The 1,153,433-nt window shown below is 40.8% G+C and overlaps 27 protein-coding genes, 1 long non-coding RNA gene and 1 pseudogene across 77 annotated transcripts; 13 read left to right on the top strand and 16 right to left on the bottom strand.

Moving 5' to 3' along the window:
• Nucleotides 1-37,834: 37,834 nt before the first annotated feature.
• LOC130683213 (uncharacterized) lies at nucleotides 37,835-47,526 on the bottom strand. The gene is made up of 6 exons (XM_057499454.1): nucleotides 47,361-47,526; nucleotides 41,790-41,872; nucleotides 41,360-41,509; nucleotides 40,230-40,410; nucleotides 37,946-38,010; nucleotides 37,835-37,849 (listed from the first exon to the last, which is right to left on the bottom strand). Exons 1-6 carry the CDS (start codon nucleotides 47,524-47,526, stop codon nucleotides 37,835-37,837), a joined length of 660 nt encoding a protein of 219 aa, XP_057355437.1.
• Nucleotides 47,527-51,923: 4,397 nt separating this feature from the next.
• FAAH (fatty acid amide hydrolase) lies at nucleotides 51,924-71,585 on the bottom strand. The gene is made up of 15 exons (XM_036892899.2): nucleotides 71,151-71,585; nucleotides 63,268-63,381; nucleotides 60,670-60,804; nucleotides 60,307-60,440; nucleotides 60,021-60,227; nucleotides 59,731-59,771; nucleotides 59,377-59,501; nucleotides 58,378-58,503; nucleotides 57,777-57,874; nucleotides 56,926-57,025; nucleotides 56,586-56,626; nucleotides 55,800-55,839; nucleotides 55,230-55,338; nucleotides 54,590-54,735; nucleotides 51,924-54,353 (listed from the first exon to the last, which is right to left on the bottom strand). Exons 1-15 carry the CDS (start codon nucleotides 71,343-71,345, stop codon nucleotides 54,225-54,227), a joined length of 1,740 nt encoding a protein of 579 aa, XP_036748794.1. The 5' UTR covers nucleotides 71,346-71,585; the 3' UTR covers nucleotides 51,924-54,224.
• Nucleotides 71,586-81,518: 9,933 nt separating this feature from the next.
• On the bottom strand, nucleotides 81,519-132,573 carry NSUN4 (NOP2/Sun RNA methyltransferase 4). Its single transcript, XM_036893086.2, has 6 exons — nucleotides 132,327-132,573; nucleotides 128,239-128,582; nucleotides 115,559-115,713; nucleotides 112,737-112,897; nucleotides 87,674-87,798; nucleotides 81,519-87,090 (listed from the first exon to the last, which is right to left on the bottom strand). Exons 1-6 carry the CDS (start codon nucleotides 132,417-132,419, stop codon nucleotides 86,814-86,816), a joined length of 1,155 nt encoding a protein of 384 aa, XP_036748981.2. The 5' UTR covers nucleotides 132,420-132,573; the 3' UTR covers nucleotides 81,519-86,813.
• Nucleotides 93,365-109,987, top strand: LOC130683345 (uncharacterized). Its single transcript, XR_008997000.1, has 3 exons — nucleotides 93,365-95,511; nucleotides 100,637-102,644; nucleotides 108,978-109,987. It is a non-coding gene; the product is annotated as an uncharacterized LOC130683345 (long non-coding RNA).
• Nucleotides 132,574-141,083: 8,510 nt separating the features above from the next.
• Nucleotides 141,084-148,287, bottom strand: LOC118916240 (cytochrome b-c1 complex subunit 6, mitochondrial). 2 transcript variants are annotated; one of them, XM_036893027.2, is made up of 5 exons: nucleotides 148,119-148,243; nucleotides 145,470-145,496; nucleotides 144,235-144,382; nucleotides 143,967-144,128; nucleotides 141,084-141,317 (listed from the first exon to the last, which is right to left on the bottom strand). In XM_036893027.2, exons 3-5 carry the CDS (start codon nucleotides 144,295-144,297, stop codon nucleotides 141,285-141,287), a joined length of 258 nt encoding a protein of 85 aa, XP_036748922.1. In that variant the 5' UTR covers nucleotides 144,298-144,382; nucleotides 145,470-145,496; nucleotides 148,119-148,243; the 3' UTR covers nucleotides 141,084-141,284. The 2 variants fall into 2 exon arrangements, with proteins under 2 accessions (XP_036748922.1, XP_036748921.1); XM_036893026.1 differs by lacking the exon at nucleotides 144,235-144,382 and having other exon boundaries at nucleotides 148,119-148,287.
• A 296-nt stretch (nucleotides 148,288-148,583) lies between these two features.
• Nucleotides 148,584-169,126, top strand: LRRC41 (leucine rich repeat containing 41). 2 transcript variants are annotated; one of them, XM_036893016.2, is made up of 10 exons: nucleotides 148,584-148,811; nucleotides 152,412-152,498; nucleotides 153,155-153,225; nucleotides 162,152-163,295; nucleotides 166,174-166,434; nucleotides 167,024-167,188; nucleotides 167,283-167,381; nucleotides 167,927-168,049; nucleotides 168,274-168,349; nucleotides 168,448-169,126. In XM_036893016.2, the coding sequence occupies exons 1-10, from the start codon at nucleotides 148,613-148,615 to the stop codon at nucleotides 168,665-168,667; spliced, it is 2,445 nt and encodes an 814-aa protein (XP_036748911.2). In that variant the 5' UTR covers nucleotides 148,584-148,612; the 3' UTR covers nucleotides 168,668-169,126. The 2 variants fall into 2 exon arrangements, with proteins under 2 accessions (XP_036748911.2, XP_036748912.2); XM_036893017.2 differs by lacking the exon at nucleotides 148,584-148,811 and adding an exon at nucleotides 148,981-149,003.
• Nucleotides 169,127-169,183: 57 nt separating this feature from the next.
• RAD54L (RAD54 like) lies at nucleotides 169,184-209,867 on the bottom strand. The gene is made up of 18 exons (XM_036893018.2): nucleotides 209,258-209,867; nucleotides 209,073-209,159; nucleotides 198,143-198,262; nucleotides 192,588-192,648; nucleotides 191,740-191,875; nucleotides 191,246-191,315; nucleotides 190,838-191,126; nucleotides 190,492-190,616; nucleotides 177,664-177,814; nucleotides 175,463-175,589; nucleotides 174,364-174,438; nucleotides 174,097-174,227; nucleotides 173,479-173,589; nucleotides 173,195-173,318; nucleotides 172,765-172,843; nucleotides 172,323-172,502; nucleotides 169,546-169,709; nucleotides 169,184-169,451 (listed from the first exon to the last, which is right to left on the bottom strand). The coding sequence occupies exons 1-18, from the start codon at nucleotides 209,258-209,260 to the stop codon at nucleotides 169,241-169,243; spliced, it is 2,244 nt and encodes a 747-aa protein (XP_036748913.1). The 5' UTR covers nucleotides 209,261-209,867; the 3' UTR covers nucleotides 169,184-169,240.
• On the bottom strand, nucleotides 201,051-205,034 carry LOC118916344 (60S ribosomal protein L37a-like; annotated as a pseudogene).
• Nucleotides 209,868-247,425: 37,558 nt separating the features above from the next.
• LURAP1 (leucine rich adaptor protein 1) lies at nucleotides 247,426-263,075 on the bottom strand. The gene is made up of 2 exons (XM_036893025.2): nucleotides 262,755-263,075; nucleotides 247,426-254,353 (listed from the first exon to the last, which is right to left on the bottom strand). Exons 1-2 carry the CDS (start codon nucleotides 262,950-262,952, stop codon nucleotides 253,832-253,834), a joined length of 720 nt encoding a protein of 239 aa, XP_036748920.1. The 5' UTR covers nucleotides 262,953-263,075; the 3' UTR covers nucleotides 247,426-253,831.
• Nucleotides 263,076-264,417: 1,342 nt separating this feature from the next.
• LOC130683212 (voltage-dependent P/Q-type calcium channel subunit alpha-1A-like) lies at nucleotides 264,418-266,694 on the top strand. Its single transcript, XM_057499453.1, has 2 exons — nucleotides 264,418-264,774; nucleotides 266,267-266,694. The coding sequence occupies exons 1-2, from the start codon at nucleotides 264,756-264,758 to the stop codon at nucleotides 266,692-266,694; spliced, it is 447 nt and encodes a 148-aa protein (XP_057355436.1). The 5' UTR covers nucleotides 264,418-264,755.
• POMGNT1 (protein O-linked mannose N-acetylglucosaminyltransferase 1 (beta 1,2-)) lies at nucleotides 266,373-275,487 on the top strand. 2 transcript variants are annotated; one of them, XM_036893021.2, is made up of 22 exons: nucleotides 266,374-266,509; nucleotides 266,944-267,114; nucleotides 267,741-267,855; nucleotides 267,998-268,116; nucleotides 268,751-268,816; nucleotides 268,908-269,021; nucleotides 269,859-269,976; nucleotides 270,170-270,268; nucleotides 270,420-270,547; nucleotides 270,897-270,967; nucleotides 271,179-271,254; nucleotides 271,446-271,529; nucleotides 271,617-271,658; nucleotides 271,854-271,912; nucleotides 272,241-272,313; nucleotides 272,396-272,524; nucleotides 272,607-272,732; nucleotides 273,716-273,780; nucleotides 273,974-274,018; nucleotides 274,228-274,363; nucleotides 274,633-274,742; nucleotides 274,843-275,487. In XM_036893021.2, the coding sequence occupies exons 2-22, from the start codon at nucleotides 266,995-266,997 to the stop codon at nucleotides 274,928-274,930; spliced, it is 1,983 nt and encodes a 660-aa protein (XP_036748916.1). In that variant the 5' UTR covers nucleotides 266,374-266,509; nucleotides 266,944-266,994; the 3' UTR covers nucleotides 274,931-275,487. The 2 variants fall into 2 exon arrangements, with proteins under 2 accessions (XP_036748917.1, XP_036748916.1); XM_036893022.2 differs by lacking the exon at nucleotides 270,170-270,268 and having other exon boundaries at nucleotides 266,373-266,509.
• A 2,290-nt stretch (nucleotides 275,488-277,777) lies between these two features.
• TSPAN1 (tetraspanin 1) lies at nucleotides 277,778-282,671 on the bottom strand. 3 transcript variants are annotated; one of them, XR_005026334.2, is made up of 9 exons: nucleotides 282,534-282,671; nucleotides 282,029-282,093; nucleotides 279,335-279,541; nucleotides 279,047-279,121; nucleotides 278,833-278,931; nucleotides 278,596-278,754; nucleotides 278,421-278,504; nucleotides 278,002-278,241; nucleotides 277,778-277,915 (listed from the first exon to the last, which is right to left on the bottom strand). XR_005026334.2 is itself a non-coding variant. In XM_036893174.2 (8 exons), exons 2-8 carry the CDS (start codon nucleotides 282,083-282,085, stop codon nucleotides 278,194-278,196), a joined length of 729 nt encoding a protein of 242 aa, XP_036749069.1. In that variant the 5' UTR covers nucleotides 282,086-282,093; nucleotides 282,534-282,671; the 3' UTR covers nucleotides 277,778-278,193. The 3 variants fall into 3 exon arrangements, 2 of the variants coding, with proteins under 2 accessions (XP_036749069.1, XP_036749070.1); XM_036893174.2 differs by having other exon boundaries at nucleotides 277,778-278,241; XM_036893175.2 differs by having other exon boundaries at nucleotides 277,778-278,241; nucleotides 279,434-279,541.
• A 34,863-nt stretch (nucleotides 282,672-317,534) lies between these two features.
• On the top strand, nucleotides 317,535-440,230 carry PIK3R3 (phosphoinositide-3-kinase regulatory subunit 3). The gene is made up of 10 exons (XM_036892996.2): nucleotides 317,535-318,341; nucleotides 385,917-386,025; nucleotides 387,913-388,011; nucleotides 396,780-396,960; nucleotides 397,404-397,529; nucleotides 416,306-416,448; nucleotides 419,013-419,189; nucleotides 429,125-429,199; nucleotides 429,612-429,782; nucleotides 436,474-440,230. Exons 1-10 carry the CDS (start codon nucleotides 318,236-318,238, stop codon nucleotides 436,670-436,672), a joined length of 1,386 nt encoding a protein of 461 aa, XP_036748891.1. The 5' UTR covers nucleotides 317,535-318,235; the 3' UTR covers nucleotides 436,673-440,230.
• Nucleotides 440,231-442,794: 2,564 nt separating this feature from the next.
• Nucleotides 442,795-794,804, bottom strand: MAST2 (microtubule associated serine/threonine kinase 2). Of its 20 annotated transcripts, XM_036893070.2 has the most exons (33): nucleotides 729,696-729,809; nucleotides 698,039-698,105; nucleotides 690,233-690,380; nucleotides 682,185-682,322; nucleotides 681,000-681,142; nucleotides 588,750-588,781; nucleotides 564,271-564,405; nucleotides 504,137-504,228; nucleotides 474,773-474,848; nucleotides 472,289-472,309; nucleotides 470,418-470,496; nucleotides 468,061-468,215; nucleotides 466,263-466,338; nucleotides 463,214-463,423; nucleotides 457,322-457,423; nucleotides 455,001-455,133; nucleotides 454,142-454,203; nucleotides 453,818-453,903; nucleotides 453,165-453,373; nucleotides 452,024-452,162; nucleotides 450,135-450,267; nucleotides 449,235-449,400; nucleotides 448,594-448,695; nucleotides 448,249-448,371; nucleotides 447,964-448,073; nucleotides 447,488-447,642; nucleotides 446,981-447,264; nucleotides 446,681-446,878; nucleotides 445,850-446,076; nucleotides 445,523-445,645; nucleotides 444,946-445,082; nucleotides 444,638-444,831; nucleotides 442,795-444,350 (listed from the first exon to the last, which is right to left on the bottom strand). In XM_036893070.2, the coding sequence occupies exons 4-33, from the start codon at nucleotides 682,291-682,293 to the stop codon at nucleotides 442,852-442,854; spliced, it is 5,310 nt and encodes a 1,769-aa protein (XP_036748965.2). In that variant the 5' UTR covers nucleotides 682,294-682,322; nucleotides 690,233-690,380; nucleotides 698,039-698,105; nucleotides 729,696-729,809; the 3' UTR covers nucleotides 442,795-442,851. The 20 variants fall into 20 exon arrangements, with proteins under 20 accessions (XP_036748965.2, XP_036748960.2, XP_036748956.2 ...); XM_036893065.2 differs by lacking the exons at nucleotides 698,039-698,105; nucleotides 729,696-729,809 and adding an exon at nucleotides 794,652-794,804; XM_036893061.2 differs by lacking the exon at nucleotides 698,039-698,105 and having other exon boundaries at nucleotides 444,638-444,828; nucleotides 729,696-730,202.
• On the bottom strand, nucleotides 645,509-648,055 carry LOC130683344 (double homeobox protein A-like). The gene is given in 1 exon segment (XM_057500174.1): nucleotides 645,509-648,055. A coding segment is annotated over 1 exon segment (669 nt). The 5' UTR covers nucleotides 647,612-648,055; the 3' UTR covers nucleotides 645,509-646,942.
• On the top strand, nucleotides 711,956-719,693 carry LOC130683343 (uncharacterized). 2 transcript variants are annotated; one of them, XM_057500172.1, is made up of 2 exons: nucleotides 711,956-712,162; nucleotides 717,235-719,693. In XM_057500172.1, the coding sequence occupies exon 2, from the start codon at nucleotides 717,296-717,298 to the stop codon at nucleotides 718,313-718,315; it is 1,020 nt and encodes a 339-aa protein (XP_057356155.1). In that variant the 5' UTR covers nucleotides 711,956-712,162; nucleotides 717,235-717,295; the 3' UTR covers nucleotides 718,316-719,693. Both variants share the same exon structure in this region, with proteins under 2 accessions (XP_057356155.1, XP_057356156.1).
• Nucleotides 794,079-845,767, top strand: IPP (intracisternal A particle-promoted polypeptide). Of its 5 annotated transcripts, none has more exons than XM_036893079.2 (9): nucleotides 794,079-794,398; nucleotides 797,210-797,543; nucleotides 801,456-801,887; nucleotides 806,586-806,741; nucleotides 808,363-808,530; nucleotides 811,591-811,728; nucleotides 812,269-812,391; nucleotides 820,056-820,276; nucleotides 829,154-831,164. In XM_036893079.2, exons 2-9 carry the CDS (start codon nucleotides 797,252-797,254, stop codon nucleotides 829,376-829,378), a joined length of 1,755 nt encoding a protein of 584 aa, XP_036748974.1. In that variant the 5' UTR covers nucleotides 794,079-794,398; nucleotides 797,210-797,251; the 3' UTR covers nucleotides 829,379-831,164. The 5 variants fall into 5 exon arrangements, with proteins under 5 accessions (XP_036748974.1, XP_057356153.1, XP_036748975.1 ...); XM_057500170.1 differs by lacking the exons at nucleotides 794,079-794,398; nucleotides 829,154-831,164 and adding exons at nucleotides 794,744-794,890; nucleotides 845,119-845,767; XM_036893080.2 differs by lacking the exon at nucleotides 794,079-794,398 and adding an exon at nucleotides 794,744-794,890.
• On the bottom strand, nucleotides 841,032-844,978 carry TMEM69 (transmembrane protein 69). 2 transcript variants are annotated; one of them, XM_036893083.2, is made up of 3 exons: nucleotides 844,855-844,978; nucleotides 843,227-843,366; nucleotides 841,032-842,058 (listed from the first exon to the last, which is right to left on the bottom strand). In XM_036893083.2, exons 2-3 carry the CDS (start codon nucleotides 843,266-843,268, stop codon nucleotides 841,342-841,344), a joined length of 759 nt encoding a protein of 252 aa, XP_036748978.1. In that variant the 5' UTR covers nucleotides 843,269-843,366; nucleotides 844,855-844,978; the 3' UTR covers nucleotides 841,032-841,341. The 2 variants fall into 2 exon arrangements, with proteins under 2 accessions (XP_036748978.1, XP_036748979.1); XM_036893084.2 differs by having other exon boundaries at nucleotides 843,227-843,363; nucleotides 844,855-844,952.
• An 817-nt stretch (nucleotides 845,768-846,584) lies between the features above and the next one.
• Nucleotides 846,585-903,141, top strand: GPBP1L1 (GC-rich promoter binding protein 1 like 1). Its single transcript, XM_036892949.2, has 12 exons — nucleotides 846,585-846,742; nucleotides 873,431-874,453; nucleotides 874,899-875,013; nucleotides 877,141-877,270; nucleotides 877,578-877,864; nucleotides 888,452-888,524; nucleotides 889,765-889,958; nucleotides 898,691-898,831; nucleotides 899,296-899,454; nucleotides 900,539-900,663; nucleotides 901,315-901,417; nucleotides 902,274-903,141. The coding sequence occupies exons 3-12, from the start codon at nucleotides 874,954-874,956 to the stop codon at nucleotides 902,424-902,426; spliced, it is 1,425 nt and encodes a 474-aa protein (XP_036748844.1). The 5' UTR covers nucleotides 846,585-846,742; nucleotides 873,431-874,453; nucleotides 874,899-874,953; the 3' UTR covers nucleotides 902,427-903,141.
• A 1,258-nt stretch (nucleotides 903,142-904,399) lies between these two features.
• Nucleotides 904,400-910,323, top strand: CCDC17 (coiled-coil domain containing 17). Its single transcript, XM_057500165.1, has 12 exons — nucleotides 904,400-905,514; nucleotides 905,610-905,832; nucleotides 905,936-906,098; nucleotides 906,304-906,387; nucleotides 906,473-906,591; nucleotides 906,840-906,956; nucleotides 907,186-907,328; nucleotides 907,428-907,525; nucleotides 907,609-907,812; nucleotides 907,959-908,169; nucleotides 908,242-908,352; nucleotides 908,623-910,323. The coding sequence occupies exons 1-12, from the start codon at nucleotides 905,188-905,190 to the stop codon at nucleotides 908,725-908,727; spliced, it is 1,905 nt and encodes a 634-aa protein (XP_057356148.1). The 5' UTR covers nucleotides 904,400-905,187; the 3' UTR covers nucleotides 908,728-910,323.
• Nucleotides 910,324-910,682: 359 nt separating this feature from the next.
• NASP (nuclear autoantigenic sperm protein) lies at nucleotides 910,683-935,677 on the bottom strand. 4 transcript variants are annotated; one of them, XM_036893233.2, is made up of 15 exons: nucleotides 935,479-935,677; nucleotides 928,134-928,184; nucleotides 923,778-923,888; nucleotides 921,695-921,775; nucleotides 920,043-920,152; nucleotides 918,376-919,362; nucleotides 914,532-914,611; nucleotides 914,068-914,153; nucleotides 913,894-913,967; nucleotides 913,338-913,526; nucleotides 913,053-913,219; nucleotides 912,334-912,390; nucleotides 912,158-912,235; nucleotides 911,354-911,482; nucleotides 910,683-910,863 (listed from the first exon to the last, which is right to left on the bottom strand). In XM_036893233.2, exons 1-15 carry the CDS (start codon nucleotides 935,532-935,534, stop codon nucleotides 910,795-910,797), a joined length of 2,325 nt encoding a protein of 774 aa, XP_036749128.2. In that variant the 5' UTR covers nucleotides 935,535-935,677; the 3' UTR covers nucleotides 910,683-910,794. The 4 variants fall into 4 exon arrangements, with proteins under 4 accessions (XP_036749128.2, XP_036749130.2, XP_036749132.1 ...); XM_036893235.2 differs by lacking the exon at nucleotides 912,334-912,390; XM_036893237.2 differs by lacking the exon at nucleotides 918,376-919,362.
• Nucleotides 935,678-945,823: 10,146 nt separating this feature from the next.
• On the bottom strand, nucleotides 945,824-955,781 carry AKR1A1 (aldo-keto reductase family 1 member A1). Of its 2 annotated transcripts, XM_057500164.1 has the most exons (10): nucleotides 955,763-955,781; nucleotides 955,456-955,594; nucleotides 950,504-950,593; nucleotides 948,803-948,922; nucleotides 948,486-948,637; nucleotides 947,665-947,860; nucleotides 947,195-947,394; nucleotides 946,860-946,932; nucleotides 946,630-946,716; nucleotides 945,824-945,982 (listed from the first exon to the last, which is right to left on the bottom strand). In XM_057500164.1, exons 3-10 carry the CDS (start codon nucleotides 950,585-950,587, stop codon nucleotides 945,917-945,919), a joined length of 978 nt encoding a protein of 325 aa, XP_057356147.1. In that variant the 5' UTR covers nucleotides 950,588-950,593; nucleotides 955,456-955,594; nucleotides 955,763-955,781; the 3' UTR covers nucleotides 945,824-945,916. The 2 variants fall into 2 exon arrangements, with proteins under 2 accessions (XP_057356147.1, XP_036749133.1); XM_036893238.2 differs by lacking the exon at nucleotides 955,763-955,781 and having other exon boundaries at nucleotides 955,456-955,658.
• A 31,628-nt stretch (nucleotides 955,782-987,409) lies between these two features.
• Nucleotides 987,410-995,675, top strand: PRDX1 (peroxiredoxin 1). Its single transcript, XM_036892963.2, has 6 exons — nucleotides 987,410-987,453; nucleotides 989,083-989,192; nucleotides 989,883-990,036; nucleotides 990,392-990,514; nucleotides 990,823-990,953; nucleotides 995,318-995,675. Exons 2-6 carry the CDS (start codon nucleotides 989,087-989,089, stop codon nucleotides 995,401-995,403), a joined length of 600 nt encoding a protein of 199 aa, XP_036748858.1. The 5' UTR covers nucleotides 987,410-987,453; nucleotides 989,083-989,086; the 3' UTR covers nucleotides 995,404-995,675.
• A 777-nt stretch (nucleotides 995,676-996,452) lies between these two features.
• Nucleotides 996,453-1,000,695, bottom strand: MMACHC (metabolism of cobalamin associated C). Of its 5 annotated transcripts, none has more exons than XM_036892958.2 (5): nucleotides 1,000,538-1,000,659; nucleotides 998,896-998,993; nucleotides 998,583-998,777; nucleotides 997,704-997,856; nucleotides 996,453-997,225 (listed from the first exon to the last, which is right to left on the bottom strand). In XM_036892958.2, the coding sequence occupies exons 2-5, from the start codon at nucleotides 998,926-998,928 to the stop codon at nucleotides 996,809-996,811; spliced, it is 798 nt and encodes a 265-aa protein (XP_036748853.2). In that variant the 5' UTR covers nucleotides 998,929-998,993; nucleotides 1,000,538-1,000,659; the 3' UTR covers nucleotides 996,453-996,808. The 5 variants fall into 5 exon arrangements, with proteins under 5 accessions (XP_036748853.2, XP_036748854.2, XP_036748852.1 ...); XM_036892959.2 differs by lacking the exon at nucleotides 1,000,538-1,000,659 and adding an exon at nucleotides 1,000,014-1,000,028; XM_036892957.2 differs by lacking the exon at nucleotides 998,896-998,993 and having other exon boundaries at nucleotides 1,000,538-1,000,695.
• A 59-nt stretch (nucleotides 1,000,696-1,000,754) lies between these two features.
• LOC118916214 (CCDC163 homolog) lies at nucleotides 1,000,755-1,003,237 on the top strand. The gene is made up of 5 exons (XM_057499452.1): nucleotides 1,000,755-1,000,770; nucleotides 1,000,834-1,001,141; nucleotides 1,001,464-1,001,531; nucleotides 1,001,822-1,001,864; nucleotides 1,002,951-1,003,237. Exons 1-4 carry the CDS (start codon nucleotides 1,000,755-1,000,757, stop codon nucleotides 1,001,856-1,001,858), a joined length of 429 nt encoding a protein of 142 aa, XP_057355435.1. The 3' UTR covers nucleotides 1,001,859-1,001,864; nucleotides 1,002,951-1,003,237.
• A 2,985-nt stretch (nucleotides 1,003,238-1,006,222) lies between these two features.
• On the top strand, nucleotides 1,006,223-1,136,673 carry TESK2 (testis associated actin remodelling kinase 2). 2 transcript variants are annotated; one of them, XM_036892790.2, is made up of 11 exons: nucleotides 1,006,223-1,006,521; nucleotides 1,029,074-1,029,380; nucleotides 1,052,023-1,052,144; nucleotides 1,088,833-1,088,881; nucleotides 1,118,823-1,118,969; nucleotides 1,132,895-1,132,977; nucleotides 1,133,194-1,133,278; nucleotides 1,133,530-1,133,613; nucleotides 1,133,821-1,133,907; nucleotides 1,134,597-1,134,714; nucleotides 1,135,031-1,136,673. In XM_036892790.2, exons 2-11 carry the CDS (start codon nucleotides 1,029,159-1,029,161, stop codon nucleotides 1,135,750-1,135,752), a joined length of 1,719 nt encoding a protein of 572 aa, XP_036748685.2. In that variant the 5' UTR covers nucleotides 1,006,223-1,006,521; nucleotides 1,029,074-1,029,158; the 3' UTR covers nucleotides 1,135,753-1,136,673. The 2 variants fall into 2 exon arrangements, with proteins under 2 accessions (XP_036748685.2, XP_036748687.2); XM_036892792.2 differs by lacking the exon at nucleotides 1,118,823-1,118,969.
• TOE1 (target of EGR1, exonuclease) lies at nucleotides 1,136,573-1,140,262 on the bottom strand. 3 transcript variants are annotated; one of them, XM_036892799.2, is made up of 8 exons: nucleotides 1,140,029-1,140,262; nucleotides 1,139,137-1,139,279; nucleotides 1,139,005-1,139,045; nucleotides 1,138,757-1,138,811; nucleotides 1,138,472-1,138,630; nucleotides 1,137,949-1,138,208; nucleotides 1,137,592-1,137,751; nucleotides 1,136,573-1,137,510 (listed from the first exon to the last, which is right to left on the bottom strand). In XM_036892799.2, the coding sequence occupies exons 1-8, from the start codon at nucleotides 1,140,078-1,140,080 to the stop codon at nucleotides 1,136,890-1,136,892; spliced, it is 1,491 nt and encodes a 496-aa protein (XP_036748694.2). In that variant the 5' UTR covers nucleotides 1,140,081-1,140,262; the 3' UTR covers nucleotides 1,136,573-1,136,889. The 3 variants fall into 3 exon arrangements, with proteins under 3 accessions (XP_036748694.2, XP_036748695.2, XP_036748693.2); XM_036892800.2 differs by having other exon boundaries at nucleotides 1,137,949-1,138,097; nucleotides 1,138,757-1,138,853; nucleotides 1,140,029-1,140,261; XM_036892798.2 differs by having other exon boundaries at nucleotides 1,138,757-1,138,853; nucleotides 1,140,029-1,140,259.
• MUTYH (mutY DNA glycosylase) lies at nucleotides 1,140,152-1,147,337 on the top strand. Of its 9 annotated transcripts, XM_036892794.2 has the most exons (16): nucleotides 1,140,152-1,140,284; nucleotides 1,143,120-1,143,240; nucleotides 1,143,787-1,143,935; nucleotides 1,144,024-1,144,063; nucleotides 1,144,179-1,144,252; nucleotides 1,144,388-1,144,429; nucleotides 1,144,513-1,144,584; nucleotides 1,144,663-1,144,776; nucleotides 1,144,862-1,144,959; nucleotides 1,145,039-1,145,183; nucleotides 1,145,261-1,145,324; nucleotides 1,145,496-1,145,687; nucleotides 1,145,792-1,145,928; nucleotides 1,146,016-1,146,168; nucleotides 1,146,361-1,146,402; nucleotides 1,147,141-1,147,337. In XM_036892794.2, exons 2-16 carry the CDS (start codon nucleotides 1,143,126-1,143,128, stop codon nucleotides 1,147,270-1,147,272), a joined length of 1,569 nt encoding a protein of 522 aa, XP_036748689.2. In that variant the 5' UTR covers nucleotides 1,140,152-1,140,284; nucleotides 1,143,120-1,143,125; the 3' UTR covers nucleotides 1,147,273-1,147,337. The 9 variants fall into 9 exon arrangements, with proteins under 9 accessions (XP_036748689.2, XP_036748690.2, XP_057356142.1 ...); XM_036892795.2 differs by lacking the exon at nucleotides 1,144,179-1,144,252 and having other exon boundaries at nucleotides 1,144,028-1,144,063; XM_057500159.1 differs by lacking the exons at nucleotides 1,144,179-1,144,252; nucleotides 1,144,388-1,144,429 and adding an exon at nucleotides 1,144,253-1,144,318 and having other exon boundaries at nucleotides 1,144,028-1,144,063.
• A 519-nt stretch (nucleotides 1,147,338-1,147,856) lies between these two features.
• Nucleotides 1,147,857-1,150,009, bottom strand: HPDL (4-hydroxyphenylpyruvate dioxygenase like). The gene has a single exon (XM_036892801.2). It carries the CDS (start codon nucleotides 1,149,252-1,149,254, stop codon nucleotides 1,148,127-1,148,129), a length of 1,128 nt encoding a protein of 375 aa, XP_036748696.2. The 5' UTR covers nucleotides 1,149,255-1,150,009; the 3' UTR covers nucleotides 1,147,857-1,148,126.
• Between the last annotated feature and the right edge of the window lie 3,424 nt (nucleotides 1,150,010-1,153,433).

Genomic DNA, 1,153,433 nt, shown 5'->3' with positions numbered 1-1,153,433 from the left:
ATGGTCACACTGTCATACAAGGAAGACCCACCCCCTCCCTCTCCTCTGTACCACTGAGCAACAAACAGGTCTGCTGGGGACGCCCTGGGCTTGGCTGGGGCTTGCTCGCTCCCCTAGCACTAAGTCCAGTGGAGGGAGGATAAGAAGCAGGGGAGACTCAATCCTTATTGCCCCTAAATGGGACAATTTAGAGGCAGGATGCAGCCTCCCTGAGGGTTGAGGACAGTGGCTCTCCCCAGAAGAACAATAGCACCTCTTTTCTCCTCCCTCTTCTCTGGAGATGTCACGCCCCAAGCTCTTTGATACCTTGCAGGATTTCAAGAGAGAAGTTATTCTGAGCAACAGTAAGAGTTTGTTTAAAAAAACTAACAAGACAAGCCTAACTTCAGACTTGGACCAAGATCACAGCCTCCTGAGGGTCCCCACTCGCACTGCACTCAGCACCCCTTTGGATTATTCTAGCTGTGGGTACTACAGCGTAGGGGTCTGAGGCTAGAGAAGGGATTGGGCGCCCCCTGCTGTCTAGCCTTCAGAACTGTGCCCTCTCCCCAGGGTGCCCCAGCCAGGATCCTTATGTACCCCCCTAAATCACACAAGGCCTTCTTCTCTCACCTCCCACCTCACATGCTCTTGGTTGGGCCAAAGAAGCTATCCTGCCTTGCGGTCCCAATTCCCCACTGTCAGTTGACTGGAAAAGGGGATGACCTGGCTGAAGCAGGAGCAGTTGTCAGGGAAGAGGAGATTCACAGGCTTTTTAGTCCCTAATGGGCTGAGGGAGAGGAGAGACTAACACAGAAACTGGCTAAGAGAGGAGACGTTAAGACTGGCCCAGGGACTGGGGAGGAGGGACCAGGGGAGAGGAATCTGATGAGGGGGGAGAGGGGACAGATCAGAGGGGCACAGGTGAGATGACGTAGTGAACAGGATAGGTGAAGTAGACACAAGTGATGGGAGAAAGAGGTGTGTGCAGGTGAGGACACAGGTGAGCTGGAGAAGAGCAAAGGGGCAGGGGAAGTGAAGAGTGAACTCGGGCCACCGTGAGACTTGTGAGCGGGGGTTGGTGCCTCCTGCCACCTGCCACCTGCCATCCACTGGTCCACATCCAGCCCTGTGTGTCCAGCTAGCCCTGTGACTGATGGCCCAGCTCCCAATGGGGCACCGAGGGCAGGCACTCAGCAAAAGCAAACAGCTTGGATGTGTGTGGCCTCTGGACGATGGGGCATGGTGAGGGCAGTGGGCAGAACGAATTGAGTTCAGTGCTGTGGTCGGAAGCCTGGACCTGGAAAGGGGTTGTGTTGTGATTCGAGCCCTGAGCGCCTCTCCTTCCCACTCCTCAGCATCCACCCGGCCCCAGGGTCCTCGCTCAGGCAGCTCCGGCTCCCCTTTCCTGTCGCAAAGCACAGAAGGAAGCCCTGTCCAGCCCTGTCCATCTGGGCTGGATTCCAGAGCGCTCAGGCTTCTAGCCTGCCAAGCACCCCTCCAGGCAGGCAGGACAGAGCTGTGCATTCCCATCCCTCCAGGACAGACAGACAGGCCCAACGAAGGAAAGTGGCAAGCTCACTTACCTCATCTTTCCACTCTTAGCCTCATGTTCTTCCACTCCCTTAACACTGCATATGTGTGGGTGGAGGGGTTGTTAATTAGACCATACTTACAGATTGTCCCCAAATTCACTATTTCTGCCTCCCAAAGCATTCATCTGCCAGCTCCCTGAGCAAAACTGCTGTTGATTGTTACTTCCCTGTCTCAGCAAGGGCCCTTGGAGGGGAAGCAGGGGAGAAGGCAGGCTAAGTGGGCAATATGTACCTCTCCCATGGTCAGCCAGCAGACAAGCTGGGCTAGCACTAGGTTCCCTGCACTCACCCAGGCTTCTTCCCACTCTCCCCTGTCTATCCAAGGCCCTGTGGTGGGTCTATCCATCTGCTTCCAGACTCTTAGAACCTTTCCACACATACATTACACAAAGGCCAAAAGTTCCAGCCATGAGAGATAAAGACCCCAGGTAAGCAGACTTGAAACTGACCTTCTGTCTTCAAATCCCATGAGGTTGTCCTGGTTGTGGGGTGAGTGACCCTAAGGAGTCTCAGGGCCCTGGCAGCAAGAAAGGCCAATCAAGACTCCAGAGGATGAAGCAATACACAATGAGGTTGTCAGAGAGGTGCTGAGCTTCCCGTGCCTGGGAGAGTTCAACAATAGCCTGGAGAAGGGGGACTGGCTGGAATGTTCCTTGAGGCACCTTCCAATCTGGGGCCCCAGGACCCTCCTAGGTAAGAATGGGAAGTCATCAACCTCAGACTGACCCCTTACTCCTACACCTCTTCCTCCCTAGACACATGGTCAGGAAGAAGGGTCTGAGTTGCCTCATTTCTCCAACTTCCCTCCACCACCCCCAGGTTCCCCAAGGGAGCCTGGTGTCTAAGCTTAAAAATGTCCCAGCCCAATGCCCCCAGTAGGCCTCCTACCCCTACTCCAGGCCTCTTGCTGTGCCTGGCTGAGCCCGGACAGGATGAGGACACCAAGGTCCCAGGGAGGGGGCTCATCAGCAGTTGCGGTGCTGCTAATAGACCATCCTCGGCCACATGCTATTACCGCGAAGGCCTTCCCCAGCCCCCCAGCCTGGCTGGCCTGCGCCTCTCCGGGGCCCCAGGGACTAGGCATAAGATTGGAGTCAAGATTCCGAGAGTGTCATTTGCCGCCGTTGATGGTGCTGATAATAGGGACGGGCTGGCAGGTGGGAGCGGCAGCACAGAGGCGGATTCTCTATTAAGGCTCCCCCACCTCAGCACCACAGCAAGCGGGAGGCCAGCCAAGCCAGCACTGGGCTGGGAAGTAGGGAGAGTTCTGTGATGGGTTGGGTAGCTTGCCTCTGCTGCTATCTGCCCCATTAATGCAGACCACGGACTGGCAGGGAGTTCGAGGTCCAGGTAGTTACGGGGTCAGAGGATGCCAAATCCCAGGAGGTGGGTGGAGGACAAATGGGAAGCCCCAGCCCACCCCTTTGCCACCCAGGGGCCAGAGACTTCTTGTTTCCATTCTTCACTGCCTGGGACCCAAAGCCCCTGCTGCTGAACAGAAAGGGAGATCCTTGCTCTCCTACTTGCTCTCAGAGCAAAACCATACAGAAGGCCAATAACCTTCACCCCTGCCCAGAGAAGCAGGGCAGAGCCTCCCCTCGGCAGAGCCGCAAGCCCTGCTGAGAGCTTGGCCAGTGGATGTCCTTGGAGCAGGACTTACTTCCCCTAGCATCTCCACCAGCACCACTACCACAGCTGCCATCCTCGCCTCTGTCGTCCTCACCACCACCGCTGCCCAGGTGCCATCCATTACCGTCCTCCCCATGTACACAGCACGCACTGTCGCGGTCCCCAACTCCGTCATCATCACCACTCAGCAAGTGGTCAACAGCACAGCTCTGGAGCTCCTCCAGCTTCTAGCTGTGTCACCTTTGATCATGTATTTCCACTCCTCTGTGCCCGAGTTTCATCACCTTAAAATGGGGATAATGTTAGCTACTTCATAGGGTTAAAAGGTTAAAAGTTACTTTATATGAAGTGCTTGGAATAGTGCAGGGTACACAGATAGCGCTCCATAAATTGTCTCACTGTTACTATTAACACCTTTTCTCACCATTTTCAATTTAATTACCACCATCTCCACCCTCATCATCACTATCTCTATTGTCTTTCTTAATTGTAATACCAGTTATTACCTACATACCATGTGCCAGGCACTTCTCTAAATATTTTACATATATTAACTCATTTTGATCCTCTATGAGGTAGGCATTGTTATTATCCCTATTTTACAGATAAGGAAACTGAGGCAGAGAAGAGTTGAATAAATTGCCCATGGTCACACAGCTAGCAAATGTCAGAAGCAGAAGTCAAAGCCAGGCTGTTTGTAGCTCCTGCTCCAAGCTATCTTTTTATCCAAGCTGCCTTTTGCCACTTTTTTTTTTTTTGGTATCATTAATCTACAATTACATGAAGAACATTATGTTTACTAGGCTCCCCCCTTCACCAAGTCCCCCCCACATACCCCTTCACAGTCACTGTCCATCAGCGTAGTAAGATGCTACAGAATCACTACTTGTCTTCACTGTGTTGCACAGCCCTCCCCATGCCCCTCTCCCCCACATTATACATGCTATTTGTAATGCCCCCTTTCTTTTTCCCCGCCCTTATCCCTCCCTTCCCACCCATCCTCCCCAGTCCCTTTCCCTTTGGTAACTGTTAGTCCATTCTTGGGTTCTGTGATTCTGCTGCTGTTTTGTTCCTTCAGTTTTTTCACATATGAGTGAAATCATTTGGTACTTGTCTTTCTCCACCTGGCTTATTTCACTGAGCATAATACCCTCTAGCTCCATCCATGTTGTTGCAAATGGTAGGATTTGTTTTCTTCTTATGGCTGAATAATATTCCATTGTGTATATGTACCACATCTTCTTTATCCATTCATCTACTGATGGACACTTAGGTTGCTTCCATTTCTTGGCTATTGTAAATAGTGCAGCAATAAACATAGGGGTGCATCTGTCTTTTTCAAACTGGGCTGCTGCATTCTTAGGGTAAATTCCTAGAAGTGGAATTCCTGGGTCAAATGGCATTTTTATTTTGAGCTTTTTGAGGAACCTCCATACTGCTTTCCACAATGGTTGAACTAATTTACATTCCCACCAGCAGTGTAGGAGGGTTCCCCTTTCTCCACAACCTCTCCAACATTTGTTGTTGTTTGTCTTTTGGATGGTGGCCATCCTTACTGGTGTGAGGTGATATCTCATTGTGGTTTTAATTTGCATTTCTCTGATGATTAGCAATGTGGAGCATCTTTTCATGTGTCTGTTGGCCATCTGAATTTCTTCTTTAGAGAACTGTCTATTCAGCTCCTCTGCCCATTTTTTAATTGGATTATTTGCTTTTTGTTTGTTGAGGTGCGTGAGCTCTTTATGTATTTTGGATGTCAACCCTTTATCGGATCTGTCATTTATGAATATACTCTTCCATACTGTAGGATACCTTTTTGTTCTGTTGATGGTGTCTTTTGCTGTACAGAAGCTTTTCAGCTTGATATAATCCCACTTGTTCATTTTTGCTTTTGTTTTCCTTGCCCAGGGAAATATGTTCAAGAAGAGGTCACTCATGTTTACGTCTAAGAGATTTTTGCCTATGTTTTTTCTAAGAGTTTTATGGTTTCATGACTTACATTCAGGTCTTTGATCCATTACAAATTTACTTTTGTGTATGGGATTAGACATTGATCCAGTTTCATTCTCTTATATGTAGCTGTCCAGTTTTGCCAGCACCATCTGTTGAAGAGACTGTCATTTCCCCATTGTATGTCCATGGCTCCTTTATCGTATATTAATTGACCGTATATGTTTGGGTTAATGTTTGGAGTCTCTACTCTGTTCCACTGGTCTGTGGCCCTGTTCTTGTGCCAGTACCAAATTGTCTTGATTACTGTGGCTTTGTAGTAGAGCTTGAAGTTGGGGAGCGAGATTCCCCCCGACTTTATTCTTCCTTCTCAGGATTGCTTTGGCTATTCGGGGTCCTTTTGCCACCTTTTGATTATCACCATCACTTCCCCATCACCTCCACCATTATCAGCACCCCAGCTCTCTCCCCACCTGTGTTAGCACTTTAGCACCACCACCACCTCCATGGCTCTCTCCATCTCCATGATCATCATCCCCATGCCAGTCTGAACCACCATCACATCCTCAGAACCATTACTCACAGCCTACCCAGAACAGAGTCTTTCTTCTGCCCTCCCTAGGCCCATGTGCTCTAAGAGGTGTGAATGTTCCTGTGATACAGACCTGTTAATATGGCCAGACTGGACAGGATAGACAGAGAAATTTAAATTGCTACAAAGCTATTCAAGTGCCAGCTACAATTTAAGGTCGGCTGGAGCCTGCAAGACGTGCTTTGCAAAGCTGGCTTTTCAGTTCCCCCAGGAGGCCCAGTATGGTTTAAACACCCTTTTAGCATTCTGATAGCCTCTGATGTGGAAAGACATCCACCTAACAAATAGCTGGGCTGAGAACAGATATGTCAACACAGACACAATACCCTCCATTTGACTACTTAGAAGTCTGTCTTCTCAACCTACTGAGGGTGGCCTTGAGAGTGGGGACACAGCCTCATTCCTCTCCTTGTCCCATTTCTTCTCCAGTTCATCCTCCTCACATGCCCCTCCCCTCCCCCAACACCCACCCAACACCAGTGAGAAAATGGACTGCAGAGCTCTAGCTGAGCCTTGAAGAGGAGGCACAATCTTGCTGTCCATGGTACTGAGGCAGAGCCTTGCTCCCACAGGTTCCCTCTTGTTCTTTATAGGTAAGAACTGGTCTTCAGTTTTTCCAGGGCCCACCACCGCTTACTCTGACCACTGCTTGCAAAACCCATTACCATTTGCGGAACCTGTCCCTGTTTACAAGGCCCATTCTTGTTTGCAGAGCTTTAAATTATCTGCCAAACTCATCAGTGTTTGTAGAGCCCATTACCACTGCAGAGCACATCCCAACACTGATTTCTGAGCCTCACTCTTATAGATCTCATCATCATTTGCAGAATATGTTACTACTTTCAGAGTCTAAGACTTCACAAAGACCATCCTTATTTGCAGGGCCAAACTCCACTTGTACATCTCATTATGGTTTACAGAGCCTATCACCACCTGCAGAGTCAGGATCAAGGCTGAGTACATGGAGAGTGCTCAAGCAGCTCTTACAACCCATCCTCTCCAAGCGTAGAGATAGAGAAAGACAAAAGGAAAAAAAAGAAATGAACAACAGAGAAATCTGTGTACATTTAACAAGACTTCACAGGCCTTGGCCTGTGTTGGATTCTGTAAAGAAATAAATGGGGAAATGCAATAAAAAAGACTTCCAGTTCTTGAGTCAGGCTCTGCGGTAAGTGCTTTACAGTCATAATCTCATTTATCTTCACTACAGTCCAGATAGGGACTGTTCCTATCCCCATTTTACAGATAAAGAGGACATCCCTGGCTAAGAGAAATCAAATAACACCCATTATCAGAAAGCTTTGTCAATAACAGGTCCAGAACTTGAACCTGAGCTTGTTTGACTTCAAAAACCATCTCTACTACTTCTCATGGGGCAAAAATGGAGGAAAAGGGAGGGGGGAGGGTAGAGAGAGATCAGCTACCTCTCTGAACAGACAAAGCCCTGCCCTTGAAACAGTCCAAATGGGGAGGCTAAGCCTTTGAAAGCGTTCGAAGTGTCCACGGCCTGAACCAGCCTGAATCCAGGTACAGACTGGAGGATAAAGCCCTCACAGGGGACACCAAGCATCCAGGATACCCTGTCTCCCACCCTCAGGACGGGTCAGCCTCCCCTCTTCATTCAGCTCTTGAGCTATACTTGCCTTCAGACCTAAGCATAAAGACCTCACAGAGCCACAGAGAGCTTATCAAGGATGAAAGACAAGCCTGGAGACAGAGAGAGAGACACAGACTGAGGAACACCAGGATTCAGAGAAAGAATCCAAGACAAAGAAAGATAAGCAGGAGCCAGCAATATAGTCACAGAGACAGCTAGAGAGAGATACAGAGTAGGAAACAGAGATTCATAAGCCCATGTAGAGAAGAGTCAGACAGGGGAACACTCAAAGACAGAGACACAGAGAGACCAAGAACATCAGAAGCAGGGGATAGGAGCCAGGAGAAGGCTCACTGGCATCTGTCAGGAGGAGTACTTGATCAGGCCCAACTCAAAGGAACCACAGCACCTGGCAAAGGTGGGAGAGGCTGTTACTGAAGAGGCAAAGGAAGCCCTTTCCAGGATGCTGTGGATGCAGGCTATAAAATAATCTGCTGGTCGTGCTCCTAATTCCTGGGTAAGAATGTACACAGAGCCCAAGCCCAGGGTTGAAGCCCCTCTCTGCCCCTCTTTACCCACCTTGGGGGTGACTCAAGAGATTACCACCTTGAGCTCAAGTGAATTCTGGGCCTGGAATTTGATAGATGAATGCTTTCCCTGGGTTTGACCCCCGTGGTGGTGCTACTGTGGCTTGGGGGCTTTAGCCCTCAATCACCAGCCATCCTGAGCCACACCACATAGGCAGGCAATCTTCATAAAATAGCACATTTGCTGTGCAAACCCAGCAGGCAGTGTCTCGAGGCCCCCGTCCCTCCAGTCAGCCACCCCCACACCCCTCTATATGGAAATCCTGATTCCCACTGCCAAGTCTTGCCCCCAGGCTAGATAATTGGATGATTTTCTTTAAAAAGTCCCTGCTGGTTTCCAGCTGTGTTGAGGGTACCAAGTAAACAGGAGGTGCTTGGGGGCCTGGCACACAGTAGGTGCAATCAATTATGGAGGCACTGAGAGCAGGGACCCCTTTCTCTTGGCTGGTCCCCCGCCACCCAGGGCCAGTGTGGAACCTGCCCAAACTGGGGAAGCACAGGTTGGACTTTGCCTCTTCACCTGGTCGGAGAAGGGGAAGAGGGAGGACAAGGATGCCCCAAGGCAGATCCAGAGTCTCCTCCAATCTGTATGGTTCACCCCCCTACCCCCCAGCCTCAGATGGGCCATGGGCTTCTCTCTCCAGGAAGGTAATGGCTTCTGGCCTGAAACAACTGCGCCACTGAGCCACTTCAGATTGGCCTCTCCTCTCCACATCCACTCATCATACACATGGACTTGGGGCCTGATGGGGAGTGGGGGCTGATTCAGGCCCCCCTCCCCTCGGGGCAGGCTGTCCAGACTAGCTCCCATCCCTCTGTGCTGCCCTAGGTAATAAGCCTGAATGGGGGAGGGGGAAACTGTAACGGACCCCAAAGGTCTCTCTTCACCCCACCTCCATACTGTGGGTAGGGGGTGTCAAGTTATCACTGGCTGTTGGAATCTTTCTACATTCTACCTCTTCTAAACTAATAATAGCAGTAATAATAGCAGTTCCCACAGCTAGAGTAGCTACTACCTGCCAGTCACTCTGCTACATGCTTTACATTTCCTTTATATAGATCCTATGAAAAAGGTATTTTTTTATCCACATTCTAAAGATGGGGCCTAAGGGACACAGAGGCTAAGTGTGTCACCCAAGAAGACACACACCCATTAAGTAGTGCAGCAGAATTTGGTCCAGGGCAGGCTGTGGGGAAGGCCCCCAGCCCAGCTAAGGACTGCTGAAGTGTCACTGAGCACCCATCTGGAGCCCCCTGGGTGTGTGTTAGGGGTGCTTTTTCCCACTGTCATTCCCTCTAGTCCCATAGGCCTCCCCCAGTGCGCCCCTGAGGGGACTGCTGTCTAGGTGGACCCTCTCCAAGGCCTGCTGCTGATTAATCGTGACCGAGGCCTCTCTAAAGCCGACTAATAAGATCTGCCCCATTGGTGGCCTGAGGCCCCCTTCCTGAGCATGAAATCAGGCCTGATTGCTCCATGGGGGGCCAGGCACCTCAATGGGGGTGAGGGGCCAGGCCAACTGGCAGGTTTTATCCAGGAATGCCCAGAAGAATTTCTTCCTGAGAGTCTGGCTCCTCTATTTTCTCCTCCAAGGAATTTGGGACCAGAAAGGCTGGAGCGAGAAGGCCAGTGAGGCAACCAGGCCCAAACAGGGTCAGGGCTTGGTTATGGTTTCACAGGGAGGGGAATATTCCCCTACAATCCCCAGCAGCCTGAAATAACAGAGCACATCTTCACCCTGCAGTAGAACTCCCCCCACTGACCAGGGTCCAGGGATCAGCGCAGACCACCTTAAGGTAGATTCCAGATTCTGAGGATAACTCTCTCTCTCTCTCTCTCTCTCTCACATACACCCACAGACACACACACACACATACTCTCTTTCTTCCTATTGACAATGATGGTGGGTGTGATGGGCACACAAGCACACGTGCACACAGGACAGGGGCTGGGGCAGCAGCCAGTGTCCTGCTTGCTCAAGATTCATTAGCTCTCCCCCGTTGACTGAATCAGCCACAGGGTCACTGTATCACTACCTAGCACACAGTCTAGGGTGCCCTCCAGGCCACAGCAGTTGCCCGCTGCCACTCTGGCAGCAGCTGAGGGAATGGAGGAGGTGGCTTTATTTAGTGTACACTGTCCATACAAAGGATTGGCCTCTGTCAGAGGCTTGTGTGTGTGTGTGTGTGTGTGTGTGTGTGTGTGTGTGTGTGTGTGAACAATGTATGTTCATGGTCATTTTGTGTGTCCAGGGTGAGTGCCTATCTGTGGTCAGTGTATATCCACGATCAGTATTGTGGTGTGATGTTTGTGTGATGGGTTTGAGGCTAGAGATACACATACCAGTGACCACAAATACACACTGTCCAAAAGCATACATGTTACTGTGGGTGTGCACAAAGACTGTGGACCTACACTGAGTGTGAGAGCATGTATGTTCCCTGGACACACACTGAATGTTTAGACGATGCTGACTGCACCTCAGAGAAGCAACAGGCCCAGATGACCCGGCAAGGAATGCCTTGGAGCCCCAAGAGAGGACCACCTCCTCCAGCCAGAGTCAGTAAGGGAAATCAGCTTGTTTCCCAGCCCAGTGCCATGCCTCTGTCCCTCCCACCTGTCCTGAGACAGCCCTATCCCAGAAGCCGGAGTATAGGCCCAGACTCCAGAGCTATGGGCCATCCTGGCAGGCTCACACGTAAGAACAAACCCATGCTCACAGACACTAGCACTTGTCTTCAGTGTCCTTCCAGTGGCCCGGAGGTCTGTGAGAGAGTGCTGGTGTGTGTGTTGGGGAGGGGAGGGTGCTGTGCACCTGGCCAGGTCTGCATAGGCCTTTGTGTCATCCCCTGTCCCTGGGGGTTTCTGCGGGAATGTGGAAGCAATCTTGGACCTGGTTTGTGTGAGATGCTGAGCCTGTGTGTGCCTGTTGTGTGTGTCTGCTCACACCTCCCTGTGTGTTTTTGCAGCTTGGGAGGGTGACTGTGAGTCAGTGTGCGTGTGTGTTTGTGGGCCCGCGTACGTAGGGTATTGTGGGCCCTGATGTGAAACTGCGTGCGTGCGCGCGCGCGCCTGGAGGAATGCGGCCTGGGAGGCGCACCCCCCACCTTTGGCTTCGGTCGCGCGCGAGCGCCTGCCCTCTGTTCCCCCAGCTGGGCGCCAGGCGGCCGCGCGCTAGGGAGTCCCCGCCCCCGCCGCCGCCCGAGTAAACTTTTCCCAAATCCCCGAGCCGCTTAGGCCGAAGCCGCCCCCGCGGCCTAATCCGCGCCCCCCGCGGATCTGCATAATCGGGTTAGCGGCCGTGCTCCCTCCCGCCGCCGCCGCCGCCACCGCCGCGCGCGATTCTCTCGCTGTCACTTAGGGAGGCTCAGCGCGATTTGCGGCCTAATCCCCCGGGATCGCTCGGCCGCCGCTCCCCGAGGGGCCGCCAGATTGTTCCCTTCATAATTGATTGACTCTATTTGCCGGATTGGGACTTCAAAGCGCCGGCGGCGCGGGGGCGCCTGGGAAGGAGCGGGGCCCGCGGCGGGTCGGCGGCCTGGCCGAGCGAGGCCCCTGCCCGGCGGGCGCCTTCCACCCCGCGGCGGAGTCCCCAGGCTGGGAGGCCGGGCGTGCAATTCGCCAGTGATGATGATGGTAACGACGACGACGCTGACGATGTTGAGCGTGTCATGATCGCCAGTGTTGGCGAGGCCTAGGGCCTAGCGGGCGCTTAGCGCTTCATGAGCCCGAATCCCCCTCACAACCTGCAGCCTGCTGGCTATTAATAGCCCCATTTACAAGTGAGGAAACAGGTTCGGAGAGATTTCTTCCTTCTCGGAACACCTTCCAGGGGCAGCGCTGTTTCGGGTTCCGAGGATCGGGCTGTGAGCCAGAAGGGCCCTGGCCCTGCCTCCATATGGAACTTTAGTGAAGGAGGCAGATGGGCACACAAGAGGCGAAGCAATATCTGAACAGAAAATAAAGCAAAGTGATGGGCTAGTACTCGGGGCCTGGCGTTAATTAGACTGAGTGGTTAAGGAAGGCTTCTTAAGGTGGGTGTGAGGCGTGTATGTTTTAGCTGAAACCTGAGTACTGTAAAGAGTCAGGGAAGCTCCTGTGCACAGTTGGCTATTAGCAAATAGTAGAGCTGAGAGGGAAACTCGGGACTACCAGACTCCAGAGCCCAGAGGCTGAACCCCACATGTCCTTTTCTACCTGCCCAGCCTAGACTGAGCACCACCCTCAACACAGGCCACCCCACTGCTGGCTCCTGGATAGTCCTAGCGGTGTGGCACCTCTGTGGGTCCACATCCCACTGATCAGAGATTGCCTTGGTGGTCAGCCCTGCACCCAGAGCTTTGCTGGGGCCAGGGCCTGCTGCTTTCCCCATTCCTGAGGCTGCAGGGATGGGGGAAGCTTGAGGGGCCCCAGGCCCCTCCCAGTCATAGCCACACTCCCAGGAATCCCTGGCTCCGACTCTGGTATCCCAAGAAACGCTTAATTAATTCTTGATTACCCACTGTCTCTGCAGCTGCCATTAACCACCTCCCCAGCCTGAGCCGTTAGGCCACGTAATTAAATTAGCACAGGAAGAACACTTCCAGGCAAGAGCAAGCTACTCCTGCTGGGTCTCTAAAGTTCTGGGAGACTGACGAGGAAAAGCTCAGAGACACCAAGGGGAGCATCCACAGTCACAAAGTGCGGCTAGAACTGGGGTTCAAGTGTAACTCCCAAAATTAGTTCCCCTCATCTCACCTCTCTTGAGACCTCTACTCTCAGCACATATTTTAAGCCTTAAACATCTTTAAAACGGCAAGAGATTTGCTGTTGTCCTTAATTAAATTTATGCCAATTCACTGAGCTTTTGGAAGGATGGGTTTGAGACAGGAGAGGGGAGACCTGGATTTCCATGGGGTAAGAAGCAGAAGACAAGGGGTCTGCAGCATGGAAGCATTTCCCAGCTTCAGGGTCAAAGGGGTGGGACAGGGTGAGATGGGTATAGCGGTGTGGTGGCAAAGGAGGGAGAAGAGAGTGCATGAGAGGACTTAGGCACAGGAGTTCCTTAGGGGAAGGTGAAGAGCCGCTTTCCTTTTTACAAAAGAAACCGGAGAAAATGGCCTAAAAGAGCACACTGAAGGTGGAAATGTGTGCCGCATAATGTAAGGCAGTGGGGACTGGAGACTTTGAGTCACTACAGAGTGCAGAAGGCCCCCCTCCCTGCAGCCATCCCTCCCTCAATCCTGGGAGATGCTGACTGACAGCCCTTCCCCCTCCCAAATCCAGCTTCTTGTCACCTCAGAAAATCAGAAATAAGCCTTAGTGATTAGAGGGAGACGCAAGTGAGATGAGGCTTAGAGGCCCAGGCTCAGAGAGGCGTTAAGAGGCAAGTGGGACTCCGAGTATTAGGGGGACAGAACCAATAGCTTCTTGGGTTGCCCCTCCCTCCAGGACTATAGTACTCAGGGGAGGAGGGCAATGCGAGGGTGAGAGATGTGGGGAAGAGAATGGGACAAAGGTGTGGAACGGGAAAAGGAGGTGGGGAAAGAGGAGGAGAGAGAGGGAGAGAGAAAAGAGAAGGGATGGAATTGAGGAAGAGGAGGGAGTGAGATGTGCAAGTAAGAAAGGGGAAGAGGAAAGTAGATGAAGGATAAGGGAAGTACAAATTAAATAACAAATGTCATTGTCCCTGTTTGAAAAAAAAAATTTTTTTAAGAGAATACCCTGTGTTGATTGAGAGTAGGGTAAGTGGAGATTTGGGAGTACAAATTGGCACAACCTTGGAAGTGGGGGGCATTTGAACAATAACAATCAAAATTTTAAATATGCATCCCCTGGGGCCAATCAATTCCACTTCTAGGCATCTGCACACAGCAGAATAAGGACAGAGGTGGTCACTGCAAAGTTCATCATTGCCAAACATTGGAAACAACTCAGTCCATCAAGAAAGGACTGAGGAAATACATTATGGTGCATCCATACCATGGAATACTATGTATCCAGGAAGGAGGCAATGGACTGGCTGATGTGGAACGATGCCCCCCGTGTATTGTTCAGTGAATAAAGTCAAACAATTTGAACAATAAGGTCCCAGTTTGAAATGTGAAAAAGAAAAACACTTTAAAACTACATGGGATGTGTGTGTGTGTGTGTAAATGTACAAAATAAAATTTCTGGAAGGAAGGAGAACCCCTAATTTCTGATAGCAGGATTTATGGAGAGAGGAGCATTTGGCTTTTTGCTTTGTATTTCCTTGCATTAGCTTTACAATGAGTTTTTTTCAAGCCATGTACTAGTTATGGACATAAAAGAATAGTAACATTTTAAGAGGGTTGAGGAAAGAAAGGAGGGCAGGAGAGAAGAGTAAGAAGGAAGGAAGGAAGGTGGTGTGGGACAGAAGGGAGCATGGTGGAGAGCTGACTGGCTGGGACAGGAGTTGTGGTGCATGTGGGAGGAGTGGCCCAAAAGACCCAAACACATTCCTACCCCTGTCTCCATCACAGAAAATCTGGCTGAGGCCTGAGAAATTGAAGGCTAATTGGGTTTCAGGCTTTTTAATGCTCCTGTGAATGTTTGCACTGAGGAGAGCCAGTCAATCCTGATAAGTGACTCCCTGTGGGATGTCAAAGGGGAGGAGGCACTGAGGAGGAAGGGCCTTGTGGATGATGGGTAGGAGCACAGTGTTTTAGTCCACTTCAGAGGTTGGGGTGGGGTACTGTGCACAGGAAAGCCAAAGAGCCCTTGGACTTCTGTGGGGTGATGGAAATGCAAGGGAGAGGCAACGGTCCAGGAAAGTTTGGGGTCAAGCCCTGGGGGAAGCAAGGAGCTCAGGAGCCAGGCCAGGGCTGGTGGCCCCAGCCAGAGCCCTACAGACTGCAGGGTGGGGGTCTGGTCTGCTAAGAGAATGAGGATTTAAGTCTGGCTACCAGGGATACACAATGGGGTTCACCAGAGCCTCTACCCACGGCCAGGAGCAGGTTGTCTGTCTCACTAGTTTTAGAACTAGTTCCTGTTCTGTGCTGAACTGGACCTTGTGGCCCAGACCCTTCATACCTGATGTATACTGCACCTCCATTCTCAGATCACAGCACACCCTCCCAAATTCCCCACCACTGAGTCCTGCTCTAGAGCCACCTAGTGTGGAGGCAGCTTGCCCACTGGACTAGAGAGTCTCAGGCTCTGGCCATTGGGTGTCATTAGCTTCTGATTGTCAAACCATGTGGAGGCTCCATGACACTGGCATAAACATGTTGGCAGGGGAGAGGGGGGAACAGTGGCCTCTCTAGTTCTCCCAGTAGAGACCAGCTGATGCCAGAGGCGGCACCCTGAAGGGGAGTCAGGCCCAGGCAGCAAAGGAAGAGAGAGAGGGAGACTCTTAGAGACACAGGAAGGTTTTGTTTTGCAGAATTGCTGCTTGAGAAGCATTGTGTGCTAGAAATCCTGACTCCCAATGTGAGGGACAAGGCAGAGATGGTTTGAGGGAATACCAGAAATCCTGACTTCCATGGGTAATCCTTACCCTCAATAATCCCCTCCTCTTCTCCAGGGGTCAGAGATACGGGATGTGCTTTTAAAGGATCAGCTGCACATTTGTTTCCTTCTCCACCTCCTCCTCAGGCCTGACTCGGGGACTCGGGCCCCTGTGACAAGGCAGGGAAACGTTTAATGAGTTTGTATTCCCTGAGAGCGCAGTGACTGACAGCCGCCCCAGGGGTCACCACTCTTCTTGTCCTGGAAGAAGATGCAGCAGCTGCTGGGCTCAGTGTGCCTATGAGTGCACGCCTGTGCCTCCGTGCACGCACACCTGGGGCTGGGCTGCAGAGGGGCTGGCCAGGAGCACCCTTCCTAGGAACAGAAGCTAAGTATTTGGGGAATGGGGAAAGACTTGGGAGACAGCCCAGGGTCATTTCTGGGGTACCTCTAGCCACCAAACTCAACCCTCCACCTGGTCTCCTCAGGTCTCCCCATACACTCAACTTGGGCCAGGTTGGTGGGAGGGAGGCCTGAGGCTCCCCACAGTTGGGTTTGAAGGAATCGTGGGGCATGGTCGATGTGGAGGCCTGAGTCTGCATGGGTAATGAGGCCAGGGACTGGCTTGTCAATAGCATTTAAGTACTTTTCTCCCATTTTCAGGCCAGACTGAATTATTTATTCGTTTCTGGTCAATTGCTGGTAATGTCATTAGCATTTGTCCATCAAAGGTAGGGAACAGAAAGGGAGTGGTCCCCCTCAACTGAATACCACATGCCAAACTCTCAAAGATCAATCTGCCCAGTTCCCTGCCCCTGCTCTCAAGTTACTCTAGAAACAGAATTTCTGAGGCCCTGCATCCAGGATGTTCTCTACTCCCACATGCCACAGCTTCAAGCCTGATGGAGCTAAGAAGTGAGGTAGGGGGCACCCTTCCTATTCTCACACACATTCCCCGTGGCTAACTTAGAAACCCAGCCCTCCCACTTGCAGGCATCACCGTGTCTGGCCCCTTGGAGGGTGAGCAAGCCTGGAGGGCCCTGGAGCAGGCAGTCTGGGTAGGGTCCTGCCTCTTGGTGCAGAGCTCCACCTGTTTCCTCAGACTCAGCCATTAATGTAGGGTCCTCCCTTTCCCCTCAGATTAGGCTCCAAATCCAAGTTCTGCTTTTCCTATCAGACCAGGTTCACGGGAAGTAACCTGACTCCCCACTCAGATTAAGCTCTCAGACCAGGGATCTTTCTCTTTCCTCAGTCAGCTCCCCAGGCAGAATTTGCCTCCTCCTTCAGGCCAGGATCTCAGAATGGGTCTCCAGGGCAGGACCTCCCCCTCCCTTCAGGCCCCAGGACTGCCTACACCCTTGAAACCAAAGCCCCCACCCCAGGAAAGGAACTGCTGACCTGAGCTCCTAAATCCAGGCCCCTCACTGACCAAACTAATCTCCTGTCCTTGACCTCGGGACTTGGAAGAGAAAGTGAAGGGTGAGACTTCTTGCAGAGACGGGGAGGAGTGTGCAGGGGGCTTCCTGGGGAGAACTCTGGGGACAATGCCTGTGAAGCAGCAGGGGAGCAGGACTGGATGAGGGAGAGGCTGGGCTGTGAAACAGTTGCAACAGTGGCCTCAACCAATCCCGTAGGAAGCTTGAAGTCAGGGTGCCAAACCTTTGTACTCCTGCATTGACCGGGCATCCTATGGATGGCCCCAGGGAAAGAGTATCACCTTGGGGGAGGCAGCTGAGGGCAACTCTCCAGAGAGGGACTTGACCGTGAGCCATCACCCCAGCAGCTGCAGGAATGAGGGGGATCTGGGAAGCATGGCAGCATCCCCTGAGGCCCTGATGGGCAGCATGCATGGATGGGCATTAGGAGTCTCCGTGAGATGGCTCAGGGCATGGAGATGTGGGTAGTTATAAACATTGGGAGAGGGGTGGCTAGACAGGGCAGTTTGATGGCACAAAAGATGAGAAGTTTGGGGTCACATGTAGGGCTGGGGTAATGTGAGGGACAAGGCAGAGATGGTTTGAGGGAATACCAGTGGGCTAAAAGTTTGGAAGACAGAGCGAGTGGATGGGTCTTCATGCTGCCTGGGCTCAGGCTAGGCCCTGTGGGCTGGGCAGGTCTAGGCAGCCCAAGTGGAAGGGAAAATGCAGACACACACACACACCGCCCCGGCAACACTGCTGATTCCTCAGGCACTAAGCAGGATTAGCCTCCTCTTCCTTGGGGGGAGGTGCTCTGCTCCTGCACCAGCCACCAGCTCTGGCCTAATCCCCCTCGCTTTCTAATCCACCCACGACTTTCTTAGGCATTAACGTTGGGCTCTCAGCTCCCTAAGCACCACCCTGAAGATGGAGCCTGGCTCTGAAGGGAATTAGGCCAGCCTCCGAGGACTGTTCTGCAGACAACTGGAGGGAGGCCCAGAACATCCCCCACCCCCCACCTCCTCTCCTCTACAGCCCACCCCCACCCCCAGACGGGGTCCAGGCTCTCACAGGGGTCTCTTCCAGCGCACTGCTGAAGCCATGAGGTAGAGGCAAGGATCAGGGGTAGAGAGAGCCTGAAAAGGAAGAGGATCCCCTAGGGTGGGTGCTGAGTCTAGAAGTGGTGCCGGCCAAGGATATGAAGGTAACTCACAGCCTGGCAATGGCAGAGAGATGGGAGAGTCCAGGACAGTCTGCATGCTGAGACTGGGAGGATAGACTAAGGTCAAACTGTGTAGGGCCCTGAATGCTAACTGAGGAATTTGGACTTTACCATGGTCGTGGTGAAAAAGTGTTGGGATTCAGAGAAACTGCTCTGGAGCCTGTGAAGGGCCAATGAGGTGAGGGACAGAGACTGAGGGTGAGGTGGCTCTTGGTGTGATGCCAGCGACAGGCAATGAGACCCAAAGAGGACACCTGCCCCAGGTCTCCCAACTCTGGCTCCCAGCCACCAGGCCGCACAGTGCCCCGTGTGGTGGCAGGGTCAGATGCAGCCCCAGCCCGGTCCAGGGGCTCTCTCTCCATGCACCTGGAAGGGAGCGAGCTGGGGGTGTGGGCGCCCCCATCCCCGGAGGCAAGATGGAGCAACAGCCTGCTGGCTGTCGCTGCTGCCCTCCTGAGCTTCTTAATCATACATAATTTCAACTATGGCAAACAGGTAGCAGTAGCCCAGCAGCAGCACAGGACAGGAGCCTTTCACCTGCTCACCAGGACACCCCCATACACACCCCAGGGGCTAAGTTGTCTTCAAGTAATTTCTCAGGTTATTATTAGCATTCATTAAGCCAATACTTAACAAAAGTTCTTAGCCTGCCCCTTAGGCTGGGCAGCTATTGTTTGCCCACTTTTTTTACAGAAGAGGAAAATGAGGCTCAAGGGGAAGTCACTTTTCCTAGATCCACCCAGCTAGTGAAGCACTGAAATCAGGAAAGTGGAGAGGGCCAGACAGCCATTTACAGGCCAGAAAGGCAAAGTAAGGCAGTGGCTACAAATGTGAATATTGGAGCCTGAGGGGTTGGGGTTCAAATTCAAGCTCTGCCTGCCTATTTCTAAGGCAACCTCCTTGAGTCCCAAGTTTCCAATTTGTAAATGAGTTAATAATGCCAACTCATATATAATGTATGTATAGGAAAATATACATACAGTGTCCCAGAGGGAGCCTGAGTGGACAGGCAGAGCGGCAGAGGCTGGTTGCCAGCTCTGTGTACTTCCAAAGCTTTTGACTGCACCTTCCTAGAGGTGGTGGTAGGCAGCTGGGGTCCCTAGACTCCATGAGGGAGCTGGGCAGTAGGGCTGGAGAATGGTATTGAGCAGGTGGTGTGATGTTAAAAGGCTGGGAGGTTCATCAGGGCAGGTTCGTTAGGCCTTCCTGGCAGGCCCCGCTCATTGGGCCCTGCTAATGAGCTTCCACTGGATTATCCGCTCCCACCTCCGCTCCGTTTACTCTGTCAAATCGAGTTTGCATTTTAAATGGGAATTTGACAAGACGGGCAATTTGTCTGCTGACGAGGTTAATGGGTGTTCGCCCTGCGGACTGAGGAGGGAGAACCCGGGCCCCAGCACAGCCTGGCCTCTGCCCAGATCAATGACCCCAGCTGCTGCTCTCTCTCCATTGCAGCCACTATGGGCCTCCCAGTGTCCAGAGGCTGTCCTTGTGTGTCTGGCTCACCACCTCCAGGCAGTCTTCCCAAAAGTACCCTGCCCTGGGCCATCATCTACTGCTCAGGCTGGGTGACATCCCCCTCCAACTGGATTCAGACAGGGCTCCTGAGAACTGGGCCATGGCAGCCCCTCAGAGCCTCCCCGTTCAGACCAGGTTTCCCTCTGAGATGGGCTCCCAAGAGCTGGGTACCTCCTACTTCCCACTCCCATATGGGACTTGAAATGGAGCCAGAGGGACTGGTATTTGGCACATCCTGAGTTTCATTGCTGGGATTATGGACTGGTTGGGAAGAAAAGGTTTCAGTGATATCACCTCCATGTCTGGGGCTCCATCTAGACCAAGTCCCAGTGTTGGGGCTCACAGAGGAGCTGGGGAACCCTTCTGAGACTTTCTAATGGGACTCCCTGACATGGGCCTGTCCTTGAGCCAGTCCCTCCAAGGCTGAGCAACAACTCAGGTTTCTGGAACAACAGCTTGAGCCCAGGAATAGCACTAGGCCAGGATGGGCTCGGGCTGTGGAGGACGATGCCTCAACCTCCCCTCCTCCCGGGGCCCAGAGATCTTCCCCGCCCCAGCTAATGTGCCACAATTACCTCCTAAGTGCCCAAACAAATGTGGCTGCTGGGGAAAGTGACACGGGCTCCAGGTGATGGATTCGTGCCATTGGGGAGCCAGGCGGAGCGGGCCCCGAGCGGGGGGGCAACACTAATATTGTATCAGCGTCGGTGCCGGCGCCACGAGCCGGTGATGAATATGTGTCACTTTACACGGCGCACACTCGGGGGCCTGGCTGCGCAGGCATGGAAAATAGAGTGTCTGGGATTAATGATATTGAAAATGATAGAGAGCAGATTGGAAATGGCTTCGCCCGCCCGACCCGCGGAGATGGAAACGTACCTCACAGCTATCTGCCCAGGCCTGGCCCCCCACCTGCCCCCCCTACCCTCCACCAGCCGCTGAAGCCCACGCATGATGAGGACCCTGCATCTCATTCCCACTAGCAGTTCCTTGGGATCGTATATATGGGAGTACAACTATGAGTAGGAACATGGGTCATCGGGGACATCTCAGACCCCACTGACCTTTGACCTTGGTCCCAGATAAGCCTGACACCAGTCACCCAGTGAACCTTGACCTTGGCCACAGACCAAACCCTGACCCTAGTTCCAGCTGAGCCTTGCCTCTGGCCATAGATTGAGTCTGCTGGAGCCTGAGCTTCTCAAAACCCTGAAGGGTCGGATAGTGGAGCAAGGGGAGGTGCCCAGATGGGTGCAGCTCAGAGCCCAGTCTGTTACTCAAGCTGTGGACTCCTGAGTTAGCAAGCAAGTGAACAGGTGTCTACTCCATTGATGTTGTTTTTAGTGTTTAATTATGTTGATTCTTATGACTGTACACGTGAGCACACATTTGTAGGTGTGTAGTATATGTGTGTATCTATTTATGAATATACCTGTGGGGTTGTGTCTAGCACGTGCAGGAATGCGGGCGACTGGGCTTGTCCCTCTTTGAGCCTTTGCTGCACAGGCATCTCACGGGGCTCCTGTGTATGGGTTTGCATGGAGCTTGCGTAGGCCCCTCTGTGCAGGGGCATAAGCAGGCCTGTGATGTGTGTCTGTGTGTCTATGAGGGTGTATATATGTTTGCCCACAGATGGAGGGACCCCAGTATGTGGGCTTCAGTTGAGGAAAACTCTTTTATGAGGCCTGATGCTGGTCACAGGCTAAATTCCCAACATCAGGGCAGCATGCCTTTCTCTGTTGGAATGGACTCCATCACATGGAGATTTCAAATTTTGTTTTTGAGAGGGCATCTCTCATATTTATTGATCAAATGGTTGTTAACAACAATAAAATTCTGTATAGGGGACTCAATGTACAATCATTAATCAACCCCAAGCCTAATTCTCAACAGTCTCCAATCTTCTGAAGCATAATGAACAAGTTCTTACATGGTGAACAAGTTCTTACATAGTGAATAAGTTCTTACATGGTGAACAGTGCAAGGGCAGTCATATCACAGAAATTTTCAGTTTTGATCACGCATCATGAACTATAAGCAATCAAGTCAGATATGATTATTCATTTGATTTTTATACTTGATTTATATGTGAATCCCACATTTCTCCCTTATTATTATTATTATTATTTTTTTTAAATAAAATGCTGAAGTGGTAGGTAGATACAAGATAAAGGTAGAAAACATAATTTAGTGCTGTAAGAGGGCAAATGTAGATGATTAGGTCTGTGCCTATAGACTAAGTATTAATCCAAGCTAGACAAGGACAACAAAACATCCACGGATGCAGAAGATTTCTCTTAAAACAGGGGGGGTGAGGTTCTAAGCCTCACCTCTGTTGGAGATTTCAAATTTGCTGGATGGACTGCAACCCCGAGACCATAAGCCCAGACTCAACATCCATTCCAGCACCTGTCCCAGTCCAAACCAGTGTGAGGAGGGTATGCCTACATCAACATGATTCATTCAACAAATACTTCTTGGGAGCTCATGATATGGCAGCTACAGTCTTTAATGAGTAGGACAAATGTGTTTCTGACTTCAGGGAAGGTACAACCCGTCAGAGTAGATAGACAGTAAACCAGTCAATAGATAAGAAAACAAATAATGATGGACTGTAAAAAGTGCCACAATAAATCATCAGAAGACCATGATAGAGTTAATGGGTGACCCTTAGTAGATGGGGTAGTCAGAGTTGGCTCCTACATGCAGGTAACATTTGAGCTGAGGGATGAGTCAACCCTGTGGGAAGAGAACAGCAAGTGCAAAGGCCCTGGGCATATGCTAGGCTCTGTCAGGAAAGAGAAGTCAGGGCCAAAACAGACTGGTCCTCCTAAACCAGGAAGAGAGTTCAGGTTTTATTTTCAGTGGGATGTGGAGCCATCGGAGGGCTGAACCAAGTGAGTGACATGATCATATCTCCATTTTTAAAAGAAATCATGGGTATTGAGAGTGCAAGCAGTAAAACCTTCAGGAGGGTCGGGGATCAGCACAGGCCCAGGGCCCATGCCTCCCAACACCGGCAGCACCTCCCACCCATGCCATCACTCACATCTCATTCTCCATCCTGTAGGGTCTTCTGAAGATGCTCTCTACCTGAGACCACCTGAGTCTTCCTAGCCTGCCCTCATCTGAAGAACCAGTCCTGAGAAAGCTGAGAGCTCCCAGGAAGATAGGTCGGGGGAGGGAGCCTCACACCCACACCAGCCTCCCTGCTGGAGCTCCAGTTTTTGAAGGGCAAGGCACAGCTCACAGGGCACCCACCCTTAGCTGTGGGGACTCTGAACACCACCGCTATCCACAGGTGCCCCCTCCATGGCATCCTAGCACACTGTACCTCAGGGGCTCATCCCCTGTCTATCTGCCCCCTAGGCAGAGAGAGCCACTGCAGGGTGGAATACCAAGTGTCTGCTTCACCACTAGCCCAGAGTTGGCCCATGCAGAGGCCTGTGGGAAAGACGTGTGGAGGGGAAGGACTTGCTGCAAGTCCCATGGGTGGTGGGCAGGGCTGGGTGACTTGACCCCACCCCCAGACTAAATAGCTTGCCCTCCTGCCTGGCGCCTGGAGCCCCTGGCAGGCAGGCCCCCGGTAGGCAGCAATTCTGTGTTTGGATGAGTCTGGAAGAGGGCACTGAGCCCTGTGGGGTTGCTTCTCTCTCCCTTTCTGCTTCAGCCTCTCGTCTTCTGTTCGCTCTCTTTCTCTCTCAATCTCTCTGTCTCTCTCGGTCTCTGCTCCTTTCTCTCCCTCCTTCCCTGCCTCTCTCTCCCTGAGTCATTTGCAGAGCGGAGATGGCCTAGCCCATCTGGGAGCGAGAGCGCGGCTGGTGACGGAGGCGCAGGTAATAGCCGAGTGGAAGAGAGAGACGTGGAAATTTATGACATTGAAAATGACTGAGAGAGAGAGTGTGTGTGCGAGTGTGGGAGGAGAGAACAGGAGGGAGGGAGCTCTCCGCTCCCTCTCATACATACACTCCCAGACTACCCCTCCTTCCCTCCAACCTTGTAGAGAGGAGAGGACACCGGGGAGGGGGCTGCCAGCCCAGAGACAGACAGACAGAAGACAGTTGGTAGGACAGAGAGGACAAACAGAAGGAGGGGAAGGAGAAGAGCAGATGAGACCAGAGACAGAGCAAGGCTGGGAACCACTGTGGAGTAATGACAAGAGCATATGGCTTGGTGCCTGCTTGTGCCTGTCCTGGTGCGCCCTCGGGAGCTCTGAGAGGAGGGTGTCCCCATAGCACACAGTAGAATGGTGTGTGGAGTCTGGGCTGGAAAGTACCTAAGGCAGGAGGCTTCTGGTTGCACAGCAGTTCTTCCTCCTAGCATGGCTGGTTCCCTGCAGTTGCTGAGTGCCCGGAGCTGGGAGGAGACCGACTAGATCTTTAAACACACCCAACAGCTCCTCCATTTGGCCCATAGGAGGCAGGGCAATGGCCAGAAGGACCTCCCCACATCCTCTTGAAGGCAGAGGAGAATCTGTTTCCTTGGAGTATTAAGCCCATAATCCCCTCTGCCCCAGCCAACCCTGTATCAACCCGGCTGGTGTTGCCAGAGATAGGAGTTATTAGACATCCATCAGATACCTGACCCATGGCCACCCCAGACCCAGCAGACTGCACTTCACCCCGCTCCTCAGCACCCTGCTCCCTCTTGGCTCTAATGCTGCTGAGTCACCTCCCAGTCACCATACCTTAAACCAGGACTCTGTTCTGTGCTCAGATTCCTTCCCTCTCTGGGCCTAAGTTTCCTAATCTATAAAATGGGGATAATAAGACCCACCTATGCCCATTCCCCTTGGGCCAGAGAAGCAATGCCAGGGCTCACGGTAGACTTTGGTCCACCTAAGTCTCAAGATTCTCCTCCATTGAAGAGCATGGTTTTCTTAACTCTGAAGGAGCTCTCAGCAGTTCTAGCTGACTTTGTGGGTGAAGACAAAGGAAAGAGGACCCCCAGGCCTCCCCACATACATACACAGCCAAGGAAGCTGATATATCAGATACTCAAAGAGCAGAACCCTCCATGCTCAGGTTCTGGCAAAAAGCTGAGGCCTAGAGAAGGGTGATGCCTGACCCCAGTCACACAGCTAAGGTCTGAGCCAGGCCCTGACCCTGTACCAGGTCCCTTGTCCTGCCAGATGTGAGCAGGACAGGTGCCTTAGGGCTCTTAGAGACCTTGCACATCTCCCCCACCCCCCCTGCCCAGCAGCTTGGGGCCTAACTCTGAACAGATGCCCAAATTTCCCCAACTGGAAAGAGAAAGAGGTCACTCTCCACACCATAGCCCCGCTCCCTTCTCCAGGCCAGCCTTCCACCAAGGCCCCATCTCCTCTTCTCTCTTCCCCTTCCTCCCCTGCACTGTAGCCCTCTCTGCTGGAAAACTTTCTTGGATTAACCCCTCCTAGCCCAGGACACCTGAAGAGGTAGCAGAACACAGTGGTTCAAAGCACAAGCATGAGCCAGAAAGGGCCCAAATCACAGCTCTGCCTCTTGGCTGGGTGAGCCTGGGCTCTTCACTTAATGTCTCTGAGCATTATTTTCTCATCTGGCAGGTGGAGCTATAAACATTTGGCTCCATGACTGTAGGAGGATCACTTGAAATCATGGATGTAAAGTGACTGGCACAGAGGAGGTGCTTGGCAAATGCCAGCAAGCATGTGGCCCTCTGGGACACATCTGAGTCCAAACTTTCTGCTGTACTTAAAGGGATGAGGGTGACACCTGAGGGTGAGGAGAGGAGGAAGAGCAACAGGAAAAGCTCCAGAAGCCTCCTGCTTACTTAGAAGAAAGGAAGCTAGAGCAATAGTGGTAAAGACTCAGGTTAGCCCTATGAGGGACTTCCCTATTCTGAGACCCGGGGGAGCCCACATTTCAAAGGACCTGCCTGGTTCAGTCTGTTCTGAGGCATATCCTCATCCCAGAGGCAGCTCCAGGGCAGCAGTGGCCACCCTGTCTGGGGAGCAGTGGGGGAGGTGAAGAGTTCACTGGGCCCACAAGCCTGCCCAGCCCTGGTGCCCTGGCCCAGCCCATTGTGGCTGCATAAAAGGTGACGGATGGTTAATGGGGGAGATAACGGGATTCATAAGGGAAATTTATCGGTCACTCTGGTGGTATAAATATGTTTATAGCGGACTAAGGGGAAATGAAGAAGCCCCTATAAATCACCATGAAGCCACCAGCCACTAATAGGCAAGCGGTGGCGGAACCCTAGCATTGGCGCTTGCAGACACCCCCTCTGGCTGCCCGATAATGGCATGGTGGGGCTGCAGACTTGTCAGACCAGACGCCCAGCCCACACCATGGTGAGAACAAGCCCCCAGAGGCCACCTCTCTGGACCTGAGCTGTCCTGCCCACCCCGCTCAGTAGATCTGCGCTCCTGTCAGACAGGAAGGGCTGAGGGAGCTAGGCAGAGAGCGCACAGGCCTAGTCCAGGAGACCCCTTTGTGCAGAGGTTCAGGAGGCTCTGGAGTCAGACCTGCCTTCAAAACGTGATGGTGCCATTCCCAACCCTTGCCCCTCTTCAGGTTTCCTTGTCTGCAAAATGACTTCACAATCTTGGAAAGCTGTTGTGAGGAAGAGAAAGAGAAAACTAATAATAGTGCTTAGTACCTTGTAAACCTCAATAAATAGTAGCTATTCTGTGTGTGTGCGTGTGCGTGCATGTGTGTGTGTGTGGCATGTATGATAAAAATAAATACTTTTACTGCTGTGGTTAAAAATAAGATACAAAAGACTTGCCACTAATAAGAAAACCTGTTGAATGAATGAATGAATGCATCCATTATGAGGGTGGCTTTGGCTATCTCACTGTATTGAGAGAGAAATAATACTGACTTTGAAGGTGTGACAGGGAATAGTAGCTATTCTTACATTAGGCAAAGTCTTTCCCTCTTGGGGAAAGTACTCTGCAGATGTGAGAACATTCGTGTGAAAGTGGACAGCGCTATCCCCATTTTATAGATAAGGAACCTGAGGCTCAGAAGTTATGAGGCTTGCTGCAGGTCACCCAGCGAACAGAAGTCTGATTAAGACCCAATCCCAGACTCTTCCCTCTGTCCCAGTTTAGACTCTGCTCCTTCCTCAGAGCTCCTGGGGTGCCCTGGCCCCCACCCCAGAAGAGGCCTAGAATCCCAGTGGCCCTGAAGCACTAAGGGGAAAGCCCTGGGAGCTCCTGCAGCAACTTTCAGGTGCTGGTGAGCTAGGCATCAGCTCCCCGACTTCCACTATACCTACTCTCACTTCCCCTGCCCTCCCCTACTCTCCTTTCCCCTACACAGCAGGGCTGGACTGTTACTGTGACCTCAAGCCAGTACCAGGTGGCCTAAAGCCTCCCATGTGATCTGCATGAGTGCTTTACACTCGACCTTTCCCTCCAAACTCTAGGCCTTGGTCAGTCTCAGTCCAGGCCAAGGTCCCCTCTAGCCTAGCTCACCCATTCATTCATTCATTCATTCATTCAGCAAGTGCTCCCATAGCTCCCTCCAGAGGGCTCCTCACGACCTAGGCCAGCAAGACCCTGCCCTTGTGGGACTCTTTGTCTGGCACAGAGGTCTGGCTGGACAATGGAATGGAATGGGGTGTGTACCCAGGCTAAGGCAGACCCAGCAGCCTGGAGCGTTCAAAGAATGAGTAAGAGCGCAGCAGGTAAAGCATTCCCACAGAGAACAGCTTAGGTGAAAGCCTGGGGCCAGACAGGATTCTGTGGGCTCACTGAGGTTGGTTTCCCCACTTCTCTCCAATGCTGAGGGGTTCCCAGGCACCCCCACATTAGGCTCTCCCTGCTTTGTTCCTCACACACTCTTTCCCTGCTTGTGGTCACGTTCACCTGCCACCGGACAAGTGCTACCCTGGCCCAGCCCTTGTGCCCTGGCTCAGCTGCTCCCCCAGTGTCCTGCCAGGACAGGCCCCTCTGTGATCTAAGCTCCCCAACCTATCACTCCCTGAGCCCCAGGTCTATCCCCCAGGGCCCCAGCCAGCAGTCCAGCCTCCCCCAGCCCTAGAGGGTGAGGGTCCCTACACTGCACTGGAGGAGACGGAACAGGGCCTTTGAGGTCCCAGGGGCTCCACCTCTCCCCCATGCTCTGGGGAGAGGAGGGAAGCGAGCTGCCTTGGCCTCCTCTGAGCCGCTGCGTGTTTCTCTGGATCTCTGTCTCTCTCGGTCTCAGCTGCCCGTCCCATTTTCTATCTCACCCTGTCTCCGAGGGTCTGGGGCTCTCTCCTGTTCCCAGTTCTCCCGGTGGCTCTCTCCCTCCTGGTCTCGGGCTCCGTCTCTGCCCGTCTCTCTCCCTCCCGAGGCCGGGTGGGGGAAATCGCTCCGTAAATAGGCGGATGGCCCCGGGCGCTCCGGGCGCAGACACTCGTTTTTAGAGCCGGTAATTGACTCCTTTCAGTTGATAATTCATAGCTTGCATATGCGCTTTAATGCGGGCGCCTTGGGAGGCGACGGGCGGGGCGGCCGGTGCGCGGAGCCAGCGGCTGAGCACCTGGGAGGCAGCCGGCCTCTGCGCGGGGTGCGTCCGGGGCCTGCCGGCTGGCAGTGCCCCAAAAAGGAGGGGGCGCGGCCGCCGAGGTCTCAGTCCTGACCACCCGAGACCAGAAAGGGTGACGAAATCGGAGTGTGGTGGGGAGGGTGGAACGGCCCGGACAGACTCTGGGCCGGTGGGCGCCACCCAAGCTGACCGGCAGAGCCCTGGAAATGAATGGGGAGGAGGAGGGAGAAACGCGGCCACCCCTTTCCTGCAGCCAAAGGGGAAACTGAGGCCCAGAAAGGGGATAGGTTTTGCTGCATCACACAGCGCAGAAACCAAACCAGGACTCCAAGCGTCCCCTTCCCAACGGATCGAAATTAGGAGCTTAGTCCCAGCCCTTGTGGACCCACCCCCTAGCCCCACCCCCCAGTTCTGCTTCCGAGCTAAATTCCACCCCTGGAATAACTCAAGCTATTGCTTTCCGACAGGTCACCCCAAACGGAGCTGGCTCTTCCCTGTGAGATGTGGACACAGACACCCAGACCTGAGCCGGCCTCTCTTCCCACAGTGACTCCCAGGCTGAGGAGGGGAGCCCAAGTCCTCTCCCTGCTGGCGTTCACTTCTGTGGAACTGTCTTACCTTGAGGCAGCGGCAGATATAATCATTATTTTCAACTCTGAAGAAACTGAGGCTCAGAGAAGCTGGGGACTTGCCCAAGGCCACAGGGGAGGCATAGCCAGAGCCTGGATGTGAGCACACCCAATCCAAGCACCCCAGCCCAGGTGGAAGTAATGGGAGTCGGAAGGGGAGAAGGAGGTGATGATGCCCCGTTTCTGGAGGTCCCACCTGTACCCACGCATGGGCCTGAGAGAAGCCAGTATGGCAAGGATCTCGGAGGAAGTCAATAACCTGCCCAGTCACATAGACCAGGAAGCTGAAGATGATGCTGGCCCATAGTGAGGGTTTAGAGGTCAGCACATGAGCTGGAGCTGGGGGTGGGCACCCCAAATATCAGCTCAAGAGAAGTAAGAGAAAGCCCAGCCTGGAGAGAAGTCTGGGCTTGGATGGAGCTTCCCGTTTTCTTGGCCCTACTGGCTGGTACTTGCCCCTCTCTAATTTCAGCCAAAAATAGAATTGCGCACCCTTATCTCTTAAAATCTATTAATGTTTAACCCAAAGTCAAAACATCCAGCTTACTCCTGTGTCTCCCTATCTCTGTCTCCCCTCCTTCTTTATCCCTATGTGCGCAAAGGAGTTAAGACTGGCCAAGTCTGGTGACAGTGCGGCTGAAAGCAGAAAACAGGATAATACTTGGGCTGTGTGAAGCTCAATGCTGCCCCCTGTTGCCCAGACTTGTTCAGGCAGTAGGACACAGAGAACAGGCAGGAGGCAATCGAGGTTCCCCTCTCTGCCCCTCTCCTTCTTCAGCAGAGATCTCCGACTCCGTGGCAGAGTCTCGAGAAAGGTAGAGGCCATAGTGAGGTCAGCAGTAGCCCTGCCCAGCTTTCACCCGGACACCTGCAATGGGTCCTGCTGCTGTAGATGGAGTCAGGATTCTGGCCCTTCCAGTGTGATTCCTGGGGTCTTCATCTTCATTACACTCAGGCCTTTTCTGCCTGAAATTCCATCATTTGTGTTCAGAGTTTCTCAACAAATGTAGGCTGGATAGATGGGTAGGAGAATGGGTAGATGGGTAAGTCCCATTCCTCTGCATTGATATATTATCTCCAGAAGGTCTGTGCTCTCAAGGGAGGAAGTAGTTCATTAATCTGCCTAGTTGGCTGGAATAAGGGCTATAAAGAGGAATAGGAGAGAGGAAGGGGAAGTTTTGATGGAGGAGGACCTCAAGAGTTCAGATGGAGGGAAGGTCATGGGGGTGTTGGAGGGGTCCAGGAAGGCTTCTTGGAGGAAGAGGCATCCGTGCAAGGCTTGAAGGACAGAGAAGATAACGTTGTTCAGGTGGAGGGAAGAGGATGAACAGAGGTAGAGAGGCAAAAGCAAAGTGTGTACTCATGGCAGCAAGAAGGCTCCATCTGCAGGAATGGAGGGAGGACTTGCAGGAGTGGGGTAGCCCTGACAGAGGAGGCTGTGGAGGTTCTTGGCAAGTGCTGACCATCTGACCAAAAAATTAGCACTTTGTGGGATGAACACCGGACTGTGAGGGGTCTGCATCCCAACCCAGGGTCCACTCTGACTGGGTTTCACTCCCTTGGTCTTGCTCTCTGGAACTTTTCTACATAGCAGTGAGGGCTGTGGCAAGTTCTTGATCAGGGATGTGCCCGGAAATCACAGCTCACTGAACAGTCAAGCTGGCAGATACCATGGACCTCCCAAATCAAACCTCTTTACTTGTAGATTTAAAAAACTGAAGTCCAGAAAAGGGAACTAAGTTGCCCAGCATCACACAGCAAAACCAGGGCTTGACCCAGGTCTCCAGTCTCTCAGTCTGAAGCTCTTTCTCTATGCTACAATCTGGGATAGCATGCTGGGGAGACTGAGCTGGAGGAGAGCAGCTGGAGGTAGGCTACCAGGAGTCTACAGCCACCTAAACCAGAGATCACAAGGCTAGCCAGTCAGAAAATATTTATTGAGCACTTCATCCTGCTCCTCACCTTGGGCCGGTTGGGGGAGTCCATGTACTAAGCACCCACACAGAGGGACTACAAAGAAAAGAAATCTGGTGGGCTTCTGGGAGGAGGAGACAAGAGGCAGATATGTTATTCCTGAGAAGAACTAGGCTTCCGTAGCAGACTTGGATGAAGATGTAAGACGAACTCCAGGAGAAGAGTGACCTGTCACTTGGGTCCTCTCTGGTTCTTGGCCAATGTCTCCCCGTCCTTCATGAACCAGAGACAGCTCCTCTCCCCATGGCAGAGTGATGCACTGTACAGCCCCTGGAAGTCCCACAGACCCTCCCACTACCTGCCCTGAGAGAGAGTCTGTGGACTCAGCCTGCTTCCAGGTCACTTGCTCAGCCTTCCTCACCTCCCACAGGCTATGCATTAGTCCAAACATCTCATCCCCATCTATATTAAGGTAGAAACATTCTATATTAAGGCAGAAATCTATATGAAGGTAGATCCAGAGTTCCAGGTTTTCTCAGCTCTCAGTGAAACCTGGAAAACTGTTTTGGCTTCAGTTGTCTACAATTCTCCAGGGTTAAGATGTAAAACTTGCTCCCTGTGTGGAGAGGTGACTATAATGATGAAATATAAAACCAAGTGTCCACCCCCTGTTCCCAACAAAGGAAAGAAGAATGCACAAATCCTTGGTCCAGACGCCAGTTACAAATCTGCCGTGATAGGGTGCCTGGTCTCAAACACAGACCCAGGAACATGAGGGCCGAGCCTGAGTCCCTGCCATGAAATCCAGTTATAAGAATTCATGAATGTTTTCATTGCTTTGTGATGACGATATCATACACGCCTTTATTTGCATTTGTCTCTGGAGCCAGGTCAACTGGCTACAAGTCCTGGCTCCTCCACTGTGTGTCACTGATAAGGTCCCTTAACCCGTCCATGCCCCCCATTTCCTCATTTGTAAAACCCCACAGGATGGCTATGGGATTTAATGATTTAATATATATACAGCACTTTTCAACAGCTCCTGGAACAGAGTAAGAGCTCAAGACACATTAGATAGTATCATTATTGTTATTTTCTCAGAATTCAGGTCAGCACTTCCACTGGGTGACTCTAGCACTAAAATCAATTTCCAGAAAAAGTAAGTTACTTAATGTCTGACTCAGACATATGCATACTTTTCAGAGTCAGTCAGTCCCATCTCTCTCTCTCTCTCTCTTTCTCTCACCCAAGACAGGGTTGTTATTTTAGACCATAGGTTAAATAGGCCCATGGAAGTATTTCCTTTGTGAAGCCACCTCTGAATTAGTAATAGTAGCATTTATTGACAACTGCCTACATGCAAGGCCTTATGCTAACTGCTTCAGTCTTTTTTGATTTAACCTTTAGCACAACCCTGCAAGGTAGATGTTTTAATTCCCATCTTCCTATGGAAGAAACTGAGGCCCAGAGAGGGGCAGTGTCCGGTCCAATTACATAGTAAGCTCCTAACAAGGGGCTTTTGCCCTGCTCCACCCTCCCTGCCTCTGGGATCGACTTTGAGAAGTGTCAGAGGAGCGCTGGTTTGGTAAAGTATTCTCCCCTGACAGGGACAGAGGCTGACTTGGAGGACAAATGATAGGTGAAATCATTTTGGGGATCGGGTGAAACAGCAGCAGAAATGATAAAGGGTAAACACAAGGAATGACTCTGTCCCACCCCACTCCTACCCCCACCCTCTGCAACTGGAATTGAGGCAGGAATCAATCCTAATTTCTGTCCCCGAGAGTGAGGCATGGAGAGGGAAATTGACCTCCTGGAAATCTTTGTCAGAACTCTCTCTGTATCATCTCTTGTAGAAGGCCAGTTCTTCCTGGTCCTGTGGCGTCACAGTGGTGACTGGTACCACACCCACAGGGAAGTTCTGTGTGTTGTATGGCCCATATAGGAGATGCTCTCCTAAGGAAGACCCAGGTAAGCCCAGGGAATCATCAGCGAGGAAGGCTCCAGCGGGGAAGAATGTGGGTGAGCGCCCCCTCAGGGTCCTTCTCAGAACTGCAGCCTCTGGGCTTGGCAACAGTGGGTTCAGTGCTGAGTGGGCCAAACAATGCCTCCCACTCTCTCCACAGTGGAGGGAAGAAGAGGATCAGCATAGTCAAAGCCTCACGTGGTGCCCAGCCCTGTGCTGGCCTGCCTCTCCACATTGCTGATTCCTTGAACTCTCTCCAGCCCTGTGAGATGGGATTGTTATTCCCTATGTGCCAGTGAGAAAACTGAGATGGCAGACAGATTAGGTGGCTTTTCACAGGCTACACAGCTAGCAGGTGGCAAAGTACTCAGCCCATACCCTCCAGGAGGTCGGGTGCCCAGGTGGGTGGGGTGAGCAGTGCAGTCCTAAGTTGAAACCGTAGCTCTTCTTCAGCAGCCACTTGTGTGCAGGGACTGAGCATCAAAGCAGTGGCCCTGATCTTGACAGAGGACATCAGAGCAGAGCCAGGGGTGGGACATGCCATTAGGCGGCCACTGTGGGGCAGACCAGAGGAGAGGAGCTCAGGCTTGAGGTGGGTTTTCATTCCATATTGATATCACCTCTGAGACCTGCACCTGTGCTGGGCATGGGATGCAGCGGTGCCTCACACACTGCCCTGTGCTGAGGCCTGCTGTGAAGTGGGGCATCAAAGAGCACGGAAAGAGTGAATGGATATGTTAAGTGAAAGAAGCCAGACCCCAAAGCCTTACACCTTAGGATTCCATATATATGAAACCCTAGAAAAGGCAAAGCCATAGTGACAGGAAGCAGGTCAGTGGTTTGCAGGAGGAAGGGCTAGGGCGAACTGCAAAGGGACATGAGGAAAACTTGGTGGGTGAAGGAAATAATCTATATTTTGATTATGGGAATAGTTATGCAACTAAATACAAAATTCACCAAATCACACTCTGAAAATTGGAGAATTTAATTGCATGTAAATTATATTTCAACAAAGTTGATTTACAAAGTGAATGGCTATTGGGAGTGTCTGCTAATAGGGACAGAGTTTCTTTTCAGGGTGACAAAAACTTTCTGGAATTAGATAGTAATGATGTTTGCACAGCATTCTGAATACACTAGAAACTACTGAATTCTACACTTTAAAATGGTGAATTTATATTATATCAATTTAAGAAATTGAAAAAAATAGTGAGTGGAGACAAAATTCAAGTCCTGGACTCCCAGTCTCACAAGGCCACCTCACATGGTAACATGGAAGGACAGCCTACAGAGAAGGCAGGGTTCCAAGCTGGTGCCCCAGCACATCTAGGTCCAGGGATGTCCACCTGGCTATGAACTCTTGCTCATATTCCTTCAGGGACAGGAGAGGAGTATAAGGGTAAGACCGGCCAAGGACACTGTAGGACAAGGTCAGGTGTCAGGTCAGACACCAGGAATCAGGATAGAATCCCAAGAATCCCAGGCTATGAGGTTCACACTGCCACATGAGGAGGGTCAGGGACTTCCCGGAGCCAAGGTGAAGGGATGGGCAGGGGAGTCTCAGGTTACAGTGATGTGGGGACACCCTGGCCCCAGGGAGGTGAACTAGATTAACCTCCTGGGTCACCAAGCTTCCCAATCCAGGTCCAGCCAGGGCTCCCTTGCAGACCAGGATGGTTCTCTGTCTCCAGTCTGGCCACTCCTGTCACCACCCAGGTCTCTGCTGCCCCTGTTCCAGCAGTCCCTCAAGGTTCCCCCAGGCATACATCACCTCCCTGCTGTGTACAGTTCCCACACTTTCTTGGGTGTCCTGAGAATGAGGAAAATGCTGAGAAGTCCCAAGTTCAGTGTGGAGGACCCCCTTTAATACAAATGGGGCCATGACACCCAAGAGGCAGGGCCTGGCCTCAATGCAGGCTGCAGACCAGCTGACAGGCTGGGACTAAGGTTGTCCCATTCCCTGGCCATGACACCTGCCCAACGTTCCCAAGAGCACACATCCTCTGGTGAATGCACCCTGAGCCCCTGACAATGAGCCACAGGGACTGTCAGGCTCTTTCCCTAACCTGTGAGACCCCAGGTTAGCCCTCAGGCTACTCCAGCCCCAATTCCAACCTTAACCTCAACCCCAGCCCAAATCTAACCTCCACTCAGGCCCAACCTAACCCAACTCTAGCCTGAACTCAGAGCTTAACTACAAATCAAACCCCAGCCCTAGACCAGCCCCAATCCCAACCCCTCAAAAATCTAAATTTAACCCAGTGTCAGACATGACACCCAAACCCTAATTACATCTCAAAGTCTAAATAGCCCTCATCCCCAGAGGACACCAATTCTAACCACATGCCCCTCACTTAGTTCCCACCACCCCACGAGAAACCCTTGGGAGCTGGACCTGAAGAGACACAACCACTCAACTCCCTCCATGTATCGTTTCCAAATTCTTGCTAGCTCAGGGCTCCTATAGGTGGGGAGATGGGGAGACCCACTTCAGAAAACACAGAGCAAAGACTGGGGTCCCAGAAGAGTCTGCTTGGCACACATGGAGTCCCCGCTCCTCCACAAGCCCGGCCCCCTCACCAAGCCCTGACCCCTCCTCCCAGGCCTCCACCCCCTCCACATCCCTTCCTCCTATCTGAAACCCTCTCCTCTCCTGAGAGCACCCATCTCTTTTGGCCCACATGCCCTCTCTCAGTTCTCTTCCCCATGAACCTGTCTCTGAACCACCACTGTTCTCTGTGCCTCATCCTCCTCTCTGACTCTACACCACCCGCCGTGTGGGCCCCTCTTCCCTTTCTGAGCCCCTTCTCCTCTCTGGGTCCCTCCCAACCCTGGACCCACACTCACTATGTACTTCATGATTCAGGCCAAGAAACACTTGAGTGGGTCTGGTAGGCAGAGCGGGTGACCAGCCCCTTCATGCAGGGGTTCACAGTGTCCTCCTGACTGGGGGACCACAGACACATACGTGGTCAGTTACAACCTTTAGCCATAGTCTGGTTCCCACACTCACCCAGCTGTCCCTCCATAGGTAAGCCATGGAGTGGGGGCAGACCCAAAGAAGCATTCTGTCCCCTCTCTCCCCACCACCACTCCTGGAACAGGTGCATCCTGAAGACAAGGTCTGAGTGGGTGACTTGCTGCTAAGGTCATGCAGTTAGCCAGAGGCATCTCACCATCCTGGGCCCACAGGGTTGCCTCCAGCCCCCTTTTCACCCCATTTCCATCATGCCCCATGTCTGAGTCCCAACAAATGTACAGCTTCTCCAGAAGGGTGGTCCTTCCATTGGCAGATAGACCTACTATGTGCAGGTGTCCAATGGCAGAGTCTATATGGAGACAGAAAAGGGGATGAACTGGGAGAGAGAGGCTAAGTCAGGACCTGGAGCTCCTCCCACCCTGCCCTGTCTTCTCTCTGTGTACCTCAGGATTTAAAGAGAGGACCACATCACCCCTCATCTCCATCCACCTCAGCCCCAGCTATGCCCACTCCCTCACCTACACACAGAGATGTGGCCACAGAATTCCAGAAGCCCTCATTTCCTGCCAGCAGTCCTATAATCCTGCCCCACCCCAAGTGCTTTACATATGTGAGCCCATTTAGTCTTCACAGCCACCCCCCAAATGGTAGAAAACTGAGGTTCAGGGCAGTTAAGAGACTGGCCTAAGATCACATAGTACATGTGTGGCCAAACAGCAACTCTCAAAGTGGAGACAGGGCCAGGACAAGCCAGTGGGGCATGGGAGGTAGGGGAGGAGGACAAATGTGATTTTGAGGACAGATTGCTCCTCATAGTCTTTTGATGGAAATGACAGAAACCCAGGCTATAGGAACTATAGAAGTGAGTCCCTGAGTCCCCACCACTGCAGGAAGATGGCACAAAATCTTGATGCCTTCCTCACAGGTGGGACCCACCTGCCCCCACCACTGCCCCATCAGACCACCCCAGGAAGCTTAGGGGAAATTCAATAGCCTGAACTCAGATATTACTTCCTTTGTCTCCAAGAATGGCCCAGCCCAGCATTCTCATTGGTCCAACCTCCCTCCCCTCCAGGTCTAAGTAAGCCTACCTGGTGTCCGGCATCCTGGAGGAACCTGGAGGTGAGCCTTACAGTCCTGGCCATGCTAGGAGATGGCTGGGTAAAACCATCTGATTCAAAGTAGCTGATTCGAAGAAGCTGTTTGTACTGGAGGATACCTGGGAGCACGAGGGGCTGGGTGGGGCCTTGAGGGGAGACTGAGGGGAGACTGGGCTGGGGACAAGGTGGCCTTACTCTCTCCAGGAGCCAGACTTACAAGTCAGGGCCTTGGGCCACAGCTGTCCTCGCCTAGAGGAACCCACAGGGGCTCCCCAAGAACCCCCTTGGAGCCTTCCCATATACCTTCCAGACTCTAGGCCCTCTGGAAAAATCCCTGGAAGAACAAATGGATGAGGACATGAGTGATTGGGTAGATGGAGTGGACATGTAGACAGATGGTGAATAGATCTGTGAATGAGTGGTTAGGTGTTTGTATGAGATGGTGAATGGGTAGGTGGGCAAAAGATTGATGGCTAAATGGGTGGATGGATGATTGGAGTTGAGTAGGTAGGCAGATAAGTAAATAAATAGACACAAATACCTTTAAACTAAAAAACTTTCAGGAGAGGATGAGGATGGAGAGATCAAGTGGAGGCAAATAATAAATGACAGGCAATGATCACAGGTTGATTTACTAGGTTGTGTAGGGAATTGGATGACTAAACATTGACTAAATATGGACAGGGACTCTCCCTATGGAGAGGGTTCTAGAGCCTGATGGGACTGAGTTGGAAGCCCAGCTCTACCGGTTACTCAGTATATGATCGTTGGCAAGTCACTTTACTTCCCCTCAGTTTCCTCACCTATAAATGGGTAGGCCAGCCAAAACAATGCTCATTCTGTAGAGGGAGTGTTAGGATGAGCTATAAAAAATCTCACATAGTAGGTACTGATAAATATTGTTGAAGAATGAATTAATGAATAAATGAAGACAGCCGGAGTGGAAGGGCCTGGACCAATCTCCAGTCCAACCTCTTTACTGTACCGATGGGAAGACTGAGGCCTAGGGAAGAAATGTGACTTAGCCAGGGTTACCTAGGGGGCTAAAAGCCCAGTTTAGCTAAATACCAGGCTCTCTGACTCATATGTGCTGAGTATTCTGCCTGTGTGTGTTGGGTATGTGATGATGGAGTCCCTCTCTGGGGGCAATATCAGCTATGGCTCCAGGTCCCCTAGAGGCCAGAGCAGCTGGAACCCAGCAGGGGAGGCTGAGCACATGGGCTCTTGCTCACTGCATCTTGGGCTGGGTAAGGGGATGTCAGATGGCAGACAGGCCAATGAGGAATGAGGGCAGGGAAGGGGAAGGAGCCCTGCAGGCCTGCTCCCCCACCTGGCTCACCTCCTCATTGAAGGGCTTAGGAGGCACAGGGGGGTCCAGCTGGTTCATGTCTTCATTCAGCAGGGCTCACAGACACAGTGCCAGACTCTCCACATCCCAGGCCATGGGGCCCGCTGCTGTGGTCACTCCACGGAGGGGAGGGGTAGGAGGCAGACCCTTCTCACTCTTTCTGTTCTGGGCACCCTCATTGCCTGGTCTCAGAGGGTGGGGCCCTGCCAAAGAAAGAGGCCTTGGAGCTACCCTAGGTCACGGGTTAAGTTCAAGTGTAGTCAGTAGGCCAGCCAAAACATCTCTGATGCCTGAAGGGAATGTGGGGAAAATGGAACTTTCTGACCGGGATTCCCACCTAGCCTTAGTAGTGCCCACTGTGAATATAATAAGAGCATGCTTGCACATTTATGGGATGTTTACCAGTGACTGAGCCACTGGTCAGTCAGGGAGCACCTGCCCAGGGGAGAGGTAGAGAGGAAATACCCATTCTCTCCTCTGCCTGTGTTCCCGTGTTAACGGGTCAGGCCTCCACCAGTCACCGGGGACCCGCCCACAGAGTTGCCCCTGGAGTGTGGGAGCAGGGAGTGGGGTAATGGGAGAGCAGCAAGAGAGCTGTGGAGTCCCGGTGCTCCTGGAATTAAGCCTGATCACGGGAGCAGGAAGCTTGGCACACTGCGGGGAGAGCGGGGGAGCAAGGAGCCACTGTGGTCTACCACCTGCAGGATTAAGGTCCTAGTGGGGAGCAGAACCTATAGCCGCCTTAGGTTGTGCATTCGAGTCAGCTACGTGTGCTGAGCTGCCTGTGACCGCTGTGAGAATAAACGCAGGAATCCCCTTTACCCCCAGCTTTTTGCCCTTGCCTTTCTTCAGTCTCAGCAAATCCATAGAGACCTGGCCCAGGGACGGGAACCCCTCCCCCCGGAGTTACAGGGAGAATCTCATCAGGGGCAGAACATCAAGATACCAGGAGAAATGGAAGCTGGGTAGTACTTCTCGGTGGGACCGGAGACACTGGATGGGGGGAGGCCAGGTGGGAGCCATACAGTCCCTTCTCCAAGATACTTTTACCACCAGTGGGGCTGAGAAAGAGGCTGAGTTGAAATGCCCTTGGGAGGCAGGCTGGCAGGTTTGTCTTCGAGTAGGTGTGGCCACTGGCACAGACAGGAGCTTACTCAATTTCTTGCCCTTGACAGCTTGGGCAACCCAGAGCAGCTGCAAAATCCCGCCCAGCCAGAGCCCAGCTCAGCGTCTGAAGGGAGGGAGCCTGGTTCACTGCCCTTCCTGTCCTGAAACTATCAGCTCCTCCCATAGCCTCCCCTTCTAGCCCCTCCACGCACACACCTTGCTCCAGGCAAAGTAAGCTGCCTACGGTTCCAGCCTTCTAGAGTCCACATCATCTCTGCGTGTCCATCCTTCAAGACCAAGCTCAAATGCTATCTCCTCTGGGAAGCTTTCCCTTCCCTTGCCCTGTCTTTGAAAGTTTTAATTCTAGGCTTTTAATAAATTTCTGCTGAAAAAAAGTCAGTTTCATTCTCAGTTCCTACAGCTTTGACCCTCTCTTAGAGCCCCAAACACTTTCCAACTAAGCCATTTGGATGTCTAATAGCACAACAGGGGCAGGGGCTGGGTCTAGGAGTGTTTTTTGTTCCCCACACAAGGGCCACCACAGTGTAGGTACACAGAGTGGGGTTGAAAGACGGGTGACTGGATGCATGAAGGTAAACATGGATTGATCAATGGATGGCTGGAAACATGGATGGGTGGAGCAATGAATGGATGAATGAATGAATAAATGGGCAGAAGGAAGGATGTATGTAAATCTTTTGAGGGCTGGGATATTTGTCCATTTTGCTCACTGCTATATCCCAGGTACCTAGCACAGTGTCGGGCACAGATTAAACACTCAGTAAATGTTTGTTAGATAAATGGATGAATGGTGAAACTGATTAATGGATAGAGACTGGGATGATGATTGCGTGGGTGGATGAATGGATGAAGGGTGGATAGATGGATAAATGGATGTAGGTAGATGGGTAGATGAATAAATTACTGAAGTAATGAAGTAATGAAGAGAGGGGGCTCTGTTCCTCTGCCACCTGTACTAAACATGTATGTTTAGCTGTGGCTGAGGAAGGAGTTATTTGAAGCCTTCCTACCTTTATCCACTCCCTCTAACACTGAGGTGAGTAGATGAGAGTCGATGTGCCAAGAGCCCCGTCTACTCCCCCAGACCCCTAGCTCTGCTAGACTCGTCTGAGCCTACCCACCCCCCAACCCCAATACCACTGAGTACCTGAGGCCGAGTCCTGTAGTCCACAGTCCACAGACACCACAAAAGCTGGCTGGTATGTGGCTGCCACCAGCTGCGTCAGCATCCATGCCTGGGATGGAACCCCTTCTGCCTGCAGAGCTCCCGCACCCAGGAGGAACCCCAGTTCCAAGGGTTCAGAGTCTGTCCATAGTTGGGCTTGTTGCTGAGGGAAGCAGAAGAAAAGGCTGGGAGGTAAAAGTCTAACTGGGAAGACGGCCTCCTCCCATATAAGGCCCAACCACCCCCAGGAGTCAGCCCCAGGGCTGCTCAGCTCAGGAGCCACTCTCTGGGGCCGAGACCTCTGGGGCCCCTTTTGGCTGAGGTGGGCGGCTACAGCTGCAAGACCAAGAGCAGACACCAGCCACAAGTCCTGCTGTCAGTCCCGGTGCCCACAGCTCTGTCGTCAGACTTGGGAACAGATTCCTCACAGAATTAGATAAACTAAAGGCTGAGTGGGGAGGAGAGAGAATAGGGGATGAGAAGAACAGTTAGAGACAGAAACTGGGTCAGAAACAAAGGTGTAACTTTCCCAAACCTCAGAGGGCAGAAAAGACTTGCCTAAGAACTTCTGTCCTCATGACTGGTCCCCATCCCACCCTCCCCACTGATGGGACCCTAAGTTGCTGTCTGAGTTCTGGGCCCAACCCTGGCCCCCAAGCACCCACTTCAGAGACCTGAACATGGCAGATGTTGGTCTTAATGAAGGAAATCGCTCCTTGGGCTTTGAGCACTTTAACAGTGACCCTGTCCTTGGTCACCAGCTTCTCCAGAAACTGGGCGAAGCCCCATGTAGAGTCATGGCCCTGAACAGAATTGACATTAACTCCAGGACATGGGGCTCAGGGTGGGAATTACCCAATGGACAGGCTCTCATCAGCACTGGGTTCCCACTCACATACATTCTCACACCCTCTGAGACACAAGACACCCCCTTAGGTGGATTCACTGGTGCAGAAAAACATGAGGGTTAAGAGTTTGGGTTTGGGAGCCAGGCTGTTGGGTTCAGGTCCCAGCTGGCCACTTTCTAGCTGGACATCCTTGATTAAGTAACTTGCCTGATGTCACACACTCAGATGCTCATGTACACATGTGCATGACACGTCAGGGCTCACCACACAATCATTGGAGTCCTTGAGGCTGATGGGGACCCTGAGGAGAAGGCCTTTCTCACTCTTCTTAAGCTTCTTCAATGCCTGCAGTTGCTCTTCACATGCCCCCAGGAAATCTGTCAGGTGGTTCACCAACTGGTGCACCTTCAGCACCTGAGTGACAAGACCGGATAAGGGGGCTCAGGGTGAGGCCAGGGCAGCACACTCAGTCACTGCAGCCCCTCCCACCACCTTGGTGCAGAACAGAGTAGAAGTGGCAGAGGACTGGCATGTGCCCCCTCCCAAGCTAGCTGCAGCACCAGAGTTACACCTGCCCCCCAGCTCCTTGAAGTAGAACAACAACAGGTGGCATCCCCCACTCCAGCCCAGAGCCCCAGGTTTGGGTCCTGACCCCTGACCCCCACCTCCTCTATTAGCTACAGAGGATGCTGACCAGACTCAGCTCTCGGCCGGCAGCTTCGGGGCCAGCTTCTCCAGGGGCAGCTTCAGAATGGGCTCGGGGTCCAGGTCTGGCTCCTGCAGAGATGGGGTGGGGGGCGGATATCAAAGACTGATCCACTCGAGCCCACTCCCACACACTGCACGTCACACCCACACATTCCCTTGGAAAACAGCTGCGTGAACACCCATGTGCTCAGTACATGCTCCTGTGCTAATCCTTAGCACTACAAACATTTTTGGTCTGTGTCAAGGCAGCATGAAAGCCCTACAGGGCATGGATGTCCCCTCCATCTCTGCCTCCCCAGTGCCCAGCCCAGAGCCTTGCACAGAAGAGGGTCTGCCCTCCATGTTGCTCTCCAGATGGGCCAAGTAGAGGGGGAGGGACTCTATATGCACATCCTGTGACTCAGGGGTAATGAAAGTGACAATCATTTGGTCTGCCTTCAGGGGGCATCCCAGCATCCCACCTTTCCTTCCTCTCCAGTCCTCCCACCCCTGTAAGATCCATGAGGGGCAGGAGAGCCGAGACCCAGCCTTGACCATGTCACTGGTCAGCTGGGTAACTGGGGCAGATCCCTTCCCCTCCCATAGCCTCGGTCTGTCTCCTCAGAGGAAAAGAACTGTAAGTCAGTCATGAGTCAGCTGTGCGGGGGTGACCACAGACAAGCCCCCCAGCTGCTCTGAGGGTATGAGGGAAGGCCTGACCCCAGCCCGTCAAGACTCCGGTCGGGCGCAAGCATGACACCAAGAACCTAGCACAGAGCAGGGTCAGGAAGTGAGGTTGTTCCCTCATCAACTTGACCCCAGTCGGGACCCTGATGCCTGCCAGCTGGAGTGTGGGCTGTGCGGGAAGGCCCTTCTGGGTCCTGGCAGGGAGGCGTGGGAGACAGGGATCTCCCTAGGAGAGCGGGGGCTCCAGGCTTCTGATTCACTAAAGCTCTTGGATTCTTCTTAGTCCTCATGTTACTCTCCTCAGCAGTATCTAACTCTTAGACACTTTCCTTCTGGAAACTTCTCTTCTGGCTCCTTCTTAGTCTCCTCTGCCCCCCTCTCCTCCATAAATATTGGTATTCCTCAGGGCTTGGCCTCCTCTCTCACCCACCTCCCTGTGACCTCAGCAGCTAGGTGTGGCCCTAGGACACTCACATCGCCCTGCTTCTCCAGCCCAGGCCTATCCTCTGCCAGGCCTCAGACCTGTTGACCCATTGTCACCACAGGACTCCTCGTTTCTCTATCAGACCTGTTCTTCATGAAATTCCCAATTGATGGTACTCACTGAGGAGTACACCCAATAAATCACCAAAATAATAAACTTCAGAATCATCCTGCATCTCTCCCTCACGTCCAAGTTCTGATAACAATCAGAACAGCTAACATTTAATCACACATAAGATATGTTGTAACACTGAAGATGTGCCAAGCCACGTCCCAACTATTCTACATATAAGAGCTCATATTACTCCTTACAACAGCCCTAGGAGGTAGGTCATATTATTTTCTCATTTTATAGCAGCAGAAAATACTGAGGCACAGAGCTATTTCCCAAGGACAGACAGCCTGTTAAGTGGCAGAGCCCAAATACAAACCAGACCATCTGGTACCAGTGACCATTCTCTTACCCACACATACTGCCCCTAGGTGGTTCTGTCTTCTTCATACCTCCCACCCCTGACTCACTAGACTCCTTCCTGCCTAGAACCTTCTCTGTCAGTTTTCTCAACAGCCTCCTCACTGGCCTCCCTACGTCTAGTCCCATCCCTCCAGTTCAACCTCTTTATCCTTTTAAGATGTTATAGGACCTAAATCTGACCATAGGGTCAATTGCCCTCAGAGCAAAGTTGGAACACCATTCTCGTCAGTATGGTTTACAGGCTTTCACCATAAATGTAACATATAGCTACATCAATAGTCACATTTACTGAGTACTTACTGTGTGGCTGGGAACTGTGTCAAGCACTTTGCCTGCACCATTTCATTAAAGCCTCACAAAAACCCTTGGAGAGATGCTTTTATTATCAATATTTCCACTTCACTAATGAAGGCAACTGGGATACAGAGAATTAACTCTCCTGCTCAGGGTCATAAAGGTGGGGAGCCTTAAATCCAGGTCATCTCTACCTTCACTGCTGCCTTCTAATAGCTCTTGGGGAGCAGGCTTTTCTGATGAAGCCCCTCCTGGGTTCCAGGTTCTGCGCTAGGCCCTCCCCTGCCCAGGTTCTATGCAGGTCTCCCTCACCAGCCAGCCCTCCTCTTTGTCTCTCACTGCCCTGCTCCCATGCACGGCTGCCCAGTCTCTCTACTTGCTGTGCCATTTGCCATCTTGATGCCTCAGCTCAGAACTCCCCAGCCTGTGTGCCACAAGGACTTTCAGGAGGACCCAGACACAGATCCCCGAGGACCGGGTGGACATTTGGCTAGAATGCAATTCACCAGGTGCGCCATAGTGAAAATATTGAAATTCTTCTGAGTCACTTAGCAAAAGCCACTCCCCCAAGCGCCCCACCATCCCAGCTGCCCTAGCTACTTCCCTGGGACTCCATCTGCTCTTCACAGTCCAGCAAGTAAAGAGTTAATACCCAGCCCAACAGGGACCCTCCAGGCACTGCCTCTGCCTCCCTCTGAGACTGTGCAGGGCCAGCCTGCCCTCAACCTTGGCCAGCTCCCCTCCAGCCCACAGGAGCTCAGTAGAGCCCACCAGGGAGCATGCCAGCATTCACAGGTCCACAGGTACACCACCAAGACGCATACCAGCCCCGATTCCTACATACCCACCTGGAGAGAGGACACCCCTGGTGATATCCTGCGGGCAAATGCCCGGTGTCTATCTTGACCCCTCAGGCTAGCACTCCCCTGCAACTGTCCTTGCATGGCCACATGTGGAAGTGGCAGCCTCTCAGGTTGCTGGGCAGAGGTAGGGAAAGCAGGCCGGGGGACACACAAACTTAGTTGGTTGGCTGGAGGAGAGGAGGGGCTTGGGGTCCACGCTGTCTCCAGCCTCCCCTCAAGGCTACAGGCCTCTTGGCTCTCAGCACCTGGGCTACTCCATAGCCCAGATGCCCACTCACGCATACCAACCAGATAGCCCCTACCCCAGAACCAGGTGTCCTCATGCCTCAGGCTCATGACCACACATGTATGTACTGAACCACACATTCAGACCCAAACCAGCCACACCTACCCAGATGTATACATTCCAACCAGCCAGGCTTACACACCACAGGCATGTAACCAGACACAAGCCACACACAGCTGGACACACACCCAGCCAGCACATGATAAAAGGCCACCAGGAGACACACACAATCAGGCCCGGCATGTGCAGTAATGGAACCTAAACCCAGCAAGGCACGCAGATGGAGCCTCCACGTGCACACAGGAATCCTCTCCATCATGCTGATTCGCCACAGCAACCCCGTTAGCCCAGATTTCCTCCTCATCAACCAGGGAGGGGTGGCTGCTCTCTGGGGGCAGATTGATTTATCCAACTAATTAGCCCCAATTAATATTAATACACATTCTCAGGAACTGCAGCCGCTCGGGCAGAGAAACTGTCCATTGGGGCCATCAATCACTGTCCAGGGGACGGCAGAGGACACTCAGGAACTCCAGAGCCTGGGGGCAGCACCACGGGCACTGTCCCCACCCCACTCCTGGGGCTCCCATAGGGAGTTAGCCACTGTTAACTGAAGGTGGAGACTATAAGATAAGGGAGCCCACCCCTCCTTGGGCAGCTGGGGAGACCAGGGCCCAGAAAGGGCTGTCACATCCACCAGGCTGCACAGCAAAACCCAGGCACAGCATAAGGTGGTCTCCACACCCTTCCTTCCCACCCTACTCTCTGCCATTCTCCTGCCAGGCCAGCTTTGTGCACACACCAATGGCTCAGTCACTTCCCCTGCGAATCCCAGCCCAGCCACATGACTATCTCAGTACCTTGAAATATCCCCATCCAGGCTGTCAAAGCCCTCCCCCCCTTTTTTTTTTGAGAGGGCATCTCTCATATTTATTGATCAAATGGTTGTTAACAACAATAAAATTCTGTATAGGGGACTCAATGCACAATCATTAATCAACCCCAAGCCTAATTCTCAACAGTCTCCAATCTTCTGAAGCATAATGGACAAGTTCTTACATGGTGAACAAGTTCTTACATAGTGAATAAGTTCTTACATGGTGAACAGTGCAAGGGCAGTCATATCACAGAAATTTTCAGTTCTGATCATGCATCATGAACTATAAACAATCAAGTCAGATATGATTATTGTTTGATTTTCATACTTGATTTATATGTGAATCCCACATTTCTCCCTTATTATTATTATTATTATTATTATTTTAATAAAATGCTGAAGTGGTAGGTAGATACAAGATAAAGGTAGAAAACATAATTTAGTGCTGTAAGAGGGCAAATGTAGATGATTAGGTCTGTGCTATAGACTAAGTATTAATCCAAGCTAGATAAGGGCAACAAAACATCCACGGATGCAGAAGATTTCTCTCAAAACAGGGAGGGTGAGGTTCTAAGCCTCCCCTCTGTTGGTCCCCAATTTCTCTCCTGATGGCCCCCCTGTGACTGTGCCTGTCTTAGGTTGTTCCTCCCTTGAGGAATCTTACCCGTCTCTGGCTAACCAGTCATCTTCTGGGGCCATACAGGGAAATGTAAAGTTGGTAAGTGAGAGAGAAGCCTTATTGTTTGAAAAGGTTAGCTTTTTACTTCTTTGCAGATTTATGCCCTGTGGCTTCTATGCCCAGCATTTGTCTTGAGGTATCTTTACCACTTGGAAGAATTATGATACTCGGTAATTTTTGATATGTGGCACGAATTCTACTAAAGGGTTGTAATTAGGAAGGAAGAAGAAAAGCTATAGAAGTAGCAGGCGGAAGAAAACATGGGAAGATTGATTATTTCTTTGACATATCTTCTTGTAGAGTAACTTCAGCATGTATAGGTTTTAAGCTACTACTTAAATTGCGCACACACATTAACATAATAGGAGTATAGTTACATAACCAAAGCATACCTGTAATTACCAGCCATATCCAGTGAAACCAAGAAAACCAGTTAGGTACCCTAGGCAAAGCCCCCTTTTAAGACACAGATTCCTGGGAGGAACCCCTGTGCTTTGCATCTATCAGGTGCTCAGAAGATATTTGCAGAACCCAGTGGGGTGGGGGATGGGAGAGAGAAAGCATAGATGAGGGCTCCTGTCTCAGTGGGGTTTGGGGGTGCTCAGGGATTGAAAGAGGCCTGGTCTCCTGCTACCAGTTGTCGCCATCAATTTATTCAACAAATAGCCCAAGTGAATGCTCACCATGTTACTGAGCCATGTGCTGGGCCCTGGGAGAACAGAGCTGCCCCCAACCTTTAGTGGCTCAAAAGACAGATGGAGGAGGAACTGACAGCGACACAAAGAACCCGTGTGGGGAGAGCTGGGGGTGAGGAATGGCACTGCAGGCTCCCTGTCTTCTGACAGGCATGGGGCAGTGGGAGGGGTCCTGTCCTGGGGAGGGACCCACTTACTGGGATTGAGGGCTGGGGTCCCAGGGACTGAGGTCCGCTCACCTGCTGCTGGACACGCCAGGGCTTCCACCTGCTGCAGCACCTGCGCTTCTGGGCCTGGGATCTTGCCCCACACTGGAGTGTGCTGCCAGGAGAGCAGGATGGCCTCCAGCAGGGCCAGCAGGAATAGCACCACCAGGGAGTAGGACAGCCAAGCCACCCCAGGCATCTTGGGGACTGTGTGGATGCACTGACTGCTTCTCAAGAACTCCGCCTACTTATATGTCAGCTGCACTTTGAGGACACCCTCTCACAACTGGGGCCCCAGGGGTGAGGGCCATGGCCCTGGTGCTAAGCATGAAAGAGTCCAGGCCTGCAGGTGGCAGGGTGACTGGGCTCCAGTGACACCTGCCCCCCATCCCACAGCTCTGCCCCACCCCCAGCACCCTAATTTTACCCATGCCAGCTCCCAGTGAGGTTCCCCAAGATTTCCTATTGCTTTCAGGATAATCATTAGCCCCCTTAACATGGTGCCCAGGCCACATGGAGGTGGACTTCCCAGAGTTAGCACCTGAATCTGGGGGACGTCTGCAGTCCAGGCAAGAAGGAAGGAAGGGACACCTAGGCAGAAGGCAGGGCTCAGAAGGCACCAGCTGAGGCGAGAGGAGGCAAGGAGGTGAGGGCTGAGGCAGGCAGATGGAGCCCCTGCCCCTGCCCCTGCTATCCCAGCTGCGCTTTCCTTCCCGACTCCCTGGTCAAGGCCAGCCTCCCGATCCTGAGACTCAGGCCCCCTGTACTGGTTCCTCCAGACTTCTCCCCCATTTTCTCACTGGACTAGGAACTCCATATGGACAGGGAACGCAGTGACCAGGAGGGGAAGGGAGGAGAGGCGGAGGTGACTTCCTGGTAGGGCGGAAGGACAGGGAGGCGCTTGAAGCAGTAGAGTAGGAGGGACTTCATCTCAGAGCCCTTCCAATCTTCTTGGATGTTTCCTCTGTCTCAGAGGGGGAGAAAGGAGCAGCCTGTCACAACTGAGGCTGCCAGTCATCGTGCCAGGAGAATGGTGGCTCTGCCTTCGAGACTGGGAAGCGAGCAGCAGGGTTGGTGGGGGCGAGATGGGCTTGTGGCTGGTAATGGTGAGTCTGAGCACCTGCGGGCCACCCAGGGCCGGGTGCAGTCGACGGCTGACCTGTTGCTCAGACCTAGAGGGTAACCCCAAGGCCATCCGCCCTCTAACACTCTATGTCATCTCCAAGGGGCCTCTGGAACCATGCCACCTGGTCAGCAGACTCCCCATGTCCATCCTTCTCTCTGATGGTCCCCACTTCACTGAACCCTGGCTCTCCCAGCTCTCCCAAGCCTTTGTGCCTCCCTTCCTAGAAAATAAATTTCATAAAAGCAAGGAACTTGTCCACCTTTTTCAAAATGCCTGTCACATGGCAGGTGCTTAATAGTATTTCTTAAATGGAGGAATGATAGACGGGTTGAGCCCTCCCGTCTAGAGGCACTATATTTACCTCTATGTATCTCTGCTGGCTCCTTCCTAGCAGCTATTAACATGCTTAAGTCTCTCCCACATTAAAAAAAAGTTCCTCTCAGATCCACATCCTTCATAGCTACTACCCTTATATCTTCCCTCCGTCTCCAGCCAAGCTTCTCCAGTGACCTACACTTGCTCTCTTCACTTCCCTCTCACTCCTCCACCCAGTCCAGTCCGTTTTATACCCAGATCATCTCAACGGTCTCTTTGAAGTCACCAACGTTTGAAGTCATTGTTTCCACTTTCCTTGAAAAACACTCGTTTCTTGTCTTCTGTGACAATGCAGTTCTTGGCTTAGAAGTCACTTCCTCCAGGAAGCATTCCCTGACACACACAGAGCAGGCTGGATAGGGTCCCACTTGGCTTACTCATAAAATAGAGCAGCGCTCTGCTTTATTGCGCTTCTAGTGTTTTTGTGCGATTATCCACTTGGTATCTGTTTGCTAGTAGAATGAAAGCTCTATTTAGGTAAGAACTATTTCTGATTGGCTACCCAGAATGAGGTATTCAATATATTTAATATAGCTTAATATATTTATGTATTTAATAAATTTAATATAATTTGTCATTTTTATAATTCATAATTTTATAATATATAATTATATTTATAATTCTACCTTCCCTGTGGAAGGAATTCAATATATTTAACGGAGGGGGTGGAGGAATGGAGGGGTAGGGAGATGGGGAAAGTGGATGGATGAGGACTTGCTCACCAGCAGAAAGCTACAGGTTGAATATAGACTGGGAGTTATTTGCTTACTGGGCTCTTACCAGGATCATGGCGGTAGATAAGATAAATGTGAAAAGGGCTGAAAGCAGGACTGACTGGGAGGTTTCCTACTGGGGACAAGAGAAGGAACTAAGGCGGGGCAGTGGGGGAGTAAAATGGGTTCCCTGGGAAGAAGTCACCTACTCCTCCATTCAACAAGCCTTTGCTGAGTAGCCAGAGTACCAGGCACTGTGCTGGGTGCTGCAGCGCTGACCCCAAGTACCCTTACCTGCCTAAGGAAAGGCACTCAGGGCTGCCACTCCCAACCTGTCGGGGGGGGGGGGACCCAAAAGGGCCCGGCCAAGGCTGCTTGGGAGGCTCTGGGCTCGGTGGTGCGGCTCTCTTTAGGGTGCGGTGGGGCGGGTTGCCTTGGCAGGTGGCCCGCGGTGACACGTCCCAGGGGCTTTCCTTGGCCCTGATCTGATCAATGTTTTCATTGGTGACCTGGATGAAGTTAGAGAGGTCTAGTGCTCAGACCTGTGGATGGACAAGCTGGGAGGCAGAGCACAAGGATGGGCAGCCGAGCCGGGATCCCAAAGGCTCTCAATGGGCTGGAGCCCTGGGATGACCCTAAGGAGTGTCTAACAGGAGCGATGGCAGGTCCACTTGTGAGTCTTAAACTCCAACATCACAACCCCAGGGAGGGAAAGGGAGGGTGGACAGGGACATGACACCTCCTGCAAATAGACACGAGCAAAGGAGCCCAGTGCATGGACAGTGCTTCTGTCTCCAGTGTTTGTGGTCACCTAGCACAGAACCTGGCACCTGGAGAAGTGTTCAGTGCCTGTTCTTGGAGTGATAGTGCAAACCAGGAATGTATACTAGGTTGGGAGTTGGGCAGGTGGGTTCAAGTCTTTGGCTTAGAAAAAATCAGCAACCATCTCTGAACCTGTTTCCCCACCTATACAGTAGAAGCAATAATGCCCCGTTTTTTCCCATGAGAGATAATGGATTGTCAACTCCACAGCCTAATAGCTGTTGGACTCTATTGTGAAGACATAGTCCCTGCTTTTGAGCCTGAACAGAAGCACCAAGGAGCCCTTTCAACACAGCCTGACAACTGTAAACTAGATAGAGGTATGAGGAAGGGCATTCCAGGCAGAACAGGAAACGAGCAAAGGGCCTGGGGGTGGGAGGTGTACACTGTCCCTGCCTGAGGGCCACAGGTCCAGGATGTGGGTGCTCGGGAAGCAGGGATACCAGAGTGGTCGGCAGTACAGTCTGATCAAGCATGGCTGTGAGGCTCTGATCACAGCCAGGAGTCTGTACTGAGCACAAAAGCGATAGAGGCCTTAGGCATGATCAGATTTGCACTTACAAGTCACTCAACTTCTATATGAAGGACAATCGGAGAAGATCAGTCTGGAGGCAGGGGAGGCCAGGCAAGCAGCGGCAGTGAGCCTGGGGGAGGGGGAGAGGCTGAGAATGGGCAGTAGCCATGTGACTTAGAGGGTCTTGAGGCCACGGGGCTGGTAGACTGTGAAGAGGAGGGGCTGGCTTGTGTGGTGACTCCTTTGTGCCTCAGCAACATGAGACACCAGGAAGAGCTCACTGCTGGGACTCTGACATAGACTGACCCAGGTTTTTATTCTAATCCCCCTATTGTAGCTGTGGAAACTTTCTGTAAAATGAGGACAAAAATGCCTACAACGGGGTTAATAAGATTAAATGACATAACTATAAAGTGCCTTGAAGGTTGATGGTTCATAGGGGGTGCTTGGTAAATGTTATTCAGAATGCCCTTCCCCTTTTCCCATCAAGTCAGCTACCACTCCATGCATCACATATTTAGGGGCTTCACTAGCACACCCACCTGTACCCTCTCCTCCTTCACTCAACACAGGCCCTCCAGAATGTAAGCTCCGAGAGGTCAACCTAGCCTGTCTCATTTATCTCTGCAGTCCCAGCACCCACCCAGTGCCCGGCCCCTAGAAGAGGCTCCCTTAATATTCACTGAATTAATTGAACACCTTATAAGCAGGATTCCATATGCCAAGAATATAGTCATGAACAAGAGAAAGTACAGCTTTCAGGAAGCCTTTGAGTAGAGGAGACAAAAAAAACCATGACTCCAGGTAGTGTTAATGCTATAAAGTAAAAGGGTGACATGCTAGACAGTGTCAGGGGATGCTGATCAGGGAAGATGACACTGGAGCTGAGTGTCAGAAGCAGAGGGGACAGCTACCACAAAACTGAAGCAGGGACCAGTTTGAGACAATCAAGAAACCAAAGAGCACTTTTGTGGTTGGAGCACCAGGAATAAGACACCCGCAGGATGAGGCTGGAGAGGTGAACACGAGCCATGTCACATAGAGCCTTGTAAGCCACAAGGAGACTGCTTTTTATTTTTGATGGGATGGGAAACCATTGGAAGGTCTTAGGAGAGAAGTGACTGTTTTAAAGAATCACTCTGGCTACTGTATAGAAAATGGACCAGAGGACAGGTGAGGGTGGAAGCAGGGGGCCCAGGGAGGTTCCTGCAGTGTCCAGGTGCAAGGCAGGTGCTTGGCCTGGAGTGTGGTGGTGATGGAATGCAGCGGACACTCACTTGCCGCAGTGCCTGCTGCCCGCTCCTGCCTCAGCAGCACCTGGGCCCCGTGCCTACACACCTGGGCAGCAGATGTGTTTGTGTCAGGGTTCACCACCCCATCAAGCCCAGGAGCCTCAGGATGGGGGCCAGGCTTGGCTGGGCTCTGGCACTGCTCAGCACAGCGCTGGGTGTGGCCAGGCTGGGGCCCCAAGGGCTAGTCAGTGAGCCAGGGAAGGAATGAAGGAGTGTGCCCTCACTGCAGCCCCAAGTCTCGAAGCACAAGGGTATCTGTAACCAATGGGAGAAATGGAGGGGGAGCTGGTGGCTGGGGCAGATAACAGGTGGTTTATGGAACAGTAAGGGGCAAAATAACACCGCAGTTACCAAGAATTGGGGCAATGTCCAGCAACTACCCGGTAACCCTAGTGTAGGTGTTCCTGTGGGTTGGGCCCTGTAGCCAGCCATGAGGTGTGTGGCCTCGTGTCTGCCCTGAGACTGGCCCCACCAAGGCAGGGACACCATCAGTGGAAAGCACAGGTTCTGTGGGGCACCCAACCTAGAGAAAGCCTCTGAGGAAGACATGCACGTGAGGGTGGAGAAAAGCCTAGGGAAGGCAGCTTGCCCTGGAAAGAACCTGAGTAGGCCCAGTGAAGCCATGGTCCTGCCCTGGCCAAGGGCTCCAGCTCAAGAATATGCTGCACAGCAAGCAAAGGGGTTGGGACTGGGGCCAGGGTGGGAGCTCGGGGCTCAGCTAAGCAGAGCCAAGAAGCCTTAGAGCCTGCCACAGACTAGCCACCCTTCCCTGCGCCAGGCAACACAGCCCAGTAAGAGGTGAGCTGGCAGACTCAAGAGGGTAGAGGTGGGACTCTGAGCTGAGACAGCTCACTTCCATTCCAACTGTCAGCCCCCAAACCTCCCTCTCCCTACCCATGGGCCACTGCCTTAGCTCAGGTCTCAGGCCCCCTTCCCTAGATTAGGATTATGGAGCAGCCCCTTTATCCCTCTCCAGGCTCTATGCCTCTAGTCTACTCTCCTTGCTGTACCTTTGTGATCCTTCAAGAGATCCCCGTTGCCCTTGAGAGGACCCAGGTTCCTGAACTGGCCCCACCTACACGTCTGCTGCTTCTCCTGCGCCCATTCAAGACCTCCATCTACCGTTCACCCTGGTCTTTAGGAGTATGGTTCCTTTTCCCTGGGATGTTCTCATTGCCTATCTCTGCCTCTGGGACCCTTCTAGACTCTGCCAGAACCATCTGGACCTTTGAGCACTCTCTAACAGATTGCCTCTCTACCGGGCATGCCTCCCAGGCCTGTGGGCTCCTCTCCCCAGCAGCTCTAGCTCAGGTCCATCACTCCATACTCCCTGCTGCCCTGTGCCCAGCCCTGTGCTGGCCACTGAAGATAAAGATGTGGCAACACATCCCTGCTGTCGAGGACACCCAGTGTGCTAAGGGACGCAAAGTCACCACAGGGCAGACTGGGAGGCAACAGCCCACCTACTCGGGGGCTCAAAGGAAGGAGGGAAGGCTTTCTGGAGAGAGGGATCTGAGCTGGGCCTCAAAGGATTTAATGGGAGGGTGGCAGAAAGGGCATCCTCGACAGAGGGAAGAGCAAAGAAAGGAAGAGAAAGGGCAACGTCCAGCCAAGTAGGGGCTAGTCTTGGTGAGGGGACTAGGAGGTGAGAGCTGGGGCTGCACTGAGCCCAGCTGGGACTGCATCCTGTGGGTGATGGGAACCAGGGGAGGCTTCAGAGCAAGAGGCTGACATGGCTGAAGTGGGGCTTTAGAAGGTCAAGTCTCCAACTCCCAGCCTGGGCCCAGCAAGGACAGCTAGAAAGTATACAGACTAGGAAACTTTCTTGGCTGTTAGTGGGCCTTTGCCCATGCCACACCCACTGGCTGCCACATGGAGGGTCAGGGCAGAGAGGGGAGAGCGGGGAGTAAGGTCCAGATTCTAGGGGTCTGCAGTTCTTATAGGAGGCCAGGGGAGGGGGACATGGAAGCCTCTTGTCTGGGCTGAACATTTCCTCTCCAGGTGGCAGCTGTGCCCTGACAAGTGGGTCTTAGGTCCTCCGGAGCCAGGCAGCAGTCAGGATGGCTGTTTCTCAGAGGTCATCAGTCGCTCCACCTCCCGCATGAACCGCAGACACAACTCTTCCTGCCAGGGAAGGGCCACGCACTGCACGGCCACAGGCAGCCCCACGCTCTTCCTCATGGCCTGCAGGGGACACAGGCATCAGGATGGGAGGCAGGACCCCACTGAGCCCAGGAAGCACCACGGCTGGAGAGGAGGGGCAAGGGCTAGGCCTCAGCCTTTAGGGCTCTTGTGTTAAGGAAGATGGGCAAGGATCCTGCTCATGCTGTTGCCCTCATGGCAGCGAGAGCTGGGGTGCAGGCTTGAGTCCAGGGGGAGGGAGGTCCAGGTAGGGGGTAAGCCAGGCCCCATGGCCTTACCTTCTGCAGCACCTTGTCCCACATATCCCCGAAGTAGCCCCTGTAATGTTCCATCTGGGCCTCGTCCTCGGCAGTCACTGTGGTGACAGGTACCACCCCAGCTGGGAAGTCCAGGCAGTTGTAGAGCACAGTGTAGCTGACAGCCCCTGAGACAGAGCATAGATGGCTGCAGCAGGCTGGCAGGCCTCCGGGCCAGCTGTCCTTTCCAGCCTCAGTATTCTCCCCTGCGAGATGGCACCATACCTCCACAGGCAGGGAGAAGCTGTCCCAGGGCTGAGATCTGAGGGCCTTTGCCCATGTAGCTTCCCCCACCTGGAATGTTGCTATTTTCTTGGCTTATCTAAATCTCACCTGGACGGCAAACACTGTCCCCCTCCCAAACCACAGGCGCTAACTCAGATCTCCAACTGGGATAGCATTAATGACAGGGAGCTCACTCCCTCCTAGGGCATCCCCCAGGACTCCCACCTCTCCAGCCAGCCAGTGACCCCAAATGGCAGGGTCCTCCTCCAGGGTGCAGCCCCTACCCAGGGCACCTCTTCTTCTCCTTCCCAGCAGCCCCTCTGGACACAGGACTGAACTCAGAGCAGAGATGAGACAGGTGGGAGCGTCAGGAGTGTGCTGGGGCAGCAGGCCTCACCTGTGGCCCTGCCTGGGGTGTTCAAGTCCATAGCAGGGCCCAGCATGGGGGTGAGCAGCACATCCAGGTCCAGTGCTCTCCACTGGGCGATCACGGAGTTGCGGTACAGCTGTGGAGGACACCAGCACCCCAACCCATCACAAGGACTCTCCAGGGCAGGGGCTCTGGCTGGACTGGCTCCCTCCTCAGCATCTGCCCCAGGATCCAAACTGCACCACAATGGGGTGGAGGATCTCCAAGCAAAAGGCCTGACTGCTTTTGGGGGGCACTGGCTGTTCCACCTCTGACATGAACTGTAGACCCTATTCTTCCTGACAGGGTAGGACCATGTAGTTCCTGGCCACAGGCACACCAGAGGGATGAAGAGCTTCCAGAACCAGAGCCCTAGGCTCACCCAGCCACCAAGCACAAGCATCCCGCCAGTGAGGGCTGGAAGCAGGGCTCAAGTGGCCCCGTCCAGGAAGGGGAAAGAGGAATGAATGGGACCAATGGCCAGGAGACACCACTGGAAGGGGCCCTGTCCAACTCCACCCCATCCACCTACTCTCATCCAGGGGCCTGGCCTCTCACCTCAATTTCGTGCTGCAGTTCCCAGAGCTTTCCAGCTGACCTGGGTAAAGGAGTGAGGTCAGCAGCCATGATGGTCACAGTCACAGGACCAGCAACATCCGACCCCACTCTACACCCCCAGATTCCATTCCTCCTTGGACCCTTCTCAACTCTATGGGGGCTCTGAGAGGGAAGTAGTATGGGGCCAAAGTTCAAATCCCTGAGTTCATGTCCCATTGAGAAAATCAGGCCCCAGGAGGGGCTCAGGCTGTGACTCCACAGCAGAGCCATGACCAGAACAGGCCCGATTCCTAGTTACCCTTAGGACACAAGAGAACCAGAGCTTTAAAAGGCCCTGCATGACTGGTGATAAGAAAAGGAGCAAGCCCAGAGGACGCCAGGGCCTGAAACGGTGCTGTTCATGCCTTGTTTTCCCCACTCAGGAAGGACCCAGGGCATCTCCGTTCAGCTCAGATCTCCAAGGGCAGCGTCTCTCGTGGGCTCCCCAGAGTCCCTCTGTCCCCTGACTCTTCCTCCCCGTGCCCAGCCAGGTCCATCTTCTCCTCTCCAGCCTCTCCCATCTCATTATCTCCCTCAGACCCTGTTCTCCGGCCAGACCTAGACCCTGCTCGGACAACGTTAAGGCCCCATCTGAAGGCCACAGAGGCTGCCGCCCTGGCTGGGCCACCTCTAGCCTCAGAAGCTTCTTCCCTAGTCTCTTTCTGTCAGAAAACACTTAAACCCAGGTCAAGGGAAGGATTGGGGTGGGAATGGGAGCAGACATCTGGATGTGGGAAATATTCTTACCGAGGCTTTATGCTGGTGAGAAAGGCTGCCAACCTTGGGAGCTGCAAGACAGAGAGTCAGCGACTCAGCTCTGGGCCCAAGTGCTGGCAACGATCTTCTTCAGGCCAAGCCACCCACGCCTCCTCCCTCTGTCCCTCCCCCCTAGGTCCCAGGTTAGCACCCTATTCAGCATGCAGGCTGGCTGAAGATTGCAGAGCAGAAGGAAAGGAGAGGAGTCTGGGTGGGGATCAGAGAGGAGAGGAGGCCAAGCCTTCTCAAACGGAGAGAGGTTACGGGAAGGGGGAAGAGCCCCCGCGGCTCCCTCCCAGCCCGCCCCAGCCCTTCCCCCTTTGGTCCTCACCAGAGGCTTCAGCAGGAAAGCCAGCAGTCGTTTAAACCACCAGGGCAGCTTCAAAACTGAGACCAGGTCCCCCAAGCAGGGGTCCGTGAAATCACCTTTGCTGGGAGACAAAGGGTCCGGTCCAGCACTCTCCTCCCAGGAATCCCTGCTGACTTACTCCCACTCACTGCAATCCCCCAGTCATCTATTCAGTGGTCCTGTCCCCCTCCCTCTTCACCAGACTCCGCTAACCACTGGTCTCCCACCCCTTCATCTGCCTCCTCTCAAACATGTGGCTTCTTTCTGCTGGTCCTTCAGGATGCCTGGGCTCCACCCCACATCCACGGAGGCTCCCCAAGGCAGAACTCCGTGTCTCCCTCCCTGGAAAACTCAGCTCAGAGAAATAAGGACTCAGTGCAACAAATTAGTCACAGGGATGAAAGTACAGCCTGGGGATATAGTCCATAATACTGCAATAGTTTCGTGTGGCGACCCGTGGTAATTACACTTACCGAGCTGAGCATTTCATAATGTATGTAATTGTCAGATCACTATATTGTACACCTGAAGCCAATATAGTACTGCATATCAACTATGTTTCATTTTCAAAAAAAAGGACTCAGTGAGGGCAGCATGTCCCTGGCAAGGGCTTGACGCTGAGGGCACCCTCACTGATGCTGATGCCAGGCTGGAGGCATAAGTGGGGCAATCCAGAGTGGGCCACCGTGACACTTGTCTCTGAGGCTGCCTCTGGCTCTAGTTCCCAGGGAAAGGTCTCAGGCAGCTGATCCTGGGGCCTCATTCCTAGGGCCACAGTGAGGAGGAGCCCCTGATCCTACCACACCACAGACCCAAAGCCCAACATCACTCACAAGTTCTGTAGGAGGCTGTGGCCGCCATCGCTGAACAGCCCACCTGCTGACAGGATCTCCACAGCATGGGATATGTTGCATGGCAGGAAGGGAACCAGCTGCAGGGATTGAGGGGTATAAGGCTCCACTGCTAGAAACCCTTGGCTTCCACATCCCCTGTGCTACCCAGGTGGCCTGAGGACGGACTAGACCCTCACTGGAGCCACAAAGGCAGCCTTGTTGACCAGAGAAGACTGCCTTAACAATGCACATCATGAGAGAAATATGGAGCCACACGAACTTGTCTCAGATGAGCAGACCAAAACCCGGTGGCCTGCCCTCTCAGGGCCCCGGGAAGCTCTGGGCAGCTGTGCACCATGGTCCATGGGTGACGAGGCCCTCCCAATGTGGCACCCAAACATCCTCAGCCTGGGACCGAGTTCATCATCAATCACTTACCCAGTACTCCTGATCAGCCCCCTATATACTGCTCCCACAGGGACCAGCTACACAACATCAGGGTACCAGCATGCCAGGGAGAGGTGGCCGCTGCAGATACCAGCAAGGCTTCCCTGCCTGACGGAGGGGCCGTGCCAGGACTTCTGGGCTCCCGCAGCCGTACCGTATGGCCAGCGGCCTCTAAGCTCTTCTTGGTCTCCAGCAGGGCCCGCTTCATGGCTGGGGTGGGCATGGTATAGTTGTCGGTCTCATAATACCCCACACGCAGGGGTTGAGAGCTTGTGTAGACCTGGGGGCAAAACACAGGAGTCAGAATCAGGTCAGGAGAGGGTGGCCAGAGGCAGGCCTCCCAGAGATCAGAGAAGCTACTCAGCCTCAGACACAGCTGTGAGGCTGCAGCCTGGATGCACTGCAAACTGAGTGCCACTGATGCCAGCTCCTTCTGCCCTTGGCCCTTCCACAAAAACACCTCCACAGAGACTCAGCAGGTGGGGCAGAGCAAGCAAGCATGGCCATATAATGAAATGGAGACTTCAGGTCTAGATGGGCACACAGGCCCAGAGTAGGGCTGAGACTTGCCCAAGGCCACCCGATGCAGCGTGACAAGGCTAGGTCCGGAACCCCATCTCCTGAGCCAAGGCCCTCCAATGCCTGTTTCAAGAATGCAGGTCCTGCATCCCATGATAAACTGTTCCAGACTTCAGAACTGAGACCTCCTCTCCTCCTCTGCTCCTTCTCAGGGCTTCAAGAACCACTGGGTTGTTAGACCATCCTCTGCTGAGAAGGGGGACCTCACTCCACCCTGCCCAGATCTCCCACCTGCCAAGAAACACTGGGCTCTTCCTCAAGTTTAGGGCTTGAAAGAGACTCCTGTTTCTCAGTGCCAGTGGCACAGTCTGGGACCAGAAGGTGGGGCCTTCCTTTAGCAGAGGCTCCTGGAAGCGTTTGAAGCCTCAGGACTGCCACATGCAGGCAAGGGCTCCACCTGGTGGCCTTCTGCGGAGCAGCAGCTGACGCTGGCCGCAGGTAGGGTGGGTGGGAGGTCGGTTTTCAGGAGGTGGGGCCTCCAAGGCCTGCCCACACTGCCTGGGGGCTGCTCTAGGGCCCGGAGCACCGTGACAAGCCTACCCACCCCATGTCTTCCCCCACCACCCCTGCTCACCTCCTCATTGAAGGGCAGTGGGGGCACAGTGGGGTCTAAGCGGAACATGTCCTCACACAGCAGCGCTCGCAGGCACAGTGCCAGGCTCTCCACGTCCCGGGCCATGGGGCCAACTGAGAGCTGTACTGTAGGGAGAGGAGGGGAGGGAAGAGAGATCACCCAGCCCCCGTGGCGCTGGCGCTGGGTCCAAGCAAAGGCTGGCCGCGGCCCAGGAGTGTGAGCAGACAGGAGACAGGAAATCAGACCTGGAGTAGCCTGGGAGCCAGTTCCCAAGAGGCTGGGGCAGAGGTGGATCAGGTAGAAACTCCCCCACCTGCCACTCCTCCAGAGCCCTGAGGGAACCACAGACCTCACCTGCCACCTGTCCATGGACACAACCCTTCAGGCCACTCTTGCTGGAGAAGAAACAGAGGATGTTGGAAGCAGGAAATGGCCACTCTCTGCCCAACCCCACACCCAGAGAGCAGTTCAGAACCCTCACCACTTTAAAAACCAGGAACCAGGGGCAGCGGTGCTGTGACACTCCCTCCCAGTAAAACCCCAATGAGGCAATCCCCACCTGGAGCCCAGAGAGGTTAGAAGCTAGGCCCAGGTCACACAGCAAGAGGCCCAGAAGCTCCCTCTAACCACCATATACACTGTACCTGAGGCGGTTCCCCGTTGGCTTGAGGCCACAGATGCCACAGAAGGCAGAGGGAAAGCGGATGCTGCCTCCGATGTCGGAGCCTAAGCCCAGGGGGGAGCCTCCAGCCCCAATGAGGGCCCCCTCGCCCCCTGAGGAGCCACCTGGACTCTTGGAGGACTTCCATGGGTTCATGGTCTGGCCGAAGAGTGGGTTACTGCAGTCATAGCTGGAGGGAGCAGGAATGGGTGAGCCCACGTCACACTGATACCAGTGCCCCTGCCCCCATCCCGCACCCCAGACCCAACCTGAACATGGACTGGGGGATGTTGGTGTGCACGAAGGGCACAGCACCCTGCAGCTTCAGCACCTGCACCACCACGCTGTCACATTCTGCTGGTATCCCTTGGTTCTGGCTCAAGCCCAGTGTTGAATCCTGACCCTAGAGGAGGGAAAGGTGCCACAAGGGATGTGCCCAATGAGTCAGAGTCCCTTAGCAGCACAGGGCCACACCACCCCCATCTCACAGGCCAAGGCCAGGCATACCCACCGTATCCTCTCAGGCCTCTGGACCTGACACCTCTCTGAAGGCCCAGGGTGACCCAGACACAGACCGGGCTGGGTAGAGGGGAGGGACAGATGCTGAGGCCCGATGCCAAGGCAGGGCATACCTTGCAGCTGAAGCACTCCTTAAGGCTCACAGGGACACCATAGAGCAGGCCCTGTCTGGGTGCCTGGGACAGCTGAGTTTCACAGTCGGCCAGGTAGGTGGTCACACAGTTGGTTCTTTTGTTCACCTCCCATGCCTGGGCAAGGCAGAAATGGACACAGAGCATGGGGAAGTTGGGCCTTTTCTTTTTTAAACTGTGGTAGAATATACATAACATTGGCCTTTTAAAGTATACCCAGGGATGTATCACAAATAAAGTACACCCAGGGAAGGGTAACCAGCTACATGGTCCAGAGCCAAGAGCACAGAGAATAGCCTCGGACCCAGAACCCATCTCATCGGGGACATCTGACCCAGCCGCACCCTGGCTGCCTCTGGCCTTCAGCCTCAAGATGGAAGAGAGGGTAATCCTAGGGCCAGGACACTTAAAAGAGCAAGATACTGACCTCAGATGACCCCCAGAGGGGATGGGCTTGGAGAATGACCCGTGGCCACTCTACCTCCTCCTCCAAGCTGTGAACTTGGCCAGCAAGGCAGGCAGGAACCAGACAGGGACAGATCCCCATCTCGGGTCACACAGGGAGGGAGTCAGCAGTCGGCACAGAGCAGGATGAGACCAGACTCCAGCCTCCCAGAGCCTAGCCTGCTCTCTCCTGCCCCACACCTGGCCCACGCCTGATGCAGCCAAGCCTCCCCTCTCCCAGGAGCTCCTGAATCTGATCATGAAGTCACGTGGAGGAGTGACTGACTGATACCAGAGTAAGCAGGGTGGGAGCTGGGCTAAAAAGAATAACTTGACTAACAGTGGCTGTCTGCCATGCCCCCAGCATCCTGCAAGATGGAAAGGGGAGGGTGGGCCAGGCATGGCTTCCACAAACACCCTGTTCCTGTGAAGCACCACGGAAAAATGGGTGTGGGCCCTGTTGCCACACTCAGGCACATGAGCTCTGTCTCCAGCTACCCAAGGCAGGAAGCGGAGAGGCCAATCTGTACCCAGAATGTTTTCCTGGGGCTGATTAGGAAGGGCAGGAACTTTTCAGGGACCTAGAAAGAGCAACACAGCATCTGATGAGACTGTCTTGTCTTCTTTAGTGCGCCCAGCCCAGGGGCTGCCAGTCCCTTCTCCACAGTCGGTCTCTCTCCCCCACCAGCTTCAGTTGCTCACACCACTATCAGGCACACACATCAGCCACCCTCACACTCACGTCCACCTGCTCAGTGGTCACACTATCACACACTCTCAAGAAATCACGACAAGAAACATTCAAAATGCACAATTCTTCCTTTCATTTCATTTCAAACATATTTCTTAAGCACTTATTATATGAAAGACACAGTGTTCCAACTGAACAAACAGAAAAACACAGACTCGTAAACACAGGCAACAAACTAGTGGTTGCCAGAAGGCAGGAGGTAGGAGGATGGGTGAAATAGGTGAAGGGCTTATGAGATACAAATTTCCAGTTATAAAATAAATTAGTTACAGGGATGGAAATACAACATGGGGAATGTAGTCAATAACATTGTAATAACTTGGAACAGTGACAGAGGGTAACTACGTCTATTCCGTGAGCACGTCACAATGTATATAATTGACAAATCACTATGTTGTACTCCTGAAACTAATATGACATTATATGTGAATTATACTTCAGCTAAAATGAAAAAATTAATTAATTAAAAAGAAAAGAGAAACAGAATGTTCAGAGCTAGGGTGTAAAGACAAATAATACAAGCACTGTCCACACAAAGACCACATCTGATATGGGAGGGAGAAAGATAAGCAAGCCTTGTTTTGCAGTGAGAAATGTGCTGTTAGAAAGTAAGCCCTGAAGACGAAACTCTACCTTAGGCCTGGCAGGGAAGAGCATCAGAGGGGCTTCCTGGAAAAGGGGAACCCCTCTGAGCTCTGAAGGCTCAGCCAAGGGAGCCAGCTACCCTGAGCAGGCGAAGAAGAGGGAGGGGAGCCTTCCAGGGTAAGGGAACCTGCACAAGCCGTGCAGAGCATGGCAGGCCCTGGGCCCCAGGGAACCGCCAGAGCTGAGGTGCTGATGCTCAAGTTCCAGGCCTTGGCCAAACAGGACCCTGAAATCTGAGGAGACGATCAGAGCCTCAAGAACTGGAGACCTGAGAGGGCAGCTGGCCAGGAGGCTGGCACCTGGTCATGAGGGAGATGGTGGTGGAGGCCCAGGTGGCTGCAGGGGGATGGGGACAAGAGGGTGGACTGGAGAGAGCTTAAAGGAAGGGAACAGACTAGACTTGGTGTCCGATGGCGTGGGGTGGGAGGGAGAAGGAAGTCTGGGCTGAAAGCCAGGTTTCTAGCTAAGACAGCAGGCCCAGTGTCCCCCCTCCACAGACATACAGTCAGTCTCATCCCCTCTCCCTCTTCCTCTCTCTCTCTCTCACACACACACACACACACACACACGCGCGCGCGCGCAGATACACACACGCAGCTCTGGCTCCTTCCCCACCTGGCAGCCCTTGGCACTGTTGTCCCACTGTGGCCTTCAGAGGGACCAACTCCAGGCCAGGTTTTCCCCATAGCCTGTGCAGAAAGAGGGAGGAGGAAGGAGCCAGAGGATCACAGGGCTCTTACCTTTCCCACGTAGGTTGAGAGCACAGCCTCAGGGGACAGCTCCCCCTGGTGTAATTTCTGCACCAGTTGAGACAGGGGCAGGGCCAGCAGCGCCTCCGAGTCCAGGTCAGGGTTCTGGGGGGACACCCCAGATCAGTCCCTCACTTCCCGCAGGCCCCACATGCCTACAGCAGACACGTGCAGCCATCGCCCTGAAGTCCCCACACCTGCTCAAGCAGATGCTCAGTCACAGGCCAATCAATCCATGACAGACAGAAACATGGCCCAGCCTGGTAGGCCCTTTCCACCTGTGGACAGTGCAGACATATCTTCTAGAAGCTTATCAGAGGGGGTACCCCGGGAGAGGCCAATCTCAGGCTGATTATTAAACCATTACAAACCATGTCAGACACCATGCTGGTATACTCTGTATTTTGATTTAATCTTACTACCATTACCTTTGCACAGGTAAAGAAACTGAGGCTCAGAGAGGGGAAGCACCCTGCTTAGGACCGTACAGGTAAACTATAGTTCTCTGCCCACTCAGCACAGGCTGGCCACTGGCTGTCCACCTGCACTTAACCATCTAACCCCTGGCAGGGGAGGGTGAAAACAAGAAGACCCTGTCCTGGGTAGCTGAGGCCACAGCCAGGATGTTTTTATTCATTCCACAGATATGTATTAGGTGCCTCCTCTGTACCAAGCACCACACTAGGCATGGGGAAACAGCAGTGAACAAAAAAGGCATGTCCACGTTTTGGGGAGCTTATACAAGGTACAAGGTTCAGAGGTGGGCAGATAATAAGTAAACAAATAAGAATTTGAGACAATGAGAAATAAAATAAAACTGGTGCAGTGAAAGGGCAACACAAAGGTAGAGAGTGGTCAGAGAAGAGCTCTCTGAATGAGCCGGGATGTTTGATCAGACACCTGACTGCCAAGCCTCGAAGGCCCCCAGTCTCTGGGGTCAGCCCCTGCCTGCAAACACTAGCCTGCTTCCTCCTCAAGGGTATTGGGCCAATCAGTAAACACGGCTAGAGGAGGACCTGAGTCATGGCCACCACCTCTCACCCTGACTCTCCTCTGCTCTTGCCAAGGGCATCAGGGGCCTCCTTGTTGCCAAATTTCACAGACAGTTGGTGCTTTATTTTGTTCCATGTCTCACTGAGGCATTCAAAGGTACTGACACCACACATTGGCTCTTTCCAATTCCCTATTGAGCACGGAGACACTACCCTCTCTGGTTTTCCTCCTGCCCTCTGCTACTTCTGTCACCCACTTACTCAGTTGGTCAACAAACACGTTCTGAGCACCTACTATGTGCTGAGTTAAAACAGACAAGTCCCTGCTTTCAGAGAGCCTTTATTTCAAGGAAATAAACAAGTGAACATATAATGGACATATCACGGGAAGACCTGAGGTGGAAATGACAGAGGACTGACTCAGATGGGATGCTCAGGCCTCCCTAAGGAGGCGACATTTCAGCTGTGATCTAAAAAATGAAAAGGAGCTAGATGTGGGGAAAGACAAGGCTCTTGAGCTTCCTCTGGGCAGCTCTTCTCCCCTCTGACGCTGGGAAAAATTCCTTCTTGGGGCATCCACCCAGGCTCTCCATCCAACCCATGGCCTCCCGACCCTCCGCCCAGCCTGACCCAGCTGAGCTCCCACTGGCCATGTGGCTATTCCCACAGCTGTCTACCTCTCAGTATCCACCCCCTCAGCTCCCTACTCCCCCACTTCCCACGGGCTCCTCCTCCATGTACCCACTCAGGGAGGGTGCAGATATCCATCCAGGTGAAAAAAATCATCCTGGACTCCCTCCTCTCCCTCCCTGACATCATCCGTCACCAAGCTCCCCAGTGGCTCTGGAAAACAGCCACCTCTCTGTCCCATCTACCAAGCTCCTCATGGGTGCTCAACCTTTCCCTCCTTTCTCACCCAGGGGCCACGTAACTGGCTGCCCCACCCAAGCCTTGCCCCTCCTACCCACCCTTCTCATCAGGCCAGACAGTGCACAGCCCAATCAGGCCTTGCCTCTGCTCTTAAGATCCAGACACAACACAGGCCTCAGAGCACTTCCAGGAGATGCTTCCAGGGTGCCGTCCTGTCAGACTCCTCGCCCCGCTCACTGCCACACGGCCCATACCCACCCACCACACCCCAGAGCTGAGCGCCCTCCGCACACATGCACCACACAGCCTGGATACCCCCCTCAGTACCAGGAACACCCCACACTCTTCCCTTAATTTGTGAAAAGGATACTTACCTGGGATTTTTAAAAAATAATACAGGGAGCTACTACAAAGAAGAAAAAAGTGGACCAGGATCTCTCCCTACATACACTAGGTAATCCTTCATGAAGTAATTTTTTTAAAGGTATACAAAGTGAAAAATGAACGTTCCTCCCCACCCTCTGGCACCACCCTGCCCAGTTCCTCTTCTGAAAAGTAAACCACGGTTAATAGTTTCTGATGAAACCTTACAGGAAAACAGTAATGGTTATGAAAAGCCCACAATGTATATAATTGTTTATGTATAGTCTATTTTTGCACAAAGGGATCATCCTAGTTACACAGTACTATACCTTGCCGTTCTTTACCTTACAATGAAAACAGCAAGATTGCTTTATTATTTTTTCTGATTCTATATTTATATATGTGCTCATTGTAAAAAAAAAAAAAAGCCTAACGATATGGAGAGAAAGTAAAAATCACCAGAAAGCCCACCACATTAAGATAAATACCACCAGCAGCCTGGCCGCCACCGCTTCCCACCTCACTACAAGGTGCCCACAAAGCCCTGTGCACCTCAGCTAGAAGCTATCAGCATGCTCCTCTCCATCCTCAGCCCAAATTTTAATTCCTTCCTATGTTCTTTTGTGGTGGCAGTTAATGACACTATTGCTAACAGCTATTTTTAAGTCTTCAACTGGTTATCAGCTGAAACATCTTCTCTTTTCACAAGATACCAAAGTTAAGTCTGCACCTCCAGGAGGCCAGTCTGTGACTGTGGGAGAAATTCCATTTGTGTGGAGAATTTAGGAAAGTGTACAGATAACTTCTTAACCAAGAACGTGGCCACCCTGTATGCACGCTTATTCAAGGGAAAGATACTAGAGCTGTCACTGAATCATCACCCCTCCTCTCTGTTTTTCTCCTTCTGAGTCACCAACTGAGGCAGGGCAAGGGCATGGGACAAGCAAGATGATTTATTTTTCCTGCCTAAGATGAAAAATGCCAGATATAAACAATATAGCAAGAACAAGAAGGACTCCATCTTAAAGCTAAAATTCCATCTTAAAAACCAGGGAGTTAGGAGGTAAGATTCCTAACATATTTTATGGTATCAGCCAATAACCTACCCTCTCTTAAGGCAGGGCGAGCAGTCTTAAATGATATGTCCCCACTGCTTGAGGGTAACCACTATCTTAGAGAAGAACAGGATCAAGAAATTTCTTGTGTTAAATTATCTTACAGAATATCTAAAGGGAAAACTATGTTTGGTGACATAATGTCTTGCACTGGAAAGAGGCATGATAAGACCACATCAAGCCTACTCTCCACCCACCCCTACCCCTGCCTTTTGCCCCATTCTTGAAATCCTTAAAAGACAGAATCCCAAATAGCAGCAGACTCAGAGACTCCAAGAAGGAACTAGTGGTTACCAAAGGGGAGGGGTGTGGGAGGGCGGGTGGGGAGGGAGGGAGAAGGGGACTGAGGGGTATTATGTTTAGTACACATGGTGTGGGGGATCACGGGGAGAACAGTGTAGCACAGAGCAAGCACATAGTGTATCTGTGGCATCTTGCTGCACTGATGGACAGTGACTGCATTGGGGTATGGAGGGGGACTTGATAATATGGGTAAATGTAGTAACCACATTGTTTTTTCATGTGAAACCTTCATAAAAGTGTATATCAATCATACCTTAATAGAAAAAAAAAAAAAGAGAGAATCGCAAGCCCTTAAACATGCCTCCTCTCGGAGGTTGCTCGCACTCCTGTCTGACTGTTTATTGTCTTATATCAAATAAACTTTTTTCTTGCATACACTGATTGCACTTGTGTTTGAACTCTTTTCCGTGACAAAGATAAGAACTCTTCAACCTCCACCTCTGGTGGTAAATGTCTTCGTCATTTTTCTGTTTCGTTCAGCTTTCTAGACGTAAGCACAAGTCTTCATAATCTCTGTCCTATTTCAGACAAGTAGGGAAGGGCTACTGAGATCTCTGATTTGGGCTTGCAAGGTCCCATTGCCTGGGTGACCCAGACAGGACTGCAGCTATAAGTACCATTATGCTCTTTAGAAGCCTGCCCGAAAATCTCCTCTTCGCCTTTGGAAAGTTCTCAGAACATAATCTCATTCCATCAGGTGTTCTGTGGCTCGCCCAAATCCTGGGGTGGCTTAATTCCCACACCATGCGGATTCAAACAGACCCTGGACACCAGGTGACCCTGGCTTCAGGTGGCAAAAGATCTACCCTATGCTGAGCTGGAGTTCATTGAACTTTCCCTTCTTTCTCTGCTCTTCCTTGCTCTCTACGCCCTTCATGGCTGCTGCCATTTACTACTACTCTCAACCTAATGAATTCCTTCCCTCCCTCCACTCATCTGACCTGTTTGTGAATTCTTTCTTGATCAGAATCAAGAACCCTCTCCTGGGCTGAGGTCTCACCAAGCATGCAGGGAGATGTCCCCAGCTTGGATTGCCCAGTAACACAACTGTTCTAATTTCAGGTATCCTAAATTGTCTTTTTTATTTTCCCTCCCAGTTTTTAGCACTTCTGCTCTATTTCAAGATATTCCTCCATTTGATTATGCAGGCCACTGATATTTGTCTCAACAATAACCATGCTGTCCTTCGATTCACCCAGTGAATCATTTAGTTTTAAAGTCATGTTCAAAGTGGGCTTGGAGAAGGCCGAGAGATGGAACTGCAGGTCAGATGCAGTTGAAGGAGGTGGCATGTGGAAGACCAGTAGGACTTTGTCTTAAGGGGTTGTAAGCGATGTGGCAAAAAAGCATTCAGGGTACCTTTGCAAGGGCAAAGGCACAGAGGCAGGAGCCGGTGTTAGTCCTATTCCTCCAGCCACAGCATCCTACTAATAGTGGTCCTCTCTTCAATGTAGAAGGTATATTAAAACGTATTTGGGGGGAGGGTGGAAAAAAAACAAAGGATTGTTATAGGTTAAGCCCACATGGTCAAGAGTTACCAGAAATATACCTGGCTCTAGAGTTGCTCTAGAGTCTAGAGAGAGATGGGCCATTTTGGGGTGATTTAGGAGGTGCTTAGGATTGAGTCTCCCTGCTCAAGCATTGCCTTCAAACACCTGGAGGTACCTGGGCTCCAAACTCACCTTTGTCCAGACTCTTATCAGGTGGAACCTGTACTACAAGCTGCTGTAATTCTCCCAGAGCCTGTCCAGGGCCCTGCTCACCTCATTGCTATTCAGGGCTGGGCTGAAAAAGCCCAAAAGAAAAAAGGCTGCTAACACAGCCTCAAAATTCACCGTCCCTGAAAGACAAATCCCATATGATTTCACTTATTTGTGGAATATAAAAATAAAGCAAAACAGAAGACAGCAGTAGACCCTTAGACACTGAGAAGGGACTAGTTGTTACTAATGGGGAGAGGCTGGGGTGGGGGAGGGGAAGGTGAAGGCGATAAAGGGGCACGATAATTCACAATCACAATATAAGTTGGTCATGGGGACAGTAGTACAGCAGGGAGAACAGTTAATGATTCTGTAATATCTTACTACATTGACAGTAACTGCACTCGAGGAGGTGAGGATTTAATAATATGGGTAATTATTGAACCATTGTGTTGCTTGAAACCAACATAAGATTGTATATCAATGATACTTTAATTTTTAAAAATTAAAAAAAATATATATATATATAAAATGCAAGTCACACATATGAGCCATGTGGGTAATTTGACATTTTACAGAAGTCACATTAAAAAAGTAAAAATCAGTGAAAAAAAAAAAAATCACCTCCCTTGCTGGAGTCACCCAGTGACTCCAGAGCCAAGCACAAAGGGCCTTAGGGCAGGGAGGGAGAAGGAGCTTGTCCCTCCTTCCAAGGCTGGGGATGCACTCAGCTAAAATGCTGACTTCCTAGGTCCTGAGGCCTACAAAGACACTGTTATCCAGAACCCATCCCTTTGATGATTCCTCAAAATAGTGGGAGTTCATTTCTTCTCCAACGTTATTGGAAAATCGAAAGTAGATTTATCTTCATCCTCACTACAAGAGCCAAACATCGGTATTCTGAGCCTAGGCCCTCTTGACCCAGGGAGGGTGTATAAACACATTTATGTATTTCAGGGATAAAACTTCTACCCTGAAAGACTCTGTTCTTAAAAATATCAGAAGGCAGTTGCTCCAGAGGGAAAGTGGGTAGATGCTGATGCTTGCTGCTGAAGTGAAGGGAGCCCCACCCTTCTACCACCTAACACCCTTGCCAGCCAGTGGGTTTCTTGCCACTAGGAGAGTTCCGTAGGCAGAAACTGTGGGCAGGGATCTTTGCGGCTGCCCCCACACAGCTCTTGAAACTGGCAGAACTCAGCTGGCTGCACAGAAGGGCTTGGGGCCTCAGGAGCAGCCAAGAGCCTCCAGGCTGAGCTGGGAATTCAATGTAAGGCCCTCTGAGGAGGACAACTAGGAGCTCAACCAAAGGAAGAGGACAAGACAGAGAAGAACCTGGGTTCAAGTAAGGAAATGGCCAGTTTGGATTGCACCCTAAAAACATCAGCCAACTTAATGAGTTGAGGCTGGAACCAGATACATTTCTATATAAATCAATAAATAAATATGACATATTCTGGCCTGTCATAGTATGGAATAAATTCATACCATTGCATCCTGCCAAAACCTCACCCTAGTCAAGGCCCCATCCTGGGCCTGCATCCAAGGTCCAGTTTCCCTTTCTAATATCTCTACCCTACTCTTCACTGGAATGAGGCTGTATAGTCTTGCTGAGCATCTAGGTTCTAGTTCTGCCCTAACTCAAAAATCACTTGCTGCAGCTAAGCATCTGCTAAATGCAATTTCCTGTGACTCCCTGTCTCCCACCCTGCCCAGTCCTGCAGTCCCCATCACCTGGAATGCCTTCCCACCTGTCAGATCTAAATCCTATCAAACACATACTCCCACAAACACTCACAGCAAGTCTTTCTTCTCTCAGGACTTCAGAACAACTATTTTGTACTTTGTCCACTATTTTGGCTTCCGAGTCCAGTGTCTCATACCTCTGAGGGAAACCTCCCTCTCTAAGCCCCTCAGCAGCCCCCACTTACACAATGAACTTATACAGAGAGAGAAAAGCTTGTTGATGGGTTGTCCAGGGAAGGGCTGAATCTAATCCTGTTCATAGAAGGGGCCTGACAGGTGGAGATGCTGGCAGGAGCTGGGGAGACTTCCATTCCAGCCTGGCTCTGCTGAACAACACTCCCTGTGTGCTTGCACAACTCCCTCTCTGGCCCCCTCTTGGGATCCTCACGCACAAATCAGTGGGTCTGAACTGTAGGCTTCCAATTTCCGTGATCCCACCTGTGATTCCAAAGTCCTGTACCCGAGCATCCTATTGGCGCCCACGCTTGCGGTTTAGGGTCCTAACAATCGAAGGTTCACTGGCACAAAGCAAAGCTGTGTGCGCTAATAGCCTTCCACAGCCTGCCCTGTCCCTTGCGTTTCCCTTCCTCCCTTTGGCACCACCTGGCTCCGAAGGGCACAGAATGCATTAGGAGGAGGAAGGGTTCCCAGAGTTAAACCTTTGCTGCCCACACACCTGCGCAGGCTGCCACCCGCGCAGCCCACCACCTGCCCCTCTGCGCTCCAGGGCCGCTGGAAGTACTGCTGGGGGTACCCCCAGCCCAGCGCCCTCCGTGCCCTGCGGTCACCTGGAGCCGGAAGTGCTGCGCCGCCTTGTCCATGGTCTCTAGGGCCGCGTGCTGCTTCTGGCGTGCCCGGGCCACCGCTCTGCGCGCCGGCCGGCGACCGGACCAGCGCAGAGCCACGGCCGCCACCACCAAGCAGCCGACCAAGGCAGCCCCGGAGGCGCCTGAGAGCGCGGCCCACAGTTCGTCCAGCTCCATGGTGTCCTGCCGCGGTCCACTGCGAAGAGCGCTAGATGCAAGACCTGCACGCGGGCAGTCCGCCGCAAAACCCGGCCTGGATCAACCCAGGATCCCGCACCCGCCCGAGTGGGCGGGGCGGGAGGAGCGCTGCGCCGCTGTAGGCCCGCGAGGAGCACGCGATAGTCTGGCAGCCGGTCCACCGCCAACGGCGTGCAACCGTCAAAGTCAAGCTCTGCAGCAGGGCTGCCTCCGCTCCCCAAGACTTCCTGAGCTGGGCCAGGCGGAGCAGGAGGGACGGGAGACGCACGTGCTTCCGTGGGCGCCCTCGAAACCACGAGCGCAGCAGCGGTTCGCCGCCGCCGCCGCCCGGCCAGCCCTCCACCCATCGCACCGCAGAGCCCCAACTCCCTCCCGGGATTCGCGGCTCAGCCAGAGCCGCCTGCGGGAAAGCCGGCCTAGAGGGAAAGCCGGCCTAGAGGACCTGGAGCAGCAACAGACCGGGCTCGCGGACCTGCAAATAGCAGCTCTCTTGGAGAAACCTTCCTCAGGGCGTGCACCGCAGGGCACCCACCTGTCCCCTGCAGCGGCGCCAGCTGGGCGATGAGCACAGGAAGTCCCTCTCGGGACACTCACCTGCTGCTCCCAACTGTGGGACCCCGTGTCTCTTGCCTTGGTTGGGAAGGAAAAACGGAGTAACAAGACATGCTTTGGTGAAAATGCAGAGATCGTGCTGCATAAACCCAAAGAGCCTTGGATATTGGGCCCTTGGGCTGAACAGCCCATGGGGAAGCCAGATAGCACAGAAGTTCAAAGCTTGGCTTTGGAACTGGAGTGTCTGGAAATCCATCTTTGTTGTCTCCACACCAGTTTTGAGGACAATTGTACCCTCAATTCTCTAGTACCGAGATAGGGACCGTGGGCTTAGATGGAGTACCGAGAGGGCTTCTGGAAAAAACAAAGCAAGATAATCCATTGTGGGAATTGCTTTGGCCTGCTGGGGGGCCCAACTTATTTTTTGACTTTAGGCAAGTGCTGCTTTTCCTCCTCCAGCCCTAATCAGGTGATTTGCAACCTGGGCAATTTAGCAAGCAAGCCCAAAACAACATAGTAAAAACAGGAAGGATTCCATTAAAGATAAAATTGCATTTTAAAACCCAATTAGTTAAAGAGTAAGTTTCTTAACATACTCTTTGACAGACAGTAATAACTCTGCTCACCTTGGGAGCAAAGCAGGCACTCTTGATTGATCTTCTCCTAGACCAGGAAGCTGTTACCCTGGAAGGAAATTAGAGCAGTAAATTTCTTGTAAATAACCCGAAAGACTAATAAGAAAATGTATCTTCAAGATAAACATTTTGGGACCACTTAGCAGGTGTGTATCCCTAGCCCTTTGTCTCTCAACTGCCTATAAATCCCCTAGACAAAGCACCACCCTGGGGCTCTCTTGTCCCCTCCTGGCGTGAGCCAGGAGCTCTGTCCTCTTGCTTTCTCTCTAAAGAAAATCCTCTGCCTTGCTCTCCTTACCTTGAATGTTTGCAAAGTTCATTCTTTGACTCTGCGAACAAGAACCCCGCCATCAGTACTGTTATAAGAATCAGATGAGTTAATACAAGTAACACAGCCAGAACAGGACATAGCAGAGTAAGCAATCCATGAATGTTAATCATCGTTATTGTTATTACTTATTAGAAAAATAGAAATCTACAGAGAGGGTTTTTTCTGGCCTGAAAAACCCAAGTTCAGGAACCAGACTGCCTGAATTCAAATCCTAATTTTGCCACTTACTGAGTAACCTTGAGTAAGTCACTTTAACCCCTTGTACCTGTTTACCTATCTGCAAAATGGGGGATAATAGTGACTATGTCACAGAATTGTGAAAATTAAACGAGTTAAGGAAAGCACTTAGAGCACCACCTGGCCTTTTGTATGGGCTCAGTAAACATTAGCTCATTATTTTAAACAGAAATGTGACATAATCCTACTGGTGTTCTGGGAAGGCAATTGGGCAACGATTGGGAGAAGCAAACTGGAAGCAGAGACCATGGAATGTAAGAGCAGGCTCATGGAGGATCCAGTGGAGATGGGTCCCCAGGGCTCCTCCTGTGTCAGCATCTGTAAGTTACCACACCAGGCTGTGAGCCAGAACAGCGTGCATCTGCACTCAGGCAGTGCACATAAGAGAGGGTACTCTTCCCTATAGTCTCTCAATTGGCCCTGGTGGGTTCCCTGAGCAGAATCAGGGTCCTCCCCCATTAGCTGGTGACCTAGAACAAGTCATCCTTATGTGTCCTCAGCTGTCAAGTGGGAAGACAAGTAATATGCCAGGTTCCCTTGGAGGGCGGTTTAGGGGGGCGGCAAGCTTAAGAAGGAGGAGGAGAGCATGCAGAGGAGAAGCTAGCTTCTCAGATTCCAGAGGGTTTGAAGTCTGTGTTCTGGGGGTGAGAACACAGATTGTGCACTTGTTTTCAATAACTGCTCTGCTTTTCCATTTCCTTTCACTTTGCGAGGCTTTCCTCAGTTTGAAGAGGAGGGCAAGAGAGGGACACAGCCCTGCTCCAAGCAACTCTTGGTCCCACAGGTGAGGTAGGACACCCCACTCAGGAGCACTGTTGGTGGCGTGCGTTATAATTTTCAAAGCACTGTCAAGTCTTTGATCTAAGTAATCTGAGCCACCTCCCACTACAGAGGCCTCCCTATTACCCTCACTGTCCTCTGAGGGGAGAGTTTGTCTTCTGCGGTAAGTTGATTACATAATGATCCCTTTTATATCTGTGCTCTTTCCACAATAACTCTGTAGCCTCTCCTTTAGAAAGCAGAGTCTATTTCCCCATCCTGGTAAATCTGGGCTGAACTTTGTGACTTGCTTTAACTAACTGAAGGCAGTGCAAGAAATGTGCTAGTTCTGAGCCTAGGCTACAAGAGAATTGTTTTTTCTCTCTCCTGGAACACTGCTACTGCCATGATTACAAGTTTAAACTAGCCTGCCAGAGAACAGGGCCATGTGGAGGAGAATCTACTCAGGCCGGTTGTCTCTGCAGGCCCTTCCACTGGAGAGAGCTGAGCCAAAACAAGCACAGCAGATACATGAGGTAAGCTGGCCAAGCTTAGCTGTGCTCAGCAGAGCCACCAGCCAACTGGTGGACTCAGAACAAAAAATGGTTCTTTAAACCACTAATTTGGGGTTAGTTTGTTATAAAGCATTAGCTAACTGATACACCTCCCAATCCTTATTGCCAGCTGAATAACCCAGGCCCACAGACAACCAGAGACCTGTTCAATGCTACATAGCAAGTGGGGGGCCTATGAGTCAAACCTGGACCCTTGCCACTTGATGCTGCCTCTGTAACACGGATACAGACATCCAGACTTCAGAACTGTTGTTAAAACTCCTAGTCATTAGCTTAGAAATACATCGCCCACAGCTCACCTTAAATCTGTTTTCCTCAACCTGTTTTAACCCATGCCTTCTTTGGATATACACAAAATGCTATGCTTTTTCCCTCCTAAATTTATTTGAAACTGTGGGGTAATTTTTGAAAGGAAGGAGCAACACACAGCAGCAATTCACCGGAGAATTCCGCTTTATTAGGGAAAGGTGCTGGGTTATATAGGAAGGGGCATGATTTGATTGAGGTGTCACTTCTACGGGGCTGGTGGCTATTGGCTAGGTGCTGGAATTAGGGGGGCAAGGGGTGATTGGGCTTCAGGTGGCGCCGGCGGGAACCGAGGACCCAGAAGAGAAGCAGGAAGTTCGCCATCTTATGGGTGGGGGCCCTTCATTCCCCCCTTTCTCCTCTATGGGGTTGTGGACGTTGCTTTCTCTCTGACTGCTTCCTGCTGAACGGGGGCGGAGAAGGGAGTGAGGGCTTGAGGACTGGGGGGAAAGGGTTGATAGGACTCCCCACAGTAAGGACGAGTAGATGTGGACTTCTTCAGGTTGGAAATCAGTGAAGGTTCCCTGTAACCATAGGTCGAGGACTTGTTGATTCCAACGGTGCCAGGAGGATACAGGTGTCAGAAGCCAGGCGTCTGCGGCCATTGTTTCCAGGAACAGTTTCCAGTGGAGAGAGGGGTTCATCTCAGCGTGTGGTGAGGAGGTTATGTGAGGGTGAGGGATCTTCTGTGGCTAAAAGCTGGTAGTTCCTGAGTAAAAGCTGGTTGAAAGTTTGCTTAGAGATTTTACCGACTTGGGATTTGATAAACTTTACTATACAAGGTAAGAAGAGACAGGCGAGGAGAATGATTATTATAGGGCTTGCAATGGGCCACAGCCAGGTGAGGAAGGGGTTTGTTAGTATTGAAGAGAATGGGTTGGAAGAGTAATACTGTGGGTACTGGGAGTTACCCATGTAGTGAATGATGCAAGACCAGTAGGGACATCCCCCGTAGGTGTCTGGCCATCGCCTGCAACAGGCTTGCTTTTGGTCATAGAGGAAGCAGAGGTAGGGAGAATAAAGGTAGCTGCTAGTGAACACTTCGGTGGAGGGAGGGAAGTGGAGGTATAAAGGCTCGGAGCAGCCTTTCAGAGGGCAGTCTGATGTGGCAATGAGGGCAGTAATTTTTGTTTGATGCTGTGTGTAAGTCTGTCTGACTTTGAATTGCCATACAAAGGAGGCTGGGGTGGCGGGGAAGACAATAGGAATGAGGAAAAAAAGCGAGAGAGCGCGAGGGAGCAGTAAAGGAGGAAAAAGTCATGATTCGGGTATGGATGGCAAAGGGGGTGAACGGGATTTTGGAGGAAAGAGGACAGTAAGGTCAGGAGTCTGGAGGGAGGGAGAGTCTGTAAACTTTTGTAGGTTAAGAGATCCTTTAGGTGATGTGGGGACAGAATGGTAAGGGGCGCCCTGAGTGTCAGTTTATGAGCTTCCTTCTGCAAGAGCTGTCCAGCGGCTAATGCCCGTAGGCAGGGGGCCCATCCCCGAACTGTGGGGTCTAATTGCTTGGAAAGATAAGCTACTGGGGCAAAGGATGGGCCATAATGTTGGCCTAGGACTCCTAGAGCTTGACTGGACCTCTCATGAATGTATAATGAGAAGGGCTTCGACAAATCAGGAAGATGGAGAGCTGGGGCTTCCACAAGGGCTCGACGGAGCTTAATGAAGGAGTGTCGGGGTGAGGAGGATAATGGTTCTTCAGGGGGGCCCTTGCTGAGGTCGTATAGGGGTCTTGCCAACAGGGAGAAGTTAGGGATCCACGCTCTAAAATACCCAGCCAGGCCTAGAAAGGAAAGGATTTCTGTCTTGGTTTTGGGAACGGGCAGGTCAGAGAGGAGCTGTTTTCTGTCTAAGGTAATGGACTTTCTTTGTTGAGATAGAAGAAATCCGAGGTAAGTGACAGAAGGGGAAGAGATTTGAGCTTTGATGGGGGATACCCGGTAACCTCTGGAAGCTAGAAGGTTAAGTAGGGAGGCAGTGTCAAGTTGAGACTGTTCCCACGAGGGACTGCAGAGTAGAAGATCGTCCACGTATTGTAATAAGATGGACTCGGAGTGATCATGATGAAACTGTTTGAGGTCCTGAGCTAGGACCTGTCTAAAAATATGGGAACTATCTCGGAAGCCTTGTGGCAAAACTGTCCAAGTGAGTTGTTCAGAATGTCTTGTGTATGGGTCCGTCCAGGTAAAGGCGAAAAAATCTTGGGAGGAGGGGTCCAGAGGGATAGAAAAAAATGCGTCCTTGAGATCTAGGACTGAGAAGTGGGAGGCCGAGGCAGGGATCTGCGATAAAAGGGTGTATGGATTTGGGACTAAGGGATGGATAGGGACGATGGCCATGTTGATGAGGCAAAGGTCTTGGACGAGGTGGAAAGATCTATTGGTTTTTTTAACAGCTAATATGAGGGTATTAAACGGGGAGTGAGTGGGTCTGAGGTAATTTTTGTTTAAAAGATCTTGAATGATGGGTTGGAGGCCTATGAGGGCTGAAGTGGTTAGGGGGTATTGGGCCTGACAGATATACTGAGAGGGGTCCCGTAATTTGATAGAGGCAGGAGGACATAGAGCCACGGAGGGGCTTGTAATGTCCCAAACTTTGGGATTTACAGGGTGTATGAGGGCGGAACTGGAGCTTTCATTGGGTAGAGGGGGGTCGTCGGCTATGAGGGCCATCAGAAAGGGAGTACTGGGGGCTGTGGGAGTGGATATAATTATGGAAACATGGAGGAGAGAAAGGATGTCCCGTCCTAGTAAGGGGATGGGACACTGGGGCATAACCAGGAAGGAGTGGGAGAAAGGTATGGGATTGTCTTGGATTGTGCATAAAAGGGGGGGGTTTTAATGGGAAAATCTGTTTACCTCCTACCCCGACTATAGGAGTAATGGCAGGCGTGGTAGGGCCCCGGTAATCCCGCAAGACTGAGAAGGTGGCTCCTGTATCTAGGAGGAAGGAGATGGGGCGACCGTCTACTATTAAAGTAACCCTGGGCTCCTGTTTGGTGATGGAAATGGTTGGGCGAGAAGCCCCCGGGCCCCGTCAATCTTCTCCTGCCAGCCCCACTACGGCGGGCTTAGGATGGGGGTTGTTTGTCCAGCCTCCCCTTCAGGTGGCTGGGCAATCAGACCCCCAGTGGCCCTTTTTGTGGCATCTGGGGCATGGGGTGGTAGGAGATCTGGGGGAGGGGCACACCCTTGACCAATGTCCCTCTTTTCTGCACTTGAAACAAGCTCTTGGGGGGCTTGTTTGTAGAAGAGTGCCCAGGTTGTGGTTTTATCAGCTGGGCCAATATTTGGAAATTGGCCTGATCAGCCTTTTGTTTACTATGTTCTTTCTCCTCCTCCTGGTTATGGAGGAAGACTTTAAAGGCCACTGTTAGGATCTCAGTCTGTGGGGTAGCGGGGCCCTGTTCTAACTTTTTGAGTTTAGCTTTAATGTCGGGGTAGCTTTGAGCCAGGAGGTATGTCATAAGGACATGTCTCCCATCAGGCGTTTCTGGGTCCAGGCTGGTATACTGTAATAGGGCTTGAGTGAGTCTCTCTAAGAACTCGGAGGGAGCTTTTGAAAATTGACTCTTTACAATCTGCCTTTTTCAGACCTGCTATTAAGCAGCAGGCGAAGATATCTCGAGAGCGGAGACTCACGGTGGTGTTATAATATCAGTCTGGGTCTTGTTCGGGGACAGCGGTGGGGCCAGGGGGATAGGTGGGGTCAGTCGTGTGGGTTTCGGTGGCGTGCGTTTGGGCGAAGTCCCAAACTCGTCTGCGCTCTTCAGGAAGGAGGGTATTGGCCAGGAGCATGAAAATGTCATGATGTGTGAGGCTGTATGACTGGAGGGTCCATAGAAACTCCCTGATATATGTCGTGGGATCAGTGGAAAAGGAAACTAGGCGTTTCTCAAGTTGGGCTAAATCTCCTAAGGAGAAAGGGACGTGAACGCGCACGATGCCTTCGGATCCTGCTACCTCCCGGAGGGGGGCGATAATTTTGGGAGGCCCTCGGGACCGAGTCTGAGGAGGACTGAAGGGTTCTGGCTCAGTGTGTGGGGGAGAAACAGGTGATGGGGCAAAGACAGAGGAGGCTCTTGGAACTTAGTTAGAGGGGGGCTGAAAGGCTCAGGCTTGATCTGCAAGGGGGGTGAGGTGGGGGAGGAGATGGTGGTGGAGGAAGGGGGAGGGGCTGTTGTGGGAGAGGAGGGGGAGGGGAGTGGGCGGGAGGCTTCTGTGGGGGAGAGACGGCTTGCAGGCTAGGAGAACTTGGGGGGAGGCGGGAGGAGGCGGAAAGCTTCGGTATAGGGAATCTTCCAGTTTTTCAGGCGCTGGCAGTAGTTAAAGAGATCGCGAGTGATGTTAGGATCAAGAGTTCCCCCTGCGGGCCATTGGTTGTGATTGTCTAGGGGGCATGTCGGCCAATCTTGGGAGCAGTATTTGCAGAGAAGTTTTGGTTTTATATCAGGCGTCAGGGAGAGGGTGGCTAGATGCTTGAGCAGGCATTCAAGAGGTGAACTTCCAGGGAGGGATGAGGAGGCTCCCATGGCTAAAGGACAGAGAAGGAGACAAACAGGGGAAGACGAACGGAGACCCTCGGACTGGGAGCAGAGCGCAAGGAGACAAAGGGCGTCCCCGGTGATCCTTGGGGGTCTGCGGAAACTCGTATACGAGTCGGTTTCTTAGGAAGTGTGGGTCGTCACCCAGACCTCTCTAAGAAGGCAGATGCCGGAGTCCGAGGTACCTGTACTAGGAGTTTTCAGCAGAAGGAATTTTCGGCGGAAGGAACGGAAGGAGGGGGGGGGAAGGGAGCGTTCTCATCCGCTAAGGAGTCACCTCGTTTATGGCTGTTGGAGGAGGGCCTGAGGGTCCGCCGCAGCTGTGAAGGCCTGAGGTGGGGAGAGTTCCCTCCTCGTCCCCGAGCGTCAGGTCCTTGCCAGACAATCACGGTCAATGACGCTGCGATAGCTCGGGGAAGAGCGGCCCGCTCCGGGGGAAAACTTACCCAAAGGCCAGAGAGGAGTGGTGAGTGTGAGGAGCCAGCGCCGGAAAAAGAGGACGAGGGCAAGCTGCTGCTGGTGTCGGGGGAAGACGGGGCCCAGTTGGGGTGTCCCGTCTCCCGGGTTTCAGCACCAATGAAAGGAAGGGAGCGGCACACAGCAGCAATTCACCGGAGAATTCCGCTTTATTAGGGAAAGGTGCTGGGTTATATAGGAAGGGGCATGGGGTGATTGTGGTGTTACTTCTACGGGCCTGGTGGCTATTGGCCAGGTGCTGGGGTTGGGAGGGGGGTGAGGGGTGATTGGGCTTCAGGTGGCGCCAGTGGGAACCGAGGACCTGGAAGAGAAGCAGGAGGTTTGCCATCTTATGGGTGGGGGGCCTTCAATTTTGCCTTCTGCACCTGAGTTTCCTCATCTGAAAAATGGGGATTTTGTATTATCTCATTTATTATTATGAGAATTAAATGAGTTAATGTTAGTATTTACAGCACTGTGTGACCATAGCAAAAGCTATATAAAACAAAATAAGGTGACTAAAAATGAGCCAGCAATAGCAATTTTATTAGGGAAACATTTTTATTTTGATCGTGAGAGCTACATATTTTTCACTCGGATCTGGTAACCTCAGTATGAGTGTTGAGTCAGCTTGTATGCCGTAAGTTCTTCTATCCAAGATAGCGTGGGAGACAACATCCCGTGGGTGGCCAGCCAGTTTCTGAAAACCAGACACGCAGAAGAGCATATGTCTCCCTTCTTGAGCTCTGGTAGGCCATCATTACACACTTAACTCATATTTCACAGAGAAATATATTCTTCATAGGCTGTGTATAAATCAAATCCTAACATAAATCTGTGTTATTTAAAGAATTCATCTGGGGATTCCTTCTGCAAAGTAAAGGTGTCTTTTGTAAAGCAAATCAGTATCCCCTTGAGAGACATTCAAATTGTGATTAGAGATGGATTGAATTTCTTTGTCTAAAACAAATCTGCCAGCCCAGAATTCCCCTCAGGGGAATCTGGTCCTTCTCTGTCTTTCCAGGGCTGGCTGCCATTGAACTTTGATCCAATCGCAAGAGGCCCTTTGCCCTTGGCTCTCTAGGGCTGGGACTTATGTAATTCCTGGCTCTACCAAGGTGAGTCCCTTTGAAACCTGAAGGTGCAGGGCTTATTGTCCACAGTGGCTCTGACATCACTATGCCAGCAGGCTGCATATTCCGCTTCCAAGCTCTGACCTTTCCCCTAGGTGGCAACAACCTGCTTACAACTTCCTCTACAAACAGGGGCACCTAAGAGACACAGCCCATGGTTCTAGCGGATGCCCACAACTGGATGACACACAGGTAATGTTAAAACTCAGTATCTAATGGCTCTAGCAGGCTATCAGAATGAACAAGGGTGTGAAGGAAGGTCCTAATTAACTTCTTAGCCTTTCACAAACACCATAGGCCCCAGTGTTATTCTGTGCCTTTGAACACACTCTTCCCTTGGCCCGGCCCAACTCAGAAGGAAATGCACACAGCCACCCACATTTACTGACTCAGGGTTTGTTCATCCATCCATTCATTCATTCCTTCAGGTGCAGAGGGCTGAGTTCATACTCCTCAGCTCCCAGCGCATTATCATCATTGTTCCATCTGAGCCCCTCTCCTCTCTTTGTCTTTTATATCCTTGCTTCTCGATCTTATTCTTCCACCACCCATAAGCAACTTTTACAACTTGTTTAATGCCTTTTTGTTTGTGTATGATCTTGTAAAATGTGTTGTTTTGTACAGATGTATTTTACAGCTTTATTGAGATATAATAGGTGTATAATAAACTACATATATTTAAAGCATACAGTTTGATGAGTTTTTTTTACATATGTATATACCTGTGAAACCACTACCACCATCAAGATATCCTTCATCCCCAAAGGTTCCTCATGGTCCAGCCCTGCCTAGACAATCACTGATTTACTGTCTGTCATTAATGGTAGACTGGTTTGCATCTAGTATTTTCTACTTTATTCCTTTTCACTAAAAATGAGGTGCTGGTCTACACTTGCTTTATTAGTCAAGATAGACTAAGTTATCCTTCAGTAACAATACAACTCTCAGTGGCTTTAATACAACAGTTATTTTTCTCTCCCTTGCCATGTCTGATGCACGTCCACAGCGGGCTCTGCTCAACACAGTCATGGGCACTCAGGCTGATGTAGGTTCCATCTCAACAAATATTTCCATGATCACTCTGGTGGGAATGACAAATCTGATGTTCCATCTCAAAGCTTCTATCCAGAAATATGGAAGAAAACACCACTTCCACTACTATTTCATAAAGCAAGTCACCTGGCCACGCCTAACTGCAGAGGAGGTAGAGAAGGCAACTCTGCCAAGGGCCCCACAGGAAAGGTAACTGTTTAAACAGTTTTAAGGTTTATTATGTTGATCTGAAATCTGGCTCACTACAACTTTGAATGTCCCTGGGGACATTCAAATCACATCTGCCCCCCCTGCCTCAGAACAGTCCTATTAAGAGATGGCATCTGTGTTCCTCAAGTCTTCCCCTCTCCTCTCCTGGCTTAATAATCCCATTCCCCCAATTCTTCCTAGGATGAGATTTTCACTTTCCTCTCCATTCTGGCCACCCTCCTCATGCTACGCCTAAGTTCCCAATGTACCTCCTAGTATGTCACCTCAAAATGTGGTCTGAGCAGCTTGGAGGCCTTTCAGCTTCCACTCTCACTTTGAGACTCTTCTACTGCCATGTGAAGATGCCTAGGCTAGCCTGCTGGGGACATGTGATAGATACCATATTAGATCTTCTACCGCAAATAAATGGTCACATGACCCAGGCTGCTTGAGTGAGCCCAGTCAAGACCAGCCTAACTTGCTGGTGCCCAGAATCATGAGCAACTAAAATGGCTGCTTTAAGCCACTAAGTTTTGGGGTGGTTTGTTATGGGGTGTTTGTTACACAGCAATTACTGACACATGTTAAAAACCCAATCTGACATTGTTATTCACCTGCTTACAACCCTTTGCCCTCTCTGTGTTGCCTGAAGGATCAAGTCCAAAACTCTGCCCTGGCCCCCTGGTTGTTGATTATGTTTCATCTCTACCATCCCCTACTGCTCCTGGAGGGGGTGAAAATTTGGGCTAGCAAGAAAAACAGAGTGAAAAGGGCATTTAGACAGAGAAGACAATGTGTCAAAGAGACATGGAGCAGGGGGCCAGGGGGAGGTTATGCTTGGATAAACAAACTGTGAGAGAAGGGAGCAGTAGGGATGGCAGAGATGAAACAGAATAAAAAACCAGGGGCCAGGGCAGAGTTTGGACTTGATCCTACAGCAACACAGAGAGGGCAAAGGTGGGTTGTTGTTTTTTCTCCTGAGGTCAAAGCTTTTACCAGTCTGTCAAACAGATATGTGACTCCCAAAAGGTAAAAATCACAGACCAAGCTCTTTCTACTGTAACCCATGGCTGACCCAACACCTGGTCCTCTGCCAAGGATGGGCTCTTATATTTCACAAGGAAAAAGGAACTCATAAGCAATACTGAGACAACATAGCTAAGCTTTCAGGTTTCTAGATATGGCCCCTCCCACAGCTCTTATCAAGCCATATTTGGCACTACTACACTCTTGGGCTAGGTTCTTACCCACACCTATCTTTTTGTACATTAGGTACATAAAACTGGATTAAACATAATCCTTGTTCACAACATACTTTCATCATGCACAACATACTTTTGTGCATAGCTTTTTACTAATTTAGTTGTCTTGATAATGTAATAAGCACCAAATATGAAAGCTAGAACCTTGACAATAACCTGACCTAATTATACGTTCCTCCAGCCCCATCCTATCCCCTTACCTTTGGGAACCACTATTCTGAAACCCACAGTGAGAACCATTCTTTCCTTTTCATGTAGCTTTACTGCTTATATGTTCTTTAAAAATGTTTTTGGATTCTTAGTTGTATGTAACTTTATAACATCAAGTCATCAGAAATGAAATTAAAACCACAATGAGACACCAAGACACACCACTAGAATAAAACTTAATACCAAGTGTTATCAGGATGTGAAGTAAGCATTCTATCTTTGCATCTAATCACCACGAACTTTGTGAGGAATCTTTGCTGTGGGGGGAGCTCAGATTAGAAGTTCCCAACAGGGTTTTTAATGCTTCTCTGGCCATTTAATCAAGCCAGGCACATGTAACCAGTTAAGCCAGTTGTAAACCACCAGTAAAGAAAGTGATACTGGGAGTCACCAGAGGAGCTTTAGACTTTAAATTGCACATTGAAAATACCAATGCCCTTACTTTGGCCAAGACTGAAAAGCCAGACATTCAAATAAAGATAGAGCTTTTGCAATCCAGCTGTAAATCAACTCTATCTTTCACAATATAAAATTCTACAATAGGTAAAACTACAGTGACAGAAAGCAGGTTGATAATTACCTGGGACCAGGGATAGGAGAAAGGTACTGAGTGCAAAGGAGCACAAGGAAACTATTTAGGAGATAGAATTTGTCTTGCCAATGGGTTTCAGCCCCAGGCAAGTTCACTATGGATTCAATGTGACCAAAGAAATGACAGTAGAACATTCTTGGGGTGAAAGGGTTATACCCAACTTTATCTCCACGGTGGCAGATCAATCACTTGAATCCCATCCACTCAGAGCGAGCCTGCATTCAGCAAGTCGGTCTCTGCCTCTGGGTCCCTCTGTCTGCACAGCCGTCTCAGTCTCTGTCCTCGGTGCTGCCATCACTGCAGCCTCTGCTCTGCTCTCCTGTAGCCTTGCAGCCAGCCATACCACCGTGTCGTCCAGAGCACTGAGCAGGGCTCTTTATATAGTCAATAATGACGTACCGTCCACACGTGTGTAGTGAGCTAGTCAACCAGGGCCAGGTGAGAATCCTAGCCACAGGAACCTTCACTTTATCCACAGAATTATTTTCTGTATTTTGATGGTGATGGTGGCTATGCTATTATATACAATTATCAAAATTCCTTAAACAGCATGTTAAAAATTGATAAATTTTAAATTTGGTAAGTAATAACAAAAAAGAAAAAGTTGTTTTTGTTTTTTTCTTTAAAAGAGCATCATGTTACATTTAATCTTTTGGGACTCAACTTTTTCATTTAATATTTTATTGTGAAGATTCACCCATCTTGTTAAGAGTCACTATAGTTCATTTGTTTTGACAGCTATATAATATTCCATTGTGTGACTGTTCCAGTTTATTTATCCACTCTCTTGCTCATGGGCACTTGGGTTTGCTTTTGTGAACAGGATTGCTATGAACATTCTTGTACATGTCTTCTGGTACACATGTATGAGTGTCTCTTGGACTTATTCCCAGTACTGGAATAACTGGGTTGTAGGGTAGGTTAATGTTTAATTATAGAAGATAAACTGTTTTTCAAAGTAGTTCTCTGCTTTTCTTATCTGGTTTCATCTGTCCCTAATTAAGACTGGGAGGGATCACACAGGCAGGAGATCCTCTCCTCTTGAATAATCACTGCTTAGCATTTAATTAAAACCAGCCTGTATACCTAGGAGGCCAAGGGCAGAAGCCCAGGCACCTGAGGCTGCCCAGCCTCAGTAGATACTGAGGGCAGAGTAAACAGCAGGCAGGTACCACAGACCACACACAGAGGCTAAACAGGGCCCTACTCCCTGGAACCTATTTTCCTAGCTTCGCTGGATTTTGAGTCTGGAAAGCCTTCCAAGGCCCTCAGAGTGCCAATTATAAGAAAGGAGAAGGTTTAAACTCATCTAAAATCCTTCTCAGCTGACACCTCTAATACCCAAACTAGGATTAGCAGGGAAAGCATAAAGAACAAAGGGAGTGACAGAAAGAGGTAGAGGAGGGCTAAGTAAAGTGGGAAGAACTCAGAACTCAAGCATCTAAAATTACATACTGTTTTCTGCCCAAGGACCAGTTTTTCAGAAAAAAAGTTTTATATCCCTGTTATTAAAAGATTGCCTTCTTTGTGCAAAAAAGTTATAAAACAACATTACTAGCAAGTATTCAGTAAACAATGTTGCCCCCAACTTCACACACTCTGTGAGGTGAAGTCCTACAATGGTGGGGAAGAGCTCTGAGGGATTTGGGGGTGGGCCAAAGAACTGACACCAGAGCTCAGCTGCAGGCCAAGAACAAGAGAACAAAACCAAAAACAAAATATAACAAAACAAGATATTAGGAATTCCTAGGTGCTCAAAAGCAAAAGGAGGAGAGCTGCCATTCCAAAGGATGAGGAGTCCTCCTTATCTCCCACAATCCCAACTGCTACATCTCCAGCAGCTCCCTGACTACCCGTCAGTCAGGAGCTCAAGGAACACTTGCTAGATGAATAATGAAGAAACACCCTGTGGCAGAAGCAGCTTCCCGCCACATTTGGGCAGCAGTGCTGTTGGTAGCAGGAGGAACAGCTGGCATTATTCAGCTCTGGAGAGCTCTCTCGGTGTAAGTAAGCTGATTATTATGCATTGGCTTAACAGTTTCAGTTGCTGTTCCTTAAATTAGATTGTGGGCTATACGGAGAAAACAGGTAGACTTTTTTGGGTCCACTGGCTGCTCAAGATGGATCATTCAGAACTCACCTCACGTATGAGAGGGGCTCGGTAACCAGAGGCTTATATCCAGGCTGAGGTCCTGGGCTTTGGGCACCTGGCACTCGAGCTCAGTAGCAGCAGCTGGTACAAATGGAACTAACGGTACTTGGACTGACATGAAAACTAAAAGCCCTAGCTCTACAGAGCTTCAACAATTTTATTGGCTAAATGCTTCTTTCCAAGTTTATAGCTTAAAGTGTAGGCCTGCTCACTGGCTCATATTCCTAAGCCCCTAATGGGGTGGGAACCGTTAGCACAGGCTTGGAGATGGGGCTATAATAAGTAAGAAACCTGCTGATGTTCCACAATTGGACAGCAGGACAGAGAAACTCCTACTTCCTATAACTGGAAATTGTCTGTAGGAAGACTTGAGCAGAATGGAGATAGGACTCAGAGAACATCTTTGCCACTGGTCTCAGTTTCTGGTGTCTCCTACACCAGGGCTTCAGTAACAGGCTGTTGCTATGTCAGCCTACACATTTTACAAAAGTACATAGGCCCAAAATTGGCCATGAGGTTTGGGATGACCAGCTCCCCAACCTGGCAGGATGGGAAGAAGGAGAATGTATCCATGAAAAGTTTTCGGAAGTGAGTCAGGTCTTCCACCTGAACCTGGATGCTGTACTGATTGGCCAGGAGCTCGATGGTGCCTTGTACCACATACTCATTCTGTAAGTGTGAGAGTGAGCAGGTGGAATAGACAACGTGGCCACCCGGTTTGGTGGCAAGGAGTCCAGCCCTGAAAACAGAAAGAGAAGCCAGTGACTAGTGAGTTGCCCAGAGGTAGGACAACAGAAGCTGGAAGCATGGGTAGGGGAATCTACTGTGGGATGGGTAGCTGTGTTAGACACCCTCTGAAATCCCTGCCATAATGACACCACCTGAAAAGTCACTCTCAAAGCAGAAAGCAACCCAACCTTACTTTACAGGCTCTCCTCCCGAAGCCTTCTTGAAATGATCCCCTGAGCTCTGACTCTGGTTGTGGACCAAACCATGAAGCTGACTACGGATTGAGTCCTTACCCAGTGCTATAGAGCCATGACCTCAGTAACTATTTCCAAAGGTGGGCTACTCACTGGTGCTGGGACTAGCATGGAGGTAAGATAGCATAAGTAAACCTGTGCAGCCCACCCTGCACATAGGGATTTTATGTTCCAGAGAAGGACCATCCCATGATGTCTCTCTCTTCCAGACAGATCCCCAGCCAGAAGACCCTTCTATTGGCAAGAGGTTCTAGGCCCCTAGTCCCAGAGGCCTGCAGATGACCAGACCCTGGAGCACTTTGACACAAAGTCCTGAGTTTTTATAAATCTATTACTCACGCAAGAAGCTGCACCTGCAGCATGGGCAACATTTGCCGCTCCTTCTTCCTTGACCGCTGAAAGATGTTGTTGTCATCCTCACGAAGGGAGTGGCGGTCTGTGGTACAGGGCACATCCACCAGCACCTGCCCAGAGTATTAAAGGGTAAAGTATTAGAGCAACTGACAGGGTCCTCTTTCTTAGGCCAGGGCTGTTCTAAGCACCTGGCTTGGGAGGTTGTGCAAAGTGCTCCCTCTGCCCATCTGTCTGTTGCAGAGTGCCTAATAAAGCCTCTCACTTTAACCTGCAAGACAATTATGAAATAAGGAGTCAGAAAAGAGTGTATTTATGTATACTCATGGCTATGAGTAACCAACATACAAGAAACTATAATTAATATTTGATATCAATCTAAAAAGAAGTCTTTAGTGCTGCAAAGCTCTGTTCTTAGCTATTTAAATGAAAACTTCTAATTTACAAATAACACAATGCCCAGAGGGTAGCTGACAACTGAATAACAGGATCAGGATTTAAAATTATCTTATGCTGAAACCACCTCATATCCAATATGGAAAAGTTTCAAAGTGAGAAATGTAAAATCATTCATTTACTAAATTCTTACTCTGCTAGGCACTAGAGACAAAAAAATTAAATGAAAAAGCAGTCCTACATTTATGTTTCAAAAACTAAAATCACCTATGGAAAAGATCTGTGAATTTTTAGTTAAGCAGACACTCCAAGTAAATTAATAATGACCCAGTGTTCAATAATCTGATGTATTCCTTGGCTGCATGAATTGACACAGTGCATACAGAGTAAAAGAAAGAATGATTGTATTCTGGTCAGGCCATATCCTAAGAACTGTGATGGGGCTGACTTTCATAGTAAAAAGAGACATTAACTAAATAGAATGCCCAGAGAAGGGCCACTGGTTTAAGAAACCACATCATAGAAGAAATTAATACCTTCTGTTTCCAGCAATGTAGTAAACTAGATATCCTGAAAACCCTTGTTATACAAAACACCTCAAAAGGCTAGATAGAATATACTTTAGAAATACTTTTAAATGCATAGCTCACAGAAGATTAGAGAAATCCTAAGCAGCTAAGGAATAAGTAGGAGCACAAATCCAGGGAGGCAGCCAATACTAAAGCCACAACTTCTATTTTTTTTTTTACCAGTCCCTAGTAACTCAAAGCCTTCAAGGACAGAAAACAGGGCATTGGGCCCACTTGAGGTAGGGAAATGGAATGAAAATCCATACCAAAGTCAAAATCCTCAAAGGGCTTCACACTTGATCAAAGAGTGAACCAGGAAAAAAAAAAAAACCCCAGCCCACGATAGAAAATGACAAGAGAACTTTTCTGTTTTGGTTTTAACTCTGGGCAAAAATAAAAAAAAAAGAAAGGAGAATTATGGGAGAAAAAGATGGTGGAGTAGGAAGGCAAGGCTGAAACTTCCTCCCCAAAACACATAAAACATGAAAATATAGCAAATACAACTAAACCTGAAAATGACCTGAAGATTGCAGAACAGACTACCTACATCTGGGGAAGAAGAAAAGACCTCACAGAAAGGGGTAAAGTGGCAAAGCCAGATCTAGCAGGACCCAAGCCCTCAGGCAGGAGAGAGAGGAACAGAGCGGGGAGGGGGTAGGAGCCCACAATTGCTGAGTACCTAGCCCTGGAGATCTGCTCTGGGAGCACGAGCCCACATTACATGGTGTTCTGGTGATTAGCGAGGCTGGACACCAAGGACAGACAGGTGGAACACTCAGGGAGGCTGAGATCCCAGCCACTTGTGGAGAACAGGCATGCTCCACTGGTCCCCCTGAGACAAAAGCAAAGTGGGCAGTTTGAAAAACTTCCCAGCAGTGGGAGGGGTGCCAGAGGGGTGAGTGTTGGAGGGAGCTCTCTTCTCAGGAGAAAGGGCAGATGGACAATACCTACTCAGTCTGCCCTCTGCCCAACAGTTCGGGAACTCTTGGGAGCTCCAGACACTCCATCCCCGTTGCTGGCAACACAGCCCTGAGGCTCCTCCCTGTATGCACTGCTAGCAGACAACCCACTTGCTGCCTGGTAGGCAGAGGGAGACACTCCTAGCTTTCTTGACTCCATTGCAGCCCAATGAGGGAGGTGCCTGCAGGAGCCAGTCTCTAGAGCTCTTTCCTCCTTGTGGGTGTCCAACTGCATCAGCCTGTTCACCCCATTAACCCTGAAGCCCCACCACTGCTGCAGGCCAGGCAGAGGGTGGCCCCGTCCACAGCAACTCCAACAGAGATTTCTGCACTGATCACAAAGGTGCGGCTGAAGTAAACTGCCCACCTAGATTCAGACCACAACAAGTCAGACAGAAAGACAGCCCTTCCCATTGCATGCCAACAGCTGGGGTTCCTGCACTGGAAAGTAAAGAGTCTTGAGCTTCTGGGCACTAGAGAATGCCTCTATCACAAAGCCATTACTTCATAGGTCAGAAAGCAGCAGAGTCATCTAATACAAAGGAAAGCACACAGAAACCATGACAAAATGAGGAGGCAGAGGAATATATTCCAAACAAAACTGCAACACAAGACACCAGGAAGATGGCTAAATGAAACAGAAATCACCAATCTTCTTAAAAAGATTTCAAGCAAAAGTCACAAACATGCTCATGGATTTACAGAAAAATATCCAAGATCTCAGGGAGGACTTCAATAGAGATAAAAGACCTGTAAAAGACCCACTCAGAGCTGAAGAATACAGTATATGAAATGAAACATACAACAGAGGGATTTAAGAGTAGATTATTACAGGTTGAAGCAGCTGTGAATGAAATGGAAATTAGGGAACAGGAAAACAATGAAGCTGAAAAACAGAAAAAAGGATCTCTAGGAATGAAAGAATAATACAAGCGCTGTGTGACCAATCCAAACAGAACAATATTTGTATAATAGGGGTACCAGAAGGAGATGAGAGAGACAAAAGGATAGAAAGTCTCTTTGAGGAAATAATTGTTGAAAACTTACCCAATCTGGGGAAGGAAACAGACACTCAGGTCATGGAAGCACAGAGAGCCCCTAACAAAAGGAATCCCAGGAAGACAACACCAAGACATATAATAATTAAAATGGCAAAGATCAAGGAAAAGGAGAGAGTGTTGAAAGCAGCCAGAGAGAGAAAAAAGTTGCTTATAAAGGAAATCCCATCAGGCTATTAGCAGACTTCTCAGTAGAATATTTACAGGCCAGAAGAGAGTGGCATGATATATCTAATGTAATAAAAAAGGACGTCCAACCAAGAATCCTCTACCCAGAAAGATTATCATTGAAATTTGAAGCAGGGATTAAACAATTTTCAGATAAACAAAAGCTGAAGGAATTCACTACCACTAATCCAGTCCTACAGGATATGTTAAAGGGACTGGACTGCTGTAGATATAAAGGTTCCAAAAGCTAAATAGCTCTCACCATTGAAAATAAACCCACAGTAAAGGTAGTAGACCAATTAATTACCAGCAAGTATGAAATTAAAACAAAGAAGCAAAATCAACTACTCACAAAATCAGAAAAGGGATACACAAAAAGTGCAGATTATGACATCTAATACATAAAGTGTGGAGGAGGAAAAAGAATAAGAAAGAAAAAAAGTACCTTTAGATTGTGTTTGAAGTAGAGTAATCAGCTATTTAAAATACTGTTATATAGTAAGGAAGCTATTCTTCAACCTTTGCTAACCACAAAATTAAAGCCAACAATAGATCTAAAAGAAAAATCCAATCACTACACTGAAGAAATTCATCAAATAACAAGAATATAAGAGAAGAAAAAAGGAACACAGAGGAGCTATAAAAACAACCAGAAAACAATTAATAAAATGACAATAAGTACATTATCTATCAATAATCACCTTAAGTGTAAATGGACTGAATGCACCAATTGAAAGACACAGAGTGGCAGAACGGATAAAGAAACAAGACCCATCTATATGATGCTTACAGGAGACTCATTTCAGACCCAAAGACATACAGACTAAAAGTGAAGGTATGGAAAAAGACATTTCATGCAAATATGGAAACAAAGCAGGAATAGCAGTACTTTTATCAGACAAAATAGATTTCAAAACAAAGAACAACAAGAGACAAAGAAGGACATTACATAATAATAAAGGGGTCAGTCAAACAAAAAAATATAATCATTATAAATATCTATGCACCCAACGTAGGAGCACCTAAATATGTAAAACAAATACTAACAGAATTGAAGGGAGAAACAGACTACAACACATTCATTTTAGGAGATTTTAACACACTACTTAAATCAATAGACAGATCAACAAGGCAGAAAATAAGTAAGGAAACAGAGGCACTGAACAATACATGAGATCAGATGGACTTAACAGATATCTACAGAACGTTCCACTCAAAAGCAGCAGGATACACATTCTTCTCAAGTGTACATGGAATGTTTTCCAGAATAGATCACCTACTAGGCCACAAAAAGAGCCTCAATAAATTCAAAAACATTGAAATTGTATCAAGAAGCTTCTCACACAACAATAGTATGAAACTAGAAATAAATCACACAAAGAAAACAAAAAAGCCTACAAATATATGGAGGCTAAACAATACGCTAAATAATCAGTGAATCAAGGATCAAATTAAAACAGAATTAAAGCAATAAAAATTAAAGCAACACATGGACACAAATGAAAATAATAACACAACAGCCCAAAACCTGTGGGATGCAGCGAAGGCACTTCTAAGAGGAAAGTAAACAGTGTATTGCTTACCTCAAAGAACAAGAACAATCCCAAATAGTCTAAAATCACAATTAAAGAAACTAAAAAAGAACAAGTGAAGCCCAAAGTTGGTAAAGGAGGGACATAATAAAGAGCAGAGCAGAAATAAATAAAATTGAGAAGAATAAAACGATAGAAAACTCAATGAAACTAGCAGTTGGTTCTTTGAGAAAATAAATAAAATAGATAAACTCCTAGCCAGACTACTCAAGAAAGAAGAAAAAAGCATACACACCAAAATAAAATCAGAAACGAAGGGAAATAATCACAACAGACACCAGAGAAATACAAAGAATTATTAGAAAATACTATGAAAAATTATATGCCAATAAATTGGACAACCTAGAAGAAATGGGCAACTTTCTAGAAAAACACAACCTTCCAAGACTGACCCAGGAAGAAACAGAAAAACAGAAGAGACCAATTACCAGCAATGAAATCGAATTGGTAATCAAAACCTATCTAAAAACAAACCTCTAGGTCTAGATGGCTTCATAGATCAATTCTACCAAACATTTAAAGAAGAGATAATACCGACCCTTCCTAATGTATTCCAAAAATATAAGAGGGGTACTTCCAAAGTCATTCTATGAGGCCAGCAATCACTCTAATACCAAAACCAGACAAAGACACCACAAGAAAGAAAATTATAGACCAATATATCTGATGAACATAGATGCAAAAATCCTCAACAAAATATTAGCAAACTGAATTCAAAAATATATTAAAAAGATCATCCATCGTGACTAAGTGGGATTTATTCCAGGGATCCAAGGATAGTACAGTATTCATAAATCAATCAATATCATACATCTCATTAACAAAAAGGATAAAAAATTGTATAATCATCTCAATAAATGTTGAAAAAGCATCTGACAAAATTCAACATACACTCATGATAAAAACTTGCAACAAAATGGGTATAGAGGGTATGTACCTCAATACAATAAAGTCCATATATGACAAACCCACAGCCAACATCACACTTAGTAGCAAAGCGTTTTCCTCTAAGATCGAGAACAAGACAAGAATGCCCACTCTCCCCACTTTTATTCAACATAGTACTGGAGGTCCTAGCCACAGCAATCAGACAACACACAGAGATAAAAGGCATTCAAATTGCACAGAAATCTGTTGCATTCCTATATACTAACAATGAACTACAGTATGGGAGAATCTATTCATAAATTGGTAAGGAAGAAATTCAACTGTCACTGTTTGCAGATGACATGACATTATACATAGAAAACCCTAAAGATTCCACCAAAAAATTATTAGAACTAGTAAATGAATTTAGCAAAGTTGTAGGATACAAAAGTAATACACAGAAATCTGTTGCATTCTATATACTAACAATGAACTAGCAGAAAGGGAAATTATGAAAACAACTCCATTTATGATTGCATCAAAAAGAATAAAATACCTAGGAATAAACCTAACCAAGGAAGTGAAACACCTGTACTCCAAAAACTGTAAGACACTCATGAGAGAAATTAAAGAAGACACCAATAAATGGAAATATATCCTGTGCTCATGGATAGGAAGAATTAATATAGTCAAAATGGCCATCCTGTCCAAAGAAATTTACAGATTCAATGTAATCCCCATCAAAATACCAACATCATTCTTCAATGAACTAGAACAAATAGTTCTAAAATTCATATGGAACCACAAAAAACCCGAATAGCCAAAGCAATCCTGAAAAAGAAGAACAAAGCTGAGGAGATTATGTTCCCTAACTTCAAGCTCTACTACAAAGCCACAGTAATCAAAACAATTTGGTACTGGCACAAGAACAGACCCATAAATCAATGGACTAGAATAGAGACCCCAGCTATTAACCCACAAATATATGGTCAATTAATATATGATAAAGAAGACATGAACATACAATGGGGAAAAGGCAGCCTCTTCAACAAATGGTGTTGGGAAAACTGGACAGCTACATGTAAGAATAAAACTGGATATTGTCTAACTCCGTACACAAAAGTAAACTCAAAAGGGATCAAAGACCTGAATGTAACTCATGAAACTGTAAAACTTTTAGAAGAAAAGACAGGCAAAAATCTCTTGAATATAAGCATGAGCAATTTTTTCCTGAACACATCTCCTTGGGCAAGGGAAACAAAAGCAAAAATGAACAAATGGGACTACATCAAACTAAAAAGCTTCTGTACAGCAAAGGACACCATCAGTAGAACAAAAAGGCTTCCTACAGTATGGGAGAATCTATTCATAAATGACATATCTGAGAATGGGTTAACATCCAAAATATATTAAGAGCTCACACGCCTTAACACCCAAAAAGCAAATACCTGATTAAAAAATGGATGGAGGATCTGAACAGACACTTCTCCAAAGAAGAAATTCAGATGGCCAACAGGCACATGAAAAGATGCTCCACGTTGCATATTATCAGGAAAATGCCAATTAAAACCACAATGAGATATCACCTCACACCAGTTAGGATGGCCAACATCTAAAAGACAAGGAACAACAAATGTTGGTGAGGATGTGGAGAAAAGGGAACCCTCCTACACTGTTGGTGGAAATGTAAATTAGTTCAACTGATAAGGAAAATATTCAACACAGCCATCAAGGTAAGCAAACTGCTTTTTCCTCTAGTTGGCAAAGCACTCCTAGCTCCCTCCTCCAGGCTCCTCTTTTGCCCTGTGCATGCCGAAATGTCACATATCAAAATAATATAAATTGCTCCCCTTGCTTGTGCTCAGGGCTCAGACCTTGGGAAATTACTCCCTTCTGAGCCCGCCAGTGTGAAATAAAACCACAACACTCCAAGACCTCTGAGTGCCGCTTGGTTCTTCCGTCAGTGATCCAGTCCAGGTTTTCCAGTATTTTCCATAACATTTGGTTCCCTGACCGAACCGCGCTGACCCATTGTTGCCACCGGTTTGGGGCAATGGCGGGGCGGTGATGGAACGGGAGACCTCAATGGAGAAGGCGTGCTCTGCCTGATCTCTCGGCAGTCTCCCACCCAGTGGCCCTGGGCCAGCCCCGCTCCACTGTTCCTGCCAGACTCAAGGAGGCTTGGCAACTGAGGACCTGGTTTTAACGTGGAATCCGGTAAGGCTCGGGGGCCCCTGACCCAGTCAGTACCACCTGTTGGGGTGGAAGGGGAACCTAATCACTTCCCGGAGACTTCTTAAAAGTCTCACAGGTAGACTTTCCCAGGGGGGGAATGTTTAAACACTGGTCTGAGTGTGTGTGAATGAGTGTGCAGGGGGGCTGAAGTCATTTTGTCTGCACTGAATCTATGATTCCATGGCCTGCGCTACGGAATCTGAGTGGGCCCTCATCCGCGAATGGTCAGCCCTACAACATAATGGTGATTCTGCTTCGGCTGACCTGGCCCAGGACTTATACAGGTGCATCTTAGTCAAGGCTGACCAAAGTCTCCGAGAGGAGCGCGAACGGACAGGTATCTGACTGGTCTTCTCTCTAGAGGAGGCACCCCTCCCTCATCTGTTGTTGCGGCACTGTACATGGACATGTCATGGGGTCAGGGCACAGTAAACCCACAATCCTTGACACTATGATCAAGAATTTCAAGAAGGGATTTTCAGAAAACTACAGAGTAAAATTAACTCCTGGCAGGTTAAAAACCCTGTGTGAATCTGTATTGCCCACCTGTACTGTAGGGTGGCCTCCAGAAGGAACCCTAGATGTCCCAACAATCTGCTGAGTCTGGTGGGTCATCCCTAGAGATCCAGGTCATCCTAATCAGTTCCCATACTTCAACTCCTGGTTAGAAGTTGCCCAGACTCTTCCCCCTTGGGTGCAATTCACTTGCAACAGGCAAGGACAGGGTAGGGTCTTAGTCGCCTCAACAAAGAAGCCTGCAAAGAATCAACAGAAGCCTGAGCCTCCAAAAATTCTTGCTGGTGACCCAAAGGAAGAGCGAATATTACCTTATGCGCCCCCAAGGTCAGCAGCAGCCAGCTCCCCCAGTCCCAGACAGACACCCTGCCGCCATCAGCCTCCCCGCCAACTCCAGAACGAATGGACCCACTCTCCCCTGGACCAGCTGCCAGACTGTGCCCTTGGCCAGAAGCAGGCACCCTTCAGATGCCGGTGCAAGAGACATGGGAGCCTGAAAGGTGTAATAAAGATGAGACCATCCAGTGGGTCCGGCCTATGTTTTACTATCAACCCTTCTCCATAACTAACCTCCTCAATTAAAAACACAACACCCTGTCAGAAAAGCCACAAGCCCTGGTTGATCTCATGAAATCCCTCTTCCAAACCCATCAGCCGACCTGGAAAGACTGCCAACAGCTTCTCTACACCCTGTTCACAATGGAAGAGAGGAGGCAGCTGGGGTCCTTGATTGGGGTACATAGGCTGAAATCGCTGTCCCTGAGGAACGTCCCGAGTGGGGCTTCACCACCCCTGAGGGACAGCACCAGATCTGCCAATATCAGGATGCCCTCCTCCAGGGGATCAAAGCCAGGTCCAAAAAGCCTATGAACATGACCAAAGTATCTTCAGTCACTCAACAACCAGGAGGGTCTCCTGAGGATTATTATGAAAGACTGTATGAAGCTAATGGCATCTACACCCGCTTCAATCCTGAGTCACCAGGGAGTCAACAAATGGTCAATACCTCATTCATAGCTCAAGCTGCCCCAGACATCAGACAAAAGCTCCAAAACCTTGAAGGCTTTGCCAGGATAAATATCACGCAACCGATTAAAATTGTCAACAAAGTATATCTAAACAGAGAAGTTCAGGATAACAGAGAAGCTGAAAGAAAAATGAAAAAAAAAAAGGTCAGCTTCCTGGCAGCTACCCTAAAAGAGAGATAACCAAAAGGCAGAGAAAAGCTGGCCACCAAGAGGGAGAAAGCCTAGGACGCCCCTGGCCAGGGACCAGTGTGCTTACTGTGAAGAGAAGAGGCATTGGAAGAACAAATGCCCCAACTGAGGCAAAGCCCCAAAGCCCGGTCGCTGCCGGGAGGAGCAACACAGGGAAAGGCTCATTAGTCTGGCAGGAACAGACTCAGATTGACAAAGACCAGGCTCTCTCATGCTCGGCTGCCATGAGCCCACAGTCAAAATGAAAGTGGGGGAACAAAAAAAGACTTTCATGGTTGACACAGGGGCAGAATACTCTGTGGTCACCCTCCCTGTAACTCTCTTCAGTAAAAAGACTGCAACTATTCTCAGAGCCACTGGGACATAAGCAGTCCAGCAACACTTTTGCCAAGCCCGACGTAAGTTTCTCTACCTACCTGAGTGCCCCATTCCCCTCTTCAGCCAAGATATACTCTCAAAGTTCGGAGCCCAAATAACTTTTGAACCAACTGGACACACCAGCCTCAAACTAAACCCAGGCCAAGAAGAGCCAGGGTCCCTTGTACTGGCAATAACCACACCCAGGGAAGAGGAGTGGAGGCTATTCTGTGCCCAGACCCTCTCAAGTAGCCCACCTGAATTCAGAGCTGACTTCCCCTCAGTATGGCTGAAGCAACCCACCTGCACTTGCTCATAACCGAGCCCCTGTCTGTTGGGAGCCGGTCCGAACCACCAGCCTGATGACACAGTCCGGGCAGTTGGATGGAAGGGACTGCACAGTGGCCTTCCCAGAGGAGCAACCTCAATATCCTCCTGCTCAAAGTGTCTCTCCTAATAAATTTGCTTATTTTGGTTTCAATTCAAGCTGCCCCTTCAGGGAAGAGGCCATATCCAATTCTCCCTGAAAATTTTAGGTACTGGTCTTAAAGGAAATTGGAAAAAACCACTACTGCCCTGTGACTACCCCCGATGATGGGAAAGTGAGACCCCATGAGTACTGGACCCAAGTTTATGGGAAAAAAGATATGGAAAATTTACCTGGGTTGAGGTTCCTTCCCCCACCCCTACGTGGCTTCCAAATGACATAATCAATGATTAATGGCAACAGGTGGGTACAGAGAACAAATGATACTCTTTGGCTAGCCTGCCAAAGAACAACCTGGCAAATTATAAAACAAATGAGAACAGGGCATTACCTAACTCCAGATCAGAAAAATCTCCATTGTAAGTCTTACTGAAAATGGGTCCGAGGCACAGTCCATAAAATTTGTCCCTGCCTGCCAAGAGGTCATCATGTCCTTTTAGAGAGAGCCTCTTTCTTTCCTACCGGAGATGAAGAATGGGAGTATAACTATGAAAGAATGAGGGCCCTACATAAAAATAATAAAATAGTGAACTTTAGATAGTCATCTGTAAAGAAACCAAGAATCTGGCACCTACCTAACCTCTGAAGATTTTCTGGCCACAATAACTAAGTACAAAGCTTACTTAGAAACAAGTTAACTGCTAAGAACTGCCAAATGACTTAATCTCATTCTCCAAACTCATGTAACCATGCTATGTGTCAATTAAATGATTAATATCTGTACTTTATGTAATCAAAGAGTATATAATCAAGCTGCTACTTTTCATTAAAGGCCAGGCTCAGCTTTTTCTAGTGTCTGTGTCCTCACTCATTCATTCAGTTGCAGACGCCATTCATCCTTCGGGGACTCCTGGACTCGCTGGAGCTGGACTCCAGCACCTGTCATTGTAGAATTAACTCCAGGGGCCCAGCCACAAAGAGAGCAGCAGTACCTCCTCTCACAAGAGGCAAAAGCAGGCATCCAGGAACACCTGATCAGACTCAAAGAGGCAGGTATTCTAACCAAGTGTCAGTTGCCCTGGAACACCCCACTTCTACCATTCAAAAAGCCAGGAGGAGGGCACCAGCCTGTTCGAAACCTGCAAGCCATTAACAGAGTGACTGTTTGTTTACACCCTGTGGTCCCAAATCTATATACCCTCCTCAGCCAGATCCCGGAGTCTGTCAAATGGTTCACTTGCCTAGACTTAAAAGATGCCTTTTTCTGCCTCTCGCTGGCCTCCCAAAGCCAGCTTTTGTTTGCCTTCGAATGGAGTGAACCAGATACAGGGCAGCAGATGCAGTCAACATGGATGCGGCTTCCACAAGAGTTCAAAAACTCACCCACTCTATTTGGAGAGGCATTGGCTGCAGACCTTGCCAGCTTTCCGAGGGAAGCCATGTGTTGCGCCCTCCTGCAGTATGTAGATGACCTCCTCCTTGCCAGTGACACCCAGGAAAATTATGCAAAAGGCACAAAAGCCCTCCTGCAACTCCTGTCAGACTCAGGATAAAAAAAGGCACAAATCTGCCAGCAGCAAGTCCAATACTTGGGCTTTCTCCTCACCCAGGAAGAAAGGGCACTAGGGCCAGAGAAGAAAAAGTCATTATCTCCTTACCTCAGCCCCAGACGAAGAACGGCATACGAGAGTTCCTGGGGGCCACCGGTTTCTGCAAAACCTGGATTCCCAGATTCTCGGCAATGGCAAAACCCCTCTACAGCCTCCTAGGAGGGGCAATACTGAGAACCCCCTGTCTAGACAGAAGAAGCAAGAGCCACCTTCCTATAAAGGCTGCTTCAGAACAGGCACCCGCCCTAGGCCTGCCAGATACAAAAAAAGTCCTTCACTCTCTTCCTACATAAAAAAAAAGTAGCTCTCGAAGTTCTCACATAAACTGTTAGACCCTGGCAGCAGCCGGTTGTATATCTGTCAGAAAAAAAAAACGAAATCCCATTTGAGGCAGGATGGCCACCCTGCCTCAGGACACTGGCAGCCACAGTTCTATTCATTAAAAAAGCAGATAAACTTACTCTGGGACAAAAAAATAAACATCAAGGTCCCGCATACTGTTATGTCCCTCTTAAACACACAGGGACACCGATTCCTCTCCACCTCTCACCTGGCACAATATTAAAACTCCTCAAGGCTGTCTGGCTCCCAGAAAAAGTAGCAATTCTGCATTGCAAAAAACACCAAAAAGAAAACAACCCTACAACACAGGGGAACCAGCTGGCAGATAAGGCAGCTAAAACAGCAGCCAATAAAAACAGATAAAGCTCCTTCCCTCACCATGGCCCTAATGCCCCCAGTGGAGGCCCCTCCACGCAAGTACACTGAAAAAGAGAAAGACTGGGCCATGGCTGAAGGAACCACCCTAACTAAAAAAAGAAAAAAAAAATGATGGATGCTGCCTGACAGACACATCTTTGTCCCAACTACAACTGGAAGGCATCTAGTCAGCAAATACCATCAGCTCACCCACGTAAGAAAAACTGCACTAGAGGCCCTCCTCAAAAAGCAATACTAACCTGCCTTTATAGCACATGCAGTACAGATTTTAACTAAATCTCTCAACATTACCTGGAAACTCCACACTGCATACCAGCTACAAAGTTCAGGGAAAGTGGAGCGAATAAATCGCACCCTCAAAGGAACCCTAGCTAAGTTTTGCCAAGAAACTGGCCTCCCGTGGCCAGACCTACTGCCCCTGGCTCTCCTGAATACTCACTGCACACCTGGGACTCAAGGCTTTTCCCCTTTTGAATTAGTGTATAAACACCTTTCCCCGTGTCTAAGGAGCCTCCCAGGGAACCTACACCAGATAAGAAATAAGAGAGTAAGAGAACAGCTCTAAGCCTTAAGAGCCACCCTAAATAAGCTGCAGCAATATACCATAGAAAGAGCCCTGATCTCCTTAGGGACCTCAGTACATTCCTTCCAGGCTAGGGACTCAGTCTGAGTCAAAAATTGAAAAAGAGAACCCCTCAAACATCAGTAGACTGGGCCCCACATTGTTGTTCTAACTACTCCTACTACCCTCAAAGTTACAGGCATGACTCCGTGGGTCCATCATTTCAGAGTGAGAAGAGCCTATACTCCGGACAAAGAAATACATCAGTGGAAGCCCAGCCAGACCTCCAGAATCCTCTCCACCTCTGCATCTGATGATTACCCTCTGACCAATGAACACCTGCACGCCATGGATCCTGGCCCTCGCCAGAATGGAATCTCTCATCCTGGGCATTAAACTGTCTGCTGCTGCCCCCTCTGACTAAACTGTTCCTCAAAAATTTGCCCTTTCTATTGTCTACTGTGTAATCATTAAGTTGTTTTGCTGTGCTTACCTGACTCTCCTAGCTGAACTCAAGTCTCAGCCTGCATTTCCAAAGTACCTCTCTATAATGTTTAACTGTACAAGAGTTATAAAGTGCATAGTCATCACCCAAGGGAGCAGCCCTCAGTGACCCTACACCTTTAACACCTGTCTTCTCACACTCAGATAAACCAGCCTGAGTGTAATGCTCAGCTGCATAAAAATAAATTAAGACTGAGAAAAACTGGGTATTTTTTGTTAAGCACAGACTTATCAAGAGTCTGAAGGACTCATTTCAACTTGTACACACAAGGCCCATACAGACAAATGGATAAGAACATAATCATTTGTGTTCTTCACAAAGTACTCAGGACTTTAATGAAAAAGTCACAAGGAAAAATCCTTACTCAAAGCAATTAAAAGTATAAATACAAGTCATTATAACGCTATCATAAACCAAAAAGATGATGCTCCCTAAAACAAAGTGTTTAAAGGGGAATCAGAGGGGGGAATGATAAGGAAAATATTCAGCACAGCCATCAAGGTCAGCAAACCGCTTTTTCCTCTACTTGGCAAAGCACCCCCAGCTCCCTCCTCCAGGCTCCTCTTTTGCCCTGTACATGCCAAAATGCCACATATCAAAATAATATAAATTGCACCCCTTGCTTGTGCTCAGGGCTCAGACCTTGGGAGATTACTCCCCTATGAGCCCGCCAGTGTGAAATAAAACCTCAACACTCTGAGACCTCCGAGTGCCGCTTGGTTCTTCCATCAGTGATCTAGTTGTCCAGTATTTTTGGTAACACAACCACTGTGGAAAGAAATATGGAAGTTCCTCAAAAAACTAAAAATAGAAATACCGTTTGACCCAGGAATTTCACTCCTGGGAATTTACCCAAAGAAAACAAGATCCCAGATTCAAAAAGACATATGTACCCCTATGTTTACTGCAGCACTATTTACAATAGCCAAGATATGGAAGCAACCTAAGTGTCCATCAGTAGATGAATGGATAAAGAAGATGTGGTACATATACACAATGGAATATTATTCAGCCATAAGAAGAAAAGAGGAGGTGGAGCCAAGATGGCGGTGTGAGTAGAGCAGCGGAAATCTCCTCCCAAAACCACATATATCTATGAAAATATAACAAAGACAACTCTTCCTAGAATAAAGACCAGAGGACACAGGACAACATCCAGACCACATCCACACCTGAGAGAACCCAGCGCCTCACAAAGGGGGTAAGATACAAGCCCCGGCCCCGCGGGAGCCGAGCGCCCCTTCCCCCAGCTCCCGGTGGGAAAAGAGCAAGCAGAGCGGGAGGGAGAGGGAGCCCAGGACTGCTGAACACCCAGCCCCAGCCATCCGGACCAGAGCGCAGACACAGTGCATGCGTGGGGCCCTGGATACTAGGGAAACAGGGCAGCAAGAACGGTGAGAGGGTACTGGAGGCCTGGCGCCGGAGGACATAAGAAAAGCGAGTGGCCATTTTTTTTTTTTTTTTTGCTGTTTTGTTTTGGCGAGCACTTTTTGGAAGTCTTAAAGGGATAGGGACCCCAATACTAGGGAAACAGGGCAGCAAGACCGGTGAGCAGAGGCCTGAGGCTGGCGCCGGAGAATAAAGAAAAACGAGCGGCCATTATTTATTTATTTATTTTCTTTTTAAATAAAAAAAAAATTTTTTTATTTTTTGTGGTCGTTGTTTTGTTTTGGTGGGTGCTTTTTGGAAGTCTTAAAGGGGCAGGGCGGGACACTTAATCCAGAGGTAGGGAATCCGGGGATCTCTGGGCACCCTAATCCCCTGGGCTGCAGGGAGCACGGAGGCCCCTTACGTAGATAAATAGCCTCCTGGCTGCTCCTCCTCCAACACGACTCCACCACTTTGGAGCGGCCGCCCGAGCCAGGCTAAGCCCACAGCAACAGCGGAGATAAACTCCGTAGCAGCAGGGCAGGAAGCAGAAGCCCTGTCTGCGCACAGTTACCCAGCACAAGCCACTAGAGATCGCTGTTCTCCCAGGAGAGGAGGGCCACAAACCAACAAGAAGGGAAGTTCTTCCAGCCGTCACTCGTTCCAGCTCTGCAAACTATTCCTATCACCATGAAAAGGCAAAACTACAGGCAGACAAAGATCACAGAGACAACAAACACCAGAGAAGGAGACAGACTTAACCAGTCTTCCTGACAAAGAATTCAAAATAAAAATCATAAACATGCTGACAGAGATGCAGAGAAATATGCAAGAGATATGGGATGAAGTCCGGAGGGAGATCACAGATGCCAGAAAGGAGATTACAGAAATGAAACAAACTCTGGAAGGGTTTATACGCATAATGGATAGGATGCAAGAGGCCATTGATGGAATTGAAACCAGAGAACAGGAATGCATAGAAGCTGACATAGAGAGAGATAAAAGGATCTCCAGACTGAAACAATATTAAGAGAACTGTGTGACCAATCCAAAAGGAACAATATCTGTATTATAGGGGTACCAGAAGAAGAAGAGAGAGGAAAAGGGATGGAAAGTATCTTGGAAGAAATAATTGCTGAAAACTTCCCCAAACTGGGGGAGGAAATAATTGAACAGACCATGGAAATACACAGAACCCCCAACAGAAAGGATCCAAGGAGGACAACACCAAGACACATAATAATCAAAATGGCAAAGATCAAGGACAAGGAAAGAGTTTTAAAGGCAGCTAGAGAGAAAAAGGTCACCTATAAAGGAAAATCCATCAGGCTAACATCAGACTTTTCCACAGAAACCCTACAGGCCAGAAGAGAATGGCATGATATATTTAATGCAATGAAAAAGAAGGGCCTTGAACCAAGGATACTGTATCCAGCACAACTATCATTTAAATATGATGGTGGGATTGAACAATTCCCAGACAAACAAAAGCTGAGGGAATTTGCTTCCCACAAACCACCTCTACAGGACATCTTACAGGGACTGCTCTAGATGGGAGCACTCCTAGAAAGAGCACAGCACAAAATACCCAACATATGAAGAATGGAGGAGGAGGAATAAGAAGGGAGAGAAGAAAAGAATCTCCAGAAAGTGTATATAACAGCTCAATAAGCGAGCTAAGTTAGGCAGTAAGATACTAAAGAGGCTAACCTTGAACCTTTGGTAACCACAAATTTAAAGCCTGCAATGGCAATAAGTACATACCTTTCAATAGTCACCCTAAATGTAAATGGACGGAATGCACCAATCAAAAGACACAGAGTAATAGAATGGATAAAAAAGCAAGACCGATCTATATGCTGCTTACAAGAAACTCACCTCAAACCCAAAGACATGTACAGACGAAAAGTCAAGGGATGGAAAAACATATTTCAGGCAAACAACAGCAAGAAGAAAGTAGGGGTTGCAGTACTAATATCAGACAAAATAGACTTCAAAACAAAGAAAGTAACAAGAGATAAAGAAGGACACTACATATTGATAAAGGGCTCAGTCCAACAAGAGGATATAACCATTCTAAATATATATGCACCCAACACAGGAGCACCAGCATATGTGAAACAAATACTAACAGAACTAAAGGGGGAAACAGAATGCAATGCATTCATTTTAGGAGACTTCAACACACCACTCACCCCAAAGGATAGATCCACCGGGCAGAAAATAAGTAAGGACACGGAAGCACTGAACAACACAGTAGAGCAGATGGAACTAATAGACATCTGTAGAACTCTACATCCAAAAGCAACAGGATATACATTCTTCTCAAGTGCACATGGAACATTCTCCAGAATAGACCACATACTAGGCCACAAAAAGAGCCTCAGCAAAATCCAAATATTGAAATTCTTCCAACCAACTTTTCAGACCACAAAGGTATAAAACTAGAAATAAATTCTACAAAGAAAACAAAAAGGCTCACAAACACATGGAGGCTTAACAACATGCTCCTAAATAATCAATGGATCAATGAACAAATTAAAATAGAGATCAAGGAATATATAGAAACAAATGACAACAATAACACAAAGCCCCAACTTCTGTGGGATGCAGTGAAAGCAGTCTTAAGAGGAAAGTATATAGCAATCCAGGCACACTTGAAGAAGAAAGAACAATCCCAAATGAATAGTCTAACATCACAATTATCAAAATTGGAAAAAGAAGAACAAATGAGGCCTAAAGTCAGCAGAAGGAGGGACATAATAAAGATCAGAGAAGAAATAAATAAAATTGAGAAGAATAAAACAATAGCAAAAATCAATGAAACCAAGAGGTGGTTCTTTGAGAAAATAAACAAAATAGATAAGCCTCTAGCCAAACTTATTAAGAGAAAAAGAGAATCAATACAAATCAACAGAATCACAAATGAGAAAGGAAAAATCACGACAGACCCCACAGAAATACAAAGAATTATTAGAGAGTACTATGAAAACCTATATGCTAACAAGCTGGGAAACCTAGAAGAAATGGACAACTTCTTAAAAAATACAACCTTCCAAGACTGACCAAGGAAGAAACACAAAAGTTAAACAAACCAATTACAAGCAAAGAAATTGAAACGGTAATCAAAAAACAACCCAAGAACAAAACACCCGGGTCGGACGGATTTACCTCGGAATTTTATCAGACACACAGAGAAGACATAATACTCATTCTCCTTAAAGTTTTCCAAAAAATAGAAGAGGAGGGAATACTCCCAAACTCATTATATGAAGCCAACATCACCCTAATACAAAAACCAGGCAAAGACCCCACCAAAAAAGAAAACTACAGACCAATATCCCTGATGAACGTAGATGCAAAAATACTCAACAAAATATTAGCAAACCGAATACAAAAGTATATCAAAAGGATCATACACCATGACCAAGTGGGATTCATCCCAGGGATGCAAGGATGGTACAACATTCGAAAATCCATCAACATCACCCACCACATCAACAAAAAGAAAGACAAAAACCACATGATCATCTCCATAGATGCTGAAAAAGCATTTGACAAAATTCAGCATCCATTCATGATAAAGACTCTCAGCAAAATGGGAATAGAGGGCAAGTACCTCAACATAATAAAGGCCATATATCATAAACCCACAGCCAACATTATACTGAACAGCGAGAAGCTGAAAGCTTTTCCTCTGAGATTGGGAACTAGACAGGGATGCCACTCTCCCCACTGCCATTTAACATAGTACTGGAGGTCCTAGCCACGGCTATCAGACAAAACAAAGAAATACAAGGAATCCAGATTGGTAAAGAAGAAGTTAAACTGTCACTATTTGCAGATGACATGATATTGTACATAAAAAACCCTAAAGACTCCACCCCAAAACTACTAGAACTAATATCGGAATTCAGCAAAGTTGCAGGATACAAAATTAACACACAGAAATCTGTAGCTTTCCTATACATTAACAATAAACCAATAGAAAGAGAAATCAGGAAAACAATTCCATTCATAATTGCATCAAAAAGAATAAAACACCTAGGAATAAATCTAACCAAAGAAGTGAATGACCTATACTCTGAAAACTACAAGTCACTCTTAAGAGAAATTAAAGGGGACACTAACAAATGGAAACTCATCCCATGCTCTTGGCTAGGAAGAATTAATACCGTCAAAATGGCCATCCTGCCCAAAGCAATATAGATTTGATGCAATCCTTATCAAATTACCAGCAACATTCTTCAATGAACTGGAACAAATAATTCAAAAATTCATATGGAAACACCAAAGACCCCGAATAGCCAAAGCAATCCTGAGAAAGAAGAATAAAGTAGGGGGGATCTCACTCCCCAATTTCAAGCTCTACTATAAAGCCATAGTAATCAAGACAATTTGGTACTGGCACAAGAACAGAGCCACAGACCAGTGGAACAGACTAGAGACTCCAGACATTAACCCAAACATATATGGTCAATTAATATTTGATAAAGGAGCCATGGACATACAATGGCGAAATGACAGTCTCTTCAACAGATGGTGCTGGCAAAACTGGACAGCTACATGTAGGAGAATGAAACTGGACCATTGTCTAACCCCATATACAAAAGTAAATTCAAAATGGATCAAAGACCTGAATGTAAGCCATGAAAGCATTAAACTTGTCGAAAAAAACATAGGCAAAAACCTCTTAGACATAAACATGAGCGACCTCTTGAACATATCTCCCCGGGCAAGGAAAACAACAGCAAAAATGAACAAGTGGGACTATATTAAGCTGAAAAGCTTCTGTACAGCAAAAGACACCATCAATAGAACAAAAAGGAACCCTCCAGTATGGGAGAATATATTTGTAAATGACAGATCCAATAAAGGCTTGACGTCCAAAATATATAAAGAGCTCACATGCCTCAACAAACAAAAATCAAATAATCCAATTAAAAAATGGGCAGAGGAACTGAACAGACAGTTCTCCAAAAAAGAAATACAGTTGCCCAACGGACACATGAAAAGATGCTCCACATCACTAATTATCAGAGAAATGCAAATTAAAACTACAATGAGGTATCACTCACAGCAGTAAGGATGGCTGCCATCCAAAAGACAAACAACAACAAATGTTGGCGAGGCTGTGGAGAAAGGGGAACCCTCCTACACTGCTGGTGGGAATGTAAACTAGTTCAACCATTGTGGAAAGCAGTATGGAGGTTCATCAAAATGCTCAAAACAGACTTACCATTTGACCCAGGAATTCCACTTCTAGGAATTTACCCTAAGAATGCAGCAATCAAGTTTGAGAAAGACCAATGCACCCCTATGTTTATTGCAGCACTATTTACAATAGTCAAGAAGTGGAAACAACCTAAATGTCCATCAGTAGATAAATGGATAAAGAAGATGTGGTACATATACACAATGGAATACTACTCAGCCATAAGAAGAGGGCAAATCCTACCATTTGCAGCAACATGGATGGAGCTGGAGGGTATTAAGCTCAGTGAAATAAGCCAAGCAGAGAAAGAGAAATACCAAATGATTTCACTCATCTGTGGAGTATAAGAACAAAGGAAAAACTGAAGGAACAAAACAGCAGCAGAATCACAGAACCCAAGAATGAACTAACAGGTACCAAAGGGAAAGGAACTGGGGAGGATGGGTGGGTAGGGAGGGATATGGGGGGAAAGGAAGAAGGGAGGTATTAAGATCAGCATGCATGGGGGGGTGGGAGAAAGGGGAAGGCTGTACAACACAGAGAAGGCAAGTAGTGATTCTACAACATTTAGCTATGCTGATGGACAGTGACTGTAAAGGGGTTTATAGCGGGAACCTGGTATAGGGGAGAGCCTAGTAAACATAATATTCTTCATGTAAGTGTAGATTAAATATAACAAAAAAAAAAAAAAAGAAAGAAAAGGGGGATTACTCCATGATAGGATAAAACTAACTGTAAATCAATGATTAATGCATGCTTTAAATATCCTTAACTTTGATCACTTAAAGGGTGTCAGATGATTGGCTATGGAGGTACACTTTTCTGATAATATTCTTTTCTCTTAAAAAAAAAAAAAAAGCAGTTCCTGTGTGGTGAAGTCCAATGAGTTCTACACAATGGTATAAAGGGCAGATCAAAGTGTGGGCAAAGGGTCTGTTTGTATTTATACAGAGGATCAAAGCCTAACTTGGCTACCCAGAAAATGAACTAAGATACGATATGAAGAAGAACTTCCAACATCAGCACTCTCTGGAAGAGTCATACCAGAAGATGATCATCAAAAAACCTCAACAAAGATCCAGGCGATGCTGCAGTTGTAGCTGCATTCATCCCACTGGTTCCTGGACTTGCCATTGGAATGAAGAAGGAGATATCTAAGCTGGCCTGTGCATACAGTAAAACAACAAATTTGACTGGATCTACACTGTTGGAACTCAACCAAGAATTAGAAGAAGTGCAAGTTGTAGTGCTCCAAAATCTTACAACTACAGACTATCTACTGTTAAAAACATATGGGATGTGAACAATTCCCAGGAATGGGTTGTTTTAATTTGTCTGATTTCTCTCAGACTGTTCAAGTACAGTTGGACAATATCCATCATATCATAGACAAATTTTCACAAATGCCTAGGATGCCTAACTGGTTTTCTTGGCCTCACTGGAGATAGCTGGTAATTATAGATCTGCTTTGGTTACGTAACTGTATTCCTATTATGTTAATGTGTGTGTGCAATTTAATTAGTAGTTTAAAACCTATACATGCTTAAATTACTCTACAAGAAGATATGTCAAAGAAATAATCAATCTCCCCATGTTTTCTTCCATCTGCTACCTCTATAGCTTTTCTTCTTCCTTCCTAATTACAACCCTTTAGTAGAATTCGTGCCCCATATCGAATTTACCAAGTATCATAATTCCTCCAAGTGCTAAAGATACCTCAAGACAAATGCTGGGCACAGAAGCCACAGGGCATAAATCTGCATAGAAGTAAAAAGCTAACCTTTTCAAACAATAAGGCTTCTCTCTCACTTACCAACTTTACATTTCCCTGTATGGCCCCGGAAGATGACTGGTTAGCCAGAGACGGGTAAGATTCCTCAAGGGAGGAACAACCTAAGACAGGCACAGTCGCAGGGGGGCCATCAGGTAAGAAATTGGGGATCAAAAGAGGTGAGGCTTAGAACCTCTCCCCCCCTATTCTGAGAGAAATCTTCTGCATCCATGGATGTTTTATTGCCCTTGTCTAGCTTGGATTAACACATAGTCTACAGGCACACACCTGATCATCTACATTTGCTCTCTTACAACACTAAACTAAGTTTTCTACCTTTATCTTACATCTACCTACCACTTCAGCATTTTATTAAAAAAATAATAATAATAATAATAAAGGGAGAAATGTGGGATCCACATATAAATCAAGTATAAAAATCAAACGAATATTCATATTTGACCTGATTGTTTATGGTTTATAATGTGTGATCAAAACCAAAAGTTTCTGTGATGACTGCCCTTGCACTGTTCACCATGTAAGAACTTATTCACTATGTAAGAATTTGTTCACCATGAAAAAAAAAAAAAAAAAAGAAGAAGAAAAGAAATTCTACCATTGGTAATAACATGAATGGAGCTAGAGGGTATTATGCTTAGTGAAATAAGCCAGGTGGAGAAAGACAAGTACCAAATGATTTCACTCATTTGTGGAGTATAACAACAAAGAAAACTGAAGGAACAAAACAGCAGTAGATTCACAGACTCCAAGAAGGGATTAGCAGTTACCAAAAGGAAGGGGGTGAAGAGGGTGGGTTGAGTGGGGAGGGAGGGAGAAGGGGATTAAGGGGTATTATGATTAGCACACATAATGTATGGGGATCACAGGGAAGGCAGTACAGCACAGAGAAGACAAGTAGTGACTCTACAGCATCTTACTATGCTGATGGACAGTGACTGCAATGGGGTATGTGGGGGAACTTGATAAAATGGGTGAATGTAATAACCACAATGTGGCTTATGTGAAACCTTTATAAGATTATATATTAATGATACTTTAATAAAAAATTTAAAAAATAAAAATATTGTTCACAGCAGTGTTGTTTGTAATAACCCAAAGCTGAAAACAATCCAATTGTCTATTACAAATAAAGTGGGCAAATAAATTGTTATATATGTGTATCATGGGATATAATACAGCAACAACAATGAACAAACCACTGCCACAGATGACAACATGGATGACTATCACAAACATAATGGTGACAGAAAAAGTCATACTAGAGTACCTTCTACAGTACATACTATATGATTTCATTTATACAAAGTTCAAAATATCTATGGTTTTAGGAGTCAGAATAGTGATTATGTCTAGAAGGGTAGAAAGGGGCATAAGAGAGTTTCTGAGATGATGGTAATATATTTCTTGTGCAGTATGTAAGAAACAAACCTAAAAGGAAATTACTCAACTAGGCTAAATACAAAGGGATGAACGTGTAACTGCAATGCATACAAAAAGAAAGCTTTGAGTGGTGAAGCATCTAACTTTAACACATAGAACTTGGGTGCTGTTCTTACTCCAGCTGATGGCCAGATAGAGTTGAAAGTGGGATGGAGTTACCAAGAATGTGTGGAGCTCTGAGATAGCAGTCTTCTTTGCAACTGGAGTGCTTACACTTGCCTAAAACAGTATATTGTACATAACTATTTGTTCAGTAAATAAATTGACAAAGATATCATCAAGAAATTAACACTGCTTCCAAATGTCTGAAGCACTTTCAAATGAAATGGGAGGTAATTCATTCTGTATTGTTCTATAAGGCATAGCTAGGATCAATAAATGGAAATAATAAGCATCGTGATAACGACAATATTATTAAATGTTTTCTATATGTCAGGAACTGTGCTAAATGCATCCTTATTTAATCTTCTATGAGACAGGAATTACTATTATCCTCATTTTACAGATGAAGAAACTGAAGCTTAATTGAAAGGTTAACTTGTCCAAACTTCTCTGGCTGGTAAGTGATGGAGCCAGGACTCCAATTCAAACAGCTGACACTAGAATCCATGTATTCAATCATGTACCATACAATCTACAGATTTTAATTCAATAAGAGGGATAACTTTCTAACATCAGAACCTCAGTGAGCTACTGTCAATGGAGGTGTACAAGCCCAAGTTGAATAATGATGATGGCTACTATCTGCTTTATTTTCAGGTACTATGCTAGGCACTTTCCCTGCATACCCTCATTGAATCCCCATAATAATTCTACATAGTAGTATTCTCTATTTTAGTAATGAAGAGGCTGAAGTTCAGTGAAATCAAGCAGTTTTCCCAACATCAGTGACAACCCTGTGATACAGAAACAAGTTAGGCTAACAGCAGAGGTCATGCTCTCTCCACTGTATTCTACTGTGCCCATGTCAAAATCCTGAACAGAGGATTCCTACATAGACAGGAAGCAGGTCTCTCAGGCCTATGCAAGATGCTATAAGCCTTGGTCTTTCAATTTCTTAGACTGGTTAAGGCCAGATGGTGAGAACTGGACAGATTAGATCAATGAATCAGATGACAACACAGACAATAGCTATGTATTTTTTTATATCTTTAGAAGTATATGTTTTAAATAAATACTTTTAGAATATGCCAATTAAAAGAAAATACAAATAATTTAAAACTATGAAATGACTTTCAACATTATTCATAATATAAATATATAAATTAGGTGCTGTCAGTTTGGCAAAAATCAGAAAGTCTGACACCACCAATGGTGGCAGGATGTTTTCTCCAAACCACCCAAGGAGACCTGGCAGGCCCAGAAATGGCCCTATACCCTCAAATATATAGGGCCAGATCCTACCCACTCAGGGCCTAGAGCCAGGATGGGGAGGCCAGATATGGGTAGCTAGAAATCCCAGGTCAGGAACCACTCACCCGGTCATAGGTATCACCCTCCAGTTCTCCCCACTTCCTGCCATCCCATGAGGTAACTCGAACTCGACTTCTATCCCTGATATCTTGAGGCACATAGCTGTGAAGGACCTTCTGCAGTCTGCCTGTTCGGGAGGTGGAGACATCATTGGCAGCAAGATTGCCTGTGGGAATATAAACTTTAGGATTGTTTTTTCTACTTCTGTAAAAAACAAAACAAAACACTGGAATCTTGACAGGGATTGCACTGAATCTACAGATGGCTTTGGGTAGTATGGGCATTTTATGCCTGTGGAAATCAAGAAACTTCAGAGGCCATGGCCCAATGAAACATCCCACTAGTAGTGATGCTGATGGAAAGACCAATTCTTAGGCACAGACAATCTATGCAGACACCAGAGGCAGGGCAGGTTGAGGAGAAATGTTTATTTTTTGCATGGCACAGTACTAGACACTCTGGAGCAGAGGTTGCAAAGGCAAACAGCTACATAGCCAGAAAGATTATGTAAATAAAAAAGAAGACCAGGTAATAATATTTATTTTTAAAGAAATATGCTCTTTCCCACTTTTCTTGAAATATATGTCTCTCTTCATCTTTGGTAGACAATACATATGATTTACTACTCCAGATTTATTCTCCTCTAATTTCTTAGTAATAGAACACCAATTTATTTGTGGGAAGGGGAGTAATATGCCCCCAAAAGACTACATTTCCAGCCTCCTTTTACAATTAAGTATGACTATATGACTAAGTTTTGGTCAACAAGTTATATGCAGAACTATTGTGTGGGACTTCTTGGAAGATGTTAAAAAGCTGACACAATTAGTAGATGTGCCCCTTTTACCCAACTATTTCTTCCTGCCTCAGATTTGAATGTGATGTTGGAGTTCCAGCAGCCATATTGGACCATGACACATTCCTCATGGAAGCCAGCAATAAAATAGCTTGCAAAAAGAAGCCCCAGTCCCTGATGATTGTGGAGCCTCTACTAGCCCTTCATATTAGCTCCATACTAGCCCTCCATACCTTCCTTAAGCCAGTTAGTTGAGTTCTCTATTGTTTGTGACCAAACCTAATCCTAACTGATCCACCATCTATCCTTCATTTTCACTTTTGTGATAGACAGTTCAAGAAATATCTCACTTGGCTGTTGGCTCTACTATAAGAAAATACATTATGGCAAGTTTGATGATAAATGGCTATTGATACCTGACCTCAGTGTCAAGGAGTGAAAGGGGGAGGTGGAAGTTATAGTGAAGAACTAGAGAGTATATACTCTGTCTAATGGGAGTGGTCACTACTATGAAACAGCTTAGTGTTCCCACAAGGAAAAAGGGTCCCAATTTTTTAGGGCATTCAAAAAAGTAAACTTGGATTCTCTGCTCAAGAACAATGTGTAGCAGATTATGAACTAAGAACAGAAAAGCTGCATTTGAGTTCTGACTCTACTTCTAATTCATGTAAAAGATTTAAGTTATTTAATCTCTCCAGGGTTCAATCTCCCTCCATAAAATATGAGGGCTTGACTAGGTAAACTCTAAATTCTCTTCCTGCACTGAAATTCCTGTCTCCCTGGGATCAAGGAATCACTGGGTGAGGAGCTAGGATGAAGCTGAGATGCCAGTGATTCAGCACACCTTACTTAGTAACTCTCAATTACTTCTCCTTGGCCTTTCTCCCTTTGCTTAGTTGAAGTTCCCCCTCTTCCAAGTAACCCTACCTCACTCATTCCTCTTCTGCTGGATTCAGTCAGATCAGCACAGCACAGCACACAGGCTGGGCTCTCTCGCATGGGACTCATTAAACCATACCAACATCTTTTATCCTCTCACTATGGACATCCAGAAAGGTGAGACCAAATGTGGTACCTTTCTGAATCACTCATAGGGACTACCATGAGGTGGGAGGCTAACTCAAACTGTGCACGTTGGCTAATAAGAAAAGGAAAAGGGTCCAGGCCCAACAAAAAGGGTAGGGCATATGGCAGGAGGAGCCTGGCTGAGCTCCACAGTGAAATCACAGCCCCTTGTGGATACTTCTCAGCTCCTCACAGAAAAAGTGCTGCCTATTTTAAGGCAGAATATTAGCCAGTGGCTCGCTGAAATGAACACCAACAGCACACAAAGGCCTGGGCTGGTGGCTACACTACAGACTTGGGCCTGTCTCCAAGGAATCCATAATCTTGAAGAGGGAGCAGATGCACATCCAGTAAAGCTCTGATGCAAGGGTAATGTGTTAATGGTTGCATAGGCATCACTTCCCAACTGGCCGGCAGAGGACATGAGGGAAGACTTCCAAGAGTTGGCACACTTGAGCTGAGGCTTGAAAGCTAAAAGGATGTTGGCAGGCCAGCTAGGATAGGGTGGGGGTATTCTAGAGAGAAAATGTAACATGAACAAAGGTGCAGGCTTATTTGGGCAACAGAGAGTAGCATAATGTGGCTGAAGTGCATGAAGCCTCGGGAAGAAAGAAAAGTAAAGCTATAAAGGTGGCTGCACCCAGATCTTATCACTTCAACTGGCAGGCTAAGGAAATGGAACTTAATCTTAGAGACAAACTCAAGATACAGAGGGTAAATATGTCATGTGGTAGATTGATTAGGGCCCTGCTTTAATCTACCCTCAGAGACCTTGCTCTGCTCAGCAGTCTTCCCTGGCCACTGACGGAGAGAGGAAATAACTGCAAACAGAAAATAGACCAGCTTAACAAGCAAGCACTATCCTTCCTCTGACCTTAACACCACAAAGCCCATCATATTCAGTATGCCCTGGCCTGAGTGAGGTAGAAAGCCTTCCCTGCCCAAGACATCGGCCTTCTGACTTACGGCAACAGCCAGTCTGCAGTAATGCTAGTGTCTTTCCTCCGGGCGCTGCACATAGGTCAAGCACAGTGTCGCCAGGCTGCAGGCCAAGGGCTAGGACAGGCAGCAAGGAGGCAGCATCCATCAGATAGTAGTCCATGACACCCAGACTGCTGAACCTAGAAGAAAGAAGACCAACTTGTAGTCAAATTCTAAGTCAGGAGACCCACTGGAAGTCAAGGCCAACAAGTCCGTTCCCTCAGGGGCTACTGAGCTTTACTCAGCAAAAACTTATTTCTTAGACCTGTACTCACTGATTTACTCATTCATTCATTAATCTACTCAGCAGCCAGAGCGACCCTTTCAAAACATAGGTCAAGTCACTTTAATCCGGCCACAATAGCCATCATGCTCTTCCTTAATTAAGCCATGCTCACTCTTGTCTTGGGCTTTTGTAGTTGCTCTTCTTTCTACCTGAAACACTCTTCCCCCAAATATCCCTCATTTGCTTCCCACTTTTTCCAGTTCTCTCCTCAAAACTTACCTCATCAGGGAGAATATATTTATAAACAACAGATCTGATAAAGGGTTGACATCCAAAATATATAAAGAGCTCACGCACCTCAACAAACAAAAAGCAAATAATCCAATTAAAAAATGGTCAGAGGAGCTGAACAGACAGTTCTCCAAAGAAGAAATTCAGATGGCCAAAAGACACATGAAAAGATGTGCCACATCGCTTGTCATCAGAGAAATGCAAATTAAAACCACAATGAGATATCACCTCACACCAGTAAGGATCGCCACCATCCAAAAGACAAACAACAACAAATGTAGGTGAGGTTGCGGAGAAAGGGGAACCCTCCTACACTGCTGGTGGGAATGTAAATTAGTTTGACCATTGTGGAAAGCAGTATGGAGGTTCCTCAAAAAACTCAAAATAGAAATACCATTTGACCCAGGAATTCCACTCCTAGGAATTTACCCTAAGAATGCAGCAGCCCAGTTTGAAAAAGACATATGTACCCCTATGTTTATCACAGCACTATTTACAATAGCCAAGAAATGGAAGCAACATAAGTGTCCATCAGTAGATGAATGGATAAAGAAGATGTGGTACATATACACAATGGAATATTATTCAGCCATAAGAAGAAAACAAATCCTACCATTTGCAACAACATGGACAGAGCTAGAGGGTATATGCTCAGTGAAATAAGCCAGATGGAGAAAGACAAGTATCAAATGATTTCACTCATCTGTGGAGTATAAGAACAAGGAAAAAAACTGAAGGAACAAAACAGCAGCAGACTCACAGAACCCAAGAATGGACTAACAGTTACCAAAGAGAAAAGGACTGAGGAAGATGGGAGGGAAGGGAGGGATAAGGGGGGGAAAAAGAAAGGGGGCATTACTATTAGCATGTATGAAGGGGGAGGCACGGGGAGGGCTGTACAACACAGAGAAGACAAGTAGTGACTCTACAGCATCTTACTATGCTGATGGACAGTGACTGTAATGGGGTATGTGGGGGGGACTTGGTGATGGGGGGTGTCTAGTAAACATAATGTTCCTCATGTAATTGTAGATTAATGATAGCAAAATTAAAAAAGTTAACTCACCAGAGAGCGATTTAAGATGGTGGCGTGAGAGGTGAGACAGAGAACTCCTCCCAAAACCACATATAATATGAAAATATAGTTAATACAATTAATCCTAAAAGAGCAACAGGAAGGAAGGCTGCACCAGACTACATACAGCTGGAGAACAGAGCAGACATCACAAAACAGGGTAATGTACCAAAGCCTTGATCAGCAGGACCCAAGCCCTTCCCTAACCCCAGCTCACTGGTGGGAGGAAGAGAAATGGAGCAGGGAGGGGGTGGAAGCCTAGAACTGCTGAACACCCAGCCCTGGAGATCTGCTTTGGGAGCACAAACCTACATTGCATCATGCTCTGGAGATCAGTGGGGTTGGAAAGCTACGGCAGGCAGAATCCTTGGAGAGACTGAGATTCCAGCAGTTTGTGGAGGACAGGGATCCACATCCGGCTGCTCTGGGACAAAGGAAAGGTGGGTAGTCTGAGAGGCTTCCTAGCAGCGAGAGGGCTGCTGAAGGGGTGGAGTTTGCATGGAGCTTGCTGCGCGGGAGAAGGGATAGGTGGACAAGGTTGTCTGGATGTACTCTGCCCAGAAGGTTGGGAACTTTCAGGACCTTCAGGCGCTCCATCTCCCTGGCTGGCTACTCAGCTCTGAGGCCCCCAACTGTGATACACAGCCTGCTGCGCCTTCCTCCTGGCCTGCCGGCACCAGCTCGCAAACTGGCAGTCCCTGCCCTGACATTAGGCCAGCCAGAGGGAGGCCCGGCTTATGGCAGCTACAGATGGAAAGCACAGAGGCTTGCACCTGTGTGCTGGCCCACTGGTTCTGACAGTGGAGACCAGCACTGCGGCCAGGAAGCAGGAAACAGCTCTTTCCTCCCCCCAGGTACCAGCGTCGCTCCCTTGCGACCCCCAACATCACTCCAGGAGCTGAGCAGCTTCAGAGACTAGAGCTTCTGGGCACTAGAGGGTGCCACATACAAATATAAAATTTCAAAGGAAACTGGTTCAAACAAAAATCTCACGAACCTCAGAAAAAGGGCCAAATAAAACTGAACTCACCAATCTTCCTGAAAGAGAGCTCAAAATAGAGGGAGCCAAGATGGCGGCATGAGTAGGACAGTGGGAATCTCCTCCCAAAAACATATATATTTTTGAAAATACAACAAATACAACTAATCCTAAAAGAGAGACCAGAAGACACAGAACAACAGCCAGACTACATCCACACCTGCGAGAACCCAGCGCCTCGTGAAGGGGGTAAGATACAAGCCGCAGCCTGGCGGGACCTGAGGCCCCTCCCCCCAGCTCCCGGCGGGAGGAGAGCAGGCAGAGCGGGAGGGAGACGGAGCCCAGGACTGCCGAACACCCAGCCCCAGCCATCCGGACCAGAGCACAGACACAGTGCATGCGTGGGATGCTGGAAACTAGGGAAACAGGACAGTAAGAACTGTGAGCAGTTCCCAAAGCCAGCACCCCTGTGACAAAGAAAAGTGAGTGCCTTTTGAAAGTCTTAAAGGGACAGGAACCCCACAGCTGGACAGAACCATCCCGGGTCACAGTCCAGCAGCTGGAAATTCCAGGGAACTCCAGGTGCACTAACCCCCTGGGCAACAGCTCTGAGACCGCTCATGGAGGTAAACAGCCAAAGAGCCCACCGTCCATTACCCCTCTGGGGCCCCGCCATAGCAGAAAAGCGGCCTGAGGCTGGCCACGCCCACAGCAAGGGAGCTTCCTCCATACCGGCCGGGCAAGATAGAGAGACCCAGTCTACACGCAATTGCCCAACACAAGCCACTAGGGGTCGCAGTTGTCCCACTAAAGAAAGGCCAGGACCAAGTGGAAAGTCTTGGCTCTCCCAGCTGACAGATGAGTCAATAGCTCACCATTGCACCTGTCAACATGAAAAGGCAAAAAAATTTGATCCAGACAAGACTAACCCAGACAGCTTCAACATCTTCTACATCTTTCCCTGAAAAGGAACCTGGGGAGATAGATTTAACCAGTATTCCTGAAAAGAATTCAAAACAAAAGTCAAAACCATGCTGATGGACTTGCAGAGAAATATACAAGAACTAAGGAGGGAGAATACAGAAATAAAACAAGCTCTGGAAGGACTTCAAAACAGAATGGACGAGATGCAAGAGACCATTAATGGACTAGAAAACAGAGAACAGGAACGCAGAGAAGCTGATGCAGAGAGAGATAAAAGGATCTCCAGGAATAAATTGTGTGACTGATCGAAACGGAACAATATCCGCATTATAGGGGTACCAGAAGAAGAAGAAGAGAGAAAAAGGGATAGAAAGTGTCTTTGAAGAAAAAATTGCTGAAAACTTCCCCAAACTAGGGGAGGAAATGGCCTCTCAGACCACAGAGGTACAGAGACCTCCCATGACAAGGGATCCAAGGAGGGCAACACCAAGACACATAATAATTAAAATGGCAAAGATCAAAGACAAGGACAAAGTATTAAAGGCAGCGAGAGAGAAAAAAAAGGTCATCTACAAAGCAAAGCCCATCAGGCTATCATCAGACTTCTCAACAGAAATCCTACAGGCCAGAAGAGAATGGCATGATATACGTAATGCAATGAAACAGAAGGGCCTCAAACCAAGAATACTGTATCCAGCACGATTATCATTTAAATATGAAGGAGGGACTAAACAATTCCAAGACAAGCAAAAGTTGAGGGAATTTGCCTCCCACAAACTACCTCTACAGGGCATCTTACAGGGACTGCTCTAGATGGGAGCACTCCTAGAAAGAGCACAGAACAAAACACCCAACATATGAAGAAGGGAGGAGGAGGAATAAGAAGGGAGAGAAATAAAGAATCATCAGACTGTGTTTATAATAGCTCAATAAGCGAGTTAAGTTAGATGGAAAGATAGTAAAGAAGCTAACCTTGAACCTTTGGTAACCACAAACTTAAAGCCTGCAATGGCAATAAGTACATATCTTTCAATAATCACCCTAAATGTAAATGGACTGAATGCACCAATCAAAAGACACAGAGTAATAGAATGGATAAAAAAGCAAGACCCATCCATATGCTGCTTACAAGAGACTCACCTCAAACCCAAAGACATGCACAGACTTAAAGTCAAGGGATGGAAAAAGATATTTCATGCAAACAACAGAGAGAAAAAAGCAGGTGTTGCAATACTAGCATCAGACAAAATAGACTTCAAAATAAAGAAAGTAACAAAAGATAAAGAAGGACATTACATAATGATAAAGGGCTCAGTCCAACAAGAGGATATAACCATTCTAAATATATATGCACTCAACACAGGAGCACCAGCATATGTGAAACAAATACTAACAGAACTAAAGGGGGAAATAGAATGCAATGCATTCATTTTAGGAGACTTCAACACACCACTCACCCCAAAGGATAGATCCACTGGGCAGAAAATAAGTAAGGACACAGAGGCCCTGAACAACACACTAGAACAGATGGACCTAATAGACATCTATAGAACTATACATCCAAAAGCAACAGGATACACATTCTTCTCAAGTGCACATGGAACATTCTCCAGAATAGACCACATACTAGGCCACAAAAAGAGCCTCAGTAAATTCCAAAAGATTGAAATCCTACCAACCAACTTTTCAGACCACAAAGGCATAAAACTAGAAATAAATTGTACAAAGAAAGCAAAAAGGCTCACAAACACATGGAGGCTTAACAACATGCTCCTAAATAATCAATGGATCAACGACCAAATCAAAATGGAGATCCAGCAATATATGGAAACAAACAACAACAACAACACAAAGTCCCAACTACTGTGGGATACAGCAAAAGCAGTCTTAAGAGGAAAGTATATAGCAATCCAGGCATATTTCAAGAAGGAAGAACAATCCCAAATGAATAGTCTAATGTCACAATTATCGAAATTGGAAAAAGAAGAACAAATGAGGCCTAAGGTCAGCAGAAGGAGGGACATAATAAAGATCAGAGAAGAAATAAATAAAATTGAGAAGAATAAAACAATAGCAAAAATCAATGAAACCAACAGCTGGTTCTTCGAGAAAATAAACAAAATAGATAAGCCTCTAGCCAGACTTATTAAGAGGAAAAGACAGTCAACACACATCAATAGAATCAGAAACGAGAAAGGAAAAATCATGACAGACCCCACAGAAATACAAAGAATTATTAGAGAGTACTATGAAAACCTATATGCTAACAAGCTGGGAAACCTAGGAGAAATGGACAACTTCCTAGAAAAATACAACCTTCCAAGACTGACCCAGAAAGAAACAGAAAATCTAAACAGACCAATTACCAGCAACGAAATTGAAGCAGTAATCAAAATCTACCAAAGACCAAAACCCCCGGGCCAGATGGATTTACCTCAGAATTTTATCAGACATACAGAGAAGACATAACACTCATTCTCCTTAAAGTTTTCCCAAAAATAGAAGAGGAGGGAATACTCCCAAACTCATTCTATGAAGCCAACATCACCCTAATACCAAAACCAGGCAAAGACCCCACCAAAAAAGAAAACTACAGACCAATATCCCTGACGAACGTAGATGCAAAAATACTCAACAAAATATTAGCAAACCGAATTCAAAAATACATCAAAGGATCATACACCATGACCAAGTGGGATTCATCCCAGGGATGCAAGGATGGTACAACATTTGAAAATCCATCAACATCACCCACCACATCAACAAAAAGAAAGACAAAAACCACATGATCATCTCCATAGATGCTGAAAAAGCATTCGATAAAATTCAACATCCATTCATGATGAAAACTCTCAACAAAATGGGTACAGAGGGCAAGTACCTCAACATAATAAAGGCCATATATCATAAACCCACAGCCAACATCATACTGAAAGGCGAGAAGCTGAAAGCTTTTCCTCTGTGATCGGGAACAAGACAGGGATGCCCACTCTCCCCACTGTTATTCAACATAGTACTGGAGGTTCTAGCCACAGCAATTAGACAAAACAAAGAAATACAAGGAATCTATATTGGTAAAGAAGAAGTTAAACTGTCACTATTTGCAGATGACACGATATTGTACATAAAAAACCCTAAAGACTCCACTCCAAAACTACTAGAGCTAATATCGGAATTCAGCAAAGTTGCAGGATACAAAATTAACACACAGAAATCTGTGGCTTTCCTATACACTAACAATAAACTAATAGAAAGAGAAATCAGGAAGACAATTCCATTCACAATAGTATCAAAAAGTATAAAATACCTAGGAATAAACCTAAGGAAGTGAAAGACCTATACCCTGAAAACTATAAGACACTCTTAAGAGAAATTTAAGGGGTCACTAACAAATGGAAACTTATCCCATGCTCCTGGCTAGGAAGAATTAATATTGTCAAAATGGCCATCCTGCCCAAAGCAATATACAGATTTGATGCAATCCCTATCAAACTACCAACAGCATTCTTCAATGAACTGGAACAAATAGTTCAAAAATTCATATGGAAACACCAAAGATCCTGAATAGCTAAAGCAATCCTGAGAAGGAAGAATAAAGTTGAGGGGATCTCACTCCCCAACTTCAAGCTCTACTACAAAGCCACAGTAATCAAGACAATTTGGTACTGGCACAAGAACAGAGCCACAGACCAGTGGAACAGAATAGAGACTGCAAACATTAACCCAAACATACATGGTCAACTAATATTCGATAAAGGGGCCATGGACATACAATGGGGAAATGACAGTCTCTTCAACAGATGGTGCTGGCAAAACTGGACAGCTACATGTAAGAGAATGAAACTGGATCACTGTCTAACCCCATACACAAAAGTAAATTCAAAATGGATCAAAGACTTGAATGTAAGTCATGAAACCATAAAACTCTTAGAAAAAAACATAGGCAAAAATCTCTTAGACATAAACATGAGTGACCTCTTCTTGAACATATCTCCCCGGGCAAGGGAAACAAACGCAAAAATGAACAAATGGGACTATATCAAGCTGAAAAGCTTCTGTACAGCAAAGGACACCATCAATAGAACAAAAAGGTATCCTACAGTATGGGAGAATATATTTGTAAATGACAGATCCGATAAAGGGTTGACATCCAAAATATATAAAGAGCTCACACACCTCAACAAACAAAAAGCAAATAATCCAATTAAAAAATGGGCAGAGGAGCTGAATAGACAGTTCTCTAAAGAAGAAATTCAGATGGCCAACAGACACATGAATAGAAGCTCCACATCGCTAGTTATCAGAGAAATGCAAATTAAAACCACAATGAGATATCACCTCACACCAGTAAGGATGGCTACCATCCAAAAGACAAACAACAACAAATGTTGGCGAGGTTGTGGAGAAAGGGGAACCCTACTACACTGCTGGTGGGAATGTAAATTAGTTCAACCATTGTGGAAAGCAGTATGGAGGTTCCTCAAAATGCTCAAAATAGAAATACCATTTGACCCAGGAATTCCACTTCTAGGAATTTACCCCAAGAATGCAGAACTCCAGTTTGAAAAAGACAGATGCACCCCTATGTTTATCGCTGCACTATTTACAATAGCCAAGATATGGAAGCAACCTAAATGTTCATCAGTAGATGAATGGATAAAGAAGATGTGGTACATATACACAATGGAATATTACTCAGCTATAAGAAAAAACAAATCCTACCATTCGCAACAACATGAATGGAGCTAGAGGGTATTATGCTCAGTGAAATAAGCCAGGCAGAGAAAGACAAGTACCAAATGATTTCACTCATATGTGGAGTATAAAAACAAAAGAAAACTGAAGGAACAAAACAGCAGCAGAATCACAGAACCCAAGAATGGACTAACAGTTACCAAAGGGAAAGGGACTGGGGAGGACGGGTGGGAAGGGAGGGATAAGGGCAGGAAAAAAAGAAAGGGGGCACTACGATCAGCATGTATAGTGTGTGGGGGGGCATGGGGAGGGCTGTGCAACACAGAGAAGACAAGTAGTGATTTTACAGCATCTTACTATGTTGATGGACAGTGACTGTGAACGGGGATGTGGGGGGGACTTGGTGAAGGGGGGAGCCTAGTAAACATAATGTCCTTCATGTAATTATAGATTAATAATACCAAAATAAAATTTTTAAAAAAAGAGAGTTCAGAATAAAAAGCATAAACATGCTCACAGAGGTAAAGAAAAACATTCAAGAACTCAGGGACGAATTTAGGATGGAGATTCAAACATTAAGAAATTCCATATCTGAAATGAAACATACAATGGAGGGATTTAAAAGCAGATTAGATGTAGTAGAAGAGACATTAAATGGAATAGAAATTACAGAAGAGGAATACAAAAAAGCTGAGGCACAGAGAGAAAAAAGGATCTCTAAGAATGAAAGAATATTGAGAGAACTGTGACCAATCCAAACGGAACAATATTTGCATTATAGGGATACCAGAAGAAGAGAGAGAGAAAGGGACAGAAAGTGTCTTTGAGGAGGTAATTGCTGAAAACTTCCCCAATCTGAGGAAGGAGATAGTCTCTCAGGCCATGGAGGTCCACAGATCTCCCAACACAAGGGACCCGAGGAGGACAACACCAAGACATATAATAATTAAAATGGCAAAGATCAAGGATAAGAAGACTTTTAAAAGCAGCTATAGAGAGAAAAAAGATCACATACAAAGGAAAACCCATCAGGCTATCATCAGACTTCTCAGCAGAAACCTTACAGGGCAGAAAGGAGTGGCATGATGTATTTAATGCAATGAAGCAGAAGGGCCTCTAACCAAGAATACTCTACCCAGCAAAATTATCATTTAAATTTGAAGGAGGGATTAAACAATTTTCAGATAAGCAAAAGGTGAGAGAATTTACCTCCCACAAATCACCTCTACAGGGCATTTTGAAGTGACTGCTATAGATGGAAGTATTTCTAAGGCTAAATAGTTGTCACCAGGGGGAAAAAAAAAAGTTACCTTGTCAGAAAGTCACTGGCATTCCCTGACTACTCCATCTAAAAATAGAAGCCCCCTTATTCCCCCTTACCTATACGTACTATCTGACATTATTTTTCTTTATAGCATTATTATTCACTTTATACTCACAGGTATGTGTAACTGTGTGTGTGTGTACCTCCCATTCTAGGGAGGGCAGAGACTTTGCTTTGGTCATTGTATTCTCCCCAACACTGAAAGAGGATAGAGGCCAGGTTGTAAAAGTCTTAAACTATATGGTAAGGACGCTGGACTATATCCTGTAGGCAGTTATCAAAATTTTTAAAGAAAAAGACACGGTCTGCTAGACAGACTTAGGAAGTTAGATGGGCTAGAAAGAACAAATCAGAAATTGAGACCCCAGAGACAAGGGTGTTACAAGAGTCCAAGTGAGAGCCAATGCGGCATGAAGAGAGGCAGCAGCCATGTGCTCAGAGACAGAAGGGTGACAGACAACATCCGAACGGTCACAGAAGACTCCTCACTCCCAGGCCAGCTGACAGAAGGGCAACCGGTAGTACAGCTATCCCCTGTCTGAGACACAGCACAGACAGCCACTGAAACTCAAAGAGACTGAAACCTTGTCCTTGCTGTCCTGATAGGGAGGCTCTGGGAGAAAGATGTGACAAGACATAGGATATAGCACCACTGAGGGTCAACTACAACTACAAGGGTCAATCCCCAGTTGTGAGGCTGGCTTGTCTATGAAACTGTGGTTCTCATGCCTCACAAAGGAGAGTGACGAGAAATCTGGGAAATCTGAGAAACCTTGAGAGAAGCACAGAACTGCTATCACACCAGCACTGGCCCACAAAATCCATTCCAACCAAGTTCCTCCCTTTTGGATGTGTCACTACTTAGCCTTTTTTCGGTTCACAGACAATTTTGAGAATCTGCTGAAAACTAAAGTCCTTCTTTCCAAACACATGAAACAGAAAACGATTTTTCAGACAATTTCAGGAGGTTTCTGGACTCCCTGAATACATACTTAAACTCCTGAGAAGTTAAGATGCCCTTGATTTGTAGGGAGCCCATGATAAAAAGAAAAAAAACCCAAACATATAGAGGCTGCTTCTCCCACTCTTTCAAGGTATCCTCCCTGAGTAGAAGCCAAGCACCATAGGCAACTCAGAAAACCACATTGTTCTTACTCCATGGTTCTGCCTAAAACCAATACCTCTGAGTTGGTCCCCAATCCTGCCCCAGTTATTTCCTCCATCCCAGCCCCACAGTGACTAAATGATCTTCCTGCAGCATGGAATTACTTTGATTGGGTAACATAAATAGTAAGACTGTATTTATCAGTGCTATATTGTAGGCACTGTAACTAGGTGTTTGATGTGCACCATTTCATTTAATTTTTGCCACAAACCCATAAGGCAGGAACCCACATTCCAGAGCCAAACTGCCTGGACTTCAAATCCAGCCCAGTTGCTCATCAGCTGAGTGACCTTCAACTTCTCTGTGCCTAAGTTTCCTCATCTGTAATCAGAATACCTACCAGACAGGATTATTGTGAACCCACTTATAGTGAGCTATAGTGTCAGCCATTACTACTATTATTTTCCAGTTAAGGAAACCAAAGATCAGTTATCTGATATCACTTGTCTAGTAAGTTATGAAGGCAGAATCCAAACTTACGTTTTCTGGTTTTCTTTGCTCCAAAGCCCATGCTTATAACCCCTGGGCATTATTGCCTTTCCCCTGTTTGGAAACCCTTTCCAGTGGTTCTCTAGAATAGATCTTGGCAATTTACATCACTATGTACTACAGGGCACACAGTCTGAAGCCACCCGTCCTAGCAAGTCCAGCCATTGCAAGCATCCCTGGGTCACCAGAAAAATTCCCTCCCTACAACCTACAAATCCCTGGCATTCAAGATTTCCACACATGGCCTCTCCTACATATTTTCCCAGCCCCATCTCTTACTTAAACATAGAGCCTTCCCTCAAGTCAGTAGCTAGGACTATTGCAATAGCCTCCTTAGTTACATCCACACTCCTAGCATTGCCCCTCTCCAATCTGTTTTCCACAGTAGCCAGAATGATATTTAAAAAAACCAAACCTAGATCATGCCATTTCCCAGCTTAAACCCTTTTATGGTTCCCTCTTCCTTTTAGAGAAAAAAGTCCAAATCCCATATGGCCTAAAGACCTTCATAATCTGGCTCCTGCCTGCTTTTGTAGCCTCAGCTAACCCCTCATCCCCATGTCACCCACCTTAATTCCTAGTCAAGTTTTCAGATTTTAGCTTAAATTTCACTTCCTCAGAAAAGACTGGGTTAGATTTCCTGATTATAAGACTTCACAGATTCTTGTACTTCTCCTTTGTAGCACTTATCACAATTGTAAATAATTTTTAAATAGCTATTCTCCTCACTAGACTGTAAGCTCCATGAGGGCTTCTGCACCCCTAACCCAGGCACTTCAGAATGCCTGGCATTTGGTAGACAATAAATCTTTGTTGAATGAATGAGTCAGTTCTTCAAAAATCAATTCCCACATCCTACAACCAACACTGAGCACTCCTTCACTCAATTTCTAAAGCATAATTTAGCATTTGATTACAGTCTTTTTTCATTCAATTTCAGTATATGTATCTGAGCACTGGATTAACAGACCGGAAGTTCTCCAAGCCCCCTCCAGGTTTGGTACTAACTTTGTGTCCTTAGGCAAGCCCCATTTCCTAGACAAGTCCCTCTTCTTCTTGGTACCTTGAGTTTACTTGTCCTACTATGACAGGTGGCTATGAGGGAAAAATGAGAAAGCATTTGTAAATAACACATTTTAACTGGAGAGGGTACAGCAAGAGCTCAAGTAAGAGGTGGTTATTTTCAATAGGTGGCAGTAGCACAGAGCAGGTTTAAAGGGCAGGTTCTGGGGTCAGATCTCCTGGTCTAAATACTAGCTGCACCATTTACTATCTAAGGAACCCAAAACTTCTCTGAAAAAGAGGAATATATATCTCAGAGAGCTGTTGACAAAAAGAGGTAACATGGGCATAGCACTTAGAAAAAGGCCTAGTATGTATAAACACTCAGTAAATATGAGCGATATTATGACCCTTATTATAAAGGACAAGAGATGATCTCTCCCTATCTATCCCATAGATACTCAGAATGGCCCCAGCCACAGCTCTAAATCCTACCTGGAAGGAGGGAAACGACTGACATCCCCTCTGTCGAAAGTAAAACACCGAAGGTTTGGACTGTAGGCCCAGGAGGCTGGGGATGGAGCTGCAGTTTGGCCCCTCTCAGGCTCCAGTTCCCCGTGGGAGATGGCTTCATTCACAAAGTCCCTGGCACTCAGCTGCTGCAGCTCATCACTTACATGATCCCAGGCAGCAAAGTTATTGACCAGTGCGCCATACTTCTGCTCTGAGAGGAGACTGACCCGGATTGATGGCCAAAGATCCCCAAACTGCACACTGTAAGTCATGTCAAAATTCTGCAGAGCCAGTTGAGTGGCAGGAAATTTGGGCTCTGTGGCAGCCTAAAAAGGAAAGAACAGGTTTATTGGTCTTCTGGTTTTCTCTTCCCTGCTGCCTGATCCCACCAATACCTCACAGCCTTGAGATAGATCGATTTGGCCAATGCCCACTCTTGTTTCTGTGTCGGCCTCTGACTGCCAGAGAAGTGTGGGAGAGAAAAGCATTGGGGAGCTGGCCTTTCTCTCTCAGGGTTGTGACAGAAAGGAAGCTGTAACTCTCACGAGAGCAAGTGGGGGTCACCAAGAGAGGGGGTACTCCTTGAGGCCTTGGAACAAGAGGAACTTAAGAGAATGGAAGCTCAGGTCTCCTAGCTTATGTGAGCACCACACAGAGAGATCAGTGGGATACAAAACAGATCAACCTTCCACATTTGATGGAGAGGTTAGGGTAACTTACCTAAGGCCATGCAGTGACTGACACCATAATGCTCAGAATCACAGGGTTGAGGGTTATTTTGGGAGAGTTCCCAGATCCCAGAAGGTGGGGTAAGGAGAGCTCACAGAAACCTTGAGGTGTGATCTAAACTGGGGACTTTTAGATGACTGCTGAGGGTGGAGCAAGGACATGAATCAGGCTTGAAAAGCATAAAAGTAGATTAAAAGGAAAATGAAGACCTCAGCGGAGCAGTCCACAAGTTGGTCCTGATGGCACAGCTGGGACACTTGCTATGGCTGGGGTCCTGTTACTGTCTATATATTTTGCTCCAGCTTGGATTTTTGCTTTGGTCAGTACTCTTGCTCTGGCCCTCATTTCTTGTTATGGCGGGGACTCTTGCTCCGACCATGACTTTTGTCCTTATGGGGAACTCTTGCTCTGGCTCCTGCTGTGGCGAGGGCTCTTGCTCATGCCCCTTTTTTTGCCATGGTGGGGACTCTTGCTTTGGCTTGGACTTTTGTTCTGGAAAGAAAGCACTCTTGCTCGGGCCCTGATTTCCACCAAGTTGAAGATCCTTGCCCTGATCCTTATTTATGCTTTGGTGGGAACTATTGCTCCAGCTCCAACTTCTGTTTTGATGGGGACTCTGGCTCTGGCTCCAACTTCTGCTAGGGCAGTTGGGACTCTCACTCTGGCTCCAGTTTCTGCTTAGGTGCACATTCTTGCCCTGGCTGTCAGAGCTCTGGCATTCACTAATAACAACAGCTGAACTACAGCTGAGGTTAGTGCAACTGCTGGAACTCTTGGATGAAGGCAAAGGACAACTGAAGAGGATCTGGGGAGACTCTTTGTGGGAGCCTCAAGAAGCCACCGAGTAGACATGGAGGCCATGGGGCATAGTAACAGGGGCTATGGGGACACGGGGACAATGGGTAAACTTTGGGGGTCAAAGGGTGTTCTCAAAGGGATAAAAAATAGATGTGAGTAGAACAAGGAGGTAACACAGGTCGGTGATGGGGTTGAGGTGGGCCCCTAGGAGTGTTACAGGTGCCACAGGGGGGCACCATGGGCTGGTTATGACAATAAGCAAGGCCTGTGGATTGACGGAGGGGACCAGACAGTAGGCAGGAATCAGGGGTAGAAGAAGAATATATATGGGTACTGCAGGGGGTGCCCATGGAGTGTCTAAGAGCGCTGCTCTGAACACAGTTATTGGGTGAGACAGGATCATAATGAAGGCAGAGGGGAGGGAGGTGGGAATAACAGTTTTGAGGATTCTAGGGACCACAGTAGGTAAGGTAGTCCCTTGGGGAAATTCTTTAGGGCAGGAATTTGAGCAAGGTGTGATGGATGCTCCCACACAAGGGCTGGAGAGATCAGAAGGATGGGAGGGAGGTAGAGGAGAAGTGCTGGCCTTAGGGGCCTTGGGCTATTCAGGAGAAGTTTGCTGGGTAAGCAAAGAGTGACATCTGTGGAGAGCACATGGTGGTCTTAACTCTGAGGATTTGGGGGACTTCCCTTGGGAGCAAATTGAGGTAGGGAGAGGGGGGTCATTATAGCTTCTTTGGGCGGGTGACTGGGGTGGAGATATAAAGTGGTTGCCTAAGGGTGAAGGGAAGGATCAGGCAGAATAAGGACAGGGAGATGACCTAGGAAGAGGTGGTTCCTGGGGACATGGGGGAGCAGAAACTGTGATGCCTGGGGCTACAAAGATGAAAGAACTCCCACCAGTCTCCCAGGAGAAAATGGACTCAAAGCGAGGCTCCATGGGAGCCTGGGACTGGGGTGAGCAAGAACCAGTACTACCAGGGGGAAGGTGGATGGCACAATAAGGGTTCCCAGGGGCAGGTATGTGGGCCTCTGGGGGAAGAAAGGAGTATTGACAAGAGCCTTCCTGAGGTCAACTGGGACAACCAGATGTGCCTTCCTGAGAAGGAAGTGGGGAGCCACAGCAATTTTTCCCAAGGGGCAGGTCAACCGGTGTTTTAAGTTCATAGGAGTCTGGAGACTTAAGGCAGCCATGGCAAAAGCTGCCAGCGGGTGGGGAAGATGCTGGAGAAAGACAAGGGTCATTATAATTTCTCCCTGAGGGCCAGGGAGAGAGCAGAGGGGAGATTATGGGCCCGGTTTCCAAAACCCTGTGAGAAAGGTGTGGGGATACTACAGGCCTAGTTTCCATGGGCTGAGGAGCATGAGAAGATGAAGAATTTATGAGGACAGTTCCCAGGGGCCTATGAGTAAGGGGAGGTGAAATCATGGGGCCAGTGTCCAAAGGCACATGAGCCAGGGGAAGAGAGGTCACCGGGCTTGTTCCTCGGGGGGCAGTGAGGGAGGGGAACACAGGTCACCGGGCAGCGGTAGGTATGAGTATGCTGGTCAATGTAAGCGCTTCGGGGACAGGGACGTGGCGTTCTCGGTTTTCTCGGGGGACTGATCCAGCTGCATTAAGGACTGCGAGGGTGGGGAGGGGGTGACCCCATAAGGTTGAACCGGTCAAAACAAAGGCTCGGAGGGGACAAACCCGAGAGGAAAGGCTCGTAGCAGTAAAGCCTTCTGAGGGGTGAAGAACTGGGTTCAAAAGAACATCTTCCCAGGGAGCAGGGGAGGCTGTGGGGCGGGGAGGGAATCTGTAGGGGTCCCAAGGTGGGCGTGCCAGTTATACAAGAAATTCCAGGGCCACAGGTGGGGGCAGAGAAAAGATCTCTGGAGAACTGGGGAGCGCCCAGGGGCTGAAGGGAGTCACTGCACCTTTTGTCTGGATTTGGGGACAGACTGGGGGAATAAGGGCAGGGCAGTCACTGTAACCTTTCAGGGGCAGAGACAGCTCGAGAGTGAGGAAGGGGTTGAATCCTTTCCAGGAGGGCGGCAGAAACCCTGGACGGAAGGGATTGTGCCTAAGACATTTTTGGAGGGGTAAGGGCCGGCCGGGCGGGAAGTTCCGGGAGAAAAGGAGCGGAGGTCATAGAGGTAAGTGGGGGAAGAATCGGGTAAGAAACAAGGGGAGGGGTAGTGGGGAGCAAGGGGAAGGTAACTTCGAGCCGGAGAATTAGAGGTGACAGAACTGAAAGAATGAGGGCGGAGGTGATGACACGACTTAGAGGGGCGGAGTCAGAAGGCTGCGGACACAAGAGAGCCAAAGATCTGTGACAAAATAAAAGGGCAGACAGTGGCGACGACGTCACATTTGCGAGAAAGAGGAGCCTAAGGACGTCCTTTGGGCGGTGGGGAAAAGAGGCGGAAGGCGGTCGAGAGGCGCTGGAGCAGCGCACCGACCCCGGGAGGGCGGTTAGCGGAAGAGCTGGAGTTTACCGAGGGGCGGTGGCAAGAGGCCGCTGTCACTGCTCCCTCCTGGGTCACCGGCCGGACCTTACCCATTTCTTCTTATGCCGATATCTCCGCGGGATCGTGGCGAGCTCCGCACACCTCAGCATGCCCCGAACACCTCTCACTACCAACGCTGCCATGTCGTCGTGCACCGCCGGCTAATTCCGACCGGAACCGCAACCGGAGACCCGCGGGTTCCGGAGAGGTGGTGCGCACCGCTCCTGACAAACAGGGGAGGGAACTAAGGCTGTCTCCCTCCGGGTCTCCGCCCCCTGCACATCCCAGGTGTAAACCCCGCCCCGACAGGGATCTTTTGAGGATGCTGGAGAAGAGCAACCAACCATTCGCACAGGACGGTGGCTCCCCGTGGATGCTTGGAGCATTGGGAGAGACTCCGTAGATTCCTAACCCAGTTGGGGAATCAGGGAGGACTTCAGGTTGGATACTGATAGAGCCAGGCAAAAAGGGTCTGGAAGGGCCTTTTGGACAGAAGTTGTACAGAAAAAAGATCCTGAAGTAGAAAGAAACGAAGCTAGACTTGTAGATAGAGGCGGATTTATAGTGAAGCTAACAAAGCTTAAGTTGCAGGACCTGTCATTTGCACAGCCCCTTTTGGGGCCCTGTACCTAATTTTGTATTATTTTCCTTAAAGAGGGCCTCCGAATTGTATAAGCTTTAGGCCCCACAAAACGACTTTACCAGCAGGGAGCCAGTGGAGAGGAAGGACGTGATCAGATAAGTGTTTCCAAAAATTATCATCTGGGATCCTCCAACTTGGTGAACAGGTGGAGGTGCTGGGAGAGTGGTCTGCTGGGAGAATGGTCTGCTTGTAGAGAGCTCGGAAGCTCCGTGCCCTTTCCCTATATCTTGCACTTTGCATGTCTTCTCTCTGGCTGTTCCTGAATTATAATTTATAATAAACCAGTGACTTAATGAGTTAACAGGTTTATAGAGTTCTGGGAGCCATTGTAGCAAATAAATCTAACCTGGAAGGTGTTGTGGGGACCTCTGATTTATAGTCAGTTTACAGATGTGAGCTGTCAACCAGTGAAGCTTGAGTATTCCAAAGTAATCAGCTACCATTTCCAACTCCATCAAAAAGTCATGTATGACTTTGTAAAGGCATGAAATGTGGCTACATTTTTACTGGAGTTACAGAAGGACTGATGAAGCAAGTGTGAATTTTAAGACAACAATCACTTCACCATGGAAAATTAGAAGTAGCAAGGAAACTTTGTAGCACTTTATGCTTTTTCAGTATTCTTGGGATTGTGAAGTGCCAAACCTACATGTAAATTAGGGAATATTGAACCTTTGCTCAAACTATATTCTTCTTGATATGGTTTCTAAATTTGTTTTCACCAGTGAAAAACATACACCCTCATATTCACACTTACAGGACAGAAAGCGTTACTTTAAATATCACAAATAAAATCTTGTGTACATCACTTCAAAAAAAATCTGTCAGCTGATGATCAGAATAGGAGTACAGCAGGGAGATCAGATGAGAGATGATGGTTTGGCTTAGTTTGGTGGCAATAAAGAAAGAAGAGGATGGATTGTACTTACAGCTGAGAATTACAGGACTTTTTACCAACTGACACTCTCTAAAGTAGCACAAACTACACCATCAGTTAATAGCTGTTCTTTTACCCTGCGTTTATTCCTGTAACTTATTATCATCTGACATGTATTTATTTTCACATAGTCTGCTAAATTATATTTTCAAAAGGTCAAAAACACAACTCTTCGACAAATATAAAATGAACACATGCCAAAAACTACTCATCATAATAAAGTACTCATCCATTTTTATCCTAAATAATGAGGGAATCAGTAAGATGGCCAAGACTTGGTCAAATGAGAATTTGAGTTTAAAAGATTTAGATTATCAGCCAAAGGATGCTGAAATGAATTTGCTGATAGTTACAAAAACAATGTCCTATTAGGTAATAACTGTAATGCTTGGGATTATTTCTTCTACCAGATGGAAACCAATACCATCTCCAGTGGACAAAATTCATTTGCATTACTATGGATGGGAATCATTTGCATTGCTCTCAAATAAAAATTATTTGCATTGCCATCAGTCCTCTACAAGTTAACCTCTACCCCTGCAAAGTTGTATGATAGCCTAGTCAAAGGTATACCCCCAGCACTAAATCAAAAAGCACCCAGTAATACTGTTCTGCCCATTTACAAGTTCTGGACAATTTTTTGGACTTGTCTCCATGCATGTAAGACATGAATGTAAGATTTAAAAAGCACAACAATTTTGTTTAATTCATTGCTGAATTATCAGCACCCAGAACTCTATATGGGACACAGATGTTCTCAAAATTTATTGAATGAGTGAGTGAAAGATGAGAAAGTAGAGATGTGGGTGTAAGCAATTTTTTTCAAGAAGTTTTTTACATGGACCCAGTAGTTGTAAGGTAGAGGGGAAGTATGTGTATAGAGACTCTTTTTTTTTTTTAACCTCATAGACATTTAAATCCAGATTAGGATCCAATGATGAGAGATTGAATGCACTAGATAGAAGATATCCTAGCCGCACCTGTTCTCAAAGGCTTATACCAATATAAACTCACAAAAGAGGGTGGAAGATTTCCAAAATCCTACTTTTTGCTTGTAAGCTTGAATTTTATTTGGCAACAAATATTATCAATTGTTTTCCTAGAAGTGACAGTTCTACTTTGTTCATTTTTTCAAGAAAATGCTAGCTAGTAAATAAAATTGATCTTTGTCTATTGATCTTTTATCTTGAGACCTTGATAAATTCAATTATGTTTTGGTACCTTCTGGAAACCTTTTCATATTTTCTATGCTCAAGGTTATGTCATTTATAAAGACACTATTACTTCTTTCTCTCCAATCTGTGCCTTTTTTTTTTCTTTGTCTTATTCCACTTGTTAGGGCTTACAGTATACTGTTAAGTACATGTAGTTGTAGTAGACATTCTTGCCTTGTTCCCATTCTTAGGGAGAAAACATTCTTTTTACAATTTCTTCACAAAGCAATGGTATTGACCATTATATATGATATTATCTGTAGATTTTTTTTAGAGATGCCCTTTACTAGATTGAGGAAGTTCTTGTCTATTCCCAGTTTGCTGAGATTTTTTAAAAATGACAATGGTTGTTCTCTTCAAATACTTTTCCTGAATTTATTGAGATGATCATATGGTTTTTCTTTATTCTGTTTGTATGATAGATTATATTGCTGATTTTCAAATGATGAGCCAATTTTGCATTCCTATAAAAAAACACACTAGTTCATGATGTAGTGTTCTTTTTATATATTGCTGTATCCTTGTATCTGTGTTAATGAGGGATATTGACTTATAATTTTCTCTTCCTGTAATGTCTTTGATTTTGATATCTTTAGAGTAAAATGAGTTTGGGAAGTGTCCCTTCTGTTTTCTGAAATAATTTTTATTGGATTGGTACTATTTATTCTTTAAATTATTGATAGAATTAAATAGTGAAACTATCTGGGATTGGAGTTCGGTTTTTTGTTTTTCCTTTTTGGGTGAGTGCAGGGTGAGGAGGAAGGGAAGGTTTTTAATTATTCAATTTCTTTCATTGGTGTAAGGCAGTGATTTTCAACCAGAGGTGATGCCCCTCCCCCAGGGGACATTTGGTAACATCTGGAGATATTTTGGGTTGTTGCAACTAAATGATACTTCTGGTATCTAGTGGGCAGAGGCCAGGAATATTGCTGAAAACCGTACAATACACAGAACAGTCCACACACACAAAGAATTATCCAACCCTAAATGTCAGTAGTGCTGAAGTTGAGAAGCCCAGATACGGGACTATTTGAATTTTCTAATTCTTCTTATACTGGTTTTAAAATTTTGAGTCTTTTAAAGAATGTGCTTATTTCATTTAAATTGTCTAATTTCTTCACATAAAGTTGCCCAAGATATTCCATTATTATCCTTTCAGTGTCTACAGCAAGAGGCATCAAACTACAGTCACAAGCCAAATTTAACCTTCAGCCTGTTTTTGAATACTGTTTTAATACAACCACACCTTTCATTTACTATGGCTCCCTTACTGCTACAACAGAGTTGAGTGGTTGCTCTAGAGAGCATATGGTCCACAAAACCAAGACTATTTACTACCTGAATCTTTATAGAAAAGGGTTGCTGACTTCTGATTTGTAGGATCTATTGTAATATCCTCTCTCTTATTACTGGTATTGGTAATTTGTGTCTTCTCTCTCTTGTACTTAATCAGCCTAACTAGAGTTTATTTTATTGAACTTTTCAAAGAACCAGCTTTTGGTTTTGTTGGTTTTCTCCTTTGCTTCTTTTTTATTTCATAGATTTCTGCTCTTAGCTTTATAATTTATTTTTTTCTACTTAATGTGTTCTTTTTATTGTTAGGTATCTTAAAAATAAAATTTAAAAGACATAAAATTTACCCATATGTTTACCATTTCTGGGACTATTCATTCTCTTGTGTATATCAGTTTGTACTTAGTATCATTTTTTTTCGCAAAGAAGTTCCTTTAATATTTCTTGTAGTCCAGGTCGGCTGGAGAATTCTCTTAGCTTTCCTTTGCTTAAGGCATCCTTATTTTGCTTTCATTTAAGGATATTTTCACTAGATACAGAATTCTAGGGACAAAATTTTCTTCTTTCAACACTGTAACAATGAGTTATTTCTTATGAGAAGTGTGTAATAATTTTTTGTCTCTATATAATGCATCTTTTCTTTTTAAGATTTTCTTTTTATGACTGATTTACAGCAATTTGAGGTAAGTGAATTAATGTGATTTCTTTTGTATTTGTTCTGGTTGGGGTCTGTTGAGTTTCTGGGAACTATGAGGATGCACTTTTTATCAAATTTGGAAAATTTCAGCCATTACTGCTTCAAATACCATCCTGTCCCCCACAGCCCCCTGGGCTTCCCACCCCCCAACCTGTCCACTTTCTCTCTCTTATGGGCCATTTGATACTACTTACAGCTTATTGGTTCATTTATTTTTAGTGTTTTTTTTCTCTTGTGCTTAGTTTTTGTAGTTTGTTGTTTTGTCTTCAAGAACATTACAGTACACTGATATTTTCTTCTTCAGGATCTAATCTTTTGTTAATCTCATCTGGTGAATTTTTAATTTCAGCCATTGTATTTTTTTTTTTTGAGAGGGCATCTCTCATATTTATTGATCAAATGGTTGTTAACAACAATAAAATTCTGTATAGGGGACTCAATGCACAATCATTAATCAACCCCAAGCCTAATTCTCAACAGTCTCCAATCTTCTGAAGCATAACAAACAAGTTCTTACATGGTGAACAGTGCAAGGGCAGTCATATCACAGAAACTTTCGGTTTTGATCACACATCATGAACTATAAACAATCAAGTCAGATATGATTTTTATTTGATTTTTATACTTGATTTATATGTGAATCCCACATTTCTCCCTTATTTTTATTTTTTTAAATAAAATGCTGAAGTGGTAGGTAGATGCAAGATAAAGGTAGAAAACATAATTTAGTGCTGTAAGAGGGCAAATGTAGATGATCAGGTCTGTGCCTATTGACTAAGTATTAATCCAAGCTAGACAAGGGCAACAAAACATCCACGGATACAGAAGATTTCTCTCAGAACGGGGGGTGAAGTTCTAATCAGCTATTGTATTTTTAAGCTCCAGAAATTCCATTTGACTCATTTTTATATCTTCTACTTCTCTGTTCATTATGTTCTTGATTTCCATTAAATCCTTGGGCATATTTATAATAGCAGTTTCAAAGTCTTTATCTACTTTTTAGTCAACTCTGTCATTCTGGGTCTGTTTTTATTGACTACTTTTCTTCTGGTCACATTTACTTGCTTCTTTGCATGTCTAGCAATTTTTTATTGAACACCTGGTATGGTGAAACTAGACTGTTGAATGCTGGATTTTGTTGTCTTCCTTTCAAATGCCCTGGACTTTGTTCTAGTAGCAGTTAGGTTGTTTGTGAATGAGCTCGATCCTTTCAAGTCTCCTTTTTAAGATTTGTGGTAGCCTGTCATGAGCAGCCCCCATGTAAGGCTGGTTTTAACCCCACTGCTGAGGGATCTTCTGGAGTTCAACAAGTTCAGTGTCCTAAGTGTTCAACAAGTTCAACAGGAACTCCCACATTAGCTGGTCAAAACTCAAAACATCTCCCAGCCCTCTGTTAGCTTTAGAAATTATTCAGTTTACAGCTACCCGGTTCTTTGCCTGCCTACGTGGAATTTCACCCTCTTCATTTGCAACTTAATATTTAGAAGCAGACTCAAGCATCCTCTATGCAGAATTCTGGAGCTCTTTCTCTGGGTAATTTCCTCCTCTTAAAAGAAAACAAATATAGTAACATTGTACTAGCCAGTCACTAAAATCCGAGTAATGAGTTACTGCAAAATTTCAGCTGGCAGTATGTTTGAATATTAAGTGTTTGAAAATAAACAGACTACATGCAACAAATACAATGCTGCCATTTATAAAGGTATTTGTAAGAGTACACATCACCATGAAATGGGTTCTAAGGCACAAATGGCTGGGAAATGCTGGCCATCCTTGTAGCTAGGACAATAGATTGAAATAGCTTGTAGGTTCAAATGGCCCTTTGCCCAGTTTTTACGAACATAATCCAGATTCTCAGAAGCTCCAATGCCTTATGTTCATCTATGAAGCTTTTCTCAGCCTTGCTGGCTATACTGGGTATGTCTGCTGATTGCTTCCGAGGCACAAGGCACTCATTTTTGGCATGGCTCACTTTCTGTTGTATTACTATTTGCATATAGGCCTTTGTCATGTTCAAGCAGAGATTGCAAACTAGTGAGCCAAAGCCAGCCCATAGGTGTTTTATTTGGCCTAGTGCTATCAAAAAGTTAATTGTCCACATATAAAAGTTGGGAGATTTCACATAAAACTTGGATTTCTGGCTCCTTAAAAGTGACCTGTCAATGCTGGATGCACATTCACACATAGCAACAGCTGACTCCAGTGGAGCAGTTTCCTATTGCCTACAGGGCCTGTTCCCTCAGTAACCACTCAGTTGGTTGGGTTTGCAACTCCCAGACCCCCACTAATATGGTAACCACTAGCCACATGTGGCTATTTGGATATAAATAAATTCAAATTTAATTATAATTTAAATTTTAAATTCCATTCTTCAGTCACACTAGCAACATTTCAAGTGCTCCATAGCCACCTGACTAATGGCTAGCATACTGGACAACACAGAATAGAACTTTGCCAGCACTGCAGTGTGTTCTGCTGGACAGTGCTGACCTAGCCTGTCTCCCCATTTGGAACATGGAACATTTTCCCTATCCCTTGAGCAACACACATTACTAGTAGTAATGGGGAGCCTCATCACTCTTTACTCTTTTTGTGGTAAAGTGCACCAAGATCTAACACTAGACACGGGTTTGTGGATGGCTCATAGCACTAGCTACTGCTTTAAGTCTGAAGTCAGCCTCTATTCTACATATTTGGGAATTACTGAGGTTTTTAAATAATTTCAAACTTTAACGTTGATATATCACTGCCATCTAATATTCAGACACCATTTATCAGTTGTCCCAATAATGTCTTTAATAACGAAATGATTTAGAATCACATATTGCATTCAGTAGTCCTTTGTCTCCTTCTGAAACAGTTCAAGGAAAACAATGTGCTTCCTTGACACAAGTGAGGATTACCCTGTACAATGTCCTATTTTATAGAACCTCCCTCAATTCATCTGGTTAGATTCAGCTGAACTGTTTTTTGCAGGAATCAGTGATGCTGTGTTCTCATCATTGCTGCCTATAGGTGGTAGTTATTTGTCCCATTATTGGTGATGTCAGCTCATCTGTCTTCCAGGATTCTCCAGTGTACTTTTTGTCATTAATATGTACCCCCCTCCTCACCCAACTTGCAATTGATTAATTAATTTGTATTAGCATGGGTTCGTGGATTCCTGTTTCATCTAGTAAGTTATAATCCGGTACTATCACCTGTTTTGATGCTCAAATTGTCCCAGTCTTGGTTAGGTGTTCTTGTGTACTTCTCTGCATATTTTTTTCTTTCTGCATCAACAATATGTTCCAGGTTTATCTTGTATTTGCCTGTCCCAGCCCTGGAATCACCCATTTCTTCAAGGAGCCCTGGTTCCTTTTTTGGAAAATGAAGCTCCCTTTGTGGGCTGAGCTAGGGAATGTATGTTATTTCCTGCATATATATATACACATTGGCATCTATATTTACTTACATTTGACATCTGTATTTTGCTCATACCAATACATGAACACTGCAGGGTTCTTTCTAGTTTTCTCTTTTCCATCTGTACAATTCCATTCTCTGCTAGCTCCTAATATCTTCAGTATTTACTTATTATTTATTTACTCAGTATTTCCCATATTTACTTACTGGATCAACTCCCCCTGTATGTTTGTGACCAATCTTCCATTGCCAGCACCACCTACCAAGTGCCCTTTTCTTACCCTTAGACTCCAAAACCTCTCCTCCCAACAAATCTATACCTTTCTCACTCCTTTTTAAAAAATACTTTTAAAGAAAAACAACCTGTTAGACAGAGACCAAAAACTGTCAAAAGACACTTTTGGGGTAAGAGAAACTTGTATGAACTGGGTATTTAATGAAATCAAACAATTACTGTTAGTTTTAATTGCAGTAATGGCATCAAGGTAAATGTAAACAGTTCTTATTTAAAGACATATATTTGCTAGGTGATGGATACATGGGGGTTAATTATTATTCTACCCATTCTTATGTTTGAGAATTTCAAACGGAAAAAAAAAAAAGGGCAGGAGGCAGGTCTGCAGACCACTGGACTTTATTAAGATGGAATCAAGGCTAATTACACTGATGCTACTTGCCTCAGCCAAAATCCATGAGGTTCACATGAACTTACACAAACAAATGAGGTTACACAAATAAGAAACAAATTGCATGTTCAAAACCATAAGGAAATATCCTGATGCCCAGGTGATGAAGACTGGGGTCAATGAGTCTGCACATTTATTTCAAGCTGTTAAAGAGTTTGTGGGCCACCTAGACGGGGGAAAGAAAAGGATGGCATCAATTGGCAGCTTTAATGTCATGGCTTACAAGGTGCTTCATGACCTGAAACAGTACTGCCTCTTATCTCACTGCTCCCTTCTCACACAACCACACTCCACTTGGGCCCTAACAAACTCCCTTCAGTTATCTCAATATTGTCTCTCTTTTACCTGGAACTCTCCCACTTTTTTCATCTTTTATTTTTCCTTTAGAACTTAAGTTTGTATGTCATTGCCTGCAAATCTTCCCTAAACAAGCTCCTATCTCCACACAAGTCTGTCCCTCCTGTCTTCCCCCCAATTTCACAGTGCTTATTAACTCAACAAATATTTATAAAACATCTACTATATGCCAGGTACTGTTCTAGGCACTGAATGAGTTACAACAGTAAACAAGACACTATCTCTGTCTCTTAGGAAACACGGAGCCTAATGAGAGAAATATATATATATGAGGCAACCTCTGATAGTGACAAATGCTCTGAGGAAAATAAAATGGGGGATGAGGAGGCATAGCAGCTTTAAAGAGGACAGTCAGTGAAGGGCATCCTGAGGTTACACCCAAGAGACTTAGCAGTTTACTAACTGTTCCACTTTGTCTTCTATGCTGGCTCATAACTCAGTGAAGGAAGGGACCATGCCTGTCTCACTCCCAGGTAACATAGTGCTGACTCATAAAAGTACTTAAATAACATAAAATCTACCATTTCAACCACTTTTAACTATATATTTCTGTGGTATTAAGTAATTCACGTCGTCCTGCAACCATCAATCTCCAGGACTGTTTCATCATCCGAAAATGGAACTCGGTGCCTACTAAATAGTAATTCCCCATATTCCCCTCCCCTCAGCCCCTGGTAACCACCATACTACTGTTTTTAAGAATCTGACCACTCTAGGTACCTCATTTAAGTGTAATGCTATGTTTGTCCTTTTGTGATTGGTTTATTTAGCTTAGTATGTCTTCAAGGTTCATCCACGTTGAACTTTACTTTTTAAGGCTAAAAATCTTATTGTACATATATATCATGTTTTGTTTATATATTCATCCACCAATGGACATTTGGATTACATATACCTTTAAGCTATTGTTAATGCTGCTATGAGCATGGATTAACTAACACCTGTTTAATTCCATGAACAGGGTCTCAATCTTTTGGTATAAACCCATAAGTGGAACTGCTGGATCATTTGGTAATTCTATGTTTAATTTTTTGAGTAAAGTGCTTGATTTCTTTTTATTGCCAAATAATATTCCATTATATGGATATATCACATTTTATTTATCCATTTATCAGATAATGGGTACTTAGGTTGTTTCCACTTTCTGGCTATCGTGGATAGTGCTTCACATTTGTGTACAAGCTTTTGTGTGGACATATGTTTTCATTTCTCTTGGGTATATACCTAGGACAAGAATTGCTGGATTATATGTTAACTTTGTTTAACCTTCTGAAGAACTGCCACACTGTTTTCCATAGGGCTGATCCAACTGACATTCCCATCAACATGTATACAATTTCCAATTTCTCCACATTACCAACACTTGCTCTTTTTTTATGATATGGAAAATTATATATGCATATTTTATATATAAATTTTCCTTTTCCATTAAAATCATGTTGAAACAACAGATGAATAATTGTTTATAAATCAGAGGACAGATGAAATTAATTAATGTGTATCAATGAAAAGGAATGCAATACCTCTATTCATAGTATTTTATATGCAAGTATGTTTATTATGATTCTATTTTTAAAAATCTGATAGTATATATAAGAAAGCAATATTTTTGTTGTATTTTTCTATCTATAAAAAATCTTCCTGAATTGTCACAAATGTGTTGAATAGAAGTGGAGTGTGTGTTTGCACTGTATACTACAGAATTAAAACAAATAGCTATATTGGGATTATAGAAGCATAAACAATGGAAGTTGGTTGAGTGGTGATCATTAACTCTTGGGGGTGGGGAAAGAGAAGGCTTTTTATTTTACCTATTTTTTCCTTTTGACCCTCTTCACCAATTTCTCCCCATCTTTTTGATTAGAGGCAGTTCTAGTGGGTGTGCATGGGTGTGAAGTGGTATCTCATTGTGGTTTTGATCTGCATTTCCCTGAGAGCTAATGGTGTCAAGCACTTTCTTATGATTAGCTACCCAATCAGTTTTAACATAGGCAACCACATCAAACTTAACCTATCCTCTAATTTATTTAGAACACCTTACTGTTATTTTTAAGAGATTCAAACACAAGTTTACTTAAGAACAAAACAAAACAAAACTTTTGGACCAACTACTATGTACAAGACACGGTGGAAGATATAAATTATATTAAAGAATAGGTTATTACTTGAAAGTACAAAATCCAGCTTCCACATGGTTTAGCAGTCCAAACTAGAACATCATTTCTCTTCTCCAAGCCTCAATTTCTTACCTGTAAAATGAGGATAATGATACCTATCTCCAGTGAAAGTGGTAGAATTAGTTAAGATTATTTATGTTAAGTGTTCAGCACTGTACCTGACATAAATTGGGCCACAGTAAATGCTTATTGATGGATCTGCCACAAGATGGAAAGGTTGTCAATACAAGTCTGCCTTGGCCATTGTAAGCTTTCCCCTTCCTGACTTTAGGCTGACTTACGCAGTGGTCCCTTGCATGCAAGAAGTCAAAGAGCTCCTCTGTGCAATCCTCTTCTGTCTGTGACCTAGAAGATACACGCTCATCACAGAGCTCCAGCCGCTCCCGCGCCTTTACACATTTCTCCACCTGTTCGCAATGCTCTCTCACTGCTGTTAGGGGATCCTGAAGGAGAAACACAGAAAAAAACCAAAATGGGGGTTTCAGGAGGAGACCTACAAACGATATGCTTTAATAATACCACCAAACCAAGGTGCTGCCTCTGAATTACCGTGCAGAAGGCCAGCTGGCAGAGCCACACTGCCGCCAGAAATGGCTGAATGGGGTCTCCCATTCAATTCTGATGCTAAGTAGTAGGGAAAAGTTTCACATTCCTGCCTTCCAAGGTTGCCAGTATGCACTGAAAGCCTCAGTCCTATCTGAAAAACAAGGCGGTAAAGGAAACCTGGCCAAACTTGAAGTACATCTATAGGAGGCCTTACTTATTAACACAGCATTTTAGGATATGTAATGTCTGTTGTCCTCATCTGACAGCCAGGCCTATGCACCCCAACTGCCCAGCTAGAAAGGCAATGTTAAACACAGAGAAGGACCATCTAAGAAAAGTTCCTCCCAGAATTTTAAACCACAAAGAGCAGATGACTTACCTACCACTTCAGCATTTTATTAAAAATCATAATAATAAAGAGAGAAATGTGGTGTCCACATATAAATCAAGTATAAAAACCAAATGAGTATTCATATTTGAACTGACTGTTTAGAGTTCATAATGCATGAGCAAAACCGAAAGTTTCTGTGATGACTGCCCTTGTACTGTTCACTATGTAACTTATTCATTATGTAAGAATTTGTTCTACATGTAAGAACTTGTTTGTTATGCCTCAGAAGATTGGAGACTGACGAAAATTAGGCTTGGGGTGGATTAATGATTGTGCATTGAGCATTGACTCCCCTATACAGAATTTTATTGTCGTTAACAACCATTTGATCAATAAATATGAGAGACGCCCTCACAAAAAAAAAAAAAAGGACAGACTTCCAATGGTAAAATAAATAAGTAATGTAATGTATAGCATAAGGAATATAGTCAAGATATTGTAACAGCTTGGTAGGGTGATAGCTGGAACCTAGAATTATGTATATAAATGTTCTACCACTGTGTTGTACACTTGAAACTAATGTAATGTAATACTGTGCGTCAACTACCCTTCAATAAAAAATAATTATTTAAAAAAAAAAAAAGAGCAGATGACTGAGTACCAGACCCTCAAGATACTGCTGTGCTCTGACACCATGACTGGAGAAGCCCAAACCCAGAGACTCAGCTTCCCAGGCCATTCCCCCAAACATTCCACTGCACAGCAAGGAAGTATTAAAATGAAGGCTTTATCCTCTCCCATTCTCTCCAAGGTGTCAGGTAAAGACTCCTTAAAATGCCCCTTAAGAGTTTCATGAAGCTCAAACTTCCTTTTACTGAGACGGTTCCAAACCTGAGACAGCTCTTACCACTAATTCCTCCTCCTCCTCTTCCTCCTACAAAAGGAAAACAAAATTAATGTCAGCAGCAATTTAATGACACATATGCCCAGTCATATTGATGTTATCTCTGAAGATAAATACTATATTAATGTTTTAAAATTTTCCTTTATTTTACGATGTTTTTACATTTTAGGGGCCTTGCTAATTCTGGGCAGATGGGCCCTCCCAGGGCTGGCTAATTTCTAGAGACAGCAAACAACGTGCCTTGGGGCATACCTTTCCCTTGCAAACCAACTAATCCAAAACCTTTATCACCAACCACCTCCTTTATGTAACCTTCCTACACTAAACCAATTTTTGCTCCTGCCCTGCTGACCCCAGGGACAAGTACCAATCAACTAGGGACCATCCCAAAGTTTATAAAGCCCTTTCACCCTTTCATGTCTATAATGATTTGATTAATCAAAACAGCCCTTTAATGAGCTCTAATAACAAACACTAATTAAACATTTTTTTATATAGATTCAAGCAGTCAAATGTTCATATGGAATCCACATATCTTACTTTAAAGTATATTGGTCTAAATTCTGGTAGGTCATAGTATTATTAGAAATAGCTAAATTTAGTCCTTACACCCCAAACCCAGTTAGGAGGAAAACATTTTTTTCTAGATTTGAAATTTGAATTGGAAATATGAAAATCGCCAAACCTAAACTCTTCTTTAGCCTGAGTTAGGGTCACTGCCTTTTGGTTTGCTGAACACTCAGAAGACTATCAATATAAATATGCCAAAGGTCTTCACAACTCCATTCACAAGCTTGGAAACACTAGGCCCTACCTATTTTCTTCTGATTCAGGTACACAACCTCAAATTTAGTTTCCATTCTCCCAAGGGGAGCAATATAAAAACAACTCTCTGTGAGCATCAGTGTAAATCTGGGGCATAGCACAGTCTGATCAGTATCTCAACCTATCAAGTCAGGTGTTTGCCTGCCTCTGCATGTGCGTGTCCACGTTTAGGGTAGCGGGAAAAAAATGGTATACAGGAAAATATAAAGAACTAGTTCAGCAATCCCTATTATGTTTTCAGACTTCCAACACAGTCTGCTTCATTTTCTACCATGTCCTTCAGTGAAGGGACCAAAGCTCATGAATGCCAGGAGTGACAGGAAGGGTAGATTCAACTGTCACCCAAGCTATTTATTCTTATAATTAACACAGATCTCTTTCTAAACATGTAGATGCTATTAATGATGTAAATTCTAGCTTTTCATTAAATAAAGTTTCTTGACCTTGTTCTTTTAAAAAACTTAAACTGGTTAATTTTTTTCCAAAAAACTGAAATCATATTCTGCCAGAATTAGAAACCAGAAATTAGTATCCTAGAAACAAGACATTTCTATCATTTTCCTATTAGCAGTGCTACTACATTTTGTCTTTGATAACTGTGTCAAAAGTTATCACTGAATGTTTTAGAAAAACAAACCCAAAACCAAATATGAATATGGACTACTTCATGTAAAATTTCCAGTCAATGAGCAAAATCAAGATCATGTGCAATAAAAATTTTCCTCTCCAGGAGGCACAAGTTCTTCAGTTTTCTTAATTTTAAGATTTACTAATTATTTACTTTCTTTTTCCCATCCGCTGCTGTGGTGAGACCTACTGAACTTGCTAGTATATTTCCTGCTGAACTTCCTGAGGGTGGCTCCATTTGTTTCTGAAAATAATAAGACTAGGGAAAAACTATGTGATAAACCAGTTTCCAACTATTCTGAACCTATAAGCCCAGAATAACTGTCCCTAAGTGCCAGAGAACAAAAAATTTATAAGAAATGTCATTAGAAAAAAAAAGGTAGCTGGCTTCTGTGAAGCCCTGTAGCACTCTGGCCAAGTCTTGGCTCCGGAACCATGCTGCTTGGGTTCAATCCCTGGCTCCTTGATTTATTAGCTGTGTGTCCTTAGACAATTATATATTTTGCTTTTCTACACTTGTTTTCCCATCGGTAAAATGGCAACTACACAAAAACCAGTACCTAATACTTACCTCATAGGCCTACTGCGTGGCTTAAGTGAATTAGTACATAGAGAGCACTTGGAATAGTAAGCAGTCTATAAATTATTATATCGGCATTCTTACTCTGAGAAAGACCTCCCTCTTTCATTACCACGTAACTACACGACACATTTCATTCCTACTTTATTCCAAAGATACTTCCTTTCGACCTCCACCAAAGAAAAAGAAACCACTTTTTCACAGAAGCTTGGCTAAGGCCACATCTCCGGAACTTCCGAAGAAGATGCCGCAGGGATTCCCAATCTAAGCTGAGGTAAGGAGTAGGGCTGGTCGGCTTGCTCCCAAACCTGTCAAACTAGGGGCTCACAACACGACTGACTAAAAACACAGACAATATTTTTACAAAAGTTTAGTCACACAGCATTCTCACTCTCGTTAAACCTCCACATTGATGGACTGGGGGAGCCGAAGCCCAGAGAAAGACAAGTTATCTACTTGCCCAAGGTCAATGGACAAATTCTGGGGAAGGGTCGAGGGAACCAGCTATCTCGACCTTGCAAACTCTTGAGGGGAACCTGGGTCAAGAAGGCCCTGGGACTGTTTTGGCGGGGTAGGTCCTGAGGGCACTGAGGAGGGCCAAGTCGATCATCTCGCCGTACCTTGGGGTCTCCGGACCCAGTAAGCATCCTTCGCTCGTCCTCCAGCCCCATGTCCGGCTACAGGTCTAGATTCAACACCAGCGGCAACAGCGGCACCTATTCCACTTCAGGATCAAGAAGGACTTGTAAGGGTCACTCAGCGGATATCCGGCGAACCAGCCGGAAGTGCGGCAGACTCGTCGTAGTCGCTAACACACGCTCTGAGTGGCACGTACTACCGTCCACAGGCAGGAGATAGGGGGAGCTGATATTTGCACCTGGGAAGAATTTACTAAGAAATAGCCCCTTAGTCGCTAAACACCCAAACATATTTGCGTAGGAGTTTATTTAATATATTAGCCACTAAAAGACTTGGGGACTATGCAGATTTTTTCGACATTCCTTTAGCGCAGTTCCTCTTCTTACCCACATCGCAGATGGTACTGTCCTAACTGCTGACCTTTTCAAGATGGCGGTCCAAGGATGTCACTGTCGGGCTCGCGCACCTCCCCAAGATGGCGGCGCCCGAGGCCTGGCGCGCCCGGAGTTGCTGGTTCTGTGAGGTAGCGGCGGCAACGACCATGGAGGCCACGTCCCGGGAGGCGGCGCCAGCGAAGAGCTCGGCCTCGGGCCCCAGCGCTCCCCCCGCCCTGTTCGAGCTGTGCGGGCGGGCGGTGAGCGCACATATGGGGGTTCTGGAGAGCGGGGTGTGGGGTAAGTCTCGGGGTGAGGGGCTACTTCTGGCAACGAGCGGAGGCGGCCCAGCGGCCGGGGGCGCGGGGGGCGAGGCCGGGAGGCCTGGGGCAAGGCCCAGCCCGGGGCACGGGAAGCCAGATCGCTGGGCCGGAGCTTGGATTCCGTGACTGACTAAGCTGGGCAGAGTAAAGACGAGGACCAACCCGACAGGTGGACCCGCACCGCGGCCTGTCTGGGGGGCACGGCGCGGAGTGGCGGGGTGGGGGGGGGCGGTGAGGCCAGGAGGCCCGGTGTGGAGCGAAGCAGGCAGGGCCCGGGCGACAGAAACTAGACTGTCGGGTCGGGCGGTGGCCACCGAACTGACACTCAGGCTGGGCCGGCTGGGGAGTCTAGGATGTCGAACCCACGGGCAGGGATAGCCCTGCTGCTTGGGGGCGGGGGCCCGAGGTTGGGAGGCCCGGTCTAAGGCAAGGAGGCCAGGCCCTGGGCCACCTAACCTGATTGACGGCGCGGGGCCTCCGGTATCTGCCTGACAAACCACGGGTGCCGAGACTCCAGAGGATACGGCGATGGGCAAGGGTGGCCCAGTGGATTGGAGAGCAAGGGAATGGGGCTGGGGGACTGATGGAAAGCCTTGGGGCGCCGAGGCCTGCCCGACGGCCCAGGGCTGAACGGAGCGAACTGACGACCGCGGCCTCGGGTGCCAAACTGCTAGAGCGACAGACTGACGGGCAGGGCAGGGAGTGCCTGAGGCCACTCGGATTGGCCTGAGCGACGAGGCAGGGCCCGAGAGCCGGTGAAGGGAGGCCTGGAGCGGGGTCCTCAATCGAGGGAGGCTCTGATGACGGACAGGCGGGAAGGGCCAAGCAGGCCCCAGGCCGGGCGATGGCCCGGGGATCCCAGACTGGGAGGGGGCGCGCCGCCGCTGGGAGGCCTTGGTCTAAGTGGGAGTGAAAGGAGGCCCAGGCCTGACAGCGGCCGGGCCCAGAGTTTGAGGCACCCAGCGTGAGCAGGAGCAGCGAAAGCAGGAGGGCTGCGGCGCTGGGATGGAGAGCCGGGGAGGGCAAATCGACCAGCTCTGCCGAGGGGCCTGGGAGTATGGAGGGCCGGGGCGGGTCAGGTAATGCGGGAGTGTAGGCCTGCCGCTGGGTGGGCGCTAGGAGGCCGGGCTGTGGGGTGGGTTCCGCCGGTCACAGCCTGGCAGCTGATGAGAAAAACTCCGGCCCGCGTTATGAGGACTGATAGTGAGAGTGCAAGAGAGGAAAGTGAGGGCTCTGGGGGCTAGGCCTGCTGGCTCTGGGGACAAGGGAGGCCTTGGGCCTGACAGACTGGTGGTGTGAGAGGATGGGGTCTAGCGACCAGGACTGAAGTGGGTGAGGAGATCGCAGGCAGGCCTAGGGCCCCAGGAAAGAGGAGGGGGTGGCAGGAGAGAAGGCCTTGGGCCTTGGGTGGGTGCGTGGGAGTTGTCCTAAAGAAGGCCTCAGTATTTTGCCGGGAGAAAGTCCCTGGTAAGGCCCGGAGTGAGGGCTTGAGAACCTGGGAAGGGCGGGGAGTTGGGGTTATACCATGAGGAGGCAAATATGGAGGGAGGGCCCTGGGTTTTGGAGGTTGGGCCTCCAGGAATAAGCCCCAAGGCTGTGTAGAGTTGTTAGGAGGCACAGGGATGTGGGGAGGTCCTTGGTGAGGTGGGGGTAGGGCCCTGATCCTGAAGAGGCCCAAGTGACTTCCACACAGTTATGGAGAAGACTTGAGAGATGTTCTCAGGCCTGGCGGAGGGAGGGGATTGTGGGGTCCCTGTGCCAACTGCTTAGAAGAGAAGGGTCAGGCAGACCCATGGGGAATGGGAGAAAAGTTTCAGTGGAGCTGGGCAGGGGCCTCAGAAAAGTTCTGGACAGGATTGGCTGTATCAGCATGGAGATTCTAGGATGCTAAACCTGGCTAGGAGGGAAGAGGACTGGCTATGGGGGCCCAAGTTGGGAAGTGGGAGGCATTAACGGTATAGACTGGAAAGAAGAAAGGAAAAGCCTTAGGACGAATGGAGAAATGAAGAGAGGAGTTAGTGGATAATAGGGGATGAGAATCCTTGTGGCAGTGAGAGGGGATGGCTAAACCGGAGGGGGGCAGATTGGAGGGAGAGAGGAACTCCTATGGGCCTAGCCCAGGGAAACAGTCACACAAAAAAGCTGAATCAAGTTAGGCTTTTTGAAGGGCCAAGTAAGAGGCCTGCTAAGCAATGCTATTTTTGAGGAAGGTCTCAGTGTAGACTAACAGCCAGGAAAGGCTTCCTGAAGGTAGTGAATTAGTGTGTTGTGTGGGGGACAGGCAGGGAAAGTGAGTAGAGGCAGGAGGAAAGGATACAATGTAGAAATGCAGGTAGGTGTGTTACACCTTGAATGCCAGAATATGGAGCTTGGACTTTATCTCGAGTGCTGTAGAGAGCCTTCATTGGTTGTAATAGGATGGGCAGTTAATGCTTTCATTCATTCACCAGGTACACTGAGTACCTACTACTTAAGAAGAATTGTACTAGACTCTTGGATATCAAGATTCAGTTGTTCCACAAGTAAAGATACAAGGAGATCCTGGAATGATTTTGAAAGATTTTTTCTTAGATATGGTATATCCCAGGATCTTAGACTTGTTCTCATCAGGGCAGAGGTGCTATTGACAGAATAATAATAGCCAACATCCACAGAGCTTATTATGACCAGGTATGGTCTTAAAAGATTATAAGCACAGTCTCCTTTAATTTTCACAATATTACAAGGTTATTACTATCTCCATTTTAAAATCAAAGAAATTGGGGCTTAAAGATGTTAATTTGCTCAAGCGTTCACAATTGACTAAGTGATACAATCAGGATTTCACCTGGTTCCATTTCTAGAGAGTAAACCATTTAGCCATAATACTATAATGCCTCTCAGATCTAGGGAAGTCAGTAAGAACAGGTTTTGTTTTTAAGATATACTGAATTTAGAGTGTAGAGCCTATTTTATTCTTCATAGGAAAGTACTAGTTTAGGGTATAGTGGGGGCCCAAAGGATGGAAGTGGCCAATCTGGAAGAGTGGGAAGGAACTCAGGCTTAATAAGGGGCATGTGATACTTGAAAGATGAGCAGTTGATATGCTGGAAGTGGCAAGGACATTTCTGGTGGAGAGAACAACATGACAAAGGCACAGAGACAGAAAGCACAACACGTTAGTAAGTGAAAAAAAGTAGTTTAGTGTGGCTGAAGTATAGGAGGCAAAGCAGGGAGCTGAAGTTAGTAGGGCCCAGATTATGAAGGACCTTTTTATTGCACATATTCAATAGGACCTTTTAAGTGCAGAATGGTTCATTATGCTTGGGCAGAAGTGAACTGACCAGCTTCTAAATGAGCCTATCAGCTTACTTTGTGGGATTATCTCACCCTTGAAGATGTTCCTACCCCTGAAATTCCAGCTATCAACTAAGTGGCTGAAGATAAGTTTACTAGAGTTTGCATTAGATTTAGGTTAGCTTCGACAGGTTCCATTTGTCAAATGAGAAGCCTGCCCTTCTGTTTTCCTTTCAGATAGAATAAATAATGTTTGGAACCCTGGGAGAAAAAAGTAAATTTTGTGTTTTGGTTTTTGTAGCCCTCCCAGGCCCAATACTTCAAAGCATCTTGCCTCTGCTCAATATATATTACTTGGAGAGGATTGAGGAAACTGCCCTCAAGAAAGGTGAGTGTCTTTCTGTCTCTTTCTCCATCAGTGATTGTAAGCAAGTCACCGTGATGTTTTTCAGGTAAATATTACACCTGATACCCGCATAGCACTTTATGCTTTTCAAAAAATACCCTCACACCTACTTTATCTTATTCCTCACACTGCCCATTGAAATACAAAGCAAGTATATGATCACTATTAGACTAATAAAAATGTGACCACAGGCACACAAGTAATAAGAAAGCCAGACTAGAAGCTGCAACTTTTCAATCTTAATTTTTCTATTTTACCAAGCTGCCTCCCAGACCCCTCACTGGACATATCTGTTAACAGCCTGATGTGCCAAGCACTATCCTAAGCACTTACCTAAAGAAACTCATTTAATCTTTTCAATACCTCTGTGAGATAGATATCATTAACTATGTTTTATAGATAAAGAAACAGATACAGAAAAATGAAGTAATTTGCCCAAGGTCACAGAGTGTAGTTTGCTGATATTTAAAGCCAGCCAGTGTCTTTAGAGCCAGTGCTCTTTACCGCTCTGCTGCATTACTCCTGTGAACCCAGAGAAGGACAGCACCAAAAGGCTGATGTATTTCACTCATTAGGCTGACGTACTTCACTCATAGTGGCCAAGAGCAGCCAAGTAAATGTGATATTTCTCTCTATAGGCCTCTCCACTCAGGCCATCTGGCGTCGTCTATGGGATGAGCTGATGAAGACAAGGCCTTCCAGTTTGGAAGTAAGTTAAGGCACCAGGTAGAACTCTGGCCTGACTTTGGCAGTGGAAGCAGAAATAGCAAACACATATAAGCTGGGTCCTGGTGAAGTGACCGGGCAAGGAAGGCTCTGATGGCTTGTCACAAGGTTTTCTCCCATTTGGCATTTGTCACTGACTTGCTTGCTTACTGTGTTTGCAGGTGACACAAAATAGGGAAAGGTAGTAATCACAGTGGGTGGTAGAACACAGATTCAAAGAGGTCTTGCCAGGACTGGAGCAATGGTCAGACTAAAAAGATGAATTTTTTTTTATTAAGGTATCATTGATATACAATCTTATAAAGGTTTCACATGACCAACATTGTGGTTATTACATTCACCCATATTATCAAGTCAGCCCCCAATGCAGTCACTGTCCATTAGTGTAGTAAGATGCTATAGAGTCACTACTTGTCTTCTCTATGTTGTACTGCCTTCCCTGTGACCCCCCCCTACATTATATGTGCTAATCATAATGCCCCTTAATCCCCTTCTCCCTCCCTCCTCACCCACCCTCCTACCCCCTTCCTTTTGGTGGAGTCTTCCCTTCTTGGAGTCTGTGAGTCTGCTGTTGTTTTGTTTCTTCAGTTTTGCTCTGTTATACTCCATAATGAGTGAAATCATTTGGTACTAGTCTCTCTCCTCCTGGCTTATTTCACTGAGCATAATAACTTCTAGCTCCATCCATGTTGTTGCAAATGGTAGGATTTCTTTGCTTCTTCTGGCTGAGTAATAATTCCATTGTGTATATGAACCGCATCTTCTTTATCCATTTATCTAATAATGGACACTTAGGTTGCTTCCATATCTTGGCTATTGTAAACAGTGCTGCAGTAAACATAGGGGTGCATATGTCTTTTTGAATCTGGGATCTTGTTTTCTTCAGGTAAATTCCTAGGATTGGAATTCCTGGGTCAAATGGTATTTCTATTTTTAGTTTTTTGAGGAACTTCCATATTGTTTTCCATAATGGTTGAACTAATTTACATTCCCACCAACAGTATAGGAGGGTTCCCCTTTCTCTGCATTCTTGCCAGCATTTGTTGTTCCTTCTCTTGGTTGGCCATCCTAACTGGTGTGAGGTGATACCTCATTGTGGTTTTAATTTGCATTTCCCTGATAATTAGCAATGTGGAGCACCTTTTCATGTGCCTGTTGGCCATCTCAATTTCTGCTTTGGAGAAGTGTCTGTTCATATCCTCAGCCCATTTTTTAATAGGGTTATTCGCTTTTTGGGTGTTGAGGCGTGTGAGTTCTTTATATATTTTGGATGTTAACCCCTTTCAGATATGTCATTTACAAATATATTCTCTCATACTGTAGGATGTCTTTTGTTCTACTGATGGTATCTTTTGCTGTGCAGCTTTTTAGTTTGATGTAGTCCCATTTGTTCATTTTTGCTTTTGTTTCCCTTGCCCGAGGAGATGTGTTCAGGAAAAAATTGCTCATGTTTATATTCAATAGATTTTTGCCTATGTATATGGTTTCATGACTTACATTCAGGTCTTTGATCCATTTCAAGTTCACTATTGTGTACAGAGTTAGACAGTAATCCAGTTTCATCCTCTTACATGTAGCTGTCCAGTTTTGCTAACACCAATTGTTAAAGATGCTGTCATTTCTCTATTGTATATCCATGGTTCCTTTATCATATATTAATTGGCTGGATATGTTTGAGTTTATATCAGGGCTGTCTGTTCTCTTCCATTGATCTATGGGTCTGTTCTTGTGCCAGTACCAAATTGTTTTGATTATACTGTGACTTTGTGGTAGAGCTTGAAGTTGGGGAGCATAATCCCCCCAGCTTTATTCTTCCTTTTCAGGATTGCTTTGGCTATTCAGGGTCTTCCGTGGTTCCATGTGAATTTTAGACCTATTTGTTCTAGTTTGTTAAAGAATGCTGTTGGTATTTTGATAGGGATTGTATTGAATCAGTAGATTGCTTTAGGCAGGATGGCCGTTTTGGCAGTATTAATTCTTCCTATACATGAGCACAGGATATATTTCTATTGGTGTCTTAAATTTCTCTCATGAGTGTCTTACAGTTTTCAGGGTATAGGTCTTTCATCTCCTTGCTAAGGTTTTCTCCTTATTTTATTCTTTTCGATGCAATTGTAAGTGGAATTGTTTTCCTGATTTCTCTTACTGCTAGTTCATTGTTAGTATATAGGAATGCCACAAATTTTGTGTGTATTAATTTTGTATCCCACACCTTTGCTGATTTGTTAGTTGTAGTTTTGGGGTGTATTCTTTAGGGTTTCTTTATGTACAATGTCATGTCATCTTCAAACAGGAACAGTTTAACTTCTTCCTTAGCAATCTAGATGACTTAACAAGATGAAATTTAACAGAAAAAAACAACTCTTCCCTTTAGTCTAAACTCCAACAGTGTGACCTCCGGGTAAGAGGTGGAGGGGTCACCATGGCTTAGTAACAGCTTGTGTTAAGAAGATAAGGGGGTTTAGTTGACCGTGGTGAAGCCACTCATTTAATGACTGTACCCTGAGCTGTGTGAATTAGTATAATTTAGGCTGAAGGACCAGGGGGATTATAGACCTGCCTGGCTCTACAGTGATCAGGCTACCCCTGGAATATGGAGAAAGAAGTCAAAGCTACATCATGTGAGTCACAGTTGGAAGACTGGAGATGATTTTTCCAAAAAAGAGAAGTCTTGGGAAACATAAACTGTTTAGAAATATGAATGGTTGTCACATGAAAAAGGGATGAATAGACTTTTCCTGGGTGGAAGCTAAAGGAGGATAAATTTTTGCTAAGCTGAATATAGAACTTTTAAACTCTGAACTTACTGGTGATGAAACAAGTTAATTCCAACAGTAATAAGCTTCCCATCACTGAGTCTTTAAATAGAGTATGTATAACTACTTGACACAAGGGTATTAAACAGGAAATAAAACATTGTAAGAAAGGTTGGTCAAATAGACTTTTAGGGCTTCTTTTAACTCTGAGATTCTGTTATTCATTGGTCCAGATATAACTCGCTGGAGCTCTCACTTAAGCATAATTTCTTTTGCTGTTCCATAATTAGGTGGCAGGACCGATTGAGTTCAATAAACAATTACCGAAACTTAACACATACCACGTTTAATGCTAGATATTGGAAGTACACAGACTAATCTTGAGGAACTACCAGTTTAGTGGAGAAATCTGAAAACAGATACATCATTTTTGGTAGGATAAGTAGTGTGATAGAAGCAAGGAGATTGAGAGAGAAGGGAGCAGGAAAGTTTTCCTAGGAAATAGTATTTGAACTGGGCTTTATATGGTGAATGAGGCCAAATGACAATAAAGCAAGCTCTTATCAGGAATTGGATATTAATTTCTGGAGATGCACTGGGTTCAGTAACATTGAGTTCCATATCCTTCAGTTTTTCCACTTTCAGATCTGGACACAATCCCTGGAGTTCAGTATGGTGACAGTGAGGCCCAACAAAATCCTCAGGTACTATGTATAGGATTTAGGTCTTATGAGAAGTGGACATAAGAACATTAGAAAACAATAATGGCTTCCTTCAACTTTAAAAGAAACATGAGATTCACTTTGTCCCAGTGTTTCCGAAGTAGTATGGTTGACCAACAGATGATGGAGATTGTGGTATCTTTCTCTTGGAGCAAGTTTTTTCCCAACATTATCCCAAGCCTTCCTGGAAAAGAATGTTATCATGTTTTCTTATTTCAGAGCATTTCAGAACATTTAGGAAGCCCCATGCTAGGCAGCCTAACAGTCACCTAGGCAGAAGTCCCAACTTGAAGTATATCCATTCCAGAGGTTATTTTCTGCTTCTCACTTTCACGACAGGAACCTTCACTTCATTTGTAATTCAGAAACACTTACTGAGTGCCTGCACAGTTCCAGGCACTATGCTAGATTCTAGGGATACAAAGGTAAGCAAGATAGACATAGGCCCTGGTTCTTATAAAGCAACAGTATTTCAAACTGTATAGTACTAGTGTGTGTGCATTAATAGATCTGTAGAATAAAATAGGTATTCTGGAGACAAAGCAATGGGGAAGTGAAGGATTATTCAATAAATGGTTTTCTACGAATTGGTCAACCACTTGGGAAAAATAAAGTTAGAGCTTCACTTTACAATATACTTCATTTCTATATGGATTAAAGATTAAATGGTAATAAGTAAAAGCACAAAACAACTAAAAAAATAAGAGTGACTGGTTATCCCAAGGTAGAGAGTGCTATTTATTTATTTATTTATATTTTTTAGGAGAGCCAGGGAGAGGCTTTTATTTAGAAATAAAGTGAAAAGACAGAACTGGCTCATGCCAGGAGGGGACAAGAGAACCCGTAGTGGTGCGTTGTCTAGGGGTTTTATAGACACTTGAGGATTTGGGGGAATGTGAAAAAAAAGGCTTAGGGGTGTGGACTTATTAAGTGGTGTGGTCCCTGAATATTTAGAATTAACACAAGGAACTTCCTGCTCTGATGATTTCTCCCTGAGATACTGGCATCTTGGTCTGGGAGCATATCAAACACTGCCTGCCCAGCCCCCAAGGTGGGCTGAGGTATTGTCTGTTTGCTAAAGAGTAAGTGTGGGGAAGTTGGGGTTCCTATGGCCAGGATCCTCACTGAACTTAAACCACTTGATGATGTAACTGGCCTGTTGCTAGGCTACTGCTTCCACACCTGTAGGCAATAAGGTATTATTGCACTATATTGAGAACTTGGCCCAGTACTCTGGGTGGACTCTAGTGCTCCACCTATCGCCAGGAGAACAAACCGGGTATTAAACCCTTTCTCTCCAAAGAAACGTTCTACTGTCATTTCTTTGGTCACACAGAATCCATAGTGAACTTGCCGGGGGCTGAAACCCATTGATTGGCAAGACAGTAAATTAAGAATCTTACTTCTTAACTACCTGGGTATTAAAATGCAATCTTATCTTTAAGGTGGAATCCTTCTTGCCTTTTACTGCTGTTTACAGCTGGGCCTGCATGCTAAATTAGTTCCCCAGTTTGCAAATCACCTCATCAGGTCTGTAGGAGAGACAGCACATAGGCCTGGGCCTTTTAGCATGCTAAAGTGAATCTTACACATGATTACAAATGATCAGCATAATAAAAACATGTGCTACTCTTCTTTACCTGGGGAATATTAACTGATCTCACTGAAGAATGACTCTAGAGCTTAGAGAGTGCTAATTATTAAATGAACAGAACCAAAAAAGAAAATATGGATATATTTGACCATAAAAAATGCCACCTTGTAAACACAATTTAAAATGTACATAAACTGGGAAAGAATGTTTGCAACAATATTTGCAAAACAAAGGGCTATAGAGAATAAGACAGGCAAACATCCCAGTAGAATAAAATGAGTAAAGATTTGGACAAGTCACAAAATATATAAAAATCTCCCATAAAATGAGAAATGTTCAATTTCATTAATAATAAAAAATGGGGAACTAAAATTGAACCTCTTAAATGAGTAAAGTCTTGTTTTGGTTTTGTTTTAATAGGTAATTCTAGGGGTGAGTGAAACTTGCATTTTAGTATGCTCTTGGTTGGAGCAGAAATGTTTTAACTTCTTGGAGGGCAATCTGGTAGTAATTTGCAAGAATCTTATAATATTCAAACTCTTGCTAGAAATTCTACTTCTTAGAATATGTAGTATATAAAAATTGAAATACCAATGAAGACTTGTTCATTACAGCAAGCTTAATATATATAAAAAAATCTAGAAACAATTTAAGTATTCGATACAGGAATTAATATAATACATCCATATTTTCAAAATATTAAGTCCTATTCTAAAAATATTTAAATAATGTGGTAGTAAAAATGTTTAATGACATGGTGGTATAATGTTTAAAAAGCCCAGCATTTGCAACTGTTCAGAATTGTCTCAGTGTTATAAAAACAAATATCTATAGCAGTTCACACATACCTATATACTCCACAAAGGATTTACACACAATCTTTGATTTATCTTTTCACAAACAATATTTCTGTTAGCAGAAAAACATAGTAGATAATATATAGTTTATAAACATTTGCTGGCTCTAACAGTTTAGTATAAGAAAAATATTTGGCTCTCCCTAGTTTATACACAGACTATTTCCTCTCCACCAGTGCCTGAGCTACCAGCCCATTGCCAATGTACCAAGTGTTGCGCTGGCAGGCAAATGTCATTTCATCTCTTTGGTAGTGCCTCATTTCCCACGCTCTCACCCAAAAAAAGTATTTAAATCACTTTGCATTGTCTGAAAGATAGTGTACATGTCTACAAAATGAGAGGCATGGACTAGATCTCAGCTATTTTTCAGCTTTGAAGTTTTAGCATAGATTCTTCTAAAAGGTAATTACAGAATAAAATGCAGTAAACTGCTGTCTGTTCATTAATTCATGAGAAAGAAACCAGAGATAGTTATAACAAACTTCACATACTCATCTAATCCTCACAATTCTAATGTAGGTATAGTCATCCTATTTTACAGATGATGAAACTCAGGGCAGAAAGAGGTGAAGTGACAATTTTCTAGGGTGATTTTTCAGATAAAGAAAAATAATGAACTTCATGACCAAGCATCTAAGAAAGAGAAAGAGGTGAAGTGACTTGCCCAAGGTTACAGTTTGTGAATGGCTGACTTAGGATTCAAGTTGAGGCAGCCCAGCTCTCGAGTGCATGCTCCTAATCACCATGTCATGCTGCTCGCACTGCAGCTATCCTGTGTCTGTCTGGGGTGTTCCAATTTCAAATAATCTTTCCCATTGTCTTCATCAGCCAGTACAATGTCTGAAAAAGCCCAATACTGTTATCTAAATTATATATTCTGTATTCCCAAGGTCAGACATATAGCCACAATATCTTGGTTTACCTCTTTGTCCATATTTTAGGCCCAGATTTTAAAATAAATATCTGACTGTCTCACTGGTGAAGTTGAAGCCTTGGTAGGATTTCATGCACGTGTTTTTTGGAGCTGTGAGCATGGGTCAGGAATGTATAGGAAAAGTGATAGAGTAAGATAGAATTTGATAGATTCAGGAATACCCTCTCTGCTTCCACTTGATGCTGAGTAGAGAGGTTTGGTTGCCAGATACTTTTTCCTATTCTCCTACTGCCCTTACACTGCTCCTGGTTAGAGAGGTCCTTCTATCTTGTTGCTGCCATTCAGTTAACCTAAGCACAAGAAATCAGTCCTAATTATTACCACTGCAGGCAGTCATAGGGAATACAGCTGACGCAAAGGGAGTGACACTCCTGCCAAGAACCTCAGATATAAATTGAGGGTCCCTCTGGTATGAGAGAATGCACGAGGGCAGGGTAAAGACCAAAGAGAAGTGTCTTGGTCTTGGAGAACCTCAGACCCCCACTACCTTTGCTTCAGGCTGGTTAAGTGCCCTGTTTGGTTCTGCTTTCACCAACTCCACTTCACATTGCCCATTTTTATTATCATTAGTAGCAGCAGAAGTAATATTTTGTATTTTACAGTTTACAAAATGCTTTAACTTGCACTGTCTCATTTGATCTTCACAACAAACGTGAAGTAGGTGATATTATCTACATTTTACAGATGATGAAAGGTTCAGAGAGGTCCAGAGTATAGTAGCAGAGTTGGCACCTGTATCAAAGTCAGCAGACTTTCTACTGCACCTTAGGAGATAATGGGTACAGGTGTGCCTTTTTGGGGTAGGTAGAAGTAATTTTTAACCTCTGATATACATCAGAATAATCTAGGGGAGGTTTAAAAAAATAGATGCATGGTTCTTACCTCAGATGTAACAAGAGGTACTGAGTTAGGGTACCTGGCATAGGAATTGTGGGGAAAAAAGCTCCACAGTAAATTCTGATGTGTACCGGAGGTTGAAAATCACTTGCATTCAGAGTTCTTGTAAATGTATCAGCATAGTCTGAAGTCTCCTATCAAAGCAAGGAACTATTGTCTGGGAGAAAACATCTATGATTTGGCCTCTGCTCTCCAGTAATGTCTAATGTAGTTGGGATCAGACAGGTGCACATGTAAAGAAACACCACCATGAGACATGTCTACCAAAATCTAAGACCTGAGTTGTCAAGATTATCAGAATTGTCTCACAGAAGAGGTGGGAGAATAGGGGTACAGAGAGACAGACACTGAGACTAACAGCCTTGGAGAGAAACAGCCTCAAAGAAGGAAATGTAAGTCTATGTGGTCTGGCAATAGTGAACATTTCTGGCAGATGTAGGAAAGGACATAGAAGGCAGTTTTGGGTCAGCGAGTGACCAGTATGGCCAGAGCCAAGCAGTCACGTGAGCAAGATGTAGAGATAAAGTTCCTCAGGTAGGCAGAGGCCATGTTGTAGAGAGCTTTCCCTGCCAGGCTGAGGAACTTCACATTAACCCTAGGCAATGGGAAGAAATGTTTTTGGGGGCAGGGGTGGTGCGTGGAGGCATTTAAAGCAGGCATGTTTTACAAAGATGAATCCAGTGGACTTGGCAAATGTTTGTGAAGGGAAAAAGAGCAATCAGGAGGCTAATGATGAAGTAGTGTGAGATGTTAAAGTGTGAATAAAGATAGTAGTGGTAAGAAAGGAAAGTTGGGATCAGGTTCTAGAAACAAACAGAAGAGTTTTTACAGGATTGAGTGACTGAATTGAGACTCACTATGTAACAAAATAGTCTCTGGAACCAAATTTCCTGAGTTCAAATCTTGATTCTGTCACTTACCTGTGTAACCACGGGCAATTACAACCTTTGTGCCTTGGCCTTCTTACATAAAATGAGGCTAATAGTACATACCTCAAAGATGTGAGGATTAAATTAATTTGTATAAATTATTTAAAATGTTGCCTGGCTTGGTAAATAATTAGCTATTAGAAGCTAACTGGGGTGACAACAGTTGTGTGAGTATACCACTCTTAGCATCACAGCTGTCTGGCATGTTCTCTGCTTTCAGAGTGTGACCTGTTGGCGAGCCAAGTTTATGGAGGCTTTTTTTTCCCACGTTCTGCGTGGAACCATTGATGTGTCTTCTGACAGGCGTCTTTGTGACCAGCGTTTCTCACCTCTCCTGCACAGCTCCCGCCATGTCCGGCAGCTCACCATCTGCAATATGCTGCAGGGTGCAACTGAGCTGGTGGCTGAGCCCAACCGCAGGGTTCTGGAGACCTTGGCCAGTTCCCTGCACACCCTCAAGTTCCGCCACCTGTTGTTTTCTGATGTGGCTGCTCAGCAGTCACTTCGGCAGCTGTTGCATCAGCTTATTCACCATGGGGCTGTCAGCCAGGTGTCTTTGTACTCCTGGCCTGTGCCCGAGTCAGCCCTCTTCATCCTTATCCTCACCATGAGTGCTGGCTTCTGGCAGCAAGGCCCTGGTGGCCCACCCTGCCGCCTCTGCGGAGAGGCCTCCCGGGGCCGGGCCCCATCCCGAGATGAAGGGTCCCTTCTGCTGGGCTCACGCAGACCTCGCCGGGATGCTGCTGAGCGATGTGCTGCAGCCCTGATGGCCTCCCGGCGGAAGAGCGAAGCCAAGCAGTCGACCAGAGCTGCACCTGCCACGCGGGTAACACGCCGGAGCACACAGGAGAGCCTGGCAGCAAGCGGAACAGACCCTAAGAGGGAGCTGCACCCTCCAGCCACCTCCCATGAGGCTTCTGGCCCCAAGCGGCCACCCTCTGCTCCAGCCACCACCTCCTCTGCCTCTGCCTCCTCTTCCACATCCTCATCCAAACGGGCTTCAGCTAGCTCAGCCCCACAGCCTAAGCCCCTAAAGCGTTTTAAGCGAGCTGCAGGGAAGAAGGGTGCTCGCACCCGTCAAGGGTCTGGTGCAGAGTCTGAAGACCTGTATGACTTTGTTTTCATTGTGGCTGGTGAGAAGGAGGATGGGGAAGAGATGGAAATAGGGGAAGTGGCTTGTGGAGCTTTGGATGGATCAGATCTTAGCTGCCTGGGGCTTCCAGCACTGGAGGCCTCCCAGCGATTCCGCAGCATTTCCACTTTGGAGCTATTCACAGTTCCGCTTTCCACGGAGGCGGCTCTGACACTGTGCCACCTGCTGAGCTCCTGGGTGTCTTTGGAGAGCCTCACACTGTCCTATAACGGTGAGTGCCTGAAGGGAGAGAGTTTGGGTCTCCCAGCAGTGCCAGTTGTGTGTCCAAATCCTGTGGAAGGGAATAGGGAGTATAATCAGGAAGCTGGAGATGTGACTCTACCTGCCTCAAGGGAAGCAAGAAGGCACATATATGAAATAGTGGCAGACTCAGTGCTATGGGAGATGAACAGGAGTCTGTAGGCTTGATTTACATTTAGGAGCAGGGGTTCTTGAGGGGCAGTGAGAATCTCAAAAATGAGTGAATTTTACATAGGGTAGGCAATCCTAGGGCAGGCAGGAGTAGTATAGTGTTCACAAGCCCAGCCAAGACTAAGGTTGGATCCCACCAATTATATGAAAGCTGTACAGACAAGGTGTGGGACACTTTTCTTTATGAGACTAGCATCCTGCAAAGCAGTCCTGTTTTTTTCCATGTGGCTGTACCCAGCTAGCCAAACTTCAACTCTGGTCAAATCTAGCAGTCTGCCTAGGTTGCTGAGGGCTGCTAGAGAAAATCACACAACTGTGCAGAATGGTGCTAGTGCACATGCACAGTCATTAATCTCGTGTGAATCCTGTTTACATCAGCTCCCATTCCTCCGGTACCACTTCCAAACCCTTCATTTCATTTTTCAGCAGATGTGCTCACCTATTTCAGATGAAATAAAAGCCATCACACATCGACTTCAATTTATCAACCAGCCTATAAATTCTCCTACACCTGTACTCTTTACCTTCCTCATAATGGGAGAGATCACCATCCTAAGGCTCACTCTTCCTGTGCTCTGGATCCATACTCACCTTAGGAAAGATTGTTTCAAGTCTACATTAGCCTTAGTAATAAGAGCTAACTTTTATATATTGGTTAGTACGTATCTGGTGTATTTTAAGTATTCTCATATTAGCTAATTTAATCCTTGCAACAATCCTGAGGTCAAGAAACTTGCCCAGGATTAACCTAGTTAGTAAATTGTAGAGCCAGGATTCAAATCAGGCAACCTGATTGCAGAATTCATGTTTTTAAATCACTAGTTAATGCTGCATCCCTTCTCTTCAGTCTCTCCCCCATTTAAACATTGTTAGGTATCTACCAAATATTTATCACCACCTCCATCACATATTAACTACTGTCTTATTCTCTCCTGCCCTTTACAGATCCCCTTAAGAGTCATCTGTGCTGTCTCCTCTCTTACAGCCCACTCCAGCCTCACTTAACACACCCACTACTGCATCAAAGACCTAGGTCACCAAGGTCCTCCATGTTGCTAAGTCCAATATATACTTTTCAGTTCTCACTTTACATTGAATTATTGGCAGCATTTGCAATTAAACAGTCTTTTTCATGAAATACTCTCATTTCTGCTACCTCAAAATATTCTGATTTTTTTCTCCTCCTCCTCTGGACATTATTTCTCTTACCTGTTAATGTTCAGAATTCCTCAGAGCTCTACTTTACATGTGCTTCCTTGTCCATTCCCTTGGTTTCAGAGGCCAGCTATGCTGAAGATTCCCCATTCTGTGACATTAGCCCAGGTCTTTCTCCTAAACTCTTGACCCATTTATTCAGCTGATTACTAGATATCACTTCATAAACCATAAGCTCCCATCCTGAATGATATATACTGATCCTCCTTCCATTCTCAATCAGTGAAAGCACAGATGACTCAGTTGCCTAAAAGAAACCTGGATTCTTTTACTTCATATACAAGTACCAGGTCTTATCTTTACAATCTTCCTCTCAAACCCACTTCTCTTGTCTCCACAGCCTTAATGCAGGCTGTCATTACTTCTCACCTAGATCTATCATTTTAACAGTTCTCCTACTCTGTACTCCCTGTACAACCCATTGTCTACACTGCAGCTCAAGCATTTTTCAAAAATGTCGATCTGTCACTCATTCATTTAAAAAACCCCTTCAATGGCTTCCTGTCACCAAGCTTTTGACTTACAGGTCTTTCATGTTCTTACCCATTTACCTTTATAGTTGTATCTTGAACACTTTCCCCTCTCATTTTTTACACATCAGCCACACTGAATTTTTTTCTAGTTCTTGGAGCTTGCCACTTTTTCTCCTTTAGGCTTTTATATATACTGAGTTCTCTCTGCCACAATCACTTTTCAGCCTCCTTTAAGCCTGTGTCCTTATGTTCTTTAGGACTCAGCTAGAAAGCCTTTACTGATGTAAGCTGGCCTGGGGTGTTAAATACCCACCCTTTGTACTTCACAGCACTCTCTTCCCTGTTCCCATCATGTTTTTGTTAACAGGCTATATAGTCACGAACAAAATCTGCTACTACTGTCTAGTAAAAACCCCTATTTACTAGGTGCCACATAAGGTTTAGTTGAATAAATAAATCAACAAGAGCCTGTTCAGTCCCAGGGGAGATCAGTCCAAGTGATTATTTGCTTTGTGGCATTAAGCAACTGCCCTAGCCTTTCTGGATCCTACTTCCTTCTGTGGAGAACATGGTTCTTTTTCTTTCCCATTTCCACTCAGTTTTATCTTTTAAAGTATTCTGTAGTGGGCCATTGTTACTCCCCTGCTTAGTTTTTAGGTTTCCCAAGACCTATAGGAAAAGTCCAGAGACCTGCAGCTGTCTGGGCCTATCATTCAGCTGGCAGCCATATGCTGTCCTGCCCCATCGTATCTTCTGTTTTGTGATTCTGCCTTGACTGATGCTTGAGGGCACGGCCCAGGACAGTAGACATCAGTTTTTCTGGCTGCCTGAGGAAAAAGCAAGTCAATGGATGAATAGCTGAGATAAGTGATTTTAAACAATCTCATCCAAAGCTGGAGAGATTTGGTACTTAATAGAAATATTTGGAGTTGTCTCCAAATATCCCTGCTGACACTCCACATGACTGATGTAATCTCTTTCCTGCCATAGGCCTGGGCTCTAATATCTTCCGCCTGCTGGACAGCCTGCGGGCCCTGTCAGGCCAGGCTGGATGCCGCCTCCGTGCTCTGCATCTCAGTGACCTGTTCTCACCACTGCCCATCCTGGAGCTGACACGTGCTATTGTGCGAGCTCTGCCCCTCCTGAGGGTCCTCTCTATCCGTGTCGACCACCCCAGCCAGAGGGACAACCCTGCTGTGCCAGGGAATGCAGGGCCCCCTAGCCATATAATTGGGGATGAGGAGATACCAGGTAAAGCACTGTGTCTGTGTGTGTGTGTGTGTGTGTGTGTGTACATGCATGCATCTCTGCACAGATGTACAAGTGCATTTCTGTGGAGAAGGTGGGAAGACCTCTAATCCTGGCCTGACACCACTCATTCCTGGCTTGCCTGAGACCTGCTCCCTCTCTAGACTACCATTCTTAAAAATAACCATGGGCTGGACAGGGTCCAGACCACAAATCCAGTAGGGAGTGAACATGGCAGATCAGTCTCCAGAAAAGGGGTCTGAACCCGGAACAGAACTGTCTGTTTGGCTTGATTAGGTCCCCTTGCTGTATGTTCCCTTAGTTCTTGTAGGTCTCCTATCCCACCATTCTGCATACCATGTATTTGCCTGTGACTGAGTAGTATAGTCTTAGACCTGGACTAAAGGCTCCATAAGGACAAGGTCTACATCTCCTATTTAGTGCTCATTCCCAGAACCTACCACAGTACCTAGCATATATTGGGCACTCAAGGGAAAGTAGATGAATGAATGGTTTTTTAGTGAACCCCTCAAGGATAGGATGGGAGTGAAGTAGAGACGGCCAGCTGGAATCTTCTCTCTGCCATATCTAGAAAACTGCCTGGAACAGTTGGAGATGGGATTTCCACGGGGAGCCCAGCCAGCCCCACTGCTGTGCTCTGTCCTAAAGGCCTCCGGTTCTCTGCAGCAGCTGTCCCTGGATAGTGCTACCTTTGCCTCTCCCCAGGATTTTGGACTTGTGTTGCAGACACTCAAAGGTAGGACCCAGCTAAAACGGTAAAGGGAAGAGAGGAGGGGACCTTGCACTGTTCTCTGGGAAAGCTAAGGCATATGGCCTTTGCCCCCATCCAGAGTACAACTTAGTCCTGAAGAGGCTGAGCTTCCATGACATGAATCTTGCTGACTGTCAGAGTGAGGTGCTCTTTTTGCTACAGAATCTGACTCTTCAAGGTGAGTTCTTCATCCAGTTCTCACTTGGCTCTGCCACTGAATGAACAAGCCACTGTTCTTTTCTTCACCTTAATGTCCTCAGCTATAAAATATAGAACCTACATGACCTTCCTTCTTAAAGGTCCCAAACTCAACTCTTCCTACACTAAACATGGGAAATTACTCACTTTCAGAGTGTCTCAAGCAAGTTTTTCTTACCTTTCAGTAGCTGGCAAAAATGATGGTAGTGGGTAGGGATAAATGTGCTGTGTCAGGCTCTCCTCACAGACTTGTCTCTAATCCCCACCCTTGCACAAAGGGTGGTCAGTGGATAGAGGGAAAGAAGGAAGTGAGTGGAGAATTGTTCATGTAGAGAACCTGCCTACAGTGAACATCGAGGCTCAGTCTCTGGTTTGAACCCTCATTTAAGAGGTCTCACACAAACTCCTTTCTCTTTCTGGGCCTGTATAAAATGTTCACACCACTTGCTAAAGGCCAACTCGGGCAGGAGGGGCAGCACCAGTCCTAATACAGCCATCAGAATTTATTCTAATTTCTCTTGACAGAGATTACCTTCTCCTTCTGTCGTCTGTTTGAGAAGCGCCCAGCCCAATTTCTGCCTGAGATGGTTGCTGCTATGAAGGGCAACTCCACACTGAAGGGCCTCCGGCTGCCAGGGAACCGCCTGGGTGGGGAAAGGGCCCTGGGGAAGGAGAGGGGGAAGGGGCTAGTCCTTTGACCTACAAACTCAGTGGTTGAAGGCATGAACCACTCCCACTGGGAACATGGGGGTTGGAATTTAGATGTGTGCTGGGGCTTGAGGAGGCTGGGCTTCCCAGCCAGACTTGGGTTGGGATGTCCTTGTTCTCTGTTCTTGGGCAGAGGTTACAGGTATTTCTTCCCTTCTCCCCAGGAAATGCAGGCCTGCTGGCCCTGGCAGATGTTTTCTCAGAGGATTCATCCTCCTCTCTGTGTCAGCTGGACATCAGGTACATGTGGGCAGGGTAGAGATAAGGGATGGAGCTGCAGGGAGATAGACCAGGGATTAGTTGTTTTCAGGGTATCTAATTCATCTCACCCCTACCAGTTCCAACTGCATCAAGCCAGATGGGCTTCTGGAGTTCGCCAAGCGGCTGGAGCGCTGGGGCCGTGGAGCCTTTGGTCACCTGCGCCTCTTCCAGAACTGGCTGGACCAAGATGCAGTCACAGCCAGGGAAGCCATCCGGCGGCTCCGGGCCACCTGCCATGTGGTTAGCGACTCGTGGGACTCATCCCAGGCCTTTGCAGATTATGTCAGCACCATGTGATGGGGCCCTTGTGTCACAGGCCCATGCTCAGTACCATCAGCTTGCAGGGGCTGAGGCATGGGCTGCCCAGAACTCCCAACCACCAGTTCTTTCTCTTTCTGCCACCTTTTTTCTTTTTTCCCTTGCACTGAGGTCCTGGAGGCCTTGATGAGGTCCAGCAAAGGCATTCCCTCCACTGGGTTGAGCCTTTGCACCCCTTACTCAGTATACCTTGGGCCAGGTGACAGTGGTCATCAGTCACTGAGGATAGCCCTCCTCCTCCCCTGGCCCCGGGCTTCCTGCTTTCTCCTCCAGCGGGTATCCAGGCTTTAGAGAAGCACAGGAGTGCCCACTACCAGGCCTCTTCTCTGCTGGGCTCACCATGCCGCTCCCAGGTCTCAGTCCCTTTCATACCTTTATTCCTTTCTTTTTTTTAACCAAAAAAGTTTTTCTTATAAAATAAATTTTGGGCAAACATCATGCAGCCCTTCATGATTTTTCTGCCAGGGAACAAAATTCAGCAGGGCCCTGTGGGGCAGGGAGCCCCTTTACCCTGTCTCCTTCCTCTAACAGCTACACCAGACCAACTAGTTATCAGTGGAGGCCCCGCTGCTCCTCATGGGAACGCTGGTGGAAGACAAATGTGATGGCAGAAGAGGAAGCATCCCAGGCAGCCTGGAGTACTTCGTCCCTGAGCCCCCGCTTGTCAGAACTATGGTTCCACTGAGCCAGGTCTGAAGTGCAATCAGAACCATCAGGGGGTGGCCAGACCTGGTGGTTGTTGACACAGCGGCGGCAACGCAACCTGGGAACAAAGGACAGAGCTGTGGTCACTACAAATGCCATCTCCATGCCATGCAGGGAGTTCAGATAGTGGCCAGTGAGGGCACTGCACCCACCTGTCATGTGTGTCACTGAGGCTAGTCTCATCCAGAGTAAACAGCTCTTTCAACTCGCCCAGAGAGAAATGCCGCTCCACATCCTGCTCCTCATCCACCACACAGCTGCTCAGTGCCTTCTTGTGGCTCTGACGCTGAAAGATCTTCTCCTCGATGGTTCCTGCCTGAGGGGCGGGGCCAGGGATGCAGGCCTAAGGCATGCCCATACATAGGGGCACAAAAACCCAGGGGTTAAAACTGTAGGCACCCAAGAGAAAGGGAGGTGAATGAGGAGTCCTGCAGCGATACTTCTGCCAAACCCATTTTTCCTGTCTCTCTTGGGAACATGACTATACATGTCTGCCCACCCTGGATATTTTCTGTACCAGTGGAGGATTTTCAGGGCCTGGCTAGATTCCTTCCGGATGAGCTGAGGTTTGTCTATAGCAGTTTCACCAGACCTCCACACCAAGCCCAAGTCTCAATAAATACAATTTGGGTATTCTCTGCCAGGCCCTGTGTTATAACACTAGGATACAAAGAATCAAGTATGATCCCTATTCTTAATCTCAGAGATGAGTGGGGAAACACACATATAAAGTAATTGGTACAATGACAGAAGTCTGTATAGGATATCCAGGAGCCCACCAGAGACATGGTAGAGTGGAACAGTATTGAAAGCTTGAAAGTAAAGACTATGCTTGAGTTGACTCTTGAAAAATGAATAGATGGTTTATATGGGGAAAAAAAAGGGAAGGCATTCCCAGCACGGGAACAAAGGAATAAGCCTGGCATCACTGGAAGACTGAGGAGTTAAGCCTATCTACATGATGGTGGGAGTATAGTAAGTATAGCTGGGATGGAAAAGTCAGCAGAGGCCATATTGAAGAAATTTGGACGCCAGGCTGAAGAGCTTGGCCTTGTCCTCAAAGTGATGAAAAGAAAAGTCAGAATTTTTGGAACATTCATTCTGGAAGTAGTATGTGAAGAATGAGTTAGGCTAAGACCATAGGTAAAGAATTAGGAAGCTGCTGTAATATCCAAGTGAGCTATCACTGTGACCTTAGCATGGGATGGAGAAAAAGTTAGATGAAATCTTTTTCTAGAAGGTAAATGCAATGGTAAGTTGGAACTGGTTATTAGGAGACACAGAATGGTCTAGTAGGATGATGTCCAGATTTGGGTTGGGTGGATAAGGGAGCCATTAAATGACAAAATTCAGAAGGGAATTGAGTTTAGTCTTGGTCATGTATCTAAAGTGATCATAAGACATTCAAGTGGAGATGTACAGTAAGTGATGGAAATACAGGTCTAGAACTATGGTAAGAGATCTGGACAACATTTACAGAGTTGTCAATTTAATGAGAGTTTGTAATCACAGAGGAAAACCAGAGTGGAGTTTCTAAAGAGAAAAGAATTTTAAGATCACTAGTAGTCAACAATATCAGATACACAAAGAAAAATATCAACAGCCTCATTTTGACAAGCCAATAGTACATTCCAAAGTTCAGTGACATAAGTAGTCTGATGAGTGAGTAGAAGATGAGGAGTTGAAGTTAATCTGTAGGCTTTGGAAAAATCTGAATGAATGGAAAATAACCCAAGGCAGTGGCTACAATAGGGCAGAGTGTAGAGAAATTGTTTTGTTTTAAGGTGAGAGCTACTTGAGCATGTTTATAGACTAGCAGGGGAAAAGAAATTGATAAACTAAGAAAAAGCAGGATGGGATAGGGTGTAGAAGCAGAGCTGGAATGGAGAGCCTTGAACATAGAGGAAGGGAGGTGAGAGAACTCAAGTCTGGTAGCCTCCATTTTCTCTGAAGTAGAAGACAGTCTGTGGAAAGAATGGAAGACAGGTAGGACACTAAAGGAAGTGGAGGCTCGAAGTGGCTCTTAAAGGAAATGAGATACGGCCCAAACCAAATGCAATGTAATGTAATGGTAAATGTAAATGTTACTTGGTACATAAGCTGAGAACAGCTGTAATGTTCCAAGTGGAGTGGGTATTAAGGAAAGAGTGGCTGAAAGGCACAGTGAAGATCAGGCTGAATAGAAAGGGAAGTCAAGGCAGACGGGAGTGAGGGGAGGTACCGGGACATTAGAATGAAGCTGACAGAGGAGGTATGGTGGGATAGGAAGTGAGAGTAGAATGTTAACTTGAAGTTTTCGGTACTGAATAAATCAGTATTGTTAAAGTTACAGAGTGTGGCCTTGGGAGTAAACATGAGGGGGAGGTAAGGAGGTCATTAGAGATGAGGTTAAGGAAACACGAAGGCCAGAGTGCTGGCTAAGTGCATCGTCCTTGAAGTCAGCTCGGATGATAGTCTGGATCTGAAGAAGAATGGAAGAATGAGCTAGTGTCCTAAATTGTCAAAATTAGGAAAATAGCACAGAGTAGACATAGCAAGGAAGAGAAGAAGGCAGTCAAGTCAGACAAAATGAATTTCAAAGAGGAACTATGGTGGTTGATCTGAGTGGTCAGAGAACTTGGAGAATGCCAATACCACTTTTTAGCCTCAGGAGACATGGAGAGAGAAGACAAAGGGCTTCCCTCAGACATGAGGGGAAGCAGGTATGCAGTGAGAATGATGAGATCACAGGGGAGTTGTTTACTGAACAGGTGTCCAGAGGACCTAGTAAGAAGGGTTTGAAAGAATGAATGGATAGACGCATAGCGCAGAGAACAGAGTGCCAGGCTAAGTAGAGGGCCATTGAAAGGCACTGAGAAACAACCCAAGGCGGTCCTGAATATCTTGTTCCATGACCCACCCCTACTCTGATCACTCTCACCACCCTTACAGACAGTAGCCGGTAGATGTAACAAGTCTTCTTTTGACCATCACGCCAGACCCGGGCCATGGCTTGTTCATCATTGGCTGGGTTCCAGTCAGGGTCAAACATGACCAGTCGGTTAGCCCCAATGAGATTGAGGCCACAGCCCCCAGCTTTGCTGCTCAGCATGAAGACAAAGTCAGGGCTCTGAAAGGAGAGGAAGCAGAAGAAAAAGAACATCTTACAGCCAGAAGTGGAATCCTACTCAGCCTAGCCAACTATTCTTTCTCCAGTCAGTTCCCAGATCAGCCATCACCAATTAGCCTAACCCTACCTACCACACCCACCAGAAAAGAAAGAAAAAAAAATTAAAGGCAACCTTAAAACAGATCCGCCTTATAGCTTCTCTATCAACCTTTAATTCTGATGTTACTTCATTAGTGGTATGGGGACTGGGCTGTGCAGTTACCAATGGATTGTTGAAGCGCTCCACAATCTTTGCTCGCTTCTTAATGGACATTGTACCATCCAAGCGGACATACAAGTACCTGAAGGAAAATACAAAGATCAAAACCCAAAAAAGCAGAGCCCCATTCCCAAAGGGAAATAACTAACCATGCTTGAGGCTATTCATGCACAGCCTGAGGCCCTAATCTCCCAAAGGGAGGGGCAGATAGCAAGGGGCCAGGACTCTGTCCTGCTGGAGTACCTGAAGGACTGGGGCCATTCTGGTTGGAGACAGAGCTAGGACCACTGCAGCAACAAGGGAACAGATATCTTTTGGGAAGGCTCTCCTGCACCCACATTTTAGCCCACATCCACCAATCAGAACACCTGATCTTCCGAGGGATGTGGTAGGAGAGGCACCCCTTTGACAGCCTACTTAGGCTCTTCCCTACCTTCGTCCCCGACAGAGCTTCTCGAAGAGGTCCAGTGTCTGGGTGTAATTGGATACCAGCACTACCTTGTCACTGCTGCGGCTTCGGGTCACCGCCAAAATGTAATCAAGGACCAGCATCTTACCTGGGGAGGCCAGCAATAATTAGCCCCCAGTAGCTAGCTCCCAATGGCCCAGGATTCTTTCTCTCGATATCCTGACTCGAGACAATATAGGTCTAGCACAAAGAAACAATCTCCCACCCCTTCTCCCAGAGGAGTCCAAAGACTGGCAGGAAAGGCTCACCTGACAGCTGGGGCTCTAAAGCCTTGGTGCTATAACCAGGGGGGAATACATCCAAGGCACCTTCAAAGCCATCCTCCTCTTCCACACTCTTGTTATAGATGAGAGCAGGATCTGAGAAAAAAAAACACCCCAAATGCTAGCTACACTGCTTTCAGAAGTTTCTGCTTCAATGCTCATTAGAACCCCCTCTTTTAAGCCTATCCAGAAGAACTTCCTCAGCACCCGACTTGCATGGTCCCAAATTCCAGCATGCAGTCCATACCATCTGGGACCAACTTGCTTACTAGTGTGTTCTCCCAACAAGAAGGGAGCAATACCAGAGAGGGCAAGGTTTGATACTTTTCCTCCTGTCCAACATTTTATAGGCACATATGTGCATGCATGCACTCACACACCCAGTCCTATGTACGGTAAGCATGGGCTGGGCAGAGGATAAGCCAAATTTTCCAAAGCGAAGGGTCTGGTCTACAGAGTACACAATGCTGGGCTCATGCCCTGGGGAGGCTGGAATAACGTGGCTTGTGGGGACTCAGAACAAGTTTTAGTGAAGGTGGCTGGACCAACTACAGGAGTCTACCCTTGCTTGCTGACTCTCCCCAGGGCATGGACCCAACTCACGATTACACAGCTTCTTTAGTGAAGTGATGGAAGAAAGGGAAGACATATTCATCTTGCCCTCACACAACTCTTCTGCTGGCTTCACCTGTCTCAGAAACCTCTTGTATAATTCAGTCTGAAGGGGTGTCAGCCTGAAAAAAGCAGTTGTGTCAGTAGGAAAAGCTGGATCACACTTCTGCCCTCTGAGGACATCTCAAGAGCCAGCCATACCTCAGGGGCTAAGGTTTTCTACTCACTCACTCCATACCACTCAGTTGAATTCAGTACCTACAACAAACCACCTGCTCAATCTTCATAGGCAGATATTTAGAAAGGATATCAGATGTCCTCCGTATCAGGCACCTTGGGAAAATAGGATAAAAAGGCAAGGGTCTGGTAAAACTGCCATGTTAACTACTGGAATAAAAGCTACCACCCAAAGAGCTGAGAATGACTCTCTTTTGTACTGTCAAATGTCAGAGACCCATCAGTCCTATGGCAAAGACATCTGTATCAGGGTCTCAGTCATGAGAACAAAGATCCTTTCAAACAGCCTAGCATAGACTGACAACTTTTTCTTTTCCCCTTCAAAATGTTAGCTGATCTTCGAGAGAAGGCCAAGGTCTCCCACTGAGCTGGGTGCCCTGACAGGGAAAGCAAGCTTCCAGCTAAGCCCTTAGCGGAGTTTCTGCTCGTGTTTGCCCAAATACCTGCTGCCATATGGCCCAAGGCTCAATACAATCACGCCCACACCTCCTGGCAGACCAAGAAGGACAGAGATTAGGCACTAAAGAGCAGCAACTAAGAATACATTGACTCTACTTCCTACCACCTAAAATTGGGAGGAAGAGGTGGCAGTTGGGAGGGGTAGGACTCCAGGATGTAAATCATGAAGTGTATATACTACAACAGAGGAGTCCAGGATGTATCTGGTCCCCGGGGCGATGTGGACTCCATGAGAAAAGCCCTCTCAGCCTGGGAGCCACCCCCAGCTTCCAATCTATTACTGTGAGAGAAGTCTATGGGGCCTGGAAAAGGAAACCTGGCACTTTAGGTCTGAGACCAACTGACAGGAAGTTTCTGAAGTACTAACGACACTCCAAGAGATATTTGGCTCACAGAGTCCAGCAGCATCAGAAATGAACTTCCTCAGCAGATTGTTCAGCAGACCACAGGGCCCAGGCCAGGAAGAAAGCAGGGATTTGACCTACAAGACCCCTTCATTTATTCAATGGCTATAGTCAAAGCACAGATCCCACTCCCTTCTCTCATAGGCCAAGGCCTCAAAGGAAAGGCCTTGGATGGCTTAGGGGCAATTCTGATGACCTAATTTGAGGCAACCCAAAGAGAGGTACTGCTGTCCAGCCCAGCCTCACCATGCTGTTACCTGTTCACAATACTGGTGAGCTCCCTCAGTCGCTGTTCTCCCAGCTGCCTATCTGCCTCGCTGGCAGCTGCATCTCGACCCTTCAAAATTGGCAACTCAAAATGCTTCTTGAACTCATGGGCAGTTCCTAAGCAGAGGAGAGAAGGGAAAATTAAAGCATTAAAGAATGTAGGAAACAAATGATTTTCCCACTGCCAGTAACGGTTGGCTACTTTGTTACAGACCAACCTTCCTCCAAGAACAAAGCTGAACAAATTTAAGGCAATTTCTGTTTGAGTGGATCAGGAAGTTACCAAAGCAGCAAAGACTTGAAAGCCCAAAAAGTGACATAGTAGATTAAAACGCAGATACGTAACTAATTAAGGCCCACCTATAAGCTACTAATAAGAGATGATTAGCCTGTATCGGCACTTCACTGTACTGAGACATGATCAATACTTCATTGTACTGATATATGCTACCATGTGGATGAACCTTGAAGACATTATGCTAAGTAAAAGGTGTTAAACACAAAAGATCACATATTGTATGATTCCATTTATATGGAATACCCAGAATAGGCAAATCCATAGAGACAGAAGGCAGCTTGGTGGTTGCAACTTGATGGTAAGTGGGAATAGGACTGACTGCTTACTGGGTATAGGGTTTTCTTTGGTCGGGAATAAAAAAGGACCCTCGAAAAAGAGGATTCCCAAATGGCCAATGAACACATTAAAAGGTGTTCAACTTTATTCAGCATTAGGCAAATGCAATGAGACATCATTAAACATCCACCAGAATGACTAAAATAAAACTTTTTAAAAGATAACTATTGGTGATAATACAGAGCACACTTCAGCAAGCTATAGCTATAGGTCAGATAGCTGTTTCTATAAATTAAGTTTTATTACAACACTGTCATGCCCATTCATTTACATTTACATTTACATTTTATGGCTGCCTTCATGCTACAATAGCAGAGCTGAGTAGTTATGACAGAGTATGGCCTGCAAGCCTAAAACATGTTTTATCTATCCCTTTAAGAAAAAAATTGCTGACCCCCATGTAGATACTGAAATTCTATACTGCTGCTCCAATCACTTTGGAAAACTGGATTATCTTCCAGAGCTAAACACATACATAACATATGACCCAGCGATTCTACTCTTAGGACAGAGAAATGCATACTGTGCTCAGGTAAAGACATGTACAAGAATGTTCCTAGCATCATTGTTCAAAATAAAATACTGAAATAAAATCAATTGTCTATGTACAGTAGAACAGATAAATGAATTCTGGTGTACTCATAAAATAGAACTACACAAAAATTCAAACAAACAAACTACTGCTACAGGCAACAGCCTGGATGAATCTTATAATGTGGGAACAAATGAAACAAGATGCAAAGGAATATATACTATAATGGTTCCATTTACATAAAGTTCAAAAATAGGCAAAAACCTATCTTGAGTGTTTACTTTTGGGGGAAAAGGAAACAGTGACTAGAAGTGGGTGCTGCTGAGATGGTGGTAGTAACTGATTTGGTGGCTGTTACACAGATAGACCTACTTTATGAAAGTCTTGCTGCTCAGCTTTAGCTTCTTGCCTAAAGTGTTTTTTCTGAATACTGGCTAGTTAGGGTGGCACTGACAACCCCTCCTACTGATATCTGTGCACAATTGCCCAGATCGTCATTGTCAAGAGCTGGGGGAAACAGGAAGTGCAGTTATTTAATAGATAGTGTTTCAGTTTTACAAGATAAAGGTTCTAAAAAGGATGGTGGTGATGGCTGCACAACAACATGAATGTACCTAAATGGCATTGAATTTTACACTAAAAGGTTAAAAACAAAAACAAAAACAAAAACTGCCCACAACAGAGTTTGCTCTGAAGCCAAAGCTCTTGTGAGGTGGCTAGTATGTGATAAGCAAAAATGCATGGGGGTAGTATTTCCATCCCCAGCTCATAGTGACATCACACCCTGCATCATCCCTGTCACCTCTGCAGTGGAAAAATGGTTGGATTGGGCCTTGCCAAGTTGCTCAGCAGAGCCAAGTTCTCCCAATGGCTTTGCTACTCTTGACAAGAGAGGTCTTCCTCCAAGAGTGCCTAGTAACCCACATATAACTAGCATTCTCTCCTTTCTCTCCTCAGCTAGAGTTACATTCCCAAGGCCAAGGCAAGGCTCCACTTCAGTATAGCAGACAAGGCTGGATTCTTACCCAGGATACCTGAATTAACAAAATGTACCAAGCTGAAATACTCAAGGAGATCATTCTGGATTGGGGTCCCAGAGATGAGCACCCGCCGGCTGGTATTCAAGCTGTCCAGGGCCTGGTAAGTCTGATTCTCAGAGTTCTTGAGCCTATGTCCCTGCAAGGAAATTAATTCTCACTTAGACCTGGGTACAGTGTGGCATCCCAGTGGTAGCAAAGTCTCATATAGACAGGAAAAGGGGAATCATAAAAATTACAGGTCCTGGAGCCTTGAGAACTGGGCAGGGGGTAGCAACTTGCTTGAGGAGAAATGTCAGGCTCAAGAGAGAGGCCCTCAGTTTCCAGAGCAAAGCAAGGGTTGCCTGTTTCCTCCCCTCCTCTTCCCTGCCCAGCCTACAGAGCCCTAGCAGCCTGCCTATCCTCTTCACAGAGATCATTCAGCTATGTTAGAGACCTGGGTGCTTGCAGAGAATCCTCTCTTACAGCCCAACCAACCTAGAACCTCTTGAGCCACAGGCCTCCTGCATTAGTCTCCGGGCATGTTTGCACTGCCAAAGCTAAAGTGACTAGTTCCAGGCTCCTCCTCCTCTCTTCCCACAGAATCCACACAGCTTTTATACTTAAAGAGCCTCTCTCTGCCTCCCGGTGTGTCTCTTCCCAATCCCTATTCTCCATCACCCAACTTGTACACACACCTCTGTTACATCTCCCTTTTAAGCTTGTTTCAAGAAAATGGTAAAGGACCATGTTATCTTCCCTCTTTCCCCAAAAGCCCCATGAGCAAGATCAAGCCTGTGCCTTTTCTACTCCCAAACCCCATTTAGCCGCACACTGGGCAATGTACACAAAACCACCAGTGAGAGAATGAACAAAGAAGTCAGCCTTGGTCTCCAGCGACTCTCCCATCTGTAGGATCAAGCACAAGTTTGTTAGCATAACACTTCTCAATAAGGCCCCAGCTGACTTCTCCAATACTCCCACAGCTTGTTACAGTCCAGGAATCCGTACCTCCTCACCATTCCGGGTGCTGGATTTTCTAGGTCCCTTTGCCTATGCCACTCCTATGCCCAGAATTCTCTTCCCCTGGCAGATTCCTCAAATGTTACCTTTTATGCAAAGCCTTCCTCAACGACACTTTCACTTTGCTCCTGGGCACACTACATAACAGCTGTTTACTGAATCCTTTTAATGTGCCAGACACTGTACTAAGCACTTCACCTGTCTCTTCTGTAATACAGATAACAATCACATCAGTGGAAATTATACCCATTTCAGAGAAAATGAGGCTCAGAAAGATTAGCATTTATCTACAATCACGCTGGTAGAAAGTAGCAGAACTAGGATTTGGACTCAGATCTGTTTGATTCTGAAGTCTGGGCACTCTGCTACTCTGTTTCCCATCCATAGCTATAGATACTAGAGTACTGATCACACTCTACTATACTTTATCTCCTCATCTAGGCAGGAACTTAAGGCAGCAACCATGTCAGATTTGCCTTTATAACTAGGTGCACAGGACAGAGTCCTGCACAGAGCACTGCTCAGTGAATGTTTGCTGAATGAAAGAGTGAATGAAAAACCAATGTTTCTATTAAAGAAGAATTAGACAAACACAGAATTTTAATTTTTAAAAATAGTTGGATGTTGTACACCTAAAACAATATAATGTATGTCAATTATATCTTTTTAAAAAAATGTTTTTAAGACATCTAAAACAAACTATTTAAATAAATATATAATGACTAGAGGCTCTAACCACTAGCCCTGAAACAGAAGGCTAAGAGCTTTTGAGTTCCAAAGGGAAATGAAACTTGAAACTTGTGAGGAAATTATCCAAACGGCCCAGGAAAAATGGGTATCAAAAATTGGGTCCCCCTAATCATCCATCATGATCAAGTGGGATTCATCCCAGGGATGCAAGCATGTTACAACATTCAAAAATCCATCAACATCATCCACCACATAAACAAAAAGAAGGACAAAAACGACATGATCATCTCCATAGATGCTAAAAAAGCATTTGACAAAATTCAACATTCATTCCTGATAAAAACTCAACAAAATGGGTATAGAGGGCAAGTACCTCAACATAGTAAAGGCCATATATGACAAACCCACAGCCAACATTATACTTAACAGTGAGAAGCTGAAAGCTTTTCCTTTAAGATCGGGAACAAGACAAAGATGCCCACTCTCCCCACTTTTATTCAACATAGTTCTGGAGGTCCTAGCCATGACAATCGGACACAAAGAAATAAAAGGCATCCAGATTGGCAAGGAAGAAGTCAAACTGTCACTGTTTGCAGATGACATGATATTGTAAATAAAAAACCCTAAAGAATCCACTCCAAAACTACTAGATCTAATATCTGAATTCAGCAAAGTTGTGGGATACAAAATTAATACACAGAAATCTATTGCATTCCTATACACTAACGATGAACAAGCAGAAAGAGAAATCAGGAAAACAATTCCATTCACAATTGCATCAAAAAGAATAAAATACCTAGGAATAAACCTAACCAAGGAAGTGAAAGACCTATACCCTGAAAACTATGGGACACTCTTAAGAGAAATTAAAGAGGACACTAATAAATGGAAATTCATCCCATGCTCTTGGCTAGGAAGAATTAATATTGTCAAAATGGCCATCCTGCCTAGAGCAATCTACAGATTGAATGCAATCCCTATCAAAATACCAACAGCATTCTTCAAGGAACTAGAGCAAATAGTTCTAAAATTCATATGGTACAACAAAAGACCCCAAATAGCCAAAGCAATCCTGAGAAGGAAGAATAAAGTGGGGGGGATCTCACTCCCCAACTTCAAGCTCTACTACAAAGCCACAGTAATCAAGACAATTTGGTACTGGCACAAGAACAGAACCACAGACTAGTGGAACAGAATAGAGAGTCCAGATATAAACCCAAGCATATATGGTCAATTAATATACGATAAAGGAGCCATGGATATACAGTGGGGAAATGACAGCCTCTTCAGCTGCTGTTGGCAAAACTGGACAGCTACATGTAAGTGAATGAAACTGGATTATTGTCTAATCCCAAAAGTAAACTCAAAATGGATCAAAGACCTGAATGTAAGTCACAAAACCATAAAACTCTTAGAAAAAAATATAGGCAAATATCGCTTGGACATAAACATGAGCAACTTCTTCATGAATATATCTCCCCGGGCAAGGGAAACAAAAAGCAAAAATGAACAAGTGGGACTATATCAAACTAAAAAGCTTCTGTACAGCAAAGGACACCATCAGAAGAACAAAAAGACACCCTACAGTATGGGAGAATATATTCATAAATGACAGATCTGATAAGGGGCTGACATCCAAATTATATAAAGAGCTCACACACCTCAACAAACAAAAAGCAAATAAGCCAATTAAAAAATGGGCAGAGGATCTGAACAGACACTTCTCCAAATAAGAAATTCAGATGGTCCACATTGCTAATCATTAGAGAAATGCAAATTAAAACCACAATGAGATATCACCTCACACCAGTTAGGATGACCACCATCCAAAAGACAAACAACAACACATGTTGGCGAGGTTGTGGAGAAAGGGGAACCCTCCTACACTGCTGGTGGGAATGTAAATTAGTTCAACCATTGTGGAAAGCAGTATGGTTCCTCAAAAAACTCAAAATAGAAATATCATTTGGCCCAGGAATTCCACTCCTAGGTATTTAACCTAAGAATGCAGCAGCCCGGTTTGAAAAAGACAGATGCACCCCTATGTTTATCGCAGCAGTATTTACAATAGCCAAGAAATGGAAGCAACCTAAGTGTCCATCAGTAGATGAATAATGGATAAAGAAGATGTGGTACACATACACAATGGAATATTATTCAGCCATAAGAAGTAAACAAATCCTACCATTTGCAACCACATGGATGGAGCTAGAGGGTATTATGCCCAGTGAAATAAGCCAGGTGGAGAAAGACAAGTACCAAATGATTTTACTCATCCGTGGAGTATAAGAACAAAGCAAAAACTGAAGGAACAAAACAGCAGCAGACTCACAGAATCCAAGATGGGTGGGAAGGGAGGGATAAGGGGGAAAACAGGGCATTACGATTAGCACACATAATGTGTGTGTGTGGGGACACGGGAAAAGCAGTATATACAGAGAAGATAAGTAATGACTCTATAGTATCTTACTATGCTGATAGACACTGACTGTAATGGGGTATGTGGGGGGGATGTGATAACAGGGGGAGTCTGATAACCATAATGTTGTTCAAGTAATTGTACATTAACAATATAAAAAAAAATTGGGTCCCCCCTAAACTGAAGCTTTCTGAATGCAGCATCATCAGATCCCAGGGCCCTGATACATAGCAGGCACTTAATAACCCAATGAATGAACTGGGCTGACAAGTTATCCCTGTGGGTTTCTATGGAAGGGAAAGCCAATCCCAGCTCCCTGTGGGACCTCCCTGCCTCCAGACCCAGCTCCTGCCATCACCCATGGGTTTAAAACCCAAACTTCGGCATCTCTGCAAATCAAACGTTTGGCCAGATGAAAAGTTGCCAAAGCTCTTACTTTTAAGTTGCTGCTAAATTTCTGTTCAGGCACAGTTCTCAGTTTATCCTTTTTAAACACAATATGATACTAAAATTAAATACCACCACTTCACTTTGGTTTACATGAGCTCTATTGAGTAGCATTCTTGCTTTTCTAAAAAATTTAATTTAATTTAATTTTTTTGGTATCATTAATCTACAATTACATGAGGAACATTATGTTTACTAGGCTCCCCCCTTCACCAAGTCCACCCCCCACAAACCCCATTACAATCACTGTCCATCAGTGTACTAAGATGCTGTAGAGTCACTACTTGTCTTCTCTCTGTTGCACATCCCTCCCCATGCCCCCCCACATTATACATGCTAATCATAATGCCCCCCTTTTCCCCCCACTTATCCCTCCCTTTCCACCCATCCTCCCCAGTCTCTTTCCCTTTGGTAACTGTTAGTCCATTCTTGGGTTCTGTGATTCTGCTGCTGTTTTGTTCCTTCAGTTTTTCTTTGTTCTTATACTCCACAGATGAGTGAAATCATTTGGTACTTGTCTTTCTCTGCCTGGCTTATTTCACTGAGCTTAATACCCTCTAGCTCCATCCATGTTGTTGCAAATGGTAGGATTTGTTTTCTTCTTATGGCTGAATAATATTCCATTGTGTATATGTACCACCTCTTCTTTATCCATTCATCTACTGATGGACACTTAGGTTGCTTCCATTTCTTGGCTATTGTAAACAGTGCTGTGATAAACACAGGGGTGCATCTGTCTTTTTCAAACTGGGCTGCGGTATTCTTAAGGTAAATTCCTAGAAGTGGAATTCCTGGGTCAAATGGTATTTCTATTTTGAGTATTTTGAGGAACCTCCATACTGCTTTCCACAATCGTTGAACTAATTTACATTCCCACCAGCAGAGTAGGAGGGTTCCCCTTTCTCCACAACCTCGCCAACATGTGTTGATGTTTGTCTTTTGGATGGTGGCGATCCTTACTGGTGTGAGGTGATATCTCATTGTGGTTTTAATTTGCATTTCTCTGATGATTAGCAATGTGGAGCATCTTTTCATGTGTCTGTTGGCCATCTGAATTTCTTGTTTGGAGAAGTGTCTGTTTAGCTCCTCTGCCCATTTTTTAATTGGATTATTTGCTTTTTGTTTGTTGAGGTGTGTGAGCTCTTTATATATTTTGGATGTCAACCCTTTATCAGATCTGTCATTTATGAATATATTCTCCCATACTGTAGGGGACCTGTTTGTTCTATTGATGGTGTCCTTTGCTGTACAGAAGCTTTTCAGCTTGATATAGTTCCACTTGTTCATTTTTGCTTTTGTTTCCCTTGCCCAGGGAGATATGTTCATGAAGAGGTCACTCATGTGGGCCAAGAGATTTTTGCCTATGTATTTTTCTAAGAGTTTTATGCTTTCATGACTTACATTCAGGTCTTTGATCCATTTTGAATTTACTCTTGTGTATGGGGTTAGACAATGATCCAGTTTCATTCTCTTACATGTAGCTGTCCAGTTTTGCCAACACCAACTGCTGAAGAGGCTGTCATTTCCCCATTGTATGTGCATGGCTCCTTTATCGTATATTAATTGACCATATATGTTTGGGTTAATGTCTGGAGTCTCTAGTCTGTTCCATTGGTCTATGGTTCTGTTCTTGTGCCAGTAGCAAATTGTCTTCAATACTGTGGCTTTGTAGTAGAGCTTGAAGTTGGGGAGTGAGATCCCCCCCACTTTATTCTTCCTTCTCAGGATTGCTTTGGCTATTCGGGTTATTTGGTGGTTCCATATGAATTTTTGAACTATTTGTTTCAGTTCGTTGAAGAATGCTGTTGGTAATTTGATAGGGATTGCATTGAATCTGATTGAAAAAGATTGCTTTGGGCAGGATGGCCATTTAGACGATATTAACTCTTCCTAGCGAAGAGCATGGGATGAGTTTCCATTTGTTAGTGTCCTCTTTAATTTCTCTTAAGAGTGTCTTGTACTTTTCAGGGTATAGGTCTTTCACTTCCTTGGTTAGGTTTATTCCTAGGTATTTTATTCTTTTTGATGCAATTGTGAATGGAATTGTTTTCCTGATTTCTCCTTCTATTCATTCATTGTTAGTGTATAGGAAAGCCACAGATTTCTGTGTATTAATTTTGTATCCTGCAACTTTGCTGAATTCTGATATTAGTTCTAGTAGTTTTGGAGTGGATTCTTTAGGGTTTTTTATGTACAATATTATGGCATCTGCAAATAGTGAGTTTGACTTCTTTACCAATCTGGATTCCTTGTAATTCTTTGTTTTGTCTAATTGCCATGGCTAGGACTTCCAGTACTCTGTTGAATAACAGTGGGGAGAGTGGGCATCCCTGTCTTGTTCCTGATCTTAAGAGGAAAAGCTTTCAGCTTCTCGCTGTTCAGTATGATGTTGGCTGTGGGTTTATCATATATGGTCTTTATTATGTTGAGGTACTTGCCCTCTATACCCGTTTTGTTGAGTTTTTATCATGAATGGATGTTGAATTTTGTCGAATGCTTTTTCAGCATCTATGGAGATGATTATGTGATTTTTATCCTTTTTGTTTATGTGGTGGATGATGTTGATGGGTTTTCGAATGTTGTACCATCCTTGCATCCCTGAGATGAATCCCACTTGGTCAGGGTGTATGATCCTCTCAATGTATTTTTGAATTCGGTTTGCTAATATTATGTTGAGTATTTTTGCATCTATATTCATCAGGGATATTGATCTGTAATTTTGTTTTTTGGTGGGGTCTTTGCCTGGTTTTGGTATTAGGGTGATGTTGGCTTCATAGAATGAGTTTGGGAGTTTTCCCTTCTCTTCTATTTTTTGGAAAACTTAAAGGAGAATGGGTATTATGTCTTCTCTGTATGTCTTATAAAACTCCATGGTAAATCCATCTAGCCTGGGTGTTTTGTTCTTGGGTAGTTTTTTGATTACTGTTTCAATTTTGTTGCTGGTAATTGATCTGTTTAGATTTTCTGTTTCTTCCTTGGTCAGTCTTGGAAGGTTGTAATTTCCTCTAGGTTTTCCAGCTGTTAGCGTATAGGTTTTCATAGTATTCTCTAATAATTCTCTGTATTTCTGTGGGTCTGTTGTGATTTTTCCTTTCTCATTTCTGATTCTGTTGATGTGTGTTGATTCTCTTTTTCTCTTAATAAGTCTGGCTAGAAGCTTATCTATTTTGTTTATTTTCTCAAAGAACCAGCTCTTGGTTTCATTGATTTTTTCTATTGTTTTATTCTTCTCAATTTTATTTGTTTCTTCTCTGATCTTTATTATGTTCCTCCTTCTGCTGACTTTAGGCCTCATTTGTTTTTCTTTTTCCAATTTCGATAATTGTTACATTAGACTATTCATTTCGGATTGTTCTTCCTTCTTTAAATATGCCTGGATTGCTATATACTTTCCTCTTAAGACTGCTTTCACTGCATCCCACAGAAGTTGGGGCTTTGTGTTGTTGTTGTCACTTGTTTCCATATACCGCTGGATCTCCATTTTAATTTGGTCGTTGATCCATTGATTATTTAGGAGCATGTTGTTAAGCCTCCATGTGTTTGTGAGCCTTTTTGTTTTCTTTGTACAATTTATTTCTAGTTTTATACCTTTGTGGTCTGAGAAGTTGGTTGGTAGAATTTCAATCTTTTTAAATTTACTGATCCTCTGTTTGTGGCCTAGTACGTGGTCTATTCTGGAGAATGTTCCATGTACACTTGAGAAGAATGTGTGTCCTGCTTCTTTTGGGTGTAGAGTTCAATAGATGTCTATTAGGTTCACCTGTTACAGTGTGTTGTTGAGTGCCTCTGTGTCCTTACTTATTTTCTGTCTGGTGGATCTGTCCTTTGGAGTGAGTGGTGTGTTGATGTCTCCTAAAAAGAATGCATTGCATTCTATTTCCTCCTTTAATTCTGTCAGTTTTTGTTTGACATATGTTGGTGCTCCTGTATTGGGTGCATATATATTTATAATGGTTATATCCTCTTGTTGGACTGACCCCTTTATCATTATGTAATGTCCTTCTTTATCTCGTTACTTTCTTTGTTTTGAAGTCTGTTTTGTCTGATACTAGTACTGCAACACCTGCCTTTTTCTCCATGTTGTTTGCATGAAATATCTTTTTCCATCCCTTGACTTTTAGCCTGTGCATGTCTTTGGGTTTGAGGTGAGTCTCTTGCAGCATATAGATGGGTCTTGCTTTCTTATCCATTGTATTACTCTGTGTCTTTTGATTGGTGCATTCAGTCCATTTACATTTAGCGTGATTATTGAAAAATATTTACCTATTGCCATTGCAGGCTTTAGATTCGTGGTTACCAAAGGTTCAAGGGTAGCTTCTTTACCATCTTACTGTCTAATTTAACTCACTTATTGAGCTATTATAAACACAGTCTGATGATTCTTTTTTTCTCTCCCTTCTTATTCCTCCTACTCCATTGTTTATATGTAAGGTATTTTATTTTGTGCTCTTTTGTGTTTCCTTTGACTGGTTTTGTGGGTAGTTGATTTTATTTTTTGCCTTTAGTTAGTATTTGGTTGGTCTTCTTTCTTTTCTGTGATTTTATTTTCTCTGGTGACATCTATTTAGCCTTAGGAGTGCTTCCACCTACAGCAGTCCCTCTAGAATACCCTGTAGAGGTGGTTTGTGAGAGACAAATTCCCTCAACTTTTGCTTGTCTGTGAATTGTTTAATCCCTCCTTCATATTTAAATGATAAATGTGCTGGATACAGTATTCTTGGTTCAAGGCCCTTCTGTTTCATTGCATTAAATATATCATGCCATTCTCTTCGGGCCTGTAAGGTTTCTGTTGAGAAGTCTGATTATAGCCTGATGGGTTTTCCTTTGCAGATAACTTTTTTTCTCTCTCTGGCTGCCTTTAATACTCTGTCCTTGTCCTTGATCTTTGCCATTTTAATTATTATGTGTCTTGGTGTTGTCCTCCTTGGGTCCCTTCTGTTGGGAGTTCTGTGTGCTTCTGTGGTCTGAGTGACTATTTCCTCCCCCAGTTTGGGGAAGTTTTCAGCAATTATTTCTTCAAATACACTTTCTATCCCTTTTTCTCTCTTCTTCTTCTTCTGTTACTCCTATAATGTGGATATTGTTCCGTTTGGATTGGTCACACAGTTCTCTTTATATTCTTTCATTCCTGGAGATCCTTTTATCTCTCCCTGCATCAGCTTCTCTGCGTTTTTGTTCTCTGCTTTCTATTCCATTAACAGCCTCTTGCATCTCGTCCATTCTGCTTTTAAGTCCTTCCAGAGATTGTTTTATTTCTGTATTCTCCCTCCCAACTTTATCCCTTAGTTATTGCATTTTTCTCTGCAGCTCCATCAGCATGGTTATGACTCTTATTTTGAATTCTTTTTCAGGAGGATTGGTTAATTCTATCTCCCCGGGTTCCCTCTCAGGGGATGTCTGGATTATTCTGGTCTGTATCAATTTCTTCTGCCTTTTCATGGCGATAGAGGTATTTGTGGGGAGGTGTTGCGTGTGTTGGCTGGGAGAACAAAGTCCCTTCCCACTTGCTCATCGCCTTCCTCTCCTGCGAGAATGGCGACCCCTAGCGGCTTGTGCTGGGCAGCTGCCCCCTAGCGTGGTCTCTGAGTCTGGCCTGGGCCTCTGCGGAGGCGGCTCCGCAGGTGGCCATTCTCAGGCTTCTGCTCTGCTCTGGTGGGGCCATGCCAGAGGGGAAATGGGCAGGAGGCTGTTTATCACCGTGAGGGGCCTCAGAACTGCACTGCCACCCAGGGGGTTAGGGCACCCGGAGTACCCCAGGATTCCCAGCTGCTGGGTTGAGTGTGCCGTGACGCTTCCATCCAGCTGTGAGGTTCCTGTCCCTTTAAGACTTTCAAAAGACTCTTGCTTTCCTTTTGTCCCAGGGGCACCGGCTGTGGGGACCCTCTCGCAGGTTTTACTGTTCCATTTCCCTAGTATCCACCAAACCACGCATTGTGTGTCTGCGCTCCCGGTGCAGATGACTAAGGCTGCGTATTTAGCAGTCCTGGACTCCCTCTCCCTCCCCACTCCAACTCCTCTCCTCCCACCCGGGAGCTGGGGTGGGGGGCACACTCGGGTCCTGCTGGGCCGCATCTTGTATCATACCCCCTTCGTGGGTGCTGAGTTCTCGCAGATGTAGATGTAGCCTGGCTGTTGTACTGTATCCACTGGTCTCTCTTTTAGGAATAGTTATATTTGTTATATTTTCAAAAATATATATAGTTTTGGGAGGAGATTTCCGCTGCCCTACTCACGCTGCCATCTTGGCTCCTCCTCTGCCCATTTTTGCTTTTTATGCATTTCTCCAGCACCCGTCATCTGACTTGATTTGTGTTCTAGCATTTGTAAAGGAACATTATGTGTCTGGATGACACATGGGGCCATTCCTTACATACCTAATCCACGCTTCTTCCTACACCAAGGTTCGGATTATATCCAAGGCAGTAAGGGATGAGAAAGAGCCCGAGCTTAAAATCTCCAAACTGGATTTAAATCCCAGCTCAGTATATACTCACTGGGTGAACTGGGCAAATCATTGCACCTTCCTGAGCTGCTTCAGCTTCTGAACCTCCAAAACTGAGATGAGGATGGTGCTAATCCCTCCCCTATTCATACATTTTACAAAATGCTTCCATAGGGCCTCTCTCTTGATCTAGATTGTATCCCTTTCAGGTAGATTCTGTGCCATTTCCTCTATAGACAAAGGACTGTGTGTTTCAGAGAAAAGTGGAACTTCCAAAAATCAGCTGGGAGAAAGTGCTGTGGGTGCTGGGAACATGAAAGCCTAGGGTAGCACCTTCCTTTCCAGGGTCTGAACAGGTCCTTCCTCCTACAGTAGGTTGACCGTCTTTCAGGATTTTGGCTTTCTCAGGTCTCTGACAATTGACAAACTGCTGACAAATAAAAGGTAGATGCATAGAAGAGGGGGGAGGGGGGTCAGGACACTGCAGTGTGGCAAGAGGCAGCCTGGTCCCTTGTGCCCTGTAGTCAACTCAGAATATAGGAGAGAGTGAGGAAGAAAAGAAACATTACAGAGCAGAAGAAATCTACATTCCCCCCAATCCTCAATGGCTCACCAGCTACAGCCTGTCTTCTTCTCTCCCTATGCACTGGCCTCTGGGGATTAGGTTTCTGGCACAGTCCCTCTCCATGGTAATGAAGCAAATGCCAGGGCCCAAAGCTACACAGAGTAGTCACACACATACCCCACCTCAACATGCTAAATCCCTTCCTCCTACCAGAAGGATCGGCCCATCAGGGTATCAGAAGTTGGCAGACATGCCACATGATGACAGACACTTCACAAGGACAAATACCCAATTGGAAAATAGCTCACAAGTAGCAAGCATAGCACCCCAAAGTAAGCTTTTCTTCTTTGTCCCCTCCCAAAAGACCCACAGGTACTGGGGGCGATCTATAATCCCTAGAGTGCAGTTAAACCTGCAGTTCACTTGACAGATGGGGCCAAATCTTTCAGCTACCTCTCCACTAAAGTCCCAGCGGTGTGCAACTTGACCTCATCTCTCCCCAAGAGATGCAAACAATGGAGCAGCTTCAGAGTAGCCAAGGCCCCTGGAAAATTCTTGGTACTAGGAAGCTCCCAGGCACCCTCACTCCTTTCTAAGTAGCAGCATCTCTACCATTCATGTATAATGCTAGAAAAGACCAGCAAGTATCTACTGCCATACTTCACTTAGTCCCAGAGAGTCAACACAGACTCCTATAAGGTATATGGACTGTCCACACTGTACTTGCCTATCTCTATGCTTTACTCATGTGAGTCCCCCAGCCTAGAACAAAACCCAGAGCTGACCTTTACCAAGGTCTGTGACATACCAAGCACTGTGATAAGAGCTGTCCCTCAATCAATCCATGAGGCAGATGTTATCACCCCATTTTACTGACACAGAAACAGAGGCCCAGGTGGGTAAGTAACACATTCAAGGTTATTTGAATTAAGGCCTCTCTGACTTTAAAACCTGTTCCCCTAAACATGGTAACATGTCTCTCCACCCATCCAAATCCTTCAAAGTCCTTCTTTGGTCCAGGAATACTGTCCAGAAGCAACAAAATCACAGCACGTCACCCTCCTCAGAGTTCCATGCCCTGCTTAATCCCTCTTTTAGCAGACTGGTGTCTTGGGCACTTCCTCTCGTCTACTTCCTACAAGGCAGCATGCTCTGTCCTCAGTACTCCCCAGTGACTGGCACAGCCCTTGGACAGCAGTGAGGAGACTTTGACAGACTTTCTCCCACTACCCAGAGCTGAGAGACAAGTACCTCATCACAGATGACCAGTCCAACACTCCCTTTCTGAAGGACTCCAACATGAAGGCGGAATGTCTCATAGGAAATGATGAGGATGGGAGAAGGCACTCTGGCTCCACGCTGGCTCATGAATCCTTCTACAACAGAAATGGTGTCAAGGAAACAAGTCTTAGAACAACTTAAAGAAGAAAAACTTGACAGTTCTTTAATTTTGCCTGGAAAAAACTATTGCATCTATAGTTTTTCCATGTAATTCTCTTCTCCACTCCCTCCCTGAATCCTGGCCATCAGTGAGCACACACACAGAAAGGAGCAAGTTGTGTAAAAGAGTACAGCCATTTTTATTAAAGCTCCATACCCAGCTTTTGGTCTATCTCATCTTTAGAGCCTCCATCGATGGCCAGAGGTTGAATCCTCCCTCCGAGCCATTTCCCAACTTCATTGTACCAGTTCTTCACTAGGCTGGAGGGCGATACCACCACTGCCTTGTCGATTTCTGGCTTGCACTCTGGACTCTGGCGCAAAAGTGTCCACATCAACGTTATGCATTGCAGTGTCTTGCCCAAGCCCATCTCATCAGCCATGATGCAGCCATGGCTGCCAGGGATGCGCCGATTGGTGACACACTCCCACAGGAACTTGACTCCCTGGGGAATAAAAAAACTCAGCCTATGCTGACATCCACTCGGCTGCTGCCCCACGGATGGCAGCCTCCCAGGCTCAGCCCCTAGCCCATATATACCTCATTCCTCCCACCCCAACTTACCTCTCTCTGATGAGGCCGCAAGACCTTACTGAGAATAGGATCAACGACCACATGGACAGGGAGTTTTTCCCTGAGAAAACAGCAAAGGGAACACCAGTTCAGACATGGGCAAGGGCACACCCCTTAGGAAGTTCCCTGATCCAGGGGCCACAGGGGCAGCTGCCTAAGAGAGGAACTTCTTGCCCTGGTAATCAAACCATAGTAAACTTCTGCTCTAGTGCTGGAATATTAGGAGAGGAGATGGGTTCCCTATGTCCTCATCTCAAACCCTGCTACTCCCAAGTAAGCTTGGCAAGAAGGAGTATGGAACCCCCACCAATTGGTCGTGTCCACATGCTCTTCCCCACTCACCCACTCTCTGGATGGTGCAGCAGTCATGAGAGCACTCTCAAAACATAGGCCAGTCCCAAGAAGAAACCACCAAAATGCCCTCCGCCTTCCCAGGTCTGCACTTACAGAGGACCAGACTGCTCAAAAAATACCAATGCACGTACTTGTCAAGCTTCAGCTGGTCATGGGCGCTCAGCAGGGGAGGCTCGTATAGGACCAAGGCACCTTCTTCCAAGGGGTCATGGAGGGCCTGGCGGACCCCAGCCCTTTTGAGGCCCAATGCCCGAGAGCCCAGAGGACCTGGAAACCAACAATCTGTCACCTGAGCCTCCATGTTGAGGAGCTCCATCAGGTCCAGCTCAAATGCCTATCCTTCATATAACCTTTCCTGAGCTTCCACATGCCCTTTCTCTCCTAGAACCTCTTCAAACACAGTTTGGGCACCTCTACTCGGCCATTATCCCAGTCTGCCTCAGATCAGAGTTCTTCCCATTTTACTTCACTCATTCAACCACAAACTTCTGGTAGGCTGGTCTTGTTCATCTCAACTCAAGTCAATCCTGGAAAGGTCTGAAACCCTAAAGGGGATTTTGGAGACTGGGAGCTCTTTAAAGTTGGCCTCCGGCCTCTGCCCAGTTTCAGCAGAATAGTATGCCCTATAATTTTGTAGAACCTAGGCTTTGGACAGAGTCAACCTATCAACAAGATGCTACTGAACTCACTGGTACTAAGTGAAGCCTGGGCCCCTCAGCTACCTGGGCCCACCAGGAGCTTCCTGAGCACTGGCACACCCCCACCAAGAGAATGAGGGGCAGTTTGTTTTGGCAGCCCTTGCTGAAGCTGTCAAATCCAGCCCATGTGCAGGCCTCAGGAAGGTCACCCTATACACAGTCACCACTGGACTGACACCTTCAATTTCAGGGTAAACTTGTATTTACAAATGCAGAAGTATCCATCTATTCAGGCGCATTCACACAAGACTTGTTCAAAATAGAAAAGTCTACATTTTTACCTTGATAATTTGGAATGGGGATTTTGAACGGCTTTGACAAAATGCTTCGAATAAATGCCTCCTAAAAAGAAAAGGAATAGGGATTCAGGAGATTAGAGATGTTATGGGATAACACTCTTACAAATGCAGTCTAAAATGCCTATTTAATGCACATGAAATGACGCTCCACATCCCTAATCATCAGAGAAATGCAGTCAAAACCACAATCATTGATATTATCACTTCACACAGGTCAGAACAGCCACCATCCAAAAGGCAAGAAATAACAAGTGCTGGTGAGAATGTGGAGAAATGAGAACCCTTCTACACTGTTGGTGGGAATGTCAATTGGTGCAACCACTGTGGAAAGCAGTATGAAGTTTGCACAAAAAACTAAAAATAGAAATACCATATGACCTAGTAATTCTACTTCTAGGAATTTACCTGAAGAAAAAATCCCTGATTCAAAAAGATATACAAACCCCAAAAAGATATATAAACCCCTGTGTTTATTGCCGCATTATTTACAATAGCCAAGATATGGAAGCAACCTAAATGCCCATCAAAAGATGAATAAAGAAGATGTGGTATATATACATGATTGAATATTATTCAGCCATAAAAAAGAAAGAAATCCTGACATTTGTAAAAACATGGGTGGACCTAGAGGGTACTATGCTAAGTGAAATAGGCCAGATGAAAAGACAAATACCATATGATTTCACTTATTTGTGGAATATAAAAACAAAACAAAATGAACAAAATAAAACAGTAGACTCACAGACAATGAGAAGTGACTGGTGGTTACCATAGGGGAGGGGAAGGGGTGGGTAGGTGGGGAGGGAGCAGGGGATAAAACAGCACAAAAATGCTCAACCATAATATAAGTTGGTCATGGGGAAGGTAGTACAGCATAGAGAATGTAGACAGTGGTTCTGTAATATCTTCCTATGTTGACAGATAGCCATTGCACTAGTGGGGGGTGAGAGCAGGGTGATTATTATAATTATGATATAATAATATGGATAACTGTTGGACCACTGTGTTGTATACATGAAACCAATATAAGATTGTATATCAATGATACTTCAGTAAAATAATAAAAAAATAAATGCCTATTTAATTAAGCATCAGAATACATTCAGAGGCTTATATTCATTGTTTCATTCAAATGCATCTAGAACCTAAGGGGATGTGCTCCATATTAGCTTACTAGGTTTTGTACAACAGATTTCATTTTTGAGGCTTTACATGCGTTCTACAAGTACCCAACAACAGCAGAGAGCCACTGGCAAATGCCCAGCCTCCTTCAACCACAAGGCTCAAACCCATTAGCTTGTGAAAGACCATGCCAGTGGTCTATTCCCTAGGGTACAGAACCTTAAGAAGGAAACACCACAAATGTAGCCCATCACAGTCCAAATGGAGAACTCCATGTCTAGACTCAAGCACTGTCCTAAACAGCTACATCTTCCCAAGCACTCCTCACATATTTCTTTTTTAGTCATATTAATTCTGCCAACTCCATCTAATTCCCAAATCAATTTGTGGAAGGAGTAACAGGAACAGTCGTATTAGTAAAATAATAATAATAACAACAGCAAGAATGACAACAATCATGATGACTAACAATGTATGCCAGATACAGTGCCAGGTCCCTTGCATTCATGTTACCATTTAATCCTCACTAACAGCTCTATGAGGTCCATATATTACTGGCATCCCCATTTTGCAGATGAGCAAATTGGGGCTGAGTGGTCAAGTCACTTTCCCAAGTCACACAACCATGACAGATGCAGCACTTTCCTTATTCCAGGGCCCTTACTTAACCAGTGGGCAAAACCACCTCCTAACCCGACTCGTTTGAGTACAGCCATGTGGATCAACTCAGTCAGCAGCTTCCTGCCACGGGAAAGCATAAGAGAAGGAACAACATGAGAAAGGGGACATGAGAGAAAGCAAGCCAGACACCAAGAAAAAGCAGGAAGCAGACACATGTGGGCCCAAAAAAAAGGTGGCCTTTGTTGCCTCTGTGCTGCAGGAAGCCTCTGAGCCATCACTTCAGCCTGGAATCATCACTGGGCTATGGGCTGGGGCAGAAGGAGCTGCAGGGCTTCCATAGCACCAGCTCCTGAGCTGTCTCTGACAACTCCCGTTGAAGTTCTGGTTAGTACACACCTGAGCACCCTGAGGAATTACAATTGTTGTGAACCTCAACAAAGCAAGGGCTGAAACCCGAGACAGCAAGGAGACAACAAGAGCAGAAACCCTGAAGGTAGTTTTAATGGGAACACATTAGAGGAAAAAGAAGTACTGAAAAATACTCCCTTCTAGCAAAAAGGTAGTTTAATAGGAAAAAAAGCAAGCCTGTCTTGCCCTGAAATATTTAGCTTTTTATTCTGACCCAAGTATACATCATTATAAACTTCGAGAAATTCAATGTACTTTAAATGGGAAACTGTAATGAGTATGTTTGGCAATCTGTTGGAAGAGAACAGGAATGTGCAGAACACCAAATGACATGACCAGGGCCCAAGGCAGGGCTAGAGAAGGACACAAATTCTTTGTGTATTTCCATATTTCTTTGCAACTGAATAAAGTATTTTAATTGACTGTTTTGAATTACCATAATTATTATAATTATGAATAGCTTTGATAACAAGAAACTCATATATGAAAAATGCTAACAAAAAGCTACCTTTAAGTCAAAGGAGAGGAAAAGGAAGGAGATGAACTCTAATTTCCTTTCTAATTTGGCACCAATTCTGCTTTCAATTCTAAAACTGAAATATTATTTTCAAGATTATCAATATAGGAGGCTAGATTTGAGGCTCTAAGTAGCTAAGCATTTATGTTTCAAATTTAAAAGCATGGCTTTCAATAAAGCCCAGGAGACACAGGTTCTGCAGGGAGAACTGCAGGCCTGTGCAGCTAGCAGACAGAATATGAGGGCCCCTGGTCAAAAACATCTCGGGGCACAGGCTGCACGACTTGCAAGGGCCAGGGAATATGGTCTGGTAGAGGCAGGGGACAGAGCATACTCTAATTTTGTTCATTTAGTAACTGCACATTCATAGCAGCCTTTCCTTCTGAAAAGAGAGGGAGAGCATTCCTCCTCCCCACCAAGGTCAAAGCCTCCCTCTGCCACAGAGATTCTATCAGTGCAGCCTCATCTCTCCTGTATCTCAACCTCTCCCTTTAGTAGAGGGAAAGAGCTCTTTCTCACAAGCATTTGAAACATGCTTACCTCTCTTTTATCTTAAAAACAAAAATTATTTTGACTTCTTATATCCTCCCCTTCAAACTTCTAGAGTTATTTGTCTCCCCTTCCTTATCTCCACTCCTCCTATCTTCTGCTCCTTCCACAGATCTGAAATGACTCTGGCCAAGATCACCAATGGCCTACATGACCCTAATTCCAATGGACATGTTTCTGTCCTTATCTTACCAAAGTTGGCCACTCCTTCTCAAATATGCTCTGCCTTTGACTTCCATGACACCTCTCCCCCACTATCCTGCTCTCTGGGACCTCATGCTCAGTTCTCCTAATGGGCTTATCTTCCTCTGCTTAATCCCCTCAAAAGTCAGTGCTCCTCAGGGCTTGGCCCTCAGCTTTTCTGACCGCACACTCACCCTGACCCTCCCAAACACTTTGGAGGTACCAAAAACCAGCTCTATGCTAACGACCCCAAATCTAATTCCAATCCACACCTCCCTCCTATGCTCCATACTCACATTTATAACCACCTCCAAATCTAGACATCCTACAGGACTTCAAACTCATCCTGTCTAGGCTGAAGTCTTCTGCAGGGCTGCACTGGGACTCCTGTGGGCCTGAGGCATTTTTGCTTTTGGAACTCTTTCCTCCACAGCTGTCCCACAGGCTGTCCCTTTGTCCGGAACATTTCCCTCTCTTCACCTGGCTCACTCCTCAAATCCTTCAGGACTCAGACTAATCAGCATGTTCCTCAGATTTGGGTCTTCACCAACCTCGACTGTTAGCCCCTGTTGCGTTCTCCCACCGTACCTGCACTTTACGACATATAGTTACATAGAACAATTTGAATGAATCCTGAATGAAAACAGTCCCAGAGGACTGCACACCACTTTTTAAAGCTCAGTAAACTAACCAATGTATTACTTAATGAATTATATACATATGGTAAAACTATCACAAAAAGCAAAGAATGAACATTATCCAGGATAGCAGTTAACTTTGGGGATCAGAAAATGGATTGTAGTCCTAGACAGTGGGTTCACAGATGTTTGTCTTATATCTTACATATATTTACATGTACATACGTTCATTAAGTATTATGTAAAACTTAAAAAAAATGTTTGGTGAATGCAAATAACTAACCTTCATTATATATTCCCATTTTTTTCCTTCAAAATGTCCCTATAAGTAAAAACACACTCCTGTGTGTCTCCTCTGCTCTCGATACACCACTGTACTACTTCACTTCTGACACCAAATGTGTGGGTTTTCCACACAAAGTAATTCTTCAGTGCCGCCTGGATGTCCGCAATGTAACTCAAGTCTGACACTGCCTGCCTGGAGAAAGCACACATTCTGCAAGTTAAGAGGCCAGTTCCACAAGTCTGCCTCCCTACACCACTTCAAATGCCAATCTCAGGTCCAGTTGTTATTGTGCTTCTGACTGACTGGCTATAGATTGGAACCAGATGAAGAGATTCTGGAAGAGCTTCTGTCCCTGTGGAGCTAGGTGTGTGCCACTTCTCTGGATACGTGGATCCGTTCCTGATCACCCTAGAAGCTCTCCAAATCCCGTTTTTTGGGTTTTTTGTGGAGGCTTCATTACACAGGCAAGATAGATTAAACATTGGCCACTGGTGGGTTGGTTCCCATGGAAATCAACCACCAAAGTTAGGTGATTTATACAAGTCATCTCATTAACATAAATTGTTGTGGTTAAAACAGACTGGGTTCTCTATGAATAACAAAACACACCTTTATTGATCTTACCAGTTAAATCCCAAGGATTTGTGGAGTTAGTGCCAGAGCTCAATATCACTGTCCCTCAGAAAGCTTGGTGGAAAGAGCTTTGGATGGACCTACTCAGATCTGACTACTCTGTAAGTTTGGGCAAATTACTTAATCCTTCTGAGGCTCAGCTTCCTCTTCTTAAAAAGGAGAGTTACATGAGATAATGCACAGAACCTGCCATGGTGATGATTATGTTTTATTTTACTAGAGGAAACATGTAAAAGCTGTATGACTCTGGTATATCTTAAAGCCATATGCAGAATCAGAGACCAATTTGGCATGAGGACCCTGGTTCCAATATCCTGCCATAGCCTTCCCTCTCCTGTGCCCTCATGTCCTCAGGAATCTGAGCCACCTGATATCTAATGCCCAAATAGCTAAAATAAACAAGGAGGAACTCCAGGTCAGGCACATATCTCCAAACAAAAAGGCCAAGCCTCTTCCAGGCCCTAGCCAGCTCTGAGCTGGCACCCTGTAGGGCACTGATGGGAGTCTTCTGGGGCAGAAGCTTTCCTAGGCAAAACAACAAGGCACACACATACACTGGCAGGTTGCAGATCTGACTTACATGTTGACTACTGTCCAGACAGGGTGGTCGATTCATTAGTTGAGTCAAAGGTTTCCGAAAAGGAGACAGGAAACACTCCTGGCTCTGGGTCTCACTGCTAGATTTCCGTTTCTTAGGTGTCTAGGAGAGAGTATTGGGAAGATCAAGTCTGGAAAACCAGAGTTCACCACAATGGCAACTAATATTTAAAATGCTTTTAAGTGCTCAGCACTGTGCTAACCTCTTCACATGTATTATTGATGCCGGGGTTCTTGTTTGCAGAGTCGAAGAATGAACTTAGCAAACACCCAAGGTAGGAGAGCCAGGGAGACTTTTATTGAGAGACACAGTGAGAGGACAGACAGAGCTCCTGGCTCATGCCAGGAAGGGACAAGAGAGCCCGGGGTGGTGCACTGTCTAGGGGATTTATAGGCAGTTACAGATTTTTGGGAATTGAGGGCTTAGGGGGTGGACTTGTACCACCTGCCCTGCCCTCAAGGTGGGCCTTGTTGTCTGTTTGCTAGGGCAGTTTACAGTGACAGGTTATGCTGAGATACCCTTGCGGAACACTCAAACATTCCAAGCCAAGTTGCTCCTGGCCTTTTAACCTTTAACTGATCTCACTGAAGGTGTCTATGTTCCTAGTCTGGTATCTTTACCCTAGAGAATTAGTGTGACCTTGACTTTGCATAATGCTGAACACAGAGTTTCCATAGGGACTTTACATTGTTACATTGCTTTGTAAATATCCTGCCTTGTTTTTTTGCGAGGAGGCCCTCACCCTACTTTGACTACACCCATGGTCCCTGTCTCATTATCATGTAGAATCTTCACAGTAATCCTATGATAAATGTTTGTTATAATTGTTAAAAAGAAAACACAGGCCCAAAGTGGAGTCATTTCTGCTAGGCCAAGTCACCAAACCTGGGCTTAATACTTAACCCAATTGCAGCTTCAACCTCCACCAGAAATGCAGTCAGGAATCTCCTGGCACCAATGAGGCAATGTGCCATGAGCCCTCTCCATCGCCGTAAAAGATGAGGTAATCTGCATAAGATTCCTAGCTCCTCCCTCTAATGGAAGATGGAAGATTGCCTGAAACAATCCCTTTTCTAATAACTTCTTGCCCCACCCTCCATCTATAAAAACCTCCATTTTGTAGGACTTTTTGGAGCATCCCCTCTGCTTGCTAGATGAGATGTTGCTAAATCATTAATTGCTTATTAAGCTAATTAAACCTTCAGATTCACTCGGTTGACTTTTGTTTTTTTAACAGATTTAGTGGCAGCAGTGCAATCCAAAGTGAACTTCTGACGGCAACCCGGAGCAAAAAAAACAGGCATGGCACCCCATGAACCCTTTTGAGGTCACTGCTTTTCTTACCATATTTGAGTGCTGTTGGTGAGTTCCTCTCAGCTGAACTTTGCTCTCTTTGCATTGAATTCCTTATTTAATTGGCTTTCTACTCCAGGATTAATTGGTCAACAGGAGGTTCTAACAGAGTGCCAGTCCTTAGCCCTTGGTTCAGTCCATAATTTCATGTTTGAATCCCTTCCCTAGTTCTATTCCCCATTTACTGGGGTTTGCTGGTTTAGTCCTTTCTCCAGTTTCAGTCCACAGTCTCCATTAATGGAGTCTGCTGGTTTAGTCCACGTTGGAAATTGCTGGTAGGGCACACAGGGCCTTCTAGTGGCTAGTCTGGAGTAATGTCTAAACTCCAGCCCTGGGTTTTGCCCTTATGTTCCATGACAATTTAGTCTGCAATCACTAATACAAATACTAGTTCCCATTTCTTTGGAATGCTTCCCCAGATTCCATGTCAGAAATTGTTGGTGGCAGCTGCAGTCTCCATGCTTTGGGGCCTGCTGGTTCAATCCTGTCCTCAATTCTTAGTTTGCTGGTGCCACAGTTCCATTTCCTCAGTCAGTTGGTTTTTGTTAATGTGCACATCAGTAAAGGTTATGGCTAAGTGGATCTTGGAAGCCAAAAAGAAATCACAGCCCTTTGGTTTTGTCCCTAGATCTCCAGGTTCCATGTCAGAAACTGCTGGTGGCAGCTGCATTTCTCTGTTTGGAATCTATTGGCAGTCCCCATTCTTTTGTTAAATCCCTTCCCCACTTCTCAGATTGTTAGTGTGGCTCCAAGAAACCAAAAGGCCTAGCTAAAGGAAATGGGAACTTTTAAATCCAGAGAGTTCAGCTAAGCTACCCTTCCAGCACACTTGCCTACTTTATGTATAAGAACTATGGTCCCAGAAGTTACAAATATCCAGCAAAATGGAGAATTTTTCTAAAAACTACCTGAATTACAATGGCAATTATGGGGAATGTTCCAATTATAAACAAAATAATTTAAGTGCACTTGAAAGCAAGAGTTCCCAAATTAAACAAACAAAATGAGATACCTATTTTCATTGGCATGCAGAAACCTCTAAAAGTTCTCAAAATTCCTAAAGTTTCATTGAAAGATTCACTGCAAAAAGCTAATGAAAAATTAGATAAAAGACTATATAGAGGACTGCCATAACTCCTACTGGTCCCCTGTATCCTCCTTTGAGTTCTCACTCAAAACTCACTAGTAAACCTCTGTCTGAATTGACTTTCCACTCTGAAGAGACTATTAAAGTTACCTTTTAAAATAAAGCCCATCTGAGGCTACAGGTGATCCCCTTCAGTTATCTTTCACTATTTGGTCAAAGGCCAAACTGAGGGTCATAGTTATTGAACTTCTTAAACCCAGGGGGGATACTCAAAAGTTTTTGTAAATAGATTAGCTCCTGAGGCAAGTCAAGAGAGAGAAATAAAATTTCATATTGTCCCTTCCTTTCCAAATCCTGACCAACTGGTTATTAATCCTTTCTCTCCCAGGAATAACTATTGCCTTCTTATCTCATCTTATGTCCCGAGAACTTGGCTTGGCTTTCCACCTGTCTAGGACATGCAGATTTTTCTTTGGCTATCACTGGGAGTAACGCAGATCTTGCAAAGATATTTTTTTGCACCATCTTTTTTGTTGTTACATAAATTAACCAACCCACTTAGTATTGTCTAGCAATGCTTCAGATGGTGGCACTTCTACTAATCTTTCAATTCCTTCAGTCTTCTGATGGCCAACTTTACTGTGACAGAAGTGGCGCTGTAGGTCCAGGCACCACCAGATAATGTTTTCACACAGGAACCACAGTGCCAGATCCCCATAACTTGTCTCTTCATCTTAGGTGCTGCCACAAAAGGATCAAGTGTACTTGGTGTGCTGGCTTATTTCAGTTTTCTTCACCATTTTCCTGAGAGAAACACCAGTAACGGGCCCCATATTTACCAACAATTCCAACCTTCTTTAGTGTATTTCACCATGTTGCTGCCAACTAGGTGGAAGCTGAGAGAGCTGAGAGAGCCGCACTGTCTTTGAGGGTACCTCTTGTGTCCATGAGGTTAAAACTGCCAGAAATATTTACTGATTGTCGCAGCTAAAACAAGATGTTTCAAAGGACTTACAACTTATGATAAAAAATTTGGCCAAATTAGTTGATATTCAAAGCCTGATAGGATTTTTTTCACGCCTTCTCCCTTAAGCTAAATGTATGCAGAGGGAAAAAAAAACATTCTAACACAACTGGATGGGTGTATCAGTCCTTTGATACCATTTAGGTGGTGACCCAACTTTTTGAGGAATTAAAAACATATGTCCTTGTTCTGCAACTCTAGTCTATAGGACCAGAGGTGTGGCTCCAGAAACAATTCAAAGTCCACCCAATCCTTTTACCGATCCCCAAACCTCCCCTATTTATCTCAAAAGGCTTCAATATTGAAAAACTCTAGCTTCAAGAAAATAAAAGTCCTAGGAGGAGCTTGCATTTTTGTTTTGTACCTTTTGTCTAAATATTCTAAACCATCTCTTTGATATGCAAACTTCAGTGAGGTAATTCTCATATATATATTAAAAAAAAAAAAACCAAAGAGGGAAAGGTCATTTGGAACTTGACTTGTCAAGGACAGATGCAAATCTTAAGTGTCATCTCCACAAGTATTAGGAAAAGCTTTAGTCACCTGGACAAGTAACCTTAACTTACTCCAACTATCAGAAAAACAACTTAGATCCAACTTCTTTTTAACTAGTGAGTGTTGTATTTTATCTAATTCACAGTAGCTATTTAAAGCCACAAGCTATAAGGTCTCTGAATCTGTGTTTGTGTGTCTATCTGTTTATATGTATATGGTGAAAATGTGGATTTTTCTACCTCCGGATGGTATTGTAAAATTAATCTGTAAAAGAGTTCTATTTAATTGGTTTGAAGTCAAGTGCTTATAAGGATTGGGTATTCATAAACTCTCAGAAAGATAGAAACTAGCCCAGATGTTTTTCAAGTTCCTGTGATCCAGGATAATCTTAGATAAATTAAAACACCTCTAAATTTGTTTTAATTAAGACATTTTTTAGGGTTATCAACATTGAATATAATGCAGATAAACAACTTTATACTACCTGGGTTTAACATAGGTTTATCCACTTTTGGCTTCCTATTACAGAGAAACTAAAGGTATTTGAGTCTATTAGAAAACATGTTTTGTGCCATGCTGAGAAATTTACTCTGAGAAAACATGATTCTGGAAATTATAAAAAATGTAAGTCTGTCAAGCCACAGAATGCTAATACAGTTGACAACTGTTCTTAGATTTCACTAGAAATTAAAGTTTCTAAAGGTTAAGAATTCTAATTAATATATGTAATTAAATATATTAGAAACAATGAAGGAAACATCTCCATACTCATGCGAAGTAAAATGTCTGTTTTTGGAAAAAGAAGGTATGAGGAATGGAGATGTATTTTTTGAGGAAAAAGAAAAGTTGTGGAAAGTTTGAGAAAAAGGAAAGGAATTTTATGCATCATCACAACTGACTAAGAGTGTAATGGATAAGTTTTAATATCAAAAGTAAACTGGTGCAAAATTAGAATTTGGTTTCCTGTTAAAAAGGACAAGGTGGTTTTTTTTTTTGGATTTGGTCTACTTTTGATAAGATTGTGAAAGTTTTTTTACTTTTTAAGTGATTTGCCTAAAAAAACAGTAATTCTTGATTTTATCAAAATAATTTCCTATGTTTGCTGTCTTTATCAGGTCTTCAATTACTTAGGAAAACCAAATCTTAATATTAAAAGAGCTAAGTTTTGCTAATAAATAATTAAATGTTAAATTTCATAATGATCTGTGATCCTATTTAGGCAATGGCTTTAAAGCCTTTGTTTATGTTTTTGACTAACTTCCCAAATGAAACTCTAAATGAAGTTTTTTTTGACCTAGAACAAACATTCCAAAGGATTTGTTCAAATAATTAAGTTTATTTGATATGTTAAATTACATTGGAAGTATTGTCAAATAAGAATACTTAACCTTCTTTATTGCTGTATTTGTATAGGTACTTAGGTGTGCTGGAAATGAGGTGAAATTCCTACAAATCTGGTGTGTCCTGGAATGATGTTATCACTTATAACTTCTCTTACCTTCTGAAACTGCTGTCATCAAAACTGAGATCCACAGTAAAAGGACCAAACCCCGAGTGTCAGCGAAATGCTGACTTTCATGCAAAAGCAATAGCAACAGAATCTATAACTGTAGCCCACGTGGACATAGTTCACTCTGCTTCTGCAAAAATGGGCCCTTCATCGATAGACTTTTGCCATCCTGATGTCCTTGTAACATGGCAAACAGCCTGCTCCTGAGTCAGAGAAATTAAACAATGGCTGTAAATTAAACACTCAGGACTAGAGGAAACCCAACACAGCCACTCAGTTTTCCCCAGCTCCATGACAAACCCAATTTTTTTGGTTTTGGTATTCCTTTACCTACCATTGTACATTTAAGATGACTCAAATCATGAACACACATTGGTGGGGAGTCCTACAAAACTGCAAAAACAATCTACCAGTAATGTCTGATCTGCCAGGTCTATATCCTGGAAAAACTATTTTGTCCCCAGAGGACTCAGACTTCCTCCCTCTGGACCCTTCAAACATCTGCAGATGGACTTCATTCAACTGTCACTTAGTATGGGTTACTGATATGTTCTTGTAACTGTATGTGTGTTTTCTGGATGGGTGGAAGCCTCCCTCTGTTGCAAGGCTGATGCACTCACATTGACAAAGAAAGTGTTGGAGAATGTTTCCCATTTGGGGTATACCTTCAAAATTTCCAGTGAACGAGGAGGTACCCTCCTCACTGGGCAAATTATACAAGCCATAACAAAAGCCTTGCAAGCTTCTTAGAATTATCACAGTCTCTATCATCCTCAATCATCAGACAAGGTCAAGAAACAAATGGGATCCACCAATTTAAAATTCCTAAACTTGACGAAACTACTGGACTTCCCTAGCCTGAGGTACTTGCCTTTGGCCTTGCAGACTGTTTGGCCCCCTTTTGAAACATGCTCCACATGAGAGACACAATGGCAGACCAATGTCTATTGGTACACAACTTCCTGATTATACCCTGTTGCTCATGCTAGTATGACCAGCTACTGCAAGTCTCTAATGTCTTATGCTCAAGCCTGTTATTAACAGGTTAAGGAAGTCTTCCTGGATCCCAATTCAAAGGATCCTGTTGGCTACTCTAGCACCTGGTGACTGGGTATTCTGGAAATGTCATCAGAGAAAGACAGCCCTTGAGCCCCATTAGAATGGACTTACCAACTGCTCCTGACCACTGACACTGCTGTAAAACTGGAAGTTGCTGGAGACCTCCAAATCAAATTGAAGAGGAAGAAAGGTAAGCTGACATTGAGGTTGACTGCTTCTGCCCAAGACAAGGGATCAAGACTTCATACTTCAACTAAATATAAAAACCCTTTCTCCTTCTTTTCTTTTCCTTTACCCTGGCATTGGCCTGGGAAGGTAACTCTCACATGTCTATCTCCCAGGCCATCGCTAAGGGGGACAAACTGGAATTTAGAACGTTTAACTGTGTCCCTAACTTTTCCCAAGTGAAATAAGACATCTCATTGGTTGATTCCCCTGGATTTACACTGCTGAGTTAGAGAGGACCTACCAGGACGCTTTGATTCAGGACTCACTCTTTTGGCAGGTCCTCTACTTCTTGGTTAGGGATAAACATAGATCAGCAACTTCTTATTTCTTGAAGTTGTTGCAGAAGCTATTCTTAAGACATTAGCTGGCAGCAAAGATCCTTAGATTTTATGGCCAAAGTTCTTAATAGGACAGCCCTTGATCATCTTTTAGCTGAGCAAGGTGTCTGTGCTGTGGCCAACACCACCTGCTGTACCTGAATGAACACTTCTTGGGAAGTAGAAACTCAATTATGTAAGATCACCAAGCAAGCCACTTGGCTTTAAAGGGGCTTTTAGCAGGGTCTTTGACTTCTTTGACTTTGATTGGTTTGGATCTTGGGGACCATGGCTCCAAAGTTGGGAATTATCCTGCTTATAGTTATAATAATCTCCCTGGTGCACTATATTCTCTCAGAAACTTTAATTGCATGTTTGCAGCTGCTCTAACAACAAAGCAAGTGATCTTAAAACTGGAAGGTCAAAAAAGGAATGAAGAGAATGATCAATTTCTGTGATCTGTTAATATAACAGGAGTTAAGAAAAACAACAAGACCTATGGACCCCATATCAAAGGAACAAACTTGAAGAACTTCAGAGCCATAGCTGAGAGTGGCACTAATGCCTTAGTTTTTTAATTAGTTTCATTGATATACAATCTTATGAAGGTTTCACATGAGCAACATTGTGGATTCAACATTCACCCATATTATCAAGTCCCCCGCCCACCCCATTGCAGTCACTATCAGCATAGCAAGATGCTATAGTCATTACTTGTCTTCTCCATGCTGTACTGCTTTCCCCATGACCCCCCGACATTATGTGTGTTAATCATAATGCCCTCTAATTCCCTTCTCCCTCCCTCTTCATCCACCCTCACGACCCACTTCCATCCATGTTTTTGCAAATGGTAGGATTTGTTGTCTTCTTATGGCTGAATAATATTCCACTGTGTATATGTACCACCTCTTCTTTATCCATTCATCTACTGATGGACACTTAGGTTGCTTCCATATCTTGGCTATTGTAAATAGTGCCGCGATAAACATAGGGGTGCATATGTCTTTTTGAATCTGGGATTTTATTTTTCTTGGGCAAATTCCTAGGAGTGGAATTACTGGTCAATTGCTATTTCTATTTTTAGTATTTTGAGGAACTTCTCTATTGCTTTCCACAATGGTTGAACTAACTTACGTTCCCACCAACAATGTAGGAGGGTTCCCCTTTCTCCACATCCTCACCAGCATTTGTTGTTTCTTGTCTTTCGGATGTTGGCCATCCTAACTGGTGTGAGGTGGTTATCTCATTGTGGTTTTAATTTGCATTTCCCTGATGATTAGCAATGTGGAGCATCTTTTCATGCATCTGTTGGCCATCTGAATTTCTGCTTTGGAGAAGTGTCTGTTCAGATTCTCCACCCATTTTTTAATAGAGTTATTTGTTTTTTGGGTGTTGAGGCATGTAAGCTCTTTATATATTTGGAATGTTAACCCTTATGGGATATGTCATTTACAAATATATTCTCTCATACTGTAGGATGCCTTTTTGTTCTGCTGATGGTGTCCTTTTCTGTACAGAAGCTTTTTAGTTTGATGTAGTCTCATTTGTTCGATTTTGCTTTTGTTTCCCTTGCCCGAGGAGATGTGTTTAGGAAAAAGTGCTCATGTTTATAATCAAGAGATTTTTGCCTGTTTTCTTCCAAGAGTTTTATGGTTTCATGACTTACATTCAGGTCTTTGATCCATTTCAAGTTTACTTTTGTGCATGGAGTTAGACAATAATCCAGTTTCATTCTCTTACATGTAGCTGCCCAGTTTTGCCAACACCAGTTGTTGAAGAGGCTGTCACTTCCCCATTGTGTATTCATGGCTCTTTATTGTATATTAATGGGCCCTATATGTGTGGGTTTACAGCTGAGCTCTCTACTCTGTTCCATTGATCCATGGGTCTGTTTTAGTGCCAGTACCAAATTGTTTTGATTATACTGTGGCTTTGTAGTAGAGCTTGAAGTTAGGGAGCATTATCCCCCCAGCTTTGTTCTTCCTTCAGGATTGTTTTGGCTATTTGGGGTCTCTTGTGTTTCCATATGAATTTTAGAACTATTTGTTGTAGTTCATTGAATAATGCTGTTGGTGCTTTGATAGGATTGCAATACCTTAATTTTTGATATCTCTCAGTAAGCTGAGACTCATGATAAAAAGGGGGGAAATATTAAAAAGAAAACCACAGGCTCAAAATGGAGTCATTTCTGCTAGGCCAAGTCATCAAATCTGGGCTTTACACTTAACCTAACTGCAGCTTCAACATCCCTCCAAAATGCAGTCAGTCAGAAATCTGGGCAGCACCAATGAGGGAGTCTGTCACATAAGCCCTCTACATTCCCACAAAAAAGATGATGTAACCTGCAAAGACCCCCTGCTCTTCCTCCTAAGGGAAGGGGGAAGAATGTTGCCTGAAACAATCTCTTTTTTTTCTAATAATTTCTTACCCCACCATCCTTCTATACAAATCTTCCATTTTGTAGGAGAGTATCTCTCCACTTGCTAAATGAGATGCTGCCTGATCCGTGAATTGCTTACTAAAGCTAATTAGATCTTCAAATTTACTCAGGTAAATTTTGTTTTTTAACACAGCCTTACTTAACAGGTGAGAAAACTGAAGCTTAATGAGGTTAGAGAACTTGCCTAATCTGAGGAGGGGCACTAGAAGAGGTGAATTAAGTGGGTTTGTGAAGGTTAAGTCCACAAGTAGCATGGAGTCATGCTGCCCCCAAATCTTCACTCCAAAAGCCTCAAGGAATAATTGGGCAACAGTTTATTCATCTCCCTGAGTTTCCCAAGAGAGGAACAGAAGTATAGCTGCCCCCAAATCCCAGGCCACCGAGGCCCTCCCTAGTCAGTCCACACACAGCAGTAAGGACACTAGCACCAAAACTATTTGCAGGAGCGCCCAGCAGCAGACAGCACCAGTTATGACCCAACTGCACCAAATGCTGACCCCAGTTCAAGTCTGAGACCCATGTAAGTGGCAAGGGGCAACTAATGTGCCTCTCTCACAGGTAGAAGAGCCCCCTACACACTAATGATGCAACTACAGAGCAAGCCCCACCAAGCCATCAGGCAAGAACCCATTTGTACCAGCTTGCCAATGATCATATAAGTATCAATGACCCTATAAGGCATACCTGAAACAGGAACACCAGGCCCTTCCTGTCTCTCTAGATGCTTTTACTCACACACTGCCCCTGCCCAAAAATTGCCCTCCCAGACCTTCTTTAGTTGATCTCTTCCTCCAAAGTTGCAGTGGTCAAGCCCTTGCTTCTTGAACTGTTCTCTCTCTCTGGAAGTCCATGCTGCATTGTCCTACTGATTTTGGTTTACAAAGGTCCTGCCCACAGCCAGCCCCAGAAAGCAGAGAAGTCCCAGACCAGAGTAGAATGCACTGTACTTGAGTAATTAGCAGAGGCTGGAGGGGTACCACCACTCCACTCTAGTTCCAAGTGGGCTCAGGACCCTAAGGTAGGCCCAGCACTACAGTTCTATGACATTTAGCAGGGACAAAGAGCAAAACAGTAGTAGCTGTTGGCAACTCTCCTTTTTTCTTTTTTTCAAGGGAGCCAAAGGGCCCAACCCAATCTGTTGTTTTGCTTTGGAATATCCCTTCCTAACAGGGAAACTAAGGTTTTGTTAGCTTCTAGTGAGCACCTTGAGGACAAAGATTTTATTTATCTTGTTCAATGCCTGACACTTAGTAAGCACTCATTAAAACTTTGTTGAAAGAGGCTTCTGGAGGTAACCAGGTTCATTCCATGTAACCCAGAAACCAATTCCAAGATTCCTTTGGGCCCAAACAACCCTGCATCCCCACCTTCTCTATCCCTTGGAGGGCAGAGTACTCACCACTGCCCTAGGTTGCCAGTCTTCATCACCAGAGGGTCTGCCTTCCACTTTTCTCTTGGCCAGCTGGCTGGGAGCTAAGCTCCTCCTCTGTAAGGGGAGAACCAGCTGGGTTTCAGCAGTTCTAATTTCCGAGCAAATTAGACCCAGAATCAGGGATACCCAGTCTACCACAGGCCCTCACTTACCATGCTGGACCCGGAAGCATGAAACTCAAGTCCCCATCAGACAAATGTCAAAGGCACCTGGCAGAATGCGGAACCAGAGCCTGGTAAAGAGCAGGATGCTATATGATCGACAGCATGGGCTAAAGAGAGAACATGCATGGAGGGAATACAGCCAGGAATTGGGGTTTGGGCCCCAACTGTGACAGTGTGGGTTGCCAGATAGCCGAGGAGGGAGAGCAAGCCAAAGAGGAAGTATCTAAGCAGAGATGAGCAGAAGTCTGGGATGCGCGGAGGAGACAGACGGATGCCAGGCTGGGCAGGGTGGAGTCGGGATAACGGCCCCACGTGGGCGTAGCTGGGAGCAGGTAGTTGCGCGGGGAAAGGGTGGTCGGTCACAGGCCAGGGCGACGCGCTGAGTTCGGAGCAGTGGGAGTTCCCAGGTGTGGAGTGCGGTAGCGGGGCCCGGGCGGAAGGAGGTCGAGCAGGGGTCCAGTCAGGGCTGGTAAACGACCCGGGCTTGAGAGGAGTATCCTAGGCGGGACTGGAAAGAGCGGCAGAGAGGATTCGGACTCCAGCACTCCCCTTCGCTCTCTCCTACCCAGAGCGCGCCTCAACAGCCGCCAGGGCTCTCCGACCCCGCCAGGCCCTGTCAATCGAACCTCCCGCGGTGCTGCTGCCGCACCAACCCATTGGCTGCGTTCGATGCGTTCGGCACTCGAGACCCAAGGAGGAGACGGAGGCGGAAGGGTGTGGCCAACGGCGGCGGGACCGGTTGGGCGTGTGGGCTGGGCGACCCCGTGGGGAGTGACTCCCGCCCTGGTGCCTCGGCGTATGTTGGAAGCCAGCGAGCTTGCCCAGGAACAACTAAATGACGTTTTACACCAAAATGACCCCAGGCGCATAAAACGTGTAGTACTCATCAGCCGAATATCAAAAGCACCTAGCAGCTGGGAATGCAGAACCAGGGATTGCCACCTGTCTGCAGAAGACTGGGCATTCTGAAACTCGGCGCGAGTCTGCATGTCCCTGGGAGAGGCGTTCGGCATTGGAGTCATACCTAACCCAGCTCTAGGACGAGGGAGGTCATTTCGCGGGGACCGGTCTGGAGTGTCTTGGAGGAAACTGCTTGCCTTTGTAGGCAAAATGGTGTTGATAGAAGTGGGGTTTTTGGAGTGAGGCCTGTTCCCGAAGACGTAAGGACTCGATCTTTCAAAACTTCAGTTTATTTTTATCTAGAATGTATAAATGCCTTATATTAGTACTTTACGCGCAAGATTATTCTGAGAGTAAAGCAAATTAATGTGTTCAAAGTACTCAGTGCCAGGCACAACCTAGGTACTCACTAATAATGTAATAAGGGTATACACGAAACATTTACTACCATGTGCTTCTAAGCTTCTTAGTTAAAATAATGCATTTAGTGCACTCAACTGTGAGGTAGGTTTATTATTATCCCCATTTTAAAGGTGAAGAAACAGGCTCAGAAGGGCTAGTAACTTGTCCAGGGCTACACATCTAGTGAGAACAGTCAAGATTTGAATTTAGGCAATCTGGCTCCAGAGTCATTGCTCCTAGCCACCATGCTATGGTAAGCAGGGGCAGAGCCAAGTTTTGGAGGGCCTGAAGCTGTTGTAAGTACTTGTTCAGACCTTCTAAAATTAGGTACACATTTAAATTTGGTAAGATTAATATTTATTTAGAATAAACAAAAAAAATATCCAATTATGGGATCTTGGGAATATAAACTGCTGAAACTTCTTCAGGCAATTTATCAGATATGTCTCTCGTTGCAAGCTGGCTTCTCCCCATTTAGAACACTGGAATCACAAATCCCCAGTAATTTGCGTCACTCCCAGGGTCTGTGCAGTTGGACCCTGAAGCTTACCCTTAACTTCCTGGTATATCTGCCTCTGATGATAATTTTTACTATTTAGGAGGTGGAGGGCAATAATGTTTTACTTACTGAGTTTTTAATTAAATTTTTTATTTGAGATAATTACAAATTCACATGTAGTTGTAGGAAATAATATAAAGCTATCCTTTGAACCCTTTACCCAGTTTCCCCTAATGGTAACATCTTACAAAGCTATAGTACAACATCACCACCTGGATATTAACAATAACACAATCAAGATACAGAACACCTCCGTCACCATCTGAGGATCCCACATGTTGCCCTTTCAGAGACACAGCCATTTTTCTCCCACCTCTACCCCTTCTTTAATCCCTGGTAACCAGTAACCTATTCTCTATTTCCATAGTTTTATCATTTCAATAATGTCATATAAATGAAATTATATAGTATGTAACTTTTGATTTTGATGTCAAGTCAAAGAACATATTATCTAATCCTGGAGCTTCTATGCTTTTTCTTGAAAGTTGTATAGTTTTATGTCTTACATTCAAATATGTGATCCACTATGAGGGTGTGTTCTTTCCCTACATATATATACAACAACATTATACACAGCAGCAATAGTAGTATAATGCCATTTGGGTTCCCAGACCCAATTCCAATGTGTGTAAGTATGTGGGGGGTGGGGGGGTCTTCCTACACATAACACCATGTAATTCTCGAACACCAGCAGGGTGTCTGAGAACTCAATTCTGTTGCTATCTGCTTGGTGACAGCACCAGATTCCCCAGGTTAAGGGCTGCTTCCTACAAGACTCCCGGTCGCAAGCCACAGGCAATTAACCTGTGCTACTGACCTATTGGCTACAGACTGGAGGTTCCCATGACCTCCCCCTTAGATTCCATTAATTTGCTGGAATGGCTTACACAACTCAGGAAAACACTTTTACCAGTTTAATAAAGGATACAAGTTAACAGCCAGATGAAGAGATACATAGGGCAAGGTCCCAAATAAAGGAGCTTCTATCCTCGTGGAGCTTGGGACCACGCAGAAGTATTCTGGTTCCCCAAGCTTAGTTCTCTTGTGAGCAGAGAGTGATAAGCTCTCAGGGGTTTGTGAGGGCTTCACTGCATAGTCATGATTGACTAAATTACTGGCCATTGGCTGATTCAACTTCCAGCCCCTGCCCTTGGGTGGGAGGGGGTCCAAAAATCTCTCATTAACAACAAAACATGCATTTCACCTTCAAGACTCTGCAGTGTTTTCAGGAACTGTGGATGAAGACCAGATATACCTGAGAAATAATATTTGGTCATATGAATGACCAAATATGTATTTCTAATGACTCATTATATCACATCCAATGTAAGTTAATTTTTGTATAATGTATGACATTTAGGAAGAGATTCATTGTTTTGCCTAAATGTTCAGTTCCTCCAGCACCATGTTAAAAAATGATTAAAGACAATTTAGGTGATAGAAATCTTATTTAACTTTTCATGAAGCAGACAGTTTCCATTGGGAGAACTGCAACATGGGGCAGAAGGAAGGAAGGAAGCCTTCAAAGGATAAAGAATAAAGAACAAGGAGAAAAACAAAATATATCTGATAGGCTGGGGCTACATGCCAACCCTATTTAAGGGAAGAAGGTGCAGGAAATAAGTATGGAGCTCAGAGTTGCCTTGGCATTTGGAGATTGACTGACTGAATATACTGTTGTTTCTGATCAAACAGAGCATTTACATGTACACAAAATTTATCTTAAGTTTCAGTTTGCTGATGTGGTTGGTAACTTGAGCAGGAATGGCTCCATCTTGGACCAAGAAATTTATCTCAACAACCATTTGTTTTAAAGTCTTTCTGTCCTCCATTGAATTACTTTTGAACCTTTGGCAAAAATCAGTTGGGTATATTCATGTAGTTATATTCTGGGATCTGTATTCTGTTCCATTAATCAATGTTTCTACCCCTTCACCAATACTACACAGTCTTGATTACTGTAGATATATAACTCTTAAAATTGGGTGGACAGATTCCTCCCACCTTATTTTCTTTTTCAAAGTTGTTTTGGCTCTTCTGTTCCTTTGCCTTTCCATATTGCTCTTGCCTATGTTTACAAAAAAATCTATGATTTTTATAGTAATTTCATTTAACCCATATGTCAATCTACCAATCCATGAACACAGTCTGTCTTTCCATTTATTTAGATCTTCTTTTATTTTATTCATCAGCATTGTATAGTTTTTCCGTACATGACATGTACATGTTTTTTCAGATTTACATCTAATTATTTCTCTTTTTAGTGATTGTAAATGGTATTGTATTTAATTTTCAGTGGCTACATGTTCAATGCTAAAATACTGAAATGCAGTTGACTTCTGTATATTTATTTTTGAATTCTGTGACCTTGCTGAACTCATTTATTAGTTCTAGGTTTTTTGGGTGTTTTTTTGTAGATTCCATGGGATCTTCTATGTAGACAGTCATGTAATCTGCACGTAGTTTTATTTCCTTTTCCAATGTGCATGCCTTTTATTTCCTTTTCTTGTCTTATTGCACTGGTGAGAACTTCCAGTACTTTGTTGAATAAGAGTAGTGAAAGAAGATGTTCTTGTTTTGTTCCCAGTGTTAGGGGAAAATAGTCAGTCTTCTCTCATTTATATATATATAAATAATGTTAGCTGTAAGATTTTTGTAGGTGCACGTTAATAAGTTGAGGAAAGATGGCAGTGTAAGAGGTGAAACAGAGGCTTCCCCCTAAAATTGCATATAATATGAAAATATTATTAATACAACTATCCTGAGAGAGCAACAGGAAAGAGGACTGCGCCAGACTGCATACACCTGGAGAAAAGAGCAGACCTCACACAACAGAGTAACGTACCAAAACTGTGACCCAGCAGGACCCAAGCACTTCCCCCACGCCAGCTCACCAGCAGGAGGAAGAGAAATGGAGCATGGAGGGAGTGGAGGCCTGGGACTGCAGAATACCTAACTCTGGAGATCTGCTCTGGGAGCACAAACCTACATTTCATGGTGCTTTCATGATACTCTCATTTACGGGGTTGGAAAGCTAAGACAGGCAGAATTCCTGGAGAGACTGAGATTCCAGCTGCTTGTGGAAAGCAGGGATCCATATCCAGCTGCTCTGGGACGAAAGCTTATACCTGTGTGCTCAGCTCACTGGTTCAGGCAGTGGAGACAGGCATAGCAGCTGGGAAGCAAGAAACAGCTCTTTCTTCCCTGCAGGCACCAATCCCACTCCCCTGCAACCCCCGACATTGCTTCAGGGGCTGAGTAGCTCCAGAGAGTAGAGGTTCTGGACACTAGAGGGCACCATACACAAATATGAAATGCCAAAGGAATCTGGTACAGAGTAAAATTAATATAACTCCGGAGAAAGATTTAAATGACATGGACCTTATGACGCTTCCTGAAAGGGAGTTCAAAATAAAAAATCATCAACATGCTAATGGAGGCACAGAAAGATATCTAAGAACTCAGGAATGAATTCTGGTTGGAGATCCAATCGTTGAAGAGCACAATGGGGGGTATTAAAAGCAGGATGGATATGGTGGAGGAGATGATAAATGAAATAGAAACCAGAGAAGAGGAATACAAAGAAGCTGAGGCACAGAGAGAAAAAACGATCTCTAGGAATGGAAGAATACTGAGAGAACTGTGTGACCAATCCAAAGAGAACAATATTCCCATTATAGGAGTGCCAGAAGAAGAAGAGAGAGAGAAAGGGATAGAAAGTGTCTTTGAAGAGGTAATTGCTGAAAACTTCCCCAATCTGGGGAAGGAGATAGTCTCTCAGGCCATGAAGATGCACAGATCTCCCAACACAAGGGACCCAAGGAGGACAACACCAAGACATATGGTAATTAAATTGGCAAAGATCAAGAATAAGGACAGACTATTAAAAGCAGCCAGAGAGAGAAAAAAGGTCACCTACAAAGGAAAACCCATCAGGTTATCATCAAACTTCTCAACAGAAACCTTACAGGCCAGAAGAGAATGGCATAATATATTTCATGCAATGAAACAGAAGGGCCTTGAACCAAGTATACTGTATCCAGCATGATTATCATTTAAATACAAAGGAGGGATTAAACAATTCCCAGACAAACAAAAGTTGAGGGAATTTGCCTCACACAAACCACATCTACAGGGTATTTTAGAGGGACTGCTCTAGATGGAACCACTCCTAAGGCTAAACAGATGTCACCAGAGACAATAAGATCACAGCAAAGAAAGAGGAGCAATCAAATACTAACTAAAGGCAATAAATAAAATCAACTACCCACAAAAGCCTGGAGGAGGAGGAATAAAAAGGGAGAGAAATAAAGAATCATCAGACTGTGTTTATAATAGCTCAATAAGTGAGTTAACTTAGACAGTAAGATAGTAAAGAGGCTAACCTCAAACCTTTGGTAACCACGAATCTAAAGCCTGCAATGGCAATAAGTATGTATCTTTCAATAATCACCCTAAATGTAAATGGACTGACTGCACCAATCAAAAGACATAGAGTAATAGAATGGATAAAAAAGCAAGCCCCATCTATATGCTGCTTACAAGAGACCTCAAACCAAAAGACATGCACAGACTAAAAGTCAAGGGATGGAAAAAGATATTTCATGCAAACAACAAGGAGAAAAAAGCAGGTGTTGCAGTACTAGTATCAGACAAAATAGACTTCAAAACAAACAAAGTAACAAGAGATAAAGAAGGACATTATGTAATGATAAAGGGGTCAATCCAACAAGAGTATATAACCATTATAAATATCTATGCTCCCAACACAGGAACACCCACATATGTGAAACAAATACTAATAGAATTAAAAGGGGAAATAGAATGCAATGCATTCATTCTAGGAGACTTCAACACTCCACTCACTCTAAAGGACAGATCAACCAGACAGAAGATAAGTAAGGAGACAGAGGCACTGAACAACACAATAGAACAGATGGAACTAACAGACACCTACAGAACTCTATACCCAAAAGCAACAGAATACACATTCTTCTCAAGTGCACATGGAACATTTTCAAGAATAGATCATATACTGGGCCACCAAAACAGCCTCAGTAAATTCAAAAATATTGAAATTGTATCAACCAGTTTCTCAGACCACAAAGGTATGAAACTAGAAATAAATTACACAAAGAAAATGAAAAATTCCAAACACATGGAGGCTTCACAACATGCTTATAAGTAACCAATGGATCAATGACCAAATAAAAACAGAGATCAAGCAATATATGGAGACAAATGACAACAATAATTCAACACCATAAAATCTGTGGGACGCAGCCAAAGCTGTGCTAAGAGGAAAGTATATTGCAATACAGGCTTACCTCAAGAAAGAAGAACAATGCCATATAAGCAGTCTAAACTCACAATTAAGGAAACTAGAAAAAGAAGAACTAATGAGGCCCAAAGTCAGTAGAGGTAAGGACATAATAAAGATTAGAGCAGAAATCAATAAAATTGAGAAGAGTAAAACAATAGAAAGAATCAATGAAATCAAGAGCTGGTTCTTCAAGAAAATAAACAAAATAGATAAACCCCTAGCCAGACTTACCAAGAAAAAAAGAGAGTCTATACACATAAACAGAATCAGAAATGAGAAAGGAAAAATCACTACAGACACCACAGAAATACAAAGAATTATTACAGAATACTATGAAAATCTATATGCTAACAAACTGGATAACCCAGAAGAAATGGGCAACTTTCTAGAAAAATACAACCTTCCCAGGCTGACCAAGGAAGAAACAGAAAATCTGAACAGACCAATTACCAGCAATGAAATTGAACTGGTAATCCAAAAACTACCTAAGAACAAAACCGCTGGACCAGATAGCTTCACCACTGAATTTTATCAAACATTTAGTGAAGACCTAATACCCATTCTCCTTAAAGTTTTCCAAAAAGTACAAGAGGAGGAAATACTTCCAAAGTCATTCTATGAGGCCAGCATCACTCTAATACCAAAACCAGACAAAGACACCACAAAAAAAGAAAATTACAGACCAATATCCCTGATAAACATATATGCAAAAATGCTCAACAAAATATTAGCAAACCAAATTAAAAAATACATCAAAAAGATCATCCATCATGATCAAGTAGGATTTAATCCAGGGATGCAAGGATAGTACAACATTCAAAAATCCATCAACATCATCCACCACATCAACAAAAAGATGGACAGAAACCACATGATCATCTCCATAGAAGCTGAAAAAGCATTTGACAAAATTCACCATCTATTCATGATAAAAACTCTCAACAAAATGGGTATAGAGGGCAAGTACCTCAACATAATAAATGCCATATATGACAAACCCACAACCAACATCGTTCTTAACAGCAAGAAGCTGAAAGCTTTTCCTTTAAGCTTGGTAACAAGACAAGGATGCCCACTTTCCCCACTTCTATTCAACATAGTACTGGAGGTCCTAGCCATCAGACAACACAAATAAATAAAAGGCATCCAGATTGGCAAGGAAGAAGATAAATTGTCCCTTTTTGCAAATGACATAATATTGTACATAAAACACCCTAAAGAATCTACTCCCAAACTATTAGAACTAATATCTGAATTCAGCAAAGTTGTAGGATACAAAGTTAATACACAGAAATCTGTGGCAATCCTGTACACTAACAATGAACTAGCAGAGAGAGAAATCAGGAAAACAATTCCATTCACAATTGTATCCAAAAGACTAAAATACCTAGGAAGAAACCTAACCATGGAAGTGAAAGACCTATACTCTGAAAAGTACAAGACACTCATGAGAGAAATCAAAGAAGATAACAATAAATGGAAACACATCCCATGCTCATGGATAGGAAGAAATAATATTGTCAAAATGACCATCCTGCCTAAAGCAATCTATAGATTCACTGCAATTCCTATAAAAAATACCAACAGCATTTTTCAACGAGCTAGAGAAAATCTTCCCAAAATTCATATAGAACCACAAAAGACCTCAAATAGCCAAAGCAATTCTGAGAAGGAAGAATAAAGCTGGGGGCATTATGCTCTCCTACTTCAAGCTCTACTACAAAGCCACAGTAATGAAGACAATTTGGTACTGGCACAAGAACACACCCATAGACCAATGGAACAGACTAGAGAGCCCTGACATAAACCCAATCATATATGGTCAATTAATATATGATAAAGGAGCCATGGACATACAAGGGGAAACGACAGCCTCTCCAACAGATGGTGTTATTAAAACTGGACAGCTACATGCAAGAGAATGAAACTGGATTATTGTTTAACCCCATACACAAAAGGAAACTCGAAATGGATCAAAGACTTGAATGTAAGTCACGAAACAGTAAAACTCTTAGAGGACAACATAGGCAGACATCTCCTGAATATAAGCATGAGCAACTTCTTCCTGAACACATCTCCTTGAGAAAGGGAAACAAAAGCAAAAATGAACTCATGGGACTACATCAAACTAAAAAGTTTTTGTATGGCAAATGACATCATCAACAGAACAAAGGAATCCTACAGTATGGGAGACTATATTTGTAAATAACATATCCAACAAGTGGTTAACATCCAAAATATATAAAGAACTTACATGCCTCAACACCCAAAAAGCAAATAACCCGATTAACAAATGGGCGGAGGATATGAAGAGACAGTTCTCCAAAGAAGAAATTCAGATGGCCAACAGACACATGAAAAGATGCTCCACATCACTAATAATCAGGGAAATGCAAATTAAAACCACAATGAGATATCACCTTACACCAGTAAGGATGGCCAGCATCGAAAAGACTAAGAGCAACAAATGCTGGCGAGAATGCGGAGAAACGGGAACCCTCCTATACTGCTGGTGGGAATGTAAGCTATTCAACCATTGTGGAAAGCAATATGGAGGTTCCTCCAAAAACTAAAAATAGAAATACCATTTGACCCCAAATTCCACTCCTTGGAATTTACCCAACGAATACAACTTCTCAGATTCAAGAAGACATATGCACCCCTATGTTTATCGCAGCACTTTTTACAATAGCCAAGATATGGAAGCAACCTAAGTGTCCATCAGTAGATGAATGGGTAAAAAAGAACTCGTATATATACAGAATGGAATACTATTCAGCCATAAGAAATAAACAAATCCTACCATTTGCAACAACATTGATGGAGCTGGAGAATATTATGCTCAGTGAAATAAGCCACGTGGAGAAAGACAAATGCCAAATGATTTCCCTCATTTGTGGAGTATAATAATGAAGCAAAACTGAAGGAACAAAATGGCAGCAGACTCAGAGACTCCATGAATGAACTAGTGGTTACCAAAGAGAAGGGTGTGGGAGGGAGAAGGGGATTGAGGGGTATTATGTTTAGTACACATGGTGTGGGGGATCACAGGGAGAACAGTGTACCTCAGAGAACCACATAGTGAATCTGTGGCATCTTACTACACTAATGGACAGTGACTGCCTTGGGGTATGGGTGGGGACTTGATGATGTGGGTGAATGTAGTAACCACATTGTTTTTTCATGTGAAACCTTCATAAGAATGTATATCAATCATACCTTAATTTAAAAATTAAATAAATAAATAAATTGAGGAGGTCTCCTCTATTCCTATTTTTTCTTATTTATTTATTTAGTTTTCTATTAAGATATTATTGATATACACTCTTATGAAGGTTTCACAAGAAAAAATAGTGTGGTTACTAATCACCCATGTTATCGTGCCCCCCCATACCCTATTACAGTCACTGCCCATCAGTGTAGTAAGATGCCACAGAGTCACTATTTGACTCCTCTGTGCTACACTGTCTTCCCCATGAACCCCCCCACATGTGTGCCAATCATAATACCCCTGAATCTCCTTCTCCCTCCACCATCCCCCATCCCTCCCATTTGGTAACTGCTAGTCTCTTCTTGGAGTCTGTGAGTCTGTTGCTGTTTTGTTCCTTCAGTTTTGCTTCGTTGTTATACTCCACAAATGAGGGAAATCATTTAGTACTTTTCTCTCTCTGCCTAGCTTATTGCACTGGGCATAATATCCTCCAACTCCATCCATGTTGTTGCAAATGGTAGGATTTGTTTCTTCCTTATGGCTGATTAATATTCCATTGTGTTTATGTACCACTTCTTCTTTATCCATTCATCTACTGATGGACATTTAGGTTGCTTCCACATCTTAGCTATTGTAAATAGTGCTGCAATAAACATAGAGGTGCATGTGTCTTTTTCTATCTGAGAAATTATATTCTTTGGAGAAATCCCTAGGAGTGGAATTCCTGGGTCAAATGGTATTTCTATTTTTAGTGTTTTGAGGAACTTCCATATTGCTTTCCACAATGGTTGAACTAGCTTACATTCCCACCAGCAGTGTAGGAGGTTTCCCCTTTCTCCACATCCTTACCAGCATTTGTTGTTCTTAGTCTTTTCAATACTGGCCATCCTAAGTGGTGTGACGTGATATCTCATTGTGTCTTTTATTTGCATTTCCCTGATAATTAGTGATGTGGAGCATATTTTCATGTACTTGGTGGCCATCTGAATTTCTTCTTTGGAGAATTGTCTGTTCATATCCTCCACCCATTTTTTAATCAGTTTATTTCCCTTTTGGGAGTTGAGTTGTGTGCATTCTTTATATATTTTGGATGTTAACCCCTTGTTGGATATGTCGTTTACAAATATATTCTCCCATACTGTAGGATGCCTTTTTGTTCTGTTGAAGGTGTCCTTTGCTGCACAGAAGTTTTAGGTTTGATGTAGTCCCATGTGTTCATTTTTGCTTTTTTCCCCTTGCTCGAGGAAATGCATTCAGAAAGAAGTCGCTCATGTTTATATTCAGAGGATTTTTGCCTATGTTATCTGCTCAAAGTTTTATGGTTTCATGACTTACATTCAGGTCTTTGATCCATTTCAAATTTACTTTTCTATATGGGAATAGACAATCCAGATTCATTCTCTTGCATGTAGCTGTCCAGTTTTGCCAACACCAGTTGTTGAAGAGGCTGTCATTTCCCCTTGTATGTCCATGGCTCCTTTATCATATATTAATTGACCTTATATGATTGGGTTTATATCAGGGCTCTCTAGTCTGTTCTGTTGGTCTATGGGTGTGTTCTTGTGCCAGGACTAAATTTTCTTGATTACTGTGGCTTTGTAGTAAAGCTTGAAGTGAGGGAGAGTAATCTCCCCAGCTTTATTCTTCCTTCTCAGGATTGCTTTGGCTATTCGGGGTCTTTTGTCATTCCATATGAATTTTAGAACTATTTGCTCTAGCTCATTGGAGAATGCTGATGTTATTTTTATAGGAATTGCATTGAATCTGTAGATTGCTTTAGGCAGGATGGGCATTTTGACAATATTAATTCTTCCTATCCATGAGGATGGGATGTATTTCCATTTATTGTTATCTTCTTTAATTTCTCTCATGAGTGTCTTGTAGTTTTCAGAGTATAGATCCTTCACTTCCTTTGTTAGTTTTATTCCTAGTTATTTCATTCTTTTGGATGCAATTGTGAATGGAATTGTTTTCCTGATTTCTCTTCCTGCTAGTTCATCATTAGTGTATAGGAATAGAACAGATTTCTGTGTATTAATTGTATATCCTGCAACTTTGCTGAATTCAGATATTAGATCTACTAGTTTTGGAGTGGATCCTTTAGGGTTTTTTTAATGTACAATATCATATCATCTGCAAACTGTGACAGTTTAATTTCTTCCTTACCAATCTCAATGCCTTGTATTTCTTTGTGTTGTCTAATTGCCATAGTGAGGACCTCCAGAAATATGTTGAATAAAAGTGGAGTGAGTGCGCATCCTTGTCTTATTCCCGATCTTAAAGGAAAGGCTTTCAGCTTCTCACTGTTAAGTATGATTTTGACTGTGGGTTCGTCATATATGGCCTTTATTATGTTGAGGTAATTGCCCTGTATACCCATTTTGTTGAAAGTTTTTATCATGAATGTGTGTTGAATTTTTTCAAATGCTTTTTCAGCATCTGTGGAGATGATCGTGTGGTTTTTGTCCTTTTTGTTGATGTGGTGGATGATGTTGATGAATTTTCAAATGTTGTAACATCCCTGCATCCCTGAGCTGAATCCCACTCGATCATGGTGTATGATCCTCTTGTATTTTTGAATTTGGTTTGCTAATATTTTGTTGAGTATTTTTGCATCTATGTTCATCAGGGATATTGGTCTGTAGTTTTCTTTGTGGTGTCTTTGCTGGGTTTTGTTGTATTAGAGTGATGCTGGCTTCATAGAATGAGTTCGGAAGTATTCCCTCTTCTTCTATTTTTTGGAAAACTTTAAGGAGAATGGGTATTATGTCTTCTCTAAATATCTGATGAAATTCAGTGCTAGGAGCCATGCTACTCAAGCTGTGTAGCAAAGCTCAGGCTGGAGGAAGACCCCCACAAATCAAGGGCCTTTGCAGCTGGCTCCCTCTATTACCCACCTTGATTTTGTTATTCTCCATTATACTGTTGGCTTTGCTTTTGCTTGCATTTTTGCCAAAGACTAAGCTAACCTTTAATAAGCAGCATGTAAAGGAGGAGAACATAAACTTCCCAGAAGCTTTCCAGGACAGCATTCCTGAAGAATAGAACACACAGGGGCCGGATGGCAATCTTGGCATAGAATACCAAAACCTGCAGGTAGCTAGTCAAACATTGACTACCCCATCTCCACCTAAGTGGGAATGCCCCCCTTGTTTGCAATGCTAGTGAGATTAGTGATGAAGAGTTTTATAGGAAAATTAGAGTTAAAGGGGAATACTGAATGGAATAACCCTGTTTGACACTTAATCAATCTCATGTTTTCTTCCCTCTGCTACTTCTACAGTTTTTCTTCTTCCTTCCTAATTACAGCCCTTTACTAGAAGTTGTGCCTCATACATGAAATTACCAAGTACCATAATTCTTCCAAGTGGTAAAGATACCTCAAGACAAGTGCTGAGCATAGAAGCCACGGAGCATAAATCTGCAAAGAAATGAAAAGCTAACATTTTCAAAGAATATTACTTCTCTCTCACTTACCAGCTTTACACCTCCCTGTATGGCCCTGGAAGATGGCTGGTTAGCCAGAGATGGGTAAGATTCCTCAAGGGAGGAACAACCTAAGACAGGCATAGTCGCAGGGGGGCCATCAGGTGAGAAAATGGGGGCCAACAGAGGTGAAGCTTAGAACCTTACCCCCCTCCCCCAGTTTTGAGAGAAATTGTCTACACTCGTGGATGTTTTGTTGCCCTTGTCTGGCTTGGATTAATACCTAGTCTGTAGGCACAGACCTGATCATCTACACTTACCTTCTTACAGTTCTAAATCATGCTTTCTATCTTTATCTTGCATCTACCTACAATAGAATAAATATTATGAGGGGATAAAATGTACCCACTGCATTAGAAATATAGATGATGATACCTGCCTAGCTAACTGTAGTAGTGAGTGACCTGTATTTCACCCTGAGCTGATAGACTCCATAGTCACTGCTACATGCTGCACGTTTCTGCAGTCACATGCACTATCTAGAAACTGCGTTGCATAGAAACATAAAATACAAGAGTGCATGTTGCTAGGAAAAGTTTCGGCCAAGGAACAGAAAAAGATCACCTGTCTAACACTTGACCAACCATGAATAGATTAGGAAGAAAAAGAAAGAAAAAAGCTTGCCTATACCTATTACTCAACTGCCTATACTAATTAATCAACAGAACAATAAAAAATAATCACATCCTTGTGCAAAATGGTATAAATAAAACTGTCATCGGCACTTTGTTTAGAGACCACCTCCATCTGACTCTGTGTCCTGTCTCTCCATGAACCAACTCCGTCTCATCTTCTTGGGCTTCACACCTCCCCGCTGGATCTGGACTCCAGCAATTCAGCAGTGAATCCATCTGGTCCACGGGTTTTGTTCTTGGTAGTTTTTTTATTACCAGTTCAATTTCTTTGCTGGTAATCATTCTGTTTAGATTTTCTGTTTCTTCTTTAATCAGTCTTGGAAGGCTGTATTTTTCTAGAAAGTTGTCCATTTCTTCTAGGTTATCCAGTTTGTTAGCATATAGATTTTCATAGTATTCTGTAATAATTCTTTGTATTTCTGTCGTGGCTGTTGTGATTTTTCCTTTCTCATTTCTGATTCTGTTGATGTGTGTAGATTCTCTTTTTCTCTTAATAAGTCTGGGTAGGAGACTATCTATTTTATTTATTTTCTCAAAGAAACAGCTCTTGGTTTCATTGATTTTTTTCTATTGTTTTATTCTTCTCAATTTTATTTAGTTCTTCTCTAATCTTTATTATGTCCCTCCTTCTGCTGACTTTGGGCCTCATTTGTTCTTCTTTCTCCAGTTTCAATAATTGTGATTTTAGACTATTCATTTGGGATTGTTCTTCCTTCTTTAAATAGGCCTGGATTGCTATATGCTTTCCTCTTATAACTGCCTTCGCTGAATCCCACAGAAGTTGGGGCATTGTGCTGTTGTTTTCATTTGTCTCCATATATTGCTTGATCTCTGTTTTAATTTGGTCATTTCTCCTTGATTATTTAGGAACTTGTTGTTAAGCCTCCATGTGTTTCTTAGCCTTTTTGTTTTCTTTGTACAATTTATTTCTAGTTTTATACCTTTGTGATCTGAGAAGTTGGTTGGTAGAATTTCAATCTTTTTGAATTTACTGATGCTCTGTTTGTGGCCTAGTATATGGTCTATTCTGGAAAATGTTCTGTGTGCACTTGGGAAGAATGTGTATCCTGCTGCTTTTGGGTGTAAAGTTCTCTAGATGTCTGTTAGGTCCATCTGTTCTCATGTGTTGTTGAGTGCCTCTGTGTCCTTACTTATTTTCTGTCTGGTGGATCTGTCCTTTGGAGTGAGTGGTGTGTTGAAGTCTCCTAGAATGAATACATTGCATTCTATTTCCTCCTTTAATTCTGTTAGTATTTGTTTCACATATGTGGGTGCTCCTGTGATTGGGTGCATATATATTTAGAATGGTTATATCCTCTTGTTGGACTGACCCCCTTATCATTATGTAATATCCTTCTTTATCTCTTGTGACTTTCTTTGTTTTGAAATCTATTTTGTCTGATACTAGTACTGCAACTCCTGCTTTTTTCTCCCTATTGTTTTCATGAAATATATTTTCCTATCACTTCACTTTTTTATATCATTAATCTACAATTACACAAAGAACATTATGTTTTCTAGGCTCCGCCCTTCACCAAGTCCCCCCCACAAACCCCATTACAGTCACTGTCCATCAGCGTAGTTTGATGCTGTAGAGTCACTACTTGTCTTCTCTGTGTTGTACAGCCCTCCCTTTGCCCCCCCCCACATTATACATACTAATCATAATGCCCCCTTTCTTTTTCCCCACCCTTATCTCTCCCTTCCCACCCATCCTCCCCAGTCCCTTTCCCTTTGGTAACTGTTGGTCCATTCTTGGGTTCTGTGAGTCTGCTGCTGTTTTGTTCCTTCAGTTTTTCTTTGTTCTTATACTCCACATATAAGTGAAATCATTTGGTACTTGTCTTTCTCTGCCTGGCTTATTTCACTGAGCGTAATACCCTCTAGCTCCATCCATGTTGTTGCAAATGGTAGGATTTGTTTTCTTCTTATGGCTGAATAATATTCCATTGTGTATATGTACCACCTCTTCTTTATCCATTCATCTACTGATGGACACTTAGGTTGCTTCCATTTCTTGGCTATTGTAAATAGAACTGTGATAAACATAGGGGTGCATCTGTCTTTTTCAAACTGGGCTCCTGCATTCTTAGGGTAAGTTCCTAGAAGTGGAATTCCTGGGTCAAATGGTATTTCTATTTTGAGCTTTTTGAGGAACCTCCGTAGTGCTTCCCACAATGGTTGAACTAATTTACATTCCCACCAGCAGTGTAGGAGGGTTCCTCTTTCTCCACAACCTCGCCAACATTTGTTGTTGTTTGTCTTTTGGTTGGTGGTGATCCTTACTTGTGTGAAGTGATATCTCATTGTGTTTTTTATTTGCATTTCTCTGATGATTAGCGATGTGGAGCATCTTTTCATGTGTCTGTTGGCCATCTGAATTTCTTCTTTGGACATCACTTCACTTTTAGTCTGTGTATGTGTTTGAGTTTGAGGTGAGTCTCTTGTAGCAGCATATTGATGTGTCTTGCTTTTTTATCTACTCTATTACTGTGTGTCTTTTGATTGGTGCATTCAGTCTATTTACATTTAGGGTGTTTATCAATAGACATGTACGTATTGCCATTGCAGGCTTTGGATTCGTGTTTACCAAAGTTTCAAGGGTATCTTCTTTACTATCTAACTGTCTAACTTTACCTCACTTATTATGCTATTATAAACACAGTCTGATGATTCATTATTTCTCTCCCTTCTTTTTATTCCTCCTCCACTCTTTATACTTTAGGTATTTTATTCTGTACTCTTTTGTGTTTCCCTTGAATGATTTTGTGGATAGCTGATTTTATTTTGCATTTAGTTAGTATTTGGTCATTCTGTTTTCTTTGCCGTGATTTTATTTTCTCTGGTGACATTGTTTAGCTTTAGGAGTACTTCCATCTAGAGCATTCTGTTTAAAATACACAGTAGAGGTGGATTGTGGGAGGTAAATTCCCTCAACTTTTGCTTATCTGGGAATTGTTTAATCCCTCCTTCAAATTTAAATGATAATCTTTCTGGATAAAGTATTCTTGGTTTGAGGTCCTTCTGTTTCATTGCATTACATATATCATGCCATTCCCTTCTGTCTTGTAATGTTTCTGTTGAGTACTCTGATGATAGCCTGATGGGTTTTCCTTTGTAAGTGATCTTTTATCTCTCTCTGACTGTTTTTAATACTGTGTCCTTGTCTTTGATCTTGGTATTTTAATTATTATATGTCTTGATGTTATCCTCCTTGAGTCCCTTGTTTTGGGAGATCTGTGGACTTCCATGTTCTGAGAGACTATTTCCTTCCCGAGTTTGGGCAAGTTTTCAGCATTTATTTCTTCAAAGACACTTTCTATGTCTTTTTCTCTCTTCTTCTTCTTCTGGTATCCCTATAATGAGAATATTGTTCCATTTGGATTGGTCACACAGTTCTGTTAATATTGTTTCATTCCCAGAGATCCTTTTCTCTCTCTCTGCCTCAGCTTCTCTATATTCCTGTTCTCTGATTTCTATTCTATTAACAGTCTCTTCCACTTCATCCAGTCTTCTCTTAAATCCTTCCATTATTTGTTTCATTTCTGTTATCTCCCTCCAGAACTCATCCCTTAGCTCTTGAATATTTCTCTGCAGGTCCATCAGCATGGTTATGATCTTTATTTTGAATTCTTTTTCAGGAAGACTGGTTATTTCTGTCTCACCAGGCCCTCTCTCTGGCGTTTGAGTGATTTTGGACTGAACCAGGTTCTAGTGCTTTTTCATGGTAATAAAAGTGATTGCCAGTGAGTGTTGCAGGTGTCAGCTGGGAGAATAAAGTCCCTTCCTGCTTGCTGGTCGCCTTACCCATCTCTGCTGCCTGTGCTGGTTAACTTCACACAGGGAGCAGTCTCTGGGTTAATTCCCTGAACTGCCATGGGCAGGGCGGTCCTTGGGGTGGCCTAGGGCACTGGTGGGAGTGTTGCAGGCAGGTGGCGTGTTTGCCCAAAGATTAAAGCCATTGGTGCCTTCTGGGCTCTGCACCATCTCTCTGCTGTCTGTGCCAGTCAGCTGCTTGCAGGGGGCAGCTTCTGGGTCTGACCCAGTTAGCTGCATGCTCAGAGAAGACTCTTTGTGGTTGCTGTGGCGGGGCTGCTCCCCAGGTGCTCTGCAGCAATGGTGGGCTAGCCAGTTTGCTTGCAGTGCTGGTGGGAGGAAATGAATGGCAGGCTGCTTATCGCTATGGGGGGCTTTAGAGCTGTGTTGCCACCCAGGGGTTTAGGGTACCTGAAGTTCCTTAATGTTCCCATCCTGCTGGGCTGACTGTGCCAGGACGATTTTGTCCACCTGTTAAACCCTTGTCCCTTTAAGATTTTAAAGTGCCTGCTTTTCTTTTGTCTCAGGGAAGCCGGCCGTGGGGACCTGTTCACAGTCTTAGTCTTGGATTTTACTTTTCTGTTTCTCTAATATCCAGTACACCATGCAATATGTGTATGTGCTCCCAGTGCAGATTACTAGGGCTGGTTATTTAGCAGTCCTGTGCTTCCATTCTCTCCCCATTCTGATTCTTTTCCCCCTGCCCATGAGCTGGGGTGGGTGGAGTGCTTGAGTCCCACTGGGTCAAGGCTTTGTATCTTACCCATTTTGTGAGATGCTGAGTTCTCACAGATGTAGATGTAGCATGGCTGTTTTACTGTATCTGCTGGTCTCTCTTTTAGGAATAGTTGTATTTGCTGTATTTTCAAAATATATATGGTTTTGGGAGGAGATTTCTGCCACCCTACTCATGCCGCCATCTTGAGAATCTCCTCGCATTGCATTCTATTTCTCCTTTTAATTCTGTTAGTATTTGTTTCACATATGTAGGTGCTCCTGTGTTGGGTGCATAGATATGTATAATGGTTATATCCTCTTGTTGGATTGACCCCTTTATCATTATGTAATGTCCTTCTTTGTGTCTTGTTACTTTCTTTGTTTTAATGTCTATTTTGTCTGATACAAGTACTGCAACACCTGCTTTTTTCTCCCTGTTAGTTGCATGAAATATCTTTTTCCATCCCTTCACTTTTAGTCTGTGTATGTCTTTGGGTTTGAAGTGAGTCTCTTGTAGGCAGCATATGGATAAATCTTGTTTTTTTAATCCATTCAGTGACTCCATGTCTTTTGATTGGTGCCTTCAGACCATTTACATTTAGGGTGATTATCGATAGTTATGTACTTAATGCCATTGCAGGCTTTAGATTCATGGTTACCAAAGGGTCAAGATTAACTTTCTTACTATCTTAGAGTCTAACTTAACTAACTTAGTATCTTATTACAATCACAATCTAAAGGTTCTTTTTTTCAACCTCCTTTTCTTCCTCCTCCATTCTTTATATATTTGGTACCATATTCTGTACTCCTTGTCTATCCATTTTTATTACCTCTGGTGACAACTATTTAACCTTAGGAACAGTTTCATCTATAGCAGTCCCTCCAAAATACACTGTAGAGTTGGTTTGTGCGAGGTAAATTCCCTCAGCTTTTGCTTATCTGAAAATTGTTTAATCCCTCCTTCAAATTTAAATGATAATCTTGCCAGATAAAGTATTCTTGGTTTAAGGCTCTTCTGTTTCATTGCATTAAATATATCATGCCACTCCCTTCTGGCCTGTAAGATTTCTGCTGAGAAGTCTGATGACAACCTGATGGGTTTTCCTTTGTATGTGATCTTATTTCTCTCTCTGGTTGCTTTTAATAGTCTGTCCTTATCCTTGATCGTCACCATTTTAATTATTATATGTCTTGGTGTTGTCCTCCTTGGGTCCCTTGTGTTGGGAGATCTGTGCACCTCCATGGCTTGAAAGACTATCTCCTTCCTCAGACTGGGGAAGTTTTTCAGCAATTATTTCTTCAAATACTCTTTATATTCCTTTCTCTCTCTTCTTCTTCTGGTACCCCTATAATACGAATATTGTTTCCTTTGGATTGGTCACACAGTTGTCTCAATATTCTTTCATTCCTAGAGATCCTTTTGTCTCTCTGTGCCTCAGTTTCTTTGTATTCCTCTTCCCTAATTTCTTTTTCATTTATTGTCTCCTCCACCATATCTAGACTGCTTTTAGTACCCTCCATTGTGTTCCTCAATGATTGGATCTCCATCCTAAATTCGTTCCTGAGTTCTTGAATATTTTTGTGTACCTTCACGAGCATGTGTGTGATTTTTATTTTGATATCTCTTTCAGGAAGATTTGTTAAGTCAGTCTTGGTTGTTTTTCTGGTGTTGAGATTTTGCTTTGAACCAGGTTCCTTTGACGTTTCATATTTGTATGTGGTTCCCTCTACTGCCCAGAAGCAGTATTCTCTGGAGGTTTTCAGCCCCTGGAGCGATATTGGGGTCGCAGGAGAGTGGTGCTGGTGCCTGGGGGAGGAAAGAGCTGTTTCTTGCTTCCCAGCTGCTATTTCTGTCTCCACTGCCAGAACCAGTGGGCCAAACACACAGGTGTAAGTCTCTATGTGTTTGTAGCTGCCATAGGTATGACTTTCCTCTGTCTGGCCTGATGCCAGGACAAGGGCTGCTGGTTTGGGAGCCAGGTATGGGCTAGCTGGCAGGAAGGTGCAGCAGGCTGCATATCAGGGTGGGGGTCCTTGGAGCTGCATAGCTAGCCATGGGGATGGTGCACCTGAGGATCATTTAACTTCACAACCTGCTGGGCAGAGTGCACCCAGACAATTTTGTCTACCTGTCCTTTCTCCTGAACAGTAAGCTCTGTGCAATCCTTGCCCCTTTAGTAGCCCTCTTTCTTTTAAGAAGTCTCTCAGACTGCCTGCCCAGGTCTTCTGGATATGAATCCCTGTTTTCCACAAGCAGCTGGAATCGCAGTCTCTCCAGGTATTCCACCTGTCTTGGCTTTCCAACCCCACTGATCACTAGAGCACCATGCAATGTAGGTTCGTGCTCCCAGAGCAGATCTCCAGAGCTAGGTGTTCAGCAGTTCCAGGCCTCCACTCCCTCCCCACTCTGTTTCTCTTCCTTCTGCCAGGGAGCAGGAGTGGGGGAAGGGCTTGGGTCCCACCAGATCAAGCCTTTGTTACATTACCCTGTTCCATGAGGTCTGCTCTTTTCTCCAGGTGTATGCAGTCTGGCACAGCCTTCTTTCCTGTTGGTCTTTCAGTATTAATTGTATTAATTATATGTTTATATCATATGTGGTTTTAGGAGGAGGTTTCTGTCTTACCTCTCATGCTGCCATCTTTAATCCTCTTCTATTTCTGTTTTTTTCTAGAGGTTTTATCATGAATGGCTGTTGAATTTTGTCAAACACTTTTTCTGTATCATTGATATAATTGTGTGATTTTTATTCTTTAGTCTGTTAATATGGTGGATTACAATGATTGATTTTTTTAAATATATTGAACTGACCTTATATCCCTGAAATAAACCTTGATTGGTTATAGTATGTAATTCTTTTGATATGTTATTGAATTCTATTTGCTAATAGTTTGTTAAGGACTTGTATATATACTTTCATGAGGAATATTAGTCTGTAGTTTCTTTTTTGTACTTTTTGTTTGGTTTTGGTATCAGGATAATACTAACTTAATAAAATGAATTGAGAAATGTTTTCTTCTCTTCTATTTTCTATAAGAGATTGTATAGAATTGATGTTAATTCTTTTTAAAAAATTTGTTGGAATTCTCCAGTGAAATAATCTATACCTGGAGATTTCTTTTAAAGGAGTTTTAGAATTATGAATTAAATGTTATTAATAGGTATAGGACTACTGAAATTGTCTATTTCATACTGGATAAGTTGTTGTACTTTATATTTTTTGGTGAATTGTTCCGTATTGCTTAAGTTGTTAAATTTACATGTGTAGGGTTGTTGGTAGTATTCCCTTACTATATTTTTGATGTCTTCAGGGTATGTAGTGATAGTCCCTGTTTCATTCCTAATATTAATAATTGATGTCTTCTCTCTTTTTTCTTCATCAGTCTTGCTAGAGATTTGTCAATTTTATTGATCTTTTCAAAGAACAGGCTCTTTGTTTCATTGATTTTCTCTATTGTTCTTCTGGTTTTGTTCTGTGTTTCCTGAAATTCTTCATTTGTCTGTTTGGCACCTATTAATCACAGTGCCAAACTAAAGACCAAAGCTGTTTACATTTCCTCTGCAATTCAGCTTTTGCAGGCATGTGAAAATCATATTGCAAACCCTCAACCCAAATTTATACCCACAACCACTTCCTTTATTTAACGTCTCACACCAAGGCAATATTTGCCCTGCCCTTAATCATCCAGGTCCAGATACCAGATGACCAGGGGCAGCCCTTATGCACCAGTCTGCCATAATTATTCAAATTAGCCCATCCTAAATTGTTTACCTTGCCTTTCCCTGCCTTTCCCATAGAAACCCCTGTATAGATTGTGGCCTATGCCTTCTCACTCCTTTCTGCCTCCTGACACTGGTGCTTCCCCTATGATCCTGCATGGTCTGCTATATCTCATATTTCTAGTAGAATTGAGTATTTATATTAAAGTTTGCTTTCAGTGACAAAGATTCTTTGTGCCATCACTCAGCCACCTTTATAAATTAAGACCTGTTAATCAGTTTCCACTTCATTGATTTCTGCTCCTTATTTTCTCCCTTCGTCTTGCTTAGGGTTTATTTGCTCTTTTTCTAGATTCTTGAGGTAGGAGTTTAAATTACTGATTTTATATTTTTTTTCTTTCTAATGTATGCCATAAGTTTCCCTCCTCACACTTCCGTAGCTGTATCCCACAAATTTTGATGTTTTATTTTTATTTTCATTCAGCTAAATGTATTTTTCCCTTGAAATTTCATCCAATTTATTATTTAGAAGTATGTTGTTTAGTTCTAAGTATTAAGATATTTTCTTGTTATCTTCCTGTTACTGATTTCTAGTGATTATATTGTGGCTAGAGAACACACTCTGTATGATCTCAACTCTTTTTTTCTTCTTGAGATTCATTTTATGGCCCAGGATATGATCTATCTTGGTAGATGTTCAGGGAGCACTCTAAAAGAATGTGTATTCTCTGTTGTTTGGTGGAGTTTTGTATCATATTCACTAAAACTTATTAGTTGATGGGGTTACTGAGCATTTCTACATTTTTTTTCTGATTTTTCTGTCTAGTTCCATTAATTGCTGAGAGAGGGGTGTTGAAGTCTCCAGCTATAATTATAGCTATTTTAGGGCTTAAGTCTGCCATTTTATTATTACTAGTTTTCTGTTTGTTCTGTTTTTCATTTATGTTTCCTTTTGCTTGCTTCCTTGAATATTTCGATTTATCTACAGTGTTTTTGAATGTAGGTCTTTGTATAACTTTTTTAGTAGTTGCTCTATGTATTGCATTCTATATACAATTTGCTGTGGTGTACTGATGTCATCATTTTGCTAGTTCAAGTGAAGTATAGAATGCTTACCTGTCTTTACCTCCTTTTACTTTCCCCCATTTATAATAAATGCTTTAAAATTTTCCTGTAGAAACATTTAGGACAGTAGAAACAACGTCAGACAGTGTTATAATTTTTGTTTCAACTATCATAATTTAGAAAACTTAAGAAGAGAAAGAAATACTTTGTAGTTACCCTTTTTTTTCTGAGTTCTTTCTCCTTTCTTGATGTTCTAAGATTCCTTCTCTTATTGTTTCCATTCTGTTCAGAGAACTACCTTTAGTCATTTGTTTAGGTATGCCTGATGGTGACAAATTTTCTGTTTTCCATCATCTGAGAATGTCTTGATTTCCCCTTCATTCCTGAATGTTTTTGCTGGGTATAGGATTATGGATTGACTGTTCTATCCTTTAAGTCCTTGAAAAATATTATGCTACTTTCTTCTGACCTCCACAGTTTCTGATGAGAAATCCACTGTCATTCTATTTGTCTTTTTACATACAAATAAGGTGTCATTTTTGTGTGGCTGCTTTCAAGATTTTTTCTTTGTCATTGTCAGAAGTTCAACTGTGATGTTTCTTGATGTGGATTTCTTTAGTTTTTTTCCTGCTGGAGTTTGCTTAGTTTCTTGAATTTGTAGGTTGATATCTCTTACCAAATTTGGGAGAGTTGCACTATTATTTCTTCCAGTACTTTTTTACTCCCTCCCTCTTTCTCCTTTCCTTGTAGGAATCTGATGATTTGAATATTAGGTTTCTTGTTGAAGTTCCACCAGTCTTTGAGGTTCTGTGGGGCTTTTCAGTCTATTTTCTCTTTGTTGAAATTGGATTTCTATTGTTCTGTCTTTGAGATAATTGATTCTTTCCTATGTCCCCTATGTCCATTCTGCTGTTGAGCCCATCCATTGAGTTTTTTAATCAAAATTATCATATTTTTCAGTTCCAAACTTACAGTTTGATTCTCTATCTCTTCTATTTCTTCAGAGACTTTCTATTCTTTTTCATGTGTTTCAAGCATGTTTGCAATTGATCACTGAAGAATTTTTATGATATTTTAAAGACTTTTCCAGATAATTCTAATATCTTTGTCATCATGGTGTCGGCATTTATTGATTTTTTAAAATTAATTTTCAGATCTCCAAAAAATAGAAAATATGGCAAGTGTTTGACCTGGATACTTTTTTTTTATGTTATAAGAGTCTAGATCTTAATTAAACCTTCTGTTCTGGCTGGATTTTTTTTTATACCACTCTGGCAGGAGGAGGTAGGGGGAACACTCTCTAGTACTGCCAGGTATAGGTAGAAGTACAGGTTTTTCACACAGCCTCCACTGATACCTGAGGTGGGATTTCTCATTACTGCTGGCAGGAGTGGGAGTCCCGCTTCCTACTTGACCTTCTCTGACACCACTCAGGTGGGGATGTGGAGTGCTCTGCTCCATTACAGCCTTACAGAGCAGGAAATCTAGGCTCCATCCTCAGCCTTTGCTAATGTGGGTCAGAATGGGGCTGGGTTTTTTTTCTGTGTTGTTTGGCTAGACTAGAGCTCTTACTGTCTAAAAGGTTTCTTTCTTGCTGAACTGCCCCCTCTGGACCTTTGGTTAGAGTAAGTGGGCTGTTGCTGAGGCTTTCTTTTTTCTGTACTCACTGGCATTCTTGTTTGCCAGTTTGTTCAGCAGCACGAACACCCAGAGAAGTCACGGCCATACCATTCCTCAAGTTCCAAGGTCCCTAAGCCAGCCAACTCTCCTTCTCTTCAGAGTCTTCTTATGTTTGTTTTATGTATAAAGCCCAGGATTTTTAGTTGTACTTAGTGGGAGAAATAGGGAAAAATACATATACTCTCTCATCCTCAGATGTAGAAGTCTCTGCTATTAATTTAAGTGATGTTTGAGCTAGACTATAAAGGAGGAGGAATAATTAATAGTTTGTGGAAAGCAGAGCTCAGAGAGAAGAAGCAGTGTGTGTTAAAGTTCAGATGAGTGAAACAGCAGGGTGTGTTCCAGAAAACCTGATGTGACTGAAAGTTGAGAAGCATAGTAGTGGTGATGGCAGGAGCCTGGAAGAGTAGGGTGAGGTCACACTGGGGAAAGCCTTTATGTTGAGCTCAGGATCTTACCCTGCTATGTCTCTTCCATATTCCATCCCCCATTGTTGCTCTTCAGCAACAAGAAGGCGGGGAGACAAACAGGACCAGCCTGTTATCCCCGGGGCTGAGCAAGAGGGCAAGTGTCGGCAGCTTGGACACCCTCCCTTGAGATCCGGGAAAAAACAAAACCACACCAAGCCAGGAGATGTGTCAGCCTCAAGGGCGCAGCAAAACTCAGCTTTATTCCATCAGAGGCTTAGTTATATAGGGGAAGATAAGGAAGTAACAGAAACCAATGGGAATTGATTATCTCATCTGTCACTAGGGTCTTTAGGCAGGTTTTGGGTTAGGTGGGGAGGTGGAGTTAGGGCCAAGAGCACGCGCACGGGAAGCTAGTTAGGCCACGAACGTGGAAGTAATGAGGGAGGATGGAAACCTCCAGTCTGCAGCCGTCACAGGCCTAAAAGAGGCAAAAGGTCCCAACAATTACCCCTTTTTATTTTATAAATGCTCTGGGATGTCCCAGCAGGCAAGGCCCCTGTTTTAGGTTGTCCCCCTCTGGGGATCTTACCCGTCACTGGGTACCTTGCAGCTCTTCGGTTGTCCCAAGCTTACTCATCCTCCGTGGCCTGTCTTAGGTTGTCTCCACCTTGGAGATCTTACCCGTCATGGGCGCGTGGGGAGATAGTTAGGGGGAATTAACGGACATGGCCTCATAATAAGGTTCACAGCGATTGTAGGGGTCACTGGCTTCTGTGGCAACTCTCTGGTAATGTACCTGCACGCACATCAACTGAATTGATTCAATTCTTTTTTGGACAAACTGGATAATCTTGTTAATAATGCAGGGCCCAAAAGTGAAAAGTAGGAGCAAAAGAAGGATAGGACCAAGGAAGAGCAAAATATAGGGCAACCACCCATGTAACTCAGTCCAAAGAAAATTGGCTTGTAATTCTTTTCTGCGTCTCTCGAGGTCTTCTTGTAGTTGCTTGACCTTATTTTGGACTATGCCGGAGCAGTTCACATAAAAGCAGTACTCTTCCTGTAAAAAGAGACATAAGCCTCCCTTTTCAGCTGTGAGGAGATCAAGTCCCCTATGGTTCTGTAGGACTACTGTCGCGAGGGAATCCAATTGTGCTTGGAGGTCAAGAATTGTGCTGGCTACAGCTTGTATATCATCCATCATCTGTTGAGAAAGGGCTTTATAATAATGCAGAGAGGTCCCCAATCCTGCTGCCCCAGTGGCAGCTCCAGTGGCCAACTCAAGGCCTCTAAGCAGGGGGATAACTTGGATGGCCCTTTTTTATCTACCTCCAATGTGGTCTAAAGCAGGAATAGGGAGGCTCTGATTATTAGGGACCACTCCAATGTCAGGGAAAATTACAGCTGGAGCACAAAGCCCTGTCCAGTCTGTCAGGAGAAAGCCAAATGCATCTTCCCCACAAATGAAGACTGTTCCATTAGGGGGACAGAGAAAGGTATTGTTCACAGTAATATTTTGTTGGCAAAAAGAATAGTGGATTCGACCTACATCTATCCTACTAGTATTATCAGTACGGGGGTCAGCTTTGAAGCATGGGCCTTTAGGGGGAAGAGGGTCTAGATAGACTCTATAACTTGGGGGTAACAGCTGGCACTGGGGCTCGGTCTGTGACAGGTTAACAAGAAGAACATTGGCTTGTAATGATCCCGGCCTCAAGCATAGCCAGCAATCCTTAGCTAAATCGGGATTGGTTCTATTGAGTAAGGTAAAAGCAGCCTGTATGATTGATTGTGTCTCAGGATCAAGAAGCAATTCTCCCCTGATCTCTGGGAGGCTAAGAGGGTGGTAAATCGGGGGATTTTGGTCTTCAATCAGCCTGTCTACCAGTTTTTTAATTTTGGTACTGTCGAGCCTGATCTTGGACTCCGCCCCCATCAGAGGCACCTATAGGGGCAAATTTATTCCAGCAGATGTTCTTTCCCCTATTCTTTCGACAGTCAGCATATTCATCCTTGCCTTTTATCAGAGTTGCATACCGGTATGTTTTGTTCTGGTGAGTGCAGGGGATAACCTCCTGGTAGCATTGAGCATGAACGGAGGCAAGAAAAGTGGTGCAAGGACACTCAGAGGGGGATTTCCCTTGGCAGGTGAAGATATTTTGGGGCCTGGTCAACAATGGTGAGAGAGAACTCTCCCAGGGCATCCATTTTCTGTCCCTTGCATAAGTGTAACTGCCCGTTGCCCGTTAGGGCAGGTTTTGGTAGAAGTATAACAGTGTGCAGGGGGAGGGGCCTTGGAGTGAGCACAGGCTGTGCAGGGGTCTCTGATGGTTTTTTGTAGTATTGCTCTTGCCTGACCAGTATCTCCAAATCCTGTCCTAGCTAATGGGAGATTTATTGCCATTAACAGGAAGACCAGCATCATTGGGTTCATTGCAGACCCTGAAAGAGAGAAAGAAGAGAGATATCCTCAGGAGGCGGGGGGCCTTCTGGGTCATCATTGACATCAGTGAACTCCCCCTCCTTAGGGGGGTAATACTTGAGATCCCTTGTGGGGACCCAGGTCGGCCTTTTTTCATTGGTCGGAAAGACACAGCCGAATCCCCTTCCAGCTGTAATGAGGGGGTCTGGGCCCCTCCACTCTCCAGTAAGGGGGTCCTTCCATCGGGCTCTAATCATCCGATAAGTAACGGTTGTTGTCCAGTGCTTTTGGAAGAGCGAGAAGTGTTTGCCTTTGGCAAAATTTAAAATATTTAGAGTAAATAATGCCATCTTTAGTTGATCATGGGGGGGGAGTGTTCCCCCTTTTGTTTTATTATTTGACGTTTGAGGGTATGATTGTGTTTTTCCATGATTGCTTGTTCTTTAGTGTTATAAGGAATTCCAGTGGTATGGAAAATTTGCCATTTACTCAAGAATTCAGTGAAAGATTTACTAATAAAGCAGGGACCATTATTGGTTTTGATTTGATCTGGCAGGCCAAGAACGGTGAAGCACTGGAGAAAATGGTTTATGGCATGTTTAGATTTTTCTCCCATATGGGCTGTAGCCCAACAAGCATGGGAGAAGGTGTCAACTGTTAGAAATATGTATTTAAGTTTCCCAAAAGGGGCAAAAATGTGTGACATCAGTCTGCCAAAGGTTATTGGGCCTCAGGCCCTGAGGGTTCACTCCACCCTTTTGAAGCGGAGGAACTTGTAGAAAAGGCTGGCATGACTTACATGTCCTAATGATCTTTTTTAAGTCTCTGATGGGGACCTGAGGGAACCGATGGTGTAGTCCCCTCCAATTAGCATGTGTAAGTTGATGAAAAGAGGTTGCCTCCTGTACTGTGTAGGCTGAAGCTAGTCGGTCGGCAAGAGCATTGCCTCTCGACAAAAAGCTTGGCAAATCTTGATGTCCCCTTAGATGTTGTACGAAAAGGGGAACTAGTCTGTTTTAACAAATTGCGGGCTTGAATCATCAAAGGAGTGATGGGATTATCGTCAAGTCTGATGTGTGCGCCCACAAGGTTGGGCAGTAGATTGACAATGTAAAGGCTACCTGAAAATAGATTAAGAGGGCCTTGGATCTCAGATAGAGCTAAAACAACAGCATAAAGCTCTTTAAACTGGGCAGAGCCCTGTACCTCATGAAAGAGCGTTATGGCCGGAGGGCACTCACTTGTGCCTGGGGGGAACATTACCATAGAGGCTCCCCGTTTACCCCCGTCGGTAAAAACAGAGGGGAAAGAGGGTTCTGCCTCAGTGAGGAACATTTTTGGCGGCTGCCACGCCAACTGGCTAAAAGAACTCATCCACTTATAGGGACCATAGTGACAGTCCACTATCCCCGGAAAGCTTTCCATGGCCATTGCCAATCGAATTATTTCTCTGTAGCCACGAGAAATCATTGACCCAGAAAGGGATGATCAAAGAGTGGGGTTCACACCCAAAAAGACGGACAGAAAGATATCATCCCTTGACAATGCAGTCAGCCATTTGATCCACTATAGAGTACACTCAGGGTGCCCCTCCCACAGATAGATGTATCCAATGTACAGGATCCCCCTTCTGAGCCAAAAGGGCAGTGAGGAGGGTCTCTCCCACCATAATATAGAGGACCAGCGGCAAGTTTGGATCATATCTTTTTAAGGCAGCATTATCAATGGCATGTTGAACTTTTGTTAATGTATCTCTATGTATAGGGTTTAAAGTCACTGTTGAAGCTAGATCAAGGCCTTTTAATAGGTCGAAAAGAGGGATAAGATCAGCTGTGGTTATAGGACTCCAGGGCCTCATCCAACTGATTTCTCCCAGCAATTTCTGGAGCTGTGGTAGCGTATATGCATCCTCAATACATAACTGGGGCTTAACAGGGGAGACAACATCTAATGTTAAAGTATTCCCCAAAATTTTAAAAGGAGCTACCTGTTGAACTTTATCTGGGGCAATCTGAAAGTTTTAGTTTTTGAGCAGGGAAAGGCACCATTTGAAGAGGTCATCTAATTTGTGGGAACAAGCGGCCCCCAAGATAATATCATCCATATATATGTAAAAGAGTATGTCAGATTCCTCTCAGCTTGTTGCTGGCATTCCTCTTTACACAAAGCACACCACTTAATATAAAGGAAGCCAGGGAGAACAACCCAGGCAAGAGCCCTCCAATCTGCAGTGGTGCATGGATGGTGAGCAAGTCCCTGGAGGATGGTCTCAGTCCAAGGAGCATTGAGGCTGTCCTCGAGAACGGCCTTCTTTAATTCCTTAAGGTCACCTGGCTCCCAAGGGTACCAGGGGGCAGGGCGGTTACCTCCGGGATTAACATTGACCAGAAATAGCTGACATGGCCCTGGGTTAGGTTGTGGATGGAACAATGGATTCTCTTGGGGTTGGCAGCCAATGGGAGAGCATGAGTCCTTATATGGGAAAGGAGCTGGACCCTCTGCCTGTTGGCTGCCAATAGGAGAGCATGAGTCCTTATATGGGAGAGGAGCCGAAACCCCTGCTCATTGATATGGAGTAGGGGGGGCTGATGATGATTTGAAAGGGTTAGAAGAGAAACAAGTACCAGGAAGTGGTGGGTACAAAGGAGCCGTAGATTTGGGAGGCCAGGGGGTGGCATCAAAAGGGTCGAGGGCACCATTGCCACGATTCTCATCCAGCTCTTTATGGCTTTCTTGTCCTGCCGGCGTGGACTCAGCCTGAGGAAGGGGATCAGAATCTCCCTGGGAAGGGGGTCCTGACCCGGTGGTTTCCCTGTCTATTAAGTTCTTGGCAGCTGGCTTTGATGGCCGAGGAGGGAAGCAACTCTTAAGGGCTGCTAAAGTGGGGAAGGTCCCCAGAGGGGGGATATCACCCCAATTAACTTGGGCTTTGCGTACGAGTTGCTCCACCCTGTCCCAAGTTTCCCAGTCAAACAAATTACTTGCAGGCAGCCATGGGGCGACCTTAACTAAGGTCTCCCGGGTTTTGATAGCTTGGCTGTCAGAGAGCTCTAGGCCTCTACTTCAGAGGAGGACCCTAAGGGATTCAAGAGAGGGATCAGGCTTGGAAGAAGAATGTCCCATATTTTATGGGATTACACTTACCCGAGGTCCAATTAGCTCATCAGCGAAGTTCCTCGTTCCTCACACGGGGGACCAGTTGTTGCTCTTCAGCAACAACAAGGCGGGGGGACAAGCAGGACCAGCCTGTTATCCCCGGGGCTGAGCGAGAGGGCAAGTGTCAGGCAGCTTGGACACCCTCCCCTGAGATCCAGGGAAAAACAAAACCACACCAAGCCGGGAGATGTGTCAGCTTCAACAGCGCAGCAAAACTCAGTTTTATTCCATCAGAGGCTTAGTTATATAGGGGAAGATAAGGAAGTAACAGAAACCAATGGGAATTGATTATCTCATCTGTCACTAGGGTCTTTAGGCACGTTTCGGTTTAGGTGGGGAGGCGGAGTTAGGGCCAAGAGCACGCAGGAAGCTAGTTAGGCCACAAACGCGGAAGTAACGAGGGAGGATGGAAACCTCCAGTCTGCGGCCATCACAGGCCTAAAAGAGGCAAAAAGTCCCAACACCCCATCTTCTTGTCTCCTGTGGCTGACCTCTAGTGGGGGCCCCAGGAGATAAAATCTGGCAACAAGGCAGCCAAGTGAAATCTGGATTGTTGAAAGACTTCCTGTCCACCCTGGGCACAGAAAGGAAGCCTGAAGGAGGCTCCTGCCTCCAATCACCACCCTGAGCCTGGAGACTGGACCTGAATTGCTGAACTCTGGTCTCTCCTCCCTCTCTCAAAAGCTTGGTACACCCACACATATAAGTAGCAAGCCTGCACTTCATTGCATATGTGGGCCAGTGGAAACTGATGGGTAGTCAGAATATTGCCTCTAACTGGATGTGTGACCTTGGGCATATCATTTCCTCCTCCTCGGCCTCAGCTTCCTCATCTATAAACTGGAAATAATGGTAGTCAGCATCATAGAGCTACTCTGAGAATTAAAGATGAACCGATGCTAAATGTCCATCAATTAATAAATAAAATGTAGTATATCCATACAATGGACTATTATTCAGCAATAAAAAGGAATGAAGTACTGATACATACTAGAACATGGATGAACCTTGAAAATATCCTAAGTGAAAGAAGGGTTTCATAAAAGACCATACATTTTATGATTTCCATTTATATGAAATAACAAGAATAGGCAATCTATATAGACAGAAAGTAGATTAGTGGCTTTCAGGGGCTGGGAGGGAGGCAGAGAAGAGTAGGACTGCCAATGAGTACTGGGTTTCATTTCGAGGAAATGAGAATGTTCTCATACTGATTGTGGTAAAAGTTGCCCAACTCTGTGACTGTACTAAAAATCACTGAAGTGTACAGTTTAGAAAGGTGGAACTATATGGTATGTGAATTATATCTCAACAAAGCCATTATTAAAAGCAAAAAGATTAACTGATAACCACAACTGTATTAAAATCATGATCATCTCAGATAACTTTTATTCAGCATTTACCATATGCCTGGCATTTTTCCAAGCACTTCATGTGTATTATTTCTTTAAAAAACCCTGTGGGTTGGTATTGTTATCCTTATTTTACAACTGAAGAAATGAAAGCTCAGAGAGATTAGTTAACTTGCTATGGTCTTGTAGCTAGTACATGACAGAGACAGGACTTGAACCCAAGGTAGTCATATTCCATAATACTTCACTCTGTACTTATCCTGGTCATATCCCCACCCCAGAATGCTTAAATCTACACGTGCATCATACACTTGACACTGGGCATCATGGGGGGAGCCACAGTGACTACTGTTGTGTCCTGGAGCACATGCCATTGAACCTTTTCACTCAATGACATGTGCCAGCACAAAGCAGGGTGGCCTGGCTGCTGAGATCCCTCTAGGCAGGCCCTACGTGCTGGAAATGATCGGGCCTCTGCTCAGTGCAGCCCCACTGAGGGCTTCAATTCCCTTCAGGCTATAGGTATAGAAGCCCTGGGTATTTTAATTTCACAAATATTTATTGAATACCTACCCACTAAACAGCACCTATGAAAGGCAGGATGGAGTAGTAGTTAAAAGCAAGGCTGCCTGAGTTCAAATCTCAGATCTCAATTTATTATCTATATAACTTTGGCATATTATTGTGTTCTTTAACCTCTCTGAACCTAAATGAAGATGGTAATGAAGTAATAATAACCATCTCACACTCATAACTCTTAATTACATGAGTTGATGTATGCAAAGCACTTAGAACAATGCCTGGTAAACAGAAAATTGCAATATGTGGTCACTGTTGTATTATGTGCCAGGCACTGTGATGTCAGACACTGGGTAAAGAAAGTTGAATAGATATAGTCTCTACCTTCACAGGTACTGTAACCTACTTTATTTATGAATGTGTAAATAAATTCTAGTCCCTCAGGGAGAAAGGAGCTATATTTATTACAATTAGGTTTAGCTATACATCACAGAAAATCAAAAACTACACTGGCTTACAAAAGGTGTTTACTTCTTCCCAGAAAAGACCAGGATAGGCAATTCAAGGCTGGAAGTGTGGGCTTCACAGTGCTGTCAGGGCCCAGCATCTTCTTGTTGCATCCCCACCTTCAGCACATAACTTCCACTTTACAGTCAAAATTAGCTGCTTAAGGTCCAGATATTCTGCCTGCATTTAAACCAGCAGGAAGGAGTAAGGGACCAAGAACTGCACTCTCCACCCCTTAAGGAGACTTTCTGGATCTTTCCCATTAAAGCAGACATGGGTATAATATAGGTATAACTTGCTGCCTGTGGTGGTTAATTTTCTGTCAGCTTGACTAGGTCACAGGTGCCTAGACATTTAGTCAAACATTATTCTAGGTTTATCTGTGAGAATGTTTTGGATGCAGTTAACATTTAAATTAGCCAACTAAGCAAAGCAAATCACTCTCCCTAATGTGGGTGGGACTCATCCAGTCAGTTGAAGACCTGACTAGACTAAAAAGGCTGACCCCCCACCCCCAAAGGAGATTCTTTTTGCCTGACTGCTTTCAAACTGGGACATTGGCTTTTTCCTGCCTTCAGACTCAAAACTGAAACATCATCTTTTCCTGGGTTTTGAGACTGCCAGCCTTCAGACTAGAACTATACCATTGGCTCTCCTGGGTCCCCAGCTATCAACTCACCCTGCAGATAGATCTTGGGACCTGCTAGCCTCCATATTAGTGTGAGCCCATTCCTTATAATCAATTTCAGATAGATATAGATAGATGATAGATAGATAGATTAGATAGAGATAGAGATGATAGATAGATAGATAGATTAGATAGAGATGATAGATGATAGATGATAGATAGATAGATAGATAGATAGATAGATAGATAGATAGATAGATAGATAGATAGATATAGATGCTGTTGGTTCTGTTTCTTTTGGAGAATCCTAACACACTGCTCATCTGTAGGGAATGTGATTATCAAACACCCTCTAGAAAACTGCAACTGGTGAGATCAGTGCATCTGCAGCCTTTTGCTGGCAGCATCACCCAATCTGCAAGCAGCTTTATTGCTTAGAAGTTCTCTTAGGGAGAGTGATCTGCTTTGCTTTGAAGAGAATTTAGTTTGGAACTGGCATGGCAACCAAAGAGTTAGAGAAAAAATCCTGGGAAGGAGAGAATACAGGGTGAATACCAACATTTGTGTAAAATAAATCCTACCAAGTGCTTTTTTGATGCACAGGGTTAACACCAGGCAACCTAGTAAAAACAAAAAGGTAACAGAAGGTGAAAGAACTGGGTGAGGACTTCAGCTTTTGCCCACTGCTGGGGAGAGCATTTGACATTGAAGTTTAGCCAAGTTAGCTTCCTGCTAGAATGAAAAACATTCTTCAAATGAATATAGCAGAACCTAGAATCTTGAAATGTATCATTTATAATGTCCAATGTCCAGCAAAAAATAGTAGACAAGTGAAGAAACAGGAAATGTGACTTATAAGTCAGTCAATAAAAACCTCCCTCAAGATGACACAGATGTTAAAATTAGCAGACAAGAATTTTAATACAACCGTTGTTAATAGTTTCAAAGACATAAAGAAAATGTATGCAAATAAAATACCACTACATACTTCCTAAAATAGCTAAAATTTGGTAAACAAAGTATTTGGTCAGCAATATACTTCTAGTTAACTCATGAGCCAAAGAAGAAAATAGTAAGGGAAATTTAAAACATTTTCAACTGATAATAAACTATAACATATAAATGTAACAGGTATAGGTAAATTAGTGGTAGGAGATAAATTTTTGGCTTATAAAAGAACAGAGGGTTAAAATCAATGATCTAAGTTTCTACCTAAGAAGCTAGAGAAAGATGAGCAAATTAAACCCAAAGTAGAAGGAAATAATAAAGATTCAAGTAAAAGGCAATGAAATAGAAAACAATAGAGAAAATCAACAAAGCCAAAAGTTAGTTCTTTAAAAGTATTAATAAAATGGATAGACTCCTAGGAAGACTAATCAAGAATAAGATGGAGAAGCACAAACTATACATATCAGGAATGAAAGGGAGGACGTCACTGCAGGTCCTAGAGACGTCAAAGGATAAAGGGAGGGGATTCTGGGAAGATGATGGCTATGGTGACAGCATAGTTTTTTAATCTTTCCAGAACACCACAAAAAAACTGACACAGTGACAGAGAGTAAAATTTTTAAAGACATGAATAACCTTTACTAATTGGTAACAAAATTTGGTGACTAGGTATCTCCACAACCCCAAAATACAAGCAAGTGGGGAGAAAACACCAGCAGCCACCAGACCTGCATGGGGTCAGCATCTGTGAAGGAGAAAGAAAGAAACAAAGGGATGGCATCTGGTGGAGTAAGAACAGGAGAACCTCAAATAGCCAACAGGTATTCCCTAGAGTCAAAGCAGACCGGTTGAGAATAGGACATTTAACTAGGAGGGATTTGCCGTCTCAAATAGCAGTGGGGACAAAGGGCCCACAGTGAGGACTAAGGGCCTGGGGCAGGTCTGGCTCCCATGAATGTCGAAATCGACCTACTGGGGCTTCCGTCTAGGACCAGGCCCCACATGAGGAGAAATTGCTGGGAGTGGAATCAAAATGTAGTAGGATGAGGATAACAGAGAGGAAGGAAATGGAAGATAGATACCACCATAGAAGAGGGGGCGGCAGGATATCCCAGAAGGCAAGCCAGACAAAACAACAGGAGGAGGAGCTCTGTTATACTAAAAAGCTTTTCTGAACCCTACCTCACTCTATAAATTCAGGAAAAGTAATTCCACAGAAAATGAGTGGTAGAAGAGTATCATGGTCAAATCCCATATAAGGCTATAGAAGAACCATAAGAATAACATTACTACAGACAATGAAACATACCAGAAATGTGACATGAAACAGATCAAAACAACATACTATTTCAAATAAGCTAAAAGACATTATGAACACGAGGATACATGAAAGAACAACATGAATCAGAATTAGAACAAAAACTCAGAAATGAGGTGAACAGAACTCAGGAAAGAACTAGAAATGAAAAAATCATTATACAAATGAAGACTAAACTAGAAAGTGCACAAGAGCAAATAAACATAATAGATAATGCCTTAGAAGGTGACAAGAAATTTTTAGAAATGAAGAAATAGATAAAAAGGATTAGAGAGACATTGACAAACTGAAAAGAGGCAAAAATAATAATAATATTAGTGTCTGAAGGAGAAAACAAAAGCAAAGGAACAGGACAAATAATAAAAACTATTCAAAAAACTTTTCCTGAATAAAGAAGAACCTGAAATTGGATATTCAAAGAGCATACAGCAAAGCTGATAGTATAGTCCCCAAATGCCTAGCACCAAAGCATATTCTAGTAAAATGACTGAACTTAAAAGAAAAAGAAAAAAAATTATTTGGGCATCTAAAATAAACACATACCACTTAGAAAGGAAAAACTCACCTATTAATAGGTAACACTTTTTGCCAAAAGAAAATAAAGTAACATACTTAAGAGACTCAATAAAAAAGGAAAGTATAAACCTAGCAAGACAAGACTTTATAAGTACGAAGGGCACAAACTGTTATCAACATGCAAGATCTCAGAGAATACTGTTGCCAAGTTCCCTTTCTGGAGAATCTACTAGAAAACCAGCTTTAGACAACCAAAATGAGTAGAATGATTTAAGGACTGGAGATAAGTATTAATTATAAGATTACTTGTAGAACTAAAACTGCATAAGGGCTAAGAAGGAGGAATGTGGTATATGATGACTATATCCCCTGAGAATATAGATTTACTTAAAGGTTTTGTAATGAGGTGGAGAATGGGAAATGAATTTGCAAAGTACTTTTAAGAATATTTTCAGTAACCATGGTGGTAGTATTAATATAGTTATTCTGAGTGCTTTGTGTGGGGGACAAAATAAAGTAATTATGGAATATTTAATACTATCATCTTCTGTGTCCTCGAAAACCAGGATTCTTAGTATGGAAGGAACCAGAGAAGAGATTAATTAAAAGCTCTGTCTTGAAATAAAATTTCTCATTTAAAAAACCCAAGACTTCTTGGAGAGATGGCTGATTCCATTCTGAGGCGAAAAGTGTACCGGGTGACCCAGGATATTTTGTCATACCAAATAACAAGAAAGCTATCAAAGGTTACTAGGATCAAAAGGACTCAGAAGCCAACATGATGAGACTCCATGGGCAGCGGGCACTTCAGTTATGGTAACAATTCCAACTGACTGAAACCTATATCAAATATAAACACACAAATCCATAAATTCATAATGATTTTTTTTAATGGCTACATTTGGAGGATATTAGGAATCCAATTTATTACCTTGAAAATTGGTGTGAAAGAATCAAGCATTTATCCTGGTTTTCCTATGTAAACGGTACACTCAGAAACCAAACAGTACATACATAAAGAGGATGTTTCTCTTTATGTAGGTATTTCAACTAATAAATAAAATGAAATGATAGACTTAATGGCACCATTTTGCAATTCACTGAATTAATGAATACAGGCTATAAGCATCAGCACCTGAAAAAAAACACAAGCATAGAGACAATTAGATTTATACACCTCTTATATTCTTGCCAAAGTGATCAAATCTGATTTCTGATCCAACTACCAATATTCAGGAAATGCGGAGAATACAGGAACATTTAGAATTGCACCACACGTACTTAAATCACTGAAATCCAGACTGTGGTAAACTCCTCAAGTCAAAAAGCCCAGATTCTTCAACAAATAAATAGTAAGGAATTAAGAAAGGAATAAAGACACATCAATATTTTTTAATGGACAAGACTAAACTACATTACCTGTGGATATAATTTGGATGATAAAACTAGAAAAGATGTAAAGAAGTAAATATTATAATCAGGAAATGGCAGAGCAAGGGTATTATAATTGGGATGGGGCACATAGACAGGACTTAACAGGGTAGTAGTTACAAAAGTGTTTGTCCCAGAATAACTCATTAAGGCTTATATTTGTTCTGTGCGTTTTCTATATTTGTGCTTTATTTGACAATGAATGGAGTTTTAAAAAGAATAACAAGGGAGTGCTATGAACAGTTTCATGCTTGTAAGTTTAACAACTTAGATGAAACAAATTCTTCGAGAAATACAATTTATTAAAACGAACTGGAAATGAACTTAGAGCTCAGAATAGCCTTATATGTATCAAAGAAATTAAATTGTTACCAAAACTTCCTCCGAAAGAAAACTCCAGGCCCAGATTATTTCACTGATGAATAATACTAGCAATCATACACAGTGCTTTTAGAAAACAGGGGAGGAGGAAACACTTTATAACTCTCTGTAGAAGGCCAGCATAACCCTGATACTAAAACTCTTTTTTAAGTTTATCAGAAAATTAGGGAAAATTGAACACATGAACTATATTTTATTAAATTGAAGGATTATTAATTTTTAGATGCAATAATGCTAACAAAAGTATCTAAGTTTTAGACATATACTAAAATATTTACAGATGAGTTGGTATCATAGTTAGTATATTGGTAGCATATTTATCATATTGTTTCAAAATAATCTTGGTTGGGGGAAGAATAGTTGAAGGAATAAATAACCAGGATTGGCCATGAGTTGATAATTATTGGAGCTGGGTGACAGGTGCATGGGAATTCATTATATTATTTTCTCTACTTTCATATATGCTTGGTTTTATATAATATAAAACAAAAAGTAACTGTAATGACTTAAAGACATTAAATATCTAAAACTTAGGAGGTCAGAAGAGTAACTTAAAGAGAGTAAAACAAAAAATTATTGGACACTAATTAGCTACCAATTAGAAAAACAAAAAATTATTGGACTCCAATTCAGCACCAAGAAGTATCAATTTACTACTTTTGAAGAGATAAATAAGGGAAGAGATTTCAGCTTTTATTTTGCCATTCTGTTATGAACTTTATTATAGGATAACCAAATGGTCCTAGAGGATGTGAAAAAAGGTTTTTGTACAGAATTAAAGAAAAAATAATAGCATTAGAAAATCATCATTTTGTCATAGCTAGTGAAATAACCAACTTATAAAATGGTCATTTAATGGAGAGTAAAACAATTCTGTGAAAAATTGATGGGGAACTTTATGATACAGAATCAGGCTATCACCCCCTAAAAATGGAAGGATGCTGGGACCTGAAATGGGCAGTGGAAGAGAGCTGTCCAAGCAGGAATACCTGTGTTCCTATGTAGGTGAAAAATAAATCTTTATTGTGTTAAATCACTGAAATATGGAGTAATTCTATATAGAAGTTAGCTAATTGTAAAAGCATACCATTTATATATATTAAAACACATAATTATATATATTTTCAATGATACATTCCAAATACATACTGAACACGTATGTGTACACCAGGTCAGGGAGACAAATGAAACTAAGGATAAGGGATAAAAGAAGAAAATAAAACAAAGGGGCCCAGTATCCACTGATGATGAGAGTTCACCATGCTCTGAGGAGCATGGTTTAACTATTAAGGAATAAATAAAAAATAATTTTAAAAGGAGACAGTGGATCTATCCTCTTCAGAGAGAACTCAGGCTGGTTCATTGGTGGTAGTTATCTTCTGCCTTAAAAAGCACAGAATGATTCTGGAAAGGAGGTAATACTGAAGACAGAGCCTACTGGAACCCTCCACCATGGTCACCAGGAGAATTCCCTAAACTGAGAATTTCTCCCAAGTCTGATCTTCACTCTCAGCGCTTGCTGGTAGTGATGATGCAGGAGGCACTTGCCATTCTCCAGACACAGGACCTAGGTCTGTCCACCTCCCCCGTGACACTGCCCCCCACTCTGGGCTGACAGAGGCTGGGCAAAGCACAGTAGCTCATTCTGGGCCTGGGTACCTCCTCCTGCCCACCCTCCATCTCTGCCTGTGATGGGGTGAATAATGCCCCTTCCTCCAAAGATGTTCATGTCCTAATTCCCAGAACCTGTGAACATTTTACCTTCTATGATAAAAGGAACTTTGAAGATACGGTTAAATTAAGGATCTTGATGTGGGGAGATGATCCTGGAATTTTCCAGTAGGCCCAATGTAATCACAAGGATACATTATCACAATATAATCCTTCTAAGAGGAGACAGGAGAGTTAGTGAAGATGGAAGGATGGGAGCAGAGGTCAGAGAAGAGAGAAGATGCTGTGCTGCTGGCTTTGAAGCTGGAGGAAGGGGCTGTGAACCAAGGAACACAAACAACCTCCAGAAACTGGAAAAGGCAAAGAAATGACTAGAGTCTCTAGAAGGAATGCAGGCCTGTCAAGTCCTTGACTTTAAGTTAGCCCAGTGAAATTGATTTCATATTGGTGACCTCCAGAACTGCACGATAATAAATTTGTGTTGCTTTAAGTCATTAAGTTTTGGGTAATTCATTATAGCCTCAATAGGCAACTAGTACGCTGACCCTGCTGGGCAGCATGACCTATTCACCTAGGAGAATAAGGTCTGTGGGTGAGGAGTGGGAATCAGAGAAGACTTCCTGGAAGCCCCTGCAGTCAGACTGACCTAGGATCATATTAAAGTTCATTCAGTACCTACCTGACCTTGAGCAAACGTCTAAGCAACATTATTAATGTGCTGTTTATACGGTTGCTAAGAATTAAATAGAATAGTGTTTTAAATTACCTATTACTAATTGCCCACTTAAAAAAAAAGTCACATCTCCTGGGGGTTTATACACATTCATTTCTCCATTCATTCAATTATTATCACTAGATACCTAGAGGATGCCTGGCATCAGGCATCTCTTACCTAAGCTGCCACTGGGCTTCCAGTCAGTCCAGGGCCCAGCCTCACTGCCTGCATCCTAGGGTGCTCACAGTTACCCACTCACATGGTCTCTCATCCTGGCCAGCACCACCTTTTGTCCTCCCAGGCAGGTGCTGTTTCTGCAGCTGTCATGAGCAGTCTCATCTCTGTCTTTACCCAGCTGTGCTGCCAACCCTGACCTGCAGAGCCCTGCAACTCCTCAGGACCCATCCAGACAGCCTAATCTCAAAGCTCCCACCCCCACCCAACTTCTAGCCTCCAGGTCTGAAATGCCGAACTCTCTGCCCCCCATGATGTCTGGGCCTACTGGCCTTCCCAGAGAAATTGGTCCAGGATTGGTTTTCCTTATGTCTTGTGGTCAAGGTTCATGCACGCTTTACCCAATTTAGGTCCAACGTTCTCTTTCCTCAGAGCATGTAGCTCTTTCTCTAAACACTGAGCTGCCTCTCTAGGGTCAGGTGAGAACCTAAATATTAAAACAGGTGAAACTGCTTTCAGTCTCTGGTCTTGGGTGGGGTTGACTGGGTGGTGTGGGGGACCAATGTGGCCAAGTGTTGGCACTGTGGGCAGGTGAGCGGGCAAGAGATCTGTGGTCTCAGCCTTGGCATTGCCACGGACTTACAGTGGATGACACTGGGCAAGTCTCTGCCCTCTCTCGGCCTGACTCCCTAGCCTGTCTATGCCCTGAAGAGGCTGGTCTGTAAGTCTATAGCTGAGGTTGGAGGCTCTAACCATCTATGCCTGGCAATGATGCAAGATGGCCACAAGAGGGCGGGCAACCTCTTCAGCTCAGAAGTTTGTAGCCCAAACCAACAAGTAAGCTTCAAAAAGGAATACAAGGCTCCCAAGTGAAAAGGTAGTTTATCCAAGGGCACACTGCAAAATGGCAACAGAGCAGGCACTGGAAACGAGTATTTGAATTCCCTGCCTGAGGGGAAGTCAGGAGCCCCAAAATCAGGAGAAGTGATGAGAGGTGGGTAGCACAGTAGGAGAGGGTAAGGACATGCTTTAGAGATTTCAGTCACTTTGAGGGGATGGGAGAAGAGGGACTCTTTAGGGGAGAGCCATGGACTGAATGTACTGCCCAAAAGGATTGTGGGGTTGCAGAATAAGATTCGGGGAGTTTAGAGGAAGTGGAGATGACCACCTTGGCTTCCTTCCCTTCCCCAGCATAGAATGAAAAGTAGACACATCGCAGGAGTTATTTGAGGATTTAGAGAAGGCTCCTTCAACTCAGGAGGGCACAGCAAATAGGAAAGGTCACCTGATATCCATTTCTCTCCTTGTCGCCTTCCAATAATCTAGTTTCAGGGCCTAGGGAAAATAGGAACCAACATATATGGGCAGTTACCAGGGTTTCAAACGGTTAATCTCTAAGAATTCATTCTTTGACGTCAGCCACAGACCTTGTCGCCCACAGCCTGTCCTCCCTGAGCCCTATGTTGGCAGCATCTCTGAATTCCTTCTTTGGTATAATTCACTAGGGCCCTGGGACCCAGGCCCAGAGCCTGTACCCTGCTCCCTCCTCAGGTCCCAGGAGTCTAGGGCTTGCTCTAATGAAGGAAGAAAAGTGCCTTTCCCTCAGTCTTTCCCTGCTCCCAGGATGTGGGCCCTAGGATCAAAGAGCCTCTGTCTTTCCCTGCCCCGCCCCACCATTGTAACCCAGACAAGGGGATTCCTTGTGTTCCATCCAGCCTGACAGGCATCCTTGTGACCAAATGGTGGAAGGTCTGGGGCAGGGTGGGGGAAGGGGAATCACAGGATCACAGGAGAAGACAGTTCTCCACCTTGGAAGTTCTAGTAAACCACCAGAGCTCTGAGACCTCAAGATTTGCTTCCCTGTAGTTCCCATCAGCAAGAGGAGGAGAAGGTTGGGAGCCTCCTCTGGAAATAAAAGGCCTGAGGCCTGGAGTGCAAAGAGAGAAGGTGTGGAGACACAGAGGCTGAATCTTTTGGCAGGCAGATTTGGAGCCAGAATACAAGAATGAGGGCAACCCAGGGACAGGGTAGACAAGGGATTGTGGCAGGGCAGGCTAGACAGACTTAAGAGCCCTGGACAGACTTGGAGGCCCCTGCCAGTTCCCTCCCTAAAAAGCATGGTTTCAGGAGGGCTGGCATCAGACAGGGATGTGGCCACAGTGGATGTGAGATCCCCCTAGGATAAAATGAGAACACCCTGTTTTAAAAGTAAGAACCTTTCTGAAGATAAACACAAACATGTGACAGTGAGAAAGTTCCTTGCCAGGAGGGGTGAAATGTTCCCACTCACAAGATGTAATGGTATGGAGAATAAATGGTATGGTCTCACTCAGCACAAGGGGCTCAGCCACCCTACAGGGACCAGTCTCCACTAAAGGACAGAGGAAATATTAACCCATTCTGGCAGGAAATGACATCACTCTCCAGACAAGAAGGGATGGTTCTGCCAGCCCCAAAGGCTTTTGGGAGGGCCAATCCATGGAGGGCTGGCCCTGAATGTCCATGTCCTTCTGCAATCCTCCATCTTGGCCTTGAGGGGCCAAGGCTCCTAGACGTTGGGTGAGGTAATTACATCCCCATCTCTCATCACTGATCTAGAGTCCTAAATCCCTCCAATCCTTACCTAGTAGATAGGGGAAGGGGAAGAGATAGCATCACACCAGGACCCACAGGTCAAACCTCTAGAGCCAATGTATCTATGGAAATAGCTCTAGGGACCCAATAATTGAAGGATAAAGGCAGAGCTTCCACAGTGACCCAGAGGGATGGTAAGGCCAGGTTTTCATGGTAACTGACTAGAACGTAGCCTCGTCCTTGTCCCAGATTAAGGGAGAATAAATTTTGAGGGAGACCAGGGTCTAGTGATGAAAGAGCAATAGGAGTACAAAGGGTGGAAGAGTTGTTACAAAAAGGTAACATCATCCTGGATATGCCCCCAGTACCAGTGGGCCTCCAAGCCCAGCTTGGCACTCTCATCTTCTGGTGGCTCAGGAGGTCCACCCTGGAGCCCCGCCCCTGGGGGCTTCCACACAGCCCTCAAGCTCCCTAGTCTGGTGGCTGTTAGGTCCACCTCAGGCCTGGCCCTCTCCCCACTGGGTGTAACCTTTGCCCAGTCCCTCTCAGGACAGGGAGCCCCAGGAGGACCCTGCTCATCCAGCTCACTGGGGGCCACTGAGTCCAGGAAGCTGCCGATAGAGATGCTGTCCAGCCGGTCAGTGATGCTGGTGTCTGGCAGGCTCTCCCAGCTGCCTCGCCTTGAGAGGCCAGGGCTCCCGCCTGTCAGGCTATATTGGCTGCTGGTGAGGCTGCTGCAATGGCTGGTCAACGTCCCCCTCTCCTCCAACAGCCAGCGCACCGCCTCAATGCCCTCATTCAAGGTCACCAGCTGCTGCAGGATCTTCACATCGATGGCTCGCAGGTACGTCTAGGGGAGTGGAGAAGGAATCAGTCCCAGTTCTTGGCTGCGGGTTTCCTCAAAGTTTCCAGAGGCCCTACCCTATGGTCCAACTAATTATGCTTCAATTTCAAGAAGCATGGTTTCCTGAATGGTTTAGAGAGTGGGCTTTAGAAGCAGCCCAGATTGCTGTTTAAAATCTCAGTTCTACTATGACCATGGGCAACTTTCTTACCTTCTTCTAAGCCCGAGCTTCCTTGTTTATATAACAGGGCAAAATCACTCACCTCACAGGGTGGCCGTGAGAATTTTGAGATGCTGTTTATTAAAACTCGGCAGTGTCTGGTACAGAGAAGGTCTCAGTAAATGTTAAGTATTAAAATTCGATCCTACTGAGCTTTGAACTCCATAGATAGGATATTAACGATTGAAGTAGTCCAGATTCACCAGTAAGACTTAGAAACAGCCACAAAATAGCCTGACAAGGAGCCAGGTATTAATTGGTTGACTAGACTTTTGCAGGGTCAGAATCCCACTGGCTGGGGTTCAGAGCTTCCCTCCACCACACACCAGCCTGTCTGTCTGTAGTGGGAGTTAAATTGATTTACCAGGTAATCTCTAGGGTCCCTTCTAGCTCAGAGGCACTCAGTTATCTTCCTCCATACAAGTCTAAACCTGTCCCCCAACTGCTCAAGAGACTTTATGGGCTTTAACTACTCTTAGAAAATAAAATCTAAACACTAAAGCAGTTGGCATTCAAAAGCCTGTCATTATACAGCTATTGCCCATCTCTCCAGCTTCAACTCATACTTCCCTGGGAACCCCAGGTCCTGCCACACATAACTTGTTAAATTTCATTTTATTTAGTTTTACTTTTAATCAAAGTAGTGGGTGCAAATAGATTACAGAAGCAAACAATACTGCAAGATTTATTATGAAAAGTAACAGTTCTCTCATCCTGATCCTAAATACCACTTCCCAGAGATAACTACTATTAATTATTTTAGCTGTTTATTGTGGTACTCACCCTCTAATCTCCAAATAACATGTTATTTATTGACTTTTAAGTTTTTATTTTCAAGAGTTTTATATATGTTTTATACTGACCTCCCACATGATAGAAGATTAACTCTTTCATTCCTCTTTCTACAGCTCTGCCATATAGTATCCCTCCTATTCCCTCTATTCCCAAAATATGCTGTAAAATTAGTTAGTGTTTACCCTATTAGGATTTAGAAATGCTGTTGACAGTTGTCACATGGTTTACTATGGTTACTCTCTATTTCTTATACCTTTACGTTTTCCTTAGACATTACTATCATTCCTATATAAATTATAGTATATATCATACACAACATTACTACTATTACTACTAGTACTACTACTGTTTTTCTTAGTTTACTGTATATATAAATATCAGTAAGTCATCCCCAAACTCCCAATTATGTGAATCTCCCTCTCAAGGCTTTTAAACACATCATACGTTCTGTCTATCCCGTCTTCTCAGACACAGCCCTTTAGGAGCCTTCGGATCTGCTCTAATCTGCCCCTGCAGTGCACTGTCCTCCAGGGATCTCCCTTCACTATCATTTTAGGGATTCCCTTTGCTTCTTTCCTGAATTGGATCCTGTTTCCTGGATCCCATGTCATCTTTCTTAACTTACTCCTTCATTTGTGTGGGGGGAGCTTTTCTTCCAATAACTTCCTGTGAAAGTTTGCATAGGAAGTGTTTTTGTTGAAACTTGATGTGTTTTAAAATGTTGCTGTTCTCTCCTCCCACTGTTGATGGTTTGGCTAGGCATAATATTATAGGTTGAAAATAATTTTTCCTCAGGATTTAAGGCATTGTTACATTGTCTTCTAATTCTTCAGTGTTACACTTAAAAAGCCTGATACATTTCTGATTCTTGGTTCTTTTGCATGTGACCATTTTCTCAGTCCTTCTGGAAGTTTTTAAGATCTTCTCTTTGTTCTCAGTGTTCTAAATTATCACAGTAATATGCCATGGTGCGGGCCTATTTTCATCCATTGAACTGACCACTTTTTGGGTGGAAATCCATGTCCTTCAATTCTGGGAATTTAATAATTAAATTGAATAATAATTGAATAATAATTATTAACTATTTCTTTATTATTTCTCCTCCAATATTTTTCTATTCTTTCTGAAGTCCTATTATTTGATAGAGGGGTTCTGGACTGATCCTCTATTTTTTTTTCCTCTTCCATCTCTTTCTATATTTGTTCTGGTTTCTGAAATATTTCAACATTATCAATCCTTCCATTGAGCTTTTCATTTTCTCCTATTATGGTTTTATTTCCAGGAGTTGTTTCTAATTCTCTGAATGTTTTCCTTTCTATAGCTTCTTGTTTCTGTTCATGGCTGCAATGTTATCTCTTATCTCTCTAAGGATATAATTAATGATTTTTATAAGGTCTTATCTCTCTGTATAATCTCCACTTCGTTCAAGTTGCTTTTTTCTCTTTAAGTCTACCTAGTCAGAGAGTCTCATCAGATGTCTTTAGATCTTCAGCTGCTGCTCACACTTCAGAGCGGTCTCTGAAAGGCTGACAGGAAGCTGAATGCATGAGTGAGACTTGCCGCCTCAACCTCACTGAGGGTTATCTGTCTGGGCTGTCTGGCTGGCTAAGGCCTGAAGTTAGTATCTTCTTGTGTTTTTTTTTCCTGGGTTCATCACAGTCACCACATTATACTATCTAGAGAGTATAATGCAAGCAAAGCTGCCAATATTCTGAGAAGCCAAGGAGGGAAAAGCCTGGGAGAGGTATTTCATAATATTTAGTACATTTTTATTAAATCTTCTTGCCCTCAGCTTTACTTGGTGTCTCCCAGTCTGGAGCCTCTGGTTCTTTTGTTTGTTTGTTTGTTTTTAATATATATACCACTGGATATTATGTTTACTGAATTATTCAGGAAATAATTGCTTAACAGTGAGAGAGTTTAACTTTTTAACATTTACAGTGATAGACCAGAATAAGACCAAGTATTTGTACATTGAGAAAAATACAGGCACAGGAATTAAACAGACCTGGGTTCAAATTGCAGTTTTGCCATATGAAGTTGAAATTTTTTTCCCTTTTAAACTCTCATTTATTCATTGTAAAATGAGGATAATATCCAATTTAATGATTTATTTTAAGAAATGGGAGGAACATACTAACATGCATAGCATATTGCCTGACAAGTATTAGTTAATCAATAAGTGATATAGCTCTTTGGTTTTATATATTACTATGATTAACTTACTTATTATGGCATAGGCACAGAACAAAATTTGGTACCTGAAGTTATTTATGTTTTGGGGAGAATATCACAACTCTAATTCAATTAAACAAATCATTATTGCATACCTGGATCTTTTAATAATTACAAAGATAATGTCTCCATTAACTGTCCTTGCTTAACAGAAGCTTGCAGTTTCTTTTTTTATTGATGTATAATTGATATACAATATTACATTTAATTTCAGTTGTACAACAGTGTTTTGACATTTATATACATTACAAAATGCTCACCACAGTAAGTGTAGTTACCTTCTGTCACCATACAAAATTACTACAATATTACTGACTACATTCCTTATGCTGTACTTTTCATCCCTGTGATCAATTTATTTTATAATCGAAAGTTAGTACCTATGTATCCCCTTCACCTATTTTGCCCATCCCCTCACCACTCCTCTATGGCAACTTCCCATTTGGTCTCTGTATTTATGAGTCTATTTCTGTTTTGTTTTTTTATTTGTTTTATTTTTTTACATTCCACATATAAGTGAAAGTATATGCTATTTGCCTTTCTATGTCTGATTTATTTCACTTAGCATAATACTCTCTAGGTCCATCCATGCTGTGGCAAATGATAAGATTTCATTTTTCATGGCTGAATAATATTCCATAGTAGATATGTACCAGTACCACATCTTCCTTATCCATTCATCTACCAGTGGACATTTACATTGCTTCCATGCCTCGGCTATTGTGAATAATGCTGCAGTGAACACAGGAGTGCATACATCTTTTCAAATGAGCAACTTTGTTTTCTTTGGGTAAATACCTAGAAGTGGAATTACTGATTCATATGGCATTTCTATTTTCAATTTTTTGAGGAATCTCCATCATGGCTGCACCAATTTACATTCTCACCAGTAGTGTACAAGGGTTCCCTCTTCTTCACGTCCTTGCCAACACGTATTATTTCTTGTGTTTTTGATACTGGCCATTCTGACTGGTATGAAGTAATATCTCATTGTAGTTTGGACAGCATCTCCCTGATGATTAGTGACGTGCAGCATCTCTTCATGTGTCTGTTGGCCATCTGAATGTCTAGAAGCTTGCAATTTCATTATGGAGATATTGACATAAAGAACCAAAATACCACAGACTATAAAGGACTATTGATGACATATGATAAAAGAGATTATCTTTGGTTGTTTCATACTGGGGACAAGTATATCAACAGTGAAATGAACAGTCCGAGTCCATGACCCAACTAAATGTATTAAGCAAAACTTCTAATACTAAAAATGCTTTTCCTGCTGCTTTCCCCTCCTTCCTTCACTCCCTTCCCTATGCTCCCTTTGATATGTTCTATTCTTTCCAAAACTTGTATCTCTAGTCTTCTGCTAGGGTAAAGGAGTGGCTGGCACCTGGTTGCCCAATTAGGGAAGGGATCTTAAGAGTATGATTCTTAAACAGATATTCACCAGCCCTTTAGTTTTCAGCTCCACTTGCACCTCCCACTTCTAGAAACATCTGGTGCTTCCAATTTCTGAGACCTTTGAGGGTTTCACAGTGCAAAATGCACTGTTGGCTTGGAATTCAACTTTTTTCAGGTTTACTAAGTTAATTATCACTCTTCCTTCTGCTTTTCAGCTTCCAAAATTTTGTTCCTATCATCTTTTCTCCTATTCTTGTTGTTATAGTTGCTTCATGGCTTTTAAAGTAATCCTACTTTTAGTGGAGTTTCAGGAGGCAGTGGAGGTAAATGCATCTGTTCAATATGCCATCTTGAACTGCAATTCCATCTGACTTTATTCATTCTTCAAGGCCCAGCTCAAATGCCACCTCCTCTAGGAAATCTTCCCTGCCCTTCCTTAAGATAGAATTAACCCACTCAGTCGTGGAACAATACTGAGTATTTCTTATAGGCATGGCATTGTATTAGGTAAAGGAAGAAAAGACACCATTTCTTAACTTCAGAGAGCTCACAGTCTATGGTTAAGATAAGCCAATGAGGCAAGCACTTAAAATTCAGTGTGGCAAATGCTAGCGGAAACGATTGTTGCACAAAGAGCCATGGGTACGTGGAGGGCCACAACCTAACCAGGGGAGGTGAGGAAATGCTTCCTAGAATAAGGGACATGGGCTGAAAGGTGAAGGTTAAGGACTTAGCCAGACAAAGCAGTGGAAAGAGGTATTCCAACCAGAGGAAACAGCATGTGTCCCCTCTAATTCAAAGTGGCCTTTCCAGAGCACAAATCTGACCATGTTATTCTATAATGAAGATTCTTCCAGGAAGCCCTCCAACAGCATTCATCATCCTGTACTTATTAGAGTTATTAGTCTGTCTCCTTCCTTCCCTAACCCAGGCTGTGAGCTCCCTGGGAGAAGGTCCTACCCAGTTCATTTATGGTGCTAAGTCTAGGACTGGGCAGGTCAGATTAAGTTTTGTGATTCTCTTGCCTTTACTATTCTTGGCCCATCTGGTGGCCTCCAGGATTCAGGGGGTTGGGTTTTATTGTGTTGATGGAAAACGAATCTGAGGACCAGATTTTACAGTCTTGTGACAGCAGGATTCCCTGACTGTGACAATATTGCTCCCCAGAATAGAAGATAGCAAGGCTTTCTTGCCAGAAAAAGAAACACTCATTTCACACCATCTCCTTGGAAAAAGAGGGGATAAACAACTCAGGAGAGATGCAGCCTCAGAGGCCACACCAACCTAATTCTCTTCCCAGGGGAATTCAGGTTCCCCACTCCTCCCCTTAACACATACATAGCAGACTCTGTCTGGCCCTGGGGTCACAAGACAGGCTCCTTCATCACTCAGTCCAATTCAGGCCCTGGGGTAAAGCCTCGAGACCCCAGTCCTAGCTCCCTGGTAGTGGATTGAGATTCTCAGACTATTTGTACTAGGAAGGCTCTTAGAGATCATCTGGCCCCCCCAATCTCCTATCCCCTCACCCTCCAAGAGGCAGAGAAACTGAGGCTGAGAGAGAATCAGGACCCTGCTCAAGACCACAAAATGATACAGGAGCAGAGTCAGGATTTGTACCCATGTCTTCTCCCTCCTTGCCTAAGGCTTTTCCCCAAATTTCTCTGTGGGGGTGGGTTGTCCTAGCAACAGTTCTTGGGGCAGAAGGATTAAGTAGGGGAGGTTGCCCTTGTTCCCCTTTCCCACAGATCCCAGAGTCTGGTTCACTCAATCTTTCAGTAGGGGAGGGAAGCAGGAGGGAAGAGGCCTAGAGAAAGCGATGACCTTAGCCTCAAGGGCAGGCCTGCCCCTGCCCTGCAGGAGAGGTGGAAGAGGGACAGCTGAAGGGCATTGCTTGGAGGGCTTGCACTAGTTCTGCCACAAGTAGCTCCAAGGGAAACCCCCTGCCAGGCCACTGTCCTCCCTGGGTACAACCCAGTAGGCAGGCAGAGTGCATAAGGACATCAATGACACTGGCTGAGGAGGGAGAAAGGAATGGGGTAAGGGTCCATGGTGCACATCAGGAGCCTCTAACTCTTCTTGCTCCCAGAAGGCTCTCTCCCTCATGTCTTCATTGGCAGCCTGTGGCCCCAGGCCAGGCTGGGTCAAGTATGCAGAGAAGGTAAATGCACCCCCTTAAAATTTGCAAACGGGTAATCTCCACCAAAGGCAGAAGAGGTAAAGCCAGGGAGACCAGGTGTGGCTCCTCCTCTGGACCCCAAGGAAGCCCTCAATACCTGCAAGTTTGTTTCATCTGTGTGACGGGGAAAATGATGACTGCTTTTCTACTTAATGACATAAACTGTGTTTAAAATGTCTGGCACAAAGCAGGTCTCAATGGTAAAGAGGTAAAGTATAGGAAGATCATCTGGATTCAAAGCCTGGCTCTGCTTTTTACTTTTTGTGTAAACGTGGGCAGCTACTTACCTCTCTGTGCCTCAGTTTCTTCACCTATAAAACATCACTTAACTAATAGGGTTGTGTGAGGATCAAAACAGTATTTTGTAAAGTGCTCAGCGTGATGCCTGGCACATACACTTGGTGAAAGTTTCTAAAGCAGGGCACTCTAGATAGGTTCTTTCTAGGACTTGAACTACAGTTTGTACAGTGAGGCAAAGCCAGGCCCCTCCCTTAGGTGGGCAAAGCCACAGCCCTGCTCTGGAGAATTTGGCGTTCACCTCCAACCTTCAAGGCCAAGTGCACATAAGGCATTCAAATCATCCCAGCATGGAGCCTTCCCTGATGGCCCTGCCCACAGGCTCTCCTTCCAGCCACTCCTGCTGCCTGGAAGTTCCCAGGACCTAATCCCCCACCCCCACCCCGTCTCTCACAGCTCAGCCTGGTACAGGAGATGGACACACAATGGGGCTCCAGGAAGACCTGTTAGCTGACACATTCACTGTGGTCTTCTGGTTCCAAGCCAGAGAAAATTCCTCAGTTTCCCAGAACTGGCTGCAAAGTGGTGACAGGTGCAAATCACCCCCTTCACCAGAACCAGGGCCCTAGGGAGCCTGGGGACACCAACTGCCCTTTTGGCTCTGAATCGTGATGAGCAGCAACATGAAAGGGGAAGCGTGCCTGTTTCCTCTTCTCCCATGTAAGTACATAGAAGAGCCAAATAGTAACCTGGTGGGTGGCTGGGAGGAGGCTGAGTGGGAGGCTGTGGGACTAGTACAGATGGGGTGGCTGCTACTCTGTGTCTGTTAAGGTTCTAGGAACTTTCAAATACTTCAGGTGAGGGTGAGGTAGGCTGTTGTTAGTGGCCCTGTCCAGACAGTTTTCACCCAGATCTCTTCTGTCTGAATCCTAGCATGAATACTGGGACCTCAGAGAAACAAACCCAGGGCCCAGTTTGCAGGACGAAAAACGAGTTGCCTTATCATGGTGGCCCCACGGTGAGGGGTGGGAGGGAGATTTGTGCTGTGCCAGGTTCTCAGTGCTTCCCAGTCCTCACTCCTCCCCTCCCAATCATTTGGCAGGAAAAACTTCCAAGAGTCGGTGCCTCCCACCTCAAGTACTCAGGACCCACTAAGACCCCTCTCACCCTGGGCCAGGGGTGGGGGTGGGGAGGATTAATGGAGCCCAGGGTTTAAGGTTTGGTCTGGGTGGGATCCTGACCATCCCTCCTCACCAGCCCAACTCTGGGGGTGTGAGTCCCTCCCTTCTGGCCGACCGACACTGGGGTCTCGTTCCCCGCCAGCCCACGGAGCCCACACTCACCAGCTCCATCCTCAGCGCCATGATCTTGTCCCCCAGGCCGTGGCCCGTGCTGGGAGCCCCCGAGAGCAGCAGGGAGCCAGAGGTTCCCGGCTCCCACTCGCCTCGTAGCCCGCGGAGCAGCCCTTCAGGGGTCTTCCTGCCCACCTTGCCCTCCACGTCTCGCAGGTCAGGCGTCGGGGACTCCGGAGTCCCCTCCATGCGGGCCTACGCCTGAACAGGGCTGCGCGAGCGGACGCCGGGGTCTGGTTCCCGGGTCCTCCCGTCTCCGCCGGTAGTGCGGAGCTGAACCGGCGGGTCCCCGCTCGCGCCGCGCGGGGGTGGGAGGAGGGCGCCGTAACGCTCAGAGAAGCCGCGCACAGCCGCGGGTGTGTCGGAGTGCGGCGCGCACACCCTCTCGCCCTGAGATGGGTGCCGCTGGGCGACCCTGGGTTTGTACCTGAAGGAGCACTCGGGAGCTAGGCGCCTTCTCTCCACCCTGGCACTGAATGGAGCCCGGTGCACAGCCGGCGCCTAGTAACTGTTTGCTACATGAAGGCTAAACATCTTCAGTTAGGGATGTGGGAGTTTAAGGAACCGTGGTTAACAGCGGCAGAGGGTTTTGGAAGGCCTTCTGGAGTAGAAGTACCTCACACTCTGCACTTTCCTTCTTCAATTGGACCTGTATATTTCTCTATTTTTAGTTCATCTAATGGTTACCTGTGTAATTTTAAGTAATGTATTTTCCCTTAGTTTCTCTTGATCCACAGGAGGGTTTTAAATCATCAACTGACAAAACAAGATTTGCTGGGTCTAAAACAGTGGTTAGAATTTAGCTTGCCACTGACACACACTCACATACACCCCCAGAAGTAGTCACAGAATTTAGACTAAAGAAGTAATAGTAAAGTTTTTCTGGCCAGTGAAGAACAACTAGTATTGAAGCCGCAGAGATCCACGTGGGCCAGATCTTGCTTGATCCTGAAGAACCACGTTGCTTAAGCTTGACTGTGCTTATGAATTATCTGCAAGTCTTGTTAAAATGCAGATTATGATTGTGTAAATCTGGGGTGGACCTGACATTCTACATTTCTAACAGGGTCCAGGTGATGATCATGCTGCTGGTCAGGAGACCACATTTTGAGTAACACGTTTAGAGAAGATGGTTCTATAGTGCTTGAACCAATATTTTACAGACAATAAGGAGCCATGAAAAACTATTTTTGTTTTGGCTTGATTTTGATTTTATATCCAAGTAAGTCCAGCCCATGGTTATAGAAGGATTTATAAATGAAAAGACAGTTATCCCAGTTCTATCCTTTCTCACCTCTAGTCCCACTCCCCAGAGGAAATCACTTTTAGCTGTTTTTTCTGGTGGTTGTAACTGTAACTCCACATAGGCTTCTACCACTATTTCTTAATTTTTTTTGTATCATTAATCTACAATTACATGAGGAACATTATGTTTACTAGACTCCCCCCATCACCAAGTCTCCCCCACATACTCCATTACAGTCACTGTCCATCAGTGTAGTAAGATGCTATAGAGTCACTACTTCTCTGTGTTGTACAACCCTCCCTGTGCCCCCCTACATTATGTCTGCTAATAGTAATGCCCCCCTTTTTTCCCCTTATCCGTCCCTTCCCACCCATCCTTATTTCTTAATTTTAAACATTGTCTACTGACATCCTATTATGATAAACATGGATTTCCCTCATACTCTGTACTTTCCTTCTTCAATTGGACCTGTATATTTCTCTATTTTTAGTTCATCTAATGGTTACCTGTGTAATTTTAAGTAATGTATTTTCCCTTAGTATCTCTTGATCCACAGGAGGGTTTTAAATCATCAACTGACAAAACAAGATTTGCCTTTTTGAAAAATTACTCTGGATGTTGCAAGGAGAAAGGATTGGAGGAGTAAAAATCTGGAGTCAAGGAGACCAGTTGGAAGGCAAGAAATGGGCTGAAATGGCCTGAACCAGGGGCTAGGGGTTGTGAGGCTGGAGAAGCATTAGACCAGAATGGCGGACACTTTAGGAGGTAAGAGTGACAAGACTTGGTGACTGGTTACATTCACTTATTTATAGTGGCATTCAATAAGTATTTTTTCAAAAACAAATGATTTCAATAAATATTATGGAGAGTCTATTATATGCTAGCCATTGTGTGGTACAGAGGATATAATGGTGAGCAAACAGACCTGGACTGGTTGCTGGAGAGACAAGGAATCAAGGGTAACTCCCGGCTGTTTGGCCTGATGCCATTCACCAAAGACAGGAGCCCAAGAGGAGGTCTGGGAGTGGCAAGAGATGACTCCATCAGGAGTTACATTGAGTTGGTTAGGCCTGTGAAGATGTCCAGCTGGTAGCTGGACACAGGTCAGCCTGGAGCTGAGGAGAAAGGTTAGGACTGCAGAAACGACTTTAGGAATCTAGATGGTAACAGAAGTAAGGAGAGTGGATGAGATCTTCCATGTAGAATTTGAGGAGAGAAGAGAGTTAGGGAGGAACCTTGAGGGACATCTTTTTCAAATGCTAATGTAATGTGTTGTGTTTTCTTCTGTTTTCTAATTTATACTTCTTAGGAAAAATTACCTATTGCCTCAACTCCTAAGGCAAATTCTGTTAACATTTGGAGGGTACCGTACCACCATTTAGGAAGCAGATAAAATATGGAGAGCTCAAAGGAGTCTAACCAGTCTTTTGGCTTCCTCTGTTTCCTTTTAGGACATTTGCTTTTACTACATTCTCCACAAAACGGCAAAGGTTATTTCTAATCAGCCTGTGTTGCTCCCCTGCTTAAAACTGTTCCATGGCTACCCTCTCATTTCAAATAAGCATCACCATCACCTGAAACTTGTTAGAAATGCAGTATTCTGCTCTGCCCTAGACTACTGAATCAAAAACTGTAGCAATGGGGCCCTGCAATCTGTATTTTAAGAAACTCTCAAAGTGATTCTGATGCAAACTATAGTTGAAGAACCACTGTTAGCTAAGTGCTTTATATGCATTATCTCATTTAACCTTCACAACTTCATAAGTATTATCATCAGTAGAACGCAGGGAGTAAGAGTGAAATCTGGAGCCAGGTCACCTGGGTTTGAATTCTAGCTCTCCCAGCTTCATGACATTGGAACTCATTAGTAATAGCACCCACCTCATGGGGTTGTTGTGGAATAGTGCTTAGAACAATGACTGGCATAAGAGCAGCATATAGGAATATCCCCATTTCACAGAGAGACAAACCTAGCCTGAGATGTGATGTGACTTGCCCAAGGTTCAGATGAGTGGTAGAACTAGATTAATTCCCCTTAGCCTCCAAAGACCGTGCAAGCCCTGGACTTGGGTGCAGCCTTGCCCAAGCCAAGTATGTGTCCAAGGCCTGCAGTCGCCCTGTCCCTGGTGAGCCTGTGTTCTAGTCCTGGCTGTAGGACTCCAACTTGAATTGGGTCGGCCAACCGGTTGCCCTGGGGCAGGCGGGGGGGTCTGCTTTCTCCCAGCAGGCACCCCGCCCGCCGTCTGTGAAACTGCAGAGGGGCGGAGTACTCGCGGTACTAGCGAGCTGCTGACACCAGCCGCCGCCCTAAGCACCGCCCGCCGCCCTCTCACCCCGCGGCGGCGGCGGCGGCGGCGGAAGCCGGGAGGCGGGCCGGGCCGGGCCGGGCCGGGCCGAGGCGGGGCCGCGAGCGGCATGGAGGAGGCGGAGGCCCGCGGCTCCCCGGGCCGAGCAATGAGGGCCGGAGGAGGGCCGGAGCTGTGCCCGGGCTCCCTGAACCGTGAGTGCCTCTGGGCGGGGGTCCGGGAGGAGTGGCGCGGCGGGCCAGCTCTCCCGAATCCCCGGCAGCCCGAGCCCTGGAAGGCGAAGAGCGGGGCCAGACGGGAGGGGACGAGGACGGAAGGGGGTGGTGGATTCGGGGAAGCGATCGCTGCCCTTTGCCTACCCAGGGCTGGAAGGGGCTGATGATCCTTGAGAGTCGATTCCTTGGCCTCCACCCTTGAGGCCCTGGGCTGCCTTGGCAGTGCCCGTCTCAGGGGAGTTTCCAGGTGATCTGACACCTCTGAAGGTTTCCAGAGAAGTTGAGTCACTTTCCCCAGATCACACAGCATGATGCTTGGAGGGAAGAGTTGCTGGGAGGTCTTCCCTCAAATCCCCAAGAGGCATCAGACTTTGGGAGGAACACTACCCCATGTGAACCTCTGGTCCCCTCAGGTTCCTGAAGGCATGGGTTGGTCAGGACAGTGGTGACCCCCCAAGTCCGGCATGGACGATTGGAAGCCCAACCCCCTCATCAAGCCCTTTGGGGCTCGGAAGAAGCGGAGCTGGTATCTTACCTGGAAGTATAAACTGACTAACCAGCGAGCCCTGCGGAGGTTCTGTCAGGTATAGAGATGTCCCAAACCTCCCAGGGACTTCCTCCCAGCTTTGCCCAGCTGAGATCATGTGCATCTGAACCTAGCTTTGGCTGCCCCCACTCTGGAAAGTTCCTCTAGGAACTCAGCAGGTTCCTAGAGGGGGACCCTCTTTGTGTCATGTCCCTACCAGGTAGTGGTTGGGCCCAGAGTTCTGGAATCAGAACCCAGGGTGCAGCTTCCTAGGTTTCTAACAGAAACCTAAAATCTGATCTGGAAGGCTTTGCCCAGGGGCACACATCTGTCAGACAGTCAGGGCTAGGACCCAGGTCTTCTGATCCCCAGCTTGGTTCTCTGGGACTGGCTTCATCTCTAGCGACTAATTGTGGAGAGGACCAAGGAAATCAAGGCCTCAAATGGAAGAATACAGGAGCTCTGGGTAGGGTGAGCCCTGATGAAGGGGAAGGGGTCAGGGGAGGTTCCCTGGAGGAGGTGGCTGTGAAACTGAATCCTGGTTAGGGGAGTAGAGCTGGGCAGACAACTGGAGAGACAGGGCCCAGGTTTGCCGTGTGTCCTCACCGCAGCCAGGCCCCTCCTTTCTGGAAGACCCTCAGTGGAGGGGTTGCCCTCTTTAGTATTCCCCATCCCTCCCTTCAGACAGGGGCTGTGCTTTTCCTACTGGTGACTGTCATTGTCAACATCAAATTGATCCTGGACACACGGCGAGCAATCAGCGAGGCCAATGAAGACCTGGAGCCGGAGCAAGACTATGGTGGAGCCAGGCTGGGGATGGGATTGGCTAGGGGTGGGGTGGGTGGGGTCCCCTGGAATCTCACAGCTGAACTAGCAAGCAGATTCCAAGGTATGAGACTCTGCTGGAGAGACTATCTCCAAGACCTGTTGCACCCCCACAGATGAGGCCCTGGGCCGATTGGAGCCTCCACGGCGCAGAGGCAGTGGTCCCCGACGGGTCCTGGATGTGGAGGTATACTCAAGCCGCAGCAAAGTATATGTGGCTGTGGATGGTACTACGGTGAGTGGGCCCGTGTCTGGTGAGTTAATCTGTCTGCTCAGGGCATGGTCCACTGGCATTGGGGTCTACTGTCTGAGTGGGAACTGCACCTCTGCCAGTTTCTAGGTGTGTGCCTTTTGGAGGCCTCAGTTTCTTATTTGTAGACTGAGACTGGTGACTTTAACTTGTCAAGATTAAATGGAAAGTATGTGAAATGTCTTAGGTGTAGTGGGATATTATCAAAAGTAATCATTAATGTTAGGCAGATTATTTATTATTTCATAATTACTTCCTGCTCCCTTCTTGGACCTCAGCCTTGTCCCCAGCATTGGGGTCCCTGAGGTAATCAGACCTGGCTCTGCTTTGAGGGGCTCAATCTAAAGGATATCTAATGTCATGAGGGAGAGGCAATCAAGGGCTCAAAAAGCCATGAAAACTGTGAAGGAGAGGGTTGTAGAAAGATGTGATATCTTTTGATAGGGGTGCTATGGAGGTTTTCAAGAAGAGGTGGCATTCAAGCTGGGTTGGACTAGATCTGTGAAACAGAGGCACAGGCAGGGGGAGGTGTTATGCAGCTGTTTTTTTAAGTGCCCATAAGACAGACAGACCTCGAGTGCCGTAGTGAAGAGCTGGACTTCGTCTCTGCCCCCTGTAGGTACTGGAGGACGAGGCCCGGGAGCAGGGCCGGGGCATCCACGTCATCGTCCTCAACCAGGCCACGGTAAGGTTCTAGGGGTGGGGGACCTAGAGGGCTGAAGCTACACCCTCCTTGCTGGTGGCACTTAACTCATAAAACATGTGTCCCCTGCCAGGGCCATGTGATGGCAAAACGCGTGTTTGATACATACTCACCTCATGAGGATGAGGCCATGGTGTTGTTTCTCAATATGGTGGCACCTGGTCGAGTGCTCATCTGTACCGTCAAGGTCAGTGACTCTGCCCTGGTTTCATCTGCTATACCTCCAGCTCCAACCCCTACCGTGGCCCCAGTTCTGTGCCTCTAATATAGCACAGTGGGAAGAGCCTCTGGAAGAAGGTGATATAAGTTCCAATCTAGCCTTGTTATTATTAATTAAGCAAATAGTTATTGACACCTACTTTGTGCCAAGCACTGCTTTGGATGCTGGGGATACAATGGGAAGCAAGACTGAGTTCTTACCTTTATGGAGCTTATGTTCCAGCAGGGCAAGATCAACAAAAAACCACCAAATGTATACTGTCAGGCAATGAAGAAATATGAAGAAAATAAACCAAGGCAGACACAGTGATGGCAGTTGCATTTTAGCAAAGGGAAAGCCTCTGTAAGGAAGTGACACAGGAACAGAAAGCCAGAGGAAGCTAGGAGAGAGCCAGGTGAACATCTGGAGAAGAGCATTCTAGATTGAAAGAATGGCAAGTGCAAAGAGCACTGAAGTAGGAAGGTGCTTGGCATGCTTAATTTAAAGGAACAGCGAGGGTGCCACTGGAGCTAGAGCAGAATGAGGGAGGGGAGGAGACGAATGGTGAGAAGTGGGTGGAGAGGTGCAGATTATGTGGGATCACTGTAAGGATTTATTAGCCTGGTGACCTTGAATGATTCCCACAATCTCTCTAAGCCTTTGGTTTTCTTATCCATGAAATGATAGTAACCACAGCAGATTGTTATACTTCAGTGAGCTAATGTGAGTAAAAGGCTTTACATGGTGCTTGACACATAGGGCTCCATAAGGCCAGGTCTTCTGGAACCATGCCAGTCAGGCTGACCACCTTCTCTTGTCTCCCAGGACGAGGGTTCTTTCCACCTCAAGGACACGGCCAAGGCTCTGCTGAGGAGCCTGGGAAGCCAGGCTGGCCCTGCTCTGGGCTGGAGGGACACCTGGGCCTTCGTGGGACTAAAAGGAGGTGCCAGCACCCTAGGCCGTCCACCCTGGAGTATCAAAGTCTTGGGAGGAGCAGAACCCCAGGATATGGAGTGGGGTGGGGGGCAAATAGGAGCCAGGGCTGGTGGTTGGATAGAAGTGAGTAGAGATGAAAAGAAGAGCTCCAGAACAGGAGGCTGGGCCCCCATTTGTCCCGTCATTCCTACCCCTGCCAGGTCCTGTCCTTGGGGAGAAACATTCTAAGTCACCTGCCCTCTCATCCTGGGGAGACCCAGTCCTGCTGAAGACAGATGTGCCGCTGAGCTCAGCTGAAGGTGGATTAGTGGGGGTTGGGCTCCAGGGCAGTGCCTGGGCTGGGGGTGGGCATTTGAATCCTCTTTGTGACACTATTTTCTTGACTGGGTGCCTGTGGTACTCTCAACCAGAATGTCATGACCCATCCTGTCAACCCCATCCCTCCCTCAGAGGCAGAATGCCACTGGGCAGACACGGAGCTAAACCGTCGCCGCCGGCGCTTCTGCAGCAAAGTTGAGGGCTATGGGAGTGTGTGCAGCTGCAAGGACCCCACACCCATCGAGTTCAGCCCTGACCCAGTGAGTGGGGCCTTAGGCACTGAGGCTTGGACTCCTTCTTATGGGGGGGGGTCTTAGGAAAGATCAAAGTTTGGCTTTCCCTGTCCCGGCCTGAGGGAACCAGCAGCTGAGAATTTATACTGATCTTGGAAAGACAGGGGGTGTCCTAGTTGGGGACAAGGGATGGACCACGTGAGCAAAGGCCTGGAGTCAGAGTTGGGCTGAGTGTGTGGAGGGGCCAGGGCAGGGAAGACCTTCTGCCTTTTCCCTGTTTACTCTGGTCCCCTTCTTCCCCAAGAACTGTTCCCTAGGTGGGGATCACAGTTTGAAGAGGGAGTGAGTCAAGAGCTAAAAGCTGTTTCTCCTTCAGCTCCCAGACAACAAGGTCCTCAGTGTGCCTGTGGCTGTCATTGCAGGGAATCGGCCCAATTACCTGTACAGGTGAGCTTGAGAGTGGGCTGTATCCAGCACTGAACAGGAGGGCAGTTAGTGGGTGGGAGCCCCAGGCTCATCTACCTGCAGGAAGAACCTTTGAGGTGGGCAGAAAGGCAATAGATTTTGGTTTTAGGAGACCATGGGGAGTCTGGGCCCATTCAGGGAGCTCTGAGTTGGGGGACAAAGAGGCCTAACCTTTCCCTAAATAATTCCCCAGGATGCTGCGCTCTCTGCTGTCAGCCCAGGGGGTGTCTCCCCAGATGATAACAGTTTTCATTGATGGCTACTATGAGGTGAGTGGGACTTGGGGGCTCAGGTGGAGCAGAGCACGGGGCTGTGGGTGCCGAGTAACAACGATCACCAAGGACTGGCCGGGGGAAAACCCAGGCAGGGGCTGTGCAATGTGAAGGGCTTGGCACGGTTGAGCCCACAGAGGTGGGCCAGGGAAGATGGCTCACACGGTGACCGTGACCATGTTCCCCAGGAGCCGATGGATGTGGTGGCACTGTTTGGTTTGAGGGGCATCCAGCACACTCCCATCAGCATCAAGAATGCTCGCGTGTCTCAGGTACTGCTTAGGCGAGACAGAGGGGTGGACACCCCGGACTTGCTGTCCACCCCAGAGCTCATAGGCCCTATTCCCACTCCCCACCAGCACTACAAGGCCAGCCTCACTGCCACTTTCAACCTGTTTCCAGTGAGTAGTAAGGACAAAACTTTTGGGCCTTGGGAGGGGAAATATGGGCATAAAGTCTGGTCGTGTTATGCCCCTCTCTGTCTCATCCTCCTGATCTGGAAAATGGGGGCAGTACTGCCTGAGAAGGGGGATGGGGCTGAAGAAGACCCAGGATGGGAAAGGCCCCCTTGGGGTTGTGTTCCCCGCCCCCTGCAGGAAGCCAAGTTTGCTGTGGTTCTGGAAGAGGACCTGGACATTGCTGTGGACTTTTTCAGGTGAGGGGAGTGCCCCTCCATGTAACTGCTGTAAGCCATGTAGGGCCTCTTTGTTTGCCTGGGTTTCTAGGGAAGAAGGCAGTGGAGTGCCTTGTAGAGCTTTCTGGAAGAAGTGAGCTCAAAAGTGGGTAAAAAGCCTGAGCGAAGCTGGGATAGCAAGTGTCGGGGTTAGACCAGAGAGTAGGAAGGATGAATGGAGGCAGTGGGAATTTGGGAGAAGGGCCAAGGAGGCATGACTTCTGAGTCCCATCGCCAGCTTTTCCAGCATCACTGTGTGATTGGGTTTGTCCTTGCCCTTTCCTGAAAACTTGGCCCCTGCCTCTCTCAGTTTCCTGAGCCAGTCCATCCACCTGCTGGAGGAGGATGACAGTGTGTACTGTATCTCTGCCTGGAATGACCAGGTAGGCTGAGTAGACAGGGGCCAGCTGGGGAGTCTGTATAGGTACCGGACTGATACCTCCCACCATGGCCCCCCGTCCCCAGGGGTATGAACACACGGCTGAGGACCCAGCACTGCTATACCGTGTGGAGACCATGCCTGGCCTGGGCTGGGTGCTGAGGAAGTCCTTGTACAAGGAGGAGCTTGAGCCCAAATGGCCCACACCGGAAAAGGTGCCCTGGTAGTAGGGTGAGTGGGCTGGAGTCCCCTTCCAGCTCCGAACCTCTTAACCTTCATAGTCTTCTGTGCCCCCAGCTCTGGGACTGGGACATGTGGATGCGGATGCCCGAACAACGCCGAGGCCGAGAGTGCATCATCCCTGATGTTTCCCGATCCTACCACTTTGGCATTGTCGGCCTCAACATGAATGGTTACTTCCATGTGAGTGGGAGGCAGGGATGTGGGGGAGGGGGGCACAGTATGGTAGACAGGGCAAGACTGGGGACTCTGGGGCAAGCCCAGCTCTCCCACTTACTGGCTATGTAACCTTGGGGTAATTACTTATCCTCTTTTGCCTCAGTTTCTTTATTTGTAAAATGAAGATAAAAATGCTACCTACTTCATAGAGTTTTGATGTTAGAAGGTTTAAATGAGTTAATATATATAAAATGCTTTGAACTGTAAGCATTATATAATGGCTAGCTGCTATTATTTTTATTATTACTATTCTTAGCCCTGGACTGTGGGTGTGGGGAGGGTATTTGTGCCAGTAAGCACCTATCTAGCCCTGCAAGCTCTGCCCTCTTCTCTTCTTGCAAGTGTTGAGGCTCAGACCTCAGCCTGAAGTGAACAGGGAGTTCCCCAGGCCCCCACACTCTACCTGGATGTGTCCGAGGTCTCCCCAGTTACAGCAAGGGACAGCTTGAGACAACAGCCCAGCCTAAAGGAATGGACAGCTTCCAGTGTGGAACCTCCTAGAAGCCAGAAGGGCCCTCAGAGGCTGGCTAATACCAGAGCCCCACTCATCTCCCCAAGAGGGGCAGGCACCCCAGTCCTCTCTCAGTAGTTTAGTCACAGCACTTCCCTGCCAGCCCAGCCTGTCCCTTTGCCCACAGCCTTCTCTAGGGCCTGTCCCTGCCTTCTGTGGCTCTAGAACAGCAGGCCTAGGGAAGAGCACTAGAGACAGGGACTAGCTCAGGGGTCAGTAGCATGAGCTGCCATGTGGCATAAGCTCTCTAGCAACAGTGAAGCCCAAATTAAAGCTAGTAAGAGCCTGCCAAGGATGCTGCACAGAATGAAGACAGGAAGGAATTAGAGGGATTCTTAAAGGTCCAGGACTTAACTGTGGATATGTGGTGGATCAGTGGGTGGGTGTAGACCAGACAATGTTAAGACCCTGATTTTCACCCTCATACTCATTCCAGGAGGCCTACTTCAAGAAGCACAAGTTCAACACGGTTCCAGGTGTCCAGCTCAGGAATGTGGACAGGTGGGGGTTGGGGACAGGGCAAACAAGATGGTATCTCAGAGCCTTGGTGACCAGCCTCTGGCAGTCCCTTTCAAAAAGAGGCCTAGTTTTTATCCCAGGCCTACTGCCTCCCAATTCCCATGTGACCTTTTGCCCTGCCCCTGGGACCTGAGACACCACCCCTTCTCCTGACCCTTTTTTCTTTCCCCTTCAGTCTGAAGAAGGAAGCTTATGAAGTGGAAATTCACAGGCTGCTCAGGTATGTGGCAGGAAATGAAGAGGAGTAAAATACTAGAGGTCTTAGTCCCATAATTTGTGGGTCCTACTGCAAAACAAAAATCAGGGCCCCTTGTTCAAAAAGTTAAAATTTCAAGATGGCAACAGCAAAGCATTAAACTAAGCACAGGGCCTTGTGTGACACTCCCATGAAGTGGGCCCTGTCTTGGGCTTTCTCTCCACCCCCTGCAGTGAAGCTGAGGTTCTGGACCACAGCAAGAACCCCTGTGAAGACTCTTTCCTGCCAGACACAGAGGGTCACACCTATGTGGCCTTCATCCGAATGGAGAAGGATGATGACTTTACCGCCTGGACCCAGCTTGCCAAGGTGCCCAAATACCACATCCACCCCAGGCGTACCCCTTCCCACAGATGCAGGGAGCCTTTGTTCTGGAATATTCTTCTGCAGAAATTTATCTTCACACTCTGAGAAACCCCTCTTCTAACCCCCTTGTCCAAATCCATATTGTAGAAGATGCTACCTCTTGCACATTGAGAAGACTGCTGAGGTGGGGTGGGTGCTGGGCTAAGGGTCCTTGGTGGCTTCTCCCCACAACTCTCTGACCCGTGCCTCTCTCCCTACTGTACCCCAACCAGTGCCTCCATATCTGGGACCTGGATGTGCGTGGCAACCACCGGGGCCTCTGGAGATTGTTTCGGAAGAAGAACCACTTCCTGGTTGTGGGGGTACCAGCCTCCCCCTACTCGTGAGTGACTCATGCCCTGGGAAATGGGAGACTAGTGGGATTATGGGACACAGACATAGCTAATAACCTCTTTCCTATACATTTTCTATTATCTGTCTAGCGTGAAGAAGCCACCATCAATCACCCCAATTTTTCTGGAGCCACCCCCAAAGGAGGAAGGAGCCCCAGGAGTTGCAGAACAGACATGAGACCTCCTCCAGGACCCTGCAGGGCTGGGTACTGTGTACCCCCAGGCAGGCTAGCCCTTCACCCCATCCTGTAGGATTTTGTAGACACTGGCAGGGGCTGCGGCTGGTTTGTTTTTAACATGAGACTTAATTACTAACTCCATGGGGAAGGTTCCCCTGCTCCAATGCCCCTGTTCCTGAGTTGGAGGTCTATTTATTTACTTCCTTGTTGGGGAAGGACAGTATAGTCTCAGAAAAGGACGTGGGAATCACTGGGACCCTGCCCTTTGTGTATTCCTCCCTGGCCTGGCTCAGAATCTAACCTATTTATTGACTGTCCTTAGGGCCTTGGAAACAGGCTGAAGCCTGGAGGGCCTTGGTTCCTTTCTGGACTGGGGTGCTGCCCTGAGGGTGGGGCTGGTTCTTACTCAGGAAACTGCTGTGCCCAGGCCATGTGCAGGCCTGCCTGCTGATGCAGACTCACTCAGAAACCTTCAGTCACTGAACCAGGCCTCTTCACAGCCTTCTCTTTGTCCAGGTGGATAAAGTGGTCATTGATTAAAAAAGGAGAAAACCTCTGGGAATGTGTTTTGTGAGCGCATGCGTGTGTGTGTGTGTAAGAAAGAGAGAAAGATGGACAGGAGAAAGAATGATTGTGATGGATGGTGAGTTTTTCTTACAGTCCTCCACTGGGTATATCTTTCACTTGGGACCGTTTGGCCACCAGGGGATGCCCAAGTCTTGACCAAGGTTTTTCCCTAGGCTCCACCCTAGAACTTCTGACCGAAGCCCCACCTGACTTGGGCTGAGACTGGAGCAGCAATCCTAGGCCCCTTCTCTATTGTTATCCACTGTTTACTGCCAGGCACCTGTCCCCAGAGACAGAGCAAGAGAGGGCAAAAAGGGATATGTGTGGGTGGAGGAGGTGATGGGAAAGCAGGTGAATATAGTGGGGGTGGGAAGGGAGTAAGACAGAACTGGGTGGGCATCATTCAGAGAAGGCTAGGGTGTCTGTGGCTCTTAGGGCACTTTGTTTGCAGATTCCACATCTGGGTATTTTTCTGGAGAAAAGCCATTGTTTTCATCAGATTCTCACCCACCCCATGACCCAGAGAATTTGGGAAGATCTAAATTATTCATAGAAGCATCAGAAAATGAATGGGATTATCGAGAAGGAATGGATAAGATAGGTATGGGGCTTTGCCTGAGTGGGAAGGCTACGGAGCTTGGCTCCTCTGATGGGGGCTTCTGGAGGACTTCCCAGAGCCTAGGAAGTAGTCCTCTCCCATTTCCCTGACAATATTTCTGGTCTCCCCACCCCCACTTGGGCACAAACTTGTTATTTTCATAGCTTTCCAGTCCATTGCCCCCAACCAGGAGGAAGTAGTTTCAGGCCAAAGTCCTCCCACATTGTAGGAAGGCAGACTGGCCTCCACAAGGTAGGGGGCAGGACATGTAAGGGCTCTATGAAGAAACAGGATCAGAAGTCTTCAGAGCTGCCTGCAGAGCCCTCGCGAGCTGAGCCAGGTGTTCTCCTTTTGTAGAGCCTTAGCCAGGGAGGCAGGAGCTGCTGGAACTCCTGTCCCTTCCCAGCTCTCTGCCCCACCTCCCTGACTGGTGCCTGGAGCCCAGCGCGGTGAGGGCGCAGGTGGTGAGTGGCTTGGGCATATCTCGCCACACTGACGCCTTCAGTGTTTGCTGGAGCTGGAGGTAGTGTTTGACGTGCCACAACAGCCGGGTTGAGGAGCAATTAGCCCATGATGTGGAGGCCGCCCTGGGCAAACAAATTCCCTGCAGCCTCCCATGTAGGCTACTGGGGATGATGGGTGTGAGAGGCACAGCTAGGCGGTGGAAGGCGGGAGGGGCTGATTGCTTGCCCTGCCCAGTGCCACCCCCGCACCAGTCAGCTGCTAATCTGGGCCTTGCAGACTAGCTGTCAGGAACTGGGTGTGGCTATGGCCAGGTTGCTGTTCCTTTTTGGCCTCAGCCAGGGGTGATAGTTCTGAGTTGCCTTAGAAAAAACTTGGGAAGAGGAATTTGGGGTCAAAGGGAGGTAAGAAGGACTGGTTTGCCAGGCTGGGCTTTGCTCTGTAGCAGACGCTGTATCCTCCAGCCATAGCCTGCCTGCCTCAGTGCTATCACTCCCAGTTCAAGATCTATGTCTGGGACACTCTGGCCTTCAAGTAAATCTGTCACCACAGTAGCCAGGACCCCACCAGGCTCTGAGTCGGATGGCCTGGGCCCAAATCCAGGCTCAGCTCTTCACAGAAAGTTGTGGGGCTAGAACAAGTCAATTGGCCTTTTTAGGACCAGGTTCTATCATGGGAGTGGTTAAGACTAAAAAAGATCATATCTGTAGAGCATCAGGCAGGCCAAGACCAAGAATAAATGAAGTTCTTTCTGAAATTCCCAAAGTAGGGACAGTGAGTGGGAACGCTGAGGAACCTGGCTCCTCTCCTCTGATGGGGGCTTCTGGAGGACTTCCCAGAGTCTAGGAAGTAGTCCTCTCCCATTTCTCTGACAATATTTCTGGTCTCCCCACCCCCACTTGGGCACAAACTTGTTATTTTCATAGCCTTTCAGTCCAGTGTTCCCAACCAGGAGGGAGTAGTTTCCGGGCGAAGTCCTCCTGCACTGTAGGACGGCCGACTGGCCCAGCCCCCAGCTCGTCCCTCAGCGCCCTCTTGGCCATCCCCTGTTAGATTCCATCCCAAGGCTGGGATCCAAATGAAAGGGAGACATAGCCACCCACCTCCATCCCACTTCCTTCTGCTGCTACCTTCCCAGTGGCCTTCTGGCTACATCTGAGGCCAATTTAAGCAAGACAGGCCCCTTTCCCCATGGATACAGAAAAAGAGTCCAAATGGAAACATTTTAGTTGGTTTATGAGATCTGGAGTTCTACACACCTGCCGCATGACTGCCGGTCTTGCAACTGCCCATGCTTTAGGGTAGCTTTCTCTTGTTCCCCAGTGGAGTGCTGGGATCAGCAAGAGCTCCCCTTGGCCTGAGAGGAATCAAGGTTTAAGGGACAGCCCGGAGGGAGAGGCTGGCCACCTTAGAGGCCCTGGAACAGTTGGGTCCCAAACCCACCAATGGAAGGTAAAGTCAGGCACAGCCTGAAGGGGTGATTCCTATTTGATCCAAGTCCAGAAGAGCAAGGCCAGGTCCACTCCGGCCTAAGTGATACTGTTGGATCATGTGCCACGCTGTCATGGTCACTTGGCTGCACCACAGTCTCTTCTCAGTGCCATTGTGGCAGCAGTGGTGGAGGCAGAAGCAGACTTATTTCAGATTGCAGTACAGATACATGGACACAATCATGGCAGCCAGCTGGTGGGGAGGGAACAGGGAGAGATGAGGACATGTGACCAGGGTACTTAGGCCTTGGTCCCCTGTGCCCAGACACCCTCATGAAGCTGTTCAGAAGTCTGTCTCCAGTGAGGCCTCAGAGATGAGTCAAATAGCCCTGGTCCAACCCTGGTCTTGCACCAACCTCCTCACCCCCTTACCTCCAAGCCCCCAATTCCGGCTGCCACACCACCCACAGTGACTGCATTGGTTTGGATGCCATGTAGAAGCTGAATGAAGCAACCCTTGGGGGAGAGGAGAGAGCATCTTTAGTCAGCAGCTGCCCCACACTCATCCTGCATCCTGAGGCCATTAAACTTCCATGCCAGCCCACACCTGCACAATCTTGTCTTTGGCCTTCTCTTTGGTGCAGGTTTCCATGGATGTGCCATTGACATTATCAAAGCAACAGTATGGGGGAAAGGTGAAGTTTTGCTTGAAGTAGTAGGGAGAGTCCTCAAAATCTGTATAGTTGTTGAAGCCACAGCACTTGAGCTGGAGACAAGGAGGGCAGGATGGTCAGTAGGGCCTTGCTTCTTTCTCCCTACCCAAAATCTCCCCCGCCCACCTTACCCCTTCCATGGTGGTGTTCCACACTTGGCTGAAGTCCTTCTGGGAACCGTAGTCTTTCTTGATGGCAGGCACCACCAGCAACGTCAGCAAGTGCTCAGCCTGCATGGGGCAGGCCAGTGTTTAGGGCCTGCTGGGGAAAGTGGCCACTCACAGGCCACAGCCCACTTCTGGGGCTCTGCCCAGTCTTCCCCCTTGCCCTGTCCCTGCTCCTCACCATCGTGGTGTACACCAGGGCGACCACAGCAGCTGCGACCTCAGCAATGAAAATGACGAGGAGGATGAAGAAGAACTGAGTGAGGAACAGGGGCCTGAGTTTTAGGGAGAGACAGTCCCTTGTGCCTTCCTTGCCCTAAGCCACCCCCCAATAAAAAGGAGTCAGGGATCCCCTTTTGCTGAAGCCTCTGGAGTCCAGAGCAGTGTTTGGGGACCCCCAGGGCCTGGTGTCAAGGGTGGGGGGACCCTGGGCCTTGTTTATGGGCCTGTGGATCTGGGTTTGACACACCATCATGAGGGCACATTTGTTCTCAGTGTGAGCACCGTAGCAACCCAGGAAACCAAGAGCAAAGAGCACAGCGCCAGCTGCAATGAGGAAGTAGCCCACGTTGACAAACTGCATGGCACTGGACGACAGTGGTCCAAAGATCTTCAGGAAGGATGGTCCATCGACTGACACCCAGATGCCCACCGCCAACAGGGCCACACCACACAGCTGGGGACAGAGAGAGAGGCCTTGGAACAGTGCTGGTAGGCAGCTCCCTACCACATGGTTCAGCTGAATCATGAAGATAGGAGATAAGAAACTTCCCCCTTATTGGCTAAGGAGTCTAAAAACCCCTCACGCCGAGAGGGGAAACATCATTTAGAGCCAGAAAGATGGGAGCTGGGACACCCATAGCCAGTACGAGGCTGCACACCACACCTAGGCAGATATAAATGAAATCTGGGCTTCTTGAAATAGCCACAGGGCTAGAGGATGGGTAAGGCTTTCTCTCACTGCTGCCACAGTCCCACCACACAGCTAGGACTGAAGATAAGCAGGTGAGCACCTCCCAACCCCCAACTTCCCGCCCCACCTCATTTCCTTGCCAGGCTGTGGGTGCCTGGACACCTCTGTCCTCTGATAGGCAGAAACAGCATTGAGCAGGCTCAACAGTCACCATAGTAACAGAGGCGGGGCTGAAGTTTACACCTGCTCCCAACCCTGAAGAGGGCAGGTGAGAAGGGACACCCACCTGAGGCCCCTCCAGGATCACTCTAGGCCTGTGCTTGATTCAGTCTAGACCTCTCCTTGCCTCACAAGTGGAAACTGAGGCACCAGAGGGGGAATACATCCAGGGCTTCTCTTAGAGGTGCTCTGGCTCAACCCCAAACATCAGAGGGAATCCTGAGGCCCAGATTGGGAGGAGGCGCACTCCCCAGTTTCCACAGCAACTAGAGCAAAGCCTTGCTGATTCAGAGCTTCAGGAGATGAGTCAGCTTGCCACCACCTTGGTGCCCAGACCCCACTTTCCAGGTATAGAAACTGAGGCTAGAATCAGGAGTGAGATGGCAGATTGTGGCTGGATCCAGGCATGTTTGCCCAAGAACAGAGATCTGGGCTTCCAGCCCGCAGGCTCAAATTTCAAGGAGCCTAAGGTGTGAACCTGCCTTGCCCAGCCTGGCAAGGCCTGGGCAACAGAGGCTAGAAACCAAACCGGATTTGCCTTTAACCCACTCGGGCCAGAGTCCTGATCTCCAAATCTCTGGGATTCCTGTTGCCATCTCCAAGTACGTGGATAAACGTTAGTTTCCCTAAAGCTAATGGAAGCCCAAGCCACAGACCCCTTGGGAGTTAGAGAGTTTACTCACCCCCAGCCCCATTTCTCTAAAATCATCTCCATTTCCTGTCTCCACTTCCTTGCCTTTTACTCACCCTAACCCATGCTAATGTGGCTCTGAGGTCTGCGGCAACATCCTTCACTAAAGCTGGTGGGCACTTGGTGGGCTGCCTCCACTTTGACCTCTCCCATACCGTGCTGTCCTTGTTTTCCTCTTGTTGCTCTTTCTCCATTTACTTCCTGGTGGCCATTTCTCCACATATAAGTTTATATTATTTTTAAATGATATGTTTTACATATATATTTATACATTTATAAAACCCCTGTAAGTTGGGTTTCCTTGAGTTTACTATCCCTGAGTGCTCACACCCACTCCCATGGCTTCAGTGACCATCTACAGGCACATGACTTTCAAATATTCATGTCTATCTCTGCCTGCCTGTAACTCCACTGGGTGCACAGCTATTTGTGGGACATCCCCTGAGTTGCTCATGCCAGAGACATGGGCATCATCTCCAAGACCTCTGTTTCCTTTGCTCCTTCTTCTATCCCTCTGCTACCATCCAAGGCTTTGTCCTTTGTCCACTTTGTCCATTTCTCCCCATCTCTACCACCATCTCCAGGGTCCATGCCTCATTGCTCAGCTTTTTCAAACATGCCTTACACAATCTGTTTCTGGTTTTCTGAACAGTATCTGATTTCATGGCCTCTGGGCCTTTCTGCTTACTTTACAACCGCCTCATAGCTTCAACTGTTTCCTCTAGGAAGTCTTCTCTGACCAGGGTGGGGTTCAAGCCCCTCCTCTGCGCTCCCATAGTCCCCATGCTAAGGCCAGACATACTATGTTGTCACTGTTTGCCTATCTTGCCTGCTAGATCTGAGATTCTTGAGGACAGAGAAAGGGCTTACTCATCTGTCACCCAGGCATTCAGCCAGTCTTAAGCAATAAATGTTTGTTGAATGAATGAAGGACTGCTAGAGGCCGACCCTTTGCTCTGAGGTCTCTGGGCCTTCTTTCTTTTCAACTCTCCATCCTACAGAGGCCACTGAATTTTCTTCCACACCAGGGGACCTAGGCAAACCCCTTGCCCTCACTGGGCCTCCAATACCTATAAAAAGAAGAGAATCACTCCTATTACCGTACCCTGCCCTACTCTAAGTCTGGAAGGAAGGGGATGCCCTCAAGCTTCTCCGCCCCAGCTTGTGCAGCTGCACTAGGACCAGGACTCAGCATCTGGGGAGACATCTGCACCCCATCATCATGGGAAACTGGCAGGACAGAGTTTGAGTACAGCAATCTCCTATGCCCAACTTGGGCTCTGCTCAGGTTGTGCCCCACTCCTTTAGAAAGCCCCAAAGAGCCCAGACTCCATACTTACAAAGATGAGGAAATTGAAGAGGACCATCATGGCCTTAATGAAGCTGAAGCACTGCATGGTGGCTCCTGAGAGGAAGACATGTATGAGTTAGGAACTCACTCCACCTCCTGTCCCACCTGGGCTGGCCCTGGCATTTTGACCCTGACATACCAGACTCCAGCGTCCTGGACCCATATATCACCAAGTGTCCCTGCATGGAGACTCTGACATCTCAGGGCTTTTCCCAATCCCCATGCTGACACCCCTACCACTCTGTTCTGCCCAGGTCCCCTACCACCACCTGACACTCTGAGATCCGAATGCCCCAGGTTCCTCCACTGGCACCCCAAGCCTAGCCCTCCCACCACGGGTCACTTCATGCCCTTCCCTGGCACCAACTTATCCTAGACCCCTCCCAGACCAACCCTAGACTCTGCCAGGACCCTCCCCATGGCCCATCCAGTTCCCCAAACCTGCTTCCAGATTGGTTTCACCTTGCAGGATAACCTCTATCCTATGCCATCACCTGTTCAGGTCTCTTGGTAGCGAGTTCTGAAAGAGGGATGTGCCAAGGCTCCAGAGGGACAGACAGTTCCAGGGAGCTACCACTGCGTGGGCACGTAGGAAGACAGAGCTGACTCTCCACACCACTGCTCACCTGCAGGCGGGGAAGGCACTTTAAAGGCCTCCTTCTGCCTGCCTGCCCACCTGCCCCACCCACAGCCAGTCAGCCTCCTTTTGCCCTTGCTGCCCCCTGCTGCCTGGAGATCTGTCCCCATGGCCACAGCAGCAGCCAGCCTCTGCCTGGCAACGCCAACCACAGGCAACGCCCCTCCTGATCTGAAGAAGGGAGAGAAGTCTGGGAGTGGGAAAGGTGGGCTCCCAGGACGTCTGTGTGCCCTCCACAATAGCACACATATGCTTCTTACTCTTCATCTGCTGATACATTCGTGCTTACCCTATGTGCTCACAGGCATGCACATCTGCCCAAACTCTGTCTGTATATTCACACACAGATACATACATAAACACCTACTAGTGCTCATGTGTGTGCATGCACACATGCACACATGCACATATACACTCTGGACTGTGTGAACTGACTCCCAGCAACTAACAAGCAACAGAGCTACATCTGAGGTACTCAAAGTTTCTGTCTCCCTCTCCCCCGCCTCCCCACACACGCACCCACTTTAAGGGAATGACTGAGGGTTGGCTGCTTCTGCTCCCACTCTGAGTAGCAAGTGGCTCCCAGTCCTTTTCTCTCCACAAAACCTCAAATTCCTCATCGCTTTCCTCCCTTCCTCTTTCCTCCTCTCTCTTGCTCTCCACCCTTCGCTCTGCCTCCCCGCCTCCAGCCTTCTCTTTCACTGTGTACACCCCTTCCCTTGCTGCCAGCAGGGGGCATACGGCCCCACAGGAGCAGTGCACCCGGCTCTAAGGCTCCACCACCCGCTTCGTTAATCCTTCCTGTGCTGTGGGTCCCACTTCCCAATTCCAGTGTCCTCCTGTCGAGGTGCTGGGAGAGTTCTGGCTTTCTAGTCACTCACACCAGGTGCTCAAATCCTTGTTCTGTTGCTTATTAGCTGTGTGACCCTGCAGGCATTTTCTAGACTTGGTTTTAAGCTTCTATTTCCTCATCTGCATAACAGAATAGCTATAGGGTTTTAAAATGAGACTTTTCTTCCCACTCTGGGGCATGAGTGAACCACCACAGAGTAAGAAGGTCAGAATGAGGAGAGCCCCAGTCAGAGGGGGTGTGGGATGGACAAAATGGATTAAAAATTTTTTGTTGTTTTATAATGGGAGGAAGCAGCTGAAGAGACAGGGGGAGGTGATAACACTAATATTTGTACAGGTCATGTTTTAAATGCATTACACATAGAGTAATTATTTTTTATACCTTCACAACTATCCATGAAATGGATTCTCTTTTTATCGCCTTCTCAAACATAGGGAAACAGGCACAGAAAGGTTAAGTACTTGCCATGATCACACAGCTTGTAAGTGGCAGAGCCAGGATCCATCCCCAGTCAGTCTGGTGCCAGAGTCTATGTCTTAACCATGAAGCGGGCTGTCTACATTGAGAGAATCTCTAGAAAGGCAGGAGGGGCTGGCTTCCAGAAAGAGCCAGGGGGAAGGCCTTGGTCTGAGACTTAAGGAAGAAGATGGCCAAGGACGGGTGAGTTTATATGTATACTGGCTAGAAGTTGATGGGGACAAGGTCAATTTCCTAAAAGTGAGGATGGCAAGAGCAGAGGCTAGAGGGGTAGGAGGTGTGAGGCCTTTGAGGGTGAGGCTGAGGGCCCCACAGCCTCCAAGCAGGCTCCTGCAGGAACAAAGAAAAGGCGAAGGCTGGGAAGGGGGCTTATAGGTGGACTGAGAGAGGTAGGGAGAGGATGCTGAGGTGTGGAGGAAGAAGGGGCAGGTCCACAGTTCCACGACACTCCATGCCAAGCCTGCAGAGAGCTACTGATGTTCCCATCTCCTACAAGGAAGGAGATAAAGCCAAGGTTGGCATGTCTTACATCTCCTGGGGACCTGCTAGTCCCCTGCCTGCACTGATTATCCACATAGCTTTCTCTTTCACCTCAGGAAGAATTGGGACCAGGTCACATTCATCTCCAGTGCCCAGCACATATAAAGTTGCTAGTGAACATTTCCTGATTGATTGAATGAATGAGTACAGAATAGCAAGAGTTAAGTATCTGGGCTTTGGACCTTGGCCTTCATGGATTTAAACCCCTGTCTGCCTCTAATTGTGGGACTTCACCTAACTGAGCCTCTGTTTCCTTATACACTCAATCCTTATTATTCACGGATTCCACATCTGTGAATTTACCTACTCACTAAAATGCATTTGTAACTGCAAACCAATAGCTCAGCTCACATGTTCTCAGTTGAGGCTGAACAAGGGGACACTCTGCCTTCTTGTTTCAGCTCTCACAATGTAAACAAGTGTTCTTTTTGTGGTCTATTTAGTGTCACATTTTTTGCACTTTTGTGCTTTTTGTTCCTGATTTTGCTGCTTAAAATGGCCTCTGAACATAAAACTGAAGTGCTCTAGAGTTCCTAAGCACATGAAGGCTGTGATGTGCCTTATGGAGAAAAAATGTGTGTTAGATAAACTTCCTTCAGGTGCAACTTACAGTGCTGTTGGCTATGAGTTCAATGTTAATGACTCAACAACATATTTTAAATTAGGTGTCTATAAACAGAAACACACATAAAACTAGGTTAGTACTGATGGGTCAGTTTATGAAAATGTTGTGACCAGAGACTGGTAGGAATGTAACCCTGTAGGAGCACTGGCTCAATATTTGCTAATTAAGTTTGTGGTGATGACTTTTATTGGAACAGAATTACTGTGAATAACAAGACTTAGTTGTATATGAAATCAGAATAATGATAGAATCTCCTTGTAGGATTGTTGTGGGATTAAATAAATGAGATAATTCTGTAAGGTACTTGGCACTATGTTTGGCACATAGTAAGTGCTCAGTAAACATTGTTAATGTGGATGAGGGAGTGAGTTTCCCCTCTTCAGAGTTCCTTTTCCCAAGAGGCCAAGTTGAAGTTTTCTGGCTCTTGGGCCTGACCCATGGGAGAATTGTGAGGGAGGCTGACCCATGGGGAGGGGCTGAGGACCAGGATCAGTAATAAAGAGCCCCACCCTTGTAATAGAGCTCTCTGCTGCTGCAGCGCTCTCAGGCACACCACAGAAGCTCCCAGTGACCATGGGGCCTTCTCAGCTCACCCGTGCCCCTCGGCCCTGGGGCTTAAGATCCCCCTACCACAGGTCAGGTATAGGCTGACCTTGGCCTCGGTTTCCCAGGATGTTCAAGCGTAGCCACAGAAGGTATCGGCAGAAATGCCAAGGCCCAGCTGCCAGGAATGCAGCCACCAATCTTGCCACGCTAGTCATGGATATCAGCACCCACACTACCACCACCAGTGCGAGGATCCTTCTTTCCCAAGGTTGGCTGAGGGCCCTGAGCTAGGGTGAGAGGTTAGGAAAACAGGTCCACTCAAGTTTTCTCCACTGGAGCCCTGCATAGACACTCTAGGGGACATACTCTCTCTAAAATACCACCCCAGAGGTATGGTGGGAGCTTGATGGTAGGCATCCTAAAGGCTGAGAGCCTTAATGTAGGATGTGTTGGCTGGAAGTGGAGGGCTTGGGGAAGTGGGTGAATCTAGAGCAGTGTGGCTTCCAGACCTGCTGCTTTCCTCACACTCTTCCCTCTGCTTCTTTCCTCAGTTCTCAGACACCTTGGTCAACATGGCAGCTTTCTGATCCTCTAGAAATGCCCAGAAACTGGTCTAGAAGCTTGGCTGGCTCTGGAACTGCATCACCTATGGGCCATGGGTGGTGAGCAGCAGACAAATGCAATAATTTCTGCTCCAACTGCCTTACTCTGCTCCAAGGTGTTTCCTTCTGACTGTGCAGACTATAAGGGCAGGGATGGGGCAGAATGATCCCAGGGATTGTCTTCAGTGACAGCAGGAGAGATCACAGTTAGACAGTGGAAGAATGGAACAAGGTCAGCAACACACACCATTTCTCCATCTCTGGCCTCACTATGAGATAGGAGACCCTCCTGCCTTACCCCCCCACCCCACCCCATCTGCACAGGGAAAAGGATCTCTATAGACATCTTGGAAGGTATAGGGAGCCAGGTCCTTGGGGAGAGAGACAGAGGAACAGATGGGATGAAACAGATTTTACTGCATGAGTGTAACCCCATGAGTGCCTGAGTGTGAAGTGTATGTGGCTCCGTGTGCCTGTGATGGTCAGTGCAGGTGTTGCTGCTGGGGTCTGTGTCTGAAAGTGTGTGAGAGAAGAGGACGGTGGACGTATCAGCAGGTACATGTACTGGAGTGTGCCTTTGCAACGGAATGTGTTTCTGCAGCTAGCTGTGTGTCGAGATGTGTGTGTTAAGGGTATGGGCGTGCCACAGAGAGGCAAGCTCTGCTAAGAAGAATGAAAGTCAGGAGGGGGAGAGGGGGCAGGAGAAGAGGGTTGCTTTTGAGGAGGGCTTACCACTTTTAGCCTTTTAGCCATTCTCTGAGGTCAGTGTTATCCAGGACTGACAGCTGAGCTGGGGTGTTTGGGGCGGGGCAAGACTGATTTGAGTCCAGAAAGGGGGAGGGTGCTAAGCACTCTGGCCTGGGGATTTTCCATTTGGATTTTCTGAATGTGTGCCCATGTGTCATCAGGGGCAACTGGGTTTCTATGGGGTATGTCTCCATGGACTTGTGTTTCAGTGGCAGGAAACATTGTGAGGAATTCTCTTTATGTATCACTTAATGCATAGGTTAGTGTATATCCCAGTGTTCTAAGATCTGGTCCAGTTAGAGGGCTCCCTTCTCTGGAAGTTGGGGGTTGGTGTGATCCCTGACACCTTTGGACTGGTTCCCTGGGGTTCAAGAAGCCTATGAAGAGAAAATGAATTGTGTCTATGTAAATCTACTCCAAGGCTTGCCAGACCTTGGGACCCTGAAAGGATGGGAGGGGCAGAGAATTCACTGACACATGGTGCCTAGATAGAGGGGGGCGGGGGAAGATGCGGCTCCTCAAAGTATGGGGGAGGTGGCTGCTGAACCTCAGTCAGAGCTGGAAGGTGGCTGGGCTAGTGCTCAAAGCCCACAAGGGGGCCACATACGTAAAGACACATGACACAGTCCATGAACACATGCAGGCATGTAAATGCAAGTGGACTCACAGACACACAATGCAATAAACACACATACACACAAGTACATGCCTATGAACAGAGATGCACTGACATGAATGCACATGCTTATGACACATGTAACACACATGTGCCTACAAATGAACACAAACATGCATGTACCTAGACATAAGCACACAAGAATATAGACAGACGTATGCAATCACATTCATGCAAACCTAAGCACACATACACACAGGCAGACACACTCACCAGACTTCCCTGCCCCTGTGGCCCTGAGACCCAGAAGCCTCCCTCCCCTATGTGAGAGAGAGTGTGTGCGTGTGTGCGCACACACACTTGTGTGTGTCTGTATATGTGAGCATGTGTGTGTCTGTGTGAGTGAGGAGTGGGGGGTGCTGAGCTGCGGGAACCAGATGACATCATCTCTTCCAGCTATTTTTAGCTCCCTCTGCAGTGCCTGCTCCTTCACTGTTCCTCCCCATCCAGGCTCCCAGAGGCAGCTACAGCCAGAGGGCACCCACCCCTCCAGTCCAGGCGACCTGTGGAAGACTGGGTACAGTTCACCCTCTCCCACCCCGCCAGAGCTCCCTGGAGGCTGAGAACCCCAGGCTCACCGGGTCAGGGGCAGAGGTTTGGGCCAGGTGGCAGCCTGGCCCAGGGGTGTGGGTCAGGTGAGCTGACCTGGTTGGGCTCCAGCTCTTAGGGGTGCCTCTGCTTCTGCTTTTCAATCTGAAACCGTCTCAGTCAGCAGTGCCTGCTATGTGCCAGGGAGGGTGCCAAGTTCTGGAGGCAGCATAGGGCGCAAGACAGCGGGAGTTCTTCCTGGTAGGAGTTATAGCTCAGGAGGAGACAGACATTAAGTGGATCACGTTGGCACTGCACTAAATTGTGGCAAGGATTTGAACACTGGTAACAAGAGGTCTTAGTCTGGGCTGATGTTCTCTGTCTCTGCTTCCAGAGATACCCTGGGGAAATTAGAGGGGCACACTTCCTTACCTTGCACCTTCTCCCTGCCCCCATTAACCACATCTCAGAACTCCAGACAGTGGTGCTTCCTTCTCAAACCCGAGGCTGTGCTCCCAGTACTGCCCACCATCCCAGTGATGGCTCACTGCTGTTCATGTCCCCCTTTTCTTTGGAACCTCTTCACAGTCGATCCCTGGGTGGCGATCCTTGGTTCCCTTCCTATAGATGAGAAAACTGAAACCCAGGGTGGGGCAGTGCTGGACCCACACCTCCCATTCCCCGGGAGCAGCCTGGGGGGAAATGACAAGCTGCTGGAGGAGGAAGTGACAGTAGTACAGGTGCCTGAGGAGCAGGCTGAGGGGTCAGCAGGGGAGCAGAGGAGGCCATTGGCCTGAGGGGTCTGTGCCTGGAAAAAGGCTTCCAGCTCCAGCCAGCTGCTGGCAGCCACCTGAAAATCGGGTTTGGCAGCTTCTGCCCAGCTCCTTGGCCTGGAGGAGGGGTCCAGACAGCTCCAGGAGGCAGGCATCCTGGGCGGGCCCATCCTCTAACCCAGAGTCTGGCTAAACTGTCCAGTCGAGGGAGCATTTTGTAATACTGGGATCCTCTGGTGTGTGGGGACAGCTCTGAGATGGAGACAGGAGCCCAGAGCTCCAGTCCTTGTTCTGCCTCAAACCTCAGTGTGATACTTGGAAAGTCTGCCCCCTTTCTTGGCCTCAGTGGGCCCTCCAAGGAAGGAGCAGGTTCAGGTTCCCCACCCCAAACTCTTGCCCTCAGGGTTTTCCTGGGAGTCTGACTCAGGCACAGGAACACAAAGTCAAAGGTAGAGGCTGGACCAAACCACCCTCAGGCGCCAAGCTGGAAGGTTCCTGTCTCCAGCGGGTCAATGACCGGAAGCCCAGCTCCAGCCCCACAATACAATACCAGTCACCCCACCCTTACCAGTGCCCTCACCCACACCCCAACTTCCGGCCTCTGTTCCTTCCTCACCTTCAGGGAAAGCTGCACGGCTCCCTAGGGAATCTCCCATATTTCCTCCACTGGCTCCCTGCCCTGTGCATAGCCCTCCCTCCCCCTCTGCCCATTTGACTGGGCCAGTCTCCCAGTAAACTTTCTTTCCCTGGGCCCTGAGGCAGGCCAGGGAGGACAGGAAACTGGGTGGAAGGGTGGCAAAGGAGCCTGTTTTTCCTACCACCCTCAGACACTGGAGCCCAAATGACGGGCTGGAGGGGAGGCGGGTGGACTGAACACTGGGGCCTAGGACCGGGCTGCCCTGGGCCTATCCCATGCCCTGAAGCTCCAGAGAAGGTGGAAGGCTACCCTCCACCTATCCAGCCATCTTCTTCCTCTGCCTTCTGTGCATTCAGAGAAGAAAGTCCAGAGCTGAGGCTTGCATCCTCTGGAAAACAAACACAAAAACCCAGGCTAAGTGAGTCCTGGCTGTTATCATTATGCCAGCAACAAATTCATGATACACAAAAATGATACAATTCTAGATGCACAGAATCCACAGTCATGGAATCTTAGCATCACAGAATTCTAGCCTGATGAAATCTGAGTTACAGAAGCTTAGAAATACAGAATTTTGGCAGCACTGCGTCCCAGATTGCAAGGTTGGACTACCCTTGAATGGGAAGTCTTGAGAAGTCAATTAGTGAAGCCTCTTCCTTTAGGTGGATGTCTAAACCAGAGGAATACCCCCTGGGGATGGGCAAAGGAGTTCACAAATGAATGCTAAGGAGGAGGCAGACAACCAGGGATACATGAGCTTAGAATGAGGTAATGGACTAGTAATAAACCAGACAGACGACAGACACCTTCCATGAGGAAACTCCTGGTTCCTGAGGATGAGGGGACTGTGGTGAGGCAGGGAGAGGAAATTAAATAAACAAAGGAAACATAACCTAAAGAAAAAAAATCAAGTAGCATAATACACCAGCCCCATGGCTCCAGCTTCCCCATAATTGGGGTTAACATCAGCCTAGAACACTTTCAAACGTTAATAAGCTTCCTTTATCACATTGGAATGGCAAGCCATGTCTGACTTTTTGGGAAGAAAGGTACAAAACAGAAAATGGTCCATACACTACACTTTCCTTAGAGCTGCTGGGGGGAGCAGAATCTCTCCAAAGAGGATCCTGAGCCTTGAGCAACATGGTGTATACCAAAGCCTCCTGTGGGGTGGGTTCAGTACCCCTAAGCAAGGTCCCAGTGGAGGGGTCCTTGTGGAGTGTATGCATTAGTGCCTGTGGGTGGCATCTCTAGAGAAGAAGCCATCCTTGAGGCAGCCCTTGTATGGGGACCCTTGTCTGATGATGGGGTTGGTTACTCAGCAAACAACAAGGATATTTACTTAGCATGTCTGGGAAACTCTGCAAACTCAGGAACCCAGAAGGAGCAGCTCCAGAAAGAGGTAAATGCCAAACCCTGCTGGGCCTGGGAAATGGGGCAATGTCAGTTGGAGATCCTCTTGCTTGACTGCCTGTCCTTGGATTCAACTCAGTACTTCAGCCGTGACCTCTACCCATACCCCTATTTGCCTCCCTCTCCCTGCTTGCCTGCTGTTCTACGTACTTACACCTGCTGTGTGACCTTTGGCAAATGCTGTCCCCTCTCTAGGTCTCAAACTTCCTTTTCTCTAGTTTGAAGTCAATAATTGGGTCCTAAGTGCAGCTTTTAGTATTTTATAGTCTTAGTTTTGTACAGATCAGTTCTAACTTCAGATATCTCCATTCTCAGCTTCCAAAGAAAGGGCCAGGCAGTTTCAGGGGAGATTGTGGGCATTAGGGACTAGAAATATTGCTCACATTTGAGTGAGTCGGTGCCTATGCAGATGTTTTTATGATGCTCAGAACCGCCCTGTTATATAAAGCATCACCCCCATTTTATAGATGAAGGAACTGAAGCTCAGGGAGGGTAAATAACACGCCAAAGGTCATTCAGCTAGGGAGTGACAGGACTGGAATCTCAACCAGGTCTGTCTTAATCTGGGGGCTTGGTTTCAGATTAGCATTATTCCATGTGCCTTTAGTAGGTCCAGTGAAAACCCGAGGATGGGATTTTCAGGGAGAAGTGGTCCAGGTGGCTGTCCCTGAGAGGTGATGAATTCCATTTAGGGTAGTGTGCAATAGGGGCTGACAGCTTGTGCTGTGAAAAAAGCTGAGGCTCCTTCTGTTGGCAGCTCTGGGTTTTCTCAGCTCAGATTGGAGATAGCTGGGCTGGGCTAGACTGGGTGTGAGAGGGTTGGAGTGGAGAGTGGAGTGGTTCTGGGCTGGTCTTCAGGGTGTTGAGGGCTACCACCACTGTTCCCAGAGACTCTATGTATTGTTGGGGAGGGGCTCTAAATGGGGTCTTCCTCCCCTTCTGGGATGGGTTAGCCCCTACCACCCACCCTGCAGTTGGAGGCCTCTTGAGCCTGGGCCAGGGGACTTTCCAGCTGGGATACCGTCATGATGTGCTGGCACTAGACTCCCTGCTTTGAGGTTCCAGTACCTTTTGCATCCCTAAGCCTCAGCGACCTTGCACAATTGCTTCAGTTAAGTGACTCAAAGGAAGTGGAAGGATTTCAGGTGGACCCATGACCCCTGCCCTGTCCAAGGCTAGGTCATCATAGGAGACTGGGAGGTCCAGGAAGTTACTAGCTCATAGATCAGGACTGGAGGCAACACTACAGCTCATCTCAACCAGATCTTTCTCTGAAAGGGGGAGAAAGGAGCTTGAAGTCCAGAAACAGAACAGAACTTGCCAAAGATCATATGGTAGCCACTCCTGCCCCCACCAAATGCCAGGCACTCCCCGTGGCCCTTAGGACAGAGAGTTGAATCAGTCTAGGTTCTTGTTCTTGAGAACTTGCAGCCTAATGGAGAAAACAGGCTTGGTAGGTACACCAAGAAAGGTTCAGACTTTGTATATTGGGAGACTAGACAGGCAGGGCACAGACCACAGCAGGCTTCAAGGAAGATGCATAGGTGATTCAAAAAATGGGTTAAGATGGGGCAACATTTTTTTTGGATTATTGGGAAAGCTTTTATTCATTCATTTTTTAAATTCGTTTTATTATCATTAATCTACAATTACATGAAGAACATTTTGGTTACTAGACTCTAAGACGGGGCAATATTTTAGCAGATGCAAAAGGGTAAAATTCTTTCCTGGCTGAGAAAGAGCATGAGCAGTGGCTCAGAGGGGCACTGCTTGGCTGTGTGAGATAAATGAATTGCCCTGCCAAGGCTGGCCTCTGTGGCTGGAGTGGAAGTCATGGGCGGTAGTCTAAGCCAAGGGTAGGACTTGAGATCAGGAGTGTCTGTGCTCTGTGAGCACACAGGAGTCAGAGGTACAGGCCCCGGGGATACAGGGGACCCAGAGGTGGCTGGTGGGGAATGTGACTGAGACTATGGCTGGGAGATTCTTAGCAGCAGGGATGGGGACTGGGGACTTTCATCACTCCTGATTGGGCTGTTTGCTTTAATTCAACACAAATATACATGCATCCAAAGCCTCTGCTTCCACCTCCCTCGCTGAGGGCCCGGCCCAGCCAAGGGGCAGAGTTACTCCCCACTAGCTGGGTTCCCGCCCCAGGTTTTCCCGGCCAGGTCACACACTTCCCTTTAGCAGCTTCGTTCCCACTCAGGGCTCCTAAACCCGCCACTGGGCTAGGATGGGATAGGACGTAGGCTTTGGAACTTCACGGGCTGCGTGCCCTGCCGGTGCAGCTGTGATGCAAATCCGTATTTATTCTCGGAGTCCTTACCATGGAGCGCGGCGCACTTGGCGCCAACGCCTGTCTGGAAGTGGCTCCTCCGGGCGGGACCTTAGGGCCCCAGGGCCCGGAACGGGGCGGGGGGGGGGCTGTGCTTTCCCTGTTAGCGAATCCAGCGGCTCCGGCCGGACTCCCGGGGCCGGGGCTGTAATCCACCGAGTCCGGAGCGCCTGGTGGGAAGCAGAAGCGTGGTCTGGAAGACCCTAGGAGGAGGGTGCGGGGGTTGGGGGCCACCTTGAGCAGACGGAACCCTGACCACAAGGTCCGGGCCGAGGTTCCATAGAAGATTTGAAAGTTTAGGACAGGAGAAAGGGAGGGGGAATCCCCGGGCCTATGAGGGGCCACCGCAAGCCTGAGCGCGGCTCTGCGCCTCATCTGTTCTCTGTGCAGACATGATTTGGCCATTAAGAACGAACTCGACCCTTCCCTGTCCTCATCTGGTAAAGAAACCAAGCAGGAGTTACACCTCAGAGGCCTTGAGAGCCTGATGATGCTAGGGACAGGGGGAGGAGGAGGGGAGAGGTCGCAGCCCGGGTGCTGGGGACATCCCAAGGGCTCCAACTTCAGGAAACAGAACTGCAGGAATGGTGTGAGCAGTTTATATAAAATGCTATTCAAATCAGCATGCATATATAGGCTTACAGAGATGGCATTTATGGAGTGCACACTGCATGCCAGACCAAGGTATTCACCAAATTGACAAAAAGAGGAGTGACTCTTACTTTTTCTTCTTAGTACTTTTATAATCAGAAAAGGACAATGCAACTCTTTCTATTAAAAAAAAAAAACCCTGAATACCTGGGTTTCAGCTGCTGAGCCACTTACTGTTTGTTTGGCCTTGGAAATTCTGCTTTAACTTCTACAAGCCTTAGTTTTGTATCTGAAAATAAGAACTATAGGAGAATGTAGGCACAGGGTTTGTTGTCAGGATTAAATGAGTTAAGACATCAAAGGTACTTGGAACAGTGCTAAGTGTCATCAATGAGAAGAACACTTAGCCTCATTGTGGGGTACTGTGGCGGGGTGTAGGGGAGCAAAAAGTCTTCTGGATGAGTAGAAATCTGAGCTAAGTCTGAAAACATGAGTAGGAGTTAGTGGAAAGGGTGGAAGGAAAGGATATTAATGAAAAAGGGAATAACAAGCAAAGACAGGCAAGTGAGAAACAGGACAGGGAATTCGGGGGAACTATAAGGTGTGAAGCAGGGAGTAGAGAAATGAAGTTAGAAGTAAACGGGGGGCCAGAATGTGGGAGGCTTAAAGTTACTGAGGCTGGTTTTCTTTCTGAGAGCTGTTGAGGGGTTTTCAGCAGTGGTGGGAGGAGATAGTCTTCCCATGGGCACTTGGAGGCAAGGAGACACATGAGGAGAAAGATAGTGGCATGAACTACAGTGACAGCCCTGAGATGGAAAGAAATGGATGGATTTGAGAGGTAGAAATGACAGGACTTGGTGACGGATTGAATGGGAGACATAAGTCAGAGGGAGATATGAGGCCCAGATCCTGACTTCCAACTTGGGTCCCTGGGGTGGTGCTATATTCTCTGAAACAGGGAGCAGGAAGAATAAAACATTTGAGGGGAAGCTGAGTTCAGTTTTGGACATGCTGGTGACCACAGCCCTGTACAGACCCTCAATAATTGGGATCCTGCTGTCCCACCTGGCAATTACTCTGTCCAGAAGACGGGAGGGGTATCATTAGCCACTGCTGGATGTCTGTTCCTTGGCTGCGGCTGGCTTCACGTCTGGATGGGGAATTGGGGGTGGGGGGCTGGCACCACTGGCCTGGGCCTAGTGAGTGTTCTTTGGTGGTTCTGGGCTGCCAGGCAGTTTCTATGGGCCGAATCATGTGACAAAAGCTCCAATTGTTCCCTAAGAAAGTCCTGGGAGGGGGGCTGTGCTGCTGAGATTAGTGTCTACTTTAAAGCTGGGGAAATTGAGGCTCAGGAATTGAGTGGCAGAGCCAGGAGGTAAATGAAGGTCTGTGGGATGTCTTCTCACAGTACCAACTGCCACGTCATCAGTGATTACATTTTCTTTAAAGACATGCAGGGAAAGCACCAGGGCCATAGCTCTGTGGGAGAAAAATTCAGTCTGGAGGGATAGTGGGGATCACAGAAGGAGGCAGGGAAAGCTCCCCGGAGGTGGTGCCATCTGTGTTGTCATAGAAGCATAATCTTGTTTTCTGTCTCCCCAGCCAGCAATCTTTAGCAATAAGCCCTCACCTGCAGTGAAAGAGAACTGTCATCTGAGGAACTTCTGGGCAGAATGTGTCCAGAGAACCCAAAAAGTGGCAGGAATTCTTGCAGACATTTTGGGCCTGAAATGGGGGCACTCCTACCTTGGTCTCTGGCATCTGCCAGCCTGAGCATCCTTTCTGCACTGGAACTCCACTGGCAGCTGGAAGCCCAGTGCCTATTCATTTTCATATCAACGTTCAGCACAAGTCTATGTTTTGTTCCCAGGTTTTGCTTTACTTAAAAAAAAAAAAAGAGGCATCATGTGATAAAGTAATGGATTCTTTCTAAGGGAGGACTAGCAATTACAAGAAAAACTGATCTTTCTGTGGATGATTGGGGGAAAAGTTGTAAGACACAAAAAATGTTGCTAAGCTTCATCTGTCTCCCACCAAGTATTTTTCCCCAAGTATCCAAATGGCTGGGGCAGACTTGACATGGTAAGGGGGTGGCCAAATTCTTAGGAGCAAAGAAGGGGTAACTTAAAAAAAATGTTGAAGTAAAATTTGCTTATTGAGGAATATATAAGCAAGTAAAAAAAAAAAAATATATATATATATAAAGCATCCATTAAGAAATAAACACTGCTAACAATGTATTTCCTTATTTTCATTGCTGGGTATATGTGGCTTTCTTTTACATGGTTAATACACTGCATACACATATACTTTCTTATTCAACAAAATTATAAGAACTATCTCATATCATTTAAAACCCTTTAAAATTTTTTTAAATGATTGCATAATCTTCTACTATATGGAAATACTGTATTTTATTTTACCAAACCCTTATCCTAAGACATACAGATTTTTTCTTTTTCCCTTCCTTTCTTTCATTACAAAAATGCTGTGATGAAAATCTTTGTCCATATTTTGGATTATTTTCTTACAAATTTTTCTGGAAGTGGAATTCCTATGTCAAAAGATCAAAATGTTTTCAAGGAGCTTGATGTATATTGCCAAAATGCTTTCTGGAAAGGCTGTGCCAATTACACTCCATCACCCCAATATAAATGTACCTGTCTTATAGGAGTATTAACATTAAAAAAATTCTCACCAATTTAACAACTGAAAAACGGAATTCTATTTTTTTGGTGCTGAGTAATCTTGGAGGCCAGAGTAGCATGGGTCTGCTAGGTCAATGATTTGGTTCCATCTGACGGGTGAATTCCTCTTCTGATCAAACTGTCTCCTTTGCTAAATTGGTGGGTTTTGGCCATTGTGTGAACATATGTTATTTTTACTTGCCTGGAATTCTCTCCTCCATTTGGTTGTAGTGTCCCAATCTTCCTTTAAGGAACACCCTTCCCCATTTTGGTCCACGAAGTTCAAGTGGACCTGCCGTGTGCCCGAATTCCAGGGATGGGTATTGAGATTCTGTCTGGCCACTCATCACACTGGTTTATGATGGGTATTTCACCCAACTGGGGCAATGAGAGTCTTTTACTGGAACGATTGGGAGGGAAGCCCTCTCTCTTATGAGGGGTTTTGGGGTAGGAAGAGTGAAGCTGAAGAATGTAGTCCTGGAGTCGGCTGGTGGTTGTCTTTGCCACTCAAGGGGAAAGCCCAGCTGAGACGGAAGTCAACACTAGGTAAACGGTGCCAAGAAATGGAGAAGATATATACCTGGAGACTCTGTTTGAATTCCTGGATTCAGCTGCCTGGCTTTTCTTTTACATGAAGCAACAAATTCCCTGCTTTTTAAAAAAATCTAGTTGGAGCTAGGTTTCTGTTATAAGCAATTGGAAAAGTCCTGTGGTTTTGCATGATGTTCATAAAAGCAAATGGGCCTGAATTGTTATAGAATCATAGGTTGTGAAGGTTGAAAGATCTTCACTATCTTCTTTATTCATGTTTTATACACAATCTCCATGTATTTTAGTCAGATATTACTTCGGCGTCTGCCTGCATAAGTCTAAGGATGGGCACTCAATGTTTTAGAGATAACCTGGTCCATCACTGGAGAGTCAATGCTGAAGGAAAGTTTTTTTTTTCCTCAGCAACTGCAAAAACTAAACAACCCCTCATGCCTAAAAATAAGATAAAGGATGGGAAGAATCTAATCTGATAACCCAGTATCAAATCCTTGGCTATCTAAAGAAAAAGGTTAGAGAGCTGAGTTGAGGGGTGGGACAAAGCTAAATGATTTGAATATGATAGTAGGTGTTTTGTTTGTTTTTGATTTTGAGAACTGGGGGGCCAGGAAGAGAAGGCTGGAGAGAAAGAAGAGAAAATCAGATAATTTGACATCATAGCAGAAAGGGTTTTAAGAATAAAAATGTCTAATACTAAACTGGAGATTTTCTGCAGCCACACTAAGTTCCCTTTATCCTATGAATCTTCAGTAAAGTCTAGTAACAAAGCTTTCTGGCAAGCGATTGTTTTTGGTGTGGATGTGGTAGTTACAGAAAGGGTTGAAGACCAGGTGCTCAACAAGGATAACACATGTGAGGTGTGAGACAGTCCATAAGCTAAATTCAGAGAGTGGGAGCAGGGATTCAGAGACAGAGGTGATTATGACAATGTAATTGCCCTGGAATTTTCCATAATCTTTGGGAATTTTGGGGGGTATCTTTGGGAATGGGGTTTTGACCAATCTTATCTGGTTCTTAAGAGGCAGAGAATGCCAGCTAACAACTGGATTGTAACTTATATTGAGATGAAATCAGCTTCCCCCACGATAGAAGGTATTTGCCTTTGGGGCCACGGCAACTGAGTCTATTCCCTTTGCCCCACATGACTGTAACTTTGTCATCTGGCTTTGCAGTCAGAACTGGGTTTGAATCTGGGCTTTGCCCTGATCAGCTGTGTGACCATAGAATTTATAATCTAGTGGGAAGAGATTGAAAATATGAAAATATGAAAATAAAATATGTAGTATGACAGGTAATGATAAGAAATATGGAGATAAAGAAGGTAAGACAGAGATGGCATGCCATGAGGGTTATTTGCTCATTTATATAGGATGGACAGAGAGGCCTTATTGGTGAGGTAATATTTGAACAGGGAACTACAAGAAGGGAGGAAGCAAGCCCTGCCTCCACGTTGGCCAAGAATGTTTCAGGCAGAGGGAAGAACAAGTGTAAAGACTCCGGGGTGGGATGTGCTCAAAGACCAATAAAAAAGCTAGTGGCTGAAAAAATGAATTTGCCCTCTCTGAGCATCAGTTTCTCATCTGAAAAATGTAGATGATCACAGTACCTATATCATAGCGTGGATGTGATGAGTAAATGTGATAATGCTTAGCACAATGCCAAAGTCTTGTAAGCTATTGTTATGACAGTTAAGTCTTAGACCTTATTGACTGTTTTTTTTTTTGATGATGTGTGGTTCTTCCTCCACTTCATTCTCTTCCTCTGATTCATGCTCTTGTTAGACTATAATATGCTGCAGTTTATCTGTCACTAATGGTTACTAGTACCTACTGTATGCTACACACAAGGTTATAGGATTTTCTTAACATAGCTAATGTCCCGTGTGGGAGAGTACATCTTTACATTAATAGCAATGATATAAAGCAAAGTAGGTCTAAGAAAATAACTAGCAGAGTGCTCTGGGATTCAGAGGTGAGCTCATGGAAGGCTTCCTGGAGGTGCTAGCATTTGAGCTGACATTTGAGGAAAGGTTTTCCATGGATGGAGACGAGGTGAAGAGAGCATTCCAGGAGGAAGGAATAGGTGTGAGCATGGGTACAGAGGCTGGCATGCCCAAATCACAGGCGAGGAAGGGGAAATTGGCTGGTTTAGTACAAGCATAATGTATTGGATAGTGAGGAGTGGAGACAAAATTTTGAAGAGACTTGACTGTCAAGTTAGGGAGTTTGGATTTACTTTGTAAATAATAGAGAATCATCAAATATTTTTAGATGGGGAGTGATATGATCACAATTGTGTTTTTGAATGATCTGTCTAGCTGCAGAGGAGGACATCTTAGAGTCAGCATGGACACAGGGGTTGGGGTGAGGGGGACCCAGCAAGGAGAATGTATAGCTGCCCTGGTGACTACTGATGAGGCCTTAGGAGTGGAGATGGAGAGGATTGATACAATGCAGAGAAATAGGACGCTCTAATTGTTCTTTAAGGATCATCAGGGAACATACAGAAATTGCCCAAATGTGGCTACAATGAAATTGTGCTGTTTACTTTCCTGAGATAGGGCTGTGGACTATCGAGGTCAGTCATTTTCGGCCCCACTCCATGAAAATACCTTTAAGAAAGGGGAGAAGGGCAGGAGTAACATGTGCGTGCCCTGGGCACCTTCCTGTTTTGGCATTCTGTAATTGCATGAAGTTCCCACAGTTTTGGGCACTCTAGACATCACTCTGACCTTCAGGGATTTACTTACTTCTAACAGGGATTTCTCATGGCTTCCAGAGCAGCTTGAATTGAGAGACAAATTGAGTTTTGGTCCTGGGACTGTCAGGTTTAAAGCTCTGTAAACTTGGAGCAAATAATGCTATGATTCCCACATAATCTTTTCAAAGGCTATTTTGACTTTCTAAATGGTCTATTTAGCTGAAGAAATAAATCAAAGATCATCCAAAATCTGATAGTTTGGGAAAGCCAGAGGTCTGACATGATGCCAATTCCTTTAAAAAAGGAAAGCCAACCCAGGCTTCAGGATTTATGACACTAGTTGGCTGAATCCATAGCATCAATATCAGTCTGAGTACAGGGTGGGGGGTGGGGCTCTGGTCTTGCAAATGGATGATCTCTCAGTCACCTCCTGTGGAGCTTTCCCATCAACAAGGAGTCCTGTGGGCTGACTTTGGGATGGAGGGAATTGGGGAGAGGGGACCCAGCATAGGATTATCATAATAGCCCAGCTGAGCATTTTTCAGCTTCAAGCATGTTTACCTACATTAGCTAATTAACTGACTGTTTGTCCAAGTGGAGATGAGGGATGGTACGAGACAGGAAGATCATGGCTGATCATACTTCCAGTGTCTGGAGAGGACTGATAATGTGACTGCAGTCCTAGGGCCAAAGTGTTTGGACAGGGGCTAATGGACAGGAGCTAACTGACAGGCTCCTGGGCCCATGTGCATGATGGGCAGCTGGTTTGTCTGAGACAGTGTGATAAATACCCTGTTCAGTCCAGGGCCAGTCATGGTCAGAGACACCCAGCCAGACCCTGTTACTGATCTGATGACAAGTGCATAGGGTATTAGCTGCTTCATCACAGATGTCTTTTCTGGAGAACTGTCCCTGTGTCCAGGAGACTGAATGAGATTCTTCATGGTCAGAGATGTCGCATATGATTTTTTTAAGCAGGAAATTTTCTCATCAGAACCCTGCTAGGGATGAATTCCTCTTGTTCACTGTTTATCTTCTATAAGAAAAACCAGAAAGGATGTGTACATTCACAGAAATGGGTGTGTTAGCACAGCTCATTGCAACTCAGTGTAGACATCTATAATCTCACATTTTAAAATTCACTTAAAAAATTTTACATTAGTAAAATTTACTATTTTTATTATGTTTCTATGGATTTAGGCCAAGGGTCAGCAAACTAAACTGTAAAGAACTAGATAGTAAAAATTTTAGGATTTGTGGATGCACAGTCTCTGTCATAAATGCTCAACTTTGCCTTTGGAGACCAGAACATCTATAGCTAATCCATAAACAAATGAGGATGACTTTATTTATGGACATTGAAATTTGAGTTTATACCATTTTCATAAAATATTCTTTTGATTTTTTTCCCCCAATCATTTTAAAATCCAAAAATCATTTTTAGCTTGTGGGCTGTACAAAGACAGGTGGTAGGCTGAATTTGGCCCTTGGGTTGTAGTTTTCTGCTGTAGTTTAGATCAGTGCTGCTCAGCCTTAGCACTACTGACCTTTGGGGCTGGATCATTCTTTGGTGTGGGGGCTGTCCTATTGTACTGTAGAATGTTCAGCAACATCTTGGGCCTCTACCCAATAGATGTCAATAACATCCCTTCTCCCTCTGAGTTGTGAAAAGTGAAAGTGTCTCTAGACTTTGCCACATTTGCATACATTTAACCACCACCACAATCAAATACAGAACAATTCTGTTATCCATAAAAAGTCCTTTATGCTGCCCCTTTGTAGTCAACACCGCCCTCCATCACAATCCCTGGAAGTCACTATTTTCTGTTCCTATGATTTTGTCTTTTCCAGAATAATATATAAATGGAATTATACAGCATGTAGCCTTTGAGTTTGGCTTCTTTCACTTAGCATAATGCACTTGTGATTCCTTCCTGTTGTTAAGTGTATCAGTAATTCATTCCTTTTTATTGTTGAGTAGTATTTGATTATATGGATATACCAGGTTATCCATTCACCAGTTAAAATATATTTGTGTTGTTTCCAGTTTTTGTGATTATGTATGAAGCTGCTTTAGACATTTGTGTGCAGGTTTTTGTGTGAACATAAATCTTCATTTTTATGTGAACATATAATCTTCAAATATATAGAAGTGGAATTTATGAATCATGTGGTAATTGTATGTTTAATTTTATAATCAACTGCCGAATTGTTTTCCAGAGTGGCTGTACCATTTTAAATTCCCACCAGCCATGTATGAGAATTCCATTTGCTTCACATTCTCATCAGCACTTGGTATTGTCATGGGTTTTTTTAGCCATTCTAATAGACATGTGATGTGTCTCACTGTGGTTTGAATTTGCATTTCTCTAATGATTAATGGTGTTGAGCATCTTTTTCTGTGCTAGCTGTATATCCTCTTTAGTGAAGTATTTATCAACTTTTGCCCATTTTTTATGAGATGGTCTGTTTTCTTATTACTAAATTCTTTATATGTTCTGGAGATAAGTCCTTTGTTGGATAAATGATTTGCAAATAGTTTCTCTCAATCTATTTCTTTGTATTCTGTTAACCATATCTCTGACAGTAGAAGTTTTTAATCTTGAGAAAGTTTTATCAATTGTTTTCTTCTATGGATTGTGCTTTTATGTCATATATAAAATACCTTTGCCTAACCTAAGGTCACAAAGATTTTCTATATTCTACAATGTTTTCTTCTAGAGGTTTTATAGTTTTAGGTTTTATATTTAGGTCTATGATCCATTTTGGGTTAATCTTTGTATAAGGTGTGAGGTATGTGCTGGGTTGTTCTTTTTTTTTTTTGTTGACATCTATTGTTCCAGCACCATTCATTGAAAAGACTATCCTTTTTCCATTGAACTGTCTTTGCACTTTTGTCCAAAATCAATTGAGCATTCTATATGGGATTATTTCTGGGCTCTCTATTCCGTTCCATGATCTATGTGTCTACTTTTTTGCTAATACCATACTGTTTATTCTCACATTTAAAATAAAATTCCTAAATGTGAAATTTTATGGAACAATTATGTGTCTAATAAGTGTTCTGGCAGGCTGACCACATTCAAGATTGTGAAATGTTTAAAACCCAAAATTTATGTCTTGGTGAAAATCTTGGGTCAAAGTTGGAGGGTGGCAGAGTTGATGACCCTGACTGTGTGAGGGGGCTGAAAGAACACTGAAACACTAGTGGCTTTGGCAAATTTCATAGCTTCTCTGAGTCAATTAAAGAGAAAAAAGGAATTAAACTAAGTGCTCTCAGTAAACATTTGTGGAGTAGTGTTAGAATCCCCCAGAGTTTTAGCAGGGCATATGCATTGAGTCTCCTATGCAACCTGGACTATTTGCCTATTTCTGGACTGTTACATGGCAGGAAAATACACTTCTGTCTTGTTTGATACTCTATATGTTAGGTTATAGCAGTTTAGCCTCTATTCTCACCTTTTCTCATCTGCCTGGTGAACTTTTATTTATCATTCAAGAATAAGCCTTAAGTACTGCTTTTCCCATCCTCTCCAGGCAAAGTTGTTTCCTCTATGGCCTCATAGTACTTTGCACGTACAGCTATCATAGTATTACTCTCAGTCAGTGAGCACTGATTAGGAGCCTAATATAAGTCATGCACTATGGTAAATAAGGAGTTTGTGGTTGAGACAGAAAAACAGACATGTGATGAAATAACTGCAAAGTAGTGACAGTACACTTGCTATGAGAAGTGAGTTAGAAGGGAGCACCAAATATTCCTCATTCTTCCATCCTCTTCAACTCCCACATCTCATTTTAACAAGATGTCAAGGAGTGAATATGACTGTAGAACCCAAATCTTGGGAACTAACACAGTGGGAAGGAGTGAAGGAGGAAGGCAGGTAGCCTCGGGACAGCGGGTTTAAGTCACACCAGCCACAAGGGGGCAGATTCCAGCTTCACCAGCAGAAGTGGGAACAGCAAGGACAGAATGCATTGTTCCTCCTGTAGACCAGAATAGGTTGCTGCTTGTGGTCACTCTTGAAGATGCAGTAATCTCCTGGGAGTCGTCTGCCACAGAAGCTGATAAAAGTATGGTGGGAAGATGGCCAGCTTTTGAAGAACTTATTCTCAAGGACTTAAGAGGGCCCGGAGCGACTCTCTGAAATAGCTGAAAGACATTTTGAGGAGGGGTTAATTCCTATAAGTAGGGAAATTGGTGCTTATGCTAGAATAAATTGGGTATAAAAAGATTTTTTAATAATATAATTTCATTTGGTACAGGCAAATGAGGCTAAGGATATGGGGGTTATATTTTGGGGGTTTCAGCTGGGGTTTTTATGAATCTTACTGTAGTTTGTATCTGTACCATGGATTCATCACTACCACTAGAAATAAAGCCAATCAAATGTTTAGGACAAAGACCAAGAAAACATTAGAAAATTTGTGCTTGGAGGTAGATGTAGACTTCTAGAAGCCTCTATGAATTGAGGGATTCAAAAGAACTGTGAAAAACCTGAAATTGAAGAGGCCGTGCAAATTTTTATTAGGTTTCTGAGCACATAAAGTGGGCCCTGCAAGGTCTTCAGGAGGAGAGAAAACACAGCCATACTCAAGTTTGCTCAGGATGTTAACTTGTCTGCAGTCTCAGGGAGGTACTAGGGAACAGAGTGTCAGTGTTGGATATGGTTAGAAGTTCTATATGAAAATAGCCCCAACTGCCACCAGAATCACAGGCCTAGTTACTGGGGACAGGTGAAAGGAAAGGCCATTCAGTTAATCTCGAGATTTATGAGGACCCACAAGTTGAGGGTTTTGTGGGGGATGGACACCCCTGGCATGAGGAAAGTGTGCTGTTGGTTGGGCACTCACTATGCTGCTGTGAGTGGTGGACACCAGGTATGGAGAAGTGATAGCAGAACCTCTGAGTCCTGACAAAGTCTGTCATAGCCTCAGAGTCAGTTAGCTGAGTGTTGTATGCTCTGACATAGCATACAAGTTAGCAGTTGAGAAGAATTCTAACAACAGGGCTGTTCAAATTTTCTTCTCTGCTCTATCAGAGGGTGAGAGAAAAGACACCTACTTTTGAATTGGGGCCAGAGACATTCTTATAGAATGCAGAGGAAACAGGAGCCAAAATCCAATCAGTATGAATCAGGTCCCTCATGTAATTAGGATTAGGGTTAGGGCTGTCCCAGGGTGAGGAAGAGAAACAGCTCAAGTCAGGAGTGAAGGAAACTCAATTAAGTTGATTGTGATACCCAGCAAGGACTCCAGCGACTACTCTACATGAGGACTTTGTGGGACAGATGAAAACCCTAATGATGGCCCTGTAGGTCTGAGGAAAGACATATGAAAGTGGACACTTCTGAGCTCCTAAAAGGTAGAACACTGGAGGAAGTTGGGGGTGAGGAGGCTCCTGGCCTAGAAGAAATCAGCTACAGCCTACCTGAGGTGCAGATAGGCCTGGAGGTTTTTTGTTTTGTTCCTTTTTTAGTGTTAAAAAAAAGCTGATTTATTTATAATAAAAAATATGCAAGTTTATTGGGAATGTTCAAATGTACTAAGGGGCACAATGCAAGCCCTCCTATCTACCACCCAGAAATCACCACTCTTCCAGCTGTAACTGCAGTCTCTCGGCTTTCATCTCCACATGGACCACACACACACACACACACACACACACACACACACACACACACACACACTCACACTTACATACTTGGCTTACAAACAATACATTCACAAGTATACTCAGTGTCACTGACACACAATCTTACACACACAATTGCTGTCATATGCACATTTTCACTACACACACACACACATGCCCACTGTCACCCATTCACAACCACTATCATAACCCCCATGCGCATACCTGTCCTAAAGAAGCACCAAGTCCTAAATGCTGCTTAATGTGAGTTCACAAGTAACAAGCACCCAAGCCAGCTCCCTTTACAAAAATACAATGGATCAGATGTGGTTTTTTAGTACTGTTGAGGAGGCTTGAGTTTCCTACAGGACTTGAAGAAATGAGGGAAGAAGTGAAAAAAAATCTATGTTTATATTTTGGATCCTGCAAGTGTTCAGGAGAGATATGTGTGTAGGTAGGGACCAAATCTAGACTCTTTAAAGTGTTGACCAGAAGCATGCAGAGACAGAACATCTGGATGTTCTATCCTCGTCCAGGTATAGAAGTCACAGGAAAATCAAGGAGGATGAGCCCAAACTTCCCATCCTCTCTGCTTCCACTCTGGATCCTCTATCTTAAAGCTTTGATTTGCAGGATTCTCAAAATTCAAAAGGTAGAAACAGAAGGTGTCATGGAAGGACCAAACCAGGAATAATTTTCTCTGTCCAAGAATGGGGAGGGACTGGGCTTAGGCTAAGCAGCATAAACTTGAAGTTGGAAACCCAGACCTTTCAGAAAATAGTGCAGGACATCTATATTGATGATTTTTCAGATCACCTTTAAAGACTTAAAGATTAATTGAATCATCTCTGGGTTCCATCTCTCACAGATTTTCTTTTGTGCCTGGGAGATGGATTTATGTGGATTTCCTGGCTCTGAATAGACAGTCCAAAATAGTCCAGCACTCTGTGTTCCTTATACAGGATGGCTTAGCCACTTCCTATGGAGCCAGTTATTTCCAGTGTTGGACATCAGAGCAGGTATTATAAAATCCCTACAACTGCAGAAGATGCAAACAGGGTGGATTTTATTTGTCCTGATGAAGGGATAGGTTTCAGGAACTCCTGTTACTGTTCAAAGGTTACTAGAGAAAATTACTGGTCATTGGAATTTACTTGGAAATGTTTATTTATTCATTTATATAATATTTATATACTACTACACATATGTATATGCATGCATATAGATATATTCTTCAAAACATTAGAAAAGTATAGACAATGGCTCTTTATGTGTATGGATATGTTTTTTATCTGCCCAGATTTTCTTTGAGGAACTGTGCCTCCCCAGTTCTCTATGCAGCTTGGGTATAGCTGACCCCATACTTTGCTTCCAACAGTGCCACATGATCTAGGCCTGTCCAATTAGAACATTCCATCTAACCAGACTCAGTAATTGGTTTAGGGGTGAGTATGTGAGCCAAGCAAGGCCAATGAGACTCAACTCCTAGAATTTTTCTGCAACTAGATGGAGACCCATGCACTCTGCTAGATGGGAGTTGCTAAGTGGGTAGAATGTAGGCCTAAAGAAACATCATGGTAACCATCAGAGGGAAGGAGAACTGAGAATGAATCTGGTTCCTGCTAACATTGTTTGAGCACCTCCACTTAGCTGTGTGTCAAGAGAGACTACCCCTTTATTTAGCTTAAACTAGTTTTCGGTTACTTCCAGTTTAAAAAGTCATACTAATACAATAGTGACTAAACTATATGGGAGACTTTACAACTTGAGTAATTTTGCTTTATTTCAGTAAAAGGTGATAATAATTTACCACTGATGGGAGAACCCATGAAAAAAGCTGCCTCCTTGCTTCTGGCCCACTTGGTAGGCATTAGGGTTCATGAGGAAGCCTTCTCCCAGGCACTACTACAGACCCCTTGAGGAACAAACAGAAAACTGGAGAGTAGTTCAGAGGGTAAAGGCAGCAGCCTTAGTTAGGATTCTTGGGTTGCAAGTAACAGAATCCAGGTGGAGTCTGCTTAAATAAATAAGGAATTCATATAAGCAGCCCCTATTATACCTGGAAAAGAAGGGTCCAGAACAGGACCTAAAGGGCCTTGAGCCTACCTCTCTTCATATGGTGTGAAATCAGTGGAGTCAAGGGAAATTATCCGCCCAGGGCCTTTGCTTCTCTTTCTAGATCATGCTCTTGGAATTCTTTGCCCAAATGACCCCAAGCCTGTTTCTAGGACCTGCAATGACTTTTCCCCAGATCTGTTCTCTTAAGCGCAGACAGCATTGTCAATGTCAGTAACTTTAGACCAAAAAAGTGGTCAAGGGACAGCTATTTGTAAGGGAATGGATGGAAGAGGCCTGGACATGTGTAGAAGGACCTCCTTCACAGTGCAGGATAAAGCCAGGGGTGAGAAGAGATGGCAAAAAGAAAAAAAAAAAAGTGGTGGGAGAAGGCCCAAGAGTCAACTATTTGTGTTGAAGTTTCAGAGAGGGAGAAGTTTGTGGGTGCAGTATTGTCTCGTTTTTGTTAGAGGGTTCCTGGGAGAACTCAGGAGAAACACCAATCACAAGGGGGCCTTGTCAGGGTAGGATACTGGTCTACATTTCTCCACTGTCTGAAAACGAAGACAAAGGACAAATTTGAGTTGTGGTTAGGGAACATAGTAGGAAGTCAATACTCTAAGAATAGAATTAGTGAGGAGTATGAGGTTAAGTAAGACTCAGCAGTCGAGGAGAGCAGGAAGAGGCTAAGAAACAGAGTGAAGTTGTTGGAGAGGAAAGATGGAGAGAGTAAATAAAGGGTGCTTGTCACCCTGATCTTTTGGCCAGGGAGTTAGTCAATTTTAAAGCACAGGGATCAGTGAAACTGTTGTTGCTTGTTCACATGAGTCTCCCTTACTAGATGGTGGGCTCATCAAGGATAGAAAGAGTGTCTTACTGAGCACTCAGCACAAGATCTAGCCCATGGAAGGGGCTCGGTTGAATAGGAAGAGCTTGTCTTTTGTACCGTTTCTTCCCTTCTACCTTTAACATATCTACTTAATAAATGTATTTTAAGTGCAGCTATCACTTTACATATTTGATACATGTGATCAATTACATTTTTCCTTTATAATATGAAAATATGTTGCTTTTGAACATATACTCCCAGTACCTTCGGTGCCTTTAATCAGCTCTTAACAGTACATAATTTAGAATTTCACACATTGGGACTGAGAGGGGAGAACAGGATCCTGAATGATGTTTGGGGAATAATAGTGATCTTTATTGAGTACTTCCTTTGCAAGAAGTATAAGATGAACAGAATACAAGGTAGTCTCCACCATTAAATTAAAAGAATGTCACCGTGGGTATGTCATTTGTCAAATGCTCAGAGCCAAAGACATAAATGACCAGGTTTTTTGTACTGTATGATTGTCCTTTTCTTACTCAAATGGTTACCTTTAAGTCCTAGAGGTTACATCATTTTCTCAAATTTGTTTTAATTTAAAAATTTAAAAACTAAAGTACATACATTACTAACATACAATATCATATTAGTTTCGGGTGTATATCATAGTGATTTTATATTTTTATACATTACAAAATGATCCCAGGGTAAGTCTAGTTACCATCTGCCACCATACAAGTATTACAAATATTGTTGACTATATTCCCTATGCTATACATTACATCCCCATGAATTACTTATTTTATAACTGAAAGTTTGTATCTCTTAATGGAACATATCCATTTCTCTAGGTTTTCCAATTTTTTGGTGTACAATTGTTCATGGTAATCTCTTACCTTTGTATTTCTGTGGTGTCAGTTGTAACATCTCCCCTTTCATTTCTGATTTCACTTATTTGGGTCCTCTCTCTTTTGTTCTTTATGACCCTGGTTGGAGGTTCATTTTGTTTATCTTTTCAAAGAACCAGTTTTAGTTTCATTGATCTTTTCCACTGTTTTTCAGTCTCTATTTCTTTTATTTTTGCTCTAATCTTTATTCCTTCCTTCCTTCTATTAACTTTGGGCTTTATTCTTATTTTTCTAGTTCTTTAGGTTTAATGTTAGACTGTTTATTTGCGATTTTTCTTTTTTCTTGAAGTAGCCCTGTATCACTATGAATTTCCCTCTTAAAACTGCTTTTGCTGCATTCTATTGATTTTTGGATGGCTGTGTTTCCATTTCCATTTGTCTTAGGTTTTTAAAATTTCCTCTTTGATTTCTTCATTGACCCATTGGTTATTTAGTAACATATTTAGTCTCCATGTGTTTGTGGGTTTTTTCCCCCATTTTCTTCTTGTAATTGATTTCTAGTTTTATACTGTTGTGGTTGGAAAATACTTGATATGATTTTAACTTCCTTGAATTTATTGAAACTTGTTTTGTGGCCTAACATGTGATCTATCCAGGAGAATGTTCTTTGTGCACTTGAAAACAATGTGTATGCTGTTGATGTTGAATGAAATGTTCTGTATATATCTATTAAGTCCATCTGGTCTAATGTGTTATTTAAGGACAATGTTTGTTTATTTTCTGTCTGGATGATCTAGCCATTGATGCAAGTGGGGTGTTAAAGTCCCCTACTATTATTGTATTACTGTCAATTTCTATGTTTCTGTCTGCTAACATTTGCTTTATATGTTTAGCTGCTCCTATGTTGGGTGCATAAATCTTTATGAACGTTATATCCTCTTCTTGGATTGACCCCTTTTTTATATGGAATTATCTTCTTTGTGTTTTTTTACAGTCTTTTTTTTAAGTCTATTTTGTCTGATTTGAGTATTGTGACACCAGCTTTCCTTTTGTTTCCATTTGTGTGGAATATTTTTTTCCATCCTTTCACTTTCAGTTTGTGTGTATCTTTAGATCAGAAGTGAGTTTCTTGGAGTTAGTATATTGATGGGTTGTGTATTTTTTTATCCATTAAACCACCTTTTGATTGGAACATTTATCCCATTTACATTTAATTATTGATAGGTATGTACTTATTGCCAGTCTGTTAATTGTTTTCTGGTTGTTTTTGTAGTTCTTCTCTGTTCCTTTCTTCTCTTGGTCTTTCTTTATAGTTTGACGGTTTTCTTTAGTGTTATGTCTGAGTTCCTTTCTCTTTATTTTTTGTATATCTATTATAGGTTTTTAGTTCGTGGATTACCATGAGGTGCATATATATTGACATATATACAGCAATCTGTTTGTAGATGATGGTTGCTTAAATTCAAATGCATTCTGAACACACTGCACTTTTACTCCCTCTCCACCACATTCTTTGTTTTTGACATCTTATTTTATATTTAAAAATTTTGTGTATCCCCTAACTACTTATTATAGTTACAGTTGATTTTACTGTTTTTGTCTTTTAATCTTCATACTAACTTTTTAAGTGGCTCATTTGCTGCCTTACTATATATATTTGCCTTTACCAGTGAGACTTTTTCTTTCATGTATTTTTTTATTTCTAGTATGGCCTTTTCTTTCCTGCTTCAAGAAAAACCCATTAAAATTTCTTGTAAGGCAGGTTTAGTGGAGAGGATCTCCTTTAGCTTTTGCTTGTTTGGGAAACTCTCTTTCTTCTTTAATTCTACATGATAAGCTTGCAAGGTAGAATATTTTTGGTTGTAAGTTTTTCCCTTTCAGCATTTTAAATATATCATACCATTCCCTTCTGGCTGTAAAATTTCTGCTGCACATCAACTGATAGTCATATGGAGCTTCCTTTATATGTGACTATTTGTTTTTCTCTTGCTGTCTGTAAGATTTTCTCTTTAATTTTTGCCATCTTAATTATAATATGTAGTGTTGTGTATATCTTTGGGTTCATCTTGTTTGGGGCTCTCTGTGCTTCCTGGACCTAGATGTCTGTTTCCTTCTCCAGGTTAGGGAAGTTTCCAGCCATTATTTCTTCAAATAAGTTTTCTGCCCCTTTCTCACTTATCCTGGGACCTCTGTAATACAAAAGTTGGTACACTTGATTTTGTCCCAGCGGTCTCTTAAACTATTATCATTTTTGTTTTTTAATTATTTTTTCTATTCTGATTAGGTGATTTCCACTATTCTGTCTTCCAGACTGCTGATTCAGTCCAGATTTTAAGGATGATGCTCCTGCAGAGGTGTCTAGGGAGATGGCAGGAGGTCTTTTGACTTAATACATAATTTTATAAAATATTTTTAAAGGATGCTTGTAATTCCATTGCTCATAGCCGCAAACAAAAATGCTATTAGTTGTTTTTAATTTTTTTAGACCAAAATTCTCCAGTATAGGAACTGGACTGATTTTGCCTTCTACTAATGAAACATGTAGGACAGTTTTTATTTTATTTTTTTTGTTTTTTGTTTTTTTGTGTATACAGGACAGTTTTTAGATTTGAGACCTGTAGAACTGCAGGGCAATTACTGTATATTTCAGGAAGGAGGCATGAACTACAAATTGTTTCAAAGCATTGAAATAATGACCACAGGAAGTGAGCATACTTTAAAGCCCTATATGGTGTTACATTTCAGAAAAGAGCTGGGCTGGAAAATGAAACCAGCTTCTCTTCCCACTGCTGAATTTTCCTGAATTTCCTACAAGCTGCTTGGAATTTTACAAACAAGTCACAGTTGATAAAATAAAAGAGCAGCAGAACTGAGTGTCTGTGATGAAGACCCTAGAGGCAGCCAGCAGGAAAGGACCACTATCTGCCCTTTAGAGTTCTGTAACCAAAACCAATATAATTAAAATTTTTTCCTTTGGTCCTTTAAAATAAATAAGAATTAGCTAAGGACCTACAGAAAGGATTATCAGGGTAACCTGAACTTAGACTGCCTTGGGACATTTTTTGGAGAGTTTAGTTTCTTCTTATGACTTTTGTTTATTCACTCAAAGAAAACATTCACTGTTTACCCACCATGCACCAAGCCTAAAGCTGGGCATTGATGATTTGAGGAAATGATCTCCACCCATGAGGAACTCCAAGAGCAGTAGGTGATAGATAGACCTGGAAACAGACACTTTGAATATGGTGTGCCAAGGGCAGTGTAAAGACCAGCACAGGGGGCTACATGAGCACATAGTCTGTGAGATCAGAGGGACACGAGTGGGAGCTTGCCACTTGGTAGTTGTGTTTTATTAAGGAGAAACTTTGTAGAATTCTGCTTCAGTACAGCTAGTCTTAGGAGTGACAGGAAGAACTCTCTGAGAAGAGACTGGAGAGGTAGGCAGGGGCTAGATCATCAAAGCCTTGATTGCCAAGCTAGGGAACTTCAAACTTATCCTGAAAGCAAAAAGAATTATTACAGGGTTTATGCAAGGGAGTGACATGTTCAGATTTTTCATTTAGAGCCATGACTAATTGTGTAGAGTATGGACTGGAGTAGGCAAGGCTGGGAGATTATGAGGAGGCCATTGCAGTCTGATTAAAGATGATGAGCTTCTGTTTGGTGACCTGATCTCTGGGTCAACTTTCAATCAAACTTTTTCAGGCTTGAATCATATGGTTTGGGGAAAATGAGAAGTAAAGAGACAACATATTTAAGGCAGATACATACAAGTTTGGGGCAGTCAAATGTCACCTCCTCTAGGAAACTTTTACTCAGCTGCATGTGGGCAGAGATCTTCACTGTCTTCAGGGCTCACACAATGCTTTGTCAGGTTCTCTATTACAGCATGTTTCACATGCCTGTAATTATTCTTTTGCTGTCCTGTGTTCTATAGGTTCTGGGCTCAACTCTGTTTAATTTTTTTCTGTATTCTCAGTGTTTGGAAGCACCAGTAAACATTCATTAAGTGAATGAAGTGGGGAGGGAAGCTGTGTGGTGTAGTGGAAAGGCACTGAACTGGCTGTCGGAACCTGGGACTCCAATCCTGGCTCTACTAAGGGCCTTGTGACTTCGAACAAGTCCCCTCGCTGCTCTGGGTCTCAATTTCCTCATCTGTAAAATGGGAATAAAAATACAACCCTCCTCCTCAGGGTTATTGAGATTAAATGAGGTAACAGAGCTCACCAGCTGCCTGCCCTGTTTGTGCCCTGCCCTCATGAAACAGCCTAGACTATTGTTCCTGTCATTTGGGTCTTGTTTGCTCTCTCTCTCTCTCCCGGTGAGAGCTGAAAGCTGTTGCCTGATGGAGAGGAAGTTTGCCGCAGTGGCATACATAACATCCAGGTGGCCTCTGTGTTACTGGAAGGGCAGACACCAAAAAGAGGGGAGCCTGTTAGGCTAGAGGGAGAGATCTACCTTTTTGGTAAACCCGAAAGCTGAAGGAGGACCCAAAGTGGGGAGAGTGAGGCAGAGAAGATCTATATCATGTGCCGATGGGTCTGAAGCAGCCCTCAAACAGTGCCCTCTAAGCCCAGGAATTTAGCAGCATCTGGAGGAATGCCACTTCTATGAAGACCACTCATTCATCTAATGTCATAATTTCTCAGTGACTTGGGCTTATATGATTAATCCTACCACAGTTTTTCAAGTTCTAAGAAAGACATAGAAGAGAGGTAAAAAATTGCAAATGTCAAGTAAAAAGAGTACCATTCTGAAAAAATGGAAAATCATGATTTTAGACACTGCTGTCTTAAAAGACAACTATTCTCAGGTGAGATGTCTTTCTAGCATTGTTCTTTTTACATTGCAAAGGCAAACTTTTCCATTAAAATTTGATATATCCCTAACTTACAAGGCATGTGGCTGGGGAGGTTCTGAAATCTGCAACTGATAATTTGTAGAGTTTGCTTGGAATCCCATTTACTAAGTGAGTTTATTTAGCTGCATGGACTTGGCCTTATCACAAGACAAGTGGTTAACGGAGTGATGAGAGAGGAAAAAAAAGAGGGGAATTGAGGCCAGTGACCCTTCCCCAAAGGCTAAGGTAAGTCCTGTGTTAAAGCTAGTGACCTTAAAAATATAATAAATGTATGTTTCCATTTTGCAATGCTTTTAAAAAAATATTGTGTGCTCAGATGGCACCTTTCATCATGAAGAACTTTGGCTTAGTTCCAGGCTGATTCTGCTGGCACAGAGAGCTCTGAGATCATACCCTATATTCAGTGCACAGAAGAAATATTTCATCTATCTCTGAAATAAAGAGGGGGAAATGGAGCATATTTGAACTGTTTTAGGGCAAGACCATACCAGGGTGAAGAGTGAAGGACACCCTATCTATTTGGAGTTACAAAAAGGTACTATTAATTCTAAGTACTTAAGTGGCATTTTTTTTTCATTCTCAGAGTGTTTCACAATAAACTATGAAGGTTGCATAAATCTGAAGGCAATCTCCTATTTCAAAGATATGTAAATGAAGGCAGATAGATCTTATAATTTATCTAAGACTACTTTAAATTAAGAAAAGAAAGGAGGGAGGCAAAGGGGAAACAAGTAACTCCCAAAGTAGCAGGTTGTAACCCAGGAGTTTGAGCTCTCAGAACTGGATTTAATCCACACCCAGGCCAAATATAATTCTCCAGGATGGAAATGGTCCAGGACACCAGAGCAAACATTCTCTACCTTTGCCAAAGAGCCTGAGGCGGTTTGATGACAAGCAGTCACAACCTCATTTCTATTTCTCAACTGAAAGAAAGTTAAGGCCAGCATCATATGACAGGCACTTCCCACCACAGCCGGGCACTGGTTCAAGCCCATATGAAGGAAGTGTGCTTTCCCTTGATTCATCGTTGCCTCTTGCATCACTGTTATTCTTCAGAGGTCTCCTATTCAAAGGTTTATTTGTTGGATAGTTGGGTCATACAATTTTAGGTGGCAAGGTTGAATCACAACTTCACTCCATGTGCCAGTCTTGAGCACTAGATTATATACTGTGCTGCTTCCTCACCTTATCTCCCAAAATCTTAGCTGTGGGAAAGGCCTGGATGATTACTTTGTGTATTAAATACTGAAACCCCATCACCAAATGATGGGAGGCAAAAGCTGCCGTGGAACTCTGAAAACCATTATTTTCTACACTTCCTGTCTTCACCTTTGTCTGGGAATGCACAGGGACACCTTTGAACAAAAATAAACCAACTTGCCCTTGACTGATTGTTCTGTCTTTTGAGTTTTCAAATGTGAGTACTTCTGGCTCTCAGATATGGTGAAGTAAAGAGACTGTTGGGAAGCCAGCCACAAATTAGTTGATCTTCCAGCATCTTCTACTAGAGGAATGGTTCAGGGCATTCAAATTAACAGGGTGCTCTGCCCCAAAGCTGATCTGGTTACTAAATTACATTTGCATTTCAGAAATGTAAGAAAGCAAGCACGTAAGAATTCTGATGTGTTTTCTCAGCTCAACCTTGTCCATTCATTCTTACTGGCTTTTTAATCCATCACTCTAAACCCAGTCCATTCACATTGCGACTCCGTGCTCCCAGGAACTCTCTTAACTCACAGCACCTTTAAGGCAGAACCACTTTAGGAGGTAAAGGGTGAAACGTGGCAACTCTTTCACAGGCAGGAATCAATATAGCAGAGTCACTCAGGGTAGGAGGTTTTGCTAGGACCTAAATCAGGTTGTCAACCCAAACACAATGGGCTTTGTTAACTTCTGTGTAAAGAGGAAATGGAGCAGTTTTTGGCATCCTCAGATTGTATAGTAGGGTATCCAGAATGGCAATTCCAGGCACAACCTTCATTAGACACAATTCTGCTTTTGGCTATTCACTGTTACCCAGAAGGTTAATTAGCTGTTTCAGAAAGACGCGGAACTATCTGGCATTTTCATACTGAAGTCTATCACAGTTTTAAACTTGCGGGGAAGGACTTGGATGTATGTGGAGGGGTCTGTCAGGGAAATAACATGGAGACCTTTTGGCTAGGGATTCTAACACCTGTGATTCATCTCAGAAATCACTGTAATTTCAAGACAGTTTTTCCGGCTTGGGCACGAGCTGAGGGGCCTGCTGTGGCGCCCTACTATTCGTTTCGGTTACCTTGGGTTCAAAAGTCCTTGGGTGGGAAGTGCAAAGGAACTGCGAAATGCCTCCTTAAGAAGCGCCTACTACTCAGGGGGAGAAGCCACGGAATGGGCAGGGAGCCGTGGGCAAATTCTGTCACTGACTGAGCGGTAACGGCCGTGCTAGTGAGTCTGGGGACCTTTCGTTATTTGATAATTTGTCATGGGGAACGGGGAGAGCTGTCCCGGCGCAGTAAAGAGGTCTGTGGAGAGGGACTCTGCCCGAGGACCAGCAGGGCGCGCGTCCCGCCAAGTGACAGCACGCGTCCTCCTCTGTCCACTCCCCTCCCCCGCGGCCGGTCTCCGAGCAGAGGCATCTCGCGGCAGCCGGTCCTCCCCTTCTCACTCGTCCGGGCGGACCGAGCCTCAGCGGGAGCCCCGCCTGTCTCCGGGCAGCTTGAACCCCTGAGCGCTCGCCCAGTCTGTCAGTAACCGCCGTTTGCGCTTTCTTTCTTTCTTTTTTTTTTTTTTTCCTCCTTTTCTTTTCTTTCCCCCTTCTGCCTTTGTCCCGCTTAGTAACTGGGCTCCGACCAATTGCCGACTCACCGGCCAGCGCCGGCTGGCTCCCGATTGGCCCGCTTGGAGCGCGCAGCCGTCTCCCGCTCCTCCGAAGCAAAGGCAGACAAAAGACGCAGGCTCCGAGCTCCGGCAACCGGGATCGGCCAATCACCACTCACTTTTTCCTCTCTTCCCCCTCCTTCCTTCTCCCCTCCCTCCCCGCGTGGCTCGCGAGCTCGCGGCACTGACTCCTGGCGTGCGGCCAGCGCCCGGGCCGTACCATTCTGCTTGACTTTGAGGGGGAGAGGATGGATGGTTAAGGAGCCGAGACCAAGACAGCTGTGGGGAGAGTTAAAAACTGAGATGGAGAACAGTTTTCTGAACATTTTGTTGGGCATCTGAGAGAACCCACAGTATATCGAGGCAGAATAAAGGGGAAGGGACAGTGGGGATGCTAGCTGTCCTCCCTGCGTGGCGCGCCAAGGTGGCGCCTCAGGAGGGGAGCGCGGAGGCGGAGGCGGGTGTCCCCCTCCGCGCCGTTAAAATGAAACTCTAGTGGCTGGAGTCCGGGCAGAGCGTGAGGGGAGCCAACGGTGGCGGGCTTGCGTACGGCCCGGCGGGAGCTCCCAGTCGAGCAGCGCTAACTGGACTCTCTGAGAGGCCCCAGTCCCGAGGCTGCAGCAGCTTCGGTTCCGAGCCCAACCGGAGCGGAGCCCGAGTCCCGGTCCCTGAGGGGATCGTTCTCTGCAGACCAGTGGGACCCCGAAACTTGAGCGCAATACCCATCTTCTTTTTTATGCCTGCTTTTGTCACTTACCCACCTTTATACCAACGCGTTCTTTTTTTCCCTCCCCTCTTCATTCTCTCTCCCTGGAAGGACTCAAGTGGCTTCCGCGGAAAGATTTGGAGGCGGTGGAAGCTTTTCTCTTTGGAGAGAGCTGTGTTGAAGGGATTTTTGGGAAACTGCTTTTTAACACCTCTGCCCTCCGTCCCCCCAAGCCTTTCTGTAACCCCTCGAGGAGAAAAGCCCGTAGTTGGAAAGTTCGGGGGCATTTTCCTGAGGGTTGTAGGAGGAGCGAGGGGGAGGACCCCGTCCTCGTCCTGGTAGTTGGCTAGACTTGTACCGGCACTTGGAAACCCGAAGTACATTTCCGTGTGGGACTTTTACAGATACATATTTTTAGATTTTTAAATATCCGATAAAAAATATATGCTTTCTATATATTTCTTGACGACCTGCCCCTGACAGCGCGATGTACAATACCGTGTGGAGTATGGACCGCGATGACGCAGACTGGAGGGAGGTGATGATGCCCTATTCGACAGAACTGATATTTTATATTGAAATGGATCCTCCAGGTACTTGGGAGAAAAAGGAATCTTGTGGTGGGTCTGATATGTGTTCAACAAGACCTTGATGTTTTCAGGGTAGAAGTATTCGTTGGTGCGCTAGATGGGATGAGGGGCAGATTTGCAGTTAGAGCTGCAGTAAAACTGCTTCTGGTTTACACGTTTAAAGTTTGCAGTTAGGACCCTGATCCTATTGTCCTAGAGGGTGGGGGTGGGGGCTGGAGTAGGGGTGGGAGGAGAGACCCATTTCTTTTACTTCTTTGCCTTTGCGTGTCGTTCAGTTTTTTGTCGTGTCCCCCACCCCCATCACCCCTTTTTTTCTTTTTCAATTAAAGATTCTTCTACCTGCAAAGGATGCTTGATATCCCAGACTTGAAGTCAGTCTTTGCCTTTGGGGAAATTCTTTAAAGCTTGACACTTCATATGTTTGTCTCATTTGGTTCGTTGTGTTTTCCCTTCGTTAACTTCTCAAACTGGGTTGCCTATGTGATTTTTTATTTTATACCGAAATCAAATGCCGGTTAGTGATTTTAACGGATTGGGCGTTTTTATTCAGTTATGGCCTTAGTCTGAGGTTTTTCTTCTCAGAATATAGTCGCTCATAGAGATCTATGTGCAATATTTTATTACTCTTTAATTTATGGTTACTTAATTTATGAGATAGGGTTTAATGTAACTTCAATTCTTAGAGTGAAGGAGGAACCTTTTTGTGTAAATGTATATGATGTGTACATATATGTGATAGGTTTGAATACATATAATGTGAATGATACATATACTGTATTTTTATTTTAGAGCTTTGTCTGAGACCCTTACAGACATTTTGTGTATCTGGTAGAAAAGGAGAAAGAAGGGAAATGGAAAAGTTGGGTAATTTTTTTCTTTAAAGTCTACCCCATTTTATGGTTATTAGCTGTCAGATTTTCAAACCCTGTTTGAATTATAGACAGTGCTGTATGTAATGATTTTGAATAAGTAGAGGGCCTTTGTGACTCCTTATTTTTGTTGAAGATGAATTCATCCTGTCTTTTAAAAATGTGTTACAGCTAAACCTGCAGAACAAATTGTGTGTCATTGGGGAACCTCAATTATTATAAGACTGTATTTTTAGAAATGTTTGAAAGGATTTGAGCCCATGCAAGTGTAATGAAGTATAACTGTTTTATAGAACATATGTAGAAATTATTCCCTGTGTCCTTGTGAACGGTGAATTATCCTCTTTGTTCTTTTTAAATTAGTCATAGTACTAAATGATGCTATATTAAAAACTAATATTGAATCAACCTTTGTCACTCTTAGTGATCTCTTAGAATTTTTTTCTTTTCTCCTTATTTGGAACCTTCTTTATTTGTATTATTATTGTGACTGCAATCCAGATGCAGCTTTTTAGTGTTACACAAAGTTTGTGAGATTTGCCACCCATCTATTGTGTGTATTTCCCCCTTTGTTTCCCCAATGGTAAAGTATCATTTCTATTAGATGCGTTTGTCATTCATGTACATGGAAATTTAGTACATCATTGGTTCCTGTCCTCTATAAAGTAGGGTTAATAATTCTAGATTTGTTATTATAAGAATTATATATTCAAACTGCCTTACAATCATATAGTATTTTGCCTTGCAGACATACAAAGGGAATTTGTATGGGCGGAGAGGTGAGTGGGGAGGAGGGGAGAAAAATAAAGAAGGCACTGATGTTTGAAAAATATGGGCCTAGTAGAAAAATATTGGCCAAGTTGAGTTGAGTTGTCCAAAAATGATTTTTTAAAAAGTTGACGAATTATGTAGTGATGTGGGTCTTACAAGGTTGTATAGCAAATTCTGATCCAAACTGTGTATTTCATGGAAATAAACTTTTGAGTTGAAAATGTTCATCCTTGAATGAGATTTTGCATACTGAGATTCTATTCAGAATATTGAAAATATGCATATGCTGTTGTAACCTTAATGTAGAATACAGTTAGTTATTTCTGGAAGCTTTTTAAAAGGAAGCACACTTGAATGTGCTGAAATAGTGTCTATGAAGTGAATGTTTTTTAATGGAAATAATATGAACACCAACCTTGTTTTGTGTGATAAATTAAGTTTTTGAAACATTTAAAACTAAGTAAATAATAATAAACAGAGAATAATTTATTTAGGTGGCAGCATATCCTTTATCTGTCTTTTTCCTAGACCCTATCCAGTTCAAGCTCTTATTTCCTTCCTGGACAGGACTGTTATGGTAGCACACTAATTGTTCTCCCTCTGTTTCTGTGTGGTCCATAGTAGTATTAAAGTATCATCTAATGATTTGCCTTCCAATGGTAAATCTTCCAACGACTTCCCTTTGCCTACTGAAAAAAGCCCCAGTTTGCTCACCCTGTCATATATAAGTCCCTCTGTTTTTGCTACCAACCTAATTTTCCAGCCTAGTCTCCTCCTGGAGTCTATCACAAGTTCTATGGAAGCAGTTCTGTACTTGCTGCTCCTTGAATGTATGCTTTTTCCTCTTCCTGGGATGCTTTTCACTCCCAGTGGTTACTTGTTGAAATTTTGTATGTTTATATGAGTTTAGAGCCCAGGTTAGATGCCTTCTTTGCCAGGATGTGTGTTCCCCAATTCCTGTGTTAGAAGACATGTTTCCTTCCTTTTCTCTCTCTCTCTCCTAGCATTTCTTAGAACTTCTAGTTTATCTAGAGTTGCTTCTGCATTTAGTTAGTACACTTTCCCCATGGAATTGTCTTCTCTCCAGATTACGAGCTGCTTAGCTTGCTCAGAATCTTGCAAGTAGTAGGCAGTTTAATACATATGTATTGAATTAATAAATACGTAAGGAGCACCATTTCTTTCTAGACTTTTAAGCGCTTTTCTACTTAAAAGTCCTTGGTCACCTTTCTTTGGCTATTGGAATATCCTAGGGTTAAATAACTTCTGAATTACAGAGTTGTTGACTTAGGGCCCTTAACTGTAGTATTGATATTACAGTTTTAAGAATACGGTTTACATCTTGATTTTAGACTGAACCAAAAATGCACAATTATCTATTATTGCTTCCAGTGGCCTCAAAAACTGGTTTTCAAAGATGTTTTTCTCCAGCTTATCTTTTGAAAAACCACCATTACCATGTATCCTGAAGGTTCCTAATAACTGCATGGATTGCTACATCTACTGTTACTTACTGCAATGTAAGGAATGGGAATTTGATGTCTTAATCTTTATGTATTTCCCAGAAGCAATAGAAATACTGAACTGTTTAGATGAAACATTGAAACATATACTTTTTTTTTGGAAAAGTTGAGATTGTGGTACAGAGAATTGCTTGTAAGTATCTTGGTTAATCCTATTGTTATTTGCGAATTGGGGTTATTCTCTAATAGGCCTCTCAAAGAGCCCTGCTTTTGTTATATGAGCTACTGGAGGATTATCAATACATAATTGATCATAAACTCATGCTCAAAGCTTATGTAGATAGTGGTCTAGTAGCTTACAGTTTATTTTGGACATTGTCATTGTTTTTATTTTGGGAAGATGTAATAATTTCTTTTTAAAGTTAATGAATATAATTCTTTTTAAAATTGCAGACTTTTTTTGTTTTAATCAAGACAAATTTCTGAAATTATATGTAGAGCAAGAGCATCTCTTCAGTAGTACAGTTGACCCTTGAACCACATGGGGGTTAAGGTTGCTGACCCCCCATGTGGTTGAAAATATATGTATAACTTTGACCTCTCCCAAATTAACTAATAGCTTACTGCTGACCAGAAGCCTTAGCAATAACATAAATGGTTGATTAACACATATTTAGTATGTTATATGTATTATATACTGTATTCTTTCAATAAAGTAAATTAGAGGAAAGAAAATGTTTTTTCAAATTGTCACAAATCTCCAAAATTTTTTCCAATATATTTGTTGAAAAAAAAACTGTGTATAAGTATAAGATCTGTGCTGTTCAAACCTGTGTTGTTCAAGGGTCAACTGTAATGGGAAATGAAAAGTTTTAATTGTTCAGCCAAACATGAATATAGGAAGGTCCAGAAAAGCGGTTCTCAATTATTTTGGTCTCCATATCCCTGTTATACTCTTTTTTAATTTTAATTTTAATTTTAATTTTGGTATCAATCTACAATTACATGAACATCATTATGTTTACTAGACTCCCCTCATCATCACCCTGTTATACTCTTAAAATTAATTGAAGATCCCAAAGAGCTTCTGGTTTGGTTATATTTATGGATATTTACTGTTTTAGAATAAAACATTTAAAACATAGTTAATTTATTTAAAAATAATAAAGCATTATGTTAACATAACTTTTGAAAAAAACCTACATTTTCCAGAAAACAACAAAAAAATTAGAAAAGCATCATTGTTTTACATTTTCGCAAATAACTTTGATGTCTGTCTTTTTAATCTTTAATGCCTGGCTTAACAGAAGCCATCTAAATTCCAGGTCTGTTCCAGCATTCAGTTTGTTGAGACATCACAGGTCATCATAGTCTCTGGAAAACTCCACTGTATAGTTGTGAGAGAATGAGAGTGCAAAAAGCAAATAATGTCTTAGTAATACCATGAAAATATTTTTGTCCTCTTGAACCCTCTGAAAGGGCCTTGGGGACCCTCAGGGGTCTCTGGACTACACTTTGAGAAGTTACTTGACTACATAGTTTGACGGCCAACCTAGTAAAGTATCTTCTGACTTTTTTGAAGCCAGATAAAAAGATGATTTCAGGAAACATACTTGCTCACTCTGGTATAGCTGGTATTTTCATCCTGGTGAAATTTAGATTAAGTAACATTCTGGTGGACAACTGGCACTCTGGCCATGTGGTTGGGGAAAGTAATTGAAGAAATAATTCACCTGCTACCATGTGGTCCTTACTCTTAAGCAGGTTGGGCATTCTACTTCTGTGGTTGAATTTTTCTTTGTAACTCTGAACATTTGATGGGTTGGTTCTTCTTATATAAATGTTTCTCCTGTGTGTGGTAAGATACTTCTTTTGAGCTAGGTATCACTTTTTAATGATATTGTAGTATGGGCTAAATGTTAATATAGTCAAGTGATGTAATAACCATGCCAGTTTTTTCCGCATCTTCTTGTTGGAAAAGATTAGTCATTGCTTTTATTTAATATATTGCAGTTTATAGTATGTCCAACTGTTTTCATTAGGAGTATGGTGAGATGTCATTTGATAATGTTTTTAAAGTTTATTCTCAGTGTTTTCATGCTGAATACCTTTTTATTTTTCATAGAATGTTTGAAAGATTGGATATGTTTATGGTCACTATATTTAGCAAAGTAGGTAGAAAAATAATTACAAATATGTTTATTGATACGATATAATTTTTATTGCTATTAAAGGGTGATGCAGCCTGAATATAGTAAAAAACACAGGCTTTGGAAACATGATATGGTATCCAAACCTACTAGCTTTGCTTCTAACACTGCCCAAGGTTATATGATTAGTACTTCATGTCTCTGAGCATTGAGAATTGGAATGTCAATGCTGTTTTGTAAACTAATACTTACCTTTCAGAGTTGCTCTGGGGATTAGATGGACTATATCAATACCTAGGCTCAGTGTTTGGCATATGGCACGAACCCAGTTCATTGTAGCTTATATCTTAAAACATACTAATAACATATAATTATCCTAAGTCTACCTCATTGGGTGCTCTTGAGTCCAAACCTTTTGAGCTGTCTTGTCCCATTTTTCATCCCTGACATTTAAACTGGGACCATTTTGTTTTTGGAAGAATTCTCTAGGGTTTTTTCTAGTTGGAACATCTCATGAATCTATGGAAATGTCACTCCAGGTCATTCTCTTTTTTTAGTTTCTATTGCTCTTGTCTAGTTCCTCATCACCTCACATTTGAAATGATTTGTAATGAAGGTAATAGTTGCTAACATTTGTTGAATAATTAATAAAGACTAAGCACTATGTTAAATGCTTTTATGTGTAGTATTTCTTTTAGCCACACAACAACCTTGTAAAATAAGCACTTTTATTACCCTACTTTACAGACAGGATACTGAGACTTAGTTGTTTAATAACTTATTCAATGCCTCTCAGCTAGCAAGTAGCAGAGCAGGTCTGTCTGACTGACTCTTAACACCCATGTTCTTAACCAGTACCTCCTAACTGGTTGCTCTGTTTCTAGTTTTTTCTTTCCTTTCCTCAAAAGTTTATCATGAATTCTAAGGCAGGTTAATCTTACTGAAACATTTTCATTGTCAATCCACACTAGTTAGACATAATCAGAAGCTCCATTTCTTTTAAGCAGAGGCCATGTTCTTAAACTTGGCATACATGATCTTTAGTAATATGGTGCCAATTTATGTTTCCAACTTAATTACTAATCCTCTATTTTAATTTCTAGCCCAATTCCTTGCTGTCCTCAAGGTATACACTTGCTTATTCCCATCTCCAGCCTTTGCTTATGCTACTGCTTATGTTAGATTATGCCTATCCCACCCCCATCTTCAAATTAGGATAATTTGCAAGATCCCCTTCTTTCTTTTCTTCCTCCAAAAATTCTAGCACTGAACCTCATGATTATCTAGGGCTGTGATCTGTTATTTTGACACAAAATCATGTGTTTTAGTATAGCATTTAATTAGTTTGTGGATATAATTTATCTCCCCAAAAAGATATAAGCTTCTTGAGGTCAAGTTATTGTATTTCTTTTTCATTTTTTGATTTTTTCTCTAAACATCCAATACCTAAATATTTTGATGAATTTAGGCCTGTGGACCCAACCAACTTCATTTTGTGACTTGAGTTTTGAAATGTTGATACCATTTATTATCAATATGTGACCTTTAAACTTAGATCATTTATTCTAACAAAACAATAAAAAATGTAATACTAAACATTACTAGCAAAATTTTATGGTTTTGAGTAAGAGTCATTTTTGAAATTTTTAAGAATTAGAAGTGAGTAGTAAGGTTTTTTTTAAACTAAAGTGTTGTCGATAAACAATCTTATGTAGGTTTCAAATATACAACACAGTGGTTCAACAGCTACCTGAATTATTAAGTTCTCCTTCCGCAACCTCCCCACCCTCACTAATGCTATTACTATTTGTCAGTATAGAAAGATGTTATAGAATTGTTGGCTATATTCTCCATGTTGTATATGAGTAGTAAGTTTTTGAATATTTATTAGGCTAATTTTACATAGCACTGGGCCAAATGTAGATTGAAGTTACCCAATGTATTACTATACCAATTAAATATTGAATGGGTAAGACTTGACTTGCAATAACAAGGTAAGGTCAGTCATCAAGCCTTAAAAGATCAGTATCCAAATAGTTTGTCCAGATATGGTTTATTTGTTTTTTCTTATGCATATTTGTAAGTTCATATAAAATTAAGAGGGTTAACATATTCTTTTTATAGAAGAGGCAGTAGGTTAGATCCAGCCTGCCAGATCATACCATTTTGCATGTCCCATGTCAGTAAAAAACTGCCCTGTGCCCTGTAAATATGAGCCAACACAAAGCTGAAGTCAATACCATCACGTCATACCGTCTACCATTATTCAGCCTTGGACTTCCTGTCTGATGTTCTGTTTGAGGGCCAGATTGTCTCCCCTTGTCTACGGGTATAGGTCGAAAAATCCAGAGCATGTGGCTATGTAATCTTAAATACTTATTTTTGTAGTTTTTAAACTTAAGAAAAATAAATTCAATCATAAATCAAATTGAAAATTTGTCTATAAATTGTTTTGGAGAAGGCCTCATAGAAATGAACCATTTGTGCTAGAAAAATATTGCCTTAGAGTCTGTTCTTTCATATGTATTATTATTTTTGACTTTGTAACTTTACAACAAGAGTTATTCAGTATGGTATAATTCATGTTGAATTTCCAATATGCATTTGTAGAATTAACCACAAACCTTTTTTCTGAGGTTAGTCCTGGGATATGATTCATAAAAATGTATTTAGTTAGTATGTTTTCAGCTGCAAGCAGCAAAACCTAATTCAAAATGGCTTAAGAAATAAGAAATTTTATCTTTTCATATAATAGGCTTCAGGGTTGGTTGGTTACAGCAGTTCAGCAATGTCAGTAAAAACCCATATTCTTACCATGGTTGAATTCTGCTGTCCTTGGTGTTGGCTTCATCTTTCATTCAGGCTAGTACAAAAATGGTTGTAGTGATCTCAGCTGTCATATCTGTACATAAGAACTTCTAAAAGAAGAAGAAAGATGTCTCTTCCATGCCTGTTTTCAGAGAGAAGAAACCTTACAAAACCTCTAGCAGACTTCTTTCACCTCATCATTTTATCCAGAATTGGGCCATATGCACATTTGTGAACCAATCACTAGTGAATTCTCTTGAACTAACCAAGTCCTTGCCAGAAATCTGGAGTGGTGATGACTTTCCCTGAGGCATTGTATTGGGGAGGGCTTCTGTTACAAAGGAAAGGGGATGAATGCTAGGTAGGTAATGAACAAGGGCCATTCTGGAAAACGATTTGGAGAATCATAGCACTTTTCAAAGTTCTGTCTTTGTGTTAGTAAATAAAAAGAATTAGCAAGTTATTTTTTTTTTCCCAAAACTAAATCCAGCTGTAGGAAACCTATTTTCATTTTTTAAATTGGAATTTGCAGGGTTACATAATATTGGCAGTTATATATAAGAGATGCCTTTTCCTGTCTTTCTTGTCAATTGCTTACTAGAAGATAAGGAAGTTAACTTCTCTGGTTGATGGTTTCCTTATTTGAGGCTTGCAAAGCGTTGATATAGAGTATATTAATGTATCAAGTAAATGAGTGTGAGAGGGCATTTGGCAAAACTAAATTCCAAAGTTCAAAGTTTAGTAAATTAAGTAATAAGTGGAATAACTTATGATTTGACTGACTAGCCTTAAAAATTAGGACACTAAAGTAACTGGTAGGTCATGTCTTTCAATTAAAATGTACTATGTAACTAAGTCTTGACTCTTTCAGTATGTTGGAAATCTAGAGGCAGTATATAGTGGGCTAGTAAAATGAGGGGCTCTGGAATCACACTGCCTAAATTCAGATTGTGCCTCTGCTACATTGTGACATGTATCCCTGAGAGATTTACTTATCTCTTCTGAGTTTCAGTTTCCTCACCTAAAATATGTGGATGACAGTGGTACCCTTACCTAAAAATGAGGATTATAATGGTCCTTCAATAGGATTGATGTGAGGATTTAGTAAATTAATAACCGTAAAGCACTTAACATGGTGCCTGGGACATGTTAAGCACCCATAAATGTTTTTATTCATGTGTTAATTAATTAATGTCTTTCAACAACTATTTTATTGTCAGGTACTGTTCTAGGTATAGCAGTGATCAGAACAGCAAAACTCCCTGTATTCATGGAGTATATATTTTTAAGGGAGGGTAGAGAGCAGAGAATAAAATTCATAAGTAAAATACATAGTGATGGTGATAATGATAGAAAAAGAACAAAAATAGAGAGTGCTGGGTGGGGGAACTGCTATTTTAAATAGGAGGAAAAGGAGGGCATGACCTAAAGGAGGTGAGGGAGTTGTGAGGGCAGAGAGTGTGCCAGGGAGAGGGAACCCTAAATGACTTACTCTGAGGCAGGAACATCTCTCATCTTTTAGCTTGCGACGCTGACAGTTTCCTAGTCTGTGTAGCAGAGAAAAGAATATTAACCCCATTGTAGGGTTATTGTCAGAATTATATGAATTACTGCTTGTAAAACATTTAGAGGAGGCATTTGTTGTTAATGTTGCTATTTTCATTATTATTAAGCTGGGATGCTTTGTGACATAATCTTTCTTCCATTGAGAGGAAGCACCAGAGGAGGCCAGTGTGGCTGGAGTGGAATGAAAGAAAAGTGGTAAGAAATGAAAAGTGATGGTATGGATGATGGGTAAGACTGTAGGACATTGTAAGAACTTCGGATTTTAAAATTTGAGATGAGAAGCCCTCCAAGTGTATTGAATACTGATGTGTTATGATTCCTGGCCTAAAAGATCATTCTGGCTGCTGATGGAGAGTAGGAAAAGGTGCAAGTGGAGAAACTGGATAGGAGGCTATTGCAGTTAAACAAGCTGAGGGATGGTGGCTTGGACAAAGGTAGAAGCTACAGAGGTGGTGAAAAGTGGTTGGATTCTGAATATTATTATTACTGGTTATATAGCTTGCCATTTCTAAACTGACTGGTCTCTTTATTTTCTAATTTCTTTTAGTTTTATATTTCTCTATATGCCTTAATAATTAAAAGATTTAGTTTTTAAAATGATACCAAAACTATATTTTTTGATGTATTTTTTTCTTTTCTGAAGTATTGTAATTTCTGATCTCTGACATTTGGGTGCAAAGCAGCATATGTGACCTTAGCTCTTTGAATGAATATTCACTCTTTTTTTTAGTTAAGGTATCATTGATAGAAAAATCTTATGCACATTTCAGTTGAGCAACATTGTGGTTTCAACATTCAGCCATATTATCAAGTCTGCCCCGCCACTGCATTGATGCTAGAGTCATTACTTGTCTTCTCCATGCCGTACTGCCTTCCCCGTGACCTACCTACATTGTGAGTGCTAATTATAATGCCCCTTAATCTCCTCCCTCCCTACCCACCTTCCCCAGCCCCTTCCATTGGGTAAACTCTAGTCCCTTCTTGGAGTCGGTGAGTCTGCTGCTGTTTTGTTCCTTCAGTTTTGCTTTGTTGTCACTCACACTCCACAAATGAGTGAAATCATTTGGTACCTATCTTTCTCCACCTAGCTTATTTCACTGAGCATAATATCCTCTAGTTTTATTTATTTTGTTGCAAATGGTAGGATTTGTTTCTTATGGCTGAATAGTATTCCATTGTGTCTATGTACCACTTCTTCTTTATCCATTCATCTACTGATGGACATTTAGATTGCTTCCATATCTTGGCTATTGTAAATAGTGCTGCAATAAACATAGGGGCACATGTCTTTTTGAATCAGGGATCTTGTTTTCTTCAAATAAATTCCTAGGAGTGGAATTCCTGGGTCAAATGGTATTTCTGTTTTTAGTTTTTTGAGGAACCTCCATATTGCTTTCCACAATGGTTGAACTAATTTACATTCCCACCAACAGTGTAGGAGGGTTCCCCCTCTTTCTCTACATCCTCACCAGCATTTGTTGTTCCTTGTTTTTTGGATGTTGGCCATTCTAACTGGTATGAGGCGATATCTCATTGTGGTTTTAATTTGCATTTCCCTGATAATTAGTGATGTGGAGCATCTTTTCATGTGTCTGTTGGTCATCTGAATTTTGCTTTGGGGAAGTGTCTGATCTGATCTTCCACCCATTTTTTACTCTGGTTATTTGCTTTTTGGGTGTTGAGGCATGTGAGCTCTTTATGTATTTTGGATGTTAACCTCTTACCAGATAAGTCATTTATGAATATATTCTCCCATTCTGTAGGATACCTTTTGTTCTGCTGATGGTGTCCATTGCTGTACAGAAGCTTTTTAGTTTGATGTAGTCCCATTTGTTCAATTTTGCTTTTGTTTCCCTTGCCTGAGGAGATGTGCTCAGGAAAAAGTTGCTTATGTTTATATTCAAGAGATTTTTGCCTATGTTTTCTTCTATGAGTTTTATGGTTTCAAGAGCTACATTCAGGTCTTTGATCCATTTTGAATTTACTTTTGTGTGTGGAATTAGACAATAATCCAGTTTCATTCTCTTACATGTAGCTGTCCAGTTTTGCCAACACCAGCTGTTGAAGAGGCTGTCATCATTTCCCCATTGCATGTCCATGGCTCCTTTATCGTATATTAATTGGCCATATATGTTTGGGTTGATGTCTGGAGTCTCTATTCTGTTCCTCTGATATGTGGGTCTGTTCTTGTGCCAGTACCAAATTGTCTTGATTACTGTGGCTTTCTAGTAAAGCTTGAAGTTGGGAAGTGAGGTGCCCCCTGCTTTATTACTCCTTCTCAGGGTTGCTTTGGCTATTCAGGGTCTTTTGTGGTTCCATATGAATTTTAGAACTATTTGTTCTAGTTTGTTAAAGAATGCTGTTGGTATTTTGATAGGGATTGCAATAAATCTGTAGATTGCTTTAGGCCAGATGGCCATTTTGACAATATTATTTCTTCCTATTCATGATCATGGAATGTATTTCCATTTATTGGTGCCTTCTTTAATTTCTCTCATGGGTGTCTTCTAGTTTTCAGAGTATAGGTCTTTCACCTCCCTGGTTAGGTTTATTCCTAGGTATTTTATTATTTTTGATGCTATTGAAAATGGAGTTATTTTCCTGATTTCTCTTTCTGCTAGTTCATCATTAGTATATAGGAATGCAACAGATTTCTGTGTATTAAATTTGTATCCAGCAGCTTTGCTGAATTCAGTTATTAGTTGTAGTAGTTTTTGGGTTGTTTCTTTGGTTTTTTTTAATGTACAATATCATGTCATCTGCAAACAGTGACAGTGATGAACACTTATTCTTGAGTTACCTTTATAAACACTACTGTGTTAATCTAGACTATAATTTACTTTTAAAAGTAACTTTGGAAAGGAAATGGTCTTAAAGTTATGAAAGATAAAATAAATTAGAGAGAAGGAAGCCTTGCTATACATATTTCTTTTTACTTTATGTGCTAAAGTTGTTGGTATTTTAGAATAATTAAAATATATTTATGTGTTTTTATTTACTAGTGTGGTGCTTAAGTACTTGAGTATAGTTATTTTATGAAATAGGGGAGTGTTGCTGTTTATGAGCTTAAGACTCTGTTGTTTGAATTTCCAGTTTTAACCCTGTCATCTAGCTTGTGACTCTGGTCAGTTTCCTAGTCTGTATAGCAGGGAGAAGAATATTAACCTCATGGTAGCATAATTGTGAGAATTATATAAATTAGTACATTTAAGACACCTAGAGCAGGTATTTGTTGTTATTGCTTTCATAATTATTAAGCTGGGATGCTTTGTGACATGCCTTCTTTCTTCCATACAGAGGAAGCACCAGCCTAACACTTACATTAAAAAGTTACTTAAATCTTTATTCCAGCCTCTCAAAAAATGCCAAAGGGGATTACATTCATACCATACTGCAATACTGCTTAAAATCTGATTTTTTCATTTTGATCAGTATCTTTGCATGTTTAATCCCAAACTTGTCTTTTTAAAAATTTGCTAAACTCTCGTAACTGCTTGAACAATCTCATTCTTTTTGTTTCTTTCCTCCCTTTCTGAAATTTAATAGTTTGTCTTCCAGGAGTACCTGCCTTCCTTTAAACACTCTCTTTTGCTTATTTCATTACTTTGATCTGTACAATAAGGGACAGGAACCAAGGGAGTAAAGAAAGGAAGCTATGAATACTCATACAGCAACATTTTTGATTTTGTCATGCTGTGGTGGAGGGTATAACATGTTTTAAAGAGATAATCCCGTGGTTCAGACTTGTTACAAGGCGTCAGTTCAGGACTTGGGGTTTGGTCTTCCAGTAGTCATGAACCACAAGAGCATCTGTCCCATCTGTGACTGTGACTGACCTGGGCCTCTTTTGATTCCTACAGCTCATCCATGGGCATTTGAAGTAGAGTGAACCAAAAAAAATGCATGCAGTATATCCAATGTAATGTTTGGGACATACTTATACTAAAAAATGACAGTTTATCTGAAGTTCAAATTTAATTGAATGTCCTGTACTTTTTATTTGCTAAATCTGGCAACCATAATTTGGATAGAGGCTGGTCAGCTGACAGTATTTCCCAGTACATTCTCTCTCTGGTGTTTAGGGATAGATGTGTAACTTGATGTAGTGACATCAGGATACTTTCAGTTTCAATAACAAAAAATCCAACTCAAATTGGTTTAAACAAAGAGAATTTTTTAAATTAAGGTATTATTGATATACACTCCTATGAAGGTTTCACATGAAAAACAATGTGGTTGCTACACTCACCCATATTATCGAGTCCATCCCATACCCCACTGCAGTCACAGTCCATCAGTGTAGTAAAATGCCACAGAGTCACTACTTGTCTTCTCCGTGCTGCACTGTCTTCCCCATGATCCCCCCACACCATGTGTACTAATCATAATATCCCTCAATCCCCTTCTCCCTCCCTCCCCCTCATCTCCCACCCTTCCCCTTAGGTAACCACTAGTCCCTTGGTTTTCCCTTCTTGGGGTTTGTGAGTCTGCTGCTTAAACAAAGAGAATTTGTAGGGTCATGTAATTGAAAAGTCCACAGGAAATGAGGGCCCCTGCCATGATTTGATCAAGCCTGTCAGGCTTTTGCCTTGTTTTCCTGTATTTCTCTTGGGTCTACACTGTAGTCTCAGCTTTTTTCTCAGGCTGGCTCCCTCATAGTACTAGGTAACTGCCTTTGGCTCCTGTGATTTAACATGGTTCCTCATTTTGGGGGGATGCTTCTCATAAGTATAACACAAAGATCCTGAGACTGACACTAATTAGACTATCCCTGTTTCAAAGGGTCAAATCCGGATTCCTTGAATTATTAATTGTAGCTTTATTTAGACCAGTGGCTCTTAAACTTGAGTGTCCATCAGAATCACCTGGAGGACTTGTTAAAATGTAGATGCTATGTAAAATGCTCCCAGAGTTTCTGATTCAGAAGGTTTGTGGTTGGGTTCTAAGAATTTATATTTGTAACAAGTTTATAGTTATTACTGATTTGGCTCCTCCACAAACCACATTTTGAGAACTGCTCTGTCAAATTAGGGCCTACTCCTGGAGGTGGGAAGAGGTCAGTCCCACATAAACTCCTTACCAGTGTGGGGAAGGAACAAGATACATTTTAGGGAGATAATTACAGTGTCCACTAAAGAGGACTACTGTTTTTTGCCTTGCCAGCTTCGCTTCCCTCATACTTAGGTAACAGCTTCTTGCGTTTTCTCTTGGAATCACTCCTCTCCCATTTGCAGTCAGTGTGGTTTGGGTAGATTTGAGCTAACCCGTTGGCTTTAAGTATGGGCACATGACCCAGGCCTGGCCAATAAGATCACTGCATTTGCCTGGCCACAGTGATTAGTCCAGGAGTTAATAGGGCAGTGATTCTTTGTAATATAGTCAGTGCACATTACTATACATTACTATTTACTATCCTGGCCAGTGATACAGAGATGACATAATTCTTGTCCTTAGGGAGTTTAGGCTGTAATTAAGCAATACTCACATGTAAACAAACACATCCAGTATTTCTGATTACAACTCCCTTCCTCTCTCCCAGGTATCATCTTAATATACATTTCCATTATATGCTGTATTACCCTTTATAATCCTTAATCACACTTATTATTAGCCATTTAGTGTCTTTAGTCCTCATTAGGTTATAAATTCCATCAGAATGAGGACTGAGTCCATAATTAAGCAGTGGAACTCCAGTATCTAGCACTGTCTCTGGCACATAGAATTACTCAGTAAATATCTGTTGAATGAATATTTTAATATAGTAATAGAAAAGATGTATAAACAGAAAAGGGAATGATTGGTTTACTGGTGAGGTAGTAGATAACAGCTTGGGTAAATGCACAGAGTTGTTAAAGCACCGTAGTGTATTTTGAAAACTAAGTAATTCAGTTTTGTTGGAACAAAATGTGTGAGGTGGGAAGTGGTAGTAAGTGAATTTGGAGAGGTAGGTGAGGGCCAAATCATGAAAGGCCCTAAATGCTACAGTTAGAAGTTTGGATTTCATTCTGTGGGCAGTTGGGGAGTCACTGACTGACTGGTTTCAAGTAGGGAAAAGAATGTGTTGGCTGCAAAGTGAAAAGTAGATTGGAGAACAACAAGATTAAAGAAGGGAAACTGGTTAGGAGGTTGTTTCAGTACAGAAGAAAGATGTTACAAAAGTCTAAGATTAAAAAAAAAAAATGGAGTGAAGCCAAGATGGCAGTGTGAGTAGAGCAGCGGAAATTTCCTCCCAAAACCATATATATTTTTGAAAATACAACAAATACGACTATTCCTAAAAGAGAGACCAGAAGACACAGGACAACAGCCAGACTACATCTAGACCTGTGAGAACCCAGCGCCTTGCAAAGGGGGTAAGATACAAGCCGCAGCCTGGCGGGATGCGAGCACCTCTCACCCCGGCTCCCAGCAGGAGGAGAGGAGTCAGAGCGGGGAGGGAGAGAGAGCCCAGGACTGGTAAATACCCAGCCCTAGCCATCTGCACCGGAGCATGGACACACAGTGCATGGGGTGCTGGATACTAGCGAAACAGGACAGTAAGACCTGTGAGCGGGTCCCTGCGCCGGCGCCCCTGGGACAAAAGAAAAGCGAGTGCCCTTTGAAAATCTTAAAGGGACAGGGACCTCACAGCTGGACGGAAGCTCCCCAGCGCAATCAGCCCAGTAACTGGGAATCCCAGGGAACTCTGGGATGCCCCAACCACCTGGGCGGCAGTGCAGCTCGGAGGCCTCTCACGGTGATAAACAGCCTCCTGCCCTTTCCCCTCCGGCGTGACTCCGCCATAGTGGCAGAGGCCACGCCCACAGCAACCAGACAGAGCTTCTTCCACAGCATCCCGGCAAGAATCAGACACCCCGTCAGCGCGCAGCTGCCCATCACAAGCCGCTAGGGGTCGCTGTTCTCCCCAGAGAGGAAGGCCACAAGCTAGCAAGAAGGGATGTTCTCCCAGCCAACACACGCGCCAGCTCCCCACAACTACCTCTATTGCCATGAAAAGGCAGAAGAATTTGATCCAGACCAGACTAACAGAGACAACCCCTGAGGAGGAGATAGACCTAACCAATCTCCCTGAAAAAGAATTCAAAATAAAGGTCATAACCATGCTGATGGATCTTCAGAGAAATTGGCAAGAGCTAAGGGATGAAGTCCAGAAGGAGATTACAGAAATGAAACAATCTCTGGAGAGACTTAAGAGCAGACTGGATGAGGTGCAAGAGGCCGTTAATGGAATAGAAATCAGAGAACAGGAACACAGAGAAGCTGATGCAGACAGAGATAAAAGGATCTCCAGGAATGAAACAATATTAAGAGGACTGTGTGACCAATCCAAAAGGAACAATATCCGCATTATAGGGGTACCAGAAGAAGAAGAAGAGAGAAAAAGGGATAGAAACTGTATTTGAAGAAATAATTGCTGAAAACTTCCCCAAACTGGGGGAGGAAATAATCTATCAGAACACAGAAGTACAGAGAACTCCCAACAGAAGGCACCCAAGGAGGACAACATCAAGAAACATAATAATTAAAATGGCAAAGATCAAGGACAAGGACAGAATTTTAAAGGCAGCTAGAGAGAGGAAAAAGGTCACCTGCAAAGGAAAACCCATCAGGCTATCATCACACTTCTCAACAGAAACCTTACAGGCCAGAAGAGAATGGCATGATATATTTAATGCAATGAAACAGAGGGGCCTTGAACCAAGAATACTGTATCCAGCATGATTATCATTCAGATATGAAGAAGGGATTAAACAATTCCCAGACAAGCAAAAGTTGAGGGAATTTGCCTTCCACAAACCACCTCTACAGGGAATTTTAGAGGGACTGCTCTAGATGAGAGCACTCCTAAGACTAAATAGATGTCACCAGAGAAAATAAAATCACAGCAAAGAAAGCAGACAAACCAAATACTAACTAAAGGCAAAAAATAAAATCAACTACCCACAAAAGCAATGAAAGGAAACACAAAAGAACACAGAATAAAACACCCAACATATAAAGAATGGAGGAGGAGGAGTAAGAAGGGAGAGAAATAAAGAATCACCAGACTGTGTTTATAATAGCTCAATAAGTGAGTTCAGTCAGACAGTAAGATACTAAAGAAGCTAACCTTGAACCTTTGGTAACCACGAATCTAAAGCCTGCAATGGCAATAAGTACATATCTCTCAATAATCACCGTAAATATAAATGGACTGAATGCACCAATCAAAAGACACAGAGTAATAGAATGGATAAAAAAGCAAGACCCATTTATATGCTGCTTACAAGAGACTCACCTCAAACCCAAAGACATGCACAGACTAAAAGTCAAGGGATGGAAAAAGACATTTCATGCAAACAACAGGGAGAAAAAAAGCAGGTGTTGCAGTACTAGTATCAGACAAAATAGACTTCAAAACAAAGAAAGTAACAAGAGATAAAGAAGGACATTACATAATGATAAAGGGGTCAAACCAACAAGAGGATATAACCATTATGAATATATATGCACCCAACAGAGGAGCACCAGCATATGTGAAACAAATACTAACAGAACTAAAGGAGGAAATAGAATGCAATGCATTCATTTTAGGATACTTCAACACGCCACTCACTCCAAAGGATAGATCCACTGGATAGAAAATAAGTAATGACACAGAGGCACTGAACAACACACTAGAACAGATGGACCTAATAGACATCTATAGGACTCTACATCCAAAAGCAACAGGATACACATTCTTCTCAAGTGCACATGGAACATTCTCCAGAATAGACCACATACTAGGCCACAAAAAGAGCCTCAGTAAATTCAAAAAGATTAAAATTCTACTAACCAACTTCTCAGACCATAGAGGTATAAAACTAGAACTAAATTGTACAAAGAAAGCAAAAAAGCCCACAAACACATGGAGGCTTAACAACATGCTCCTAAATAATCAATGGATCAATGACCAAACTAAAATAGAGATCAAGCAATATATGAAAACAAATGACAACAACAACAGAAAGCCCCAACTTCTGTGGGACGCAGCGAAAGCAGTCTTATGAGGAAAGTATATAGCAATCCAGGCATACTTAAAGAAGGAAGAACAATCCCAAATGAATAGTCTAACATCACAATTATCGAAATTGGAAAAAGAAAAACAAATGAGGCTTAAAGTCAGCAGAAGGAGGTACATAATAAAGATCAGAGAAGAAATAAATAAAATTGAGAAGAATAAAACTATAGAAAAAATCTGTGAGACCAGGAGCTGGTTCTTTGAGAAAATAACCAAAATAGACAAGCCTCTAGCCAAACTTATTAAAAGAAAAAGAGTATCAACACACATCAACAGAATCAGAAACGAGAGAGGAAAAATCACGATGGACCCCACAGGAATACAAAGAATTATTAGAGAATACTATGAAAACCTATATGTTAACAAGCTGGAAAACATAGAGGAAATGGACAACTTCCTAGAAAAATACAACCTTCCAAGACTGACCAAGGAAGAAACACAAAATTTAAACAAACCAATTGCGAGCAAAGAAATTGAAGCAGTAATCAAAAAACTACCCAAGAACAAAACCCCCGGGCCAGATGGATTTACCTTGGAATATTATCAGACATACAGAGAAGACATAATACCCATTCTCCTTAAAGTTTACCAAAAAATAGAAGAGGAGGGAATACTCCCAAACTCATTCTATGAAGCCAACATCACCCTAATACCAAAAACAGGCTAAGACCCCACTGAAAAAGAAAATTACAGACCAATATCCCTGATGAACGTAGATGCAAAAATACTCAACAAAATATTAGCAAACCGAATTCAAAAATACGTCAAAAGGACCATGCACCATGACCAAATGGGATTCATCTCAGGAATTCAAGAATGGTACAACATTTGAAAATCCATCAACATCATCCACCACATAAACAAAAAGAAAGACAAAAACCCATTATCACTAAAAAAGCATTCGACAAAATTCAACATCCATTCATGATAGAAAGTCTCAACAAAATGGGTATAGAGGGCAAGTACCTCAACATAATAAAGGCCATATATGATAAACCCACAGCTAACATCATACTGAACAGTGAGAAGCTGAAAGCTTTTCCTCTGAGATCAGGAACAAGGCAGGGATGCCCACTCTCCCCACTTATTCAACATAGTACTGGAGGTCCTAGCCACAGCAATTAGACAAAACAAAGAAATACAAGGAATCCAGATTGGTAAAGAAGAAGTTAAACTGTCACTATTTGCAGATGAATGATATTGTACATAAAAAACCCTAAAGACTCCACTCCAAAACTACTAGAACTATTATCGGAATACAGCAAAGTTGCAGGATACAAAATTAACACACAGAAATCTGTGGCTTTCCTATACACTAACAATGAACTAATAGAAAGAGAAATCAGGAAAACATTTCCATTCACAATTGCATCAAAAAGAATAAAATATTTAGGAATAAATCTAACCAAGTACGTGAAAGACTTATACCCTGAAAACTATAAGACACTCTTAAGAGAAATTAAAGAGGTCACTAACAAATGGAAACTCATCCCATGCTCTTGGCTAGGAAGAATTAATATCGTCAAAATGGCCATCCTGCCCAAAGCAATCTTTTTCAATCAGATTCAATGCAATCCCTATCAAATTACCAACAGCATTCTTCAATGAACTGGAACAAATAGTTCTAAAATTCATATGGAAATACTAAAGACCCCGAATAGCCAAAGCAACCCTGGGAAGGAAGAATAAAGTTGAGGGGGATCTTGCTCCCCAACTTTGAGCTCTACTACAAAGCCACAGTAATCAAGACAATTTGGTACTGCCACAAGAACAGAGCCACAGACCAGTGGAACAGAATAGAGACTCTAAACGTTAACCCAAACATATATGGTCAATTAATTTATGATAAAGGAGCCATGGACATACAATGGGGAAATGACAGCATCTTCAACAGTTGGTGCTGGCAAAACTGGACAGCTACATGTAAGAGAATGAAACTGGACCATTGTCTAACCCCATACACAAAAGTAAATTCGAAATGGATCAAAGACCTGAATGTAAGTCGTGAAACCATAAAACTCTTAGAAAAAACCATAGGCAAAAATCTCTTGGACATAAACATGAGCGACCTCTTCATGAACATATCTCCCCGGGCAAAGGAAACAAAAGCCAAAATGAACAAGTGGGACTACATCAAGCTGAAAAGCTTCTGTACAGGAAAGAACACCATCAATAGAACAAAAAGGTATCCTGCAGTATGGGACAATTTATTCATAAATGACAGATCCGATAAAAGCTTGACATCCAAAGCACCTCAACAAACAAAAAGCAAATAATGTAATTAAAAAATGAGCAGAGGAGCTGAACCGACAGTTCTCTAAGGAAGAAATTCACATGGCCAACAGACACATGAAAGGATGCTCCACATAGCTAGTCATCAGAGAAATGCAAATTAAAACCACAATGAGATATCATCTCACACCAGTAAGGATCGCCACCATCCAAAAGACAAACAACAACAAATGTTGGCGAGGTTGTGGAGAAAGGGGAACCCTCCTACACTACTGGTGGGAATGTAAATTAGTTCAACCATTGTGGAAAGCAGTATGGAGGTTCCTCAAATAGCTCAAAATAGAAATACCATTTGACCCAGGAATTCCACTTCTAGGAATTTACCCCAAGAATGCAGCACTGCAGTTTGAAAAAGACAGATGCACCCCTATGTTTATCGCTGCACTATTTACAATAGCCAAGATATGGAAGCAACCTAAATGTCCATCAGTAGATGAATGGATAAAGAAGATGTGGTACATACACACAATGGAATATTACTCAGCTATAAGAAAAAAACAGATCCTACCATTTGCAACAACATGGATGGAGCTAGAGGGTATTATGCTCAGTGAAATAAGCCAGGCGGAGAAAGACAAGTACCAAATGATTTCACTGATATGTGAAGTATAAGAACTAAAGAAAACTGAAGGAACAAAACAGCAGCAGAAGCACAGAACCCAAGAATGGACTAACAGTTACCAAAGGGAAAGGGACTGGGGAGGACGTGTGGGAAGGGAGGGATAAGGGCAGGGAAAAAAGAAAGGGGGCATTACGATTCACATGTATATTGTGTGTGGGGGCACGGGGAGGGCTGTGCAACACAGAGAAGACAAGTAGTGATTTTACAGCATCATACTATGTTGATGGGCAGTGACTGTGAATGGGTATCTGGGGGGGGCTTGGTGAAGGGGGGAGCCTAGTAAACATAATGTTCTTTATGTAATTGTAGATTAATGATAGCAAAGTAAAACTAATAAAAAAAAAGAATGCAGCACTCCAGTTTGAAAAAGACAGATGCACCCCTATGTTTATCGCTGCACTATTTACAATAGCCAAGATATGGAAGCAATCTAAATGTCCATCAGTACATGAATGGATAAAGAAGATGTGGTACATATACACAATGGAATATTATTCAGCCATCAGAAGAAAACAAATTCTACCATTTGCAACAATGTGGATGGAGCTAGAGGGTATTATGCTCAGTGAACTAAGCCAGGCAGAGAAAGACAAGTACCAAATGATTTCACTTATATGTGGAGTATAAGAACAAAGAAAAACTGAAGGAACAAAACAGCAGCAGAATCACAGAACCCAAGAATGGACTAACAGTTACCAAAGGGAAAGAGACTGGGGAGGATGGGAGGGAAGGGAGGGATAAGGGTGGGGGAAAAAAAGGGGGTATTACGATCAGCATGTGTAATGTGTGTGGGAGCATGGGGAGGGCTGTCCAACACAGAGAAGACAAGTAGTGATTCTACAGCATCTTGGTACGCTGATGGACAGTGACTGTAATGGGGTCTGTGGGGGGGACTTGATGAAGGGGGGAGCCTAGTAAACATAATGTTCTTCATATAATTGTAGATTAATTATATGAAAATAAACAAACAAACAAAACAAAAGGGACACTGACCTAAGTTAAATTTGAACTCCTACTTTTGTATTAAAATACCTAATTTCTAAATTTACACATTAATCTAGTTTCAAAAGATTACTGATGTAAATGTCTGGTTAACATTTTCCTTTAAAAATTAATAAAAGGCTTTTTAGTGATTTCCAGTTATAAGAACAAAGGTAGGAAGGGTTTGGGGGAATTATTAAAATACTTTCAGTAAAAACAAAAAGAAACAAAAAAAACCCTTTTATCTTTGTTTAATCCTGTATTTCTCAAACTTCTTTGAACATGAAACGAATTTCCCTTGGAAAATGCTTTTGTATCTTGGCTCACACTAAAGACACATAAAACAAAACAAAACAAAAAACTGTGACATTGAGCAGTCCCCTTCTATGAAATGACAGTAGTATTACTAAATTCACAAAGATTTTTATGAGAATTATAAAATATATATATATACCCAATGTATACACAGGTACACATATACGTATAATAAAATAATGCTCAGCTTAGTATCTGGCATACAGCAGGTACTTTTCTTGAAGGTCAGTGTTTTTGTAATACAGTGATAGGGAAATGTTAGAGAGGTTAAGGAGAGGGGCTTGTGCTAGTGGTTTTACGAGAGGTAGCTGCACATCTCATTGCTAGGAGCTACCTGACTCTTGTGTGTGTTTGGCACTAAAATCCGGATGGGTCAAATTTTGGGACAAGAGAAGCAATGGGTTAATATGTATAGCAAGTGTGGCTGATCCATTCTTTTTCTGTGGCTTATGTTACCTTTTTTTATGGGAAACTTAAAAAAAGTTTTTTCTGTCTCCTGGCTGATCTTTTTTTTCTTTCTGTGCCTTCAGTAAAATTCCACCGCTGTTCTTTCAGCATAATTATTCTTGTATCTTCCCTTCCTCTCTATACTGAACCTAAATGCTGATCATCTCATGAATTAATTCAACAAATGTTTATTGAGTACCTTCTATTTGTGAGACATGCAACACAAAGATAAATTTAAAAAATGTATATCTCAAGGAGCTCATAGTTTTTATACATAGACAGGTCAACAGTTAAACTATAATGAAAACACTTTATATTGAAAGGTTGAGAAAAGCTCTGTGAAATCAAAGAGGAGGTAATGCTTAAGTAGGCCTAAAGATATGAGGGAAGGTTTTATGGAAAAAAACTATGCATGATCTGAGTTTTTAAAAAAAGCAGGATAAAGAAATATGGAGGTGGGGGAGAGAAAGAGGGAGAGAGGAAGAAATTAATATTCTATGAGGTACAGGAAACCATTTGTACAGAGGCATAAGAAGTGTTGTGTGTTTAGATGAGCTATGGGTGTTTTGGTGTGGCTAGTGAAAAGATAAAAGTTGCCTGTGGGGGAGTAATGAGAAAGTGAGCTTTGAAGAGTGTGCAGGGACCAGACTGTGAAGGGCCTTAACATGCCATGCTGAAGAGTTTGGACTCTGTCTTAAAGGTAGGGGGAACTCTTGAAACATAGTAAGCTGCTAAACCAATATGTTTACATTCAAGACTTTAAAGCAGCAGGGAAGGTAGAAAATGAACACAGAGACTGGTCTCTGTGAAGCCCAGGGAGAGATTTCAAGAAGGAAAAAATGTCTTACCAGTGTAAAATCTTAAGTGATGATTATGTGAAATAAAAGTAGAAAAGTTTCTGTTGGACTTTGTTATTGAGAAGACCTTACAAGGCATATATTTAGTGATTTAGTGAATGGGGTAGAAATCAAATTGGAATAGGTAGAAGAGTGAGTGAGTGGAAGATGATAAAATAGACTACAAATTTAGACCAATTTTAGAAAGCTTACAGTGAAGCAAAAGTGAGAGGTAGCTAGAGAGAGATGTAGATCTGAGAAACAAACAAACAATTTTTTTTCAAGGTAGAAGAGTTGAATATGTGCTATGTTTTGGTGGAGATATTAGAGATAAGGCTGAACATATGGGGGTATGTGATTTGATGGAGCAGTAATCTGGTGGGTTTGGGAGTGAGAAGGTATTATTACCCCAGGGAAGGAGCAGAGACTTTGTTTAAAACTTAGGAGGAAGAAGGGTTTGAGGAAGAATGTAAGTTGGAAAATTGGGTCAGGTCTGATTTATTTCTTCTGGTAGAAGGCAGTTGTGAGAGAAGAGGTATATGGAGTGTTATGCTTGAGATTTGGAGTAATTACTGATTACTGTGTGGGATGGAACAGGTTTCTGATCAGAGACATATAGATGAATTACTATTGGGAGAGTTAGTAATCTCAATTAAGATTAGAGATTTGTAAGTTTGCAATGGCACAAATTTCCAGTTTGTGATTTTCTTCCAACAGAACTCAGCAGTTCTGATATGGGAACACAGAAAGCAGGCAGTTGGATTGATTTCCCATGGTTGAAAGATTTACTGAGCTGCTGTAGTAAAAGAACAACTATAGGTAGAACTATCAACAAGAGAGTGGTTGATGCCCAACATTGAGAGAATAATTGAGAAAATTATGATACAGTCATATAGAAACTTTTGTAGCTATTTTTATTAAGGTATCATTGATATATACTCTTATGAAGGTTTCACAAGAAAGATGATGTGATTGCTACATTCACCCATATTATCAAGTCCCCCCATACCCCGTTGCAGTCACTGTCCATCAGTGTAGTAAGATGCCACAGAGTCACTACTTGTCTTCTCTGAGCTACACTTGTCTTCCCCATGACCACCCCCACACACCATGTGAACTAATTAATACCCCTCAATCCCCTTCTCCTTCCCTCCCCACCTGCCCTCCCCCACCCCTCCCCTTTGGTAACCACTAGTCCCTTCTTGGAGTCAGTGAGTTTGCTACTATTTTGTTCCTTCAGTTTTGCTTTGTTGTTATACTCCATAAATGAGGGAAATCATTTGGTCTTTCTCTGCCTAACTTATTTCACTGAGTATAGTACTCTCTAGCTCCATCCATGTTGTTGCAAATGGTAGGATTTGTTTCTTTCTTATGGCTGAATAGTATTCCATTGTGAATATGTACCACCTCTTCGTTATCCATTCATCTCCTGATGGACACTTAGGTTGCTTTCATATCTTGGCTGTTATAAATAGTGCTGCAGTAAACATAGGGGTTCATATGTCTTTTGAATCTGAGAAGTTATTTTCTTTGGGTAAATTCCTAGGAATGGAATTCCTGGGTCAAATGGTATTTCTGTTTTTAGTTTTTTGAGGAACCTCCATATTGCTTTCCACAATGGTTGAATTAATTTACATTCCCACCAGTAGTGTAGGAGGGTTCCCCTTTCTCCACATCCTCACCAGCATTTGTTGTTCCTAGTCTTTTTGAAGTTGACCATCCTAACTGGTGTGAGGTGATATCTCACTGTGGTTTTAATTTGCATTTCCCTGATAATTAGTGATATGGAGCATCTTTTCATGCCTGTTGGCCATCTCAATTTCTTCTTTGGAGAAGTGTCTGTTCAGATCCTCCGCCCATTTTTTCATTGGGTTATTGGCTTTTTGGGTGTTGAGGCATGTGAGTTCTTTATATATTTTAGATGGCAACCCCTTGTTGGATATGTCATTTACAAATATATTCTCCCATACTGTAGGATGGCTTTTTGTTCTGCTGATGGTGTCTTTTGCTGTACAGAAGCTTTTTAGCTTGATGTAGTCCCATTTGTTCATTTTTTATTTTGTTTCCCTTGCCCAAGAAGATGCATTCAGGAAAAAGTTGCTCATTTTATATTCAAGAGATTTTTGCCTATGTTTTCTTCTAAGAGTTTTATGGTTTCATGACTTACATTCAGGTCTTTGATCTATTTTGAGTTTACTTCTGTGTATGAGGTTAGACTATAATCCAGTTTTATTGTTTTATTATCTTGCATGTTGCTGTCCAGTTTTGCCAACACCAGTTGTTGAAGAGGCTGTCATTTCCCCATTGTATATCCATGGCTCCTTTATTGTATGTTAATTGACCATGTATGCTTGGGTTTATATCTGGGCTCTCTAGTCTGTTCCATTGGTCTATGTGTCTGTGCTTGTGCCAGTACCAAATTGTTTTGATTATACTATGGCTTTGTAGTAGAGCTTGAAGTTGGGGAGCATAATCCCCCCACTTCATTCTTCCTTCTCAGAATTGCTTTGTCTATTTGGGGTCTTTTTGTGGTTCCATAAGAATTTTAGAACTATTTGCTCTAGTTTGTTGAAGAATGCTGTTTGTATTTTGATAGGGATTGTATTGAATCTGTAGATTGCTTTAGGCAGGATGGCCATTTTGACAATATTAAATCTTCCCCTCCATTAGCACGGGTTGTGTTTCCATTTATTGGTATCTTCTTTAATTTCTCCCATGAGTGTACTGTAGTTTTCGGAGTATAGGTCTTTCATTTCCTTGGTTAGATTTATTCCTAGGTATTTTATTCTTTTGGATGCAATTGTGAATGAAATTGTTTTCCTGATTTCTTTTTCTGCTAGTTCATCGTTAGTGTATAGGAATGGAACAGATTTCTGTGTATTAATTTTGTATAGTGCAACTTTACTGAATGCAGTTATTAGTTCTAGTAGTTTTAGAGTGGATTCTTAGGGTTTTTTATGTACAACATCATGTCATCTGCAAACAGTGACATTTTAACCTGTTCCTTACCTATCTGGATGCCTTTGATTTCTTTGTGTTGTCTGCTTGCTGTGGCTAGGACCTGCAGAAGTATGTTGAATAAAAGTGCGGAGAGTAGGCATTCTTGTCTTGTTCCTGATCTTAAAGGAAAACTTTCAGCTTCTCGCTGTTAAGTATGATGTTGGCTGTGGATTTGTCATGTATGGCCTTTATTAAGTTGAAGTACTTGCCCTCTATGCCATTTTGTTGTCAGGCATTCTTTTATATATGCAGTCTTACTTAATTTTCCTGATACATTGCTCTTATTTTAATTTTTCAATTAAGAAAACAGACTCAGGAGAAAAATAATGTGAGCAGTAAATAATTAGTTATCAAAAGAATGATGTGAGTAAGTGGTTTAGAAGTTCAGGAGAAGGGGTTGTTGTGGGTTAGGGTGGAAGACTTTGGAGATGATATTTGTAATCGAACTATGAAGGATAGGTAGGATAGTCTTTTTTAAAAGTTTCTTTGATTTACTTTTCCCACATTAAGAAAAAAGTTTGCTATAAGAGTCTGGTGTATCCTATTCGAGGGAACCTTTTAAAGGTCAGTTAAGAAAAAAATACTATTCTTGCTTATTTTGAATGAAAAAAAGCAAAGACCATCTGTAGGGACCCAGCATAATATCTAGATTTCTAGTGCATTGCATTTGAGACTAGTTAGGAAGGAACCGAGGAAATAGTGGCTTCCAACTAACTTTGCAAGTTGAATCATGAACTTTTTGTTAGCCCTTCTAGAATAGGTTTCAAATATAAGTATAAATCAGTCAATCAGTCAACCTAATTCTTTTTCCCCTTACACAGTCATTAATATTTGAGTATTATTTTTATTATGGTTAACAGAAGAAAACACTTCATTTGAAACAATTAAAAGGCGACTGAAACCAAGGATTTGTTTTGTTTTTCCTTGCTTAGCTGAAGTAGTCAAAAGTAAGGGCTATTTTTAGGATAGAGGTTAACTTTCCACTTACCTTTTTCTGTGATTTTAGTGGAAGAAACAACTGACTATAAAGCATTTTGCATTAAGTAATCTTGAAGAATATATCAGAAAGGATTTGGTAAGAAGGCTCTCACTTTGCTCATAGTTATAATAGTGATTGCCACATGTAGATTAATTAATCTGTTTTTATATTTGGAGATGCCTGTAATTGCCATCTGTGAGTTTCTCTAAGTAGTCACCATTGTAATCTGTCTCCCTTGTAGATCATAGTCCATATGTAAGAAATTGTGGCTTTAAATGAATACTGAGTGCTTTATAATAGAGTTCATCTGGTAGCTACAAAGAAGTAAACATAAAACAATTAGCTATGAAAAGGTAGTTTCAATAGGAAATTTAAAAAACATTTTAAAACAACTAAGGATACTGACTTGAGAAGAAATTGGAAATCTTTATTATCTTTTAATCATAAAAGAAATTGAACTAGCAAGAAAAAAATCTACCTACCAAAACAATTCTAGGCTTATATAGTTTTTTAAAATCACGATTTTAAAGTCCATAAAACTTACCAGTTTAACAGTTTTTGAGTGTGCAGTTTAGTGGTATCTATTAAGCATATTTACATTGTTATGGAACGTATTTCCAGAACTTTTCATTCTGCAAATCTGAAATGCTATTAACAACCACAGTCTTCTTTTCCTCCTCCCCTCAGCCCCTGATAACCACCATTCTACTTTGTTTCTATATATTTGACTACTTTAGATACCTCATATGTGAAATTATAAAACGGTTATTTTTTTGTAACTGGCTTATTTCACATAATATAATGTCCTCAAGGTTCATCTGTGTTGTAGCATTTGCCAGAATTTCCTTCCCTTTGAAGGCTAATATTCCATGGTATAAAAACGCCACATTTGTTTATCCATTAATCCATCAATGGACATTTGGGTTTATTCCACGTGGCTGTTGTGAATAGTGCTGTAATGCACATGGGTATCCAGATGTCTCTTCAAGACCCTGCCTTCAATTCTTTTGCATATATACTCAAATTGGGATTGCTGGATCATGTGGTATTTCTAGTTTAAATTTTTTCAGGCACCTCTGTGTTGTTTACCATAGTGGTTGTGCCATTTTACAATTCTACCAACAGTGCTCCAGGCTTCCAATTTCTCCAGACCCTCACTAACACTTCTTATTTTTTGTTTTTGAAGTTGCCACCTTAGTCAAGCTCATATAGTTTTATAAGTGAGTTCTGTCAAATATTGATGGATAATCATGACTTTTAAACTCTTAAAATCATAACTATTTAAACTCTTCCAGAACCTAGAAAGATAATGATGAATTTGCCTGTTCTAGGCATTTCATATAGGTGGAATCATGAATTTTTGTCCCTTTGTGTTTGGCTTATTTCACTTATCATAATATTTACAAGGTTTGTCCATATTGTAGCATGTATTAGAGCATAATTCCTTTTTGTGGCTGAATAATGTTCCATTATATGTATGTGCCACATTTTGTATATTAATCTGTTGATGGACATTTGGTTTTCACAACAAATGTAATTTTAAAGATACATGATTTTCTTATAGCAGCAGCAACAAGAACAATTGAAAAAGTACCTAGGAACTAAATCAAGAAACCTTTGTGGAGAAAAATAATTGGGATACCATATTAATAGACAGGAAGACTCAGTATTATAAACATATACTTTCCAAATTAATTTATAAGTTCAGTACCATTCCATTTAATACAATGATAGAATATTTCATATAACTTGACAAGCTCTGTCCAAAATTTATATAGGAGAGCAAACTGCCAACAAAAATGAGAATTTACTCTTTCAGATAGTGTGACTTATAAAGCCATACTAATTAACAATGTAGTATTGACACAGATAGACTGACCAACCAATGGGACAGATTAAAGAGGCCAGAAACTGAACCACTTCATATAAGGAAACTTAATACATGACAGTGAGAGCTCTGCAGCTGCGTGAGTAAATGATGGAGTGACTAAACAATAAAAGATAATGGAATTGATCATCTATACGGAAAATGATAAAATGGAATTTCTATTTACACCATATATAAAGTAAGTCCCTTACAAAGGTGTAAATGTGAAACGATAAAAATGTGAAATGTAAATGTGAAAGCACTCTTGGAAAAAATATGGAAGAATATTTTTATGGTAACAGATAAGGAAGGTAGAAATGATTTCTTCAATAAATTGTAATTGTAAAGGGAAAGATTGATAAATATATCTAGATTAAAATAAAAATTGTACAGTTATCAAAAGAAAAAGTGAAATGAAAAATATCTTAACCATCTTGGAGAAAATCTTTGCAGAATATTTAACTAAAAAGGATTGATATCCAATATATAAAGAATAGTAATAATAATAAAAAAGATAGTGGGCTGGAAATTCATAGAAGGGGAAACATGAGAAAGTATTCTATCTCCTTAGTTGTCATGAAAATGCAAATTAAGGCCTGAAATAATATAATATTTTATACTCACCATTTTGATGAGGATATGGAATAATAACTCTTACACTGCTTTGGGGAGTGCAATATCAATTGGAACCCCATTTTATAGGGTAATTTAGCAGTATCTGGTAAAGTATATACCGTATGGTTACCCTAGAAGGTGGGAAAGAGTGTGTACTTGTGACAAGTACAAGAAAGTTCATAGCAACATTATTTATTAAAGCAAAAAACTAGAAACAACTCAAAAGCTCATCAATATTAGAATGAAGAAATTGTAGAATATTCATGTAATTGTAGAGAGCAGAGAAAATAACCATAACACATGTATCAATATAAATGAATCTTAACAATGTATTGCAGAATGAAATGTTGTTGATGATTCCTCCTATATAAAGTCATAAAGAGACAATATTATGTTAGGCAATGGAGCCCCTGGGGAAAATTAATAAGGGGATTTGGGAGGGGTGAAAAGCAGTGGCAAAGGTGAAGTATGGCAAGGACCCTAAAAAGGAGAGCCAGAACATAGAATCAATGTACAGCTAAAAAGGATCAGAACCAGGTAGTTTTTCTGTCGTATATAAAAGTGTGGTACTGGGTTGAAAGTAAAGAAAGCCCTGAATTGAAACACGTATTGTTCTTTCTGTGATTGGTCTGTGTATGCATGTATTTTTATATTTTCTTTGACTTATATTTTGTTATGACTTAAAAAGTTCTGATAAAAGTCTGTTTTAAATTAGGTGGAATATTTTTCCAAAAATTTTTAACTGAAGTATTATTGATGTACAGTATTTTATTAATTTCAAATATACAACATAGTGGTTTAACAGTTACCTGTATTATTAAATCTTCACCCTGACTAGTGCGGTTATTACTATCTGTCAACATAGAAAGATGTTACAGAATCATTGACTATATTCTCCATGCTGAACTACCATCCCTGTGACCAACTTATATTATGATTGAGAATTTTTGTTTCCCTTTATCCCCTCACTCTCCCCACCTACCCACCCCAACTGCTCCCCCATGGTAACCACCAGTCAATTCTCAGTGTTTATTAATCTCTGTGAGTCTACTGCTGTTTTGTTCATTTGTTTTACTTTGTAATTATATTCCACAAATAAAATAAATCTTAAGTTATTTGTCTTTCTGTGCCTGGCTAATTTCACTGAGCATAATACCCTCTAGATCCATCCATGTTGTTGCAAATGACAGGATTCCTTTCTTATGGCTGAATAATATTCCATTGTGTATATGTACCACATCTTTATCCATTTATCTATTGATGGACACTTAGGTTGCTTCCATATCTTGGCTATTGTAAATAATACAGCAGTAAACATAGGAGTGCATGTATCTTTGAATCAGAGATTTTGTTTTCTTGGGGTAAATTCCTAGAAGTAGAATGACTGGGTCAAACGGTATTTCTGTTTTTAGTTTTTTGAGGAACCTCCATACTGCTTTCCACAGTGGCTACACTAATTGACACTCCCAACAATAGTGTAGGGGAGTTCCCATTTCTCCACATCCTCGCCATCACTCGTCATTTCTTGACCTTTGGATGGTAGCCATTCTAACTGGTATAAGGTGATACCTCACTGTGGTTTTGACTTGCAGTTCCCTGTTGGCCATCTGAATTTTGTCTTTGGAGAAATGTCTGTTTAGGTTCTCTGCCCATTTTTTAATCAGTTTATTTGTTTTTTGGGTGTTGAGGTGTATGAGCTCTTTATGTATTTTGGATATTAACCCCTTATTGTATGAACCATTTACAAATATATTCTCCTGTACTGTAGGTTGCCTTTTTGTTCTGCTGATGGTGTGCTTTGCTGTACAAAGCTTATTAGTTTGATGTAGTTTCACTTGTTCACTTTGCTTTTGTTTCTGTTGCCTGAGGAGATGTGTCTGGAAAAAAATTGCTAATACTTATGTTCGAGAAATTTTTGCCTATGTTTTCTTCTAAGAGTTTTATGGTTTCCTGACTTACATTCAGGTCATTGATCCATTTTATGTTTTACTTTTGGGTATGGAGTTAGGTAGTAATCCAGTTTCATTTTCTTGCATGTAGCTGTCCAGTTTTCCCAGCACCAGTTGTTGAAGAGGCTGTCATTTCCTCATTGTGTATTCATGGATCCTTTATTGTGTATTACTTGACCACATAGGTGTCGGTTTATATCTGGGCTGTCTATTCTGTTGCATTGATCTATTTGGTCTGTTTTTGTGCCAGTACCAAATTGTCTTGATTACTGTGGCTTTGTAGTATAGCTTGAAGTCAGGGAGTGTAATCCCCCCAGTTTTGTTGTTGTTTCTCAGGATTGTTTTGGCTATTAGGGGGTCTTTTGTTGGTTCCATATGAATTTTAGAACTGTTTGTTCTAGTTCATTGAAAAATGCTGTTGGTATTTTGATAGGAATTGCATTGAATCTGTAGATTGCTTTAGGCAGGATGGCTGCTTTGATAATATTTCTTCCTATCCAGGAGTGTGGGATAGATTTCCATTTATTTGTGTCTTTATTTTCTCTCATGAGTGTCTTACAGTTTTCAGAGTACAGGTCTTTCACCTAATGACTATGATGAGTTTTTTTTCATGTGCTTATTGGACATTTGTGTGCCTTTGTTACTGAAATGTCCTACACTTTGTTCTCTATGGGGGCTGTTGTTAATAGAATTGTTTTGTTCCACTTTTGGATTGTTCATTGCTAGTGTATAGAAATTCAATTGATTCTTTTAGTATTGGTCTTACATCCTGCAATCTTACAACTTGTTTACTAGATGTAGTCATTTTTTGTGTGTGTATATTATAATTTTCTACTTGCAAATAGTGATGGTTTTACTTATTCCTTTCCAGTTCAGATGCCTTTTTTTAAATTTTTACTTCTCTAATTGCTCTTGGTAGAACCTCCAGTACGGTGTTGAATAGAAGTGTGGACAGAAAACATCCTTGTATTGTTCCTGATCTTAGGAGAAAACTTTCAGTCTTTCACCATTAAGTATGTTAGCTTGGGTTTTCCATAGATGTTCTTTATCAGGTTGAGGAAATTTCCTTCTATTCCTGGATTCTTGAGTGTTTTCATCATGAAAGAGAGTGTTTGATTTCATCAAATGCTTTTCTGCATCTATTGTGATGACCAAACCTTTATTCTATTCTATTAATGTGGTTTATTATATTAATTGATTTTTATTTGTTGAACTAACCTTGCATTTCTGAAATAAGTCTCACTTGGTCCTGGTGTATAATCCTTTTATGTGTTGTTGGAGTTAGTTTGCTAGTATTTTGTTGAGGATTTTTGTGTCACTGCTCCTAAAAGATATTGGTCTGCAGTTTTCTTGTGTTGTCTCTTTCTGACATTGGTATCAGGGTAATTCTGGCTTCACGCAAGAGCTGTAAAGTGTTCTCTCTGCTGTTTTGCTACCCCCACTACATCCCCCTGGACATCTCATCCTAGTTTTCTTCAGTTTTGTTATTCTCTTAAAAGAAAATATTAATGCTATATATATTTTCTTGGTTCTGGTTATTGTTTTTATGAATACTCAAAAAAACTGTGGTCTTACTGCATTTAGCTTACCAGTTGGGAATATGACTCATGGTACCCAGCAAAGTTTTAATGAAATTTCTAGTGTTCCACTGAAATCCGTCTAGGATACTCTCTCTCTTGGGTAGCCAAATGAAAGGGGCCATTAGAGACAGGAGGGACTATTTAGATGTAGTCAAACATTTTGTAGGTAAACAGATGAGCATTTATGAGGACTGTCCAAAGTTACACTGCTAGGTTATGGCTGAGCCAGGAGATTTTATTTTAGACCAATAGCTTTTCTTTACCAATGATTAGTGATCTGTGAAAAGGATAGGTTTAAAATATTGTATCAATTCATCTGTGTATTTGTGAGCAATGCTAAAAAACAGTTTTCTATTTATTTGAATGGAGTATGTGTAAAATTTATTTTGCCTTAATTCATCGTATTCTCCAACTGAAAAGTCCTTGAAAATATAATGAATTCATTGCTATCAAAGGAAATTTTTATTTGCATTTTTGGAATTTTCAAAGCAGTTAATTTAACTGAAGAAACTGCTGTTTACTTAAGTTGTATCATGTGAGTGGGCAGAAAAAGAAAAAGGCAGTGTCAGAATAAATTGAAATCTGAAGGAACTCTGTCTCTAGCTTGGGGAAGGGCACGGAGGGAAAAATTACATTACTGTTTCAACCTAAATGTTTTAATTAATTAAATGTTATTTCTCCTAATTATTGAACTCTTTTGGTTGTGAGACAGTCTTTTGGAAAAACATTTTCAAAGAAAAAAATCAGCTATATTATTTAAAGGAAATTTCATATATGTCTCCAAAGAAAAGGTCATACTTCAATTTTGCTGAGCCAAGAAGGTCAACTGAAACAACCTGCTAGAAATTGCAGTTTTCTATCTCAACATCAATAGTATATGACCCAAATTCTGTGTTGTGATCGGCTGTTGTACTGTTTTCATTCAGAGATTAGTTTTGCTAACATCTGGTTTAGGTTTGGGATTTAGATCATAAAGTAGATTGGTTGTTGGGACATAGGAAAGTGTTAGTGTTACTAATGAGCATGCTACAAATAAATCATTTCAGTGGGGAAAAATTGTCCATTTGTCCATTTATGAACAAAATTGTTCCATAATTCAGTGCTGCATGCCAAATAGTTGGTGACTTCTAGATTTGGATGTGGCAGCTCACTGATGCTGGAGGGAAATTTTGTTTAATCATTGTCTTTTAAAAAGAAGTTGGTTAAATATGTCAGTTGTTTCTCTTTTAAAAAGATAAGATGTGTGCTGGATACTAGGGAAACGGAACAGTAAAACCTGCGAGTGGGTTCCCACAGCCGGCGCCCCGGGACAAAAGAAAAGTGAGTGCCTTTTGAAAGTCTTAAAGGGACAGGAGCCTCACAGCTGGACGGAAGTGTCCTGGCACACTCAGCCCAGCAGCTGGAAATTCTGGGGAAATCTGGGCCCCCTAACACCCTGGGCAGCAGCGCAGCTCTGTGACGCCTCACAGCAATAAACAGCCCCCGACGGTTCCCTCTCTGGCATGGCCCCACCATAGCGGAGCAGCAGCCTGAGACCGGCCACAGCCAATAGGGGTCGTCGTTCTTGCAGTAGAGGAAGGCCACAAGCAAGTGGGAAGGGACTTTGTTCTCCCAGCTAACACATGAGCCAACTGCCCACAACTACCTCTCGCCATGAAAAGGCAGAAGAATTTGATCCAGACCAGAATCACACAGACATGCCCTGAGAGGGAACCTGGGGAGATAGATTTAACCAATCTTCCTGAAAAAGAATTCAAAATAAAGGTCATAACCATGCTGATGGAGCTGCAGAGAAAAATGCAAGAGCTAATGGGTAAAGTTGGGAAGGAGAATACAGAAATGAAACAATCTCTGGAAGGACTTAAAAGGAGAATGGACGAGGTGCAAGAGGCCGTTAGTGGAATAGAAATCAGAGAACAGGAATGCAGAGAGAGATAAAAGGATCTCCAGGAATGAAAGAACATTAAGAGAACTGTGTGACCAATCCAAATGGAACAATATCTGCATTTTAGGGGTACTAGAAGAGAGAAAAACAGGGATAGAAAGTGTCTTTGAAGAAATAATTGCTAAAACTTCCCCAGACTGGGAGAGGAAATAGTCGCTCAGACCACAGAAGCACACAGAACTCCCAACACAAGGGAACCAAGGAGGACAACACCAAGACACATAATAATTAAAATGGCAAAAATTAAGGACAAGGACAGAGTATTAAAGGCAGCCAGAGAGAGAAAAAAGGTCACCTACAAAGGAAAACCCATCAGGCTATCATCAGACTTCTCAACAGAAACCTTACAGGCCAGAAGAGAATGGCATGATATATTTAATGCAATGAAACAGAAGGGCCCTGAACCAAGAATACTGTATCCAGCACAATTATCATTTAAATATGAAGGAGAGATTACAAAATTCCCAGACAAGCAGAAGTTGAGGGAATTTGCCTCCCACAAACCACCTCTACAGGGTATTTTAGAGGGACAGCTCTAGATGGGAGCACTCCTACGGCTAAATAGATGTCACCAGAGAAAATAAAATCACAGCAAAGAAAGCAGACCAACCAAATACTAACTAAAGGTAAAAAATAAAATCAACTACCCACAAAAGCAGTCAAAGGAAACACAAAAGAGCACAACATATAAAGGATGGAGGAGGAGGAATAAGAAGAGAGAGAAATAAAGAATCATCAGACAGTGTTTGTAATAGCTCAATAAGCGAGTTAAGTTAGATGGTAAGCTAGTAAAGAAGCTAACCTTGAACCTTTGGTAACCACGAATCTAAAGCCTGCAATGACAGTAAGTACATATCTTTCAGTAATCACTCTAAATGTAAATGGACTAAATGCACCAATCAAAAGACACAGAGTAATATAACAGATAAAAAAGCGAGACCCATCTATATGCTGCTTACAAGAGACTCACCTCAAACCAAAAGACATGCACAGACTAAAAGTCAAGGGATGGAAAAGATATTTCATGCAAACAACAGGTAGAAAAAAGCAGGTGTTGCAGTACTAGTATCAGACAAAATAGACTTTAAAACAAAGAAAGTAACAAGAGATAAAGAAGGACATGACATAATGATAAAGGGCTCAGTCCAACAAGATTTTATATATATATATATGTGCACCCAATACAGGATTATAAATATATATGCACCATTATAAATATATATGCACCCAATACAGGAGCACCAACATATGTGAAACAAATACTAACAGAATTAAAGGAGGAATAGAATGCAGTGCATTCATTTTAGGAGACTTCAACACACCACTCACTCCAAAGGATAGATCCACCAGACAGAAAATAAGTAAGGACACAGAGGCACTGAACAACACACTAGAACAAATGGACCTAAGAGACATCTATAGAACTCTACAAACAAAAGTAGCAGGATACACATTCTTCTCAAGTGCACATGGAACATTCTCCAGAATAGACCACATACTAGACCACTAAAAGAGCCTCAGTAAATTCAAGAAGATTGAAATTATATCAACCAACTTCTCAGACCACAAAGGTATAAAACTAGAAATAAATTGTATAAAGAAAGCAAAAAGGCTCACAAACACATGGAGGCTTAACAACATGCTCCTAAATGATCAGTGGATCAATGACCAAATTAAAATAGAAATCAAGCAATGTATGGAAACAAATGACAACAACAATACAAAGCTCCAACTTCTGTGGGACGCAGTGAAAGTAGTTTTAAGAGGAAAGTATGTAGCAATCCAGGCATACTTAAAGAAGGAAGAACAATCCCAAATGAATAGTCTAAAGTCACAATTATCAAAATGGGAAAAAGAAGAACAAATGAAGCCTAAAGTCAGCAGAAGGAGGGACATAATAAAGATCAGAGAAGAAATAAATAAAATTGAGAACAATAAAACAATAGAAAAAAAATCAATGAAAAGCAAGAGCTTGTTCTTTGAGAAAATAATCAAAATAGATAAGCCTCTAGCCCAACTTATTGAGAGAAAAAGGATCAACACATATCAACAGAATCAGAAACGAGAAAATAAAAATCACTATGGACCCCAAAGAAATACAAAGAATTATTAGAGAATACTATGAAAACCTATATGCAAATAAGCTGGAAAACCTAGAAGAAATGGATAACTTCCTAGAAAAATACAACCTTCCAAGACTGACCAAGGAAGAAACAGAAAATCTAAACAGACCAGTGACCAACAATGTAATTGAAGTGGTAATCAAAAAACTACCCAAGAGCAAAACTCCCGGGCCATTTTGGAATTTTATCAGACATACAGAGAAGACATAATACCCATTCTTAAAGTTCTCCAAAAAATAGAAGAGGAGGGAATACTCCCAAACTCATTCTATGAAGCCAGCATCACCCTAATACCAAAACCAGGCAAAGACCCAACCAAAAAGGAAAATTATAGACCAATATCCCTGATGAACATAGAAGCAAAAATACTCAACAAAATATTAGCAAACCAAATTCAAAAATACATCAAGAGGATCATACACGATGACCAAGTGGGATTCATCTCAGGAATGCAAGGATGGTACAACATCATCCACCACATAAACAAAAAGAAGGACAAAAACCACATGATCATTTTCTCCATAGAAGCTGAAAAAGCATTCGACAAATTGAACATCAACTCATGATAAAAACTCTCAACAAAATCGGTATACAGGGCAAGTACCTCAACATAATAAAGGCCATATATGATAAACCCACAGCCAACATCATACTTAACAGCAAGAAGCTGAAAGCTTTTCCTCTAAGATTAGGAACAGGACAGGGATGCCCACTCTCCTCACTGTTATTCCACCTAGTACTGGAGGTCCTAGCCATGGCAATTAGACAAAACAAAGAAGTACAAGGAATCCAGATTGGTAAAGAAGAAGTCAAACTGTCACTATTTGCAGATGACATGATATTGTACATAAAAAACCCTAAAGACTCCACTGCAAAACTACTAGAACTAATATTGGAATTCATCAAAGTTGCAGGATACAAAATTAACACACAGAAATCTGTGGCTTTCCTATACACTAACAATGAACTAACAGAAAGAGAAATCAGAAAAACAATTCCATCAAAAAGAATAAAATACCTAGGAATAAACCTAGCCAAGGAAGTGAAAGACCTATACCCTGAAAACTACAAGACATTCTTAAGAGAAATTAAAGAGGACACTAGCAAATGGAAACTCATCCCGTGCTCTTGGCTAAGAAGAATTAATATTGTCAAAATGGCCATCCTGCCCAAAGCAATCTACAGATTCAATGCAATCCCTATCAAATTACCAACAGCATTCTTCAACGAACTGTAACAAATAGTTCTAAAATTCATATGGAACCACCAAAGACCCCAAATAGCCAAAGCAATCCTTAGAAGGAAGAATAAAGTGGGGGTGATCTCGCTCCCCAACTTCAAGCTCTACTACAAAGCCACAGTAATCAAGACAATTTGGTACTGGCACAAGAACAGACCCACAGATCAGTGGAACAGAATAGAGACTCCAGACATCAATCAAAACATATATTGTCAATTAATATATGATAAAGGAGCCATGGACATACAATGGGGAAATTACAGCCTCTTCAACAGTTGGTGTTGGCAAAACTGGACAGCTACATGTAAGAGAATGAAACTGGATCATTGTGTAACCCCATACCCAAAAGTAAATTCAAAATGGATCAAGACCTGAATATAAGTCATGAAACCATAAAACTCTTAGAAAAAAGCATAGGTAAAAATCTCTTGGACACAAACATGAGCGACTTTTTCACGAATATATCTCCCCAGGCAATGGAAACAAAAGCAAAAACGAACAAGTGGGACTATATCAAGCTGAAAATCTTCTGTACAGCAAAGGACACCATCAATAAAACAAAAAGGCATCCTACAGTATGGGAGAATATATTCATAAGTGACAGATCCGATAAAGGGTTGACATCCAAAATATATAAAGAGCTCATGCACCTCAACAAACAAAAAGCAAACAATCCAATCAAAAAATGGTCAGAGCAGCTGAACAGACAGTTCTCCAAAGAAGAAATTCAGATGGCCAACAGACACATGAAAAGATGCTCCACATCACTCGTCATCAGAAAAATGCAAATTAAAACCACAATGAGATATCACCTCATACCAGTAAGGATCACCACCGTCCAAAAGACAAACAACAACAAATGTTGGCGAGGTTGTGGAGAAAGGGGAATTCTCCTACACTGCTGGTGGGAATGCAAATTAGTTCAACCATTGTGGAAAGCAGTATGGAGGTTCCTCAAAAAGCTCAAAATAGACATACCATTTGACCCAGGAATTCCACTTCTAGGAATTTACCCTAAGAATGCAGCACTCCAGTTTGAAAAAGACAGATGCACCCCTATGTTCACGCAGCAGTATTTACAATGGCCAAGAAATGGAAGCAACCTAAGTGTCCATCAGTAGATGAATGGATAAAGAAGAGGTGGTACATATACACAATGGAATATTATTCAGCCATAAGAAGAAAACAAATCCTACCATTTGCAACAATATGGATGGAGCTAGAGGGTATTATGCTCAGTGAAATAAGCCAGGCAGAGAAAGACAAGTACCAAATGATTTCACTCATATGTGGAGTATAAGAACAAAGAAAAACTGAAGGAACTAAACAGCAGCAGAATCACAGAACCCAAGAATGGACTAACCATTACCAAAGGGAATGGGACTGGGGAGGATGGGTGGGAAGTTTGGGGGTTAAGGGTGGGGAAAAAGAAAGGGGGCAGTACATTTAGCATGTATAATGTAGGGGGAGGCACAGGGAGGGCTGTGCAACAGAAGACAAGTAGTGACTCTACAGCATCTTAGTACGCTGATGGACAGTGACTGTAATGGGGTTTGTTGGGGGGACTTGGTGAAGGGGGGAACCTAGTAAACATAATATTCCTCATGTAATTGTAGATTAATGATACCAAAATAAAACAACCAAACAAAAAGATAAGATGTTGTTTTGTTTTTCTCTCCCTGTTTCCATATTTTTTTTTTTAGTCTTTCAAAAAACTGAAGATTTAAGTAATGTTTTTTCTTTCTGTTGAAGTTAATTATTTTTTTCCTTTGGAAAGCCTTGTCAACGAGTCATTTTTTCTAAGCATTTTCTATATCTTAAAATTATATCATAACATCCAGGGTAGGTTTAAGTATTTTTACTTTTATTCCTCTAAAATAAAACAGATCAGAGTTTAAGAAGTATGTTTGAGTATAGTTATTTCGTTTTATTATTTTGTTTTTAAAACCTTTTTTAGTTTCTGGTTAGTCACAGTTAGAGGTCTTGGGAATTTTTTTTCTGGTTTCCTTAGCAATAGTATTAGCAAAAACTGGTTTAATGTTTCCAGAAATTTGGAATACTTTTCTACTAATGTGGGCAGAGTACCATGGCTAAAACTTTCTGTTCAGATAATTGGAATTTATCATCTTATGAAATATTTCAGGTTTGTCATGTCTTTGATGACATCATTTCCTTTGACAATATTTAACAGGAGAATCTCTTTATGTACTTAATATATTTTTTCTTTTCTGAAGTTTAATTGACATGTGATATGTCAGTTTCACATGTACATCATAGTGATTTGATATTTGTATACATTACAAAATGATTGTCAGCATAAGTCTAGTTACCATCTGTCACCATGCAGTTAGTACCTTGTTGACTATGTTCCCTGTGCTGTACATTACATTCTCATGGCTTATTTATTTTATAACCAAAAGTTTGTATTTCTTAATGCCCTTCAACTATTTTGCCTGTCCCTCACCCTTTTCTTCTCTGGCAACCAATGGTTTGTTTCTTGTATCTATAAGTCTATTTTATTTTGTTTTTAGATTTTGTATATAAGTGAGATCACATGGTACTTCCTGTCTTGACTTATTTCACTTAGCATAATACCCTCTAAGTCCATCTTTGGTGTTTCAAATGGCAGGGTTTCACTCTTTTTTATGGCTGCCTAATATTCTATTGTCTGTGTATACCACATCATCTTTACCATTCATCTGTTGATAGACACTTTGGTTTCTTCCATATCGTGGCTATTGTAAATAATGCTGCAGTGAATGAAGGGGTGCATATATCTCTTTGAATTGGTGTTTTTGTTTTTCTTGGGTAAATGCCCAGAAGTAGAATTGCTGAATCATACATTAGTTCTATTTTTAATTTTTTGAGGAACTTCCTTACTGTTTCCACAGTGGCTGTACCAATTTACATTCCCACCAGTAGTGCATGAGGGTTCCCTTTTGTCCACATCCTTGCCAACACTTGCTATTTTTTGCCTTTTTGATAGCCATATTGACAGGTGTGAGATATGCATTTAGTATTTAAACATAATAACTTTAATACCATGTAGCAAAGATTTATATGAATGAGACACTTTTCTTAAACTGAGAATTTTTAAGTCAAGGATACTATTTGGAGCATAAATGCTAAGTTAAAAAAATTCAAATGTAGGAAGTTGAGAAAGGTAGATATTAAGAGAGCATCGCATATTCCTTTCTTTCATTTCAGTTGATTGATTAGAGCAAGTAAACAAATGAGTTAACTGCAGAAAAGATACACAAGTAAGTGGTAGTTCATAAAGGTTTCTTCCTTTTCTTTATTAAATTAAAGGTAAATTTTGATTTACTAGTTCACTATCTCTAGTTATAGTAAACTACCAGTAACAGCTGACTAAGCCGGAAGTGCTAGGGACTTTTTTCCTAACACAGAGATGACTGCTTTTTTTTTTGGTTCTGCATCTGTTACTTGGGTCTAGTTTAGTGATACCTGAAATACCCTGTAAATGGCTGATAAATATTTTGGTGCCTACTACATGTCACCTGTGTTGAATGTAGGAGAGAAGAGAAATCTTTTTCCTCTGTCCCCATAGGTTTAGTTACTGGGAATTGCAAATTACACTGACAAATGCCAGATCAACAGAAAAGGTTTATTACTCATATACCCAGGAGCTTCACAGAAAAGAAGTGAAAACCCAAGGAGGCAGTTAGGTTTGAGAGCTTGTATGCCATTCTTCTTTCTTTCTTCCCTTTTTTTACTGGGCTATAATTGGCATATAACATCTTATTACTTTCAGGTATATAACATAGTGATTTGATATATGTATATATTGTGATGTGATCACCACATTAAGTCTAGTTAACATCCATCACCACATATAGTTATAATTTTTTTTTCTTGAGATGGGAAGTTTAAGATTCTCATAGCAACTTTCAAATATAGAATACAACATTATTAACTATAGTCATCATGCTGTATATTACATTCCTAGGACTTATTTAAAAACTGGAAGTTTATACCTTTACCCATTTCATCCATTCCTCAACCCCTGCCTCTGGCAGGCCATTTCTTCTCTGAATCTCTGAGTTTGTTTGTTTAAGATTCCACATATAAGGAATTTATCCACATCTTCTGGGTTGCCCAGTTTTGGGGCAATTTTTTGTTAATAGCATCTCCTATGATCCTTCATATGTCTGTGGTATCAGTTATAAGTGTCCTTTTTCATTTCTGATTTTATTTGAGTACTCTTGTTTTTTTCTTGGTATGTCTAGCTAAGGGTTTATCTATTTTGTTTTTCTTTTCAAAAAACCAGTGAAAGCTTATATACCATTTTAAGAGAGGGTAAAACTGGAGAAATGACTGGACACAGTAAAAGGGGTTTAGGTTTCTAGGGGCAGTAAATTATTGGAAGGTAAATATATTGGGGAAACTAATAGAAAATAAGGGTTATTTTAGTCAAATTTGTTTATGCAGACTCATATTGGTACCGTCTCCTGTGATGAGTCATCTCTGGAAATATATGTCGACTATATTCCAATTTAAAAAAAGAATTAAAAAAATAAAAGGAATCATCTCCTTTGATTAAGAGTCATTCTCTTCTTCCTCATAGAGGAGAAGGAGACATCTTTAAAAATGGAAATATATGCCCTGCATTTTGAGTAGAAAGGGAATGGGCAGAGATTTCCTCCTTGCTGTTTCTTAACTGATTTCAGCTCAAAATAATCCATATGTCAAAGAGGCATATTTTGGGCTGGCATATTCTGATCCCCTTCACTGAGCATGTTGTGTTCCTTAACAAATACAGCCTTCTGAATAGGTTGTGGGATCAGAACCTGAGCCCCTTCTTCATCCTAGCACTTTATTTTGGTTTCAGGGTAGTTATACATAAACCCTTTTTGTACTGAACAAAGGGTGATAAAGAAAAAAAAATCTCTTTTTTTGAAACAAAGCACTTCTCAAACTTTCTGGATTGGGACCCTTTATACTTGTAAACATTATTGAAGATTGTAAAGAGTTTTGCTTATGTGAGTTATAGCTATTGTTACTATATTAGAAATTAAAACTAAGAAAAATTTTAAACGTGAATTTATTCATTTAAAATTAACAGTGCAATCACTATGTAAGAATTTGTACTCCATGTAAGAACTTGTTCGTTATGCATCAGAAGATTGGAGACTGACGAAAATTAGGCTTGGGGTGGATTAATGATTGTGCATTGAGTATTGACCCCCCTATACAGAAATTTATTGTTGTTAACAACTATTTGATCAATAAATATGAGAGATGCCCTCACAAAAAAAAAAAAAATATATATATATATATATATATATATATATATATATATATATATATATATAAACAGACTTCCAATTGTAAAATAAATAAGTAACCGGGATGTAATGTATAGCATAAGGAATATAGTCAAAATATTGTAACAACTTGGTATGGTGATAGCTGGTACCAAGAATTATCATGTATATAAATGTTGAATCACTGTGTTGTACACCTGAAACTAATGTAATGTAATACTGTGTGTCAACTACCCTTCAATAAAAAAAAATAAAATAAAAAATAAAAAATAAAAATTAACAGTGCAAAAACATTACATGTAACATGAAAGACATATTTTTAATAAAAGATAATTTCCAAAACAAATTTAGTTAGAAGAATGGCATTGGTTTACATTTTTTCAAATCTCTGGTTAATAAAAGGCAGAGGGAGTCTCATAGCTGCTTCTTTTAATCTGTTATGGTATGCTGTTTTGCTTGAAATTTGTGGAGAAAAATCTATCTGCATACAGATGTATAGTTGCAACGGAGAGGAGTATTTTAACATGAATTAATATTAACATTTAAGTTCTTCCTTGATATTACACCAAAACTTTACAAGTGGTAGTTTCTTAAAGGTTAATTGAAATGTGGAATTAGAAACCATATTAAAGAATTTTTCATATTATGTTACATTACAATGGTGGTCTGTCTTCCACCTTAGTGGATTTCTTACTCCTGCATGATTTTGTAACAACATGAATTGGTCTTTTTTTTAGCCCCTTTGGGCTGCTATAACAAATTACTGTACACTGGGTGGCTTAGAAACAGCAGGAATTAATGTTCACAGTTCTGGAGGCTGAGAAGTCCATGATTAAGGTGCCATCAGTTTGGTGTCTGGTGAGGATCACTTCCAGTCTGTGTTCTCATATGATGCAAGGGGTAAGGGAGCTCTTTAGAATTGCTTATAAGGGCACTAATCCCATTCATCAGAGGTCCACCCTTATGACCTGATCACCTCCCAAAGACTGCACCTCCAATACCATCACAGTGAGAATTAAGATTTAATATATGAATTGTGTGGGGATACATTCAGTCTATAGCAGTCTTTTTGAAAATACTGGTTGACTTGAGTTATGTAGATCTTCCAGATGTTTTCACATTTATGTCTGTAGTATGAAGTAATCACATTAATATCACAATTGATCTCAGCAGAAATGTTTTTAAGTTTATTGGGAAGCTTTCAAGTTTTGCAGCATTTTAATCGCAACAAATAATGTCCATAGTTTTCTGTAAAGTGACAGGCTTACTTTATTTTTAAGAAAAATGTCTGCAAAATACCCACCTGAATAATTATAGTTGGTTAGTCATTCTTTTAAGTAAAAAAGCAGAGTTATGTGAAGAAAGCAGCTTGCAAGTCAATCACATAAATTTTTGATCAAGATAATCTTTATATTGCAATGTACAGACCTACTTTATGTTTATTTTTCATTTTGTCACTGAATTTTAAAGGTGTGTGCTCAAGGGTCAAGATTCATAAAATTTTCGGTATTTATATATTTTAATAATAAAATACAGCTAGAGGCTTAATAAAATTGTTTTTTACTGCTTTATATTGGATATTTTTAAGTGTCACTGACTCACTCTTTTTAAACTCCAGGTTTGTGGTAGTGAAGAATAAAGTGACTATACTGATAAAATAGTACAGCTTGATGCCACTGCCTTGGTTTATTTTTTACCCAAGATGCTTTTACACTATCAGTGAACCTTAACACAGTGAAAAAGGAAACATTCATATGCAAATAGTTTTACCCTTGTATATTCCCAGAAAAACTCTCAAGGACTCCCAAGGATTTGTGGGCCACTGCTGTGCTATATCAAGAGAAGAGTACTTTTTCTGTATCATGACTATTTTAGTAACAGTCCTAGTTGTTCACTTGGTACTATATAGGAAGACAAAAAGAAAAGATTCTGGTTGTGTAATTTTAAAAAATTGTTCTAATGTATACGAAATAAAATTTTTTTATCGTTTTAATCATTTTAAAGTGTGCGAGTCAGTGACATTAGGTACATTCACAGCTGTACTTAATAACTTGTGCAACTGTTATGACTCTCCATTTCCAGAACTTTTTATCATACCTAACAGAAACTCAGTAACTATTAAACATTAATAATTCCCCATGCTCCCTACCCTGCAGCTCCTGGTGACCTGTGTTCTATTTTTCATCTCTATGAATTTGCCTATTCTAAGTACCTCATATAAGTTGAACCATACAATATTTGTCCTTTTCTGTCTGCCTTATTTCACTTAGCATACTGTTTTCAGGATTCTTTCGTATTGTAGCCTGTATCAGAATTTCATTCTTTTTAAATTCTGAATATTATTTTGATATATTTATATACTATATTTTGTTTGTGATGGACACGGAATTGTTTCCAGCTTTTGGTTATTGTGAACAATATTGCTATCAACATTGGTGTACATGTAACTCTTTGAGTCCCTGCTTTTAATTTTTTGGAGTATATACCTAGAAGTGGATTGCTGGATCATATGGTAGGTAAATCTGTGTTTAATTTTTTGAGGAACCACCAAACTTTTCACAGCATCTGCACCATTTTTACTGCCTACCAGCAATGCACTAGGGTTCCAATTTCTTCAGATCCTTGCCAACACTTGTTATTTGACATTATTTTGTTGGTAGCCATCCTAATGGATGTGAAGTGATAACTCATTGTGGTTTTGATTTGCATTTCCCTAATAACTAGTGATGCAGAACATCTTTTCATGTGCTTAGTGACCGTTTGTTTTATCTTCCTTGACAAAATGTCTGTTCAAGTCCTTTGCCCATTTTATAATTGAGTTTTTGCAGTTGTTGATTTGTTCTTTATGTGTTCTGGATATTAAACCCTTATCAGATACAAGATTTGCAAATATTTTCTCTCAGTCTATGAGTTGTCTTTTTCACTTTTTTGGTAGTCACCTTTGATGTACAGAAGTTTTTAATTTTGATGAATTCCAATTTGTTTTTTCTTTCCTTGCCTGTTGCATTTGTGTCAGATCTAAGAAATTATTGCCAAATCCAATGTTGTGAAGATTTCCCTCTGTGTTTTATAGTTGTCCCTCTGGATTTACAGTTTTAGCTTTTACATTCAGATCTTAGATCCAGTCTGTTAATTTTTTTTTTTTAGTATTCCAATATCTTTGTTATATTTAGTATTACAATAAATGCCATATTACTATTCATTGTCTACATTCTTTCAATAGTGTTTTATAATTTTCACTAAAGAGGTCTCATACATATTTTGTTAAATTTATTCCTAATTTTTTTAACATTTCTTGATGCAAATACAATATTATATATTGACATTCAGTAATTTTGCTGCATTCACTTTTAAATTCTAATAGATCATCTGAAGATGCTTTTAAATCTTTTTTTTACATTAAATAATGTCATCTGCAAATTATGACAGTTTTTCTTATATTTTAAATTTCTTTTTCTTAATTTATTGTATTGGCTAGCACCTTCAATTCAGTACTGAATAGAAATGGTACAGCACTCTTGACCTGAGGAGAAACTTATTCACCATTAACTATAATATTTGCTATGGGTTTTATATAGATGCCCTTTATCAGATTAAGGGAGTTCTTTATTTTATTTTTTATTTTTTTACATAAAAAAAATTAAGGTATCATTGATATATACTTTTATGAAGGTTTCACAAGAAAAACAATGTGGTTACTACATTCACCCTTATTATTGAGTACCCCCATACCCCATTGCAGTCACTGTCCATCAGTGTAGCAAGATGCCACAGAGTCCCTACTTGTCTTCTATGTGTTACACTGTTTTCCCTATCACCCCCCACACACCATGTGCACTAATCATGATACCCCACAATCCCCTTCTCCCTCCCTCCCCACCCACCCTCCCCTGCCCCTCCCCTTGGTAACTGCTAGTCCCTTCTTGGAGTCGGTGAGTCTGCTGCTATTTTGTTCCTTCAGTTTTGCTTCATTGTTACACTCCACAAATGAGGGAAATCATTTGGTATTTGTCTTTCTCCACCTGACTTATTTCACTGAGCATAATACCCTCTAGCTCCATCCATGTTGCAAATGGTAGGAGGTAGGATTTGTTTCTTATGGTGAATAGTATTCCATTGCGTATATGTACCACTTCTTCTTTATCCATTCATCTATTGCTGGACACTTAGGTTGCTTCCATATCTTGGCTATTGTAAATAGTGCTTCAATAAACATAGGGGTACATATGTCTTTTTGAATCTGAGATCTTGCTTTCTTTGGGTAAATCCCTAGGAGTGGAATTCCTGGGTCGAATGGTATTTCTATTTTTAGTTTTTCTGAGGAACCTCCATACTGCTTTCCACAATGGCTGAACTAGCTTACATTCCCACCAGCAGTGTAGGAGAGTTCCCCTTTTCTGCATCCTCGCCAGCATTTGTTATTCCTAGTCTTTTCGATGTTGGCCATCCTAACTGGTATGAGGTGATATCTCATTGTGGTTTTAATTTGCATTTCCCTGATAATTAGTGATGTGGCACATCTTTTCATGTGTGTGTTGGCCATCTGAATTTCTTCTTTGGAGAAGTGTCTGTTTATATCCTCTGCCCATTTTTTAATAGGGTTATTTGCCTTCAGTCTGTGTTAATTTTTGTATATAGTGTGAGGTTGGGGTCCAGCTTCATTCTTTTGCATGTAGATATCCAGTTTTCCCAGCCTCATATATTGAAAAGACTATTCTTTCCCCAGCAAATGGTCTTTAGACTCTTGTCCAAAATCAATTTATTACATACATATGAGTTTGTTTCTGATTTGTCAGTTCTATTCCATTAGTCTATGTATCTTTTATGCCAGTGCCATCCTGTTTTGATTACTATAGCTTTGTAGTAAGTTTTGAAATAGGAAAGTGGGAATCTTCCAACTTTGTTCTTCTGTTTCAAGATTCTTTTTTGCTATTTGCTCTTTTGCCCCTTTCAATTCTTTGTGAATTTGAAGATTGCTTTTCTATTTTCACAATAAGCCTGTTGGAATTTTGATAGGGATTATATTGAATCTGTAGATCATTTTGGGTAGTACTGCCATGTTAATATTACATCTTCACATCCATGAACATGGGATGTGTTTCCATATATTTATGTCTTCTTTAGTTACTTTCAATGATGTTTTACAATTTTCAGTGTGTGAGTCTTTCATTTCCTTGGTTAAATTTGTTCCTAGTGCTTTTATTCTTTTGGATGGTATTGTAAATGGAATTTTTTTCTTAAGTTTCTTTCAGGTTCTTCATTGCTGGTTTATAGAAACACATCTGGTTTTTATGTCTTGATCCTGGAACCCTACAACTTTGCCAGACTTATTTATTATCTCTAGTAGGTTTTTTTTTTAATTCTTTGAGATTTTCTACATTAAGGATCATTTAATCTGCAAATGGAGATAGTTTTGCTTTTTCCTTTCTGAGTTGGATGCTTTTTTTCTTTTTCTTGCCTAATTACTTTGGCTGGAACTTCCAGTCCCTTCCCACTTTTGCATCATTTTCCTCATGTGTCAAAGCCCTGTGAGAAAAGACCAATTTGCGTTATTCAAATTATGTTGCTCATCCTTTGTCCCCTTAGCCTAGGATAGGAAGAGACCTTGATTTACCAATATGTATACTTGGGGGAGGAGTTATTCCACTAGATGAAATTGCAGTATTGTTATCAAAGGGGAGATGGATGCAAAACCCTATTGAGGTGCAGTCAGTTTTGGTAAATCCAGGACTAGAACTCAGGCCCCTGATTCATAGGCCAATATTTTTGTCTGATGTTTTAGCCATTCTTTGTTACATTTTAACCACAAATTAATTTTCTTAGAATGATCAGTCCAATATGTTTGAATTTTCAGTGTTATCAGTTCCCACAATTTAATCAGGCTGCTTTAAAGTAACATTTTCTATTACATAGAATAAATTATTGTAAAAGTTGAATTCTTTTAAATTAAAGGTCCCTAAATTAATCTAAAATTTTTTGTTGAAAATGTGCATACAGCATTTTATGTTAAGTTTTTGCTCTTCATCCAGTAAGAATTGCTTATGGCATGCTTGCAGTATCAAAGCTTCATTTTGCTACTCATGTTTAAACATTGCCCTAATTATTTGATTTGTTCAGGATATTGACTTATGAAGGGATGACCACTTTCATTCAAAAGCATCTCACAAAGCAAGTTGTAAATTACTGGCTTAGGAAAGGATCGTTCATTTCTGTATGAGAGGTGGTTTTCAAAGTGGTTAAAATGATAGAATCTGAAGCAAAGCAAGACTGTTATCAGTTCATTTCCCAGCTGCAACACTAACTATTTGGGCAAGAACTACTTAATCTCTTTGTGCCTCTGTTTTCAGTTTGTAACATGGGTATAATAGTAATATGTACTTGATAAGATTGTTGTGAGGATTAAATTAATTACTAGATGTAATTAATGTAGAACAATGCCTGACATATAGTAATGAAATACTCAGTAAATGTTAGTATATTTAAATATTTAGTCCCCACTGGAAAGGAATATTGGTCCCAATATTTTCATTAAGCCATGTAGTAGGATTTTAGTGAGTATTTGCTTTGATGAATCTAGAGTGAATTAGTATATCAGGAAATTCCATACTAACTCAATAAAATATTTCTGGACATTCTGTCATTATATTAGGTAGTATATGTATTAGGTACTGAGGTTATAGTGATGACCAGTATATACTGCTTATTGAGGAGCTTGTAGTTTTGTAGGGATCACAAACAAGATATTATTTTAATAGAGACTAACAAGTACTATAATAGGGGTAAGCAGGAAATGCTTATGGTATGAAATAGGGGGGCACTTTAGTCTTGCTGGTGGAAGAGAAACTGAGAACGTTCCCTGAAAGGGCACTGAGAATGAATTACACATAGGAATTATCCAGGTGGGGGATTAGGAGGCTGAAGATAAGCTTTGGAAGTCTATAGCATGAAATTACCCCCAGGAAAGTGTATAGAGCACAGTGTTGCAAACTTACATATCCATAAGTACAGTGAGTAAAAGAGGCCTGAATCTTTTTAAAAAGTGCTACACCAGCAAAATGAAAATGACAACTGATACTATCTTTAGGCATCTGGGAGAATGTAGGGAATAATTATTGTTTTAATTTGATTATTGATGCATTGATTATTTAGGAGCATATTATTAAGCCTCCATGTGTTGTGGGCTTTTTCATTTTGTTTGTGTAAATTATTTCTAGTTTCATATGTTTGTGATCTGAGAAGCTGGTTGGTACAATTTCAATCTTTTTGAATTTACCGAGGCTCTTTTTGTGCCCTAGTATATGATCTATTCTTGAAAATGTTCCATTTGCACTTGAGAAGAATGTGTATCCTGTTGCTTTGGGTGAAGTGTTCTGTAGATGTCCATTAGGTCCATATGTTCTAATACGTTGTTCAGTGCCTCTGTCTCTTTACTTATTTTCTGTCTGGTTGATCTGTCTTTTGGAGTGAGTGGTGTATTGAAGTCTCCTAAAATGAATGCATTGCATTCTATTTCCCCCTTGAATATGTTATATTTGTTTCACATATGTAGGTAATCCTGTGTTGGGTGCATAGATCTTTATAATAGTTATATCCTCTTGTTGGACTGACTCCTTTATCATTATGTAATGTCCTTTATCTCTTGTTACTTTCTTTGTTTTAAAGTCTAATTTGTCTGATACAAGTACTGCAACTCCTGCTTTTTTCTCCCTATTAGTTGCATGAAATATCTTTTTCCATCCCTTCACTTTTAGTCTGTGTATGTCTTTGAGTTTAAAGTGAGTCTCTTGTAGGCAGCATATAGATGCATCTTGTTTATTTATCCATTCGGTGACTCTATGTCTTTTGATTGGTGCATTCAGACCATTCATATTTAGGGTGATTATTGATAGGTATGTCCTTATTGCCATTGTAGGCTTTAAATTCATGGTTACCAAAGGTTCAAAGGTAATTCACTTACTATCTAACAGTCTAATTTAACTCACTTCATATGCTATTACAAACACAACCTAAAGGTTCTTTTTTTTTTCCTTTTTTCTTCCTCCTCCATTCTTTATATGTTAGGTATCATATCCTTTACTCTTTGTCTATCCCTTGATTGACTTTGGGGGTAGTTGATTTGATTTTGCATCTGCTTAGTAATTAATTATTCTACTCTACTGTGGTTTTATTTCCCCTGGTGACATCTATTTAGCCTTAGGAATACTTCCACCTATAGCAGTCCCTTGAAAATGCACTGTAGATGTGGTTTGTGGGAGGTAAATTCTCTTAGCTTTTGCTTATCTGAAAATTGTTTAATCCCTCCTTCAAGTTTAAATGATAACCTTGCTGGGTAGAGTATTCTTGGTTCGAGGCCCCTCTGCTTCATTGCATTAACTATATCATGCCACTCTCTTCTGGCCTGTAAGGTTTCTGTTGAGAAATCTGGTGATAGCCTGATGGGTTTTCCTTTGTATGTGATCTTTTTTCTCTCTCCAGCTGCTTTTAAATGTCTGTCTTTATCCTTGATCTTTGACATTTTAATTATTATATGTCTTAGTGTTGTCTTCCTTGGGTCCATTGTGTTGGGAGATCTGTGCATCTCCGTGGCTTGAGAGACTATCTCCTTCCCCAGATTGGGGAAGTTTTCAGCAATTACCTCCTCAATAGCACTTTCTATCCCTTTTTCTCTCTTCTTCTTCTTCTGGTACCCCTATAATGCAGATGTTGTTCTGTTTGGACTGGTCACACATTTCTCTCAATATTCTTTCATTCTTAGAGATCCTTTTTTCTCTTTGTGCCTCAGCTTCTTTGTATTCCTCTTCTCTAATTTCTATTCCATTTACTATCTCTTCTACTACATCTAATCTGCTTTTAAATCCCTTCATTGTATGTTTCATTTCACATATGGAATTTATTTATTTTATTTATTTATTTTGGTATCATTAATCTACAATTACATGAAGGACATCATGTTTACTAGGCCCCCCGTTCACCAAGTCCTCCCCACATATCCCTTCACAGTCACTGACCATCAACGTAGTAAGATGCTGTAAAATCACTACTTGTCTTCTCTGTGTTGCACAGCCCTCCCTGTGCCCCCCCCACACTATACATGCTAATCGTAATGCCCTCTTTCTTTTTTCCCGCCCTTATCCCTCCCTTCCCACCCATCCTCCCCAGTCTCTTTCCCTTTGGTAACTTTTAGTCCATTCTTGGGTTCTGTGATTCTACTGCTGTTTAGTTCCTTCAGTTTTTCTTTGTTCATATACTCCACATATGAGTGAAATCATTTGGTACCTGTCTTTCTCCGCCTGGCTTATTTCACTGAGCATAATACCCTCTAGCTCCATCCATGTTGTTGCAAATGGTAGGATCTGTTTTTTCTTATAGATGAGTAATATTCCATTGTGTATATGTACCACATCTTCTTTATCTATTCATCTACTGATGGACATTTAGGTTGCTTCCATATCTTGGCTATTGTAAATAGTGCAGCAATAAACATAGGGGTGCCTCTGTCTTTTTCAAACTGGGCTGCTGCATTCTTAGGGTAAATTCCTAGAAGTGGAATTCCTGGGTCAAATGGTATTTCTATTTTGAGCATTTTGAGGAACCTCCATACTGCTTTCCACAATGGTTGAACTAATTTACATTCCCACCAGCAGTGTAGGAGAGTTCCCCTTTCTCCACAACCTCGCCAACATTTGTTGTTGTTTGTCTTTTGGATGGTGGCGATCCTTACTGGTGTGAGGTGATATCTCATTGTGGTTTTAATTTGCATTTCTCTGATGACAAGTGATGTGGAGCATCCTTTCATGTGTCTGTTGGCCATCTGAATTTCTTCTTTAGAGAACTGTCTATTTAGCTCCTCTGCCCATTTTTTATTTGGATTATTTGCTTTTTGTATGTTGAGGTGTGTGAGCTCTTTATATATTTTGGATGTCAACCCTTTATCGGATCTGTCATGTATGAATATATTCTCCCATACTGTAGGATACCTTTTTGTTCTATTCATGGTGTCCTTTGCTCTACAGAAGGTTTTCAGCTTGGTATAATCCTACTTGTTCCTTTTTGCTTTTGTTTCCCTTGCCTGGGGAGATATGTGTAAGAAGAAGTCACTCATGTTTATGTCTAAGAGATTTTTGCCTATGTTTTTTTCTAAGAGTTTTATGGTTTCATGACTTAACGTTCAAGTCTATGATCCATTTCGAATTTACTTTTGTGTATGGGGTTAGACAGTGATCCAGTTTCATTCTCTTACATGTAGCTGACCAGTTTTGCGAGCACCATCTGTTGAAGAGACTGTCATTTCCCCATTGTATGTCCATGGCCCCTTTATCGAATATTAATTGACCATATATGTTTGGAGTCTCTATTCTGTTCCATTGGTCTGTGGCTCTGTTCTTGTGCCAGTACCAAAATTGTCTTGATTACTGTGGCTTTGTAGTAGAGCTTGAAGTTTGGGAGTGAGATCCCCCCCACTTTATTCTTCCTTCTCAGGATTGCTTTAGCTATTCGGGGTCTCTGGTGTTTCCATATGAATTTTTGAACTATTTGTTCCAGTTCATTAAAGAATGCTGTTGGTAATTGGTAGGGATTGCATTGAATCTGTATATTGTTTTGGGAAGGATGGCCATTTTGACAATATTAATTCTTCTTAGCCAGGAGCATGGGATGAGTTTCCATTTGTTAGTGACCTCTTTAATTTCTTTTAAGAGTGTCTTATAATTTTCAGGGTATAGGTCTTTCACTTCCTTGGTTAGGTTTATTTCTAGGTATTTTATTCTTTTTGATGCTATTGTGAATGGAATTGACTTCCTGATTTCTCTTTCTATTAGTTCATTGTTAGTGTATAGGAAAGCCACAGATTTCTGTGTGTTAATTTTGTATCCTGCAACTTTGCTGAGTTCCGATATTAGTTCTCCTAGTTTTGGAGTGGAGTCTTTAGGGTTTTTTATGTACAATATCATGTCATCTGCAAATAGTGACAGTTTAACTTCTTCTTTACCAATCTGGATTCCTTGTATTTCTTTGTTTTGTCTAATTGCTGTGGCTTGGACCTCCAGTACTATGTTGAATAACAGTGGGGAGAGTGGGCATCCCTGTCTTGTTCCGGATTGCAGAGGGAAAGCTTTCAGCTTCTCGCTGTGTGTGTTGGCTGTGAGTTTATCATATATGGCCTTTATTATGTTGAGGTACTTGCCGTCTATACCCATTCTGTTGAGAGTTTTTATCATGAATGGATGTTGAATTTTGTCGAATGCTTTTTCAGCTTCTATGGAGATGATCATGTGGTTTTTGTCTTTCTTTTTGTTGATGTGGTGGGTGATGTTGATGGATTTTCAAATGTTGTACCATCCTTGCATCCCTGGGATGAATCCCACTTGGTCATGGTGTATGATCCTTTTGATGTATTTTTGAATTCGGTTTGCTAATATTTTGTTGAGTATTTTTGCCTCTACGTTCATCAGGGATATTGGTCTGTAGTTTTCTTTTTTGGTGGGGTCTTTGCCTGGTTTTGGTATTAGGGTGATGTTGGCTTCATAGAATGAGTTTGGGAGTATTCCCTCTTCTTCTATTTTTTGAAAAACTTTAAGGAGAATGGGTATCATATCTTCTCTATATGTCTGATAAAATTCCGAGGTAAATCCATCTGGCCCTGGGGGTTTTGTTCTTTGGTAGTTTTTTGATTACCGCTTCAATTTCATTGCTTGTTAATTGGTCTGTTTAGATTGTCTGTTTCCTTCTGGGTCAGTCTTGGAAGGTTGTATTTTTCTAGGAAGTTGTCCATTTCTCCTAGGTTTTCCAGCTTGTTAGCATATAGGTTTTCATAGTATTCTCTAATAATTCTTTGTATTTCTGTGGGATCTGTTGTGATTTTTCCTTTCTCGTTTCTGATTCTGTTGATGTGTGTTGACTCTCTTTTTCTCTTAATAAGTCTGGCTAGAGGCTTATCTATTTTGTTAATTTTCTCGAAGAACCAGCTGTTGGTTTCATTGATTTTTTTCTATTGTTTTATTTCATTGTTCTCAGTTTTATTTATTTCTTCTCTGATCTTTATTATGTCCCTCCTTCTGCTGACCTTAGGCCTCATTTGTTCTTCTTTTTCCAATTTCGATAATTGTGACATTACACCATTCATTTGGGATCGTTCTTCCTTCTTTAAATATGCCTGGATTGCTATATACTTTCCTCTTAAGACTGCTTTCTCTGTGTCCCACAGTAGCTGGGGCTTTGTGTTGTTGTTGTCATTTGTTTCCGTATATTGCTGGATCTCCATTTTAATTTGGTCCTTGATCCATTGATTATTTAGGAGAATGTTGTTAAGCCTCCATGTGATTGTGAGCCTTTTTGCTTTCTTTGTACAATTTATTTCTAGTTTTATACCTTTGTGGTCTGAAAAGTTGATTGGTAGGATTTCAATCTTTTTGAATTTACTGAGGCTCTTTTTGTGGCCTTGTATGTGATCTATTCTAGAGAATGTTCCATGTGCACTTGAGAAGAATGTGTATCCTGTTGCTTTTGGATGTAGAGTTCTACAGATGTCTATTTGGTCTATCTGTTCTAGTGTGTTGTTCAGTGCCTCTGTGTCCTTCCTTATTTTCTGTCTGGTGGATCTGTCCTTTGGAGTGAGTGGTGTGTTGAAGTCTCCCAAAATGAATGCATTGTTATTTCTTCCTTTAATTCTGTTAATATTTGTTTCACATATGCTGGTTCTCCTATATTGGGTGCATACATATTTATAATGGTTATATCCTCTTGTTGGACTGAGCCCTTTATCATTATGTAATGTCCTTCTTTATCTCTTTTTACTTTCTTTGTTTTAAAGTCTATTTTGTCTGATACTAGTATTGCAACACCTGCTTTTTTCTCCCTGTTGTTTGCATGCAATATCTTTTTCCATCCCTTGACTTTTAATCTTATCATGAATGGATGTTGAATTTTGTCGATTGCTCTTTCAGCATCTATGGAGATAATCATGTGGTTTTTGTCCTCCTTCTTGTTTATGTGGTGGATGATGTTGATGGATTTTCGAATGTTGCACCATCCTTGCATCCCTGAGATCAATCCCACTTGATCATAGTGTATGATCCTCTTGATGTATTTTTGAATTCGATTTGCTAATATTTTGTTGAGTATTTTTGCATCTATGTTCATCAGGGATATTGGTCTGTAATTTTCTTTTTTTGTGGTGTTTTTGCCTGGTTTTGGTATTAGAGTGATGCTGGCTTCATAGAATTAGTCTGGAAGTATTCCCTCCTCTTCTATTTTTTGGAAGTCTTTATGGAGAATGGGTATTATATCTTCTCTATATGTCTGATAAAATTCAGTGCTGAATCCATCTGGCCCAGGCGTTTTGTTCCTGGGTAGTTTTTTGATTAGCAATTCAATTTCTTCACTGGTAATTGGTCTGTTTAGATTTTCTCTTTCTTCCTTGGTCAGTCTTGGAAGGTTGTAGTTTCCTAGGAAGTTGCCCATTTCTTCTAGGTTTTCCAGCTTGTTAGCATACAGATTTTCATAGTATTCTCTAATAATTTTTTGTATTTCTGTGGTGTCCGTTGTGATTTTTCCTTTCTCATTTCTGATTCTGTTGATGTGTGTAGATTCCCTTTTTCTCTTAGTAAGTCTGGCTAGGGGCTCATCTATTTTGTTTATTTTCTCAAAGAACCAGCTCTTGGTTTCATTGATTTTTCTCTATTGTTCTGTTCTTCTCAATTTTATTTATTTAATCTCTGATCTTCATTATGTTCCTCCTTCTGCTGACTTTAGGCCTCATTTGTTCTTCTTTTTCCAGTTTCAATAATTGTATCTTTAGACTATTCATTTGGGATTGTTCTTCCTTCTTTAAATAGACCTGGATTGCTATATATTTTCCTCTTAAATCTGCTTTCGCTTCATCCCACAGAAGTTGGGGCTTTGTGTTGTTGTTGTCATTTGTTTCCACATATTGCTTGATCTCTATTTGAATTTGGTCATTGATCCATTGATTGTTTAGGAGCATGTTGTTAAGCCTCCATGTGTTTGTGAGCCTTTTTGCTTTCTTTGTACAATTTATTTCTAGTTTTATACCTTTGTGGTCTGAGAAGTTGGTTGGTAGAATTTCAGTCTTTTTGAATTTAGTGAGGCTCTTTTTGTGGCCTAGTATGTGGTCTATTCTAGAAAATGTTCCATGTGCCCTTGAAAAGAATGTGTATCCTATTGCTTTTGGGTGTAGAGTTCTATAGATGTCTATTAGGTCCATCTGTTTTAGTGTGTTGTTCATTGCCTCTGTGTCCTTACTTATTTTCTGTCTGGGGGATCTGTCCTTTGGAGTGAGTGGTGTGTTGAAGTCTCTTAAAATAAATGCATTGCAGTCTATTTCCTCCTTTAATTCTGTTAATATTTGTGTCACATATGTTTGTGCTCCTGTATTGGGTGTATATATGTTTAGAATGGTTATATCCTCTTGTTGGTTTGACCCCTTTATCATTATGTAATGTCCTTCTTTATCTCTTGTACTTTTCGTTGTTTTGAAGTCTATTTTGTCTGATACTAGTACTGCAACACCTGCTTTTTTCGCCCTGTTTGCATGAAATATCTTTTTCCATCCCTTGACTTTTAGTCTGTGTATGTCTTTGGGTTTGAGGTGAGTCTCTTGTAAGCAGCATATAGATGGGTCTTGCTTTTTTATCCATTCTATTACTCTGTGTCTTTTGATTGGTGCATTCAGGCCATTTACATTTAGGGTGATTATTGAAAGATATGTACTTATTGCCATTGCAGGCTTTTAGTTTGTGGTTACCAAAGGTTCAAGGTTAGCTTCTTTACTATCTTACCATCTAACTTAACTTGCTTATTGAGCTATTATAAACACTGTCTGATGATTCTTTATTTCTCTCCCTTCTTATTCCTCCTCCTCCATTCTTCATATGTTGGGTGTTTTTTTCTGTGCTCTTTTTAGGGGTGCTCCCATCTAGAGCAGTCCCTCTAAGATGCCCTGTAGAGGTGGTTTGTGGGAGGCAAATTCCCTCAACTTTTGCTTGTCTGGGAATTGTTTAATCCTTACTTCATATTTAAATGATAGTCATGGTGGATACAGTATTCTTGGTTTAAGGCCCTTCTGTTTCATTGCATTAAATATATCATGCCATTCTCTTCCGGCCTGTAAGGTTTCTGTTGAGAAGTGTGATGATAGCCTGATGGGTTTTACTTTGTAGGTGACCTTTTTTTTTTTCTCTGGCTGCCTTTAATACTGTGTCCTTGTCTTTGATATTTGCCATTTTAATTATTATGTGTCTTGGTGTTTCCCTCCTTGGGTCCCTTGTCATGGAAGTTCTGTGTGCTTCTGTGGTCTGAAAGGCCATTTCCTCCCCTAGTTTGGGGAAGTTTTCAGCAATTATTTCTTCAAAGAGTTTCTATTCCTTTTTCTGTCTCTTATTCTTGTGGTACTCCTATAATGTGAATAATGTTCCGTTTCAATTTGTCACACAGTTCTCTTAATATTTTTTCATTCCTTGTGACCCTTCTTTCTCTCTCTGCCTCAGCTTCTCTGCATTCCTGTTCTCTGATTTCTAGTCCATTAATGGTCTCTTGTTTCTCTTCCATTCTGCTTTGGAGTCCTTCCAGAGATTGTTTTATTTCTGTGTTCCCCCTCCTTAGTTCTTGCATATTTCTCTTCAAGTCCATCAGCATGGTTATGACTTTTGTTTTGAATTCTTTTTCAGGAAGATTGGTTAAATCTATCTCCCCAGATTCCTTCTCAGGGGAAGATGTAGAAGATGTCTGGGTTGGTCTTGTCTGGATCAAATTTTTTTGTCTTTTCATGTTGATAGATGCAGTGGTATGCTATTGACTCATCTGTCAGCTGGGAGAGCCAAGACTCTTTCCACTTGCTCCTTGCCTTTCTTTACTGGGACAACGGGGACCCCTAGCGGCTTGTGTTGGGCAATTGCGTGTAGACTGGGTCTCTGTATCTTGCCCAGCTGCTGTGGAGGAAGCTCCCTTGCTGTGGGTGTGGCCAGCCTCAGGCTGCTGCTCTGCTATGGCGGGGCCCCAGAGGGAGAATGGACAGAAGGCTGTTTGGCTGTTTACTGCCGTGAGGGGTCTCAGAGCTGTTGCCCAGGGGGTTAGTGCGTCCGGAGTTCTCTGGGATTCCCAGCTGCTGGGCTAAGTGTCCTGGGACGCTTCCGTCCAGCTGTGCGGTCCCTGTCCCTTCAAGACTTTCAAAAAGCACTTGCTTTTCTTTGTCCCAGGGGTACCGGCTGCGGGGACCCGCTCACAGGTCTTACTGTCCTGTTTCCCTAGTTTCTAGCACCCCACGCATGCGCTGTGTCTGCGCTCTGGTGCGGATGGCTAGGGCTGGGTGTTTAGCAGTCTTGGGCTCCCTCTCCCTCCCCGCTCTGACTCCTCTCCTCCTGCCGGGAGCTGTGGTGAGGGGCGCTCGGGTCCCGCCAGGTCAGGGCTTGTATCTTAACCCCTTCGCCAGGTGCTGGGTTCTCGCGGGTGTGGATGTAGTCTGGCTGTTGTCCTGTGTCTTCTGGTCTCTCTTTTAGGGATAGTTGTATTTGTTGTATTTTCAAAAATATACATGTTTTTGGGAAGAGATTCCCACTGTTCTACTCACGCCACCATCTTCTGGAATTTCTTAATGATTGAATCTCCATCTTAAATTTGTCCCTGAGTTCTTGAATATTTTTCTGTACCTCCATGAGCATGTTTATGATTTTTTATTTAAAATCTCTTTCTGGAAGATTGGTGAGTTCAGTTTCATTTGACCCTTTTTCTGGGGTTTGTGAGATTTTGGTCTGAACCACATTCCTTTGATGTTTCATAATTCCAGAAGCTCTAGTCTTTGGAGCTGCACAGCCCAGAGAGTGAGGTTGATGGTTGTAGGGGAGCAGCGCTGGTGCCTGGCGGGAGGAAATAGCTGTTTCCTGTTTCCTGGCTGCAGTGCCTATCTCCAGTATCTGAGCTAGTGGGCTGAGCACTGAGGTGTAAGCCTCTGTACTTTGTGTCTCTAGCTGCTGTAGGCAGGGCCTCCCTCTGGCTGGCTTGACACCAGCGCAGTGACTGCTGGTTTGTGAGCAGGTGCTGGCAGGCCAGGAGGAAGGTGCAGCAGGCTGCATGTCTCACTGGGGGGCTTGGAGATGAGTAGGCAGCCAGGGGAATGGAGCGCCTGAAGCTCCTCATAGTTCCCGACCTGCTGGGCAGAGTGTGCCCAGACAACCTAGTCCACCTATCCCTTCTCCCTCGTAGGAAGCTCTGTGAAAACCCCGCACCTTCAGCTGCCCTCTCGCTGCCAGGAAGTCTCTCAGACCACCTGCCTTTCCTTTGTCCCAGAGCGACTGGATGAGGATCCCTGTCCTCCACTAATGGCCGGAATCTCAGTCTCTCAAGCACTCCACCTGTCCTAGCTCCCCAACCCCACCAACCTCCATAGCACCACGCAATGTAGGTTTGTGCTCCAAAGTAGACTTCCAGGGGTGGGTATTCAGCAGTCTTAGGCTTCCACCCCCTTCCCACTTCATTTCTCTTCCTCCTGCCGGTTAGCTGAGGTGGGGGAAGGGCTTGGGTCCTGCCAGATCAAGGCTTGTATGTTACCCTGTTTCATGAGGTCTGCTCTGTTTGTGAGGTCTGTATACAGTCTGGTGTAGCCTTCTTTCCTGTTGCTGTTTTAGGGCTAGTTGTATTAACTATATTTTCACACCATATGTGGTTTTTGGGAGGAATTCTCTGTCTCATCTCTCATGCTGCCATCTTGGATCTCCCAGGGTATGGGTTCTTAACCTGGGATTTATGGGATCCCTCAGTATTATATGCAAGCTGTGTGTGTATGTACATTTTTCTGGAGACAAGCCTTAGAACTTTCATCATATTTTCAAAAGAGTTTATAACCCAAAAGAAACTCTTTTGTCATGGGACCTGTATTGAGTGATTTGGTGATATTTACAAGCTTGTAGGAGAGGAGCCAGTAAAGCAGGAGAGGCTAGAGAGTAGAATAGGGACTATAAGAGATGAGATCTGGAGCATTTGGTAGAGGGACTAAGATAAGAAAGAAAAAATGGATGTAGATGCACATAAATTTATAGGTTAATGGCAGGAATCTGAAGTAGCTCTCTGCTCACAATCTTTATTTTCTCTGTTATATAGTAGGTGAAATGAGGTCTACCAAAAGTGAGTGAATAGAGGTGGAATATGATGTTTGAGGAAGGTCAGGGAGGTTGAGATAGCCATAGTGAAGAGTGAGAAAGAGGGAAAGATTTTTGGATTGTGTTGAGGGTCTGCTTGTGACTGGAGATCATTACTAGGGAAACCAAACTGAAGATGGTATAGCTTTTTTTTCCCCTCTTGCAGCCTAAGGAGCAAGCAGAGAAAAGCAGGAAAATGGATTGAGCTACAGTTGGGGTCTTACCAGGAAGGAGCAGTTGGGAGGGTAAGAGACAAAAGAGATGGGTATTAGTTGAGATAAAGGAGTGAAGACCAGTTTTGTGTAAAAAGTAATGAGTTTGAGGAATTGGAGGTATCAAAGGTGAAAGAATAGGACAAGTAAGTGGGAAAACTGCAGATAGAAGTCGGATACATTTGTGGGATTAGGAACAGGGTTCTCCTCCTAGTTTTTCTTACCACAATTACCAGTTTTGTTTAAAAAACACAGATGCCCAGGTCTTATTTTGGATCAGCTGCATCAGAATGTCTAGGGATTTGGACTGAGGCATCTTCATATAAAAATTTCTTCTTATGATTTAAAGAAAAATTTTATTATTTTCATGCAGTAAAATTTATATAGTTCTGTGAGTTTTGACAAATGTGTATGTACTTTATTAGGATAGAGTAGATAAGAAGAACAGGTTTGGTGAGGACGATATATTTCTTTTTGTGCACCGTATAATTTCTTGTTCTACCAAAGCTGCAACCATGGGGTAAGATTATTACACTGAGTTAACATTTTCCCTACCATTTTCTTAAGTCTAGATCACAGATAGACACACTTCTTCTGTAAAGAGCCAGGTTGTAAATACTTTAGGCTTCATAGGCCACATATGGTCTCTGTTGTATATTCTTTTTGTGACTGTGTGTTTCCAACTCATTTAAAAACATAAAAACCAGTCTTTGCACTGTACAAAAACAGGCAGAGAACTCTGGTTTGCTGACCTCTGGTAGATAATCAGTACAGCAATAAATCAAGCTCTGATTTGTAGCATTTGCTGATTTCTGAAGTGTAACTATTCCCACTGTGGCTGATTTCATCAAGCTATCCATGTGATATACTAAATGCAGAATTTGAAAGAGATGCAGTAGCATAAAGTATTTCTACTATTATAGATGCAATAGATGTAAATAGCCTTAAAGGCATGGACAGTTAAATAAAATACAGTAAACTATTAATGAAGTGTGAATTTTGAATGTTTATTACCTTTATTTTTAATATAATTTGTTTAATTGTGCATTTATATGATTTAATTTTTAATAATGACTGTATAACAGTGGCTTGTAAAATTCCTGAAAATGTAACAGTCAGCTCTTGTTGGTCTGTGCAAATTGGCTTTAACATATCATTGAACCTAAGGCTGAGAGAGGTAATTTATCAAATCTAGTTTAAGTGACAGAACCAGAATAAACTCTAGGTTTCTTTTAATTTAACTTTTATTTTCATCAAAACAATACAAGTTCATAGTTTCAACAGTCAAAGGATATTTCAAGTTTTATAGTGAGAAAAACAGTAGTTCCCTGCCCTACCTTCTCCATCCCCAGTGTCTAATCTAATCAGAAGCAACAGTTAACTCTTTTAGCCTTTTCTTCTGGTTTTACCTCCCTGTTTTTCATAATACATTTATAGTATTTTGATTTTTTTCACCTTTTAATATTACTTATTCCTTCTTAAGGAAAATAGAGATTTAGTGCTCTCACACTATACATTTTACCCATGTTTCCAGTATATTTATATCATAGTAATAACTGCTTCTTAAATTATCTTTTAGTATTTACAGTTATGACTATGTAAATAGTGTTCATAGCAAGCCATTAGTATATTTTTATTATATTTCCTTATATTTTTTGGAATTAGTAATTGCCTTAGTTTTTAAACAGTTGCCTGTTTTTTTTTTATTATCAGTATCAGTATTATCTCCATAATCTTCAACAGAACCATAAAACTCATCTCAGTATGGTTAAACATCAGATAATTTATTATTTCTATTTTTTTTCTGTCAATGTACCTCCTAAATTCTCTTCATTCTCTTGCTAGAATCCCAACTATTGTTTTCGTCTGTCACCCTTATGCTCCCCATTCACCACTGACCTAGGGCTTGCCTTTGCTCCTCTTCTGTGTTAGCATCCATTTTCCTGAATCCCACACCATCTTCTTTCCTAGTTTATTTTTTCACTTTAATAAAGCACATCTTTCAGGAGCTTCCTAAGAAAGGGTGCCAAGAGATAAATTGTTCAAGGTCTTGTATGTCTGAAAACATCAATTCTACCATCATGTATAATTGATAATTTGGCAGGATATATAATTTTAGTTTGAAAAATCATTTTCTCTCAGAGTTTGAAAGTTTTTCTCCAGTGTTGTTACTTACCAGTGTTGCTGTTGAATCCAGTGACATTGCAGGCCTTACTCCTTTGTGCCCTTTTTTTTCTTTTTTCTTTATGATAGATTTTGAGGACTGTCTCTTTATCCCTGATGTAAAATTCCACAGAGATGTGCCTTGATGTGGGTATTTTTCATTCATTTGTTCATTTTATTCATGTGTGGCATATCTGGGTACTTCCATTCTGTAGAAGTATGTCCATTTCTGAAAATTTTTTCTTACATTAATTATTTTAAACATCTCTTTCTGCTTTCTGGAACTTCTGTTTGCTCAATTTTGGATCTTCTGGGTTTATCCTCTAATTTTCTCATATTTTCTTCTATTTTTCATTACTTTCACTTTTTGTTCCCCTTCTTGGGAGATTTCCTCTACTTTTTCTGTCAGCTTATCAAATGATAAGCTGGTTTGTTTTTTCTTTTTTAGTTGTGGTAAAAATGCATAACAAGATTTATCATTTTAGCTGTTTTTAAGTGTACAGTTCTGTGGCATTAAGTACATTCACACTGTTGTGCAGCCATCTCCAGAACTTGTTCATCTTACCTAACTGAAATTCTGTACCTGTTAAATACTAACTCTCCATTCCTTCTGCCCCTGGCCCCTGGTAGCCACCATTCTACTTTCTGTCTCTTATGAATTTGACTACTCCTGGAACCTTGCATAAGAGAAGGCACACAATTATTTCTTCTGTGACTAGCTTATTTCCTCAAGGTTCTTCATGATGACATGTCTTCAAGGTTCATTCATGTTGTAGGAGTGTCAGAATTTCATTCCTTTTCAAAGGATTTGTTCTTATTTAATAATAAATTTAAAAAGCTGATTTGAAGCTCCATGTAAGTGGGCAGGGTGTGTTAACTGAAGGCCTTCACTTGACAGGTATTGAGGTGATGAATATCTGTTTCATTGGTAACCCCAAAATATTCATATTTTTAGGTCTTCTTTTGGGACTTGTCAGTTTATCCAGAGAAAAATCTTACTAACTCCTGCCTGGGGATACAAGCGTGGTGGCTCAGTGTACAGAGAACTGAGGCAGGGAAGGGAGTTGGTACTTCTACCTGTTTAGTAGACTTTTCCTTAACTGCTGTTCTGGGTAAGGGACTTAGCACTAGTCCCAGCTGTGCTTGGTGTTCCTTGAGTCCAGAGCATCTCTTAATTGTTTCCCTGGACTGATGTGTTGATAGGCAGCCTTTGTCTAGGGTGGGGGAGAGGTAATTAGTTGCCTGGTTGCTTGGAAGTTGTAGGGAAGAACCAGTAATCTATATATTTAAATGCTATTTCTGAAGACTTTAGACCCATTTCTTCTAACTTGTCTAATTTATTGCCATATAAATTTTTCATAGAATTCTCTAATCTTTGTATTGCTCTATCTATCTATCTATCTATCTATCTATCTATCTATCTATCTATCTATCTATCTATCTAATCTATTGAAGTCCATGAGTTCATATCAGTAGCTTTAATTTCAGTCCAAACCAGAAAGTTAATTCTATTTCTTTCTTTTCTATATTTGTAACTTCCTTTTTAGACTATGAGAAGTCTGACCTCCAATGTCTTTAACAGTTTTTCTTATGTGATCCATCTCTTTGTACCCAATCTCTTAAACTGTTCCTGAGTTCCCCCTGCCATCTCCCATCCTTTGCCCAAGTAGAAAATCTTTTCACCCTTGTCTGGCTTTGTCTCACTGCATTGGGATGTCCACCTTTGAGGGCTATGTCCTCATTGACTTGGTCTCCAACACTCTGTGCCACCTAGGCCCTGTGCTACTGCCCTTCTTACTTCACTCAGCTTCACTACCCCAGGCCAGGCTGCCCCTGTGAGGATTGCTCCTCAGCCTGCCGGAACTCTTGAGCTCCTGTGCTGTGCTGCTTTCCCTCCTATATGGACATGATCCTCCCTCACCTGCTTTGGGTGCTGCCACCAACTCTTGGCCGTCATGACTAGCCCTACTTAATGGCTTTTGGACTGAATTGTTTGTTAAGGGGCTTCACATTGTCTATAGAGATATAATGAAATGTTTTTGGACATCTGTTCGGAATTAAAAGTTAGTACTTTGAAGAAAGAAAAAAACCCATATAGCTTGAAATTTTCACTTTTTGGGCATTTATTGGTAGAGTTCTAGAAGGATTCATTCTTTGGCTAATGATTAATATTTAACACAAAGTAATGGTTAATTTGATTTACAATTATTTGAATATTAATGTACCTTGGTTAATGAGCTGTTCTTGACTGAGGAAATTAGAAAACAAATAATAATTTACATCTACAAAATAATATTTATTTCTCTTCTAGCTCTTCCACCAAAGCCACCTAAGCCAATGACTTCAGCCATTAAAAATGGAATGAAGGACAGTTCTGCTTCTCTTCAGGATGCAGAATGGTACTGGGGGGATATTTCAAGGTAACTAGAATGCTACTTATACTTGAATGCAGCTTTTTAGAAATTCACTTTTGAGAATCAGTAGTTAAAATAAAAGTTTAATATTCCACTAGTTATTATTTAAAGATTGCCATTTAAGAAATTGTGTGTGATAAAATATCAGTTTCTAAATGGTTTTATTCCCACAAAAAAGTGACAAAAAATCTTTAAATTATGGCTGTGATCATTTCATTTAATATATTGAAGATAGATTTCTGTATAACTTAAACTTATACATTTAGGGATAGTTACATGTGTTTTAGGATAAAAAAATACTTAAATATACTTTATTTTCCTTACCTTTCTATTTCTAAGGCAGTTGTTCCACTCTCTTTGTATGTCTAAGAATCAGTTGGGGTGGGGCCCAGGAATCTGCATTTAACAACCTCCCCAGGTGATTTTGATGCACTCTTCATATACCTCATTTTGAGAAACATTATTCTAGGAGAGATATGCTTTTTTGGGTAAAATGGTTTTGGAAAATTTTGAACCTAGAGAAGGAAAACATATATATACAGACATACATACCTACATACATACACATATATATTTAAATTTGAATATTATATTTTCTTGTTTTAGAAAAGCCCTATTCATTTCTGTCACATCAGGTTCCAGGTTGCTGCCATATTCCTCAACATCCTTGCCCTTTTTCTCTGGTCTGGTCCCTCCTATTACCAAAATGTCACTCGTTTTCTTTTTTTTCTCCTTACCATTTTAACTATCTTTAGATGTACAGTTCAGTAGCATAAAGTATACTCACACTGTGGTTCAACCATCACCACCATCCATCTCTGGAAGTACTTCATCCTCCCAAAGTGAAACTCTGTACACATTGAACACTAACTCCCCTTTCCTCCTATTCTCCCCATACTCTTGCTTCCACCATCCTACTTTCTGTTCCTATGAATTTGACTACCCTAGGTACCTTATGTAAGTAAAATTATATGATGTTTGTCCTTTTATGCTGGCTTATTTCACTTAGCGTAGTGTCTTCAAGTTTATCCATATTATAATATGTGTCAGAATTTCCTTTTTAAGGCTGAATACTAGTCTATTATATGTATATACCACATTATTTATTTATTTATTTATCTGGACATTTGGCTTTGATGAACATGTGGATTATTTCCAGCTTTTGGCTGATAATGTTTGGTGAATAAATGTTCAAGTCCCTGCTTTAAATTCTTTTGGGTGGAATTTCTGGGTCATATGGTAATTCTCTGTTTAATTTTTTGAAGAAGGCAATACATTCTATATTGATGAAAATTTATAGCATTGTACAATAAAAAGATCTCATATTTAAATGCCATTTAAATTTATATTTTAAGATCACGTGGTTCTATAATTCAGGGATTTTTTTATGCCCTGCCATTTCCTTTGAGTGTTCTAGTATTGTTCCATAAAGTCCTAAACCAACTCTGCAGAAGGAATTTGTTATCAGTATAAATTCAAACTGTAGAGTATTATATTGAAAGGTGTGAACTTAGTGAGTTTTTCCCCCTCTGATCAGACACAGCTGCCACGGTTACTCAAATATAACCTTCTTTCTGAACAGCTGCTGGTTTTTCCTGAAACTCTACAAGTTCAGACCTGCCTAAGGAAGTCATAAAGGCTTAATGGAAACACTATCCCCTACAGACAGTTGAAATCTAGAAGAGTTCGACAAGCAAATAGGCCTTCCTTAGATTGCATAATACCAAAAATCAAAACAGAAAGAACAATTCTAGGGGGATGAACTATGTGACCTCTGAAGACCCCCATGATTCTATAACTTTAGATATATGCACTTCCCAACTAGCCTTAGTAATAATATGTGATGAGAACAACTGACACATTTTTCATTTTACCTATAATTTTGTTTTTCAGGGAGGAGGTAAATGACAAATTACGGGACATGCCAGATGGTACCTTCTTGGTCAGAGATGCTTCAACAAAAATGCAGGGCGATTACACTTTGACTTTACGGTGAGTATTTTTCAGCATTTTGGATGGTGTTCTACTAGCATTATTTATTTCTGGGTATAAAAGATTTCTGTATTTTATTTAAATCTCTATATACACATTTTTTTCCATATTTTTATTTAACTTAGGTACATAATTTTTAATTACTTGTCTAACCTCTTTCTCTATATTAAATATTTAAGAGTCATATAAAAATGAAAACACTTATTTTTTTATAGAAATAAAATGAAAAGGATGAAATCCCTAGATGTAAAGAAATAAGAACTATACTGTTGACCTTATGAGTGAAGTAGAAGTCACTGGCATAGCCTAAGGTTATTAGTGACATGTTGGGAATCTACCCTTCTAATAACCCTATTATTTTCCTCTATGAAGATTTCAGAGAATAAAATTCGACATAATTTAGGCTGATGAGGTTATGTAGAAGATAAAGCAATTCTCAGCCTGTATCATGCTCTCCATGTGGGCATATTAAAATCTGATAAGTGGTGGATGTATACTTCCTATATTTATGAAGACGGAACTTTTTTTTTTGTATCGTTAATGTACAATTACTTGAACAGCATTATGGTTACTAAACTCCCCCTATTATCAAGTCTCCCCCACATACCCCATTACAGTCACTGTCCATCAGCATAGTAAGATGCTATAGAATCATTACTTATCTTCTCTGTATATACTGCCTTTCCCGTGTCCCCCTCACCACTACATTATGTGTGCTAATCATAATGCCGAAGACGGGACATATTTTTAAAAGATTAGGAAAACTGCATTAGATATTTATGTATTTAATTTTAACAATAAAAATAGCCCAAATACAATAAAGTCTTGTGACTTTTTTTTAAAAGGACCATCTAAAGAAAAGACTAATCATAACAGTAATAACAGCTCCCTTGTACTAAGCATTTTACAAGCAATATTGTATTTATTTCTCATAACAACCTTAGGGGTAGGTATTATTAATATTTCCATTTTATAGATGAGACAACTGAAGCTTAACGTGGTTAAGAAACTTGCCTAAAGACACATAGCTAGTAAGTGACAAAGGACAGGTTCAAATCCAGATTTATCTAGTTCTTTGCTGCCTTTCCACCCTAGTATTTTTGGGAAAAATAATCCTATATCTTATGCCAGAAATTTGGAGTTAACTATTTTAGCTTCTGGTAAAGGAGAAATTTATACCCTAGGACTTCAGTTTTGCTGAGAAATAATAAGTGTTCTACAATGATTCATTTAGAACAATTTTTTTCCTACTCTGGTCAGGCATCTGTTTCCACTATTCTAGGGGGACTTCTAAACCAGTGGTCTCTTCTCTTTTCATGCCTTACCTGCCCTCTTAGTAGCATTAGTCATAGACACTCCTTCCTAGAAATAGTTTATTATTTTAGCTGTTGTGACATCACACTCTCCTGATTTTCTTCCTAACTCTAGGCCATTCCTTTGCTCAATATCTACATGTAAAGTGTTTTAGGGTTCAGACCTGGGCCTCTTTCTCTTCTCTGTATTCATTCTTCCAAGGTGAGCTTGTCTTTTCTCATGGCTTTAATATATATAACTACATGCTGATGATTCATAAACCTCATTTCCAGCTCTGAACTCCAGAACTCCATGTGTATATATCCAGTTGCCTACTTGACTTTGCCACTTAGATAACCAGGGGACATACTAGTTTTAACAATTTCAAAGCAGAGTTCTTAATTTCTAAGCTAACTGCCCCTACTCAAACTATTTCTCTTCTAGTCTCTTCTTTTTTAAGAAAAAAAAAAAAAGCTCACCATCTCTATAGTTATTCAAGCCACAAATATTTTTTGACTTTTCCCTCATCCTTGTGTCCAATCCATCGTTAAACATCTCCTGCCAGTTCTGCCTCCAAATGTATACTCATAATCTCTGCACACTTCTCTACAACCCAAATCTAAGCCACCGCCACCTTGCTTGATGTTTTGCAGTCACCTCCTAACAGGTTTCCCAGCACTGTACAACTTCTGATCTTCCTCACCACTGTTAACCATTTTCTGCACAGTAGCCAGAGTGATTATTTTAAGATATGAGTATACTTTGCTTAAAACTCTTTAAGAGTTTTCCTACTGCACTTAAGGTAAAAAATTTGGATTTTATTCTAACTTACAAAACTCTGTTTCACCTGGTCTTGGTATATTTCTTACATGTCATTTCATGCCACTCTCTCTTTATTCTCTACATTCAACCCCTCAGGTTGAGGGGCTATTCCTGCCCTAGGCATTTGCAATAGCTGTTCCTTTTTGTCATTCACATCTCTGCATAAATGCCACCTCTTCAAATCTTTCCTAACCATTCAGTCTGCAGTAGCCATCCAAGGATATATATTGCTTCAATTTAATTCACCTTGTGGGCTGCTCACTGTTTATTTTCTTCTCTCCCACCTTGTCTATCTCACACCACTAGAATTTAAATTCTCTGAGACTGGGGACTTTGTTTAATCATTGCTATATCCCGAGAGGACTCTAATATAACACTTACCACACTGAATTAAGGATACATACCTTCTGTAGGCTCTTTTCCTCATCCCAAACATATAAAAATTATTGCTTTTAGCAAGTTGCAATTAGAAATCTACCCATCATAAAATAGCACCTTAGTGTGAGATTTTCAGAAGGGGCCATAGAGCTTCCATGTGATCTTTCACTCATAAGATGCTAACGTCTTCTTTTGGAAGCAGTCCATTTTATTGCTGCACAGCTTTAAAGTTTAGAAGGTTATCTTTGTACTAGGTATTGGAATATGGACATGAATAAGGCATGATTTTACCCTCAAAGAATTCATAATCCACATGTGTAATGATGGAGTAGGAGAGACACACACATACCCTATACCTTAATGCAGTGTGGTAAGTGTTACATTACGGTGCTCTCCATTCTCCCCATTTCTCAGCCCCTGGTAACCATTGTTCTACTTTCTGTTTTTGTGCATTTGGCTACTCTAGGTACCTTATATAAGTAGAATTATGCAATATTTATCCTTTTGTTGTCTGTCTTATTTTATGTAGAACAATATCTCTAAGGTTCATCCACACAGTAACATATGTCGGAATTTCTTTTCTTCTTAAAGCTGAATAATATTTCATTTTATGTGTATACTACATTTTGTGTATCCTTTGGTCACTGGAAATTGGCAAGAATGTTTCAAAATGTTCATGTATCTAGCACAAGGTCTGACACTGAGTAATAAGTATTCAGTAAATATTTTAATGAGAGAATGCATAAATGAGACAAAGACAAAGAGAAGGTTTCTCAGAGGAAGTTGAGGTGGGCCTTGATAGATTATGCTAGGCAGAAAACTAATGTTCTTAAATCAATTTAGTAAATACTCATAGCTCAATAGTAGTTACTGTGCAGAGAATCAAACAATGAATTAAAATCTTTTTCCCAAGGAAGAAATAGTCTAATGAGGGCAATTAGAGGGAATAAGAAAACTGCTTTGAATTAAAATAATAGGAGAAGTTCAATGTTCTATAGGGGCTCAAAGGAGGGAAAGAGATAACCTTGTTGAAAGGATACAGAAAGCTGTGCTTCTTGGGAGAAATTGCATTTACAGTGTGTCTTGAAGAAGGGGATAGTCTGGATGTATAGAAAGTGGGAGGGGAGGTTGCAGGAATAGGTAATGATGGGAACAACGATATGGAGGTGAGAAACTGGAGTCTTGTTCTGTGAGATGCAGTCCTATCTAGCTAGAGGGTAATGTTTAAAAACAGGAAAAAATGGTAGTGGGTAGAAGGTTGGAAAATGTTGAAGAAGACCTTGATTTCTGAAATTCTTCCCTCATGTTGAAGAATGCCTTGAATTCTAAAATTTGGAGTTTGTATTTAATATTGTAGGTAGGCAGGGGGGACCATTGCATTTTTTCAGCAGGGAAATTACACGATCAGACTATATTTGAATAGAAAGAATAAAAGAGGACAGTAGTAAAGAGTTAGAAGGTTATTATTAATTGAGAGATAGTGGTGATCCAGAATAGGATTTTTTCTTTAATCATTTAATATTTATTGAGTGTCCACAATGTTGTAGGTACTGTTTGAGGAAAAGGAAATGATGAACAAGCCAGACACAGTGTCTTATCTGCAGTGTTTGTATTTGGGGGGAAGGAGTGAGGAAGAGAGAGACAAAACAAACACATAAAAAAGAAATGATATAACTTTACAGAATATGAAGTACTATATAGGGGATACATGGGGTTATATGATAGAGAATGTGAGGAAAGGGAGTTTAAGATAGTTTTGCAAAGGAGGGCCTCTTTGAGGACATGATCTCAGAAAACTGAAGAATTAGAAAGAACCAGCTAGAAAAGTGTTCCGGGGAGAGGGAACAAAAAATGCAAGGACACCGATTTTGGAAAGATTTGGTTGATCCAACGAATGCAAAGACCAGTGTGGCTGGCTTACAGTGCAAACCACAGGATGGTACAAGATGAAATTGAAAGTGGGAAGGAGCCAGGTGCAAAGAGCCTAATGAGCCATGGTAAGGAATCTGGATTTCATTTCCTAAGTGCAAAAAAAAAAAAATTAATAAAGGGTTTTAAACAGGAGAATGACATTATCAAAAGATAGAATACACTGTTTCCTAGGATAATGGCTCTAGGAAAAAAGTTGAGGAGTCAAAATGAGAGCAATATGGAACTAAGAGCAAAAGGAATTTGATTAGGGAACAGGTATAAGGATGAGGGGAAGTTGAAGGTGACTGCGGTTTGAGTCTACTGGCTTAGAATGAATGTGCCATTTATAGATAGAGGAAAGTCAGGAGCAGTTGTATTGGGGAAGAGAGGAAAGATACTGATTTTTAGCTGCTCCAGCACTTCCAGGTGAAAATGTATCTAGAATATAGCTAGAAATGTAGGTTTAATGTGTAGGAGAGACCATAGGACTAGAAAAAGATTCAAGTACTGTCTATGTAGAATAAATGGGATTTTAAAGAAAGAGTATAGAGAAGGAAAAAAGGGTAGAGGTTGAAAGCAATTTTTTCTAGGGAATAGCTGTTTAGCAGCCAGAAGGAGGCAGAGGAAGAGCAGTCTTAAGAGGTTGAAAGAAAAGAGTAGTGTCATGTAAGTCATGGGAGAATGAAATAAGAAGGAGGGTTTGGCGGAAAGAAGGAAGAGAGAGTAGAGATTTCAGTCACTGCAAAGAATCTGAGCCTCTGGTAGAGGAAGGGGGCAGAGTCTGCATTTGCTAAAAGTCATTGGAGACCCCCTAATGAGAGTAATGAGAATAAAATCAGATTGCAGAAAGTAGGTGATGAGGAAATGCTAAGTAATCATTTTTTAAATCAGTAAATTGTATTCATTGTAGAAAATGGATAGTTAATCTCCAGGAATCTGCTACATGCCAGGCATTGGGTCAGGTGCCAGCATACAAGAAATAGCATGCTCCTTCTGTTTAATATTACATAGAGGGAGACAGACATATAATTAAAAATTCACCATCCCTCATCCCTTCATGTCTTTACTTCCCTCCTTCTCTGCTTAAACACCATGGCCCATCATTAAAATTATCCTTGTGACTATATCCTCAACAGTCTTGCTCCTTTATCCCCATGTTTTAGTCCCCTAACTATATTCCAGCACTTGTAAATTCAACTCTCCTATTCCTTGCCTATACCTAGGGCAGCTGAATGTGGAGAAAAATACACCCAGCTGACTGGTCTCATAAAATTTGTGACCACTAATCTTAACTGGGCCTTTATTACTGCCCAGTGAATTTGTGCATCTCCACAGTTTTGTTCTCCCACTTTCCTAGATGACGATTTCACATGTTCTTTTTTTTTCTTTTTAAATCAACAATCTGTCTCCCCTCTTTTAACTAAGAAGCTGTTTTTCTGAGTCATGGAAGCAGCCAGAAGAGATCTCTCTCATGCTATTCTTGCCGCAGCTCTCGACATACCTGTGCCTGACTGTGAATCCTTTGCCTTTCTCCTGTTCTAATGGAAGATTGGTCATGTCCTTTTCCAGGATCTGCCTGTCTACTTGTGGACTGGATCCCCATTCCACACTTTAATTTAATCAAGGACAGCAGCCTGGCAATTATTTTGTGCTTTCTTTTGGATCAACACTATTGTCTCTATACTGAGCCATTCATTAGCATATAAATCTGCTCTTATTATCTCTACTTAAGAATTAATAAATAGAATTTCCTTGATCCTGTATCTTTTTCCAGCTTCTTCCGTATTTCTCTGCTCCTGTTTGCAGCAATATTTTTCAAGACAGTCGTCTGTAGACATTTCTTCATCCTCTTTCATTCTCTTTAATCCATTCTTGTCAGGCTTCCATCCTTACCATTTCACTGAAATCATTTTGTCAAGATCACTTAGTGATGTCTACTTTGCCAAGCCCCAAGATCATGTACCTGGTTGGTCATTTCTTCTTTATTGATATGCTTTTTTAGGATACCACACTCTTAGTTCACCTTTCACTTCATCAATTGCTCTGTCATGGTTTCCTTTGTCGGTTCTTCCTCATCTCCATCATCACCACTAAATATTGGTGTGCCACAGGGCTTAGACCCTGGACTTGTTCTCGTTTTCAGCTGTGCTCATCTTCAAATAGCATCTGTAGGCTGACAGATTTTATACCTTTAACCCAGACCTTTCTCCTGATCAAGTAGGCTGCTAGATCATCTGCTCTTCAATGTTTACCCGGCATCTCAAACTTAACATGTCTAAAACCAAAATATACTTTCCTCTTTAAACATGTTCTTTTTATATAGCCTTCTTCATTTCAATAAATCACAATTCTGTTCTTCTGATTGCTTAAGAGAAAAACCTTGAAATCATCTTTATCTTGTCTCTTTCATACCCCTAGCCGTGCCATCAGCACATCCTTTAAGCTCTCATTAAAATATATTCAGAATCCCACTATTTCTCAGTACCTCCTCTGTTACTTCCACTGTTTAAGACTTCATCTCTTGCCTGTATTAATAGCCTCCCAACTAATCTTTTTACTTCTATCCCTGCCCACTTTGGATGGTCTCTTCTCAACCCAGCAGCTAGAATGAGTTTTTTGAAGCACAAGATAGATGATACCATTCTGCTCAAAACCCTCTTGTGTCTTCTCATCTCACTCAGTAAAAGCTACAATTGTATAGTGGCCTACTAGCTGTTACCTGGCCCAAGCTCCTTTCACATCTGCTCTTCTCCTACTCTCCTTTTGGCTGACCCAGCATCACTGGCTTCCCTGCTGTTCCTCAAACATGCCAAGCATGTTTTTACCTGAGAGGCTTTGCACTTGCTATTCCCTCTGCCTGGAAACTTTTCCCCCAGATATATGCTGTGCTAGCTCCCTAACTTTATTTAGTACTCAGCTTAAATGTAGCCTGAACAGAGTGATTTTCCTTGAACAGTTCAATCCCTCCACCTCCAGAACTCTCTCTTCCCTTTACTCTGCTTTATTTTTTTCCATAGGACTTATTACCATTTGATGTTCTAGCTGTTTATTTTTATGTTCTATCTTGATGAGAAATACTTTATCCTCTCTATAAACTTAAAGATGGAGATACATTTCTCATGCTCCTAAACTGGAAGTTCCATGAGACTATGGACTGTATCTGGCTTATATTGCTATATCCACTGTGTCTCATACTTTCTGGCACATAGTAGATGTTCAGTAAATTTTTTTGAGTGAATGAGTGCTTTTGACTTTATCAGATAGACCAGCTTACATTTTTTGTGTATATTTTATACAAATAAGTCTTCATCCATCTAAATACTGACCTTCTAAGCATTATTTAATTTAAATTAATCCATAGAGTCAAACCTGTTTTTGACCTTTCACAAATCACAATGCCTCTTGATCATGTGTAATAGCATGACATAAAGAGATATAGGGCATGTTTTTTCCCCCCCAGTAGGTCTGCATCCTGCTATAAGAAGAGTTAAATGGAAATGGCACAGTATTTTGCTATGGGATAATGAATCAACCTGCTGTGGTTATAGATTATATCCTCCTTGAAAAACATTGCTATTTTAAGCTTTGGTTATAAATTACCTTTTAAGGGACCATTGGATATGACTCAATAAACAAAAGTGGTTTAAACTATTCAAGCATCAGATTACACCCATCTAATATAAATGGCACTTCAAAAACAATACTTTGTGAAACAGTTGAATGACAGTTCAATCATTTACATATTTGATGGCCTAAATAAATAGTTGTTTCTAAGAATTATAAGCACATATAAAAGACAAAATAATGTAAAGTGCTAGATTAATTGCTTAGTTTTAAATCATTCAAGGAGCTTAATTGTGTTTGTGCATTAACAATAAAACCTTGGCTATGTTGGTGATTGTATGACACGCTTACCATCCCCCTTCATGTAGAGATGGCTTCTGCTTCCCTCCACAGACACACAACCACATATCTTTAGGTCCTAAAGAGATTGTCTCTGTGCTTCCTGAAAAAGTATTGATAGAATTTAAATTAGAAAATTCATTCAGAAAATAAACAAAAGGTACACTTTACTTCTGTTTTATTTTCCTTGTGATTATTTTTACTAAATTTGTTAATACTAAATGCTATGTAGGTATGCTGACCTTTAGTAACCAAGATATTTTAAAAGAAATAGTTGTAAAAATATGACATTATATATACTTTTACACACATAATTATATATGCCTTTTTACCAGTTCCAGTCTCAACATAGTAAAACTTGTTTATTATGTGAGACCAGCCTTTCATATCTCCAATGAAAGTAATACTTTGATAGAGTTTTTGGGAAAAAAAATCTACAGTTGTTGTCTTGTTATTCACAGGAAGGGAGGCAATAATAAATTAATAAAAATCTATCATCGAGATGGTAAATATGGCTTTTCTGATCCTCTGACATTTAATTCTGTGGTGGAGCTCATTAATCACTATCATCATGAATCTCTTGCTCAGTACAATCCAAAACTTGATGTGAAGTTGATGTACCCAGTGTCCAGATACCAACAGGTATGATTACAGAAAATCTTGATAGCTATTCAGCAAGTCATTGTTTAGCAACATAATTTGATTCTAACTTACCAGGCTTATTAGCTAAGAAAAGAAAGAAATTTAGTCATTTAAAATTTCCTGCTTAAGATTTAAGGTATTTTTGGAACTTACTATCTGGTACTGTTCCATAAGAGCTTGTTATGTATTTATTAACTTTATATAAAAATACTTCTGTTTATGTTTCCTGTTTCTACTTCATTTCTTAATTTTTGAAATCCAAACATTTTGATGTGATATCAAGGCTGATCTTAGAGTTAAGCAAAGGATCTAGTGCTTTTACATACTTGCTGTTAATATGGTTGCTTAAACTTACAGTAGAAATGCAATTTAAAAATAAGTAGATGTGGAAAAATTCATGTATCATTATTAACATTCTTTATTTCTTTTGTTTACCTGCATAGGATCAGTTGGTAAAAGAAGATAACATTGATGCAGTAGGTAAAAAACTGCAAGAGTACCACTCTCAGTATCAGGAAAAGAGTAAAGAGTATGACAGGCTGTATGAAGAATATACCAGAACATCCCAGGTCAGTATATTTTTGTTTTTTAGGCCAGTAAGTATGCATTGTTAGTTACATCAGATTTTCTATAATTCACCTGACAGCCTAGCTGTCTTAATATCTTAAACTTAAACAGTCTTTTTGCAACTTTGATGATATAAATTCATCTCCCATTCATAAATCACTTTTTTTGTTGGTTAAGGATATAATTTGTTTCAATTAGTATTAGGATAAAGGTAGGCTGAAAGTGGCAAAAATAACTAACAAAGACTTCAGGTAGAAATTTATTTTTCTTTCATGTATAGGCAGTTGCAGGGGTGTTAGGGCAACTCCAGTCATTTAGGGCCTAGGGTTCTTCTGTCCTGATGCTTTACTACCTGTGGAAGTTGCCTTACCCCAGTACCAGCCATCCCAGCCACAGTCTAGCAAATGGGAAGGAACAATAGGAAGGAGAAAGGAATGCTCCCGATTTTTTTTTTTTTAGCAGGGTAAGAATAACTTTATTGCATAATATTAGTTTAGTTTCACTTATTACAATGATCATGTATTTGTTTTCTAAATACACAGATATTAAAGAAAAAATAAATGCAAACTCCTATTTTAGAGGCATTTGGTCAGTTAACTGCAAATAAACTGAGTTCACAAATGCAGATAAATTGGAGGACTTCTTTGAGGAAAACATGCAGCTATAAAAAATGAGTTCTCTACATAGAACTAATGAAAGCAGAATAGAAAACCAGCAACATGCTACATGAATATGCAACAAAAAATTAAACAAATTTAGATTCTTTTCACTCAAAATTAATGATTAATATATAATGACAATTTACATCTTGTGGTCACTCAGCTCAGTAGGCTTGATTAATATTATTTTCTATTTATTTCTCAGTATTTCTATAAACTTGTTAAATTACAGAGATCGAATTTGCTGTATGCAGTTTCTGTGTTGAAAAATACACTTATTTTCCAGGCATCAGATTTTAGTGGACCATTTAATTAAACCAGGTATGAAACAAGAGTGGCCCTGCAACAGTTTTGACAGACTGAACAAACTGTAAGTGTGACAGGGCCTGCAGTGTTGCTTCTTTGTCTTCCACAGTTAGCTTATTAGGCCCCCTAATATCCCTATGGAAATAAACTCAGGAAATAAACAAAGAAAAACAGCAAACACCACACAAATTTCCTGTGGATTACATATTATAAGGTAAAACAAATCAATAATAAACAAACAACTAAAATCCCAAGTCCACTAAAACAGTCATAACAAAACCCAATGGGAATGCTCCCGATTTTTAAGGCTACTTCCTAGAAGAAGCACACACTGCTTCCACGTTCATCCCACTGGCTAGGTACAGCTGCAGATCACAACTCCTGTAGGGGAGGCTGAGAAAGCTAGTCTATTTGGCCAGGTGTGCCCAACTAACATTTGAGAGTTTACTGAGAAAGAAGGAACTAATGGAAATTGTAGGACCACTAGTTGTCTCAGCCACACAGTTTTTAGATCATAAACCTTAAAAATCAGTATTTCTTTTATCACATTTACAGTATAGAGCAAAATTCTGAAGAATAACCTAGTTCTTTTCCTAGAATTATCCTTGATTCATTTTTAGTTACACTTGGATTGCTTAATTTGCTCTGAGTTGTTAGATAATATATAAAAGGTACTGGGAATTTTTATGAAGGTGCTTTTCTTCAGGAAATTTATCTGTTAGAATATTTGGATCACTAGTAGCCTAAGAAAATACGTTTAACTGGGTTTCTCATGCACATTCTTTGAAACAGGTAATAACTTTGAACATCAGATGATTTATATAAGAATTAGTGTTGATTAGTCCATGTTATAATAGCATTTGTCCATTCTACTAAATTCAAAGTGAATTCTCCCTGCAACAATAACTTGCTTGAGTCTTTCTAGGAGGTAACAATAATGGATTTTTTCTAGTGTTTTTCTGTTTCATAGATTTCTGCTCTTTATTATTTCATATCTTCTGCTTTTTAAAGTTTAATTTGCTCTTCTTTTTCTAGCTTCTTAAGGTGGAAATTTTGTTTTTTTAAAACTTCCTTATTTTCTAATATAAGCATTTGAGGCTATAAATTTCCCTCCAAGAAATGCTCTAGGTGTATCATACCAATTTTATTATACTGTTATTTTCGCTATTCAGTTTTAAATATTTTCTAATTTCCCTTGTGATTTCTTCTTTGGCCCATGTTCTTTAATTTCTAAATATTTGGGGGTTTTCTAGGTATTATTTATTTCTAATTTAATTTTGTAGTCAGTGAACATATTTATTAAGGTTACAGTCTTTTGAAATTTATTGACTTAAAACCTACACATGCCTTATTTTGGTAAACTTACCAGTGCAATGACAACTACCATAGTTGTTTGTATAGTGTTTGTATAGTGATTTTGGAGATGTTAGTATAGTGCTTTGTAAATTAGGTCAAGGTGATTCATAGTGTCATTCAGATATTCTGTATCTTTACTTTTTTTTTTTTTTTTGCTAGTTCTGTCAGTTACTGAGAGGGAGTCTTAAAGTCTCCAATTACAATTGTAACTTAGTCTGTTTCTCTCTTTAGTTCTGTTAGCTTTTGCTTTCTGTATATTAAAATTTTGTTAGTGTTGTTTGCATATTTATAGTAAGTTTAACCCTTTATCAGTATGGAATATTCCTCTTTATGTCTAGTAATCCTGGGTTTGAGGTCTGCTTTTTCTAATATATCTCTACTAGCTTTCATATGCTTATTACTATTTGCATGATATATCTTTTCCTGTCCTTTGAATTTCAGTGGTAAAATATACAAAATAATTGTCATTTTAACTGTAAGTATATAATTCTGTTGCATTAAATATATTCACAGTTTTGTGTAACCACCACCATTTTCTTTACCTGTCTTTATATTCAAAGTGCATCTTTTATAGATAATATATAATTGGGTCTAGCTTTTAGAAATCCAATCTGACAATCTCTGCCTTTTAATTGAAGGGTGTAATCCATTTATATTCTTGCAATTATTGCTGTGGTTGGGTTTGTTTACTTTTTTGCTCTTTGTTTTCTTTATGCTTCATCTGTTTTTTTTGTTCCTCTACAAGGCTTTCACAGTCTTCATTTGGGTTAAACATTTTTTAGTATTCCATTTTGGTTCTTCATCTGGCTTTTTAGCTATAGCTTTTTTTTTCTTATTATTATTATCAAATATATATCACAGTGGTTCAATAGTCCCCCAACCTCTCCCCCTTAGTAACCACTAGTTACATCTCTGTCTGTAAGTCTAATGCTGTTTTGTTCCTTCTGTTTTCTTTGTTTTTATATTCCACAAATAAGTCAAATCATATGGTATTTATCTTTCTTCACCTTGCTTATTTCATTGAGCATAATACCCTCTAGATCCATCCATGTTGTTGCAAATGAGAGGATTTGTTTTCTTTTTATGGCTGAATAATATTCCTTTGTGTATATGTACCACCTCTTCTTTATCCACTCATCTACTGATGGACACTTAGGTTGCTTTCCTATCTTGGCTATTGCAAACAGTCTGGTGATAAACACAGGGGTGTGTATGTCTTTTTGAATCATGGATTTTATTTTCTTTGGGTAAATTCCTAGGAGTGGGATTACTGGGTTAAATGTTATTTCTATTTTTAGTGTTTTGAGGGAACTACATACTGCTTTTCACAGTTGCACCAATTTTCAGTCCTACCAACAGTGTAGGAGGGTTCCTATTGTCTCTGCACCCTCGCCAGCATTTGTTGTTTCTTGTCTTTTGGATAGTGATCATGCTAACTGGTGTGAGGTAATACCTCATTGTGGTTTTGATTTGCATTTCTCTGATGATTAGTGATGTGTGGAGCATCTTTTCATGCCTGTTGGCTATCTGTATTTCTTCTTTGGTGAAGTGTCTGTTCAGGTCCTCTGCCCATTCTTTGATCGGGTTATTTGTTTTTTGGGTGTTGAAGCATATGAGTTCTTTATATATTTTGGATGTTAATCCCTTATCAGACAAGTCATTTAAGAATATATTCTCCCATACTGTAGGATAGCTATGGCTCTAAGGATTACAACATGCAGTCTTAATTAATCACTGTTACTTAAGTTCATAGTGTACATGTATCATGTAAATATAATAACCTTGCAACCATGTACTTTTACTTCCACCTCATATTGTTGTCATATATTTTATATCTACATATATTAAGCTCATAATTCAATGTTATAATATTTGCATTAAGCATTACATTATCTTTAAAATAATTTTAGAGAAGAAAAAAAGTCTTTTGTATTTACTCACAGGTTTCTGGTTTCTGGTATTCTTTATTTTTTCCTATAAATCTGGGCTTTTCTCTGGTGTCATTTCACTTCAGCCTGAAGAACATCATAATACACTTCTTGTAGGGCAGGGCATTTGACAGCAAACACTCTCAGCTTTCGTTTACCTGACGATGTGATGTAGATAATTTACATTCATTTTTTTCTTTCATATATACCTTTTTTGTGAAATTTTTTTTGCATTGTGGTAAAATATACAAAATAATTGTCATTTTAACTGTAAGTATATAATTCTGTTGCATTAAATATATTCACAGTTTTGTGTAACCACCACCATTTTCTTTACCCAAAATGATTTCATCATCCTCAATAAAAGCTCTATACCCATTAAGCAATAACTCCCCAACCCCTGGTAATCTCTATTTTTTGATTTTATGAATTGCCTATTCTAGGTAACTTATATAAATGGAATCAAATAATATTTGTCTATGGCTTATTTTACTATTTATGATGTTTTCAAGACAAATTCATGTTGCAGAATATATCAAAATGCCATTCCTTTTTATGGCTGAATAATATTCTATTATATATGTATACCTTATTTTGTTTTTCTTTTCATCTGTTGGTAGACATTTGGGTCATTTCTGGTTTATGGCTATTGCAAATAATGCTGCTATGAACATTGGTGTACAGTGATCTCTTCAAGTCTGTTTTCATTTGTATTGGATCTATACCTAGGAGTGGAATTGCTGGGTAATAGTTATATGTTTAACCTTTTGAGAAAGTGCTTAACTGTTTTCCACACTGGCCAAACTATTTTACATTCCCACCAGCATGAAGGTTCCAGTTTTTTTCACATCCTCTTTATGACTTGTTATTTTCTTTTTAATTATTTTAAATAGTCATCCTAGTAGTTGTGAAGTAATATCTCATTGTTTTTGTTACTTTTGTGTTTTAGGAGTTTTTTAAAATACAGTCTTGTTAGTAATCCCTTATTAGGAATTATGATTTTCATATATCTTTCCCATTTTGTAGGTTTTCTTTTTGCTTCTTGACAGTATCCTTTGATGTACAAGCATTGGTAATTTTGATAAAGTCCAATTTGTTTATTTTTTCTTTTATTGCCTATGTTTTTGGTATCATATTCATGAAATTGATGCCAAATCCAATGTCTTAAGATTTTCTCCACTGTTCTCTTCCAAGAGTTTATTGTTTTAACTCTTAAATTTAGGTATTTTACATGTGAAAATCCATTTTCCTTCCACTGTGGTCCCAGTAACATTTCCTCATTCAGTGGTCTTGGGACACTTGCTAAAAATCAACTGACCATAAATGTGGGGGGTTATTTTTGGGCTCTCTATTGTATTCTTCCATTCATCTATATATCTTTCCTCTGTCAGTACCATACTGTTTTGATTACTGTAGCTTTGCAATAAACTTTGAAGTGTTAGTCTTCCAACCTGTTCAAGATTGTTTTGGGTATTCTGGGACCCTTTCAATTCCATATGAATTTGAGGATCTGTTTTTCCATTTCTGTAAAAGTGCAGTTGGGATTTTTATAGAGATTAAATCTGTATATCACTTAGGGTAGTACTGTCATCTTAACAATATTAAGTTTCCAACCCATGAACACGGGATATCTTTCCATTTAGTTTTGTTGTCTTCAGTATCTTTCAATATTGCTTTGTAGTTTTCAGTGTATGAGTTTTTCACCTCCTTGGTTATATTTATTCGTAAGTGTTTTATTCTTTTTGATGCTGTTGTAAATGGAATGTTCCCTTCATTTCATTTTTGGATTAGTCATTGCTATATAATACAACTTTTTGTGCATTGAGTTTATATTTTGCAACTTTTTTGCGGAGTTTATTACCTCTAACAGTTTTTGTAAAGTTCTTAGTGCTTTGTACATATAAGATTATGTTATTTTAGATAGTTTTACTTCTTCCTTTCCAATTTGGATGTCTTATTTCTTTTTGTTGCCTAATTGCTCTGGCTAGAACTTGAAGTACTGTGTTGCATGAAAGTGGTAAAAGTGAACATCCTTGTCTTGCCCCTGATCTTTGGCAGAAAGCTCTCCATTTAACCACTGAGTATGATATTAGCCTTAGGTTTAACAAATATGGCTGTATTAATTTCCTAACTCTGCCATAACTAAGTACCACCAACTAGGTAGCCTAAAATAACAGAAATTTATGGTCTCACTGTTATGGAGGCTAGATCTCCAAAATAAAGGTGTTAGATGGGCCATTCTCTCTCTGAAAGCTTTAAGGAGGATCCTTCATTGCTTTTTCTTAGTTTCTGGTGGTTGCTGGCAATCTTTGACATTGTTTGGGTTGTAGATGCATCACTCCAATCTCTGCCTCCCTTATCAATGGCATTCTTCTGTGTCTCTGTTTTCCTTCTTATAATAATACCAATTGCGTGCTAATCCAGTATGCCTTCATTTTATCTTACTAATTATATCTGCAAAGGCCCTATTTCCTAATAAGTTCACATTCTAAAGTCCTGGGAGTTAGGACTTGAACATATCTTTTTTGGGAACACAATGAAATATAACAGTGGCTCTTATGTTGAAAAAGTTTCCCCTTATTCCTTGTTTATTCAATGTTTTTATCATTCAAGGATGTTGAATTTTGTTAAATTCTTTCTCTGTTAAGATCATCATAGTTTTTTTCCTTCATTCTATTAATGTTGTGTGTTATATTGACTGATTTTTATATGTTGAACCACTCATGTATTCCTGGGATAAATTCCATGTGGTAATGGTGTATAGTTGAAGTCCCTTTAATACACTGCTGAATTTAGTTTGGTAGTATTTAGTTGAGGACTTTTGCTTCTATATTCATAATAGATATTGTTCTACCATTTTCTTTTCTTGTGGTCTCTTGGTCTGGCTTCAGTATCAGAGTAATGATGGTCTCATAAGAATGAGTTAGGAAGTGTTTCTTCCTCTTCTGTTTTTTGGAAGAGTTTGAGAAGAATTGGTGTTAATTATTTAATTGTTTAGTGGATTCACTAGTGAAGCCATCAGGTCCTGGGATTTGCTTTGTTGGGAAGTTTTTGATTATTGATTCAATCTCCTTACAGGTTATACGTCTATTGAGATTTTTTGTTTGTTCTTGAGTCAGTTTTGGTATTTTGTGTGCTTCCAGGAATTTTTCCATTTCATCTAGGCTATCCAATTTGTTATTATACAGTTTTTAGTACTTTTTTTTTGAGCAGTAAGAAGGCTTTATTTAAAAAGTACACACTCCTCTACAGCAAAGGACACCATCAGCAAAACAGAAAGGCATCCTACAGTATGGGAGAATACATTTGTCAGTGACATATCTGACAAGGGATTAACATCCAAAGTATATAAAGAACTCACATGCCTCAACACCCAAAAAGCAAATAACACTATTAAAAAATGGGCGAAGGATATGAACAGACACCTCTCCAAAGAAGAAATTCAGATGACCAACAGGCACATGAAAAGATGCTCCACATCACTAATTATCAGGGAAATGCAAATTAAAACCACAATGAGATATCACCTCACACCATTTAGGATGGCCAAGATAGAAAAGACTAGGAACAACAAATGCTGGTGAACATGCGTAGAAAGTGGAACCTTCCTACACTGCTGGTGGAAATGTAAACTAGTTCAACCATTGTGGAAAGTAGTATGGAGGTTCCTCAAAAAACTAAAAATAGAAATACCATTTGACCCAGGAATTTACTGTAAGAATGTAGGATCCCAGTTTCAAAAAGACATATGCACCCCTGTTTATTGCAGCACTATTTACAATAACCAAGAAATAGAAACAACCTAAATGTCCATCAGTAGATGAATGGATAAAGAAGGTGTGGTACATATACACAACGGAATAAGAAGAAAACAAATCCTACCATTTGCAACAACATGAATGGAGCTAGAGGGTATTATGCTCAGTGAAATAAGCCAGGCAGACAAAGACAAGTACCAAATGATTTCACTCATCTGTGGAGCATAAGAACAAAGCAAAAACTGAAGGAACAAAACAGCAGCAGACTCACAGAACCCAAGAATGGACTAACAGTTACCAAAGGGAAAGATGCTATAGAACCACTACTTGTCTTTCTGTGCTTTACTGCCTTCATTGTGCTCCCCCCTACTTTTATGTGTGCTAATTGTAATGCCCCTTATTCCCCTTCTCCCTCCCTTGCAGCATTCTTTTATAATCCTTTTATTGCTGTAAAGTTGGTAGTATGCCCTCTCTTTAATTTCTGATTTAGTAATTTGAGTCTTCTCTTTTTTTCTTAGTCAATCTAAAGATTTGACAAGTTTGTTGATCTTTTCATAGAACTAGTTTTTGGTTTTGTAGATCTTTCTCTCTTTTTCCATTCTATATTTCATTTATCTCTCCTCTGACTGTTATTTCCTTCCTTCTGCTGGCTTTGCTATTCTTTTTCTGGTTTTTTAAGGTATACAGTTAGGTTATTGATTTCATATCTTTTCTTTTAAATGTAGGTGTTTGACAGCTAGAAATTTCCCTCAAATACTAGTTTTCCTGCATTCTGTAAGTTTTGATATGCTATGCTTTCATTCTTTTTTATGAAGGTATTTTATAATCTCTCACATCATTTTCTGTTTGACCCATTGGTTTTTATTTTATTTTATTTTGTTATCATTAATCTACAATTACATGAAGAACATTATTTTTACTAGGCTCTCCCCTTCACCAAGTCCCCCCAACAAACCCCATTACAGTCACTGTCCATCAGCATAGTAAGATGTTGTAGAATCACTACTTGTCTTCTCTGTGTTGCACAGCCCTCCCCTCTCCCCTACCCCGCACATTATACATGCTAATCATAAAATCTCCTTTCTTCCCCCACCCCCTTATCCCTCCCTTCCCACCCATCCTCCCCAGTCCCTTTCCCTTTGGTAACTGTTAGTCCATTCTTGGGTTCTGTGATTCTGCTGCTGTTTTGTTCCTTCAGTTTTTCTTTGTTCTTATACTCCACAGATGAGTGAAATCATTTGGTATTTGTCTTTCTCCATTTGGCTTATTTCACTGAGCATAATACCCTCTAGCTCCATCCATGTTTTTGCAAATGGCAGGATTTTTCTTCTTCTTATGGCTGAATAATATTCCATTGTGTTTATGTACCACATCTTCTTTATCCATTCATCTACTGATGGACACTTAGGTTGCTTCCATTTCTTGCCTATTGTAAATAGTGCTGCGATAAACATAGGGGTGGATCTGTCTTTTTCAAACTGGGCTGTTGCATTCTTAGGGTAAATTCCTAGAAGTGGAATTCCTGGGTCATATGGTATTTCTATTTTGGGCATTTTGAGGAGCCTTCATACTGCTTTCCACAATGGTTGCACTAATTTACATTCCCACCAGCAGTGTAGGAGGGTTCCCCTTTCTCCACAACCTCGCCAACATTTGTTGTTGTTTGTCTTTTGGATGGTAGCCATTCTTACTGGTGTGAGGTGATATCTCATTGTGGTTTTATTTTGCATTTCTCTGATAACTAGCAATGTGGAGCATCTTTTCATGTGTCTGTTGGCCATCTGAATTTCTTCTTTGGAAAACTATTCAACTCCTCTGCCCATTTTTTAATTGGATTATTTGGTTTTTGTTTGTTGAGGTGCATGAGCTCTTTATATATTTTGGATGTCAATCCTTTATCGAATCTGTCCTTTACGAATATATTCTCTCATACTGTAGGGTACCTTTTTGTTCTATTGATGGTGTCCTTTGCTGTACAGAAGCTTTTCAGCTTGATGTAGTCCCACTTGTTCATTTTTGCTTTTGTTTCCCTTGCCTGGGGAGATATGTTCCTGAAGAAGTCACTCATGTTTATGTCCCAGAGATTTTTGCCTGTGTTTTTTTCTGAGAGTTTTATGGTTTCATGACTTACATTCAGGTCTTTGATCCACTTCGAATTTACTTTTGGGTATGGGGTTAGACAATGATCCAGTTTCATTCTCTTACATGTAGCTGTCCAACTTTGCCAGCACCATCTGTTGAAGAGACTGTCATTTCCCCATTGTATGTCCATGGCTCCCTTATCATATATTTATTGACCATATATGTTTGGGTTAATGTCTGGAGTCTCTAATCTGTTCCACTGGTCTGTGTCTCTGTTCTTCTGCCAGTACCAAATTGTCTTGATTACTATGGCTTTGTAGTAGAGCTTGAAGTTGGGGAGTGAGATCCCTTCCACTTTATTCTTCTTTCTCAGGACTGCTTTGGCTATTCAGGGTCTTTGGTGTTTCCATATGAATTTTTGAACTAGTTGTTACAGTTCATTGAAGAATGTTGTTGGTAATTTGATAGAGATTGCATCGAATCTGTATATTGCTTTGGGCAGGATGGCCATTTTGATGATATTAATTCTTCCTAGCCAAGAGCATGGGATAAGTTTCCATTTGCTAGTGGCCTCTTTAATTTCTCTTAAGAGTGTCTTAGTTTTCAGTGTATAGGTCTTTCACTTCCTTGGTTAGGTTTATTCCTAGGTATTTTATTCTTTTTGATGCCATTGTGAATGGAATTGTTTTCTTGATTTCTCTTTCTATTGGTTCATTGTTAGTATATAGAAAAGCCACAGATTTCTGTGTGTTAATTTTGTATCCTGCAACTTTGCTGTATTCCGATATTAGTTCTAGTAGTTTCAGAGTGGAGTCTTTAGGGTTTTTTATGTACAATATCATGTCATCTGCAAATAGTGACAGTTTAACTTCTTCTTTACCAATCTGGATTCCTTGTATTTCTTTGTTTTGTCTAATTGCCATGGCTAAGGCCTCCAGTACTATGTTGAATAACAGTGGGGAGAGTGGGCATCCCTGTCTTGTTCCCGATCTCAGAGGAAAAGCTTTCAGCTTCTCACTGTTCAGTATGATGTTAGCTGTGGGTTTATCATATATGGCCTTTATTATGTTGAGGTACTTGCCCTCTATACCCATTTTGCTGAGAGTTTTTATCATGAATGGATGTTCAATTTTGTCGAATGCTATTTCAGCATCTATGGAGATGATCATGTGGTTTTTGTCTTTCTTTTTGTTTATGTGGTGGATGATGTTGATGGATTTTCGAATGTTGTACCATCCTTGCATCCCTGGGATGATTCCCACTCTGTCGTGGTGTATGATCCTTTTGATATATTTTTAAATTGGGTTTGCTAATATTTTGTTGATTATTTTTGCATCTACGTTCATCAGGGATATTGGTCTGTCATTTTCTTTTTTGGTGGGGTCTTTGCCTGGTTTTGGTATTAGGGTGATGTTGGCTTCATAGAATGAGTTTGGGAGTATTCCCTCCTCTTCTATTTTTTGGAAAACTTTAAGGAGAATGGGTATTATGTCTTCTCTGTATGTCTGATAAAATTCCGAGGTAAATGCATCTGGCCCGGGGGTTTTGTTCTTGGGTAGTTTTTTTTTTTATTTTTTAAAATTTTGTTATCATTAATCTACAATTACATGAAGAACATTATGTTTACTAGGCTCTCCCCTATCCCAAGTCACTCCCACACACCGCATTACAGTCACTGTCCATCAGTGTAGTAGGATGCTGTAAAATCACTACTTGTCTTCTCTGTGTTGCCTTTAGTTAGTATTTGGTCTGCTTTCTTTGCTGTGATTTTATTTTCTCTGGTGACATCTATTTAGTCTTAGGAGTGCCCCCATCTAGAGCAGTCCCTCTAAAATACCCTGTAGAGGTGGTTTGTGGGAGGCAAATTCCCTCAACTTTTGCTTGTCTGGGATTTATTTAATCCCTCCTTCGTATTTAAAGGATAATCGTGCTGGATACAGTATCCTTGGTTCAAGGCCCTTCTGTTTCATTGCATTAAATATATCATGCCATTCTCTTCTGGCCTGTAAGGTTTCTGTTGAGAAGTGTGATGATGGCCTGATGGGTTTTCCTTTGTAGGTGACCTTTTTCCTTTCTCTAGCTGCCTTTAAAACTCTGTTCTTGTCCTTGATCTTTGCCATTTTAATTATTATGTGTCTTGGTGTTGTCCTCCTTGGGTCCCTTCTGTTGGGAGTTCTGTGTACTTCCGTGGTCTGATCGATTATTTCCTCCCCCATTTTTGGGAAGTTTTCAGCAATTATTTCTTCAAAGACACTTTCTATCCCTTTTTCTCTCTCTTCTTCTTCTGGTAACCCTATAATGCAGATATTGTTCCTTTTGGATTGGTCACACAGTTCTCTTAATATTGTTTCATTCCTTGAGATTCTTCTTTCTCTGCATCTGCTTCTCTGCGTTCCTGTTCTCTGGTTTGTATTCCATCAAAGGCCTCTTGCATCTTATCCATTCTGCTTATAAATCCTTCCAGAGATTGTTTCATTTCTGTAATCTCCTTCCGGACATCATCCCTTAGCTCTTGCATATTTCTCTGCAGCTCCATCAGCATGGTTATGAACTTTATTTTGAATTCTTTTTCAGGAAGATTGGTTAGGTCTATCTCCTTCTCAGGGGTTGAATCTGATTTTGGTCTGTATCAAATTCTTCTGCCTTTTCATGGCAATAGAGATAGTTGTGCAGAGCTGGTGCTTGTGTCACCTGGGAGAATGTCCTTTCTTGCTGGTTTTTGGCCTTCATCTCTTGGGAGAACAGTGACCTCTAGCAGCTTGTGCTGGGCAGCCGCAGAAGGGGCCTCTGATTCTTGCCCAGCTGCTGGGGAGTTTAGCTCCGTGGTTGCTGTGGGTGTGGCCTGGCTCAGGCTGCTGCTCCAATATGGTGGATCTGCGTCAGAGGGGAAACGGCCGGGAGGCTGTTTATCTCTGTGAGGGGCCTCCAAGCTGCACTGCTGCCGAGGGGGTTAGGGTGCCCAGAATTCCCTGGGATTCCCAGCTGCTGGGCTAAGTGTCCCGGGATGCTACACTTCCGTCCTGCCGTGGGGTCACTGTCCCTTTAAGACTTTCAAAAAGCACTTTCTTTTCTTTGTCCCAGGGGTGCCAGCTGTGGGGACCCACTCACAGGCCTTACTGTCCTGTTTCCCTGGTATCCAGCACACCAAGCTCTGTGTGTCTGTTTTCTGGTGTGGATGGCCAGGGATGGCTATTTAGCAGTCCTGGGCTCCCTCTCCCTCCCCGCTCCGACTCTTCTCCTCCCACCGGGAGCTGGGGTGAGGGGCGCTTGGGTCCTGCCGGGCTGCGGCTTATATCTTAGCTCCTTTGCGAGGCGCTGGGTTCTCGCAGGTGTGGATGTAGTGTGGCTGTTGTTCTGTGTCTTCTGGTCTCTCTTTTAGGAAGAGTTGTATTTGTTGTATTTTCAAAAATATATATGGTTTTGGGAGGAGATTTCTGCTGCTCTACTCATCCGCCATTTTAGCTCCACCCTAGTTGACTCATTGGTTTTTTTAAGAACATGTTGCTTAGTACCCAAATATTTGTGGGCTTTCCAATTTTCCTTTTGTTATTGATTTCTATTTTCATTCCATTGTGGTTGGAAAAGACGCTTTGTATGATTTCAGTGTTTTAAAATTCATTAAGACTTGTTTTGTGGCCTAACATAATCTATCCTGGGGAATATTCTATGTGAAAAGAACATGTGTTCTGCAGAGGCATAGAGTATTCTGTATATGTCCTTTATGTCAAATTGGTTTATAGATTTGCACAAGTCCTCTATTTCTTTATTCATCTTCTGTCTACTGGTTCTATCCATTATTAAATGTGGGGTATTGAATTCTCCAACTATTACTGTACAACTGTTGAATCGTATAGTCTCCCTTCAATTCTGTGAATGTTTGCTTCATGTATTTTGGTACTGTGTTGTTGAGCACATAATATGTTTCTCTTTTTCTTCTTCTTCTGCTATTCCCATTGCATGTATGTTAACGCCTTTTGTAGTTGTCCCCAGTTACTTGGATATTCTGTTTTTTTTTCAGCCTTTGTTCTCTTTGCTTTCAGTTTTGGAGGTTTCTGTTGAGACATTGTCATGCTCAGGGATTCTTTCCTCAGCTATGTCCAGTTAGTGTTTCCACCTCTCTTCGTGCATTGCCTGTCAATTCTTGCACGTGGTCTGCTTTATTCATTAGAGTCTTTAGCACATTAATCTTAGTTATTTTAAATTCCCAGTCTGATAATTCCAACATCCCTACCATGTCTGTTTCTGATGCTTGATTTGTCTCTTCAAATTGTGTATTTTGGCTTTTGGTATGCTTTGTAATTTTTCTTAATAACTGGAAAATATGTACTGGGTAAAAGGAAATGCTGTAAATAGACCTTTAGTAGTGTGGTGGTGAGGTACAGGGGAGGGGAAGTATTCTATAACACTGACTAGGTCTTTATAGCATCTAGTCAGTCATAGGTCTCAGCCTTTAGTGAGCCTATGCCTCTGGACTATGAACTTCACAAGTGTTTCTCAGACCTTTTTTCTCCACCATTAAGTGGGAGAGGATGGCTAGAGCTGGGTGGAGTTGGGTTATTTCCCTCCCCCGACTCAGTTAGGCTCTGATAATACCACAGGAGGCCACACTCCTATTAACTAGTTTCTCCTGATGTCAGGCCTTGTTAAGAAGAACAGAGTGCTCTGTTTTATTTCAAAGTGGTTTCTTTTCCCTCCTCCCTTCTGGAAGTACAAGGGGATTTTTCTCCAGTGTTTACTATGAAAGCCCTGGTTGAGCTACTAGAGGAAAATCTCACAAAATTTTGGGAACAACCACCTCTGACTGAGTTCCCCTGGAACTTTTAACTGTCTAAGTTGTCTACACTGAGCCTCCAGCAATTTTGTCCATTACAGTTCAAGTTTTCCTACCCTGGTATTGGTTCCTGTAGCGGTTTCTGCTTGTGTGTGTCTCTGCTCTGGTAAGTCATGTATATGCCTGTCTCCCTCTCCAGTTGTGGGAATTGTAGGAGGAACAGTTTGTCCTCAACTTTGTTACAGATCCTAGAAGAGTTGTTGCTTTTTAGTCTTTTCAGCTTTTTACTTGTTTTTTGGATGGAGTGGTGACTTCAAGCTCCTTACAAACAGAACTGGAAACCAGAAGTCCTCCACATATTTGCTCATAATTGTTTTATCTTCTTGATATATTGAACCTTTATCAATATGTAATGCCCTTCTTTGCCTCTTGTAACCTCTTTTGACTTAAAATCTGTATTGTTTGATATTATAACAACCACAGCTCTCTTTAGTTTCCTGTTTGGATGGAATATTACTTTCCATCTTTTTGCTTTTAACCTCTTGTGTCTGCATATGAGACAAGTCTCTTGCAGGCAGTACATGGCTGGATCATGGCTTTAAAAAAAAAATCCATCTGCCAGTCTCTGCCTTTTTAGTTGGAAAGTCTAATCCATTTACATTTGAAATAATTAGTGATTACCTATAAGGAAGGACTGACTTTTCACATTTAGCTATTAGTTTTCTGTGTGTCTTACTGTTTTTGTTCTTCAGTTCTTCCATTATTGGCTTTTTTTGTATTTAATTGATTTTTTTGTAGTGTACCTTTTTGATGCCCCAATTCTTTCTTTTTCTGTGTATTTTTTTAGTTTTACTTAGTGGGTACTCAGAGATTACAGTTAATGTCTCAACCACATAACCTAATTTGAATAATGCCAGCTTATTATTTGGTAACTTTTCAATGGTATATAAACACTGTGCTTCTAAATACCTATGGCACTAGTTACATTTGTATACATTGATTGTCCATTAAGATAGATTTATAATTAGTTTTTTGCATTTGTCCTTTAAATCATATAGAAAACAAGAAAAGTTACAAACCAAAAATAAAATAATACTGGCTTTTATATTTACTTATGCAGTTGCCTTTACCAGAGCCATTTCTTCATGTGACTTTGAGTTACTGTCTAGTGTCCTTTCATTTCACCCAAAGGAGTCTGTTTAACATTTCTTATAGGGCTGTTTTAGTGGTAGTGAACTCCTTCAGCTTTGTTTTTTCTAGGAATATCTTAATTTCTCCTTCATGATTGGAGGATAGTCCTGCTAGATATAGAATTCTTGGTTGATAATTTTTTTCCCTCTCAGGACTTTAAATATGCCTTCCACTGCCTTCTGGCCTCTATGGTTTCTGAGGGAAAATCAGTTAATTTTATTGAGGATCCTTTGTACATGACAAATTTCTTCTCTCTTGCTGATTCTTTGTCTTTTGACAATCTGACTGTAATATGAAATACTTGTTTTTTATGTTTTTGTCTATAGTTTATGATTGTTAGCTGTGGAAGGGTTAGTCAGCAATGACCTATTCCAGTATACTGTAACTCATGATTCCTTGTTTTGATCCTAGTATTTATGTTCTTGATTTTCCCAGCCTCAAAGTCCTTGATGTTATTTCCAAACTAGTGCCTGTGGGCAGTATAAAGGTAGAAATTGCCCCAGGAACCTCAGGAGTGGTGGGGCTTATTTGGGTATATTGGCCAGTGAGATATAGCACTGATTGGGAAAAGGTGTGGGATTAAAGTGGCCAGATATGCTGTAACAGTCCATTTTCTGATGGGAGATATTTGATTCCATTTTATTTTCAGGCTTTCTTTTATTAGTTAACTAGTTATTCAAAATGACTTTAATAACTTTTTTTTCTTTCTGCCTGATCTGTGCTGTGCCTGTGGTGTATCTGTGTGTCTTTACTTCTTTTACAATGAAAACTTCTCTATTCCTTTAGCTCTTCCTGATGGTTTACCTTTGATGAGTCCAGTGTTTAGAGTAGAAAGGGGAAAAAGTTACTGAGACTTCTTCAGATCGAATTGCAATAAGTGGTCACCATAGGGGATGGTGAAATTATCATACATATAATAGAATGCCATACAACTATTAAAATGATTTTTCAGAAATTACTTTTAAACTCATTGCTTTTTAAAAAAGTATCATTGATGTACAATCTTGTATTGGTTTCAAGTATACAATACAGTGGTTCAGTATTTACCTATATTATTAAATCCTCACCCCAACTAGTGCAACTACTATCTGTCAACATAGGAAGATGTTACAGCATCATTGGCTGTATTCTCTGTGCTGTCATCCCTGTGACCAACTTATATTATGACTAAGAATTTTTGTGCCCCTTTATCCCCCTCAACCTCCCCATGCACCAACCTCAACCCCTCCCCCCGATAACCACCAGTCACTTCTCAGTGTCTATGTTAAAATAAAGTCTTTGATTTTTAAAAAGTGTAAAAATTATGTAAATATGAGTGTTAAATTTCAGTATAAATTATTGCTGAAATATGTATGAATTGTAGCATTCAAAGTAAAAGTCCCCAACTGCTATTTTTAACTGCTTCTTAGGAATTCTTGATAACCTAAGAAATGCTTGTGATGTAGGTAAAGGAGAGGGCATTTAGAATTGTGTGTACAGTGTGATTTCAACTAAGGTATGACCCACTCGTCTAAAGGGGAGACTTTTATGAAAATATGGTGGAATGTTTTGGGTGATGGAATTCAAGGGCTTTGGGAAAAATACAGTTAAAATAGGAAGAAGGAAATAACAGTATGTGTATATTATAACAAAAATGATCTTTTTTAAAAACAAAATAAAATGAAATTATTCTAAAACCATCAAAAAAGAATGAGAGAGGTTTGCTGACTTTGAGTGATTCCTAAGATATATTAAAAAAATCACGATGCAGACAAATGTATGTGGTATACTGTCATTTGTGGTTAAAGAAAGAGTGTGGAGGGTAATATATATTTATATGTGCACAGAATGTTTTTGGTAAGAATTTTTTATGAATCTCTCTGTCACCAGATGGTACTTTCCATATAGTGGAGTCTCAGTAATCATTTGTTGAAATTAATCAATGCTGGATAAGTTGAGGAATTGCACCAGAAGCACCAAAACTTTTAAAATTGTGATCATTCAGGATACAATCTTTCTAGACCTTTACACATATTTCTTAGCTTTCTGAAGTAAACTGAACAAAATTTAACCCTCTTTGAGGATTTTAGGAGAATCGTGATTCAGATGCTAAAGTCTACAAAGACCCTCAGTTTATCAAAATGTATCGATCTATGTGTCCTAGTGCTGAATGGCTTAGTCTACTGGGCTTTTGTTTTACAGAGGTTTTAGTTTTTCATCTTATTCTGCGTCTGATTTTAGCATCTGTTCTTCCCCTTTTCATTTCCTGCATCTAATGAGATTAATCTGCTGATGATCTGTTGGGAGACTAGATGCTTTAGGAATGAAAGTAAGAATAAATCAACTCTATAGGGCTTTTCCGGGAATAAGGCTTTGCACATTGGTGCATGGACTCCTCTGATTTGGTCACTCCTTCAGCACGTTTTGGGGTTAGCACTTAAAATAACTGCAAAAGCAGACCTTGTTCTTTTCTTTAAGGTGGTCAGGGTTAATCTCTCTCAGCAACTCAGAGGCTTTTTTATGGTTCTCGGCTGTATTTCAGGTAAAAGTTCTTTTTCTTTTATTTTAGAGCTTGAATGATGTATTTTCCATATAAGTAATAAGGGTAGGAGTTAAATAAAGGGTTTTGTTTTAGCTCTCTTAATTAGGTCTTTTATGGAATTGTAACTAGAATTAAAAGATTTGTTTTAAGACCAAGGTTACAAAAAAAGATAATGAAGTGATGTCTTTTCTTTTTCTCTCCTGTAGGAAATACAGATGAAGAGAACTGCAATTGAAGCTTTTAATGAAACAATTAAAATATTTGAAGAGCAGTGTCACACACAAGAACAACATAGCAAAGAATATATTGAGCGATTTCGCAGAGAGGGGAATGAAAAGGAAATTGAGCGGTAAATATACCTAATACCTCCAACTGCATCAGGAAGACAAGCCTTCTTTTCTTCCTCAATCTCTGTTGTGTCTGCTTTTGCCCCTTCACATTTCACAGTTCTATTGTTATGGGTTGTGTTCATTCTCCTTGGTTCTCATCCTCGCTGCAACAAAGAATTGAAAGGTAAGAGACACAATAGCGAAGCAGAGTGAAAGTTTTATTTGAACACACTCTGAGGGAGGAGCGGGCCAGGGTCAAGGTAGACAAAGGCTTTGATCCCTTAGGCAGGAGACCTATCTATTCCTTTCTGGCTAGGAGGCGCCTCTTTGATTGACAAGGTGGGCTTATTTGATTGACGGGTCCACCTGTGTAGCCATCCTTCTCAGTGCACCTGTCCTTGCCCATAATGAGGCACGTTTTGAGCAGTCCTGGTTTTTGTTTGATTGCGCTCACATTGGGATCAGGTTGGGACCAGTTTGGCCTGGTCTTCATAGGCAAAGAAGTTATTTCCTGTAATGCCTTTGTTGTCTTCACGTGGGACCTGCTACCTGGGCAGTTTTTCCTTGACCTTTATCTTCCCTTTCCCCTGGCTGCTCATGTCTGTCTGTCTTTCTAACACTACCATGTGGAACTACTTGCTGTGCTTAGTGATGGCACCACACTGAAAGGCCTTTGTGTTCCTTCTCCATTCTCTTAAGTTGTTAACTACTACTTATCCTATAGGACTCAGCTTGGACATAGTTTTTTCTAGAAAATATTTTCTGATTCCCTAGGCTGGTTTAGATGCTTTTTGTCCCTTCCCTACATTATCTGGTCCTGATCCCTACTGTAACATTCACTGAATGTCCTCCTCACTAAACTCAGAGCTTGTTTAGAGTAAGGATGGGTGGCTTATTTTCCATAATAGCTTCAGCACCTGTTACGGTGTTATTCACCAAAATAGGAAGTTATGTGAGGAAAGTTCAGGGTGGGAACCAGTGAGTTTGAGATTCCTGTGAGAACCCAAATGGAGTTGTCTGAGAGGCAGGCAGCTGGTTATCTGGATTTGGAGCTCAGGGTTCAAAAGGATTTGAGAGGCATAAGTGTATAGGTAGTTGCTAAGAATGAGATTACACAGGGAGAGTAAGCACTGTGAGAAGTTTGGGTCTGGCAACTAAAAGATGTTGGAAGCCTTTATCAAAGCAAAGTTAGTGTAGTATTGGAAGACTGAGCCAGAAAACGGTGGGGTTAAGGAGAGAAAAAATGGGTCATAAATAAAAATGAATCATATGCAAGGGAAAAGCAAAATTATTTCTTGTTTTAGCCTCAAAAAATGTTAGTGAATGCCTGTGTGTGTCAGAATAGGGCTAAGTGCTGTGAAGCAGTATAATATACTTAATGGCTAAAACGATGGGCTTGCATTCTGTATTAACCATTTGCTAGCTGTGTTATTTAACTCACTGAGCCTGTTTTTTCCTCCATAAACTGGGTAATATCTTTTTGAAATGCTGTGAGAGTTAAGTGATACACAAACATACATTCATAGTAGAGAAAGGTGTGTGTGTGTGTGTGTGGGTGTGGGTGTGTGTGTGCATATACTGGTATATGATAACAGTAAGTACCCATTATTATTAATAATGAAGAAATGGAAAAGAATGTGTAGTTTAATTGTGAAGGGAGGTAAAGTCACATGATGAAGTTTTAATAGTAATAGAAGACCACTTATCATTGGGTGACATGAGGCTTGCAGACAGGCAGTTGTTGCTTTCAGAGCACAGCAAAACGTTGTGTACTAGAAAAGCTTATAACCATCCTCTTCTGAGTGTTTACCAAGATGTACCAGGTACTCTTTAGTTCTTTACATGTATTATAATTTAAGTCACACAGTAACCCTGTGAAGTAGGCACTGTTGTGGGTACCCATTTTAAACAGATAGGAAATGAAGGCACAGAGAAGTTAAATAACTTGGCCATAGTCACACAGTAAGTGGCAGGGCAGAGATTAAAATTTGGGCAGGTTTACTGCAAAGCCATTGCTCTTAACTGCTATATTGTGCTACCTCTTCAATGTCATATGTATAGCTTTACTCGTTCAGTCATGGCTGGATCAGGGCCTAAGCAAAGTCATCAGGATTCTTGCTCATACTCTGTCTTTTGGCTCAGCTTTTCTCTGTGTTGGCTTTCCCTATGAGATGTCAATACCGTTCCTGGGAGTCCTAGAACACATACTCATACCTTGGCAATCCCAGTGGAAAGAACCTCTGTTTACAATAGTTATAGCCCAAGTCCTAGAACTGACTCCCCATTGGGAGTTTTATTCCCATTCTTGAACCAGTCACTGTGGTCTGAGGGTAGGGATGGGATGAAATAGAATACTGAATGGCCAAGAGGGGTTGTGTGGATTTTCACCTGGGAATTTGAGATGGGCGTGATGGGGGAACCCTTGCCTCCAAGGAACATCAGGGTGCTATTACCAGAAGAGTAAGAATGGATATGAGCCAGGCAAAATAACAGATGTCTACCACACCTAAGTAGGACTATGCTTATACTTGGAATGCTTCTGCTTGGTTCCTATTTAGCCTTACTATGTCGAATATTTTCACAGAATTATGATGAATTATGACAAATTGAAATCTCGTCTGGGTGAGATTCATGATAGCAAAATGCGTCTGGAACAAGATTTGAAGAAACAAGCTTTGGACAACAGGGAAATAGATAAAAAAATGAACAGTATCAAACCTGACCTGATCCAGCTGCGCAAGATCCGAGATCAGCACCTTGTGTAAGTCGTCTGGGCCTGTATGGAAGGGAACCACCAGCGCTAGAGCACTAGAGACAATACAGTTAGAAGAAGAGAACTGGCCAGTGAAAGCATAAGAATTTAGGAAAGCAGTCCTCTTAGTAGTAGGGTGGACTCAGAACTCTAATCCATACAGATGCCTTGGAAATCTCAGAGAGTGGTTAATGCATGGGCAAAGTGATAGATACAGCTTAAAGTCTGGAGTAATGTTTGCCTAAAACACAAAAACCAGAATCTTTTATTACAATGTAGAACCATATAAATAGAAATTACTCTTCATGGGCATAGGCAAGGACATCGGTGGTGGAGGCCTACAAATAAGTATATAGAACAATCTGTTAAAGGGTTTTTATATTTAAGAAATGAAATTCTGTATTTAAGTAATATAAATTTGTCCATAGCAGGCATGAAAGATAATTTGACCTGTGGAGTGAAATCTAGCTCTTTAATAAAATGGAAAACTATATGATTTAGCTCAATATAGAGATATTACCCAAATATAGATTAAAATATATATTTTCAGAACAAGATGTGTATTAGATTTTTAGAAGGACAAATGACTGCTTCATAAAAGGAGAAAATACATAAGAAAAATATATTAGTTAGTTCTAGGTAATAAATAGACTGTTACAAATATGTTTATAGGTGACTTCCATGCATGTAACACAACTCAGTTCAAACTCCTGGCAAGAGAAGACAGAGTAAAATGCTCTGACTGGATTTTCTGTAGACTTCAGGTTTTCTTTGTGTGAAAAAGGGATAAAATACAAGCTCAGAGGTTGGAGCAATGGCTGTTGAGTTTCATTAGAGGAAAATTAAAGGTGATTTTTTTTTTGGGGGGGGAAAACAAAAATAAAGAGACACTATGCTGAGGAGTTTTTAGTAACACTCCTCTCTAGAGAACACTTCTGTTTACTATTGTAGCCCAAAAAAGTAAGGAGAGCTTTGGAAACAAGGCAAGGATGTGTCCTTGTCTAAAATCTGGGTGTGTCTGCTGTTGAAAAGCTTATATGGTTCTGGTCACATAATGAACCTGAAGAAAGGCCCAAGACAAAGGACCAAAGAAATGAATGGAAGCACTTCTTTGCCCTAGAAAAACAATGAGATATTAAGAGATATACCATCCCAAAGGGCATGAATCAGTGTGGCAAACTATTCCTTAAAAGTTCCTTTCACGAGTATATAAGCTGAATATAAGAGAGAATTTATACAACATGATGGATGATGAGCCATGCATGACCTTCTAATAAAGACAACCAGGATGTTTAGGGAGACACAGACAAGGCTTGCTTCTGGGGGAATGGTCCAGTGTCCCATAGTCATGCTTTGATGTTTCTAACAAAGACAATACTAGGCTTGGTGGATTCTATCGGTTCCAATGCTGAAATCATATAGTCAGTATGAAGGAGACTGGTTGTGAAATGTGTGCTGCTTATAAGCATTGTTTCATGGGACTGAGTATGAGCTCTTTTTGGTCCTCTTTTTTTTTGAAGTTGAAACAGGTTAGAGTTCTGCAGTGCCCAGCTAGAGATTATCATTCCTTCATCAAGCCCCCTTTGGGTGTGGACAGTTTCCTGACATCCCACTGTATAACCTACAAGGATTTTATGAGATTCTCTGCTGAAATCCCACATACTGCTTCTTGAATATTCCTGAAAAGTCTTTCTTTCTTAAGACTTAATTTCTTAAATATAGAATAAAAAATTTCTTAAATGTACAATCCTTTAAAATTCCTTTTCAAAAAAGAGTTTGGTTGTTCATATGCAATTTTTTTTCATCAGTTTTCATGATTACAATTTAATTTTCTTTGTATTTATAAACTTAACTTCATAAATTCAAAATAAAGAATTCCTGGCCATAACAATATAGGTGGATTAATGATAAGTTTTGCATAGTATGTAGTAGGGAAGTTTGCAGCTAAAGGAGTTCTTTGGAAGGTAGTCTCTCTTGGTTTTTTAAAAAACTTTATTGAGATATAGTCCAAATCCCATACAACTCACCCATTTAAAGTGTGTAATTCAGTGATTTTAGTATAGTCACAGATATATGCAGCTATGCCGCAATCTTAGAACATTTTCATCACCTCAAAAAGAAACCATGTTCTCTTTACCTGCCACCCCCCTATTATCCCTATTCCCTCCGGCTCTAGGCGACCACAATCTGTTTTCTGTCTCTATGAGTTTGCCTGTTTTGGACATGTCATATAAGTGGACTCATGTAGTATGTAGTCTTTTGGGAGTGGCTTCTTTCACTCAGATAATGTTTTTGACGTTTGTCCATATGTAACGTGTATCAGTATTTCATTCTTTTTTATGGTCAGATGATAATGCCGTTGTACGGATATGTACCACATTTTGTTTATTCGGTTGGTGGACATTTGGGTGTTTTCCACCTTTGGCTACTATGAATAATGCTGCTCTGAACATCCATGTATGAGTTTTTATATGGACATAAGTTTTCAGTTTTCCTGAGTATATGCCAAAGTGTGAGTTGCTGGGTCATGTGTACCTCCAGGTTTAACTGAGGAACTGCCAGACCTTTCCAAAAGGTGCTGCACTATTTTACATTTCCCTCAGTGCTGGTCTGGGTTTTTCAATTAGTGAATCACTCCTTAGTTAATTTATTGCTTATAACTTTAATTTTTAGAAGTGATTTTTCTTTTCAATATATCTTATGTATTATCTCACTTCACCCTTATGTAGGGAGTATGGAGATCTGTCCCTAAAACTTGGTACAAGTTGTATTACTCTTTTTCTTAAAATCAGTGGATTCCAAGTTCCCACCTGCATGGTTATATGAGAAGTATTTTTTTTGTTATCATTAATCTACAGTTACATGAAGAACATTATGTTTACTAGGCTAACCCCTTCACCAAGTCCCTCCCACACACCCCATTACAGTCACTGTCCATCAGCATAGTTTGATGCTGTAAAATCACTACTTGTCTTCACTGTGTTGCACAGCCTTCCCCATAACACTCCCCCCCACATTATACATGCTAATCTTAATGCCCTCTTTCTTTTTCCCTGCCCTTATCCCTCCGTTCCCACCCATCCTCCCTAGTCCCTTTTCCTTTGGTAACTGTTAGTCCATTCTTGGGTTCTGTGATTCTGCTGCTGTTTTGTTCCTTCAGTTTTTCTTTGTTCTTATACTCCACAGATGAGTGAAATCATTTGGTATTTGTCTTTCTCCATTTGGCTTATTTCACTGAGCATAATACCCTCTAGCTCCATCCATGTTGTTGCAAATGGTAGGATTTTTCTTCTTCTTATGGCTGAATAATATTCCATTGTGTATATGTACCACCTCTTCTTTATCCGTTCATCTACTGATGGACACTTAGGTTGCTTCCATTTCTTGCCTATTGTAAATAGTGCTGCGATAAACATAGGGGTGCATCTGTCTTTTTCAAACTGGGCTGCTGCATTCTTAGGGTAAATTCCTAGAAGTGGAATTCCTGGGTCAAGTGGTATTTCTATTTTGAGCTTTTTGAGGAACCTCCATACTGCTTTCCACAATGGTTGAACTAATTTACATTCCCACCAGCAGTGTAGGAGGGTTCCCCTTTCTCCACAACCTCGCCAACATGTGTTGATGTTTGTCTTTTGGATGGTGGCGATCCTTACTGGTGTGAGGTGATATCTCACTGTGGTTTTAATTTGCATTTCTCTGATGACTAGCGATGTGGAGCTTCTATTCATGTGTCTGTTGGCCATCTGAATTTCTTCTTTGGAGAACTGTCTGTTCAGCTCTGCCCATTTTTTAATTGGATTTTTTGCTTTTTGTTTGTTGAGGTGGATGAGCTCTTTATATATTTTGGATGTCAACCCTTTATCAGATCTGTCATTTATGAATATATTCTCCCATACTGTAGGGTACCTTTTTGTTCTATTGATGGTGTCCTTTGCTATACAGAAGCTTTTCAGCTTGATATAGTCCCACTTGTTCATTTTTAATTGGCAATATATGTTTGGGTTAATGTCTGGAGTCTCTATTCTGTTCCACTGGTCTGTGGCTCTGTTTTTGTGCCAGTACCAATTGTCTTGACTACTGTGGCTTTGTAGTAGAGCTAGAAGTTGGGGAAGCTACTATTCTTCCTTCTCAGGATTGCTTTGTAGTAGAGCTTGAAGTTGAAGGAAGCTACTATTCTTCTTTCTCAGGATTGCTTTGGCTATTTGGGGTCTTTGGTGTTTCCATATGAATTTTTGAACTAGTTGTTACAGTTCATTGAAGAATGTTGTTGGTAATTTGATAGGGATTGTATCAAATCTGTATATTGCTTTGGGCAGGATGGCCATTTTGATGATATTAATTCTTCCTAGCCAAGATCATGGGATAAGTTTCCATTTGCTAGTGGCCTCTTTAATTTCTCTTAAGAGTGTCTTAGTTTTCAGTGTATAGGTCTTTCACTTCCTTGGTTAGGTTTATTCCTAGGTATTTCATTCTTTTTGATGCCATTGTGAATGAAATTGTTTTCCTGATTTCTCTTTCTATTAGTTCTTTGTAAGTGTATAGGAGAGCCACAGATTTCTGTGTGTTAATTTTGTATCCTGCAACTTTGCTGTATTCCTATATCAGTTCTAGTAGTTTTGCAGTGGAGTCTTTAGGGTATTTTATGTACAATATCGTGTCATCTGCAAATAGTGACAGTCTAACTTCTTTACCAATTTGGTTTCCTTGCATTTCTTTGTTTTGCCTGATTGCCATGGCTAGGACCTCCAGTACTATGTTGAATAACAGTGGGGAGAGTGGGCATCCCTGTCTTGTTCCCGATCTCAGAGAAAAAGCTTTCAGCTTCTCGCTGTTCAGTATGATATTGGCTGTGGGCTTATCATATTATGTTGAGGCACTTGCCCTCTATACCCATTTTGCTGAGAGTTTTTATCATGAATGGATGTTGAATTTTGTCAAATGCTTTTTTAGTATCTATGGAGATGATCATGTGGTTTTTGTTTTTCTTTTTGTTTATGTGGTGGATGATGTTGATGGATTTTCGAATGTTGTACCATCCTTGCATCCCTGGGATGAATCCCACTTGGTCATGGTGTATGATCCTTTTGATGTATTTTTGAATTCGGTTTGCTAATATTTTATTTAGTATTTGTTGCATCTACGTTCATCAGGGATATTGGTCTGTCATTTTGTTTTTTAGTGGGGTCTTTGCCTGGTTTTGGTATTAGGGTGATGTTGGCTTCATAGAATGAGTTTGGGAGTATTCCCTCCTCTTCTATTTTTTGGAGAACTTTCAGGAGAATGGGTATTATGTCTTCTCTGTATGTCTGATAAAATTCCGAGGTAAATGCTTCTGGCCCGGGGGTTTTGTTCTTGGGTAGTTTTTTGATTACTGCTTCAATTTCTTTGCTTGTAATTGGTTTGTTTAGATTTTGTGTTTCTTCCTTGGTCAGTATTGAAAGGTTTTATTTTTCTAGGAAGTTGTACATTTCTCCTAGGTTTTCCAGCTTGTTAGCATATAGGTTTTCATAGTATTCTCTAATAATTCTTTGTATTTCTGTTGGGTCCATAGTGATGTTTCCTTTCTCATTTCTGATTCTGTTGATGTGTGTTGATTCTCTTTTTCTCTTAATAAGTCTTGCTAGAGGCTTATCTATTTTGTTTATTTTCTCAAAGAACCAGTGCTTGGTTTCACTGATTTTTTTCTATTGTTTCATTCTCCTCAATTTTATTTATTTCTTCTCTGATCTTGATTATGTCCCTCCTTCTGCTGACTTTAGGCCTCATTTGTTCTTCTTTTTCCAATTTCGATAATTGTGACATTAGACTATTCATTTGGGTTTGTTCTTCCTTCTTCAAATATGCCTGGATTGCTATATACTTTCCTCTTAAGACTGCTTTTGCTGCGTCCCACAGAAGTTGGGGCTTTGTGTTGTTGTCATTTGTTTCCATATATTGCTTGATCTCTATTTTAATTTGGTCATTGATCCATTGATTATTTAGGAGCATGTTGTTAAGCCTCCATGTGTTTGTGGGTCTTTTTGCTTTTTTTGTACAATTTAGTTCTAGTTTTGTACCTTTATGGTCTGAAAAGTTGGTTGGTAGAATTTCAATCTTTTTGAATTTACTGAGGCTCTTTTTGTGGCCTAGTATGTGGTCTATTCTGGAAAATGTTCCATGTGCACTTGAGAAGGATGTGTATCCTGTTGCTTTTGGATGTACAGTTCTATAGATGTCTATTAGGTCCATCTGTTCTAGTGTGTTGTTCATTGCCTCTGTGTCCTTCCTTATTTTCTGTCTGGTGGATCTATCCTTTGGAGTGAGTGGTGTGTTGAAGTCTCCTAAAATGAGTGCATTGCATTCTATTTCCTCCTTTAGTTCTGTTAGTATTTGTTTCACATATGCTGGTGCTCCTGTGTTGGGTGCATATATATTTATAATGGTTATATCCTCTTGTTGGACTGAGCCCTTTATCATTATGTAATGTCCTTCTTTATCTCTTGTTACTTTATTTGTTTTGAAGTCTATTTTGTCTGATATTAGTACTGCAACACCTGCTTTTTTCTCCCTGTTGTTTGCATGGATTATCTTTTTCCATCCCTTGATTTTTAGTCTGTGCATGTCTTTGGGTTTGAGGTGGGTCTCTTGTAAGCAGCATATAGATGGGTCTTGCTTTTTTATCCATTCTATTATTCTGTGTCTTTTGATTGGTGCATTCAGTCCATTTACATTTAGGGTGATTATTGAAAGATATGTACTTATTGCCATTGCAGGCTTTAGATTCGTGGTTACCAAAGGTTCAAGGTTAGCTTCTTTAGTATCTTACTGCCTAACTTAACTCGCTTATTGAGCTATTATAGACAATGTCTGGTGATTCTTTATTTCTCTCCCTTCATATTCCTCCTCCTCCTCCTTTATATGTTGGGTGTTTTATTCTGTGCTCTTTTATGTTACCTTTAACTGCTTTTCTGGGTAGTTTATTTTATTTTTGTCTTTAGTTCGTATTTGGTTGGTCTGCTTTCTTTGCTGTGGTTTTATTTTCTCTGGTGACATCTGTTTAGCCTTAGGAGTGCCCCCATCTAGAGCAGTCCCTCTAAAATACCCTGTAGAGGTGGTTTGTGGAAGGCAAATTCCCTCAACTTTTGCTTGTCTGGGAATTGTTTAATCCCTCCTTCATATTTAAATGATAATCGTGCTGGATACAGTATTATTGGTCAAGGCCCTTCTGTTTCATTGCATTAAATATATCATGCCATTCTCTTCATGCCTGTAAGGTTTCTTTTGAGAAGTGTGATGATAGACTGATGGGTTTTCCTTTGTAGGTGACCTTTTTTCTCTCTCTAGCTGCCTGTAAAACTCTGTCCTTGTCCTTGATCTTTGCCATTTTAATTATTATGTGTCTTGGTGTTGTCCTCCTTGGGTCCCTTCTGTTGGGAGTTCTGTGTGCTTCCATGGTCTGAGTGACTATTTCATCCCCCAGTTTGGGCAAGTTTTCAGCAATTAATTCTTTAAAGACTCTTTCTATCCCTTTTTCTCTCTCTTCTTCTTCTGGTACCCCTATAATGCAGATGTTGTTCTGTTTTATATGAGAAGTATTTTATCTCAGTTATGATCAGGGCTCGTCGCACCTCTTACACACACACACACACACACACACAAACACACTTGGATGACATAGACTGTCATCATGAAGTAGTGCCAGGAAGTTAGGGGAGCATAAGTCCGCTGTCTCTCATCACTGCTATCGCTGGGTGATTTCTCTGCTCCTAATCATCGAGTCCTGCCGTCTGATTAAATACTGCTCTTCCAGAAAACTCAGAGGTGCTCTGCATAGTGATCTCGTTGGCCACCAACAGACTGTGCACTGAAATACTTTATTGTTCTACATCCAGGGTTCCTTGTGTGTGGGGAACCCTTTTCTGTCAACCCGTTTTGTTCTTTGGCCAGGCTGTAGAGAGAAGCATAAATGCTCCTCTGGGACTACTGCCTCAGCTTCCAGAGTACTTCTTAGGCCTTTCCCCAGGCTGCCCAGTTTAATCCTCTTTTCTTGGACTGAAATATAAGCTCTTTTCCCCTTAGAGGGTGGTCAGGGTGGTTGTTAGGTTGGAAGCCTAACTAGACTTTAGAAAGGACACCATATATACATGTATTTTGTTCCTACTTACTGGGGTGGGGACTAGGTAAGGATATGCTAACAGCAGCTTTTTTTTCTCTCTTGTTTCTTGAGATCAATTCAGTGTAATATATAGGAGTAGTATTTTTACTATTTTTTAGAAGAGAATACTGAGACATAAAGGGAGGCTGGTCAAGACCACACAGTTAGTAACAGAATGAGAACTGGATGTTAGGTCTGTGGATGCTCTGCCTCCAGTTTTCCTCAGTGTACTGCCTTTACCCGTGATCCAGGCACTGCCCGGTAAGTTGAATATGAATTTACATACTTGATGTTACTTGACCTTTTAAAAAATCACTTTTAAAAGTTCCTGGCATTGTTAATAAATGTTTCAGGACTCAGAACTTTATAGTAGTAGTGTTTGGAATGGACTTTTGGGAGGTTAGAAAAGTTGCATGTGTCAGAAGGCAGAGACTGTAAAAGAGGGTGAACCAAAAACTTCCTCTCTCTTCTGGGTTTTCCTGGCTGTCCTAACATTTGTGGCAGAATGGGAGGCTCAAGTTAAAGAGGTTGGTAGTTAAAGGAAATGGGGACTCGAGAGAATATGGCACAGTTTGTTCATTTCAGGCCTTTTACCCAGTGTGCTTGTCTGTTTAATAAAGGAAAGATCGGTTCTTTAAGGCTAGAAAACTTTGGGTGATAAGAATGCCTAGAGGAGGGTATCTGGATATTTTGCAAAGAGAAGTGATGATGTAGGAGGGGCTTTGTTCCTAAATAAATTCTGTGAGGGTCATATGTTTGTTTTCCAGCTTCACTAAGCATAAAAAATGAAATCCAGGTTAACTGAAGTCCATGTCTTAATGAAAAAGGCTATGTAATCTGTCTCAAAGAACTTTAAAATTAGGTATGAGGCCAAGTTATCTAGTGTACTCGGGGTCAGGGAGAGATGCAAGAGACCTTATAGTTGACTCTGAAGATTTGTTAAAAGCAGCCCACCAGCAAATATTTACTATTTACTGAATATCTACTATATGTGCCGGCACTGTTTTCAGCATTAGGAGTAGCAATGAGCATGACAGATCCCTTCCTTTAAAGCAGCTGACCTGTATTGGGGGAGATAAACATAAGAGAAAACATAAAATAATGAATTTCAGGGAAGAACTATGAAGATGATAAGATAAGGTGAAATGTGTACTGGGGACTGCCTTATTTGGGACAGTTAGGATAGTCCTCCTAATGATATTTATTTTGATAAGATGATATTATGCTGAGGCCTGAGAGTTCAGGAGCTGGGTGGGGGATGGTGATGAATGGAAACAGTTTTTATACTCCACTCAAATTTTAGACCATCAGCCATCTCAGTGGAACTAACTGTAATGATTTATATCATTTCACATAAAAAAGTTGGTATATTTTAAAATACTATGATTTGCTTGGTGATGATGAAGTAAATTTTTATTAGTTACTCAAATTGCCACCTTGAATTTCATATGGCTTGAAATTCTGTTTTAGATTTTTAAACTCAGTATACTCAGGAATTGAGTCCTCCGGCTTAGTGGAGATTGCAAATGTGACACCAACTCATCTACTGAGGATTTCAGAAAAAGTGCCCCACTGTGTGTGTGCCTGTGGTGGGCAACTTTCCAGGAGGGAAATGAAAAGGGAGGAATGTGCCTAATTTCAAGTAGCTTTCTCTGTTTCTGTCTTTTTGCCGGAAGTTGAAGATTTTTTAGGAAACTCTCTGGCCATCCTTAGTGGGACTGGGGAAAATAAGAAGTTGCTGGACTCCATTTGGTTGGCTTTCCAGGCAGGGTTTGCACAGATACTGACACTGGCATCTTCCCTCTGGCAGATGGCTCAATCACAAAGGGGTGAGACAGAGGCGCCTAAATGCCTGGCTGGGAATCAAGAATGAGGATGCTGATGAGTAAGTTCTCTGTGCCTTTCTGTCGGAGGGCTTTGTTCCCAACGTGAGACATGGACTTTCTTTCTTCAGACATGCTAAATGTTGGTTCTCGTTGTCACTTGAGGACACTGAATTGAGAACTTTGCACCTTTTTTGAATTCCCTGTCGGCACTTGAGTTCAAAGATTGAACTACATGAAACCTGAATGCATAAGCATTGTTCATTCTGACATACATATGTGTCAAGTTATTGGATGAGACATGTGAATTCTGTGCTTTCTGTCCCATAGCAAGTAATTAAGTTAAAAAAATCCAACTAGTTGTAATTTTACTTTGTCATTTTGTGGTTAAACATTTAGAAGTTTTATTTGTGAATTTGCTTTTAGATATAACTAACATGATTGTTAGAATAATATTTTAACATTTAATTTTAGGACCTATTTTATCAATGAGGAAGATGAAAACCTGCCCCATTATGATGAGAAAACCTGGTTTGTTGAGGATATCAATCGAGTACAAGCAGAGGACTTGCTTTATGGGAAACCTGATGGTGCATTCTTAATTCGTGAGAGTAGCAAGAAAGGATGCTATGCCTGCTCTGTGGTGTAAGTCTTCTCTGGGGGTATGACCTTTTGAAAACTACATTGATAAACAGAAAATCAACCCCTCATAGAATTCAGACCAAATTAGTTGAAGTACAGTAATAAGGACCCATAGCTTAGACCATTAATACTTGTACAAAAAAAACCCAAAACCCAGTTGCTTTAGGAGAAATGATACCTGAAATTATTTTGGAGATTTTAATTTAAATGGTAATCAGATTGGCCCTGCAGTGCTGCTATTGGATTTCAGGTATCTGTGAAAAGCAATGTGGAATCTTAAATTGAAAAGATTGCTTAGGTTTTCAGTAGGCTCCTGCATACCTGCCTTGGTCTTCATTGTCAGATTAAGGAAGGCTTCATTAAATAGAATTGTTTTTACTTCAGAAGAAAAACTGTCTAAATTTTGTGCTTAAACAGTAGTCTGTTGGAATAGTGATTTAAAAAAGGATGGATGTTTCCTGTAAGGTAGACTATGACTTTGGAAAAGTGGATTTTCCTTTGAGTGGAAGGTGAAATTCTGGGGACAGTTCATAATCTCTCAGTCAGATTTTGCCTAAATGTTGTGTATATTCCTTAAAAAGGCAAATTACTTCATTGACAAAGACCATATTTAGAGTGGAGGTGTATATAACGTGATGGTTTTGAGAGCAAGCTTTAGTGCCAGATATACCGGATCCAAATCCTGACTCTACTTACCAGACTACCTAGGGTAAGTCGCTTCACCTTCCTTTGCCCAGTTTCCTTATCTGAAAAGTAATGATAATAATAATAGCTACTTGAGAGTTTTTTAAGTATTAAATGAGGTAATATATGTAATATAATGTGCTTTGATCAGGGTTTGCACATAATAAGTAGATGTTACCTACTAATGTTAGTATGGTAATGATGCTGCTGATGTGTACATGGCAGAAAGCAAGCAAAGATGACAAAATGGTTTTGCCCTCAAGGAGGACAAGGTGTTGAGGATGGACAAAAAACACTCATATTAACAGAGTGCTCAGTGCTTTATTTGATCAGCTTGTCCTTTGTGGTGTACCTGTACCATGGAGTCAGAGTTTGAATCCAAGTTTACTGGTTTCAGAGGATACATTTTTCTATGCACCGTGCTTTCTTGATTTCAGTTAAATATCCAGCATAAATGGAATCACTATGAAATAGGTATCATTAGTAGGCTGTGCACATGAAGACCTATTAATTCTGGTGAAGAGAGGGTTGGGAGGTTTTGGAAGAGGTGGAATTTGAGCTGGACTTTGAAGGGATAACTCTGGCAGGATTTGATATCTTATAAGAACAATAAAAAGAAGGAAGGCAATAAGCCCACTTGCTCCCTCACTGTCACTGAGGTCATTAGCAGCCTGTGGTTAGGACTCGGCTGTGGAAGACACTGCCTGGCAGCTCAGCTATTTCTTGGGAGACCAAGGAGCAGCTTGAGTATCTTTTCCTCCTTCCTTTAGCCAAAGATTTGACCAGACTCAGCTTTCCAGCAGTATGGATTTCCCTTGCCTATCAAAACTAAGTGCAGTCATGTAACACATTGGAGTTCACATTGAGGCTAGTTGGAAGCAAAAGAGTCTGGCACCCCAAAGATGTCTGCTTGTTTGCCAGGCACTCTGGCTAAAGGAATCTGCCTACAGTGATCTCCCACTTAGGACTTTTGCTGAAGTAGGAATATGAATAAGTTCAGTTTTTTTAGGAGACCTTCATAGCAAAATTCAAATGATTATGTAGTAGGAATGGAACTCATTTGTTTTTCCATTTTAATTTCTGTTAATAACATCATAAAGAAGCCTAAGAAAAAATTGCTTAACTCCATAGCCTTCTCAGCCTAAAGACCTTTAGCCAATAATGCATATTTTCCACTAGGTTAGGGAGTCAGGTAGCAAGCCCTTGTGATCCTTATTATTGTGGCACTTTTGATAAGAAAATGCTTAGGGATAAAACAACTAGACAGCTCAAGAAGGAAACAGAAGACTTGAACAACACTATAAAACTACAGACCTAACAGATATTTCTAGAACATTTCACCTAACAGAAGCAGAGTACATATTCAACTCAAGTACACATGAAACCTTATTCAGGATAGACCACAGGTTAGGCCACAAGTTCTCAATTAATTCTAAAGGGTTGAAATCATACAAAATATGTTCTCTAACCTCAATAGAAAGAAATTAGAAATCAAACACAGAAGGAAATTTGGGAAATTGACAAATGTGGACAGTAAACAGTATACCTATAAATAAATAATGGATCAAAAACACAAAACAAGGGGAATTAAAAAATATTTTGAGATGAGTAAAAAAAGAAACACAATATACCAAAAATTTTTGGAATGCAGTTAAAACAGTCCTAAGAAGGAATTTATAAGCGTACACACTTACATTAAAAAAGATCTCAAATCAATAGCCTTTTTTTCACCTTAAGAAACTATAAAAAGAAGAGCAAACTAAACCCAAGCAATCAGAAGGAAGGGAATCATAAAGATTAGAATGGAAGCAAATGAAATAGAGAATAGAAAATAGTTGATAAAATCAGTAAAATCAAAAGCTGGGTTAAAGAAAATTAACAACCTCTAGCTAAACTGACACACAAAAAAAGAGAAGACACAAATTACTAAAGTCAGGGAGAAAGAGGGGACATTACTTGTAATCCTTACAGGAATAAAAAAAGATAATGATATACTATGAACAGTTATATGCTAACAAATTTAATAACCTAGATGAAATGGGCAAATCCCTGGACACACACAACCACCAAAACTGACTTAAGGGGAATAGGAAATCTGAATAGAACTTTAACAAGAAAATGAATTATTAAAAGACTACAAAGAAAATTCTAGAGCCAGTTGGCTTCACTAGTCAGTTCTACCAAATTTTAAAAAGAATTAGCACAAGTCTTTCATGAATAGAAAAGAGTCTTCCAAAAAATAGAGAACACTTCCCAACTCACTTTCACAAGAGCAGTATCACCCTCATACCAAAACCAGACAAAGATATCATAAGAAAAGAAAGCTATGGGCCAATCAATAGCCCTTATAGATATAGACATAAAAATCCTCAACAAAATACTAGCAAAGCAACTCCAGCAACATGTAAGGATTATATACCATGACTAAGTAGGTTCGTGTGGGAATGGAAGGGTGGTTAAACATTAAAAAAATAATCAATGTAAAACACCATATTAATAAAGGACAAAAATCACATTATTTCAGTAGATTCACAAAGTATGTGTGAAAATCCGACACTCTGTCATGTTAAAAACACTGAACAAACTAGGAATATGAGGGCACTTCCTCAAACTGATAAAGGGTTTTTCTATGAAAAACCTATAGCTAATATCATATGTAATGGTGAAAGACTGAATGCTTTCCCCTAAGGTCAGGAAGAAGGCAAGGGTGTCCACTCTCACCACTTCTAATCATCACAGTACAGAAGGTTCTAGCTAGGACAGTTATGCAAGAAAAAAGAACTAAAAGGCATCCATATTGGAAAACAAGAAGTAAACTTTTAATGCTAATAGAGGAGTTCAGCACGGTTGCAGATTAAAAGATTGGGATACAAAGATCAATTCTATTTCTATATGTTAGCAATAAACAATCTGAAAATGAAATGAAGACATGCTATTTAAAATAGCATCAAAAATGATAAAATACCTAGCAATAATACAAAAGCACAAGACTAGTGAAAACTATAAAATACTGTTGAAAGAGCTTAAGACCTAAATAAGTAAAAAGACATCCTGTGTTCATGTGTCAAAACACTTAATATTGGTAAGATGGAAGTACTTCCCAAATTGATCTATGTTTGATGAAATCCTTATAAAACATTCCAGCTCAATTTTTGCAAAAACTGACAAGATCCTAAAATTTCCATGAACATGCAAGGACTCCAGAAAAGCCAAAATAATCTTGAAAGAATAGAAAAAAAGTTGAAGTACACCTCCCAATCTCAGAACTTTCAACAAAGCTTTGGTAATCAAAATTGTAAGTTGTTGACATAAGGATAAACATGTGAATCACTGAGTAGAATCAAGAGTTGAGAATAAACCCTTACATTTATGGTCAGTTTATTTTCAGCAAGGGTCTCAAGACCATTCAATAGGGGAAAATAGTCATTCCAGCACATGATGCTGGGACAACTCATAAGCCACATGCCAAATAATGAAGTTGGAGGGAGGAGGTCCAAGATGGCAGCATGAAAAGAGCCCGACTCACTTCTGCCCATGTACACATCGAATCTACACCTACACACAGAGCAATTTCTCCTGAGGAACCGAGGGCTAAGCGAACAGCTTCTACACCACAAAGGGTAGAAAGACCACTAAAAGATGGCAGAAGAGACAGATGTGGTAACAAAGGGAATCCCATTCCCAGCGCAGCCCTGCAATAGGGAAGATCTTACCAAGGGACCTGTGTAAATCTGCTTGTTCTAGGGCACAGGGGGAAAAATAAAACATGTTTAAAGGGCAACTAGCTGATAAATGAAGGAAACTAATTTATTAAACGAGAATACTTGTCAGATAGTGGGGGAACTGCAGGAACTCTGTCCAGCATCAGAAGTGCCAGAGAGTGCCATTGCTTTCATCCAGTCCCCCCACATTGATAGCATGATTGGAAGAAGTGTCTGGACACCTTAGCCAGCCGCCACCCTAGCCCACACCAGCTCCAGACTTCTCCCGTGGCCTCCCCTGCCTGTGCCCAGATGTGTCTGTCTGAGGTCCAGCAGTCCCACCATGGTGGTACCAGTGTGGTGCACACTGGGGCTCCTCAGACATGCCTCAGCACCCTCTGGCCCTCCTCCAGGGTGCCTCCTGTGCAGAGCACCCTGAGACTCAACAGCCCACAGTTGCCTGGCCTCTAGCCAGCCACGTTGCCAGGCCCACACAGCCTACCCAGGGGATATTACTACACGAGGCCACTCCTTCAATACTGGGAGAGGTAGCCATTTTGCCTAATTCATAGAAACAACCACAGAAAGTCAAACAAAATGAGGAGATAGAGGAATAAACTCCAAATGAAAACAAAACTTCAAAAAGAACTAAATTAAATGGAGTTAAACAAAAATACCCAATAGAGTTCAAACTAATGATTATAAAGATGCTCACTGGACTTCAGAGAAGAGTGGATGAACTCAAGAAGGAGGGTAATAATGGAAAGCATTCAAGTTGAAGAGCAGAAAGAAAGGAGAATTAAAATAATGAGGATAGGTTAAGGTCCTAATGTTTGAACGTTCTAACCAATGTTCACATTATGGGAGTCTCGGGAGGAGAAGACAGAAAGGGGTGGAAAATTTCTTTGAAAAAATAATAATAATAGCTGAAAACTTCCCTAACCTGGGGAAGGAACCAGACATCCAGGTCACGAATCAAAGAGAGCCCCAAATAAGATGAACCCAGGGAGGTCTACACTGAAGCACAGAATAATTAAAATATCAGGGATTAAAAATAGAGAATCTTAAAAGCAGCAAGAGGAAAGCAACTAGTTATATGCAAGGGAAACGCCATACACTATCAAGGAAGTTAAAGACAACCCACAGAATGGAAGAAAATATTTGCAAGTCATGTATCTTTAAGGGACTAGTGTCGAATACATAACTCTTAACAAAGACAAATAAATGCCCCAGTTTAAAAATAGGCAAAGGATTCAAATAGACATTTCTCTAAAGAAGATACTTTAATGGCCAGTAAGCACATGACAAAATGCTCTACATCATTATTCATGAGGGAAATGCAAATCACAATCATAGTGAGATACCACCAGATTATTATAATAAAAAAGATGGACAATAATAAGGGTAGACAAGGATGTAGAGAAATTGGAACCCTCATATACTGCTGGCAGGAGTATAAATGGTGCAACCACTTTGGAAAAAGTCTGGCAGTTCCTCAAAAGGTTAAACAAGAGTCACCACATGACTCAGCAGTTCTAGTCTTGGATATACACCCAAGAGAACTGAAAACCTATGTCCATTCAAAACCTTGCACTTGAAAGTTAGAGCAGCACTATTCTTAATAGCCAAAAGGTGGAGACAACCCAAGTGTCCATCAGTTGATGAAATGGATAAACAAAAGTGGTATATTCCCAAATACTCCACAAATGGATTATTATTCAGCCTTCAGAAGAAATGAAGTATACTGGAACATGCTACAACATGGAAGAACTTTGGAAATAGTGTGCTAAGTGAACGAAGCCAGATACAAAAGATTGTGTGATATTGTATGAATCCATTAATATGAAATGTCCAGAACATGGAAATACATAGAGACAAAAAGGTAGGTTAGTATTTGCCAAGGTCTGCAGGGGCCTTGGTAGAGTGACTGCTAATGGGTACATGGTTTCCTTTTAGGGTGATAAAAATATTCTGGAAGTAGATAGTGGTATAGTCCTGTGAATATACTAAAAACCACTGTGCGCACACCCACACTCATATTTGTTCTGCCCCTCCTCCAGTGCACTCTTGCTTAGTGAAGTTCCAGAGCTGAGTGATGCCTCTGTTCCAGCTCGTCTTGGTGGGACATGCAGGGTATCTCTGTGATGAGTCTCCAAGGAGAGAGGGACACACTCGTGGGTGTGACATTTTACATGCTTGATAGAAAAACACTTCTGCTGCTCTTCCTTTGCTCCCAGACCTCTGGTCACGGAGGGTCCCTTATCTGTTGTCATCTGCCTTAATTCCCGGTGGTGTTTGTGTCATTGCAGCGCTGATGGGGAAGTGAAGCACTGTGTGATCTACAGCACTGCTCGGGGCTATGGCTTTGCAGAGCCCTACAACCTGTACAGCTCGTTGAAGGAGCTGGTGCTCCACTACCAGCAGACATCCCTTGTACAGCACAACGACTCCCTCAACGTCAGGCTTGCCTACCCTGTCCATGCACAGATGCCCTCGCTGTGCAGATAAAGAGGAGAGCATGGGAAGAGAGGTGGCTCTCTAGCTAATCTTTTTCTACAGTTTTTACTAGACTGAGGGCATTCTTTCTACATAGACTGCTTGTTTTGCACAAGAAGTGGTTCTGTGAATGTGAAGTGGAAGGGCCAAGCAGCAGCTGGCCAGGATGGGACGTAAGGGGCTGAGGTTCTCTGGGACTCACTGCACCGCTGCGCTGACAATAGGAAGCTGGAAGCAGATGTGTTTTGGAAAGTTTGATTCATTGGGTTTTTGTTTTGTTTATCCAGGCACCCTCAACAGAACACATTTGGCCTGATGGGTCTGGGGGTAGCATCTGGAAGCCTCTGAAGAATCCATGTCCTCTTTTGGTCTTCAACTGAGAACTCATCAGGGGCGTGGCTTTGTGGGGAGTTCTGTTCTGACCTGGCAGTCTCTCTTAACTTCCTCCAAAAAGAAGGTTCTTTTGGTTCTGTGGTAGAATAGCATTTGGTGAAAAAAACAACCAAAGGAAAACAGGGGGTGAGGGGTTTCATTTAGAGAGTCTTAGTCAAGGGGGTAAAAAAACCTTCAACTGGAGGTACTTTATTCCTTAACTAACAGAATTTAGGTGTCAGCATCTCAGTAGCTAGCCCCTCCCTCTAAAGAAGAATTATGTTTAGAAACCAAACTGATCCCAGCCAAACAATGTTTGTTGCCAGAGTAAGTTCTGAAGGTGGCATCAGTATCTGAATGTACACTTCTGTACCAGAACTTGAAAAGGAAAGCTAGAATTTGTTAGATTTAGCAAACACTAAAATTGGTCAGTGTAACTCCTTTGCCCTAATTTTAGGCCAGAGATGAGGAATAGTGTTCTTTTGTGGGCATGGTAAGCTTTGAATCCTAAAATGAAGTTGGCACTTGTGTGGTGTTTCCTTAGCCTAAAGAATGATCTGTTGTTTGAATCCTTTGTATCTTGTTTGTATGAGTAAAGATAAGGTGCAATCCAGTGCTTTTAGATGGCTTGATATACCAAATGACAGAACAACATTCTTCTTTGTGCTTCCCCCAAGCTTAAAGGCCCTGCAGAAACAGTAAATGGTTTCATCTCCCTTTGTCTCCCTGTCCTTTGCTGGGTAGGGCTTAGGGGAGTCATAGGTGGCAAAGGCTATAGCAGGAAGTGAGCCAGACTGTGGTCAGGGACCTCAGTAAATCAGACCCAGGGGTTCTGGTGTCCAGGGAGAGGACATTATCTATGTGCTTCCATATAGTGGTTTCTGAAACTTTTGCAAGGAGAGGAAAGGATAGCTTGGCATTTAGACTGTTAGTGGAAGCCATCTGTTAGCTTTTCTCTTTGCCTTTTTTGTGATCCCACCACTGAGATGATGTGCAGAGACTGTCCTCATGCTCCAGTGGCCCTGACGGTAAATTCCAGTGGCCCTGGAATCTTCTGCTCCATGTGGTTTAAACCTTCCAGTTGAGTGAAACTGGGCAAATGGACTTGGAGGCAGGCATCTACTGCTACCTCCCTTAGGCCACACGCCCACCAGTCAACATTCATTTGACAGAGAGTCTAGCTGCTTCTGAGCCAATCCTGGAAACACAGAAGATTGAGAGTGATCAGCTGTTTGAGCCCAAAGCTGTACAGGCAGGCCTCCTGGCTGAGCTGAAGAAGCCAATACCCGAGTCTTGGTATGTAAATCTTACAGCTAGGAAAGCTCTAATTTAGGGCAAAAAAGAAACAAGTATTGCTTTCCCTGAGCACTTACCTTGGTGACAGGGTCTACAATGGACTGTGATGTAGAAATAGACGACATAGATTTAAAATTTTGGAAAACCTAGAGTTTTTCAACAATAATGATAGAAAGGAAAGGGCATATCTTTGGCTTTTTCTTGGTTACATAGCAGTTTCAGGATTGGGGGAGGCAGACAAATGAACCCCCTTCAGTGTCACTGTTTGGACTTAAGCCCTTAACTGACCGCCAGCTGCACATCCCTCCCTAGACTGCCACACTGAAATCTTGCTGGAAGTTTTACTGAGTAACCAAGCTAACTGCTGCTAGGCACACCTGGGTGGCCTCACACCTGCTGTGGAGCCTGCTTAAGCAGTTAGATGCTCAAGATTGGGTGCAAGGAATCCCTTCTTTTTGGTACTAAAATTTAGTGTGTTCTGAATGTTTCCTTTTAAAAGCATGAGAACTGGAATAAGGATACATGCCAGTAATGCTGAACTGTGTGCCCCCTTGTCAGGCAAACGTTAAGGGTGTGGTGTGCTTGGAGAGAGCTACCACCATCTCCTGCCTGCACTTGGGCTGGCTTGTGGAGACTGGCTGCTCTTTTTTAGTTCTACGTTCCTTCACTTTTTCTTTCCTGTTTTTCAATTCTTGAATTTGTTGCTGTTTGGGAACTAAGACATAGGGATCATTTGAGAAATTGCAAAAGTATCTTCTCTGGCCAGTTGCCACGTCATTTGCTTGATGCTGAGACAGTGGAAATGGCATAGGGACCAGCCTACAACCACTTGGAGGTGTCGTATGCCAGCTCCTTCTCTCCATGGTCTTGGCAGCAGGTCTTGGCCTCCTTCATCTGAGCCTCGCTCTGTGTCCTGTCCCATGATCTGGGGCCCTAGGATTCTCTCTTGACATCTTAACTGCAGCCTCAGAGACAGAGGGTGAAGAGACAGATCAAAGCTGGAGGGGCTCATTGTTTTGCTGGCCAGAGGAGCCAGCTGCCAACATGGAAGCAGCTTGGTTGGGGCTGGCTGGACACGGGGCCTAGGCCCAGCATCTCAAGGTGGAGCTCTCATCACAGAACAATGTTGTCTCCACCTGGTCACAGATGCTAAACCTTGGCCATGCCTATATAGGCTAGCTGTGTCCTTACCACTGATTTGGCCAAGGTCAAGGACTTCCTAGTATTTCCTCTACCCCATCTCCAAGCCTTGATGGGACTTCCCACTTACTTTGGCCCTCATGTGCTCTGAAGCCGCTTTGATAGCCAATGTGGTATCTTCCATGGGGTTCTTTTTGCTGCAAGGAACCAGCCTCACAGGTGCTCTTGGGCCAAGAATTGCATCTGGGAAATTCCCGTTTTCAAGGTGGTCTCTGTTGCCAGTTATGACTCCAGAGTAGGCCTCTGTGAGGCTTCAGTGGCCTCAAAGCAGAGGGCCCAGATGGGAGCCTGGCTGGGCTCTTTGCTGCCAACTGCTCAGCCTTGCTCTAGATGCAGCCACTTGGGACACACAACCTTGTTTCCTTACAAATTCCAGCATGTGACTTTGGTACCCTGTTGTTATTTGTGAAAAACCTATTCTGCTGTCTTTGATGTAGTAAAAAAAATTCATGTAGTTTATGTAAAAATATCTGATTCACAAGGAAGCCAACTCTGTCTTGTGTTGGGACAGCCCTTATGTAGTTCCTAGACCACTTCTGCAAACTGTTCTTGTCACCAGATGTGTTCAGACATTGCTGTGCAGCTGTCGGGGAGGGTGGGGAGAGGGCGAGGGAAGATACATTTTGGTCTGTTTTTACCTTCCTCAAGAGAGGACAGTCTGGCCAACTTGCTCCAGTAATGCAATAAAGTCATTGCAATAAAGCACCTTTCTGTCCTCATGCTGTGGAGGGGTGGGCTGGGGGCAGGGGCCAAAGACAATGGGTTGAAAGATCCTGAAATTCCCAAACCTCTCCCATGAGCCCCAACAGATCCATCCTGTGGCTGAAATGGGGCCCCCAGGCTTGATGCCAGAATCCTGTCCACCCAGCACAGCAAACGGGAGAGACACAGAAACAGACACTGGGAAAGACGCGACAGGCATTTCATCACCCCATTCCCGACTGTTAGGGCCCAGCTCACTGACTCTCATCACGTCTTTCTGACAGGAAACAAGTGTTTCCACATTCTGTTCTGGGACAAGGGAAACAGGCTCAGGTTGAGTCTGTCCTCGTTGCCCCAGGCCCGTCACCCTTATGCCACAGCACTTCACTGAGGTTTGTGTTGGGAACATGATCAACAAATGTGTGACAACTTCTGCGTGAAGAGGTTGCTGCAGTTTCCGTGTCTCTCAGGCCCCCCCCAGATGTGTGTTAACTACAGATAGGATCTGTTTTCAAAAAAATCTGAACCTGTGTAAAACCACTAAAAACTTTCCATTAGGATAAACTACAAAATTCCTACAGTGGTCTGGGTTCTCCCAAGTGCAGCATCTCCTCCCCCACTTCAGTTACTCTCCATTGGCTCCCTCCCCTCAGCTAACCCAACGTCTTGGGCCTTTTCCCCTCGGCACATGTTCTCTGTGCAATACCATCTACACCTTTGGCTTTAACTACAGTCTCTTCGCTGATGGCTGCCAAATCTGTGCCTAGCTCCCTACACTTCCCTCCTGCTGGGCCACCTCTCACTCTGGCTGTCCTACCTAGTCCAGACCCCCATAACAAGTCACTACATCTTTTCTCGGGCCTGCTTATTCCACACACCGCAACGAGTGATCTTCCTAAACATGAATCTAATTTTACCACTTCCATGCAGTTACTTTTCAGGAACTCCTCACTGCCCGCAGGCTAATCTGGCAGTTTGTCAAGGGTAGCACCACTGGGCCTTGGGGCAGTTGCCCTGTGCATTATGGGATGCTTGGCATCTCTGTGCCTACTCCCACCCTCCCAGCCCCCACTTCCAGCCTCCTAGGGGGCAGTTCCTCCCTCCCATGGACTGCTACAAGACGTGCCTGCCCTACCCCTTCACCTGTGGTCTATTGCTTCTAACCAGATCCTGAGATACACGGGGGGGGCTCTCCCAGGCAACCAGTTACCTGTTCCTGGTGTCCAGTATACGCTGGCCAAGCATCTGCAGTCACTCAAAGACTGAAGCGAGGAAGTGCGTTCAAGAGGGAACCAAAGGCTGAGGAAACGGAAGTCCTACTTGTGGACTCTGCCACCACGGGCAGGGCGTGCCTTCTGGCGGCTACAGCCTTGTCCACATAGGACAACAAAGGGCTGCAGGGTGTCAGGTACCCAGCCAGTGGCCCAGAGGCATTTTGCTGTCTCCAGGCCTCTGGATGCTTCTCCTTCATCCTAGGCATTGGATTATGGGACAGCTGGTGCAGGACAGCAGTTTCCCAAGGCCCGCATCCCCGTGGCGGCACTCCTCTGCCAGCCTTGGCACTGTGCCACAGCCCTGCTCCCTGCTCCTGCAATGCTCGCTCACAATAGTGGTCCCCCAGATGTCCTTCGCCTTCCCCCCACCCACCAAGTGCAGTTGCTGTGGCTGCCCATCTCTGGCCAGAGGCCTACCTGACAACAGCCCCACAAACACTAAGGACTTGCTGCTGAGTAGAGAAGGCAGTTTCCTGTTTTCATCTCCCCTGGCCTCTCAGCATTTACAACTTCTCCGTTTTAAAAACTCATTCCTCTGTTGGGTTTTATGATTCTCTTCTGGCTGTTGCTACATCTCCTTTGCCTTAAATGCTAGTGCTCCTTAGTGTATCACTATAGATACTTGATGGCTCCCAAATTTCTATCTTCAGTCTAGATTTCCTACTGAGTTCAATACCCATGCATCCAGTTTACCTTCTGGATATCCCACAAGTACCTCAAATTAAATACATCTCAAGTTCAACTCTTCACTTCCTTCCACCTCTTGTCCTCATTTTCTGGCTAAGAGGCACTCCAAGTTAGGAGATAAATGTGGGTTCTGGAGTTAAGAGAGACCTGAGTGATCTTGGGCATGTTAATATCTTAAAGTCTGAGTTCCTTTACCTACAAAGCAGGAATATTAGTTGCCACATGGCCTTGTGTGGCTCCCTATTACCTACAGAAAGCCTAAATGGGAAGGTCATTAGGTGTGGCCCTTGCCTAACTTGTAGGTTCATTTTTACTTTGAAGTACTTTCAGTTCCATGAATACACGAGGTGTGTGGTATATGCTGAACTCTGCCTGGACATTCTTTCCTACGCTAGTCCTGACCCTTCAGACTCAGCAAACTACTACCTGTCACCTATCCTTCAGGTTGAGCTCAGATGTCTTTGTCTCTGGGAAGCCAAGCTGGGTGACACACCTTTCCCAACAGTGGAAACTGTCTTATTCACCACTATATTCTCCGCAGTGACATAGGACCATGTTACATTTGTGCTGACCGAAGAAAAGCAGCAAGCAAAAGACATAAAGGTGGTTTCCAAGAGCTTGTATTACACAGGTCTGAGTGCAAGAAATGGCAAACAACTGCTATGTTTGCTTTAAAAGCTCATCCGATGCCAATCCCAAGTCCTGATGCTTACGAGGGCCTCCTGGGTCTCGGGCCCTCTGGAGCAGGCTGGGCCCAGGCTCCTGGGTGAGGGGGCAGCTTCTGCATGGAACGTCCTGCCTCCTATCCCCAGAGGCATCAGGCACTTTGGTGATGCCCAGGGCTGGCTCTTCTTTCTCCATTTTTGTACACTCAGGCTCCCATAGCCAGCTTTGGCTGGGAAACTCACAAGGCGGGAAGGCCAGCCCAGGGCCACTGGGTGGCCATGACTTTCCCTCCTGCCTGGGAGACAGGTTCTCAGGGTTGGCTGGAGTTGTTTTCAAATCCTGGGAGCTGGCCAGCCCACCTTCAACTGTTGCCTTTCTGCCTGGGCCCTCGGTAAGGAACTTCCAGGCCCATGGGCCTGGCTCTCCAGGGGTGGAGGCAGCAGAGCGATGGGTTGGGGAGAGTCCTGAAGAGCTGGTACAAAGTGCTGTAAGTGGCTGCATGCGGAGGTGCCAGGCCTTCCGGCAGCCTTCAGGGGGGATGGGGTCTGTGGGTGCGGCCCAACCCAGGCTGGGGCCTGGTGAGGAGCTGGTGGCCTCCTCGAAGGCGTGTGGGATCCCAAGCCTCCTCTCAGGGACACTGTGGCCTTCCATTCTGGCAGGCCCCAGGATGACTCCTGTCAATAAGCCTGGGGCCACTGGGCCCTGGCTCCTAGGGTCCCTGGGTAAGAAAGCATCCTCTCCCTCACCCTCTCCTACTTCTTTGAGGGGTGGATCCTGGCCCACTTCTGGGTTGGGGACCAAGTGTTGCCCCTGTGCAGCTTGGCTCTTCTCCAGTCCCTCATCAGTGTCATCTTCTGAGGAGTCAACCTCACGGATGGCTTCCTGCTTCTGCAGTGACTCTCGCCGTTCAGCCCGGTCCTGTCGGAGGGTGCCTAGGGCCCGTGAGGGAGATGGCTGCAGCACCCCCTTACCTGGCAGTGCACCTTTCCCAGACAGCACACTCCTGCTCCCAACCACCTCCAGAGGGCCAACTTCCCTGGGTGGCAGCTCCTTCTTTTCAGGGTGGGGCAGGTCAAGGCTGTGCTTGCGAGAAGTAGCTAGCTTCTTCTCAGAAGCAGCAAGTGCAGCTGCCAGTTTCTCAGCGGACTGCACCCTCTTAAGTAGAGGTGAGCGGGGTGGCTCTGCACTCTTGGGCCGCGACAGCTGCCTGCCTAGGGGAGGTGACAGGTGAAGTTTGGCGGGGAAGGCCTGGACTCCGTGGCCAGATAGGGGAGATGGGGAACGCTGGGGTGAAGCTGCTGGTGGTGGAGGCGGGGTGTGGGCCAAGGGTGACAGTGGGACGCTGCCCGCTGACTTGCGCCGTGGAGAGCGGTACTGGCGCTGGAGCTTGGGGGCCAGACCGTGCAGGGAGCTGGGCCGTGTGTGCCCAGAGCCAGCCGGAGAACTGGGCACGCTGGAGCTGGGGGAGCTGCTCTGTGACGAATTCCCTCCCACTTTGCACAGACAGACAGACAGACACACAAAGGCAGAGTAATGTTAGCTGTTAGAAGTGGCTGGGAGGCCCTGGAATGTCCCAGGATCATCAAGGTTATCCCACCAGGGAACAAGAGCCCAGACTGCAGAAATAGTCCCCCTCCACCCTTGACCCTCCTCCCCAAGACTCCTGGACCTTTCAGGGATGGACAGAATGAGAGTTAGAGTGGGACTGGTGAGAAGCAGAGGCCCCAGGCACAGGCCACCCCAAGGCTTGTCGCTGTGATCCGCAGGGGGCCCTTCATACCTGAGTGCACAGCATCAGGGGTCAGCCGGTAGCCCTGGGTGGGAGATCGGGGGGAGAGGCTGTGGCTGTGTGTGGGAGAGCCCGGCCCACTCTCCCCTGATGACAAGGAACGGTTAAGGGAAGAAAGGCTGCGACTGGTATGGAGCAGGGATGCCTGCTTGGTGATCTTCCGGAACAGGGAGCTCCGTTTTCTGCTGTAGAGACAAGGGTCAAAGGTTGTCTGAGGTTGTGCAGTTTGCAGCATACACTGGGCACAGGGTCTGGGCCTCCAGCACACACTGGCACCTAGGTGGCTCAGTGGGGCTCACCTTTCTTGCCCATCCTTGCCCCGGCTCCGCTTGCTCCTTCGGGCCATCTTGGCTTTATAACTGCCCTTCCGAGCTGGCCCCACTTTAATGGATGTGTTCTCCAGGGGAGTCGTTGAAATAGACACCTTGTTTCCACTCTGAGGAACAGAGCATGAGCCTAGCCTAAGGCAGCAGCCATACTCTTGGCCCCACACCTACCCTGGGCATGGTTGAACCACAGCTCTAGCTTTGCCCCTACATCAACATTTCTGAACCCAGACCACTCTTCCCTTTTCACAGATAAGGAAATGGTTCCAACTGAAGCCCTAGTGGTTTGAATTTGGGAAGGTACAGAAGCTCACCTGTCTTCTTTTCCAGTCCCACCTGCCACTCAGGATTCCTGGGCCTTGGTAGTGAGGATGCTGCCTTCCAGTGAAAACCCATTGCTATGGCTACAGCTGAGTTCTGCGTGTGCACACATCTGTCCTCACTGTGTACATATGTATGTACGTGTACGCCCCCTCTCCCACTCCCCTACGTCAGACTCCCAAGGCTGGGGTCACTTAAGTACCCCCGTCAGCACACAGTCAGGACTAACCTTCAGGATCAGCTCTACCACCTCTGTGTGCACCAGCCCGTGCACAGGCTCGCCATTGACATGAGTGATGAGGTCTCCCTGACGAAGCCCTGCCTCGCTGGCTGGACCGCCATCCTCCACGTGCTGCCCCAGGGAGATAACAGTCCTCAGCCTGGAGCCTGAGCATGAAGTGTGGGGCCTAGTTCTGCCCATCAAGCTGTGACACCCCTGCCCTTGGGCCCTGGAGGGTAGTGTGGGCAGGGGCAGGGATGGGGACAGAAGCAGGACAGACAGGCCCAGTAAGGGGAAGGCAGAAGAGTCATGAAGCTGGGAGATGGCCAGACATACCCACACCATGTGGTGCACAGTGTAGATGTCTGAGTCACCCATGTAGACACGGATGGCCCGCAGGGTGAATCCATACTTCTTGCCAGCTCGGTGGATGATAATGGGGGGCCTCAAGTTACTGAGGGCTGGCAAAAAGTCTCTGCTTGGAGAAGAGTCCCTGGATGACGGGTTGGATGACTGGGAATGTGGGGACATGGGGCTGGCCAGTGGAGAGCAGCTGTGGTGTTCTGGAAAAGAAGTCAGGATTCAGTGGGTCAGAGGACCCTGGCCTGGCTGTGCTCCTAGGCTGTCAGTCCTGTGCAGCTCTAGTCACAGAGCCAGAGCCCAGGTGAGTCTTGCCAACAGCCCTCATCTGTGCTCAGACCCTCACAGACCCAAGGAGGTACAGGAAATGGGAGTGAGCATTTACCGAGTGCTCACTTATATGTGTCAGGGACAATATAAGCTCTTCATACATACTAATGAGCTACCACTATTAATACCTGCATATCTGATGAGGAACTTGAGGCTCAAAAGAGGGCTAGAGCATCTTTCCTCAAGGTTAAGAGCCATTCAGTGGTGGAGCAGGACTTGAATATAAACTCTGTCCTGGAGCCGGCAACTCATTAAACAGTGCCATCCTGCCTTCTGGCAGTGCACACACAGCCCCAGACACCAACGCCCACCTTTAGTGACCTCCAGTCTCCCAACAAAGGGACAGTGGTGATGTACAATCTCCTGGTAGCTGGTCCTCATCACACAAGGCAGACACGCCTGCCACACACAGGCCCACAGAACTGACAGCCCAAGGCCCTTCCTGAGAGCCTCATCCTAGTTTCCTGGGGGCCTCACCTGCAGGAATGAGGAGAGAGAGGGCTGTGGCTGAGGCAGACTTGATCACTTTGTTGAAGGGGCGAGTGGTATGCTTTTCTATGGAGTCCCCAGAGAGCAGCCGGTGGTGGGCCCTGCGCACCGCCAGGTCACTGATGGCCTTGGCTGTGGCTCCCTCAGCCAGCTGTGAGGCTCCACGGCCTCCTCGGGTCTCCACAGCTGTAGGTCCAGAGGAGTAATGAGACCTGCAGGCCACTGAGCCTCCGCCCCCTACCCGGAGCATCCTCTGCCCAGGCCCTGTGGCTGCCTGCTGGGCCACACCTGGACTAGAACCACCGCTCTGGCCAATAGGCTCCTGGTCCAGCTTCAGCCGCCCCTCCACTAGCCGTTCAGGGACAGGCCCAGATGTCCCCTCTCCAGTTGGGGGTGTCAGAAACCATGTGCCCTCCTGCTGCTGCTTCCTGGGGGTGCTACGAGCCTCCTCGGGGCCCTCAGAGAAGCGGGGCACATCCAGGAGGCCTGAGCACCGGCGTCGTGCTGTCAGTGGAGGGCTCGAGTCACTCTCTGTGTGGGATGACTCGGACACTGACAGCTGCTTCCGCAATCTGTGAGACACAAGGCCTGGGGTGAGATGGCCCAGTTTTCTTTAGAGGCTCATGAGGGTTAGAAATCACAGACCTCTTCTCCTCAGACATTCATCCAGAGGCAGTCCCTGAGAGTGCTCCCTCACTGCCACCTGCAACTCCTCCCAGCACCTGAATCGCACCCATGATCTGTGAAAACAATGGATGGCTGTGCAGCCCCCACTGGGTGAGCTCTGGTACTCACACCTCAGGGGAGCCAATCACCCAGCTCCGGTCTCGGCCCTTCAGCCCCACCAGGCCACCTGAGGGCTCCTCTTTCTCCTCACTCAGGCTGCGCTTGGTGGGGGGCGGAACCCGGCGCTCCTCGAGCAGCGAGAGCCGCTCCATGCTACTGTACACCTGTGGGCACAGAGGACATGCCAGGGACGGCCTCCAAGAGCCACACCTCCCACCCAGGATTTGAGCTGGTTCTCCCTTCCCTTGCCCATCCATACCAGCTGAATGTTCAAGGACACAGCGGTCCCACTGATCTGACCTGGCCTCACCCCTGCTGTCGGCTAGGTCAGGGCCTGGAGTGGCTCTAGAGTGTCTGCCACAGACAGGCCCAACCCTTTCTGCCTCTCTTCCTGGGAGCAGCCCTGTCACCTGCTCTGCCCCAGGCATGTCCCTCGACAGGTCCTCCTCTCCCAACCCTCCAGCCCTGGCCTGCCTCAGTCGCACCTTGCTGAACCTCGGAGAGCAGGAGGAGAACTGGCGGATTTCAAGGCGGCCGTCCTCACCCACTTCTTCCTCGTCCTCTGAGTCCATGTGGTGGTATCGCTCTGAGCGGGCTAGGTCAGACACAGAGGACAGCCCCCTTCAGAGGCCCTGGGGGGCCTCCTTTGACCCTAGCAGACCTCAGGAGAGCCTGGACAAGCTGCTCCTGATGCCAAGTTCAGGGTGCACAGGTGTTTCTGGGCAAAGAGACAGTATGCCTGCTCCTCCCAGGCCCGTTGGTGCTCTTACTGTCAAAGTAGCTCGTATCATCCTCTGACTCCAGTTGAGGGATAAATTCAGCCTTCTGGCGAAGAAGTCCTGTCCAGTCCAGACCGGTAAAGAATGGATGCTGCTTCACCTCACAGGCACTGCCTGTGGACAGGGAGGGAGGGCATGGGCAAGGAGGGCACGGGTCTCATGGAGTCCAGGCCACAAGACCAGTGAGACCAGATCTTGTGAGGCTGGGCCTCGAGGCCTCAGCTCTGGCCCTTTCTCTTCTGCCCACACCTGAAGCTCTGCATCCCCACATGCATGGACTCAGCTTCCCTCCTCCCTCTTCCAAGTGGTGAGGATGGCTAATGGGGCCTGTCCTACCTGCACCCAGTCTCTCCAGAGGGTTCTGGTGGAGCAGTTTAGAGGTGAGGTCCTGGGCGTCTGGTGGCAGTGCATCATCCCCCTCAGGCCATACAATCTCATCTGAAGAATCATTGTGGGTGAGAGGGAAAGGTCAGAGAAGGCTCTCGAGCATGGGGAGAAGAGGGTCTTAGTATAGGATGAAGGCCCCTGAAAGCCTTGCCTGAGACCCCAATTCCTTAAATTCTGTAGGCTCCTGTCCTCCAGGGGAGTCCGACATACCCTAGAGCATGGCTTGCTTTTGATTCACAGCCAGCAATGCAAAGCAATGCCTTCCCTTGTCCTGAAGCTCCAGCTCACCCTGCCCTCAACTCCAGACACATGTACCCTCACACACCCACGGAACTCACCCTCACAGAATATGCACACGCACAACACAGATACATCCATGCACATACATATGTGGGATATATGAACACAAACAGCGTGCCCCAGGCGACACGCAGAGTATGCATGTGCACACACACATCTAAGAAGCAAGCTTACAAAACACACACACATGAATCCTGAACAAGAACAGGTAAGCCTCACAGGTGCACATACAAACTGTATTTGCAGATCCAGACTCTGTCTCCCCAGTGGGCCAGGGTGATGGTACCTACCACTGATCACTTGCCCAAAGAGCTCCTCCGGAGTGTCTCCGAAGAAAGGGACGCAACCCGCCAGGAACTCAAACAGGATTATGCCCATGGCCCACCAGTCCACTGGCTTCCCGTAGCCCTGACGCAGGATCACCTCGGGCGCAATGTACTCCGGGGTCCCACACACCTGGGCACAGAGAAACCAGGCTGGCTCGGTATTCTGAGGCAGCCCTTTGGCAAGAGGGCTGGAGGGGTGGGGATTTTCCACCACTGGAACAGAAAAGTCTCTGAGTGAAGACTTAACTCACTTTCATTAATGAGTAAGATCAACAGGAGCCCCAGGGAACCAGAGCTGGAACTGTTGGGTGAGTTTATTTATTTCCTAATTAACTAAAACATCTAATTCTAGTCAGGAACTAACACTCCCTGAGCCTCAACACCTCCTTTTGGCTTCTGGTCCCCACAGTCACATGACTACCCCAGGGCCCCACCAATAGTCACCACCTGAAATGTCACATCAGGGAACATCCACAGGCTACCCTCAGGAAGCTGGGCCACAGTCTGGTGGGAATCTGGAACGGTGTTCCAAGAACAACAGGCTCCAGGAGAGCATGCCCTTGACTGGGGCTAGGCGGCCCACGGACGATCAGTCTCTGAGAAGCATGGTCATTTGACCTATTTTATTCTAACACTGAGAAGAAACATGATTTTGGATTTTGTATCCAAATGATTCTCATGATCAATCCCATTTTCCAAATGTGCTACCTATATCACAATGCCTCCCTGGAATCAAAGGTGGAAAAGATGGAAAAGACAGGCGCTCCCAGCATGCACATCTAGCTACGGGGCGAACACATAGCCCCCCGTCCTTACTCCGTTGCCTGGAACTCAGTTCCTGTGGACGCGACCATCCGTCCTTACCTGCTTGTCCAGGAACTCCCGGGCGTCCTTTTCAATGTGGCCCTCATACAAGTTTGTTGTCAGACTCATGAGACCAATTTTAGAAAGGCCGAAGTCAGTGAGCTTGATGTGCCCCAAGGATGTGATCAGGAGGCTGGGAAACCAGAGAAGCAAAAGGACAGGTCATTGCTTGGTTTTCCAAGAGTGTCGACTTTAGCATCTGCCAGACTTTCCCACTCAGGCTCCTGCGGGGTAACTGCGGGCCGTAAGCTGGGTCGCTGCAGCAGGGAAACGGGCAGCTACTTTAAGTTCCTACCTTTTGTCCATTCCCCCAGCTCACTTTCACCTATAGAATATAGTCCCCCTCAACTGTGTTCTCCACTGGGAGCAGCTTCCAGCCAGCTGAGGAACAGATTTTCTTCCGCAGAGGGATCTACCTCCTGAGAAGGCAATAGCCACTCCAGTCTGCTGGTCCTCACCTGGTGGCTCACAACTGCCCTGACTCAGGAGAGGAGAAAGGGCACAAAATCTCGTTCTGTGTCCACGGCTGGTTTTTGAAGGAGGTATGGTTGGGAGGAGCTAGAAATAAGACCTCACAGAGGACTGCCATTTTCTTCTCCCTTCACACACTTGCTAAGCAATTCATTCTGTGCCAAAGGCTTCACCCTGCCACCCTGTCAGATGTCTTACAGGCACCACAAGCCCAACCTGTCCAGAACAAACTCATGCCTCCTAACTGGTCCTTTCCTCAGTGAAAAGCAGTGATTTCTGTTACTACTAGCCTCAGTGATAAGTGCATTATTAATTATTTATAAAAATATTCCACCTGCTGAAAGGTTTTTCTAGAGTAATGGACACCACAAAGGTAGGTATTATCACTATTTAAAAGAGGAGGAACACAAGGCTCAGGGAGGTTTAATTAATAGACCCAAGCTCACGGAGTTAATGAGTGGTCATTTGAACTCAGGTCTGTGTAATGTCAGAGCCACTTTCCACTTCACAGGCTTAAAACTGTGCACTGGTCTCCAGCTGGAAAACTGGACACTACTGGACTCCTGGTCCACCCTAACCCCAACCTATCCTTTCCTTTTGCCTTCCCAGTGCTATCCCCCCTTCTCCATCCTGACTTGGTTCGGGTGCAGGCACTGTTGCTTTTGGCCTCTCACCCTCTCTTTCCATTGGCAGAGTGGCCTTCCTAAACCTAAATCAAACTCTGAGCATGTCACCCTATCACACCTTTGGTCAACAGCCCCTTCAAAGACTCTGTAGGAGTTTAAAAATAAAACCCAAATTCACAAGAGGACCCTTGATAACCTAATCCCTGCCCATCTCTCTAGCCTTATCTCTTCCTACTCTGGCCAACCAACAAGCTCAGCTTCAGCCATACTACTTTTAGTCCCCAAATGGGTCATCTTCCCGCACCCCTGGGTGCCTTTACAAATCCTGCTTCCCAGCTTCAGAAAGCTCTTCCCACCTCTTCCACTTGATTAATGCCTTATGAGGAGCAGCCTATACACACACAGGTATTTCTCTTCCAAATTAGACTTCAGTTCTACAGTTCAGGGACAATTTTACAATGCTCGGCACACAGTAGATGTCAGTAGATGTCAGAACACTTGTTCAGCCATTTAACTACATGTGCTGATTCTTTTGTTCCTGCTTTGTTTCCTGAATGGATCTCCTCAGTGATTTACATGTCACCAAAGTCTTATGATGCCCTGCCAGACCTTGCTGACAATGATCTTTGCATTTGGGGTGGTCAGAGGCTATACTAAGCCTAGATGGACAACCACATGAGCACTGTTTCCTAGCAGCCATTCTGGAATAGATCCAAACATGCTGTGTCTGCCTGCATTTATCTAGAGGCCCAGGTGGGAGGCTGTGGACAAGGGGCCAGAGAGTAGGCGTACTTGTCAGGCTTGAGGTCGCGGTGCACGATGCCGTAGCTGTGTAAGTACTCCAGGGCCAGTACAGTTTCTGCAAAGTACAGACGCGCCATGTCCACAGGCAGGGCCCCAATGTTCTTCAGCAGGGTGGCACAGTCTCCTCCTGCAACAAGCCCAGGGCACCATGAAGGGAGAGCCAGTTCCCTGCTCTAGATGGTCTGAGGCTTACAGCCTCAGGGGCCCCCAGGAGGCTGCTCCTAGCCAGGATGGTCCTAGCCCCGCTGCTGCTGGCACGGCTGGGAGCCAGAGTGTGGAGGGGAGCAGGAGGAAGGCGAGTCTGCCAGTGGCTGTCAAGGCCATTGCTCTGTTCAGAGGGAAAGAACCCAGGCCTCTATGCCTGTAAGTTGACTTGCAGGGACAGAACGAAGCTGTTTTAGGGTGGGAATCCTATACATTGTGAACACATCTGGCTGAGACTTCAGCATTTGTTTATTTCTTCCTTCCTGTTGGCCGTCCTTTAGTTTTTGAGTAAAGTAGCACTGTAAACTCCCAGCATGTACCCACTGAATTAAAAGGGAAGTTTTGTTCAGCTTCAACTTCAAGACTTTGGCAAAAACCTTAGGAAGCTCTACACAGCGAAGAGAAGAGGAGAGGGAGGGCTACGGGCAAAGCTGCTGCCCTCTCCAGTCCCGTGCCCCAGTGCTCCTCTCCTCTACCCTCAGCACATTTCCTGTGGTCTGAAAGGGTGGGCAGCCAGGGTAGTGACTTTCTGTTCTTCGCAGAGCTCAGATCTAGACCTCCCAGCACCCAACCCTGGGCTTTTGTGGCTCTGCCACCTCCTCCTTCCTGCCTGGTGCCAGCAGCAGAGGCTGTGCAGGCTGTGGGCTGTGTTCTGTGGTGGTCAGGCTGACACAGCCTGCTGCAGAACGCCACTCAGTGTGCTGGGCACAGGCAGCCTAATGGCAGCTACTGCTCCAGAAGCCTCTCCCCGGAGAGGCAGGTGCCCACCGTGGCCAAAGGACCTCTGAGATCCTAAGGCAGAAACCAATGCCAAAGAGAGGTTGGGAAGCTGGGGCCCTTAACTTCATCCCTATCCAAAGCTGTCCCAGCCCAGAGCTAAGTCTCTGTTTCTTGGCATCCACACCAGACTACCTTCCCCCGGTACCTTCAACATACTCCATCACCATGCACAAGTGGCGCCTGGTCTCAAAGGAGCAGAACATGCTGACCACAAAAGGGTTCTCAGCAAAAGTCAGTATGTCACGCTCCACGAAGGCCTGCTGGATCTGGTTCCGCAGAATCAGGTTTTGCTTGTTGATCTTCTTCATGGCAAAGCGCTGCCGGGTGGACTTGTGCCGCACCAGGAATACGGCCCTGGGAAATGGAGCCCATCCCATGCCCCTGGGCCTTTGGAGCCAGAACTGTGCTCTCCACCACCCAGGGCTGGGGTGCCCAGCCTGCCTCCTCTCCCACCGTATAAATGCACCAAACGAAGGAGCACAGTGCCTCATCAATGAGAAGGATTTGGGCCCCCTGTCTTCAATTTCCTGATACACAGTCCTGAGGACACAGCTCAACCCTCCCCTAGCATTCAGCAAGAGGAAGAATGCCACCAAGAGAAATGGGGATCTTGTCTGGGGAAGGAACAATGCTCAGATGCCTGAGGAAACCGAACTCTTGCCTCTCCAGGAAGCTTCAGGGAGGGAGAGGTCCAACCTGAGGCGCTACTGCCCAGAGGACTGGGCATCACACGTTTGTAAGGAAGAGCTGAGGCTGACTTAGCTCCAGTCCCAACCACAGTCCGACCCCTGCCCTTACCCATAGGCACCGTTGCTGATGAGCTTAATGGTTTCAAAGTCCTCTTCAGAGGGTGGCTTTTTAGATGTCAGAGATGCCCCACGGCTCTGGAAGACAAGGGAAAAGGCAGGAGGCAGGCATGCTTCTCAGAGCCCACATGCAACAGCTCAGCTCTTAGCCCTGTGCAGCCTCCTGCCCATTCTTTCCCAGGAGCTGGACGACTTCACAGACAGTGTATGCAACCACCCACACCCCCATCCCTCCTTCAAATACTCTCTTAAATTCACAGCCCTTTGATTCATAGGGCCCAGGCTCCAGGACTGGGGTAGGAGCTCAGGTCTTTACTTCAACTGAATCATCTGTCTCCGGGGTGTCAGGGCTGTCATAGCTGCTCAACTGGGCCATTTCTAGAAACAAAGCAAACAAAACACAAGAGAAAAGTATGTGTGACAATGTCCAGCACCTTAGCAGTTCACTCACATCACCTGACAGGTGTGTGGGGTAGGCAATACTGCTTTCTGCATCAGTCTGGGATGCAAATCCAGTCCTACGATGCTATCCTCAGTGTAGTAACAACTTTTAGACTCATTTGCCAAATACTGCCACTCCTATTTCTAGAAGTCCAGTGCCATTCACAGGCTTGGCAAATTCTAAAAGGCTTCCCTCAAACTTGGGACAATTTCTGGAAAACAAGGCCTGAAGCTGGGTTATCAGTCCCTATCCTCTGGCCAACATTCTGCTCTGCTGGATGGTTGGGAAGCAGGGGCAAGACAACTGCAGACCAGGACCAGGGACTTGGACGCCCATGGGTCATGCAGAGAGGAGTTCAGCATGAAGCCCTCAGAAATGGAGATCTCTTCTGAGGCCCTGAGTTGGGACCACTGCAAAGACACACGAGGACCTGTAAGGTGGCAGCAGAGATGACCATTTTTGAAAATGTGATTGTGGTCCTTCGTTGTTGACTTCTTTTGATCTCAGGCTCTAAATCCAACACAGTCAGGCCCTCGGCAGGCCAGGATGGGACATGTCAGGCAGATGTGAACAACTGCGAAGCAGGGGCTGTTTTATGGCAGACAACACAGGCCCTTCCTGTGGCCCTGTGACCCTGATGCTGTGTCGTGTCTGTGTTCAATCTAAGGCTCTTCAAGTGTTAAGAGCTTATGGGCTGTGGGGCCTCTTTGCAGCCACCAGGCAGCATGCTCACCCTCTAGGGGATCCCGTGTGAGGCCCAGTTGGCTAATGATGTAGCGGGGAATGTCACATTTAATCCCTTGTCCCTCTTTGGCATGGCCTTCGGCAGCTTCGAGGAGGTGGTAGAACTCTTCAGGGTCAAACTCCTGTACCAGGGGAGAGAGGCAGTCAGTGGTGAGAGCTATAAGTGAAGGCTGCTGGCCTCTTTGGTTTCATAGCACATGCCTAGAGTACGATAACAAGACGGCATCCTCCTTGTGACTGGACACTCCTTGCCCTGAATACTGAGAAACATCAGATTCAAAGCTGTCTTACAGGTCACCTCCAGATTGGACATGCTAAGCATATGCTGCCTTCCCATCAATAAGAACTAGAGCTTTTGGTTTCCAGAGAGCTCAGCCTATTCACCTGGTCCAAAGCCTTCCATCAGCCATGTGACACTGTCAGTAGCATTTACACACCCAGGCCAGAGCCACAGTCCTGGCACACTTTCAGTTATGGGTCACAGCCCTGGCAGTGCACGCACACTTTCAGATATTTGCTGAACACCTCCTGTGTGCTAGGGGCTGAAGGGCCATGTGGAACACAGCACAGTGGTGCTTGTCTGCACAGGGCACACAATAACCAGGGTCCCATTTACTCAGTGCCCATTAAGTGCCATAACTTGGTGCTAAACCCTGATAACACCACTATGACCTCAATGAGGAACTCAAGGTTTCCAGAGACACACTGATCTGTTCATGGTCACAGGTGCAGGAAGGGACAGAAAACGAGCAGTAAAACCCGGCCTGACTCCATGTGCCCGTTTAGCCATGGACTTTACATTTTTGAGGGGAAGGCCCGCTGTTTCACCACAGCTCCAGCCTCCACTGCTTTCTTCACCTGCTCGCACTGTTTTGGAGAACTATACCACTCCCTATCCAGATATAGTCTAAGCCAGACCTGGAAGTCCTTTTAACTTTCAATTCTTTCTCAGACCCTGTCTAGTCAGAATGTCTACCTCCAAAACCCCCTCTAGCCACGTCTTCTCTGTTCTCCTACCACTGTTCTAGTTCAGGCCACCCTCTTTCTCACGTGAACTGTTTTAAGTGCCTCTGTACTGATTCCCTGGCTCCCTCCTCTACTAACTCCCCATGCTGTGCTCAGTCAGAGTAAACCTGACAGGCTATTACTCAGAAATCAATAGGAAACCTATTACTGATACCTGTAACAACATGCATGAATCTCAAAAAAACTATGCTGAAATAAGTCAGAATATATTATATGATTTCATTTATATGAACCTGAATAAAAAGCAAACTTACCCATCATGCAGGAGAGCAAGTGAGTGGTTGCCTGGGAGTGGGAAGCAAGGCGGCGGGGGAAAGGGACTGACTGCAAAGGTGCACAAAGGAACTTTCTGAGATGAAATGTTTCTACCTCACCTGTCAGTGATTATACAGGTGTATGTATACTTGTTAAAACTCATTGAACTGCACAGTCAAAAGGCCTATATTTTATTATAGTAAATAAAGTTGGTTTAAAAAAGTAAAGTGGACCTTGTCACATTCTTACCTAGAATTTTTGATGGCTCCAAGTGGCCAGAAGTATAAATGCAAACTCCTGAGCCAAAAACTCAATGCTCTCCAGGATCTTGCCATACCTGCCTTCCAGGTCTACCCTCACCAATTTCTCAAACACACCCTGTACCCCATCGAATGCCCCTTCCCAGGCACACCCATCATCATCCTTCAAGTCACAGAATAAGCATCATGTCAATCCCGCCCCCTGCCTCCAGAAGCTTTGGCTGCATGCCCACCCCAGAGAGACCAGAGCTTCCTTCACAGTGTTCCCATTGCACCTGTGCTGACCTCGGCTGCAACCCCTCTTGCAATATTGCAAGTCTTACCTACAGATCTCTTTGCCTTATACCCAAGGTACTAACAGACTAACTCTAAATCCATTCTAGGGAGCTTCTCAGGACCGCAAACTCTGCTTTATTTATGTCCATATGTCCAGGGGGTGGCATGAAGCAGAGACTCAGTAAAGTGTTGCTGAATAATGAACTGAAGGATTGGACTTGTGCAAACACAACAGGCCTGTGCTTATACTGCCAAGGCCAACACCACCGCAGGGCCTGCTCATTGTGGGCTGGGCCAGACTAACATCTCTCCCTGCCACTCCCTAGCCCCAGGACCCGCCATTTTTCCTCATAGGAACTTAATTGGTCCCCCAGGGCTTGCATGTCATATTTAAATAAGAACTCAGCAGCAGAAACGGCAGTGGGCACCACCACAGCTTTGTTGGCAGGATACTTCTTCAACAGCCCCCATCCCTTCCCCAGAGTCCACGCACCAGGCATTCCAGGAGACGAGCTGGGCGGGCAATGATGATCATCAGCTTTTTCACCAGCTGCATTACAAAAGCCACTTCTGAACTCTCTGAGCGCTCTTGAGCCTGTTGAGAACACAAAGGCTGCTTAAGCAATCCACTGGCCCGGCGCGGCTGAGCTAAGCACGACTGGGCCAGGCAGAGCTGACCACGGGGAGAAACAGTTTGGTAGTACCGAGAGCTCTGCAAAGCGAAGGCCTCAGAGGAGGCCAGTGGGCTGTGAGAGGAAGCTTTAGGCCACTACACGACATCAAGGAATGCCACACAGACACACAGCTTTACCTGCTCCTCCATCCAACAAGCTTCACTTACCCTCCAGACCCCAGCTCAAGGGGCAGCTCTCAAAGGAGCCTTCACTGCCTTTTCACTTTCCACCCCCGACAGACTGTAAGGAACAGAAAGACCTCAAAGCAGGAGAGTGATGTGACCAGATGGGTGTTTCAGAAAGATTGCTCTGGCTACAGTGTGGACGAGGTACTAAGAGGGCAGGCCTGGAAGCAGGGAAAGCTGGTAACAGGCTACACCAGTAACAGGTGAAAAAGGCATGAATCAAGGCGGTAAGAATGGGGAGAAATGGACAGATGGGGGTCACTTCAGAGGCAGATGGCTGAGTAGACCTGAAAGGTAGAAGAAGCAGGCATAGAAGGTAATTGCAATTACAATTATAGGGAAATTTCTGCAAACTCATAAACGAAATAGGAAATAGAAGACAAGCAGTTAGGTTAGAGACCATATTACATTTGGTTTTAGAGAAAAGCAGGTGGGAGGAAAAGAGAAGTTCCATTTTCACAGAGTCTGAGGGATCTATACTAGATTTTTTCTTGGGTATTTGCTCATTCCAGGAGACTTCCCCTTTATGGGAACTGCTCTGACTTCAAGGAGGCACATCTGTAATGTGTGGCTGCACCTTCCCTCCCACCCACAATAGCTGACTGGTGTGCATTACTTCCCCAGGACTTTAAAAAGGGATGGAAAGACAACAGTGAATACCAGGATGGCAGAACTGAATCTATTCCTTGGGGAAAAGGGATGGCTATCTACCAAAGAGATAGGGAAAAAGCAGCACAGAGGAAAACAAAGGTGAGAGAAAGAGGACAAACACTTCCTGGGTTTCCACAAGACTGGTTCCTAGTTCTGGCCTCTTCTTAAGGCCTGGTTGCATCCCTGTCATCAATTCCCTAAGACCCACCGTTTTCACCTTTGTGACTAGTTCTCATTTCCTGCTTAAGCTTTTCTGACTTGGCATTCTATTAACTGCAACTGAAGAACAGTAACCAATCTGGGATGTCAAAGTGGAGGAGTCCCATGAGCGGCTGGGCACACTGCTCTGGAGTCGGGAGAACAGGGCGGCGGCCCCAGGTGGGGCTTCTCGGTGGACGGAAGACAACCAAAGACATGGGAACCTGAGGTGGATCAGGGAGTGTGAAGAGAGGGGAAAGGGATAGCAGACACTCTGGATGTGCCCATGACAGGGACACAACTTTTAAGAGATGGGCAGAGAAGGAACTTATGAAGTGGAGCAAAACTGCCTGACTAGATGGTGTCATGAGAACCAGGGGAAAAGATAAAGGAGGGGCACTCACTGGGTAATGTTCTGGGGAGAAAGACCAGGGCTGAAGGAGGCCACAGGATTGAGCAACTGGTCAATCAGTTCCTTGAGGACTTTCGGTGGAATGGTGGAAGGGAAAGTAGAGGGCAGAGGACTGAGTAGTGGATGGGTTGAAAAATATCAAATGAGGACGATTACAAAAAGTTGTTTATGAAATGAGAAAGAGGCCGGCACTTGGTGAAATATTGTTTTTCTTTTAAGACTCAGTCCAGATATTAGCAATGTGAAGCCTCATCTAAGTCCCCTACCTCCAAACCCCTACCCCACCCCAAAGACACCAACACACAAAAGAACAAGGGCTCCCTTTTCTCCCTTTACTCCTGGCTGTGTGCTCAAACCCCACAGTGCAATCATGTCATTTTATAACTACTTGCCTGTCTCTACTGCTACACTGCAGGGCCTTGTGAGTAGAGAGGTGTCTTCCTCTTCTCCCTCACATGCTAAGACTGGCATAGTGCTTCTTTTTTTTTTTTTTTCTACAATTGTAGATTAATATATTATATTTCTGACCATTTTTAGATTGGATTATTTGCTTTTTGTTTGTTGAGGTGCATGAGCTCTTTTGTAATTACATGAGGAACATTATGTTAACTAGACTCCGCCCATCACCAAGTTCCCCCAACATACCCCGTAGCAGTCACTGTCCACCAGTGTAGTAAGATGCTATAGAATCACTACCTGTCCTCTCTGTGCTGTACAGCCTTTCCCGTACCCCCCCTACACTATGCATGCTGATCGTAACGCCCCCTTTCTTCACCCCCATTATCCCTCCCTTCCCACCCATCCTCCCCAGTCCCTTTCCCTTAGGTAACTGTTAGTTCATTCTTGGGTTCTGTGAGTCTGCTGCTGTTCTGCTCCTTCAGTTTTTTCTTTGTTCTTATGCTCCACAGATGAGTGAAATCATTTGATACATGTCTTTCTCCGCCTGGCTTATTTCACTGAGCATAATACCCTCTAGCTATATCGATGTTGTTGCAAATAGTAGGATTTGTTTTCTTCTTACAGCTGAATAATATTCCATTGTGTATATGTACCACATCTTTATCCATTCATCAACTGATGGACACTTAGGTTGCTTCCATTTCTTGCCTACTGTAAATAGTGCTGTGATAAACATAGGGGTGCATATGTCTTTTTCAAACTGGGCTGCTGCATTCCTAGGGTAAATTCCTAGAAGTGGAATTCCTGGGTCAAATGGTATTTCTATTTTGAGTTTTTGAGGAATCTCCATACTGCTTTCCACAATGGTTGAACTAATTTACATTCCCACCAGCAGTAAACGTGGGTTCCCCTTTCTCCACAACCTCGCCAACATTTGTTGTTTGTCTTTTGGATGGTGGTGATCCTTACTGGTGTGAGGTGATATCTCATTGTGGTTTTAATTTGCATTTCTCTGACGACTAGTGATGTGGAGCATCTTCTCATGTGTCTGTTGGCCATCTGAATTTCTTCTTTGGAGAACTGTTTGTTTAGTTCCTCTGACCATTTTTAGATTGGATTATTTGCTTTTTGTTTGTTGAGGTGCATGAGCTCTTTATATATTTTGGATATCAACCCTTTATCGGATCTGTCATTTATGAATATATTCTCCCATACTGTAGGATGCCTTTTTGTTTTATTGGTGGTGTCCTTTGCTGTACAGAAGCTTTTCAGTTTGATGTAGTCCCAGTTGTTCATTTTTGGTTTTGTTTCTTGCCCGGGGAGATATGTTCATGAAGAAGTCGCTCATGTTTATGTCCAAGAGATTTTTGCCTATGTTTTTTTCTATGAGTTTTATGGTTTCATGACTTACATTCAGGTCTTTGATCCATTTTGAATTTACTTTTGTGTATGGGGTTAGACAATGATCCAGTTTCATTCTCTTATATGTAGCTGTCCAGTTTTGCGAGCACCATCTGTTGAAGAGACTGTCATTTCCCCATTGTATGTCCAGGGCTCCTTTATAATATATTAATTGACCATATATGTTTGGGTTAATATCTGGACTCTCTATTCTGTTCCACTGGTCTGTGGGTCTGTTCTTGTACCAGTACCAAATTGTCTTGATTACTGTGGCTTTGTAGTAGAGCTTGAAGTTGGGAAGCAAGATGCCCCCTGCTTTATTCTTTCTTCTCAGGATTGCTTTGGCTAATCAGGGTCTTTTGTGGTTCCATATGAATTCTAAAACTATTTGTGCCAGTTCGTTGAAGAATGTTGTTGGTATTTTGATAGGCATTGCATTGAATCTGTAGATCTTTAGGCAGGATGGCCATTTTGAAAATATTAATTCTTCCTAGCCAAGAGCATGGAATCAGTTTCCATTTGTTAGTGTCCTCTTTAATTTCTCTTAAGAGCGACTTGTAGTTTTCAGGGTGTAGGTCTTTCACTTCCTTGGTTAGGTTTATTCCTAGGTATTTTATTCTTTTTGATGTCATTGTGAATAGAATTGTTTTCCTGATTTCGCTTTCTGTTAGTTCATCGTTAGTGTATAGGAAAGCAACAGATTTCTGTGTATTAATTTTGTATCCTGCAACTTTGCTGAATTCCAATATTAGTTCTAGTAGTTTTGGAGTGGAGTCTTTAGGATTTTTTATGTACAGTATCATGTCATCTGCATATAGTGACAGTTTGACTTCTTCTTTACCAATCTGGATGCCTTGTATTTCTTTGTTTTGCCTGATTGCCTGGCTAGGACCTCCAGTACTATGTTGAATAACAGTGGGGAGAGTAGGCATCCCTGTCTTGTTCCCATCTCAGAGGAAATGCTTTCAGCTTCTCGCTGTTCAGTATGATGTTGGCTGTGGGTTTATCATATATGGCCTTTATTATGTTGATGTACTTTCCCTCTATACCCATTTTGCTGAGAGTGTTTATCATGAATGGATGTTTAATTTTGTCAAATGCTTTTTCAGCATCTTTGGAGATGATCATGTGGTTTTTGTCCTTCTCTTTGTTGATGTGATGGATGATGTTGATGGATTTTCGAATGTTGTACCATCCTTGCATCCTTGGGATGAATCCCACTTGGCCATGGTGTATGATCCTTTTGATGTATTTTTGAATTCAGTTTGATAATATTTTGCTGAGTATTTTTGCATCTACGTTCATCAGGGATATTGGTCTGTAGTTTTCTTTTTTGGTGGGGTCTTTGCCTGGTTTTGGTATTAGGGTGATGTTGTCTTTATAGAATGAGTTTGGGAGTATTCCCTCCTCTTCTTTTTTTTTGGAAAACTTTAAGGAGAATGGGTATTATGTCTTCTCTGTATGTTTGATAAAATTCTGAGGTAAATCCATCTGGCCCGGGGGTTTTGTTCTTGGGTAGTTTTTTGATTACCGCTTCAATTTCGTTGCTGGTAATTGGTCTGTTTAGATTTTCTGTTTCTTTCTGGGTCAGTCTTGGAAGGTTGTATTTTTCTAGGAAGTTGTCCATCTGCTGCCTATTTTATATAAGAAATCTTCCAATATTTGACAGCAATCATCATGATCACCTTTAGTCATTCTTTCTCTAGATTCAACTGTTCCCTAAATTAAAATAAAAAATTCCCTGCCCCTAATTTCTAGACTAACACACAGAAGTCCTGTTTGCTCATCAGGCCTGGATTCTCAGCTCGGTTGGTGCTACACTGGAGTAAGGTCATGGGTCTGGATGTAAGAGGGGTTTGGACTAGGAAATACTCGAGTGACATGAAGAGCCCTGGGGAGTTAGGAGCTCTGGTCTTGACCATGTCTGTATTACTTAACCTTTAACCTCCTGGAGACTTTTCACATGGAAACGATCAGGTCTCTAAACACTGAGTCCCCACTAAAGAACTTGTCACCGTGCAAGAAGAATGTTAGCAAATAGATAGAGTGCAAGCCTTAGGCCTGCTTGCCCTTGGCTGAGCAGAAAGTCTGAATGCTCTGCTTATATGAGGAGAGCCTACCCAGATACTGAGGCCTCTTTTTGGCCTTGGGTTACCAATCTCCTAGTCAAATATTTATGGATCTAATGTTGGAGCCTCAGGCAGAGTAACTGGCATCAGAAAAAGAAAGGATGCAGAGAACTGAGTTCTTGTGAGGCTGAGCAGGGTTCTCCCAGTAACACAGGGGACTGAGGAACCCAAGCGCACCAACATCACACCTGGGGGTGAGGGGGCCTGCACACTAGCAAGGAGGTGGAAGCAGGCTAAGAAGTCTGGGAACGTCATTAATGCCTTAATCTTATCTTCAGACTAATAATCCACCATCTTGTAGATGATTCACCAGAGTCCCAGCATAAGGACACTCACATCTTGCAGAAGTTTCTCTAAATTCTCTTGAAGTTCATAGAAGTAGTGTGAAGTAATGAGGCCACTCCGAGATTTATCCAGGCAGTCTCGGGCCATCTCAATCACCTGATGATGAATAAAGCTCAAGGCTCCATCTCCCAAGGGCAACACATTGTCTGGAGTGTTGGAGGAAATGAACTCTGACAGACGCTCTTCCATTTGTGCAGTGGCCTGGGAATAAAAGTAGGAAAAGTGTCATTTCCCTTCTAGTTCCAGCTCAGCTAGAGCTAAGCCTGAAGAAACTGACTGGGCTCTGTTATCATGGTTTCCTGAGGCTGCATCTGCTGAACCTGAAAACTAGAGACGTGAAAAGATCATCTTCAAGTCAAGTCAAAGCATTCTAATTAAGGTCCTCTCCCCTCTATCTCCTATAAAGGCATGCTCTAAGGACACTTAAGTGTTTGCTATTCTCTTCCTTTATTAGACTGCTTCATGCCTCTGTTTATGCCTGTTGACCCTGCCTGGCACACTCCTACCCCTTCTAATCTCAGTTTAGACATCTTATCTCCTCTGAGAAGTCTTTGATTCCTCCAGGAGAACTAGGGTTTCCCTACTTCTGTGCTTCTGCTGGCCCTCCCAACTGTATAAACCTAAGTGTATGGATCCTACTGATTTCTAAACCTTTCTCTGGACTGGGAACTTCTTCAAGTCAGAGTCTGATTTATCCCTGCATGCTCTTACTTGACCTTAGGACCCAATTGAACTAAGCAGATGCTTACAAAGTGTTTACTGAAGGTGTGACCTGCCTGCCCACACACCTGGGTCCTGGCAGAGCAGAACTGGAGTCTGGCTCAGAAGCCTCTTGGGGATCTAGTGCACAGTCATGCCAAAACACAAACACACATCAGTTAAGTTCCTAGCTGCCTATCTAGGACTTGGCCTTCTTTCCTTTGCCACCAGGTGGCGACTTCTGATTGCCAGTGCGTGTATACGCTGGTGTGTGTGTGTGTGTGTGTGTGTGTGTGTGTGTGTGTGTGTGTGTGTGTGTGTGTGTGTGTGTGTGTGTGTGTGTGTGTGTGTGTGTGTGTGTGTGTGTGTGTGTGTGTGTGTGTGTGTCTGTGTGTGTGTGTGTGTGTGTGTGTGTGTGTGTGTGTGTGTGTGTGTGTGTGTGTGCGCGCGCACGCGTGCATATGCATCCAAATACTTTGACTGTAAGCATTTATCACTGCATGACTCATTGGACGGTTTGGTGTCATTTCTGCACTGACACCATACTCTCATTTTTCTATTACATAAATCTTAGCCCTTATAATGGTCTACACAGTGGTAGAGTTTTAAACCCACATTTCCCCCAAGAACTTTGGAACATTTATCAGTGGACACATGACAATATGCCAAAAAAAACAACAGTATAGAAGGCTGCCACAATGCAATACAAAGCTCAGTTATAAACATGCATGCTAGGATTTGGAAACTGATACCTTGCTTAACAAAGGAAGAAATTTTAGTAGAAAAATAAAAAGAATGAGGAGACAAAAACACACACACACAAAAAAGTATAATACTATGAGCAAAAGTACTTTTTTGAGGACATGTGCTTAGGCACAATCCACAAAATAAAATCAGATACTTGTGCAGTACCGCCATGAATCTTACTGCCATGAATCTACAGTATACATTTGGAATGTATTCAAATATTTCATATTTCACAATAAAGTCTTTTAAATTTTGTTACCTGTTTTTCATGCTTCATTACGTCCTTTCAAATGAATGTCCCTCTTTTATTTTTTGTGATCCTTTCTTTTATAGCAAAATTGCCTTATGGCCAATTAGTTACGCAAAAATCCTTGCAGTGAAACCACCTAGGACTGTGTGTATATAAACTCACTTATGTGTACATACACACACTTATATATGTGGGGGTGTGGAGAGAGGGAGAGAGGAGTGGGGATGGGAGAAGGAATGGAAGGCAAAGAATCTTACCACATTTTCTCTAACTACAGTTCACCTTACATGAATGACTTGGAGTCATGCATAAAATGCAAACATACAAAGCTAGAATGACATCTAATATGTAAGGAGGAAGGAGAAATACGTGAGATACACTTCTAAGCAATACACACTCCCAAACTTCTTCATAAGGACCAACCATAAATACATGATTTCCTCGCATTTTGTTCTGCCCCTCTTCCTCTTTTTTTCTAGTCCCTCTCTCTTATTTACTTCAAAGATAGAAAGCATAGACCATATAGTACAGGGCAGCAAAAAAATAATAGTTACCACTTAACCTGAGTGCTTACAATGTCCTGGGCACAATTAGAAAAGCTTGATGTTCATTAATCTTCACAAATTCCCTATGAGACAGATATTCTTATTTTCCCAAGTTACAGATGAGGCAAACAAAGTTCAGAGGAGTTAAATAATCTGCCCAGGGTCATACAGCTGGCAAAAGGCAGAAGTGGGTTTGAACCCCGGTCCGTCTGGCTCCAAAACGTGTGCTCTTCCTTACTGTAAGGCCTCACTTGTATGTCAAGAGGGAAAGCAAAATGGCTTTACACCATTTTCCTTGGTTGCCATGAATCTCCAGGAGACTACACTGGAGAGTCTGGGAAAAGGACGCTCTCAGAGGAGCAGGGAACCACACATCACAGATCCTACATATGATGAACAGGTAATGAGGTGCTGCTTAAGAAATCTGCATCAAACAAAGGTGCTCTCAGAGGGCAAATCCCATTCTGGGGGTAACATGACTCATGCATCCACGGTTAGAAACAAGGCCTCTAGTTCTTTCCTTCCCTGTAAACATGTGGTAGGATACCGTTTTGACACCTCCCTCTGGATACCTCTCCCTTCAGGCAGGGGACAAACAGAGGCTCTGCAAGTACAAACCCCAAACTCATAGTCCTCTGCTGCCTTCCTCTTCTCCAGCAATCTGGAGGCTCTTGCACCATTTCCCCCTCCTGCTGAATGCCTTTCTGCGCTTCTCTGTGACTTCCTCTGAACACAGCACTCCCTCCCCACCCCTCACTGCCACTGGGGCAGCCCTCCTCAAGGTAATATGGATCCTTACCTTGGGGAATCTTTCTTTGTATACATGATTCATCATTATTATTTCACTGTCAAAGGAAACTGGGGACCGTCCAGGACTAAATAGGAAAGAAACAGTGGTGTCACTTTAGTGTCATAACTGTCACGGAGAAAGATGGCCATCCCCAGAGTCACTGCCCTCCCAGTCTGCAGTACTCACCCACACCCCCCACCACCTTAACGAGTTCCAGAGCCTTCCTTATTCCTGGAGCTGACAACATACCTTGTTCAGCTCAAAATCGTGCCATCTGGAGCTAGGCTACCTTTCTATGAGCCCAGTTTTACAGACTTCTGCCAGGGCCTGAAAAGGCCTAGGAAGGAGCAGACCACTCCCTCCTGTGCCCACTGGTGGCTTTCCTGGGGATGACCGCCCCCTGAACAGGACTCTCAGGTGGGGTTGGTGTACTCCAATCCAGCATGTTCGAGAAATCAAGTCACATCAGACCACCACCAAAACAACCAAAGAAAGACAGTGTCCACCTAGATCTTTTCCCAAACAAGCCACATCTTTTCCCAAACAAGCCACACAATTGAATGGATATTTGGGTCCTGCCCAGTTTGGTGCCCTGACATGTGAGCCCAGCTGAATTCAGTTCAGAAGTTTTTCTCCTTGGAGTGGGCCATGGTCTGCCTGCTGTATCAGTGCACATTACCAAGTATTTTAAGAGTAATACAGCAGGGATTTCCTTGAGGGACTGTAGTCCTCTCAATCTCAAATGGCCTAAAATGTACCTTACTTGGTGTGGACTGCAGAGAGCACCCAGATCCTGGAATTCCTCTGTGTGAGACAAGGGAAGGCACTGGGATCTGCCCACACTCTCTTGTGTTTCTCTCTTATCCTCTGCCTTGCAGCCCAAGCCATTGCCCACATCAATCCCTGAACCTGTCTTTGTGGTCTGGCTCACTCACTCTCCCTGACACTTGACAACATGACCTGTGGGGATTCTTCCTAGGAGGAACTGTTCCTCTGAGCCCCCCTGAATATGTCAGCCAATTAATTATTTCCCAGGAGCCCTGGAAAGCTGTGTTCAGTCCTTTAAAGCCTCCATTTTAATCTTCACCCTCTTCATTAACCTAGAATTTTGGCACAGATTTATCAGCTAATGCCAAAGAGTAAAGCCAATTAATCTAAGGAATTCACAGATAAATCAGCTGCTAAGACTTGTTTGGTTTGATGAACTCAGGTGACTCAGGGAAATGAGACAGATTCAGATGGCATTTAATTCTGCTTCTGAAATGGGCTTCTTCCCTGCATCAGCCACAAATGTCCTCAGCAGCAACTTTTTTAGATGGCATCGTTCATATACTCTGGGCCTCTGGGTTCTGTAGCCAGGTATCAACCATCAGAAGGTATGATACTATAAACCTCCATTTTCTGAATGGAGTCTAAAGTGTATTTCTACTGCTAACTACTTTCAAAGGAAAGAAAAGGAGGACTGCTTGACAGCATCATCACGTACCTGCTGGGGTGGTGAGCTGAAACCAAGGAGAGCTTGGGTTTCACTGGACTTGACTCATTTGAGCTGGGCGAAGGTGCTGTATCACGTATTGGCAAATCTGGCCCACTGCCTATTTTTGTGTATCAAGTTTACAACATGTCTGTGGATGCTTTTCACCCCTGAACAGCAGAGTTAAGTAGCTGCCGCAGAGATTGTACGGCCTTACAAAGCCTAAATTATCTACTGTCTCACCCTTTATATAGTAAATTTGTCGGCTCCCGTGCTGTGCAAACAAGCTGAGTTCTACGGGTAGCAGGCGGTGGGGCAGAGAGCACTACTCACCTGAGGCTGCGAGAGCGGGGTCGCATGGCTGGGGACTGCCGTCCCTCCTCATCTGGCGCACTCTCTGAGCTGAAATGCTTTGTCAGGAAGTGCAGCTCATCGGCTGTAGGCTGGAAGGGCAACTGGTGCAGCTTCTCCTGTGAGGAGCATGATGACTAGAGGGGAAAATAATAAAAAGCAGCACTGAAAACATGTCTCCGGGCAGTCCGGCAACAGAGCAGGACTGCACACAGTCAGGGCCTTCCCAGGCAAAGCAAAGCCCGTGTCTGCCCACAGCAGGCGTTCTTCCCATCGCTCCCACTGGCCTCCCCTGTACATGATTCTGTTCAGCTTTAGCCCTTCAGAGCCCTTGGTCCTGAGGAAGCCAACAGTTTTTTTTATCAGTCGTGCAGGGAGTTGGACCCAGATACTAACAATGTGTGAGAGCTCCGTAACTACCCAGGGAGCCTCCCTAGGGGGCAAAATGCAGGTTCTTGTGCATGGACCCTTTGCCCTCAATGAAGCTTTTGGCTACTTGAAATGGCAAGTAATTAATAAAACCTGCCTCTGGCTTAGGAAGTGTTCTAGGTATACCCAGTCTACAAATGACATCCCCATAAAGGTTTTTCCCTCCTACAACCTTGGGAGAACCCTTGGGATGGCTCAGCAGTGTTTATTTTGGCTGTTATCCAGAGGCCAGTAGGCTTTGCTGAGTCTACGAAGGCTGTGCCCAGATTCTAGGGACACCAATAGGCAAGAAAGTCCATCAGGGAAGAAAATTACTTTTATATCTGGAACCCAAGGATTAGACCTGACCTAAACAATTAAGAATTCTAAACATGGCCAAATGACTGAGATTCTAGACAGAGCCCACTGCCCATCACAACAGATCACTTGGGAGAGTGAGCTATACCACCCCAGGCATCCCACAGATGTAGCTCCTTCTAGCGCAGCCTGGTTCAGCACCACGATCACCGAATTCCCCTTTATCCTTACGAGACCAGCTAAAAGAGCAGGCGAATCTAACATCATTGGCTCAATTTGTTCACCAACTTATAATGGAAACTGGGTTTAAATATCTAAATCCCTTTATGACTCTAAAGCTGCAGCACCACATGTACGCCTCAATACAAGTGAGAAATCAGAATTTCCTTTGGCTAACAGTGCATGCTTCTCTCCTGGAATGCTATAATACAGCAAGTTGTATAATACAGGAAGTAGCGGGAGGTCTCCACAGGGCTCTGTCTTAGCCACATTTTTATAAATGACAGACATTGCAAAGAGAATCTGTACTAAATGCAGCTAATATGAAGCAAAATTGGTGTTTTAAAGTATCCCAATAAAATAAGCTGGAGCAATGGGTTAAGTCTGTTAAAATGTATTGAATAGGAACATGTATCATATGTATATGGCTCTAAATTTGGGTCTAAAAAATCACATGTTTGAGTAAAGGATTATGGGGAAAGGGGTATTACTAAGGAAAGATTTAAAGCTTAACAACTGCCAAGGACCAATGAGATTTTTGGATTAATTTAAGAGAAGTATCTAGGTCAAGTGCAGAAACACTCCTTTTACCTGCTCGGGATTCATGAATGCAGACAGCGTGAGCTAGGGAGGCCTGGAGAACGGTGGATGACATGGAGAATGGGTCAGCCACTCTGGGCTGATTTTCCATGGCTTGCAAAGAGCCTAAAATGCTTACTATTTGGCCCTTTATAGAAAACGTTTACCAATCCTGTCATCCTGGCTTCAATTAAAAGTTGCTCGGTGAGGAAGACTCATGGTTAGGGTGCATAGTAGCAATTGTTAGGTACACAGTAACAATTAGGTGATCTGTTGTATTTTAGGCTAAAACCTCTCTAACAGAAACATAACTACAAGTTTTATAGACAGGTCTGGCTTTTTCACTGATACACAAAAACTTGAATATCAAATACCCACTACCCTTCTTTTTTTAAAGGAAAAGGTAAAAAAGGAGAAGGAGACTCTACCAAGTCTTTGGGACATGGGAGGGGTTATCTGCTCTAGATAAGGTAGGGGCAGTAGACGGAACCTTGTTTAGGAGCCCCTGTGCCTGGCCTCAGCAGCAAAGCAAAATTCCATCCTCAAGTCCTTCACTGACTCCACTAGGAGTAACCATCACCCCGAGAGCACATTGGTTAGTTCTTTCCAAAGGTGCTTCAATGGATCTGGCTATGGCTATTAAGGGCCACCAGCCCTCTGCCCCACTCAGCCTCATACCTAAGGAACCTCTTTGAGCTTAGCTTTGGAGAAAAAGCTGAGAACCACTTTGCAACACTATAGGCATAGGGAGCAATACCAGTAAGGCAGTATTTCCTCGGGGTGCAGGAGGGACTGCCATAGAATTGGCTACTTACTGAGACAGTAGAACTAGGAGTATTGGTTCCATAGCCTGAAGAAGGCAAAGAGGCCAAAGACCAGCGCCGTCCATCAGTCCTGTTTAAGAAAAGGATATTAGGCAGTTTCTAAGTGACCCCACCCTGAGTCCCAGACCTGCCTGTCTTTCCATCAGCATTTTTGGGGGCAGCTGGTTCACTGGTAGCTGTTTCTTGTCTCAAGATAGTACTGCTCAGGTCAGTACATGCTTTCACATCTCTTAAATGGGACCTATTGTTGTGCATTTTCCACTGCAAAGACAAGCATCTCTTATTACACAGGAGCCCATGACTCTGATTAAGAACGTGTTATACAATACTGTGGTTTTGGAATAAAAATCTTTATATTCTCAACTTATTTACTTTTAAAGAACCAATGGCAGAGGACTCCCACCAAAGGCATCATCACTGGAACAGACTTGCCCCTGAAATACAGTTATTTCCTTTTTTGAAGGCTCCATGTGAAGGGCTCTTTGGTCTTCCCCAGGCTGTTAGGTTGACAACCAGGAAGAAGTGGACCATCTGGGTCTGAGTATGAATCAATAGATGGCAAATAGTCAAAGGCTACCAAAGATCCATTAGAACCCATAAAACCAGTCTTTGAGAACACTTGCAAAAGAGTGACAGTAATGTTATAAAAGAGGAGTGAGAAGGCACAGCCCTGGCTATATATTTGGGGCAGGCTTCTTGCTGCTCCTGAAGAGGATGCACCCTAACGCTCTCCTTCTAGAGAACTGCAGTGATTTGCTTTGCTGTAGAGGAGGAAGATCAGGCAGGTATCTGATTTGAAGCTTCTGTGACATGGACAAATGATTCTTTCCTAGACTGTTGGATGTGCTGCAACACAAGTGTTTCTTCTTGTGGAGCTTGGAGGCATAGCCTGCTCTGGATGGAGTTGGAGAAAAACTTCTTTGCTGCTACCCATAGTACCTCTGAACATTAGCAATGGAGGATCTTTAGAAGTTTAATATCCTCAATCTTCAGAGAAAACATTAAGACCCAGAGATTTGAGTGATTTGTTCCAAGCTTCACAGTTAAGGGGGATGGGGAAGAAAGGGAGAAGAAGAAAGAAGAGGTATCAATCTTGCCAGGATTTCTCCTTTTGAAGCACTCCTCCCGAGCCCCACCAATACCTAGCAAACTTTTCCTACTATGTCCTGTAAAGGGACAGCCTGGGGTTCCATGCCACATGCACACGACTCAAACTTCATGCCACCCAGGAAGCCAGTTCTGCTGGAACCTAGTCTCTGAGCCAAACAAATGTCCAGGAGGCTGCTCCAACATGATGTTCTCTGACCTCCTTGTTGGGTCCTGAGAGCTCTGAATAAGAAAGCAAGTCAGTTCCAGGAAAACACAGCTCAGCCATGATGGGACTAGTCTAACTCAGAGAGGGATCTCCCAAACCCTTGCCAAATACACTTCTTCACAGGTGATTTTTCCTCCTGTAGGTGGAAATGGTAACCAACTGCATGGCAGCTGTTTTTCATTAAACCAAATAGCAGGGGCCACAACATAGTCAGAAAGAAATGTCACTATATAGGATGCCTCCATTTCCTTTGTCTGGTTATCTCACTGAGGAAATTTGTGGGAGTGACGGTGAGTGTCCCTAGGCTCAGAAGCTGAGAACTATTCAGCAGTACCTGCCTCCAAGCATATGAGCTCTGAGCCTCCGTTCCAGCAAAAGGGGAAGCTCCCTTAGGGCCTCTCTGCTAGATATGAAAGGCTAAGTGTCTACACCCACAGGGAGAGAGGACTTATCACACCTGGTTCTCACCAAGCATAAACCACAAACCATACAGTCTGGCCATGCACAGCAGTGTCCCAGCCCCTCTCCACATCACATTCACCATTACCTGTCTGTTCTGTGGCCATGGCTGTAGTGAAAAGACATAAATTATACTGAGAATCAAAAGGAACCAGAAAGACTGACCTGTTTGTTGACCTCTGGCACTTGGTCTACTTGGCAGAGGCAAACCTTTGGTTTAGGAATATGCAGAAGTTTGAAATGAAATTGTAGGACTGATTAATCTATCCTAAGTGTTTCATTACATCTATCTTTTGCATGGTATTTCAAGCTAATGTGACCCTATGAGGCTTGAGCCTGACCTCAGTGACGTAGGAAACACAGTAGTGTTTCCTGAGAATCCTGTTTGGCACCCCCACCAATATCTAGCTGCTTTTCCTACTATGTCCCATAAGGGGACAGCCTAGGGTGCCATGCTCCATGCGTGTCACGCAGCACAGACCTGTTTGAATATCAAGGGTAATACCAGGCCCCAAAGTCCCCTAGCTGATTCTAAAGCCCAAGGAATTAAGCCAATACAAGAGCACCAACAAAACATGCTTTTCCCTCTGCCTGGAATAGTATACACAGCTGTGTCCTCAAGCCCAACATGGCAGGCTCCTTCATATCCTTCAGATCTTAGTTTGAGATCCTTCAGAGGCCTCAGCTTGAGCACCCAGTGTAGATTCTCCAGCTCATTCTCTTCCTATACTTTCATGCAGCATCACTTTCTTCCCTTCATGCTGCTTATCACAGTTTAACTATGTATCTGTTTTGTTTGCTTGGTCATTATTCCTCCCTACCACTCATTCATTCAATAAGCACTAAGTACTTATTACATACTAGAAGACATAGTTTTCAACATACTAAGGTATCTCTATTAAAGGTGATTTGACTCTGGTTGAGGTGAGAGAGAAAGCAAGCAAATAAAAGATCAGGTATTCAGAAGTACTAGTTTGAAAATGAAACTAGATAATTTGATGGATAATGATGAGGGAGATCATTTACACTTCATGGTTTGGGAAGGCCTAAGGAGTTGACATTTAGGATGAGAAGTGAAAGACAAGAATACGTTCGCTAGTGAAAATCTGAGAAAATAGCGTTCCCTACCAAGGGAACAGCACATGCAGACTCCACTAGGTCTACTAAATTTTAAGAAAGTAGGGTCTGTGTTTATTTTGTTACCACTGTATAACTAAGTGCCTGGGCATACCGGATGCTCAGTAAATATTTACTGAATGAATGGAAAATAACTCACTGCCACTTAAAGAGATAAGTCACAAGTCCTGCTGTCTGAGCTCATACCCAACTGAGACTACAGCTCACACAAAGGCAGGAAGTCTGGGATAAGTAAGACTTTCCAGTTGGGCTGGAAAAACAAATGCATTGATCCAGCATATTCCTATACTATAAGAGTTCCTACCTGGATCCTTGGTTAACTAATTGGAAGTTACACAGAGTAGGAGAGATGAGTCTTTGGGACAAACTCAGATGGTATTTGTTTTGAAAAAGGCAACCATGTTGAGGGGGGCACCCAAGTCAGACATCATCTTCTCCCAACTTGTCCATGTCCTTTTCAGCTACATAGAATCTTGGATAGGAAGGGGATGGATTTCTTCTGGGTTGTCATTTGAATAGTGAGCTAACACTGTTTCAAAGAATTTGCTCTGTTATCTCTTTAAAAATTTAGTTTAAGTATAGAAACTGCTCTGGTTTCAAGTTTTATCTATTATTCTCTACCCATTAAAGGTTCCAAAACTGGAGTCGTGATTTTTTTGGAGGCCTAATGCCAAAGACTGACTGTAACCCAAAGTATTTTTTATAAATAAAGTCAAAGAACATGAACTCTGCCAAGAAAGATTTTTAGAAAATGTTCTGAAAAGTAAATCATTTGTTTATGGAAACTTGGTATGTATTTTGGATGGGCTCATCTCAGTCAGCTTGGTACTTTCCCAGAGGCCAGGTGAAACCCTGGCAATGGGCTGAGCTGTCTGGATTGCTACCATGGGCGAGAGATAAGTTTAAATCATTTCCAGAGAGGAATGAAATGTGAGAAGGAATGTAAGAATGGCTCTTACAAAACTTTCTAAATTTATGGGAGAGTAAACGAAGACCCTGTAGTCTCTATGCCCAAGTAGAGATGCATACAAGGCCCCTTCTGGCTCCTTGGAACTAGCTGAGTTAGAGAGGTAAGAGAAGTTTGGGCCCTCCTGTGAGAAGAGGCCACTTTCTCATTGATTACACTAGGATAACTCTCGATTGAGAGTATAATCTTTTGGAACACACCCTCAGGAAACCAGGAATTTATATTTAGGATTATAGAGATAAACCCACTTCTATCATCTATTCCCCCATTCAAACATTCCAACCCAAATGCCTGGGGCACCTAGAAAACAAAACTTAAACAAGATGATTATGTTCAGAGGGAAGGAATTTTGATGGCTGGTAGCCCAAGGTAAAATACTTGGAAGGGCAATGACTCAGAGGAGGAAGCTGGCCTTTAACTGACCTTTATGCAAGTACCACACATTTAGTTAGAAGTTTTCTAACTTACCTACGGGCAGGAACAAAGGAAAAGTGAGCAGGTGCATTTGGAGAGAAATTCCGGGGGCTATCCAAAGGACTGTTACCTGTGGATGGGAAAGGAAAAGAAACCCTCTGTGAGATTTGTTTCTGAGAAGGGTTGAAGTGACCTTTACGGAAGAAATCTTCCCCTAGCTTGGCAATTAGCACATACGGTTATTTTTTCAGGCCCACCATTGGTTTAGTGATTCTCTCTTTGTAAAGTTTGGCAGCCCAGAGGTTTCTCTCTTGTTTCCAAGTTGCTTATCACCATCTATGTCTTTCAGACATCCAATCTAAATCCAGCAGCAACTTGCCAATCCTGCCCTCCTAAGAACACCCCAGGCTCCAATCTGCCTAGTGGAGTCATCTCAACTTTCCAAAGCCTTGAAGAACTCAATCAGTGCAGGTGGCACAGTCAAATGCTCAAACATTTCTCAAAGGGCAACAGGATTCCGGGGTCCAAAAGTCTCTTGCACATAGATCTCTGCACACTGCATCCAAGAGGCTAACCCAGAAATACGTGTACTTAAGGGAAACTGAAGTTCTCAGGTGGGGACTTAGGATAGCAGTATTCCTTAAAATAGTCATAAACAAGGCCCTCAAGTCTACAAAGCACTCCCAACCTCACACTATAGGAATTATCTATGTTTCTTTATTAGTTTTCAAATGTTCCCTTGTAACTTGCTAACTTACAGCTCAGAAGCTTTGAACAAAACTGTGCCCTTACCTTTGCACTTGTCTTAACAGTTCTTGAACCTAAGCCTGCTATAACTCTCAGGTCTAACTTACAGCTGGGGACTGGTTTTAGAAGCCCCTAACCTTGCAGAAGCTGTCAATGTGTCTCTACGTAAAAGGCCAGGTCAACACAAGTATTATACTCCATGATGTGCTGACCACTGTGCCAATCCCTGCCAACCTCCCCACTTCTGTGCTCACTTCTGTGAATCAACACTGGCTACGAGGAATTGCAGTTACCCAGGGGGCTGATAGTTGGTATGCCCTGGCTTCTTGGATAGGTTGTGCCATCAAGCTGCCTAGTTGTTTCCCATTATCTCCACCCAACAGGGCCTAGATAGCACTTAGTGTCTTTCTGTACTGATCTAGGAAAAAAACCAGTCTCTCAAACAATGTCCCACTACCCTATGCAGCACTACTCTATCAGTTATATAAAAGCACTCTCTTTGGAAGAACTAGTTAGAAAGAGGCATTTTAGCTTTCACTCATCCCCCTGACTGGAAGCCTCAGTGAGGTGCACAACCTTATGCAGTAGATCTGCTCTCAACCTTGTACCAACTCTGGGTTTTCTGTGCTCTGTGTCTAGGGCTAGCACTTACGATCTATTTCCATCTCCTGGCTACTACAGGCCACCAAGGTATGAGAAAAGTAATCTGGAGCAGTTGTTTCCTCAGCCAGCACTTCATAAGGATCACGATTCCTCAGAATCATCAACCACCCCTTTTTTAAAAGTCTCTGTTCTTTTTACATAGTGTCATCTCAAATATTAAAAAGTACATTCAGTTTGATCTTTGACATGTAAAAGCTAGATGCCCTTTGATGATTTCCAAACACATGCAGCTAAAACCTCAAGGGAATCCCTGGACATGAGTATCCTACAATGACTGGCCTACAAGGACCAAGTATGGTGCTGGTTTTAAAGCTAAGGATTAACAGAACACACACATGTCAGAAATAACAAACACTAAGGGGGAAAAAACCTGCCAAAAACAAATACACCAAAACAGTATCACTGAGCAGTGAGAAAACTTCAAACAGTCTAATAATCCTTAAAAGAGAAGACAGAGGGGATACAGAAAACATATCTGAAGAAATAATGGCTGAAATTTTTCCAAATTTGATAGAAAAAAATATAAACCCACAAATCCAAGAATCTCCAAGAACCCTAAGCATGAGAAAGAGGAAGTAACTATACAAAATTACATTTTAATTAAATTGCTCAAAACTCATGACAAAAAGAAAAATCTTCAAAGCAGTTGGGTGGGGGTAGGTGGGGGGGAAGACACGTTATATACATAGGAAAAAAGATAAGGATTACAGGAGTGAGGTGCTCAAGATGGTGGCGTGTGTAGGGTGGCAGAAATCTCCTCCCAAATCATACATATTTTGAAAATACAGCAAATACAACTATTCCTAAAAGAGAGACCAGAAGATAGAGTACAACAGCCAGGCTACAAGTATATCTGTGAAAACTCAGCATCTCACAAAAAGGGTAAGATACAAAGCTGTGATACAGCAGGACCCGAGCACTCCCACAACCCCAGATCACTGGAGAGAGGAAAAGAATCAGAGTGGGGAGGGAGTGGAAGCACAGGACTGCTAAATAACGAGCCCTAGTAATCTGCACCGGGAGCACAGACACACATTGCATGGTGTACTGGATATTACAGAAGCATAAAAGTAAAATCCAAGATGGAGACTGCGAGCGGGTCCCCACAGCCGGCTCCTCTGGGAAAAAAGAAAAGTGGGCACATTAAAAATCTTAAAGGGACAAGGGTTTAACAGGTGGACAAAATCGTCCTGGCACATTCAGTCCAGCAGGCTGGGAATCTTAAGGAACTTCAGGTGCCCTAACCCCGTGGGTGGCAACCAGCTCCGAAGCCCCTCATGGTGACAAGGAGCCTACTGTTCATTCCCACCACCACCCTGCTAGCACTGTAAGCAAACCAGATGACCCACCACTGCTGAAGAGCAGCTGGGAGCAGCCCCACCCACAGCAACCATACAGAGTCTTCTCCCAGTGCGCAGCTAACTGGGCCAGACCCAGAGGCTGCCGCAAGCACACAGCTGCCCAGGACAGAGGAAGCTGGTGCAAAATACGGAAGGCACGAAGGAGAACACATGCAATGCGCCTGGGACCCCGGGCAATGCCCTAGGCCATCCTGAGGGGCAACGTGTCTAAAGCAGCTCAGGGAATTAACCCAGAGACTGCTCCCTGTGTGCAGGTAACTGGCAGAGGCAGCAGAGAAGGCAACAAGCAAGCAGGAAGGGACTTTGTTCTCCCAGCTGACACACACACCACATCCCAACAATCACTTCTGTCACCACAAAAAGGCAGAAGAACTTGGTCCAGTACAAAATCACTCAAACAACACCAGATACAGGGCATAGCGAGATAGATATAACCAAACTTCCTGAAAAAGAATTCAAAATAAAAGTCATAACCATGATTATGATGGAGCTGAAGAGAAATATGCAAGAGCTAAGGGAAGAAGCCCAGAGGGAGGTAACAGAAATGAAAATGGAAGGACTCAAGAGCAGAATGGATGAGGTGCAGAGACTGTTAATGGAACAGAAATCAGAGAACAGGAATACAGAGAAGCTGAGGCAGAGAGAGACAAAAGTATCTCTAGGAATAAAAGAATATTAAGAGAACTGTGAGACCAATCCAAATAGAAAAATATATGCAAAATATGGGTACCAGAAGAAGAGAGAAAAAGGGACAGAAAGTGTCTTTGAAGAAATAATTGCTGAAAACATCCCCAATATGGGGAATGAAATAGTCTCTCAGAACATGGAAGACCACAGATCTCCCAACACAAGGGACCCCAAGGAGGACAACACCAAGAGATTTAATAATTAAAATGGCAAAGATCAAAGACAAGGACCAGGTATTAAAGGAAGTCAGAGAGAGAAAAAACATCACCTACAAAGGAAAACCCATCAAGCTATCATCAGACTTCTCAGGAGAAACCTTACAGGCCAGAGGGACTGGCATAATATATTTAATGCAATGAAACAGAAGGGCCTTGAACCAAGAATATTGTATTCAGCAAGACTATCATTTAAATTTGAAGGAGGGATTAAATAACTTCCAGATAAGCAAAAATTGAGGGAATTTGCCTCCCATAAACCACCTCTATAGGGTATTTTAAAGGGACTGCTTTAGATGGGAGTACTCCTAAGGTTAAATAGATGTCAACAGAGAAAATAAAATCACAGCAAAGAAATCAGATCAACCAAATACTAACTAAAGGCAAAAAATAAAATCAGATAAGCACAAAAGCAGTCAAGGGAAAAACAAAAGAAGTACAGAATAAAATACCTAACATACAAAGAATGGAGGAGGGAAAAAAAGAAGGGAGAGAAATAAAGAATCATCAGATTGTGTTTATAATAGGATAATAAGTGACTTAGAGTTAGATGCTCAGATAGTAAAGAAGCTACCCCTGAACCTTTGATAACCACAAATCCAAAGCCTGCAATAGCAATTAGTACATATCTTTCGATAATCACCCTAAATGTAAATGGACTGAATGCACCAATCAAGACACAGAGTAATAGAAAGGATAAAAGAGCAAGACCCATCTACATGTTGCTTGCAAGAGACTCACCTCAAACCCAAAGACATGCACAGACTAAAAGTCAAGGGATAGAAAAAGATATTTCATGCAAACAGGGAGAAAAATGCAGGTGTTGCAGTACTTATATCAGACAAAATAGACTTCAAAACAAAACAAGTAACAATAGACAAAGAAGGACATTACATAATGATAAAGGAGTCAGTCCAACAAGAGGATATACCATTATCAATATATATATATATACACCCAACATAGGAGCACTAACATGTGAAACAAATACTAACAGAATTAAAGGAAGAAATACAATGCACTGCATTTATTTTAGGAGACTTCAACAAACAACTCACTACAAAGGATAGATCCACCAGACAGAAAATAAGTAAGGACACAGAGGCACTAAACAACATACTAGAACAGGTGGACCTAACAGACATCTACAGAACTCTACACCCAAAATCAGCAGGATACACATTCTTCTCAAGTGCACATGAAACATTTTCTAGAATAGACCACATACTAGGCCACAAAAAGAGCCTCAGTAAATTAAAAAAGATTGAAATTCTACCAACCAACTTCTCAGATCACAAAGGTATAAAACTAGAAATAAATTGTACAAAGAAAACAAAAAGGCTCACAATCACATGGAGGCTTAACAACATGCTCCTAAATAATCAAAGGGTCAATGACCAAATTAAAACACAGATCAAGCAATATATGGAGACAAATGAAAACAACAGCATAATGCCCCAACTTCTGTGGAACACAGAGAAGGCAGTTCTAAGAGGAAAGTATATAGCAGTCCAAGCCTATTTAAAGTAGGAAGAACAATCCCAAATGAATAGTCTAAAGTTACAATTATTGAAACTGGAAAAAGAAGAACAAATGAGGCCCAAAGGCAGCAGAAAGAGGGACACAATAAAGATCAGAGAAGGAATAAATAAAATTGAGAACAAGAAAACAATAGAAGAAAATCAATGAAACCAAGAGCTGGTTCTCTGAGAAAATAAACAAAATAGATAAGCCCCTAGCCAGACTTATTAAGAGAAAAAGAGAATCTACACACATGAACAGAATCAGAAATGAGAAAGGAAAAATCATTATGAACCCCACAGAAATACAAAGAATTATCAGAGAATACTATGAAAATATGTATGTTAACAAGCTCGATAACCTAGAAGAAATGGATAACTTTCTAGAAAAATACAACCGTCCAAGGCTGTCCAAGGAAGAAACAGAAAATCTAAATAGACCAATTACCAGCAATGAAATTGAATCGGTAATCAAAAAACTACTCAAGAACAAGCCCCTGGGCCAGATGGATTCACCACTGAAGTTTATCATTTAGAGAAGACATAATACCCATTCTCCATAAAGTTTTTCAAAAAATAGAAGAGAAGGGAATATTTCCAAACTCATTCTATGAAGCCAGCATCACTCTAATACCAAAATGAGGCAAAGACGCCACAAAAGAAGAAAATTACAGACCTATATCCCTGATGAAGATATATGCAAAAATACTCAACAAAATATTAGCAAACCGAATTCAAAAATACATCAAGAGTATCATATACCATGATCAAGTAGGATTCATCTCAGTGATGCCAGGATGGTACAACATTCGAAAATCCATCAACATAATCGACCACATCTACAAAAAGGAGGATAAAAACCACATGATCATCTCCATAGATGCTGAAAAAGCATTCAACAAAATTCAACATCCATTCATGATAAAAATTCTCAACAAAATGCGTATAGAGGACAAGTACCTCAACATAATCAAGGCAATACATGACAAACCCACAGCCAACATCTTACTTAACACTGAGAAGCTGAAAGCTTTTCACCTAAGATCGGGAACAAGACAGGGATGCCCACTCTCCCCACATTTATTCAACACAGTACTGGAGGTCCTAGCCACGGCAATCAGACAAAACAAAGAAATGAAAGGCAACCAGATTGGTAAGGAAGTCAAATTGTCACGACTTGCAGATGACATGATATTGTACATAAAAAACCCTAAAGAATCCACTCCAAAAGTACTAGAACTACTATCTGAAGTCAGCAAAGTTGCAGGATACAAAATTAATACACAGAGATCTGTTGCATTCGTATACACTAACGATGAACTAGCAGAAAGAGAAATCAGGAAAACAATTCCATTCACATTTGCATCAAAAAGAATAAAATACATATGAGTAAACCTAACCAAGGAGGGAAAGACCTATACACTGAAAACTGTAAGACACTCTTAAGAGAAATTAAAGAGGGAAGTAATAAATGGGAATTCATCCCATGCTCTTGGGTAGGAAGAATTAATACTGTCAAAATGGCCATCCTGCCTAAAGCAATCTGCAGATTCAATGCAATCCCTCTCAAAATACGGACAGATTCTTCAATGAACTGGAACAAATAGTTCTAAAATTCATATGGAACCACAAAAATCCCCAGTAGCCAAAGCAATCCTGAGAAGGAAGAATAAAGCAGGGAGGGATCCCCCTTCCCAACTTCAAGCTCTACCACAGAGCCACAGTAATTAAGACAATTTGGTACTGGCACAAGAACAGAGCCATAGACCAGTGGAACCGACTAGAGAATCCAAGTATTAACCCATGCATATATGGTCAATTAATACATGATAAAGGAGCCATGGATATACAATGGGGAAATGACAGCCTCTTCAACAGCTGGTGTTGGCAAAACTGGACAGCTACATGTAAGAGAGTGAAACTGGATTATTGTCTAACCCCATACACAAAACTAAATTCAAAATGGATCAAAGACCTGAATGTAAGTCATGAAACCATAGAACTCTTAGAAAAAAACATAGGCAAAAATCTCTTGGACATAAAAATGAGTAACTTCTTAATAAACATTCCTCGCCGTAGAAGGGAAACAAAAGCAAAAATGAACAAGTGGGACTACATCAAGTTGAAAAGCTTCTGTACAGCAAAGGACACCATCAATAGAACAAAAAGGCATCCTAATGTATCAGAGAATATATTCATAAATGGCATATCTGATAAAGGTTGTCATTCAAAATATATAAAGAGCTCATGTACCTCAACAAAAAGCAAAAAAGCATATCTGATAAAAGGTTGTTATTCAAAATATATAAAGAGCTCACATACCTCAACAAACAAAAAGACAGAAGATCTCAACAGACACTTCTCCAAAGCAGAAATTCAGATGGCCAATGGACACATGAAAAGATGCTCCACATTGCTAATCATCAGAGAAATGCAAATTAAAACCACAGTGAGATATCACCTCATGCCAGTAAGGATGGCCAACATCCAAAAGACAAATAACAAATGTTGGTGAGGATGTGGAGAAAGGGGATCCCTCCTACACTGCTGGTGGGAATGTAACTTAGTTCAACCATTGTGGAAAGCAGTCTGGACGTCCCTCAAAAAACTCAAAAGAAAAATACCATTTGACCCAGGAATTCCACTCCTAGGAATTTACTCTAAGAATGCAGGAGCTCAGTTCAAAAAAGACATATGCACCCCTATGTTTATCACAGCACTATTTACAATAGCCAAGAAATGGAAGCAACCTAAGTGTCCATCAGTAGATGAATGGACAAAGAAGATGTGGTACATATATACAATGGAATATTATTCAGCCATAAGAAGAAAACAAATCCTATTATTTGCAACAACATTGATATAGCTAGAGGATATCATGCTCAGTGAAATAAGCCAGGTGGAGAAAGACAAGTATCAAATGATTTCACTCATCTGTGGAGTATAAGAACAAAGAAAAAACTGAATGAACAAAACAACAGTAGACTCAGAGAACCCAAGAATGGACTAACAGTTACCAAAGGGAAAGGGACTGAGGAGGATGGGTGGGAAAGGACGGACAAGGGGGAAAAAGGGGCATTACGATTAGCACACATAACGTGGGGGTGGGACAGGGGGAAATCAGTGCAACACAGAGAAGACAAGTAGTGATTCTATAGCATCTCACTAGGCTGATGGACAGTGACTGTAATGGGGTATGTGGTGGGGACTTGATAATGAGGGGAGTCTAGTAACCATAATGTAGCTCATGTAATTGTACATTAATGATACAAAAAAAAGAGATAAGGACTCGTGTAGATTTCTCATTGACAAAAATGTAAGACAATGGAGCAATGTCTTTAAATTCGAGGAAGAAAAACAAACTATACGAACCCAGAATTCTATACCCAGGTATTGTGTAATAAAGAATTTGGTGGCCTTTGTCTCCACTTCCTTGGAATGAGCTTTTAAGTTGTTGGAATTTCCCCAGTGAAAGCGATGTCTTCGTGTTCAGAGGGGGGCCTGATTATTTATGTGTATGAGATGACTCAGGAAGGGGCCTGGCCATGCCAGAAAGACCAGCCATGTAATTAGAGGGTTGGGACTTTAGGCCATTTGATATTCGTCTGGACTCCGACGAACAGAGGTTAATAATACTTCGCATATTGTTACACATCAGTGTGCTCAGAGAGTGACACATCCAGACTTCTGTGGTAGAAGGCACTGGAATCTTCACATGTAGGACTCTCTCAAACCTTGCCCAATAAGTCTCTTTTTTTGGCTACTTCTGATTTACATCCTTTTGCTATAACAAGGGTACATTTGTAAGTATAGTGTTTTCCTGAGCTCTGTGAGTCATTCTAGTGAATTATTGAGCCTGAAGTGGTAAGTGGGAACCCTTGAATTTATATCCAGTTGGTCAGAGTTATTATATGTGGCCTGGGAACCCCTAAGCTTGCGTTTAGTTTCTAAATAATGATAGTTTTGTGGAGGAGTGTGCCCATAACTTGTAAAGTTTGGCCTAATTCTGAATAATTAGGATCAAAAGTCATTGCTCCAGTGAAAATATTTTTAAAGAACAAAGGTAAAATAAATATCTTTTAAAATAAATAAGCCAAATAAAATCCTCAACAGCAGACTGCACAAAAAGAAGTGTTTTTACAAATGTCCTTTAGGAAGAAGGAAGGTGATACCAAGTGGAAATATGAAGACCAGTAGAAAACTTAACTGCATGGGAAAATATATAGGATTTTTAAATTACTATTTTAATATCTTTAAAAAATAACAAACTGTTAATAATAATAATAAGGCGGTGTGGGTTTATAACATATATGAGAATAAAAAGGTTGAAAAAAATAAAGGCTGGGGAGGGAAAAACATAACAGTAGTATTCTTATACTACATGTGAAGTGGTATATATAGGGGACAAATTTCTTGTAATAAGAGATATATTACTATATATGCAAATACAAACACTAAATAACAAAGTTATACCTGATAAGGCAATAACATATAAAATTGAATCATAAAAAACACTCAACCCTAAATAAAGCAAAAAAAAACAAATAAAAAATAGATGAGACAGAAAACAAACAGGAAGATGATAGATTCAAACCAAGTCATATCAACAACAGTAAATGTAAATAGTCTAAAAGCCCCAATTAAAAGGGCTTTCAGAAAAAAAAAAGAAACTGAATAAGTGTTAATAGTCTTTGAAAAAAGAAAACCTCAGTCTTAAATGTTGTACTGATCAATTCTACCAAATACTCAAGGAAAAGCTGATACCAAATCTGTACAATTTCTTTCAATAAAAGCAGAACACTTCCTAACTTACTTCATGAGGCTAGTAGTACCATAATAACAAAACCAGTTAAAAACATTACCTTTCAGAAAGGAAAGTTATAACTTTATAGTCATATCTATGACTATATCTCTTATGAACACAGATGCAAATCCTCAACAAACATAGAAATACAAAATTCAATAATGTATTAAAAATTATGTATCACAACCAAGTGGAATTTACTCCAGGTGGCAAGGCTAACATTTGAAAGCCAAAACGATCTTACCACATGAACGAAAGAGAAAAAAAAAATTCATCAATTGATACAGAAAAGCATTGACAAAAACCTAACACCCATTCCTGATAAAAACTCTCAGTAAACTAGGAATAGAGGGGAACTTCCTCAAGATGATCAAGAACATCTACAGAAGATATATTGCTAACAGGAGACTTAAGAGTGAGAAACTGGATGCTTTTCCTGTAGGATTGGGAACAAGGCAAGGATGTCCCTTTTTACCACACCTATTAAATATTACACTGGAAGTCCTAGCTAATGCAGTAAGACAGGAAAAGGAAATAAAAGGTAAATAAACTGAGGAGGAAGAAATAAAACTGTTTCCAGATGATATGAGGATTGCCTAAATAGAGATGTAAAAATCAACCAAAAAAAGGAAAAAGGCAAAAGAAAAAAGGAACTAATAAGCAATTACAACAAAGTTGTGGAATATAAGGCGAAGAGACAAGTTAACTGCTTTCCTTTATAACAGCAATGAACTGGCAACTGAAATTAAACACAATACAATTAACATTAACATAAAAAATGTAATGCTTACTATATGCTGTAAATCATAAAACTCTGATGAAAGAACCAAAGACCTAAGATAGGAAGTGACACTGCATGTTCATGATTGGAAGATTTAATGTTGTTAAGATGCCAATTCTTCCCAGCTTGAAATATAGATTCAATGCAATTTCAAAAAAAATACCAGCAATCTAGTTTATGAATACTGACAGATTCTAAAATTCACACAGAAAGGCAAAATAACCAGAATAACCAACTCAATACTGAAGAACAAAGTCGGAAGACTAACATTACTTGACTTCCAAAGTCAGTATAAAGCTACAGTGATCAGATAGTGCGGTATTAGTGAAAGAATAGGCACATAGATCAATAGAACAGAATAGAGTATCCAGAAACAAATACAACTATACTCAATTGATACACAACAAAGGAACATAGACATCAATGAAGAAAGGATAATGTTTTCAACAAGTGATGCTAGAACAACTGGATGTCTATATGCAAAAAAAAAAAAAAATTGAACCTAGACACAACTTTTCGCAAAAATTAACTCAACATAGATCACGTAAATGATTCTAATATACCATTTTCCTAAATGTAAGACACAAAACAATAAAACTTCCAGAAGATAATAGGAGAAAAATCAAGGTGACCTTGGTTTTCTTGATGAAGTTTTAGATAGGAAACCAAATGCACAATCCATGAAAGGAAAAAATTGAAAAGCTGGACTACATAAAATTAAAAACTTCTGCTCCACAAAAGACAGTGCTAACAGAATAAAAAAGCCACAGACTGGAAGAAAATATAAAATACTTGTATAAAAATGTACAAAAAACTCTGAGCCTCAACAATAAGAAAAAAATCCAATTTTAAAAGGGGAAAAGATATGAACAGAAATCTCACCAAAGAAGACATACAGATGGCAAACAAGTATATGAAAAGTTGCTCAACTAGATCTGTCATAAGGAATTGCAAATTAAAACAATAATGGATACTCACACATACCTATGAGAATGGCTAAAAAATGGACAGTATATAATGCCAGTGAGGATGTGGAAAGACAGAAACTCTTATTCATTCTTGATGGGAATGTAAAATGGTATCACCACTTTGGAAGACACTTTGGCAGTTTCTTTTTATTTTATTTCATTTTGGTATCATTAATGCATAATTACTTGAACATTATAGTTACTAGACTCCCCCTATTATCAAGTCCCCACCACATATCCCACTACAATCAATGTTCATTAGCGTAGTAACATGCTATAGAATCATTACTTGTCTTCTCTGTGTTATACTGCCTTTCCCATGTCCCTCCCCCCAAACTACATTATGTGTGCTAATCTTAATGCTCCCTTTACCCCCTTATCCCTCCCTTCCCACCTAACGTTCCCAGTCCCTTTCCCTTTAGGAACTGTTAGTATATTCCTGGGTTCTGTGAGTCTGCTGTTGTTTTGTTCCTTCAGTTTTTTCTTTGTTCTAATACTCCACAGATGAGTGAAATCATTTGATACTTGTCTTTCTCCACCTGGCTTATTTCACTGAGCATAATACCCTCTAGCTCCATCCATGTAGTTGCAAATGGTAGGATTTGTTTTCTTCTTATGGCTGAATAATATTCCATTGTGTATATGTACCACACCTTCTTTGTCTATTCATCTACTGATCAACACTTAGGTTGCTTCCATTTCTTGGCTATTGTAAATAGTGCTACAATAAACACAGGGGTGAATATGTCTTTTTCAAACTGGCCTCCTGCATTCTTAGGGTATATTCCTAGGAGTGGAATTCCTGAGTCAAATAGTATTTCTAGTTTGAGTTTTTTGAGGGACGTCCAGACTGCTTTCCACAATGGTTGAACTAATTTACATTCCCACCAGCAATGTAGGAGGGTTCCCCTTTCTCCACATCCTCACCAACATTTGTTGTTTTTTGTCTTTTGGATGGTGACCATCCTAACTGGTGTGAGGTGATATCTCATTGTGGTTTTAATTTGCATTTCTCTGATGATTAGCAATGTGGAACATCTTTTCATGTGCCTGTTGGCCATCTGAATTTCTTCTTTGGAGAAGAGTCTGTTCACATCCTCTGCCCATTTTTTGATTGGATTATTTGCTTTTTGTTTGTTGAGGTAAGCTCTTTATATAATTTGGATGTCAACCCATTATCAGGTGTCATTTATGAATATATTCTCCTATACTGCAGCATGTCTTTTTGTCCTACTGATGGCGTCCTTTGCAGTACAGAAGCTTTTTAGTTTGATATCGTCCCACTTGTTCATTTTTGCTTTTGTTTCCCTTCCCAGGGAGATATGTTCATGAAGATGTTGCTCATGTTTATGTCCAAGAGATTTTTGTCTATGTTTTTTTCTAAGAGTTCTATGGTTTCACGACTTACATTCAGGTCTTTGATCCATTTTGAGTATAGTTTTGTGTATGGGGTTAGACAATAATCCAGTTTCACTCTCTTACATGTAGCTGTCCAGTTTTGCCAACATCAGCTGTTGAAGAGGCTGTCATTTCCTCATTGCATATCCATGGCTCCTTTATGGTATATCAATTGACCATATATGCTTGGATTTATATCTGGGCTCTCTAGTCTGTTCCATTGTTCTATGTGTCAGTTCTTGCGCCAGTACCAAATTACTGTGGCTTTGTAGTAGAACATGAAGTCAGGGAGTGTAATTCCCAAAGTTTTATTCTTCCTACTCACGATAGCTTTGGCTAATGAATTTTAGAAATATTTGCTCTAGTTCATTGAAGAATGCTGTTCATATTTTGATAGGGATTGCATTGAATCTGTAGATTGCTTTAGGCAGGATGACCATTTTGACAATATTAATTCTTCCTATCCATGAGCATGGGCTGTGTTTCCATTTATTGGTTTCTTCTTTAATTTCTCTAATGAGTGTCTTCTAGTTTTCAGAGTATAAGTCTTTCACTTCCTTGATTAGTTTATTCCTAGGTATTTTATTCTTTTTGATACAATTGTGAATGGAATTGTTCTGATTTCTCTTTCTGCTAGTTCACCATTAGTGTATAGGAATGCAACAGATTTCTGCATATTAATTTTATATCCTGCAACTTTGCTGAATTCAGATATTAGATCTAGTAGTTTTGGAGTGGATTCTTTAGGTTTTTTATGTACAATATTATGTCATCTGCAAACAGGGACAGTTTGACTTATTCCTTGCCAATCTGGATGCCTTTTATTTCTTTGTTTTGTCTGATTGCCGTGGCTAGGACTTCCAGTACTATGTTGAATAACAGTGGGGAGAGTGGGCATCCTTATTTTGTTCCGATCTTAAAGGGAAAGCTTTCAGCTTCTCGCTGTTAAGTATGATGTTGGTTGTGGGTTTGTCATATATGGCCTTTATTATGCTGAGGTACTTGCCCTCCATACCCTTTTTGTTGAGTTTTTATCATGAATGGATGTAGAATTTTGTCGAAAGCTTTTTCAGCATCTAGACATGATCATGTGGTTTTTATCCTTCTTTTCGTTGATGTGGTGGATGATGTTGATGGATTTTCGAATGTTGTACCATCCTTGCATCCCTGGGATGAATCCCATTTGATAGTGATGGATGTTCTTTTTCATGTATTTTTGAATTCAGTTTGCTAATATTTTGTTGAGTATTTTTGCATCTACGTTCATCAGGGATATTGGTCTGTAATTTTCTTTTTTTGTGGTGTCTTTGCCTGGTTTTAGTATTAGAGTGATGTTGGCCTTGTAGAATGAGCCTGGGAATATTCCCTCCTCTTCTACTTTTTGGAAAACTTTAAGGAGAATGGTATTAGTTCTTCACTAAGTATTTGATAAAATTCAGCAGTGAAACCATCTGGTTCAGGGATTTTGTTCTTAGGTAGTTTTTCGATTACCAATTCAATTTCTTTGCTGGGAATTGGTCTGCTTAGATTTTCTGTTTCGGTGTGGGTCAGCCTTGGAAGACTGTATTTTTCTAGAAAGTTGTCCATTTCTTCTAGGTTATCCAGTTTGTTACCACATAATTTTTCATAGTATTCTCACATAATTCTTTGTATTTCTGTGGTGTCTGTATTGTTCTCCTTTCTCATTTCTGAGTCTGTTTATGTGTGTAGACTCATTTTTCCTTCATAAGTCTGGCTATGGGTTTATATATTTTGTTTGTGTTCTCAAAGAACCAGCTCATGCTTTCATTGATTCTTTCCTGTTGTTTTATTCTTCTCCTTTTTACTTATCTCTGCTTTAATCTTTATTATGTCCCTCCTTATACTGGGTTTGGGCCTCATTTGTTCTTCCTCTTCTAGTTTCATTAATTGTGAGTTTAGACTGTTTATTTGGAATTGTTCTTCCTTCCTGAGGTAGGGCTGTATTGCAATATATATCCTTCTTAGCATGGCCTTTGCTGCGTCCCAGAGATTTTGTGTTATTGAATTATTGTTGTCATTTGTCTCCATATATTGCTTGATCTGTTTTTATTTGGTCATTGATCCATTGATTATTTATGGGCATGTTGTTAAGCCTCCATGTGTTTGTGGGCTTTTTTGTTTTCTTTGTGTAATTTATTTCTAGTTTCATACCTTTGTGATCTGAGAAGCTGGTTGGTACAATTTCAATCTTTTTGAATTTACTGCAGTTCTTTTTGTGGACTAGTATATGATCTATTCTGGAAAATGTTTCATGTGCACTTGAGAAGAATGTGATCCTGTTGCTTTTGGATGGAGTGTTCTGCAGATGTCTGTTAGGTCCATCTGTTCTAATGTGTTGTTCAGTGCCTCTGTCTCTTTACTTATTTTCTGTCTGGTTGATCTGTCCTTTGGAGTGAGTGGTGTGTTGAAGTCTCCTAAAATGAATGCATTGCATTCTATTTCCCCCTTTAATGTTAGTATTTGTTTCACATAGGTAGGTGATCCTGTGTTGGGTGCATAGATATTTATAATACTTATATCCTCTTGTTGGACTGACCCCTTTTTCATTATGTAATGTCTTTCTTTGTCTCTTGTTACTTTCTTTGTTTTGAAGTTTATTTTATCTGATACAAGTACTGCAACTCCTGCTTTTTTGTCCCTATTGTTTGCATGAAATCTCTTTTTACATCCCTTTACTTTCAGTCTGTATATGTCTTTGAGTTTGAAGTGGGTTTTTTGTAGGCAGCACATAGATGGGTCTTGTTTTTTTATCCATTCAGTGACTCTTATGTCTTTTGATTGGTGCATTCAGGCCATTTACATTTAGGGTGATTATCGACAGGTATGTACTTATTGCCATTGCAGGGTTTAGATTTGTGGTTACCAAAGGTTGAAGGGTAATTCCCTTACTATCTAACAGTGTAATTTCACTCACTTTGTATGCTATTACAAACACAACCAAAAGGTTCTTTTTATTTTTTTTCCTCCGTTTTCCTCCTCCATTCTTTGTATGTTATGAATCCTATTCTGTATTCTGTCTATCCCTTGGGTGACATCTATTTAGCCTTAGAAATACTTCCATCTTCAGGAGTCCCTCTAAAATGCACTGTAGACGTGGTTTTTGGGAGGTAAATTCTCTCAGTTTCTGCTTATCTGAAAACTGTTTAATCCCTCCTTCAAATTTAAATGATAACCTTGCTGCATAGAGTGTTTTTGTTTTGAGGCCCTTCTGCGTCATTGCACTAAATATATCATGCCACTCCCTTCTGGCCTGTAAGGTTTCTGTTGAGGAATCTGATGATAGCCTGATGGGTTTCCTTTGTAGGTGATCTTTTTTCTCTCCCTAGCTGCTTTTATCGTTGATCTTTGCCATTTTCATTATTATATGTTTTGATGTTGTCTTCCTTGGGTCCCTTGTGTTGGGAGATCTGTGCACCTCCATGGCTTGAGAGGCTATCTCCTTCCCCAGACTGGGGAAGTTTTCAGCAATTACCTCCTCAATGACACTTTCTATCCATTTTTATCTCTTCTTCTTCTTCTTCTTGTATCCCTATAATGTGAATATTGTTCCATTTGGATTGGTCACACAGTTCTCTCAATATTCTTTCATTCTTAGAGATTCTTTTTCATGTCTGTACCTCAGCTACTTTGTAATTCCTCTTCTCTAATTTCTATTCCATTTATCGTCTCTTCTACTACCTGCTTTTAAATCCCTCCATTGTATGTTTCATTTCAGATATGGAATTTCTTAATGATTGAATCTCCGTCTTAAATTCATCCCTAACTTCTTGAAATTTTTCTATATCTCCATAAGCATGTTTATGATTTTTATTTTGAACTCTTTCAGGAACATTGGTGAGTTCAGTTTCATTTGGACCTTTTTCTGGGGTTTCTGAGATTTTGGTCTGAACCAGGTTCTTTTGACATTTCATACTTCTATGTGTTGCCCTCTAGTGTCCAGAAGCTCTAGTCTCTGGAGCTGCTCAGCCCCTAGAGTAAGGTTACGCATTGTAGGGGAGCGGAGATAGTGCCTGGGGGGAGGAAAGATCTGCTTCCTGATTCTCATCTGCAGTGCCTGTCTCCAGTATCAGAGCCAGTGGGATGAGCACAGATGTGTAAGCCTCTGTGCTTTGCGTCTCTAGCTGTTGTAGGTGGGGCCTCCCTCTGGCTGGCCTGATGCCAGCACAGGGACTGCTAGTTTGCAATCCAGTGCCATCAGGCCAGGAGAAATGCTCAGCAGGCAGCATGTTACAGTGGGGGCCCTTGGAGCTGAGTAGGCAGACAGTGGGATGGAGCAACTGAAGCTCCTCAACGTTCCCAACCTGCTGGGCAGAGTGCACCCAGCCAACCTTGTCCACCTCTCCCTTCTCCCATGCAGCAAGCTCCATGCAAACCCTACCCCTTCAACAGCCCTCTTGCTGCTAGGAAGCCTCTCAGACCACCTGCCTTTCCTTTGTCCCAGGGCAGCCAGATATGGATCCCATCCTCCACAAATGGCTGGAGTCTCAGTCTCTCAAGCACTCCACCTGTCACAGCTCCCCAACCTCCAGAGCATGACACAATGACACAATGTAGGTTACAAAGCAGATCTCTAGGGCTAAGTGTTCAGCAGTCCCAGGCTTCCAACCCCTTCCTGCTCCGTTTCTCTTCTTCCCGCCAGTGAGCTTGGGTGGTGGAAGGGCTTGGGTCCTGCCATGTCAAAGCTTTGGTATGTTACCCTGTTTTGTGAGGTCTGCTCTGTTCATGAGGTCTGTATGCAGTCTGGTTCAGCCTTCTTTCCTGTTGTTGTAGGGTTAGTTGTATTAACTATATTTTCGTATTATTTGTGGTTTTGGGAGGAGTTCTCTGTCTCACGTCTCATGCCACCATCTTGAATCTTCCTCCATCCTGGCAGTTTCTTACAATGCTAAACATAGTCTTATTATACAATGCAGCAACTGAACTACTCAATTGAGTTGAAAATTTTCGTCCACACAAAAGCTTGCACACAGATGTTTATAGCAGCTTTACTCATAATTGCCAAACTTAGAAGCAAGTAAGATGTCCTTCAGTTAGCAGATGGATAAACTGTGGTATATATAGAAAATGGAATATTATTCAGCACTAAAAAGATATGAGCTATTGAGCCATGAAAGGACACGGAGGGAACTTAAATGCCTATTAGAGTGAAAGAAGCCAATCTGAAAAAGCTATGTATTTTATGATTCCAATTATATGACATTCTATAAAGGCAAAACTACGGAACAGTAAAAAGCTCAGTGGTTGCTGGGGTGGGGCAGAGGGATGAGGGACAAACAGGTGAAACATTGTGCAATCAAACACTTTTACTGCAATGAAATTATTCTGTATGATACTGTAGTGGTGGATAAAAAACAATATGCATTTGTTAAAACCTGCAGAACTTTACAACACAAAGAGTAATGTATGCAAATTTAAAATAAAATTTATGAGGTCGGAAGATCCCAGGGAAGAATGTAGACGGTGACAAGAGAATCTAACTGTATTATAAATGCATGAAATAACTTCATTGAAGGGGGTGGAATGAAAAGTGCTGACTTAAGAAACTTTGGAAACGCATGAAGTAAGACTAAATGCAAAGAGAACTACATATCAGACAGTGCTCAACTCAATAAAGTTGTTTCCCAAGGGAGTATGGGTTAACAATTCTGACATTGCCAGACATGTACAATGGAACTGAATAATTAAGTGTATGGATGGAGGATGGTGGGAACCAGGTATCTAACTGCTAGAGTAGAAATGTACAGATAGTAAGGAGATGAAACTAAAATGATCCATGTGATAATGGATTAGATTTGGAGACCTCAGTAGGATCTCATGTTTAATAGAGATGGTTACATAGAGAAACATTTATAGATATGTGTAAATGCTACATACACAAGTTTGTATACACACTACTACTATATTTAAGAGGCTCTAAAAGAAAAAACACTTCAGTAGCAATGAACATATTTAGTACCTAGATCTCGGTTTCCAATACTATTCTCCAATAAAAAGAACTCCTTGGAGAAATGGCTATTCCTAGAATAATTCTAGAGGTAACTAGCGGAATATTACTGGGGTCACAAATATACAAGATGAGCCTGGAACATCCTATAGTGCCAGAAAATAAAGAAACCAAGAAACAAACAAAAAACCACACTGATGAGGTTATGTCAAAGGGGAAAAGGAGCCAAAAGCAAGATTTCCTAATGGCCAAAGCTGGAACAATCTGAACAATAAAATAAAGTATTAATAGATTATAATCTATACTATGAAATAAATGTCTGTTGGTCCATACTGATATAAATGATTAAATAAATAAATGAGAAGAGACAAATCAGTAAGGATAAAGAACACCTGAAAATACACCTAGAAGAACACCTAATAGTATCAACTAATTTGACCTAATTGACACATAGAATACAATTATAAATTCAAAAAACAGCAGAATATATGTTCTTTTTACATGAACATGGAACATATACTAAGAAAGATCATATTCTGGACCATAATACAAGGTCCAGTAGATTTCAAAGAATTCAAGACATAGAAAGTATGATTCTCCAACTACAATGAAATTGAATAAGAAATCAACAAAAAAAGCTTTCTGAAAAATCTCCAAATATTTGGAAACTAAACAACACACTTCTGAATAATTTGTCAGTCTAAGATGAAACAAAAGGTAAATTAGAAAAGTATTTTGAACTAAATAAAAATAAAAATATAAGAAACATCAGAAATTGCTAACAAAGCAGTTCTTAGAATAACATTACATCACTCAACACTTATATTAGAAAAGGACTCAATTCAGTGACCTCAGCTCCTAGCTTAAGAAATTAGAAAAAGAAGAGCAAATGAAACCCAGGTAAAGGAAATCACAAAAAACACAGAAGAAATTAATTTAAAAACCACAGAAAAACAGCAGAGAAAATTAACAAAACCATACACTGATTTTTTTAGATTAATGAACTATAGATAGACTGTTCAGGAAAAAGAAAAGAAGGCAGAAATTACCAACGTCAGGAATGAGAGAGGTGACAGCTTACAGGTTCTAAAGATCAGAAGAAAAGGCAATCCTATGAACAACTGCATATTAATTAATTTGACAATTTATGAGACTGAAAATTTTCTTAAAAACACAAACTACCAAAGTTTATTCAGAAAGAAATAGATTACCCAAATAGGCCTGTATCTATTATAGAAATTAAATTTATTATTTAAAATATACCAACCTAAATTTCTGGTGCCCTGCAAAATTATCCTTCAAAAGTGAGGGAGAAACAGACTTTCTCAGACAAACAAAAATGGAGGGAATTTGTTGCCAGTAGATCTGCCTTATTAAAAATGTTAAAAATTCTGAGAAGCAAAATGTGATCAATCAGATCTACATTAATGAAGGTAAAATTAAATCTGATTTTTCATATTCTTATTTGATCTAACAGATAACAGTTTGTTCAAAATAATAGCAACAATGTATTATTATGCACCCATGTGTCATGTATGCTTATGTATAAATGAAATGAATGCCTGCAATGATACAAAGGACAGGAAGGAGGAATCAGGATTCTTTTGTTAGAAGGTATTTGTACTACCTGTGAAGTGGTAGAGTGTTATTTGAAAGTGAATTTGGATTAGTTGTAAATGTATATTGCAAGCTCTAGAACAAACACTTAAAAACTACAATACACTAAAAAAGGAAAGAAAATGGAATCATACAAAATGCTTAGTTAAAGCCACAAGGGAGAAAACGAGAAGACAAAAATAAAAACAAAGAGTACAAGCAAAAAATGGAAAACTAACAAATATGGTAGATATTAATCCAACTATATCAATAATCACCTTAAATGTCAAAGGTGTAAATACTTCAGTTAAAAGATAGCAATTGTCACAGTGAAGGAAAAAACAAGATGCAACCATATTTTGTTTAAAAGTCATTTTAAATATAAAGCTACATATATAGGTTGAAATTAAATGGACAGAGGAAGATACATCATGCTAACATCAATGAAAAGAATGGGAATAGCTATATTAAATTCAGACAAAGCAGTGGACATCAGAGTAGAAAAAATTATTGGGATAAGGAGGGACATCACATGATAAAGGGGTCAATGCTCGTTTTTTTGAAAAAAGGATAGTGGAGTAGGAAAGCAAGGCAGAAACTTCTTCCCACACACACACACCAAGGAAGCAACTTCAGAAAAGACAACTAACCCAGAAAATGACCTGAACTACAGAATAGGCCACCTACACCTGGGGAAGAAGAGATAGCCACACAGAGAAGGGTAAAGTGACAGAGCTACAATTAATTGGGACCCAAATCCTTCCCCATTTCAGCCCATAGGCAAGAGGAAAGGGAAAGGAGCAGGTAGGGGATAGGTGCTCAGGAACTCTGCAAACCTGACCCTGGAGATCTGCTCTGGGAGCAAGAGTCCACATTGCATTGGGTTCTGGTGATTAGCAGGGCTGGACGCCAGGGACAACTGGAACACTCTGGGAGGCTGAGACTCCAGCTGCTTGTGGAAGACAGATACATTCCACTGTTTCCGCTGAGATCCAACACAGAGGTGGTAATTTGAAAGACTTGCCAGGAGTGGGAGGGGTACTACAGGGATGAGGGTTGGATGGAACTATCCTTGCAGGAGAACGGGCAAGTGAACAATACCTCCCTAGCCCTCCCTTGGCCTAAAAGGTCTGGCACTCTCAGGAGCCCCAGACACTCCATCCTCCCTGCTGGTGGCTCAACCCCAAGTGCTTCCCTGCCCACCACCTGCATGCCAGCCCACTCAGTCCAGCAGCATTAGACTCTGCTGCCTAGCAGGCAGAAGGAGGCTTTTCCAGCTTTCTCAGCCCTGCTCAGCCCAACTAGGGAGGTGCCTATAGAGCTCCTTCCTCCCTTCCAGCCAAGTCCCTGCTAGGTGCCCACCCTGCCCCAGAGCTGGGCAACTGCCCCGGCCACCTATTAACCCTACAGTCCCACCATCCCTGCAGGGCAGGCAGAGGGGAGTCTGCCCACAACAATCCCAGAAGCCACTGCTCTGATCACAAATTGCTGACTGAGGCAAACTGTTGGCTGCAGTGGACTGAGAAAAACCACTGCCAGCAGGCAGACAGACAGAAAGACAGCCCTTGCCCATTGCCCACAAACAGCAACTGGGGCTCCAGAGCAACAAGAACCAGGCCCTGGAGAGGAAAGAGTCTTGAGCTTCTGGGCACCATAGGATGCCTTCTTCACAAAATCATTACTTGCTAGACCAGGAAGCATAGCAGGCCCATCTAAAACAAAGAAAAAAAATAGAGAAACCCTGAAAAATGAGGAGGCAGAGGAATATGTTCCCAAAAAAAGTACAGGATAAGACACCAGAAAGAGAGCTAAATGAAATGGTGAATACCAATCTTCTTGGTGAAGATTTCAGGGTAAAAGTCATAAATATGCTCACTGATCTGTGGAAAAGTATTGAAGATCTCAGGGAAGACTTCAACAAAGAGATATATGAGCTGAAAAAGAGCCACACAGAGCTGAAGAATACAGTAACTGAAATGAAACATACAAAGGAGGAAATGAACAATAGATTGCTGCCAGTAGAGGAGACAATCAGTGAGATGGAAATTAAAGAATAGGAAAACAACAAAGTTGAGGAACAGAGAGAAAAAAGGACCTCTAGGCATGAAAGAATGGTAAGAGAGCTGTGTGACCAATCCAAATGAAACAGTATTTTCAGAAGAGGGGTATCAGAAGACAAGAGAGAGACAAAGGGATAGAAAGTCTCTTTGAAGAAATAATTGTTGAAAATTTCCAGAATCTTGGGAAGGAAATAGACACTCAAGGCCATGGAAGTTCAGAGAGCCCCTATCAAAAGGAACCCCAAGAAGACAACACCAAGACATATAATAATCAAAATGGCAAAGATTAAGGATAAGGAGAGATTACTGAAAGCAGCCAGACAGAGAAAAAAGATTACTTATAAGGGAATGCCCATCAGGTTATCAGCAGACTTCTCAGCAGAAACTTTACAGGTCAGAAAGGAGTCACATGAAATATTTACTGCATTGAAACAGAAGGACTTTGAACCAATAATCCTCTATCCAGCAAGATTATCATTCAAATTTGAAGCAGGGATTAAACAATTTCCAGATAAACAAAGGCTCAAAGAATTTATAACTAAACCAGCATTACAGGATATGTTAAAGGGAGGGCCACAGATGGAAATGTTCCTAAGGCTAAATAGTATTAACTAATGAAAACAAACCTGTAGTAAAAGTAGTAGATCAATTACTTAACAAGTAAGAACAAAAATAAAACAAAGGTAGTAAAACAAATTATACACAAAATCAATCAAGGGATACACAAAAAGTACAGATTACGACATCTAATGCATTAAGTGTGGAGGAGGAAGAAGAAGAAAAAAGTACTTTTAGATTGTGTTTGAAATAGAGCATTCATCAACTTAATATAGTTATATAGTCAGGAAGATAGCCTTGAACCATATGGTAACCACAAACCTAAAGCCTAAAATAGATATACAAAAAATCAGTAAGAGAAATCCAACTACAACACCAAAGAAAACCATTAAATAACAAGACAAGAGTATAAAAGACAAAGAAAGGTACAGAGAAGAGCCATAAAAACAGCAGAAAACAATTAATAAAATGGCAATAAGAACATATCTATCAATAATTACCTTAAATGTAAATGGACTGAATGCACTAATCAGAAGACACAGAGTAGTAGAATGGAAAAATAAACAAGACCATTTGTATGTTGCCTTCAAGAGACTCATAAATAGACTAAAAGTGAAGGGATGGAAAAAGATATTTCATGTATATAATAGGGAGAAAAAAGCAGGAGTAGCATTACTTATAGTAGACAAAATAGACTTCAAAAGAAAGAAATAACAAAAGTCAAAGAAGGACATTGCATAATGACAAAGGGATCTGTCCAACAAGAGGATATACCCCTATACACCCAACATAGGAGCACCGAAGTATGTGAAACAAATACTAACAGAATTAAAGGGGAAAATAGATTGTAACACATTCATTTTAGCAGACTTTAACACACCAGTCATACCAATAGACAGATTAACTAGATAGAAAATAAGAAGGGAACAGAGGCACTGGACAATACATTAGAACAGATGGACCTAACAGATATCTACAGAAAATTCCACCCAAAAGTAGAAGGATATACATTCTTCTCAGGTGTACACGGAACATTTTCCAGAAGAGATCACATACTAGCAACAAAAAGAGTCAATAAATTTAAAAAGATTGAAATTCTATCAAGCAGCTTCTCAGACCATAATGGTATGAAACTAGAAGTAAATTACACAAAGAAAACCAAAAGGCCTACAAACACATGGAGGCTTAACAACATGTTCCTAAATAATCAGTGGATCAAAGACCAAATTAAAACAGAGATCAAGCAACATATGGAGACAAATGAAAACAACAAGTCAACAGCCCAAACCCTGTGGGATGCAGCAAAGGCAGTTCTAGGAGGAAAGTACATAGCAACACATGCTTAGCTTAAGAAACAAGAACAATCCAAAATAAACAGTCTAGACTCACAACTAAAGAAACTAGAAAAAGAAGAACAAATGATGCCCAAAGTCAGTAAAAGGTGGGACATAGCAAAGATCACAGGAGAAATAAATAAAAATGAGAATGAAACAGTAGAAAGAATCAATGAAACCAGGAGCTGGCTCTTTTGAGAAAATAAACAAAATAGATAAATGCATAGCTAGACTTACCCAGAAAAGAAAAGAGTGTACAGGCATAAACAGAATCAGAAACAAAAAAGGAATAATCCAACAGATGCCACAGAACTACAAAGAATTATTAGAGAATATTATGAAAAATTACATGCCAACAAATTTGAAAACCTAGAAGAAATGGACAATTTTCTAAAAAATACAACCTTCCAAGACTGACCCAGGAAGAAACAGAAAATCTGAGCAGACCAATTACCAGTAGTGAAATTGAACTGGTAATAAAACAAAATGTCTAAGAACAGAATTCCTGTCCCAGATGACTTTACAGCTGAATTTTACCAAACATTTAAAGAAGAGCTAATACCCATCCTTCTTAAAGTATTCCAAGAAGTAAAAGAGGAAGAAATACTTCCAAACTCATTCTACGAGGCCAATATCACTCTGATACCAAGGCCAAAGACACCACAAAAAGAGAAAATTACAAATATCCCTGATGAACACAGATGCAAAAATACTCAAGAAAATAGTAGAAAACCGAATTCAAAATACATCAAAAAGATCATCCATCATGACCATGTGGGATTTATCCCAGGGATGCAAGGATGGTACAATATCATAAATCAATCAATATCATATATCAACAAAAAGGACAAAAATCACATGATCATCTCAATAGCTGCTGAAAAAGCATTTGACAAAATTCAACATCCATTCATGATAAAAACTCTTTTTAACAAAATGAGTATAGAGGGTACATGCCTCAACATAATGAAGGCCATGTATGATAAACTCACAGCCAACATCATACTTAATAGCAAAACACTGAAAGCTTTCCTGTGAGATCAGGAACAAGGCAAGGATGCCCACTCTCAACACTTTTATTCAACATAGTATTGGAGGTCCTAGCCACAGGAATCAGACAACACAAAGAGATAAAAGGCATTCAAACTGGTAAGGAAGAAGTTAAACTGTCACTGTTTGCAGATGACATGATATTATACATAGAAAACCTTGAAGACTCCACCAAAAAACTATCAGAACTAATAAAGGAATTCAGCAAAGTTGCAGGATACAAAATTAATACACAGAAATCTGTTGCATTCCTATACACTAACTACAAATTAGCAGAAAGAGAAATCAGGAAAACAATTCCATTTACAACTGCATCAAAAAGAATAAAATACCTAGGAACAAATATAACTAAGGAGGTGAAAGACCTTTACTCTGAAAACTGTAAGACACTCATGAGAGAAACTAGATACCAGTAAATGGAAATACATCCTGTGCTCATGGATAGGAAGAATTAATATTGTCAAAATGGCCATCCTGTCTAAAGCTATCTACAGATTCAATACTATCCCTATCAAAATACCAACAGCATTCTTCAATGAACTAGAACAAACAGTTCTAAAATTATATGGAACCACAAAAGACCCTGAACAGCCAAAGCAATCCTGAGAAAGAAGAACAAAGCTGGGGGGATTACACTCCCTGACTTCAAGCTCTACTACAAAGCCACAGTGATCAAAACAATTTGGTACTGGCACAAGAACAGACCCATAGATCAATGGAACAGAATAGAGAGCTGAGATATAAACCCACACATATATGGCTAATTAATATATGATAAAGCAGCCATGAATATAAAATGGGAAAAAGACAGCCTCTTCAACAACTGGTGTTGGCAAAACTGGACAACTACATGTAAGAGAATGAAACTGGATTATTGTCTAACTCTATACACAAAAGTAAACTCAAAATGGGTCAAAGACCTGAATGTAAGTCATGAAACCATAAAACTCTTAGAAGAAAACAGGCAAAAATCTCTTGAATATAAACATGAGCAACTTTTTTCTGAATATATCTCCTTGGGCAAGGAAAACCAAAGCAAAAATGAACAAATGGGACTATATCAAACTAAAAAGCTTCTGTACAGCAAAGGACACCAACAAGCAGAATAAAAAGGCATTCTACAGTATGGGAGAATATATTCATAAACAATTTATCTGATAAGAAGTTAACATCCAAAATATATAAAGAACTCATATGCCTCAACACCAAAAAAACAAATAACCCAATTAAAAAAATGGGTGGAGGACCTGAACAGACACTTCTCCAGAAAAGAAAAAGAGATGGCCAACAGGCACATGAAAAGATGCTCCACATCGCTAATCATCAGGGAAATGCAAATTAAAACCACAATGAGGTATCACCTCACACCAGTTAAGATAGTAAGATATTTAGTATTTGTTATATAAATATAGTGTGTGTGTGTATGTGTAGTAGATATTTAATAAATGAACTGAACTATATGGAACAAATGGACCTACTTTCAAGTCAACAGGCCTTATATTATTCAACAGATTCTCAACTTTAAAGTTAAAGAGTCTTAGAACACCCTATGGACCCATGTATCAGAATTTGAGATATAATTTAATGTGAAGTTTGATCTGTAATGAACAGCCAGTGCTGCCTTTCTCAACATCTGTGTAAATACAGTCTATAGTCATCTGTTGGGCTTTTAAGTCAATTCTTCCTTCCTCGATCTAAGGCCTGCCTGGATTTTCCTCAGTTATTTGGGGAGAGATGGTGATGATAGCTAACATTTATGGGGTACTAAGCATGTTACGCATGTTAACTCAAAGCCAGAGTTCACAGATTTAGGCAGGCTGAAAAGGCCAGATGATATTCTCAATCAAAGCCACTTGAGTATGGAAGATTTAGTCCTAAACTCTAACAGCCAGGAATCTAAATAAAGATAATCAGCTCAGAGAAGAACAGCCAGTGAATTACTGCCCTATACTCACATTACAGTTCTGAGACTATGTACAAGGTCTAGACATGCTAAATTTATTGCTGTATGATGAAAAGACCAGGTCAGGTATATGCTGAGTTTTTACAAAGTTCCAGGGCAAAATGTGCTATCTAAGCTAATGCATAACCCAGTCAATTTTGGGGGTAAAGTAACTGAGGCACAATGAGAGCTCTGCTTTAAAAATCAAGTATGTCTCCAATTCCCCAGGTCCTCCCATGCTTGTGGTGGTGCTTCTAATGAGAGTTAGTATCTGAGTTTTACTGATTCCTGGAAAAGGGATATGAGGACACTCAAGAGCTGGATCTGAGTGAGACCCTTAAATAGAGCCCATTAAAGTGAGACCCTTCTCCCAAGCACAAAGATCAATTTCAGAATCACCTGATTCAGGGGGGGCTCAAGCAATTAGTGCACATGCACTCTCACTTTCTCCCTCCAAAAATACAGTAAACTGTGAGCAAGGAGACAAACTCAAGTGGACAGATCTGTTTTGTTCAGCTTGATGCCAGACTGTTTCACTGATCTGGTACTCTTTTATTGCCCCAGGACAGACAAGCCTCATGGTTCACCAAATCCAGGCCGCAAGCTCTCAACAGTTTCCTACGGTTTCAAGCCTGCTCCATTTCCATTACTCCTAGGTCTGAAACTCCCACTGTGAACAGTGGGGCAATGAATAGTGCAGCCCTTTCAACAGAGCCGAGTCCCCTCATCTGTCTCCCTGAGAGAAAACATGTCTAGACCAAAATACATGGCTAACTCAAATGAGGTCTTCTTCCTCACAATTTTTACATATTCCTCAGTGGGAGACAAGTAAATCAGACCTTATACTCTCTGTAGAGTCCATATTCCAGAAGGAGCAGAGTCTGAATGAGATCATTTGTTTCAACTTCAATATGTGAGATCAATGTCAACATGAAACAAATATTCCTCTCACTTTTGTTGACTCCTATCCCAATGGAGGTAAAGTAACAGCAATCCATGAGGCAGAAAGCTGTCTCTGTGAGCCCTGATCCTTGGGGCCTGGTAGGACAAAATGTTCACAGAGCCCTCATCACATGGCCCCAGATGACTGGAGCCAATAACACACTCTCAACACACTAGAATAAAGGCTGTGGACCCAGAATACATACTTGGCCCTAAGATACATGTTCAGGATCAAAAGAAATGCTGACAGGTCAAGGCAAGAAACAACTAAGAGTCAAAAACAGACTGAACACATTTCCAAGCATGCCCTGTACGCTTCCGTCTGCTAAGTGAACTGACAGTGTAAACTGTCAGTTGAACTGCCCAAAGTGAGAGGTAGAAAAGAAACTGGACATCTCTTAAGAAAAGTGAGAGAAAGACAAGTACCCTATGATTTCACTTACATGTAGAATCTGAAAGAACAAAACAGAAACAGACTCATAAATACAGAGAACTGGTGGTTGCAATAGGAGAAGGGTGTGGGGGAATAGGCCAAACAGGTGAAGGAGATAAAGAGGTCAAATTTCCAATTGTAAAATAATTCAATCATGGGGTGAAAGTACAGCATAGGGATTATAGTCAATAATACTGTAAAATCATTGTATGTTGACAGATGGTAGCTAAACTTACCATGGTATTTAGTAATGTATGTAATTGTCAAATCACTATTTTGTACACCTGAAACCAATATAATAATGTATATCAACTATACTTCAATAATAAAAAAAAAAGATACTTGGCATGTGGCCACTCTTTCATTCCACCTTTCTTAACCTTCAGGCACTCACCTGTGTGACCATGGAGTGGTGAGTGCGGCCGTGGTAGTGTAGGTGATGTGCTAGAAGTCACAATCAAACTCTTGCGGTTAGTTGTCCTACAACTGTAATGAAAACACAAATGTCAATTATAACAGGTTGCACCATGGGCTCAGAGAACTCGATGACTATTGAGGAACAAGAGTGACCTCATTCTATGGGCTTAGCAGTATTAAACTGCATTGGGGTCAGTAACTGCTTTACCAGTTGAGATTTCACAATTCACTGTGTTTCACCTTGGAATGACTTTTGTCACTGTCACTTTCTTTACTTTTTGTCAGTGTCTTTACTTTTATCTTGTACTGCCATTGCAATTTCCCTTTTCCAATTTTTAGGTTTTGCCTCCCAAGCAAACACAAGGAGCTTCTTAAAGATAACAATCCTGTCTTAAACAGTATCTAATGAAGAATGACCATTGCAAATCTGACTTTAAAAAAAAATGCAAGTCATAAATATTCTCATACTTCATAAAAATTAATGTTCTTGACATAAAAAATGAAACGAAACTGTTAGTCTACAAAATTTATTTTTTAAAACTGCTTAATCAATGAATTAACTAATATTTTCATTTCACCCTAAATTTCAGAACAAGCCTGGGTTCTGTCTATGAAGCTGTCTCTATACTACATGTTGATGCCTGAGGCTTTTTCTTGTGGTTGGAGAAAACCAAATCATGATGAAAAGCCATTTCATACTACACCTGCTACTGGAAAATACCTTTGTTTGAAAGTCAACCCATCTTTTAAAGGCATTAGGGAAGCATGCCAATTAGTCATCCAAATATTTACTGAGTATCTACTATGTACCAGGCACTGTTCTAGGTGCTAGAGAAGCAGAAAGCAACAAGAGAAAGTTTGTCCTCAAACTGGAGTGAACAATGATAGGAAGAAAGAGAAAGAGAGAGAAAGAGAAAGGCAGAGAATGTTCAGGAAACCACAAAGAAGTCGAGTGGATGGCAGGAGCGGAGAATGATAGGAAAAGTAGGTTATAGAAGTCATGGCAATAGGCTGCAACCAGACTCTGTAGACTACTGGAAATGTGATGAGAAAACACAGGAAGGGCTGAGATCAATATCAAGAACAAGATTATGATTATAAATGATAAGCACCTAAGAAACCATTGGGACTAAGCAAATCACGTCTCACACCCCTCATTACCTCAGTCACCATAAACATCCAACCTTCCCATTCTCTAATTTGACAAGTCTTCCTCCCTGCCTTGATATTAAAAAAAAAAAGCTTACTCTGCCTCCCTGAACTCAGTCTGTCATCAGCAAATTCCCTATATCCTTAGCTTCTTTTCTAAACATTCACTTTGAATTCTAGCTCTAACTGAAACCTTACTATCCCCCAGAACACCACAGTCCTGGTGGAATCCTAACTTTTCATCTATTTTGCGATTGTACCTGGGTGGCTAAAGGTGACTGAAGAAAAATCCAAAATCATGCTGGCTGATGTCTCTTAATATGTATGATGATAAATGTCAAGCATGTCTTGTCAACAATACTACTTTTACCTAGGTAATGTGCTCACTTGCTCTCTCCCAGACAACTAATTCACATCTTCTTCCCAAACCCCCAGCACTTCCTTCCCCAAATCTGCTGACTTTGCTTTTTATTTAACTGGGGGTAAAAAGAAACAACACAAGAAAAAGCACTACATATTCCTCCTACAAAAACCTATTAGTTTAAATCTGCACATGTATATTCTACTTTCCCATCTGCAATAGCAGAAGGAAAGGCCAAGCTCTTTTCAAAGTCAACACCCCTGACTCCCCTATTCAGGAAGTCTGTGCCTGCACTTCCCTCCCTCTCCTGTGCTATGAATTTCTACTTCCTACTGGATCATTATCATCATAAAAACACGCTGTCATCTTAAAAAAATACAAACTTCCATAGACTTCTCCTGACTCGCCTTTTGCTTTGCTCCCATTAAGGAAATATTCCATGTAGGGATTCTGTATTTGTCACCTTCACACCCCATTTCTTACTCTCTCTTTAGCCCACTCTAGACAGTCACTCGCATCTTGCCATTGAAACCACTGTTATCAAGGTCTCCAATGAAAACTGTCAATTCTTGGTCCTCATCTTATGGAAACTTGCAACATCATCTGACAGTTGTAACTTGCTATTTTTTAAAATTGGGCTATAATTTACATTCAATAAAATATACAGATCTTAAATGTCCTGTGCAATGAACCTTGACAACTTATACATCCATCTAGCAACATCCAAAACAAACAGAATAATTGTATTACTCCAGAAAGTTCCCATGTACCCCTTTCCAGTCCACCCCCTGTCCCCCAACCACTTTCTTCTATCACCATATATTAATTGTGTCTTGCTTGATTTTCCATAAGTAGAATTACACACTATGTATTTTTTTGTGTTTTGCTCCTTTTGTTCAACCAAATATCTATGTAACTCTTCTTGACATTTATTTAGTTTCTAGGACATAATGTTTTCCTGGTTTACCTCCTATCTCACTAGCTACTGGTTTTCATTTCCCCTGCTGGTTCCTTCTCTTCCTCATCTCTAAATCATTTAGTACTCTGGGGCTCATAACTGAAAGTTTTTTTCCTACATTCACTCCCTACATAATTCCACACCTGCCCCCACCAGTTTCATAGCTTTAAATTTATGGTGCTGAGGATACCCAGCTCTTTATTGCTAACTCTGTGCTTTCTCTTCTGAGTGCAAGATTCATATATCCAAATGCCTACTTGACATATCCACCTAATGTCTTAAAGCAGCATCTCAAACTTAACATTTCCAAAAAAGAGCTCCTAAGTTTCCCTCTAAAACCTGCAACTCTTCTCTAAATTGTATCTGTCTTATTACACAACACTACCATTTACCCAGATGCTCAAGCAAAAACCTATGAATCATTTTTAATGTTCTTTTGTTCACACCCATATCCAAAACAACCAGTAAATTCTGTGAATTACACACCTTTAAAATATACCCAGAGTCTAAATAATGTTCAGTACCTCCATAACTACTAGTACCCTAGTTCAAGTCTATAATAAAGATTTCTGAATGCTCCTCTCCACTTTGATTCTTCCTGCCCATCCCTCTACGCTCATCAATCTATTCTTCACCCATCAGCCAGAGCAATATTTTAAGAAAACATATATGAGAGCATGGGAATTCCATCTAAAAAACTCCCAATAGCTTCCCACAGCATTTGGAACATAATTCAAGCTCCTTACCATGGCCATTCAAATTAATCCTTCTGTAAATAATCTATTTTTTCTTAGTTAAGGTTCTTATGTAAGGTTTTGTCTTTAGGGTTTTCTTAAAAAGAAATGTATCTGTGTTTATTCAGTCCTTATCCAAAGGCAAATAAGATATAAGTATTCTTAAGAAAAGAAACTCTAAGTCCTTCATGAGTTTATTTTGAACATGAGGAGTTTTATAGAATGTACATATGAAAGTACCCTGACCCTTGGAAAGCTGACACAGACTGAGGGAATCCTGAATAGAAAGATAACTCAAAGACTTCTGTACTTCTGCTCACACTTCTTCCCTCAACAGGTATGTCCTCCTTTCTTGACTTAACCAATTCTACCCATTCTTTAGGAAGCATGAGCTCAAATGAAGTTTTTGGTGAATTCTCCTTCATTCTTTTAAGCAGGAAAATATCTCTCCTTTCTCTGAACTCCTTTAGCCCTTGTGGCTTATACTACTCACTGTCTTAGTATCAGTGCAGTTATAGTAGAAAGAAACAGAGCTTTGGAGTGAGAAGATCTGAGTTTGAGATTGGCTGTTTGACCTTGAGCTAAGTCTCATAAATTCTCATGCTTTGGTGTTATTCAAATATACAATGAAGACAATACAAATTGTCCTTTTATATATCAATCCATCGTAAGTCTTGTTGGTTTTAACATCAAAGTATGTCCAAAACATGATCATTTCTCACTTCTTTGACCAGTACCACCTTGGACCAAGCCACCATATCTCATATTGAACTGAAAAGCTTCCTCACTGGTGTTGCTGCTTCTACTCTTGTCTCCCTATAATCTATTCTCAACAAACACCCTTTAAAATATAAATCAGAAAAGAATTCCACTTTCAACTATGATGGGAGTAACAAAAAACAGATTTACCTTTCCACCTTATACAAAAAGTAAACCAGACAAAAGAATGAAACAATTTTCAGACATGGGAAAACAAACAATGCAGGACAGTGATCACTAGGAGAAGGGAAACGAGCAAGGTGAGTCCTATGACTGCCTGAGATTACTATTTGAAAGACTTTCCACCAACAGCACAGGGAGGAGGTGACCTGCACATAGCTTGGGGTCTCCCTGAGTTGAGGGAAATACCCAAGAAAAGGAGCAAGTGTAACACTCTTTGGTGCCCATGCAGAGTCAGGAACAGTTGTGTTCCCACCAGCCAGAGGGGAAAAACCTGGTAATTCATGGGACAGCAGTAAGAAAATAATTAGTCCCAAATGTTACTCTGGTCGCACCTAACGAAGCAATCCTCAAAAAGATCAAACTGTTTCCAAGTAACTTAACTGCATCCCAGAACAAAGCTCAAAAATACTGAAAGGAATAAAAAAAGATCCAGCATACAACAAGGCCAAATTCAGTGTTTTGTATGTAATAAAAAAATTATCAGGCATGGAAGAAAACAGAAAAATATGACCTATAATGAGCAGTCAGGGGGTGGGTTGCAATAGACCCAGAGATGACACAGATGATAGAATTAGTGGAAGAGAGCATTAAAATCATTACTATAACTATATTCTATATTTTCAAAAGGCACAATAAAGTATGAGCATGTTAAGGAGAAATTATGGAGGTTATTAAGAAAAAAACCTAGAGATTAAGAGAGTCTCATATGAAAATTAAACTGAATGGCATTAACAGAAGATGAGGCACTACAGAAGAAATGACTGATTAACCCAGATATAGCAATGGCAACTATGGAAAATGAAACAGAGAAAAAGAAAAATTTTAAATGGAAAGAGCAACAGTGAACTGCAGGACAACTTCAAGCAGACAAGTGTGTAACTTGTGTCGCCGAAAGGGAGGAATTACTTGAAGAAATAGTTACTGAAAATGTTTAAAACTTGATAATTATATGTAAACACACCATTCCAAGAAGCTCAATGAACTCCAAGCACAAGAAACATAAAGTACACCAAAGCATATCATAATAAAATTATTTAAAACCAGTGATAAAGAAAAAATCTTGAGAGCAGCCAGAGATAAAAATTACATAACACACAGAACAAAGATAACAACAGACTTCCTTTGGAAAAAGACGCAAGCCAGAAGGTAGTGAAGAAATAAAGTACTGAGCCTAGAATTCAATACCAAGTGAAAATATCTTTCAAAAAGGTAATCAAAATATTTCCCAGATATACAAAAGCTGAAATAATTCATCACCAACAGGCCTGCACTACAATAAATGTTAAATAAAGTCTTTAAGGCAGAGGGAAGGAACATGATACTAGACAGAAATCTGGATCTATACAAAAGAAAGAAAAACATCAGAAATGGTAAAGTGGGTACATATACATCACTTGTCTTTATTTAAAAAATCCCCTTAAAGGATAATTGAGTTTTAAAGGAAATATGATTTACTGTGCGGTTTATAACATATGTAGATCTAAAATGTAGGGCTGCCATAGTACCAAAGCTGGGAGGGAAGAATGGAAGTATACTTTGGTGAGGCTGCCACATCAGATGTGAAGTGCTGTAATATTACTTGAAGGTAAAACTGTGACAAGTTCAAATTTTATATTACAAACCATAATGCAACTGCTAATAAAGAAAAACAAAGAAGCATAGTTAATAAGCCAACAAAGGAAATAAAACAGAGTTATAAAAAACAATCCAAAAGAAGGCAAGAAAACGAAAAAGAAAAAAAGAAGAACAAGTAGTCAGGCAAAAGAGACAACAATTAGCAAGACAATTTGTTTAAACCCATTATACCAATAATCACATAAAATATAAATGTTCTAAATGCATACTGAATTGAGACAGAGACTGTCAAATTGGACAAAAGAGCAGGACCTAACTAGATGCTGCTTATTGTTTATGACAGGCAAAAACTAGAAACCACCTCAAATGTTCACTGACAGACGAATTATAAACAAGTAATAAATTCATTCAACGGACAACTACTCAGCAATAAACAGGAATCATCTACTGACTCATACAATGGATGAATATTAAATTAATTATGCTGAAAGAAGCCAGACATAAAAGAACACATAGTGAACAATTCATTTACATAAAATTTAAGAAAACACTAACTATAGTGATAGACAGCGGGCTAGTGGTTGCCCAGCAAGAGGCAGGGGAGGGAAAACAGAGAGGCATGAGGAAATTTGGGGAAGTTATAGATAATTCATTATCTTGACTCTGCTAATGGTTTCACAGATGTATACATATATCAAAACTAGTCAAACTGTACATTTTAAACATGTATAGTCTATTGTAATTTAATCATACATCAATAAAGCTGTAAAAAAGGTTTTTAATGTAAGTAATACCAAAGTCACTCTTTTGCTTAAAATTCATTCTCCCTATCTCACTGAGAGTAAAAGTTCAGGTTGTTACAACGGCCTATAAGGCTGTACAGGGACTGGATGTTCATTACCTCTTTTCCTCCTACTCGTTCTCCTCCAGCCCCATGGGCCCTCCTCACTTTCCTCAGAACATGCCAAGTATACCACTGTCAGGCCTTTACAAAGGACATTTCCCCTGCTTATGTTTCCCACAGCCAGCTTCATGGCTCTCTCCTTCCCCTTCTTTGGGTCTTGGCTCAACTACAATCTTCTAAGTGTATTTTCCCCGATTATTCTATTTAAAATTGTAGCCCCCTCCCACATTCTCTATTCCCCTTCCCTGATATATTTTTCTCAGTAGCACTTACCACTATCTAACACACTATATATTTTGCATATTCATTTTGTTTGTTGTCTCTCTTCCTGTTAGAATCCAAGTTCTGTGAGGCCAGGGGCTACTGCATGCTTTGTGTACTGCTGTATCCCTCAAAACCTAGAACACTGCCTGAGACATGGTAGACTATCAATAAATATTTGTCAAATGAATGAATGGTCTACATGGTAGACTACTGATAGACTATCTACATTGTAGACTATCAATAAATATCTGTTAAATGAATGAATGGATGAATATGATTTATTGCAAGCATGAAAATAAAAGAGGGGATATTTGTACACCTGGCATGTACGGTGCATGAAACCATTATGCCTAAACTCCTTATGTATGAAAATGAAGATCGTTTGAAACTGCAAGGACAGATAACTGATTTTAATCTCATTTGCCATGATCTTATTTAAAATTGAAAATAAAATCCAAAACACTAAAGATCGTCTTTCCGGGCTGCATGTCTTTTTAATGAAAGTACACATAATCTCACTTGGCAGATCTGCAACAGCTTCCAGGGGAAAAAAGATCAGACACCCTGGTACAGATGCCATGACTCAGCTGAGATCTAAAACACGAAACTGCCTAATTCTTCAATTTCAACAGGCTCTGGCCATTTCCCCAGGATCCTAAAAGATAAAGGGGAAGTCTTAATTCTTTCATCCCAGTGAGTTGAAAGTACTAGATGTTTACAGAATCAGCCACACTAACTCTCAGCTGATAGGAGGTAATTTAGAAGACCATTGAGCTGTTAGGACTGGGTTAAACCAGATTCCTGCCCAATACCATCAAAGTGACTTAGTCGCTCAGAGATAGGCCCAGCAGTTCATCCTCCTACACGCTTCACCATGGACATTGAGGGGCTTATGGCAGCAAAGACTATAGCATGCTGCACGGTCTCTGATGCTGCTTAATTTTGGCCATATTTGGAGAGATTCCAGCCTTCAAAAACTCCTCTCACCAGCAAAATCTCATCCCCTGCAGGAACTGCACAACTGTATTTAGGAAGTCTGTTTCCCAGTCTGAAGCAATACAGGGTATAGAGTAGGATGTATCGGTGCACATCCCTTAGGCCTCTTCAATCTCCCAATCCCTAGAAAACTGAGTGCTCAGTAAACGGCTACCAATTGGCTACTTTCAGAATTTATAATGAGGAAAAGGCCACTTCTGGTGCATTGTGATCAATAAGAGAAAAATCTGGGGCCTTTAAGGTCAAGCACTTCCAGATGTTATTTCCGAGTAACAACAAGGATGATGTCCCTGTAAAGATTAAGGAGATAAAATGAGAGAAAATACATGTTCTCTCAGTCAATAAAGGGCACTGCTTGAAGATAAATCCATTCTTTATCTTTATCTTTTGCGTGGTTTATTTCAACAGCCTCCTAACCATTCTCTCTGGTTTACTCTTGTTTCCTATTCCCAGTCTGTTCTCAACATGGGCAGCCACAGTGATCCTTTTCAAGCATAAATCAGGTGATTTCACTCATCTGCGCAAAACCTTCCAAAGGCTGCTGATTTCGCTCAGAAATACCTAACTACAAGAACCACTGCACTAATTGTTCCCTCTCCCTGGAATGTCCTTCCCCCAGCTATACAATGGCAAAAATCCCTTACCTCTTTTAAGGCTTTACTCAAATGACACATTCCCAACTTCCCTGCATATAATACTCTCCTAATCCAGCTCTCCTTGGATTAATCAAGTAATTTTTAACCACTGCTCCCCTGGTTTGAAATTACACTCTCTGCTTTATTTTCTATAAAAAAAAAAGTAATTATTATTAAACTTTTAACAGATACTCTTATATAAAGAAAAACTAAATTAGCAAGCGTGTCAAACCTCCTTCTAAACAAAATTAAAAGTTTTTTAACTCCCAATTCCCCGGTACCCCATTCCAATTTAGGTTATCTGGTCTAGTATTTTAGGTCTATCCTGCTTTTATATTGCCAAATTAATAATTATTATTGTTTTGTATAATGACTGCTTGCTTAGATTCTCATTCATTTTCCAATTTCACTGCTCAGCATTTCCTCTTGCATCTCACACCTTTCTCCTTTTCTTAGCAAATATTTCACTGAGACTCTGATGTTAATAACCTCAATTTTAGTGCTTGTCTCAAAATGTCTTTATTTTGTTCAATGACTTCCAATGATAATTAAGCAGATATAGAATTCTACAACTTCTTCTTGGGAGTAATTTTTTTCCTCAGTACCTTAACGATATTATCCATTGTTTTATGGTTCCTGCTATTCCTGTCCAGAAGAAGCTCGCTCTTAGGATTGTTGTCCTCGATAGTTATTTTTTCTTTCTCTGTGGTTGCTTTATATTTTAATCACTAATTTTATGCAGATATAATGCATAGACCATAGAATTCAACCTTTTAAAGTATATAATTCAGTGCTTTTTATTTATTTTTATTTTGGTAACATTACTCTACAATTACATGAGGAACATTATGTTTACTAGGCTCCCCCCTTCACCAAGTCCCCCTCACAAACCCCATTACAGTCACTGTCCATCAGCATAGTAAGATTCTATAGAATCACTACTTGTCTTCTCTGTGTTGAACAGCCCTCCCCATGGCACCCCACCCACATTATACATGCTAATCTTAATACCACCTTTCTTTTTCCCTGCCCATATCCCTCCCTTCCCACCCATCCTTCCCCAGTCCCTTTCCCTTTGGTAACTGTTAGTCCATTCTTGGGTTCTGTGATTCTGCTGCTGTTTTGTTCCTTCAGTTTTTCTTTGTTCTTATACTCCACAGATGAGTGAAAAAATCATTTGGTGCTTGTCTTTCTCCACCTGGCTTATTTCACTGAGCATAATACCCTCTAGCTCCATCCATGTTGTTGCAAATGGTAGGATTTTTCTTCTTTTTATGGCTGAATAATATTCCATTGTGTATATGTACCACCTCTTCTTTATCCATTCATCTACTGATGGACACTTAGGTTGCTTCCATTTCTTGGCTATTGTAAATAGTGCTGCGATAAACATAGGGGTGCATCTGTCTTTTTCAAACTGGGCTGCTGCATTCTTAGGGTAAATTCCTAGAAGTGGAATTCCTGGGTCAAGTGGTATTTCTATTTTGAGCTTTTTGAGGAACCTCCATACTGCTTTCCACAATGGTTGAACTAATTTACATTCCCACCAAGAATGATATTTTTAAAAGCCAAGATATGCAGTAAACTCATGAACATTTGCATTACTAATTTTTTTTTGATATGTCTCCCCAGGCAAGGGGAACAAAAGCAGAAATATACAAGCAGAATTGTATCAAACTTAAAAAAGCTTCTGAGCAGCAAAGGAAACCATCAACAAAATGAGAAGGGAGCCTACTAAATGGGAAAATATATTTACAAATGATTTATCTGACAAGAGGCTAACATCCAAAATACATAAAGAACTCATACAACTCAATGCCAAAAAGCAAATAATTCTACCAAAAAAGGGGGCAGAGGACAGAATAGACTTTTTTTGAAGAAGACATACAGATGGCCAACAGACACATGAAAAGATGCTCAACATCACTAATCATCAGGGAAATGCAAATCAAAACCACAATGAGATATCACCTCACACCAGCCAGAATGGTTAATATCAGCAAGACAAGGAATAGCAAGTGTTGGTGAGGATGTAGAGAAAACAGAACCCTCATACACTGCAGGTGAGAATGTAAATTCATGCAGCCACTATGGAAGGCAGTCTGGAGGGTTCTCAAAAAATAGAAATAGAAATAACATATGACTGATTCATAATTCCACTTCTGAGAATTTACCCAAGAAAACAAAATCACTTAATGACAAAGATAAATTCCCTCCTTTGTTTATGGTATTATTATTTACAATTGCCAAAATATGGAAGAAACTTAACTGTACATCAATAGATGGGTGGATAAAGATGTGGCACATACATACATGGAATATTACTCAGCCATAAAAAGAAGGAAATATTATTATTTCTGATAATGTAGATGGACCTAGAGGCTATTATGCTACATGAATTAAGTTAGACAAATACCATATGATTTCACTTTTATGTGGAACCTAAAAAAACAAGACAAACCAAACAGAACTAGATCATAGACAAAGAGAGCAGACTGGTGGCTGCCACAGGGAGGACAGTGGGGGGATAGGTGAAATAGGTGAAGGGGAAAAAATTGGTTAGAATGTTTGCTATTTTTATCTCAGTGGTGGTTATGTGAGTGTATATACATGTCAGAATTCATCAAGCTGTATGCTATTTGTGCATTTTACTTTGTGTACTTCCTTAAAAATATAATAAAATAAAAACCAAGGTATGGATGGTAAATGTGGTTGCTAATATTTGGGCTCACTGTTCTTAGGGAATGATACATGTAACTAGCAGTGTATCTTTTTTTATTTTTCTATCTCCAAATATTGAAAACTATAAGCTCATATTGATACCTCTAATTCCAGTTCATACAAATTTTTTTTTTTCCATTTTCCTGTTTGTAACCTCTTTCTTTGATAGTGAGAAACCTGACTCCCATTATCCTTGATATACTCACTTACATGGTCATTTCTCCCTTTGCAATTACTGATATCCTATATATATGCCCTCTTCACCTTGTTGGGTCTCCAGCATACCTTGCCAAACTGATACCAGTGTTCTTTGAAAGCAAACAACCTCCTTACCCCCATCAATCTCTGACATATCATGCCAGGTGCCTTCCCCCAAATCCCATCCATTCGGCAATCATCATCATCTAATGGCTTCTAGACTGAACTAATCAGGAAGGACAGGGAGGAGAGAAGATTCTTAAGTTAACTAAGTCTATCAGATGCAGCTTCAGGTGTCTGCGTAATTTTTTTAAAGTTTGAGATATAATTTACATATTATAAAATCCTTAAGTTATCCAATCGTTTTTACTAATTTTACAAATTTATGCAACCATCACCATAATCTAAAGTTAGAATTACTACACAACCCGAAAAAGTTTCCTTGTGCCTATTTGCAGTTAGTTAACCTTACTCTTTTTTTCATTCTTAGGCAACCACTGATCTGATTTTAGCTGTATAAGTTTACCATTTCTCAACATTTCATATGAATTGACTCATATATCTTTGTAGTTCTTTGTTTCTGGCTTCTTTCTTTTAGAATAATGTTTTTGAGGTTTTATCATATTGTAGCACATATCAGTCATTCTTTTTTATTGCTGAATAATGTTTCTTTTTATGGATAGACCACATTTTGTTAGTCCAGTCACCAGTTGAAGGACATTTGGATTGTTTCCAGTTTGGGACTGTTATGAGTAAATGTTGCTATAAAGATTTGCATGCACATCATTATGTGGACATATGTTTCATTTCTCTAGGGTAGAGTCCTAGGGATGAAATTGTGTTGTATGTTAAGTTCATGCTTAACTTTAAAAACCTCCAAGCTGTTTTCTGCAGTGACTGTATCATTTTGTACTTCCACCAGCAATATTTGAGGGATCATTTTTCTACATCCTCACCAACACTAGATATTCTATAGAAATGATTATAGCCATCCTAGTAGTATGTAATGGTACCTCATTTTGGTTTTAATTTGCATTTCCCTAATAACCAATGATCTGAGCCTCTTACCATGTTATTATCAGCCATTGTATACCATTTTTGTGGACTGTTAATTCAAATATTTTGTGCATTAAAAAAATTCATTTGTCTTCTTGTCTTTCTACTGAATTTTGAGTTCTTATGTATTTTAGATATCTTTTATCAGATCAAAGATTTGCAAATATTTTCTCGTCTATGCTTTGTGTTTCCATTTTCTTTGATGGAGTCTTTGAAGTACAAAAGTTTTAATTTTTTTCTTTTTTTGGATCATGCTTTTGGTATTGTATCTAATAACTATTTCCCTAACCCAAGGTTATAAAGATTTTCTTCTCCGTTTTCTTCTAGAAGTTTTATGTTTTTTGCTCTTAATTTAGGTGTATGATCCATCTGAGTAAATTTTTGTGTACGGTGTGAGGTAAAGGTCAAATGCTGTTTCTATTTTTTTCTTTTTTAATGTGTTTGTTTCTGTTTAATTTTTTAATTAATAAGGTATCATTGATACACACTCTTATGAAGGTTTCACATGAAAAACATTTTGGTTACTACATTCACCCATATTATCAAGTCTCCCCCATACCCCATTGAAGTCACTGTCCATTAGTGTAGTAAGACACCAGAGTTACATGACCCCCCCACACCATGTGTACTAATCATAATACCCCTCAATCCCATTTCCCTCCCTCACTCTTCCCCTTTGATAACTGCCGTGACTGTCCATTTTTCCAACTCTGTGTTAGCAAGGCTAGCCTTCCGCTGTTGTGTTGGCAAAATCACTTCAAATCAGTTGACCATAAGTGTGTGTTAATGGTTTACTTTTGTACTCTCATTTCTATTCTGTTAATTTATATGTCTGTCTTAGTGCTAATTCCATGCCATGCTGTTTTGAATAATGTGGCTTTTGACTAAGTTTAAAATCAAGTAGTTTTCAGATTCTTTCAACTTTTTTTTTTCCCCCAAAATTGTTTGGTCTGTTTTGGTTGCTTTGAGTTTCCATATAAATTTGAGGAATAGCTTCTCAATTTCTACAAAAGAGCCTCCTGGAATTTTGACAAGGATTGTTTGAATTTATAGATCATTTTAGGGGAGACTTGTCACCTGGACAATATTGAGTCTTCCAGTTCATGAACATAGAATGTCTCAATTTATTGAACTCTTTAATTTCCTTTTAGCAGTATTTTGTAGTTTTCAGTGTACAAGTTTTACACTTCTTAAATTTATTTCCAAGTGTTTTATTTGTTTTAATACTATTGAGAGTGAAATTGTCTTCTTAATTTCATTTTCTGATTGTTGTTAGTATGTAGAAATAGAATTGGTTTTTAAATATTCATGTAACCTAAGATCTTGCCAAACTTGTTAATTAGTTTTAGTAAGTTTTTTTTTAATTCCTTGGGAATTTCCACAAACAGTATCATTTTGTCTGTCAGTAATAACAGTTTTACTTCTTCCTTTCCAATGCAGATGCTTTTATATGTTTTTTTTCCTTATTACACCGGCAAGAACCTCCAGTACAATGTTGAATAGAAGTGGCAAAAGCAGACATGCTTGCCTTGTTCCTTCTCTTACGGAAGAAAGCATTCAATCTTTCACCATTAAATATTTGTTAGTTGTAGGGTTTTATAGATGCCCTTTACCAGGTTGAGGATGTTCCCTTAACTATTCCTAGTTTATTGAGAATTTTTATTATGAATGTGTGTTGGACCTTTGTTAAATATGTTTTCAGTATGTATGGAGATGACCCTGCAGTTTTTGTTCTTTATTCTGTTAATATGGTATAATAATTGATTTTAAACCAAGTTTACATGAGATAGATCCTATAGTGTATAATCCTTTTGCTTTTTCCCTTTCCTTCAATTTCTTAAATTATTTTTGTGTTTTTAAATTATTTTTAATTGTAGTTAAATGTACAGAACATAAACTTTGCCACTTTAACTGTTTTTAAGTGTACACTTTTGTAGCATTAAGTATATTCACATTATTGCAGACCCATCGCCTCTATCCATTTCCAGAATATTTTCATCTTCCCAAACTGAAACTCTGTACCCATTAAACACTAACTCCCCATCCCTTTCTTTCCAGCCTCTGGCAACTACCATTCTAGTTTCTTTCTTTCTGAATTTGACTACTTTAGGTACCTCATATAAATGAGTCATAAAAGATTCGTTCTTTTGTGACTGACTTATTTCACTTAGTGTAATGTTTTCAAGGTTCATCCATGTTATAGCATGTATCACAATTTCCTTCCTTTTTTAGGCGGAATAATATTCCATTATATAACACATTTTGTTTACCCGTTGATGTGTCGATGGAACTTGGGTAGCTTCTGCCTTTTGACTGTTGTGAATAATGCTGCTGTGAACATGCATGTACAGTTATCTGTGAGTGCCTGCTTTTAGTTCTTTTATGGAAATGCTAGATCATACAGTAATTTTCTGTTTAATTTTTTGAAGAACCACCATACTGTTTTTCCCCAGTGGCTGTAGTACCAATGCATAGTTTACAATGCACCATAGTATATTCTCACCAGCAATGCTTAATAAGGGTTCCAATTTCTTCACATCCTAGCTAGCATTTGCTATTTTTTGTTGTTCTTCTTGTTGTTACTGGTAGCCATCCTAACAAGTATAAAGTGGTCTCTTGTAGTTTTTACTTGCATTTCCCTAATGATTAGTGATGATAAACAACTTTCCATGTGCTTGTTGACCATTCATGTATCTTTGGAGAAATGTCTATTCAAGTTGTTTGCTCATTTTAAAATCTGGTGTTCTTTGTTGTTCTTGACCTAGAGGGGTTCTTTATATATCCTGGATATTAATTTGTTACAGTATTTTTGTACAGATTTCATTTTGGATTGCTAATTATTTTTGAAAGAGGTATGTTCTTCCTAATCTAAGTGCTTGCAAGAAGTTCATGTAGAAGAATGACCAGGACAGTGGACTAGACTGTTATGAAGTATCTGTGGTTCATGAGGACGCTCATTATATTGCAATATTTTCTTATTAGCTGTAAGTGTGACATCTGACCCCTGTACTGTGGTGTCAAATAGGGTCCAGGAAATAGGCTTATGTAGCCATTCCATTCATTCACACAGTCTATGTATCTTTGAGTAGGTTCCTTAGTACTGTATTTACACTAATTCTCTTTTTGATTATATTAAGGCGAGAGTTTGCCTAATTGATTGAGTTTCAATATCTATGGTTATTTATTTATTTATTTTTTATTGATATATAGTTGATATACATTATTATTATACTTGAAATATATATATATATAATTATATTGATTTCAAGTATACAACGTAGTGATTCAACAGTTATATACATTATTAAAGCTTCACCCCAACTAGTGTAGTTACTGTCAATAAAGAAAGATGTTACAGAACTATTGACTATATTCTCTATGCTGTACTTTCATCCCTGTGACTAATTTATTATGATTGAGATTTTGTGCGTCTTTAGCCCCTTTACCTATTCTACCCCCACCCCCATCCTCTTCCCCATGGTAACCACCAGTCACTTCTCAGTGTCTGTGAGTCTACTGTTGTTTTGTTCTTTTGTTTTGTTTTGTTCTTAGATTCCACATATAAGTAAATTACATGGTATTTGTCTTTCTCTGCCTGACTTATTTTACTTAGTGTAATACCCTCTAGGTCCATCCTTGTTGTCACAAATGGTAGGGTTTCTTTCTTTTTTATGACCAAATAATATTCTACTGTATATATGCACTGCCTCTTCTTTATCCATTGATCTATTGATAGATACATTGGCTGCTTCCATATCTTGGCTGTTGTAAATAATGCAGCAATAAACATAGCAGTGCATGTATCTTTATGAATCAGAGATTTTGTTTTCTTTTTCTTTTTTTTTTTTTTTTTTGTGAGGGCATCTCTCATATTTATTGATCAAATAGTTGTTAACCACAACAAATCTCTGTATAGGGGGGTCAATACTCAATGCACAATCATTAATCCACCCCAAGCCCAATTTTCGTCAGTCTCCAATCTTCTGATGCATAATGAACAAATTCTTACATGGAGTACAAATTCTTACATAGTGAATAAGTTACATGGTGAACAGTACAAGGGCAGTCATCACAGAAGCTTTCGGTTTTGTTAATGCATTATGAACTATACACAGTCAGTTCAAATACGAATATTCATTTGATTTTTAAACCTGATTTATATGTGGATACCACATTTCTCTATTATTATTATTTTTAATAAAATGCTGAAGTGGTAGGTAGATACGAGATAAAGGTAGAAAACAGAGTTTAGTGTTGTAAGAGAGCAAATGTAGATGATCAGGTGTGTGCCTGTAGACTATGTGTTAATCCGCGCTAGACGAGGGCAATAAACATCCATGTATGCAGAAGATTTCTCTCAGAACATGAGGGGGGAGGTTCTAAGCCTCACCTCTGCTGCTCCCCATTTTCTCACCAGATGGCCCCCTGCGACTGTGCCTGTCTTAGGTTGTTCCTCCCTTGAGGAATCTTACCCGTCTCTGGCTAACCAGTCACCTTCCGGGGCCATACAGGGAAATGTTAAGTTGGTAAGTGAGAGAGAAGCCTTATCGTTTGAAAAGGTTAGCTTTTTACTTCTTTGCATATTTATGCCCTGTGGCTTCTATGCCCAGCATTTGTCTTGAGGTGTCTTTACCACTTGGAAGAATTATGATACTCGGTAAATTCGACATGTGGCACGAGTTCTATTTAAAGGTTGTGATTAGGTAGGAAGAAGAACAGCTACAGAAGTAGCAGGCAGAAGAAAACCTGGGAAGATTGATTATTTCTTTGACATATCTTCTTGTAGAGTTACTTCAGCATGGATAGGTTTTAAACGACTAATTAAATTGTGCACACACATTACCATAATAGGAATATAGTTACCTAACCAAAGCATACCTGTAATTACCAGCCATCTCCAGTGAAACCAAGAAAACCAGTTAGGCACCTTAGGCATTTGTGAAAACTTATCTATGATATGGTGGATATTATCCGACTGAACTTAAACAGTCTGAGAGAATTCAGATAAACTAGAACACCCCATTCCTGGGGACTGTTCATATCCCATATGTTCTTTTAACGATGAATAGTCTGTGGTTGTAAGATTTTGGAGTGCTACAATTTGCACTTCTCCTAATTCTTGGTTGAGTTCCAACAGTATAGATCCAGTCCAATTTTTGTTTTACTGCATGCACAGGCCAGCTTAGATATCTCCTTCATCTTTCCCATGGCAAGTCCAGGAACTGGTGGGATGAGTGCATCTACACCTGTGACAGTGCGTGGGTCTTTGTTGAAGTTTTTTTTTTTTTTTTCTGATCATCTTCTGTCATGAGTCTTCCCGAGAGTGCTGATGTTGGAAGTTCTTTTTCATATCGTATCTTAGTTCATTTTCGGGGTAGCCAAATTAGGCTTTGATCCTCTGTATAAACACAAACAGACCCTTTGCCTACACTTTTATATGTCCTTTATATCATTGTGTAGAACTCATTAGAGGTCACCACATAGGAACTGCATTTTTTTTTAAATCATTAATCTACACTTACATGACGAATACTTTGTTTACTAGGCTCTACCCTATACCATGTCCCCCCTATTTACTCCTTTACAGTCACTGTCCATCAGTGTAGCAACCTGTTGTAGAATCACTACTTGTCTTCTCTGTGTCGTACAGCCCTCCCCTTTCTCCCACCCCGCTATGGATGCTAATCTTAATACCCTCCTACTTCTCCCCCCCTTATCCTTCCCTACCCACCCATCCTCCCCAGTCCCTTTCCCTTTGGTACCTGTTAGTCCATTCTTGAGTTCTGTGATTCTGCTGCTGTTTTGTTCCTTCAGTTTTTCCTTTGTTCTTATATTCCACAGATAAGTGAAATCATTTGGTATTTCTCTTTCTCCGCTTGGCTTGTTTCACTGAGCAAAATACCCTCCAGCTCCATCCATGTTGCTACAAATGGTTGGATTTGCCCTTTTCTTATGGCTGAGTAGTATTCCATTGTGTATATGTACCACATCTTCTTTATCCATTCATCTATCGATGGACATTTAGGTTGCTTCCAATTCTTGGCTATTGTAAATAGTGCTGCGATAAACATAGGGGTACATTGGTCTTTCTCATACTTGATTGCTGCATTCTTAGGGTAAATTCCTAGGAGTGCAATTCCTGGGTCAAATGGTATGTCTGTTTTCAGCATTTTGATGTACCTCCATACTGCTTTCCACAATGGTTGAACAAGTTTACATTCCCACCAGCAGTGTAGGAGGGTTCCCCTTTCTCCACAGGCTCGCCAACATTTGTTGTTGTTTGTCTTTTGGATGGCAGCCATCCTTACTGGTGTGAGGTGATACCTCATTGTAGTTTTAATTTGCATTTCTCTGATAATTAGCGATGTGGAGCATCTTTTCATGTGTCTGTTGGCCATCTGTATTTCTTTTTTGGAGAACCGTCTGTTCAGTTCCTTTGCCCATTTTTTAATTGGGTTATTTGTTTTTTGTTTGTTGAGGCGTGTGAGCTCTTTATATATTCTGGACGTCAAGCCTTTATTGGATGTGTCATTTTCAAAGATATTCTCCCATACTGTAGGGTTCCTTTTTGTTCTATTGATGGTGTCTTTTGCTGTACAGAAGCTTTTCAGCTTAATATAGTCCCACTTGTTCATTTTTGCTGTTGTTTTCCTTGCCCGGGGAGATATGTTCAAGAAGAGGTCACTCATGTTTATGTCTAAGAGGTTTGTGCCTATGTTTTCTTCCAAGAGTTTAATGGTTTCATGACTTACATTCAGGTCTTTGATCCATTTTGAGTTTACTTTTGTATATGGGGTTAGACGATGGTCCAGTTTCAATCTCCTACATGTAGCTGTCCAGTTTTGCCAGCACCATCTGTTGAAGAGACTGTCATTTCGCCATTGTATGTCCATGGCTCCTTTATCAAATATTAATTGACCATATATGTCTGAGTTAATGTCTAGATTGTCTAGTCTGTTCCATTGGTCTGTGGCTCTGTTCTTGTGCCAGTACCAAATTGTCTTGATTACTATGGCTTTATAATAGAGCTTGAAGTTGGGGAGTGAGATCCCCCCTACTTTATTCTTCTTTCTCAGGATTGCTTTGGCTATTCGGGGTCTTTGGTGGTTCCATATGAATTTTTGAATTATTTGTTCCAGTTCATTGAAGAATGTTGCTGGTAGTTTCATAGGGATTGCATCAAATCTGTATATTGCTTTGGGCAGGATGGCGATTTTGACGATATTAATTCTTCCTAGCCATGAGCATGGGATGCGTTTCCATCTGTTAGTGTCCCCTTTAATTTCTTTTAAGAGTGACTTGTAGTTTTCAGAATATAAGTCTTTCACTTCTTTGGTTAGGTTTATTCCTAGGTATTTTATTTTTTTTGATGCAATTGTGAATGGAGTTGTTTTCCTGATTTCTCTTTCTGTTGGTTCATTGTTGGTATATAGGAAAGCCACAGATTTTTGTGTGTTGATTTTGTATCCTGCAACTTTGCTGTATTCCGATATCAGTTCTAGTAGTTCTGGGGTGGAGTCTTTAGGGTTTTTTATGTACAGTATCATGTCATCTGCAAATAGTGACAGTTTGACTTCTTCTTTGCCAATCTGGATTCCTTGTATTTTTTTGTTTTGTCTGATTGCCGTGGCTAGGACCTCCAGTACTATGTTAAATAACAGTGGAGAGAGTGGGCATCCCTGTCTAGTTCCCGATCTCAGCGGAAATGCTTTCAGCTTCTCGCTATTCAATATAATGTTGGCTGTGGGTTTTTCATAGATGGCCTTTATTATGTTGAGGTACTTGCCCTCTATTCCCATTTTGCTGAGAGTTTTTATCATGAATGGATGTTGAACTTTGTCAAATGCTTTTTCAGCATCTATGGAGATGATCATGTGGTTTTTGTCTTTCTTTTTGTTGATGTGGTGGATGATATTGATGGACTTTCGAATGTTGTGCCATCCTTGCATCCCTGGGATGAATCCCACTTGGTCATGGTGTACGATGGTTTTGATGTATTTTTGAATTCGGTTTGCTAAAATTTTGTTGAGTATTTTTGCGTCTACGTTCATCAGGGATATTGGTCTGTAGTTTTCTTTTTTGGTGGTGTCTTTGCATGGTTTTGGTATTAGGGTGATGTTAGCTTCATAGAATGAGTTTGGGAGTATCCCCTCCTCTTCTATTTCTTGGAAAACTTTAAGGAGAATGGGTATTATGTCTTCCCTGTATGTCTGATAAAATTCCGAGGTAAATCCATCTGGCCCGGGGGTTTTGTTCTTTGGTAGTTTTTTGATTACCGCTTCAATTTCGTTGCTGGTAATTGGTCTGTTTAGATTTTCTGTTTCTTTCTGCGTCAGTCTTGGAAGGTTGTATTTTTCTAGGAAGTTGTCCATTTCTCCTAGGTTTCCCAGCTTGTTAGCATATAGGTTTTCATAGTAGTCTCTAATAATTCTTTGTAAATCTGCGGGATCTGTTGTGATTTTTCCTTTCTCATTTCTGATACTGTTGATTTGTGTTGACTCTCTTTTCCTCTTAATAAGTCTGGCTAGAGGCTTATCTATTTTGTTTATTTTCTCGAAGAACCAGCTCTTGGTTTCATTGATTTTTGCTATTGTTTTATTCTTCTCAATTTTATTTATTTCTTCTCTGATCTTTATTATGTCCCTCCTTCTGCTGACCTTAGGCCTCATTTGTTCTTCTTTTTCCAATTTTGATAGTTGTGACATTAGACCGTTCATTTGGGATTGCTCTTCCTTTTTTAAATATGCTTGGAGTGCTATATACTTTCCTCTTAAGACTGCTTTTGCTGCGTCCCACAGAAGTTGGGGCTTAGTGTTGTTGTTGTCATTTGTTTCCATATATTGCTGGATCTCCATTTTGATTTGGTCATTGATCCATTGATTATTTAGGAGCGTGTTGTTTAGCCTCCATGTGTTTGTGAGCCTTTTTGCTTTCTTTGAACAGTTCATTTCTAGTTTAATGCCTTTGTGGTCTGAAAAGTTGGTTGGTAGGATTTCAATCTTTTGGAATTTACTGAGGCTCTTTTTGTGTCCTAGTATGTGGTCTATTCTGGAGAATGTTCCATGTGCACTTGAGAAGAACGTGTATCCTGTTGCTTTTGGATGTAGAGTTCTGTAGATGTCTATTAGGTCCATCTGTTCTAGTGTGTTGTTCAGTGCCTCTGTGTCCTTACTTATTTTCTGTCTGGTGGATCTGTCCTTTGGAGTCAGTGGTGTGTTGAAGTCTCCTAGAATGAATGCATTGCATTCTATTTCCTCCTTTAGTTCTGTTAATATTTGTTTCAGGTATGTTGGTGCTCCTGTATTGGGTGCATATATATTTATAATGGTTATATCCTCTTGATGGACTGAGCCCTTTATCATTATGTAATGTCCTTCTTTGTCTTTTGTTACTTTCTTTATTTTGAAGTCTGTTTTGTCTGATACCAGAATTGCAACACCTGCTTTCTTCTCTCTGTTGTTTGCTTGAAATATCTTTTTCCATCCCTTGACTTTAAGTCTGTGCGCATCTTTGGGTTTGAGGAGTCTCTTGTAAGCAGCATATGGATGGATCTTGCTTTTTTATCCATTCTATTACTCTGTGTCTTTTGATTGGTGCATTCAGTCCATTTACATTTAGGGTGATTATTGAAAGGTATGAATTTATTGCCATTGCAGGCTTTAAGTCTGTGGTTACCAAAGGTTTAGGGTTAGCTTCTTTACTGTCTTACTGTCTAACTTAACTCGCTTGTTGAGCTATTATAAACACAATCTGTTGATTCTTTATTTCTCTCCCTTCTTATTCCTCCTCCTCCCTTCTTCATATGTTGGGTGTTTTGTTGTGTGCTCTTTTTAGGAGTGCTCCCATCTAGAGCAGTCCCTGTAGGATGCCCTGTAGAGGTGGTTTGTGGGAGGCAAATTCCCTCAACTTTTGCTTGTCTGGGAATTGTTTAATCCCTCCTTCATATTTAAATGATATTCGTGCTGGATACAGTAGTCTTGGTTCGAGGCCCTTCTGTTTCATTGCATTAAGTATATCATGCCATTCTCTTCTGGCCTGTAGGGTTTCTGTTGAGAAGTCTGATGATAGCCTGATGGGTTTTCATTTGTAGGTAACCTTTTTTTTCTCTCTGGCTGCTTGTAATACTTTGTCCTTGTCTTTGATCTTTGCCATTTTAATTATTATGTGTCTTGGTGTTGCCCTCCTTGGATCCCTTGTCATGGGAGTTCTGTGTACCTCTGTGGTCTGAGAGGCCATTTCTTCCCCTAGTTTGGGGAAATTTTCAGCAATTATTTCTTCAAAGACATTTTCTATCCCCTTTTCTCTCTCTACTTCTTCTGGAATACCTATGATTCTTATATTATTCCTTTTAGATTGATCGCTCAGCTCTCTTAAAATTCTTTCATTCCTGGAGATCCTTTTATCTCTCTCTGCATCAGCTTCTCTGCATTCCTGTTCTCTGTTTTCTAGTCCATTAATGGTCTCTTGCATCTCGTCCATTCTGTTTTGAAGTCCTTCCAGAGCTTGTTTTATTTCTGAATTCTCCTTCGTTAGTTCTTACATATTTCTCTGCAAGTCCATCAGCATGGTTATGACTTTTGTTTTGAATTCTTTTTCAGGTAGACTGGCTAAATCTATCTCCCCAGATTCCTTCTCAGGGGAAGATGTAGCAGATGCTGAAGCTGTCTGGGTTAGTCTTGTCTGGATCATATTTTTTTGCCTTTTCATGTTGACAGGTGCTATTGACTGTCAGCTGGGAGGGCCAAAATTTTCACTTGCTACTGGCCTTTCTTTACTGGGACAACTGCGACCCCTAGTGGCTTGTGTTGGGTAATTGCGTGTAGAGTGGGTCTTTGTGTCTTGCCCGGCTGGAAGGGAGAAATTTCCCTTTCTGTGGGCGGAATTTGTCTCAGGCTGCTTCTCTGCTTTCGCAGCGCCCGGTGGGGTAATGGATGGGGGCGCTGCTTGACTGTTTGCCTCCGTGAGGGGTCTCAGAGCTGTTGCCCAGGGGGTTAGTGCACCCGGTTTTCCCTGTAATTTCCAGCTGCTGTACTGTGACCTGGGTTGTTTCCGTCAAGCTTTTAAGTCCCTGTCCCTTTAAGACTTTCAAAAAGCCCCCGCTTTTCTTTGTCACAGGGGCATCAGCTTCAGCACCCGCTCAGTGGTCTTACTCCCTGTTCCCCCAGTATCCAGGGCCCCCTGGGCATGTACTGTGTCTGCGCTCTGGCCCGGATGGCTGGGGCTGGGTGTTCGGCAGTCCTGGGCTCCGTCTCCCTCCCGCTCTGCCTATTGTTCTCCCGCCGGGAGCTGGGGGGAGGGGCGCTCGGGTCCCGCAGAGATTTTGTTTTCTATGGGTTAATTCCTAGAAGTGAAGTTACTGGATTATATGGTGTATCTATTTTTAGTTTTTTGAGAACTTCCATATTGCTTTCCATAGTCTACAATTTTAAAATTGAGGTATAGTCAACACACCATTCTATTAGTTTTAGGTGCACAATGAAATGATTTGATATTTTTATATATTGTGAAATGATCACTACAGTAAGTCCAGTTAATGTTTGTCACCATACATAGTTAGAAATACTTTTTTCTGGTGATGAGAGCTTTAAAGATCCACTTTCCCAGCTGCTTTCAAATATGCAATACAGTATTATTAACTGTAGTCATCATTCTATACATTAAATTCCCATGGCTTATTAATTTTATAACTGGAAATTTGTACCTTTTGACCCCCCAACCCCCATTTTGCCCATCTCTTACTCCCTGCAGGAGTCAACTACAATATTTTCTCTATGTCCATGAGCTTCGTGTTTCAGTTTGTTTTCAGTCCACATATAAGTGAGATCATATGGTATTTTTGTTTTACTATCTGAGATTATCATTTAAATTTGAAGGAGGGATTAAACAATTTCCAGATAAGCAAAAGCTGAGAGAGTTTACCTCCCACAAACCATCTCTACAGTCTATTTTGGAGGGACTGCTATAGATGGAAGTGTTCCTAAGGTTGGATAGCTGTCACCAGAGGTAGTAAAATCATGGTAGGGAGGGTGGAGCAGCTGATTGCGAGGCAAATGCAAAATTAAATTGACTATCAGCCATCTTGAGAATCCCTGTAATGCATTCTTAAAGCAGTACATCTCTTGGTAATCAAGGGATGGCATCCAATGAGACCAAAGGTTTTTTCTTTGAATGGAGTACACTTGCACTACAGAGGCCCTCCACAAATACGGGCCTTGGTAAAATGAGATAATATAAGGAATTCCTGATTACACAGTATTTTGGGAAGTTGTAGTATATTTGGTTTGTCTTTGCTCATTCACAGGATTCCAGATTTCTTTGGAAGTTCCAAATTTAAAGCCCATTCCCAGGTTACATTTCTAGACCAGTTTGAGAGCCAGCAGTTAAAGGGAAATATAAAACGTCTTATAATCATTCCATACATTGATCCAACATCCAGATTAAACCCTGCATTACTGACAATCCTTCTTTTCTGCCTACTCCTCAATAAATAGCCCAGCTTTATTAGGCCTGTGCCCAAATTTCTATCATAGAGATTAGAACTTAGTTTCATTTCTATGAGGCAGCATGGGTAAAGAGGCTACTTTAAGGACCAAGCCTCCACTTTTGGTAGTCAAACCCACCATCATAGTCATTTTAGTGATAGTTAATTGCAAGATTGACTATTCCCAAAGCCAATCAAGGGATAGATAAAAAGTATAGAATCTGATACCTAATATATAAAGAATGAAGGAGAAAGAAAAAGGAGGAGAAATAGAAAAGAACCTTTAGATTGTGTTTGTAACAGCATACTAAGTGAGTTAAATTAGACTCTGAGATAGTAAGGAAAGTAACCTGGAACCTTTGATAACCACTAACCTAAAGCCTGCAATGGCAATAAGTACATACCTATCAATAATCACCCTAAATGTAAAAGGACTGAATGCACCAATCAAAAGACATAGAGTCACTGAATGGATAAAAAAACAAGACCCATCTATATGCTGCTTACAAGAGACTCACCTCAAACCCAAAGACATGCACAGACTAAAAGTCAAGGGATGGAAAAAGATATTTCATGCAAACAATAGGGAGAAAAAAGCAGGTGTTGCAGTACTAGTATCAGACAAAATAGACTTCAAAACAAAGAAAGTAACAAGAGACAAAGAAGGACATTACATAATGATAAAGGGCTCAGTCCAACAAGAGGATATAACCATTATAAATATATATGCACCCAGAGGGCGGAGCCAACATGGAGGCGTGAGTAGGACAATGGGAATCTCCTCCCAAAAACATACATATTTTTGAAAATACAACAAATACAACTAATCCTAAAAGAGATACCAGAAGACACAGGACAACAGCCTGACTACATCCACACGTGCGAGAGCTGAGAGCCTGATTAAAGGGGTAAGATGCAACCCCTGGCCTGGCGGGACCCGAGCACACCTCCCCTCAGCTCCCGGCGGGAGGGAGAGGGAGCCCAGGACTGCTAAACACCCAGCCCCAGCCACCCGCATCAGATCACAGACACAGTGCATGCGTGGAGGGCTGGAAACTAGGGAAACAAGGCAGCAATACCTCTGAGCAGGTGCTGAAGCTGATGCCCTTGGGACAAAGAAAAGCCAGTGCTTTTTGAAAGTCTTAAAGGGACAGGGACTTAACAGCTAGACGGAAATAACACAGGTCACAGCCCAGTGGCTGGAAATTACAGGGAAAACCGGGCACAGTAACCCCCTGGGCAATATCTCTGAGACCCCTCACGGAGGTAAACAGCCAAACAGCCCCACCACCCCCCGTCCATTAACCCTCCAGGAGCTGCGAAAACAGAGAAACAGCCTAAGGCAAAACGTGCACAGAAACGAAAATTCCTACACTTCGGCCGGGCAAGACACAAAGACCCACGCTACACGCAATTACCCAACACAAGCCACTAGGGGTCGCAGTTGTCCCAGTAAAGAAAGGCCAGTAGCAAGTGAAAAATTTGGTCCTCCCAGCTGACAGTCAATAGCACCTGTCAACATGAAAAGGCAAAAAAATATGATCCAGACAAGACTAACCCAGATAGCTTCGGCAATTGCTACATCTTCCCCTGAGAAGGAACCTGGGGAGATAGAGTTGGCCAGTCTTCCTGAAAAAGAATTCAAAACAAAAGTCATAACCATGCTGATGGACTTGCAGAGAAATATACAAGAACTAAGAAAGGAGAATTCAGAAATAAAACAAGCTCTGGAAGGACTTCAAAACAGAATGGACGAGATGCAAGAGACCATTAATGGACTAGAAAACAAAGAACAGGAACCCAGAGAAGCTGATGCAGAGAGAGATAAAAGGATCTCAAGGAATGAAAGAATTATAAGAGAACTGAGTGACCCATCGAAAAGGGACAATATACGAATTATAGGGATACCAGAAGAAGAAGAGCAAGAAAAAGGGATAGAAAGTGTCTTTGAAGAAATACTTGCCGAAAACTTCCCCAAACTAGGGGAAGAAATGGCCTCTCAGACCACAGAGGTACACAGAACTCCCATGACAAGGCATCCAAGGAGGGCAACACCAAGACACATAATAATTAAAATGGCAAAGATCAAAGACAAGGACAAAGTATTAAAAGCAGCCAGAGAGAAAAAAAAGGTTACCTACAAATGAAAACCCATCAGGCTATCATCAGACTTCTCAACAGAAACCCTACAGGCCAGAAGAGAATGGCATGATATACTTAATGCAATGAAACAGAAGGGCCTCGAACCAAGACTACTGCATCCAGCACGAATATCACTTAAATATGAAGGAGGGATTAAACAATTCCGAGAGAAGCAAAAGTTGAGGGAATTTGCCTCCCACAAACCACCTCTTCAGGGCATCCTACAGGGACTGCTCTAGATGAGAGCACTCCTAAAAAGAGCACAGAAAAAAACACCCAACATATAAAGAAGGGAGGAGGAGGAATAAGAAGGGAGAGAAATAAAGAATCATCAGACCACATTCATAATAGCTCAACAAGGAAGTTAAGTTACACAGTAAGTAAAGAAGCTAACCCTGAACCTTTGGTAACCACAAACTTAAAGCCTGCAATGGCAATAAGTTCATACCTTTCAATAATCACCCTAAATGTAAAAGGACTGAATGCACCAATCAAAAGACACAGAGTAATAGAATGGATAAAAAAGCAAGATAAATCCATATACTGCTTACAAGAGACTCACCTTAAACCCAAAGACATGCACAGACTTAAAGTCAAGGGATGGAAAAAGATATTTCATGCAAACAACAAAGAGAAGAAAGCAGGTGTTGCAATTCTGGTATCAGAAAAAACAGACTTCAAAATAAAGAAAGTAACAAAAGAGAAAGAAGGACATTACATAATGATAAAGGGGTCAGTCCAACAAGAGGATATAACCATTATAAATATCTATGCACACAATACAGGACCACCAACATACCTGAAACAAATCTTAACAGAACTAAAGGAGGAAATAGAATGCAATGCATTCATTCTAGGAGACTTCAACACACCACTGACTCCAAAGGACAGATCCACCAGACAGAAAATAAGTAAGGACACAGAGGCACTGAACAACACACTAGAACAGATGGACCTAATAGACATCTACAGAACTCTAAATCAAAAAGCAAAAGGATACACATTCTTCTCAAGTGCACATGGAACATTCTCCAAAATAGACCAAATACTAGACCACAAAAAGAGCCTCAGTAAATTCCAAAACATTGAAATCCTACCAACCAACTTTTCAGACCACAAAGGCATAAAACTAGAAATAAACTGTACAAAGAAAGCAAAAAGGCTCACAAACACATGGAGGCTTAACAATATGCTCCTAAATAATCAATGGATCAATGACCAAATCAAAATGGAGATCCAGCAATATATGGAAACAAACGACAACAACACTAAGCCCCAACTTCTGTGGGACACAGCAAAAGCAGTCTACAGAGGAAAGATTATAGCAATCCAAGCATATTTAAAAAAGGAAGAACAATCCCAAATGAATGGTCTAATGTCACAAGTATCAAAATCGGAAAAAGAAGAACAAATGAGGCCTAAGGTCAGAAGAAGGAGGGACATAATAAAGATCAGAGAAGAAATAAATAAAATTGAGAAGAATAAAACAATAGCAAAAATCAATGAAACCAAGAGCTGGTTCTTCGAGAAAATTAACAAAATAGATAAGCCTCTAGTCAGACTTATTAAGAGGAAAAGAGAGTCAACACAAATCAACAGTATCAGAAACGAGAAAGGAAAAATCACAACGGACCCCACAGAAATACAAAGAATTACTAGAGAATACTATGAAAACCTATATGCTAACAAGCTGGGAAACCTAGGAGAAATGGACAACTTCCTAGAAAAATACAACCTTCCAAGACTGACCAAGAAAGAAACAGAAAATCTAAACAAACCAATTACCAGCAACGAAATTGAAGCGATAATCAAAAAATTACCAAAGAACAAATCCCCCGGGCCAGATGGATCTACCTCGGAATTTTATCAGACATACAGGGAAGACATAGTACCCATTCTCCTTAAAGGTTTCCAAAAAATAGAAGATGAGGGTATACTCCCAAACTCATTCTATGAAGCTAACATCACCCTAATACCAAAATGAGGCAAAGACCCCACCAAAAAACAAAACAACAGACCAATATCCCTGATGAACGTAGATGCAAAAATACTCAACAAAATATTAGCAAACTGAATTCAAAAATACATCAAAAGGATCGTACAGCATGACCAAGTGGGATTCATCTCAGGGATGCAAGGATGGTACAATATTCGAAAGTCCATCGACATCATCCACCACATCAACAAAAAGAAAGACAAAAACCACATGATCATCTCCATAGATGCTGAAAAAGCATTTGACAAAGTTCAACATCCATTCATGATAAAAACTCTCAGCAAAATGGGAATAGAGGGCAAGTACCTCAAAATAATAAAAGCCATCTATGAAAAACCCACAGCCAACATTATATTGAACAACGAGAAGCTGAAAGCTTTTCCTCTGAGATTGGGAACTAGACAGGGATGCGCACTCACCCCACTGCTATTTAACATAGTACTGGAGGTCCTAGCCACGGCAATCAGACAAAACAAAAAAATACAAGGAATCCAGATTGGTAAAGAAGAAGTTAAACTGTCACTATTTGCAGATGACATGATACTGTACATAAAAAACCCTAAAGACTCCACCCCAAAACTACTAGAACTGATATTGGAATACAGCAAAGTTGGAGGATACAAAATCAACACACAGAAATCTGTGGCTTTCTTATACACTAGCAATGAACCAACAGAAAGAGAAATCAGGAAAACAACTCCATTCACAATTGCATCAAAAAAATAAAATACCTAGGAATAAACCTAACCAAAGAAGTGAAAGACTTATACTCTGAAAACTACAAGTCACTCTTAAGAGAAATTAAAGGGGACACTAACAGATGGAAATGCATTCCATACTCGTGGCTAGGAAGAATTAATATTGTTAAAATGGCCATCCCGCCCAAAGCAATATACAGATTTGATGCAATCCCTATGAAACTACCAGCAACAAAAACTCCGAATAGCCAAAGCAATCCTGAGAAAGAAGAATAAAGTAGGGGGGATCTCACTCCCCAACTTCAAGCTCTATTATAAAGCCATAGTTATCAAGACAATTGGGTACTGGCACAAGAACAGAGCCATAAACCAATGGAACAGAATAGAGAATCCAGACATTAACCCAGACATATATGGTCAATTAATATTTGATAAAGGGACCATGGACATACAATGGCGAAATGGCAGTCTCTTCAACAGATGGTGCTGGCAAAACTGGACAGCTACATGTAGGAGAATGAAACTGGACCATTGTCTAACCCCATATACAAAAGAAAACTCAAAATGGATCAAAGACCTGAATGTAAGTCATGAAACCATTAAACTCTTGGAAAAAAACATAGGCAAAAACCTCTTAGACATAAACATGAGTGACCTCTTCTTGAACATATCTCCCCGGGCAAGGAAAACAACAGCAAAAATGAACAAGTGGGACTATATTAAGTTGAAAAGCTTCTGTACAGCAAAAGACACCATCAATAGAACAGAAAGGAGCCCTACAGTATGGGAGAATATATTTGAAAATGACACATCCGATAACGGCTTGATGTCCAGAATATATAAAGAGCTCACAGGCCTCAACAAACAAAAAACAAATAACCCAATTAAAAAATGGGCAGAGGAACTGAATAGACGGTTTTCCAAAAAAGAAATACAGATGGCCAACAGACACATGAAAAGATGCTCCACATCGCTAATTATCAGAGAAATGCAAATTAAAACTACAATGAGGTATCACCTCACACCAGTAAGGATGGCTGCCATCCAAAAGACAAACAACAACAAATGTTGGCGAGACTGTGGAGAAAGGGGAACCCTCCTACACTGCTGGTGGGAATGTAAATTAGTTCAACCATTGTGGAAAGCAGTATGGAGGTACATCAAAATGCTCAAAACAGACTTACCATTTGACCCAGGAATTGTACTCCTAGGAATTTACCCTAAGAATGCAGCAATCAAGTATGAGAAAGACCAATGCTCCCCTATGTTTATTGCAGCACTATTTACAATAGCCAAGAATTGGAAGCAACCTAACTGTCCATCGATAGATGAATGGATAAAGAAGATGTGGTATATATACACAATGGAATACTACTCAGCCATAAGAAAAGGGCAAATCCAACCATTTGCAGCAACATGGATGGAGCTGGAGGGTATTATGCTCAGTGAAGCAAGCCAAGTGGAGAAAGAGAAATACCAAATGATTTCACTCATCTGTGGAGTATAAGAACAAAGGAAAAACTGAAGGAACAAAACAGCAGCAGAATCATAGAACTCAAGAATGCACTAACAGGTACCAAAGGGAAAGGGACTGGGGAGGATGGGTGGGTAGGGAGGGATGGGGAGGGGGAGAAAAAGGGGGTTATTAAGATTAGCATGGATGGGGGGGTGGGAGAAAGGGGAGGGCTGTTAAACACAGAGAAGACAAGTAGTGATTCTATAACATTTTGCTATGCTGATGGACAGTGACTGTAAAGGGGTTTATAGGGGATACCTGGTATAGGGGAGAGCCTAGTAAACATAATATTCATCATGTAAGTGTAGATTAATGATAAAAAAAAAAAGCAGTTCCTGTGTGGTGACCTCCAATGAGTTCTACAGAATGATATGAAGGGCATATAAAAGTGTAGGCAAAGGGTCTGTTTGTGTTTATACAGAGGATCAAAGCCTAATTGGGCTACCCCGAAAATGAACTAAGATATGATATGAAAAAGAACTTCCAACATCAGCACTCTCGGGAAGACTCATGCCAGAAGATGATCAACAAAAAACCCCAACAAAGATCCACGCACTGCTACAGGTGTAGATGCACTCATCCCACCAGTTCCTGGACTTGCCATGGGAATAAAGAAGGAGATATCTAAGCTGGCCTGTGCATATAGTAAAACAACAAATTTGACTGGATCTATACTGTTGGAACTCAATCAAGAGTTAGGAGAACTGCAAATTGTAACTCTCCAAAATCTTACAACTACAGACTATTTACTGTTAAAGGAACATATGGGATGTGAACAGTCCCCAGGAATGGACTGTTTTAATTTGTCTGATTTCTCTCAGACTGTTCAAGCTCAGTTGGACAATATCCACTATATCATAGATAAGTTTTCACAAATGCCTAAGGTGCCTAACTGGTTTTCTTGGTTTCACTGGAGATGGCTGGTAATCACAGGTATGCTTTGGTTACGTAACTGTACTCCTATTATGTTAATGTGTGTGCGCAATTTAATTAGTAGTTTAAAACCTATACATGCTGAAGTTACTCTACAAGAAGATATGTCAAAGAAATAATCAATCTTCCCATGTTTTCTTCCGCCTGCTACTTCTATAGCTTTTCTTCTTCCTTCCTAACTACAACCCTTAAATAGAATTCGTGCCTCATATCAAATTTACCGAGTATCATAATTCTTCCAAGTGGTAAAGACACCTCAAGACAAATGCTGGGCATAGAAGCCACCGGGCATTAATATGCAAAGAAGTAAAAAGCTAACCTTTTCAAACAATAAGGCTTCTCTCTCACTTACCAACTTTACATTTCCCTGTATGGCCCCGGAAGATGACTGGTTAGCCAGAGACGGTAAGATTCCTCAAGGGAGGAACAACCTAAGACAGGCACAGTTGCAAGGGGGCCATCAGGTGAGAAAAAGGGGAGATCAACAGAGGTGAGGCTTAGAACCCCCCCCACATTCTGAGAGAAATCTTCTGCATACATGGATGTTTTATGGCCCTTGTCTAGCTTGGATTAACACATAGTCTACAGGCACACACCTGAGCATCTACATTTGCTCTCTTACAACACTAAACTATGTTTTCTACCTTTATCATGTATCTACCTACCACTTCAGCATTTTATTAAAAATAATTATAACAAAGAGAGAAATGTGGTATCCACATATAAATCAAGTATAAAAATCAAATGAGTATTCATATTTGAACTGTTTATACTTCATAATGCATAAGCAAAACCGAAAGCTTCTGTGATGACTGCCCTTGTAATGTTCACCGTGTAACTTATTCACTATGTAAGAATTTGTTCCCATGTAAGAACTTGTTCGTTATGCTTCAGAAGATTGGAGACTGATGAAAATTAGGCTTGGGGTGGATTAATGATTGTGCATTAAGCATTGACTCCCCTATACAGAATTTTATTGTTGTTAACAACCATTTGATCAATAAATATGAGAGATGCCCTCACAAAAAAAAAAATATATATATATATACACACTTCTAATTGTAAAATAAATAAGTAACCAGGATGTAATGTATAGCATAAGGAATATAGTCAAAATATTGTAAGAACTTGGTATGGTGATAGCTTTTACCTAGAATTATCACATATATAAATGTTGAATCACTGCGTTGTACACCTGAAACTAATGTAATACTGTGTGTCAACTACCCTTCAATAAAAAAATAATTATCTAAAAATATATATATATACATATGCACCCACCACAGGAGCATCAGCATATGTGAAACAAATACTAACAGAACTAAAGGAGGAGATAGACTGCAATGCATTCATTTTAGGAGACATCAACACACCATTCACTCCAAAGGACAGATCCACCAGACAGAAAATAAGTAAGGACACAGAGGCACTGAACAACACACTAGAACAGATGGACCTAATAGACATCTATAGTACTCTACACCCAAAAGCAACAGGATACACGTTCTTCTCAAGTGCACATGGAACATTCTCCAGAATAGACCACATACTAGGCCACAAAAAGAGCCTCAGTAAATGCAAAAAGATTGAAATCTTACCAACCAACTTTTTAGAACACAAAGGTATAAAACTAGAAATAAATTGTACAAAGAAAGCAAAAAGGCTCACAAACACATGGAGGCTTAACAACACGCTTCTAAATAGTCAATCGATCAATGGCCAAGTTAAAATGGAGATCCAGCAATATATGGAAATAAATGGCAACAACAACACAAAGCCCCAACTTCTGTGGGACGCAGCGAAAGCAGTCTTAAGAGGAAAGTATATAGCAATCCAGGCATATTTAAAGAAGGAAGAACAAACCCAAATGAATAGTCTAATATCACAGTTATCAAAATTTGAAAAAGAAGAACAAATGAGGCCTAAAGTCAGCAGGAGGAGGGACATAATAAAGATCAGAGAAGAAATAAACAAAATTGAGAAGAATAAAACAATAGAAAAAAATCAATGAAACCAAGAGCTGGTTTTTTTTTTTTTTTTTTTTATTGAAGGGTAGTTGACAACAGCATTGCATTACATTAGTTTAGGTGTACAACACAGCGACTCAACATTTATATACATGATATTTCTAGGTACCAGGTATCACCATACCAAGTTGTTACAACATTTTGACTATATTCCTTATGCTATACATTACATCCCGGTTACTTATTTATTTTACAATTGGAAGTGTGTTTATATATATATATATATATATATATATATATATATATATATATATATATATATATATATATATTGTGAGGGCATCTCTCATATTTATTGATCAAATAGTTGTTAACCACAACAAATCTCTGTATAGGGGGGTCAATACTCAATGCACAATCATTAATCCACCCCAAGCCCAATTTTCGTCAGTCTCCAATCTTCTGATGCATAACGAACAAATTCTTACATGGAGTACAAATTCTTACATAGTGAATAAGTTACATGGTGAACAGTGCAAGGGCAGTCATCACAGAAGCTTTCGGTTTTGTTAATGCATTATGAACTATACACAGTCAGTTCAAATATGAATATTCATTTGATTTTTAAACCTGATTTATATGTGGATACCACATTTCTCTATTATTATTTTTTTTAATAAAATGCTGAAGTGGTAGGTAGATACGAGATAAAGGTAGAAAACAGAGTTTAGTGTTGTAAGAGAGCAAATGTAGATGATCAGGTGTGTGCCTGTAGACTATGTGTTAATCCGCGCTAGACGAGGGCAATAAGCATCCATGTATGCCAAGACCTGGTTTTTTGAGAAAATAAACAAAATACATAAGCCTCTAGCCAGACTTATTAAGAGAAAAAGAGAATCAACACACATCAACAGAATCAGAAATGAGAAAGGAAACATCACGATGGACCCAACAGAAATACAAAGAATTATTAGAGACTACTATGAAAACCTATATGCTAAGAAGCTGGAAAACCTAGAAGAAATGGACAACTTCCTAGAAAAATACAACCTTCCAAGACTAACCAAGGAAGAAACAGAAAATTTAAACAAACCAATTACCAGCAAAGAAACTGAACCGGTAATCAAAACACTACCCAAGAATAAATCCCCTGGGCCAGATAGATTTACCTTGGAATTTTATCAGACATACAGAGAAGAAATGATACCCATTCTCCTTAAATTTTTCCAAAAAATAGAAGAGGAGGGAATACACACAAACTCATTCTATGAAGCCAACATCATCCTAATACCAAAACCAGGCAAAGACCCCACCAAAAAAGAAAACTACAGACTAATATCCCTGATGAACGTAGATGCAAAAATACTCAACAAAATATTAGCAAACTGAATTCAAAAATACATCCAAAGGATCATACACCATGGCCAAGTGGGATTCATCCCAGGGATGCATGGATGGTACAACATTCGAAAATCCATCAACATCATCCATCATAACAAAAAGAAAGACAAAAACCACATGATCATCTCCATAGATGCTGAAAAAGTATTCGTCAAAATTAAACATCCATTCATGATAAAAACTCTCAACAGAATGGGTATAGAAGGCAAGTACCTCAACATAATAAGGCCACATATGATAAACCCACAACCAACATCACACTGAATAGCAAGAAGCTGAAAGCTTTTCCTCTGCGATCAGGAACAAGACAGGGATGCCCACTCTCCCCATTGTTACTGAACATAGTACTGGAGGTCCGAGCCACGGCAAATAGACAAAACAAAGAAATACAAGGAATCCAGATTGGTAAAGAAGAAGTTAAACTGTCACTATTTGCAGATGACATGATATTGTATATAAAAAACCCGAAAGACTCCACTACAAAACTACTAGAACTAATATCAGAATATAGCAAAGTTGCAGGATACAAAATTAACACACAGGAATCGGTGGCATTCCTATACACTAACAAGGAGCCAATAGAAAGAGAAATCAGGAAAACAATTCCATTCACAATTGCATCAAAAAGAATAAAGTACCTAGGAATAAACCTAACCAATGAAGTGAAAGACCTATACCTTGAAAACTATAAGACACTCTTAAGAGAAGTTAAAGAGGACACTAACAAATGTAACCTCATCCCATGCTCTTGGCTAGGAAGAATTAATATCGTCAAAATGGCCATCCTGCCCAAAGCAATATACAGATTCGATGCAATCCCTATCAAATTACCAACAACATTCTTCAATGAACTGGAACAAATAGTTCAAAAATTCATATGGAAACACCAAAGACCCCGAATAGCCAAAGCAATCCTGAGAAAGAAGAATAAAGTGGCAGGGATCTCACTCCCCAACGTCAAGCTCTACTACAAAGCCATAGTAATCAAGACAATTTGGTACTGGCACATGAACAGAGCCACAGAGCAGTGGAACAGGTTAGAGACTACGGACATTAACCCAAACACATATGGTCAATTAATTTTCGATAAAGGAGCCATGGACATACAATGGGGGAAATTACAGTCTCTTCAACAGATGGTACAGGCAAAACTGGACAGCTACATGTACGAGAATGGAACTGGAACACTGTCTAACCCCATACACAGTAGTAAATTCAAAATGGATCAAAGACCTGAATGTAAGTCATGAAACCGTAAAACTCTTAGAAAAAAACATAGGCAAAAATCTCTTGGATGTGAACATTAGCGACTTCTTCATGAATATAACTCCCTGGGCAAGGAAAACAAAAGCAAAAATGAACAAGTGGGACTATATCAAGCTGAAAAGCTTCTGTACAGCAAAGAACACTATCAATCTATCAATGAACAAAAAGGTACCCTACAGTATAGGAGAATATTTTTGTAAATGACAGATCCGATAAAGGCTTCACATCCAAAATATATAAAGAGCTCATGCTCTTCAATGAACAAACAGCAAATAATCCAATTAAAAAAGGGCAGAGGAGCGGAACAGACAGTTCTCCAAAGAAGAAATTCAGATGGCCAACAGACACATGAAAAGATGCCGCACATCACTTGTCTTCAGAGAAATGCAAATTAAAACCACAATGAGATATCATCTCACACCAGTAAGGATGGCTACCATCCAAAAGACAAACAACAAATGGTGGCGAAGTTGTGGAGAAAGCGGAACCCTCCTACACTGCTGGTGGGAATGTAAATTAGTTCAACCATTGTGGAAAGCAGTATGGAGGTTCCTCAAATAGCTCAAAATAGAAATACCATTTGACCCAGGAATTCCACTTCTAGGAATTTACCCTAAGAATGCAGCACTCCAGTTTGAAAAAGACAGATGCACCCCTATGTTTATCGCTGCACTATTTACAATAGCCAAGATATGGAAGCAACCTAAATGTCCATCAGTAGATGAATGGATAAAGAAGGTGTGGTACATATACACAATGGAATATTATTCAGCCATAAGAAGAAAACAAATCCTACCATTTGCAACAACATGGATGGATCTAGAGGGTATTATGCTCAGTGAAATAAGCCAGGCGGAGAAAGACTAGTACCAAACGATTTCACTCATATGTGGAGTATAAGAACAAAAGAAAACTGAAGGAACAAAACAGCAGCAGGAGCACAGAACCCAAGAATGGACTATAGTTACCAAAGGAAAAGGGACTAGGGAGGACGAGTTGGAAGGGAGGGATGAGGGGGGAAGAAAAGAAAGGGGGCGTTACGATTAGCATGTATAGTGCGTGGGGGGCACAGGGAGGGCTGTGCAATACAGAGAAGACAAGTAGTGATTTTACAGCATCTTACTATGTTGAAGGACAGTGACTGTGAACTTGGTGACAAGTAGTGATTTTACAGCATCTTACTATTTTGATGGGCAGTGACTGTGAATGGGGATGTGGGGGGGACTTGGTGAAGGGGGGAGCATTAAAGATACCAAAATTTTAAAAAATGCTGAAAATAGACTTACCATTTGACCCAGGAATTCCACTTCTAGGAATTTACCCTAAGAATGCAGCACTCCAGTTTGAAAAAGACAGATGCACCCCTATGTTTATTGCAGCACTATTTACAATAGCCAAGAAATGGAAGCAACCTAAGTGTCCATCAGTAGACGAATGGATAAAGAAGATGTGGTACATATACACAATGGAATATTATTCAGCCGTTAGAAGAAAACAAATCCTACCATTTGCAACAACATGGATGGAGCTAGAGCGTATTATGCTCAGTGAAATAAGCCAAGCAGAGAGAAACAAATACCAAATGATTTCACTCATCTGTGGAGTATAAGAACAAAAGAAAAACTGAAGGAACAAAACAGCAGCAGAATCACAGAACCCAAGAATGGACTAACAGTTACCAAAGGGAAAGAGACTGGGGAGAATGGGAGGGTAGGGAGGGATAAGGGTGGGGAATAAGAAAGGGGATTTATGATTAGCACATATAATGTGGGGGTTGGGGGAAAGGGGAGGGCTTTGCAACACCGAGAAGACAAGTAGTGATTCTACAACATCTAACTATGCTGATGGACAGTGACTGTAATGGGGTTTGTTGGGGGGATCTTTGGGTAGGGGAGAGTCTAGTAAGCATAAATAAAAATAAATTAGAAAAAAAAAACCCAAAGACATACACAGACTAAAAGTCATGGGATGAAAAAAGGTATTTCATGCAAACAACAGGAAGAAAAGAGCAGGTGTTGCAGTACTTGTATCAGACAAAATAGACTTCAAAACAAAGAAAGTAACAAGAGATAAAGAAGGACATTGCAATAATGATAAAGGGGTCAGTGCAACAAGAGGATATTACCATTATAAATATCTAGGCGCCCACACAAGAGCCCCAACATACGTGAAACAAATACTAACAAAACTAAAGGGGGAAATAAAAGGCAATGCATTCATTTTAGGAGACCTAAACACACCACTCACTACAAAGGACAGATCCACCAGACAGAAAATAAATAAGGGCAAAGAGGCAGTGAACAACACATTACAACAGATGGACCTAACAGATATCTACAGAACTCTACACCCAAAAGCAGCAGGATGCACATTCTTCTCAAGTGCACACAGAGCATTTTCGAGAACAGACCACATACTAGGCCACAAAAAGAGCCTCAGTAAATGTAAAAAGATTGAAATTCTATCAATCAACTTCTCGGATCACAAAGGTATAAAACTAGAAATAAATTGTACAAAGAAATCAAAAGGCTCACAAACACATGGAGGCTTAACAACATGCTCCTAAATAATCAATGGATCAATGACCAAGTTAAAACACAGATCAAGTAATATATGGAGACAAATGACAACAACAGCACAATGCCCCAACTTCTGTGGAACACAGAGAAGGCAGTTCTTAGAGGAAAGTATATAGCAATCCAGGCCTATTCAAAGACGAAGAACAATCCCAAATGAATTCTCTAAAGTCAAAATTATTGAAATTGGAAAAAGAAGAAGAAATGAAGCCCAAAGTCAGCAGAAGGAGGTACATAATCAAGATCAGAGAAGACATAAATAAGATTGAGAAGAATGAAACATCAGAAAAAATTAATGAAATCAAGAGCTGGTTCTTTGAGAAAATAAACAAAATAGATAACTCCCTAACCAGACTTATTAAGAGAAAAAGAGAATCTACACACATCAACAGAATCAGAAATGAGAAGGGAAAAATCACTATGGACCCCACAGAAATACAAAGAATTATTAGAGAATGCTGTGAAAATCTATATGCTAACAAACTGGATAACCTAGAGGAAATGGATAACTTTCTAGAAAAATACAGCCTTCCAAGGCTGACCAAGGAAGAAACAGAAAATCTGAACAGACTAATTACAGCAACAAAATTTAATTGGTAATCAAAAAACTACCCAAGAACAAAACCCCTTGACCAGATGGATTCACTGCTGAATTTTATCAGACATGTAGAGAAGACGTAATACCCATTCTCCTTAAAGTTTTCCAAAAAAGAGAAGAGGAGGGAATACTTCCAAACTCCTTCTATGAAGGAAGCATCACTCTAATACCAAAACCAGGCAAAGACCCCACAAAACAAGAAACTTACACTCATATCCCTGATAAACAGAGATACAAAAATACTCAACAAAATATTAGCAAATCGAATTCAAAAATACATCAAGAAGATCATACACCATGATCAAGTGGGATTTATCTCAGGGATGCAAAGATGGTACAACATTAGAAAATCCATCAACATCATCCACCACATCAACAAAACGAAGAACAAAAACCACATGATCATCTCCGTAGTCGCTGAGAAAGCATTCGACAAAATTCAACATCCATTCATGATAAAAACTCTCAACAAAATGGGTATAGAGGGCAAGTACGTCAACATAATAAAGGCCATATAAGATAAACCCACAGCCACCATCAGACTTAACAGCAAGAAGCCGAAAGCTTTCCCCTAAGATCAGGAACAAGACAGGGATGCCCACTCTCCCTTGTTTTATTCAACATCGTACTGGAAGTCCTAGCCATGGCAATCAGACAACACAAAGAAATAAAAGGCATCCAGATTGGTAAGGAAGAAGTCAACCTTCACTGTTTGTAAATGACATGATATTGTATATATAGAACCATAAGGAATCCAGTCCAAAACTACTGGATCTAATATCTGAATTCAGCTGAGTTGCAGGATACAAAATTAAAACACAGAAATCTGTTGCATTCCTATACACTAACGATGAACTAGCAGAAATAGAAATCAGAAAAACAATTCCGTTCACAATTGCATCAAAAAGAATAAAATACCTAGGAACAAACATAACCAAGGAAGAAGTGACAGACCTGTACCCTCAAAACTACAAGAAACTCACAAGAGAAATTAAAGACGACACTAATAAATGGAAATTCATCCGTATTTTTGGCTAGGAAGTATTAATATTGTCAAAATGGCCCTCCTGTCTAAAGCAACCTACAGATTCAATGCAATCCCTATCAAAATACCAACAGCATTCATCAACAAACTTGAACAAATAGTTCTAAAATTCATATGGAACCACAGAGGACCCCGAATAGCCAAAGCAGTTCTGAGAAGGAAGAATAAAGCAGGGGGTTCTCGCTTCCCAACTTCAAGCTCTACTACAAAGCCACAATAATCAAGACAATTTGGTACTAGCACAGGAAGAGACCCACAGACCAGTGGAACAGGATAGAGAGTCCAGATATTAACCCAGGTATATATGGTCTATTAATACACAAAAAAGGAGTCATGGATATTCAATGGGGAAATAATAAACCTCTTCAACAACTGGTGTTGGCAAAACTGGGGAGCTACATGTAAGAGAATGAAACTGGAATTACTGTATAACTCCATACACAAAAGTAAACTCGAAATGGATCAAAGACCTGAATGTAAATCGTGAAACCATAAAACTGTTAGTAGAAAATATAGGCAAAACTCTCTTCAATATAAACATGAGCAATTTCTTCATGAACATATCTCCATGGACAAGGGAAAGAAAAGCAAAAATGAGCAAGTGGGGACTATATCAAAATAAAAAGCTTATGTACAGCAAAGGACACCATCAGCAGAATAAAAAGGCATTCTACCGTACTGGAGAATATATTCATTAATGACATATCCTATAAGGGGTTGACATCCAAAATATATAAAGAGCTCACGCACCTCAACAAACAAAAAGAAAATAAGCCAATTTAAAAAAAGGCAGCGGAGCTGAACAGACAGTTCTCCAAAGAAGAAATTCAGATGGCCAACAGGCACATGAAAAGATGCTCCACATCACTAATTATCAGAGAAATGCAAATTAAAACCACAATGAGATATCACCTCACACCAGTAAGGATGGCCAACATCCGAAAGACAAACAACAACAAATGTTGGCAAGGATGTGGGAATGTAAATTAGTTCAACCATTGTGGAAAGCAGTATGGAGGTTCCTCAAAAAGCTCAAAATAGACATACCATTTGACCCAGGAATTCCACTTCTAGGAATTTACCCTAAGAATGCAGCAGCCCAGTTTGAAAAAGACAGATGCACCCCTATGTTTATCGCAGCACTATTTACAATAGCCAAGAAATGGAAGCAACCTAAGTGTCCATCAGTAGATGAATGGATAAAGAAGAGGTGGTACATATACACAATGGAATATTATTCAGCCATAAAAAGAAGAAAAATCCTACCATTTGCAACAACATGGATGGAGCTAGAGGGTATTATGCTCAGTGAAATAAGCCAGGTGGAGAAAGACAAGCACCAAATGATTTTTTCACTCATCTGTGGAGTATAAGAACAAAGAAAAACTGAAGGAACAAAACAGCAGCAGAATCACAGAACCCAAGAATGGACTAACAGTTACCAAAGGGAAAGGGACTGGGGAAGGATGGGTGGGAAGGGAGGGATGTGGGCAGGGAAAAAGAAAGGTGGTATTAAGATTAGCATGTATAATGTGGGTGGGGTGCCATGGGGAGGGCTGTTCAACACAGAGAAGACAAGTAGTGATTCTATAGAATCTTACTATGCTGATGGACAGTGACTGTAATGGGGTTTGTGAGGGGGACTTGGTGAAGGGGGGAGCCTAGTAAACATAATGTTCTTCATGTAATTGTAGATTAATGATAACAACAAAAAATATATATATATCATTCTCCACTATAAGGAACTATGTTCCTTGGAGAAATGGCTAATCTGCAGGTACAAAATAAGACAGCTAGGAATTTATAATCAGGCCAGAAAGGTAGGAAGTTCTCAAAGAATAATGGAGACAAATAAAAAAGATGAAGAAGCCAGCATGAAGAGATTCCCTTTCATCAATATGGTACAATTTAAGCATCAAAATATAAAATGATATTAATAGACTACAACCCACCAAATAAGAGCCCACTGAATTCAAGCTGATATAATAAATGAAAAAATGAACAAGGAGAGGAGAAAGCTTTTCCTTATAGTGCAATGCTAACTAATGAATGTACAAAGAATGATGGAATTAGAAAAATACCATTTGGCACAGCAGAGTATAATAATTCAGCCAAGAAACATCAATGGGTGTTAAAAAGTCAGTTAAAATTTGATAAGAAATGGGGTAACTGCATAATTTTAAGTTAAATCCTTCCCTCATAATACTTATTAATTACAAAGGCAAAAAGAGTAAACTTTACAATAAAGACCTAGCAGACACACCTTAATCAAGAGATCAAAGATGACTGCACAGTAACAGGACAAAATGAAAGCCTGTATCACCTGATAGGATGCAGTGAGAAGAGCACACCATCCTTTTTCAGGAATAGTTATAGTCCTGCCAAAGGTGCTGAAGAGGATCAGAATAAGTCAACCAAAATACACTACTTTGGCAAAAGGATTATTTTAAGATGAAGGCAACTGAGAATCAAGATGTAAGAAGAGGTCTTTGCCTTCCCCTTATCTATCTAAAACCAGGCAAATTTCCTTTTGAGGAAGTGTCCCTTTTCTATCAGGGAGAGAACAGTTACAATGTGTTGGCATAAACAGGCCTTACTAAAACAGCCCTTATCTCCATTAGTTTCCCATATAGGTTCTTCCCACAATTTACAGTCCTTTAAACCACAAACACTCCGTCCTTTTTTAAGAGGGTATACAAGCGTCTGAGTCTAGTCACTTACTGAGTTCCATTTTTTTCCTGTGACCTCCCATGCATGTAAATATTAATAAAAATTGTATGTATTTCTGTTAATCTGTCTTTGTTAGTTTAATTCATAGATCCCCACCCACTCAGCACTAAATTAAGAGGGAAGAGTTAAAGTTTCCTCCCTAACAATGCATAACCTGAGCATAATCCTGAGGAAATATCAGACAAACCCAAATCTACCAATTAACTGGCTGGTAATTTTCAAAAATATCAAAGTCATAAAAGTTGAGAGAAGACTAAAGAACTGTTCCAAATTGAAGGAGACAAAAAGAAATAATAAAATTGTAACACATGATCCTGGATTGAAGCCTTTTGTATAAAAAACATTACTGAGACATTTGATAAATAGGAATTAAGTTTGTGGATTAGATGATGGTATTCACCATGCTAACTTCTTGAGTTTAATACTATATCAAATTATGAAAATGTCTCAGTAGGAAGTACACACTAAAATATTCTGGATTGATGTGATATGCTCAGGAAATGATTCTCAAATGGGTTATGGCGGAACACCCAAAAATCAAGTAACTTGATTAAAAAATGGGCAGAGGACATGAAAAGACATTCTCCAAAAAAATTCAGATGGCCAACAGGCACATGAAAAGATGCTCCACATCACTAATTATCATAGAAATGCAAATTAAAACCACAATGAGATATCACCTCACACCAGTTAGAACGGCCAATATTGAAAAGACTAAGAACAACAAATGCTGGCGAGGATGTGGAGAAAGAAAGGGGAACCCTCCTACACTGCTGGTGGGAATATAAACTAGTTCAATCATTGTGGAAAGCAATATGGACGTTCCTCACAAAACTAAAAATAGAAATACCATTTGACCCAGGAATTCCACTCCTAGGAATGTACCCAAAGAAAACAAGTTCTCAGATTCAAAAGACATATGCACCCCTATGTTTATCGCAGCACTATTTACAATAGCCAAGATATGAAAGCAACCTGTATCCATCAGTAGATGAATGGATAAAGGAGATGTGGTACATATACACAATGGAATACTATTCAGCCATAAGAAAGAAACAAATCCTACCATTTGCAGCAACATGGATGGAGCTAGAGGGTATTATGCTCAGTGAAATAAGTCAGGCAGAGAAAGACAAATAGCAAATGATTTCCCTCATTTGTGGAGTAGAACAATGAAGCAAAACTGAAGGAACAAAACAGCAGCAGACTCACAAACTCCAAGAAGGGACTAGTGGTTACCAAAGGGGAGGTTTGGGGGAGGGTGGGTGGAGAGGGAGGGAGAAGGGGTTTGAGGGGTATTATGATTAGTACACATGGTGTAGTGGGGACCATAGGGAAGACAGTGTAGCACAGAGAAGACAAGTAGTGACTCTGCGGCATCATACTACACTGACGGACAGTGACTGCAATGGGGTATGGAGAGGTACTCTATAATATGGGTAAATGTAGTAACCACATTGTTTTTCAATGTGTATACCTTCGTAAGAGTATATATCAATGATACCTCAATTTAAAAAAATGGGTTAGGGCAGGGGTTGACAAATTCTTTCTGTAAAGGGCCAAATAATAAATATTTTAGGCTTTGTGGGCCATATGTGGTCTCTGTCACATAATCCTTGTTTGTTTTCTAAACATCTCTTAAAAATGTGAAATCCATTGTAAGCTCGTGTACTGTACAAACACAGGCTGCAGATTGCCTTTGGCCCATGGACTCTAGTTTGCTGACCACTGGTTGGGAGTTGGGAGGTGTTCTAAGTGGGGATATAAAACCAGTCTTTCTGCTTAGGAATGTTTGAGATTTCCCATAATACAACATTTTGAAGAGAGAGTATGTTTCCAGTAAACAAAACTTTCCTACTTCCAGAAACAGAAATATCCTAGAAACCTTCAGCTTTCTGCTGTTAATCCCAAGAGTAAGTGTGGATAAAATGAGAGTTCCTGTGGCCAGGATTCTCACCTGGCCCTGGTTGGCTAGCTCACTGCACACCTGTGGGCAATACATGGCTGTTGACTCTATAAAAAGAGCTCCACCCAGTGCTCTGGGCGTGACACGGTGGCAGGGCTGCAAGGCTGCAGGAGAGCAGAGGACAGAGGCCCAGAGGATGGCTGTGTGAGACGACTGTGCAGGCAGAGAGGCCCAGAGGATGGCTGTGCAGACAGAGGGGCCCAGAGGCAGAGACCAGTTTGCTGCACGCAGACTCGCTCTGAGTGAATGGGATTCTAGTGACTGACCTGACACCTGGAAATAAACTTGGGTATAACCCTTTCACCCCAAGAACATTTTGCTGTCAATTTCTTTCATCACACTGAATCCATAGAGAACTTGCCCAGGGCTGAAACCCATTGACAAGACAGTAAGCCTTTGGCATCTTACCAAATCAAATTATATTTTTATTCAGTCACCTGAAGCCAGAATCTATGAAAATTTTTCTGCTATACAGTTTCCTGAAGTTAGATCACAGCTAGTACTCATTATTTTACCTCTCCATTAAAAAAAAAAAATTCCTTTCTGTCTCGTCAATGGATTTCAGCCCTGGACAAGTTCACTATGGATTCAATGTGACCAAAGAAATCACAGTAGAACATTCTTGGGGTGAAAGGGTTATACCCAACTGTGGATAAAGTGAAGAGAGCAGAGACTGGAGTGTTGGCAGTGCCAAGGACAGAGACTGAGATGGCTATGCAGGTAGAGAGGCCCAGAGGCAGAGACCGGCTTGCTGCATGCAGACTCGCTCTGAGTGGATGGGATTCTAGTGATCGACCTGCCACTGTGGGAATAAAGTTGAGTATAACCCTTTCACCCCAAGAACACTGTACTGTCATTTCTTTGGTCACACTGAATCCATAGTGAACCTGTCTGGAACTGAAACCCACTGGCAAGACACCAACTTTATTCCACAGTGGCAGGTCAATCACTAGAATCCAGTCCACTCAGAGCAAGTCTGTAGGCAGCAAGCTGGTCTCTGACTCTGGGCTTCTCTGTCCCCGCAGTCATCTCAGTCTCTGTCATCAGTGCTGCCACCACTCCAGCCTCGTCTCTGTTCTCATGCAGCCTTGCAGCCGTGCCACCATGTCACCCAGAGCATTGGTGGAGCTGTTTAGATTCAGTAACAACATATTGCCCACACGTGTGTAGTGAGCTAGCTGACCAGGGCCAGGTGAGAATCCTCGCCCCAGGAACCTTCACTTTATACACACTCCACCCCTCCTGGATTCTTGCCTCTCAATCTATGTGCCCTCAATACTCTGCAATGGTCCCTGTGAAAGGAAGCTGGAACACTGTAGAAGAACCATGGGTGGACCTTACAATACCCACCTTCTCCAGCCTCTCCAGCAAAAAGTCTTACAGACACACAGGCCGATCTTGTTGCTTTATCTCTGCTTTCTGCTTCGTCCTCAGCAAGCCAGAACTGCTACTCTGGTCATCCAATTTCTTTCTGTCTGCTCCTGCCTTTTCAAACCAACCCACATCTGGATCCTCATGACCTTCACGGGGCCCTTTAAATTCTTCCTTCGAGAAGCAGACTGTATTTCCATTTGTACTTGAGCCTGAGGATAGAAGCAGAGCATGGAGTGCTCCACACCTGAGGAGGGGGCTGCACCTCTCCTGGAAGAACCCATGGTTGCTGAATCCTTCGGGCTTTCCATTAGCTTTCAAACTAGGTGGGGTTCCAACCGATGCAGGAGCTGATGCCTCTGGCTCTGGCAGGGCCTCCACCCCAACCTATTCATCAAACATCTGCTCCTCCATTTCTGGGACTGACAGCTCCACTACATCCTTCACTTGCCCCCATGGCACCTGGCAGCCTGCATTCTCGTGCTGCTGCTTCTCATGCCACTTCTTCTCAGGCCACTGCTCCTTCTCATGCTGCTTCCTCTCAAGACATCCTTTACTATTTCCACAACACTTTGTAATGATGTCATTTCAGTCAACAACAAATTTTCTTTCTCTCAGGGTGGAGCCCAGTCCTCCACCCCTTCCCAGTACATGTCCACTAGTGAACACTCAAATGTCTCCCCGTCCATAGGTGCAGCCCGCCAAAACACTCCTCCCATGAGGGCAGCCTTTTCATTGGTCAACAGTGAATCCTGCCGACTGTCACCAACTGTCTTGCCAAAGGGTCTCAGTCTCTGTCATTGGCACTGCTACTTCAGTCTCTCTCGCCTCTGCTCTCCTGCAGCCTTGCAGCCATGCCACCACGTCACCCAGAGCACTGGGCAGGGCTCTTTTTATAGAGTCAGTAACAACATATTGCCCACAAGTGTGTAGTGAGCTAGCCAACCAGGGCCAGGTGAGAATCCTGGCCACAGGAACCTTCACTTTATACACACTTTCTCTTCCCTAACAGGAGAATCACATCTCCTGAAGACTCTCTCAAATTGTTCTTTCCCTTACACCAGAGAAAAAATAAACACCTGAAACTTATTTTGATGGACTTTTTCTCACTGTCAAAAAATGGCCCCCAAAAGAATGTAATTCAGTGTCTCTCATTTTACTCCATGTCCTGGTGTATCCCCACAGGCCAGTTTTCAGAAGCAACAGTGAGTGACACTTCCTGAGAGGGCTGGAGAGCACCCAGCTGCCACTGCCTTATCTTAGCCAGTAACAGAGCTTCCATCAGGTAGGATATAATGGTAAGTGATACCTGAAGCTACAGATGGGAAAATAAGAATATGAGAAAGCTAACAGAAGCAAAATGAAATGTAAGGATCAGCAATGTGAATTTTCCAACAAAGATAGCAGAAAAGTAACTATTACAGCAGCTTGTATAGTACTCTGAACAATTTTACATGTACTGACTCACTAATTCTTACAGCAACCCTTGAAGTGCTATATTACTATGCTCATTTTAATGATGTAGAAAACTGCCGCAGAAAGAAGTGACTTAATTTGCCTACAACAGGGCCAGAATAAGAACAACTCTGGAGATGATCCTCTTTTAGAGTTACTTTGTAAAGCAGTTGCTTTAAAAAAGACAGACAAGAAAAACAGGTGTTCGTAAAATGAAAATAGTGCTTTCTCTTTGGCAGGAAATAATCTTGACTCTACCAAAAAAGGGTTTCAAAGGCTGCCTCATTTTGGAAGAGGCCCAAAGGAACACCTGTCCTTTGCCATAAAAGTCAACAGAAAGCCTCTCACACATGTGATACAGGAGGGACCAGAGAGCTGAATTAATACTGACCACAAACTTCAGTAGTGAACTTCTTGTTGCTGAAGATCTTCAAGCAAAGGCTTAGTAGCTTTTTGCTAGACATTCACTGTATGCAAAAAATTCCTATGCAGTAGTGAGTGGGGCTAGAGCTCAAACCCTTCCAAAATAAAGATCACTCTAATAAGGATTTCTTGCCACAACTTCCCCTCCACCCCACTTTAGGGCAAACGAAGTCTATGGCAATTCAAAACTGAATCAAAACTTAAATCATTCTATGCTCCAGGAAGTTGCCAACACCACACTTTTATCCCCAGAAGGCCTAGGTCTGGGCCAGTGAATAGCCAGGACACAATTGCCTCTTCTCTCTTGAGGGACACCAGTTATACTGCAGACCATATGTAGCATTCCTTCTAATAAGGTTATACCAACATGCAGTACGGTACCAGTCAATAGGCTAGAGTCATATTCCTAGAAGATGTACAAGTTGACTAAAGGTTGGAGGTTAATTAATTCAACCCAAATTACAATCATATTTATTATGCCTCTTAAAGTTGATCATACCCCTCAAAGACACTTAAGAGCTAAAAGTGTACCTTCATATACAGTAAATGCTCAGCATGTTACCTACTCTTATTCGTTTGTTGTTTCATTTCTCTGCTTTTGACTAAACAAGATAAAACAATTAAACAATCTGTCTTGCTTCCACTAAGTTTATCTAACATGTGAATCAGTCAAATCATATCTCATGAGGGAATCTTCATTTCTGATGATAGATGCATAAATTCAAAATATTAGAAAGATTAGATTTCTGCTTCCTGCCATGATGGGGAAACAATAAACAGATTTACCCTTGTGCCTTAAAAACTGAAGAAACATGAAATACATAAAACTATAACAGCTTTTAGACAATTCACAGATGAGAAACATACAAAGTAAGCCCTGAAGTTTTCTAAGATTGCCCAGTTTACTAAATGGAGGACATTTCCAGGAAGCAACACAGGAAGGGGATACCCAAAAAGGTACCCAAAAATTCAGGGTACTAGCAGTCTCCCTGAATTAAGGAGACAATTTGAGAATTGGGGGAGGAGGAGGTGGAGACTTTGGAAGGCAGAGAACCAGAGAGGAGACAGCTATACAGAGAGAGCTCAGCAGGGGGTTCCTCTTGAGTTTTCAGCTAAGTACTGACCAGCGATGTGGGTAAGAAAACTACCCAAGAAGATGAGTAGGCAGTATACTCCCCAGAGCTCACATAGGGCCAGAAGTAGATCATGTTCACTAGCCTGAGTGGAAAAAAATAATAATGCATGGGCATTGAGCAGAGTACCCAGAAAGTACTGCTTCAGCATTAAGGAAAAATCAGCCCCAAATGTTGCTCTGGGCCCACCTAACAAAGCCAAAAAGTAATCCTCAAAAGGATCAAACTATTTTCAAATAATTTAACTGCATTGCAGAACAAAATTCAAGAACATTTAAATAAATACAAACACTTCCAGCAAACAAGGTAAAATCACCTTGCCATATCACTGATCCAGTACTTTGTATCAGACAGACACAAAAGAAAAATGGAATGAAACACTATAACAATCAGAAGAAATATGAAAAAGTCTAGGGGAAAAAATGAGATTTAACAAATTTTCAAGCCCAGAGTTGCAAGACATTGCTTCAGATTGTGTGTCCAGACCACAGCTGTCCAAAGATAGTACTTCAAGTCATGTACCAAGATGAGGCACGACTTTATACTGTGGGTACCACTCAACTTACACTCTTTCTCAGCCTCATGCAGCAGGATCTAGTACCTTTGGAAGGGGTGACTTCAGGAAGGAGTCAGCCTCTAACACTGTCCTGTGTCAGTCTACTACTGTCCTAAGATGTCTTGTGAAATTTGAGCTCCTATATTAAATACTGTCATTTCAGTCTGTGTAAGTTTTGCTTCTTAATTTTGTAGTTTTCCAGGTTACTATTGATCAATCATACCTTCCTTCTTGAAAAATTTTTTCATTTGGCTTCCAGGATACCTCTCTCTTAGTTCTCCTTTCTGAAGAATCACCTCTCTTCAATCTCCCCAACCTCTTAAGTCAGACTGCCACTAGGGCTCAGTCTTTCAGTCTTTTGACATTTCTTCCTATCAATAAACACTCAATGAATAATTTCATAAATTTAATCATCTACTTCACTTATACACTGAATTCCTAATCATGGATCTTTAGCACAGACCTCACACATCTCTAACTAAATGTCTAATTACCTGTCTCTTGTAGTTTCCCAGTGTCAGTTCATAGTAACTTCAATTTTCTGGCTGTTCAGATCCAGATCTTCAGACAACCTTAACTCTTCTTCTCAAACTCTACATCTAATACACCAACAAATCCTCCAGTATACATCCTCAAATCTGACTGCTTCTTACCACCTGGTTCAAACAACCATTATGTCTTATCTAGATTATACTAGTAGCCTTCTAACTATAGTCAAAGTGAATCTTTTGATATAGGTCAGATCACAACATTCTTCTGCTTTAAACATCTCACTCATCATAAAACAAAAATCCTTATGATGGCTTTAAAGCTCTACTTCATCTGGCTCCCCACTACATCTCAGACCTCATTTCCCACCTCTCACTTCCTAACTCATTCCACACCAACTTCAGTGGACTCCGCTGTACAAAGACGCATGGAGCAAGCTCTGAGGTCAGGTCTCTAGCACTTGCCATTGCCTCTGTCTGAAACACTTCTTCCTTCAGATAGCTCTGTTCTGGTTCCAGGTCTTCCTTTGGTTCTCTGCTTATATGTCAACTTACCACTGAGGCCCTGACCATTTTATATAAAATGTCAACCCCTGGACCCCACAGTCCCCACTCCCCTTATTCTGATATATTTTCTCAGTTTCACCATGTCCATCTGTTACATATTCACTCATTAATTTGTTTGACTTCTGCCACTAGAATCTAAGCTCCCCTGAGAGCAGGGACTTTACCTCTTTGTGTTCATTTTTTTATTCTCGAATCCTAAAACAGTGCCCAGCACATAGTATATACTCAAATAATGTTGACTATATGAAAAGGAAGGCAGAGAGAAATGGGGAGAGGGATATTTTCAGCAACATGAACAAATAACTTAACCTGTTTTGGAATCAAATTTTCCTGTTGTGTGAGATGTGGGGTCTGGACTACTTAACCTGTAGAGAGTTCAAGCATCCTGTCATGCTACACTTCTCCAATGGGGTAGGACATCCTGAACTGTTCCACAGTCAGGATGGTCACACAACTACCTAACTACTGATATGATACCCTACTTACTCTTCAATTTTGAATGCAACAGAGATCCGTGAAATCTCTTTCACTTTTCTCTGTTAAAAGGCGACTTTTACTCAGTTTCTCCCCATTATCAAGGAGAAAGGTTTGGGTTTTAGCTATCAGGCCAAAGTAATGGCCAACACCCACATTCACATCACAGCACATTTCCTTACCTCCCCTGCAGTGGGTGGTTCGAACAGGGACTGCCTGGACTGCTATGAGCATGTGGGTTCAGGAAAAAGACAAGAGGAGAAGCAGCCAAAGCACAATCAGCACTAAATGGGACTTTAACAAGAGAGAGGGCTGGAGCCGGTCTGGGGGAAAACGTGTGCTGGTTTACTTCAGGTCCGCGGCAAAGAGCAGAGATTCTGACAAGGTACCAAACAGAAAACACAGTCAGCAAGCACTCTTCAACCAAAGAGAAACATATTCTAAGTGGGTTAGTCTAGGCAAGAGGCTTGAGAAAAGTAAGTGGTCAAAAATCACTCTCAAATATCGTACCTCACTACCAGTGTTGGCACAAAATGACCATCATGACTAAAACAATCCAAAGAATTAAAACCAAAGATTTAAGCTTTGGGCATTCAATGTATTTAGAAGTAGCTTCAGCAAAAATATTGCTAATTTACTACAGTTCATCAATTAGCAAGCAACAGGTAATATTTTGTGTTCAATGACTAAAACTTCCTAGAAAATTGTATTATGTCCATAAAAGTAAAACATTCTTAATAGTTTATAAATTATTAAATCATATCTACAATAATGCCAACTTACTTAGCTAGTTTTTGCCTAATGAATGTATCGAATAATGTCACTTTTCTCTGTATAGTTTTGTTTTACTTAAATTTTTGTTTTCCAGGTTATTTTTTTCCCTAAATACAATCTAACCAGCTTGATGTGTTAAGTTCCAATGAAGACTATTAAGTAAATAAAAACATTAGATTGAAAACAGACAGATGGCAAAGATGGATTTCTACTTTGTTGATAACTGACATGTCACAGATGAAAAATAATTGACAGATACACAGCATTTAATTTGCTATATAGTAGTGGCATGGCTTTCTATATAAATACCATATTTAACTATAATATTTTATTCCAAGATTTCAAAAACTTACTGAAGTACCAGATAAGCACCTAATCTGTTTAAAAATTATGTCAGTTTCCTGTGTAATTATTGCTGTTTGGATATTGTGATATTCCATTTGTGTTTAATTACACATATTTAAAGGAAATCTTCATCTTCCTACTTATCCCTCTGGCTGCCTTCAGCATATTTCTCAGCTGAGTACACAATATGAGGATATAATACAATGGGAAAGTGGAGGGCAAACAACTATTTAAAATTATAGCATGTCCAAATTTCCACAAGCTCAACATATTAAGAAAAATTACAAGTAAAAATATTAATTTGGGGGCTGATTTTTCACTTTCAAAAGGAATTTTCACTTTTCTAAAGGATTATTTCAAAAATCAACTCCACAGTATATATATATATATATATGTATATATATATATATATATATATATATATATATGCTAGAGCTAACCAGAACATTTCCAGAACATTTAGTTTTTGTTAACCTAAAGAATACTGCTTACACAAATTTTAGTCTTAAATCTTATCACAAAAAAATGAGGCTTAGCCATTTTGATGGATTTATAATTAGGATTATAAAAATCTATGAAAATCAAATCCCATTCTCTTTTTGCTCATAATTACCATTCTGTAAAGAACTGGTTATACACTGGGGCTAGAGTCTAAAAAGAATTATTTGAAAAGGAAATATAATTTATAAACAACTTACAAACTCCTCAGGGGAAAAAATTTCCTAATCTAAATCCAAAGTCACTAAAATAGAAAATGATCATCAAGAACAGGACACCAATATTCTAAGAGAATGATTTTTTGACCACTTATGTTTTCTTAAACTACGTTTAATTTAAAATTTTTTCCATTTGCTAACAAGTCATATTTACTTTAAATGTCATTTTAATTGGTGAAGCTTTCTTTTTATGGTCTTTGACTTTTTAGTCTCAGTATGGGAATAAACCATTTTTTTAAAGTATACCAATCCTTCCAATTACAATTTCAAACAAGTCCAATTTTCCAAGGTCTGACAGAACCATTAACAATCAATGAGCATCCACTACCATGGAAGGGCAACAACCTTCAAAGGCAGCCCACTGAAGCCTATTTTAGTACGCCATACCTTCTCCAGATAAACACTAACATTCAGGAAAGAAAATCTGCAGTGCACTCCCTCTGCCCCATGAGTTTTACAAAGACAGCTCACCGAGGTAGAATGGATTCTGGGACATTTCTTTCCCTTGTTCCCTAATTTGCTAATTTATTCACTCAGCACTTTCTCATTAAATAAGCCTGAGCAGCTCTTGGGAAAGCTACCCTTAAGTGGAAACCTCCTTCCATTCCCCATTCCTCTCCTAAATATATTTCTATATTGGCCAACATAGAAATAAAATTCAGGTCACACCCTAAAGGACTCAGGCTTGGATCTGCAAGGGCAGAGCTGATGTCCTGAGCTGACAGGCCAGGGACAGAAATACAATACCCTGTCTAGTCCAAGGAGGAGATACTTTCATTTCCATTTGTTTCTCACCTTCATGGAGCTTGTATATACACTTTTCACACTAAATTTAAATACACATTTGCTTAGGCAAGAAAAAAAGATCTTCATTGTTAACCCAGCTCCCCAAATACCTAAGAACCTCTAAAATGACATTAACTCAATTTTCAGAATTAGAATCCCATATTCCCCTGCCTGGGACCACTGCTTTGACCTTGAATTTATGAAGCCAGCTCAACCCTCTTGCTGGCAGGCACCTCCAAAGCAAAATCTTTATCCAAGTAAATGCAAGTATGTTAGTTGGCTTTAGTTCTTTTCCTGCCATCTGCCAGTTTCACTTAAAGACCCCAGCCTCCTTACTGGATCCGCAGGCATGGTGCTCCCAGTCTCTCTCTCCTCCGCTTCATCATTTTCCTGGCTATTCAAGCTTTGCCCTCTCACCCATGGAGTCTTGGCAGGAAGTTCTCTCAAACAAGGGGTATGCAGTCTATAAGCCAAAGGAAACTAACAAAGGCTCCCCAAACTTAAGAGAAAAATTAAAGTACTTTTCTTCAAAAACATAATATTCAGAATACTCGCTCCCTGCCCCCCATCACCAAAAAAAAGGACCTAAAAGCCCAGGAGGCAGCAGTGAGGCAGAGTGAAATGTCCCAGATCCCAAATGAATCAGCTGTCCTCTGGTCTGCCTGACATCATTCACACTTGGCCTGTAACAAATCAGAGCCCTAGAGAGCACCTTGTTCCTCCTCGGTGACAAGCACCACACTCCCTCCCCCACAAACCAGTTGCAAACTCCAACCCTGAGGCCTGCTAACAGTAAAGACTCTGGCAGAAATTGTACATACCAAGTTGAAAATTCACACTGTGACAGAAATACTATTGACTCAGGAGGCGTGGGCCAGGCTACAACAGCTGTCACAGTAGGCAGGGGCTTGGAAGAAAACATACTAAAGATCCTAAGTCAGTAAATTAATGGGTTAAGAATATGTGGGCATTTCTGCAACATTATTCATTCATAAACCTGGGCTTGGTGGATGACAGAGCCTTAATGTTAGGGCTCAAAGCATAGCCATTATTCAAATTGTGGATTTGACAGTTTAAACTCTGTGCTCCTTCTCTAAAGTTCAGCATCATTTTTAATTCAATTTCTATTTCTCTCTAATCACTTGAATAAGCATGTGGTGAGAAAAGGAAAAGTTAAGAAAATAAGCTCAGAAACTATTTAATTTCATCCTGTAACTACTAATGAAATTATTTATCTGGCAGATGTTACACAAGACATTAAAGCTGCAGAAGAAGCTAATGAAGGGCAAGCTACTTCTGTATGCTCTGATTTCCCCATCTATAGAATAATAGAATTAAGGTACCTGATATAAGGGTTGTGGTAAAGAGCAATACACGTAAAACAGAAAAGTGCCTCCTAGCACAGAGGAAATACTTTAGTTCCCAATCTAGAGAAGATAAGACCAAACACAAAAAAAACCAACTGACAAAAACAGCTAGGCCTGAAGAAAGTCAAGTGATCAAGGAATCTGTGGAGCAAAGCCCTGACAGCTAAGGAAGCCAAAGAGTCGAGTGAAAGTCTTGGTCCCCTGCTTCAGAGACCAACTCTGCCAACTCTGATGGGCTCCTCTCATTCATCTAGATTACAAAGTATGTCAAATTGTTTTTCTAGGATTTTCTAGGATTAATTCATACTCCAAACAATGCTTTTTAACTGCAGGTCACAACCCTTCTACTGAAATCATGAAATCAATTTAGGAAGTCAGGACCAAGAGTTTCTTAAAAATAAACAGAATGAAATAGAATAGAAAAGAAAGTGTCAGAATATATCACACATAGTAAGGATAAGAACTATTTTGTGAAGTTTGTGTGGTTGTGACATCTTTTACTGAAACACACATAAATACATGAGTATAAACACGTGTCATGGAATGTAATATAAAATCTATTTGTTATTAGGGTCATATAAAAAACTTGAAAGCCACTCTTCTAATAACCCAAGAAACTCACCCAACCTGTAGCTACAGACACTCGTTTTTCCTCCCACGTACTAGCCATATCACTTGGCTCTCACAGCTCCTATTTCAGATTCCTCCATTCTCTGTAGTCCTAATGAAAATGGAAACACTATCTGAAATCTAGCACCTCTCCACAAGTACTGAGTCTCACTTTGGGAAAGACTCATGATGTTACTGGGGTCAGTCCCAAAAAGCCCACAATTCCACAACCAGGCGTGGTCTATCCCCAAGCTGAGGCCATGCAGTTAAGGCCAGAAGCTAAATTTCTGCTCAATATCTCCATTCTCTAACACTCGAGCCCAGGTTATGGAATAACAACATAACAACAACCAACATTTTTAAGTACTTACTATCTACTAGATTCCATTTTAAACACTCTACACAGAATTCCCAGGAAGTCCTTATCACAGCCCTATGATATATATTCGATTACTATTCCCATTATTTAAAAAAATAGAATGGCACAGAGAGATTAAAATCACACCAGTGGTAACAGGCAAAGTACCCTTATATTTGTACCTGGTTACCCTATATATGAATTATGCTAGCCAGAAGTATCCCTGTCTTTAGCCAAGCTGGTTAACTGAAGTAATTTCTAGATTCAATGTTATAAACCAGTGTGCTATAAATACCTTTCAGTAGGAGAGTCTGACAACAATAGCAAATGGATTTCTCTCTAGCCTGCTCTGCAATAATAAACTGGGAGAGAAAGGAGAGCATTAAGTGTCTTAAATTATGCTAAAGTCAGAAAATAATTTGTTTGATTTTTAGAGAATGAGAGTCCTATCTTATGTCCTTCATCTGACCCAAAGAAGGTATCACTATTACACCCAGGGTTTAACACATCCCCTCACAGAGCACTTTCTTTAAATGTACTGGCATTATACTCCATTTGTGCCAATATTCCTGGGCTTTGTCAGCTTTAGGAAGGCATAACGTTTCCCTGGGATTGGTGACAGCACTGAACAATTTGCAGTATGGAAAACAAAACATCCACCTTTCCTTATTTACACAACTATTTACTGACTGCATTACCTTCCTTAGAGGCAGGAAAGAAAGACCTCTGCCATGGGCTTCTCACTTTAGAAAAGTGGCAAAATAACACAAACACAAAAAATAAATTCATTAAAGAAAAGGGGTTGTCTCTGTCACTGTAATCTTGTGTTTTACACTGGCAAAGCAGAACTCTAAAAAATCCATTCTTGTGACTTACACTGTTCAGACTGCAGGAAAACACTTGTCCATGTCTCTCTTCCTACGTCTTAAAAAAAAAAATGCAACCACGTCAGGTTGCTGTTTATGGATTGTGAAACTGCAAACTTCAGAAAGAACTCTGCCTGAAATTATAAAGTATTTGAGCAGCACAGGGTCTCAGAAGTAAGAAAAAAGACAAATCACCTGTCAAAATCCTTCCTCAGATAACATGAATGTAACAGATCTCCTGGCTAATAAAAGTATTGTTTCCAAGTAGAGCCTAACATCCACTTGATTTCTTTCTCTTCTGATTCATGGTTCTAGAAATATTCATAATTTAGCTTGTATTCATAATACAACATATAGCAGCAGCAGAACATTTTAGAGAATTACGGAATTGATATTACTATTAAATGTGTTTATGTGCAGGTCTAGACACACTTAAGGCCACAGACCAATTTTTTTATCCTGATAGTTGAATAGTTAATGCTAAAACTATAATTTGTTTTTATAAAAATACACTTAGATGTATCTAGAAACTGCAAAAACAATTAGTTTTAAATAATTTTGAATATTTAAAAGAAAAAAGCATGGAAACTTCCAATTTTTTTACTTACTTTACATTTTTTATAAAAATATATTCAAACGATTATCTGTGAATACAATTTCATCTTATTTTTCAATCCTATAGAGTATAAGTGAATATAAGCTGTGATCATGGCAGAGACAGAAAAGAAAGTAAAGCTTAGGAGAGAAAAAAGAAGTAGAAAATCTACAAATAAGCTGGTCTGCTTAAACTTAAAAAGGAAAAAGACTGCTAATGAAAGTGAGAGAACATCACTCGCACACAGGAAGCATACATAGTACTATTAGCAGTGAGGAAAATACTGGATAAAAAGAAAATAAGTCATCATATTTACAGAAGACAAGTAAATACTGTTATAAAATGCTAGTATGATTGTTTTAAAGTAATTATTATCTACCAAATAGTTAGCCAGATACAAAGCTTTTACCCCCCGTCCGGCATCTTATCAGTAAAATAATCACAGAAAACAATAGAAAATTTATAGGTTTAATGTAAATTATTTTGAAATTTGATGCTAAAATGGCTGCACATGTAAAATAGATTAAAAAATGATGGAACAAATGGTCACTGGCAAGAATAAAGATTTAAATAAAATTATTAATTTAATTGGTGATAAAATTAGAGAAAAATTCATACCTAACATTAAGGAATACTCAGTTTTATAGATTATAAGAGACAAAAGTCATGTTAAACAACTAACTTCATCATATGTATTGAGTTACCTAAATAAAGTGAAGTAGAAATGAATGAGAATTTCATTAGCTTTACACTTGATTTTAAAAATATGTAGGTTTTGATTTTGAGAAAAATCAAAGAAAAAACTCAGTTTTAGAGATAAGATTGTCAAACTCTCACCTGCACCTATGAGTTATAGAAACAAAACTAGCCATCCTGCTACAAACCACCACAAAACTAGACAAAATATTTAAGGCAACAATTTTCAGCAACTGGGAAAGGCAACATAAGAACGCAAACCCATAAAGAAGGGAAACATCCCAATTGTCTCAGCTCCCTGCTTAGAACACTTTTCCTACAATTGAAAAGAGAGCTAGACATCAAGCACAATGCATAGTTACACTAAGCTCAGGAGGCACAGGTCAGAGTTCAAGGTGCCTAATCAAACATACACTGTACATTCATCAAGAAAAATCACATGAAATGCTGGGGAAAGATGGCAGAGTAGGAAGGCAAGGAGGAAACTCCCTCCCACACACACACCAAGGAAGCAACTACAGCAAATACAACTAACCCTGAAAATGACCTGAAGACTGCAGAACAGACCACTCACACCTGGGGAAGAAGAGAAGACCTCACAGAAAAGGGTGAAGAGGCAGAGCTGTGATGGAACAGGACACAAGCCCTTCCCCCATCACAGCCCACAGGTGTGAGGAAGAGAAATGGAGCAGGGAGGGAATAGGCACCCAGGAACTCTACACACCTGGACCTGGAGATCAGCTCTGGGAACACGACTCCACGTTGCATTGGGTTCTGGTGGACACCAGGAATGTTGGAACACTGTGGGTAGCTGAGATCCCAGCTGCCTGTGGAGGGCAGGCACACTCTGCTGGTCCTGCTGAGACCCAACGACAGAGGTGGCAGTTTGAAAGATTTGTCAGCAGTGGGAGGGGTGCCAGAGCATGGGCTGGATGGGGCTTTCTCTGCAGGAGAAAGGACAGGTGGGCATTCTTCCCCATCCCTCCCTCAGCCCAACAGATATGACACTCTCGGGAGCCCCAAACACTTCATCCCTCCCACTGGTGGTTGAGCCCCAAGGCACATCCCTGTGCACCACCAGCATCCCAGCACACTTGGCCCAGAAACTACAGACTTTGTTCCCTGGCAGGCAGAGGGAGTGGAGTCTTTCCCAGCTTTCCCAGCCCTCTCTCAGCCCAGTTAGAGAGGTGCCCACAGGAGCCAGCTCAAGGTGCTCCTTCTTCCCTGTGGGCAGCAAATCCCAGTGCTGTATGCCTTGCCATGGCCAGAGGGCAGCCACGACTCACTGCAGCAGCCACACAGCCAGGCACCCTGCCACCACAGCGCAACTCACTGTGGCACTGCACCCATGTGTCTTCCCACTGCAGGCCCACCAGTAACCCTCCAGCCCCATCATCCCTGCAGGGCAGACGGAGGACGGCCCCCCACACAGTGATTCCAGCAGCAGCCAATGCTCTGATCACAAAGGGCTGGCTGAGGCAAACTGCAGGCAGACAGAAAGAAAGGAGACACTGCCCACCAACAGCAACTGGAGCTCCACCACAAAGCAGAACCAGGCCCTGTAGAGGAAGGAGTCTTGAGCATCTGGGTACCACAGGATGTCTTCTTTGTAAAGCCATTACTCCCTAAACTAGGAAGCACAGAAGATCAATCTGACACAAAGGAAGAAACACAGAAACCCTGATAAAAAATGAGAAGGCAGAGGAATATGTCCCAACAAAACTATAAGTTAAGCCACCAGAAAGATGGCTAAATAAAATGGGGATCACCAATCTTCCTGATAAAGATTTTGAAGTAGAAGTCATAAATATGCTCACTGATTGTTGGAAAGTATTGAAGCTCTCAGGAAGAACTTCAAAGAGCTAAGAGCTAAAAAGTACAGTAACTTAAATGAAACATACAATGGAGGGAATGAATAATAGATTGCTGCAAGTAGAAGAGAAAATCAATGAGATGGAAATTAGAGAACAGGAAAACAACAAGGCTAAGGAACAGAGAGAAAAAAGGATATCTTGGAATGAAAGAATGATAACAGAGCTGTGAGATCAATACAAACAAAACAACATTCATATAAGAGGGGTACACACCTCTCACATCAATAGATAGATTAACGTAGATCAGATGGACTTAACAGATATCTACAGAACATTCCACCTAAAAGCAGCAGGATAAACATTTTTCTCAAGTGTACATGGAACATTCCCCAGAATCAATCACATACTAAGGCCACAAAAGGAGCCTCAATAAATTCAAGAAGACTGAAATTGTATCAAGCAGTTTGTCAGACCACTGATATGAAACCAGAAATAAATTACACACACACACAAAAAAAGTCTACAAATACATGGAGGATAAGCAACATCAAAACAAAAACCAAGCTGTACATGGAGACAAATGAAAACAAAATTCAACAGTTCAAAATTTGTCAAACACTGCAAAACAATTGAGAGGGAAGTAAATAGCCATACAGGCCTACTTCATGGAACAAGAACAATCCCAAATAAACAGTCTAAAGTCACAATTAAAGAAACAAGAAAAAGAAGAACAAACAAAAATCACATTTAGTAGAAGGAACATAATAAAGATCAGAGCAGAAATAAATCATATAGAGAAGAATAAAATAGAAAAAAAATCAAATGAAACCAAGAGCTGGTTCTTTGAGAATATAAACAAAATAGATAAAGCCCTAGATAGAATTACCAAAAAAAAAAAACAGAAAGAGAGAGAGAGAGAGTACACAAATAAAATTAGAAACAAAAAGAAATAGTCATAACGGATACCACAGAAATACAAAGAATTATTAGAGAATTGTATGAAAAATTATATGCCAATAAATTGGATAATCTAGAAAAAATGGACAAATTCCTAAAAAAGTACAATCTACCAAGACTGACCCCAGAAGAAACAGAGTATCTGAGTAGACCAATTACCTGTAACAAAATTGACTGGCAATCAAAAAACTCCCAACAAACAAAAATTCAGGACCAAATGGCTTCACAGCTCAATTCTACCAAACATTTAAAGAAGAGCTAATACCCATCCTTCTTAAAAGTATTCCAAAAAGTAGAAGAGGAAAGACTACTTCTAAAATCATTCTATGAAGCCAGCATCACTCTAATACCAAAATCAGGCAAAGACACTACAAAAAAGAAAATTTGAGACCAATATTCCTGATGAACATAGATGCAAAATCCTCAACAAAACATTAGCAACCCAAATTCAAAAATACATCAAAAGGATCATCCATCATGACCAAGTGGGATTTATTCCAGGGATGCAAGGATAGTATAATATTTGTAAATCAATCAACATCATACACCACATTGACAAAAAGGATAAAAACCACATGATCATCTCAAAAGATGCTGAAAAAGCATTTGATAAAATTCAACACCCATTCAAGATAAAAACTCTTTAAAAAATGGGTATAAGGGTATTCACCTCAACATAATAAAGGCCATATACAACAAACCCACAGCTGACATCATACTATGGTAAAAAGCTAAAAGCTTTTCTTCTAAGATCAGGAACAAGACAAGGATGTCCACTCTCATCACTTTTACTCAACATAGTACTGGAGGTCCTAGCCATAGCAATCAGAAAACACAAAGAGATAAAAGGCATCCACATTGGAAAGGAAGAAGTTAAACTGTCATTATCTGCAGATGATATGGTATTATACATAGAAAACCCTAAAGACTCCACCAAAAAAAATATTAGAACTAGTAACTGGATTCAGCAAAGGTGCAGGACACAAAATTAATACAAAGAAATCTGTTGCATTTTTATATACTATTTTTTAAATTTTTTTATTAAGGTATTCTTGATATACACTCTTATGAAGGTTTCACATGAAAAAACAATGTGGTTACTACATTTACCCATATTATCAAGTTGCCACCCATACCCCAATGCAGTCACTGTCCATCAGTGTAGTAAGATGCCACAGATTCACTGTTTGCCTTCTCTGTGCTATACTGTTTTCCCCGTGATGCCCCACACCATGTGTACTAAACATAATACCCCTCAATCCCCTTATTCCTCCCTCCCAACCCGCCCTCCCACATCCCTCCCCTTTGGTAACCACTAGTCCCTTCTTGGAGTCTGTGAGTCTGCTGCCATTTTGTTCCTTCAGTTTTGCTTTGTTGTTACACTCCAAAAATGAGGGAAATCGTTTGGCACTTGTCTTCCTCCGCCTGGCTTATTTCACTGAGCATAATACCCTCTAGCTCCATCCATGTTGTTCCAAATGGTAGGACTTGTTTCTTTCTTATGGCTGAATAGCATTCCATTGTGTATATGTACCACTTCTTTATCCATTCATCTACTGGTGGACACTTAGATTGCTTCCACATCTTGGCTATTGTAAATAGTGTTGCAATAAACATAGGGGTGCATATATCATTTTGAGTCTGAGAAGTTGTATTCTTTGGGTAAATTCCAAGGAGTGGGATTCCCAGGTCAAATGGTGCATTTTTATATACTAACAACAAACTAGCAGAAAGAGAAATCAGGAAAAAAATTACATTTACAACTGCAACAACAAGAATAAAGTAACTAGGAACAAACCTATCTGAGGAGGTGTATACTATATACAGTATAGCACAGAGAAGGCAAACAGTGAATCTGTGGCATCTTACTACACTGATGCACAGTGACTGCATTGGGGTATGGGTGGCAACTTGATAATGTGGGTAATTAACCTCCTGTATCCAATCCACCTGTACTCTGGAAACTGTGAGACACTCATCAGAGAAATTAAAGAAGACACCAATAAATGGAAATACATCCCATGCTAATGGACAGTAAGAATTAAAATTGTCAAAATGGCCATCTTGCCTAAAGCAATTTACAGATTCAGTGCAGTCCCTATCAAAATGCCAAAAGCATTCTTCAATGAACTAGAACAAATAGTTATAAAATTCATACAGAATCACAGAAGACCCTGAATAGCCAAAGCAATCCTGAGAAAGAAGAACAAAGATGAGGGTATTATGATCCCTGACTTCAAACTCTACTACAAAGTTACAGTAATGAGAACAGTATGGCACTGGCACAAGAACAGACCCATAGATTAATGGAACAGAATAGAGCCTAGATATAAAACCATGCATATACAGCCAATTAATACACGATAAAGGAACCATAAATATACAATGGGGAAAAGACATCCTCTTCAACAATTGGTGTTGGCAAAACTGGACAGCTACATGTAAGAGAATGAAACTGGAATATTGTCTAACTCCATACACAAAAGTAAACTCAAAATTGATCAAAAACCTGAATGTAACTCATGAAACCATAAAATTTTTTAAAGAAAACATAGACAAAAGTTTCTTGAATATAAAGATGAACAACTTTTTCCTGGACACATCTCCTCAGGCAAGGGAAACAAAATAAAAAATGAACAAGTGGGACTAGATCAAACTAAAAATTTTCTATAGGGCAAAGGATATCATCAGGAGAACAAAACGGTACCCTACATTACAGGAGAATAGAATATATTCATAAATGACTCATCTGATAAGTGGTTAACATCCAAAATATATAAAGAACTCAAACACTTCAACACCGAAAAAAATAACCTATTAAGAAATGGGCAGAGGGCCTGAACAGACACTTCTCCAAAAAAGAAATACAAATGGCCAACAGTCACATGAAAAGACGCTCCTTATAGCAAACCATCATGGAAATGGAAATCAAATCCACAATGAGATATCACACCACACCAGTTAGAATGACCCCTATCCAAAAGACAAGAAATAACAAGTGTTGACAAGGATGTGGAGAAATGGGAATCCTCCTATACTGTTGGTGAGAATGTAAATTGGTACAACTGCTGCAGAAAGCAGTATGGACGTTCCTCAAAAAATTAAAAATAGAAATACCATTTGGCCTAGTAATTCTACTTCTAGGAGTTCACCTGAAGTGTAAAATCCCTGATTCAAAAAGATATATGCACCCCTATGTTTATCACTACATTATTTACAATAGCCAAGATAAGGAAGCAACCTAAATGTCCATCAGTAGATGAATGCATAAAGAAGATGTGGTACATATATACAATGGAATATTATTCGGCCATTAAAAAAGAAAAAGGAAATTCTTCCATTTGCAACAACCTGGACAGATCTAGAGGTTATATACTCAGTGGCACAGCCAGGTGAAGAAAGGCAAATACTATGTGATTTCACTTATTTGTGGAATATAAAGCAAAGCAAAACAGAAGGAACAAAACAGCATTAGACACATAGACACTGAGAAGTGACTAATGGTTACCAAGGGGGAGGGGTTGGGGTGGGTGGGTGATTAAGGAGTGTGAGGTGGATTAAGGGGCACAATAATTCACAATCACAATCTAAGGGTCACATGAACAGTATTACAGCACAGCATGGAGAATATAGTCAACGATTCTGTATCATCTTTCTATGTTGATAGAGTAGAAAGTAACTGCACTAGAGCAGGTGAGGATTTAATAATATAGGTAACTGTTGAACCACTGTGTTGTACATTTGAAACCAATATAAGATTGTATATCAAATGATACTTCAATTAAAAAAAAAGATTTAAAGGCAGAAAAAAAATGTTTATCAATGATACTCCAATTAAAAAACAATTAAGTCCACATGATAGGCTGAAAAAGAAGTCTCAAGAAATTTCAAAAGATTGAAATCTTATTAACTATGTTGTGTGACCACAAAGGAATTAAGTTCAAAATCAATTACAATAAAAAACCCTACAAAATTTCCCAGTATTTGGAAATCAAAGCACAAACTTCTAAATAATCTATTGGTCAAAGATGAAATGGCAAAGGAAGTGAGAATTAGACTCAATAGAACAAATACACAGTATATCAAATTTTATAGTATGCAGCTAATGGAGTGCTTAGAGAGAAATTTATAGCTTTAAATGTTAACATTGGGAAAGGAAGATCTAAAATCACTAACTTATGCCTCTACACTAAAAACTAAAAATAGAAAGGCAAATTAAATTCAAAATATAAAGAAATAATTCAAAAAAGCAGAAATCAGTGACAAAAAATAAACCAAATATCAGTCCTCTGAAAATATTAATAAAATTAATAAAAATTCTAATAGAACAATTCAAGAAGCAAAAGAAAACACAAACTGTCATTTTTAGGAATAAAAGATGGGTTATCATGGCAGATCAGGAAAAGAATAATGAAAATAGCATGAATTTATGCCAATAACTTATATAAAATGGACAAAAAGGTAAAAAAAAAAACAACTAAAACTGACTTAAGGTATAGTCAATATTATGCTACGCAACATAGCCAGACATGAAAGGAGAAATATTGTATGATTCCTCTCATGTGAAGTGCTTAAAATAGGGAAATGAATAGAGACAGAAAGTAGAATAGAGTTATCAGGGGCTGAGAGAACGGGAAAATGGGGAGTTATTGCTTAAAGGGCCAGTTTCTATTTAGGATGATGAAAAGTTTTAGGAATAGATAGTGGTGATGGTTGTATGACACTATAAATGAACTTAAAGCCACTGAACTGTATACTTGAAATGTGTATGACTCAGTGCCAAATTTAATGTTTTTTTTTAATAATTATTTTTTATTGAAGGATAGTTGACGCACAGTATTACATTACATTAGTTTCAAGTGTACAACACAGTGGTAGAACATTTATATACATAATTCTAGGTTCCAGCTATCACCCTACCAATCTGTTACAATATCTTGACTATATTCCTTATGCTATACATTACATCCCGGTTACTTATTTATTTTACCATTGGAAGTCTGTCCTTTTTTTTTTTTTTTTTTTGTGAGGGCATCTCTCATATTTATTGATCAAATGGTTGTTAACGACAATAAAATTCTGTATAGGGGAGTCAACGCTCAATGCACAATCATTAATCCACCCCAAGCCTAATTTTCGTCAGTCTCCAATCTTCTGAGGCATAACAAACAAGTTCTTACATGTAGAACAAATTCTTACATAATGAATAAGTTACATAGTGAACAGTACAAGGGCAGTCATCACAGAAACTTTCGGTTTTGCTTATGCATTATGAACTCTAAACAGTCAGTTCAAATATGAATACTCATTTGGTTTTTATACTTGATTTATATGTGGATACCACATTTCTCTATTATTATTATTTTTAATAAAATGCTGAAGTGGTAGGTAGATACAAGATAAAGGTAGAAAACATAGTTTAGTGTTGTAAGAGAGCAAATGTAGATGATCAGGTGTGTGCCTGTAGACTATGTGTTAATCCAAGCTAGACCAGGGCAATAAAACATCCACGTATGCAGAAGATTTCTCTCAGAACAGGGGGGGTGAGGTTCTAAGCCTCACCTCTGTTGGTCCCCAATTTCTCACCTGATGGCCCCCCTGCGACTGTGCCTGTCTTAGGTTGTTCCTCCCTTGAGGAATCTTACCCGTCTCTGGCTAACCAGTCATCTTCCGGGGCCATACAGGGAAATGTGAAGTTGGTAAGTGAGAGGGAAGCCTTATTGTTTGAAAAGGTTAGCTTTTTACTTCTTTGCATATTTATGCCCTGTGGCTTCTATGCCCAGCATTTGTCTTGAGGTATCTTTACCACTTGGAAGAATTATGATACTCGGTAAATTTGATATGAGGCACGAATTCTATTTAAGGGTTGTAATTAGGAAGGAAGAAGAAAAGCTATAGAAGTAGCAGGCGGAAGAAAACATGGGAAGATTGATTATTTCTTTGACATATCTTCTTGTAGAGTAACTTCAGCATATATAGGTTTTAAGCTACTACTTAAATTGCACACACACATTAACATAATAGGAGTATAGTTACATAACCAAAGCATATCTGTAATTATCAGCCATCTCCAGTGAAAGCAAGAAAACCAGTTAGGCACCTTAGGCATTTGTGAAAACTTATCTATGATATGGTGGATATTGTCCAACTGAACTTGAACAGTCTGAGAGAAATCAGACAAATTAAAACAACCCATTCCTGGGGACTGTTCACATGCCATATGTTCTTTTAACAGTAAATAGTCTGTAGTTGTAAGACTTTGGAGCGCTACAATTTGCACATCTACAAATTCTTGGTTGAGTTCCAACAGTATAGATCCAGTCAAATTTGTTGTTTTACTGTATGCACAGGCCAGCTTAGATATCTCCTTCCTCATTCCCATGGCAAGTCCAGGAACTGGTGGGATGAGTGCATCTGCAGCTGTAGCAGTGCGTGGATCTTTGTTGGGGTTTTTTGATGATCATCTTCTGGCATGAGTCTTCCAGAGAGTGCAGATGTTGGAAGTTCTTTTTCATATCGTATCTTAGTTCATTTTCGGGGTAGCCCAATTAGGCTTTGATCCTCTGTATAAACACAAACAGACCCTTTGCCTACACTTTTATATGCCCTTTATACCCTTGTGTAGAACTCGTTGGAGGTTACCACACAGGAACTGCCCTTTTTCTTTTTTTTTTTTTTGCTTTGTTTTTGGTATCACTAATCTACACTCAAATTTCATGTTTTACACACACACACACACAGGCATACCTCATTTTACTGTGTTTCACTTTACTGTATTTCACAGATACTGCGCTTTTTGCAAGTAGAAGGTTTGGGGCAACCCCGCATCAAGAAAGTCTTTTGGCACCATTTTTCCAACAATGATTTGCTAACTTTGTGTCTCTGTGTCACATTTGGTAATTCTCACAATATTGCAAACTTTTTCACTATTACTGTATTTTCTATAGTGATCTGTAATCACTCATAGAAGCTCAGATGGTGGTTAGCATTTTTTAGCAATATTTATATTAAGTGAAATATTTTTATTTTTATCTACTGCATACTTAGTAGACTACAATAAAGTATAAACATAATTTTTATAAGCACTGGGAAACCAACAAATTCATTTGACTTCCTTTATTGCAATATCCACTCTATTGTCATGGTCTGGAACTGAACCTACAATATTTCCAAGATATGCCTGTATGGATGTGTGTGTGTGTGTGCGCATAATCACAATTAAAAAAATTAATTCAAAAGGGATTAAAACCCAAACATAAAAGCTAAAATTATAAAACTTCTAGAAGAAAACATTGGAGAAAATCTTCATGATCTTGGGATTGGAAAAGATTTCTTGGGCAGAACATGAATTTTAATCATAAAACTCACAAACTGAACATAAAAGTTGAGACCTTTCTTTGAAAGATACCAGTCCAGATATTTTTCCAAGAAAAAGGCAAGCCATAGGCTTAAAGAAAATTGTCACAGTATATCTGATAAAAGATCTACATCTAGAATACATAAACAACTCTGCCAACTCAATTTTTTAAAAGAAGCTTTTTTTTAAGTGGACAAAAGGTTTGAGTACACATTTCACAAAAAGGACACATAAACAGCCAAAAAGGACATAAGAAACATGCTCAATATCGTTTTTCTTCTGTGAAATGCAAGTTAAAATCACAATGAGATACCACTACCTACCTACAAGACTGGCTAAAATTTAACATCTGACCATAACAAGTATTAGTATGGATGTTGGCCAACTAGAATTCTCAATATGGCTGGAGGGATAAAATGTTACAACCATTTTTGGAGAATTATGTGGTGGCCTTTTACAAAATTAAACGTACACTTACCATTTACCATTTGTACTCTGGTCTCTGATTTCTCTTCCTCTTCCTATATGTACACTAATCCCATCATGGATGTCCCACCCTCGTGACCTCATCTAAATCTAATTACTTCCCGAAGGCCCCACCACCTAATGGAAGTTGAGGGTAAGACTTCAATATATGAGCTCTGGGAGGGCACAAATGTTCAGCCCAAAACACTACCTAACAAACGATCCCAAAACTTAGTGACTCAAAATATTTATTAACTCTCTTCATTCTGTGGGTTGACTAGGATTGGCTGCGTTCTGAGACATTTTTAAATGCTTATTCACTGATTCATTCAAAGACAGCAATGATAAATGCATGCCATGGTAATATCATATTAGTATTATTATAAACTTAAATCTGACCTTGATGACCCCCAATGAACTGTCCTCAAGTAAAATGCAAATACATTCCAGAATATGGAGGAGAATAATGAAGAACAAAACTTAGAAAGTGAATTTTGTTTGCCATGGTTTGAATTACCATGCCATGAATCTGAAAAACTATGACCTGGTTAAAATCTAAGCAAATTTTGCTCAGTTTTGGTGGGCCAGTAGACTTGGTTTAACATTTACTGCCTTTTTCTACTATTAAAAGTTACTTTTTGTGTGTACAATATGCCCAGAAAGTAAATATTCTTACTAGAATAATTTTCTTTCCTTTATGCTGACTAATTGTGTTAACTATTTAGGAAAACAAACTCATGAAAAAGCTATGGTTATTCAAAATTGTGCTACCTTCTATGTTCACATGTTTTATTGTCACCTTCTTTAAGTAACAGGGTATTGTTTCTCAAGCACCAACACCTCTCAAGTATTTTCACTGACAATTTTTTGAGGTTCTGCCTTCCCAAAGTCAGATCCTAAATACAGAAAACAGTAAAATAAAACTTTAAGTATATTTTTACTACCTAAAACTATCTTTGAGTTATCCCAGAGCATCTCTGGAAAAAAATCACAAAGTGTTCTTTTCACATTTTGAGAGAGGTGCTAGAAATAATTAGGTTTATTTGATATATTACTATTGATGAGTTTCATGGGAAAAGTTATCAGATCAGTAAAAAATGCTCAGCCATTCCTAGTTTAAATTTGTACAGGTAAAATGCTATTAATATAAATATTGTAGAAACTTTAATTTATGAGAAGTTCCTAAAGATTTACCAATATCCTCATTATCCATATGTTCCTGTTTATCAGTCCAGCTGGTGTTTTGTCAGATTTAAGGAAGTAATAGTTCAGTGATTTCAGACTTAATTTCAGCTATTATTTAAAATGCTCACTTGGTAACACTTTACCTTTAAAATTTGAATCTAGCACCTCATAGATCAATGGAGTTTTATAAAAATACAGATGTCTAGAATCAAGGAGCCAAGACAGCAGTGTGAGTAGGGCAGTGGAAATCTCCTCCCAAAACCATACATATTTTTGAAAATACAACAAATACAACCATTCTTAAAAGAGACACCAGAAGATTCAGGACAACAGCCAGGCTACATCTACATCTGTGAGAACCCAGTGCCTCACGAAGCGGGTAAGATACAAGCCAAAGCCCTGCAGGAACTGAGCACCACCCCTACCCTAGCTCCACAGTGGGAAAAGAGGAGTTGGAGCAGGGAGGGAGAGGGAGCCCAGTACTGCTAAATATGCAGCCCTAGCCATCCTCACCAGGAGTGTAGGCACACAGTACATAGTGTGCTGCACACTAGGGAAATGGAACAGTAAAACCTGAGAGCGGGACCACGCAGACAGTGCCTCTGTGACGAAAGAAAAGCGAGTGCTTTTTGAAAGTCTTAAAGGGACAGAAGTCTCACAGCTGGATGGAACTGTCCTGGCACACTCAGCCCAGCAGCTAGGAACCCCAGGGAACTCCAGGTGCCCTAAACCCTTGGGTGGCAGTGCAGCTCTGAGACCCCTCATGGCAATAAACAGCTTCTCGAACGTTCCCCCTCTGGCGTGGCCCCGCCATAGAAGAGTAGCAGCCTAAGATTGGCAACACCCACAACAGCCACGCAGAGATTCTCCACACCGCCCAGGCAAGAATCTGCATGCAGCTGCCCAGCACAAGCCACTAGGGGTTACCACTCTCCCAGGAGAGAAAGGCGAGGAGCAAGCGGGAAGGGACATTGTTCTCCCAGCTGCCACACATGCCAAATGCCCACAACTACCTCTATCACCCTGAAAAGGCAGAAGTATTTGATCCAGACCAGAAACACAGACATCCTCCTCTGAAAGGGAACCTGGGGAGACAGACTTAACCAATCTTCCTGAAAAAGAATTCAAAATAAAGGTCATAACCATGCTGATGGACTTGCACAGAAATATACAAGAGCTAAGGAGGGAGAATATAGAAATAAAACAATCTCTGGAAGGACTTAAAAGCAGAATTGACAAGGTGCAAGAAGCCATTAATGGAACAGAAAGCAGAGAACAGGAATGCACAGAAGCTGACACAGAGAGAGTTAAAGGATCTCCAGGAAAGAAAGAATATTAAGAGAATTGTGTGACCAATCCAAACAAAACAATATTTGCATTATAGGAGTACCAGAAGAAGAAGAGAGAGAAAAAGGGATAGAAGGTGTATTTGAAAAAATAAATGCTGAAAACTTCCGCAAACTGGGGGAGACAATAGTCGCTCAAACCATGGAAGCACACAGGACTCCCAAGAGAAGGGACGAAAGGAGGACAACACCAAGACACATAATAACTAAAATGGCAAAAATCAAGGACAACGACAGAGTATTAAAGGCAGCCAGAGAGAGTAAAAAGGTCACCTATAAAGGAAAACTCATCAGGCTATCATCAGACTTCTCAACAGAAACCTTACAGGCCAGAAGAGAATGCCATGATATATTTAATGCAATGAAACAGAAGGGCATTGAACCAAGAATACTCTATCCAGCATGATAATCATGTAAATATGAAGGAGGGATTAAACAATTCCCAGACAAGCAAAAGTTGAGGGAATCTGCCTCCCACAAACCACCTCTACAGGGTATTTTAGAGGGACTGCTCTAGATGGAAGCACTCCTAAGGCCAAACAGATGTCACCAGAAAAAATAAAATCACAGCAAAGAAAGCAGAACAATCAAATACTAACTAATGGCAAAAAATAAAATCAACTACTCACAAAAGCAGTCAAAGGAAACACAAAAAAGCACAAAATAAAACACTTAACTAATAAAGAATGGAGGAGGAGGAATAAGAAGAGAGAGAGAAATAAAGAATAATCAGACTGTGTTTATAATAGCTCAATAAGCGAGTTAAGTTAGACAGTAAGATACTAAAGAAGCTAACCTTGAACCTTTGGTAACCACAAATCTAAAGCCTGCAATGGCAATAAGAACATATCTTTCAATAGTCACCCTAAATGTAAATGGACTGAATGCACCAATCAAAAGACACAGAGTAATAGAATGGATAAAAAAGCAAGACCCATCTATATGCTGCTTACAAGAGACTCACCTCAAACCCAAAGACATACACAGACTAAAAGTCAAGGGATGGAAAAAGATATTTCATGCCAACAACAGGGCGAAAAAAGCAGGTGTTGCAGTACTAGTATCAGACAAAATAGACTTCAAAACAAAGAAAAGCACAAAAGATAAAGAAGGACATTACATAATGATAAAGGGGTCAAACCAACAAGAGGATATAACCATTCTAAATATATATGCACCCAATACAGGAGCACAAACATATGTGAAACAAATATTAACAGAATTAAAGGAGGAAATAGATTGCAATGCATTTATTTCAGGAGACTTCAACACACCACTCACTCCAAAGGATAGATCCACCAGACAGAAAATAAGTAAGGACACAGAGGCACTGAACAACACTAGAACAGATGGACCTAATAGACATCTATAGAACTCTACACCCAAAAGCAATAGGATACACATTCTTTTCAAGTGCACATGGAACATTCTCTAGAATAGACCACATACTAGGCCACAAAAAGAGCCTCACTAAATTCAAAAAGACTGAAATTCTACCAACCAACTTCTCAGACCACAAAGGTATAAAACTAGAAATAAATTGTACAAAGAAAGCAAAAAGGCTCACAAACACATGGAGGCTTAACAACATGCTCCTAAACAATCAATGGATCAATGACCAAATCCAAATAGAGATCAAGCAATATGTGGAAACAAATGACAACAACAACACAAAGCCCCAACTTCTGTGGGATGAAGCGAAAGCAGATTTAAGAGGAAAATATATAGCAATCCAGGTCTATTTAAAGAAGGAAGAACAATCCCAAATGAATAGTCTAAAGATACAATTATTGAAACTGGGAAAAGAAGAACAAATGAGGCCTAAAGTCAGCAGAAGGAGGAACATAATGAAGATCAGAGATTAAATAAATAAAATTGAGAAGAACAGAACAATAGAGAAAAATCAATGAAACCAAGAGCTGGTTCTTTGAGAAAATAAAATAGATGAGCCCCTAGCCAGACTTACTAAGAGAAAAAGGGAATCTACACACATCAACAGAATCAGAAATGAGAAAGGAAAAATCACAACGGACACCACAGAAATACAAAAAATTATTAGAGAATACTATGAAAATCTGTATGCTAACAAGCTGGAAAACCTAGAAGAAATGGGCAACTTCCTAGGAAACTACAACCTTCCAAGACTGACCAAGGAAGAAAGAGAAAATCTAAACAGACCAATTACCAGTGAAGAAATTGAATTGGTAATCAAAAAACTACCCAGGAACAAAACGCCTGGGCCAGATGGATTCAGCACTGAATTTTATCAGACATATAGAGAAGATATAATACCCATTCTCCATAAAGACTTCCAAAAAAATAGAAGAGGAGGGAATACTTCCAGACTAATTCTATGAAGCCAGCATCACTCTAATACCAAAACCAGGCAAAAACACCACAAAAAAAGAAAATCACAGACCAATATCCCTGATGAACATAGATGCAAAAATACTCAACAAAATATTAGCAAATCGAATTCAAAAATACATCAAGAGGATCATACACTATGATCAAGTGGGATTGATCTCAGGGATGCAAGGATGGTGCAACATTCGAAAATCCATCAACATCATCCACCACATAAACAAGAAGGAGGACAAAAACCACATGATTATCTCCATAGATGCTGAAAGAGCAATTGACAAAATTCAACATTCATTCATGATAAAAACTATCAACAAAATGGGTAGAGAGGGCAAGTACCTCAACATAATAAAGGCCATGTATGAAAAACCCACTGCCAACATCATACTTAACAGCAAGAAGCTGAAAGCTTTTCCTCTAAGATCAGGAACGAGACAGGGATACCCACTCTCCCCACTGTTATTCAACATAGTACTGGAGGTCCTAGCCATGGCAATCAGACAAAACAAAGAACTACAAGGAATCCAGACTGGTAAAGAAGAAGTCAAACTGTCACTATTTGCAGATGACATGATATTGTACATAAAAAACCCTAAAGAATCCACTACAAAACTACTCGAACTAATATCGGAATTGAGCAAAGTTGCAGGATACAAAATTAATACACAAAAACTTTCCTATACACTAACAATGAACTAGCAGAAAGAGAAATCAGGAAAACAATTCCATTCACAACTGTATCAAAAAGAATAAAATACCTAGGAATAAACCTGACCAAGGAAGTGAAAGACCTATACCCTGAAAACTACAAGACACTCTTAAGAGAAATTAAAGAGGACACTAACAAATGGAAACTCATCCCATGCTCTTGGCTAGGAAGAATTAATATTGTCAAAATGGCCATCCTGCCTAAAGCAATTTACAGATTCAATGCAATCCCTATCAAAATACCAACAACATTCTTCAACGAACTGGAACAAATAGTTTTAAAATTCATATGGAACCACAGAAGACCCCAAATAGCCAAAGCAATCCTGAGAAGGAAGAATACAGCAGGGCGATCTCACTTCCCAACTTTAAACTCTACTACAAAGTGACAGAAATCAAGACAATTTGGTACTGGCACAAGAACAGAGCCACAGACCAGTGGAACAGAATAGAGAGTCCAGATATTAACCCAAACATATATGGTCAATTAATATATGATAAAGGAGCCATGGACATACAGTGGGGAAATGACAGCCTCTTCAACAACTGGTGTTGGTGAAAATGGACAGCTACATGTAAGAGAATGAAACTGGGTCATTGTGTAACCCCATACACAAAAGAAAATTCGAAATGGATCAAAGTCCTGAATGTAAGCCATGAAACCATAAAACTCTTAGAAAAAAACATAGGCAAAAATCTCTTGGACATAAACATGAGTGACTTCTTCATGAACGTACCTCCCCATAGAAGGGAAACAAAACCAAAAATGAACAAGTGGGACTATATCAAGCTGAAAAGCTTCTGTACAGCAAAGGACACCACCAATAGAACAAAACAGCATCCTACAGTATGGGAGAATATATTCATAAATGACAGATCTGATAAAGGGCTGACATCCAAAATATATAAAAAGTCACACACCTCAACAAACAAAAACAAATAATCCAATTAAAAAATGGGGAAAGGAGCTGAACAGTTTTCCAAAGAAGAAATTCAGATGGCCAACAGACACATGAAAAGATGCTCCACATCACTAGTCATCAGAGAAATGCAAATCAAAACCACAATGAGATATCACCTCACACCAGTAAGGATCGCCACCATCCAAAAGACAAACAACAACAAATGTTAGTGAGGATGTGGAGAAAGGGGAACCTACGTTCACTGCTGGTGGGAATGTAAACTAGTTCAACCATTGTGGAAAGCAGTATGGAGGTTCCTCAAAAAACTCGAAATAGAAATACCATTTGACCCCAGAATTCCACTACTAAGAATTTACCATAAGAGCGCAGTAGCCCAGTTTCAAAAAGACAAATGCACCCCTATGTTTATCGCAGCACTATTTACAATAGCCAAGTTATGGAATCAACCTAAGTGTCCATCAGTAGATGAATGGATAAAGAAGATGTGATACATATACACAATGGAATACTATTCAGACAAAAGAAGAAAACAAATCCTACCATTTCCAACAACATGGATGATAAGCCAGGTGGAGAAAGACAAGTATCAAATGATTTCACTCATCTGTGGAGCATAAGAACAATGAAAAACTGAAGGAGCAAAACACTGGAAGACTCACAGAACGCAAGAATGGACTAACAGTTACCAAAGGGAAAAGGACTGGGGAGGATGGGTCTGAAGGGAGGGATAAGGGGGGTTGGGGGTTAAGAAAGAGGGCATTATGATTAGCATGTATAATGTGGGGGATAGGGGCACAGGGAGGGCTGTACAACACAGAGAAGACAAGTAGTGATTCTACAACATCTTACTACGCTGATGGACAATGACTACAATGGGGCATGTGGGGGGAACTTGGTGATGGGGGGAGTCTAGTAAACTTAATGTTCCTCAGGTAATTGTAGAGTAATGATATCAACATAAAAAAAATAAATAAAAAAGGAAATAGAGGTAATTCATCATAACCTTGGACTGTGTTTTCTTAGACTTCGTATTTGTCTATTTGTCATCCATTAATCACAGGGCCAAACTAACAGCCAAACTTGTTTCTATGTCCTCTGTGATTCGCCTTTTGCCAGTGTACAAACATCGTATTACAAACCCTCCAGCTAATTCTGGGTCCATACTCTCAACCACCTCCTCTATGAAACTCTTAGACATCAAGCCACTATTTCCCCTGCCCTAACGTCACTCGGGGCCAAGTACCAGAGAGCTAAAGACCACCCCTGTAGCCCAGAACCTACTGACACTAATAAAAGTAGCCAATTCTAACTGTACCCTGTGAGCTTTGCCTTAACAGGAGAAATCCCAGTAAAGTCTCTACGTTAGGCTTTCCCCTTATTCCTTTCTGCCTCCTGACCAAACCTGGTGCTTTCCCCATATGGACCTGCATGGCATAGTATACCCCCTCTTCTTGGGGGAATTGTAAGTAATAACTTCTTTCAATAGCATTACCCTCTCTGTTTAATCACTTACTTACCTTTATAAATTAAGGCATGGAAACAAATCAGACCATGAATTAGGCAGTGGTTTCTTGGATATGGTATCAAAAGCATAACCAAAGAAAAAGCAGATAAACTGGACTACATCAAAATTACAAACTTTTATACATCAAAGGTCACTATGAAGAAGGTGAAACAATAACCCACAGAATTGGAGAAAATATTTGCAAATCACATATCTGACAAGGGACTAGTATATAAAATATATAAAGTACTCTTAAAATTCAAATAAAAATTGGACAAAGGACTTGAATAGAGATTTCTCCAAAGAAGATACACAAATAGTCAACAAATACCTGAAAATATGCTCAACATCATTAGGCATTCAAATGGAGAGGCAAATCAAAACAATGAGAAACACATTCAGCAAAGTTGTGAGATATAAAACCAACTCACAAAAAGCAGTTGTATTTTTACACACTAACAATGAACAAGCCAAAAAAGAATTTAAGAAACAATTTCATTTATAATAGCGTCACAAAGAATATTTAGGAGTAAATTCAACTGAGGAGGTAAAAGACCTCCTATACACTGAAAACTACAAAACATTTCTGAAAAAAATTAAAGAAGATTTAAATAAATGGAAAACATCTCATATTCATGGTTAGGGAGACTTAATATTGCTAAATCTAACAATATTACCCAACCAATCTACAAATGCAATACAATCCCTATCAAAATCCCAACAATGTTCTGTGCAGAAATACAGAAACTCATCCTGACATGCATATGGTATCACAAGGATCCCCGCATAGCCAAAACAATCTTGAAGAACAAAGTCAGTTCTTCGATTTCCTACTTGCTGATTTCAAAACTTACTACAAACCAACAGTAATCAAAACAGTGTCGTACTAGCATAAGGACAGACATATTAACCAAAGGAATAGAAAAGAAAATCCCAAAATAAAAATTCACATATATAGTCAAATATTTTTTTGACAAAGGTGTCAAGACCATTCGATGTCTTTTCAACAAATGGTCTTGGGAAAAGTAGATACTCATATGCAAAATAATAAATTTATTAGACAAGTTACACCATCGACAAAAATTAACTCAAAATGGATCACAAACCCAAATATAAGAGCTAAAACTGTAAAACTCTTAGAAGAAAACATAAGGAGGAAATCATGACAACACTGGATTTAGCGATGATTTCTTAGATATGACACCAAGAGCACAGGCAACAAAAGAAAAAAATAAACTGAACTTCATCAAAATTTTAAACTTTGGTGCATCAGGAACATCAAAAGAGTGAAAACACAACTCAAAGAATGGGAGAAAACATATACAAACCATATTATCTTGAGTTTAATATCCAGATTGTATAAAGAACTGCTACAACTCAACAACAAAAATAAACCACCCAATTCAAAAGTGAACAAAGGACTTGATTTCTCCAAAAAAGGTTTACAAATGACCAACAATCAAATGAAAAGATACTTAACATTATTAGTTATTAAGAAGATGCAAATTAAAACCACAGTGAAATGGTACTTCACACCTATTAAAATGGCTAGGATGTAGAGAAATTGGAACCCTGGTATATTGCAGGTAGGAATATAAAATGGCACAGCTGCTGTGTACAAGCATTATGATGGTTCCTCAGAAAGTTAAATAGAATTACCATATGATCCAGCAATTCCACTTCTAGGTATCTACCCAAAATAATTTAAAAGGCAGGGATTCAAGCAGATACTTATACACCCATATTCACAGCAGCATTATTCTCAACAGCCAAAAGGTGGAAGCAACCCAAATATCCATGAACAGATAATCAATTAAACAAAATGTGGTACAGACATACAATGCAATATTATTTAAAACTGTAAAGGAATGAAATAGTGACAAATGATAAAACATGGATGAATCTTTAAAAAATTATGTTGGGTGAAAGCAGTCAGATATAAGAAGCCGCATACTATATAATTCCATTTACATTTAATGTCCAGAATAGGAAAATGTATATTAAGCCAGAAAGTAGATTAGTGGTTACCAGTGGCTAGAGGAAGTGTGGAATGGAGAATGACTGCTACTAAGCAGTTTTCTTTTTTGGGTGATGAAATACTCTGAATTAAGATAGAGGTGATGCTTTTAAAACCTTGTGAATACACTAAAAAACACTGAATTGTATACTCTTAAATGGTGATTACATGATATGTACATTATCCCAAGACAAACTGCTCTCCCCTACCAAAAAAAAAATCTATGACAGAACACATCATTTCTCTACGTTTCTTTCTCAGTCAGTGTAAAATACAAAGTCTTTTCTGTGGCCTACAGGGCATTACAAAATCCAGCCCCCTGCCTCACAGTCTTCTGTGGTCCACCATCCCTCTACCCCAACAGCCACCCTGGCCTCTTTACTGTCCTCCAACATGCCAATCATGTTGCCACTGCAGGACCTTGCCACAGGCTGTGTCCTCTACCTGGAAAGCTCTTGATATATATCAACATCACTCATTCTAGACTCTTTGCACAAATGTCACTTTAATAAGAAAATTCCCAAACAACACAATTTAAGATTTCAACCCCTGCCCACGAAAACACATATCTTCATATCTCTTATCTAGCTTTGTCTGTCTATCTCTCTGGAACAGAACAGAAACTCTATGAGAGAAGAAATTCTGCTTAAAACTACTCTGTTTCCAGTATCTAGAATAGTGCCTGCACATAATAACTGAATAAACATGGTATCATGGATGCATGGATGGGTGGATAAATCTGAAAAACTGAATGGAGGAAAAAAGAGAACCAGAAATATAGTAACCTGTTTTAGAAAAACACCTAGTGACAGCTGGTGGGAATGCAAACTAGTTCAACCATTGTGGAAAGCAATATGGAGGTTCCTCAAAAAACTCAAAATAGAAATTCCATTTGACCTGGGGACTCCAGTCCTAGGAATTTACCCAAAGAAAACAAGTTCTCAGATTCAGAAGGACATATGAATCCCTATGTTTATTGCAGCATTACTTACAGTAGCCAAGATGTGGAAGCAACTTAAGTGTCCATCAATAAATGAATGGATAAAGAAGATGTGGTACAGATACACAATGGAATACTATTCAGCCATAAGAAAGAAACAAACCCTACCATTTGTAACAACATGGTTTGAGCTAGAGGATATTATGCTCAGTGAAATAAGTCAGGCAGAGAAAGACAAGTACCAAATGATTTCCCTCATTTGTGGAGTATAACAACAAAGCAAAACTGAAGGAACAAAACAGCAGCAGACTCACGAACTCTAAGAAGGGACTAGCAGTTACCAAAGGGGAGGGGTGAGGGAGGGCAGGTGGGTGGAGAAGGAGATTGAGGGGTATCATGATTAGTGCACATGGTGTGTGTGGGGTTGCAGGTAGGACAGTGTGGCACAGAGAGGAGAAGTAGGGACTCTGTGGCATCTTACTACACTGATGGATGATGACTGCCATAGGATATGGGGGAGACTCGATAATGAGGGTGAATGTAGTAACCACATTGTTTTTCCTGTGAAACCTTCATAAGATTGTATATCAATGATATCTTAATTTTTTAAAAAGTGAAAAAAAATTGGGATTAACTTGAAAAAAAAACACCTAGTGACAGTACTAAGACTCAAACCCAGGTCTATCTGACCCTCAAGCCCAAGCTCATCATTTCTAGGCTGTACTTCCACTTACCAATTTGGAGACACTGCAGGAATAACTTGTTGGGTGGAGGAGTATGTATTTTGTGTAATGCCAAGATACTGCATACATCTGGAAATCCATTTTTGAGTTCCTGCCCATTTTAATGCAACTACCATGTTACATGGGAAAGAACAGTTGAAAGCCTCCAAAATTACTGAACTTCATTTATTTCATATTGCTCAGCTGTTTTTGAAATTATGCTAATTAAATAAACCCAACTGTCAAAAGACAGTAACACCAAACTAGCTGGAAACCCCAAATTTGTCTGTATCCATAAAGTGTACTAGGAAGAATATGCCAAAGGAAATGGGCCTGTATATCAGGAATGGGGATACAGTAGCATCTGGTCTTGCAAGAGAAAACTGGGTCAGAATTAAATAGAGATAAAAGTACAACCCATCTCTTTCCAACCAAGACTCATAGGACAATTATAATAACTTTAAAAACTTTCCAGACTAGGTTACAAGGACAAGAAACAATGGGACAAATGGTAAGTGACTCATTGCATTAACATTGGTTTCTCCACACTTATTACAAACTTTTAAATATTAAATTTAACTTATTCAAACATCTTGCATTTAATGGTTCTTACCTTCCTGGCTTCTGTATTGCAAATGCTAAGTTGTACTTTGCCTCCTACTGCATACTCTCTACAAAGACTTGCCCCACTCTATGCAGTAGAGGTTCCATGGAGCTTTGATTACTTGGGGAGAAGACTAGCTATAAAGATCAAGTAAGCCAATCCCCTCATTTTACAAGTGAGGCAATTCAGGCCCAGAAATCAAGAGTTCTTAGTTTAAACCATATATAACTTGTTAGTGGCAAAGCCTAGATTAGCATCCTAGATTAGCAGGTTTCCTGGCCTTCGTCCAGAATAAAACTTCTATACTCCTCCAATATTCAAAATAAAAAAACCTAGTGTTTGCACTGAGGAACTTCTAGTTTATTTAATTCCTCAAAATAGAGGAATGGGTTGATTCTTATATAACCTCAAAGCTTAGATTGGTGCCCAACACTCTGTAGGTACTAGTGTGTATGTATTGAATGATCAATTCTTTAAATGTGAGTTATTTCATTATAAAGTATTTATTTTTTATCATTATTAATCAAATATTGTAAGGCAGTTGGAGTAGACGTATTTATATCCCACTAAAACAAGAATCTTCTAGTCTAAAACTAAAATGATCCAAAATGATCCTCCAGTTTCAAAGAAAAATCATTTCTCTTCTCCTCCTCCTCAGCAAACTCCATTCATTGGAAGCACAGCACACATTCCTGGAAGAAGCTACCTGCCTGGAGCCTTAATTCATTTCTTAAGCAAAAGGCAAATCTCAGAGAACTTTCAAATAGAGGAAACTAAAAGAAAAAAAATGCCAGAAGAAGTAGGAAAATGACCAAGTACAAGTATTTGCTGAACATGATCCTGAAAAGCCACTTTCAGTTATGTATACCCACTCAGTGTATCACCCCACTAAGAGCCCTGGTAGCATCCTTGCCCAGTTTTTAGAAGACTTGGGACACTTGCAAACCTAAAGTTGAGATCCACTGCTAGAACTGAATTTAAAAAGATATACCTGACTCTTAAATAATAAAATGTATCCAAATTTAACACACTATGTTTACAAGAATTCTAAAACTAATACACCTTAGAATAAAACTTTAAGAAATGAAGCACAATCACATTTAAGAAGTGATCCTTCTATCAGCTTTAAGAAAGACGAAAAACAGGTGTCATGATCTTTACTTTATAAATAAGGCAACTGAAGTTTAAGGAGATGAAGTGATTTGTCTATCTTTACAGAGCTAACTAAGTAACATAGCCAAGGCTGAACTCTACCAGTTTTCTGACTTCTAACTTAAGCCTCTTTATATCAAATTACAAAGAGCTTTCAAACAGTAGCCAAAAGGGCTTTACAAAAATCTCAGAGGACAAGTTAATCACTAGAGCATTTTTATAAAACAAAATGCTAAAATGACAGTAATTGAAAGAATTACCATGTTTCATACATTACAAAAAAATACATACGTTGTATAAAGTATACTAAATAAATATGAACACTGTTGTGTCCTCCTCTTTAATTATATTGCATATGTTTCTGTAAGGAAAACTTTCAAAGTCATTGTTTTATCACATCTCTCTTTAGTGTTTCCTAAATTTGGTTTCTTAGCAAAATCTCAGTGGAAATGGGTACAGATGCATAAAAATACAGGTTCTTGGGCCCCAACATGGACATTCTAATTCAAATAAGTCCATAACCTGCATTTTAACAAGCATTCTAGATTATTCTAATTAGCCAAATTTGCAGTACTGCCCCAACAGAATTCTTAGAAAAAAGGCAGACCAAGGAAATACAAGAAATTAAAATCTAGGGACAAAGATAAGATCATTCACCAATTTCCCTAGCCCTTAAACCAGAATAGAACAAACAGGTGAAAGAGCCCTATTCCAGTCCTGAACCCAAACTTAGCTGCGGCTGCTGCCCCAACTGGTCAGAAGAGTTGGCCTCTCTCCCCAGTACCATGTTATGAGACAGCTGTAGATGCCAATTTTAACATTCTCAAAAACTTGAGTCTACTAAAATCAGTAAACCCCAAAACAAGTATAAGAATATGATGGGTATTTAAATGGCAGCTTTCCCCAAATACTAGGCAAAAACTGAGCAGAGAGGAGAGTATCTGGGCTAAGGAAGGTAGGGGAGAAGGGAGGATATGCCCTAGAAAGAGAAGCTGGAATGGCCTGCCAGCTTTCCTGGCCCAGACAGAGGTCTACCAAAAAAAACATTCATGAATGAGATTCTTCCAAGTGATATTGAGAACAGTACCCAAAGGGGATTCCTAAGCAGGAGATCATAATCATAATGGTCATAATCATCTACTTACAAGCTGCCTCTTCTTGGAAGGCTCAACTCCTTCTGAAAAACAAAACACAAACAAGTTAGATGGCAATAGGGACCCATCTGAGTCCCACAGGTCTACACTAAATGTCGTAGATTTATAGCATCATTTTCATGAGGGCAAAGACTAAATTTTTCTAAATGATAATCTTTTCCTTTGTCTCTTAAATTCAGTGAAATAAAGAGCACTCAGGCTGTTTTTATTCTTTATTCTTCCTTCCCAAATGGAATGTCTCGCAGAATACTTGGAGCATTTTCCCCAACAGATGGAACCATTTTGCCAGTGTGGCTTACAGGCACTCACTGGGCCATGCCATTAATTCCTAATGAGTTACAAAGCATTCATATCTTTAAGGTCAGAGATATGAATGGAATGAAATGGAATTTTTTTTAATTAGAAAATATTTTAGACAAATAAAGAAGTACAGAAAATAACAACAATGAGATGACTACACATACCACTGGCATGAGAAATAACCTGTACAATAACAGTTGGGCCCCTATGACTTGCTTTCCAAATTTATCAAGTCCCATTCCCACTAGTCCTCCTTTAACTATTATTAATTTTTTGTTTATCTTTTTCCCTATGTGCCTTTATGTTTCTTTACATATATTCATAAATAATTACTAGTACTGTTGCACATGTTTTTAAATTATGTATCTAACATATTGCATGTATTCATCTACTGAAAGCCATTATAACTGGGAAGTTCACCCATGTGGGTGTATTTCACTTCAGTTGATTATAGTATAGTAGTCCAGTCTATACATTCATAATTTATTTATAATATTTTTTATCCATTCTCCAGTAAATAGAAACTTAATTTTCTTTCCTTGTTTTTCTTCTCCATCAATATAATGCCCCCATAAACATGCTTGTACTTGTTTCCCTGTACACATGTATACACCTAGATGTGAAACTGTTGAGTCATTAAATATCAGAAACTGCTCCCAAAACTGACTGTACCAATTACCCTCCCCTCCAACACTGTAAGAATTCTTCCCAGACCTGTCTCCCAAACACCTGACACTTATAACCAAAAGCCTACTCAACATCTCAAATCTAACATGTCCAAAATTCAGTTCATTCTTTCCACCAAAACTGACCAACCACAGCCTTTCCCCATCTCAGATGATGTTAATTGTATTCTTTCTAGTTGTTTGGCTCAAAAACCTGGACATCCGGACTCCTCTGTTTTTCACATACCCTATGTCCCATCCATCAGAAATTCTTAAAGGTTCTATCTAAAATGCATTCTAATTTAAAATACATCCATAAGACAACCATTTTTCGCTATCTCTGCAGACATATATGCTTACAATCTCTTTAAAAACCTTGGATTTAGTCATGTTTTAGAAATCAGAATTTTGCAGGGGAGTTTATTAAAGTAATAGCATATACATATTATATATTATATAACAACATATTATGTAACACTCCAAAGACGAGGCAGCAACAAAATACACTAAAATTTCTGCAGCAAAAAGTATGATAGCCACAATAAATAAGATAAAAACTCTAAAGAGTCTCATTTCAATTTTGTCACCAGAAGAATTTAAGTTAGGTCAAGTTTTACTGCTGAGTTAGGAAAAAAACAATCTAAATCACCACGGTCTCTCTCTAGCCTCCCTACAGTTCCCTAACTAGACCCATTTCTGCTTCTACCCTTATCCCTTTATAGTCTTCTCAACACAGCAGTGATCCTTTTAAAGGTCACTTAGGCCACAACACTACTGCTCAAAACCCTCAAAGCTCCCCATTTCACTTAAGAGTAAAAGTCAAAACCATAAAAGGACCTAGAAGAGTGACCGTGACCCACTGCCTTTCCCAGATCTCTCTGACCTCCTTTCTCCCCAACACACACTGATCCAGCCACATTGGACTCTACTGATTATTAAACACATCAGGTATTCTTCTGCCTTAAGGCCTTATGCTAATCTGTGCACTTTGCATATAAAGCTCTTCTTTTTTTTTTTCGCTTTTTTTTTGTTATCATTAATATACAATTACATGAACAACATTGTGGTTCGAGATTCCCCCCATTATCAAGTCCCCACCACATACCCCATTACAGTCACTGTCCATCAGCATAGTAAGATGCTACAGAGTCACTACTTGTCTTCTCTGTGCTATACTGCCTTCCCTGTGACCCCCACTACATTGTGAGTGCTAATCGTAATGCCCCTTATTCCCCTTCTCCCTCCCTTCCCACCCACCCTGCACCCTGATCCCTTTCCCTTGGCAATGTTAGTCCATTTTTGGGCTCTGTGAGTCTGCTGCTGTTTTGTTCTTTCAGTTTTTGCTTTGTTCTTATGCTTCACATGTGTGAAATCATTTGGAGCGTAATACCCTCTAGCTCCATCCATGCTGTTGCAAATGGTAAGATTTGTTTTCTTCTTATGGCTGAATAATATTCCATTGTGTATATGTACCACATCTTCTTTATCCATTCATCTACTGATGGACACTTAGATTGCTTCCATTTCTTGGCTACTGTAAATCGTGCTGTAATAAACATAGGGCTGCATATGTCTTTTTGTATAAAGCTCTTCTTAACCAAATATTTCTTGACTAACTCCCTAATAGCCTTGGCTCAATTACCACCTGAGTTCTGAAGGAAGACACTACCCTGATAGTTCTATACAATGTACAAGTTCCTTTCTACCCCATCACCCACATACTCTATTTTTTTATTGCCACGAATACACTTATCACTCCTAACATAGAAGGTAATTTATCATTTATTGTTTTTTGTTTATTTTCTGCCTTTCCCCATTAGAATCAGAGCTCCATGAGGACAGGGATCTTAGTCTGTTTTATTTCTGAATTGATTCACCTCAATAACTTAGAACAATGACTGGCATGTAGTAAATTCTCAAAAAATATTTGTTGAACAAACCATTTCACATACTCTCCAATATTTGGTATTGTTAAACTTTTTAATTTTTGCCAATCTAATGGTTGTGATCATGTCACAGTATGGTTTTGGTTGGTATTTCCCATAATTACTAGCAAAGTTAAGCAGTGTTTCATGTGTTATTGGCCACTAAGGTTTCCTCAACTGTGAATTGCCTATTTATATACCCTTGGCCAATTTTTCAATGAGGTTTTCTTTTTTTCTAATTGAGTTATAGGATATACTCTGGACTGCAACTATTTGCAGGTTATATTCACTGAAAAGGTTCTCTCAGTCTTATCTTTTTATTTTTTTTAAATGGAGTCACCAAAGGATTTAATTTTTATATGATTTTATCAATATTTCCTTTATATTATCTTTTTTTTACATATAAGAAATACATCCATGATACACAGAGACATGAATATACAGTTGACCCCTGAACAACACAGTGGCTAGGGGTGCCAAATCCCACAGTCAAAAATCCACGTTTTAAGTACTAACAGTCTACTCTTGACCGGACACCTTACTGATAACATAAACAATAGATTAATGCATATTTTGTGTGTTATATGTATTTATACTGTATTCTTAAAATAAAGCTACAGAAAAAATGTTTTTCAAATTGTTGCAAATCAATAAAAATTTTTCCAATGTATCTACTGAAAAAAATCCATGTATCAGTGGACTCACACAGTTCAAATGAATAATATATGACAGAACTATTATATATTAAGTTCTGTCATATATTAAGTTTCCATAATTGCAGGGGTGTCTTTGTTGACTATCTTCTATTTCACTATACTGTCAGCCCCTGTGTCTATACTGCAGTGTATGATTGGTACAGCTTGAGAATAAATCTTGATATTTGTAAGGCAAGTTTACTCACATCATTATTATTCTTCAAAATTATGGGAGCTATTCTTGGGGCTTTGCTCTTCCATATAAATTTTAGAATCAATTGTACCAAAATCTTAGACACTGTACTCAATCAAGAGTTGATCTATAAACAAGTGACATTTACAATACAAACACTGTACAAGAACATGGTGCATATCTCCATTTATTTAGGTCTTCTTTATGATGTTTTAACAAAGTTTGATACTTTTAAATTTATAAAGGTTATAGAAATCTTTTGTTAGATTTATTTCTGTAGCTTTTATTTTCTTGTTGCCATTATGTTTTTTTAATCACATTTACTAAAACTTTATTTCATTACATTACCACTACTATTCATTACCATTTTTCTACTGTAGTATGAAAATTTTCCAAAATAGAGAACAGAAAAGTTTAAAGACCTGTACAGCAAACATCCATATTATATACCCACAACCCAGACTGTACAATTGTTAGCACTGTATGATACAGGCACACCTAGTTTTATTGCTCTTCATAGATACTGTTTCTTTACAAATTGAAGATTTGTGGCTACCCTGCATCAATTAGGTCTACTGGCACCATTTTTCCAACAGCATTTGCTGACTTCATGTCTCTGTGTCATATTTTGGTAATTCACATAATATTTCAAATTTTGTCATTATTATTATATTTGTTATGGTGATCTGTGACCAATGATCTTCGATGTTACTATTGTTTTTGGGTGCCACAAACCATGTTCATATAATGTGGCAAACTTAATCGATAAATCTGACTGTTCCTCATCCTCAGGCCTCGCTATTCCCTGAAATACAATATTGAAATTAGGCCAGTTAATAACCCTACAATGGCTTCCAAGTGTTCCAGTGAAAGGAAGACTCACATCTCTAACTTTATATCAAAAGCTAGAAATGATTAAGCTTAGTGAGGAAGGCATGTCAGAAGCAGATACAGGCTGAAAACTACTCCTCTGTGCCTAACAATTAGCTAGGATGTGAACGCAAATGAAAAGTTCTTGAAGGAGATTAAAAGTACTACTCTAGTGTACACACGGATGATAAGAAAGTAAAAAAGCCTCATTGCTGATATGTATTAAGTTTTAGTGTCTGGATAGAAGATCAAATCAGTCATAACATACTCCAAACTCCAAACATAATCCAAAGCCTAACCCAGTACAGGCCCTAACTCTCTTCAATTCTATGAAGGCTGAGAGATGTGGAAACTGCAGAAAAAAAGTTTGAGGCTAGCATTAGTCAGTTAAGAAGTTTAAGGAAAGAAGCCATCTTCATAACATAACATAACATAACAGCCTCCTTCATAACATAAGGAGAAGCAGCAAGTGCTGATATAGAAGCTGCATCAAGTTATCCAGAAGACCTAGCTAAGGTCATTAATGAAGGTGGCTACACTAAACACAGAATTTCAGTGTTGATAAAACAACCTTATACTGGAAGAACATGTCACCTAGGACTTTCATACCTAAAGAGGAGAAGCCAATGCCTGGTTTCAAAGCTTCAAAAGACAGGCTGACTCTCTTCTTAGGGGCTAATACAGCTGGTGAACCTAAGTTGAAACTAATGCTCATTTACCATTATGAAAATTTCTAGGACCCTTAAGAATTATGGTAAATCTAATCTGCCTGTGCTCTGTAAATGGAAAAACAAAGCTTAGATGACAACACATTTGTTCACAACATGGTTTACTGAATATTTTAAGCCCAATGTTGAGACCTACAGCTAAGAAAAAAAAAAGATGCCTTTCAAAATATTACTGCTCATTGACAATGTGCACCTGTCATGCAAGCGCTCTGATGGAAAGACACAAGTTTAACAATGTTTTCAGGCCTGCTAACACAACATATATTCTGCAGCCCATGGATCAAGGAGGGGTCATTTCAACTTCCAAATCTTAGAATTTAAGAAATACATTTCATAAGGCTATAGCTGCTATACATAGTGATTCCTCTGGTGGATCTGGGCAAAGTAAATTGAAAACCTTCTGGAAAGGATTCACCATTCTAGAATCCATTAAAAACATCTGTGGGAGGGATTCAAGATGGCAGCGTGAGAGGTGAGATGGAGAATTCCTCTCAAAACCACAAATAGTATGAAAATATAGTTAATTGCTACAACTACCCCTAAAACAGCAATAAGAAAGAAGGCTGGACCAGACTGCATACAGACCTCACAAACACAAGGTAACGTAGGAAAGCCTTTATCAGAGACCCAAGCCCTTCCCCCACACCAGCTCACCAGCTGGAGGAAGAGAAATGGAGTGGGGGAGGGGGTGGAAGTCTAGAACTGCTGAACACTGAGCCCTGGAGGTCTGCTTTGGTAGCAGAAACCTACACTGTGTGGTGCTCTGGAAGTTGGAAAGCTCAGACAGGTGGAGTGCTTGAGAGACAAATTACGGCCATTTGTGGAGGAGAGGATCCACACCCAGCCACACTGGGACAAAGGAAAGAAAGGTGGTTTGAGAGACTTCCTAGGAGCGAGAGGGTTGCTGAAGGAACGGGGTTTGCACAGAGCTTGCTGTGCAGGGAAGGGGAGGACTGGACAAGGTTGTCTGGGCACGCTCTGCCCAGCTGGTTGGGAACATTGAGGAGCTTCAGGTGCCCCATTCCCCTGGCTGCCTATTCAGCTCCTAGCCCCCCCACTGTGACACGCAGCCTACTGTACCTTCCTCCTGGCCTGCCGGCATCGGTTCGCAAACTAGCAATCACTGCGCTGGCGTCAGGCCAGCCAGAAGGAGGCTCAGCCTACAACAGCTATAGACACAAAGAACACAGGATTACACCTGTGTGCTTGGCCCATGGGCTCTGACACTTGAGACAGGCACCACAGATGGGAATCAGGAAGCAGATCTTTCCTGCCCCCAGGCATGGCTCCACTCCCCTACCATCCCCAGCCTCACTCTAGGGGATGAGCAGCTCCAGAGACTGAAGCTTCTGGGCACTAGTGGGCACCACACAGAAATATGAAACGTCAAAACAACATAGTTCAGACAAAAATCTCACAAACCCCAGAAAAAGGACTTAATGAAACTGAACTCACCAATATGCCTGAAAGAGAGTTCAAAATAAAAATCATAAACATGCTTATGGAGGTACAGAAAAATATTCGAGAACTCAGGAATGAATTTATATCGGAGATTTAATCACTAAGAAATTCCATATCTGAAATGAAACAGACAATTGAGGGATTTAAAAGCAGATTGGATGTAGTAGAAGAGACAGTAAATGGAATAGAAATTAGAGAAGAGGAATACAAAGAAGCTGAGGAACAAAGAGAAAAAAGAATCTCTAAGAATGAAAGAATATTGAGAGAACTGTGTGACCAATCCAAACAGAACAATATTCTTATTATAGGGGTACCAGAAGAAGAAGAGAGAGAAAAAGGGATAAAAAGTGTCATTGAGGAGGTAATTACTGAAAACTTCCCTAATCTGGGGAAGGAGATAGTCTCTCAGGCCATGGAGGTGCACAGATCTCTGAACACAAGGGACCCAAGGAAGACAACACCAAGGCATATGATAATTAAAATGGCAAAGATCAAGGATAAAGACAGACTTTTAAAAGCAGCTACAGAGAGAAAAAAGATCACCCACAAAGGAAAACCCATCAGGCTATCATCAGACTTCTCAACAGAAACCTTACAGGCCAGAATGGAGTGGCATGATATATTTAATGCAATGAAGCAGAAGGGCGCTGAACCAAGAATACTATACCCGGCATGGTTATCATTTAAATTTAAAAGAGGGATTAAACAATTTTCAGATAAGAAAAAGTTGAGAGAATTTACCTCCCACAAACCACCTCTACAGTGCATTTTGGGGGGACTCCTATAGATGGAAGTATTCCTAAGGCTAAACAGATGTCACCCAAGGGATAGACAAAGAGCACAGAATATGATTCATAACATACAAAGAATGGAGGAGGAAGAAAAAGGAGGAAAAAAGAAAAAGAAGAACCTTTAGGTTCTGTTTGTAATAGCACATGAAGTGAGTTAATTTAGACTGTTAGACAGTAAGGGAATTACCCTTAAAGCTTTGGTAACCATGAATCTAAAGCCTGCAATTGCAGTAAGTACATACCTGTCAACAACCACCCTAAATGTGAATGGTCTAAATGCACCAATCAAAAGACACAGAGTCACTGAATGGATTCAAAAACAAGACCCATCTATATGCTGCCTATCAAGAGACTCACTTCAAACCCAAAGACATACACAGACTGAACGTAAAGGGATGGAAAAAGATATTTCATGCAAACAACAGGGAGATAAAAGCAGGAGTTGCAGTAATTGTATCAGACAAAATAGACTTCAAAACAAAGAAAGTCACAAGAGACAAAGAAGGACATTACATGATGATAAAAGGGTCAGTCCAACAAGAGGATATAACTATTATATAGACCTATGCACCGAACTAAGGATCACCTAGATATGTGAAACAAATACTAACAGATTAAAGGGGGAAATAGAATGCAAAGCATTCATTTTAGGAGACTTCAACACACCACTCACTCTGAAGGACAGATTCACCAGACAGAAAACAAGTAAAGAAACAGAGGTACTGAACAAAGTATTAGAACAGATGGACCTAACGGACATCTACAGAACACTCCATCAAAGCAACAGGATACACATTCTTCTCAACTACACACGGAACAGTTTCAAGAATAGATCATACACTACGTTATAAAAACAGCCTCAGTAAATTCAAAAAGATTGAAATTGTACCAGTCAGCTTCTCAGATCAAAAAGGTATGAAACTAGAAATAAATTACACAAAGAAAACCAAAAAGCCCACAAACACATGGAGGCTTAATAACATGCTCCTAAATAATCAATGGATCAATGACAAAATAAAAAAAGAGATCAATTATCTTGCATCTACCTACCACTTCAGCATTTTATTTTTAAAAATAAATAAAAAATAAAAGGGAGAAATGTGGGATTCACATACAAATCAAATATAAAAATCAAATGAATAATCATATCTGACTTGATTGTTTATAGTTCATGATGTGTGATCAAAACCGAAAGTTTCTGTAATATTACTGCCCTTGCACTGTTCACCATGTAAGAACTTATTCACTATGTAAAAACTTGTTCACCATGTAAGAACTTGTTTCTTATGCTTCAGAAGATTGGAGACTGTTGAGAATTAGGCTTGGGGTTGATTAATGATTGTGCATTGAGTCCCCTATATAGAATTTTATTGTTGTTAACAACCATTTGATCAATAAATATGAGAGATGCCCTCTTAAAAAAAAACAGATCAAGAATTATATGGAGACAAATGACAATAATAATTTAACAACACAAAAGCTGTGGGATGCAGCGAAGGCTGTGCTAAGAGGGAAATATATTGCAATACAGGCATACCTCAGGAAAGAAAAACTATCCCAAATGAACAGTCTAAACTCACAATTAATGAAACTAGAAAAGGAAGAAAAAATGAGGCCCAAAGTCAGTACAAGAACATAATAAAGATTAAAGCAGAAATAAATAAAATTGAGAAGAATAAAACAATAGAAAGAATCAATGAAAGCAAGAGCTGGTTCTTCAAGAAAAAAACAAAATAGATAAACCCCTAGCCATACTAATCAAGAAAAAAAGAGAGTCTAGACACATAACCAGTATCAGAAATAAGAAAGGAAAAATCACCATGGACAACACAGAAATACAAAGAATTATGAGAGAATACTATGAAAAATTATATGGTTACAAACTGGATGACCGAGAATAAATGTACAACTTTCTAGAAAAATACAACCTTCCAAAGCTGACACAGAAAATCTAAATAGACCAATAACCAGCAAAGAAATTGAATCGGTAATCAAAAAACCACCTAAGAACAAAACACCTGTACCAGATGGTGTCACTGTGGAATTTTATCAAACATTTAATGAAGACCTAATACCCATTCTCCTTAATGTTTTCCAAAAACTAGAAGAGGAGGAAATACTCCCAAACTCATTCTATAAGGCCAACATCACTCTAATACCAAAACCAGGCAAAGACACCACAAAAAAAGAAAATTACAGACCAATATCCCTGATGAACATAGATGCAAAAATACTCAACAAAATATTAGCAAACCGAATTCAAAAATACATCAAAAAGACCATCCATCATGATCAAGTGGGATTCATCCCAGAGATGAAAGGATGGTACAACATTCAAAAATCCATCAACATCATCCACTACATTAACAAAAAGGACAAAAACCATATGATCACCTCCATAGACACTGAAAAAGTATTTGACAAAATTCAACATCCACTGATGATAAAAGCTCTCAACAAAATGGGTACAGAGGGCAAGTACCTCAACTTAATAAAGGCCATATATGACAAACCCACAGCCAACATTATATGTAACAGCAAGAAGCTGAAAGCTTTTCCCCTAAGATTGGGAACAAGACAAGGATGCCCACTCTCCCCACTTCTATTCAACATAGTTGTGGAGGTCTTAGCCACGGCAATCAGACAACACAAAGAAATAAAAGGCATCCAGATTGGCAAGGAGTAAGTCAAACTGTCCCTGTTTGCAGATGACATGATATTGTACATAAAAAACCCTAAAGAATCCACTACAAAACTACTAGATCTAGTATCTGAATTCAGCAAAGTTGCAGGATACAAAATTAATACACAGAAATCTGTGGCATTCCTATACACTAACAATGAACAAGCAGAAAGAGAAATCAGGAAAACAATTCCATTCACAATTGCATCAAAAAGAATAAAATACCTAGGAATAAACCTGACCAAGGAAGTTAAAGACCTATACCCTGAAAACTATGAGACACTCTTAAGAGAAATTAAAGAGGACACTAACAAATGGAAACTGATTCCATGCTCTTGGCTAGGAAGAATTAATATTGTCAAAATGGCCATCCTGCCTAAAGCAATCTACAGATTCAATGCAATCCCTATCAAAATACCAACAGCATTCTTCAATGAACTAAAGCAAATAGTTCGAAAATTCATATGGAACCACAAAAGACCATGAATAGCCAAAGCAACCCTGAGAAGGAAGAATAAAGCAGGGGGAATTATGCACCCTGACCTCAAGCTCTTCTACAAAGCCACAGTAATTAAGACAATTTAGTACTGGCACAAGAACAGATCCATAGACCAGTGGAACAGACTAGAGAGTCCAGATATAAACCCAAGCATATATGGTGAATTAATACATGATAAAGGAGCCATGGATATACAATGGGGAAAATGACAGTCTCTTCAACAGCTGGTGTTGGCAAAACTGGACAGCTACATGTAAGAGAATGAAACTCGATTATTTTCTAACCCTGTACACAAAAGTGAACTCAAAATGGATCAAAGACCTGAATGTAAGTCATGAAACCATAAAACTCTTAGAAAAAAAAATAGGCAAAAATCTCTTGGACATAAAGATGAGCAACTTCTTCATGAACATATCTCCCTGGGCAAGGGAAACAAAAGCAAAAATGAACAAGTGGGACTATATCAAACTAAAAAGCTTCTGTACAGCAAAGGATACTATCAATAGAACAAAAAGACATCCTACAGTATGGGAGAATATATTCATAAATGAAAGGTCCGATAAAGGGCTGACATCCAAAATATATAAAGAGCTCACACACCTCAACAAACAAAATGCAAATAATCCAATTAAAAAATGGGCACAGGATCTGAACAGGCACTTCTCCAAAGATGAAATCTAGATGGCCAACAGACACATGAAAAGATGCTCCACATCACTAGTCATCAGGGAAATGCAAATTAAAACCACAATGAAGTATCACCTTACACCAGTTAGGATGGCCAATATCCAAAAGACAAACAACAACAAATGTTGGCAAGGTTGGGGAGAAAGGGGAACCCTCCTACACTGCTGGTGGGAATGTAAATTAGCTCAACTATTGTGGAAAGCAGTATGGAGGTTCCTCAAAAAACTGAAAATAGAAATACCATTTTACCCAGGAATTCCACTCCTAGGAATTTACCCTAAGAATGCAGCAGCGCAGTTTGAAAAAGACGGATGCACTCCTATGTTTATCGCAGCACTATTTACAATAGCCAAGAAATGGAAGTAACCTAAGTGTCCATCAGTAGATGAATGGATAAAGAAGAGGTGGTACATATACACAATGGAATATTATTCAGCCATAAGAAGAAAACAAATCCTACCATTTGCAACAACATGGATGGAGCTAGAGGGTTTTATGCTCAGTGAAATAAGCCAGGTGGAAAAAGACAAGTATCAAATGATTTCACTCATCTGTGAAGTATAAGAACAAAGAAAAATACTGAAGGAACAAAACAGCAGCAGACTGACAGAACCCAAGAACGGACTAACAGTTACCAAAGGGAAAGGGACTAGGGAGGATGGGTGGGAAGGGAAGGATATGGGGGCGGGGGAAGGGGGGTATTACCATTAGCACACATAATGTAGGGGGGGGCATGGGGAGGGCTGTACAACACAGAGATGACAAGTAGTGATTCTATAGCATTTCACTACACTGATAGACAGTGACTGTAAGGGGGTATGTGGGGGAGACTTGATAATAGGGGGAAGTCTAGTAACCATAATGTTGTTCAAGAAGTTGTACATTAACGATATCAAAATAAAAAAACATTTGTGATTCATGGGAGGAGATCATAATATCAACATTAACAGGAGTTTCGGAGAAGTTGACTCCAACCCTCATGGATGACTTTCAGGGTTCAAGACTTCAGTGGCGAAAGTAACTGCAGCCGATGTGGTAGAAAGAGCAAAAGAACTAGAATTAGAAGTGGAGCCGAATGTGACTGAATTGCTGCAATCTCATGATAAAACTTGAATGAATGAGAAGTTACTTCCTATGGATGAACAAAGAAGGTGGTTTCTTGAGATGGAATCTACTCCTGGTAAAGAAGCTGTGAAGATTGCTGAAATGACAACAAATAATTTAGAATTCTATATAAACTTGGCTGATAAAGCAGCAGCAGGATTTGAGAGGATTGACTCAATTATGAAAGATGTTCTACTGTGGATAAAATGCTATTAAACAGCATTCATTCTACAGAGAAAATTATTCATGAAAGGAAGAGTCAATCAGTGCAGCATACTTCGTGTTGCCTTAGTGTAAGTGACTGCCCCAGACACTCCAACCTTCAGCACTGATCAGTCAGCACTCAACACCATCGAGGAGAGACCCTCCACCAGCAAAAAGATTACAACTTGCTAAAGCTCAGGTGCATTTTCTAGCAAAAAAGTATTTTTTATTAAGGAATGTACACTGTTTTTAATGCTACTGCATACTTCATAGACAACAGTGTAGTGTAAACATTACTTTTATATGCACTTGGAAAGCAAAAAATTCATCTGACTCTCTTCATTGCAACATTCGCTTTATTGTGATGATCTGGAACCAAACCCACACTATCTCCAAGGTATGCCTGTATTTGCTTTATCATATTTTAGCCATTTACCTATCCATTTTTTAATGCATCTCAAAGTAGACTGCAGACATCGGTATACACTTCAGCATGTACATAATTAACCAGAATTCAGTATTTGTTTACAGTTCTTCCATGTTGGGTTTTTTTGTTTAGGTAAATTACAAACACTAAACTGAACAAATCTTAAGTGTGCCAATCAATAAATTTGATAAAAGCCTACACTCTGTTAACCCAAATTCCTATCAAAATACAGAACCTGTCTATCAATCCAGAAAGTTCTACCATGTCCTTTTCTTAGAAAATACCCAATAAAACCACTATTCCCTTACCCCAGGCAAATACTATTCACATTTTTTCACCACAGATTAGTTTTGCCTGCTTAAGAACTATATATGAATAGAACTATACAAGTATGAACCCTTTTATATAAGGCTTTTTTCACTCAGCATAGTGTTTTAGAAATCCTTCCTTGTTACATATAACAGTGACAATATCCAATCATATGACTATACCACAGTTCATTGATCCTTTCTCCTACAAATGAACGTCTGGATTATTTCCAATTTCAAGCTATTAACATTTCAGTAAAAGTATTTAATAAGCCTATGTCTCATTTGTCTTGAGTAAATATCCAAGAGTGGAATTGCTGGGTTATAGGCCAGATATATGTTTAGTTTTACAAGAAGATATCAGATCTTTTTCTAAAAGATGTGATTATGCCATGTTACACTCCCTTTAACAATGTGAGGGTTTAATTGCTCCACATTCTACTTAATATAGATTACACTCACTAATAATGTAATTGCTCTACATTCATGCCAAGAATTCCAACTGCTCTACATTCACAACAATACTGACAACAGTATTCTAAATTTTAACCATTCTAGTGAGTGTGTAGTGGTATCTCACTGTAGTTTTACTTTGCATTTTCCTGATGACTAACAATATTCAGCATCTTTTCATGTGCTTATTAGCCATCAGTACATACTCTTTTATGAAATATGTTAAAATATTTTGTCCCTTTTATAACTGGGCTATTTATCTTTTTATTACTGAGTTATAACAGTTCATACATTTCAGATATAAATCCTTGGTTAGATACACTTGATGAATATTTTCTCCTAGTCTATGGCTTGCCTACTGAGGTATCTTTTGATGAGCAAAAGTTTTTAATTTTGATGAAAGTCAATTTGTCAATTTTTTTTATGGTTACTGTTTTCAGTATCTTGCCTAAGAAACCTTTGCTCATGACAAGGACATAAAAACATTTTCCTTTACTTTATTTCTAGATGCTTTATGGTTTAGCCTATAAGTTTGGGTCTATGATCCACTTTGAATTAATTGCTTTTAGGGAACTATGTGAGATGGGTTCTGGTTCATTTTTTCCATATGAATATCCACTTATTCCAGCACCATTTTTTGAAAACACTGTTTTCCCTCAACAGATTGCTTTGGCACCTTTGTTGAAATCAAATTATAATATAATGGGTTATTTCTGGGCTCTCTACTATACTTTATTGAACTATTTTTCCACCACATCCCAGAATCACACTTTTTTGATTCTGTAGCTTTATATTAAGTACTGAAGTCAGGCTGTATAGTCCTTTAACTTTGTTCTTCTTTTTTCAAAATTGCTTTGGATGTTTTAGATTCTTTGCATTCTTTGCATTAGAACAAGATTACTAGTTTCAACAAAAACACCTGCTGGGATTACAGACCAATTTGGAAAGAACTGATATCTTAAGACAATGGGAGTCTTCCAATCCATGAACATAGTATTTATTCACTTACTTTAATCATTCTAAGCAATGTTTTATACTTTTCAGCAAAAAGGACCTTATACTTCTTTTGCTAAACTTATCCCTGACTAGATATTTTTGAAGCTATTATAAATTAAAATTTTATTTAGTTCTCCAATTGCTTGCTTCTAGGAATGTACCCTACAATTTTGCTAAATTCATTACTAGTTGTAATGACTGCTTTGTAGATTGCTTAGGATTTTTCTATATAATCATGTTCTCTATTGATAAGAGTTTTACTTCTTTCCACTTTTTAGGGTTATCTGTGGAAGACATCCTTGCCTTGTTTTTTATCTAATCATAGGGGGAAAGAGTTCAGTATTTTACCACTGAATATGTTAAATGTAGACTTTTCATAGACAACATTTATTAAATTGATGAAGTTCCCTTCTATTCCTAAATAATTTAGTTTTTGTCATGACTGAGTAATGATATTGTTAAGTACTTTCTTTGCATACACTGAAATGATCTTCTTCTTTCTCTCCTATTTTGTTAATGTGGTGAATTACATTTACTCATTTTCTAATACAGATCTTCAGTTAATGATGGGATTACATCTCAATAAACCCATTGTAAATTGAAAATATCTTAAGTCGAAAATGCATTTAATACACCTGACCTACCAAATATCACAGCTTAGCCTAGCCTACCTTAAAAGTACTCAGAACACTTCCATTAGCCTACAATTGGATAAAATCATCTAACAGAAAACCTATTTTATAGTGGAGTGATGAACCGCTCACATAATTTATTGAATACTGTACTGAAAGTGAAAAACAGAATGGCTGTGATTGTATCTGTTGTCTACCCTTGGGATTGCATGGCTGACTGGGAGCTGCAGTCTGCTGCCTCTGCCTAGCATCACAAGAGAGTATTGTACTGCATATTGCTAACCCAGGAAAATATCAAAATTCAAAATTCAAAGTATGGTTTCTACTGAATGTGTGCTGCTTTCACACCATCATAAATCAAATAACAATAAGTCAAACCATAATAAGTTGGGAACCATCTGTATTACACTAATCTTGCACTTCTGTATTAGATCTAATTTTGTCAAATACACTGTTATTTTTGTTAATATTTTATTAATAATTTTTGCACCCATGTTCATAAGAGATAATGGTCTCCAGTCTTCTTTTATTATAATGCCTTTCTCAGATGTTTGCTGTCATGATTATGCTGGCTGCCTAAAACTGGCTGGGAAGTGGTCCCTGCCTCTATTCTGAAAGAGTTTGTTTATAAGATCGGTATTATTTCTTCCTTGACTGTTATACAGTTTTCACTAATAAAATCATCTAGGTCTAGAGGCTTTTATCTAGGATTTTTGCTTCTATGTTAATAAGCAAGATTGGCCTACATACTTTCTCAAACTGTTTTTATCTATTTGGGGGCTTTTTTGGTTTTGTTTTTAAAAAGCGTTTATTTTTAGAGCATTTTTAGACTCCCAGCAAAATTGAGCTGTGAGGACAGAGTTTCCCCTGCCTTCACATACACATGGCCTTCTCCACTATCAGCATCCCCCACCTTTGTTACAATTGATGAACCTATACAGACACGTCATAATCATCCAGAGTCCATAGTTGATATTACGTTCTATCTTGGTGTTGTACATTCTATGGGCTTCCTAAATATATAATGACATGTATCTATTATTATACAGAATAGTTTCACTGCCCTTCACATCCTCTGTGCTCAGCCTATTCATCTTTCCTTCCCCTTAGCCCCTGGCATCCACTGTCCTTATCTGTTGTGGCATCACGGTCACACCAAGTTCATAAAATGTGCAAAGAGAATGTGTCTTTTCCTATTTTCTAAACCAATCTATATAAAACTGGGAATATCATTCTTTGGACCTACATGATAGTTTTGGCTTCCTGAATAGTTTAAATGGTAACAAGAGGTAGATTATATTTGGGGGCGATAAATATAAATAAAATGTAAATAAAAATTCTATAAAATGCGTAAGTGCCCTCTTAGAATCCTCTTTAGACAGGGAAAAGCATCCATGGAAATCCATCTCTTCAGTCTTCCTTATCCACTCCTTGCACCTACACAAAAGCCTACATTTGCAAAATGGATGTCCAGTGTTCCAAACTGGTAAATTCTTTGCCAAGCTCTCCAGTACCATAAAGACAGGTACAAGATAAAGTGGAACAAGAAGTGGTCTCCAATCAGATAAAGGTAGTACGAGGAATAATGATTTCCCAATCCTCCCTTTTCCAGGGAATATTAATGGCAAGTCGTGGAGGAAAGCTGCAAAAATCAGGAAGGTTGGCTTAGGTAAGAGCACTCTCATTTAGGCAAATGCCTATAAATTCTCTGACTTATCACTTTCTCTTGAAAACTAGGATAGTAGTATCTGACAATACATTACAACATCAGATGAAATCCATCCCATTCAGCCTTGTCTGATATACTTGTTATCTCAACTCTCCATATTCTTCAACATCTTCTGATTAGTATCCAAACCCATTCAAGTCTATCCTACCTTGAAATAAGAAAAAAACTTCCCTTAACTACTAACACCTCTCTTCAATTACTGCCTTATCCATTCTTTCTCCTTTCACAGCCACACTTCTTAAATTAATTGTCTGCATTCACTGTGTCCAATTTTTCACTGCCTGTTCATTCTTCAACACACTGCAAATATCCCCAGGCCTAGCAACCCCATTTAAACCATTCTTACCAGGTTATGAATAATCTCCATGTAAAGAGCTTCTACTGCACTTTTAGTCCATTTCTTTTCTCAGCTTTTGATGCTCCATCTGACTGTATCATTCACTCTTCTGTCATGACTTTGTCTCACCTCACACATCTAATTATTCATCATGCCTTACCAATTCTACATCCAAAGTATCTATTGTAGTCTGTTAATTTCACTTTATCTCCACTGCCATACCCCTAGTCCAAGCCAGCATCATCCTATAACATCCTCCTTTATTGAGCTCCACTCCCTTTAATCTAGTTTTGTTCCCCTTGATTCTTAATGTTATATAATGCAAGTATCACGTAATTAGTATTTGTCTTCTAAGCGACACTATGTGAGTTTAACAAAAGAAATAGTGCAGTCAAAAAGATCTTTTTAAAATGCAGAACTGATTGGATCATTTCTCTTCTTAAAACTCCTCAATGGAAAAAGTCTAAAATCCTTTCTGTAGCCTACAGGTTACTACCTGGATGCTATAGTCTACCTCTTCAGCATCATCTGCATGATTTTCTAGTGTTGGAGTTTGATCTCTCAGATATGCCATTCTCTTTCACCTTCAGGGTTTCAAACACATTGTTCTCTCTGCCTAGAATATCTTTCCTCATCTTTTGTTTATACATTCTTAGACCTTACTTAAACCTCATTTCCTCTGGGAAGACTTCCCTCTATACAGTTTCCCCTGCCTACCTCTATATAATTCCAACTCTTTAATTAGTTGCTTAACTGTCTGTTTTCTGGGACTGTTAGCTCTGGAGGAGCAGAAGTCAGTCTTGCTTATATTAACATTCTTAGCACCCAGTATAATACATGACCTAGTAGGTACGAAATGAATATTTGATGAATAAATCAATGAATCAGTTAATTAAGTAAATGGTACTTATTATCATTATCATCACTGTAATGCTCACAATAGGGTCCTGCTCATTAATAAAAAATATTAATTGCGATTAGGTCAGCAAAAGAGGCCCTACTAAAGAAAGGATATACTCTGATATACTCTGTTATCACATATTATTTACTGACAGTCTTCTGGCTGGTAGCTATTCCAGTAATACTCCAGTAATAGTTTAAAAAAAAATGCTTTCAGGAGAGAAAAACATTACCTTCCAAGGAAATCTACCTTAATACCATTTACTAACTGGCCTTAAAAGGAACATTATTCACAAATACAAGCATCCCCTCAGCTCTGGCAGCAAATAAATCTGCTGGAATGTATAAAAACCTCCTTTTCCAGTGTAGCAAATATATCATTATGACTGCTCTGGGCATTACAGTATTTTAACTCCATTTATTCACACTTGAGTGTGAGTCTACCTTGAGGTTCAGGAGCCAAGGAGGAAATCAATGTATATACAGTCATGGTGCTCCTATGAAACTCTAGGAGAACCTAATATATTTTATTTCTCTTGTTCTTTTCCTTATTCATTAAAAATTGACATGTCATCATCCTGAGAACAGATTCCAATGACACAGTATTTACATCATACAATAATATTAAGAAACATGGGAAAGAACACAAAACTTGAAGTTCAGAAAACTAGGTTTGTGTTATGGCTCAAGAACATAAAACTTTCTGTGGCTAGGATTTCACCTAGGCTATATTTCACCTATATTTAAAGCCTAAATATGGTGTTTATAAAGTTTCAAATAAGATAATTTATATGAAAGTATTTTATTTTATAAATTGTGACACAAATGATAGATGTGTTGTTCTCATGAGTTTAAACAACAATAAAGACAGCTTGATGATACTGACAGGATATTCCTACATGGTACAAAGAACTCATGGATCAGAGTAAGAAAAATATTTAACACAGTTCTACTATTTTGCTCATAAAATCCTGGTCAGTCTTTAAACCTTTCTAAATCTCACTTCTCTTACCTGCATACCCGAGATAAAAATACCTTTGCTTATCTCATAAAAGTTATTCCAGGATATAATAAGTAAATACATTTAAAAGATGTTCCAAATCATATGTCTTCAGGAAAGTGCAAATTAAAATAATAATGAGATAGCACTACACACCTACAAAAATGGCCAAAATCTTTAACACTAACACCACCAAATGCTGACAAAGATGTGGAGCAACAGGAACTCCATACCTTCTGCTGAGAATGAAAAATGGTATAGCCACTTTGGAAGATAGTCTGCAGTGGTTTCTTACAAAACTAAACCTACTGTTACCGTAGGATCCAGTAGTTGTGCTCCCTGGTATTTATCTAAGGAGTTGTAAACTTATGCCCCTACAAAAACTAGCACAGAGATGTCCGCAGTAGCTTTATTAATAATTACCAAAACTTCAAAGCAACCAGGATGTCATTTAGTAGGTGAATGGATAAGTGAACTGTGGTACAGCCAGACAATGCAGTATTAATCGGCACTAAAAAGAAACGAGCTATCAAGCCATGAAAAGACACGGATGAAAGTTAAATGCATATTACTAAGCTGATCTGAAAAGGCTACATACTGTATGACTCCAACTATATGACATTCTGCAAAAGGCAAACTATAGACACAGTAAACAGTTCAGTGGTTGCCAGGGGTTGGGGCATGAATAAGTGGGAGATGAATGAGCACAGCGCAAAGGATTTTCAGGGCAGGGAAAACACTGTATGATACTGTAATGATGGATACACGTCATTATACGTTTGTTTAAAGCCACAGAATACAGACCATCAAGCATGAATCCTAAATAAACTATGGACTTTGGATCATTATGATGTGTCAATGCAGGTCCACCTTTGGTAAGTACCTTGGTAAAAACATACCACTCCAGTGAGTGATGTTGATGGGAGAGGCTATGCATGTGTGGGGACAGGAGGTTTATGTGAAATCTCTGTACCTTCCTCTCAAGTTTGGTGCAAACCTAAAGTTGCTCTTCAAAAAAAAAAAATCTTAGAAACCTGTGCTCCACCTACCCCATTAAGGTTTGACATTTTGGACATAATTAGTAATAAGAAGTTGCATTTTTCTAACCTGAAACACCTGTGGCAAGGTTCTAAAGCTAATGGATGATGTGCTAGTCTCCAAAAACTAATTCCGCTCCCAAAACTCAAGGATATATTGTTCTGAGTCCTTAAAATTTTATTATTACCATTTTGAATCCCTCAAACTGACATACTTTGAATATGTCAACACTATTTCCCTCTTTTCTTGAACTATATTCTTAAATTGCAACGAAAGCTGTACACTCCTAATTCTACAGAAATAACCACTCACTTCCTTCACTTGTTCACAGAACAAACTTCTAAAGGTATTACATGCAAAATGAGAAGCTGCAGGTCAAATGCAGAATCACTGTCTATATGTATTACTCATTATTCACAATGACTAAACCCATAAAATATTTCCAAAGAAAAGACAAAGGTCAAGTGTCCAAAGGCAATAAGCACTATTCCCACAAGTAAATATGCAAGCCAAGAGTCACAAGGCTGGTGTTTGTCCTCTCTATCAATAGTCACCAGCATGGAGATGGAGATGACTGAGTCAAAGCTATCTCTGTCTGAGGCAGCTCCTTCCCTAAGACTCCCGCACGATTTCTATTTAAATTCTCACTCTCTCTCCCTCCCTTCCTTCCTCCTTCCCTTCCTTTCTCCCCCTCTCCCTTCCTCCCCCCCTTCCCTCCCTCCCTTCCGTCCTTCCTTCCTTTCTTTTAGAAAAGAAATTAGGCTTTCTTTCTCTTTCTCTCTCTCTCTCTCTCTCTCTCTCTCTCTCTCTCTCTCTCTCTCTCTCTCTCTCTCTCTCTCCCTCCCTCCCTCCTTCCTTCCTTCCTTCCTTCCTCCCTCCCTTCCTTCTCTCTCTCTTTCTTTCTTCATTCATTCACTCATTCATTCCTCTTCCACTGAAGCAGCAGCACCCTTCCCAAAGAAGGAAATTAATAGGCTTCAAGAAACATAACAATCTTCCATTCCACTGGAAGTGGATATAGGGTTTGGTTTGGGGTACAGCTTCTCAACATGTAAAATCAAGGGGGAGAAAAAAAGGCCTTCTCTGTCACTGAAAGACTAGATATCTCATTGCTGAACTTGTAATTAAATCCATCTAGTACGACTAACATAAATAATACTGCTCAGCATGAGGGTAGGAGTGGAGGACAACATTCTAGGATCCACACAGAATCCACTGCTGGTGACAATACCATTCTGTACTTCACTATCCCACTGGATGAAAAAGACAACAAATATTTTTTTCTTATTAAGGTATCATTGATGTATAACCTTATGCTTAGATTTCACATGAGTAACATTGTGGTTACTACAGTCCCCTCTATTATCAAGTCCCCCCATACACCCCATTATAGTCACTGTCCATCAGTGTAGTAAGATGCTATAGAGTCACTACCTGTCTTCTCTGTGCTGTACTGCCTTCCCCATGACCCCCCTACATTATGTGTCTTAATCATAATGTCCATTAATCCCCTTCTCCCTCCCTTCCCACCCCTCCTCCCCAACCCTTTCCCTTTGGTAACCGCTAGTCCATTCTTGGGTTTTGTGAGTCTGTTACTACAATTTTGTTCCTTCAGTTTTTGCTTTGACAACAAATATTCTTTATTGTAAACTTATTGAAAGCAATATAAATACAAAAAAGTACACATAAGCACACACTCAAATTTTTACAAACTAATTACATTAGTGTAGCCAACAGCCAGATTTTTTTAAATGAACATCACCATCAACCCAGAAGCATCAACCCTCTTCCAGTTACTACCTACAATCCCCAAGAAAACCATCATCTAGATTTCTAACTTTACCTATCAGCTTTGCTGTTTCAACATTTTCTTTAAATGGAATATAGAGTATATACTCATTTGTGTCTAGGGCCTGTATTCAACATGTCTAATTTGAATCCTAGCAGGCAAATAGTAAATGAAGAAAGTACAATATATGAGAGATAATGGATAAGAAATTTCCATAATTGACAATAGAAAGGCATACACACATACAGGAAGTATAATGTAGGACTATTTTTTAATAGGATTAATTTTTTTTAATCTAGACAAGGTAAATAAATGATAGCGATAATCAAAAACACCAAAGACTAAAAAATCTTAAGTGCCAAAAATTAAGATTCATAACCTTCAAAGGAATGACAATTACAGTGGCAGCATATTTCTCAATAGCAATAATCGCAAGCAAAATAGCTGAATAGTATGTACGAAGTGTGAGAGAAAATGACTACCAACATAAAACTGCATACCCATATAAACTATCTTTCAAAGGCAAAGGCAAAAAAAGATTTAAACAAATACAAGCATGTATTACCAATATATCTTTACTAAAGGAATGTCTAAATGATGTACTTTCGGAAGAAGAAAAATGATGCCAGGATGAAAGTCTAAGACCCAAAAAGGAATACTGAGCAAGAAAATAAATAAATATATGTAAATCTCAATAAGTACTGACTGTATAGAATGACAATAATAGAAATATCTATTTTGTCTAATTTTTTAAAAGGAAAGAACTAAAATACTGGACAAAAATAGCACATGAGTTTGAAGGAGGAAGTTTGAGAGGGAAGGAGTCCTTGTGTTGTTTGGGAAGTGGTTAAAATTTGAATTTACTTTAACTTACCAATAAAGTTAGAGAAGTCAAGAAAACAAACCAAAAAAGCTCTATCAATATTTTTAAATGACGAAAAAGAAAAGGAACAGTAAGGACATGGAATGCAAGAGATAATATGGCAAAACAAATTCAAATATATCAGCAATCATAAAAATAAATGTAAATTGACAAATTAGGCTTCATAGACAGGAAAGGGGAAAAAAACAAAACCTACTGCATGCCATTTGCAACAGACACACCAAAAGCAAAATGATATGGAAAGGCTGACATACTGGGATAGTTGACTTTAGAAAAACTAAAAAACAGACAAATTTCTGCTGATATTGATCATGAAAAATAGAAAGTAAAAACACCCAATATCAGAAATACAAAGAGACCTATAAGGAGAGATTCTGTGGAGATTTTTTAAAAGAACAAAAAATAGTATAAACAAACTTTTTCTCCATAAACAAAGTGGACACACTCTTATAAATATATACCTACAAAATGAAATACGAAGCTTAGATTAAATCATTTAAAAAACTGAATTATACATCATGCCAAGTTAGGTTTATCCCCCAAACTCAAGAATGGTTATACAATAGAAAATTCATAAATGTTACACAGTTCAAATAAACTAATGGAGAAAAAAATACCATATTCTCAATAATACAGCAAGGAAGTATATCAAATAGATACCAACTTATTAAAAGAAAAGAAAAGAATCAAAGGAACAGAGCTCTTCAAGACACTGGAAAAAGGATAGGAGAACTTAAAAAGGTAGAGGTCTTTAGACTGAAATGTTTCAAATGAATATACTCTCACGGACAAGTATGGTAATATAATGTATTTCACCAAATCTGAAAAATTATTAATTACAAGAAATGATGTTATTTTAGGTATCAGTAAAAAAAAATTTTTTTTTAAGCAAAACGAAATACCACTGCCAATTAAAATACAACACACCATCAAAAGTAACACTACAGATTTAAGGCTGTTACAAGTAAAAAGATGTGAGTCTTAGAAATGATGAAATATAGTCTAAGGTTTTAGGTTAAGAAAGGAAATAGAGGAGGCACGGCTCAAAGACAACACAGGTTTATTGGAGATACACCTGTGGAGGGGGTTCTCCAGAGAAGGACAGAAGCCACCATCTGTTAACAGGCTGGGGTAGATACAGGGCAGAGGGAGGAGGTACGGTGGGAGATGGGAAATTCTGCAGTTAACTGTTGCTAGGGGTTGCAAGAGAGGTAACTTTTGAGGTCAGATTGATAAAGACCAAATGGTATTCTCATGATTTGAGCTTAGGCAGGAAATTTCCATTCTTCACAAAATGCAAGCAGTGTTAAGATGGTGAATCTCACGCTAACAATAGGAAATGGATGAAGCAGCAGAACATAAAACAAGAAAGGATTGGTGGGGACTATACCAGCCAATTTTTCTTTAAATCTCCAAAGGTGGCCAAATAAAACACATCTACAAGAAGTGGTTTATAAACTTCCAGTTTGTAACCCTAATTTAAACAGGAGAACACAGGAATTTAATCAGAGATGATTAAAGGGATGTAATTTTAGATTACTATAAGATTTCTAAAAGAAACAACTCCATAAACAAAACATAAGCTGCTCAGGGTAAATGTGCTGTTCAAATAGAATCCAGGAAGTAGAGGATCTGAGGCTGGCCTAATTATCTTTGTTGACAAAGATGTTGAAGTTATCCATGATAACATAAGAATTGAAAATGAGGTGCTACATGGGGATGACGATGAGAAAGTTGATAGGTAGAAAAGGAGAACTCCAGGAGTGGGAAGTTGCCAGAGAAGAGGAATGAACATGGAAAAAATAATCCCCACCACCAAAAAAGCAAAAGTCTGGAGTGGTTGACAACAAAGAATTGGAATAGTAATAGAATAAGGCAGAGAGAAAAAAACAAAGTATACAGATAAGATAAATCACTCAGTTTTCAAAACCACCTAATCTACTGACATGATTAAATATTTAGTGGTATTAAGGACTGATGAGTACAACTGCAATTTTTTTTTTTACTTTTATCAAATTTCCCACAGAAAGAATAACATTTAGATCAGAAGAAAATCATTGGTTCCATTTTTATGCATATGTGATAATCTTTTAAAAAATGAAGTAAACTTTCAAGAATAAGTGGAATGTTTGAAATCTAACTGGTTCTTTCAGATTTTGTTTTTAAGGACTAAAATGTCAACTGAATTATATTTTATATGGTGATAACTTATTAGGATAGTTATAATTTTCAAAATTAAAAAACATCGAAAGAAAGCTTTGTCAACAATAATGCTTTCCAGTATGTATCATGTTGTTAGTATGTCCTCTGAAATAATTAAGTACCCCTGAACAATGGCACTTTAAAGTACTCTCATATTTGAACATCAAAGGCAGAAGTGGGGGGATGGGGTCATTACATGTTTTTGCCTGAAGGCAACAATTTTATCAGCACAAAAAATATTCTCAGTTTAGAACCTGGGAAACTGGGCTCTGTATACAATGAAGATCCATTATTGTGTCTGCCTTATAGGCAAACACTTACTTAATGTAGAAATGTTGGCACTAAAGTAGTTGATATTAAAAATTTGTTTGTAGTGGCTAGCTGACCTCAGTTAAAATCATCTCCCATAAAGTTTATTGGGAAATAGAGCAAATGTTTACAAAGCATGTTTTTCCATTAACAAAGAACTTCAATTTCAAATCTCTTTCGCTGCATATGCTCCAAAAGTAGCAGTAGGATGAAAGCCAATTTTTACCATAAGGAAGACTTTACACTCACTCTTCAGGCAAAAGTATGTCATTTGCTACACTGTTACATACAGAGGATGGAGGCTCCTCTAGTTTAAAGTAAAGACACTCACACATCATCTCCCAGGTGTCTAAAAAGACCTGGGGACGCTGTAGTGTGTGAATGTACAAGCTGAAACCACACAGCTCTTTTTCTAATAAGCAGGAAGTCAGCGCAGAGAAGCTGAGCAAAGACACTACATTAGCCAATCTGAAATCCATCCAACCTCTGGATTTCCATATTTGCAAGTCAATACTTTTCTTTAATATTTAAACCACTCAGAATTGAGTTTTCTGTTCCTTTCAATTCTGAGTATCCTGACCTATACACCTAACCAAGCCACTTTCAAGTTGTCCTTGAGGAAGTTACTGAGTTCAAACATCTGGAAAAAACGGCCAATCAAAAAATCTCCCACACCTCCACTGACTGGAAAAAAGCACCCACCTCTAATTCATTAGATCTTCTTGCCTGTTTGACCACAACAATCTCAAAACTGTAGTCTCTGCTACTATACTTACTCTCACCAAGACAGTGAAATACAGAAAAGGAGGCATTGAGAATTTTTCAAAATTTGACCATAGTTATATGGCTAGAATGTAACACAACTATAATTTGAACCAATCTTAGGTTCCTTTTTTTTAAATTATCTGCACCTGAAAATGCAGATACCACCTAGTTGTCAACAATGTCATGAGGACTGAATGAGATAATGTAGAGCCTAAAATGTAAGACAGAGAACAGGCACACAATAAATGCACTGTTTACTATATTGTCACCTCCCAGGAAACCTGGAAAGAAAGCTGGAGGATCAGAGGAGGTTGTACCTTGCCTGATTTTCTAGGAAACTTTTAGGAAGTCTAACTTATTCACCAAAAAGCAGTTAAAAGGCCCAAACATTCATCTGGATTTTCATCTTCTTATCTGAAGTTACCCAGAAGATTATCTGTACCACTAGGCACACGTTAGTTTTTGTGTGTTTATGTACACAAATCTAAAACTAACTTTTAAAGTTTTGCAATATAATTTACCTGTTTAAAAACAAATAATCTAAACTGCTGCTTTACAAGCATAATTTCTATTTCAGAATGTTCCAATGTAGTCTTCTGGAGAATAAACTGGAAGTAATAAAAAAATTTTGAACTTACATAAAAAAAGGAAGTTTTAGGAAAATACCTTCCAATGCTTTGTAATCTGGCAATTTGGAACTCCTGGTAGATAGAAACAAAGCCTTAAGAGGAAGGACATCAGTAAACAGGGTAGCAGATACTGAAGACTAACTCAGTCACTAGGGAGAAAATGATTGCTTTAACACAAAACAGCAGAATAATTGAAAATATTCCCCATTCAACAAACAGGATTCCCTTTCTGAATCCTGGCAACTAAAGAGAAATAAAGATATAAATAAACATGCAATTAAATGTGCATACAGAGCCAGCCATTTTTTATCAACAGCTACTTGAACATACATCATTTATAAGAAGTCTTCTGAGTACTTTAGAAATACTTCTCAAAATACCCCCAAGAAATCAAATGGCAAATTTTATCAAATCAATTGTAGTAACATGAGAAATTAAAATAAGGCATTGACTTTTAAAGCCTGGTCATAGTGGACAACTGCTGAAGATTCAGTAGGTATTCCCAGGGGGCAGTGAATGTTTACAATGCCATTAATAAAAAGCACAAATAATAAGAACCACAAATATCATAATCTGTCTAAATTTCACCAATGCTATACCTTTTATTTTTGAGCATAAAGAAACCAAAATAATGTTCGTTCATTCATGATAATTACAAAGACACAAGGTGCTTTGTACAAAAAAAAGTGAAAATGTCAAACAAACTATAAAAAATAAGAGAAAATGCTACATTTCATGACAAGACTTTCACGTGTTGATTAGCTCAGTGTTTTACACTGAAACCTTCACTATGTCAATCTTTAAAAACATTCAATAAGGGACTAAATGCAGGTGGCTTGTTCTTTATTAGTAAAACTATGACAGGATGATCTACTGTACAAACGCATGAAAAAATTGTCAAATTAAAAAGAACTGTGGCACATATTCTTTTAGTGCTAAGGCATTCAACTGAAGGTTGTCTATCAAGATCTCTACTCTCCCCTCATTGTTACACCTTACTTACCTCTTCTTGTGCCAAATTACCCAAGATGCAAAGAGAAGACTTCCAAAAAACAGGTATCAGATAGAGGACTATCATGTATGGCTATATTGTCTGTATATATGCAATTTTTAAAAGTTCTTAAAACTATGTGTAGAGTCAAATATATATTACATACACATTATGTGACTTAACTAAGGGTGTGAGGTGAGGAGACAGGCACAGTGGTCAAAACAATATGTGTTTACTATAAACAATCTGTCAGCAGTCATGTCTGATGTCAAAAATTAGGCTTGCATCTGGCATAGGTCTCATTTAATTGCTCCACTCACTTAATGTAAGCCCAAGCAGCACTTTTTCTATCAAAATAGAAAGGCTTAGATAATTTCTCCAATTATAACTATACATGGTGGAATAAAAGGGAAATTAAGTGGCATTCTACTCTGCTCAAATGAATTAAATAAAATTGAAACAATCTATTCAGTATGTTTTCAAAAGACACTAGGAGGAAGGAGATCAGTAAAAAGGCTTTCTGTTACTCACCTGTAACCCTCTCCTTCGTAGAATACTGGAATCATCCATAATAAATATCAGACAAAAAAAAAAGCCACTCCCCAGTCAACCAGTAGTGCTACTTGCTTACTGCTGAGTAGAGAGGCAAACAATCCTGTTCTCCATGCTGTGCCCACTGACCATGGCTCCACTAAACCAGTTCTCTCTCAGTCCAGCCTGAGTAGACAATCACTGCCTCACAACAGAGCCACGTCTTTCTGCACAGCAGTACAGACAGATCTCATCTGAATCGCCACCAAAATAGGGGAAAATAATTCATGCTTGTTTTTCTTTTCCTCTGGTTGAAAATAACTGAAGTACCAAGAAAAAGACAAAGGTCCCAGAAAAAAATTCCCATCTTTGATATCCTGACTTCACCGCTTATTAGAAAGGTTTGGCAAGCAAAGCAAGAGAGGATCCACCTACAGCTACTAAGCTTATAAAATCCAGGTCACGTTTTCTTTTCCAAAAACAAAACCACTCCACATATGTTTCAAAAACATAACAATTTTTCAGAAATACAAAGAAAAACGTATTATTCTGATGCCTGTATTTTAGGCTTAGGCTGATATAAAACCAGTTATTGTTTTGACTAAGTCGGCAAAATTCCTTTCATCCTTTGTATAGACAAAGCAAATGTCAGATTCTTTCATTACTGTCACAGGCTCTTTTGTTTCTTTATCTCTAGATACACTGGTCTTCACTTCTTGGATGGTAACGAAAGCCTCTTTCTTCAGGAGCTTAGATCATTGCTAAGGTCGGTTTCCCTGCTCTTTTATATCCTGGAGGGGACCAGTACACATGTGGTGAGTTCTAAGCACAGACGAATTCATTCATCTATTCACGCTGATAGTACTGTCACAGGAAAAGCTTCCCATTCCATCAGATTTCTAAAAGGGCACAGCATGAAAATGTCTGGTTCTACCCAGGCTTTAAAAATCTCAGAATCGTGACCAAACTATATTATATGTTGACAGACAGTAGTTATACTAGTGGGGGTGAGAATTTAATAATATGGGTAATTGCTGAACTACTGTGCTGTATAACTGAAACTAATGTAAGATTGTATATCATTGATATTTCAATTAAGAAGAAAATCTCAGTATCATTTTTTTTGTCACTGGTTGCAATTTTCAAAGCAGGACTTCAACCAAGTTTAAAGATGCTTCTTGTCTCTTAATTTATAATTTAAAATATATATGTATTTTTAGAGTTCAGGAGTGAACAATGAGCTCTCATGATATGATTTTGTCACTTACACACTCCATACGTAATATTTTTAACTTTTCAATTTAGTAGTAGTTGCCAGAATCCTAGTAAACACAGGGCAAAAACATGGGAAATTGGTGATTTTTCCAATAAGTCACAAAAAAATTGTTAGCAAAGATAGCACTACATTTTTAGGAAGAGAGTTAAAAAACATTACTGACCAATTCACAACCATTATTCTTCAAACTATAGGACATGCTGCAGAAATTATTCACCCTCCGAAGGACTTCAGGAGACAGTAATCCAAATTTTCTAATTTGGCAAAGAATATAAAGCACCCTGAATCAGGCTGCTATACTCTCTAAGGAGTAAGTACATCACTAACTACAGGACAGATTCACTCTGCAATCAACAGGGAGGAAAAGCTGCCCCTCCTGTAATTGTGGCAGCTGCACCAACAGTCTGGGCTTGAAGGAAGGTCTATTTACAGTCTTTTTCTGGTCTTCTTAGAATGGACTCTAGATACAAGAGCTGGCCACACTGCTGAAAATAGCATCGAAAGCAGGACCATCTCCCTTTCATTCAGCAAAAAACTTCTAATCCTTAACACAACCAGTATGGTCTTTCACTGTGAGAGCTAATAAATCCACATCTCCATGGACTCCTTCCATCTGCTGCTTTAAACAACTAATGGCTGGATTACGTCTATGGGGAAAACAAACACAAGACCTGAACAGACAGCTGATTTGCATAGGGTGTGCTATCCACTACATGAGTGTCTGCAAAAGTCACAGACGTTTAAAGCTATAGAACCTCTCTACCAAAATTGATTTTATTAACTAACAAAACATATATGTCAGCAAAGGGGAAGGAATGATCCAATCAAGCCTATAGAAATATAAAGGATGCATTCTGATAAACTGTTCAGACTGGAGATTTAAAATCCAAATTCTTCATTCATTTACTAAGCCAGGAGTCATTCATTATGCTAAGCACTGACATGGGCATGGGAAAGATTATCAACATTAATATTACCCATAAACTAGTAATTCTATTCCAGAAGAACCCAAATCCAACGGGGGAGCCAAATACAAACACGTAATTATGGTACAGTGTGAGAAGTTCTACATCAGAGGAATGACAAAGTGCTAAAGGAGTATCAAAGAGGGCTCAATTCACTACAACAGGAAACCTGCAAAAAGGCTTCCAGTAGAAGTACCATCTGCTCACTGAAACTAATTACAGGATTATTAGCCCTTGGCCAAAACAATCTCCCTTTCCTAAAGTGTGAACAGATTAAAAACATTCAACCAGTCTTCATTCTAAAAAATTAAGTAAAAAACTCCTCCCCTTGGCATGGAAGGAACTCCGTAACACTGAAACAATAGATTTTATTTCCACTACCACTTTATTATAAACTTAGCCTTCCAATGAGAAAGAAAAATGCAGTTTCCTGAACATAACACATCCTTTTCCATCTCAATTCTTTGAGATTAAAAAGGAATACAATCACTACCTTATAAGCTGTTGAAAGGAATAATTTAAACAACATTTAACTGTATTTCTAATGACAGAATACAGCACACCCTTCCCAAAATTTCCTGCCCACAACCTGGTTTCTTTAAGGCCTCATGTTGTGTTCTTAAAATTCAAACAAACTTTGCTTTTTTTCCTCTCTAATCTAATGAGTTTTAATTTTAATATTAAAATAATATTTATAAATACTGATTAAAATGCAGGAGACTGAAGAACAGCAAGTAGAATCACGCGAACAGTCACAATCCAGACTGTGAATGACACTAGAGGAGCCAAGGAACAGTGTTCAAGGAGGGCTAAACAGAAGTAAATGCTGCTGTGAGACCCTCATTAGAAAACACACTTGAATTTACTGACTTGGAAGTCACTGGTGTCCTTTGTAAGAAGAGTTTCAGGGGTAGATGGGTAACAAAAGCAGACACCCAGCTGCAGTGGGTTGCAGAATGTACAGATGAGGAAATAAAAATAGTAACCCAGACAACTCTTCCAGCTTCCATTTAACTCTTTTCTGTTCTTCATAGCCAAATTTCAAAAAAAGCGTTATTCTGAAAAGGAATGATAGGATTCAGAGCATAAACACAGAGAGGAGAAGAAATACTTCTTCCATTATAACACAGGAAAAAAGAAAAAGCAGGTACAGATAACAAAATATCTATAACCTTAGTGGGAAAGGAGATGAAGTTTCCAAATTAAAGCTATTTTCTCTGTGAAATAAGAAGGAAATCATCAGAGAGCAAAGAGATTGATTTGAGAAGAGCAAAGAAAATTTGAAAGAAGTAATGGAGAATATAAGATGATGAGTTAATTAAAGAAAAAGTAGGATTGGTGAGCAATGTTGAGGAGACTGACTTACTATTTATCATAATTTTATAGGGCCACCAGTCTGCTCCATGTATGCTGTCCTCTGTAGAGTACATTAACACAAAGACAAAAGTTCTACCAGACAGACTGACCAAAAAATGGGGCAAAAGATTTATGACACTGACTAAGTGTTAAAGAGTTAATAGACCAAGGAATTGAAGCTAAAGAGGAAAGAAAGTGAAAATTAAGGGACAGGAAAAAATTAAAAGGATCTAATAGAGGTGCTGATAAGCCTAGGAAGTAGTATACTTTAAGAATAATTAATGGACATAATTGAAAATCTGTCAAGTTGCAGAGAGGAGTTGTGTTATGATTTTAATGGGGGAACATTTCACAGGTATGACAAGGCACAGCATATGGTCCCAAAGAGGGTGCTTAAATAGACTAGAAATGATGAGGGTAAGTCAAGTAACTATGACACCAGGATAGCAGTAGGATCCACATGGCTGCTGAAGATAAAGATAATAAATATAATGGCAAGAGTTGGAAGATTTGCGCCTGATGACAGTATTTAATACGAAAGGGGAGGAATAATTAGGAGACTAATAAATACGGCAGCCAGAAGGAAGAGGTTAGACATAAGGACTGCTAAGACAAATTACCCTAACAGTTCATACTGAATTCTTCAAATATATTTGATTTATAACTGGATAAATTAGGACCCAAGAGGATATAACCTGCTCAGAAATCGTATAATAGGAACTTGAACCCATATTTCTGTTAGAATATACAGCTTTAACTAAACAGAACAAATGGAGGAGGGTTTCAGCCCTAGAAAGAGTAGAACACTTTCAACAACTTCTCTCCTACACGTTAATTTGGTGTTAATAAGCTATTTGGCAACAAGTAGGGAAAACTAGAACATCTGCAGAAATAAGCAGAATTAAATACATACACTCTCAGAATAGGCTGTGTCTACATATGTTCTCAACATAAATTACCCTTTCATTTATCAGAAAGTGAATAAAACATCTTACAACTAACCCTATGTGGAAGGCTATAAGGAGCTTTACATGGCAAACAAGCCAAGGCCTGGCATAATGAGAAAATTAACTTCTGTTACAAAACCTGAATCCGAAAGGCAGTCTCCGAGACTTCTTACCAGGCCTAGCACTGTCCCTGCACGTAGCACTGCACACAGCACAAGCATGAAACCTGGGACTACCGCAGTCTGGAAGGTTCTGTTTTATTTGTTGCTTCAATGGAAACTCAGTCAATCAAGTAAAATTCCTTCAAAATAAAAAGGAAAACTATGCTCCTCAGGGGAGAAGCACAGTGATTTTCCTGAAATCCCCTATTTTACTATTTGCATAGGGTTATCAGTTATGATTCCTCACTCAAACCTCACAGGAAATCACTGTCAAAAAAAACTTCTGAAAGTAATCCTTTCATTCATTCATTCCACAAGTTAAATATCCTCCATGTAACAGGTGCTATTTTGGATGCTAGAGATACAACTGCCAACAAAATAGATAAAAATCCCAGACTTCTTGGAGCTCAAATTCAAGTGGATATAGGCAGACATTAAGCAAAAAAAATGAACTCATAAAAATACTCAGTATGTTAGAAGATGATAAATGCAATGAAGAAAAATAAGCCAAGTAAGGGGACAGAAATTTGGGGATTTTTCATGCACATTTGATATTTAAGAAAGCTATTTTAATACTGAAGCAAAGTGAATACTTTAAACAGGTACTAAATTTCCTTGCTAAACTATTATTTTAAATGAATAACCTAAATTAACTTGCACATATGATATACATCTCCTCCTCAGCCCAGCCCATCACCCTACACCTATGACAGTATAGAGACATAGACAATCAAGCACACACATAAACAACTATATAGTGGTTAAATTCTGGCCCACTGAAATACAAAACTTTGTCCCAGGACTGATTTTTTTCTCTTCAACTCCGCAACTGCTCATTTATTTTACAACTCTTCGAGCCTAAAACCAATTAATAATGATATCTTTAAAAAAAGCAGAATATACCTTTTTAACATCCAGAAGCAAAGTAAACCAAACAAAACCACATGTAGTGTCCAAAGAATAAAGTATCTTGTTAATGAAACATGAATCTGGAAATGTGCAAGTAAAAGGAGAGAAGAAAATTAACAAAAAAGTTTGATGTCAAAATAAGATGTGCAACTTCAAAAGGCCTCATACTGTCAGTTAACTTGAGTTATGGTATACTTTATCAGAAAAGGTTTCCCAAGATTTCTCTCATGAGAAGAAGCCACTATTAGTTCCATTTATTCACTTGTATGTTTGCTCAACAAACATAAATTAGAAGTTTACTAAGTCCAAGTCCTATATCCTTAGCACTGCCTCCCTCAAGAAACTCACACTCAAGGAAGACAAATAAATAATAATTATATACCATTGTGTTCCATTCTCAAAACAGAGCTTTTTTTCCTTCAACAGGGGCAAAACAGGCTACATTCAAGATGTATCTAAGCAAAACTAAAGTCCAAGAGAAGCCAAAGATCCAAAATGTGCAGGTAAAAGGAGAATAAGGTATAAGGTAAATGAAATTAGCATTGCAGTCCTGAATTAGGTTCCTGTAGTTATCACTACCAGAATAAAAATTCAGTGTATAAAATAATTAAGTCCTAGCCAGATCAATAAGGTAAGAAATGGATTAAAAAGGCATACAATTCTTCAACGAACTGGAACAAATAGTTCTAAAATTCATATGGAACCACAGAAGACCCTGAATAGCCAAAACAATCCTGAGAAGGAAGAATGAAGTTGGGGGGGTGGGGGGCGGTCTCGCTTCCTAACTTCAAGCTCCACTACAAAGCCACAGTAATCAAGACAATTTGGTACTGGCACAAGAACAGACCCACAGACCAGTGGAACAGAATGGAGAATCAAGACATTAACCAAAGTGTATATGGTCAATTAATATACGATAAAGGAGCCATGGATATACAATGGGGAAATGACAGCCTCTTCAACAGATGGTGTTGGAAAAACTGGACAGCTACATGTAAGAGAATGAAACTGGATCATTGTCTAATCCCATACACAAAAGTAAACTCAAAACGGATCAAAGACCTGAATGTAAGTCATGAAACCATAAAACTCTTAGAAAAAAACATAGCAAAAATCTCATGGACATAAACATGAGCGACTTCTTCATGAACATATCTCCCTGGGCAAGGGAAACAAAAGCAAAAAAGACTATATCAAACTAAAAGCTTCTGTACAGCAAAGGACACCATCAGTAGAACAAAAAGACATCCTACAGTATGGGAGAATATATTTATAAATGACATATCCGATAAGGGGTTGACATCCAAAATATATAAAGAGCTCACGTATCATAACAAAAAGCAAATAATCCAATTAAAAATGGTCAGAGGATCTGAACAGACACTTCTTCAAAGAAGAAATTCAGATGGCCAACAGACACATGAAAAGATGCTTCACATCGCCAATCATCAGAAAAATGCAAATTAAAACCACAATGAGATATCACCTCACACCAGTTAGGATGGCCAACATCCAAAAGACAAACAACAACAAATGTTGGTGAGGATGTGGAGAAAGGGGATCTCTCCTACACTACTGGTGGGAATATAAATTAGTTCAACCATTGTGGAAAGCAGTATGGAGGTTCCTCAAAAAAATCAAAATGGAAATACCATTTGACCCAGGAATTCCACTGCTAGGAATTTACCCTAAGAATGCAGAAGCCCAGTTTGAAAAAGACAGATGCACCCCTATGTTTATCACAGCACTATTCACAACAGCCAAGAAATGGAAGCAACCTAAGTGTCCATCAGTAGGTGAATGGATAAAGAAGAAGTTGTACATATACACAATGGAATATTATTCAGCCATAAGAAGAAAACAAATCCTACCATTTGCAACAGCATGAATGGAGCTACAGGGTATTATGCTCAGGGAAATAAGCCAGGTGGAGAAAGACAAGTATCAAATGATTTCACTCATCTGTAGAGTATAAGAACAAACTAAAAACTGAAGGAACAAAACAGCAGCAGACTCACAGAACCCAAGAATGAACTAACAGTTACCAAAGGGAAAGGGACTGGGGAGGATGGGTGGGAAGGGAGGAATAAGGGGAAAAAGGGCATTACAATTAGCACACACAATGTAGTGCGGGGGGCACAGGGAAGGCAGTATAACACAGAGAAGACAAGTAGTGATTCTATAGCATCTTACTATGCTGATGGACAGTGACTGTAATGGGGTATATGGTGGGGAATTGATAATGAGAGGAGTCTAGTAACCATAATGATACTCATATAATTATATATTAATGATACCAAAATAAAAATAAAATTAAATAAGGCATACTGACTGTGAGAAATAAAACTATCCTACTTGAAGGTGACATAACTTCCACAAAGAAAATCACAAAGAATCTACAAAAAACTCCTGTATTAATAGATGAGTCTGCCAAGCTCTCAGGACCCAAAACCAATCAATGTAAAAAAATCAACAGTATCTCTATATACTAACAAACAGGGGGAAACTAAAATATAAAATATAATAATACCATTTACAACCACAAAAAAAAAGGTTCCATCTTACTTTCTTCCATTTGACTTCTCATCATTTTCAGCCCCACTGAAATGAATTACCACAGCTGAGACTAAGATTGCTCCCAGCAAGGAACATGAAAACACAAGATGAAATACTTAGGTATAAATCTAACAAAACATATACAAAATATTTATGCTGAAAATCACTAAATGCTGCTCTAAAACATCAAAAAGATCTAAATAAATGGAGAGGCATACTATATTAATCAGTTAGAAGACTAAAATAGTTAAAATGCCAACTTTTGCAAAACTTATCTGTAGGTTTAATTCAACTTCTATAAAATCCCAGCAAGATGTTTCATAGATATAAAAAGTTATTCTAAAACTTAAATGAAAAGGAAAAAGAACTAGATAGTTAAAACAATTTTGAAATAGAAAAATAAATGATAAGAAATCATAATACCCAACATTAAGACTTAAGGATAGTCTGACAGGCCAATGGAACAGAATAGAGAACCCAGAAATAGATCCATACAAATATGCCCAATTTATTTTTGACAAAAGTATAAAAACAATTCGGTGGAGAAAGGATAGACTTTTCAATAAATTGCAAAAGAGCAATTGGACATCCATAGGCCAGATAAATAAACAGACAAATAAATAAACCTCAACCTACACCTCATACCATATGCAAAAACTAATTCAAAATGCATCATGGATTTTAGTGTAAAAATAAAAAATAGAAAGATTTCATAAGACACAGAAGCACAAATCCTCAGAACCTAAGGAGAGATGAAGAGTTTTTACACATGACACCAAGAACACAATCCATAAAAGAAAAAATCGGTAAACTAAACTTCATCAAAATTAAAGACTTTTGCTCTCTGCAGATGACTCTATTAAAAAGAATGAAATATCAAGATAGGGAGTAGGTGAAGATACTTACAAACTACATATTCAACAAAGAATTTATATCTAGAATATGTAAAGAATCTTTAAAATTTAAGAGCTTAAAAAAATCCATCAACAGGTCAGTGAATAAACATATAATGGAATACTACTCAGCAAAAAAGTGGAAAGAACTATTGATAAATGTAACAATTTGGATGGATCTCAAAGGCCTTATGCTTAGGGAAGGAGGCCAGTCTCAAAAGATTATACAGTTTATAGTTCCATTTCTATAATATTCACAGAGAGAAGGAGAACAGATTAATAGCTGCAAGGGTGTTAAGGACAGAGAGGAGTAGAAATGTGTAATACAAAGGAGTTCCTTTACAATGATGGAACACTTCTGTATTTTGATTGTGGTGACAGGCATTACAAAAATCTATTTGTGGGATAAAATTGTATAGAACTGTATATACAGACACACAAGTGTATGTAAAAACCAAATAAAGCCTTTAATCTAGTACAATGATGTACTAATATTGATTTCCTAGTTTGATAGTGTACTCCAGTTATATAAAAAGTAAAGAGTTCATGGGATTCTATATACTATTTTACAACTTCCTGTATAAGTCTAATTACTTCAAAATAAAAAGTTAAAAGTAAACAAGCCTAAAGTTGCTTAATTTCTACCTTCTCATTTTACTATTCCTTTAGGTGCACTTTCCTTTGTTCCCAAGGTGCCCATACTTCTCTTTGGAATTTTATGCCCCTTTTGAAAAACAATCCATTAATTCGGTTTGCCAGAAGCAACTCAGACCTTTAGCTCAACTAATTCATTTCGTGTGGGGCTGGAAATTAAGAGGTCAAATGGCAAGAGAAAAGGTGAGATGAAACTGCAAAAATTACTATAATTTTTAAAAATCTAGACGAAAGTTACAAGCAATCACAGGATGGAAAAATCAATTAACAGCACTTTAACATCTTCCGGTTATTACAAAGTAAATTTTACACCAACAAAACAGAAAAATTTCCAACTTTCAAAAGCAAAAAATTACTTCTGTATCTTTGCATTCTGCTTAGAAGTAGTTTTGTTTTCCCCATTATTTTTAAAAGGATAAAACTAAAACTCTGTTAAAGATAAATGTACTCACATTCCAACAGACATGCCACAAAAACGAGTCCTTTCAATCCCAACATTGATCCAAGTAATTAAAGACTTGTATAGAAACTGGAAATCCTACCATTTAATTCTAACTCCTAATATATCTCCATTGTGTTAAAGGGCTAGATGACTTTAAATTAAGATGATTTTCATTGTAAAAAAACTGCTCAAAGTGATTTAGTACAAACCAAACCTAGAAAATCAATGACCTAAAAAATGAAAACATAACAAAAAAAGCACAAACATTTACTTCCAGTCCTTCTTGAGATTTCAAAACCCTCTTTAATAACTGACAGAGCAAGTTGACAGAAAATCAGTAAGGAAAAAAAAAAACTTGAACACTATAAACCAACTTGACCTAAACAACATCTGTACAGTACTCACACAACAATAGCAGAATCTACATTCTTTTCAAGTGCACATCAAACATTAACAAGGGACCATATTCAGTGCCACAAAATACATATCAGTCAATTTTAAGACTTAAGTCATATATGTGACTAACCACAATGTAAATAAACTACAAATCAGTAACAAAACAAATATAAGAAGCCCCCTAATATTTAAAAACTAAATAATGTACTTATGAAAAACTCAAAAATCAAAGACATTAAAAGGAAAATTAGAAAGTAACTTGAACTGGGTGAAAACAACACACATGTCAAATGGATAGGATATAGTGAATGCAGTAGAACATAAAGAGAAATACTTACCACTAATCACCAACATGAGAAAAGGACTCAGTTCAACAACCTCAGCTTTCACCTTAAGAAACTAGAAAGAGAAAATAAAATCCACTGCAAGTAGAGAAAAAGAATTAATGAAGATGAGAGCAGAAATCAATGAAATAGAAAACATATAGACCTACATATATATATGTAAATAAATGAAATAAGATAAATCAATTAAATCAACACATAGAGCTTGAGAAAATTGGTAAGTCATTGTTAAGACTGAATAGAGAAAAAAGAAGGAAAAAATTACCAAAATCAGGATGAGATATTTATAATTTATACCAATAAATTTCAAAATTTAGATGAAATAGACAAATTCTCTGAAAGATATAAACCACCAAAACTCTCAAGAAACACAGCAAGTCTAAATATTCTTATATCTATTAAAGAGATTGAATTGGAAGTTTAAAAACTCTCCTACAAGTAGAACTGCAGATCAAAACATCTTCACTAAAGAATTTGCCAAGCATTTAAATAAATTCTACACAAACTCTTTTCAGTTAATGAAGAGGAGAGAATACTTTCCAACACATTCTATAAGGTCATCATTATCCTGATTCCAAAGAGACAGACATTAAAAAGAAACAAAACTATAGATCAATATCCCTCATGAACTTAAGTATAATAATTTTAGCAAATCACATCCAACTGTATATTAAAAAGATAATACATTATGAATGTAGAGTTTATGCCAGGAATGCAAGGTTAACTTAACATTTAAAAATCCACCAATGAAAACTATCAATATAATTCACCAAATGACCAGAAAAAAGAAAATGTTACCATCTCAATACATGCATAAAAAGTATTTGACAAAACACATCATCCATTTCTGTTAAAACTCTCAGCAAGCTATGAAAAGAAGAGAACTTCCTCAGCTTAATAAAGGGGATAAACAACAAACCTAGAGAAAACATCATACTCAACAGTGAAAGACTGAATGCTTTCCCCCTAAGATAAGGAACAAGGAAGGCAATAATGCCTGCTTTTATCACTTCTATTCAACATTGCACTGGCGCTTCTGGCCACTGCAACAAAGTGAAACAAAAAAATAATTAATGGCATTTGAGTCTAAACTGGAAAAGAAAAAATATTTACAGATGACGTGATCATCTGCATAAAAGAATCTAATATAATCAACAAAACGACTACTAACACAAATAAGCGAGTTTAGCAGGGTTGTGAAATATATGATTAATATTGAGAAATCAGTTGGATTTTTATACAATGGCAACAAGCCATCAGAAACTGAAAATCATAAAGCAATTACATTTTCAATAGCATCAAAAATACAAAAAGTTCAGGGATAAATCTGACAAGAGATGAACAAGACCTGTACACCAAAAAACTATAAAACATTACTATGTTTATGAATCACAAGATTCAATAACGTTAAAATACCAATTCTTCTTTAATTGATCTGTAGAGACAATGCAATCCTAATCAAAATCCCAGCAAGCTTTTTTCTTTTCCTTTTTTTTTTTGGCAGAAATCGACAAGTTGAATCTAAAATTCAAATGGAAATGCAAAGGAACTAGAATAGGTATATCAACTTTGAAAAAGAACAAAATTGGAGGCCTTAGACTATCTATCTTCCAGACTTATTTTGAAGCTACAGTAATTAAACAGTTTGATACTGGCATCAAGATAGATGTCTGAATAGATCAATGGAACAGAAAAAAGATCTAGGAAACACCCACATATATGGTCAATTGATTTTTGACAAAAGTGCAAAAGCAATTTAGTTAAAAAAGTCAGTCCCTTCAACTAGGTATCAGCAAGAAAAAAGTACAAACATAAATCCATATCTCATATCATATATAAAAATTAACTCAAACCATACACTTAGATAGAAAACCTAAAACTATGAGAATTCTAGAAAAAAATGATAAAATCTTTGTGATCGTGGTTAGTCAAAGACTTTTTGGATACAACATCAAAAGTGTATCCAATCCATAAAAGAAAAACTGATAAACTGGACTTCAAAATTAGGTGTTTCTATTCCTCAAAAGACACCATGTACAGAATGAAAGACAAGACACAGACTAGGAGAATATCTGCAGATCACTCATCTAACAAAGAACTTGTGTCCAGAATATATAAATAACTCTCAAAACTCAACAATAAGAAAAACAATCCCGTTAAAAATATGGAAAAAATTCACCAAAGAAGGTATTTAGATAGCAAAAAGGTACATGAAAAGATGCTCAACAGAATTAGTCACTAGAAAAATAAAAATTAAAACCACCATGAGATACTATTAAAAACCTGTTAGAATGGCTAAAATTAAAAAGACTGACCCTGACCCTAGCCAGGATTAGCAAAGTCATGGAACAACTGGAAATCTCATACACTACTGGTGGGAATGTAAAATGGTACAGCACTTTAGAACAGGGTGGCAATCCCTTAAAAGTTAACATACAACTATCATATGATATGGCCATTCCACTCCCAGGTATTTATCTAAGAGAAAGCAAATCATACATCCATACAAAGAATAGTACATAAATGTTTCATAATATCTTTATTTTTAATAGTCAAGAAATAGAAACAACTCAAATGTTCATCCACAGGTCAAAAGATTAATAAAAGGTGGTAGAGCTCTACAATGGACTACTACTCAGTAATAAAAAGGAAAGACTATTGATACATGCAACAACATAAATCAATCTCAAAATAATTATGCTGAATGAAAGAAGCCAGACAAAAACAGTGCATACTATATGATTCCATTTATACAAAAACCTGGAAAATGCAAATTAACCTTCAGTAACAGCTAAAAACTCGTTGCCTGGGTGTGGAGATGATAGAGAGAGGGAGAGATGCAAGAGGAAAGGCTAACATATGGACAAAACAAAACTTATGATGTGATGGATATATTCATTACCTTGGTTGTGGTAATGTTTTCACAGATGTATAAGTATGTTGAAGTTTATTAAATTATGTATTTTAAACATGTACAACTTATTGTATGTCAATTATATTACAATATTGTTTTTAAAACAAGTATTTTGCATAAAACGACCAAACTAAAAAAATTTTTTAACCAACCCCAAACTCTAAGGCTTATTTCCAAGTCCAAAGACATCACGACCTACTAAAAAAAATTACTCTGGCTTTCAATCTCCCTTGATTTTAGCAGATGGGGGTTTTCTTTTCTTTTACTGAGCTCAGATGTGGGTTTCCTTTCTATTTTAAATATGTTTTGTCCAGCATAAATATATTTAATGCATTTGGACCAGGAGGAGGGCTCTTCAGCTTTGGGTTAGTCCACCATATTGATACAAGTTCTCTACTTACTCTTTAACTCTGGCATTCTGTCATCCATTCCCGCAGTTCCTCATTTTAACACACTCTAGTGAATATGTTATTTTTACAAGGAGCATAAATTACTTTCAAACATTATTTAATCTAAAAAGTATTAAGTGAGAAGCCAAAACATTTCCAATAGGTTAAGGTAAAATCCAATTAATTAATTTAATTAATTTAAAATACCTATAAAATATTAATCCTACACAATGATCCTAAGTCTTTAAGATCCCAAGCTTAACTAAAAGATGTGTCATAGTGTCACAAAGTGGTTGAAATAAGGAGACTCAAAGATAGTTTGTACTAGACATTATAAAGAACAAAGTGTCTATAGGGAAAATGGAAGTTACCATGACGAGGATCCTCACTTGACCCTAACCTACTTGCTCACTACATACGTTCAATGCTCACAGGCACATACTTGCACGCATGTTGGCAATGAACTATCATTGACTATTACTATACAAAGAGCTCTGCCCAGTGCTCTGTGTGGAGGCAAAGGTGGAAATGGACTTGTTACATGCAGACTTGCTAGATGCAGGTGTGATTCTGGTGCTTGACCTGCCACCAAAAGAATAAAGCTTAATATAAGATCTTTTACCCTCAACGTTCCATTGTTATTATCCGGTCTCACTGAATCCAGCGTGAACTTGCCAGGAGCTGGAAAACCTCTGGAGCAACAGTCTCCCATTCCTTCTAATCTGCCCTTCTACCAAGCAGAGCAGTCAGGACATTAGTGCACAAGGCAAAAACAAAAACAAAAACAGAATCTTCAAGATGTTGTGAAAGTATGCACAGACAGATTATTTTTACTAAATGCTTTTAATAGATAAAATCCAATACATCCTTAAATTCAGTATCAGACTCTATACTTAGAGTCTAAAGATGCAAACAAGACAAATAAGAGTTCTATGCTCAAACACAAACAGGGAAACAAATATATTAGCATAAATACTGTTAAGAGTTATGAAGAAAACACTTGATGATGGAAGAGAAATAATGACATTTGAGATAAAATTTGAAAGACTCATGAAAAGATCCGGCAAAAGAGTCTATTCGGTGTAGGGAAAATAAACTGCAGAGACTTTGTGGTGGGAATAAGTTTGCAACGTTCACTGAATAGAAAGAAGACTAACACTGTTGGAATTTAGCAAGAAGAGGTTTGTAGAAGACGAGTTCACAGAAGAAAGCAGGGACCAGATCGCACAGCACTTACTTGGCCACGATAAGGAGTTTATTGTTTACATAATAGAAAGCCACTGGATAATTTTAAGTAAGAGAATGACATAATATGATATCCATTTCTTTAAATGGACTGCTCCATTCTAGCCCCCAAAAAGTTGTTAATGTACTGACTATTTTGTGGCGATTAATTTGTAAGAAGGTCAAGTGAATTCAGAGATCAAATAAACTACAGGAACAGTTCAGACTACCAGGAAGTAGCCAAGATGGCGGCGTGAGTAGGGCAGTGGAAATCTCCTCCCAAAACCATATATATTTTTTGAAAATACAACAAATACAACTATTCCTAAAAGAGAGACCAGTGGATACAGCACAACAGCCAGGCTACATCTACAACTGCGAGAACTCAGCATCTCATGGAGGGGTTAAGATACAAGCTGCAGCCCGGTGGGATCTGAGCACGCCCCCCACCCCAGCTCCCCGACAGGAGGAAATGAGTCGGAGCAGGGAGGGAGTGAAAGCTCAGGACTGCTAAACAACCAGCTCTAGTAATCCGCAGCAGGAGCACAGAAACACAGTGCACGGTGTGCTGGATATTAGAGAAACGGAAAAGCAAATCTGAGAGCAGGTCCCCACAATCGGCTCCCCTGGGACAAAAGAAAAGCGAGTGCTTTTTGAAAGTCTTAAAGGGACAGGGACCTCACAGCTGGAAAGAATCATCCCGGCACACTCAGCCCAGCAGCTGAGAATCCCAGGGAACTCCAGACACCCTAACACCCTGGGCGGCAGCGCAGCACTGAAACCCCTTATGGCAATAAGCAGCCTGCCTGTCATTCCCCCAGCAGTTGGGGCCCCCAATACAGGGGCCCAGTAGCTTGAGAGCAAGCGCACAAGCCAGCGGTGGTGGCATCGGAGTGGCCCGGGAGCGGTCATGCCTCCAGCAGCCACCCAGAATCTCCTCACAGCGTGCAGCTGCCCAGGCCAGACCCAAAGGCAGCCGCCAGCGTGCAGCTGCCCAGCACAGGCAGAAGGGCATCGCTCTCACAGAAAAGCAAACGCAGCTCACCTGTCACTCCCCACAAGGCTCTGGGCTACCCTGATGGCAACCCCGCCCACGACAGCTTAGGGGATTAATCCAGAAGCTGCTCCAGGAGTGCAGATAACCAACGCAGGCAGTGGAGAAGGGCAAGGAGACCAGCAAACAGGAAAGGACTTTGTTCTCCCAGCTAACACATGTGCTACCCGCCTACAGCTACCTCTATTGCCATGAAAAGGCAGAAGAATTTGGTCCAGTCCAGAATTACCCAGACAACTCCTGAGAGAGGGCCTGGGGAGATAGATTTAACCAATTTTCCTGAAAAAGAATTCAAAATAAAGGTCATAACCATGCTGATGGAGCTGAAGAGAAATATGCAAGAGCTAAAGGATCAAGTTGGGAGGGAGAATACAGAAATAAAACAATCTCTGGAAGTACTTAAGAGCAGACCGGATAAGGTGCAAGAGGCCGTTAATGGAACAGAAATCAGAGAACAGCAACACAGAGCTGATGCAGAGAGAGATAAAAGGATCTCCAGAAATGAAAGAATATTAAGAGAATTGTGTGACCAATCCAAATGGAACAATATTCACATTATAGGAGTACCAGAAGAAGAAGAGAGAGAAAAAGGGATAGAAAGTGTCTTTGAAGAAATAATTGCTGAAAACTTCCCCAAACCAGGGAGGAAATAGTCTCTCAGACCATGGAAGCCCACAGAACTCCCAACACATGGGACCCAAGGAGGACAACACCAAGACATATGATAATTAAAATGGCAAAGATCAAAGACAAGGACAGAGTATTAAAGGCAGCCAGAGAGAGAAAAAAGGTCACCTACAAATGAAAACCCATCAGGCTATCATCAGACTTCTCAACAGAAACCTTACAGGCCAGAAGAAAATGGCATGATATATTTAACGCAATGAAACAGAAGGGCCTTGAACCAAGGATACCGTATCCAGCATGATTATCATTTAAATATGAAGGAGGGATTAAACAATTCCCAGACATACAAAAGGTGATGGAATTTGCCCCCCACAAATCACCTCTACAGGATATTTTAAAGGGACTGCTCTAGATTGAAGCACTCCTAAGGATAGATGTCAACAGAGAAAATAAAATCACAGCAAAGAAAGCAGACCAATCAAATACTAACTAAAGGCAAAACATAAAATCAGCTACTCACAAAAGCAGTCAAAGGAAACACAAAAGAGTACAGAATAAAACACCTAACATATAAAGAATGGAGGAGGAGGAATAAGAAGGGAGAGAAATAAAGAATCATCAGACTGTGTTTATAATAGCTTAAAAAGAGAGGTAAGTTAGACGGCTAGATAGTAAAGAAGCTACCCTTGAACCTTTGGTAACCACAAATCTAAAGCCTGCAATGACAACAAGTACATATCTTTCAATAATCACCCTAAATGTAAATGGACTGAATGCACCAATCAAAAGACACAGAGTAATAGATTGGATAAAAAAGCTAGACCCATCTATATGCTGCTTACAAGAGACTCAACTCAAACCCAAAGACATACACAGACTAAAAGTCAAGGGATGGAAAAAAGATATTTCATGCAAACAATAGAGGGAAAAAAGCGGGTGTTGCAGTACTTCTATCAGACAAAATAGACTTCAAAACAAAGAAAGTAACAAGAGATAAAGAAGGACATTACATAATGATAAAGGGGTCAGTCCAACAAGAGGATATAACCATTATAAATATATATGCACCCAATACAGGAGGACCAACATATGTGAAACAAATACTAACAGAATTAAAGGAGGAAATAGAATGCAATGCATTCATTCTAGGAGACTTCAACACACCACTCACTCCAAAGGACAGATCCACCAGACAGAAAATAAGTAAGGACACAGAGGCACTGAACAACACACTACAACAGATGGACTTAACAGACATCTACAGAACTCTACCCCCAAAAGCAGCAGGATACACATTCTTCTCAAGTGCACATGGAACATTTTTGAGAACAGACCACATACTAGGCCACAAAAAAAAGGAACAGTTCAGACTAGAGAAATCAGGGTGTTCAACTAGGATCCTAGCAGTAAAAATGAGGCAGTGTGGGTGCGGGGGTGCAGTATATGAATTCAGAGTGCATTCTATACAGAAAGGCAACTGGACTAGCTCTTAACTGAACATGAGGTAGAAAACAGAAGAATCAAGCATTGCATCTTTTACCAAGATTATGGCACCATTTACAAGATGAAGAATGCTAGGGAAAAAGCAAGTCCATCATTTTGGATGTATTAAAATAGGCTCTGCTTTAAGAAATGCTGGTTGATGTGGAAATACTAGTTAATGTCTCCAATAAATTACTTCTAAGGGAGGATATAACTATTCTGTTTATATAAGAATGCAAGTACCAAGTAAAATAGTACCACGAATGAATCTAAAAGTGCTTTTTTAATATAATGCTCCTCATTTGCATCAACAATCATGCTGCTGAAACGAAACAGCTGAGGCCCTTGAATACAATACAGCTAACAGACTGCCACCATAAGCTCATAATGATATCTAGTAAGAGTTAGATTAGATGCACATCAATTCCTTTATAGGCACAATAGTCATTTACATTTGCATCCATAATCACAAACCTAAACTGTACAACTACACAATACAAAATAAAATGTCTCATAAAAAGTTTTACTGTCAAGTAGTGACTCTATAGCACCTTACTACTCTGATGGACAGTGACTTCAATGGGGTGTGGGGGGGGACTTGATAACATGGGTGAATGTTGTAACCACAATGTTGCTCATGTGAAACCTTCATAAGATTGTGTATCAAGGATACCTTAATTAAAAAAAAAGTTTTACTGTCAGACAGAGATGTTCCTAATTCCAGCATTCTGAAACTCATGGTATGAATGACACAAAGCACAATTCCATAGTCATGCCAGGTTAGCAAAACACCAGATTCATTTCATTTAAAGCAAAATACATTTTAAACATTAAGGTTGTTAGTGTTGCCATTACCTTAATCTTTCATTGCCATTTACAGCTATATAATTAACATCAATGATGATTTATAATTATATATCCTTTGAATATTTATTAAATATCTGTCACACATACCCCATTAGCTCTAAATTCTACAAGGAAAAGAACCATGTCTGTTTTTCAGCCCTGTTTATTCAACACCTCCTATATGAGCTAGTAAGAAGTACTAAATAACAATTTGGTAAAGGTTACTGAATGAAAAAGGGTACAGGGGAGCAATTCTTACCACGCATTAAAAACAATTACATGAATTGTTTTACTATAAATCATCCTACTCATAATTAACTGTCTAGGCATTTTCATTTAAAGCAAAGTGGCAAGCATCTTTATCCATTTACCAATTTATTGAAAATTATAATTAAGGACAACATATATATTAAGCAACAAATTTCTTGAAAAGACTGGTTAGTTTCTTCTTTAAACATGACAATATAATACATTCACAAATCAACTACCCTGCTTAAAAGAAGAACAAAATCCCTAACTTCCTCACTATATTGAGCGACACAAAAATAGTACAGTTACTGAAGATGGATGGATCAATGGCAGTTTCCCTCCCTTACAGCATCTTTTGCTTTGCACTGTTCACATCTTTCTTCATCCTGCAAGCCTGGGATATTCCTAATAAACCCAAAGATTCTATTTCATTCTTCTCTGAGCACCCAGCATGTGGCACAACAACTGGCACAGAGGAGTCCAAAGAAGTTTATTATATTGAGAAAGATATGATTCCTGCCATAATGATAAAGACAACTATTAGAAATACCTATGTCCCAACACAGGAGCACATACATATGTGAAAAAAATACTAACAGAATTAAAGGGGAAAATAGAATGCCAATGAACTCGTTTTCAACACACCACTCACTCCAAAGGACAGATCCACCAGACAGAAAATAAGTAAGGACACAGAGGCACTGAACAACGCATTAGAAAAGATGGACCTAACAGACATCTACAGAACACTCTATCCAAAAGCAGCAGGATACACATTCTTCTCAAGTGCACATGGAACATTTTCAAGAATAGATCATATACTAGACCACAAAAAGAGCCTTAGTAAATTCAAAAAGATTGAAATTGTACCAACCAGCTTTTCAGACCACAAAGGTATGAAACTAGAAATAAATTACTCAAAGAAAATGAAAAAGCCCACAAACACATGGAGGCTTAACAACATGTTCCTCAATAACCAATGGATCAATGACCAAATAAAAAACAGAGAATAAGCCAGCGGAAAAAGACAAATGCCAAATGATTTCCCTCATTTGTGGTACATAACAACAAAGCAAAACTGAAGGAACAAAACAGCAGCAGACTCACAGACTCCAAGAAAGGACTGATGGTTACCAAAGAGGAGGGGTAGGGGAGGGTAGCTGGGGAGGAAGGGAGAAGGGGATTGAGGGGTATTATGCTTAGAACACATGGTATGTGGGGGGTCACAGGGAAGACAGTATAGCACAGAGAAGACAAGTAGTGACTCTGTGGCATCTTACTACTAAATTTGCAAATTAGTTTCCCATGAATCACAGAACCACATGAAATACCACAAAACTACAAGACTTCAATGAGTTATGGCGGGGACTTGATAATATGGGTGAAGTAGTAAACACAATGTTTTTCATGTGAAAACTTCATAAGAGTGTATATCAATGATACCTTAACTTTAAAAATCACAAAAAAAAGAAAGAAAAAAAAAAGGGAAAGAATAAGGGTGAATAACAATGGAAAATGTGAAAGAAACAGCTAAAGAGGAAAGCAAGAAATGTACAGAGAGCAAAGAATAAAGGACAAGAACAGTCACAAAGACCGTCCTTCAGTCAAAACACACTAAACCCTTAACCACACACTGCTGTTCCTCCCCCTTCTCTCTTCCTCTGCTCCGCACCATTGTATCTGCCCTCCATGCTTTGACTTCAGCTATCACCTATAAACAAAAAACTTAAACCAGCCAATCTCTCTCCAGTGCACTAATCAAAATTCTCACCACTTTGATAATCCTCAACAGCTCCCCTCTACATAAATATTAAGACCTAATGCCTTGAATGTCAATGCATTCAAACTCTGGTCTTTAATCCGATCTGCCCAACCTACAGTTCACACAGCCTTACTTACCACTCCACTCCTTTCCCTTAGGCTCCATGAAGAAGGGACCATTTGTGTTTTATTTACCAAGATGTAGCCAGCAATAGGCATAGAGATGGCCATACAGTATGAGTAAATAAACTCTCTGCTCCAGCCAAAATGAACTACTTGCAATTTCTACAATTTCAGACAAGTATACATTTACTTCATGTTCCCTACACTAGAAAGGGACTGTCCCTGCCCAAGCTCAACCTTACTATGTCTAAACCTTACCTATCCTTCCAGGTTTAGCTCAAACACTACCTCTTCCACCAAGTTTTTCTTCATTCCTCAGAAAAAGTTATCATTTCACAGACAACTACTAACATCCTTTGAGCACTTCACATCATCCTTTAAAATCCAGTTCAAGCATTATCAAGTTTTTAATTCCCACCCATATCCAGAACTGATCAGCACTTCTCGTATTCAAACTATGCCTGTTTTCTACGACAGCAATTATTAGTTAATTAGTTCTCTGAGAACAAGAACAGTGTCTTATGTATCTTATTTTCTCCAGCATTCACTACAAATTATGACATCCTATGAGTACTAGAAACATGTTTGCTGAATGAATAAATAAAAATCTAGACAATATATGGATATACTATTTCTTCACACTAACTTAAACCAGATGACATTTAAGAAGGTACCTTACAGCCCAGAGATACCATGGCCCTAATTTAAGGGCAAATCTAAATAATATTATTCATAAATTTACAATTATACTGATATTACCTCCCTTCTACATCTCTTCACCCAACAAATAGGTACTTACCTTGGGCAATTTACCTATAACTTTACAACATTTTAGCAAGACTATTTCCCAGATCCTGCAACAAATACATTCATTTATGTAATAAGCAGTTTAGACAGCAAATTTGCAAATTAGTTTCACATGAATCACAAAACCACATGAAATACCACAAAACTACATGAACTTCAATTTAACTTATTAGAGCTTAAAGTATCAAGATACTTCTTACATATACATTATGTATGTTAAATGCTAATAGAATATTTCAAGCCACAATTTCTCCTACAATTCTTTCTTTTATTTAACACAGTAATAAATCGTGATTGCTACACACACACACACACACACACACACACGCACACTAGAGTATATACTCCAAAATACATCATTTTATGTGGTACAAAACAATTTCGCAAGTATGGAGATATACAATGGACATTCTAGGAGAGGTGGGTTTTTTTAAACCACCTAAGCAAACTGTTAAATGTGTTCACAAACAGAACACATTAATCGGGAAATCCTGAGGCAAACAAAGGAGATACAGAAGAGGATTACATTAAGCTTGGGAGAAAAACAGAAAAAAAAAAATAGATGAGGCAGCTTAACAGTATGTGGTATGTGTCTTACTGTTCTTTCTTATCACCCACAGCGCCAGCATAATACTTCAACATGGTGGGCATAAATACAACATTAACCGAATAAAAGTAATGAGAATAAGATCTGATACAAGGAAATAACAGACCAAGAAAATAGAGCCCAGCTCTTTCAACCTGTTTTATGTGCCACAAAACACAAGAGGACATGGCAGGAACAATGTCATCCTCAGAGTAAAAGGCAAACAATGCCAGCTCCTAAGCAAACAGTGGTAGAGGAAATGACGGCTCAGTCTCAGGTGCTGGGAAATGACCTGAAGTTAACTACACATAAAACAATCTTCAACCTCCACAGTTAATGTAAATCTGGGAGATTATCTTTGATGACTTCCACAAGCCCTTGAAAGATGACCTGTGTAAGGGATCCCCAAGACTAACCCCAGTTCAACAATTCTCTAGGAGGACTTACAGGACTTTATACACTTTTATGCATAAGAGTAAAAAAGCATACAGCAAAGGATATTACAACAAAGGAAACAAAACAAAATCAGCAAAAGGAAAAGGTGCATGGGGTAAAGTCCAGAGGACTTTCAAGAGTTTCTCTCCTAGTGGAATCACACAGGACACACTTAATTCCTCCATCAACAAACTGTGACAACATGCATACATGCCATTTACCAGTGAAGTTCACCAGAGACTCAGTGCTCAAGGTTTTTACTGGAGCTGTTCACAGGGGCACACTCTACCTAGTACATACCAAAATTCCAGACTCCCAGAAAAGCAGATATTCACACTGTTTATACAATCTAGGCACAATGAACCAATCTTATCATTTAAGGAAAGTTTTTATCACTGTAGGAAACTGTTTATCATTCGAGTTCTCAGATGCCAGCCAAAGGCCAATCTTGCAGTCTCAGGCCCTGTTTAACTCTTTTCTACACATTACTCTTTTTTTTCTTTTTTTTAAATTAAAGTATCATTGATATACAATCTTGTATTGGCTTCAAGTATAAAACACAGTGGTTCAACAGTTACCCATATTATTAAATCCTCACCCCCACTAGTGCAGTTAATATCTAGCAACATAGGAAGATATTACAGAATCATTGGCTATATTCTCCATGCTGCACTATCATCCCCATGACCAACTTATATTATAATTGAGCATTTTTGTGACCCTGTATCCCCCTCATCCTCCTCACCCCTCAACCTCCCCCCCGCCCAGGGTAACCAACAGTCACTTCTCTGTGTCTGTAAGTCCACTGCTATTTTGTTCATTTTGTTTTGTTTTTAGATTCCATAAATAAGTGAAGTTATATGGTATTTTTCTTTCTCTACCTGGCTTATTTCACTTAGCATAACATCCATGATGTAGAAAATGGCAGGATTTTTTTAATGGCTGAATAATATTCCATTGTGTATACATATCACTTCTTCTTCACCCATATATCTACTGATAGACACTTAGGTTGTCTCTGTATCTTGGCTACTGTAAATTATGCAATGATAAACATAGGGGTACATGTATTTTTCAAATCAGGGATTTTGTTTTCTTTGGGTAAATTCCTAGAGGTAGAATTACTGGATTGTATGGTATTTCTACTTTTTGTCTTCTAAGGAACCTCCATACTGCTCTCCACAGTGGCTGCACCAATTGACATTCCCACCAACAGTGTAGGAGGGTTCCCTTTCTCCACATCTTCACCAACATTTCTTATTTCTTCTCTTTGGATAGTGGCCATTCTAACTGGTGTGAGGTGATATCTCATTATGGTTTTGATTTTCATTTTCCTGATCTTTTCATGTGCCTGTTCTTCTTTGGAGAAATGTCTATTCAGGTCATCCACCCATTTTTTAATTGGATTATTTGTTTTTTGGGTGTTGAGACATAGGAGTTCTTTATAGATTTTGGATGTTAACCCCTTATCAGATGAGTTGTTTACAAATACATTCTCCGATACTGTAGGATGTATTTTTGTTCTGCTAATGGTGTCCTTTGCTGTACAGGAACTATTTAGGTTGATATGGGCCCACCTGTTGATTTTTCGTTTCCCTTGCCCAAGGAGTCATGTCCAGGAAAAAATTGTTTTTAAAGAGTTTTATGATTTCATGTCCTACATTTAGGTCTTTGATCCATTTCAAGTTTACTTTTGTGTATGGAGTTTGACAGTTAATCCAGTTACATTCTCTTACATGTAGTTGTCCAGTTTTCCCAACACTAGCTATTGAAGAGGCTGTCTTTTCCTCACTGTATATTCATGACACCTTTACTGTATATTAATTGATCAAATATATATGGGTTTACATCTTGTCTCTCTATTCTGTTCCATTGATCTATAGGTCTGCTCTTTGGCCATTACAATAGTATTTTCAGCACTGTAGCTTTGTAGTATAGCTTGAAGTCAGGGAGTGTAATCCCCCCAGCTTTGTTCATTCTCAGGATTGCTTTGGCTATTAAGGGTCTTACAATTACTTACAAATTACTATTTGTGGTTCTGTATGAACTTTAGAATTATTTGCGCTAGCTCATTGAAAAATGTCCTTGGTATTTTGAAAGGATTGCACTGAATCCATAAATTGCTTTGGGCAGGATTTGACAGTATGTTCTTCATATCCTTGAGCGTGGAACAGAGTTCCATTTATTTGTGTATTCTTTAATTTCTCTCAAGAGTGTCTTTAGTTTTCAGAGTACAGGTCTTTCACCTCCTTGGTTAGGTTTATTCCTAGACATTTTATTCTTTTTGATGCAACTGCAAATGGAATTGTTTTCTGGTTTCTCTTTCTGCTAGTTCACTGTTTGTATATGGGAATGGAACAGATTTCTGTGTATTAACTTTGTATCCTGCGACTTTGCTAAATCCAGTTATTAGTTCTAATAGACTTTGGATGGAGTCTTTAGGGTTTTCTTTATATAGAATCATGTAATTGGCAAACAGTGGCTGTTTTACTTCTTCCTTACCAATTTGGATCTTCGTGAGGTCTGATTGCCATGGCCAGGCCCTCCAGTACTATGTTCAGTACAAGTGGTGAGAGTGGGTGTCTTTGACTTGTTCCTGATCTTAGAGGAAAATCTTTCAGCTTTTCACCTCTGAACATGTTGTTAGCTGGGGTTTGTCATATATGGCCTTTATTATGTTAAGGTACATACCCTCTGTATCCATTTTGTTGAGCTTTTATTATGAATGGATGTTGAATTTTGCCAGATGTTTTTACAGCATCTATTGAGATGATCATGTGGTTTTTACCCTTCTTTTTGTTAATGTGGTATATGATGTTGATTGATACATGAATATTATACTATCGTTGCATCCCTGGAATAAATTCCACTTGGTCATGAGGGGTGATCCTTTTGATGTATTTTTTAATTAAGTTTGGCAGTATTTTGTTGAGAATTTTTGCATCTATGTTCATCAGGGATATTGGTCTAAAATTTTCTTTTTTTGTAGTGTCTTCATCTGGTTTTGGTATAAGAGTGTTGCTGGCCTCACAGAATGAGTTTGGATGTATTCTCTCCTCTTCTACTTTTTGGAATACTTTTAAGAAGGATGGCTATTAGCTCTTCTTTAAATGTTTGGTAGAATTCAGCTGTGAAACCACCTGATACCAAACTTTTGTTTATTGGGAGTTTTTTGATTACCAATTAAATTTCACTGCTAATAACTGGTCTGCTCAGATTGGTTTCTTCCAGGATCAATCTTAGACAGTTGTACTTTTCTAGGAATTTGTCCATTTTTTCTAGGTCCATTTGTCCAAATTTATTGGCATATAATTTTTCATAGAATTCTCTAATAATTCTTTGTATTTCTGTAGTATCCATTGTGACCATCCCTTTTTCATTACTGATTTTGTTTATTTGTGTACTCTTTATTTCTTGATAAGTCTGGCTGGGGGTTTGTCTATTTTATTTTCTCAAAGAACCAGCTCTTGGTTTCATTGATTTTTTCTATTGTTTTATTATTCTCTATTTTGCTTATTCATGCTCTGATCTTTACTGTCCCTCCTTCTACTACCTTTAGGTTTCATTTGTTCTTCTTTTTCTAGCTTCTTTAATTGTGAATGTAGACTGTTTGTTTGGGATTGTTCTTGTTTCTTGAAGAAGACCTGTATTGCTATGTACTTCCCTCTCAGAACCACTTTTGTGGTGTTTCACAAATTTTGGACTGTTGTATTTTTGTTTTCCTTTGTCTCCATGTATATTGCTTGATTTTTGTTTCGATTTGTTCATTGATCCATTGATTATTTAGAAACATGTTGTTTAGCTTCCATGTGTTTGTAAGTCTTTTTGTTTTGTGTAATTCATTTCTAGTTTCATAACATTGTGATCTGAGAAGTTGCTTGATATAATTTCAATTTTTTTTAATTGACTGATTGAGGCCCTTTTTGTGCCCTAGTATGTAATCTGTTCTGGAGAACAGTGCCTGTACATTTGAAAATAATGTGTATCCTGCTGCTTTTGGGTGGAGTACCCCATAGATACCTGTTAAGCCCATCTAATCTAATATGTTGTTCAGTGCCTCTGTTTCCTTATTTAATTTCTATCTCATTGATCTACTGATGTAAGTGGTATGTTAAAGTCTCCTAGTATAAATAAGTTACAATCTATTCCACCTTTAATTCTGTATTCGTTTTACATTTTAGGTGCTCCTATGTTGGTTGCATGGATATTTATAACAGTTATATCCTCTTGTTGGACTGACCCCTTTATCATTATGTAATGTCCTTCTTTGTCTCTTGTTATTTTCTTTGAAGTCTATTTTGTCTACTGTAAGTACTGCTACTCCAGCTTTCTTCTCCCTTTTATTTGCATGAAATATCTTTTTCCATCCCTTCACTTTCAGTCTGTATATATCTTTGGGTCTGAAATGAGTCTCTTATTAGCAGCGTATAGATGGGTCTTTTCTATATTCATCAGGCCACTCTACGTCTTTTGATTGGTGCATTCAGTCCACTTATACTTAAAGTAATTATTGACAGGTATATACTTACTATCATTTTATTAATTGTTTTCTTGTTGTTTTTATAGTTCCTCTCTATTCCTTTGTTTCTCTCGTACATTCTTCTCTTGTTATTTGACTGGTAGTGTGATTGGATATCTCATTTAATTTTTTGTGTATCTATTATAGGTTTTGGATTTGTGATTATCATAAGGTTCATGGAGAGCTTTCTAGCTATATAACAGTCTATATTAAGTTGACAACTGCTCTATTTTAAACACAACCTAAAAGTACTTCTTTTGTCTTCTTTCTTCTCCATACTTTATGTATTACATATCATAATCTGCACTTCTTTGTGTATCCCTTGACTGATTTTGTATATAGGTGGTTTTACCATTTTGCTTTTTTTTGATTTCATATTTGCTTGGTAAGTAATTGGTCTATTACCTTTACTGTGGGTTTATTTTCACTGCTGAAAACTATTTAAGCTTAAGAACATTTCCATCTACATAAGTCCCTTTAACATATCTTGTAATGCTTGTTTAGTGGTTATAAATTCCTTTAACCTTGTTTATCTGGGAAATGTTTAATCTTTCCTTCAAATTTGAATGATAATCTTGCTGGGTAGAGGATTCTTGGTTGAAGGTCCTTCTGCTTCAGTACATTAAATATTTCATGCCTTTCCCTTCTGGCCTGCAATGTTTCTGCTGAGAAGTCTGCTGATAGATAGCCTGATGGGGTTTCCCTTAGAAGTAATCTTTTTTTCTCTTTCTGGCTGCTTTCAATACTTTCTCCTTATCCTTAATCTTTGTCATTTTAATTATTATATGTCTTGCACACTACTCTTTCTTAACATTTCTCTTTTTTTAATCTATCATAGTGATTTAAAATTTTATTTTTACAGAATATAACCTTATTAACTGGATAGGAAATACTAAATATTTAAAATAACCACATTCCTTAGAAAAATACTTATTTGGCCACACTGCTTACTTTTTAAAATATCCTGCTTCAGAAGTGAAAGTAACTATGTTCACCAACAGGTACTAAAAAGGACACCCACTCCTGTGGTAATGCTGGGAAAAGTGCACAAGCTGAATCTGATCATATACAAACACCAGACACATCCAATTTGAGTGACAGTCTACAGAGCAACAAAGTGAATTGGTTTACGTTGGCTGATTAACATAAGGGGCACCTTTACTGCCCTCAGCTCAGAAAATTCCAAGGCTTTAGGAGCTCTGTGCCAGAAAAGGGGGCCAAGATCAACCAAACACATATATTTCTCATTAAAATACCACAATTACTATGATGACTCAAAAATCATATTAAATTGATTTTCATTGTCCTTGAGTTCTGGTTAATTCTGGAGCCAGGATTAGTCAGTAGGTCTGTGTGGCACCTTGTGTCTGTCTCTGTCTCCTGAAGTCCTGTTAACTAGCTCCAGAAGGCTCAACTTCTGGAGAAGCTGAGGGTATATTTAGAAGGGTGTATTTCCAGGAGGATATGGAGCCCAGACTGATGATGTCAACACACTGTATGTCTTTCTCTCCACCCTGTTCTGAGTCCAGAAAAATAGGACAGTCACTAGGAACATTGGTGCCATTTTGTATAGTTTTTATACCTGGAACTATTTTCATTTGTCAGAGATTTTTGTCCTTGGTCTTGGGTCTGTTCTAAGACCTCATCAGCTTCTCTTTCTCTCTGGACATGGAATCTAGATCTTCGATTTTGAAACCAAACTTGGACTCTTAACTCTGGAACCCCAATTTCTTTAGCAAGTTGCACTCTGGAATCAATCCCAGGACAAGGGTTTTTCATAAATGCCTTGATGAGGGTGTGTAACTGAGAGGAAGTGTAGCTGGTACAATAATACCATCTACCTTCTCTACTTTGAATCTTCTCTTCAGAGTGATCTTGGTCTTGGCTTGATTCTAAATCCTTCTCAGGTTCTGATACTTTCTGGGATCAAGACCTAGCTCTTCAATTCTGAAGCCAAATCTGGATTCTATACTTTTCAGTGTTGATTTCTAAAGCAAGTTTTCTTTTGGTTGCATAACATGGGTAAGGTTTTTGGTTGAATCCACTGATGAGGACTTACAGTTGATTTTCTGTGAATTTGGTGTGACTGCATCCAAGATTTGTTGATACAGTCTCACTTGGAGCATTGTCTTTGGCCATGTTGGAAGAGACTCCAGAAGGACCCCACCTGGAGACCAACACTCCTCTCTCTCTTAAGGCTACTAGTCTGCACATGCTTGAAGTAGCCTTGTACTCCAGACATTCTACTGATCAGAAAAGACACACTGCAAAAATGGGGAATGACAACTCATTTACAAGCTTAAAAAAAAAAAAAGACTTCCAAGAAATGGAAGCAACCTAAGTGTCCATCAGTAGATGAATGGATAAAGAAGATGTTTTACATATACACAATGGAATATTAGTCAGCAGTAAGAAGAAAACAAATTCCTACATTTGCAACAACATGGATGGAGCTAGAGGGTATTATGTTCAGTGAACTAAGCCAGGCAGAGAAAGACAAGTATCAAATGATTTCACTTATCTGTGGAATATAACAAAAAAGCAAAAAACTGAAGGAACAAAACAGCAGCAGGGTCACAGAACCCAAGAATGGACTAACAGTTATCAAAGGGAAAGGGGCTGGAGAGGGTGGGTGGAAGGGGATTAAGGGACATTACGATTAGCACACAAAATGTAGGGGGGGCACAGGGAAGGCGGTATAGCACAAAGAAGACAAGTAGTGACTCTATAGCATCTTAGTACGCTGATGGACAGTGACTGTAGTGGGGTATGTGGTGGGGACTTGATAATGGGAGGAATGTAGTAACCACAATGTTGCTCATGTGATTGTATATTTATGATACCATAATAATAATAATTTTTTAAAAGACCTGGGTCATATACACCATAAGCACATGATTTTTAGAAAAACGGATTTTCACCTAACCTTCACTGACTCAACTACTCATACAAATAACAAATATTATGTCAGCTGGCTGTTGCAGGGGACAGTGAAGGGGCAGAAAATTTTTGAAACAAAACTTGGTATCAAGAAGCCTATAATCTAGTGACAGATGTAATCTTCCACCAAATATTTTCCTAGCAAATATTTACAAATGCTAACCCTATGAGAAAAAAGAAAAGAGAGATGTTATAATCAAGAGAAGAGTTTTGAAAGCACTCTTCATAAGCCTTCAGTAAAAAAGATAACTCAGAAATTTAGGACAGTGGTGATACATAGTAGCTACTTCATAAATATCTGTGGAATGGACAAATAAATAAATCTCAGCAGTCCTGAATTTCCTCACCTGTAAAATAGGATAATTATATCTACCTCAAAATGTTCCTGAGAAAATAAAGGAGAACATATAAACAAGAACTTATCTGTACAGGTTAGTCAATATTAGTTCTCTAACCCAACTCAAAAAAAGGCTTCTTAATATCAAGTTTTGTTTCAAAATTTTTCTAAAAATCATCTGCTTATGGTGTCTAATTATGCTTATGTCTCTAATAATTCTACTCTGTTAACATAAGAGAATGTACCAATATCAGTACTTTTCAATCTTTCCTCAGCACTGTTAAATACACTATGCATAGCAATACATGACAACTGTACAAAAGACTTTCTGTACAAAATTTAAAACAAAAACAGAACAAAACCTGTAACTTTTAACTGGTGGTTTGATAACACCACTGTTTTTATATATATGCCAGTTTATGAAAAACTTGCATAAACATTGTCATGTATACTAACCCTCAACAAATTCAATTAAGATGTTTTTCAAAAGTCAATCAACCAAGTTATCTAAAAAATTTTTTAATTTTAAATACCTTTTAAAAATATGGAAGCCATAATTTTTAGTGGTACACCTTAAATTCTTTACAAGTTATCACAGCAGATATGATAAAAATGTTTAACAATACAAGATAAAAATTCACCTCCAAATTTGTTCAGGCAAAATTAGTCTCTTGCTTCTCTCATGAGGATATTCTTGAGAATAAGCAAGTGGGTTGCTAATATCCTGTTCAATCTTATGAAAATCTCCCAATTTTTACTTTAAAATCTCTTAGGAACAATTACTCCCATACCTTTGGAAAGACACTAGGTGGCATTAGAAACATGTTCCTCTTAAAAAAAAAAAAGTGGGCAAAAGACAATTCTCAAGTTAACAGGCAGTGAATGTATTTAAACTAAACTTGTATAATTACTAAGTTGAATACTTCAGTATCTTTTACAATGTGCTCTTTCACATATAATTTTTTCATGCTCCCCTACATTTATTTCATTCTCTTTACTCTTTCATGATTTAATCCACAGCTTCCAAATTTCTATCTACAGCTCTAAAACTGATCTTTTACTCTAGATATCTATTTCTAACTCTTCAAAGGATATCTAACACGTGAATATCCACATGCAAATGAATGAAACTGGACATATACATATATACATATACCATATACAAAAATTAACTCAAAATGGGTCAGTAAGGCAAATATAAGAGCTAAAACCAAAAAACTTCTAGGAGAAAGCATAGGATCTGGTAATTAATTCTTACAAACCAAAAGCCCAAGCAACAAAATAAAAATTATTTTTTTCCTGAACTCTTGAAACCAAAATCCACAAGCAAAAGAAAAAAAAATAAATTAGAACTTCGTCAAAATTTTTAAATTCTATGTATCAAAGGACATTATCATTAAAGAAAGTGAAATGCAAATACAGAATGGCAGAAAATTTGCAAATCATACATCTAAAAAGGGTCTAGTACCCAGAATATATAAAGAACTCTTACAACTCAGCAACAAAAAGGCAAACAACATAATTTTAAAACAGGCAAAGGGAAGACACTGAGTTAGACATTTCTCTAAAGAACATACATAAATGTCTAAAAAAGCACATTAGAAGATGGTCAATATCACCAGTCATTAAGGAAATACAAATCAAAACCACAATGAAATACTATTTCATACCCCACAAGATAGTATAATGAAAAAAAAATTTTAATGGAAAATAAGTGTTGGCAAGTATGTGGAGAAATAAGAACCCTTGTACATTTGCTGGTGAGACTATAAAATAGTGCAGTCGCTGTAAAAACAGTTTGACAGTTCCTTAAAAGATAGAATCACCATATGATCCCTCAATTCCACCCTAGGTGTTTACCAAAAGAACCGAGAACAGGCATTCAAACATGCACATGTATACACATGCTCACAGCAGCACTGTTTTCAACAGCCAGAAGATAAACTACCCCAATGTTCATCAGCAGATGAACGATAAACAAACTATATTGTACATACACATGGGGTATTATTCAGTTACAGAAAGTAATGAAGTACTGACACGTGTAAAATGTGAATGATCATTTTATGCTAAGTGAAGGAAGTCAGACACAAAAGGTCACACGCTGTATGACTCCATTTGCATGAAATATCCTTGGATAAATCCACAGGGACAGAAGGCATAGTGGTTGTTGCCAGAGGTTGGGTGCAAGAGGGACAATGGAGATGGGCTAAATGGGTAAGAGGTTTTAGCTTAGAGTGATGGAAATGTTTTACAACCGGATAGAGGTGGTGGTTGTACAACATTGTGAATACACTAAATGCCACTGAATTGTTGACTTTAAAATGGTTAATTTTATGAGTTTCACCTCAACAAATTGTTTTAAAAGGGTATCTACACCTGTCATCAATATGCTGAGAATCAAGCTCATTAATTTCCTCTCCCAAAACTGGTTCTTTTTCTGTATACCCAATTTCAACTGAAGGTCACAATCTATACCTCAAAGAAGAAAAATCGAGTTCCTTCTTATTTCTTGTTTCTCTTTTATCCAATCCAGAAGTTTTGCATGAGTATAAGCTATGTTATAAGAAACTGCTACTAAACTATATAAGATAAGTAAAGGCATACCAAGAAAAGATTAATATTTAGGTCATACTTAAAATAAATGTGGCATTATGTTATTTTACATGGATTGTCTCATTTTGCCCTAATAGCTCTATGAGAAAAGCCCTATAATTATCTTGATTTTAAAGTTGAGAAAACGGAGGATAAAAGAAGTTCGGTGACTTCCCTAGGGTTACATGATTACTAAGTTGCAGGACAAGGACATGGAACACAGGTCAGCAGCCTGGGCCAGTATTTACTTCTTTTATAAAGTAGAAGGCATTCACAAATATTTCATTCAAATATATTTTCTTGAGTAGAAATGAAAAAGGGAGGAATTAATGGGTAAGCCCATGAGAGTTGTTTGAAAATATCACTTATCATGACTTTCAGATTTCTACCTCCAAAGGAGGTAGTGATTATTTTTTTAAATCCAAAGAAACAAAACCTGTTAATACCACTTTAACAGCTGAACAATGTTGTATGCCATGTACCATTCCACTCCCTTGTTGGCACACTTCAATTTGTTCCTATCCCATCAAAATAAATAATCAAGGGCAAAATTTTTTCTTTATGATAAATTCAATTTTTTTGCCTCCTATGGCTTATGCTTTTTGTGTTGTAAGAAAACTTTGCCTCATGCAAAATCACAAGATTTTCTGTTTTCCTTTACATGCTTTATGATTTTATCCATTTCAAGTTAATTTTTGTATACAGCATGAGGTAATGATCAAAGTTCATTTTTTTCCATGTACACTGTACCAACACCATTTGTTTAAAAGACCATCTTTCCCCCATTAAATTGCCTTGACAAATTTGCCTATTTTTGGACTTCCTATTCTGTCAGTGATCCACAGATCTATCCTTACATCAGTATCATACTGTCTTGATTACTACTCCTTTATAGAAAGTTGTAAAATTAGGTTGAGTGATAACCCCAACTTTGGTCTTTTTCAGTATCATTTTGGTTCTTCTAGGTCCTTTGCATGTCCATATAAACATGAAGTCATCTTGTCACTTTCTGAAAAACACATCTTGGGTTTTGACTGAAATTGCACTAAATCTATAGATTACTAGAGAGAAGTTACATCTTAATGATACTGAGGCTTCCATAGAATATATTATACCTCCATTCATTTAGGTTTTCTTTAATTTCTCTCAGCAATGGTTTTCATTTGATTATTTTGGGGCTTTTTTAGCCCTATTGTACCTGCCTGTTTATTTTTAATCTTTGAAGGCCCTGGGAATGACTATCACTACCTTTCAGATCAGGAGCTATTTACTTTGTTGAGGTACATACAATAAAATACTGAAATCTTAGTGTACAGTTCAATAAATTTTGACATGTGTAAATACATAACTACCACCTAGATCAAGATATTGAACATTCTAATTTTTTTCCCCTTTACCTATTTCACCCATCCCTGCACTGTCTTCCCCTATGGCAACCACACATCTGTCTCTGAGTCTCATTCTATCTTCTTTGTCTGATTTGTTTTGTTTTTTTATTCTGTATATAAGTGAAATCATATTGTATTTGTCTTCTGCTGTCTGACTTATTTCACTTAGCATTATACCCTCTGGGTCCATCCATGTTGTTACAAATGATGAGATTTAATTCTTTTTTATGGCTGAGTAATATTCCATTGTATGTATGTACCACCTCTGTTTTTTCAATCGAAGTATCATTGATGTACAATCTTATATTGGTTTCAAATGTACAACACAGTGGCTCAACAGTTACCCATATTATTAAATCCTTACTTCCTCTAGTGCAGTTATTATCTATCAACATAGAAAGGTGTTACACAATCACTGACTATATTCTCCAAGCTATATTATGGTCCCCATGACCAACTTACATTGTGATTGTGAATTATTGTGCCCTTTTATCTCCCTCACCCTCCCTCCCTGGCACACAACAACCCCTCCCCCTTGGTAATCACTAGTCACTGCTTAGTGTCTATGAGTCTACTGCTGTTCTGTTCCTTCTGTTTTGCTTTGTTTTTATATTCCACAAATAAGTGAAATCATATGGTATTTGTCTTTCTCTGACTGCCTTATTTCACTGAGCATACCATCTAGCTCCATCCATGTTGTTGCAAATGGCAGGATTTCTTTACTTTTTTATGGCTGAATAATATTACATTGTGTGTATGTACATCTTCTTTATCCATTTATCTCTTGACGGACAGTTAGGTTGCCTCCATATTTTGGCTACTGTAAATAATGCTGCAGTAAACATAGGGGAGCAAATATCTTTTCAAATTAGTGATTTTGTTTTCTTCAGGTAAATTCCCAGAAGCAGAGTATTGGGTGGTGTGGTATTTCTATTTTTAGTTTTTTGAGAAACATCCATACTGCTTTCCATAGAGGCTACACCAATTTATACTCCCACCAAAAGTGCGCATGGGTCTCCTTTTCTCTACATGCTCACCAACACTTATTTTTTGTCTTATTGATATTAGCCACTCTATTGTGAGGTGATATCTCATTATGGTTTTGATTTGCATTTCCCTGATGATTAGTGATGTCGAGCATCTTCTCAAGTGTCTGTTGGCCATGGGTATGTCTTCTCTCTTAGTGATGTTCTGTAGCTTAAAATGTCCTGGTCTTGGAGGGAGACAAGATGGCGGCGTGAGTAGAGCAGCAGAAATCTCCTCCCAAAACCACATATATCTATGAAAATATAACAAAGACAACTCTTCCTAGAATAAAGACCAGAAGACACAGGACAATATCCAGACCACATCCACACCTGAGAGAACCCAGCACCTCACGAAGGGGGTAAGATACAAGCCCCGGCCCGGCGGGACCCGAGCGCCCCTCCCCCCAGCTCCGTGCGGGAGAAGAATAGGCAGAGCGGGAGGGAGACGGAGCCCAGGACTGCCAAACACCCAGCCCCAGCCATCCGGGCCAGAGTGCAGACACAGTGCATGCGCGGGGGCCCCTGGATACTAGGGAAACAGGGAAGCAAGAACAGTGAGCAGGCACCGGAGGCCTGACACCGGAGGACACCAGAAAAGCGAGCAACCATTATTTTTTTTTTTTCTTTTGCTGTTTTGTTTTGGCGAGAGCTTTTTGGAAGTCTTAAAGGGATAGGGACCCCGATACTAGGGAAACACGGCAGCAAGACCGGTGAGCAGATACCTGAGGCTGGTGCCGGAGAATAAAGAAAAACGAACGGCCACTTTTTTTTCTTTTAATTTAAAAGAAAAAAATTTTTTTGTGTGTGTGTGGTCGTTGGTTTGTTTTGGCGGGTGCTTTTTGGAAGTCTTAAAGGGGCAGTGTGGGACACTTAATCCAGAGGTAGGGAATCCGGGGATCTCTGGGCACCCTAACCCCTGGGCTGCAGGGAGCAGGTAGGCCCCTTATGGAGATAAATAGCCTCCCAGCCACTCCCCCTCCAACGCGAATCCACCACTTTGGAGCACCAGCCCGAACGAGGCCATGCCCACAGCAAGAGCGGAGATAAACTCCATAGGAACCGGGCAGGAAGCAGAAGCCCTGTCTGCGCGCAGCTGCCCAGCACAAGCAACTAGAAGTCGCTGTTCTCCCAGGAGAGGAGGGAAACAAACCAACAAGAAGGGAGGTTCTTCCAGCCGTCACTCGTCCCAGCTGTGCCAACTATTCCTATCACCATGAAAAGGCAAAGCTACAGGCAGACAAAGATCACAGAGACAACACCAGAGAAGGAGACAGACCTAACCAGTCTTCCTGACAAAGAATTCAAAATAAAAATCATAAACATGCTGACAGAGATGCAGAGAAATACGCAAGAGAGATGGGATGAAGTCCGGAGGGAGATAACAGATGCCAGAAAGGAGATTACAGAAATGAAACAAACTCTGGAAGGGTTTATAAGCAGAATGGATAGGATGCAAGAAGCCATCGATGGAATTGAAACCAGAGAACAGGAACGCATAGAAGCTGACATAGAGAGATAAAAGGATCTCCAGGAATGAAACAATATTAAGAGAACTGTGTGACCAATCCAAAAGGAACAATATCCGTATTATAGGGGTACCAGAAGAAGAAGAGAGAGGAAAAGGGATGGAAAGTATCTTGGAAGAAATAATTGCTGAAAACATCCCCAAACTGGGGGAGCAAATAAACGAACAGACCAAGGAAATACACAGAACTCCCAACAGAAAGGATCCAAGAAGGACAACACGAAGACACATAATAATTAAAATGGCAAAGATCAAGGACAAGGAAAGAGTTTTAAAGGCAGCTATGGAGAAAAAGGTCACCTATAAAGGAAAACCCATCAGGCTAACATCAGACTTCTCGACAGAAACCCTACTGGCGGCCAGAAGAGAATGGCATGATATATTTAATACAATGAAACAGAAGGGCCTTGAACCAAGGATACTGTATCCAGCATGACTATCATTCAAATATGATGGTGGGATTAGACAATTCCCAGACAAACAAAAGCTGAGGGAATTTGCATCCCACAAACCAACTCTACAGAACATCTTACAGGGACTGCTCTAGATGGGAGCACTCCTGGAAAGAGCACAGCAAAAAACACCCAACATATGAAGAATCAAGGAGGAGGAATAAGAAGGGAGAGAAGAAAAGAATCTCCAGACAGTGTATATAACAGCTCAATAAGCAAGCTAAGTTAGGCAGTAAGATACTAAAGAGGCTAACCTTGAACCTTTCGTAACCACGAATTTAAAGCCTGCAATGGCAATAAGTACATATCTTTCAATAGTCACCCTAAATGTTAATGGACTGAATGCACCAATCAAAAGACACAGAGTAATAGAATGGATAAAAAAGCAACACCCATCTATATGCTGCTTACAAGAAACTCACCTCAAACCCAAAGACATGCACAGACTAAAAGTCAAGGGATGGAAAAACATATTTCAAGCAAACAACAGCGAGAAGAAAGCACGGGTTGCAGAACTAATATCAGACAAAATAGACTTCAAAACAAAGAAAGTAACAAGACATAAAGAAGGACACTATATAATGATAAAGGGCTCAGTCCAACAAGAGGATATAACCATTCTAAATATATATGCACCCAACACAGGAGCACCAGCATATGTGAAACAAATACTAACAGAACTAAAGGGGGAAACAGACTGCAATGCATTCATTCTAGGAGACTTCAACACACCACTCACCCCAAAGGAGAGATCCACCGGGCAGAAAATTAGTAAGGACATGGAAGCACTGAACAACACAGTAGAGCAGATGGACCTAATAGACATCTACAGAACTCTACATCCAAAAGCAACAGGATACACATTCTTCTCAAGTGCACATGGAACATTCTCCAGAATAGACCACATACTAGGCCACAAAAAGAGCCTCAGCAAAATCCAAAATACTGAAATTCTACCAATCAACTTCTCAGACCACAAAGGTATAAAACTAGAAATAAATTCTACAAAGAAAACAAAACGGCTCACAAACACATGGAGGCTTAACCACATGCTCCTAAACAATAAATGGATCAACGAACAAATTAAAACAGAGATCAAGGAATATATAGAAACAAATGACAACAATAACACAAAGCCCCAACTTCTGTGGGACACAGCGAAAGCAGTCTTAAGTGGAAAGTATATAGCGATCCAGGCACACTTGAAGAAGCAAGAACAATCCCAAATGAATAGTCTAACATCACAATTATCGAAATTGGAAAAAGAAGAACAAATGAGGCCTAAAGTCAGCAGAAGGAGGAACATAATAAAGATCAGAGAAGAAATAAACAAAATTGAGTAGAATAAAACAATAGCAAAAATCAATGAAACCAAGCGCTGGTTCTTTGAGAAAATAAACAAAATAGATAAGCCTCTAGCCAAACTTATTAAGAGAAAAAGAGAATCAACACAAATCAAGAGAATCACAAATGAGAACGGAAAAATCACAACAGAATCCACAGAAATACAAAGAATTATTAAAGACTACTACGAAAACCTATAGGGCAACAAGCTGGAAAACCTAGAAGAAATGGGCAACTTCCTAGAAAAATACAACCTTCCAAGACTGACCAAGGAAGAAACACAAAAGTTAAACAAACCAATTACAAGCAAAGAAATTGAAACGGTAATCAAAAAACTACCTAAGAACAAAACATCCGGGCCGGACGGATTTACCTCGGAATTTTATCAGACACACAGAGAAGACATAATACCCATTCTCCTTAAAGTTTTCAAAAAATTGAAGAGGAGGGAATACTCCCAAACTCATTCTATAAAGCCAACATCACCCTAATACCAAAACCAGGCAAAGACCCCGCCAAAAAAGAAAATTACAGACCAATATCCCTGGTGAATGTAGATGCAAAAATACTTAACAAAATATTAGCAAACCGAATACAAAAGTATACCAAAAGGATCATACACCATGACCAAGTGGGATTCATTCCAGGGATGCAAGGATGGTACAACATTCGAAAATCCATCAACATCATCCACCACATCAACAAAAAGAAAGACAAAAACCACATGATCATCTCAATAGATGCTGAAAAAGCATTTGACAAAATTCAACATCCATTCATGATAAAAACTCTCAGCAAAATGGGAATAGAGGGCAAGTACCTCAACATAATAAAGGCCATCTATGATAAACCCACAGCCAACATTATATTGAACAGCGAGAAGCTGAAAGCATTTCCTCTGAGATCGGGAACAAGACACGGATGCCCACTCTCCCCACTGCTATTTAACATAGTACTGGAGGTCCTAGCCACGGCAATCAGACAAAACAAAGAAATACAAGGAATCGAGATTGGTAAAGAAGAAGTTAAACTGTCACTATTTGCAGACGACATGATATTGTACATAAAAAACCCTAAAGACTCCACCCCAAAACTACTAGAACTGATATCGGAATACAGCAAAGTTGCAGGATACAAAATTAACACACAGAAATCTGTAGCTTTCCCATATACTAACAATGAACCAATAGAAAGAGAAATCAGGAAAAAAATTCCATTCACAATTGCATCAAAGAGAATAAAATACCGAGGAATAAATCTAACCAAACAAGTGAATGACCTATACTCTGAAAACCACAAGTCACTCTTAAGAGAAATTAAAGGGGACACTAACAGATGGAAACTCATCCCATGCTCGTGGCTAGGAAGAATTAATATCCACAAAATGGCCATCCTGCCCAAAGCAATATAGATTTGATGCAATCCCTATCAAATTACCAGCAACATTCTTCAATGAACTGGAACAAATAATTCAAAAATTCATATGGAAACACCAAAGACCCCGAATAGCCAAAGCAATCCTGAGAAAGAAGAATAAAGTAGAGGGGATCTCACTCCCCAACTTCAAGCTCTATTATAAAGCCATAGTTATCAAGACAATTTGGTACTGGCACAAGAACAGACCCACAGACCAGTGGAACAGACTAGAGACTCCAGACATTAACCCAAACATATATGGTCAATTATTATTTGATAAAGGAGCCATGGACATACTATGGCGAAATGACAGTCTCTTCAACAGATGGTGCTGGCAAAACTGGACAGCTACATGTAGGAGAATGAAACTGGACCATTGTCTAACCCCATATACAAAAGTAAATTCAAAATGGATCAAAGACCTGAATGTAAGCCATGAAACCATTAAACTCGTGGAAAAAAACATAGGCAAAAACCTCCTAGACATAAACATGAGTGACCTCTTCTTGAATATATCTCCCCGGGCAAGGAAAACAACAGCAAAAATGAACAAGTGGGACTATATTAAGCTGAAAAGCTTCTGTACAGCAAAAGACACCATCAATAGAACAAAAAGGAACCCTACAGTATGGGAGAATGTATTTGTAAATGACAGATCCGAGAAAGGCTTGAAGTCCAAAATATATAAACAGCTCACATGCCTCAACAAACAAAAATCAAATAATCCAATTAAAAAATGGGCAGAGGAACTGAACAGACAGTTCTCCAAAAAAGAAATACAGATGGCCAACAGACACATGAAAAGATGCTCCACATCACTAACTATCAGAGAAATGCAAATTAAAACTACAATGAGGTATCACCTCACACAAGTAAGGATGGCTGCCATCCAAAAGACAGACAACAACAAATGTTGGCGAGGCTGTGGAGAAAGGGGAACCCTCCTACACTGCTGGTGGGAATGTAAGTTAGTTCAACCATGGTGGAAAGCAGTATGGAGGTTCATCAAAATGCTCAAAACAGACTTACCATTTGACCCAGGAATTCCACTCCTAGGAATTTACCCTAAGAATGCAGCAAACAAGTTTGAGAAAGACCATTGCACCCCTATGTTTATCGCAGCACTATTTACAATAGCCAAGAATTGGAAGCAACCTAAATGTCCATCGATAGATGAATGGATAAAGAAGATGTGGTACATATACACAATGGAATACTACTCAGCCATAAGAAAAGGGCAAATCCTACCATTTGCAGCAACATGGATGGAGCTGGAGGGTATTATGCTCAGTGAAATAAGCCAAGCAGAGAAAGAGAAATACCAAATGATTTCACTCATCTATGGATAATAAGAACAAAGGAAAAACTGAAGGAACAAAACAGCAGTGGAATCACAGAACCCAAGAATGGACTAACAGGTACCAAAGGGAAAGGGACTGAGGAGGATGGGTGGGTAGGGAGGGATAAGGGGGGGAGGAAGAAGGGAGTTATTAAGATCAGCATGCATGGGGGGGTGGGAGAAAGGGGAGGGCTGTACAACACAGAGAAGACAATCTACAAAATTTAGCTATGCTGATGGACAGTGACTGTAAAAGGGTTTATAGCAGGGACCTGGTATAGGGGAGAGCCTAGTAAACATAATATTCTTCATGTTAAGTGTAGGTTAAAGATAACAAAAAAAAAAAAAAAAGAAAGAAAGAAAGAAAAGGGGGATTACTCCATGATAGGATAAAACTAACTGTAAATCAACGATTAATGCACGCTTTAAATATCCTTAACTTTGATCACTTAAAGGGTGTCAGATGATCGGCTATGGAGGTACACTTTTCTGATAATATTCCTTTCTCTTAAAAAAAAAAAAAAGCAGTTGCTGTGTGGTGACCTCCAATGAGTTCTACACAATGGTATAAAGGGCAGATCAAAGTGTGGGCAAAGGGTCGGTTTGTGTTTATACAGAGGATCAAAGCCTAATTGGGTTACCCAGAAAATGAACTAAGATACGATATGAAGAAGCACTTCCAACATCAGCACTCTCTGGAAGACTCATATCAGAAGATGATCATCAAAAAACCTCAACAAAGATCCAGGCGATGCTGCAGTTGTAGCTGCATTCATCCCACTGGTTCCTGGACTTGCCATTGGAATGAAGAAGGAGATATCTAAGCTGGCCTGTGCATACAGTAAAACAACAAATTTGACTGGATCTACACTGTTGGAACTCAACCAAGAATTAGGAGAAGTGCAAGTTGTAGCGCTCCAAAATCTTACAACTACAGACTATCTACTGTTAAAAGAACATATGGGATGTGAACAGTTCCCAGGAATGGGCTGTTTTAATTTGTCTGATTTCTCTCAGACTGTTCAAGTACAGTTGGACAATATCCATAATATCACAGACAAATTTTCACAAATGCCTAGGGGGCCTAACTGGTTTTCTTGGCCTCACTGGAGATGGCTGGTAATTATAGATCTGCTTTGATTATGTAATTATATTCCTATTATGTTAATGTGTGTGTGCAATTTAATTAGTAGTTTAAAACCTATACATGCTGAAGTTACTCTACAAGAAGATATGTCAAAGAAATAATCAATCTTCCCATGTTTTCTTCTGTCTGCTACCTCTATAGCTTTTCTTCTTCCTTCCTAACTACAACCCTTAAGTAGAATTCGTGCCTCATATCGAATTTACCGGGTATCATAATTCCTCCAAGTGCTAAAGATACCTCAAGACAAATGCTGGGCACAGAAGCCACAGGGCATAAATATGCAAAGAAGTAAAAAGCTAACCTTTTCAAACAATATGGCTTCTCTCTCACTTACCAACTTTACATCTCCCTGTATGGCCCTGGAAGATGACTGGTTAGCCAGAGACGGGTAAGATTCCTCAAGGGAGGAACAACCTAAGACAGGCACAGTCGCAAGGGGGTCATCAAGTGAGAAATTGGGGATCAACAGAGATGAGGCTTAGAACCTCACCCCCCCTGTTTTGAGAGAAATCTTCTTCATCCGTGGATGTTTTATTGCCCTTGTCTAGCTTGGATTAACACATAGTCTACAGGCACACACCTGATCATCTACATTTGCTCTCTTACAACACTAAGCTAAGTTTTTCTACCTTTATCTTACATCTACCTACCACTTCAGCATTTTATTAAAAAAAATAATAATAATAATTATAAAGGGAGAAATGTGGGATCCACATATAAATCAAGTGTAAAAATCAAACGAATATTCATATTTGACCTGATTGGTTATAGTTCATAATGTGTGATCAAAACCGAAAGTTTCTGTGATGACTGCCCTTGTACTGTTCACCATGTAAGAACTTATTCACTATGTAAGAATTTGTCCACCATGTAAGAAGTTGTTCATTATACTTTAGAGGATTGGAGACTGTTGAGAAAAAAAAAAAACTGATTACAATATAGATAAAGAGAGCTTTAACTCTCAATAGAAAATGCAAAGCTACAGCTGCAAAAAGGTAAGACTGAAAGGGGAAGTTGCTGAGTCTGGAATCTCTTTATAACACAGAGGTAGGTAAAATAAGTATCTACAGGTGTTTCTCTCTCTCTGCAGTCATATATAAAAATTAAAGAATAATCGTAACAGTTAAGAATGATGGGAAAAGGTTCTAAGTAGTGTCTTAGATTTTTAAGTCCTTTAAAAGTATACCCCATACATGCCACCTCAAAAAAAGTTCTGAAATATTATTAAATTTAAAATGTAGTAACAATCAAAGCCACAATGAGATACCACTTAATATGAGGGTGGCTATAATTAAAAAAACAGAAACTAAAAAGTATTAGTGAAGATGTGGAAAAACTGGAAGCCTCATATGTTGCTGGTGAATGATGCAACAGCCATAGAAAAGTTCAGTGGTTCCTCAAAAGGTTAAACATAGAATTACCATATGATCCGGCAATTCTATTCCTAGGTATATACCTGTAGGGGCCGGCCTACGGCCGAGGCTGAGTCCCACTATGGCTGAACACCGCCCTTCCACTCTAGTTGACCAATGCCCTAAGGTGGCGCACGCTTCCTGGGCGCCACCCTGCCTGGTTTGGTGGCATTAGCATAAGGAAGTTGCTCCTATAGGCTTGCATGATCTTGATCACCATAGGCCAGCTTCCTTTATATAAGGCATAAGCAGGAAAGAAGCACTCACTCTCTTTCCCACTCTCTCAATCTCTGTCTCCCTCTCTCCCCTCATTTCTTCTTCTCATTCGCTCCCCCCGGCTGTTGCTTCTTCTCACTCACCTTCTCCCGGCCTTCCGAGCAACAATAAACAACTGAAGTGAACCAGGTCTGTGTACGTATCGCTGTCGTCACCGCAACAAGGGGCGAACGCGGTATCTGGTGCCGAAACCCGGGAGTTTTTCTCCAACCACCCGAAGGAGAATCTGCCGGACGCGGACGCCATAGAGCTTCTTACCTGTGGACCCCGTTCGGAAGGATTGCTCGGGAAGGCGCCTCAGATGAGAAGGGTGAGTGGACCAACGAGCAAAGCAAATGTAGGAGTAGGAAAGGAGATAGCAAGCGGCTGTGGTGGGGATTTCTGTTTTGTCTGTCCGTCATAGTGTTCTTTGTTGTACTGTTTTGTTTTGTCAAAAATGTTATGAAAAGTTAGGGCGCCAGTGAAAGTTCGCGGGATAGCGACGAAGCCAGGAAAGTTCGCGGGAAAGCGACGAAGCCAGGAAAGTTCGCGGGAAAGCGACGAAGCAAGGAAAGTTCGCGGTATAGCGACGAATGCAGGTTAGCGATAAGAGTTCCCTTTACCCATAAACTTAGAAGTAGCCTTTTATCCTTTAATCGCTAACATGGGATCTGAAGAGTCTCGAATTAGAGTAGAAGAGCCTTTGAGAGCACTCCTGAGGGCCAACGGAACCTCATTAAAAACAAAAACCGCAAGGGCTTTCCTCCACACGGTGGAGAAGCATGCTCCGTGGTTCCTAGATGCAGGAAGAATCACTACCCCCGTGTGGGAAAAGTTAGGCGAGGATCTGCGCAGCGCAGATCGCAGGGAGCCGCTCCCGGCTGGGACGCTCCCCATATGGGGGCTGGTTAAGAGCTGCCTAAAGGAGAATAAACCTAGTTGTAGAGAAGCCATAAGGGAGGGAGAGGAGGTTCTTGAGGAAGTGAAAGAGGAAAGAGCCTCTGCGAGAGCATCTGAAAGTGGATCTACACAGGGGGGGTCCTCTGATGAGGAAGAGGACCAAGAATTATCAGGAGAAGAGTTAGAGGCTAGGGCTGCTCAGAGAGGACATCGGCCCACATTGTGCTCCTCACTGAGCCGACTGAGAATAAGCAGAGAGGAAGGAGAGACTAGCTCAGCCCCTCTCCCCAATAAGAGCAGTAAGGTAGAGGAGATTGTGCCAACCGCCCCAAATTATCCATTTTGCTCTCCAACCTATAGAGCAGAGCCACCCCTTTACCAGAGTTACTCATATTGTGGTGGCCAGGGGTGCCAAGAACAATTGGGCAAGGATAGATGGAGGGAATGGCTAACCATGGAGGGGAATGCAGCCTTCCCAGTAATAGAAGATCCAAACACCCAGCAAAGATACCATCAAGCCCTAGATTTTAAGCTCGTTAAAAGCCTAAAGGAAGCTGCCACCACCTATGGAGTGCAAGCAGCGTTCACTGTGGCCATAGTGGAGTCATTAGCCACTCAGAATCTAACACCAGATGATTGGGCTAATGTAGCCAGAGCATGCCTTACTGGAGGTCAGTACCTGCTATTCAAAACTGCGTGGGCAGAGCTTTCTCAAGACACTGCCCGGCGCAACGCTGCCGCAGGGAACAATCAGTGGAACCTAGAGATGCTAATGGGCACAGGACCTTACCTAGGACAGCATAATCAGATAAATTACCCTCCTGCTGTGTATATGCAAATAGCTACAGCAGCTGTCAAGGCCTGGAAAACACTCCAGGGCATTGGTGATTTACAGGGTCAATTATCTAAAGTACTCCAAGGACCAAATGAGCCTTATGCAGACTTCTTGGCAAAGTTAATGCAAACTGCAGGCCGTATATTTGGAGATGTTGACACAGCAATGCCCCTAGTAAAACAGTTGGCCTATGAGCAAGCAAATAAATGGTGTAAAGAGGCTATCAGGCCTTGGAAAAATAAAGATTTAAATGTGTACCTCAAAGTTTGCAGGGACATCAATGACACTGTAGTGCAAGGACAGGTAATGGCTGCAGCCATAACTCAGGGACTGCAAAATGCGCGCAGCAGGGCTACCCCTCCCAGGGCATGCTTCTATTGCAAGCAGATGGGTCATTTAAAGCGAGATTGCCCGAAATTAGGCGGAGGAGGAGCCAGTGTAACCAACATCCAACCACAACCGAGATTATGTCCCAGATGTAGAAAAGGAAACCATTGGGCAAGAGAGTGCAGATCAGTAGTAGATGTGGAGGGACGCCCACTACCCCCGCAACAGGCAAAAAACGGGAGGCTGGGCCCCCCACCTCAGGGCCCTCAAATGTATGGGGTGATCCAACAAATTCCCAGGACACATTTTCATCTGACAGATCAAGGATCCAGCTTGGAGTTGAAGAACCAAGGAGAGCCACCTCAGGGAGCGCAGGAGTGGACATCCGTGCCACCACCAGACTCGTACTGACTCCCGAGATGGGAGTCCAGTTAGTAGAGTCAGACTTTAAAGGACCATTGCCTAAAGAGACAGTGGGACTTCTATTGGGCCGGAGTTCCACAACTAAAGCAGGATTAATAGTACACCCAGGAGTTATTGAACCAGATTATGAGGGAGTAGTAAAGATTATGGTCTCCTCCCCAAGAGGCGTTACAGCCATTAATTCTGGAGACCGCATTGCTCAAATTCTTATGCTTCCTAGTAAGCATAGACAATATGGGCATAACAACATGAAAAGAGGTCAATCAGGATTTGGATCATCTGGGGCCCCTCTGACCTGTCTCACATTAGAGCTGGGAGACAGGCCTATGCTTGTCCTAAAGATTAGAGATAGGAACTTCTTAGGACTATTAGACACAGGAGCAGATCGCAGCATTATAAGGGAAGATGAGTGGCCAAAAGATTGGCCTTTAAACCGAGCTGCTCAGACTTTAAGAGGGCTAGGCATAGCCCAAGCCCCATTATGTAGTGCTGCCACACTCCCCTGGAAGGACCCGGAGGGACATGAGGGAGTAATTCAACCTTATGTGCTGAACATACCGGTGTCTCTCTGGGGAAGAGACATACTAACCCAGATGAATCTTAAACTAACAACAGAAACCTTCTATAGTAATCAGGCAAAGTCCATTATGAGGAAGCAGGGCTATACAGGAGCCGGAGGCATAGGAAAAAACCTGACTGGCAGAGAGACACCTATCCCACTTTCAGGAGTGGTACCCAGTAGGGTTGGAGGCCCAGGACTGGGTTTTCCCTCGGGGCCATTGAGGGAAGACAGCAATTAAAAATACAATGGCGATCAGAGGAGCCCGTGTGGGTTCCTCAGTGGCCCCTTACCAGAGAGAAAAAAGAAGCAGCCCACACATTAGTGCAAGAGCAAATTGCCGTAGGGCATCTTCAAAGTTCTACTTCCCCATGGAATACACCCATATTTGTCATAAGAAAGAAGTCAGGAAAATGGAGATTGCTGCATGATTTAAGAGCTGTAAATAATCAGATGATTCTCATGGGATCAGTGCAATTAGGTTTACCATTGCCTATGGCCCTGCCAAAAGATTGGAAATCAATTGTAATAGATATCAAAGATTGTTTCTTTTCCATCCCTCTTCATTCTGAGGACTGTAAAAAGTTTGCCTTCACTGTACCAGCCATCAACCACGATTGCCCAGATGAGCGGTATGAGTGGAAAGTGTTGCCACAAGGCATGGCAAATAGCCCTACTATGTGCCAGTTGTATGTGCATGAGGCCCTGGCAGAAGTTAGAAAAAAGTTCCCTGATGTAATTATCTATCATTATATGGATGATATTCTCTTATGTCATGAAAAGAATAGTAAAGTAGAAGAAGCCCTCTGCTTCTTGCAAGCACACTTTAAGATATGGGGTCTGGAACTAGCACCAGAGAAAATACAGGCAACTTGCACCAAACAGTATTTAGGAATTAAATTGGAAGATACTATTGCTAGGCCATTAAAAATAACCATAAGAACAGATCAATTAAAAACCCTTAATGATTTTCAAAAACTACTTGGAGATATAAATTGGGTAAGGCCATTCCTAAAGCTTACAGATGAAGAGCTCAGTCCATTATATGAGACACTGAAGGGCGATTCTGATTTATCATCTCCGCGCTCTCTCAGTAAGCAAGCCAAGGAAGCCTTGAGCCTAGTCCAATCCCGCTTGCAGCTTGCCCAGGTAGATAGAATAGACTATGGCAAATTGCTATTCCTTATAGTGATACCCAGTAATAATAGCCCAACAGGGGTACTTTGGCAGGAAGGGCCAATTCTCTGGGTATATCTGGCCCACTCTCCAGGAAAAACATTAAGATGGTATCCTCAGAGTATAGCTGATTTGATCATCAAGGGAATCAGGACAGCTATAAAAACATTTGGGATTCCCCCAAACATGATAATAACGCCTTATACTGCTGAGCAGATTGAATGTCTTACTGCATGCTGTGATGCATGGGCTGTTGCTTACACCATCACCAATGCTTCCTTTGACAACCACTACCCAAAACATCCTTGGCTACAGTTCTGCCTCTCTAATCCCGTCATCTTTCCTAAAAACACAAGATGTAATCCCATACCCAAAGCCAAGGTGGTGTTCACTGATGGGTCAAAGAATGGCATTGGGACTGTGGTCACTGGTGACCAATCTTGGACATTCAGTTTTCCAACCACTTCAGCCCAACAAACAGAGCTGTTGGCTGTAGCACAAGCCTTTACGCTTTTCTCACAGGAACCTTTTAACCTTTTAGCAGATAGTCAGTATGTAGTGACTGCTGTGTCCATCTTAGAGAATGTAAGTTATATTAGCCAGTCTTCCCCCGTTGCCAACATTTTTAGAAAGCGACAACAACTAATATGGACTCGATCAGAACCTTTCTTTATTGGACATGTAAGAGCCCACACTTCCCTTCCAGGACCCATTGCTGAGGGAAACAGACGTGCCGATGCCCTGACCCGTGAGTTTAACATCTTAGCTCTATTTGACCCTGTAGAACAAGCTGCTCAATTTCACAAACAATTCCATGTCAATGCACATACCCTTCGCCTAAAATATAATATTACTAGAGACCAAGCAAGAGCCATAGTAGTCAGTTGCAAATGGTGTGTCACACTCCTACCCTCCATCTCAGAAGGAGTTAATCCAAAGGGGCTACTCCCCAATCACATTTGGCAAATGGATGTTACCCATATTCCAGAATTCGGTAAGATGAAATATGTCCATGTGTCTGTAGACACCTGCTCAGGCATCATTTTTGCCTCTTGCCATACAGGAGAAAAATCTAGAGATGTCATATCTCACTGCCTCCAGGCATTTTCGGCCTGGGGAAAGCCCAAACATTTAAAGACTGACAATGGGCCAGCATATACATCCCAATCGCTCCTCAGCTTTTTAAAAACAATGGATATCACCCACACCACGGGCATTCCCTATAACCCTCAAGGGCAAGGCGTGGTAGAGCGCGCCAACCTGACCCTTAAAAATGTTCTCTATAAACAAAAAGGGGGAATAGGTGCAGACTTCAGATCCCCCAGAGACAAACTTAACATCATATTGTTCATTTTAAATTTTTTGACATTGGACAAAGATGGCCACAGTGCAGCAGAGCGGCATAATCGCCGTTCCAGGCCTAAAGACATGCCCGCAGTTATGTGGAAAGATGTATTGGAAGGATCATGGAAAGGCCCGGATCCAGTGTTAATCTGGAACCGAGGCTCTGTTTGTGTTTTCCCACAGGACCGAAACAATCCCATCTGGGTGCCTGAACGCCTGACACGGAGAGTGGCAAGACCAGAACCGGAAGTGCGAGATGCCGATGCCACTGATGCTCATCCTGCTACTGATTCTTCAGCAGGCGATAGCGGAACCCAGAGAACTATGGGGTCTGGTGAAGGCTTGGCCTATTCCACTCCCGGTGACTGAAACTGCACATACCTTTCCTGCCTTTTTCTCTACCTATAGTACACTTAATCTCCCATATCTGCCTTTTGACAGCTCTATGTGTTACTGGCATTCCTTTCATAACCTCTCTAAAGCTGCCAATCTGTCCAGGAAATTAGGCAAGATGTTATCCACCAATTGGTCCAGTGAGTTTGATGTGCTCACCACTCAGCTATGGCTAGAAATATTGAATGTTAGTCCCCAAAAGTTAGAGGCGCTGTCTGTAGCTCAGTTTGCTGAAGCCGTGCTAAATGCCACCAAAGCCTGGTCAGGCATGGGTGTTCTGTTCCATGCAATGGCAACATCGGAAAGTGCGGGCGATGGCTCTGGTGCAGGCCATGGCAGCTATAGAAGAAGGCATCTCCCCTAGGGTGTAGCACAATATGTTGGACCAGTAGTCAAAGACGGGTAAGATCAGGAGGTACGCATACCAACCTAAGACAGGGCGCAGACCTTAGCTGTCTGTTGCCTTATGACGGGTAAGGATGCTGCACCTCCCTGACAACCTAAGACAGGCATGGTCCCCGAGCCTCATTGTGCTAAAAAACAAAAAAGGGGGAGATGTAGGGGCCGGCCTACGGCCGAGGCTGAGTCCCACTATGGCTGAACACCGCCCTTCCACTCTAGTTGACCAATGCCCTAAGGTGGCGCACGCTTCCTGGGCGCCACCCTGCCTGGTTTGGTGGCATTAGCATAAGGAAGTTGCTCCTATAGGCTTGCATGATCTTGATCACCATAGGCCAGCTTCCTTTATATAAGGCATAAGCAGGAAAGAAGCACTCACTCTCTTTCCCACTCTCTCAATCTCTGTCTCCCTCTCTCCCCTCATTTCTTCTTCTCATTCGCTCCCCCCGGCTGTTGCTTCTTCTCACTCACCTTCTCCCGGCCTTCCGAGCAACAATAAACAACTGAAGTGAACCAGGTCTGTGTACGTATCGCTGTCGTCACCGCAACAAGGGGCGAACGCGGTATATACCCAAAAGAATTGAAACCAGAAACTCAAACTAATACTTGTACATGAATGCTCATGGCAACACTATTCAAAATGGCCAAAAGATGGACCCAAATGTTCATCCACTAATGGATGGATAAGCAAAATACGGTATATTCATACAATGGGATCTTATTCAGCCATAAAAGGGAATCCTGATCCATGCTACAATATGGATAAACCTTGAAAACATTATGCTAAATGAAAGAAGCTAGACACAAAAGATCACATATTATGTGATTCCATTTATATGAAATACCCAGAACAGGTAATCCACAGAGACAAGAATGCAGATTGGAAGCTGCCAGGACTGGAATGAAGGTGGAATGAGGAGTAAGTGCTTAATGAATACAGGTGTTTTTTTTTTTTTTGAAGTGATGAAAAGTCTTGGAACTTGACTAAAATTCAAAGTACAACCCAGATTTGAGCTTTAGTTTTTCAAAGTTTACTTTTCTATTAAATCTCATTTTGCTGGTTCTTCTTAAACCACCACTTCTGTGTGTAAGGCTCTGACTGAATTTATCATTCAACATGGGAAATGTAATATCAGCATATATGATAACCATTCCTTCTATTACTTTATCCAAGAATTTGATAAAAATATTAAAATGAGAACAAGAATAAGTATCTGTGTGACAATATTGCAGGCTGGTACTGTTAAGTGAAATCAACTTTCCTTTGTGAACATTACACTTCAGACAAGTAGCTGTAACATTAGCAAAGGTATCCCAAAAAGTGCTTGGCTTTAAAAAGCATTTATATATTGCTTAGTACCAGATATAATGCTACATGTAGACTAGACACATACAATAGAAAGAGCCATTCCTTGCAAATGATCATTCCCATAAAGGCAATGTCTGCCAAAAAAGTAAAGAATCCAGAAACCATACCAATTAAAACATTACTGGGATTTACAGCCCTCCTATTAAAATACTAACATTCAGTACAGTTCACTAGTTAGGCCAACTTCAGCATAAATTACTTAAATCCAACAGACTGACTTCAGAGAAACAGCATCCAAGCCTAACCTTTCTATTTGTGGTCTCTGTCTCTAATTTCCCATTTCCTATTTACTGATCTCAAGGAAAATTCATTCATTTGCTGATTATTATTGCATTTTATAAAAACTGTTATAGGAAGTTATGGAAAGATTTTAATCAAGTGAATGGCTGAACACTGGTGCTAGATAAAATTAACAAAATGAAAAAATGGAAAATAAAATTAAAAGAAAGAAGAATAGACATGACCAGATTTGCGTTTTTGAAACAACAGACTTTAGACTGGAGAGTGACCTGAAAAGAAAGACAGAATATAATTTAACAATAATGAGGCCACTGCAATTATCTAAGTAAGAGGTTGGAAATATGGCTTAGATTGGGCCACATCTGTGGAGAAAAAAAAAAAGTAGACCACCTAGACACAGAGTCAAAAAGGACTTCCAGGTCTCTGACTGTGGACTACCTGGTGGGGCTCTTTTTTTTTCCTTTGTACCATTAAACTACAATTACATGAGGAACATTATGTTTAATAGACTCCCCCCTTCACCAAGTCCCCCCCACAAATTCCATTACAGTCACTGTCCATCAGCGTAGTAAGATGCTGTAGAGTCACTACTTGTCTTCTCTGTGCTGCACAGCACTCCCCATGCCTCCCCCAACATTATACATGCTAATCATAATGCCCCCTTTCTTTTCCCACCCTCTTATCCCTCCCTTCCCACCCATCCTCCTCAGTCCCTTTCCCTTTGGTAACTGTTAGTCCATTCTTGGGTTCTGTGATTCTGCTGCTGTTTTGTTCCTTCAGTTTTTCCTTTGTTCTTATACTCCACACATGAGTGAAATCATTTCGTACTTGTCTCTCTCCACCTGGCTTATTTCACTGAGCATAATACCCTCTGGCTCCATCCATGTTGTTGTAAATGATAGGATTTGTTTTCTTATTACGGCTGAATAATATTCCATTGTGTATATGTACCACATCTTCTTCATCCATTCATCTACTGATGGACATGTAGGTTGCTTCCATGTCTTGGCTATTGTAAATAGTGCTACGATAAACATAGGGGTGCACACGCCTTTTTTAAACTGGGCTGCTGTACTCTTAGGGTAAATTCCTAGAAGTGGAATTCCTCAGTCAAATGGTATGTCTATTTTGAGCTTTTTGATGAACCTCAATATTGCTCTCCAAAATGGTTGAACTAATTTACATTCCCACCAGCAGTGTAGGAGGGTTCCCCTTTCTCCACAACCTCGCCAACATTTGTTGTTGTTTGTCTTTTGGATGGTGGCGATCCTTACTGGTGTGAGGTGATATCCCATTGTGGTTTTAATTTGCATTTCTCTGATGACTAGCGATGTGGAGCATCTTTTCAATTATCTGTTGGCCATCTGAATCTCTTCTTTGGAAAACTGTCTGTTCAGCTCCTCTGACTGTTTTTTATTGGATTATTTCCTTTTTGTTTGTTGAGGTACATGAGCTCTGTATGTATTTTGGATGTCAACCCTTTATCGGATCTGTCATCTATGAATATATTCTCCCATACTGTAGGATGTCTTTTTGTTCTATTGGTGGTGTCCTTTCCTGTACAGAAGCTTTTCAGCTTGATATAGTCCCACTTGTTCATTTTTGCTGTTGTTCACCTTGCCCGGGGAGATATGTTCATGAAGAAGTCGCTCATGTTTATGTCCAAGAGATTTTTGCCTATGTTTTTTCCTAAGAGTTTTATGGTTTCATGACTTACATTCAGGTCTTTGATCCATTTCAAATTTACTTTTGTGTATGGGGTTAGACAGTGATCCAGTTTCGTTCTCTTATATGTAGCTGTCCAGTTTTGACAACACCAGCTGTTGAAGAGGCTGTCATTTCCCCATTGTATGTCCATGGCTCCTTTATCATACGTTAATTGGCCATATACGTTTGGGTTAATGTCTGGAGACTCTATTCTGTTCCACTGGTCTGTGGGTCTGTTCTTGCGCCAGTACCAAATTGTCTTGATTGCTGTGGGTTTATAGTACAGCTTGAAGTTGGGGAGCGAGATCCCCCCACTTTACTCTTCCTTCTCAGGATTGCTTCTGCTATTCAGGGTCTTTGGTCTTACCACATAAATTTTTGAACTATTTGTTCCAGTTCGTTGAATAATGCTGTTGGTACTTTGATAGGCATTGAATCTGTAGATTGCTTTGGGCAGGATGGACATTTTGACAATATTAATTCTTTCTAGCCAAGAGCATGGGATGAGTTTCCATTTGTTAGTGTCCCCTTTAATTTCTCTTAAGAGTGTCTTGTAGTTTTCAAGGTATAGGTCTTTCACTTCCTTGGTCAGGTTTATTCCTAGGTATTTTATTCTTTTTGATGCAATTGTGAATGGAATTGTTTTCCTGATTTCTCTTTCTGTTAGTTCATTTTTAGTGTATAGGAAAGCCACAGATTTCTGTGTATTAATTTTATATCCTGCAACTTTGCTGAATTCTGATATTAATTAGTTCTAGTAGTTTTGGAGTGGAGTCTTTAGGGTTTTTTATGTACAATATCATGTCATCTGCAAATAGTGATAGTTTGACTTCTTTTTACCAGTCTGGATTCCTTGTATTTCTTTGTTTTGTCTGATTGCTGTGGCTTGGACCTCCAGTACTATGTTGAATAGCAGTGGGGAGAGTGGGCATCCCTGTCTTGTTCCCGATCTTAGAGGAAAAGCTTTCAGCTTCTCACTGTTCAGTATAATGTTGGCTTTGGGTTTATCATACATACCCTTTATTATGTTGAGGTACTTGCCCTCTCTACCCATTTTGTAGAGAGTGTTCATCATGAATGGATGTTGAGTTTTGTCAAACGCTTTTTCAGCGTGTATGGAAATGATCATGTGGTTTTTGTCCTTTTTGTTTCTGAGGTGGAGGATGATGTTAATGGATTTTGGAATGTTGTACCATCCTTGCATTCCTGAGATGAATCCCACTTGGTCACGGTGTATGATCCTCTTGATGTATTTTTAATTCAGTTTGCTAATATTTTGTTGAGTATTTTTGCATCTATGTTCTTCAGGATTGTTGGCCTGGAATTTTCTTTTCTGGTGGGGTCTAAGCCTGGTTTTGGTATTAGAGTGATGCTGGCTTCATAGAATGAGTTTGGGAGTATTCCCTCCTCTTCTATTTTTTGGAAAACTTTAAGGAGAATGGGTATTATGTCTTCTCTGTATGTCTGATAAAATTCCATGGTAAATCCATCTGGCCTGGGGGGGTTTGCTCTTGGGTAGTTTTTTGATTACCGCTTCAATTTCATTGCTGGTAATTGGTCTGTTTAGATTTTCTTTTTCTTCCTTGGTCAGTCTTGGAAGGTTGTATTTATCTAGGAAGTTGTCCATTTCTTCTAGGTTTTTCAGCTTGTTAGCGTATAGGTTTTCATAGTATTCTCTAATAATTCTTTGTATTTCTGTGGGGTCTGTCATGAGTTTTCCTTTCTTGTTTCTGATTCTGTTGATGTGTGTTGATTCTCTTTTGCTCTTAATAAGTCTGGCTAGGGGCTTAACTATTTCGTTTATTTTCTCAAAGAACCAGGTCATGGTTTCATTTATTTTTTCTATTGTTTTATTCTTCTCAATTTTATTTATTTCTTCTCTGATCTTTATTATGTCCCTCCTTCTGCTGACTTTAGGCGTCATTTGTTCTTCTTTTTCCAATTTCAATAATTGTGACTCCTTTAATTCTGTTAGTATTTGTTTCACATGTGTTGTTGCTCCTGTATTGGGTGCATGTATATTTATAATGGTTATATCCTCTTGTTGGACTGAGCCCTTTATCATTATGTAATGTCCTTCTTTATCTCTTGTTACTTTCTTTGTTTTTAAGTCTATTTTGTCTGATACTGCAACACCTGCTTTTTTCTCCCTGTTGTTTGCATGAAATGTCTTTTTCCATCCCTTGACTTTTAGTCTGCATATATCTTTGGGTTTGGGTTGAGTCTCTTGTAAGCAGCACATAGATGGGTCTTGCTCTTTTATCCATTCTATTACTCTGTGTCTTTTGATTGGTGCATTCAGTCCATTTACATTTAGGGTGATTATTGAAAGATATGTACTTATTGCCATTGCAGGCTTTAGATTCGTGGTTACCAAAGGTTCAAGGGTAGTTTCTTTACTATCTGTCTAACTTAACTCGCTTAATGAGCTGTTATAAACACAGTCTGATGAGTCTTTATTTCTCTCCCTTCTTATTCCTCCTCCTCCATTCTTTATATGTTAGGTGTTTTATTCTGTACTCTTTTGTGTTTCCTTTGACTGCTTTTGTGAGTAGCTGATTTTATGTTTTGCCTTTAGTTAGTATTTGGTTGGTCTGCTTTCTTTTCTGTGATTTTATTTTCTCTGGTGACATCTATTTAGCCTCAGGAGTGCTTCCATCTAGAGCAGTCCCTCTAAAATACCCTGTAGAGGTGGTTTGTGGGAGGCAAATTCCCTCAAGACACTTACTGTTTTCTTCTAGGAGTTTTATAATTTCAGGTCTTACATTCAAGACTTTTATCCATCTTGAGTTAATTTTTGTGTATGGTATGAGATAGTAGTACAGTTTCATCTTTGCTATGTGGCTGTCCAGTTTTCCCAGCACCACTTATTGAAGAGTCTGTTGTTTGCCCATGGTGCATTCATAGGTCCTTGGTCATAAATTAATTGACCATGTATATGTGGATTTATTTATGGACTGCCATCCTGTTTCATTAACTATATGTCTATTTTTATGCCAATGCCATACTGTTTTGATTACTATAGCTTTGTAATATAGTTTGAAATCAAGGTCTATGATACCTCTAGCTTTGCTCTTTTTGCTAAAGATTGCTTTGGCAGGAATATAGTCAAAATATTGTAACAACTTGGTATGGTGATAGCTGGTACCTAGAATTATCATGTATATAAATGTTGAATCACTGTGTTGTACACCTGAAACTAATGTAATACTGTGTGTCAACTACCCTTCAATAAAAAAAAAGATTGCTTTGGCTATTCAGGGTCTTTTGTGATTCCATACAAATTTTAGGATTGTTTGTCCTTTCTGTGAAAAAAAGTGCCATTGGTATTATGATAGAGATTGCACCAGATTTGGTAGCTGACTGCTTTGGGTAGCAAGGATATTTTAACAACATGAATTCTTCCAATCTATGAGCATGGAATAACTGCATTTATTTGTGAATAACCCCAGTTTATTTCATCAATGCATTATAGTTTTCAGCATACAGGTCTTTTACCTCCTCATGTTTAATCCCTCCTTTATATTTAAATGATAATCATGCTGAATACAGTATCCTTGGTTCAAGGCCCTTCTGTTTCATTGCATTAAATATATCAAGCTATTCTCTTCTGGCCTGTAAGGTTTCTGTTGAGAAGTCTGATGATAGCATGATGGGTTTTCCTTTGTAGGTGACCTTTTTTCTCTCTCTGGCTGCCTTTAATACTCTGTCCTTGTCTTTGATCTTTCCCATTTTAATATTATGTGTCTTGGTGTTGTCCTTCTTGGGTCCCTTCTGTTGGGAGTTCTGTGGGCTTCCGTTGTCTGAAAAGACCATTTCCTCCCCCAGTTTGGGGAAGTTTTCAGCAATTATTTCTTCAAAGACACTTTCTATCCCTTTTTCTCTCTCTTCTTCTGGTACCCCTATAATGCAGGTATTGTTCTGTTTGGATTGGTCACACAGTTCTCTTAATATTCTTTCATTCCTGGAGATCCTTTTATCTCTCTCTGCATCAGCTTCTCTGTGTTCCTGTTCTCTGATTTCTATTCCATTAATGGCGTCTTGCACTTCATCCGGTCTGCTCTTAAGTCCTTCCAGAGATTATTTTATTTCTGTATTCTCCCTCCCAATTTCATCCATTAGCTCTTGCATATTTCTCTGCAGTTCCATCAGCATGGTTATGACCTTTATTTTGAATTCTTTTTCAGGAAGATTGGTTAAATCTATCTCCCCAGGCTCCTTCTCAGGGATTGTCTGGGTGTTTCTGGACTGGATCAGATTCTTCTGCCTTTTCATGGCTACAGAGATAGTCGTGGGCAGTTGGCACATGTGTTAGCTGGGAGAACAGAGTCCCTTCTTGCTTCCTGGTCACCTTCCTCTCCTGCGAGAACGGCAACCCCCAGCAGCTTGTGCTGGGCAGCTGCGCGCCAATGGGGACTCTGAGTCTGGCCCGGGCAGCTGCAGAAGAGGCTCCGGGTGGTTTCTGTGGGCATGGCCGCTCTCAGGCTGCTCCCCTGCTATGGCGGGGCCATGCCGGGAGGAAGAATGGACGGGAGGCTGTTTATCACAGTGAGGGGCCTCAGAGCTGCGCTGCCTCCCAGAAGATTAGCGCACCTGGAGTTCCCAGGAATTCCCAGCTGCTGAGCTGAGTGTGCCAGGATGCTTCCGTCCAGCTGTGAGGCCCCTGTCCCTTTAAGAATTTCAAAAGGCACTTGCTTTTCTTTTGTCCCAGGGGCACCAGCTGCAGGGACCCACTCACAGATTTTACTGTTCCATTTCCCTAATATTCAGCACACCATGCACTGTGTGTCTGCACTCCCGGTGCGGATGACTAAGGCTGGGTATTTAGCAATCCTGGGCTCCCTCTCCCTCCCCGCACTGACTCCTTTCCTTCTGCCGGGAGCTGGGGTGGGAGTGGTGCTCGGGTCCCACCGGGCCACGGCTTGTATCTTACCCCCTTTGTGAGGTGCTGAGTACTTGCAGATGTAGATGTAGCCTGGCTGTTGTACTGTATCTTCTGGTCTCTCTTTTAGGAATAGTTGTAATTTGTTGTATTTTCAAAAATATATATGGTTTTTTGGAGATTTCTGCTGCCCTACTCACACTGCCATCTTGGCTCCTCCTCTTGATGGGGCTTTTTAACAAGACAAGGAACAACCAAGGAAGAACCGGTTTAGGGGAATAGACAGGCAGAATAAACAAATGGAGTGAATCTTAGACAGGGTGACATACATAGTGGAATTAAGTAGATTCATGCCAGGAATACAGAAGACAAAGATCAAAGTTGTAGATACTACTTAACATATTCATGAGAAAGCAACAGGAACTTTGAAGATGAGAAAAGAGGATCAAATAAATTTAGTCTTTACTCAAATTCAAGTAGCTAAAAATCGGCTAGAGCTTGCTCTTCTGACTTCTAAGCCAGACATCTTTCTTCTGTGCCACTTTAAACATTAGACTTTAACTGTATATAATTCTTTAAAGACAAATAACTAATCTTGGATAAGATGTCATCTAAATTTTTCCCCATCCCTAGGAACATACACTATAATAATATGATTGTAAGATTCTTTTTGTAACATGCCCTGGAAACCACTAGTTGGGATCATGGTTACTATATATATATACACACACATATATATGGGGAAAATGGGCCTTCATAGAAGCCCACTCAATAAATAGTAGGAAATGAAGAAGTCTAGAAAAGTATTTTCATAAATATGTATCACCTACATGGCTTCAAAATTAAAACACATGCTACATTAAGGCTTTTGCCTATCCATTTCTCCAGACCCTGATCAAGTCTAGCCTCCTGCAAGTTACCTCACCAGCATTATATACAGCACAATTCTTGTCCTCTCTTAGCTTCTATTTAAGTAATAATCAACGTTTCACTAAATGGTATGTTTCATTATTTTTAAATTGATTGTTTTGTTATATATGTACCTTGATGACCCTAAAATTCTCCAGAGGCTTGGTCTATATACTATATAGCCATAACTCTCTTAACACTAAGAATACATTATGGGACAGATTTTTCAGAAACGTCACAGCCAGAAGCTGGGGTGGCATCACAGTATATTTCAGTGTGGGGTAAGTCAAAGTAAGAAAATATACTCAATACTAACTAGCAAATGTGCCACCAAACATGAAATATCCAACTGGAAATACTGGATAGAGACTGGGAATGGAGGAAGTAGCCTGAGGTCACCACAGGTAAGTTAAATAGCTCAGGAAAGAAAGGCACAGAAAAAAACAAAAGGCAGATCCCTGAGAGGAAATCCAAGTGACAGATTCAAGCTAAAAAAAACTCTTTTATAAATCCATATATAAAAAAGATAAATAACTTAATTTTTTAAATGGACAAAGAATGTGAACAGATATTTCTTCAAAGAAGATATACAAATGACCAATACCCAGATGCAAAGATGATAATTGTCATTAGTCATTAGGGAAATGCAAATCAAAACCACAAGATACAACTTCAGACCCACTAGGATGGCTAAAATCAAAGACAAACAATAGTAAATGTTAGTGAGGATGTGAAGAAATCAAAACCCTCATATATTGCTGATGGGAATATAAAATGGTGCAGGTGCTTTAGAAAACAGTTTGGCAGTTCCTCAAATGGTTAAATAGTAGAGTTATTATATGACCCAGCAATTCCACTCCTGATAAACCCAAGAAAAATGAAAATATGCCCACATTAAATTTCTAAAAAAATGTTCATAGCAACATTATTCATAACAGTCAAAAGGTAGAAGCAACTCAAATGTCCATCAACTGACAGAAAGAGAAAATGTAGTCTATCCCTATAGTGGAGTATTATTCAGCAATAAAAAGGAATAAAGTACAGACACCTGCTACAACGTGGATGGACCTTGAAAACTCATGGTAAGTGAAACAAGCCAGATACAAAAGGCCACATAGTATATGATTCAATTTATATGAAATGTATAGAATAGGCAAATCTATGGAAGTAGAAAGTAGATTAGTGGTTACAAAGGCCAGAATAGGGGATGGAGCATAAAAGAGTTGACAGCTAAAGGTTACAGGGATTCTTTCTTAAGTGATGAAACTGTTCTAGAACTGACTACAATAACAGCTGCACGTTTCTGTGAATACACTAAAAATCACTGAATTGTACAGTTTAAATAAAATAGGTTACCTGTATCATATGTGAATTATAGCTTAATAAGCTTTTTTTTTTTTTAAGAAAAAATGTAATTCAGGAATACCCTACTTGAGTTGGCCTAGGCTAGGATTCCTGCAGCCTTAGTCCATGAATTTCCTCTGCAATATATCACCTTAAAATCAAACATTCAGCTTTACCTTAGGGCCAGTAGTTCTCAAAGGGTGCATGTTAGAATCAGGTATAAATGATTCAAAGAAAATACAGATGACTGGGACCACCCTAGATCCATTGGATCAAAATCTCTATGATGGCATACAGACTTAGAATTTTTTCTAAGTTTCACAAAAGAAGAAGTTAAACAGTAGGAGAAATGAGGCTTTAACAGACATGTTAAGAACAAGTGGAGAAATTTGACTATGGCCTTTCAGTTAGATGCTATTATTGTACTGATATTTAACTTATTGGATCTGATAATATATTGTGGTTATTTAGGAGACTGTCCCTGATCTTAGGAGAAATATTTAAAGGTGCAGCATCATAATGTGTGTGGCTCGCTTTGAAATAGTTCAGGAAAAATATATATACATACACACAAATAAAACGAATGTGGCAATGTAAAGTTACAACCAAATTGGTCAATCTAAGCAAGCTTATATGAGTATTCACTGTACCTACCCTTCTTTCCATTCTTCTGTAGGTTTGAAATTTTCAAATAAAATGTTGGGGTCAGGGAAGTTCCAAAGTGACCCTGATTTTCCCTGTGGCCTAAGGATCACAAACTTCAGGTCACATAAGGAAATCTCTTAATCCAAAAAATTTTAACTCCCCACCTGCTGTAAGACTTCTTCCCCTACCCCCACTTTCCAGGATGGACAAATGGACAAAGCTTTCTACCTCATATATGCCAACCCAAAAGACATAGAATTTTAGAATGTGTAGCCCTTCAAAAATGGGAATACGTTTTTGTATTGCACCTACAAATTAGTGTGCCTTGTCTTACTGATAGAGAGAAGAGTGTCACAAACTTAAGGTCACATAAGGGAACCTCTTAATACAAAAATTTTTAACTCCCCACCCACTGTACATCAGCAGAAAAACAGCAAGTGGCTTAAGTAAACAGACAGGGCTACTGAAAGTAGAAGGGTACAAGATGCAATCACAGGCAAAAACAACTTGCCCAGACTGCACACTTAATCTTTGTTAGGTTCTGTCCACCATACAAAGCCAAGACAAAACAGGCTCATTTTTTCATCTAATATGTACTGAGGGCCCACTATCCTATCCTCTCCACATGTACTAAAAATGTATACTACAGAGCTATATATACACAGATGCTATACACCTTCATAAAGTTAAGAACTATTTCTATAAGAAAGCCCTTTTCCTGGAAATGTATTCATTCATTCAATCTTATTATATCTTTTTCCTGACTGTCACTACATAATCAGTACCAGTGACAGCATGAGAGAACAATCAAAATATATTCAATTAAATTCCATTATTTTTCTGTACTTCACTTTGAGAAATTAAACTACACAAATCCTAAAAAAGGAAAATAATAAATAATAGAGGTGGCAATGACAAATGACAATCAAGGATTTGTTAACAAAGCAAGGGACCAAGTTTACTAACACTTACCAAGCCAGCAGTAAGAGAAGGTGCAGACTGTCCAAGGCACTGGTTCCTCATTCGAACCAGATTTGATGCTTCTCCTGAAGACTGCCAAGTCACCTGTCCCACACTGCTATGTACACTGCTGGACAAGGGGAGCAGCTGCTTACCTTCAAACACAAGGTTTGGAAAACATACTTGTAATTAATTTATTAATTAATGATTAAAAAATACAGAGATATCAAGTAGATAAAAGTGTATCAATCCAAAACAAAGCGAAGTTTCTCCACATCTATTTTAGAATGTGTAGCCCTTCAAAAACTCCAACTGTCTTGACGGTGAAAACTGAAAGTGGAACTGAACTGAATTGACTATCTTATATTCTCTGTAATATCCACTACCATGCCAGCCACCAAACCTGACACCAAACCTAGCAAGCTGGGACTTTTCCAGCCCCTTCTGTCCTACCCGGCTTCTCAACAAAACAATGCAACATGAGTGGAGCCAACAGCTTCTCCTAGACAAGTTTGCCCTTAGATTTCTGGAAGACAAACACTCAACTTACAGTGCTCTGTCCAGACTCCATGTGCTCAGTCCAGGTTGACTTACTGTCTTAATCCCACTGAAATATTGTGAGAAAGTCACTTACAAAGACTACCTAGAATTGCAATGACTTTCTAATTGAGGTGCAAGTCCCATTTCAGCCCCTTCCTTCACACCATTCTCGTACTGCCACTAACCAAACAAATGTGGCCAAGTCAGTTCCTGGCCTTAAAAACTTCTGACGACTCCCTACTGCTTAAAGAATTAAACTCTTAAAATGGTAAAAATAATCCTCCATAAATCTGGATCATCTTCCTGGTCTGATTTCCTTCCATTCTTTTCTGCACCCACTCACTTACTCACCTTCAATATTATGCCTTACACTTCCACCTGACCTGAAAACCCTTTTTCTTCCTGGTAAAATCCTATTCATCATGAAAATATCCACCATAATAAAAGTGTGAGCAAAAGGAGGTTTTGTTTTTGTTTCTGCTACAACATATCCTTTTATTGCAAACAAAATGTGATGCAACTTATTTGGAGGTTGGTTAAGCAAAACTTATTAAAATTTTAATTTGAATATGTTTGGACCTAGCATTCTACTTGCAGGAATGTAGTATAAAGAAAAAAAGAATAGTAGACCATAATGTTCACCTTAGCAATGCTCACCATAATGAAACTGGAAATAAGATAAATATTCATTACAAGTTAAAGAAATCATAATATCTCCACATAATGAAATACTGGACCCATTAAAAATAACGAAGCAGCTCAACATGTAGTTAAGAGAAAAATGTTCAACATTTCCTGTTGAGTAAAAAAAATGCAGAAAGGAAGTATGTAGCATCTGACCCCAATTCTGATTTTTAAAATAAAAAAGTTTGTGTACAAAATTTTCAAAGTATATTTAAAATAATAGAGTATATATAAATGGTTTGGCAGGAATCACACAGAAGATTTAGGACTTCTCACTTTGCCATGATACATGTTTTTGTACTCAAATTTTTTTATAACTGACATATTTTACTTTTTTAATCAGAAACATGCAATTTTTTAAAATCTAGTTATCTTTCAAGTCTGCCCTCAAGTGTATGCTTTACTAAGAACCCTTTCCATAAAACCCTCCACAAAAAATAAAGACGAATGGTTCTGTACTCAAAATGTCCATAAGCCCAGACTAAAGCCTGCCTACCTTCTTTCCTTCCTTTTGCAAGTATTGCCAAGTTCTCCAGATGAACTGCCCACTCCTCATCTATATATCCTAAAGGAATCTGCTTGTTAACTTACCCTATCCACATATACAAAGGCTGATATCATATCTCTATCTCTTTCAAAATGAAGGCCTGTAGGGGAAAAGGGGCTTACACAACTGCAGAAGAGACCCATTTGGACATATATGTTCCAGTCTGGGCTTGAAGTGTACAAAGGACTGCCAAGAGTTTGAGGAAAACAAACATAAAACAGAAGGAAAATATGAACAAATGGAGCAGCCAGCTCTTTAGTAAAAAAATAACTCAGAAAAAAGGAAAATATTTAAATTGTACAAAGAAAGCAAAGAGGCTCACAAACACATGGAGGCTTAACAACACGCTCCTAAATAATCAATGGATCAATGACCAAATCAAAATGGAGATCCAGCAATATATGGAAACAAATGACAACAACAACACTAAGCCCCAACTTCTGTGGGACACAGCAAAAGCAGTCTTAAGAGGAAAGTATATAGCAATCCAAGCATATTTAAAAAAGGAAGAGCAATCCCAAATGAATGGTCTAATGTCACAATTATCGAAATTGGAAAAAGAAGAACAGATGAGGCCTAAGGTCAGCAGAAGGAGGGACATAATAAAGATCAGAGAAGAAATAAATAAAATTGAGAAGAATAAAACAATAGCAAAAATCAATGAAACCAAGAGCTGGTTCTTCGAGAAAATAAACAAAATAGATAAGCCTCTAGCCAGACTTATTAAGAAGAAAACAGAGTCAACACAAATCAACAGTATCAGAAACGAGAAAGGAAAAATCACGACGGACCCCACGGAAATGCAAAGAATTATTGGAGAATACTATGAAAACCTATATGCTAACAAGCTGGGAAACCTAGGAGAAATGGACAACTTCCTAGAAAAATATAACCTTCCAAGATTGACCCAGGAAGAAACAGAAAATCTAAACAGACCAATTACCAGCAACGAAATTGAAGAGGTAATCAAAAAACTACCAAAGAACAAAACCCCCGGGCCAGATGGATTTACCTCGGAATTTTATCAGACATACAGGGAAGACATAATACCCATTCTCTTTAAAGTTTTCCAAAAAATAGAGGAGGAGGGGATACTCCCAAACTCATTCTATGAAGCTAACATCACCCTAATACCAAAACCAGGCAAAGACCCCACCAAAAAAGAAAACTACAGACCAATATCCCTGATGAACGTAGATGCAAAAATACTCAACAAAATATTAGCAAACCGAATTCAAAAATACATCAAAAGGATCATACACTATGACCAAGTGGGATTCATTCCAGGGATTCAAGGATGGTACAACATTCGAAAGTCCATCAACATCATCCACCACATCAACAAAAAGAAAGACAAAAACCACATGATCATCTCCATAGATGCTGAAAAAGCATTTGACAAAGTTCAACATCCATTCATGTTAAAAACTCTCAGCAAAATGGGAATAGAGGGCAAGTACCTCAACATAATAAAGGCCATCTATGATAAACCCACAGCCAACATTATATTGAACAGCGAGAAGCTGAAAGCATTTCCTCTGAGATCGGGAACTAGACAGGGATGCCACTCTCCCCACTGCCATTTAACATAGTACTGGAGGTCCTAGCCACGGCAATCAGACAAAATAAAGAAATACAAGGAATCCAGATTGGTAAAGAAGAAGTTAAACTGTCACTATTTGCAGATGACATGATACTGTACATAAAAAACCCTAAAGACGCCACCCCAAAACTACTAGAACTGATATCGGAATACAGCAAAGTTGCAGGATACAAAATCAACACACAGAAATCTGTGGCTTTCCTATATACTAACAATGAACCAACAGAAAGAGAAATCAGGAAAACAACTCCATTCACAATTGCATCAAAAAAAATTAAATACCTAGGAATAAACCTAACCAAAGAAGTGAAAGACTTATACTCTGAAAACTACAAGTCACTCTTAAGAGAAATTAAAGGGGACACTAACAGATGGAAACTCATCCCATGCTCGTGGCTAGGAAGAATTAATATCGTCAAAATGGCCATCCTGCCCAAAGCAATATACAGATTTGATGCAATCCCTATGAAACTACCAGCAACATTCTTCAATGAACTGGAACAAATAATTCAAAAATTCATATGGAAACACCAAAGACCCCGAATAGCCAAAGCAATCCTGAGAAAGAAGAATAAAGTAGGGGGGATCTCACTCCCCAACTTCAAGCTCTACTATAAAGCCATAGTAATCAAGACAATTTGGTACTGGCACAAGAGCAGAGCCACAGACCAATGGAACAGACTAGAGAATCCAGACATTAACCCAGACATATATGGTCAATTAATATTTGATAAAGGAGCCATGGACATACAATGGCGAAATGACAGTCTCTTCAACAGGTGGTGCTGGCAAAACTGGACAGCTACATGTAGGAGAATGAAACTGGACCATTGTCTAACCCCATATACAAAAGTAAACTCAAAATGGATCAAAGACCTGAATGTAAGCCATGAAACCATTAAACTCTTGGAAGAAAACATAGGCACAAACCTCTTAGACATAAACATGAGTGACCTCTTCTTGAACATATCTCCCCGGGCAAGGAAAACAACAGCAAAAATGAGTAAGTGGGACTATATTAAGCTGAAAAGCTTCTGTACAGCAAAAGACACCATCAATAGAACAAGAAGGATCCCTACAGTATGGGAGAATATATTTGAAAATGACACATCCGATAAAGGCTTGATGTCCAGAATATATAAGGAGCTCTCACGCCTCAACAAACAAAAAACAAATAACCCAATTAAAAAATGGGCAGAGGAACTGAACAGACAGTTCTCCAAAAAAGAAATACAGATGGCCAACAGACATATGAAAAGATGCTCCACATCGCTAATTATCAGAGAAATGCAAATTAAAACTACAATGAGGTATCACCTCACACAAGTAAGGATGGCTGCCATCCAAAAGACAAACAACAACAAATGTTGGCGAGGCTGTGGAGAAAGGGGAACCCTCCTACACTGCTGGTGGGAATGTAAGTTAGTTCAACCATTGTGGAAAGCAGTATGGAGGTACATCAAAATGCTCAAAACAGACTTACCATTTGACCCAGGAATTCCACTCCTAGGAATTTACCCAAAGAACGCAGCAATCAAGTTTGAGAAAGACAGATGCACCCCTATGTTTATTGCAGCACTATTTACAATAGCCAAGAATTGGAAGCAACCTAAATGTCCATCAATAGATGAATGGATAAAGAAGATGTGGTACATATACACAATGGAATACTACTCAGCTATAAGAAAAGGGCAAATCCAATCATTTGCAGCAACATGGATGGAGCTGGAGGGTATTTTGCTCAGTGAAACAAGCCAAGCGGAGAAAGAGAAATACCAAATGATTTCACTTATCTGTGGAATATAAGAACAAAGGAAAAACTGAAGGAACAAAACAGCAGCAGAATCACAGAACTCAAGAATGGACTAACAGGTACCAAAGGGAAAGGGACTGGGGAGGATGGGTGGGTAGGGAGGGATAAGGGGGGGATAAGTAAGGGGGTATTAAGATTAACATGCATGGGGGGGTAGGAGAAAAGGGAGGGCTGTACAACACAGAGAAGGCAAGTAGTGATTCTACAACATTTTGCTATGCTGATGGACAGTGACTGTAAAGGGGTTTATAGGGGAGACCTGGTATAGGGGAGAGCCTAGTAAACGTAATATTCGTCATGTAAGTGTAGATTAGTGATAGCAAAAAAAAAAAAAAAAAGGGCAGTTCCTGTGTGGTAACCTCCAACGAGTTCTACACAAGGGTATAAAGGGCATATAAAAGTGTAGGCAAAGGGTCTGTTTGTGTTTATACAGAGGATCAAAGCCTAATTGGGCTACCCCGAAAATGAAATAAGATACGATATGAAAAAGAACTTCCAACATCTGCACTCTCTGGAAGACTCATGCCAGAAAATGATCATCAAAAAACCCCAACAAAGATCCACGCACTGCTACAGCTGTAGATGCACTCATCCCACCAGTTCCTGGACTTGCCATGGGAATGAGGAAGGAGATATCTAAGCTGGCCTGTGCATACAGTAAAACAACAAAATTGGACTGGATCTATACTGTTGGAACTCAACCAAGAATTTGGAGAAGTGCAAATTGTAGCGCTCCAAAGTCTTACAACTACAAACTATTTACTGTTAAAAGAACATATGGCATGTGAACAGTCCCCAGGAATGGGTTGTTTTAATTTGTCTGATTTCTCTCAGACTGTTCAAGTTCAGTTGGACAATATCCACCATATCATAGATAAGTTTTCACAAATGCCTAAGGTGCCTAACTGGTTTTCTTGGTTTCACTGCAGATGGCTGGTAATTACAGATATGCTTTGGTTATGTAACTATACTCCTATTATGTTAATGTGTGTGTGCAATTTAAGTAGTAGCTTAAAACCTATACATGCTGAAGTTACTCTACAAGAAGATATATCAAAGAAATAATCAATCTTCCCATGTTTTCTTCCGCCTGCTACTTCTATAGCTTTTCTTCTTCCTTCCTAATTACAACCCTTAAATAGAATTCGTGCCTCATATCAAATTTACCGAGTATCATAATTCTTCCAAGTGGTAAAGACACCTCAAGACAAATGCTGGGCATAGAAGCCACAGGGCATAAATATGCAAAGAAGTAAAAAGCTAACTTTTTCAAACAATAAGGCTTCTCTCTCACTTACCAACTTCACATTTCCCTGTATGGCCCCAGAAGATGACTGGTTAGCCAGAGACGGGTAAGATTCCTCAAGGGAGGAACAACCTAAGACAGGCACAGTCGCAGGGGGGCCATCAGGTGAGAAATTGGGGATCAACAGAGGTGAGGCTTAGGAACCTCAGCCCCCCGTTCTGAGAGAAATCTTCTGCATACGTGGATGTTTTATTGCCCTGGTCTAGCTTGGATTAACACATAGTCTACAGGCACACACCTGATCATCTACATGTGCTCTCTTACAACACTAAACTATGTTTTCTACCTTTATCTTGTATCTACCTACCACTTCAGCATTTTATTAAAAATAATAATAATAAAGAGAGAAATGTGGTATCCACATATAAATCAAGTATAAAAACCAAATGAGTATTCATATTTGAACTGACTGTTTATAGTTCATAATGCATGAGCAAAACCGAAAGTTTCTGTGATGACTGCCCTTGTACTGTTCACTATGTAACTTATTCATTATGTAAGAATTTGTTCTACATGTAAAAACTTGTTTGTTATGCCTCAGAAGATTGGAGACTGACAAAAATTAGGCTTGGGGTGGAATAATGATTGTGCATTGAGCATTGACTCCCCTATACAGAATTTTATTGTCGTTAACAACCATTTGATCAATAAATATGAGAGATGCCCTCACAAAAAAAAAAAAAAAAAAAGAAGGACAGACTTCCAATGGTAAAATAAATTAGTAACCGGGATGTAATGTATAGCATAAGGAATATAGTCAAGATATTGTAACAGCCTGGTAGGGTGATAGCTGGAACCTAGAATTATGTATATAAATGTTCTACCACTGTGTTGTACACTTGAAACTCATGTAATGTAATACTGTGTGTCAACTACCCTTCAATAAAAAATAATTATTAAAAAAAAAAAAAAAAAAAAGAAAAAAGGAAAATATCTTAAAAATTCTAATTGTTAACCCTATAGTGATTCAAGAGTCTAATGTATAAAATATTTCCAGTTATTGAGGGCATTATGGTAAGTGAGGTAAGTCAAACAGAGAAGGACAAATATTCTATGACCTCAAAAAAGTTGAACTCATAGAAACAGGAAATAGAATAGTGACTGCCAGAAGCTTGGGGGGTGGAAGAAATAGGGAGATGTTGGTCAAAGGATACAATTATCTAGCTATTAGATGAGTAAGTTTTGTGAATCTAATGACCAGTATAGTGATTATAGTCAACAACAATCATGTGCTGCATGAGCATCTCTTCTTGTACTCTGTATTATGTAATTCAAAGCTGCTAAAAGCCTAGATCTTAAATATTATCACCACAGAAAATAAATAGTAATTATGTGAGTGACATGTTAAAAATATATATATATATATATATTCCCAGTTAAAGATGGCTGACTGAGCACATACTTTTACCTTTTATTCCCCAGGATACTCCATTAAAATGAGAATAACATAAAATAAACAAAGGCTATATAACCCAAGAGAAAAAGAGAGTGAGAGAGACTATGAGGGGATGAACAAAATTTGGGGAAAATCTAAATCAGATAGGTAAATCATAACCAATGGAACTGGGCAAAGGAAGGCATGAGGCATGACAGCACAGAGGAGTTTACAGTGAAATGGGTTATGAGACTACCCTGCAAAATCTCAGTTAAGTTCAGTACTCAGAAATGCAAGATACCTAAGAGAACATAAAATAAAACATAAAGCTAAAGTCAGATTAAGTGAAAATCTACAGCCAGAACAGTCCAACACAACCACATTCCCACATCATACTACCCAATAGCCAGGCAACTACTTCACAAGATAGAAGAGAGTTAGCCTCTCAGAGTAAAGCAATGGATCCTGGTTGTTAGGTGCTCAAAAGAAAAAGAACTGATTCAAAAACAAAAAGAAAACTTATTTTTTTATTTGAATTTTTCATCTGAAAGTAAAAAATCTATTTACTCAGAGAATTCAAAAGATAAATCCTTAAAAAAATAGAATTGTATGAAAAAAACAAACAAGAAATCACTCTATGTGATTAAATAAATGACGGACAAAAGAAAAATTTCAATGAAAGAGTAAGAAGATAAAACCAAGAGAATAGCCCAAAAAAGGTACAAAAACAAAAAGAAATTGAAAACTGTTTACTATTAGGCCAAGGAGTATGGTAGGACTACATTTTCTTCTGTAGTGAGCTACTATTTTTAGGTGAGGTCAAATTTTTTTTCATACTCTATTGGCTGCTTAAAATTATGCCATATTTTAATTATTTCCTATTTTGGCCATGACCTGCTTATGCAATTTTTTCCCCTTGAATTTTTTAAAACTTTTCTGTGGAAGAGATGGGGAGGCACTATGGGTTTTGGAATGGGTTTTTAAAGTGGAGAAAAAAAGAAAATCAAAAGGAGCAAAGGCTGTTATGTGTTCAGAAGTGAACAGAGAACTAAAATCAAACTGAAAGAAAATGACCAGTGATAGTGGTCAACCAAGAAATATCTACCAGGTTCTGGAGGATGGCATTCAGAGATGCTATGAAGAAGCAGTAAAGAGAGGAAAACAGCCTCACCCATAAGTGTTCCATACAAGACCAACATGAGGGAAGAAGATGCCAAGGCATGAGGAATGAGAAGCACAGAGGAGGCTGCAGTTAAATGGGGTATCAGGCTGCCCTATAAAATTACAGATAAGTATAGGTAAGTTCAGCTGATACACCCTTAAATACTGACAACATAGTCCCACATTTCTTAAAAATAAAAATTAGATAATACTTACCTGACAGAGAACTGGCCAGGCTTCCTCTCCGTGACTTACAGTCATCCTGACTAAGTTGTCGCTGAAGTTTAGCTTTTCCAGTAGATGAAAATATGTCAGGATTACTGAGCTTTCTGAAGAGCAGGGGACTAAGTCCAGTTATCACATCCTTCAAAGGGAAAAAAAGTAAAACATAAGTCTTTAATGTCTTTTCTGAAAATATAAGAACTTTATATTAAACATCTCTACAACATTCATCACGGTTAAAAAGTATATCTATGTTTTATATTTCCTGCTCAATAGCTAAAGCCAGAAACATATTTCTTAGTAAAATCTGTTTAGGTATACTATGAAGGATATGGGGCAGTGGTTATAAAATGCCAAATGAAAATAAGGGGAGGAGGCTCACAAGATGACAAGATATTTTGATAAGATGTATTATTCATAATGAATATACATCTAGTTATGTTTATTTTTCTCATTTTATTCACCCTCCACCTATATCAAGTAAAAAGCATATTTTAGTTTTTTTAAAAATCATAAATAACAGGCCTCCTTTTACCTGTTAAAGTTAGAAATACCACTAACATTCAATTAATGCTAAAATAAAACTTAGAACCTTGTTTATATATCTTTACTAGGAGCTAAATACATGTTTCCAATGAAAAAGTATAAAAGTACTATGGAGAAAACACAGACAATATGAAAATACTGACAGTGCCTCCCCTTTCCCTTTATTTTAGCTTAGCCTATCCCACCCCATCCAATGCCTCTTCCTCCTCACTCAGTAAGCAGTGTTCAACATATTAAAATTCAGAATTTTAAAGCAACCACCTACCCAATTAGCAGTATTAAATGAGAAACCATTTTGAAAAAATAATAATAATAAGGCAAATGAGGCATTATTTCCTTATTTCAATGAAGGAAGCTCAAATACAAACACAGATAAGTAGCACATCAAACTGTTCTGGACAGTACAAAGACAAAATGGGAAGCATTAAGAAGAAAGAACTGAAATCTGTATGGTCAGCCATGGGAAAAACAAGACTCAAGTAACTGGTACCATGGCAACACTAACAGCCACAGGGGGTAAAAAAATGGAAACTGCCTAGCTTCTTCAGAAAAGATTTTTTAAAAAAAACCTCTAAGATCATATACTGTGATTGGTGGGCTGAAAAACATGGGAAAACACTACTATTGGTTGGTAGTGGCTATCCAGAACATAACCTACAAATGCTCAAGCATAAAAAGAAGAGTTAAGTTGATGATGAAAAAGAACTAAAGAGAGAAGGAAAAAGTATTTCTTAAATTGGTAGTAAATGGGTAAAAAAGATAAAGAGGGATATTTAGACACTGTATCATTAAAGCAATTGATTTGTCCAGGCAACTGTAACAGGAGTGAGCAGGGAGAAAGGGGAAGTGGAAGCAGTAATTATTGCAAAAAAAGGAGGCAGCAAGGGAGCAGCCTATATTCCCACCATTTGGTGTGTCAAGGATTAAACTACCTATGCATTAAGAAGAAATCATGGACGGAAGCAGAGTTTGGGCACTAATGCTGGTAACCCATCACAAAAAGCTGGCCACTCACAGAGGCAACACCCTCAAGCAGGAAGCTTTGGGCGGAGGAAAGTAAGGAGGCTTTAGAAGATTCCATAGTAATATCCTATGTGAAGGCAATCTGGAGAAGAGAATTTCCCATCCCAAAAATAAATTACAAATGAGCTACATGAAAGCCCCAGCACTTGGATGCCTGCTACACTGTATGGATGACAATTAGTCTTAGCCAGGAAAGAAACAACAAACAACAGAGTACTAGATCAGCATTAATTAAGAGAAAGCCATATCCTTTTCAATCACCCTATTCCCTACCATAACATAACAAAGAAAAGAAGCCAGAAAATGAGAGGAAAAATGAAAGCAGAGCATGCCCCTTCTTAATCCAAATCTCTCCTGTCAAAACAAAGCAAAGGGAAGAAAATGTAAATTAAATTGCATATGAAATTTATCTTTTAAACTAGGATGTCTTTTCAACTTTTACTGAGGTTAACTTTTAATTACTCATTTCAGAAAAGTATATATATCTAAGCATATAACTCAATGAATTTTAAACATACGTTAAACATATCCATGTAATTAGCATCAAGATTCTTTTTTAAAAAGACAACCACGTACCCCAGAAAGTCCCCTGTGCCTCATCTTCCAGTCACAACCCCAGATCCCTCCACTGTATAGTGGATAGAGCAACGACTATCCAGGCTTCTAGCAGAATAAAGTACATAAGGTGAAAAACTTCATATCACTTAGTACAAACTGATACAAATCACTTAGTATGAACTGCTCAGTGTCTTGCTTCTTTTGTTCAACTAGATTGGATTTTTTAAAATAGCAGAACATAACTGAATTTACCCAAGAAGTCATTAAGGGACAGCACAGGAGAATGAAGCAAATAAGACAGAAACACATGTAACTCAAGAGAGAAAGAAAAAGCACATGGGAAGTAGAACTTCCTTACTCACTTCCATACTCTTTTCACAGTTTTCTAGCTCTCATTTCTAACTACTTACAAGGTCCAGCCAAACTACATATTTTCAGGTTCAATGGGATACCACTGTACCTTTATAATAAACTCTTCCTTTCTGCCTAAACCAGATCAAATTGGCTTCTATCATTTCTGCAGTCAAATAATTCTTAAGCAAAACAGGAAGTTAAGGAGGGGAAGGAGCCTAAGATGACTTCCAAGTTTCTAGCTTGTATAAGCATGCTTATCAAGCCAGGAATACAGAAGTAGAAACAAGTTGTCTTGCCAATGGGTTTCAGTCCTGCGCAAGTTCACTATGTATTCAATGTGACCAAATAAATGACAAGAGAACGTTCTTGAGGTAAAAGGGTTTATACCCAACTTTATTTCCACAGTGGCAGGTCAATCACTAGAATCCTGTCTGCTCAGAGTCTGCATGCAGCAAGCCAGTCTCTGCCTCTGGGCCTCTCTTCCTGCACAGCCATCCTCTGGGCCTCTGTCTTTGGCGCTGCCACCACTCCAGCCTCTGCTCTGCTATCCTGCAGCCTTGCAGCTGTGCCACCGTGTCACCCAGAGCACTGGGCAGGGCTCTTTATATATAGAGTCAATATCAACACATTGCCCACACGTGTGTAGTAAACTAGCCAACCAGGGCCAGGTGAGATTCCTGGCCACAGGAACCTCCACTTTATCCACACAAGTCTACACATAAGGCACTGCTAAAGCAATAGTAAATATGAGAATAACTACAAATTACACTACCATATCTTCTTTATCCATTCATCTACTGATGGGACACTTAGGTTGTTTCCATTTCTTGGCTATTGTAAATAGTGCTGTGATAAACATAGGGTAGCGTATGTCTTTTTCAAACTGGGCTCCTGCATTCTTAGAGTAAATTCCTTAGAGTGGAATTCCTGGGTCAAATGGTATTTCTATTTTGAGTTTTTTAAGGAACCTCCATACTGCTTTCCACAATGGCTGAACTGATTTACATTCCCATCAGCAGTATAGGAGGGTTCCCCTTTTTCCACAACCTTGCCAACATTTGTTGTTGTTTGTCGGGTAACAGACATTTTAACAAAGAAGAGGCATATATGGCAAATGAACACATGAAACCATCCTTATCATCATTTATCATCCAGGAAACAAAAGTTAAAAATCAGATGGTAAGAGGTAACAGAAAAAAAAACACAGCTCCAAGCTAACATCCCCGACAGAAACATTGAAAAATAAATAAACTGTCAGAACCACCTTTGTCAGAACTCTGAAGAAAAGACAAAGGTTTATAGCAACCAAGAGAATGCCTGTCTTGCCAATGGGTTTCAGCCCCAGACAGGTTCACTATGGATTCAATATGACCAAAGAAATGACAGTAGAACATTCTTGGGGTGAAAGGGTATACCCAACTTTATTTCCACGGTGGCAGGTCAATCACTAAAATCCCGTTCACTCAGAGCGAGTCTGCATGCAGCAAGCCAGTCTCTGTCTCTGGGCCTCTCTTCCCACACAGCCGTCCTCTGGGCCTCTGTCCTCAGCACTGCCACCACTCCAGCCTCTGCTCTACTCTCTTGCAACCGTGCCACTGTGTCACCCAGAGCACTGGGCAGGGCTCTTTACATAGAGTCAATAACAATGTATTGCCCACACGTGTAGTGAGCTAGCCAACCAGGGCAGGTGAGAATCCTGACCACAGGAACTTTCATTTTATCCACAATGCCTAATCAATAAGTCAACTTAAAAATGGTAGGTAAGATTGTGGCATTTCTACTTGCCCTTGCCCACCAACCTCCTTGATGGTGAGACAGTCTTAAAGACATCATCCAGTGTTCCCAGTGTGGAATCCTGGTTCCTGGTTCCAGCAGGAGCAAAACAAACCTTATTTGTAAATAATTATTTATGACTGTTCTAATTTGTCTGGGAGGTAGCTAACAAATAGATGCAAGGCACTCTCTATATTTCACCTAACTCAGAATCTGCTCAAAGTGGAAAAGCAGTAGCATTACTCAAAAACACTGTACGGTGATCCAAACACCCACAGCCACCTGGGTAAAACATCACAAATGAGACACAATAGACTGTCTAAGGTCTGGGATGTAAAAGGGAGTTTTGGGGAGAACTTAGGGCAATTAAAAACACCTATGTACTGGAGAAATCTAGAAAGCCCAGGGCAAAATGCATGCTCAGGAAAGACATGAAAAGACTAAGCTTTCATCACAGGCTGATCCCTAAGCTCATGACAAGTCTGACCAAGTGTTAAAGGAGGGTCGCAGCACAAAGTCAATCTGCAAAGATTGGGAGGTGTGCCTGTTTGTTTATTCGTTTAGCTCCTGGAAATTAAGGTAATCTCCATTAAAACACAAGTTAAGGAACAGAGACTTCAGTACCACACACAGCAAGGAATGCTATTTCTGCAAAAATGGTTAGGGAAACTCACTAGATAAATGGACAACTATAGCCTTCACCAAAAAAAAAAAAAAAAACAGCAAACACTGAGGAAAGAGAAGAAGCTGATTTCCAGACTTATCAATAAGATTCAAATGACCACTTTTCAACATCAGCAACAAGTCATAAGACATACAAAGAAGTAAGAAAGGACAGCCCATTCAAAGAATCAAAATGAATTAACAGAAACCATCCCCGAGGAAGCCCAACATTGGACATAGAAGGAAACTTTAAATCTGCTGTCTTAAATATGCTCAAATCATACCAAAACTGAACAAAAAACAGGAAAGCAATTCATGAACAAAATAAGAATTGGACAGAAATTATAAAAGGGAACCAAACAGAAATTCTAGAGATGGAAAGAAAATATGTGAAATGAAAAATTCAGTAGAGGGTTTCAACAGATGTAAGCAGGCAAAAACAGAATCAGCAATCTTGAACACAGGACATTTGAAATTACATAGTCCAAGAAGGAAAAAAAAAAAGAAAAATGAATGAAGTAAAGAAGGCCTAAGGGACCAGAAGGATATCTTCAAAATAAACAATATATGCATTAAGGGAATCCCAGAAGAAAGGGGAAGAAAGAACATCTATAGAAATAATGGCCAAAAAGTTCCCAATTTGATGAAAGACATGAATCTATGTGTTCAAGAAGTTCAGTGAACTTCAAGTAGGTTAAACTCAAAGAAACCCACATAGAGACACATTATAATCAACCTATCAAAGACAACAACAAAGAGAAAACATTAAAAGCAGCAAGAAAGATGCTATTCATTTTATACAGAGGATAATCACCCTATACAAATAACCAGATTAACAACTAATTTTGCATCAGAACCACGGAGTCCAGAAGAAAGTGGGATGGCATATTTAAAGTGCTGATAGGAAAAACTGTCAACTTAGATGTCTATATCCAACAAAACTGTGCTTGAAAAAATAAGGGAGAAATTAAGACATTCCCAAAGAAAAGCTGAGGGAGTCCATTATCACTACACCTATCCTAAAAGGAGTCCTTGAGGCTGAAATGAAAACACAAAACAGAAAGTTGAAACCATATGAAGACATAGATCTTCAGTAAAGGTAACTACATGGGCAAATATAAAAGCCAGTACTACTGTATTTTTGTTTTATAACTCCACTTTTTATTTCCTGTATTACTTATAAGACAAAGGTATTTAAAAAATTATAAATCTATGTCACTGGGCACACAATGTATGAAGACATAATTTGTGACAATATAAAAGAGGTAGGGCAACAGAGCTGTATAGGAGCAGAATTTTTATATGCTACTGAAGCTGGTACCAATTCAAACTAGACTGTTACAAATTTAGGATGTTACAGGTATTTTCATGGCAAGCAAAAAAATTTCTAAAAAGAACACACAAAAGGAAATGACAGAGGATCAGAATGGTTCACTACACACACAAAAAAAATCAACTACACAAAAGATGGTAGTAACAGAGGAAGTGAGACAAAAAGGTATAAAATATACATGATAAAAATACTTCAATAAGAAAAGAAAGACACACATGGGTGAATCAAATGAAAAAATGACACACATGGGTGAATCAGATGAAAAAATGCAAGTTTCAGCAAAGAAAAAAAACATATAAAGAACCAAATAGAAATTTTAGGACTAAAAAATCAAAATGAAAACTGAGTGCATAAGCTGAACAGCAGAATGGACGGGATAGAGTAAGAAACAGTGACTGGAAGACAGAACAGAAATTACCCAATAAACAAAAGTGAAAACAGACTGAAAACAATGAATAGAAACTCAGGGACCCTATGGGACTATAATCAAAGATCTAATGTCTGTGTCATCAGAGTCCAACAGGAAAGGACAAAGAGAACAAGGCTGAAAAAGTACTAGAATAAATAATGGCTGGAAACTTCCCGAATATGTCAAGAAGACATAAACCTACAGATTCAAGAAACGGAGTAAACGCCAAACAGAATAAACTCAAAGAAACACGTCAGCAAAAATCAAAGTTAAAATCCTGAAAAACTATAAACAAAAGGAAAAACATGAAAGCAGCCAGAGAAAAATGACACCTTACCTATGAAAAAGAAAAACAAAAACATTTGAATGACAACAGATTTCTCATCAGAAACCAAGGAGTCCAGAATAAAGTGGCACAGTATTTTTCAAGTGTTAAAAGAAAAGAATTGTCACACCAGAAGTAGTACTCAGTGAAAATAACCTTCAGGAAGAATAACTGACAGAATCTGTTGGCAGCAGACTATCCCAAAAGAATGGCTAAACTTCAAGAAAATAATAGAAGAAGAAACTTTAGGAAATCAAGAGGGAGAAAGAACACAGTAAGCAAAAATGCAGATAAATACTATCAGGCTGTATTCTGTAACATATTATTTCAACACTCACTAAAGGCATTTATGCTATAAAACATGAATCATAATTAGATAAACTCACTAATGAGGTGAGAGCTCAAGAACAAATTAGAAATAGAAAAGACCATTTAAGAAATGAAGATTAAACTTGAAGGAATACAAGAGAGAAAAAAACACAACAGAAAATGCCTTATAAGAGATATAGAAAATGGAATGTATTTTTTAATGAAGAAAAAAAGCTTTAGAGAAAATTATATGAAACGCAAAGAACCGATACACAGCTAATAAAAGTCCCTGCAGAAGAAAATCAAAGGCAACAGAATTATGAAAATATAATTCAGTAACTTTTCTCAAACTAAAAAAAATTAAAATGTGAAAACTACACACTAAAAGAGGACCCTAGGTACATGAGATATAAATCCAAAATGACCAACACCAAAATATGTTTTAATAAAATTTTTGAACTATAACAAAAAAAATCCTTTCAAGCATTAAGAAAAAAGAGCACTGACCTGTAGGAAAAACTTACATCATCATCAGACTTTGACAACAGTGCTTTATGCCAGAAGGAAAACAGGGCTACAGAGATAAGACAAGAAATGACAATGTGAGCCAAGGACTTTATATCCAACAAAACTAACCTTGAAGGTAAAGGGTACAGGCAAACTGTTATCAATATAAAATAATTCAGGGAATATTTTTCCAACAGGCCCACCTAAGGAATCTACCAGAGAACAAGATTCAATCAAAATTGCTACAGAGGTATCAACATGGTGATTTGCATTACATATACATTCATTTGTAGAATTATGAATAAATGTACATTAAAAAGTTGAGAGTACAGTATATAATGGCTGTATGACCTGACAATGTAGATATAGGTCAACTACCAAATAGAAGGGGACAGGTGGAGACAGCACATACAAAAAAATTTTTAACAGTTTTCATTAATCACTACTGGTGGCAGGATATTAGCACTGCTACTAGAGACTGTCACATATTTAACATATGACAAAGTAAATGAAAGTAAATGAATAATTTCTGTTTATTCTAATTCCATCATACCCTGAGTCTTTGAGAACATGATTCTTAGTATAGAAGAGAGGAGATATTGATGTAATATATATGAAATTAGTTTAAAAACAAAAACAAAAAATCAAAACTCTTTACTCCTTTGTAAATAACACTGCTAATTGACAAGGCAGTTTTATTATATGTATTTCTTAACTCTATCCATTGAAGTCATAGAAACAATGACCAACCTAACAGCAATGAGTATATGAGTATATAACAACACTCACATAACAATTAGTATCCTTAGGATCTTGATTACAATTGTTCTGAAATGCCATTTCTCATTAAAAGAAACCAGGAATTCTTGGAGAAACAGCTAACTCCAGGCCTAAGGTAGAAAATAAGCCTGAAACAATTTGACATACAAGACAGCAAGAAAACTATCAAACTATTAAGACTGGGTCAAAAAGACTAAGGAACCAACTTGATGAGGACCTTCCTAGACAACAACAGGACAATTTAAGCTTCAATTAGTACATAAAAAATAATCAAATATGGGTTAAAGCCCATCAAATACATTTAAATGCATGACTCCACACTGATAATAAAAAATACAGTTTACCTTTGAATAACACTGGTTTAAACTATGCAGGTCCACCTATATGCAGATATTTTCAATAAATATACTGGAAAATGTTTTGGACATTTGGGGCAATCTGAAAAAGTATTTTCTTTCTCTAGCTTACTTTAAGAATACAGTAAGTACATAATATATAAAATATGTGTTAATCAACTGTTTATGTTATCAGTATGGCTTCCAGTCAACATTAGGTTATTAGTAGTTAAGTTTTATGGGAGTCAAAAGTTTTTCCCAGATTTTCAATGGCAGAAGGGTCAGCACCCCTAACTCCCACATTGTTCAAGGGTCAACTGGTCACCTTCTGACAGAGAACAAATTCATTATCTTAAGAACTAGGCAAATAAAAGTAATGAATTAGGCCTGAACTATACCACTGGAAACCAAATAGTAGATGAGGGGGAGCATGTCTTTAACATGTTATTCCAGCTAATAAATGAAAACAAAATGATAGAATTATAACACCATTTTGCAATCCCTAATGAGTGAATCTTGGCACTGAACATCAACAACTTCTAAAATTAAAGAGCAAAAAGATGTTATGGTTAATATCCAAAATATATAATAAAAACTCAAACAACTCAACAAATAATCTGATTTAAAGATGGGAAGAGGTGATGAACAGTGACTATAATGGGGTATGTGGTGGGGACTTGATAATGGGGGGAATCTAGTAACCACAATGTTGCTCGTGTAATTGTATATTAATGATATCAAAATTTTTTTTTAATTTTTTTAATGGGAAGAGAACTGAACTATACATTTTTTCAAAGACATACAGATGGCAACAGACACATGGAAAGATGCTCAACTCACTAATCATCAGAGAAATACAAATCCAACCCACAATGAGGTATCACCTCACACTAGTCAGAATGGCTACTACCCAAAGGACAAGAAATAACAAGTGTAGGCAAGGATGTGGAGAAAAGGGGACCCTCATGCACTGTTCACAGGAATATAAATTGGTATGGCCACTATGTAAAACAGCATGGAGGTTCCTCAAAAAATAAAAAGTAGAAATGCAGTAGGATCCAGCAATTCCACTACTGGGTATTTACCTGAAGAAAACAAAATCACTAATTTGAAAAGATACATGCACTCCTATGTTGAATGTAGCATTATTTACAATAGCCAAAATATGGAAGCAACCTAAGTGCCCTTCAATAAATGAATGGATAAAGAAGATGTGGTAAACTCACACACACACACACACACACACACAATGAAATATTACTCAGCCATAAAAAAAGAATGAAATCTTGCCATTTGAAACAACATGGATAGACCTAGAGGGTATTATGCTAAGTAAAATAAGTCATACAGAGAAAGATAAATACCAAGTTTTCACTTACATATGGAATACAAAAAACAAAATTGATACCAATAAATAAACAATATAGACTCACAAATACAAGAACAAACTGGTGGTTGCCGTAGGGGAGAAGTGGGGTGACAAGAGACATAGTGAAGGGGGTAAAGAGGTACAAACTTACAGTTGTAAAATAAATAAGCACAGGGATGAAAAGTACAGCATAGGAAATATAGTCAATAATATTGTAATAACTTTGTATGGCAATAGATAGTACCTACATTCATTGTGGTGAGCATTTCATAATGAATGTAACTGTCAGATCACTATGTTATACACCTGATATCAATATAATGTTATGTATTAACTACACTTCAATTAAAAAATTAAAAAATTTTAAAGAGCAGACATTATGTGCCTCCTATTGAAAGAAGACAATACCACCCACAATATTGGCCAAGGATTTGACTCTTAAGTTAAGCCTCTGTATCCAGCTGTAATTTGCTGGAAAGACAAATGACACAGGAACATTTTGAAATGCAGCATAAGTATGCAATTTAGACTGTGGGAAACTCTATAGGTCAAATGCCCCAGGGTATTTCAACATTCAAATTCTAAAGAAAAAGAAGAGATGAAAGGAAAACCTATAGATTAAAAGAGACTTAACATACCTAGTTTTTAACAATGGGTAAGAGTAAATTATAACGTCTCAGATGCAAACTAAATTATAATGTCTCAGATGCAAACTTGTAAGAAAATCATTATTTTTTAAAGTCAAGATAGTGATTACTTCTGAAGGGAAGGCTGTGATTGGGATGGGGCACAGAAAGAGGAATTTCTCGAATGTCTGGAGAATGCTTTTTCTTGACCTGGGTAATGGTTAAAAGAGTGTTCATCTTATACTAATTCATTAAGCTATACATTTGTTTTGAGTGCTTTTTAGTATTTCTTATATATTACAATAAAAAAGTAAAAAAAGGAAAAAGGAAAGGAAAGGAAGAAGAAAAATCACAAAACTAGTGGGCTGCTACAAAAGAGAGTATTCTGCTACATGTAAAGTTACAGCAGTGACAAAGAGCAAGCACAATTAAAATATATAGAAACATTTAGTGAGATCCAATACAAACCATACATTTTAAATCTTGATTGCACCACAAAAAAAAAAAAAAAACTCCAAAAAATGGACATTCTTATCCTCATTTCAAACTCAAAACTACTAAGCTACTAAGAATTCAGACCTAGTCCAAAGAATTTTTTTCTCCATATTATATTTAAATGACATTAATGAAGAACTCACAACAATAAGAAAATAATATGAAGCAGTCTAAAAGGAACACAAGAAAGCACAGGAATAAGGAAGCCACATAAGACCAAAAATTCCAAATAAATCATCCATATATGAAAAGACTCTCAATCTCACTAGTGATCAGGGAAATGTATATAAAACATTGAGATGCCATCCAAACCTAGCAAGTTAACAGAAAGTAATAATAACCTGATAACACCAAGGGTTGGCAAGGACACAGGGAAATATCACTGGTCTAAGTACAAATTGGTACAATTACTATAGAAAGCGATTTGGCAATACCAGCAAGACACACATTTGCACATGTGCACAAGGAGATGAGTACAAGGATACTATAGTGCAGTACTGTAACAGGGAAAATGGAAATAATCTAAGGGTCTATAATTATAAGAATGGATAAACTGGCATTTATTCAAAGGAATGCAACATAGCCTTTAAAAATTAATGAAATTAATCTAAATGTATTAACATAGGCTGAGGTTGGCAAACTTGAGCTGGCAGGCCAAATCCTACCCCTAGCCTATTTATTTATGTCCAGCCAGTAAGCTAAAAATAGTTTCTACATTTGTACATGACTGCAAAGCAAATCAAAAGAACAGTATTTCATGACATATTATTCTCAATATGAAGAATATGAAATTTAAATGAAATTCAAATTTCAATGGCTATATAAATTTTTTTTTAGGAGAGCAAGTGAGAGACTTTTATTTAGGGATAAAGCGAGAGAACAGAGCTCCTGGTTCATGCCAGGAGGGGACAAGAGAGCCCCCATCAATGGCTATATAAATCTTTATTGGAACACAGCTAAGACCATTTGTTTAATATTGCCTTATGGATGCTATCACCCTACAACAGTACGGACAAGTATTTGTGAAAGACACAGTACGACAAAATTTGCTGATCCATGATACATATTACCCTCAAAAATAGAGTGGAGTAAAAGAGAGTACAAGGATACATACAGTAGTAACATATAAAATTTTAAGATAAATATTGCTACATCTTGCTTATGGGTAAGTATCTTTAGTAATAGATTTTTTTTTTCCCCACTAGTGCAACATTTTAACACACACCATCCTCAGGACAGTGGTTTCCTTCTGGGATGGAGGCAAGGAGGGAAGGGATACTAACAGTTCCTGTAAAATTTTACTTCTTCAAAATAAGATCTGAAACAAAACAAACATCTGGTGAGTACACAGATGTCTAATATATTTTCCTGTAAATTTATAATGTTTTATAATTAAACATTTTTAAAACATAAAGTGAGAATTAAAATTGCCAGAAATGATTACCAAGTGAGAATTTAATTTTTTCATTGCAGCAACATAAGTAGTACAGACACATAGGACATACATATGATACAGACATACAGACATACAAAATCAAATACTTTTTTTCAAGATACTCAAAGCCTTCATTTTAAAAAACATAACACCAAGAAAAGGATAAAAAGGAACATTTGCCTTTAATGTGTACAAGAAAAAATTTTGGCAGAGAAAACTAAGGCAGAGATTTTGCGCAAAATCATAAAGCCAATAAAAGTACAGAAATATAAACCTAACCTTAACTCTGAACCCATAAATCCCAGCTTATCTAAAACAATATAATAGCTAAAATGAAAGCATCATCAAATTGTTAAGAGCATAGGCTCTGGAGTCAAGGCTATTGGACTTGCAGGACTCTGAGCAAGTTATTGAACCTCTCTGTACCTCAACTCCCTTATCTGTAAAATAAGGATAATACTATCTACATTACAGGATTGAATTAAAGCGTTTAGCACACAGCCTGTCACAAAGCTAAATGTCAACAATTGTTATCTATTAACTGTATTTTATGGTAGAACTTTGGGCTTGAATTTCATCCAAGTAATTTATTCTTGTACTGGAGACTAACAACAACAAAGATTTTCTTCCGTTTTAACCAAAATTTGAGCATCTACTATGTTTCAGAAAGCATGTTAGGGATACAAACTTAAGCAAAATAAAACTCTTACACCCATTACTTTTTTTATTCTATGTTGCCTAAAGCAGTGGTACTCAAAGTGTAGTCTCCAGACCAGCAGCATTAGTTTCATCATTACCTGGGAACTTCTTAGAAATGCAAATTCCCAGGCCCATCCCAGACCTACAGAATCAAAAATTCTGGGTGTTGGGCCCAGATATCCTTGTTTTAATAAGCTAATTACATTAGCGCCGCAGACTAAGAATAACTGGCCTGAAGAAGTACACACCCATGTTTAAAGAGAAGTGAGGCTCTGACTGGGCTAAGCTCATTTGACTGGGCCACAGTCTCAGGAATGAAGACAAAGCACAGCTCTGACAACTGGAGAGCCACATACAAAAGTATACACCCTCCATTAAATTATAAATTCAGTTTTTAAAAACTCTGGGCATGGCTCACTGAATTGATTTTACCACTCACTAATGGGTGGGGATCTGTAGTTCGAGAATCACTACCCCAGATTTTAAGGCAGTGAAGGCCGATGTCCTGCTGTTCCCCAGCAGAGGGTGATAGAAAATCAAAAATGAGGGTTTTGCCTCGCCACAGACTTCAGTGACACCACCTGTTGGCTTTCATTCCTTCTTTATCTATTAAGCAGGTACTTATTAGAAGTATATGTCTCTGACCTCGAGGAACTTAAAATCTAGTGAAGGCAATAAGCATTCATTTCTTCACCCAACCAACATTTATTAAATATTCACTGTGCACTAAGCATTGGGCTAGATGTTAGATTTCCAATATGTTAGATGGGTCAGGTGCCTTAATAACTGCAGATATATCACCCTTTAAAAATAGTTTCCCAGATTTGAAGCACAATGTACATGAGGTTGGACCATCTTGTCAAACCAGAACACAAGGAAACCATAAGCTCTAAACGACTGCTAAGGCCATTTCAGGAGAACACAAAAGCCAAGAGAAAGGCTCAGACAGGCCAAAGATGGGACAGTTGGAGCATAAACAATAACTCCAATGGATGGAGACACCACTTCTGTTTAAGCCCATGGATTTACAATGGTATTTTTGTTTGTTTGGTTTGCTTTGTTTTGCTATCATTAATCTACAATTAGATGAGGAACATTATGTTTAATAAACTCACCCCATCACCAAGTTCCTCCCATATAGCCCATTAGTCACTATCCATCAGCATAGTAAGATGTTGTAGAATCACTACTTGTCTTCTCTGTATTGTACAGCCCTCCCTGTGCCCCCACACACATTATACATGCTAATCATAATGCCCCCTTTCTTTTTTTCCCCGCCTTATCCCTCCCTTCCCACCCCTCCCCTCCAGTCCCTTTCCCTTTGGCAACTGTTGGTTCATTCTTGGGTTCTGTGAGTCTTCTGCTGTTTGGCTCATTCAGGTTTTTCTTTGTCCTTATACTCCACATATGAGTGAAATCATTTGATACTTGTCTTTCTCTGCCTGGCTTATTTCACTGAGCATAATACCCTCTAGCTCCATCCATGTTGTTGCAAATGGAAGGATTCTTCTTCTTATGGCTGAATAATATTCCATTGTATATATGTACCACATCTTCTTTATCCACTCATCTACTGATGGACACTATTGTGAATAGTGCTGCGATAAACATAGGGGTGCATATGCCTTTTTCAAACTGGGCTGCTGCATTCTTAGGGTAAATTCCTAAGAGTGAAATTCCTGGGTCAAATGGTATTTCTATTTCGAGTTTTTTGAGGAACCTCCATACTGCTTTCCATAATGGTTGAACTAGTTTATATTCCCACCAGCAGTGTAGGAGAGTTCCCCTTTCTCCACATCCTCGCCAACATTTGTTGTTGTTTGTCTTTTGGATGGTGGAAGTCCTTACTGGTGTGAGGTGATATCTCATTGTGGTTTTAATTTGCGTTTCTCTGATAACTAGTGATGTGGAGCATCTTTTCATGTGTCTGTTGGCCATCTGAATTTCTTCTTTGGAGAACTGTCTGTTCAGCTCCTCTGACCATTTTCTGATTGGACTGTTTGCTTTTTGTTTGTTGAGGTGCATGAGCTCTTTATATATTTTGTATGTCAACCCTTTATCGGATCTGTCATTTATGAATATATTCTCCCACACTCTAGGATGCGTTTCCTTTGCTATACAGCAGCTTCTCAGTTTGACGTAGTCCCACGTGTTCATTTTTGCTTTTGTTTCCCTTGCCGGGGGAGATATGTTCATGAAGAAGTCGCTCATGTTTATGTCCAAGAGATTTTTGCCTATGTTTTTTCCTAAGAGTTTTATGGTTTCATGACTTACATTCAGGTCTTCGATCCATTTCGAATTTACTTTTGTGTAGGGGGTTAGACAATGATCCAGTTTCATTCTCTTACATGTAGCTGTCCAGTTTTGCCAACACCAGCCATTGAAGAGGCTGTCATTTCCCCATTGTATGTCCATGGCTCTTTTACCATATATTAATTGACCATATATGTTTGGGTTAATATCCGGACACTCTATTCTGTTCCACTCGTCTGTGGGTCTGATCTTGTGCCACTACCTAATTGTCTTCATTACTGTGGCTTTGTAGTAGAGTTTGAAGTGTGGTAGCAAGATCTCCCCCACTTTAATCTTCCTTCTCAGGATTGCTTTGGCTATTCGGGGTCTCTTGTAGTTCCATATGAATTTCTAAACTATTTGTTCCAGTTCGTTGAAGAATGCTGTTGGTATTTGGATAGGCATTGCATTGAATCTGTAGATTGCTTTGGGCAGGATGGACATTTTGACAATATTAATTCTTCCTAGCCAAGAGCATGGGATGAGTTTCCATTTGTTAGTGTCCTCTTTAATTTCTCTTAAGAGTGTCTAGTAGTTTTCAGGGTATAGATCTTTCACTTCCTTGGTTAGGTTTCTTCCTAGGTATTTTAATCTTTTTGATGCAATTGTGCATGGATTGTTTTCCTGATTTCTCTTTCTGCTAGTTCATCATTAGTGTATAGGAAAGCAACAAATTTCTGTGTATTAATTTTGTATCCTGCAACTTAGGTGAATTCAGATATTAGTTCTAGTAGTTTGGGAATGGAGTCTTTAGGGATTTTTATGTACAATATCATGTCATCTGCAAACAGTGACAGTTTGAGTTCCTTTACCAATCTGGATGCCTGGTATTTCTTTGTTTTGTCTAACTGCTGTGGCCAGGACCTCTAGTACTATGTTGAATAACAGTGGGGAGAGTGGGCATCCCTGTCTTGTTCCCGATCTCAGAGGAAAAGCTTTCAGCTTCTCGCTGTTAAGTATGATGTTGGCTATGGGTTTGTCATATATGGACTTTATTATGTTGAGGTACTTGCCCTCTATACCCATTTTGTTGAGAGTGTTTATCATGAATGGATGTCGAATTTTGTCAAATGCTTTTTCAGCGTCTCTGGAGATGATCACGTGGTTTTTGTCCTTTTTGTTGATGTGGTGGATGATGATGATGGATTTTCGAATGTTGTACCATCCTTGCATCCCTAAGATGAATCCCACTTGATCATGGTGTATGATCCTCTTGATGTATTTTTTTAATTTGGTTTGCTAATACTTTGTTGAGTATTTTTGCATCTATATTCATTAGGGATATTGGTCTGTAATTTCTTTTTTTGTGGGGTCTTTGCCTGGTTTTGGCATTAGTGTGATGCTGGCTTCATAGATTGAGTTTGGAAGTATTCCTTCCTCTTCTATTTTTTGGAAATCTTTAAGGAGAATGGGTATTATGTCTTCTCTATATGTCTGATAAAATTCAGCAGTGAATCCATCTGGTCCAGGGGTTTTGTTCTTGGGTAGTTTTTTGATTACCGCTTCAATTTCATTGCTGGTAATTGGTCTGCTTAAATTTTGTTTCTTCCTTGGTCAGTCTTGGAAGGTTGTATTTTTCTAGGAAGTTGTCCATTTCTTCTAGGTTTTCCAGCTTGTTAGCATATAGATTCTCACAGTATTCTCTAATAATTTTTTGTATCTCTGTGGGGCCCGTCGTGATTTTTCCTTTCTCATTTATGATTCTGTTGATGTGTGTAGATTCTCTTTTGCTCTTAATAAGTCTGGCTAGGGGCTTATCTATTTTGTTTATTTTCTCAAAGGAGCAGCTCTTGGTTTCACTGATTTTTTTTACTGTTTTATTCTTCTCAATTTTATTTATTTCTTCTCTGATCTTTATTATGCCCCTCCTTCTGCTGACTTTGGGCCTCATTTGTTCTTCTTTTTCCAGTTTTGATAATTGTGACGTTAGACTATTCATTTGGGATTGTTCTTCCTTCTTTAAATAGGCCTGGATTGCTATATACTTTCCTCTTAAAACTGCCTTCACTGAGTCCCACAGAAGTTGGGGCTTTGTGCTGTTGTTGTCATTTGTCTCCATATATTGCTTGATCTCTGTCTTAATTTGGTCATTGATCCATTGATTATTTAGGAGCATGTTGTTAAGCCTCGATGTGTTTGTGAGCCTTTTTGTTTTCTTTGTACAATTTATTTCTAGTTTTATGCCTTTGTGGTCTGAGAAGTTGGTTGGTAGAATTTCAATTTTTTTACAATGGTATTTTAAAAGTAATGGCTACCAGGGACTCTCTTGTCCCCTCCTGACGTTAGCCAGGAGCTCTCTTCCTTTCATTTTCTCTCTAAATAAAAGCCTCTGCCTTGCTCTCATAAAACAAAAAAAAAAAGTATATACCCTCACCTCACAACAGATACAAAGTTGTGAGCCACATACAAAAGTTAGACGCTCACCTCACAACAGATACAAAAATTAGCCCAAAAATGGATCAGACACCTAAATATTCAGACACCTAAATATAAGAGCTAAAAACCATACAACTTTTTAAAAGAAAACATAAAGGTAACTCTTCATTACCTTGGGTTTAACAATGGTGTATTATATATGACACCAAAATCACAAGCAAAAGAAAAAAATCGACAACCTATACTTCATCAAAATTCAAAACTTTTGTGCATCAAAGGACACTAGTAAGAAAGCAAAAGACAATCTACTAAGTGGGGAAAATATCTTCAAATCATGTATCCGGTTAAGCATCTAGAATCCAGAACACAGAACTCTTGATACTCAACCACAAATGACCCAGTTTCAAAATGGGCAAATGACTTGAATAGACAAGTCTATGACAAAGGTATACAAATGGTCAACAAACGCATAAAAAGACGCTCAATATCATTTCCCATGGTGGAAAACAGTTTGGCAGTTCCTCATAAACACAAAATCACCATATGACACAGTAATTCCACTCCTATCTATATAACCAAAAAATTGAAAAAGATATTCAAACAAAAACTTGTACACAAATGTTCACAGCAGCATTATCCCAAACACCAAAAGGTAGGTACAACCCAAATGCCCATCAATTGATGACTGGATAAGCAAAATGGATACGCAAAATATCCATAACAACAGAATATTACTTAGCCATAAAAGGAAGTGAAGTACTGATTCATGCTATAATGTGAATGAATCTCAGAAATATGCTAAGTGAAAGAAGACAAACAGAAAAGCCATACATTTTATGATTCCATTTATATGATATGTCCAGAGTCCACAGCGAAAGAAAATAGATTGCTAGTTGCCAGGCACCAGAGGTAGGAAAATCTGAGGAGTGACTACTTAATAGGTGTTAGATTTCCATCTGGAGTGATGAAAATGTTCTGCAACTAGATAGTTGTGGTGATAGTTGTACAACAATTGAATGTATTAAATGTCACTGATGGTGATTTTTACGTTCAGTGTGTTTTACTGTAATTTAAAAGGTCAAAGCATAAGTGGAGGTGGACTCACTAGGGCCACACTTCCTTCCAGGAGCCTATCGAAGTGAGAAAACCCAGTTACCTTCCCCACTGACATTTCTTTGGCTGCCTTTTGGCTTTTCCCTCTTACAAAGGGCTGAGCTGACAAAGTGAGGAAAGCCTGAGGCAAACTCCTCCTAGTCACCAAGCCTTAAAGGAGTGTGGGATTTGCCAGACTAGCTCTGCCACAGGCAGAGAAAAACAAGCTTCTCCAGATCTCCTAGATATTCTTGGGAAATGGCCTTTCCTTGCATTCAGAATGGTTAATACCCAAAACTCTTTGGCCTATAAGGAAGGAGAATGGTTCTAGACTGTCTATACCCAAAATAAGAGGATTTCTACATAGTTGTAGCTGAAAACTATGTATCAGGGTTTGAGGCCTGTGGCAAGGGACTAACTAGATGTTGACCAAACATGATTCATCTTCCTCCTAGGCACAATCTAGATGACATTTCCCAGCCCCCAGCAGTTAGGCATGGCCCTGTGGTTGAATTCTGGTAATGGAATATGGACGGAAGTGATTAAGTCACTTCTAGACCTGGTCCATCAAAACCATCCAAAAGATCCCCCACCTGCTTCCAGTGACCTCAGAAGCCGTGTTTAGAAAATGGTAGAGCCTCTGTTAGTCTGGGTTCTCCTGAATGTATCTGTTCCAGCAACTAGTGTTATTTAATATAAAAGACTGTCAGCATGAAAGTTAGTAATAAAATGTCCCTTTCTCTTACTGGCCAGAGGCAGGACTCAGATGTTCCTGGATCATCTGAATATCCCTGGTACCACGCTTTTGAAATAACTTAAGGACTTCATAAAATTAAGACCATTTCTAAACTCTCTGCTTTTTAAAATATTCCTAAAGTCCTCAAAAAGTCATGAAAATTAGAAGGCCTGACAATGCTATATTATCTCTGCTTTGCTGAAATACCGGCAGAGCGACTACATGGCTTGTTAATCTCCAACTAATTAAGGGTTAAAGAACCTGCTACTCAGGTTCACGCTTAGAAAGTACTATTACATTAAAGTTGGTACAACTAAAATGAAATTACAAAATTTTTAAATGAGGTCTCCTTGGCCTGAATTTGTCCTTAATTACATTCTAAAACCTAGGGAGACAATATTCTAAAGAAGTTACTTAATAAAGAAATCTATAAGGCTTCCCTAAAGGGAAAAATGCACAAATTAAAGCCTCCTTTTCAAAGTGAACAAAGTAAAAGAATAGTTCAGTAACACCAAGAAATCAAAAGTCAAGACATATCTTCTTCTATTATATTTCTTTCTAAAAATTAGATGAGAACACTAAAAAATATTAACTGTATATGCACACATTCTGTGCATGTACCTTAAAAATATGATAGCTTCTTAGTATCAGGCTTTGTAATTGGTGTTTTATGTGGATTAATTTATCAAATCCTCACAATAACCCTATGAAATAGGTTGTAATATATATATATATATATATGGGTAATTAAGGCTTAGAGAACTTAACTTGCTTCAGGTCACAGAGTTGGAATTTGAAGTTTGAAGTCAGAGAATGGCTCAATCTTATACATTCACTCAGAAGTATTTATTTACTTAATACCTTCTATATACAATTCTAAAAGCTGGAGATAAGGCAGTAAGGAAAACAGACCTAAATCCCTGCCTTCATGAACCAAATATTCTAACTTGGGAGAATGACAATAAACAACAAATACGTAACAGTAACAGGTGAATAAGTGACATGAATAAAAAAGGGAAAAGGAATGATTAAGGGTGTTCTTTAAAGAAGCTGGTCAAGGAAGGCCTCTTTGAAGAGGTGATATCTTAAAAGAAACCTGAATGAATTGAGGAAGCCGTCCATTTACATATAACTGAAAAAAAAAATATCTCAAGTGGGGAAAACTACTAAGTGTAAAAGTCCTCAAATAACAATTTTTAAAATGTCCACAGGCAGGAGCATGCTTAATGTAGTCAGAGACCATCAAGGCAGTCTGTGTACTGGCTCAGTAAAAAGAGGAAGAGTAGAAGGAAATGAGATTAGAGAAGGCCAAGAGGCAGATCATGTAGAATCTTACAGGACAAAGGAAGCACTTTGGATTTGATCTAAACTGTGAAAGAAATAGCTCAGAAATATGCTATGAAATGGGGGGAGGGGAACGTTAAGAATACAACCTGTTGGTAGCCATACCCACCGCACCCAAAGATGGCGCCCAGCTTAAGGGGAAGTTGTAGGTAAAACAAAAACAACTTCTGGAAAGTCTCGTACTTCCCAGCTGCATACCACATGCTAATTAGGCCTCCACCTGCCAGCCAATTGGCGCGTCTTAGCAGCTATGCTAATGAGGCATCATAGGCAGCGTGCAATCAGCTTGGAGCATGAGAACTATATAAGCTAGCCCAGTCTTTCCCTTGGGTTCCTTCCCCTGATGATTGTATCACAAAAGAGCTGAAGATTAAAGCTTTCTGCAGAAGAATCCTGCTGTTGTTGCGTGCTGTTCTTGCCAGCGAGGACGGGGCGCGCGACAAGTGGTGCCGAAACCCGGGAATCAGAACATCACCGGCACAGGGAGGACCCTTCAGACATCTGGAGAGGATTCAGAACTGCAGGACAGAAGAAAGCCCAGAGAGGTAAGTTCCAAGAGACGCGCTTTTAAGGGTGGTGGCTGATGGTTCTCTGTAAATAAAGAGGCACCATGGGAAACGCACCATCGTTAGTCTCAGCATTACAGGCAGTTCTCAAAGAGCGAAATTTGAAGGTCTCCACCAAAGTTTTAGGATCATTTGTAAAAGAAGTAGACCGTGTTGCCCCCTGGTTTATCTGTTCAGGGTCCCTCTCCATCCCGAGCTGGGACAAGTTAGGGAAAGATCTTGATAGGAAGAAGAGGGACACTTGAGAGGAGGCACTAGACCACTATGGAAACTGATTAGAGCTTGCCTGCAGGATGAAAAGTGTGAAAAGGTGATAAAAGCAGGTCAGAGAGCCTTGTCAGACATCCAAGAAAGCATGTCAGAAACGGAACGAGAGACAGAGCTAGCTCGCGGCCGTAGGAGGACCGCACGAGTAAAAGGCAAAAAACCTCTGAGTGAGGAAGAAAGCCCGCCTAGGCCTAAAGTGAAAGAGCCCCGAGAAGCAGGTGACGACCGCCTCGGAGAAAATAGCAGATACCCCTGGAAAGAGTTGAGGGAACTCCAACTTTCCAATAGGGAATCAGAAGATGAATTAATGTCCTCGGAAGAGGAGGAAGAGACCAGAGTCTCTAGAACTGCTAAGTGCAAAAGTACAGATGCCAGCAAAACGGAGACGCAAACTAAAGGGAAAATGAAAGCAGGACGCTCATCGCCTTCAGCCCCGCCGCCCTATGCGAGCGGCGCACATTCCTTCTGTGCACCGGAGGATTTAAGGGCAATCAGACAGATGTTCCCCGTAATCGAGGAAAATGGTGCACGTGCCCATCAGCCTCTGACTCATTAAGAGGTCAAAGATCTAGCAGAGGCTGTTCGAACCTATGGAGTCAGTGCTAATTACACCCTAGCACAAATTGAGAGGCTGACGGAAACAGCTATGACGCCCTCCGAGTGGCAGTATGTAGCAAAAGCCTGTCTCTCTAGCATGGGGCAGTATATAGAGTGGAAAGCATTGTGGCATGATCTTAGCCTGACACAAGCACGCACCAATGCTGCTGAGGGGCAGCCCGTGTGGAATTTTGACATGTTAACAGGTCAAGGACAGTGGGTTGCTAACCAGACCGCCTTCCCCGTACAAGTGTATGCGCAGATAAATGCGTGCGCAGCCAAAGCGTGGAAGGCTCTCACTAACAAAGGGGAGGTTTCAGGCAATTTGACAAAGATTATTCAAGGGCCGAGCGAGCCATTCTCAGACTTTGTTGCTCGCATGATGGAAGCTGCAAGCCGAGTGTTTGGAGATCAAGAGCAGGCCATGCCCCTTATCCAGCAGCTAGTGTTTGAACAGTGCACCAGAGAATGCAGACAAGCAATTACCCCCTGGAAGCAGAAAGGACTGGCTGCTTGGTTGAAAGCTTGCAGGGAAGTAGGAGGGCCCCTCACCAATGCAGGCCTAGCTGCCGCTATATTGCAGAGTCATAGACAAGCTAAGAACCTTAATAGGAATGTTAAGTGTTTTCAATGTGGGAAATTAGGACATATAAAGAGAGAATGTAGAAGCCCAACTTTAGAGCACACAACCCAAAAGACCCCTAGATTGTGCCCTAAGTGCAGAAAAGGCAGACATTGGGCCAATGAATGCCGATCTGTTAAAGACATAGAAGGGAAACCCTTAGAGTCGCCAAAAAACTCCCAGAGGGGCCCCCGCCGCCAGGGCCCGCAAATATATGGGGCAGCCAGCACACCAGTGTCCTTCAGGAGCAGCACAGCCCCCCAAGGAGAGCTACTCCAGGTTCAGGGAGATTGGACATCCGTGCCACCACCAGAATAGTGTTAACTCCACAGATAGGAGTTCAACCCATCCCCTCAGACTTTAAAGGCCCCTTACCACCAGATACAGTTGGGTTGCTCTTGGGGCGCTCTTCTGCTGCCTTAAAAGGCCTTGTAGTCCACCCCAGAGTTATTGATCAGGACTATGAAGGACAAGTAAAAATTATGTGCTCAGCCCCCAGAGGTATCTACCCTATATCCCCGGGAGACCGCATAGCCCAACTCCTAGTATTGCCCAGTCTCCATGCCAATTACCCAGCCGCCACCACTGAGAGAGGAGAAGGGAGTTTCGGCTCCTCTAACTACAATTCCGCTTTCATAGCATTAGACTTAGCAGACAGACCAAAATTGACCCTCAAAATAGAAGAAAAGAGTTTTGAAGGAATCCTAGACACTGGAGCAGATAAAAGTATTATCTCTGCAACCTGGTGGCCCTCCAAATGGCCTGTAACCCAGTCCTCACACTCTTTACAAGGTTTAGGATATGAGTCTAGTCCTACCATTAGTGCCAAACCATTGAGATGGCAGGCGCCTGAAGGGCAAGAAGGTACAGTTACCCCTTATGTGCTCCCACTGCCAGTCAATTTGTGGGGGAGAGATGTTATGCAGGGCCTAGGCCTTAAACTCATTAATGAATGCTCCACCCCTGCCCTAGACATGATGATGGATATGGGATATATCCCTGGTAAAGGACTAGAGAAACACCAACAGGGACGCACAGAGCCTATCCTACCCAAAGTAAAAAATGACCGTCATGGCCTGGGTTTTTCCTAGGGGCCATTGAAGACGCCATGCCCATACCTTGGCTTACAGAGGAGGCCATATGGGTTCCTCAGTGGCCCCTATCCTCTGAGAAATTAGAAGCAGCTCACCATTTAGTACAAGAACAGCTCCAATTAGGACATTTAGAACCCTCTGTATCTCCATGGAATACGCCCATATTTATAATCAGAAAAAAGTCAGGATCATGGAGATTGCTTCATGACTTGAGAGCAGTAAATGCTCAAATGAGGCTATTTGGACCTGTCCAGGGAGGACTGCCACTTCTCTCTGCTCTACCCAAAGAATGGAAAGTAATCATAATAGACATCAAAGATTGTTTCTTCTCCATACACCTAAACACCAAAGATAGAGAAAGGTCTGCTTTCACCCTGCCAGCTATTAATCATGAGCAACCAGACGCCAGATTTCAGTGGAAAGTCCTCCCTCAAGGGATGGCAAATAGCCCCACCATATGTCAACTGTATGTTCAGCAAGCGCTAGCACCAATTCGCGAAAACTACCCCAAACTAAAAATCATTCACTATATGGATGATATCCTTCTCTGCTCCCCACAATCAGCAAAAGTAGAAGAGGCCTATGTAAAGCTCACTAAATCCCTAGAGACTTGGGGACTGAATATAGCCAGTGAGAAGGTCCAAAAATCTAGTATTAGCAAATTCCTAGGAACCACTATTTCCACAGATGTTATTTACCCCCAAAAGCTTGAGATAAGACATGATCAGCTGCGAACTTTGAATGATTTCCAGAAACTCCTAGGAGACATTAATTGGTTGCGGCCATTTTTAAAGATACCTACCACTGAATTGAAACCGCTATTTAAAATCCTAGAAGGGGACTCACAACTAACATCACCGCGCTCCCTTACACCTGAGGCAGCGCTGGCCATCCACAAGGTAGAACAGGCCTTAATGACAGCACAATTAAATAGGATACAATTAAATGAACCCTTTGAGTTATGCATCCTTCCTACTCAGAGACTGCCAACTGCAGTCCTGTGGCAGCAAGGTCCACTGATCTGGATCCATCCCCAAGCCTCTCAGGCTAGAACGATAGAATACTATCCAGCTGCCATAGCCAAACTCGCTCTAAGAGGAGTAAAGACCTCCATAACACATTTTGGAGACGCTCCAGCAAAAATCATAACCCCTTACAATATGGAGCAGATACAAACATTATGTGCTATGAATGATGATTGGGCCATACTTGCTTATAGCTTCTCAGGAACCTTTGATAATCATTTCCCAAAACATCCCCTCATCAATTTTGCTAAAAATCATCCCCTAGTGTTCCCTCGGATCACTAGCCTAACCCCGTTGCCACATGGAGAAACAGTCTACACAGACGGATCCAAGACTGGTACGGGTGCCTATGTCCATAACGGCAAAATTGTAACAAAAAATTATACGCCCAATACTCCACAAATAGTAGAATGCCACATAGTCTTAGAAGTACTACAAACCTTTCCCGGACCTTTGACTGTTGTGTCGGATTCTTGTTATGTAGTTAATGCAGTCAAATCTCTGGAAGTGGCCGGGCTAATCAAAGCATCCAGCACAGTAGCCACTCTGTTCAAGCAGCTGCAATCAGAATTACATAATAGACGATCACCCTTATATATAACCCACATCAGAGCACATTCGGGCCTTCCCGGGCCTATGGCCCGCGGCAACCAGCTAGCAGACCTCGCGACTAGGAGTATAGCTTTCCCTCTGCTAGACCCTGTCGCCACAGCTTCAAAATTCCACTCACAATTTCATGTCACCGCTGAAACACTGCGCAAGCGGTTTAGTATAACCAGAGCCGAAGCTAGGAACATTGTTCTTAGCTGCCAACACTGCTGCAGTTTTCTTCCCACACCTCATGTTGGGATCAATCCTAGAGGTATTAAGCCTTTACAGGTTTGGCAAATGGATGTAACACATATTTCTTCCTTTGGGAAGCTGAAATATGTACATGTATCTGTGGATACATGTTCGGGAGTCATCTTTGCCTCCCCATTGTCTAGAGAGAAAGTTTCCCATGTCATTCACCACTGTCTTGAGGCTTGGAGCGCATGGGGGTTACCCCAAATCCTCAAAACAGACAATGGTCCCGCCTATACTTCTGCCAAATTCGCTCAATTTTGTCATCACATAAGAATTAAACATATCACTGGTCTTCCTTACAACCCACAGGGTCAAGAGATTGTGGAGCGCGCGAACCGCACTCTCAAGTCCTATCTAATTAAACAAAAAGGGGGAATCGAGGACATACCCCCCACACCCAAAACAGCTATAGCCCTAGCACTCTTCACTCTCAATTTTTTGAACCTGGATGCTCAAGGCCATACAGCGGCAGACCGCCATAATCAGTGGCCAAAAGACCCACAAGAACTAGTGAAATGGAAGGATGTATTATCTAACCAATGGAAAGGCCCAGATCCAATTATAATAAGATCCAGGGGAGCTGTATGTGTTTTCCCCCAGGGTGAAGAAAACCCCTTCTGGATCCCAGAGCGCCTGACAAGGAAGGTCCTGGACAAAGGAGATGACCTCTCTGTGCCTACTGATCCTGCTCTCGTCGCTGGGAACCCCGATTCAGGGAGTACTGAGATGGGGAATATTGTCTGCCTTCCCTAAGCCTATGCCGGTCCGCTATAATGCAGTAGTGTTTCCACGTCTCTTCACTACCAACTCCAGTATAAATCTGCCATACGTAGCCATGGATACAGTAACCGCTCCTTTGGGAGAAAACCGATCCTTTGTAACCAGTGGATCGTTATGCTTTACCACCAATATAACTCAGACAAACTGTATTCCCCTCACACGAAAAGCATATGGCTGGTATGATCCTTATGACCGGCATACGGCCGCCTCCTCTTCCAGAACTGCGTTTTCTCAGGCAAATCTCACCTTGGAGGTCATCTGGATCAATGGTACCTTTGTCCAGCCCAAACCCCCCAAATCAACACAGCGTAGACCATATCAGCCCAGGTATGCTCCCCAGTGCTTGGGAGACTATGAGGAAGATTCATGGCCTTGGACTGATTGTCAATCCCATACAGCTATTTGGGTAGACGAGAATCAGTATTTCTCCCTCTCACCAGATATGTCTAGAGAAACCCTGTGGAAAACCCAAGGAGAGTCTAGTATTTCACAAGACGTATCGCTTAACCCGTTCCATAAATGGCTGTTATGCGGTACCAATGGGTCTTGCACTGATCTCTCTCCCCTTAGTCTTCTCTTGGGAGGAAACAGCAGCATGGGGAATGTCTCCCTCCAGACACAGCTCTCATCCTCATGTACAACTTATAACGCAACTAGCATGACCCAACTACATACCGGACCTATAGTCACAGGAAATCTCAAGGCTTGTCGCCTGTATCAGATCATTAACAACACTAACCCTCAAGTAGTCCCGCCAACTCCTGTCTGTCTTTATCCCCCATTCCTATTTATCTTGTCCAATGATGGTTTTAGCTCCTGTTCCAATACCTCCTGTTTTCTGTCTCAGTGCTGGAATGCGCTTAATTTTACTAATGCCTTAGTGGCCCGTGTCCCTCGTTGAGTCCCTGTCCCAGTTGATGCTCCTGATTCAATGACATTGTTCCGCGAAAAACGCGACTTTGGCATCACTGCCGTCCTGGTAACCATCATGTCGGTGGCCGCAGTGGCCGCCACAGCAGCCGCCATAGCTTTGGACACCACTATCAAAACAGCTACAGAACTCAATAACCTTGCGGAATCAGTATCCTCTGCCCTTGACCATCAGTCCACACTTGATGGCAAGCTGAAAGGAGGAATAATGGTCCTCAATCAGCGAGTAGATCTAGTGGAAGAGCAACTAGATGTGCTCTGGCAGTTAGCCCAATTGGGATGTGAGCGAAAGTTTCGCGCTCTCTGCATTACTAGCATACAATATGAAAACTTTACGCGAGCAGCTAATCTGTCACGAAGCCTGTCCCAGTATCTTTCAGGAAACTGGTCCCAAGACTTTGATGGAGCGTTGGAAGAGCTACGGCAAGAAATAACCCACATCAACTCCACCCGGCTGGATATCTCCGTAGCAGAAGGACTCTCTTCCTGGTTCCACAGAGCCCTCTCCCACGTCAAAGAGTGGGCGGGCATGGCTGGAATGGGTATATTCATGCTTGGAGGTCTCATGCTCCTACTCTGGTTGTTATGCAGGCTCCGTGCCCAACGCAGGCAAGATAAAGTGATCCTTGCTCAAGCCTTGATGGCGGTAGATATTGGCGCCTCTCCCCAAGTATGGCTCAACATGCTCAATAAAGAAGCTCAGCTTTAGCTTGAGGTAGCCCTTGCACCCTGAGCCCTTGTGGCATTGCACCAGGCCCGGGTACCTTATCGCTTACCTGCAGCTTTCCCTAAGAAACTCGCGGTGCAAGAGGGTCAAAGAAAAGGTCCAAGACCCTTTGTACCAGACGGTCCCAACATCTGCTAGAGGATGCGAGGCTATGCACTGCAAGAGGTTTTGGACCCCTCTGAGAGACATGCCTGATTGCATAGGGGTAGATGTCTACAAACCCCTCTCCGAAAATAGGACATCAAATGTTTCTGGAGATCAGGCCTCTATCTCCGCCTCAGCTGACATGTTCCGTTCTGAGTTTCAACAAAACAAAAAAGGGGGAGATGTTGGTAGCCATACCCACCGCACCCAAAGATGGCGCCCAGCTTAAGGGGAAGTTGTAGGTAAAACAAAAACAACTTCTGGAAAGTCTCGTACTTCCCAGCCGCATACCACATGCTAATTAGGCCTCCACCTGCCAGCCAATTGGCGCGTCTTAGCAGCTATGCTAATGAGGCATCATAGGCAGCGTGCAATCAGCTTGGAGCATGAGAACTATATAAGCTAGCCCAGTCTTTCCCTTGGGTTCTTTCCCCTGATGATTGTATCACAAAAGAGCTGAAGATTAAAGCTTTCTGCAGAAGAATCCTGCTGTTGTTGCGTGCTGTTCTTGCCGGCGAGGACGGGGCGCGCGACAACAACCAAGAGACTTTTACAGTAATCCAGATGAAAGATAGTAGAGGCTAAGATTAGGATAGTGATGGAGCTAGCGCATTAAAGTCTCATGCAATTCAGATGTAGCACCATCCAGACCTAATGGGCTAAATGTGGAATACGAAGTTAAGAAAAGACTTAAAGAACCTTCCAAGTTTTGGTCTCAATCAATGAGTAAATGGTAGTGCCATTTATTGACATGGAAAAGACCTGGGGAGAAGCAGGCTGGGAAGAAAAAAATCAAGAGTTCAGTTTTAGACACATTAAATTTAGGAGATCTATCAGTAACCCAAAAGGAAATGTTACACAGACAACTAAAAATAGGAGTCTATACCTCAGAAGAAAGGTAAAGCCTAGAGAAATAAATGTGGGAATCATCAGCACACAGATGGAATGTAAAGCAATACAATCTGATGAGATCACATCAAGAGGGAGAATAGACTGGAAGCAGATTAAAGACTGAACACTTTGAAGCACCAGTGAGATAGGAAGAAAGTCGAGAGAGTGCTCCCAGAAGCCAAACAACATAATAATCAACCATGTCAAATGCAACAGGCCAAGTGAGATGAAGACTGCAAACTGACCACTGGGTTTGGCCAATGCTGACCTTGACAAAAGCGTTTCACTGAAATTACAGAAACAGAAGCCTGACTGGAATGGATTCAAGAATGAGAGAGGAAATGAAAGCAGACAATACAGACAAGTCTTTCAAGTAGTTTTATTTCCTACTAGTAAACAATTATTTCATATCACTTGCTGTTTTGCCTGAACTTCTGCAAGCGCCTCCCAACTGGTCTCTCTGCTTCTACCCAATCAGTCTCAACAGAGTTGCCAAATAGATCAGATTAAAATTAATATTAGCTCATGTGATACCTCTGCTCAAAACTCTCCAGTGACTTTTCATCTCATTCAAAGTAAAAGCCAAAATCCTTACGACTCCCTTTAAGATCCTTCACAATCTGAAACTCTTCACAACCCAGCCCTCCTCTCCCCAATGTTTCCCCTCTAAACTCATCTACTAGTCTTCCTCTTACTCATTCCACTCCACCCACACTGCCCTCCTTGCTGTTCCTCAAACACAAATTTTAGAGGTGGAGGTAGGCTGCTAGACCAGGGCACTTCCTATTCCCTCTACCAAGTATGCCCTTCCCCCAGATAATCTAAATGCCTCTCTCTTACACACTTCAGGTCTTTACTCAAATATCCCATTCCAAAGAGACACCTTTCCTGACAATGCAGTTTAAAACCATAATCCTCCATCACCCTAATCCCCCCTTAACTGCTTTATTTTGTTCACAGTATTTATCTCCTATATAACATACTACATATTTTACATATTTACTATCTGATTCCTAGATATAATAGGATTTATATATACATAAGTTATTTTATAACTAGAATAAAAATTTCATGAATGGAGGGTTTGTGGTCTGCCTTTTTCACTGCTGTAATCCTGAGTATTCAAAAAAAAACTTATTGAGTCAAAGATTCAATGAATGAGTATAGCATTAATGAAGTTTTTTAAGATGGAAAATACTATAGCATATTTGTATGTTGATGAGGATCACCAACAGAAAAGAAAAATTAATGATTCAGGAGTGTGAATGAATGATTTCAAAAATAAAACTCTTCATTAGATACAGGGGCTGGCCTTAGACAGGAATAGGTATGACAGAAAAGGAAGGAGGCAAGGGAACTGAAGGTACACATGCACAGGAATGATAATGACAGCCCATGAAATGTTAAGGTAGATAAAGAGGAAAGTAGAAGCATGAGTGACTGACAACCAAAAGATAGTTTTAAAAAAAAGATCAATGGACTGGAGGCTCCACAGAGCTTGAACAATTTTTGGAGAGGAAATTCTAAAAGGAGTGGGGGAGTTGGAAAAATAGAAGATGATGTGAAAGAGTGTGGTAAGCTCAAAACTAAGATTTTAGAGGAGGAACAATTATTGGTAAAGATGAAATATACCTAATGAACAAGCAAGTAGGAAACTCAAACTAATGTCAATATTTCCCACCAATTATTTACTGTACATTCACTGCATGCATGGCTATAGAACACAGAAGAGGAAAGAGTCTTTGGGAGTTAACAGTGAGGTACAGGGCTAAAACAAAAAGGTTGCCAACTATGTCACACTAACAATGCCATGTGTAGAAGCCCTTGCTCCCAATAAGTAACATCTAGCCTCTACTCTCCCTTGAGGACTTTTTCCTTTTCCACGAGGGCTAGCCCTTGATCCAACAACCTGTTTTCAAACCCCTTTGAGACCCCAGGTATGTATATTAGAGATGAAAACAATCAACACTTACTGATAAAAAGTAATAATTACCAAGGTAACACAGGGATTCCACCAAGAAATTCCAAAGCTAGGTGGCAAATTTAGCAGCGAACTATATAGCAGCTAAGACCAGCAACAGAGACATATTGACTGACCATAGTCACCATCAGTAACTGAGGTGGAAAAGCTTCCAGGTGTTCTTTAAGCTTAGGGGTATCCAGTAGAACAAAGATAGGAAAACTGTAAGATTTTCCTTCCCTCATCAGGGAACACTGTCCAAACTGCTTCAACCGTACCAGGCTCTCTGCTCTAGTACCTTTAATGAAATCAAACCTTCTAAAGCTAACAAGTTTTCAGGAGCTGACCTTTATCCATATTACTTCTGGATAAAAGAGGAAAGAGAGCTAATAAACTTTCTATATTGAACACAGAGAAGAATTATCAAAGGCCCATGTCTTAACCACCATGTCTTACACTGTATCCACACAGCTGCCAGAGTAATCCAGCTAAAACATAAGAAGACCATCCTGCTCTAACATTTATTCCCCTTTTACACAGTACTTAAAATCTTCTACAATCTAGGCTTAACTCACCACATCTATGCCTTCAACTTCAAGTTCCAGCAGTACCAAATGGATCTTGCTTCCCTACAAACAATATGCAGATTTCCTTCTCCGTGCTGTCCACCCTGTGCTTTTGCAAACGTATTAACATAGGGCAGAGGAAAGAGATGGTGCTAAATTTCATGAAAATAATTTTGAAAAATTATCAGTAGTGCTGAGGTCCTTCTAGGAACTAAAATTGAACTCTGTCTTTATTCATCCTCAAAAATGTCTCATTTCCTTTACTTGTCTATTTCTATCATACTACCATTATTACTCAAATCACCCAAATTCTAAATATTTGAATCACTTTCTATGCATTCAATAATTACTTAACACCTATTGAGAGCAAAGCCCTTGACTGTACATTATGAAAGATAAAATGAGGATATAGATCCTACCCTCAATAATTTATCAATTAAAAGCAGAAATGAATACAGAAGGACTGAATTGCTAAAATGCTGATTAATTCATCCATTCATTCAACAAATATTTATACAGAACCTACTATACACCTAGGAATGGATAAAACATTGAATGGATTCATTCAGCCATTTATTCAAGTATTTATTCAGAACCTACTATATACCTAGAAATGTATAAAGCAATGTGTTATAAAAACAAAGTGAAATAAGAATCAGTATTTATTAAGTACCTATCTACAATAGGCTTTCTAATCATTATTTCAATCAATCTCATAGAGCCAAGCTTTCATTTCTGGGGTCACATAATTTTGAGAGCTGAAGTCTCAGGAGATTTAGATTTACTGAAGCCCAATCAAGGATACTCTTAGGATCCCACATGGAAAAACGACTTCAAGAACACTTTCTGGGGCATGTGAATTATGCCTGGAAGCTTGAGTAGAATTTTAATGAGCAGAGGCAGAGAAGAAAGAGCTTTTTCAGATGGATGATTAATTTAAATAAGTATATGAAAGTGCCTACCAGTAAACAAATATTTTTGAATGTTCATTATGTACCCGTTAAAATACTAAAGGCTAGAGGAGAACCAAGATGGTGGCGTGAGTAGGGCAGTGGAAATCTCCTCCCAAAACCATATATATTTTTGAAAATACAACAAATACAACTAATCCTAAAAGAGAGACCAGAAGATACAGCACAACAGCCAGACTACATCCACACCTGCGAGAACACAGCGCCTTGCAAAGAGGGTAAGATACAAGCCACGGCCCAGCAGGACCTGGGTGCCTCTCACCCCAGCTCCCGGCGGGAGGAGAGGAGTCGGAGCGGGGAGGGAGAGGGAGCCCAGGACTGCTAAACACCCAACCCTAGCCATCCGCACCAGAGCGCAGACACACAGTGTGTGGGGGGGTGCTGGAAACTAGGGAAACAGGACAGTAAGACCTGTGAGCAGGTCCTCACAACCGGCGCACCCAGGACAAAGAAAAGCGAGTGCTTTTTGAAAATCTTAAAGGGACAGGGATCCCACAGCTGGACAGAAGTGCCCCGGGACACTTAGCCTAGCAGCTGGGAATCCCAGGGAACTCTGGGCGCCCGAACCCGCACAGCACAGCTCGGAGGCCCTTCACCGCGATAAACAGCCTCCCGCCTGTTCCCCCTCAGACGCGGCTCCACCGTATTGGAGAAGCAGCCTGAGGCAGGCCACGCCCAAAGCAACTGCAGAGCTAAACTCCATAGCCGCCGGGCAAGATCAGAAGCCCCATCTGCACACAGCTGCCCAGCACAAGCCGCTACAGGCCGCTGTTCTCCCAGGAGAGGAAGGCCACAAACTGGCAAGGGACTTTCTCTTACCCAACACATGCGTCAGCTCCCCACAAATATATATATCGCCATGAAAAGGCAGAAGAAATTGATACAGACCAAGATCACAGAGGCAAACCCTGAGAAGGAGATAGACCTAACCAGTCTTCCGAAAAAGAATTAAAAATAAAGCTCATAACCATACTGATGGAGCTGCAGAGAAATATGCAAGAGCTAAGGGATGATGTCCAGAAGGAGATTACAGAAATGAAACAATCTCTGGAAGGATTTATAAGCACAATGGATAAGATGCAAGAGGCCATTGATGGAATAGAAACCAGAGAACAGGAATGCATAGAAGCTGATGCAGAGAGAGATAAAAGGATCTCCAGGAATGAAACAATATTAAGAGAACTGTGTGACCAATCCAAAAGGAACAATATCCACATTATAGGGGTACCAGAAGAAGAAGAGAGAGAGAAAGGGATAGAAGGTGTATTTGAAGAAATAATTGCTGAAAACTTCCCCAAACTGGGGGAGGAAATAGTTGCTCAGACTATGTAAGTACACAGAACTCCCAACAGAAAGGACCCAAGGAGGACAACACCAAGACACATAATAATTAAAATGGCAAAGATCAAACAAGGACAGAGTTTTAAAGGCAGCTAGAAAGAGGAAAAAGGTCACCTACAAAGGAAAACCCATCAGGCTATCATCAGACTTCTCAACAGAAACATTACAGGCCAGAAGAGAATGGCATGATATATTTAATGCAATGAAAGAGAAGGGCCTTGAACCAAGAATACTGTATCCAGCACGACTATCATTTAAATATGAAGGAGGGATTAAACAAATCCCAGACAAGCAAAAGTTGAGGGAATTTGCCTCCCACAAACCACCTCTACAGGGTATTTTAGAGGGACTGCTCTAGATGGGGGCACTCCTAAGACTAAATGGATGTCAGCAGAGAAAATAAAATCACAGCAAAGAAAGCAGACCAACCAAATACTAACTAAAGGCAAAAAATAAAATCAACTACCCACAAAAGCAGTTAAAGGAAGTACAAAAGAGCACAGAATAAAACAACCAACATATAAAGAACAGAGGAGAAGGAATAAGAAGGGAGAAAAATAAAGAATGACCAGTGTTTAAAATAGCTCAATAAGCGAGTTAAGTTAGACAGTAAGATACTAAAGAAGATAACATTGAACCTTTGGCAACCATGAATCTAAAGCCTGCAATGGCAATTAGTACATACCTTTCAATAATCATCCTAAATGTAAATGGACTGAATGCACCAATCAAAAGACACAGAATAACAGAATGGATAAAAAAGCAAGATCCATCTCTATGCTGCTTACAAGAGACTCACCTCAAACCCAAAGACTATAGGAACAAAGAAAGACTAAAGGAACAAAACAGCAGCAGAATCATAGAACCTAAGAATGGACTAACAGTTACCAAAGGGAAAGGGACTGGGGAGAAAGGGAGGGAAGGGAGGGATGAGGGTGGGGAAAAAGAAACGGGGCATTACGATTAGCATGTATAATGTGGGTGGGGCATGGGGAGGACTGTGCAACACAGAGAAGACAAGTAGTGATTCTACAGCATCTTACTACACTGATGGACAGTGACTGTAATGGGGTTTGTGGGGGGGATTTGGTGAAGGGGGAACCCTAGTAAACATAATATTCTTCATGTAATTGTAGATTAATGACAAAAAAATTAATGAATTAATTAATTTATACTAAAGGCTAAGGATACAATGATGAATAAGACAGCCTCTGAGGAATTTTTTCTCTAACAAGAGACAGGCAACCAATTAGGATATTCCTTGAGTAAGTATCTGTTTCAAGCATTGGTACATATCTATGTTTCTAATAAATATTCAAACTAATAACTGTGTCTCAAATACCATACTAGACCTCAGATACAACAGTAAATGAAACAGTCTGAGCCTTAAAGAACTTTAATGAAAGAGAGAGAAGACAATCTCAATAATGTATGTGATAATGGAAACAAAGCAAAGTCTTGGGAACTAAGAAAAAGTGGAATCTAACTGATTCTACTAATAAAAAAATGTTAACTATCAAGTAGACCCTGGATGCCAAGGTCTTCAGACTATATTCTATGGGTAAGAACTTAATGAGGGTTTCTTAATAAAGAAATGATCACTTAACAAATATTTATCTATCACTGGAACTCAGGCAATGAGTCATAATCTTTTTTTCTTTACTAGAATGCAGAATAAGTTGAGATTAAAAACCTAAAAGTAGAGTAAATGCAGCTAAGGTATTATAACCATGACAAAAGTTCATAAAGGCTGTATTAAGGTAAAGACAGTGAGAATAAAGATTTGAAAGATGTCATAAAAGTAGAATCAGCAGCACCTGGATAAGGGGGTCAAGAGAGAGGGGGAAATCAAAGACCACAGATACAATTTCAAGTTTACTGACAAGAAAAAGGAAAGACACAAAGAGAAGCACGTTTCAAAGGAGGAATAATGGATTCTATATTAATGTACAGTAAGCCACTGACCTTCCAGAGATTCAAGTCCTGCATCCTGTTAAGAATTTATCCCTAAATACCAGCACAGTATAAAATGTAACAAGCATTTTCATGTCATGAGAAATGGAGAACAAAGTCATTTGTGAGAGGTGGATGCTTGTTGATCAGAGAGGCTCTTACTTCCTGAATATATGTAATCCATCCAGCCTTGTAACACATACAACTGCAACTTTTACCTTTTCAGAATCAAATTATTACAAGTTATGGACTTTCAAGGACACTTATCAAATTGTAAAAATCACAAATGTTAAGATCACAAATACTGAGAGTCTATGGTGGAAACATTAAGCACAGAAATGGAAAGGTAGAGCTAAGGAAAGAGGCTGCACCGAGATACTCAGATCACTCTTCAAGGAGGATTTGTGACACAATGCCATGAGTAAAGAGGACTACATCCTAAGCACTTGCCACAAATAAGACACACAGGAAGTTGCCAGAGAAACAGGAGTGGAATGGACTTATTATGACAAAAGAAAAGAACGTATCAAGAAGCAACACATGGTCAACAGTGACAAATAGTTCACAGAGGTCAGAGAGGATGAGGATTGGGGAAAGAATATCAGATTTAGTTATTAAAGGTCCCAAGGCTGCTACATATCTGTGTAATTATTTCACAATGCAAATTTTCCACAAGTAGTCATGCATTATTTTTTAATTTAAAAAAGGAAAAAGTTTTAGTATCCATCACAATATATCCAAACAATGGAAAACTACCAGCAATGAAAAAGAGCAAACTATTTCTACAAGCAACAACACAGATGAATCTCACAGACATGATTTGAATAAAAGAATCTAGTCACAAGAGTACAAACTTTATGATTCCATTTCCATGAAATTCAAGAAGAAAAACTGATGCATGGTGACATTGGTCGGGAAAGTGGCTACCTTTGGAGGAGGGTAATAACCAGGAGAAAACACAAAGGAACATTCGAGGGTACTGGAAATGCTCTACATCTTGATCTGAATAGTGGTCCCATAGGTGTATTCAGTCTGTAAAAATTACTGGACTGAATGAAGCTTGGATTTGCGTACTGTGTTTAAGTCATATCTCAGTGAAAAAATATATATAAACAAATACACTAAGTTGTTGATGACTTTGAAGATACCAGTTTTGGAAGAGTTTAAATGTAGAAGCCAAAACTTAGTATGAGCCATGTATACAAGGTGAGGGAGCTGAGACAGTGAAGACAAACTCATATTTCAAGCAGGTTGCTAATGAAGCTAAGAAGAGATAACAAAGTTGCAAAGGTAGGTTACACAATTTAGGGAAATGGCACTGCTTTATTTTTATTTTCTGTTTAAGACAGAGAAAATAACATACATTAACAAGGGCCTACAGCAGATGAGAAGGGATGAAATCCAGGGCATAAATAGAAGGATTAGCCTTAGAAAGAAAGATGAATATTTCCTCTGAGACTGAAGCAAAGGATGAGTGAATGAACACAGAAATTTTGAGACAGAGAAGGAAAAATCAAGTAATCTTAAATTCTTTAGTGAAACATGTAATAAGGTCAATTGGACCAGGGAAACTGAGTCAGGAAAGGATCTGCACTTTAAATACATTTTAAATTTTTGAATAGGTACTGCAGAGAATATAAAAGACAGGAAGGAATGAGGGGGGAAATTATAGATAGGACAATGTTCAGTGGCCTGAAAGCAAGGGCAGAGATGGCGGACAGTGCAGTCTACTCAGGGCTGGGTGGAGAATAAAAGGTGAAAACACAAAAGAGGTAAAAAAAATCTAAGTGCCAGCATATGCATCACTAAAACTATATAATAATGATGTCTAAGGAAAATACTTATTTAACTAATGGGAAAGGGACATGAAACATAATAGAAGTCTTGAAATAGTCAAGTCACTAAGGTCTGGAGCAGAGCTCTGCAAAAGGAAAAGTCGCCATTAGAGTTCATTACTACAGAACATTTTTCTGAAAATCCCACAACTTTCACTTAACTTCCTACACCTAGTGGAAACGTCTATTCCTGGTAAAACTGACCTCCATCCCCTATTTCTAAATACAACTACACTTAATTAATAATTGATATAAATACATCCTGTTCATGAATATTTTTCCACTGTTTTCTGTTTTCCTGTCAAGGTGTTTTCAGTGGTAAACTCCTAGAAAACAGAGCCTGTATCTATGAATTCTCTGTTCACAGCGTTGGGTTTGGGATTGAACACATGTACGTGTCTTAACAAGTGCTTTCTCGTGAAATTCACTGTTAAGGAAAACCTTAACAGAGATTCTGAACACAGCCCTACCAAACTCTAATGATGGCAAAATCAGAGAATACTCAGGAATGACATCCGTTTTTATAACTGTCAAGGTAATCTCTAGGGAACATTGTAACATTTACAGTATCATATTGATTTTCCCTACCTTACACTACTTACCCCTCTGGATAACTCCTCAAAACCCCATTTGTAAGCCTATTTGCAGTTCATTTACTCCCAGCCCACATTTCAGCGTTCTTTTTTCCCCACCCAGAACCCCCGATTCCAAACGCCCCAGGGTCACTTTTTTCATCCGCCCCTGCTCCCCCACGTCTCATTCAACCCCAGGTCAGCACTTCCATTTCTCCACTCCCCCCTTTTCTGCCTCTCCATACCTCCCATTCCTCCAGTGCAACTAGTCAATCCCCACCCCTCAAAATGCCCTAGCCCAAGTCTTCCCGCCTGAGATCCCCCTCCCCCACAGCTGCCATGCAGTCTCCCGCCCCCGATCCTTTCCCTCCCGGACCCCTGCCCGCCCTACCTGCTCCTTGACCTCGGGCCCCGGGGGTCCGGTTCGCTCCTCCAGTCGCGGCCTCCCGGGCGGCGCTCGCCGGCGCGAGGGCAGGGGCTGGGGCTGGGGCAGCTCCGCCGCCCGCTGAGCCCCATCCTCCCGGCGGGCGGCCGGCGGCGGCAGCGGCTGCGGTCGGTCGCGGCAGCGGCTCCGCTTCATAGCTTTGGCTGGGCCCCGCGGGCGTCAGCGCCGCGACTGTCCCGACCCCGCACGGCCCCGGGCCGCAGCGCTGCCGCACCAACCACCGCCCGCGGCCACCATGGCCGAGCAGGCGCCCGAAGCTACCCACCCAGCCCGCAGCTACTCCGCGCTTTCTGCGGCTTCAAGCGCCGCGACCTCCTCGGCGCTCCTTACGAAGGCGACAGCATAGCCGCCGCCTAGTCTCTCTCCCACTCCCCACCCGTTCGGCTGGCCACCGGCCGCTGCCGCCCCCGCCGGCTCCACAGCCAGCGGCCCTCCCGCCTGCCCGCCGGCGCGCCGGCCCGCCTCGGCCGGGCCCCTCCCCTTCCCTCCTCCCCCCTTGCCGTCTCCGCGCGCGCGCGCACGGGGAACCCCACCCCACCCCACCCCACCCCGCCACATCGGGCCGCGCGTGGCTTCCCGCGCACGCGCCGGTGAACGGTCGCGAGAGGCCAGCCTGTGGCCCCGCGCTGCGGCCAGGAGAGCGGAAGAGGGCGGGGCTCCTGGGGCTCTGGCTGCGGCTGCAGAGAGAGTCATTGATTCTTTCATTCATCCATTCATGCAATTGCGTGCACAGCCAAGCTAAGCGCTGGGGATCCCAAGATGAGTTAGAACTGATCAGTGTCTTCAAGGAACTACAGGGAGAGGGGTCAGGGGCAGGAAAGAGACAAAATATACAACTAATGAGTAGACTAGTACTAATGTATGCCTTTTTAATTGAGCACCTGCCAACTGTCACCTAATCTTCACATCACACTCTAGAGGCAGGTCTGCTCGTTGTCACGTGACAGATAAGAAGACTGAGGTGAAGTGATATGCCCCAGGTTACTCAGCAAATCAGAGACCAAAATAGACAAGACTCAAATTCTGGCTTTTCTGTCCCTTTCCACTGTTTGCTGCTGCTTGGTGTGGAAAGTCCTATAAAATAGGAAACCGTGACGGACACCAGGATTCCATCTGGGGGGAAGGGAGGATAAAGAAGGCTTCTGGAACTATCTGCATGATTCCCCACTGACAGTGAAGTCATCATCTTATAGCCAAGTCCATCCTGGCTACGGTCAGGGCAGCTGCAGCCTGGGCAGCCCAGTCTGCCACCTGCAGTGACTCATCTGCTCAGCAACGTGGCTATAGCTCAGCCCTGTCTGGCCTCCTCTTGCTGGCTTCAACTGATCTGCCGCAACATTGTATTTTTCCTCTTTTGACATGACCAGAGTTGTTTCCTAGAAGCCTTTCTGAAGGCTTTAGCCATTTTTTTCTGGGTCTCCTCTGAACCCTTTCTGAAAAGTAATAATAGTTAACATTATAGAGTGCCTACTGGATACCGGACACTGTGCATTCAAGTCACATGTACACAAACAAGAAGCGAATTTTATTATTTCCAGTATACAGTTGAAGAAACTGAGGCTCAAATTACATAAAGTACTCAATATGACACAACTAATAAGTACAGAGTCAGGTCTCAAACTAAGGTCTTTCAGATACCAGAGCCTACACACACAACCAATGTACTCTACAGCTTATCACCTGTTACTCCTGTATTCCCTGTTTCAGGTCCTCCCCTCCACCCAACCAGCTGCCTCAGTCAGAAACCTGGAAGTCATCCTAGACTCCTTTCTTCCCCCTCTGCCCACATATTAACCAACAAGTCTTGTTGTTTCATAATCCTATTATCACTCTAATCTGTCTCCTCTTTCTATCCCACTGGCAGCTCATCTCACCTCAGCTCAAGTCTTACCTTCTTTCACCAACTTGACTAGGAATAGGAAACCTTTCTAACTGGTTCACCTACATCCAATTCCTTTCTCTTCAAACCCATCCTCCAAAAGGTCTTTATAAGAATATTTATACAAAACACAACCTTCCAAGGATGACCCAGGAAGAAACAGAATATCTGAACAGAACAATTATCAGCAACAAAATTGAACTGGTAATAAAAAAACTACCTAAGAATAAAATTCTGGCACAGATGGCTTCACCGCTGAATTTTATCAAACATTTAGTGAAGGCCTAATACCCATCCTCCTTAAAGTTTTCCAAAAAGTAGAAGAGGAGGTAATACTTTCAAACTCATTTTATGAGGCCAGCATCACTCTAATACCAAAACCAGGCAAAGACATCACAAAAAAAGAAAATTACAGACCAATAACCCTGATGAACATAGATGCAAAAATACTCAACAAAATATTAGCAAACCGAATTAAAATATACATCAAAAAGATCAGCAATCATGATCAAGTAGGATTTATTCCAGAATGCAAGGATGGTACAACAATAGAAAATCCATCAACATCATCCACCACATCAACAAAAATAACATGATCATTTCCATAGATGCTGAAAAAGCATTTGACAAAATTCAAAATCCATTCATGATAAAAACTCTCAACAAAATGGGTATAGAGGGCAAGTACATCAACAGAATAAGGGCTATATATCACAAACCCACACCAACATCATACTTAACAGCAAAACACTGAAAACTTTCCTTTAAGACTGAGAACAAGACAAGGATGCCCATTCTCCCCACTTTCATTCAGCATAGTTCTGGAGGTCCTAGCCATGGCAATCAGACCACACAAATAAATAAAAAGCATCCAGATTGGTAAGGAAGAAGTTAAACTGTCGGTGATATATTTTACATGAAAATTGTAGATGGCGTGATATTGTACATAAAAAAAAACCTGAAGAATCCACTCCAAAACTATGAGAACTAATATCTGAATCCAGCTAAGTTGCAGGATACAAAATTAACACACAAAAACCTGTTGCATCCCTATATACTAATGATGAACTAGCAGAAAGAGAAATCAGGAAAACAATTCCATTCACATTTGGATCAAAAAGAATAAAATACCTAGGAATAAACCTAACCAAGGAAGTGAAAGACCTATACCCTGGAAACTACAAGACACTCATGAGATAAATTCAAGAAGATACCAATAAATGGAAATACATCCCATGCTCATGGATAGGAAGAATTAATATTGTCAAAACAGCCATCCTGCCTAAAGCAATCTACAGATTCAATGCAATCCCTATCAAAATACCAGTGGCATTTCTTCAACGAACAAGAGCAAATAGTTCTAAAATTCATATGGAACATCAAAAGACCCCGAATAGCCAAAGCAATCCTGAGAAGGAAGAATAAAGCTGGGGAGATTATGCTCCCTGACTTCAATCTCTACTACAAAGCCACAGTAATCAGACAATTTGGTAATGGCACAAGAACAGACTCATAGATTGATGGAACAGAATAGAGAGCCCTGATATAAACCCAAGCATATATGGTCAATTAATATATGATAAAGGAGCTATGGATATTCAATGGGGAAATGACAGCCTCTTCAACAGCTGGTGTTGGCAAAACTGGACAGCTACATGTAAGAGAATGAAACTGGATTATTGTCTAACTCCATACACAAAAGTAAAACTCAAAATGGATCAAAGACCTGAATGTAAGTCATGAAACCATAAAACTCTTAAAAGAAAACATAGGCAAAAATCTCCTGAATATAAACATGAGCAATTTTTCTTAAATGCATCTCCTCAGGCAAGGGAAACAAAAACAAAAATGAACAAACAGACTACATCAAGCTAAAAAACTTCTATACAGCAAAGGAAACCATCAGCAGAACAAAAAGGCATCCTACAGTATAGAAAAATATATTTATAAACAACATATCCAACAAGGGATAAACATCCAAAATATATAAAGAACTCACATGCCTCAACACCAAAAGCAAATAACCCAATTAAAAAATGGGTGGAGGTGTTCTGAGAGAAATCTTCTGCATACGTGGATGTTTTATTGCCCTTGTCTAGCTTGGATTAACACATAGTCTACAGGCACACACCTGATCATCTACATTTGCTCTCTTGCAACACTAAACTATGTTTTCTACCTTTATCTTGTATCTACCTACCACTTCAGCATTTTATTAAAAATAATAATAATAAAGAGAGAAATGTGGTATCCACATATAAATCAAGTATAAAAATCAAATGAGTATTCATATTTGAACTGTTTATAGTTCATAATGCACGAGCAGAACCAAAAGTTTCTGTGATGACTGCCCTTGTACTGTTCACCATGTAACTTATTCACTATGTAAGAATTTGTTCTCCATGTAAGAACTTGTTCGTTATCTTCAGAAGATTGGAGACTGACAAAAATTAGGCTTGGGGTGGATCAATGATTGTGCATTGAGCATTGACTCCCCTACACAGAATTTTATTGTTGTTAACAACCATTTGATCAATAAATATGAGAGATGCCCTCACAAAAAAGAAAAAAAGTACACACTTCCGATTGTAAAATAAATAAGTAACCGGGATGTAATGTATAGCATAAGAAATATAGTCAAAATATTGTAACAACTTGGTATGGTGATAGCTGGTACCTAGAATTATCATGTATATAAATGTTGAATCACTGTGTTGTACACCTGAAACTAATGTAATACTATGTGTCAACTACCCTTCAATAAAAAATAATTATCTACAAAAAAAAAAATCCTAAAAGTACAAAAAAAAAAAAAATGGGTGGAGGATATGAACAGATAATTCTCCAAAGAAGAAATTCAAATGGCCAACAGGCACATGAAAAGATGCTCCACATCGGTAATTATCAGAGAAATGCAAATTAAAACCACAATGAGATATCACCTCACACCAGTTAGGATGGCCAACAGCGAAAAGACTAGGAACAACAAATGCTGGCAAGGATGTGGAAAAAGGGGAACCCTCCGTACATTGCTGGTGGGAATGTAAGCTAGTTCAACCATTGTGGAAAGCAATATGGAGGTTCCTCAAAAAACTAAAAATAGAAATACCATTTGACCCAGGAATTCCACTCCTAGGAATTTACCCAAAGAAAACAAGTTCTCAGATTCAAAAAGACATATGCACCCCTATGTTTATTGCAGCACTATTTACAATAGCCAATAAATGGAAGCAAACTAAGTGTCCATCAGTAGATGAATGGATAAAGAAGATGTGGTACATGTACACAGTGGAATATTATTCAGCCATAAGAAGAAAACAAGTCCTACCATTTGCAACAACATGGATGGACCTAGAGGGTATTATGCTCAGTGACATAAACCAGGCAGAAAAAGACAAGTACCAAATGATTTCCCTCATTTGTGGAGCAAAACTGAAGGAACAAAACAGCAGCAGACTCCCAAACTCCAAGAAGGGACTAGCGGTTACCAAAGGGGGGGGGGGGAGTCGGGGAGGGCGGGTGGAGAGGGAGAAAGAAGGGAATTGAGGGGTCTTATGCTTAGTACACATGGTGTGTGGGGCATCACAGAGAAGACAGTGTAGCATATGGAAGACAAGTTTCAACATTCACCCATATTATCATGTACCAACCCAGTCACTGTCCATCAGCGTAGTAAGATGCTATAGAGTCATTACTTGTCTTCTCCATGCTGTACTGCCTTCTCCATGACCTACCTATATTGTGATTGTGAATTATAGTGCCTCTTAATCCCCTTCTCCCGCCCCAACCAACCTCCCCAACCCCTCCCCTTTGGTAACAAGTAGTCCCTTCTCGGAGTCGGTGAGTCTGCTGCTGTTTTGTTCCTTCAGTTTTGCTTCGTTGTTATACTCCACAAATGAGTGAAGTCATTTGGTGCTTGTAGTTCTCTGTCTGTCTTATTTCACTGAACATAATACCCTCTAGCTCCATAATGGAATTTCTTCTTTTTTCTAGTTTTCTTTCTTTTGTCTAGTTAGTCACTCAGGCCCCTCGTGTCTTATTATCAGTGTCTCATATCTCCTGAATTATCTAAAAACTCCATGGTTATTATATATTCTAAAAGGTAAGTATGGCAGTTTTATATTGTTATATAACAAAACCACCCTAAAATTTGTGGCTTAAAACAGCCATTTATTTAGCTGACAATTCTGTGAGTCAACTGGCTGGTTCTTATGGTCTTAGGCTAGTTCAGCTGGTCACTGCTGGGCTTGCAAATGCATCTGTAGCCAGCTGAGGATTGGCTGCTGGCTAGATAATCTATAATGGTCTTTCTCACATATCTGGCATTTGGCATATTACTGGCTATTACTACGGGAGGAACTGTATCACTTATCATCCAGCAGGCTAGCTTGAACTTCTTTACATGGCAGCAGTGGTAGGGGTCCCAGGATCAGAAAAAAAGGAAGCCTCAATACAAAAGCACTTTTCAAGTCTTTCTTGGTGTCAGGTTGGCAACTGTGTCATTGCCAAAGTAAATCATAAGCCCCAAAGCAAGTCAGTGTGGGAAAGGACTAACATTACAAGACAAATGGGAGTAAACTCAGGAAGGGGAAGAATTAGTGGCTATCTTTGTAATCTACTACAGGAAAGTCAGTCTAACTTTCACAGCCAAGTCCAGCTTGAATTAGATTCATCCATTAGCATCACTACTTCCTGGGACAATGTTATGAACTGAATGTATCCCCCCAAAATTTATATGTTGAAGCTCTGAGCCCCAGTGTGGCTATATTTGTAGATGGGGCCTCTGAGGAAGTAATTAAGGTTAAATGAAGTCCTAAGATGGGCCCTGATCCAATAGGACTCTTTTCCTTATAAGAAAATAAGCACCAGAGAGCACTTGCTCTCCCTCACCGCAGGCATATGTGCACCATAGAAGGCCATGTGACTGTATAGCAAGAAAACAGCCATCCACAAGTCAGGAAGAGAGCTGTCACCAGAAATCGAATGGACAGGAACGTTGATCTCAGACTTCTAGCCTCAACAAACGTAAGAACATAAATTTCTGTAGTTTAAGCCACCCAGCCTGTGGGATTTTGTTATGGCAGCCCAAGCAGACCACAGACCATGTAACAAAGTCCTTCCAATCCAACAAAGGGTTTTTGAGAGAGGGCAAAGCCATTCCCTCAGTGCCAAGCCCAGCCAAAGATGTCCAGGTCAGAGTTCCCACAACTGAAGATCTTAGCCCTTATAGATTTTCAGGTCCAATACAGTCACTTGCCAGGGAAACATGTTTCCCAAGGAGACCACATCCTAGGGAATGGCAATTCTCTCTCTTAAACACTCAAAATAGAGAGGGTCTAATTATCCCCCTTTCCCTAGGCAATAATTACTTGCTAATCCTTCTAAGGGAGGATATTCTAAGTATTTCTAGGTGGCTAGAGAATCTACACACACCCTCTTGCTTTAAGGGATACTAATATGCAATACTCTTCTATGAAAGACTCCCTAAGTGATTTAAAGGGGCCCACATTAATCTTCTAAAAGTCAGCTTCAAGGATTCCTTATTATAATTGTGGCAAAAAATAGATCCTTATCCCCCAATACCCATTCTCCCCTTTTTGTATTATTGGACATAGAGCCACCTAGAATAAAGACAAACTTCCCAGGCTTCTTTGAGCCTAAGTGTAGCTAAGTGACTAAGCTCTGACCAATGAGATATGAGCTAATTGACCTCTCTATACAATTTTTAAAATTTCATTTCTTGCTTCTAATGATTCATTCCCTACTTCCTAATTCATATGCCTTTTGAATTATATTCTTAAGGGGAAAAAGCATGTCTTCTCTTTCTTCTTTTCCTCCCTTCGTCCCCACTATTGCTTGGCAAGTGGTCATGGTAGACCTACCTTGGACCACAAGAATGAGAAAACACCCTAGGATGGCAATGCAACAATGTAAAAAGTACCAAGATGAATCCACAAAGGAGAGCTGCCATCCCTGCCCTCTGTGCTATTATGTAATACAGAAATACACTTCTATCTTGTTCACGTCACTGTAATTTTGTGTCTGTTACATGTGACCAGACCTCCATCATTATCACTTAATATGATGATTCCTAGTACCTCTTGTGCTATAGAAGCTGATGGATCAAAAATGCATCTTGAGCAGGGCACCAGCTACAGATGGAAATTAAAGCTATATTAAATATATTAGAATACACTTGGCAATAAGAGAAACAGAAATGTCAGGGAAATCCAAGAATGAAAGCGTAGCTGGACTCAGAAAATTTGGAACTGACAAAGAATGCCTTAGCAGTAACGCATTTTACTCTATGCTCTGTCATTATCATAAGTAAGTTTCTCTCTTGATTTCTGTTTTAATTCATGTGTCTTTTTGCTCTTCCTCCCAGAATCAACCAGCTTATTTACCTTCTGTTCTCTATTATTGCTTTATATACTCACTTCTGCTTACCAATATTTTCTGTCTAGTCAAAATTTTGTCTTGATCATGGCCTCTTCTCTGCTAATTGGCCTTTCCATACAATTTTTAAAACTTCATTTCTTTCCTCTAATTCATTTACTTCCTAATTCATTTGCCTAAGGATGAGAAGCTGATTGGCCAAACTTTACCTGTCAAATTACTTGAATAGTTGCTGGATAACCTGCACATTAGTTAGGGGTCCCTTTCTGGTCCAATCAGTAATGTCTAGGAATTGGAAGTTGGTGTCATGTGGTACAGAATATAGCTGCCTGGGACTGTCCCTTGACAGAGGTATGGGAGGGATAATTTTCATAAAGGAGGATAGTAGACTTGCCTGGAGCTATGAGTAAAACATCTTGGACAGATATATTCAAAAGGAACAAAAGTGGGCACCAGAAACCATTTGGGAGTCTCTTACAAAAGAATAAGTAAAAGTGATTAGGTACTTGTCATAACTTTGTGGTGGTAAAGCTAGAGAGGAAGGGACAGACTGAAGAAATATTAAAGATATAGAACCTACAGGACTTGATGAATAGCCAGATAGGGGAAATGAGCAAATGGGATGAGTCGGGATTATCTTCAGAATTCTGGCTTAAATAACTGGGTGGGTGGTGATGTCTTTCACTGACCTAGACAACACTGAAGAGCAAGAATCATTATTTCATTCACTCATTTATTCACACACTTGACAAGTAGTTGTTTAATCTTTCATGAAGAGAAATATTGAGCAAATGTAACCAGATGTTACAAAGAAGTGCAATTTGGGGACATGTTGATTCTGTAGTGTTTTTTATGTATATATGTATATAACATAATGAAAATTATAAGCAGCAAATACTCTCTCCCACCCCTGGACTTCCCCTAGTCAAGAGAATTCTAAGGATGTCAGACTTCTTCTAAAGGGACTTTGGGAATGCAGGATAAGGGGAATGAGATGTAGGAAGAATAATTAAAGGAATAAAAGAAGTAGAACTTAGTTCAAGAGGTTTTTCTACTTGGGAAGGAGCTGTAAGAGGGGAGGAAAGGGAGGAGGACAGAAGACAGGAGCTAGGGAAGCAGAGCAGAAAAGAAAGCTGTACGGGTTGGTGGGAGAAGTTGTTTTGTGGTGTGTGAGAAAAGTGGGTAGGAGAGGAAGAAGAATTGTAATAAGTATTGCTACAAATCCTCTTCTCAGTTCCCAAGCAATGCCTGTAAAGGACTTGCATCATTTTAAAGTTACTTTTGCCTGCTGAACTGCGTACTTCTCTAAATATGAGTCCATGCAGAAATTGAACCATGCTGCCCTCCCTCATTCATTAAGGGGTTACACATAAATTTGTGAGCATACAGATGGAATTGAAGTTGTAATTATATATATATATATATGACTTCACATTACCACAAATTATAACATTTATATTGTGCTCAGAGATTATAATGCTCACAGTTACTTTGGGCTCAAGCTGCCATATGTTTGCAAAAATGTAAAGTCTGTGAGTTTAAGCTGCTTTTAGAAGCCTTAGGTATCCTCACTTTAACTTTTCATCTGCTGTCCTTCCTGTCTTCTAGCCTCCTCGCCTTTCCTGCCCTCTTATAGCTCCTTCCCAAGTAGATCAACTTAGCCTCTTGAACTAAGTTCTACTTCTTTTATCCCTTTAATTATTCTTCCTATGTCTCATTCCCCTTACACTGCATTCCCAAAGCCCAAAGAAGCAATCTGACATCCTTAGAACTCTCTTGACTAGGGGAAGACTCAGGGGTAGGAGAGAAGGTTGTGAGCATTTGCTTCTTAGTAATTTTCATTCTGGTAACAGAATGAAAATTACTAAGAAGTAAACATTTATAAGTGAATATTAAATAAATGTTACATATATATGTATTTGTATATATTTAACACCACAGAATCAATATATCCCCAAATTGCACTTCTTTGTAACATCTGGTTACATTTTTTCATACATGTATATATATATGTGTGTGTATATATATATATATACACACACATATGTATATATATATGACTGAATTAAAAAGATTAAGGAAACATAGGCAAAATTCTCTTGGACATAAATATGAGCGACTTCTTCATTAACATATGTCCCCAGGCAAGGGAAACAAAAGCAAAAATGAACAAGTGGGACTATATCAAGGTAAAAAGCTTCTGTACAGCAAAGGACACCACCAATAAAACAAAAAGGTATCCTACAGTATGGGAGAATATATTCATAAATGACAGATCCGATAAAGGGTTGACATCCAAAATATATAAAGAGCTCACGCACCTCAACAAACAAAAAGAAAATAAGCCAATTTAAAAAAAAGGCAGCGGAGCTGAACAGACAGTTCTCCAAAGAAGAAATTCAGATGGCCAACAGGCACATGAAAAGATGCTCCACATCACTAATTATCAGAGAAATGCAAATTAAAACCACAATGAGATTATCACCTCACACCAGTCAGGATGGCCAACATCCGAAAGACAAACAACAACAAATGTTGGCAAGGATGTGGGAATGTAAATTAGTTCAACCATTGTGGAAAGCAGTATGGAGGTTCCTCAAAAAGCTCAAAATAGACATACCATTTGACCCAGGAATTCCACTTCTAGGAATTTACCCTAAGAATACAGCAGCCCAGTTTGAAAAAGGCGTGTGCACCCCTATGTTTATCGCAGCACTATTTACAATAGCCAAGAAATGGAAACAACCTAAGTGTCCATCAGTAGATGAATGGATAAAGATGTGGTACATGTACACAATGGAATATTATTTAGCCATAAGAAGAAGAAAAATCCTACCGTTTGCAACAACATGGATGGAGCTAGAGGGTATTATGCTCAGTGAAATAAGCCAGGCGGAGAAAGACAAGTACCAAATGATTTCACTCATCTGTGGAGTGTAAGAACAAAGAGAAAAATGAAGGAACAAAACAGCAGCAGAACCCAAGAATGGACTAACAATTACCAAAGGGAAAGGGACTGTGGAGGATGGGTGGGAAGGGAAGGATAAGGTGGGGAAAAAGAAAGGGAGCATTATGATTAGCATGTATAATGTCAGGGGAGGCACAGGGAGGGCTGTGCAACAGAGAAAAGACAAGTAGTGACTCTACAGCATCTTACTACACAGATGGACAGTACCGTAATGTAGTCTGTGGGAGGGACTTGGTGAAGGGTGGAGCCTAGTAAACATAATGTTCCTCATGTAATTGTAGATTAATGATACCAAAATAAAAAATAATAATAAAAATAAATAAATAAATAAAATAAAAGATTAAGGGGGTCTAGGATGCAGCCCAACATTTAAGGTAAGGACAGCAGATGAAAAGTTAAAGAGAAGATGTCTATGGTTTCTAAAAGCGTCTTAAACTCAGACATTCCATTGTTGTAAACATATGGCAGCTTGAGCCTAAAATAACTGTGAGCATTGTCATCTCAAAGCACAATACTAATGTTATAATCTGTGGTAATGTGAAATAATAATATAACTAATAGATGTTGGGAAACAGGTAAAGAAAGTGGATTTCCTCATCCTTCACTATTGAGAAATCAAAAGGTATTGTTTAAAGCTAATAAAATGTAAAGATAAAAGCTTATCTAAAAGTTATTTAAAAGTATATAGGTAACCTCTAGAAAAAATTTAAAGTAATATTTGTCATTATCTAAAATTACACTTAAAAGGGAAGGAAGGGAAGTGAGAAGTGAAAGAATGGTAATTTTGTCAATGCTGGGAGTAAAGAGTTAACACAGAAAGTCTCTAGAAATAAAGAAAATGTTGATGATAAAGGTAAGTATTAGAAGAACTGAAACCTAGCTACAAACTTCCAAGTTAGCATAAAATACATGCAGAAAATTTAAAAAGCACATAGAAATCATATAATAAAGATAAAAAACCAAAAGCTCATCATCTTAAAACAAAAACATTCTTGACTCCACAGAGCAGAAAAATATGTAGAAATTATCAGGAGTAGAGCTACTCTAAGAGTGACCCTCAAACCTGAGTCAGATGGCAAACTGTTTGTTACTGGTCTATAAGTGATAAGTAAAGAAACTGAGAGCAAGCTCTTAAAAAACTTAACGATTTGTCAGAATAAGTGTGTCTGTGAATCTACTTGTAAGAAATTTCATATGTTTATGGTTTCTAAAAGCCATTTCGTTTTCTAGTTTTTTTCTTTTTTTTAAATTGAGGTACATTTGACATATAACATTATATTAGTTTTAGGTATACAACGTAATGGTTCAATACTTGTATATTGCAAAATGATCACCCTGGTAAGTCTAGCTAAAATCTGTCACCTTACAGTTACATTTTTTTCTTGTGATGAGAACTTTTGAAATCAACTCTCTCAGCAACTTCAAAATATACAATGCAGTATTATTAATTATAATCTCCATATTGTACATTACAGCCCCATGAGTTATTTATTATTTATTATTTATTGAAATATGACTTATTTATTTTATAACTGGAAATTTATACCTTTTGACTCATTTCACCCATTTTACCCACCCCTGCCTCTGGCAACTACCAATCTGTTCTCTATCTCTATAAACATGGTTTCCTTTGTGGGGGAGATTTGGCTTGATTTTTGTTTTTAGATTTTACCTATTAGTAAGGTCATACAGATTTGTCTTTCTCTGACTGACTTATTTCACTTAGCATAATGCCCTTCAGGTCAATCCATGTTGTCCCAAATGACAAGATTTCATTTTTTTGTGTGGCTGAATAATATTCCATGGTACCTATACGCCACATTTTCTTTATCCATTCATCTGACAGTGGACACTTAAGTTGTTTCCATGTCTTGGCTATTGTAAATAATACTTCAGTGAACATGGGGGTGCATATATCTTTTCAAATAAGTGTTCTTGTTTTCTTTAGATAAATATCCAGAAGTGGAATTGCTGGATCATATGGTAGTTCTATTCTTAATTTTTTGAGGGACTTCCATACTGTTTACCAGAGTGGTTGTTTTTCTAGTTTTTATTGTATTTTACAAAAATAGCATTCTACGCAATAAAAAAAAGCTTAAGTCTCACATATTTAAGAAGCACTGATGTAGAGTAGGGGCAGCGACATCACCTGGAAACTTGCTAGAAATACAAATTTATCAAGTTTCTTTTATTTTAGACATTGTTCAGGGTAGGAATCTCTGAAGAAATCAAAATTAAGCTAATAGGATGGGTAAGTAGACATTAGCCTTGTGAATAATCCCCAGAACTCATGTCCTCTATATTTTACTTTGTTACCTCCGTTTATTCCTAAATTCACCAATTAAACAAGCATTCCAAGAGTGCCAACTATACATCAGTCAAGGCTTATTTCTGTTGAGCAAAATGAGATGAACATAATCATTGGCCCCATCAAATTTAGTGTAGAGGGAGCTTCAGTTTGTACAGGAGTTTAAATCTATGTCTTGAATTTCTCCTAAGTTCTACTTTCTCTTCTATTAGTAATTCAGCACTAGTTTTGATAACTGCTGTAACTACAGAATGCAGACTGGACAGAGCTCTCTACCCAACAGTGGCACCTCTCTTTCTCTCTCTAGCTCTAGTTTTCGAAACCTTCCTACCAAAATAGCAATACATTCTCTACTATCCTCACTCTCAGATAATGGCTTTGCTTGTTGACTTCAAAAGAGAACTTCCATACAATCCCACCATCACATCTCACTTGCCAGCATATTCACCTAAAAATTTTGTTTTTCTATCTGTTATCATGGATGAATTATCCATGTTCCTATCTAAAGCCAATCCCTCCACTTGTACAATAATTCCATTTTCTGGCATTTACTCAAAAATACCACTCCAGAAATGCTGCCCCTCTCTCCTATATCATAAATTTTCCTTTCTGTCCTGGATCATTCCATCAGTATGCTGAAATTCCCTCTTGTTCTCACTTCTGCAACCAGCTACTCCTAATATTTTTTACTCATTCATGCAGAAAATATCTAAAAATATTTGTCTATATATGCTATCTCCACTCCTTCTCCATCCTATTTTTAAAATTCTTCTTATTATAAAATTTACAAACATACATAAAAATTGAGAGAATACTATAGTGAATCCTGTACCCATTTTCAAATACTGTACAATTTTATGAACATTTGCCAGTCTGCTTCATCTTATCCATTTTTTCTTTTAGTTGATGTAGCATTTTCAAGCAAATTTCTGATAGTATGACATTTCATCTCTAAATATTCATATGTATTTCTATAAAAGCTAGAAAATTTTCTTATATAACCACAATGTTATTACCACCTTTTACAAATTGTTCAACTTGTCTCCAAAATGTTTTTATATAATAGGTTTAGCCATTCTCTTAAACACATTCCAGTTAAGCTTCCCACTACCAGCACTCCACCAGAACATCTTTGTTCAAGATCCATCAATGTTTATCATGTTATTAAATCCAATGATCAAGTCTCATCTTATGTGATCTTTCAGTGTATTTTATATATTTGCTCACTCCCTACTTTTATTTTTACAGAAAATTATATAATAACTCCCAGGTACCATTACCAGCAAACTTGTATAATTTTCAACTTTTGCCATTCTTGTTTTATTTAAGCTACACATACTTTTCTTTTTTTTCCTGGAGCATTGAAAGAATATCCTAGACAGCATAAGTTTCAATATATATATCTCTTCAGATAAGGACTTTTAAAACATAACCATAACTGAATTATCACACCCAACAAAATCAATTAATAATTTATTGATATCATCTAATAAATACCCAGTCTGTGTTCAATTTTCCCCTTGTCACAAAAAATCTTTTTTGCAGTTGTTTGGAGAATTCGTTCCAAGCAACAGCCATACATTGATTTGGTTGATATGTCTCCTAAGTCTCCTTTAATCTAAAATACTTTTCCTTCTCCACTTTGATGCCACTCACTTGCTAAAGAAACCAGGTCATTTGTCCTGCAGAATTTCCTACATTTTACATTTAACTGACTGGATCTTAGTGGTATCGTTCATATATTCACTTATCCCTAGTTGTTCCCTATAAATTGGTAATTACATCTGGAGGCTTGATTAGACTCAGATTCATTTTCTTTAGCAAGAACATTTCATAGTAGTTATGCGTACTTCTCATTGCATCATACCAGGAGGCACATATTAACTTGCTCACTAAACATCCATGTAGTCCCTTACATTCGCCAGCAATTCTTTGCAGTTCAGTGGGATCATGTGCCCAGGATTGATTAATGAGCTATGAAAGAAAGTGAGATATATAATGTTCAAACCCAAGTGTAAAAGAGGGAGTGTACGTTTGCCATGTTCTTCCTCCCCCTGTAAAGTGAATGTTGAGACTCATTAGACATAGCTGGAATTGTTTAGTCATCCACATAGAAAATGGCAAACCTGTAGAGTTGGACTAGACTCAACAGAAAAAGCAAGAAATAAACCTTTGTTTTGTAAGCCATTAAGATTCTAGGGTTACTTTCTAGCCAAGCCTATCCTGACTGCTGAAAAAGATGGTGTCTAATACTATATTATTTTTAAACACCAAAAAAATGTTTTTTCCAATAGGATCATATAGATCAATAAACTGGAGTTAAGAAAAATACAGCCCAGAATAGGTACAGAAAAGGCTAAAATGAAGGTAGAAATAGACTTCCTGAGATAAGACTTCCTAAATGGGAGCAAGCAGGAGCAGAGAGCATCTCAGAAGGGGAACAGAGATCAAGATACTAATTGAAACACTGTCTACAGAACAGCTGCACTACTTACTTACTAGCCTCTCTCTCCACAGCAGCTGCTTGCTACCATGCTACTTCAAAATACATCCTGAGAATAAATGGAAGAAACTGCCTAGAAGAGTTCATGCCCTAGGTTCCCTATTTTGGTATTTGGGAGGGAGAAGTCTTATTAGCTAAGCCCCTCCTCATTTTAATTACATATTTTCCTCAGAAAACAAGCTACTCTAATATCAAACTTCTTATGGGCTGCTCTTTCATATAAGTAATAAATTCAGAAATTTTCTTTCCAACATACTCTTCTTGAAAAATATATATATAATTGAATTCAAATATACATTACAGCAAAATTACAAAGGAATCAAGAGAAGAGAGTAGGATATGGGAAGAAACAGCTAACTAATACAAAAATACAATAAAAACAAATATCAAGATTCAGTTGTACAGTAGGCCAAAAATTAAATTGCTAAAATTAGAATAAAAAGTTGAGTTAAAATGGAATGAATTCACCCTTAAAACTACAAGATACTCTTAAGAGAAATTAAAGAGGACACTAACAAATGGAAACTCATCCCATGCTCTTGACTAGGAAGAATTAATGTTGTCAAAATGGCCATCCTGCCTGAAGCAATCTACAGATTCAATGCAATCCCTATCAAAATACCAACAGAATTCTTCAATGAATTGGAACAAATAGTTTTAAAATTCATATGGAACCACAAAAGACCCCAAATAGCCAAAGCAATCCTGAGAAGGAAGAATAAAGCAGGGCGAATCTTGCTTCCCAACTTCAAGCTCTACTACAAAGCCACAGTAATCAAGACAATTTGGACTGGCACAAGAACAGACCCACAGACCAGTGGAACAGAATAGAGTGTGCATATATTAACCCAAACTTATATGGTCAATTAATACATGGTAAAGGAGCCATGGACATACAATGGGGAAATGACAGCCTCTTCAATGGCTGGTGTTGGCAAAACTGGACAGCTACACGTAAGAGAATGAAACTGGATCACTGCCTAACCCCATACACAAAAGTAAATTCGAAATGGATCAAAGACCTGAATGTAAGTCATGAAATCATAAAACTCTTAGAAAAAAAACATAGGCAAAAATCTCTTAGACATAAACATGAGTGACTTCTTCATGAACATATCTCCCCGGGCAAGGGAAACAAAAGCAAAAATGAACAAGTGGGACTATATCAAGCTGAAAAGCTTCTGTACAGGAAAGGACACCACCAATAGAACAAAAAGACATCCTACAGTATGGGAGAATATATTCATAGATGACAGATCCTATAAAGGGTTGACATACAAAATACATAAAGAGCTCATGCACCTCAACAAACAAAAAGCAAACAGTCCAATCAGAAAATGGTCAGAGGAGCTGAACAGACAGTTCTCCAAAGAAGAAATTCAGGTGGCTAACAGACACATGAAGAGATGCTCAATATCACTAGTCATCAGAGAAATGTAAATTAAAACCACAATGAGATATCACCTCAAACCAGTAAGGATCGCCACCATCCAAAAGACAAACAACAGCAAATGCTGGCAAGGTTGTGGAGAAAGGGGAACTCTCCTACACTGCTGGTGGGAATGTAAATTAGTTCAACCATTGTGGAAAGCAGTATGGAGGTTCCTCAAAAAGCTCAAAATAGAAATACCATTTGACCCAGGAATTCCACTTCTAGGAATTTACCCTAAGAATGCAGCAGCCCAGTTTGAAAAAGACAGATGCACCCCTATGTTTATTGCAGCACTGTTTACAGTAGCCAAGAAATGGAAGCAACCTAAATGTCCATCAGTAGATGAATGGATAAAGAAGATGTGGTACATATACACAATGGAATATTATTCAGCCATAAGAAGAAAACAAATCCTACCATTAGCAACAACATGGATGGAGCTAGAGGGTATTATGCTCAGTGAAATAAGCCAGGCAGAGAAAGACAAGTATCAAATGATTTCACTCATATGTGGAGTAAAAGAACAAAGAAAAAACTGAAGGAGCAAAACAGCAGCAGACTCACAGAACCCAAGAATGGACTAACAGTTACCATAGGGAAAGGGACTGTGGAGGATGGGTGGGAAGGGAGGGAGAAGGGGTGCAGGGGAGAAAGGGGGCATTATGATTAGCATGTATAATGTGGGGCGGCATGGGGAGGGCTGTACAAACACAGAGAAGACAAGTAGTGATTCTACAGCATCTTACTACGCTGATGGACAGTGACTGTGAAGGGGTATGTGGGGGGGACTTGGTGAAGGGGGGAGCCTAGTAAACATAATGTTCCTCATGTAATTGTAAATTAATGATACCAAAAGAAAAAGAAAAAAAGAAAAAAAATGGAATGAATTCCATTCAAATGATAATATGTTTATGAAGAGAAAAGATCTTATTGGTAAAAGAAGACAGTAGTTTCTTAACTCTACAAAAAATAAAGAAAAGCTATTAGAATCTCCAGGAAAACATAAAACATAATCCAAAGATGAAGCAAATTTAAAATGGGTTCTATATTGTACCAATCAATGGCAAATAGGATAAGAAAATCTATTTAGCCCTGTCACTTCTATTTTTGTTGTTAAAGTTTTATAATTTTGAGGTTAGATTTTTTTTATAAATCCTAATAGACTTGGGAACATCTTTGTAAATTTCAGCCACTATTAATTGTGCTAGTCTTAAAAAAAAAGATACTTTGCTCTATCTTGAAGAGGATTGGCTCATGCAAATTGTATTTCAAAAAGTCCCTAACTGGCTACTTTTAGTTAGTAGCAGCAATGTTGGAGGATCTCTGCTTCAGACAACATCTCCAATATTGGCTGTGTCTTTTCCATGGTTCCAGATCTCACCAAAATCCTTTCCTCCCTATCTCAGCAACCAGAGAGCAGTCTTTCCCTCTATGATTTCAGTTGCCACTGAATGGTCCCAGCTTATGGGCTGTGTGAGCACCACCTCCTCCTCTGATTCTCTGGTCCTAGGGGTGGTGGTTTCCTGCTAATTTGTGAGTTACTTCCCCATCCCCTGTTTCACTTCCAACCTATTTGTAACTATTTCCCTATATTAAATTCCTTCCATCTAACTACTGGCATGAACTCTGTTTCTCTAACAGATACAATTAATCAATAGTGAGTATAAACCATGAGAATTAATGTTACTCGCTCATCCAACAAAAGACAAGAAAGGAAAACGCTTAGAGTAAAGAATTGCTGGAGCACTAAGGTAGGAGTTTTACCACACAGTTTTTCTATGGAATCCCAGAGAGTGGGCTATGTCCCCTAATATGAACCATTCTCCCTCAGTATTCAATCATAAATTCAACAACTCTGTTGAATGTCTGCTCATGCTATATCCTGAGGAAGACATCATGAACTAGACATGATGCTTGTGCTCAAGGATCAGAGTCTAGTATAAGAAATAAACCATGTACAAGTGATCAGAAACAGGCAACACCTGTTCTATGAGGATTCAAAAAACAAAGGATCAATTCCAGTTGCAGGATTAGGAAGAACCTCAAGAAGGAGATGCCATTTGAACAGAGACTTGAACTATTGTGATATTCAGAGATAATGAATGGAATAGCATGAGCAAAGGAGTGGACTTGAATGGAATAGCATGAGCAAAGGAGTGGACTTGGAAAAATTTAGGTGGTTTATAGTGAATGGTAAGTATTTTAGTTCAGTGCAGTATGTGAATAGAAGCATTGAGAAATACAGATGGAAAGGTAGTAAGTAGCCAAATCTTGGTAACCCTTTTAATACCAAGCTTTAGAATATAGACTTCAAGTTTTGGGCTATAGGTTGGCCAACTACAAACCACAGGCCAAATCTGGCTTGCTATCTATTTTTGTTAGGCCCATGTTACAGATCAACACTTGTTATCTATTTTATGATACAGAGACTAATTTTGAAGCCCAATTAAGTGAAATGTTATCTGCCCTCAGAAAAGAATTCTGCTCCTCATGAGTAGACCTGTACTCAAAAAAACCATACTCAGTTATTATTCTTATTTTTTGAATTTTGTCAGTAAAAAGTTTGTGGAAATTTATTTTCTCTATTGTTATATATACACCTACACAATATCCTTAATTTTTCTTCTTGGCCCACAAAGCCTAAATTATCTACTATCTGATCCTTTACAGAAAAAGGTTGCCATCCTCTGTATTAGATAATAGAATAGCCAGGCCGAGAGATGTGCTTTGGAAAGGCTGGTTGCATTTGCATTATCAATCCAAGCAAAGTGGAAGTTGGTGGTGGGAAGACTAGTGGGGATCCCAATACAGTAATTCAGGAGAGAGATGAGGAGGACTGTATTAGTCAAAACTTATCTGATTGCAAGTGATCAAAACCTAATGCAACCAGATAAGCAAAAGTGAACATGGAACACACTGCTAGTTGCCTATCCAATATTCATTCCTCTGTCTTCCATACTAAGAAAATCTCAGTTTCATATGGGGCAGCAATGTATGTAGTAGCTAGAAATTCTTACCTTTCCAGAGCACAAATGGGGATAATCTGTTATTAGAATGGCCATATGACTCAGTTCTGGCCAATGACAGAATGAAAGAATGTTTCAGAGTTAGCCTTCCAGAGGTAGTGAATGATATGTTCATGCCTTCAGCACTGTCTCCTTTCCTTTTCTTCTTGGTAAGAAAGCAGACACTGCTTGGGAGGTACAACGACTATCTTGCCTCATACTAAGGATGGTAAAACAGGAAGACAGAGGAACCTGGTCTTTTATTATATTTTGTAACCTGGAACAGCTGCTCTTCCCCTGGAATGCCTAACTCTAAGCATCTTTTTACAGGAGAAAAATAAATCCCAATATGGTTAAACACGTTAATTTGTTAATTACTTGTAAATGAATATATCCCTGTTAAAGAGAATGTATTGGAATGATCCTAAAGTAACTCACAGATAATACAAACTGAACTGGAGTTCAACAAACTGTTCTTCAAAGAAACTGAGGACTGTAGAGCTTCCCTCTTTATCTCATTACTGTTCTTTGCATATTGAATTAATTTTCTTTTCTTGCTCTGATCTGGCTTTCTCTGCTCCCCACTCCATGTGGCAGCATATATGGTCAACAACATCATCTATGTTTTACATTAAATATCTACAGTTGCTGAAGAGAGATTAATCTCATTCTCTTGGTCCTAAATATATAGCAAAAAAAAAGAAATTCATTGGCCCAATTTGGGCCAGATGAATGACCCTAGACCAATCAACCATAAAGAGATGGCCAAGGTCAAATATGAGTATGCCATCTCCAGCAGGAAGCATGTAGACAGAATGGAGGAGAGGTAGTTCCCACAAGAAAGGGGATTTCTGACAGATAAAACAATGTTTGCTACAAAGACTGCACTAGGGTGTTGGTACCAGAATTAGAGATAAGAGGGATTCAAGGTTTATAGAGGGATAAACCACAGATGACTGATTGTCTTGGGGGAGGAGATGATGAAAGAAAGGGAGAAGTTTGGAATGACTTCAAGGTTTCTTGCTTTTTATCAAAAAAATTTTTAAAAGGAAAGAAAAATTGATAAATGAATCAAACTGAATTACCATAAACAGTAACTTCAGCCTGAATACTATTGATTCTTCTCTAAACACACTTCACATGGTTTTAAACACCAGATTCTGAACTTAGTTCCATAAAGATTCCATACAAGTCAAAGTCAGAATTATAAAGGTTCTAAAGAATGAAGGAACAGAGGGGAGCAGGGGACATATAATTCACAAAGGATGAAATTAAATGAATTAGCACACATGGAAAATGTTCTTACTAGAGACCAAAGAAATGCAAATTAAAACAAGGAGATGTACTAATTTTTTTCCTTCTGTGATAAGAACAGGCTTATGAACACTTGTTACTTTAACACGTACATGTATATTGAAAAACAGAGCCTTATTAACAGAATATACAACAGGAAGATGGAGACCAGTGTAATAGAAAAGACTTCCTTTTTCCTGATAACATAGAGTAGTATAAAAAGGACTGTAAAATTGACTTTTTAAAGCTTTTTTAAAAGTCCTCACAGCTGATAGGGAACTAAGAGATATTTATTGCTACTGTTCATTTTTTTCTTATTTTTTTTATTTATTAAAGCATCATTGATAGACAATCTTATGAAGGTTTCCCATGAACAACATTTTGGTTTCAGCATTTACCCATATTATCAAGTTCACACCCCCACCACTGCACTTACTGTCTATCAGCACTGTGCAATGCTAGAGAGTCATTACTTGTCTTCTCCATGCTGTACTGTTCTGCATGCTGTGACCTACCTATACTGTGATTGTGAGTTATAGTGCCTCTTAATCCCCAACCCCTCCCCTTTGGTAACAACTAGTCCCTTCTCAGAGTCTGAGTCTGCTGCTGCTTTATTCCTTCAGTTTTGCTTTGTTGTTATATTCCACAAATGAGGGAAATCATTTTGTGCTTGTCTTTCTCCGCCTGGCTTATTTTACTGAGCATAATATACTCTAGCTCCATCCATGTCATTGCAACGGTAGGATTTCTTTTCTTATTATGGCTGAATAATTTTCCATTGTGTATATGTACCACATCTTCTTTATCCATTCATCTACTGATGGACACTTAGGTTGCTTCCATAACTTGGCTATTGTAAATAGTGCTGTGATAAACATAGGAGTGCATATGTCTTTTTGAAGCAGGGATCTTGTTTTCTTCAGGTAAATTACTCGGAGTGGAATTCCTGGATCAAATGGTATTTCTATTTTTAGCTTTTTGGGGAAACTCCATATTGTTTTCCACAATGGTTGAACTAATTTACATTCCCACCAGCAGTGTAGGAGGGTTCCCCTTTCTCCGCAACCTCGTCAGCATTTGTTGTTTCTAGTCCTTTCTTTTTTTTTTCATACCATATGCTCTGTTTTGCCCCTGACTTTTACTTAGTGTATCTGGGAGATCTTTTCATACCGGTACATGGTAAGCAGCTTCATTATGGTTTTTTTTGGTTTTTTGGCATCATTAATATACAATTACATGAGCAACATTGTGGTTACTAGATTCCTCCCATTATCAAGTCCCCACCACATACCCCATTACAGTCACTGTCCATCAGCATAGTAACATGCTAGAGAATCACTTCTTGTCTTCTCTGTGCTATACTGCCTTCCCCATAACCCTTCAACTACTTTATGTGTGCTAATCATAATGCCCCTTTTTCCCCTTATTCCTCCCTTCCCACCCATCCTCCCCAGTCCCTTTCCCTTTGGTAACTGTTAGTCCATTCTTGGGTTCTGTGACTCTGCTGCTGTTTTGCTCCTTCAGTTTTTGCTTTGTTCTTATACTCCACAGATGAGTGAAATCATTTGATACTTGTCTTTCTCTGCCTGGCTTATTTCACTGAGCATAATACCCTCTAGCTCCATCCATGTTGTTGCAAATGGTAGGATTTCTTTTCTTCTTATGGCTGAATAATATTCCATTGTGTATATGTACCACATCTTCTTTATCCATTCATCTACTGATGGACACTTAGGTTGCTTCCATTTCCTGGCTATTGTAAATACTGCTGTGATAAACATAGGGGTGCATCTGTCTTTTTCAAACTGGGCTGCTGCATTCTTAGGGTAAATTCCTAGGAGTGGAATTCCTGGATCAAATGGTATTTCTATTTTTCATTTTTTGAGGAATCTCCACACTGCTTTCCACAATGGTTGAACTAATTTACATTCTCACCAGCAGTGTAGGAGGGATCCCCTTTCTCCACATCCTCACCAACATTTGTTGTTGTTTGTCTTTTGGATGGTGGCCATCCTGACTGGTGTGAGGTGATATCTCATTGTGGTTTTAATTTGCATTTCTCTGATGATTAGTGATGTGGAGCATCTTTTCATGTGCCTGTAGACCATCTGAATTTCCTCTTTGGAGAACTGTCTGTTCAGTTTCTCTGTCCATTTTTTAATTGGATTATTTGCTTTTTTGTTTATTGAGGTGTGTGAGCTCTTTGTACATTTTGGGTGTCAACCCCTTATTGGATATGTCATTTGTGAATATATTCTCCCATACTGTAGGATGCCTTTTTGTTCTACTGATGGTGACCTTTGCTGTACAGAAGCTTTTTAGCTTGATATAGTCCCATTTGTTCATTTTGCTTTTGTTTCCCTTGCTGGTGGAGATTTGTTCATGAAGAAGTTGTTCATGTTTATATTCAAGAGAGTTCTGCCTATGTTTTCTTCTAAGTGCTGTATGGTTTCATGACTTACGTTCAGGTCTTTGATCCATTTCAATTTTACTTTTGTTTATGGAGTTAGACAATAATCCAGTTTCATTCTCTTACAAGTACCTGCCCAGTTTTGCCAACACCAGCTGTTGAAGAGGCTGTCATGTCCCCACTGAATATCCATGGCTCCTTTATCATATATTAATTGACCATATATGCTTGGGTTAATATCTGGACTCTTTATTCTGTTCCACTGGTCTATGGGTCTTGTGCCAGAACCAAATTGTCTTGATTACTGTGGCTTTGTAGGAGAGCTTAAAGTTAGGTAGCGAGATTCCCCCTGCTTTATTCTTCCTTCTCAGGATTGCTTTGGCTATTTGGAGTCTTTTGTGGTTCCATATGAGTTTTTAAACTATTTGTTCTAGTTTATTGAAGAATGCTGTTGGTATTTTGATAGAGATTGCATCAAATCTGTATATTGCTTTAGGCAGGATGGCCATTTTGACAACATTAATTCTTCCTAGCCAAGAGCATGGGATGAATTTCCATTTATTAGTGTTGTCTTTAATTTCTCTTGAGAGTTTCTTGTAGTTTTCAGGGTAAAGGTCTTTCACTTCCTTGGTTAGGTTTATTCCTAGGTATTTTATTCATTTTGATCCAAATGTGAATAGAATTGTTTTCCTGATTTCTCCTTCTGCTAGTTCATCAGTGTATAGGAATGCAACAGATTTTTGTGTGTTAATTTTGTATCCTGCAACTTTGCAGGATACAAACTCAGATATTAGTCCTAGTAGTTTTGTAGTGGATTCTTTAGGGTTTTTTATGTATAATATCATGTCATCTACCAACAGTGACAGTTGGCTTCTTCCTAGTCTTTTCTGTGTTGGCCATCCTAACTGGTGTGATGTGATATCTCACTGTGGTTTTAATTTGTATTTCCCTGATAATTAGTGATGTGGAGCATCTATCTTTTCATGTGCCCTTTGGTCATCTAAATTTCTACTTTGGAGAAGTGTCTGTTTATATTCTCTGCCCATTTATTAATCGGGTTATTTGCTTTTTGGATGTTGATGCATGTGAGTTCTTTATAGATTTTGGGTGTTAACCCCTTATTGGATAAGTTGTTCACAAATATATTCTCTCATGTTGTAGGGTTCCTTTTAATTTTGCTGTTGGTGTCCTTTGTGGTACAGAAGCTTTTTAGTTTGATGTAGTCCCATTTGTTCACTTTTTATTTTATTTCCTTTGCCCAAGGAGATGTGTTCATGAAAAAGTTGCTCATGTTCTTATTCAAGAGATTTTTGCCTATGTTTTCTTCTAAGAGTTTTATGGTTTCATGACTTGCATTCAGGCCTTTGATCCATTTCTAGTTTACTTGTGTCTATGGAGTTAGACAATAATCCAGTTTCATTCTTTTACATGTAGCTGTCCAATTTTGCCAATGCCAGTTGTTGAAGAGGCTGTCTTTTCCCCACTTTATATTCATGGCTCCTTTATCATATATTAATTGGCCATATATGTGTCAGTTTATATATGGGCTCTCTATTCTGTTCCATTGGTCTATGGGTCTGTTCTTGTGCCAGTACCAAATTGTCTTGATTACTGTGGCTTTGTAGGAGAGCTTGAAGTTAGGAAGCATTATGCCCTTAGCTTTATTCTTCCTTCTCAGGATTGCTTTGACTATTTGGGGTATTTTGTGATTCCATGTGAATTTTAGAACTATTTGTCCTGGTTTGTTGAACTAGATTCAGTCAGGGAGGGCTTCTATGTTTGGGGAACCAGAACACCTCCATGTGCCACCAAGCCAGGCCCCAAGATCCTATGAGGATTTTAGCTCCTTTATTTGGGACCTTGGTCTATGTATCTCTTCATCTGGCTGTTAACCTGTATCCTTTACAGTATCCTTCATTAAACCGGTAAATGTAAGTGTTTTCCTGAGTTCTGTGAGCTGATCTAGCAAATTAAAGGGACCTAAGGGGAAGGTCGTTGGAATGGTAAGCTGGTTGATCAGAAAAATAGGTAACAGCCTAGGGCTTGTGACTGGCATTTGGAGTCAGGGCTGGAGGGCACTATTGTAGGATGGAGCTTCTTAACCTGGGGAAACTGGTACTATTTCCAGGCAGATAGCATCAGAATTGAGTTGAGTTCTAGGACACCCTGCTAGTGTTCAAGAATTGCTTGGTGTCATGCATGGGAAGACATATACACAGTTACGCACGCATTGGAATTGAGTCCAGGGAACTGAAAGGAGTTAGTGAGGGAATTCAGCATTAAATACGTTTTTCACAGCATTGCTTAAAATAGTGAAAATTATTAAAAATGTAATAAATAGGAATGGTTTAATATATTGATATCCTTTATGCAGTATTATTCAACCGTTAAAATGATAGCAATTAAAAAGCATATAGCAGTATGGACAATGCTTCTAACATAACCTTACTTGTTATATAGCAATACTCCAAGTATAAAATCAAATAAAACTAAAGTGTACGAAATAAAAACTGAAAGTTTACCTCAGAGCAACGAGCACGAGTGGGTTTTGTTTGTTTGCAAATTTTTTTCTACCCACAGAAAATTGCATATCCTGATTCCTTTACTTATCATTGTATACTGAGCATTTTATGTATCATTAAATAGTCCGCTAAAACATTTTTATGGCAGTTTGATAATCTACTATACAAAAAATATACAATTATTTACTCAATCATGCCCTTAGCTGTAAAGCTATGATAAACTTTTGGATGCAACTATTTGAAACTCAGCTAAGTTTTCTTAAGGGGAAAAAAACTGTTGTAAGGATACTGTGTTTCACAGAATGAGGAGGCAGGAATACAACTAGAATGTGCAATGGAATGCTATGGGGAGTATTTTGTCTCTGTCTCTCATCTCTGTTTCTCTCCATATTTCTGCATCAGTCACTCTCTGCAGACAGGTTTTCTCTACTCTTTAATCTATTTAGAGAACAATAGCCTTGACACAATTCCTGATTTTTTACACTGTTCCCCTTCAAGATATTAGCCCAAATGAAACTGGAAATCCTAGGTCAGAAAGACAATATAATTGGCCTAGTTTGGTCAGGTGTCTATGCTGAACCAATCAACAATGGCCAATGAATCAAGGTCCCACTTTTGAGTTTAAAAACAGGAGGGAGATGACAGGAATAGGTTCCTCTGTTCCAGAGAAGGGTGAATCATTGTGAGATGAAAATATAATCCAAAAAATGTATTCCATGACCTCCATGTGTCAGTTTCTTTTCTTATAATAGAAGTGAAATCATCAAGTCAAATGATTGGAGCATATTAAGGTCGATTGCTTTCCAGAAAGAACATTGGCCTGTACTTTCACCTGCAGTGACTGTGAGTCTCTGCTAACCTACATCCATCTAATACTAAGGAAATGGAGACTCATTGGAAACGGAAAAAGTGGTGTCTCATTTTAATTTATGGAGTTAACACAAGCACTAATCTGTTAACACTAGTGAGGCTGAGCATTTTCTCATATCTTATGGACTAATGCTTTTTCTAGACAGTGGAGACCTATGTGTGGTTCCAGCTGAGTCCAGCTTCTTTTGAACCCATAGTCTGGTAAGGCTTAGAATATTCTGGCTGCATAGAGCTGGTGAGACTCCACAAGATGGCATATACAAAGAAGCCAAGGCAGTACTGAACACAGAGGCACATTCAGTAAAATAGAATTTTTGTTACTTTTGTGATCTCAGTGAAAGAGGTTATCAAAGGAAAAGCAGATCTCTCAGAATGCCAAGTCCTTCTTTGTGTAAAGTTCCTATGTCTGTCTCAGACTTTTGGAAATCAAAATGAAGCAGAGCCAATCACTTTCCCTTCTCCATCTAGACCTTCTTGTCTAAGTATGTCAGTGTGTATTTGTGTGTGTGATCACACCTCTGTGCACAGCTCTTGGTATGGCCATGATGTGTGTATGCAATGTGCATGTGTTAGTGTGTGCATGTTGGTGGGCATGTGTGTCAGTCTGTGGAAGTTGAGGGGTGGTTCAGGGGGTGGTGCTAGTATTCTCCTGTTGTTCTCTGCAATTTGCACCAAGCTCAGTGGTCTCTCCTTCAAGCTGCCCTGTGATCCAGCATTTGGAAGAAATTAGAGGGGCAAATTATTCAGGCAGCCCTTCCTCTTGGGCTGCATAGAGACCAGATGGTGGGCTAAATAGATGATTGATGGTCCAGTCAGGCACAACCTGGGACAGAGCCTAAAGAGCACATTTGTGAGTATGAGCAGGAAAAGCAGGAACAGGAAACAGAAAGCAGAGAGGCATGAGGACAGGAGTGGGATGGAGCAGCTCGAAAACTGGACCCAAGAGTCGAGAACTGATAAGCCCTTTTCTATGATATATAGGATCCAGATAATGATTTTCCAACCCCTTATCTCAGGAGATCCCAGATTAGCAAAGCAGAATTTCCTGGACAGTCCCTGTTCAATGCCAGCCCAAGCTGAAGTAGAGCCAAGTTACAAAATAAACTGGATGAAGGCAGAAACTCAGCTTGGCTGCCATGGGACCCAGCACAGCAGCCAGAGTCTGAACAGATGCACGCTTCATGTCCAGGAAATCCACTAGCCACTTTGGCCATTCAGGAAGCAATCATCCTCACAATAACAATGGTGTAGGTTTACACAGGGACAAACAGTTTATGAAGCACTTTAAATGTATTATCGCATTTGAGCCTCATTTGGGCCCTTTGGGGACAGTGTCACATTCATTTTATAGATGAAGTGATGTAAGTTTAGAGGTTAAGTGATTTTCCTGTGGTTAGTGACACAGCCATGACTGGAATTCAGGTTTGTCTGTCTTCAAAGCCAGAAAATTCTGTGTCTTCTGTTTCCTTCCCTAAATTGGTCTCCTCATTGCTCCCCTCCTAGAGACATAATGGGTCCCCTGAAAAAATAGGATCTACTTCACTGGGCCTTAAAAAGACCAAGAAGAGGTGGAGCCAAGATGGCAGCGTGAGTAGAGCAGTGGAAATATCCTCCCAAAACCATATATATTTTTGAAAATACAACAACTACAACTCTCCCTAACAGAGAGACCAGAAGACACAGGACAATAGCCAGGTTACACCCACACCTGCAAGAACCCAGCACCTCGCGAAGGGGGTAAGATACAAGCTGCGGCCCGGTGGGACCCGAGCGCCCCTCACCCCAGCTCCCGGCGGGAGGAGAGGAGTCAGAGCAGGGAGGGAGAGGGAGCCCAGGACTGCTAAACAACCAGCCCTAGCCATCTGCACCAGCGCGCAAACACAGTACCTGCGTGGGGTGCTGGAAACTAGGGAAACAAGACAGGAAGACCTGTGAGCGGGTACCCGCAGCTGGCGCCCCAGGGACAAAAAAAGCAAGTGCTTTTTGAAAGTCTTAAAGGGACAGGGACCACACGGCTGAACAGGAGCGTCCCGGGACACTTACCCCAGCAGCTGGGAATCCTGGGGAACTCTGGGCACTCTAACCCCCTGTGCAGTAGGGCGGCTCGGAGGCCCCTCACAGAGATAAACAGCCTCCCAGCCGTTTCCTCTTCGACACGGCTCCACCACATCGGAGCAGCAACCCGAGGCAGGCCACACCCACAGCAACTGCAGAGCTAAACTACATAGTGGCCAGGCAAGAATCAGAGGCCCAGTCTGCGTGCAGCTACCCAGCACAAGCCACTAGAGGTCGCTGTTCTCCCAGGAGAGGAGGGCCACAAACCAACAAGAAGGGACGTTCTCCCAGCCATCACTCACCCCAGCTCTGCAAACCATCTCTATCGCCATGAAAAGGCAAAATCTGAGACAGACAAAAATCACAGAGACAAGACCTGAGAAGGAGATAGACCTAACCAGTCTCCCTGAAAATGAATTCAAAATAAAAATCATAAACATGCTGACAGAATTGCAGAGAAATATGCAAGAGTTAAGGGTGAAGTCCGGAGGGAGATTACAGACATCCGGAGGGAGATTACAGAAGTGAAACAAACTCTGGAAGGATTTATAAGCAGAATGGATAAGATGCAAGAGGCCATTGATGGAATAGAAACCAGAGAACAGGAACGCATAGAAGCTGACGTAGAGAGAGATAAAAGTATCTCCAGGAATGAAACAGTATTAAGAGAACTCTGTGACCAATCCAAAAGGAGCAATATCCACAGTATAGGGGTACAAGAAGAAGAGAGAGAAAAAGGGATAGAAAGTATCTTTGAAGAAATAATTGCTGAGAATTTCTCCAAACTGGATGAGGAAATAGTTGCTCAGACTACGGAAGTACACAGAACTCCCGACAGAAAGGACCCAAAAAGGACAACAGCAAGACACATAACAATTAAAGTGACAAAGATCAAGGACAAGGACAAAGTATTAAAGGCAGCCAGAGAGCGAAAAAAGGTCACCTACAAAGGAAAACCCATCAGGCTATCATCAGACTTCTCAACAGAAACATTACATGCCAGAAGAGAATGGCATGATATATTAAATGCAATGAAACAGAAGGGCCTTGAACCAAGGATACTGTATTCAGCACAATTATCATTTAAATATGAAGGAGGGATTAAACAATTCCCAGACAAGCAAAAGTGGAGGCAATTTACCTCCCACAAACCACCTCTACAGGGTATTTTAGAGGGAATGCTCTAGATGGGAGCACTCCTAAAAAGAGCACAGAACAAACTTTATGCTGCTTACAAGAAACTCACCTCAAACCCAAAGACATGTACAGACTAAAAGTCAAGGGATGGAAAAACATATTTCAGGCAAACAACAGTGAGAAGAAAGCAGGGGTTGCAGTACTAATATCAGAAAAAATGGACTTCAAAACAAAGAAAGTAACAAGAAATAAAGAAGGACACTACATAATGATAAAGGGCTCAGTCCAACAAGAGGATATAACCATTCTAAATATATACACACCCAACACAGGAGCAACAGCATATGTGAAACAAATACTAACAGAACTAAAGGGGGAAATAGACTGCAATGCATTCATTCTAGGAGACTTCAACACACCACTCACCCCAAAGGATAGATCCACTGGGCAGAAAATAAGTAAGGACACAGAAGCACTGAACAACACAGTAGAGCAGATGGACCTAATAGACATCTATAGAACTCTACATCCAAAAGCAACAGGATATACATTCTTCTCAAGTGCACATGGAACATTCTCCAGAATAGACTACATACTAGGCCACAAAAAGAGCCTCAGAAAATTCCAAAAGATTGAAATCCTACCAACCAACTTTTCAGACCACAAAGGCATAAAACTAGAAATAAACTGTACAAAGAAAGCAAAGAGGCTCAGAAACACATGGAGGCTTAACAACACACTCCTAAATAATCAATGGATCAATGACCAAATCAAAATGGAGATCCAGCAATATATGGAAACAAATGACAACAACAACACTAAGCCCCAACTTCTGTGGGACACAGCAAAAGCAGTCTTAAGAGGAAAGTATATAGCAATCCAAGCATATTTAAAAAAGGAAGAGCAATCCCAAATGAATGGTCTAATGTCACAATTATCGAAATTGGAAAAAGAAGAACAGATGAGGCCTAAGGTCAGCAGAAGGAGGGACATAATAAAGATCAGAGAAGAAATAAATAAAATTGAGAAGAATAAAACAATAGCAAAAATCAATGAAACCAAGAGCTGGTTCTTCGAGAAAATAAACAAAATAGATAAGCCTCTAGCCAGACTTATTAAGAAGAAAAGAGAGTCAACACAAATCAACAGTATCAGAAACGAGAAAGGAAAAATCACAATGGACCCCACAGAAATACAAAGAATTATTAGAGAATACTATGAAAACCTATATGCTAACAAGCTGGGAAACCTAGGAGAAATGGACAACTTCCTAGAAAAGTACAACCTTCCACGATTGACCCAGAAAGAAACAGAAAATCTAAACAGACCAATTACCAGCAACGAAATTGAAGCGGTAATCAAAAAAACTACCAAAGAATAAATCCCCCGGGCCAGATGGATTTACCTTGGAATTTTATCAGACATACAGGGAACACATAATACCGATTCTCCTTAGAGTTTTCCAAAAAATAGAGGAGGAGGGGATACTCCCAAACTCATTCTATGAAGCTAATATCACCCTAATACCAAAACCAGGCAAAGACCCCACCAAAAAAGAAAACTACAGACCAATATCCCTGATGAACGTAGATGCAAAAATACTCAACAAAATATTAGCAAACTGAATTCAAAAATACATCAAAAGGATCATACACCATGACCAAGTGGGATTCATCCCAGGGATGCAAGGATGGTACAACATTCAAAAGTCCATCAACATCATCCACCACATCAACAAAAAGAAAGACAAAAACCACATGATCATCTCCATAGATGATGAAAAAGCATTTGACAAAGTTCAACATCCATTCATGATAAAAACTCTCAGCAAAATGGGAATAGAGGGCAAGTACCTCAACATAATAAAGGCCATCTATGATAAACCCACAGCCAACATTATATTGAACAGCGAGAAGCTGAAAGCATTTCCTCTAAGATCGGTAACTAGACAGGGATGCCCACTCTCTCCACTGTTATTTAACATAGTACTGGAGGTCCTAGCCACGGCAATCAGACAAAACAAAGAAATACAAGGAATCCAGATAGGTAAAGAAGAAGTTAAACTGTCACTATTTGCAGATGACATGATACTGTACATAAAAAACCCTAAAGACTTCACCCCAAAACTACTAGAACTGATATCGGAATACAGCAAAGTTGCAGGATACAAAATCAACACACAGAAATCTGTGGCTTTTCTATACACTAACAATGAACCAACAGAAAGAGAAATCAGGAAAACAACTCCATTCACAATTGCATCAAAAAAAATTAAATACCTAGAAATAAACCTAACCAATGAAGTGAAAGACTTATACTCTGAAAACTACAAGTCACTCTTAAGAGAAATTAAAGGGGACACTAACAGATGGAAACTCATCCCATGCTCATGGCTAGGAAGAATTAATATCGTCAAAATGGCCATCCTGCCCAAAGCAATATACAGATTTGATGCAATCCCTATGAAACTACCAGCAACATTCTTCAATGAACTGGAACAAATAATACAAAAATTCATATGGAAACACCAAAGACCCCGAATAGCCAAAGCAATCCTGAGAAAGAAGAATAAAGTAGGGGGGATCTCACTCCCCAACTTCAAGCTCTACTATAAAGCCATAGTAATCAAGACAATTTGGTACTGGCACAAGAGCAGAGCCACAGACCAATGGAACAGACTAGACAATCCAGACATTAACCCAGACATATATGGTCAATTAATATTTGATAAAGGAGCCATGGACATACAATGGCAAAATGACAGTCTCTTCAACAGATGGTGCTGGCAAAACTGGACAGCTACATGTAGGAGAATGAAACTGGACCATTGTCTAACCCCATATACAAAAGTAAACTCAAAATGGATCAAAGACCTGAATGTAAGTCATGAAACCATTAAACTCTTGGAAGAAAACATAGGCAAAAACCTCTTAGACATAAACATGAGTGACCTCTTCTTGAACATATCTCCCCGGGCAAGGAAAACAACAGCAAAAATGAATAAGTGGGACTATATTAAGCTGAAAAGCTTCTGTACAGCAAAAGACACCATCAATAGAACAAAAAGGATCCCTACAGTATGGGAGAATATATTTGAAAATGACACATCTGATAAAGGCTTGACGTCCAGAATATATAAAGAGCTCACACACCTCAACAAACAAAAAACAAATAACCCAATTAAAAAATGGGCAGAGGAACTGAACAGACAGTTCTCCAAAAAAGAAATACAGATGGCCAACAGACACATGAAAAGATGCTCCACGTCGCTAATTATCAGAGAAATGCAAATTAAAACTACAATGAGGTATCACCTCACACCAGTAAGGATGGCTGCCATCTAAAAGACAAAGAACAAATGTTGGTGAGGCTGTGGAGAAAGGGGAACCCTCCTACACTGCTGGTGGGAATGTAAGTTAGTTCAACCATTGTGGAAAGCAGTATGGAGGTACATCAAAATGCTCAAAACAGACCTACCATTTGACCCAGGAATTCCACTCCTAGGAATTTACCCTAGTAATGCAGCAATCAAGTATGAGAAAGATCAGTGCACCCCTATATTTATCGCAGCACTATTTACAATAGCCAAGAATTGGAAGCAACCTAAATGTCCATCGATAGATGAATGGATAAAGAAGATGTGGTACATATACACAATGGAATACTACTCAGCCATAAGAAAAGGGCAAATCCAACCATTTGCAGCAACATGGATGGAGCTGGAGGGTATTATGCTCAGTGAAACAAGCCAAGCAGAGAAAGAGAAATACCAAATGATTTCACTTATCTGTGGAACATAAGAACAAAGGAAAAGCTGAAGGAACAAAACAGCAGCAGAATCACAGAACTCAAGAATGGACTAACAGGAACCAAAGGGAAAGGGACTGGGGAGGATGGGTGGGTAGGGAGGGATAATGGGTGGGGAGAAGTAGGGGGTTAGTAAGATTAGCATGCATGAGGGGGTAGGAGAAAAGGGAGGGCTGTACAACACAGAGAAGGCAAGTAGTGATTCTACAACATTTTGCTATGCTGATGGACAGTGACTGTAAAGGGGTTTGTAGGGGGGACCTGGTATAGGGGAGAGCCTAGTAAACATAATATTCGTCATGTACGTGTAGATTAGTGATACCAAAAAAAAAAAAAAAGGGCAGTTCCTGTGTGGTAACCTCCAATGTGTTCTACACAAGAGTATAAAGGGCGTATAAAAGTGTAGGCAAAGGGTCTGTTTGTGTTTATACAGAGGATCAAAGCCTAATTGGGGTACCCCGAAAATGAACTGAACTAAGATACGATATGAAAAAGAACTTCCAACATCAGCACTCTCTTGAAGACTCATGCCAGAAGATGATCATCAAAAAACCCCAACAAAGATCCACGCACTGCTACAGCTGTAGATGCACTCATCCCACCAGTTCCTGGACTTGCCATGGGAATGAAGAAGGAGATATCTAAGCTGGCCTGTGTATACAGTAAAACAACAAATTTGACTGGATCTATACTGTTAGAACTCAATCAAGAATTAGGAGAACTGCAAATTGTAGCTCTCCAAAAATCTTACAACTACAGACTATTTACTGTTAAAAGAACATAAGGGATGTGAACATTCCCCAGGAATGGGTTGTTTTAATTTGTCTGATTTCTCTCAGACTGTTCATGTTCAGTTGGACAATATCCACCATATCATAGATAAGTTTTCACAAATGCCTAAGGTGCCTAACTGGTTTTCTTGGTTTCACTGAGATGGCTGGTAATTACAGGTATGCTTTGGTTATGTAACTATACTCCTATTATGTTAATGTGTGTGCACAATTTAAGTAGTAGCTTAAAACCTATACATGCTGAAGTTACTCTACAAGAAGATATGTCAAAGAAATAATCAATCTTCCCATGTTATCTGCCGCCTGCTACTTCTATAGCTTTTCTTCTTCCTTCCTAATTACAACCCTTAAATAGAATTCGTGCCTCATATCAAATTTACCGAGTATCATAATTCTTCCAAGTGGTAAAGATACCTCAAGACAAATGCTGGGCATAGAAGCTACAGGGCATAAATATGCAAAGAAATAAAAAGCTAACCATTTCAAACAATAAGGCTTCTCTCTCACCAACTTTACATTTCCCTGTATGGCCCCGGAAGATGACTGGTTAGCCAGAAGTGGGTAAGATTCCTCAAGGGAGGAACAACCTAAGACAGGCACAGTCGCAGGGGGGTCATCAGGTGAGAAATTGGGGATCAACAGAGGTGAGGCTTAGAACCTCACCCCCCCATTCTGAGAGAAATCTTCTGTATACGTGGATGTTTTATTGCCCTTGTCTAGCTTGGATTAACACATAGTCTACAGGCACACACCTGATCATCTACATTTGCTCTCTTACAGCACTAAACTGTTTTCTACCTTTATCTTGTATCTACCTACCACTTCAGCATTTTATTAAAAATAATAATAATAAAGAGAGAAATGTGGTATCCACATATAAATCAAGTATAAAAATCAAATGAGTATTCATATTTGAACTGACTGTTTATAGTTCATAATGCATGAGCAAAACCGAAGGTTTCTGTGATGGCTGCCCTTGTACTGTTCACCATGTAAGAACTTATTCACTACGTAAGAATTTGTTCTCCATGTAAGAACTTGTTTGTTATGCCTCAGAAGATTGGAGACTGACGAAAATTAGGCTTGGGGTGGATTAGTGATTGTGCATTGAGCATTGACTCCCCTATACAGAATTTTATTGTTGTTAACAACCATTTGATCAATAAATATGAGAGATGCCCTCACACACACAAAAAAAAAAGTATACACTTCCAATGGTAAAATAATAAGTAACCGGGATGTAATGAATATAGTCAAGATATTGTAACAGCTTGGTATGGTGATAGCTGGTACCTAAATTGTCATGTATATAAATGTTGAATCACTATGTTGTACACCTGAAACTAATGTAATGTAATACTGTGTGTCAGCTACCCTTCAATAAAAAATTTAAAAAAAAAGAATCCTTTCACATTTATTAAGATTTATTTTAAAGCCCAGAATATAGTCTGTCTTGGTAAATGTTCTGTGTGATCTTAAAAACGGTATCTATTCTGCTGATGTTGATTATAAAATTCTATAAATGTCAATTAGGTCAAGTTTGCTGATAGCATTGTTCAAGTCTTTTGCAGGATATACATGCCATCGAGATCAGAGACAATGAGAACTGACTGGGTGTCAGTTCATCCTTGGGAGCTCCAACTTGTGCATATGGCCATTATTTTTCCAGCTTTTTTTCTGTTTCGTTTTGGCTGGTTTCTGTTGCTATGTCTTCAGGTTAAGTGCTTCTACAGTATCAAATCTGCTGTTGATCCCATCCAATGTATTTTTCATTTCATTCTTCTTTTGCCTCTAGTTTTTTCTTTTTTAATTGAAGTATAGCTGATATACAGCCTCTTAGTTTTGATTGGGACTTTTTTATATCTTCCATGTTTTTCTTTAACATGCTCAAACCTTTTTAAGCCTATGAAATGTAGTTATAATAATTTTAATGTCTGTCTATTAATTCTATCATCAGTGTCATTTCAGGATCTGTTATCTACTGATTGACTTTTTTGTTCCTCATTATAAGTTATATTCTTTGCTTCTTTGCATGACCAATAATTTTTGTTGGTTGCCTTACTTTATAAATTGATGAATACTGGATAATTTTGCATTCCTATAAAATATTTTTGAGCTTTGTTCCAAAAAAATAGTTTGATCCTTTTAAGGCTTGCTTTTAAGCTTTGTTAGGTGGAACCAGAGCGGCTTTTAGTCTAGGGCTAATTTTACTACCCAACTGAAGCAATACTCTTCTGAATACCCTACTTAATGTCCTACTCTGGCTATTGGCAACATGAAATGTTTTCAGCCTGTGTGGGGGCAGGATTTTTCACCTACTTTCCCATGACATCGATAGTTTTCTTACACACATGTACTGATCAGTACAGAGAGAAAGATGTGAGGGGAGCCTTCCAAAGATCTCCAAAGTGCTCTCCCTTTCCAGCTCTCTCTTCTCTATGCTGCTCTCTCCTCTCTGGTACTTCACCCTGAAAATTCTGTCCACCTCAGCCTCAAATTCTCAACTTCGTCTTCTCAACTCAGGGAGAATGCTAGACCCAGAGTTCTCTCTCCTTAAAGTATGGCAGGAAATTCTCTCCATGCAGTGAGTTGGGGCAATTACAGGGCTCACCTCATTTGTTTCCCTTCTCTCAAGGATCACTTTCTTGGTCTTTTCTGTTTTCCAATGTTTGAAAAGTGTTGTTTTGAATGTTTTGTCCAAATATTTACAAGTTTTATGCTGGACAGTAAATTATGGTTGCATGTAAAAGTCTATGAGGAAATATTTTGAGATTATGTAAATATCCTGTTCTCTAAAATATTTGTATTTAGTGGTTTTAGTATCCACCAATTACTCTTATTTATATAATTTATTGCTATGGTGGTTGAAAATAGTGATTATCTGACTATCTATCATTGATTAGTTGGCCTGTTACCATAAAACATAGCTTTCCCTTTTCCTTCCTTCACTTATGTATTTAGGTATTTAGTGTGGTGGACAAACTCTGAGGTGGTCCTCATGATCTCTGCTTCTTGGGGTTCACTACCTTTTGTGGCCTCTTCCATTTGAATGTGAGTGGGACCAGTGGCTTACTTCTAACCAATAGGATATGACAAAGGTGATTATATATGTACATGGTTATCTGTATGAGATTATGTTACATAAGATTGTAACTGTCTTACTGGAAGACTTTCTCTCTTTTGCTGGAATGATAGAAAGAAGTTGCCGTTGTGAGCTGCCATATGGAGAGGGACATCTTGCAAAGAGCTGAAGGTGGGCTCCTGTTGACCGCCAGCAAAAACAGAGGGCCTCAATCCAGCAGCCTGCAAGGAACTGAATGCTGCCAACAACCATATGCACTTACAAGTGAATTCTTATCCAGCCAAGCCTCAGATGAGATAGCAGCCTTGGTAAACAAGCCGATTATAACTTTGGGAAACCCTGGAGTAGAGGCTCCAAAAAAGTCATGCCCAGATTCCTGACTGTCTGAGACTGTGAGATAATAATTTATTACATAACAATAGATAGCTAATGTAGCTAAAACAGTTTCTTAGTTATTCATATCTTTTAGTGCCAGGACTGAAAAGACTCACGGATCCCTTTCTGAATTATCTTTTAACTATACTATTAATTAAAATCAAGTATAGAAATGAATTAAGATCTTCAGGTTACTGTTTCTTGAGATATTTCAGAAGAATGAAGCCTATTCTGTTTCATTGCTCTCAATAGAAAGGAGTAAAAGGGTTTTTATACCATTAAAAGCAAAAAAACTACTTTAGAATATTGTTTATATCATACTTATGCCCTCTTTTAATTTTATAGTTTGTGTTATGTATAATTTACACAAAAATAGATATACATGTATTTGAAGGCACTTAGAGTATTTTATTGATGAGTTATATAATCAAACAGTTTGAAATATACTATCCTCTGTATATTTTTTTGTTCTACTATCAAAAGCCACTTTTTTTTTACCCAAAAGACTTCAGGTTTTTTACTTTATTTAGAACAGTGATTCTTATCCCTAGCTACATATTAGAATCACCTAGGGACTTTTTAGAACATAAGAAGCCTGCGCCCTACCCCAAACCTATTGAATCAGTATCTCTGGGGGTTAGGCATGGTTTTGTTTTGTAAACTCCTCAGGTGATTCTAATGCGCAGCCAGAGTTGAGAACTACTGCTTTTGAAATAGGCAATTGTCTATGTGTGAAAAAAGACCCAGGTGGAAAAACATTCTGTTTGAGGTGTGATTCTCTGGCTGAACCCAACTCCAGGAAGCCCTGAAACTAACCCCTAGAGGAAATATAATCTAGATCACAAAAGATGCCCAGCCAGCATTCACCTTTCTTCTCTTAACCAAAGTAAAGCCATGAGTATTAGATAAAGGTTTTAGATGCAAAGTGGTCCTCAACCAACATCCAAGAAGTTTTACATTTTGAGGGAAATAAGGACAGTGGTAGACTGTGAACTCTGAGTTCAGTTATCTTCTGGTGTGTAAATAAGCTACTTTGTTTATCCTCTGATTCTGTTGGTTTGCCTGTCAAATTAGTATGCACAATGACTCTGCAGAATAATTGAGAACTTCTGGGCTGGGCACCAAAAAGTAGCAGTAAGACTTCATATAATTTGCTGACACTCCTTTCCTTCCATAACTCTCTTCCTGAAGGAGCCACTGTATTGTTTTCTATCCCCTTTTGCATTTCAGGATTATATGTTTCTTTGGCTAATATGATAAATTCTGTTTTGTCTTTGCCTCAAGTAATTCTACAGTAAGTTTTCTGTTCAAACTTAAAAGCAGGGTCTTATATCAAACCACCTTTCTTCCCTACACTTTATTTCCAGCCCAAACTATTATTTCTCAGGAGAAATGAAAAAAAGGAAAACAAATCATAGTGAGCTTCTGATACAAAAATTTAGTCTATTTCATTGGGGAAATACATTGCTTAATTGGAAAGTCTCCATATTCTAGTCCTTAACATAACCTTCCAAGGAAAACAGTCATATTATATAAAGTGTGTACTAAAAACTTAAAATCTTTAAAATCATGTATGTTCTAACCCAGTAGCAATTGGCTCCCTCTGGTGTTCAGACTGTGGTTTCTAAATACCATTTACGATTAGAAAGGATCTTAAGTTCCCTGGAAAAGAACTGATTCTAGGCCTGGGACAAGAAATGTCAAAATGACCTGGACAATCTTGTGCCTGAAAGCAAGGAGGTTATTGAAGACTACTGGTGGTGTGTCAAAATGATACAGGGGCCAACTAGAAAGAGATTCCCACTAGCCAAAGATGGGATAATTTGAGTATCAAGAAGAAAAATGACTGCAATGGGTTGAACCAGATCAAATATATAAAAATCTGTAACTTCATAATGATACTAAAGTTTACTTTTTTGATCACCTTTAGAGGTTGCTAGAGCATTAAATCATTATTCTGAAAATTGTTGAATGACAGGAAGCATCAAGTGTATTTCCTGTCTTTACTATATGGACTACAGGGTAAACAACAAGATGATGTGGGAAAGCTCTTTATAGAAGAATCATTGCTAATAAGTGAATGATAAAGAAGTGACAATTTTAAAAATCAATCTTTTGCAACCTCTAATGAAATAGTGGCTTTCCATTGCACTTAGAGTAAAAGTAGTGCTCAATTTGCCAAAAGATCCTACAGGATCTGCCTCCCCATTTGACCTCTCCTATGGCTCTCGCCTGCATTCATTCTGCTTTAGTCTGTCTGGCTCCTTGCTGTTCTTCCACACTATAATCACATTCCTGTTTGGGGACTTTAATTTGCCTGGAACATTCTTCCCCAATATACTTTCATGTTTCATCTCTTCAGGTCTTTTTCTACCTTCAGGTCAAATTTTACCTTCTCAGTGAGGCCATCCTGACTTCCCTACTTCAAATTATAACACCTTTTCCAGAACTCCCTTTTCCAGTTCCCATCTATATGTTTCTTCATAACACTTTCATTTAACATACTATAAATATTACTTATTTATATGTTTATTGACTATCTTCTCACATATAAATGTAAATTCTATGAAATTAGGTATTTTTCTGTTTTGTCATTCCCATACTTTCAGTACCTAGAATATGAGAACTATATTGAGATATAATTCACATACCATAAAATTTACCCTTTTATAATATACAATTCAGTACCTAGAATATTCAGTGGTTTTTAGTATATTTACATAGTTGGACAACCATCACCATTACCTAATTTTAGAACATTTTCATTATCCTGAAAAGAAACCCAGTACCCTCTAGCAGTCACTCCCTTCTTCCTCCACTCAGCTCCTGGTAATCACAAATTTAATTTCTGTCTCTACAGATTTGCTTAATCTATACATTTCATATAAATGGAATAACAAAATATGTGATCTTTCATAACTGGCTTCTTTCACTTAACATGTTTTCAAGGTTCATCTGAATAGTAGCTAACCATAATATCAATTTTATCTCATATTTTTTAAAAAGTTAGAGTATGTCATGCCCTACGCTCAGAACTCTCCAGTGTTATAATATTTGCTTATTAACATGTTTTCAAGGTTCATTGTGCTAAGTCATATGGTCATAGGTGAGTTTGTTTACACCCTACCAACACTCTCTATTGTCTTTGTTATTTTAGCCATCCTGTTGGGTACAAAGATATATCTTATTGTAGTTTTGAATTGCACTTCCCTGATGACTAATGTTCAGCATCTTTTCATGTGTTTATTGGCCATATGCATATCTTCTTTGGAAAATGTAAAATCAAATCTTTTGCTCATTAAAAAAAATAGACCATTTTGGATTAAAGATGACAGCGTGAGAGGAGAAACAGAGGCTTCCTCCTAAAACCGTATACAATTAGAAAATATAGTTGGTGCAACTAATCCTGAAAGAGCAACAGGAAAGAAGACGGCACCAGACTGCATACACCTGGAGAAAAGAGCAGACTTCACGGAACAGGGTAACACACCAAAGCTGTGGCCTGGTGGAACCCAAGCCCTTTCCACACCCCAGCTCACTGGCAGGAGTAAGAGAAAGAGAACAGCGAGGGAGTGGAAGGCCTGGGACTGCTAAATACCTCGCTCCGGAGATCTGCTCTGGGAGCACAAACCTACATTTCATGGTGCATTCATGATACTCATGTGATTACAGGGTTAGAAAGCTAATACAGGCAGAATTCCTGGACAGACTGAGATTCTAGCCGCTTATGGAAAGCAGGGATCCATATCCGGCTGCTCCAGGACAAAAGTTTATACCTGTGTGCTGGGCCCACTGGTTCAGGCAGTGGAGATAGGCATAGCAGCCAGGAAGCAGGAAACAGCTCTTTCCTCCCTGCAGGCACCAATACCACTCCCCTGCAACCCCCAACATTGCTTCAGGGACTGAGCAGCTCCAGAGTAGAGCTTCTGGACACTAGAGGGCGCCATATACAAATATGAAATGCCAAAAGAACCTGGTCCAGAGTAAAATTAACATAACTCTGGAGAAAGATTTAAATGACATGGACCTTATGACTCTTCCTGAAAGGGAGTTCAAAATAAAAATCATCAACATGCTAATGGAGGTACGGAAAGATATCCAAGAACTCAGGAATGAATTCAGGTCGGAGATCCAATCATTGAAGAGCACGATGGAGGGTATTAAAAGCAGGTTGGATACGGTGGAGGAGATGATAAATGAAATAAAAACTAGAGAAGAGGAATACAAAGAAGCTGAGGCACAGAGAGAAAAAAGGATCTCTAAGAATTAAAGAATACTGAGAGAATTGGGTGACCAATCCAAATGGAACAATATTCACCTTATAGGGATACCAGAAGAGAAAGAGAGAGAGAAAGGGATAGAAAGTGTCTTTGAGAAGGTAGTTGCTGAAAACTTCCCCATCTGGGGAGGAGATAGTCTCTCAGGCCATGGAGATCCACAGATCTCCCAACACAAGGGACCCAAGGAAGACAACACCAAGACACATAGTAATTAAAATGGAAAAGATCAAGGATAAGGACAGACTGTTAAAAGCAGGCCAGAGAGAGAAATAAGATCACATACAAAGGAAAGCCCATCAGGCTAACATCAGACTTCTCAGCAGAAACCTTACAGGCCAGAAGGGAGTGGCATGATGTATTTAATACAATGAAGCAGAAGGGCCTAGAACCAGGATTACTTTATCCAGCAAGATTATCATTTAAATTTGAAGGAGGGATTAAACAATTTCCAGATAAGCAAAAGCTGAGAGAATTTACCTCCCACAAACCATCTCTACAGTCTATTTTGGAGGGACTGCTATAGATGGAAGTGTTCCTAAGGTTTAATAGCAGTCACCAGAGGAAATAAAACCACAGTAAAGAAAGTAGAACAGCTAATTACTAAGCAAATGCAAAATTAAATGAACTAACCCCAAAGTCAATCAAGGGACAGAGAAAGAATACAGAATATGATACCTAATATATAAAGAATGGAGGAGGAAGAAAAAGGAGGAGAAAAAGAAAAGAACCTTTAGATTGTGTTTGTAACAGCATATTAAGTAGTTAAGTTAGACTCTTAGATAGTAAGGAAATTAACCTTGAACCTTTGGTAACCATGAATCTAAAGCCTGCAATGGCAATAAGTACATACCTATCAATAATCACCGTAAATGTAAATGGATTGAATGCACCAATCAAAAGACAGAGTCACTGAATGGATAAAAAAACAAGATCCATTTATATGCTGCCCACAAGAGACTCACTTTAAACCCAAAGACATACACAGACTAAAAGTGAAGGGATGGAAAAAGATCTTTCACGCAACAAAGAGAAAAAAGCAGGAATTGCACTACTTGTATCAGACAAAATAGACTTCAAAACACAGAAAGTAACAAGAAACAAAGAAGGATATTACATAATGATAAAGGGGTCAATCCAACAAGAAAATATAACCATTATAAATATCTATGCTCCCAACACAGGAGCACCCACATATGTGAAACAAATACTAACCGAATTAAAAGGGGAAATAGAATGCAATGCATTCATTCTAGGAGACTTCAACACTCCACTCACTCTGAAGAACAGATCAACCAGAAAGAAGATAAGTAAGTAGACAGAGGCACTGAACAACACATTAGAACAGATGGACGTAACAGACATCTACGTAACTCTACACCCAAAAGCAACAGAATATACATTCTTCTCAAGTGCACATGGAACATTTTCAAGAATAGATCATATGCTAGGCCACAAAAAAAGCCTCAGTAAATTCAAAAAGACTGAAATTGTACCAACCAGTTTCCCAGATCACAAAGGTATGAAACTAGAAATAAATTATGCAAAGAAAATGAAAAATCCCACAAACACACGGAGACTTCACAACATGCTCCTAAATAACCAATGGAACAATGACCAAATAAAAACAGAGAATAAGCCAGGCGGAGAAAGACAAATACCAAATGATCTCCATCATTTGTGGTGTATAACAATGAAGCAAAACTGAAGGAACAAAACAGCAGCAGACTCACAGACTCCAAGAAGGAACTGACGGTTACCAAAGAAGGATAGGGGAGGGTAGCTGGGGAGGGAGGGCAAGGAAGAAGTTAAACTGTGCCTGTTTACAGATGACATGATATTGTACATAAAAAACCCTAAAGAATCTACCTCAAAACTATTACATCTAATTTCTGAATTCAGCAAAGTTGCAGGATACAAAATTAATACCCAGAAATCTGTGGCATTACTATAAACTAACAATGAATTAGCAGAGAGAGAAATCAGGAAAACAATTCCATTCACAATTGCATCAAAAAGAACAAAATACCTTGGAATAAACCTAACCAAGGAAGTGAAAGAACTATACTCTGAGATCTACAAGACACTCATGAGAGAAATTAAAGAAGACACCAATAAATGGAAACACATCCTGTGCTCATGGATAGGAAGAATTAATACTGTCAAAATGGCCATCCTGCCTAAAGCAATCTAGAGATTCAGTGCAATTCCTATCAAAATACCAACAGCATTCTTCAATGAACTAAAGAAAATGGTCCTAAAATTCATATGGAACCACAGAAGACCTCAAATAGCCAAAGCAATCCTGAGAAGGAAGAATAAAGTGGGGGGAATTATGCTCCCCAACTTCAAGCTCTACTACAAAACCACAGTAATCAGGACAATTTGGTACTGGCACAAGAACAGACCCATAGACCAATGGAACAGACTAGAGAGCCCTGATATAAACCCAACCATATATGGTCAATTAATATATGATAAAGGAGCCATGGACATACAATGGGGAAATGACAGCCTCTTCAACAGCTGGTGTTTGCATAACTGGACAGCTACATGTAAGAGAATGAAACTGGATTATTGTTTAACTCCATACACAAAAGTAAACTCAAAATGGATTAAAGACTTGAAAAATGTAAGTCATGAAACCATAAAACTCTTAGAAGACAACATAGGCAAACATCTCCTGAATATAAGCATGAGCAACTTTTTCCTGAAACCATCTCCTCAAGAAAGGGAAACAAAAGCAAAAATGAACTCATGGGACTACATCAAACTAAAAAGGTTTTGTACAGCAAAGGACATCATCAACAAAACAAAAGGCAGCCTACAGTACTGGAGAATATATTTGTAAATGACATATCTGACAAGTGTTTAACATTGAAAACATATAAAGAACTTACACACCTCAACACCCAAAAAGCACATAACCCAATTAACAAATGGGCAGAGGATATGAAGAGACAGTTCTCCAACGAACAAATTCAGATGGCCAACAGACACATGAAAAGATGCTCCACATCACTAATAATCAGGGAAATGCAAATTAAAACCACAATGAGATATCACCTCATACCAGTAAGGATGGCCAGCATCGAAAAGACTAAGAACAACAAATGCTGGCGAGAATGCAGAGAAACGGGAATCCTTCTATACTGCTGGTGGGAATGTAAGCTATTCAACCATCATGGAAGGCAATATGGAGGTTCCTCCAAAAACTAAAAATAGAAATACCATTTGACCCCGGAATTCCACTCCTTGGAATTTACCCAACGAATACAACTTCTCAGATTCAAGAAGACATATGCACCCCTATGTTTATCGCAGCACTATTTACAATAGCCAAGATATGGAAGCAACCTAAGTGTCTATCAGCAGATGAATGTGTAAAGAAGAACTCATACATATACACAATGGAATACTATTCAGCCATAAGAAAGAAACAAATCCTACCATTTGCAACAACATTGATGTAGCTGGAGGATACTATGCTCAGTGAAATAAGCCACGTGGAGAAAGACAAATGCCAGATGATTTCCCTCATTTGTGGAGTATAATAATGAAGCAAAAACTGAAGGAACAAAATGGCAGCAGACTCAGAGACTCCAAGAATGAACTAGTGGTTACCAAAGGGGAGGGGCATGAGAGGGCGGGTGGTGAGGGAGGGAGAAGGGGACTGAGGGGTATTATGTTTAGTACACATGGTGTGGGGAATCACAGGGAGAACAGTGTATCACAGAGAAGGGACATAGTGGATCTCTGGCAACTTGCTGCACTGATGAACAGTGACTGCATTGGGGCATGGGTAGGGACTTGATAATATAGGTGAATGTAGTAACCACACTGTTTTTTCATGTGAAACTTTCATAAGAGTGTATATCAATCATACCTTAATAAAAAACTAAAAAAAAAATAGACCAGTTTTTAGAACAGATTTAGAGTTACACAAAATTTGAGAAGATAAAACAAAGTTCCCATATACCCATCACCTAGTCTACCCTCATAACGTGTAGTAGTATAGTATATTTGTTACAGTTAATGAACCAATATTGATACATTGTTAATTAAATTCCAGTTTTTTCATATTTTCTTAGTTTTAATTTAATATCCTTTGTTCTGTTCCAGGATATCATCCCAAATACCATATTGTATTTCATTGTCATGTTTTCTTAGGCTGTGACACACAGACTTCTTAGACTGCTCAGACTTTCCTTGTTTTTGTGAACTTGAAAGTTTTGGGGAGTACTGGTCAAGTATTTTGTAGGATGCCCCTCTATGGGAATTTGTCGGATGCATTTTCATGCTTAGACAGGGGATGTGGATTTGGGGGAGGAAGATCACATAGGTAAAGTACCATTTTCACCATCTTATATCAAGGGTACACACTATTGAAATGATTAAATGACTATAATAACAAAGACAACAGAGAGTGACTGTTGGCCTTTGCCCATTTTTGAATTGGGTTATTTGTCTTTTTATTTTTGAATTGTAAGAATTCTTTTTATGTTCTGGCTGCAAGTCCCTTATTAGATGTATGATCTACATAATTTTTCTCCTATTCTTTGATTGTCTTTTCACTTTTGTAATGGTATTCTTTGAAGCACAGAAATTTTTAATTTTTATGAAATCAAATTTATCTATTTTTTTCCTCTTATCCCTTGTGCTTTTGTTGTTGTATTTAAAAAGCCATTACCTAACCCAAAGTCATGAAAATGTATGCTATATTTTCTTCTAAAATGTTATGGTTTTGACATTTATATTTATGTCTTTGGTGCATTTTGAGTTGTTTTTTATATATGGTATGATGGAGGGGTACACTTTCATTCTTGGGCATGTATATTCAGTTGTTCCAGCACCATTTGTTGAAAACACTCTTCTTTCCCCTTTGAACTGAATTTTAATTTACTGTTGAAAATCAGTTGACCATAGATGTGAGGGTTTATTTCTGGACTCTCAACTATTCATTTATCTACATGTCTATCCATATGCCAATATCATACTTTCTTGATTACTGCAGCTTTGAAATAAGTTTGAAATCAGAAAGAATAAGTCTTCCAACTTTTCCTTCTTTTTAAAATTGGTTTAGCTATTCTAGGCCCCTTAAATTCCACATGAATTTTAGGATCAGGTTGTCAATTTCTGCAAAGAAACCAGCTAGGTTATTGTTAGGGATTGCACTGAATCTGAGATGAGTTTAGGGAGTATTGCCATCTTAATAACATTAAGTTTTGTGACCCATGAACACAGGATGTCTTTCAATTTATTTAGCTCTCCTTCAGTTTCATTTAACCATGTTTTGTAGCTTTCAGTTACAATTCTTCTAATTCTTTGGTTAAATTAATTCCTAAGTATTTTAATATTTTTGAAAATGATTATAAATGGAATTGTTTTCTTTCTTTTTTTTAAATTAAACTATCACTGATAGACAATCATATGAAGGTTTCACATGAACAACATTGTGGTTTCAACATTCACACATATTATCGAGTCCTCACCCCACCACTGCAGTCACTGTCTGTCAGTGTAGTTAGATGTTACAGAGTCATTAGTTGTCTTCTCCATACTGTACTGCCTTCCCGAGACCTACCTATATCGTAATTGTGAATTATAGTGTCCCTTAGTCCCCTTCTCCCTCCCCACTCACCCTCCCCAACCCCTTTGGTAACCACTAGCCCCTTTTCAGAGTCTGTGAGTCTGCTGCTTTGTTCCTTCAGTTTTGCTGTTTTATACTCCACAAATGAGTGAAGTCATTTGGTGCTTGTATTTCTCTGCCTGGCTTATTTCACTGAGCATAACACCCATCTAGCTCCATAATGGAATTGTTTTCTTAATTTTATTTTCAGATTGTTCACTTCTAATGTATGGAAATACAATTGATTTTTGTATATTGAGTTTGTATCTGCAACCTTGTTGAATTCAATTATTAGTCCTAAAACTAGTTTATTTTGTGTATGTATGGATTCTGTAGGATTTTCTATACAAGATCATGTCATCTGCAAATATAAACTGTTTTACTTCTTCCTTCCCAATCTGGATGCCTGTATTTCTTTTTCTTTCTTAATTTCCCTGGCTAAACCACCAGTACAATGTTGGACAGAAGTGGGGAGAGCAGACATCCTAGTCTTTTCCTGATCTTAGTGGTAGTCAGTCATCTACTATTGAGTATGATATGTGGTGTGGGGTTTTTTGTAGATGTCCTTTATTGAATAGGTGAAGTTCTTTCTGTTCTTAGTTTGTTATGAGTTTTTATCACGAAAAGGCATCATATGTAGTAGATGGATCATTTTGCTTGCTCTCTAGAAAGTGGATTGGAGTGGAGCAAGGTCTAAAACAGGTAGAATGCTTAGGATGCAACTGTCATAATCTAGGTGAGGGGTGGTGACGGCTTGGCAGTTTTGCAGGCAAGAAATTATGAAAGAGGGAAGGAATTAACCCAGTAGAGTCAGAATAACAGATTCTAATAAGAGATATTAAGACAATAGGATTGATACAACTTTGTGACAATCGAAAATTATGTTGGGCTTAGCAGATAATGTTGCTCTTCTGTACATATCTCCTCTGCTGGACTGGTACAACCATCCTCCAGCAGCTGCAGGTGTTGACTAATGATTCACACTTGCACTTCTCTTGACAATTGCTATTAACTCTCTCATCCAGAGATATCCATAAGGTTAAACAACTCCCATCCCTGTGGAAGCCAATGCCTAACTGATGTCAGGGTATAAAAGCCTATCCACCATACCCAAAGGGACTATTTATTACAAGGGTTCTGATACTTGAACTGTCTACTGGGAGTAAAGAGCCATCTTTCTGGCATGATGAATTCAGGTATTAAGGGAAGATATATTTTAAGCTATTGAGATTGACTATGACAATTGGTTCCAGAAATTTACCAAGCAATTTGCAGAAGGACTTTGGCAATAATGAAAATATCTGTGGTTAGAAAATAAGGAAAACAAGTCCTCAAAAACTATTTTAGTTTACAGGGTGATGAAAATAATTTATGACTTAATTGTGGGAAGTTACATGACTTTATACTCGTGATGGCCACATGAATGTTTTTTGAGAAATATTCTTTTTCAATGACATCCTTTATGAATTCTTTTAGTGTAGGATTCCTGTATCTTAGCTTTGGTTCCCTGGAGAGCAGAACTTCACAGAGAAGCTTTTGTGCTCCTACTCTATTTATTTATTTATTTATTTTTAATTTTTATTAAGGTATGATTGATATACACTCTTATGAAGGTTTCTCATGAAAAAACAATGTGGTTACTACATTTACCCATATTATCAAGTCCTCACCCATACTCCAATGCAGTCACTGTCCATCAGTATAGTAAAATGACACAGGTTCACTGGTTGCCTTCTCTGTGCTATACTGTTTTCCCCATGACCCCCCATACCATGTGTACTAAACATTAATACCCCTCAATCCCCTTCCTTCTCCCTCCCCACACGCCTTTGCACACCCCTCCCCTTTGGTAACCACTAGTCCCTTCTTGGAGTCTGTGAGTCTGCTGCTGTTTTGTTCCTTCAGTTTTGCTTCGTTGTTATACTCCACAAATGAGGGAAATCGTTTGGCACTTGTCTTTCTCCACGTGGCTTATTTCACTGAACATAATATCCTCCAGCTCCATCCATGTTGTTGCAAATGGTAGGATTTGTTTCTTTCTTATGGCTGAATAGTATTCCATTGTGTATATGTACCACATCTTCTTTATCCATTCATCTACTGATGGACACTTAGGTTGCTTCCATTTCTTGGCTATTGTAAATAGTGCTGCGATAAACATAGGGGTGCATATGTCTTTTTGAATCTGAGAACTTGTATTCTTTGGGTATGTGCTCCTACACTATTTAAAGCTTCAGTTCCAGGGAATTAGGAACAGGGGCAGTAAGAGTGAGACATGGAAACTTGAGACATGGAAGGGGAGAGCACAGACAAGGGTGGGTTCCTGTGTTGGCCACTATTTGATATCTGGCACTCTGGATTGCTTGCTGTCCTAAGTCAGTCTTATGAGAGGATATGGGATGCTACTATGTCTCAGGAGAGCCAGTTGGGGCTGGGAGTGTGTATGAGAAAAGATGCACCAACCAAAAGATACAGAGTTACTGAATAGATAAAAAAATAAGACATTTGGCTATTATAAATAGTGCTGCAATAAACATAGAGGTGCATATGTCTTTTTACTGCCTACAATAGACTCACTTCAAACCCAAAGACATTCACAGACTAATAGTGAAGAGATGGAAAAGATATTTCATACAAATAATAGAGAGAAAAAAGCAGGAGTTGCAGTACTTGTATCAGCCAAAATAGGCATCAAAACAAAGAAAGTAACAAGAAACAAAGAAGGACATTAAATATCACTAAATAATGATAAACGGGTCAGTCCAACAAGAGGACATAACCATTAGAAATAACTATGCACCCAACATAGAAGCACCTAATTATGTGAAACAAATACTAACAGATTTAAAGAGGGAAATAGAATGCAATGCATTTATTCTAGGAGACTTCAACACACCACTCATTCCAAAGGACAGATCAACCAGACAGAAAATAAGTAAGGAGACAGAGGCACTGAATAACACATTAGAAAAGATGGACCTAACAGACATCTACAGAACACTCCACCCAAAAGAATCAGGGTACACATTCTTCTCAAGTGCACATGAAACATTTTCAAGAATAGATCATATACTAGGGCACAAAAAGAGCCTCAGTAAATTCAGAAAGATTGAAATCATACCAATCAGCTTCTCAGACCACAAAGTTTCTATGAAACTAGAAATAAATTATGCAAAGAAAACAAAAAAGCCCACAAACACATTGAGACTTAACAACGTGTTTCTAAATAACCAATGGGTCAATGACCAAATGAAAACAGAGCTCAAGCAATATGTGGAGACAAATAACTCAACACCTCAAAATCTGTGTGAAGGAGCAAAGGCCATGTTAAGAGGGAAGTACATTGCAATACAGGCCTACCTCAGGAAAGAAGAAAAATCCCAAATGAACAGCCTAAACTCACACTTAATGAACTAGAAAAAGAAGAACAAATGAGGCCCAAAGTCAGTAGAAGGAGGGACATAATAAAGATCAGAGCAGAAATAAATAAAATCGAGAAGAATAAAACAACAGAAAGAATCAGTGAAACCAGGAGCTGGTTCTTTGAGGAAATAAACAAAATAGATAAACCCCTAGCCAGACTTATCAAGAAAAAAAGAGTCCACAGACATAAACAGAATCAGAAATGAGAATGGAAAAATCACTGTGGAAACCACAGAAATACAAATAATTATTATAGAATATTATGAAATATTATATGCTAACAAACTGGATAACTAAGAAGAAATGGACAACTTTCTAGAAAAATACAACTCTCCAAGACTGACCCAGGAAGATACAGAATATCTGAACAGATCATTTACCAATAACGAAATTTAATTGGTAATCAAAAAAGTTCTTAAGAACAAAACTCCTGTACCAGATGGCTTCACAACTGAATTTTATCAAACATTTAGTGAAAATCTAATACCCATCCTCCTTAAAGTTTTCCAAAAAGTAAAAGAGGAGGGAATACTTCCAAATTCATTCTATAAGGTCAGCATCATTCTAATACCAAAACCAGGCAAAGACCCCACAAAAAAAATTACAGACCAATATCCCTGATGAACATAGATGCAAAAATACTCAACAAAATATTAGAAAAATGAATTAAAATATACATAAAAAAGATCATATACCATGATAAAGTGGGATTTCTTCCAGGGATGCAAGGATGGTACAACATTTGAAAATTCATCAACATCATCCACCACATCAACAAAAAGAAGGACAAAAACCACATGATCATCTCCATAGATGCTGAAAAAGCACGCGACAAAATTCAACATCTACTCATGGTAAAAACTCTCAACAAAATGGGTATACAGGGCAAGTACCTCAACATAGTAAAGGCCATGTATGACAAACCCACGGCAAACATCATACATAACAGTGAGAAGCTGAAAGTTTTTCCTTTAAGATCGGGAGCAAGACAAAGATGCCCACTCTCACCACTTTCATTCAACATAGTCCTGGAGGTCCTAGCCATGGCAATCAGACAACACAAAGAAATACAAGGCATCCAGATTGGCAAGGAAGAAGTCAAACTGTCCCTGTTTGCAGAGGACATGATATTGTACATAAAAAACCCTAAAGAATCCACTGCAAAACTAGTATGACTAATAATTGAATTCAGCAAAGTTGCAGGATATAAAATTAATACACAGAAATCTGTTGCATTCCTATATACTAACAATGAACTAGCAAAAAGAAAAATCAGGAAAACAATTGCATGTACAATTGCATCAAATAGTATAAAATACCTAGGAATAAACCTAACCAAAGAAGTGAAAGACCTATACCCTGAAAACTACAACACACTCATGAGAGAAATTAAAGAAAACATCAATAAATGGAAATATATCCTGTGCTCATGGATAGGAAGAATTAATATTGTCAAAATGGCCATCCTGCCTAAAACAATCTACATGCAATCCCTAACTAGAACAAACGGTTCTGAAATTCACGTGGAACCACAGATGAAAAGCCTGAAAGTAAGTCATGAAACCAAAAAAGTCTTAGAAGGAAACCTATACAAAACTCTCTTGAATATAAACATGAGCAACTTTTTACTGAACACATCTCCTGGGGCAAGGGAAGCAAAAGCAAAAATGAACAAGTGGGACTACATTAAACTAAATACCTTCTGTACAGCAGAACACCATAAGTAGAACAAAAAGGCATCCTACATTATAGGAGAATATATTCATAAATGACATATCTGACAAGGGATTAACATCCAAAATATATAAAGAACTCACATGCCTCAACACCCAAAATGCAAATAGCCCAATTTAAAAAATAGGTGGAGGATCTGAAGAGACACTTCTATAAAGAAGTAATTCAGATGGACACCAGGCACATGAAAAGATGCTCCACATCGCTCATTATCAGAGAAATGCAAATTAAAACCACAATGAGACATCACCTCACACCAGTTAGGATGGCCAACATCGAAAAGACAAGGACAACAAATGCTGGCAAGGATGCAGAGGAAGGGGAACCCTCCTGCACTGCTGATGGGAATGTAAACTAGTTCAACCATTGTAGAAAGCAATATGGAGGTTCCTCAGAAACTAAAAATAGAAATACCATTTGACCCAGGAATTCCACTTCTAGGATTTTACTCAAAGGAAACAAGATCCTAGATTCAAAAAGAGGTATGTACCCTTATTGCAGCACTATTTGCAATAGCCAGGAAGCAACCTAAGTGTCCATCAGTAGATGAATGGATAAAGAAGTGGTAATACATATACACAATGGAATATTATTTATCCATAAGAAGAAAACAAATCCTACCATTTGCAACAACATGGAGGTAGCTAGAGGGTATTATGATCAGTGAAATGAAATAAGCCAGGTGGAGAAAGCCAAGTACCAAATGATTTCCCTCATTTGTGGATTATAACAATGAAGCAAAACTGAAGGAACAAGAGAGTGCAGACTCACAGACTCCAAGAAGGGAGTAGCAGTTATCAAAGGGGAGGGGTTGGGGTGCGGGGTGGTGATGGAGCGAGAAGGGGATTGAGGGGCATTATGATTGGCACACATGGTGTGTGTGGTGGTCACGGGGAAGACAGTGTAGCACAGAGAAGACAAGTAGAGACTTTGTGGCAACTTACTATGCTGATGGACAGTGATTGCAATGGGGTGTGGAAGGGATTTAATAATATGGGTGAATATTGCTGCTGTGAAAACTTCATAAGAGTGTATATCAACAATACCTTAATAAAAAAAAAAGAGAGAGAAAAGAAAAGGAAGAGATACCGAGATACCAGAGCACAAGCTTTCTCTTCCTGCATGCACAGATAATTGTCATGTGAGAACAGAAAAAGGGGGCCATCTGCAAGTCAGGAAGAGAGGCCTTGCTGGAAACCAACTCTGACAGCACCTTGATCTTAGACTTGTAGCTTTTAGAACTAACTGTGAGAAAATAAATTTCTGTTGTTTAAGCCAAAAACAAAAACAAAATGAAACAAATAACAAAACCACAAAAATAGCATAGCCATTTCACACAGAAGAAAAAGCCAAAGCCCTCTGGCATATAAGACACTAAGTGATATAGCTCCTAGATCATCTGCTGTCACATCTCGACTCTTCTCCCTTGGGGAAGGTAAACCATGGGACCTTTACCCTTACTTTTCTATCTGCCTAGAATTCTCTTCTACATGGCTCCTTCTTTCCATTCAGGCCTCTGCTCATATGTTAACTTCTTAGAAAGGCTTCCCCTGGACATGTCATCTAGAATGGCAGCCCCTTCTCCAGTATGTCACTTTCTATCCCCTTATCCTTTATTCTTCTTCATAACACTTAGCATCTCCTGACATGCCAAGTATTTATTCATTTATTTATTATTTGCCTATGCAACTAGAATATAATCCCACAAGAGCAGGAACTTAATTTTGTTCACTTCTGTTCTGCCACCACCTAAAGTACCATGGCACATTGTTGATCCTCATTAAGTACTGGCTGAACAAATGGGTGAATGGAGGTCACTATCCTGCCTCCTTTCTCTTTCTTCCTCAGTTCATCTCAGTAAAAACAGAAAGAAAAGTTTGTGAGAGGAGAAGAATTTCAGCAAACAGTAGACCTTAGAAGGAGATTGATCTGGGGCATCGAGCACACTGGCATGCTCCACTGAACAAGTTTTCTGGGGCATTTGAGAATGAGTCTTTAGTCCATTCAACCACTGTCATAAAACCCACAAGATCGCTGTCTTTTTCTGTGTCCTCACAAGACATTTCCCTCTGTGAGTGCAGAAAGAGAGAGCTTGTGCTCTGGTATCTCTTCCTTTTCTTTCTTTCTTTTTTTTCTTTTATAAAGGTACCCATTTTATTTTCATGGTACCTACCTAGCAAAACCTTAATCTTGGATCAATCCAAAAGGTTGCTTTTCTCTTTCCAGGCAGGCTGCAAAGCACTGTTGAAGAAAAATCATTCAACTGGATAGATTGGTGCACTATAAATTTAAGATCACTTATTTCAACCAATGATAAGATAAATAAGGGGAAAAAAAGCTATTGTTTATTTCTGAAAATGGCATAAATACTTTATATGATTTAACTCATTTAATCCTTATAAGCCACCATAAAATAGATATTCATTTCGTTGATGTAGAAACTGAAGCATAAGTAACTACCCAAAGTCACAGCTAGTAAAAGACAGGAATTTTCAGCTCACCCATTCTGATTCCAGAGCCTGAGCTTTTAATACTTATTGCCATGCAATTTAATTTTGTTTCCCTAGTCAGCTCTCTCTACCACTGACTGTAATAGGGCTACTTTGATGTCTGACTCTCAGGGGTATCATTCGTGTTTACATTATAAGCAATCCTTAGAGGCAAATTTATAGCCTTAAACTTATATTTTAAAAGAAGAAAAGATCAAAGGTCAGAAAATAAGCAATTGAAAAGAAGGAAGATAGAACAAATTCAATGAAAGCTAAAATAAGAAAATAAAAAATATTAAAGCAGAAATTAATGAAGTAGGAAACATTAATAAAGTATAATTGAGAGGATCAACAAAGCCAAAATTCTTTTAAAAGAATAATAAAACTGAGAAACATGGGGAGAGATTCTCAAGATGGCGGCGTGACTAGGGTGGCAGAAAACTCCTCCCAAAACCATATGTATTTTGAAAATACAGCAAATACAACTATCCTTAAAAGAGTGACCAGAAGATACAGTACACCAGCCAGGCTACATCTACATCTGCGAGAACTCAACATCTCACAGAAAACAGTAAGATTCAAAGCCGTGAACCCATAGGACCCGAGCACTCCCCCCACCCCAGCTCACTGGCGGAAGGAAAAGAATTAGAATGGGGAGGGAGCCGAAGCACAGGACTGCTAAATAACCAGCCCTAGTAATCTCCACCAGGAGCACAGACACACATTGCATGGTTGTCTGGATATTGGAGGACTAGAAAAGCAAAATCCGAGACTAAGACTGCGAACAGATTCCCACAGCCAGCTACCCTGGGACAAAGAAAAGCAGGCGCTTTAAAAGTCTTAAAGGGACAAGGGTTTAACAGGTGGACAAAATTGACTTGGCACAATCAGCCCAGCAGGCTGGGAACTTTAAGGGACTTCAGACTCTGTAAACCCCTGGGAGGCAACACAGCTCCAAAGCCCCTCATGGCGATAAGCAGCCTGCCATTCATTCCCCCCTGCTGGCACTGCAAGCAAACAGGCTGATCCACCATTGCTGCCGAACAGCCAGGGAGCAGCCCCGCCGACAGCAACTACACAGAGGATTCTCCCTGTGCACAGCTAACAGGCCCAGACCCAGAGGCTCCGCACTCTGTGCGGTTGACCAGCACAGACAGAGGAAACCAGCACAGAGTCCAGGAAGCACAAAGGGGATCTGTTCTCGCGGTGAAAACACACTGCTCACCTGCAACCCCTGCCAGTGCCCTAGGCCATCCTGAGGTCCACCCTGCCCACAGCAGCTCAGGGGATTAACCCAGAGGCTGCTCCCTGGGTGCAGTTGCCTGGCACAGGCAGGGAGACTGGTGCAGAATCCAGGAAGCACATAGGAGCTCCGTCCTCATGGCAGAACACACACCACTCACCTGCAACCCCCATCAGTGCCCTAGGCCAACATGAGGTCAAGCCCACCCAGGGCAACTCATGGGATTAACCCAGAGGTTGGTACCTGTGTGCATGTAACAGGCACATGCAGTGGAGATGGGCAAGGAGACCTGCAAGCAGGAAGGAACTTTGTTCTCACAGCTGACACATGCACCACTCGCAGGCAACCACTCCCATCACCATGAAAAGGCAGAAGAACCTTGTTTAGTCCAAAAGCCCTCAAACATCACAGAGAGGGCCTGGTGAGACTGAAATCAACAGTCTTCCTGAAAAAGAATTAAAAATAAAAGTCATAAGCATGCTGATGGAGCTATGGAGAAATATTCAAGAGCTAAGGGATGAATTCAGGAGGGAGACAACAGAAATGAAACAAACAACGGAAGAATTTAAGAGCAGACTGGATGAGGTGGAAGAGACTGTTAATGGAATAGAATTCAGAGAACATGAATACCGAAAAGCTGAGGCAGTGAGAGATAAAAGGATCTCAACAAATGGAACAATATTAAAAGAACTGTGTGACCAACCCAAATGGAACAATATTTGCATTATAGGGGTACCAGAAGAAGAAGAGAGAGAAAAAGGGATAGAAAGTGTATTTGAAGAAATAATTGCTGAAAACTTCCCCAATCTGGGGAAGGAAATGATCTCTCAGACCATGGAAGTCCACAGATCTCTCAACACAAGGGACTCAAGGAGGATAACACCAAGACATATAATAATTAAAATGGCAAAGATCAAAGACAAGGAGAGAGTATTAAAGGCAGTCAGAGAGAGAAAAAAGATCACCTACAAAGGAAAACCCATCAGGCAACCATCAGACTTCTCAGCAGAAACCTTACAGGCCAGAAGGGAATGGCACGATATATTCAACACAATGAAACAGAAGAGCCTTGAGCCAAGAATACTGTATCCAGCAAGATTATCATTTAAATATGAAGGAGGAATTAAACAATTCCCACACAAGCAAATGTTGAGGGAATTTGCCTCCCACAAAACATCTCTACAGTGTATTTTAAAGGGACTCCTCTAGATAGAAGTATGTCTAAGGCTAAATAGCTGTCACCAGAGAAAATAAAACAACAGCAAATAAAGTAAAACAACCAAATACTAACAAAAGGCAAAATAAAATCAGCTATCCACAAAATCAGTCAAGGGAAACACAAAGAGTATAGAATAAAACACCTAACCTACAAAGAGTAGAGGAGAAAGAAAAAGAAGGGACAGAAATAAAGAATCATCAGACTGTGTTTATAATAGCTGAATAAGTGAGTTAAGTGAGACAGTTGATAGTAAAGAAGCCATCCTTGAACCTTTGCTAACCACGAATCCAAAGCCTGCAATGGCAATAAGTACATATCTATAGATAATCACCATAAATGTAAATGGACTGAACGCACAAATCAAAAGACACAAAATAATACAATGGATAAAAAAGCAAGACCCATCTACATGCTGCCTACAATAGACTCAGGTCAAACCCAAAGACATACACAGACTAAAAGAGAAGGGATGGAAAAAGATATTTAATGCAAACAACAGGGAGAAAAAAAGCAGGTGGTGCAGTACTTGTATAAGACAAAGTAGACTTCAAAAAAAAGAAAGTAACAAGAGATAAAGAAGAACATTACATAACGATAAAGGGATCAGTCCAACAAGAGGATATAACCATTATGAATATATATGCACCCAACACAGGAGCACTGACATATGTGAAGGAAATACTAACAGAATTAAAGGAGGAAATAGAATGAAATGCATACATTTTAGGAGACTTCAACACACCACTCACTCCAAAGTACAGATCAACTAGACAGAAAATAAGTAAGAAGACAGAGGCACTGAACAACACACTAGAACAGATGGACTTAACAGACATCTATAGAACTCTACACCCAAAAGCAACAGGATACACATTCTTCTCAAGTGCACATGGAACATTCTCCAGAAAAGATCACGTATTAGGCCACAAAAAGAGCCTCAGAAATTCAAGAATATTGAAACTCTACCAACCAACTTCTCAGACCACAAAGGCATAAAACTAGAACTAAATTGTATAAAGAAAGCAAAAAGGCTCACAAACACATGGAGGCTTAACAACATGCTCCTAAATAATCAATGGATCAACGACCAAATTACAATAGAGATCAAGTAATATATGGAGACAAATGACAACAACAGCACAAAGCACCAACTTCTGCCGGATGCAGCGAAGGCAGTTCTAAGAGAAAAGTATATTGCAATCCATGCCAGTCTAAAGAAAGAAGAATAATCCCAAGTGAATAGTCTGAAGTCACAATTATTGAAATTGGAAAAAGAAGAACAAATGAGGCCCAAATTCAGCACAAGAGGGACTTAATAAATAGCGGAGAATAAATAAATAACATTGAGAAGAATAAAACAATAGAAAAAAAATTAATGAAACCAAGAGTTGATTCTTTGAGAAAATAAACAAAATAGATAAACCCCTAGCCAGAGTTATTAAGAGAAAAAGAGAATCTACCCACATAAACAGAATCAGAAATGAGAAAGGAAAAATCATGATGCACACCACAGAAATACAAAGAATTATTAGAGAATACTATGAAAATCTATATTTAAAAAAGTAAACAATATGGACAAATAAGGAAAAATATCTATATACTAACAAACTGGATAACCTAGAAGAAATGGACAACTTTATAGAAAAATACAACCTTCCAAGACTGGCCAAGGAAGAAACAGAAAATCTAAACAGACGAATTACCACCAAAAAAATAAATTTGGTATCAAGAACCACCCAAGAAAAAAAACCCTGGACCAGATGGATTCATTGCTGAATTTTATCAGACATTTAGAGAAAACATAATACCCATTCTCCCTAAAGTTGTAGAAGAGAAGAGAACACTCCCAAACTCATTCTGTGAAGCCAGCATCACTCTAATACCAAAACCAGGCAAAAACCCCACAGAAAAAGAAAATTACAGACCATTATCCCTGATGAATGTAGATGCAAAAATACTCAACAAAATATTAGCAAACCAAATTCAAAAATACATCAAGAGGATCATACACCTTGACCACGTGGGATTCATCCCAGGGATGCAATGACATACAACATTTGAAAATCCATCAACATCATCCAACACATCAACAAAAAGAAGGAAAGAAACCACATGATCATTTCCATAGATGCTGAAAAAGCATTTGACAAAATTCAACATCCATTCATGTTAAAAACTCTCAACAAAATGGGTATAGAAAAGTCACAATTATTGAAACTGGAAAAAGAAGAACAAATGAGGCCTAAAGTCAGCAGAACGAGGGACATAATAAAGATCAGAGAAGAAATAAATAAAATTGAGAACAATAAAATAATAGAAAAAATCAATGAAACCAAGAGCTGGTTCTTTGAAAAAATAAACAAAATAGATAAGCCCCTAGCAGACTTTTTAAGAGAAAAGGAGAATCTACACACATCAACAGAATCAGAAATGAGAAAGGAAAAATCACGACGGGCCCCACAGAGATACAAAAAAATTATTAGAGAATACTGTGAGAATCTATATGCTAACAAGCTGGAAAACCTAGAAGAAATGGACAACTTCCTAGAAAAATACAACCTTCCAAGACTGACCAAGGAAGAAACACAAAATCTAAACAGACAATTACCAGCAAAGAAATTAAAGCAGTAATCAAAAAACTACCTAAGAACAAAACCCCTAGACCAGATGGATTCACTGCTGAATTTTATCAGACATATAGAGAAGACATAATACCCATTCTCCTTAAAGATTTCCAGAAAATAGAAGAGGAGGGAATACTCCCAAACTCATTCTATGAAGCCAGCATCACTCTAATACCAAAATGAGGCAAAGACCCCACCAAAAAAGAAAATTACTGACCAATATCCCCGATAAACATAGATGAAAAAAAACTCAACAAAATATTAGCAAACCGAATTCAAAAATACATCAAGAGGGTCATACACAATGATCAAGTGGCATATATCTCAGGGATCAAAGGATGGTACAACATTTGAAAATCCATCAACATCATCCACCACACCAACAGAAAGAAGGACAAAAACCACATGATTATTTCCATACACGCTGAAAAAGCATTTGACAAAACTCAACATCCATTCATGATAAAAGCTCTCAACAAAATGGGTATAGAGGGCAAGTACCTCAACATAATAAAGGCCATATATGACATACCCACAGCCAACATCATACTTAACAGCAAGAAACTGAAAGCTTTTCCTCTAAGATCAGGAACAAGACAGGGGTGCCCACTCTCCCCACTGCTATTCAACATAGTACTAGAGGTCCTAGCCATGGCAATCAGACAAAACAAAGAAATACAAGGCATCAGGATTGGTAAAGAGGAACTCAAACTGTCACTATTTGCGTATGACATGATATTGTACATAAAAAACCCTAAAGACTCCATTCTAAAACTACTACAACTAATATCTGAATTCAGCAAAGTTGCAGGATACAAAATTAATACACAGAAATCGGTTGCTTTCCTACACACTAATGATGAATTAACAAAAAGAGAAATCAGGAAAACACTTCCATTCACAATTGCAACCAAAAGAATAAAATACCTAGGAATAAACCTAACCAAGGAAGTGAAAGATCTGTACCCTGAAAACTACAAGACACACTTAAGAGAAATTAAAGGGGACACTAACAAATGGATACTCATTTCATGCTCTTGGCTAGGAAGAATTAATATTGTCAAAATGGCCATGCTGCCTAAAGCAATCTACAGATTCAATGTAATGCCTATCAAAATACCAACAATATTCTTCAACGAACTGGAACAAATAGTCTTAAAATTCATATGGAACCACAAAAGACCCTGAATGGCCAAAGCAATCCTGAGAAAGAATAAAGCAGGGGGCATCTTGCTTCCCAACTTCAAGCTGTTCTACAAAGCCACAGTAATCAAGACAACACAAAAATGGAGCCACAGACCAGTGGAAGAGAATAGAGTCCACAAATTAACCCAAATATATATGGTCAATTAACATATGATAAAGAAGCCATGGATATACAATGGGGAAATGACAGCTTCTTCAACAGCTGGTGTTGGCTAACTGGACAGCTACATGTAAGCGAATGAAACTGGATCACTGCCTAACCCCACACACAAAAGTAAAGTCGAAATGGATCAAAGACCTGAATGTAAGTCATGAAACCATGAAACTCTTGGAGGAAAACATAGGCAAAAATCTCTTGGACATAAACATAAGCGACTTCTTCATGAACATATCTCCCCAGGGAAGGGAAACAAAAGCAAAAATGAACAAGTGGGGCTATATCAAGCTGAAAAGCTTCTGTACAGCAAAGGATACCACCAATAAAACAAAAAGGTATCCTACAGTATGGGAGAATATATTCATAAATGACAGATCCGATAAAGGGTTGACATCCAAAATATATAAAGAGCTCACGCACCTCAACAAACAAAAAGCAAAAAATCCAATTAAAAAATGGGCAGAGGAGCTGAACAGACAGTTCTCCAAAGAAGAAATTCAGATGGCCAACAGACACATGAAAAGATGCTCCACATCGCTAATCATCAGAGAAATGCAAATTAAAACCACAATGAGATATCACCAAACACCAGTAAGGATCGCCAACATCGAAAAGACAAACAACAAATGTTGGCGAGGTTGTGGAGAAAGGGGAACCCTCCTACACTGCTGGTGGGAATGTAAACGAGTTCAACCATTGTGGAAAGCAATATGGAGGTCCCTCAAAAAGCTCAAAATAGAAATCCCATTTGACCCAGGAATTCCACTTCTAGGAATTTACCCTAAGAATGCAGCAGTCCAGTTTGAAAAAGACAGATGCACCTCTATGTTTATCACAGCACTATTTACAATAGCCAAGAAATGGAAGCAACCTAAGTGTCCATCAGTAGATGAATGGATAAAGAAGAGGTGGTACATATACACAATGGAATATTATTCAGCCATAAGAAGAAAACAAATCCTACCATTTGCAACAATAGGGATGGAGCTAGAGGGTATTATGTTCAGTGAAACAAGCCAGGCAGAGAAAGACAAGTACCAAATGATTTCACTCATATGTGGAGAATAAGAACAAAGAAAAACTGAAGGAACAAAACAGCAGCAGACTCACAGAACCCAAGAATGAACTAACAGTTACCAAAGGGAAAGGGACTGGGGAGGATGGGTGAGAAGGGAGGTATGAGGGAGGTAAAAGGAAAGGGGGCATTACAATTAGCATGTATAATGTGGTGGGGGGGGTACAGGGCGGCATGGGCTGTACAACACAGAGCAGACAAGTAGTGATTCTACAGCATCTTACTACGCTGATGGACAGTGACTGTGAAGGGGTATGTGGGGGGGTTTTGGTGAAGGGGGAGCCTAGTAAACATAATATTCTTCAAATAATAAAAAAAAGAAAAAGAAAATAAGAGAGAAGTGCCCTGCAGGATGTTTGACCCTGCATTTCCTGTACACTGAGGTTGGCTGGCAGCCTGGGACGCCACAGGAATGCAGAGGACGCAGGTGGAGTGGACATTGCGGGCCTGCCAGCCCGAACCGGCAGGAGCTCGCTGGCAGCCAGGCGGTTCGCCAGCGGAGAGACGAGCACAAGCCCGGGGCCACAGCGGCGGGCACGGCAAGCCGTCGTTCCCCGAGCGGAAGAACACTGCGCACGCGCAGAGCTCCCTTGCCCGGGCCGGGCCGGGCCTCCCCTGAGCTTTCGGCTGCCGGCGCTGCCCCCTCACCCGCGCCGGGTTCCCCGCCCTCTCCGCGCCCGTGTCGGTCGCGACTGCGCGCGCAGAGCCTAAGCGGGCGCCGGCGGGAAGGGGAAGCGGCGGTAAGAAAGGCTTGCGCCCCGTGTGCGTCTGTAACGAGGTTGGGAACTTCCCCTTTGGCTCTTCGGCTCTCGGGACCCGAGGAGGAAAGACAGAGAAGCTTCTGGAACCGGGCTCCCCGTGCCGCTCAGAGGTGCCTCTGACAGTGGAAGTGTTTTCAACCCCCACCGACCTTCGCGTGGTCCGCTCCGTTCCTGCCTCTCTCCCCGCCCCGCTAGGAATCGAAGACCGAGCCCCGGGCCAGTCTGCTCTCACCAGACACATCTGCGACTTCAGCAACGCCGTAACGTTTATCCGCCTCTAGTGTCGCAGCAGTTTAAGAGTAACTCTCCGGGACCAGCCCCCAACTCAGGCACAAAGAGCCTCGTGTTTTGTTTTTTGTTTTGTTTTGTTTTGTTTTGTTTTTGAAGCCCGTTCGTCCTGGAATTCTTTCTGACACTCTGCCGACGCAGCTTCCAGATGCTCTCTGCAGTGAATGCAAGGCCACCAAACAGGTCTGTCTGTACTTCCTCTGGGCGTCTCCACCGTTTCCTAATAATCTGCCTTTCAAGTGTGCGTCTCTGGAGGCCCATCCCCTACATCCTTAACATCCCTATGCAACGTCCTGGAATTAGGCTTTTAATTTTTGTAAATATGGTTACACCACTTGCCGCCTTTTGGAATGAAATACCCCACTGGCAGTGCAATAGTATCAGCAGTTACTAAAAAGCATAGTAACTGGTTAGAATTTTTGCTGTCTTGCCACCTGAGTGAATGGCTATTAAGTGAACGCTCCTTTTTGTAGCAGGTGGCAGCATTTTAGCTCGGTGGCTGTGCTTGATGTCTTGCACTTGGGAGCAGAAGAGGTACCTTTTAATTAAGCCACGGGTCCAAAACCTGCTTGCTGACAGGAAGAAATCTAAAACAGAAAAAACCTGACAGCCATGATTTGTTGAATAATATCTGAAGGTCAAATTTCTGTGTAGAGACAAATACACTGTTTTTATATGCCAATCAAATGCAATAAGCGTCTTCTGTAGATGTTGATGGGAAGTTTTAGCAGCTACTTTGGTACTTTTCAGATTTCTCAGTAAGTTAATTCCTAGATAATCAACTTAGTTATTTTTACATTGGTAAAATTGAATGCTCTAAACCACTTTTTTTCCAACAGCCCACACCATTTCTATCAGTCCCATTACTGATTTTCCTTAATATCTAAATTACAAGACCTTAGTCATTTCAGATTACTCGTGTTCCATCTCTACATCCCTTATGTTATTGGATCTGGTGGTTTCTTTATTCAAAAAGTAACTTGGATTTATCCCTTTGACTCTCATTGTTCAAGCTGTAAGGTTTTTTAAAATCTAGGACTTTACTGCCTCTTAGCTCGTACCTCTGAAGGCTCAAATAACAGTTCTGAAATATGACTGCTGTCATGTTTACTCTAGATGAACCTATAAAGGCTCAGGTCCAAATTCTGCTCAGGTTTCAAAGCCCTTTATAACCTGGCCTAATAATTCCTATGCATATGATTGTGGGAAAAGCCCAAAATCTAGAGTAAGACCTGAATTCAAACACTGAAACTGCTGTTACTCTAACACTAATGTCCTTGGGAAACTGTGAGTTTCAGTTTCCTTCTTTTTTATTTTGAGTAACAATAACTTCTCTATTAGCCTTTAATTTTTGTGAGTCCTACAGTTGGTATAATGTGTGGAAATGCTATCAGAGTTAAACACAAAAAAACCTAAGCCAGTATTGTTATTTAAGTTGTACTCATTCTTTTCACAAACATTTGAAAACTTGATACATGTAAGATACTGGTGTTACAGCTATAAAAGGTTGTCCCTGCCCTTAAAGGACTGCCTTTCAAGGTCCTTTCAGAGAGTGGGAGAGACGGAGGGGAGGGGCGAGTCCTGTATGTGTTTTGGGGGAGTAGGGTGGTGGAGTATCTGACACGGTAGAGTGTAATATAGGCTATAAAGTAGGTAAGCTTATGGTGTGCACCAAACCCAAAGGAGAGAGGAACAGGGAAGGGCTGCTGGAAGAAACTGTTTGAACAGTCTTGAACTGTAACAAAGATGCAAAGGAAAAGGTGGAGAAGAGTGCCATTACAGAGGTATTTTTAGAGAGCTGCAAATTATTAGATTTTGTAGGACCATTAAATTCAAAGAAGAATATAGGAGGGATCACTATGTTGTATACTCGAAACCAATATAATATTGTATATTAATTATACTTCAATTTTAAAAAAATCCTTGTAAAGGGACAGCTGAGGAACAGTGATATCTAGTAATAAATTGCAAGTTAATTCCTAAAACAAAAACAAAGAAGACTATAGGAGATAGGAATGGATAGACAGACGTGAGTGAGATTTGAAAGATTTTATGTACTAAGGGAAGTATACAAATTGAAAGATTTAAACAGACAGTTGGTCTGATCCCAGTTGCTTTCTTAAATTGCATTCTGACTGCATTGTGTGCTTCCTCACTGCACTGTACAAAAACTTTATGCTTTTGTGCCTTGCCTTATTTTCATTACCGCACTCCGAGGGCTTATGCCTTCTCCTCATTTTAATACTGTTTAACTTTCAGTATCCAGTTCAGGTCCCATTTCTGCTGTTGAATCATCCTCCAATTATTTTAGGCCCCATTACTTATTCCCTTTGAAACCTTATTAGGAATAGTACCACACAGTTTAGTCCTTGTTTGTTTCGTATGTATTTTATGTCCCTAAGTATAAGCTCCTTGCAAATAGGGAATGTTTGATACCTGTATGAATAGAAGACATGTTAGAAGCAAAAATATGTTGTTTGGTCGCTCTCTTTTGTTTTTCAGGACCAGATTATGGGCGACAGTCCTTTTAATTGATCTATCATCATGGCTAATGAGGGCTATCCCAAGGCTGGTGATAGTCCTTTTTCATCAGATAAACATGCCCAACTCATCTTGGCCCAGATCAGTAAAATGAGAAGTGAGCAGCATTTCTGTGATGTGCAGTTGCAAGTTGGGAAGGAAACCTTTAAAGTTCATCGGCTGGTTTTGGCTGCCAGTAGTCCTTACTTTGCAGCTTTGTTCTCTGCAGGAATGAAAGAGTCCTCAAAGGATGTTGTACAGATTCTAGGAATTGAAGCTGGAATCTTTCAAATACTTCTAGATTTCATTTACACAGGTATGTTAAGTGAGCCTGTAGCTTTGAGTGAAGAATATTGCAATCACTCATGTACTACTGTGGAATATGAATTAATCTAACTTATATGGAAAATAATTTGACAATGTTATTACAAGCCTTTGAAAAGTTCTTAACTTTTGACCCAGTATTCTTTTTCTAGGAATCCTAAGGAATTAGTGATAGAAGCAAAAGTTTATGTACCAGGATGTTTAGTGTAATATTATTTGTGATTGTATATAACTGAATACAGTCTAATTGTCCCTCAGTAGGTTATATGATTAATATTATGGTACAAATACGGTATAAATAAATACATATATATACACACATACAAACACACACACACTATCATGGAAGAATGTTAACAGTGTATTAAATGAACAAAATGTGGACATAAATACCACCCCAATTTTGTTTAAGAAAATCATTTGTCTGTATTTGTACACAGGAAAAAGACCAGAATGTTGATAAGTGTTTATCACTGGATGATGGAATATGGAAGATTCCCTTTTTTCTATTTTTTCCTCAAAATGCTTATAATCAGCATGTATTCTTTCAACCAAAATTTTATTTTTTTAACTTTTACATAATTTAATGACATTAGAAAATGCACACAAAAAAACATGTAAAGTATAAGTCTTATATGATAACATAAATATACATGGAAAAAAGATTAGAAAGAAATACACTAATGTGTTAAAACAATGTATATGTGGGAAAATGTGTGATTTCACTTTCATTTTTATACTTTTTTTTATAGTGAATATATTTTTCTCTATAGCGAATGTATTTTACTCTTATAATCAAGAAAAAATGTTTGAAAATAAAGATCATGTTTGGTCTAGTTTTGAGAGACACTGTGCTCTCCTTAAAGGACAACTTATGGGAGATAACTGTGATCTGATAAAGTATTGCTTATTTAGTGCATCGTATTTAAACCTGGAAAATGACAAAAGGTGATTTCCCTTTGTGTTGTTACATATCTTTTTTGGTAAAATTTCAGAAAATAACTCTTAATTTGGGGATCATAAAAAGTGACTTATTTTTATTTTTATTTATTTTTCTTTATTAAGGTATCATTGATATACACTCTTATGAAGGTTTCACATGAAAAACAATGTGGTTACTACAGTCACCCATATCATCAAGTCCCCCCCATGCCCAAATGAAGTCACTCTCCATCAGTGTAGTAAGATCCCACAGAGAAAAATAACTATCTTTTATCTACTGAAAGCGATGTAGCTCTGCCTACTGACTCATGTACAAATTAACACTGAGGGGTTCCTGGCCTCACTTTTCTAAATGACTTTCGTGAACTAAAAACTGCTTCATAAATGCGCATGCTTCTCTTATTTTCAAAGTTTAAATTCACACGGATTAATCTGATGGAAGTAGTGTTGAACTAAGCAAAACAGAAGAAATGCCACAATATCTCTTCCACCTCTGTTGTCTGACAGTAGCAGCAAGAGCTTTTAATAAAAGAGGATGCTTATGGCATCATCACTGTGTTGCTTGTGGTTAGCACTTCCATCAAAGAAATATAAAGTGGTAAAACCCAGAGAAATAAAAGCTATTGAGCATATCTGGGGGTAATAACATTGTAGAATATTGAGGGCTAAAATTGGTGTAACAGTTAAGAACAGTGTTTGACTGCTAGTAAAAGATACAAAGTGGCTTAAGGTAGGGATTTATTTTCCCACAAAAATGAATACAGGTAGGCATTCCAAGACCAGTATGGTGACTTCATGATGTCATTAGTGTCCATTATTCTTCCAGCATTTTGCTTCACCATCTTTAACTTGTAGCTTCTAATCATGATCACTGAAATCCAGCCAGTGGAAAAAGGAAAAGGGAAAGGTGAAAGGGATTGCCAGATGAGTCTGTCCTCTTTATAAACTTTCTGGTAGCCTTACCCAATAACAGCTACCTATATTCTGTTGGCCAAATTCAGTCAAAAATTCACCTCTGTCTGCAAGGGAAGCTAAGATACAATTTTCAGCAGGGCATAATTGCCACAAACAACAAAATTAAGTTTCTGTTAATAAGGATGAAAAGAAAATGAATATTGGTTACTTATTAGACAGGGAACTTTGTAGTCTTTGGTACAATTAGTTCTTAAAAAACAGATTCTTTGATTTTCATTGTAATAGCATTTCCTTTTTTGGGATGTGGGGGCAGCAAAACTGTTCTGTTGATCTCTCCTTTGGACTTGTCTGTACATTCTTTATTAACCATTCACAACTCTTAATAGGTCTTAACAGGGATTTTTCATCTTAGATTTTTATGCACTTCATTTAGAATCAAATAACCCAGATTGTGATCTAGCTCTGCCACTTATTAGCTATGTGATACAAGGCATTTCATTTAACTTTAGTCAGTTATTCATTCATTCTTTCAACATATTTATAAATAGTTTTTTTGAGCTAGGCACTAGGAATATGACAGCAAACAAGATAGGCATGGCCTCTGCCTCTACAGAGCTTTTTAGGTAATGATTAGGTACTTAAAAAAATAGAAACGAGCTTGTGAGAGCCTCAATTTCCTTTCATAAGGTAGGGATTATAGCACTTTATAATTCATGTGAAGGTTAAATGAAATAAATTGTAATAATGTAAAAGTGCTTTTTGTAATATATAAAGCCTTATTAAGTCATAAGGATTTCTTTTTATTACTCTTAAGTAACTCTGGCTTTATTCATTAGCAGTCATTTAGCCCCTTTAGGTCACAACCCATGATTTTCTTCAAATTTGTAGTGAATTCTCATTTCATTCAGGTAAGTCTTGTATCAGTTTTCTCTGTAGCCACTACCATTTGCTCCCATGGTAGATTCCATTTCTTACACTTTTGGAAAACCTCTTAGCATTTAACAAGCCATATTCCTCCTCTTGCCATAATCTCTGGCCATTTATTGACTTAAAACAAATTTTTTCGAGAACCTAGTATATGCTAGGCATTGGGAATACAGAAGAGCAAGCCTTGCCCCAACAGACTTTATAAATATAATTGGAAATATAACTTTAGACAAATAATTTAGTGGAGTGAATGTTACAAAAGGGACAAAGGGAGTACACATGGTGTGGGGGGTCACGGGGAAGACAGTCTAGCACAGAGAAGGCAAATAGTGAATCTGTGGCATTTTACTACACTCATGGACAGTGACTGCATTGGGGTATGGGTGGGGACTTGATAATATGGGTAAATGTAGTAGCCACATTGTTTTTTCATGTGAAACCTTCATAAGAGTGTATATCAATACTACTTTAATTTAAAAAAAGGAACAAAGGCAAAGTGTAAGTTTAAATGGAGAGTTTATCTTTCTTAGGTAGGAGGATTATAATGGTATTTTTATGTAATATATATAATTAACTTCCAAATATAATTGACTATTTGATGTCCTCCAAAAGCAATTATGTAAATACATGAAAGCGATGCCATCTGGAAAGAAAGCAATATATATAGTTACTTAAGTATATTTAATCCCATATGTTAATCTCCCCAATGCCTCAGTAAATGTCAGATACATATAGCCTTATGTTAAAAGCATGGACTCTGATGTCAATCCCTACCCTCAAGTCACTTAACTATGTGACATGGGGACAGGGTATTTAGCTTTCTAATTCTATTTTCTTAGTAGAAATATAAGAAGAAGCCCTACAATATGGGTTTGTAGTAAGGGTAAATGAATGTATGAAACAGTGCTGTGTTTGGTTCATTGTAAGTGTTCCATAAATGTTAGGTGTCATTATCATTTAAGTTTTGCACTCTTTCTACAATCCTTTGTCACCTTTTTACTTAACATCAATCTACTCCGCAAACATTAAGCTGTCAGTGGAATTACATACAATGCTTTTGAATATAAGTCAAATATTTGTTTTTTATTTTATTGGTTATTTTGTCTCCGTACTTTCCTAGGTATAGTGAACATAGGTGTGAATAATGTGCAAGAGTTGATTGTTGCAGCAGACATGCTACAGTTGACTGAAGTTGTTAATCTTTGTTGTGAATTCCTGAAAGGACAAATTGATCCACTGAACTGCATTGGGATATTTCAGTTCTCTGAGCAGATTGCCTGCCATGATCTTTTGGAATTCACGGAAAACTACATTCATGTCCATTTCTTAGAGGTTCATAGTGGGGAAGAGTTCCTGGCACTTACAAAAGATCAGCTGATCAAAATTTTGCGGAGTGAAGAGCTTAGCATTGAGGATGAATACCAGGTCTTCCTAGCTGCAATGCAGTGGATTCTGAAAGATCTGGGAACGAGAAGAAAATATGTGGTGGAAGTGCTAGACCCAATTCGATTCCCTTTGTTACCTCCTCAGAGGCTTTTAAAGTATATAGAAGGTAACTTTTTTCATGTGTCAAATAAGTCAATTAACTATCTAGTGGCTTTTTCTTTTAAATGTGATTGGGTACTTTCATTTTTATGTTCAATAGCAGATATTTATTGAATGATTGCTACATGCCAAATACCACTTTTGTGTTTTGTGAGTAGATTGTAGTATTTCAGTATTTCTACCCATTATTTTAATCAAAATCTTATATACCTTTCATGAGATTAAGTGCTATAGGAGATTAGAGTTACAGGTTAAATTACTGACAGCTAAAATACCACTGAGGTACTAATTATTTCAGTGTAAGATTTCCTCTTACCACTCTGAAATATTCAGCAAAACCGAACATTTGAGGAAACTACAAATGCTCAAACATAGAAACAAAAGCAAAACTCAATAAATCCTGTTAAGTCCTCTCCTTATAAAATGAATTTTATATTAATATATCATAAATTCTAAGTAGCCTTTGAATCATATCTTTTCACCATAGTATAAAAGTTTTAATCTTTATATTAGAAAAATGTTAATGTTTAAATTTATTTTTAAAAACTACTTTAGACCTAGTTTCAAGATTTGAAGATTTTGCCTTGTCATGCATTGAAACTTGAGAATGTGGCTGAATTACAAATGATCTTTTTTTTTTTTACAAATGATCTTCTAAATGAAATACACTATTAGCATTAAAGGTATAAATCTGTGAAGGAATTACATTTAATGTGGGTTTCTAATTTTTGTCCACTTTTAACAGTGTTAACAGAATTACAGGTTAACAGAATTGCAGGTTTGTCTGAGTAATAGCTTATATTAGTGCATATACAGTCAATTCTCATTATTCACAGTAGATACGTTCTATAAATTAGCCACTATCAGTGAATTGGCAAATATTGAGCCATTGTTCCTAGGGGAAATGCAGGGTAAGTTCTTATAAGCTTCTTGTCCCATTTTTGTCAACTGATTGATACATAAGCTTGTTTTCTGTGTGTTTCTGTCTACACCTTAATTAATATACATTGTTGATTCATTAACATTGAATTCACAGCCAGTAGCACTGTAACTCATCGCTGAATGAAGCTTATCTAATACATGTATTTTCTCTGTAAGGCACATCATAGCCTTTTTTTACCTGGGACACTAGACAGCAGCACTTCACCATTAGGCTTTGAGGCCCTTATTACACCAAAATCACCAACAAAAAGCATAAAAATGTGAAAAACATGGCACTAAGTAGATTGAAAAGGACACTTATTTGTATAGAATAGATGTAACTAGAGGAATAGCGTCACCTTGTCCGTTCTCACCTGGAATCATGCATGTCAGGTGATTGAAACTTTTTGCCAGTCTGTGGCATGCCCGTGAATGATAGGGAAAGCATCAGAAATATTAATTTGGTTTACAAATACATTTTAGTGGATAGATGTATTCACAAATAAGGAATCTGCAACTGTATGTATGTATGTACGTATTTAAACCCCTCCCTCCACAATTGTATTTAAACACTAAACAAAACAGAAATTTTTTTTTGCATGAATCATGTGAGAATTTAGGAGTGGGACAGGAGCTTTAGTGGTTGAGTTGGCTTTTCCCAAATGTAGAAGATACAGAGGGAGTGCTAAAGTAAAGTTCCTCTGCTAGGAGCAAGACAAGTTTCCCTAGAATTGGAACATGTTTTCCTACAGCTTTTTAGTATTGTACTGCTAATATTGAGCATCCTCAATTGTTATCACCTAAAGGTGTTTCACTGGCGTGAAACAGCAAGGAGTTAAAGGAGAAGTAAATGCAAGATTTTTAAAAGAGCAACCTTAATATTTTTCAGCTTTGAAACTTCTTTTTGATCATATTGGGGGAAAGATGGGCAATTTATATAGAAAAATAATGAGGCACTATCACAAAATTCAGAAAGGGAGCAAAAGACTTAACCATTAGTTAATGGTTAAATTATGTGACTTGTGTAGATTTTTCTCCTGGTGTATAGTTTTGGATTTAACACTGGAATAATTCAGGGAATTTAATAATATTAGCTATATGATAACATTTATTTCTTGCATTTTAGAGAAATGTATTTAAATCTTACTAAAAGTTAACAAGGAAAAAAAGTAGAAGTAATAACTAATTTGAGATAAATGTTTCTTTATCCCAAGAAATAGTCATTCAAAAAAGTTCTTACAGAGTTAAGGACAAAAGATGAAAATCATTAAAAGATGAAATCATAGGTTTCATTTTGTGTTTCAGTTTTAAACAGTGCAGGCTCTGAGAAAAATGAGGTAATTTGTTATTTTATTTCCTACCCCTCCACTCAAGGTTTATACTGTTATATAGATTTATTTTTCAGTCATGATTTCCCAAACTCTGGTTTTGTTCTGTATTTAAATGGATTTGATGCTCTCTACCTGTTTTTCAACCATAGTCTTTTTATTCATGAATTTTCTTTGTTGATTCATTGTTTAGTTGACTGGATTTTATCACCAAGTACTATTTTCAAGAAAGGTTTATATGATTATTGTATTTCCTGAATTCTCACATGCTTTTTAAATTCAACAGCAGTTTGGGTGAACAGAATATTAAGTTAGTGATGCTACTCCTTCCTCCCCTCCATTGAACCTTGCAAGGCATGTTTGTGTTTTAATCACTTGCTTTTTCTACTTTGATGCCTAAAGAATTTTTAAATTATTTATTTATTTATTTATTTTTTATTTTGGTATCATTAATATAAAATCACACAGGCAACATTGTGGTTACTAGATACCCCCATTATCAAGTTAATTATTCCTTTTTAAAAAAAAAGATTTAAAGATTTTTGAAGATTCTTAAAGATTAGCATCAATTTATATAAAAGATTAGCACCCAGACACACTTTTAAACTATGAGAACAGTTTCAAAACCTTAGTTCTCATTGTTTTTATTAATTAGTGATAACTGACCAGTTATTTCAGGAAGCAAAGATAAAGCTATATTCTCTGAAATATCCTCAAATTATTAGGAAATGATAATATTTTATTTAAAAAAATTTTAACACTTTTCACTTATTCTGTTATTCTTAATTTCTGTTTAAGTTTGTCATTTTTCATTAGATTATATACCCTTTCTTTTTAAAGGTTCAGTTTTTTCTTCACTTTGGGGAAATTTTCCAGTATGAAATTTCGGAATACTTCCAGTGTTTCATTTGGTAGTCTTCACCCTTTTATTGGAACTTCTTTGTCTTTCGTATTTATCATCTTCTAATGTTAATAGTTTGTCTTCTGCTCTGTATTCACAGTTTTTATAAATCCTTACTCCAAGTCACTAATTTGATTTTTAGTCATATCTGATGTTTCTTGTTTCTAATTTATTGAGTCTGCATTACCATTATTTCAGTTTCTCACTCTGCTTCCTTAGCAAATGCATCTTATTCTGTTTTTGAGCTCTTTTTTTAATGGGATCTGTATTTTTAAGTAATTCTACCCTGTGAAGCATTTATAGAGTCTTTTTCTGTGACTAATATTTTCTTCTAGACTGAATTCCTCAATATCTTTACCTTCTTTTTCCTGGGATATATTTTAATAGTTACATTGCTATTTCTTGATATATTGCTTAACATGGTTGATACTATTCAAACCTGTTTGCTCTGATAATGTCAGAATTAATTCTCATTCACACCCTTTCTACCTTAGTGTAACTACTGTGTTTCTCCCATATAAAATTTGAGGTCTATTTGTTGTGTTCTCACCACTTCTTTCTAGCCTGAGGCATGAATACGATGGAAGAATAGATATCTGCCAAGGCCTAGGTACTTGCCTGGAGATCTGGGTTCTGAGCTTGCTCTTGTAAGATCCTATTACTGACCTTGTGTCAGGGCCTACTTAACCTAGCTAAGGATGTATCTCATCAGTGTGGAATTTGGTTAGCACTGTGCTGTTAGATGGCAACTCTGGTGATCCTCTCTGCCTTCACTGATGGTCCTTAAAAGTTTTTTCTTTCAGTGATTTTGTTTTGCCTTCTCAGTTCTGCTTACCTGCTCTTGCTGCCTCTCTCCAAATTACCAGTTACTAGCGTGAATTCTGCAGATTTTAAGTTAGCCTTCTTTCCTCAATATTGCTTCTGGGATGTACAAGGTTTGGACACAGTCCCTTGCTAGCATATATGGTGCCTTTGTGCAGACTAGAAAATAATGCCCATTCAGGGACTGAGGTCTTTGGCTTGCCAAGTAGGACACAGCTTGACTCATCTCCAATTCACCTCCTTAGCATTGGCACTTTGGAGCAGGAACAACTTATCCAGTCATGCTGAATGTCTTTTTAGGAGATGGACCTCATCCTATCAGAATCTTTTGTTTCTTGTTTTGACTATCACTTTTTAAAGTTTATAAAATAATTTTATATCCTTTTGCTATTAGGTTGTAAGTATAGAATTTTGGGCTATTTTATTTTTTCATTTTGTTAGATAATTGTGATCCTGTTTCACCTTGCCATTTTTATTTAGAAATTCTCATACATGTGTTTTCAAAGGGGATATTATGAAGCATATTTTTAAAAACAATCTTTGATTTAAGGAAAGTATATTTGTTAGTAGCAATGAGAAAAATAAAATTTAGTATTGTAGGAAAAAAACTCCATTGTTTGATGATGAGTTTTTATCTTTTGATTGTTAAATGTGTATTATCTTTATGGAGACATGTTTTTTCAATATTCTTTAAAAGTTCATTAAAACATTATCTTTTTAAACATTGCTTTAGGAATATCTGATTTTAATCTTCGTGTTGCATTGCAAACACTTTTGAAAGAGTACTGTGAGGTGTGCAAATCTCCCAAAGAGAACAAGTTCTGTAGTTTCCTGCAGACATCTAAGGTTCGACCTCGGAAGAAAGCAAGAAAGTACCTGTATGTAGTAGGTGAGAGCATTTTTAAAAGTAATATAAATTATCTTTATTTTCAGGATCAAAAACTTTTAATATGCTGTTGTTATTATACATCAGAATATGTAGATATGTCAAACAGGCACATACTTAATTTCACATACAGCCTACAAAATTATAAATTATGTTTATATAATACAATGGACACATCTAAGAATAAATAGCTACTTATTTACCTTCTATTATTCTGTAATCTAAATCTCTGGGTTCTCAGACTACCCAGCTATTCTTAAGTAACTGATTAAAGAAATATTTCTTTAAATGTTAAAAGTTAAAATTTTTGAATTCTAGTGAAAAATAAGGAAAGTGAATCTCAAAATTTTTAACAATTCACAGTGTCTTAGATGATCATTAGGGATGGTAGGAACCAGTGGTCTCCAAAGTATGGGTGTGCAGGATAATACATATGAGTGTCAGATGAACATATTAAAACCTTCTGTCATTTTTATTTTTAAAAGCCTTAGACCTTATCAATATGTGCTATATATATATATATATATATAGACAGATCACCCAGATTCATATATAACTTATGTATACTTTCTGTATAATATAATTTATAATTTGTATATAATTCTATGTATATTTCTATATATATTATATAAATACATGGTTTTTGAGTACATGTAAATTGTCTGTTTTACACTGATGGGATGTGCAATCAAACAAGGATTTCAAGTCACTTTTTTTTTTTAGTTTGCCTTTCAATTCTTTTTAAAGTATCATTGATATGCAATCTTATGGAAATTTCACATGAACAACATTATGGTTTCAACATTCACCCATATAGTTATCAGGTCCTCACCCTCTCACTGCAGTCACTGTCTAACAGTGTAATACGATGCTATAGAGTCATTACTTGTCTTCTCTGTGCTGTACTGCCTTTCCCATAACCTACCTATATCGTGATTGTGAATTATGGTGCCTTTAATCCCTTTCTCCCTTTCTCCCTCCCTCCCTCCCCACCTTTCCTACCCTCCCCTCCTCCCCTCCTCCCTACCTTCCCCAACCTCTCCCCTTTGGTAACCAGTACTCCCTTCTTGGAGTCTGTGGGTCTGCTGCTGTTTTGTTCCTTCAGTTTTGCTTTGTTGTTATACTCCACAGATGAGTGAAGTCATTTGGTACTTGTCTTTCTCTGCCCAGCTTATTTAATAGAGCGTAATACCTTCTAACTCCATCCATGTTGTTGCAAATGGTAGGATTTGTTTTCTTTTTATGGCTGAATAATATTCCATTGTCAAGTCTCTGTTTTTAATTGAAGAAGATACTAATAGAAGTCATAATGAAACTTCCTTACTAGACAGATGATCCTAACTAGATCAGCTCCTTTTATGTTTTATCTAACATGATATTATAATCAAAACTTGGTGGTAGAACACTGTTGTTAATCTTATTGCATTTAAACCATTATCTTTTGTGACTTGGCACATTTGAGAATAATATATGTATATATGGCAAGCTCTGAAACACTTATTCCTTGTTATGAAATAGTTATACTGAATGTCTAGATGTAGAGGGCTAGATTTTTCTTGTACTACCATTACCATATGTAACGGTAAAGGATTTGCCCTGCATCTCCTTTCATTCCTTTGTTCAGGTGGATATACTCGGTTGCAGGGAGGTCGTTGGAGTGACAGCAGAGCCCTCAGCTGTGTGGAACGTTTTGACACCTTTAGCCAGTACTGGACCACTGTGTCTTCACTTCATCAGGCTCGATGTGGGCTGGGAGTAGCAGTTCTGGGAGGGATGGTCTATGCTATTGGAGGTAATAATGAAAATGTCTTATTTCCCTTATTAATCTCTAGCTGTAAGCTGGCTACATTCTTATATGCCTTATATATATTGCTAGGTACTATGGGTATATATATATAGTTGTGGTCAGTAAATATTATTAAATGAAAGAAAAAGGAAGCACAAGATTGTTCATAAGGCAGAATACTTAGGTTTGGGTTTAATGAGTTGTTTATAAAAAACGCACCAACAATGACCAAATATGAGGTCAACATTTATGATTAAAAATTTTTTAATTCTGAAAGCTACATTACAAATCATTTTTAATTAACCAAGTTATCTGGATAGGGGGATATATAAAAACCAAGTCAGCTAGACATTGGAATATGTTTCTTGATTGAAATCACTTTGTTTTCTGAAATGATTCTTTTGAATTTTAAAATGATTAATGAATAAAACTAAATAAAGGGATTTGAATGCTGGAAGGAAACAATTATCAAAGAAGGCTCTAAATAGAAATAGTGCTAACACTTTTAATATCAGTCTATACTCTGGATAATTTATCTTTATAGCAACAGGCCTAGGTAGATCATTTATAACCCTTACAGCTAATCTTTTTGCATTATGTCTGTGGATCAATCTAAATATTAAAAGTTATATATCAAAAATTTGTATTAGTTTCTGACTATGATACTGTCAATTAAAAATGAGGAGGATATAGGGTTTATTTTTATTTATGCCTTAGAGGGAACATAATTGTCACTCAAAAACTGTTCTTTAAATCAGTAAATGTCATGGTGTATCTGAAAATCCCTACAAAGAAACTAGAATTTTAAGCAATAACTTCCAGTATAAAGACCATAATTCTATATAATTATTTGACTAGAACTTTAATAATTCTTTTAATGTACATTTGACAGTTATGGATAGTTTCATTGTATGAACTCTCCATTTAACCTAGGCTCACAGTGTCCTTTGTGACACTTTCATGTATATGTATCCCATTTTCTGATGCTACAAAGATACTTACAGGGGCCCTTTCAAAGTGTTATATGAGTTTGCTAACTATTACTATCAACATTGCTATCTTAAGATAATTCTTAATATACAACTTAAAAAATATTTTTTATTATCAAAATAATTCAGATGTTGCAGAAAATATTGCTAAAATTGTAGTATGTGAAAAAGAAAATAAAAATCACCCATACTCTATAATCATATACCACCCAGAGATAGCTCACCAAAAATAATTTGGCTTATTTCCATCTACATACATATCTGGGTTAATACTCTAAATACTATTTTTTTAAATTAAGATGTTATTCACATACAATAAAATTCACTATATAGAGTATACCAAATGGCACCAAGTGTACAGTTTGGTGGTTTTTAATATATTCACAAAGTTGTGCAGTCATCACCACTATCTAATTTTAGAACATTTTCATCAAGGCAAAAAGCTACTCTTATTAATTAGGGGAAATTTTGTAGCACTATAGGAATTGTTTACTAGCTATATTCCCAGACTCTAGCCTTTCGGAGGATAGGTAATTTCAGGCCTGCTATGTTAACTCTTTTCTGCATAGTAGTTTTGTATACATTCAGGAGTCTAGGCCTCATAAAGTGTTATGTTTTTCTTTTCCTACTCTGCCTCTTCATCTTCCACTATCTCTGTGGTATCTTTTGATAAACAGATGTTTTTCATTTTAATGTAGCCAACATTTTTTCCCTTTATCATTAGTGTTTCTTGCTTCATCTTTTAAAGAACTCCTTCCCTACTCCAAAATCATAAGGTTATATGCCTTTTGTTTTCTAAAATTTTAGTTTTTCCATTTACATTATGTCTGCAATCCCCCTGTAGTTTTTTATGGATAGTATGACTAGGGATCCAGTTTCACTTTTTAACCCATTATATAAAACCAATTGTCCCAGTATAAAAGAGTTTTGTTTCCCCACTGCTGTGTAATGCAAACTCTTCTCATATATCAAGTAATCATATGTGTGTGGATCTGTTTCTAGAATTTCATTTTTGTTCCATTGGTTTGTCTATCCTTACTTTAATTACTATAGCTCTGTTTTAAGTCTGATAAGCTTATTGATAGGGCAGTTTCTCTCACATTATTCTTTTGGGAGTGCTTGGCTATTCTAGACCCTTTGTATTTCATACAAATTTTGGAATCAGTTCATCAAATCTGTTTTTAAAAATAATACTGTGATTCCACTTATATGCAGTATATGGTAAGTCAAGATCATAAAGACAGAAAGTAATAATGGTGATTACCAGAGGCAGGGGGAGGGTAGAATGGGGACTTACTGTTTAATGGGTATAGTCTTAGTTTTATAAGATGAAAAGAGTTATGGTTATGTATGGTTGTGATGACAGTACAACAGTGGGAATGTGTTTATCATCTCTGAACTCTACACTTAAAAATGGTTAAGATGGTAAATTTTATGTTATATGTATCGTACCACAATAAAAAAGAACGTTTTTTAAAATTGGGATTATGTTAAGTTTATAATCAGTTTGGGGATAACTGTCTTTACACCTTCTTCTAGTTAATTAACATGAGACATATAATCAATTATTTCAATATTCCTTAATTTAAAATTTTATCTAAATAAAGTTTATAAATTTTATCCATAGAGGTTTTGTACAATCTTTGATTTGACTTACTCCTAGGTATAGTATATTTTTAAATTCTATAAAGAAATTTTTTTATCTTCTGTTTGTTGCTAGATAAGGATTATATTAAAACTCAAGTTGTTCTAGGGCCTGCTATCCAAACTAATACATGAAAAAGCACAGAAGTGGTAAATGCAAATTGTATCCTCAAAAATTACATGGATTGTTTGGGTGGGAGAGTTAGAAATAGACACAGGAATTGTGCCTTTGTTTTATTAAGTGGGTTTTAATAAATGACAGTGCAATGGAATTCAAATAACACTTGCTAGGCAAATGAGTTTTAATGCATCATATAAAATCAGATATAATAGCTGGATTTCTGACAATACAGAATGCTACTGAATATTGTACTATGATTCCAGGCTATTAATATTAACAAACCTTCCCATATGTGTCTCTTATTTAACTCAGGTGAAAAGGATTCAATGATTTTTGACTGTACAGAATGCTATGATCCAGTTACTAAACAGTGGACAACTGCAGCTTCAATGAATCACCCCCGCTGTGGCTTAGGAGTGTGTGTGTGTTATGGGGCTATCTATGCTTTGGGTAATTATGCTGTTTAAGGATATCTAATATTATTTAAATTCTTAGATTCCGATTAGTTTAGAAATATTCCTTCCCTCCTGTAAGAAACTTGTGTCTTTTCAGTTTTATAAATTCTTATTGTCAAAATAGAACTATTTAGATCATATTATGAAGTTTGTAGTTCTTAGAAGGAGATGGAGGTAAAATATAGATGAGATGTCTAGGGAAGCACTTTAGCTAACTAGGAAAATCTCATTATTGGGATAGCCATTCTGAATAGGTAGAAGTTGTTGCAAAAGGTGGTATTGCAAAGTACCATATTTCCTGTGCGATATGTTGAAGTTTCTGTTTTGTTTTTAAATCTCTAGTGAGAACTAGGCAGAGAGTGAAAAGGTTCGAGTTCTACTCACAAATTCTACCTTTTCATACCAACTTGGACAAATAATCCCTGTGGTCCATGTGCTAACCCTTCATAATATGAAGTTGTTCATCTTTTCTAAGGTGTTTTTCGTAAGTAAGATTCTTTTATCCTAGAAATAACATTTTTCTGTTTGGTTACAGGTGGATGGGTTGGAGCTGAGATAGGGAATACCATTGAACGATTTGATCCTGATGAAAATAAATGGGAAGTAGTTGGCAACATGGCTATGTCACGCTACTACTTTGGGTGTTGTGAAATACAAGGTAATTGCTTTAAAAATATTTTTCCTGAAAAAATGTTTTTTTAAAACTGAGCTTGAGGCTTTCTTTTCACAAAAGTATATTTTATCTCTGTTAGAATTGACTGACACAGTATGGAAGTTCCGCTTTTAATCTTTTATTTTTATTCCTGTATTGCCAAAATAATCATTTATTTTTTCCAAAATAAACACAGCTAGAATTTAAAATTCCAGATAGGCAGAAATACCTGACTAAGCAAAAGAAGCATTTAAACTGTCATTCATTCCTGTCGTTTTCTCTCCCATGCAGGCCTTAGTATTTCTAAGTAAGGAGAGACTATCAAAAACAATCTTCACAGTCTCTTCCTTTGGGCTTCTTCAGTGTTTTTTTTACAGGGTACATTCAGTCCACCCAATATAACACTATGACAGATTTGAAAAATGTTTTGTGTATTAGAATGGTGTGCAGACATTTTAAAAATTATCTTCTATACCCTGAGAGGTAATTAGTGATCACTGTCAAATAGAACCTGATTCTTTTTTGGAGAGATTTATATGTTCCCTCAGAATGGGAAGCAATCTGCCCATTGTTAGATGACAACTCAGCCTGCTCTGTACCCACCTCAGGCTCTTTTTGCTTTGTGAGTATCTTCTCAGATTTCCACATGCTCATATTAGATGGTGCGAAGTATATTCTCTTGTTTAATATTATAGTGTTTTCTAGTTGTTTTGTATTTATTTGTATTTATTATTTGTATTTATTCTTTTATTATTATTTTTTGAAGATGCAGGATTTTTCATTATTAAACTTATTTTCCTGTAAGGCTGTTGCTCCACTGTATAAAAACAGCACCAGCAAACACAGTATATTGCAAAATTACGATAATATTGTTCTTCATCTGGAAATATAAAACAAAAACTTTTCTCCACTGCTAGGTATCCCCAATAGAAATATCTGTAAGTATTTTGACCCAAATCCAGGGATGGATATAAGTAAGTTACATTATATAAGGTTTAACATAACAATGTTATCCTTAAATTACATAATTTTTATACCTCGTTGTCAAACAGATAAATTTAGTAACTCTGAATACCATAACTGTTGCCTAGCCTAAAAATCATAGGGTATTGTGGGAAAGATGAATATTGAGTTCATCTACAATCATTAGAAAGTTAAGGGGTATTTTCTTCCTGCAGCATTGATTAAAGTAGTTTCTTTTTCTATTGGTACTGCTAGGAGTTGCCATTTAAAATACTCTATACACCACTATTATAAGACAACTGTACTAGGTTAAGTTGTTTCTTACTAGTTTACTTAGGGGTTCCATTTTCACTCCTCAATAGACTTTTTTTTTTTTGGTATCATTTATCTACAATTACATGAGGAACATTATGTTTACTAGGCTCCACCCTTCACCAAGTCCCCCCTCAACAAACCCCATTACAGTCATTGTCCATCAGCATAGTAAGATGCTGTAAAATCACTACGTGTCTTCTCTGTGTTGACAGCCCTCCACGTGCCTCCCTCCACATTACACATGCTACTCGTAGTGTCCCCTTTCTTTCTTCCCCGCCTTATCCCTCCTTTCCCACCCATCCTCCCCAGTCCCTTTCCGTTTGGTAACTGTTAGTCCATTCTTGGGTTCTGTCAGTCTGCTGCTGTTTTGTTCCTTCAGTTTTCTCTGTTCTTATACTCCACATATGAGTGAAATGATTTGGTACTTGTCTTTCTCCACCTGGCTTATTTCACTGAGCATAATACCCTCTAGCTCCATCCATGTTGTTGCAAATGGTAGGATTTGTTTTCATCTTATGGCTGAATAATATTCCATTGTGTATATGTACCACCTCTTCTTTATCCATTCATCTACTGATGGACACTTAGGTTGCTTCCATTTCTTGGCTATTGTAAATAGAGCTGTGATAAACATAGGGGTGCATCTGTCTTTTTCAAACTGGTCTGCTGTATTCTTAGGGTAAATTCCTAGAAGTGGAATTCCTGGGTCAAATGGGATTTCTATTTTGAGCTTTATGAGGAACCTCCATATTGCTTTCCACAATGGTTGAACTTGTTTACATTCCCACCAGCAGTGTAGGAGGGTTCCCCTTTCTCCACAACCTCGCCAACATTTGTTGTTGTTTGTCTTTTGGATGGTGGCGATCCTTACTGGTGTGAGGTGATATCTCATTGTGATTTTAATTTGCATTTCTCTGATGATTAGCAATGTGGAGCATCTTTTCATGTGTCTGTTGGCCATCTGAATTTCTTCTTTGGAGAACTATCTGTTCATGTCCTCTGACCATTTTTTAATTGGATTATATGCTTTTTGTTTGTTGAGGTCATGAGCTCTTTATATATTTTGGATGTCAACCCTTTATCAGATCTGTCATTTATGAATATATTCTCCCATACTGTAGGATGTCTTTTTGTTCCATTGATGGTGTCCTTTGCTATACAGAAGCTTTTCAGCTTGATATAGTCCCACTTGTTCATTTTTGCTTTTGTTTCCCTTGCCCAGGGAGATATGTGAGATATGTTCATGAAGAAGTCACTCATGTTTATGTCCAAGAGATTTTTGCCTATGTTTTTTTCTAAGAGTTTTATGGTTTCATGACTTACACTCAGGTCTTTGATCCATTTTGAATTTACTTTTGTGTATGGGGTTAGACAGTGATCCCGTTTCATTCTCTTACATGTAGCTATCCACTTTTGCCAGCACCATCTGTTGAAGAGACTGTCATTTCCCCATTGTATGTCCATGGCTCCTTTATTGTATATTAATTGACCATATATGTTTGGGTTAATGTTTGGAGTCTCTATTCTGTTCCATTGGTCTGTGGGTCTGTTCTTGTGCCAGTACCAAATTGTCTTGATTACTGTGGCTTTGTAGTAGAGCTTGAAGTTGAGAAGCGAGATCCCCCCCAATTTATCCTTCCTTTTCAGGATTGTTTTGGCTATTCAGGGTCTTAGGTGGTTCCATATGAATTTTTGAACTATTTATTACAGTTCATTGAAGAATGCTGTTGGTAATTTGATAGGGACTGCATTGAGTCTATAGATTGCTTTGGGCAGGATGGCCATTTTGACAATATTCTTCCTAGCCAAGAGCATGGGATGAGTTTCCATTTGGTAGTGTCCTCTTTAATCCCTCTTAAGTGTGTCTTGTAGTTTTCAGGGTATAGGTCTTTCACTTCCTTGGTTAGGTTTATTACTATGTATTTTATTCTTTTTGATGCTATTGTGAATGGAATTCTTTTCCTGATTTCTCTCTCTGCTAGTTCATCATTAGTGTATAGGAAAACAACAGATTTCTGTGTGTTAATTTTGTATCCTGCAACTTTGCTGAATTCAGATATTAGATCTAGTAGTTTTGGAATGGAGTCTTTAGGGTTTTTTATGTCCAATATCATGTCATCTGCAAATAGTGACAGTTTGACTTCTTCTTTACCGATCTGGATTCCTTGTATTTCATTGTTTTGTCTAATTGCCATGGCTAGGACCTGCAGTACTAAGTTGAATAACAGTGGGGAGAGTGGGCATCCCTGTCTTGTTGCCGATCTTAGAGGAAAAGTTTTCAGCTTCTCACTGTTCAGTATGATGTTGGCTGTTGGCTTATCATATATGGCCTTTATTATGTTGAGGTACTTGCCCTGTATACCCATTTTGTTGAGAGTTTTTATCATGAATGGATGTTGAATTTAGTCGAGTGCTTTTTCAGCATCTATGGAAATGATCATGTGATTTCTGTCCTTCTTTTTGTTTATGTGGCGGATGATGTTGATGGATTTTCAAATGTTGTACCATCCTTGCATCCCTGAGAGCAGTCCCACTTGGTCATGGTGTATGATCCTCTTGATATATTTTTGAATTCGGTTTGCTAATATTTTGTTGAGTATTTTTCCATCTATGTTCATCAGGAATATTGGTCAGTAATTTTCTTTTTTGGTGGGGTCTTTGTCTGGTTTTGGTATTAGGGTGATGCTGACTTCATAGAATGAGTTTGGGAGTATTCCCTCCTCTTCTATTTTTTGGAAAACTTTAAGGAGAATGGGTATTATGTCTTCTCTGTATGTCTGATTAAATTACACAGTAAATCCATCTGGCCCGGGATTTTTGCTCTTCGGTAGTTTTTTAATTACCGCTTCTGTCTCATTGCTGGTATTCAGTAGATTTTATGTATTCATCATGCATCTTCACTCATTAGTTCATCTAGTTCTGAAGGATTACTCAGTGTCATCTTGATCAGCCAATCATCTTCATAACAAGATTTATTGACAAGTCCTGAATTTTCTGCAAGCACTTCATTAATTTTAGTTACTTCTGATAGAGCAAAATAGAGTTCACTAGCTGCTTCACACTTTCCAAATCTCCAAACTCATCTTGTTTGTTCAATTTTGTCCCAACTTCAGGCAGACTACAGTAAACTATCTCCCAAAGCTTCCTGTGCAAAATTGCTGATTCCCACTGTTCTGATATCATTTTGTGTTGTTATCCATTCATGTTTGTCTGTGAATTTACACACAGAGAGCAAAGCAGGGCTGTGCACAGCATCCAGATGGTACCCGCCTCAGCCCTCAGGGCCCTGAGTGGGTACCAGGGTGCATTAGCAGCGCCATGTTTGTGAGCTGTATTTATCATTATGTTCTCATCTAAATTGGGTGTTCTGACTCAGTTTCACCCAGTGGGGGTGGGGTGGGGTGCAGTTTCCCCTCACCTTCAATAAGCAGTTTGCTGAACACTAGCCAGTTGTCCAGGAATTTAACCCAATTCTAACACTGTCTACCCAGAGATAGCATCACATTCCACCAGTTAAGGTCTCAGTTCTACAAGACTGCACACCCACCTCCCTACTTCAGCCACCAGTTGCAAGCCCAGGTTCTTACCTGTGACTAACTATCTATTTAAATCAGAAATTGCCATAACCCCCCGTCCTCAGGATTGATTAATTTGCTGGAGCAGCTCACAGAACTTAGAGAAACATGTTGTTTAGTAAAAATATGTTAACTCTTGAATGCAAATATGAACAACTTTTTCATGAACATATATCTCCAGGCAAGGGAAACAAAAACAAAAATGAGCAAGTGAGACTACATCAAACTAAAAAGCTTCTGTACAGGAAAGGATACCATCAGTAGAACAAAAAGGCATCCTACAGTATGGGAGAATATATTCATAAATGACGTAGCTGATAAGGGGTTGACATCCAAAATATATAAAGAACTCACATGCCTCAACACCCAAAAAGCAAATAACCTGATTAAAAAATGGGCAGAGGATCTAAACAGACACTTCTCCAAAGAAGAAATTCAGGTGGCCAACAGGCACATGAAAAGATACTCCACATCGCTAATCATCAGAGAAATGCAAATAAAACCACAATGAGATATTACCTCACACAAGTTAGGATGGCCAACATCTAAAAGACAAGCAACAATAAATGCTGGCAAGGATGTGGAGAAAGGGGAACCCTCCTACACTGTTGGTGGGAAAGTAAATTTGTTCAACCATTGTAGAAAGCAATATGGAGGTTCCTCAAAAAGCTAAAAATAGAAACACCATTTGACCCAGGAATTCCACTCCTAGAAATTTACCCTAAGAAAACAGGAACACAGATTCAGAAAGACATATTCACACCTATGTTTATCACAGCACTATTTTCAATAGCCAAGAAATGGAAGCAACCTAAGTGCCCATCAGTACATGAATGGATAAAGAAGATACAGTACATACCCACAATGGAATATTATTCAAAGAAGAAAACAAATCCTACCATTTGCAGCAACATGGATGGAGTTAGAGGGTATTATTATGCTTAGTGAAATAAGCCAAGCGGAGAAAGACAAGTACCAAATGGTTTCACTCATCTGTGGAGTATAAAAACAAAGAAAAATTGAAGGAACAAAACAGCAGCAGACTCACAGAACCCAATAATGGACTAACAGTTACCAAAGGGAAAGGGGCTGGGGAAGGTGGGTGGGAAGGGAGGGATAAGGGGATTAAGGGGTATTATGATTAGTGCACATAATATAGAGGGGGCACAGGGAAGGCAGTATAACACAGAGAAGACAAGTAGTGACTCTGTATCATTGTACTATGCTGATGGACAGTGACTCTAATGGGGTATGTGGTGGGGAGTTGATAATAAGGGGGAATGTAGTAACAACAGTGTTGCTCATGTGAAACCTGAGCATATGATTGTATATTAATTGTGCCTTAATGAAAAAAAAAAGATGTTAAGAACAGCCCAATGGAAGGTATGCTTAGGGCAAGATATAGGGAAGGGGCACGGAACTTCCATGTCCTGCAGGTGCTCTCTCTCCCATTATCCCCATGTATTCACTAATCCTAAAATTGTCTGAATCCTATCTTTTTGGGGTTTTATGGAGGCTTCATTACATAGGCATGATTGATTAAGTCATTGGCTGTTGGGGACTGATTCCATCTCCAGCCTCTTTTTCCTCTCCAGAGGTCAGGGGGTGGGACTAAAGTTCCAACCTCTAATCACTTGGTTGGTTTAACCAGCCCCCATTATTAGGAGCTTTCCAAAAGTCACCTCATGAGCATAATAATTAAAATACCTTTATCACTTTTAGCACTTAGGGAATTCCAAGAGATTGGGAAGCTATGCCAGGTACTGTGGACAAAGACCAAATACATGGAGAATTATATTTTCTGATGCATTCATATGACCAAATATATATTTCTTATAAATCACAACATCATACCATCTAAAATCATAGAAGCATCTTGGAGAGTATCTATTTAAAACTCTTTATAGATGAGGAAGCTGAAGATCAGGAATGTTGTGTCTTTTCATAGCTGATTACTGGGCAAAGCGGAAGCTAGAACCCAAATTTACTGACATTTAGCTCATAAAATGCCATTCTTTATATCTTCCAACTCCTTATTTTAGAACATGAGAAACAATACTAGACACTCAAAAAATAATTGTAGACTGTCAGAGCCATTCGTTTCAAGTAAAATAAGGATGTCTCTGAGTAGTCATTCTGTAGCATCTTACTATGCTGATGGACAGTGACTGTAATGGGGTATGTGGTGGGGACTTGATAATGGGGGGAGTCTAGTAACCATAATGTTGTTCATGTAATTGTACGTTAATGATACCAAAATTTAAAAAAAACAAGGATGTCTCTGTTACATTCTATTGTACTCTAGTGATTTATCCTGATACCTTAATATAGCCTTCTAATTAATCTAATTCAAATCCTATTTTCTATTTTTATGTCCATCTCAACAACCGGTAGGCTGTCACCAAACATGGCCTTTTTATTCGTGGTTTAAGCACATGGCATTTTTTAGGGCAAAAAAAAAAAAGCTCTACCTTTCCTTTTTAACCTTTATATGTGGTAACAGTGGGTCTGAAACTTGAGATCATCCAGCAGACAATAAGATGGGAAATCCTTGTCTGACAAGCTGTTTTGTTACAGCATCATTAAGTTCTTTGAAAATTAAATGCCATTTTAAATTCATACCCCTAATTATTTGTAACATCCTTAAATGCAAGCTATAATAAACTAGACGGGAGAAATTTTCTCTCATAAAGTATGTTGTAAGCCCTTCATCAATTGTAGCATCAGTACAGCAGACTTAAATCACAACTGTTATTTTTAAAAATCATTTATATCCTACTTTCTTAATCATCTGAGCAAAAAATATTCCATTTCCAGGTTTAATATATGTAATTGGGGGCATCAGCAATGAAGGAATAGAGCTTCGTTCTTTTGAAGTTTATGACCCGCTTTCCAAGCGCTGGTCTCCACTTCCTCCAATGGGAACGAGGAGAGCGTATCTTGGGGTGGCCACACTCAATGACTGCATCTATTCTATTGGAGGGCGGAATGAGACACAAGATGTTCTTCACACTGTTGAAAAATACTCCTTTGAAGAGGTAGGTTGGATGATTTCAGTGTTTAGTACCCTGTTACTCTCTTAATGTCTGTAAGATCTGTAGTGATACACATTCTTTCATACATGCTATTGATCATTTGTAGGTTTTTTCTCTTTTCTCCTTTTCGAAGGACCAACTTTTGTTGTCATTATTTTTTTCTATTAATCGTTCATCTTCTATTGCATTGATTTCTGTTCCTATTATTTCCTTCCTTCTGGTTGCCTTGGGTTTAATTTGCTCTTTTTCTAGATTCTTAAAGTAGAAGCCTATGAGATTGATTTTAGCCCTTTATTTTCCTGTAATGTAAACCTTTAAACCTATAATTGTTTTCAAGCACTGCTTTAACTGCACCCCACACATTTTAATATGTTGTGTTTAGTTAACATTTACCTTGAAATATCTTCTAATTTCCTGGTAATTTCTTCTTTGACGTGGGTTGTTAGAAGCATGTTATTTAATTTCTAAATATCTGGGGACTTTACAGATATCTTTGTATTACTGATTTCTAATTTAATTCCATTGTGATCAAAGACCGTACTCTGAATGATTTCTGTCTTGGTAAATGTTTCATGTCTACCTGAAAAGAATACGAATTCTGTCATTCTTGAGCAGTGTTTTGTAAATGTCAATTCAGTCAGTCGTTCAAGTCTTCCTTTGTTTTTCCAGCTTGTCCAATTGTTTTGTCAATTACTAAGACAGAAGTGTTTTAATCTCCGTTTGTAATTATGGATTTGTCTGTTTCTCCCTTCATTTCTGTCAGGTTTTGCTTCACATATTTTGAATCTCTTTTATTAAGTATGTACACATTGAGATTATGTCTTCTTGATGAACTGATCCTTTTATAGCTGTGTAATGTTTTTCTTCATCTCTGGTAATATTCTTTGTTTTGAAGTCTATTTTGTTGGATATTAATGCAACCATCAATGTAGCCAAGCTATCTTTTAATTAGTATTTGCATGGTATATCTTCTTCTTTCCTTCTACTTTAAATCTATATACAAACTGCATCTCTTACAAGGTAATATATAGTTGTGATCTGTTTTCTTATCCAGTGGGACAGTGTTTGACTTTCAAATGGAGTCTTTAGAGTTTTTACTATTTCATGTAATGTAACTCTAGATATGGTTGGTTTTTAGACTCCTACTGTTTTTCTATTTGTACAATCCATTCTTTGATCCTTTTTTCCCCTTATTTTGTCTTCATGTTAATTGTTTTAGTATTCCATTTTCTCTCTTTTATTGTCCAATTAATCATATCTCTTCACCTTTTCTTCTAGTGGTTGCTTTAGGGTTTACATTATATATATCTTTTAATGTATCAAATTTACCATCAAATAATATTATACCACTGCACTTTTAATGTAAGAAACTTACAAAAACATACTTTCATTTCCCCCTCCCATTTTTTGTGCTATTGCTGTACATTTTACTTCTATGTATGTTATAAACCCTACAATATATTATTTATATTATATTTGCTTAAAATTTTTTGCTTACATATGTTTCTAATGAAAAAAATCTTTCATAATTATGCATGTATTTACTATTTTAGTTCTACTTGTTCTTTTGTATAGAACTAACTAACTTTCTATCTCATAACATTTTCTCTTAGCCAGAAGACTTCCTTTAATATTTCTTTATTGACGGTCTGCTGGCAGTGATTCTCTTAGTTTCATTTTCTGAAACTTTTTTTTAACCTTCTTTTTTTTTTAACCTTCTTTTTTGAAAGATGTTTTGTTGAGAATGGAATTTGAGGATTTTTTCCCCCTGTCACCTTAAGGATATTGTTTAATTATCTTACATAGTTTGGGATGGGAAGTCAATAGTCATTCTTAATCTTGTTTGCCCTGTATGCACTGTGTCTTTCCTTCTTTGATGGATTTCAAGATTTTCTCTTTTATCATGGGTTGCTAGTAATCTGATTATGGTGTGTCTTCTTGGAGTTTTGTGTTTAACCTGCTTGGAATTCATTGAACTTGAATATGAGGGAGTATAGCTTCCATCAAATTGACTGTTTTCATTTCTTCAAATATTCTCCTGCTTTTTTTCAGGGACTCCAGAGAAGATGCATGTAAAACCACAGGTCACTGAGGCTCTGTTAATTTTTTTTACCATCTTTTTTTCTCTCTGCTTCAGTTTGTTTTTATTTTCCAGCTTTATTTAGGTACACTTGACAAATAAAAATTGTATGTATTTACGTGTATAGTGTATTGTTTTGATATATGTATGCATTGTGAAATGATAGTTAATTAACATTCCATCACCTCACATAGTTCCCTTTTCCTTTTTTGTGTGTGTGGTAAGAGCACTTAAAGATCTGCTTTCTTAGCAAATTTCAAGTACACAATATAATATTATTAACTATAGACATCAGGCTGTATATTAGATGTCTAGAATTTATTCATTCTGCATAACTGAAACTTTGTTCTTCAAACTTTGCGCTTCAATTTGGATAGCTTCTCTTGCAATGTCTTCAAGTTATTAATCTTCTACAGTGCCTAAACTTCTAATTTGCAGTGTCTAATCCCATTGAGGGAATTTTTCATTACAGATATTATATTTTTTAGCTTTAGAAAATCTTTCTGGTTGTTTTGTGTCTTCCATTTCTCTCCTCATCTTGTTCAGGTTTTTCTTTAGATCCTTAAACATATTTATAATATCTGCATTAAAGTCCTTGTCTGCTAATTCCATTCTCTTTGTCGTTGATGGATCTGTATCTGTTGAAATTTCTCTTCCTGGTTTGAGTCACATTTTTTCTGCTTTTCCACATCTCTAGTAACTTTTGATTGGATATGGGAAACTGTTCATGTTAGGTTGCTGAATATTTGGATTTTATTTTCTTGCTTTAAGAAGTGTTAAGTTTTGATGAACAGTTAAATTATTTACAAATCAGATTTATTCTTTTGAGATTTAACTTTTAAACTTTTTAGGGAAGGTCTAAATGTAGGTTTACCACTAAAGCATAATCCCTCTTGTATCCTAGCTGTTCAAAAAGGTTTCTTCATTTCAGCTGGACAAAACTAGAATATCATCCAGTGTTGTGTGAGCTCTGTACTCATAATATTTTTTACCCCAAAACATGTGGGTTTTCCATATCACACTGTTCTCCAGTTCTCTGTGGACACAAACTGGGTGTCCAAATCAATTCAGTTCTGACCCTAATTACCCCACAGATTAAGGGCTCAGTCTCTCAAGACTGACCTCCCACTCTAGACACCAGTCTCAAGTAGTGGGTCCTCAGAGTAACCACTGACTCAATTATACTGTCTGACTTGGCTACAAATCAGGGGTTCCCATGATCCCTTCCTTAAGTTCAGTAATTTGCTATAATAGCTCACAGAATTAAGGAAAATACTTTACTTACTATTACGAGTTTATCATAAAGGATACAATGAACAGCCAGATAAAGACATACGTACATAGGGTAAGGTCCAGAAGGGTTTTGAGTGTAGGAGTTTCTGTTCCTGTGATGTTCGGGTGGGTGTCCACTCTCCTGGCACATGGATATATTCACCAATCTCCGAACCCCAGAGTTTAGGGATTTTTATGGAGGCTTTATCACATAGGCATAAACAATTATTAATTCAACTTCCTCTCCCCAGTTGATAGTGGTAGGGCTGGAAGTTCCAAGCTTCTAATGGTAGCTTGTTCTTTTTGATAATCAGTCCTCATTCTGAAGCTATTCAGGTGTCCCCTAAGAGTTGCCTCATTAGAACAAAAGACGTTCCTATCACCCAGGAAATTCTAAGGGATTTAGGAGCTCTGTGTCAGGAATTGGGCCAGAGATCAAATATGTATTTCTTATTCTATCACATCCACCCATTAGTCGTTCTTTGCCTGTTCTCATGGAATCTCACTTCATGCATGCCCAGATTAGTGGTATTCAGCCAAAGACACAAGGGAACTTCTAACCTCTGGCACTCTCCCTTGCAAATCTAGGCTGCTTCAACTTGTCTAAACTCTGATATCAGTCTCCTAAATCAGCTGACTCTCCTACTGTGCTTGGGATCCCCGTCCCTGTACTGCTATTCAGAAAGCCCTTCCAGGCAGAAAACCTGGGTGACCATGAAGCTCACCTTTTGGGTTCTTTTTCTGAGGGATCACAACTTTTCATTGCCTGTTGTGCATTGTCTGAGAACTTTATTTCATATGTTTTGTCCAGTTTTCTAGGTCTTTATGGCAGGAGGGTAACTGGTAACAATTTCTCTGTCATGGCTCAAAGTGGAAAACCTTCCTGTGTCCTTTTGACATGTTCCCATCATTCATTGAGCACTTCTTTAATTTCTGTCATAATAAAATACTTCAGTCTCATTTTGTACTTTTTCTGCTCTAGCCCTGGAATCTGCTGTTTTTCCAAGAAGCTCCAGTTTCCTTTAGTGAAGGACAGTATTTAGAAACCAAGATTAGAGGTATTCAGAGTACTTATGGCTACTGGAGTACTGCTGCTTCTAGGCACTCTCAGTAAATAGTTAGGAAATGTATGTGTGTATATATATGTGTATGCAGTCACATACATATTCATTTGTAAATATTTCTGTATCTATTGTGCATATGTGGTATAATGCATTTCTAGTACATCGAAGATTCTTTTAGGCCTTCCCCTATTTCTGTTGTAAATAAATACCCTCTCTGTCAGTTAAAAACGTGGCTTCCATTTTCTCAGTATATTTATTTGTTCATTCAGTTTGCTTATTTGTTCTTGTTTTTTTATTGCAGTATCTTTGATATACAATCTTATATTGGTTTCAAACACAGTCGTTCAACAGTTACCCATATTATTAAATCCTCATCCCCTCTAGTGCTCAGTTTGCTTATTTGTTAAATGAAAGAAATCTCCCTGCCAGACCAGCTGTCTTCTCCACCTGCCAGCTCTGCAATTACCCATAGTGTCACTGTCCATCTGCGCTCTTCAGTGTTCCCTCATACTCTCAGTTGCTGGGTTGACTCAGGTATGCTAGGAAGGGCAGAGAAGAGAAAGATACAGAAGGGTATTTTCACTGAGTCACTGTTCTATCATGCATTTGTTCATTAGTTCGTTTATTCATTCACAAATAACTGACTTATTAGTATATAAGTATGGATCAGGCAGTATGCCTGGAGAAACAAAGGCAAACTAAACATATAAGGCTCTCAGCTCTCAAGTAGCCTAAATTCTAGTGGGAGTAATTGAGAAATAAATAGACAAACAGTTGCATTGCAGTTTGTTAGGTGCTCGGATAATGAAGTACAAAGTGTGTAGTGTGGACTTACAGATAATTTCCATGAAATACTAATTTTTTGCATTGTTGATAGGAATTAGGTAACATGCATTTCCCTGGTTAATTATATTTATGGAAAGTTAAGTTAAACAAATTTAAATAAGTTTCTTTACCACAGGACTTCTTTATATAATTTAGTACAATAATGTAATGAATCTTTATACTAAGTCTCTCAAATTCAATTGACCATGCAACCCTTGCTTTTGTTTATGGAACATTTCAGGGAAAAAAGTGTTTCAGGGAACATATTTTGGGAAATATGGATTAATGTTATTTGAATGTTATGGTTCTTAAACTACTTACAGTTATTAAAACCTTGAATAGCTAAAGATTTAAAAAATTTTTTAAGTAGAAAGAATTTTAGTTAAAATCTTTTTGGAGATATAATTCACATACCAAACACTTGAGTTGTTTCATCTTTTCGGCTATTATGAACAGTGCTGCTCTAAACATTTATGTACATGTTTTTCTGTGGACATATGTTTTCCTTTCTCCTGGGTATATACCTAGGATTAGAATTGCTGGATCATATGGTAACTCTATGTTTACCCTTTTTTGGGACTGCCAGATTGTTTTCCAAAGTGGCTGGACTGTTTTACTTAATCACCAGCAATGTATGAGAGTTCTAATTTCTCCACATCCAATGCTTATCGTTATTTATCTTTTTAATTATAGCTAATCTAGTAAGTGTGAATTTGTATCTCATTGTGGTTTTGATTTGTATTTCCCTGATGGTTAATGATGTTGAGCATCTTTTCAGGTGCTTATTGGTCATTTGTATATCTTCTTTGAAGAAAAAAATCTATTCAAATTTTGTCTACTTTAAAATGGATTATTTGCCTTTTTATTACTGAGGTGTATAAGTTCTTCTAGATGCAAGTCCTTTGTCAGAGATACATGATTTGCAAAAATTTTCTCCCATTCCCAGAGTGGTTTTCTTTGCTTCCTTGATAGTATCCTTAGAAGCACAAAAGTTTTTAATTTTGATTTCCTATCTATTTTTTCTTTTGTCACTTGTGTTTTTGATGTTATAACTAAGTAACCATTGCTTAATCCAAGGTCATGAAGATTTATGTCTACACTTTTTTCTAAGAGTTTTATAGTTTTAGCTCTTATATTTAGGTCTTGAGTTAATTTTTGCAGGTAATGTGAGGTAGGGCTCCACCTTCTTTCTTTTGCATGTAGCTAACCATTTGTCCGAGCACTGCTTGTTGAAAAGACTCTTCTTTTCCATTGGACTGTCTTGGTGTCTTTGTTGGAAATCAAGTGACCATAAATGTGAGGGTTTATTTGTACACTCTCAATGCTATTCATTTATCCATATGTCCATCCTTATGCCTGTACCAACCACACTATCTTGGTTACTATAGCTCTGTAGTAAGTTTTGAAATTTGAAATTTGGTTAGGCTGTTCTGAGTCCCTTGAATTCCATATGTATTTTAGAATCACCTTGTCAGTTTCTGCCAAGAAGCCAGCTGGGTTTTGACAGGGAGTACATTGAATCTGAGACCAATTTGGGGGTTGCTATCTTAATATTAGGTCTCTTCATCTTAAACATGGGATGTCTTTCCATTAATATAGGTCTACTTTAGTTTGTTTCAACAGTGTTTTGTGGTTTTCAGCTCCATGCACTCTGTTGATTAAGTTTATTCCTAAATATGTTGCTCCTTTTGATGCTATTGTAAATTGAATTGTTCTGTCAATTTTATGTTCAGATTTGTCAGTGCTAGTATATAGAAGTTCAATTGATGTTTGTCTTTTGATCTTATGTCCTAAAATCTTGAAGCCCTCATACTCTTAATAGTTTTTTTTTTGTGGATTCCTTAAGATTTTCTATATACAAGACCATGCCATCTATAAATGGAGATCATCTTACTTTTTCCTTTCCAATCTGGATGCCTTTTATTTCATTTTCTTTCCTAATTCTCTGACTAGAATCTCCAGTACAATGTTGAAAGGAAAGGGCAAGAGTGGAATCCTTATCTTATCATTTCTGACAAGTTTCAGACTTTGGCAGTATTTCAAATTCCTTTTACCTTCTATTATATCTTTTTTGGGAATACAGGAAATGAACTTTCCAAGGGTTCTTTCTGTTGCTAATTTTTCTATATGGCTAGAAATGAATGAGTTTTCTTTCCAAAGTAAGTGCTCATCATTAATGTATTACCTTGGCTTTTCATGCATAAATCTAAAATGTTATTGTTATTTACAAACATGTTTCTGGTTTTACAGAGTTTATTTTGAGTGATTCAGGATAAAAAGTAAACTATAGTTCTAATACACTGATAGAAATGAAAGATAAACATGATTGGAAGAGCCCCCTATGTTCACTTATTCATGTCAAGCCATTTTTGTGGGAGAGGAAAGGTTAGTTCTCCCTAATGATAATCATAAACCCAACATCCTAATTTATATTAACTAGCTATAGTTATTTTTGTGAATAGATCTGTCTCTTAAAATATGAGTATTTTTTTCAGCTATGCTAACTTTGCTATATGTTCTATAATTTCAGATAGCCAATTTTAAAATGGACCTTCAATTTCAAAGGATTGTCTCTGGTTAAAGTATTTCAGGATTTCATTTAAGTTGAAATCAGCAAACATAACACTATCTATAATGTGCTGGTGCTATACTGGTACTGGAATGTGAGGCTTAATAAGTCCCTGTCCTCAAAAAGTTTATTTTCTAGCACTGATAAATAATCAATGTTCACTTTTTATGATTTTATAAACTTTGTTCACCCTATGCTTTACTTCCAAATTCTTTTTTTACCTGGCTAATTATTCTTTTCTCTCTCAATTGTTTCTCAGGAACTTTATTAGTTTTCCTGTGTTCTGGGTATAGACATCTTCCCTGGAGCAGGACATTACAAGTCATTTTGGCAATAGCGGCTTATTGAAATTTCTTCAGGGAACAGTGTGTACCAGGAGTTAACAAACTTTTTGTTAAAGGGCCTGGTAGTAAATTTCTTAGGCCTAGTGACATACAATCTCTTCTTTAGGCATATTCCTTTTTGTTTTTTAAATAAACTTTTACTATGGAAAGATCATTATTAGTTTATAGGCTTACAAATAGGCTACAGTTTCCAACTCCTGATCTGTACTGCCTTTCTGAAAATATGTTTGCAGATCACTAAACTCCACTAGATGGTCCTTGAAAAAAGGGATTCTGTGGTCTAATTAATTGGGGAAGTGTTGTTCATTATATCATTCTCTTGGAGATTTATAAGGCTCATTAGCATATTTAGCATATTAAAGACTTCTAAAAGGCCTTCTGTATAAAAGCTTTTTTCCTCAGTGGAGCTTTGTGGATTTGTGTTTTATGTGTGCATGTGCATTACCTACTTGTGTTCCATAGAAACAGATTCTCAGAATACCTGCCTGTATAGAATTTGTAGATCATCTCCTGATCATAATTTATAGTTACAGACATATGTTCAATTGTTTTTCTCTACACTCACTACTTTGTCTACACCTACTTGAAAGTTCATTTAAAAACGTTCTATATACTTATGTGACTGGATTGTGAGTTTGAAATTTAAACATGTAAAAGGATTTACAGTATCTGATTTCTCTGTTAATCATTTTTTGACACTGCTAACTTTTTTTTCCTCTTAACCAGGAAAAGTGGGTTGAAGTTGCCTCAATGAAAGTACCTAGAGCAGGCATGTGTGTTGTGGCAGTCAATGGGCTTCTGTATGTTTCTGGAGGTCAGTCTTCCAGCCATGATTTCTTGGCCCCAGGTACTTTGGACTCAGTTGAAGTGTATAACCCTCATTCAGATACATGGACAGAAATTGGTAACATGATCACCAGTCGTTGTGAAGGAGGTGTTGCTGTCCTATGAAATAAAAAGCATAAGAGAGCACAAGAAACATTTTGAAAATACAGACTCTGACCTTCTGCAAGTTACATATGTATTTGGTGACAGGACCTTCTGATTTTATTGAGTTTTCCATGTATTTGATAGATAAATGACTATAGAATGATTTTTCTAAGAATTTGAGTAAGAATGGACATGGAATATATCCTAAATTAATAAAGAGCTCACACAGATTTACCAAGCTTACCAGTAGAAATACTGTTTATGCTCTAGAATTCTCCGGTTTGTGGTAAAGTCCTATTTGTAAAAGTGATTTTCTAGAATCTTCTTGGCAAATAACCCCCTTTAGCTGCTTTTCCAGCGCATTTCCAGCTGTAACATGACCCTTATGACCCTTATGTAATGTAAGAATATCAGTGAGACAGTTTAAAGATATCTATACATTTCATGATTCAATTCAGAGCACAATTTTCCATGACTGTAGTTTAACCTACAGAGAAAAGTCAATGAAACAACTTTCTACTTTTATTTGATGTCAGGAGTCTTCACCAGCCCCAAACTTCTTGGCAACTCTGTATGTAGGAAATATCTAGCTATTTATGTAGATAGGTAAGTTTTCTTCTATGGATAATAACATTAAAAAGCTCACTTATGTTTTTTGTCTTGATGCTGGGAATACAAGGGAGGGATTAATAGGAGGTTCTTAGTGACAGTCCTTTATTATAATAGGATAATATAATGGGTGATAGAGCCCAGCAGGTGTATGTACCTAATACATTTCTTCCCTATTTTCTAGTTACCAAAAATGTCTGTTTAGCTTTAGGAAGAGGGAATTTTATTAGATTATCAAGCTTTATAAAGCTTACTTATACTTGGGCTTGCCCAAGTATACACTTACTCCAAATTATGGTCTGGCTTGGAGAAGGTGGAATTATAGGTACCTGCTAAACTTTATAAATAGACATTAACATTAAGTGTAAATTGAAAGACCTCTCATCCAAAACTGCTTCTCAAAATTTCTCATTATTCCCTAAGAAGCATTCTAAGGAATTATTCTCTGTCCAGTTCAACAGAAAGATTGTTCATGTACATGATCATCACTTTGAAGTTCTTTCTACTAGTAGGTTGGAGACATATGTATTAAAGGTCTTACATATATTTAGGTTTACCTAGCTGATTCCAGGATTTCATGTGTATATCCCTGGTTTCCTCTTTTCTTTACTAAAATCCTTTGGTATATTGTTATAGGAATCAGCAGCTTATTTAGATAGAAAACCTTTGGTAAGCACTAAAGTCTCAGGTAGCATTCACATCCAAAATACTTTTTATTTTCCCACAAGGGTACTTTATAACATAACCACATGCATGCATTAAGAAAAGTTTATATAGTGCAGACAGAAAGCTCTGTGTCCCTTTCTTTGGGGTATCCTAATCTGAAGGGTCACAAATGCCTGGTTAGGATCTGTAAAATGTCAAAGAATGAAGTATAAAGATAATTTGACTATTTAAGCTCTAACTCATGTGTCCTTAATATTTCTAGTTACAGAGAATCTACATTTTGGTCCAAAAGAGATACACAAAATGCTCCTGTACTTTCTCATTATTGCCTGGTGCCAACCTAAAATGGCACTGTAAAGGGAGACAATTTGTACTGCTGTGGCAGAGATGTAATGTCAAGACAATCAGTGTTTGGACTTAATAGTTACAGACAATCCCTGAAAGTAGGTCATTGTAAATATGCTTATTATTTCCTAGGTAATAACATTGTTTTAAAAAGAATATATTAATAAAGTATCTTGATTTTTGCTTTTCATTGTATTATTAACTTAGTTTATTAACTGCATTCCTGGAATACCAAACTAGTAGGATGCCCAGGTTTTTAGTGTGTTTTAATTTTAGGGACTTGTACTTTTAGTTTTACATTAATTCTGTTTTCTGAGCACTATTAATATTATCTTCCTTCAAGATATTTGACAGCTCAGTATGCTCCTAAATATCCTGTCCAGTGAACTTAAAATTGAATATACTTAAAAATCAGTGTTCTTAAAGAATTATATACTGTAATTCACTTGCAAAATGCATTCCACTGCATTTGTTTAGTGAAATTGGGTAATTAGCCTAAAAATATGATTTGCCCCTATACTGAAAGACAATGAATTTGAGATCAGAGAAAAGTCTTAAGTTTGCATAGTTCTCATGCAATTTAGAAGGAAAGGAGTTTCCTTACCAAAACACTGAGTCTGAGCAATCTGAGAAAAATATCCTGAAGTGTATAAACTTTCTTTGCTTCAATATCAGTCTGTATTAAGCTATTCTGTACGTTAATAATGAAGGATCTTGTGGTGGTTTCAGCCACAAGCTTTAACTGGTAAGCTTCTCTGTGATCACAGTGTTTAGCTTTAAAGTGTTGTATTTGTTTTTTAATGGTGCTGTAACAAAGTACCATAGAAATTTAAACAAAATAATTTATTGCCTTACAGTTTTGGTGGTAGAAGTCTAAAATCAAGGTGTTGGTAGAGGTGGTTCCTTCTGAGGGCTAAAAGGGAGGGCTCTATCTGTTCCAGGCTTCTCTCCATGGCATGTGGATGGCCATCATTATGTTCACATGGCATTCTCCCTGTATGTTTATCTCTAATTTTTTTTATTACAATGAATACAACATAATGTATAATATTACATTACAGCCTACCCTTATGACCTCGTTTTAGACCTATTAGGTCTGTCAAGACCCTGTCTCCAAACAAGATCACATTCTGAGATATTGCGGATTAGGACCTTAATATATAATTCACCCCATAGCACTGTGAAAGTAAACTTTGAAAGATTTATCAAACTAGACTTTGATAAATCTCTTCACAGCAAGAATCACTGGAGTGATTTATACAAAGATAACACATATCAGGCGATAACATTTCCTGATTATTTTCCTATATGATTTTAAATGTTTTTTTTCATGACTACAATTCTTTTTTTTTTTTTTTTTTTTTTTTTAGATAATTATTTTTTATTGAAGGGTAGTTGACACACAGTATTACATTACATTAGTTTCAGGTGTACAACACAGTGATTCAACATTTATATACATGATAATTCTAAGTACCAGCTATCACCATACCAAGTTGTTACAATATTTTGACTATATTCCTTATGCTATACATTACATCCCGGTTGCTTATTTATTTTACAATTGGAAGTGTGTACTTTTTCTTGGTTGTTGTTGTTAGGGCATCTCTCATTTTTATTGATCAAATGGTTGTTAACAACAATAAAATTCTGTATAGGGGAGTCAATGCTCAATGCACAATCATTAATCCACCCCAAGCCTAGTTTTCGTCAGTCTCCAATCTTCTGAAGCATAACGAACAAGTTCTTACATGGAGAACAAATTCTTACATAGTGAATAAGTTACATGGTGAACAGTACAAGGGCAGTCATCACAGAAACTTTTGGTTTTGCTCATGCATTATGAACTATAAACAGTCAGTTCAAATATGAATACACATTTGATTTTTATACTTGATTTATATGTGGATACCACATTTCTCTCTTTATTATTTTTAATAAGATGCTGAGGTGGTAGGTAGATACAACATAAAGGTAGAAAACATAGTTTAGTGTTGTAAGAGAGCAAATGTAGATGATCAGGTGTGTGCCTGTAGACTATGTGTTAATCCAAGCTAGACAAGGGCAATAAAACATCCACATATGCAGAAGATTTCTCTCAGAACAGGGGGGGTGAGGTTCTAAGCCTCACCTCTGTTGATCCCCAATTTCTCACCTGATGACCCCCCAGCGACTGTGCCTGTCTTAGGTTGTTCCTCCCTTGAGGAATCTTACCCGTCTCTGGCTAACCAGTCATCTTCCGGGGCCACACAGGGAAATGTTAAGTTGGTAAGTGAGAGAGAAGCCTTATTGTTTGAAATGGTTAGCTTTTTATTTCTTTGCATATTTATGCCCTGTGGCTTCTATGCCCAGCATTTGTCTTGAGGTATCTTTACCACTTGGAGGAGTTATGATACTCGGTAAATTTGATATGAGGCACGAATTCTATTTAAGAATTCGTTGTAATTAGGAAGGAAGAAGAAAAGCTATAGAAGTAGCAGGCGGGAGAAAACATGGGAAGATTGATTATTTCTTTGACATATCTTCTTGTAGAGTAACTTCAGCATGTATATATTTTAAGCTACTACTTAAATTGCGCACACACATTAACATAATAGGAGTATAGTTACATAACCAAAGCATACCTGTAATTACCAGCCATCTCCAGTGAAACCAAGAAAACCAGTTAGGCACCCTAGGCATTTGTGAAAACTTATCAATGATATGATGGTTATTATCTAACTGAATTTGAATAGTTTGAGAAAAATCAGACAAATTAAAACAACCCATTCCTGGGCACTGTTCACATCCCATATGTTCTTTTAACAGTAAATAGTCTGTAGTTGTAAGATTTTGGAGCGCTACAATTTGCACTTCTCCTAATTCTTGGTTGAGTTCCAACAGTATAGATCCAGTCAAATTTGTTGTTTTACTGTATGCACAGGCCAGCTTAGATATCTCCTTCATTCCCATGGCAAGTCCAGGAGCTGGTGGGATGAGTGCATCTACAGCTGTAGCAGTGCGTGGATCTTTGTTGGGGTTTTTTGATGATCATCTTCTGGCATGAGTCTTCCCGAGAGTGCTGATGTTGGAAGTTCTCTTTCATATCGTTTCTTAGTTCATTTTCGGGGTAGCCAAATTAGGCTTTGATCCTCTGTATAAACACAAACAGACCCTTTGCCTACACTTTTATATGTCCTTTATATTATTGTGTAGAACTCATTAGAGGTCACCACATAGGAACTGCATTTTTTTTTTTTTAAATCATTAATCTACACTTACATGACGAATACTTACGAATACTTTGTTTACTAGGCTCTCCCCTATACCAGGTCCCCCCTATATACTCCTTTACAGTCACTGTCCATCAGCGTAGCAACCTGTTGTAGAATCACTACTTGTCTTCTCTGTGTTGTACAGCCCTCCCCTTTCTCCCACCCCGCTATGGATGCTAATCTTAATACCCCCCTACTTCTCCCCCCCTTATCCCTCCCTACCCACCCATCCTCCCCAGTCCCTTTCCCTTTGGTACCTGTTAGTCCATTCTTGAGTTCTGTGATTCTGCTGCTGTTTTGTTCCTTCAGTTTTTCCTTTGTTCTTATATTCCACAGATGAGTGAAATCATTTGGTATTTCTCTTTCTCTGCTTGGCTTGTTTCACTGAGCAAAATACCCTCCAGCTCCATCCATGTTGCTGCAAATGGTTGGATTTGCCCTTTTCTTATGGCTGAGTAGTATTCCATTGTGTATATGTACCACATCTTCTTTATCCATTCATCTATCGATGGACATTTAGGTTGCTTCCAATTCTTGGCTATTGTAAATAGTGCTGCGATAAACATAGGGGTGCACTGATCTTTCTCATACTTGATTGCTGCATTCTTAGGGTAAATTCCTAGGAGTGCAATTCCTGGGTCAAATGGTAAGTCTGTTTTGAGCATTTTGATGTACCTCCATACTGCTTTCCACAATGGTTGAACAAGTTTACATTCCCACCAGCAGTGTAGGAGGGTTCCCCTTTCTCCACAGCCTCGCCAACATTTGTTGTTGTTTGTCTTTTGGATGGCAGCCATCCTTACTGGTGTGAGGTGATACCTCATTGTAGTTTTAATTTGCATTTCTCTGATAATTAGCGATGTGGAGCATCTTTTCATGTGTCTGTTGGCCATCTGTATTTCTTTTTTGGAGAACCGTCTGTTCAGTTCCTTTGCCCATTTTTTAATTGGGTTATTTGTTTTTTGTTTGTTGAGGCGTGTGAGCTCTTTATATATTCTGGACGTCAAGCCTTTATCGGATGTGTCATTTTCAAAGATATTCTCCCATACTGTAGGGTTTCTTTTTGTTCTATTGATGGTGTCTTTTGCTGTACAGAAGCTTTTCAGCTTAATATAGTCCCACTTGTTCATTTTTGCTGTTGTTTTCCTTGCCCGGGGAGATATGTTCAAGAAGAGGTCACTCATGTTTATGTCTAAGAGGTTTGTGCCTATGTTTTCTTCCAAGAGTTTAATGGTTTCATGACTTACATTCAGGTCTTTGATCCATTTTGAGTTTACTTTTGTATATGGGGTTAGACGATGGTCCAGTTTCATTCTCCTACATGTAGCTGTCCAGTTTTGCCAGCACCATCTGTTGAAGAGACTGTCATTTCGCCATTGTATGTCCATGGCTCCTTTATCAAATATTAATTGACCATATATGTCTGAGTTAATGTCTGGATTCTCTAGTCTGTTCCATTGGTCTGTGGCTCTGTTCTTGTGCCAGTACCAAATTGTCTTGATTACTATGGCTTTATAATAGAGCTTGAAGTTGGGGAGTGAGATCCCCCCTACTTTATTCTTCTTTCTCAGGATTGCTTTGGCTATTCGGGGTCTTTGGTGGTTCCATATGAATTTTTGAATTATTTGATCCAGTTCATTGAAGAATGTTGCTGGTAGTTTCATAGGGATTGCATCAAATCTGTATATTGCTTTGGGCAGGATGGCCATTTTGACGATATTAATTCTTCCTAGCCATGAGCATGGGATGCGTTTCCATCTGTTAGTGTCCCCTTGAATTTCTTTTAAGAGTGACTTGTAGTTTTCAGAATATAAGTCTTTCACTTCTTTGGTTAGGTTTATTCCTAGGTATTTTATTTTTTTTGATGCAATTGTGAATGGAGTTGTTTTCCTGATTTCTCTTTCTGTTGGTTCATTGTTGGTATATAGGAAAGCCACAGATTTCTGTGTGTTGATTTTGTATCCTGCAACTTTGCTGTATTCCGATATCAGTTCTAGTAGTTCTGGGGTGGAGTCTTTAGGGTTTTTTATGTACAGTATCATGTCATCTGCAAATAGTGACAGTTTGACTTCTTCTTTGCCAATCTGGATTCCTTGTATTTTTTTGTTTTGTCTGATTGCCGTGGCTAGGACCTCTAGTACAATGTTAAATAACAGTGGGGAGAGTGGGCATCCCTGTCTAGTTCCCGATCTCAGCGGAAATGCTTTCAGCTTCTCGCTATTCAATATAATGTTGGCTGTGGGTTTTTCATAGATGGCCTTTATTATGTTGAGGTACTTGCCCTCTATTCCCATTTTGCTGAGAGTTTTTATTATGAATGGATGTTGAACTTTGTCAAATGCTTTTTCAGCATCTATGGAGATGATCATGTGGTTTTTGTCTTTCTTTTTGTTGATGTGGTGGATGATATTGATGGACTTTCGAATGTTGTGCCATCCTTGCATCCCTGGGATGAATCCCACTTGGTCATGGTGTACGATGGTTTTGATGTATTTTTGAATTCGGTTTGCTAAAATTTTGTTGAGTATTTTTGCGTCTACGTTCATCAGGGATATTGGTCTATAGTTTTCTTTTTTGGTGGTGTCTTTGCCTGGTTTTGGTATTAGGGTGATGTTAGCTTCATAGAATGAGTTTGGGAGTATCCCCTCCTCTTCTATTTCTTGGAAAACTTTAAGGAGAATGGGTATTATGTCTTCCCTGTATGTCTGATAAAATTCCGAGGTAAATCCATCTGGCCCGGGGGTTTTGTTCTTTGGTAGTTTTTTGATTACCGCTTCAATTTCGTTGCTGGTAATTGGTCTGTTTAGATTTTCTGTTTCTTTTTGGGTCAGTCTTGGAAGGTTGTATTTTTCTAGGAAGTTGTCCATTTCTCCTAGGTTTCCCAGCTTGTTAGCATATAGGTTTTCATAGTAGTCTCTAATAATTCTTTGTATTTCTGCGGGATCTGTTGTGATTTTTCCTTTCTCATTTCTGATACTGTTGATTTGTGTTGACTCTCTTTTCCTCTTAATAAGTCTGGCTAGAGGCTTATCTATTTTGTTTATTTTCTCGAAGAACCAGCTCTTGGTTTCATTGATTTTTGCTATTGTTTTATTCTTCTCAATTTTATTTATTTCTTCTCTGATCTTTATTATGTCCCTCCTTCTGCTGACCTTAGGCCTCATTTGTTCTTCTTTTTCCAATTTCGATAGTTGTGACATTAGACCGTTCATTTGGGATTGCTCTTCCTTTTTTAAATATGCTTGGAGTGCTATATACTTTCCTCTTAAGACTGCTTTTGCTGCGTCCCACAGAAGTTGGGGCTTAGTGTTGTTGTTGTCATTTGTTTCCATATATTGCTGGATCTCCATTTTGATTTGGTCATTGATCCATTGATTATTTAGGAGCGTGTTGTTTAGCCTCCATGTGTTTGTGAGCCTTTTTGCTTTCTTTGAACAGTTTATTTCTAGTTTAATGCCTTTGTGGTCTGAAAAGTTGGTTGGTAGGATTTCAATCTTTTGGAATTTACTGAGGCTCTTTTTGTGTCCTAGTATGTGGTCTATTCTGGAGAATGTTCCATGTGCACTTGAGAAGAACGTGTATCCTGTTGCTTTTGGATGTAGAGTTCTGTAGATGTCTATTAGGTCCATCTGTTCTAGTGTGTTGTTCAGTGCCTCTGTGTCCTTACTTATTTTCTGTCTGGTGGATCTGTCCTTTGGAGTGAGTGGTGTGTTGAAGTCTCCTAGAATGAATGCATTGCATTCTATTTCCTCCTTTAGTTCTGTTAATATTTGTTTCAGGTATGTTGGTGCTCCTGTATTGGGTGCATATATATTTATAATGGTTATATCCTCTTGATGGACTGAGCCCTTTATCATTATGTAATGTCCTTCTTTGTCTTTTGTTACTTTCTTTATTTTGAAGTCTGTTTTGTCTGATACCAGAATTGCAACACCTGCTTTCTTCTCTCTGTTGTTTGCTTGAAATATCTTTTTCCATCCCTTGACTTTAAGTCTGTGCGCGTCTTTGGGTTTGAGGTGAGTCTCTTGTAAGCAGCATATGGATGGATCTTGCTTTTTTATCCATTCTATTACTCTGTGTCTTTTGATTGGTGCATTCAGTCCATTTACATTTAGGGTGATTATTGAAAGGTATGAATTTATTGCCATTGCAGGCTTTAAGTTTGTGGTTACCAAAGGTTTAGGGTTAGCTTCTTTACTGTCTTACTGTCTAACTTAACTCGCTTGTTGAGCTATTATAAACACAATCTGATGATTCTTTATTTCTCTCCCTTCTTATTCCTCCTCCTCCCTTCTTCATATGTTGGGTGTTTTGTTGTGTGCTCTTTTTAGGAGTGCTCCCATCTAGAGCAGTCCCTGTAGGATGCCCTGTAGAGGTGGTTTGTGGGAGGCAAATTCCCTCAACTTTTGCTTGTCTGGGAATTGTTTAATCCCTCCTTCATATTTAAATGATATTCGTGCTGGATACAGTAGTCTTGGTTCGAGGCCCTTCTGTTTCATTGCATTAAGTATATCATGCCATTCTCTTCTGGCCTGTAGGGTTTCTGTTGAGAAGTCTGATGATAGCCTGATGGGTTTTCCTTTGTAGGTAACCTTTTTTTTCTCTCTGGCTGCTTGTAATACTTTGTCCTTGTCTTTGATCTTTGCCATTTTAATTATTATGTGTCTTGGTGTTGCCCTCCTTGGATCCCTTGTCATGGGAGTTCTGTGTACCTCTGTGGTCTGAGAGGCCATTTCTTCCCCTAGTTTGGGGAAATTTTCAGCAATTATTTCTTCAAAGACATTTTCTATCCCCTTTTCTCTCTCTACTTCTTCTGGAATGCCTATGATTCTTAAATTATTTCTTTTATATTGATCACTCAGCTCTCTTAAAATTCTTTCATTCCTGGAGATCCTTTTATCTCTCTCTGCATCAGCTTCTCTGCGTTCCTGTTCTCTGTTTTCTAGTCCATTAATGGTCTCTTGCATCTCGTCCATTCTGTTTTGAAGTCCTTCCAGAGCTTGTTTTATTTCTGAATTCTCCTTCCTTAGTTCTTGCATATTTCTCTGCAAGTCCATCAGCATGGTTATGACTTTTGTTTTGAATTCTTTTTCAGGTAGACTGGCTAAATCTATCTCCCCAGATTCCTTCTCAGGGGAAGATGTAGCAGATGCCGAAGCTGTCTGGGTTAGTCTTGTCTGAATCATATTTTTTTGCCTTTTCATGTTGACAGGTGCTATTGACTGTCAGCTGGGAGGGCCAAAATTTTCACTTACTACTGGCCTTTCTTTACTGGGGCAACTGCGACCCCTAGTGGCTTGTGTTGGGTAATTGCGTGTAGAGTGGGTCTTTGTGTCTTGCCTGGCCGGAAGGGAGAAATTTCCCTTTCTGTGGGCGGAATTTGTCTCAGGCTGCTTCTCTGCTTTCGCAGCGCCCGGTGGGGTGATGGATGGGGGGGCTGCTTGACTGTTTGCCTCCGTGAGGGGTCTCAGAGCTGTTGCCCAGGGGGTTAGTGCACCCGGTTTTCCCTGTAATTTCCAGCTGCTGTACTGTGACCTGGGTTGTTTCCGTCAAGCTGTTAAGTCCCTGTCCCTTTAAGACTTTCAAAAAAGCCCCCGCTTTTCTTTGTCACAGGGGCATCAGCTTCAGCACCCGCTCTGAGGTCTACCCCCTGTTCTCCCAGTATCCAGGGCCCCCTGGGCATATACTGTGTCTGCGCTCTGGCCCGGATGGCTGGGGCTGGGTGTTCGGCAGTCCTGGGCTCCGTCTCCCTCCCGCTCTGCCTATTGTTCTCCCGCCGGGAGCTGGGGGGAGGGGCGCTCGCGTCCCGCAGGGCCGGGGCTTGTATCTTACCCCTTTCACCAGTCGCTGGGTTCTCGCTGGTGTAGCTGCAGTCTGGCCACTGTCCTGCGTCTTCTGGTCTCTCTTTTAGGGCTAGTTGTGTTTGTTGTATTTTCAAAAGTATATATGTTTTTGGGAGGAGATTCCCACTGTCCTACTCACGCCGCCATGTTGGCTCCGCCCTCACTCTCTTTATTATTTTTAATAAGATGCTGAAGTGGTAGGTAGATACAACATAAAGGTAGAAAACATAGTTTAGTGTTGTAAGAGAGCAAATGTAGATGATCAGGTGTGTGCCTGTAGACTATGTGTTAATCCAAGCTAGACAAGGGCAATAAAACATCCACATATGCAGAAGATTTCTCTCAGAACAGGGGGGGTGAGGTTCTAAGCCTCACCTCTGTTGATCCCCAATTTCTCACCTGATGACCCCCCTGCGACTGTGCCTGTCATGACTACAATTCTTAAGAGACTATATTTTCATGTGAAAATCCAAGGTGTTGCTTTTGCTGTTTTAAGAAAACTGCTGTGAGTTAACATGTTAAACTAGATAGACCTACCCATTAGAACATGAAGATGGCTTCAGCTTGAGTTTTCCTTTCTGATTTATATGTACTAATAGCTTTATTCTTTTAAATATTTTTAACCAGGTGGTGTTATGTTTGGTGATAAAGTAAGCTGCATCAGTACTTTGCCAAATATCTTGACAAAAGCTGGAAAATGTGTCCAGCTTTTCTTTGAACATCGCTTCCCCTCCCTCATGGCAATGCTCCCTACTGACTTTAGAACCACAGATCCTTTCAGTTCATATACCTAGGTCATACCAGGTAAAATGAGGTTGGAAATGCAATTACCAGGGGCAAGTGCAATGAAAACTCCACACTGGAACCATCCATTATTTTCAGACACTCATGAATGTTTTTCTCTTGTGAGGGAATGTTTGTGTGTGGTTTCAGTGATCGTAAGACTCTAGCAAAAGGGATTTTTCATCTCTTTATTATTTTATATTTTTCAAAAGAAAACATTGAAACATTTAAATGGGTGACTATGTAATTCATAAAAAGATTGAACGAGAACTGTAACCTAATATGAAACAAAAAGGACTTGTTAGGGATTTTCAAGATGTTGCTCAAGTAATGTCTATGAAATAAAGATTTCTAGAAATGAAAAATAATCTGTGAATAATAAATTATTATTGGTAGGGGAAAAAAAACTAAGGAGAAGTAGAAAAAGCACAACCTTACAAGGCTTGTAGCCAACACAAATGTCATCTACAGAGTAGTTTTATACTTATTCTACTTGACCAAGTCTCTTGGGTCCTGTCTCTGGATAAATAGCTTTTACTACTAAAGTGATTACAAATGAAAAAGTGGCTACTAAAGTGACTGCTATCCTCAGGAATTTGAACCAGTTGGGATAATGTGGCCAGGAGAGAAAAAGTTCAGTGTGTAATGCTATCCCCAAACCTATTATTACTGTGACTATAGCTTCACTGAGTCTTTCAGAAATAAGGAAAGCAAACCATGAAAACAAAACAGGAACTATACTGTTAGCTAAATTGAGGAAGTCTGGTTTGGCTGCACTACCTTCTGGAAGAGCAAAACCCCATCTGATCCCTCCCAAGAAAGATAGGAAACTGGCTCCATAAGCCATCTGAGTAAAAGCTAATATGGGGACATAAGTCTTTGTCATCACCATGACCAATGGTGGAGCAATGAAGGGGATTAGTCCTGCCAGAGTTATGTATAATGCTGACTTTGGGCTGTCAGGCAAGTAAGTGATGGTGCTTGGAGGCCTGGATGGAAGTACTGCTTGCTTCTGCTTATTTTTTAAGCTGCAAAGCGAAGTATGATAGTACTGTGTTTTGTTCACACACACTGGAAGTGATGAGAAAAGCCAAGGCCTTAGAAACAAAGGGGAAAAGTTCTGCTGGAGGTATGTCTTGAAAGAAACTGTTTCTGTTTTCTTGCTGGCTCCTAGTGGGACTGTGAAAGGGTACTTCCGCATCTATAGAGAAAAATCAAACCAGAAGACAGAAACAGATTTTTTAAAATCACCAAATGTCATAGTTAATCTGAAACAATATAAAAACAAACCATTTGCTTTCTCTTAGCCCACTGAAGTTTGTCCAACAGAAAAGTTGGACAACAGGGTGATGTTATTCAGGAGATGTCAATTACTGGTTAAGACTATACAACATGCAAAAGTAACTACTGAATAGAAACTGGTTATATTTTTACACCTACCATGAATCTTATTCCATGACAGAAATATCTGAAAGAGGAACAGGTAAAGACTATGTCTTTAGTATTTGGCTAAACTGCCTGTTCTGTTTATAAATTGCAAAAGCAGAAACATTAATTACTGTGGGAGAGCTATTTTATGTAAAAAGCAACCTTTCAATTTAGCTTTATAGACACTGCATACTTTTCATTGCTACATGCCTTTCTACACGTTTGTGCCTAGAATTACAGCTTACTACTTTTATGCCTAGGGAACTTTCAAAATTCATCTTGAAGTTTTCTCCAATCTGATTTATTACTCCTATAAGCAAGTACCCTATGCACACTTACATCTTTATTCTCAGTGAATTAAAATCATGTGTTTGTCTCAGTAGACTTCAGAGTCAGGACCATATTTTTTTCTTTGCCTCAAAAGAAAAATCCCCAGTGCCTTTCATGGTACACGGCCAAAGCAATAACCTTTCCTGCTGATTATTTAGTGAACAGATTCTAGACTTCAACTAGTAAACAGATCAACCGTAACCCAAAGAATTAGATGAAGGGGGAAATGAAACAATTAAGAATCTTGGTGACTCCACAAACTTCTAGGAATGATTCCATCTCAGGCCTTTTTTCCTTTTTGTCTAGAATGTTCTTCCCTAAGCTACCTGCATGGTCCATTTCCTCATTTCTGACCACCATATTTATAAGTGCAATCCTCAGCCTATAGTTGACACTCCTTATTCTCCTTTCCTGTTTTATAGTTCTCCACAGCACTTACTACTTGACATATGAAATATTTTATGTATTTGTGTTTTGCCCACCCTTTCCCCCACCACCTGAATATATGAAGATAAGGATTTTTGTCTTTTTTTTTTTTTTCTTTCACTGCTATTGCCCCAGCCAAGCTGTACTTGGCAAGCAGTGCTCAAATATTTGCTGAATAAACCAACCTTTGGAGATGCTAGAGAAAACTTATGGATAAAGTGAAGCATACTGGGTCCGATTGAAAGTCTTGCTCAGGAAGATGCCAGGTAGTTCTGATCAGTGTATTTTTTCAGTCAAGTGGAGAGGCTCAATCAGAAGCATACTGCTGTGTACAAAACAAAATATTTAATTTTCTTCATTTTATATAGTTTTTAAAAAGTAAACTCCTGAGGATTTCTTCCATATATAATAGTTTCCTTTGAAAACACTCATTAATGTTTTCCTAAAATCATTAATAAATTAAGTAAACAGATTGTTTTCTTCTCTGAACTGTTCTGTTCGCTTTTGCCGTTCGGTGTAACAAAGAGAAATGCACACAGACAGAAGATCTGGATTTTACAAAAACACCTCTCCATCATTTCTCAGCTGTGAGACCTTGCATAAATCGCTTTGTTGAAGTGCCAGTTTTTTCATCTTTAAAACTGAAGGTCAAAGCTTCTCTGTTCTCTTTTTTGTCCTTTGGTTCTCTATTTTGGGGCTTAAGAGTTTACTGCTCAAAATAATGATAGTAGCAATCAATACAACTTAGCTGTGAACCAGGAATTGTAACTGTGTTTTATATGCATTAACTCATTAAATACAATAACCTCATCCGACTGGTGCAGAAAGACAGTATAGCCTGTTAAGAGTGCAGACTTTGAAGTCAAACAATCTGGGTTGGAATCCTGGCTCCACCACTTATTAGCAACGTGACTTTGGACAAATGATTTAACCTTGTGGTGCAGTTCACTCACCGTTCAAATAATAATTATAGGATCTTGTAAAAATTAAATGAGTTAATACATGTAAAAAGATGAAGACTGTCCCTGATACAAAGTAACCACTCAAAAAAAATTAGCTATTGGTCCCACCTTACACAAGATAAGAACCCTGTCTATTTTAAGCAGCCAGTAAGTGGCTAAGTGAGAGTATGAATCCAGATCTTACATGAGTCCCATTCTGAACCAGGAGAATGAGGTGTCTAAAAAAATCCAAAACCCCCAGTTGCTGCTTAATTTAAAAATTTAATGAACTAATTTATCACAGCATCGAGATAAAACTGGGTCGAGAAATCCTGTATACCAGTGTCTTCATTCTATACACAGGAAGCAAGAATACAGGGAGTTAAATTATCCTGGCCCTCTGAGTTTATCTTGGATGACACCCACATCCACTACCTGACTCCCAAACATACATATCTACAGGGCCCAAACACTCACTTTTGCTAAAAATCACCTGTGTAAGGGCTTTACAGGCCACCCCCACTTAAAATCTCAACGCTTCGCTCCACCTTTGAAACTCCTTACGCACTGTGACACGTCCTTTCCAACTCATGGATATTAAAGCGAAAAAGTGCCTGAAGCTCGGGAACGGCAACAGGTAAGGAATTAAGGACAGAGCCAAGTGTTGGTTAATCAGCTCAATTTAGGTGACGCTCAGTATTTCCCCAAAGCATAGAGTTGGAAATTCCGTCTTATGACATCCGAGAAAAGGGACGGAGTCTGGACACACAGCTCCTCCGAAACTTTGCCTACAGTGCTCGCGGCTTCTATTTACCCTCAAACTTTGGTGCTCCCCTTTCAACCTGCACCTGTGGAAGCAGGTTTCCACTTACTTGCCAGCGTCGCGCGGAAAATCGGAAGCTAAGCACTAAGAACAGTAAGGTATTCGTGAAAAGGCACTTCCGGCAGATGGGGTTATTAGTCTCCCAGTTCCTGTGAGCCGTAAAAAATGAGTCCGGGTGGAGATTTGACCAGCGCCAACTAGTTCCCATGACCGGCTTTCCGTCTTGGACCATTATTTTAAAAATCTTAATTCTAGTGGAAAAGGCTTTTCTAGTATGTAGAGTACATGAATAATCCTTGCCTCTGTATTCCAGGTTTCCCAGCCAGCAGAATCCTCCCAGCAGAGTTCAGGAAGGTAGAGTGCAACTACTGAAACAAGCTCAGGTGATGGTGGAGGAAGGTCAGAAAGATTTGGAGTCAAGGCTAAGTGTGACTTGGCCAAATTATTTGCCATCTCTGGAGCTCGTTTTTTTATTTTGTGAAACAACAGGGTACTAGGATCGACGGGATACATCTCACTACGCATTAGGGTCCTGGACTGCTAATAATATTTAAAAAGAAAAAACTTTATACTTCGATTCTCTTTGCTGGGAACTGAAAACTTCATTAAGAAATAACTTAAGGGCCCAAGGATTTTCATTTCCATGAAAGATGTGATAAGAGCCTTGGGGGTGATCCGAAAAGTTGGATCATTCCTCCTGTCACCCTCCGCTTTAACTTTTATTTGTCCAGTACGTGACCTTGGGCAAGTCCCTTCCCTTTTCTGGGCTTCTACTTCAGTGTCAAGGGAAACAGCACCAGGCAACTTGAGTGTCCTGAAGACAAATAATAGAGCTCAAAGGTCCCACTCTGACCAATTCCTCCATTTCCCCAGATTCTAGGTAGTCTGGCTTCCTGGTTGGCGGCCATCGTATGGCTTAGCTTCCCATGCAAGCCAGGCTCACGGTCAATTCTTCGTAATAGTACCCACTTCAAGTCGCCATAGGCTTTCACTTTTATTTTCTTCTCCGTCCTGGCAGCACCTCCCCCATCCTGCAATACCCAATGAGAGTCTGGGTTGTAGGAACAGTTTCTCTGCCCTGGCAAATAGGCTCCATCCTACGACAGGCAGGGGGCGTGACGCCAGCCCTCAGGAGAAACTACAACTCCCAGCGGGTAGCGCGCCAGACCTGCCCCGCAAGCCTCCGTAGCCCCACCGCTTGGCCCACTGGGGGCTGGAGTCTTGACGGGTGCATGTAAAGGAAGGAAGGAGTGGAAGGTGGGAAGGGGTAGGAAAACACACGCTACTACACAGCTCGCTTGCCAGTGCTTGTAGAGATAGTGTGGGGATGCGTCCTTGCCCAGAGGTGAGCTGTGGAAGAGTGAAAACGAAGAGGCGGGGAAAACTGGGTACACATACACACACACACACACACACACACACACACACACACACACACTCTTCCACCCGCGCCCAGGCCCTAGTGTTGGGCAGAGGGATGAGAAGCTGAGTAAACTGGGCTGGTCTCCGCCTCTGAGACAATCCAAGAAAAGGCAGAGTTTTTAACTCTGCAGAGCAACGGAGGCAATTATGCGCCGCCCGGAGCCGCGGTGCGAGGAGCTGGGGGCGAGGCAAGAAATAACCGCCGTCCCCGCGGCAGAACGTTGGAGGAGCTGGCGCCGGCGGGGTCACCGGAACCGGACTCGTGCGCGTGCGCCCCGTGGGCGGTGCGAGTGGGTGGGCGAGTGTAAGGCGGGGTCTGATGGGGGAGGGCCGGGCTGGCGGTCCCTCCTTTCCCTCCACCCGCTCTGCCCCTCCAGGGCTGTGTGGGCCGGGCAGCCATTTTGGGAAGAGAGCTTTGTTATGGTTGCGGGCCCTCCGCTTCTGCTGGATCGGGTCGCTGGGACGCGCCCTTAGACGCCGCGTTTGGTCCCTAGCCGTGGCCCCGCCGCTACCCGGTGAGTGGGAGTTGCGGGCTACTGGGCAGCAGGGGATCCTGAATTGTCCTGCTGCGGGGCTCCGCCCGCTGTCTCACCGACTGGCTGTTAAACAACTTGAAGGAGGCTCTCGCACAGGTGGTTGGGTGTAGGACGTCCCGGGGAGGAGGGGAGAGTCCACGGGTCGTGCAGTTCGGAAAAGCAGCGCGACCCCCGTGCGCGGAGCTTCGCGCGCTCGCGTGGCCGCGCCTCCCCCAGAGCGCTCCTGCTTCAACTTTGGTCTTCGGGTCGGAACGCTCACCTGCGGCGTTCTGGCTCCTCTCCAGGTGTTCCGGCTTGTTGATGGTGGTTGAGTGGCTGGGTTTACAGGTTTCTTTTTCTTTCCTTCTTAAATTAGAGCCAAGGGTTTTTGTTTTCTAATGAAGGAAAATATGAGGAGGAAGAAATCGTTTAAGTCTAGTATGTTGTGTCTCAGGGGAAGAGAAGAGCTTTAACCCCCAGCGTTCCGCTTCTTGGTTGCGAGGTGTTTTCATTTATTTAGATGTAAGTCTTTCCCGCGACTACCGACTCCCCGACCTCCCCCCTCAAAAAAAACTAGTCGATCTTGTGTTTTAACGAGGATTTTTCCTCTTTTAATCTACCCCTACCCACTCCCGTGAAATACAGAAGAAAGGCTGAATCTAAAATGGCTGTAGCTCGGGGAAGTGAGTGCCCTGAGCTTTGGTAACTTAAATACGTTAACATGTCTTAAATATTTTGTTGTATCTCCTACGAGGCCAAAAGTTGAATCTTGAATTTTTGGTCTTCTTGCAGTTGGTGTCTTATCTTGACGAATCCTTACTAGGTGAAAACAAAGGTGAGGCTAAAGAAGTTTGCTTAACTCCAAAAAGTTTACATAAGAGTGGGTGCGGTTTTGTTTTTTGTTTTTTTTTTTAGTGGCTTATAGTTTTGAAATTTTGCTGTGGTGGTAATTTTATCAGCCAACTTTGTGGTCTAAGGTTGGTTTGTCGTATTTGTTGAATTATTTGCTTAACCTTATTAATTAATTGCTTATCAGGGAAAAACGGCGTTATGGTGGTTCATGTTTTAATATAGTGGTTCCATCCAAAAGTAAAGTTACTGGCAGTCTTCAATAGACTTAGTAATTTGGTGGCTGCTGGCCTTTTCTAAGGTCTTTCATGTATTATACTTGAAAGGGAATCAATGCTGTTAAGTTTGGGACATTTATTAGAAAAGTGTAAGACAACAAATGAAAAGAAAGCTTGGATGAGGAGCGCCTGATTATTGTGCCCTTTCAAACAAAAGGCTGTCTTTCTGTTTGCCTTTTTTTTTTTTTTTTTTTTTTTTTTAACTATTAGAATCAGAAAGTTAACTGAAAACAGAAAGGCAAAGAATGGAAAACAAAAACAGTTAACTGCAATGTTTGGGAAGGTGCTTGAGTTTCAAATTGCAATCTGTCTAAAAGAAAAAATAATGCTGATTGTGAATGAGAGCTTTGAAATTAATAGTAAAATAAGCTGTCATCTTCTAGGGAGTAAGTTTCAGTTTACCTTTCTACATTCTTTAAACACAGAAATGTAATTTTGTCAGTTCCCCTAGGATTTTTTTTGTTGTTACTTGGTTTTATAAGAAAAACATTTAAAGTTCTTTGTAGAAACTACATGTCAGTTGCTTTGTGTTTTGCCTTTGTTGCCTCCTGTGCCTAAAAATTTGAGTAAGACCTTAACTCTGATATTTTCTAGAGTACTCAAAACTGTACATGTTTCAAATATGTAAATAAAAATTGTTTAAGTTGATTCTAGATAATACCTTATCAGAGTTCTTGAAATTTGGGGGCAGTGTTAAGCCTTTTTTATTTTGAATGACTTCAACTTAACAGTTTTCTCATTGGTGGCTGTTTAAAAGATTGGCTGAGGAGGGTACATGTACCACTTTATTAAGTTTGGAATGATAAGAAATCTGGGACACAGTTCTGCTTATAATTCATTCTAAAATGTTTAGTTAAAGATAAACAATTCTGAATGATACTTCAGCAGATTGCCTCTCTTTGTTTCATAGTTAAATTGAATGTATGTAGTAACAGTGATACTCTGATGTGCCAGAGTGTTTGCTGGAAGTACTTTATATTTGTCATTTATTTCTATGAGGTTGGATATGTTTTGTCCCCATCTTTAGTTGAGGAAAATAAGTCCAAAGACTCATCAAATTAGTAGGTAGCAGACAGCCTGTGCAAACCTAACCCGTAAACTTTTAGATCATTATGTTAACCATTATGGCTGTTTAACATGAAAATAAGACTGTTGAAAAAATGAGAAACAGAAAATTTTAAAGGATCCCAACCAGAAAAGTAGTTCATGGACAAGGTAAATTTTGGTGTGTGTGTAGTTTTTCAAATAGAAGAGGGAGGGGGGATTTAAGTGGTCCATACATGGCTACCTCAAAAGTGACTAAAATTGCCATTGTCTGGAATTTAATATGTGGTTGTGCTGAGAGACCTAGCTGCCCAAGTCACTTCTAAATCAGACTCTCATTTTTATTTCCCACTGAAGTCTTCCCAAAACAAAACTGGCGACAAACTTGAAGAATTGTTCAGTAAAAGGAGCTGAACCTCTTGTAAAATACTGATAAAGTTCTGTAAATTGAACTTTTAATAGATGATTTCAAATACACTAGGCAACTATTTAAAGGAGTCTCCTAATAGTTATTTTCCTTTACTAAAGCAAATAATCAGCCTTTAATTGGTCTATTGGGCAAATTATTTTTTATTCTGACAAAAAACAGCTCAGTCATTCTTAAGAAATGGTGGAGGCTGTACTATGGTGCCAGTTTCAGCGTGCTAGGGGCCACAGATATCCAGATGACCATAAAACATTCCTGCCACCAAAGAATTTAGTGGTTGAACAGGTAAGTGCAAAAATGTTCACAGAAAACAGCATAGAAAGCTATCTTTCTTAGAAAGAATTGACTTTTAACATACTAATTAGGTCTACTTTCCTTTTCTATAAGACTGTATTTCCTTGTATTAATAAGATGTCAGGCTAGAGAATTGCCAGCATGAACAAAGATTTAGTACACGTCTGAGCAGTAAGTCTGTTGGTGTGGAATAAGTTTTATTTGTTTTCAGAGAAATCAAATTCATTTAAGTTTGGCTAGACTTTATATTGCAAACTCTTGTTTCTGCTGATTATAAGTTTAAGTTACATTATATAAAATTCTCTTCTGAATTACTGCTATCCTTGATATTTATAAGTATGTTGAAAGACTGTTCAGGGGCCCAAAGGTAGAGTTATTTCAGTGTTTCTGCTATATGTTTTTATGAATTATTAACTACTTCTTACTTTTACCAAGTATTATGGAAAGCATATTAACCATTTATTGTGGGCTTCATAAGCTAGAGGTTGTAATAGAGTCTGATGTATATAATTTCATTATTCCTTAAAACATTTCTTTAATTAACCCTTCTACACATGAGTATACAGAGGCTCCAGTAAGTTGAGTAATTTGCATAACATAAGTCTTAGCATATTCACACAAAATACTGGGGATTCAGGTACCTTTCTCTGATTCCAAAGCAGGGTTTCTACCACATCATGTAGTTATAGAGTTCTTAAAACAATGTCTGACCATAGTAAACATTTCATAGTAGTAAAATAAATTGTATGAAATTGTCTTTAATACCATTTGCCAATGGAGTTGAAATTCACTGAAGTCTGCACAGGTGTTGCACATGGGGGTCTTTTAATTTGTGTTCTGTTCTGTCATTTCTTTTTTTCATATACTACTTTCCTGTTGACTTGAGTGAGGATCCAGGTCCCACACATTAATTGACTGATACTCTTCCAAGCCTCGTAATTTATATGTTGCTTCTCTAATTTTTTTTCTTTAATTTTGTTGGAGAAACCAGGTCATTTGTCCTGCAGTTTCCCACATTCTAGATTTTCCTGATTTCTGTGTATTTGGAATTGGTTATAGAGGCTTAGATTGATGTTGGGGAAGGGGAAGTGAGGAGAAAACTAAATTCATAGGTGACTTTTTGCATTTGGAGATTTTTTTTTCCTGGTTCAGTGGTTCTCGTCTTTATCATTTTCTTTTAAATTTCTCTATTGAGCAGCATAGAGTAATTGTATGAGTTATTGACCTCCTTTGTTATGCTTGTAAAATGGAATGTTTCTTTTGCTCCCATGCCCAATGCAGTATTAGCTTTTACAAATAGTTTGTTTCCTGTCCTTTTCTTTTTTCCTGTTATATATTGTTATAAAATTGAGTGAAGTATGCTGGGTTTGCAGTGGTTTTACTTTGTGGTTTGGGTTACTAGAGAATAGTGTTTTCAGCCTGTTTGGTTTGAAATTTTTTTCCTTTCAAAACTGCATTTTTGCCCTATTGTTTACATCCCTCCCCCAAACTATTAAGCATTTTATTCTTTTTTTTTTACGCTGTATCATTTTTTTATTAATATACTTTATATTCCAGGATTTCTAGATTACAGGAAAATTGCAAAGTTAGTAGAGTTCTCATCTTCATCCCCCACATTATTAATGTCTTACATTAGTATGATACACTAGTTATAATTATTGAAGCAATATGGATACATTATTTTAAAGTCCATAGATTATTCATATGTTCTTCGTGTTTATCTCCTGTCCTTTTACTGTTGCAGAATCCCATCCAGAATATCACATTACTTTTTTTTTGCTATCATTAATCTACAATTACATGAGAAACATTGTGTTTGCTAGACTCCCCCAATCACCAAGACCCCCCCCCACATACCCCATTACAGTCACTGTCCATCAGCGTACTAAGATGCTATAGAATCACTACTTGTCTTCTTTGTGTTGTACAGCCCTCCCAGTGCCCCCACACACACATTATGTGTGCTAATGGTAATGCCCCCTTTTTCTCCACCCCGTACCCCTCCCTTCCCACCCATCCTCCCCAGTCTCTTTCCCTTTGGTAACTGTTAGTCCATTCTTGGGTTCTGTGAGTCTGCTGCTGTTTTGTTCCTTCAGTTTTTGCTTTCTTATACTCCACAGATGAGTGAAATCATTTGGTACTTGTCTTTCTCTGCCTGTCTTATTTCACTGAGCATAATACCCTCTAGCTCCATCCATGTTGTTGCAAATGGTAGGATTTCTTTTCTTCTTATGGCTGAATAATATTGTGTATATGTACCTCCTCTTCTTTATCCATTCATCTACTGATGGACACTTAGGTTGCTTCCATATCTTGGCTATTGTAAATAGTGCTGCGATAAACAGGGGTGCATCTGTCTTTTTCAAACTGGGCTGCTGCATTCTTAGGGTAAATTCCTAGAAGTGGAATTTCTGGGTCAAATGGGATTTCAATTTTGAGCTTTTTGAGGAACCTCCATATTGCTTTCCACAATATTTGAACTCGTTTACATTCCCACCAGCAGTATAGGAGGGTTCCCCTTTCCCCACAACCTCGCCAACATTTGTTGTTGTTTGTCTTTTGGATGGTAGCGATCCTTACTGGTGTGAGGTGATATCTCATTGTGGTTTTAATTTGCATTTCCCTGATGATTAGGGATTTGGAGCACCTTTTTATGTGCCTGTTGGCCATCTGAATTTCTTCTTTGGAGAAGTGTCTGTTCAGATCCTGTGCCCATTTTTTAATTGGATTATTTGCTTTTTGTTTGTTGAGGTCATGAGCTCTTTATATATTTTGGATGTCAACCCTTTATCAGATCTGTCATTTATGAATATATTCTCCCATACTGTAGGACGCCTTTTTGTTCTATTGATGGTGTCCTTTGCTGTACAGAAGCTTTTTAGCTTGATATAGTCCCATTTGTTCATTTTTGCTTTTGTTTCCCTTGCCTGGGGAGATACGTTCATGAAGAAGTCGCTCATGTTTATGTCCAAGAGTTTTTTGCCTATGTTTCTTTCTAAGAGTTTTACAGTTTCATGACTTACATTCAGGTCTTTGACCCATATCGAATATACTTTTGTGTGTGGGGTTAGACAGTGATCCAGTTTCATTCTCTTATGTGTAGCTGTCCAGTTTTGCCGACACCAGCTGTTGAAGAGGCTGTCATTTCCCCATTGTATGTCCATGGCTCCTTTATCATATATTAATTGATCATATATGTTTGGGTTAATGTCTGGAGTCTCTTTTCTGTTCCACTGGTCTGTGGGTCTGTTCTTGTGCCAGTACCAAATTGTCTTGATTACTGTGGCTTTGTACTAGAGCTTGAAGTTGGGGAGCGGAAGCAAGATCCCCCCGACTTTATTCTTCCTTTTCAGGATTGCTTTGACTATTCGAGGTCTTTTGTTGTTCCATATGAATTTTAAAAACTATTTGTTCCAGTTCGTTGAAGAATGCTGTTGGTATTTTGATAGGCATTGCCATTTTGACAATATTAATTCTTCCTAGCCAAGAGCATGGGATGAGTTTCCATTTGTTAGTGTCCTCTTTAATTTCTCTTAAGAGTGTCTTGTAGTTTTCAGGGTATAGGTCTTTCACTTCCTTGGTTAGGTTTATTACTAGGTATTTTATTCTTTTTAATGCTATTGTGAATGGAATTCTTTTCCTGATTTCTCTTTCTGCTAGTTCATCATTAGTATATAGGAAAGCAACAGATTTCTGTGTGTTAATTTTGTATCCTGCAACTTTGCTGAATTCAGATATTAGATCTGGAATTTTGGACTGTAGTCTTTGGGGTTTTTTATGTACAATATCATGTCATCTGCAAATAGTAACAGTTTGACTTCTTCTTTACCAATCTGGATTCCTTGTATTTCTTTGTTTTGTCTAATTGCTGTGGCTAGGACCTCCAGTACTATGTTGAATAACAGTGGGGAGAGTGGGCATTCTTGTCTTGTTCCCAATCTTAGTGGAAAAGCTTTCAGTTTTTCCAGTATGATGTTGGCTGTGGGTTTGTTGTATATGGCCTTTGTTATTTTGAGGTACTTGCCCTCTGTACTCATTTTATTGAGAGTTTTTATCATGAATGGATGTTGAATTTAGTTGAATGCTTTTTCAGCATCTATGGAGATGATCGTGTGGTTTTTATCCTTTTTGATGATGTGATGGATGATGTTGATGGATTTTAGAATGTTGTACCATTCTTGCATCCCTGAGATCAGTCCCACTTGATCATGGTGTATGATCCTCTTGATGTATTTTTGAATTCGGTTTGCTAATGTTTTGTTGAGTATTTTTCCATCTATGTTCATCAGGGATATTGGTCTGTAATATTCTTTTTTGGTGGTGTCTTTGCCTGGTTTTGGTAATAGACTGATGCTGGCTCCATAGAATGAGTTAGGAAGTATTCCCTCCTCTTCTATTTTTTGGAAAACTTTAAGGAGAATGGGTATTATGTCTTCTCTATATGTCTGATAAAATTCAGCGGTGAATCAATCTGGCTCAGGGGTTTTGTCCTTGGGTAGTTTTTTGATTACCGATTTAATTTATTTGCTGGTAATTGGTCTCTTTAGATTTTCTGTTTCTTCCTTGGTCAGTCTTGGTTGTATTTTTCTAGGAAGTTGTCCATTTCTTCTAGGTTTTCCAGCTTGTTTACATATAGATTTTCATAAGCATTTTATTCTTAACACTTTAGTACTCACCAGAAGCTAGACTTCCCCTCCCCTCTTTTGGGAACACATCCAGGCACTTTAACACTTGACATAGATAAACTTATCTACTTTCCTACAATGTCCAAATTACAGATAAGGACTGGAGGCAAAAAGAGGCGAAGTGACCTGCCCAAAGCCCCAAAAGCTAGTATATGACAGTCTGCTGTTCTAACTTAGAAGTAATGTTTGGATTGAAAGTAAAGTTTTTTTTCTGAGAAGAGATTTTTAGAAATGTTTGTAAGTAAAATAAACTTATGTCTTGTAATACAGTAGTCACTACTATTAAATCTCTAAAAAACTAGCTTTGAAATGTGGCAGCCTCTTTACTTATATTCGTAGGGAAATAGAACCTTTCAATTTCAGTGTAACTGCAAATATTTGATAAAAGTTACCATTACTGAATGGCTTGTTGTGTAGTGTAGTTGATGTAGTGACTTCTGGAGCAATTGCTACAAAAAGCATTCTTGCTGGTTCTAAAATCTCTTAGATACTAGCATAAATCTAATCTACTTAGTTATCTGAATCTTAGAGCCAGAATCTAATGTTTCAGACTTCATTAGGTAATAAATGTACTTCTGAAACATATTATTTTTAGTTGAAACTGTTTGATTTAAGTAAAGTACATTTTATCAGTGAGATTATGAGGGTTTAGGTAGGGTTGCAGGAAGTTTGTGACCTTTGAATGACAAAATATTGGAAAGGAGATTAACTACCTGAGAAGGGTTATAAATTTTAGTCTTTAAAAATTGTGTACTTTGTGAAATTATTTTCAGAAAATGTTTTTGGAACAATGAAGAAGAAAGCACAATGATGAAAGTTTATTACTAATGAGAAGACTGGCAGGCTTCATGTGTAGGCCATTCAACTAATTGGGCTTTTGTTGTTTCTTTTGTCTATTTGCCATTTTAACCCACTTCCAATATTGCCTTTATGTGAATCTTACTAGGAGAGGAAGCTTGAAAGGCTGTCATGCATGTAACTTGTATGCATACAAACGTACACTTTCTGTCCCTGACCCCCTGACAGCTGTTACCCAAGCTATGCCAGTTAAATACACTTGACTGGGGACTTCCATCTGGGGTGAGCAATGGAAAGACAGTTTAGAATTGATTCCATTGGCGGGTGGCAGTGGCAGCGCTGTCTGGACAGTTCCCTAAGAGGCTCTTCCTGGGGGTGTGACATTGGTGGTTTTAACTGCTTAGCTTTACTTGGTTTCCATGTTTGCCAAGTCAAAGAGCTCTCATTCATTTTGAGAATGTATTTCCAAAATCCTTCTGATAAATTCCTTTTTTGCTTAATCTACCTAAATATGGTTTCTTTTTTTTTAAACTGAGGACCCTGATTTGTAAAATTAGCTAATAAAATTTGCTCCTATTAGATTTTGTTTGTTACTGATTTCAGGATATTCATGTAACTCAAAGTGAAAAACTTTCCATGAATGTCTTTTTTTTTTTTTTTGTATCATTAATTTACAGTTACATGAGCAACATTATGGTTACTAGACTCCCCCATCATCACATGAATATCTTTTTTAAAAACAATCTTAGACAAGAATTTTTCTTTATCCATTCCCAATTCTTTTTTTCTTTTTTTTTTTTTTTTTAACATTTCAGCTTTTTATATTCCACATTTAAGAGCTACCATGCAGTGTTTGGCTTTCTCTGACTTACATCACTTAGCATAATGTCCTCAAGTTCCATCCATGTTGCTGCAAGTAGCAGAATTTCCTTTTATTCTCATGGCTGAATAAGATTCTAATGTCTGACTGCCACATCTGTTACCCATTCATCCTTCAACACTTAGATTGTTTCTACATCTTGCCTTTTGTGACTAATTCTGCAGTAGACTTGGGAGTGCTTATCTTTTTGGTCCTCTGTTCTCATTTCCTCCGAATGTATACCCACAAATGGGTGTTGCTGGTGGTGTGGTATTTCTGTCTTCAATTCATGGAGGACCTCCATGCTAATTTCCAGAGTGGGTAAAAGTGTTTGCCTTCTCACCAGCAGTGTCTGAGGCTCCCATTTCTCCACATCCTAGCCTGCACTTGTTATTTCTTGTGTTCTTGACAGCCATCCTGACAGGTAAGAGATGATATCTGTCATTCTTTTGATTTGCATTTTCCTGATAATTAGTGATGCTGAGCACCTTTCCATGTGCCTGTTGGTTGCTCGGATGTCTTCTCTGGAAAAATGTCTTTTTTAGTTTCTCTGCCCAGTTTTATGTCGGATTGTTGGGGTTTTTGTTATTGTATGAGTACTTTATAGATTTTAGATACTATCCAATATATGGTTTGTAGAATTTTTTTTCCATTCTGTTTCTTCCATTCTGTGTTGATTTCTTTTTTTTTTTTTCTTTGCAGAAGCTTTTAAGTTTAATGTAATCCCACTCACTTTTTTTTCTTGTTTATGTTTTTGGTGTCATATCCAAAAACCAAACCAAAACAAGCCAAGACCAATGTCAAGCAACTTCTTCCCTGTTTTCTTTTCTTTTTTTTTTTATTGGTAAGTATTGTTGATAAACATTGGTTTCAAATGTACAACAGTGGTTCAACAGTTAACCGGTATTATTAAATTCTCACCCCCTCTAGTGCAGTTATTGTCTATCAATGTAGAAAGATGTGACAGAATCATTGACTATATTCTCCATTTTGTACTACTAACTGTGACCAACTTATATTATGTTTGCTACTCCCAATTCTTAAAAGCAGTGGTTCTCAACCTGCTAAAATGTATCTGGAGTAAGGCCTGGGCACTATTAATTTATTAAAGCTCTGTCACATGGTTGTCTTTTAACAGTTCTTCTATTATTACAAAGCAGTACATGTGTTGGGTAGAATATTAGGATATATAGACATGTAAAAATACAAGCTTGACATTGCCATCTCCAGATATCACTACTGTTACCAGCTTCTAGTACTTTTTTTCCATATCTTTCTCTAAGTACAAATATGAAGGTTTTTAATTTCACTGTATTTTACTAAAATGAGATCAACTTGGAACTTGCTTTAGTCGGAGATACCCACTATCCATGTGAGTAAATGTTCATTTCCTGTAATATTCAGGTTGCTATCCAAATATCCCGAGCTAATCAAAATACTCAACTAGCTATCCAGTCATAGCTAGCTGTCCAGACTAATAGCTGATCCAGGAACTTGCTGCATTTAACACTTTAATCTCCTTTTGTCTCTTTAATCTAGTGTAGTTCTTATTTTTCAATGACACTTCATGACTAAACTAGTTGTCCTGAGAATGGTTTTGTACAGTTGCATTCTTACAGTATCATTTAGTTTGTTCCTTTAATTCCTATAGTTTCCCTTAAAGTTTACAGCTAAAAGTTTGATAGATTCACATTGAATCATTTTTTGGCAGGTCTAGATCTCTCATGCTGCAGCATATCCTAAAACACATAATACCTGGTTGATCTTTTGTAATGCTAAGATTGATCCTTGGATTAAGGTGATTGTAGTCCTATCCATATATTTAACAGTAAGTCTCCCCCTCCTTGCAACAAGAAAGTAATTTGTGTGGTATTACTTTTCACTGAGTTCCCAGTCCCTTTTCAATCATTGCCCTTTTTTTAAAGACAGCTTTATTGAGATATAATTTACTAAACATAAAATTTACCCATTTTAAATGTACAATGCAGTGATTGTTCAAATATTCACAGAATTGTACAACTATTGCCACGGTCTAATTTTAGAACATTTTCATCATCCCAAAAAGAAACTGTATAACCATTAGCAGTCATCTCCCCAGCCCTCAGAATCACCAATGTACTTTCTGTTTCTGGATTTGCCTATTCTAGACATATTTCACATATGGTATGCCTGCGCTGTTTTGTGCTTGGCTTCTTTCATTTAGCATAATGTTTTTAAGATTCATCATGTTATAGTAGTGTCAGTATTTAATTTGTTTCTACTGACATACAATACGCTGTTGTGTGTATGTATATACCACATTTTGTTTATCCATTCATCAGTTGATGGGCATTTGGGTTGTTGCCTCTTTGCATATAGCTGTCCAAACTAATAGCTGATCCAGTGACTGATTGTGTCCAACACTTTAATTTCTTTATAGCTATTATGAATAGTGCTGCTATGAACATTTGTGTACAAATTTTTGTGTGACTACATGTTTACATCTTTCTTGGATCTTTCTAGGAGTGGAATTGCTGGATCATATGGTAACACTATGTTTAGCTTTTTGAGAAACTTTTCCAAAGTGGTGTACCATTAATAAACTTCGACCAGCAGTGTATGATGGTTTCAGTTTCTCTGCGTCCTGAGCCACACTCATCATTACATCTGTCTTTATAACTTTCTTAGTGGGTGTGACATGGTATCTCAGTGTGGTTTTGAGCTGCATTTTCCTCGTCGCCAGTGATGTTAAGCATCTTTTCCTGTGTTTATTGGTCATTGTGTATCTTCTTTGGCGAAATATCTTAAATCCTAGCTCACTTTTCAATTGGATTATCTTTTTATTACTGAGTTTTAAGGGTTTATTGAGGTATTTTATTATTTTTTATGGCTAATTTTCCCTTATATGTATATACCACATTTTCTTTATCCGTTCACCCACTGGTGAACACTTAGGTTGTGTCCATATTTTGTGTTGTAAATAATGCTGCAGTAGACAAGGGGGGGACATACATCTTTTCACCTTAGTGTTTTGTTTACTTTGGATAAATACCCAGAAAAGAAATTGCTGGATTGAATGGTATTTCTATTTTTAATTTTCGGAGTTTTCCATAGTGGCTGCACCAATTTACATTCGCACCAAGCAGTTCACAAGGGTTTCCTTTTCTCTACATCCTTGTCAACATTTGTTATTTCTTGTCTTTTTGATAATAGCCATTCTGACTGTTGTGAAAAACCATTCATGATGGTTTTAGATAAAAGTCTAGTATGCAGAATTGAAGCCCTTGTGTTTTCCTCTGTGATTGCATGTCTTTGTGTCTTCCATCCTCAATTTGGTGTTGATAATTCTTACATTTTAAACTAATTTTGTATATCCCTAAGCAATATGTAATACTGTTTTCATTTTCAAAAACTTTGCATAGTATCATACAGTTTCTCATTTTTACTTCTTTTTTTAGTTCTACTGAGTGCCAGTCACCCATTTTGTTTACATGTATTTCTAATTTAATCATTTCTTGCTGTGCTGTATTTACGTCCTATTGGGCATTTAGGTAATTTAGTTTTTGGCCTATGTATAAAATCCCGTGGTAAACTTTCCTATATATTTTGTCTTGTGTTAATGTGTGATTAAGAATGGTGGGTCAGAGACCTTTCACAACTTCAGCTTTATATTTGTCAAACTGTTTCCAAAGTGGTTGTACAAGTTTATACCCACCAGCAGTATCTAAGAATACCTTGTTGCTTTACATCTTCATCAACACTTGATAGCTTCATGATTTGCTTTTCCAGTTTAGTAGATGTGAAATAGTATCTCATGATTTGACTCAGGTTTTAAAAATATAAATCTGTGAGTAAGTCAAGGTAATGTGTTATGTTGTGCTTAATTTTATTTCAGAGAACTTGAATGTCACATGCATGTCTCTTATGGGCAGGGCATTATGTTAAATGTCCTTTTAAATTTTTCTACAGAAATAACTGTAATTGAGTTTGTATTAGAAATAGAAATTATTTTTTGAACCCTAGTCATATAGTAGCCGAGTTCATTTATCAGTATTAATAACTGTGGTATTAAGTATTTTCTTAAGCAGAAATGCTATAGTGGAAAAAATTTAAAGGTGTCTTATATCCCCTTTTGGTTCATTGAAGGAACTGCTCAACAAATTTCATGCCTTTTCCCTACGTAGGAATTTATCTCCTCAAAAAATTAAAATAAATACTAAAGTGGAAAACCACTCTGGGCTCTTTCCTTGCTGAAGTGTCACTGTAAGGATTAAAAATAAACTAAGCAAGTCACCACTAACCCTGGCATTCTCTTTATTGGGGACTTAGGGAAACTGATCAGTTAGGAAAGGAGCATAGACTCCTGTAGGGTTACTTAGTTCTTCAGAGGAAGTGAAAGTGGTAGATAATTTAAACCTAAGTAGTTAACTTCAAATCATGAGATACGCAGAGGTACAGTTTTGGTCATAGTCTGTACTTGAAGGAATAAGGAGTGTTCAAGGAGAGCTCTTAACAGTAAGATAAAGGAGGTACTAATTGATGGGATTGTCAAGATCCCCTAAAAAAAAATTATAGTCTGTTTGTACTGAGATTATCCCATTTGCTATCAAGCCCTACCGTGTGCCACATGTGTACACTAAATATGTACACAGAAAAATATAATGCATTATGATGGATTCTTGAGTATAATGATATAATGCTTCATGAAACAATAGTTTCAAGTCACCCACGTAGACGTGAGAACTAAAGACCTGAAAATGAGATGTTGAAGAGATTCCAGAGAAACAAGAAAAGTGCTGCATCAAAGCTTTTAAGTATCCATTAATATTTACAGAGAAAAAGGAAAAATTCAGAAAAGAAGTAATCGCAGGGTAGGGAGAAGTCCAGGATACCTTACTGCAGTGGTTGCCACTCATGCCGCTCTAACAAAGATTTCATCAGCCCTTCGTGACTGTTACTCAGTGTAAGGATACCAACCTTTCCTTTTTTTTTAAGATGAGTTGTCTTTTCTCCCAAGATTTGTCTTTCTATATTTTATGGCATCACTGCTGCCTCTGCCGCTTTTTTTTTTTAATGAAATGATAGTATCCAGATTTTTTTTTTAATGTTCTACGTAACCAAATAAAATTGGCAAGCTGTATCAGCCCTTGAAACAATTTGAAATTCATAGCTTGATGCAGTCCAAATCTGAAAACTGCTTATCTAATGATGAAATGTCATGGAGACAGGAAGGGAATTTAAGATGAGATTGGCTCAGGAACATGTAAACAGTGTGAACCATTGAGGATGGTGATTTGCAAGTTACCTCTGGGAGTGTATTGGTCAGGTTTCTTTGTTTTAGAGAACAGAAATGTTTAAAAGCATGTTTTTGTAAGTGTCTTCCTAATCAGCTTCATGGATGATGAACTTAGTGAGCAAGAGTTGGATTTTACTGGGATTGGAATTTTGAGAATTGGGTGCAGGTCGTTGGAGAAGAGACAGAGTTGAGGGAGGTCATAATGATGGACTAGGTAACTTAAAATAGAGAACTATGCCGACTGGTCTCACTTTAAATTCATGATAACTTACACATTTGGGTCCTTGTGCTGTGAAACTATACCGCATCTTAGTTCATTCACTCTCCAGTTCTCATTTCATACCCTCTTCTCAAACCTGTGACTCCCTCCTTTGCCCCATCCATCCATCCTCACTCTTAGCTGAAGACCTTGCCTCTACTTCATTGAGAAGGTAGAAGCTGTCAAAGTAGATGTTCTGAACTCTTGTTACTTTAGGTACTCTTGCCTTCCCAGCTGTTATTGTAAATGGTGTACATTAATGTAAATAGTGTACACATAATGTAAATGGTGATTATTAAAGGCCAAACTCTGGTGTGCATCAGATCCCACTCCTCTTCACCTACTCAAGGACATTGTTTCAGTAGTTTTCTGCATCATCAACTGCATTTGGTTTTTCTTCTTTACCTGGGTTATAACCATCAGTGTGCCAAAATTCTTTTGACCACACATCTCCTTCTAGCCAGTCTACAATCCTTTCCATTTAGGACCCACCAGAATCAGGCTTTAAACTGCCTCTATCCAACATGGTCATTTATAAATTTCATGTTGACACCAGTCAGTGTTCAGTTCTCAGTCTTCCATCTCATTTAGTAGCTTTCAATACAGCTGGTCACTCCTACTTTCTTGAAGTACATTTCTGCTTAGCTTCTGGGTCCTCACACTCCTGATTTTCTTCTCAGTGTTCCCCATGTTTAAAGTTATAATATACCAAGGTTCCTCTCTGTCTACAGGCATTTCTTTGGTGATCTCATTTAAGTCCATGGATTTAAATAAAATTTCTACTTTCAGTCTGTTTCCCTACTGTGTACTGTAGATTCATGTATCTAGCTGCCTACTTAACATCTACACTCTGATACCTGAGAGGCTCCTAAACGTTAATATATTCAAAAAAGAGTTTCTTTGTCATTATTTGTGGAATCTACAAATTATGAGAATTCCTAAGACTTTAGCAAAATGCTGGATATAGTTTATACCAGTAGTAAATAGTATTGTCATTTAAAGGAAGTAACACAGTAGCATAAAATAGCATGAAGTATCGAGGAATAGATTCTTAAAAAGATCTGTGAGATCTTTATGGAGAGAATTTTAAAACTTATTTTAAAATGTTGAAGAATACCTAAATTCTTCTCATGTGCTCATGATTTGGAAGATTATCATAAAGATTTCAAGTTTCCCCATATTTATCTAGATTGATTGATTGCCATTCCAAGCTATGTCAAACAGCCTCTCATGCCCACTTGCCATGCTTGTTTTAAAGTTTATTCAGAAGAGCAAAGTGCAAAGAATAGCCAAGGCCTTCAGTAAGGTGTGTGTGTGACAGGGGTAGGGAGGGGGGCCTTGCCCTGCTATATACCAAGATATTATTATAAAGCCATAATAGATTGTAGACTGCAATCTTAACGGTATGGTAATATAACAGTAGAAATACAGGAATAAACAGACCAGTGGAACAGAAGCCTGGGAATAGGTCCGTACTTAGAAATAATCGGTGTAGAAAGAATAGTTCTGGGACAATTGGTTGCTCACATGGTAAAAAATGAAAATTGAACCTCATGCCGGATACAAATCAGTTCCAACTGATTGAGACTTAAATATGAAAGGCAGACTATAAAACTAAGTTGACAACATAGGAAATTCTTTGAACCTTGGAGAAGAAAGGCTGTTTATACGTAAGATGCAAAAATACAGATCATAAAGGAAATCAACAACTTTGACTACATTTAAATTAACCACTGCTGGTTGTGTAAACTGGTAACATCTGATTGGACAATATGGCATTACCTTGTGAAGTTGAAGATGTACTACCTGTTGGACAGCAATCCATTTATTTGTACACTTATTCAGCAAATATTTATTGAGTACCTATTATATGCCAGCCTGTTCTTTATGCCTTGGTTCAGTGGGAGACAGTTAAAGGTAAGTTACATTGGTGATTGATGCTATAGAAAATTGTTACTAGAATGAAAACTGTTCATGTCAGGTCATTTCCTGTTTTCACTTTTATGGATCTGAGTTCTAAGAAGTTATATGTAATCTTTTATATCTGTGCCACTCAATTCTTTGGATCCTTTTTGAGTTATTTACCAAAAATCATTTCACAATGTATCATCAAAAATTATTTTTAGTGATCTCCCTAGTTGATAACTAGGTTACATCCTTTTTCAATTCTGTGGAACACACAAATTAAACTACCTGATCTATGAAATGATTTCTTACCCAGTCATTAAATTTCTCAGTTTCTAAGATTCCCAAAAGCTTTTTCCAAAGAAGGCTTACCAAATGACTAAATTGTGTATTACTCTTGTACTTAAGGGCACTTTGTTTATAGAGCCAATGTAAAACAAGATTGGTAAAGAATTAGACACTGCATATTTGTGGATTTTTCCATAGGTTGTTTTTGTTTCATTTTATTTTATTTTATTTTTATTTTCTTTATTTTGCTGTTATTAATGTACAGTTACATGAGCAATATTACCATTACTAGTCTCCCCCTATTATCAGGTCCCCACCACATGCCCCATTACAGTCACTGTCCATCAGCAAAGATGCTATAGAATCTCTACTTGTCTTCTCTGTGTTATATACTGCCTTCCCCGTGTCCCCACCACCCCTGCATTATGTATGCTAATCATAATACCCCTTTTTCCCCCTTATCCCTCCCTTCCCACCCAACTTCCCCAGTTCCTTTCCCTTTGGTAACTGTTAGTCCATTCTTGGGTTCTGTGAGTCTGCTGCTGTTTTGTTCCTTGAGTTTTTGCTTTCTTCTTATACTCTACAGATGAATGAAGTCATTTGATACTAGTCTTTCTCCACCTGGCGTATTTCACTGAGCATAATACCTTCTAGCTCCATCCATTTTGTTGCAAATGGTAGGATTTGTTTTCTTCTTATGGCTGAGTAATATTCCATTGTGTATATGAACCACATCTTCTTTATCCTTTCATCTACTGATGGACACATAGGCTGTTTCCATTTCTTCGCTATTGTAAATAGTGCTGCGATAAACATAGGGGTGCATCTGTCTTTTTCAAACTGGGCTGCTGCATTCTTAGGGTAAATTCCTAGGAATGGAATTCCTGGGTCAAATTGTATTTCTATTTTTAGTTTTTTGAGGAACCTCCATACTGCTTTTCACAATGGTTGAACTAATTTACATTCCCACCAGCGGTGTAAAAGGGTTCCCCTTTCTCCACATCCTCACCAACATTTGCTGTTGTTTGTCTTTTGGGTGGTGGCCATCCTGACTAGTGTGAGGTAATATCTCATTGTGGTTTTAATTTGCATTTCTCTGATGATTAGTGATGTGGAGCATCTTTTCATGTGTCTGCTGGCCATCTGAATTTCTTCTTTGGAGAACTGTCTGTTCACCTCCTCTGACCATATTTTAATTGGATTATTTGCTTTTTCTTTGTTGAGGTGCGTGAACTCTTTATATATTTTGGATGTCAACCCCTTATTGGATATGTCATTTATGAATATATTCTCCCATACTGTAGGATGTCTTTTTGTTCTATTGATGGTGTCCTTTGCTGTGCAGAAGCTTTTCAATTTGATATAGTCCCACTTGTTCATTTTTGCTTTTGTTTCCTTTGCCCAGGGAGATATATTCATGAAGAAGTTGCTCATATTTATGTTCAAGAGATTTTTGCTATGTTTTTTTCTAAAAGTTTTATGGTTTCATGACTTATATTCAGGTCTTTGATCCATTTGGAGTTTACTTTTCTGTATGGGGTTAGACAGTGATCCAGTTTCATTCACTTACATGTAGCTGTCCAGTTTTGCCAACACCAGCTGTTGAAGAGGCTGTCATTTCTCCATTGTATATCCATGGCTTCGTTATCATATATTAATTAACCATATATGCTTAGGTTTATATCTGGGCTCTCTAGTCTGTTCCATTGGTCTATGGGTCTGTTCTTGTGCCAGTACCAAATTGTCTTGATTACTGTGGCTTTGGAGTAGAGCTTGAAGTCAGGGAGTGTAATTCTTCTCCCCCACTTTATTCTTCCTTCTCAGGATTGCTTTGGCTATTCAGAGTCTTTTGTGGTTCCATATGAATTTTAGAACTATTTGCTCTAGTTCATTGAAGAATGCTGTTGGTATTTTGATAGGGATTGCATTGAATCTGTAGATTGCTTTAGGCAGGATGGCCATTTTGACAATATTAATTCTTCCTATCCATGAGTATGGGATGTGTTTCCATGTATTGGTATCTTCTTTAATTTCTCTCATGAGTGTCATGTCATTTTCAGAGTATAAGTCTTTCACTTCCTTGGTTAGGTTTATTCCTAGGTATTTTATCCCATAGGTTGTTTTTAAGAGAATTTCTAATAGAATCAAGTCTCAGTGGTGTTTAGAGGTAACTTTTGAATTATTGCATATAGTATAGCTAGAAAAGAAATTTCATTTCTTGACGATGTGCTTATATAGTTATGCTTTTGACAATTAAAATGGCAAGTCAGCATCTGAGAGCAAGAAATTACCTGAATTAAATGAAGTTTTTGTTTGCTTATCAGTTTTAGGACATTACATCTTAGATTACATTTCAGAAACATTTGTCCTACCTAATATGTAGGTGTAGGTGTTCTGTTTTTAGGTGTGCCGTTTATTGTGCCAAGAACTTTGGTAAACAGTGGAATTCATAAAGAATCCCTTTAAATTTATCACATAAATATATGGTAGGAATGAGTAAATGTGCAATGAAATGTGGATGTGTGACTGAACGAAAAATTTACATCTAAGTGAAATGAGTATAGATTATAGTATCCCGGATCTTTCAGCAAAAGTTTGTGTTTCTTCATGTCCTAAAGAATATGCAATGTAAGTTTAATCTTTTCAAAGTGCAATATACCCCCTTGATCCAAAGTTGCAATGTTAATTTCTTTGAAGTAAGAAATTAACCCTCGATAACCTGGAATCATGTACAACATGCAACTGGGACACATTCATTGTACAGCTGGGACACAGTCTCAGGTTCAGGTGAATGAGTCCTCCCTGATGTTCACAATAGATTGGTTATTTCCCAGCATGCTTTTCCAGGAGCATTGCTATGGGTCTGTTAACTAGATGAAATAACACTCTGTACCTTGCCCATATTCTCTGTGTTCTCACCATACTTGATCTCACTAATAAGGCATTCTTTGATACTAATAAGGGGACCCAGAGGTGAGGTCATTAAATAAAAATTGTCATAACTCCTGTCACCACACAATACAATCAGACTATTCTAACATGAATCAAAAGACTTGTTATTTTTCTTTTTAATACACTTAAGGTGTACACCATAGTAAGATGAGTGAGAAGGACACTTGTGAACCAGGTGCCTTGACTATAGATACCGTCTTTGATGGATGGTGTTTTTTGTTTGTTTGTTTTTTAAGTATAGTTGATAAACAGTATTACATTGGTTTCAAGTATACAGCATAGTTGGTTCGACAGTTATCTGTTATTAAATGCTCACCCCAACTAGTATAGTTACCATTAACATAAAAAGATGTTACAGTATTTTTTACTATATTATCTATGCTGTACTTTCATCCCTGTGACTAATTTATATTACATGGCAGATCAGCTTTAGAGAGATGAGCATATTGGAAGTGAGACATAGGGAAGTTCCTTTAATACTCTCCATGGTCATCTACCCTTTTTAGCCCAAGTCAGTTGGCATAAGCCTGATAACATTTTTTGCAGGAAAAAAACCTCTTGTGGCTTCTTTGCATGTTTTGAGTAATTTTTCCCAATGGAGGAGTCAGAATTATGGGTCTTGTTCTTTTGGGCATTTGCATAGCTTAAGGACACGAGATTGCAGTTTTATTAATATAGGGAACCATGTGCTTACCAGCCACATTTATTCTGTGCTTTTTTCCTTATGACGAAAGTTTAATTTTTCAAGTCTTTCAGTTTGTCCTGGAAGCCAGACTTGGCTAACATGGATAAATAATGAGAGGAGTACAAAAAGAAAGGCAGCCCCCTGCCAACACATACATTTAAATTAACACTCCTAATTAGTACACTTGTTCCAAAAGACTTTAAGGTGGAATTTGTTCTGTTTTTCTAATTCTAGGAACCATATTTTATGACTGGATAGTAACTACCACAGTGTAATTCAGAAAGCAGTGAAGTTAGAAGACTGGTGTTCCAGGCCTGACCTAGGTGCTTATTAGATATGTTACCTTAGGGAAGTCCCTTAATGTTAGAGCCTACGTCAGTTTTTTTCTTGTTAATCTCTGGAATAGAGGACTAATTTGGTCTCAGTGGGAGGAAGGAGGGAAGGATAAAATGGATGTTGAGTTGAGATGAGTGTTTCAAGAATTCTCCCAGAATGGGAGTAGGTAACCCACTGGCTTTGTATTTAGTTTCATCCATCCTTTGATTAAGAATCAATAGAAAATTGATGTGTTGCTTGTTTCTATACTCTTGGTTTATTAATCTTCAAAGAAATGTGAAATAGCACAACTTTGATTTTAGAGGTAAACTGGGAAATACCATCAAAATTTGGAATTAGAAGGATGTATTAGTATTTGTTGGAGTTGTGGGGGAACAGTAACTTGCTATGGATTGAGGAATAAATGGGGGAGTGAAAGAATGAAGACATAAGAGTACACTGCTCTCTAGAAGTTTTGTTAAAGACTGAAAGGAAACATAAATACCTAAAGGAAATACAGACTCTAGGGAGGGGTTCTGTTAAAGTTGGGAAGAATTTGGTGTGATTTTTTTGTTGAGTGAAACCAGTGTAGATGTTGAAGTTACTGGTAGTTGATAGTGACACTACTGGACTGTGGAGAAAATGAGTGGTTGAGATCAAGAACACACACAGGTAGAGTGAAAAAGGGAACTTAAAGTGGAGGAGATTGAAGTAAGGCCCTCATCAGGAACATTGTCTCCTAGAACTTTGAGTTTAACTATAGTGTATAAAGTTTTGGTCATCTTGTGAAGTACCTGCAGATTGTCAAGCATATGTGAGATGCCCAATAAGTCATAGGTTTTGAAAGGTAAAATATTAGACAAATACTTATGAATGAATGATTGGATCAGGTATTCAGATACATGCATTTCTGATAGGCATGTGGTAGGGAGAAAGGAAAAAGCCCTTATATAAAATCTGAAAAAGAATGGATGAAGTACAACATTGTTTATATTTAATACTGACTATTTCTATTTACTCAACAACTTTATAATTTTCTAGTGTAGCAAAATACACATAAAATTTACCATTGTAACCATTTCATAGTGTACAGTTTGGTGACATTAAGTACATTGACAGTGCCACCATCACCATTATCTAGTTTCAGAACTTCTTCCTTACCCATACGTAAACTTGGTGTGCATAAGCAGTCACACTCCCTCACTCAACCACCTGGTAACCACTAATCTGTTTTCTGTCTCTATGGATTGGATGTTTCATATAAATATAATCATATAATGTGTCCTTTTGTGTATCTGACTTCTTTTAGCATGATGTTTTCAAGGTTTACCCATGTTGTAGCTTGTGTTAGTACTGCGTTCTTTTTTACAGCTGAATATAATATTCTTTTGTGTGAATATACCACACATCATTATCGTGATGAACATTTTTGGGTTATATGTATTTTGTACCTGTTGTGAATAAAGCTGATGTGAACATTCACAAGTTTTGGTGAGGACATGTATTTTCATTTTTCTTGGATATATACCTAAGAGTAGAAATGTTAGGTCATAATGGTAACACTGTGTTTAACTTTTTGAGGAACTGCCAGCAGTTTTCCACAGAAGGTGCACCATTTTATATTTGTACCAGCAATGTATAAGAGTTCTGATTTTTCTGTATCCTTGTTTTATTATAATTTATAAAAATTCATTAAACTTTTGAGTCCTTACCACATGCAAGGCACCATGCTCAATGCTGTGTGAGTTCAAAGAATGGCAGGCAGGATTCTAGAAATAAGTTTCTGGCCTGCTGGGAGTTAAGATCAGCATTTATAACTATCCAGGAAGGAGCACATTGTAAGTGTACTAGAAGGCACAATTAAAGTACATAAAGAGGATTTCAGCGGGGGGGAGTTTACTTTTGGGGATAGGTTTATTTCTTGAATATCAGATTGAAAATTTTAAATCCTATTCTATAGTTGATAGGAAGCCAGAAAATTTCTGAGCAGAATAGTAATACAGTTTGAACCTGGATTTCAGAAGAGAGATTTGGCAACCAAGAATAGAAACTGAAGTGAAGGGTGGAAGATACTAGTATAGTAATGCCTTTGAAACCAGTCCTTCTGTCGAAGGCTAATTGGAACCTGTAGTTACAAATAAAAATGGAAACTAAGGACTGGATTTGGAAACTGCTATCTTTATAACCTTCCTAGATTTCCTCTCTTCTCCTGATATCGTCTACCAAATACTGATAGTTGCCAAAATTCTGTCTCCAGAACAGACCTCTCTGAGCTCCAGACCACACCTCTCTGAGCTCCAGACCACATACTTAACATCTCATATTTAAAAAGAAAAAGAAAAAAAACTTGATCGCCCCCAGCTTAATCTTGCAACATTTTTTAAAGTTCCGAGAGTTTTAAGTGATAAATCTTTCCTTCTCAAAATTTCTCAGTAGTTAAGCAAAAGCCCCTTCAATTAATCACCCTATAAAAAACAGTCCCAAAAGGCATCACTGAAGTGCTTTATAAAGTTGTATTGAAAGTTCTAAAAATTTGCAAATTTCATTACTAAAACACTTGACTAATAGAGGAGATAAAACAGTTCCTTCATCCTATCATTATAGGCATTCTATCATGTTTCTCTTTAGTCTTTTGCTTCCAGAACAGGAATTTCTTTTATCTGTCCTCTTCATCTTTTTTTATTTGTTCCCTTTTACTGAACACTCCCACTTGTCATACATCTCCCCCCTACCTCATACCTGCACATGAATGCACAGACCACCTTCTTTCATAACTACATCCTAGGTGTCAGAGTGTGCTGAGAATGGTGGATAAGTAGTGGTTAGAAGTATACCAGCTTTAGGACTTTAACACTAATAGCAAAGCATTGCCAATTAATATATTTCCTTTGCAATCACTGCCTTAACTGGGACTCTACTAGATGAATTTGGGATTGAGTTCTTGACTGAAATGATGGTATGTATGTGTCATTTTGAAGACTGTAATTTGTTGAGTGAGGTTTGAAAAGGAAACTTTATGAATTAAATTGAGGCATCTTCCTTTGTGTCTAACAGTTTTGTAACCTAATGGGGAGTTCACCTCCCTGCCTTGAGTTTCAGGTTCTCTGTGGTTTAAACCAGAATTCTTAAAACAAAAGGTATGCAATACACAGTTTACTTAAGTCTTTTGCATAAGGAAGTTTGATTTGATTGATATTTTCCTAAGAACCTATTGCAGGCATGTTGTCGTCATTTATTACTGGGAGTTGCAGTGTAAGCCTATATAAAAACAACTCTGAATTATACTGAAGGAATAGGCAGCATTTACTCCCTATGTCAGTGAACAATATGATGGTCATCTACCTAGTTGTACAAGCTAGAAATCAGAGCATGAGCCTATATTTCTCCTTTACCTCCCATATCCTATCAGTTCTGAAATCTTGTTTATTTTACTTCTTCCTAAGTATTTTGTGAATTGGCTTTTTTAATTAATTTGTATTAAAAGATGGTCTTCTCCCAGAGTGTGTCAGTCCTGATTTTAAAAAATTTCTAGCCTAGACCACAGAACAATATCAAGGGATTATTTTTCAACTAGCTCTTCTATGTGCAGGCTGGCCTCAAACTCCAGGCTTAGGCCAAAGTGCTCACCAGCCCTGGCCCAGCTCACTAACGTGAGTTATATACCTCTGCTACCCAAGAGAGCAAATTACAGGCAGAGATTTCAGCTTCTCTTCTTCACCTGGGACCCTTTTGGAGGGGGACCATTCACCTGGGACCCATTTCATATTACATGTCTGTGGTATATATGGTAATATATACAGGTCTGTTAAAGTTTTTCTACTTCTGTGCCCATTTTTTGCCATTTCATAGAAACATTACCTAGTTTAAGAATTTCAAATTAGCACATAATTGTTCATAATACTGTTCTGTTTGTAATACTTCTTAATCTGTTGTCTTTATTTCCCCTTTCTCATGCTGTCTTTCTTATTTGTATCTTTTTTCCCCAAGCAGTTTTACCAGAGTTTGTCTTTTATTAATCGTCTTCAAAAGAACTGTCATTTTTTAATCATCTCATTCTTCAGCTTTTTCTTTCCTTTCCTTTCTGTTCCCTTATATTTGCTTTACTGCTTTTTTCCCCTCATCTTGATAAAAATGCTTATTAGTTGGGGCAGTTTGGTTTTGGTTTCATTTTTTAAAAGATGTTTTTAAAGCTTGTTTTTTCCATTACATACTGCTCCAGCTGTTATGTTGCAAATTTATTCATAGTGTTGTCATTCTATTTAAGTATTTTGAAATTTTATCATTGCCTCCTTTTTCCCCACAGTAAAAAGTTTGACTCCCATTTTTCCTTAGTATTTTTTACTTTTTGATTAGTTGCCGGTGTGTAACAAACCCCCAGTTAACCACCTCCTGCCTTGCACAGATTCTTTCTCTGACACACCCCAATTGTAATGCCTGTGCACAGCATCTTGCTATTTGGGGGCTCTCGTCCTGCTTGGTCTTTTCGCTCTGCCAGAATGCCTTCCTTTTTCCACTCACGCCCCACACTCTGCATTGGGCTGCCCTTCTGCTGGGCTATTAGCCTTATAACATGTCGCCTAATGGGTTCTGGCATTCTACACTGGGCTGCTGTTGCCCAACATGGACACCCTTCACATCCTGGTTAGTCCCCAGTATCCTGTTCATCTTTTACCTAACCTTTTTATGCTCATTCTATTAATATGTAATTATTACAAGTACGTAAGAAATGGAGAGATAAGTGGATAGTTACTGTATTGTTTCCATCACTCAAGAAATAATACATTATGGATACAGTTCAAGCACCCTGGGACCTCATTTTGATTTATTTCCCTTCATTTCCTTACAGAGATTTATTGTCCTGATTTTGATATTTCTTAGTCTCATGAACTTTTAAAACAGATTAAGACTGCCAACTGATGTAAGAAATACCCTCCAAACTAGTTGCAGCATAGACCAGAATTGCCCACACACCTAAGCATTCTCTTGTATTGAAAAACTCTGTAGTCCCTGGAAGAATTGTTGGGAATTTACCAAAGAAATATTTGTGTCATCTTTTACGGCATGTCTTAAGTCAGAGCCTAAGAGTTTATCTAAAACTATGTAAATACTTGAGGAATGCTGTGATGTATCTCTTGTATTTAAGGATCTAACTGGTTAACACTAAATAATTAGACAGTTGATGACTGTGATAATAAACCAGCAAATTATATGGCTCTTTGACCACTTAGGGCAAACTATATCATGCATAAGAAAAAAATCTAGATCTAACAGACTCATTAATTTCCAAATTACCTTTGATAGCTAATTGGAGAAATGGTTATATAAAAAAAAACAAACTGTGCAGGTGACTTTTCTAAAATCTTTTGTAATTTCTTAAAAGAATTTTAGCCAGTTAGGTTGTTGATATAGGTTGTGACACATGAAATTAATGTTTAAATTGGACTTAAAGAGTTCTGACTCCTTAAGACAAGTAATGATTCTATAGCATCTTACTACACTGATAGACAGTGACTGCAATGGGGAGGGGCGGGTGAGGACTTGATAATATGGGTGAATGTTGTAACCACAATGTTGTTCATTTGAAACCTTCATTAGATTGTATATCAATGATAACTTAATTTTAAAAAGAGTACTATAGTCCTATCAGATACTGAAGAAGAAGAAAAAGAGTTCTGACTTCTAGGGCCATTATTTGATTGATCATTTGACTGTGTCTCATTTTAGCAAATACAATGATTTGCCTCTTCTGATATGTGTTCTGTTTTTTATTTATAGTGATAGCTTCCAGTGGCCTTTTAAATGATTGAATAATGGAAATGGATCCAAAATAATAAGTGACTTCTCTACTGAAACAGTAGAAGATTTCTTCATATCGCCTTCCAGTGGCTAACTAAATTCAGTCTTCAGGAAGGGACCGAACAAGTGAAATACAGAAAACTGAAGAGAAGAAAACCTCACTTTGGAACTCTCCTTGACTGTCCTTAACCCCTATCTTTCTCCTTGTGAACTTATAAATAGTGAAGACCAAAGAAATAGAAGATACATTTGGGTGGGAGCTTTATACCAAGAAATTTGCCTTGAAAGCTGCTATTTGGCAGGAAAAGTACATCAAGTTCCTGTCTGATTTTTTTTTTTTTAACAAGATTTCTTATGTCCTTAGATTTTGAAGGATAAGACAAATATAAGTACATGTCTGCACACTGTTTTTAGCAGCTGTGTAAGAATAATGAGATTTGTAAATTAAGGGCTTTGTCATGTGGCTGTTTTGCCATAGGAGTTGACTACTCAGATCTTTGGGAGCTCTTTAATGTTGTATTTCTGATCTGTTACTTTGATGACATTATTTGCCCACACGAGTCCACCTCTCTTTTCTAACTATGGCCTTGTTATGAACAGTGTTTAAGCTCACTGTGCAAATGTCAATGTTTTATCCATTTAAGCAACATCATATTGCCATCACTGCAGTGATGCATGAGGAAGTTGCATGAGGTGAACATAGACATAGCTCTTTCCCCTTCCCCCCATTTTTTAAATGTAACAAATACTTTTTATGTTCCCCTTCCCCCCTCCCCCTTTCCCCTTCCCCCTTTCGGAAACGTGTCAAGAGCTAGATAGTTTAAGATGAGCAATTGAGGGGACTGAGAGTGATCCACACAGAGCCTGGCTTCTTTGTGCTTCATCACAAGGCGTGCTGCTGGCCAGCCAAATTAAGTACCCTTTTAACGAGAACCACGTGGGAAATCCAGCTGGCAGACTCAAGGAGTTCAGGAAACAGGACCACGGAGGTTACACTCTGGGGTAAATATTCTCCTGTGTCTAACTTTGGAAGACTGTGTATGTATATGTATCAAGGGGAATATATACTGCTTTTTGATCTATTTAATTTTGGAGAATATCAGTGGGCTGGTTTGGAGGAAAACTGATGCTGGTTGGTATTTGAGGAAGTTAATGTGAACTAAACAGAAAAATTCATGGTTCTTTTAACTCAAAAATATATTAGCTTCTTTCATATAGCCCTCCAGGTCTGTCACATTTGTCTGTTTGTTTTTTTCACGGTCATATATTCATAGACTGTTGCTTTTATTTAGAACTTCTCTGAGGTATGGAGCCTAGTAAGTAATCTGAAGAGGCTCAGAGGGCAGATCTTTCTGTAAAGAGGGCATCTGAGAGTAATCACAGATGCCTTTATACATTGGTGTCAGGTTCTTGCAAGCATAAATGGTTTGAGCTTTCTCATTTTCAGATCCTGGCAATGAGGTTGGATGCCTCACCTTACTGAAAAGAGACACTGGACCTAAATGGCGCAGCATGACTTTGTGCCTGCTTGGCTAAATTTCTCAACACCACAGTCAGCTAAGGTACTCTTCTTCATTTCTTGAGGAACTATTCCAAATATCAGCTCTTTTCATCCCAAATTTTCTGTGGCCTCTATTTTACAGTATTGGTGTTTTGGGTATATTCAACCTTCTCTGAGGACTTACTACATTTCTTTTAACAGGATATAAATAATTAGGCAGTCAAAGTCAGTGTGTGCCCTGATGCTGCAAAGTGTCCCTTCTTTTATTCCATTGCATCCTAACCTTTTCTCATTATGTGGCACACTTGAGACTTCCTGTTTATACACTAGTTGCAGCACTCTTTGGAACTAAAACATACCTGCTAACCTATTACTAAGAAGAAAGGAGCAGAGGTAAAAAGGAAGCAGTTTTTGAGGAAATGGACCTTTAGAATGAATGCACATTTGTCTATAGTAGTAGGTAAGGTGGAGGAAAAAGGAGAGACAATGATTGATTAATACATGCATCTCAGATTAAATCCTGAAAATTCTGTTTAGAGGCAATAATCTACTTAATGATTTTGGAGGAAATGTGGGTTGCATTAGGAATAAAGACAAGTGGAACAACCAGTTCATGTGGAGTAAAGTAGCCCTAGTCACAGTACACATAACAGCCTAAGTTATTGATTTAAGAAACCTTTGAGAAGCTAGTAAACTTAAAAATGCTTCCCATTTTACAAGTAATATAGGAGGGACAAAGGTAGGTAGTCTCACCAAAAAAATGGCCTACCTTCCCTATTTTTAAATATGAGTTTTGAGGAAGATGTTCCTGGCCTAGACCCACAACCTTTTACTCTAAACTTCATTTTGAATTGCCCTTGTGAAATTCCTGAGATCTCATAATTGACATCATCTGACCCAAGGCTTACGGGTGATGGGCCTGAGGTAGGTATAGGATCCAGGAAAGCATTGAAAAGTATGTAGACATTGTATCTGCAAAGAATATTGATTTGGCACAAGGAACAGAGTAATAAGGAAGAAATACGATTTCAATATTTCCAGTAAAGTGACAGTGGCAAAGTTGTGTGGTGTTGACATAGGGTAGACATGTAAAGCACTGGAATGGAATAGAGATTTCAGGAATAGTCTTGTACATAATAGTTATCTTAGACTGAAGTGCTAAGGTAAATCAATGCAAAAGTGGATTAATAAATGGCTCTAGAACTATATATGGAGGCAGGGGGAAAACCTCTTCATATTCTATACACAAAACTCAAAATGGATTGTAATCTAAATTAAAGAGCCAAGAAACATAAAACTTTTAGAAGAAAGGATAGTAGAAAAGCTATAACCTATTAGAATGGCTAAAATAAATACTGACAACACCAAGTATTCGTGAGGATATTAATAAAATAGATATCAAGATGTCTGTGCCCCCACCTATATTTTTCCTGGAAGCCTTTGTCAATTATAGCCATACTTTGCATGACTTTTTAGACTTTGGTCACTATCATTTGAGACTAAAGAATATCATAGAATAAAATTATTTGGAATAGGAAGGGACATGAGAGTTCATCTGTAATAGTGTTTCTCAAACTGCTTCCTTTTAGTTGTATAATCTCAAAGACTTAGTCTCCCTGACCTCTTTCCTCATGTGTAAATAAGCAAAATGGGGAGGTTGCCAAACAGTAGTTTTATGAGTAGTAAGTAATATTTGGAAATAAAGTATTTTGGAAAACTATAAAAACTCCATGTAGTTATTAATGGACTACCAAAGTGGTATTTAACCCTTTCTCTCCAGTTCTAGAATAATTTGCAGAAATAATAAAGCTGTTCTGAACTTTTTAAAGCAAGCATCTTGCTTTTCCTTTCCAGTTGCAAGATTAACTTAATATTAAGTGTAAAATTTTGGGGCTTATTCTCTATGGATATTAACAGAGCCTTTTTTTTTTTTTCTCATGCAAATAATTAAAGTAGCTGCCTTTTCTCCCTTTCTGGAATAAAGGAAATGAGTTAATGGCTGAACATGTAACCTAGGGCTTCTCTAACTCATGGGCCTGTGGTCCCCTTATTATGATCAATATGCTCATAATGGGGAGGTTCTGCCACCATTCTTACCTGTTTCCTAAAAGCCTGATGCAAAACCTAAAATATTGAAAGAGACTGATAACTACATACCTGTTTGCTTCTCTGTACTTTATCATCTTAGTCACCTACAGCCACCTTCGAAAAACACGGAGAGCACCTACCCCGAGGAGACCGTAGATTTGGAGTAAGCCGTCGTCGACATAATTCCTCTGATGGCTTTTTTAACAATGGATCGCTACGGACTACAGGAGGTAAGCCATGCCCCAACTTCCCATGAGTGTGTTTAAGCTACTTAGGGCAAGCCCAGGCTGGGGGTGCAAGTACATAGTCTTGAAATTAGACCCTCAGGTAGTTAGTACTCAACTGTGTTGGCTTTCTGACGTTTTTATGTTCTAATGAGTCATTTGTTGAAGAACTCATAGAGAAATTACATAAAAAGAAAAGATAAAAGATTTCTTTTTTGTGGGCTTAAAGTTTTTTTTAAAAGGTTCCTTGAAGGGCTTTAAAACAGATCAGGAAGCAAACAATTTAATGTGTTACTATTTCTTACTGTTCTAGATACCTGGCATCAGCCCTCCCTTTTCCGCCATGATTCTGTGGACTCTGGTGTCTCAAAGGGAGCATATGCTGGAATCACAGGGAATCCGTCTGGTTGGCATGGCTCTTCCCGAGGTCATGATGGCATGAGCCAGCGTAGTGGGGGTGGCACAGGGAACCATCGCCACTGGAATGGCAGCTTCCACTCCCGGAAAGGCTGCGTCTTTCAGGAAAAGCCACCTACAGAGATTAGGGAAGAAAAGAAAGAAGACAAGGTGGAAAAGTTGCAGTTTGAAGAGGAAGACTTTGTAAGTATGAAGGTTTAGATGTGTACTTAAAGTCTAACAAATAATTTCTTAAATAGAAGACCATTATGAGAACATTTCAGAAATAACTAAAAAGGGAGCCCCTGGGTTTAGATTTTTACTATTTTTAGAGGTTAGAAGTTGATTAGTATGAAGATGATAACTACAATTCCTGTGTAACTCTTAGCAAACCTTTGTGTTTCATCCTCATGTCTGGAACTTTTTAGTTTCCCATACGTTTTATAAGGTTCAGTATTCAAATATAATTATGTAAAAGTATGGTTTCGCATATCAAATTATCTTTCTCCAGCTATCATAAGCACTTTTTTCTCTTGATACTGCTTTTTTAATAGAAAATAATTATGGCGTTATAAACCTACAATTAGTATTTTAATTGTTGCCTTATATGTTCAGTAAAATTTGATGCTTTTGTGTGTTGAATTACATGCCTTTTGGCCTCTACACCAAAAGTGTTGGGGTTTTTAGTGCACCTTTTAAAAAATAGCTTAATAATTATTTTATTCAACCAAATATATCCAAATTGTCATTTTAACATGTAATTGATACCTTTAAAATTATTAATGAGATAATTTGTTGTTTGTACTAAGTCCTCAAAATCCTTTGTGTACTCTATACTTGTAGTTCATTTCAATATAGACTATATATTTACACATTCCAAGTGTCAGTAACCACATGGGACCAGTGGCTATGCTATTGGATGGTACAGCTCTAGGTATTTTATAGGTTGAACATTAGATTAGCCAATCACTTCTGTCACAGCTATTTTAGTACATTAATAAAGCCAACTAAACAAGTCAAATTTAGGCATCAGCTCCTCTTCTCCTTACAGTCTAACAAATATCCTTGTTGGTAGGGGGGCCTTGATTTAAATGTGATTGACTAATGTGAATTCCTACCCCCAGGCATCTGTCCTTCAAAACTTTATGCTTGGAAAGATCTATACTGCCCTGACATACTGAGTTATTTGTCCAGAATGTTCTGGATATCCAGTAGACAACCAGAAATTACAATGACACTGAAGTATAACTTGCTTTATTTATTCAATAAACTTCTAAACAAATCCAAGAAATACTGATGGGAATGATTAAGAAACAAGACCTTTCATGTTCCTCACATTCTGGGAACTTGGTGAAAACCTCATCAAACCAGCAACAAAAAAATTTTTTGATTGTATTCTTATTATAAAATAAGTTTCTGTATTTTTATTCTACATAATCAGATGAACTCACGGTAATTATAATTTATATCTGACATGACTGTTTATCTAAAGTACATCTATTACGACCACAGCCATCTCAGTGTATAGAAAACAAGTTCATTTGGGTTTCTTTAATAATTTGGTAGAAAAGAGATGGTAATAAACAGGAAAGTAGTGTGGGGTAAAGTTAAATTTAAACTAGGAACTGTACTCTGATTGGCATAGTTTGATAAAAAGATCCAGTGTCAGTTGTGTGGCATTCCCAGCGGAATACTGACAACAGAAAGAAAAATGTTAAGTTGCTTTATGAAACCAAACAAGAATAGGGTCAATAAGGACAAATTTATTTTGCATTTGTTTTTATGAAATATTCTAGGTATCCATAAAATTATGAAGAAAAAAAAGTCAAGTACACACATCACCTAGCTTTGTTAATTGCATTATGCCAAATACACACACTGTAGAGCATTCTTACACAGAAGAGACAAGATACTACAGAATTACAGCATTAGTTAGAGCTTCTCTAATTGTATTCTCCTTGCTTTCCCCCAGAGGTAATCACCATCTTGATTTCAGTGTTCCATTATCCTCATGCATTTTTTGATAAATTTTATGTATGTATCCATAAACAATCTCTAGTATAATTTTGCCTGATTTTAATCTTCATATGAATTGTTTCCTGTTGTAGTTCTATGTGCTATTTGCTTAAAATTGAGATTTATCTGTATTGATAGCTAATACAGCTCTAGATAAATGGTTCTCAACCAGTAGCAATTCTGTGCCCTATGGCACATTTGACAATACCTAGAGAACTTTGTTGGTCACAGCTGAAGATAGTGTCAATTGGCTTCCAATACATGGAGAGCAGGAGAGCAGGATGGTAACCATCGCACAATGCAGAGGACAACCCTGTAGTGAATTAACCAGCCCAATGTGTCAATATCTTTCTTGAGGAACCCTAGTGAAGGTCTTTTTCAGTACTGTGTAGTAAATATTGTGTGAATATGCTAGACTTATTTACCCATTTTCTTGGTGATAGACATTTAGGTCATAAAAGATCTTATTTCGGAGGATAAATCTGAGGGACTGGCACTTAGATGTTGTAAGTGGTGAAGGATGAGTCAAAAATAAAATTTTTATCCAAACCAAAGTTGATGAATAGTAAGTAATTATTTTAAAAAGAAGAAACAGGAGCAGAATTGGAGGGAGAAGATAACGAGTTAATGGTCCCAAAGAGATGGGTGAGATCTAGGGGTGTGCGCATGGAAATAAAGGTAATAAGTGAGGTTTGTGAATAGATAGAGCACCTAAGGAGAATAATACATACAGAGAGGAGGCCTAGAGCAGAACCTGTGGAATAGCAGTAAAGGGGAACTGAGAAGTAATTGCTTGAAGAAAGGGGTATATCAGGATAACACAGTCAAAAATAACAAATGAAAGGTGTTTGGGGGACCTAGTGAGTTGTTAGATAGTAATGTCTACCTTGCAATATTGTTGTAAGGAATCGCAGGTCACATTTGTTGAATGATATGTATGAAACAGTTAGCACGCACCTTGACACACAGATTTTTCAGTGTTAGCTATTAAATGTGGGAAAGAACTTTAGATTGGCAGTTTGAGGCAACCTTTCAAATGTTATTTTTCAGAAGTGATTTCCTTGGCTGGAAGGATTAGAGAATGAGTCTATGATGAGAGTGGCACTCTATTAATACTTAGAGAAAGAGGAGCCAGGTGTGAGAGTAAAGTTTTCTAGGATTGAGAGATGTTTTATATGTATTTACAACCTGAGGAACATTTGAGAGAAGGGATTCTGAGAGGATGGCAACAGTGCACCTATAGCTTTTGGATCTACTGAATTCTCCAGTAAAAGCAGAGTCCCTTAATATCAGGAGCAATGTTAGGATGTTTACTCTCACAATTCATATTTGGCATTTCATCGGAAATCCTAGGAAGTGCAATAAGTCAAGAAAATGAAATAAAATGCATACAAATTAAAAGAAAATAAAATTTTCTATTTGCAGATGACATGATTTTACATAGAAAAATTCTAAGGACTCTAGAGAGTATGACAAAGTTTCATACAAGGTCAATATTTTAAATCCAATTGTATTTTTTTATATTAGCAACAAGCAATTGGGAAATGAAGTTTTATAAAACCTCATTTGTAAATTCAAAAAAAACCCTAGAAAATGCTTAGGAATGAATTGAACAAAGTTGAAGATGCCTATACTGAACCACAAAATGTGTCCAAGAGAAAGAAAATAACTAATAAAAGACAAGTAACATCATTTTGAGTGGAAAGCTTTGAATTGGAAGGCTCAGTGTGGTTAGGACATCGATTCTATAGATTCTGCACACCATCAGCCAGCATGCTTTCTAAAAGAAATTGGCAGAATTTGTATTGAAACGCAAAAGACCTAGAATACCCAAAGTAACCAAGACTTGTACTACCTAACTTGAAAACTTAGTATCAAGCTACAATAATCAAGATAATGTCAACATTATCACGTTGACAGATCATAGAGCAGAACAGAGAGCCCAGAAATAAGCCTACATTTTTATGGTCACTTAATTTTCAACAAAAGTACCAAAGCAGATAATAGAAAAAGAACTGTGTGTTTAACAAATGGTGCTAGAATGACTGCATGTGTATATCCTCTCCCCATACTTCATAGCATCCAGAACAATGAATTTGAAATGAATTAGCGACCTAAACATAAGGCTTACAACTACAAAACTACTCAAAGTAAACTTTAGGAGAATGTCTTTCAGCTTGGGGGATAGAAAAAGATTTCTTTGGACATAGGAAACAATAATCACAAAAGAGAACACTGATAAATCAAGCTTCATCAAAATTTAAAACTTCTGCTTTTTTCACAGACTCAGAAAATATTTAGAAAACTTACATATGAAAAAGGACCTATATCTATAATGTGAATAACTCCTACAATCAGTAATAAAAAGACAACTCAGTTTTTTTTTTCAATGAGCAAAATTTGAATGGACACTACAAAGAAGGATCTACAAATGGCCCATAAGCATATGTCATTCCAAGGGAAGTGTGGAAATTCAAATTAAGACCACTGTGAGATAATGCTGCGCACACACCAAAATGGCTAATATTTAAAAGCCCAAAAACACCAAATTTGGTGACATTTTAGAGCAGTTGGAACTCTCAAACATTGTTAGTAGGAGTGTGAAGTAGTATAACGATTTTGGTGAAAGGTTTGGCGCTTTCTTAAAAAAATTAACCTATCCAATAACCCAGCATTTATACTTATAAGTATTTACTCAAAAGACATACATGTGTGTTTACTGCAATTTTATTCATAGTATCCCCAAACTGGAAACAGTTTAAAAGTCTGCACAAAAATTGAAAAGTTGTGGTGTTTATGTAATGAACTACTTACCCAGTTTCAAAAATAAAAAGGAATGACTGATAAAACAACATGGTGAATCTCAGTAAAGCCTTGCCCAAAAGGATACATCCTGTGTGTTGTATAGTGTAGAACAGGCCATGTAGTCTGTGGTAGGAAAGAACATGGAAACAGTGCTTGTTTGTGTGGAGAGGGACATGAGGGAACTTCCTGATTATAGGAAGTATTTTATCTTTAGAGGTTGAGGAGGTGTAAGCATTTTTCAAAACTCATGGAATGGTACATTTAGTGTTTGTGCATTTACCATATGTAACGAAGTTTTTTGGTTTTTGTTTGTTTTTTTTATATCGTTAATGTACAGTTACTTAAACAACATTATGGTTACTAGATTCCCCCTATTATCAAGTCCCCCTCACATATCCCATTTGTAACAAAGTTTTGTTTAAAAATATGTTAACATCACCAGTCATGGAACAAACAGGTATCATAAGCCTCCTGATGTGATGCACTGAGAATGCAGCATTCCTCTGTGAATGCCTTCCAAAAATGCGTAGCCTGAGTCTAACCATGAAGAAACACTACATAAACTCAAATTAAAGTTTCTACAAAAGAATTAATCTCTACTCTTAAAAGATGTTGCATGGCCAACATCCAAAAGACAAACAACAACAAATGCTGGCGAGGATGTGGAGAAAGGGGAACCCTCCTACACTGCTGGTGGGAATGTAAATTAGTTCAACCATTGTGGAAAGCAGTATGGAGGTTCCTCAAAAAACAAAATAGGAATACCATTTGACCCAGGAATTCCACTTCTAGGAATTTACTCTAAGAATACAGGATGGATCACAGATTCAAAAAGAAATATGCACCCCTATGTTTGTTGCAGCACTACTTACAATAGCCAAGAAATGGAAGCAGCAGCCTAAGTGTCCATCAGTAGAGTGGATAAAGAAGATGTATAATAAGAGCATTTGTGTTGTAGAGATTGAAGGAAACAGCAGGGCATCTGACAGCCACAAGATTCCCAAAAGGCAGCAGTTCTAGAAAACTTAGAGGGCACATTTGAGAATAGCAACTAGAATTAGGAGTGGCTTTTATATTGCAAAAATACAGAGGTTATGAAATGAGATATGAAGGATCTAACTGGACCAGTCAGGAGTGAGAAACCATACAATAGTTTGAACAAGGAAAGTTAATACAGAATTATTAACTATAAGAGGAATGAGGTAATCAACTGGCTAGTAAGAAGTAAAGTCTAAGAATATAGAAATAACAGAATGAGCACCAATTAACCCTAAAGCTAATGTAGAGCACCTGAGAAAGTGTCTCCCATCACTGCCCCAGAACTAAGATCCAGACCCCCTGTTGGAAAGGACTTAGCTCTGACCTACTGAATGGTAGGAGCAATTGTTCAGGTCCTTCTCCAAGTAACATGCTGGAAATCTGCCCTCTACAGTACTCAGTAAAACTGTTCATGGGAAATAACACTGCTACAAAAACCACCCAACTCAGAGCTCACTTGCATTTCAGAACCTAATGGGTTAGCGGGAATTGGTGCTGCAGTAAGCACACTGGAGCAAGAAGCAAAAGTCTCTCCATTGTGCTCTAGTGGCAAAAGTTAATATGCCAGCTGGCAAAGGAAAAAGTTTTAAGTGCCCAAATATATATACATAGAGTCAGAAAGGATGACTTTGAAACTAAGATGCAATCAATTAACAACCAGCATAGGGTTCTATAACTAGACAAGACTCCCTTCCAGGACAAAGCCTCTTGCTGAGGACAAAACTACTGAAAACAGAATACAGATTGAGATGCAGAGACAGACAATAAATAGTAAAGAAAGAAGAGGGTTTAGATAAAAGCAGTGCAGGGGTGGAGGACCATCAGGGCGTGAAAGTAAGAAAGCCAACGGTATTTTTGAACACCGTGAAACAACAGAACAGAGCTCTAAAGTACAATGTTAGTTAGAAAAGCTATCTTGATCTACATTCAGAAAAACTAGTCACATACAAATGAACAACATAAAGAATCAAACTGATACAGAACAGAATAACATCCCTACAATGTAAAGTACACCTGTAAGACATGTCTACAAAACAGATAACCATAAATAGAATGACTAGATGATACTAAGAAAACAGTATGAGAACAACATAAACCAGAAAATCTCAAGGTACTAGAACTCAGGAAAGAAGTAATAAAAGGTTTCATAACAAGAAGAGACAGAAAAGAATAAACACTGATGTTGCCAAAAAATGAGAAGACAGAAAAACTGATAAGCAATCAGTAGATTAAAAGTTAGAATTGAGAAAAATATGATACAGAAGTTTGGCCCAAAAAGAGATCCAACATTTAACTTAGTAGTTGACAGCCCTCACACACACAAAGGAACAGTTAAAGGCTAATGAAGATAACTGGAGTAATTTCCTGAAATAGTTAGATGTGAAGTTACAAATTGATCACACAGCTAGAACACCCAACACGTGGATAGTCTTATAAAATACTAGACTCGGGCAGAAAAGGAAATTATCCTTTGGATATCCAGAAATAAAGAACAAATGACAGAAAGAAAATAAGATGTATATAAGAGGCCAAAATAAGAGTGACAGTCACAGTACTTGAAAAGATTTGAATTGAGGATTTTATACTCTGTCAAACTTAAAGATATGAGGGTCACAGACAAGTACCAATGTGTAAGAACTCAGATGTTGTTTCAAAGCTTTTCCTGAGGGAAGTACTAGACAACAAACTTCAGACAACCACACTAACCAGAAAGAAAACAAAAAGAATGGTGACAAATACTAAGTAATATGGTTAATTGTAGAACTAAATGAGTTTTAAAGAATATAGCAGTTAGTAGCTCTGAGCTCTGACAGTCTAGATACAGCGTAAGTTTTTTAAGTGGGAGAATGGGGAGAGCATGTACAAAAAAACTAACATTTATTAATCATATTGGTGGTGTAATACTGTTATTCTGAGACTGTTGAATATAATATGGGTTAAAGCAATTAAATATGATAACCTATACCTATGTCCTTGAAAGTGCAGGATTCTCAGTGTAGAAATACAGATAGAAGATAATTCAGTAAGAACCCCAAGGTACTCAGTTTGAATGGGAAATACCAGTAAGAAGTTGTGAAATATTTTAATCTTTGAAAATACATATGTATTTCCAGGCTCTGCCCACTGAAAAGATCTAAAAGCAATGACCAACCCCATAACAGTGAGCATCCCTTGCATTCAGATTGTGGTCTTTAAATAGCATTTCTGGACAGGATTGATAGATAAGCTTGGAATATTTTGTCATACTACGTAGCAAAGAAGTAACTAAAGACTATTAGGGTTGTATAAAAGGGGTTTGGAAGCCAGATGAAGAGGTCTGCACTGGCCAAATACATGTATCAGTTAAGAATAACTGCAAGGGTTTGAATCAAACCAAATATTAAACTGTGAGTTCACAGTGATACCTCACCTTAGAAATAAGCATGTATTCTGTCTTTTCCGTATCAGTTATACCACTGAGTCATCAGATAGATGAGAAGTTGCTTTTTTTTTTACTAAAGTATCATTGATATACAATCTTGTGAAGATTTCATATGAACAACATTGTAGTTTCAACATTCACTCATATTATCGAGTCCTCACCCCACCCACATCGCAGTCACTATCAGTCACATAGTAAGATGCTATAGAGTCATTACTTCTTTGTGTTGTACTGCCTTCCCCGTGATCTGCCTATATTGTGATTGCAAATTATAGTGCCCCCTAATCCCCTTCTCCCTCCCCACCCACACTCCTCAGCCCCTCCCTTTTGGTAACCACTAGTTGAGAAGAAGTTGCTTTTTATGGAAGTATACTACTAAAGAAGGAATGATAAAATTAGAAGATGACTATTTTGCAGCTGGTAGCAAGTCAAGACTTTTAGGCTATGGGCATAATGCTTGCTGACACCACAAAAAGAAACACAACTACATGTATGTGTCTCCCAAAGGAAGAACATAAAACCAGCAATAAGTTGTTTTGCCAGAATGAGGGTGGGGCAACGGGGCAGTACTCTATAACGTCTAGACTCAACTACCGATTTATTGGAAATACAGAGGTATAGGTTTTTTTTTTTTTAATAACTTACAGATTAAGAGAGAGGTAAGAGGTGTTTTTTGGAGACAAAACTAGTTTTGAGGGATATATACTTGGGTGGTAAAGGAAAAGCAAAGAGGTGATCACTGTAAGCCAGGACTGTCATCGTTTTTAGAGGAGAGGAAAGGATTGAGTTACTTACTTGCTTATTTTTAAACGAGACTTATAAAATATGTCTGGTTTGGCTGGCAATGTTTTGTTGCTTTAACTGAGTGGTGATTATGAGAACATTGGCCCATTTTATGCAGTTTCCTGTATCTGTGTTATATTTTACTATTTTAAAAAAGTAAATGAAAAGAGAACAGATGTCATCACAGAAATAGGGGCAGTATCTCTGAAAATCTTAGCTATAATGTGACCAAGAACACAAGCCTATTAAAGCACAAAGACTTAGTTTTATCTGTGAAGATTCCTTCTGCCTGTACTTAACCATCCAGAGGAGTGTATTTATCTGTTTTTCATATTCTTTCACTGGTTTGTCCATTTAATAGCAAGTTGGTAGTTGAGTTTCTGTCTGTTCTTATTTTGTACTAGTAGTACTCACATTCACAAGTTGAAAATATCCCTGCTGGGGCCCCATCCCTTGAGATTTTGCTTTAGAAGCTCTGTAGTGGATTCTGGGCATCTCTTTTGTTTAATAATTCATGTGCACTTGTGCTGAAAAGCCGTTTTCCACACTGTTGCTAGATTGTAAAGTTTTGGCTTGGACACCCGCATCATACAACTGTTGTACAGCTAGTTACTGAGTCCAGTTTAGTGCTCTTAACTTACCTCCATCCTTCCCTTCATCTCGTACTCTACTCCTCTTGCCTTCATTACTCTCCCTGGAATTGGTTTCACAATGGTCTCCTAGTTGGTGTTTAACCCGTCAGATACATCCTTCAGGCTGCTACCAGACTGCGTAAACTGATGATTGGATTCTGTTACATCTGTGCATGAGAGATGAATCCTCACTATATACAGAATAAAATTCAGTCTTCCTAAAAAATATTCCACAGTCTGGCTCTTGCCTGCTTCCCCAGACATGTGTTTCCCCACATAAGGGGGTCCCTTCTTCCCTAACACTAACCATGCTGAAGTACTTGTAGATGTCCAAATATTCTGTTCTTTTTCATGCTTTCCTGTCTTGGTGTTCACAGAGCATTCTGTTCCTGGGTTCACCTATTTTCTCCCTTTGGAATTCATCTTTAAGGGCTCTTAATCATCACCTCTAAGGAAACCTTTTCTGATAGTACCTCTCTTCCAAGTGGAACTGACTATTCCTTCTTAGTACCCCTTCTTCCCTAATGTGAATTTTTATCATAGCCCCTGTAACCTTTTATTGTACTTAACTTGTGTACAGGTTTATATTTATAGTGAGACTGTGACCCTTGTGGGGACACCAGCTCTTAATTGTCTCAATTGCCTTGTCTTCCTAGCACTGTCCCTGGCACATTGTCTGCCCCTACCCTAAAGCAGTCTTAGAAATTTTATGAATACTATACATTTTGCTAACCAGATTGTCCTGTTTTAAATCTGAGGAAAGTGTTCACATTCTTACCCATTCAGTTTTCTGTGCCTCCTTAATTTGGCATACACATGCCATAGGAAGATGCACATTTAGTCTATTTATTTACAAAAGGAATAATTAAGTAACTCCTACATTAAAGGAAATGAAACTCATGAGAGCCTAAGATTACTATTAAAGACCTATTGATTTTGCATTTCAGCATCTTCTGTTAATTCTTACTGCAGTGTTAAATAAGTGCTGGTGATGTATAGTTAGTTATTTGATAGATTACATGTGATGGCTACTTTGCAAAAAGTGCCAAAATGATTAGCTTTCTATATCAACCATTAATATCCCTTTTTTCCTAGCCTTCTTTGAATCCAGAAGCTGGCAAACAGAATCAGCCATGCAGACCTATTGGGACCCCTTCTGGAGTGTGGGGTAGGTAGATTTTGCCATTTTAAAGGTATAACTTTACATTTTTCTTAGGGAAAGGCACAAAAATTCTTTGTTTCTTTGTCTCTTGTTTCTCATCTCATCCCATTTGCACATGGTAAATAACTAACACCTAATCTTACTCTGCTCCCCCTCCCCAGTACCATCAAAGTATGATGATAGTAGAATCAGTATAGACAATTAAGAGTTTGTGGAGCCCTGAATTTGGAGGCAGATTTTAAGCAAAGGGAGACATTGATGACATTTATAGTACAAAACTCATAAGAAGTAACTTTTAATTAACATTGCTAATTCATTTGTAACAATTAGGTTGAATTTTATGTGTTACAGTTATCTCCTAAATATTTGGTAGGCATATATAACAATATATTCTAAGCATTCTTCCATATCACTAAATACTCTTCTAAAATGTTCTTAAAAGGTTATACAGTGGCACATCCTATAGACCATTTTGTTCAACCAGTTTCCAGTTGCTGAATTTTGAGGGAGAAGGTGGGGGGACTGTTGAACAGTTACAATTAATGCTTGTTATGTAAGGCAAGAGGGAAACATAAATACATATGTGCATTTATTTATATTGAGAATAATTGGCCTTATATTGAGAATAATTTCAAACCAAACCTGATCTGTGGGATCTTTCACATTTATAAATTGGACTCTCCTAATCTCTCTGTTAGACATACTCAGTAGCCAGGCATCCTAGTGGGAACACTTTAGCATATCTAAATACTGGTTTTGGATCTTAGAGAATCAGAGGTGGTTGCTGTACCATTTCCTCTTTGTTAATGATGTGTAGCATTGCTCTCTTTAGTTTGCTTCATCGGAAGTCCCTATGGCAGACTCCTTTCCCCAATTTCCTCATCTCTCTCCATTCCCATGCCGACAGGAGCTGCCACCCTTGGATATATTATTGTTTGGTCTGTTGCTGAATGATCACATCATACCCTTAGACATGTTATGCTCCCAGTGGCCTATAACATCTTTGAGCTTTCTGGTTGGTTTACGAATTTAGAATTGAGTGCTTCATACACTGCAGTTTTTCCTGTGATTCATTCCTGAGTAGTGTCACTTGAGAGTTTCTATTATGTGCACACCAGGAAGTGTTTGTTCTTCAGTCTCAATTTTCAGCTCTTTATTGAAACTGAAGCCTTCCTATAAACTATGCTGCTTTGTGTTAACTGATAGGTTTGACATTATTTTGTCTCCCCACTGTTATATTTCACAGAAAACCCACCTAGTGCCAAGCAACCCTCCAAAATGCTAGTCATCAAAAAAATTTCCAAAGAGGATCCTGCTGCTGCTTTCTCTGCTGCATTCACCTCACCAGGATCTCACCATGCAAATGGCAACAGGTCATCAACCATGGTTCCAAGTGTCTATAAAAACCTAGTTCCTAAGCCTGCACCACCTCCTTCCAAGGTATGATTTGGAATCAGTGTCGTACACAGCAGAGGTTTGGGAATAAATTACGAAAAAACTTCAGTAAACTTATTTTTTCCTGTTGAATCATTCCCCAGATAGTCATTAAGTACCTGTTACATGTATAATATTTTACTCTTGTCTCCAAACACTCTAGTGCTCTCCCAACTGGATTCTCTCATACTCATTAGCTTCAATTCATCTCATAAACTGCTTTCTCAAAAACCGTTTTCAGTAAAAATTTGCTGTTACCAAGCAATTCTGTCAGTTATTCTTTCTATGATGCTTCCCTCTATTCCTGTGCCATCTTACATTTACTATTGTAGTGTACCCTTCTACTCCTTCTACTTCCTTATCTCTCTGTATCACTTCCTTTCCTAAATCCCTTCAGTGATTCCAAACTATCTGTAGCAGGGTTTCGTGAACTATTTCTGTAAAGGGGCAGATAATAAATACTTTGTGTTCTTGGTCACATATAACATAGCATGTTTGTTAAATTTTCTTTTCTTCCCTTCCCTGCATCCCCTTAGAAAATGTAAAAAAAATACTATTAGTTCGTAGACCACATAAAAACAGGCGTTGGACCAGATTTGGCCCAGATAGCGTAGGTTGTAACCCCTGATATTATAATACAGTATCCAAACTCATTAGCAGTAGCATGTATAATTCTTCATAGCCTGGTAAGCACAATCCATCATTTACATTTTACTGCCCTTTCTTTCTCTTACCTAAGGAATTATTCATCCTTCAAGTTAATGTCATCGTCCCTCTGAATCCTTTTCTATCACATCTAATGCTTATATCTCTATAGTTGAATAGCATTCTGTTATCACAATATCCATAACACTCTACTGCATCTATTTATTTCTTCACTTGTAATCTCCTTAAGGGCAGGTTTGGGTCCTTTTCCTGTTTGTATCCCTAGCACCTTCACAAGAGCATTTAGTAATTGCAATTGCTTGAATGAACTCCAGCCACTTTAAGGAATTAATCAGAATTCACAAACAAATTAATCTGTGTTATTGAGAGAAAAACCAGTAAGCATTGATTCACTTAATTTTGAGAGTGTAAGCACTGTATTTGATGTTCACGAGTAATATGAAGAAGTACATTGGTCATGCGCCTCAGAAGCTGAAAGTCTAATTGGGATGACAATATATAATCTAGTTGTTTGATTTTCTATGAAATACAGTAACAGGTCCTAATAAATTCTAAACAGATTTGGAATAAGTAAATTAATTAAACACTAGTCATACAATTCAGAGGAGCAGGATCAGTTCAGACTATGACCATCAAGGAAAATTTTACTGAAAAACCGTCATTTGAACTGATCTTTGGAGGGTGGTCCAGTTTTGGGTAGGCAGAAAACAGTCTGGAAAGTTTTGCAAATCATAAGAGAAGAGGTGGTTAAATAAAAGTTCTGAAACCAGAAGACACTGGGCATATTTGAGTGATAGTGAATGACCATTTCAATTATTCCTGGTAACACGAGAAATATTAGGACTGAGTGCCATTATCCTAGTGGTAATGAATGAAACTTTCAGTGTAGGTAAAATCTCTAAGGGAAGAAGATAGAAGAATAAAGAATGGGAAGATAAAACTTGGGAGAAATATTTAATGTTTCATAAATTGGAGAAAATAACAGGACTTGAAATTATAATTCAGACATTAAAAAATGGTATGCTATCACAGAAATCTAGTAGGGAAATTGAAGATAGTGGCTAGGGTTGTTAATACTGGTCAACTGCTATTTGACAAGTTGAGTAAAATAACTGAAAAAAAAGTTTTTGATCCTAAGCAGTTGGAAAGGTTTTCAGTGAACTTAAGAGTTGAAGTTTTATGAGAATTGTATAGGACTGAAATGAGATTTCAGGAATTCTGGAACTATGTGGATGGAAGTGGAGGAGGTGGCACCTTTGAGACGTGACAGTAAAGGGAGGTAGAATATAGGTGGTGGTAAAATTAAATGAAAAGATGGAGAAAATCTATTGATAGAAGCTCTGGTGGTGGAGGGGGGGACTTGAAATATACTTGAAAAATATCATTAAAGGGTTGTAGCTCCAGAAGAAATGAGTGGGGGATAAACTAAGAAGTGGAATTCTGCAAAGGGTTTGGCATACTTGTTCCTCTGATGTGGAAGGGAAAGAATGTGAATTTAAGTCAAATGAGCAACTTCTATAAAAGAAACAGTGTAGCATGGAAATAAGCAGCAGGACTTTGGAGTAGACAGATACCATTCTGCACCTTCTTTGTGACAGGACCTTGAGCAGCTTTCTTAAGTTTTAAATATTGATTCCATCATCTATAAAATGAAGGTGATAGTACCTACCTGTTACATTTTTTGTGAGGAGTAAATAAGAAATTTAACAAATTACTTAAAACTGGCATAGAGTAGGAAGTGATAATATTTGTGGCTATCAGCACACCTTGTTCTACTCCTTAATAGTAGAGTTTTCATATGTGTTAATCCATTTAAAATGTCAGCAAGCATTGTTTTAGACTATAGAGAATCGGTAGGGTGGGGATTATCAGATTAAAGATGGTGGAATAGGAAGGCAAGATGGAAACCTCCTCCCAAAAACACATAAAAGAGGGAAATAGAGCAAATGCAACTAGACTGCAGACAGACCCCCTTCACCTGAGGAAGAAGAGAGGACCACACAGAAAAAGACCAGAAAGAATAGCAGAGACATCTAATACAAAGGAAGAAACACAGGAACCCATCCCTGACAAAGTGAGCAGGCAGAGGAATTTGATCCAATCAAAACTACAAGACAGAACTCCAGAAAGAGGGCTAAATGAAACAGAGATCACCAACCTTCTTGATAAAGATTTCGAAATAAAAGTCATAAACATGCTTGTGGATTTACAGAAAAGTATTCAAGGATTCAAAGACTTCAACAGTGAAATAGAAAACCTGAAAAAGAGCCACTCAGAGCTGAAGACTACAGTATCTGAAATGAAACACACAGTGGAGGGATTTAAAAGTAGATTAGATCATGTACAGGAAAATGTAAATGAAATAGAAATTAGAGAATAGGAAAAAAGCTGAGGAACAGAAGGTTCTCTAGAAATGAAAGAATAAGAGAGGTATGTGAGCAAACAAAACAATGTTTGCATAATCTGGGTACCAGAAGAAGAAAAACAAAGGGATAGAAAGTCTCTTTAAGGAAATAAATATTCAAAACTTCCCCAGTCTGGGGAAGGAAAAAGACACTTGGGTCATGGAAGTGCAGAAGCACAGAGATTGCCCTAACAAAAGGAACCCCAGCAAGACAACACCAAGATATATAATAATTAAAATGGAAAAGACCAAGGATAAGGAGACAGTGTTGAAAGCAGCCAGAGAGAGAATAAAGATAACCTGATGAGCTATCAGCAGACTTCTCAACACAAACTCTTCAGGCCAGAAGGGAGTGGAATGATATATTTTTTGTACTGAAATAGAATGACCTCCAACCAAGAATTCTCTACCCAGTGAGACTATCATTTAAATTTGAAGCAGGGATTAAAGAATTTCCAAATAAAAGTTCAATTCACTACCACTAAACCAGTCTTACATGGTATGGTAAAGGGATTGCTGTAGATGGAAATGACCCTAAAGCTAAATAGCTTTCACCAGTGAAAATAAACCTACAGTAAAGGTAGTAGACCAATTAATTACCAAGCAAGTATGAAATTAAAACAAAAGAAGCAGAATCAACTACATACAAAATCAGTCAAGGGATACACAAAAAGTGCAGATTACGACATCTAATAAGGAAAATGAGAAGGATGAAGAAGAAGAAGGGGAAGAGTACTTTTAGATTGTAGTTGAAACAGAGTAATCAGCAATTTAGGATAGACTATTATATAGTAAAGAAGCTATCCTTGAACTAAAGCCTACAATAAATACACACAGAAGTAAATAAATTTTTAAAAATCCAATTACAATAAAGAAAACTAACAATAATGAAAGAAGAATATAAGAGAGGAAGAAAGGAATAGAGAAGAAATTTTAAAAAATACAATAAAATGACAATAAGTACATATCTGTCGGTAATCACCTTAAATGTAAATGGACTGAATGCACTAATCAAAAGATATACATCTATATGCTGCCTACAAGAGACTCATTTCAGGCCCAAAGACATAACACCGACTAAAAGTGAAGGGATGGAAAAACATGCAAATAATAGAGAAAAAGCAGGAGTAGCAGTAGTTATATCAGACAAAGTTGATTTCAAAACAAAGAAAGTAACAAGAGACAAGGAAGGACATTACATAATGGTAACGAGGACAAAACCATTATAAATATCTATGCACCCAACATAGCACCTAAATATGTAAAACAAACACAGATTACAACACATTCGTTTTAGGAGACTTTAACACAACACTCACATCAATAGATCAACCAGACAGAAAACAGGGAAACAGAAGCACTGAACAATACATTAGATCAAATGGACTTAACATACCTATGGAACACTCCACCAAAAGCAGCAGGATAGACATTTTTCTCAAGTGTACATGGAACACTCTCCAGAATAGATAGTACGCCACAAGAAGAGCCTCCATAAATTTAAAAAGATTGAAATTGTATCAAGCAGCTTTTTCAGACCACAATGGTATTATGAAACTAGAAATAAATTACACAAAGAAAACAAAAAAGAACAAAGAAAACACATGGAGACTAAACAACATGCTTTCAAATAATCAGTGGATCAGTGAACAAATTAAAATATCAAGCAATACACAGAGACAAAGGAAAACAAAAAAACAACAGCTTGAAATCTGTGGGATGCAGCGAAGGCAGTTCAGAGAGGAAAGTACATAGCAATACAGGCGTACTTCAAGAAACAACAATCCCAAATAATCAGTCTAAATTAATCACTAACTAGAAAAAAAAGAACAAATGAAATAAAGTCAGTAGAAGGAGGGACTAATAAAGATCACAGCAGAAATAGAGAAGAATAAAATTAGAAAAAAATCAGTGAAATCAGGAGCTGGTACTTTGAGAAAATAAACAAAATAGATAAACCTCTGTCCAGACTTATCAAGAAAAAGCATACACACACAGAGAATCAAACTAAGGGAATAATTATAATGCATACTGCAGAAGTACAAAGAATTATTACAGAATACTATGAAAAATTATATGCCAATAAATTGGACAACTTCCTAAAAAAATAAAACCTTCCAAGACTGACCCAGGAAGAAACAGAAAAACTGAACAGACCAAATACCAGCAATGAAATTGAATTAGAAGCAAAAAACAAAACTCCAATGCCAGATGGTTTCACTGCCAAATTCTGTCATTTAAAGAAGAGTTAGCACACGTACTTCTTAAAGTATTTCAAAAAGTAGAAGAGGATGAAATATTCCAAACTCATTCCACGAGGCCAGCATCACTCTAATACCAAAGCCAGAAAAGACAGCACAAAAAAAGAAAATAACAGACCAATATTCCTGATGAACACAGATGCAAAAAATCTTCCAAAAATATATCAAGTTCATCCATCATAACCAAGTGGAATTTATTCCAGGGATGCAAGAATGGTACAGTATTCGTAAATCCATCAATATACACCACATCAACAAAATGATAGTTAAAAACCACACGATGATCTCAATAGATGCTGGAAAAAGCATTTGACAGAATTCAACATCCATTCATGATAAAAACTCTCAACACAAAATGGGTATAGAGGGTATGTACCTCAACTTAATAAAGGCCACCATATATGACAAAACCAAACAACATCATGATTAATAGTGAAAAGCTAAAACCTTTTCCTCTAAGATCGGGAACAAGACAAGGTTGCCCACTCTCCCCACTTTTATTCAACATAGTGCTGAAGGTCCTAGCCACAGCAATCAGACAACACAAAGAGATAAAAGGAAGAAGTTAAACTCTCCCTATTTAGAGATGACATGATACTATACATAGAAAACCCTAAAGAATCCACTCCAAAACTACTAGAACTAATACCAATTCAGCAAAGTTGCAGGATACAAAATTAATACACAGAAATCTGTAGCATTCCTAATCTGTTGTATACTAACAGCGAACTAGCAGGAAGAGAAATCAGGAAAACAACTCCATTTACAATTGCATCAAAAAGAATAAAATAGGCATAAACCTGAGGAAGCGAAAGACCTATACTCTGAAAACTACAAGACACTCATGAGAGAATTTTAAAAAGACACCTAGAATGGAAATCTGTTACATGCTTACAGATAGGAAGAATTAATATTGTCAAAATGGCCATCCTGCCCAAAGCAATTTATGGATTCAGTGCAATCCCTATTAAAACACCAACAGCATTCTTCAATTAAGTAGAACAAATCTAAAATTCACATGGAACCACAAAAGACCAAAAATAGCCAAAACAATCCTGAGAAAGAAGAACAAAGCTGGGGCTATTATTCTCTCTGACTTGAAGCTCTACTACAAGCTACAGTAACTAGAACAATTTGGTAATGGCACAAGAACAGACCCCATAAATTAATGAAACAGAATTGAGATCCCAGATACCCACACATGTATCATCAATTAATATATGATATTAAGGAGCTATGAATATACAATGGAGAAAAGACCGCCTCTTCAACAACTGGTATTGGCAAAACTGGACAGCTACCTGTAAAAGAATGAAACTAGATTATTGTCTAACTCCATACACAAAAGCAAACTCAAAATGGATCAACAACCTGAATGTAAGTCATGAAATCATAAAACTCTTAAAACGGAGACAAAAATCTATTGACTATAAACATAAGCAGTTTTTTCCTGAACACCTCCCCTCAGGCAAGGGAAACAAAAAATAAGCTTCTGTACAACAAAGGACACATTTGGAGAACAAAAAGGCACCCTACAGTATGGGAGAATATATTTGTAAATGACTTAATCTGATAGAAATAACATCTAAAATCTATAAACAACTCATATGCCTCAACACCCAAAAAACCAATAGCCCGATCAAAAAATGGGCAGAGGATCTGAATAGACACTTCTCCAAAGAAGAAATTCAGATGGCCAACAGGCACATGAAAAGATGCTCCACATTGTTAATCATTGGGGAAATGCAAATTAAAACACAATGAGTAACACCTCATACCAGTTAGAATGGCTACTATCCAAAAGAAAAGAAATGACAAATGCTGGCAAGGATGCGGAGAAATAGGTACCTGCCTACACTGTTGGTGGGACTGTAAATTGGGGCAACCACTGTGAAAAGTAGTATGGAGGTTCCTCAATAACTAAAAATAGAAATAACATTTGACCTAGTAATTGCAGTCCTAGGAATTACCCAAAGAAAACAAAATCCCTAATTCAAGAGATATTCACCCCTGTTTATTGCCATACTGTTTGCAATATCTAAGATATGGAAGCAACCTAAGTGTCCATCAATAGATGAATGGATAAAGAAGGTATACAGATACACAATGGAATATTACTCAGCCATAAAAAGAAAAAATCCTGCCATTTGCAACAACATGGCTGGATCTAGAGAGTATTGTGCTCAGTGAAAATAAGCCAGGCAAAGAAAGGCGAATACTGTATGATTTCACTTATTTGTGGAGTATAAAAACAAAGCAAAACAGAAGGAACAGAACAGCACTAAACTCATAGACACTGAGAAGTGACTAGTGATTACCAAGGAAGGGGTGGGGGGTCGGGGTGGAGGGGAGGTCATCATGGACTGTTGAACCACTGTGATGTACATTTGATAAAAAAAATTTTTTTTAAGTAAAAAAAAAATCAGGCAATGTCATATCCTCAAGGATCTCAAATCTTTTGAGACTAAGGAAGTGGCGAGAGTAAGTCATGACACGGTTTAAGATTATTATAACCCTATGGTGTAGGACTGTTGAGTGAAGAATGAAAGTAGAAAAAAAGGCCACTCTTACTGTCCTTGTAAAAAGGTACTGAACCCTTAACCAAGGTGATTAAAGCAGGCAGAGAAGGGAGGTGGTGTTGGTACATGGCAGGAAGCAAATTAGAGGAAGGGAAATTGCCTGGGAAGCTGGAATAACTGTGGAAAAGTTGATGAGAATGGTTCAAGTATCTTTAATGTGAAATGTTAGAGGAAGGAGGTGAGATGACTAGTGTACAGGTAGGGATTTATCCATTCATTCATGTTTCTCTAGGTGTTCAACAAACAAGTTATTAAACATTGAGCATCTCTGTACAAAAATCTGTGGCACTAGTGTGCACAAGATCTTGAAGAGTTTGTTGTCTAATAGGGAGACATACAGAAAATAACTGTACTCCTTTGTCTGGAGATGATCCACAGCGTCCTCATAGATACAGGTATATTTGAAATGGCCAAGGAGAGAGAACTGCTATTTGTTGACAGCATCTTACTGTGTTCCAAGACCTTCCCTTAGGCATTTTATATACAACATTTACTCCTCTAGTCTAAGAATGTAGAGAATTATGTCGTATAACTTAACACAACTAATAAAGTGTCAGGATCCTTAAACCAGGTTTGTTTGAGGTCATACCAAGGCTCTCTCCACTGCACATCTCTTTTTGAGAAACACCTATTAATATCCCATGGCTCTTCTGGTTCCCTTTTCCTTAAAGGGCCTAACCTCTCAAAGAGGTTGCATACCTCCCAAACATGTTGAGACAGGAAGCTGTGGGAACTTAGATTCCCACGGAACAGTTCACTCTGCTTAATGATTCACAGCTGAGCTGCTGTCCGCATGCTTTGTTCTGATGTTTCTTTCTTCCCATGTAGCCCAGTGCATGGAAGGCTAACAGAATGGAACACAAATCAGGATCCCTTTCTTCTAGCCGGGAGTCTGCTTTTACCAGTCCAATCTCTGTTACCAAACCAGTAATACTGGCTGGTGGAGCAGTTTTAAGCTCTCCCAAAGAGGTAAGTGAGGATAAAGCTGAGCAGTCTTTTCTAAATTTCCCAGTTCCCATTTACTTACTCAGAGATGTGCAGTGTGACATGTACACCTCTGGCTCCATTTCCTTCGTAGCTGTGCTTAGCTCGGAGTCATTTTTTCCATCGATGATTCCCTGTAGCATTCAAAGATGAGCAGTAGCTGGTTGGGGTAGTTGCTCTGTGGTAGGCCAGAGTCAGCCTATGTTAGGCTGGCATTATGCTGGTGTCTGTAGAAAGATCAAAGAGGTACTCTAAGCTGTGCAGTCTTACCTGAAAAATTTGCAAAGCTGAAGTTGCTTAAATGAAAAGGGTAGTTTATTTTTGGTACAAGACGAGGGATAAATAATAGACTACCAGATCCTGGAGCTAAGTACCATGCAGAGTGACCCAGAGAGCCCCAGTTCATACTCTTTGCTGTCAAGAGCAAACTGTTTGTGGTGTTTGCCCAGAGTCCCTCCAGCACTACTCCTCCAATTGAGATCAGCTCCTCTCGTCTGACCAAGCTGACCCGCCGAACTACAGACAGGAAGAGTGAGTTCCTGAAGACTCTGAAGGATGACCGGATTGGAGACTTCTCAGAGAACAGGGACTGTGACAAGCTGGAGGAGGTAAGAGCATAGGGTTTTTCTGGGCAAAACAGGTGTTAAGAATATATGTGCTTATCTGTGGCCTCTTCTACACTGATGGACAGTGACTGCAGTGGGGTATGGGTGGGTACTTGATAATACAGGTGAATGTAGTAGCCACTTTGTTTTTCATGTGAAACATTCATGAGAGTGTATATCAATAACACCTTAATAAAAAAATATATATGTGCTTTTCTTAAGGAAGAAAGATGTGGCAGAAGTTGTTTTTAGTGTACAGAGATCTGTGGGTAGGAGTAACAGCCTGTGGTAAAGTGAATTTAATCCTTTGTTCGGCCAATTGCAGGTTAGGCCTTATTTCAGGGATGTTTGCCTTGGGACTCGTTCTTAAAAAGGGCACTGCTTCTGTCTGGAATTGATGGCACTGTAGGAAGTCAGTGAATTACAGAAGCTTTTGTTAGAGTTATATTTCATTGCAATATAAGAAAATCTGACAAACAGAGAACTGTAAAACGAGTTTTGTATCCTCCAACAGGAAGGTTAGAGGGCACAGTCCAGGAGGTTATAGCTGCTCACTATATTATCAGGAAACTAACTTTTGGTCACCTTGGACTGGGATAGTTACGCGTCTCCAGGCTTCCCACCTACATTCTAGTTAGGGAAAGGACAGAACCAAACCCCTAAAAAGGGATGTCTGTCCCTTTTTTAAATGCTTTCTAAAAAGCTGCAGCATGCAATTTCCACTTCCACTTCATTGGCCAGTTCTCAGATGGTCACTTCTAGCTCCAAGGGAATTTAGGAAAGTGAACTTAACGCTGAAAGCATTGGTTTCTTAGTCGAAATCAGTAAGGAAGAAAAGAGAATTGATACTGCACAGGCATCTAGTGGCTTCTGCTGTAGCTAATTCAGCCTGAAGTTAAGACGGTGGCCAGTTGGTATCCTTTGGAAGTCTTAGCAGGGTGAGCAAGTCTTCACTGTGAAATGGAGAAAACCTTTAGGCTGAGCTTGTCTTCTGGCAAGCACCCTCCTGGGCGCTAACTCCTTCATCTTGTAGCTCGCTTGTCTTGCCACATGGCCCGTAAACCAAGTATGTCGTCCTGTGTTGCAGCTGGAGGACCACAGCACACCTGAACCAAAGGAAAATGGAGGGGAAGGCTGTCATCAGAATGGCCTTGCTCTCCCTGTGGAGGAGGAAGGGGAGGTGCTGTCACACTCTCTGGAAGCAGAGCACAGGTGAGGATCAGATCAGGCCTACCGTATGGGGAGACCATAACACATTCTGTGTGTACCCCAGGTCGGCGAGTTGCCCAGTGGGTATTCCTTTACAGACCCCAAAGTGTAGAGCTTGTTCTTTAAATGTGAGGGCCTTGAACACAGAGCAGCCAGTTGTTGGAGCACGTAGGAGGCAGTGCCTCCCTGAAGGAGGCTCCTATCCAGAGGACCTTCAGAGGGCAGCAAGATCATGAGATTTTTAAAGGAGCCTGCAGTGCCATGAAATTGAATGAGAACGTAGGTACATGTGGAGACAAAAGTGAGATTCCTTTCTCTGTTCTGTCTGTGGGACAGGGAGGGCCCTTGCAATTGGGCTCTTTCCTTTGTGCCATCTTTATATTCTGCTTCTACTGTGTTTTCTCTATAGCCCTTATGCGCTGGAAAGAGCAACTAGAGAGATCACTCTCCTTCCCCCCAGTTAGTTATAAGCACCTAAGTAGCCATAACTCAAGCTTATACCATAGCAGAGAGGAAAGAAAAACCCAAGTTTCCTCCCTAATAAGCAAGTGGGTACCATTGCCCCTGGGCAGGAACGTTGTCACTGGGAAGTTGTGGTCTTCCCCTTTACACTTAAAGATGTTTAGCTTCCTGTTCTCAACCTTCCTCCACCAGGTTACTGAGAGCAATGGGATGGCAGGAGTATCCCGAAAATGATGAGAACTGCCTCCCTCTCACAGAGGATGAGCTTAGAGAGTTCCACATGAAGACAGAGCAGGTATGTCATCACCCCTTCCTGGAGACCAGTTAAAAATCAGAAGGGAAAGGAGTCAGAACAGTACTGCTCTAGGGACCCCCTCCTGCCCATTTAGTGTGAGAGAAGGACCTTAACAAAGAAAATAATGTGAGTTGCCGTAGTAGAAACAGAGGAGCATCTCCCTGCTGCCTAGGCAATAGGCATCTCCAGCAGTGGCTATAAAAACCACATCAGCTGTTACCAGATCTCTGAAACTGGTATGTTTTTCCATCCCTTGTCAAAAGCACAAGGCTTCTGTTCCAAAGTTAGGGCCTGAGCCCTTTGTCTCTAGGGAAGCAGGCTCACCCTCCCTGCTTCCAGCCCTGTGGTTTCCCTCTGATACTCTGGGCAGAGCCAGAAAACCAAATATCCTGTTTTATCCAGCAAAAGCTTAAATTCTTTCTCTGAGTAAAACACTGCCAGATCCTAGGGTTTATCGTAGTGAACAAGACAAATGGGGTCTCTGCAGATCTCGTGGAGCTTATGTTCTGGTGGTATACATTTAAAGTATAAATAACATTTGTTAAGTCCTAGAAAGTACAGGCTGAGTAAATAAAGACTTTGCTACTCAGAACTGTTCCCTGGATCATTGTCATAATCTGCGAACTTAAGAGAACTAGGGACTGAATCAGAACCTCCATTTGAAAAATATCCTTCAATGATTCATTTGCACAGGAGAGTTTGGAAAGCACTGCTATAAGAAATCTTGGCTCTCTTAGGAGGGCCCCTCTCTACATTCTGTCTGGAATTGAATTGAGGCCTGGCCTTCCCCAGGTCCTGTGGGCCAGCATAGTTAATGATGGTTTTCTGTTTGTTTTCTTTCCAATACTAACTGCAGCTGAGAAGAAACGGCTTTGGGAAGAATGGCTTCTTGCAGAGCCGCTGTTCCAGCCTTTTCTCCCCTTGGAGAAGCACTTGTAAAGCAGAGTTTGAGGACTCAGACACAGAAACCAGTAGCAGTGAAACATCAGATGACGATGCCTGGAAGTAGGCATATAAATGCTCACAAATCTGACCCAGTAAATTCAGCTTGTGTGTTTAGGGAATATACAAGAAATCATTCTTTTCCTTTTCTTACGTTGTTGTAAACTTCATGCACAAGGGAAATAATCATATCCCAGAGAGAGCAATTGGCTTGTTCTGCTTTTGTTGTTTGTTCCCTGTTGATCTGCTTAATAGAAGTTTGTGTGGTGGGAAAGACTCCTAAAGTACACGTGCACGCACACAGTATATGGGGCGATGCACAGGTGGAAGCCAGCAGTGCAGAGAGGAGACGCTGGTCTGCGGCGCAGCTTCTACTACCAGCCCTTGGGGGCACTCACCCCTGTGCTCAAGCAATCATTGTCAATGACAAAGTGACTATTGAAATTATAATTGTATTAAATTAATGCTAATAATTTGGATATTTTATTTTATTTTTGGCTGCTCGGGTAACATTAGCCCTTTAACCAAGCCTATGTGGTTTTCTTTCTTTTTTTTTTTTCTTTTTTGGGTACAGCTGTAAAATATTTGGATATAGGAAATGTGTTATTCTTGCAGCCTTGATATTCAGGGTGGTTGTAAAATATAAATTTTTGTGAGATTTCAAAGATTAAGATTATTTTGATAACATTATTTACAGATTTAAAAGGTGGTTATCACAAGTCTGTCAAGGGGGGAAACTACTGCATAAAATAACTAACTTGGAATAAATATTTTGCATCAGTTTGGATTGTCTAGCTTTTTTTTTGTTTATACTTCTAAGAAATGTAGATTCTTTTTCAGGAAATCTGAAATCAGACACACCTTTTTCTCCTTTTGGCAGATAAATTTTTGATGCAGAAAAACCTGTGCAATAAATTACCAGTAAGAAAATCAGAAACCCAAGTTTCCTTTCTAAAACTGTATCTCACTGCCCATGTATTTACCAAAGTGCATATTTTAAGGAAGGTCTATGCCTCAATTTTCCTACTAGTAAGAACATACGGGAAAGGATTTGAGCCAGTGCTGCCTAGGTGACCAATAGAGGAGGCAGGTTTCTGCATCCACATATACTTCCCAAGCTCTAGGTTTGTGTGTCCCAGGCATTGTGCAACCCTCTGGAGATGCATGGAGTGCCCAGCCCAGTAAAGAGAATAAACAATTATATTAAAAAGGAAACCTTAAACCAAGATCTGATGGATGAGTAGAAGTTAAATAACAGATAGTTACTGACACTGGCACACACTCTTTGACTGTCCCTACAATACATAGTCCCTAGTGGATAGAGAGGTCCAATATCATACTCTAATGGGAGAAGGCAGAGGAGTAACAGGCCTGACTGCATGTTAAAAAGGTAGCTAACTGTACTTCAATTTTTAAAATTATGTAGTGTGGGCTCCAGAGGGGGCAGGGGCAGAGAGATGAGCATGACATTTGCTGGAAGGGCTGAGAAGGTAGATACTCTATCCTTCACACTGTATTAGTCTCTCCTGCTAGTGGTATAAGCAGTCCAGATGCAAACAGTGGAAATGGTTGAGATAGAGCAGTAAAACCTATACAGTACTCCATTGACTATTTTAAGACACATACTAATAAGAAAATTTACCAGTTAAATTACGATGCTCCATTAATTGTGAACCCTGATTTCAGTGTTAAAATGCAAAAAAAATAAGTGCTTCTTAGAATCAATGAATATGAAATGAACTAAAAATTGCAAAAAGATTAAATTGGAAATGAGAAGTAGGTTGAGGGAGAATCCTGCCTGTTTGGCCTTGGGCTTTGGCCCCAAATAACTTTCTCAGAACAAATTCCTAAAAATGTACCCTTTTTCTCATTTTAAATAAAGCTAGACTGACATCAAATACATTGAGATATTATGTAACCTGCTGCTGGTTATTCATAAGGATGGGGGAGAGGGGCTACTGTGTTGAGAAAGGGGGCTGGTTTAGAAATAAAGGGCTAGAGTTCCTGCCTCGGATGAATGTTTGGGGGGAGGTGGGGGGGATTTGACCAGCAGGAAAAGGCCTGCCTGGCCTCTGGCCGGTGTCCAATGAAGCAGTACCTCTCTGTGTTTGATTCCCTCATCTGCTAGATCCCTTATGTTCCCCCAGAACTTCCATTCCTTGGATAGTGTTAATTATGGTCCTTCTACAGCTGAAAAGAAACAGGAATCAGGGAAAGAGAGGGAAAGACCTCTAGTCTTGGTGTGGCCTGGTTGTGCAAAAGCTGTGAGTACTTACAAAGAGAGATGGTGTGGAAAAGCTTTTCAGTCTAGGAAAAGACGTTTCCCGGCAGAATGCCCAAAATGGCAGACTGCATTCTCTACCAGGTGTTCCTGGAATGGAAATGACACTAGGGTATCTTCCACTTGAGCAAAAAAAAGAATGGACAAGATGACAACTGCCAGAGGATATTCAGTGACCAGTGATAAAGTATGTGAACGGACCCAGCTATTCTAAGAGGCAGCTGTTCTTTATTAATATAGGCAGAGAAACCAAGGTGCAATGTTAGACACTTGTCCATGTCCATGCAGTGCGGTGAAGCCAAGTTTGTGACATTTCTACAAGTCCCGTCTCCTCCCAAAGGTGACCAAGCCTGCCCCACCCGTTATCCAGACGTGCCCAGACCTGTAGTTGCTGCCCAGGGAGCTAAGACTCCTCCCCAAACAAACTTGACTTTGTAGACCAAATAAATCCACCCTTGCTGCCTCTAGCTTTGTTTCATCCTTTCCTTTCCCTGCTTTGTCCTATCTCCTGCAGGTGTTAGCTGGTATCAGGAAAGGGGTCCCATTCATGGCTTCCTACTCCGGGGAGCCAGGGCTCCTACCCTGTGGGTCCTGTGACATGGTTTTCCGTTCCTGGGCCCTGTTGGCCACCCATACTCGGCGATTCTGCATCGGCCGTCTGACCCAGGAGGTGACTCTAGGAGCAAATCCTTCAAAATCCACTGAACCACGGGACCTCAAGGTAAGGACATTGCCCTTGGATATGCGTGGGTATTCCAGCGACCCTGAGCCTCAGGATTTCTCCCCACACTGTGCCCAGGTTGTGCCACAAGAACTCCAGGGCTTCCCAGACCAGGAGGCCAGCAAATTGGCTCTCAAAAGGCTAACAGAGGAGGTAAACCGACCTTCCCCTGGGTTCTGAACTGAACATCCTCCAACCTATTGATCCGCATGGGTCACATTACCCTAACACTTAATCGGTACCTTCAGGTGCAGTGCCTGCGGCTGTATATCCAGGAAATGCGGCCCTGGATAACAGAGATCCCCAGGCAGTCAAAGGGGCCTTGGAGGCGCACAGAGGCGCCTACTCGGGGCCCCACATCCCTCGCTGCTAGGAGCCCGGGCGAGCGGCTGCGGGCTCTGCATGGGACTCACGCTAGGCGCGTGGCGGAGACTAACGCACATAGTCGGGCCCTGGAGCGACTCGGCGAAGGTGGACACAGTAGGGGAGAGGGAACTAGGAACCCGCCCCGCCCCTGGGCCCTTGGCTGTGAGGTTGCTGATACGCGTTCTGGCTCTTTCCCTTACCCCCTCAGAACTGACCCAGCGCCTCCAAGGTTTGGCCAAGACACGGGCCGGGATATCACGCCTCTCTGGCCTGGAGCGGGACCTTCGGGAACTCCGGGCAGAGGCTGGAAGAACGCGGGGAGCTCTAGAGGCCTTAGGGGTGCACGTGCAGCAGCTACCGGCCAAGTCCGGGTAAGACCCGGCGCGCGGCATCTCGGAGGCGCGGGGAGAAGCGGCCGGTGGGGGGGGCCGGTGGGCGGGGCGGGGCGCTCTAGGCGCAGGTCCGGAAAGGGCTGGAAGACCACGAGTGTTTGGTCGGGAGGGGGCGGGACTGGCGGAGGCCTGCGGTTGGGTCTGTTCCTTGATTCCTCTTCACTTGGGTTTTCGCCAACCCAAGGACCCAGCTAGACGCCTTGCGAGAGGCAGAACTCTGTTGTCCAGTGCTGCAAGCCAATCCAGGGACTTTGACTGCCGAGATCGGGTGAGGTCCGGGGCCCGGAAATGGGCATGGGAGAAACTCTGATCAGTCCTGGAAAGACCCTGCTACTTTGTCCTCTACTCCGTAGGGTCCTGCGTGAGGTCTACATTCGAGGTGGGGGCCGGGACCCTGGCATTCTGGGCCAGATAAGTCGGTTGCAAGTGGAGGCGTCAGCCCTGGAACTGCAGCGGTTGCGGACTCGCAGGGGTGAACAGGAGAGGCCAGCCAGGAGGGCCTCTCGGAAGCGGTGGTCTTAGTCCTGGGAGGAGAAAAGGGCAGTGAGGGAAGGTGTATGGTAGGAGCAAAAGCCGAGGTAGAAAACCTGGTGGGGCCTTGTGGCAATGGCTAGAATGCTAGCTGACAACTTCAGCCTTGTCCAGACAGTCCGAAGGCTGGAGAGCTGACCGGCTGGTCGCCACAGGTCAGAGGCAACAGATCTGACTTGTTCATCTCAGGACGACCGACAGATCCCGCCTTGAGGGAGGTTCTAGTAGTGGAGGCTGAAAACCGACGCCTGGAGGAAGAAATCCTGGCCTTGCAGATGCAGAGGGGCTCAGGCCGGACACCCTGGGGTCAGTGAGCACCGTAGCCCAACCTCGCCTAGCTCCCTCCCCAGTAGGCGGTGCTCAGAGAAAGGGGTTAAGCGGGAACACGCTTGGGGAATAAGACGTATGTTTTGTGTTGCGTCTGCTCGCGCATCTCCAGGTGTCTGTGCGTGGGTTCAGCAATTGGGAGTGGTATCTCAGCCCAGTTACTTGCTGTGTCCTGCTCAGGGTCATCCTACTCTTCCTCTGGTCCTAGGATCCGGGGAGTTTCGACTCGTGGCCGTTCCCAGCCCATGCCTGAGGAGGGGAGATCACCCACGCCTCCCACCGCGGGTGGCTCCCCCGCTACCGCCACTTCCACACTCAAGCGTTCCATTCTTGGATGGTACAGAAAAGGCTGTGAGGACCCAGGGCCTAGGGGGTGGGGGCAGCTCTGCTTTGTACTGTTGGAGCATAGGAACCTTAAGCTTCCTGTAAGGGTCAACTCTTCCCCCACAGCCCCATCTAACTGGAACTATGACCAGGAACCTGGACCCGGATCCACATACCCTCTTGCCCACATCTGATGTTCTGGGCCCTGCACCCTACGACCCTGGGTGAGGCCTGCTCCCTCCTGATATCCTCCATGACTTGGGTAGTGTGGGGTGGGGCTATTCAAGCTGAGACCTGTGCTCCCCAGGGCTGGCCTGGTCATTTTTTATGACTTCCTTCGGGGCCTTGATGCTTCTTGGATCTGGGTGCAACTAATTACTGGCTTGGCCCGAGATGGACAGGATACAGGAAGGACCACAGCATTGCCCCCAGCCCTTTGCTTGCCCCCGCCTCCAGCTCCTGGGCCCATGGGCACCTGTGCCATCCTTGCCCGCAGACAGCCTGTACCCAGGTCAGTAGGTGGGGATTGATGACTTCAGTGCTTTGCCACGATTTTGGTTCTTCCCTTCATTCTGTTTTCTTACTGTTGGCCACTGGCTTTGAGAGCCAGGTTCTAAGGTACTGTTATTTCTGACTTCTGACACCTTTTTGTTCTAGACTGCTACCCTCACCATCAGTATCCTTAGTCTGTGAGCTACAGGTGTGGCAGGGGCTGGCGTGGGCTGGGGCACCACAGCCAAAGGCTTGGGCCTCACTGGTACTGTTTGACCGGCATCAGAGGGTACTAAGTGGCCACTGGCGTCTCCCACTTCGGGCCCTTCCTCGGGACCTCAGCCTTTGCCTTGGGCAGCTGAATGGGATTCCTCAGGTGAGTGTGGAAGATGGGGACTGGGTCCACTCCTCTAGAGTACAGATGCAGTACCATTTCACCTCTCCCCAGGTAGGTCAGGCTGAGCTCTTTCTGCGGCTGGTGAATGCAAGAGATGCAGGTGTCCAGACCCTGGCAGAGGTCAATCCAGCAAATGCCCACAAGTACCAGTACCCACCTCCGGTGAGAGCCCAACTAGAACTAGGGGCATTAATAGCTGGCCTTTTGTTGGTCACTGTGTGCCAAGTTACTACCAAATACTTCCTGTGTATTATAACTCATTTGATCCTCACATATCCTATTAAGTACATACTATGTAAACAACAGGTGAGGAAGTCAGAGCATGAGGTTACCTTGGTTCACCGCAAGACTCCCAGGCAGTGCACCCCACAACCCGTGCTGTTCCTTTACAGAAACCTCTTGCTAAGGATCCATCTTCTCCCTGTTCCCCAGCTGTCCAGCTCTTCATTGGCAACCAGTTCATTTGCCCCCACAGCTTGCTTCGTTGACCCTCCTCCTCCTCCTGCAGGAGAGCCCTTCAGTGAGAGTCAAGAATAGAGATGAGGATGTGGGCCCTCACCGCAGCTCTGATCCACCCCCACTGGCTCAAACCAGAATGTAGGTAACAACATGCATAGGACTACGCTTACATTGATTGATGCTATTGCCAGACCTGCAGCTTTACTGAATACTGAGTATTCTGACAGAGGGTCTGTAAGGAAATAGCCCTTACGAGCACAATAGAGCACCAACCCAGACAGCTTTCCCACCTTCCACAAGTCCTTGGCCTTTCTTTACCTGCTTCCTTTTTGTAAGACACTTGTGATGTATTAGAAGAGTGTCAGGTATTCCCAACAATGCCTGGAATATAGGAAGTTCTTTGAAAAATGACTAGGGGGTGCTCTAAGGTAAAGGACCTCGATAAACTCATTCCCATCTTTTGATAAGGCCCACCTTACTGAGGCCATGTCTTTGAGTGACTGCCATTCACATCCAAGCTTCCTGAGGACATCCTCTCAAGGTCCCCATAAATAAGGAGTTCCTGTAGCCTTAGGTACTTAGAAATTCCAGGACCCAGCCCCAGCCCCAACCCAGTAACATTCATGCCAAAGGGGGAGGTTCACATCTAGCTGAAATTTGATGTGGGCCTGGCCCCAGTCCCATTTCAATCAAAGGAGGTCAGAGGCCTGAGAGTCAAGAATGTCATGACTGTAATGACCTGACCCAACAAAAACCTCAGGACTTCTGAAACGCCCAATACAAGGGATTTTCAGGAAATACAAAGCCAAAAATTCTACCTAGCCACAGGTTACCAGCCCAAGGAAGCTCCAGCCATCCTCTTTCGTATTTAGAGAACAAATATAAACTCTGAAAAATACAGCTGACTTGGGGGTCAGGTCAGCAGAACTCTTCTGCCTCTGATACTAGATGTTCAAACAGCAGGTTCTAACCTCCTGTCTGTCCTATACTATACAGCAAAGTAACTCTGTGGGTATATTATTAAATTTCCTTAAGTAGTGTAGGGAAGTAGTTTGGAATTTGGGTCCAAATAGTACCTAGTAATACCTGGTGCACAGCAAGTTCTTAAACTAAGGGTCAAGTCAAAGGCAGCTCAGTCAGGGCCTCACACTAGCCCTGCACCCTGGACATCAATCCATCAGGGCCCAACAGGATAGACCAGTGTCCTGAGTACCAGCACCACTGACTAGGCAGCTGGAATTCAGGGGCCAGTTTCTACCTTTCAACCCCACATTCCACACCTGAAATGCTCCAGGCAGTCTAGAATCTTACTGTAAGACCTTAAACACAAGTCCAAACCAGGAGTTTTTTAGCATCTTTATTTAAGTCAAAACTGCAGACAGGGTAACAATTCAAATGTTGATATATTTCAACCTTTCTGTACAGAGAACAAATGTAAGCCAGTTTCCCCACAGAAATTTCCAACAACATCCAAAATGTTGTTGGCCATCATCAACAATCAGTCCATTAGCCACTTTCAAGCCAGAAAGCTCAATTCTCTACAATTAGCATACCAGTTTTCCTCAAGGATTTCCCCTGGCCCCACTAAGTTTTCTTTAGAGTTCTTTCCCCTAGACAGGATTATGGCCCCAGTTAAGACTAGGTGGATAAAAGAAGTACCACTGGTGTGCAAGGGCTGGCTTAGAGGCTGATAGCAGCTCACAAGTCCATCACACAGTATGAGCACCAAAGAGCAAAATCTTCAAGTCTTATTTTTGTAGACCCCATCCAGGGACAGCACCACTCAAAGTTCGCAAGACAGCTGGGTTCAGTCAAGTATTTAAAACAGAAAAAATATAGACTACAAAGGGCCTGCAGATACACTGACTTATCACCTCCACGTTAGACAGACAGGAATTTGGATTAGAACTTCCAACACAGAGATCAGTACAGAAGGGGAAAGAAAAAAAGTACCTTTGGCCACAATATAAAATCCAGAGTGCTCCATGGCACAGATTGAGCAAAAATTTAAGGAAAAAAGTCATCAAAGCCTCAACCTTTGCTTACAATCTTTATTGAAGTTATACAAAAAGAATCCCCCAAAAGTGAAAAAATACATTATATACAAAAACACTTTCCCTTGAGAGGAAGGCTCTGCTCCCTCTCTTAACATGCAGTGCTTTCAACTGGAGCTCCGGCCTCCACTGCTGCCCGGCTCTCAGCCTGATTCCCAGCCTGGAAGATAAACAGGGCGCCTGGGCATTAAGTGACCCCAGTGTGAGCCATTCTACCTTATACAACTGAGCAGGTCTCAGAGAAAGTGAACATATGTCTCCTAAATTCTGCTTTGCCCCATATACTAATGAGGCAATGCCCACAGAGTATAAGGCCCTTTCCTAAATTCTGTCATAATCGGGCTGACAGAGCCAATGTTCATACATGTAAAAAGCAAGCAGAAGGGACCAATGGTCTTGCCAATCAAGTGCCTTCTCATATACATTCATTAGCAGAGGACCTGTGGTGTGTATCCAGGTTCCCTCTGTCAATGAGACATCCTGTGTTTCATAACCAAACTATTGCCTGCACATTGTTTTCACGAGGATTGCACTCAAGCAATCCAAACAGGCTCAAAGTGGGCAACACGTGCTTTGGAAGGACTGGTTTCCCCAAGCCCTGAAAACAAAGAAAAGTAAGGCAAGAGTCCAAGCCCTGCTTAACTGCCCACCTCCTCCTCCATGTTTTCTGAGACTTCCTTCCCACTGGAGGCAGTGTCCCCACTGCCCCCATTCACCTCCGGCTCTGGTTTGGATTTCTTTGCATCATCTTTCCGGGGACTCTCTTCCTCTGGTTTCCTCTAAAGATAAAATTGTGAATAATGCACAAATGTGATAATGTTTTTTTATAAAAGGACAACTAAAAAACACCATAACCCTCCCTACCATAATGCAAAGATACTAAACCCTACAGTCAGAGCTCTGGAGACTCTCCCTTAGCACAGGAAGTGGCTGCCAGCCTGTGGTCCACAGAATAAACTGGTCTGCCCCAACCCAACAATTGAGCCTCTCTGATGGAAGGATGAGGTGAGTGTGAGATGTGAACAAGAACCAACCCCAAGTCTGAATCTGAGTCAGGAAACAAACCAGGAGTAAGACTTTACCACAGAAGCGGGGGGCGGGGGGGAACTACTGCAACTGTAGGGAGAAGGCAGACTCACAGGAGTTTAAGTACCAGCAGATTTGCTGCTGAATGACTACTGTCAAGAGAAAATAGACCAGCTTAAGATGGGCTGATCTAACCAATCTAAGCAGCTTTCCTGACAGTCCTTGGGCTAAAAGAGGCCAAGAGTTTTACTACAAGAGGTTTTCAAGAGAAAACTATCTTTACTCACAAATCCTCACCTTTGCAAAATGAGTATCTTACTACACAGCAAATATCCAGAGTGTTTACAGGAAAGGCATCCCTCATGTGTCATTTGGAGCAAAGAAAAAATGCAAATGGTGAAGATAGAAATGACCATGTGTAGATTTACCTTCTTTCTGACAAGATGGGAAATATCAGTCACACAATTTGATGAGGAAGCTCCATCTGTTGGCTTTCTACCGGCAACCTGGCAAAAAGGAAGCCTTTGTTAGCAATGTACAAAGCTTAGGTATACATGAGACAGACACTGAGGGCTGTTAAGGGATAAGTCACCTGAGTACCCACCACAGAGACTGAAGACCCTCCTCCACTAGGAGAGAAACCTGAAGTCGAGCTCTCCACCTGCGTCAGACAAAGCCAAGTAGGTCCCAGGATAGAACCTACCAGGCTCTACACACATTCCTACACCAGGTACCCACCATCAGCTAAATGAGATCTCAAATACTAGTGGCCTCCAAATAGCAACCGCATCTATCCCATCCACCTGCACCTGCCACTCCAACCTGGGGCAAAGAGTAGACTTTAAACTAAATCATCCATATCCTACCATCACCTGTAGGGTACAAAGCTCCCTGACATCCCAGCAGCCAAAACCAGAGTCAGACAATCTGGGGTTAAAAGTCTTCAAAGCTTTACTAGTCTATACAGAGAAATCCTCAAGAGAAAGAAATACTATTATTTGTCTTGTACCATCAGAAGCATTTTAACACACAGGTACTATTATCTCCATTTTACAGATAAGCCACCACAGCAAAGCATGTCAAGTAACAAGCCCATGGTCATCCACAATGTAAACAGCAGGGGACAAAATTCAAACCCAGTCCAGCTCCAGAGCATATTCTCTTAAACATTATACTAGTTAGGAATAATTAGGTAAGTTTTCACCAACTCCCTAGAAACCAAGTCATGACTAAGATTCCTAGCAAACAGAACATAAACACCATGATGACGTCAACGTTATCAAGCATGCTGTTATGAAGACTTTAAAAGGAAGCCACACCAACCAGAGTTGCCTTCAGAGCCAATTCAGCTACATTCCCACTATGCTGGGACTCCTTTGCATCTTCTATCTTCTCTCTGATTTCAGGTAGCAGCTCCTTCAGCTCCTCAATTTCTTTCTCATATTCAGCAGGTGATCCTTCGGCCTCCTTCCTCTGCTCATTTAGTACGGCTACAAAGAACAGGCTGAAGTGATCAGTTAAGAGTTACCACAAAAAGACCCATTTTTTTACCTTGTCAGTTTCTTGATCCATCAAGATCATCCATAAAAATAGCTTACGCTCACTCACCCATTCTCTTCTCAATGACTTCAATGGATTTGCTGAACTGTACCACTGCCTCATCATACTGAGAGTTATATCCATAGGCCAAGCCTAGCTGGTAGTGGGTCTCTGCAAGGAGACGGTCATGGGCTTCCAGGTACTGCTCTTGCAGATTAAGGCAAGCTTGGAACTCTTCCACAGCTTGGACATAATTTTCTAATGAAGAGAAGAAGAACAGCAAGCAAATGGACATATGATACTTCTATATTTCTGACCATTCCAGAGGAATGCTCCCCATTTTACATTTAACTTTTCTTTGCAACATCTCCAAGACCCTGGACTGACTATTAAAAATGTCAAATAGGGGGGAAAAGAACCTGCTGAAAGACTTTTAAGTTGTGTATTACTTAGACGACACTATTATTATTACTATTCACTGTTCTGAGGACTATAGGAAACCCAAATCTACTATCCTTTTAAAACCAAGTTATCCACAACTTAGGATCAATCAAGCCGGATTTTAAGAAGTCAGAGGAAGAAGGGAGGCAAGGAGCACACTAGAGAGTAAAACGTAAAATGTTACCAGATTCAACGCTGACTTCTCCAAGTTTAAGATGTGCTTGTGCAGCATAAAGCTGAGCTTCTTTTGTTTCTTGCCTAAAAGATGATCAGAAACCTTAACAGCATTTGTCCAACCCTAACCTGTTTTTAGCCACCAAGCTCCCAACCAGATCCTAGAAACACCAAGTTTTTTTACCTTTTAAAAATGATCTTTGCTAAATCCAGCATATCCCAGGCAAGCTCTAGGTTCCCAATCTCCTCCTCTTCATTTTCTTGAAGTGACTAAAGTATACCCAAGTCACTGGTATTAGGCAGAAGATCAAGACCATCTTTAAATTACAAATCTAAATGTAATACTTAGTATAGCTTAAAAAAAGAAAAATCCACCTGATAGTACGATTCAAAATTTGGACATTCTCCCCTAAAATCTACAGAACAGATCCCTACAAAGTTTGTCAATGCTATGTGACAGTGGTGTGATGGGTCCTGTCTGACAGGAACCCTTGGGATCAAATGGATCTTTTCCTATTCTAGGCATGAATGAAGGGTCCCTAATCCCTAACTAAGAATCAGCTATCTATAATAATCACACCTACACTAGTAAGCCACAGTTCTACAAGACAAAAAAAGACAATGTATCAAACAAAATAATGACTTAACCTTGTTTTCAAGAACTGAATCATTTGGTGTTTCTTCAGCCTTGTCATTTTCTTTATCCTCCTCTTCTGAGCCTTCAGTTTCTGCAAGTGAAAATTCCTCAGTATTGTGAATACTAAGATACCTTCTGACTAGTCAGACTCCAATAAACATCTGTCAAATAACCCATATTTTGAGGTAGGACAGGCCAGATGCTAAGTTGGTGTCAAACATTTGAACTGGATAGAAAGATGATTGCAAGTGATTACAAGTCTAATTCAAATTTAATCTAGACTTAGACTATGTAATCTTACAGTGTCTATGGTTCAACCTTCAACAGATCAAAAGGTTGAGTGTTTCTCTTCCAAGTCAACGTGGATCACTCAGATAAAGACAGGTTAGTTACTGACTCTTATTCACTAGTAGCTCCCATCTACTCAGCCAGTAGCAGTTGGAGGCCTCACCAGTTCCTAGTGTCTTTAAGTCACCTGTTAGATAACACTAATAGGCTGAGAAAGTATCAAGTTAAATGAATCCAGTCCATTCAGAGGAAAAATGATTGAGACTAGCTTTCCCACAACAGAGCTGAGAGAAAAAGCACAGCCCTGTCACCAATGAGCATGCCACAGACTCCAGCCAGCTCTTGCATGCACAGAATTCGAGTGAACTTACCATGACCACTTGTTTTACTCCAGTACCATGTTAAAATTTGTAGCCATGTTGACACCATATTTACATGTACTCATAAGTCACCTGCCAATAAGGATGTTAATAGCTATACACACCACTTAAAACTCAGAACATCAAGTGATTAAAATGGGCTTTGGGGGATACAAACAATTCATGAATTGGGTATTATGTGCCTACCATCTGCCATCTCTCAGTAAGCATTTATAATACGAACAACTAAAGAGCTCAAACAGTATCTCCTAGCAGCCTACTATGGGATAGGAATATGGCAATCAGGCCTGAGCACCATGAAGCCAGGTTAAAGGACTTTCTGTCCAGCAATACTGCTTCGGGATGGGAACAAGAACAGAAAATTCCTATGTATTATATATTATTAGTAGGACAAAGTCCACTAAAAGCCAGTTATAAGTTACAAGGTAATTAACTTCTATAGCAAGTCCTGTTTTATCAAGGGACTGACTTTTCTTCTGTTGACCATGTGATTTAGAAATATGAATACCCACCATCACACACCATTATCTTTCCATAACTGTATTTCCAAACGGTTTGTGTACTTAGTTCCCTCATTAGACTAGATGAGTGGTTCTATGGACTCTGACAATAAAGCCCGTCCTCTAGAATATGCAAGACAGGTGACATAAATCTCATAATAGACTCAAAAAAACAAACTTTTATCTTCCCAAGTTCCAGGGAAAATTGACAAAATGTTTATTGTTTTTCTGGATTCTTAATTATCTGTTACTTGCTTCTACTCATACCTAAATGCTAGAAGGTAACATCTCATTTGGCATAAAATCTCTATTTGGAGTTTTAAATTAGAATTTTGACAATGGTCTGAGAAAAATACTGATTTTCTTGAGGAATCTGCACTTCATGGAATGGTGGAGAGGGAGCTAGGTTAATGTTTTAAAGTAATGGCTTTCTCTCAACACTTTCCAACCTAGTAACCTGTACCCAGGTATTAATGGGAATGCCGTGTCCTCAGTAAAGATATGGTGAAATATTTTCCAAGCTTCCTTGAAAATGGATCTTGTCATATACCTGTTACATCCCTCAACAAGGGAAACACTGATTTCTACCATTTCTCTGATCTTGTAGCCTCTTCAAAATGATATGGGCACAGAGTAGTACAGACAAGAATGAATTGTGAAGGCAAAGTAAAAGCAATCTGATTCCTTGGTTATCCTAGCATTCCCTCAGGATAAAGTCAGGAAACCGCTACATTCACCAACATAGTCTGAGCATGGCCAGGCTTTATGCCAGCATTTTAAAATTTTTGCTCACTTACCAATCACATCTAATCTGACCAACTATTAGACCAGAACAGTTATTTTTATTAGGGATACAGGCAGCTCTGGAGGTGATAGGCAATGGGGCTTTACGAGAAAACCACTTGCAAGATTTCTGCAGGCTAGGGCTGCCATATCAAGAGCAATAAAGCATAGAAAGAGCCCAGGCCCTAGAGCCAGGTAGTCTGGGTACCCCGGCCCTCCCCTGTAGGCTGTGACTAGGACAACATACTTTGCATCTTTCTGCCATTTCTTTATTTGTAGAATATGGAAAACTGTGCCTTCTTTAAAGTAGAACAGTACCTGGTGTACACACTAAAAAAATGCAACTGGTGACTCCTAGGGCTTTTGCTATAATTAAAAGAAAAATGGATCAGAAAATTTCTGGTAAGAAGTGGGTTGATGGGGATAAAAGTTGCCTTCCTTAGTCTTAAGGTAGCTTGGGAAATAATACATTCAAGTCAGATTTCAGTGCTGTGACTTACTGCTTGACTTTAAATAAGCTGTGTAACCCCTAAGCCTCACTTTCCTCAGTGATGTAGCTGGAGTAAGACAACCTACTACAGAGTATTATTTTGGATTCCAAAGCAATGTATGTGAGAGAGTTCTAACACAGTTACTTGTGATCTCATTGAATAGTTTATGACAAACCATGGAGAAATATGACATCTCTAGTATAGCTTAAGAGACCCAGCAGAGCTTATTATCTTTGCTCATCATCACTGGAGATCAAAACATGGGAATTTTTTTAATTGAGGAATTCAGTTCTGTGCTTTTTCCATAAAGAACACCTAGCAGCCCAGTAGTGCTACCATTTAGCCAATTCACTTCTGCTTACCATGCCTGTGCTGGCTGGAGTGCAGGGACCTGCACATAGGTAGAAGGAAGGAAGTTTACCAGAATGAGCTGCAAACACTGATAATGAACATTAGAAAATTTAAACTTAAGAGAACTCCTAAAGTAGTTTGGCAATTATATAGTAATAAGTTGGAATATACCTGTGGTTATTAATACTGTTAGATGAACACTATGGACAGTAGAATCCTTAAATGATAGTACAACTCAAGTCAGACGTGCCAAATGTGAGATTACTAATTAGAGGCTTAGACATCCTGATGAAACTGAATCACAATTATACCAATAATACTATACAAAGAATCCACACTTTATAACGTTCTGTATTAAGAAAAACTTCAGTTTAGCAGCCAAAGCAAGCATGAAATGAGGCGGGAAAGCAGTGAAGGCTAATGGTTAAGTTTTTTATCTTTTGGAAGGGGGCTAATTTAACTATATGAATAAGCCCCAAACACTTCCTGATGAAGACTAAAGGTAAAGAGGGTCACCAGAATTCTTTCAGTATGGTGATAGAACATTCAAGGGTTAACGCCTTCATTGAAATGGCATGCCTGCTCAAGTGTACCAAATTAAGTGGATTCTACTGCTCTACTCCTGCTTTTTCCAAAAGCAGAGAAAAGGAACCATGTGAACAGTTAAGTAAAAAATCCGGAGGCATGCAAGTGAACATCCATTCAGCATTCTCTGCCAGCCTAGCCCACTATTTCCCTACCTACCCCACCACCCACATCTGCCTTTATTGGCTAGTATGGTGCAACAAGTTACTACTGATAGCTAGCCAAGTCTCAGAAATCCAAAGAGAAGGCCTATTTTGCAGTTAGTAAAAGCGTTAGTTTATAAGCCAGAACTTGCTTTTGTTTTAACTTGCTCAACTTTAATCACAACCTTCTTAAAGTACCCCCTTTTTCATTTAGCCCTTTCCTAATCCAAAGGCAGACGGAAAATCCTGAATGGAAGGCTGACTTTTACCCATGATTAGTGAGTCAAATCCAGAATGTACTCCACCCACTGCAGTTCTTGCATATCCCGGTTACCTTCACCCTCTTTCATCTGTTCTTCTCTCTCTTGTGCTTCTTCATTAGCAGCTATCTTAACTTTGTCTTCAGGAGATTCCACAGTAGCCCCCTGAGCTACCTCAGTATCAACCCCATCTCCAGCTACCTCAGACTCTTCTGTGGACAGCTTGTTCTCCTCCTTAGGAACCAACTTTGCCCCGACCTCCTCTAGTTCTGAGTCGTCTTTCATTTCTGTCAGTCCTTCTGCATTAGTCTGCGGTTCAATAGGAGTCTTATCTCCTGCAGCCAACAGTCCATTGACTGCACCATCCTTAGGAAGAACTATGGCCTCCTGCCCAAGCTTCTCAGGAACTTCTGATACAGCCTCTGCTATCAACTCTGGTGACTCTTCAGCAGGAGGTACTTCTTGCCCTACCAGCTGCTCAAGAACAGCCTTTCCTGGCTCATTTACAGAAGCAGCTACCAGCTCTTTTGGCCCATCCCCACCCACATCCACTGGCTTGATTGTTGGATCTACAGGCTCTGCTTCTACCTCCAATGCACTGCCCCGCTTTTCTGGAGTCACAACAGGCTGCTTTCCTGAAGCTTCTTTTGGCTTCCCCTCTATGTTCACAATTACTTCTCCCTGTTTCTCCTGACCTCCTTTTTCTCTGCATTCTTCTTGGGCATCAAGTGCAGAAACTGATTTTCCTGCCTCAGCGTCTGGCGCTTCCTGTTCCAGCTTTCCAGAAGGGACCTCAGCTTCACGCAGTCCTTCTGGTGCTGTGGCTTCCTTAGCTTTCCCATTGGTTTCAGTTAACTTATCTGGAGTTGATTCAACTTTTTCCTGTAGTTCCTCTGCAGGCTCACTTATATCCATATCTTCTCTTCCACCCTTCTCCATTTCAGCCTCCTGTTCTTTATCAGTTTCAGGCTTTACCAGAGACTTGTCTTCTATTTTTTTGGCTTCTTCTTTTTCTCCCATGGCGTCATAAACCTGTTCTCTCAACTCTTCCCTTGCTTCCTCTACATGGTTAAAGAACATGAAGCATAAACATGTCTTCGAGTTTAATGATAAAGGCATAAATGGTAACTAAAAATACATTCCCTTTAAACCCTCAAACAGCCTGGCTTAACTTTAAGCAGATGGTCTTATTAAAAAAAAAAATTATCTGTCACCCTTGAGAAAAAGCAAAGGGAATAAAGTCCCAGACAGCAGAGCAACTTATTGCAAAAGAAACTCAAGCCCCTTCTATTAGATAATATTTTACTTGAGCACTCTGATTATCGGGTAAGAGAGGCCAAGCTTTATATTCTCCTCTAAACATTACAGACTTCCATCTGATATGTAAAACTCTAGAAGCCAAAACCAGCTTAGAAATTAACATTTAAGTTTTTGTTAAAGGGCTCCAAAAGCATTGCTATCAAAATTAATGAGCTACAAAGACTTTTTAAAAACCTATATCAGAAAAATACTTAACTTTGTAATATTTAAAACAACCAGATTTGGAGATTTAGGTTATCCTCTTACAAAAGCCTGCTATCAGTTTCGGTATTCAGCTAACTCCACTCTAGTCTCCACCAGAGGCAGGTGTCATCCCAAGCATCTTAGGAGAGACTTTCAGAAAAGAGAGCCCCTATTTCCGTCACTTGTACACAAAAATAATACGTCGCATCTCTTCAATGTCACATGCAACTCCACATACCATCTATGTTATCATTATTTTCTACCAGAGATTCGTCTTCTGTTTTTTCTCCTTCCTCCTCTTCCACATGCACACCTTCCAGGGCATTTCCCAACACACCATTCTCCATTCTAGGAGAACAAAAGGAGAAAGCACGGAAGGTACGATGGCTAAAACCTAACAGTTGTGCAAGACAGAAATTATAGTTCTGTATTATAAAAGCAACTGTATAGAGTATAAGCAAGTGCAAAGAATATAAACTAAGTACTCAAGGAAGAAAAGCAATAATCAACCAAGAATGGACTAACAGTTACCAAAGGAAAAGGGACTGGGGAAGATGGGTTGGGAAGGAGGGATAAGGGGGGAAGGGGCATTACATTAGCATGTAATGTAGGGGTGGGGGCACAGGGAAGGCAGTATAACAGAGAAGACAAGTAGTGATTCTATAGCATCTTACTATGCTGATGGACAGTGACTGTAATGGGGTATGTGGTGGGGACTTGATAATGGGGGGAGTCTAGCAACCATAATGTTGTTCATGTAACTGTACATTAATGAAACCAAAAGGAAAAAAAAAAAGAAAAGAAAAGCAATGATCAAAATTTCTAATAGAGATTAGGTCTGTAAGAGTACACTGTAGGAAAGAAGCATACCCTTCACCCAGTCACCCGAAAGGGCACTGATGACTCTTGTCAAAAGAACAAGGTAAATGTGTAGTCCCTTTACAGTAAGTAAGTCCATAATATCTCCCAAGCTCTGAATTCATCAACATTTCTCTAGATGGCCAAAAACAAAACATTCTGGCAAGATTTTCATGCCATATGGAGAATTAGAATACTCTATAATATAAAATTCATCAAAATGAGATTAAATAGATCAGAGCATTTGCTAGTTTGTGTACCTTTAGTGTATTTTATTCTAGTTAATAAGTTATAGTGGAAAATATACAACTCTCCAACAGTTAAGACTACTTGTAATGGACTAACAGTTACCAAAAGGAAAGGGACTGGGGAGGGATAAGGGGGGAAAAGGGGCATTACAATTAGCACACATAATGGGGTTGGGGGGCACAGGGAAGGCAGTACAACACAGAGAAGACAAGTAGTGATTCTATAGCATCTTACTACACTGATGGACAGTGACTGTAATGGGATATGTGGTGGGGACTTGATAATGGGTGGAGTCTAGTGACCATAATATTGCTCATGTAACTGTACATTAATGATACCAAAATAAAATAAACAAACTTAAATTTAAAAAAAGACTACTTGTGAGTCTTACTGATTAGACATTCTTACATTCTAGTGAAATGATTCTTCATTCAGTCCTTGTTAAGGATGACTTTTGAGCTAGCTCAAAGTGCCTTTAAAGGCTTTCCCTCTATATTGGACTTCAATAAAAATTATTGACTAGGTCACTATGCAAGATCTCTGCTTCTAATGACCCCAAAAGTCAAAACATAACTATACCTTCACTCTTTGCATCAAGTGCCTTTCAAAATTTCCATCAATATTTCATGCTAAGCCCCGTTTCTTATTAGTAAAACCCATTCCACTTGGCTCAGGTAAAACCTCAAAACTAGTAAACAATCTTTGCAAACAACCTTAAGTTTTTAAATAGACCATTATGGTGATACAAAATGTCTTACTTAAAAACTGTGACTTAAAACATACCTTGCCAGCTCCAGAAGTGATTTCCCATAGAAAAAGAAGGCTTCTCCACACTCATTAGCTGTCTCTCCATACTTCTTACCTCTATGAAGATAATAAACATCTAAGATTTCAATTAACAGCTATTCTAAAACATTTATTTCTAGTTCTTTAATTATAAAATGACATTTCTTCAATAATACATCCCTCTAGGAAACCAATACTCCCTTTGCTTTCAAGTCCAGGTCAAAGAGTCTTCAAGAAACAATGCATTAAGTTAATGTTTCAGTTCTTTATCTATATATAAGTATGTTCCAAATGACATCAATTTGCTATACAGTATATGTTCTAAAAGTCAAACTACATTAATAGGTATTTCTCCTGCTACCAGGTAGGTGTCGATATGGGCCAAAACAATGGGCCTTCAGCTGGGACCTAAAGGATGAGTGAAGTCCATGGACAGGCATCGTGAGAAAATTAAGAGCATGTTCTTTGGAGCCACACTGCCTGGATTCAAATCCTACCTCTTATCTTTAACGAGCTGTATAACCTTAGACAAGTAACTTAATCTCATAGTGCCTTAGTTTTCTTTCTCATCTGAAACATGGAAATGTTTAGAACTACTCAGAGCCACTACAAGAACAAATTGAATTAATGTGTATAAAAGCATTTTTTAAATGCTTAGAAATACAAATAACAACTATAAAAGTTCTAGCTATTAGTACCTAGACAGGGAAGAGGGGGAGAGAAAAAATCACAAATGTAACAAGTGTAGAGGAGGTACTTTGTGTAGAATAAGGAGACCTGCTCCCACAAAGTAGAGGACTGGCGGAAGTCAGTCAGACCAACTAACAGCCTTAGGAGTTTAGTGAGAGTAACTAGAGAAACTAAGCAGTAAGTACTGTGAAGGTCATGTTTAAGGGTAGTCTACTAGACTAGGACAGTGTATTTCCAATTTTTCTCCTAAATACCCTTACTGCCAGGACAGCGAAAGTACTGATCTTTCCAGGAATCTAGGAGGAATAAGCTAATAGGGTTTATTTATGCTTAATCTTAAAAACTTAAGATTTTAGTATTTTACATTGCAAGATAACCACACATTTTTATATAAAATACCTAAACACTTAGGGTCAGATAAAATTTGGCCTATATCCTTACCATTCCATTGAATACTAGAGCCCCATCTCTTCAGGCCAGGTAGGTGGTTACTAACAGAGAAGCCCAGAATCAGACAAGAAATATTGCATCCAGGAATGAGACTGTATTCTAGACGATGGAAGAAGTTGAAGTTGGGCCAATAATGGACTGATATGACCTCACTGAATAGAAGGAATGAAGAAACCAGAGGCTTCTAATCATAGTTAAGCCTCAAACCTGAAACCCATGTTTTATTACAAACATTTCTTTCATAAGAGCTCAACTAAACTGTATATGATAGAATCAACTAATTAGGAAACATGACTGCATTCAGTTGCTATTGGTAGTAGTATCTCAGAGGAAACTAAGTCAAACCAAGTCACAGGCTGAAAGACTATTCCTTGAAGATTTAGTTTATACTTTTTTTCTCAGCTCAGAGATACATTAAAGTCTTTGGTTAAAATAAATCACTTTGAAGGCACTAAAGTTAGCCTGTTCACCCATGAGATAAATATATATGGTCACCTGGTGGTAACTTGCCAACTTTAAAGCAGTTGCAACAGGTAACAAAGGTGCTAAGAACCTATGTTAAAAAATGACAATGCTAATAATAGCATTAGTAGTAGGGTAAGGAACCATCATGGCTTGCTTAGGACTCAGGAATTGCCCCTGACACAGAACTTCTAGTGTTAAAACTGGGAAGTCCCAGAACAAACCAGGACCAGAACAAGTTAGTCACCCTAATTAGCAGTGGCTGGAAAACAAATTACCTTACTCAAGAAAATCAAACACTGAAACTACTCAGCAATATGTAGGTTTTAGAATTCATTACAGGAAGAAACAAATACATGAAAAATAACCAAATCTTTTTAAACTCTTGATCTTCATCTTTTCTCCCCATAAAACAACTGTTTATGACTCAAAATTATTAGGAACATAGTATCACATCACAGCAAAACATAGTACTTACAAAAGACTAGCTGCTTCCTGGAATGCATTGACAGCTGCTGGAATATCCCCCATCACTAGGTGTTTCTGTCCTAAACCCAATAGTTTCTTAGCTTCACTATCCACATCCAGACTGCAAGAAAAACATTTTTTCAAGTGTCAAATACTTTCTAAAGGAACATTTTTAAAGTACCTGCTACATTTACCATAATAGTTTAACTTTAAACCTTTTAACTACTCTAGCAAAACTTAACACTTACCACAACAAAAGCAAAAGAAATCTCACAGGTGACATTCTCAGAGCTTGACTAGAATAATTTCTCTTAAAAGTCTGTCAACTCACAAAGTCTATATATGTTACTGTAAATATTTCCCAAATAAACAACAGATATAAAAGAAATCATAAAAAACCGTAAATCCATACAGCCAAGTTGTACTGGCTCAATGAAATATCAAGAAACATTTAGGTAAACAGGGCATAAGGCAGTGATCTCAAGACCAAGACAATGTGGTACTGGCATAACTACAGGCAAATAAATCAATGGAACACAACACAAAGATCTACACTTGGCCAATTCCAATTTAGACAAAGGTGTCAAACCAATGCAATGGGGAGAGATTAGTTTCTTCAACAATTGTTCCTAGAATAATTGGATATCCACACGCAAAAAAGCAAACCTCAACCCTTACCTCACACCACATACAAATATAAACTTGAAAGGGATCATATATTTTCTGCATGTAAGATTTAAAACTGTCAAGACTTCTAGAAGAAAACGGGATAAAATCTTGATGACTTTGTGGAGTTTGGCAGATACCTTTTAAACAGGACAGAAAAAGCATGAACTATAAAAGGGGATGGCTTGATAAACTAAACAGACTTAAAATGAAAGACTTTTTAAAGATATTTTAAATCTTTTTATACCTTTACTCATTTTTAAATCTTACACATGAATAGTAAATAAGGCACAAAAAAGATGCTCAGCATCTTTAGCCATTTGAGAAATGCAAACTAAACTCATGAGATGACATACTCCTAACCTATCAAGTATTGGCAAAGATTGGAGCAGCTGAACTCTCATATTCTGCTGACAGAAATGTAAATGATGGAATCAATTTAGAAAACAGTTGGGAGTTTCTTATATATATAACTGCCATATGATATATCCAGCCATTCCATTCCTAGGTATTAACCCATGAGAAATCAAGGTATATACCCATACAAAAACTTGTACACAAATATTCATAACAGCTTTACTTACAATAGGCAAAAACTGGAAAGTCAAATGGATAAACAAATTGTGACATATCCACATTATGGAATACCAACAAAAAGGAATGAACTACTTACATATGTGGTAACATAGATGAATCTCAAAACAATTATGCATAACTAAAATTGCCATACAAAACAAAAACAAACTCCATACATAATATATACAGTAGGATACTACTCAGATAAAATTCTACAGAATGCAAACTCATCTACTGTACAGTGCAAAGGGAGATTGGTAGTTGCCAGAAGAGGGAATGAAGTACAAAACAGTAAAAGGAAACTGAGATGAGTTATGTCATTATCTTGTGATAATGGTTTACAGGTGTATACATATGTAAAAACTATCAAGTTGTTCACTTTAAATGTAGCAGGCAGTTTACTGTATGTCAATTTTATCTTTATAAAGCTGTAAAAATGCTAAGGTAAGAAAAAATCTGAGGGAAAAGTCCAAGAGTCAGTGACTTCAAAGTTTCCATTAATGGAAGCCAAGTTATTTGGAAAGACAAGTCTGTTCTAATTCAATTTATCTGTATTTGGGTACCGAATATTGCTCAACAGAATTCAAGACTGGATACAAGAGTGAGCAGAAAGGCCTCACTGACAACGTAGAACTGAAGCAGAGAACTACAGAAAAGTGAGGAAGTCAACATAATAACTATGCAAGTACAGGGGAAAAACACTGCAAGGGCAAAGGGAACAAGTGTGACGCTCTAATAGAAGCTTGCTTCAAGTATTTGAAACAAAACTTTAGTGGCTAGAGTTACTAAGGGAAGAATTGTAGAAAATAAAGGAGGGAATAAAGGGAGAGAACAGCAGTATCTTAGTATAACCTACGTGGAAAGCAAAAGAAGAAGCTGAGTTAGAAAGAACTGAGACAAGACCCAAGGGGAACAGTAGAAATGGTTAGATTCTGAATATCCGTATTTTGGAATTTGCTAATGTATTAGATACGTAAATTCATCAAAGGGTGATAAAGCCAAGCCTGGCAACTAGTAATTAACAACTGTCATGTGAAAAATTTTACCTCACTTACATTTAATCCTGGTACCCACTTTGTAAGGTTGTTGCATTATTACCCAACCATTTTACATATGTAAAAACTGAGAACTGGTGGTGCAGATTCAAATCTAGACAATTCTAGAACACTGCCATTTACTGAGACAGATGACTGAGGGAAAAGTGGATAAAGGGCAGAGGAATGATTTCGTTTTGGATATGTTAATTTTAAGATGCCTACTGGATCTCCAAGATGGTGAAGGGGAGAGACTCAGGAGATACGTGGGAAATAGAGATACAAATGGGAAGTCATGTGCTTAAAGCCAAAGGACTGAGCTGAACTGGGAGTGATGGGGCACTGCTTAGGGAGTGACCATTAATAAAGAAGAGGTCACAGGAGTGAGAGCCCTGGCAGCATTCTTACATTAGACAAAGAAGAGATGATGAACAACCCTGCCCCCAAGAAAGCCAGTGAAGGAAAAGACCCAAGAGAAAATGGTATCCCTGAAGCCAAATGAAAAAATAATAAAGACGAAGTGATCAACTGGATCAAATGTTACTGACAAGATTGCTGACCACTAGATTAAGGAATACAGATGACATTAATGATGGTAACCAATACTATCTTAGTAAAATGGTAAAAACAAAACTTGACTAAAGAAAAGGAATAAAAGAGTAAAGAAACAAAGAAAATCTTTGTATTTTATCCACCATTTGCTTTTGCACCATTAGTACCAATTTCAATAGACAGAAAAGGGCAGATCGTCTTACTATGAAAAGTTCTTGTCTCACGGAATCTCTGACAGAGTTTTGAGGATCCCAAAGGTGCAGGAACTATACATTAAGAACTATTGATAAGAGCATGGACCAACACCCAAAAGAGAATATTTAAGTACAGGTTTATGGTAGAATGCTAAGAAATTTCTCATTGCTGATTCACTGAAAAAACTAACCAAAAAAAAAAGTAAAATCATCAAGTAAGGGCAAGAGATGTGACGGTGTTGAATGTTTAAGAAAATGTCAAGAAAAAGTTGTTCAGCTGAATGGGAAAGTAAGTTGACCAGGGAAATGTGCTATAGCTGCCAGGCAGTATGAAATATCCACTTCGGGTCACTTTTTACGAAATCATAATGAGACTAAATCATGCTTTTTCCGACCATCCTTCACATTTATCTCAGAATGAGAGCATCATGCGCACAAGAGTCATAAATGCCTATAATATAATGATAATTACATATCAGCACTGTGCTGTGGGGTCAGGTAGCCCAGCTACATTTACGTCTTATATTTAAGTCCAGAAATTTAACATAACATGTCATACACTGTAGTATATTCTAAAAGTAACCTTTTAAAAAGGTTATGTGAATGTGCATTTCGGACCAATCCTGAGCAATATCCTTCTACCCAAAAACCAGAGTGGCTCAAATTAGTAGGCAATATTTCTAGAAGACACAGCTTCAAAAAACTAAAGAGTTATTAAGATCACAACATGAAAAACAGTAAAACAAAAAACACACACATAAGACTCTTCAAAAACAGATGTGCAGTTAGATATTCTGCAGGACTAAACAATTTACAACAGTGATTCTCAGCCTAAGTAAGCTTAATAATTATCAGGAAGCACATCCGACGCACACAAACCTGAATTCTATCTCAAGCTTAATAAAACCTATAGGAATGCAAAACCCAGGCATCTAACTTTTGAATAAACTTTCCAGTTAATTATTATGCTTGTCCCTGGTTAACAATCATACTCATATCAAGATGGGGAAGTTACATAAAAGCAGATGTAGACTCAATATAAAATTTACAACTTTTAAACAAGAATAACAAAACTGAAAATCCAACCTTACAAAATAGATGTAAATCAGGATATAACTATCAAAAGAAAGGTTAGCAGTTGACAGGTACGTAGTCTAGTCGAGTAAGGAGCAGAACTACAGAACTTTCATTCTAACATTTCTATCAGACACAAAAAGCCTGAAGACATTAGAACTTCATACTTTAAATTACAGACCAAGTACCTTAAAATTCAGTCTTATTTGTTATACAGCTCTCAGTTTATGTTCCAGATATAAATCAAACTGCACCATGGTAGAGTCTTACCTCTCTGCTTTATCTGCAGAGGTAGAAGGAGCAGGAGCATCTTCTTCCATTCTGTAATAAAAAATTAAGGGGAAAAAAAGTAAAAATGGAGGCTCTTTTAAACTGGGAAGTAAATAAACCAAGATAAAAATAAAGCCAAATGTGGAGGGGGTACGGGGTGGGCTCTACAACACAGAGAAGACAAGTAGTGATTTTACAGCATCTTACGACACTGATGGACAGTGACTGTGAAGGGGCATGTGGGGGGGACTTGGTGAAGGGGGGAGCCTAGTAAACATAATGTTCTTCATGTAAGTGTAGATTAATGGTACCAAAATAAAAAAATAAAAATAAAATAAATAAAAAATAAAGCCATAAAAGAGCCACTATTTATTAAACATACAATATGATTAGGTCTTAAAAGTAATACATTATCAAATTTAATCTTTACTCATTCAAATACCTGTTAAATGCTTATTTATTTGCTGGCAAGAGGTATACTGCAACAAACTCAGAAAGTCACATCCTAGCTTTGATTTTATTATCAGATGGAAGAGAACAAAGTATTTCTGTTATAATGCAATATATGCATTCCTGAAAAACCTCACATTCTGCAAAACTACTTACTTAAAAAAGGGGGGGTTTTCCCCTTGAAAGCAGTTTCCCAGAATATTAATTTTTTAAAAGTTCTAACATCTTTATAACATTTCATAGTTGTGTTTACTGAAAAAGTCTAGAAATGACAACCAACTCAGTAGCAATGAGACGGCACCTGAAAATCCATTTCCCACTAAAAGGAACCAACAACCAACACTCCACTGAGAAATAATTCTAAGTCAGGGCAGGGCAAGTATAAAGGTGAGCCTGGGGCCATTTCATGCCTGAAAGCAACAAAGCTGTATTACTTAGGGTCACATCTACTAATGGTGATGCCTAAAGCAATTATAAAGCAAATATGGGGAACCCATGGAGGGAAGTACAGGAGAATTTTTGTACTACTTTTTCAACTTTTCTATAAATTTGACGTGTTTCTGAATAATTTACAAAAATACCAAAAGCATACTAGTGCCAACTGAATAAAATCCCACTGGCTGAATGAAAGAAGGGAATTCAAGCAACAAAGACAGTAACTACATAGAATGGACTGAAAATTTCAAATATGTTTAAATCAAGGATTTCTCAATGATACAAAAACAAAAAACTCAGTAGTCATCTTTGGAGAATGGCAGGAGACGATTACATTATTTTGAAATTGGTAAATAAAGGTAAATAAGAATATACCCCTTTTTATGACACTATTGTGCCCTAGAGGCAGGTTCCAAGACAGGGCTAACATTACTTAGGAATCCTACAGATTAACCTTGCTCCATCATCAGTTTTCGTCTATATTCCAAAGGCAATATTCAGGTAAGTAGGGACATCTGTCTTTTATAAGGATGCCCCCAAAGCACAGCAGAACTTAAATTAAGGATCATTACAACTCAAACAACAGCTGAGAATGCTGTTAGCTGTGGTAAAATGGAGAAAAGAACAGTAGGAAAAGAAGCAATTTTACTACCAAATACTAACATATCAGAAGCATTAGGGAGTGCACACAGTAAAAAAGCTACAAGTATGAGTGAACAGAAGAAGCCGCAGAAAAGGCTTTTCCTACCATACAATTACTGAGACTCCCCAAAGGCTGAAAACACACACACACACACACACACACAGACCTCATTAGTTTTCCACACCCAGACTTTCCCAAAGGCTGAACACACACACACACACACACACACACACACACACACACACACCTCATTAGTTTTCCACACCCACTTTCCCAAAGGCTGAACACACACACACACACACACACACACACACACACCTCATTAGTTTTCCACACCCAGACTTTCCCAAAGGCTGAACACACACACACACACACACGTTTTCCACACCCAGACTTTCCCAAAGGCTGAACACACACACACACACACCTCATTAGTTTTCCACACCCAGACTTTCTTCTTGTTTAGCTATACTAAATTTATGAAAATAGATGAATATGAGCAATATGGATGAAACAATATGAATAATGGAAAAGTAGCTTACTCAATCAAATATTTAGTTAAATTCACTAGGCATTTTCTGTACCTACTAAATTTGCACCTGTTTGTGCTTATCAAACAACAAAGATAGTCTCCAACAAGAAAGTTGATTAAAGCAGAGGGGACAACTTCTTTAAACACAGAGAAAGGCCAGAGATTAACTGACAGCTGGAAACTAACTATACTGGAGTCTTAGAACATTAATTTTAGAGATTTAAAGATAACAAAAAACTCAGTTCTTTTCAGCAGGTTCCAAATCTTTGCTACCAACTCCTCCTGAGCACATTGTACTGGTCAACAAGTTTGATGAAAATCTCTCAGGAAAACAAACAAACAAAAAATAAAAATAAAAATGCCTACTAAATTAAGTAAATGAAAAATAATCTGGCAAACAAAGGATTTGAAACCCATAGTGAAAAGAAAGTAATCAATAAAGACCCAGAAATGATATAGATACTAAAATTAGGACCTCAAAACTGTTATTTTACATACATTCTACATGCTCAATAATGTAAAGGAAAACATGAACAAGAGGATGAGAAGAGACTTTTAAAAAAGCAAAAATAAAAATGACCCAAATCAAACTTCCATAGATGAAAAATACACTTAATAGAACTAACAGCAATCCGACCCCAAAGAAGATTTAACTTAAAGATACAGTAGTAGAAACTATCCAAAATGAAAACACAGACTTAAAAAAAACCTGAGTGTGTGAGACACTAAGGAAACTGGTGGTCCCTGAAGGGAAGGAAAATACTTAAAGGAATTATGGCAAAAACAGAAGTTTTTTGAAAAGATCATCCATCATGATCAAGTGGGATTCATCCCAGGGATGCAAGGATGTTACAACATTCGAAAATCCATCAACATCATCCACCACATAAAAAAGAACAAAAACCACATCATCATCTCCATAGACCCTGAAAAAGCATGACAAAATTCAACATCCATTCATGATTAAAAACGCTGAACAAAATGGGTATAGAGGGCAAGTACCTCAACATAACAAAGGCCATATATGACAAACCCACAGCTTTTCCTTTAAGATCAGGAACAAGACAAGGATGCCCACTCTCCCCACTTTTATTCAACATAGTACTGGAGGTCCTAGCCACGGCAATCAAACACAAAGAAATAAAAGGCATCCAGATTGGCAAGGAATAAGTCAAACTGTCCCTGTTTGCAGATGACATGATACTGTACACAGAAAACCCGAAAGAATCCACTCCAATACTACTAGAACTAATATCTGAATTCAGCAAAGTTGCAGGATACAAAATTAATACACAGAAATCTGTTGCATTCCTATATACCAACAATGAACTAGCAGAAAGGGAAATCAGGAAATCAATTCCATTGACAATTGCATCAAAGAGAATAAAATAACTAGGAATAAACCTAACCAAGGAAGTGAAAGACCTATACCCTGAAAACTACAAGACACTCATGAGAGAAATTAAAAGATACCAATACATGGAAACATATCCTGTGCTCTTGGATAGGAAGAATTAATATTGTCAAAATGGCCATCCTGCCTAAAGCAGATTCAATGCAATCCCTATCAAAATACCAACAGCATTCTTCAGTGAACTAGAGAAACTAGTTCTAAAATTCATATGGAACCAGAAAAGACCCCGAATAGCCAAAACAATCCTGAGAAGGAAGAATAAGCGGGGTGATTACACTCCCTGACTTCAAGCTCTACTACAAAGCCACAGTAATCAAGACAATTTGGTACTGGCACAAGAACAGAGAGCCACAGAACAGTAGAACAGAATAGAGAGTCCAGATATTAACCCAAACATATACGGTCAATTAATATATGATAAAGGAGCCATGGACATACAATGGGGAAATAACAGCCTCTTCAACAGCTGGTGTTGGCAAAACTGGACAGCTACATGTAAGAGAATGAAACTGGATTACTGTCTAACCCCATACACAAAAGTAAATTCGAAATGGATCAAAGACCTGAATGTAAGTCATGAAACCATAAAATTCTTAGAAAAAAACATAGGGAAAAATCTCTTGGACATAAACATGAGCGACTTCTTCATGAACATATCTCCCCGAGCAAGGGAAACAAAAGCAAAAATGAACAAGTGGGACTGTATCAAGCTGAAAAGCTTCTGTACAGCAAAGGTCACCACCAATAGAACAAAAACGCAACCTACAGTATCAGAGAATATATTCATAAATGACAGATCCAATAAAGGGTTGACATCCAAAATATGTGAAGAGTTCACGCACCTCAACAAAAACCAAATAATCCAATTAAAAAATGGGCAGAGGAGCTGGACAGTTCTCCAAAGAAGAAATTCAGATGGCCAACAGACACATGAAAAGATGCTCCACATCGCTAGTCATCAGAGAAATGCATATTAAAACCACAATGAGATATCACCTCACACCAGTAAGGATCGCCACCATCCAAAAGACAAACAACAAATGTTGGCGAGGATGTGGAGAAAGGGGAACCCTCCTACACTGCTGGTGGGAATGTAAACTAGTTCAACCACTGTGGAAAGCAATACAGAGGTTCCTCAAAAAGCTCAAAACAGAAATACCATTTGATCCAGGAATTCCACTTCTAGGAATTTACCCTAAGAATGCAGCAGCCCAGTTTGAAAAAAGACGTATGTACCCCTATGTTTATGGCAGTACTATTTACAATAGTCAAGAAATGGAAGCAACCTAAGTGTCCATCAGTAGATGAATGGATAAAGAAGATGTGGTACATATACACAATGGAATATTATTCAGCCGTAAGAAGAAAACATCCTACCATTTGCAACAACATGGATGGAGCTAGTGGGTATTATGCTCAGTGAAATAAACCAGGTGGAGAAAGACAAGTACCAAATCATTTCACTCATCTGTGGAGTATAAGAACAAAGAAAAAACTGAAGGAACAAAACAGCAGCAGAATCACAGAACCCAAGAATGGACTAACAGTTACCAAAGGGAAAGGGACTGGGGAGGATGGGTGGGGAGGGATAAAGGGCGAGGAAGAAAGGGGGCAATATGATTAGCATGTATGTGGGGGTGGCAGGGGAAGGGCTGTGCAACACAGAGTAGTGATTCTGCACCATCTTACTATGTTGATGGACAGTGATTAATGGGGTTTGGGCCGGGGGACTCAGTGATGGGGGTAGTCTAGTAAACATAATGTTCCTCATGTAATTGTAGATTAATGACACCAAAATTAAATTAATTAATTCTGAAAGGAGGTTCACTTCTTGTTGCATTTGTTTCTCTCTACTGGTCTGGAAGTTATAACATGTTTTTATTCTTGTAATAGTTATGCTACATTTAAAATATACATCTTACAGAAGTCTAAGTCATTTTCTTTACACTTTCCTTTAAACACCTCAGACACTGCACCTCTGAATAGCCCCACCAACTTACTTACCTGAATGCTATGTTTACTGTTCTCTCAGACCAGATTAGGTCTTTATGCAATTTCCTCTCCAGTAAGCTTTTCAGTGGGTAATGAGGGAGTAAAACTTGAAATACTGGGATTTAGCCCAGACTGCCACTTACTAATTTGGAAATTCTCCATTCTAATTTTGATTTTTCACACCTATAGTAACTACACTTTGTGGATCAAATAAAAAGATAAGAAAAAACTCAATATCTACAATTGCTCAGTTTTAGTTTGCAACTTAAGGTAGGAGAAATTTAATGTTTTATTTTTCTTTCTAGAGGCACATACATAAACCTTCTCTGTGTATTACCTGCCAGGAAGCTGGAAACTAGTTCACTAGTAACCTAACTTCGGCTAGACAGGTAACATCTGAACATTAGATATTTGTTGCATAATTTTATCTTTAAAAAGACATATAGCTTTTATAAGTATGTAGAGGGCAAGGGTCCCCTCTAAGCAGAATGACTGCTAAACATTGCGGCACGATAAAATGGCCTAAGCAAGCTCAAGTAAGAACTCTTTTTTTAAGCATATACTAGACACCTTCCAAGACTAAGCTATTCCAACCCTATCAAATCAACGTCTGAAGAGGCTGAAAATGGAGCTTGAAATTAGTATTTCCCAAGAGATCCTAGGTGATTTTGATTGGTCTGAGAACCCTTTTGCTTAACATAAACCCACCAGGAAACGACCCAAAAAGGGGTTAGGTAGCGTAGAGATGAGTATATCTCTGGTAACTGAACATGTACTAACACAATTATAAAGTGTAAGCCTATAGATGGTCAATCATATAAACCTCTCGGCAACTTTGCTCTGACTTCTAAATTACATGAGAAGGGAGAAAAAATAAATCCAGGCCCCTAAAAAACAAAGGAACATTGGGAATCAGTCCTACAAAAGTTAAAAAGCACTTGCTTCCTCGAATTAACGGAGTGTTTCCTTTCGCTGTTCAATACCTTAAGTCTGAGGGGCACGGTGTCGTTTTCAAAGCAGTCCTACCTTCTATTCGGCCTACACTTCGCGCATACTGCTACCTATTAACGTAGCAACCAAATACTGCTGGAAATGAGGAAAGCTCAACACAGCGGGAGGTGATGTTTCGCGTCCCGATAAAAATACCCTTAAGTAACCAAGCCTCCCGCCAACACTCGCAAAGTCTAAAGGGTCACTACGCTCTCCACCACTGGCCTAAGGATGGGGCTAGAGGCGCGCACGTGAGCAAAACCGCCGCAGGGAACAAGCTCCTCGGCGCCGCACAGCTCCAAACAATGGAGTTTTCCCGCCTCCCGAGGGCTCCGCCCACTACTCCTGAGCCGGCAGAGGGAAGCAAACGCACGCGCGAAAAACCCCGCCCCCTGAGGGGCCCCGCCCACTCAACCCCACCGGTCCTGCCTCCTTCCTCGTGTAGGTTTTTGTTTTTTGGGTTTTTTTGGCGCCAAATCTCAGGATTTTTTTACCCAGCTTGTTTAGGAATCCTACTGGAGGCGCGCGCCAGGAACGCGGTGACAGCCGGGGCGTGAAAGTGGACCGGCCTGCTGTGATCCCGCCTCCTCGCCGATAGCCCCGGGCCGGGGAAGGAGAGGGGCAGGCGATAGAGACGGCCGCCGCTGCCCCCGGCAAGATGGCGGCCGCGAAAAACGGGGTAGGGGGCGCCAACCGAGCGGCTTTAGCGATAAAGCGCGAAGCTCTCTGCAGGTAGAGGCCTTCTCCACTCTCCGGGCCTCCCCAAACCGCAACGGTTTATTGAGAGGCAAGTCCTCCCGCCCACCGGTCCGTCCCTCCCGGCAAGACCCCGTCCACCACCCCCTCCCGGCGGACTGGCCAGACTCAAGCTGTCCACGGTCCCGCTTACTTGGCGGAAACCAGCTCCGCGGCGATGGCGGCAGTGGCTCTGGACTCTGCGGCCATCGTTCTCCTGAGGTGGTGGGCCAGCAGGAGGAATAAAGCCTGTGAGGAAAACAGAGGGAATCTGGAGAGCGAGACACTTGCTCAAAGACAGAAAATGGCAGATTAGAGACCCCGCGCGGCTGGGGCCCCCGTATATACCAGGGCCCTTCGCCACGCCCATCCACTTCCGGGTCCTCCCCCTCAAGTTAAAGGGCCAGGACTGAGCCCCACTCTGGCCCGAGGACACTCCCCAGCCTCGCCGCCTGGCTCTGCGGGGGTACCTGTCCTCCTTAGTCTGCCTTTCCCCTAAAAAGGCAACTTCCTGCTTCTCTAGCAAGTCGCGTAAGAACTGGAATCTTCGTATTACAACTCCTGAGTGTCGACCAGTGGCTTCCACAGAAGGGGAAGCTGGTGCTGTTCTGCACTTTTGGAGCGAGTACCTAGGGTCTCTTTCTAGCCGGGATACTCGGAGAGGTGACTAAGACTTTCTGTCCGTCCTCTCAGCCGTAACGGATGAGCACGGGTATAAGCAGCAACGGCTAGAACGGATCTTGGTGAGAGACGCGTGGCTCTGAACCTCGCAACAACTTACGCATGAAAATGCTACTCTAGGATTGGCTACCGCTGAAGCTACCGCGCCTGATTCAAAGCTCCGTGCTACAGGTGGCTCCTCCCTCCGGGCCCGCCCCCTTCGGCTGGTCCAATCTGCTGGCGCCATCCGGTTAGCTCTCCCAGCTCTTTTTGTCCGCTCAGATCGACGGTTTATCGTCGGCCCAGTATGTGTGAGGGTACTGTGCTTAAACACTTTAAAACTGTTAGCGGTCCCATTTAATCTTAATAGTGCTGCTAGTGAGATCGGTGTTATCAGCCCCATTTGGTGGAAATAGACATCAAGGTTCAGGGAAGGTGTGACTTGTTCAGAAAGTTGCTAGTCGTTTATGGAAAGCAGTATGCCTCACTTCCTACAACTGGCTAAGTGGAAGATAATTGGCCGGCTGAAGTGGTTGGACTTTCTCACACATGGATTATCAACCATTGCCTTCCACCATGGCCTTGTCTACAGTGGGCAGAACAGGGGCTTTATTCCCGTTCAAGTTCAGAAACGATTCCTGGGGAGGACCCTTATTCCAGATTTCAGGCAGGTTGAAATCGTTGGGGGTATGGAACTGGATCCGAAAATGCCAATTTCTGTGGCAAACAGATATGGGCTCCCCTGTTATGAGCTGGGTGACCTGAGACAAGTCATGTAACCTTTTACGGTTAAATGTAAAAGGAAGACAATATTAATATCCTTTCCTTGAGGATCTACTTAAAACAGAAAACAGGTTTTCATAGTAAGTAATGAGGGTAAATGGGACTTGATCTTGGGGGGAAAATTAATATTTAATTAGCGGTAATGCTTGCTTCAACAATCAGCAGTATGCTTGGCCCATGCTAACCACTCATTAAATGGCTACCACAGTCTGATAACATGATGACTAGAGGGTTGGGAGGGGAGATCTCTCCAGGGTCCTTGCAGCCCGTGCTAGAGCCTGAGAAACCCAGACCAGTAACTTGTGTGACCCACTCATAATTAAATACTCACTGAGCAACTATGATATGCAAGACCTTCTATTAGGTCCTAAGGGTAAAAGACATGTTCCCTACCTTTGAGAAACTTAGTCTTAGGAAAAATTTTTTTAATTCATCCACTTCTCTTAATCGTTACTACCACCACTCTGATCCAAGCCTAGCCACCATCATCTCTTGCCTATACTACTACATGGCCCCTGGTCTCTGCTTAACCCTCTCCAAAAAAATCTTTTTAAAATGTAAATCAGATCCTGTCACTCTCTATAAACAGGTTTTCATTTTGCCCTTAATAGAAATTTTGAGTTCCTTATCATTGCCTGCCCTTAGGTCCTATGTGATTTGGCTCCAATCCATCTCTCCATATTCATCTCATACTACTCCCCTTCCTTCACCACACCCCTACTCCAGTCTCTTCTGTTCCTCAGAATGTCCAAGCCCGTTCTCATATCCAGGGGTTTTTGTACTTGCTGCCTCACTGCCTAGAAAGCTCTCCTGATACTTTGAATGACTAGCTCCTATTCATCCTTTAGGCCTCATCTCAAGTGTTAACTTCCCTAAAAAGGCTTTCGGAAGGCACTCAATCAAAATTACCTTCCTATTGTTTATTTCTTCCATTTTACTTAATCAAAATCTAAAATTAATTATTTTTTTACTGTTGCCCCCTTCTAAGTATATAGACTCCGTATGACCTTTTCTGTCATTTACAGCTAAATCCCCAATGCATACAACAGTGTCTGATACATACTAGGTGTCCAAAGTGAGCTTGTTGAGTGAATGAATGAATAAATGAAGCAGAGTATAATCATATGCAGAACTGGAAAAAAAATTACAGTCAGAATATATCTACTTAAAACAGAAACCAAGTTTTCATAGTAAGTAATGAGGATAAGTGAGACTTGATCCTGGGGGGGGAATTATAAATTACATTTAACTAGATTTAGGACACTTCTATCCACTCCCTTTGAAATCCATCTACATGACAATAAAGGAAGTTAAAAAAATTTTTTAAGGTAAACTCCCAAATCAAAGAATGGGAGAGGAAGCAACAGCAGTAAAATTTTAAAAGCTGGAAAAGACAGACAAGTAGTCACTGACCTAGCAGACTAAGAAAGGAGAATCCCAACAGGGAAAGCCAAGAAGCAACAACTGACAATATAGGAACCACAAGAGGCTCAGGAACTGATTGCAGCAGGTACATTTAGGAGTAGAGGATGAGAATAGAGCTGAAAAAAGTGGATTAGGTTATATGTTTATCGCAGCACTTTTTACAACAGCCAAGATATGAAAGCAACCTAAGTGTCCATAAGTAGATGAATGGATAAAGAAGATGTGGTACATATACACAATGGAATACTAATACTATTTGGCCATAAGAAACAAATCCTACCATTTGCAAAAATATGGATGGAGCTGGAGGACATTATGCTCAGTGAAATAAGCCAGGCGGAGAAAGACAAATGCCAAATGATTTCCCTCATTTGTGGAGCAAAACTGAAGGAACAAAATAGCAGCAGACTCAAGAGACTCCAAGAATGAACTAGTGGTTACCAAAGGGAAGGGGTGTGGGATGGTGGGTGGGTGGGGAGGGAGGGAGAAGGGGATTGAGGGATATTATGTTTAGTACACATGGTGTGGGGGATCACGAGGAGAACAGTGTAGCACAGAGAAGGCACATAGTGGATCTGTGGCATTTTGCTGCACTGATGGACAGTTATTGCATTGGGGTATGGGTGGGGACTTGACAATATCGGTAAATGTAGTAACCACATTGTTTTTTCATGTGAAACCTTCATATGAGTGTATATCAATCATACCTTAATTAAAAAAAAAAGTGGATTAGGTTGAGAAAATTATAAGTAGTGGTTAGACTCTGTAAATATTCTCTCCCAAGCAAACAGAAGACTAGAAGTTTATTTTCTGGAGTACGACAAAAAGGATGTGGAACTGAGTGAAAGTCGAGGGTAGAAGAAGGGTATTGAAAAGATGTGATTAAATGAATTATTATGTACAAAATGTTGACCTGATAGACTGCTAGTTGACTCGCAATATCTATTTTACCCTTCTTCTATAGTAGTAATAGAACCTAATTTTTATTTATATATTTACTTTAGTTCACAGCCACCGGAATAAAAACAAAAATTGTTGATGTTCTGTAGCTCAAGTGCTAACATGATGACATTTAAGTCAATGGGAAGTGAACAGAAGCAATGTGTGCAACTTCCACATAGACATCAAGGCAAGGTGCTTGTTTTTCAGAAGACATGGTGGTAAACCATGTTGGACCATGTCAATTGGGACAATGCCCCAGAAATGACAAAGCAGTAATACAGAAGCAGCAGCCTAGGTTCCTAGCATTGGAGCCACCATACTTACTCTGGGCTGCTTACTCCCGAAATACTATGTAAGAGAGAAATAAACTTCTTAGATATATCCATATGTCAAGCAACAACTACCAGAATTGCAAAAGAAATAGAGATAAACCAACAATTGTAGTTGAAGTTTTTAACACGTCTCTCAGAACTATCATTACAACTAACAGACAAAAGAAATATTGAAGACATGACTAATACTTAACCTGCTTAAGTGACTGAATATATAAAGAAAACTATATACAACAGCAAATAGACATTGTATTCAAACATAATAGATTATTTTAAAAAATGGACCATATATGAGGTCGCAGACATCCCCAATAAATTCTAAAGAATTGTTATCCTTATCATATACACTATCTTCCCCAACCACCAAGCTTTATTGCATTGCAAATTACCATATATAGCATTAATAATATAAATAGCCCTTAGGTTAAAAAGTCATGAAGGAAGTTAAGAAACACTTAGAAGTGAATGATAACACACTCCATGTCAAAATCCATGGGACACAAATAAAGCTGTATTTAATGAAGAATTACAGCTTTAAAAAGAATTTATCAGTTAGGTGAATGTAGTAACCACATTGTTTTTCATGTGAAACCTTCATAAGAGTGTATATCAATAATACCTTAATAAAAAATTTTTTTAATTTATCAGAAAACAAAAAACTGACCTAAGAATTCAACTTATAAATTTAGAAAAAGTGCAATAAAGACATCTCAAGAGGGAAAGACATAAGGAAGATATAGCAGAAATCAAGAGAGAAAAGAGAAATAAAAGGTTAATAAAACTAGAGACTGGTTCTTTGAAAAACAATTTAAAAATATATAGAAAGATAGCAAATGCAAAAAAAGTACAGAAGAAATAAGTATAGCAACTATAGACACAATTTAAAAATAATTGTTTTTAAGAATTATATGCTAATAAATTTGAAAACCTAATTGAGTAGTCCTAGAAGAAAAGTACCAAAATTGGCACAAGAAGAAATACAGAACCTAAGTAGATCAATAAATAATAAAATAATTGAAAATGGTGGTCAAAGTCTTCCCACCAATCTCCCAAAGTGCCCCAGATGGTTTTATAGGTAAGATTAACATATTTTCAAGAAATATTTCCAGATATAGTAAAAAAGAAAAAAACTTTTCTATAATAGTAATAGAACTCTGATTTTTAGTTAGGAAGATCTAAGGAAGACTCCCAGTTAAAGATGGTGGGTTGAGAACATATTTATATATAGCAAGAAAAGCTAATGTAGTCTTGATTCCAAAACAGGAAAAAATGAAAAACAAAATTACAGGCCCCCTTTCACTTATGAGTGCCATTGCATAGATCTTAAATAAATTATTAGCTAATGCACTAATTAGGATAAGTTTTGCTGCAGTAACAAGAAATCCCAAACCATCAATGGTTTCATACAATAAGGTTCAGTTTCCACTCATACTATTATATGTCCATCTCAGGCAGCCTGAGGCTCTGCTCTGTGTCATTTTCTGGGTCTCAAGCTGACTGAACAGTGACCATAAAGAATACACAGCATTGCTTGTCACAGTTTCAGAGGAATAGAATGTGTTGGAATTCATTACTCTTAAAGCTTTCAACTGGAGCCAACATGTAACACATTTTCTCCCCTTTCATTGGCCAGAATAAGTCATGTCACTGTATCTGGAAAACTATAGTAAAGCTTTAATGGCATAAAGTGACACCCTGGATCTCACAAATAGAATTATCATCTCATTTCAGTGGTGGCAGAATCAAATGGATCTTGGCCCCATAGATCACAGCTCAAAGTGATGTTTGCATTGGTCAAACACATGCAAGTCAACACAAGCTATTAAACTGTACAGTCAATTCAAAATGGATATCCCTAAAATTAAACAGTCTTGCTTCCCCACTCCATTGAGAAACAACCCTTTGATTGATTTGAATAGATCCTGAATGTAGGGAAATGAAAGGGAATGAGATTTAAAGGGAATTAAAATGGATTAATTATCCTGGCAAAAATATGTGCTCAACATGTATTTATTATGCTAGCTCGGGCTTGTCGTGTTGTATAAAACAACATACTAAAACCTTGAGGGGTCAAAAGCCCAAGAGGTAGAGAGACAAAACAAAGATATGTATCTGGATGGGCACATTTATAAATTCATGGAAATACAGGTGCCAAAGTGTGGATGATACACACACACAGTAAGGTAACAGAGGAAGGAAAGTCAACAGAACTTATAATTAACATTCTAGAAGTTAACATCTCAACCAATAAAGATATTTTTAATGCTTTAATGTTTGGACAATTACCAGGATTCTTTCATAGATCATATTTTTCCTAGAAAAATACTGTATCCTCTTTCAAATATGTTATCAGTCTTGTTTCTCAAGTATTATTAAATTTGCCAAACTTTGACCACATGATTCACATTCTTTTCCCTACAGAACTACAAGGTCTCATTTTTCCTACCCAAGTGTGGGATAGTTCCCGCTCCCTTGCATACCACAAGGCAGTCTCTGAAAAGGATCTTAGATTGTACTTGGGTATAAAAATTTTGATATAAGGAACTGGAATGTGGTGGTGCTAGCCTCTAGCTGATGAGCACTCACTCTCTTGCTTCCTTCTGAAATATTAGTCTTATAGAGGCAAGTCTCATTTTTAAATTCTAAGCCCACAGTCTTTATTAAAATCAATAATCATTTTATATAAATCCTTTTTACAAAAACACTTGAGGACTTTATGGTTTTCCCAAAGGCCTTCCTTAATAATTTGACATTCTAAACATCCTCTTTTGAAGTCTAGAGTCCTCATCATTGATTTTCTTTTTCAGTTAACTGTCACATCCTCCTCTTCAATAGCTTTAGGTATGGTGTGTCAAATTCCCTAACACCACTTTCATGGCTTCATAATGTACTGCATCTTTTGCAAGATTTGCAATTTTACTTTGCAGTCAGTATGCACTGCACTGTCCAGTGATGAGACAAAGCTGTCAATAGAGAAATGCTAATGTTAAGCAGGGTGAGATAATTGACTCAAAAATAATTTTTAAGTTGTCTACTAGTAAATAATTCCATGTTATGACAACTTTTGCTTCCTGATACAGGCTGAACTGTCTCCTCCCCCCTCAAATTCATATGCTTAAATCCTAATCCCCAGTACTTTAGGATGTAACTATTTGGAGATAAGGTCTTTAAAGAATGACATTAAACTAAGTTAAAATGTGGTCATTAGGTTGGGCCCTAATCCCATGTGACTGGTGTCCTTATAAGAAATACGGACACAGATGTTACAGAGGAAAGATAATGTAAAGACACAGGGAAAAAATGGCCATCTACAAGCCAGGGAGAGAGGCCTGGAACAAATCCTTCCCTCACGACACTGAGAAGGACCCAATCCTGCTGACTTTGATCTTGGACTTCTTCCTTCTAGTACTTTGAGAAAATGATTTTCTGTTGTTTAAGCCACTCCATGGTACTGTTATAGCAGCCCTAGCAAACTAATATACCTCATATTGAAATTACCTTATCACTATAGAAACTTAGATCATGAAAAGTGTGTAAGGGTAGTGACTGTAATGGGGTTTGTGGAGGGGACTTGGTGAAGGGGGGATCCTAGTAAACATAATGTTCCTCATGTAATTGTAGATTAATGATACCAAAAAAAAAAAAGTGTGTAAGGGAGTTACGGAATCAATTGGCAAGCCACCTGGGGAGGGTAATGTCAAAGGAAGTAACAACTAATCTGAACATTTAAGTAATAGGTGTGAGCCTCCACAGTGGGCTCACGGTATATTGTTCTAGGTAGAAAGGACACAAAAGACTAACTTCTAACACGCCTCCTTCCATCCACTTTTTATCCCTCTAACCCATTCATTCCATTGCACTAGTTCTGTTTTGCAAATAATGCTGTTATTCTTGCTTAAAACTCTTCCATGACTTCCTGCTGCATTCAGGATAAAAAAACTAAAATCTTAACCCAGTCTCCTAGGCCCTCCACCACCAGGACCCTACCTATTTCCAGCTTTATTTCATGCCATTCTACCCGCAGTCACTTCTTTAGGTTTTCCAACACCTTCGTCCAGTTTCAGGGCTTCTCCCCCCCACCTCCAGCCCCCTGATCCCACCAAAAGCTATCCAATTTGCATGGAACACTATTCCCACTCTCACCTCCTTTATTTATTTATTTATCTATTTAAAAATTATCACTGATACACAATCTTATGAAGGTTTCACATGAGCAACATTGTGGTTTCAACATTCACCCATATTATCAAGTCCCCCAACCCACCCCATTGCAATCACTGACCATCAGTGTAGTTAAGATGCTATAGTCATTGTCTTTCAAGTCTCACCTCTTTTAACTAATTCCTATTCATACTTCAGATCTCAGCTGATTAAATCACAGGCTTCTCGATCTACTTTTTCATAACATTTCTCCAACTGTAATTATACTAATTATGCAATTACTTAAAGCCTGTCTCCTCAAGTAAACTGTAGGGACCTATGTGTCTTGGTTAAAGCTATATCCCCAGGGTCTAGCATTGTGCCTCACCCATATTAAGTAGCCAATAAATATCTGTTGAATGAAGAGCAATGATTTGACTAGAAAACTAAAATGAGTTTTGTGACTGGAGTTTCTTTGAGGGATTTTGTCTTTCCTCAAAATCCTTGGAGGGATTTTTCTTTTTAATCCTAAAACTTCAGTGGCCTCTGGTGGGACTATTAAGTACTTAAGATAGGAACTTATGTGCAGAGTGGTAAATTTTAGGACTGACCTTCCCTCCTCCAGGTATCCCATGCACACTGACTAGTTTCTAAGAGAAAAAGCCTATCCCCCACATAACCAATTTTAATCAGAAGGCCTTAATTTTAAAGTTAGACTAATGCACCAAGCAGTTATACAAAATAGCATGGCACTAGACATCTTAACAGCAGCACAGGATGGGACCTGTGCTATAATTAAAGTTGAGGGTTGTGTATACATTCCAAATTATTCACAAAATGTCTCTGATTCACTCTAGGACCTCTGAAAGCAAGTCCAAGCTATGTCAAGCCCAGAAGTCCCATGGATTACTATGGTATGGAGCTCGTTTTCTAAATCCTTTTGAAGCCATAAAACTGCAAATGGTGATGGAAATGGAACCCAAGATAGAAGTGCCCATCTTCCAAGGCCCCCTTGACTGACCAGTGATGGAGATCTAACTGCACCCTTTGCTGCGCCCCCCTCTCAGCATGAAGCAGCCAAGGTCCCTTTTCCCTAGCAGCAGCTAGGGTCTCCATCTGTAGAGGAGGGAATGAGACAGGGACCATGGGTTTAGATGGAGTAGGGTGAGGGCCTCCAGAAAAAAACAAAGCAAGATAATCCATTGTGAGATTTGCTTTGGCCTGCTGGGGGACCCAGCTTATTTTTCTGACTTTACCCAGGTGCTGCTTTTCTTCCTCCAGCCCTAATCAAGTGATTTGCAACCTGGGCAATTTAGCAAGCAAGCCCAAAACAACATAGTAAAAACAGGAAGGATTTCATCTTGATGATGATTGCATTTTAAAACCCAATTAGTTAAAAAAGTAAGTTTCTTAACATACTCTTTAACAAACAGACACTAACTCAGCCCACCTTGGGAGCAAAGATGGCAGTCTTGATTGATATGCTCCCACTAGGAAGCTGCTATCCTGGGAGGAAATCAGAGCAGTAAATTTCTTGTAAGTAACCCGGAAGACTAATAAAAAACTTAATGTAGCTTCAAAGATAAACATTTTGGGACAACTTAGCAGGTGTGCATCCCTAGCCTTTTGTCTCTCAACGGCCTATAAAAACCACAGACAATGCACCACTCCGGGGACTCTCTTGCCCCTCCTGGCATGACCCAGGAGCTCTGTCATCTCACTTTATCTCTAAATAAAAGCTTCTGCCTTGCTCTCCTAAAAAATATATAAATAAATGCCTATCCCCCACATCCTTACTAATGGTACAAGCTAGGATTCCCACACTTTTGAATTTAAGTATTTTTTTTGGCTCTTCATATTCCTAAACCTAGGCACTAACCAGGTTGAGGTAGGGGTGGAAACTCAAAAACCAGGCCCATAAAAACCATAGAACTCCCACTGCAGTGATCTCAATCCCGAGTTGACCAATTTTTGGCATTCTCAGTTAAGGCAACTCTGGGGCAGCATGCAGTGTTAAGAGCTGCCACTAGATGGCGCTACTCTGCCAATGCACCTTATTCGGGAACGCAGAAATAGAATTCCACAACATCCTGGTTCTTCCAGAACCAAGAAAGATTAAGTTTGGGCTCAGGGCCTGTCACACCCAGAATCTTTAGGTCTGGCATTCCCAAAGGAAAGTTTCCATCCCAGGTTGGACCAAATAAGACAAGCAAGTGGTACAGGTATAAATTCCAATAGCTTTATTAAGTCCCTCTTTCTGGGGATGGCAGGACCTCATAGCTGGAAAGCTAAAGTCAGCAAGCTGTGGTCTCAATATGGGTCATTAAAGGGGTACAAAGGGTGCCCGGCATCTCTTGGGACCCTCTTCCCATCCACCTGGAAAGAGAGAAAGACAGATGACTCCATCAGCAGGAGTTTACATTCCAAAGACACAGGGCATCTTTCCCGAAATCTTCGTGAACACCCTCACCCGTGCACAGCGGTATGCCACCTAGCAGTGACAGGGCCCTGGCCTCAAAGAATGCAACAGTGTCAATAGCATTCCAGCACAAAACCCTTAGCCTGGTCTGTATCTGCCCCTGCCCCTTAAGAATTTACAGTCTCATCTGGAATAAGCAACTACTTATTTCCTGTGTACAACAGGCTTCAACCCAACCTCTACCAAGACTGAGAATGCCTTCCAAGCTCCTCTCATTTCTGTCAGTTACTGAGAACTTGCTATATGCCAGGAACTGGGATCATTTCTCAGATAGAAAGCTGAGGCTTGGAGAAGTTAAATAACTTGTTCTAGGTTACAAGATATTGAGGTGCAGGACTGGGACTCACAGGCTGTATGCCTTATCCCTGAGCCACACTACTTCCCTGAGCTCAATGAAGGAAAAAGAACCCACTGTGTCCAGGACAGCAATCCTACTGAAAACATCCTGCCTCTTCTCTGACCAGCAAGGTTGAGGCTAGACTTAAGCCACGATCCCACCCCAAATCTCAAATTCACTGACTCTGGGAAGATGATACATACTCACCGTAAGCATGGGCACAATGTATCGCCAATTTTTGTTCAGGGCACCAAGCTGCTTCATCTCTTCTGCACTAAAAGTGAAGTCAAACACCTGGGGATGGGGAGTGGGGGGTCAGAAAAGTCAGCTCTGTTAGTTGAAGTTGGGGTTCCAGATCATTGACTTCTTAGCCAGGCAGACTGGAGGCCAGACCATGTCCCAGTGGGCTAAAGAAGAGGGGACCCATCATCAAGTACCTGGATGTTCTGAAGGATACGGGAAGGTGTGATACTCTTGGGGATGCAGATCACTTTCCTCTGGACCTGCCACCTAAGGTGGAGGATTGACATAGATGGGGAAGAGGATTCTGTACTCACAAGCACTGTTTCACTCTCCATGCAGCCCTCCCTATGCTTCTGGACCCAGAGCCCCACTGCAATGGGGAACATGCCTCAGAGTAGCCTCCACAGAGATCACAGAGCAAGATTCTCAGCCTCCTCCAGGCACTTGGGTAAGGAACCTCTCAACCCTTACCTCCCATCCCAGGAGGCCTCTCCCTGATCTCTCTACCTTTCCTCAAGATTGCCCATACCTGAGCAAGATCTGAGCTGGAGATCGGCCATACTTTTCAGCCAGTGCCAGGACCACTGGATCCTCAAGCAGGACAGGTTCGGTAGGATCACGCCAAGCACGATCAGAGGAGCCCAGAGGGCTATAAGCAGTCACCTCCAAGCCGCGTGCTTGGCAGTGGGCAATCAGCTCATTCTGAGCCAGGTATGGGTGGCATTCCACCTGAGCCAGGAAACCACCCATCACTATGCATGTCTTGACCAGTCCTGCACTGCTGACCTCACACATGCTTCAGTCCACTTTCTCACCCTCCATTTTCCACTGTCCATTTCATTCTTTTCCCACACTTCAATCCCCTTCTTGATGCAGTGGTTTTCTGTATCAACACTTTTGACAACTCATTAGCATGTCCATGAAGCAGGCTCATCATCTGCTCATGCATGCTCTTGCACACATGACCCCCAGCCAAATGATCTGCTTTGCTGTGCTCACCTGCAGGACAGCTGGGTGCACAGAGGCCACACTGAGCACATCATCGATCTGCCGACTATTGAAGTTGGAAAGTCCCAATGCCCGCACCAGCCCCTTAGCCACCAGTGCCTCCAGAGCCTTCCAAGTCTCCTTGTAGTGGGTGGAGTCATAGCGGATAGTCCCATCAGCATTCTTAGGGAAAAGGTTGTCTCCCCGCCTAAGTGAAAGACAGCCCCCAAGAGTGGGCATAAATGCCATGTCCCTGCCTTACCTGCTCATCCAGGCCACTCTATGTCCCATACTCCATGCCCAGAAAGGGTAAAGGACCAAGAATGAGAAACAAACATGGTTTTTCACCCCTTCCAGATTGTCACAATCTCTATATAGAATTCTATATGGAATGCCCATTTCCCCTCCTCTTTTTCCTAGACAGATTCTATCTCACCTCCCCTGGTGAGTCCTTAGGCCCTTCCTCCTCAGGGAGTTGCATGCATGCTCTTGCAGCCTTCTTCCAGACAAGGCAGAGCAGGTGGGAGGCTCCTCTCACACCCTCTGCTGGAGCTTATTCTTTATTGTAACTCCAGACCCTAGCTCTACAGAAACTAGTATGTTTCCTGGATGAATAAAGCGAGTGCGAGGGACCACTCATGCGCACCCTGGGAGACACACATGTGAAGCCACACTCCTTTTTCTGTAGCTAAAGGCCTAGCTGCGTGCCTGAAAAGCCTGAGTTCCCACAGATGAGTGCTCCTCTCCTGCTCTGCTACTGTGCTTCAGGATCAGTTACTAACAGGACTCTCCCAAACCCCGACTCCCTGGACAAGGACCCTAAGAAGGCTCACTCAAAGGCATAAGGCCAGTGCATCAGGTACAAATCCAGATACTCCAGCTGGAGGTCAGCCAGCGTCCTCCGCAGGGCAGGCTCCACATCCTCGGGGTAGTGCTTAGTATTCCACAGCTTGGAAGTCACAAACAACTCCTCCCGAGGCACTGCCTGGTGCAGGAAGCAGGACCCACAGTGAGAAAAGCCATGGACACACAGTCTCACCCACCCTCACTGCCAGGAGAGGAATTAAAAGAAGCTGATACCAAGTCCCTCCAGCCTCAGCCCCAGTCTCTGAGCTATTTCACCCCACCACTCTGAAGCCCCAGCTCTCACCTTGCCGGGTCCCACATCCTCCTTCAGGGCCTCCCCAATCTCAGTCTCATTGCCGTAGATGGCAGCACAGTCAATGTGGCGGTAGCCTACACTCAGGGCATACTTAACAGCAGCTTTTACCTGCCAGGTGAGAGAAGTAGAGGTTTCAGCTCTGTCGATCTGCCCTCCTGAGGGTCACTGACGGGGGAAGGGAGCAGATATATACAACTGCAGTCAGGGGTGAGAAGACAGAGGATGGTACTGTTCTTGAGGCACAGAAACCTCTTCTGAGATCCCAAGTCCTTTATCCCTATCCTATTAACCCCTAAGGTTCCTTCCTACACAAGCAATCTCATCAGGGCCCAGCAAAAAAACTAACAAGATGTTCCCAGCTAGATGCTCAAAAGATGGATGGATCCCCTGACAGAGGACATAAGTACAGATCATGGAGACAGGTCCCCAGCCCTGAGGAGCTGGTTAAGGAAACACAACCCACAGGTTAATAATTCCTAGGTCAAGGCCCCACAGAGACCCTCAGGAGGCTCTGTACACCAAGTGAACAGAAGAGATGAGTGAGGGAGAAAATGAAGGCAGGCAGAGAAGTAAGATGGAAGCTGGGCCCAGGGCCTACTGTAGGGAGAGAAGAAAGCAGGCACCAAGTAGGAGAACAGGTCAGTCAAAATGCTAAAAAACAGACTAAAACATGGCATCAGAGGCAGAACCAAGGGCGCCAGGCCCTTGCTACTCAAGATTCCAAACTAGGTGCAGCTCTAATATCCAGACTATTCCCTTCCCCCTGACCGTCCCCCTGCTGCTCCATGCCCCTCTCCCATGTCTTGGCCCTCGCTCTGGTCTCCACGTGCCTCCTCCATCTAGATCCTGGACTTGTCCCAGGCCACGTCAGTGCCTGCCTGGAGCACAAAGGCCCCAGCTCTAGGATACTATGCAGCTACAGAAAGGAAAGCAAAGAAAATGAGATGCCTCACCCCAGGTGGAAGCTGAATCTGCAGCTGTGTTACCCTAGGAAAGCAGATCTCCATTCTCAGGCTCCCTTAGGCTGGCAGGGTCTACTACACCAGAGGGTCTGTAACTCCAGTGAGCAGCTGCCTTTTGTTTTCAGTCCTTGAGCTAAGAAAGACTTTCACGTTTTTAAATGGTTACTAGTACATAATCACCCCCATTTTGCAACTCATCCAGCAAAATCTAAACTATTAACCATCTGGTTCTTTAAGAGAAAGTTTGTTAACCCTTGGTCTACAGTTGACCTAGTTATTCTTCTTCAATGCCTGACACCTGCTGTGCGCCTTCCTCTGGACTGAACACTAGGGAGACCTAGTCCTCAAGGAGCCCAAGGGCCCAGGGTGGTGGGGAGACATGATCACAGCACAGGGTGATAAGTGCCATACTGAGGGTCAGCATAGAGACAGGCAAAGAGGGGACCCACATCTGCCACTCAGTGCTGATCCAGTTAGGGAAAGAATTCCTCCCTATGCCCTTGGTCCAGCCAGGGCCCTCAGCCCCTCAAAGTCAGCTGACAAAGCCAAGGGTTCACTGCTGGTTCCTTTTTCCCTTATTTCTTCTCACTGCCCTCCAAGTTCATCCTCACCTGAAGTGGAGCAGAGGGCTGGCGCCGCTGGGGAAAATGAAAGGACCCTCTCCCAAACACTGCCTTTTCTTGACCAAAAACTTAAGAAGCCCTCCTCCTCTTCCCTCATCCCTCACCTCACCAGACTGGCTCTTCCAGGTGCCCAATCCAATCAGGGGCATCTTCTGCCCAGTGTGCAGGAGGACACAGTTAGCTGCCATTATCCCCTGAAACACAGATGGGAAAAGAATGGTGTGGGGGTCAGTGCTGCTGCCTGGGCCTCCATGACGCAATGGGCAAGACTCACAGAGGTGACAGAACAAGTGCACGGTTGTGTGTCTGTGCCTGTGAGCAAAGGCAGCTGAGACACAGTGCCCAGAACTAACCAAAGCCCGAAGCTCCTGGACAAACAGTAATTAGACCACCAGTCTGGCTGTCCTAACCTCTACTAGGCTCAAGGTCTGTGTTGAAGGGCTCTAATACCTAAAAAAAGGCAGGGTGGGCTCCCTACAAGAACCCAGCTTTGACTGTGTGAGGTCTCAAGCCAGTGTAACTCAGGCAAAGGCCATTAGGGGACCAAGGGAGAACAGGTGACAGAACAGGCTCAGGAAAGAGACACTTTTCTGAGGATGAAATGAATGTCTACACAGACTCTGAGCCCCTCTCACAGAGGTCTCATCCACGCCACTAGGCATGGAAGTATACCTTACCAGGGAAGTATACCATTTTTTAGATGCACACAGGCTCAGAGAGCTGAAGTTATTTGCCCTAAATCAACAGCTAAGAAGTGACCCAGCCAAGGATCCAAAGAGGAGCTAATGGAAAAAGGCAGGTACACACAGACTGTATAATGCTGTTATGTCTCACAGTAAACACGTGATATATACAATGTGCTATAGAAAAGCAAGTGATTTCTGTAGGGCAAGGACCAGGGAACACAGACACTGGCTTTTAAGAATGAGTTGGACTTTCCCAAGAGTCAAGGGGAAAAGTCTTTCTAGGAAGAGGACCTAGACTCAGGACTTCAGTGCAGCAGAAAGCAGTTAATTACAGATACCAGAAAATTTCCATTTGAACAAAGCAGTTGGGATGACTGCAGCAACCCCCTGTGGGGAGCTATGAAAAGCAGATGCCCCCAAATAGCCCAGGAATATCATTTAGTCAGCAAATGATGCAATGTTCCAGGCCTTGTGCTTAAGAGACACACATATTCAAATAGAGTCCCTGCCCTCCTGGAGTTTATAGTCTGGTACGGGAGGATGAGGATATCAGCACAGAGATATGACCCAATCTGCCTAGTGCTGCAAGAAAAGAGTAACCCTGCCAGGCCAGGATGTCTTCTTGGGGACTTCTGAGTCCCTCTTGCAGACCAGGAGTGAGAAAGGAAAAAGAGAAAGAATGCTTACCCTAAGAGCCTATCAGGTTTAAACCACCTTTGCCCTCAATCTCATCAGTACTATAAAGATCACTCTCCTGGGATTGATTTCAGGACTGCAGTACCTTTATAAAGGTAACCTTTGTCTCCAAAGTCTGAAAGGGCATCAAGAATTCAGTACAGCAGATAATAAGACAAGTTGTAAGTATAAACATACCAAAATTATCTTTCTCAATACTTCTAAGGAAGAATTTTATACTCTTGTATAACTTAGTTTTGAAGACCACTCTTTTCTGCTAACAACAAAAACAAAAACAAAAAGCAAACCACAGATCCCTGAGAGCAACACTTTGTTACTAAACCTCCCAGGAGGCAAGCATATCTGGACCCCACAGGAAGAACTAGCCTGCCAGGTGTCACCAGGGTCTATGGCTGGTTTCCTCAGCTTGATCCCCAAACAAGTGACCTGTTGGCCTCTCCTAGATTTCCCAGCACACACGGGAGGGCTCTGAAATTACACCTGGGCTGTGCTTGAACAAAACCCAGCCTAAGGGGAAAAGAAAAGGAAGAAGAAACCTGAGGCTTGCTTCTCCCTTTCTTTTGCTGGTGAAACTGAAAACCAAAAGGACTGAGGCTTGCCAGGCGGGATCACAGAGGTAAGAACAAAGACCTGCAAAGAGTAAGAACTCCCAAGGAGGGCATGGAGGGGCCACAGCTAAAGACAGATGTTTTTCTCTAGTACAAGAGTCATCCTCTATCAGCTACTGACTTCCTCATCTTCTACTTGAGACAATGGGCTTTCCAGCCTAGCCCTGCTGCAGGCTTTGGGCTTGTCAGGAACTGCCTCCCTAGACCTCTGGCAGCACTTACAACCTTCGTGTTGTTTTGGGAAAGGTTCTAGATGCAAAAGAGAGAAGTGGGTGTGTGGGGGAAGAGGGAGAAAGGGGTAGTATCAGGATTCAGTTTTCATTACTTCTAAGTCAGCGCCTAGGTTTGTCTCTGGGGCTCATTTTTCCCTTCTCAGAGGGCTCTACAGTTGCTGCTGGAGTGCCAGGAACTGAAAAATACAGGAAAATGAGGAAGCAGTGTTCCCTGGCTGCATCGGCCATTCCTCTGCCTTCCATAGAGTGAGGTGGCCCAGTGCTATCCCCCAATGCTCTTCTCACTCTAGTTGAGCTCATGACTTCACTAACCACTTTTAGCACCAATTCTGCCAAGCCCAGTTCTGTATATTCAACTCCCACTGAACATCTCCACTAGTATGTGCTCAAGATGCCTGAGACTCAACATGTCGAAAACTACTCATCAAATTCAGCAACAGAGGAAAACACAGAGAACTAAGGGAAAATAGTGAAAGCTCTAAGGTTACATAGATCTGGGTTTGAATCTCAGCCCCCCATGTTGAAGAGATACTGTATCTAAAGCACTGTGCAATATGCCTGACCCATGCTCTTTCTGTGCACTCTGTCTCACCAGGGACTCAAGGCCTTGGACAACAACTGTCAGAGCAAATCAGACATGTTCACAGTCTGCCATGGGGGTCTTAAAAAGCCATCTAAATGAAGCATTCCAGTTCATTTGAGGCATTTTTGAGCCTTTGCAGATTATGGTTTAGACATATGGGGAGCAGAGCATATCTTCTGTACTTCTAAGATGCCAGCTTAAGAAAACCATCTTAAATATATCATAGTGACTAAGATTTGGTCTATCTGGTTAGGTTAAAAATCCTGTTAATACCTGTAAATATAAAAGAAGATAGTGTTTCCAGAGAATACAAGTAGTGATTCTACAGTATCTTACTACGCTGATGGACAGAGACTGTAATGGGGTTTGTGGGGGGGACTTGGTGAAGGGGGGAGCCTAGTAAACATAATGTTCTGCATGTAACTGTAGATAAATGATACTAAAAAAAAAAAGATAGTGTTTCAGAGAAGACAAGTAGTGATTCTATAGCATCTTACTACACTGATGGACAGTGACTGTAATGGGGTATGTGGGGGGGACTTGGTGAAGGGGGGAGCCTAGTAAACATATGTTCTGCATGTAACTGTAGATAAATGATACTAAAAAAAAAAAGATAGTGTTTCAGAGAAGACAAGTAGTGATTCTATAGCATCTTACTACACTGATGGACAGTGACTGTAATGGGGTATGTGGTGGGGACTTGATAATAGGGGGGAATGTAGTAACCACAGTGTTGCTCATGTGAAACCTGAGCATAAGACTGTATATCAATAATACCTTAACAACAACAAAAAAGATAGTGTTTGCTCCAAACTGTAATGTAAAACCTAAGACTGCAATAACACTTTCTGTACTTCCAAATGTATGTGAAAGGAATTTTAAAGTATTTATTTTTTAAACCTTTCTTCAGTTCATCCGTATCAACCTCCACTGTCACTGCTCTAACTCTGACCACCCCTACCTGAACCACGGGATCTCTCTGCTTCCTGGGCAGCCTCTCTCCCCACAATCTACTCACTAAATATGACCATGTGACTCCCAGGCTCAAACTCTTCCACCAGTTCTCTCCTACCCTCAGGATAAAGTCCAAATTCCTTAATAATGCCCTTTATAACCTGGTTTCCACCTTCCTTATTTTTCTACCAACTCATTTCAAACTCAGTATTTCAGACTTTGCAGAACCAAGCCTCTTGACTTACTTGACTCCAGCCCTCTGCAAACTTTCCTTCCCCAAGCTCCACCCTTGCCAGACTAACTGCTTCTCATCCTTCAGCCAGCATTTTAAATTTCTGGCTCCTCCTATGTACTAATGTGCACACATCTATAGGTACTTGTTTATATTAGTTTCCCCCACAAACCTGGCTACTCTTGAGGTTAGAGCCTGTCATCTGTCTGAAACCCTCACTCCTAGAGTGCCTGCCCCATACACACACACACATACACACAGGCAAACGGGGGAGATCTTCACATCTGGAGGAGCATTTGAGAAGTCACTCCCTCCTCTGTCACCTTCTTCCCTTACTTCTTGGGTAATGTGGAAAGAATCACCTCTGGAAAATACCAAAGCACTTTATTTACCATCTCCGGCAAAAAAAATCCCAGTGGTTCCAGACAGGATGAGAGGGATTGCTCCTCCACAGCTAAGAAAACAGACTCTGAGAAAAGTAATCGGCCTGAATAGAACCATCAAGAACCTTCGACGGGAGGTACGGCAGCCCTGAGTATCCACGGGCTGAAGCGAAGATTTAATAGCAGCCCCAATCGGTGAAGTTTCAGATTCAAGTTTCACTGTTAACAAAGCTCTGAGGTAACAAAAACAGAATGCCCTGGCATTCCCAAGTCCAAGGCAGGTAGGTACCTAAGCAAGCGAACTCTACCCGCTCCCGCCATGGCTAAGATGCATCTCTGTAATTCCAAAGGCCAGAGCTTCTGGAAAACTCGTGTTGGTGAGCAAACAAAAAGATGGCAACTAAAACTTACTGAATCCCTAATATGCGCTGGGTGCTTTCAAAGCTTTTGTCTCCCTTAATTCTCGCTACAGTTCTGATGTGGGAACTTAATTTCTACGGCTTAGGGAACTGAAGTTCAGAGAAACTGATAACTTATCCAAGATCACACAGCGAGTAAGAGGAAGAGTCCAAATACAAAACCAAGTCTTGGCCACCTCCAGAGCCTGCGCTCTTCGCACTGTTCCGGGCTAAAGACCATCTCCTCTGTGATAATTATAATGCAGCGGCCGAGGAAACTCACCTCGGCACGAGCACTGAGCGCGAACGCGGTGGTGTGACCTCGGCTCAGTTCTGCGCCCTGTTAGCGGTCCAAGGGGCCTCCGTCCCCGGTACTGGTGCGCTGCAAGGGACCTGGCTTAAGTCTGACCGTGAAGAGGAAGCTGCTCGGGGAAGAGTAGTAAAGGCAGGGCCCTCAGCATCACGCGCAGTGCTGGACCCCGCCCCGCGCCGCCCCGAGAAGGAGCTCCACGGCCGAAGCCGGAGCTGGGAGTCTGTGCCATCCCCTACCCCGGGTGCTGCTGGCCGGACTGGCGAGAACTTGGACACACCTGATCCCACGAGTCTGGAGATCGTGCGGGCTCAGCGAAGCGGGCGGCTGTCACGTGGGGGGGATGGGGGCGGGGCCGGGCGGGGCCTCCGCTGGCCCACATTGCACCGCTCGCGAGGTCAAGCCGCTCTACGCCTCTAGGGCACCCGCCGCCGGAAGGAGAGCCCAGGCTGCCGTGTTGCACGTTCTGCTGTTGTCGGCTACCCCTCTGGATGGTCCGAGCCCGCTGTTGCTACGTTCTCTCCCTTCGAGTCGGGTTGGCGGAGTTCCCATAATGTAACCAAGCGGGCCCTTTTTTTCTTCGTCTGGGAAACAAGCCCAGAGAGCAGCCATAACACAACGATTGAGCATACAACGAAGACCTCTGATCTCTAGACTGCAAGAGGTAGAAAGTCCGTGCAAGAGGTATAAAGATGATTTTGTTGTATTTTCACAACAACTTGGAAGGGGAAGGTTCTTAATTCCCTGTAAGTCTTTTTATTGAAATACAGCATACATACAGAAAAATGCAAAAATCTTAATATATTACAGGGCTATGATTATTTTGCTATGTAACTACCGTACAGGTGATAAAAATACGTTACCTGTGATGGAGGTATTCACATTGCATTTTACAGATTAGACAGACTCAGCAAGGTGAAACAGCTTGCCCAAAGAATGCTGGTGAGGATTTGGAGAAGGGGGGGCCCTCCTACACTGTTGGTGGGAATGTAAATTAGTCAACCATTGTGGACAGCAATATGAAGGTTCCTCAAAAAACTAAAAATATAAATACCATTTGATCCAGGAATTCCAATCCTAGGAATTTACCTGAAGAAAACAAGATCCCTGATTCAAAAAGACATATACATCCCTACGTTTCTCGCAGCACTATTTACAATAACCAAGATTCAGAAGCAACCCCAGTGTCCACCAGTAGATGAATGGATAAATAGGTGATACATATACACAATGGAATGTTATTCAGCCATAAGAAGAAAACAAATCCTACCATTTGCAACAGCATGGATGGAGCTAGAGGGTATGCTCAGTGAAATAAGCCAGGCGGAGAAAGACAAGTACCAAATTATTTCACTCATTTTTGGAGTATAACAACAAAGCAAAACTAAAGGAACAAAACAGCAGCAGACTCAGACTCCAGGAAGAGACTAGGTGTAAGGTTGGAGGTACCGGAGGGAGGGGTGAGCACATCCGACACTGATGACCTGTCAAAGTCCCCCGGCTGCTGCCCCCTCCCAACCTGAAAAATGTGCCTTAGGCTAGCCAATCCTCGCACAGCTGTAAATCTATGCTCTGCCTCCCGCTACCTTCTTTAAAAATTCCCCGCCTGTCTGGTTGCTCGCGACCTCTCCAGGCTGTATTATCGCAGACTGGTGACCTCGCCCTGGATTGCACTCAAATAAACTGCCTGGCCTTTTGTTGCCTCTTGTCGCCTGCTTGTTTCGGTTAGAATTTATCTTACACTAGGGATTACCAAGGGGAAGGGGTTGGGGAGGATGGTTGGGGAGGGAGGGAGAAGGGGATTAAGGGGCATTATAATTGGCACTCACGATATAGGTAGGTCATGGGAAAGGCAGTATAGCACAGAGAAGACAAGTAATGACTATAGCACCTTACTATGTTGGTGGACAGTGATTGCAATGGGGTGGCGGGGTGTCCTGATAATATGGGGGAATGTTGAGACCACAATGTTGCTCACGTGAAACCATAGCAATGCCAACCTTAAGTAAAAAAATTAAGAATTAAAAAAATTTGCATTTGAAATCCCTTCATAAGCAAATTGATGGGACTACTTTGGATTCATTAAATAATCTAACACTGTAATTGCCTTCTCCAACTATTAAAAAAATCAGGAAAAAAAGCTTGCCCCAAGTCACATAGCTGTTAAGTTACAGATTTTAGATTTGAAATAACACCTACCATTTGGGCTGACGTTTTCCCCAGTGGACGTGCTCAAGGAGCAGATAGAATTCTGCTCCTATCCCCACACCTCATTCTCCCTCGCATCTTTCTACTCTCCCAGCAACCCTCTTACACATCTTTTTTTGTCCTGTTAGTTACTTCCCACTATCTCCTCAATATAAGTGGTGTCCTGATGGACCAAATGTCCAACGTTTGACACAGTCATCATCATAAAAACACTCGTTACAGCTTAGGTGATTAGGATTTAGAACCTCGGCAAATTCATTTTAGCCTAGCACAGTTACCATCAAGAGACCTGTTTATGTAACCGATCCCTTCCATCATCTTTTGCATGGTCTTACGGACTTTTCTTTTTTCCCCTGCTGACTCTGACTTCTTAAAAATCTGAAGTGCAACAATCAAGTGGTGACCTTGCCAACGATGAACCACTGTTAGTGTCGTAACTCTCCTTCCCCAGCTCTTGGACTTCTGCTCTCAATTCTGGCTATAGGAATTGTTACCCGCAAGGCACAACCCTATGGCCCTCCAATAGTTTTCAGAGCAATAGTCTTCAAATTGATGGTGTGTTGTTTTCTAAAACAGATCAGCTTGAGAACACACCACCACCGCTTTCACAATCATCCTCCCATTTTACAAAAGACAAACCTCTCAGCCAGCTTCTACGGTGCCTTGCCCCAGTGTAAAAAACTTGAGGCCATTAAGCAAAGGGACTCTTGGAAACGCTGATAACTCTAATGATTGGATCATAAGCCCTAATGCAAGTCATTTCCAATTCCTTGTTTTGGAAACTAAGCTATATGTAAAGGCTGGTAGACCATTAAAAATAACTGAATGATTTTGTGATTTTTGGCATATAACCTAGAGTTAAAACAAGTGAGGTCACTTTAATAAGACTTCTATTTTCATCCATTTATTTATGTAAACAAGTATATCTATAAAAATGAAAAGTAAGAATGGAGTAGTTGGGGAGAAAGAATTTTCCTTTACCCTTAAAGATTCTACTAGCTGTTCTAGGAATTAAATCGACATGAAACAGATTATCAGGTAAATAAATAAATAAATAATACATATGTTGGGGTGATGAGGTTGCTCTCCTCGGTTCTTGTCCCTACCACAACAAAGAACTGAAGGGCAGAGACACAGTAGTAAAGCAGAATGAAAGTTTTATTTGAATATGCTTTAAAGGAGAATGGGCTACAGTCAAGGTAGATAAAGGCAGGTTTACTTGCTTATCTGGAGTAGGACAGAGAGAGTGAAGGCTTACGCTTAAAGACTGGAAATGGAATAGCACAGTGACAGACACCACTGGAAGAGCACAGAGACGGAAGTGTAGTAAGGTGAGCCGTAAAAAGTCTTTTGAAAATACACACTCCAAGAAAGGAGAGTGTGGGCATTCTCAGAGAGGAGGAGGTGTGCTTAAGGGCTTTTAAAGCTTTCAAGAATGGGATAAAGGTAAAGGGTTGGGGGAGGGAGGTGTAAGCTTGTCAACTGGTCTCATGATGATTATCTCCTGAGTGACAATATGTCATTGTCTATAGCCAGTCCTCTAGGTAATTCTGTAGGACAAACCTTTTGTTCTTCTCTAAAATAGTGGCTACTCCCAAGTATTGGGAACACATCAGTTAAGACTGCTTGCCTGCCTTAAGATAAGTCATTGGCTGATTACCAAAGAATGTTAGTCTGACTTCCCAATTCCCTTTCATAAGTGGAATCTTAGCCTTAAGATAAATCCTTCTTGTTCCTATTATGCTAATCTCAGCATTTTTTAGGAAAATTAATTATAATGCTTCTCCCTTGTCTGTGCTATCTCACCTGCATTAGATAGAGCAAGTCTCAATCAAGGTCATCCCAGATTCAGGGCATGTGGAATAAACTCACATTGCAAAGGGCATTGAGTCCTTTCTGGCTGTCTGGCTTAATCTGATTAACTCTCTGAGTTCTTGGTGGGCCCCATCCTCTCCTCATCCCACTCAATTCATATCTGTCTTTCTGCCTAACACATATACTTAAAAAAATAAATAGATTTTCAGGAGTGTTACAGGGAGGAGTCTTTCTCATTTCTCCTCCAGGTCACACCAACAAGGAATACAAAGCAAGATGAGAAGGATAGAGACAGTTTTATTTAGCAAGGAGAAAAAAAGTACACTCTCAGAGAGACAGCTGAGAGGTCAGGACCAACCCTGTATATCTGAATACTTGTTGGTTTTATAGGAGAGTGGGAGGGGTGGGCTAACAGGTTCAGATCACATAAACACTCGCTCTGGCTCTGCACATGCTCTCTCGTAATGCATACAGGAAAACCCACTTGGGAAAAATTTTAATGACCACGTGAAGGGCCAAGCTCCCTGAACACATCTTGGTGTCAGCCTTGGGAATTTCCTGGCTCTGTCTTACTGCTGATTTTAGGCAAAGAGTGGGTATAAACCCACTTAGAAAGGTTACTGGCTTCCATCTCCCCTTCCTGCAGCTCATACTTACCAACTGCCTATTCTAATAAGGAGGAAAAAATAAAGTTTAATTAAGTGCACAAAACTGAGACTTAAATGACTGAAGCAGGTGGTTTTCATACTTCTTAGACAAACATACAAAAATCTGTGAGGAATTGACAGGACAAAGAAAACTTATGTCTGGGATCTTCAAATAGTAGGGAATTCTAAGCAGGATTTGGACTGGGGTAGTAAATTAGTAAAAGTAACAAGGTTGGTTTACACAGCAGGCTCTGAATGCCCTGTCTGTGGAGGTAAGGATGGCCACCTCTTGGTACAGGTAGGGTACCTTTTACTTGGAGATTTATTTCCTGCTTTCTGGAGAAAAGAGAGGGTCAAAGTGTTCTTCTTGCACTAGGTGTTTCTTAAGTAACTTTAATTCAAAATAATCAATATGTTTTGTCAAGGTCAGGACAGCCTGTCCTTGGCCCCCACAAAATTGATGTAGAACTATGTCCATTCTAAAAATAAATAATATTCACCCACAGGTAAAATAATTAAATGGAAAAAAAGAGAAAGAAAGAAGCCCCAGCCCAACTCACTTTTTTTTTTTTTTTTTTTTTTTAGATAATTATTTTTTATTGAAGGGTAGTTGACACACAGTATTACATTACATTAGTTTCAGGTGTACAACACAGTGATTCAACATTTATATACATGATAATTCTAAGTACCAGCTATCACCATACCAAGTTGTTACAATATTTTGACTATATTCCTTATGCTATACATTACATCCCGGTTGCTTATTTATTTTACAATTGGAAGTCTGTACTTTTTCTTGGTTGTCGTTGTTAGGGCATCTCTCATATTTATTGATCAAATGGTTGTTAACAACAATAAAATTCTGTATAGGGGAGTCAATGCTCAATGCACAATCATTAATCCACCCCAAGCCTAATTTTCGTCAGTCTCCAATCTTCTGAAGCATAACGAACAAGTTCTTACATGGAGAACAAATTCTTACATAGTGAATAAGTTACATGGTGAACAGTACAAGGGCAGTCATCACAGAAACTTTTGGTTTTGCTCATGCATTATGAACTATAAACAGTCAGTTCAAATATGAATACACATTTGATTTTTATACTTGATTTATATGTGGATACCACATTTCTCTCTTTATTATTTTTAATAAGATGCTGAAGTGGTAGGTAGATACAACATAAAGGTAGAAAACATAGTTTAGTGTTGTAAGAGAGCAAATGTAGATGATCAGGTGTGTGCCTGTAGACTATGTGTTAATCCAAGCTAGACAAGGGCAATAAAACATCCACGTATGCAGAAGATTTCTCTCAGAACAGGGGGGGTGAGGTTCTAAGCCTCACCTCTGTTGATCCCCAATTTCTCACCTGATGACCCCCCTGCGACTGTGCCTGTCTTAGGTTGTTCCTCCCTTGAGGAATCTTACCCGTCTCTGGCTAACCAGTCATCTTCCGGGGCCATACAGGGAAATGTTAAGTTGGTAAGTGAGAGAGAAGCCTTATTGTTTGAAATGGTTAGCTTTTTATTCCAACTCACTTTTATGTTTAATAAGTATCAAAATTTGTACTGTACATTATTCTGATGAGTTGTGTAATAATAATAGTTGTAAGTTTTTTAACATGATTACAGAAATGTTTGTAATTCTATAAATCCATTTATACATTTTAATTGCAGAAAAGGGTAACAATTAAAATTTCCAAGCATATATTCCAAGAATATATTCCAATAATATTTTCTGGGGAAGCTGAATGGAAACAAATTCAAGGAGAAAACTGAACAACATAAAATTAACAACTGTTCAGAATGTGTTTATTTTTTTAAATGGATGCTGGTGATGAGGGGGAACAGAATACTGATGCCAAAACATGCCACTTCAGCATGTGGATAATTTTGAGCTAAAGGCAATGGAGGTGTAACAGACACAGGAAGATTTGTTTTTTACCCCTCCCTTAACCGCCTTAAAAGAATTTAGACAGAGACCCCCATATGAAGAAGAGAGCTAATACCAGAGGTAACTTTTTACATCAGAAAGACTTATCTGTGTACCAAACATTTGTTTACAAAACATTTGCTCTCCCCATCTTCCTGTGAATTGTCTCTCTCCCCTTTTAAGTCCCAAACTCCTACTCCTTCTCCTTAGCTCAAGATGGCAAGTCTCAGTTACTTGTCAGGGAGCCTCATATCTTTGGGGTTCCTACACATATGAAATTAATTCTTTTTCTTCTGTTAATCTGTCTTTTAAGTCTGTCAATTAAATTATTAGACCAGCAAATAACCTAAAAGGAAGAAGTTTTCCTCCCCTACAGTGGGAATCGACTTTTTCTGGTATTTAGAATTAATTGGATGTATTTAAACTAGGTTATTTTAAAATATCAATATATACTTCAGATGAAAACTATGTGATGGGGTGTGTGAAAATTTATAAAAGGAACCTCACTGACATGTATCAGAAGGCCAACATGGGAAGATGTCACACCCACCACTCCTTGTAAATCTCAGAGTCCCCAGGAAGGAAGAGACCGACACCAGCTGTGTTAGCTACTTTACTACCCTGAAAGAGAAAGGATGGTTTCTGCTTTCTACCTTCCTACAATTGTTACAACTCAGTCAGCAAGAAGCCACAATATGAGGGACTTCCAGTTTACTCCAATGGACTATTTGCTTAGAACAGCCCTCCCAACTCTCCCCCTTTCTCTGTAAAAGATTGATTTTCTCCTTTGTTCTCTGGACATACCTATGGTTTTGGTATACCTTGCATGTCCCAGATTGCAATTCTCTGCTATTCATGAATACATTTTGCTGGTAAAATAATTAACTTTTATTTTCAAGGTTAATAGATTCATAGTTTTCAAAATTACTTTAAAGAATAGTTTGAGAACAATAGGTTTAAGAACCACTAATTCAGAGAGCCAGAATATTCTTGACTACATGAGGTTGGGTATCTTAAGCCTCAGAGAAAAGAAAGCATCAGATTCTGAGAAAGACTGCGGCAATCTTCCTGTTAATGCTCAAAATTGCCTCACTTTTATTAGGTAGTTGTATACCCAGGCCTATACTCCAAGGAGAACAGTGTTTGAGAAGTGGGAAGAAGAGAAAAGCCCAAAACAGAGGCAGAGAAGAATAGCCTGAGAGGTAGGGAGAGATCAAGTTTAAGAGATGTCTCAGAATCCAAGGGAAACAAGTGATACAGATAGGAAGGATAATGGGAATTTATTGCTTTTGGCTACCCACTGTTCCTCCCTGCTTTGGAGAATTTCTTCCTCCTATTGCATCTGATTTAATAGCCACTAATTTAGGTACTGCGTTTCCCAGCCAACAGATGGGTGAATGACACAAGACATGCCAATTGGATGCTTCCTTCCCTGAGTTTAAATTATTAATATAGTTATCAAAAGAATAAAATCAGCTGGATTCCATGCTTTTCATCATGAGGTGCATTTCACTAGCACTCTGCCAAGGCTGTCAAGCAATCTCTGCTATTAGGACCCCCTGAAGGCACCTGGTTCCTGTCCATTCCATGCCCTGCCTTCCCTTTTGTGTCCTACCCTTTGGTACACCATAGACCTCCTGGAAAACTTTTTTCTTTGGTTAGACAGAGCCAGTTTTTGTTGCTTGCAGACAAAGAATCCCAGTAGACACAAAAGCGTAAGAACTGTGTCAGATGCTGCAGGAAGAAGAGTAAGAGGAAGTAAATCACAGAGAACTCTAAAAAAGAGGTAATGAAGAGAAAAAAAGTCAAATTAGGATTGTGTACTAAAATGTGAATGCGTTTTTTCACATCTCTCTGAGATGATTCAGGTATTGCATAAAATCTAAGAGCAGTGATTAGTTTGACATAACTATGGTCTATTTAGATTTATATCAATGATAAATCCAGATGTGACCTTGGAACTGCTGCAGTCATTTTGGTTCCAAAATGAGGATGAAACAACAGAGGAGGATAGAGCCAAGAGAGTACAGGAAAGTAGAGACACTGAGCTTGGATTGTCACAATATATCTGGAATTTGCCCTATCTTGGGCTTAGATAATAAAATTTCCTTTTTGCTTAAGGCTTTGAATTAATGTTTTCTGATACTTGTAGCTGAAAGCACCCAAATTGATGGAGACATGCAATAGTTTTTCAGAAGCAGCAGGGAATTTCTGCAGAGGTGACAACATGTAAGAGGTTCAGAGGTAAGAGAAGAAGGTTGTTTAAAGGAACGTCAGGTGGTTTGGTATAACTCTAGATCAGATTACCTATGGGGAAGTGTAAGAGATGAGGTCTAAGAGATAAGTAAGAGATAAGATAACTAAAATAGCTTAGAGTTTATCCTGAGGAAACCAGGGAGACACTCAAAGCAAGATTATGCCATGATCAGATGTGGATTTTAGAAAGGTCATTCTGGTAGTAAAGGGAATGAGGTGCACAACTGGAAGCAGGGACATTTGTTAGGAGGCAGTAGCTGATACCTTCATCATGGACTAGAGAAGACACACTTTTAGAAACACTTAGGACCAGAATTGGCAGCACTTGGTGATCCACTAGATGTGGAAGAAAAATAATAATAAGAGTAAGGGTTGAGGGGGAGAAAAACATGATTAAAAAGAACCAGAAGTGAGTATTGTGTTAGGGAAACTAAGATAAGAACAACTACTATTTTACTGGTCATCCACCATTTGCCATACTTTAGTAGTATTCATGCTCTTTAACCCCCACAGCAGGAACTTTTGGATTTGATTGACACGAAGGTTATTGGTGACCTTGTGGAGAGCTGACTCAGTGGAATGATTAATCCTGAGTCAGATGACCTGGATTTAGGAGTGAACAGGAGATGAAGATGTGAAGAATCAAAGAGCAGACTTCTCAAGAATATAGTAAGGAAAAGGAAAGTAATGGGTTAGGGGCTTGAGGGAAAGCAGGTGGAGGGAGAGTTTTTCACTATGTGGTAAATTTGAACGTGAACATGTGCTAAGGGGAAGGGTCCAGTGAAAAAGACTGGAGATAAGAAAGCAGAGAGAATAATGGAAGGGATTCTCCTTGTGGCTGATATTTACTAAGGATTTAAATAAGCCCTAGTATCTTAGTCCATTCAGGCTGCTATAACAAAATAGCACAGATTGGGTGGTTTATAAACAGCAGAAATTTATTGCTCACAGTTCTGGAGGCTAGAAGTCCAAGATTAGGGTACCAGAATGATTGACTAAAGGGCCGTCTTCCAGGTCACAGACTTACTGTATCCTTGCATAGCAGAAAAAACTAGAGAGAGCTCTAGAGATCCCTAAATCCCATCCTTGATGTTCCACCCTCATGACTAAGCACCTCCCAAAGGTGCCACCTACTAATACCATCACATTGGGCATTAGGACATATGAATGTTGGGGGACACAAACATTCAGATCATAATACCCAGTCTTTTTGCTGGGCACAAAAATGGACCAGCTATGCCCTCTAGCTTCAAGGTTCACAGACCAGAGAGCCTAGTGTAGAACAGGAAGAATGCAAGGGGAAGAAGCGGAAATAGATGAAGAGCAGGCAGGTGGGAGGTGCCTCCTAGGAGGGAGGAGGGCATGCCCCCCTCTTGATCATTAGGTAGAAGGGATGAGTTCCCTGCCCTGCCTTACTGAGCATTTCATTTCAGCATTTGGCAGAAGTTTCTATAATCTGAGAGGAATGTGGTCAGGTCAGAGAGATGAGGAAATATCCTCTTCTGAAGTCTCTGAGTCTGTTTCGGGACTATCACAGTATTTTACTTGATGACACTTGCTGCTTGCTCTAGGTTGGGGTTCTCTGAGAAACCAAGAACAAAACAAAGGTCAGGTTTCCAGAAGACCCATATGCAAATCAGGGCAATAAAGGGGCCACCCTGGAAACTCACAGCCAGGAGAAACAGCAGATAGGCCTATGTATCTTACCCATATGAAGGAACCTGAGGCAAGATGGTGAGGAGAGGTGCTTGCCCGTACCCTCTAGCATGGCCCTCAATAGGGCCTCTCAGACCCCTTGGATCCAGACCCCTCGTCAGTCAGAATTCCTAAAAGGATGGGGAGACCTCAAATCCAGGAGCTCATGGTTTGGTGTCTTTCCATCCAGTAGTGTGGCATTCATTCAACTAATACTTACTGAACCTCTACTACATGGTACATTGTGTGTTAGGATGCTGCGGGATACCTTGAACAAGATCTTGGCTTCATGAACTAATCTTCTAGTGACTGGAAATAAAAGTCAGCTAGGTCAGGCATAGGATTTCCAAGCAATTAGTCTTTCTTGCAGGAGATTTGTATGATGCATCAACCCATCAGATCTAACACAGCTGTGGAGGTCAGTAACCCACAGTATCAATCATGTAGAATGGTACCTCTCTGCTTTGCCACCCCAGGTCTTTTTCCATGCCACAGAAGGATGTTTGATTGTGTGCACAATCTGAAAACTTGAAGGTATTGAGGGGTGCAGGGGAAACCCTCAAAAAATGGAAGGATAGGGATCAGTGGTAGATGTTCCAGCTGCCCCAGCCTCCACTGGGACAATTCTGAAGTGTGGTTTTCAGTTTTTCAGAGGATTTCTTAGATGGATTGACCCTACTTGCCCATTGTATTATATAGGCTTTTCCCCCTTTTCTGTCTCATTTCCCCACTCCCTTCATTCTGATTCCTAGAATCATCTCCCAAATAAATTACCTAGACTCAAGTCTTATTCTCTGACTTTAGAGGGACCCCAACTATGACACTTACCATCTAGGTATTTTTCTTTAAAATTTTTGAAATGTTTCCTTTATAAAACTAGTAATGTGCATCACTGTAACTTTTGAAAATACAAAAAGAAGTAAATAGTCCTACTACCTAAGACAACCACTATCACCTTTTAGCATGTGGTAAAGTATTTCCTACATTTGTGTTTATGGCACAACTAAGTTATTGTAATCTAAACTACTATATTCTATTTATTTGTGATTTAATCACAAACATTCAGTTTATTCTCGATGCCTGCAAATACAGGAAAAACAGATTTTTTAAAAATTTAATAATGGGAGCAAGAATGTTTGGAAAGTAATGCAGACATAAACCAAAACAGGTTGAAAGATGTTACTTTAGAGATGGCATCTTCCCATGAAGTTTGTATCATTTTAATAGGCAGACCTGGAAAGAGGCAACATTCCCAGAGCATTAATAGCAAAGGCATATTGGCAAGAAGAACCAGGGTGTGCTTAGCCAGTGGGCCACTACAACTGAATAGCAGGTTCATGCAGAACGTTGGTTACTTGGTCAAGAAGTTGGGACTTTGCGGTGATAATAAAGGTTTCTAGACAGGAAAAAATCATAATTAGAGGAGTACATAGGGAAAATTAAATGGATAAAATATACAGAATAGATGGAGGAATGGTTAGAAATCAGGATGCAGCAGGATGCCAAAGCTTATATAGTGAGAGTCTGAATTAGGGTGCTACTTCATTACTGGAATATGGTGAAGTAACTTCTGGATGGTGAAAAATTGTCATCTGGGAAGCTGATCCCTGTCTGCACGTAAAGTCAAAAGGAGGAAGCAGTCTTCCTCTGAGTCCATCAGGATAACAAACTCCTGCAGTTAAAACTCCATAGTTAAAACTCTGACAAACCATAACCTGTCAGAGTGGACCTAGGAAATCAAGCTATTAGCATCATTTTAATGACAATGACTAAAGGAACTGATATGTTATTAACTGCTATGGAAGGAAGAGAATCAGTGGGTAGGGCCCCTCTGATAGGGGGCATATGGCAGGGTTGACAGCTCAACTAGCTTTCCTTTAGCCAGAGCAAATTAGTTCACGAACTTTCATTGCCTTTTCCCTGATTCCATACACATCAAAGCAAAGTTCTTGGTAACATTTTGCCTCCTATCTTCCTTCATGCCAGGAAGAGAGTACTCTGAAGGACAGGCAGGAACATGCCCATCCTTGAAAAGCACTCTTTTCATGGTGAATTAATATGTTGTTTTTTCTAATTTATGTAACAGTCCTTTTTGAGTATGTAAATGCTAGAAAACTCCCCTGAATTAGGATTCTCTAACAAAACTTGAGTTGAGGCTTAGGCCTTGGGCTGCAGTGACCAGGCAAAGTCTTGCTTGCCCAGGCATCCATCCTGCCTCCTTGGCTGCTGTGTGAGGAATAGTTAGGAAACTCTTTTTTTTTTTCAATATATATATATATATTTTTTTATTTTGCTATCATTAATCTACAATTACAGAAAGAACATTATGTTTACTAGGTTCCCACCTTCACCAAGTCCCCCCACATACCCCTTCACAGTCACTGTCCATCTGCGTAGTAAGATGCTGTAAAATCACTACGTGTCTTCTCTGTGTTGCACAGCCCTCCCCATGCCCCCCCCCACACTATACATGCTAATCATAATGCCCTCTTTCTTTTTTCCTGCCCTTATCCCTTCCTTCCCACCCATCCTCCCCAGTCCCTTTCCCTTTGGTAACTATTAGTCCATTCTTGGGTTCTGTGATTCTGCTGCTGTTTTGTTCCTTCAGTTTTCCTCTGTTCTTATATTCCACAGATAAGTGAAATCATTTGGTACTTGTCCTTCTCCGCCTGGCTTATTTCACTGAGCATAATTCCCTCTAGCTCCATCCATGTTGTTGCGAATGGTAGGATCTGTTTTTTTCTTACGGCTGTGTAATATTCCATTGTGTATATGTACCACCTCTTCTTTTTCCATTCATCTACTGATGGACATTTAGGTTGCTTCCATATCTTGGCTGTGTAATATTCCATTGTGTATATGTACCACCTCTTCTTTTTCCATTCATCTACAGATGGACGTTTAGGTTGCTTCCATATAGTGCAGCAATAAACATAGGGGTGCATCTGTTTTTTTCAAACTGGAGTGCTGCGTTCTTAGGGTAAATTCCTAGAAGTGGAATTCCTGGGTCAAATGGTATTTCTATTTTGAGCATTCTGAGGAACCTCCATACTGCTTTCCACAATGGTTGAACTAGTTTACATTCCCACCAGCAGTGTAGGAAGGTTCCCCTTTCTCCACAACCTCACCAACATTTGTTGTTGTCTTTTTGATGATGGTGATCCTTACTGGTGTGAGGTGATATCTCATTATGGTTTTAATTTGCATTTCTCTGATGATTAGCAATGTGGAGCATCTTTTCATGTGCCTGTTGGCCATCTGGATTTCCTCTTTATTTTTTTTATTTTTATTTTTTGTAGATAATTATTTTTTATTGAAGGGTAGTTGACACACAGTATTACATTACATTAGTTTCAGGTGTACAACACAGTGATTCAACATTTATATACATGATAATTCTAGGTACCAGCTATCACCATACCAAGTTGTTACAATATTTTGACTATATTCCTTATGCTATACATTACATCCTGGTTACTTATTTATTTTACAATTGGAAGTGTGTACTTTTTTTTTGTTGTTGTTGTTGTTATTGTTGTGAGGGCATCTCTCGTATTTATTGATCAAATGGTTGTTAACAACAATAAAATTCTGTATAGGGGAGTCAATGCTCAATGCACAATCATTAATCCACCCCAAGCCTAATTTTCGTCAGTCTCCAATCTTCTGAAGCATAACGAACAAGTTCTTACATGGAGAACAAATTCTTACATAGTGAATAAGTTACATGGTGAACAGTACAAGGGCAGTCATCACAGAAACTTTTGGTTTTGCTCATGCATTCTGAACTATAAACAGTCAGTTCAAATATGAATACTCATTTGATTTTTATACTTGATTTATATGTGGATACCACATTTCTCTCTTTATTATTATTTTTTTAAATAAAATGCTGAAGTGGCAGGTAGATACAAGATAAAGGTAGAAAACATAGTTTAGTGTTGTAAGAGAGCAAATGTAGATGATCAGGTGTGTGCCTGTAGACTATGTGTTAATCCAAGCTAGACAACGGCAATAAAACATCCACATATGCAGAAGATTTCTCTCAGAACAGGATGGGTGAGGTTCTAAGCCTCACCTCTGTTGATCCCCAATTTCTTACCTGATGGCCCCCCTGCAACTGTGCCTGTCTTAGGTTGTTCCTCCCTTGAGGAATCTTACCCATCTCTGGCTAACCAGTCATCTTCTGGGGCCATACAGGGAAATGTAAAGTTGGTAAATGAGAGAGAAGTCTTATTGTTTGAAAAGGTTAGCTTTTTACTTCTTTGCAGATTTATGCCCTGTGGCTTCTATGCCCAGCATTTGTCTTGAGGTATCTTTACCACTTGGAAGAATTATGATACTCGGTAAATTTGATATGAGGCACGAATTCTATTTAAGGGTTGTAATTAGGAAGGAAGAAGAAAAGCTATAGAAGTAGCAGGCGGAAGAAAATATGGGAAGATTGATTATTTCTTTGACATATCTTCTTGTAGAGTAACTTCAGCATGTATAGGTTTTAAACTACTAATTAAATTGTGCGCACACATTAACATAATATGAGTATAGTTACATAACCAAAGCATACCTGTAATTACCAGCCATCTCCAGTAACCAAGAAAACCAGTTAGGCACCTTAGTCATTTGTGAAAACTTATCTATGATATGGTGGATATTGTCCAACTGAACTTGAACAGTCTGAGAGAAATCAGACAAATTAAAACAACCCATTCCTGGGGACTGTTCACATCCCATATGTTCTTTTAACAGTAAATAGTCTGTAGTTGTAAGATTTTGGAGCGCTACAATTTGCACTTCTTCTAATTCTTGGTTGAGTTCCAACAGTATAGATCCAGTCAAATTTGTTGTTTTACTGTATGCACAGGCCAGCTTAGATATGTCCTTCTTCATTCCCATGGCAAGTCCAGGAACTGGTGGGATGAGTGCATCTACAGCTGTAGCAGTGCGTGGATCTTTGTTGGGGTTTTTTGATGATCATCTTCTGGCATGAGTCTTCAAGAGAGTGCTGATGTTGGAAGTTCTTTTTCATATCGTATCTTAGTTCATTTTCGGGGTAGCCCAATTAGGCTTTGATCCTCTGTATAAACACAAATAGACCCTTTGCCTACACTTTTATATGCCCTTTATACCCTTGTGTAGAACTCATTGGAGGTCTCCACACAGGAACTGCCTTTTTTTTTTTTTGTATCATTAATCTACACTTACATGATGAATATTATGTTTACTAGGCTCTCCCCTATACCAGGTCCCCCCTGTAAACCCCTTTACAGTCACTGTCCATCAGCATAGCAAATGTTGTAGAATCACTACTTGCCTTCTCTGTGTTGTACAGCCCTCCCCTTTCTCCCACACCCCCATGCATGCTAATCTTAATACCTCCTTTCTTCTCCCCCCCTTATCCCTCCCTACCCACCCATCCTCCCCAGTCCCTTTCCCTTTGGTACCTGTTAGTCCATTCTTGAGTTCTGTGATTCTGCTGCTGTTTTGTTCCTTCAGTTTTTCCTTTGTTCTTATATTCCACAGATGAGTGAAATCATTTGGCATTTCTCTTTCTCCGCTTGGCTTGTTTCACTGAGCATAATACCCTCCATCTCCATCCATGTTGCTGCAAATGGTAGGATTTGCCCTTTTCTTATGGCTGAGTAGTATTCCATTGTGTATATGTACCACATCTTCTTTATCCATTCATCTGTCAATGGACATTTAGGTTGCTTCCAATTCTTGGCTATTGTAAATAGTGCTGCGATAAACATAGGGGTGCATTGGTCTTTCTCATACTTGATTGCTGCATTCTTAGGGTAAATTCCTAGGAGTGCAATTCCTGGGTCAAATGGTAAGTCTGTTTTGAGCATTTTGATGTACCTCCATACTGCTTTCCACAATGGTTGAACTAATTTACATTCCCACCAGCAGTGTAGGAGGGTTCCCCTTTCTCCACAGCCTCGCCAACATTTGTTGTTGCTTGTCTTTTGGATGGCAGCCATCCTTACTGGTGTGAGGTGATACCTCATTATAGCTTTAATTTGCATTTCTCTGATAATTAGCAATGTGGAGCATCTTTTCATGTGTCTGTTGGCCATCTGTATTTCTGTTTTGGAGAACTGTCTGTTCAGTTCCTCTGCCCATTTTTCAATTGGATTATTTGCTTTTTGTTTGTTGAGGCGTGTGAGCTCTTTATATATTTTAGTTGTCAATCCTTTATGGGATCTGTCATTTATGAATATGTTCTCCCATACTGTAGGATACCTTTTTGTTCTATTGATGGTGTCCTTTGCTGTACAGAAGCTTTTTAGCTTAATATAGTCCCACTTGTTCATTTTTGCCTTTGTTTCCCTTGCCCGGGGAGATATGTTCATGAAGAAGTCACTCATGTTTATGTCCATGAGATTTTTGCCTGTTTTTTTGTAAGAGTTTTATGGTTTCATGACTTACATTCAGGTCTTTGATCCATTTGGAGTTTACTTTTGTGTATGGGGTTAGACAGTGATCCAGTTTCATTCTCTTACATGTAGCTGTCCAGTTTTGCCAGCACCATCTGTTGAAGAGGCTGTCATTTCCCCATTGTATGTCCATGGCTCCTTTATCATATACTAATTGGCCATATATGTTTGGGTTAATGTCTGGAGTCTCTATTCTGTTCCACTGGTCTGTGGCTCTGCTCTTGTGCCAGTACCAAATTGTCTTGATTACTGTGGCTTTGTAGTAGAGCTTGAAGTTGGGGAGCGAGATCCCCCCCACTTTATTCTTCCTTCTCAGGATTGCTTTGCTATTCAGGGTCTTTGATGGTTCCATATGAATTTTTGAACTATTTGTTCCAGTTCATTGAAGAATGCTCTTTGTAATTTGATAGGGATTGCATCGAGTCTGTATATTGCTTTGGGCAGGATGGCCATTTTGACGATATTAATTCTTCCTAGCCAGGAGCATGGGATGAGTTTCCATTTGTTAGTGACCTCTTTAATTTCTCTTAAAAGTGTCTTGTAGTTTTCAGGGTATAGGTCTTTCACTTCCTTGGTTAGGTTTATTCCTAGGTATTTTATTCTTTTGGATGCTATTGTGAATGGAATTGTTTTTCTGATTTCTCTTTCTATTAGTTCATTGTTAGTGTATAGGAAAGCCACAGATTTCTGTGTGTTAATTTTGTATCCTGCAACTTTGCTGAATTCTGATATTAGTTCTAGTAGTTCTGCAGTGGAGTCTTAGTTAGGAAACTCTTAAGGATAAACTTGGGGTGATAGTGACTTAGATAAGGGTGGGAGTAATAAGGTGGTGGGGAAGTAGTCAGATTAAGGTTACATTTTGAAGAGTGAGCTGACAGGATGGCTTAGATGAGCAGTGTGAGGGAAAGAGGAATAAAGGTTGTCTCCTGGGATGTTGACCTGAGCAGCTGGGCAGTTGCTGTTAGTGTCCTTTACTAAATGGGGAAAATGCGGAAAGCAGTATATGAATGGTAGGGAGAAGAGAGTTCTTTTTGGATAAGTTGAATTTGAAGTGTCTGTAAGGCATAGAAAAGGAGAGCCAAGTAGGCTTTTGGATTTATCAATCTGGAGCCCAGTGCTCATTAGGTCAGTTGTAAGTCTGGGGAAAGGAAATCCCAGGACAACATACCTCTAAAAACCTAAATCAGTCAAAGGGAGAAATAAAGTTTACAATCTGTTTATTGCTTACAAACTGCATTTCTGGGTCTTCTATCTTTCCTGCTCCAGCAGAAGCAAAACTGGCCTTCCCCTCACCTCTCAGGTACAGATAAGCCCTCCTTGCCCAGGTAATTACCCACTAATGTGGAGATGAACTTCTTTCTACCCCTGAGGAATGATACAAATGCACTAAAGCCATACTTCTTTCCACCTCTGAACACCTATGGATACGCAGATGTACTAAAGCCAGGTGAGATATTCCAGAAATATTACAATTTTATGGACATCAGGACTGTACGAATGATGTCTAAGGCCTTGACAATTGATGAGCTCACCTAAGGAGTAAGTAAAACATGTGAGAAATGAGGACCAAAGACTCTATTCTACATGGCCCTGTGACATTTCGATGTTAGGAAAAGGACCCAGAAAAGGAACAACCAATAAAATGAAAGAAAAAACAGGAGAGTGCAAAATTCTGGAAGCCAAAGAAAGCTTTTCAAGGAGAGAATGACCAACCAGCACAAATGCTCAGAGAGGTCAGGTGAGATGAGGACTGAGGCTTGACTATTGGATTTGGCATAATGGCAGTCACTGGAGATCTTGACAATAAAGGCTTCAGTGAAGTGGTATAGACAAAACTTGATCAGAACTGAGAAAAGAACTGGAAGTGAGGATGTAGACAAAGTGCATATAGGAATTTTGCTCTAGCAAGTGGGACAGTAGTTGGAGGAGTAATGAAGATAAAGGTGAGATTTTATCCCCCTGAATTTGGATATTAAATTATCACAGTAAACTAAGTGCTAATCCAGCAAAGTGAAGAAAACTGGCAATTAAGGAGAAAGAGAAATTAATCGCAGAAGCAATATCCTTGAGTAGTCAAGAGAGCATAGATCCTAGGCCTTGGATAGAACAGACTAATAAACACTTTATAAAGTGATTGATGACTCCTGATCTCCAGGACCTCATTTAATCCTCACAATAGTCCAGCAAGTTAGTATTATCATCTTTATATTAAAGTGGGGTAAACTGAGTGTCAGGTTTAGTTACTGGCTTAAGATGACACAGTGGTGAAGACAGGATTAGAACTTTTGGCTCCTTTCAAAGACAGTACATTTCACTGAGATCAACAAAGGTTGTTGAACAATGAGTGAGAAGTATAAACAGAAATGTACTACTCAAGAAGTGGATAGCAGTTGTAGAATGCTGAGACTATCAAGACGGGGAACTGGGAATTTCACAGTACTGAACCTCCAAACTCAAGACTGCTCAACTAGTTTGCTTGTGAATCAACTAGGACAGTTGTTGTGATCAACTGTTTAAATCCTTGCTGTACCCTTTAGTAGCTGTGTGACCTTGAGCAATCTTCTTATCTGTGAAATAAAGATTTTAGTATCCACCCTTGTTGATGTTTTGGGATTAAATGAAACAACAGGATGTAAAGTATCCGGTAGTAATACTAGGGATTTATAGTGAATGGTAGTGATTCTTATTCATATTCAGAGCAGACAGCTGCAAGCTAGGCTAGGGTAGGGGAACTATTTCCTTCCCACCCAATGAAGCTGTTGGAACTACTCCCCATGCATGAGAGAGATAAAAGATCACGTTTCCTGTAAGGAAGAGGATTCTGCAGAAGGGTTGCATGTGCATGCGCGCGCGCGCGCGCACACACACACGCACACACACATTTTTCTCTCTTTCTCATACACGTGTGTGCTCACACATTTATACAGAGCTCTAGGTATCGACATAGAAGCTATACCTTTATCAGGGTAGGAATCACAGACACAAAGACCATTGCTGCAGTGAAGTGGTGGAAAGGAGGTTGCAGCAACCACTGGCCTGGGGCTGGAAAAGGGAGGGGAAGAGGAAGGAGTGGGAGGGGCAGGGCTGGCAAGGCCAGGGCAGAACCACAGCAGGAAGCAGACAGCCTCAGTCATATGGCAGTGCAGATTTGCCCAGTCAACTTCACTTCCCAATTTTACATCCTTCCATTGCACACATCTCCCACAGAGCCACTCCATGCTAAAAGTGGGTAGAAGTGATTGATTTATTCACTCAAATGACAAACGCTTAATAATACCTATCATGTGCCAGGAATTTTCTGTGTTAAAAGGTTCTTGGTTAGGGAGTAAAAAGGAGCTGGGGAAGGGCAGAGCAACTAACTGTGCCAAGTGGTGGAGAAATCAAGTAGGATATTACAGTCCAGGAACTACATGTTGTTTGATAAAAAGAGGCATTGGTTCCTGGAGAAAGGTGGGAGATGAAACTGGAGATGCAGGATGAGGCCAGTTCATAAAGAGCCTTACATGCCACATTAAAATGTCTAGATAATTGACTATCCATTCGGGCAAAAAAAAGTTAGACTCCTACCTATACTAGAAACAAAAGTAAATTTAAATATTAGATAAATCAATAAAATACTAAAAAAAGAAACAGGAAAATATTTGTATAATCTTGGAGTAGAAAAGGCCTTTCTTAGCTTTACAACCAAAGTTAGAAACCATAAAGGCAAATATTGACAGTTTTCACTAGATAAAAGTGATAATTGTACAGCAAAAGATAGTATAAGCAAGATTAAAAGATGAATGACAAAGTAGGAAAAGTCTGCAATATTTAATGGCTCAAAGGTTCAAATCTGGCTTTGTAAAGAACTGCAATAAAATCAGTATGAAGAAGACAAATATTTTTTAAAAACAGATGAAGTTCTTAGCAGGTAGTTCTCAATAGAATAAAGAAAAATGGCTATAAAAGGAGTATTCAAACACACTAACACTGAAATAAATACAAATAATTTTTCCATCAGATGGTAAAATTAAAAAGACCAAGCCCCACTGTTGGGGACAGTATGAAAAAAGGAACTCATATACTTTGATGCAAGTGCAAAATGGTATAATCTTCCCTATAGGGTAGTTTGGTAACACAGTACATATATTAAAATTTTAAATGTGCGTCTCTTCTGATCTAGCAATTTTAAGGAATTTAGTCAAAGGAAATAATAAAAAAGTTACAAGGCTATTCACTGTGTTATTTAGAGGGGAGAAAAATTACCCAAATATTCATAAGGTAACTGACAAAACAAATTATTGAGCATCCATATAAAAGATACAGCCACAAGGATAAAGTAGACCTGTAAATGCTGTAAGTGTTGTAGTGGAAAAATGTTCATGATATATTAAGTGGGAAAAAAACAGAAAGGAAGGTTACCGAAAGTGAGTTTGGCACAGCTGAATGAGGTGTGTTCAGCTCATTCAGCTCCAAAGATCAAAGTCCTAAGGCTTCAGAAGGCCAGGGTGCCAGTTCCTGCCCCTGGATCAAGGTTGTGCAAGATGAAGGAGGCAGCTGGCCATGAGCCCAGGGTGGGGGTTGGGATTTCTTCCCCAGCTCTAGCCGCAGCCATGATAGAGCCCCTGCATTGGCGCCTGTGTTTCTTTCTCCAGAGAGAATGTGGGTGAGGGTTAAAGCTCTGGGTATTTACTGGTATCCTTCCTACTTTATCAGGATATAATTTCCTTTCTTCTAGGGAATCTAGCAGATAAACCTTTGCTAAAAGGCTGCCCTTTCAATTGTAGACCAGCTACAGCCAAGCCACTTGTCTTGGTCATGTACTTTTAGAGGAGAGATATTTGAGTCTCTGAGTGGCAAGGGAATCATGAGGTTTCAGGGTCCCTAGAAATAAAATAGTAGGCACTCAATAAACACGAAGTAAATGTCACATAAGCCTGGGCTTCCAGGAAAATACTAGGAAGCAAAATATTTTCTTCATTAGGTGAAATATTTCGGGAGCTGAACATTGGACAGACCAAGTTATTATTATTTAAATGGACAATTAGTAGCTAATTAGAGCTCTAAAATGCCCTGGTTAGGCCCTATCGAGAAACCCTCCTGGGATTGCAGTAGTAAATACAAGATATGACACTGATCAAAAACATTCTCCAATGAAAATACCAACACTGGCTTTTCCTACCTAAGGTAGTAAGATCACCAAATGTGTGGCTAGGCACCTGGGAGGAATTCACTTCTGCCTGAGACATTCAAGCATTTATTCCAACTGCTTAAGGGTCACATGCTGGATGCTGGAGACAGAGGTGAAGATGTGGCCCTGCCCTCAAGGAATGGACAGTCCACTGTGATGGTTCTCCAACTGTTTTCTCTTCAATGCTATGACGTACTACCACTGTCACCTTGATTCACTAAAATCATGATCTCTTGGGGTGAGAGAGAAAGAAATAATAATTACAAAATGATGTGCTAAGTTTTGTTTAGATAGAAATAAGCACAGAGTATGGTGGACATACAGAGGAAGGAGCACTGAAAATCAGATCAGGAATGGGGAGCTTGTCAGGAAAGTATCCCAGAATGGTGATGCTTGAGCCTGGTTTTAGGAGACAAACAGAAGTTAGGCAAAGAACAGTCAGCAAACAGGATGTGGAGAGACCTGTACCATCATGATACACTCAGGGACTGTGCACAGCACTCTGTGGTTAAAGCAGCAGCAGGTGTATGTGAGGCAGGAGAGATAAGATGTCAGATGGAGGGCCTGTGTGTCAAGATAAGGAACATTATGCCAAGCTAACTGCTATGGGGGAGATACCTGAAAGGGGTTTGGAAATCATGTTACATAAGGAGCAGTTGGGCTTGAGTTGAAGAGAAGACCTAAGGGAGAAAAATCTTCTGGTTGTAGCACATGCAGAGTTGCAGAGTTTTTTATTCTCTGTTACTTCAGAGTTAGAAAGGACGAACTTTTATTCTGGCTTGGCAAACCATACATGATGAGCAGATTAAGATCAGGTTACCAGAACCCCACTAGCCTCTTTGGTCAGGTGCCCAAACTGTTAGACCATATAAGATGGTCCTACCTCTTATCCCACTCTGGTCTTAGTTCTAACTTAGGGTCCACTTTTTAGCCCTGATGTTCCTCTGGGGAAGGTGGAAGGAGAGAATGTGGAGATGCCTCCACTTGCAGAATTACAGTCTACAGAGGGCCCAGGGAACAGGATGAAGGGTGCCACAAAAGGCAGGAGTCCAACCTGTGGTTAGAGGTGTGGTTGTTGAGGCTAGGGATGAATCAGTGAGGCCTTCCTACCCAGAGGCAATGCTCTCCTTTTGGATCTGTGTGCTTCTTTGTCTCCCATTCTCTCCCATCTGTCAGTGACAGAGCAGCCCTCAGAAAAACAAGCCAGAGTTATTACAATGGGTGTGGGTCTTTCTAGTCCCAGCATCATCACTCTCCCAATTGCAGTGCTTCTGACAAGCAAAGCACTTTCCCTGGGAGCTTTGGCCAAGATGTCCAGAAGTAAAGTATGAATGTGTAAAAGAAATAAAGGATTTTTTCCCCCTGCTTCCAGGCAGAGAAGACCCTACCACTGAGGACAATGGGCCAGAAGTCCTCCTTAGAGTCTTTAGACAGGCTAGGAATTCTGAAGTAATTTATTTGACTTTCTCCAGCTCAGAGGTTCTTAGCAAACCCTGGGGCAATTTTTCCCCCAAAGGACTTTTGGCAGAACATGGTGGTGGTGGAGGTGGGGGTAGTTTATAGCATCTAGAGGCCATGATATTGTTAAATATCCCATTATGCACAGGACAGCAACCCCCAACAAAGAATTATTAGACTCAAAATGTTGGTAAGCACTGAGATTGATAAATAACTAATGAATGTATATATTTATAAGGAGTTGGTTGGGTGGTAGGAAGGATTTGCACTTTCGTTTGTGAGGCATCAGGGGCTAGAGGTAAAAATCAATTTCAGTTCTATAAAGGAAGGCTGCCAAGTCTCACTAGCAACAACTAAGCCATAGTTGATCTAGCTTGGGCACTTCCCCTTTGCTGCTCTGGTCTAGACTCATCTGTGCATTCATTCCAGCTCTCCTAAAATTGGAGGGAAAGGAAGATAGAAGAATAACCAACACTTTGATTATTTTCTAGTTAGGTTGTAGGAGGATGAAAACTTGAGCCTAAAGCTGAGAGTTCAATATCTTTAATACATGTTTCATTTTAGATGAACAGCAGCTCAATATAAAATAGGACAATGACAGAGAAATAACAAATACTAAATCATATGTGAATTTAAGATTGTAATCTGATTGAAAGTGTAGGAATTGGGATGTCAGAGTTGTAAAAACAAAAAACCAAAAAATATGAGTGGAAGTCAATGCAATCTCAAAAAAAGATCAAATAAAGGTTAGGTAAACAGCTACTTAACACAGTTTTTTGACAGACTCAACTGATGGATTGAAGCAAAACCAAAAATTTTAACACAGATAATAATGATAATGATGATGATGATAACAATGCTCATGTTTGAACACTTACTCTGTGCCAGAGATAACTCTGTCATACTATTTTAATAAGGAGAAAACTCAGGCTGAGGGAAGTTGCATGGGGTCTCAGTTATTCCTGTTGATGTAATAAATTATTCCAGAACTTGGTGGGGAGGCCAAGACAGGGAGACAATGCCACCATATTCTACATGGGTAATATATTTCTATGCAGCTGGATTGCTGCCCATTTCTAGGAGTCACAGACAGCACAGAGAATACCAATCTGAACACTTGGAGGAAGGTGACCTAGATAGAAAGGGACTATTACTTAAGTGTCCAATCCAAAGCCCAGAGGACTGTTAGGCCTATTGTAAAAGAAAGTCTTGTAATAGGTGTTTAGATGTTAAGCTCCATGTTCAGTGCAGGGCACAGAGGGCAGGGCCTAGGATAGTACATGGCATGTTGTGGTAACTTAACTGTTAAGTTAGTTAACTGTTCCTTCCAACTCTGAGGGTCTAGGGCTCTATATTCTTTGAGGTTTATAAATCAATATTTAATTGTGCAAGTAACCAAGAGATATACAACACTACATGAAAAATGTGCAATACTGAAAGCATTTACTAAAAACAGCTATGTTACACAATTCCAGGGACACTATTCACATAGAATATAATGTGAATATTATCCACTAAAGCTGTGCAACACTGAGGCCCTTATTATAAATACAAGGCAATTCTAATAAAATTAATTGCCATCTCAAGCAAGGGTAGAAAAAAACTGCAAAATAATTTTTTTTTCTAGTATTTCAACATACTTACATGGCCACAGTCAGAATCCTGTTTTTCCTTTCAAATTTAAGGTCAGCTACTCTTATTGCTAATCCAATACCCTTCTCCTTTCTTTCCTTCCTAATAGAATTTCAGTTTTATTAGGAGTGGTAATATGCCCAACAAATAGACACAATTTCTAGCCTCCCTTACAGCTAGGAGCAGCCATGTAACGAGCCATGTTCTAGCAAATGATATGTAAACTGAGGGTTTCTGGGAATGCTCTGCTTCCCCATTATAGTCCCCACCAGCTTCTGGCTGCCTTTTTCCTTCTCCCTGCCTGGAATATAGATAAAAGGCTGGAAATAGAGAAGACACTTTCTGACAATATGGTGATCTTAAGAATAGAGCTGTATGTTAGGGATTTGGGAACTGCAAGTTAATGTAAGTCTGGGTTCCTGATAGCAGCGTGGAATCACTGTTGCCCGCCTTGGACTGCCTACTTGTTAAATGGGAAAAATTAACCCCCTATTGGTTAAGCTTGTTGTTACTGAGTTAAACCTGTTACTTGCAGCTGTATTCAGTTATAACAAACATCCTTTGTAAGAGTGTTTCTCAAATTGGTATTGGTAGGCCTTTGTGTGTCCAATTTTATAAACTGAATTCTTGTAAATTTAAGGATCCAGGTGTTCTTTGAAAACTGTTAAATGTAATTTTTTTCGGTGATAATTAAAAAAAAATTTACATAAACATTTCTGAATCATCTAGATGTCCTCACAGCTGAGTGTTGCCCTGTGATTTTAAATTCCATGTCTGCTTTTGTTGTTAAAATTATATAAAACATTTAGCTTAATGGTTTATAGGTTTAAGTTTAATGGCTTATAAATTTATGGCAGTTATGGAAGTTCATGGAAGTTATGCTATTAGGTTAACAAGTCCTAATGTTAAAATAATCACACTGTTCTAGGAAATCTGCTTTATACTCTACTGAATTGCCTTACCTGCTGTATCTAAGAAGGGACACTCATTGATACCCCCATCATGTACTTTCTTGGTCCCCTAAATCTATTCTTTCTGCTGCCAGAATAATCAGTAATACAACCTGATATGGTTATTCTCTGATTCAAAACTCTTTATTTATTTCTATAATCCCATATTCAATTTTACCTCCTTGCATGAAATTCAAACTCCTTAGCTTGGTTTAGGGGTTATATCATAACCAATCTCTGTGTTCTTTGTCTCTACAGTCTAGTCTTTGGCATTTACATTCTATTAGTATTGAACTTTTTGTACTTCCCCCAACATATATTGTTTCCTACTTCTTTTGCTGTTTCCTCTGCTTGGAACTCTTCTCTCACTTCTCTTCTTTTTAAGCTAACTCTCTACTGATCCTTCAAAACACCTGAAAAGATGGTATCTTATTTATTTTTGCATGTCTGGTGCCTAGCAGAGTATAGACATCCTGTAAATAGAAGAACAATAAATATGTAACTAAACCTCTGTGCTGCTGATTCTCAAGAATCTATACCTCCAATGGTGACCTCTGGATATCTCCACCTGGATGTCTTGTGAGCATCTGAATGTGGTTTATCTCAAACCAAACCGATTATCTTCTCCTTGAAGAGAGGAGTCAGCAATAGAAGGGCTTCCAGGGTCACACAACCTGGCAGGACCACTGGAAGGCACAACTCTAGGAGGCAGGCACCATTCCCGTAAGAGTCTCTATAAAGATCACATCTGTATATTGTACAACATGATGGCTCTGCTGCCTGGGATGGCACCTGGCCCAAAACGTATTAGCTGTGACAATTCACTTAAAGTCTTCAGGCATCAAGGCAGAGAAAGACAAGTATCAAATGATTTCACTCATCTGTGGAGTATAAGAACAAAGAAAAAACTGCAGGAACAAAACAGCAGCAGACTCACAGAACCCAAGAATGGACTAACAGTTACCAAAGGGAAAGGGGCTGGGGAAGGGTGAGAAGGAAGGGATAAGGGGAAAAGGGGGCATTACAATTAGCACACATAATGTAGTGGTGGGGCACGGGGAAGGCAGTACAGCACAGAGAAGACAAGTAGTGATTCTATAGCATGTGACTACACTGATAGACAGTGACTGTAGTGGTGGGGACTTGATAATGGGGGGAATCTAGTAACCACAATGTTGCTCATGTAATTGTATATTAACGATACCAAAATAAAAATAAATAAATAAAGTCTTCAGGCATCAGGTGCCTTATGTGTAAATCAAAGAGTACTCAATATGTTTGTCATTATTTTTAACCTCATTATTTCAAACCTGCTCTCCTCTGTTTCCTATGTCACTGGTTAATGACATCACTCCTTTGTTATCAAGATAAGAAACCGAGGAATCAGAATCAACTTCCTCTTTCCTCTCACTCTAAATCCAATTAATCCTAAAGCCTGTAGAAATATCCTTTCTTTCCTTCTTCCCATTCTGCTGCCATATGTCATTTCGCTTAGTTCTGAGACTTCTCTGGTCTGGACCATTGCAGTAGCCTTCCAATTTGTCTTTTTGCCTCTTGTCTCCAGGTCTTACATTCATTTACGACACAGCTGCTAGAGTCATCTTCCTAAAATAAGTTAACTCCATATCTTAAAAATTTTCAATACACTCCAAAATTAATTAAGCACTTTTCCTAGGCTAGTTTCTATGCTATGTTCTGGCACTACAAAGATAAATAAAGCAGGTAAAAACCCTCCCAGATTACTGCTGATCAAGTGAGGACAAGACAATGGGATATATGTAAAAGTAGAGATAGAAGCATATAGCAAGTTCTGCAGAAGGATCAAGGAGAAAGCCCCACTGCTACCATTTCTGAAATCTTTACTGTTCTCTGAGGAAAGAGACTCCCAATCACTTAGACAAATGTTCAACAGATTTCTTTTCTTTTCAGAACTCTGTCCTTTTCATTTTTAATATTCCCAGTGGGGATAGGATGTTAGCATTTCCCTGGGCCAGGATAACTCTTCTGGGTCTTAAATGAGACAAAGAAGCCCAAGTGCTCAGTCCAGGGCCTGGCACAGAATAGATACTGTAAGATAAATTTTAACCGAAATAAGCAGGTGACGAGAGGCAACAAAGGGCCAGGCAGTTTATTTGAGCGCAATTCCCGGGTGATGTTCTCCGGTCTGGTTATCACAGGCCGGGGAAGTCACACTCAGCAGGGCAGGCAGCGGGTTTTTAAAGAAGGTAGGGGGAGGCAGAGCTTAGATTTACAGCAGTGCGAGGACTGGCTAGCCTAAGGCACATTTTTCAGGTTGGGAGGGGGCAGCAGCCGGGGACTTTGGCATGTCATCAGTGTCCTACGTGCTCACCCCCCCCCCCAGTGCCTCCAACCTTACAGATACAATAAATGGTAATTTTCTTCTGGCTAAAGTAGGACTGTATGTTGTTGGTTTAACTGGCCCATATCAATAATCATCCACTATTAAGCTCTGAACTTCTACATCTCCCCTGTCTCCTCAAGAAGAAAATGAATAATGGCCAAATAACTGTTCAGCTTCAGTCAGAGAAGGAAAAAACAAATAACTACTGTTTTTTGTAGGATGATAAGTACCAAAAATTTTTGAGATGCTGGGCCAGCATGACACAGCACTTCCTCATTTCTTATCCTGCTGTAAGGTCCAAGGGAGTTAGCACAATAGTGGGGGGATGGGGTATAAGTGGGGGACATAATATTGAGACAGGGAATGTGGGTTTAGACAGAATAGGGTGAGGGCCTCAAGAAAAACCAAAACTCCATGTTAAACAATTAAGCAAAGCCAGAGTCACATTAATTCTCTAAAGTAAGAATATCAAACTAGGAATATAAGCATTCTTCAGTGAGATTAGTTAAAACTAAAAAGCCAGGAGTAACTTGGCCTGGAATGTTTGAATATTCTCCAAATAAGAAAGTATCTCAGCATAGCCTATGTTTTCACTATGTCAATGAGAACATACCATTGTAAGATTTACTTTAGCTTGCTAAAAGACCCAGCTTATTTTCTTAACTTTACCCAAATGCTGCTTTCTTCCTCCAGCCCTAAATCAAATGATTTGCAACCTAGTCAAGTAATAATGGCAAGCGAGCCCAGTCATAAACAACATAGTAAAAACAGGAAGGACTCCATCTTAAAGATAAGATTGCATTTTAAAACCCAAGAAATTAAAAAGTAAGTTTCTTAAAATACTCTTTAACAAATAGACAATAGCTCAGCCCACCTTGGGAGCAGGACAGGCAGTCCTGATTGATATGCTCCCAGACCAAGAAGCGGCTATCCTGGGAAAGAATCAAAGCAGTAAATTTCTTGTGTTAAGTTAACTTTGCAAAATAACGCAGAAGACTGATAAGAAATTTAGTGTCTCTTCAAAAATAAACATTTTGGGACCACTTAGCAGATGTACATCCCTAGCCCTTTGTCTCTCAACCGCCTATAAATTCCCTAGACAACACCATCCTGGACTCTTTTGTCTCCTCCTGGGGCAAGCCAGGAGCTCTTTTCCTCTTAATTTATCTCTAAATAAAAGCCTCTCACTTGCTCTCCTACTCTGGGTGTTTGCGAAGTTCCTTCTTTGATTCCGTGAACAAGAAATCCGGCATCAATACTATTTATTAAATGTTCCTAGTTTATATCAGATGCTCAGTTGTGGCTTGGGGACACAGAGATGGATGTAACTCAAACCCTACCTTCCAAAAAGTCAGTGGAGAGGCAGATTTGTAAACAAGCAAAATAGCTTTCAATTTTTTTTTGGCTATACAGGCTATTGTTTGGGCACAAAGGAAGGAACTGTTAGGCTGGAAAATAGATATGAGCGGGGTGGAAAGAGAAAAGGTCAGAAAGTCCACTAAAAAAGACCCAAAATTAATCAATTAAAGCTCAAAATCCAAGAGCAACTTGGCCTGGAATGTTTGAATATTTCCCAGATAAAGGAAGGTACCTCAGCAAAGCCCATGTCTTTATTTTGTTAATCATGCAAGCCCAGTTTACTTATTTACCTTTACCTATATGCTGTTTTTTTATCCTTCTGGTCCTAATTAAGTAGTTTGTAATTTAGGCAACTAGTTTAGCACGCAGGCCCAGCCGTAAACAACATAGTAAAAGGCAGGAATGATTCTATCTTAAAGATTGTATTTTAATACCCAGGAAGTTAAAAATGTAAGATTCTTAACTTACTCTTTAGCAAACAAGACAATAGCCCAGCTCACTTTGGGGGCTGGGTAGGCATGCCTGTTTGATCTGCTCCCAGACCAAGACGCTGGTATCCCAGGGAGAAATCAGAGCGGGAACTTCCTTGTGTTAATTGTAAGTATTCAAAGCCCACTTAGCACGTCTGCACCCCCCAGCCCTTAGTTACATTCCTAAAGAATCCTTAAAAGGGGAAACCCCCAACCTTTCGGGGCGCTCCTCTCTCTGAGGTCGCCCGTACTTTCCAAGTGCATAACCTTTTAACTTTAAACTCTTTTCAACCTTTCAGGGGACGCTCCTTTCTCTGAGGTGGCCCACACTTTCGAAGTATGTAAACTTTTAACCTTACACTTTCTCCAACCTTTAGGGGGCGCCTCTCCTTGGTGAGGTTACCTGCTGCACTTCTTCCCTTTTTAAGGAACTTTAAATAAAGCTTTTACTTTGCTTCACTACTGTGTCTCTGCCCTTCAATTCTTTGTCGCGGGGACAAGGACGGAGGAAACACACCACGCTCCCCCAACAGAATGACCTATTCTGGGGATAAGTACGTCAGATATTTTCAGAGGAATTCTGGGGGTGAGCCAAGATTGGGAACTGATTCAGAGAAAGTAATCCTTCGTTCGGCTGAGTCTCAAAAGTCATTTTCTCTCTATGCCAAGTAGGAGGGAACAGGTTTTTCACACTTGAACCAAGCCCAAAGGCTTGAAACAGCTACACACTGTTTTGGTTATTTCAGTCGAGGAGCAAGGAAGAGTTTTAATAATAATCAACAATTTCTAATGTATAAGAACTAAGTAGGGTGCGAAATAAGCTATAGAGATGCTCTCAAAGAATTACCTGTATTCCCATTTAACAGATGAGAAAAGTAAGGCTTAGGGTGGATTAAGACTCTTGCCTGAGGCCATACATAAAATGACGGTAAGGAGTTTTTAACTCAGGAAATTGACTACAGAGCCCCAGTTTTTTAAACCACAAATCAGAGTGACACGATCAGATTTCAGAGAGATTCCCTCTAGCGCAGCGGAAGGGATGGATGGGAGATGGAAAACAATTCTATAATCAGAACCAATGAAGGAGGCTGCTTAAGCACTGAGGGGTACTGACGATCTACTAGGGCAGAGGCTGCGGCGATCCGGATGGAATATTTGGAGAGAGAGCTCTTAAAGGCTTAGTGTGGTTAGGCGTGGTTCTCCGTGAGCAGCAGCGTGGACCTTAACCTTGGTTTGGCGCCTTGAAGGTAAGGTGCGCAGACCCCTCCCTCTTTCCCCCCTTCCACTGAAATCCCGGACTATCTCACTCTCCACCACAACTGTCGGCGTCGGGGAGGAGAATCGCTACTTTCAGCACCTGAGCCCGCCCCCAGCGAAGAAAAGCGCTTAGTCATCTTGGCGGGGCACTTTGGGTAGGGGCGGGGCACCCGCCGGATCCCCCTCTACTTTCCTCCTCCCGCACCTCTTGCCCGCTCCGACTCTCGCGAGAGCCCTACAGGCTATAAAGGCAGCACCCCGCGTGCGTCTCGCGCCGTCTGTCTCCTGACGAGTCCTGGTGGCTTTTATCTCAATCGTGGTGAGTTTGTAGGCAGTGCGGCCTCGGGGGAGCGAAGCGCCCCGCTCGTCCCCTTTGACATCTTATGCAGCGAAGGGGTCCCCTGTCCAGCTCAACAGTGGCGGGGGAGTAGGCCGGGCAAGGCCGCGCCCGAGTGGTCAGGCGGTCCCGCCCACCCTCACATGGCTTACGTCGGCTGGAACCTTCTCTCCCGTCAACCCGAGCTGAGGGCGCTGATTGGCGCGGCAGGGCTTGTTGGTGGTGGTAGGGGTTTCCTTGACTAATCTACAGATGGAGTGGGTGCGGGAAGCATCTAGAATGGACCTGGAAATTGATCTGAGACCACCCATGTGATAGGAGTAAAGGCTGCTCCAGTCCTGAACCGTGACTGGCTGTGGAACTTTGGACACTTAAGATTCCTTTTCCTGTCTTTATTTACCCATATGTAGAATGGGGTTTGTGGTGATTACAAATGCCTCTGTGAAGACTACGTACGCTTTTCTGCTGGTATTTTCTGAACTGTTAGGGTGTTCGTGACAATGGGCGTGGCGGGAGGGTACCCTGAAATGGAGCTTGGGGTCATGTGTTCAGCCTGGGAGCTTCTTGGGCAGATCGCTTGCCGCGGTGGGGGCGGACCAAACAGGCTGGAAATGTAGCATCCTTACCCCCAGTTGGTCCAGCTTTAGTGGAAGGTGGGGGCCCCCTGGAAAAGCAGAATTGAAGGAGAAGGCCCCTTAGTTAGGGTTACACTTTTTGTTTGGTCACCAAGTTGCAGCCTGCCCTACTGGTTGTTCTTTGTTGTCATTAAAGGTGTTAAGCAGTAAAACATTTATGGTAATTGAAGCTCCCAACGTTTCTTTTGATTGTGGTATTACAAATCAGAACGTTTGGGACTTGGAGAATTAACTTGGAACATTCAAACCTATGGCTTAACTGGCTTAAATCTTTACTGCTTATCTTGGTGTAGACATGGGTGAATCCAATGCAAGATTGCCTTTTAGCAGTAAATTGATTCTTGTCCTGCTTACTGTTGTCCCAGGACCTTGGCTCCCAGGTCAAAACCCATTATTGAAAGGACTTCTAGGGCTTGAACACAACATCTGAAGTTTTGAGATTGAGCAGATGCCGCAATCCTGGTCTTACTGCTTTGTATTGGCTTTAGGGTGTGTGATCTCTAGGGCAGATTTACCTGCAAGAAAGGTCGAGTCTGCTTCTCATGTTATAAAGGCAGGTGGATGGCACAGTCCAGGGAAAGGGAACCATGATGATTTCTGGGAGTGGGCACTCAGGGTTTGTGGCCTTGTGTATTGGGGTTCAGGTTTGAGAGTCTCCACCCAATCCACTGCTTCTGTATGATGAAAGTAACAAAAAGCCACTGTACAAAATGATGGCTCAGCAAACAATATAGATTACTTAAGTTTATAAAGAAATTGCCATCTTTAGATGAGAAGCTGAGATTCAGAAATGTGTAATACCTGGTTTTGTTCAGTTGAAAAGATCAACTTAGGCTTCTTAGTACTGATAAAAGTGAACATGTATGTTCAGGACCACTGGACAATTTCTTCCTTCTACAGCTAAGTCTAAATAGATGAATGGTGCTGGTTATCTAGAGAAATAAGGATTGTTTCTAATTCATTTCCTCTTTTCCAGCACAATGTCTTCAGGAAATGCCAAAATTGGGCACCCTGCCCCTAACTTCAAAGCCACAGCTGTTATGCCAGATGGTCAGTTCAAAGACATCAGCCTATCTGATTACAAAGGTAAGAGTATGTTGGATTCAGTAAAATGGAATTGTTTTGCCTGGCCAGTTGAAGATGTACTTCAGTTAGTAATCTAAGTGATAGCGTAAAATTCTGACTAGAAGTGCTGTTACCTGCTGGGACTTTTGGAACTTTTGCCTTGTAAGTTTTTTCTCTATGCCTTCCCAGGTTGTTAGGAACATGTTTGTGGTGGTTCACATGATCACTTAAATCTTAAGTGCAAAGGCTCTGACTTCTCATTGGTCTCTTACTGCCTTAGAGCAGAGAATCCAGCAGTTCAGCTTTTCCTGGGCATGGATTATAAGTCTATAGCATTAGGCTATTCAGTAAATAATTGTATCCTTGCTTTTGCATTTCTTCATTGGAGAACTTGGTGTTTGTGCGAATTTTGACTACCTAGAGATCAAAATTAGACTGAACAGTGTTTATTCTGCAGTTGGCAGCTAATGTGAAGTCTGGGAAACAAAAACATAGGACTCTTTCAGTTCCTTCTACTTCAAGGACCTCCTGCTGCAAGAGGTTCTGAAAGTAGCTGCTAGGAGACATTTGTGTTGAGCATCTTGGCATTAGCAATTGTGTATGCCATTAACTTCAAAACTTTTTCCATTGGAAAATGTCTGGGTTTTCATTCTCTAAAGAAAGGAAGTCTTTCAAAGACTGGCGTGTGACTTTTGTTCTCCCCGCCCCCAGGGAAATACGTTGTTTTCTTCTTTTACCCCCTTGACTTCACCTTTGTGTGCCCCACGGAGATCATTGCATTCAGTGATCGGGCAGAAGAATTTAAGAAACTCAACTGCCAAGTGATTGGTGCTTCTGTGGATTCTCACTTCTGTCACCTGGCATGGTAAATCTTTTGGTCCATTTGGCATAAAGACTTTTTAACTAAGAAGTGACTGGGACTGGGAGGTTGGGCAAAGACTTTATCAAGCATAGGCTTCTTGACTTCTAAGGAAGGAGTGCAAAGGCCCTGACTTCCTCTTCTCTTTACCTGGCAGCAGAGGGGAACCAGCTTGGGTTATAGCTGAATATGCCCTGGTGACTTTAACTGTCCTCAACAATTCATCTTATTGCTGGAAAAAGTTTTAAAGCTTTTTGGGGAAGTTAGATTAGGAATGTTGGGAAGGGGAAGTAATAACAGTTAATTCTTTTGCAGCACAAGAGTTTGAATGATTGTGATTTTTGTGTGCCTTTTCCTGTAGGATCAACACACCTAAGAAACAAGGAGGACTGGGATCCATGAACATTCCCTTGGTGTCAGACCCCAAGCACACCATTGCTCAGGACTATGGGGTCTTAAAGGTTGACGAAGGCATCTCATTCAGGTATGTACCTGCTTTGTGGGGGCTGACATCAGAATTGTATGATTGGCTGAGGGCTTTTTATTTGGCGGAGACCCTCTTTCTCATTTTAACTCCCAGCTCTATTGAGAAATAATTGACGTATATTACTTTGTAAATTTAACGTATATAGTGTGGTGGTCACATTTCATTCTCTGTGTAGGGGCCACCTCACCAAAGACAAGGTCAATGCAAGTTTGGGAGACCACCCCATTTCCATTGCTTCTGTATTCTGACAAAGCAATTCATAAACATTGTCTTACCCTCAAACCTTCAATCTCTTCCTCTCCCAGAGGCCTCTTTATCATTGATGATAAAGGTATCCTTCGTCAGATCACTGTGAATGACCTCCCTGTTGGCCGCTCTGTAGATGAGACTCTGAGACTGGTTCAGGCCTTCCAGTTCACTGACAAACATGGGGAAGGTAAGCCAATCCACTTGGTGAAAGGACAACAGAGTATGTTAGGGTGGAGAAGATGTAGGAACAAAGTCTACCAAATAAGGAAAGGATGATTATGCCTCTTTAAGAAACTGAACTCTCTGGATTGTGGTTGGGGTGGTAAGTGTTATTGGGAGAAGAGCTTAATAATTATAGTCCATATTTGTTTAATTGGGGTTTTTAAAAAAGATTTTTACAAGACCAGTTTTGAAATTTGGGAAATAAAAATAGGACTAAGAACTTAAGACAATGGACAAGTACAACTAATAATGTTTCTATTTCTAAAAAATGTATTCTTTTGTACAATGTGGTTGTATTTGAAAGAATTACAGTCACCACATAACCAAATTATGTAAATGTTTAATATCAAATTTTATTCAAGGAGGGTGGCTTAGGGCCAGAGGCTTTCAGACAAAATATTAAGATTCTTCATTAGAAGTTTCAGCATCAAAGATAAACACGACTGAACAAATTCATCTTATGTTTTTTTTTTTCACCTTCTGTTTTTATCTAGCAGTTGTTAGGGTATAGATCCTTTTCCTACTGCTCTAACACTAGTAGTATTTCTCATGTATTCTCACTGTAGTGTTGTGATAAAGTACTGAAATACTTGATCCCAGCTTTTGAGTTTGTAAGGCTGTATGTAGTTTTTTTTACTTTTATGATGTGTGTACCTCCGCCCAATCCTTACCCCCACCAAGTATAGTTGCTGAAATGGGACAGCCTTACCCCAACGAAGGGTTAGTTTAAAGAACTCAGTTCCTGAGGCTGCAAGTTCTGGGAATGTGGGGGAAGGGGATCTTGAACCTCTTCCCCGCCAAACAACATAATTGAGAACAAGATAGTTGTGATTGAGAGCTGCTGATCAAGTGCATAGGTGGACTTAAGACATTTCTTGTCTTGCTGTATCTCGTTTTCTTTCTCTAAAAGACAGGTAATTCAGACTAGCTAGCTGTCTTAAGGCCCATTTCAGCTCTGGTTTTGTGTTTTGAAGATAGAAGTTACGAGTCTGGATTAGTGGTGTCTGGGGAATCTAAAAATGCAAGCTTGGCCAGAACGGAAGGAGAATAGGTATCAGTGATTATTGATAGCAGTAGGCAGCATCTGTAGAAACACGTGTGGGCTTCAGGGTGGATAGAAGCCTCAGACAGCTGCTGAGACTGCCCTCTGGTGGGGGACGAGGTTCAGTACAAAGATGAAGGAAACCAAAGGCTAAGTTGACCCTTTGCTGGATTTTCCTAGGACCTTGCTTATAGGCTAGATTCAACACAAGCTTTCATGACTGTGTGGAGGGAAGCGGTGCCTTTTCAGACTCTGGTCTCTGCTGCTTCCAGTCGTACTAGAACAGGCGCAGCTTTCTGTGTGCAGCCTTTTATGGCTTGGAAAGAATATGATGGTTAACCATGTGAGAACCTGTGAATACCAGGGACTACATAGGAGGTGCTTTACATGTGTTGTTTGACAAATAACCCTACATTTCTATTTTTTTTCAGATACAGTTGACACATAGTTTCAGTTGTATAAAGGATGATTTGATACTGTGTATCTTGTTTTTGAGGAACAGTAAACCAGTACTTAAACACAGCACTTAGTCATAGTAGATGGGAACTGGACTAAATTCAAAGCTCTCTTTTAGGTGATTAAAATGCTGAAAAAGTCATTATTTAGGTCCTTCTGTGTTGGGGAAGTTCTTTCGTGCTAAAGTTACCATGAGTCATAGTACTTCAGCTGCACTTGAAGCTGGTTTCTGTGGGCTTAACCAGTTCTCTTTGGACTCCATTTTGATTATGAAAAACCAGCACTGTTAGCATGAATATTTGTCCTTTTACTAATTATTGGTAGAGTCCTAAGTGTCATGAAGTATTCAAGCCAGGGACTTAAAAAGTTGGCAAAGTCCTTTTCTCTGGTTTTTTATTTCACCTGTGATTGTGTCATGATTTATAATTGGCCTGTTGTTCTAAAGCTTTGTTTCCTTTCTATACAGAAGAATCTTTTCGGTTCTGTGTTAACACCTATTGCTAAATTTATGTATGGCTTTGGCCTGGTTTTTGTTTTTGTGCGGCCGTCTGCCGATTAGGACCTGTGTTTTTACCTTTTGGTGCCAACTCAAGCCAATAACTATGCAACAATCAAATAGAGATTTCAGGAAAGTAATGGCAGCTGGGTCTGCCATTTAGTGCTTGTTCCATGTATACCTTGTTTCCGACAGCTGGTTGCAGAGTCTGACATCTGAAGCTATGACATCCTTGGACCAATATGGGCTTCTACTTTCTCACTTAAGCAAGTCAGACCTTTGCTGCTGTGTTACTGGACTTTGATGACTACATGTGTCTCTTAGAGACAAATACAAGTGAAAACTCAGAGCTCAGTCTCCTCAACCTCACTTTCCCCAGGTTAGCCCAAGGAGCATTGCTAGCTCCTGTAGGACTGTAGAAAAAGGTTAAAGGCTTTAATTCCTGCATCAGAGTTTGAAAAATTCAAACTCAGACCTTTTGCTTACAGGAAGGGTAGAAAGAAGGCAGTTATTCACTTAGTGAAACAAACATCCTTCTGTGGAGGTCGTGCGCCTTTGTACTTCAGGTGATGTAGTTTGGCAGTATAAAAACACCAAAGAGGCAGGCCGCCGGCTGCCTTTGGGTCTCTGAAGGGCCAGAGGGAAGTAATAGCACCTTAGGGTTATGGGTTTACAGAGTCCTAACTTTGTCATTTCTTCAGCTTATTTTGTTCTTGGTTTGGGGTCAAGAATGGTTGGGGTCATTTAGGGTTTTTAAATCAGTTTTTATTGGTTAAAACCACCATCTATATGATAAAATGTACCATTTTAAGTGTATACTTTAGTGGCATTAATTAAATTTAGTGTTTTGCAGCTATTGCTGTTTCTTGAACTTTACCATTATCCATATATATAGGCTGTAACCCTGGAGCAGTAATTCCCCATTCCCCTTTCTCTCCAGCCCTTGATAACTTCTGCTTTGTGCCTGAATTTGTCTATTTTAGATACTTCATGTAAGTGAAATCAGACTGTGTTTTGTCCATTTGTGTCTGTCTGATTTCTTTATGTAGGCTGTTCTCAAGGCTCTTAAGGTTAATCCATGTGGTAGCATGTGTCAGAACTTGATTCTTTAAGACTCCAGTTTATATATGTACCACATTTAGTATATACATCTTTTAATGGACGACAGGGTGGTTGCCACCTTTTGGCTGTTGTGGATAGTACTGCTAGAATATTGGTGAACAGGTGTCTGAGTCCTTGTTTCAAACTCTTTTGGGTATATACATAGTGGAATCGCTGGGACATGTGGTAATTCAATATTTAGCTCCTTCAGGAACTGCCAAAGCATTTCCTGCAGCAGCAGTGGTACCATTTTACATTCCCACCAGCAATAGCAATAGCAAGGGATTTCTGCATGGTTGCCAACTCTTTTACTATAGTATCATGTTTTTTTTTTATTTGCATTTCCCTGACTAGTGATACTGAGCAAATGTCATGTGCTTATTTGTCATTTGTCTGTCTTGGGAGAAATGTCCAAGTTCTTTTACCCATTTTTGAGTGGATTGTCTCTGAGTTGTGGGAGTTCTGTGTACAGTTTGGATATTAATTCTTCAACAGATACATAATTTATAAATATTTCTTCCCATTTTGTGTGTTGTCTTCATTTTCTTCAGTGTCTTGATATATAAAAATTGTTAAGTCCAATTTCTGTGTTTTATTAATTGTTACTTGTGCTTTTAGGTATTGTATCTAAATATATTTTCAAATCCAAGGTCATGAAGTTTTACCTTCCTGTCTTCAGAGTTTATGGCTTTAGCTCTTTTATTTAGGTGGTTGGTCCATTTAAAAATTTTTTGTATATGGTATGAAGTAGGGTTAAACATCATTTTTTGTGCATGTAGAAATCCAGCTTTCTTGGCACTATTTGTTGAGGAACTCTTAAGCTTATTTTTTAAAGATGTATTTGAATCATACATAAATTTAACAACATATAAATACCCATTTACTATCTACTTTTAACAAATACTAATATTTTGCCATATATGCTTTAGGCAGATTATCTTTAGAACAAAGCATACAATTGAAGTTGTCATTTCCTTAAATTTTAGACATTGGATGAATAAATCGGCTGTAATAGTATTAGGGCTGTGGTGAGAATTAAATTAACATGTTTGTAGTTAGCCTTGCACTGAAAGGCTGAATAAGGTCTGACTGTAGCATAGGCTTCCAGGTGACTAAATAAATATTCAGGCTCTTTAGGGCTCAGATTTAGTTTTTAGTCATCCATTTCTTCATGGGAGGAGTGGGGAGCTTACCACTGAGCAGGTTATTAATTAGTGGTACCTTTTTCTTGCAGTGTGCCCAGCTGGCTGGAAGCCTGGCAGTGATACCATCAAGCCTGATGTCCAGAAGAGCAAAGAATATTTCTCTAAGCAGAAGTGAGCGCTGGGTTGTTTTAAGACCAGGCTGCCATGGGCAGCAGTGAGAACAAAACCTCTTTTGTGCTATTGTCATGCTTAAAACAAGATTTTAGACTTAGTCCAGTTGTGGTATGGAACAAGACAGGCCTTTTCTTGCATGGGTGGGTGAGGCCAGCCTTTCTTCCTCTGTTGGGAATGGCCTGAGCTGTGTATGGGGCAGGCCGACTGATGTGTATAATAGTGGGACAGCATCACTTTTGATCTTTTGTAGTTTCTATTAAACTTGAACTGAAACTTTGTTGTTTCTTCATTTTAGGGGGCATTAGCCTTTGATTTTTAAGAGAAATTTACTCCTGCTTTCCCTCTTCAGGGAAGACGAGTGAGAGCTGCCTAGGTTGGGAATTTATGTTGAGGGGAAATGCAGGTAGACATGGAATGGAACTGAATCAAGACGTTAACGTTTTGTTTTGCTGTGTAATCTCGGGGAGAAGAGCAAGACATCCTTTATTGTCCAAGGCAGTGCAATTTATGCTGTGGGCTGGTTTGGTTTGCAGGTTAAGGCTCCAATAAGATTACTTGGACATTACCACTACTGGGAGGGCTGCACGAGAATCTGAAGCTTGGTCTCCTGTGATAAATGGCTGGTACTAGCTCTATAAAATACCAAAATTAGAGGCTTCTATACTTTTGGAACTGAAAGTGGGGTGGATAGGGGGTACTTGACAGGGCTGGTGTTCATGGGATAGGGATTTCAGTTAGCAAAAGCACAGTGCTGTGTACTTACTGGCTTCCCTGGGTTCTATCCTTCATCTGAGGGTAGTCCTTTTTTGGCCCTCATTCATACAGTTTAACTGTGGGAGGTTGTCAGGAAGGGGAGAAGGTGGATTCTTGCTGGGCCTTGAGGCTAAGGCTCACTCAGGACTTGGAGAATCGTTCTGTGTATACTGTGTCCTTCCAGACAACTTGTCCTTAGCTACCCACCACAGAAGTATTCACAGAAGCAAGACATGAATAGCAGTATGGAATTTCCAGGCCTTCAGTAACAGCCAACATACCACTTACTACTATATGCCTGCTTCATATGTATTTATTCAATCCTCACAACGCTGAAAGGCATGTACCGTTATTTAGGGGATGACTGCTCCTGAGGCCCTATAAGTATCATCTTGTAGTATTGCAGAAAAATGGTTAACAGATAGTAGCCATACTCCAAGGCAGGTAGGAATTATGAATCTGCCTTCATCTTTGATTTCTGGTTGTCTTGACCAGATGTCTCTGAGCTTTGTAATCTTCACTGAAGATTTCTACTATAATTTTTGTAAGTCAAAAATAATCATCTTATACCCAAAATAAAACCTTGCCAAAGTCCTAGCAAGTACTACTGTCATAAATAGGGATCTCAAAGGGGAGGGGAGGAGGGAGGGTATTCAAGGGCCAGGGGAGGCAGGTGGTGAGACCCTGGGGCTGAGCCAACCCCGGCCTCTGCTGGGATTCTTAGGCTTGGGTGTGAGTGTGGTGAAAGGAAGTTGAGGGGATGCAGAGATAGGCTCCTCTGAGGGCTGGGCCAAGCCCAGTAAGGCTAAGCGCTGGGCAGGTGGAGTGGAAAAGTACACCTTCTGCTCTTCTGAGTAGCGCTCCTGGGGTGGAACAGCATCCCGGTAAGTCCAGTCACGCCAATGGAAATTAAAGCCTTCAAGCAGAGTGATGCGGTCAGCTCTAGCAGGTATGCAGTCCAGGGGCTTTGTGGGTAGCAGACTGGGCACCTCTGTTCCTGGCAGCAGGACCACTCCCCGGATGGCAAACCAGCCCCCAAAGCGGGGGTGTATGCACACACCCGAAATGTGCTACAGACAGTGATAAAAGGCAAGGTCATGGTTTCACACCAAGTCAACTACCATCACTGCAAGCTAGGCTTGCTCATTACGTCTCACTCAAGGGACACAATTCAATGTGAACTGTCACTCTTGTGGCTGGGCTTCCCTGTTCCCTCTTGGACTACCTTTTTCATAGAGCTCACTCTGGCTTTGGGGAAGGGTTCCTTACGCCGAGCCTCAGTCAACTTCCCAGTCTCACTACTGGTCTAATCACTGCACTGCCCACTCTATCTTGTAACGGTATTAAGAACAGACCAGGTTCTCTGACCTGATGTGTCCCCAGGTAGACTCCAGAAAGCATGTGGGGTTGGACCTCTAGGCAAGGCACACCTTTGTTCTGAACTGTGTCTACCAACTCCATTTCTCAAGGGAGAGAGAATGTAGGACCTGTTATCTTGAGGGACTTTAACGGCCTCTTGTTTTTACTCATTCACACTTGCTCTCTGACCTGGGCTCCCCAGGGGTCAGATTCCACATCCCGTCGTTGGTAGTAGTAAGCAGCCCCTGCCACATGGGCTGCTGTCTGGGCCAGAATCTTGGGGCGCCGATTGGGGTGTACCTCGTAGTCTGTGATGATTTCCACTTGCACCCCTGTGAGGCTCTGGGATAGAGGACAAGATGGAGGCTTCTTTCAGCATGAGGAATCATGCATGACCTTTTCCTACAGAGCCCTAAGTGTATAAACATGGTCCTGTCCTCAGAAGGCACGTTTGTAGGGAAAATAAGACCTTAAACTTGGGGTGGGGGACTCCAGTGTGAATAAAATTATACTGTTCAGGACGGCTCATGTTTAAAGGGAAATACATAAGGTTTTTCTCAGAAACGATTAAGAGAGGTGTCTTGGCTCTGCCCTCTAGAGTCTCAATGTGGAGGAAGACATGGCTCACCTTTGGGGAGACCCAGTGTATTGTGTACATGTGAGTCTGTGGTGGGGGAATATTGTCCTGTCCTCAAAAGGCCTCAAAGACCTCAAAAAAGCTTTAAGATCTAGGGCAGACAGGTGAGAGATGCCCAGGGGACGTTGGGCCTATTCCTCTTTCACTTGGAGGTCAAGGCAAGTCTGGTCTGAGGTTCACGTAGCTGCCTGCCAGTTCAGGGTAAGTGAGATATCTGATTCCAGACCTGGGGGTGCTGCTAGAGGAAGGTGGCTGAACTGGGATGAAAAGGCAGAAATGGAGAGATCACAGTGTCAAGGCTGGCTTTAGGATATCCCACCTAGGAAATGGCTCCTAGCCCTAGATAGGTCTAGATTCTGTCGTGGGCTTGGAGGAGCTGGTGGAAGCAGCTGCAGGTTTGGAATCTGGGGGAGGATATGAGCCTTGCTCACCTCTCTAACACGGCCCAGGTGGTAGGCCACGCACTGGTCCACAGGGTCAGTCAGTGGTCGGAGGTGGCATTGCTGCAGGAAGGGTTTGAGGGCCCGGTCAAACATGGCAGGTGTGCTGAGAACCAGGAAGGCCAGGGTAGGTCCTGGTAGGGGCAGGTGAAAGGCTGGAGGCAGGAGTGCATTGTACCAGGCCACCTGGAACAGAGAGAAAATTAGGCCATGCAGGAGGGCCAACTCAGGGCTTTGCCAGGCCCATACCTTAGCCTGGCATTCAAGTCCTCATACATCTTGCCCCAGCCTCCATCTCATTCACCCAATGAATTTCTCCTGATGCTCTGTGATGCATGTTAATGGAGGACTCATCTGAATTTGACAGTGTTTAGAATAGAGTAGCAGAGAATTCTTGATCACCTAAGAACAAAAGAAATAGACTATACTGTGATTAGTGCAATGACAGGGCCAGGTAAGGGTCCTCTAAAATTAGAAGGCCTCTTGAAAGCTGAGTCTTGAAGGCTGGGAAGGAAACTAACAGACTGACGTGGGGAGGGAGAATCTGGTGTGTGTTCTAAACAGAGGTCACAGCATAAACAAAGACAGGCAAAAAGTACATGGCATGCTTGGAAAAAAAGCAAATTGTCTAGTTTGATAGAAGTAGAGGGTCTATAGAGGGGAGAAGGGAGAGAAGGCTAGAGAGATCAGTAGGGGTGAAATTGTGATTGGTCTTTAACACCAATTTAAGGTATTCACTGGTGACAATGAGGGACTAGCTGTTGAGGATATAAGGAGTAAACTGACATGGTCAGTTTTAGATAGATCTGGTTGCCATGTGGAGGATGGACTGGAGGCAAAAATGACAGCAAGGAGGTTACTGCAGTAATTCAAATGAGAAATAGTGGCCTGGACCAAAGCACAGGTTGGGTGGGTGGAAGGGAGTGGACTTGGGAGATTCAGGAGACAGATTCTTAAAGGTCTTGGTGGCTAACTGGATGTGGGAGTTGGGAGGTGAGAGAAATAGCCTAGGATAACTGACTGGCAGGGCTGCAGGTGGCTATGTTCAGTACAATAGCTCCCACTACCTGGGTCTACTTGACCCACCAGATAGGTGTCCTTGCTCTCCACGATACCTGCCATCCACCACTACCTCCACACCTTTACTCAAGCTGTTCCTGATATCTGGGATGTACAAAACCCTCTTTCCTTCCAATCTATCTTTTCATATATAGCTCAACTCCATTTTTTTCCTGGGAAGTCTTCTCTCTCAAGCTAGACCCAACCTACATCGTCCTTTATATTCTCTCCCAGCACCTTAGTGGAAAGGGAGGGAGCATGCTGTCTCTTACGAATCAGGCAACGGGCTCAACTGAGTTGATTTAGCTTTGTATCCAAGCATAGGGCTCAGAGCAGAGGACACTAGGTAAGTGGGAAACAGACCTATGTAAACAAGGGTTGGTGGTGGTGCCAGACTTCCGTGTCAGGTGGGTGCAGAGTTTCTATACCCAGTCCAGGGCTAGTGATTGGCAACATCATGAATTATCCTTCTGTTGGTAGATGGAACAAATCAGCCAATTGTTTGCTAGGGATGCTCTTCCCTCCACAGATGCCCTAAATCCCAGCCAAGCAAACCTTCCAGGCTCTGCCCTCTTCTAACTCCTTTGGGAAGTTTCCAAGGTGACTATGGCCACACAGGCCCCTTTCTTCCTGTAAATTATATAGGTAACAGAGGCACAAGTTACTGGATCACATGGCGTCTGTTACTCATCAATCTGCATTCTATGGGAGTAAAAGCGTGCCACCGTTTCTTTACCTTTTTAACCCAAGCCCACGTCAACACCCTGTCCCGATAGGTCAGTTTGGACACGGGGCTAGAGGAGCTCGGGAAGGATCAGAAGGCTCCTGGGTCTCACGCCGGTCCAACCACACATCTCGCCCTAGCACCGCAGGAGGGACAAACCTACCTGGAAAGGGTAAACCTCGAAGCCGAAAGGGCACAATGTGTCCTCAATCTTCTGCTTCAGCCCTGCGACCTGCGGGTCCATAGCGCACGCTGCACCCTAAGCTTGCTGGGGAATAGAGTCCCAAGGGTAACCTAGGCTGTTAAATGTCAAGGTCGCTTAGACTCCATTTCCCAAGAAGTCCTGGGACCATCAGCGGGACACCGTTACTAACTGCGCGATGCAGCCTGGAATACGTAGTTCATTTTGTCCGTAGAGACGATCACTACAGAATCAGAAAAACTCGGTTTCCCGGCAAGCTTCACGGGGTGGGTGTGAACGCACGTGTCGCTTCCAGGAAAACGTAGTTCCGCCGCCTACTACGCCAGTGGTTTCCGTGAAGGGCGAACTCAGTTTCCCAAGTGGCGCTGCGGCAGATAGCCCGAGGTCGGGCTTTCCCGGCCTAAGAGCGGGTTTGAACCGGGCGGCGGCAGTAGTCGTTGGCACAGGTTGGGAATGGTGGCGTCAGTGTCCTGTATCTGGGAAGGTCTCGGTCAAGATTCGGCACCTTCATCTCCCACCTGATATCTGCGAGTCAGGGTATCCCGTTTTCCCAGCAGTTCTCCAAGTACGCCGCTCCCCTAACTTGTCCCAGAGGCGCAGTTTGGGTCTGATAATAGCGTCCCTACCCTTAGTATTGAATTCTCACTCCCTTCTTTCCATCTGGCATTGTGGCCTTTCCTGGCTGTGCCTAAGGGTGTCCTGGGCCGATAGAAGAAGGGCAACAGACACCAGGGAGCCAGATCCCTGCCGCAGGGTATGAGTAGGAGCGTGAGTTGGTCTGAGCAGCTCCACACACTTCTCAATGCTACTGATGGAAATGTGGCTCTGCTGGCCTTCTCTGGGCTTGTTGATTGGCTTTAGAATGACGGGGCCTGTTATCCCTGCAGGCAGCAACTGCTGTGGGAGGAGTGAGAGATTCTGTGCGAGGAACTGAAGTTATTGCGGGACCAGCTGCGTGAGTAAAAGATTGAGGATGGGTATGAGTTTACCTGCCCCCTTTTTGGAAATCTGCCTGATGTTCCCTAGTAAGTGGCTATAGTGCTAACTGTTTGAGCTACCCAGAAGTCTGGCTAAGTATTTGTCTTGCCTCTAAAAGTGTTAGTCTCTTCAGTCAAGCAGCTTGGAAACCTCCCATCAGTTGGACTAGAATGTATCTGTTTCCGATTTCAGCACCAGACTGGGCATAAGGCAGGGAGGGGGAAGGAAGTTGGAGAACAGCCCCCTTACATTTTCTCTCACCTGCAGGCCAGCACCAGGAACTGCTGCTGGAACAACTGGCTGAGGGGAGGCAAGCTCAAGCCTGAAGCTGGAAGGAAGGACCAGGACTAGACCTCCTCTTTGTGCCTATCACTTCTTTGTCTGTCTTGTTCTGCAGGCGGACTAGGATACCCTTTCCCACCCTTCTCTGTGCTGCCTCTACCTCCCTCCAAAGCTCTTCTTCCCAAGCCCTCTCCTCCAGGCCATGAGAAAGTGTCCTTGCCCACGTGAGGGTTCCAGCTGTGCTGAGGAGGCCACTTGTGGGGTGGCGGAGTTCCTCCCAGAGACAGAGAAGTTGGGTCCTATCTGGGCTCATGGTCTGGCAGTTGTTGGAGCAGCTGCAAAGTGGCCAGGCAGGCAAGGGTCACACCCTGCAGGCTGCCAGGACAGAGGCTCAGGATGCCTAGTAGGAGCATGATCTCCTCAGGTAAAGGGCCATGGGTGTTTGTGACAGTGGAAGGGATTTTTTTCACATAGGCCAGGAATGGGGATCAAAGTTCAGCTATTCTAGATTTGACATGGGCTTTTAGGGGTGGTATGAGTATCTGTGTTATAGCCCAAAGGGCAGTACTAGCTAGGCATTCATTATTTGATATAGAGTCACCAAAGTATCTTTGTGTGTTTGGAGGATAAAGAGGGAGGAGACTGGAATCCTAGCCTCAGAAAGGAGGACAGTTCTGTGCTGGGAGGGTTGACCCACCATCATCATCTCTGCCTCTGATTCTGTTCCCCTTTCTAGAACCTCTGTTCACGTCCTCCAATCTAAGCTGCCCCTGGCTGCAACCTTTGCCATGTCTCTTTCTTCATCTAGCTCTGAAGTCAGTCTTCCAGACAGTAACAGTAGTTGGGAACTTTTAAGTAAGCTAAGTGGGGGTAAGGGCAGGGATCCCAGTTCTGTGGAGGTTGAATCTGAATGGTGCTTGGATGCCAGCTGCCTAATTGCTTCTGGGTAGAATGAGTTTCTGCCTCTTTCTGTGTAAATCCATAGACCTCTGTGGCTACTTATCCCAAATCAGTCCTGTATGTCCCTCCCCAACAGACAGGCCCAGAGCTTAGTTCTGTGTGTATCACAGTGCTTGCTGATGGTTTGTTCTCTCTTCCCTTTCTCTCCTTTTAGATTTCCAGAGGAGCACACTTTCTAACCTGGAGCCCAGCAGCTTTCAGCTCTAGGCCCAGAGCCTTATGCAGGGGGTATCTATCCTTTAAGAGTCCCAAGATGCTCCTGAGTGACCTATAAGGACTTGTCAGAGTAGTTGGGTGAAGTCTTCTTTGCTTGCCTTCTCCTCCAAGGCCTTGTTTCTGGGCCCCCTGCCCCTCCCCTCTTGATGTAGCTGGTATCTGCCCTCCCTGCTGAGGCTTGTCACTACCTGCTCACCAACTGTAATAAAATGTTTTGTAAGTCTTTCTAATGTGTTTTCTGTGAATCAGCACCCATTTCCTCCTGTTTCTTGACTACTTCCTGCCACCTCTCTCTGAAATCCAAGTTCATAGACATTTACAGCTGTACCTTTGAGTGCAAGCCCTTGCTCAGTGGAACCTGGAAGGAGATGGGAGCTTCCATTCTGGTGGGTAGAATGAGGTAGGACAGTGCTTTGGGGCCAGCAGTAGTAGTGCTGTGGGGATGCAGAGGAGGGTGAGACATTCTGGTGGGCTCTGGACTTGGGCGGTAGGAGGCTCCCTCTCCTCATCTCCAGCTGCTGCCTCTTGAGTTCACTCCACCCTACACAACTTCTCATCCTCAGAAGCCCAGCCTGCATTTCTGCAGCAGTCTCCTCCTCGGTTTCTCTTCTTTCAGTATCTCTGCCTCTAATCCAATGGCTTTTAAAAGTTTTTACTTTTACCTCCAGTAAGAAATACAGTTTACACTGTAGCTTAGTAAAATACAAAGGTATATATTTGTTAACTGAAACAAATTTCCTGATTAAATACTTACTAGGAATGATACACTCTGATATTTTCTATTATATTAAAAAAATGCTTTGTGGCTATTGGTTCTGATTCTTCCACCATTTGATTGCCCTCTGGAAAGACTATCTTCCTAGGTAGACTAAGGGCATCTTTACTTTCTCCTTACCTGGGCTTTGTATTCTAAACAGTGCAGTCCAGGATTTCCTTAGGAGCAGCAGCATCTCATGAAGTCTCATGAGGTCTCTTCCACTGCTAAATATTGCTAAAAGATAATGCCATTCACCCACCAAGTGGATGTTTATTGAGCATAATACATACCAGTCCTGGTATTTATTTGCCCTAAGATGTGCAGTGGGCTCATGTAAAGGTCCCAACTCTTAGTTTAGCTGGCAAGAGGAGACAGTTACCTGAAATAAAAGCACAATAAAAGGCTGAGTAGGGCAGGAACTACTTCCTGTTATGGGATGCATTCAAGGACCTGGCCTAACAGACAGCTCATGAAGAATGGGCCTTTGACGTCTGAGAAAGGCAATTCTCAGTTCTTTCCCTTCAGCATTAGGGATATTGCTGAGATTGGAATGGAATGATAAAGATGAGACTTGGGTCATACAGAATCTGCTCAAGACAAAAAAAAACTTCCCATTAAGACTTACCTTCCTGCTGAAACAGGTGCAAGGAACCCCGTCTTTTACATCTTTCACTGGGCAGGGGATACATCTGGCATGGCAGCCTTATTCAGTTTTACTTGCTACCAGTGCTCTACTTATCAAGTACTTTGCATCAGGTTCTGTGGAAGATAGGTTTGCAAGGGTGCCAAACTTGTAACAACAGAAACATTACAAAGCAATGTGGACCAGTCATGTCCCAACCAGTATGTTAGAGAAAGATGGGATGATCTTGTAGAAAGCACAGGCTATTTACTAGCTGGTGACTCCAGATGAAGAGTACATGAATGTTGTACTATGTTTCACCTTTTTTGTAGGTTTGAAATATTTCAAAATAAAAGTCAAGTGGGTGGGAGAACGTAAGCTTAATAGAGTGACTGACCTGGTGTTTCAAATCAAATTGTGCCCTTCCCTAGCTGTGATACTTAGGCGAGCTTCCTGACCTCTCTCAGCCTGGTTTCTGCCTCTGTGAAATACGGGTAATAAAGCATCAACTTAGAAGTAAAAAAAAAAAAAAAAAAAAAAAAAAAAAAAAAAAGCAATGTGAAGCAAAGGTTTTTGAACTGTCACCAGGTGGCAGCACATGATTTAGTGCCAAAAGAATGATACAGAAGCTTCAGGCCAAGGGGACTGGGCTAGGGTGATCTCTTTTCTCCCTGAGTTAGTTACCAATTAATCTTCTGGAAAAAGTGGCCTTTTAAGGACACTCTCCTGCTCAAGAACCTTTGATAGCTTTTGCAGAATAAAAAGGAAAGGGCAAACTTGGCATTTAAGTCCCACCTACATTTAACCTCTTCTCTCTCTGTTCTTATCTCCTACCATACATCTTTCTTAAACTATTGCCACCAGGAATGAATGACTACCTATCTTCAACTATTCAAATTCCACTCATCTGTCAAGACCCTTCCAGTAGGAGGCAAATCTAAGGCTGTCTAAAAGGACGTCTCTTAATTACAGGGAGTGCTCGTGCAGGAAGGGTGGTACTCCACTGTTTCTTAGCCTCCTTTACCTTGGAAGCCCTAGTCCTGTTCCAATCTTTTCAGGCATGAGAAAATACGCACCTGAGGTCGCGGCATGCGGAAAACACGAGGAAATAGGTGACTGTTGTACAGTTGAATAGAATTTTTATTCCCCACCCAGCTCTTCAAAATAGTTTTCAAGCCAGCGCAAGTGTTACCTCCGTCAAGAAGCCTCCACCGAATTGAATCTCTTATTCGATGAATTGCTGCCTCGGCATTTTGTTTAACCCTATACATTGCTTTTAGTATCTGAACTGGCTAATAATTGTTTGTTTTCTCCCCACACTATACTGAGATCCTGCAGGACCGCTGCATTCATCCGGCTTTTCCTTACTCAGAGAATATCCTCTATAGCAATACCTTCACCAACCCAAAAGCTACCCCAGTAGAATTCATGTTCTGTCGGCTTTATCGCTTGCAAATCGCTTATATGTTTGGCATTTTGATTGGTTCATTTTGTGTTTACTGTCCCGCCCTCTGAGAGGCTCTAGGATTTGGGTTTCCCCCAGGTGTATCCCTTCTCCCTGGTTCCGCCTTTCCAACACACTGCCTCTTCTGTTTTTACTTCTATTTCCTTCTTATTGGTTCCCTTCGTCCTCCAGAGTTGGCGCTGAGAGCTGTTGATTGGCTTTTCTGGACGCCCGTTGTGCCCACCCTCATACCACGTGGCATTCCTAACGCTAATTGGGCAATCCCACTTGCTCGTTTATCATACATTGGCGATTGATTGGCTACTCTGGGGGAGGGCTTGAGGAGAGGGGTGCGACCCGCCCCCGCCCGAATCCCCGCCCCTAGGGCCACTGCCCGGCCGGGTGGTGTTGCAGTCGTTCGCGACCGGGGAGCCCAGTGGGGTGTTATGCTGTGTGGCAGGCTAGCCAACCGGATCGTCTTGGCCCCGCCTGCGGGGCCATGGCAGTAGCCTCCTCGTCCTCCGCTGCCGATAGCCCCGCCGAGTCTCTGGCTTCTGCACGCAGGACCTCCACCGCCTCCGCAGGCTAAGAACCGCTGCCGCCTCCGAGTTCTGAGGGCTACTATGCTCCCTCTTTGCTGCCGCCTACCCCTCCCGCCAGCGCAGGCACCCTCAGCCCCGCCTCAGGTAACGCCAGGAGAGCGCGTGGGGCACAAACCCGGGGCGCCCCGGCCCTCGCGCGCGCGGCTGCTGCACCCGCCTCGGCTCCGAGCATTGGTTCTCGGGTCCCTTAGCACCGACAGGACCCCTTCGCTTCCCAGAGGTCGTCCTCTCAGAGGTTGGGGACACTCCTCCTCGACCTCTTCGTTTTTGCTTCCCTCAGGGTCCCGAGACACCCCTCCGGCCCCACGCCGCCCTCTAGCCTCAGAGGCCGGAATCCGTTAAAAGTTCCTTCATGTCAGGAATCTGGTCCCTGACTTCACTTAGAAGCCTTCCTCAATTAAGAGACTCGGGAATCATTCATTTCCTCGGACAACTCCTGTTTCTGACACCTCCAACTCCACCCCGAGAGCCTCCCTCGTCTCGTCACTCGCTCCTTCAGAGATCTGGACTCCTTCACTTTACTTACCACAGACATACTCTTCCCTCGAAACCTTTCATTTCTACCCTACAGATACTTACCTCGGAGACACTACTGTCTCCCTCTCTTCTTTTCTTCCCTATCACCTCTCTTTTCCGCATCCCTCCTTTTCCTTCTCTGCCTTTTTCACCCTTCCCTTTGAAGACGCTGGACTAAGCCAGTATTCAGATTTAGCTAGAAATGAAACCTTAGTTCGTCTAATTAAAAAATGTATACGATTTATACCTCTGAGAAAACCTTGCTAGAGAATTTGGACTTTATTCTGTAGATATAGGGAGCCTTTGAAGGTTTTGTAGCAGGAATTTTGTATGATTGCTGTCTCCGGTGAAAAAGTGGAGGAAGAATTGAAAGTGAAGACAGTATGGAGGCAGAAAGCCTAGGTAGGTGGGAAACTTAGTGTGCTAAGCCAGGTCAGAGGGGATGAACTGGAATAGTGTTAGGAAAATGAAGAGAATGGCATGCAATTCAATGAGGTTTCCAAATAGCGTTGAGATGACTGACTAGTGGGAGGTTTCTGACTTGGCTGATAGGATGGTTTGTTAGTGTTAATCAAAGTAGGGATCATAAAGAAGCAATCTTGAGGGAAGATAATGAATTTGATTTTGGACAAGCTCAGTTTGAGGTGTGTTTCAGGTATCACTGTGGGCAGCGTGAGGTCTGAAAACTGGGAGAAAGGCTGGAGCTAAATAAGTAAGGATTAACAGAATATATGGGGAAATGCAATATAGGGGATATTTTGTTTCTAAGTATGGAATGGTAACACGAAAAGAAGAGAATAAAAGGGCAATGGACCAGAAGGAACATCATTGTTTGAAGGGTAATAGACACTGAGAAAAAGAGGTTAAAAAAATGGGAAAAGAACTAGAACAGAATGGCATTATAATCGAAGCCAAAGGAAGAAACAGTTTCAAAAAGGAAGGGGGTGACCGTCAGTGTCAAGTGCTCCAGAGATCAAGAAGAATGAGGATTAGGAACACATCATTGAATTTAGCAATTAGGAGATCATTTGTTTCCTTTAAAAGATACTTTAGACAGTGTGATGGTAGCAATAGGTCATGATGGATTGAGGAATAAATGGGAGACAGTGAGTAAAATTACTGCTTCAACAAGTATGGTTGTGAAGGAGAGCTGATAGTAGTGAAACATCTTTTTTGTGAATACGTTACATGCTAGGTACGGAAAAAATGCTCTGTAGGTCACAATAGCCTTGTGGTTTAGGTATCAGCATCCCTCTTTTACAATTGGGAAGATGATAGGTAAGAATTTGAACAGGTCTGTCTGGCTCTGAAACTTATGTTCTTTCTACTGTGGCACATGTGTGTTTTTCTTTTTAGTATGGGTAAAGCAGTTTTGTAGATTGAAGGGAAAATTTGCCTATGAAATATATTGAGCATTTCATTTTTTGACACCAAAATGATAGAAGTCAAGATGGAGAATGATGTGTTGGAAGGGAAGGTGAGGTGAGGGAGGGAGTTTCATAGATGGCCTTATTTTCTTGATGTGATCAGTTATCTGAGGAGACATCAATTACCTTTGGAGACCAAAGAAAATATGGTAAGTTTCTGATTTGAGTATTATGGCTTTGGAGATCTTCAATGGAAAATGAGAGGACTGGATTAAGGATTAAAAAAAAAAAAAGACTGCTGAGCACATTGAGGGCCCAGTTAAAGTTAGAAATAATATATTTGTAATGGGGCCCAGTAGCATGGATTTTACACTTTATCCAGTAGCCTAAAAGGAGGAGGGCATAAAAGATGGTTGGGTTGATTCACAATTGGAATTTACAAGAAGGAAAAGTAAAATGGAGAGGAACCTTACGGTGCTAGTGATAGTGTGGGAGATATGATGGGCACTGAGGGTTACAAGAAATAAAACCTTCAGAGGGGCTGGTGTACTTGGAGAGTAAGGAGACAGAAATGTGGCTGAAGACCAGGTTTTGTTAAGAAGTGCAGAAGGAGAAAGCTGAGTGTTCAGTGGTTCTAGGTAAAAGCAAAAATTGAGTGTGACTGTCTCAGTGTTGTCGAAGGGGAATTGAAGGTATAGGTTATTGAAATACTGGGAGGTTAAGGAGCTATGAAGTGTATTGAATATGTCATCTATATGGGTGTCACAGTTACCCAGTATGATAGCAGGAAATGGAACACAGGAAATACTGGGTCCTATAGGTGGGACTGCTCAGAATTGAGGTGTCCAGATTGAGTTGGAAGTTCCTTGGCACTTATTAGAAAGTGGTACTAGGTGGTACATGATCACTAGTTGTTGATCTCAATTAATGTAAAGATCCTCATATGCTTGGGAGTCCTGGATGTATGGTGTTTTATTCTCTCATACAGGTGTATATTTGGGATGGTGTTAAAAACAAATCCTCTGTGATTTGGCACATGAGGGGCCTGTTTAATTCTGTTTGAAAGGGTATGTGTTGGGAGGCTGGGCTAGGGACTCTCTATCCAGGGTCCTCACTAACATTTGGTACTATGTTAATTGTAAAAAGAAAATTACATATGTACATGTACTCATACTCTGGTTTAGAGTAGAAAGCTGACTGGCTTTAATGCTTTCTTCCCCCTATGTGAAACAATATGTTTTGATATATTCTTACTTTGTATACTTAACTGTTCTGCAAAATAAAAGTTGTATTGGAATTTGAAACCTGTGATAAGGGTTTTTATGAGAATTTCTCTCTTCCAGTAAATGAAGTCCAATTATTACATTGCATGGAGTGGGTGATGATGAATGTTTTGGACCAACAATGGGTATTATACTATTTTCCAAGTCATCATATGGAGCAGACTTCAGTGTGGTATCATGTGTATGATTTTTGCTGAGCACTCAGAGGAGTGGTTGTTTCAGAGAAAAGCTTGCTTGTGATAATTTTTAAATCTTCCATTCCTGAAACATTTCAGAAAGGCAGTGTGATATAAGGAAAAAACAATGGAAGTTCTAACTGATCAAGTCTGTTATTAGCCATCTGATTGTAGGCAAATTTCCTTTCCTTTGTGAGTTTTAGTTTTTTTTTTAATTTAATCTTTAAGTAGGTTATACATTCAAATGGTTAAATAAATTTTGCATTTATATATTTTATATAAATATTGAAAGTCTCACCCCATTCAACCAGTTCCATGCTCCTCCCAATCACTTTTACTAGTTTCTTTATATCCTTTTAGACTTTGTTTTGGCAAATCTTTACAAATATGAATAATCTTATTTTTCCCACTTGTCATGCAAAAGTTAGCCCTTCGTTCCCCACTGTTCTGCAATGCCCCCCCCACCTGCTGCGTTTTCACTTAATGTATCTTGGAGACCTTTCCAGATCATGTATAGAGGGCTTCTGCTTACTTCTTTCCTTCCTCCCTCCCTTCATTTCTTTCTTTCACCTGCATAAAATTCCACTGAATAAGATTTTATTTAACTAGTTCCTTATATTATTTATTTAACTAGTTCCTTATTGTTTGACATTTGTGCTGCTTCCAGTCTTTTGAAATAAGCAATTCTGTAATGAAGACCCTTGAACACAGGCCGTTTTACATGTGTTCAAGTGTATTTGTGGGATGAATTTGCAGAAAGTGGGATTTATAAGTCAAAGGATATACTCATTTATAACTATGAAATATATTGTCAAATTGCTCTCCATAGGGGTTGTTCCACTATACATTGCCTATTCACTCACCATTAGCAGTATCATAGCTAATACTTATATGGTGCTTACTATTTGCCAGATATTATTCTAAGTGCTTTATATGCATTACCTCACTTAATAATACCCCTTTGAGGTAGTTACTATTATTATTTCCATTTTTCAGATGGATATATTGAGAAATAGAGAATTTAAGTAAGTGACTTGCCCAAATCACATGGCTACTGTGGCAGAAATTCAGACTAAACACTATGGCTACAGGATCAGGGTTGTCAATATTATGCTTTTTGTTGATATCAAACATGAATTTTTGCCAATCTGATAGAGAAAAACGATACCTCAGAGTAGTTTTAAGATTTAAAAAGTTATTTTCAGGTTGAACGTCTTTTTATATTATATGAGTCACTCATATTTCCTTTCATGTAAACTACTTGTTTAAATCCTTTTCTGTTGTCTTAGGTCTCTTTCCTATTGATTTCTAGGTCTCTTTTTGTATATGTTAGGATAAACTTTTTGTCGATGGTATGTATTGCAAATATTTTCCACTTTCATACTTGTCTTCTGACTTCTTTTATTCCCATGTAGATCTTCTAGGTTTTTATGCAAACTTCTTTTAGACTCTCTTGGCTTTTCTTTTATGGCTTTTGGATTTTGAGTCATAGAAAGGTCTTCTCCATTTCAATCCTTAGTTTTTTAACCTATCCAATGGGAGCACGAAAACAATTATTGTGAAGGTCAAAGTGCTTTGTGAACTATAAACTGTAAATCATTATACAGATGAAATATGATGTTATTTATTAATTTATCTTCTGAGCAAGTTGTGTAAGGCTATGAACTCTTCTGCATTAAATGGAATAGAATGACATAATTTTCTTTCTATAGTGTGGGAAACTCGTGTGGTATTGATCTTGTGGTCAATGTTTTCCTTGGACAATTTGTACTTTTTCAAAAGTAGGCACTGTGGAAATCCTGAAGTGTTTTTGTGTACTTCAGTCTTGTTTTTTGTATTAGGTATAATTAGAATCTGACTAAAAGTTCTCAAAAATGGTTTTGCTTTCACCTTAACTGTGGTTCACAAATTTGCATATTATTTCCTTTCGATATTGTATTCCTACAGATTGGTAGGTACTTGTAATTGGGAAGACCTTCGTATTTTTGTGTGTGTGTGATTATAAAATTAATGCATTTTCATTAAGGAAGGAGGGAAAATAGAGATGATTTTAAAGGGCATGAAATAAATTATTCAAATCTTTCCAAGATTCAGAGTTAATAGCCAATGTTAACATTTTGGACTGTATTCTCTCAGAATTCTTTTTGTGTGTGTGTCCGTATTATCATCACCAACTCACCAGGACTTGGTAGTGCCTGGTTCCTAGCGCTAAATAAATATTTGTTGACTAAGTGAATGAAAGAATGAAATAGAAATGAATGGAATGAATAGAAAGTATGGAATTTCAATGTCCTCTTTATTTTCTTTTTTCTCCATTGTAAACTTTGATCCAGACAGTAGTATTAAAATGGGTATGCCACAGTCCATTTGGAGGTAAGTTCAAGTCTAAGCCCACATGGAGCTCATAGTTCAGTGTAAGAGACAGATAAGCAACAATTAAAATACTGTGTGATAACTATAATAGAGATTTGTGTAAGGCATTATCAAAACACAGAAAAAGAATTGAGGGGTCAGAGAACAATTCCCACATGAGATAATTACTGAGGGAGCCATGTAGAAGAGGTCAGGAAGAACTTACCAGGGAGAAAGAATACTACATGCATAGGCACTGAAGTATGAGCAAGGATCTACAAGTCAATTTCTGCATCTAGAGTAAATTGTGACTGTTCTTCTGGCTAGAATTGTTAGATAGGGGCCAAATAAGAAAGAGCCTTTATATCACACATGAAGAGTTCTCCAAGGTTTATTCATCTTGGAGAATAGATTGAAAGAGGTGTGAGAGTGGAGATAGGAAGACCAAAGAGGACATTAATTGAGTACACAGCTAAAATGAGGTGAACATCAATTAAGCCAAGACAGAAAGGGAAGGCCACACTTGAACAGTGGGTTAAGTCTGCAAAATAATTATTAGGTCAGTTTTAGTAGAGCAAAGTCTTTGAATTCCAGGCTAAGGAATTTTATATGCAACAAATGTCATTGAATATTAACTGTCATATGTGTTGTATGAACTGTTAAGGTTGCTGTTTGCTTCCTTCCTGCTTGTCTGAAATGATGTTGAAACCTTTTATATCTATGACATAGTAGAAATATTATCAAAGACAGTTGTGTTTAAACAGCAGTGAAATTTTGGACTGAAAAATGACCCTTTATTTAAAAAGAAATATAAATACAGTTAAGGACACATGAAAATAGGCATTGTGCATCTTACTACGCAGATGGACAGTGACTGAGAAGGGGTATGTGGGGGGGACTTGGTGAAGGGGGGAACCTAGTAAACATTATGTTCTTTCTGTAATTGTAGGTTAATGATACCTAAATAAAAATAAAAATAAAAAAAAAAGAAAATAGGCATTGTGTGAAAATAAGCATTATTTAAACATAGTTATGTGCTCTCTCCTTTGGATTCTTATGACCAGATAACTCTTCTGGTGTGGTAAAGCTCTGGTTTTGTCAAGGCTTCACAATAAGTTTAAGGAAATCATATTAAAAGCCCTCTTAAGCTCTGTAATTACATTAAATAATATATTTTTAACTGGAACCAGATTTTTTTCCTTAAATCAGAAAGAAAATATTTCAAGGTCGCAAATCTCTCTCAGAAAGTTAAATGCCAGGTAACATGCTGTAGTTAATATGAGTTTAGTTGAAAGACTACATCTTTTGTATTTGCATTTCAGTACATTTGTATTAATTGTTTTAAAAGACTCGGATTCGTTATACATTGGTTGTGAAATTATGTGCACTTTGCTACATTTATTATGTCAAGTCAGCATTGTTTTATAATTACAGAAGCAACATGACACTACAGAAATTTTAGAATAATAGTAAAGAATAAGTCATAATCTTTCCACCCTAAAGTAACATTCACTTTGGTATAATTAATTTTTCCCAGAGCATACTATATAATTATAATTATTCAATTTGTACATCCTTTGCCCCTCCCTCTTCTATTTAACATATACATTTTATGTCCTGTAGTCTAAGCTACTATTGTGGGAACAATGAAAGGGTGGTTTTTAATTTTTCTAATCTTTTTAATCTTCATTTTTTTTAAACAAAAATAATACATGGTCATTTTAAAAAACAACCAGACAGAAATATATTCCATAAAAAAAATGAGTGTCTTTTACAATCACCTTCACCAAGATGACAGTTTAGTATAGGTAGTCCCCTAAATTCTTTTCTAGGAATATACTAATGTTTACTATTGTATTAAAAAACTACAAAACAAGATTATACTATACATTCTGTTATACCCTACTGTTGTTATTTAACAGTGAAACTTGGACATCTTTCCATGTTAGTATGTACAGAATTTACCTAATTCTTTTAATGACTATATAATGTTAAATTATATGGGTATACTACAGTTTATTTAACCTAACCCTATTGATGGACATTTGGATTGTCTCCATTTTTTTTTCTATTACTGATAATGTGTAAGTTAATATTCTTGTACATACATCTTTGTGTGCTTATAGTAATTGTCATCTTTAATGGCTATGTAATATTCCTTGTAGCATAAATAATACATTTGAGAAAGAAATAAGGTTGAATAAAAATATTTTTGGTGAATATTTTTTATAATACTTCATGTTATTAATTTTATTTTCCTTTTTATCTGATTTCTCCTTTGGCCTTTGTCATGTAAGCTATAGAACAGCGTATTCTAACCCCAGGAACCTCACTTCCTCTTTCCTTTTGATTGCTTTCCTTCCCACAGTCCCTGAAATAGACTTGTTACTCACTTTATCAGAAAAAGAGGTGAGTTGCTTATCTGTCCTAAGTTTCAGGTCTTCTTCTAATCAAATGGGAAAATAATCAAGAGATATTATACTAGAAAATTCATACATCCTAGTACTTTAGCATCTCAGCTTATTTGAATGGGATCTAGTACCAGCTTATTTTGCTACAAGTTTCATGTTCTAACATAAAGTTGTAGATAAATTTTAGTGTGCTTAGAAAATTAAAAACTGAGTCTTATGCAGGTTATGGGAAATAGTAGTCCTACTTAGATCATGTATGTAATATCGTGTATATTTCTTGCTATTGCATTTTAGAGGGGTTTTTTGGAGGGCAGTTAAGGCTAAACCAGGGAGATCTTGATGCCATTCCATGGGAAACCTGAAAGACTTATGTATATTTGCCCTTGGGAAGGCTAAGTGACTGAAAAGCTATCAGAAAGAGAAAAAAACCAGCCTTAATTTGCTGTTTCAGAACTAAGATTAAAGTGGGGTGGGAGAGTGAGAGGAAAGGGAACCCAAATTTATTAATTGCTTAGTATGTGTATGCCTAGTGTTTCATATATACATTTTTCTTATTTAATTCCTTAGTATGTGTTCATTTAATTCTCATAATAACTCAGTGAGATTTATCTATTTTGTAGATAAGGAGAGAAGTTAAGTAACATGCCCAAGATCATTTAGCTACTAAATTGGAATCAGATTTTTAAAAATGTGTCCTGTTTAATTTGTTTAGTCACTCACCTATATTTTAAATAACATATAGAAATACATTATTTTAGAAAAAGTACCTTTTTTCTTCTCTCATTTCATGAAATTTTATCCATCTATGCATGCCTTTTCAATCTCAGTCTTTGCCGTCACTAGATCCTTTTTGAAATTATCTAGCACAGTTTGCCATGATGTTACCTCTTCCATCTGAACTGTTTTAGATACAGCAGTTTTTGAATACGTATATGCTGCTTCATTAGAAAATTTTTTCCAGGCAAGAAGTACTCATTCACACAACATAAGACTCATTGCTTCTCCCATTTCTAGTGTTGGTATTTGTCATCTCAATGCTATATTCATATGCTGGGTTTTTTTAATTGACAAAAAATTTATCATATGTTTCTGAAGTCTTTATTGTTTTATTGTAAATAAGAACACTTATTTACTCATCACCTATATATAACAATTATTAACATTTGGTAAAATTTGTTACATCTGTTTTTTGATACATTTTAATGCAAATAGAGACATATTTAATTTCTACGTCTGTGTGCATCTGCAGAAATAAGTCTTATACAATCTTGATATCATTATCACACTTAAGAAAATCCACAATAATTTTCTATCATCTCATACTAGTCCTTATTAAAATTTCCCATTATTTTTTATAACTAGTTCAAATCAGGATACAATCAAGTATCATTATTGTATTTAATTGTTATAACTCTTAATTTTCCTTCAGAGTCAGAATTTGAATACAATACTGTGTTTTTCCTATGCTTTTCTCTTCTTGGAAAGCAAAAGCTTTCTAACCAGTGGAACTTTCCAATAAAAGAACAGGCTTCTGGAGGAACTAGGGAGCTCTTCATTGGCGGTGCTGTTTTAGTAGGCTGATTCTGGCTTCTTTAGTGCCCAGTCCAGTGGACACTTGTCTTCATATTATTTGACTTCCATTGTGACATTTGGTATGTTCATCATTTCTACCTTTGGCTTGTGTGACATACTTCTCTTGGTTTTATTCTTTCCTTTGTTATTTCTTTTTTTGTCCTGTATATGTTGATGTTCCCTTAGCCTCTTACCTGATCTCACCTAAGGACATAAGGAAGGAGACGGGGCTTTGGTACATAGTAGCAATTCATGTGCTCTATTCTGGGAAACTCTTTAGGCTATATCTAAGTGCTAATGACTTCGAAGTCTGTATTTCAGTCTAGTCCTTTCTCCTGAGCTCCACTGTAGTGTCTCCATCTACCTCCTGGACATTATCACTTGGTGTTCTTTCAGGCATTTCAAGATCAGAAAAGAATTTGAGTCTCTAAACAAATCTTTTCCTTTTCCCAAGGTGAATATCTTGTCATTCCCCCATCACCCAAACCAGAAATATGGGAAGGATTCTAGTGAAACCTGGAGTCACTTAGATACTTCTTATATCTCCTATGTTCATTTGCTCACCTTTTAAAAATCACCTATTTCCTCTTCTAATTCTCTGTCCTGACTGATAGTGCCTTAATTAAGCTCATCTTACTTTTAATCTGTCATTAGCAATTATTACACTGTAGTGTATTCATTAATTTACATGTGTCTTTCTTGGGAGACTAAGGTCCTGGAGGGGTGGAGTCATGTTTTATTCAGTTTTCTATATCCTCCCAGAGAAGCAGTAGTATAGTGGTTAAGAATACAGGCTCTGGAGTTGAACTCTGGCTCTAACACTTCTTGGCTGTAAGAGCTTGGACAAGTTAACTAATTGTGTCTCTTTTTTCACATTTGTAAAACAAGGATTATAGTAGTATCTATTTTATAGGGCTGTTATAAATATGAAATATAAATCACTTGGGAGAGCATCTGGATTATAGTAAATGCTCAGTAAATATTATAGCACCTGTCATAATGCCTTTTACCTAGTGAAAACCCAATTAACATTTGAGTCAGTTAATAGAGGGGATTCTTGAATTGGCCAAAAGATTGGACTGGTTAATCTCTAAATGCCTTTACACTGAGTTTCAACCTAAAACCATGTTTTATGTCATGACCTAGGGCCTGGTAGATTGCAGTTACAATAGCAAATAAGATGCTTATCTTATATAGGTTGAAGAATTGGCTTTTGATCTATCTGGTGTTAATATATGCCATTGTTTATATTCATGGCTAATTAAATAGGGGATGCCAGTTTTTATGTTAGATTGCCTTTGGTTTGAATGGAAACTGCAACTCATTTCACAGCAGATTGGCAAGTTCAGCAGTATTGCTTTTATTTTGAATTAGGCAGTCATCCTGAAATGTGTCTGTATTTGCTATGTTGGTCCATAGAAAGGATAGAGCCTGAGCAGACCTGTCATGTAGATTTGCAATGTGGTTGATCTTGATACACAGCTACTATTCCTACTTTGGACTATGGCCAGTTTTCTGGGCTACCTCTTACCGGTGAATCCTTGTTTTATTTTGACTTAGCGACTTTTATGATAGAAAACAAAAGGATTAGGATATTATGTTTGCGTTCTTATCCTACACTTTGTATCCAGGGTATAAAAGTACGCTGGTTCTAAGAAATCCTCTTCACTCACTCTTTGGGAATTCATCACCAACCTTATGCACACACGATTCTATATTTGGATGGATGTTGAAGATTTTTGGTTGCTGGCTGACACTTTGCCATATCCTGCTACACTGGTTGATTGCTGTTCAGTGCGTTGCAGGATTTTATTTGTGTCTACATTGTTGGGAAGTCTCATCCACTTTGTTCTTGTGAGATGAAAAGGTTAGAAGAAAAATACTGTACAATAGAATGAAAAAGAAAGAATGATTGACACTTGGAGTATCTTCTCTGTCAGCTTGGAATCCATTCTTTAGACAAGCTAAACTAATGTTTAAACCAAAGCTAAAATTTCTGTCTAGAATGTGATTAAATGACTGAAGGCTTTTGATCCAGAGGCTAGTGGAGCTATCATCTGGATATTCTTTACTCTCTATTGTTAAGGTAGAGTGGGGAATAGTCACACTTTTACCTAGCTAATATACAAATCACTTTTTTGGATTTTTTAAAATGGAGTATAGTTGATACACAATATTATATTGGTTTCAAATATAAAACATGGTGATTCAACAGTTACATGCATTGTTAAATGCTCATCCCAAGCGGTGTAGTTGCTATCTGTCAACATAAAAAGATGTTACAGAACTATTGACTATTCGCTATGCTGTACTTTCATCCTTGAGACTAATTTATATGATGATTGAGATTTTGTACGCAAAATCATTTATCACAGAAATTTAGCTGTTCTTCTGGAGGAGACATGTCATAGTGGGAAGTGTTTGGATTTGGAACTACTGAACTTGATTCCTGAGTCTGTTGCTAGTTGAGTTTGAGCAAGTCTTTTAATCTCTCAGTGTCTTCATTTCTTCCTCTTTAAATTGGAGATGATAATGCCTAATTTGCAGTGTTGTCGTAAAGATTAGAGACAGCATATGTAAAAATACTTGGTAGAATGCATGGTGGAAGACTTGGTAAATGGTGGCTGCACTGTTGTTATTTTCAGAAGCATTTCAGATGGGAGTATGTTCTAACTGGAAGTCCTAAAAAATTTCTCTGGAAAATGATTTGTAGAATTCCTACTTTGGAAAAGTAAAATATATAATATTGGATATAGGATATTTAGTTCTCTTTGTTTATTGATAGCTTTTCAAATACTTTCCTCAATCAAAGCTTTTAATTGTACCTTCTTTGTGAAAAATAAATCCATCCCAATGTAAGTGAAAAATTAGCCTTTGAAAAGACAAAACTGCCTATGTAGAAAAGAAAGAAAAACAGTTTTGAACTTCCAAGTTTATAAATATTGAAATTGAGAACACAATTACTAAAAATTTATTTGTGTCTTTGTAAGCAACATAATTTTAGCATTTTTGAAAGACTGCTAAAGGCTATTTCATAGTTTAAAACAAAACTGATGAAGCTTTCTAATAGTGTTTCCCAACAGGGGCAGTATTGGCATTTATGGCAGGACAATTCTTTGTTGTGCCAGGACTGTTCTGTGCATTGTAGGATATTTATCTTCCCTGGCCCCTGCCCACTAAAATGCCAATAATGCCCACCCCACACCCCCGCCATTGTGACAATAGCTCCTCCCTGACTGAGGACCTCCCTCCCTCTAAATTTTCACCTGCCTCTAATGGAGAACCACTGGGACTCTAGCTGAAATATTTTAATGAAGCAGATCATAGTATCATCAGTTTCATTTAAGAATTCCAGGTTTTTACAAGCTTAAAATTATTCTTGATCAACAAAGTATAGTCTGTTGAATCAAGTAATTTCTTTAGAGTGAAATCTGCATTTTTTTCAAACATATCGTTCTATTAAATGTGAGAGTAATTGTGTCTGTTCCCCCAAAAATCTATACTTTAAGGGGCACTATTAGTATTACAAGGTAATATTCCATAAATAACACCAAGAGAGGTAATATAGAGGTTGAAAACAAAATCTCACATATTTCAAAGTATGTATTTTCTGATTTTAAAATTATTTTGAGGTAAAAAAATAAGGTGTGGTTTTAGAGCTGTTTATGTATATACCTTTGCTGCATTTTATGGCTAATTAAAATTTGTCCTATTAAATAGAAAGCCATTTATAGCTTGGTTGATTTCTTTTCAAATGTGGTCATTTAGTTTGCTGGCTGGGAGAGCAGAAGGCATGTTTTGGAAGTTTTCCAATGATCAGCACTTCTCCAAAGTGGATTAGTAAAGTTCTTACTCCCATGAAGGAGTTGTACTTTTTACTACTCATCTCAACTGTCTAGTAATTTATATTACTTTAGCATGTAAATAAGGGGCTCAACAACTAAATACCAATGTTTGTCATGAGTGCTTTTATATTTTAAGTTTGCATACTTGAATAAGGCTATTCAAAAATTCTCCCAATGCTATTGAGTTTTTAGCCTAAGGTATAAATATTCCTTGAATCAAAAACTATAGTGAAATGTTGCAGAATGAAAGTGAGACACTAGAGACTTGGCACATTGGGATGCTATGTATTTGCCAAGTTGTTTTCAGTTTTCTTGGCCTAAGCATATTGCATAGCTGTTGTATTGGCAATAGCCTTAAAAAAAGAAATACTTAATTAATTTTTTAATTAAAAACTTAAATATAGAAAAGAGTAAAAAAAAAAAAAAAGGAGTACAACATACCACCCCAAATTAGCAAATATTAGTTAACAAAAAATAAGAAAATTAGCAAAGATATCTTGTGTTTATTTTTTACACAGGTTTATTTTTTTATAGGTTTATTTTTTAATAAAAGGAAATGAAGCATTATTGCTGTAATTAAAGTCTCTTCTTGTTTCCCTTCCTTAACCTCCTTTTTCTCTTTCCCACCAAGGCACCTACTACTATGAATTTAGTGTCTTTCTTTCTAGTTTATGCTTTTAGACATTTACTATAAATACATATCCTTAATAATTATAATAACCAAAAATGGAATGCTTACTGTTTAATTAATAACCCTATGGTTGTTGTAAGCATTTAATGATTTAATACATATAAAATGTTATAATGCAAATACAGTACTATTTTTATTTTCATTTTACAGATGGGGTACTGGAGATGTAGAGAGGTCTTAAAATAACTTGACCAGATGTAGTATATGTATCCAGAAAGGAATAAAAATAAATAACATTAAGAATAAACAATAAATAAATGATCTGAATTTAGTAAAAAAAAAAAATATATATATATATATATATAAATAACTTGACCAGCACAGGGATAATAGTACAGCATGAAGAATATAGTCAGTGAATCTGTAGCATCTTCCTATGTTGACAGATAGTAGCTGTACTGGTGGGGGTGAGGATTTAATTATATCAGTAGCTGTTGAACCACTGTGTTGTATACTTGAAACTAACATAAGGCTGTATAGGAATAAAAAAAAATAACTTGACCAGGTTCATATAGTTACAAGTTATGGAGCCAGGAATTTGAACCCATATTGGTTCTAGAGGCTATACCTTTAATCAATATGCAATCCTGTCTCTTTATAATATATGTGTGTGTGTGTGTATATATATATACATATATATATATATATATATATAATTTTGTATGTTTTAAAAAACATTTTTTATTAAAATAGTATCATATTGTAGGGATGGGCCTACATTTTTTGTTTTTTTATGGTGGGTTTGTTTTTTAAGTTCTTAAAAATTTTTTTGAATTAAATTTTAATGATACCACTATTCAGCTTGCTTCTTTTCCCCTACTCAATATTGATTTTGAAATACATCCACATTGCTAGATAGAATGCATTCATTTTAAGTCCTGTATATTCATTGGAAAATATGCTACAATTTATCTATTCCTCCTACAGACTAAATTTGAATTGTTTTCTTTTTCCCCTTTATTATACACAGTGCTGCTGAAATGAAGTTAATATCCTTGTTCAGGTCTCCCGTGCTTATGCTTCTATAAGCATATACATTAAAAAAAAATACAAAATACTTTTTCCTCCTCTTGAAAGTGCTCTGAGCCAAGATACATAGTTGTTTATTTTTCAAAATAAAAATATCAACATTTTAGTCTATTGTGCTATTGTGAAACTTGTAACAGACTCCAGCCAAACCAGCTCAGTTGCGGTTAGTTACTCCTTACCTTCTCTCACTTTGCTGACAAGCCCACCTGATGAGCTACAGGGAGCAATTCTGTCTTCTAAGTTTTAATTTAGCTCAAGTTTTTTCCATTGCTTTACTTAGTTCAGTGTTTTTCCTGCTACAAGAGTAGTAAGGAGTTAAGCTAGTCATTTGCATAGAAGAGAGGACCAGGCTGCAGAGGAAGTCCAGGCTGATTGTAATTCGGACAGATAGAAAAGAAGGAAAAAGAAACAACTTTAGAAAAATAAAGCACAAGACATTCAATTTAAAACTGAATATATAAAATATAGTTGCTTGCTAAATTAACTGAACAATTGGGTAGGCTTGTCATCTACTGCCTTCTTCATTTTAGATCTGTTTCATTTTGAATGAAATGCATTGTTAACCTCCACAGTGCCCTAAAAGGATTTTCTGGGGGGTGGCAGATTCTATTCTCTATATACTAAAACTTAGAATTCTGACAGAATTGCTCACTGTCGCTCATCAGGTGAGCTTGTCAGTGAGGTGAGAGAAGGTAAGGAGTAACTACCTGCAGCTGAGTTGATTTGGTTGAAGTCTGTTACAAGTTTCACAACAGCACAATAGACTAAAATTCTGGTATTTTTAGGGAGAGTTGTATTTGTTGTATTTTCAAAAATATATGTGGTTTTGGGAGGAGATTTCCGCTGCTCTTCTCATGCCACCATCTTGGCTCCGCCCTAAATTCTGGTATTTTTATTTTGAAAAATAAATGTGTATCTTGCCTCAGAGCACTTTCAAAAGGAGGAAAGAGTATTTTTTAAAAGGTTTATGCTTATAACATCCCATGCTTATGGATAGGAAGAATTAATATTGTCAAAATGGCCATCCTTCCTAAAGCAATCTACGATTCAATGCAATCCCTATCAAAATACCAACAGCATTCTTCGATGAACTAGAGCAAATAGTTCTAAAATTCATATGGAACCACAAAAGACCCCAAATAGCCAAAGCAATCCTGAGAAGGGAGAATAAAGCAGGGGGGGATTATGCTCCCTGACTTCAAGCTCTACTACAAAGCCACAGTAATCAAGACATTTTGGTACTGGCACAAGAAAAGACCCATAGAACAATGGAACAGACTAGAAAGCCCAGATATAAACCCAACCATATGTGGTCAATTAATATATGGTAAAGGAGCCATGGATATACAAAAGGGGAAATGACAGCCTCTTCAACAACCGATGTTGACAAAACTGGACAGCTACATGCAAGAGAACGAAACTGGATTATTGTCTAACCCCATACCCTATACACAAAAGTAAACTCAAAATGGATCAAACACCTGAATGTAAGTCATGAAACCATAAACTCTTAGAAGAAAACATAGGCAAAAATCTCTTGAATATAAACATGAGCAACTTTTTCCTGAATGCATCTCCTCAGGCAAGAGAAACAAAATAAAAAATGAACAAATGGGACTACATCATAATAAAAAGCTTCTGTACAGCAAAGGACACTGTCTTGCCAATGGGTTTCAGCCCTGGGCAAGTTCACTATGGATTCAGTGTGACCAAAGAAAATGACAGCAAAACGTTCTTGGGGTGAACGGGGTACACCCAACTTTATTTCCAGGTGGCAAGTCAGTCACTAAAATCCCATTCACTCAGAGTGAGTCTGCATGCAGCAAGCCGGTCTCTGCCTCTGGGCCCCTCTGTCTGCATAGCCGTCCTCCAGGCCTCTTGCCTGCACAGCCAGCCTGCACAGCCATCCTCTGGGCTTCTCTGCGCAGCTGTCCCACACAGCCGTCCTCCAGGCCTCTCTGCACAGTCATCCTGCACAGCCTCCCTCTGGGCCTCTGTCCTTGGTGCTGCCACCACTCTAGCCTCTGCTCTGCTTTCCTGCAGCCTTGCAGCCCTGCCGCCATGTTGTGCCCAGAGCACTGGGCGGAGCTCTTTATATAGAGTCAGGAGCCCTGTATTGCCCACAGGTGTGCAGTGAGCTAGTCAACCAGGGCCAGGTGAAAATCCTGGCCATAGGAACTCTCATTTTATCCACAGACACCATCAGTAGAACAAAAAGGCATCCTACAGTATGGGAGAATATATTTGTAAATGACATATGCAACAAGGGGTTAACATTCAAAATATATAAAGAACTCACATGCGTCAATGCCCAAAAAGCAAACAACCCTATTAAAAAATGGGTGGAGGATCTAAACAGACACTTCTCCAAAGAAGAAATTCGGATGACCAACAGGGACATGAAAAGATGCTCCACACCGCTAATCATCAGAGAAATGCAAATTAAAACCACGATGACATATCACCTCACACCAGTTAGGATGGCCACCATCCAAAAGACCAACAACAAATGTTGGTGAGGATGTGGAGAAAGGGTGTGGATAAAATGAGAATTCCTGTGGCCAGGATTCTCACCTGGCCCTGGTTGGCTAGCTCACTGCACACCTGTGGGCAATACATGGCTGTTGACTCTATAAAAAGAGCTCCGCCCAGTGCTCTGGGCACAACATGGTGGCAGGGCTGCAAGGCTGCAGAAGAGCAGAGGCTGGAGTGGTGGCAGTGCCGAGGACAGAGGCCCAGAGGATGGCTGTGTGGGATGACTGTGCAGACAGAGGAGCCCAGAGGATGGCTGTGAGGACAGAGGGGCCCAGAGGACAGCTGTGCAGATAGAGGGGCCCAGAGGCAGAGATTGGCTTGCTGCACGCAGACTTGCTCTGAGTGAACAGGATTTTAGTGACTGACCTGCCACCTGGAAATAAAGTTGGGTGTACCCCTTTCACCCCAAGAACGTTTTGCTGTCATTTTCTTTGGTCACACTAAATCCATAGCAGATTTGCCCAGGGCTGAAACCCATTGGCAAGACAATTGGCATAGTTGGCAGGATTCATTGTTGACCAAGGAAAAAGACAGGCTGCCCTTATGGGAGGGGTGCTTCAGCGGGCTGCCCCTGTGAATGGGGAGACAGTGGATTGTCCCCCAGTGGGTATGTGGTCTGAGGTGGCTTGCCTCCTAGAGGACTGGGCCCTACCTCAGGACTAGAGGCAAGTGGAGGTGACACCTGAGGCAGTAGGGGTGGCTCTTGGTATAGTAAGCAGATCCTTTGAGAAGCAGAGTGCCAGGGAGGCAGTGGGGACTGTGGGTTGGCTGTTTCTCACAGAATTAAAAAGGTCTACAGAGGAGACTCAATAAATGTCTGCACAAGAACGTGAGCTGCAAACTTCTGTGGATTCCCTGAGGAAGGATATGGCATTGATGCAGGAGGCGGCGGCACGAGAGTGCCGGCAGCAAGGTGCCATTGGAGATGAGACGGCAGTGCTGCCAGTTGTTCTGAAGGAGGAAGAGGCCATCAAGGTAAAAGACAAACTCCTGAGGGAAGCACAGGCGGAGGTGGCACGAGAACATCAGCTGCAAAGCATTGAGCTGAAGGTAAGAGACCTTCTGAAGACTGAGCTGGCATTGTTGCAAGGCACTGTAGCAGAGGAGGCACTTGGGGGAGTGGAGAGAAAGGTGCCATCAGCACCAGAAATGGAGGAGCTGGGGAAGGATGAAGGGGTGGTGCCGGAGGCACTGGCACCTCCTGTATTGAAAGCATGCCCAGTAGTTGTAAAGAAAATAAAGATCCAGCAGCTGAAAGTTCCCCAAGGAGAGGAGCAGCCCCCTCCCCAGGTCATGGAGCACTCTATGGTCCACCCCTATACTCAGGCTGAGCCAGTGGGTGTGGGACTTAGGGGTGGATGAAATTTTTCTGTCAGGATCAGAGACAGGAAAGGTGTCTTCCCTGACAGTGCAGCCCGCCTTGAGGCAGTGATTACAAAATGTGAGGTGACATGTACAGTAGCTGAAGCAATGAGAATACAGAAAGAAATAAGACCTGTTACTCACAGGAGGAATTTGAGGGGCCTCGTGAGGGTTATGAGGACCCAGATGTGGGTTGACATGATATGGGCAGGAGTAGATGGAAGGAAATTAGACGGGAAGCCAAATAGGATCATCCTGGAGCTATGGCAGCAAATGAAACCAGAGCAGCAGTTCCAGCCATTAAGACCAAAGAGGCAGAGCTCAGAGACGAGTCCGGCCTGTGTGTCTGCAAGACTTTTTGCTGGAGAGGCTGGAGAACAGTGTTCCAGCTTGCATGCACAGGGACCATTGCAGAGGACTAAGGGCACATAGATTGCAAGGAGAGAATCCTGGAGGGGTGGAGTGTGGATGAAATGAGAGTTCCTGTGGCCAGGATTCTCACCTGGCCCTGGTTGAATAGCTCACTGCACACCTGTGGGCAATACATGGCTGTTGACTCTATAAAAAGAGCTCCGCCCGGTGCTCTGGGCATGACACTGGCAGGGCTGCAAGGCTGCAGGAGAGCAAAGCAGAGGCTGGAGTGGTAGCAGTGCTGAGGACAGAGGCCCAGAGGACAGCTGTGCTGGACAACTGTGCAGAGAGGCCCGGAGGACGGCTGTGCAGAGAGGCCTGGAGGATGGCTGTGTGGGATGGCTGTGCAGACAGAGGAGCCCAGAGGACAGCTGTGCAGACAGGGGCTCAGAGGCAGAGACCTGCTTGCTGCACACAGACTTACTCTGAGTGAACAGGATTTTATTGACTGACCTGCCACCTGGAAATAAAGTTGGGTGTACCCCTTTCACCCCAAGAACGTTTTGCTGTCATTTTCTTTGGTCACACTAAATCCATAGTGGACTTTCTCGGGGCTGAAATCCATTGGCAAGACAAAGGGGAACCCTCCTACACTGCTGGTGGGAATGTAAAATAGTTCAACCATTGTGGAAAGCAGTATGGAGGTTCCTCAAAAAACTAAAAATAGAAATACCATTTGGCCCAGGAATTCCACTCTTAGTAATTTACTCTAAGAATGCAGAATCCCAGATTCAAAAAGATATATGCAACGCTATGTTTATTGCAGCACTATTTACAATAGCCAGGAAATGGAAACAACCTAAGTGTCCATCAGTAGATAATTGGATAAAGAGGATGTGGTATATATACACAATGGAATATTATTCAGCCATAAGAAGAAAACAAATCCCACCATTTGCAACAACATGGATGGAGCTAGAGGGTATTTTGCTCATTGAAATAAGCCAGGCGGAGAAAGACAAGTACCAAATGATTACACTCATCTGTGGAGTATAAGAACAAAGCAAAAACTGAAGGAACAGAACAGCAGCAGACTCACAGAATCTAAGAATGGACAAACAGTTACCAAAGGGAAAGGGACTGGGGATGGTGGGTGAGAAGAGAGGGAGAAAGGGAGTAAGGGGCATTATGAATAGCACACATAACATAGTTGGGGGGGCACGGGGAAGGCAGTATAGCACAGAGAAGACAAGTAGTGAATCTGTAGCATCTTACTACGCTCATGGACAGTGACTGTAATGGGGTATGTGGTGGGGACTTGAAATGGTGGGGGATCTGGTAACCACAATGTTGTTCATGTTATTGTATATTAATGATACCAAAAAAAAAAAGGTATATGCTTATAGAAACTTTCGCATGTAAGCATGGGAGACCTGAACGTGTGTAATAAGGGGGGAAAGGAAACAACTCACATTTAGTCTGTAGGAGCAATGGATAACTAGATAAATTAATTGAACAATGAATATACAGGACTTAAAATGAATGAACTCTATCTAGCAATGTGGATGTATTTCAAAGGCAATACTGAGTGTGGGAAAAGAAAAAAGCTGTAGAGTTGTATCACTAAAATTTAATTTAAAAATTTTGAAGAATTTACCAAAAAACAAAACCCACCATAAAAAACAAAAAATGTAGGCCCATCCCTACAGTATGATACTATTTTAATAAAAATGACTGAACTTTATGGTCTCTTCTGTCTTTAATATTTTAAAAAATTTGGTCTTACAAGCCTCAATTTTTGATCTGGTGATCTGTTGGCACTTTTTGGCAGAAGTTTAGTTTAAGTGCTTAAATGTTTTATTTTTGGGAATTTGGATTATTGTTTCTGTGAAGACTCTGGTGCAGCTAGCTTAAGAAAAAGTAATTTATGTTAAAGATACATGGATATCTCATGGAACATTAAGCCTGGATGTAGTTAGGTCCCAGGAATTGGGGACTAGAGCACATTAGGAAAATCAAGAAGTTCTCTTTCTTTCTTTGCAAATATGCCTCAGTCTCTTGGCTTTTACTGTATTGCAGTCTGTGTGGTAGGAAATGACCATGGCCAACAGCTTCTAGGTTTACACGGCTTCCATTTTAGAAAGCAGCCAGACTGAGGCTGCAATATTTTAATTTCAATTCCAAATATCCATGAATGGAACTGTGATTGGTCCATACGGGGTAAAGTGCCCCTGACTTCTGGCTATGGCTAGGAAGGCAGCGTTACCCTGCCTCTATTTCCATGGTTGGAGATGGTAGATTAGAGGTTGTCTGGGTTAAGGTATTCACCACATTTACGAAAGCATTTCACTAATTGAAGAGTCACATGTTGTATTTTGCATAGGATACTTACAATTAATCCTCATGGAGCAAAGAAGAAGTAGGGAGACAGGCTAAAAGAAAAAATGGGCTTGTTCATCTGGCACATAACAAAAATCCTTAGTTATGTATGAGATAGGGTGGAGCCCTTCTATAGTCAGCTTCTGCTGGACTGAGCTGTTTAATCAACAGTGAATTTTAAAATTGCTTTTGGATATAGTTTTCTCTTAAAATTATATAATTTTATATTTATAATATAAAATCTTCATCATCTTTGTTTTATATATTTGGAGTTAATCTTTCAAATAAAGAGAAAATTACATGAGGCTAAGAAAGGCTTTGGTAGGAGCATAGGCTTTTGAATCAGTTTTACATTTTAATTGTGTCTCTGCCATTTAGTGACTGTATGATTACTTGACCTCTGCAAAATGAACATAAGAATCCTTATATCATGGGTTGATTGAGAATCAAAATGACATGACATATGTACAGCTCTTATGCTGTGGTTCCTAGATAGGTGTTCAATGAAGGATAGATAATTATCATTGTTAATTTTGTTTTTTAGCATTTAATTGTTGATTTTCATTATATTCTACTCATGTTAAAGACTGACTACATCTTGGGGTTCAAATATATCAGTATTTTTTGAAGGTAAAGGCATAAAGTGTTTTTTTAGATCTGAAAATTAGCTAGAATATGAAAGAGTAACTATTACATTGATAGTTCATTGGTTTGCATATTTATTCATTAATGGTTTTAATGAAATATATTTTTGATCTCTTGTTTAGTGTCAAAGTGGAAGAGAAGTAAAACTCAACAAAATTTTTTATGTGTGGAGCTCCTTCTTAAAAGAAACAAGTGATTATTGAGACTATGGATCGGAGCAAACGGAATTCCATTGCAGGATTTCCTCCACGTGTAGAGCGTCTTGAAGATTTTGAAGGAAGTGGTGGAGGAGATGGGAATGTGATCCAGATGGGAAGAGTTTGGCCATCTTCGTATCGAGCTCTTATAAGTGCCTTTTCCAGACTGACACGTTTAGATGATTTCACCCGTGAAAAAATAGGGTCTGGCTTTTTCTCTGAAGTGTTCAAGGTGGGTGATGCCTTAGCTTTTCTCTGTGTGTCTCATTGATGGGCAGCCTCACTACAGAGTTGATAGTTATTTAGGACATAGGCTTTGCCTAGTCGGGGTGCTATGGCTCTTGAGCAGTATTCTAAACTGTTCTCTCATGCTATTTATTAATATGCAAGCTACATTATTTAATTACAAAAATAATACATGATGATTAAAAATCCAAATAATACAGTTTATTCCACTCCCATTTCACCCCACATATGTATATATATATATCAAATCTCCAGTAATAAGCACTATTAATTTGGCATGTATATTTCTAGATCCTTTTCTGTGCTTATGTGTATATTATATACACAGATCTTATATACATATATAAAGTTTATATGATGTGTAAGAAGATATATATGTAGTTGACCCTTGAACAATGCAGGGGTTAGGAGTGCTGACCCTGTGCAGTCAAAAATCCATGAATAACTTTTGACTCCCCAAAAACTTAACTACCAATAGCTTACTGTTGACCAGAAGCCTTATTGATTAAATAGTTGATTGACATACTTTATATATGTATTATATACTGTATTCTTAGAATAGAGTAAGCTAGAGAAAATAAAGTGTTTTTTCAAATTGTTGCAAATCTCCAAAAAATGTTCCAATATAATTATTGAAAAAAAGTCCATGTCTAAGTGGTCCTGTGTAGTTCAAATCCATGTTGTTTAAGGGTTGTGTGCATATATGTATGTATGTGTGTGTGCATGTGTATTACATATATACCCACACATATAGTTTTTGTTTGCTTATTTTTAGTAAAATTGAGCCCTTAATGCTCCCAGGCAATGCTCCCTAGTTTATTTTCTCTCCCAGAAAATTATTTCATGCATTTTCTTTTCTCATCAGAGTCCCAGTACTTCTTTAGTTTTTGTGCTCAGTAATAAGCTTGCTTCCTGATTCACTGAGAGAATTGAAGCAAGATGAGGAGAACGTCTACAGCCTTCCATCACCACAAATAGTTACCAACCCACATCTTTACCCACTTAACTCAGCTTTATACCTACCACTATGGATGAACTACCCATTCTCCAATATAAGCCACATTTTCATTTGTATCATAGATCCTATTTCCATTTGCCTACTCAAACATATTACCTAAGATATTCTCCCCTCACTGTCCTACGTCATATTTCACTCTCTGTTAGAATATTTTCATTAGTGTGTAAGCATTCTGTTATTTCTCTCACCGTAGAAAAATATTTCGTTTTAAGAGAGTTAAGTTAGATGGTTAGATAGTAAAGAAGCTACCCTTGAACCTTTGGTAACCGCAAATCTAAAGCCTGCAATGGCCATAAGTACATATCTTTCAATAATCACCCTAAATGTAAATGGACTGAATGCACCAATCAAATGACACAGAGTAATAGAATGGATAAAAAAGCAAGACCCATCTATATGCTGCTTACAAGAAACTCACCTCAAACCCAAAGACATACACAGACTAAAAGTGAAGGGATGAAAAAAGATATTTCATGTAAACAATAGGGAGAAAAAAGCAGATGTTGCAGTACTTGTATCAGACAAAATAGACTTCAAAACAAAGAAAGTAAAAAGAGATAAAGAAGGACATTACATAATGATAAAGGGGTCAGTCCAACAAAAGGATATAACCATTATAAATATATATGCATGCAATACAGGAGCACCAACACATGTAAAACAAATACTAACAGAATTAAAGGAGGAAATAGAATGCAATGTATTCGTTCTAAGAGACTTCAACACACCACTCACTCCAAAGGACAGATCCACCAGACAGAAAATAAGTAAGGACACAGAGGCACTGAACAACACACTAGAACAGATGGACTTAATAGACATCTACAGAACTCTACACCCAAAAGCAGCAGGATACACATTCTTCTCAAGTGCACATGGAACATTTTCCAGAATAGACCACATACTAGGCCACAAAAAGAGCCTCAGTAAATTCCAAAAGATTGAAATCCTACCAACCAACTTCTCAGACCACAAAGGCATAAAAATAGAAATAAATTGAGCAAAGAAAACAAAAAGGCTCGCAAACACATGGAGGCTTAATAACATGCTCCTAAATAATCAATGGATCAATGACCAAATTAAAACAGAGATCAAGCAATATATGGAGACAAACGACAACAACAGCACAAAGCCCCAACTTCTGTGCGACACAGCAAAGGCAGTTCTAAGAGGAAAGTATATAGCAATCCAGGCCTATTTAAAGAAGGAAGAACAATCCCAAATGAACAGTCTAAAGTTAAGTCACAATTATTGAAACTGCATAAAGAAGAACAAATGAGGCCCAAAGTCAGCAGAAGGAGGGACATAATAAAGATCAGAGAAGAAATAAATAAAATTGAGAAGAATAAAACACTAGAAAAAATCAGTGAAACCAAGAGCTGGTTCTTTGAGAAAATAAACAAAATAGATAAGCCCCTAGCCAGACTTTTTAAGAGAAAAAGAGAATCAACACACATCAACAGAATCATAAATGAGAAAGGAAAAATCACAATGGACCCCACAGAAATACAAAAAATTATTAGAGAATACTATGAAAATCTATATGCTAACAAGCTGGAAAACCTAGAAGAAATGGACAACTTTCTAGAAAAATACAACCTTCCAAGGCTGACCAAGGAAGAAACAGAAAATCTAAACAGACCAATTACCAGCAATGAAATTGAATCGGTAATAAAAAAACTACCCAAGAACAAAACCCCAGGCCAGATGGATCACTGACGAATTTTATCAGACATATAGAGAAGATATAATACCCATTCTTCTTAAAATTTTCCAAAAAATAGAAGATGAGGAAATACTTCCAAACTCATTCTATGAAGCCAGCATCACTCTAATACGAAAACCAGGCAAAGACCCCACCAAAAAAGAAAATTATAGACCAATATCCCTGATGAATGTAGTTGCAAAAATACTCAACAAAATATTAGCAAACTGAATTCAAAAATACATCAAAAGGATCATACACCATGACCACGTGGGATTCATTCCAGGGATGTAAGGATGGTACAACATTCGAAGATCCATCAACATCATCCACCACATCAACAAAAAGAAAGACAAAAACCACATGATCATTCCATAGATGCTGAAAAAGCATTCGACAAAATTCAACATCCATTCATGATAAAAACTCTCAGCAAAATGGGTATAGAGGACAAGTACCTCAACATAATAAAGGCCATATATGATAAACCCACAGCCAACATCATACTGAACAGCGAGAAGCTGTAAGCTTTTCTTCTAAGATAGGGAACAAGACAGGGATGCCCACTCTCCCCACTGTTATTCAACATAGTACTGGAGGTCCTAGCCATGGCAATTAGACAAAACAAAGAAATACAAGGCATCCACATTGGTAAAGAAGAAGTTAAACTGTCACTATTTGCAGATGATATGATATTGTACATAAAAAACCCTAAAGACTCCACTCCAAAACTACTAGAACTGATATCGGAATTCAGCAAAGTTGCAGGATACAAAATTAACAACAGAAATCTGTGGTTTTCCTATACACTAACAATGAACTAAGAGAAAGAGAAATCAGGAAAACAATTCCATTCACAATTGCATTAAAAAGAATAAGATACCTAGTAATAAACCTAACCAAGGAAGTGAAAGACCTATATATCCTGAAAACTATAAGACACTCTTAAGAGAAATTAAAGAGGCCACTAGCAAATGGAAACTCATCCCATGCTCTTGGCTAGGAAGAATTAATATCTTCAAAATGGCCATCCTGCCCAAAGCAATATACAGATTTGATGCAATCCCTATCAAATTACCAACAACATTCTTCAATGAACTGGAACAAATAGTTCAAAAATTCATATGGAAACACCGAAGACCCCGAATAGCTAAAGCAATCCTGAGAAGGAAGAATAAAGCAGGGGGGATATCACTTCTCAACTTCAAGCTCTACTACAAAGCCACAGTAATCAAGACAATTTGGTACTGGCACAAGAACAGAACCACAGACCAGTGGAACAGAACAGAGTCCAGATATTAACCCAAACATATATGGTCAATTAATATATGGTAAAGGAGCCATGGACATACTATGGGGGAAATGACAGCCTCTTTAACAGCTGGTGTTGGCAAAACTGGACAGCTACATGTAAGAGAATGAAACTGGATCATTGTCTAATCCCATACACAAAAGTAAATTCTAAATGGATCAAAGACCTGAATGTAAGTAATGAAACCGTAAAACTCTTAGAAGAAAACATAGGCAAAAATCTTTTGGACATAAACATGAGCAACTTCTTCATAAACATTTCTCCCCAGGCAAGGGAAACAAAAGCAAAAATGAACAAGTGGGACTATATCAAGCTGAAAAGCTTCTGTACAGCAAAGGGCACCACCAATAGAACAAAAAGGCATCCTACAGTATGGGAGAATATATTCATAAATGACAGATCCCAGAAAGGGTTGACATCCAAAATATACAAAGAGCTCACGCACCTCAAGAAACAAAAGCAAATAATCCAATTAAAAAATGGGCAGAGGAGCTGAACAGACAGTTCTCCAAAGAAGAAATTCAGACGGCCAACAGACACATGAAAAGATGCTCCACATCGCTAGTCATCAGAGAAATGCAAATTAAAACCACAATGAGATATCACCTCACACCAGTAAGGATCGCCATCATCCAAAAGACAAACAACAACAAATGTTGTGGTTTTGGAGAAAGGGGAACCCTCCTACACTGCTGGTGGGAATGTAAATTAGTTCAACCATTGTGGAAAGCAGTATGGAGGTTCCTCAAAAAACTAAAAATAAAAATACCATTTGACCCAGGTATTCCACTCCTAGGAATTTACCCTAAGAATGCAGTAGCCCAGTTTGAAAAAGACAGATGCACCCCTATGATTATCACAGCACTATTTACAATAGCCAAGAAATGGAAGCAATCTAAGTGTCCATCAGTAGATGAATGGCTAAAGAAGATGTGGTACATATACACAATGGAATATTATTCAGCCATAAGAAGAAAACAAATCCTACCATTTGCAACAACATGGGTGGAGCTAGAGGGTATTATGCTCAGTGAAATAAGCCAGGCAGAGACACAAGTACCAAATGATTTCACTCATATGTGGAGTATAAGAACAAAGAAAAAAACTGAAGGAGCAAAACAGCAGCAGACTCACAGAACCCAAGAATGGACTAACAGTTACCAAAGGGAAAGGGACTGGGGAGGGTGGGTGGGAAGGGAGGGAAAATGTTGGGGAGGGGGTGAAAGAAAGGGCATTATGATTAGCATGTATAATGTGTGTGGGGTGCCATGGGGAGGGCTGTTCAACACAGAGAAGACAAGTAGTGATTCTGTAGAATCTTACTATGCTGATGGACAGTGACTATAATGGAGTATGTGGGGAGGACTTGGTGGTGTGGGGAGTCTAGTGAACATAATGTTCCTCATGTAATTGTAGATTAATGATGCCAAAAAAAACACAAAGAATAAAATACCTAGGAATAAACCTAACCAAGGAAGTGAAAGACCTGTACTGTGAAAACTAGACACTCATGAGAGAAATTAAAGAAGATACAATAAATGGAAACACATCCTGTGCTCATGGATAGGAAGAATTAATATTGTCAAAGTGGCCATCCTGCCTAAAGCAATCTACAGATTCAATGCAATCTATCTATTCAATGTAATCCTATCAAAATACTGACAGCATTTTTCAATGAACTTGAGCATATCATTCTAAAATTCATATGGAACCACAAAAGACCCCAAATAGCTAGAGCAATCCTGAGAAGGAAGAATAAAGCTGGGGGGATAATGCTTCTTAACTTCAAGCTCTACTACAAAGCCACTGTAGTCAAGGCAATTTGGTACTGGCACAAGAACAGAACAATAGACCAATGGAACAGAACAAAGAGCCCAGATATAAACCCAACCAATGTGGTTAATTAATGTACAATAAAGTAGCCATAGATATACAAATGGGAAATGACATCCTCTTCAACAACTGGTGTTGAGAAAACTGGACATCTACATGCAAGAGACTAAACTGTATACTAGTCTAACCCCATACACAAAAGTAAACTCGAAATGGATTAAAGACCCAAATGTAAGTCATGAAACCATAAAACTCTTAGAAGACAGCATAGGCTTTAAACAATAAGGCTTCCCTCTCACTTACCAACTTCACATTTCCCTGTATGGCCCCGGAAGATGACTGGTTAGCCAGAGACGGGTAAGATTCCTCAAGGGAGGAACAACCTAAGACAGGCACAGTCGCAGGGGGGCCATCAGGTGAGAAATTGGGGATCAACAGAGGTGAGGCTTAGAACCTCACCCCCCCTGTTCTGAGAGAAATCTTCTGCATACGTGGATGTTTTATTGCCCTGGTCTAGCTTGGATTAACACATAGTCTACAGGCACACACCTGATCATCTACATTTGCTCTCTTACAACACTAAACTATGTTTTCTACCTTTATCTTGTATCTACCTACCACTTCAGCATTTTATTAAAAATAATAATAATAAAGAGAGAAATGTGGTATCCACATATAAATCAAGTATAAAAACCAAATCAGTATTCATATTTGAACTGACTGTTTAGAGTTCATAATGAATGAGCAAAACCGAAAGTTTCTGTGATGACTCCCCTTGTACTGTTCACTATGTAACTTATTTATTATGTAAGAATTTGTTCTACATGTAAGAACTTGTTTGTTATGCCTCAGAAGATTGGAGACTGACGAAAATTAGGCTTGGGGTGGATTAATGATTGTGCATTGAGCATTGACTCCCCTATACAGAATTTTATTGTCGTTAACAACCATTTGATCAATAAATATGAGAGATGCCCTCACAAAAAAAAAAAAAAAAAAAAAGGACAGACTTCCAATGGTAAAATAAATAAGTAACCGGGATGTAATGTATAGCATAAGGAATATAGTCAAGATATTGTAACAGCTTGGTAGGGTGATAGCTGGAACCTAGAATTATGTATATAAAGGTTCTACCACTGTGTTGTACACTCGAAACTAATGTAATGTAATACTGTGCGTCAACTACCCTTCAATAAAAAATAATTATTTAAAAAAAAAGAAGACAGCATAGGCAAAAATCTTCTGAATATAAACATGAGCAACTTTTTCCTGAATGCATCTCTTCGAGCAAAGGAAACAAACGCAAAAATGAACAAATGGAACTACATCAAACTCAAAAGCTTCTGTACAGCAAAGGACACCATCAACAGAACAAAAAGGCATCCTACAGTGTGAGGGAATATATTTGTAAATGACCTAGCTGACAAGGGGTTAACATCCAAAATATATAAAGAACTCATAGGCCTCAACACCCAAAATGCAATTAACCCGATTACAAAATGGGTGGGGGATATGAACAGACAATTCTCCAAAGAAGAAATTTAGATGGCCAACTGGCACATGAAAAGATGCTCCACATCATTAATCATCAGGAAATGCAAATTAAAACCACAGTGAGATATCACCTTACACCAGTGAGGGTGGCCAGTGTCAAAAAGACTAAGAACAACAAATGCTGGTGAGGATGCAGAGAGAGGGGAACCCTCCTACACCGCTGGTGGGAATGTAAGCTAGTTCAACCTCTGCGGAAAGCAATATGGAGGTTCCTCAAAAAACTAAAAATAGAAATACCATTTGACCTGGGAATTCCACTTTTAGGAATTTACACAATTCTTAGATTCAGAAAGACATATGCACCCCTATGTTTATTGCAGCACTATTTACAATATGGAAGATATGGAAGCAACCTAAGTGTCCATCAGTAGATTAATGGATAAAGAAGATGTGGAACATATACACAGTGGAATACTATTCAGCCATAAGAAACAAACAAATCCTACCATTTGCAAGAACATGGATGGAGCTGGAAGATATTATGCTCAGTGAAATAAGCCAGGTCGAGAAAGACAAGTACCAAATGATTTCTCTCATTTGTGGAGTGTAACAGGGAAGCAAAACTGAAGGACCAAAACAACAGCAGACTCACAGATTCCAAGATGGGACTAGCAGTTACCAAAGGGGAAGGGTGTGGGAGGGTGGGTGGGGATGGAGGGAGAAGGGGATTGAGGGGTATTATGATTGGCACACATGGTTGGGGGGGAGATCATGGGGAAGACAGTGTAGCACAGAGAAGACAAGTAGTGACTCTGTGACAGTTTACTACACTGATGGACAGTGACTGCAGTGGTATATGGGGGAGACTCGATAATTTGGGTGAATGTAGTAAGCACATTGTTTTTTCATGTGAAACCTTCATAAGAGTGTATATCAATAATACGTTAATAAAAAAATGATTCCAGGTATGACTTAACTGGATCCCTGCTTCTCATAAAGCTGCTTCAAGGTGTTGGATGGGACTAGTGTCTTATCTGAGGTTCATCTTAGTATCTGCTACTAAGCTCAAGTGGTTGTTGGCAGCATTCATTTCCTTGCAGGTTGCTGAACTGAGTGCTCAAAGTTCTTGCTGTAGGCTGCCTTCAGTTACTTGCCACTTGTCTCTCACCATATGGAAGCTTGATTCTTCAAAGCCAGCAAGTGAGAAAGTCTCCTAGAAAGATGGGTGACAATTTCATGTAATATCATTACAGCTAGGTTTCAGTTAATTCTTTTATAATGTTTTAAATTTAGATTAAAGTTATCTTTGCCATATTGCATTGGTTAGAAGTAAGTCACAGGGGGAGGATCAGACAATGGCCTGAACATGTTGCCACACACAGATTGTAGTGGGAGTACAGAAGAAACATAATCTAAGTTGGAGAGGGAGGATGGTTTTCTTGAGAAAGTAAAATTTAAGTTGAGACCTGTAGGCTGGGTAGGAACCAGCCAACTGAAGAGTAGGTTGAAGATGAGCATTCTAAGTGGGAAGGAATAGTCTATTCATAGCCTTAGATGAGTGAAGAATGAGGTGCACTTGAGGATATGAAAGAAGTCTAGAAAGGCTAGACCAGAGGGTCTCAAGGGGAGATTGGTAAGACATGCAGTGATGTTGCAGAGGTAAGCAGCGATTTATTGTTGAGGACCTTACCCTCTGTAGAGGTCCTCAAGGATAAGGATTTTGGACTTTATCTTAAGAGACTTGCTTTTTAGCAAGGACATTATATCTTCTGGTATGTGTTATAAAAAGAGCACTCTGACTGCAAATCATCAAATGAATTGGAGAGGATAAGAATAGTTTGGCAGTGGTCTAGGTGAAAGAAGTGATCTGCAACTTGTGGTGGAGGTGTGCATGCTGGCAGTGGGGATGGAGAATAATTAAATGATTTCAGATACTAGGTGTGCTTTTTAATTTACCAACTTAAGCATGCTTAGAAAAATGAGAGATATTTAGAAGGTATTATCTGTAACATTTGGTGACTAGTTGTATGTGATGGTGAGAGAATGGGGGAAATCAAAGGTGATTTCAAGTATGAGTGGTTGAATGTTTGAATGCTGAAGGAGTACATTTGATGATTTCAGATTTGGTTAGAGTGTGAGGTACTTATGGGATCTATACATGGAAATGATCAATAAACAGTTGCTTATAAAGATCTGGAGTTCAGAAGACAGATCTGGCTTGGAAACATAGATTTAAGAACCATTAACACAGTGTAACTGAAATCATAGGTATGAATGAGATTATACAGGGACTATAATTAGACAGAATGGAAGAGGGCCTGGAACCAAGTGCTGAGAAACTCCAACATTTAAGGGTTGAGTAAAGGAAGGAAGAGCTGGCAAAGTAGGCTGAGTAGGAGTAGCAAGAAAGTTAAGAGAACAACTGCATGTGTGTATCTGTGTGTTAGTGAATGAGTAAGAGAGACTTGAAGAAGTTTGAACCTAAGGTGAGCACAAAGTTTGTGTTCTTTTCACTGTACCCTGTATACCAATGCCCACCTTGTACTGTTGGATCAAACAAAATGTATGTAGCACCTTGTACAATGGTTATGTGAAATCAGATGCCTTCTTTTCTTACTATTATATTTTTCATAGCATGATAGACCATTTCCTCCTGTGTGTCTCCTATATACTTTGTATAAGCTTTTACTAGAGCAGTGGTACCTTTCATGGCATTTGTTTACATGTTTACTTTTCTCTGTTGGATCAAAATGCCTGTGTTTTTCATCTTTGTATCTTTAGTACCTAGTACACACTCTGCCATGTAGAAGGCACTCACCAAATAGATTTGAATGACAAAACCCATGACATATTATAAGAGTACATTAAAAAGCAACAGCAGAGAGATACTCTGGAGCTAGACTGCCTTGGTTTGAATTTTGATTCTAACACTTACAAACTTTCTGACCTTGGGCAGGTTGCTTGACACCTGTGCCTTGGTTTCCTCATCTGTGAAATGGAGATTATAATAGTAACTACTTTATGGGGTTGTTGAGAAGATACAATGAGCTAGTACATGTGAAGTAGAATAACATCTAGCACATAATATACCCTATATGAGGCCTCGTTATTGTTATTTCTATTATATATGCAGTTAAGATGTTGACTTCTTTATATGAAATACTGTGTTAAGAACTTGTATACAGGATCTTTTTAAATTACTTCCACTATATAAATGAGGAAACAGGTTTAAAACTATTTAATATATTGCCAAATATATCACAAGTAAATGGTACAGGTAGAATTTGATTTCCCATCTATGTAATTGATGAATATTACATCTAATTTAGATCCAGTATACAAGGAAAATTTCATTAAAGATTTTAAAATTAATTTTTATGTATTCATGCTCTATTTCTGGAACATGATAGTGTTATATATAATAGCATGTAGATTTAATATGTATGTAGACTTTCTTACAGAGTTCAACCTGGTTTAGTTTGTGTGGCAACTATATAACTCATTAAATAAGATAGAAGCTTAAGTTCCCACTTCCTTCCCCTGGTGTGTTTTCCTAAATTGACAGCAGTATGTCTGGAAATGCCAAGCTATAAGAATCAGTAAACTTATAAGCTAAAAGAGACAGATACCTGCCATCTGCTTGGTACTGAAAAATTGATGTAGTCACATTCATGTTATACGTTCATTATTTAGGGCATATTTGTCATGCAAATTCTAAGTCTGTAGCAGTGTTTTTAAAAAATCATTTATTTTGAGTGGGGCATAATTTAATTTTTTTCTTGAAATATGTTTATTATTTTTTGACGTACATACGATAAAACACAATATATGTAGCAGTATTAACAGCTGGGTATAAGGAAAGTAAGGGAAGCATTTTAGTATGTGAATATTATTTTCTGGTATGTTTTATTTTTGTGATTGGAGAGATAAGGGTTTTGTAGTAGATAAAATTTTCTCTGGTAGTTCTGAGAAGCAAGTTATTGGGTTTCATAATGGTGGTGTTGCTGCAGTGGTCTCAGTGCCCCAACTGATTCTAATTAGCCTCTCAAACTATAACTTATCAAATTTGTAAGAGAATGAATCTTTTCTCTTTTAAATGTGATCATTATTGCAGGCTGAATCTATAGTACTCAAGGATTTTTCTCAAATTGTCTGTATTTTATTTCATGGTTGTTTGTTATAGGCCTCTCTATAACTATTTCATTATAAAAAGTGTTTTCATCAATACTGCATGTGATCCTGCTCTAATTAAGATGCTACGTCTGCATGTTTTAATAGCCTCTGTGTCAGAAAAGAGTTAAGCATTATAGTCTTGGAGGTGTGTAAGGCAGCTTTTATAAGGTGACTAAGAACTGGACAGTGAGGATGATGGGGGTTGGTACATGTCCTACCTGAGGGTAAAGATCAGGAGAAACCCTATTAGGAATTTCTGATAGACTTCTTCAGAGTTTTTGCTCTGACTGAAATGTCAGTTTATATTAAGGCTGTTTGGGAAACAAAGTAATAAGTTGTGGGAGTGATCTGAATCCCAACTCCAAAATATCCATGAGCAAGATGTGTGGTGTGTGTATGTGTCCACTTGTCTTCTCATATCAAACCAGCCATGTCAGAATTAAACTGCCTATGTAATCAGAGAATTAAGGTAGCTTTCAAAATCAAGAATAAGATTAAGGAAGAATAAGTGTAGAGAAAACCCTTAGCTGTACAATATTACTCGGTCATAAAAGCAGTGTTACATAGGAATTGAGCATATTTTTAACCTCTAGAAAATGTTTTCAATGTCAGAAACTGCCAAGAAAGAGTATGGGCAGAGAAGACTAGAGCAGCAAGGCTTGATCTTTAAAAATACCTTTATGGGGGGAGGTGTGGTTACAGAGAAGGAAAAGAGAGACAAGTAGCAGTCAGAGAGAGTTTTCTAAAGCTCAGGGAAGCTGCCAAATCTACCAAACATAAATCCCAATGGGCTAATACCGTTATTACAGAGATCTACAAAAGAGTGTAAAGAGAAAAAGGAACTTGCCTCCCCACCTTCCATCACCCTTTTAAATGAGTTTAACATTGAAAAGCCTGGTAGAACAAAGATGTTAACAGTCCAGTAGTGCTTCTTAGGGCCCTGCACCTTGATAATGGTCTTTGTTGCACATCCTTATTGTCTGTCAAAACTGCTTCTTGCTAAATTTCCTACTGTTTTCCTTGTTGCATTTATCTAGTTTTGCAACTTCTTTGAGGTAAAGGGGTTTTTAGAGAAGGAGCTCTTAAGGGGGGAGGTACAGTGTTTTGGGGTTTGTGAAATGATGTGTTTTAAAGGAGACTCTATTTGTATCACATGTATACTAAGGTTAATACACAACAGTATATGATTGTGGCTTTTGGCCATATTCAATACCTTTAATATTTCCTCCAGAGATGATGTGGAAAGTCGCACTGCTAATTAGTAAAAAATTTTGCAGATGTCTCTGTAGACTGAGCTCAGCACTGCATAACATCAAGAGATAATTTATCAGGTAGCAAATTTTACTGTGTGCATATTTGCTATACAGAAATATTTCCCAAGATCCTTCACATTTATTGATATTCCAGCTGGGAAAGCAATGACTGGAAGCACACAAGTTGTCCGTATAACTTGGATTCACTCAGTGCATAGAAATATTTCTGTAAATGATACACATGAAGGCTTGGGAAAATATTACAAAAAGCTGATTCTGAAGAATATTACTTTGCAGTGAGGAGAGTAAGGTATGGTTGCTTCCCCTTTATAATCTCACAGCACTCTGCTGATTCTTCTATTCCAGCATATAATAAACATTTGTAATTATTTGTATCCTAATCATTATTTTACTCAGATAATTAGTTAATGCTCATTAGTTATAGGACATTAAGCTAGGTGCAAGGATAGAGAAATAAACAAAATCCTGCCCTAAAAGAGCTCTTTACTTAGGAAGACAGGAAATGTATTTAAAATACAGTATTTGCTAAAATAGATCCTTTAGCAAGAGCCTGAAATTGCTCAATACACAGTTGCTAAGTGTGTGAAAGTATGCATAGGGTACTAAACAGTATAATACTGGGTACTAGTATAAACCGTTTTTGAAGGCTTATGAAAGCTTTTGAAGGTCAGAGGAGGCTTCCCAGAGGAGGTCATCCTTGAATTTTCTTGAAGAAACAAAACGTATCTGGTGGACAAGTAGGGAAAGGACATTTTTTTCTTTCTTCTTTTAATTTTTGATAACCAGTTTGAGTTATATAATATAGTGACTTGAAGTTTGTGTACATTACAAAATGCTCATCATGATATAGTTACCATCTGTCACCATAAACAGTTATTACATTATTATTGACTATATTTCCTATGCTTACCTTTCACCCCTGTGATTTACTTATTTTGCATTTGGAAGTTTGTGCCTCTTAATCTCCTTCACCTGTTTCCCCCATCTGCCCACCCCGTCCCTTGCCCCCTGACAACCACCAGTTTGTTCTCTGTATTTATGAGTATGTTTCTGTTTTTTTGTTGTTTGTACATTTGTTTTGTTTTTTAGATTCCACATATAAGTGAATTTGTTTTCCTCTGACTTTTTTCTGACATTTATTTTTCTCTGACTTATTTCACTCAGCATCATAAATACCCTCTAGATTCTTCCATGTGGTAGCAAATGACAAGATTTCTTTATTTTTTATGGCTGAGTATTCCCTGTATATTTCATTGTAAAAAAAATACTCCATTGTATGCATATACACCACATCTTCTTTAGCCATTCATCTATTGATGGACACTTAGGTTGTTTCTGAATTTGGGCTATTACAAGTAATGCTACAATAAACGCAGGAGTGCATATATCTTTCCAGGCTACTGTTTTCATTTTCAAGTAAAAATACCCAGAAGTAGAATTACAGAATCATATAATATTTATATTTTTAATTTTTTTAGAAACTTCCATACTGTTTTCCATAGTGGATGCACCAATTTACATTCCCATCAACAATGCATGAGGGTTCTGTTTTTTCCACAAACTTGCCAACACATGTTATTTCTTGTCTTGTTGATACTAGCCTTTGGACTGGTGTGAGGTAGTATCTTGCTGTGGTTTTGATTTGCATTTCCCTGATGATTAGTGATGTTTAACATCTTTTCATGTCTCTATTGGCTATCAATATGTCTTCTTTGAAAAGATGTCTGTTGAGGTGTTCTGCCTATTCTTTTAAATGGATTTATTTTTATTTGGTTTTATATGAATTCTATATCTATATCTATACATATATAGTCTTGGAGGTGTGTAAGGCAGCTTTTATAAGATGACTAAGAACTGGACAGTGAGGATGATGGGAGTTGGTACATGTCCTACCTGAGGGTAAAGATCAGGAGAAAGCCTATTAAGCATTTCTGATAGATGTCTTCAGAATTTTTGCATATATGGATATGTTTTGGATATTATGTCTTTTAGATATTAACCTCTAACAAGATAGGTATATTCATAAAAAATTCAGTATGTACAAAAACCATGCAAGAGGACTTTTATTTTATGTAAAATGTATTTAGAATCCAAGTTCAGGTATGAATCCATATTCAGATAAATAATGTTCATTTACCTAAATGTCTGGCAAGGCGTTTGAATTTCATACAGTCAGTGAAGCAATTCTTCCCTTTGCAGTACGTGTTGCAGACTTGCCGGGCATCTAGCAGTCTGGCTGGCAATACTCCCTGTCCCCAGTCATTGTTATAACCAAACACTTCACCTGAAAACTTCAAAAACACCTCCAAAGTAATGTGTTACAGTCTCTACTGGAAATTACTGCTTTCAACTCTGTTTGCCTAATATATATGTTGCTATACCAGCTTACTGGATACTTACTGACTTGAGGTCCTAAACCACTCATCTATAGTTAACTTAATGATTAATTGACAGTTATATTGTTGTTCTTATTGTTATTTAATTTTTTCCTTACTATTTCTGAGTTGGTCAGAGGTTTATGCTTTTTTCCCCCTCAAGAAAATAAGTTTCCCAACTCAAAGTAACTATTTAAATTGAGCAAACATTTTTTGAGCAGTCAGCTACTAAATGCTAGGCATTGTGCCAGAGAAGAGATTCTCAACTTGGTTTCATAGTACACTGCTAAAGGTGAAGTTATTGCTAGTGATTTGTTATTGAATCTTGTTAAAGTACCAACATAGGCAAGTAATTTAAAAACATGTAACTTAGAGCTGAATTAGAGGCACCCCTGTTAACTGTCACTCTCTCATTTACTTGTTAATATGCTTGGTTGAATGGAATAAGAAATGGAGTAGAGTAATAGCTCATGGATATGGGATTGTGTATAATCAGTAATCTATTTGTTCTATTCCAGAGTCTGCAGTGAGCAATCTACTAAAGTCTATCTGTTCATAGTTATATAATTATTGCTATGTTTTTCTCTCCTGCTTACCTTTTTTAAGATTTTTGATAATAATCTAGATTTGTCCATATGAGAATAAGTCCTGCATGTCAGAAGGTGTGTGTGTGTGTGTGGAGGGTGGGGTAACGCTGAATTACTCTTCTGGGGATAAAGAAATGATTAAGAGATTCCTTGCTCTTATACATATAGGAGATTGTTTCATATGTAGTTGTAGATTCTACGTGTCCATGGGAGGAGGTGCGTTCAGGATCTTCCTACATTGCCATCTTGAATGGGAACCACCCTTAGGCAAATAGGAGATAAGGAGACAGGTACTAATAGCTTATAATATGCCAGTGTTGTAATAGAGATAAATAAGGACAATACTAAGAAAATGCAAAGAGGAGCCATCCAATTTTTCTTGAAATAAAGTGGGATTTTACCAGGAAAATATCTTAAATAATTGAAAGGAATTTAGTAGGGAGATTGAGCTGGGGCTGGGGGTTGAGGATTGCATCAAGGCAAGGAGAATAGCATGTGTCAAGGCAAGAAAGTGTGAGAGAGCATGATGCATTTGGAAAGAATTAGAAATATGTAGCTAAAGGTGTTAAGGGGAGGAATAGGGGTGAGGTTGGACAGGGAGGGTAGATGGATTTAGTTTTGTTAAAGAGTTTGGACTTTATTCTGCAGGTAGGATGAGCCATCGAAGATTTTAAGCTGGCAGCAACAAAAAGCTTGCAATTTGGGGGCATGTGTTAACTGGAAGATTTGACTAGCTGATGTCTCTTGTCAATCTGTAGCCTTCTCAGCATCATAGTCCAGTGCCTTCCTTGTATATAGCAATGACATTTGCTACTGTTGAAATGTAGCTGAAAAGACTAATGAAAGATTTCACTCATTTCCAGGCTATAAACACACACTTGATGGGCGTTTAGTTTGTGGTTTGTTGCTCTTGTTTGAAGATCTTGAAGGTGTCTTCAACTCTGGTTTTAGTTTAGGATCTGTTCTCAGTCTTTGATCAAGAGGAGAAACTCTTCTCTATTGTTGCCTGTCCCATGCTGCTATATGTGTCTATGGTCAGTTAGTTTAAGTGGCAATCATCTATTCTTCTGGTCACTCTTTATGTAGTTCTCTTTATTCTAGTTGGCCTTTTCCTTTTATTTTCACTTTGTTCATACTTGGTCCAGAGGAATTGTGGGATGATAGGGGATAATCATTAGAATACTGCCACGCTCGTAGAGAAACTCTTTATACCTAGACTTTTCTAGTGACTTAATATTGTTATTTGACGGTGATTGTTTTGATGGTTAGTTGTTTGCAGAACATCCTTAGAACCTGCGGAGTACTTGGACTTCTGAGCTTGTTGAATAGAAGCCTCTATTCTGTAGAACTTAACTTTTCTCTCAGGTTGGCTGCCATGCTCTATCAGCTTCCTAAAGGGATGGATAGAGATATGTGTGTGTATACATGTACATGTACAGTTTTTTTGCTTTTTTTTTTGGGTCAGTGTATTTTTTAAAAGGTTTGGAAGGGTTCTCATCAAAGTTGGAACAATAACTGCTTCTGAGAGTGAGTGCAGAAGATTGGGATTAATGGACCCAATAATCAAAGGGACTATTTCCTACTTATATAGTTTTAATGTGTTACAAAGAAACCATATTCATGTCTTACAGTTGACCCTTGAACAATGTGGGGCTAGGAGTGCAGTCGAAAATTCACCAATATCTTTTGATTCCCCAAAAACTTAACTACTAAAAGCCTACTGTTGACTAGAAGCCTTATTGATAACAGAAACAGTCTATTAATTCATATTTTGTATGTATATGCAGTGTATACTGTATTCTTACAATAAAGTAAGCTAAAAAAATTTTTTTCAAATTGCTGCAAATTCCCCCAAATTTTTCCAACATATTTATTAAAACAATCCAGAGATAGTGGACCCATGCAATTTAAACCCATGTTGTTCAGGGGTCAACTTTATTTAAAAAATGAGTATAAATTGAAGTTGCAAAGCTATATTTTCTATTAGAAAAGTAAGTAGAGTACATATGGAAGAATTGGAAAATGAAAAATAAAAGGAAGAAAAAAGAATCATTGATAGTTTTATCAACAATGACAACCACCTAACATTTGATAAACTTCCACTTTTTTCTCTTTTAACCTAGGCTTAGGCGTCTGCCATATGCAAGGTTTTTTTTCCCACAACTAAAAAACTGTTATTTGTAATGCTAACTTTATGGGAGAAAATAAAAGACATTTTTTTTTACTTGCTTGTTACAACTTTTAGAAACTTTAAAAAAAATCTGTAGAAAATTGAAAAAATAGTCCAAACAATCCCTGTAGTCCCTTCATCAGGATTCACCAACTGTTAATATTTTGCTACATTGCTTTATCTATCTGTATTTTTTAAAGCAAGACATCATGACACTTTAATGGTAAATACATTGGCATATATCTTCTAAGAAAATATTCCCCATTAAAGCCATAGTATCATTATTTTACCTTAATTCAGAAAAATCACTTCATTTACAGTCTCTATTAAAATTTTCCCTATTTGCCATCAACAAGTCTTTTCATAGTTCTTTTTTTTGACCCAGAATCCAATCAAGGTTTTATACATTTCATTTCAGTGGTTATGTCTGTTAATCTCTTTTAATCTGCAATATTCCCGCCACATTTTGTTTGAAGAGTATTGTCCATGGTCTTTTAGATATTCTGGATGTGACTAGTTGTTTTCTGATGATTAGATTCTAGTTAAACATTTCAGCAAGTATATTACCTTGCATCAGAAGGTTGATAATGTTGGATTTCTCACTTTTGGTAATACTAAATATGACCCTTGGTTAAGGTGCTAACCACCAAATCTCTCCATGGAAAGGTACATTTTTCCCTTTGTAATAAATAAGTAATCTTGGGGGCATATACAGATTTGAATATTGCTATTTTCACTGAAAATTATGGTATGCATATTCTGTGCCTTCTCAAACTCACCTGATATGCTAAATTCTTATAAGCATATAGTTTCTTATTTTTAGTAAAACAATACCTATTTATTGAATTCACACTGTGTGCCAAGCACTGTGTTAAATGCTTTATACACACCATCTCATTTATCTAACATTATTTTGCCTTCCATGACAGTTCTAGGAGATAGAGGCTATTATTCTCTTCATTTTACAACAGAAGACTTCAAAGAGAAGTCATTCTAATTGTTAAAATTTGGATTCAGTCTGCTTATCTCTAAAGCTTGAGCACTTTACCACTCTGCTGATGCTCCTCTTTAGAAAGTGGATTTGGATATCTAGCATCATATGAGTTTAAAGTCAAGAAGAAGTAGTAATTTTCTTCACCTTGGTGGTTCTCTATTTCTTTTTTCTTTTCTCTTTTCTCTTTTCTTCCTTCTTTCCTTCCCTCCTTCACTCCCTCCCTTCCTTCATAGTTGTGGTAAAAATACATATAACTTAAAACCTCCCATCTTATTAAGTATACAATTCAGTTCATGTTGTTGTGCTACCAGTCTCCAGAACGTTTCTTATCTTGCACAACTGGAACTCTCTGCCTGTTAACTCCAAATCCCTTTCTCTGGCAATTACCATTCTACATTCTGTCTGTATAAATTTGACTACCTGAAGTACCTCATGTAAGTATAATCACAAACATTTGTCTTGTTAGCATAATACCTTCCAGGTTCATCCATTTTATAGCATGTGTCAGAATTTCCTTTTTAAGGCTGAATAATCTTCCATTGTACATATATACTACATTTTGTTCACACATTCATCTGTCTATAGGTACTTGGGTTGATTCTACCTTTTGGCTTTTGTGAAAAATGACATGATTGTTCAAATTTTTTTTCAAGACCCTGTTTTCAGTCCTTTTGGGTTTATAACCAGGAGTAGAAGTGCTGGGTCATATGACAATTGTTTTTAATTTTTTGAGATCCTACCTTTATTTTTAAAGATATCAATCTCTTGGGCATCTCTTTTTAGTAGTAACAATGGTCTGTGTGTAGTGGACAAATTTAAGCAGGAATAGACTTTCCCTTCACTCTGAAAATCTAAGTAGATTTGGGGGTGAATTAATTTTTGTGGTTTTGATAACTTGGAATGAAGAGCCTCCTGCATTTAGGCAGGTTCCTCATATTTTGTGGACCTCTATATTTGATGGCAAAAAAAAAATTATCCAAATCTATTAATCCTTTGATATTTCACTGAAGTCCATGAAATTTTTCCCTAAGTACCCACTTCATCAACATTTATATAAATACCTCTTGTGCTGTATTTGATTCTTCATTCTCTTTCTTATCTGAGCAGCTATATAGCTTTTTGTTTATCCCTTTCTAGGTGGTAAATTCCAAAATATTTTGACCAAATCTTAGACTACTTATTATCTATTTATACCTCTCCCTAAGCTCTGCTACAAAAAAAGAAAAGGAAAGAAAAGCACGCCCTGCCACCTGCCATCCCACACCCCCAAAATTGCCTGGATAAATAAATTATTCACTAGCCCTTAGAAAATATTTTAGAAGTGTCATTTAACTGTTGTAATTGTTTTCACTGTGCCCTTATAATGTGCCAGGCTTTCAAGGTACTGAAAGACAAAGATAGATGCAATGTAGATCCTGATCTCAAGATGCTTTATAGGCTCTGAGAAAATATTTATATACAGAACTATGTGATGAGTGTTATATTGGTGTTATAAGTACTGTTCTGAGGTACTATAAAGAAGGAAGCCTCAAATAGTTTCCAGAGAGTCAAAGAAGGCTTTAGAGAGAAGGGGATATTTGAGTGTGGCTTTGAAAGCTAAGTAGAATTTGAGGGGCTAGAAGAAATGAGGGGACTACTTTATGCAGATGAAAGACAATTTACAATGAGTTAGGAACATGTTCATCATCTTGTCCACTAGTTAAAGGAAATAGGCTTTTTTTCTGACTAGTTTGAAACAGATTATTTATCTCAGAATTTCACCCATTGTTTTAGTATCAAACTTTCTTAAAGCAGACATTTTGTTAAAAACCCAGATAGTTTTCAGATGATGAAAAAAAAATAGGAGTGGCTTTCAGAATGGAGAGCCTTTATTAAAACACAGATGTGCTCTGTAAATAGAGTTGGAAAAATACTGTCAGTGTGTTCTTTGTATATAAATGTCTCTTTTAACTTATCCATGCAGGATCTGAAAAGGAAAGCCACTTCTCTTTCATCAGTCACGAGGTACATGACAACAGGATCATTGATGCACTAGGAAGAGAGTTGGGCTCCGAATCTCACTAAGTGATCTAGAAGAGGGAAGAGACAGCTAGTGTTCTGCCTCAGTTTTTCTGATCAGAGTTCCTGTTGCTCTGAGTGTTTTGCTTCCTCCTCCAACCCCTTCTTCTGTCTGGCAACTCTGAAACACTGTTTGTTTGAATTCTAAAATAAGCTGTGATGTTTGTCCTGTATTAGTATATATGCTAACCTATTGTCATTTCAAGGAATTTCTGGAGATTGAGGAGTTGAGTAGCTTGTCATGTTTTCTATTGGAATTTCCACTTGATCAAATATAAATACTGAAATAATACTTTTAAAGTCCACAGGATAATGACATTTTTGCACAGCAAGTCCCCGTTGTTCAAGATCTGAACTGAATTTTTTTTTTTTTAACCAGAAGATAATGAGGTTCTTGGTACTTGATAATTTTTCTACTGCCTCATTCATAATTTCTCAGTAGGAAACACACATCTCAGTGAATAATTGAGCTTCTTTTGGATAAGACAAAATGTTTTCTCTGGTAGTCTCATTTTGTTCCTACTGAGACCACATTTAGAGAGTGAAAACAGTTAATTTTCTTGCAAGTAAAGTATTATGGTTTTTGAAACCTGTGGAGTGTGCATTGAAATTATAAAATAGTATTTTTACATGTAAAATAGATTGAATGCTATAGAGAATGAAGGTTTTATTTTTTATTAGAATATAGTTGATAAACAACATTATATCGATTTCAGATGTACAACATAGTGACTTGATAATTATGTAATGTGTTACTAAATGCTCACCACGATAAGTATAGTTTAGGATGAATGTTTTAGCAGTAGACATTCCTCTGTCATATGGATGGGTAGTAGTGTGGGTTGTATGGCCTGTGTCTTTTGTATCTGACTTGAATGTGTTTTAATAATTGTAAGGTAATTTGGGCTGAGTTACTACAGTACTAGCTCTAAAAGGTTCGCTGACTTCTTTCTATATTTAACATGCAATGCTTTTTTTCTTATCAATGTATGTTTTATGGTGCTTGGGAGAGATTTTTGAGGATATGTCTTTAGTGTCCTATAAAGACAGTTTTATAGTTCATTAGGTGTTGTATAAGTCTTATGCATATGTCTTTTCTGTGCACACTCAAAATTCCACAAAAGGGACTTGTTCCTATTAGTGTCCTAAGACTTGGCCATGTTGGCCATAAAGAACCAGCCTAATAAATTTCCCCATTTTTTTACTAAGGCATTGAAAAAAAGACATGGTTTCTTGAGGTTGTAAATAACAATGTTTCTCTGGCCAGCTCCGTGTGAAGCAATTCTGGTCTTGAATGGAATGTGCCATCTTCATTAGTGGAAGTGAGACCCTAACATAATCAGAATTTACAGACAAACATCCCCTACCATGTCTATTTTACCTAAACTGGCTCTAAAACATCATGTTCTACATGTGGAGACTTGGACCTCATATTTAGTTGATGCCCTTGATTTGAGGGCTGGGAAGAAGATCATCATGATAAAAATACTGGCTGACTTAGAGTCATTTATTGCTAATATTTATATTGGACTAGAGAGAAATCATATAGCTTAAGTATGACTTACATGTTTGCTCAGTGGTAGTAAATTATGGAATTAGATTGAGCCCATTTTCTTGTTCTGTTTTGTTTTCTAGGTGCGCCACCGAGCTTCTGGTCAGGTGATGGCTCTTAAGATGAACACGCTGAGCAGTAACCGGGCAAACATGCTGAAAGAAGTGCAGCTCATGAATAGATTGTCCCATCCCAACATTCTCAGGTAATGGCTATTCTTTCCTTCAGAATCAGTGAGAAAGCTGAAACATTATTGGAGGCCTGTTAAAATAGCATTAACAGCTAAAAAGGGATTCAGAATTTAATGCTGAATCTATCTGCTGGGGTTTAGCTGTGCTGTAGGTGTCTTCTACCTATTGTGACTTAATTTTCTGATAATTGCGTGTAATAAAGCAACTTCTTTCTGTCTCTCATTGCTGTACTCTTATTAGCAACTCATTAGGACAGTTGTTTCCTCTTGCTGAATTAGTAATCTATCAAAGAGAAAAGATTTTAGTCTATGCAATTAATTTTCTTAATCACTTTATGAGGAATCATAATTAAATCAGTGAATGGAATAACGTAAAATCATGCCCCCAAGCTATCTACCCCTAATTTTAGCATTCGCTTGAGGAGACATAGTTTACCTTTTTAAATAATTATTTTTATGTATAATAAGGTTATATAATCATTCACTTTCTCATACTCAGTATCTGAATCTTTCTCACTCATCTTGATTTTTTATTGATTAAGTGTATTTCCAAATGAAACCAAGTAATATAATTTAAGTTAATATATATTTAAGTAGAGTTTAAGTATAAGACACTTTCAAAAGTTAAGGCTGCTATTTACTTAAAGTCACTTATTGTTAATACTTATATTGGACTACAGAGAAATCATACAGTGTAAGTGTGACTTACATTTTTGGTCAGTGGTAGTAAATTATGGAATTAGATTATACCGCTTACTTCAAAGTTTCTATCTTTCTATAGAATAATTGGCTTTCTAATATACTACAAAAATGTTCAGCCAGTATTTTTAATATGATGATTTATCTTCCCAGTCCACAAATCAGATTAACAAATTTTTTTGAGCCTGTTTATGTGTCAGACATCAGAAAGAAAGGTATAAAGGTATATTTAAATGGAATGTCTGCTAGCAAAGAATTTGTACTCTAATTGGGGATCTAGGACTTAACATACATGAAAAGAGAACTAATAAACTCAGCTGGGACACCACCACTTCAGTAGAATAAACTCTAAATGTTATGGAAGTTCAAAGGAGTGAATGATGATATTACTTGGCAGAGTTAGAGAAGCTCTCTTGGAGGAGATTGACTTGAACTGAAACTCAATTTTAATAGGATTTTAGAGATAAAGAAGGAACTCAGAAAGGAGCTCATAGTAATAATGCACAGAGGTAAAAGTGTAAAACTTTTTGAGGATTCAGTGAATAAAAACCCATTTGGCTAATAATAACAATAATGAGAAAACCACCATCTGTTGTAGGCTTATTGTATGCTCTGTACTTTACCTATTTAAAGATTTAATCTTCACAACTGTTTTCTCTTGAAGGAACTGATGCCAAGAGATTATGTGTTGGCCAAGGTCTGTCTCTGAGGTGCTTTCACCATGCCTCTCCTAGAAGAACTGAGGGGTTTGATAGGATAGCATCAGTTGATAAATGTAGAAAGATAGAATTGGGCCAAATTATTTATAAATATATTGCATAAAGCCAAGAAGATTATATTTTGTGCTGTTTGTATTGGATTCTGAGCAATGACTAGAATGACAGAGGATAACTGATGGCAAATGTAGAATGGTTTAGTGTTAGGGAAATTGGTGGCCTCTACAGTATTTGAGAGTAAGATGGGTGAGTCTTGATTTGATATTCTGCTTAGGAACTTTTAAGCTGATCATATTTTCATCTTGCTTAAAAAATATTATTTTTATTGTTTTTGTTATTATTACAGGAGTGATATATCATTGCTCTGGAACATTTAGAAAATAGGATTAGCAAAAACAAGAATATAAAAATTGACCTTAATTTCAGCTCCCAGGGAATCAAACTATTATTAACATTTAGTATATTTCCTGCCATTCTTTTTTATTCCATCACTTCTTTTCTTACTCTCTTCACTCTGAACTTGACTGGTGAATGCATGGGCAGATTGACTTTAAATAAGTTTTATTTCACCACAGCAAAAATTTTAAATATAGTTGTTACATAATAGAAGTAGTATAATATAGTATAATGATTAAAAATGAAGGCTCTAGATTCTAGATCAAGCTGCCTGTATTGAAATCCTAGATCTTGAGAAAGTTCTTTAACCTCTCCCACTTTTAGTTTTCCCATCTATAAAATGAAGGTAAATATGTCATAGAGTTGCTATTGAGGATTAATTAAACTAGTGCACATAAAGTACCTACTATAGTACCTGGCTGTATTAGATGCCCAGTAAATGTTAGGTATTATTACTAATTTCTTTTCCTGTGGCTAGTTCTTTAAATGGCCCATTGAAGCCTGTTCTTCTTTTATTATTCATTCACTTACCAAACATTTGTTGAGAGTACTACTCTTTTCTGTTAGAGTAATGTTGTTAGAACTTTCTGCAGTGATGGAAATGTTCTTAATCTGTGCTGTCCAATAGCCACACTCGGCTAATGAGCATTGAAATGTGACTAGTAGGAACAAGGAACTGAATTTTTATTTTATTTGATTTAAATTGCCACATGAAGCTAGTGATTATTGTACTGGACAGTACTGGGCTACAGTCCACCCAGACATTTGCTCTTGTTTTGTTAAACATATACGTGTACCAGTCTAGAAATGTGGTGGTGCAATGAGACCAGTGATACCATTCCTCTTCTTAGGTAAGAAAGTAGATCAAGGAGAACTATCTTTTTGGTCTCGTTGCTCAGGAATGACACCCCTCCGTTTTAACATACAAAAAGTAAAATTTTTTGCTCTCAGCTAAGTTTCCTATTTATAAAGGTAGTGTTAACTATATCTTGATCTTCTCAATAAGTCAACAAATGAGATAATGCAATAAAGCTTATGGATCTGTTATAATTCACAGTAAGTGTATAATACATGAAAATTATTGTAATTACTGTTAACTGTGGTAGGTTTGCACTCTGATGGTAACTTTCTTTGTTTTGTATAAACTATCTGTCTCACATACATTGCAGCTAAAAACCTGGAAGTTTCTTTTAAGAAGAAACTTCTAATTGTTTATATCTTTAATGTTTTTGTATCTTCACTTTTATTGTATATTTTGAATACAACAAAAGGAAATTATCCCATTAATGGCCTAGAACAAGCAGAGTCCTCTTGGCTTTTGTTATCAAGAGTAGTACTACAGCAGTAGAAACATCTATTATATTTCCCTAGTGTGCCTTAAATATTAAACTAATCGTGACTATGTTCCAGTCTCAAAATTATTAGAATTTTTATTTTCTAGATGCTTTTCTAGTTCTTAGAAATTTACTATTAATACTTTATATTTTTTATAATTAAAAAATTTTTGCTGTTAATTGTTAGTATGGCTCTTAGTCTGTTTTCAAGCTGTAAGTACTATAAGCCCTCTTTTATAGATGCAGAAACGAGGCTAAAGTATGAACCACAGTTTTCCCTCAAATTGTGATTATTAGATTTAGGAAAAAATTCATCTCCTGGAACTCTAGGGTTTTCACAAGCAATACTCAGGGGCTGACCCCAGGAGGGTGGTTGAGGAACAGACAAGGCTTTGGTTTACCCTCTGCTTCACCCAGGCAAGAACTCCACTTATTATCTGTTCTACATTGAACTTCTGTATAAGAGTTTTGAAGAAAGTGTCTCATGCTTAAAAACAAAGAAAAAGTTGAAAAGTCACTGCATTAGTGATTGGTAAATCTGCTTGGGAAAGAAGGCTATCTGCGTGACTTGCCAGATGGTCAACACATCCAATTCCGAGCATGCCTTTGTCCTCTGCTGGCACAGCTGTTTTGTGCCCAGCAGGAGTGGGTGAGCTCAACTTTTGCAGTTTTGTTTCTTTTCCTTGACCCTAACCTCCCTACTTCTTCTTTTTCCTTTTATCTTTCTCCCTCCTAAGATTTCTAGTTAGGAGGAAAAGAAGGCCTGGTAAGTCACAGAGGCAGTAGGTGTGTATATATTGTTTGTGTGTATGTAATTTTTTAATTACATTGAAACAGTTAAGATTGGTTGCTTTATCATCAGTTGCTCTAAGTTATCAGTTAAAAAAAGGAACAATAAAGTACTTTGTTGTGTGCAGGAACTGATTGTTCAGACCTCTTGTGAATAAGGTTGTTTTTGCCAGGAATTCTTATGCTCAAGATCTGTAACCCAATTCCATGCCCTGCTCACTTCTACTCCCCAATGGCCTTTCTGAGGACCTGGACCAAGATTTGTTCTCATACTTCTTTGTTATTCTTCATGCCATGAGAAATTCAGTATTTCTTTTAGATGTCTTGTTCACATTTACGTGCTTACTGTTTTTAGGCCACATTCTGAATTAGTTTTAGCTCCTCTTCAAAATCCATCCACAACAATATGATGACCATTTTATTAAAATGGAGAATATGCCTTCAATTCACCAAATATTTATTTGGATCTACTCAGTCCAGTCCTGTGCTAGCTGAATACAATAAAAGTAGAGGGCTGTTTTCTCCCACATAGTCTCCTTCAGAAGCAAACTATATACATCTAAAGAACAGATTAGTATCAGCTAATGCTATGAGATATGGCAGGATATTTTTCCAATCTCAGTTATTAAGGTAACTTTCCAGTTACCCATTCTGAAAATTCCAGTCATCTTTGGTTGTTCCTTGCTTTTAATTAGAAGCTATGCTCTTGAACCTAAATCTTCAAATACTTTTGCGTCTGTTTCTTCCCTTCTACATCTTTCAGTTCAGCCTTCACTTTGCCTGGTGTGACTTACTTTATTTATCTCTTGGTTCCCCTTTTCAGTTTTAATGATGTACAGTTCTAATTGTATAGCTTACTTCTTAAAAATCTTTTTTGGCTCCCCTTAATTTCAGAACTGAGTCGGAAATCTTTTAGAATGACAGTAAAGGTCTGATCTGTTTTTCCAGCTGTGTCTTCTGCTATTCCTCGTAGGCACTTAATTCAACTCATGATTTCCTAATTGTGTTCTCTTGGGCCAGTTATTTTACCTCTGGGCTTTAGTTACTCCTTTTGTTAAAGGAGGGAAATGGGCCAGATCAGTGGTTAGAATCACATTAAATTAATTTTTAATTCATTAAAAAAATATTTTAAGTGATCAAGTTTTCAAACTGGTGTGTATGTGTCTATTCCAGAATAAATGAGAAACATTTTAAAAGGTGGGTCTTTCTGATTTTATCATTGTAATCCTTTTCGCCCATTAACTAGGTGAAAGAGTCTCAATATAGCACTCAAAGCTGTTAAAAAACAAAATTCAATAAAGTTGAAAGATCTGGTTGGTTTTATTAGACAATTCATGTATCGCGCAGCATCCCATCTAGCAAGCAGAGAAATGCTCTGAGGACTGTTCAAAATGGGAGGTTCTTATAGATAGGAGGGTGGGGGGAAAAGTTACTTGCAAAAAAGAGATTAGAGATTGTTTCAAGTTGGGTCACCCTCCCTTAGGAGGAGCAAAGGGTTTTATGCAGATTATGTCACTAGGAAGGTCCAAGCTGATTGGTTTAAAATTCCCCTCTTGGGATAGGCTGAACCTGCAATTAGATTGGGCATTAAGCCCCAGTTCTGTGGCTTGGCCTAGGAGAAGTGAGCCCATCTTTGGCCTACCAAGTAAATTTGATAACACTGGCATATTGGTAAGGGGTTCTTAATATTTTCTTTCTCTTCTTCATGCTAAGGTAGAAGGCCTGATGACTTAGGACGGTGTCTAAATTCTAATTTCATAAAAGCAGAAAAATTTTGTAAAATAAAATATGGAATAAGCTTCAGTAATATTTATGTCACTGTTTATGGGTAATGAAGCAGTACAATGCCAGAAGATGATTTTTTTTTAAATTTTGGTATCATTAATGTACAGTTACTTAAACAACATTATCGTCAGCAGACTCCCCCTATTATCAAGTCCCCCCGACATACCCCATTACAGTCACTGTCCATCAGCGTAGTAAGATGCTATAGAATCATTACTTGTCTTCTCTGTATATACTGCCTTTCCCGTGTCCCTCCCCACCCCCGCTGCTGCATTATGTGTGCTAATCGTAATGCCCCGTTTTCCTCCTTATCCCTCCCTTCCCACCCATCCTCTCCAGTCCCTTTCCCTTTGGTAACTGTTAGTCCATTCTTGGATTCTGTGAGTCTGCTGCTGTTTTGTTCCTTCAGTTTTTGCTTGGTTCTTATACTTCACAGATGAGTGAAATCATTTGATACTTGTCTTTCTCCGCCTGGCTTATTTCACTGAGCATAATACCCTCTAGCTCCATGCATGTTGTTGCAAATGGTAGGATTTGTTTTCTTCTTATGGCTGAATAATATTCCATTGTGTATATGTACCACCTCTTCTTTATCCATTCATCTACTGATGGACACTTACATTGCTTCCGTTTCTTGGCTATTGTAAATAGAGCTGTGATAAACATAGGGGTGCATCTGTCTTTTTCAAACTGGGCTGCTGTATTCTTAGGGTAAATTCCTAGGAGTGGAAATCCTGGGTCAAATGGTATTTCTATTTTGAGTTTTTTGAGGAACCCCCATACTGCTTTCCACAATGGTTGAACTAATTTACATTCCCACCAGCAGTATAGGAGGGTTCCCATTAGAAGATGATTCTTTTAAAAATTATTTTTGTTATTGAGATATAATAGAAGATGATTTTTAATATAAACAATGGCTACCATTTATTGAGTACCTATTATGGACTATTGTTGATCATTTTCATACCCTATGCCATTATTTTCCTTTCTAGACCTCTCGATCTCAGCAAATGGTGTCGCCGTTCATATATTATTTAGGGCCAAGAACCTAGGAGTCATCCTTAATACCTTTCATTCACACCCTGTTTCAAACCATCTACTGGTTCAGCGTTATCTTTAAAATATGTGCTGAGCCTGGCTATTTCTTACCACTTCCACAGCTACCATCCTAGCCCAACCCACTTAATTGATCTCCTAGATTCCCTTCTTGCCCTACAATAGGCAGATTGAACTTTAAAAAGGTAAATCATACCTACCCCTCTGCTGAATTTTCTGCAATGGCTTTTGTCACCTTTCAAATAAAATCCAAGCTTTGATGTACAAGGCTTTAAATGATTTGACCTACCTGCCTCTCTGAACTTATTTCTGATCACTCTTCCTTTATCTTATATCATTCTAACTACCCTTATTGCCTTTTGTTTCTCAAATACGCCAACCTCTTTCCCACTTTAGAGTCTTTGTGCTTACTTTTCCCTTTTCCTGTAATGTCTCTATCCCAGAATTGTGTTCTCTTGGACAAGTATTTGACCCCTGGGCTTTGGTTTTGTTAACTGAAGGGAATGGACTAGATCAGTGGTTAGAAATCATATTGAATTAATGTTGAATAATTTTTAAGTGATCAGGTTTTAAAGATACATTGTTATGGTTTATTCATACAATCATGTGACATACTTCTGCTAAGATATCCCCTCCTCAGAGAAACCTTTGGTGACTGACTGGCTTATCTAAACTGGACACATACTCACTGTGCTTTTTCTTCACAGCGCTTGCCATTTCTGAAAATATCTTACTCATTTCTTTGTTTATTTATTGTTTGTAGCTTCCAGTATAGGGTGAGCTCTCTGAGGGCTTTTGTTCACTTTTGTATTTCCAGTGCAAATAGAACAGTATCTGTAGAACTGGGTCCCAGTTAGAAGCAAGCTAGTTTGCATCACAGAAACCTACAGAAGTTCAGGAACTGAAGGTAGGTGTCAGGCTTGGGCTGAAAACAGGAGGACTATTGAAAGTCTTTTAAGGGGATAACTGGGCCTGTAATTACCCATTTATTGCCACTAATTAGTTAACTCTTACCCACACCAATAAGATTATTTTTATTTTTGGAGAAAAATTAAACCAGAAATGCTTCATACTGGATAAGTGTTTAACATGACATGACACAAATAGGGAAGAAATGCCATAGTGAGAAAAGGGAGAAGGGATAGCCTGCAGTCCTGAATGACGAGGCTCTTGAGTCTTCTAGTCCTCTTCCATCACTTAGCTCTTAGGCAGGCAGCCATCACTCCCATCCCACCCTCACCCTACCACCTTCCAGGGAATTGATGGATTTGGAGAAATTGAACAGTCTCAAGTAAAAGAGGAAAGCTTTAAAAAATAACCACCAAAAAAACCTTATAATTATCATTTCCTAGTAGAGAAATATCAAAGTTCTTGGAAATTTAAATGTATGATAAATAAAACCATTTGAGTAGAAGATCCAGGAGATAAAGTTGAGGAAGTTATCCTTTAACAGGGAAAAATCGAAGATGGAAAATAAGAGAGAAAAGGTAAGAAAATTAAAGGATCAATCCAGGATGTCTGTTTTTTCTAAAACAAGAACATTTTCTAACTGAAGGTCATGAACTTCCAGTTTGAAAGGGCCTACTTAGTGCACAGCACAACAAATGAAAAAAGACCCACCGCAGAACATATTATGAAATGTTAGAATATGGGTAATAAAAATAAGATTTGAAGCACTTCCATGGGGTGTTGTGAGGATGGTGGGGGTGGAACAGGTCCCATACAAAGAACTGAAAAATAAAGTGGTATCAGACTTTTCAACACCAGCTCTGGAAGCTTAGACCAATGAAACATTGCTTTCTAGGAGAAAATTATTTCCTACTTAGCATTCTATATTCAGCCAAACTACAAGTAAAACATGAGGATAGAAGAAAGACATTTTCAGACATGCTGGTTTTTTTAAATTTTGCCTGTATGTGTCCTTTCTTATGAAGCTACTGGAGGATGTGTCCCATTAAAACAAGGAGCTTAACAAAGCAACGAAGTAAAAATAATAAAAAGGGAGGCATAAGATCTAGGAAGAAAAGGGTAAAAAGATGATAGCAAGTCCCTGGGTGACTTCTTGGCAACAGTCTTAGAGAATAAGCAGTCCAAACTGGAGTGGAAGGATCAAGAACTCCAGGAGAGATTTGGGCATGGGGGTTTGAGGAAAGAATATATAACTTTCCAGATATGTTTGACAGGGTGGAAATACATATTCAGAAGAATTTTATAATTCTTTTGGAGGCTTTGGGAGGCATCTAATAATTAAGCAAATGAAAAATCAGGCAAAACAAAAATATTGTGTAGTCATAATACACTACTTGGCCTAGTAGTGATTATAATTAGTTGTAATAGTGTAAATGCTGAATCTTTTTTTTTCCTTTCAATCATTTATTTATTTATTTTTATTTTGGTATCATCAATATACAATCACATGAGCAACACTGTGGTTACTAGATTCCCCCCATTATCAAGTCCCCACCACATACCCCACTACAGTCACTGTCCATCAGCATACGAAGATGCTATAGAGTCACTACTTGTCTTCTCTGTGCTACACTGCCTTCCCTGTGCCCCCCCCACTACTTTATATGTGCTAATCATAATGCCCCTTATTCCCCTTCTCCCTCCCTTCCCACCCATCCTCTCCAGTCCCTTTCCCTTTGGCAACTGTTGGTCCATTCTTGGGTTCTGTGAGTCTGCTGCTGTTTTGTTCCTTCAGTTTTTGCTTTGTTCTTATACTCCACAAATGAGTGAAATCATTTGGTACTTGTCTTTCTCTGCCCGGCTTATTTCACTGAGCATAATACCCTCTAGCTCCATTCGTGTGGTTGCAAATGGTAGGATTTGTTTTCTTCTTATGGCTGAATAATATGTCATTGTGTATATGTACCACCTCTTCTTTATCCATTCATCTACTGATGGACACTTTGGTTGCTTCCATTTCTTGGCTATTGTAAATAGTGCTGCGATAAACATAGGGGTACATATATCTTTTTTGAAACTGGGATCCTACATTCTTAGGATAAATTCCTAGGAGTGGAATTTCTGGGTCAAATGGTATTTCTATTTTGAGTTTTTTGAGGAACCTCCCTACTACTTTCCACAATGATTGAACTAGTTTACATTCCCACCAGCAGTGTAGGAGGGTTCCCCTTTCTCTGCATCCTTGCCAGCATTTGTTGTTCCTAGTCTTTTCTATGTTGGCCATCCTAACTGGTGTGAGGTGATATCTCATTGTGGTTTTAATTTGCATTTCCCTGATAATTACCGAAGTGGATCGTCTTTTCATGTACCTGTTGGCCATCTGAATTTCTTCTTTGGAGAAGTGTCTGTTCATATCCTCCACCAATTTGGTAATCGGGTTATTTGCTTTTTGGGTGTTGAGGCATGTGAGTTCTTTATATATTTTGGATGTTAACCCCTTGTTGGATATGTCATTTACAAATATATTCTCCCATACTGTAGGATGCCTTTTTTGTTCTGCTGATGGTGTCCTTTGTAAATGCTGAATCTTGATTTGTTTCTCCTGAATCTTGGTCTTTACCCAACATTATCTTGTAACAGTAGTAGAAGGGAAGTAACTTAACAGTGCTGAATCCTCAGGCTTAACACTAGAAAGTCAGTAGAAGGTTGGAAATATCAGTGTAGTAAGTATGTTAGCTAGAGCTAAAATGGTAAATAAAAGAAAGAGCTAAAAGAGTTAAAAATGGTTCTGTAATCCCTTTGGGGATTAGGATTCAGTGGTGGTATGGACAGGCCAGAGAACTGTTATTTTTTATTTTATAGCTATTTAAAGCTATGTAAGTGTAAAACTGATGAAAATTAAGTTAGGAGGATATTGCAGTAATCCAGAGAGAGTCGATGGTGGCTCAGACTGTATGGTAGCAGTAAAGGTGGAGAGAAGAAGTTGAATTCTGGATGTATTTGAAAGTAGAGGCAATGGGATTTGCTAATGGATGGGGTTTCAGATATTAGCACAAGAGAGGGAGGAGTCAAAGTTGACTCTTATTTAGGTTTTTGACTTAAACAACTGGGAGAATTGAATTGCTAGTAATTATACTGGAGAAGACTATGTTGGAGACAGGTTTTGGAGATGGGAGATCAAGAGATATCAAGCTGGGAGTTGGATAAACAAGTCTGGAATGCAGGGAAGAGATTCAGAGTGGCTGTGTCTGTTAGGTAGGTGACTTTAGGCAAATTATCTAACCTCTGTAACCTTACTGTTTTCATCTGTGAAGTAGAGAGTAGTAATAGTACTAACATACCAGGTTGGTGGGACAATTAAATGAGATAATCTACATAAAGAATTTATCACAGTACAAGGCACTAAGTCTTAACTATTACTATTACTATTATAATCATCTGAAGCATCACATTTGGAGGCTGTATAGCATAAAACTTGAGTTCAGGATCCAGTCCCAACTCTGCCATTTGCTAGTTGTGTGACCTTGGGCATGCCACTTAATCTCTCTTCAGTTTTCTCATCTGTGAAATGGAGATAATAATAGTTCCTATCACATAATGTTTTCAGAAGGATTAATTGAGGTTCTCCCTATAGAGTACTTAGGACAGTGTCTGACACATTGTAAGTGCTCAGTAAGTATTATCATTATTTCATTGTGAACTCCTTGAATAAGGGACCATCATGTTTATTTCTATAGCCCCCACTTAATCCCATTGCCTGGCATTGTGCTTAGTATATATGTGACAGGTAGTAAAAATGTTTTAAGTATTCTGTTTATCTGTGGAGAACACAAACTTTGCACATAATGATTTCTTGATACATGTTTGTTAAATTGAATTGTTCTCTATCTTTTATACATTTCTTCCACTTTCAGAGAGGGGACGAATAAATCACATGAGAGTATTGTTTCAGAAGTATGCTCACATAAGTTGAAGCTTGTTTTTCTATTTTTCTATTTTGGTGTGAGTTTATGAGTTATCTTAGAATAAAGGATGAATTTGGAAAGGAGGAAGAAGCTTTTTCAGTGCTTGGCAAGAAAATCTGGATGCTTACATTTGTGGATATTAGTTCTCTTCTGAACTTCCTGTATTTAGAAAAAAAAGCATTTAAAGTCACTGCATATGTGTATTAATAGTTCTGCCTTTGTCAGGAGACTTGGTATTTTGCTGCTTGCATGGCAGTTTTGAGCAATGTGGTTTAAAATTTTCTGTGAAAGAAAGAAGATACAGAATAAATTCATCTGCATCTCAGTTTACTTTTGGTTATTATTCAAGATAGAGGATATTTGTTTTTCCAGAAATCTAGGATGTTTTTGTATTTATTAAATTGGCATCATATTTACAAGCAGGCAGATCTGATTTTAACTTTTTAGGTTTTTGTATTTCACTAAAAAAAGTAAAATTAGACCATGAACTTGATTGGTTCTCTTGTTATTACATGTAGTGCTCTTGATGTGATCCAGTGATTAGTGAGCAGTGTTTATTCTCCCTTTATCTTAAAATTGGACTATAAAAACCATGGACAGCAAGGAGAAAGCCAGACTGAACCAGCTCTGTTTAGTGTCACCTGACGTGAGGTTCTGGTGGTTTAATGTCTGATCAGCTGAGTTTACTTGAGTTCTCATATCTCGGACCTAGCACAACCAGTTTTCCATGATGTAATACCTCTAAAACACTTTTGAACTGCAGCAAGCCTTACCCAAGGTTATTACTACTTTTTTTATGGGTATAGATTCATAGGTCTTTTGGGACTTGAGACCTGAACCATTGCCCTCTCTTCTCCTTTTTGGTTATTTGTGGGGATTTTTGGTCCAAGAGAATGGTGGTATCTTTGCTTTATTTGAGAGTAAAATGCAAAGCAATTCATTTTAGTGCCACATGTTAAAGCTTAGTGGAATCTGGTGGAGTATGTTGCAGGGCCTTTCCCTCTAAAATTATAGGAGGAAATCAGATGAAACTTTATCAAAACTTTTGGAAAAACTTTTTTTTAAAGAAAAGTAAACCAATCTGAGTAGGTTTCAGATGTAGGCCTTTAAAAAAGCAAACTAATATAAAAATCACACCCATATTTTGATATTCTATTATAGGTTAATATCAGGCCTCTTAATTGTTTTTACCATAACTTTGGAGACACATTTTTCTGACACAGTACAGATCAGAAGAACTCTGACAGTATGGATGCTGCTTATTGCTCAAAGTTCACAATAGAAAGCTTATAAAACAAACCAGTTAGAGTTTCATTGGTTTACAGATAGGCAGGTCATTTTTTCTGAATAAAAAATAAAGTTGTTATTGAACCAGTGGCCTTTTTAATTTCATACCCATTGTCATGGAAGAAAACATAGGCTTTGGAGCCAAACAGGTACAGATTCTACTACCTTCTTCAGCCTTTGTCAAGTCACTTAAATGCTCTGAAGCACATTTTCCTAGATGATAAAATGGGGACAGTTTCATCCCAAGTAATATGTATAAAACACCTAGCACAGTTACCAGGTATATTGTAGGTGAATAATAGGTAATTTTCTTGACAGCTTTGATATAATGGCCACAGAAGTCTTACGTCTTAGGTCCTGTTCTGTAGTGTTGAGGAGGTCCAAGTCTAACAGTAGTGTCAGTTTTTTTTTTTTTCCTTCAAAATGAAGACAGCCAGATGTATTTTAGATTTCTGTCATACCTCCCCCTCACTTTTCTGTTTAGGTAATAAATTTCTGAGGAGGGACAACATTTAAACTTTTATGTTTAACTGAGCCAATAGAGAACTGTGAGCTCAATAAATATTTGACTGACTGGATGTAAATGTTACCAAGGAACATATAATGCTATTTCCCTTATGCTTGTTTAGGAAGAATCAAAGCCTAAAGTCTATCCTAGATCTGTGAACATTATAAGATAACGACTCATGTATTTTTTTAATTATTATCTATTTATTATGTATCTATAGCTGCCATGACAAATTATAACAAATCCAATGATTAAAACAACACAAATTTATTATTTTACAGTTCTGTAGGTCTGAAGTTTAATATGGGTCTTACTGGGTTAAAATCAAGTTGTTGGGAGTGCTATGTTCCTTTCTGGAGACTCTGGGAAATATTTCTTCCCTTATTTTCTCTAGCCTCTGGTGACTGGTGGCATTCCTTGGCTTGTCGCCCCCTTCCATCTTCAAAGGCAGCAATGAACAGTTTATTCTTCTTTGCATTGTATCCCTCTAATACTAACTCTTCTGCCTCCCTCCACATTTGAGGACTCCTGTGATTACAGTGGACTCACTTTGATAATCCAGGATAATCTCCCTATTTTAAAATCAAATGATTAACAACCTTAATTCTGCCTGAAGCTTTAATTCAATCCCCTTACCATATGACATAACCTATTCATGGATTCTGGGATTAGGACATGGACATCTTTGGACATCTTCTGCTTTACCATACTATCCCATTAGGAAAACATTTTTGAACACATCCCTAGGTGCTGCTATTTACCCATATTAAATATCAGTAAAACTCAAATCTCTTTTATATAAAAAATAATATAAATAAAAATTCTAATTTTCTTCCCATACTTCAGTGGGTAATTTTGCCCATTCCCCATTTTGGAGACTGATGGTTAATAGTAGGGCCTAGGAAAGGTCTTGCCTTGGAATAAGAATTCTAACTTTTAACTGAATTCAATAACTATTTACTGAGCACTAACTATGAACAAGGCAGTGTTTTAGGTATTTAATTCAGGTTGGCTAACTACTGTAGTAAACAACTTAAAATCTTAATTGACTTGAAAGCTTGTTTCTTATTCATCTCCTAGTCCAGTGCATGCTGGGTAGAGGCAGAGAGGTAGCTGTTTTTCACCTAGGAGAGGGGATCGGATTCCTCCACTGGGTCTTCTGCATCTGCTGGCAGGTGAAGGAAGAAAATGTGGAGGATAATATTGAGGTTTTTATGCAGCAGGCCTAGAAACAACATAATCACTTCTGGCCTTGTTCCATTGGCCAAAACTCAGTGTTACTGTTAATCAACTGTTACAGACACTGGGAAATGTAGTCCACTTCAGGAGGACAAGTAGCTGTTGTCTTCCAGTGATAGTTCCCTACTCTCAAGAGCCCTCTAATTTCGTGGATGAGGCAGACATGGATAAAACTTGTTGTAGAAGCAGCCCTGATAAGTATTACAATAGAGGTTTAAATAGAGTGATATGAGTGTTTAGGGAAGGAAAAGGTTAATTTTTATTAGAAAGCTTAGGAAAATATTTGAAATTATGTCTCTGAGATAGGAATAATTATAATCATCCTCAAAGGTCTATTTTAAGAATTAAATAGCTTACTATACGGCAGTGCCTGGCTCACTAAGTGACAGGTCAGTGTTCAGTGCTGCTGCTGTCAGTTATTACTTGGAGATGTTCTTGAACTGAGGTTTTAAGGGTTGGTAGAGCTTAGAAAAGTAGATTCCAGATGGACTCAGTCTAGTAACAATATGAAAGTGGTAGAATTCAGGACGTATGTGGGAGTGGCAGGTTACATAACTAAAACAGAGAATGCGGATGGATGTAATAGGAGATAAGGTAAGAGGGATTTGCGTCAGATCATTCAGATTCTTGAGTAACAGGCTAAGGAATTTGGACTTTGATCAGGAGCTATGATCAGAAACCTTTTGAGTAGCCAATGGCTTCTTGAGGGAAGGGATTGTGTCTTGTTCATTTTTATGTCCTTTTTATAGCTATAAGGAGAGCATAGACTCTGGAACCCACTGTTTATGTTTGACTGGTGGTTCTGCCACTTATTAGCTGTATGACCTTGGGCAAGTTACTTTATTTCTCTGAGCCTCAGTTTCTTTATGAATATGATTGGGATAACAAAAGTACTACTTCACTGGGTTATTGGGAGGATTAAATGATATTATTTGAAGTGCTTAGAATAATGCCTGCATAGTAAGGGCTCTTTAAGAGTTAGTTGTTACCATAATTATTATAATCATTACCAGTGCCTGGCATTTATTAGGTATTCAATTTTTGAATGGTCAGAATTGCATTTTAAATTTACCCAGCAAGTGTCTATATATTGTCATATGCTAGGCAAGAGAATGCTGTTAAGAAGCTTATGGTCTAGTAGGGGAGATATAAAGCATGTTATAAAACATAGTTAAACATAGATATAGATGGAATGCCTTGCTAGTTCAGAAGCATGCTAATTTGGAAAACTTCTGCTTGGAACCAAATTTGTTTTGTGGGAAAGGAAGTATTTGAACTGGGCTTTGAGGATGGGTAGAATTTAACAACATGGAAATGAGGGGATGGACATTCTAGACAATGGGAACAGCCTAAAAAAGGGCAAAATTGTAGAAAGGAACGGTTATGGCACTTTATGGGGGTTGGTAAATCATGTTAAGGGAAAGATTGAGGTAAATTCGTCTGTGGTCGAAGTCTAGTTTACCAGTAGTATTAGAGTTGAGAGTTTCCTGTTACAGTCTTATTAACTCTAGAGTAGTGACCTTCTGTCTAAGACTGAGCCTTGTTACTCAGTCTGTGGGCCGTGGCCAAGCAGCATCGGCATCCTCTGGGAGCGTGTTAGAGTTCAGCCCCTCCCAACCTACAGAATCTTCAGTTTACCTGAGTCCCAGGTGATTTATTGATACACTAAAATTTAGGAAGCACTGGTCTAAAAAAGCAAAAGCAACTGTCCCTACTTCTCAACATGAATGTGTGTAATATGAAACTAAAAATAACAAAGTTGAGTAATCACTCACTCTCAAGCACATGCTGTAAAAAAGTGCTCTCTTTCTGAGCTAAGTAATTCTAACTGGCATGATTTTGGGTGGTGGTAGTGGGGAATAAAAATCATTTAGAATATAAATTTTTTTAGGTCCTGTCTCATACCAAAAAAGATTTGAGGCTTTATCCACAAACTTAGGTTTTGATATAATTAGCAATAAAAATTTCATTGAAAACTTAGTGTTGATACTAAGTGCTTTTTTTTTTTTAGCACATATTACTTCCCTTTTAAGGATGAGTAATAATTTCCTTTTAAAGTATATTCTGTTTGTAGCAACTGGAATGATGAATTCTGCTTAAGCTCTTTTTCCAATATAAAGCTAATGCTTGCCTCTACTTGCCAGCTGTGTGACAACATTTTGGATGTGGTGAGAATAGAAAGGAAATGAGGTTGAGGAGGTCAAGCAGAGAAGTTTCACACAGAGGTAGAGTTGTGCTACATCATGATGTGGTGATGGAGTTGGGGGTGGGGAAGAAGGCAGAGAGAAAACTGTCACATGAAGCCAGTGCCTGCCTGATTGTGCTGTCTGTGGCATCTGTATGGATGACATTGTCATAGTGATGGTGGGCCTGGGTAGGGGGAAAGCAAAGTTGCATCATACCGAAACCAGGTCTTTTCAGCTTCTAGGAGATCCATGCCTTTAACATGTAGCCATTGTTCTGCTAGTAGATTCCTATTGCCTAGCATCTATATAAATATTTGATGAAATAAAATTAATACCTCTTGATTTTCCAGCCTTGTACCTGATTCTAAATGTTCTTTTTTATAAAATGAGTTTACATTTTGAAGCTCATAGGTGCAAAGCACTGTGTGTTAGGCGCTGTATATAGAAGCAAATGAGGCAAGTTCTTCAGACCTTTCTTCTGTTATATAATAGTCTGGAGGAGTCAGAAGTGTTAAAAGGAGAATAGCTAACATTTTCTAGTGCTTACTATGTTCCAAGAGTCCAAGCTGTCTCATTTTATCTTCACAATAACCATATAGGTTAGTTAATATTAATCTTCCCATTTTGTATATGAAGAAACTGAAATTCAGAGAGGTCATCAGTAAGTGGCAGAGACAGGATTCAGATATAAGCAGTTTGACTCCAGACCCTGGACCACCTCATTTATGCTAATGAGCAATCTTTCTAAGGAGGGTGAAAACTGCTAGCAGTACTGGGGTGGAGGGAGGTGGGAGGGAGAGAGAGAGACAGACAGAAGACTAATGCTTACTGAGGGCATTCAGGAGATCATTATAGAGAAGGTGAAATTTTAGTTGATCCTAGAAGGAGGATTTTCAGTAAGTCAGTCTTCCAACTCAGGGAGGAGCTTGAACTTAAGTTTCCAGATCATAAAAATCTTCATGCCATTTAGTAAATCTTTGCTGAGAGCTTGCTTGCTATGTACCAGATACTATATTAGGTATTAGAAATGCAGAGATAAATAAAATTTTGAATCTTCCACTATAATAGGAAGGTTACAAAAGAGTGATGTGAATAAAATGCAGATTATAATGAGTATAAGAATGAATGAAGTTTCAGAAACACAGTGAAGTAACCTACTTTTAAAGTGTAGTCACAAATGAAAAGAGTCATATTTTAGTCATATTTGAGTCATATTTTAGGAAAAGGACCAAGGCAAGCATTTTTTTAAATGGGGGAAATTATAGGGTAGAGCCAGAGGAGAGAGAATGAGATGGGTGAAGAATAAGGCTCATGGGAAAATGTGAGGTTCTGAAGATAAGTTGTAACTGATCAAGGAAAGTTTTAAATGCTATGATAAGGAATTTTGACATTATTCTATAGGTAGTAGGGAGCCATTGAAACTTTATGAAGAAGGGAGCGACATATTTTGTATTTTGAAAAGGCAACCCTAATAGACATGTAAGCAATGGCATAATTTAGGATCTTTAATAATGATAAAAGCCACTAACCTTTATTTGAGAATGGGCTAGACATTGCTAAACAGTGTACCTGAAATATCCCATCCTCCTAAAAACACTTTAAGGTTATTTTGGGGTCAATTTTTTCAGATGAAGAAATTCAACTTGCTTAAGGTCCCCTAGGTGGAATTCCCCAGGTGGCTAGATCCCTATGCTCTAGAGTAAGGGTCAGCCAACTTTTTCTGTAAAGGACTTGCTAGTAAATGTTTTAGTCTTTTCAAGCCATTTAATCTGTCATAACTATTCAACTCTCCTGTTTAGCACAAAAGCAGCCATAGATATTACAATGGCTGTGTTCCAGTAAAAATGTATGACAGCAAGTAGCAGGCCCAACCCTGCTAGTGACCATTATAGTTTGGAAAGCCGTAATGAAGAAAGAAATGTAGCTTATCATATTTTACTTTACTTCTTTTTGCTATGGTGGGGTGATGGGAATAGAATTACCCTTGGTAGGGATACCATTTAATCTCAGGGGAACATCCTCTAAGAGGCTCTACAGAAGCAGCTATTTATGCATACAATTTAACCATAGTATGCAGAATACCACTTAACTTTTTATTACAATTGCCTTCCAACAAAATGACCCAAAGAGTGGAAGTTGTGTGAGAGCAGGGACTTTGTTTTTTTCACTGACCTGTCCCTAATGCCTTGTACATAATAGCCACTGAGTAAATAATTGTTTAATAAATGAATGGCATGCTGACTTTCAAAATTCCAATGACTAGGGAGTTGTAGATACCTGTACAACTGCCACTCCTCCAGATCAATTGTTTTCTCATTCACCTTGCCCAGATTTCCTCCACTCCAATGCAGCTTCTTCTCTCTTACACAATTAGGTTCTGATGTTAACTGAAACTCTCAGGTGCTCTATATGCATAGTTTATAGACACTATGCTACATTGCTCAGAAACATTCAGCATTCCAAGTTCAGTCTTTCAGTACTCTGTTACTTACAGTTCATTATTCCTTAGACTTTTTGCTGCCCCACATTCCTCCCACCTGCTCTCTTCTGTGTCAGGCAGTGAGTTTCACAGTAAAGAAACTGACCAATGAATGAAGTTAAATGTCCAACTTTGACAAAGCAGGAGTGGAGGTAGGGACAAGGTTTGGGGAATGGAGAGGATAGTGGGCATATAGAAACCAGCTTTTTGGCCCAACCACTGTGATCAAAGTTGATTCTTACCTGGTCCATTTCTGAGTTATAACTATGATAATTGTTTATTTTTTTTGAACTCTTACTAGGTACCATCCATTGTGCTATGAACCTTACATTCATTATTTCATTCAATCTTTCCTACAGCTTTGTGTTGTGGAACTCTTTATCTTACTTATAGAGAGGGAAACTAATGTTTCCCTTGTAAAGAATGGAGGTGGGATACCATTTGCAAACAACATGGATGGAGCTAGAGGGTATTATGCTCAGTGAAATAAGCCAGGTGGAGAAAGACAAGTACCAAATGATTTCACTCATTTGTGGAGTATCAAAACAAAGCAAAACTGAAGGAACAAAATAGCAGCAGACTCACAGACTCCAAGAAGGGACTAGTGGTTACCAAAGGGAAGGGCTTGGGTAGGGTGGGTGGGGAGTGAGGGAGAAGAGGACTAAGGGGCACTATAATTAGCAGTCAAAATATTGGTAGGTCACAGGGAAGGCAGTTACAGCACAGAAAAGACAACTAATGACCCTATAGCATCTTACTATGCTAATAGACAGTGACTGCAATGGGGTGGGGGTGAGGACTTGATAATATGGGTGAATGTTGAAACTACAATGTTGTTCATGTGAAACCTTCATAAGATTGTATATCAATGATACCTTAATACCAAAAAAGAATGGAGGTAGGATTTGAACCTACACTGTCTATCTTCAGAACCCTTATAATTACTATTTTGTTTCCCATTTCTTGCCAAGCCACAGGTAAGTTTCAACTAGTCATTGGAGCTTGCATCCTATTTTCAGTACTGTCTACATCATTCCTTAGGTTCTTTCCTTTCTCGAATTCCTACCAAGTCTTCAGATGTGCTTAGAGAAAACCAGTGGTTCAGAAACCACCTCTTGGAGAAGCTCTGAAATTTCCACATTAGTACTTTTGGTTGAAGCAGTATGTCCTTAAAACTGCTGTGATATTACAACTGATCAGACATTTCTTCCTTATCCAGTTCCTTTTCATTCAGCAGTGATTTACTGAGTGTATACTGTTTGCTAGACACTGTTAGGAGCTGTGAACACAGGGAAGGTCTGACCAGACTCTGTCTTCATGGAATTGTATGGTCCTTCCCAGCACAGTCACTGCTGTGCCTTCACTCTCACTTATAGTCAGTCTCTTCCTTTTTTTTTTTCCCTTCTAAACTAGAATTTAGTTGAGACCCGTAGATATTGTTAATGAGATTTCTTTCTTGGCAATTCTAGCCCCAGCCAGTTGTCACTGACTTTGTGAGATTTGTCTTCTCCCACTTTATGATCATCAGTCATAATTGTTGATACATGTTTTTGAAAATTTAATAATTATATATAAATAAACCTGTTGGTTGAAAAAAACCAAATATAACATGTGTACACTAAAAAATAAAAATCACCCTTTCCCCCTATCAGTGCCACTTACTTATTTATTTGTTTTTATTAAGATATCATTGATATACAATCTTACAAAGGTTTCACATGAGCAACATTGTGGTTACTACATTCACCCATATTATCAAGTCTCCCACACACGCCCCATTGCAGTCACTGTTCATCAACATAGTAAGATGCTATAGAGTCACTACTTGTCTTCTCTGTGCTATACTGCCTTCCTCATGCCCCCCCCCACATTATTTGTGCTAATCATAATGCCCCTTAATTCCCTTCTTCCTCCGTCCCTACCCCTCCTCCCCACCCCCTTTCCCTTTGGTAACCGCTAGTCCCTTCTTGGAGTCTGTGAGTCTGCTGCTGTTTTGTTCCTTCAGTTAGTGCCATTTATTATTAGTGTTTCTAGACATATTCTATTAATACACAAACATTTTTTTACACAAATGGGATGTAGCTTGGTGTTTTCATTTAACAGTGTATTTGGGATATCTACCCATATCAGTGTATTTTGGACATCTACCTATATCAGTGCATTATGATCTACTTCATTCTTTTTTAGTGGCTATATAGTATTCTAAACTAGGAATATACCATAAATATTTAACCAGCTATTGGTGGGTACTTAAATTCATACACAGTGGTAAAGTAGATATCCTTTCACTTGTATTTTTTTCACCCAAATTGAGTATATTTGTCAGATAAATTTCTAGAAATGGAATTGTTGGAGTTATTAAAATTTTTGCTAAGTATGATCAGTTAGCCTTTGAAAAATTTGTGGCAAAAATTCAACATTATTTCCTGATCTTCTGGACAACACTGAGCATGATCAACTTAATCTTTGTTTATTTATTACATTTAAGAAGTAGTACCTCCTTTTAATGTACATCTCTTTACTTATTTAATGAGTGAATTACAGAACTTTTTTTTGTTATCATTAATCTACAATTACATGAGGAACATTATGTTTACTAGACTCCCCCCTTCACAAAGTCCCCCCCACAAACCCCATTACACTCACTGTCCATCAGTGTAATAGGATACTGTAGAGTTACTGCTTGTCTTCTCTGAGTTGTACAGCCCTCCCCATGCCTCCCCCCAGATTATACATGCTAATCGTAATGCCCCCTTTCTTCCCACCCCCTTATCCCTCCCTTCCCACCCATCCTTTCCAGTCCCTTTCCCCTTGGTAACTGTTAGTCCATTCTTGAATTCTGTGAGTCTGTTGCTGTTTTGTTCCTTCAGTTTTTGCTTTGTTCTTATACTCCACAGATGAGTGAAATCATCTGGTACTTGTCTTTTTCCGCCTGGCTTATTTCACTGAGCATAATACCCTCTAGCTCCATCCATGTTGTTGCAAATGGTGGATTTGTTTTCTTCTTATGGATGAATAATATTCCATTGTGTATATGTACCACTTCTTTATCCATTCATCTACTGATGGACACTTGGGTTGCTTCCATTTCTTGACTATTATAAATAGTGCTGTGATAAACATAGGGGTGCATCTGTCTTTTTCAAACTGGGCTGCTGCATTCTTAGGGTAGATTCCTAGAAGTGGAATTCCTGGGTCAAATGAGATTTCTATTTTGAGCTTTTTGAGGAACCTCCATATTGCTTTCCACAATGGTTGAACTAATTTACATTCCCACCAGCAGTGTAGGGGGTTTCCCCTTTCTCCACAACCTCACCAACATTTGTTGTTTGTCTTTTGGATGGTGGTGATCCTTACTGGTGTGAGGTGATATCTCATTGTGGTTTTAATATTGCATTTCTCTGATGACTAGCGATGTGGAGCATCTTTTCATGTGTCTGTTGGCCATCTGAATTTCTTCTTTGGAGAACTGTATGTTCAGCTTCTCTGACCATTTTTTAATTGGATTATTTGCTTTTTGTTTGTTGAGGTGCGTGAGCTCTTTATATATTTTGGATGTCAACCCTTTATTGGATCTGTCATTTATGAATATATTCTCCCATACTGTAGGGTAACTTTTTGTTCTATTGGTGGTGTCCTTTGCGGTACAGAAGCTTTTCAGCTTGATATAGTCACACTTGTTCATTTTTGCTTTTGTTTCCCTTGCCTGGGGAGATATGTTCATGAATAAGTTGCTCATGTTTATGTCCAAGAGATTTTTCCCTATGTTTTTTTCTGAGAGTTTTATGGTTTCATGACTTACATTCAGGTCTTTGATCCATTTCAAATTTACTTTTGTGTATGGGATTAGACAATGATCCAGTTTCATTCTCTTACATGTAGCTGTCCAGTTTTACCAACACCAACTGTTGAAGAGGCTGTCATTGCCCCGTTGTATGTCCATGGCTTCTTTATCACATATTAATTGACCATATATGTTTGGGTTAATGTCTGGAGTCTGTATTCTGTTCCACTGGTCTGTGGCTCTGTTCTTGTGCCAGTGCCAAACTGTCTTGATTACTGTGGCTTTGTAGTAGAGGTTGAAGTTGGGGAGTGAGATCCCCCCCACTTTATTCTTCTTTCTCAGGATTGCTTTGGCTATTTGGGGTCTTTGGTGGTTCCATAAGAATTTTAGAACTATTTGTTCCAGTTCATTGAAGAATGCTGTTGGTAATTTGATAGGGATTGCACTGAATCTGTAGATTGCTTTAGGCAGGATGGCCATTTTGACAATATTAATTCTTCCTAACCAAGAGCATGGGATGAGTTTCCATTTGTTAGTGTTCTCTTTAATTTCTCTTAAGAGTGTCTTGTAGTTTTCAGGGTATAGGTCTTTAACTTCCTTGGTTAGGTTTATTCCTAGGTATTTTATTCTCTTTGAGGCATTTGTGAATGGAATTGTTTTCCTGATTTGTCTTTCTCTTAGTTCATTTTTAGTGTATAGGAAAGCCACAGATCTCTGTGTATTAATTTTGTATCCTGCAACTTTGCTGTATTCCAATATTAGTTCTAGTAGTTTCAGAGTGGAGTCTTTAGGGTTTTTTATGTACAATATCATGTCATCTGCAAATAGTGACAGTTTGACTTCTTCTTTACCATTCTGGATTCCTTGTATTTCTTTGTTTTGTCTAATTGCCATGGCTTGGACCTCCAGTACTATGCTGAATAACAGTGGGGAGAGTGGGCATCCCTGTCTTGTTCCCTATCTTAGAGGAAAAGCTTTCAGCTTCTCACTGTCAAGTATGATGTTGGCTGTGGGTTTATCATATATGGCCTTTGTTATGTTGAGGTACTTGCCCTGTACACCCATTTTGTTGAGATTTTTGATCATGAATGGATGTTGAATTTTGCTGAATGCTTTTTCAGCATTTATGGAGATGATCATGTGATTTTTGTCCTTCTTTTTGTTGATGTGGTGGATGATGTTGATGGATTTTCGAATGTTGTACCATCCTTGCATCCCTGAGATGAATCCCACTTGGTCATGGTGTATGATCCTCTTGATGTATTTTTGAATTCGGTTTGCTAATACTTTGTTGAGTATTTTTGCATCTACGTTCATCAGGGATATTGGTCTGTAGTTTTCTTTTTTGGTGGGGTCTTTGCCTGGTTTTGGTATAGGGTGATGCTGGCTTCATAGAATGAGTTTGGGAGTATTCCCTCCTCTTGTATATTTTTGAAAACTTTAAGGAGAATGGGTATTAAATCTTCTCTGTATGTCTGATAAAATTACATGGTAAATCCATCTGGTCTGGGGGTTTTGCTCTTTGTAGTTGTTTGATCACCGCTTCAATTTTGCTGAATGCTTTTTCTGGTAATTGGTCTGTTTAGATTTTCTGTTTCTTCCTTGGTCAGTCTTGGAAGGTTGTATTTTTCTAGGAAGTTATCCATTTCTTGTAGGTTTTCCAGCTTGTTAGCATATAGGTTTTCATAGTTTTCTATAATAATTCTTTGTATTTCTGTGGGGTCCATTGTGATTTTTCCTTTCTTGTTTCTGATTCTGTTGATGTGTGCTGATTCTCTTTTTCTCTTAATAAGTCTGGCTAGAGGTATATCTATTTTGTTTATTTACTCAAAGAACCTGCTATTGGTTTCATTGTTTTTTTTATGTTGTTTTATTCTTCTCAGTTTTATTTATTTCTTCTCTGATCTTCATTATGTCCCTCCTTCTGCTAACTTTAGGCCTCATTTGTTCTTCTTTTTGCAATTTTGATAATTGTGACTTTAGACTATTCATTTGGGATTGTTCTTCCTTCTTTAAATAGGCCTGGATTGCTATATACTTTCCTCTTAAAACTGCTTTTGCTGCATCCCACAGAAGTTGGAGCTTTGTGGTGTTGTTGTCATTTGTTTCCATGTATTGCTTGATCTCTATTTTAATTTGGTCGTTGATCCATTGATTATTTAGGAGCATGTTGTTAAGCCCCCATGTGTTTGTGAGCCTTTTTGCTTTCTTTATACAATTTAGTTCTAGTTTTATGCCTTTGTGGTCTGAGAAGTTGGTTGGTAGAGTTTCAATATTCTTGAATTTCTGAGGCTCTTTTTGTGGCCTAATACGTGATCTTTTCTGGAGAATGTTCCATGTGCACTTGAGAAGAATGTGTATCCTGTTGCTTTTGGGTGTAGAGTTCTATAGATGTCTGTTAAGTCCATCTGTTCTAGTGTGTTGTTGAGTGCCTCTGTGTCCTTACTTATTTTCTGTCTGGTGGATCTGTCCTTTGGAGTGAGTGGTGTGTTGAAGTCTCCTAAAATGAATGCATTGCATTACAGCACATTTTGATACTTTTATTAGCTATTTACATGTATTTTTCTGTGAATTATGTGTGTACCTTTTGCTTATTTTTCTATTGTGTTCTTTTTTTTTATTATGTTTTTGGAACAGTTCTTTTTTTTAATTAATTAATTTTTTATTTATTTTTATTTTGGTATCGTTAATATACAATAATATGAGCAATATTGTGGTTACTAGATTCCCCCCATTATCAAGTCCCCCCCACCTACCCCATTACAGTCATTGTCCATCAGCGTAGTAAGATACTATAGAGTTACTACTTGACTTCTCTGTGCTATACTGCCTTCCTGGTGCCCCTCCACCATGTTATGTGTGTTAATCATAATGCCCATTATACCCCTTCTCCTTCCCTGCCCACCCATCCTCCCCAGTCCCTTTCCCTTTGGCAGCTGTTAGACCATTCTTGAGTTCTGTGAGTCTGCTGCTGTTTTGTTCCTTCAGTTTTTGCTTTGTTCATATGCTCCACAGATAAGTGAAATCATTTGGTACTTGTCTTTCTCCACGTGGCTTGTTTCACTGAGCATAATACCCTCTAGTTCCATCCATGTTGTTGCAAATGGTGGATTTGTTTTCTTCTTATGGCTGAATAATATTCCATTGTGTATATGTATCACACCTTCTTTATCCATTCTTCTACTGATGGACACTTAGGTTGCTTCCATTTCTTGGCTATTGTAAATAGTGCTATGATAAACACAGGGGTGCGTCTGTCTTTTTCAAACTGGGCTGCTGTATTCTTAGGGTAAATTCCTAGGAGTGGAATTCCTGGGTCAAATGGTATTTCTATTTTGAGTTTTTTGAGGAACCTCCATACTACTTTCCACAATGGTTGAGCTCGTTTACATTCCCACCACCAGTGTAGGAAGTTTCCCTTTTCTCCGCATCCTCACCAGCATTTGTTGTTCCTAGTCGTTTCTATGTTGGCCATCCTAACTGGTGTGAGGTGCTATCTCATTGTGGTTTTAATTTGCATTTCTCTGATGACTAGCAATGTGGAGCATCTTTTCATGTGTCTGTTGGCCATCTGAATTTCTTCTTTGGAGAACTGTCTGTTCAGACCCTCTGCCCATTTTTTTTTTTTTTTTTTTGGGTTTTTTTTTTTTTTTTTAATAATTATTTTTTATTGAAGGGTAGTTGACACACAGTATTACATTACATGAGTTTCAAGTGTACAACACAGTGGTAGAACATTTATATACATAATTCTAGGTTCCAGCTATCACCCTACCAGGCTGTTACAATATCTTGACTATATTCCTTATGCTATACATTACATCCCGGTTACTAATTTATTTTACCATTGGAAGTCTGTCCTTTTTTTTTTTTTTTTTTTTTTTTTTTGTGAGGGCATCTCTCATATTTATTGATCAAATGGTTGTTAACGACAATAAAATTCTGTATAGGGGAGTCAATGCTCAATGCACAATCATTATTCCATCCCAAGCCTAATTTTTGTCAGTCTCCAATCTTCTGAGGCATAACAAACAAGTTTTTACATGTAGAACAAATTCTTACATAATGAATAAGTTACATAGTGAACAGTACAAGGGCAGTCATCACAGAAACTTTCGGTTTTGCTCATACATTATGAACTATAAACAGTCAGTTCAAATATGAATACTGATTTGGTTTTTATACTTGATTTATATGTGGATACCACATTTCTCTCTTTATTATTATTATTTTTAATAAAATGTTGAAGTGATAGGTAGATACAAGATAAAGGTAGAAAACATAGTTTAGTGTTGTAAGAGAGCACATGTAGATGATCAGGTGTGTGCCTGTAGACTATGTGTTAATCCAAGCTAGACCAGGGCAATAAAACATCCACGTATGCAGAAGATTTCTCTCAGAACGGGGGGGTGAGGTTCTAAGCCTCACCTCTGTTGATCCCCAATTTCTCACCTGATGGCCCCCCTGCGACTGTGCCTGTCTTAGGTTGTTCCTCCCTTGAGGAATCTTACCCGTCTCTGGCTAACCAGTCATCTTCCGGGGCCATACAGGGAAATGTGAAGTCGGTAAGTGAGAGAGAAGCCTTATTGTTTGAAAAAGTTAGCTTTTTACTTCTTTGCATATTTATGCCCTGTGGCTTCTATGCCCAGCATTTGTCTTGAGGTATCTTTACCACTTGGAAGAATTATGATACTCGGTAAATTTGATATGAGGCACGAATTCTATTTAAGGGTTGTAATTAGGAAGGAAGAAGAAAAGCTATAGAAGTAGCAGGCGGAAGAAAACATGGGAAGATTATTTCTTTGATATATCTTCTTGTAGAGTAACTTCAGCATGTATAGGTTTTAAGCTACTACTTAAATTGCACACACACATTAACATAATAGGAGTATAGTTACATAACCAAAGCATATCTGTAATTACCAGCCATCTGCAGTGAAACCAAGAAAACCAGTTAGGCACCTTAGGCATTTGTGAAAACTTATCTATGATATGGTGGATATTGTCCAAATGAACTTGAACAGTCTGAGAGAAATCAGACAAATTAAAACAACCCATTCCTGGGGACTGTTCACATGCCATATGTTCTTTTAACAATAAATAGTTTGTAGTTGTAAGACTTTGGAGCGCTACAATTTGCACTTCTCCAAATTCTTGGTTGAGTTCCAACAGTATAGATCCAGTCCAATTTTGTTGTTTTACTGTATGCACAGGCCAGCTTAGATATCTCCTTCCTCATTCCCATGGCAGGACCAGGAACTGGTGGGATGAGTGCATCTACAGCTGTAGCAGTGCGTGGATCTTTGTTGGGGTTTTTTGATGATCATCTTCTGGCATGAGTCTTCCAGAGGGTGCAGATGTTGGAAGTTCTTTTTCATATCATATCTTAGTTCATTTTCGGGGTAGCCCAATTAGGCTTTGATCCTCTGTATAAACACAAACAGACCCTTTGCCTACACTTTTATATGCCCTTTATACCCTTGTGTAGAACTCGTTGGAGGTTACCACACAGGAACTGCCCTTTTTTTTTTTTTTTTTGCTATCACTAATCTACACTTACATGACGAATATTATGTTTACTAGGCTCTCCCCTATACCAGGTCTCCCCTATAAACCCCTTTACAGTCACTGTCCATCAGCATAGCAAAATGTTGTAGAATCACTACTTGCCTTCTCTGTGTTGTACAGCCCTCCCTTTTCTCCTACCCCCCCATGCATGTTAATCTTAATACCCCCCTACTTCTCCCCCCCTTATCCCTCCCTACCCACCCATCCTCCCCAGTCCCTTTCCCTTTGGTACCTGTTAGTCCATTCTTGAGTTCTGTGATTCTGCTGCTGTTTTGTTCCTTCAGTTTTTCCTTTGTTCTTATATTCCACAGATGAGTGAAATCATTTGGTATTTCTCTTTCTCCGCTTGGCTTGTTTCACTGAGCATAATACCCTCCAGCTCCATCCATGTTGCTGCAAATGATTGGATTTGCCCTTTTCTTATAGCTGAGTAGTATTCCATTGTGTATATGTACCACATCTTCTTTATCCATTCATCTATTGATGGACATTTAGGTTGCTTCCAATTCTTGGCTATTGTAAATAGTGCTGCAATAAACATAGGGGTGCATCTGTCTTTCTCAAACTTGATTGCTGCATTCTTAGGGTAAATTCCTAGGAGTGCAATTCCTGGGTCAAATGGTAAGTCTGTTTTGAGCATTTTGATGTACCTCCATACTGCTTTCCACAATGGTTGAACTAACTTACATTCCCACCAGCAGTGTAGGAGGGTTCCCCTTTCTCCAGAGCCTCTCCAACATTTGTTGTTGTTTGTCTTTTGGATGGCAGCCATCCTTACTGGTGTGAGGTGATACCTCATTGTAGTTTTAATTTGCATTTCTCTGATAATTAGCGATGTGGAGCATCTTTTCATGTGTCTGTTGGCCATCTGTATTTCTTTTTTGGAGAACTGTCTGTTCAGTTCCTCTGCCCATTTTTTAATTGGGTTATTTGTTTTTTGTTTGTTGAGGCGTGAGAGCTCCTTATATATTCTGGACGTCAAGCCTTTATCGGATGTGTCATTTTCAAATATATTCTCCCATACTGTAGGGATCCTTCTTGTTCTATTGATGGTGTCTTTTGCTGTACAGAAGCTTTTCAGCTTAATATAGTCCCACTTACTCATTTTTGCTGTTGTTTTCCTTGCCCGGGGAGATATGTTCAAGAAGAGGTCACTCATGTTTATGTCTAAGAGGTTTTCGCCTATGTTTTCTTCCAGGAGTTTAATGGTTTCATGGCTTACATTCAGGTCTTTGATCCATTTTGAGTTTACTTTTGTATATGGGGTTAGACAATGGTCCAGTTTCATTCTCCTACATGTAGCTGTCCAGTTTTGCCAGCACCACCTGTTGAAGAGACTGTCATTTCGCCATTGTATGTCCATGGCTCCTTTATCAAATATTAATTGACCATATATGTCTGGGTTAATGTCTGGATTCTCTAGTCTGTTCCATTGGTCTGTGGCTCTGCTCTTGTGCCAGTACCAAATTGTCTTGATTACTATGGCTTTATAGTAGAGCTTGAAGTTGGGGAGTGAGATCCCCCCTACTTTATTCTTCTTTCTCAGGATTGCTTTGGCTATTCGGGGTCTTTGGTGTTTCCATATGAATTTTTGAATTATTTGTTCCAGTTCATTGAAGAATGTTGCTGGTAGTTTCATAGGGATTGCATCAAATCTGTATATTGCTTTGGGCAGGATGGCCATTTTAACGATATTAATTCTTCCTAGCCACGAGCATGGGATGAGTTTCCATCTGTTAGTGTCCCCTTTAATTTCTCTTAAGAGTGACTTGTAGTTTTCAGAGTATAAGTCTTTCACTTCTTTGGTTAGGTTTATTCCTAGGTATTTTATTTTTTTTGATGCAATTGTGAATGGAGTTGTTTTCCTGATTTCTCTCTCTGTTGGTTCATTGTTAGTATATAGGAAAGCCACAGATTTCTGTGTGTTGATTTTGTATCCTGCAACTTTGCTGTATTCTGATATCAGTTCTAGTAGTTTTGGGGTGGAGTCTTTAGGGTTTTTTATGTACAGTATCATGTCATCTGCAAATAGTGACAGTTTAACTTCTTCTTTACCAATCTGGATTCCTTGTATTTCTTTATTTTGTCTGATTGCCGTGGCTAGGACCTCCAGTACTATGTTAAATAACAGTGGAGAGAGTGGGCATCCCTTTCTAGTTCCCGATCTCAGAGGAAATGCTTTCAGCTTCTCGCTGTTCAATATAATGTTGGCTGTGGGTTTATCATAGATGGCCTTTATTATGTTGAGGTACTTGCCCTCTATTCCCATTTTGCTGAGAGTTTTTAACATGAATGGATGTTGAACTTTGTCAAATGCTTTTTCATCATCTATGGAGATGATCATGTGGTTTTTGTCTTTCTTTTTGTTGATGTGGTGGATGATGTTGATGGACTTTCGAATGTTGTACCATCCTTGCATCCCTGGAATGAATCCCACTTGGTCATGGTGTATGATCCTTTTGATGTATTTTTGAATTCGGTTTGCTAATATTTTGTTGAGTATTTTTGCATCTACGTTCATCAGGGATATTGGTCTGTAGTTTTCTTTTTTGGTGGGGTCTTTGCCTGGTTTTGGTATTAGGGTGATGTTAGCTTCATAGAATGAGTTTGGGAGTATCCCCTCCTCCTCTATTTTTTGGAAAACTTTAAGGAGAATGGGTATTATGTCTTCCCTGTATGTCTGATAAAATTCCGAGGTAAATCCATCTGGCCCGGGGGTTTTGTTCTTTGGTAGTTTTTTGATTACCTCTTCAATTTCGTTGCTGGTAATTGGTCTGTTTAGATTTTCTGTTTCTTCCTGGGTCAATCTTGGAAGGTTATATTTTTCTAGGAAGTTGTCCATTTCTCCTAGGTTTCCCAGCTTGTTAGCATATAGGTTTTCATAGTATTCTCCAATAATTCTTTGCATTTCCGTGGGGTCCGTCGTGATTTTTCCTTTCTCGTTTCTGATACTGTTGATTTGTGTTGACTCTCTTTTCTTCTTAATAAGTCTGGCTAGAGGCTTATCTATTTTGTTTATTTTCTCGAAGAACCAGCTCTTGGTTTCATTGATTTTTGCTATTGTTTTATTCTTCTCAATTTTATTTATTTCTTCTCTGATCTTTATTATGTCCCTCCTTCTGCTGACCTTAGGCCTCATCTGTTCTTCTTTTTCCAATTTCGATAATTGTGACATTAGACCATTCATTTGGGATTGCTCTTCCTTTTTTAAATATGCTTGGATTGCTATATACTTTCCTCTTAAGACTGCTTTTGCTGTGTCCCACAGAAGTTGGGGCTTAGTGTTGTTGTTGTCATTTGTTTCCATATATTGCTGGATCTCCATTTTGATTTGGTCATTGATCCATTGATTATTTAGGAGCGTGTTGTTAAGCCTCCAGTGTTCGTGAGCCTCTTTGCTTTCTTTGTACAGTTTATTTCTAGTTTTATGCCTTTGTGGTCTGAAAAGTTGGTTGGTAGGATTTCAATCTTTTGGAATTTACTGAGGCTCTTTTTGTGGCCTAGTATGTGGTCTATTCTGGAGAATGTTCCATGTGCACTTGAGAAGAATGTATATCCCGCTGCTTTTGGATGTAGAGTTCTATAGATGTCTATTAGGTCCATCTGCTCTACTGTGTTGTTCAGTGCTTCCGTATCCTTACTTATTGTCTGCCCAGTGGATCTATCCTTTGGGGTGAGTGGTGTGTTGAAGTCTCCTAGAATGAATGCATTGCAGTCTATATCCCCCTTTAGTTCTGTTAGTATTTGTTTCACATATGCTGGTGCTCCTGTGTTGGGTGCATATATATTTAGAATGGTTATATCCTCTTGTTTGACTGAGCCCTTTATCATTATGTAGTGTCCTTCTTTATCTCTTGTTACTTTCTTTGTTTTGAAGTCTATTTTGTCTGATATTAGTACTGCAACCCCTGCTTTCTTCTCACTGTTGTTTGCTTGAAATATGTTTTTCCATCCCTTGACTTTTAGTCTGTACATGTCTTTGGGTTTGAGGTGAGTTTCTTGTAAGCAGCATATAGATGGGTCTTGCTTTTTTATCCATTCTGTTACTCTGTGTCTTTTGATTGGTGCATTCAACCCATTAACATTTAGGGTGACTATTGAAAGATATGTACTTATTGCCATTGCAGGCTTTAAATTCGTGGTTACCAAAGGTTCAAGGTTAGCCTCTTTAGTATCTTACTGCCTAACTTAGCTCGCTTATTGAGCTGTTATATACACTGTCTGGAGATTCTTTTCTTCTCTCCCTTCTTGTTCCTCCTCCTCGATTCTTCATATGTTGGGTGTTTTGTGCTGTGCTCTTTCTAGGAGTGCTCCCATCTAGAGCAGTCCCTGTAAGATGCTCTGTAGAGGTGGTTTGTGGAAAGCAAATTCCCTCAGCTTTTGTTTGTCTGGGAATTGTTTAATCCCACCGTCATATTTGAATGATAGTCATGCTGGATACAGTATCCTTGGTTCAAGGCCCTTCTGTTTCATTGTATTAAATATATCATGCCATTCTCTTCTGGCCTGTAGGGTTTCTGTTGAGAAATCTGACGTTAGCCTGATGGGTTTCCCTTTATAGGTGACCTTTTTCTCTCTAGCTGCCTTTAACACTCTTTCCTTGTCCTTGATCTTTGCCATTTTAATTATTATGTGTCTTGGTGTTGCCCTTCTTGGATCCTTTCTGTTGGGGGTTCTGTGTATTTCCGTGGTCTGTTTGATTACTTCCTCCCCCAGTGTGGGGAAGTTTTCAGCAATTATTTCTTCTAAGATACTTTCCATCTCTTTGCCTCTCTCTTCTTCTTCTGGGACCCCTATAATACGGATATTGCTCCTTTTAGATTGGTCACACAGTTCTCTTAATATTGTTTCATTCCTGGAGATCCTTTTGTCTCTCTCTATGTCAGCTTCCATGCGTTCCTGTTCTCTGATTTCAATTCCATCAATGGCCTCTTGCATTCTATCCATTCTGCTTATAAACCCTTCCAGAGTTTGTTTCATTTCTGCGATCTCCTTTCTGGCATCTGTGATCTCTTTCCGGACTTCATCCCATTTTTCTTGCGTATTTCTCTGCATCTCTGTCAGCATGTTTATGATTCTTATTTTGAATTCTTTGTCAGGAAGACTGGTTAGGTCTGTCTCCTTCTCTGGTGTTGTCTCTGTGATCTTTGTCTGCCTGTAGCTTTGCCTTTTCATGGTGATAGGAATAGTCTGCAGAACTGGGACGAGTGACGGCTGGAAGGACTTCCTTTCTTGTTGGTTTGTGGCCCTCCTCTCCTGGGAGAACAGCGTCCTCTAGTGGCTTGTGCTGCGCAGCTGCGCGCAGACAGGGTTTCTGCTTCCTGCCCGGCTGCTATGGAGTTAATCTCCGCTGTTGCTGTGGGCGTGGCCTGGCTCGGGCAGCTACTCCAAAATGGTGGAGTCGCGTTGGAGCAGGAGCTGCTGGGAGGCTATTTATCTCCGTAAGGGGCCTCCCTGCTCCCTGCAGCCTAGGGGTTAGGGTGCCCAGAGATCCCGGATTCCCTACCTCTGGATTAAGTGGCCCGCCCTGCCCCTTTAAGACTTCCAAAAAGCACCCGCCAAAACAAAACAACGACCACAAAAAAAAACAAGAAAAAAAATTTTTTTAATTAAAAAAAAAAAAAAAAATTTTTAATTAAAAAAAAAAAAAAGGTGGTCGTTCGTTTTTCTTTATTCTCCGGTGCCAGCCTCAGGCCTCTGCTCACCGGTCTTTCTGCCCTGTTTCCCTAATATTGGGGTCCCTGTCCCTTTAAGACTTCCAAAAAGCGCTCGCCAAAACAAAGCAGCAAAAAAGCAAAAAAAAAAAAAATGGTCGCGCGCTTTTCTTATGTCCTCTGTCGCCCAGCCTCCAGTGCCTGCTCACTGTTCTTGCTGCCCTGTTTTCCCAGTATCGAGGGCCCTGCACTCTGGCCCGGATGGCTGGGGCTGGGTGTTCGGCAGCCCTGGGCTCCGTCTCCCTCCCGCTCTGCCTGCTCTTCTCCCGCCGGGAGCTGGGGGGAGGGGCGCTCGGCTCCCGCGGGGCCGGGGCTTGTATCTTACCCCCTTCGCGAGGCGCTGGGTTCTCTCAGGTGTGGATGTGGTCTGGATATTGTCCTGTGTCCTCTGGTCTTTATTCTAGGAAGGGTTGTCTTTGTTATATTTTCATAGATATATGTTGTTTTGGGAGGAGATTTCCGCTGCTCTACTCACGCCGCCATCTTCCGCCCCCTTCTGCTCTGCCCATTTTTTAATTGGATTATTTCCATTTTGTTTGTTGAGGTGTGTGAGTTCTTTGTATATTTTGGATATCAACCCCTTATCGGACATGTAGTTTATGAATATATTCTCCCATACTGTAGAATGCCTTTTGTTCTACTAGTGGTGTCCTTTGCTGTACAGAAGCTTTTTAGTTTGATATAGTCCCACTTGTTCATTTTTGCTTTTGTTTCCTTTGCCCGGGGAGGTATGTTCATGAAGAAGTTGCTCATGTTTGTATTCAAGAGAGTTGTGCCTATGTTTTCTTCTAAGTTTTATGGTTTCATGACTTACATTCAGATCTTAGATCCATTTCTAGTTTACTTTTTTGTATGGAGTTAGACAGTAATCCAGTTTCATTCTCTTACCAGTAGCTGTCCAGTTTTGCCAACACCAGCTATTGAAGAGGCTGTCATTTTTCTATTGTATATCCATGGCTCCTTTATCATATATTAATTGATTATATATACTTGGGTTAATATCTGGACTCTCCATTCTGTTCCATTGGTCTATGGGTCTGTTCTTGTGCCAGTACCAGATTGTCTTGATTACCATGGCTTTGTAGTGGAGCTTGAAGTTAGGAAATGAGATCCCCACTTCTTTATTCTTCCTTCTCAGGATTACTTTGACTATTCGGGGTCTTTGGTGGTTCCATATGAATTTTAGAACTATTTGTTCCAGTTTGTTGAAGAATGCTGTTGGTATTTTGATAGGGATTGCATTGAATTTGTAGATTGCCTTAGGCAGGATGGCCATTTTGACAATATTAATCTTCCTACCTTAGAGCATGGGATGAATTTCCATTTATTAGTGTCTTCTTTAATTTCTCTCAAGAGCGTCTTATAGTTTTCAGGGTATAGGTCTTACTTCCTTGGTTAGGTTTATTCCTAGGATTTTATTCTTTGGGATGCAATTGTGAATGGAATTGTTTTCCTGATTTCTCTTCCTGCTAGTTCATTGTTAGTGTATAGGAATGCAGCAGATTTCTGTGTATTAATTTTGTATACTGCAACTTTGCTGAGTTCAGATATTAGATCTAGTCGTTTTGGAGTGGATTCTTTAGGGTTTTTATGTACAATATCATGTCATCTGTAAACAGTGACAGTTTGACTTCTTCCTTACCAATCTTGACACCAGGCTAATAAAATTTTAAGTTTACCATTAAACATCTTTTATTTCCTTGTGTTGTCTGATTGTTGTGGCTAGAATCTCCAGTACTATGTTGAATAGGAACAGTTCTTTTTATGTGAAGGAAGTTAATGCTTTGTTATCTAGCCAATGTTGGCTCCCTCTGATCCCCATCCTGCCCTAGTTGTTTGTTTGTAAATTACAGATCTACAGATTGGGTAATCCAACCATTTTGCTTTCTAGATGAGGAAACTGAGCCCCAAGTAGGGTTAGTGAGTTTTTTCTTTGTGTGTGTGAGCATGTAGTCACATTTATAGAGCTGAAACCAGCATCAAGTTTCCTTGCTTCTAGGTTTGATGCCTTTACCATTATACCATGCTATTTTTTTAAGGCTTACTCCTCTCCGTCCTCCACCATTGCTTTTTATCACTACCTCTTGCCATAGTCAGATGTTTCATGGTAAACTTAGAATTTTATTAGCCTGGTATCAAAGTTTGAAAGGCTATAGGGTCATACAGGAACCCAGGAAACTTCACAGTTATTGGACTGTTCCTAATGCATGGATAACTAAGCTAGTTTCTCTGTATGGCAGTTATATTAATTTCCTTTACATTTGTTTAAAAAAGTGTTTTGTTTTGTAGGTTCATGGGTGTGTGCGTACATCAAGGACAATTGCATGCACTTACAGAGGTAAGACTTAAATAATCACATTGAAGTGACTTTGCTTTGGTTTCAGCATTTATGATTTCATAGTAATTGTTACTTGGCTTATGTTAGCAAAATGTATGTGCATTTATGTTTATGCAAAGATGGCAATTTTAATAATGCTTTTGTCTGTTATATGGAGATAATGGCCATTATCTTTTAATACTCTTGGATTCCCTCAAAATACTTGGTGAGTGCTTTGAGGATATGTGTGCTCAAATATTATATTGATTCTTTCTGCCTTGATAACCCCCTCCTATGCTGAGGGATGGCATCACTAAAATGCAGAATCTGCCTTGGCAACAAATTCCCAAACTACCTAGAAATGTTTGGTGTCCTAATCTAGAATTCCACTGTTGCTGCTCTTGTTTCCTGGTTGGTCTTATTACTCCTTGGAATCAGTTTACATCTCCATTCTCATTTCATTTTCAGCCTTCTCTAGGTAAATGAATATGTGATAGTCATTATTCAGCCTCTGAGGACCAGAGAATCTTCTCTAGAATAGAGGCTTCCCAAATTCAGGTATTGAGTTATCAGCTTCAGAATTTTTTTGGGTGCTTCTTAGAAACACAAATTCCTGCAATCTTCTAATTTTAGTAGATCTGCATAGGGTCCATATGTATTCTTAAAAGCTCCCCAGATGATTCTAATGAGCATCTAGATTTGATAATCTATATACTAGGGTGTTTTAATATTCTTCCTTGAGAAATAAGTACCAAAATACAAAATGAAGAAACTTAGGGAAAAAATTGTTTAAGAGAAATTGCAAGAGTATTGGTTTCCTGCTGGCCTACTGCCTGGTATCAGTCCTTAATATCTTATGAAGGAGATAGGTGCCTCACTCTGTGTCTCTTTTCTCAGTTAACTGAGGACTGCAGAATATGGACTGCATCTAGCTGTGTCCTGCCTCTTATATGGAAGACCAAAAGGCAAAATAGTGAGGTGGTTAAGAGCATGGGCTCTTGCTCTTAATTGCTCTTAAAGTCTTGATTGTGTAGGTTTGAGTTTCTCTGTGCCTCATCTGTAAAATGAGGTACTAATAATAGTACCTACCCCAGGGAGTCTAGATAGAGAAGAGGAACAGTTGCTGAGCCCTAGAGTATTTCAGTTTTAAAACTCAGAGGAGGAGGGCAGATTGAGAGGGTATGGCTGGTGAGGTAGAAAGAAAACCAGGAGAGCACGTTGGCCTGGAATGGAAAGGAAGAAGGAGGTTCAAGGAGGATGGACTAATTAATTGTGAAATGCCACATATAAGATAAGATGATTATCTCACAGGGATGTTGTGAGGTTAAGATACAAAATGCCTATTTAGCACAGTGCCTGGTACATAGTAATTGCTTAATACATTTTAACTATTACAGCTTTGATTATTAACAGTGACTAATCCATCTTGAACTCCTTGAATTGTCAGTATTTCCTTTGTTGCTTAGTTCAGTATTGCTGTGAGTGTCATTAAATTTTTTAAAAACCTTTTATTGTAAAATATGAGAGATGCCCTCTCAAAAAAAAAACAAAACCTTTTATTGTAGTGTAACGTAACAGAAAAAGCACATATGTGAAAAGTGTATAGCTCACTAAATTTTTACAAATGAACATACCCATAGCCAGCATCCCAGATCAAGAAGCATTTTCTGTGTATTTCTTTTCTCAGAAGTGAGTCTATATATTCTTCAGAGACAAAACTTTCTCAAGCTTTCTGTCTACCAGAGGTTTGACACTAATAATTGTAAAAGTATTTGTTATACTCCCTACTTGTATAATTTTTTCTGAAATATGATTTAATGGCAAGAGCTTGTACATTGGTTTTTCTGACAAAGAACATGCTTTAAAATATGTGATCATGTTGCAAATTTAGAACTGGTGTAGTGGTCATAATATAACATTGTCTTGGCCATGTTGCACTTAAATTATATTTTCTGTTGCTTGGTAGTTTATTTATAGCCATATATAACATATACTGCAACTGCATGCTTTGTGAAAGAGTGTGTATTTCCAGTATCATTAATGAGATGAAGCCCAAATATCCAAATGCTCTCTGTTATTTTCAGAAGGGGATCAGCAAAGGCCATCATTATATGTGTCTCTGGGGACTCCTACATTTAATTGTCTTGTAATTTGACTTGGCAGCACAGCTATCGGCTTTATTAAGGATCATAAAAATAAATTGCTATTAATATCTAGGAAAACAGAAGAAATGTATTGACATTCATTAAATTTTTCTTGATTGGTGGAATGCTTATGCTCTACAGTAATGTGAATATCATGCCTTATTTCTCTTAAAATAGTTTGTCAGTAATTACAGTAGACATGAATAGCTCTTGTTAATGCCTGTAAAGTACTAATATTACTAAGAATAATATTTCTCCTATATAGTAGTGGTCTGGACTTTTCATCTTGAACCACTTCCATGAATCTTCATTGAAATGTAGACATTAATTGAATTTGCACAGTCAGGCACTTAAATGTGTTTTTTAAACTACCAGGAGTAAGGATAGACTTCTGAGTTTTAAGCAAAGAAGTTATTTGTTAAAGAGAAAGAATTTGATGAAAGATCAGAATCTTTTATGTTTAATGAGTTGAGTTAAGAATCTATATTGCATTGAGGAGGAGTGCTCTGTAAGTATGTCTTTGATTCAGAAAACCTAAACTTGCCTTTCATTTATCTAGTCATGAGTATCAAGGAAGTGGAAATCTTTAAAAGAGAAAATATGACCCCGTGTTAGCTATTGCTATGTAATATCCAATCAAAAAAACCTCTAAAGCATATAATAATAAACATTTATTTCTCATATGTCTGGCAGGGTTCAGCTGAGCTGAGCTGGGCCCATTGGACAGTTCTGCTGGCCTCACTTGGGCTCACTTATGCATCTGTACAGCAGGGAGTGGTCTGGTCTAGGTTGGGTCTTGCTGGGCAGTGTTGCACCAGATGTTTCTCATCCTCCTGGGATGAATAGACTAGCCCGGACATATCCTTAAGATGATACCAGAATAGCAAGAGTATGCCACCTTATTTGCACAACTGCTTTTCATTATTCTGTTTATGTTCAAGTTTGCTTGGCCAACATCCCATTGGACAAAGCAAGTCACATGCCTGAGTCCACATTAGGAGCATACTGCAAAGTTACATGTCAGAGGGCATGGATTCAGTAAGGGGTGAAGAACTGAAACCATTATTGCAATCTCCCACACCCTATAAATATCCCATGATTTATATAATTATTTGCCTTTTCTACTCTACTTGAGGGTAAAGACTTTCTCTCATTTAAAAATTATAACTACCAGTTATTAAACACAGTATGGGCTAAATGCTATGCTTGGTGCTTTATATATTAGCTATAATTCTCACAATTCTGTAGTTCTGTTTTCTCCATTAGGTAGAAAAAAACTAATGCTTAGAGAAATAAAGTGACTTCCCCAAAGTCAAAGTCAAGGATTTGGATCCAGTTTTATCTCACTTCAAAGCCTATACCCTTTCCATTACAACATACTGTTGTTAATTCACTATGCATTTCCCACAGGTTATTGTATATGTAGCATGTGTAGTGTTTGTGGAATTTGATTCTAATTTTTTATATATTTTGGTGTATTTGGAAAAGATATTTCCTAGTTACTGGGTATATTAATGTTTTGTTGCAAGTAACAGAGAATAGTTAAATGGCCTTAAGCAACAAAAGGACTCATGGAACTGGTATTCCAGCAGTTTATTAGGTTAAGGGTTGGTTTAATTCAGCAGCTAAATAGATGTTATCCAGAGAACCCACACCCTTCCATCTCTGCTGTCTTTACATTGTCAGCTTCATCCTAAGGTTGGCTGTCATTCATAATAAAAAAGTAGCTGCCACCAACTTATATGATGAGTATTTTCTCTTCCATTTCTAAGATGGAGGTGGGGAGGAGTATCAAAGAGAGAGATGCTTCTGGACAGATTATGTATCATTTCATGTCTTCTCTTTTTAGGTGTTTTAAGAAAGATACAAAGAGGAAAATATCCTCAATCATCAAACACTTTGGGGAACCTCTTTGAGAACCTTTCAGTGCCTCAAAGACTGGGAATTTAGGGAATGAGTCTGGTATAAGGCTGTGGGGCAGTGGTCTTAAGTGACAATATTCTCTGGCCAAAGGAGTCAACAAAAGAATTGCTTGTCAGGTAGGATGTTTTGGCTTTTTTGTCATAGAGAAACTTGTTTTTTTTTCTCACTGTGGCAGTGAGAACTATGCAGCTATAAACACAGCAGTTGCTTGGCCTGGTGAAGTGACTCAGTCCCTTTTACAACAAAGTCACCTCAGTCAGGCAGATACTTAGTACTGAAAGAAATGCTCTTAGCTCATGAGGCTGTGGATTAGCCCTGCAGGCAGCTGAAGAGAATTTTTATTCACATAGTTCTCATCCTCTCACTCACCATTTCTGCCCCCCACCATATACCTGCTTTCTTTAATGCTAGTGACTTTGGAAATTCCTTGTTTCTGTGGGTTGGTATGACCTGTTTCTGAGTTGTTTTTTGTCCGACTTAATAAGAAGCCTTAATATAATGAGAGAGCTTACAATGAAAGGAAACTCTTGAGTTCAGTGACCAAACTCATGCATTATTTATAAAAATGAGCAGCCAGACCCCAATACCAGTTTCTCAGTGTGCTGTGATACAGGCACTAGTTGAGCCTGCTTCTTCTCTTGTTTGGTGTGGCCCAGTACAGAGTATTCTCCTGGCCTTAATTCCCTTAAGCCAGTTGTGGAATTGTCTGGTGCTGCCTGGGGTTACCTTTTGGCAGCACAGCTGTACCTGTCTGTCAGGCTGGGGTGGCTCTGGGGAGACATACTACTATCACATGGATGTTAAGAGGACACATCGAAGGTAGTAACAATGACTGCCTCTGTGATCCAGGACTTCCTAAAGGAATGGGGAGGGGAGGGGAAATGACAAAGATGGGACGTAGTATCCCTGAGGGAAAAAAGAGATGCACTTTACGCATACCACTCTGAGGTAATCTGTGATAGGCTAGGCACTCTGCTAGGTTCTGAGCTTATCAGTATAAAAAAGAAGCCTGTTCTCCTATCTGTTGCTGCATAACAAACTACCTAAACCTAGGAACTTAAAACAACCATTTAATTTTGCTTGTGACTTTGTAGGTCAGGAATTTAGAAGGGCTTTTTGCCAGGTGTCTGAGCCATATGTGTCAGCTGGGGTGGCTGAGCTGGAGAACCCACTTCCAAAATGGCTTCTTCATTCACATGTCTGGTGCCATGCTTGGCCCCTCTCTTTCACTGCATGGTGTCTCATTCTCCAGGTCATCTCCATATGGCCTGAGCATCCCACAGCTTGGTGATCTCAGGATAGTTAGATTTTTGGCCTGGTGACTGGCAAGAGGTACAAAACATCCAAGTGGAAGACACACAACTTTTTATTTATTTATTTATTTATTTATTTATTTATTTAAAGGTATCATTGATATACCCTTTTATGAAGGTTTCACATGAAAAACAATGTGGTTACTACATTCACCCATATCAAGTCCCCCTCTTACCCCATTGCAGTCACTGTCCATCAGTACAGTAAGATGCCATAGAGTCACTACTTGTCTTCTCTGTGCTACACTGTCTTTCCCATGACTCCCCCACATACCATGTGTACTAATCATAATACCCCTCAATCCCCTTCCTCCCCACCCACCCTCCCCTACTCTTCCCCTTTGGTGACCACTGGTCCCTTTTTGGAGTCTGTGACTCTGCTGCTGTTTTGGTCCTTTAGTTTTGCTTCGTCGTTAGACGCCACAAATGAGGGAAATAATTTGGTACTATTCTTGCCGCCTGGCTTATTTCACTGAGCATAATACCCTCTAGCTCCATCCATGTTGTTGCAAATGGTAGGATTTGTTTTCATCTTATGGCTGAATAATATTCCATCATGTATATGTCCCACATCTTCTTTATTCATTCATCTATTGATGAACACTTAGGTTGCTTCCATATCTTGGCTGTTGTAAATAGTGCTGCAATAAACGTAGGGGTGCATATGTCTTTTTGAGTCTGAGAACTTGTTTTCTTGGGGTAAATTCCTAGGAGTGCAATTCCTGGGTCAAATGGTATTTCTATTTTTAGTTTTTTGAGGAACCTCCATATTGCTTTCCACAATGGTTGAACTAATTTACATTCCCACCAGCAGTGTAGGAGGGTTCCCTTTTCTCCACATCCTCCAGCATTTGTTGTTCCTAGTCTTTCCGATGTTGGCCATCCTAACTGGTGTGAGGTGATATGTCATTGTGGTTTTAATTTGCATTTCCTTGTGTTCCTAAAAATACATGCTGGGATCTTATTTAATTTAAAAAAGGTAGCTTTAATTTTTTGGTTTGTCATTTAGTAATAAAAAAAAAATCTCTAAATTGTGGTACATGTTTTCTGTTCTTATTTTTAGTAACTCCCTGTGACATTTGAGAAACAAGAATTTAAGGTTAGCAGTCAAACCCACAAATAATAGAAGAGTTCATTTAGTTTACTTTATTCTTAAAGCAGTTTTTCCCTAATTTGCTAGCTTGCTTCTGGCTCATTTATTCATTCAAAAAATATTTATTAGGCTCCTACTATGTGTCTAGCTCTATTCCACAATATAGTAATAAACAAATAATAATTTCTGCCCTCATGGAATTTACATTGTAATCATCAGGGGTTGGGCAGAGGAGTTACACTAAACAAGAAAACAAATTGTAATATATGTGGTGTTAAGTGCTGCTGGGTGTGCAGTTCAAATATGTGGACAGGGAAGGTCTCACAGAAGAGGCAAAAATGAAGGAGGTAAGGGAACTGGCTGTGTGAATATCTGCGGAAAGAGTGTCCTAGGCAGTGAGAACAGCAAACACCATGACATTGTGGTAGAAATGTGCCTGGTGTGGTTGAAAAACTCCATGGAAGGTGGTGTGGCTGCAGCAGAGAGAATAAAAAGAAGTAGTAGATGGGGGTCACAAGGGTCAGGTCACTCAGATCACAGTCTCATAGACCTTGTAAGAACTTCAGCTTTTACTCAGGATGAACTGTGAAGTCTTTGGAGGTTTTGAGTAGACGTGTGACATGACATGACTTACCTTTCAACAGGATCACCCTGGCTACTGTGTGGTGAGTAGATTGAAAAGGAGACAAGGGTGAAAGCAGGAAAATTAGTTAAGAAACTATTTCAATAGTGTCTGTGTAATAAAGACTATGCAAAAAAGGTGAGAGATGATGGTAACTTGAACCAGAATGGGAGCAGTGGAGCTGGTGATTCTGGATCTATTTTGAAAGTACAGAAAACTAGGCTTTCCTGATGGGTTGCGTGTCAGGTGTGAGAAAATGGAAGAGGTCAAGGATAACTCTGAGATTTTTGGCCTAAACACCTGAAGGATGGAGTTGCTGTTAATGAAGATAGAAAAAACTATAGGAAGTGCAAAATAGGAGGTGTAGAAAAAAACTATAGGAGGTGCCAGATAGGAGGTGATCAAGAGGTCGGTTTTGAACAGGTTCAGTTTGAGATAGTTATTGGACATCCAAGAGGAGATAACTTCATAGACTGGGATTCCAAGGAGTACTCTGAGTGATACCTTCTTTGTTCAGATCCTGTTTAATATTAGCCTTTCCATTAGAAAATATTTCATTGACTTGGAAGGAGGCATTTTAAAACTGCTATATTACCTCCTGTGTAATAATAATGAAAAATCATTAAGTCATTTTTCTTACTAAATGTTTTTTATGTGCCAGGGCCTACCAGACTTTTTTGTTCTATTTTTTTCCCTCTTTCTCTCCATATATTGTTTAATTACACAAAGTCCCGTGAAATAGATGGCATTTTTCCCATTTTACAGATAAGAAATTTGAAGCTCAGAAAGACATTAATTTCTTTAAGGATTCTTAGCTAAGTAGTGGAGCTGGGATTTGAATCAAGTTCCGACAGACTATAATTCTGTGTTTACTAGACTTTAAGCTTCTTGGGCTTGGCTGTTTTGTTCACTGCTGAATCTAAAGCAACTAGCACGTAAAGATGACATGCAATAAATATTAGTTGGGTGAACTGATAAATGGTGAATGAATGAATACTGCTTTCCAACACTTGAGCTTCCAGCAGTTAAACTGTTAGCCATAGACATCTGCCTCTTTCAAGGTGATTTTGGCCATCCGTTTGATGACTCTTTTCTCAGTGTTGGTGGTGATAGGACAGTTTGTACTGTCAATAGGACAGTTTCTAAAAGGATTTAGAAAATGCTTTTGGGGATTTCTAGCTAAGCTTTTCTCCAGTCCACCCCATGATTGTGAAACTAGTTGTGGCAGTTGAATTCATAGAGCTCTCTTTAAGTTTAGACTAAACCAGTTTCTAATAGAAGTTTAGACAAGTGTGTTTTTATTAATTTGGTAAGAGGTATCATAGTACCATACATAGGAAATGGTTCTGTGTTAGGTTTTGAGAGCTGTTTCCTACTTTGGATTCTGTAGCAAGTAGGACAATGGACGGAGGGTGGTCTCCCAATATACCTTTCCCACATTCCTGTTCCCCAAGAACATTTCAGCATTCCTACACATGATGTATAATCACTGTCTGCATTTTCTGTGTTTACTTGCTCTTTATGTTTGTCTTTTCTTGTTATCCTGGTCACTGTTGTTTGCTTATAGTAAATTCTTAGATCAGTGATTTCCAAAGTGAATCAATCATAAGCATTTCTTTCCTTAACATGCGTATTTTAGCACATTTTACCTTCTTGTAGTAATTGCTTGTGTCTATTTCCTACTCAACAAATAATTATTAAGCAGATATTTTGTGTCAAGGCCCAGTTTAGGTGATCTTCAAAATGGAGAAGCTGTTCTATGATGGTGGTAGGTCTAAAGCTTTTTATAGTACTGGACACAAGTGGCTGCTTAATGTTTATTAAAGTAATTTATAACTTGTAAAAGTATTAGTTTAGTGCTTATCTTTTCTATGAATGATAGTTCTTTTTTCCTTCATCCATGACCTCTCCCATTTTCTATATCCTGTCAATCACCATGTCCTGTCCATTTTACCTCATTACTGTCTTTCATCCATTCATCATATACCATGACCATCTCTTGCCACAGCCTTCTAACTAGTCTCCCTATCAGTCTTGTTCCTTACCTTAAACCCATATTGTCCATATTGCTAGCCAGAGTGGCCCTTTTAAAACAGAAATTAAAATTTTTTTAGCCATCTTAGCCATTTTTAACTACGGTTCAATAGTTAGTATTATTTACATTGTTGTACAACAGATCTCCAGATCTTTTTCGTCTTGCAGAATTGAAACTCTATACCTATTACATGACTCCCCAGTTCCCCTTCCTTCCAGCACATGGTAACCACTACTCTACTTTCTGTTTCTGTGATTTTGACTACTCTAGTACCTCATATAAGTGGAATCATCAGCATTTGTCTTTTTCTGACTTGTTTCACTGAGGATAATGTCTTAAAGATTTGTCTGTGTAGTAACATGTGACAGGATTTCCTTCCTTACTGAGAATGAATAATATTCCATTTGAAGTACATACCATAGTTACTTACCCATTCATCCATTAATGGACATGTGGGTGCCCCACCTCTACTGTGAATAATGGTGCTGTGAACATGGGTGTGCATATATCTTTTTGAGACCCTGCTTTCAGTTCTTTTCGATATATACCCAGAAGTGGGATTGTTGCATGATGTAGTAGTTCTTTTTTAAATTTTTTGAGGAACCACCATACTGTTTTCAGTAGTAGTCACACTGTTTTACAGTTCCACCAGTAGTACACAAGGGTTCTGATTTCTCCCTGTCCTTGACAACATTTGTTATTTTCTGGTTAAAAAAATTGTTTTGATAGAAGCTGTGTTAATGGGTATGAGGTGGTATCTCCTTGTGCTTTTTTTTTTTGGTATTATTAATCTACAATTACATGAGGAACATTATGTTTACTAGACTCCCCCCATCACCAAGTTCCCCCCACATACCCCATTACAGTCACTGTCCATCAGCACAGTAAGATGCTATAGAATCACTACTTATCTTCTCTGTGTTGTACAGCTCTCCCCATGCCCCCACCCCCACATTATGTCTGCTAATAGCAATGCCCTTTTTTTCCCCCATATCCCTCCCTTCCCACCCACTGTCCCCAGTCCCTTTCCCTTTGGCAACTGTTAGTCCATTCTTGGGTTCTGTGAGTCTGCTGCTGTTTTGTTCCTTCAGTTTTTTCTTTGTTCTTATATTCCACAGATGAGTGAAATCATTTGATACTTGTCTTTCTCCACCTGGCTTATTTCACTGAGCATAATACCCTCTAGCTCCATCCATGTTGTTGCAAATGGTAGGATTTGTTTTCTTCTTATGGCTGAATAATATTCCATTGTGTGTATGTATCACATCTTCTTTATCCATTCATCTACTGATGGACACTTTGGTTGCTTCCATTTCTTGGCTATTGTAAATGGTGTTGTGATAAACATAGGGGTGCATCTGTCTTTTTCAAACTGGGCTGCTGCATTCTTAGGGTAAATTCCTAAGAGTGGAATTCCTGGGTCAAATGGTATTTCTGTTTTTAGTTTTTTGAGGAACCTCCATACTGCTTTCCACAATGGTTGAACTAATTTACATTCCCACCAGCAGTGTAGGAGGGTTCCCCTTTCTCCACATCCTCGCCAACATTTGTTGTTGTTTGTCTTTTGGATGGCGGCCATCCTAACTGGTGTGAGGTGATATCTCATTGTGGTTTTAATTTGCATTTCTCTGATGACTAGTGATGTGGAGCATCTTTTCATGTATCTGTTGGCCATCTGAATTTCTTCTTTGGAGATGTGTCTGTTCAGAACCTTTGCCCATTTTTTAATTGAATTATTTGCTTTTTGTTTGTTGAGGTACGTGAGCTCTTTATATATTTTAGATGTCAACCTTTTATCAGATCTGTCATTTACGAATATATTCTCCCATACTGTAGGATACCTTTTTGTTCTATTGGTGGTGTCCTTTGCTGTACAGAAGGTTTTCAGCTTGATACAGTCCCACTTGTTCATTTTTGCTTTTGTTTCCCTTGCCCAGGGAGATATGTTCATGAAGAAGTTGCTCATGTTTATGTCCAAGAGATTTTTGCCTATGTTTTTTTCTAAGAGTTTTATGGTTTCGTGACTTACATTCAGGTCTTTGATCCATTTCGAATTTACTTTTGTGTATGGGGTTAGCCAATGATCCAGTTTCATTCTCTTGCATGTAGCTGTCCAGTTTTGCCAACACCAGCTGTTGAAGAGGCTGTCACTTCCCCATTGTATGTCCATGGCTCCTTGTGCTTTTGATTTGCATTTCTCATTTATTGCAGACACTGAGCTTTCCCCGTTGATATGTGAGGGTTTATTTCTGGGCTTTCTGTTCTATTCTATTGGTCTATACATCTATGCCAACACCACAGTGTTTAATACAAATTTAATTTTGTTTCCCCCTGCATAAACCCTTCTATGGCTCCTCATTGCTCTCAGTGTAAAGCCAAAACATCTGATCCTGATTCTGCTTATTCCTGTGGCCTCTCTACTCACTTCTCTGACTTCTTTGCTCCTGTCTCAACTGTGCACTACAGCTGTACTGAACCTCTGTCATTTCCACAAATGGAACATGACCCTTTCCAACTCTAGGCCTTTGCACCAGCTCTTTCCTGTGTCTAGAACACAATCTCTCCATCTTCCATTGGCCTGGCCAACTCCTACTTAACCTTCAGGACCCAGCTTAGACATCACTTTCTCCGGGAAGCCTTTCAGATCTTTCAAGATTAGTTAGGTACCCCTTCTATATGCTTCCATAGGGCAATAGTATCTATCACTGATTTTAATTCACTTTTTGCTTGTGTATATAGATTATCAATTCCTTGAAGGCAAGGACTGTTTTGTTTAAATTGACATCCATTGATTCCTAGCATAGTGCCTGACAAATGATAGCTGCTTATCACATTTGTTGATTGAATGAATAAATGAATAATTAATGGCATTTTTCTGGCTCAAAAGCCTTCATTGATTTCCTCATTGATTACAGTATAATTTTATAACCTTAGTTGCTTACCAGAATTGCTTAGGAGCTTTTCAGAAAGTGCAGTTGCCAGAATCTAACACAAGACCTGTTGAATTAAAGTCTTGGGTGAGGTCCAGGTACCTGTATTTAAAAATAAGTTAGTATGTTCCATAAGTTATTTTGATGTGCAGCTAGGGTTAAAACATGGATTTCAGGATAAACTCTTAGCCTGGTATCCTAGTCCTTTATGCTCTAGCATCTTTATGAGCATCTAGTCCTTTATGCTCTGCCTTTTTACTTCTACTTCTCCTCTTCTTTAACAAGTACTCTATAATTCAGGCAAACTGGCTTCCATGTCTTTACTAAACATGGTCTGTGTTTTCCTGTCTCCTTGTTCATTATTATTTCTTCAGTCTGGAACATACTCTCCCCTTATCCTATAGAAATATTCCCTCCCTTCAAGAGTTGTCTTAAAGTCCACTAATTTCTCCATAAAACCTTTTCTGATTCTTTCTCTGCCACTGCTCTGTCACCACAACCCCTTTATTTGATCATAATGTTTCCCTCCATTAATCTTCTTCTCCTCTATAGTTTTGTACCTTTCTTATTACACATTCTACCACATATTAACGTGATTTTTGCTTTAGTTTCCCTACATAAGTGTAAGCTCTTGCAGTAGCAAGAACCCAGGCTTTGAGGTCAAAAGGCTTGGATGCAAATCCAGGCTCCATCATTACTAGTTGAATATCAGAGGCAAGTTATTTAAGTTCTCTGGGCTTGATTTCCTCACTTATAAAAACAGGATGACAAACTGTTTAAAGATGTTGCAAAGTTCAAATGAAGTAACTATGAAAGTGCTTTGTAAAACAAATCAGTTGCTGATTATCAAAAATGAGGGCAGGGATAGTATTTTACTCATATGTATATTCCTAATCTCCCAGTAATACTTTGTATTTAGAAGGCATTGTAGATATTGACTGAATTATTGAACAGGGGGAAAAGGAAGCAAACATTTTATGCCATCTAAAAAGTAAAGTTGAAGTCAATTTAGTACCTGTATGAATGGCTGGAATTCTTACCTTATGAATAGAATAATTTCTAAATGGCCTTCTGCATTGTCAATTTTAAGACCTCTTGCATAGTCATCCTTGGCTCTTGTAACTAATTTGCTGAAGAATTTATTTTCTATCCAGATTAGCTAGTCAGTCAAACATGTATTTCTGGTGCAACCACCCAGGAGGAAGAGAACTGAGCCACTGGACTTTTGGAAATACAAATAAAACAATAGACATGTTGCTTACCTGATTGATAAGTCTTTAAGTCAACTAAGGTATTTGGATGAGAAAATATTTCATATTTTTAAACTAATAATTGATTGTGTTTAGCAGTGTCAGGGACACTTTTTTAAAAAAATTAACTTTTTGGATGAAATCTTGCCATTTGCAGCAACGTGGATGGACCTAGAGAGCATTATGCTAAGTGAAGTAAGTCAGACAGAGAAAGACAAATACTATAAATATAGAAAACAAATTGGTGGCTGCTGGGGTAGGGTTTGGGGAATGGATAGACAAAATGGGTGAAGGGGATTAAGAGGTGCAAACTTCCAGTTATAAATAAATAAGTCATGGGGATCAAAGGTACAGCATGGATATAGTCAATAATAATTGTAGTAACTTGAATGTGGTATGTTGACAGACGGTAGCCACTTATTGTGGTAAGCATTTTGTAATGTATATAAGTGAGCTTGACCACTCACTATATGGTACACCTGAAACTATTATATTATATCAACTATACTTCAATAAAAAAATTAACTTTTTATGATTATAAAAATCACACATTCATTAAAGAAAGCTAATATTTCTGGAATGTTAAGTGTTACATTCATTTTCTTTTTTCAGTCTTATGACAACCCTGAGATATAGCTATTCTTATTGCTATTTTATATAAGAAGAAACTGATCATTAGATTAAATAATAGCAGAAAAGATTTTCTCCCACTGTTTACCTACTTAACTCCTCAGTTTTTAAGTCTTAGTTTAAAGTTTCACTTCATTATAGTGGCTTTTCCTAATCACCTCCTTCCATCTAGATGTTGACTTGGCTTATTATTCTCTTTGATAGCACTTTCCTTTTTCATTGTAGCACATCTAATAATGTATAATTCTTCATTTACTTGAGTGTTTGTTTATTGTCTCTTCCTGATACGTCAGTTCCATGAGGACTGGGGCCATTTTCTGTTTTGTTTACCACTAGCAACAAATAGGTAGCCGGTCATTGAAGAGGTAGGGGCTGGGTGAAGGTAGCCAGGATTCTTCAGGCACTGCCTTTCCATTAAGCTAGGGCAGCTAAAGACCAAGTTCTTAGGTATCGGGAGGCTGAAGTGCTATTAGAGGACACCACAGTTAAGGAGGGCAGTTGTATTTACTGTGGTTCTTATACTTTTTTTTTTTTTTTTTTTTTTTTTATTGAAGGGTAGTTGACAACAGTATTGCATTACATTAGTTTCAGGTGTACAACACAGTGATTCAACATTTATATACATGATAATTCTAGGTACCAGCTATCACCATACCAAGTTGTTACAATATTTTGACTATATTCCTTATGCTATACATTACATCCCGGTTACTTATTTATTTTACAATTGGAAGTGTGTTTAAATATATATATATATATATATATATATATATATATTTTGTGAGGGCATCTCTCATATTTATTGATCAAATAGTTGTTAACCACAATAAATTTCTGTATAGGGGGGTCAATACTCAATGCACAATCATTAATCCACCCCAAGCCTAATTTTCGTCAGTCTCCAATCTTCTGATGCATAACGAACAAATTCTTAGATGGAGTACAAATTCTTACATAGTGAATAAGTTACATGGTGAACAGTGCAAGGGCAGTCATCACAGAAGCTTTCGGTTTTGTTCATGCATTATGAACTATACACAGTCAGTTCAAATATGACTATTCATTTGATTTTTAAACTTGATTTATATGTGGATACCACATTTCTCTATTATTATTATTTTTAATAAAATGCTGAAGTGGTAGGTAGATACGAGATGAAGGTAGAAAACAGAGTTTAGTGTTGTAAGAGAGCAAATGTAGATGATCAGGTGTGTGCCTGTAGACTATGTGTTAATCCGAGCTAGACGAGGGCAATAAACATCCATGTATGCAGAAGATTTCTCTCAGAACATGAGGGGGGAGGTTCTAAGCCTCACCTCTGCTGCTCCCCATTTTCTCACCAGATGGCCCCCTGCGACTGTGCCTGTCTTAGGTTGTTCCTCCCTTGAGGAATCTTACCCGTCTCTGGCTAACCAGTCATCTTCCGGGGCCATACAGGGAAATGTTAAGTTGGTAAGTGAGAGAGAAGCCTTATTGTTTGAAAAGGTTAGCTTTTTACTTCTTTGCATATTTATGCCCTGTGGCTTCTATGCCCAGCATTTGTCTTGAGGTGTCTTTACCACTTGGAAGAATTATGATACTCGGTAAATTCGACATGTGGCACGAGTTCTATTTAAAGGTTGTGATTAGGTAGGAAGAAGAAAAGCTATAGAAGTAGCAGGCAGAAGAAAACCTGGGAAGATTGATTATTTCTTTGACATATCTTCTTGTAGAGTAACTTCAGCATGGATAGGTTTTAAACTACTAATTAAATTGTGCACACACATTAACATAATAGGAATATAGTTACCTAACCAAAGCATACCTGTAATTACCAGCCATCTCCAGTGAAACCAAGAAAACCAGTTAGGCACCTTAGGCATTTGTGAAAACTTATCTATGATATGGTGGATATTGTCCGACTGAACTTAAACAGTCTGAGAGAATTCAGATAAACTAGAACAACCCATTCCTGGGGACTGTTCATATCTCGTATGTTCTTTTAACGATAAATAGTCTGTGGTTGTAAGATTTTGGAGTGCTACAATTTGCACTTCTCCTAATTCTTGGTTGAGTTCCAACAGTATAGATCCAGTCCAATTTTTTGTTTTACTGTATGCACAGGCCAGCTTAGATATCTCCTTCATCATTCCCATGGCAAGTCCAGGAACTGGTGGGATGAGTGCATCTACACCTGTGACAGTGCATGGATCTTTGTTGGAGTTTTTTTTTTTTTTTTTTTTGCTGATCATCTTCTGTCATGAGTCTTCCCGAGAGTGCTGATGTTGGAAGTTCTTTTTCATATCGTATCTTAGTTCATTTTCGGGGTAGCCAAATTAGGCTTTGATCCTCTGTATAAACACAAACAGACCCTTTGCCTACACTTTTATATGCCCTTTATATCATTGTGTAGAACTCATTAGAGGTCACCACATAGGAACAGCTTTGTTTTTAATCATTAATCTACACTTACATGACGAATACTTTGTTTACTAGGGTCTCCCCTATACCAGGTCCCCCCTATATACTCCTTTACAGTCACTGTCCATCAGCGTAGCAAACTGTTGTAGAATCACTACTTGTCTTCTCTGTGTTGTACAGCCCTCCCCTTTCTCCCACCCCGCTATGGATGCTAATCTTAATACCCCTCTTTTTCTGCCCCCCCTTATCCCTCCCTGCCCACCCATCCTCCCCAGTCCCTTTCCCTTTGGTACCTGTTAGTCCATTCTTGAGTTCTGTGATTCTGTTGTTGTTTTGTTCCTTCAGTTTTTCCTTTGTTCTTATATTCCACAGATGAGTGAAATCATTTGGTATTTCTCTTTCTCTGCTTGGCTTGTTTCACTGAGCATAATACCCTCCAGCTCCATCCATGTTGCTGCAAATGGTTGGATTTGCCCTTTTCTTATGGCTGAGTAGTATTCCATTGTGTATATGTACCACATCTTCTTTATCCATTCATCTATCGATGGACATTTAGGTTGCTTCCAATTCTTGGCTATTGTAAATAGTGCTGCGATAAACATAGGGGTACATTGGTCTTTCTCATACTTGATTGCTGCATTCTTAGGGTAAATTCCTAGGAGTGCAATTCCTGGGTCAAATGGTATGTCTGTTTTGAGCATTTTGATGTACCTCCATACTGCTTTCCACAATGGTTGAACTAATTTACATTCCCACCAGCAGTGTAGGAGGGTTCCCCTTTCTCCAGAGCCTCTCCAACATTTGTTGTTGTTTGTCTTTTGGATGGCAGCCATCCTTACTGGTGTGAGGTGATACCTCATTGTAGTTTTAATTTGCATTTCTCTGATAATTAGCGATGTGGAGCATCTTTTCATGTGTCTGTTGGCCATCTGTATTTCTTTTTTGGAGAACCATCTGTTCAGTTCCTTTGCCCATTTTTTAATTGGGTTATTTGTTTTTTGTTTGTTGAGGCGTGTGAGCTCTTTATATATTCTGGACGTCAAGCCTTTATCGGATGTGTCATTTTCAAAGATATTCTCCCATACTGTAGGGTTCCTTTTTGTTCTATTGATGGTGTCTTTTGCTGTACAGAAGCTTTTCAGCTTAATATAGTCCCACTTGTTCATTTTTGCTGTTGTTTTCCTTGCCCGGGGAGATATGTTCAAGAAGAGGTCACTCATGTTTATGTCTAAGAGGTTTGTGCCTATGTTTTCTTCCAAGAGTTTAATGGTTTCGTGACTTACATTCAGGTCTTTGATCCATTTTGAGTTTACTTTTGTATATGGGGTTAGATAATGGTCCAGTTTCATTCTCCTACATGTAGCTGTCCAGTTTTGCCAGCACCATCTGTTGAAGAGACTGTCATTTCGCCATTGTATGTCCATGGCTCCTTTATCAAATATTAATTGACCATATATGTCTGGGTTAATGTTTGGAGTCTCTATTCTGTTCCACTGGTCTGTGTCTCTGTTCTTGTGCCAGTACCAAATTGTCTTGATTACTATGGCTTTATAATAGAGCTTGAAGTTGGGGAGTGAGATCCCCCCTACTTTATTCTTCTTTCTCAGGATTGCTTTGGCTATTCGGGGTCTTTGGTGGTTCCATATGAATTTTTGAATTATTTGTTCCAGTTCATTGAAGAATGTTGCTGGTAGTTTCATAGGGATTGCATCAAATCTGTATATTGCTTTCGGCAGGATGGCCATTTTGACGATATTAATTCTTCCTAGCCACGAGCATGGGATGAGCTTCCATCTGTTAGTGTCCCCTTTAATTTCTTTTAAGAGTGACTTGTAGTTTTCAGAATATAAGTCTTTCACTTCTTTGGTTAGGTTTATTCCTAGGTATTTTATTTTTTTTGATGCAATTGTGAATGGAGTTGTTTTCCTGATTTCTCTTTCTGTTGGTTCATTGTTGGTATATAGGAAAGCCACAGATTTCTGTGTGTTGATTTTGTATCCTGCAACTTTGCTGTATTCCGATATCAGTTCTAGTAGTTCTGGGGTGGAGTCTTTAGGGTTTTTTATGTACAGTATCATGTCATCTGCAAATAGTGACAGTTTGACTTCTTCTTTGCCAATCTGGATTCCTTGTATTTTTTTGTTTTGTCTGATTGCCGTGGCTAGGACCTCCAGTACTATGTTAAATAACAGTGGGGAGAGTGGGCATCCCTGTCTAGTTCCCGATCTCAGCGGAAATGCTTTCAGCTTCTCGCTATTCTATATAATGTTGGCTGTGGGTTTTTCATAGATGGCCTTTATTATGTTGAGGTACTTGCCCTCTATTCCCATTTTGCTGAGAGTTTTTATCATGAATGGATGTTGAACTTTGTCAAATGCTTTTTCAGCATCTATGGAGATGATCATGTGGTTTTTGTCTTTCTTTTTGTTGATGTGGTGGATGATATTGATGGACTTTCGAATGTTGTGCCATCCTTGCATCCCTGGGATGAATCCCACTTGGTCATGGTGTACGATGGTTTTGATGTATTTTTGAATTCGGTTTGCTAAAATTTTGTTGAGTATTTTTGCGTCTACGTTCATCAGGGATATTGGTCTGTAGTTTTCTTTTTTGGTGGTGTCTTTGCATGGTTTTGGTATTAGGGTGATGTTAGCTTCATAGAATGAGTTTGGGAGTATCCCCTCCTCTTCTATTTCTTGGAAAACTTTAAGGAGAATGGGTATTATGTCTTCCCTGTATGTCTGATAAAATTCCGAGGTAAATCCATCTGGCCTGGGGGTTTTGTTCTTTGGTAGTTTTTTGATTACCGCTTCAATTTCGTTGCTGGTAATTGGTCTGTTTAGATTTTCTGTTTCTTTTTGGGTCAGTCTTGGAAGGTTGTATTTTTCTAGGAAGTTGTCCATTTCTCCTAGGTTTCCCAGCTTGTTAGCATATAGGTTTTCATAGTAGTCTCTAATAATTCTTTGTATTTCTGCGGGGTCCGTCGTGATTTTTCCTTTCTCGTTTCTGATACTGTTGATTTGTGTTGACTCTCTTTTCCTCTTAATAAGTCTGGCTAGAGGCTTATCTATTTTGTTTATTTTCTCGAAGAACCAGCTCTTGGTTTCATTGATTTTTGCTATTGTTTTATTCTTCTCAATTTTATTTATTTCTTCTCTGATCTTTATTATGTCCCTCCTTCTGCTGACCTTAGGCCTCATTTGTTCTTCTTTTTCCAATTTCGATAGTTGTGACATTAGACTGTTCATTTGGGATTGCTCTTCCTTTTTTAAATATGCTTGGATTGCTATATACTTTCCTGTGGTTCTTATTCTTTTCACTAACTTTTTCTCCTGCTAAAACTAATATAAAGACCAAACCTGACTACTTGGTAAGGATGTTATAGAAGGAAAGTGTATTATACAGAACTTAGAATGGATTGTCTTTCAGGGCTATTCATATTTTATTGTTATTCCGTACCATTGGGCATTGTTTTCCCTATGAACAGGTACCTTTGAAAATATTTTTTATCCATCAATGGCAAGTGAGATAAATAAAACGTAATGTATATATGTTGATACTCAGTAACTTATCCTGTGTACGAGGCCATAAAATACTTCCCTGAGAATACCTACGAGGTAAGGAAATATTCATGAAGATCAGGTAGAAGAGGGTTAAAAGATTAAAAATCTTTAGAGGCTAGGTCATGCTGGGAACTTACAGGCCATGGTGAGAACTTTGAATTTTATTTTAAATACAGCAGAAAGTCATTGAAGGATTTTCTTCAAGACGGTAAATGATACAATATGCATTTTAAAATTAGCTCTTTGCCTGCCCTGTGGAAAATAGATTGTAGAGGGATAAAAATGGAGGGACAAGGACACCAATAAGAAGAAACTTGTATTAGGGTTTACATGAGAGATTTGGGTAGCTTGACCTGGGATAGTATCTGTGAAGATGTTTAAAAGTCTGTTTTGGAAATAGAAGCACAAGGTCTTGGTAATGACTTATAAGAAGGAGAGTGAGGAATCAAATGGTACCCAGTTTCTTGGTAGGTGGTGGTGTTATTTAGTGAAATGTGGAAAACTTGGAGAGTGCAGCTGGAATACTTTGTCTCCCTCAGCTGAATGTGTATTATCTGGGCAGTGTGTTTTGAATATAACATTGTAATCAGCATAGTCTTTTCACTATTGAAGATCAAACTCAGGCTTTGTCTGGGCCTTTCAAGGAAAGCATACCACTGCATCTTAAGGCCCTTCCTTGAATGAGACCTTCCTGGTCTAAGCTCTGAAGACTGAGGTAGCTGATGAGAGCTAACTCATGGAGAGTAGAGAAGGAATCCCTATATGTAGATGGGTGGTTATGGACACTTTTACTTCATTCATTCATTAATTCATTCAACTTTCCTTTTTCATTTCATTTCATTCATTTCACTTCATTTCATTTATTGGGGCCTACTCTGCCATACACTGACCTAGACATGGCATTGAACCTGTTCTTAATGAGCTCACAAAGTGAAGTTAATTGTGTGTCAGGATTGTCTGAATTTATTTGGAAAGGATTTTGCAATTCAGTGCTATGGTTGTTCTCTGCTTCTAGTCATTTAGAAAAAATTTTACAGTTTAGAATCCTCAAAGCCCTTCTGAGTGACATCATATCCAGATCTGCTGCTTTAACTGCATTGGGACTTGGCCTTAGACTAGCATTAGCTGCTTCCCGGAGAGTCTCAGGGGCTGACAGACGACGGGTAATTTTGAACAAGTTAATAATATAAATCTAGATTTACTTCTTTCAAGATAAACCATCTGATTTTTCTCATTAAAGAGGGCACATTATTCTGACACTTGAGATAGTCTGAAACCAAGGAAAAGAAACAACTCTCCCTTTTTCTTTAAGAATGTAGCTACTTATTTGTACACCAGATCTCAAATCCGTTTTCATGGCAATAGAACCAGAACTAGGTGGGTCTTCTGTCCCCACCCCTTCCTTTGATAACTCCAAGTAGTCTGTGAACTTGAGAATATTTAGTTACCTATCTGACCCTTGGACTTTAGAAATTTCTGTCTGAGCTTGGAGTGACCATTGGGCTGAGAAGCTGTCTTCCACATTGCAAATTGGGAAGCCTTCTTCCCTTTCTACCCCTCTATCTGTACCATTTGCCACTAGAAGATACCATTTGAGCTTGTAGTTTGTCTCCTTTAACTTTTACTCTATTTCTTCCTTAGAGGCCAAGTAGTATGCTGATAAAGGCAGAGGAAGTAAAAAAATGATTGGTTTTCCTTAGAGGCCAAGTAGTATGCTGATAAAGGCAGAGGAAGTAAAGAAATGATTGGTTCATTTGAAGACAGAGTTCCTTTCATATAAATCACCTAAATTAGAAACTTAACCTCTTTTGGTTTCCATTTTCATTTTGTCCACTGGCAAGCCCCAATTCCTCAGATCTGGTGGGGAGGCAGGGTACATTGCCTTTCTTAATAGATTGCTTTGTTCTCTCTAAGCCCAATCACCAGGTGAATGTCAAGTGATTCCTGTCTGGATCTGGAGAGTGCAGGGTTGTAGTAGATGTGAGATAGCAAGCTGCAAAGAAGAATGCTTTTAAATTGGCCCCGTAGCCATATTGCTGGTAGAGTTATGGATTTGGGGATAGGAAAGCAGACTGGAGGGAGTTATCAGGAGACCTGGCCTGATCTTAAAACATGTCTGAGACCATTGATTGGTAGTAGAGCTTCATGGGGCAAAGGGACCAACAGTCTTATTATTATCTTAGTTTATTTCTTTGATATTTATTTTACAGGTTAATCTTTTAATGCTTACCTCACTTAAACAAATTTGATTTTGGTTATGAGGTGTTTGATGTAAGAGTTAAAAATCTTTGGAAAAAGCTTAATCATACTTTTTTTAATCTTGAGGGTAAACAGTCATTTTGATGTTTATAGTAGATTAAATGCATAGAAAAACACATTTCAGTTATGTTAAACAAACACAAGTTCTTAAAGTGGTAAATGGGTTCATACTAAGTGTCTGTCTGTGGGAGTAAAGGTGGAGATCCTTTTATGGCCTCTTCTACTTGACTTTCAGCTACTGATAAATATGTAATTTCCAAAAGGAGATCTTGGTCATATTTTTGAAGTCCATGGGATTCTGATCACTTTAAGGAGTCGGCTGATAGGGTGGTAAAAGGATCCTCAGAATTTCCTATCACTAAGTGGCCAAACATACTGTTTTGTATTTCACTTTATATTCAATGCTGCCATATAATAGGCATTATTAAATATTTGTTTTGTGTGGCATTTATCCGAAAATTCCTCTAAAACCACATTTCTCTATTGATCTAAAATTACCTTAATGACTGAATTGAGAGGGTTTCAATAAAAGAGGAAACTTAAAATCTGCCTCTGTTTATTTAATTGTACTTAATCATTTATTTGTTCACTCAACAATTTATTGTTCATTTCATTGGATACTGGGCTTACAAAGTTGAAAAAGACCTGGTCCCTGCCATCAACGTTATACAGTACAATGTGAAAGCAATAGTAAAAGTACATACAGGGGACTAAAGTGGTATAAAATTTGGGGTTGGGTATCAGGAAATGCTTTCCCAAATAAGAGAGTCATGCTGGATTTAGAAGGATGAATAAGCATTAACAAGGCTGTGAAAGGGATGAAGAGTATTCTGGGCAATAGATAAGTATATATGAAGGGAGAGAGAGTGAAACATTTAAATATTCTAAAGCATATTTGGGTTCCTTTCTCTTTGAGTCAGTTCATTACAACTGACGTTTTCAATCAGGCAGGCCCTGGTGGACCCTCTGGAGTGGAGACTGAACTGTGGCAAACCTGGGCCTTGGCAGATATACCAGTGTATGCTTAAAGTGGCTGTGGAACCTTCATCTGAGATCAGGAGGCTCCTTAGGAGCACAAACCTCCCACAGGACACTCTTGGGATGCCTGTCCTGGAATTACCCCGGGTGGTAACAAAGCTTTCTTTTGTTCTTTACCAAGGCAGCGGATGGGATATCTGCTAGCCTTTGTGTTTGGAGCTGACCAAAAAACATACAGTGGCCAACATAACAGCATTGTTGGGCTTCAGTGAAAACTAGGTCGGAGCCAGGCCCTTCTTGTAGAGGGCCCATCCATAGAACAGAGGTTTGACAAGCCATTGACTTGGCTATTAGGCTTTGATGCTGATTTCTGATGGCTTTCTGACTTACTGATGGCACTTAAGGTGAAAGGATCTCATTCCATTGCTTCTCTGAACACTTCAATTTGGAATCTCTGAGTTGCCTTTGATTCTTTTTCCTCACTTCTCATATTTACCACTTGTTTGCTAAATCCTTAAGACTCTACCTCTGCATATTCTAGCTAGCCCATATTTTTGTGCCTATAATAGCAACCTGAGTCAGGAGTTTGGTCACGTCTCATCTGGATTGTTGCAGTACCTCCAAACCTTCCTCTGGTTCCTTCTCTATCCTGCTACCAGCATGATCTTTTTAAAATGTAGTTTTGGTCATGTATTAGTTTCCTAACACTGCCGTAACAAGGCACCACAATGTGAGTGGCTTATAACAACAGATACATATTCTCTCACAGCTCTGAAGGCTACAAGTCCAGAATCAAAGTGTTGGCAGGGCCATGCTCCTTCTGAAGGCTCTAGGGGAAGATCCTCCCTTGCCTCTTCCTACCTTCCTGTAGTGTTCCTTGGCTTATGGATGCATCACTCAGATCTCTGCCTTCATCATTACATGATATTCTCCTTGTGTGTCTGTGTCTCTTCTCTTTTTATAAAGATACAAATAATATTGGATTAAGGGTCTACCCTACTCCAGTATGACCTCATCTTTACATAATTACATCTGCAAAGACCCTGTTTTCAAATAAAGTCACAGCCTTAGGTACCAGGAGTTAGAACTTGAATGAATCATTTTGGGAGACATAATTCAACACACAACAGATCATATTATAACTTTATACCTATACACCTTTAGAGGTCCCCATGATCTGCCAAATTAACTACAGATGTTTCATCATGGTGTTACAGAACTTCTACACTAATAATAAATAAAATAATAATAGTAACAATAGACATACATTAAAAACTTTCTTTGACAAATTCTATGCATTTTACACATCTACTCATTAAATCTTCATAAGTCCATGGGTTAGGCACTATTATCATTACCATTTTATAGATGACTTAAATTGAGTAACCAACTCAGGGTCACACAGCTAGTCAGAGGTGAGATATAATCCTAGCAATCTACCTCTGCAGTGTGTGGGCTTCACCACTATCTTAACTTTTTAGCATCATTCCTTCTCCTCTACTTATACTTTATGCAGAACGAAAAAGGAATAACTACTAATCTCTGCACTTTATCTTTGTGTTCCTTTTTCATAGAATGTCCTTTCTTACTTCCAGCCCTACATATGGGCTTCCATGAAATGGAACTGAATCCTCAACTAGTGATTAGTCAGACTTATGTGGGGGAAAGGTATTCCAGGTAAAGGGACCAGCAGTGTACAAATGTGCAAGTAAGCAGGAGTGAAGGCTTTGTGTGCCATAGTAAGGATTGTGGCTTTTACCCTAAGAGTAACAGGGCCTCACTGAAGAATTTTAGCAGGGGAATGGCTTCAGGTTGGCATTTCAGAAAGATTGTCTTGGCTGCATTATAGATTGTAATGAGAGCTCAGTCTGTCCAAGATTTAAGATGGGGAAAAGAAGAACAGTTAAAAAGATAATGGAGTAACCCATGATGATGATAAGATATTGATAGTGGGGAGGATGAGTTGTGTACTATGAACTAAGTGCTGTGACTTCATATACCTTATCTCTTTTAATTACTGCATTCCTTTGATGAAACACCAAATCCTGTTGATTCTACCCCTGAGTTGTCTCCAGATACTAGCTTCTTTCCCATTCTTGCTCTCATTGTCTTATTCAGGTCTCTGTTACTTCCCACCTAGATTATTCCAGAAGCCTTCTGTTCTCCCAGCCTCAATTACTAATCTTTCCATACAGTTCTTACATTATTGTTAGAAGACATTTCTGTGTAACATACCTGGTCATGTTACTGTCCTGTGTGAAAAAAAATTGTTAGTTGATTATACGTTATCTCTACTCTACTGTGAACTAGACAAGACTAGGCTATGAACTAAGGGCAGAGACTGGCCCCATTTATCTTTGTGTTTTCACTTAGTAGGTTTTCAGTGTTTGTGTAGGTGGATGGATAGAGGGATGGATAGTTTTCAGGATAACCCTGCTAAGAAGGTGGTAGCAAATGATCTGTTAGTTGGATGGCAGCACATTTATATGCTTTGGGTAAGTGCCCTGGTTCTAGGCCAGTTCGGTAGAATTTTCAAAAAGGAATAATAATTCTTAAAGTTTGTATTTTTTTCAGAGTCTCTCAATATGCAGAGCTGAGCTTGTTTGTTTGCAATGATCAGTACACCAATAATTCAAAGTAAAAAGAAAAAAGGAACTATTTTGTCTTCTTCTTCTGACTGGTTATGATTGGGGGAGGCTACTGCCCCTGATTAGAATCAGCAAGAATTGGAAACAGGAGCCTTGGGTGTAGTCAAGTGTTAATTCAGGGAGAAGTAAGAATTGCCTAGCTGCTGCTCCAGAATATTCTCTGTGGCATGCTTGTCTGTCTGTGTCTAGTTGGTGCCATCAGAGGCTATATGGGCTATATGGGAAGAAACATACTCTCATTCTCAATTATCCTGTCTGTTAGGATCCAACTCGGATGTTGCTTCCTCTCTGAAACTTTCCAGACTCCTCAGGGGGAGTCAGTTGCTACTTTCATGCCCCAAATACTTACCTCTGCTTAAGGGTTATTGGTATTATTTACTTACCTATGTGTTTTTCACTGGATTTATATAAGGTATAAACTGAGTATATTCATTTTTATATACCCATATTTACTATGTGCCAGGCCTTCTAATCACTGGGGGATAGAATGTTGATGTAAACAGACAGGTTCTTATTCTCATATAGAAGTGGCAGGAAGGGGAGGAACACCCATAAACATTTGTAGAAATAACCTGAATTAATATTCCTGAGTGGAGAACTGAGTGTCCACTTATCTCTTCCCTTGGCAATTTTTTAAAAAGGTGTTGCCATATGATTTCTTGCATATATAATACTGTTTAGTCACCAACACACATGCTTATTGAGTGTCTTCTAGGGGAAGAGTCTTTAATGAAATCAAGTATCAAACACAAATGAAATGGCAGAAATGCTATTATAAAAATTTTATTAGACCATGAGGAGGAAAGGCAGGTTCTGATGCAAGTAGGGGAAGGTCGCTGAGAGGTATTGAAGTACCTGTAACACACTTGATTGGCTGATGTTACAGTTCTTTGAACTTGAAAGATTAAAAGAACAACAATAAAAATGTGAAAATTTCTCTCTCTAGTAGATTACTTAAATGTATTGCCAAGGTCTTAGGTTATTCTGTTGGGCTGCTTAAAGGCATGTTCTGGAAGAAAACAACAGCAAAGCAGCTGCTTTCCCCACTCCAGAAAGCTGAATGCACTGGTGCAATTGCTTTTGCCTGTGAGGAATGCAGAGGCATTTGTTCAGAGGACACCATCAGCTGAGGCTGGACCAGGAGATTACATATGCAAAGTGGATGTTCCAAATAATGGGCACAAAGTGTATGGAGCAACTTAGAAATCTTCCTTGTTGGCAGATCTCATACTTCCTTTCCTTAGGTATTGCAAAGGTCTTGAGGCATTGAAAAGTTGTGTTTTCTGAGGGCACAGAGGCATATTAGCCCCATCAAAGTATACACCAAAGTCAGGGAAGAAAAACAGGTCGTAACAGTTAACTCCACTTAGCTTCCCTCTCTGGTCTTGGTTTGTGCTTTTTCCATCTTGACTAGAAAAGCCAAGCCTACTAGCCAGTGTGATTCTTCACCTTGTCTCACCTTTCTCCTCTGGCTTGGTCTGTGGATTTCTCAGGCCTTTGGAGACATGGCGGAACAGAGTAAACATGTGTTTCTCTGAACTGGAATCAAGAGCCCTGGCTTAGCCTGGCCCAAGGAGAGTGCGCATAAAGCCTTTTCGTCATAGTCTTTTCTGCCTGGTCCTCAGATGGGAAACCTAAGTGGCTCCAGAAGTCAGAACTTTCATGCCACACTGTTACCATCCCAAAGCAGTGAACCACCACTTCTACAGAATTTTCTGACTTTTGGAGCTAAAGAAATTTGTCTGCATGATTAGATCTCAGCTTCATTGCCTCCATGTAGTGTGGAGTTTGCCTTTCAGTTTCTTTTTAGCAAATGGGTCCCTCAAATGTGAACCGTGGACCAATTCAATTGGAGTGAAGAGCGAAGGTGCTGTGCTAATGTTGTCATTATGCCTCATTTTGAAATGTCCAAAGATGGACTGTCAAGCAGGATGAAGCAAATTGGCAGGTTTCCCTTTTGAGAAGTTAGATGTATTTTTAGCCTTTCTCTCTGCCTTGCCAAACCTGATCCGCTGTGTCCAAGAATATAAAGTGCTGCATTGTGCTGCCCCCAACTGGTTTTTGTTAGTGTTATGTGATCACATCAGAAAATCTGAGGGGTTTTGGCACTTAACTTTTTTTTCCTCAGCACTTTTATATACTTGTATTAGATTTGCATAATAACAATGTGAGTTATATGAATCCTATTTAACAAGTGGGAAAACTGAAGGATAGTGTTATTAGTTAATTTGTCCAAAGTTATATGGCTATGAAGAGGGAGAATTGAACTAAAATTCAGATCTCCTGCTTATTATCCCATGAGATTCCCATGTCTTTTGTTAATTCAGTATCACCAAAAAAAAAAAAAGGTATTAAGAGCTTAATTTTAGACTTAGAGAAATTTTCCCTTCTTTTCTTTCACTTGAAAGAAAGAGTGAGATAAAATATCATGTAAGGTTTGAATAAATTCATTAACCTAATAGGTAAAAAATTTTGAGCTCCTGTTCTGCATAGGCCCTCTGACTCTGATTGGGTGGCATCTAACTCTCCAATGTAATGTTGTGGTTTAGAGCATGGACTCTGGAGCCAGACTGCCTGGGTCTGAACCCAGGCTCTGCGGCTTAATAATTGGGTAACCTTGAGCAAGTGGCTTAACCTCTAAAGGGCTTTTGTAACATGAGAATAATAGTATATTTACATCGTAAGTATCATTTCTATATAAATATATGTATTTGTTCTTTAAAAAAAGCAAAGCAGTCCTTCATGGGTATGTAGAAATGATGTACAAAAAAATTTTCTAAAGATAGTTTCTCCATAGCCTTATCTCCTACTCACTCCTCAGTTCACTTTGGTCTTCCTCTGGTCTTAACCAGTTTGCTGAAACTGCTCTGGCCACAGATGTGGCCTAGTTGCACGTTCAGTGAACACTATAATAAAGCTCATCTTACTTGAATCTGTAACATCTAATACTTTTGGTCATTTTTTCTTTGGAATGTTTTCCTTCTTTGGCTTATGTGATGACATTCTTGCTTGGTTCTTCCTCCTCTGCCTGCTCCTTTAAATGTTACTGTTCCTTGGGATCCTGTTAATCTCCTATCTTACCTGATAACCCCTGGGCAATTTCATACATTCCTTGGCATCAGTGACTACTTCAACTCAATGTTATTGCCTCCTAAATGTTAGTCTCTCGCCCAGACTTTGTTCCTAAACTCTAAACTGACTCTCTATAGGACATCTCCACCTTGGTTGTCCCTCAAGCCTTTAAACTCATCATGTCCTAACTGAATTCACTATCTTTTAACATCGCTTCTTTTAAAAACCTGCTTTTCCCTATATGTTCTGGCTATTTGGTAAAGGCATCTAGGGACAAAGAGCCTGGGATCAACCTGCAGCTTTTCACTGCCCTCATCCCACTATCTAGGCAGTTATCAAGTTTTTTTTTGATTTTGCCATCTCAATACATCTTGAATCTTGCTCTATTCCATTGCTTTTGCCATTTCCTTAATTTAGGCACTTTTCTTTCAGAAGGATCATTGCAATAACCTAACCTGTTTTCTTTTCTCCATATTCCCCACTTTAATCTGCCTATTGTACCATTGCTAAAATAATTTTTTTTTAAAAGCAAATATGAACTGTTGCTCTTCTGTTTAAAAAGCTTTTGTTCCTAAACAGACAGGATCAAGTCCATATATCTTAGCAAAGGCTCATCTGCCTCTCTCCTGTTCATGCACTCAGTCCTTACTGTGTAAGTTAGTTTCCTGAATGAATATGTATCTAACCTATAACTTTGCATATGCTACTCCCTCTGTGTAGACTCTCTTTCTTTCCTGCTCCCCAGGTCATCCTTCCAACTCCTTACTTCCTCTGTGCATCTTTCCCTGACATACTCAGGTTGAGTTAATAACTTTATCCTCTGCACTGCTTAGTGCTGTTGTACCTGCACAAAGCTGTACTTTAGTATTTACCAAATGATGTTGTTTGTATATATCCCTTAATAGATTGTGGTCTCCTCAAAGAAAGGTATCTTTGTGTGTAGCACCCACCATAGTGCCTGGATGCAGAATAAGCCCTCAGTAACTTTAAAAAACAACAAAACATACAGCCTCTATCTTCTAGGTGTTTACTCTCTCATGGTCTCACCACCAGTTTAAATGTTCCTGACAAATGGTAGCTGAGTTTTTATTCTGTTTTGCAGTATATCAACTCTGGAAACCTGGAACAGTTGCTAGACAGTAACCTGCATTTGCCCTGGACTGTGAGGGTGAAACTGGCCTATGATATAGCAGTGGGCCTCAGCTACCTTCACTTCAAAGGCATATTCCATCGGGACCTCACATCTAAGGTATGAGGGCTTTACTTGCACAACTATCTGAGATACTGTCTTCTATTACCAAGAAGGCTGTGATGAAAAACCAGTCATTAATGAGCTTCAAAATGATAGAGATCTCTTATAGATTTACCACTTAATCACAGAAGGTACAGCTTATTACTGTATAGCTGGTCCTTCTATTAGAAAGCCAATCTCATCTCACAGCAGGTACCTTTCAGTATTGAGCCAGGCAACGCATACATCTTGAGAATCTTCATACTCTATTTCGATCTCCTGAATATGTTTTGCTGGAGCACATGGCATGAAGGGATTTTTGCCCTATGTGAGTGACAAGATTCAAAGCAATGTGAGCTCATATCTCTTAGTGTTCTCTTCCATGGCCTCCAGGAGATAGCTCTTAACTGAGAGCAAGAGTTTGGTGATTTTCAGTCACTAGAGTGCATGTTTTGAGGGCCATGATGTACTGACCCATTTTCTGTCTATGCGATTGAGTTTCTGCCATCCTGCCAGTTCTTCTTTGGAGTCAGCTGGTCTCTGTAGTATTCTCTTGCTGTCCAAATTACTGTGTGACCAGATTAGAAAAGAGTTGCTTTTAGAGGAAGTTGGCGATGCTACAAGGCAGGCACCTCAGGGCCAAGTGGTCCAGGACACTACTGTTACAAAGTGTATATAAATAGTCTTGTTTGATCATTGATGTAGGAACTAGAAATCATCTAATATGACTTCTGTCCAAAAGCTGACTTAAAGCCTTTTAGGGAAGTGCATAATAGTTTTGTACCTGCCCATGAATAGCTGTCATTTTACTCCCCATCCTCAACACTTACAAATGCACACACATACACGTATCCACATACTTCCTGGAGGGAAGATTTCCTCCAGGAAGTCTAGCTATCCTAGCCTAGTGGTCTTCCTTTTCTCTGAAAACCTATAGTCTGTGGTTGAACACTCAATTATAAAATGCTGTAGACTGTTCTTTAGTTATTTCCCAACAAGACTGTAGTACCTCTTGGCCAGAAATTGTCCTTTTTTAATATTCCTTCATCCATGGTGCCAGACACAGGAGACACTCATGTAGGTGTCATGTATACCCTTACTGTCATGGATGAGGGGTAAGGGGGCCTGTTATAAGAAAAAGTTTGCAAAAGGGAACAAAAACAGGCTGTGCTTTCAGAGCCAATAAGGGCTAGAGCACACTAAGTCCTTGGCTGCCTCACACTAGGATGGTTCTGGTGTTCCAAACAGCAGTACTGTTCCTGAGAGACCTGGCTATTGGTTTATAAACTAATACAAAGAAAATAGCTTTGGGGAGGTGATTGTAGGGGTCTGGGTGTGGCAGGGCCATTTGTAGCCAGCTGTGTTGTTACTCAAAGAGCACTAAGCTGGCAGGTGGAATCTGGTAACCAGCTGAGGCCCAGTTGTGAGGAGTCCTTTATCTACATTGGGACATGCAAAGACTGGGCAATTGGACAGTTGGCACCTGGAAGGTGGTATCTTATCCCTTCGTCAGCCCTTCTCCCTTAGAGTGTTTCAGAGAGTCAAGACTAAGAAAACCCTACTTGTTCCAGGCAAATGGTTGGGGTTGTATCAACTTAGACACTGCTTTCATTTGACAGCCTACTCGCACTATACATGCAGCCAAAATCAAATCTTTGCTTCCTACTTAGCATAATTTCTCCCAAGGTGGAGGGAGATCATGGCAAGTTACCCAAGTCACACAGATATATGTCCCACACCTACATGAGTGTCTCCTGTGTCTGGCACCATGGATGAAGGAATATTAAAAAAGGACAATTTCTGACCAAGAGGTACTACAGTCTTGTTGGGAAATAACTAAAGAACAGTCTACAGCATTTTATAATTGAGTGTAAAACTACAGACTATAGGTTTTCAGAGAAAAGAGACCACTAGGCTAGGATAGCTAGGCTTCCTGGAGGAAAGCTTCCCTGAGTTCCTAAGATCTCATCATGTGCCCTTCTGTGCCCCCAGAGCATTTTGTCCCATTGTGCTAGTGTCCAAGAGTGGTTCTGTCTGGGATTGTCATGTTCTATTGTAAAAATGACTAAGTTTTTGGACTGATAGGGTAAGACCACTATCCTTTGGTTTTCCTTATAGGGAATGGGTATTCCCAGTGTCAGTTGGCTTGAGACAAGAAACTAGGAACTTAACAAAAGAAATTCTCTGTGTCTCTGGGCTGTGCTTTCTTGGGTCTGAACTTCAAGGAGTGTTGAGAATACTTCCAGGAATTGAGAACAAATGACTTTGCAACCTGGAGACAGACTGGGAAGTACACTGTAGGGAATCTCAAGTTGAAGAAAAACAAGTGAATTTTGTAAACCAGACTGTCCACTTTGAGAGACTGTGTGCATTGCCCTTTTATCATCTCTGACCTTTTTGTAAAGTTTGTCTGACTGTTTCAGCTTTATTGTACCTGTGCTGTAGGTATTAGGGAGGGGGTTGTATGTCCACCCATAGGCCAGAGCAGTCCCACCCAGGAGACCTAGGTGGCGGTGATGATGACCAGAAGAATGAGAAGCCCCGCGGGAGAAATAAGGCTGAAGGGACAGAGCAGGGCTTTGAGCTTTCCAAATTATCTCCTCATTGCCAACCCTGCGTCTGAGTTTGATTTTTTTAAGGACAATAAGAGGTTTACTTGTATTTTAGTAGTGTATACTTCATGTTCTTTGATTGTTCTTTTGTGTTCTGTCTCCCATCAGCATATGAGTTTCTCAAGTGCTACTCTTTTTTACCTTTTAACTCCTAGCATCTAGCATAGAGCATGCCAGAGTAGGGCTTCCTGGCCCTTTTTCAGAGAATGTGCTTGATAGCACAAGGCCAGAGCATCTGCTTAAGAGCTGTGATTTTGAGTTCCAGACCCAGTTTTATCCCACCTCTCCAAATGACTCCATGCCCTTGGGACCTCAGTGTTCCCAGTCTGTAGAACAGATTCTGTTCTTGACCTCACAGGAGCGATCAGTCTGGGTTTCTCAGACCAGAGCTAACAGGAGGGATTTAATATCATAGGAACATGTTCCAGGTGGGTGAACCAGGATGGAGAGAAGCAGATGCCTTTTTCCAAGTGAGTCTGGGGTAGAGGCAAAGAGGATTCCTATTCCTATCAGAGTGCCTCCTCGGAGTGCTATTGCCTTTGTGGGATTCACACATCAGTGGCTACTGCATAACTGCTTTAAGAGTGAAAAATCTGTCAGATTAGCTGTTCAATCTAATTTTGTAATTACTTCTAAGAAACAGCCTGATAAAGATTTGTGCAGTGGTGGTACTGATAACTTATTTAGAAGGAAGTGGTAGGTAATGTCTTTCAAATATTCAGTTCATGAGCTCCATCAAGAAGTGGCAATAACCACAGCTTTTTACAGTAGCCCTAGGAGTAACTAGTACAACTGTGTATGAGGCTTGGCTCTTAGATGCACCTGAGAGAGCAGTTTGTTTCTGCTTAATATCATTAATATCTGCTTAAGCATCACTGATCTTTGGTTACCCAGGAGTACTCTAATCTTGGTTGTTGGGTTTTTGTGTTTTTGGTTGACTCAAAAGAAGCCACTGTGGTAGTTTAGGCAGAGTGAAAAGCCTATTGGCCATGGTCTTAGGCTATACCACACAACTAGGAACAGAAAATGCCTATTTCCAGAGTCTGAGGAAAGCATGAATTAGGAACAAATTTGAATGCCTAAGAGATGTAGAGTGTGTCTATTAGGGTGCCCTGTAGTTATTTTTTTATAATGGGAATCATCAACAGCTTTTGCAAACCATTTATACAATGCTATTAGAGGACACAGTGTTGGGGACGTAAAAATTATTGGAATCCAATCTGTACCATCTATGGGCTCTTAGTCTAGTTGGGGACACAGATATGTGAACAGATTATTACACAAGAGCTAGGATAAAGGTATGACATCACATGCTGGGATGGAGGGCAAGGGATGGGACACATTAGACCAGATAATCTTCTGTGAGACTGCTCTAGCAGTCTCTGGGGCATTTGCAGGGCAGGTCAGTCTCTGATCTCCCTGTGCTGTTGAAAGAACTTTGTAACCTTTCTTGAGATGTAAAATCAGAACTTTCCTGTTTGATCCTAACTGGATTTATGAGTGGATTTCTTGAGGGTAAAGGGAAAGAGGGAATGGCATACTGAAATCCATTTTTTTGTTGCAGAAGTAGCTTTAGCTTAAGAGCTAACACCAACAAATGGACTTAGCATTTCTCTGCTCAGATGGTTTAATTCAGTACCAGTACTGACTGTGCAGCTGTTCTGGGTGACCCTGGAACTGCTCTCAGGTGTCTATTCTGACCTAATTCTGAGAGATTTGTTTTGGCTTCCAGAAATGCATTCATAGCCACCCATTTGAGTCCTTTGTCAGCTCAGTCCCCACACCCCACTAGAGTCAGGTGTATGGTTAGAATATGCCTTGGATGCATACTTTTGTTGCATCAGTTGATTCAGTATCTATATTAACGTTCATGTAACAAACTTTTGCTAACTCCTTCTGCATGTCTGCTAGGTTAGAGATACAGAGATGAATGGGATTATTCCCTGGCCTTGAAGAGGCAAACATGTAAGTCTCTCCACTACAGTGTTATGTATTACAATAGGGGTGAAGGCAAAAGAGGAATGGGGCCTGGGCTCCTTTTTTGAACCTGAAAAGGTGACCTCTTGCCTCAGGGAAGTCTGACTGAGCCTCACTTATGTCTGCTACTTATTCTAGGCAAGGATACTTGTGAATCAAGTATTCTTCATCTTCTATGTAATGGACCTTCCATCCCACACAGCCTGAAAATTGTTCTGGCTTCTTAGAACCCCATAGTGCTCTGAGCTTCGTATTTTAGCCACAGTGTCTGTACTGGGACCATTTCCAGGTTGGGTAAGAAATGCAAGCATTACACTAGATGCCTTTAGATTAGCCAGCACTGGAGGGTAGGGGCAGCATCCCCAGTGAAGGGGTCTGATTGCATTGGCTGCACAAACAGAGCTGCCTTCTCTATGGGCCCTGACCCCTGCTGCGATCTTAAAGACTACACTGCTCCTGCCATGGCCTTTCTGTCCCCAGTGGAAAGCTCTCCAGCCCTTTGAAGAGGTGGTACCCCTTTAGAATCTGGAGACCTGGGTCTTCACCACTTACAGTTGTTAAATTTCACTTTTTCTCATCTTAAATGTAAAGATCTGATATCCACCCACCTGACAGTGTTTTTTTTGAAGAACCATTGGGATTGTGTTTGTGAAAAACACAGACAGAAGCAGGCATCTTTCCTTTACCCAAGGCTAGGCATCTTACCCTTACCAAGCCCACAGAATACTCTGTAGGCTACTTCCCTCTTGAGATATCCCTGGTTTACTAAAGCTTATAGTCTGTAGCTTACCGTCTATAGCTATAGGAAGGGACTATACAAACAGACACTTCATTATAATATGGCAAATACTAAGTTTAGAGAGAGGAGAATGCATAGGAGATTTTGAAAAAAAAGAAAAAGATTATTTAACTCAACCTGAGGGTATGGAGGAAGTTTATTGAAAGAGATGATGCCTGAACTGAATCTTGAAAATTGAATTCTAGTTAGTATTATGTGTGTGGAGTGGGGATAATATTCCAGGCCACACCAGATAAAGGGAATGGCATAAACAATGCCATGGAGACAGAGACAGAGGTTGGAGTGATAGGGAATAAGAGTTGAAAAGAGAGAAGTCTGATCATATTATACTATCTAACTTGGATTTTATCTTATAGATAGGAAATGAAGAACCATTGGTAGCTTTTTTTTTGAAGTAACAGTTTTTATTTTTGTTTTTGTTTTGCTACACTTCAAACACAAAAAATGTTACCCTTCCAAAGTATATACTTCATTGGCTTTTAGTATATTCAGCCATCACCACTATCTCATTTCAGAACTTTTCATTACTCCAAAAAGGAAATTCTATACTCTATTTCCCTCTCCCTTCAACCTTGGGCAACCACTAATCTATTTCTAGTATGTATGGATTTGCTTATTCTGGACATTTCACATAAATGGAATCATACAATAGGTTGCTTGTTTTTAAATAGGGAAGCAGCACAGATTTGCATTTTACTAAGATCGCACTGGCAGGAATGAGAAGGTGGATTATGGTAATCAAATGGGGACCAAGCCAGAGAGCCCAGTTTGAAAATTATTGCAATATTCAGGGAAGGAATGATAAGGACCTGAACTAGGGCAGTAGTAGTGGTGGGGATAAAGACAGGGACTGATTTGAAAAACATTTAGAAACTAAAATTAGTTGGAGTAAGAGTAAAAAATCTCAGATGAGTCCCAGCTTTCTAGCTTAGGAAACTGGGTGGAAAATGGCAGTACCAGCTGACATAAAAATACAGTTAGAGCTTTAGCTTTTAGGGGAAAAAGATGAGGTCAGGATTACATGTATGGAGTTCAGTATGAGTAATCCAGGAGGAGATGTCCAGAAATAGACTGGATATGTAAGTCTGAAGCTTGAGGGTGAAGTTCAGGGCTGAGGAGATACATGTGGGAGTCATTAGCACAGAGGTGGTAATTAGAAAAGAAATATGGAATATCCTCTATAATAGAGCACAGACACTGGAAGCCTGGGATACAACCCTGAGAGTATCATCCTCATGGGATGGGAAGAACCTGCATTATAATATGCAGAGTAGCAAAGGTAGAGAAGGAAATCTACCAGCCAAACCTCACTAGCCTGGATGCTATTAAGGGCATGCTCAGGAGTTTGTTGGAAAGCCCCATAGGGGCTGCTCCTGGTCAGGGTCCCTTCCCATTTTCCTTATCACCTCAGATACAGACTCCTAGGGTTTGGCTCTTCTGGCTTTCATTATCCCTGCTTTGTCTTTGGCTCCAGTGCCCAGCTTTTGGCTATAGAGAAGCTTTAATAAGAGGGCCAGTGGTCACACTCCAGACCCAGAGGCAGGGTGGGCCTGGCATGTTGTAAGTCTCCGACCATCCCCACCTCAGTGGTTTCTCAGCTACTCAGAGAAGCTACTGTGAAGTCACTCCTCATGCATGAGTGGGTGGCTTGCAGTGAGTGACCTTAAGGCCTCCATGACATGAAGACAGGGCAGAAATTGAACAGCTTTGACTGGGGCAATGCACTGTGACCTTGTTCTGTGCCTTTTTTGCTGCTCCCAAGATGAATTTAGCAGGGCTATTTCTGAGGGCTAAAAAGCAAATAGTAAACAGGACTTTAGACCAAGCCTTGGAGACTGGAGTCAAGCTGAAGAAATAGGAGGTGGAGGGGAGGAAAAATAGGTGACATATCTGAGCCACCCCTACCTCACAGGCCAGTGCCCTATAGCCTAGGCTTTGGCTGTCTAATAGGCAAGCTGGGCTAGGGCCCATCTTCTCACAGACAGCTGAAGTCAGGGCACTGGGGTGCTGAGTCAGCAGGACCTGATGGAAGGGCCAAAGCAGGGACAAGCACACAGACGGGCCTGCTTAGAAGCCAGAGATGGTACATGTCTACCTGCGGTCCAGGGTAGGAGAGGATTTGAAGAAATTATAGGCTCCTTCTAGCTCAGGGAAAGAGAGAATAATACTGGGTGATCACATCAAGGCCAGAGTAAGGGACTGATCTGTACCTGACATGGAGTAAGCAAGAGGTGACTTGGCAGTGCCTTGGCAACGGGATGCCAAGGCTGATGAGAGGGCTGGTTTGGGTCAGATGGGGACTTGCTGGTCCCAGAAATGTCCCTGTGAGCCAAGGATCCTTACTCTCTCCTGCCTCCAGAGGAAGCAGGGTGGAATGAAGTGCCTGCTGAGCCAGAGTGGTGTAGGACTATTTTGAATGCAGCTATTTGGGAAGAGCTTATTGCTGCTTTGTGTTATTTACAAGTCACTTGGGTTCATTCTTTCTCTGGCAACAGCAGCGTTTGTCCATTGAGCATGTCCTGAGCCTCACTCATGAATACTATGCAGAAGACCCAAACCAGAACTTGCTGTCTGCTAGGCTGTAAGAGGAAGTAGCAGAGAGGAGTCAAAGATAAGAGCCAGAGAGGACAGGGCTGGAAATGTAGCTTGCCTTCAGACACATACACTTTTCTGAGGTGAAAAGAATCAGGGGAACATTCCAAATGGAAGGAGACAGTATAAGCAAAGGCTTGAAGTGCCTGTTGAGGCTTCACAAGTCAGCTTTTTTTAAAATTAAGGTATGATTGATATACACTCTTATGAAGGTTTCACATGAAAAAAACAATGTGGTTACTACATTTATCCATATTATCAAGTCCCCACCCATACCCCAATACAGTCACTGTCCATCAGTGCAGCAAGTTGCCAGAGATCCACTATGTGCCTTTTCTGTGCTACACTGTTTTCCCCATGATCCCCCACACCATGCATACTAAACATAATACCCCTCAGTCCCCTTCTCCCTCCCTCCCCACCCCTCCCCTTTGGTAACCACTAGTTCATTCTTGGAGTCTCTGAGTCTGCTGCCATTTTGTTCCTTCAGTTTTGCTTCATTGTTATACTCCACAAATGAGGGAAATCATTTGGCATTTGTCTTTCTCTGCCTGGCTTATTTCACTGAGCATAATGTCCTCCAGCTCCATTCATGTTGTTGCAAATGGTAGGATTTGTTTCTTAAGGCTGAATAGTATTCCATTGTATATATGTACCACCTCTTCTTTATCCATTCATCTACTGATGAACACTTAGGTTGCTTCCATTTCTTGGCTATTATAAAAAGTGCTGCAATAAACATAGGGGTGCATATGTCTTTTTTGAATCTGAGAAGTTGTATTCTTTTGGTATATTCCAAGGAGTGGGATTCTGGGGTCAAATGGTATTTCTATTTTTACTTTTTTGAGGAACCTCCATATTGCTTTCTACAATGGTTGAACTAGCTTACATTCCCACCAGCAGTGTAGGAGGGTTCCCCTTTCTCCGCATCCTCACCAGCATTTGTTGTTCTTAGTCTTTTCGATGGTGGCCATCCTTACTGGTGTGAGGTGATATCTCATTGTGGTTTTATTTGCATTTCCCTGATGATTAGTGATGTGGAGCATCTTTTCATGTGTCTGTTGGCCATCTGAATTTGTTCTTTGGAGAACTGTCTCTTCATATCATCTGCCCATTTGTTAATTGGGTTATTTGCTTTTTGGGTGTTTAGGTGTGTAAGTTCTTTATATATTTTGGATGTTAACCCCTTGTCGGATATGTCATTTACAAATATATTCTCCTATACTGTAGGATGCCTTTTTGTTTTATTGATGATGTCCTTTGCCATACAAAAACTTTTTAGTTTGATGTAGTCCCATGAGTTCATTTTTGCTTTTGTTTCCCTTTCTCGAGGAGACGGGTTCAGGAAGAAGTTGCTCATGCTTATATTCAGGAGATGTTTGCCTATGTTGTCTTCTAAGAGTTTTATGGTTTCATGACTTACATTCAAGCCTTTAATCCATTTCAAGTTTACTTTTGTGTGTGGGGTTAAACAATAATCCAGTTTCACTCTCTTGCATGTAGCTGTCCAGTTTTGCCAACACCAGCTGTTGAAGAGGTTGTCATTTCCCCATTGTATGTCCATGGCTCCTTTATCATATATTAATTGACCATATTGGGTTTATATCAAGGCTTTCTAGTCTGTTCCATTGGTCTATGGGTCTGTTCTTGTGCCAGCGCTAAATTGTCTTGATTACTGTGGCTTTGTAGTAGAGCTTCAAGTTGGGGAGCATAATTCCCCCTGCTTTATTCTTCCTTCTCAGGATTGCTTTGGCTATTTGAGGTCTTTTGTGGTTCCATATGAATTTTAGGATGATTTTCTCTAGTTCGTTGAAGAATGCTGTTGGTATTTTGATAGGAATTGCATTGAATCTATAGATTGCTTTAGGCAGGATGGCCATTTTGACAATATTAATTCTTCCTATCCATGAGCACGGGATGTGTTTCCATGTATTGGTATCTTCTTTAATTTCTCTCATGAGTGTCTTGTAGTTTTCAGAGTATATGTCTTTCACTTCCTTGGTTAGGTTTATTCCTAGGTATTTTATTCTTTTTGATGCAGTTGTGAATGGAATTGTTTTCCTGATTTTTCTCTCTGCTAGTTCATTGTTAGTGTATGGGAATGCCACAGATTTCTGTGTATTAATTTTGTATCCTGCAACTTTGCTGAATTCACATATTAGATCTAGTAGTTTTGGAGTGGATTCTTTGGGGTTTTTTATGTACAATATCATGTCATCTGTAAACAGTGACAGTTTGACTTCTTCCTTGCCAATCTGTATGCCTTTTATTTCTTTGTGCTGTCTGATTGGCATGGCTAGGACCTCCAGTACTATGTTGAATAGAAGTGGGGAGAGTGGGCATCCCTGTCTTGTTCCTGATATTAAAGGAAAAGCTTTCAGCTTCTCACTGTTAAGTATAATGTTGGGGGTGGTTTTGTCATATATGGCCTTTATTATGTTGAGATACTTGCCCTCTATACCCATTCTGTTGAGAGTTTTTATCAGGAATGGATGTTGAATTTTGTCAAATGCTTTTTCAGCATCTATGGAGATGATTATGTGGTTTTTGTCCTTTTTGTTTATGTGGTGGATGATATTGATGGATTTTGGAATGTTGTATCATCCTGCATCCCTGGCATAAATCCTACTTGATCATGGTGGATGATCTTTTTGATGTATTTTTGAATTCAGATTGCTAATATTTTGTTGAGTATTTTTGCATCTATGTTCATCAGAGATATTGGTCTGTAATTTTCTTTTTTCATCGTGTCTTTGCCTGGTTTTGGTATTAAGCGTGATGCTAGCCTCATAGAATGAGTTTGGAAGTATTCCCTCCTCTTCTATTTTTTTGGAAAACTTTAAGGAGAATGGGTATTAGGTCTTCACTAAATGTTTGATTAAATTCAGTGGTGCAGCCATCTGGCCCAGGGATTTTGTTCTTAGGTAGGTCTTTGTTTACCAGTTCAATTTCGCTGCTGGTAATTGGTCTGTTCATATTTTCTGTTTCTTCCTTGGTCAGCCTTGGAAGGTTATATTTTTCTAGAAAGTTGTCCATTTCTTCTAGGTTATCCAGTTTGTTAGCATATAATTTTTCATAGTATTCTCTAATAATTCTTTGTATTTCGGTGGTGTCCATAGTGATTTTTCCTTTCTCATTTCTGATTCTGTTTATGTGTGTAGACTCTCTTTTTTTCTTGATAAGTCTGGCTAGGGGTTTATCTATTTTGTTTATTTTCTCAAAGAACCAGCTCTTGCTTTCATTGATTCTTTCTATTGTTTTTTTCTTCTCAATTTTATTTATTTCTGCTCTAATCTTTATTATGTCCCTCCTTCTACTGACTTTGGACTTCATTTGTTGTTCTTTTTCTAGTTTCATTAATTGTGAGTTTAGACTGTTTATATGGGATTGTTCTTTTTTCTTGAGGTAGGCCTGTATTGCAATATACTTTCCTCTTAGCACAGCCTTGGCTGTGTCCCACAGATTTTGTGCTGTTGAATTAATATTGTCATTTGTCTCCATATATTGCTTGATCTCTGTTTTTATTTGGTCATTGATCCACTGGTTATTTAGGAGCATGTTTTGAAGGCTCCATGTATTTGTGGGATTTTTCATTTTCTTTGCGTAATTTATTTCTAGTTTCATACCTTTCTGATCTGAGAAACTGATTGGTACAATTTCAATCTTTTTGAATTTACTGAGCCTCTTTTTGTGGCCTAGTTTATGATCTATTCTTGAAAATGTTCCATGTGCACTTGAGAAGAATGTGTATTCTGTTGCTTTTGGGTGTAGAGTTCTGTAGATGTCTGTTAGGTCCATCTGTTCTATTGTGTTGTTCAGTGCCTCTGTCTCCTTACTTTCTTCTGTCTGGTTGATCTGTCCTTCAGAGTGAGTGGAGTGTTGAAGTCTCCTAGAATGAATGCATTGCATTCTATTTCCCCTTTTAATTCTGTTAGTATTTGTTTCACATATGTAGGTATTCCTGTGTTGGGAGCATAGATATTTATAATGGTTATATCTTCTTGTTGGATTGACCCCTTTATCATTATGTAATGTCCTTCTTTGTCTCTTGTGACTTTCTTTGTTTTGAAGTCTATTTTGTCTGATACAAGTACTGCAACTCCTGCTTTTTTCTCTCTGTTAGTTGCATGAAATATCTTTTCCATCCCTTCACTTTTAGTCTGTGTATGTCTTTGGCTTTAAAGTGAGTCTCTTGTAGGCAGCATATAGATGGGTCTTGTTTTTTATCCATTCAGTGACTCTATGTGATTGGTGTATTCAGTCCATTTACATTTAGGGCGATTATTGATAGGTATGTACTTATTGCCATTGCAGGCTTTAGATTTGTGGTTACCAAAGGTTCAAGGTTAATTTCCTTACTATGTAAGAGTCTAACTTAACTCACTTAATATGCTGTTACAAACACAATCTAAAGATTCTTTTCTTTTTCTCCTCCTTTTTCTTCCTCCTCCATTCTTTTTATCTTAGGTACCATATTCTGTATTCTTTGTCTATCCCTTGATTGACTTTGGGGATAGTTCATTTAATTTTGCATTTGCTTAGTAATTAGCTGTTCTACTTTCTTTACTGTGGTTTTATTACCTCTGGTGACAGTTATTAAACCTTAGGAACACTTCCATCTATAGCAGTCCCTCCAAAATAGACTGTAGAGATGGTTTGTGGGAGGTAAATTCTTTCAGTTTTTGCTTATCTGGAAGCTGTTTAATCCATCCTTCAAATTTAAATGATAATATTGCCCAATAAAGTAATCTTGGTTCCAGGCCCTTCTGCTTCATTGCATTAAATACATCATGCCACTCCATTCTGCCCTGTAAGGTTTCTGCTGAGAAGTCTGATGTTAGCCTGATTGGCTTTCCTTTGTATGTGATCTTATTTCTCTTTCTGGCTGCTTTTAATAGTCTGTCTTTATCCTTGATCTTTGCCAATTTTATTACTATATGTCTTGGTGTTGTCTTCCTTGGGTCCCTTGTGTTGGGAGATCTGTGGATCTCCATGGCCTGAGAGACTACCTCCTTCCCCAGATTGGGGAAGTTTTCAGCAACTACGTCCTCAAAGACACTTTCTATCCCTTTCTCTCTCTCTCTTCTTCTTCTTCTGGTATCTCTATATTGCAAATATTGTTCCATTTAGATTGGTCACACAGTTCTCTCAATATTCTTTCATTCTTAGAGATCCTTTTTTCTCTCTGTGCCTCAGCTTCTTTGTATTCCTTTTCTCTCGTTTCTAGTTCATTTATCATCTCCTCCACCATATCCAACCTGCTTTTAATACCCTTCATCTTGCTCTTCAATGATTGGATCTCCAACCTGAATTCATTCCTGAGTTCTTGGATATCTTTCCATACCTCCATTAGCATGTTAATGATTTTTATTTTGAAATCCCTTTCAGGAAGAGTCATAAGGTCCATGTCATTTGAATCTTTCTCCGGAGTTATATTAATTTTACTCTGGACCAGGTTCTTTTGGCGTTTCGTATTTGTATATGGTGCCCTCTAGTGTCCAGAAGCTCTACTCTGGAGCTGCTCAGCCCCTGAAGCAATGTTGGGGTTGCAGGGGAGTGGTATTTGTGCCTGGGGGGGGGGAAAGAGCTGTTTCCTGCTTCCGGACAAGTCAGCTTGTTTTCATAAGTTTGGATGAAGATGTATGCAGAGGGGAATGGGGTAGTCTGGTTGGTTAGAGCCAATCATAGACTAATGCCAGAGAGTAGGTTGGTTGTTATCCTGTGAGCAGTGAGTTAGCATAGGTTTGGGTGCTTGTCATATAATTACATGACCTGGCCAGGTCTGATATCAGGCCTAGGCCTGATAATTTTGTCTTCTTCCACTAGATTGTAAGCTCCAAGAGGACAAGGTTTCTGTTCATTGAGTATCTTTGGCACTTAGAATTATGCCTAGCACATAGAAAGCAAAGATAAATATTTGTGTTTGAAGCATGATATGAATCCTTTTTCTTTGGGAACCCTAGAACTGCCTGATAAAGAGGGATGAGAATGGTTACTCTGCAGTGGTAGCTGACTTTGGCCTGGCTGAGAAGATTCCTGATGTCAGGTGGGTAGCCCTAGTAGGTACTGGGGTCACAGAAGGGGCTGAGGCAAAGAGAAAACTCTAGCTTTCTTACCAGAGGCCAGGACTTGGTCACAACTCCCTAAATTTCAGTCAGTGGTAGTCTGTGCCCATCCTTGGGAGAGAGGAATTCCCAGTGGTCATGTATCCCATTGCCCCAGCTGGTTGCCAGCTCATTTGCTATTTAATCTCACCCCACAGCACCAGGAGTGAAAAGCTGGCTGTGGTGGGCTCACCCTTCTGGATGGCTCCCGAGGTTCTCCGAGATGAGCCCTACAATGAGAAGGTAAGCCTGAGGACCTCAAGGCCTGGTTCTCCTTAGAATCTTAGCAGAAAGTGAACTGGATCACCCTTTATATTGAGGATGAGGATCTACATCCTTTCTGCCAATAGTAGAGCTGATACCTGGCAGCTGCCCAGTGAATAAATTGAATGATGAAGTATGGGCAGTAGGGCCCAGGCCTGGGCTGGTGGACATGAGGGCAGAAATCCCACCTCTTACCCCACTGAGGGAAACTGGGTCTTACTACCCACCAGGCGGACGTGTTCTCTTACGGTATCATCCTCTGTGAGATCATTGCCCGCATCCAGGCTGATCCGGACTATCTTCCTCGCACAGAGGTAAGCTGCAGGAATGCAGAACAGCACCACTGGGATGGAGCTTGTTTTGAGGCTATGAAACTATTCTGTTTTTGGGGTGGATTGCTGAAACTTTTTGTTTGTGTGGCTACTTCTTAGGGGCATTCCCAGCCTCTCCTTTGGAGCAGGCAGGATGGGGAAAGGGATTAATGACCTATCGTGTTCCCTCCTTACCATACCCATTCACAGAACTTTGGGCTGGACTATGATGCCTTTCAACATATGGTGGGAGACTGTCCCCCACACTTTCTGCAGCTCACCTTCAACTGCTGTAATGTGAGTATCTTTTCCCCTGGCTTTGGTCAGGGGCTGACTGGGCTCTTTTCACATGGTGAAGACTGTAAGGAGAGGCTACTAATTAGCCTCATGAAGAGCGTTTTTGCCCATGTCTTCTCCTCTGGGCTTGCCAGACTCTCCAGCGCCCTAGACCCAGGAAAGGAAAATTGCTGTGTATTACTCAGTCCTCAGCCTGCAGGGTAGACCCACTCACTACATTCATGCCTTGGATGTTCATGGAATTCTGGTCAGGTTTTAGTTGGACTGTGGGTCTAGCTGGTCTAAGGCCTATGGAAAAGGTTCTTGTTAGCCTTCATTTTATACAGCTCTGGGGCTGGACCTACCTGCTATGACCAGAGAGTAGCTGGGCTTTGTACAGGTAGCTCCCAGAAATATATTAGCAGAACTCAAAAAAGAACAGAACAAATCAATGCATATCCTTTTGAAAGGTTCTGTGCCAACAATGGGATGAGACACACAGAAAGGGTGCTGAGAGAGGGGAGGATATTAGACCATAGCATCTTCCCTGACCTTAGCTCTGGCAATTGCCCTCATAGTCTGGGGCCTTCAGGAAAGATCTCCTAGCTTCACAACTGAATCAAAAGAGAGATGCCAGAAACAGACTCAAATGCTATCCTTGATAGGGAAGATAGGAGGGCAGGACTAATAGCTGGTGTGGATGACTACAGATGGATCCCAAACTACGCCCATCCTTTGTGGAGATCGGGAAGACCCTGGAGGAAATTCTAAGTCACCTACAGGAGGAAGAGCTGGAGAGGGACAAGAAGCTGCAGCCCACAACCAAGGGTAAGAGATTAGACCAGAGGGTCCAACCTGTCCCCAAGGGAGGGAATTAGGATGTGGGCCTCCACCACCAGGGCTCTGATCTCAGGATCCCATGTCTAGAAGGCAGACAGGCAGGAGATGATGGAAAATGTACTGGACTCTAGGAGGTGTGACTTGGCCTACTGCCTCCTTTTGAGTCTGTTTTTTCTCATTGGCGAAATGGGAGCAACAGTACCTCCTTTGCTTTCCTGAGTGAAAACACATTGTGGTACAAAGTATCACTTCTATTTGTTATGACCAAGTGGAAGTAATAACCCTAACTTGACTCATTATCCAGGACTCTTGGAGAAAGGACCTGGGGTGAAGCGACTGAGCTCACTGGATGACAAGATCCCTCCCAAGTCCCCACGCCCAAGACGTACTATCTGGCTGTCTCGAAGCCAGTCAGACATTTTCTCCTGTAAGCCTCCACGTACAGTGAATGTCTTAGACCCCTACTACAGGCCACAGCAAAGTGGTGCTGTGCGCACCCCCAAGGTCAACCCTTTCAGTGCTCGCCAGGACCTCAAAGGTGGCAAGATCAAGTTCTTTGACCTGCCCAGCAAGTCTGTCATCTCCCTGGTATTTGACCTGGATGCACCAGGGCCCGGAACTATGCCCATGGCTGATTGGCAGGAGCCCCTGGCCCCACTTCCTCGCCGGTGGCGTTCTTTGCCTGGTTCACCAGAGTTCTTGCATCAAGAGGCCTGTCCATTTGTGGGCCAAGAATCACTATCTGATGGGCCCCCACCACGCCTCAGTAGTCTCAAGTACAGAGTAAGAGAGATCCCACCCTTCCAAACATCTGCCCTATCAGCTGCTCTAGCCCAGGAGGCCATGGACTGCTCCAGTTCCCAGGAAGAGAACGGTTTTGGGCCAAGGCCCCAGGGGTCCAGTCAATGCCTTGCAAGTGCCTCAGAGGAGATGGAGGTAGAAGAAGAAAGGCTGAGAGGCTTGGCTTCATTCCCCTTCTCTGTCTCAGGCACAGGCCCGAAAACCCAGGGAGAGCAGGATGGGTGAAGAGGTTAGTCCCTACCTTACCTTGGGGATGGACCTTCAGCTGAAGCCACAGGGCCCCCCTGGTGCACAGCCTTGACTCTTTAGGGACCCACAGAGCAGGGAGACTAGGCCAAGTCAGGCTTAGCTTTGGGGCTCCCAGTGCCGACTGGCTTTGTATAAGAGGGGAGGCAGCAGTGAGAGGCCTTCCTAGTTACGGCCAACAGCTGATACCAAGCCTCTGAAATCTAGCAAGGAGCTCTGGCTCCCACCTGACCCCCCAGTGCACTTCCCGACAGGACCAGAGGACTCCTAATGCTACTTTGAGCTGGTAGGCAGCTAATACCCCAGGTGTATCTCTTGCCCTTCCCTGGGGCATATAAGCTACTGGATAGAACTTGGAGCTGACCAGGTAGCCATGGCTATTTCTCAGACCTGAAGACTGGGCGCTTCTTGCCAGTATGTCTAAGACACTTGAATAATTGCTGTTTGCACTTACTGCACGGTCAGACCACATCACTACATTTCTATGCAAGGGAGGGCAAGGCTGTGTGGTGGTCAAGGCTCTTAGCTAACCTATTCAAAGATCTTTAGCAGTTGATTAATCTATTTTCGTATTTATGAAGGAGTCTTAGTGTTCTGCCCTATAAGACTTTCAACCTTGTGGTTGGGAGTGGGGCTGGTTTTGTAGCCCCTAGGGCCTGCTCTATGTATTTGTCAACACACGATTGGTTAAATGGTTTGTTTATACATGCACTGATTTTCTTCCCTTCCTGCTATGGCTGGAGCTATGGGAACTGTCTGTCCTTACAGAGTCGCAATAAGAAATAACCAAAGATGAAGCTTGTCAAGTATTTTCATAACTTGTCTCTGTTGATTTTTTTGGTACAACTTTCCCAAGACACTTTCAGTTTTAAAAATAAATAAAGTTGGTGTTACAGGTGCTGGTCAGCCTTCTTACTTGTACCCTTATTTCTTGGTCTCTGGGGTAAAGGAGAAGGTCAAGGAGTGATACAGCTGTACATCTGCCAGGACATCCTCCCCATCATCCCCAACTCTGTAGAAGTCGGCAGTAGGATATTCACAGGCTAGAGGGACCCAGACCCCTCTGTTCCACCCTCAGCTTCTCTTCCTGGGTCCAAGTGCTAGGTAGAAGTTGGGTCAGCTGCTGCCCCAAGCCAGCTTCATCTTCTGGTTGTGGGCTTTGGAGGAACGGGAGAACTGGCTCTTGGCCACTGTGAGGGGTACAGCTTTGCCACTTAGGTATACCTTGTTGTGGCAGTCAGGCAGCCAGGGTCCAGGGCCACAGGGCTGGGTTCCTTGATTCACTCCCACATAGGCCATCACATAACCTGTCATAAAGGCATCAAAACCAGCCCGATGCAACCCATCCCCAGGCACTGGGTTAGGACTCGCTTGCTTCTCTGGTGCTTCTGAGGAAGCCATGTCAGCTGTTTCAGGCCTTGTTGCTTTAAGCCCCATCTCCAAGTCGTTTTTATGACTTTGTTGAAAACCAGGCTGGTTCCTAATCTCATCCTTAGCCACCTCCTGTTCAGTTTCCTCAGGCTTGAGGCCATCCCCACAGACCTGCTTCATGGGAGGACTATCCTCAGCTTCCCCAGAGGTCTGTTTCCGAGGCAGGCCCAGCAAAGCCCTCCGCCGTTTTTCCCTACGTCGTCGCCGTCGCCGCTTGTCCTCTACCACAGCCTCATCAGTGTCAATGATAAGGTCAATGTCATGGGACCGAGGACACTGTGGTCCCAGGGGGCACCAGCCATAGGCCTAGAGGTAGGAAAGAGGCTTAGAGAAGGGTTCCAGGCACCAGAATTTGCCCTTCCCCAAGAAGTGGGCAGGTGCTCTCACCGAGAAGTTGTCACAGACACTGGAGGAATGAGGATGGTGGGTTGTAGGGGGCATGCAGCAGCGGTAGTCAATATGGGCCCTCATGCTGAAAGGGTAGCTGCAGAACTCCAGGGTCACATGTGGGTTGCCAGCTGCCCGCTGCTTCACATTTTCCCGCTCACTGCAACAGTGCAAGAGGTACTGGTCTACTAGCTTATAGGCTCCTTAAGAACAGGGATTTCTGTTTTGTTTTGTTCACTGCTGAATCTTCACCACCTAAAAGAGCACCTAGCACATGGTAGGCGCTCAATAAATATCTTAAGTAAATGAAATAGGCTTACACCAGGCCCCACCCCTTTACCTCAACCAGTCCCTCACCATTTCCGGAAGGCATATTCCAAGTAGGACGCCATGAAGCGGGCATGAAACTCAGCAGCATATTTGGTGTCATAAATGCCAGCTGGGAACATTTCACACAGGTCAGCAGTGAAGGTTCCCAAGTTCTCAGGCAGATGCGCATAGAAGTTCTGGTACAAGAACACCAAATCTATAAGCCCATTATGTAGTACCAGGGGCCGGCGGGCCCGGATTAGCTCCAGGAACAGTGTCCTCACTGACTGACTCTGGCTCTCATCACCCTGGGTGGAAAGAAAGGGGTGACTGGGAAGGACAGTCCCAGAGGAAGCCCCTTTTACAGGACACTTATCCCAGGCTCCCCTACCTGGAAATTCTCCTGCCCTCCTTATCCCAGTGCTATTCATCCTTGTATCACGCCTATTTCCCCAGCTCTATCACTAGCGATTCCCCATATTCCCTAAGAAGCAAATCCTTCCTGTGCACCCAGCCTAGGGTAGGAAGAAGTGAAGTGACAGAAGGGGAAGTCTCAAGGCTGGAGACCTACCTTGTCATTTCCCTTGTGGTAGGGGATGCCCTGGGCGTACTGTCGGTTGAAGTTGAAGCCATGCTGTACTAGGAACTGCACAGACTTAGGTTCTATGACATATTCTTCCATGCATAGCAGGGTCAGATTGAACACCTGGGCCAGGTATGAGTGTTCACCCTGGGAAAGAAAGGGTTGGCTACATCAATACTTGGGAGAAAAAAACTTCACACTTCATGTTCCGCAGGATCTCAACCCTCTTCCCCCTAGCCACAGACCTGGGATGGGGTTGAGATCAGCCCATACCTTGTCTGACTGCTGCTTGAAGCAGGCGAGGCCCAGGGAGAGTATAGAACGGGTCCTGGCGGCATGACACACGGCCTTGTAACGTTCCTCGATGCACCTTGGGATTGGGGGTGGGGGTGGGGGTGGCTGTGGCTGGGTGTTAGCTTTATGAAGGACCCAAACTACCCAGGACTGTGACCTCTGCTCCAGGGTTGAGGTCTGCCCCTCCTGCCAAGGCTGAGACTAACAAGATGAGGGCTTTTACTTACTGGTTCAGCAAACTCTTCCTGTCCCCAAGCCCACTCAGTTCCTATGCATGGGTAAAGGGAGAGAGAGTTATGTCAGGTCCCCAGCACCAGCCTTTTCACAACAACCTGCCCTCCCCATTCCCTAACCCTCACCGTGTCCACAGCCACGAAGCTAGCTGTCTTTATGGCCAGCAGGAGGGATGGCCACATCTCCTTGAAGTTGTCACTTTGCACATCCACCACAGGAACTTGGACTACCAGCTCCTCCCCAGGTTTTGTGCTTTTTCTGACGCCACCTGGGGGTAAGGAGGGCAATGCATAGTAATGCTCAGGCAAGGACTAGGGAAACATGCAAAACTAAACCACAGCTGCCAGCAGGGAGATGGGGAGCAGTTTCCATTAAGGCAAAAAATGGTAGCTTTCTCCTCCAGCCTTTTATCACACATGCTCTGGGCACAGTTGGGAGTGATCAGTGCCTGAATTTGGAGAGACAAAAAGTCTGGGTCTTCCAGTGACTTAAGTGAGACTTTGGGAAAATTACTTCTCCTTCAGCATCACAATGCATGGAAGACGAAGTTTAGCCTGGATCTGTGAGGTTCCTATTTCCTACAGGAAATATTTTGCAGGGCTTGAGTTAAGCTCCTTTGATATCCCACAAGGCCCTCTACCACTGTTCCCATGGTGCACAGGCGGTAACAGCCATCATGCTCCAGAGCCTGATAAATAATGTAGCACACCAGAGCGCTCCAATACTTCCCGCTTCCTTTGGACCACAACTCCCAACCAGCTTCACATAACAGAGCCCAGGAGCTCCAGACTACACCTCCCTTAATGCCCCCACCTGTCCTGGCTACGCTCCCAGTACTCAGGCTCTTGCAGCCCGCGCGGCGGTGCACCACGGGACTTGGAGTCTCCTCGTGGCTGTTTCCAAAGGAAGGAGCTACTCGTCTGAAACTTGAAGTCGGTTTCTAGAATTAGGAACCCAAGGCCTCCCCCTCCCCTGGGGCACACAGACTCTTAGGGTGGCCCCTGGGGAGCCACTCACCGTCAGAGACCGCTGGAGCCGAGGCCGCGCCATCGTCACCGTCGGCGGCCATGACACCACACGTCCCTCGCCTGAGTAGCAGTGGGTACGCTCCGACTTCCGCTTCGTCTCTCCGCGCGACTCCTGCAGTGGGGAATGGGGCGGAGCCTCGTTCCGTGAGTCACCGACGGGTCGGACTTCCGTTTGGACCTCCCGGGATTGGCGGGAGGGGCGCCTCTTGTGCATCGGTTGCCGGGCCCTGGAGATCGCGCGGAAGGTAATGCCTTCTTCGCGTACACCGGGCGGGCTTGGGCCGCTGTTTTACGCCGTTTTCGTCCACACGGCCCTGGGGTGGGGGACCCCCAAGGGAGTGGCGCTACCTGAGTAAAGCTTACAGCATGCATCGGAGTTAGGCAAAGGCAGGAATATGCAGGGCTAGAAGGCTAATCTGGGAGTGAGCAAGTTCCCTGGAAGGATGGAGAGGTGGCTTTCCGGAAGTGAAAGCGGGGAAGGGGACGCGAGACGAGTCGGCCGAGGGTTAGACTGACCAGTCGACTACTAGCAGGGAAGCTTTTGAAACGTGCAAGCAAGTAATAATAAATACTTGAATTAAGGCTTCAGCAGTAGGAACAGGGAGGAAGGGTCAGACTGTAAGCAATTAGGTGTAGCTGATTTAGAAGGTGATTGGACCTGACTCCTGATACCGTGGGAGGGATGTCCTTACCGGAGACCTGTCTCATCTTCTTGGCCCACCGAGCCCTCTCAGCCCTTTCTTCTTGGTTATTGTTTCTAGTTCTTCACCCTTTCTCTCGTTATTGAGTCCTTCTCATTATTATTCAGAATTATTTGGATTTTTTTCCCATTACCATCCTTCATCCCATTAAATAATTTAACAAGTATTTATTGTGTTCAGTTTACCTGGCACCGAGCTCAGGTCTGGGGACTCAACAGTCAACAAGAGACCCAGAACTTGCTCTCATGGAGTTTACAGTCAACTGGGGGAAGTGGACACTGATAAAAAAACCACAAATAAATGTGACATTACAATTGGCAGAGCAATAATGGAAAAGTACACAAGGGTAGGGTGGGGGTGGAGGCTTGATTTAGACATTTAAGACCTGAATAATTAGTAGATGTGGGTAAAGCATAGAAGAGCTGTCCAAGCAGAGGAAATGGATTGGGTAAGGCCTCAGGGTGGACAGACACTTGGGAGACTGAAGCAACTATTTGAGGCAAACATGGCTGGGCCTAGTGAGCAAAGGGATGAAGCAGGTGAGGGCCTGGAGGAGTCTACAGTGCTGTGTTTAGAGGATTGGCTTCTACTCTGAGAGCAATGGGTGTGACGCCAAAGTCCTCCAGCAGCCAACAAGAGGACTTTGTGATCCTATTCCATTTTTTACCTCTCTGGCCTCATCTACTACTCACTCCTTCCTCATTCCATTCTAACCACACTGGCTTTCTTAATTGTTCTACAAACACACCAGGCACCCTCTGTAGGGCCTTTGCATTAGCTCCTTCTCATGATAGCTTTCCCACAGATACACATGTGGCTAACTCCTTCAACTGCTTTAAGTCATTGGTCAAATATCACTTTAATAAGGCCCACCTTGACCGTGTTCTTGAAAATTGCAATGTTCTACAACCCTTATTCATCCCCTTCACCGGCTCTACTTTTCCTCTTTATGCTAGTATTTATCACCTAACATCCTATATAATTTACTTAGTATGTGTGTTGTTTCTTGGCTGCCCCCATTAGAATACAAGCCCCCTGAGGGCAGGAAACTTTGATGTTTTATTTAGTGAAGTATTTCAAGTACCTAAAACCGCTTGACACATATACAGCACTCCATAAATACTTGTTCAGCGAATTAATGGGAGCCACTGAAGGTTTTAAGTAGGAAAGTGACATGATCATATCTTAAAAGATTGCTTTACTCTTTGGAGAATGGATTGTAGAATGAATTATGGAAGTGAGTTTGGTAAAGGAAGTTTGGCTATGAAGGGGAGGAGAGTGGGTTTTGTGGAAGGGATTGGAGAAGCGGGACCCTGAGCTTAGACAATACAGGAGGAGGGACCCTTCCTTCATATAATGGGAAGGAAGAGGAGAATGTAGATAATGCAGAGTGCAGTAAGTTTGTACATTTATTTTTTTCTCTGAAGGAGGAAGCAAGTTCTTTTGATGTAAAGGAAGAGATGAAGTCAAAAGTTTGAGGAAAGAATTTGAACCCGAGGCTCAGCAGGGACCACAGCATAACAGAGCACAAGAGTGCAGGCTCTGGAGGCAGGCCTTTTGTGTATGAGTGAACAAGATGCTTAATTCTGCTTCAGTTTCCTTATTAATACTAGAACATACCTCCTGGAGTCATCAGGAGATTGAGGGAGAAATGTGGAAAATAACTTAGCATAGGGTCTGGCATATGGTAGGCACTCACTCACTGTTAGCTGCTCTTAGCTGATAGAGAAAAGGCAGCCAGAAGAACAGTAAGGGAGCAGTGAGGACCAACCACATGCCTTTTCTCATTAGTAAAGGCCAGCAGCTGTGATTTCCCAGATCAGGAAAAGATTAGGAATAAAAATAGCTCATCTCTCTTACCCCTGTGACTTGCCTTCTGCTCTCAGGCAAATCTTTTCCCCTCTCTGATCCTTGGTTTCTCCTTTCTATAGGATGAAGGTTGGGATAGATGACTGTTAAAGGCTGAATCAATATAAAAATGCTTTATCTTCAAGCAGATAAGCCTCCTACCATGCCCATGCTCCTAGATACACCTAAGACTCTTGTCCACATACACAGTCCCAGTAACCATTAGGGATAGATACACAGGCGCTCCCACACAGGAGGCTTTGGGCCTTGACCTAGCCCAGCTTTGTCCTCTTATTTTGTGTATGTCTCTATGACTGTACTAGTGCTGCTCCCTCTCAGGCCACTGGGAGAAGCTCAGCTTTAATAGTCGTATCTCAGTGCCATAGCTGGCCAGGAACAAACCCCTGAGCATCCGGAGAGTGCTAGATAGTCTGTGTGACTGGTTAGGGAGAAACGTGGCAAAACCCCTTCAGGGCCCCAAGATTCAGCCTCTTTGTGATTGACTGTTTTGGCTGGGCCTTTCTATTCTAGGCCATCATGAAGAAGCCACGAGCAGCTATGAGAAGTTGTTGCAGGAAGCAGGCATCCAGCAAGGAGGGAAGGAAGAAGCATGCACCCAGCAGCAGCCAGGCCAAGCCTTCTGCCCCTGATGGTGAGGAGCTTGGTCCTAGTCAAAGATTCAGGGGCTGGTTTCACTGGCCACAAAGGGAGGAGATTCAGGCTGGGAAGGGAGCCTGGTATGTGTTAAGGCATTAAGGGACTAAGAATCAAATTGATTTTGCTGTAAGACTTTGTGGTAATTGCTCTGAGTGGCTGCTTTGTTACCAGCAACATGGAACAGTCGTCTGTGTGCTACCCTTACGTGGTTTTCATGGGGCCAAATGAGTTTGTCGGCCTGAATGTGTTTTGTAAACAGGAAAGCCCTGAACAGGTATACATCATGCTTGGCTGAAACTGTTGGGTTTTCATTATGACCTACAGCCAGTAGAGCTGACAGTACCACCCTGGGGAATTAAGGACAGAAACTTGACTAAGGCTCCATACAGCTAAAGAACTCTGGTCTTACTCCAGGTCCATTGCTTAAGGGGCTGGTGGTGGGGAGAACCCTAAGTGGGAGCAATGAGGCTGCAGTGCCCTGGGTCCCTGGTGCACACAGCCTATATAGGGATGATCCCTGAGTTTCCTGAGGCCCCTGCAGGCCTGGCCGGACGACCGGAGGAGGTGGTATTGCAGGCCTCTGTCTCCCTGTACCACCTATTCAGAGACACAGCTGAGGTCACAGTCTTCCGAGAGAGCCTGCTGAGTTGGTACAACCGAGAGAAGCGGGACCTACCCTGGAGAAGGCAGGTAGGCAGGCGAGGGTTGGGGATGGTGGGTAGGGGGCTGGTGCCCAGCCCCCTTCACACTAACTCCCCATGTGGAATTGCATTGGCAGGCAGAGGGTGAGGTGGACCTGGACAGGCGGGCGTATGCTGGTGAGTACATCTCCTGAGAGCAGGGCTGCTTTGCCTGGACACCCACAGGTCTAGGGGCTGTGGGTTGGGAACAGTGTAGGTCAGCAGTGCCCTCATGCCAACACCTCTCCCCCAGTGTGGGTCTCAGAGGTCATGCTGCAGCAGACCCAGGTTGCCACGGTGATCGACTATTATACCCGATGGATGCAGGTGACTTCAGGAAAGGGGAGTGTCAGGAGCCAGACCCCAGATGAGAGCCTGTCTTTTGGGATGGAGGTAAATAAGACTTTGTCCACCTCCCTCACCCTTGACCTCTTCTTCTTCCTACCTGCCTTCGGGCTGTAGAAGTGGCCAACGCTGCAGGACTTAGCCAGTGCTTCCCTGGAGGTGAGAGTTACCCTAGGGTGTAGAGGGAATGGGGATAAGTAAGGGCTGACAGCTGATCTCTCTGCCTTCTAACCCCACCCCAGGAGGTGAACCAGCTCTGGGCTGGCCTGGGCTACTACTCTCGAGGTCGGCGGCTACAGGAGGGAGCCCGGAAGGTAAGGGGGTTTCAGGGAAGATGGGGACCCCCAGGGTCTTGGGTGTCTCATGATCTTGAGCCATCCCACTCCAATCAGGTGGTAGAGGAGCTAGGGGGCCACATGCCACGTACAGCAGAGACCCTGCAGCGGCTTCTGCCTGGTGTGGGTCGGTACACAGCTGGAGCCATTGCTTCCATTGCCTTTGGGCAGGTGAGCCCACAGCCTACGCCCACTTTGTGCATGCCCACCTTTCTTCCTCCCAGACCAGGCTGACTCCCACTTTCCTCTGTGCCAGGTAACCGGTATAGTGGATGGGAATGTAGTACGGGTGCTGTGCCGTGTCCGAGCCATTGGTGCTGATCCCAGTAGCACCCTTGTCTCTCAGCAGCTCTGGTAGGATGTTGGGGTAATGGGGGACATTGGGAAGGGTGTCTCCAAAGGGTCTTTGGCTCACAGCAGTGTTCCCTTGTAGGAGCCTAGCCCAAAAGCTAGTAGACCCAGCCCAGCCAGGGGACTTTAACCAAGCAGCCATGGAACTGGGGGCCACAGTGTGCACCCCGCAGCACCCACTCTGCAGCCAGTGCCCTGTGCAGAGCTTGTGCCGGGCACGCCAGAGGGTGAGCCATCTCAGGAGGGGTAATTAGGGTCCTAAGAGCAACCCCTACCCTGTGACATCCTTCCCTGTGCTTCTCAGGTAGAGCGGGAACAGCTCTTGGCCTCCCAGAGTCTACCAGCCAGTCCTGATATGGAGGAGTGTGGTGAGTGTGGCCAGTCCCAGTCCCGTCCCAGTTCTTTGCACTGTCAAGGAGCTGCCTGTGGAAGCCTCATTCTAGTTCATTCTACAACCTGAGTAAGATTCTGCAGAGCTAGGCCAAGGCCTGCTCTCTGCCCACCTGCCCTGAGTAGGGTTTGGGGATTTCTGTTCTCAGCTCCCAACACTGGACAGTGCCAGCTGTGTGCACCTCCCACAGAACCCTGGGACCTAACCCTGGGTGTGGCCAATTTTCCCAAAAAAGTCAGCCGCAGACCCCCTAGGGAGGAGTGCTCTGCCACCTGTGTTTTGGAACAGCTGGGAGCCCATGGGGGTGCCCGAATTCTGCTGGTACAGAGGCCTAATTCAGGTACCCGGATCTTGGGAGTGGAGGGTGGTGGCATGAGCAGTGAGGAAGAAATGGGGGAGTGAGCAGCTGAGGCCTAAGCCACACCTGGCTGCCCTCCTGCCCAGGTCTGCTGGCAGGACTGTGGGAGTTCCCCTCTGTGGCCGTGGAGCCCTCAGGGCAGTGCCAACGCAAGGCCCTGCTGCAGGAACTACAGAGCTGGGCTGGGCCCGTCCCAGCCACCCGTCTTCGGCACCTAGGGCAGGTGAGTGAGAGCAGTGGAGGGTCCAGGAATGATGGTTGTTGAGGCTACATCCGCAGGCCTGTTTCAGCCCCTCGGCCCTCCCCCCAGGTCATCCATACTTTCTCTCACATCAAGCTGACATACCAAGTGTTTGGCCTGGCCCTGGAAGGGCAGACCCCGGTGACCATCACACCACCTGGTGCTCGCTGGCTGACTCGGGAGGAGTTTCGCACCGCAGCTGTCTCCACCGCCATGAAAAAGGCACTACTTTCATTGTCCTCATTAGCCTTTTGTGTTTCCTACATGTTCTGTGTGAACCTCTTACTATAAAAGCAGAAAAACAAGATACTTCCAATAAAAGTGCTGGGGCATGAAGTTGAGGACAGAACACAGGGGTCTGGCTCTTTGCGGGAAGATGTCAGCCCTATACTCTTACCCTTTCTCCTTGGCTAGGTGTTCCAAGTGTATGAGGGCCAACAGCCAGGGAACTGCAAGGTGAGTCTCTTGGTCCTTACCCAGCCATCTCTCCCCAGGCTAAATCTATGGGTTTTCAGTAACTTAAATGACTCACTTTTGGGTGAACACTGTCCACTCCAGGCTTCACTGAAGGAGACACATAGTCCTTGACCTGGAGACCTTACAGTGTGGCATCTAGGGTAGAGAGGGGACAAGAGTGAATGATGGTGACAGTAGCATCACAGGTGTGTGACATGTCCCATTAGGTTTTGTGGGATATGAGGTAGAGAGCTGTCAGTTCTCTCTTGAAGACAGAATCAGGAAAGGCTACTTGAAAGAAGTGGCTGATAATCTGGGTCCAAGAAATGAATCATTTTTTCCATATTTGGGAGGGGAATGTAAGGCTACAGGACTAAGGCTGTTCTTTCCAGGCCCATGAGGAGTGTTAGCAAAGGTGGCAAATGCAGTATGCATTGCTCAAGGAGCCATAAGCGCCTGATTTAGCTGGAATGACCAGCAGGGCCTGCCCAGGCCAGTTTGGGCCATGACCACCAGGCCACTGAAGCATTGTAGATGGAGAGATGAGTCAGACTTGTATCTTAGGAAGATTACCTGAAGCTGCCTTTCAGAGAATTGATTGAAGAGGTGTCTACTGGAGACAGGTTGGAAGATTTATAATTTCAGGCTAGAACCTCAGCTAGATCAGTAGTCACGCAAGGGCGGAAAGAGGATTCTCTGCTGCCCCCTCAGTGCCTCATTCCTTCGGCTTCTGCACAGGGTTCCAAAAGATCCCAGGTGTCCATATCGTCCAGCCGGAAAAAGCCCAGCCCAAGCCAGCAACTTCTGGATAATTTCTTTCGGCCCCTCATCTGCACTGATCCACCTAGCCTCAACAGTGTGGCCCAGTGATGCCTCTGGAAGCCCCCATCCCCTGAGAATCATGTTGTTTAATAAAGTACTTATTTTGTAGTCCATCCTCCAGCTCCCTCATTCCTCATCTCCAAGGGACTGAGAAAATGGTAAAGCCCTCTTTGGTCCTGGTTTCCATTGGCTAAGGTCCCAGCCAGCCCTGGGCAGCTGGAGGGGGCTGTTCTGTCCAAAGTGATCTGTTCTCTCCCACCCCCCAGAAGAAAGGGAGAAGGCAGCTGCAGGCAGCCCCTGCCAGTGACTGACACCCAACACCCTAGGTCCAGGTCTCTGGTCAGCTCAGACAGGAGCAGTGGTATTGTCCTAGAGCAGGTGGGTGGGCTCAGCCCTGAGCCAGTCCCTTCCCACCTGCAGTGGCTGCTCCCTAGGGAGAAGAGAAGCAGAAGGGAAGATTTGTTCTGTCTTAAATTCCTACCTCAAATACTACATAATTTACAGTGATGTATCACATGTAGTTAAACAATACGGAAAAGCAAGGGGTTAATAATCATAAAATTGAGGTGGGGTGGAAGGAAATGGGGTCAGAGAAGGACCCAAGGAGACTTCGAAAGTATTGGTATGCTCTATTTTCTAATCATGTAATTCTTTTATTATTCTTTGTATCTGACATATATATTAAGATACAGACTATGTAAGAATGACTCATAGTTAAAATCAAAATCCCACCTCTTTGGACCTCAGTGAGAGATTCAACTTCTGGCAGGTACTGATGAGATGGAAGCCACACCTGACCCTTAGGGACAAAGCCTTTCACTCCAGGCCTCTGTATGTGTTTCTGTTTCTGCAGGCCCTATGCTGGATTCCTCAGGGCTCCAGGACCCATGGCTGCCCCCACCTTAAGCCGTCTTTAAGGCTTCCTGGCCCCTGGCAGCTTGCTCCTGCACTGACTGCCATAGGGCCCGGATATTGCCCTGGCCAAAACCTGTGGCCCCCTGTCTCTGAATTAGCTCCAGGAAGAAGGTGTCCTCTGGAAAGAGTGACTTGGTGAAGACCTGAAGCAGAAACTTGCCTTTATCACCATCTAGCAGGATCCCCTGTCGGGCCAGCAGGCTAGGCTTATGCCCAGCAGCTAGGATCTGCTTTTCCTTGCCTGGCTGCTGGTAGTAGGCCTTAGGAGGAGTCAGGAGCTGGCCCCCTGCCACTGCCACCCCCTCAGTGGCTTCCATGATGTTTGGGGTGTACAGCCCCACATGCTGCAGCCCCGGCCCCCTATGCCGGGCCAGGAACTGTTCCACCTGATCATGTCCACTGGCAGCCCCAGGCAGGGATTCGGCCAGCAGGAGGGTGGGGATAGTCCTGCCTGGAGGGGTCTGCAGGGCGGTGAGCCTCAGCCCCCCATGCCCAGATTCTGCTGCCACCTCAAAGCCCAGCTCTGGATCCTCACCTGGGCTCAGTGGCAGGTGACGAAAGCCTAGACAGTCGTGGAACCAGCGCATCAGTGTAGGAGAGCTGCCAGGGGTGCAGGCCAGGGTCAGGTGGTCCACATGGCTGACCCAGCCTGGGCCTGTTGCGGAGGGCACTGGCCCGAAGCCGGGTAGGAAGGGCCCACAGGAGCTGGAGCGCTCCAGCAGCGTCAGGCTGAGGTTGCCTGCCGGCAAGCTGACCACAGCATAGATGGCAGTGCCCTGCACATCCCGCACACTAACAGGGGGCACTGGCACGCTGCAGCCCCGCGCGGCCAGCGCGCGGACGGAGGCGCCCGCATCGTCCACATCGAAGCACAGGTTGGTAGCGCTGGGCACAGCATGATGAGGGTCCAGGCCGTACAACGGGTCTCGGGGTCCCGAACCCTCGTTCACCAAAAAGACCGCGTCGCCGCTGCGCAGGGCCAGCTGCCACCAGCCGTCTGCTTCCCGCACTGCCAGGGGCTGGAAACCGTAGAGACGCTGCAGGTCCTGGGCGAGGGGCTGCCCCACGGGCACGTGGAAGGCGATGTGGCACAGACGGCGGGCGAGCGCCGCCATGGCGGTCTGGATGGGTGACCCCGGTCTGTCCTTCTCCTGGGGCCGCTCACTTGTCCTTCGGGACTCCAGGACTCTCCGTTCCAGGCTTGTCGTCGGAAGCCGGTCCAGTTTTGCTCACAGAGCGCCTTCCTCGATCTCTTTTCTGGGGAAAAGTCACAGTCCGACCTCTTGGGGAGTCGCGGTTCTCCTTACCGATCCACTCCAATCCCAAGCTGCAGAGGGACCACCGGGTCTGCGCTGCATGTAGTGAAGACCACGCGGAGTGAACAGGGCGGAGCAGGAGGGGCGGAGTCAGTGACTCCGCGGCTGGCCCCTCCCTCGCGCTCAGAACCTGTCGCCGAGAGGAGAGCGGGGACGCAGGGTCGCTCTTTCCCAGAACCTTTGGCTGGGTCTCACCCGTGGGCAATGAGCCTCCCCTCCCCGGCCTCCGGGGATCACAATAGCTGCCTTTACTCGGTGCCAGGGCCCGGGCTTTGACCCCCAACCTCAGCGCAAAGGGAATCAGCCCCAGCAGCGGAAGGAGCCTGAATTCTGCCCCCACAAACACGGAATTTCTTAGCAATGTCAGGTTTTAGCTTTAAAATTCTGGAGAATTTTGCTTTTAAGTCCTAGTGTTCCTTTAAAATTTTTAAATATATTCAAAATGTTCTGTTACAGATTTTCATTCCCTCCCCAAAATGGTCCAGAGAAATTAGTGTTACAGGAAGATAGACTATATGGCTCCTCACGTTTCCTTTCTCTCTGGCAATCTCTCAGCTGCACCTGTCTCTTCAGTCCCACTTCTCTCTCAACATCTTTTACGCCCTTGTCCCAAGCAAGATTTAGAGAAAAAAAAAAACTGGTGACTCAAGACCAGAAAGAAACAGATGTACTGGTGTCCTTTCTCCGCCTGCTGACCCTACCGGGACAAGGCCTCAAACCCTCTCCTCTCTTTGCAGCTTCCTGACTGGGTATTGGGCCAGGGGAGATTTTGTGTGTGGGGGGAAGTTTCTGGCCTTAAGACCTAGAATTGTGTGAGATCAAGTGAGATCACTGGATTTAGGAAATTCAGAGTCTTTGGACTTATGCTGGTGGCTCTTGTTTGGGAAGGGCACTCCAAGCATAGCAAATGACATAAGTGAAAGGTCCGTGAAAACTATGAGCCAGACCCTCAGAAGAGCAGTATGACATAAGGTTGGGGAGGCATTTGGGATGTGTGCCATGGTCAAACGCATTGCAAATGAGATTCCTCTGTTGGGCAGCCTGAAGTGATGACTTACTGTTGAGTGTCATTGGTAAGAGAGAGAAGCATGTGATTGCGGGAAAGGGCTTGGAAAAAGAGGTCTGGCTGGGTGTTCAGGCTTCCAGGCAAAGTACCCAGAAGCTGGTCAGTGGTGGTAAAAGGCACTTGGTGCTATTCTGCAGACTATTACATTGAGAACATGGGTTCCAAAAGCCGGACAGACCTGGGTTTGAAATCTACCTCCAATACTTACTAGCTGTATGACTTTGGGCAAGTTGATTAACTTCTCTAACCCTTAGTTTCCTCATCTATAAAAATGGGAATAATAATAAAAGTACCTACTTCATAAGGTTGTTGTGATTAAATGAGAAAGTATGTGTTGCAGCCTGGCAAGGGGTCCAGATATTAGCCTGTGAACCTGGGCCTAGCTGTGTGGGGTCAAGGCATACAAAGGAGGGGAGGGGCTGCAGTGGGACCTGGAATAAAAGGCACCATAGGGCTACTCCTCCCTAGAACCGAGCACTAGGAAGGCAGTAGGAAAGTCCTGGCTTTCTGGTGGATTCCCCAGGAAGGGGCCCTGGGAATAGCGGTCTGTGAGGGCTCGGGTAGAATAGACTATCTTCTGCCCCAGCTTTCATGATCGAGGTCATGGCCTCAAGATAGAATAGGCTGTTATGGTCAGGGCCCCTGGTGAGCAGCTCTAGTACCTCCAGGCCTTTGGTCCCACTGAAGGGGGTTCTGTTCCAGGGCCCTAGTAAGGACACAGGGAGTGGAAACAGGACTTCTGACACCCACATGCTTCTGAGGGGGTGTGTAGACTTCTGGAGGACAAGTGGGGGTGGTCTGAAAGAAAAGGGGGATCTTGGTTGGGCAGTTGCCCTGCTTGATCTTGATCTTGACCCAGGGTACCAGTTAGGCTCTGAACAGACCAGCTGGGGGTAAGAGGTGATCATGGATATTGGTCTCCCTCTGGGCCAGACTCCACTTCCTGCAGCCCTGTGGGCGTCTGGGCCCTGACCAACGTAGGCCCCTGGCCCCTGGGGTCAGGACTCTGTAGAACTTTCGCCAAGGTCGGTCCTCCGCGCCTGGCCACCATTGCCCGCCCACCTGGTGGGCCTGGAATAATGACGGTGGGCGCGCAGGTGGAAGCCGAAACGAACCAGAGGACGCCACTGGAGGGCGCAAGAGTTTCAGGAGCGCGGCGGTGGCGCTGCTGGAAGCCTCCTGCCGCATCTGTAGTCTATAGCGGCCAAGTCCGCAGAGGTGGAGGCGGGGGCTGTGGAACGGAATTTGCAGAGCCGCCACCGTTCTGCCCGTCTCAGCCTTGGCGGGTGGCTGGCAGAGGCGCACTCTGCACCGCAAACCCAGACCCCCGCCTCGGCTCCCAGTCTTCACTCCCTGGCGACACAACAGCGCTGAGCCACTCGCGCCTTCCTGGCCCCACCCCGGCCGGCCCCTTCCAAGCTTCTTCCCCTTTCCCTGGTCCGAGGTGGCCCCGGAAGCACCGCCTTCCTGCTTCGGCCCCTGCCCCGCCTGCAAATGGCTTCGTCCCTTTCCCTCCCGTGGGAGTTCTGGACAGTTTACATGGGGAGGCCCGGAAGACCTCACAGAGGTGACTTTTTGTGGGGGGAGGGGGGGCGGAAATACACGTATTTCTTACCATGTGTTAAATAACAAAATCCAGTGGAGTAAATGTGAAGATCTAATTGACTTAACGAAGCAATTCATGAATCTGACAGCACACCATCTGGCAATTAGAGAAATGCGGCGAAGTTACACAAAAGGGAAGGTTTTTATGGACAGAAGGGTGGGGCAAAAAGTTAGCAGCAAAAGAAAAGAAGGGATTGTTTCAGACAAGGTCCGCCTCCCTTAGGAGGAGGAGCGGGCGGTCTTACCGGGCAGATCGCCTCATCTTCTTTTTGGGAGGTGGAGAGCGCTCCAGAACATTCCTGTTGAAACGAATTAGGCTGGGCGTTAAGCCCGGGTTTGGCCTGGCCCAGCCCTTGCTCTTGGGCCTATGGCTTTACTTTTTAACACGTTAATGATTTTTAAGCAGACAGTTCAGTGTACAGTTAAGAATTCTTATTCTTTTGTGCAACCATCATCATCAGCCATCTACAGAACTCTTCATTTCCCCAGTGGAAACTGTACCCATTAAATTACCCACTCTACCCTCCTCCCCTCTGGCAACCATTATTCCACTTTCTGTTTCTATGATTTTGGCTACTTTAGGTACCTCATATAAATGAAATCATGCAATATTTGTCTTTCTTTCTGTGGACAAAATGAGAGTTCCTGTGGCCAGGATTCTCACCTGGCCCTGGTTGACTAGCTCACTGCACACCTGTAGGCAGTACATGGGTGTTGACTCTATATAAAGAGCTCCACCCAGTGCTCTGGGCACGATACAGTGGCAGGGCTGCAAGGCTGCAGGAGAGGAGAGCAGAGCAGAGGCTGGAGTGGTGGCAGCGCCGAGGACAGAGGCCCAGAGAACGGCTATGCAGGACGGCTGTGTGGGACGACTGTGCAGAGAGGCCTTGAGGATGGCTGTGCGGACAGAGGGGCCCAGAGGCAGAGACCGGCTTGCTGCCTGCAGACTCGCTCTGAGTGAACGGGATTTTAGTGACTGACCTGCCACCTTGAAATAAAGTTAGGTATCACGCTTTCACCCCAAGAATGTTTTGCTGTCAATTTCTTGGTCACACTGAATCCATAGCAAATTTGCTTGGGGCTGAAACCCATTGGCAAGACACTTTCCTACCTTAAAAGGATCTAAAGTCACCAATGGACAGTTTTCAGATCTCCTCTCACCACCTCTCAGAAAGGTTTTTGACCACTCCTTTCTGAAACACCCTTCCCCTGGCTTTCATAACAGTCATTCTCACCTGATTTTCCTGTGGTCACATCATCTGTCCTCTGCCCACTTTTTTTTTCCTGTAATGATTTTTAATGATTAA

This window comes from Manis pentadactyla, chromosome 4 (genome assembly GCF_030020395.1).
Source record: "Manis pentadactyla isolate mManPen7 chromosome 4, mManPen7.hap1, whole genome shotgun sequence".
In the NCBI taxonomy this organism is placed as follows: domain Eukaryota; kingdom Metazoa; phylum Chordata; class Mammalia; order Pholidota; family Manidae; genus Manis; species Manis pentadactyla.
Note: the sequence above shows the minus strand (reverse complement) of the source record. Positions and strands in the feature narration are given on the sequence as shown.

Coding starts and splice junctions, on each gene's coding strand:
- LOC130683213 (XM_057499454.1), bottom strand. CDS start 47,526: ATGCCTGGGGTGGCTTGGCTGTCCTACTCCCTGGTGGTGCTATTCCTG. Junction 41,873..47,360: donor CCTGGCGTGTCCAGCAGCAG/GTGAGCGGACCT, acceptor CCATCTCTGCAG/GAGCCAGACCTGGACCCCGA. Junction 40,411..41,359: donor AGGACTCCAATGATTGTGTG/GTGAGCCCTGAC, acceptor TGCTTCCCTCAG/CAACAAGCCCAACTATGGAC.
- FAAH (XM_036892899.2), bottom strand. CDS start 71,345: ATGGAGCTGGACGAACTGTGGGCCGCGCTCTCAGGCGCCTCCGGGGCT. Junction 55,339..55,799: donor AACTGCAGCACGAAATTGAG/GTGAGAGGCCAG, acceptor TGTCCTCCACAG/CTGTACCGCAACTCCGTGAT. Junction 54,736..55,229: donor CACCCCAGGCAGGGCCACAG/GTGAGGCCTGCT, acceptor GCTCTGTCTCAG/GGGCTGTCAGCTACACTGTG.
- NSUN4 (XM_036893086.2), bottom strand. CDS start 132,419: ATGGCAGCGTTGGTAGTGAGAGGTGTTCGGGGCATGCTGAGGTGTGCG. Junction 115,714..128,238: donor AGTCGTTTCCCTCCTTCCAG/GTAGGATTTAGA, acceptor TCTTTCTTCTAG/GTTCAGCAGTCTGGGTGTCA. Junction 87,799..112,736: donor AGGGTGATACCTATGACCGG/GTGAGTGGTTCC, acceptor TACTCTGGGCAG/GTGCTGGTGGATGTGCCCTG.
- LOC118916240 (XM_036893026.1), bottom strand. CDS start 148,169: ATGGGGCTGGAGGACGAGCGAAGGATGCTTACTGGGTCCGGAGACCCC. Junction 145,497..148,118: donor CTGGGTCCGGAGACCCCAAG/GTACGGCGAGAT, acceptor TTCCTTTTGTAG/GAGGAAGAGGAGGAGGAGGA. Junction 144,129..145,469: donor AGGAGGAGGAGGAATTAGTG/GTAAGAGCTGTC, acceptor TTTCTCCTTCAG/GATCCCCTAACAGCAGTGAG.
- LRRC41 (XM_036893016.2), top strand. CDS start 148,613: ATGGCGGCGCCCGAGGCCTGGCGCGCCCGGAGTTGCTGGTTCTGTGAG. Junction 148,812..152,411: donor TCTGGAGAGCGGGGTGTGGG/GTAAGTCTCGGG, acceptor TGGTTTTTGTAG/CCCTCCCAGGCCCAATACTT. Junction 152,499..153,154: donor GGAAACTGCCCTCAAGAAAG/GTGAGTGTCTTT, acceptor TTCTCTCTATAG/GCCTCTCCACTCAGGCCATC.
- RAD54L (XM_036893018.2), bottom strand. Junction 190,617..190,837: donor TGAGATAGACCAAAAGCTGG/GTATGGAGCTTT, acceptor TTTCTGTTGTAG/AAGGATTCATGAGCCAGCGT. Junction 177,815..190,491: donor GACTGGTCATCTGTGATGAG/GTACTTGTCTCT, acceptor ATTTCCTTGCAG/GGACATAGGCTCAAGAACTC.
- LURAP1 (XM_036893025.2), bottom strand. CDS start 262,952: ATGGAGGGGACTCCGGAGTCCCCGACGCCTGACCTGCGAGACGTGGAG. Junction 254,354..262,754: donor TGGCGCTGAGGATGGAGCTG/GTGAGTGTGGGC, acceptor CCACTCCCCTAG/ACGTACCTGCGAGCCATCGA.
- POMGNT1 (XM_036893021.2), top strand. CDS start 266,995: ATGGACGATTGGAAGCCCAACCCCCTCATCAAGCCCTTTGGGGCTCGG. Junction 272,314..272,395: donor TCTCTGCCTGGAATGACCAG/GTAGGCTGAGTA, acceptor CCCCGTCCCCAG/GGGTATGAACACACGGCTGA. Junction 273,781..273,973: donor CAGCTCAGGAATGTGGACAG/GTGGGGGTTGGG, acceptor TTTCCCCTTCAG/TCTGAAGAAGGAAGCTTATG.
- TSPAN1 (XM_036893174.2), bottom strand. CDS start 282,085: ATGCAGTGCTTCAGCTTCATTAAGGCCATGATGGTCCTCTTCAATTTC. Junction 279,542..282,028: donor TCTTCAATTTCCTCATCTTT/GTAAGTATGGAG, acceptor CTCTGTCCCCAG/CTGTGTGGTGTGGCCCTGTT. Junction 278,505..278,595: donor CCAAAGACAAGATTGTGCAG/GTGTGGGCTGGC, acceptor CTCTCCCCCAAG/GGTTGCTTCATTCAGCTTCT.
- PIK3R3 (XM_036892996.2), top strand. CDS start 318,236: ATGTACAATACCGTGTGGAGTATGGACCGCGATGACGCAGACTGGAGG. Junction 419,190..429,124: donor ATCCGAGATCAGCACCTTGT/GTAAGTCGTCTG, acceptor TCCCTCTGGCAG/ATGGCTCAATCACAAAGGGG. Junction 429,783..436,473: donor TGCTATGCCTGCTCTGTGGT/GTAAGTCTTCTC, acceptor GTGTCATTGCAG/CGCTGATGGGGAAGTGAAGC.
- LOC130683343 (XM_057500172.1), top strand. CDS start 717,296: ATGACCTCTCTGTGCCTACTGATCCTGCTCTCGTCGCTGGGAACCCCG.
- MAST2 (XM_036893059.2), bottom strand. CDS start 729,884: ATGAAGCGGAGCCGCTGCCGCGACCGACCGCAGCCGCTGCCGCCGCCG. Junction 682,323..690,232: donor CCTGGCCAGTTCTCTGTCAG/GTAAGTATTATC, acceptor TTTACTCAACAG/GAAATGTTGAACATTTTTCT. Junction 466,339..468,060: donor CCCCGCTCTCGCAGCCTCAG/GTGAGTAGTGCT, acceptor TTTCCTATTTAG/TCCTGGACGGTCCCCAGTTT.
- IPP (XM_036893079.2), top strand. CDS start 797,252: ATGGCTAATGAGGGCTATCCCAAGGCTGGTGATAGTCCTTTTTCATCA. Junction 797,544..801,455: donor TCTAGATTTCATTTACACAG/GTATGTTAAGTG, acceptor GTACTTTCCTAG/GTATAGTGAACATAGGTGTG. Junction 801,888..806,585: donor GCTTTTAAAGTATATAGAAG/GTAACTTTTTTC, acceptor ACATTGCTTTAG/GAATATCTGATTTTAATCTT.
- TMEM69 (XM_036893083.2), bottom strand. CDS start 843,268: ATGCTTCACTTTATCCATAAGTTTTCTCTAGCATCTCCAAAG. Junction 842,059..843,226: donor TTTCTCTAGCATCTCCAAAG/GTTGGTTTATTC, acceptor TTTTCTCTATAG/ATGCGGAAGTACCCTTTCAC.
- GPBP1L1 (XM_036892949.2), top strand. CDS start 874,954: ATGGCGCAGCATGACTTTGTGCCTGCTTGGCTAAATTTCTCAACACCA. Junction 898,832..899,295: donor TTTTAAGCTCTCCCAAAGAG/GTAAGTGAGGAT, acceptor GTGTTTGCCCAG/AGTCCCTCCAGCACTACTCC. Junction 901,418..902,273: donor TCCACATGAAGACAGAGCAG/GTATGTCATCAC, acceptor TACTAACTGCAG/CTGAGAAGAAACGGCTTTGG.
- CCDC17 (XM_057500165.1), top strand. CDS start 905,188: ATGGCTTCCTACTCCGGGGAGCCAGGGCTCCTACCCTGTGGGTCCTGT. Junction 906,099..906,303: donor CAGCTACCGGCCAAGTCCGG/GTAAGACCCGGC, acceptor CGCCAACCCAAG/GACCCAGCTAGACGCCTTGC. Junction 906,957..907,185: donor CTCAGGCCGGACACCCTGGG/GTCAGTGAGCAC, acceptor CTCTGGTCCTAG/GATCCGGGGAGTTTCGACTC.
- NASP (XM_036893233.2), bottom strand. CDS start 935,534: ATGGCCGCAGAGTCCAGAGCCACTGCCGCCATCGCCGCGGAGCTGGTT. Junction 914,154..914,531: donor ATTCAGTTCTTGAAAACAAG/GTTAAGTCATTA, acceptor GGTATACTTTAG/TCACTTCAAGAAAATGAAGA. Junction 912,236..912,333: donor GAGGGTCTTCAGTCTCTGTG/GTGGGTACTCAG, acceptor CCTTTTTGCCAG/GTTGCCGGTAGAAAGCCAAC.
- AKR1A1 (XM_057500164.1), bottom strand. CDS start 950,587: ATGGCAGCTAACTGTGTCCTCCTGCACACTGGGCAGAAGATGCCCCTG. Junction 946,933..947,194: donor CCAGCTCAGATCTTGCTCAG/GTATGGGCAATC, acceptor CCTCCACCTTAG/GTGGCAGGTCCAGAGGAAAG. Junction 945,983..946,629: donor ACATTGTGCCCATGCTTACG/GTGAGTATGTAT, acceptor CTCTCTTTCCAG/GTGGATGGGAAGAGGGTCCC.
- PRDX1 (XM_036892963.2), top strand. CDS start 989,087: ATGTCTTCAGGAAATGCCAAAATTGGGCACCCTGCCCCTAACTTCAAA. Junction 990,037..990,391: donor CACTTCTGTCACCTGGCATG/GTAAATCTTTTG, acceptor CTTTTCCTGTAG/GATCAACACACCTAAGAAAC. Junction 990,954..995,317: donor CACTGACAAACATGGGGAAG/GTAAGCCAATCC, acceptor TTTTTCTTGCAG/TGTGCCCAGCTGGCTGGAAG.
- MMACHC (XM_036892957.2), bottom strand. CDS start 1,000,618: ATGGACCCGCAGGTCGCAGGGCTGAAGCAGAAGATTGAGGACACATTG. Junction 998,778..1,000,537: donor TCGAGGTTTACCCTTTCCAG/GTAGGTTTGTCC, acceptor TCTCTGTTCCAG/GTGGCCTGGTACAATGCACT. Junction 997,226..997,703: donor CTGACCCCTGGGGAGCCCAG/GTCAGAGAGCAA, acceptor CACTGTCTGTAG/CACATTTCGGGTGTGTGCAT.
- LOC118916214 (XM_057499452.1), top strand. Junction 1,001,142..1,001,463: donor TTTTCCCAGCAGTTCTCCAA/GTACGCCGCTCC, acceptor TTATCCCTGCAG/GCAGCAACTGCTGTGGGAGG. Junction 1,001,532..1,001,821: donor GTTATTGCGGGACCAGCTGC/GTGAGTAAAAGA, acceptor TCTCACCTGCAG/GCCAGCACCAGGAACTGCTG.
- TESK2 (XM_036892790.2), top strand. CDS start 1,029,159: ATGGATCGGAGCAAACGGAATTCCATTGCAGGATTTCCTCCACGTGTA. Junction 1,029,381..1,052,022: donor TTTTCTCTGAAGTGTTCAAG/GTGGGTGATGCC, acceptor TTTGTTTTCTAG/GTGCGCCACCGAGCTTCTGG. Junction 1,132,978..1,133,193: donor GAGAAGATTCCTGATGTCAG/GTGGGTAGCCCT, acceptor CTCACCCCACAG/CACCAGGAGTGAAAAGCTGG.
- TOE1 (XM_036892798.2), bottom strand. CDS start 1,140,080: ATGGCCGCCGACGGTGACGATGGCGCGGCCTCGGCTCCAGCGGTCTCT. Junction 1,138,854..1,139,004: donor AGGAAGAGTTTGCTGAACCA/GTAAGTAAAAGC, acceptor CCCAATCCCAAG/GTGCATCGAGGAACGTTACA. Junction 1,137,752..1,137,948: donor GAATATGCCTTCCGGAAATG/GTGAGGGACTGG, acceptor GCACTGTTGCAG/TGAGCGGGAAAATGTGAAGC.
- MUTYH (XM_057500157.1), top strand. CDS start 1,143,126: ATGAAGAAGCCACGAGCAGCTATGAGAAGTTGTTGCAGGAAGCAGGCA. Junction 1,144,585..1,144,662: donor TACAGGAGGGAGCCCGGAAG/GTAAGGGGGTTT, acceptor CACTCCAATCAG/GTGGTAGAGGAGCTAGGGGG. Junction 1,144,777..1,144,861: donor CTTCCATTGCCTTTGGGCAG/GTGAGCCCACAG, acceptor CCTCTGTGCCAG/GTAACCGGTATAGTGGATGG.
- HPDL (XM_036892801.2), bottom strand. CDS start 1,149,254: ATGGCGGCGCTCGCCCGCCGTCTGTGCCACATCGCCTTCCACGTGCCC.